This window comes from Cydia amplana, chromosome 12, assembly GCF_948474715.1.
Source record: "Cydia amplana chromosome 12, ilCydAmpl1.1, whole genome shotgun sequence".
In the NCBI taxonomy this organism is placed as follows: Eukaryota; Metazoa; Arthropoda; class Insecta; order Lepidoptera; family Tortricidae; genus Cydia; species Cydia amplana.
The window spans coordinates 5,538,452-6,689,155 of NC_086080.1; the positions used below are offsets into that span (position 1 = coordinate 5,538,452).

Here is a 1,150,704-nt window from a genome sequence, read left to right on the forward strand (position 1 = left end):
AAGTACTTATTGATTTTGATACAGGAAAATATCCGGAGTATCTAAAGGTACTATATTTTATTTGTTCATTATGTTTTAACCGTTTTTTAAGGCATTAGAACTATAATATTAGTCACTGTTAGAGCCTGGATTGTTTGTCACTTTTACATTACATCAAACAAAACAAAGTTTTAATACCAAACAATTTTAAAACATACCTGGAAGCCTGAAATTATAAAATGAAATAAAAATATAACAAAGTCCGTGTTACACGCACACAGGATGTGTAGGATGTGTAATAAATATATTAAATTGCAGAGATAACAGAAACCTACAGCATAGTAACTATGTGACAAATTATGACTTGTAATAACTGCGACAATTGTAATGCCGCTTGTATACCTATGTTAAAACAATGTTATAAAAGAAATTGTTGTATAAATCAATTTTAATTCGGAAAACAAAAGTAATTTTAGGATTATTAAGTACTACAACTTACGGCCATTGCTGCTTCTTCTCTTATACTTTCACTGTTTTAAATATAACGCGATTCATTATTTTTAATAATTTAATAGATAATGAGACATATTTTTGTATATTTCCATATTTAATAAAAATCGAAGATGATGATTAAGATAAAACAGTATGTCAGATGTCAGATGTCAGATGTCAGGTCAGGTCGGCTGTCAAGTTCAGTGTTGCCAGAGCGCTTCCAGCTTATGTACGGTCGTACGTCAAAAAAGGTACGATTTTGACAAAAAAAGTACGGTTTTTTTTATTAGTATAATTTTCTTACAGAAACAATATTTATATGTGGGTGTGTGGGTGGGGGGTATGGTGGGTGGATGAGACATGAGTATAATTTTCCTGATTGTTACTGACTGACAAATTGATTTGACCAACTATAAGTGTAGTGTACACGTCATATACTTGGTCAACCAGATCTTGTCAGTAGAAAAAGGCGGCAAATTTGAAAAATGTAGGCGCAAAGGGATATCGTCCCATAGAAAATTTGAATTTCGCGCCTTTTTTTAGTGACAAGATTTGGTTGACCAGCTATAGTTAACCAATTTTGTTTGCATTGATATAGATAGGTACATGAAAAATAAAATTTGTCAAGCCATTTCCGTCAGTTGAAAAAAGCGGCAAATTTAAAAAAAAATGGTGCGAAGGGTTATGGTCCAATAGAAAACTTAAATTTCGCGCCATTTTATACTGACTAAATTGTTTGACGGGCTATAAATGGCCGGCTGAATTTTGACTACCTGAGTTTTGTAATCTGGATAATAATGCCAAATAAAACGAAATACACTCAGATGACTAAGTAACTTTCTACTGGATATGCAAATGTACATATATAAATTAAAAAGAAATGCATGTGAATAAGATTGGTAAGATATAAATAAACAAGTAGGATTTATGGACATGACATGACTTAGGTACCTGACAGCCCGAGAACAAATTCTTTATAATTTTTTTAACTTCTTTTAGCGTTTTTATTATTCTTCGAGCAACTGCACTGCATTAGAAGCAATCACAAAGCAATATTAATAATATTACACATAAATTATTTAATGTAGTTTTATGGATAATTGCCAATACCCTACCAGGGTGCCATGTCATCTATTTCCAAAGTAACATCTATTCTATGGTACCATGGTTAACATGGTTTGCAATAAACGATATTACTATTACTATTAGCAAAGCACAGGTAAGAAAGACACAACTGCCGACTGCAACTAAAGAAACGTGTATTTTCTATAGTACATGGTACTTTTTTATGGTGGTTATTGTTGTCAGATTAGATATTTTGCCCTGAACAAACCATCCTGAACCAATACAACGAAAAAAAAAATTGATAAACAATCGTACATCAAAAGGTACGGTTTTAGTACGATGTACGCTGCTTACAAAAAAGGTACGCAAGGGTCCAAAATAGTACGGAAAACCGTACTAAAAGGTACGATCTGGCAACACTGGTCAAGTTTGTGAAACGTAGTGATTTAATACTCTTTGGTTTGTGAAACGTAACATGTCACCTGAAGGGTCTCTACAAACCTCACGATAATTGCATGCGATTTGCGTTACTTTGCGGTATTTAATTTCAGATTCCATTGATATTATAAATTCGTTTTGTTTTTGCCTTGCAATGTGGGTTTAACCAGGGCTGCCAGTACATATTTTTTTATTATACGATCCACTGCGTGCAATTATACGAAATTCGATTGCATAATACGAAAACACAATTTAAAAAAAATCGATTAATATTAAATCGATATTTTAAAAACTGGAGTCTTACCGCAAAGATCGAAATTCGAAAATTGCGGGGGTCTTTATCTTTTACTCCTATGAAGGCGTAATAAGAGTGACAGAGAGGGACGCCCGCAATTTGCGATCTTCGATTTTCATCCATTTCCATTCGATTTTCCATTAATTGTATAACAGTATCGACACACTGTTTTTTGAAGTAAGTAATGTCAGTAGTTTGACATCGGTGTTTTTTTTCGTATCCAATTATACCGATTGACCACCTATACGTAATAGATACGAAAAAAAATCTATTATACGAATTTAGTATCCAATTCTACGATCTGGCAGCTCTGGTGGGTTTATCCCTTTTCTCTAACACTCGGTTTATAGTCGATTTAGACTCTCGCGCGAGCCACGAGACGAGCCGCGAGCCGAGCCACGAGACGAGAGTGTAAGCGGTGGGCTCGCAAGCTCGTCGAGCTAATATAATTTTAACACTAACGGCACGGCATAAGGTAACCGAATGACAAGCCGAACGCGAGTGTAAACGGTGGACTCGCGTCTCGTGGCGCGGCTCGCGGCTCGTCTCGTGGCTCGCGCGAGAGTCTAACACTCACTAACACTCGGTTTATAGAGTTTCGCCTAATAGAGTGTTGCCGTACCAGAGTTACTTATGTATGCTACGTTTTTTAACCATAACCGGATTTTGTTGCAAGTTGCAAGGTATGTATAGGCCTTGAATCATGGCTGTATTCCACTATCGTATTCTATACAAACTGTTATGGCACAAAGTCTATCACAAAGAATACAATACTCAGTCTACCACTACGCGATGTGAGTTGAAGGATAGACATAGATTTAATCAGAAGCTTGATTGATTATTATAACAAATCCGTAGTAATTTAAAACAGTTATATGCAACTTAAAAACCAAACTCTTAGGTTAGTTCTAAACATTTTCTTTAAATATTTTTTTTTTAATATTGAGACGCACTTACATCGGTCGATAAAATTAAAAAAAAAAAACAGTGTCGCCATATTGTTTTTATAGCGATCGCGCTCCGTGCTGGGTGTAAACAAATTTACTAAGTTTTAGTTATTTTCAGTTCGTTCCAATGGATGTCATAAGTCCCGTATAATTCGTGGTCTCATAGACATGAAAAAACAGGAAGTGCCATAACTTACAACTTTATTATCCGGACATTAACATGCTAGAATCTCGATTTGTGTTTTTGTTTTTAGTTGTTTATTCATCTCAATATGTTTCTGCTTCGGGGCCGTTGTGTGTTAACCAGACACAGAAGTGTACAACTCAGGTATGTATTTAGTATGAATTTCAGATCTATTCATCAATGATGCGTTTATTGATTTTCGTACCATACCTACTCGGATAAATACTTTTGACGTTCGTCGTAATAATTTATCTAAACTTGCTTCATTTTCCTTGTTTGGTACTTATGATGAGATTATTTATTTAGTCTTCTTAGCACGATCAATGAATACCACAAGTGTAGGTCTAGTAAGTTAAAGCATATTACTTCAGTTTTATAATTGCTCTGTTACTGCAATTGCGTCATGGCTTTTCTGTTTTGGTTTTGGTTTAGCTGATGAGTCACACTTCGATAACCAGATTATATGAGAGAATACGTGAAAGTACGAATTTTGTTTGATATAGACAAAAACGAAAGAAATCTTACTATGTAAAATCAAACTTAATGAGTCCAAATGTCTTATATAATACCTCTAAAATGTATCTATTTTATTTAGGTTAAAAAGCTCATATTTAAAAATGTATACCTAGAATCTAGATAATGAACAAAGGAAATAACATTTACAATTATTAAAAAGATACTCAGAATTATATTACAAGTGCTACCAATTTTAAATTGATCAAATTTCAGTCCATGAATTAAATACTTGAACTCTTGAGCTGTTTCAGTGAATGTTCTCTTTGAATGTGTTATCTGATTGTCTGTGTGTAGTTTTGCCTTTAGGTTTCCCAAAGTTTAAAAAAATAAATACATTTTAAACCATCCTTGGATGGACATTGGAAGTACCTAAATACTTATAACAAATAAAGACTTGTCCTATTTATACATTTGAGAACCACTTCATGGTTCCAAGAATCACTAATGGTCCACAGACCACTGGTCATCTTCCTCGCATTGTCCCGGCATTTTGCCACGGCTCATGGGAGCCTGGGGTCTGCTTGGCAACTAATCCCAGGATGTGGCGTGGGTACTAGTTTTTACGAAAGCGACTGCCATCTGACCTTCCAACCCAGAGGGTAAACAAGGCCCTTATTGGGATTAGTCCGGTTTCCTCACGCTGTTTTCCTTCACCGAAAAGTGACAGGTAAATATCAAATTATATTTCGTACATAAGTTCCGAAAAACTCATTGGTACGGGCCGGGGTTTGAACCTGCGACCTCCGGATTGCAAGTCGCACGCTCTTACCGCTAGGCCACCAGGTCCACAGACCACTGGTAAAAAATAAAAATTACCACACTAAGCCAGTAAAGTAGCTCCATGTGTACTGTAAAAATTATGTATACATTAACAGCATTTCTTAATTCACCCAGAGTATGAAGCATCATACACTTCTTCCAGGTTCTTGGTCAAAGAAACAATGACTACGCCTCCTGCACCGTAGAGTACTTCAACCGAGAGGGCTGCAACAGCATGAGCTTTGGTCCGATCACATCCAACGCCCACATCGGTGGAGTGATGCTGAAGCCGCACATCTTGAGGAGGGAGATCAAGCAGGGCTTGCTGAACTACAACCAAAGCTACACTGTGCTCAATATTACGTTCAGCAATATTAAGTGGAAGAGTATGTTGTATGTTTTAATACTATTTCTTGTTATCTATGTACATTAAGTAAAAGTACAATAAAAATAAATGGCGATGAAGTACATCACTGGAAAGATTAACCTATAGGAAAAAAGTACTGAAGAATAGTAACCCCTCTTCTGCATAGGTACAGTATATATTATAAACTTTACAGAAAGGAGTACAACCTAGACAATTTTGCGAATTGTATATTGCTTCTAAGATTTGATGTATACACAGACAAGTAACTCATCTGTATAAGTTGTATAATAACATTAATAACCCCCTTCTCCCCCTTTTTAGGGTTCCGTAGCCAAATGGCAAAAAACGGAACCCTTATAGATTCGTCATGTCTGTCCGTCTGTCTGTCCGTCCGTATGTCACAGCCACTTTTCTCCGAAACTATAAGAACTATACTGTTGAAACTTGGTAAGTAGATGTATTCTGTGAACCGCATTAAGATTTTCACACAAAAATAGAAAAAAAAACAATAAATTTTTGGGGTTCCCCATACTTCGAACTGAAACTCAAAATTTTTTTTTTTCATCAAACCCATACGTGTGGGGTATCTATGGATAGGTCTTCAAAAATGATATTGAGGTTTCTAATATCATTTTTTTCTAAACTGAATAGTTTGCGCGAGAGACACTTCCAAAGTGGTAAAATGTGTGTCCCCCCCCTGTAACTTCTAAAATAAGAGAATGATAAAACTAAAAAAAATATATGATGTACATTACCATGTAAACTTCCACCGAAAATTGGTTTGAACGAGATCTAGTAAGTAGTTTTTTTTTATACGTCATAAATCGCCTAAATACGGAACCCTTCATGGGCGAGTCCGACTCGCACTTGGCCGCTTTTTTTTAACTGTCGACATTCTTTAGAAAAAATGTATTTTATTTTTACGCATATTTTTCCTTCAGCAATCAAATTCCGTTTTGAAGAGCAAAGCAAGAAACCATTTAAACAAACCCACTGCAGAAACATTGTACTGTCAAACGAAGCCCACATAGATGACCAGTCGGTGCTCTACTATGACTGCTACTGGCCTGACAGCATCGACAGTGTGGGGCGCTCACATATACTGGACTTTGAGGCTTCGGACGACAACGTGGTTAACCGGGGACAGTATTACTTCAATGTTCCGTCGGCGCAAATGCTGAGTAAGTACACCTTGGTTACCGTGTGACTGATAAATGATTATGTTGTAATGGATTGGCTCAAAACACAGACACGTCGCAAATAAAGCTGCGTCAAAATCACAAGAACGATTTACATTTACATACTTTTTGGACGCGACCAAACTGGTCGGCAGTTAAAAACATGACGATTGAGTCAGGTCATTATTGGTGTATTCCGATTTATCCCCGCCATAGGTGACCGCCGCCGTAAACGAGGCCATTCCCATCTGTGCCCGGGAACGATATAGTATGTCTCTTTTTTTTGCTAACGCTACAACCCTCTTGGGAACCACGCTACAAGTTGGGAACTCTTGGCTTAAATATACTCATAGACTAGGAATCCTCTAGACTGAGCATAGTAACGCTACCCCCTCTGCCACTTATACGGTAGTTTTACTCCATCTTCGAGTCAATCCCGTGCCGTGATTGGTCCGTGTCTTTGAACGGACCAATCACGGCACGGGATTCGCTCACCTCGTCCCCCCGCACCCCCGTATTTGTGGCAGCATCGGTTTCATGAAATAATTGCTCTAAACTCAGTCTAGAGGATTCCTAGTCTATGAATATACTTTAATTACAGGCAACACCGTCAATGCATCAAACTGGAAACCATTCGTCTACCTCGAGATACTCTCCGGCAAAATCCGCCTCCACATAATGGCTCCGCCTAACCAAGTGAAGATAACCTCCTACCGCATTCAAGTCCTCAATGAATGCAACGGAAAGGAGCATGACATAGTGAAAAGCCAAGTGTTACAGCTACAGAATTACACCGATGAAGTGACCTATGATTATAGTTTGTTGGGGACACCGGGGTCTTACTATTTCGTAGTGACCCCACAACATGATGGGTGTAAGGATGAAGTGAGGAAGTGCCAGGTTGTAGAGAGTCCCAGGTTCAAAATCAGTGAGTATCCGGTTTCACAATGTCAATTTTAGAAATTGAGATAAAGACAGCTTCTGCTGAGTTTGACTGAAAAGTGCAAAGTTTAGTTTTCATAAGTAATTTTTATTTATTTATAAAAATTTATGGCGTTATACGGCTGCTAACTTAATCAGTTGATGATCGTCGTTTGTTCCTATCTGTCGTTATGCCATAGAGAGGGACAAACCATGATCATCAGCTGATTAACAGACGTTTATAAGAATAACGCCGTTACAATTATTACAGTCCAACACAAAAGTGAATTGTTTTTATTTTCGATCGGAATTAGAAAGCTTTTATTCTTAATTCAACTTGAATTTAATTAGGTTGTATATTTTCAAAATAACTTAGTTTAGTACTAAATATCACGTACAATTGCAGGCAACAACGTGCAAAGCTTCAATATCTGCATAGCCAGCATCTCGGCCCTAATCGTGGCAACTCTGTTCGCCTACTACATAGTGCTGCGGGTGCTCCGGCGCTATTGGTGCCGAGACTACAGGCTTGCTATGGGTAAATGGCTTTATTCATTTCTTAGTATGTGGCCTTATTTGACATTATAGTTCGTTTTTTTAACATTAGAAAGAACTTAAAAGAAGGCAAGCGATTTTGACATGTCTAACCTAATTTATTAATATCAATTTAACTTTTTAGTACGAAAGAGACGTATATATTATGTAGTATCACATAACTATTATTTCCGTAAGACTAATATATTTGTCTTATTAATATCGGTATCTACGTATGAGATCAGCAGACAATTATACCTACATGTTTCCTGAATACGAGTTCCGTGCGTTCTTTTTGTATGGCAAAAATGCGGTAAATAATTAAAAGATACCTACTATAGTTCGTTTTTTTTTAGCATTAGAAAGAACTTGAAAGAAGGTAAGCGATTTTGACATGTCTTTTAATTGAAAAACACTTTAAAAAAATCAAAAACTATTACTTATGAAAGCAGAAGACTATAAAAGATCGTATTAGATTCATAATTGTTACATATTTACCGTAACTTATTTTTAAAATGTGTTTTTCAATTAAAAGACACATCAAGATTGTTTACCTTATTTCTAATGCTAAAAAAAAACGAACTATAGAGATGGGCCGAATATGGACTTTGCCGAATACGAATTCAGTTCAGATCATACCGAATACGAATTCGGCCGAATATTCGGTTGGGCTAATACTGCCTAAAACGTTCGAACCGAACTGTTCGGCCGAATACGAACATTGAAAAATATGCCGAATACCGAATAATTATCGAATATTCGGCCAATCTCTATTTGACAAACTTTGCATCCTCAAAAACTTCAGGAAGTTCTTTAGAAAAGTCGAAGCAATATTAGTACTGTTAGTACATCAGCTTTATTCATCAACAATACAAGATTGTGTTTGAAATGCACTTACAATAAAATACAGTAAAGGTTCCGTGACACAGGCGCGTTTTCAGGGCGGGACGTGAGCGGGGCGCGCCGCTTTTACATATAAAACGCTCACGCGACGCCCGGAAAACGCGCCTGTGTGACGGAACCTTAAAATTTTAAACAATATGTACAATACAATACTAGGTACTATCTTTCACTTCATTTACAGCTCAAGAGATACCAGCCCCAACGAAAGTTCTAGTCATCTACTCCCCGGCCAACCGTCTCCACGCCGAATGCGTGACCTCGTTCGTGACCTATCTCCGCGCAGAATTCGGCTTCGAGATCATGTACGACGGAGACATATCCTCCACCTCAGACCAGGATCCCTACATCTGGGCCGCTGAGGCCTTCAAGATAGCCACACATGTCATGTACATAGTCGGCCCCGCTGACTTAACCAACCAATACAACAACATCTACGAAAAACCAATCCTCAGCGCTCATAAAAACTTGGACAACCTCCAACTTTCACTGCTCAAAGCGAACCGAGGATCTAAAAACCAGAAAGCTGTTATCAATGTGATCTTCGAGTACTCTAACGGACCTATACCGATGGAAACTAAGCATGGGAAGACATTCTATCTACTAAAGGAATGGAACAAGCTGATTTCTTATTTGTCAAAGAATTTGCTGCCAAAGAAACAGCTGGTGCGGACGGAAAAAGGCCGGTGTTTGCTGGAGGATCTGACCAAGGCTAAGAAATTGCTGAATAGCAGTAATTTTAATGTGTAAATTGTTGGTTACGGGACGTATTTGGAAAGATATGGGATGTAAATCAGAAGATATAGATACAGGTATGTGCAATGAAGATTTAGGTTAACATTATCGCGTTATCTGTATAGTTATGGTTAAAACTAAGAACGATCTATCATGGGATACTAGTATTTAATTCGAGACAAAAAATTAAAGTAACACACAGATTATCTATTATGGCTATGGTTCTTGATTTTGACTAAACTGAATCGCGTTACGAAGGTGTTATATCGTTAGGGTCAGTGGTTTAGATGTGGAATTCTATTCTCAGGCAGGCCTGAAAAAAAAAGCATTGGTTTTTCAATATTATTCAGAAAACTTAGTTTTTCGTGCTGGCAATGTGATCAGTACATATTACAATTATGTTGTTCGTTGCCACAGTCTCTTGGGTCACGGAAATAATAGTTATATCGACACGAGTTGCGAATTACCTATTCGCACGTGTATTGAACAACGTTTTACAGTACATATGGCACTTTAAAGTTTCGACATACGCACGAAAAGTGCTATTTTACGCACTAGTGCGGAAAAGTAGCCCCATATGTACTGTAAAATATTTAAATAAATAAAGAATACTAATCTAGCACGAATAACTTTGTTTTCAGTATCTTGTTTCTACTAAGGTGGGATGCGAAGCTATCAAATGTTTCAAGGAAAAATTGATATTTATTGTGTTTTGTGTCTAATTGTATTGATGTTAAGAACATATTCTATTCGGTATTGGGGCACTAGTATTCGGCATACATATCACTAACACTACTAAGCACTCACTTTTCGTTAGTCAAATTTAAATATGGTAACTTCATATTGGTATGGTAAGCGGTGGTGGCCGAGTGGATATGACGCCCGACTTTCAATCCGGAGGTCGCGGGTTCAAATCCTGGCTCGTACCAATGAGTTTTTCGGAACTTATGTACGAAATATGTATTTGATATTTACCACTAGCTTTTCGGTGAAGGAAAACATCGTGAGGAAACCTGCATACATCTGCGAAGAAATTCAAAGGTGTATGTGAAGTCCCCAATCCGCATTGGGCTAGCGTGGGGACTATAGCCCGAGCCCTCTCGCGCGTGAGAGGAGGCCTGTGCCCAGCAGTGGGACGTATAAAGGCTGAATTATTATTATTAACTTCATATCATACTCATATTTAAATTTTACTGACAAAGAAACATATTTAATGGACGAAGTTAAAGTTACAATTGCAGTTGTTAATCTATCAACGCTTTTTGCATTTAGAAATAAAAATAATTGATATCACCTGCGCTCCAATACCCAAAAAAAGAGAGAAAAGAAAAATATGTGTTAAAAACAATATTATGTGATTGTTGTTTATAATTGTTGTAAATTCTTCAAATCCCAGTTTTCAAACATACCGCTTTTTTAAGTTACTTATTGATAGATATTTTTTACATGAATGAACAATTGGTACTACATAAATGATCAATATGCTACCTAACTTACGTATTTTTGTACCTAACATAAGAACAAAAAAAATGTTTTCTCCTAATATGATGAATGTGGGTATTTATGAGTTTATAAAAACATACTGCTAAGGTTCCTTATATCTTTATTTGATGTTGTTCCCACACTATATGAACCTATATGTGGATTTTAATATCAAAAGGATGTGAACTTATTATTTAAACCTATACTTATTAACGAGAATAGAATAGAAAGTTCTTTATTGTTTATCATTTTTGTTACATACAAATATGTCCGCCAAAAGTGTGCACTGAATGTGTTTATTAACCCTTTACCAGGCCAAGGGATATATATTTCCCACATACGGCACTTCAAACATGTGTTCTATTTTCGATCAGTAAGACTGACATTCGATTGTCATTTTTGAACTGTCAACCTGGTATAGTTTGTAGCTTCCTAATAGAGCCCGACGGCTAATCCTATTGTCTATTGTTAAGTAAAACCGCTCGTGCCACGTGCCACAACCACCTGCATAAAAAATCGTTCGTTCACTTTACCCAGGTAATGGAATTACAACTCCTATGGAAATTGCAATAAGATTCAAAATGAACTAATGGATAAACATTTTGTTAGGATGTGTGTGGTCCGTTCAACTCCGTAACCGAAGTACTGAGTGCCGGCGAGTCGAACGCTACAGACCCAGTCTAAAATGTGTCATCGAGATGCGTAACAAAGGCGCGTTATCGGAGAGCGCACTGGTATTTTGAGCGTTGGACTAGCCCGCGTTCAGGTGCCAAATAGAATAATGAAGACCCTTTTTTGCAGATAAGTAGCACGTGCGGTTTTACTGAACAATAGACAATAGGATTAGCCGTCGGGCTCTATTAAAAAGCTACAAACTATAAAGGGTTAATGCGTGACAAGCTAAAGGCCAGTGGCCATCACATATAATTACGTCGGAGGGGTGCTGACCTGCAGCGAGTGTGGCCGCACATTTGCTGCAAAGATTGGCTATGTCAGTCACCTGAGAGCGCACCAGCGACGCTCTCAGCAGTAGAAAGCAGTCACTGTGGCCGAAAACGGCTAGGAGATGATGAATTATATTGATAAAACTCAATTATACGAACTCTACTTTCTGAATAGTCCGCACTTAAATTTGCCAATAAATATTCTAGCTAATTTCATTCAAATAACTTATTTTCCCTTGTCAAACAAAGCGGTATGTGTCTCTTTCATTGTATCTTGACTTGTTGATCTCAATTCCAAAACTGTTGGAGTAACGTGTTCTATATCTTTATACAAGACTTTCAATTAAGCTCAATATATACCTTTGTGATGTATTTTTATAATATAGAATCGTATTATTATAATATCTGTGTTTCATTTCTCGTTCGGACGTTATCATAATCAGTGCCGGCCCGAGCCCTTGATCAGGGTAGAGCGAAATCGGGTTTTGGCGCCCTTCGTTGAAGTTTTCAAGCGTAGGTATTTTCCACCACCATTGTGGCCATTAAACCCTAACTCTGACTTGACCAGACTTGAAATTTTGGATTTTAAGTATGTGATTATAGCTTACTGGATGACGAAAATTTCTGCGTTCTGGTCTTATCCAGAGGTTCTCAAATAGGGGCCTGAAAATGCGGCAAAATGGTTCCAGTAAAGGATGGTACGGCAGTGTTTGCTTCGCGCTCGACTTGGCGGGGTCACTGCCGTGCCCCCAGATTAACCATTTAACCGCCAGACGGCGAAGGAATATGCCATGCTCCCGACGCCAGACGATCGCAATTATTTAAGCGAAATTGAACTTTACGGAGTCCCGCGTAAATCCCTATTACATTGGCGAAGTTGTCGGCTATAGCCGTCGTTGGCGTCCGTGGCAAGACTTTTCGATGACGGCCACAACCGACTGTGGCGGTCAATAGGTTAATCGGTCATAGACCACAGAGCAACATAGACCTAGGTGTATATGCATACAGTTCAATTTTAGTTTTGACACTTCGGTGACGTGGCGTTGGCGTCTGAGAGACAGCTTTTGTGTTTGACGCGGCGTCGAAAAGGTTAAGAATAAAGACGCGTCAAGATCATTTTGAACACCTCGCCCGCTTAGCAAGTATTGCTGCTGACTGCACTAGAGTGCAAAAGTAAATTAAAAGCACATATATTTATCATTGGTTTATTTATCACTAAAATATTAGACACCCTAATATTTGGAATGGGATATTATGTCAATTATTTTGTCGAATCAACTTTTTTCTATTATTAACACAGTCATGACTATTGGCTTACTAATATAGTCCTTGCTAATAAAAAGCATAAAGCAGAGTACCAGGCGTATTCGAATTTTACTTATTCGATCTGTTTCCGATATGATACTAATCTGACAGTTTTTGTTTGAAGAAATGGCAGATCGGTATCGGAAACATATCGAATAACTAAAATTGAAATACGCCTGTACGTATCGACCAGAAACCATCGATTTGACTATTTTGGAAGCATACCGTGTTATATAAAGTCAATTGTGGCCAGTGCGTCCATAGGGACAAAACAAAACAACAACAAAAAGTTGATTCACACATTTATCTAAAATTTCTAAGTCATGATTACAGTACACAGAATACTGAGCAACCCCGGAAGCATGTGTTAAAAGCATTAGTTTCTAGATAAAAAAAAAATGAATTTACTAACATTTTAATTTGGCTCCGCTATTTTAAACAGGTACTTTATAAATAATAAACAAGACAAGATAATACTAAGATGAAGAGTGCAGCAATACATTACATACCTAGGGAGGTGAATTCGTGAATGCTCCAGATCGCAGGTGTTTGTGGCCCGAACCGAAGGTGAGGTCCACAAATATGCGATCTGGGGCTTTACGAATTACCGCCCGTGGTTTGTCTAAAGTTTTACGTCTTACCTTGGCCAGGAAGTAAGATTTTCTCCTAGCATAGCGGGGAGAAAATCTCACTTACGGGCCAAGGGCTAGGGTGACGTAAAATATTGAAGCGCTATACGTTTGATAATCCAGTTACTACTTTTGTACATGTATTGGACGTCGATATTAAACTTTCGTGAGACATATTTTAAACAGTTTATACGACAACGGGTTTACTCACTTGAATTTTTAGTCGCTATTGGCGACATGTTCAGTGCACGAGTTGCAGTCGCCGCGAGCACTCGAGCCTGAGGATGGACCCCCGAAGGGCCCTAAACATGTCGCCAATAGCGACTAAAAATTCAAGTGAGTAAAACCGTTGTCGTATAAACTGTATTGGACGTATAACGCCATCTACCTCAGCTGTCAAAACTGTGGCTAAATTAATGTACATTATTTCTTTATCTACGTTGCTTTTGAATTGTAGGTAAGGTAGGTACAAAAAATATCATCGAGTTTCTAGTTACAGAAAAGACAAGTAAATATTTGACAGTGAACATTAATTTTAAATTTTAAATTACAACACTCATGGAATTTCCTTTTGTCGTTTCTATCGGGAATTTTCTAATTTAATTATTTACTTTAAATTTGTAATTTGAATTATTCAAAATATAAACTTTGAACAAATTAAATTATTTTCTGAAAATAATTTAATTTGTTCTAATATATTCAAAATATATTATAATAAGTAGCTATCTCCCGCTTCCAAGTAATAAAAAGTAGTAAACAAATAATAACAAGCATTAATCTAAATTCTACGTTAACCCTTTACCAAGGTATATAATAGTTTGTCAAAGAACTGTCTCATTTCAAACATAGACAGAGAGAATCATACTTCTTTGTCTTACTTACCAGCACCCAAAAGAAAAGGATGTGTATAGTTTTTTTTTGTTCTTATTTACTGACAAATTTGGTTTGACAAACTATATATTTCCCCCATACCATACGGCACTTCACACATGTGTTATATTTTCGATGAGTAAGACTGACATTCGATTGTCATTTTTGAACTGTCAGGTTAACCACTAACCTAAATAACTAGTACGAGTTATACAATAATTAATAGTTTCATGTTATCCATGATTGTTCAATTGACAATACATTAGAGATGCACCGGATATCCGGTTACTATCCGGTATCCGGCCGTTATTTTAGTATCCGGCCGGATACCGGATAGTAAAATTAACACATTTTGGGGTAAAAAATGGAATCTAAAAAACAGTCACGGTCATAATCGAATCAGTGTATTCTTTTAAAAGTGATAAATCTCGTTACGAATGTTACGATCCTAGAAATGTGTCCGCGCGAACGTTCACTACGAAACAGGTCGAAACCTGCACGACGCGCACCTGCAAAACTCAAAATATAGGTATAGTTCCGCCGGCCGAATATCCGGCGGCCGGATACCGGATATTCGGCCAGTGTCTTGGCCGGGTACCCGGCCAAACAACTATCCGTTGCATCTCTACTATTTACCGGCAAACATTGTATCAAATCGTACCAGTTATTAATTTTCACAACACCTCTTTACAATTAATACAAATTTTCATCTAATAAAACCATAATAGCCCAATCACAACACGAATAAAAATCCTATGAAATATATTAATTCGTAATACATTATTTATGTCAAATATGCTCAACAATAAAAAGGTTCCATCTTCTATTTTTTACAACAAGGGTTATTTTAACGGCCCAAATCCACCAGCCAGCATGGAAAAAAGTGGTAAAATACTTAACATATAGCTGGTCAACCAAATCTTGTCAGTAAAAAAAGGCGCGAAATTAAAATTTTCTATGGGACGATATCCTTTCGCGCCTACATTTTTCAAATTTGCCGCCTTTTTCTACTGTCAAGATCTGGTTGACCAAGTATAGGTAAAGGATTTTAATATATTTATAGTCTGTCAAGCCGGATATGTCAGTAGCAATGTACAGCAAACTAAAGTATGGTATCCCTAGGAAACGAACAAAAAGCAGCAATGTACATCGAACAACGATGAAATGTAAACAAAACAGTTCCACAGATAAGATATAAATGACACGCGATTTTCGAACAATTCAAACGTACATAGTGTTGCTATCCCGCGATTTTTCAAATTTGCCGCCTTTTTCTACTGACAAGATTTGCTTGACGAAGTTATAGCAATACATTTTAACCCTTCAGCTATATTTACTTGTTAAAAAACATTTTGTTTAATTTAAGTGGGTGTCAGTTAGTACAACTTGTCACACTGTCAATTTGCGAGCAAATTGCCTGTGTGACAGTAGAGCTCTAAAGATCGGTTTTCGTAGGATAGCGGTGCCGTCATCTAGCGGCCGCCTCCATACAAATACTACGACATCCATATTTAGCCGTATTATTTAGTATGGAGACGGCCGCTATATCCAATATATCCTAGGAAACCAGAGCATAACAGCATTTTGTGGCATTTTAAAATTAAGCTCTCCATGTTGTATCAGTCCTAAGGCCCAAGGTCCTACCTATAGTACCTATTCAGTTCGAGGTAATTTAAACCCTGTTCAATTGGAACAGAGTCGCTTTTGCTTTGTTTCGTTCAATTTTCAAACAACGCAAAATCAACTCTATTTCCTACAGTTTAAGTATAGTTGTATACTTAAAATTTCTAATTTCAGTGGCAAATTTTTTGGTTGTTTCCTTTGAATGGCTGGGCTGGGTTTATATGTAGCCTTCTCAGTTGATTCGGTAAGTTAAAATGATTCTACCATAATCTTAAACCTTACTGCAAAGAGATAAGGTTCATTTTTAAGGTTAGGTCTGATGTGATGATGTCATTGTGATGTTTAGAACCTATTTATCTTGAGAATGGTGCCCGTTATCATTCTGCAGGACCCAGTTGGACTAGATCGATATCTTGGTAGCACGGCGATGGGCTTCATGTGCTGAAATAAAGAAAATATGAATTATCATAAATATTTATTCAAGATACATAGTATACACTTACAATAATAGGGTATTTGAGAATTTTTTATCAATGGTATCAGTCGATCAGGTTTGTTTTGAGGATCAAATGTATGTATGGGACCCATTGTCGTAACGATTCGGATATCGAGAGAGCTCTGGCGATCAGAGCTAATATGATAGCTCGCAGGTTCAGTCGGTGTACAGCGCAAGTTAAAATTACACTATTCCGTGCGTACTGTACATCGCTGTATACCTGCAGCTCATGGTCTAGATATACGCAGGGTTGGATCAATAAATTGCGGGTGCAATATAATGACGCGTTCAGGATGCTGTTGCGGTTGCCGCGGCATTGCAGCGCGTCTGGCATGTTCGCGGACGCTCACGTTGACAGTAGACATGGGCTAAATGTGTCAGTAGAGGGAGAAGATTGATTTTTATCATTGGGATGTGTATCGCTCTTTTATATCTTTATATCCGTGTGTAACAGTCGTCCCGCTCGCAACATCGGCACTTGCTGACTTTGAGTCATGAGAGAGAGAGAGAGAGTAGTTATTATAACGTGGCGACATTGTTTCTTTCATTTTGTATCATGATATAATATTATTCTGCGGCAAAACGCAGCCAGTATAATAACAACGCTAATATAATCATGCTATGTCCAAACAACTTTAAGCTTTAAACCTTTATGCAATAGAACTCATTAACCGAATTAACTCATCTTTGCAATTTGCATTGCATCCATATATATCCATATCTACAGTAGGTATCTAGTACTCGTTCTCGCGGAATAGCGAATGACGCGTCCGAATCTGTCCGAACGACCGCTGTCGCTCGTTCGTGTTACTTCGGTCAAAGCGCGACCGAGACTTCGCTTATCGCTTTCATAAATCGTTGCCGAGGGAGTGAGAGGTACGGATATACTGATACTAGGGTTTGCTCCCGGTACTGAGTTTGTATGGCGAGAACCGGGAATTCCCGGGAATTCCCGGTTCTCGCCATACAAACTCAGTACCGGGAGCAAACCCTAACTGATACATTCGGATTCGTAGGGACAAGAAGAGTGATTCATGAAACGGGAAAGATATATATCTTTTTTATCTATCACTCCGGAGTTACCCATGTCTAGTTGACAGTTTTCATGCGACGCTGCGCAAGCGCTGCGCCGCGACGCTCCGCAGAGTCCGTGACAGCCGCCACAGCCTCCTGAGCGTAGTAGCGGGGAGGTGGGACAGTGGCCTAATCAGGGACTGCTCCTCGCTTCACTTAGGTTTAGGTACTAATATGTATAGTTGTTTAAGTATTTTCTAGTTACTAACAAACTATGGACACTTACGTCTGAAATAAATGCATTTTTTTTAATGTATGGAAAAAAGGAAATTGCGATTTTGTCGGTGAAATATTGCATTTATGATTGTTGCCATACAATCTTTTTTAAATAAAACGCAAGGAATCGAATGGTACCATGATTTTTTCCTATTTGGAAGTTTTTCTTTTAACTTTAAGGTCATTTATTTTTTTATTATTCCCATATATTTTTTTAGTTTCCAATGTATTGTGATAAATTGCTCATTTTCTATCTATTTAACTAGATTTAGTTATTAAATTCAACATGTGTCCACAACCCTACTGATAATCATTATCATTAAATTATGGAGAACTTCGATCTGCTGCTAACTGTATTTTACAGATATCGCTACATCTTATAAAACAAAATCCCTCGCCGCGTCTGTCTGTTTGTGTGTATGTTCGCGATAAACTCAAAAACTACTGAACGGATTTTCATTCGGTTTTCACCTATGAATAGCGTGATTCTTGAAGAAGGTTTAGGTGCATAATTTGTTAAGGTTTTCTGAAACCCGTGCGAAGCCGGGTTGGGTCACTAGTAAATTAGTAATCAATATTCATAGGCCAATCAATGTATATTTATTTTTCCTTTAATCATAATTTAACCAAGCTAAAAATAAATTACGCCAAATAAACCAATCGTGCCTTATTGATGTGACAAAAGGATAATGAAAAACAGCGAAATAAGCTATCACTTACCTCTAATAAATATCAATAACCAAAGAATTTATATAACCATTATATCTTTGTCTCAAACACGCAAACAATGTCAAACACGATAAAAATGTTATTTAACAAATGTATTTACGGTAGATGCAGCTAGGCGCTCTTCTAAGGCGCATGGTAACCTAGTTGACATAGCGGCGGGCTGGTATCCTGGAGTGGCGAGTTCAAGTCTCATCCGAGACGGTGAGTTTTTTCTTTTCTAAGCATTGTGGTAGGTATCTTTGCAGACGTTTCTGATTAATATAAATTAAAAACTGAAATATATGACCTATATTACAGAAAAAGCCCTCCAGTGGTGAAAGTAATTAACCAGATATATCAAAAAATAAGGAAAGTACCAAGTTGAAAAAAAAAAATTTTTCTAAGTACATAAAACTGCAACTACCGATAGGTTGTTGACACATGTTGAATTTTATAATGAGCAATTTATCACAATACATTGGAAACTTAAAAAGAATATGGGAATAATAAAAAAATACAAGACCCTAAAGTAAAAAAAAAAACAATTAAACTTCCAAATAGGAAAAAAATAATGGTACCATTCAATTCCGTACATTTTATTAAATAAAATATTGTATAGCAACAAATATACATAAACGCCATATTTCACCGACAAAATTGCAATTTCCTTGTTTTCCATACATCGAAACGGCTTCTAACGTTACATGGTGATGTCACGATGCATTGCCATTTTGTTAGAAGCGTTTCGTCAGTAACGTGCGGGTGCCAGACTTTGACTGTGACTTTTGTATTGCTTTAAGACAATGGGTCCCATACAGACATATCGACTACCGTAAAAACGGGACCCTATTACTAAGACTCCGCTGTCCGTCCGTCCGTCCGTCTGTCACCAGGCTGTATCTCACGAACCGTGATAGCTAGACAATTGAAATTTTCACAAATGATGTATTTCTGTTGCCGCTATAACAACAAATACTAAAAACAGAATAAAATAAAGATTTAAGTGGGGCTCCCATACAACAAACGTGATTTTTGACCGAAGTTAAGCAACGTCGGGCGGAGTCAGTACTTGGATGGGTGACTGTTTTTTTGCTTGTTTTTAGGGTTCCGTACCCAAAGGGTAAAAACGGGACCCTATTACTAAGACTCCGCTGTCCGTCCGTCCGTCCGTCCGTCCGTCCGTCTGTCACCAGGCTGTATCTCACGAACCGTGATAGCTAGACAGTTGAAATTTTCACAGATGATGTATTTCTGTTGCCGCTATAACAACAAATACTAAAAACAGAATAAAATAAAGATTTAAGTGGGGCTCCCATACAACAAACGTGTTTGACCGAAGTTAAGCAACGTCGGGCGGGGTCAGTACTTGGATGGGTGACCGTTTTTTGCTTGTTTTTTGTTGATGGTGCGGAACCCTCCGTGCGCGAGTCCGACTCGCACTTGGCCGGTTTTTTTTGCTTGTTTTGCTCTATTTTTTGTTGATGGTGCGGAACCCTCCGTGCGCGGGTCCGACTCGCACTTGGCCGGTTTTTTTCATTAGCGGGCGCCATTTTCAAAATTTATATAGGTAGCCTATGTCACTACTTCGGCGACGGCTTCTATGGGGTTTCTTGTCTTCCGCAACCGCCTCCGTGAGAGGGAGACAGCACGAGAGACACGAAAGAGTGAAAGGGAAGAAGATAGACTCACATGATCTCCAGACTGCTGTCGCTGTTCTTAGTTGCCTGCTCCCCTTCACTAGAGTTGGAACCGCCGGACTCGGGAGCGTTGGCTGCGGCTTCTATGAGGTTTCTTGTCTTCCGCAACCACCTCCGTGAGAGGGAGACAGCACGAGAGACACGAAAGAGTGAAAGGGAAGAAGATAGACTCACATGATCTCCAGACTGCTGTCGCTGTTCTTAGTTGCCTGCTCCCCTTCACTAGAGTTGGAACCGCCGGACTCGGGAGCGTTGGCTGCGGCTTCTATGAGGTTTCTTGTCTTCCGCAACCGCCTCCGTGAGAGGGAGACAGCACGAGAGACACGAAAGAGTGAAAGGGAAGAAGATAGACTCACATGATCTCCAGACTGCTGTCGCTGTTCTTAGTTGCCTGCTCCCCTTCACTAGAGTTGGAACCGCCGGACTCGGGAGCGTTGGCTGCGGCTTCTATGAGGTTTCTTGTCTTCCGCAACCACCTCCGTGAGAGGGAGACAGCACGAGAGACACGAAAGAGTGAAAGGGAAGAAGATAGACTCACATGATCTCCAGACTGCTGTCGCTGTTCTTAGTTGCCTGCTCCCCTTCACTAGAGTTGGAACCACCGGACTCGGGAGCGTTGGCTGCGGCTTCTATGAGGTTTCTTGTCTTCCGCAACCGCCTCCGTGAGAGGGAGACAGCACGAGAGACACGAAAGAGTGAAAGGGAAGAAGATAGACTCACATGATCTCCAGACTGCTGTCGCTGTTCTTAGTTGCCTGCTCCCCTTCACTAGAGTTGGAACCGCCGGACTCGGGAGCGTTGGCTGCGGCTTCTATGAGGTTTCTTGTCTTCCGCAACCGCCTCCGTGAGAGGGAGACAGCACGAGAGACACGAAAGAGTGAAAGGGAAGAAGATAGACTCACATGATCTCCAGACTGCTGTCGCTGTTCTTAGTCGCCTGCTCCCCTTCACTAGAGTTGGAACCGCCGGACTCGGTGCGTTGGCTGCGGCTCCTATGGGGCTACTGTCTTCCACAACCGCCTCCGTGAGAGAGAGACAGCACGCGAGAGACACTCAAAGAGTGAAAGGGAAGAAGATAGACTCACATGATCTCCAGACTGCTGTCGCTGTTCTTAGTCGCCTGCTCCCCTTCACTAGAGTTGGAACCGCCTGACTCGGAGCGTTGGCTGCGGCTTCTATGGGGCTTCTTGTCCTCAACGGCGGCTTCTGTGGAGGTTGCTTCTTCGGACTGGCGCTGCCAGGCCGGGATAGACGGAGGCTCGGACCGGGTCTTTATTGATGGGAATTGGTTCCTGAAATACGTTTGAGATAATTATTTGTGAATTATCGAGTGTAGGTTGCATTTTTGCCTGATTCCCGTTTCGTTAAACTAAACTACTTCGTTTAATAAATAAATAAATAGCAGGGGTCATAAATAAATAAGTAATAAGGGTAGTAATAGTAGTAGTAGGGGTCGCACTGCTATAGTTTGTCAAAGGACTGTTTCATTTCAAACATAGACAGAGAGAATCATACTATCGTTGTCTTACACTAGTACAGGGTTGGGCAAAATACTGGCTTCCACGTATTTGAAATACAAATTACAAAATACATTTTTAAAAGTATTTGAAATACAAAATACAAACTACTTTGGTGACGGGTATTTGAAATACAAAATACAAATTACAGTGTTTAAAATAATGTATTTCAATTACAAAATATACCTTTATTTATTTTTTTGTTTAGCATTTAGTTTAAACGTTAACGAATATCCTTTCATATAAACTTATAGGGTCATTGCGCTAGTTTTCGTCCAGCTCTAGTTTACGTCCACTTGACGAAATTTGAATATATACCTACATTCCTGCACAAATTTGGACTGATTTCAATCCTTATGTCTAAGGCGTCTAAGCAATATATCTGTCTACATATAACAATGATATTTCGCAAAAAGGAAGCGCTGGTGGCCTAGCGGTAAGAGCGTGCGACTTGCAATCCGGAGGTCGCGAGTTCGAACCCCGGCTCGAACCAATGAGTTTTTCGGAACTATGTACGAAATATCATTTGATATTTACCAGTCGCTTTTCGGTGAAGGAAAACATCGTGAGGAAACCGGACTAATTCCAATTACGGCCCTAGTTTACCCTCTGGGTTGGAAGGTCAGATGGCAGTCGCTATCGTAAAAACTAGTGCCAACGCCAATTACTGGGATTAGTTTCCAAGCGGACCCCAGGCTCCCATGAGCCGTGGCAAAATGCCGGGACAACGCGAGGAAGATGAAGATTTCGCAAAAAGTAGTAAATTAAAAATGAAATATATATTTGATAATCCGTCAAGTCGTCGAAAACTACTGCAATGACCCTATCCCCTAGATTTAAACGAAAAGTTCCACGCAGAAGTTGACCTAATATAGATCCAGTATCCAGCCAATGAAAATTGTATCTCGGCTGGATCGGAGGTTCGCGGTCGGCTCACAGCTTGTGCGAGACATTTTAGGATTATAGAATTTAATAAAATGTATTTATAGAAATGTATTTTGAAGCTTGAAGTATTTGAAATACAAAATACTAAATACATGTGAGTGCAGTAATTGAAATACCAAATACAAAATACTTTTGAGGTAGTATTTGAAATACAAATACAAAATACTAATTTGTATTTCAAATACGTATTTCAAATACATGTAATTGAAATACTGCCCAACCCTGCACTAGTACCAGCACCCAAAAGAAAAGGATGAGTATAGTTTTTTTGTTATTATTTACTGACAATTTGGTTTGACCAACTATATCTGCGTTGTGTGGTACTGTGGTAGTTCAGTTACGAATTAGGGAGCGTAAAACTACAGCATAAATTTCCATTTCATCTCCAATTTAAATCGACCCTTAGGAATAGCTGCTCGCACCGATAATTTACGCTCTCGTTGTACCATCACGCTCCAGGATTGTTACGCCATTTAGGGTCCTAGCTAAATTGGATTTTTCCATACTTATGCTATCGCATGTCCAATTTAGCTAGAACCCTAAATGGCGTAACAATCACGGAGCGTGACTGTACAGTAGAACTATTTACCCTACAGCAAGACGCAAATGAGGGTAATGTGTTTATTAGTTGTTTTTATTGCGTAGGTGTTATCTATTATGTTATCAGGGGATCTAGCCAAGACGCCAATCGTTTGCGATACGACAAGAAACGCTTTCTGTCACTCTATCACTGTTAAATATTAGTGCGATAAAGAGATAGCGATTAGTTGTCGTAGCGCGAACAATTAGCATCTTGGCTAGGCAGGCACCCGGTTCTATTACCGATTCGGTGCTAAAATCGACCGGATTCCCAATTTCTAAAGTAGGTTTAAAGTCAGCGACATCTTATCACACACACACTTATTGGTTGCTTGGTTACCTATTTCCTATACAAATTATACAACTTTATTATCACTGAATAGTTACTTTGCTGTTTTGAAACTTATGTATAATGCATAAGATTTATAATTGAATATTATGTTTTTAGATTTATACGCGTACTTAATTAGCGGTCTTATCTAAATTAAGCTATTGAAGCAAATCGTTTTGAGTACGATTGATTATTTCCATTGTTATGCAAATGTTGGCGCATGTGCAGTCAGCAGCAGAAGTTGCTAAGCGGGCGAGGTGTTCAATATTACCTTGATGCACTCTTATTCTCTTAACAATAAAGTCGCGTCAAGATAATTTTGAACACCTCGCCCGCTTATAAACTTCTGGGGCTGACTGCTGACTATCTAGTCCAGGGCTATCCAAAGCCCGGCCCGCGGGCCAAATCCGAACGAAGCGTTCCAATCAGGCCCGTCGACAGCGTTCCTATCCGGCAAGCGGGAGCCAGGCTCCAGATGTTCAGCCCTAACAGCAGCAACCAGACACATCCCTCCCCTCGGTCCCCCCCACCCCAGTCTAGTCCATAGATTGGCCCCAACCCAACCAAATTGTTCCAAGAAGATTATGAAGTTAACTGTGAAGTTGGTTAAAAAACTCACCTATTCAAGAGTATTCCTTTAACCGAAGCAATGTCAGCCTTCAGCCCATCCAATTGCGTCCGTAAAGAGCTCTGTGCCGAAGCCTGCATCTCACCTCGCAGTGACGTCATACTCGTGTTCAGTATGTCCAGGGATTTGCGGACTTCATCGAGACATTCGGCCGTCGTTTTGCGTTTCGGCTCCTCGACGAATAGGATGTGACGTATGCAATTCTGAAAGATTTTTGATAGTTGAAAATTATGAAATAATATCCCACCACACCGGAACTTTACACAGTGTATACGAAATGCCAATGACATGTCTTATGTTTACATTTTGCTGTGGTAAATCCTTATCCTTAAAACAAGATAGTCGAACGAGAGTAGAAACAAGTGAGGTGTCATTATAATCATCACAGTTTCATAGAAATTTGACATTAATGATGACATTGCCACACTTTGTCATTATTTAGCTAAGAGGATTGCTTTTACATCATTTATAAAGAATCGAAAATTCGGTTTTGCTCTAGTTACGGCGAAAACCGAAACCGAACCTTTAGCAGAAACACATGGTATAATAATCCACCTGGTACTCTCTTCCGACCACGTGACTAAGCCTACGTCATCATGCGACAGCGCTATATAATAATATGCGATAGCGTTATATAAAGTGGAAATGTTATTGTGACATAGGCTTGTGTCCTTGGAGGATACAACTAAACGGAGTAGCCATTAACAGGCTTTCCCCTCTGTCGAAAATAGGCGGCCAACGGTCATACACAATGTATGGACTGACGTTTATCTGACATGGCTATTTTTACGTTACGCATACATTTGACGTTCCCCTCCCCCGCAAAAATCGGCAGACTGTTTTGTACAGAAAATTACAGACATGGCGTCTCCGTTTGATTATATCCTCCAAGCTTGTGTCACTCTGGGAAGAGAAGACAATGTTTTATTAGACTATGGCAGAAACATGATTTTTATACTGAAACGTGCCAGAACCAAAACTTCGGTTGAACACTAATTAGAATCAAAACTTACCTTATACAGCCAGTAGCAACCATAAGCGAACCCCCCATACACAAGTAAAGGTAGAATATGTTCTCTAAACCATGACTGCCTCGAGTGCTGGAAAAACATCAACTCCGAGGTCATTGAAGGTCCGTCTAACATCTCGCCACATTTCTCAACTGCCTTGGCTATTTCCAAGTCTGTGAGGCCTTTGGCACGGAGAAACCGCTCCTTGCTTTCCATGGTGCATCGGTTCACATTTGGGTTTTTAAGGAAATTTACTGCAGTTGTTATCTAGAAGAAGGAAATAAGGTAACGCCTTAATTACATTGTTAAGGAAATATTTATGACAGTGTTGTATATATGTAGATATCCCATTAATTCAACAATATTCACAACTTCTTCTAAACACTACTCTCTCTCTCTCTCTCTCTTCCAAGCTATGTATCCCACATGGTGATGAGGTCAGCTTTCCGTGTCTTTCGCTTCCACTTCGCCCTATCCTCTACATCACTTTCAGATACTTTGCACTCAATCATATCTTTTAACACTACGTCTTTCCATCTTGTTTTCGGTTTACCTCTGCCTGTTTTACCGGGGATGGAAAAACGTAGTGCTAAATCTACTAGTGCTTCTAAATACTACTATAAATTGTATATATTGTCGTAATAATGTTATCTAGCTCTTTTCAGTAATAATACAATCAAACTACAAATAAAAGAACAGTAGGAAGTGATGCTTATTGTCAGTTTGCAAACTTCTGTATCACTGTGTTTCTAATCGCAATAACTAACACGTCCTCTGATATTCTAAATAGTTACAATTGAATTACTAATGGCTAATTTTAAGTATGCCTAAATGTTTCTTCTACAAATAACACATACAAATGGGGCTTTCACTATAATTTATACAGTATTTTATTCTAATTGAGTTCTCATAACAACTCAATCGCGGAAACGAAAGATAAAATTTTAAGCTAAAGAGCGAAGGTCGATGTAAATGATTTTACCAAGAAAGCAGCTGCTAATACATTTTAGTACATCTTTTCATTTTAAAAAGGTGCATCATATTATCAGAGTATAAATATATATCTTATTGATTGCTACAAAGAGAAAAAGGTCAAATAATTACCAAATTCTCCCGAACTTCTGACGCCGCATTTACTAAAGCATCTGCCGACATGTTTGTCTTAATTTAATTTGTCAAACTTTGCAGCAGGAACTTTAAACTCACAGAAATACTTGTTCTGCGATACTTGGTTATTTTAATGTAAAGTAAACATAATAATCACAATCGCAAAAATATTAAAATGCTAATGGTACAATATGACTTGACATGACACTCAATGCAATGACACTGACAGAGCATGAGAGCACAGAGTATACAAGCGAGCACCAAATAATGTACGGCCATAATAATGGCCGACTCTACAGCTTGGCAAAAAAAGAGTAGAAATTAAAAAGTGGCAACATTGTAGTGTCGTCCCTTTCAAACCAATCAATATAAGAAAACGGGACGACACTACAGTGTTGTCACTTTTTAATTTCTACTCTTTTTTGCCAAGCTGTAATCACTTCGACGAGACCTCGACGACCGGAACCAAAGAGTAGTATAATCTAGTGAGTATTATAGCTGGTCAAGCAAATCTTGTCAGTAGAAAAAGGCGCGAAATTCAAATTTTCTATGGCACGATATCCCTTCGCGCCTACATTTTTCAAATTTGCCGCCTTTTCTATTGACAAGATCTGCTTGACCAGCTTTATCTACTAACCGGCTACTAAAGCATGTATAGTTTGTCAAAGGACTGTCTCATTTTAAACATAGGGAGAATCATACTATCTTTGTCTTACACTAGTACTAGCACACAAAAGAAAAGGATGAGTATAGTACGTTTTCCTGGTTCTTACTGACTGACAAATTGGTTTGATCAACTATAAATTCAATTACTTAAAAAAAAGTCTCTTATCTTGAACCCTTCTTAATAAAATTGTAGTTTGTTTGAGACTAGTTTAAGTTTTACATTTCAATTTAAGTAGGATTTGCTCGTCGATTTAACCCAGGCGCTTTCGACATCTGCGAGTCTACTGAACTACCTGATAATACTTTATAATGTGACGCTCATTATGAAATCATAGAGTAAGAATTTAATCTGATAAATTAAACTCAATAGGAATAACATTTTTATCATTTCCAAGAAAATATCAATGTGTATTGAGAGCTATAGCTATTGAGAGCTTTGTAATTTCCCTGGATTCATTGTTATTGACAAACTACATATACATTGATGATATTGGACCGGAGAAGATACATAATATATGTACCTACGTATATTAATCTCAGAATTTTGCAAACGCTCAGACTCAGAAATCGTAATTTCGCTATCTGCCACTCTCCCTATTATCACACTTGCCTATTCGAGCGATATACCTGTATAAATTATTTTTGAGGTAGACCCTCAGGAGTCAGGCTCTCTGCTCAGATCCTCAGATGCAAGATGCAACATATACTTGGTCAACCAGATCTTGACAGTAGAAAAAGGCGGCAAATTTGAAAAATGTAGGCGCGAAGGGATATCATCCCATAGAAAATTTGAATTTCGCGCCTTTTTTTTCTGACAAGATTTGGTCGACCACCTATAAGACATTTTTTGTTTATTGGTACACGTAGTATCTTCTTAGTAGTTTGTGGTACAGTGCATGAATGATGGTGGCAGAGCCACCATAGTAGGTAATCTGTAGGTGTCGGATCTAATATTTGTACAGTTAATGTTATTTCATTTCATCTTCATCCCTAATCTCAAAGAGTATAATTTTTTACAAATTCCATTCCATTACAAATCCCTTTACACCCTTTGTCAACACAAAATTAGACTCTATACCACTGAGACAGAGCTCAATACGATTCGTTATCATTTTGATACTATAGCTGTTGCAATTGCAACGTTAAGTACAAAAAGATACCTACAATAAGTAGTTGAAGATAAGTAAACTCTATTCGCTATCTGATAACAACTCAGTCTGATACGTGCTCACGCGGTGGTAATGATATTTAAAAACAATAGGTTATGCAAAAATAGTTTAGTCATCTAGAATTGACCTAATATCAAAACAAACAAACTAAATCGCCAATTCTGAAGTGATAAAGTGAAAAGCGTACACATTTATGTAACCATTTTTTCAATTCTAGTTATGAACTGAAACTAAGTGTGAAAGTGAACATAAAATGTTTTCTATCGGTTCATTAACTGAGTGCTAGAGTTTATATTTGCGCTAATGGTTGTATAATAAGTGCGATTATCTCCGTGACTGCTGACATTGGGATTTCAGGAAAAAATTAAGGTACTTACCTATATTTAACAATTTTTAGGTGAATAAATGTCACTGTATTAATCGGGTTAGGAGATTGCTTGATTAGCTATTGAGCTTAGACCGGTTATCCAAATCCTTACAAAGACGTACAATATTAGGTTGGTTATCTTAGGTATTCTAGCTACGAGTATGTATTACACAATTAAGTACCTAAGTTCATAATAAGAATCATGCCGGATTTCCTCCTAGAGGATTCTACAGACCTTGCAACAAATGGCATGTGATTCTAGATAATTGCTGGCTAAATAGGAACAACGAATTCAATCGATCGGTCAAATGCCGCAATGTACCTATTGCAAATCGCATGCGATTATCGGTGACTTTTGGAGAGGCCATAAGAGAATTAACTACCTACCTACTTAAATACTAATAGCCTCCTAAGGCCCAGCCGTACAAATGAAACATCCAAAATTTACCACTGAAATTTGAGTCTATAGTGTAGGAAATAGAGTTGATTTTGCGTTGTTGGAAAATTGAACGAAACAAAGCAAAAGCGGCTCTATTCCAATTGAATAGGATTTCAATTTCATCGAACTGAGGACCTACTATAGTACCTACTATAGGTAGGACCTTGGGCCTTAGGAGGATAGGTAGAGTGAAGAACATACAATAAGGAGCGGACTTACACGTAGTACAGTCAGTTTCAGACAAATTAAATATGACGTTGTAGCACTGAGTTTCTAGAAAGCTTTGGACGGACTTTTATCTGGGCTGTAACCGCAAAAATCGAAATTCTCAAATTGCGGGCCTTTTTATCTCTTTCTCTTCAGTTGTTTAATCGTACCTATCGTTAATTCAGTTGTATTTAATTGCTTCTTAGTCTAAATAGTTTTTGTTCGTTATTTTTCTTCATGAAAAAGAATAGGTAGTTACTTATTTACGATACAAGTGCGGAAAAGAGGAAATTCGAAACGAGCGGCGATAAATTAAAACACGACCTAAGGGAGTGTTTTAAATCGACAAGAGTTGCTAATTACCTATTCGCACGTGTATCGTACAAAGTTTTACAGTACATATGGCACTTTAAACTTTCGACATACGCACGGAAAGTGCTATTTCCTGCACTAGTTCGGGATGTACTGTAAATGTAATTTAAAAGTGCTGAGTGAATAGTTGAACGCATGACACTAGATCAAAGTTACTTGAACCTTATGGCTTTTTTTTGAGCCTTATTAAATTGGAAAATCTCTGGATTTAAAATTAGAATTACTAGCTACGCTCCTTATTTTTTTAGTCATCAATATCATCCTTTGCAACTAAAACTGATCCCTCTTTTGTTCAGATAACTATAGTTGCACCTAACACCAAAGGTAATTAACTACCTACTACCCGCGGTCTTATCACCAAAGAGCGATCTCTTTTCAAAGGAGCATGGTTTTGCAATCACGAGTAGATTCAGGGTGTTAATATCTCCTGAAACATCTCTTATCAGCTGTTATCTGTAGTATCTCAGCGTGCGAGCCACTCGGCGTTCGTGAGATGTGGGTAATCGTGACAATTCCTGTAAGTTTTTCTTTTTTCAAACAAAGAAGATTTTAGGTTAGGGTACGTTGTGTAGTGTAGGTTAATGTAGAGGTCTATATAGGTATGTATATGTATAATTATTCTCCTGCGAACTCTATGGATATGATTTATTTTATTAAATCTAACTCAAAAGTATAAATATTTTTCACATCGCTTCGGTACGGTCATACGGTGACATCAAAATATAATCAAGTTAACTCCCTTCTGTCGTGTTTTAATTTATCGCCACTCGTTTCGAATTTCCTCTTTTCCGCACTTGTATCGGAAATAATATTCTTTCGTTTATTTTCTAACATACTTTTTTTAAAGCATTCTTATTCCTCTATGAAGTTTATGAATCTTCTGTCTGACGCTATGACACATAAATATGACGTTGACGCAATTGGACCACTACCTTATTCATAATCATAACATTCATAACCAGCTGAAACCGTGATTCAAGTTATCAGTATCTTTACGATCTATTCAAAGTTATATCTTACGCATTTATCAGAATTAAAATGATTTAGATTCCGATTTCATCATTATCGTGAATGAAAACACCGAGTTAGTAGTTAGTTGTAACTGTTTATAGGATGTGTGTGTTCTGTATTAAACAAATCTCTGAAGATGTAGGCAAAACACCACGAGTAGGGTTTGCACGACGGATCCGTAATGTATGGGAACTTGACTTGTTTCATGAAGTCTATGGCCTAGTTATTCGTTAATCCTTCAACCTTATCCCTTAAAGATATAATAAGTTGTTGTCGTGCCGGCAGAGCCAAAAATGGCTTGTGTAAAATCAAATTTTTGTATGCTTGCTTAGGTCAAATCTTGCATTTAAAATTGACTTTGGACCGACTTGAACAGAACAAAGTGAGGGAGGCATATTTTCATATAAATTTGACATTAACCGTTTCGGTGCGGATGGCACGACAGGCGTGTCATCAATGTTTTTAACGTGTAGCGTATGACACGATAGGCGTGCCATCATATTCTATGGCGTAAGGCGCGCCTGTCGAGTCATGAAATAATTGTTCGCCGCCACAGCCAAAACTTTTCGAAAATGGAACACGCAACGTAACGGTTAATAATGGCATTGCAGGTGTAGGTGGCATACTAGCCTTGACAAATGTGGCTGCAGCCCGGCTGACCAATGGCGGGCAAGGTGCTGCGAGCCATCACAAGGCGGAAGGTGTTCCAGCCAGAGCAACTCGAAGTTGGCAACTTGAGGAGGTAAACTATATATCTTTAGTTGGAGACACAGAGTTTTGGCGAAGAGTGATTGATCAATGGTGGGAGGCAAGTTGCTTCGGGTCATTTCAAGGCAACTTAAGGAGGAAGGAGTTTTGGTGAAGAGTGTTTGACCAATCGGCGACCGCTTAACTTGATTATAAACAATAGTCAATAGTACAATCTTCTGATATACTTACATAGTTCTGGCCTAACGATGGCTACGAATAGGAATCGATGAAGGCATGCAAAGCGATCTTGAATAAACGATTTTAGAGTATTTTGGTCTGTTTCAGATGCCTGAGTGTCTGGGACCTAACATCGCTGGGCATAAGCTCCACGTTAGGAGTGGGCATCTACTACCTGGTGGGCTCGGTGGCGCTGGACATTGCTGGACCATCGGTCGTGTTCTCGTTTTTCATCGCTGCCGTTGCGTCTCTGTTTGCAGGTGCGTTGGGTTCTCCTTTGACACTGTTAGATGATTGGGCCTCAGAGATCTGACAACCATGGGCCAAGGCAACATGCTGGACGTTGGACATAGATCTACAATAGGATTAGATATATGCTGCCTGTTGGGCGTCTGGCTACCTCGATCGCCCTGTTGCGGCTCTATGGATGTTGTAGACGGCAGAAAATACCTGTTTAACCTGAGAAACAAACCTATACCTAACTAATATTTACCTATAAGTAAGACACGTCTTTATTTTTAAAATTAAAAGAATAAGAGCTTGTCATGGTAATTTTGAACACCTCGCCCGCTTAGCAACTTCTGCTGCTGACTGTACCACGATCTCGACTATCGGGTTGTCCGGCCTGGAAACGAAATCATAAAATACTCGACGATAGTCGGGTTTTCGGCACTGAATGTGTTAAATATACCTACCTACTTACTTGTTTGCTCGTGTTACTCTCTTCTGCCTTGCATCCCTTTGATCCCTTCCACCGTCTACAATGTGGTCCTTCGAACCGGATCACTGTAGTTGATTTCTTACTTTGACCGGACGTAGATGTATCCTGGCATTCCTGGCATATCCTACGGTTACAAAGTTTGGTACTGTTATGCAACGGCTTTGCCATATACAGAAAACATGATTACTTACCTGAATAACTTTTCCAACAACAATACGTACATTGCTTGATTTGGGATTTCATACCATCACATTCATATCTCACTCCCGGTCAGTGGCCCGTTTCTCAAAAGCTTGTAACTTGTAATGCAAGTGGAAGTCCCTTTCTAACAAAAGCTGTCAAAAAGTGACATACCTAATGCGATTGTATTACAAGTTACAAGCTTTTGAGAAACGGCGGGCCCCAGGTCATGATCACGCGTGGGTCACGGGTTATAAATTCGGTTTCAGCCGGTGCCCAAAAATACAATGAAAAAGTTCTGGAAACACTCGTTATTAAAAAAAATATTTCTCGTTTTCAGGACTATGCTACTCGGAGTTCGGAGCGCGCGTCCCGCGCGCGGGCTCCGCCTACATCTACACGTACGTGACCGTAGGCGAACTGACCGCCTTCATCATTGGATGGAACATGATACTTGAAGCATTGTTCGGTGAGTACATTTTGTTTGACGTAGAATTTTGGTACTTGGGCTCTAAGGCATATTTTAATGGTCTTTATTTTTCCTTCAGTTTCCTAGCCCATTTTATTTAACACGTTCACTGTCCCGTGCCCCACATATGGGTCACGGCAAGCCTCTATTAAAAGAAGATTGAGAGTAAACAGTTGGGACAGTGAACGTGTTAACTATACGCAATGGCTTTAGAAAGAATCCATCCAAAGTTCCTTGTTGGATATAATTTCGGCTAACAGCAACGGATGCTGACTGTATTAAGTACTCGAAGTTGTAGTTAGTCCATTCATTATTTTTTTTTAAGTAGGTATGTCTGACGGCCCATCTTGGTGATGCAAAAATAATATTACGAGTAGGTAATAGGGTTGCCAACTATTTTTTGGTGGAATATAGTATTTTCTAGAATAAGGCATCAAAAATATAGTACATTTCAAAAAAATATAGTAATTTTAGATAAAATACTAAACATAAGTGTAATATACGTTTAATCGGAAATATAGTATTTTAGCGTACTATATATCTTTCCAAAAGTATATAGTACAGAGAGCCAAAATATAGTATTGTATTGTATTGTAGTTCGGGCGATTTTCCGCAACTCGACGTCTTGCGCCTATTTTGCGTGATGGGGATGTGGGCTAGTCCTGCCAGCCCAGCTCCTCGAGGAATCCTATCAAACCTTTGATGTTGAGTAGGACCTCGGGGAGGTCTCTCGGGGATCCGAGATGTTTTGCCCTGTATGGGGCCACTCCGCTGCATTCCAGCACCACGTGAGAGGCTGTTTCTTCTGTCTCCATGCATCCACGGCATAGGGGACTGTCTGTGACACCTGTTGTAAAAAGATGTTTGTTAAAGAGTCCATGACCTGTTATGACACTGGTTACCATACTCAGTCGAACCTTTCCTAGTTGAAGGAGCGCCCTTGTGAGCTTACCGTTGATGCCAGGCATGGCTTGTTTGGCCTGTCTGCATCCAGTCTGGTTTAGCCAGTGTTCTGTGTGTAGTTTCCCCGTACGTGCCAGCAGCATTGAGCGTACCTTACTGAACGGTATCGGGAGAATCGGTTCCGGGCCAATCGCCCCCGCACCCGATCCTAGTCTGGCGAGCTCGTCCGCAGCATCGTTACCTCGGGATCCGCTGTGTCCCTTGATCCATTGTAAGGTGATCTTATTGTTCTGACATACCTCCATTAGTCGTTCGTGGCATTCGTGTATAAGTTTGGATGTGATTATATGGCTTTTTAGGGCCATTAAGACTGCTCTACTGTCGGAGAGTATGCGGATGGAGGATCCTACTACCTTCCTTGCAGCGATGGCAGCCGCCGCGTTTATGATGCCCATGCACTCAGCTTGGAATACCGAGTTATGGGCTCCTAGCGGAGTGGTGATTGACATGTTCAGGTCTTCTGAAAAGGTTCCAGAGCCCGATCCGCTGTCTGTTTTGGACCCATCTGTGAAGATTCTCAGCTCCCGGGGATTGAGTCCTTCGTAGTTGTCGTCCTCATATAATTGTATTTTGTACCTTTTGTCAAAGATGGCTTGTTTGTGAATTCTATCCGTGCCCGCCCTGAGCACTGGAAATTCGTTGTATACCCTATCCAGGCATATTGTGTGAAGTGCTCCTGTGATGTTAGACCATATGTTGAGGGTTCGCAACCTTACCGCTGAGAGACTGGCCTCTTGCTGTATGTGTAGGTGCAGCGGTGGAAGGTTTAGCATGACCTCCATGGCTGCAGTCGGAGTAGACCTCGTGCAGCCAGTGGTGGCCGCACATGCGAGCCTCTGGAGTCTTTGTAGCTTGTCTCGTACGTTGCCTAGGTTTGTTCTTGGCCACCAAACCAGAGCACCGTAACAGAGTAGGGGGCGGATTATAGTCTTATAGAGCCAAAGGGTAATTATCGGGTTGAGTCCCCACCTCTTACCAATCATCCTTCTGCACTGCCAGAAGACTACTCCCGCCCTGTCTATGCGTTTGTTGATGTGATTGTTCCAGTTGAGTTTACTGTCGAGAGTTAGTCCTAAGTACTTAACTTCGTCGGTCAGCTGTAGCTCAGTCTGGAAGAGTGTTGGTCTGGTAAAGTTGCCAAGTGCCCTTTTATTGGTGAACATTACCATTTCTGTTTTGGTGGGGTTAACTGATAGGTCAAATTCTCTACACCAGCGTTCTACGATCCGAAGAGCTGCCTGGGTGAGGTCGCATACTGTACTGGCAAATTTACCCGATATTAATATTGCCAGATCATCAGCGTAGCCTATTGTGTAGAAGTGTTCCTCGTTCAGTTTGGTTATGAGGTTGTTGACTACTAGGTTCCATAACAGAGGTGACAGGACTCCCCCTTGAGGGCATCCTCGCACCGCCGCTACGGCCTGCGGTTCACCTACATACCTTATTGTCCTTTGGTTTAGCATGTTCGTGATCCACTTTATTAGTCCGGGTTCAGCGCCGTGGCTTTCCAAGGCATTCCCTATGCTGGTAAAGTGAGTCTTGTCAAAAGCGCCCTCTATGTCAATGAAAGTGCCAAGACACATTTCCTTGCCATGGATGGCTCTCTCAACACGGCTTACAACCATGTGTAGAGCCGATTCCGTAGATTTACCTGAGCTGTACGCGTGCTGGTTGTGGTGCATCGGTATGTTCTTTAGCGCTCGGTCCCTCAGGTCCCTGTCGCACAGTTTTTCCAAGGTTTTCAGCAGGAATGATGTGAGACTGATAGGCCTAAAGGATTTCGCAGCTGTGTAGTCATTCTTACCTGGTTTTGGTATGAATATCACATTCACATCTCTCCATCTCCTGGGCACGTACCCCCAGGCTAGGCAGGCTGCCATGATGTCGGTCAGGGTTTCCTGGATGAGTCCTAGACCCCACTGTAGGAGAGCGGGGAAGATCCCATCCGGACCAGCCGCCTTGAAGGGATGGAAGCTGTCTATGGCCCACCTGAGTTTCTCAGCGGTGACGACTCTGTGCGCCATTTGCCAATTGTTGTCCGTTATACTGTATTCCTCGTCCTGCTGATCTGCATCGGCGAGACTTACGCATCCTGGAAAGTGAGTTACCAGGAGAAGGCGTTGGGTCTCTGCAGGGGTAGATGTGTATGTGCCATCGGGTTTACGCAGTGAGCCCAGTTGTGATGTGGGCTTGTACGCTAAGGTTTTCCTTACCCGGTTGGCGTGGTCAAGTGTTTCGATGCTACTGCAGAAGTTCCTCCATGACAGGGATCTCCAATACCGCAGTCTCTTTTTGTACCTGGCTTTGGCTTCGTAGTAATTATCCCAGTCCACCTCGGCCGTTGTGTTCATGGCCCTGTTGAAGAGTTTCCTGGTTTTCCGCCGGAGTCTCTCCAGTTCTGGGCCCCACCACTGGTGCCCCTTTATGGCAGTTCTTGCCGGTGGTTTTAAGGGGCACGCTTTGTGGTAGCTGTCGACGAGGGTATCGGTTAAGATGTTTACCTGCTGTTCTATCTGTGCCGGTTCCCGAAGGTCATCCCTCGGTGGAAGCCGATCAAGGCTTTCCCCTAGGACCTTCCTAAAAGTGGTTCGGTCCGTTTTCCTGGGATTCCTCTGGGCGGTTGGTGTGTCTCCAGATGCTAGTAGATTGAAGCGAATCCATCTATGGTCTGAGCAGGAGGCCTCCTGGGAGACGTGCCATCCCATGATTAGTTCGCTGACCTCCTCCGACGCCAGAGTCAGGTCGATAATCGTCCTGCATCGTTTGTTTACAAATGTTGGCCAAAATATAGTACAATACTATATATATAATATAGTACGGTTGGCAACCCTAGTAGGTAAGTATAATATAAAGAATTACCTAACTAACCGATTTGGATTTGAAAGATATTTTTGTCTTATCCCAAGTATATCTCATCATCACAATTTTAAGAGCCTGGCTCTTGTCGGTGGAGTAATCGCCATTCCCTTTTTCTCTTTGCCACCGTTTTGAGCTCCTGATACGTCACTACACTGATTTTCTCTTTGGCCTGGTCCAAAAACGCACGTCTCGGTCTTCCTCTGCCTCTCTTTTTAACAAGCTTTTATTAGGTCGACCTGTATGTAACTAAGTATGTAATGGAATCTTGCAAGTTAAATTTGATCCACTTCCCGGTTTCCGATTAAGCTGAAACTTTGCATACACATGTAAGTCGGGTGACAATGCAATATTATGGTACCATCGAGCTGATCTGATGATGGAGACAGGAGGTGGCCTCAGGAACTCTGTGATGAAACAACGCAACCTAATTGTGTTAGGGGTTTTTAGAATTCTCTCGATGAGTATTAGTTGTTTGTCGTAAGAAAAGTACAGTCAGCGATAAAAGCTTGTACCAAAAACGAAATTTTTGCCAAAAACTTATTTTCTATTCTTCCTTCAATTATAGTCTTTATGTAAGTATCGTGCCGTATCAGGTGCCCCAACATGTTTCCCCTTCTGTTTTTAATCGTTTTCAGCAACCTTGCTAAAAGTATATCTAATACCTACACTTTACACTTACACTTTAGACTTTTTTAACTGTACACTAACACAACTTAAAGTCTATTTTTTTATTCGGTAGACTAAAATGACATTTCATAGTATGAAATGACATTTTATGCTCATACTATGAAATGTCATTTTAGTCTACCGAATAAAAAAATAGACTTTAAGGATGCATTTAAATATTGAATTTAACAATCATTTATAACTTCCTTAACGCACTTTCAATGTATTTCCGACAGAGGTATCAAATCATTGATTTACAAATTTTTATAGTAATTTGTGTTTCTCTTATGTGATTAAGTAATAGCCACGGACCTATTTATACGTTTTTTTGTTCTGTTATGAAACTATAGGCTATTCTTATTGTCTTTAAAATATGTACCTGGGTCGTTCTACCGTTTCGTGCCGATTTCGTGTCCGAGCCCACATGAAGCGTTAAAATTATATTTTTTGACTTGTGGTTATTTTTAAAAGGTATGTTTATGTGGTACGAAAAATGCGCCAGTTTTGGAATTTAGCTAAACCTAATGATCTATTAAATAAAAATTAAAAACATGCGAAAAGTTCATTTCCCTCGCACCTAAAATGGCGTACCATTGGGTTCGAAAATTAAAAAACACTATTATTTGCAGATAAACCCTACTTTCCGTTATTGTTTATAAATAAGCACATAATCAGTATTATAATGGTACATGGTTCGTATTTTTAAAGTTAAATTATCATAGAGAGAACGCACTTTTTAATTTTGTCACGCGAAAGACTTCATTTTCACTCTAAAAAATTGCCACTCATGCCAAATCTAAACGCGCCTTTATTCACGAATAACTGTGATTGCTACGTGTTTTTACTACCTTAGTCTACCGCAATACGTCAACGAAGGAGGTTTCGCGCTCTTGATTTACGAGTAATTTAGGTTCTCCTCACCGCAAAGGCACTTTGTCACGGTTACTACTCATTTTTATCCATTAAGTAATTTGGTGCTATATATATTGCAAAAAAATCACCTTGTTAATAATCTGTTAGCATTTTGGTATATCTTCATTACTTTTACTTGATGACATTCTAGCCTTAAAGACTATAAAGAAATTTAAAAAAACCGTCGAAAGTTCATTCCACTCCAATTCATCCTTCTCCATTTCTTCCAATATTGTCGGGTGAAGGAAATGAACCAGTTTGGAAGGAAATGAACAATAATTTTGTATGACAGATGTGATACCTTTTTATGTTTTTAGCCCACAGCCCAAGAGTTATATACACACATATGCTCTTAAATCATAACTCCCATGTTTTGAAACGTATATATGTCCAATTCTTTCGACTTCGTTAGACCGTTTGACAGAGTTTCAGGGTATAGGTTCTTATCTATACCCGACACTATGTCATGGGAATCCTGTTGGTTGTGGATATTGCATATAAATAAGCAGATAGGCGCGTAAGTAGGTTTTTTTTTGTCATGGCAAATATTGTAAATATATCGGATAGATACATCATATTTCCAACATTTTATAAATGCGGAACATTTTGGACAGATGACCCGATTGAAACTTATCTAACGCCTATTAATGAAAAAAATATGCTAATTAAAATACTGAAAACTTTTGATAGTTCTTGAATAAAGCTCAAGAGCGAGTCCTCCGACGCCAGATATTTATGAGGAGGGTCTCACAAAGATCTGCTCCCGGGAGCCTCTTTTTGTGCTAAGTTAAAAATACAGGTTGGCCGTATCAGGGAAATTTCTTGTAACTTTGTAACCGTCTAAAGGCCAAGCTTTAGAAAAATCTAGAAAGTTCATGAAACAATGGTCCAACACCATCTAGAACTGGAGAGAAGCGTCCCATTCCCACCCCTTTCTGCGAGTTCCGCAAAGAAAGAGCAAGCAGCTCGGAGCGTCCGATTGTGGCGCGCTTTCCTGCGAGGCTGAAAGCCGAGCTTTCGCAGGAGAGTAGACCTTAAATTGTTTCAATGCCCAAATGCAACCGATGCCGAAAGCCGGGCTCCGCAAAAGGTGTTAAAAATTTATTTTAACTCTTAGCAGCGGGTACAATCGTGCGAGGTCAAAGACTGAGCTTCAATGGAGCTGACCTCAAACAAGAACCAATAGCCGAATGTATTAAAAAGCAAGGCCGAAGGCCCGGGGGAGCTTCAGATAGGGGCACATTTCCGTGCAAGGCCAAATATCAATCTGCAAGAGAGCAGAACTTTGCTAAGTGAGGCCAAAGGCCGAGGTCCGCATAAACGCTGAAGGCCCAGTCCGTCTGATCACGTTGCGCTTCCATAGAAGACCTAAATTGAGAACTAAGAGAGCTTGAAATTTAACCAATGTGATCTCGGACCCTCCTGCGGCTTGACCTTTGCATTTTTCCTCGACTCCTCGACTTGTTGAGTCTACAACCCTATGGAGTTTGTTATTTATAATAAGTATTTTGATTATTGGGGCGTACTCGGCCTTTGGCCTCTATTTACACAGGGTTTTGTGTTTCGTAGAGTACGCTCTTCGACCTCCAATGGCTTTAGAGCTCAACATCGTGTTTGCGGTCCGCTAGTTTGCTTTTTAATACACAACTATTTGTTCGTCTCCAGCTCTGCTGTCCTGCAGCTTTACCTCGGCCCGCCGTTCCCTTTGAAACGGCTTATCATGGTCGTGTCCGAAATATAATATTCTGGCCCACTTCATTATTTAAAAAAAAACAGCATCTGCCCTTTACAAAGACGGCTAAGTCACATTACCTACATCGATACTGGATACTTTAAAATTATACCTCAGTTCTTTCCCGAATAATATATTTTATCATAAATAACGATTGTTTTTTATAAAAATTTGTAGATAATTTAAGCTTTTTGAATTTCATTTATGTAAGCAGTTTTTTACATTACAAATCTCATTATTATATATTTCTAGTTCTGACAAATAATGAGACCGAAAACGAATACTGAAACATCGTAAAAAGTATTGTTAAAAAGTAGGTTATTATATTAAACAGGTCAACAGGGTAGATATACTTTTATAAAGCCAAGATATTTATGGTTCCATCGTTTAAAATATTATCACTTTGATTTTGAGCAATAAAGTTAATTTATATTTAATCTAATTTCATTTCCTTCTATTCGTGTTTCATTACCTTCCCTTGCTTTTTCATTTCCATCTGTGCCTTCATTACATTCCTTATTTGTTTTCCAAAAGTATAACTAGTACATAGGTGCCTTTCTTAAAATAATATACACAATACGTATACACATTCACAATATCAAACTCTACACTGTAACTTCAAAATAAAAAAAATCTCCAAAAAAGTGCCAAATCGGCACGAAACGGTAGAACGACCCACCTACATAAACCGTGTGTCACTGTTTTTTTCTGAATAAATAAATAAAAAATAAAAATAACATTTTTCGTAGGTGCAGCGAGCGTGGCACGCGGCCTCAGCCTCTATGTAGACCTGATGGTCGGTAAAGCCATGTCGGAGTGGTTCACGGCCGTCGCGCCGTTACACTGGGATCTGGTGGCGACGTACTTTGACTTCTTTGCCTTTGGGATTGTCATCGCTTTTGGAGGTATCTACTCTTCACCTACTTTAGTAAAACATACATTAGCTCTAGCTTACTTAATACAAACTGATAATATCGTGTGTGTTTGTACTAAATAACGTGGCCTGAAAGACGCATTAAATTTCAAAGCAAAGCTGAGAATGGAAGTCAGATTATGACACGTATCATCTCATAACCTCATAAGGGACCGCTTTTGACAGGAGAATAGAAGTACATAGCTTGATTGGGTAGGGCAAATTATTGTTGCCAAAAATTAGACAACTAAATTAGGTGGGATCATGCTACACTGCGTCATACTTTATGCGGAAACTGGATTGTCAAACGCCACAATAACTTATAGACCGCGAGCCACGAACAGGTTTCCATGACCAATCGCCTCCCAGGCGATAACTCCTATAGTGGTTAACGGCTACGTATGATGAATCCTCGTGGACGTCAGCTGCCGCTCCGTTGGTGGGTTGAGGAATGGCAGCAACCGAAACACGTAAAAAAAAAAAAATTTTCAGTCATCGCCTCCCGTTTGATACTTTGCCAGATGATAGTTTAGGTGCTATTGTTAATAAAAAAAATCGTCAGCCGGTTGTATCGCGGTGGAAACACCGTCAGCTGGTCACATGAACATGTAAAAAAAAATTTTTTTTTCAGTCATCGCCTCCCGCTTGATACTCTGTCAGATGATAGTTTAGGTGCTATTGTTAATAAAAAACATCGTCAGCCGGTTGTATCGCGGTGGAATCACCGTCAGCTGGTCACATGAACATGTAAAAAAAAATTTTTTTTTCAGTCATCGCCTCCCGCTTGATACTTTTTCAGATGATAGTTTAGGTGCTATTGTTAATAAAAAACATCGTCAGCCGGTTGTATCGCGGTGGAATCACCGTCAGCTGGTCACATGAACATGTAAAAAAAAATTTTTTTTTCAGTCATCGCCTCCCGCTTGATACTTTTTCAGATGATAGTTTAGGTGCTATTGTTAATAAAAAAAATCGTCAGCCGGTTGTATCGCGGTGGAATCACCGTCAGCTGGTCACATGAACATGTAAAAAAAATTTTTTTTTTCAGTCATCGCCTCCCGCTTGATACTTTGTCAGATGATAGTTTAGGTGCTATTGTTAATAAAAATAATCGTCAGCCGGTTGTATCGCGGTGGAATCACCGTCAGCTGGTCACATGAACATGTAAAAAAAATTTTTTTTTTCAGTCATCGCCTCCCGCTTGATACTTTGTCAGATGATAGTTTAGGTGCTATTGTTAATAAAAAACATCGTCAGCCGGTTGTATCGCGGTGGAATCACCGTCAGCTGGTCATATGAACATATATTAGATTTTATTTATTTATTTGCTTGATATGTTCATGTGACCAGCTGACGGTGATTCCACCGCGATACAACCGGCTGACGATGTTTTTTATTAACAATAGCACCTAAACTATCATCTGACAAAGTATCAAGCGGGAGGCGATGACTGAAAAAATATTTTTTTTTTACATGTTCATGTGACCAGCTGACGGTGATTCCACCGCGATACAACCGGCTGACGATCTCTTTTATTAACAATAGCACCTAAACTATCATCCGACAAAGTATCAAGCGGGAGGCGATGACTGAAAAAATATATTTTTTTTACATGTTCATGTGACCAGCTGACGGTGATTCCACCGCGATACAACCGGCTGACGATTCTTTTTATTAATAATAGCACCTAAACTATCATCTGACAAAGTATCAAGCGGGAGGCGATGACTGAAAAAATATTTTTTTTTTACATGTTCATGTAACCAGCTGACGGTGATTCCACCGCGATACAACCGGCTGACGATTTGTTTTTATTAACAATAACACCTAAACTATCATCTGACAAAGTATCAAGCGGGAGGCGATGACTGAAAAAAAATGTTTTTTTACATGTTCATGTGACCAGCTGACGGTGATTCCACCGCGATACAACCGGCTGACGATTCTTTTTATTAACAATAGCACCTAAACTATCATCTGGCAAAGTATCAAACGGGAGGCGATGACTGAAACCAATTATTTTAAATTTTAGATTGTATTTATTTATTTGCTTTATAAATTCATGTGACCAGCTGACGGTGATTCCACCGCGATACAACCGGCTGACGATTTTTTTTATTAACAATATCACCTAAACTATCATCTGACAAAGTATCAAGCGGGAAGCGATGACTGAAAAAAAATTTTTTTTTTACATGTTCAAGTGACCAGCTGACGGTGATTCCACCGCGATACAACCGGCTGACGATTTGTTTTATTAACAATAGCACCTAAACTATCATCTGACAAAATATCAAGCGGGAGGCGATGACTGAAAAAAAAAATTTTTTTTTACATGTTCATGTGACCAGCTGACGGTGATTCCACCGCGATACAACCGGCTGACGAGTTTTTTTATTAACAATAGCACCTAAACTATCATCTGACAAAGTATCAAGCGGGAGGCGATGACTGAAAAAAAAAATTTTTTTTACATGTTCATGTGTACAGCTGACGGTGATTCCACCGCGATACAACCGGCTGACGATTGTTTTTATTAACAATAGCACCTAAACTTTCATCTGACTAAGTATCAAACGGGAGGCGATGACTGAAAAAAAATTTTTTTTTACGTGTTTCGGTGGCTGCCATTCCTCAACCCACCAACGTAGCGGCAGCTGACGTCCACGAGGGTTCATCATATATGGCCGTTAACCAGTATACGAGTTTTCACCCGGGAGGCGATGACTGACGAAATTTGCGCCTGGCTCGTGGACCATTACCCACGCAGGGCGCTGTAAAGCTATGCGCCATCTACTTCAGCTATCATATTTCCAGCTACAATTTGTTAGTATTCTATACAGTGAAAGGCACCTTTAACCTTTTCCACGCCGTGTCAAACACAAAAGCTGTCACTCAGACGCCACATCATTGAAGTGTCAAAACTGAAGTTGAACTTTATGTATATGCACGTAGGTCGATGTTGCTCTGTGGTCTGTGACCGATTAATCGGTCTTTGGCGTTGAACCTACGGTGCGGATATATCGGTCATTGGCGTCCAAAAGGTCAACTTACAATAATACTTAAAATCTGAATGACATTTGTTTCAGTGCTTCTGGCGTTCGGGGTCCGGGAATCGGCCACAGTAAACAACGTGTTTGCCGTACTTAACATGATCGTCATAGTTTTCATCGTTGTAGCCGGCTCTTTCACTGGTAAGTGTCTATCTAAAACAACTAGAACCTGACAGACTGACAGACTGAACAATATGACTTGGAACTCCGGTAGCCGTTTAAGAAGTGTAACACTCTTACGGTAGATGTCGCTACGGTCCCCTTGACCCATAATATGGTGGAAAGATTTGCTGACTATGGATGAGGTCTTGGTGGCTCAGATGGCAGAGCGCTGGAGTATCGATCCAGAGGCCGTGAGTTCAAGTCTCACCCAAGACAGTAATTTTTCCACTTTTAAATTTATTCTAAGCTTAATAGCATCGTTCGCAGACGTTTCTGCTTGTTAAAAATTAAAACTAGAACCTGTAAATATTTTTCGTAATCATCAACTATTTAGTTAGCAACTAGAGAAAGAGTTAATATTATGTCACGTCTAACAAGTGATAGCGATGGTATACGTTGTCAAGTTAAAGTAGGTAATCTTCAATCTTTCAAGTTAGGTGGCTAGCTTATAAAACCTATGTGGGCGTGTGCCTTTAGGAATTAGCTTTTAGGACCTAGCCTGAATTCAAATTATCTATCCAACTAACTTGAATATATAGAATATATAGAAATCACAGTTACGTCTCAGTGATTTTATCTGTGTCTACCTAACATCTACCCTAACTACAAAGTACATGCGGCCGACACCAATTTTGGTGTCTAGCCATAGTAGTAGCCGCGCATTGCTACGGAACGGACGCCTGCTCGCGCTTGCGCCACCTAGCGGTCATATCTGTCGTAATAGACGGTACGCGTTTTGTTAGGGAGCGAATCTTCTGTACCTAGTACTATTATTTATTCTCTGCCATTGACATAGATATCTATAGGGACTGGCTTTACGGGCAATAATAATGAGGCATAACAGGGGCCAGTACAGCGGTGTGAAACCGCTACAACGCGATTGGTTGATGAGTTCGCATCACGCGCGCGATTGGTTGATGAGTTCGCATTACGCGCGCTATTGGTCGCAACTAGTCGCGTTAGACTGCACGATTGGCTGGAATTTGTGAGTAACACCGCTGAACTAGTACCATTTTTAGTGCCTCATTAGCCCGTCCTTATATATTATACGTCATGTTTTCTGCCTATGCTATGTACAGTCGACGTCAAAGAGAAATTTACAGCCAAAGTAACAAAAAAATGTTTACACGACCTAAATGCTATGACAATAAAGTCGTGTAAATATTTTTTTGTAACGTTAGTCGTAAAGATCTCTTTGACGTCGACTGTACTTATTTCAGCTGATGCAAACAACTGGTTTATCCCCGAGTCGTCCGTCCCGCCGTCGTTCGGCGCGGGCGGTTTCTTCCCGTACGGCGTGTGGGGCACGCTGCGGGGCGCTGCCGTCTGCTTCTACGGCTTCGTGGGGTTTGACAGCATTAATGCTACCAGTGAAGAGGTTAGTCATTATCCTACATCTAAATCGTAAAAACTAGCGCCCACGCCAATTACTGGGATTAGTTGCCAAGCGGACCCCAGGCTCCCATGAGCCGTGGCAAAATGCCGGTACAACCCGAGGAAGATGATGAGATGGTATAGGATCCTAATAGACGTGCTATATGCGTGTGTATGTGAGGAACAAAACATACGCAATGCCACCATATTTACACCATAATCCATACTAAATTTATGGTGGAGAGTAAAAAAAATGTGAGACTGTGACAAGGACAAACAATAATAGCGCTTTCGCTGCTACTCCTATACGGCCTATACCGAAAGATACATAAGACTATCCCGCCGTTCGGTCATTTCCTCCACTCCTCATGCCTGATCCAGTTATACTAGATTTATGTTAGCCTAGAATGGTGGCAGACAAACGTACACACATGTAAAGTAAAAGTAACATAGCGAGATGAACCGCTATTATATGCCTAAACCATTTCACAATATAGGTACGCTCAACATGACACCTCCCCCTTCACCTTATCAACGAACTACTACATGTACGGTATCTACCTACATCATACTTTTTAATTTAAACGATATAAATCTTTAGGTAGAGACTCTGCGGAAAGAGAAGACAGCAGTGGAATGTATGGGGCCCAATACATTTGACGACTCTTCTCTTTCCGGACAGACTCTAGAGTCTAAGTACTAAATTCGTTAATTTGATATGGTACTTGAATTGTCTACCAAAGAGTTTCAGAATTACGAGTAATTAGTAGCGGGCAGGGGTCCTTCGGGCAGGAGGAGGGTTATCGACAGCGAGCCGTATTAGTAGAGATCCCGGGAAGGCCAATATCCAGCCGTGGACGAACATCGGCTTATTTGATGACACAGACAATCCAACCTCTAGACATAGCATAGTCGCGCTACCCCCTCTGCCACACATACGGTAGCGTTACTCCATCTTCGAGTCAATCCCGTGCTGTGATTGGTCGTGTCTTTGAACGGACCAATCACGGCACGGGATTCGCTCACCTCGTCCCCCCGCACCCCCGTATTTTTGGCAGCATCGGTTTCATGAAAGAATTGGCCTAAGCTCAGTCTAGAGGTTGGATTGTCAGTGTTTGATGATAATGAAACTTAACCATTTAATATATCCAGGTGGAGAATCCTCGTCGCTCGATCCCACGCGCCATTCTCCTCACGCTATTGGTGGTATTCCTTTGCTATGCCAGCGTAGCCATTGTGGTCACAATGATGGTGCCCTACTATTTACACGTGAGTCTTACATTTTAAACAAACGTTTATGTACTGGCATACACAATGTATTGCATGAAAGAGCGTCATATGTAGGGTTTGCACGACGGATCCGTAATGTATGGGAAGATCCGCGGATCCGGATCCAGATCCGGATAATTTCATACATTTTGGATCCGGATTGCAAACCCTAGTCATATGGCAAGAACTCTTGTATAATATATCGTGTCGTACGGCTGCGATCGTGACCCATAAATGGTCTCGCCGGAAGATCAGCGCTGACTTTCGGGTCAGTATTATGCTGAGGCGAGCCCATTTCGTGGTAAACTTTAACGCTTACCAAGTTTTTGAATATTTGTAGTTTTTAGTTATACTCTTGTATGTAATGTTAGTTTTAAGTTTATCACGAATAAAATACTTGATTCTGATTCTGATTCTAAATTTGTATACGTACGTCACTGATACAGAAAGGAAGAGCTTCACTCCTGTTCTACCGATATAAATGGAGTAGGTATTAGGTATGCGTGAAACGCAAGAGTTAAAAGCGATGAAAGAGCTTGTAGACGGTCGTCTCTTAGTCCGGTAGTCTTCATAACATTGACCTTAAATATCGAATCTGATTTTAAGCGCTGTAAATGTACCTAAACCTATAAGTAAAACACCTGATGATTGATTGAAAACCTGGGGTTGATTGAACCATAAGTTTTGTACGGAGCATTAACCCTTAAATGCATGATTTTTTCTTTTTGCCTGAAATTAATATATGTATCACATAATTGTTTGCCGTTTCTAGGAAAAACAGTAAAAAAAATTATATCATCGATTTTCACTGCGAAATCAGTGTAAAAAGTTGCATAGGCTAAATCATATTTTTGGAAATATATCTTAGCTATTAGTAAAGGGTATGGGAAAAATCTTAACTGCCATCAGAAAGGTACACTATTTATGATGTTCCTATGATAAAGTTTGTAAATATAAAATAATTACAAACCCCGAGAAATCTGCCCAAAATCACATACTAAAAATCATCAACTTCCAGATTTTTCCAAGTTTTCCGACATTTCGTCTATAAACAAATGTAATTTTTATAAATTAAAATGCTGCGTAAATTTATGTAATAATTCGGAAAATTTATTAGTTTTACTATTGAAATAATATACAGGAACAAAATAATAGAATTTGTTTAACCCTTAATCTGTGAGCTGTCTAATGCTTTGTAGACATTTGGCAACACTATGCATTTAACTTATTTAAGGGTTAAACATGTCTACCTGTTTTTGCCATTATCTTATAAAGAATTTGTTCAGGACTCATTGGCATCAGTGGCGACGGCGTTTACATACGTGGGCTGGGACTGGGGGCGGTGGGTGGTGCTGGTCGGCGCCATCTTTGGTATTTCGGCCAGGTAAGTCCCACGTGCATGGTCAAAATAACGGTATCATCATGGGTCGTCCCATTCGTTTTTCGTCAAGTTCTTAAATTAGTCCTATTCTGCTTTCGTCACTCATTCTACATTGAAAGCCACCGACGATTGTGACGAATGTAGAATGAGTGACGAAAGCAGAATAGGACTAATTTAAGAACTTGACGAAAAACGAATGGGACGACCCAAGATGATACCAAAATAACTTGGCGGGTTGAAAGCTTCCGTGTACCGTTGTGCCTACGGAAAGTTTCCAAATATATACATAGACTTTTCAAAAATCCAGATCCTAAAATGACGTAACATTTTCGAATCTGCTACCCAATGTAACCGTCATTATGGATCATTGATCTGCAATAAACGATTTTTATTTTTTATTTAAGTATTTAGTACAAAGGCCGGTAAATAAATGTGGCTACAAAACTGTCATTTTAGTATCTGAAATATAAAAATGTGACGTTATCCATGAAAAGGGACCTTATCGTCGATGGCGCTTACGGCATTATTAACGATGCTCCGATATAAATACAATGCCGCGCGACGCTGTGCGGCGTAAGCGCCATCGCTAATAAGGTCCCTCTTTTCATAGATAATGCCCCAAATAGACTTTGAATAAGACTTTGACTTCCCAGCTTGTACGGGTCGATATTCCCTCTGCCGCGACTGCTGTACGCAATGGCGTCTGACGGGTTGTTCTTCCACTGGTTTGCGAGGATCAGCAAGAACAAGAAATCACCGGTCATCGGAACACTCGTACCGTCTATTGTCATAGGTAATGATCAGGGATGTTGCGAACATCCGCATCCGCAACCGCGGAACTTCCGCATTATTTTCAACATCCGCATCTGCATCCGCATCCGCATAAAATCGATGCGGAGCTTATGCGGATGCGGATGTCGAACAAGTGGGTACAGGAACGTCTTAGCGGCGGCGTAAGTGCTAGGTGATTTCGTCATTACCTATAACGAAATCGTCTAGATCCAGAAAAGTCGGCCAAGTTACTGTTTATTAAATATAACGCATCTAAATTCTTGCTCAAATACTAAACGTTTCGTTTTTTTTTAAATAAATAAATACTAAAAAATATAATATTTGACGTTTTCTAAGTACCTAATCTTGACATCCGCATCCGCATCCGCGGATGTGAGTCTTTAAATATCCGCATCCGCATCCGCATCCGCGGATGTCAAAAAATCTGCATCCGCAACATCCCTGGTAATGATATAAGAATCATATGAACAGTTCCTCTGTTTTCGTATTTAATACCCAGGGATTGTGCCAAAATGAATTCAGCGCGGAGCAAGTACCAGGGCCTCATGAGTTACGAGGTGTCGTTGACCAACCGGCCGGGGAGCGGGGCGCGGGGGCCGGGTCGCGTACGAGTATGAAGCAGGGATGTTGCGAACATCCGCATCCGCATCCGCAACCGCGGAACTTCCGCATTATTTTCAACATCCGCATCTGCATCCGCATCCGCATAAAATCGATGCGGAGCTTATGCGGATGCGGATGTCGAACAAGTCGGTACAGGAACGTCTTAGCGGCGGCGTAAGTGCTAGGTAATTTCGTCATTACCTATAACGAAATCGTCTAGATCCAGATAAGTCGGCCAAGTTACTGTTTATTAAATATAACGCACCTATATTCTTTCTCAAATACATAACGTTTCGTTTTTTTTAAATAAAAAAATACTAAAAATGTAATATTTGACATTTTCTAAGTACCTAATCTTGACATCCGCATCCGCATCCGCATCCGCGGATGTGAGCCTTTAAGAGCCAACAGGAGCTAAGATTTAAATATTTTAGGTAAATATACCCGTCTCGCTAACGGAAGCGGCTCCTAAAACTAGTGCGATAAGGACAAGGCGAAAAATCCTGCGTAAAAATCTCAAAAATCGAGGTTTCGTACTCGACTGTTTCCTCCTCCAAAACTTAACCAATCGTAACCAAATTTGGAAATCTAAATGATTATGACATTATCTGTGTCGGACCGTTTTGCTTTTTTGACTAATTGATGTCAGTTTTGAATAGCACGCCTCTCATTGCGGCATAGTCAATTAGGCCATTTTGGCCATTTTTGAAGGGCTCTAGCGCCTTAAAAAACAAAAATATCAAAAAAAGCATAACGGTCCAACACAGATTCAGCTTCAAAACCCACGGAGGAAACAGTCGAGTACGTTTGTATGGAGAAATGACCACTCCTGTTGGCTCTTAAATATCCGCATCCGCATCCGCATCCGCGGATGTCAAAAAATCTGCATCCGCAACATCCCTGGTATGAAGGTATCGCGGCTGCTCGCGCATCTTAGCTGTATACTTTTGGTTTTTTAGGGTTCCGTACCCAAAGGGTAAAAACGGGACCCTATTACTAAGACTCCGCTGTCCGTCCGTCCGTCCGTCCGTCCGTCCGTCCGTCCGTCTGTCACCAGGCTGTATCTCACGAACCGTGATAGCTAGACAGTTGAAATTTTCACAGATGATGTATTTCTGTTGCCGCTATAACAACAAATACTAAAAACAGAATAAAATAAAGATTTAAGTGGGGCTCCCATACAACAAACGTGATTTTGACCGAAGTTAAGCAACGTCGGGCGGGGTCAGTACTTGGATGGGTGACCGCTTTTTTGCTTGTTTTGCTCAATTTTTTGTTGATGGTGCGGAACCCTCCGTGCGCGAGTCCGACTCGCACTTGGCCGGTTTTTTACCTACATGTATGATTCTTCTACTAGTTTTAAGTATTTTTTTTTGTTGACTCGTAGAAAAAGTATTGTATACAATAGTGATATAATCAAGCTTTTCAATCTCGTACCTTACTTAGGCAACTCAGCAAGCTTCGTTGCCTAAACACGGTACTCGACTGAAAAGCTCTCCATTATATCACGATTGTATAAAATACTAGTTAAGTTTCCGTAAGAGCCATAGGTTCAGTCCTACCCTCGTTTAACGAGAAAAAAAAGCTCTATAACCCCTGAACTCCCATCTAATTTGACTGTTATTTCTAGTGACGGAACTGACGGAGATTGTTGGTAAGACTTTTAGAGTTTGATCAAAACGGCCCAAACACTTATAGATGGTCAAGCAAATCTTGTCAGTAGAAAAAGGCGCGAAATAAAAATTTTCTATGGGACGATATCCCTTCACGCCTACATTTTTCAAATTTGCCGCCTTTTTCCACTGACAAGATCTGCTTGACCATCTATATATAATAGGCACAAAACGTAAAAGATCGTGAGTTCAAGCCTTCTCGAAGCTATATTGCTAATGACTTTGTTTTGGAAAAAATGCAAAATTAAAAACCGTCAGAGGTAGGTAATAATATAAAGTGTCTCCTGTGTTCCGTGCCCAATTTATGGGCTAAGTTGTATTATACCGTTATAGCCGTGGACTAATTTTGTTTGTTTGTATGCTTCCAGCTGTATTGGCCGGCCTGCTAGGATTGCACGCACTGGTCATGATGATGTGTGTGGGCACCCTGCTGTCTTATACCATTGTCGCTTCATGTATTGTAATACTCAGGTAAATACGGAATGTGTTTTCTTTAGTCTTAGAAGTTTAGTTTCTTTAGAAATAAGAAGAATATGTAAGCTATATACATCAACTTTTACTATTAGGCCAATCCCTAAATTAACCCTTCGTATGTATAAGCACTGTACGGATATGATGGTCGTTCTTGTCTACGTGACAGCGTGATAAAACGGTGTCCGTCACTTTCTTTCCCACGGTGTTAAACAGTGACAGTTATTTTATCACGTGGATAAAGATGGATAAAGCTATCCATAATAGGCTGGCTGATCAGTTTGAACGAATTTAAACCTATTGTATTAAACAATGGATTTAAATTCGTGCGCACTGATCAGTGCTTAGATGTCTTGTTTCTTAACGCTTCGTATGTACGAAGCGTTAAGAAACAAAATGGTGACCCGATAAGTATAAATTCTAAATGGCCAAAATGTACAAAGTCCAATCCCATTTTTTTAAAGCGTTTTCGGGGTTAGCCCCATAGTAAAATGATCTACAATTCTACATATTCACCTTAAACTTTACTAGGACTGAAGGTCGAAAAAGTCACGATGTAGTACATCATCATCATTTGCAAACTTATTAGTGCAGACGGACTCTAAACTGTAATCGACATGTTTCAATATTAAAAGGGCTCATTTAGACGGGGCGGAACTCGCATGCGAGTTTGATTACATTGCGTCGTTTGATCGGTCGACTGAATTAATGTAATCTCAATGGTCCGCAATGTAACTAAAATCATATACGAGTTCTCGCGCCGTCTAAATGGGCCCTTTGATTTATACCTATTCCAGATACCGTTCAGAAAAGATATCAACTGGATCTAAAAGCATTGTGAAGCAGATGTTCTACTGTGGAAGTCGAGAAGCCACGGAAAGCAGCTCGCGGCTGGTTAACATTGTGCTGAGTTTATACCGTAAGTTATAAATTATTTACATTCGATTTAGCTGCATTAAATGGGTCAATCAGATCGTAACTAGCTTATCTGTACCTAGTAGGTTTGTTTTCACTTTTCAAATTTTTGGTCGAGTCACTGTAGGATCGTTGTATTCGTGTAGGTACGGAAGTACGGAAAATATTTATAACATTTTCGACGCCGTGTCAAACACAAAAGCTGTCACTCGGACGCCACGTCACCGAAGTGTCAAAACTGAAATTGAACTTTATGCATATGCACCTAGGTCTATGTTGCTCTGTGGTCTATGACCGATTAATACATTTTGGCGTTGGACCTGCGGTGCGTATATATCGGTCATTGGCGTCCAAAAGGTTAACACCAAGTTAATGAATTATAATAGCACAATATGTAATTTTAGTAACAATTTATATGTACTTACTTACCTTCGGTTTTCATCTTCAAACCAGACAGGTTGTACCACAACATCACAATGTTACCGTGGTCCTTAAAACCTCTGCCTTGCAAAATTTTACCAAAACTCAATGATTTATAACTCAAGATAGGTTATATTGAAGCGCTTACCTTGTGACAAATTGGACAAGTTGCCTTTAGTCGCAGCTGGACAAGCGAGAAATGTGCACGTGCTAACGAGCTCCCGCACACCGAAAGAGAAAGAGACGACCTTATGTTTAACAACGAGTGTGACAAAGATGGATGGAATGAGAAAATTAATCAAAAATAACAGATTTCTTCGTAGGCACAGAAATAAATATGGAAGTATTTTTTGTGCTCCTCAATCTTCAAAGTATGAGTATAACCTATCTATGGTTATATAATATCATTGCCAAAACTATTAACATTATGTTTAATAAAATATTGTAAAACCATGTTTTCAGTATTGATGTGCGTGATCGCCGTGGTGGTAACAGTGCACATCGGGGCCAGTATAGTCTGGGGTATCCTGCTGCATGTGGTCGTCTTGATGCTACTGATTGTGATGATGATGCAGCCACAGGGCACGGAGAAAGTGTCGTTTATGGTGAGCTATTAAGCATGCTAAAGTACTACCCGCCATTTCTTATTTCTATGGAATTTTATAACCCGGATACCCTTTTTTCATATGACAAAAATTATAGGTAACCTCAACTATGCTAAGTGCAGAAAATATCGTTCTCAAAAATATACTTATCAAAGGATTCTTATCATACTGACAAGAAGCTAAATCCCATAGAACTAAACTAGAAACAGGAAATCTATGCTGGCACCATCCACAAAAATCTTTGACAGTTGCCAACCCCATTCAGAAAAAATGTGTACTTAGAACATAAAAGTGAGACGGTAGAAATGCCGGAAAATTCTCTTCTTTGTTTTATACTATGTAATGATGCAGGTAATTCATTGTTTTTTTTTCAGACCCCTCTAGTTCCAGTGATCCCGTGCTTAAGCATCTACATCAACATCTGCCTCATGGTATTGATCAACGTGAAAACCTGGATTCGCGTCGCAGTCTGGGTTGTTTTAGGTATCTAATTAATATTACTCTTATAGATTTGTTAGTAACATCAACAATACAAAATATCACTAAGTATATAGAATTTCAAATTCGGAAACAGAGCAGATTAAAGATAGCAAAGACTTCAAAACTATTGACAATCATATTTATTTTATTTACAGGTATAATAGTTTATTTAACTTGCATCTGTTGCTACAAGCGGCAAGAGTGCAACGACACGCACACACACAAGAACGGGAAACCTCCTGTTCAGATCATCATAGAGTCCCCAACCCCTCCTGATACTATCGCTGCAAGTAGTACCAAAAGAGGCGAGGGCAATCATAGTGAACAAGAAATGAGCGAAATAAGACCTGCTAGCCCTATTGAATTAAAAGAGAAAGTTGTAAGAAATGTCATTCAAGAGGAGGTGATAGTTCAACAAGCGGCTATTATAGAAAATAGCGATGAAAAAGAGGCTAAAATAATCGATTTACTAGATCAAGTATTACAAGCAGAAGAAGACACGTACAGTGTAAAGGGAATAGATAATTACGGAGAAATTACGGAAAATGCAGAGGATGTAATAATAGTTTCAACGTCACCCGAATGCATACCGCATAGGAAGAGTTTAAGTGAGTTGTCGGATGCCGGGTCAGACGCATCGTTGGGTAATCAAGTGTTATCTAAATATGATGTAATAGCGCAAGTCCACAGAGAGGACCTACCGAAGTTAAGTGAAGAAGATGATCACAACGTTCTAAACGAAGAAAATGAACACGAACAAGTTACCGCTTTCAATGACAGCGATACTAATTCTCAGACTGATGAGTCTGGATATTCAGACACTATTGATAGAACAGCTTTAACGGAGTCTGTCGAGGAAATCAAAGAAGATATTCCAAACATCCCGGAGCCACCACCTTTTGATGAAAATTTTTTCACAAGCCCTAATTTTAAGAAAGCTTATACTTTTTCATCTAGACCTAATAAACCAACACTTCAAGTATCAGGTCAAGATTATCAAGAAGAGGAGAAGCATAGAGAAAGCATTAAATCGAACAACTCCCAGGATGACATGACAATTACTTTCGGTAGTGACCGACAGGTAAACTTCATGTCTAAGCTGTCGCAAATATATCAAACTAAAATAGCAGACCATGAAGAAGAACAGACTATTAAGCCAGGCAGACGGTCACAGTCTACTGGCAATGTGATAGAGAATACTGAATACAATATGAACAGTCGTGAACGTCCGCAGATTTTCCTAGATATGAAAAAGGAATTACTGGCGAGAGACGCATCAAGTTTACGACCAGTAAATAAAGAAGATGAAGGGGCTGAAGAGCCTGAGAGTGAAGAAGAAACGAGCATGACTAGAGCAGATTTGAAGAGCAAATTGGAAAACATATTTGCCACTGGTGGTCCGATGCTTCTCAAGCCAAGGCTGATGAAGTCAAATCCACCCACTCCAGAAGAATCCTACCAAACAGATGTCTCAAGTACGGAGAGTATAGCCAAAACTCCCAAGATGGACAAAAATGATACCATAGGAAGGCAGAGGGCCAGGTTTGGTGAAGTGCTCAACTCTTTTCGGTTAAGTTTGAACAAAGATGATGAAGTGTGAGTGTTTAACTATTTTCTTATTGAAATTATCAGAATGACTCCGATAAATGTGCTTGCAAGTGGTTTATTACTGCATTTGGGTAATGTTTAAGTGCCTTATTTATGAATTTTCCAATAAGTATTCTATTAAAAAAATACGAATTTAGAATGTACATATTTTTCTTTTGAGTTCAGCCTGAAGTGCTAAAAACAGTACTCATTCTATTCGCCAATGATCCTTTTTAGTTTATGGTAGGTACCTACTTAAAATTGTAACGAAACAAATCGTTAGCCAAATATATTTATTTCAAACATCACAAAAAAAAATGTGCACAACAATCACTGTGTCTCACTTTTGTATAGTTCTTCAATGATATGCTCTAACTGCATCTCTTTCGCACAAGACATCAGGATCTCATCTATGATTTGTTCTGATATTCTGAAAACAATGAAATATTTTTTATCTGAATATGTATTTATTCTTCGACTCAGGAGATGTACAAAAAATCTCTTCCACCTAGTGAAATTGAATTTAAAAAATAAAAAGTAATACAATAATAATTATCGTAAATTTCACCTAAAAATATATTCCTAAGAGCTTTTGCAAATTTAGTTGCTAACAAAATCAACAATCAGAGTTGTTTTCTGCCGTCTTCTGTACCTAACCCTTAATAAGGCATAAGGATGACAGAAATTACCTACAAAAAAATGAACTCCACCACTTTTAAATAAAGTCTAAATCATGGTGGTAATTATATGCCAAAGGAGGCAGTTCTCTACTTTGCCTGCTTCGAATATGGGAGTAGTAGCGGCTAAGCAACAAGTTGTTTTAGACATGATGGTTCAAACAAGCAGTTGATGATAATGATGCGATTGTCAACATCCGGGTGTTCCCACACTTACTTGCCGATCATCTCCCAGGGCTTGCCAACCCTGCTGTTGGCGTACATGGGGCTGGACAGCATGTGCTGTACGAACTTGGTGCGGTACTGGAAGAGCGCGTCCGTGGCCGAGTTTCTCCGGCTGAAGCTGAGCCGGTAGCGGTCGAGGTCTTTAACTGGAGCTTTGGTGGGGAATTGTGGCTTTGGAGCTTGCTTTTGGATTGTTTCTTCTAGTATCTGATTGTAGGGAAATAATCAAATAATGGTTGGCTACAAAGCTACGGTAAACCGAGGCGAAACGGATTAAGATAAAAATCTGTTGGTATTTGAAATAAACGCCTCGGTCTACCTTATTCAGTACCGGAACTCCTAAGAGTTTTGATCCAATGCTTCCATTATTGAATAAATAAAAATGGCAATTAATTACCCCCGTAAGTAAGCACGTGTAAATTTAGTATCAGTAGTAGACGTAGTATTTAGTTGATATGAGAATAAGCCGCGCGACGTATTTGCATCACTTTTCATTGTCAATTTTTCCATATTGCTAGCCGTAGGTACCCATATATTCTTTTTGGTCACCTACATTATGGACTAGGTAGATGTAGTGTAGGGACGTCCGGCCGGAAGCAGGCGGGCTGTCGATCGCGTGTCGCGTTCATTCAGCCCTATGGACTAGGTACATTACCTCCACAGAACGGTTGCCCGTCAGTTCGAAACGCAAGAATTGGAGTTCATATATTGCTAATCTGCTGACGATCGAGGTTTAGTTGATAAAATAGGTTTTTTCATCATCTATACTCGGACATGTTTAGCAACACTCGGTACCCGCAACAGTTGAGGTGTGCCGAGCGAAGGTCGCCGTGGGCTGCCACCGTTGACACAAAGTAGCTGGGCGTTCTTGCATCCTGATATTCGCTCCCTCGGGCTTCTGGGGGAAGGAAAGGTAAATCTATACTTGAAAGTCCTTTTCCAAGTGTTGACGATTTCGAAACATTATTCGCAATTTTTTGTTTCGTCGTTTAGGACGCGGTCTTAGAGGGGCACACAACACGACAGTAGGTAAAACGCTAAAATCGCTTTTAAAACTACATAAATTACACTTGGTTGATTCAATTACCTACTTCAACCCTTGAGACATAATTATTTACCCAGTGAAGAAAATTTATATACATTCTATTACATTTGTAATTAATAAAGAAACACTTGGCGTATTAATGGGAACGTGCAACGAAAATTCTATCAAATTAGGTACTATGTTGTTGACAATTAATATAAAAAACTAATTTCAATTAACCACACCCTCCCTAGACTAATGTCTCTAATGAATTAATGTGTTTTGCACTATCCAATAAACTTAACTAACTACCTACTAACTAGATTATCACACTTATTTTGTCCAAACTTCAACTAATTAGTTAAGAAATTCAATAAAACCATTTAAATAGATTACTATGACGTGTATCGGAAGGATTAGATATCATAATATACTCGTATGCTTTCAGCAGATCCGCCTACTCACGAATTAATCAGTCTTTGAAATAAAATCAAAAGGAGACGAATTCTGCTGTTGATAAAAACACAACTGGGTTAAACGGCTGCGTTCTCATACAAAATTGAAAAGGCAAAAGGGGCATGAAACCAGTAGGTTTGTTTAGTTTTTTTCAATAACAGTTTTGAATGATTCACGGCGGTTAGTTTAACTCGACATATCGACCGGGATATGAACCGTGATTACCTTTTGTATTGTTTTCGAGCTTCCGATATTTAATCACGTAAAATCGCGGTTCATATCCCAGTCAATATAAGTCTAGTTTTTTTCAGTCACAGGACGACGAAAAACGCCTCATCTAATAAGTGACCTTTGGTGCGTACCTACGCAAGTTAACTCGGTAGGGTGCCATAGTAGAAGGCTAACTTGGTAATATAAGAAGGGTGCGGAGGGCGTCGCGCCACCCTCAATGTCACCAGTCTAGACGATCCCATAAAGAGCCATGTTTTGACATTGCTATTTTATACACTTACCTAAAGGCCCCAGTACACAGTGGTGAACGAATGTCCATGCCAAGCCGTGCTTTGCAATGCGCAATTGTAGGCTAACATCACGTAGGTGTTCACACAATGGTGCATATACATATACATACAATATACACAACAGCGGGTCTCTCCAGTCAGCTGTCAAACTGAGCGTATTTACGTCAAACTAAACAATGGCAACTGTGTGAACACCACAGGCCACGGTACGCCACGATTCCTTTGAAGTGTGGCAAAAAAACCGACAACTTCCCGATTGCCCACCACGGCTGACAACTGACGGCCAGTCGTCCGCCATTGTATACCATTGCCCCCTGTACACAATGGCGTCGACGTGGCATGGCCAATCCTTCACCACTGTGTACTGGGGCCTTAACAATGTCACATTCACTGTTCTCCGAGCCGAGGGTCTGTTTTTTGCCAACCTAGAATCAAATCTAGGCCGTATTGGGATTAGTTCGGTTTCCTCGCGATGTTTTGTTTCACCAAAGAACAACTGGTAAATATGAGTCAATTTCAACAAAAACTTATAAGTAACTATCTCTGCAGCTGAACATTAGTAGGTATAGTAGGTAGGTTAGGTAGGCTGAACTGAACATTAGTAGGTATGTTGATTTTATGGTACTATGTATGTGCATGGATTATTATATAAGTGCTGCTTCATATATTTGCAGGTGCTTATTAATAAGTAAAACACATCAAGATCATTCACGGCCACTCTTTAAGTGCTGCAATTTCAATCAAATGAGTCGTCTCAGCCGATTTGATTATTGCACACACGTCACGTAGTCGTTTCACAATTATTTTTTTCTACTCCAGCACTTAAATGTGTCAATTAAATGACTGACAGTGATATCTAAAGCAATGTCATTTGAATGCTTTGTCTATAGGCTCATAAGATGACTGCTAGCAGTCATCTTATGAGTATAATACAACTGCTTTATTTTTTTTAAAGATACAAGTTTCGATCATCTTGATTGAAAGAGGTATGTTTTCATTTACAATAATAACTCTTTTTTTTTTAAATAATAACTCAATTTTTTTTAAATAATAACTCTTTTTTTTTAAATAATAACTCTTTTTTTTTATAATAACTCTTTTTTTTTAATAACTCTTTTTTTTTAATAATAACTTTTTTTTTTAATAATAACTCTTTTTTTTTAATAATAACTCTATTTTTTTTTTTTTTTTTTGCAGCTGTCATAGAAAAAGTAATGTATGCAACAGCTCATAATTGGTTCTTAAAATTCTCGGGTCTTTTTTTACAAAACTCGACTACGTCTCGTTTTGTAACTTCGACCCTTGAATTTTAAGAACCCTTATTATATCACTGTTGAATAAACTACTATTATTTGCTCAGTTAATAGCCAACCAGATAATGATTATAGCAGGTGATGTCACCAAAACCTATCGTTGACGCACTGTCATTTAGACTTTAGTTAGAGGGGACTGTAGTTGCACCATTTACGATTAAAGTATCTCTGAAGTATCTATATCTGGGAGACCGAGCTTTGCTCGGAAGTCATAAAAATTCTAAAATGCGCGTTTTCCCAGAGATAAGTCGTAGCTAGATCGATTTTTCGCCCCCCAAAAACCCCATATAGCAATTTTCATCGAAATCGTAAGAGCAGTTTCTGAGATCCCCGAAATATATAAATATACAAGAGTTGCTCGTTTAATGGTATTAGATTAGATAAACGTAACTGATCCAATATGCCCCTAACCCTTTGGTACAATCGGCCCTAATTGTTTTTACCGCCTTTTCCCTAGTTCAGCAACGATTACGACAAATGTTCAAGTCTACAAATGTAGAATACTGAGTCATTAATTTGGATGAATAATAATTTCGAAAATGTGACGCAAATCGTATAAGAAACCCTATTTTTTCTTAAAAATGAGTAGTTCTGGCTATTTTTTTTCTGATTAGTAAACATTATAGAAAGAGGAGTGTACCTATTGCTGCTGTAGTTCCTAGTTAAAAGAATAGATTTTCGGAGCAGGGTGTCGCTATTGACACACTGACACACTTAGATAAGCATTTGAATCAATCTCCTGTTAGGTTATTGCTTCCAAGTAGGAAAGTGTCATAGATGCAGGTTTACTTTGTACCTAACTTGGGCTGACTATTCTTGCTGGAATACAATTAGTACGAGCAAAATTTGACAAGAAGCGGTCTCTACAATGGCTGAATAATTTTCCACGATATTGTAGCAGTTCTACTACCTTCAAAGTCTGATAATGCCACGACGTAAACACGTTTACCTACAAAACTACTTATCCAACCAAGTTAGGTTGGATAATCAAGTCCTGCACCAAAAATGATATTCTTTGAGGAAATAGGAAATAAATGAATTATCTATGTATCAAAACCAATAAGTACTTCTGTAGATAAACCAAACGTGTTTATATATAATCGTTATTCATAACAATCATAACATAACATAAATATAGGTACTTCGATGAGGCTGTAAATTTTCCGTATGTAATTTTACCAATTTACTGTTTCTATTACTACCTATACATACACTTTATTTACTACTTGGATTCCATATAACAATGTATACCATTTACCCATATTTGAAGAACAAGTTCATTTGAAGCAGGAGGTACTCATAATTTTATTATTTCTTTACTAATAAATTCATATTTTTAACTTTTACCGGAAGATATATAATTGTAGATTTGATAGCAGTAGGTACCTACCTAGTTTATTTTATACTTTTGGTACAAATCTGAAGTTGGTTCAGTTCAGTCTATTTCTATCGTACCAGACAGTACCACCCCTGCTTTATATCCGTATCCGGACACAGTTATAATAGTATGCGTAATTATTTTGTCTTTGGAACATTACATATGCCGAAATACATAAGTCGATCTAATCGGAAATATTTAGAAAAAGCGTTAGGTTCCATGAAAAAGAAAAATAGGTACAGTACAGCTGACCAATACTATACAATACAATAGTACATTTAATACAACAGACATAGGTATTGCATAAGGCACAAGACTAATAGTCAGCATAATTACGCGTGAGAAAAGTTAGGGGAAGTGTACAGTTCGAACACGAGCTCCGAGGAAATGCTTGCCCAGTTTGCATAGTCCTCGCCTCACGTCTACGGCTTTTTTTTATAATATAGGAGGCAAACGAGCAGACGGATCACCTGATGGTAAGCGATTACCGCCGCCCATGGACACCCGCAACACCAGAAGGGTTGCAAGCGCGTTGCCGGCCTTTAAGATGGGAGTACGCTCTTTTCTTGAAGGTTTGAAGGTCGTATCGGTCCGGCTAATATACTTTCACCCCCTTGTTGTAACTCTAGATCTTATCAGATTGGATAACTTTGAGATCTTATACTGGTTGTAATATATATTTGCACTGTGACATATGCTTGTCTAAAACAATAATCTCCCTTGTTTCGAAGGTCCCAGGCAGTCAAACTTTAAAAAGGTAACAACTGATTCACTCTTTCATAGTGATATACTACTTTTTTCCTAAAAAGGGTGAAACAGTCGATATTCTCGTGACTTACACCTGTTTGTCTTGCGTCCTTGATGTTCTACACGCTGTTCCTTTAATACATACAGGAAAGTATTTCCTATCAAAATTATTAACTGGCGACGCACATTTACGAATATTATTAAATACTATTATAATACACACACGTATAATTAAGTATGTATGACTATATTCATACATACTTAGTTAAGTGTGTTTCCTGGAAAGGTAGGCATTAGATAAGTGACCGCAGATGACCTGTTACTTTATTTTTGTTGTTGTCAATATTTCACTTATTTTCCTAATATTATTAATATACCTGAGACACGCAACCAGTAAACTGCCAATTAATAAATAACATGTAAGTAATAATTCATTTAAATTATACAACGAGGCCGATTCTGTTTTACCATTTACACATACACTTTTCAGCTTATTTTGATACGACCTTGACTCGTAACGAGCAAATTGTCAAAGCAAAATCAGTCTCAATATGTCTTGCCCATGTGTGCGGCACCCTCCGTAGATAGGAGGAAAAAGAAAAGTGAAAGAGCTGCATTTAGTAACAAAACTTCTTCCCCATGAAAATAAATAATTTGGGCTCCCAGTATATAAAAAATACCTCCTTATATAATTAAACAAATCTATATATTTAACGACAGCTGCGAGTCGTATCTAAATCACAAAACAAAGCTCATGTTCTGAAAGAATGACACGGCAAGGACGGGCAAGGCCGTCTCAATCTAAAATGCATTGTGACGAGATTATCTTATAACGCCACTTTCAGCGTTGCACGAATGTCGTCGCAATGTCAATGTTATTAATACTGCGTAATCAGTAAAAATAGACAGTTGGAATTACCTTTAATGTAACATTTATTGACAAAACCTATATACGGGTGAATCGACTTTTCTTGTCACACGTTGCCATGATTACTAGGCGGGGGAAGAAAAAATTTTGCTTGCATTAATTCGTACAGTTTCGAAAGCTTTTTCTAATCAATATTTAGGGTTTACAGATGCCCACGATACGATTATCTCCAGTACCGTAATTGAGCTCTTCATGAAATTAATGACCCTAGGGTCAATATCTAGAACACTATACAGACTAAGTCATACAGTCGTGATAATGTATCAATTATATGTCTTAACTTAGTTCATGATTAATAACAAAGAAATCCCGAGAGTTTCCTGTGAGCTGTGTACAGTAAGCTCAATCTATAGTTTTTTTTTAAATAATCGATATAAATGTAACTTAAAAATTCCTACACAATTCGAAAATTTGATGATTAGGTCATAATATTAATCTCAATTGATATGAAAATTTGCACCACTCGGATACCGTGAGATCTATTTATTATGATTTTTTATTTTTTATTTTATGCTTAAAAAATATGTTTATTCATCCTACACTCGAAAATTTTATATTTCTACAATTATCTGTTTATTTAACACGTGTTATCAAAAAAATATTGGAATAATAACAAGTGCTTTGCGAGAAATCAAAATAAATAACAAATAATTTGAGACCAATACTTTTAAAATTGCTACGCTCAAAATAGCTACGTTCAAAAAGCCTAATGACAATACTTTGAAAGTCAATATTAGTAAAAAAACGTCACCTTTCTCACTTGTTTGACCCTGACATATCCCATCCATACCTACAAGTGTCAAGAGTGACGTTCCTTCAAAAACGTCACTTTTGTCACTTGTTTGACACTGCCATAGCCCATCCATACATGTCAAAAGTGACGTTTCTTCAAAAACGTCACTTTTGTCACTTGTTTGACACTGACATAGCCCATCCATACAAGTGTCAAGAGTGACGTTTCTAAAAAAACGTCACTTTTGTCACTTGTTTGACACTGCCATAGCCCATCCATACATGTCAAAAGTGACGTTTATTCAAAAACGTCACTTTTGTCATTTGTTTGACACTGACATAGCCCATCCATACAAGTGTCAAGAGTGACGTTTCTTAAAAACACGTCAACTTTCTCACTTGTTTGACCCTGACATATCCCATCCATACAAGTGTCAAGTGACGTTTCTAAAAAAAACGTCACTTTTGTCACTTGTTTGACAACGACATATATCCCATCCATACAAGTGTCAAAAGTGACGTTTCTTAAAAAAAAGTCACATTTCTCACTTGTTTGACCCTGACATATCCCATCCATACTAGTGTCAAGAGTGACGTTTCTTCAAAAACGTCACTCTTGTCACTTGTTTGACACTGACATAGCCCATCCATATGTCAAAAGTGACGTTTCTTTAAAAAAAGTCACTTTTGTCACTGACATATCCCATCCATACAAGTGCCAAGAGTGACGTTCCTACAAAACCGTCACTTTTGTCACTTGTTTGACACTGACATAGCCCATCCATACAAGTGTCAAGAGTAACGTTTCTAAAAAAAAAACGTCACTTTAGTCACTTGTTTGACACTGACATATCCCATCCATACAAGTGTCAATAGTGACGTTTCATAAAAAACGTCACTTTTGTCACTTGTTTGACACCGACAATCCCATCCATACAAGTGTATTAGTGACGTTTCTTAAAAAAAATTCAGCTTTCTCACTTGTTTGACCCTGACATATCCCATCCATACAAGTGTCAAGAGTGACGTTTCTTAAAAAAACGTCACATATTCACTTGTTTGACCCTGACATATCCCATCCATACAAGTGTCAAGAGTGACGTTTCTTCAAAAACGTCACTTTTGTGACTTGTTTGACACTAACATAGCCCATCCATACATGTCAAAAGTGACGTTTCTTTTAAAAAAGTCACTTTTGTCACTTTTTTGACACTGACATATCCCATCCATACAAGTGTCAAGAGTGACGTTTCTTAAAAAAACGTCACATTTTCACTTGTTTGACACTGACATATCCCATCCATACAAGTGTCAAAAGTGACGTTTCTTAAAAACAAACGTCACTTTTCTCACTTGTTTGACCCTGACATAGCCCAATGGATATGTCAAAAGTGACGTTTCTTTAAAAAACTCACTTTTGTCACTGACATATCCCATCCATACAAGTGTCAAAAGTGACGTTTTTGTTTGAAGAAACGTCACTTTTGACAGCTCATGAACGACCAAAAATCGTGATATTAAATAAAATTATCAGTTTCGTACGGTAGTTCCCACGCTAGCCCAGTGCGGATTGGGGACTTCACATACACCTTTGAATGTCTTCGCCGTACAGTAGACTTTTTAAACTTAGGTCAGCTAAACGTGGGACACATGTCGTTAGAAATTTCGCAATTTATTCATTTTAAACTTAGGACAGTTGAGATACGTCAAATATTAGTTATAGAAACGATATGGATCGGATATATCAGTGTCAACAAGTGTCAAAAGTGACGATTCTTAAAAAAAAAACGTCACTTTTGCCACTTGTTTGACACTGACATAGCCCATCCATACATGTCAAAAGTGACGTTTCTTTAAATAAAAAAGTCACTTTTGTCACTTGTTTGACACTGACATATCCCATCCATACATGTCAAAAGTGACGTTTCTTTAAAAAAAGTCACTTTTGTCACTTGTTTGACACCGACATATCCCATCCATACAAGTGTCAAAAGTGACGTTTCTTAAAAACAAACGTCACTTTTCTCACTTGTTTGACCCTGACATATCCCATCCATACAAGTGTCAAGAGTGACGTTTCTTCAAAAACGTCACTTTTGTCACTTGTTTGACACTGACATAGCCCATCCATACATGTCAAAAGTGACGTTTCTTTAAAAAAAGTCACTTTTGTCACTTGCTTGACACCGACATATCCCATCCATACAAGTGTCAAAAGTGACGTTTCTTAAAAACAAACGTCACTTTTCTCACTTGTTTGACCCTGACATATCCCATCCATACAAGTGTCAAGAGTGACGTTTCTTCAAAAACGTCACTTTTGTCACTTGTTTGACACTGACATAGCCCATCCATACATGTCAAAAGTGACGTTTCTTTAAAAAAAGTCACTTTTGTCACTTGTTTGACACTGACATATCCCATCCATACATGTAAAAGTGACATTTAAAAAAAAAAGTCACTTTTGTCACTTGTTTGACACCGATATATCCCGTCTATACAAGTTTCAATAGTGGCGTTTCATAAAAAACGTCACTTTTGTCACTTGTTTGACACTGACATATCCCATCCATACAAGTGTCAAGAGTGACGTTTCTTCAAAAACGCCACTTTTGTCACTTGTTTGACACTGATATAGCCCATCCATACTTGTCAAAAGTGACGTTTATTTAAAAAAAAGTCACTTTTGTCACTTGTTTGACACTGACATATCCCATCCATACATGTAAAAGTGACGTTTCTTTAAAAAAAAAGTCACTTTTGTCACTTGTTTGACACCGATATATCCCGTCCATAAAAGTGTCAATAGTGGCGTTTCATAAAAAACGTCACTTTTGTCACTTGTTTGACACTGACATATCCCATCCATACAAGTGTCAAGAGTGACGTTTCTTCAAAAACGCCACTTTTGTCACTTGTTTGACACTGACATAGCCCATCCATACTTGTCAAAAGTGACGTTTCTTTAAAAAAAAAAAGTCACTTTTGTCACTTGTTTGACACTGACATATCCCATCCATACAAGTGTCAAGAGTGACGTTTCTTCAAAAACGTCACTTTTGTCACTTGTTTGACACTGACATAGCCCATCCATACATGTCAAAAGTGACGTTTCTTTAAAAAAAGTCACTTTTGTCACTTGTTTGACACCGACATATCCCATCCATACAAGTGTCAAAAGTGACGTTTCTTAAAAACAAACGTCACTTTTCTCACTTGTTTGACCCTGACATATCCCATCCATACAAGTGTCAAGAGTGACGTTTCTTCAAAAACGTCACTTTTGTCACTTGTTTGACACTGACATAGCCCATCCATACATGTCAAAAGTGACGTTTCTTTAAAAAAAGTCACTTTTGTCACTTGTTTGACACTGACATATCCCATCCATACATGTAAAAGTGACATTAAAAAAAAAAGTCACTTTTGTCACTTGTTTGACACCGATATATCCCGTCCATACAAGTTTCAATAGTGGCGTTTCATAAAAAACGTCACTTTTGTCACTTGTTTGACACTGACATATCCCATCCATACAAGTGTCAAGAGTGACGTTTCTTCAAAAACGCCACTTTTGTCACTTGTTTGACACTGATATAGCCCATCCATACTTGTCAAAAGTGACGTTTCTTTAAAAAAAAGTCACTTTTGTCACTTGTTTGACACTGACATATCCCATCCATACATGTAAATGTGACGTTTCTTTAAAAAAAAAGTCACTTTTGTCACTTGTTTGACACCGATATATCCCGTCCATAAAAGTGTCAATAGTGGCGTTTCATAAAAAACGTCACTTTTGTCACTTGTTTGACACTGACATATCCCATCCATACAAGTGTCAAGAGTGACGTTTCTTCAAAAACGCCACTTTTGTCACTTGTTTGACACTGACATAGCCCATCCATACTTGTCAAAAGTGACGTTTCTTTAAAAAAAAAAGTCACTTTTGTCACTTGTTTGACACTGACATATCCCATCCATACAAGTGTCAAGAGTGACGTTTCTTAAAAACACGTCACCTTTCTCACTTGTTTGACCCTGACATATCCCATCCATACAAGTGTCAAGTGACGTTTCTAAAAAAAAACGTCACTTTAGTCACTTGTTTGACACTGACATATCCCATCCATACAAGTGTCAAAAGTGACGTTTTTATTTGAAGAAACGTCACTTTTGACAGTTCATGAACGACCAAAAATCGTGATGTTAAATAAAATTATCAGTTTCGTACGGTAGTCCCCACGCTAGCCCAATGCGAATTGGGGACTTCACATACACCTTTGAATTTCTTCGCGGTACGGTAGACTTTTTAAACTTAGGTCAGCTAAACGTGGGACACATGTCGTTACAAGTTTCGCAATTTATACATTTTAAACTTAGGTCAACTGGACGTAGGAAAAAAGGTCGCTACTATTGTCACCTGGCTGACAAGACAGAATAACAAAAAATAAAATTGATTTACCCATATAAGGACATCCTGCCATCTGACCTTCCAACCCAGAGGGTAAACTAAGCCCTTATTGGGATTAGTCCGGTTTCCTCACGATGTTTTCCTTCACCGAAAAGCGACTGGTAAATATCAAATGATATTTCGTACATAAGTTCCGAAAAACTCATTGGTACGAGCCGGGATTTGAACCCGCGACCTCCGGATTGCAAGTCGCACGCTCTTACCGCTAGGCCACCAGCGCTTTTGACAACTTTTGAAACGCAACTGTCACTGTCAGACTAATATGGAAGAGTGATAGGGAGACAAAAAGCGGTTATATGGCGAAGCGCAAACGATTGCCACCTTGGCTAGGTCGCCAGTTTCGATCATTGCAGATCATAAGAGTGATAATGATAAGACATGAACATAAAGTATAAAACAATCATATTACAATGATTGTGTAGCTTTCAAATTGTATTATGCAAGGGGCTTTTTGGCAGCGAGTCCTTTTGACTCTTAAATGGAAGTGCGTTACGTCGTGCACCAAGTGTCCCAACGAGAACTACCCAGAACCGTTATTGTCAATATACTTATGTCAAAAACAGTATATGAAATGACAGTTAATTGTTAACCAGCTCAACACAGGCACGTCGTCAATTTGTATGCAAATGGCGTATTATGAAAGGAGCCGCTGAATCAATAAGTCTCCATGACCTAACAATACGCGTGACCTAGGTCTTTATGATGCCCTAATTTAGGTCCTCATAGGATGCACTCCCCATTGTTTTAGAGTAGCGAAATAAAAGTTCTATGGTCATACTTCTAGACAGCTCTTAAGTCTCCCGTAGGTACATATACCTAATTATATTATTGATACCCTATTGAACATAATATTATAGTTAAACCATAAATATGAACCTAGGTCTAGAGTAGGTACTTATTACCCATCTCTTAACATAGGTCTCAGAAAACAAGAGAATAAAAAATAGACATACCTATATAGGGGTTGCGAGCTATCGATGATGCGAGAACTCGCATGCGAGTTTCATCACATTGCGGGTTTTTTGATCGGTCGGTTGAATTAGACGTAACCAACAGTCCGCAATGTAACGAAAATCGCATGCGAGTTCGCGCGCCTTCTAAATCAGCTAACACGAATATATTTAGTAACTTTATTTTTTAATTTAATTGCAGTGAGACGCCTCATTCGGTTCTCGTATGTTTCTTTTCTCTTAATGAATGTGTTAATCATACAGGATTCTGACTCTTGGAGACCCTATACATCTCTAAGGATAATTTGATAAACTATGTTATCTTTTAGTTCTGAAATTTAGAGACATTTACACCTCTGAAATCTCTAAATAAGTTTAGATTTTTTTTCCATGTATCTGTTTTGTTTTTATTTTAATATTATTATTATAGTTTTTTTTATGTAATTCGACATTAAAAGACCTTATACATCTTTAAGTAATTGTATTACGTTAGTTTGTAGTTGCAGTTGTATTTTATAATTGTTGATGTATTTTTTTTTGCTTGTATGTAAATTCAATGTTGATGTGTAAAAGAGCCCTTGTGGCCTATTTGCTGAATAAATGTTGAAGTTGAAGCCCTTAAATGATGTACATTTCTGTACGTAAGGGGACTTATGGCGGTGAAAGAAGGTTTAATATAATTGAATGTACCTAGTCTATGTATTTTCTAGAAATTACCGGGTGTAACATGCATTTTTTTGTCGCAAATTTTATCATTAGTACCTACAGTTGAAATCATATCAGTAAAATGACGGAATTGTCGATATAAGGCAATGTTTCTGAGAAACAATGTCATCCATGACTTTGAAAATTGTCGATTAAGTATGTACCTACATGCAATGATAATAAATATCTGCTTATTATTTATTACGATTCATGATGATTCATGAAAATTCTACATGGAAAAATTTGTGAAACTTTTCATATTTTTGTATGGGGAACGAAACTTTCCATTTCCGGAATTAATATTTCCTTTATTTTAATAAAAAAACTTCAGTGAGACGCAGACATATCGCCGGCCGCAGTCTGCGTCGGTCCGCCAACGCGTGCTCGCGTTGAAGCTCCTCGTTATGGAGCGAAACATGTGGAGCAATGTTTGACTTAAAAATATGTGAGTGACCCGTTTTGATATATCAAATTTCCTTTTTAGGGTTCCGTAGCCAAATGGCAAAAAACGGAACCCTTATAGATTCGTCATGTCTGTCTGTCTGTCCGTCTGTCCGTCTGTCTGTCCGTCCGTATGTCACAGCCACTTTTCTCCGAAACTATAAGAACTATACTGTTGAAACTTGGTAAGTAGATGTATTCTGTGAACCGCATTAAGATTTTCACACAAAAATAGAAAAAAAACAATAAATTTTTGGGGTTCCCCATACTTCGAACTGAAACTCAAAAATTTTTTTTTCATTAAACCCATACGTGTGGGATATCTATGGATAGGTCTTCAAAAATGATATTGAGGTTTCTAATATCATTTTTTTCTAAACTGAATAGTTTGCGCGAGAGACACTTCCAAAGTGGTAAAAGAAAACACTTATCTATGACTCGGGAACAGTCATTTGTGCTCATTGAACCCAGGACCATCGGCTTTGTAGCCAGGGTCACTACCGACTAGGTCAAACAGATTGACAAGAACCTTTGATCTTGCCTAGTTAAACACTATTTAATAATAAAAGGACGTATCCGTAATGCCTAAAAACCGGTATCATCGGTAGGATTATCGAATGATACAATTGATAGCAGCAAGCCGGTTCGCTTAAATAATACGAATAAATTATATCACAAATAACAATACCAAGTATTTGTGTATAAATAATCCCATCAAAAATATACCTAAATCTGAAATGAGAGCCAAGTTCAACATTAAGAATATGCGTGAAAAAGTGTCATTACAGAATATGCGTCGTTGTTGACTTCGCCAGCATAAGAATTGATTTCTACTTGGCTAGTTTTTATGTACAGGTTATATTATATTTGTATTTTTGTATTAGTTTTCTAAAATTCAGTTTGTTTCACGTTTATGTTTTTGATGTTAGGTGAGTCAGTACGTCAGCCAGTCAATAAGTCAGTCAGTGAGAAAAAGATATAGATCAGATATTTACATGTTTGTATCTTAACAACCGGTTGAGCTATATTCATGAAATTTGGGGTTCTAGTTAACCTTAAGGGTATTAATAAATGAACCAAATTTCATATATTTATGTTAAATAGATTTTGAGTTACGTAGGGGTTAAAAGTGGGTCCAAATGGTTCATGTAATATAACATACGGCCGGGCCGCTGCGTCGCGTCGCCAGTTCTCTTCTGTTGAACTTGGCTTGACGCGCTGCCGCGTGTCTAGATAAAGTAATCGAGGAAACTGGCCATAAAATATGATATTCAAATTTTTATGTTATTGATAAGTGAGGAAATTAGTTTTTTTCATAGCAATGAAAAGAGATTGCTTAATCTATACGGAACCAAAAATGTGTAAACCTCATTCCAAATTGTCTGATTATATTGTTATTTTCCGTACTTACTGTCTCCATGACTAACACAGTCATAATCCTTTAACCAAATATAGCACCTGGCGACACTAATTATAATTACTCACCAAACTAATAAGGTGTAACGTGGGTGTGACTACATATGACGTCTCTGTTTTTTTGCTACTGTGTGAGAGAGAGGTCCGGTGATCGGTGTGAATGTCGAGGTCCTTATAAAGGCGAATGATTACGCTTGATGAGTTTTTAAGCGAATTAGCGGATCTTTAATGATATAGGAGTAAAAAATAACGTATGCAAATTTTGTACAGTCAGCAGCAGAAGTTGCTAAGCGGGCGAGGTGTTCAAAATTACCTTGACGCGCTCTTATTCTCTTAACAATAAAATTCACGTTATTTTTTACTAGGTACTAGACGCTAGATGTCGACTACGAAATAAATCGCGTTTTAGTAAGAAAACTAATGTATGGAGTAAGCAATCTTTAAGGAAAGACTCTTTACTTATATTTCTCTATGCTAAAGATAAAGTGTAAATACCTGTACTTGTTACTAGATTGCCCCGAGCAGAGCTGTCTCAGAAGCACAGACACGTCGCTCGTGGAGCTTACATCCTTCTCATCCTGAAACAAATTTGTTTCTATTAGACATATTACAATAAATAAATAAATAAATATTATAGGACATTCTTACACTGATTGACTAAGTCCCACAGTAAGCTCAAGAAGGCTTGTGTAGTGGGTACTCAGACAATGATATATCTATACATATAATAAAGCTGAAGAGGGTCGAAAGTCTGTACATGGAAGATATTCGAAAAAAAGTTGGTTGGGGATACTTAGAATCGATAACAGAACACGTTCCAACAGTTTTTAGAATTTTTGTCTGTTTGTCTGTTTATCTGTTTGTCTGTTTATCTGTTTATTTGACCGCGCATCACGTGAAAACGGCTGAACGGATTTTGATGAAAACTTTACTAATCTGTCAAGAAAATCCCTGGCCCTATTTTAGGCAAAAAAAAATCAACCCCTAAAAGGGGGGGTGGCCACTACACTCAATTAACTTATGTTTGCACCTGAATCTTATGGCGCTAACTTAAGAAAGTGGTGCAAACTTTTTTGTGTATGTACTTTGTAAAAAAAAAACAAAATTTTTCTTAGTCAATGTCAAACGTCTTTGCAAATACATATTAAATCACATTTATAGACGGGTCTATCGCGGGTCTATTGACAATAATTAACATTATGTGAAGTGGGTGGTTTGAAAATATGATGTCTACCCCAAACTTTTTCATACACTTTTCGTCGGGTAGTTGCACAAATCTCTGTTTTGACATTTTGTTGGGACATCAGTTAGCCGCGATCATGACCAGTGAAACCTGTGTCGAAACGTCGGTAAATAAAGGTAATAAAATAAATTTCGAGATAGGCCCGTCTATAAAATGTGAGTTAATATGTGTTCAAAACGCGAAAGTTTTTAAATTTTAAATAGGTATTATGTCTTTGTAAATGTCAAACAATTTTGGACTTGCATTTTAAACGCGTTACCATACCTTTCCGAAAAAAACTAATTTTTCGCGAAATTCTCGAAACGTATTGAGGTTACAAGGTAGCACGGTCTCAGGAATCTGAGGAAGAATCGGAGACGTTCACGCAGTGCGAAGAACGGTTGACCGTTCAGCGGATTCGCACGACAGACGCGCTCGACGGCAAGTACTGTGGTGCATCAGGGGGTACTGGAGAGAGTCGTACGTCTATACTTACCTAGGTACACATGCGCGAATATTGGCGGAAATCGAAAGTGAACAGGCAGTATATACCTAAATCCATTAACACTGTCTTGGATGAAGGCAACGTCACAACAGACCCTCCGGAGTTGCTGAACTCATTGAGTGCTTCAGGACTCCCAGCACACACATTAACCTACATTAATACTATTGTTCTGTGTTTAAGCACTGACGCCACTGACATCCAGGACGCTTCGGGCCTTCGGCCCTACGCGGAGCTCGGCCTTCGGCTTTCACATTAGATATCCACACCAAAATTCAACCATGGCGGCTGTGTGCCTGACATAGCCTCTCTCAATTTTTTCTATCAAAAAAATTCGCGCTCGCTACGCTCGCGTTTTTAACTTTTAAGGTTAAGCCTACTTTGATAAAGGTGGCATTCTGGGCACCCTACCGAGCGACTACTACTACGACTTAAGCATTGACATCCTGGACGCTTCGGGCCTTCGACCCTACATAAAGCTCGGCCTTCGGCCTTCGAATTTAGACATATACTATTGTTCTGTGTTTAAGCACTGACATCCTGGACGCTTCGGGCCTTCGGCCCTAAGCGGAGCTCGGCCTTCCGCTTTCGCATTTAGACACTGATACCATTGTTCTGTGATTAAGCACTGACATCCTGGACGCTTCGGGCCTTCGGCCCTACATGGAGCTCGGCCTTCGGCTTTCGCATTAGATATCCACACCAAAATTTCACGTAAACCACTACGGCTATGTCCCTGACATAGCCTCCCAAATTTTTTTTCTATCAAAAAAAATTCGCGCTCGCTACGCTCGCGTTTTTAATACGATTTTAAATGTTAAGCCTTATTTGATAAAGGTGGCATTCTGGGCACCCTACCGATCGACTACTACTACGACTTAAGCACTGACATCCTGGACGCTTCGGGCCTTTGGCCCTACGCGGAGCTCGGCCTTCGCATTTAGACACTGATACTATTGTTCTGTGATTAAGCACTGACATCCTGGACGCTTCGGGCCTTTGACCCTACACGAAGCTCGGCCTTCGGCCTTCGTATTTAGACACTTATACTATTGTTCTGTGCTTAAAGCACTTGACAGACTGGACGTTTCGGGCCTTCGGCCCTACATGGAGCTCGGCCTTCGGCTCTCGCATTAGATATCCACACCAACGTTTCACGTAAACCATTGCGGCTGTGTCCCTGACATAGCATCTCTCAATTTTTTTTTCTATCAAAAAAATTCGCGCTCGCTACGCTCGCGTTTTTAATACGATTGTATGGGTTAAGCCCTACTTTAATAAAGATGCCATTCTGGGCACCCTACCAAGCGACTACGACATAGGCCAATTTTTTTAAATTTAAGTGTTATTTAATAAATAACACTATCAGTCCGCTAATCGTATCCATCTGTCAACTTTACTTCAAGTTCCGCCTCCAGGGGAGAGAAAGAGAAATTAGGGATGAATTAGCTTACTGACACAGACCGAATTCCACGCGGGCGTAGCCGCGGGCACAGCTAGTATAATATACAAATACATAGAAAACACCCAAAACTCAGAAACAAATCACACAAATAAATGCCCTTACCAGGATTCGAACCCAGGACCGCGGCTTCGCAGGCAGGGTCACTACCCACTAGGCCAGACCAGTCGTCAATACCTATTGTAAGCTATACTTAGGTGGCCATCATCAATTCCAATATACGATGACGCGCCTACGTTGATATTATGGCTCCTCTACACCATTGGCCATGATGGGCAATTGCAGGTGATCCCGTTCCTGAGGAGGGCTTAATGGCCTACAGTGGCCCATGATCGGCGAAGATGGAGCGTAATCGCCATTCTGTCGGTTTTCGGACAAACATAATGGAAGTGGCGGTCATGCTTGTGCGCGTGCCCACACCATGGAATCGTCGCCCATTCTGTAATGGACTATCATAATCCATAAAGGGCCAGACATAGGTAAGTACAGTCAGCAGCAAATTGCTAATGACATCCGGTGACAAAATATGTATGTATGTGTGTTCATGATAATTATTGAGCAAGAAGCTCAAACTGATTAACAAGGAAAGTCCTATTTGCAAATGGGGCGATAGCACACAGATGCGGTGCCAGTGTGATGGATTAGCCATCATCAACACCTTATAAAACAAAGAACCTTGCCGCGTCTGTCTGTTTGTATGTTCGCGATAAACTCAAAAACTACTGAACGGATTTTCATGCGGTTTTCACCTATCGATAGAGTGATTCTTGAGGAAGGTTTGTGTATAATTTGTTAAGCCGTGCGAAGCCGGGGCGGGTCGCTAGTGGGATTTAAAGTCAAGTTAGTCTAATGCCGTTGAGGCCTTGTCCCGGTGATGTCACGCCGGGATCGAACCCCGTCCTCCTCACAGACGTAAACAGCTCCCGCGCCTCGTAAATGCACTATTACGTCATGTCGCGATAAAAATATATTCTACAGATTTAAAACAGTAACGCAACTCGCTAATTTTGTCTATGCCAACGTACTGCGATACCTACGAGTTATGTCACATTATTCAAGAAGCTTCTTGATATACGAGGGGCGTTCAAAATATTCTCGGTATTGATATCTTACAACCTCTTCTAAAATTTCTTTCGTTACTGGCCGCTAAGGTTTATTCATTGACATTAAAAAAAAGTATAATTCGAACAGAGATGTTCTTTTGTTTTTCCGCAATTGCTGAACAAACATGAACATCATGTGGGAATTGACAATGTTAACTAAATTAGAACATCGATGCGTGATAAAATTCTTGACAAAACAGGGTAAAAATCAAAAAACCATAAAAGAGGAAATGGATTGTGTTTACCGTGAGTCTGCTCCTTCTTTATCTACCATTCAAAAGTGGTCAAGCGAGTTTAAACGTGGAAGGGAGAGTGTTGAAGACGACCCTAGACCTGGCCGGCCTGTAGTAGCTACTTCACAAGAAAATATTGATAAAGTGGAAAAACTTATATTGGAAGATGGTCGAGTGAAGGTAAAATCTATAGCACAAGTAACCAATCTCTCTATTGGTACCGTACATGACATTATCCATGACCATCTTAATATGTCAAAAGTAAGTGCAAGATGGGTTCCGCGAATGCTGACTCGGCTTCAAAAAGACATGCGTGTAGCTTGTTGTTCCGATTTTATTGACCTGTGCGGTGAAAATCCTGATGAGGTGCTGCAAAGAATAGTTACTGGAGATGAAACCTGGGTTCATCATTATGACCCAGAGAGTAAACAAGAGTCCATGCAGTGGCACATTAAGGGTTCAGCTCATCCCAAGAAGTTCAAGGTCATCCCTTCAGCTGGCAAGGTCATGGCCACGATATTTTGGGATTGTGAAGGAGTATTACTGATCGATTATAAAGAAAAAGGTGTAAATATCACAGGACAGTACTACGCTAACATTCTACGTCAATTAAAGGATGCAATCAAGGAAAAGAGGCGAGGAAAGTTAACCAAAGGTGTTATGCTTCTGCATGACAACGCCCCCGTCCATACTGCTCATATTGCCAAGGCAGCTATTGTTGAATGTGGGTTTGAAACTGTTACTCACCCACCGTATAGTTTGGACTTAGCCCCCAGCGACTTCTTTTTGTTCCCCAATCTTAAAAAGGATCTGCGTGGAAATAAATTTTCCGATGATGAAGCATTGAAGGCGGCAGTGGAGGAGCATTTTTACACCAAAGATAAAAAATATTTTTATGCAGGATTAAAAAAAATAATTGATCGATCTTTTAAGTGTATGAACATAGGGGGGGAGTATATTGAAAAATAAAAATATCAAACTTTTCGTACTTGTTTGTTTTCATTCTCATACCGAGAATATTTTGAACACCCCTCGTATCTAAACGAAGTTAGCTCTAATCTGAAAGCAACTAGTACAATAATGACTCCATGCAAAGTGATTATAATTGATTTATAAAACACTGAGATACTGTAGACAATTTCAGTGACGCTTTTATTTATTGTGAAAGCGTCTAAAAGAAAAAGAAAAAGCATTTTAAGGACGCTCATAAACGTAAATACATTTTCATCTTCATTTATAATTATTGATCGACACTACAGGTTTTTTGGAACGCACCGATAATTAGCGGTCAGACTTCCAGAAAATACTATTTATAAGAAATTAACTTACAAACTCCAGGAGTCCGTCAGCTATTTCAGTTACTCATAAACCTTAATAGATGTAATATATGTATATGTAATATGTATAAGACAAGTACCAAAGAAAAAGTGACCAAGCTCGTATGCCAACAACACCATACACAAGTCAAAATATTAAATTAAATAAGAATATTTTTATTAAGTTACTGTGATATACCTACTGTGGTATATCCTGTACTTCCTAGAGTTATCTTACTGCGGTAAAGGCGATGACTGTACCTGCTCAGGCAAGCGATCGCGCGGCGCCGGCAGTCCACAACGCGACAGCACGCGAACCGCACGCGCATACTATACCGACACCTGCCAGTTTGACAGTTACATACCATGGTGAGTGTTTGTAAACTTTGGCGCGAGATATGGAAAGAATGGAAGTGAATTTTAAGAAGTTTTAGGAGATTTTTTACAGATGTTCCATGTTTCACGCGTTTGTATGATTTATGAAGTTAAAAACAAATGATGGTACCTCGGTTTGTGTTTAACCTAAAAGTTTAAATCTGAAATTGGTAGGACGTCTGTTATTTTTATTTACAAAATAAAAAAGCTCCTAAACTTAAGTATAAAACTTGTGTTAACATTTTGATTTGTAAGGTTGTGTGTGTTTTTTTTATCCGTTTTTACGTTTAAAAATATGTTAAGTACACAAAACTAAAGCGGACCATAGGGCCAATATATACAAACGTATAAAGGTCCTGTTAAATAATAATAATAAAAAAGTAATTGAATCACCATAACAGCAAATAGCTTCTCGTCACATTTCACACGTAGCGAAATCATGATAAAAAGATGACTGTCATACATTTTGGCTGATCAGGATGTCGATGTTTTCTATGGGAGATTCTAATTTTTTTTCTCACCTTTCAATCCACCCCCGTAGTATAATAACATTGATAACTATCTACCTATTATTGATATATAGGTATGTCGCAGTCAAAAGTGTGAACTGGTCAAAAGAACTTTTAACCGACAAAAACAGGCAAAACTGCTTGACTGAGCATGTTGGTCAAAAGTAGTTTTACCTGAAAATCATTGGTTAATCGTAATTGTGACTGTTACCATCAGTCAAAAATACTCGCACTTGACAATTTTTACATAGAAATTTGTTTTTATGTAATTTTGGGCTAGTTTTTAGGATTTGTATGGTAATATTTGGTACATTGGGGTAAAATTCTCTGCTCCCAGAAATAGGTAGGTTAGGGTTATTTTTTTTTGCTACGCCCTAAAAACGAAACTGTTCCCAGAGATAGGTAGGTTAGGGTTTTTTTTTTGCTACGCCCTAAAAACGAAACTGCTGCCAGAAATAGGTATGATTTTCAGGTAAAACTACTTTTGACCAACATGCTCAGTCAAAAGCAGTTTTGCCTGTTTTTGTCGGTTAAAAGTTCTTTTGACCAGTTCACATTTTTGACTGCAACAGGTATATTATATCGATTTAATAGTCGCTACCCGGATGGTAACACTATTAACAAAAATAAAATTCATAACTTAGGATTTGCATAGGTGCCTACTACCTACAGTCTAAAAACCGCTATAATAAATCATCACACATGCTCAGTTAATGATGCCCGTCAAGACAAATCTTGTTAATAAAAATACTAGCGACCCGCCCCGGCTTCGCACGGGTTAACAAATTATACATAAACCTTTCTCTTGAATCACTCTATCTATTAAAAAACACCGCATCAAAATCCGTTGCGTAATTTTAAAGATCTAAGCATACATAGGGACAGATAGACAGCGGGAAGCGACTTTGTTTTATACTATGTAGCGATTATAGATACCTATAAAAAGATCTATGACATATTAAATGAGATTTGCTAGGTGCAGGGGGCATCGACTCTTCGTGATGACACTTTGATGCGTGGGCACATTTTTTTTATAAGTTCCTAGAAAAAGTGGAGTGGATAATTTTATTTTGCCACTCTGAGTTGGACAGGCCATTTGATATCTCGTTCATACTTATGAATTTTCGGGATTCGTGCTTTTGCTATTCGTAATGGTTAGTTACTTTGCAAGGTTTCAAAATTGTTTTTGTAAGTAAGTCTTGAAATTACAAAACTACATATCCTTTCAAGTAGCATGCGTAATTTTTGAATAGTTGGAATTTCTATCTTTTAATTAATCATATTCTAAATTTTATTTTAATGAATCAAATCTAAATTTAAATGACGTAAATTGTACGAAAACAGCGCAATGTTATTGAAGAGGTGAACTCAAGAGTTAGCTATCGAACACTGATACACTGTTCCAGTGTTGCCAGGGCTCTGGAGTCATAAGTTACGTTTCGTTTCCCTAAAAGTCACGTTTTTGCTGCCTAAGTCACATTTTTAGGGTTCCGTAGCCAAATGGCAAAAAACGGAACCCTTATAGATTCGTCATGTCTGTCTGTCTGTCCGTCTGTCCGTCTGTCTGTCCGTCCGTATGTCACAGCCAATTTTCTCCGAAACTATAAGAACTATACTGTTGAAACTTGGTAAGTAGATGTATTCTGTGAACCGCATTAAGATTTTCACACAAAAATAGAAAAAAAACAATAAATTTTTGGGGTTCCCCATACTTCGAACTGAAACTCAAAAATTTTTTTTTCATCAAACCCATACGTGTGGGGTATCTATGGATAGGTCTTCAAAAATGATATTGAGGTTTCTAATATCATTTTTTTCTAAACTGAATAGTTTGCGCGAGAGACACTTCCAAAGTGGTAAAATGTGTGTCCCCCCCCCTGTAACTTCTAAAATAAGAGAATGATAAAACTAAAAAAAATATATGATTTACATTACCATGTAAACTTCCACCGAAAATTGGTTTGAACGAGATCTAGTAAGTAGCTTTTTTTATACGTCATAAATCGCCTAAATACGGAACCCTTTATGGGCGAGTCCGACTCGCACTTGGCCGCTTTTTATAGTATGGGTTGGTAAATCGATTTTGTTAGAAGAAATTCAGAAAATATAGCTGATCTTGACAGTAGAAAAAGGCGGCAAATATGAAAAATGTAGGCGCGAAGGGATAACGTCCCATAGAAAATTTGAATTTCGCGCCTTTTTTTACTGACAAGATTTGGTTGACCAGCTATATGATTTTTCTTTATACTTAATGCTATTTGTGATCGATTTCATGAATTGTAAGTTCCTTTTTTTATTTCTTGATTTTTTTCTTGTTGAAAACGAAAAAAAAATACGATAAGTAATAAGTTAAGTCAGTCAAATAACTTTGTCAGTAGAAAAACGCTCGAAATTAAATTTTTCTATGGGAAGATAGACCCTTCGCGCCTACTTTTTTTAAATTTGCCGCTTTTTTCTACTTACTGAAATGGCTTGACATACTATAGTATAGGCCTGTCCAGACGAGGACAATTTTTCGCCAAACTGATTAAATTGTCCGATCAAATCAGGACCTGCGGACACAGACGCCAATTTGGCTCGCCGATTATGATTTATGACCGATACTACGAATACAATGGGGTACAGACGCAAGAATACTAATTTGTGACGCTAGTTTTCGCAGTTAGGGGCATTTTTTTAATTTACAGCTGTCAAATATCACCATAAAATTAAAATTGATGAAACTGGTCAAATTGGTGTTTGCCTCCGCACGTCCTGATTTGATCAATTGTCTTCGTCTGGACACGCCTTAATCTAGCACATGAGTCCACAAACTATACCTGGTCAACCAAATCTTGTCAGTTAAACAAAGGCGCGAAATTCAAATTTTCTATGGGACGATATCCCTTCGCGCCTACATTTTTCAAATTTGCCGCCTTTTTCTACTGTCAAGATCCGGTTGACCAAGTATACTAAGAAGATACGAGTCACAGTCAGTCAGTGCGACAGAAAAGTTTAAAAAGTTTACTGTTTAAGCCCCCTCCAGACTATGTGCGTGAATTGCGGTGTGGAAGCGCGAACGCGAGTGTGGAGTCGATTTCCCGGTCTGCGAATCTTTAAGTAGAGCCCAGACGAGCTGGGCAAATCGGCCGATTTCATCAGGAAAATATTTGGTGCCAATCTCATCTAGCGTCCACACGTAAACAATTTAATCACCAATTTGCGTTCCATAGATACTAACTTAGAAAATTGCCATTATTGTGTCCGCACCTGCTGATTTGATCGGGGAATCAAATTGGCGCACGGCCTGATTCGATAGGAAAATTTCATCAGATTGACGAAAAATTGTCTCGTCTGGACTATACTTTAATCAAAAGAAAATAAAAAATTATATACGTAAGTAATTTACCCCCGGACAAAATTAATGGTTTTAGAGCGCTCAAAAATCTCAAAATAACTGATGCAGTACAATGAGTAGTATAGATACAAAAAAAAAGAAATAAATCATTACACTAAAAAAAAACTACTACTATCAAACTATATAACACCGTCACGTCAAGGTAACGAGTCTCATTTTGCCATGACTATGATAATAAACATGATTGTCGATGTAACGTGAAGGCAAGTGCAAGTGTCAAATAGTAAACTTGGGAGCATTGCTAAATAATTCGAATTGCAAAACTAAACTTGTCCAAAGATCGACTAGCTTAAAAAGTCACAAAAATTGCCTCAAAATCATAAGTCACGCACGTGTCACACGAGAAGGCGAAAAGTCACGAAAAATGTGACTTTTGTGACCATCTGGCAACGCTGCACTGTTCACAACTCTGGATTTCAGCATAGTGATAGTGAATAGTTTTTAACTAGGGTAAACCCTCCAGTGAATGAACACCCCCCAGTGAATGAACAAAATCACGTTTTTTGTCTAAAATAAGAAATATAGCAATTTCTACCACTTGTCTTATTTTTTTCTTATTAACAACTCTATTTACTTCATGTACCTAAGATGGACTAATTACCTACCTAACCCTTATATTATACCTAAGAACTGATGTAAAAAGTAATGAAATAAATGCATTTGTATTTGTATTTGTATTTCCTATGCAATGGCAACCCGTAATAAATTTATTATCGACCAGTTGGGATGTGACTGGTGTTTGAAGTTTGTGTGTTTCTGGATTTGAAGTTTTGTATGGAAACATTAGATCCCAGATAAGAACAGTGTACGTTTGGAGCAACATATGAAGTGCTTATATTTAATCTTTACCAGTAAAAAGTTTAGTTATTTGGATAGATTAAGAGTTAAACCTTCTATTTATGTACACTTTGTCGGCGTATTATGCGATTAGTGATGGGTAGGACATCAATCTAAAATGAGTTTGTATGAGTACCTCATTTACTAAAATGAGGTGTTACAATGTCTTACTTCAAATGAGGTGAGGTACTAGCATATTTTCAGCGTCGACTATTCCATTAATTCCAACGGCGACAAAAATATTTAATGTATATACATATTTATGTATTCATCACTTCCTTTATAAATAAATAAATAGTAACATTTAATTGGAGTGCAATTCTGGAGGTTAAGAATAGAACTTTTAGGAGAAAGATAATTTTAGAATCAAGTAAAATGAATAGAGGAGTGAAGTAAGACATTTTTGCGGTACGAAGTACTGCGACAAATTAACAAAATGAGTGGTACAAATGAGGTGCCTCACGAGTGAGAGACTCAACACTACGAGGGGCGTTCAATAAAAAGTGAGAATGAGTGTTATATACAACTTTTATTAAATATTATTTTATTTTTCGACATAGTCACCTTTTAGCATAATACACTTAGTATATCTTTTTTCTAAACTTAAAATTCCATTTCTAAAAAAGGTTTCATCTTGAGTACTTAAAAAATCCTGTACTGGAGCGACTACCGCGTCGTCGTCTTCAAATTTCTTGCCTCTCAGGTATTCCTTCAATCTCGGAAATAGGTAGAAATCACTAGGGGCGAGGTCTGATGAATACGGAGGATGCTTAAGGATATCGAACCGAGCATCACGTATTGCAGCCATTGCAACGGCGGACTTGTGTGCCGGTGCATTGCCCTGATGGAACAACACAATTTTCGAGAGTTTACCTCGCCGTTTTTCACGGATCTCATTGCGCAATGTTGCTATTTGTTTGGCATATAAAGTGCCCGTAATAGTGGCTCCATGCTCGAGATACTCAATCATTACGACCCCTTTACCATCCCAAAAAACAGAGCCCATGACCTTACCGGCAGATGGGCCCACCTTGAATTTCTTCGGAGTTGGAGATGATGGCCTTTTCCATGTCATAGACTGCGGTTTCGTTTCAGGGTCGTAATGATGGAGCAATGTTTCGTCCATTGTTATAAATCGCGCCAAAAAAAGTTCCCTGTCTTGCTGTATCAGGTCCAAACCTTCTTGACAAATCTCGACTCTAGTTTGTTTTTGCGTGTCAGTAAGCATTCTGGGTACCCAACGCGCTGATACCTTTTTCATACCCAAGCGTTCATGTAAAATATTATGCACGCTCCCCGTTGAAATCTTTACATTTTCAGCAATAAAACGAACCGTGACACGACGATCCGCCAAAACTAAGTTTTCGACTTTTTTCACAATTTCTTCAGTTACTGCTGTAGTAGGGCGTCCGGAGCGGGGGTCATCCATGGTCGATGTTCTTCCACGTCTAAATTCGGCGCACCAACGTGTGACTGTCGAATACGGAGGAGCATTAGACCTTAAAGTGTCCCGTAAATCTAAATCGACTTGGTCCGTAGAAAAATTTTTCAAACACAAGTATTTGATAACGGCGCGCAGTTCAATTTTCTCCATTTTCGCTAACGTACTCAATAGCATCGCAAAGAAATCGCCGTATTTTTTTTTAAACAAAAAACAGTTAGTTTTTTTTTTTCATGGCAATCAGCTAGGTAGATTAGCTTTACCGGCCAGTATTTACTTTCCTAATATTTAAAGAGTTTACATCTCATTCTCATTATATATTGAACGCCCCTCGTATATGCGATTAAGAGTCCTTAGTCCTACAAGCGAGCGTTTTTTGCAATCTGTTACCTTTTTCATTCAAGATTACGACGTAACTATTAGTATTCATTCAAAAACTGATAACGTACTTAAATAATCATTTCTTAAACTAGCAAGTAAGACCGTTCAAGTTGACATTTTCTCTTTTTAAACCTAAAATAAATGAGTTTTCTTGGGAGGCTTTTTCAAAATTTGCAGTGAGAACTGTCGTTTCGGTTCTCAATTTTGCAGTAAACAAGAATCATTTGATACAGAAATGATTACAATTCAATTCACCATATCTTTTACGAGCGGCTAAGACTATTGAAAATCAAAGATTCATTAAAAAAAATGGATATTTAACCTTCCGAACTTTCTTCATTTTTTGGGTGAAAACAGGGTTACATTATATTTTTTTATCGCAAATTGTACTATTATTTTGCCCTAAAAATAATATTATAGCAAACTATAACTATACGTTAACCCATAAAAAAATAATCATAACTATAGGACCTACCTTGCCGTAAATTTATATTATTTTAAAACACGTATAAATCACGCTGCACCGACGCCGCGCGCTCATTCTCCGCCGAGGCGGCTTAGGGGACGGACCTGTGCTCGATCGTCAGGCGTTCGGTGACTATGGTGCGTTCGTAAACAGCCAGAGAGTTCCGAGAAGTGCTGTATACAGCGACTAGAAAATCTTGATACAAATAAGTACATTTTTTACACCATATTTAATTTCAACAACAGACTCTCGCTAGGTGATAGGTTTTCAGTGTTACTTGAATACTGGTTAGGTTTTGCATTATTATTATACCCGGACGACCTGGATAATGTCCAGGTTCTCATGATGGAGTCAGGAGTTGGTCACCGAACTCCTAATCTACTCATCATAACTCCATCGTGTTTGGGCTCAATAGATTTGCCTCGACGAGCACCTTCGTTCTAGATGAGGTCCAGGTTCTCATGATGGAGTCAGGAGTTGGTCACCAGAACTCCTAATGTACATATTATAACTCCATCGTGTTTGGGCTCATTAGATTTGCCCTGACGAGCACTATATATCTTGAGGAGGTCCAGGGTCTCATGATGGAGTCAGGAGTCGGTCACCAGAACTCCTAATCTACTCATCATAACTCCATCGTATTTAGGATTATTAGATTTGTCCTGAGGAGCACCATCTATCTAGATGAGGTCCAGGGTCTCATGATGGAGTCAGGAGTTGGTCACCAGAACTCCTAATCTACTTATCATAACTCCATCGTGTTTGGGCGCATTCGATTTGCCTTGACGAGCACCATCTATCTAGATGAGGTCCAGGTTCTCATAATGGAGTCAGGAGTTGGTCACCAGAACTCCTTATCTACTCATCATAACTATATCGTGTTTGGGCTCAATAGCTTTGCCCTGACGAGTACCATCGATCTAGATGAGGTCCAGGGCACAGGGCTATATTATAGTTCTTACGAACAGATACTTATCTCTCAAAGAAAACTCAAATGCCTACCGTTTTAATACCTACACAAAAATACAATGGAATGACCTTCAACGCACCGCTCCCCGCACCGCGCGCACCGGCACAAAGCTAGGGTTGCCGACGCTTAGAAATTATTTTACAAATAAGTACCTACCTACTTACCTAAGGTACAAATATAAGTTTTATTAATTGTAAAATAACTATGAGCAAGATAAGTTGCAATAAGTAATTAATAATTATAATATTCCTTTTATCATTATTAATTACTTATAAATTTATTTTATTATTCTCTTTATTTATCTTTTGCCTTAAGTTAGGGTTTTTCCTTATTTTATTATTTATTATGATGAGTGACTGCGAAATATTTTAAAAGGTCATATCTCCCTACAGTAACCGTAGTGTTTACGCCGTTTTATAAACCGCGTAAACACTACGCGGTTTATAAAACGGCGTACTACGTAGCTTGCGACTATCGTAAAAAAAATTGGTATAAGTACTTATATTGAGAACGTCTAATAGTTACTTTTCCTATCAATCGGTAGAGCAAACACGGATTTTTTTATTAGTTTTTTTTTGTTTCTGCATCCATCCACAATTCCACACTACAACATGTGTTATTTGTTCGTGAAGAAGACATTTATTTCGCATACATTTTGGCATATTCGAGCGCCGGCGACCAACTAGCTTGATTTTCTACCGTGAACGGGAAGAGATTCGTAGGTATAAATCCGTGCTCGCGCGGAGAGTTCCATAGGCCTGGGCGCCTACCGCGAACCACGTTCGACGTGTTGCCTCTCTGTCGCACTTGTAAATTCGTACGTAAGTGTGACAGGGAGGTAACACGTCGAACGTGGTTCGCGGTAGGCCCTCTGTCCAGGGTATCTTAATGGAGTGGAGCGAAGATGGCATAATATAAATAATCGGATTTCGGTATTGACCCCGACGAGGCCATCAAACAAAAAAAAAATGTGGAATGTAGTCAACGGTATCATGGTTTTAAATAAAAACAATGACTGGTTTTAACAGATAGGGCCAGTTGCATATCACAAATAAAGAAACATGTTTATTTGCAGTATGGACGGGCCCCGACTTTCCCCTAAAAACAGAAATAGTACAAAAAGACGACAATTTGTGGGCAGCAAAAATGTAAACAAAACTCATGGTTTGTCATGGTTTGTAAAAAAAAACAACGGGTTGCACTCCGGGAGTGCCGGCAGAAGTGAAAACTCAATGACTTGTGCAAAATGTCTGCAGCACTATGTATAATTGATGTTAATGCCATCTAGCGTTATTTCGTCGCATTACTTGAAACCCCTAAGCACATCACTGTTGGTACTCGAGTTATATTAATACCGGTTAGAGGGAAACTCACTAGATGGCATTTAAATCAATAAAGAAAAACTCAATAACATTGTAACAGTTTTTTGATCAGGTCACGTGTCCGTCTTACGGTCACGTGATCTGTCGCGAGTTTAACATTTTTTCCCCACCTCAAAAAGTGCACAGCGCCGCTAAAGAAGTTTGAAAATACAACACTACTACAATGACGAATATTAGTAGTAAGGTTTATTCGGGTAATTCCGAAAATCATTGTAAAATCACTCATATTCCGTTGTAGTAAGAGTCAGCTTTCGGAATTATCCGCCACTATTCGTTCATTCGGAAATACCCGAATACACCTTATTCATAAGAAGAGTGATTGTCACAATAATTCCATGCCAGAGGTAAATATTGTTATTATTTACTCGCCTCTGGTTATATATTATCCCAACACATACACTCTATTGACTACTACCATGCTTATAAAATAAAATAAAGAGTGCCAATATAACGCTAAAAATAATGTTACTTTGCAATTAAATTGAAAAGTATCAATATTATTCTCGCCTGCGTTGAAACGCGCTTAACTTTGCCGGCGCTCGCGTACCGAGCGCCAACGCCATCTATCGAGTGTTATTTCGTGAAATCGGTGAACGCTCTAAGGAATAAGGCCTCTTAAGTCTTTATTTTTTATAGTTCTATTACTGGCTTATTAAATGTTCTGAAACCAGTAAATGAACAGTGTGTTCATTAACTGGTGTCGCGTATATTTCATTTTTTTCCAAATGTATATGTAAACGCAATCGTATTGAGCTTGTTTTTTGTGATTCTGCATAGAAAACGAATCTGATTCATTTAGCCAGTATTGGAACAAACCAAATGACTATAGTCCATTTACTAGATTTGTCATGCCTATGTATGAACAATACAAAATTTGGCTTGTTCATTTATTGGAATTCTACTAATTCTATGTATGAACAGTGTAACCACGAACAATGCAGTAACAAGTTTATTATTTTAAGCATTATTTTATGAGCATGACCTTTTTTCATCAAAATATGCACGTTGGTTCTTGTTTTAATGGTTGATTTTATTTTTTCCTTTTAATATGTAACGGGTTTCTGTGTTATTGGTGAATAACCATCATTTTATTACATTCTAATCGATTTGAAGTCAATATAGAGGGATAAAATAGTAGTTTATGCAACAGTGATATAATAAGGGTTCTTAAAATTCAAGGGTCGAAGTTACAAAACGAGACGTAGTCGAGTTTTGTAAAAAAAGACCCGAGAATTTTAAGAACCAATTATGAGCTGTTGCATACATTACTTTTTCTATGACAGCTGCAGCAAAAAAAAAAAAAAAAAGAGTTATTATTAAAAAAAAAGAGTTATTATTAAAAAAAAAGAGTTATTATTTAAAAAAAATTGAGTTATTATTTAAAAAAAAAGAGTTATTATTGTAAATGAAAACATACCTCTTTCAATCAAGATGATCGGAACTTGTATCTTTAAAAAAAATAAAGCAGTTGTATTATACTCATAATCTTATGAGCCTATGGACAAAGCATTCAAATGACATTGCTTTAGATATCACTGTCAGTCATTTAATTGACACATTTAAGTGCTGGAGTAGAAAAAGATATAAACGCTATCGCTATACCTACTAAAATAGAGCCGGAAACGGTGTTTGTGATGAAAATGCTTTTTTTATGCTAAATAAAAAGATTTAAATAATGTTCATTCACTGGGTTTATCGGTGTTCATTCATTAGTTTTTATGTTCATTCATTAGGTTTTTGGGTAGTTTTTAGTAAATTCTGGTATAACTCAAAAACTATGAAAGTAATTAAAAATCGCAGAAATTACTTTCTTATTTATTAAATGAGGATTAATTAAATTGCAGTTAATTATTCCAATTATTAATGAATGCTGAGCAATGATTTTTCAAACTTGGATAATTGCTTAAGTGTTCATTCACTGGTGGTCTTACCCTAGGTATGAATTTTTCATTACGTTACGATTTATTAACCGATATAAAAAAATATTTTTCTCCTAGGCAGCGACTGATGGATGTTTCAATATGCCACAGCTGACCCTTGATAATCCGTATATGTTATTAGCTAGGTTATTAGCGTACATACACGGACATAAACATAACATACAGTCAGCAAAAGAAGATATTTTGTACGCATATTTAGGTGTACAGACAGACCTACACCAATTCGTTTATTTCGAAAGACACTTTGTGAATGGTTTTAGAAACTATACTTATATGTTCCAATAGAATCTGATTTTTTTTAACAATTTATTGCACAAAACTACCTTTATTTTTGGACTAGAATATAAAGTGTTACACATAAGGCCATTTCACCTCGGCAACATTATAATAGTGATAAATATGTGTTGTCCTGAACGCCGTGTGCACGCCAGATACGAGAATAGGCGTTTTAGTGCGAAATAAAACATACCGGAATCTGGGTTGACGCGCACGCGGACCAATTAAAATAAAAGCTTAAAACATCATTTTATAATGTCGTTGAAACAGAGTTCTAAATACTTAGATTATTAGGATGGTCGGGAAATAGAGAATTGCGGACCAAATGCTATATAAATAGGCAGGTATACAGGCGTGCGAAGTGAGACCGTTTAGTAAATCGAGGCTGGTAATACCTAACCAGCTTAGTAAAGCGGTTTTCTATCTAAAGGTAATAGTGTATTATTTAACGAGGGGCTACCGCAAACATCAATAATTCAAATTTCGTTATCAGCTGCCACTCTACACGAATATGTAAGAGCGATAGACAGGTAACGAAATTTCGATTTTGTAGTAGTTGTAGTTTAGAGTTTATTTTGAGTAATATATTTATTTTAATTAATAATTTAAGTCGCACCTCCGGTCTCAATAACCAAATTACAGCTTGATGGTAGGTAGTGCAGGCACTATATTGCATTGTTACCAATAGGTTACACACTTACATATTGCCAAGTTTTCGTTATTCTGCGTCATTTTGCGAACCCATTTCTCTTCATCTATCATAAATACCCCATAAAGTTACTTCCGATTCCGACGGCATATTAATATTAGATTTAGGTCGTTTAACATTAGGCATGGCTTTGACATTGACTCGTAAACATTAGGATGATTAAGGTAGTACTTTCTTATGACCGCCACAAAGCCATAAAGATTTGTCATGCGAATGTCGACTTTTATGACGAGTTATGATTAATATTCCGGCTTCATATCTCGAGTATGAAAACAAACATGCAAACTCTAGTAACTACGACTGAAAAATTATACGGTGACAGGTAAAATAAAAAACAAATAGGGTGGATACCAACTACCTAACTGCATTTTTATGGAAGTTATTGTTACCTTAATGAGTGTAGGCATAGAAAAGAAAATGTGACTGACTATTAACCTAGATGTAGACAATTTTTTTGAATAGAAGTAAATAAATCGTAATCTATATGGCCCGATCTTCACTTGTACCATAGAGAAATATAGTAAGACAAGAGTGCTCACTCCATACATCAGTTCAGACTATTAATTTCAGTGTCTACATCTAGCATCGAGTAGCGGAACTATCAGTACTGCTACTTGACAATAGATGTAGCAGTACTGATAGTTCCGCTACTCGATGCTAGATGCTAATAGTCTTTTTGGTACTAAAACTGATGTATGGAGTGAGCACTCTATGTATTTTTTTCTCTATGCTTGTACACTCAAGCTTAGCTCTACCGGAGCCAATTCACTTAAAACATTGAGTTGACCATGGCAGGGCACCCGATAACTCAATTGGTTAGGAGCATTGGTTCCAGTGAATCCAAGGTTGTGGGTTCAATTCCCACTCATGGAGCGCCCTAGTACCTAGCCCACGTGTGATACTAACTCAATTTGGGACGTAGCGACCCAGGTCGTATCAGACGTGTGTTACTACAGATCAACATGGGCCAAATTGCTTTGCATCAATTTGTTGTACCTATGATGGTCGTCCGACGGCTTAAAATATGTAGTTTCGTATCAGACGTATTTATTTATACAATACATTTTAGTAACTTAGTAACTAATTTAGCTAAGTATAACCTAACAGACATAACAGACTGGCACTACTGGAATGACTACTTCTTAAGTTCAATGTCGTTACACTTTTTGTGATACCCAACATTTTGCATGTTCTTCTCTTCTCTTCATCGATTGAAATAATTAAATCAATAAGTTTTTGGTTTGCTTTAACAATTTACTGAACTAGTAAGTAAAATAAAATTTTACTAGTGATTTAAGGCTATCAGATTCGCGATCTTAACTTTTGACAGACAGACGACTACACAATAGGTAGTTTAACAACTACAAATGGGATGATTAACTAGCACAAAAACTTACATTTCATTTGTCTATAATGTTTCGTCTATATCTTTGTTTTTGTAGATGTATATATACAACACCAAATTCGTTTGTTTTTATTGGCGTTAAAAAGAAGGAAAATATGGGGTCACAAAGTTCGATACATCGAATTTTTTTCGTCGTTCAATAATTGCACTTTCATATAAAAAGAAAGATAGTGATGGAGTTAGCCGTAATCGTACAAATTCAGTGTTTCGAACACTGCACATGTGTGAAGTGTATGTGCGTAACGTACGCCACAGTGGCCTTCCAGACTGCCCAATGTCATGGAGTTTAAAACTTCGATTTTACCATTATCTTGTTATTTTTAGCACATAAACTACATATACATACAGTTCTAATCTAGAACGCCAATGTCAAGGCTAAACATTAGTAAGCTGAATCATCAGTCCATTTAGTTTGATAGGTTTTTAATGAATCTCGTCATGTATTTAGCAAATATGTATTAGATTGAGGGTACGACCCTAAAAACCAGTCCTAGTACATTTTATTAATTTATTTTTCTCGTAAACAAACAATGAGTTGTAATATAATTCTACGGTCGATAGTCAGTGTTCCGTAGAGTCCTGACAGCGTTGCGGTCGTAGACTTGTCTTATATATAAAAACATGTGGTGTAACATAATCGCTTGTAGGTATTGTCTGACCACGTTGCGTTGTTGTATTTGAGAATCCGTCTAATAGGTATAATTAATATAAACGTTTGTACGATTGGCTGAAATCTAGCACGCAGTTCATAAACCTAAGAGGGTGAGATGGGGTTAAGCGTTTGTATGGAAGTGCCATTACCAAGTTCCACGCTAATGATGTTGCGGACTTTTGCCAGTAGCGTAATAGTAGTTAGACTGGACGTCATTCTCCCATTATTTTACTGGCAATGTATTTATTTATCAAAAATTTATAATTATAAAAAAAAAAACAGAATGAGCAACAACAAAAACGGCGCTAGTGCAGGTTGCAGGGTTAGGTAGGGCTGCACCGTCATTGAGACCGAAGAAATGTTGGATGGGTTTGAATTTGTGCAGTGTCCCACGGATACACATATAATGCTGGTGGCTCGGATTGTCGAAATCATAATTTTGGATCTTAGCCAGCCCATTACTACACTAAGGGATCTGTCCCAACGGTCAGCGATGGCTTCACCGAGATGTTTAATGAAGGTGGACATTTGCGGAGCGAAGACTCCATCGACGGATGTGACGAGGGGAGTGAAAGTTGCGTGACGCTTTTCACTGCCGTTCGAGTATTTTCTTTTTTCCCATTATTTTTGTCAGGACAGCTTTTTGTTGTTCACGTTTATTTCAAAATAGGCAAAGTTTGGCATGGAATGCTGAGCAAGTTTACGATACATGCGAAAATCGTATATATGAGTTGTTTGACGCTTATATATCTGTAGGTGCCTACCCTTGAAAAGCACAGGTGTAAGACTTTTAGAAAATTATCAAAGTAATATAAAATATAATTAAGTAAAGGCACGTGCAAATACAATATGTTGCAAACATGCGGGTTTACTGATTCATTGACTTGTGCCAAAACGGCAGGTGTCGGATTCTTAGAAGCCTATCTTATTTATGATGAGTTGATGACTCATATTAAACAATAAACTTAGGTACATTTAAAAATACAGTAGAAGTCAATTTCAACAAAAAGCTCTACCAAAATATTTAACTCGAAGAAGTATATTAAGAAGGTATCTTAAGTATGATCGAAGGAACCTACTATTTTGTAACCACATAAATTCAGACAAGTTTTACTTATCATAGCTACATTTATTTTTATAGAATTTAGGCAAAGGTCATTCAAATACAGTATACAATCAAAATATACGTCTCCACTCTCACTCATCCGTCTCAACAACAACATACTCTATTAAATGTAAGAATAAACAGAAACCGTACTATTGTATAATCGCCTTAAGCACGCAGACAATAAGAACTACGATATTTACGGATACCTGTGTTTTTACGAGTTGTGCTAAAATAAACTCTGCTGCTTAGAAAATAACAGCATCTATACCAGTGTGTATTATGTAAGCTATTATTAAAGCATAATAAATCAGTGTATCCACAAGCACAGCGCGGCGCTACTGGTTGTTCAACTTGCTAAACGAGCGTACGACTGAAGCTATAAGACCAGCAACTATTAAGGGCCCCACTGATTAGCAGTCCGCCGGACGGTATCGGCCTGTCAGTTGTTCGGAACTGTCAAATTCTTGTTCTAACTGACAGGCCGATACCGTCCGGCGGACTGCTAATCAGTGGGCCCCTTAAGGCATCTGATCTGTCTGACGCCGACCGCTAATGATCAACTTTTTTTTGCGCCTTACGATCAACGAATTATTTATAAACCTCTGTTGTTTACGCGTGATCCATATTATCAATTTTTACTCTATTCAGCTACTACTGCATGCTCGCAGTCATAAACTGGTTTGCTTGAGGCAAACGCTCGCTTGAGTTCAGTACAGTGGGAATATTCGGAAAACAGCGCCTGGCCGAAACAATCCAGGTATAATAATATATACCTAATATCTTAAATAATAACGTCTTAAACTACATTGGGATAAAGTCACTTGAGGCCTTGTTCGTTGGAAGGTCTGTTTTATAAATACAATTTCGTGAATACCTCGAAGTACCTACGTTACGTGTCCCGCCCACACCTGGAGAAAATTCACGTTGGAATTTGAGTGTGTGTCACAGACATCTTTGTGATATCAGTAGGAAAATGATCATCACTAGTCATACAATATCGTGGGTATATTATCCTAACGGTTCCACGCGATTTTAACCAGAATTTTGGTTTAGCCAGGCAGGTTTCTGATGGACTTCCCACGAAGCTGCGTTTAAGAAATGTTCTGCCTAAGTGGCAGATTTTACGGCAATGTGCTCCGCCCACTGCCACTTAGATAACTCTGACAACTCTCTGAACTATGTCATCGACCTTGATTCCCATGAATCACATTTTTATTACGAATTAGGGTTATTCTTCCTTATGCCCTGCGCATGGTCAGCATTAAGCGTCCTCTTTCATGCCTAATGTGCTGTAATCATCCTTATTGTCAGCTTATTACAAGCACTAAATTCGAGATTATTCAGCTTCTTCAATGTGTAGATGAGATGATTACAAAAATACACTCTTTAGGTCAGGCCAGATGTCACTTACTTGGAAAATATAGGTATGTTTGAATTTTTTTCATCACATTACATCAGCGGATTTTAACCAGAGGCCCCGGCCAAACCTTTAGGACTCTCACTTCCTTTCCGTAGGCCAAAAAGTAAACTTTAACTTTTTGAAAGCCGCAGTCTATTTCATTCTTTTAACGGCTACTCTTTTTCATTATTGGCTACATCTTTTTGTTCAGTATTGAGTTGTAAAGCTATTTTCGCCACGGTTCGTGAGGAAACACTGGAATCCTAAACTAAACGGTTTCGCCGCTAATATCGTTGGCACTCGCGCCGGCCGATTTGTCACTGTAATAAATACATTCATTGTAACATTTTACTGGGGGCTGTCCGGAGAGCCGCAGCCATGTAGCCAATAGATATAAAGGTTAACATTCCGATAGAATCGTAATGTTGGATTTAGAAACCAAAGTTCTAAAAATTACCTATTAGATACCAGTAGAAAAAAAAAACAATCGCTCAAAACATTAACAATAAACTAAACAACTCAGTTATAGATACTTAAAAAGTACTTAATGTGTTGTGTAATTTTTTTAATGGCGTTGAAAGTGCCAACTATTGGTGGGGCGACTACCATAGAGTATTTCACGCTGTTAGTAAACAGCGTGGTGCAAAGTCATTGCGACCAAAAGAAAAGTGTCTAAGAATTATACGATATGTTAAGGGGCCCACTGATTACCAGTCCGCCGGAGGATATCGGCCTGTCAGTTCAACGCAAAAGGTGACAGTTTCGAACAACTGACAGGTCGATATCGTCCGGTAATCAGTGAGCCCCTTTAGACACCTATTCTTTTGCAACAAAACTTAAGTAATAGTCCAAAATTGCGTTACAATGTGTACAAGCTTATTCTCGTGGGTAATACAGTAAATTATTGAAACATAGTAAAATAACAAAGTTTGACAGTAAAGTACGTAATGTGCTGTCTGCCAAAAACTAGTAATTTAATTTAATTTCGTACAGACAAATGAATTACCCAGTGAGAGTGTCAAGGGCAATTTGGCCCTTAAGGTGACGGTAGAGGTGGGTAAATTTTCAGATTCTGTCAATTTACCCCATTTCACACACAAGCGCACTTCACGCACACTACCTCACTTTACTGGGACAGGTCATTGACCCATCAAGTTTTTTTAAGATAGCGTTTTGAGTTTAGTGTTAACCACTGACCTCTTTTGAGGAACAGAAACTGTAAAAACGTTCCATTGAAAGAAGAAAGAGAAACAATACATTAAATCTTGCTCTCCTTGTCTGTTCATGTCACACGTGACGTATTTAAATTCTAATTTAATTCATTTGATTGTTAACTATTTTCTGCATATTATGGCTTTGTCGAGATACGCGTTTTGTAAAGTTAAACCGAATAAACCCAGATGTCATTAAGTCAGATGTAAAATGTTATTTACTACTCTATACGGTTATTCATAAGGCGAAAAATCAATTCAATTAAAAATTTAAATAAATAAAGTTTCGGCAGGGTGGAAATTTAATTAAGGCCGACAAAATAAAATTTAATAATATATGTCGGCTGATGTACCCCTAAGATCTTTACAGATTTACTTGTACGAGTATCGTATATTCGCTATTTATTTTGCTATTAAATTTATAAAATTAAAATAAATAATTAAATATTATACTGGCATTCCACCGCTATTATTTCAGTGCTGAACTGATTATCTTCGATCGTAGCCTTGATGATGTAGTTGTACTTACACTTACGGCGGTAGGAGCGGCAATGAACCCCGCGCAGCGTAGAACGAGAGGTGCGTTGGGATAAGTGCATATACATATAATTCTTCGTGCGTCTGTCTGTCTGTCCGTCCGTCTGTCACAGTCTATTTTCTCCGAAACTACTGGACCAATTCAGTTGAAATTTGGCACACATATGTAAATTTGGCACACAAATGTAAATTTGTGACCCAAAGATGGACGTGTAACGTAAATAAAATGTATTTTAGAGAATTTGAAATACGGTAGCCATTTTTGGGGGGGGGGTAAATGAAAAAAATTAAAAAATATGTTTTTTAAACTATATAGTGTTACATATCAAATAAAAGAGCTCATTGTAAGAATCTCAAAGATATATTTTTTTTTATAATTTTAGGATTAATAGTTCAGCAGTTATTCATGAAAATAGGCCAAAAATGATCATTCTCCGCCCCCTTTCTCCGAAACAACTGGATCTAAAATTTTGAAAAAAATACACAAAGTAGTTTTTTACCTATATATGTCAGGAAAATCTATAAGAAATGTGCAGTCAAGCGTGAGACGGACTTAATATACGGAACCCTTAGAATGCGAGTCCGACTCGCACTTGTTTTTGTTTAGCTCTTATTAGGTTTAAGGAGTTTTATGAGTGAAAAAAGAAGTTTTTTGTTTTATGTGCCCGCGTTATTGCCGATCGATTGTGTTTTAAACGATAATTAGACAAAAAAACTTGTTTTTCACCCAACGAATATAGATCCCCATGACACATCTTCCAAGTCGCCTTTGGATAGGCTTAATTTTAAAAATAATTGAAATAATGTTCTATATCATTCATACTTGCAAAAAAAGACTAAAAATAATTTACGTGACCAATGCTTATTATTAGTAAATATCTTACAATTTAATATCTGATATATCACACGATACAAAAAAATGGCCGCAAAGTTAAAAGTTTATTTATTTACGTTACTAGTCCATCTTTGGTGATCCAAAGATGGACTAGTAACGTAAATGACAAAGAGTCGGTGATCCGACTCTTTGTCATATGTGAAAAATGTGTACCAAATTTCAATTGAATTAGTCTATTAGGGGCAGACACACGAGTGATCTTAAAAGGGATTTTTATCTTGAATGATTTGTATGTACTTACCCCAACGCACCTCACGTTCCACGCGGCGCAGCGTAATCAGTAAGTACCTAATAATTAGTGTCCGACCGAAACACAAATTTCTGTATATATAAATATTGTTGTCCTACTTGCTCCCCAACTTTTGGTCTTTGTCACATAGTTTAGTTTCATAATACGAAGTACTATTTCGTATGTTTCGGCCAGGCCGAAAGATTCGGCCGTTTTTTGGCCGAAACCGAAACTACGGCCGAAACATGATTTTATGGCCGAAACTGGCCGAAACCGAAACCGAAACCGAATCTTCGGTCGGACACTACGAATAATCACAATGGTCTTAAGTACCACAGACCCTACTGTCGCTTAAGTCCTTTATGACAATCTCTGCCTATTAGAACTTATAAAAAAAAAAGAAACCGAGTAATTATATCCAACTACCGAACCTGCTTACAAATTTTCTCGAGATATTTGAGAAATGTGATATGCAAAGGAGAACATTCGAACATACGAAAGTATTTTTGCCCAAGCTGAAACGGAGACCTTCGCCTACGCTCGGTCAGTGATGGTTTAGGTACAGTCAGCTGCAGGTCACCCCTGCATAGAAGATTGTATGCAGGGGTGGTACCTTTTCTCTGCAGCTGACTGTACACCTATAAAAAATTGTTGTACCTGCTGCAATTTTATACCGGTACCGTACCGCCTATAAATAATAATAATAATTCAGCCTATATACAGGGTGGTCCAAACCTTGACGTCCAAAAATTTTTTTTTAGATTCCTTACGTCGTGGGCTATCAGAATATACCCCATGTATGTTAGCCGATTTTTCATAGTTATCGAGTTATGATTTTTTTTTACTTTTAACTTTTCATATGAAATTCCGGGGTTCCCATACAAAGTGGCTAAAAAATAACTGCATTTCCGTTGCCAGGGAGGTTTTGGGATTATACTGAGCAACTTTTACAATGGGGCCAACCCCGAAACCGCGAAAAAAAATTACCCTTCCATAGAAAATGGACTAGCCAAAATGTATAAAAAGCCAATTTTTTTTCGCGATTTCGGGGTTGGTCCCATAATAAAAGTTGCTCAGTATAATCCCAACACCTCCCTGGCAACGGAATGCAGTTATTTTTCAGCCACTCTGTATGGGAACCCCGGAATTTCATAGGAATAAGAATAAGAATAGAATAAGAATAAGAATTGTTTATTGCCACATACATGAACATAAAATAGAGTTAGAATTACTTACATAATAAAATAAAACAGTTGTTATCATATACAAAACAAAAGTGAGAAGATCTTTGTATTAGGCAAAGGGTTCCAGCTCAGCGTGTGCCGGGCCTAGGTGCCCGGCGCTGGTTTTCAGACCGGTCCCAGACTAAGGACGGTCGGAGAATATTACCTACATAGGAAAAGTTAAAAGCTTAAAAAATCATAACTTGAAAACTACGAAAAATCGGCTAACATACATATGGGGTACATTATGATAGCCCACGATTTTTGGACGTCACGGTTTGGACCACCCTGTATAGACAATAATCTCAACGCTAGCCCAATGCGGATTGGGGACTTCACACACAGCTTTGAATTTCTTCGCAAATGTATGCACTACGAGTATGCAGGTTTCCTCACGATGTTTCCTTCTTCACCGAAAAGCTAGTGGTAAATATCAAATGATATTTCGTACATAAGTTCCGAAAAACTCATTGGTACGAGCCAGGATACCAATGAGTTTTTCCTTACCGCTTATACCGTAAAGAAATAATGCAGTCTCTGCTTTGCACGATTATTGTGTGGACATAATTCTTATAATCACCGAAACATACATACCTCTACGCACAGAATGTCATTGAAATAAAACATTGTTTTTTATAGTAAATTAATATAACATTCGATTTATACACATAACAATAAGCAGGCCAGGCCGCAGCGATATTGGCCTGTAAGCTTCATCTCGGTCTCCAAATCCGCAAAACTCGCTGGTACTAAATGCTGGTCTTGCCGTTATTAATTATCTTGATTCTTGAAGATTATCAGAACAGCACGTTACGTAATCGCATACATAGACGGAACGAACGTCAACAAAGTAGGTGTAGACACTGCAAGTCTTTAGGTATTAAACGAATTACGCTTCGTATTAATAGATGAGTAATATTTAAATGAACATATAATATTCTCTAACATAAATACAAGATTACAATTAATTGACATCAAAAGTCATTGACGTACAGAAGTCATATACATTTTTATAATGACGCAAAATTGATACCAGCATAATGAAAATCAATCCCAATCAGTAAAACGAGTCTTTAAACTTTTTTCATTTTAAGCGGGTTTTGAAGGAACAAGTTACTTAAATTCGATTGTAATCGTATTGTTTTAGGATAATTTACTGCTGTTTTCGACCGTTACGACCCGTAAATAACAACAACTCACATTTAAAATTTGACTGGAGCTCGACGTGATTATATTTATTTACCCTATTTTATGAAATACAATTTATCTACTGGTATACATTTTCGTATGCGTATATGATGAAATGTCTTTATTAATGTCAAAAACGAGCTATGACGACGTACACGTCTGCTTCGATGCAAGGCCAACGGCCATCTGACTCGAAGAAGAGTTTTGAGTGATGTCGTCAATGTATGGAAATTATACGAAAGTTTACATTTGGGATTGAATTTCTGTGTTGTATTTGTGAGTAAAAATATAAGTAGATAATAATCTGGTAGTTTAGTTATCTAGCCTTCAAAATCCCACAACAACTCAATTACTGTCAAAGACAAAACTGTAATGCGTCTTGCTCAAACGGAACTCCATATTTTGATTTTTGGACACTTTTAGTGTCGATTTGTAGAGAATTACACGAAATAAAAAAAAATATGGCGTGAAGAGCCGGTACACGGCTTCTTCGTGAACAGATTTACGTATAATTTAATGCAGTTATTAATCATTCATTGAACAAATTCATTGCACAAAGTGAGGTCTAAATCGAAAACGTCATATACCGTCCCCTTAAGTACATTACAACGATACTGGACCGCCACTGCACGCCGTGCACAAAACCAAACCAGCATTAATAAAACTCATGCCATATCAAATTAAAAAAATACGTCTCTAATAGGTAGGTTCATACCCCTCACACCTTGGAGGATATAACCAAACTGAGATGCCTTATCTGTAATTTTCTGTACACAGTCCGCCGATTTTTGCGGGGGAGGGGCACGTCAAATGTAGGCGTAACGTAAAAATAGCCATGTCAGATAAACGTCCATACATTGTGTATGACCATAGGCCGCCTATTTTCGACAGAGGGGAACGCGAATATGGCTACTCCGTTTGGTTATATATAAATTTGGTCTCAAAAATCGTTTTAATGTCGATGAAGATCGGCTGTCTTTTTTTGGGACCCAATCAGTTATTTTTATTATACGTACCTACCTATTATCCAACATAGTGTTAATGCAACAGACTGCCGACTTTGACCTAATCCCGTTGCGATCATTTACATCAATCCGCGCGAATTGGGCTGGAGTGAGGTCGACAATGACGCCCTCGTGCCTATTCTGGTTGCCGGCGCTGGCGCAGAGTTCACAGGCAACGGGATTATACTGATTATTATAAAGATCGTGATTCTAATAGCCGGTTTACATTGGTGTTAAGTATGGAATAGGGAATAAGATATCATTATACTAGTAATCACTGTACCGTAAAAACTGGGGATATTAGTGGTAGCCTGGTAGGTACAGCTTGGCAAAAAAGAGTAGAAATTAAAAAGTGGCAGTAGCCTTTCAAACCAATTTATATAAGAAACGGGACGACACTATAGTGTTGTCACTTTTTAATTTCTACTCGTTTTTGCCAATCTGTACTCTACAGATGTCTTCGTCAAATTTCTGTATGGCAGATGTGACTGCCAGATTTAGGTATAGGTAGGTACATACTAACTAAAGTTGATTGTGCTTTTGAAATTGCTTGCACTGACAGAATAGAACGCGATCCCCCCTGGATCGCCTAACCAAGATGGCATTTGTACATCGACAAACAAAAAGTAGACATGTATCGGGATGACAGATGCGATGAAAAGTCACGTGACTATTTCCATACAACTATTGTTATCTTGGCTAGGCCTCCATTTGTCACTAGCAGGGATGTTGCGAACATCCGCATCCGCATCCGCAGAACTTCCGCATTATTTTCAACATCCGCATCTGCATCCGCATCCGCATAAAAACGATGCGGAGCTTATGCGCATGCGGATGTCTAACAACTCAGTACAGGAACGCCTTAGCGGCGGCGCAAGTGCTAGGTAATTTCGTCATTACCTATAACGATCGTCTAATCGTCTAGATCCAGAAAAGTCGGCCAAGTTACTGTTTATTAAATATAACGCACCTATATTCTTGCTCAAATACTAAACGTTTCGTTTTTTTAAATAAAAAAATACTAAAAATGTAATATTTGACGTTTTCTAAGTACCTAATCTTGACATCCGCATCTGCATCCGCATGATGTAAGCCTTTAAATATCCGCATCCGCATCCGCTTTCGCGGATGTCAAAAAATCTGCATCCGCAACATCCCTGGTCACTAGTACCTCGTATTTTAATGTTGTTTTTTTTTCTATAACACTACATTGTTGTGACTCAGCTCTCATAGTTACAAAACGTTATTAAATTTTCCTGTTTTGGAAAAATATTGATAAATATAATCAATGAACATATAAGATACGCTTCACAAGTACTGATAATTATTAACGACAACCTATATTGTTTTTACTCAGTTATCGCGGATGTAGTAATTTTAATAAGTAAGTTTGTAAGTTTGTTTTGTAAGTTTTAAATATTTTAGAAATTAATCACATATGGAATATTTCTGGAATAAATTAATTTCATTAATTTCATTCATTCATTAATCAAAATTATAAAGGACAGTCACATTTATATGACTTTGAAGGCTAAATTTTCCCACATAGATTATGGTAGCGTAATAGTTTAGGCTAATATATCCTAAACTGTAAGTTTCTGTTTCGCCCAATGGTTGACTGGTAGAGAATAACTTAAGATTTAGACAAATCTTTGTAATGTCATGTTAAAACATGGGAAATTGTTGAAAAGCGCTGTCGTAAAATTTATTCATAAGATTTATTGTAACGATTTTGAGGCCGAATCGTGAAAATTATTTCGTAATCGATGCGATTATGGGTACAATCCATGTGTGTACGGCTTTATTCGTAAGGTTGATCTGATTATAGGATTCCAGTGAGAGTACAAAGCGCCGTTGTGTGTCGGGTGTTTTCATACAACCAATTAGCGGAGTTGCAAGGCCGTCTGGATATTTCGCATGAAACAGTGTTAAAAGTTTCATTATCCGAGAACGCACGTGGTGCTGAACGCCATGTGCATATACCTAAACATTACGGACATAAATCTATTTTATTCAGTCTAAGATAAGAGTGATCTATTTGGATATTTCGGATCACCTTTTTCATATTTAATTAAATGGTCGTTATATTTAGTTCAGAGCGATGCTAATGACTTGATGATATGATCTCTACTAGGGTATCTTACCCTATCTTGGTGTGCTTGAGAGAATAGGGGACTTTACTGACTTTACCAGTATCCAGTATACACAACAAAATTATGTCTATTCCCTTCGGATGATCTTTATTGGGCTGATCAAAAGTTGCAAAATGAAGATGACCAATTTAAATTAATTCTACAGCAAGAGTTAAGTGTTTTGTTTCAATGTTTCATAATGGATGATCCTTATTCTGTTGTCCTAGCGTATTATTCCATTGCATCGCCAATAGCCGTCAAGTGGACTGTAAACAACGGCAATTGACAAGCCACTTAAGGCTGATAGGTACGCCGCGAGATAGCTTCATTATCGTTACTGTACCTGTTTTACGTGACATACAATAGTCGGGTCTATAGGTGCGTCCAGGGGCCCGTTTCTCAAAAGCTTGTAACATGTAATACAAGTGGAAGTCCCTTTCTAACAAAAGCTGTCAAAAGTGACATCTGTTACAAGATTTTGAGAAACGGGCCCCTAATCTAGCGAAAGTTTACTGAAGATTGGGCGCCTCACAGACAATCCAACCTCTAGACATAGCATAGTCGCGCTACCCCCTCTGCCACACATACGGTAGCGGTACTCCATCTTCGAGTCAATCCCGTGCCGTGATTGGTCCGTGTCTTTGAACGGACCAATCACGACACGGGATTCGCTCACCTCGTCCCCCTGCACCCCCGTATTTTTGGCAGCATCGGTTTCATGAAAGAATTGGCCTAAGCTCAGTCTAGAGGTTGGATTGTCAGTGGGGCGCCTGTACAACTCATATAAGGCTCGCATAAAGCGCGAATATAACAGCAAAATGCTTGCGTTATTGCGGCACATTGGTTAGGTCTGGACGCACCTTATGACAGGTAGACCCACCATAAACGAGGTAGACCCACATCCATTGTTAAAGATATCAACCATGTTTCTTTGCTAAATACCTAATCTAAATACAAATACGACTATTGACTGGGACACTCCTGGGACAATTGCTTCATTTTGCCGCGAATCTTTATAGACTCTAACAAGAAATCATCTGAATCATTTTAAAAGTCATATTTTATACATTTTATGATATTTTAATTGATTGCGCACAGTAAACAGTACACATGTCCGCTGTCACGTCCCATTGTGAATACAAGTCAAGATATTATGCAAATGTTATGTTATCTGTTGGCACCAGCCAATTACTTATTGATTATAATGTCATGTATGATTATACGGCCGGCGTATGTTGTATGTTTTGGTATACATACGTTTTAGGTACTGGTTATGATTCATAATACCGATGACTTAGATAATAAGAAAGTTCTTTTACAAATAGATTTATCCGCTAATCTAATCATATCACATGAAAACACCTAAACTCAATATACATTTATAGACAACTTTATTTGCTTGATCTTTGCACAATAAGTATGTATTACTAATCACGAGAAACGATTCGAACCATCCTAACTCAATGAGGGAGATTGCTGTTTTTAGGGTTCCGTAGCCAAATGGCAAAAAACGGAACCCTTATAGATTCGTCATGTCTGTCTGTCTGTCTGTCTGTCCGTCTGTCTGTCCGTCCGTATGTCACAGCCACTTTTCTCCGAAACTATAAGAACTATACTGTTGAAACTTGGTAAGTAGATGTATTCTGTGAACCGCATTAAGATTTTTACACAAAAATAGAAAAAAAACAATAAATTTTTGGGGTTCCCCATACTTCGAATTGAAACTCAAAAATGTTTTTTTCATCAAACCTATACGTGTGGGGTATCTATGGATAGGTCTTCAAAAATGATATTGAGGTTTCTAATATCATTTTTTTCTAAACTGAATAGTTTACGCGAGAGACACTTCCAAAGTGGTAAAATGTGTGTGTCCCCCCCTGTAACCTTAAGAGAATGATAAAACTAAAAAAATATATGATGTACATTACCATGTAAACTTCCACCAAAAATTGGTTTGAACGAGATCTAGTAAGTAGTTTTTTTTTATACGTCATAAATCGCCTAAATACGGAACCCTTCATGGGCGAGTCCGACTCGCACTTGGCCGCTTTTTTTTAGTTGTTGTTGTAAGTTGGACTCTTACGAGGATGAGAGATAGATCTAAAGGTATTGTTCCGCTACGTTTCCTTTGTAGATGCATTAGTCTTGATGCAAATATGCGGCATCTTTAAGAGCCAACAGGAGCTGTGATTTAAATATTTTAGGTAAATATACCCGTCTCGCTAACGGAAGCGGCTCCTAAAACTAGTGCGATAAGGACAAGGCGAAAAATCCTGCGTAAAAATCTCAAAAATCGAGGTTTCGTACTCGACTGTTTCCTCCTCCAAAACTTAACCAATCGTAACCAAATTTGGAAATCTAAATGATTATGACATTATCTGTGTCGGACCGTTTTGCTTTTTTGGCTAATTTATATAAGTTTTGAATAGCGCGCCTCTCATTGCGGCATAGTCAATTAGGCCATTTTGGCGATTTTTGAAGGGCTCTAGCGCCTCAAAAAACAAAAATATCAAAAAAATCAAAACGGTCCGACACAGATATTGACAATTTTAATCTGTGTTGAAAAAATCATTGCTCTAGCTTCAAAACCCACGGAGGAAACAGTCGAGTACGTTTGTATGGAGAAATGACCACTCCTGTTGGCTCTTAATTACAAGAACAATGCATTATGAGTTATGAATGCATCGTTCTTGACCTAATGCTATTAGATGCAATGAGGAAGCGGAGCCGTGACCCATATGGAGAAAGTTGGACACGTAGTGTCTTTATATGGTACAATGGGTTCAGGACAACCTGTGCATGTTAAAATTCTTTGATATCTCTTAAAGAAAATTCTGATGAAGGAGACCTGGAGAAGAGATAACGAAGTGATAAAACAACGCAACCTGAATTAACTCGTCTCAATCATTAGTAGTTGAAATATATATAACTACAGCGAAAGTACAGCATAAAAATAAAAAATAAAACTTATTTCAAGATTAATTTATATAATACAGGTAATTCTTGATTTCTTGAGCATCGTTAAGGCAGAATAGTTTTTCTTTTACTTCTCTATAGAAATATTTCATAACCGTACCGTTTCTCGAGGTCCCAAAATCCAGTTTACAAATGATACAATAGGATAACAAACCGGCACCACGCTCACAAGCCCACATCTTCCTGTCTGACACGATGATGTCATGGGACCCACGAAAGCGATCCTTATCTGCCGTCATTCGTATGCGTGGTGCATCCCAAGGCCGAATTGATGGAATATGTTAGTGATTATTTTCGATGGCATTCTTTGGTAAGAATGTCATATTAATATTGTGAGGTCTTTATTTTATGAATTAGTAAATATTATGGGTCATTCTTACGCAAATAGAATAGAATAACTTTTATTCGTAAACATGTACACGTGACAAAAACATATAACAGAAACACAGAAAGAATAAGGTGCCACGAAATGGCCTCATCCCAGCATGTTGCTGGTAACTTCCAGCGCTGATCTTTCGATGAGACTATCAAGTGCGAAGAATCGCGGAAGAACGAAATCTAATCCCACAGGAAGCTAAAGAAGGCTTGTGTTGTGGGTAAATGACGATATAATATACTTAGATAAACATATAAATATGTACTGAACAAATATATGTGCCAAACACGTAAATAAGTGTATTTGCCAGCATTCGAATCCCGGGCCTCCTGTTTCGTAGGCCTCTGCCTACTACCGACTAACTAGGCTAGGAGACCGTCAAATTTAACAAAATTTATTGTAACCTATAATAAATACCAACATTATGTGATATCACTGATATGGTAGGAGATTCTTTGTAAGGTTTTTAGTTTTAGGGTACATAGGCGTTTTGTGTAACTACTTAATACCTAAAAGAGTAATATGTATGAGTATGATGAATGTTGTAAAGAGTCAAGAATGTGTTTTGTTATATTGTATTGGTATGGTTTGTTTATATTTATTTTTGTTTCAGTCCGACGGACCCGCGGTTTGCGCTAGTTGCAATGCTACCATCCATGGAAGGGTGAGCATATATTTACTAATTAAATAGAACTACCAGCAAATAAAGTTTCTTATTGTAATGGATCTTGAAGCTATATGGGTGAATCAACTATTTCTTGTTGTTGTATTCTGTCCCGTCACTCAAGCGACAACAGTAGTGCAGTTTGTTAGAATAACTCTTGTACCACGTTATATTATCGACCCTAGAACTGGCTCATTCCTAGGCCAAAGAATAGACATAGCCATCGATCTGGGTAAAGTAGCCAGCCTCATGGGCACCCTTCCACAGGGGACATACTTCATAGGTATTTTTCTATATTAGTTTAACTTTTAAGTAGTTTTATTCTAATGTTAGATAGTTTTAATGATTATTTGTATTAGTTGTTGTAAAAGAAATTTTAAATATTACATTTGCGCTTCATATGTAAGCACGTATTTTCCTGTAATAACTTCCTTGATTGACGCGGTCTAAATTTGGTAATTAGTGGGCGATACTGCAAAACAAAATTATCAAGTACAAACAAAACCGGGTCAATAAACTATGCAAGGCTTACGTGACAGTTAGGTGTCATATAAAAATACCAAGTACTAAAGATAGTCCTAATCTTAATACCGCCTATCTACCGATACATCTGTACAAGGGACCGACGATTCTAGTGTACGTTTTCATCAATGATGATTATAAAGAAAATGTCGCGTAAATGTACTTACTTGTTTAGTACAATGAGCAAAGCGGTTGACTGTACACAAAACAATAAATATTATATCGATAAGATTATATAGTTTAGGTAGGTGGCATTGAAACTGCTAGAATTTATTGGAAATATTACGCCGATAAACTTTATCAAATAATACCAACATTCATGAATAGGTACCTAATTTAAATACGGCTCAAGTAATAAAAGGAAAGCCGTAAACGGTGAGGAGTAGGGTAATTCGCCAGTAACTGGCCACCGGCTAATAACTGGCCACCCTAAACTAAAAATGAATTATATTGACCTATACTTACACAGAAATCATTTTAGTATAAGGTTTCAATAACAGGCCAGCCTTCAATAACTATCCACCTTATACTAAAACGAATTCTGTTTATAGGTAAATAGAATTCATTTTTACTTTAGGGTGGCCAGTTACTAACAGGTGGCCAGTTACTGGCGAATTACCATTAGCATTATAAGGAAAGCCGAGTTCGAGTATATTTTTGTCACTTTAAAATGTAAAATATATCATTGGATTTCAGGAAATAATAAACCAAATTTTATGTCACGTATACACTACAATATGATGCAATGTATTTAATACAAATAAGGATGTTCTAATGATGAATCAATCCGCGCAAATTCCATTTCGTAATATACCTACACCGCACGACCGCATAATCAAGCGAGTTTTCCTTCAAAATTCTTACTTTCAATTAAAACAATACAATCCGAAAATACTTGAAGAACAGAAGTGTTCACTAGTTTATTTTCAGCGATGTCCAAATAGTTGCAGAAACAAACTTACTTTTGCGGGCGGGCAAACCCCGAACTAACATCAACTCTTACAAATCCTTCTTTAGCTGCTCTAAAAGCGCTATTTATACCAGAAAAGATAAGTTTGCAGGAAAGACAACCGCTTTAAATTTGCGTCGCAATGAGGGCGCCACTTTCTCCAGAAACTCGCCAACATGTATACAGCAATTTTAGTTCCAATTTTCGCCGTGATTTTAAAATTGGTTCAAGAGTTTTTCCTTGACTTCCAAACTAATGAGTGTGAGTAAACGTTAAAATTAAAACACCTTGACCGCTATGAACTAAAGTTGGTAAAACACATGTATATTATATCCTCTATTGTTTGCGTTTGCGAGGCTAATTATTTGGACGTCTTATTAAAAATCTATAAAATTTGCATTGGTATGTAACATTGCGATAGGTCAGACTGGGCATAACTAGGTTACACTAGGTCATGTTAAATCGAAAATAATGTATAATAAACACGCATAGGTTTATTTTTTGCTTTAATAACAATACTTGACCTATTTTTTATGGGAGTACCTATACTTTTCAATACGTATTATTTTAGTCATTCGCTATAGCGTAAAATTAACACTAAATAGCCGCTGTATTCATTCCTAAATAACTGGAGCAATCGCTAGGCAGCAGGCAATTCAATCTTTAACAATCATTCAATCTTCAATAACCACTAATTAAAGGTTGTATTACACTACATTTAACGAGCCGGTTAACGTTTTAATACTGCGCCTATCGTTGTATCTACAGCTTATACCTACTTTTTAGATCAACCTAATATATTTGTCTCATGGCTCATTCTAATCACATTTGTCTCCACAGATTGTAACGGCGCTGAACAAGAAATGGCACCCCGAGCACTTCCAGTGCCACACGTGCCGCAAGCCGATCGACAGCGCCAAGTTCCACCAGCACGACGGCGCCGTGCACTGCGTGCCGTGCTTCTCGCAGCACCACAGCCCGCGCTGCCACGGCTGCGGGGACCCCATCACTGACGTATGTATCAAAACAGTTCAAGTTATAAATGGCACCCCGAGCACTTCCAGTGCCACACGTGCCGCAAGCCGATCGACAGCGCCAAGTTCCACCAGCACGACGGCGCCGTGCACTGCGTGCCGTGCTTCTCGCAGCACCACAGCCCGCGCTGCCACGGCTGCGGGGACCCCATCACTGACGTATGTATCAAAACAGTTCAAGTTATAAATGGCACCCCGAGCACTTCCAGTGCCAAACGTGCCGCAAGCCGATCGACGGCGCCAAGTTTCACCAGCACGACGGCGCCGTGCACTGCGTGCCGTGCTTCTCACAGCACCACAGCCCGCGCTGCCACGGCTGCGGGGACCCCATCACTGACGTATGTATCAAAACAGTTCAAGTTATAAATGCCAGTCTGTGCCTGCGAACGTACTGCGTCAACTTCTTATAGCAATATCGTACGTTCATATGCAAACCTCTCTTGCAAACCCCCAACTGACGTTACAATCCCAGCATCACCGCCATTTTTTTCATTCCGTACGAAAATTGAAATTCTTAGTGTAAGGCCTGAGTGGACGCTCGCAGCGGAGCGTTCAGCGGGGCGTGCAGCGTGGCGTCGGGCTCACAAGTAATTTGAGCAGCGTGCACTAAGGCCGCTCCTATACGCTTGCATTTGTTTAACATGCACGCCGCACGCCCCGCCCCGCTGCACGCCCAACTCGAGCGTCCACTCAGGCCTTACACTAAAGAGTATATTAGCTCACGACTGTGGCTGGCGGCAGCTTCCATTAGTGTAAGGCCTGAGTGGACGCTCATATTGGGCGTGCAGCGGGGCGGGGCGTGCGTCGTGCATGTTAAACAAATGCAAGCGTATATAGGAGCGGCCTTAGTGAACGCTGCTCAAATTACTTGTGAGCCCGACGCCACGCTGCACGCCCCGCTGAACGCTCCGCTTCGAGCGTCCACTCAGGCCTTACACTTACGCACTTTATGAACTATAATCTTTAATAGAAAAAAACCGACTTCTCTAACTACTAGCCTAACCCACTTAACAGTGCTTATACTTTATTTGGTAATATGTATACATTTTATGGTAATCATAGTGGTTGATTTAGTTTAGGTATCATAGTGGTTTTCCGGGTCAAGGTCCGGGTCTGGGTCCGAGTCCGAGTACGGGTCCGAGTCCGGAGTCCGGGGCCCAATCCAAGTCAAAATCGAAATTGAAAATCACAAAACGTGTACTATGCGTCGTTGAGGAGTTCTGTTCTGATCATCATCAGCAGTTCCACTTCATCAAATGCCACAGTTTTTAATGTAAATGCTTGATTTTCTGATGAAAATATATAAAATTCTATACGGATGCCTTTAAGATTTGAGAAGTTCCCTCGATTCCTCATGGATACCATGTTCAGGACTTGAGATTGACATAAATGTGCCTAAAAACCTAACTTGCTTAACAAACATAACGAAAAGGACAAATCGCCAAATGCGAGCTATGCGTCGTTGAAGAGTTCCGTTATGATCATCATCAGCAGTTCCACTTCATCAAATGCGACAGTTTTTAATGAAAATGCTCGATTTTCTGATGAAAATACAAAAATCTCTATACGCATGCCTTTAAGATTGGAGGAGTTCCCTCGATTCCTCGTGGATCCCATCATCAGAACTCGAGCTTGACAAAATTGTGGCTTAAAAACTTAACTTGCTTAACAAACATAACGAAGAGGACAAATCGCCAAACGTGAACTATGCGTCGTTGAAGAGTTCTGTTCTGATCATCATCAGCAGTTCCACTTCATCAAATGTCACTTTTTTTTATGTATATGCTTGATTTGTTGATGAAAATACAAAAATCTCTATACGCATGCCTTTAAGATTTGAGGAGTTCCCTCGATTCCTCATGGATCCCATCATCAGCACTCGAGCTTGACAAAAATGTAGCTTAAAAACTTAACTTGCTTAACAAACATAACGAAGAGGACAAATCGTCAGACGTGTGCTATGCATCGTTGAAGAGTTCCGTTCTGATCATCATCAGCAGTTCCACTTCATCAAGTGTCACTTTTTTGAATGTATATGCTTGATTTGTTGATAAAAATACAAAAATCACTATATGTGTGCCTTTAAGATTTGAGGAGTTCCCTCGATTCCTCATGGATCCTATCATCAGAACTGGGGTTTGACAAAAACGGGACCAATCTGTATGCATATACATACAATCAAAAAAATAATTTTCAAAATCGGTCCAGTAATGACGGAGATATGGAGTAACAAACATAAAAAAAAATAAAAAAAATAAAAAAAAAAATAAAAAAAACATACAACCGAATTGATAACCTCCTCCTTTTAGATTTGGAAGTCGGTTAAAAACAAGTTGTTGCGCCAGCTTTAGGAATCACCAGGCGATTGGGCGGCCTACTCCCTGGGGGACCTCATCCCCAGTACAAAAGATTGGAATTCACACCACCTAATATTTAAATATTAGTACCGCCACTGTTACAATCCTCACAAATTTTCTGTTACTCCATTTATTTATACGTTGAAGAATACCTATAGATGACGTGCACTTCTTCAGGCAGATGATTTTCTCACTCAGATAGGCTAGCTCATTTTAAACGCCCACTAGCGAGATTCACATTTCAGATTAGGTTAAACTGCTTAACTCATCTCAATAAGTGTCAATTTATCCAAGTATCTTCATTATTTCTTGTAATCCAACCAATGAAGAGGACAATAAGACGTTTGCGTGGTCGCAAGTATTCTCTTAAACCCCCTCCACATTCGTGCGCAAATCGCGGCGTGAAGCAGCCCCAAAGTTATTTCTTGTTACTTTTCAAAGCATTTCTTCTGCCCCGTTAAATTCCTGTAATTCACTGTCACGGACACTATAATTCAGCCACGCTGACTAAAGTCTTCGCCGAATGTGACGTCATACTCGCATGATTCAATGTCAACAGGGAGCTCGTAAACCTGAAGCTATTGTAAAAAAAGCTTTACTTAATAGAGATCTAGTGGTGCTTACGTCCTTTTATTATGCAGGGATTATACACCTTAACTACTAGCTGTAATGGGCTGGGATATTGCTTATACTTTGTATTAGGTGTGGGATTGCTCGATAATTGGTTTTCGAACATTCCCGTTTTTTATTGGTCATTGTTAATGCATGACATTGACAGCAATGGACATTAGGATATTGAAGATAGATAAATAGTAAGATTGGACGGCGCATATGGATAAGCAATAACAAATCTATAGTTTTACTATTAGCACAATTTAATTCCACACATACCAGGGGCCCATTTCTCGAACGGAATTAGACTAATATTATTAGTCCACGAACTGTCAAACGGTATGGGTTGTCATGGCAACACATGAATAATATTAGACTAATATCGTTCTAGAAATGGGCCCCAGGGGCCCAATTCTCGAACGGTATTAGACTAATATTATTAGTCCACGAACTGTCAAATCGTATGGGTTACCATGGCAACACACTAATAATATTAGACTAATATCGTTCGAGAAATGAGCCCCAGAGCTCCTAAAGACGGTCGGTGCGAGAACTTGCATGCGAGTTTCAATACATTGCGGTATTTGTTCGGTCTGCTGAATTGGATGTAACCTTAATAGTCCGCATGTAACTTAAACGCATGCGAGTTCGCGCGCCGTCTAAATGAGCCCTTATTAAATTTTGTTTGGTTTTAACCTAAAATAATACATCGGGTACCTACTTAGCACATCGAGTACCAGCTAGTACAGTCAGCAGCAGAAGTTGCTAAGCGGGCGAGGTGTTCAAAATTACCTTGACACGCTTTTACTCTCTTAACAATAAAGTCGCATTAAGATCATTTTGAACACCTCGTGCGCTTAGCAAGTTCTGCCGCTGACTGTACCTAACACGAATATGAATAACAACACAACTATAGATAAAATACTACGTACTTTGAAAAACTTTGACGCAGTTGAATTATTTATCTTAATCCTCTTAAAAAACAACTCTTAAGCCTAACGTAGATAAAGCATGGTAATCTTATAGAAATTGTCATTGATGAGTAACTGTAAGAATATGGCGCCAATAAAAAACAATAATAAATAGATAACAATCTAACCTACATACAATTTGTAATATTATCGGATTTTGATGAATAGATAATTACGTAAGTATGTATTGTAAAGCTATCAAAACGACATCTTTAAGTGCCAGTTGCACCATCCGCACTTGACAGACTGCTCAACGTCACCTGGCGCGCCGCGGCGGTTTACTATGAATCAGGGATGTTGCGGATGCCGATTTTTTGACATCCGCGGATGCGGATGCGGATTTTTAAAGGCTCACATCCGCGGATGCGGATGCGAATGTCAAAATAGTACCATAAAAAACGACAAATATTACATTTTAGTAATTTTTATTTCAAAAAACCGGCCAAGTGCAAGTCGGACTCGCGTTTTAAGGGTTCCGTACATTAAGTCCCACTCACGCTTGACTGCTCATTTCTAATAGGTTTTTTTGGTTAATAACTAAATTACCTAGCAGTCTAGCACTTATACGCCAATGCTAAGACGTTCCTGTACCTACCGACCTGTTCCACATCCGCATTCGCATTAAATCCGCATCGATTTTATGCGGATGCGGATGTTGAAAATAATGCGGAAGTTCCGCGGTTGCGGATGCGGATGCGGATATTCGCAACATCCCTGCTATGAATCTTTCCATACAATAAAATTTAGCGAACTCTTTAATGATGACAAGCAGTTTGGTGCAACTGACCCTAAGTGTGTTAAAAATTAAGGCAAAGTAAATATTGACATAAAGCCAATACGCACTGTCGTTAGTGGTGCGTGTGCCGCGGCCGCTGCTGGAAACTATCGCGAGCGCGGACTTCTGGCCGAAGGGTGTGGTGTTTCGGCGGTTCCGTGGGAATCTGCCAAATCCTACACCGGAACATGCGAGTCATGCGACACAACAGACCGTGTCGCCGAAATAATTTTTAGCCTGTAAGATTTTTATATATGTATGTTCGTTTGTAAGGTTTGTATCTTTGGGCCTTAGTTGCCTGATAATAAATGATATTTAATTTAATTTATACATGACATGCACATTATTGCCATATGTAAGCTGTTTGTATATAGCGACGCTATCCTAAGTTCGTACCGCAACATACCAGGCTATGTATGTACTTATGTAGTTTTATGGAGGAACTAAAAGCAACGACAACGCGCGGCGGGGGAAATTTGTGAGTTAACATTAGAAATTGTCAACTGCCAGATAACTAATGTATCCCTTAGTTAGCCGCCAGGTCAGCGCCACAGAAATGCGCATAGCCAAAAATAGCAAATAGACCAAGTATTTTTTCCAAAAAGGTTTCTCAATACATTTATAAACAACATCCAAGTAGGTAATTGGTTTTACAATACTTTTAAAAACAACGCAACGATCCGATAGATAAAACAAACAAATAATAGAACTTATTAATCTAATAGATAAAACCTATTAATCTATGATATACTTGTAATCTATGGCCTCGAATTCTATTAGCCAATACGCCTAACTAGCTGATACCTATGAAAAAAAAAAACAACAATTAATGAATCACGCGCGCGCCTTTGATCCACAAACGGTGGCCCTTTGCGGCTGACACATGTAAAATGTGACCTTGGCCTTTTTGATACAATGTGTGTGGCAAACAAGTACACGCCCGCCTGGTGGTAGGCGGTGGTAGCCTAGCGTTTGCTATACGCCCAAGAATGTCATATGAAATGTCGACACTCTAAAAACCTCATTCTATTGAGAAAACGCCGACATTCTACAGTTGGAGCGTTTACGGAAGGAAATTACGGAAGGAAGGATGAATTCTTCCCAAATAATCATAGAAAATAGTAATAGGGGCATTATCTATAAAATGGCGCTTACGCCGCTCAGCGTCGCGCAGCATTGCATTTATATCGGAGCAGCGTTAATAATGGCGTAAGCGCCATCGACAATAAGGTCCCTTTTCATAGATAACGTCACAATTTAGATCCATAAAATAGACCCAAAGTCCAAACCAGAGACCCATCAGTGCCCATCTAGATTCTAGACAGTATTGTAACGATAATATTAAACTAAAACTTAAATAAAAAACCAAAATAATTAACCTGAAAACCGGCATTAAAATTGCAAAGCATTTTGTATGATTCACGAATCATTCAATTCGGGCAGGTGTTTTTTTTGCCCCAGTAATTGCTACAAGACAACGAATCTGCCTATCATTCGAAACGATGACCTGACCGGCCTCGACCCTGATGGGTTCTATTCGAGACAGTTTAAGGACAGCTCACGATATCGCTTTGTTTTAACCACAGAACATATTAAAGAGGTTAGAACGGCTATCGCGCGCAGTTAGTATGGGAACCGGTGTCGCCGCTCGTTCATCTCCACATTTCCACATTTCTCGCGCAACGGTAGTAAAAACTTGTGTGCCTGGTGAATGGATACGACTCCTTTAGACAGATTTGATGTCTGGCTTCTTAATCTGAACGTTATTGTGGCGCAAAAGGCATGTTTACGTTTTTCGGTCAGCGCGGGCGAGTACTAGCATGCGAGCGTTTGCTCATAACCGGCGGCGACACGTACCCTGCTCGCATCGCCATTCTACTTGTTCTGTGGTTTTAACTTTTATGGCATCACAACATACGTCGTCTTGGTTCAAAACGAGTAGTTCAATGAATGTGTAGCAAGAGAATAACATCAAAATTTTAAGGACGTTGCCCCAATGTTACAAGATTTGCGATAGCAGCCACTTAATTAAGTATACTACTTCCGACTCAATCTGCGACAGTAAAAACGCGTTATATAACTAGAATAAGGCTTTAAAAAATGTATATAGACTTCGTTATACTAATTAAATGGACACACACAGAGTTGCGAAAAGTCTGGAAGTGTGAAGTGGAAAAGTTATCGGAAATATCAGGAAAATTTCACTCGAAACAAAGGAACTTTCATATTGGAAACGAAAAATTTTGAAACCTATAAGTACTTGAGAATTTTGCCAAAAATTTTCCTAGACAACATTTCGCAATTTTGGAAAATTATCGACGGCACATTCGTAATTTCAATTTAATTTTAAAGCATTTTCAGCAGTTTTCTTAAGATAGAGCAATCTGCGTAAGGGCCAAGGTTGAACCATCATATGACCCATAATTAGAAGCATGTGTCACCACGCTAAAGTAAACAAGTACTTGTTAAGTAAGGTCATTATGTAGATAGGTTACTAAGTTGACACTATGTCTATGTGTGGTGAACTAAGTGTTATTAATTACCCGTGGAGTACAAATAACCATAATAAAATGTTATTGCTATTATTAATAGCACGTAATTTATTGTAACCTATGCGATTACTTATTATAATGAGTACAAAAATAAATTGTAAGGTCGATCATTTTGAGATAAGCGAGAGAGCGGAACCTTCTATCATATTAAGCCCCATTTAGACGGATCAAGAACTTTATTGCGTTATTTGGTACAGTCGCGATCAGATATATCGGAGCGGCTAAGGTGTTCACAATATCTGAACACGTACTCTAACGCCCTGACAATAGAGGCGTGTTCAGATATTTATGAGCGCCTTAGCCGCTCCTATATATCTGATGGCGCTGTACATCGACTGAATTCATTGTACTCTGCAGTTAGCAGCAAATACGGGGCTTTAGCCCTTAAAAACTAATTGACAGATGCATGACTACTAGTTTATTTTATAGAAAGAAAAACAATCAAATAAAGGAGCAATAACGAAAACATTACTTGTCGATTTATTTCTCGTGTGCTATTTAAATTAAGTTTGTTAGCAGTCGACAGCTCATCATGTGACAATATATCGCTACAGATACACGTAACAGTTAATGTAATCGTGAACAATAGTACATTATGCAAAAATCAAATAGAAAATATGGTCAAAATTGTTAGAGGTAGACCAAGATAAAGTCTGCAACGAATTTGATAGCACACGCAGTGCAAGTATTATTTATACGTCATAATCTCATAGAAGTTTAACGTTAAAAATAATATTTGCACTGCGTGTGCTATCAAAATCGTTGCAGACTTATCTTGGTCTAACTCAAGTTATGGCAATTGAGCCGTGTCATATGGCAACAATTTTTTCCATCAAATAAGCGCGTAGTTTCGAGCTGTCATTTGATTTCATAGTAATTTTATTGCCAATTTTTTATTGTCTCATTTTTGTGCCACGAATCGCTAGTCAGCAAACCGGTAGGTACCTATCAAATAGAAACCCGATATATTTTCACGCCTGACTGTACATAGTGTACAGTCACCTTTAAATAGATAGTGACAGTTAAAGAGGCCAAATATATCGCAACACATCCTTATTCCTATGGTAAGAAAGGTGTGATGCGATATATTTAGCCACTTTAGCCAAATACCTCATTTGAGGCCGTATAAAGCGATATCTATTCGTCATCGATTACCACCCACAGACAGACCATTGACAAAACTATATCTAGCGCTCCATTGTATTCGGACCAGTGGAATTACGATATTACTTCTGATTACGTATAGGTATTTATTACAATTCTCGCCTGGCTTTGAGAATTTGAGAAACTGTTCAAGTGATCATGATAAGGCCATGGGGGATGAAAGGAAAAAACATCAAATGGAACTTAGAACATTAGCGAGTTTTACTAAGTGGTGCAAAATTAGACATACCAACACACTGTTAGCACAAGCTTTCTGGCCTCCCCTCTGGATATTTTCTAGTCACTTGCAGATAATTTTTATGCAAGTTAGTCATGATTAGACAAACTTGAAGTTTGTCTAATCATGACAGAGACAGGATTCCAAAGCCGAATTACAAAGATCTTTAAACAATACGACTACGACAGTGGCCATTTTGTCCTTAACCCTTTAACCGCCAGAGTCTGATATATAAGACATTACATATCCAGCTCATTTCGCCACAGTCTGATAAATAAGACAAAGATCTGATTTGGTTTTTACAGCACATTTATAACTCCCGTAACTATGCCAACCTGCGTGGTAAGTACAATTACTGTCGGTGGCGACACGAGCACGCTCGATCAAAAATTGCTGGCGGTTAAACGGTTAAATAAAATTCGGTCAAGACAAATGGAATTTTGACTTGTCAAAATAAAGATTTTAAATACAATGGAATACAGTGTGTAAATCCAATACGGGCGAATATTTAAACGGTGGTTAGCATAGGACCTAAAAAGTATATTAAGATAGATTTTACTTAGAAATGCATTGAAAATTTTAACCATACAAAATAATTCGGCCCGCAATGTAATACACCACACAAGTTACGGGATACGAGCTTTTTAAAGTAACTGTCAACGCTTGTTGGCAGTTACTATAAAAAGCTCGTATCTAGTAATGTCATGTCATCTTCTGTTTCTTAATGTTTGCAGTACATTGCTGCTCGGTACATGTGGAAAAAAATTAATCACGGGGTCATAATTAAGTGTACCTTAAAAAAGCATTTTAATTAATGATAAGACGGGTAAATTCTATATCTGGTTTAATTTATTGCCCGTATTAGACTTACAGACTGTATATTGAAGGTATTTTTATAGGCATATGGGCGGCTAGAAGATAATACTAGTAACGAGTTATTTAACAAATATAAATGTTTGTGAATAGCTAAGAGTGTGTGTGCGACATTATGACAAAACTTAGAAGTGTCCGTATAAAGTTGTTATTGTACTTTATTACTGTAGGTATATAGTTTAATGATGATGACTCATGGTGTGGCAAATTTATCGAAATGATCAACAGCCCTAGTAGCACGGTCGCATTTTTATCATTTATCACCATGCCTGTCACGTTCTTACAAGTACGTAAGTGCGAAAGTGACGGGCTTAGTGATAGTCGATAAAATGGAACCGTGCTGAGCCCGCTGGCTTACAGAGATGTGAAAAATACTTTATAAAAAGTATTTAAATACAAAATACAAATACTTCCTTGATATACTATTTCAAATGCAAAATACAAAATCGTTTTTGAATTTGTATTTAAAATACAAAATACAAAATAGGTATTTTCAAAATACTTTTTAAAAATACAAATACTTTGCGATAAAAGGTACTCTGCATAGTGAATACCTAGTCTGAATTAAAAAGTATTACTCAGAATATCCGAATTGAAAAGACTCTCTTCATTCTTTGAAAACAGTGTGTCAATCAGTCCTCTATCTAAAGTGCAAATTTCTAGTTGTTGCTCATATTAACCGGAGGGATGGATGGATGATGGTTTATAACGGACAATTTTTAAAAGCATTAATTTAGATTTGTAATGTTTTACAGCTAGTATAATGCCTCTCGTTAATGTGATGAAAACGTCTCGTTTGTGCAGAAAAGTTTCATCAGGGCAGTAAAGTTTGTTCTCCTCTCGTACCTTGAAACCCTCGCAACACTCAAGATTCCACTTTTTTAACCACTCGCTACGCTTGTGGTCATGTGCGACGTTACTAAACAGATTCAACAGTATGAGAGAGTTGCCAGGATTGTAACATCAGAAGAGATTGTAACTCCTACCTACATTACCTACTATAAAGTATTTTGTATTTTGAAAATAGAAAATAGGTCCCAAAAACTATTTCAAATAAAATACAAAATAGTTTTCTTCAAAAGGTATTTAAATACAAAATACAAAATAGGTATTTTGCATTTAGTATTTGCATTTTAAATACAAGTATTTCAAATAAGTCACATCTCTGCTGGCTTAGATATAGCATGGCCTTCAAATCGCCGATACTTTTAACTGGCCAATAATAGATATATGGTCAAAGATGCTAATCCTATCCTTTTTAGTCTATTGCATAGATAAAAAAAGTTAAAATCAAACATTAAAAACCAAAGTATGGATCTTTAACAACGAAAATGAAAATACTTAATATAAAAGTAATTTGTTCATGCCTTTTGCAAAACATTTAGTGAGCCAAAATGCTTTCTTTATGTCCAGGTCCGTACGGTGCACTGTTGAGTGCGTTGCATTGAATGTTTGTACGTATTTCTCAATATAATAAAAAAATGCATAAAATAATTTGTCCAATATCAATAATGAAATGTCAATGTTAATGGCAATTCTCAAAAGTTCGGCCCGTTTTTAATCGACGTGTCAAATAATGTGCGACGGGACCTTAAAAGCATAGTTTAAGGCCTTGTGACTCACACCGGGCCTTATAAGGGCAGAGAAATGTATTACTCATAAAGTGGCTTCCGTGGTCGAATATTCGTATATATTATTGTTAAAATGTACCTATCATAGATTCCGACCACGCTAAGTTTGCAATGAGTTGACGTAGCACTTGGCGGCAAAACATTGCGTGGTACTACTCTAGAGTTATGAATTTATGAATCCGTATGGACGAGAAACAGTTGTAACGTGCCAATTTTTATAGTCAGGAAAACAGTCTGCTCACAAAATTACAATCCTTTAAAACAATCATCTAGCCTAGCCCACCGCCTTTACAAAGTGCGCTATCATCTAGTCGACATGACACCTAATAGCATCGCTGTACATATACGTATCTATCTATATATATAAATGCAAGTGTCCTGACTGACTGACTGACTGATTCATCAACGCAGAGCCGAAACTACAAAAGATAGAAAGTTGAAATTTGCACACCAGGTTACATTTATAAAGTGTACAAGAGATAAGAAGCGATTTTGAAAAATTCAACCCCTAAGGGGGTTAAAAAGGGGATGGAAGGTTGTATGGGGTGCAAGTTTTATTTTAAGCTAGGAATTTGAAACTTTGTCAAAAGGTATAATAATTTAGTTCTGATGAAAAACATCAGACTTTAAAATGTATCTGGAAGATCTCGTACGGTAACATTTTAATTTCGTTTTAAATAATTTCAATAATCTTAAAACACGTTCAGGATGTAACGCAACTGATCGTTGGAAATTGTTTTTCTTATAAAGAGGACAAAAAACAAGAAAACTGATTTCAGCGTTTTCGAAAATTCATCCCCTAAGGTGGTGAAAAAGGGGTTGAAAGTTTGTATGGAGAACAAACATTTTTTTGAGTGCGAGACTTGAAACTTTGTGTATGGAAATATTATTAGAATACAGGAAAAGTAATTTCAGCGTTTTTCAATTTTCATCCCCTAACAGGGTTAAAAAGGGGTTGAAAGTTTGAATCCATTACAAATGCTTTGAAATTTCTAAGAAAGGCATAATAGCCGATTTAAAAAAAAACTTATTGCGACGTTTTTGGAAATTCAACCCCTAAGGTGGTGAAAAAGGGGTTGAAAGTTTGTATTAAGACCAAATATTTTTATGATTTAAATTCGGTCTTTTTAATGCAGGATCTTTATGTAACGTACGAAAACACAATGAGCTTATTACAGCTATGGAACGTCATCAACCTGATATTATTGCAATAAATGAGACTTGGCTGAGAGCGGGCGAGGCGGGGCGCGCGCCCACCGTGCGCGGCTACAAGCTGCGCCACGTCCCGCGCACGCTCGGTACACGTAAGGCTGGTGGTGGTGTGGGTTTCTACATTAAAAGTGGTTTGAGAGTGCAGATATGCGAACATGTGCGTTTTCCTGACGTGGAGCAAATGTGGATTAAGACAAAAATAAACTCAGTTTGTTTTCTCATTGGGACCGCTTACCGTCCGCCTTGGTTTGACATTAACTCTTTTCTTGAGGCTTTAAATGATACTATTGCCACGTTCACAAAATATGACCAAATAATTCTATTTGGAGATTTTAATATAGATTTATTAAATGAAAATAGCGCAAAGACTAAGTCTCTCTTACAGTTTATGTCCTTAAATAAATTACAAAACCATATAAAGGGAGCTACTCACTTTACAGAAAACAGTTCTACTCTTATTGATCTCATCTGTACAGATACCAGCGTACATAATACTGAGATCGACCATGTAGTGGAATTAGGGGGTCACGCTTTAGTATTTGTCGAACTATCCGTAAAATGTTTTAAACCTAAACCTAAAAATATTGTGAGTCGATCATTGAGAAATATTGATATTAATGAATTTAATAAAGATGTCGACCATATTGACTGGGGGCACATAAATACATTCCGTGACCTTGAGGCCAAAGTGTCTTTATTTAATGCAAATATACTACAATTGTTCGATACCTATGCTCCGATACGTAAGCTCGTCGTAAAAGAATCCTCGAAACCTTGGTTAACTCCGAACGTGCGGTACATGATGGTTCTCCGTAATAATGCCCAAAGAAAATATAGACGCACCAAATCTGATACGGACAAAATTAACTACAAAAACTTAAAACATCTAGTAAATACCAGCTTGCATTTCGAACAGAAGGCTTACTTTAATCAAAACATTAATCTTAATCTTAACCATCCTAAACTTCTTTGGAAAAACCTTAAGGAAAACATATTACCTAATTTCAAAAACGAAGCGGACATACCAAAACAGTTTGATGACCCTACAGCTATGAATATTACTTTTCTAGATGTTCCAGGTAATAATATACCAAACTGGGATAGCATAATGTATTTTAGGAATAGCTTATATGGTATTTCAACTTTCCAATTAACTACTGTAACTGAAAGCGTTGTCAGTAAACTATTACTTCACACTAAGTCTAACGCCATTGGTTTTGATGGTATTAACTTTGACATGATTTTGATGACGCTTCCACGCACCTTGGGTGTCATCACTGATTTAATCAATTGCTCTATTACTACATCCACTTTCCCATCGTTATGGAAAACAGCTGTTGTACGTCCTATTCCAAAAACAAATGATCCAAGTGACCTAAAAGATTTTCGACCTATAAGTATATTGCCTTACTTGTCAAAAATTTTAGAGAAAGTGGTATATGACCAAGTATCCAAGTACTTGGAAAATAATAACATTTTACCCGAAATGCAGTCGGGCTTTAGGCGAGGTCGAAGCACTAACACAGCGCTTCATGATGTAGTAGACGAAGTTCATGCTGGCCAAGACCTAGGCAAAGGAACTATTTTGGTGCTGCTCGACTTTTCGAGAGCTTTTGACTGCATTAATATTCCACTTCTTTTGGCAAAGCTACATTATTATGGTTTTGATTACCGCACTATCAGATGGTTCGAGAGCTACTTTAAGAACAGGAAACAGTTGGTCAAAATAACTCGTAGTGACGGGAGCTCTATATCATCTGAGCCAATACCTGTGACAAGAGGTGTCCCGCAGGGCTCTATTTTGGGTCCCTTGCTCTTCATTTTGTACAGTGCCGACATCATCCAATGTATTAATCATTGTAAATACCAGTTATATGCGGATGATCTCCAAATATATTTTTCTTTCTTTCCCAACGACACGGACTCTGCAGTCGCTAAAATAAACTCTGATCTTAAACGTATTTCAGAATGGGCCTCTGAAAACTGCCTGGTTCTAAACCCTATAAAGTCCAAATATATGATCCTGGGATCACCGCACCAGACAAACTCTATAACAGCCTGTAATCCTGTAATAGAAATGAATGGTATGAATGTGGCTCCAGTTACCGAAGCGAGAAATCTTGGTCTTTTGATGGATAGTAGCCTCCGTTTCGAAGGTCACATAGCTGAAATATTCCGGTACTGTATGTACCGTCTAAAAGTTTTATACAACGTTCGTGAATTTCTGAGTGTCGATCTGCGAGTGAGACTATGCGAAGCCCTTATTATATCGAAATTAAATTACTGTATTACTGTATATGGGCCTTGCCTCTTGGCACGCTCGCAGCGCTGCATTCAGAGGGTCCAAAACGCATGTGCCAGGTTTTGTTACAATATTCCCCCGCGGACTCATGTCACTCCATTTATAAATAACGGTAACTGTCTCAAAATGCTACCACGTCAGGAACTAATGTTGGCATGCTTACTGTTTGATGTAATAAACACTCAGACTCCAAGCTATCTATTCAAAAAACTGGTTTGGTCAACAAACAGAAGCTGTCACTCAGTTAGAGCCCCGCGTATTCTGATGCTGCAGCCTCAAAAATACCGCGCTGCTGCCTTTAGGGGAAGTTTTAGGTATAGTGCTACAAAGTGTTGGAATAACATACCTCCACCAATCCGAATATTAAAAAGTAAACCTCAATTTAAAAAAAAATTACGCGAATACTTACTAGAAACACAAAAACGAAGTGCTTAAACTAACCCCACCTCTCACACCATTACCTGCCGTTACCTGCCGTTACCTAATATCGCTGCCTGTCCACTTGCGTTCACATCATATAAATCTTATAATATTAAATTATTAACAAGTAAGTACTAACTTATGCGTCATACTTTGTTTGTACCCACACCGTTACGCGACACATATTATGTAAGTAAATTCTATTTTTTCAAATATTTATAGTATCTACAAATACAAATACATATAAATACATATATATAAATATATACGTATTTCATACATACATCGACTGGCGCTGCACTGGTCGTTCATTACTGTAGGTTTATTTAAGGTTCTGACGGAAGATCAGCGCTGCGGTCTCCGCAGTATCTATGCTGAGTCAGCGCCTATTCTTTACCACAACACATGACCCTCTACTTAGGTAAAATAAATATGTAAATTGCTATTACTGCTATTAGTGTCAAATTGTATGTTGCTTTCTTCTTTTTGTCTCTTGTCAACTTTCTTTTTGCCTCTTGTTATTTATTTATTGTGTCACAAAACATGTAAGTTGTGGTTGAATAAAGATTTTATCTATCTATCTATCTATCTATCTATGAGTGTGGGACTTGAATCTTTGTATAAGGGCATATTATTAGAATACAAGAAAAATAATTTCAGCGTTTTCAAAAATTCATCCCCTAACAGGGTTAAAAAGGGGTTGAAAGTTTGAATCCATTACAAGTGCTTTGAAACTTCTTAGAAAGGCATAATAACCGATTACAAAAAAAAAGTAATTGAGACGTTTTTGAAAATTCAACTACTAAGGGGGTTAAAAAGGGGATGAAAGTTTGTCTTGGCGTGCAAATTTTATTTTAAGCTAGGAACTTAAAACTTTGCAAAAAGGTATTAAATTAAAAGACCAGAAAACTGATTTCAGCGTTTTTAAAAATTCATCCCCCAAGATGGTGAAAAAGGGGTTGAAAGTTTGTATGGAGATAAAATATTTTTGCGAGTGCGGGATTTGAATCTTTGTATAAGGGCATATTATTAGAATACAAAAAAAGTAAATTTCAGCGTTTTAACAATTCATCCCTTTAAAGGGTTGAAAAGGGGTTGAAAGTTTGTATAGGGTTCAAATTGTCTTTTAAGTTAGGAATTTCTAACTTCGTAAAAAGTTATTTCATTAAAAGAGAAGAAAACTTATTTCTGCGTTTTTTAAAATCCATCCCCTAAGATGGTGAAAAAGTGGTTGAAATTGTTGTATTGAGATAAAATATATTTGTGAGTGCGGGACTTGAATCTTTGTATAAGGACATATTATTAGAATACAAGAAAAGTAATTTCAGCGTTTTAAAAAATTCATCCCTTTAAAGGGTTAAAAGGGGGTTAAAAGTTTGTATAGGGTTCAAATTGTCTTTTAAGTTAGGAATTTCTTACTTCGTAAAAAGTTATTTCATTAAAAGAAAAGAAAACTAATTTCAGCGTTTTTAAAAATTCATCCCCCAAGGTGGTGAAAAAAGGGTTGAAAGTTTGTATGGAGATTACATATTTTTATGAGTGCGGGACTTGAATCTTTGTATAAAGGCAAATTATTTGAAAACAAGAAAAGTGATTTCAGCGTTTTTAATAATTCATCCCCTGGGTTAAAAACGGGTTCAAATTTTATTTAATTCTAGGAACTTAAAACTTTGTTAAAAGGTATTATATTAAAAGAGAAGAAAACTAATTTCAGAGTTTTTGAGAATTCATCCCCCAAGGTGGTGAAAAAGGGGTTGAAAGTTTATGTGAAAGTCAAACATTTTTTTTGAGTACGGGACTTGAATCTTTGTATAAAGGCATATTATTAGAATACAAGAATGTTCTAAGCTAATGTAGAATATAATAACCACCAACATACAAATCCACGCGTACGAAGTCGCGGGCAACAGCTAGTATATATACAAACGTGCATCGCCGGGGACATATCGTGGTACCTACAAGATTTCAGTAAAAAAAACAAGCTACCTCCTTGTCAGTTACCTACTTGTAAAGTTTCATAGAAGCTTAAGGATCCCTAAAGTAGATAGGTGTTAACCTAGTGCAGTCCGCGACCGCGGTGCGGCCTTGCAATGCGGTCATCGCATCGTTGGGCTTGGGTCGCCGCCGGTCGCCGCGTGCGCGCCATTCATGTTTTTAGGCAATTTGCACACTAATATCGTGTTCTGCCGCGGTGAGCTAGACGTGACAACAAAAGTATCTTTTAGTCTTACAATTGTGTTCAAATCTAGTAGCTACAACGCGTCTGGTGTGAAATATTGGCCTTATTATTTTTAATCGACTTCTTTATTACCCAGAAGGAGGAGGTTCTGTATTCGGTTGTGGCTATGTTTGTTTAAAGTTATTATTTGTATACCTATTTAATATTTATTCTAGGCATATTGCATAATACCTACAAGAAAATTAAATGACAGATAGATAATTATCACAGTTACAACAAATTTAGATATTTTAAAAACATATTTACTAGTAATTAAAATATAGATTGTATAGTTAAAAGTGCAATTTGAATCGGTTTCTCGCTATTTTAATTCTGTTGTAAACTGTACTAGATAAAGTTGTGTAATTTTACGCTACAAATACCTACATCTAAAGATTCCCCAGCAACTAATCGGTGTCGACCATCTGTCAACTCCGTTTAACCGTGTTTTTATACAACGCCCTAACTACATTCGAACATCAATGGCGCTTACGTCGTTTTTCACATGTTATCACTATGTTAAACTCATTTGGCCACATACCGAAAACGCGCCTTAGCTGTAACGTAATTACCTCCCGTGTCCGATATGGTTCTGGGTATCGTAATAACACGATTATTGTATCAATAACATATAATCGTTAACCCTTTAGCGGATTGAAATTCCTAACAACTAGATATTTACACTAACGCTGTCTGACATAAATATCTGGGAGTTAATATTTAAGTAATCGGAAATGAAAATTCTTGGTCACGAGGTATTTTTATGATTTCTAGTTACCTACAAACATCAACACTCTTAACTGTTCATCGGTGGACCTTATGCCTTTTGTAATAAGGTTTCCGAACTGTCAGTTAACAGTGTGGGCGATGGTAGGCCACAAAGCAAGTATCGGCCAATAAAACGAATAAACCAATATAACTGTTTTATTAAAGTTGGAATGACCTTTATCTATTGTCACACCTGCTCTCCGAAAACAATTTGGCATTTGGCATTATAATAAATGAATATAAACTGACACTGTATCAAATTCTGAGAGACGGGTCAATTTGAGATTGAGTAGCTAGAAGAAACTAATAAAAATCTTTCTTTAAGGCTAGCTACAGACTTTTAATTTGTGCTTCCGTAAAAACAGCAATTTGTGACGATAACTTAGTTATAATCATCACTTTTTCCCGTCCCTAATTACACAAATTGACTAAGCCCCACAGTAAGCTCAAGAAGGCTTGTGCTGTGGGTACTCAGAAAACGATATATAACATATAAATACTTAGATAGGTACATAGAAAACACCCAAGAGTCGGCAACAAATATCCGTGCTCATTACAGAAATAAATGACCTTACTGGAATTGGAACCCAGGACCATCGGCTTCGTAAGGAATGCAAGTTATTAAACTGAAACATAAATAAGTATTGTACCAACGACCAGTTCAAAACCTGTCTTCATATTTCTATCATGCTGGTATTCCCTTTGACAAGACAGCACTGACAGTAACAAAAACAATGGGTCGTACTCGTAAACATTCTTAGTCACAACATTATGATTGCACAGCCTACAGACGAAACATTTGATGACATCATCTATTGAGGAAACAAAAGGCATCCCGTGTAGGGCATTCGATTCGGAGGATTTTCAATACTGGTACGTAGGTCAATACCGGAACTCCGGAATCAGGGGGCCTACCGCGAAAACCGAAATTCGCAAATTGCGGGGATCTTTCTCTTTTACTCTCATTAAGACGTAATTAAAGTGACAGAGAAAAATGCCCGCAATAGACGGACTTCGATTTTCGCGGTTATAACTCAGTACCGGTATTGAAAATAAACATTAAATGTTTTTTTTTAGGTAATATCAGTTCAATCAAGAAATAGAAATGAAGAGACAAAACTTATCATGTTTTACTTATTCATTAATATTGAAATTAAAATGAATATAGATTCGAAAATGTATATTTTTACTTTTCTCAAATTCCCCTTGAAATATCTTGTATGGAACTTCCGATATGCGAGCGCGATCCGTTTTTTGTTACGACAATGTGTGACTATGAATACTATGATTTATGTCGATCAATTGCAAAGCACCCTATATGAAAACTCTGTTAGGTATATAAATAAATAAATATTATAGGACATTAGCACAGTAAGCTCAAGAAGGCTTGTGTTGTCGGTACTCAGACAACGATATAGGTATATAATATACAAATACATAGAAAACGACCAAGACCCAACATCGACATAACTATTTAAACCAACTTCTACATATACTTAAACAGTGAGACCTAAACATCTTGATCTTGACAGTTTTTTGTAGGACACATAGTCCTAATGCAAATGATGCGTTAGAAAAAGGGCATAATATGCGAGGAAGACGAGAGGCTTGGTAAGGGCAAGCTGAGCCCTTGACTAAACCCGCTTACATTGCAGTCTTATACCTACTTAGTAGTATGAATGCAACTCATTTATGTTCTGAAATTATAAATAAGAATAAGTACTTGACATAAATTATAAAATGTCGCCAGTAATCTCTAGTCTTGTAGCTACGTATGGCTGAATGTTGCTTTTATCTCAAAATTGTATACTAAATGAAATTTATTTCAATATCTTGGATGTTGTCTCCTTTCGTATTCCATTCAAACTCTATTGTGATTTGCAAAGTGGTATCGGTACAGTATTTGTTCCTGGTTGGCGCATGTACACTCAGCATAAATAGTAGCGTATAAAACAACGCGCCAATAGTACAGGTATAGAAATTCCGCGCCCCAAAGCCTCTATTACAGTCTAATTGTTGTATACAGAAACATGTATTTATGTTAAGCTGTTAAAAAATGCTAGCTATTTTTCATGCTGACTTTACGTGAGAGAGGCACACCAGTGAATTCTCACCAATCGGTTAAAAACATCGCGCCGATTCCTTATTGTAAAGTCAAGAAAGGGAAAAGGGAATGAGCGACAATAAGTTATTAAAAGCTATTTTTTTTTCTATTTCAGCGTGTGATCCAAGCCCTGGGTGTGTCGTGGCACGCCAACCACTTCGTGTGCGGCGGGTGCAGGAAGGAGCTTGGAGGTGGCGGTTTCATGGAGCAGGTAATGTTATACGATTGAAAAAACTGGTACATAAATCGTCATTTTAACTGTCATTTTAGTGTCTGGAATATAATAATGATTAGCTAAAGTGGTAAAAATGGAGCCGTATATAATTTTTTTTCAATTTCAGTAGTACTAATTTATTTCACTGGCAAGGACACTTTTTGATAACAGATGTTGAAAGTCGTCGAATGCACGGATATAAAAAAAAGAAAAGATTTCGCAATAATAAACGATTTTACCACTAAAATGGCAAAAAAGGTTGTCAATGATACAATTTTTGTTTAATACAATAAAACATAGGTACAGTCGGCCAAAAATGTGGTCTACCACCCTACGGTTGAGGTTCGTTTGAACGTCATGAGACAACAAGGTCGATTTGACAGTGTGACAGTGACAATTGTCAACCTTAGCGATCGTTAGATCTCGCAGAAACTTTTGTCAAAACTGGTAGACCACTTTCTTGGCCCACTGTACATTCTTAGAGCTTAGCTTCCTTACTTTAGGTACCTAGTCTAATATCACTGGCCTTTTAAACAATAACTCTTCCTCAATTCCAGGGCGGTCGTCCCTACTGCTCTGAGTGCTACGCTAACAAGTTCGCGGCGCGTTGTGCAGGCTGCTCCAAGGCGATCACTGACAAGGCGATCATCGCTTTGGACGCCAAGTGGCACCGCGAGTGCTTCACTTGCAAAGTAAGTTACTCTTCCTACTCAGGTCATGTTGTCAAGTTCGCGGCGCGTTGTGCAGGCTGCTCCAATCCCATCACTGACAAGGCGATCATCGCTTTGGACGCCAAGTGGCACCAGTGAGAGCGTGCCGTAATACAATACCTGTCTTTATGTGCGCTTCATCGTACTCTCTCTCTGCTTTTTTTATATGCTCTGAATTCTTCGCGGCGCGTTGTGCAGGCTGTTTTTTTACTTTCTCTACTTTTTTTATATGCACTGAATTCTTCTTTTTCTATTTTCCAGAAATGCAGGAACCCCGTGACCGACTCCACGTTCTCCGTGATGGACAACAAGCCCCTCTGCGGCAAATGCGCCTAAGCGCCATCCCGAACACAAGCTAAAGTGCACTTAACTGTACTAATGTTAAGGTCTAATTTATACAGCCCACCAAATACATACAAAGTCAGAATGCTCTTTAGAAGCCATATTTTATCACAATTTCGCTGTATTTCAAGTAACCTACTTTAAGCCTTTGATAATAAAGTTGAAAATACAAAAAAACAGACATTTAAATTAGAAATAATGAAGCTTAAGCTTGTTTAAATGTAAATGTTAAGATATAGTGCCTATTCCATGACACGTGGCAATTCTATGTGACTAAAATATTTATGATACAAGTGTGGAAAGTAGGGGTTTCCAAGTGAGGGGCAATATTGTAAAATAAGAGCAAATGCGAGTGTTTTACAAAAACACACGTTGGGAATAAGATTATCACATTGCAAGGCACTTCTTAGATGTCATGGTGTTTCTTTCACACACAGTGAAATTATACCAATTAAATTCAATCAAGGCTTGAATTATCAAGTCTTATTTTGAAAAAATAAATTTCCAATGAGATTCGCTTAAAGCAAAGTTTACTTATTAATTATTTAACTATAAATTATTGTAATTTGATAAAGCATAAATAAAACTATTATTAAAATAAATAAAGACAATTCGTAGTAAGATATTGTAGTGTAATTTTGACAAGCTGGTATCTTTTTACATAATGAATATAGACCAAAGTATGCTAAACATAAAATTCAATTTTGCATAGCTTGTCAAAGTTATGCTCCTACATTGAACGTAAAAGTGATTTAATAATAGTCAACCTAAAAGGGCTACCTGTAAGGTATTTATTTATTTCGTATGTATTTTTATAACCAGCGAGAGCTATATTCAATAAGCTATTCTTCATTTTCAATAAACTATTTTTGTTTATTAATTTGTTTTACTAGTAAACAACACCAGTATCTAATAGATAGTAGAGCAGCATGGAATAAATATAAATTATCTCATCTCAAAGTCAAAACCCACCTGCAACACACTAAGGTGTAAATAAAATATCGCGCCATCGCTCGTAAATATTGCACCATACCTTTAGCCTAGTCTCGAGTAGATGGGCGTTTTCTAAAATAAATATCGAAAACCTGATTCTTTCAAATCTGAACATTCTTGGGCTCATTCTACTCAGAATCGACAGCATTCTCCACCTTTCCATTAAAAAAAGATGTCCCAAAATGTCCATTCCGTCACGTTTTATTATGAGAAAATTTTTCACTTGTATGGACGTGTACAATTTTCATACAAGTTTTTTTATCATCAGGATTGAATATGCTAGTGAGTCTTGAGGTGAAAGAACCCAAAAACACCAGGATCTGTGAGAATCGGGTTTTCAATATTTATTTTAGAAAACGCCCAGATGGCGTTACTTTTTGATATTTAAGAAATTTAACATATATCAGTGAAATCAGAAGGATCAAAGTCCAATGGCGTTCTAACAGTTGTAATCTTCTGTCGAAAGTTGGCAGTAAATTTACTGTGGCTACGTAATTTATTTGACAATCCGCCTCTATTTAAAATTCTCTTTGGTAATAGGTACTCGTATGTCGCAAATACGAGCCCTACGCCACATAATAAATAATAGTACTAGGTACAGAAGACTCACTCTCTAACAAAACGCATCTGTTACGATCAGCACAGATATGGCCGCTAGGTGGCGACAGCGCCACGCGCGGCTTATGGCTAGCCCAGTAGCCACCAAAATTGGTGTGGAACGGATGTACTTTTAGAGTGAGCCACGCCTGCCTACGCGTAGTTTACAGTAAGGTCAATCGAGAAATGCGTCACTTGAGGTAAATGCGTCATTTAAAGATTTCTTCTAAACGGAACATTTTAGAACTATTGCAACCCTCTCTGTTTGAAGTGTGGACACTGAACTTTTAATGCAGACGGCTATAATAGTTCTAAAATGTTCCGTTTAGAAGAAATCTTTAAAAGACGCATTTACCTCGGTTGACCTTAACCGTTTAAAATAGACTCACTTACCTTTTGTCTCTTTCCTTTCATCCGGTTTCCTGTCAGTCCTTGGAGTCGTTTCACTGGGTATCTTCACCGCGTCTTTCTTCGCACATTGCACCTTGATAACCGACGGTAGAGTGTCGTCTGACACGTGGATAGCGTCTAGAGCTAGCTTTAGATCTTACCTTTATGTCTTTCCTTTCGTCCGGTTTCTCGTCAGTCCTTGGAGTCGTTTTACTGGGTGTCTTCACCGCGTCTTTCTTCGCACATTGCACTTTGATAACCGACGGTAGAGTGTCGTCTGATACGTGGATATCTAGAGCTAGCTTTAGATCTTACCTTTATGTCTTTCCTTTCGTCCGGTTTCCTGTCAGTCCTTGGAGTCGTTTCAATAGGTGTCTTCACCGCGTCTTTCTTCGCATATTGCACTTTGATAACCGACGGTAGAGTGTCGTCTGACACGTGGATAGCGTCTAGAGCTAGCTTTAGATCTTACCTTTATGTCTTTCCTTTCGTCCGGTTTCCCGTCAGTCCTTGGAGTCGTTTCAATAGGTGTCTTCACCGCGTCTTTCTTCGCATATTGCACTTTGATAACCGACGGTAGAGTGTCGTCTGACACGTGGATATCAAGAGCTAGCTTTAGATCTTGCCTTTATCTCTTTCCTTTCGTCCGGTTTCCCGTCAGTCCTTCACCGCGTCTTTCTTCGCACATTGCACTTTGATAACCGACGACAGAGTGTCGTCTGACACGTGGATATCTAGAGCTAGCTTTAGATCTTACCTTTATGTCTTTCCTTTCGTCCGGTTTCCCGTCAGTCCTTGGAGTCGTTTCAATAGGTGTCTTCACCGCGTCTTTCTTCGCACATTGCACCTTGATAACCGACGGTAGAGTGTCGTCTGACACGTGGATAGCGTCTAGAGCTAGCTTTAGATCTTTCTCAATGTCCTGCTTTACTTTTAGGCTTAATATTGGCGACCTGGGTGAGGTTTCTTTGCTCTTGCGGATACCTGGGAATATAAATGTTTCTGTTGTTATTTGAAAATTAAATAAGTTTTTGGCAACAATTTCATTTTTGGTACAAGCTTTTATCGCTTTTTTTTTTCTTACGATAGACAACTAATACTCATCGAGACAATTCTAAAAACCCCTAACACAATTAGAGTTCCTATGGCCACCTCCTGTCTCCATCATCAGATCAGCTCGATGGTACCATAATATTGCATTGTCACCCGACTTACATGTGTATGCAAAATTTCAGCTCAATCGGAAACCGGGAAGTGGATCAAATTTAACTTGCAAGATTTGATTACAGACAACAGGACAGGTGAAACTAAATAAAAGCTTGTAAAAATGAAAATGTAAAATATTTCATTTTTGCACACATAAAAAAAGGTTTAATAACAGTGGGAACATACATTGAAGTAGAGGTTGCATGCATACAGAGATACTTTTATATAAAACAATATGAACAGGGTTCCCCAATCTAGGAATAGCTTGTATCTTCGGACTCCAGTTAATGAATTAAAACTAGAGAATTATGCCTAACCTCGTGCCGCCCAATGTACATTAGAAATTTTTTCGAACAAATGAAATTCTACCCAATTGAAAATGCAACAAGATTCAAACTTCCTTGGCTATAATTATGTATGGTGGGCGGCACGAGGCTAAACATAAGATACTAATATTTAACCTTAGCTATACATGTATGTTTATAAATGTATTCGACATATTGAAAGGACAATAACGTAACGGGGTTGGCCGGTCGAAGTATTTAGCAGATGGCGCCAGCATAGCTTACCCTGTCAATCCCTAGAATTGTGTGAAATTCTTGTTCTTTTTTATGGAATTTTATGCCCTGGATACCTGCCCTTTAAGCCAAATCTCATAGAAGTAAACTAGAGGAAGGGGCAAGCCATCATGGCGCTATAACTAAGCAAACCTTTAACAGTTGCCAACCCTATTACGCACTAATACTTTAGTAAACAAATCAGTGCCGAAGACCGTGGATTCGAACCCCCGGTTACAATATGAGTATCTTAGAACCTATGTGCGAAATATTATTTGATATTTATTATTTGCTTTTCAGCCCTTCTCCGGGCAGAAATGGGTGGAAAACTGACTCGACAAGTTGTTTCCAATAGGGATGATGACACATAACAAAATCTGGTAAAATAGATAGCATATAAGCAATTTATCACAATAATGTGGATATTAAAATAATATATGGAAATAATACAAAAATATTAAAATACAGGACCTGGGAATTTCCAAATTTAAGTTTATTTTTAAACCCCGTAGACAACATGCCAATCGTTAACGCTCTGTAGCGAACGAAACGCAACTGTCACTGTCATGACAGGGGCCAGTACAGCGGTGTGAAATCGCTACAACGCGATTGGTTGATGAGTTCGCATCACGCGCGCGATTGGTTGACGAGTTCGCATAACGCGCGCTATTGGTCGCAACTAGTCGCGTTAGACTGCACGATTGGCTGGAATTCGTGGGTAGCACCGCTGAATATACGTCAATGATAGAGTATAGAGTACCTCGTGGTGTTCTGGAGGCGCCCGATGACTTGGGCTGATGGCGCAGCGGGGAGTGCGGGGACCTGAAGGGGCGGGGCAGGGCGCTGCGGACCGAGTTCGTCGCCGACGCGTGGGGAGTAGTCATCTGTGAAAACATGCTACATTTAGGGTCGGTTGCACCAAACTGTCATCGTTAATGTTGCATGTTGTGTTGTTGCACCGTCAGCACTTGACAGACTGATCAACGTCACCGGCGCGCCGCGGCGGTTTACTACGAAACTTTCCAAACAGTAAAATTTAGCGAACTCTTTAACGACGACAAACACTTTGGTCATAGAGAAATAAATACATAGATTGCTCACTCCATACATCAGTTTTGGTACCAATAAGTTTTTGGCAAAAATTTTATTTTTGGTACAAGCTTTTATCGCTGACTGTACTTTTCTTACGACAGACAACTAATACGCATCGAGACAATTCTAAAAACCCCTAACACAATTAGGTTGCGTTGTTTCATCACAGAGTTCCTATGGCCACCTCCTGTCTCCATCATCAGATCAGCTCGATGGTACCATAATATTGCATTGTCACCCGACTTACATGTGTATGCAAAATTTCAGCTCCATCGGAAACCGGGAAGTGGATCAAATTTAACTTGCAAGATTCCCTTACATAGTTACATACAGGTCGATCTAATAAAAGTTTGTTAAAAAGACTATTATTTTCATAGTCTACATCTAGCATCGAGTAGCGGAACTATCAGTACTGCTACTTGACAATAGATGAAGCACCGACCGGAAAGTTTTACGTTGTTGAGAATTAGATTGTCTATGTTTTGGTGCAACCGACCCTAAGGGCGTATTTAGACGCTGCGAGAACTCGCATGCGAGTTTCTTTACATTGCGGTCATTACATTTGATCGGTCGACTGAATTATTGTAACCTCACTGATCCGCAATGTAACTAAAATCGCATGCGAGTTCGCGCGCCGTCTATATGAGCCGTAAGAGCGTGTCAAGGTAATTTTTCGCCCGCTTTGCAACTGCTGCTGACTGTACGTTGTTATTGGGCACAGACAAGACATCCTCTAGACTGAGCATAGTAACGCTACCCCCTCTGCCACTTATACGGTAGTTTTACCCCATCTTCGAGTCAATCCCATGCCGTGATTGGTCCGTGTCTTTGAACGGATCAATCACGGCACGGGATTCGCTCACCTCGTCCCCCCCGCACCCCCGTATTTTTGGCAGCATCGGTTTCATGAAATAATTGCTCTAGACTCCGTCTAGAGGATTCCTAGTCTATGTTATTGGGTAAGTAGGCTGGTGTCGGGTTACATACGACGTCGACGGTTTCGACGAGCGTGGTGATGTTGTCGTGCTCGTGCAACGCGCGCGCGTGGCGGCGCGGCCCCCCGCCCCCGCCCCCGCCGCCCGGCGCGCGCATCAGCGGCCGCCGCGACCTAGACACGTCCATGACAATGTGAGCCACATTCTTAACATCCACTGCTGTGCTCCTTAAGAGCCAACAGGAGCTAAGATTTAAATATTTTAGGTAAATATACCCGTCTCGCTAACGGAAGCGGCTCCTAAAACTAGTGCGATAAGGACAAGGCGAAAAATCCTGCGTAAAAATCTCAAAAATCGAGGTTTCGTACTCGACTGTTTCCTCCTCCAAAACTTAACCAATCGTAACCAAATTTAGAAATCTAAATGATAATGACATTATTTGTGTCGGACCGTTTTGCTTTTTTGACTAATTGATATCAGTTTTGAATAGCACGCCTCTCATTGCGGCATAGTCAATTAGGCCATTTTGGCCATTTTTGAAGGGCTCTTGCGCCTTAAAAAAACAAAAAAAGCAAAACGGTCCGACACAGATATTGACAATGCTAATCTGTGTTGAAAAAAATATTGCTCTAGCTTCAAAACCCACGAAGGAAACAGTCGAGTACGTTTGTATGGAGAAATGACCACTCCTGTTGGCTCTTAACCTTTTGACCAATTTATATTAGAGATGCTACGAATATTCGGCAACTATTCGGTATTCGGCCTATTCCGCCACTTTGCCGAATATTCGGTATTCGGCCGAGTATTGCCTACTATTCGACCGAATACCGAATATCTGTTGCCCCTACCTAAAAAGAAAAATTACACAAAAAAAAAATACCAAAAATTAGGTAAGTATATTTAATATTTAAAATGTATTATTGGAAAGTTGTTAAATAGGAAGACCCTTATTTAAGCATTTGTTGATTATGAAATATTTTATTTTTATCACGGGTCTGATTTGATTGACTCTAAAACTACAACAGCTACTCTATAACTACATTCATTAGTTCGGTTTTACAAAAAATATATCTTAGCAAACGTTGTGCTTTGTTGGCGAACAGTTTTCATAATAATTGTGACTCACAATGTTCGCATCTCATGCCGAATATTCGGTATTCGGCCATAACCACTATTCGGGGCATCTCTAATTTATATATCGTCAGCCGGGACAGCACATCAGGGATGTTACGGAGCTCCGTTTCCGTTTCCGTTAAGTCGGAACTTCCGTTTGGTATTACACATCCGTTTCTGTTCCGGTTCCGTTACTTTTGAAACGGAAGTTATATCGGATGTCAATGCTTAGCGCGGCAGCGGGACATGAGCGGTGTACATAAACAAAAAAACAGGTTTATACCAGTCATTCGCTCATAGCCCCGCTTGCCACGTGCTGCAGTAATTAGATGTTCTGGTTTATCCGTGTTTTTGAATTTAAAGTACGTATTCGTATGTGTTGTGTAATGTATACCTACTGATAGTACTGACTCAGGCTCCGGTTCTGGTTCCGGTTCCGTTTTCGGTTCCGATTCCGTTTCTGGTTCCGATAAACTAAATTTATAACATCTGGTTCCGCTTTCGGTTCCGATAAAACCACATCCATTACATCCCTGCAGCACATGATTGGCGCGACGGTATCTCGCGGCGAGATAGACTACCCGTAGTACCCGTACCTCTTTTATTAACATAGAAAAAGACGGGTGTCGGGTAGTCTAACTCGCCGCGAGATACTGTCGCGCCAATCATGTGCTAGGGCAGTTCAGAGGCATATTGAACTGTACTAGTACCAAATCAAGATCTTTTTTAGGGTTCCGTAGCCAAATGGCAAAAAACGGAACCCTTATAGATTCGTCATGTCTGTCTGTCTGTCTGTCTGTCCGTCTGTCCGTCTGTCTGTCCGTCCGTATGTCACAGCCACTTTTCTCCGAAACTATAAGAACTATACTGTTAAAACTTGGTAGGTAGATGTATTCTGTGAACCGCATTAAGATTTTCACACAAAAATAGAAAAAAAACAATAAATTTTTGGGGTTCCCCATACTTTGAACTGAAACTCAAAATTTTTTTTTTCATCAAACCCATACGTGTGCCATACGGGTATCTATGGATAGGTCTTCAAAAATGATATTGAGGTTTCTAATATAAGTTTTTTCTAAACTGAATAGTTTGCGCGAGAGAGACTTCCAAAGTAGTAAAATGTGCCCCCCCCCCCGTAACTTCTAAAATAACAGAATGATAAAACTAAAAAAAAGCGGCCAAGTGCGAGTCGGACTCGCCCATGAAGGGTTCCGTATTTAGGCGATTTATGACGTATAAAAAAAAACTACTTACTAGATCTCGTTCAAACCAATTTTCGGTGGAAGTTTGCATGGTAATGTACATCATATATTTTTTTTAGTTTTATCATTCTCTTATTTTAGAAGTTACAGGGGGGGGGGACACACATTTTACCACTTTGGAAGTGTCTCTCGCGCAAACTATTCAGTTTAGAAAAAAATGATATTAGAAACCTCAATATCATTTTTGAAGACCTATCCATAGATACCCCACACGTATGGGTTTGATGAAAAAAAAAATTTTGTGTTTCAGTTCGAAGTATGGGGAACCCCAAAAATTTATTGTTTTTTTTCTATTTTTGTGTGAAAATCTTAATGCGGTTCACAGAATACATCTACTTACCAAGTTTCAACAGTATAGTTCTTATAGTTTCGGAGAAAAGTGGCTGTGACATACGGACGGACAGACGGACAGACGGACAGACGGACAGACAGACAGACATGACGAATCTATAAGGGTTCCGTTTTTTGCCATTTGGCTACGGAACCCTAAAAATATATGATGTACATTACCATGTAAACTTCCACCGAAAATTGGTTTGAACGAGATCTAGTAAGTAGTTTTTTTTTAATACGTCATAAATCGCCTAAATACGGAACCCTTCATGGGCGAGTCCGACTCGCACTTGGCCGCTTTTTTTATTATTAATTGGTAGAACTATATCGTAGGCCCGAGGCTACAGTGCAAAACCATCTTTGCGACTATCATAAAAAAGAAGGTTGAGTATGGCTGTTCTATATCTATAGAAAAATATGTACCGTATTTTCTTATTGGCTGCTGCGTTTGGGCTTTCCAATGGACTAGGGGTCTTCGCGTTGGCAGTCGATGATACTCCCAGGCGAGCTTTAGACGTGCCGTCGCTATCGAACATAGTTCACTTAGGTCCACTTGCACCATCCCACTAACCCGGAGTTAAGCGGTTAAACCGTTAACCTAGTGTCAAATTGTACTGGTAACCATGGTAACTCCAGGTTTTACCGGTTAACCCCGGGTTAGTAAATGGTGCAAGTCGGCCGTATAGATTATATCATGTGAATAATAGGGATGATGACACATGTTGAATTTTATAACAAAATCTAGTAAAATAGATAGCAAACGAGCAATTTATCACAATAATGTGGATATTAAAATAAAATATTGAAAAATTACAAAATTACAGGACCTGAAATTTTTAAAATTTAAGTTTTTTTTAACTTCCAAAAACGATAAAAGTAAGGGTACCATTCGATTCCTTACATTTCATCCCAAAAAATATTGTATAGCAATTAGCAACTATATACATAAACGCAATATTTCACCGACAAAAACGCAATTTTCTTGTTTTGTCCATACTACAAGATGGGCGATGACGTCACGGCCTCTGGCCGTTTTGTATAGGGCGTTTCGCGAGTGAAGTGCGACTGTCGGACTTTGACTACAATTTCTGACTTTTGTGTTACTTTAATGCAATGGGTCCCATATAGACATTTGATCCTAAAAACAAACCCGATCGATTGATACCATAAAAAAAAATTAGTCATGTAGCCTATTGTTCGTCAAGAAAACTATTTAAATGCAAGCGTGGCTCACTCCGCGATTTAGTCGCGTCGCTACAAGTACATGCGGCCCACACCAATTTTGGTGTCTAGCCATAGTAGTTGCCGCGTACCGCTACGGAACGGACGCCTGCTCGCGCTTGCGCCACCTAGCGGTCATATCTGTAGTAATATACGCGTTTTGTTAGAAAGTGAACCTTCTGTACCTTGTACTATTATTTATTCTGTGCTACAAGATTTTATTTTTATAACACTACAATTATCTACTAATTTTTTATACCATGGACGAATAAAACAGACATAGTCCGTAGGTATGTCCGTCTTGTTTTATTCGACCACCATCATCATTGGCCTTTACATCCTTTCAAATGTTTATTACAGCTGCTGTGTATTCCGAGAGTCGCATCTAAAAAAAGACCGTACAAAAGACCAGTAATGGTGCAAGGCACTAATGCTTTTCCAGACATAAAACTCAAGGGCGCCACGCTGCAAGTAGTCGACAATTTTTGTTACCTCGGCTCAACAACTACGTCGAATCTAACAAACGACAAAGAGATCGACTTATTCGACCATGTTATATTTTATACTTCCATCTTAGCCTTAAGTGGCTTAAGCACTGACAATCCAACCTCTAGACTGAGCTTAGGCCAATTTTTTGATGAAACCGATGCTGCCAAAAATACGGGGGGACGAGGTGAGCGAATCCCGTACCGTGATTGGTCCGTTCAAAGACACGGACCAATCACGGCACGGGATTGACTCGAAGATGGAGTAACGCTACCGTATGTGTGGCAGAGGGGGTAGCGCGACTATGCTAAGTCTAGAGGTTGGATTGTCTGTGGGCTTAAGTCATCATTTAGATTTAGACAATCGTTTAATGAAGGAGATGCGGATAGACAATTCACACAGTATTTATAGGTAGCTATGTTACAAATACTTAAAAACTACCTTTAATTTCTTATAAAGGTACCACTTTGTCGCTTGCCATAACGACGTTTTGACAGGTTATTCGTTTAAATTCAATAAAATTTTGTCCTTATGTTAAAAACCGTCAATTAAAGTGGTGCCTTTTGTTTGAAAACGACACATTATGTTTATTGTGGGTTATTGAAGAGTTCAAATTTCACCTTGATCGGCCGAGGGAAGCCTTGGAGCAACGCGGGAACCTGTCCAGAGAGTACATCGAGAGCTTGGCGTCAGCACCAGTTTCTGTCAAATACACATATTGTTATTGGGAGAAATCATAGAGCAATATAGTAAGAATAGAGTGCTCACTCCATACATCAGTTTTGGTACCAAAAAGACCATTATTAATATTTTAATGCTTACTTGCTTTGACGTGTTTATTGAACTTCGAAGACTTATGAGACTTTCCTGAACGAGTCAACGACTGAAATCAATTAGAGATGGCGTTAATTTTTGACATTTAACAAATCGATACGGATCAAAGTCATATGGCGTTCTAACAGTTTTAATCTTCTGTTGAAAGATGGCAGTAAATTTACTATGGCTACATAATGTACCATGACAGTAAGTCTCTATACACTATATTCTCTTTGTACCTATTTACTCCCGCCAACCCTATTCACCCCGGTTGCTATTTTGCTTTGGTTTCCTCCGATAGCGGTGCCGTCATATAGCGGCCGTCTCCATACAAATACTACGACATCCATATTTAGCCGTATTATTTAGTATGGAGACGGCCGCTATATGACGGCACCGCTATCCTAGGAAAACCGATCTAAGTCTCTGTTTCATCCATCTTGTTTTAAGCTTAAGACCTCTTGTTAAAATAACTCAACTTTCATTCAACAGATGGCGCTGAATATTGGAGGAACGCGACTTTGTATAGTTCTCGGCGGCCGATCGTAAATACCGCCAGATCATGAAAGGTATATCGTGAAACGTAAAAATCATTGTCTCGTTCCCAGATAGCGGGGCTCCTATTTCTATACAGTTTGCCCTTCGCGCATCTGAAGCAACCTAAACAACCTATCCTACTTATCTATTGGTTTAATGCCGTCAAAACATAACGCAGGAACTTTACGTTCGGGCGGATAATACAATCGGCCGCCAACATAGACACTATTACTTAATCTTTTTTTTTATTCGTCCACTAGCGACCCGCCCCGGTTTCGCACGGGTTAACCAATTATACATAAACCTTTCTCGTGAATCACTAAAAAAACCGCATCAAAATCCGTTGCGTAGTTTTAAAGATCTAAGCATAGGTACATAGGGACAGACAGCGGGAAGCGACTTTGTTTTATACTATGTAGTGATCGATGCTTCTAAAGCTTTGGTTTCCTCCGGGTGCCGTCATATAGCGGCCGTCTCCATACAAATACTACGACATCCATATTTAGCCGTATTATTTAGTATTGAGACGGCCGCTATATGATGGCACCGCTATCCTAGGAAAACCGAGTTTAAGCGGTGGGGTTCTAATGGTAATTAGCAATACTCACGGCAGTGGTTTCGTTGTCATCCCCCACGAAATTGTTAAGTTTCACTAGGTATAGGCCCAGAGCTTTGTCCAAGCTCTCGCAAGTTTGCAGCAGCTCCTGGAATTCGTCATGTTTATTAGCTGTGTGCGCGATTAGAGTGCCCGTGTGGCGGCTTTGGGGATAGTTAACAGATGTTATTATATAAAAATAAGGTTAGGATCAATTGCTGCACAGAAGTGAAGGCATTCTCCCTTATTTCTAGATATTAAATTTTGCTTCCAAAACGACCTTAAAATTTTAAAATTTAGAATTGAATTTTAATTCTCTATGGCGAGCTGTTTTCGCGTCAGTGGTAAGTAAAGAAAGTGTTAAGAGTCCTTAGTCCTACAAGCGAGCGTTTTTTGCAATCTGTTACCTTTTTCATTCAAGATTACGACGTAACTATTAGTATTCATTCAAAAACTGATAACGTACTTAAATAATCATTTCTTAAACTAGCAAGTAAGACCGTTCAAGTTGACATTTTCTCTTTTTAAACCTAAAATAAATGAGTTTTCTTGGGAGGCTTTTTCAAAATTTGCAGTGAGAACTGTCGTTTCGGTTCTCAATTTTGCAGTAAACAAGAATCATTTGATACAGAAATGATTACAATTCAATTCACCATATCTTTTACGAGCGGCTAAGACTATTGAAAATCAAAGATTCATTAAAAAAATGGATATTTAACCTTCCGAACTTTCTTCATTTTTTGGGTGAAAACAGGGTTACATTATATTTTTTTATCGCAAATTGTACTATTATTTTGCCCTAAAAATAATATTATAGCAAACTATAACTATACGTTAACCCATAAAAAAATAATCATAACTATAGGACCTACCTTGCCGTAAATTTATATTATTTTAAAACACGTATAAATCACGCTGCACCGACGCCGCGCGCTCATTCTCCGCCGAGGCGGCTTAGGGGACGGACCTGTGCTCGATCGTCAGGCGTTCGGTGACTATGGTGCGTTCGTAAACAGCCAGAGAGTTCCGAGAAGTGCTGTATACAGCGACTAGAAAATCTTGATACAAATAAGTACATTTTTTACACCATATTTAATTTCAACAACAGACTCTCGCTAGGTGATAGGTTTTCAGTGTTACTTGAATACTGGTTAGGTTTTGCATTATTATTATACCCGGACGACCTGGATAATGTCCAGGTTCTCATGATGGAGTCAGGAGTTGGTCACCGAACTCCTAATCTACTCATCATAACTCCATCGTGTTTGGGCTCAATAGATTTGCCTCGACGAGCACCTTCGTTCTAGATGAGGTCCAGGTTCTCATGATGGAGTCAGGAGTTGGTCACCAGAACTCCTAATCTACATATTATCACTCCATCGTGTTTGGGCTCATTAGATTTGCCCTGACGAGCACTATATATCTTGAGGAGGTCCAGGGTCTCATGATGGAGTCAGGAGTCGGTCACCAGAACTCCTAATCTACTCATTATAACTCCATCGTATTTAGGATTATTAGATTTATCCTGACGAGCACCATCTATCTAGATGAGGTCCAGGGTCTCATGATGGAGTCAGGAGTTGGTCACCAGAACTCCTAATCTACTTATCATAACTCCATCGTGTTTGGGCGCATTCGATTTGCCTTGACGAGCACCATCTATCTAGATGAGGTCCAGGTTCTCATAATGGAGTCAGGAGTTGGTCACCAGAACTCCTTATCTACTCATCATAACTATATCGTGTTTGGGCTCAATAGCTTTGCCCTGACGAGTACCATCGATCTAGATGAGGTCCAGGGCACAGGGCTATATTATAGTTCTTACGAACAGATACTTATCTCTCAAAGAAAACTCAAATGCCTACCGTTTTAATACCTACACAAAAATACAATGGAATGACCTTCAACGCACCGCTCCCCGCACCGCGCGCACCGGCACAAAGCTAGGGTTACCGACGCTTAGAAATTATTTTACAAATAAGTACCTACCTACTTACCTAAACTATAGATTGTATGAAAGATACCTACCTACTTACCTAAGGTACAAATATAAGTTTTATTAATTGTAAAATAACTATGAGCAAGATAAGTTGCAATAAGTAATTAATAATTATAATATTCCTTTTATCATTATTAATTACTTATAAATTTATTTTATTATTCTCTTTATTTATCTTTTGTCTTAAGTTAGGGTTTTTCCTTATTTTATTATTTATTATGATGAGTGACTGCGAAATATTTTAAAAGGTCATATCTCCCTACAGTAACCGTAGTGTTTACGCCGTTTTATAAACCGCGTAAACACTACGCGGTTTATAAAACGGCGTACTACGTAGCTTGCGACTATCGTAAAAAAATTGGTATAAGTACTTATATTGAGAACGTCTAATAGTTACTTTTCCTATCAATCGGTAGAGCAAACACGGATTTTTTTATTAGTTTTTTTTGTTTCTGCATCCATCCACAATTCCACACTACAACATGTGTTATTTGTTCGTGAAGAAGACATTTATTTCGCATACATTTTGGCATATTCGAGCGCCGGCGACCAACTAGCTTGATTTTCTACCGTGAACGGGAAGAGATTCGTAGGTATAAATCCGTGCTCGCGCGGAGAGTTCCATAGGCCTGAGCGCCTACCGCGAACCACGTTCGACGTGTTGCCTCTCTGTCGCACTTGTAAATTCGTACGTAAGTGTGACAGGGAGGTAACACGTCGAACGTGGTTCGCGGTAGGCCCTCTGTCCAGGGTATCTTAATGGAGTGGAGCGAAGATGGCATAATATAAATAATCGGATTTCGGTATTGACCCCGACGAGGCCATCAAACAAAAAAAAATGTGGAATGTAGTCAACGGTATCATGGTTTTAAATAAAAACAATGACTGGTTTTAACAGATAGGGCCAGTTGCATATATATTTATTTGCAGTATGGACGGGCCCCGACTTTCCCCTAAAAACAGAAATAGTACAAAAAGACGACAATTTGTGGGCAGCAAAAATGTAAACAAAACTCATGGTTTGTCATGGTTTGTAAAAAAAAACAACGGGTTGCACTCCGGGAGTGCCGGCAGAAGTGAAAACTCAATGACTAGTGCAAAATGTCTGCAGCACTATGTATAATTGATGTCAATGCCATCTAGCGTTATTTCGTCGCATTACTTGAAACCCCTAAGCACATCACTGTTGGTACTCGAGTTATATTAATACCGGTTAGAGGGAAACTCACTAGATGGCATTTAAATCAATAAAGAAAAACTCAATAACATTGTAACAGTTTTTTGATCAGGTCACGTGTCCGTCTTACGGTCACGTGATCTGTCGCGAGTTTAACATTTTTTCCCCACCTCAAAAAGTGCACAGCGCCGCTAAAGAAGTTTGAAAATACAACACTACTACAATGACGAATATTAGTAGTAAGGTTTATTCGGGTAATTCCGAAAATCATTGTAAAATCACTCATATTCCGTTGTAGTAAGAGTCAGCTTTCGGAATTATCCGGCACTATTCGTTCATTCGGAAATACCCGAATACACCTTATTCATAAGAAGAGTGATTGTCACAATAATTCCATGCCAGAGGTAAATATTGTTATTATTTACTCGCCTCTGGTTATATATTATCCCAACACATACACTCTATTGACTACTTAATGCTCACAGATTGTCAAACTGACGTTTACGGAGGAAACATATTGTACTTCGATTCCTGATACCTAATTTAAAAATAATTGAAAAAACAACTAAGTGGCTAATAAAAGTAATATATTACCTTCAGTGAAACACCCGTGACCTGAAAGATGATCAAAAGGAGACGCCGGTGAGGCCTACAAACGCATTATTTGATGAAAAACAAACGATATCCAGGTCCGTTATTACAAATATCACGCACACATACACACATTTTGAAAATAACTAGTTAATTTACTAAAATAAAGCAATAAAATTAGCGGTATGCAGAACAGCTGATTTGACAATAAATGTCAAGTGACAAGTAGACTGTCACTCTAACGTCAGATATCGGATGCGTTCAGAAATATCTACAAAAGACACGTTCGAGGAGAACAACACCAAATACGACTATTTAAATTGAAAATTACTGTCACACGACACTAGCATCTGTTATAGTTCATAAATAATTGTTTTTTTTTCTATAAAAATAAAAGAGTACGGGCCATGGTGCAGAAAACTAACACAAAAGCCGCAAAGAGCAGCGGAAGGGCGCCTGCACAGGTTGTGTGTTATAAATGTAAAAAAGATGTCCAAGTTAAAGACACTGTATTATGCAACTCTTGCAACCAAAGATATGAATTTGATTGTGTAGGTTTGTCAGAGAAATTGTACAGATTAATGACTCCAGATAAACGAGGGAAATGGAAATGCAAGACTTGTATGGACTCAAGTAGTAGTAAATTGACAAAAAGACAAACACGCGCGAAAGTGACTAAACCCTTGAGAAAAAACATTGGTGCAAGTAGTACGCCATCTCCAGACAAGATAAAGGAGAAAAAAGGGTCTCAAAACAAACATCCTATAACACCACAAAAAATGTCAGACACCGAAGTTTCCACTGACATATCACTTGAGTCAACGAAATCTGAATTTGAGGAAGGAGATACTCTACAACATAGAAGCTGCCCTGATTTAGAGACAAAAATTGACGAAGAATTACAAGAATATAAAAAGAAAATATGTGACCTTGAACTACGTCTTCTATCAGCCGAAAATGAAATACAAAACTTAGTCCTAGAAAACGGCACTCTCAAAAAACAAATCCAAGAAAATGGTAATACCATAAAAAAACTCACTCTATTATGTTCCCCGACCCCGAAAATAGTCTCAAAAACCAAACGACGGCGAAGAAAATCAAATACGCTGAGCACAATTTCTAACAATCCACAAGAGGAAAAGAGATCACCTGATATGGGGAATAATGGACATCAGACGGACCAACAGGAAATGAATACCTCTGACACTACCACATCTGATCATCACAATGAATCACATGCCTCCGGAAATCTAGAAGATGATGACAAGCCAAACAACAAAAGTGTGGCTACTGGAAACATTGCCACCCACGCTACTACAAACTTGTGTGTACTAAGTAATCATAAAAACAAGAAAACGCTTCAATCCATCGAATATGCATTTGATCAAGAAGTAAAAAAATTCTGCCATTATGTAGTCCCAAATGGAAGCGTTAGAGATGTCATGACAAACATAGAGGAAAAATTGAAGGACTTTACGTTTAACGACTATTGTGTAATATTTATAGGAGAAAAAGACATTATATCTAATGAACATAGTATTCAGTTAGTAAATTATCTAAGAGAAACGCTTCAAGGGATAACGCACACAAATGTAATAATTAGCTTACCTACTTATGTTTGTGGAGCCCTCATATTTAATTACAAAGTTGAAATGTTCAACAACTTGCTGGCTATGGATTTGCAAAGCCATAATTATGCAATTATATTTGACACTAATTTGGACTTAACATTAGATATGTTTTCAAATTACTCTGGCAAAATTACTCAGTTTGGTATAAGGAGTGTATTTTTAAGCTTGAAGCAGTTCATATCCAATATTCAAGAAACAACGACTGGACATGAGGAAATTTTTTCTCCATCCCATGTTAATACCACCATAAACTCTGACCCTGAATGTTTATTGCCTAGTGATCTTTTTCGTGACTAAAGATTATACGTTCAATATTTTTCATCAAAATATACAGAGCCTAAGATCTAAAATAAGCCAGATTGAAATTCTCACAGATACAACTAATATAGACGTCCTTTGTTTTACGGAAACCTTTTTAAAAGGCATTGAAGTAGCTTCCATACAGATAGAGGGTTATAATTTGGGTTCATATTTTTGTAGATCTTGCAAGACAAGGGGTGGTGTCTGTATCTACCTGAAAAAAAGCCTGAATTTCACAAATCTGCAGTGGATAACAGACATGTCCATTGAAATGCATCTAGAACTGTGTGGGGTATTTATACCTGAACTAAATTTTGTTGTAATAGCCGTCTACAGAGTTCCTGGTAGCGATTTTAAACTATTTATTGAAAAATTTGAATACCTTTTAAGCAAGTTACTTCTGCGTATTCGAAAACTGAAGCAAAAAATTTTTATAACTGGAGACTTTAACATCAATATATTGAGTGATGATGGTCCATCAACTGAGTTCGTGTCGCTATTAGCAAAATTTAATGTTATCCCTACCATACATGAACCTACTAGAATTACTCATTTATCACAAACCTGTATCGATAATATTTTAACTAACCACCGTAAATGTGTTTCTAAAGTTATGAATATGGGACTATCAGACCATACAGGACAAATCATTGAGATACCAACAAGTATAGCCTTTCAGGAAAAGTACTGGTATACGAATATCAGAAAGATTGATGGCAATTTAGAGATCTTCATTAAGTATATATCACAATTAAACTTTTATGAAGTCTATGAAAAGAATGATGTGAATGATGCATATGATATATTTATGGACCTCTTTCAGTTAATCTATAACCTTTGTATACCTATTGAACAAGTTAGAAAAACATTTAAGAAGAGACCAAATTGGAAGACTCCCGGAATAATTAAATCTAGTAAAACGAAACGTAACATGTACCTATCTATTCAAAAATGTAGAAACACTTTAAATGTCTTAAGATATAAAAGATACTGTAGAGTTTTTAAAAGAACTATACGGAAGTCCAGAATATTATCAAACGATAAGTATATACAAAATAGTGTTAATAAAACCAAAGCCACATGGGAACTCATTAGGCAACATACATCACCTACGAACAGCATTCCCCAGACCGTAGAGAAACTAAATATAAACGGCAATATCAAAACTGATCCCTTACAAATAGCAGAAGCATTTAATACTTTTTTTACCAGCCATAATTTAGATAACTTACAGTGTCCCTCAGAATACAAATTAACATCAAATAAAGAATTAAGTAGTATGTTTATTATTCCGGTTGATGCTGATGAAATAAAGAAGATAGTCAATGCCATGAAAAACAAAAAAAGCTCCGGTTACGATGGAATATCAATGCAGTTAATCAAATCATGTATTGACTATATTATTAATCCTTTAGTTCATATAATAAATTTAATGTTAAGTACTAGTATATTTCCGAACGCTTTAAAGAAGGCACTTATTAAGCCACTTCATAAAAAGGGTGCCTTAGATGACACAAATAATTATAGGCCTATAGCGCTATTGCCATGTTTTTCAAAAATATTTGAGAAGGTAATTTTAAACCGGTTAAGTACGTATTTGAGTAGGAAAAACATACTGGACCCTAACCAATTTGGTTTTCAAAAGCAGAAATCAACATCCCTAGCGGTTTTCAAAATGTTCAATGACATATGGGATAAAGTAAATAGTAAAAAACCATGTGTATCATTGTTGCTAGATATGTCCAAGGCGTTTGACTGTGTAGTTTATGAAATTCTTTTGAAACAGTTGGATAATATCGGAATAAGAGGACATGCTCTACAGTTATTTGAAAGTTATCTGACGAATAGGCAGCAAGCAACAATGGTTGTTAGTTATAATAAGGAACAGAAAACTTTGGGAAGCATACAATCGGCCTTTGAAACTATTAAAGTCGGGGTTCCACAGGGTAGCGTCTTAGGACCTACACTGTTTCTGATATACATTAACGAGCTCCCAAAAGTCGTTAATGAATTATGTGTTTTGTTTGCAGACGACGCAACAATACTGTTTTCAGGTGATAAATCGAACACTGAGCAATTGGAACAAAATATTAATAACACCCTTCTCAAAGTTATCAAATGGCTTGAAACTCTAAATCTAAAAGTTAACCTAACCAAAACAAAACTTATTAGTTTCAGAAACTATAAAACACCTTCTCTATGTTTGAATGTTGCAGAAAGTGGGACTTTGATTGAAGAAGTAAATAGTATATCTTTTCTTGGCATTACTATAGACACTTTTTTGAATTGGAAGGCGCATATTACTAAAATAAATAAGTTGATTTCCAGCCAGTGTTATGCCCTGTCAGTACTCTCAGGAACTTGCTCTGAGGATGTTGCCAAAAAGTCTTATTATGGTAATGTGTTTTCGTTGCTAACATACGGTATCATTTTCTGGGGGAACTCGGTGGACATCCAAAGTACATTTATCCTACAAAAACGATGCTTACGTACAATATATCGCATGCATACTGAACAATCCTTACGCAATGTGTTTAGAGAAAAGCGGTTTCTTACTCTTACTGGAATATACATCCTAGAACTTTGCCTCTTTGTAAAAAATAATGACGGCTATTTTAGAAAAATGTCCTCGCAGAGAGATAATCTTAGAGAGCAGTACAGATTTAATCTTGTATGTCCAAAATCAAACAACTCAATGTTTTACAGAAGTACATTAAATACTGCAATACGAGTTTTTAACGCCCTGCCAGTTGAAATAAAAATGTTGGAGGGGAATCGCTTTAAATTAAAATTAAAAAATTGGTTAATTGAAAATGTATTTTACAACCTAAATGAGTTTTTTCTGGAATCACCAGTTTGTTAAGTATAAGTTAGTCAGTAAGCTAGTATAGTTAGTAGTTTTAAGATCATATTGTATGCTCGAAATGGGCAACTGTTGATTCGATATCTCATGTTTATGACATCTTATGTACACAGTTTACAATTAATAAATACTTTACTTACTTTACTTTACTACTTATAAAATAAAATAAAGAGTGCCAATATAACGCTAAAAATAATGTTACTTTGCAATTAAATTGAAAAGTATCAATATTATTCTCGCCTGCGTTGAAACGCGCTTAACTTTGCCGGCGCTCGCGTACCGAGCGCCAACGCCATCTATCGAGTGTTATTTCGTGAAATCGGTGAACGCTCTAAGGAATAAGGCCTCTTAAGCTGACTGGGCGTTAGCAAATCTAAAGCGTTCCAACGCGCTATCAAACAGCTAATATTATAACCGGAACTGTATTTCCAACTCCTCTTTTAATATTAGTTGTAAATGGTTGAGCAATACACTTTTCGTTTGTCGCGACACTCGTGACATCTAGTGTCAAGTAGGGGTACCGATAAATCCGCTATTCGACGCTAGATGTCGACTAAAAATAAGCAGCGTTTTGGTTACGCGCACGTCAAGGGTACTAGCAGTCTAGTATTCAGTCTATGGCATGGCACATTGTAATGGCGCGATAAAAGACGCTGCGAGCTTTAAAACCGACGCCGTGAACGATCGACGAAGCGTTATTCGGTGCCCTTTGACCTAAGAAACGAAATGTCTTACCTCATTATGTACCTCGGAGGGACAGACCGAGTCCGCTTCACGCACCAACTGCATGAAGTTCTTGAGTGCGTACACGCATTCCCGGAGCGGCGTCTTTTGGGTAAACCATTTGTGGAACAACTGGAAACAATTTAGACATGAAAAGTAAATGACTAAAATTGAAATGCCTTGACAAATATAAAATATCATTATCACCATCTGACGGTCTAGCATAAGTTGCGTTTTCGCGCGCGACTCCATACTTGAAGTCGCGCCAGATGGCCCAGATGTATGTAGTCGCGCGCGAGAACGCAACTCATGTTAGACCGCCTGGTGACCTATTACGGGTTAACAAATTGTACACCTAAACCCTCCTCAAGAATCATTCTATTGATAGGTGAAAGCCGCATGAAAATCCGTTCAGTAGTTTTTGAATCTATCGCGAACAAACAAACACACAAACAGACAGACGCGGCGGGGGACTTTGTTTGATATACATCTTCGTCTGAGTACCCACAACACAAGCCTTCATGAGCTTACCGTGGGGCTAAATCAATAGGGATGTTGACATGAATCGCGAATATATAATATGTTATGTTTTTACCATAGCAGGGAATATTAGAACGCGGAAAATCATATTTTGCAAGTGTAAATATGCGTAATAAATTAATTAAAAATAATCAAAAGTATTTAAAATAATGCCCAGTATCACGTGACTGCAAACGCCAATCGGAGCGCGTGACGTAATCACAGTGGAATCACCAAAGACAAGTTATAAAACCTGCCTAAGTGTCTACAGATTATCGTACCGAAACGCGATCTTGGTGCGGTGCGGCGCACGAATCGATAGTGTGTAAGGTGGTGCGTTAAGGACGCAGCTATAAGTTAGAGCGAGAAAGAAGGTCGCTGTCCGATGCGGTAGTGTGTTAAGGCTTTAAAAAAAATTGTCAGTTGCCATATAAAGAATTTAAAAAAATTACTGACAGCAGTTTGTTTAAAATGCCGTTACGTCATCAAGGTCACGTGACAGTTTGGAGCGTTTAGGCGCGAAATTTAAACACGAAACTTATTATACATGTTTTGTTATTCAAAATTAATGAATATATTTTTTTAATATTTTTTTCTGTAATTATTACGTGTCTATCTACAAAATAAAACCAGTTCCAAAAAATTGTCAACATCCCTATTCGTGTAAAAATGTCCTATAATATTTATTTTATTGCCCACGCAGTAGCTATATGCACCTGAAGGGACTGCAGCATGTTCTGCTGTAGCGAGATTGCTCGGATGAGTTGCGAACGCGTGTGCGTGTGTCGCGCGTACGGCGCTGCAGAGTTGTTGTGTCGCGTCACGTCGTGTATCTGAAAATTACATGTAACAGGCGTTTTAAGACTATTCTGTGTCTAACTTCACCTAGTAACTTTATTGACAAACTTTTTGTAATTTCTGTAATGGGGTTGGCAACTGTCAAAGGTTTGCATAAATGGCGCCATCATAGCTTGCTCCTTTCTCTAGTTGTATGAAATTTGGCTTAAAGGGCTGGCATCCAAGGAATAAAAATCCATTAAAAAAACAAGAATTTGACACAATTCTAGGGATTGACAGGACACGCTATGCTAGCGACATCTGCTAAATACTTCGACCGGCCAACCCCATTACTATAGCACATTTATTTTGGCGTTTAGTACTTATATTGATTACGGAATCCATAACATGCCCGTCATATTTTTTTACTAACAATATTATAAATCTATTCTTGTTGTACAATAAACATTTTAAAATCGCGGCAACAGCGAGCACAGAACTCGCTGCACTGTCTCTTTAGCTTCGGGAGTGTGTTCTTATCCAGTTGACGCAAATTATGAGTGTCCAGCGTCGTGCTGTAAGGCGTTAGAAAGAAATTAGGCAAACTCACTTGTCGCGTCATGAGATACAAGTATATGCGGCAGTAGCGAGCACAGAACTCGCTGCACTGTCTCTTCAGCTTCGGGAGTGTGTTCTTATCCAGTTGACGCAAATTATGAGCGTCCAGCGTCGTGCTGTAAGGCGTTAGAAAGAAATTAGGTAAACTCACCTGTCGCGTCATGGGATACAAGTATATGCGGCAGTAGCGAGCACAGAACTCGCTGCACTGTCTCTTCAGCTTCGGGAGTGTGTTCTTATCCAGTTGACGCAAATTATGAGCGTCCAGCGTCGTGCTGTAAGGCGTTAGAAAGAAATTAGGCAAACTCACCTGTCGCGTCATGGGATACAAGTATATGCGGCAGTAGCGAGCACAGAACTCGCTGCACTGTCTCTTTAGCTTCGGGAGTGTGTTCTTATCCAGTTGACGCAAATTATGAGCGTCCAGCGTAGTGCTGTAAGGCGTTAGAAAGAAATTAGGTTAAAAAATTAAGCTTACACACATACTTCAAACAAAATAAATATAGAACATTAGGTAATGTAAATGAATTTAACTTAAAAATATGGTGCAAGTAGCGCTCAGAAACTTACATAACAGACAACAGCTCCAGGTTCACCTTAGATTGTAGCTCCTTCACTTTAGCGCTATATATGCTGTTCTCGATCATGTTGGTGACATTTTCAGGGGACTTGTCACGTTCTGTCAAAACACAAAGCGAGTATAGCGCAGCCACTTTGTCAGTAGAAAATGGCGGCCAATTAAAAAAACCGGTCAAGTGCGAGTCAGACTCGCGCACGAAGCGTACGATTACCTACACAAATAAAGGCAAAAAAATCACGTTTGTTGTATAGGGGTCCGTACCATTACGCAAAAAACGGCAAAAAAAATCACGTTTGTTGTATGGCAGCCCCACTGAAATATTTATCTTATTTGTTTTTAGTATTTGTTGTTATAGCGGCAACAGAAATACATCATCTGTGAAATTTTCAACTGTCTAGCATATATCACATATATCACGGTCCATGAGTTACAGCCTGGTGACAGATAGACAGACGGACAGAGGACTTAGTAATAGGGTCCCGTTTTTACCGTCGCCGTTCGCGCTTTTTTATACTGACAAGTGGGGTGTGTTTGAGTATATTTATTGTTGCAAATTGAATATTAGACGTAACCATTTAGTATAAGGTACAAATTTAAGTGAATATATTAGTAAGACAGCGCTCAGATCCTGGCCGGTTGAATGAAAACAAAATTCGGGCCAATGAAAGAGCAAACGTGCTTAATGTCGAATGTTTACTAAGCGCCACTTGCACCAACCCACTAACCCGGAGTTAAGCGGTTAAACCGATAACTTAGTGTCAAATTGTACTAGTTACCATGGTAACTCCATGGTTTAACCGGTTAACCCCGGGTTAGTTAATGGTGCAAGTGGCCCTAAAGGTTCCGTCGCACAATCGCGTTTTCCGGGCGGGGCGTGAGCGGGGCGCGCCGCTTTTACATATAAAACGCTCACCCAGCTCACGCCCCGGAACCTTAAAAGGAGGAGCCATACCTGCCTACTTCTTATTGTGATTTAGAAATTGCTTCATATCGATATCGAAAACACTTGAGTCTTGAGAGCATTGGCGCATTTTTGCCCCCTTCAAAATGGGGTATGTAGGTAGGTACATAGGTATAAATTATTCGTGGCGTTCAAAAATCGTGTCTTACTATTTTTACGCGCACAGGTACAATTTAAAATGAGCTTTAATGTTTTCAAATAAGGTTCATTATGGCATGTTACATAAAGCAGTCGCTCACTCTTTTCAGTCTTCAGTGGCAGTTCAGGCTATGTATGTGTCACCACATACGCGGACAGGTACAATTTAAAATGAACCTTAAAGTTTTGAAATAAGTTTCATTATGGCATGTTACATAAACCAGTCACTCACTCTTTTCAGTCTTAAGTGGCAGTTCAGGGCTATGTATGTGTCACCACATACGCGGACAGGTACAATTTAAAATAAACCATGTTACATAAAGCAGTCACTCACTCTTTTCAGTCTTCAGTGGCAGTTCAGGGCTATGTATGTGTCACCACATACGCGGACAGATACAATTTAAAATAAGCCTTAAAGTTTTGAAATAAGGTTCATTATGGCATGTTACATAAGGCAGTCACTCACTCTTTTCAGTCTTCAGTGGCAGTTCAGGCTATGTATGTGTCACCACATACGCGGACAGGTACAATTTAAAATGAACCTTAAAGTTTTGAAATAGGGTTAATTATGACATGTTATATAAAGCAGTCACTCACTCTTTTCAGTTTTCAGTGGCAGTTCAGGGCTATGTATGTGTCACCACATACGCGGACAGGTACAATTTAAAATAAACCATGTTACATAAAGCAGTCACTCACTCTTTTCAGTCTTCAGTGGCAGTTCAGGGCTATGTATGTGTCACCACATACGCGGACAGATACAATTTAAAATAAGCCTTAAAGTTTTGAAATAAGGTTCATTATGGCATGTTATATAAAGCAGTAGCTCACTCTTTTCAGTCTTCAGTGGCAGTTCAGGGCTATGTATGTGTCACCACATACGCGGACAGATACAATTTAAAATAAGCCTTAAAGTTTTAAAATAAGGTTCATTATGGCATGTTATATAAAGCAGTAGCTCACTCTTTTCAGTCTTCAGTGGCAGTTCAGGGCTATGTATGTGTCACCACATACGCAGACAGGTACAATTTAAAATAAGCCTTAAAGTTTTGAAATAAGGTTCATTATGGCATGTTATATAAAGCAGTAGCTCACTCTTTTCAGTCTTCAGTGGCAGTTCAGGGCTATGTATGTGTCACCACATACGCAGACAGGTACAATTTAAAATGAGCCTTAATGTTTTGAAATAAGGTTCATTATGGCATGTTACATAAAGCAGTCACTCACTCTTTTCAGTCTTCAGTGGCAGTTCAGGGTTGGTCGGTTGCTCTCGCACGGTACACGGGCTGTCCAATGTCTCGTTGAGCTCTTCCCGCTCGCATACCTCTGGAACAAGCGTGGACACAGTTCAGGCTTCGTTACACAGGCGCGTTTTCCGGGCGCGGCGTGAGCGTTTTATATGTAAAAGCGGCGCGTCCCGCTGACACCCCGCCCGGAAAACGCGCCTGTGTGACGAAGAGCCTTTATACCTCTCACGTCGAACCTCCCCTCCATCCCTTCCCCGTCCATTAGGGGTCGGTCAAAAATTGGCCAAATATGATCACATGATTTCTGGACGACCCCTTAAGAGGCCCACAGATTACCAGTTCACCGGACGATATCAGCCAGTCAGTGAAACGTAAAAGGTGACAGCTGACACAGGCTGATATCGTCCAGCGGACTGGTAATCTGTGGGCCCCTTAAGACAGTTCATTTCTAACCGACTTCAAATTCGAGCGTATTTTGTTGGATGTAGGATGTATGTTATATGTTGTTACTTGGTTAGGTCACGTCATTTCTGTGCCGATTTGGAAAATTTTTTTTTGTTTGAATTTATGTACCTATTTTTGTCAAAACCCAGTTCTGATGATGGGATCCGTGAATCTAGGGAACTCCTCAAATCTTATAGGCAAATATAGGGTTTTTAGTACTGTCATCAACAAACCAAGCATTTTCATCAAAAACAGTGCCATTTGATGAAGTGGAACTGCTGATGATGACCAGAACGGGACTCTATAACAACGCATATATCTCTTTTGGGGAGATAATGAAGGTCAATGACCTACCTGAGCCATCATCCTCAACCTCGTCTAAAATGGTGATCATATCGCAATGATAGTCGTCCAACGCCTCGGCGATGGTCACCATGGTCTCCCGCGGGTCCTGGGGGTCCCCTTTATATTCCTGCTCCTTCTACTGCTCCTGGAAGGTCAATGACCTACCTGAGCCATCATCGTCAACCTCGTCCCAAATGATGATCATATCGCAATGCTCGTCGTCCAACGCCTCGGCGATGGTCACCATGGTCTCCCGCGAGTCCTGGGGGTCCCCTTTACATTCCTGCTCCTGGAAGGTCAATGACCTACCTGAGCCATCATCCTCAACCTCGTCCAAAATGGTGATCATATCGCAATGCTCGTCGTCCAACGCCTCGGCGATGGTCACCATGGTCTCCCGCGAGTCCTGGGGGTCCCCTTTACATTCCTGCTCCTGGAAGGTCAATGACCTACCTGAGCCATCATCCTCAACCTCGTCCAAAATGGTGATCATATCGCAATGATCGTCGTCCAACGCCTCGGCGATGGTCACCATGGTCTCCCGCGAGTCCTGGGGGTCCCCTTTACATTCCTGCTCCTGGAAGGTCAATGACCTACCTGAGCCATCATCCTCAACCTCGTCCAAAATGGTGATCATATCGCAATGCTCGTCGTCCAACGCCTCGGCGATGGTCACCATGGTCTCCCGCGAGTCCTGGGGGTCCCCTTTACATTCCTGCTCCTGGAAGGTCAATGACCTACCTGAGCCATCATCCTCAACCTCGTCCAAAATGGTGATCATATCGCACTGGTCGTCCTCCAACGCCTCGGCGATGGTCACCATGGTCTCCCGCGGGTCCTGGGGGTCCCCTTTACATTCCTGCTCCTGGAAGGTCAATGACCTACCTGAGCCATCATCGTCAACCTCGTCCAAAATGGTGATCATATCGCACTGGTCGTCCTCCAACGCCTCGGCGATGGTCACCATGGTCTCCCGCGGGTCCTGGGGGTCCCCTTTATATTCTTTATGTCCCTGTTCCTTTGGCTGCTCCTGAAAGGTCAAACAGTGAGCTATGAATTAAAAGAATTCTGAATGCAACAGCGTGGCGGTTGGCGCAGTGCAGTATGGATTCATACGTTTTGTGGTGTCTGTAGACCTAGCATACGAGCGGCGCTATAGTATCTTGCCCTCGAGATATATATACTACACATCTTTTTCTAATCTATCTAATACCTTTAAACGAGCAATTCTTGTTTATTTATTTATTTATATATTTATTTATTAATTTATATGTATATTTCGGGGATCTCGGGGGTTCTATGGGGATCTATGGGGGGTTTCGGGGGCGAAAAATCGATGTAGCTAGGTCTTATCTCTGGGAAACGCGCATTTTCGAGTTTTTATATGTTTTCCGAGCGAATCACCCAGATATTTGTATTAATAAGAGAGGGACGGACAGTATACCTCCTGGGCTAGCCCTACTGAACTGTTAAATGTCAGCCGTTAACTGGTTAACGCGTACCGTATACCTAATGTACAGAACCATATGTTTCAGCAGTTGATTTCGCAACCATAATCTTTTCGGACTTTTTTCTTTACTCCATGTAGGAAACTAAATAATGATAAATAAATAACATTATGAACTAATCTTACCAAAAAAACCATCATCATCATATCAGCCTTTTAACGCCCACTGCTGAGCATAGGCCTCTTTTCGAGTACGCCACCTATCCCGGTCCTGAGCCAATCTCATCCAGAAGTGACCCACAATCTTTCGAATATCGAAAAAAAACTATGCATGTAGCTAACTAGATTTACATCACATGTTTAAAGTAGGTATACAACTATACATACAACAGGCGCTTCCTCAGCCATTTCTTCCTTCATCTTCGTGAGCTCTATGTCCAGAACCTCCCTCACGCAGGCTTCAGGTAGCTCCTCCAAGAACTGGTATGGGTCTTCTGAAAATACAATGCAAAATAATTAACTGTAAAGGCCACCCCACACTAGCGTCTCCCAAGCGTCGGGGTTTTGTCAACTCTATGGCTGCTGCTCGACGCAGCGTTGGCGCAACTGCACAGCGACGCCAATTTCCATAGCGCTGACGCTAACGCTCAAAAGACGCTTAGTGTAAGGCCTGAGTGGACGCTCGAGGCGGAGGGTTGGGCGGGGCGTGCAGCGTAGCGTCGGGCTCACAAGTGATTTAAGCAGCGTGCACTAAGGCCGCTGCTATGCGTTTGCATTTGTTTAACATGCACGTGATGCACGCCGCACGCCCCGCCCAGCTGCACGCCCAACTCGAGCGTCCACTCAGGCCTTACACTTAGGGTAGGGTGGCTCTAAGGTGTATTTGGGTAATTCCGACTACTTCAAAATGTCGGCTACTTTCGGAAATCACCAATAATTCGTAGAAATATGTGTCAACAAATAAAACTAATAAATTAGATTTACCCGGCATTCTGAACTTTTCGGAATTACTAAAAACACCTTACAATATTATGTATAGTGTATATGTTGATGTCAAATATTTTCATTTTCCGCCTTTTTGATATTGACTAGTTACTATTGACTACTAGTGTAGGTAGTTACATATTCTAGGTTAAAAAAAGGTTATTGACAAATACTTATATATTTTTTTCAACTGTTACCTATACATTATTACACAATAAGGTTGTGTTCTTTTATTGTGTTTCCTATGGTCACCTTTGATCTCCATCAGTTGAGCTTGATGTTGTATATAAAAAATTAATTTTTAAATCTATTTATTTCTCTAAAAAATATTGTATAATATTCACCAGGAAAGACAGATGACTTTACAATATTTTCACTTATACCATGACCAAGATAGAGGCCCATCAACATTCAGCAAATTAATCTATTAGTTTGAAGATACAACACACAAATTGCGAAAGATTCTAAAATTGAACTGCAAGTGTAAGGCCTGAGTGGACGCTCGAAGCGGAGCATTCGGCGGGGCGTGCAACGTGGCGTCAGGCTCACAAGTGATTTGAGCAGCGTGCACTAAGGCCGCTACTATATGTTTGCATTTGTTTAACATGCACGCCGCACGCCCCGCCCCGCTGCACGCCCAACATGAGCGTCCACTCAGGCCTTACACCAAGTGTAGCGAGTATAGATCAGTACCTATTATAAATGTAAACTATGAATTCATACCACTCTTAACAGATTCAACCACATCCCGTTCATTAATGAATTCATCCCAAATCTTCGCTTCTATGTTTTTAAGCCGTTCCCTCCGGGATATTTTCCATGCTCTGGATAACTCACCACCCTCTATGAACTGCAATATAATGCAAATATTAGTTTAACCCTTTAACCGCTGTAGACTGATATATAAGACATACAAAATCGGGCTAATTTCGCCGCTGTCTGATAAATAAGACAAAACTTTGTGTAACTTCGTACCCCCGCAGTAACTTTAGCAGATGGCGTACTTCAGCTCCTGTAGGAATGCAAGCAAGACTAAGTTTGAAACTGGTACTGATGATTCAATAGAGCCAATAGTTAAATCTGAACTAGACCTAGGTAAACCAGTTTGATGCCCTGAGAGTTTCTAAATCATGGTGCCCTCTCTCCCGGATTATCCATCAGATTCAATTGACTCCATGACTACTTAAGGATAATTATACGTATAAAAGAATTATTGACTAGGTTCTACATTGAAAAAGTAATTATAGTTTGTCAAAGGACTCTCATTTCAAACATAGGCAGAGAGAATCATACTATCTTTGTCTTACACTAGTACTAGCACCCAAAGGAAAAGGATAAGTATCTCTCTCCGGCTCTTTATTGTTCTTATTAACTGACAATTTGGTTTGACCAACAATAACAACTGTAGTGTAAGGTTTGGCGGTTTAGGAACACATACAATATCGAGTGTTGCTCTGCCGGCATTCTTGTCCTCAATCCATAGCACGTCTGATCTCGCAGGTAAAATCCTTAAAACAACAAACTGCGAGATCGCGTGCTTGGATGAGGCCAAGAATGCCTGGCTAGCTAAACTGCCAGATGTTCCACCTAGACCCGAGATGCAAAGGGCCTGGGACAACTTAGCTTGCACCGCCGTTATGAAATCCCTAGTTGACACTTCGTCGGGAAGGGACCGCGCAAGGCTCTTAGCTGTGTCCAGACCAGAGTCTGGACAATGGCTACACGCCTACCCATCACCCAATACCGGCACTTTCATCGAGCCAAACACTTTAAGAATTGCTATTGGACTCCGGGTCGGAGCCGATGTATGTGTAGACTACAGCTGCGCCTCTTGTGGGGCCCCTGTTGATCGCCTTGGCCACCACGGACTCGCCTGCTCCTGGGGCGCCGGCCGCCTATCCCGTCATGCCGCCCTCAACGACATCCTGAGGAGAGCGCTCGTCAGCGCCGAAGTCCCTGCGGCTCTGGAGCCCCAGATCGCAAGGGATGACGGCAAGCGCCCCGACGGGATGTCGTTGATCCCCTGGCGGATGGGCCGCGCGCTGGTGTGGGACGCCACCTGCGCAGATACGCTGGCGGCGTCCTACATTTCAGCCACCAGCAAACAGGCCGGGGCGGCGGCTGACGCCCGAGAACGCTTCAAGGCGAATAAATATAGTTGTCTCGGCGCACACTACGAATTTGTAGCCTTTGGCGTCGAGACACTAGGTCCGTGGGGAAGGGGGGCTCGGGGGCTCCACAAGGCGCTCAGCAAACGCCTAAGGCAGGCCACAGGTGACCCTCGCGCAGGCAGCTTTCTCGCGCAAAGATTGGCCATAGCAATCCAGCGCGGGAACGCTGCCTGCGTGATGGGCACCTTACCAAAGGCGCAAAATTTTGATAGGTATTTTTAATTTTTTAGCTTTAGTATTAGTTGTACTTAATTCTAGTTTTATATTCATTTTATAACACTTATTGTGCAATAAATTAATATAACAACTGATAAGAAACGACAAACAAACCTGCAAATGAATGACATCGACTTTATTTTCGGGCATGAAGGAAAAACCCCTCACGTTCTCTGAGACCCCCTGAGCCATCTACGATTTTTTTACAGACTCAGTTTAGTATACTGTATACAAAGCACTTTTATAATGATATTTTCTTAAAACTTTTCACAAATTAGCAGTCGCCAAACAATAGTCTAAACAAAATTTGAAATCCTGTCATATCTGACGTTTCTGACGTTTGTGTGAATTGTGTGGTCTACCGGAAATTTATTATGGTATTCACTGAATACTAATACTATTCAGAGGTACTCATATTAGATAATTTTAGTACTAACAATGTTTAAATACCGCTAAAATGTTCGTAAAATTGATTTTAGCATAAAATATTATTACTTCATATTATTTATTTCGTGTTTTGTTCCTTTTTTTTAAAATACTTTTTAAAAGTTATTGTCTTGACTTTTTTGACAAGGCAATGAAGTTGATTGATGTTGCTAAGCAACGCATCTGTTTACTGTCAACAAATCGTATCAAATGCGCGACTTCAACTTCAAATCAAAGAAATTGATTTTTAGACCCATGCGTCTCGCTTTTAAAATATTTTCCTATACTTACTTAGAAAGTAAATGAGTCTTTAATACACACAAATTCATGGTAAATTACTTAAACATCCTAAACATTGGTTACCAAACGAATTGCTACAATACATTCACTTAACAAGAGTGCAAGTTTTAAATAATATGGATTTTGTTCTTGTGTAAATTAATTATCATTTGTATAGTCAATTCACCGCAGCGTCGGAACCATGTTATTCACCGCCCGGCCTTTAGACGGTATGGCGACATTGGCGACATCGTCTATGCCTATGCAGCCTATATCAAGGCTTTTCCCGCAGTGGAGCAGAACCGCTATTTTAACTTACGGAGGAGTAGAAGATGAAGTAATTCAGGTGAGTACCTACTTATTCCTTGATTCTAATCTGAGGTTACATTTTGGTATGCGGTATGCGGTTAGGTATTTTTTTTTTCATTTATTTACTAGCAATCAATGATTAGATTACAAAGTTAAATGCATCCATGTCACCGATGAGCTAAAATTTCAGAAACCTACGTATAAGTAATTCCATCCCAATCGAAAACAATATCTGTACTTATAGTGCTGAGGTACCACGTACTTACTTACAACAACAGATCCTACATAATGTTGCTCTATATCGCTAGAATAATATAACGTGCTTGTCAATCAGTGAAATTCATGTTCTATAGGTACCTACCATAAAAATAAATGCGCAATTAAATATAAAAGAAACCTACCACCAGTAATAATATAATTGATTCGTCTCTATATGGGACATCCTCAGGAGATGGTTTGATATTGATAGTCGGTGTCTCCCAATTTTGTAGGTTTCCTTACTACTTTAGGTATTAGAACGTTATTACTAATCTGGGGGCACGGTAGTGCCCCCGCCAAGACGAGCAAAGCGAAGCGCAAGGGCACTACCTACCTTTTCTCGAAGTGCTTCGTCGTTTTTTTTGAACCCTCTTAACTTGGGTTTGGATTATACCAGATAAACAAAACTCTCGGGATATGATGTCAATAGTGGACTTATTAAGCATAAAAAATTTCAATTGCATAGCTCTTATACTTTGGATTTTATTAATGTCTAAAAAACCCCGATTTCGTCACTGACTCATTCACTCACTGTTGATCATCAAAACCTCTAGGGTACTTCCTGAAGTCCTAGGAAGCTGAAATTTGGTATGTGAGATAGTATTAGTCCACAAACAACAAAACAATTCAAAAACTTGAAATTATTAGCCCCTAAGGGGGTGAAAAGGGGGGTGGAATTTTGTATGGGAAATCGATAACCGCGGAACCGATTTCGTTGAAATTTGGTATGTAGATAGTTATTGTTATGGGGAAGGATATAAAATAGTTTCAACCCCAAAATCACCCCGTAAAGGTGAAAAGGGGTGGAAAAAGGCGTTAGGGGAAAAAGGGGGTTGAAGTTTGTATGGGTAATCAGTAAAAAGCAGATTGTATATAAAACATGCCCCCCAAGTACGTATTTCAGGATTTTTAATAGTAAATCACCCGCAACCCTTTAAATCAGAAGATTGTCATAAGCAACTTACAAAAAGATGTGTAATCCCACCAAAAACATTTTCATGTAAAATGTCGCCAAGACGAAACCATAAGGCTCGCACTGACAAAAAGTTATCAGATATCTTGTAGAGCCAAGCTTCTAACTCTACAGGCCCTACCTTCACAGACTCTACACCTTAGTCAAAATATGTGGCTTGGCCGTTTCATTATTACAAGAACTATTTTATAATAAAAAATAATGAATAGTGAATACATATTTCACCTTACGCCCATGTGACGAAGCGGCCAAGCCACATATTTTGACTAAGGTGTAGAGTCTGTGAAGGTAGGGCCTGTAGAGTTAGAAGCTTGGCTCTACAAGATATCTGATAACTTTTTGTCAGTGCGAGCCTTATGGTTTCGTCTTGGCGACATTTTACATGAAAATATTTTTGGTGGGATTTAGTTTACAGAATAGCAAAGCTATATTATTTTAATAATTATTTAAAACTTCCGCAATGTAACGGCTGCTTCAAAATCAAATGTAGGTATGTAGGTATACTCATGATTCTCATGAAAATATAAGCCAATATAAAAGTGGTATTGCTTGTCCTAGTCACTGCGGTCAGGCGTGGCTCACTCCGCGATTTCATCGCTTTGCTACAAGTAACTAAAAGTACTTACATCCGTTCCACACCAATTTTGGTGGCTACTTGGCTAGCCATAAGCCGCGCGTGGCGCTGTCGCCACCTAGCGGCCATATCTGTGCTGATCGTAACAGACGTAATGAAACTTGGAGGATACAACTAAACGGAGTAGCCATTAACAGGCTTTCCCCTCTGTCGAAAATAGGCGGCCAACGGTCATACACAATGTATGGACTGACGTTTATCTGACATGGCTATTTTTACGTTACGCATACATTTGACGTTCCCCTCCCCCGCAAAAATCGGCAGACTGTTTTGTACAGAAAATTACAGACAAGGCGTCTCCGTTTGATTATATCCTCTAAGTAATGAAACAAGTTGCCACGTTGCTACGTCCTTTATTCACATATTTACAGTTTCTTATATAGGCTTTAAGTAATGCTACTGTTATCTAGTTTACGTCGGGAACTGTGACATCTTTGGGGTGATTTGGACATTAAACTAAACATAGTCCATATCCGGCTCGAAGGACCACTTTGTTGGTAACGTAGCAACTTGTTTCATCAAGACGCGTTTTGTTAGAGAGTGAGTCTTCTGTACCTAGTACTATTATTTATTCTGTGCTGAGGTCATAAATTTTACGTTTTAGTTGTCTCTGGGGTATTATTACGCTGCATATTTACTTCAGTAGGCAATGTAATCCATTAACTCCATTATTTCTATTTTATTCTCTTCTACATTCGATGTAAAATATTAAATTAAATTTCCTGTGGCAGGGTAAAGGTCAGAGGTGGTAAGTAGGAGTGGGTGTAATGTTTTATGTGGGCGATCAAAATAATTAGTCAACATTTTACCAATTTAATTATAGGCAGTTGAGTTAACACTAGGTGAAGTGAACTTTATTCACTCCAACACAGTCCAAGGCGAAAGTTCACCGTATACCTATTGTTAATTACTTTGTAGCGGCAGATTGATTGTTATGCAGTTTAAAGTACCTTACCTTAGTTTATTCGTTTGAATCTAAGTTCATATCCAGCCGTTAAGTATAATAGCGTAGGTAATTTTCATAATTATGGTAGGCATATGACAGAGTTAACAATGAAACAAACCTATTCTAATAATATTGCTCTCATACAGTTTTAAAAGGTACAGGTAGGTAAATATGGATTGGGTATAAGTAGTAAGCAGGTATACCTAATACTTTGTATCATTTCGAGCGTTCAGTAATCAGTATTACAGCTTGTTGTATGTTACATATTTAGTTAACAATATGTTTGGAGCAAACATTTTTACCTATGTTTGTTTTATGAAGTAAGAATTTCCAAAAGCTATTATCGTCGAAGATGACTCGCAGAGCCATCAGCACAGTTGGCAGCGCGCCACGGCAGTGACAGTGAGTCAGCGATAGTGCGACGGAACCACCCGGGCAAATCACCTGTGTCAAAGGATAATCGTCCTTTCCGCCACAGATATAGAAGCTCCGCTATCTCCCTTTTTGTCCTTGTTGTTGTGTACGCCGAGTGCGGCGGCGCGATCGATACAATTGCACCCCGCCCCTTGCAACCCGGGCATTGGAAACGAAAAACCCGGATAACAACTGAAAATAATCAGCCCAGTTCAAGGCCGGTCGGAATAGCTTATTGCGAATTAAAGTTTGCACGGCAGTCGCCAATGTCGGTTCAGTGCATACGCGTCCGTGCCCCGAGGTAGACAACAAAGGTACACCTCGATACCGCAGCGATGGCTTCCAAAGTGCTGGTGCCGACTGGGCCGTTCACTAAACTGCAAGTAAGTACCTACCTGGATTTTAGAAATATTAATCGGCACTGACTTACCTGTGAAAATGAGAAATAGCATTATTTTATATGTACATTTAGCGTTTAGATCGTTTTTGTTATAACGATACTTAAGCCGCAATGTTATAGTAGTGTTTTATGAATAGGTACGATTAAAAAATATGAGGCAAATTTTATATATACGAGTAGAAAAAGGTTCAAAACTTCCAAATCCAAATAATAAATATAACTAAATACGCATTATTTATCACGTTCGTAGTAATGTAGGAGGTACACCTACCTACACCTACATGTACCTCCTACCGCTCCTACGTTATTGTATTGTATACACACGAGTAAAAATACACTGATATTTATATGAAAGTGTAAAATTATAAAAGAAGTGATATAAGTGCAAAGGTAATAGCGTCTGTTAAATGGGTCGAGGTGCAACACAAAGGAACACCGGCCGATGACATTTGGTATCGGAAAAGCGATTATTATGTCTGAGTTTTCCTAAAGATGCGTTCTTTCAATTACATTGGAATAGCTCGATGTTGTCATCAAAAACATAAGCATAATATATGCAGAGAACATTGGATTAAAACTGGTCGGAATATCATTAATTCCATTGTCTTTAATCTTTTATCACGGCTCTTTGTGACGGTATTTATATAATTATGTACTTCGTAAACAGTTTATTTATTGGCAAGGACAAGGTCATTGTCAAGGGTTTGCAAGATTCACCAATTTATGTCAATTTTAATTATTAATCAGTAACGAGTTCATTATAAAATAGAACGTGTATACATTATGCTAGGTTTTTTTAATAAGGTAAATATATCCACTTCCTTATTACATTTTGGTTGTTTAATATCACAGTAAAAATCAGTGCTTTATTAATTTACTAAACATTTTTGCGGAATTGATTAAATCTAATGTTCCGCTTTACCCATTTCTACATTATGCAGTAAAAAGTCGGGTGCTCCTCTATTCATGTTAATAAGTAGACTTGAGAAATTCATGAGAATAATATTATTACAATATCGTATTAAACATAATTCAACATGCAAAGCAATTAACTCATGCTACTTCGCGTTTACGACCTCAATGTTTGAACCGCCTTTTAGCAAACATTTGCATAATAGAACTTTTAATACACGTACTTAATTACATATACCTAGCGGTTTGTTACTCAGGCATTAGGTCATAATTAAACCTAGTAGTAATTTGAATAGCAAGTTTTCTAGTGCTTGATGACATTTAAGGAGTTGTTACAATTTAGGAATGATGTTATTTATGTTGCATAAATTTGGATTAAGTTCCAACTTTTTGCATATTCGATACGAGCCACATATTTTGACTAAGGTGTAGAGTCTGTGAAGGTAGGGCCTGTAGAGTTAGGAGCTTGGCTCGACAAGAGATCTGATAACTTTTTGTCAGTGCGAGCCTTATGGTTTCGTCCTGGCAACATTTTACATGAAAATGTTTTTGGTGGGATTTCACATATTTTTGTAAGTTGCTTATGACAATCTTCTGATTTAAAGGGTTGCGGGTGATTTACTATTAAAAATCCTGAAGTACGTACCTGGGGGCATATTTTATATACAATCTGCTTTTTACTGATTCCCCATACAAACTTCAACCCCCTTTTTCCCCTAACGCCTTTTTCCACCCCTTTTCACCCTTACGGGGTGATTTTGGGGTTGAAACTATTTTATATCCTTCTCCATAACAATAACTATCTACATACCAAATTTCAACTAAATCGGTTCCGCGGTTACTGATTTCCCATACAAAATTCCACCCCCCTTTTCACCCCCATAAGGGCTAATAATTTAAAGTTTTTGAATTTTTTTGTTGTTTGTGGGCTAATACTATCTCACATACCAGATTTCAGCTTCCTAGGACTTCAGGAAGTACCCTAGAGGTTTTGATGATCAACAATTAGTGAGTGAGTGAGTCAGTGACGAAATCGGGGTTTTTTAGACATTAATAAAATCTTAAGTATAAGAGCTATGCAATTGAAAATGTTTATGCTTAATAAGTCCACTATTGACATCATATCCCGAGAGTTTTGTTTATCTGATATAATCCAAACCCAAGTTAAGAGGGTTCAAAAAAACGACGAAGCGCTTCGAGAAAAGGTAGGTAGTGCCCTTGCGCTTCGCTTTGCTCGTCTTGGCGGGGGCACTACCGTGCCCCCAGACTCGTAGTTCATCACGATGCACGCGTTGCATCCTCATTAGTTTCTTCCAACAGTTGCACAATAATTTTTTTAATGCATTGATGTTGTCTTCAGGTGAAGAAATCGCCAGCTGAGCCGAGCAGTAGTGGTTTCGTATTGGCCGGCGATGCTGCCGCCAGGGTCGCGCATTTGGAGCACAGCGTGCGTTTTCTTCAGGAACAGCATAGGCTAATGCTTAGTGGACTTCATACGGAGATTGAAGCACTCAGGGAGAGGAACAGGGGTGTGTACATGATTTTTGAATAAGTGTCTGATAGTATTATGGTGGGTAGCAGGCAGACTTCGATTGGAGCACAATTTTCCCTGTCCGAAAATCTAGGATGTTAGCTGTTCTAGTATAGTAGTTAGATCTCTCTTTAAGATTGCATTTCCTGCATACAGTAAGGTAAAATGAAATAAAAGAAGAATTATTAGACAGAGCCTACCTACTGTTGACAGAATAGTGTATTGTTATTATGATTACATAGAATCATAATACAGATGGATAATATCAAAATGCACTTCACAAATCAACTTATCATGCTAAGAAAGATTGCGATAGAGATAGTGATATCTATTACTAGTAATACATAAACATCATAATTGCTTTTTACGGGTTAGACACAATTGATACAATAGCCTTTGTTATTTATACAAACAAAGGAACATACGATTGAGTAGAAGAACTTATTGCAGCGAAATAAGGTCTACATATGTCCCGTCAACCATGTCTGAAGATTGCTCTGAATCATCAGTTCATCACTTAAGAGTTCACGACGTTCACATCATGATTATTGCTTCATGATTGGAATAACGTGTCAAAGTTGTAATGGATCACACAATGAAAATATAATAATATGCAGATGATTCTCAAGAAGTCAAGACGATGTAAAGTGTATTCAACCACTGTCATTTTGTCCTAACCTAGTCCTTTTCTAATCATTCTATAAAAAAAAACAGTGTATTATGTCAAGTAGGACCAACCTTTTACATAAGTAATTCTTAACAGCGTCTTTGTTAATTTAAAACAGTTAAGGATTATGTAAATATAAGATGATAAACAATTATAACGACATAGTTATACGGTGTAACAGGGCTCAAGGCTAGACAATTAGTTGGAATGAAACAAACTTGCTTTTTTTATGTGATCTATTGTTGTGATTACGTCAGTTCCATTGAAAAGTCAACGCTGGATATAAGTATCTAAGAAAAAAAACGACAGATACACCAGTGCATGATTCAACTGCCAAAAGGTAGATAAATTTAAATGTTTTCAAAGTGCCTTGCTCTGTCATCTTGAATCCATTTGATCTATGTCTATGAATGTTGTCACTTTTTATTTTTATTTTCTAGAAGGTAAGAAGGTAAGCAACTGCTACGAGCTATGTAGTGATTCATTTTACCATGTAGTCCTAAGCTTAATTACTTATCCTACAACTAAACACTATTTTAGTTTCACTTCACTTAGAATACTAGTGAGTCATTTTAATCTAATCGAGGAACAAACAAATGACCTCGTGTTGGTATATTATAGGATTACTTATAAGAACAGTGCAACATCGCATATAAACGCAATACAACAAGTATGTTGGAGAATGGTATGTTGTGTCGGTGCGGTGCATACCTTGTTATTCAGAAATTATAATACGGGAGTTTGGCCATTTGCACTATATAACCAAGGTATAACAACAGGTGCTGGTAGCTGTATTATTAGTAGAGCGGCTAGTACAAATCAAATATTGTCTACCTCTACCTACCTGTTCATAAAGATGAAAACGCTTTAGCTATATCACTATCCTGAAAAATCTAACCCAGTTCAGTATGGCGTGTGTCATGTCATGGCTGATTAGCCTCGTACATTCACATATTGAGTCGATATCGATCCGAGTCTTTGAACTTCTATCCTGCTTAAATAATTATCCTCGGTGGGTTTCGTTAACGATTTATATTTCCAGAGACGAAATGCGTTTGTAAGGAGGTATTTAAATTTAAGGAACGATTTTGGGATTAGCTATGTTTCGTGATTTCGAATATCAAGCGTGTCGGCGAGAATATCTAATCCAGGATCTCAGCAGACAATAATTAATTAGAGCCTCGGTAAAATCGTAGTAGGTAACCAAAATTCTCGAAACTCATTGAAAACGGACTGATTTCTAATTAAAATGTTATATTTATTTTTTTACGTACCTACTTATAAAATAAAATGTTTTGTTTAAATTAGTTACATTTTGTTTTGTTAACAGATCTCCAATTTCAATTGATCTTCAACAAGGAATCGTCTTTGAAGGCAACACCGCCCGCTGCGGCTGAAAATACCGAGAACGCTGAGGTAGGAAAAATCTTTAGCACTTGCACTGCATGTGCTATCAAAATCGTTGCAGACTTATCTTGGTTTGACTCTAGCTACTTAAGTAAATGTCAAAATGAATGAGTTTTTGGCATTAGGTACCTACATTATATAAATAAATAAAAAAATGACGTAAAAAAATACTGTTCTTAAATAAAGCGCACATCAATTACGTAGACGCACCATAATATGTATTACGTTTCTCGTTACGCACGTTTATAATTTTTAAATGGACTCCGAGATATTTTGTCTCATACCAGTAAATAATTTAATTTCAGTATAAATGTTTTATCCTTACTATAAAAGTAAAGTTTATTATACATATAATAGGTAACAAATTACAAAATAGAATGTACTCGTGAGCAAGTTATTACTTAAGTAGGTACCTACTTAGTAATAACTTGCTCACGAGGCAAATTTTAAACTCAAATTGAGTTGATATTTGGTAGGTTTGAAGGGCGCCTCGGCGGAATAAATACGAAATCCCAATTTGGGACCTAGACGTTTTTGTAACTCAGGTTGAAACTTTTCATACACGTTGGGCTTTTGCCTTTATTTTTTTATTCTACCAACACATATCATCATAATGAATAAATGGAGATTGTTGCTATACTTAACCTAATCTTTTAATCTGTCGCAGGAGGCAAAACTAAAGGCCGAGGTGTCCCGTCTCGAGCGCGAGGCGGCGGCAGCGCGGGGCGAGGCGCGAGCTGCCGAGGCGCGCGCATTGCAGTTGCAGAGGCTGGTTGATGCTCAGACTGAGTAAGTTTCCACTATTTTCTCAGACATGTGCGATAAATATTATCTTTTTAATTAAGGCTCATTTGGTGCCAGAACTCGCATGCGAGTTTCATTACATTGCGTTTCAGTTTTATTAAAGTCCGTAATGTAACTAAAATCGCATGCGAGTTCGCATGCCGTCTAAATCACCCCTTATTCATGATACTAGGCTGCGAAACATCACGTGTAGGTAGGGTTTGCAGTCCAGATCCGAAATGTATGAAATTATCCGGATCTGGATCCGGGGATCCGCGGATCCAGATCGCGGAGGAAGATTCCTATAGGTACATTTCCTACGTGTAGGCGATTTAATAAAACAAGCCGGCAACGGATTATCATGCAAAATTGGCGGCCTAAGCCGGCAAACTTGCCCATCGCCGCACGTCGCTTGCGCCTCTGCACGCCTCAAGGCAACGTTGACTTCGGAGACGTTAGTGTGGGTACTCTCTAGACGGACTTTATGTATATTTCAGGAAACTCAAGTCGCTCTCCATCGGGCCGTGCGCTTGCGAGGCGTCGGAATCGCGCGCGGAGCTGCGCGCGCGGCTCAGCGACGCCGAGCGGCTCGTGCGCCGGCTGCGCGGCGACGCCGAGCGCCAGCGGAGAGAGGTACACACGGGCGGCTCCGTCACTAACCTACTGTTCGACGGAGCGCAGCACGTACGTCACAACCATGCTGGGGCGTTATAAAATGACTTCTCGCAAAAAAGTGTCGATGAAGTCATACCTTGAGTACCTACCTAATCGCATGTACCTATTGTGGCTCAGTGATTCAAAGAGAACATTCGCTGGGTCTCTGAAAATACCTAAGTACGTCACTTTCTTTCTTTATAATTATGAACTTAAGGGCGAACTTGTCCGTAACCTCAGGCGTGGCTCACTCCGCGATTTCGTCGCGTCACAACAAGTACCTAGGTACTGGGACCGCGTCGAGCACCAGTACGTTTACCTTAATGCATGGAAACAGTCACGCAACATTTCGCAGCATATTACCGATAATACAGTTTTTTTTTCGTTTGTCGATGTTGGTCCCCTGGGCGACCAGTTGCCCCAAGTACACTCTCTTAACAGTCCACTTAACTCTTCCGAAATTTATACAGCTGCAATGCATGAAGAATTCACTGCACGCGTCTCTCCGAGCGTCGGGGCTTGACGGCACCTACGGTTTCCACAACAGCTACTTCCCGCCTGTCAACGCGCCGGATTTCTGGAGGGAACCCAGCAGAGAGTGAGTACCTATCGCGTTTTTGGGTGAATCAACTTTTACTTTTCACTCGTTGCCATGGGTACGTTCCCCTGGGTCACTCTTTAACCTTTTAGACGCCAATGACCGATATATCCGCACCGTAGGTTCAACGCCTAAGACCGATTAATCGGTCACAGACCACAGAGCAACATCGACCTACGTGCATATACATAAAGTTCAACTTCAGTTTTGACACTTCAATGATGTCGCGTGGCGTCTGATTGACAGCTTTTGTGTTTGACACAGCGTGGAAAGGTTAAAACCACATTTTTAGGCATTTAAATTCTGCAAACACGCTTTTTTGTGAAACTTATAAACCCTTTCCATAGAGGGTCGTCTACCAAGCGTGTCAGAAGAAGTGGTGGACAATGTCTTCTAACGAACTATGCTACTATTGTCTCTTGGCTGACCGGACAGAATAACAACAAGAAATAGTTGGTCCACCCCTCAAATTATTGGTAACTATTAACTTCCGCCTAGACTTCAGATAATTGATAAAAACTATTCTATGGCCTTCTCCGGGACACATGTCCCCAATATACCCGAGTCAAATTGTGCAAGTGTTAACAGAGATTTTACGTTTCAGAGAGTACGCCAACTCGATGTTAGCACGGCAGCAGCGCAACTCACGGCGCCCCCTGACTTTACCCGAGTTGTCCGGCCAGCAGATACATCGTTCAACTGTGTATGCTAATCGTAAGTATCATTTATCATCAATATTGTGTTAAACTGTCCATTCTTTGACTATTAGAGACCAATATTTGGAAGGATGACTACCAAGAAGAAATATTCCATTAGGGTCTATCGCGAAATTTCGTTAAGGTCAATATGGGGGAGTGGCCTATAAAATTTATTGAAGACCCTTAATAGGGCTAGAACTATCCTATTTGTATGCGTACGTCGCGCAGACATGGTCAGAAAGGAAGACCTTCACTCAGTCTACCGACATTCTGCTAGAGGGGTATGTGTACAAAGTCAAGAGATGCGACGTACGATCTTGTTGCCGGCCTTTCCCACATTGACCATATCTGCCTCTCTATCGCTCGAATGACGAATAAGCAAGAGTACTAGAGGTAGATAACGAAATTTCGATTTTCCCAGTAGACCCACAGGTGTCAGTTTTATTGATGTTTTGACAGCAACTGTTCTGTCTCGAGGTTCACGTTCAATTGTGCTGTCCACTCTACTGCTTAACTGTTATTTCGGTTCATTCTACTTCTCAAATCAGCAAGTTGCATTCTTGTATACCTGACTGACCGTATGTATACCTACAGGGTGTCTCATTTAAATCGGTCAGTATGGGAAAGTCTGAAACTATAAGGCATACGAAGATCTGTTCTTAGGAACCATGTCATCGATTTTAACAAGAAAAATTGCATTCATACATTTAATAAAAAGCGGCCAAGTGCGAGTCGGACTCGCCCATGAAGGGTTCCGTATTTAGGCGATTTATGACGTATAAAAAAAAACTACTTACTAGATCTCGTTCAAACCAATTTTCGGTGGAAGTTTGCATGGTAATGTACATCATATATTTTTTTTAGTTTTATCATTCTCTTATTTTAGAAGTTACAGGGGGGGGGGGGGACACATTTTACCACTTTGGAAGTGTCTCTCGCGCAAACTATTCAGTTTAGAAAAAAAAAATATTAGAAACCTCAATATCATTTTTGAAGACCTATCCATAGAATACCCCACACGTATGGGTTTGATGAAAAAAAAAATTTTGAGTTTCAGTTCGAAGTATGGGGAACCCCAAAAATTTATTGTTTTTTTTTTCTATTTTTGTGTGAAAATCTTAATGCGGTTCACAGAATACATCTACTTACCAAGTTTCAACAGTATAGTTCTTATAGTTTCGGAGAAAAGTGGCTGTGACATACGGACGGACAGACAGACGGACAGACAGACAGACATGACGAATCTATAAGGGTTCCGTTTTTTGCCATTTGGCTACGGAACCCTAAAAACCTGCGAAAATATATTGCTTTTCCAATATTACTCTCAATTCCACAAGAGTAGACAAATTAACCGCATAGAATAGCGATGGTTGCAGAACACACGCGGCCTCGGAATGGGTACGAGAAGAAGAAGCAGGTCAACGGAGAAGCCGCCTGCAACACATCGGACGAACCTCCAGGTAGCTACATATCAGGGATGTTGCGGATGCCGATTTTTTGACATCCGCGGATGCGGATTTTTAAAGGCTCACATCCGCGGATGCGGATGCGGATGTCAAGATAGGTACATAAAAAACGTCAAATATTACATTTTAGTCATTTTTATTTCAAAAAACCGGCCAAGTGCGAGTCGGACTCGCGTTCCAAGGGTTCCGTACATTAAGTCCGACTCACGCTTGACTGCTAATTTCTAATAGGTTTATTGGCTAATGACTAAATTACCTAGCAGTCTAGCACTTACGTCGATGCTAAGACGTTCCTGTACCAACCTGTTCCACATCCGCATCCGCATTAAATCCGCATCGATTTTATGCGGATGCGGATGCGGATGTTGAAAATAATGCGGAAGTTCCGCGGTTGCGGATGCGGATATTCGCAACATCCCTGCTACATATAATCAATGGGCCCGATTCGAATTTTGTAATAGACATCTATTAGATGTCTTTTAGACATCGCCAAGATACGATAACGATATGTTTAAGATCTAACCTGTTAAATTTGACATTTCCGCGATTCTGGAGATACTCTTGAACGATTTCCACAAGATATTACTTAGAGATCTAATTCACATCTAATAGATATCTAACACGATCTATCGTAAAAGTGACATTGGTTGCCCGAATTGCGCTGCAAAAGAGAACTAGTTGAAATCTAAACTATAACGTATCTAGAATGGATCTAGTACGTGTCGTCTCTTGTGAATATCTTGAAGTTCGAATACGGCAGAATGTCTTGGGTTTGGGATAGTCAAAATGGGCTTCCAGTGTGTTTTAGGTATCTGTATTGGCAAGGTGCGAAGTCCGTGGAGGGAGAAGTGACGCTGATCGTCACAAACACAAGTAATCTTATGGAATGTCCGACATTAGTACTAGCGGCAGCCGCTTGAACTAATTTTACTCCATAAGATTTAACGTAGAAAGTCTGACAAAATTAGGGCAGCACCAGTCGTGCACCTAGCGAATAGGTAAACGGTATTGGTCGATTCACAAGAGCTGGTACGGATGAGTGAATGAAAGTACTTTACCTATCTATTTGTACCTATCACATTAACCAATAGAAATGTATGCGTTAGAGGGAGCAAGTGCTATTGCTATCTCATTCTACCGCATGGCTGCGCCCCTTGGAGTGGCCTGCGCTGGCCCATCGTGTAGAGGAGCCATAACTGAATAGGTACCGATACAGGGCTAAGTATAACCGCGAAAATCGAAGTTCGCAAATTGCGGGCATTTTTCTATGTCACCCTTAAAAATACGCCTTCATTGGAGTAAAAGAGAAAGATCCCCGCAATTTGCGAATTTCGGTTTTCGCGGTAGCTCCTCAGGTGTCAGTCGTACAATAAAACTAATGAAAATGTCATTCATACCATTCGTTCCACGTGCCACACGTGCCAGCTTTCGTGAATCAACCTGTACACGTATGCCTACCCATAATAGATACATAAAAAAATATATAATATGCAGTATGTGTATATACTAGGTATTAATAGTGTACTAGGTTTTTTAACTAGGTACTTATAGCACAATAGCCACAACAGGCCAGGATTTTTATTTTATTTATTTGTTGGTTTTGTTTTGGTTATATTTCAGACAAGCACCGTTTAGTTCCAATACGCACGAACGATACGAAACCCTGTTTAACGAAATTGGACTCTAGCAATAGATATCCAGAGTTGAAAATCGTTGTTACAAAAATGATGCCACAAGTATTTGGTGAGGATTTTTAATTTGTTTTTTTTTTTCGGTTTACTAACAATATTTTTAATTTAACACCTTTTTTATAAGTTTTATTTATTTACTGCCTCGTTGTAGTCGTTGTGCATGTCAAACGTAAAGATTACTAAAAAACTGTTAACCGGGGTGACTTTGAAATGTTGGGGTGACATTCAGTAGCAGACTTTTGATCTGTAGGTATAACGTTTGTCGTACCCGACAAGTGAGCCATATAATTAAAGAATAAGGGCTCCTTCGTGACAAAATTTTCCTTATAAAGAAATGGAGAGGAATATAGGTAGCGCAAGGATGTCTAACCCTTTATTTACGGTTACGACCGACCTTACTGTTATTATGTACATTACATATTGTTTTCATTAATCCCAACTATTGGCTTTCCTAGCCAATATTTTCTTTTGCAATGTCTCCCTTAACCTCGTGAATTGTTCCAGCGGTCCCCGGCCCCGGCGCGCCGGCGGGCGCGCCCGCGCAGCGCCCGCGGCAGCGGCGCGCGCACCGCAAGCACGCACAAACAGACCACACGTAATGCGCACAAGCAAACACAAGGACACTATTATAGGATCCTTCGATGTTTTAAGTGAACGGCTCGCCGAGTGGATGGATAATGTGAAGTAGAGCCTAGCTAGCACCGGTTTCATAATTTCGAGAGCTGTGCGATCTCCTGCCGGTTTTGCTTTCGTACATTCGGAATAAAATCTAGGTAATTTTCTGTCAAACTTCGGCTATGTGAGGTAGTGAAACTTCTTTACATGATAGTGCGTTTTGTATTCTGTGCATTCACATTAAGGGATTAATTGTCTAGTGACATTATTTATCCACAAAGCTGCCCAAAGACTGTAAAATTATCAAAGGCGAACCTTTACCTGATGCGACTAAGGCCCCGACGAGAGATTAGTTTTTTTCCGCAATATAAAATACCCATTACATTCTATGTATTGGAATATGTAAGAGTGAAATGGGTAGGTATTGTGCGATAAACTTTGTTTGTCCACGGGCTTCATTAATACATACTCGTACGCATTATTGGCCGCGCACCGACGACTAGCCAGGAATGACGAACAATGGCATCTAGTAGGAGGCAAACTCCGAACTAGAAAGTTATTAATGGATATACCAGAGAACTATAGCGCGCTAAGCTAAAAAGCGTATTTGTAAGTTTAATAATAAAGTAATTTATTAAAAAAAAGATCTTTACGGGGTGAATGAGGCAGTAAATAGTGGCTAATTTAGGCTAAACAGGAGTCGACGCATATCGAAATTGCTGAAGTCCTCAGTCCTCATCATACATAGTGTTTTTTAAGTCTTGAAATAACTTAAGTTCCGTTACGATTTTACGAGGATTTAAATACGTTTTATATGCGTATATATAGAGTATCGTTTGTCACAAATATACGCTAGTTGCACTTAAAAGTAAATTATAGCTACCCTTTACCCCTCATCCGGTTTGCCCCGTCTGATCTTGTTTTTATTTTGAACCATAAAAGTAATTATAGGACTTACAGATTCAACAACATCTGAACGTCATACGTCAATTGCCTATGTTTATTTACTGAGGTGCCAAGATTTTAGACATAATTATAATGCAATAACAAATAGGGCTTACGGTTACCGTAAAAGCTTCAAATGGCCAGCGTAGCGTAATCTTGTAGGAATATTAAAATCTTAGCGTGTTTAGATCTCAAGGTTGCCATGACTAAATAGTTGAAGAGAATTCGTTTAGAATCTAGTCGTTGTTCAAACGGATTTTATGCGATTATTTGGTCGCATTCAGTGAGTCTCAGTCGTCCGTGTGCCATAGCCCTAGGTCGCAGCCCTCACAAGTGTGTCAATATATAGATAATGCAATAATTTCAATCAAGTTTAATTACTATTGTATATGTGTAGCGCTCATGTTAACTTTGTTATATGTAATCGGAGTGTTCATATCGCTGTTATATTTAATTATACTATGAACCTACTAAAACCATTCCTGATTGCATTTTGTTAACTTTTTAAGTCGAGACTTTTGGGCGTCGGTAAATCCCGCACTCTGAATTTTTTTTATATCGTAATTCCCGTGTTGTTGGTTGCTCGCTGATTTTCTACTGTTTAGTCTGTTTACCAGATTGTATCCCGCTCAAAACGCCAAATGACGCCTTTATACGAGTCGATCAAAGTAGCCCCCTCATTTTCCAAAGTCACCCCATTTTATTGAAAGTACTTTCTTCCGAAAGTTTTTTTTTAAATACCAACTCATTCTTTTTCCTATAAGATGTCTATACTTAAATAAAACCATTGAAATGCTTATTACAAATTGTTTCAATGGTTTTATTTATTAAGTCTTATAAGAGTGAATAATATACGGTCCACAAATATAATAATATAACTGCCAGTAATATTACCTAGAATTGTATAAGTTTATATTGTTTTGTGTAAATGTACCCTACCTACATACATAAAAATAATATTAGTACCTATAGCCGTGTTCGTTTAAATGTCTCAAGGGAGATCAATTGAAGGACTGGTAACGAATTGTTAAAGATGATCTATTGTATTTCAATTGGATCCAGTGTAATTAATTCCAGTGCTGGATTTAAAAACTGGTTCTACTTTTTGGCTGTCTGTGGCGTAGCCGTGGGCGAAAACCACATCTGCGAGGTTTTTCAATGTGGTTTTCCAAGGTAATAAAAAGATTGGCTTTGCGAGGCCGCAATAAGTGCGAGGCCGCAATAAGTGCGAGGCCGTAGGCGAAGGCCCCATTCGCCCACGCCTAGCTACGCCACTGTTGGCTGTGTGCGAATTGCGTAATACGCACCTAAAATCAACCGTAGTGGAGCATTAAGCAAATTAAGCCTTTTGTAGACATGGGCTTTTTGTATCTTATAGATTAAAAGAAAATTAAATATACCTGTCAGATGCAATAGTTTGAGACATGTCCCCGTAGGGCCTAGCACTGATGATGTCCACTACAAGACTAAGGATTCCGTTACTAAAATATTGTACATCACCCTTAACCATATAAACCAGTCCAAATAAAGGCTTTAGTGTAAACATTCCGGTACATTTGTGAGGACTGCAACTGTTTAAACAATATGAATTGTAGCCTTATCCATATTAACCTAAATACTATTATAATTATTGAAATATTATTAATAATTGATATGATATTATATTTATTGCGACTTATTGTTTGTGTTTTATTGAAATATCTGTTTGTAAGTTGATACAAACGTATCTGCCAATTGAATAACACAATTATAACTCGTTTATCTTTAGATTTAATTTAAATTAAATTTTCCAACTTTTAGCAATAACCATAAAGTCAATATTACTAACCAATCTATCGCCAGTCGAGCGGCTGGGTGGCGTATCTTTAACCTTTTGACCGCCAGACGGCAAAGGAATATGCCGTGCTCCCGACGCCAGGCGATCGCAATTATTTAAGCGAAATTGAACTTTACGGAGTCCCGCGTAAATCCCTATTCCTATTACATTGGCGAAGTTGTCGGCTGTAGACATCGTTGGCGTTCGTGGCAAGACTTTTCGATGACGGCCACAGCCGACTGTGGCGGTCAATGGGTTAAAAATATCAACTTTGTTTTCTAAGAGATAAGATAGAAAATCAAATTTAAGACTATGAGTTAATCTCAAAGCAGCTTTGAATTAAACAATCGGAAACATGCTTATTACAAGAAAAAAAAAGCGTTACCAAGTTTTAACAATATAGGTCTTATAGTTTCGGAAAAAAGTAGTTGGCTGTGACATACGGACGGACGGACAGACAGACAGACATTCAGACAGACATGACGAATCTATCGGGTTCCGTTTTTTGCCATTTGGCTACGGAACCCTAAAAACATACTTACTCGTATTTATTACATTTGAAATAAAACTATCAAAACGGATTATATCGCGTATAATGAATGTATAATATATCCCGAAGTTTCGAACCCTTTACAGCGTTTGTGGTCAACGGGTGAATGAGGAAAAAATTTCAACATAACGCGGTAAATAATTCATCATCACACTTAAAATTAAACAAATTACCCAACAACCAAAGCACAGACTTCACAACACCATCACTCATCGTCAACGCTTTCTTTAAAACATCTACTTTCATAGCAAAATGACTTGTAATTACACTATAAATATGATCATTAAGGGTTATATTAGCTAACGTCCGAAATGCGTATAGAAATGAATCTGTTTCCATCGAAGTAGTGTGTTCTAGAACGTTCAATAGTAATTGTTCGTTGATGATTTCGTTGAAATCGTCACGGCATGATAGTATGAAGAGTAGTTGAAGCGATGAATGTGTGAAGCGGGTGCGAGAGAGAGCCTGGACGATGAGTAGCGCGTGCTTTTTCCTAGAATAATAAAATTTTGGTTTTAATAAATAGTTTTTTAACTGCAGATTTGACTAGTGATGGGTAGGACATCAATTTAAAATGAGTTTATATGAGTACCTCATTTTCTAAAATGAGGTGTTACAATGTCTTACTTCAAATGAGGTGAGGTACTAGCATATTTTCAGCGTCGACTATTCCATTCATTCCAACAGCGAAATGTTTTTAAAAGTATATACATATTTATGTATTCATCACTTCCTTTATAAATAAATAAATAGTAATATTTAATTGGAGTGCAATTCTGGAGGTTAAGAATAGAACTTTTAGGAGAAAGATAATTTTAGAATCAAACTAAGAACAAAGTACCTACATACCACATAGCAACTTAATTTGCTGCTTTAATGAATAGAGGAGTGAAGTAAGACATTTTTGCGGTACAAAGTACTGCGACAAATTAACAAAATGAGTGGTACAAATGAGGTGCCTCACGAGTGAGCGACTCAACACTAGATTTGACTAAATTGATGTTACACCATCTAAAATGCTAAAGGGAGTACCTAATCTTAAACATTTAAGTATATGCAGAAACTGATTGTTAGATTCCTTACGTGCTAATAAGAAAGCAGAACAAGTTTTAACACCCTTAGCAGCACAAAAAAAATATGAATTCACGTATGATGTTTATCATAAGTATCATAACTATGAGGGTAAATCCGAAGTTATAATACATATAAGCCCATTTTGACCAGTCAATAAATAAACAGTGAAAATAATTCGATCATACACGAACATTATACACCGATAGCGATATGAGTCGTTTGTTTAAAAAACGCCAAATAAATCCCCATTTTGATATACTCAAAACTGGAGTTTTGTTTAAAGAAGGCTTAACTCTGATATAATACCTATCCCCAACTTTCGGAGACAGAAGCGTTTGTTTAAATGGGGAAGACCAAATTACCTGAAATTGTCGGCTGCCTGGTAAGCAAGATGCGCGAGAGCCGTGGCCGCGGCGTCGCTAACGTGGCTGTCGTGTGACGTCACCAGCGCCGGCAGCGCGGCCGCCGCCCCCTGCGACACGAGCACCGCCGCTGCGCCCGCGCACCCGCCAGCGCAGTTACCCAGTGCCCGGGCGCAGGTCGCCTGGTAACCAAATAACACCGTGGTGAAGACTTGTTTTTTACTTAATAATGTTTAATTTGAGTGGTTAAAACACTTCAAGTAATGAGGAAAAATGGAAATCTTCACCGCAGCTATGCGTCGATATGCGCCTCCCTAAGGCGTGTGAACAAAAAGGAAGGAATGGAATGATTCGCACGCTTCTGGTAATCTTCGGTAGCTCAGTTGCTTAAGAGCGATCGGACAGGTGTTCCAAAAGGTCGCATGTTCTAGTCTTGCCAGAAGCAGTGAACTTTTCAATTTTTAAATTAATATAAAAAATTGTAGCATCGCTTGCAGACATGTCTGCTTGTAATAATTTGCCTAAATTATTACCACCATCTCACTATGCAAGCTGGGAAGTGCAGCGATCAGGTAAGTTCCCGCTGCTCTTGCTAATGCAGTGCATGCGCGGGCATCTCCTAGCGATAAGTTACATATACAGCCTGCTGCATGCAGTGCGCGCTGAGCATCGTGACCTGGTAACAAAAGTTTATTAAATCACAAAAAATCTTAGTTCATATTCCAGCGTTGGTCAGTAAACCCAAAAATTAATATTGAAAGTTACCAGTCAGTTCTCTCACCAGGCCCCGTAGAGCCCCCTGTGTATTCAGGACCACCTCAACATGCTTGAGGTCATCCACAAGACTGTTCTTTAGTGTCCTGAGGTCTGATGCACTCATAGCAGTCTTGCTCTTTAACCTTGTTGCTATTTCAGCAACAACTGTTGGTGTTATGCTGAAATATTTTTTTTTGAATGAATGATTGCTTATTTGCATTAACAAGCGTATATGTAGATGATATGAAAATCTGCATCCCCAGTGTCGCCAACAAACGTATGTAATATTCTGGCAATGGGATTTCATTCAGGAATAAGCTAAAATTGCTTTACACATATGTTTACATAATGTTTAAAAGTGTTAGTTAGTATCAGGGATGTTGCGGATGCCGATTTTTTGACATCCGCGGATGCGGATGTCAAGATAGTACCATAAAAAACGTCAAATATTACATTTTAGTAATTTTTATTTCAAAAAAACGGCCAAGTGCGAGTCGGACTCGCGTTCCAAGGGTTCCGTACATTAAGTCCCACTCACGCTTGACTGCTCGTTTCTAATATGTTTTTTTGGTTAATGACTAAATTACCTAGCAGTCTAGCACTTACGCAAATGCTAAGACGTTCCTGTACCGACCTGCACCTCTAGCACAACTTGCCGCGACAGGGCGAGAAGAGACAGATGGGCGCGACTCGATGCCTTGTCGCGGGGTGGCAGCACAACTCACGCGCGGGAGAGGCGACAAACTCGCGATCAAATGTCAACAGACAAAATGACAACAGATCGCGACTTTGAACTAAAAACCGCAGCACAACTACCTTATTTGTAGACAAAATGTTCTCTCGTCTTTACGTCAAACCGCGAGTCAAAGTCTACGCGACTTGAGAGCGCGACTCTAGGGTGTTAGTGACATTTTGGGAAAAAATACTAAAAATCTCTTCGAAAAGTAAGTTAAAATTTGGTTCATTTATGTGAATGTTATTTAATTGCCTACTCCGTATCTTAGAAAGGAACAGGTACAATGTTACAAAGAACACATTTTTCAGAATGGCTTTGTTCTTCATATTAAATGAGGAAATACGTGCCCGAAAGATTCAGCGGGCTCGTCTCAGGGATTTAGCTAACCCCTTCGAGCTCCCGGAACAAGAGTTTTTCCACAACTACCGGATGAATAAGCCTATGGCTATGTACTTGTGCCGGGAGCTGGAAGATGCGTTGGCTCCCCGGCAACAACATGGCCTCCCTGTCCACATAAAGGTATATACTTAAGTAATCCAAAATAATTGCAATTCTATTTGAGCTATAAAACTGCACGGGAACATTATGAATGGGATTCTAAGTACATTTATACTCAGAATCTTTATCTTCATCGCGAATCATAACAATATCTACCATCGTAGGTGCTGGTTGCCATTAAGTTCATGGCAGGTGGCAGCTACCAGCGGGAGGTCGGACAGGACCACACTTTGTGCGTGGCACAAAGGACAGCCTCCAAATACCTAAGCCAGGTGGTCGCTGCTATTAACAGAAGGTATGATGTAACCCTTAAGCCGGTAATGGATAGTCCCCATTTTGTCTTTGATTATGATTAGGTAATATAAGAATTATGTAGGTAGGAGCGAAAAAGAAATTCTTTATAAATTATTAAATCTCCTATTATAATAAATATGGGAGACCGAGCCTTGCTCGGAAAACATATAAAAACTAAAAAATGCGCGTTTTCCCAGAGATAAGACCTAGCTAGAGCGATTTTTCGCCCCCGAAAACCCCCATATAGCAAATTTCATCGAAATCGTTAGAGCCGTTTCCGAGATAAATAAACAAGAATTGCTCGTTTAAAGGTATTAGATATATATATATAATATATATTAATTTAATATAATTATAATATATATATTATTATTATTAATATACAAGAATTGTTCGTTTAAAGGTATTAGATTATTATAATAATTAAACAATCGAAAATCAAACGAGGAGGCATAGCTATGGTTAAATAAGTATATAATGTAGGTATATACAATAGCGTTACTATTGTTAGAGAACAAAAGAGAAGACCTTTACCTACCTATAGTTCTGTTATTTTTTACGCTTGATTTCCACCAATTCATAGCAATGTTTTCAGCCTTAAACCTAAATGGATATGCTTCCCGGGTACCGAGGGGGAAAGACGAGACGTCGCGGCGGCTTTTGAACAAAAATATGGCTTGCCTGATTTGTTGGGAGCTGTCGACTGCACCCACGTCTCGATCTTTCCTCCTCCTCGACCGCACGGCCTGCAGTTCATCAACCGTAAGGGCAAGCATACCATCAACGTGCAATTGGTGAGTTTCAACAAGATAAAAATTGAGAGATGCTGTGTCAGGGACACAGCCGCAATGGTTTACGTGAGACGTTGGTGTGGATAGCTGATGCGAAAGTGAAGGCCGAGCTTCGCGTAGGGTCGAAGGCCCGAAGCGTCCAGGCTATCAATGCTTAAACACAGAACTATAAGTGTCTAAATGCGAAGGCCGGAGGCCGAGCTCCACGTAGGGCCGAAGGCCCGAAGTGTCCAAAATGTCAGTTATGTGTTTAAGCACTGACATCCTGGATGGTTCGGCCTTTGCATTTAGACACTTGTACTATTGATGTATGTTTGAGAACTGACCTCCTGGATCCTTCGGGCCTTCGACCCTACGCGACCTCAGCCTTTGGATCATGCGATTTAGACACTTGTACTTTAAAATAGGTACTTGGTAAAGTTACGGGAACGCTTCGGACCTTCGAATCGGTCCTACGCAGAGCTCAGCCTTCAGCCTTCGCATTTAGTTAAGGGGCCCACTGATTAACAGTCCACCGGACGATATTGGCCTGTCAGTTAGAACAAAAAGATGACAGTTCCGAACAACTGAGAGGCCAATATCGTCCGGCGGACTGGTAATCAGTGAGCCCCTTTAGACACTTGTACTATTGCTTTGTGTTTGTCGAAGTCGAGTCGGTCACCAATTACGTCAAACAGACACTTCGCGATTTCTGCAAACAACTTGTGCGCGCTGGGACCCCATGGACTTAGAGTTTCAGTTTTCAGACCTTCTTATGTTGACGTAGTAGGCAACTAGATTAAAATTTCATAATAATCATTATGAATCTATAGCTTAAATAATATTATGGTGCGGTAATCTTTACAAGGAGGATGTTCTAAAATCTAAAGGACAGCAAATATATATTTATGAATAGGCATATTACTTATATCAATTCCTGTAAACTAAATAAAATACTACGTTATTGAAACACGTTATCTTCACAAATTTTTAACTTTTAGATCGCTGATGTAAACTGCAGGTTGCTGCACGTAAATGCGCAGTACCCGGGGAGAGTCCATGACCAGTTCATTTTTAATCACTCCGTGATTAAAAATGAGATGCGCCGGCTGTACGACCACAGAATCGGGTCTTATTACCTGCTGGGTAAGTATAATATATAAATTATACAGAAATATATGTAAGTATGTACTTATTCACAAAAAAATCTTTAATTTGATTATATAATTTCAGGAGATTCAGGTTACGGACTGGAGCCATGGCTTATGACTCCAGTCCTTAACGCTGCCCCGGAGTCTGCGGAGGAGCGGTACACAGCGTGGCACTGCTTGTCCGCAACACGATCGAGCGGACCAACGGATACCTAAAAGGGTCACTGCGTTGCTTGGGCCTGGACCGCTCCCTGCACTACAGCCCAGAAAAATCGTGCCGCCTCATATACGCATGTTGTACGATATACAACATCATGAAGCATTTCAGGTAATATACATTACGTCTATCGTAGGCTACAATGATTCGATCTGAACAGGGTGCATGGGTATAGTACGGCTCTTCTCAGGTGAACTTTTCGCTTCGAGCCTTAATCTTTCAAACAAAGGCCATTGTCTCTATTATCGCAAAGCCGCTAGCTCGAGCGTTAGCACGTGCCAGTACAACATTCATATTGAAAAACAACCGTTATCGTCATAGTATTAAGGTTCAAATTTAATGTCACTGATATTCTAGATATTACGTTTTGGTAGTGTAGGACGATAGACCGCCCCGAAGCGATACGGCACTCATATTATTTTGATACTTAGTGTGGTGTTAAAAATGAAACACGGTTATTTATGATAAAGCGTTGTATATCTATATATATAAATGCAAGTGTCCTGACTGACTGACTGACTGACTGACTGACTGACTGATTCATCAACGCAGAGCCGAAACTACAAAAGCTAGAAAGTTGAAATTTGCACACTAGGTTGAATTTATAAAGTGTACAAGAGATAAGAAGCGATTTTGGAAAATTCAACCCCTAAGGGGGTTAAAAAGGGGATGAAAGGTTGTATGGGGTGCAAGTTTTATTTTAAGCTAGGAATTTGAAACTTTGTAAAAATGTACTATATTAAAAAACAAGAAAACTAATTTCTACGTTTTCGAAAATTCATCCCCCAAGGTGGTGAAAAAGGGGTTGAAAGTTTGTATGGATATCAAATATTTTTGGGAGTGTTGGACTTGAAACTTTGTATATGGAGATATTATTATAAGACGGGAAAAGTAATTTCAGCGTTTTTGAAAATTCATCCCCTAACAGGGTTAAAAAGGGGTTGAAAGTTTGAACCCATTACAAATGCTTTGAAACTTCTTAGAAAGACATAATAGCCGATGACAAAAAAAAGGAATTGCGACGTTTTAGGTAATTCAACCCCTAAGGTGGTAAAAAAGGGGATGAAACTTTGTCCTGGGGTGCAAATTTTATTTTAAGCTAGGACCTTGAAACTTCGTAAAAAGGTACTAAATTAAAAAACAAGAAAACTAATTTCTGCGTTTTCGAAAATTCATCCCCCAAGGTGGTGAAAAAGGGGTTGAAAGTTTGTATGGAGATCAAATATTTTTGAGAGTGTTGGACTTGAAACTTTGTATATGGGGATATTATTATAAGACGGGAAAAGTAATTTCAGCGTTTTTGAAAATTCATCCCCCAAGGTGGTGAAAAAGGGGTTGAAAGTTTGTATGGAGATCAAATATTTTTGTGAGTGTTGGACTTGAAACTTTGTATATGGGGATATTATTATAAGACGGGAAAAGTAAATTCAGCGTTTTTGAAAATTCATCCCCTAACAGGGTTAAAAAGGGGTTGATAGTTTGAATCCATTACAAATGCTTTGAAACTTCTTAGAAAGACATAATAGCCGATGACAAAAAACAGGACTTGCGACGTTTCAGGTAATTCAACCCCTAAGGGGGTAAAAAAGGGGATGAAACTTTGTCCTGGGGTGCAAATTTTATTTTAAGCTAGGACCTTGAAACTTCGTAAAAAGGTACTAAATTAAAAAACAAGAAAACTAATTTCTGCGTTTTCGAAAATTCATCCCCCAAGGTGGTGAAAAAGGGGTTGAAAGTTTGTATGGAGATCAAATATTTTTGAGAGTGTTGGACTTGAAACTTCGTATATGGGGATATTATTATAAGACGGGAAAAGTAATTTCAGCGTTTTTGAAAATTCATCCCCCAAGGTGGTGAAAAAGGGGTTGAAAGTTTGTATGGAGATCAAATATTTTTGTGAGTGTTGGACTTGAAACTTTGTATATGGGGATATTATTATAAGACGGGAAAATTAATTTCAGCGTTTTTGAAAATTCATTCCCTAACAGGGTTAAAAAGGGGTTGATAGTTTGAATCCATTACAAATGCTTTGAAACTTCTTAGAAAGACATAATAGCCGATGACAAAAAACAGGACTTGCGACGTTTCAGGTAATTCAACCCCTAAGGGGGTAAAAAAGGGGATGAAACTTTGTCCTGGGTGCAAATTTTATTTTAAGCTAGGACCTTAAAACTTCGTAAAACGGTAATTAATTAAAAAAACAAGAAAACTAATTTCAGCGTTTTTAAAACTTCATCCGCCGAGGTGGTAAAAACGGGGTTGAAAGTTTGTACGGAGATCAAATATTTTTGAGAGTGCGGGACTTGAATCTTTGTATTTTGGGATATTATTAGAAGACAGGAAAAGTTGTTTCAGCGTTTTGTAAAATTCATCCCCTAACAGGGTTAAAAGGGGGTTGAAAGTTTGTATGGAGTTCAAATTTTATTTTAAGTTAGGAACTTGAAACTTCGTAAAAATATATGTTATTAAAATACAAGAAAACTAATTTCAGCGTTTTTGAATTATCATCCCCTAAGGTGGTAAAAAGGGGGTTGAAAGTTTGTATGGATATCAAACATTTTTTCGAACGCGAAAATACAGGAAAAATAATTTCAGCGTTTTGTAAAGTTCATCCCCCAACAGGGTTAAAAAGGGGTTGAAAGTTTTAATCCATTACAAATGCTTTGAAACTTCTTAGAAAGGCATAATAGCCGATTACAAAAAAAAGTAATTGCTACGTTTTTGGAAATTCAACCCCTAAGGGGGATAAAAGAGGATGAAAGTTCGTCTTAGGGTGCAAATTTTATTTTAAGCTAGGAACTTGAAACTTTGCAAAAAGGTATTAAAGTAAGATACAAGAAAACCAATTTCAGCGTTTTTGAAAATTCATCCCCTAAGGTGGTGAAAAAGGGGTTGGAAGTTTGTATGGATATCAAACATTTTTTCGAACGCGTGACTTGAATCTTTCTATTTGAGGATATTATTAGAAGACAGGAAAAGTTATTTTAGCGTTTTGTAATTTCATCCTCTAACAGGGTTAAAACAGGGGGTTGAAAGTTTGTATAGGGTTCAAATTTTATTTAAAGCTACAAACTTGAAACTTCGTAAAAATGTATTTTATCAAAAGAGAAGAAAACTAATTTCAGAGATTTTGATAATTCATCCCCCGAGGTGGTGAAAAAGGGGTTGAAAATTTGTTTGGATGCCAAACATTTTTTTGAGTGCGGGACTTGAATCGTTGTATAAAGGCATATTATTAGAATACAAGAAAAATAATTTCAGCTTTTAAAAAATCATCCCCTAAAATGATTAAAAAGGGGTTGAAAGTTTGTATAGGGTTCAAATTTTATTTAAAGCTAGGAACTTCAAACTTCGTAAATAGGTAGTTAGGTAGTAGGTTTTATTAAATAGAGGACATGAAAATCTTCTAAGGGGGTTTAGAGGGATTATATCGAGGACAATTTTATTCAGTTAGGGGCTTGAAACTTCGTAGGTTGTGAAAGACAAAGTCTTATGCGTTGTATAATATTAATAATTAACAAATGATTAACCGTCCTACCGCAATCACTTGCTGCACAATGTTCTAAGCTAATGTAGAATATATAACCACCAATTCACAAATCCACGCGTACGAAGTCGCGGGCAACAGCTAGTTTGTTATATGTATAACAAAATCTAAGGTAACAATGTAAATTTAAGATTAATAAGTTTAACATAGGTATAATCAACATTTTTCCGTGTAGGTATATAAACAGTTATACGTACTACTAGATAAAATCGTATCATAAAAAATCAGATATAATCAATTTCTTTCTTATAACCGACCTTTCTTCTGACCGTTGACACGTGACGTTTTGTTAGAAAAGCTGTACGCTTCAAAGCTCCACGTTTGCCTTATCAGTGTTTTTATTGTCACTATGCGTCGGCATCACATCAGAGGTGCTAATTTAACAGTATCGTTATTTTAAAGATAAGAAAAAATAACAATGCTTGCAGCTGCACCTTTGTAAATTATTACATTTACCACCGCAAGCTAATAATTTAAATAAAACAATATAATAAATAACCACGTTTCATTTTTAACACCACACTAAGTATCAAAATAATATGAGCGCAGTATCGCTTCGGGGCGGTTTATCGTCCTACACTACCAAAACGTAATATCTAGAATATCAGTGACATTAAATTTGAACCTTAATACTATGACGATACCGGTTGTTTTTCAATATGAATGTTGTACTGGCACGTGCTAACTCAAGGAGCAAGCGGTTTTGCGATAATAGAGACAATGGCCTTTGTTTGAAAGATTAAGGCTCGAAGCGAAAAGTTCACCTCAGAAGAGCCGTACTATACATGCCTCACCGTCTTCTCGACTATGTGTTTGATTGCTCGATAATGATTGGGCCTATAAGTGGCCCTATAGTTAAGAAGAGTCCAAATCGCAGCGGCCTCTACAGGCCTCTATGGGCTTAATATATTTTATTTTTATTTATTTTGATACATTAGCAGCTCTTGGAGCTGATGCATGTAATATATTGAAGCACTTGTACTTTATTTTGAGCTTATTAAAGTTCTAAAATGTGTACCTATCCAGTCTATTTTTGAAAGCGTTAACCGAGGGTGCACTAACAACAGTTCCACACATTTACCACACGATGCCAAAGATGTGTAATTTTTTTAATTTCTTACTCACTATACACTATTTTAATGTAATTTTATTGTTACTAGGGTGGAAATGCGCGAGTTGGACGAAGTAGACCCTGACAATGACCACAGGCCGGAGCCTGTACCACAGGCGGCATTATATCAGGCGGCCTTGAGAAAAAGGCAGGATATCATTCAAACATATTTTAATTAGGGCTTGCATTCCGGATATCCGTCCTATTTACTATCCGGATTTAGTTTAAGTTGATATCCGGATAAAACGAATAATTCGAATATTGCAATTTTAAAGAAAACTATTTTAAAAACGTTTAAAGTTATAATGGTAATCACGTTGTCGGTTGATTTTAATTATTTTGATACATTTTTACGTTATAAAAACTGTTTATTTCAATATTATTATCGACTACTCCCTAATTTTTTTGATATTTGAGATATTCTTAATGCAGATCGACCTAGCTCCGTAAAAGTAACTTTGAGTGTACTTGTACCGTGTTCTTGTTAAACGTGATGCGCTGTCATTAGTGTTAGTGTCCGAATACATTATTAACAAAGTGTGAACAGAACCAAAATGAGTCCAACGGAGGACGATTTCGATTTATAGGTATTGAACTGCCGAACCTTTTTTTACCGAATTATATTTTTTACTTACCTATATGGTTTTTCATTTCATTATTTTCAACGATTGTAGGTACTAATTCTATTCATTGTCTTGTATCATTAACATTCTCACTCTAAAATATGCAAATAAATCACCTAATATATATACCTACAGGATGAATGGAAGTACATGAGTTAAAGCAGTGGTGCATGGGCAAACTTTCCTCGTGAGGGGCCAAAACTTGAAGGAATTTCAGAGGAGGGCCCATGTAACAACAAAATTACATTTTCATTACATGTATCGCTGGTCGTGTACACATTCATTCGAAGGACCGGCGCGGCGGCGGGCCGGATAGGATAATATCCTTTCGCGGGCCGAATCTGGCTCGCGGGCCTTACTTCCCACCACTGAGTTAAAGTATCGCATCATATAAAGCAGAGTCCAGGGTGCTTAGCCAAGATGCCAATCGCTTACGCTCCGTAGCGAACGAAACGCCAATGTCTCCGTCGCACTAATATGGAAGAGTTATAGAGAGAGACTACCGTATCGTTCACCACGGAGCGAACGATTAGCATCTTGGCTACGCAAGCAGTCCAGATATCGCGAATGTTCGACCACGACAAGTTTCTATTCGGTTTTGGACACAAGTCTGACACAGTGAGGCATCCGTACTCTGCACACTAATTCGGACGGTACGGACATGAATTTCATTTAAGTACAAATGTTTCGTCTTGTTGCTATATTTTGTTCATATCATTATTTATTTAATTTTAAACACCAATTTATCATATTAAACAAAACATTGTGGAAATGTATTGTAATAATTTTATTATAAGAGTAAATAAAAAAAATCAAAATTTAAGCTGGTGCAAGGGACCAATAATGCGACGTCTGTCTCGCCTCGCCGCGCCGCGGATCTCGTTTGCTACGAGGGGCGTTCAAAATATTCTGGGTATTGATATCTTACGACCTCTTCTAAAATTTCTTTCGTTACTGGCCGCTAAGGTTTATTCATTGACATTAAAAAAAAGTATAATTCGAACCGAGATGGTCTTTTGTTTTTCTGCAATTGCTGAACAAACATGAACATCATGTGCGAATTGACAATGTTAACTAAATTAGAACATCGATGCGTGATAAAATTCTTGACAAAACAGGGTAAAAATCAAAAAACCATAAAAGAGGAAATGGATTGTGTTTACCGTGAGTCTGCTCCTTCTTTATCTACCATTCAAAAGTGGTCAAGCGAGTTTAAACGCGGAAGGGAGAGTATTGAAGATGACCCTAGACCTGGCCGGCCTGTAGTAGCTACTTCACAAGAAAATATTGATAAAGTGGAAAAACTTATATTGGAAGATGGTCGAGTGAAGGTAAAATCTATAGCACAAGTAACCAATCTCTCTATTGGTACCGTACATGATATTATACATGACCATCTTAATATGTCAAAAGTAAGTGCAAGATGGGTTCCGCGAATGCTGACTCGGCTTCAAAAAGACATGCGTGTAGCTTGTTGTTCCGATTTTATTGACCTGTGCGGTGAAAATCCTGATGAGGTGCTGCAAAGAATAGTTACTGGAGATGAAACCTGGGTTCATCATTATGACCCAGAGGGTAAACAAGAGTCCATGCAGTGGCACATTAAGGGTTCAGCTCATCCCAAGAAGTTCAAGGTCATCCCTTCAGCTGGAAAGGTCATGGCCACGATATTTTGGGATTGTGAAGGAGTATTACTAATCGATTATAAAGAAAAAGGTGTAAATATCACAGGACAGTACTACGCTAATATTCTACGTCAATTAAAGGATGTAATTAAAGAAAAGAGGCGAGGAAAGTTAACCAAAGGTATTCTGCTTCTGCATGACAACGCCCCCGTCCATACTGCTCATATTGCCAAGGCAGCTATTGTTGAATGTGGGTTTAAAACTGTTACTCACCCACCGTATAGTCCGGACTTAGTCCTCAGCGACTTCTTTTTGCTCCCCAATCTTAAAAAGGATCTGCGTGGAAATAAATTTTCTGACGATGAAGCATTGAAGGCGGCAATGGAGGAGCATTTTTACACGAAAGATAAAAAATATTTTTACGAGGGATTAAAAAAAATAATTGATCGATCTTTTAAGTGTATGAACATAGGGGGGGAGTATATTGAAAAATAAAAATATCAAACTTTTCGTACTTGTTTGTTTTCATTCTCATACCGAGAATATTTTGAATACCCCTCGTATATCCTGGAAAAAGAAATATTATTCTGACTTGGTGACATATTTTCTTGTATAGAAATTAGAAAAGGCCGGGTTAAGTGAAAATTTAAATCTAAAATCGTGTAAGTTACCCATGAAAAGTATTATAAAAGTACATCATTACACTACCGAAGCCCTCTTACGCGTATACCTACAACGCGTCTGGCCAACTCTATTGTAACGCCTGCAAAAGAGTCTTTAAGACTTTCGGCCTGGCCAGCCACATCCGAGTCCATATAGGCGTAATCCATAACAGTGCGAAGCCGGGGCTGGTCGCTAGTATAGGTATTAAAAGCGAAAACGATTATCGCGGCTGTGGTCACAACTATGCATTAATTATGTTAAATTAAGAATTTCTTTTTTCCACTACCGAAAGATTGTCTTTAGCGATAAGGCCGCCTGTAGTTTACCTTTGTATTTTTCTTTATAAAATTATTTGGAGGCTATGCAATAAAAAGGACTTGTTGTGGTTGTAGTATCATACAAAGATAATTGTGCACAAACCCGCAATATTACATTCGTTTCTCTTTGGGCGGCTACAAAGGCGGCAGAATGTTGGTGCTGATGGTGCGGGTGCGGGCGCCGCCGGGCAGCCGCCGCGGGGTGCGGCCGTACTAATCGAGGCCTCGCCGGGAGCGAGGGAGTCGTCTCAACTATTTCGGTGTGATCAATATGATCCGCCTGTAGTTGCTGCGACCCTCCCGCCGACAACGAGAACTCCGACGCCCCAGAATCAACCTATTTAATATGGGAAAATGTATGTGTGAATTATTTATTTTGTCATTAAAGTGACTGTAGTAAATGTGAAAGTCAAAGACAAATTCGTGCTGAGGATTTGATAGCTAATGAAGGCAGTGTTAGTGTTGGGACTCGAGTCCTTTGGGTCATCTGCTTCAAGACTCGACTCAGTTTTACAGACTCATAATTTAAGCCTCAACACCCTCAACTCGAGTTCTTTTCAAAGGCACTTTGTTATCAAAAGTAGACGTTTCAAGATTAAGTGACTAGAAAACATATGGCGCCATACTGCGCCGGGCAAAATTGTAGGCACGCTTTTTTGTTAGGATATCACATCATTATACCGTCAATGAATATTAAATCCGATGTTAAGAAATCCTAATCATGTTTTGAATGATTCACGGTTAGGGCTCATTTAGACGGCGCGCGAACTCGTATACGAATTTAGTTACATTGCGAAGCATTGAGGTAACATCAATTCAGCCGACCGATAAAATGACGCAATGTAATGAAACCCGTATGCGAGTTCTCGCACCGTCTGCATGAACCCTTACTTTCACTAGACTTACCTAATATCGACCGGGATATGAACCGTGGTTACCTTTTGTATTGTTTTCAAGCTTCCGATAAAGGTAATCACGGTTATCCGAATCGATATCCTGGTATCCTGGTCGATATAAGTCTAGTCATAAGTACCTAGTTTCTTTTAAAACTTAATTTTAACTTTTGTTTCTGTATTTATGTACGGCATTTGATACTAACAACTCCCGAGCCAATCCCTGTCTCCTGCTCGACGCCGATGCCCGTGGCGCACTCCGTCCCAATTGTCCCAAGAATTTTGTGGGTAGTGGAACTCATTTCGGGGACGGCCTCCGCGTTCCCCGTTCTATTAAACAAGAAGCGCATCCGCCCCCCGTCCGCACGTGCTTTTTTCTTTAAATCACGCCATGTCTGAAAAATATTGTTATGAAAAATTACAGTTCGTGAACATAATTATTGTACTGAAGAAAATATTACTTGGTAAATCGCTGACTGAGCATGAGTGAGTGTGCATGAGGCTTTTTATATATTGATTGTGCGCGTTTTCTTATTGAAACAGGAAAAACCAACATGAATGTAGGTAGTCAGAGTCACTAGTTACCTTAAAACTAATAAGCACGCACACCACTACTACATTATATTAGTATAGCACAATCAAATAGGTAATAGGTATACTTACGTGCTTCCACTGCTCCACGGACTTGTCGGGGCCGTGGTTTGCCAACATGGCCTTGAGTTGCTCCCACTCTGCTGCCATCTTCTCGTACCCGAGTGGGCCGCGATACTCCCCGGCAGCAAATAGTTTGTTCGTGGACATGTAGTCCACGAGCTTATCTATTTGCGCCGAGGAACTTCGTAGTCTAGAAAGTGTAACAAAAATAATGATAGGTAGTAATTTTTCTTTGTCTTTGTCGTGTCTTTCATAAATTGCTTAAAAGTGCAAATATAAAGCATCAAACATCAACATTTATTCAGCAAATAGGCCACAAGGGCACTTTTACACGTCAACATGGAATTTACACACAGCAAAAAAAAAACCGGCCAAGTGCGAGTCGGACTCGCGCACGGAGGGTTCCGCACCATCAACAAAAAATAGAGCAAAACAAGCAAAAAAACGGTCACCCATCTAAGTACTGACCCCGCCCGACGTTGCTTAACTTCGGTCAAAAATCACGTTTGTTGTATGGGAGCCCCACTTAAATCTTTATTTTATTCTGTTTTTAGTATTTGTTGTTATAGCGGCAACAGAAATACATCATCTGTGAAAATTTCAACTGTCTAGCTATCACGGTTCGTGAGATACAGCCTGGTGACAGACGGACGGACGGACGGACAGCGGAGTCTTAGTAATAGGGTCCCGTTTTTACCCTTTGGGTACGGAACCCTAAAAACACATCAACAATTATAAAATACAACTAAGCCGCAAATATAAAATCAAACTAAAGTATTACATAGGTAGAGATGTATAAAGTCTCTAAATGTCGAATAAAAAAAATAAAGGATCTATATCTGTATCCCTAAAGTCTTTTCTCCTATCTTTGCATTCCCTAATATTGTTTGTCATAATGATCAGTTGTCCTAACACTAAAAACCCTAATTTTGGTTTCCCTAATTATTGATTACTTATGTTATTAAGCATATTTTCTTTTTTGCGAGGGTCGCAGTTCTAAACTTCTAACCCTAACCTAACCCACTTTTGTGGCAGCAAGTTCTAAAACCTAACCTTTTTTCAGAACCTTACATTATGGAAAATAATCGTTATGACAATTGATCGTTAGGGCATGTGCCCATTACTTGGAGGATATAATCAAACGGAGACGCCATGTCTGTAATTTTCTGTACAAAACAGTCTGCCGATTTTTGCGGGGGAGGGGAACGTCAAATGTATGCGTAACGTAAAAATAGCCATGTCAGATAAACGTCAGTCCATACATTGTGTATGACCGTTGGCCGCCTATTTTCGACAGAGGGGAAAGCCTGTTAATGGCTACTCCGTTTAGTTGTATCCTCCAAGGCCCATTAGGACAAACCAGTTAGGGCAAGTGACTTTAGGACAAACGTTGTTAGGGATTCAGAATGACACCCCAAAAAAAACGCTATAACAATAGTATTGAAAAAAAGAACACAAAGATACAAAAACTATAATCTAAAATTATTTAGAGATGTAGATGTCTCTAAGTGTCATAATAACTAAAAGATTACAATATATAGTAGTTAAACAAATTATCCTTAGAGATGTATAGGGTCTCCAAGAGTCAAAATCCTGTATACCTAATTAAAACACTCAATAATAAAGAAAATGACATGACATAAAAGCTCTCCAGGGGGCCTCTACGTGTTGGATCTATATCCCCACGCAAGCCTATCAAAAGACCGGGATTACAGGCCCGTGAAAGCCAAAAGGAGATACAAATAAGAAAATGATAATAAAAATAAAATAGCATACGAGAACCGAATGAGGTGTGTCTGTGTCCATGTAATTATCCTCAAAAATAAAGTTACTAAATATAATAGCTCGTGTTAGCTTAAATAGACCAGTCTCCACAAACAGCACCCGTTCATGAGTATGACGAGTATCTCAGCCATCGCCTCTCTCAACCTTCATTCGGGAAAGTGGCGACCCGATCAACAACGCCACCGTAAGCAAAGACTTTTAAGCGAGCATGACATATTCAAGCTGCCAGGCCATATTAATATTTAAATTGTAATAACGTATAACTGTGAGACACAACATTTTGTTCTTGTATGTTACATGAAAAACGGTATAATATAATTACCAAGCTAAATGCCCTATATATATTGACTTAAAGATGTAAGGTCTCTAAGTATCGGAATCATTAAAATTGAGTAAATTGAAGGACTTAAAAGTGTTTAGTAACCTTCCACATAATGGCGAGTTTTCTAGCAAATTAAGGTTAAAATCACCACATACAATTATAATTTTTTGACTTCTAAAAACAGCACTAAGCACTTCATCTATGACCGATTCGAACAAGTTATAGTCTGCCGATGGGGGTCTGTACACACATATAATTATAAATTGTTCCAACTCAACACAGGAAAGTTCTATATGGCGTTCCACAGACATGTCAACAATGTCTCTACACTCCTTACTTTTTAAATTATGTTTAACCATTATCAATGACCCGCCGCGGTTGCAGGATCTTCTAAAAAAAGAACTTACTATACTATGATTATTGAAGTTAAACATAAATTCATGACCTTTAAGCCAGTGCTCAGTTACACAGAGAATGTCAACATTCGTGGACTGTAAAAACAGATCAATTTCGAGTTCCTTACAGGTAAATCCTTGGATATTTTGGTTAACCAAGTTCAATAAATTGGTTTTACTAATCATACCAGCATCGCAGTGGTCAATAGGAGGAACGGAGCCGGCCGGTGCACACGTTGTCGGAGCGATTTTTCTTCTCTTTATGAATCTACAGTTTTAAATAATTTTTAATTTTCTTGGATCCGTTTAGTGTAATTTTATTATCATCACTCCTGCCCTCTATCGGCACAGAACTTGTCGAACCTACAGTTCCTAACATTGATGTGCTGTCATTAACTAAATCTACTTCAAAACTATTAAGTTCAGCAAAAATACTTAAATTGTTGTCGGGAGGTCCGGACTGGCCTGCGCAATACTTACATGTATTTTTTGCTTCCGACTCCTCCAGCTGCTGTTCCAGGTCCTGAATGCGTTGCAATGCCTGCTCGTGTATCTCCTGGCGTTGCTGGAATCTGTCAACGGCAACCTGAAGTTCATCCCGCTGCCCTTGCATGTCTTCAAATTCGACATCCTGATTTGCAAGCTGAGTTTTGAGAGTAGTATTTGTTCGAACAACACTCTCAAATTGCTGTTCACTCTCTTCCTGTTCTTGAAGGAGTTTTTTATTCAACTCATTGGCTTCTTTGAGGTCTTTCTGTAGTTGTTGCACTTTAGCCACCAGGACATCTCTGCGTGTAGTCATTTTAGTGGTTTTTGCTGTAAACATATTCATAATGTAAGATATCTGAGCCAGAGAAATGAATGAATTACAATGCTTTTATTTAACAGAATATAGTGACTAGAATAATGTAAACATGAATCCACTGACTTTATTTTCTATGTAAGATTTCATACAATAAACTTTATTATTCACTGTCGTACAAGTTAACAGATCACCACAGGGTAAGATTTAATTGTTTTTAAGGTGATTTAATAAGGAATTATTATATTTTGATATGTTAAAAACTTACAAACAAAGTGCTCAAAAACACAAAAGGAAGTATGGCAACTAGTAATTCTGGATAAATAAATTAAAACTAGGCTTATAAATTATGAAAACAATACTCATCTGTAAATATCCTCGTAGAAATACAAGCAAATGCGGTGCAAGTTTAAGTTTTAAACGTTACATTCGTTGACAGTTGCCTTGTTTTTTGTCGTCAATATTTTGCTTCTTGTTACATGAAAACTTATAATAACACTTGTCCACTTTAATTACATTATGATGCTTCCATTTATCACAATATTTTCTTATTTTCTACATTATACTAATTCATTTTCCATATTTAAATACGAAGAGCAAATTTGACGTTTTTGTTAGTTAAAGAATATTTGTTATTTATTTACAAATACAAACTAGTTATCAAAGTAAGCAAAGGCAAAATAATATAAATATCAAAGTAGTACCTTAAAGAAGATTATTGAAGCAATATACTTACATTTGTCGTTTCGGCGGCATCGTTTAAAATTTTCTTTTATTTTTGAAACGTCAACATCCATCAAACCTTGACGTGTATAAACTAGCACCATATAGAAAAATTGTTTGTTTTTTCTTTTGAAGAACGAATGATTTAGCGCATCCCTGTTTCCGATTCAGTGTTGCCACTTGCAAATATGTATTTGTTTAGACTTTGGTTTCAGCGGGGAACACTGACGAGTCGCGCCGAGACTGAGTTCTCTACGCGACTGTTGAGTCGCGGATGACAGTCATGCTACGAAAATCGACAGATTTGACAGCCGCGGGAATGTCGACTCGAGTCGCGGTCCTTCTCGCGGGTGCAAGTTGTGCTAGAAGTGCTGTTCCACATCCGCATCTGCATTAAATCCGCATCGATTTTATGCGGATGCGGATGTTGAAAATAATGCGGAAGTTCCGCGGTTGCGGATGCGGATGCGGATGCGGATATTCGCAACATCCCTGGTTAGTATGGTGAATTAAAATTTCGGGAAAATTTAGTGAATAGGGTGGGGAAATTTAGGGTGTACAAATATTGTTATTGCTAACTAGGTAAATTATGTAGGTATGTACAGGATATAAACCTAAACATGCAGACTGTGATTATTAATGCAATTATCTACATATGTACAATTATTTTTCAATTAAATTATAGATTAAATGAATTAATACTTAAAAATTTAATTAAAATTTACAATTGATTATATAGGTATTTGTGTATAGAGTAATAACAGTTTTCAATTAAATAATCTTTTTTCCAACATATGTAGGTGCAATTATTCTGTGTAATATATGTTATCAAGCTATAAAATTTATGGATAACATTATATGTATCTAAGTACCAGAGGTAATTTTTTTTCTGTTAATAAGTACATATTAACAATTCAACATTTTTCTAATTTGGAGATAATGTCCAATTGTGGTATAAAAAGCAACCCTAATATTAGTAATTTTTTCCATTGTTAGCCTATGAATAGGTCAATCTAGTTTTAAAATATAATAATGACTTTCAAATAGATTGATTGATTTAAATTATAGTAAGTACCTAAACATAAAAAAATTTAGTAGTATACCTATCTTACAAAAGAAAGCAATTAAAATTACAAATAATAAATTATATCTAGTACTAGAGAAAGTAATAAATAAAGTTTCAAATAAATTAACACTTGACTTTAACTTGGCCGTAGTCAACCTTTTGTTATGAGGGCCACAAAAACGGATTTGCCTTTTAGCTTCGGAGGCACGAAATTAATTAATTTGCTAACTTGATAATCGGATGGCACTTGGCGGGCTACCGGCGGTTTCCTAAATAAAAAAGCCCAGCAGGCCGCAGGTTGAGTATGGCTGCTGTAACTTGAGTAAAACTTTAACTTACTTCTCACTGACGATGTGCCGACGGCTATCGGTTTCATCGTCTCTTTGGGTTCTTCTGCTCACTGTTAACGCAGCACGTGAGCATTCTCGGATCACGTCCACCGGTTCCTCCATAATAATTAAAACAAATTCTTCCGTGTCGTCATACGAAATAATTCAACAGGTTTCTATTATGTTTAGTGTTTACTTTTATTGTTTAGTTTTTCTCAGGTACAATGAATTTACTTTCACTTCAACTTCAGTTTGACGTTGACAGTCAATACATAGCAGCCGTTCTGTAACCTGTGCTGTAACTTAAAAAGTTTAGTGTCTGATTTTAGTTTTACGTCGCATGATGCGATTTTATTCATTGGGTTGTTTCTATTATGGTCAACTAAGGTAAATAGTTTTCGTTAGCATTAGGTAATAGATTTCGTTGCATGAACATAAAAAAACACGCGATACGCGGCGTTTTTATGGTTAAATTTGATAGCTTCTGAGCGCACCTGTCTCATGCTCATATGTCATGTCATTCCAGATGATCTGACAGCCGTCGGTGTCACCACATGTGAAGTTTATTACGTCTTACGTTTTCGGCATTTTCGGATTATAATTAGATCTCAACGTGACAACAGTTTCATCAGTTCGTGCAAACTGATATTTACTAAAAGCGGGTAATCATGTCTGAATCTGACTGGGATACTGTTACTATTCTTCGCAAGAAGCCTCTGAAGGCATCTGCATTGAAAACCGAGCAGGCTGTGAATGCCGCACGCCGTCAAGGCCTACCCGTCGACACCCAACAAAAATACGGTGCAGGAACTAATAAGCAGCATGGCACCACGAAAAATACGGCGAAACTCGATAGAGAGACGGAAGAGTTGAAACACGAAAAGGTTACACTGGACCTTGGCAAGCTTATCATGCAGGGAAGACAGGCAAAGGGCATGAGCCAGAAAGACTTAGCCACGAAGATCTGCGAGAAGCCACAGATTGTAAACGACTACGAAGCCGGTCGCGGGATCCCGAACAACATGGTTATTGGGAAGATTGAAAGGGCAATTGGAATAAAACTTCGTGGAAAGGAACGCGGCCAACCGCTTCAGCCTCCTGGAAAGCAATAACTGGGAGGCGAAGACTGTACTCCTATTGTTGATTGCATAAATTATATTTCTAACTCATATTGCTGTTAGATGTGTTTCTATTTCTATCTTAAAAACATATAACTTTTATGGTAAGCATTTATTTTTCTTACGAAATAAAGATTATTCTGTGATGTATTGTCATCAGGCAAATCTCTTCAGCACCTCTTATAAAACCAATTGCGTAAGAAAGGTGTAATACTTTGAGAAGTATATGTAGCTTATACATCCTCATGAGTAGCAGGTGGCCGGGGCAAACAATTGTTAATGAAGTCAATTAAATATGGAATCAAAGTTACGAGTATCATTCCAATAAGTAGGTCCATACTGAATAAGCGGCCATGTGAGTGTTATGCAGCTCAGTCTCAGTCTGAAACTTCTATGTGGCAATAGAGCCAAAATAACAAATCCTTGATAAACGCCAGAAAATCATTAATGTTTAATGAAACTTTTCTATTATTGGTATTTAAAATACACTCCTAGAAACTTCTAGTAGTAGCCTGCCTATGATGGTCCTTGACATAGAGCTTGCTCACAGACAAACGGACAAATGGATAGAATATGCTTAGTTGCTTAGTAAATATATATTTACCATACTATAATAAATAAATTTTATAGGACATTTTTACAAAAATTTACTAAGCCCCATGGTAAGCTCAAGAAGGCTTGTGTTGTGGGTGCTCAGACAGTGATAATATATGTAATATATAAATACTTAAATACATAGAAATAAACAAGACTCTGGAACAAATATCTGTGCTCATCACACAATTAAATGCCCTTACCGGGATTCAAACCCGGGACCATCGGCTTCTTAGGCAACCGACTAGGCCAGACTGGTTGTCAATACTTCCATTCCATACCATATGGATATAATGATTGCCGTGTGATATGACATTTTAAGTAGGTACACAGTTAATCTTTGTTATGAACAACAGTCCGCATCAGTAGGTATTGAAAATTTAAATGAAGTAATTAAAATTCACTACCTACTCACCGCACGGATCGTAACGTTCCGATACGGCATCATTGTGTCATCGTTTAATTAAATTCGTCTACAATTTTATGTTATCTGGTAAACTGAAAATACCCCAACATTTATAAGAGAATTTTCGTTACACAATAGAAATATGTAAGAGAATCAATGAAATTGTACTTGAATTAAATACCTTAAATTACCTAATTTTTGTGTACCTTATGATACTTGGTTTAAATATTATAGGACATTCTTACACAGATTGACTAAGTCCCACAGTAAGCCCAAGAAGGCTAGTGTTGTGGGTACTCAGCTCAGACAAAGATATAATAATATACAAATACATAGAAAACGCCCAAGACTCAGGAACTAATATCTGTGCTCAATGCACAAATAAATGCCCTTACCGGGATTCGAACCCAGGACCGCGGCTTCACAGGCAGTGTCACTACCCACTAGGCCAGACCAGTCGTCAACGTCACATAGGTAACGTCTAGTGGCATAGCGTGAACTAATCTAGCCAAGGGCGAAGTCGCATCTGCGAGGCCCTTTTCTTGCAATATATATTCCCAAGGTAATAAAAAGGCTTGGTTTCCGCAAGGCCCTCTTAAAGTGCGAGGCCGAGGCCGAGGGCCCACTTCGCCCACACCCCCACACCTAGCTAAGCCACAGGTACCTAATGGCTCCTCTACACGATGGGCCAGCGCCGGCCACTCCAAGGGACGCATTTATGCGTTAGAGGGAGCAAGTGATATTGCTATCTCATTCTACCGCATGGCTGCGTCCCTTGGAGTGGCCGGCGCCGGCGCTGGCCCATCGTGTAGAGGAGCCATAAAAACAAAAAAGGAAGGTTTGTGTAATGGGCTTTACAAATCTCAACGAGATTGCATGCGATTTTTGATACATTACGGCAGGCGTGGCTCACTCCGCGATTTCGTCGCGTCGCTGCAAGCACATACGGCTCACACCAATACGGAACGGATGCCTGCTCGCGCTTGCGCCACCTAGCGGTCATATCTGTCGTAATAGACCATTTTGTTAGAGAGTGAATCTTCTGTACCTAGTACTATTATTTATTCTGTAATTACGGCATTAATCGCATGCAATTATCGGTGACGTCTGTAGAGCCCTAAGGGACAGTTCAGTAATGAAAACAAACACGAAAACATCAACGCCCTTTATTTTCTTAAATTATCGTATTCCATATCTTGCATATACAAGTTGAGCTAAAGACAGTAGTAACTAAGTTACATAACAAGTAACTAGGGAACATCTTATAATATATAGTGCTGTTTAATGTTTAAGGGATGTACCTAATACGGTCGGTGCCCCAACTTGTGACGTTGCCATACTAATTGTATAGAAAAGTGGGTTATTTATGTTACGGAACCGACTGTTACGCTCTAATTTTAAAACAACTTGCTGAAATGACATGAAACTTGGCATGGAAATTCAAGTAACATAATTATATCTGTATACAAGTAACATATGTATATATATGGCTGGTACAGTCGCCATCAGATATATCGGAGCGGCCAAGGCACTCACAAATATCTGAACACGTTTGTTAAGGTGTTAGAATATGGCGACTGTGCTGTAATATCTGAACTAGTTTTCGTTGCTTAGGAATTTTAATAGTACAAAAGAAATTGAGCGAGTAAAAGTCTGTAATTTCAATTTTTCATGGCTTTTATATATTTAAAGCGGTATTCATACTGTCGATAACTGCCTAAGTTTATTTTATTGTATGTATGTACTTTCAATTGCTTATAGTAAAAAATAAAATAAAATCGTACTTGGAACGTACAATGCTCTAGTGCAGAAACGTATCATTTTCTGCACACCTTTTAGATCAACAATGACCGTCTTTCAGAGCTTGAGATATGAAAAATACACTTAGTGCCTACTGTCCTGGCTCATAGCTCAACTCATATACACTATCGTTTAAATTTATGTATTTTTTATTTGTAATATATACCTACCTAACATAGGTTTTGAATACACTTAATTTTGGTAAACGGTAGCTTAGACAATTATATATAGGTACAATTATCACTATTTGTCTTTGAGATACAAAGTATATTTACAATTGGTTTATGTATTAAACATAGTATTTACAAGTTTTTTTTACACTTAATCTTAAATGTGATATGATATAAAAACTACATTTATAATAATATTCGTTAAATATTTGAATGATTTAAATATGGAAGCGTTTCTTTTATATATTATGTACACGATAAAAATTACAATAATATATTTCGTATAGGTATATACTTATTCTTATTATAAAGTGTAGGAAGATCCTTTAGGTATTTATTTAATAACTAGTTTCTGTCCGAGACTTCATCTGCGTGAAATTATCATGATCGATAAAACTATTCTGTTCTTCCCCGGGTTTAAAAATATCTCCATACCGAACTTCATCTAAATTGGTTCAGCGGTTTAAGCGTGAAGAGGTAACAGACGGACAGTTACTTTCGTATTTATAATCTTAATAGGGATAAGAAACGTACGAGAATTCGAAGGATTCGAAGGTTAAACTACGAAGGTAAAGATGGTAGGTATAGATTTATAGGTGGATCTATAGTTATAGTGCGTCAAGCAAATCTTGTCAGTAGCAATGTACTGCAAATTAAAGTAGGGTAACACTCAACGGGCAGAATTGCGCTAAGAAAAGCAGCAATGTACATCGAACCAAAACGTGTTTATTTTTCCGCCCTTCATACGTCAGTTCGAGTGAATATATATATATATATATAATAACCTCAAATTTTAGTAATGTTTACCGTCAACGAGCATGATTGTACATTGTAGGCACCTTAGCTTTGCTTGAGGTCATGCATAATCTTGGTATTTAATGGTGACAGCAGAAATTTCTCTTGAAATAGAAACGATTCAGAATGTAAACAATAAGATGATGGCTGTCATTCAGGATCCACATTCCACAGATAACACACATATGACACGATTTTGGAATTATTCGAACACAGTGTTGCTAACCCGCGATTTTTCAAATTTGCCGCCTTTTACTACTGACAAGATTTGGTTGATCCAGTATAGATGCCAAATTATAGGATTTTTCACGTAGCTTGGGTACGGTGACAGCTGTCATCTCCAAAAAATGCAAACTCAAAAATGTAGAGTTGACAGTTGTCACCGCACCCAAGCTATTTGAAATATACAGATAAAATAAATTGTAACAGTTAGGAGCGTAAGGTATTCAATTGAAATATTTATTATATTTGTGTTCGCAATTGTCACTCAGATAGGTACATTATTATAATGGCGCTATTCATAAACGGCTGCTAACTTAATCAGTTGATGATCGTCGTTTGTCCCTATCTGTCGTAAAGCCATAGAGAGGGACAAACGATTATCATCAGCTGATTAACTTAGCAGACGTTTATGATACAGTTTATGATTAGCGTTTGCAAAGCAAATTAGAGCAAAGTGGGCGTCTGGGCGACCGCTTCTTAATGCAAACGTAACTGTCCTAATTTTTACACAATTTGATGTAGATATCGTAGAATAATCACAGCTATTATGCCCTTTCGTTTTCTGACTTTGTCGATTTCTTAATTCTTACTTATAAGTATGTGGGTATACGTTCGACTTTTAATATCTAGATCGCATATCTCATCATTAAGTATATAATGTACCTAGGAAGATCACGTAACTTAAAAAGCTCTCAGGCGTAGAAACAAAAAAGCGTCAGTATGTAGTAAACTATCTTTAAGTGTATCTTAATATATGGTGTTACATATTTTTCTATGCCTGTTGACGTGATGAGGCAGGTGAATTAGTATGCAGATGAACAGTCTTCATTATTTAATTATCTCTGGTGAAAGTTAAAACAACTTTACAGAAGTTTCTCAAGGTTCCTACCGTTTAGAAATCGGTTCCAGCTCTCAACGAAAACTAGAGCTGTTTATTTAAAAATATTAATTGTGCAAAACTTGAATAGGAGCACTTTTTACAATGTTTTATTTACTTTCACCTGTCCCGTTGTCAGTCAGTCTGTAATCAAATCTTGTAAGTTAAATTTGATCCACTTCCGGTTCCCGATTGAGCTGAAATTTTGCATACACATGTAAGTCGGGTGACAATGCAATATTATGGTACCATCGAGCTGATCTGATGATGGAGACAGGAGGTGGCCATAGGAACTCTGTGATGAAACAACGCAACCTAATTGTGTTAGGGGTTTTTAGAATTGTCCCGATAAGTATTAGTTGTCTGTCGTAAAAAAAGTACAGTCAGCGCTAAAAGCTTGTACTAAAAATGAAATTTTTGCCAAAAACGTATTTCTTTACAACACACACACGCTTTAGATCTAGGCAAGATTTTGCTTTCGTTGAGTACCTACCTACTTAAGTGCCCGGTTTTTTTAAGGAATGAACACTGAATTTGATAATTTAAGTCAACACAACCTTGCTGATATGAATCTGTCGCAGCCAGCATAATTATATTTAACTAACAATTAAATAAATCTATGCCGCTGTTATTATAATAATCGAGCCTATAATATTAGGGGTTTTGACTAAAATGAAAGCTGCACACATCATTGTTTTTTTTAAAATATTTTTTGCAAAATATAATTAAACAATACAAATTGTTTTCTTCTAATTATTTGTTGCTGAAGCAAGCTTGCTTAAGCTGAAGAGTGTTCGGAACCGGCACCCGGCACTGGATGACTTTTGGACACTGTTTCTTTAATATATGACATATATTTCAGTTTATAATGTATATTTTAGCTGAAGCAGTTAGTAACGTGTAAATAATACAATAATTTATACAACAACCGGTTTCCGCGTCCTGCCCTTGCAAGAACACGATCTGCCCTTAAAAACATCGTTATTATTTACTCTAGGGTACTCGTTCAATGATTTCGTGGACTCTCGTTGCTATAACGCCTCTGGCTTATTATTGATTATCTTGACGTTGCTAATTTTATCTTCTTTCTCTTTCTGTTCTTTGTTGACTAGTTGGCACGTTTGACCGTTCGCGAGCTTGGTGAAGTCTGCTAGTTCCGTCTGGGTTTCTTTGTCGGCACATATTGCTCCTGCAATGTGAAAAATAAACACTTAACTTCTTTTACAGTTACGTACAGCACTAGTGCGTAAAATAGCACTTTTCGTGCGTATGTCGAAACTTTAAAGTGCCATATGTACTGTAAAACGTTGTTCGATACACGTGCGAATAGGTAATTCGCAACTCGTGTCGAATTTCCTCTTTTTCGCACTTGTATCGAAAATAACAATTTTAACTCACTGTTTTGAAATGTTTTTCTATTTTTTTTAATTAGTGCAATAAAAATCCTGGTGTCTTTAGAGAGTAAGTTGCCATCACTTCATTTGTTATTTTTCCTCATAGCTACAGAACGCTTCCGAACGTATCCACCTGTACTGACCAATATTATACCACGCCCGTTTCAAGCCAGCAACACAAAATGTACTCGCTGTAATCTTTTTATTATAATAATAATATTATATTGAAGTATTCCTCCAACTATCATTAAACACCTAAAACTACATGGCGCAGCCGGTAGGTTTTTGGCAACGGAAGGATCAAACGGTCATCGCTCAGTGGCTAAACGTTTAGTACCTATCATCGACCGTTCAGTGACAGTCTCGTGGTCCTTCAAACGTTCGACTTCGTTATTTCTTCAACAGAGATCACACTTACGCTTGCTCGCAGAGCGGGGCACGGTGTGCGCGGGCGCCGGTTTTCTGCTGTAGCGCACCGGCATGATGCTCTGGCGCACGTTGCGCTCGGGCCGGATCAGGATTATGTACAACTGGAACACACAATAGTAATTAAAACTTAGTAAGTGTTATGCGTTAGTTTGTTGGACAAGCCTATACTGTACAACGATAAAACGACGGAGAAGCTCGATAAAAAAGTTGAGAGCTGAAAAACTCCTCTCGTAAAGTTGTTGCGTCATACTGTCTTTGTTACTGGATCCGGTCCCTGCTTGCTGCTCATCAGCGAAGGTCAGAGTTGCAGGCTAGCAAAGGGGTTGTAAAATCAATCAAAGGTGGGCAATTTTATGGAGCTCTGGGTTTGGTATACCTAGTATTATGGCAAATTCTGTATTTAGTTCGAATGCAATATTGCTACTATAGGCTAATAATTCATTTCGTGCAAGAGTATTCAATCAATCAATCGCCTGGCTTTTATCTCTATTCGGGGTCAGCCCTCCTGATACTCTTCCGCAAATCTTGGCGGTTTTGCGTCATTTCTGGCGTGAAGCCTGCGCGTCGTCAGCAATTTTTTTTGGACTGTGCATCCAGGTGGTTGATGGGCGGCCTCTGCCTCTTGTGCTTTCTTCTATGGCCAGTACCTCTTGAGTCATGTGGTCTTCATTTCGGCCCATTATGTGGCCAAACCAGCGCAGGCATATTTTGCGGTATTTCGGTCACTTTGAAAGACCCCCGGATGCATCTGTTTTGTCGTGCAAGCTTTTATACTACTCTAGAGTAGTAGGTTGGATGTATAAAAGGGATGAGTTAATTATTATTGTGAATAATTTGTACCTAATAAGCAAATGAAGGTACCGTAAGGTGCAGTCTTAGTCGTACCTTAGGTGAAAACAGGCAGACGAGTGTGACGCTGGCACTAAGCGATATGGTGACAGCCATGCTGGTGACTCGCAGGGGCACGTGGCTCGCGGTGCCGAAGTAGAGGGGCACGAAGGCCAGCCATATCACGCATGTCGTGTACATGGTGAACCCTGGAATAAAATGGTTTTTGTTACATGACTGTAGTACAGTCACATGCAATAATATGTCACTCTTCGAAGGTAGTAAAAATATGTGACACGCTCTTATGGCGCTTAAGAAGATCGTGTCAGATATTTTTGCGGCTTTCGTTGTGTAACATATTATTGCAAGTGACTGTACGTACAGTACACACACGCGAAAAAAAAAATGGTTTTAGGCCGAATGAAAATTGGCGTAAAGTTTGTTAGATTACGAAATTATAAATTTCAGTCGCTCTAACCAGCTGAGCTTTCCCGACACAAATGAGAAGAATTTTTCCATAACTTTCTTCATTCCACATTCCTGATTTGGGACGTTGGTGCTGGTAGAATATGTAATTCTCCTACTGAAGTGTAGCTAACTGTACAAACTATATCATCCGTAGTAGACTCATTACAGACTCGGTTATTCCTTACCTACTCTACGTACGTGTCGTGTGGGTAAGAATGGAATATTACGAGTGTATGCTATGAATAAATAAATACCTAAGTATTTCGGGACTAAATAAGATTAATATAGACAGATATCAATGCTATCTACATTGTTCCAAAAATCGCAGTTTAAGGGTGTGAGAGTATAGAGTTCGAGAAGAGCCGATAGTAATTATGAACCTCCTACACATCGAATAGTCCTAGTAGGTATTAGTCTCGCCATTGCCTTATTCTCAAATGTGCATTTCATGAATTAAATTGATAACAAAATCGTTTTTAAAACGTGAGCGCTTCTCGCTCTATGAGAAAGCACAATTATATGTGTGCGAGTGAACCGCATAAATTTGATATTGAATTGATACTGTATTGATGTTAAATATTGATCGCAGAATGCGGGCCCAATTAGAACGGTCGCCCGGCAAGCTGAATAGCTTTGTTCTTCGTGGCTTTTGTTTCGGTAGGTATTTGAGATTGCCTATGTGCTCATTATCTAGTAATAAGTATAATTATGTTGTGCGTACAAGGTACTTTACAAACGGGTACCTTTTTAGGGTTCCGTACCCAAAGGGTAAAAACGGGACCCTATTACTAAGACTCCGCTGTCCGTCCGTCCGTCCGGCCGTCTGTCACCAGGCTGTATCTCTCGAACCGTGATAGCTAGACAGTTGAAATTTTCACAGATGATGTATTTCTGTTGCCGCTATAACAACAAATACTAATAACAGAATAAAATAAAGATTTAAGTGGGGCTCCCATACAACAAACGTGATTTTTGACCGAAGTTAAGCAACGTCGGGCGGGGTCAGTACTTGGATGGGTGACCGTTTTTTTGCTTGTTTTGCTCTATTTTTTGTTGATGGTGCGGAACCCTCCGTGCGCGAGTCCGACTCGCACTTGGCCGGTTTTTAATAGTTAAACGTCATATTATGGTTTACATTATGAGACTTTCCCTAACCTATTTACTTAAATAAGTTTGATAGGTAATACCGAAACCTAACGCTAATCAGGGGCTAGTCTCTAATCTATCTAATCTAATACCTTTAAACGAGCAATTCTTGTTTATTTATTTATTTATATATATATATATATATATATATATATATATATATATATATATATATATATATATATTTCGGGGATCTCGGAAACGGCTCTAACGATTTCGATGAATTTTGCTATACGGGGGTTTTCGGGGGCGAAAAATCTATCTAGCTAGGTCTTATCTCTGGGAAAACACGCATTTTCGAGTTTTTATATGTTTTCCGAGCGAAGCTCGGTCACCCAGATATTTTTACCTTTAAACGAGCAATTCTTGTATATTTATTTATATGTCGGGGCGTGACTCCAGAGGGACGTATTGCGGCGTTACAGTTCATAGTTTTAGACGCCTGTATACAATCGATTAGCAATGTTTGGCTACGTATCACTGAAGTTGTAACGAAATTCATAACGTAGATAGCAACGCCGTCTATTGGCATATTGTTGAACTATGATGACAGGTAGAAGGCTTTGGAATGTCAAGTTGTTTAACTTGGGTGAAGTTTGGTACAAGGTGGCAGTTTTGTCGTTATGTTGGTAGACCGGTCGAGCGGGTTTGCCAACTTGACTTCGAGGCGGGAGCGATGAGGCTCCGCCGGCAGACTTGATCGGACCGCGCTAGAGATCGGACGTTAGCCATACCTAGTGCCTAACTCGCCACGTTCCTGAAGGCTTATACCTGAAGGATTATTCTGAAAGCTTATAGAATCCAACGTTCTTTATCCATTTAGCTAAGTGTTTTATTCCAAGTGTTATTTTGATTTCTTATGTGTCATTAGAAGCTTAATTTTGTGAAATAAAGAAAGAATGTGTTGTTTTGAAAAGATGTGTCCCGCTGAGTTTGTTGCCGGTCCCATATTGGGCTAAATCTTCTCAGGTCAGAGGTGTAGGGTTGGAGCCGGCCTAGCTTGACTTAAATAAAGCTTTGAACGTTTCATGTGCTCTTTTATTTCACAACAAATCCGTTTGCATTCGAATAGCAATTAGTTCTTTTTATCATTTAGTACTGGAATATAGTAGGCGCTAGTATGGTTAACAAGTCCGAATGCTTATTTCATGCACTGGTAGCATACTAATTTAGCTGTGAAGTAATACATTGAGGTACTACGCCCACCGTCGTCGCCCGTGCCTCCGTCATCAGAAGTTGGGATACTCGTGTATTGCTTGCACAGCCACGTGGGAACATGGTGTATTTCTGTGTGCTGCAACCTGAGCAGAGACATCGCGAGACGCCATCAGGCCTGTAACACAGAGGCAGCTGTGCAGTATCTGCGGTGCTGGAGCATTGGAAATAAAACGACAGGTTTCGTTCCACTTATTTAGTGAATTTTTTTTTTCTAAACAACAGTCGAGCGTCATTAATTAACTGTCGCTTTTCGTATTAGTTTTTTTTTAAAGAGTTTTATTAATTCTTGGAACACGTCTTTGTTCATATAATATTCCGATCCTCATTTATTGCTTGGGAGCGCAGGTGTATTTCCGGTTTGTATTCGGTGACCCACATGCCTTAATCTGGACACGTGGTAATAAGCTCACGTGTCTAACCTTCATTTAGATGTGAGTGCAATTCATTATGTTATTTGGTGTGAATTATTGTGAATTATGATTGGGGCTGTCGAACAGAGTAGTCGTGACGTGACGTCATCTCTGGTATTCTTTATAATTAATTTTTGTAATCCATTTAAATCGAAGCGATCTTGAGTTATTTTGATTTGAAATCCATACTGTTAATTAAAACCAAGTATTAGCTATCACGACGTGATATTATTTCATCGCTCACTTGTGAATCTACCCTCAATAATAGATTTTTCATGAAAATACAATCAATTTTTTAAAATCCATTTAAATCTAAGTGATCTTAAGTTAGTTTGATGTGAAATCCATATTGTTAATTAAAATCAAATATTGGCTGTCACGACGTAATATTATTTCATCGCTTACTTGTGCATCTACCCTCAAAAAATATTTTTTTTTTCATGAAAATACAATTGCACCGATAAAAGATGTTCTTAAGATTATGACATCCTTTTTATCGTTTAGTAATCAATAAATTGCGACAAATTATTGCCCGTAATGCCGTGATAGATCACGAACCATGTATACTTTGAAAACATGAGCTACGCATATGAAAATTAATGTTACAGTGTGCTGCAGCCTGAGCCGAGACAATTTACAGACGCCATCGCGCCTGTAACACAGAAGCAGCTGTGTAGTATCTGCTGTGCTGGAGATTGGGAAATAAAAGGACAGGTTTCGTTCCAATTGTTTATTAGTGTTGTTATTTTTTTATTTTTTGAGTGTAATTGCTAAACATAACAGTCGAACGTAACGAATTAGCTTAGTCGCTTTTCATATTCGTTTTTTTTTAAAGCCGTTTTACAAGTTATTGGAGCACGTGTTTGTTCGTGGAATAAAATAAAACACACTCATTGAAGTTTAAATTTTAATCTGAGATAAAAGAATTGAAAGTCCTGTATCCATGTTTTAGTTTCCGCTTCTAGAGCACACTCGCAATCCTTGAAGTTTAACCTACTTAGGTACACAAGGGAACTGATACCGTGCAAATGATGATTTCAGTATCAGCCAGCTACGATAAACCACATCGTGCATCTCGCCATCTGCTGCAGCAACGAACGGCAACTGCAAGGCGGAAAGCATCAGCCGTCGTGCTTGGGTTGGACTTCCTTTGTCTTGGACGCGTGCATCATACTTTATTAATCTGGTGAGCAGTTCCCATTTCGTTGGGATTATTTTGAGATGTTTTACTTCTGTTTAAGAACTCTTGAGCGAGTTTCTGTAGTTGTTGTTGTCCTCAGGGGCTGACCAGGAGGTTCGGTCGTCCTTGAGGATTGTTCATGCGTGTTGGTCTTTCTTAGGGGCTGTCCATGGATTTCGGTCGCCCTTGAGAATTGACCAGGAATATCGGTCATCCTCAGGAACTGTCCATGGATTTCGGTCGTTCTTGAGGATTGTCCAGGAAAGTCGGTCGTCCTGGGGTTATCCTCGGAGTTACCTGGTTAAGACAAGGTGGCTGTCGGTTACCCCAGGATTGTCCAGTAATGTCGGTCGTCTTCCGGGGTTGTCCATGAGGTTCGGTCACCCTGGAGGATTGTCCAGGAATATCGGTCAGTTAAGCAAAGAGTTTGAGAGAAAATAGACTTGAAATTGTGTATCATGTGTAAGGTTAATGAACTATCTGTTGTCAGTTATCTTCATGCGAATACTTTTTGTACATTTCTGTCATAAAATAAAGACAATACCTTGTGACATGGTCAGCTCTTTATTATAATTCACATGGTCAGGTTGGCCGAGCTTTACAGCAATTACTGTTGCAAATTTATTTTCCTTTTCAGATACGGCTCGCTCACACGGGGACGTGTGAACCGCAGGATGGCCGTGTCGGGGCGTGACTCCAGAGGGACGTATTGCGGCGTTACAGTTCATAGTTTTAGACGCCTGTATACAATCGATTAGCAATGTTTGGCTACGTATCACTGAAGTTGTAACGAAATTCATAACGTAGATAGCAACGCCGTCTATTGGCATATTGTTGAACTATGATGACAGGTAGAAGGCTTTGGAATGTCAAGTTGTTTAACTTGGGTGAAGTTTGGTACAAGGTGGCAGTTTTGTCGTTATGTTGGTAGACCGGTCGAGCGGGTTTGCCAACTTGACTTCGAGGCGGGAGCGATGAGGCTCCGCCGGCAGACTTGATCGGACCGCGCTAGAGATCGGACGTTAGCCATACCTAGTGCCTAACTCGCCACGTTCCTGAAGGCTTATACCTGAAGGATTATTCTGAAAGCTTATAGAATCCAACGTTCTTTATCCATTTAGCTAAGTGTTTTATTCCAAGTGTTATTTTGATTTCTTATGTGTCATTAGAAGCTTAATTTTGTGAAATAAAGAAAGAATGTGTTGTTTTGAAAAGATGTGTCCCGCTGAGTTTGTTGCCGGTCCCATATTGGGCTAAATCTTCTCAGGTCAGAGGTGTAGGGTTGGAGCCGGCCTAGCTTGACTTAAATAAAGCTTTGAACGTTTCATGTGCTCTTTTATTTCACAACAAATCCGTTTGCATTCGAATAGCAATTAGTTCTTTTTATCATTTAGTACTGGAATATAGTAGGCGCTAGTATGGTTAACAAGTCCGAATGCTTATTTCATGCACTGGTAGCATACTAATTTAGCTGTGAAGTAATACATTGAGGTACTACGCCCACCGTCGTCGCCCGTGCCTCCGTCATATATATATATTTCGGGGATCTCGGAAACGGCTCTAACGATTTCGATGAAATTTGGTATATGGGGATTATTGGGGGCGAAAAATCGATCTAGCTAGGTCTTATCTCTGGGAAAACTAGCTATTTTTTGAGATTTTATATGTTTTCCGAGCAAAGCTCGGTCTCCCAGATATTATGTCTATATATTCTAAAGCATAATGAACTCGATAAGCGACGACCCAGTCGTGCTCATTGTTCGACAGCATTGTGTGGGACAATGCGATGTTGACACGGGGGTGGGTCGCGGCGCTGACGTGATTGAGACAATGCGAGGTGCTGACCTGTTGACATGCGGGGTCGAGTGACTGGTCTGATTGAGTTGGGAGTAATTAACGCTTGTGGGATGGGAATTCTGATTTTGAGACTTAGCTATAGAAGAGTCTTTATACTTATATGTCTGGGTGACCGAATGAATTTGGTGCGTACTGTAAGTAATAATAGGTAAGGACAGGCCGTCTAGTGGGGAAAGCTTTTTGCTTAATATGCATACAAATCGAATACAATTAATGAAAAAAATACTTTTCCTTTGATTGGGACAGGACGAGTTTTAAATAATGTGCCAGTCAAAGTAAAGAAGTGATCTAAGTATCTAAAGTCCATTTTTTTATTCGGTAGACTAAAATGACATTTCATATTATGAAATGCATTTCATATTATTTATGCCCATATTTTTCCTGAGCAACTCGTAATGGGAATTTAATGACACTATGTTAAAAGACGGGTAGATCAACACAAGTTACATTTTCTTTTTAAAATGCGCCTCAGCTACTTCACCTAAGTATGTCAATATTTCAGGCCAGGGTCAACATTTTTCCGAACGAAGATAAAGCTACGATTTACATACTTAAATGTTCAGGCCGCGTACGCGTAGCCCACGTGCCAATCGCTTACGCTCCGTACCGGTCGCAACTGTCGCACTAATATGGAGTAGCGATAGAGAGACACAAAGCGTTTCGTTGTCGAATCGATTTGACAAATCTATTTGTTAGAATGAGATAATGATATGCATCTCTCATTCTGTAGTATAGCTGTGTCCCTACTTACGTAAGTAAAACTTACAAGTACCTAAGCCTAAGGCCTAAGATAGACTTGTAAGGTTACTACAGGTAAACTAAATTACAACGTCACCTGTCAGACCGGTTAGTTTACCAAAGAGCGCTTAACAAACTAAAAATACGGAACACTAACAAGCTAACTCGATTAAACTGGAGTCGGTGGCAATAGATACTCGTAGCAAGCAATAAACAGTTTCAAGCTTAAGGCGTGTATAGGTTCAGATGAGGCCCAAGAGGAAACTATAATTTATTTCACGAAACTGCGATATACCCAATGTGATTGTTTAGTTTCGTGCACGATTACAATATTTTTCTTTAAATAAAAGAGAAAACAACACGAAGTTAACTCTGGTTTTGTGTTTTAGGTAAGTAGGCAGGCGGAAAAACCATTATTCTTAAGCCTATTACACTATATTTAGATTTGTCTTATTATTGTCTTATTATATAATTATACTATCTCAATAATTTGTGGAGGGGCCACTTTCTATGAAAAATAAACAGCAACATGGTTGGTTTGAGTGACCACAGACCACTCCATAGTATGCTCCAATTATTTCGCTTTAACTAAAAGTAAACAATAATTTTCGGTCGCGCCTTTGTTGTTCCAATAACCGCTGACTCAATCAATATTTCGCATCCCAATTTGTAAAATTGACACACAAAGTTATAGTTAGGTATAGTAACCACTTCGGTTTCGTTAAACCATAGACATAGGAATATAAAGACTTTCAAAGTGTAAGTAGTTATTTGCTACGAAAAACTGCACTGCTGCTGCACGACAACCTCTCCCATAGGAAATTTATCAAAGCGTTTGCCAATCCAGTTACTACGATAAGTTTTGCGCCGTACAGCGCTATATATTTTATAAATACATCTGACATAATATAAATATATTATTTTATCTCTTATAGGATTAGTTAGATATACGAACTTGCGTTTTTTGGAAGGGTTTCCACGGAAGACCAGCGTCAATTCATAAGATACCTTGACACCAAGCTGAGTGGAAACCTTTTCAGTGACGTTTAAAACCGTTTTTGTGACATGTTTTTGGTAAAATTTTGTTGCATAAGCGTCCTGAATAAATTTTATTCTATTCTATTCTATTCTAACTTCTACTGCTGTAAAAAACTGACCTAGAATAAATTTCATTTGGTTCGTCTTACTTTTCTTTTGTCTTTGTTGAAAGCAACAATCAATAGTCAGCTGAAATACGAGTAATTGGAGCATTCACAATTCTCGGGACAATTTGTTGTTTGTAGATGGTTTATTTGGACAATTATTGTGTCCATATAAGTATAGAGTGGGAAAATTATTTGAAAATTGATCGGACCACAGTAGACATGCAACGTGAGGCGTGCTTAGTTTACTAGCCATTATTTACCTACATTGAAATTGTAGGGTGTCGTGTACAGTATGCATCAAACGAAGACCAATGATAGAGGATTTTAAAAGCTACCGATTTTATCTATACATTGTATTTAACCATGGTTATCCATGGTTAAATACAATGTATAGATAAAATCGGAACAGTTTTCCGTCAAACCTGGCCAAAATGTAGGTAGTATTAGATTCTGGCCTCCTCGCCAATATTTTGTAAAACGGCAGACCTACAGTTAGTTTTGAGCCATGGTTAGGATAGTTTAGAGGTTTTAGGAGGTTTACGGCGTAAAATTATTCAATGTTAGTATGTCTCACAACAGTTTATATTCGATTAGTTTAGAGGTAGTTTTTCGGTATATTTGAAACGGCCTTCCATTCCAATGTCATAAAAAATTACACCAAGAAAAGAGCATGTTTGTGCGTAATATAGTATTTGTGACTGTGTAAATGTGTGCGAACGTATTTGCATGCAGGTTTGCTAAGCTAATGGTATTGCTGCCTGTACATTCGCTTTGCATAATAATAATTCTGATTCATTATTACGTGACGTTCTACATGACATTAAAGGGCATCTACGTGAGGGATCTATATCCCCACGCAAGCCTATGAAAAGACCGGGATTTATAGGTCAAAAATTCATTATTCATAAAATAACTTACCTATATGCTTGCTCTCATTAAAAGCCTCGGGAATCTTGCGCGTGAGCACAGCGTAGACCGTGCAGACGAGGATCAGCACGATGGGGTAGAAGAACGCGATCATGTACGACGCGTCCACGTACGAGTCGCACACCAGCATGTTGTCTTCGCGGGTCGGGTAGTGGAACATGGCCCGGGCCGGGGCCACTATCATCCATACCACTACTATTAGCACCTGGAAAACAGTATAACTTTATTAAATTGTACAACGGGACTTAATCGCGTATCTAAGTTTTTAAGATTTACCTCCGACGTTTCGAGGACGGCGTTGTCCCCGTGGTCTCGGAGAAGACTGGCTTAAGTTGACATCAGCATCTTCTAACCGCGCGAGTTTTTCGAACTACCCGCACTTGGTCTTGTTTATCCGCTTGAACGTTTTGCGCACTAGGGATGGTTTTGCGTCGGAGGTAAATCTTAAAAACTTAGATACGCGATTAAGTCCCGTTGTACAATTTAATAATGTAAAACTTTAGTTTTCGCTTTAATATCCTTTGTAGACGTTTCGGGTTAATAAAGCATCTTTAATCCATACCTAATGTGTAAACAACCTTGGGTGCGTAGACAAAATGCCAATCGTTCACGCTCCGTAGCGTAGTTATCTCTATCATTCTTTCTTATTAGTGCCACAGAGACAGTGACGTTTCGTTCGGAGCGTTACGATTGGCATCTTGTCTACGCACCCCGTAAACCCGAGCATCATACCTAGTGTTGTAAATAACGCTCCTTTCGAGGCTTAAAGACTCGAACCCTTAAGACTCTCGAGGCTTAACGCCTCAAAGGTGGCAAAGAAGATTTCTTACATCCATACGCGTAAAATATACTAGTAGTTCGCCCCGAACTGAGAACTCGCGGTTCGTCAAAAAGATCAATTGAAAGCAGTGCTACTTAGTCCAAGATGGGCATTTCGTAATTGAATCCTGATTCCACGATTACTTGAAATTACTTTTTAATCTGATTACCGATTCCCAGATTAGGTACTTTGTAATGTAACAATACCGAATCACTAAGTACAATTCCATTTGAGGAATCAGGAATCAATTTCTCGAATATTACAATTACTAGTAATTGGAATCAATGTCGATTCCTCATTACAGGAATGCATTACTTGATTCCTTTCAGATTACATTTCGTACTACTACTATCAAAAGTACATTTCGATAGTTGACTTACTAGGATGCATCTATATCTTATTTGAAACAGGTGCGCAGATTTCGAATATGATGACCATGACCTATAAAACGACATCCATGACGACTTTTATGACATAGTGCATGGCCGCCATCTTGGATTCCAAAATAGTCATCATTTTCGAAATTTGCGCCGGGCCTAAACCTATAAAACGACATCCATCACGACTTTTATGACATAGTGCATGGCCGCCATCTTGGATTCCAAAATAGTCATCATTTTCGAAAACTGCGCCCCCTAAAACCTATAAAACGACATCCATCACGACTTTTATGACATAGTGCATGGCCGCCATCTTGGATTCCAAAATAGTCATCATTTTCGAAATCTGAGCCCCCTATAACATATAAAACGACATCCATGACGACTGTTATGACATACTGCATGGCAGCCATCTTGGAATTCAAAATGGTCATCATTTTCGAAATCTGCGCCCCCTAAAACCGATAAAACGACATCTATGACGACTTTTATGACATAGTGCATGGCCGTCATTTTGGATTCCAAAATGGTCATCATTTTCGAAATCGGGGCCCCCTAAAACCTATAAAACGACATCCATGACGACTTTTATGTCATAGTGCAAGTCCGCCATTTTGGAATCCAAAATCGTCATCATTTTCGAAATCTGCGCCCCCTATAATCTATAAAACGACATCCATGACGACTTTTATGAAATACTGCATGGCCGCCATCTTGGAATCCAAAATGGTCATGATTTTCGAAATCTGCGCCCCCTAAAACCTATAAAACGACATCCATGACGACTTTTATGACATACTGCATGGCCGTCTTTTTGGATTTCAAAATGGTCATCATTTTCGAAATCGGGGCCTCCTAAAACCTATAAAACGACATCCATGACGACTTTTATGACATAGTGCATGGCCGCCATTTTGGATTCCAAAATGGTCATCATTTTCGAAACTTGCGCCCCCTATAACCTATAAAACGACATCCATGACTACTGTTATGACATACTGCATGGCAGCCATCTTGTAATTCAAAATGGTCATCATTTTCGAAATCTGCGCCCCCTAAAACCTATAAAACGCCATCCATGACGACTTTTATGACATAGTGCATGGCCAATATTTTGGAATCCAAAATGGTCATAATTTTCGAAATCTGCGCCCCCCAAAATCTATAAAACGACATCCATGACGACTTTTATGACACAGTGCATGGCCGCCATCTTGGATTCCAAAATAGTCATGATTTTCGAAATCTGTGCATCCTATAATCTATAAAACGACATCCATGACGACTTTTTAAATTACTGGATGGCCGCCATCTTGGAATCCAAATTGGTCATCATTTTCGAAATCTGCGCCCTCTAAAACCTATAAAACGACATCCATGACGACTTTTATGACGTACTGCATGGCCGTCATTTTGGATTCCAAAATGGTCATCATTTTCGAAATCGGGGCCCCCTAAAACTTATAAAACGACATCCATGACGACTTTTATGGCATACTGCATGGCCGCCATTTTGGATTCCAAAATGGTCATCATTTTCGAAACCTGCGCCCCCTAAAACCTATAAAACGACATCCATGACGACTTTTATGACATACTGCATGGCCGCCATTTTGGATTTCAAAATGGTCATCTTTTTCGAAATCTGCGCCCCCTAAAACCTATAAAACTAGTGATGGGCAGGACATCAATTTAAAATGAGTTTGTATGAGTACCTCTTTTTCAAAAATGAGGTGTTACAATGTCTTACTTCAAATGAGGTGAGGTACTGGCATATTTGCATATTTTCAGCATCTGCATCGGCTATTTTCTCCGATAAGTTCAGAGCTTATCGGAGTTATCGGCAACAAAAACTAGTTAAACCGAATTTTTAGTCAAACACAACTTGTCAGTCAGTAAGAACCAGGAAAGTTATACTCATCCCATTCTTTTGGGTGCTAGTACTAGAAAAGATAGAGTTATAGACAGTATGATATATATGATTCTCTCTATTTGGTATGAGACAGTCCTGGGCCAAACCATATAATATAATTATACTCCTATTATCCTTTACACATAAATATTTAATTTGAATGCAATTCTCGAGGTGAAGAAAAAGAAAGACAGATCAATTTAAGAACTAAGAATCAAACCAAGGACCTAGTGACCCACATCCTACATAGAAACTTTGATGTTTTTATGAAACTTGTTCTAATTTAGCTGTTTTATGGATTGTTCAATGCAATTTCAATCCTTGCTACTTGATATTATTTACAGTTTAATAATAATATATTTCAATAAGAATAATAGCCTTAAAACTGCACGACTGTTTTTTAGCAAAGTAAGGAGAACAAATTCCATATTTTCTTCTAATTAGATATCATTATAGATAAAAATAACTAACTTACCACTTCAGATCATTTAACAGTAATGTGATAGTAAATAAAAGCACATTAACATTCGCGCCGCCGGTAACGCAGGCGGCAATATTTTTCACTACATTTTCGCATGCAAAAGACACCAAGGTAAGGTAGAGCCACGAGCCACAGGTATATTTTAATCGTGTAAACAATGTCCCTGTTTAGATATTTCTGTATATATATTAGTATTATCACTATAAGACAAAACTAAACGAAGAACTTGTTGTTGTTGCAAACTTGTTCCGTCAATGTCACTACTGTCAGTGTCAGCTGCCTATGAATTGCGTTTCATTTCGCACTATTTCTTGCGAATTCAGTCTTACTTTTATCATGGTGATTGTTGAGATTGTCAAGTGAAGAAATAGAATATAGCTGGTCAACCAAATCTTGTCAGTAAAAAAAGGAGCGAAATTCAAATTTTCTATGGGACGATATCCCTTCGCGCATACATTTTTCAAATTTACCGCCTTTTTCTACTGTCAAGATCTGGTTGACCAAGTTATAACAGGAAATTTGCATTCCATAGATAATTACTAATGAAACAGTCTATGAAAATTGACATTTATGTGTCCGCACCTGCTGATTCGTTCGGAGAATTTCATCAGATTGGCGAAAAATTGTCTTGTCTGGATACCACTTATTTCAACGTTGTTTACGAAGAACGGTAACAAAAAGAAATACAAATTCAAATCATTACGTAAAGTACATGTTTATTACACTTAGTAAATTATACTTACTATTTAATTACTACACTAACGTAAATTGACACATTTTGTGTAAACCACCGACCGTATTCACCGTATTATATTGCAATAATTTAAATAATATTTTCTTCAGTAATCCTTTACTGTTTCTAAACATGCTTCGTAAATGCTCACGTCACATGCATGCTCAGTCAGAGGCGAACCACGTTCGACGTCTTGCCGCCCTGTCACACTTACGTACGAATTTACAAGTGCGACAGAGAAGCAACATGTCGAACTTCGTTCTGATGACTTAAGATTTCCCGCGCCATTCGGCCATTTTGACAAGTGAGTTAGGATCAAAAAGGCGTAAGATGTATGAAAGCGTGCAGCACTTATGAGCACTTACGCTTGTTGTCTTTCGTGTTTAATTTTTAACGTATTTTCGGTGGTGAAGCGGTGATATTGAAGTGTCTGTCTCACTCCCTCTTTTGGTATTTCTAATTCATTGTTTCATTTTGAAAGGATTTTTGAAGAATTTGAAGTGTTCATGTCAATGTCACAGTGACGCGGTGAATGGTACAAACTCAACGCATTTCTCGGTGGACCTTTTGCCATTGCAATAAGGTTTGTAGTTCGGCAGTTGACAGTGTGGACGGTTACTCGTTTCTTAATTTGAGTGTCAGTGAGCCGGCGAGCACCTAGCGGCTCGCGCCTCGCGCGAGAGGTGGTTGTGAGGGGCGTGTAAGCTATGAGGCCCGCGAGGCCCGCGAGACCGCGAGTGAATTTGAAAGGATGAGAGTTTTTTGAAATTTGAAGTGTGTGAATGATTTGTGTATGTGATGCGCGCGAGTAAATGAATAAAATGAATGGAGGAGTGAAGTAAGACATTTTTGCGGTGTGAAGTACTGCGACAATTTAACATAATGAGCGGTACAAAAGAGGTGCCTCGCGAGTGAGCGACTCAACACTATATAAAACACATCCATGACGACTTTTATGACATAGTGCATGGCCACCATCTTGGATTCCAAAATAGTCATCATTTTCGAAATCTGAGCCCCCTATAACCTATAAAACGACATCCATGACGACTTTTATGACATACTGCATGGCCGCCATCTTGGAATCTAAAATGGTCATCATTTTCAAAATCTGCGCTCCCTAAAACCTATAAAACGACATCCATGACGACTTTTATGACATAGTGCATGGCCGCCATCTTGGAATCTAAAATGGTCATGATTTTCGAAATCTGTGCCCCCTAAAACATATAAAACGACATCCATGACGACTTTTATGACATAGTGCATGGCCGCCATTTTGGAATCCAAAATGGTCATCATTTTCGAAATCTGCGCCCCTCAAAACCTATAAAACGACATCCATGACGACTTTAATGACATACTGCATGGCCGCCATCTTGGAATCTAAAATGGTCATCATTTTCGAAATCTGCGCCCCTTAAAACCTATAAAACGACATCCATGACGACTTTTATGACATACTGCATGGCCGCCATCTTGGAATCTAAAATGGTCATCATTTTCGAAATCTGCGCCCCCTAAAACCTATAAAACGACATCCATGACGACTTTTATGACATAGTGCATGGCCGCCATCTTGGAATCTAAAATGGTCATCATTTTCGAAATCTGTGCCCCCTAAAACATATAAAACGACATCCATGACGACTTTTATGACATGGTGCATGGCCGCCATTTTGGAATCCAAAATGGTCATCATTTTCGGAATCTGCGCCCCCTAATACCTATAAAACGACATCCTTGACGACTTTTATGACATACTGGATGACCGCCATCTTGGAATCCAAAATGGTCATCATTTTCGAAATCTGCGCCTCCTAAAACCTATAAAACGATATCCATGACGACTTTTATGACATACTGCATGGAGTGCATGGCCGCCATTTTGGAATCCAAAATAATCATCATTTTCGAAATCTGCGCCCCCTAAAACCTATAAAATGATATCCATTACGATTTAATGACAGTTTAATGACATGGCCGCCATCTTGGATTCCAAAATTGTCATAATTTAAAAAAAAAATCTTTAAAAAAACAATATTATAAATGTGTAAACCGAGCACTTTCATTTGATACCAAACTCGACCATACTTTCTTGCAATTAACATGACCAGAATAGCTCTAGCTCAATAACCTCTTGTTCAAGCCAGCTCAAAATTTAATTACTAAAATATAATGCCCTCGACTATACGTTCACCCAATTTCATTTAAATTAGAATAAATTTACTTAAGTTATTGAGTATCAAACTATCCTCTGAAAGTTCAGCTTAAAAACATTGAAATGCCGGGACGTGCCCCTAGCCAGCCGTGTGTTCAAAGTCGAATGTAAGAACTTCGCTTCGCTTCGCTCGCTCGTTTGATAAATACAATTCTCAAATATTATTATAGTCGAGTCTTCAAGACTTACGAGTCTTTAGGGCTCGAGTCTTGAAGCCTAAAAATGAGCGTTATTCACAACACTGTCATACCTGTATAGACACCAAGCCTGCACATATCGCGAGCTGCGAGCTGGGAGATATGAGGATAGGCCGCTTGGCCGAATGTTTGCTCGCGTTGAAGATGCGGGAGATGCGGTTCGTCTTCGTCAGCAGAGCAGCGTACACCACAGTGAAGCAGAAACCGGTGCCGAACCTGTGGGAACGAACTTACAAGTTTAACAAAAAAAAAACCGGCCAAGTCCGAGTCGGACTCGCGCACGGAGGGTTCCGCACCATCAACAAAAAATAGAGCAAAACAAGCAAAAAAACGGTCACCCATCCAAGTACTGACCCCGCCCGACGTTGCTTAACTTCGGTCAAAAATCACGTTTGTTGTATGGGAGCCCCACTTAAATCTTTATTTTATTCTCTTTTTAGTATTTGTTGCTATAGCAGCAACAGAAATACATCATCTGTGAAAATTTCAACTGTCTAGCTATCACGGTTAGTGAGATACAGCCTGGTGACAGACGGACGGACGGACGGACGGACGGACGGACAGCGGAGTCTTAGTAATAGGGCCCCGTTTTTACCCTTTGGGTACGGAACCCTAAAAAAACAACGGGTTGCACTCAGGGAGTGCCGGCAGAAGTGAAAACTCAATGACTATTGCAAAATGCACTATGTATAATTGAGGTTAACGCCATCTAGCGTTAGCGTTAATTAGTTGAAACCCCTAAGCACATCACTGTTAGAACTCTAGTTATATTAATACCAGTTAGAGCGAAACTCACTAGATGGCATTTAAATCAAGAAAGAAAAACTCAATGACATTACATGTAACAGTTTTTCGGTCACATATCCGTCTTACGCTGTCTCGAGTTTAACATTTTTTCCCCACCTTAAAAAGTGCACAGCGCCGCTAAAGTTTTCACTTCAAAAATACTATGGTGAATTTCGGTGTACCGCAGGGTAGTATTTTAGATTTCATTATTTTCCTTGTGCACAAAGATAGTAAGGCCTATGAACTAAAGATAGTCTATACTCTAATAGGAATATTAATATGATAATAATTATCACTCTTCATATTTATTTACTCTTCATAGTTATTTAAAAGTGGCTAGCATGCAAAGGCTAGTGGCTAAAGGGATCGATAATCGTGATGCTTATCTACTGTACAGTAAATATTGCCATTGCCAGGTATTTTTATTGCCGCCATTAATTCATAAAAATATAACCTATAGCCGGTCAAACAACTTTATCAGTAGAAAAGGTCCGTAATTCAAAATTTCTATGGGACAATAACCCATCGCATATTTTTTTTTTAAATTTGCCGTTTTTTTTCTACTGACGGAAATGACTTGACAGACTATACAATAAAAATCCAAGTTAACCGAAGTTAACTTTCCTTATTCCGTCACTTTGTTTAGCCGCATTTAAAAGGGTAGCTAGTTCATATATCATTATTTCTTTCATACAAAATATATTGCTTACTTGACAGCGGTGAATTTATAGCCGAAGGCCTAAAATATGTTATATTCGGTTGACAGGTATTATAACTTTTTTCTATTACGAAGATGTGTAGCCGACATTATGGGGAGATACAGGGCGTATTCATCAATATGCCAGTGACAGGAAACGTTTAATAAACTCGATCGTTTTGGCATCTGAATATGACAAAGCGGTACCGTAACCTCAGGTTACTTTTGTGCACATCATACCTAGGCTAGGTACAACTAGCTATTATTAGTCGTATTTACTGTCGTGAGTCATAAGTACTTGTACCTACTAACACTAAGTTAATGGAGACCTAGGCTCTCCGAACTCTCTTCTCCTGAGGCACACAACTTTATTGTCTTCTCTCTATTTTTCTATACGTAGTGTAAAACTTATTTATGAGGTAACCCTGTATATGGTAATCCCTGTTTTCCTTTTGTAATGTCACATTATTTACGTATTCAAGCACAGAGTCGGAGCATATTACCTATTCGCATTCTAAAGCATACCTACGTGCTAATGCCTTCATATGTATGTATTAGTAGCGGGAATTGCCTTTAGAACTAGTGAGTGGCTAATCTTGGTTATCAGCCTCAGAGTTTGGAAACTAAAAGATGACTCACGTTAGACCGGGCCGTGTCCGGGCCGGAGCTTCCGGAGCTTCGTTTTCCATGGAAATCATTACGTGATCACCGGTCATCTGTCATAGAAAAGTAAGCGCCGGAAGCTCCGGGGCCCGGTCACGGCCCGGTCTTACGTGATTCATCCTTAAAGCTAATAAAGTACTGGCATTAATCATAAAGCATTAAAGAGAAAATTTTATAAAAACACCTGTAAAATTTCTACCGCTTTGCGCGTTAAAACTTGAATGTTTTATTCGTCTTTTATGTTTTTGATGTTTAATGAAAGACATACATAATTATAATTCTCCAATCATGCACAGTATGGCACCATTTCTTTTGAAAATTTTAGGTTAAAAACCTGCCAAAAAAGGTTCACTATTTCACACTCAAACTGTCTTAGAGTTAGACCAAGATAAGTCTGCAATGATTTTGATAGCACACGCAGTGCAAGTGTTATTTTAAACGTCATAACTTCTATGCAATTATGACGTATAAATAACACTTTCACTGCGTGTGCTATCATTAATAAAAACCGTTGCAGACTTAACCTCGGTCTAACTTTATTCTTAGGGGAACATTTTATATTACGTCCCTTATTAGTAAAGCCCATGTTTATTCCAACTTTATTACACCAGAAATTAAGTAAATAACCAATTCATAATTCGATTTAAACTTGTAGATGGCGAGGGAAAGTTTAAAGTGGTTTCAGTCCCGTCCGGCGGACTTGTATCTTTACTGCGGCGTGTTGGTTTGGTTCAATGAGATTGGGGATGGCGGATTGGAGCCATAGAGTCAGACCACGCTAAGTTGGCAGCGATTTTGATAGCACAGACTGCAGTAGTGTTATTTTAAACGTCAAACTTGATGACGTTTACTTGACTTGACCCTGCACAGTCTGGCACAGTGTAAAGTGATTTTAGGCTGAGGGTGGCAGCATGGTTCCATTTTTATCGCTTGTCACTATGCCTGTAACTTTCGCACTTACATACTTATTAGAACGTGACAGGCATGGAGCACTGATAGTTAAACGAGACAATAGTTATTTGTACAACAAGAGATCAAAATTTGATATTTCTTCGAGTGCTTATTTTAAGTCCCGTGCAAGCGAAAGATTCTATACTAGATTCACGAGCGTAGCGGCTTAGCGAGTGAATCTAATTTAGAATCTTGAGCGTAGTAAGGGACTCAAAAGCGCACGAGATGTAAATAACTTTGATCTCGTGTAGTTCACAAAACTTTTCACCTCAGCAGTGAGAACATATTAGAGAACCCGAAAAATGTTCATCACTTACCTCTATTCACTCATGTTTTCTTAAGATATACCAACAATTACATTTTCACCTCAGCAGCTCGAACAAGGGTACTTTGCTACTTAAAAACAGTGAGCAAAATCGCATTTTGCTCATTTTGTCTCTTTCAGTGAGTAAAATGCGAGCAAAGTACCCTTGTTCGAGCTGCTGAGGTGAAAAATTTATAATATAATTATAGAATAGTTTACCTTTGAATGGAGCACATGATGTCCGTGGGACGGAAGACCAGCGCGAAGGTAACGAGGTAGCACATCAGTATGCCGGCGAGCAGGACGTACGATAGCTCCCTCCCGCTCGCACGCACGACAGGCGTCGAACTGTGCCGCACCCACACACCACACACGAAACTGAAAGTCAAGGTGTTATGATGGAATGCTGCAACTTTCTTTCTCCTGCAAGGTGCCTGCAAGTAATACGACCGCGATGCCGCAGGAGTTAAGATCATAACAAAATAAGATTCTTCTTCTTCCTCGCGTTAACCCGGCATTTTGCCACGGCTCATGGGAGCCTGGGGTCCGCTTGGCAACTAATCCCACTAATTGTCGTGGGCACTAGTTTTTACGACAGCGAATGCCATCTGACCTTCCAACCCAGAGGGTAAACTACAAACCCGTATTGGGATTAGTTCGGTTTCCTCACGATGTTTTCCTTCACCGAAAAGCGACTGGTAAATATCAAATGATATTTCGTACATAAGTTCCGAAAAACTCATTGGTACGAGCCGGGGTTCGAGCCGCGACCTCCAGATTGCAAGTCGCACGCTCTTACCGCTAGGCCGCCAGCGCTTCCGTAAAAATCGAATGCCGTTTCCTCAGGTGAATTGTTTAGTTATTTTAATCACCCACAGACTAACACTAAAATGCAGTCTGAATTTTGTAAGATATACGAATCAGCATAGCCTTGCCACAAACGTCTAAACTTACCCCGCTTAAGCTTAGACATTCGACGCGATTTCAAGTTCTAACTAGTTTCGGTGTTTGAACTAAATGTTGTATAGAGTTAGACCAAGATAAGTCTGCAACGATTTTGATAGTACACTCACTGCTAGTGTTATTTTAAACGTCAAACTTCTATGAAATTATGACGTGTAAATAACACTTGCACTGCGTATGCTATCAAAATCGTTGCAGTGTTTTCTTGGTCTAACTCTAACTCTACCAAGATGCCCACACAAGAAAATGTCTCGGGTATATTAGGTAGGCATGCAGGTGGATAATAGCGTGCGACTACATATTTAGCAGGTTAATGTGTTAAACGTACGCTGACTTAGTGCCAGTTGCAACATCCGCACTTGACAGACTGATCAACGTCACCCGGCGCGCCACGGCGGTTTACTATGAAACTTTCCATACAATAAAATTTAACTGGCGACCGAAGAGCTGGCGGCTACCTTGCACAACGTATCAGCATTGCGATACAGCGAGGAAATGTCGCCAGCATCCTTGGTAGGGTACACTGCCTCAAGGGCCTATTTTAGATTTAAGCTAGTTTTTAATTTCTTTTAGTAATACCACTGTATATATCTTGTTTGTAAATAAATGATTACAACATAAAATTTAGTCAACTCTTTGTCATCACAAACAGTTTGGTGCAACCGACCCTAAGATACTAACAAAAGAGCATATGTAGCTCCAATAGGCGGAATCGGGTCTAGTAGGGTCAGATAGGGCAACCCAACTATAGTATACGTACGCTGTGACCAAGATGCCAACAGAAGAGAACGATATAGCTCCAATAGCCCAGGCAGATTCGGGTCGCAGATATGCCTCGGGTATTGGCATGCAGTGAGTCCTAGGTAGCGAGACCCGATTACAGTTTATTATACGTACGCTGTAACCAAGATGCCAACAGAAGAAAACGACATAGCTCCAATAGCCCAGGCAGAATCGGGTCGCAGGTATGCCTCGGGTATTGGCATACAGTGAGTCCTAGTAGGGTCGGGTAGCGTGCCTCGACTGCACACGACGCACGCCGTCTCGACCTCTGGTGAACGTATCTGACGGAAAATTAGAATAGGTTAGGTGAATAACACATACTTAAACTTGTTACCGTCAACAATCCTCAGCCTTAGAAGTCGTAAGTTGTAAAGTACAAATTTAAATCGCTTATTAAGTGTTATGTTACGCTATTAAAATCAGCTTCATGCTTTGAAGTAGGGTTTATTATATACAAGCTTGTATTGTTGCAGTATATGTGTCGGCGGCCGATCGTAAGATCAGGCATATCGTGAAATTCCTAGGCATATCGTGAAACGTGAAAATGTTTGACCCGTTTCCTGAGTCGACGGAGCTCCGCTACGCGGGGCTCAAATTTCTGGGCAGTTTGCCCTTCGGGCATCTAAAGCAACCTAACGAACCTATCCTACCTATATATTGGTTTAATGTCACTATCGTCAATGCAAGTATGTATTACCTAACTAATATTATGTATGTAATATGTTTGCAATAAATTCTTTTGACTTTTGACTTTAATGTATCAATGAAAAATTTGTAACAGAAACATTGCATGCCGTAAAAAACATCTAAAACTATAGTGGGAGTGGAACGTTTTAAATTGTTATAAGGACTTGGGGACAACTTGTTAAAGAAAGTTGCCTCCACAGAGAGTGGTGGTGTGTTGGTCGTTAAGGTTTCATTCACCGTAAACTACGAGCAAGGCGGAAATATTCTATGTACGTTTAAAAAGTCGCTGGGGGACCATAGAATAACTTACTGTTAACTTAGACGAGCGGAAGTTTATAATGCAGTTAGAAAGGGGTTAAAAACGGGTGCTATAAAATGGAATATATTAAGGAAGTAAATTAAAGAGTGGTGCTATTTAAAATGTAGGTAATGTAAAATGCAATGTATATAGGATGTTCGCATCAGTCCTTGTCTTACCGAGCGGTTCAAGGCGTGACTATCCACCTCTTTCTATTTAGTCTGTGCAAAAAGACAGGTGCTACGTCGAATGACCTGTGACTTAACAACTAGCTAGCTAGGGCGATGACTGAGACCTTGGTACCCAATGAAAACTGTAGGCACCCTATGTACGCAGCGTAGGCTACGCTGCGTAAAGCGTGACATTCTATTTAATCTCCAATCTTCCCATCAAATGTGGCGCACACACCAACATCAAACAAGGTCTAAAGAACTCTGAGGTGTTATGGAATGTTTACCTCGTACTGCGTGCAGTTGAAGCAGTGCCAGCAGCAGCTCTCCCCCTCGACGTACTGCTTGGCCTGTCCCAGCTCGCACTCGGCGCTGCACACGGACTCCGGGGGCCGACGGGAGTCCAACTTGAATTGTATCTCTGTTGGAACGAAAAAAAAGTTTAAAGTAATTTATTTTATTAGGTGTTTTTGTAAATTTTTTGACCTCCCCTTCTCCTTTGGTGAAATATCGTGAGAGTAGCCTTGACTCGAAAATTTGTGTGTCGACTGTAGTACATGCGTTGGAAAAACACAATTCGCACGTAGTATTTGAAGAGTTGTATCAGATTTCGTCATATCTTAATCAGTTTACACTATTATTGCTAAAAATAAGTTTCGTGATGTTTGCCGAGCCCCCTTCTCACCCACGCGTTATTTGGTTATTTGGCGATATTCTGCTTGACGCCCTTCCATTCCAACTACACCTCACGTAATTAATGGACCCCCCTTACTATTATCTAATGAGTATTACCACAGAATAAATAATAGTACTAAGTACAGAAGACTCACTCTGTTACGATGTGGCCGCTAGGTGGCGACAGCGCCACGCGCGGCTTATGGCTTTCCCCAAAATTGGGGCCGAACGGATGTACTTTTAGCTACCTGTAGCAAAGCGACGAAATCGCGGAGTGAGACACGCCTGGTATTACTAATGAAAGAAAAGAGTTGAAAAGACACAGCAACGCTGAGCATTCACTGACAATAAAACTACAGTGACTAGAACTACCTATTATATCTAGTCACTATGCAGCTACTAAGCTGCAACCCTGTTACAATAGTAGGTACTTTATCTATCTTACTTCATGGAAGAAACCGTAAGAAACCTAGAACATACAGGAAACCATTCTAATAAAATAGAAAGTGTAAAAACACAGGGTATTGATGCGGCTAGCTACTCCGAAAGATTGTGCCTGAACCACTTCGATTCTATGAAATGAAACGTACTATCCATTTGCACCGCGCAAGTAATAGCAGAATAGAATTAAAAAGAGTAGTGTAACTTGGGACAAAATATAACCTGTCGAAAAAATTATAGGCAAGGTCAATGTGGCTAATTCCGTCATAGGAGCTATTCAGTCCACGAGCGTATTATTTCTTTGATTTTCAATCGTAGGAAAAAAAAACATCTGCTTTTGATTGCTGAAACTAAAACAAATCGCTGCTTTGTCGATGAAATTATCATTTTTTTCGTTGTTCGATAAAAACGCTAGTAGGGGCGACCCTATGAGCCTAGCCACATTGACCTTGCTTTTTCGCCACGACCAGCTCGTAAACACTCTTTTTTCTTCAAAAACGGATGAGCAAGTTGCATTTTTATCCACAAGAGTGGCAAAGTAATTTGTAGCATGATATGATTCCGAATGGTAAATGTTTAATAGCTTTCATTTGAATTTGACTTTATCATTTGGATAAATTAAGTATTTTCCTGGGGGGATGGGGATGGTGAAATTTTTTGTCGGTAGTACCTAAAGTTTGTTTAACCCTCATGGCTTAAAACCCTGCAACGCTCAAGATTTCACTTTTTGAACTATTTGTTACGCTCGTGGTTTTGTTTTAGAATATTTGGATTGCTCGTATCATATTAGCACAAGGGGTTAAACAGCAACTTAAGCCACCTGTAAAACAAATAACTATTAGGTATTGCTGGCTTTTTATGCACAGTAAAATTTCCAAAGAGCCCAAACTCGACGGCATAGTACTTATTTATAAACTTCCGTGTTAATCGCGCAATCTCAATAGCGCAGGAAGCAGCAATAAAATGTGACGATACTTTCTACAAAAACACAACTATATTGAATAAGCAAGGTCGCCTTTGCTAGCAGTCATTTACGTCCGAGATTTCTGGAACGGGCATTATGCCTGAGTATTAGGAGTTAGATTACTGTTTTCAGTCCTTATACTTTGGTAATTATGTACTATCTGGTTCCCCTTTATCGAATGGGACGTGTTCACATTTTTCTACAGATTCTGTTAACGTCAGTGCACCCGACCTACATTTTAGCAGAGCATGGATAAAATCTAGATTTCCTAGAGTGTGTGCAAACAGGGCAGGATGGCAATTTAATTTGTAGAACAAATATTAAGAGGATAGAAGTTAAGCTATTGAATTATCTGCAGTGACGTCGTATGTCCGCTATAATCGTGCGTCGTAAATGAGAATAGAACTGAATTAATTTATTTAATTTTTCGCTATAGTTATAAGTATGAACAATGTGTGTGGTACATAGGTCCTAGAATTTATAATCGTTTGCCAAATAATTTGAAGTCAGCAGAATTATCAGACAATATGTTTATTAGAAAGCTAAAGGAATATTTAATAGATAAGGCGTTCTACTCATTCGATGAATTTATGAATCCAAACAATGTTATATGTGATTATTGAAATGAGATACTTATTATTGTTAATATAAAATTAGGATGTAAATATGTATAATAAAATTGACATGTAACTTACGTTATGAATAAAGAAATTGAAATTGAAATTGAATTATATTGAATTTTTATAAATAGCCGTCTACCTACATAAATAAAATAGCATTTCCAGAAAGATATTTCTTATTCATGTAGATGTCCAAAGATACGTCATTTCTATAATTGAGACTCTTGAATAGGTAATTATGTAGGTACTATTAGCCTTATCAATGATTGAGACTAAAACCCCCTTACCCTAACTAACCTAACTTTATTAAATTGTACAACGGGACTTAATCGCGTACAATTTAATAATGTGTAAAAATCGTGAAAGTTTTAAATCAGTGTTAACCTAACTTACAGTGCCAAAAATAATGTCCGATCTGTTTTAACAGTCCAATTGGCTTCGTTAACATGCAAAAAATACTGCCGTATTCGAACTTCAAGATATTCACAAGAGACGACACGTACTATATCCATTCTAGATACGTTATAGTTTAGATTTCAACTAGTTCTCTTTTGCAGCTCAATTCGGGCAATCAATGTCACTTTTACGTTAGATAGAGTTAGATATCTATTAGATGTGAATTGGATCTCTAAGTCATATCTTGTGGAAATAGTTCAAGAGTATCTCCAGAATCGCGGAAATGTCAAATTTGACAGGTTAGATCCTAAAAATATCGTTATCGTATCTTGGTGATGTCTAAAAGATATCTTATAGATATCTATTTCAAAATCCGAATCGGGCCCATAAACGCGTATTTTACCATTCTCCCATTCCAAATAACAAAATGTGACTTTTTGTTTTAACGGCGTTCAAAAGCGATAGCAATTTTTCTCCTTAACGATGCAGCGTTGTTAATGAGAGAGGGTTCTTACTTTTAATTGTTTGCCATTCCTAAAAGCACATTTGATTTTGAACCGTAATACTTTCCGTATAGATGTGCTTTTTGCTTTAATATGTCACCGTTGTCCACGGGCTAATGTATGGGCAACCCAGTATGAGTACGTACGAGTTTTAACAAGCGCAGGTAATTATCGTAAAATAGCATTTTGTATGTAATTTAGAAAAGTGGATATTCTTAATTCGACTGCATGCATAATAAAAACTGCTAGCTAAAAACTACGTCATTAGTAACATTTGTAAAAATATATGTAATGTACAACTACAATACGGAATGGAAAGTAAAACTAATTAATAATTATGTCTGTGCGGAAAGAGAAGAGTCGTGAAATGTAGGAGAGCCCATACATTATACGACTCTTCTCCGCACAGGCCCTATCTATGGATTTAGAATATAAATTGTGCCTCTGGAGACCTGATTGAAGAGTATGTTGTAGCTCCAGCTCTTACCGTCCAGGTCCAACTGTAGCTCTCCGTCTAGGTACTCTCCGACCTTGAGCCAGCGATAGTTGCCTCTAAAGACCTGTTTGAAGAGTATGTTGTAGCTCCAGCTCTTACCGTCCAGGTCCAACTGTAGCTCTCCGTCCAGGTACTCTCCGACCTTGAGCCAGCGATAGTTGCCTCTAAAGACCTGTTTGAAGAGTATGTTGTAGCTCCAGCTCTTACCGTCCAGGTCTAACTGTAGCTCCCCGTCCAGGTATTCTCCGACCTTGAGCCAGCGGTAGTTGCCCCTGGAGACCTGCTTGAGGTGTAGTATGTTATAGCTCCAGCTCTTACCGTCCAGGTCCAACTGTAGCTCCCCGTCCAGGTATTCTCCGACCTTGAGCCAGCGGTAGTTGCCCCTGGAGACCTGCTTGAAGTGTAGAATGTTGTAGCTCCAGGTCTTACCGTCCAGGTCTAACTGTAGCTCCCCGTCCAGGTATTCTCCGACCTTGAGCCAGCGGTAGTTGCTTCTGGAGACCTGCTTGAAGTGTAGTATGTTGTAGCTCCAGCTCTTACCGTCCAGGTCCAACTGTAGCTCTCCGTCCAGGTACTCTCCGACCTTGAGCCAGCGATAGTTGCCTCTAAAGACCTGTTTGAAGAGTATGTTGTAGCTCCAGCTCTTACCGTCCAGGTCTAACTGTAGCTCCCCGTCCAGGTATTCTCCGACCTTGAGCCAGCGGTAGTTGCCCCTGGAGACCTGCTTGAGGTGTAGTATGTTATAGCTCCAGCTCTTACCGTCCAGGTCCAACTGTAGCTCCCCGTCCAGGTATTCTCCGACCTTGAGCCAGGGGTAGTTGCCCCTGGAGACCTGCTTGAAGTGTAGAATGTTGTAGCTCCAGCTCTTACCGTCCAGGTCCAACTGTAGCTCCCCGTCCAGGTACTCTCCGACCTTGAGCCAGCGATAGTTGCCCTTGGAGACCTGCTTGAAGTGTAGAATGTTGTAGCGCGCCGGGCCGTCCCCGTTGCCGTCGAAGCGGAACTCGTCGCCGCTTAGACCTGTACAGAAGTCTGGATTTAAGACATTTTTGAATAGCCCTTTTTTTGTTCTTAAAAGTAAACTTAGTAGCCAGACGGGCTTTCATCGACGGCACCAAAGACGAAAAAAATGTGTTTACACTGGTTAAATGAAAGTAATGACAAACATTGTCGCAAAAATCCTCAGAACAGTTCGTTATCACAATACGAGTATTTTAATAAATAAAACGTTCTTTACTAAAAACAAGCAGCAAACTTAGATTTCATGCTAATATGGTTGCCAAGGTAGCAACGAAGCCTTAAGAAAGATGAAATCAACTCCAATAAATTCTTCGCGCGAGTCATGCTCTTTGTAAAAGTGGGTATGCCTTTTTTTTTAAATTTGATTTAAAAGTGTTTCTTTTATTTTTTGGCATTTTTATATATTGTGACTTTTTTGGCACTTTTGTGTTATTTCTACTCAGAATCACGAGCTCTTTCGATCCTAATAGGATAAAAAAATGTCCCAGAGTTTTTTCCTATTGTGTTACCATTTCCCCATATACTTTGTGTGGCGGTAACAAAAAAGGAGAATTGGGAAATGTATGGAAATGACACTTTTATTCTCCTATAAGGATGAAAAGGGCTCGTGATCCTGACTAGAAATAACACAAAAGTGGCAAAAATGTCACAATATATAAAAATGGAAAAAATAAAAGAAACACTCTTAAAGTCAAGTATAATGGTTTTATCTATAGAGTGCCGCTCGAGGGGTTATTATTAGAGATGCCACGAATAGTGGTTTTAGCCGAATACCGAATACCAGGCCGCTCTCTCGGCCGAATACCGAATATTCGGCATGAGATGCGAACATTGTGAGTCACAATTGTTATGAAAACTGTTCCCCAACAAAGCACAACGTTTGCTAAGATATATTTTTTGTAAAACAGAACTAATGAATGTAGTCAATCAAATCAGACCCATGATAAAAATAAAATATTTCATAATTTACAAATGCTTAAAAAAGGGTCTTCCTATTTAACAACTTTCCAATAATACATTTTATATAAATATTAAATATACCTAATTTTTGGTATTTTTATTATGTAATTTTTCTTTTTAGGTAGTGGCAATAGATATTCGGTATTCGGCCGAATACCGAATTTCGGCCTATTCGGCCAGTTTGCCGAATATTCTGTATTCGGCCGAATGTTGCATACTATTCGGCCGAATACCGAATATTCGGCAAACTGGCTGAATAGGCCGAATACCGAATAGTTGCCGAATATTCGTGGCATCGCTAGTTATTATCCCTTATTATAATAACTCGTCGGGTGGCAAAGCAAATTTCCACACACACAATGTTGTAACGTGACAATCGTTGATTGGAAATGCTAGTCGAAACCTGACTAATGTAAATTAAATATTAAATAGTTATGTGACTTATTGTGGCATTTGTTAACCCCATAAGATCGATGTGCGATTGTCTCCTTTGCTAGGCCCCCAGATTTGGATACACATGTTTTTTTTTGTATTTTATCTTCTTATTAGGTAGGTACCTAGTTCATAAATCTCTAAACCAAGGCCTACTTAATCAATCAAAACAATAATAAAAATCAGTGCAAACTGAACTTTTAAATTGAGTCGGTTTTTCACAAACAGGTTTTATTTCCGAATTATTCACAACACAATGAATCAATCAATCTTCTAAGTGCCAAATAGACCAATGAAGAAATTATTAAGCCAACCCACATCATGTTCACGGTTCATTTCATATTACTTTGTAATTCCATTGGGTCAAATCAAATCTCAAACATTAATAGGAAGTTTATCCATCTTGTGGAAAGAAGTTTAATTAATTAAAAATTAAAAAACACGACTGCAGTTTAAAATCGAACTGAAAAGCTAAAAATAATTTTTAGTTATGTTAGGTATTCAACTTAATGAATGTAAAATAGAATATAAGTGTTCAGTCCGGATCATAAACAGCAAACGGAAAAGTTTAGGCTCATTTAGGATCGTGACTGTACCTGCATATTTTATTTCTATTGCAGTCGGGGACCTTGATATATTGAAATTTTCCCATTCACAGGTCCCCGACTGCAATCGAAATAAAATATACAGGTACAGTCACGATCCTAAATGAGCCTAAACTTTTCCGTTTGCTGTTTATGATCCGGACTGAACACTTATATTCTATTTTACATTCATTAAGTTGAATACCTAACATAACTAAAAATTATTTTTAGCTTTTCAGTTCGATTTTAAACTGCAGTCGTGTTTTTTAATTTTTAATTAATTAATTTTATTTTATACATTTTAGTGACCATACAAACCAACCACATTTTTTATGATTTAAGGAAATTGAGTTGCTTGAAGGAGCTTTCATCATGTTGATCTTTGATATGTTAGCATGAAACGTGCTTAAAAACCTAAATAGGTCGGACCCAAAAACCAGACGTATTTAAAAGTGCTATGGCTTAATATCTCTGTAACTACATAATTATTTCCTATTAGTTGGCTTTCGGCCTTCGCAATTAAGATACTTGGGGAAGCTGCAGAATGCGTGCACCTTTCTTACGCTCCGGGCCTTCGGCCCTACGCGAAGCTCGGCCTTCGGCCTTCGCAATTAAGATACTTGGGGAAGCTGCAGAAAGCATGCACCTTTCTTACGCTCCGGGTCTTCGGCCCTACGCGAAGCTCGGCCTTCGGCCTTCGCGATTGCGAAAATTGGGAAAGATACATAAAGGGTGCACCTTTCTTACGCTCCGGGTCTTCGGCCCTACACGAAGCTCGGCCTTCGGCCTTCGCAATTAACATACTTAGGGAAGCTGCAGAAAGCATGCACCTTTCTTACGCTCCGGGCCTTCGGCCCTACGCGAAGCTCGGCCTTCGGCCTTCGCGTTTGAGAAACTTGGGGAAGTTACATAAAGCGTGCACCTTTCTTACGCTCCGGGTCTTCGGCCCTACGCGAAGCTCGGCCTTCGGCCTTCGCAATTAAGATACTTGGGAAAGCTGCAAAAACCGTGCACCTTTCTTACTCTCCGGGCCTTTGACCCTACGCGAAGCTCGGCCTTCGGCCTTCGCAATTAAGAAACTTGGGGAAGCTGCAAAAGCCATGCACCTTTCTTACGCTCCGGGCCCTCGGCCCTACGCGAAGCTCGGCCTTCGGCCTTCGCGATTGGGACACTTGGGGAAGCTACAGAGAGCGTGCACCTTTCTTACGCTCCGGGCCTTCGGCCCTACGCGATGCTCGGCCTTCGGCCTTCGCAATTAAGATACTTGGGGAAGCTGCAGAAAGCATGCACCTTTCTTACGCTCCGGGCCTTCGGCCCTACGCGAAGCTCGGCCTTCGGCCTTCGCGATTGAGAAACTTGGGGAAGTTACATAAAGCATGTACCTTTCTTACGCTCCGGGTCTTCGGCCCTACGCGAAACTCGGCCTTCGGCCTTAGCAATTAAGATACTTGGGGAAGCTACAGAGAGCGTGCACCTTTCTTACGCTCCGGGCCTTTGACCCTACGCGAAGCTCGGCCTTCGGCCTTTCGCAATTGAGGAACTTGGGGAAGCTGCAAAAACCATGCACCTTTCTTACGCTCCGGGCCTTCGGCCCTACGCGAAGCTGGGCCTTCGGCCTTCGCGATTGGGAATCTTGGGGAAGCTACAGAGAGTGTGCACCTTGCTTACGCTCCGGGCCTTCGGCCCTACGCGAAACTCGGCCTTCGGCCTTCGCAATTGAGTTATTGGGGAAGCTGCAAAAACCGTGCACCTTTTTCTTACGCTCCGGGCCTTCGGCCCTACGCGAAGCTCGGCCTTCGGCCTTCGCAATTAAGATACTTGGGGAAGTTACAGGAAGCACGCACCTGCCTTACGCTTCGGACCGTCGGCCATATGCGGAGTTCGGCCTTCGGCCTTCGTAATTAAAATACTCGGGTAAGTTGCAGGAAGAGCCCATCTATCTCAAGCTCCCATTTTTTGCCCCCTACGCGGAGCTCGGCCTTCGTAATTAATATAATATTGGGAAATTTGGAAGCGCGCACCGAGCCTGTCTTATGCTCCGGGCCTTCAACCCTACGCGGAGCTCGGCTTTCGACCTTTGCAATTTGAATACTCGGGGAAGTTGCAGGAAGAGCCCATCTGCCGTACGCTCCGGGCCGTCATCCCTACGTAGAGCTCGGCCTTCGGTCTGACACTTTTACACCTTGTTCCGTCAAAGTGGGTGCAGAGTTATATCTGAAGACGGACTCTACAATCTCAGACTCTCTACAAAGAACTTTTACACTTTTCTATTCCTTTAGCGCAATTTAGAACATATTGGCTTGGTTTCAAAACAAGTAAAATATGATTAATATAATACCTACCTATGTATCATTTTTTTTATGATCAGTGGTCAAGCCACTTCCTTTGAATATCCCAACAATAGGATAATATTTGGTTTTATAAGATTAGCTTTTCTTAACATATTTTGTGAATTCTTACTTTCTCGAAATTAGACTTAAACCCTCATATTGTATATATATTATTGGTCGTCTTTCAAAGCGCTTCATTTTGATGCCCTACTCGATGGGTTTGCAAGATATTTTTTTCTAAATGTTGCGCAATATGGCGTATTTAGTCCGCCATATTGTTTTTATAATGACGTCATATAGCCTATGTCACTCGGGATGACGTAAGGATTCTAATGATACATCATACATCTAAATCGGTTCAGGCATTTAGCTGCTAGGGTGGAACAAAGAAACTTACATACCCACAAACATGAACGCTGAAAACAATACACTCCTTTTTTTGGGCAGTCGTGTAAAAACGCAGCCGTCAAGAGACCTGACGGCTGCACTCTTGTGCCCTGGAGCCTTGGCCGCCCTTTAGCGTGGGACGCTACCTGCGTCGATACGCTAGCACCGTCCCACGTTGAAGGATCGGCCCGGAAGCCCGGGACTGCCGCGGACCAGGCCCAGACACTAAAGCGCCGCAAATATGCGTTCCTAACGGACCGATACGATTTTGCGGCGCTCGCCATTGAAACACTGGGCCCATGGTCGACCGACACCATACAGTTAATAAAGGAAGTGTCGGTCAGACTAATAGGTGTCTCGGGCGACCACAGGGCGGGCTCCTTCTTGGCTCAAAGTTTAAGTCTGGCGGTTCAAAGGGGCAACGCCGCCAGCATTCTAGGTTCCATTCCAGAAGCGGGTAGCTTTGGAGAGATATTTTATATTTAGTTTTAGTTGTTATTTTTAGGTTTTATGTAAATATTGTTTCATTTGTACCTTCATGTATTATTTAATTAAATTTTCTAAAAACGCAGTTACAATATTATATAACTACTCAATATGTATACCAAAATGCCTTTAATACTTGCCAGTAAACTCCACTTTTCTCAAGAAGCGCAAGAGTTCCGAACCGCTGGCAGGCCTCATGGCCTCGCATAGGCCTGGTCTGCCGCAAACTTCGGCGTGCATATCTCTGGAACAAACAAAAAGGAACTTTAGTCAGTGTAATTGAATTGGTATGAACTAGTTAGGGCTAATATGTAGACAAAGAGGAAATAACATACCCTTATAGATTTTTATGTCTAGGGGAGGTAGGAGACCATTGGTCAGTCGGGAGTAGGTTTTGCAATCCGGATCCGAAATGAATGAAATTATCCGGATCTGGATCCGGATCCGCGGATCTTCGCATACATTTCAGATCCGTCGTTCGAACCTTAGTCGGGACGCTCGGGCACCTTGTAAATCAGGACCATTTACAAGGGGGTGCCCGAGTTTCCCGGCTGCCCAATGGTCACCTACCTCCCCTACACTTCAGCTCGTACTTGTCCCGCATGGACGAATGATAACAAAATGACATTAGATATCATTTTGAGGTAAAAATGTAAGCTCATAAATTTCAGCCTTATGAGAAATCCGGAAGTGGGTCACAAAGTTGCAAAATTTGATTACACACAAACAGGGACTAGACATCCAGGACAAGTTAAAGTAAATAAAAAATGTAATAGAGGTGATCCATTCACAAGGCCATATGAGTTTATATAAATAACTTTTCACAAGTTTTTCGCCCATGGACCCTACGGTAAATATCTATGTTTTTAATTATAAGTAGGTAAATTAAACAAATGTTACATTGATTGATATCCAAGAACCCATACACATAGAAATATCGTTTTACCCACGCATAATATATATATGGACATATAGTTTTATATAATTTTCCTGTGATTAACAAAAGGTGAGTTAAATCCATATAAACCCTCAACGGGCCCTAAAACATTCGAATTATCAATTCAGACAAATTGGACAGTCATACGATGAAATATCCGCGAAATTATAACCCGGAATGTTAACACATCCATAGCCAAGGGACAGAGCGACCATCCCACACAATTGTCTAAGCCGTTATAGAGTTTAACCATCTAGGAATTAACTGTAAAACCCCATGAACTATAAAACGGATTTGCGCCACTTCTCCCCCCAGGTCACAATAGTTTAAATTACGAAATGTAAATTCGAATCCCACTAACCCACAAGGATTACTACTCGCTAGGGACCGATCTACAATTCTACATCGCTATTAAAAAGGGCTCATGTTATTAGAAACTTCTTAAAACTTTTGCCCTTTCGTATTAAAAGGATGAAAGGGTTTATAGAAATTGAATTAGTAAACAAATTCATTTAAATGAGGGTATTTTAAAGCAATTAGATGTGTAAAAGGTTGTTGATTTTGTAATAAGTACTTGACCGTTTCTAGACCATTCGCCTCTTAGCTTAGCAAAATTGTACTTATTTTGGACGAAGGGATATGGTAGGGTTATGTTTCAGCCAGGTAGAGTGTGAAGGTTGTTTATAATGCAGTAAGATTTTATTATACAACATATTCTCTTTGTTTTTTTTTTCGGTGTTCAATTAAACATTTTTCAATATTTAATATGAAAGTAAAATATATTTTTTTAATCATTTATTACAAACAAGATAATTACAGTGTATTACTAAAAGAAATTAAAAACTAGCTTAAATCTAAAATAGGCCCTTGAGGCATTGTACCAAGGATGCTGGCGACATTTCCTCGCTGTATCGCAATGCTGATACGTTGTGCGAAATAAAAAATACATGTAAAAATAATTAAACAATAAAAATATTACAAAATTATGCGTTATGTCCTTCGCAAGTTTATTGGTTTATATTTGGTTCATAATGTAAATAATGTACAAATATGAGCCAAATAGCTTGAAATAAATTAAGTCATAATTTTAAATGGTCTTTACGGGGTTCCACTTCACCAAATACCAAATTGTATTTTCCGAGATCACTATTAGTGTGCCTATAATATTCAAAAGTCCCCTCAATCAACAGATAGCACGGCATTATGGGAGTGGGACCAACTGCCAATAACGTTGAAATAAATGAATTTTAATTTAATTTAATTTTAATTTAATTTCTGTAAGTTGGGCAGTTTTAATTTAATGAAGGTACTATAATTTTTTTTAATCTTCGCAGTTTCAATAACGAATGCGTCATTTCCGATATCTGCACTACGTAGACGATGTAGTGCATAATTATTTTCCATCGTATTTTCACGGAAACTTGCGAACGTGTCTTGCTATTTCAGTCACTCTCGCTACAAAAAGTACTGTCATTGACTAAACTAGCATGACAAATACGAACGTTTCCGAGAAAATACGATGGAAAACAATTATGTAGTTACATCGTAGTGTTAGTGTGATTAATTTGAATATTGTTGTCGTAGACTAACTGTGAGATTTTGATTGGTCAAGAAAGAGTGCAACAAGTGAAAGAGTTTGTGTATCTGGGAACCTTGTTCACTAGGGACGGTAAGCATGATAAGGACATTGAAAGGAGAGTGAATGCTGGAAATCGCGTGAATGGGGCACTTAACGCTTTTATGAGCAGCCAAAAGGTGTCGCAAAAAGCACGGTTGGCTGTGCATAGAGGGGTGTTGGTGCCTACACTCATGTATGGTAGCGAAAGTTGGGTATGGCAGAAGAGGCATCAGAGCCAAGTGAATGCAGTGGAAATGAGAGCGTTGAGAAGTGTGTGTGGTGTGAGATTACAAGATAGAATTAGGAACAGTGTGATAAGGGAAAAGTGTGGACTGAACGAAGATGTAGTGACAAAAATTGAGAAAGGTATGTTGAGATGGTTTGGACACATGGAAAGAATGAGTGAAAGAAGGCTGACAAAGAGAGTGTATAAGGGAGAAGTAGAAGAGGGAGTTGGAAGGGGCAGACCTCGGCGGACTTTCTTCGATCAGATCGGGGAAATCCTGAAGAAAGGCCAGGTCAAGAGCACCCTAAACCGGCGAGCGTGTATGAGGAATATTATGAAAGTAACGGAAGCGAAAGAGGTATGTCAGGATCGTAGCAAGTGGAAATCCGTGGTCTCTGCCTACCCCTCCGGGAAATAGGCGTGATTATATGTATGTATGTATGTATGTATGTTGTCGTAAACAAGTCGTGCTTACATGGAATCGTTATATTATCCTCCTAAGGCCCAACGAAAAATTGAGTATGTAGTCAGTACGGCCCGTAGTCCTACCAGTAGTACTATTGTTTTATACTCAATCAGACCCAAGTACTTAAAAGACTTTTTTTAATGTTATTGTACTTCTACAGCACCTTATACAGCACCTTGTACAGCACTTTGATTTTTTTTTACGAACTTGTTAAAGGTCTCACAGACAAAACAAAACAGTCCTTTAGAAGTTCGTACTTACACGCCAATTTCGATAAGGGCAACATTTGAAATGGGTTTTCTATTAAGTCCTACTGGTAGGACCGTGGTACGCTATGACTACACAACAGCTACACAATTGTTGTAGGAGCTGGGTCTGAATAAGAAAGTTAATAAGTACTATGGGTAGGACCTTGGGCCTTAGGAGGATATGCAATAAAAGCGCATGAGAGTAAATAATTGTTGTAAGTATAATAGAATGTTCTGCATAGTACAAGTTAGTTGGTAAGTAGTTGGAATTTAGTTGGAACTTGGCCAATTTGTGTCTTGGAATTATAGATTTTGGGTATAGTTTCAGAAGGTATTGCTGAACAGTTTAGTTGGTGTACTCGTCGTTCAATGTATATCTAAAGACCAAAAGACAATTAGGAATTTATACCTCTCTACACAGAGTCAAGACGTTCAGTCAGCAAAACTATTAGCGTATGCCAGATGCCAACGCAGGCTTCGTCCAAAGTGCCGTCCAAATTTCGTCCAACATTTCACAAAAGTAATAATAAACAGGCGTCGTTAATAACTTTAAGAGAAAACAATACTACGTAATTCATTTAGCACAGATTCATTCTTATGTCAGAGATAACAATGGCGAAGCTGTGTGGAGAAATAATATCAGTATTCTTACTGCACAAAGCACACATTAGCTGGCCAGCTTTCAAGTTCCTGACTGATATGAATTGTAGGTGCCGACGTTACATTTCACCGAGCTCTCTGCTCAGCCAGATGTATCAGCCTGATCAGTACAGTTGTAATATATTTAATCCATCCAGAGTGGCGCTTACTAAACGCTACTGTCTTAATAGATACAGTAAGCTGCATAGATAATTGACCCCCTCCTCTGCGTAAAAATTTGTTTGTTTGGGGTCACTTATTTCAACTTATTTCTGCAACTATGTACAGTAGTACATAGTACATACAATAACGCAGAACACAAAATTTTTGACACGGTTTTTCAATTATTACAATCAGCGATATACTTAATAGCGGAATGCTCCTAAACGCTTGTAGACCTACATAATTCCCAAATCTCAAACGCTACATCATTGGGTAAATTTTACAAGTCAGTTCAATAAAGTTAGTACACTGCTAGTCAGGAGTGCTAGGTGGGCATTTTCACTTAAAAGTGTACCATTTTTTTTCGAATATCCATGATTCTGAGTCTAAATACCAAAAAGTTATGGTTTTTTTGAAAAAAAAATGTAAATGGCACCATTTTTCCTGAAAACCCCCAGGTACCTATAATTAGGCATGTAAGGTACTTACCTATATTTTCGTAAGATATTAAAATCAAGTAGCCTTAAAAAGACTTAATCATTCCCATCTTTTGACCTTCTTTTGTCAAAATTACAACATTTATCTCAACTTGCGTAAAGCGGTCGTCTTTTAAGTTGAATGGAAAGACCGATCTCCCCGGCGTCACATTCAATTGAAAGGGAGCATTATACACGATCCCGCATTCACGACGCTCCAGTTTCTGAAAAAAGGGTTGCCTCAACCGCATAGGTGTATTTCTAAATTGCTTGCCGAGCGAGTCAAGTTTTCCGCACCGGTGTGACTTGAACCTGGGATCCGTTATTGGCAAATATTTGAGTCTATAGGAAGTGCTCAGTTTTTTAGACTCTAGTCAACATGTCAAACAGCCTGAGACCTGCAGCAACAGTTTAAGATCTTATAATTAGAGATCGGACAAATTTGCGACATTGCTCGCAATAATGTGGACATGACTCCAAAATTGATTAAATAATTAATCATTGAATTAATTTCTTACCTGAGGTTTAATTTTGATTCCTAATCAATAAATAACACAAAGAGTTCTTATAATTACCTATATGTTTTCAAGGCGCGTTGTAAGCAAGGGCTTTATTATTATTGCTATTATTTTACTAAGCTTTCACAAGCAGTCAACATTGAAAACAGAGTCTGTAAAACGTAGTGTCCTTCAACATACTCCGAAGACTAAAGTTATTACGGTATAATGGGGTGAGTAGGGGCAAAACTGACATTCAAACCTCGATATCATTTTATTTTTACATGTGCAAACTGAATGGTGTATATAACAAGTGTTCCGGACGTTCGTATTTTAGATTTTATTTTATTTTGGGCAATAGTTCCATTTCATAACTTTGACGATAACCAGGAAATCCCACCTCACCCCGTAGTCCCTAGTAATTGGGGTGAGATGGAATTTCATACAAAGGTGATTTTGGAAGATTGTTGGATCGTTTTTTATTATTATGAGTATTACTATAGCTCCATTTTAAATTGGAATACATTATTTTTGTAGCAGTGGCCTTAAAATTCCATCTCACCCGCCTTTCATCCCTTCTCTCCCCATTCATAACCCAACTCTCCCCGCGAACCCTACTCACCCCATTTTACGGTATATACCAACTCTAGTAATAAATTACTAGGCGTAGGTAATTATCGAGCATATTTGAACCGGTGCGACAAAACCATTGCTTCGCCCGGTCATGGGAATAGCACCAGGTATCTGAGGCATTTTTAAATGATGTGTATATTTCTGAGCGAATGTGTAACGAATGCCCTGAGGGCTTTTCGAAGCGGGTACCTTATGCATTAAGGGGCCCACAGATTACCTGTTTGCCGGACGATATCAGCCTGTCAGTCCATTAAGGTGACAGTATTGTTAAGGTGACAGTCCATTTCCAACGACAGCTGCACTACTGTTCATTTTACTATGGAAATTGACAGTAACAGCGACACGTTCAGTACCAGTAGTGCAGCTGCGGTCAGAAATGGAATGTTACCCTTAAAAGCAAAAGGTGACAGTTCCGAACAACTGGCAGGCGAACTGGTAATCTGTGGGCCCCATTATTAACGGCTTGATTCGAACTTTGAAGTACGTCAATAATATGTAAACGTAAAATAGTATTTTATGCAACCGTTGTTTAAGAGGGGTCAAAAAAGGCGAGTGGCGTGGGTAACAATTTGAGGCGAAGCCGAAAATTGTTAATAAAGACGCCACGAGTATTTTTTGACTCAGTTAAACAACGTTGCATACAATACTTTTTCTACGACCAAGCACTTACTTTGAAAAAAAATTGTAAATTTAACAAATATTTTTCATTAAACAAAAATAATACTTTAAACAAGTGGAATAGGACATATATGTAGGTAGGGTGCATTGGGGTAATTCCGAGGACGGGGTAATTTTGAAAATGGCAAATATCTACTAAACTAGAAACACTTCATACTTTAGCAACACTTATAACACTGGCACGCTTACATGGCATCTTGCGTACTGTTGCTACACAGTAGAAAACTTTTCTAATTTAGTAGATATTTGCCATTTTCAAAATTACCCCGTCTTCGGATTTACCCCAATGCACCCTAAACAAACCAAACCCGGCCACCGCGCCCCGCGCCCCACTGCCGGTTGGTCAGCGACACCTTCTTGTAACTCATGAGGCCCTGGTACTTGCTCTTAGTTTTTAAATTAAAATTTTGGATAGTTTTTTTTCTCGATTTTGGCCACAGTAGCCTATGGAGACTAACAAGCAACGCTAAGCGGTGTTCGTAGTCTATGGATCTTGCTATATTACGGGTGTCACATGCGCGTTTCTGACTTCTGAAGCAATTTTATTGTTTCTACTATAGAACCTAATGAATATTTTGTAAATTGGCAGCAATACACTTAGTACTCATCTGTCAGAGATGACAATTAAAATTAGGTTGGCAACAATGTATTTCATACAATATTTTTTAAGTGGTGATTACACGAAGTATCGTAAAAGTACCAAAAAGATACTGCGTGTATGCACAAATACTTTTTTGGGGAATAGACTAAAGACTTGTCTTGACAACTATAACGTAGGGGTTTAAAGGTGTGTGTACGTCCTTTTAAATGACAAATAAAGGTACGGGAGTAGAAAAACGTATTTTAAAGTTCGAATCAGGCCGTAACTCATTATATAAGTTCAGTGCAGATAGGTAGGTAGGTACTGTAAAACCAGATAAGATTCTATTTGGTCCAGAGATACTGTCGCTATGTCATGTATAGTCAAATAAAATGTCAGTACCGGCCAAGTCAAGGACTCATTTCAATACATTGATTATTCGAATGTTTTAAGCCCCATTTAGACGAACTTGCATGCAATACCTATTTGATACATTGCTAACTACAGAGTAGAGTACAATAAATTCAATCGATGGACCAATAATGGGGTAAATGGAGACATAATTCCTAATCAATATCTTAAAAATAAATATCCTTCTACTCGTAAATGTTAACTTCTAGCAGTTTGCAAGTTAAACGTAATCAACAACACGTGCTGAGTATTCACTAGGAATGTCGAATGAACTACAATCTAATGCAGAATTTACTTTACATAGTTGACAATAAATTTGCAGCAAAAAGGTCCGCGAAGTTAGGTTTTACTCGCTTAGCTTGCCACGAGCTGTACAAATATTAAATTAAACCTGCTATTTCGAGTCTAAAATCTGTAGGAGACCGTAGGGAGCTCTCGTGACACTTACTTAGCAGTTTTAGTCGAACATGCAACGGTTAAGAAGGTAGAAAAATATTCTTTATATCATTTCCTCTGTTTTACTTTGCTCAGTTTATTTATAAAATCTTTTCTAAGTGTTGACAATTCTAGCGTTGATTCGCCGGCGCGTGCGTGAATAAAGTTTGTGCGGGGGCGATTTTTAAATTTCAATCGCTCGGTTTCATCACTCGAAAATCGGTGGTAAACGGCGAAATGCTAGTTTTTGAAATACGAGCGATAGAAATTGGGAATCTAGTGGTATTGGCCAATCTTTTTAAATTCTATGAGTAGGATTTAAGTACCTAGTAGTGGAGATACTATTGAACGAAATACCCGAAATCGAGCCGAAATTCAAAAATCGGCCCCGGGTCGGTTCAATGCATTATTGTTTAGGTTTTCAAACGGTAGGTTTGCACTTTTTCAATGATATAATAATGAAAGATAAGAAATCTATTCTCAAAAACAACTAAGTACCTACATCACAACACAGTATAAAACAAAGTCGCTTCCCGTCTGTCTGTCCCTATGTATGCTTACGGATTTTGATGCGGTTTAATGGATAGAGTGATTCAAGAGGAAGGTTTATGTATAATTTGTTAACCCGTGCAAAGCCGGGGCGGGTCGCTAGTAATGTATATTTATACAAATGAACCATATACATCGTTTACTAACAGTGTGCATTAACTAAGATCCGTAAAGCGCGGCTGTAATGCTTAAATAGCTTGTTGTAAGCCCTCGAGACACTGCCTTAGTAGGTAATTAGTTAGAAGATCTAAGCGTCGTGTTTCTACATCAGTTACAGTTAGGATGGTACACGTCGTATGCAATTATTTAACAATAATAACCGAGATTAGGGGAACTAAAAGACTATGCTCAGTTTAAAATAAATTGTATAAAAATTCCTTGTCAAAACAACACAAGTATCTTGAAGTATTAAGTACCTACCATGAATGTACTAACATAAGAACATCTTGTAATACTTACCATGATTACCATGGTTGCAATCACAGGTTGCAATAAACAATTATGATTATGAATATTATGATTATTTAATTTCGGAATAGCGAGTGATAAATATACCCATCCGAGCAGCTCCACAAATAAAGGGCTTATTAAATCAATCCGGCCGCCGGATGGCTTTGGATCGGAAGCGACGTCGGGCCCGATGGCTCTTGCAAGGATCGTTTTCCGACGATTTAAATTCAATATTTATTTACCACCGAGGTAAGTGACAATTCTGCCTTTTTACAAGCGCATCCCCCTTTTTTTTCTTTGCCTATTTGTGTATCCCACTGCTGGGCAAAGGCCTCTCCCCTGGTTCTCCATGATTCAGCGCTTCTTCCGGCCATTTGTTAAGGAATGCGTCAAAGTCGTCCCGCCATCTCCGCCTTGGCCTGCCCCGCCCACGCTTCTTCGTCGGCATCCACTTGGTGGCTATGGCCGGCCCAGTCCCATTTGAGCCTGGCGTTTTTTTGCCAACGTCAGCAATGCGAGTTATAGAACGCAGCGTAGTGTTCCGGACGCGATCGATCGCGATCCCCTTACTATTTTAAAAATACCTATAAGACACTGGCTATTAAAGGACGGATAATTGGATTATAAATGTGATATCAGTCGGTGTGACGTCGCTCGCCGCTTTCATTTCCCGGTTCGGTGGCTACGTGAGGCCTTCCAATATTGAAAGTGTCGGGCTTGGCCAGCTTATAACAGCGAAAACATTTTGACGACTAGAAAATAAATTACGTAGGTACTCAACACAGTTGTAGTCCAGTGTTTTTTTTTTCTTAATTTTCCATAGGTATCTACTTCATGGCGGGCTGCAACTTGATCGTTAATATCGTGAACAAGTACAGGTGCGTATCGTGCGTAGAGTATACAACTGTCAGACTTTGATTGTAATTTTAGAATTTTTTATTGCTTTAATATTTAATTCAATGGGTCCCCAAATGTCTATACCTACATTTGATCTTCAAAACAAACCTAATCGACTGATACCATTAACAACAACCTATAATCTAGCCTATTGGGGTAATAGATCTATAGAACATCTGAAAACCACGAGAGAGAGTAGAGATTTAGAGTATCTGAAATGTAAAAACCAGTACCAAGAAAACCTTGAAAATACTAAAACTTCCTCTGTTTTTATCAGCTTCTAAAAAAAACGAGGCTGTAAATGAGGACCGGTAAATGACTGTCGAAAGTAGAATGACCCAGTTATCTATCAAAGGACTCTGCCGTGAAATGATTACGGGCTCAAAGATTCCGGAGATCAATTATGATTATGGGCCTTAACGAAGATTAACAGTGTTAAACGGGATTTGAATGGGCTTATCTTGACATTTCTTTACTATTTGTGTTGGGAACGGTAATTTAATCAACTCAAAGGTTAAACATAAGAAATAATTCTTTTATACAGCAAATCTTTGGCATTTATCTTCAAAAATGTGAATAATGAGTACTGCAGTCAGACATTACTGCCGACTGCATCACTGCCGCAAATGTCAAAATCGAATTTTGACATTTGCAGTGATGTCAATGACAATCGGCAGTAATGTCGCGCTGCAATACTGCTGCAGTAATGCTGGTGTACTTTGAATCCGAAGAGTTACCGTAAAGATTATTTAACTTTTCATCTAGGTTGTTCTGCTAGATTATTGTTAGAAGGTAGGAGTGAGTATAGTTTACGGCAAAAGTATGCAACTCTTAGATGTAGGTTGGTACAACATATTACTACTTTATTAGACTTTTTAAGGTCTCACACGGTGTATACATATATTATGTACCTATAGCAGCCATTATACCTACCTATATAATACAATATGGAAATTAGTTGCATGATACACAATGATATCAATGATTCAATACAAACAAAAGATATAAAAGAAATACCCATACTGCAACCGCTGTATACATATAAATGTGTTGTGCAGGGTAAGCTGGGTCCGGTTGTGCATGTCTTCACATTCACGAAACTATGTGGAATTTGTGGGCGATGCAGAGAGAAGGGAGCGGAGCGGAATGCGCATCGAAACCTGCAACCTAAACGCTAGGCTATTTTTATCTGGATAATATTTTGCTATAACTGTGTTTCGCAAATCATCCAACTGTGACAAACTGTCTGTTTACTTAGATACAAGATTCCGAAATTTTTACGCAGCCAAATGAAGCGTAGCAAAGCAAACTTCCAGCAACACACAAACTGGCCGTCGTACTCAGTTAGGTCCCTATATAATATGTGGTAGGTATTGCAACGCAATATCGAACTTTTCTAAGTTGGCACCTTTACAAGTTCCAACCAACTGTCGTTAAAAATAGTTCCCCGAGAAGAGGCACAAGTGGCACAACGACTTGCCTAAAGTGATATTACATACCGTAGAAAAAGAAACACAATGGTATGAAAAAAAACTTGTTTTACAAAGTGAAGCACTATTTACGTAAGAATGGAGCGTGTCTAATGCGTAAAATGGAGGGTAATGTGTAAAGTGGTGCGCAGGCGATCAAACATGCTTGACAAGGTAGGTGACTTAGGTGGTTTATGTGATTGATAAGCCTGCTTGAAGTACGTTTAATACAATTTCAATCAAAAAAATATTCTTAAGCACCTTTCACTCGATTGATTAGCGTATCACGCTTTCTTAGACTTAATTTATCCTCGTGCCGCCCAAGAAAAAAAAACGCAAGATCAGCTAAAGGCCCGTGTGCAATATATGAGACATAATATTTTGAAGTCGTAACTGCCCACGCACTTCAAACATTTTTTTTAAATAAAAAACTCAAGCAGGATTTTTTTCTTAAATTTTTCTGGGTATATGTGAATAAAAAATAATACATTAATCTGAATTCACCGTCGTATCTTTTGTTCATTTAAATGAACATTGGGTTTTTGATTGATGTTATTTTAAATAATATATATATATTTTTTAATCAACTTTTATTAAACTTTAAGGCACTTAATCAAACATTGCTATAACGCAGCCTCTGACTATTATAAGTAGTTACATAAAAAGCAAAGAAAGTAAAAAATAAGTACATATGTAAATTTTTTTTGTAAAGGACTACTTTTTTATGTATGTTAAACTTCATATCTGACACTAAAATGCTTTATAAAATGCTACGAAAAATAGTTAAACAGCTTGCTTAACATAAAACTTAATATCCTTTTTATTTATATAAGTTATTGTATGTTTGCTGTATTTCTGTATCACTTTCTTCGAAACATTATTTTTTCACTAAGACTAAATATTTGGTTCATCACCAGGAAGTTGGTATTCAGGATCGTAAATTTTATTATGTGATGGCAAAAACGCTTCCAGCTTGTATTCAACAAGTAAATCATCATGCAGACCTAACAATAAATTCTCAAAGAAGAACCTTGAGTTGTAGGTTATAATATGTATTTTTATAACAGTAACGCCCAGTGTGCAATATGATGTACATAATGTTACGATTAAGGAATAAAAATATGGATTAGTGCCTTTGTAAAAAAATAACAGTGTATTTCAATAAAACAAACATTAAGGATAATTTTTATGTCACTCTCAAGACCAAAAAGTAATGATTCATTTAATAATTCAAGATTATTTACCCATGTGTCGTGCGCGATGGCGGCATGTTTGAATAATTGCGGAAGTAGAATACTTGTCTATGAATATCTGTCAAACGTCAGCTGGCAAAATAGTCGCCAAAGAGCTGACCACTCACGACCTCTAGGTGAATTCCAATTTAACGCGAAAATTTAAAACTGACATCTGATTAACTTTTATGTACAACGTATTGTACACTGGGCGTTTAGCTCTGAATTTAATTTCTAAAGTCTGGGCAGTTATGCTGAGTGTCACTTTGTACAATGTATTGCACATTGGGCGGCACGAGGTTATACAAAAAATATTTTATCCAAAGTGTTTTTTGTTAAACGAATATTAAAAAGATTGAAAGGTTTTGTTTAAGTATTAATATTTAAGTAATTTAAAATTTTCATATAATTCAGTCAAGAAATACAAAGAACAATAAAAACAAGAAAACAATACAATTTTAACTTAAGACAAGCTTAAAGTACGATCGGCCACCTCCTGTCTCCATCATCAGGCGGTCTAGCATGAGTTGCGTTCTTGCGCGCAACTCCATACTTGAAGTCGCGCAAGATGACTGTATGGAGTCGAGCGCGAGACCGCAATTTATGCTAGACCGCCTGATTAGCTCGATGGTAGCATAATGCTGCATAGTCACCCAACTTACTCGTAAGTATGTATGAGAATTTTCAGCTTAATAGAATGAGAAGTGGGTCTAACTCAGGTTGAAAATTTGTTTATCTATAGACAGAATTACCTATGTACTAGAGATGCAACGGATAGTTGTTTGGCCGGATACCGGATATCCGGCCTGGACACTGGCCGAATATCCGGTATCCGGCCGCCCGATATTCGCCCGGCGGAACTATACCTATATTTTGAGTTTTGCAGGTGCGCGTCGTGCAGGTTTCGACCTGTTTCGTATTGAACGTTCGAGCGGACACATTTCTAGGATGGTAAAGAATTTTATCATGTCATTACGTAGTAAGTTCGTTTACAGTTACAAGTGCGCGCGTGTATTTTTGTGTAAACATATAAGTGTATTGTGTGACATTGGTTACGTATTCATTTCTATCTACTGTGTCGTTAGCATTATGACTGTGACTGTTTTTTAGATTCCATTTTTACCCCAAAATGTGTTAATTTTACTATCCGGTATCCGGCAGGATAGTAGGTCACTATCCGGTATTCGGCCGGATACTAAAATAACGGCCGGATAGTAACCGGATATCCGGTGCATCTCTACTATGTACTGACAACGGGACAGGGTGAAACTAAATAAAAGCTTGTAAAATCCCTACTTCCATTGCCATTAGGTTGTTACGGCGCAGGAGCGGTTGAGCACACTTATCATTATGCCCCGAGTAGGTTGCTTTGGTTCAGTCGGCTAAATGCACTTTTTAAAACGCGCTTTCAGCTCAAGCTAAGGCTTTTGAGATCCCTTCAGCTTTTGCTTTTGTAAAACACAAAGCTTTTACGTGCTTTTATTTGACGTAGAATGTTGTTGCTTGTTTGTTTAGATGAAATCTTATTAGTTTTACAAATATATTATATAGGTACCTAATATCTACATAATATCAATGTATCTCTATAATTCCCCTTACAAAAGTATGTACCTCACTCTTATTGTTAGATACGCGTTAGCACGTAGTCTCTTTGAGTACTAAAATAATGCTGACTGTTGTAAAAAAATATTAAGCTTGTTAATAATAGATAAATAATGTGGTCAAAGAAAATCTATAAAAACACAACGCAACCGGTAAAATAGCTTCAATTGAGATCATTAATTCCATTGAGATATTGGACCATTTGCAAGGCAAGCAACCTTGATTCAAACCAATTTACTAAATCAATTTATTTTACGTAATCAAAATTAGGTAAATTTTTAGAATGATCAAAATTTATACAAATTGTCCTCTTATTATCGTCTTCGAAGCTCGAGAGCTCTTCAAACTTAATAATCTTAGACAATAATTCACCTCTACTTCTCCTTTCGCTAATTTATGCGTAATGAAACTATTATATACTTTTTTCTTACCGAAGTGACTTGGAGCTGGAATAAATACTTTGGAACTTCTTTTTGGAGTAAACCAGCCATGTAATAGTATTTATTTGGGCATTATGATAAATACGATTAACTTTTCCAAACTTCGTTTGTAAATAAAGTGATTAATAAATAATAAATAAAATAAAATAAAAATAAAAAATATTTATTTTCAGATTCCGCAGATCCATAGATTGTTAGTTATAAGACACTTATAAGACTACATTAGTAAAACTACCTATTACATAAAAACATAAAAAAACTTATTTTCTAGGTCGCAGGACATGAAGGTCGGTATATCGGCGGAGGATATCCGAGTCCCACCTGTCTGCTATCATTCTCAGAATGCTATTTGAGCTCCCCCTCATCTGCATCACCACAGATGCCGTCTTCTTCCTTACTATGGCATAAAAGTCCTCTACGGCAAACATCCCAGAGGAATAATAATAGTTTTTTCTACTCCCATACTTTTATTTGTCATATAAAGGGTCGTGCACACACCTTTAAAACCCTACCCTATAGTTGTCAAGACAAGTCTTTAGTCTATTCCCCAGAAAAGAATTTGTGCATACACGCAGTATCTTTTTGGCGATTTTACGATACTTCGTGTAATGACCACTTAAAAAATATTGAATGAAATACAGTGTTGCCAACCTTATTTTAAATGTCATCTCTGACAAATAAGTGAACCATAGACTTGTTGTTTTTTTAATTTAATTCATTAAGTCATTCTTTTCCCGCCCGTACCCTCCATTTTTGCTACTTCTTGAATTAAAAATATTTGTTAAATTTACAATTTTATTTCAAAGTAAGTGCTTGGTCGTAGAAAAAGTATTGTATGCAACGTTGTTTAACTAAGTCAAAAAATACTCGTGGCGTCTTTATTAACAATTTTCGGGTTCGCCTCAAATTGTTACTCACGCCACTCGCCTTTTTTGACCTCTCTTAAACAACGGTTGCATAAAATACTATTAATGCTCATCCATAATAGTTTTTAATGCTTAACGTAAGTAGGCGCAACGTTTTATTTCCAATAAATCCATGTAACACAAAGTTTCTGGTTTCAGTCAAGGTAACAAGACTCAGTTAAGGTAATTGGCTGTTATCTGAACTGAAGACGTTAAGGGGCATGAAGAAGATGCCTCAATTCTAAAGATAGCTTATTAAATAGGTACTTTAAGGAGACTCCTTTGGTTTTCTCTGGTACTATAAATTTGGAGGGTCTGAAAAATACCACGAATCCTGGTGGTATTTTTTTAAAATCTTAGTTTATACCATACTAGCGACCCGCCCCGGCTTCGCATGGGTAGTTCAACTAATTTACACCAAACCTTTACAAATTATACACCTAAACCTTCCTTAAGAATCACTCTATTTATAGGTGAAAACCGCATGAAAATCCGTTCAGTAGTTTTTGAGTTTATCGCGAACATACAGACTGATAGACGCGGCAGGGGACTTTGTTGTATAATATGTATTGATTGAAGTACTATACCTACATTTTTAGGGTTCCGTAGCCAAATGGCAAAAAACGGAACCCTTATAGATTCGTCATGTCTGTCTGTCTGTCCGTCTGTCCGTCCGTATGTCACAGTCACTTTTCTCCGAAACTATAAGAACTATACTGTTGAAACTTGGTAAGTTGATGTATTCTGTGAACCGTATTAAGATTTTCACACAAAATAGAAAAAAAAACAATAAATTTTTGGGGGTCCCCATACTTAGAACTGAAACTCAAATTTTTTTTTTCATCAAACCCATACGTGTGGGGTATCTATGGATAGGTCTTCAAAAATGATATTGAGGTTTCTAATATCATTTTTCTCTAAACTGAATAGTTTGCGCGAGAGACACTTCCAAAGTGGTAAAATGTGTGTCTCCCCCCCTGTAACTTCTAAAATAACAGAATGATAAAACTAAAAAAAATATATGATGTACATTACCATGTAAACTTACACCGAAAATTGGTTTGAACGAGATCTAGTAAGTAGTTTTTTTTTAATACGTCATAAATCGCCTAAATACGGAACCCTTCATGGGCGAGTCCGACTCGCACTTGGCCGCTTTTTATCGTTAAGATACAAGATGCAGATGTCATGTACCATATTTGTATGGCACTGGCTCTGACCCATTTCAAGGTATATTTATCAGAATAAAGCAGAGTTGCAGATACCCTTTTCCGGAATGTATGCGGCGTGTAGGAATAAATAATGCATTACATCGCATGGTCGTTGGATGCGAGCATGCGAGTACTGAAATGTGACAGAGCAACGGTTTGTGGTAAATCTCACTATAAAAGTACCTACTCGTATATAAGTTTTTGGCAAAAATTTAATTTTTGGTACAAGCTTTTATCGCTGACCGTACTTTTCTTACGACAGACAACTAATACTCATCGAGACAATTATAAAAACCCCTAACACAATTAGGTTGTGTTGTTTCATCACAGAGTTCCTATGGCCACCTCCTGTCTCCATCATCAGATCAGTTCGACAGTACCATATTATTGTATTGTCATCAGAACTACATACAGCTGCCAATTTTTATGACGCTTCGATCCTTAGAAGATGGTTAAATTAGTTAAGTACCTTAGATTCCATTACATAGTTACATACAGATCGACCTAATAAAAGCTTGTTAATAAACAAAACTATACGTGTACGTCTGCAAGTGTTACTACTTAACACTGCATCTATGCCAATTCCGTTAGAAAACTAGACAACTTAAAAGTATAGCTTGCTGTGTTAGTAAATATTGTACCTACTATAGTTACGGCATCCTGGTTTGGTGTAAGGTTAGTTAATTTAAGATCTCGTGACTCGTGTCTGCCTTCACAGAGTTTCTACTGAAAATTGTGTAAGCGCGATTAATTAAAGGATGACTCACGTTCCGTGGATGGCCATGTCCGGGCCGGAGCTTCGTTTTCTATGGAAAGCATCACGTGATCACCAGTCATCTGTCATTTAAAAGTAAGCCCCGGACACGGCCCGGCCTAACGTGAGTCATCCTTTACTCTTGACGTACCCTTTACGTGACATATATTTACACATTTAGCAACGGTCGTCGCTCACAGTTGGAGGGTCAAACACGCTGCATTTTAACCCGAACGTACCGACAAAACGCTCCAAGTGACTTATTTTTGGTCGACGTGGCGCTATTTATATTCCACAATGTATGGCGGTCGACGGGTCCTGCAACTGCAGCCTCGGTGTCGAGTGAATTTTAGATTTTTTGTTCCATTTTCGTATTCATCTCGTATTTACACGATAGCGTTAGCGTTAGCGTTTCTCTAATTAGGAGTTGGTTATTTTTGAATAGGTCGTAATAAATGCTGTTATTCTGTTTATTTCTATAGTCTTGTTATGCGGGTTAGTGGGCAGTCCCGCGTGCCTAAATATTAATGCGGAGAATACGCGACGAAATTATACACGACACGATCAATGCGGACTTAAAACGTTTTGTGCTGAACGTTCCGCATTAGAAAATCGCTTGTTGCAAATCAAATAAAATATCTTTATTTAGCATAAAATATGGTACAAAAGATGGACTTAGCAACTAAGAAGCACACGCATACTTCACCAGCAACTGGCATGCAAAAACAGAATTGGCAAATTGAGAACAAAATTTCTTATAATGTAGGTAGGTTCCTATATAACTACTTACCTCTCTTGGTCTACTTTTCTTAATTCCTTTTTTTTTTCATCAAAACATTCTCAAAGAACGTTCACCTACATAGTACTTATAGTATTTCTAAGAAGTTTCACTTCAAAAACAAATTATTGTTTAATTGCTTTAACGGCCAGGGCGACCATGCCGAATCTACGAGGGGCGTTCAAAATATTCTCGGTATTGATATCTTACAACCTCTTCTAAAATTTCTTTCGTTACTGGCCGCTAAGGTTTATTCATTGACATTAAAAAAAAGTATAATTCGAAGCGAGATGTTCTTTTGTTTTTCTGCAATTGCTGAACAAACATGAACATCATGTGGGAATTGACAATGTTAACTAAATTACAACATCGATGCGTGATAAAATTCTTGACAAAACAGGGTAAAAATCAAAAAACCATAAAAGAGGAAATGGATTGTGTTTACCGTGAGTCTGCTCCTTCTTTATCTACCATTCAAAAGTGGTCAAGCGAGTTTAAACGTGGAAGGGAGAGTGTTGAAGACGACCCTAGACCTGGCCGGCCTGTAGTAGCTACTTCACAAGAAAATATTGATAAAGTGGAAAAACTTATATTGGAAGATGGTCGAGTGAAGGTAAAATCTATAGCACAAGTAACCAATCTCTCTATTGGTACCATACATGATATTATCCATGACCATCTTAATATGTCAAAAGTAAGTGCAAGATGGGTTCCGCGAATGCTGACTCGGCTTCAAAAAGGCATGCGTGTAGCTTGTTGTTCCGATTTTATTGACCTGTGCGGTGAAAATCCTGATGAGGTGCTGCAAAGAATAGTTACTGGAGATGAAACCTGGGTTCATCATTATGACCCAGAGAGTAAACAAGAGTCCATGCAGTGGCACATTAAGGGTTCAGCTCATCCCAAGAAGTTCAAGGTCATCCCTTCAGCTGGCAAGGTCATGGCCACGATATTTTGGGATTGTGAAGGAGTATTACAGATCGATTATAAAGAAAAAGGTGTAAATATCACAGGACAGTACTACGCTAACATTCTACGTCAATTAAAGGATGCAATCAAAGAAAAGAGGCGAGGAAAGTTAACCAAAGGTGTTATGCTTCTGCATGACAACGCCCCCGTCCATACTGCTCATATTGCCAAGGCAGCTATTGTTGAATGTGGGTTTGAAACTGTTACTCACCCACCGTATAGTCCGGACTTAGCCCCCAGCGACTTCTTTTTGTTCCCCAATCTTAAAAAGGATCTGCGTGGAAATAAATTTTCCGATGATGAAGCATTGAAGGCGGCAGTGGAGGAGCATTTTTACACCAAAGATAAAAAATATTTTTATGCAGGATTAATAAAAATAATTGATCGATCTTTTAAGTGTATGAACATAGGGGGGGAGTATATTGAAAAATAAAAATATCAAACTTTTCGTACTTGTTTGTTTTCATTCTCATACCGAGAATATTTTGAATACCCCTCGTAAGGAGCCCAAAACACTCACATTAAATGTCAGATACTTATCTAATAAGATTTATAATTCGCGGCATCGCTCAGCTTTATCGCGGTACCGTTAAATCATTTTTGTAAATAGGGCACGTTGTTTACAAAATATGTAACAGCCCAATTTACTCGTACTTATAAATTCTCTTCTTGGGCACTTCCCTACAAATCCATTATAAACTCAATCGAGAGGAGAATCGTTGATCCCCTTAAAATTAACTTGGATTAAGTTACTTTCGTGTTGTATGGGAGCGTTTTAAAGCTATTACGGATTACAGATGACAGTTTGAAAGACATGCTAAAGTATGCTGTATTTTATTGCGGCTGCCTTGCGTCGAATAATAAAAGTTATCCAAAAACCACGCGAACACACGTAATATATAATTATTATACGCTTAATATTAACATTCTTTATTAACTTCTAATCTGTTTGGATCCTGATCACATTTTTCATTCACCTTTTCGCATATTTTAAATTTTTTGCTCAATGGCTCGATCGAGGTTTGATCCCACGTTAATTAACACGCACAAAAGTTTAAGGTCCATTTCAACATTTTCAAACCTTTTAAAATTCACACGTGCCTTTATTCGATTAAAGAGTATTTGAACAACGCTGTCACTTACCTAATGAATGAATGTTTCTTTAGTTTAATGGCAGAAACCCAATTTCCCGTCTGAATTTTGATGATATTCCACGACTTGGCTGAAAAATTCAAGTGTCAAACCTCAAATGCAATTCTACGGTGTTTAGTTTAATTTGCCGGTTTGATAGGCGTTTTGATAATTTAGTATCCTCACCTGATAGCGTAAGCGAACGCCATGACAGCATCGGAGACGAACTGCAGCTGCCCCTCGAACTCGGTGTTGTTCTCGGTCAGCCGCTCCAGCCCGGAGCACGGCTTCGTATACTTCACGTTGTACGGCGTCCGCGGACTGCCCGGGTACCGACATTGGAAGTGGTCTTCCCAGAATTCTGGAACAATGCCAACAAGGTTCAGAGGATGACTGAACTATTTGTTTTTATAATGGCGCTGACAGTTTCATTTAGATACGTGCTTTTATGTGCTAAAATAGCCTCTCTTTACGGTGCCATCATCATGTATGATACCTTATCATACCCTGTCATGTATTATAAGTAGGTAACTATTGTAGCTCTAGTACTACTCGTATAGAAAATTTTATTTACAAACAAGATATATACAGTGGTATAACTAAAAGAAATTAAAAACTAGCTTAAATCTAAAATAGGCCCTTGAGGCATTGTATCAAGGATGCTGGCGACATTTCCTATTTTTCTCTAGTAATATTTAAAAGTTTTGGCTCCATACAGTTTTTACACTTATATTAGGTTCGCCAACTTACTGACTTTTGACCGATATGGACTAGTAAATAATCCCTTATAATTTCAGAACCATTTTATAAATGTTTCTGTTAAACTGTAAAATATTTTTATTTATTGGTGGGACGGACGCAAACATCTTGTGACCAGGAATAGGCAGATAGGATGACTGCTATTAGTAGTTACTAGCCCCTCCATAGTAATTGGCAACTCCATAGCAGAAAGAAACAAGGCAATAGAAGTCTCAATTGCTAAGAGTGTGGAGGGGCCAATGATCATATCAGTCACCCTAGGTAACCTTACACATATTGACATTATTAGAATTTCGCACTAGGTACCTAATAAATCTAATAACCTTGGGAAGCAAACTCACTTTTTGATTTTCTAAATATAGTAGGAAATATTCATAAATAAATATATATATTTTTTACAATAAAATTGTATGATTTCTGTCAGTGTATTTATGTATGCCTGCTAAATTTAGCATCTATTTGGATCCACAATATGATACGTAATTAGTTTACGAATATACCTTCATAATCATTAGGCACTAATGCCCCAAACTTTCGGAAATATTGTTAGTTTGTGTTTAACCTAGTATGAAACTTACTGAAAAACCACGCGCTCAACCCACAAAATAAACTGCTGATCTCATTTCAGACTAGAACCCAGTTTGTTGTTATTACGAGCCTAATATAAACTTAGGTACTATGTTTGTAAGTTATTTGTTTGAGAAATCGCAACCAGTTTACCACCTGTTACGCTTGTTATTGTTTTCACCAGAGTGTTCTTTCGGGAAAGTTGCTTTTTAATACTCTTCAATAGGTACAATTCTTGTAGAAATAATAAAGTAGCTTTTGTAAACAACGATTCGGTGGAGTTACTTTGATGTGTTTAACGGAGCGCATTACTTCGGTAGCTTTTTCGCCCGAGCTAAAGAGTAAAGATTATGGAACCATCAAGTTATAATTTAAACTGAAACGGGACTTTATCGCGTGCATTTACTTTGCTTGGCCACGAAAGTAATACCACATTCGAAACGTCAGGCCAAATAATAAATCACAAATCATACTCTTAAATCATTTATCGTTGCAACCGCAATATGTGTGAAAATCGTGTTACTTTAAATGTTCATATTTAATTACATAAATGGGTCTACCGTCATAAAGTTTAATTGTTTTTACCTTAAATTCCGACGTTTCAGCTGAGTTGCACTAGCTGTGGTCACGGAAAGACCACACTGCTGTGGAGAAGGAGGACGGTCTTTCCGTGACCACAGCGTGCAACTCTGCTAAAACGTCGGAATTTTGAAAACAGTTTATGTAATTAAATATGTGAACAAAACGCGAGAGTTTAAAGTATTAAATCAACATACCTTAAAAATTTGCCTTATCAGAATAGCTTGAAAGCTCACTTACCTACAACATCTTTTTAATTACACAGGCTGAAAGCTTGGCAAACCAACAACCGCATTAACTTTGGTCATATTTTAGTTTAAACTGGAGATTATGACACTATCTAGGTATAATAATATGGAGCCTTATGATATACGGATGCATTAGGATCGCTATGAGAAGTTACCTACCCAAAAACCACGGATTCCTCCTATTATCCCTCGCATTAAGACTCAGGAAGTACTCCTGGAAGCCGCTCACGTCATTGGCCTGCGGATGCACGCTGATGGTGCCTTCCACTGTATTTTAGTTTAAGCTGGAGATTAATATGACACTATCGAGCTATAATAATATGGAGCCTTATGATACACGGGCGCATAAGGATCGCTATGAGAAGTTACCTACCTACAAACCACGGATTCCTCCTATTATCCCTCGCATTAAGACTCAGGAAGTACTCCTTGAAGCCGCTCACGTCGTTTGCCTGCGGCTGCACGCTGATGGTGCCTTCCACCGTATTTTAGTTTAAGCTGGAGATTATGACACTATCTAGCTATAATAATATGGAGCCTTATGATACACGGGCGCATTAGGATCGCGATGAGAAGTTACGTACCTACAAACCACGGATTCCTCCTATTATCCCTCGCATTAAGACTCAGGAAGTATTCCTTGAAGCGGCTGACGTAGTTCACATGCGGCTGCATGCTGATGGTGCCTTCCACCGTATTTTAGTTTAAGTTTAAGCTGGAAATTATGACACTATCAAGCTATAATGATATATTAGGATGCCTATGAGAAGTTACCTACCTACAAACCACGGATTCCTCCTATTATCCCTCGCATTAAGACTCAGGAAGTACCCCTTGAAGCCGCTCACGTCGTTTGCCTGCGGCTGCACGCTGATGGTGCCTTCCACCGTATTTTAGTATAAGCTGGAGATTATCACACTATCGAGCTATAATAATATGGAGCCTTATGATACACGGGCGCATTAGGATCGCTATGAGAAGGTACCTACCTACAAACCACGGATTCCTCCTATTATCCCTCGCATTAAGACTCAGGAAGTAGTCCTTGAATCCACTCACGTCGTTTGCCTGCGGCTGCACGCTGATGGTGCCTTCCACCGTATTTTAATTTAATCTGGAGATTATGACAATATCTAGCTATAATGATATGGAGCCTTATGATACACGGGTGTATTAAAATCGCTATGAGAAGTTACCTACCTACAAACCACGGATTCCTCCTATTATCCCTCGCATTAAGACTCAGGAAGTACTCCTTGAAGCGGCTGACGTAGTTCACATGCGGCTGCATGCTGATGATGCCTTCCACCATATTTTAGTTTAAGTTTAAGCTGGAAATTATGACACTATCAAGCTATAATGATATATTAGGATCACTATGAGAAGTTACCTACCTACAAACCACGGATTCCTACTATTATCCCTCGCATTAAGACTCAGGAAGTACTCCTTGAAGCCGCTGACGTCATTGGCCTGCGGATGCATGCTGATGGTGCCTTCCACCGTATTTTAGTATAAGCTGGAGATTATGACACTATCAAGCTATAATGATATATTAGGATGCCTATGAGAAGTTACCTACCTACAAACCACGGATTCCTCCTATTATCCCTCGCATTAAGACTCAGGAAGTACTCCTTGAAGCCGCTGACGTCATTGGCCTGCGGTTGCACGCTGATAGTGCCTTCCACCGCGCGCTCGTTGCCATCGGAGACCAGCGAGCGCGCGCTCCACCCATCGGAGCCCACCCAGGAGAATGCGCCTGTGGCGTTGATGCGCTCCACGGCGCGCATCACGCCGGCGACTTCTTGGTCCGAGCCGAAGATTATGGCACCTGGGAAGATAATAAAAAAAAAGCATGAATAGGAGAACAAGGCCCAATAAGACTTAGTTTCCCTCTGGGTTGGAAGATGGCAGTCGCTTTCGTAAAAACTAGTGCCTACGTCAACTCTTGGGATTAGGTTAAGTGGACCCCAAGCTCCCATGAGCAGTGGCAAAATGCCGGGATGACACGAGGAAGAAGAAGAATAGGAGAACACGCCAAAAATGTGAATCCATCATTTGTAGACTTAATTTTATCGGGAGGAAACTTTTAAAAGTGTCTCGATAAACTGAAAAAGATAAGTGCTGAAGGTTTTATCCTTTTGAGGTAGAGAACCCTAAAAAATAATAGGTATATTTTCATGAATAACGCTCAAAATATTAAATATGTCAAGTGCCAATCAGACTTGGCAGGAAAATGAGGGTGGGGCAGGTAAATTGATACTGTGTAAGTTGGTTTTATGATTAAATTGGTGAAATGATGTTTTTTATACATAATAATATGTATGTAGGAAATATCGTTATGTTAGAATAAAATTGTTGTATTAATATTAATACCCACGGGTTATAAGCAGTCATAATGATAATCGATACCTATTGATAAAGGTGACGTTTGGATGGCAGCAGCTGCAGTTGCCACACGAAAGTCACCTTAATAAATATTTTTTCTTTAGAAAAGTAACTGGTCGCTCTACCAATGAGCTATATCGATATTATTGATATTTTACGTCTTCAAGAATAGGCACTTTTACATTTTTAGATACATATTACAGTTAGTGCTTAGTGAGTGGTCTATCAACAACTTTAAATAGTTCAGTAATGATTGTTTGATCCCCGATTGTAAAATATTTAATTGTGAAAATTGTGATCGAATGGGGAGTATACAGATGTTCAGGTATCATTGCTTTTAAGAGTTATTACACTTATTTACTTAATTCAAATAATTATAGTGAAGTTATTTCTATGCTGTTTACAGCGGATCGTCTTCATTTACGATCCTTGCAAACGGACTGCTCTGCAATTATATACACCGGCTGCTTTTCAAGCTAAGAGGGTTATCTGGCGTTCAAAATACGGGATTATTCACTACAAGGCAAACGTCCAAAGCTTACTTAGCTTCACAAAGGGTATATCACGTCAAGTGTATTAAGCCAAGCCCCTAGCTGCCTACTTACCTAGATAGTTACGTATCCTATCTGCCCAGTGAGTGGGTCTCTAGTTTAGAAATGATACGGAGTGAGCTCAGGAGCACCCTTTTATTAAAGTGCCTACAAGTTACTAGCAACATCGATGCGATTGACATTTGATTGGCCAATGATGAGCCGGCGTTTGATTGGTGTTGGTGTTGCTAGATTAGACTTGTAAAATTGTAACTCGTAACTTTATAAAATCGGGTCCAGAATAGAAATTGGAACAATTATATTATTCGAAATAATCTCTGTCTAATCTCGAAATCCTACTTTTTTGAAAATATAGATATGTATACTTATACCTAAAATTTTAAAATGCAAAAACCTTATAGTTACGTTAATTTATTTGTTATACTAACTAGGTGTTTATGATATCTGAGGTGCGCAATAATAGAAGGTCTTGAAAATACAGCATTTTCTGACGAGGTAAGTAGCTACTTAGTTGCCAGGGCGATGATTGGGACTTGAAAAGGAATAAAAATATTAGAGCCAGAAAATATCTGTTTCCGCTGAGGTTCGAGAGCTTTCCTCAGACAATGTCAGGAAATACAATAATTAAATAATACATTGCAAATGGACGTAGTTTAGGGTAAAAGATCCAATCCACAAAAATCTGTTAGTCAAATTTGAACTTTCTGTCAAACGGAAAAGTCGTTCATTTAAATGACAAATTTTAGAGGATGGATCTTTTACGCTAAACTACGTCCATTAATAATACATGAAACCACGTAGGTAGGCTTTTATTTAAAGATAAAGCCTTTAGTTTCACGCTACCCGCCAACTCCAGTGGAAATTAGTTTGCTACCATTTGATAGCTTTTGATTTTTTTCTAGTAATTATGGACAATTTCACAAAAAAATGTGGATAGGTTTTTATTAGCCGATTGCTTGGTTGACTTAGGTAATGTTTCCTTTGTTTCGCTAAATCCACTGTTTCAATCTTTTTTAAAGTGTTTTAATTTTTAAAATTATTTAAAATTAATTTATATATTATTTATTAACTGGCAAAATTGAAGATAGATAGAGCATACCTATGAGTTTATAATTTCTGAAGGTATTTGAGGCGTAGTTTATAAATCGTCCTTATTTTTTCTTTTTTGAACGAAACATTAAAATTACATTCGTGTATTACAGATCACAAACTGTTTTTAACAATACATTAAATACTGGAGACTTCTAGTATCTCCTTATATGCTATGGCATTCGAAAATAACGAGTAGCATGTGGTAGACAATAAATATCTAAGGATTAAATCAGTCAAGTAGGAAATTTCATATTGCTTACGACGGTAAAAGGGAGTGGCATATAAGGAAAATATTGGCTCTTCAGTAAAACGTAGCAGTATTAACGTGAACGTATTTATTGGTACAAGTATTTATTTGAAATGGATAATAAATTGACACGTGTCGAGACGAAAATTGATGAAAGCATTCATTCATTTTCCAGGAGCATTTAAATTTATATGGAATTAGTTTTTCGCTCCTAACTCTTTAAGACCTAAGAAATCTAAACAGAGGGGTATAGCGTTGGTAAATATACCCACATCAAATTGCATACAAAACATTATCTATAATGTTAATATCCGGAGAAAAATAAGGACTACGTTTGTATGGAGAAGTGGTCGTCTGCTTTCCTCTTAATGTGTTTCACGTGTCGTCTATTAATATTTTGAGAGAGAGAGAGAGAGATTTTTTTATTTAACACCATTTTATTTTGCCATCGCGCTGGATATTATTGCTAACTCCTATTGTAATTGTAATTCAGTCTAATTTGCCACGAAACTAGGCAAATGTACATAAGGCCTAGTTTTTTGGATTGGAAGATCATAAGGTAGCCATTTTCGGTAAAAACAACAACGGTTGCACTCCCCGGAGTGCAACTCCCGACACCCGTGTGTCGATAGAAGTGAAAACTCACCTCACTATGTTACCGACGCCCGGTAACACGATACATACGTTTAGCGGAGGTATTCTATTTATTTATTATATATTATTATCATTCTTAAATAAGATCAATCTTTTTCATTGACATGTTTATTTACATACTGTCATGACAACGTCAAATTATTTGAACATAGGTAAAGAGTCTTGAAAAGGAGTCCGCAACATAAATGTAAAATACGAGGGGCATTCAAAATATTCTCGGTATTGATATCTTACGACCTCTTCTAAAATTTCTTTCGTTACTGGCCGCTAAGGTTTATTCATTGACATTAAAAAAAAGTATAATTCGAACCGAGATAGTCTTTTGTTTTTCTGCAATTGCTGAACAAACATGAACATCATGTGCGAATTGACAATGTTAACTAAATTAGAACATCGATGCGTGATAAAATTCTTGACAAAACAGGGTAAAAATCAAAAAACCATAAAAGAGGAAATGGATTGTGTTTACCGTGAGTCTGCTCCTTCTTTATCTACCATTCAAAAGTGGTCAAGCGAGTTTAAACGCGGAAGGGAGAGTATTGAATATGACCCTAGACCTGGCCGGCCTGTAGTAGCTACTTCACAAGAAAATATTGATAAAGTGGAAAAACTTATATTGGAAGATGGTCGAGTGAAGGTAAAATCTATAGCACAAGCAACCAATCTCTCTATTGGTACCGTACATGATATTATACATGACCATCTTAATATGTCAGAAGTAAGTGCAAGATGGGTTCCGCGAATGCTGACTCGGCTTCAAAAAGACATGCGTGTAGCTTGTTGTTCCGATTTTATTGACCTGTGCGGTGAAAATCCTGATGAGGTGCTGCAAAGAATAGTTACTGGAGATGAAACCTGGGTTCATCATTATGACCCAGAGAGTAAACAAGAGTCCATGCAGTGGCACATTAAGGGTTCAGCTCATCCCAAGAAGTTCAAGGTCATCCCTTCAGCTGGCAAGGTCATGGCCACGATATTTTGGGATTGTGAAGGAGTATTACTAATCGATTATAAAGAAAAAGGTGTAAATATCACAGGACAGTACTACGCTAACATTCTACGTCATTTAAAGGATGTAATTAAAGAAAAGAGGTGAGGAAAGTTAACCAAAGGTATTCTGCTTCTGCATGACAACGCCCCCGTCCATACTGCTCATATTGCCAAGGCAGCTATTGTTGAATGTGGGTTTAAAACTGTTACTCACCCACCGTATAGTTCGGACTTAGCCCCCAGCGACTTCTTTTTGCTCCCCAATCTTAAAAAGGATCTGCGTGGAAATAAATTTTCTGACGATGAAGCATTGAAGGCGGCAGTGGAGGAGCATTTTTACACGAAAGATAAAAAATATTTTTACGAGGGATTAAAAAAAATAATTGATCGATCTTTTAAGTGTATGAACATAGGGGGGGAGTATATTGAAAAATAAAAATATCAAACTTTTCGTACTTGTTTGTTTTCATTCTCATACCGAGAATATTTTGAACACCCCTCGTAACATTGAGTTTTTCTTTATTGATTTAAATGCCATCTAAATTATGAGTGGCCATCTAAACCTTACGCCCCTTACGGTCACGTGATCGCCTTACGCTGTCTCGAGTTTATCATTTTTTCCCCAAAAAGTGCCCAGCGCCGCTAAAGAAGTTTAACACTTCAAAAAAATCCTGCGTCTGATCATGGGATGAGGTCGCTAAGGGTATAAAAAGTACCTATTAATTATTTTTAACATGTCAAAGTACTACCTACTTAGGTAATAGGAAGCTAAAAATAAACTTAGCCATCACAAACCTTTAGACGCATAAAACCACAAACGCGAAATACCAATCCCAGGTTTTTTGGTATTTTGCGGACTTCTAAAAAATATTACGCAAAACGCCAACTACGCATAATACCACAAACGCGAAATACCAACCTGACGTGTTGTGGTGTTTGGCGATTTTATTTATTACGCAATATACCAAACACAATACCACAAACGCGAAATACCAACTGGAACTTGTAAAATATAATATTTACAATCGAAGTTTAATACCTTTCATCAACAACAGCCATTCGTTATCTCAAGAGGTTTCATTTTATAAGGACCTACTTGTCTAGATAATTAAAACTAATGTCTATGATTTGATTGCAAGGAAGATATGTCAGTATATAAACAAACCTTTCAAAAAGATGTGTAAAATGACGGAAGCAGGAAAAGTTGTATTCACTGTGAATCAAAAGGGTTTTCCGGCATGACTTTGAATGTCAAAGCTATAACTATAAATAGTTTTAATACATAAGATTTCGAACCTATGGTTTCCAAAACGGCCGACTTATTTTGAAACTGTAGTCTACAGACGGCAAGGCGGACATGCATCTAGTTGGTATTTCGCGTATCGTGTTAGTTGGCATTTCGCGTACTGTGATAGGTGGTATTCCGCATACATGGTATTTAGCGTGATTTGTGTTTTGCGTAATTTCATGTTGGCGTTATGCGTAGTTGGTGTTTTGCGTAGTTGGTGTTTCGCTTAAGTGGTTTTTTGCGTAGAGTTGGTGATTCGCGTTTGTGGTTTTATGCGTCTAAAGGATCACAAATACGAAGCCACGGATGGTTTAAATTGGAAAATTCCTAACCGCTCCTGTACCGCTTTTAAGAATGCGTTTACATTTTTTAAACCTTTAACTTTATAGAGAATTTCATTAAGACGTCAATAGCGGCGAAGAGGCTTTATCTAGCGGCCGCCACGTCACGTTCCGAAACCAAACATCCGTTTAAGAAAATTGCCGAATAACGTTTATCTCTTGTATCACGAGGCGTCGGGTCACTGCATTTTAGATAAATTGCGGCTGACTTGCCTGTGGCGATACCAGCTGCGCGAACGGAGACAATTTTTCGCTGAAATGGTTACAGAAATTGAATCTATTGGAAGCCTGGTGATCACGAGTTGTGCATTTGGTTGGCTGGTTTTTATACATTTGGGCCTTGTTTCGGCGGAGATTGATCGATTGGGCTAATTTACGGTAATCGGTGGATTAGGTTGGTTTGTTGGCGGGTTGCGTCCAAATTACACGGCAAGTTTACAGGTTTACGTCATAGTCTCATAGATGTCGCTGTCCGCTGTCACGATGGTAACTTTTTCCAAAATGCGCTAAAGTGAAATAACTACTTACATCGTAAACTGCCTAAGATAACCGTTTTAAGTATTGAATTTTGTACTCTACTTATATGAGAATAACTATCTGCTGTATACAATATATCTGATCTATAGGTACTGAATAAAAAATCTTCATACCCCAGGATCTCAGCAAAGAAGTGGTGGACTATACTGTCGTACCTAAAGGCTTGGTGAACAGCGTCTATAGGTACCTATCAGTTGGAGCGCGTCCATAAAAGCCGATTCCCACCGGCTTGCCTGTTTTTGGACGTTTGAGCAGAGTTGTAAAAGAAAATTTGTAAGCCAAATTAGCCCCGGGTTGCCTATGGATATGTTTGATGCGCCGCCACTGGTACCTATACCTACCTACATCAACTGTGCAACCCAAGTGTTCCACCAGCCTCTATACCTCAGAAATCTCAATGTAGATACTGTGGAATATCTCACCTCTTGCCCTAGGCTTGGTAAGCAGCTTCTGAACGATGCCGTCGTACACCGTCTCTGCAGCCACACCGGAGTCTTTCACCAGCTTCTCTTTAACAGCGATGCAAATTCCACTTCTTCCGAGCAGTGCTTCTAGCTCTTCAAATGCCTGTAACAAAAATACAGTTTTATTATCGGACGCTGCATAAACCACACTGCTTACCCTTGGCAAAACTTACACATTTACACACTGAAAACTAGCTTAAATACTTGCTATTTGTTTATACTTAAATGCTTGCGCATTGTGCGGTTGCAGACGAATTTACTACCGCAGCGGTCAGACCGTACACATTTCTAAAGGTTCGGGAATGTGTGTAAATCCTGAAGTTACCAACATTTATTTATTTAATTCATTCAAAATGGTTTTTTAGAGTCCTAACCCCCTGGTCCGCAACATCCCTATGTTGCGGATGCAGATTTTTTGACATCCGCGGACGCGGATGCGGATGCGGATGTCAAGATTAGGTGCTTAAAAAACGTCAAATATTAAATTTTTTGTATTTTTTTAATTACATTAAAACGAAACGTTTAGTATTTGAGCAAGAATATAGGTGCGTTATAGTTAATAAACATTACTGACTTTTCTGGATCTAGACGATTTCGTTACAGGTAATGACGAAATTACCTAGCACTTACGCCGCCGCTAACCATAACGCTAACTATACCGACTTGTTCGACATCCGCATCCGCATAAGTTCCGCATCGATTTTATGCGGATGCGGATGCAGATGCGGATGTTGAAAATAATGCGGAAGTTCCGCGGTTGCGGATGCGAATGTTCGCAACATCCCTGGTCCTAACATAACCCAAGATACATTTAGAAGCGACATCATCAGCTTGAAGGTGACATTCGGAATTAAACTGCAGCTGCATTACTGTTGCGATATTACTGCTGCGGCGTTGATGCCGCCGCTGTATCTGTCAATTGGGTACTTTCCTCTACTTTAAATAAATTATTTCACACTGTGCCCGAAATAAAGCACCAGATATTTATTAGAAAAACATAGATAGCAGATATTTTTAAATACTATTTCCATTTAATAAATTGGATTGGAATATAAAACGTTTCCATATAAATTCCATATTAGAAAATAGTTTTGACAGTTCTAAAAAAGAAGCTGATTTGACTACTAGGAAAGTAGCCAATTCCGTTGATAAAATGAGTGATAGATTGAAAGTTCCAATCACGGTAGTAAAGAAGCAACATTTTTTAATGTCACTAATTTTAGTTGCCAATCGATTGTGACCTTTTCTGTTGCAATGTTCCAGCAGCGTCATTGACGCTGGCAATGTTACTGTCAATAATTGTGCAACTGTCGTTGCTGCATTGCTGCCGTGATTAGAATGTTCAATCCGACACTCGTTTTTATCGATGAGATTGACAAAATCATCGCACGCTTCATACTGTAGCACATTCGCTGCGTTACGGGAAGCATTTGGCCGTATCAGATTTTCCGCCGGTGCGGCAGTTATCTGCGCTTGTCTTACCCCCGGTGCGGCGGTGGTTAAAATTCCCTTAAAATTAAGGGTTTTGAAAAATGCCTATTTCTTTTGGTACTTTTATACAGATCCGCGGGCGACGGCAGCTGTACACAAGGATATAGTATACTGATCAAAATGACTTTTAGTTTAAATCGATAACATTCCAGGTCTGTAGGGACCTTTAAAGTCAGGACATGGTACGGGAAAATTAAGGTCGTGCCGCAAATTTGGCTTTCTCAATACGGGAAGTATATGACTCGTAACGCACTGGCAGTAAGTTTGGGTTTCGCGCTGCCGCACCAAGTGTGGTAACAGTAATGCTGTGACAATAATGCGTCGGCAGTCGCCATCCGAGTGTCACTTTTTCTCGATTAAAAAACACACGGAAAACTCTGCTAATCTCTTCTCTGTAAACATTTGTTTTTAATCTACCGCTAAAGCTTAAAGCTTTTAAACTTAAACCATCTACAAACCATTTTAATAGTTGAATGCTGGTCTCGCAGGTCGTTTAAAGTTTCTATGCTTTAGCTCCAGACTAATAGCTGTATATTAAACTTTTTCATGCTGAGGTAAACTACAAAGAAACTAGTGTAATTCACCTTGTTAGGTGTTCAATACGAAATAGCAATGTGCTGAGGTTGAATTGTGCTGGGCTTGTGCGATTCAAATGGTGTAAAGAGGTAACCTCGAATAATTTCCTGTATTATCGGTTGCCGTATAGGTAAATAAAATGTACAAGATTCGGCTCGTAAATTCGTCCACGTAGAAGTTGTGGACGACGCACCTTTTTATACGTTTACGACTGTCATCTGACCTTCCAATGTAAAGGGTAAACTAGGCCTTACTGGGATTAGTCCCGTTTCCTCACTATGTTTTTCCTTCACCGAAAAGCGACTGGTAAATATCAAATGATATTTCGTACATAAGTTCCGAAAAACTCATTGGTACGTGCTGGGGTTTTAACCCGCGACCTCCGAATTGTAAGTCGCACACTCTTACCGCTAGGCCACCAGCGCTTTAAAACCACATAGCGTACTAAATAAAAATTCGCAGCCTCCACGTGCCGAGTTTTCCTTTATTTTTAAGCCACCCGCGGTGTTTAGTTGTGTACACAAATTTTCATCCTCTCCTGGGCCGGAAGCCGCATTTTTCCGCCCGCTGGTGATAAACGCGACTTACGGCTGGCTCGGGGCGACGTTTACCACAGTATTTTACTCCTAAACATCGACCTTTATTCGACTTAGTTTCACTATAATGCTGTTATGTTAACATACATGTTTGTTTAAACAAACTGTTATTTACATGGTACAAGTTTCTCGTATTGAGACACTCTCTTCAGCGATAATCGCTAGGTATTAATAATACGTTAGTCTCATGCGCAGTCGAGGCAAAAATTCGTGCCGAGTAACTCTTTAAAATCATGCTAGAAACAAAACAAAGACGCTAACGTGGCGATTTTTATAGATGTGATATTCGCATATATGCAAATTTGTTTATGCAAAAGCAAGCAGCAGGTTTGGAAAAGCACATGTGAGTTCTTTTATGACTTGCTCTTTGCTGCTTTTTTGTTGAATTGTATGTTTCAGTTAGGGAAGAGGGAGCTGTATGAGCTGAAGGAAATTTCAATACAAATTTCCCAAATTTTCACAAATTCATTCATTCCACAAATATTTATTCCTGAGTTTATGGATGGTTCTTTGTATTTATTTAAGTATTTATCTGTATCTATCTATTATAAAATAGTGTCGTCAAACCCACAATATAACACAACACAACACAAAAGCTTATTGTGAGGCTAGGCCAATTTTTGTAAGGATGTCCTATTATTTATTATAAAGATAAAGAAGAAAGATAAAATGTATTTCATTGAAAATATTATAATTACTTTAGGTTTTTTATTGACCTCTGGAGTGCTGAATAATGAGCATAGAGCATGTCTTTAAGTCTGCCACTTAACCCGTTATACCTCCTATTATAAATAAGAATACATTTTGAAAAGTATTTGATCATTAGTTTTTTCAAGTGATTAAAGTAAACTAAAATCATTAGTGAAGGTTAGACCCACGTGTGGCATGTGAAACGATCATTAGGGATAGTAACAACATGGTTCCGCTTTTATTTGTTGAAACTACGCCTGTATTTAATGGTTTATTTGATTAATGATAAAATGCATACAATACTAATAATACTTTGATTAAGGCTTCAACAGTTAACCACAAAACCATATCGAGGACAAAGGATTTAAACAGTACCTAATTTTCACATCACCTATTCGGTAATAGGCTTTTTCTTTCCTGCTAGGGGGGTTCAAAGTGACACTTTTCTGTTCAAGCTTCGTTTCGTTCAGGATTCAATGTACGCCCACGTATCATTTTGCGCGTTTGTTACACAATCCATTATATTATATATTACACCGACCTACTGCAAATCATACCTGCTTTTAGCAAATTTTGATTGATTGATTAAATTTACATAATTTTGTACAGAGCAGAGACTTCTCCTGTGTTTATAGGTACGTATACATTACTGACATTTGCCGTTTGGTGGCCTGCTTTAGAATAGCGCCAACCCTCACATAGGAAAAGGGTGTCGTACGAGCCTACGAGGCAAATCCACAAACGAAGCAAGAAGCTATTTCGTCAGAGGGGAGATGGCCCTCTTAGCATTGGTTTGCAATCCATCTAGCAGAAGGATACTCCAAAATAAAGTCCGGAATGGAGTTTCCGTAAGGCATGAGTAGGGTCCAACCTGAAATAAACGGCAGATTCCTGCAGCCGACCTGTCTCCACACTTATTGGCTCGCCTTTCCTGTGGGATAACTTCAACTTCAACTTCAACATTTATTCAGCAAATAGGCCACAAGGGCACTTTTACACGTCAACATTGAATTTACATACAAGCAAAATAATAATAATAATACATCAACAATTATTAAATACAACTACAACTACCAAATCAAACTAACGTAATACAATTACTTAGAGATGTATAAGGCTTGGAGGATATAATCAAACGGAGACGCCATGTCTGTAATTTTCTGTACAAAACAGTCTGCCGATTTTTGCGGGGGAGGGGAACGTCAAATGTATGCGTAACGTAAAAATAGCCATGTCAGATAAACGTCAGTCCATACATTGTGTATGACCGTTGGCCGCCTATTTTCGACAGAGGGGAAAGCCTGTTAATGGCTACTCCGTTTAGTTGTATCCTCCAAGGTATAAGGTCTCTTAATGTCGAATTACATAAAAAAACTATAATAATAATATTAAAATAAAAACAAAACAGATACATGGAAAAAAAATTAAACTTATTTAGAGGTGTAAATGTCTCTAAGTGTCAGAACTAAAAAATAACATAGTTTATCAAATTATCCTTAGAGATGTATAGGGTCTCAAAGAGTCAGAATCCTGTATGATTACGAGAAAAAAAAACATACGAGACGAGATAAGACAGTGAAGCCGAGAGTGTAATGCAGGTGCTGGGCATCCCTGCGTTTCCTTAATTCCCTCCGAGGCGGTGTAATGTCTTACAACATAAATCGTCTGCAATCTGCAATACTTTGGCAATACGTAGACGCTAAGGCCAATGATGACATTAAACATTGTAGTATTTATCACGATTGTGGCAGTTTGCTGCTACTCCGACCTCGGCGGAGAATGGTAGTTAAATCGTATTATAAAGTTCAAACTTTTTATTTGCCAGAATAAAACTGTCTACATGTACCTAGCTTTATTTAGAAGCGACTGTGGCACGTGTATCTTTGTAAATAGGCCAATCAAATTAGATTTTTATGAAATATTTATTTCCAGCAAGCCGGAAATCGTTTTACAATATCTTCACTGTGCGTGTAATCCGAGTTTGCGCCAAGCCAGGAGGTGAGCATATTTTATTTTACTCTTATTCTGATTTTTGCTTGTAGATCGTAAACAGTAGAGTCTGACGGAACATTTATATTTTTCTTATCTACTTTGTAACATACTATAAAACTGGCTGTAGGTAATTAAAACTTTTCAAGGTATTTGTTGCATGTTGTATGTATGCCCCAAGGCAAAATAAGTTATTTTTAACTGTCATTTTCACACTTTCCGCAAATGGTCATAATTACATCCACTCACGCAAACAAGTTAGCCGTAACGAATAATTTAAAGATATCTCTATTGATTTCCAAAGTTCCAATAAGCATCATTGAATGTGACAAACTTTGATCCATGTCGGAAAATATTAAGCTCGATGTATTAGATTAATGGATAGGCGTAATCATAGAAGAATAGTTAAAATGGTGTTGATCAATGAGGGGTCCCTGTTACATGTATACACAGACACGTACGTAAACCAACGTACGTACGTTGGTTTTATTAAGATAATTTGCGCAACTGTCTACTGTCACAGACAGGTGTATGTTGCGTGAATTATTTAAATACTAAACCAACGTACGTACGTTGGTTTTATTAAGATAATTCGCGCAACTGTCTACTCTTAAGGACGATATTTTGGTTGAAAATCAGTTATTGTTATTGGCGTAATTAGGACGTAGGAATATCTCCAGCCACGTGTATCTATATTAAATACCCAAGTTTATTCGAAATATTCGCTCACGTACGAGTCGTACGACAAAATGAGAAAAGGCAACCTGATAATAAGATTAGAAATCAGCGAGGATAATTATTATATTTGCTTTAGTGGTTCCTCGGGACTGAGTAGGAATATGATGAGCATAATTAGAGTTGATAACAATATTTGCCACCCTCACAATTTGAATTTTCCAGCTCTCCGTACAAATGCGTCTGTGGGCGTGGAGCGTTTTAACACAATAATGTGTAAGGAAATATGTAAATTAAGTGTCAGCAGAGTAATGCAACTATAGTGTTATTGTCGTAGTTTCGGACAGTATTTTACAAGCTTTTATTTAGCTTGCAATGTTTGTATTAAGTATGTATGTTCGGATCAAATCTTGCAAGCTAGATTTGACCCACTTCTCATTATGCAGCAGTAATGTCGCAACAGTAATGCAGTTGCAGTCGCCATCCGAACGCCACCTCAAATTGTGGTAAGCCTGCTAAGAAAGTATATCTCTAGTAATTAAACGCTTAACTGTACTATTTTTACTTTTAGCTTGAGATGGTGCTATTTACGAAGTTTCCGTAGAATTAAAAAACTATGTAGTAGAAATTGCTGCTGTTAGGAGTTTGCCTGAGGCATATAAGGCTATGCAAAGTTCCTACAACAAATTCTTCTGGTACTTAATCTCAATTAGCATAGTTTAAAATACGAGTTAATTTCATTTGCGAGCATCTTAACAATTCGTAACACAAGAAAGTCTTGGAAGTGACGAAGCTGCCAGCTCTTCGGTCTCCTAAAACTCCTTAGTTTTCCACGGGTCTTTAAATTCAGCTAATTAGTCATTAAATAATGTGGGACTTTGAGGACAAATGAAGCCATTTAACTTCCCGTTTACTGTATAATTTATTTCAGGCATTAATTTTTGTTGTCAGATGCTCTTTTAAAGTTCGCTTACGAGTGTGTTGCCCGATTAAGGGCTAAAGTATATAAATTGGGGATTGTGTCGGCTGAGCCGGCTTTAGTAACCCTTTTCTGACTATGTATTCTCATTGCTTGAGTTGAATCGAGTTATGGTGAATAATAGAGCAAAACCCTCCACATTCGGTGCCGTGTTTTCATATGACTTTTAAATATTTTGATAAAACAAAAAATAACAAACAACAATTTAAATACAAAGCTATAAAAGGAACAAAGCTAAAAATTATACAAACAAACCGCTCCTTGCCGTTCTCGGTAGGTAGGTACGTAGGTGTGTGTCGATGTGTATATTATGCTAGCAGCATTTCCACACTGGATTACGATAGACAGCCTTTGCGCAGGATTGTATAGCCCAAACAAGTAGTAAAAACTTTAGAAAAATATCCTGATAAAGCAAAGAGTACACTTAAGAAAGCACTGATTAACGTGAATTAATGTAAGATATAACTAGTATTAACATGTAAGCACTAACTAACTGTAACAAAACAATACAAGTTTACATATAATTGCCTGGCTAAGCTTAGTTTAAATAATCTCCAAATATAGAGATTGTAACTGAGATTGATTGTACAACTATAACCTCTTGATTGAAAATAAACAGATTAAATTTTAATTTAAAAATTTTTTTTAGCTATGGCAGGGAGAAGCATATTTTTGCTGCTTGAAAGTCGCTTGTATTTCGGCTGATGATGGCACGCGCGAAGTGCGGCTGACGTGCATCGGAGGCGGTGATGGTGCTGACGCACGGCGTAGCGTCCACCCACACCGAACCGCCCTCATTTCCTATGGTACTTATGTCAATCAATCAGGCCGGCCGTTTACTATCTGTGCAACTAACACCTGGTTTTTCCTGTCTCAATGGGAGACCGGCCTATCTAAATATTTTCAAAACTGACTCTTGTCAAACCACAAATACTGGTTCGCAGGAGGTATTCATTCGCTGAACTCTTGGAATAAGACCATTACAGGATTACAGCGGAGCGGCCCGTCTCGTTCAGCACTGCTTAAATATAATGTTGGTTTTAAAACATGGGTGTTTTAAACTATATAAATAAGTATCTAACAGTTTTGAATGATTCACGGTTAGTTTCACTCGACTGATTTAAGAAGCATGATGCATGTAACTGTGTCGAAATATCGGGTGCTCGAAAACAATACAAAAGGCAATCACGGTTCATAGCCTGGTCGATATAAATCTAATGAGTAGGTATCTATTTTGTGAGTGACTATTATACGTGTTGATTCCTAAGTCGTGTTCAGAAATATGTTTTTTACTCTGTACGTTTAGTATAATCACATTGGCCATGATGGGCAATTGCAGATAATCCCGACCGTGTGGAGGGACGGCCATCAGTAGCCCATGATCGGCGATGATGAAGCGTAATCACCATTCTGTTGGTTTTCAGGCAAACATCAATGGAATTGGCGGCCATGATTGTGCGCGTCCCCACACGATGGAATCGTCGCCTCTGTATGGCTCCTCTACACGATGGCCCAGCGCTGGACCAGCGAGATGGCCATGCGATGGTTATGGCTCCTCTACACGATGGCCCAGCGTTGGACCAGCGCGATGGCCATTCAATGGTTTAGAGCACGCACTATGGAATGGGGCACGTGTAGATGAGTACGCGCCATCGCTGGCCCACTACCTGTGATATCCGAACGAAAAACCGACACCGCGGCCATCCCATCGCCATCCCGCCGGGCCATAAGTCATCCGACACCACTACCCTCTCTACACGCCGACCCATCTTAGTGGGCTAGTATAATGGCCCATTGTGTAGGCCATAATGGGCCATCATCGACGATGGTGTAGAGGAGCCACGTTGCCGCGGACGCATGACCATGACATTCACACAGTACAGTTCTGGAGCAAATTACGAGGGGCGTTCAAAATATTCTCGGTATTGATATCTTACAACCTCTTCTAAAATTTCTTTCGTTACTGGCCGCTAAGGTTTATTCATTGACATTAAAAAAAAGTATAATTCGAACCGAGATGTTCTTTTGTTTTTCTGCAATTGCTGAACAAACATGAACATCATGTGGGAATTGACAATGTTAACTAAATTAGAACATCGATGCGTGATAAAATTCTTGACAAAACATGGTAAAAATCAAAAAACCATAAAAGAGGAAATGGATTGTGTTTACCGTGAGTCTGCTCCTTCTTTATCTACCATTCAAAAGTGGTCAAGCGAGTTTAAACGTGGAAGGGAGAGTGTTGAAGACGACCCTAGACCTGGCCGGCCTGTAGTAGCTACTTCACAAGAAAATATTGATAAAGTGGAAAAACTTATATTGGAAGATGGTCGAGTGAAGGTAAAATCTATAGCACAAGTAACCAATCTCTCTATTGGTACCGTACATGATATTATCCATGACCATCTTAATATGTCAAAAGTAAGTGCAAGATGGGTTCCGCGAATGCTGACTCGGCTTCAAAAAGACATGCGTGTAGCTTGTTGTTCCGATTTTATTGACCTGTGCGGTGAAAATCCTGATGAGGTGCTGCAAAGAATAGTTACTGGAGATGAAACCTGGGTTCATCATTATGACCCAGAGAGTAAACAAGAGTCCATGCAGTGGCACATTAAGGGTTCAGCTCATCCCAAGAAGTTCAAGGTCATCCCTTCAGCTGGCAAGGTCATGGCCACGATATTTTGGGATTGTGAAGGAGTATTACTGATCGATTATAAAGAAAAAGGTGTAAATATCACAGGACAGTACTACGCTAACATTCTACGTCAATTAAAGGATGCAATCAAAGAAAAGAGGCGAGGAAAGTTAACCAAAGGTGTTATGCTTCTGCATGACAACGCCCCCGTCCATACTGCTCATATTGCCAAGGCAGCTATTGTTGAATGTGGGTTTGAAACTGTTACTCACCCACCGTATAGTCCGGACTTAGCCCCCAGCGACTTCTTTTTGTTCCCCAATCTTAAAAAGGATCTGCGTAGAAATAAATTTTCCGATGATGAAGCATTGAAGGCGGCAGTGGAGGAGCATTTTTACACCAAAGATAAAAAATATTTTTATGCAGGATTAAAAAAAATAATTGATCGATCTTTTAAGTGTATGAACATAGGGGGGGAGTACATTGAAAAATAAAAATATCAAACTTTTCGTACTTGTTTGTTTTCATTCTCATACCGAGAATATTTTGAATACCCCTCGTACATTTGTCTTCTCTCAACCTTCGTTATGTTACATGTAACTTCGTTAAGCACGGGAAGCAAGGAAATTGCCTTATATCTTATATTACACACGGAATAGAAAAATTACCCAGCATTTCAACGTGCGGATTATATTACGGAGCGTGTTAACGAGAATGTTATAGTCGTAAGCTAACTCGACAACTAGTTTATTTTCCTTTGAGAGCTTGAGTTTAATTTACAGATACGACATTAAACAAGCTTAACTTGCCAAAGCTCGGTGCATAGTTAAAGACACGTTACGTAGATACACAAGTTTAGCGTGAGTTAGTGTGGAAATTAGCGCTGGATTTAGGTCAAAAGAGCACAATTGCACTAAGCGCAGATGATAAATAACACAAGCTGCAGAAGTTTTACTGTGTACAGCGGCGGCTATAGATAGACTACAAGACTTATTTGGCGGTGAGTTGACAAATGTACTATCAGAATGTGAGTTCATTATAATTTATAATGCATATTTTCGTCAAACTGAGCGTGATCATAGTTAATGCTAATTTCTTATCGTCAACAATCAAAACTAAAATTGCTTGTTTGTTGTTTCTGTGGGTACCGTTTGCAAAAGATGTTTAAAAAAATTATGTTATGTTGGTTGCACCATTGTATTACACTTTTATCTCATTTATGTACCGACATTGAGTAATTCGTAAAAGGTTTAATTAGCCGCGTATATTTTCCTAAACAACAAACCGATTTTTTTTAAACTGGTTTTCGAGTTAAACGTGAGATAAGCTTCAAAAACTGTAAAATGTATTGACTTAGGTATATTACTTTGTAAAGACGGGCCTTACTGGCACTAAGAATGATGCCAGTTTACCGGTGTCATTGTCAGTCACGGATTCGAGCCAATCGTGCAGTCGAACGCAACTATTTGCGACCAATCGCGCGCGTGATGCGAACTCATCAGCCAATCGCGTGTGGCATTCCACCAAAACACACCAAACGAGAATGCTCGGTCGGAATTATAGGTATGAACAAAGCTTAGGCTTTGGCAAAATTATAATATTTGTTGTAGAAAAACTTCAATATAAATACAAGCTAAATATATAAAAAATAGCTAAGTACCTACTAAAACCCGTCCCGGGCTACCCCCGACGTAAAGGTGGCCATCAAGCTCGCTGCGTTGCCGCGTTGGATTGCGATGGACAGCCTTTGCATCAGGAGAAACCCGGAGCCCCCGCTCCTGACCCCCGTCAAGGCCCCTTTCAAACAGGCGACGACCCAGCTCACGGAGGAAGGTCTTACCCTCAGCGCACCAGCAAAACAAAATAAGTTTCGTTTAAGAATTTCACTTTGACCGATCTTTTAACTCCGTAGTAAAAAACCGGCCAAGTGCGAGTAGGACTCGCGCACGGAGGGTTCCGCACCATCAACAAAAAATAGAGCAAAACAAGCAAAAAAACGGTCACCCATCCAAGTACTGAGGTTCGTGAGATACAGCCTGGTGACAGACGGACGGACGGATGGACGGACAGCGGAGTCTTAGTAATAGGGTCCCGTTTTTACCCTTTGGGTACGGAACCCTAAAAATGATTAACATAATACCAACCTTGATGCCATAGCTGGACTCTTCATAGATGATGGACACGTAGCTCCAGTTCAGCTTCTTGACGATCTCCACCATGGCACGCACTTGGAACAGGTCCGAGGGTATGGTCCTCGTGAAGTACTCGAAGCGGGCCTTGTTTGACAGCTCGGGGGATGTTGAGAAGAACGACACCTGTCAAACAACAAATATAGTTGGTCAAACCAATTTGTCAGTCAGTAAGAACCAGGAAGTCCGCCGGTGGATGGGCAGCAGCATCCCTTAAGTACGGTAAGTTATACTGCGATCGCCAACCCGCCTGCCAAGCGTGGCGATTAGACTGGGGGGCCAGTATGATAAGCATAATGGCTCCTCTATACGATGGGCCAACGCCGGCCACTCCAAGGGACGCAGCCATGCGGTAGAATGAGATAGCAATATCACTTGCTCCCTCTAACGCATAAATGCGTCCCTTGGAGTGGCCGGCGTTGGCCCATCGTGTAGAGGAGCCATAACCAAACCGCGGCCTCGAGCTTCCGGCGACTCCCGGTGCTCTGGCTATGGTACCGGTCAGGGCACTGGCGGAGTCAGGGGTGCTAAGAATATCCGGCAAAGATCCGGCTTCAGGGGGAGGCCTATGTCCAGCAGTGGACGTCTTTCGGCTGATATGATGAAGGACCAGGAAAACTATACTCATCGTTTTCTTTTGAGTGCTATTACTAGTGTAAGACAAAAATAGTATGATTCTCTCTATGTTTGAAACGAGTCCTTTGACAAACTATACATAATATAATGATGGAACAATCTTACACAAATCGCCCTAGCTCCACAGAGTAGAGTCTGTGTGGAAAGAGATGAGTCGTGGAATGTATGAAGCCCAATACATTCCACAACTCTTCTCTTTCCGAACAGACTCTATTGTAAACTGAGGTGTGTAATACAGAGTCGTATTATTAGGTCGCGTGAGATGTCAATTATATTATATTAACTATAATTATATTAATATAGTGATAGGAGTCCCCGCACTAGACTGGTAATGTGATCTGATGCCTAATGTTAGCGTATATCTATTTGCTCATTAATTTCCATAAAATCGGCTAGTTAAGGACTAAAATGGTTTGGCAATATCAAACGTTTAAACCGTTTTAGAAATGAGTAGGCAGTAGTAACGTTGATCTAATAAATATCTATGTTAATTCATTCATTACATTGACAGCCAGTGTAATTAAATGCCACTAAAGTTTGGTTAGCAGCGTATAACATGAGACGAGTCATGAGTATTAAATCATATGATTCGGTTAAGTTGTGTTTAATGGGGAAGACAAACAAATTATAGCTAGCCATTTATGAATGTAATATGATACCTCTAGGTCTACGCACACGCACACTAGCGTCCCAAATAAAAATAAAACCGTCAACCGAGACATATTTCATACTAAAAGGGAAGGTTGCGGCAGGGGTAGGGGTTGGGACGCTAGTGTGCGTAAAGCACCATATTCAAAGGTATCATACTACATTCATAAAAGGCTGGCTATAATGTATTTTTCAAAAAACATAATTTAACCGAATCAATGAGTATTTAACATTCGATGTGTTTTAAATTAGGAATTCGTTGGCTTAAAATTCGACAAAACGTTTACAGGATAGATAAAAACCAGACAAGTGCGGGTCGGACTTGCCCACCGAGGGTTCCGTACTTTTTAGGGTTCCGTACCTCAAAAGGAAAAAAAACGGAACCCTAATAGGATCACTCGTGCGTCTGTCTGTCCGTCCGTCTGTCACAGCCTATTTTCTCCGAAACTACTGGACCAATTAAGTTGAAATTTGGCACACATATGTAAGATTGCGACCCAAAGATAGAAGTGTAACGTAAATAAATGAATTTTAAATATGGAGGCCATTTTTGGGGGGTAAATGAGAAAATTATAAAATAAAGTTTTTCAAACTATATCGTGTTGCATATCAAATGAAAGAAATCATTGTAAGGATCTTAAATATATATTTTTTATAACTTTAGGATTAATAGTTTAGCAGTTATTCAAGAAAATAGGCAAACAATTACCATTCCCCCCCTTATCTCCGAAACTACTGGGTCTACAATTTTGAAAATACACAAAATAGTTCTTTACCTATAGATGACAGAAAAACCTATTAGAAATGTGCAGTCAAGCGTGAGTCGGATTTAATGTACGGAACCCTTGGAACGCGAGTCCGACTCGCACTTGGCCTGTTTTTAGTATTTATTGTTATAGCGGCTACAGAAATATATGAGATACAGCCTGGTGACAGACGGACAGACAGACAGACGGACAGTAGTCTTAGTAACAGGGTCCCGTTTTAGTCCTTAGGGTACGGAACCCTAAAAAGTACCCTAAATACCTGAACATCTGAACTTATTGTATACAAACTTTAATATTTACAATAATCAGTCATCCTAAATTTCGGTGAAAGACTCGGGTCACCCAAAAATCATATATAATGTACTCGTACACATGTATGTGCAGGTGCATGTGATGGCTTACGTTGCTGAAACCTAGACTCTCACTTTATGGATCTATTTATGATTCTAGATTCTAAACAAAACTTAACTAAAGTTATTCTCCGCGGCAAAACAAAACAACTAGGTAGGTATATATAATTCGTAACCGAATATAATATTGTCTTTGACTTTGAGAGTCGCACCTGAACTAATTTTACTTTGTAAACGTGACTTAAACTTTGTCAAAACAGTGATTGATGAATACGTAATTTAACTTCAAAGGGTGCAAAATAAATACAAAGTAAGTACCTTTCTGTAATTTCAATCGCATTTCGATCGCAGTCAACTGTGGGACTGAGGGCAAACCATTATAATGAATGACTCACGATAGAACGGTTCGGGTCCGGGCCGAGACGTCCGACACATTTTTCTATAGTTTTAGCATTCGTCATCCTTAATAGTGCCCTTTTCGAAATGAAAGTCGGACGTCAGGGAAAGTAACAGTGTCATATAAACCCAGGGGCCGTAGCCAAGATGACAATAACTGCCAATCGAATAATAAAAATATATCATGGTCACAGATCTGACCAAAAATAATTTGATATGCGTTTTCTATAGCCATATGACAATCAAATTATCGGGGTCTGATTGTCGGGGTATAATGTAGGCGTAACCTACGTCAATCTTGAGTTTCCAGTTAAGAAATAACGATTTTCTGCCATCACACAGCCAAGAAATATTAATAATTTATTGCAATAGGATTGTATTTGCGGTAGCAGAATCAGAATTATTTTATTTGCCAGAATGCTTAAAACAACATGTACTTAGTACAGGATGTTAAGGTACAGTAGGTGATAAAGTATTCAGTCGGTGAACGACATGCAAAAATTATATAAACTAATAAGAAAACGTTATCAACAAGATAACATTTTCTTTGATACACATACTGAATTTAAAATAAATACAATAACCACGATAAAATTACGATGCAAATAAAATTAAATAAATATAGTCAATAATTATAAAAAAGTAGTAATGCCAGTTATAAGTTATACAATTTAAAGTCCATAAATTCCCAGATATTATAAGAGCACACAAAATAGGTTAAGTTAAAATTAATGAACAAGATACTTAGGATATTAACAACTGTAAGATAACTATTGTATAAACTTTTGACGCCCTGCGCTATATAAGCATTTGGAATTTAAGACGAGGGCACCATACATCACCTCACGCAGGTAATTACTTAGGGAAGAGTCGGCGCGATAGGGCGTGAATCGAAACTGACACTGCTAAAAGGGGGCATGGTTAAACAATACGGGAAGATAAGCGGAAAGATTTGTACCTGTCCATAAATCATGTAGAAAACCCTAACATTAGTATCTTAAACACTTTATTTCAGCGCGAAACATCTGAGAATATGGTCCGAATATTTACTATTTTAACAGTGACTGTATGAAGCTTCCCCGTGTGAATGGTGCCAATCTACCCCTAACTCATATGTGGTTAACGTATTTCCTTCCCACTCAACGATAGGGTGTTCTATTTTAGTACACCAATTAATGACCAATGAGAAAGCTGCGTGAAATAGGATGAATTTCACGCGGTTAGACCCACGGGCACAGCTGGTACCCGAATTAAATTTAACACGCATTAATACGTATTTTACACCCGCTAATAAATCAAAATATTATTTAATGTTTCAGGGGTTGTTAGTCAATCTATGTAAGAAGGGCAATAAAAATAACCACGAACAAAAACATACAAAGATAATCGAGACTATCGGCCTCATTCGATCTTTAAGATACGTCAAAAATATGTCTGTGTCAGTGTCAAAAGTGACGTTTCTTCCAACATAAACGTCACATTTGACACTGACATTTCCCACCCATATCGATATTTAGCAAATTTCTGACGTATCTTAAAGTTCGAATCTGGCCAAATGTTTTTAAAAGAAAAACACAAGTTTTTACAAGGTTACAAGGTTTTACAATCAAACTTATGTTTCAAATTACAATCAAACTAGGTGATCTAGTTTGTGCATTGTGTTTCGGTATTGCGATTTTATTGTTTACACTTGATTTGTTATTGACATAAAGCGATCGTTCGCGTTTATTGGCGCACGCGAGATGCAATGTGAGTCGTATTAAAGTCGTTAAATTTAAAATCTGATTTCCGTTTCAGATTTACACTTGTCGGATCTGGCATGTTTTTAGAGTTATCGTTACATTTCGATACCTATTATTTCAATTAAAATTAAAAGACTGGCACAAGAAAGAGATGATTGGCGATTACTTCACCGAAAAGAGCAAAGTTCTTAAGTTATGATGATGATGATTATTTCGATTACGTTGTCATATTTGTTGAGTTTTTGTTATATTTCGAGGGTGCGGAGTGTTAGGGTCGGCAACGCGCATTGTAACATCTCTGGAGTTAGAGGCGTTCATAGGTTACGGAGACTGCTTACCAGCAGCCGGGCCATATGCTTGTTTGCCACCGACGTAGTATAAAAAAACATTTGTTATTAAACAGAATTGTATGAGTTCGTGCAACCCTCGTGATGGATATCATACTTATGTTGCAAGATAAATAAAAGCTTAAATATTGATTCGCCATCTTGACCTTTGCTAACCAATTTGTCAGTCAGTGACAACCGGGAAAACTATTTTTTTTTCTTTTTTCTCTAGCCTATTTTGGTGTCCCACTGCTGGGCAAAGGCCTCCCCTCGTTTCCTCCACTCGACCCTGTCATCGGCATTTTCCCACCATTTGGGGTAGAATCCGTCCAAGTGGTCCCGCCATCTCCTTTTCGGTCTGCCTGAACTCCGGCCTGCATCGTCTACTCTGGAAAACTATACTAATCCTTTTCTTTTGGGTGCTAGTACTAGTGTAAGACAAATTTAGTATGATTCTCTCTGTCTATGTTTGAAATGAGACAGTCCTTTGACAAACTATATCGGTATACATTCTTATATCGTTCCCGGCCCCCCGTAATGCTGCCTTAAGAGAACTCCGAGTTTTCTCATAAGGCACGGCTATCCGTCACCGCGGCTCTAAGCCACATTTGTTCTAACAAAGTTCTAATGGCCAATATCAATAAAAATGCAGCCAACTTCCGCGTCGTGCGGCAATTTCTTCGTGCAAGTGATATATTGCACGGGCTCAAACGTAACAAGACGTGATGAAGAATAAAAGTTAAATGTAATAAAAAATAATTACCTCAGTAATGCCACAAAATACTTTATTTAACGACTAGGAAAATTTATAGGAATATGGGCTTCCGTAGTTGCTCCTCTGTCATCATAACCTCTAGCCGCCCATACGTCAAACCTTGCCAAGCAAAATGAAATTTTATTTTGTCAACACAAAGTTCTAATTAGAATGGAACAGGAGACCTTTTTATAGGTCTCAGGGCGGCTAGAGGATAATAGTCGCTTGATCCTTTTACTAAAGCAATTTTTGCAAAAACTGATTAACGACTCAACAGACGGACATTCAGTTGATTATGGAACCCACAATTGGGCATCTTTACCTGCCCGGATTTGAAGTTAAAAAAACAAAAAGTAAATTCTGAGATAAAAATTGTTCTGAGAAAGATTTGGAGACCGCTCGTTTCCATGGAACCCAAGTAGGATCCCATCCCGTTACCGATACACTTGAAAACATAAAGGAACTCAATTTATTCTCAAATACGATTGTCAACAGTCACGAGTCGTACACGATGCCAGACATTAATTCAATCCAATCGATAACCGCTGCGATATTTACTCACGTAATCCCAAGTCGAACATGGATTGTGACAGGCACCGGTCTACAACATTAAGATACCAGAGACAGGTCAGTAAAAATACTATTAATTTTCGAAGTTTATCAAAGAATCAGCAGGAAGTTTTAGTTTTCAAGTTTGGTTATATACCCAAACTACTAGGTATATCATCATTTTCGTCGCTTGGATTTTCCATATAGTGTTGTGTCTTATTTATTTTTCTTATTTCGTGAGTTTATTTGTATACATATAAGTCTGCTTTATACAGTTTCTACTTACCAATAAGTTTATCTCGTTATAGTCGTCGTTGTAGTCGTTATAGTTTATAGTCGTTATCTTATTGCATGCTTAAAAAAGGCTAAGATCTATGAATTCTCTAGGGAACACTTTTTTGGGACACTAGAATCTGAACTCGAATTGAATCTCAACAATGTAAATATTGTCCTCCCGAACAAACATTATTATGAAATACCTGAGCAATATGCGTGGTTTTAATTTAAGCTCCCGTGAGAATCGAACATGTGTATGTGTGTACATACATACATACATCAGTGGCTCAGTGACCGAAAAAGGATTTCGACCTCTGACACAAGAGAGCGCCACTCTGCCCTATCCTGCGCCACTTTACGCCAGTTGGGTATTCCGAGGGCGGACAGGCCTTTTTGGGCTTAGTCACTTGAGAATCGTACATATTGAAATTATTTTAAAACGGGTTTAACGGGGATTGTTAAGTCGAATAATTGCTCAGTATGTTTCGATCAACTACTGCACCATCTCTGTGATAAAGCGCGCTACGTGAGTAAACCGTTTTGAATAGACGCGGCAGATCCCAGCATAATTATACAAGATAACAACTATTTACTTGTTAATTATGAGTCCATATTATTAACTCGTCGCTGCATATTACGTTACTAATTACGTTATGGTTGAAATGGAAGTACGGTCGTTTGCGGTAACGTTTCACGGTCCGTATTTCTCTTCAGGATAATTCGTATTTTACTCCATGATTGTTCATTTTGTTAACATGGACTCATGGGACTACAACATTTATTTTGGCGAAAAAATATACCGTATTAATGTGAACAAATAGATATTACAAGCGGCGTCACGGCAGTTGATAACCTCTATAAACTTCGCTAGGTCTCGTACAGTCAGCATCAATATTAGTAACGGTTATACAATACCACAACGTGCCCGAAGTATCTACCCCATAAGCAGCCACCTCCTAATACTATCACAAATAGAGATACAATACAATACAAAAAATCAATACAATAGAGATATAGTTACATGATTCAACAATTTGTATTCCAAATTATCTTCGACACTGTAATTGTTTGACATATAAATACGTACGTAAGTGTCTCTTTATAATTATAAAGCTATGAAAGCTATTATATAGACGCGTATTTTCATCTTCTGCCGGCCCGTACCACGAGTGACTGTGTCAAAACTGACATATATAATTATACGCTATCGAGAACCTAAGTTACTTTCTATACATCTCGCTTGCACTAATATGCGAGTACGAGCGAGATGCATAGAAAGTAATTTACGTTTGATGGCGTTTATGTGTCAAGGTAGTCACATAGATGTTGACTGTGAAACCATTGTGGAAACAAGGCATGCATAAATACGTGTTTGCGTCGTCGCGATATTCCGCTTTCTGTCACCTGGGTGCAACGTTTTAGCTTTGTGAATAGTAATGTAATTTATGAATTTGTGAAACTCACGTGTAACGTCATGGCTTGTTTGTTTGAGGATTTTCACAGAATTGATAACAGTACTATTTTACATTGGAGACAGCACCGGATGCTTTTACATTAGAGGCTCTGTTTACCTGTCTTGATTTTGTTATAAAGGATTGTTTGATAAATTATATATATATTCTTATGGTTGACTATACAGTGTGTGGCCTACAACACGGGCGAATAATTAAAACGTAGATTCTACTCCTCAAACAATAAAACTTTTGTTCAACAACTTTTTGAAATGATGTAGTCTTAAAATTGTCCCTTTTTCAAACAAACTAAATAATATTTTCAATGTACTTTAAATTCCGTCTAATTGACATTGCCCGTCAGTCTTGTCACCGTACAGGCATAATCAATTTCGTAATACATTGCGTGTTCGAATAAATTTTAAAGTGTTTTAAAATACAAACCACGAGTTATTTTTAAAAGTCGCTGAACAAACATTGTCTAGTTTGAGGAGTAGAATCTACGTTTTAATTTTTCGCCCGTGTTGTATGTAGGCCACACACTGTTTTACAAAATATTTTTTTTAACATCAAATGTTGCGGGTATTAACTACTCTATATACAGAGTGTTTCCTGTAGCAGGATCAATAAATTAAACTGTAGGGCTGTACTCCTCAAACTGGCCAATATTTGTTCAGCAACTTTTGAAAATAACTCATGTTTTGATTTTGATTACACTTTTAAGTTTATTCTAAGACGCAATGTATTGCAAATTTGTTACCTATGTTTAAAGCGTGACAAGCAACGTCAAACACACTGATGTCAGCGTACATTGAAGGCAATATTTATTTTGTATGAATTTTTAAAAGTTGCTGAACAAATGTTGGTCAGTTTGAGGAGTACAGCCTTTAGTTTAATTTATTGCTCCTGTTACAGGAAGCACCCTGTATTTCAAGGCTAAAAAGATGACTGTTTTTTATGCGTGTTGAACTCCAACTATTAAACAAAAAGACATTGTCATTTTCTATTTACACGATTGTGTCAAATTTTACCCGAAAACCGAAGATCATTCAGATCTCATGGATTTTATGAATGGCATTTTTGGATAGGTTAGCGGTGAACGTTATGTTATGGCGCCATAGTCAAACATAGGACTATAGAGTCGCACCAAGCAAACTCTGCATAACATTTGCTAAGTGTGGGCAGTGTGGCAGTGTCGTCATTAATGTTAAATTTATATGAAAATATGACATAGTGCCAGTCCCTCACTTTGTTCTATTCAAGTTGGTGCAAAGTTATAGGCGGGCTCTATGTCCCAGATGTCTCCAGTAGTTTACCGTTTCATATGCAACAGACGGCTGTCGCTATAAAAACCCCGCTGTCTACAAATTGCACTATAACAGTACTAAATCACTCGGTCAGGACTAATCGTGAAATAAATATCGTAAAGTATAGAATTATATCGAACGAAGTCGCGAGGTACCTAAGTATTTTTTTAATGGAGTCCGCTTTTAAACAGTAGCACAGATTATATAATAGTTCTTAACAGTAGTGCTTGTTTAAGGTAATAAACCAATAAATCTAGGTAAGTCTAACTTAGTACCTATGATAGGTACCCGAAAAGTCTACGTACTCAAGCCAAAATTCTCAACTTCAAAAAATGATATCTTAGGCACATCTTTTGGCGGGATCTGGTTAAGTTAGATGTCGTTAGCGAGATAGAATTTGGCGCTCGGCCAAATCCGTTTTTGACATCGGTACGCGTTTGTAAAAACGTTGTGATAAATAAAGATTTATAGGCCTTAAGTTTTATAGCTAAAATCTAACGAGTTTTTAGATCTAACTCGTGTTGGCAGTGCTTTGTGTGAGACATGTAACTGACGAATTTTGTTGTGTTTTATGCTTAGTTTTAAAATTTGACTGAATGACCAATATGGCCCCCTTCCCTCATATTTTCTGACTGTATCTTCTAGAATATCTCTAACTATATAAGCGTGGATGTATGTGTATCTTAATACAACTAACTATTCATTTTAATACATTCCTTTCCTTTTGATACAGGAAATAGCTGAGAGACGAAAACGTCAGCTTAGTCATCAAAATAGCATATTAGTTTAACAAGTTTAAATGGACGTGGGCGGGTTAGGTTATGTCATAATGTGCCCCCAAAAACGAACTCCCGCGTGCCTTGAATAGAAATGAAGTTTATATAGAAATCATCTGATAAAGGAACAATTATGGAAACTTTGGAAAGAGCCGTACACGTACATGTCACGCAAGCGGTGTGCCGTCTCTCATAATGATCTGTATATTACCACGCGCACGTGCACGTCTACGCACACGCATCCGGCGTGCACTGGCCTTAACACATGCCAAACGATCATCAAGCGTCTGTTTGATAATGTCTTACCAGAGGGCCACGCAGCTCACGCTGAGCATTGGTTACTCGTAAAACAAATGTATGGCGATCAGCGTCAGCGTCGAGCGATGGTTTCGTGGCCGAGGTGTTAAGGTTAGAAATTGGAAATGAACTGACCTGTGGTATCTTGAACAGCCTAAGCAGGTTGGCGACTTGAACCGAAGTGACGCTGGATGCCGCTCCGACCACGCCGGATATCACCTTCCTCACCGCCGTGGCGTTGCAGGCGTATTCAGCGTCGTCGATGTTGCTTATAGACCCTGTTAAAAACAATATTTTTGTAACTAAATGATTTTTTCACACTTGCTCGTAAAGGGTGCAACGGCCAGTGGTAACTGCTATACCTCCCGAATTTTTAATTTATTTAATTGTCATGTGTCTTCGATTGATAATCGTGTGTCTCCACAAAATGGCGTCCAAAATTAATCCCTTTTATGTATATTAAACATATTTTGAATTAAATTGTATTTATTTTCTAGCATTGTGTGTAACATGGGGTTTATTTAAATTATAAACACAAATCACAAAATCCTTTTTTGACCTTACTAAACAACTTTGGCTGTATCTCGTTTTATGCACAATGTGTACTTCAAACAACACGAGATTAAAAATGTTCGCTGGCGTCCGGGTGGCACCCAGCGCATGTAGATTTACACAACATGACAGTGACGGGCAGCTGTGTTAAAATGGTTACTGTTACACATTCTGCCGCCGACGCGTTTGTTACTGAAGCGCATATTTTGCTAAGCGAGCAATTTGACTGACATATTTTGCTAAGCGAAATTTATCAGTCGATTGCATTGCATAAATTAGCTTTTGATTGGCCGCCTGTGTGATTCATTGTGGATGTTTTCACCGTCGTAATCAATTGGGATGTCTACTAAAATGGAAAAACGTTGGCTGTCGAGGCGCATGGTAGGTAAATTAAAATCTCCTGCACATTATTTCATACATTTCTGAGGCTGCCACTTGATCTCGATGGTAAAAATGTGTTAGCTATGCATGACGTGACGAGGAGTTTCTCAAAAACTTTTATTATAAACACTTTCGTTTTTGTCATAAATGTTTTCCATCGGTCTTTGGAAAGAGATTCGCCTAATTTAGTCTTCATAGAGTGTTGAGACACTACATTTGTGAAGTTTGTCATAAGATAATACTGATTTAAACTTTCACGATTTTTACACATTATTAAATTGTGCAACGGGACTTAATCGCGTATCCAAGTTTTAAGATTTACCTCCGACGCTTCGAGGACGGCGTTGTCCCCGTGGTCTCGGAGAAGACTCGTAAGATGTTTGTCATAAGATGTCATAGGTATTTAAGGTTTAGAATTACATGCCAATAATTTCACGTAAACTAATACGAGTAAAGCCAAAGTGTAGTACAACCAATTCTCTCTTTCCAAAGACCAATATGGAATAATAAATAATAGCCGGGTACTGTAAACCGCATACTGAAATATTTACGGTTTCAATATTGGTGGTTCACCAAATTATTAAATTTAAAGATTATTGCTGTTTACTAACAGTACTCGTTCATCCAAATTATAGGCTCAACGAGGTGTTAGTCTCATCTTTCGTTGGCCGGAGTCTAACAGGTCTATAAATTTCCAGACTTGAAAATAAAAGCCTCGATGCTAAGCGAAATCAGAGGTTGGAACATAGCCAGCATTGTATCTTTTATACATCGATCAAACGGTGAGCAAAGTTGAAAGAGTTTTATTGCGAACGGATGAAACTTTTTAGTTTCAGTCGTAGTCAGGAGTTTTAAAAAAGAATTTGACAGATGTCACGTTTGATATTTGTAGGTATCGATTTATATTATACGAACGGTTTGGGTTCAAAAGATCTTATGGCCTGTTTTTACATTGAGTAGTGTTAAGTGCGAATACATACATTTGCTACTAAAGGCTAAGCAAATGTATTAACTCGCATTTAACACTAATCAATGTCTAAACAAGCTCTTCAACTCGAATCGCCAAGTTGCAAATAGGCACGTAATACATACTGACAAGTAGGTAATAGTTACATTTGAATCGCTTAATTTCAAACTCGGGTAAATACATGTCAGGTTATGCGATTTTAGTATTAAGAAAAGGTAATAGGATAGATATTTGCTGAGAAGGTCGAATGGATTTACCCGAGTTTGAAGTTAAGCGACACATTTAGTAACTAACTTTTGAATATAAAAATGTTTTCTTTTACTTACAGCTAAAGAGTAACAAGAAGGTTTCATGTTCAAACATGAAACCTTCTTGTTACTCGTTGTGTCAACACTGGCTGCCTATAAATGCACTAATCAACTTTTTTCATTTCATATGAGTATAACAAGAAAAAAAGTATATACAGTAGAGTCCGATTAGTACGACTTCGCATATAACAACCAACCGCTTATAGCGACGTAAGTATAGGCACTTGTTTGGTTTTAGTACAAGCTACTATGAAAGTACAACCGTTTATTACGACTCCGCTTATAACGACCGATCGCTTTTAACGACGGAAATTGACTCAAAATCCGTCCGTCAAGTCCGGTTACAAGGACGAGCGACGTAGTTTTTACAAATAAATAGTTGGTAAGAAGCTTACTCCGTCCCGCGCACCTAACTCCCCTCCCCCTTTTGCCTATACGCAGCAAGATGAAATAGTCATGTGACTTTTCGTAATCTTGCAAACTAAATAAAACCCAATTCCCATTATTTAATTGAGCTTAAACTTCACATACATAATTATGTACATAAGTTAGGTACAATGCAATATTTTGGTAGGTACTTACCTTCGAGCTGATCTATGGACACAGGAGATGGCCATAGGAACTGTGTGATAAAACAACGTCAGCTGCGGGCTCAGCACGGTTCCATTTTTATCGACTATCACTATGCCCGTCACTTTCGCACTTAGATACTTGTTAGAACGTGACAGGCATGGGGATAAACGATAAAAATGCGACCGTGCTACTAGGGTTGGATTAGATCCCCAAGAATTACGACTTTTTATTTTACGGGATTCGAGTAATTTGCGGATGACGAGTGAGTTAACTACCTTGAAAAGTGGCTTCTTCTAAACACACAAGTCTCTCCATTTAAGACAAAGTGTTGTAATACTAACGTAAATAAATGTTTTAAAGGAAATGTTTTTTTTTCTTTCATTGTCGCATAAGTATTAATAAATACAAAATTACGTAATTATTTTGATTAAAAAAATATATTAAATTTGGCAGTTCGTTTTGTACGACGTCCGGTCAGTACGACGTAATATCAGCGGTCCCTTGGGCGTCGTTATAACCGGACTCTACTGTAATTAATTACCTTTGATAAAATCCACTGCCATCTCCAGCCCATAAGTATCTTTATCGCAATCATCCAAAATATGAGTGCCCAAGGTCACACCAGGGATCAACTTCAAGTCATTTATATAATCCAGGGTATACAGCATCGTCTCCAAAGCTTGGATACCTCCCTGCGGCATCACTGGCCCACATGTCATGTTATCAGATCTTTCATGAACCATCATCAGACCCCCTAGGACCAGATCGCCTTCGATGACAGCCTCTCTTTTTATTGGCCAATGGAGATGTTTCTTGTTCATTTCTCCAACTTGGTCATTGGACATATTCATCCAATCACGTTTTCTCTCCTCCAAAACTAAGCTCTGGTATGCCAGGTCATCGTTGAGGATGGGAAAAATGGCGAAATCCTGGGTTTGGTCGGATTTATGTCTGTGGCGATGATGGTGCTTTGAGCGGTGGTCATCCTCGGGTCTCATTTCGGTGTGGTGTAGGAGCAGGAGGAGCGGGAAGGCAGCCAGCCAGTGGCCCACCATGGTGCTTTTCTCATGCCACCGATATCAAATGCTTGGTCCATGATGTTTGGCAAAGCGTGTTCATTTTAATCTGGAACAAGGGAATGTTTGATTGGATAAATGCCGCTGTGCGAGTGGGGCAGCAATGTAATTATGCGCGTTATAGCGATAGGGATAATAGCGATAGGAATAATTTCCAATACGCGCGTGTCACTGTATGAAATTCTTCTTCTTTAGCGCCGATACTTTAGCTATCCTCGTTACCTGCATGAAGTTTTTGGGAAAATGACAATCTTATCTACTTCCCGTAAGATTCAAATGCTTGTAATAAATCTGCTATCTATTACACCGCAGATTCCTCTAAAATTAAAAAATAAGTGGCGCCAGTAAAAACGCCCCGTACAGAATGCGCAGCGCAAAAGTCAAGTCAACTTGAAGATCATTGGCTACTGACAGCGTCTTAAGAGGCAACAGGAGTGGTCATTTCTTCATACAAACGTACTCGACTGTTTCCTCCGTGGGTTTTGAAGCTAGAGCAATGATTTTTTTCAACACAGATTAATATCGTCAATATCTGTGTCGGACCGTTTTGCTTTTTTTGATATTTTTGTTTTTTAAGGCGCTAATAGAGCCCTTCAAAAATGGCCAAAATGGGCTAATTGTCTATGCCGCAATGAGAGGCGTGGTATTCAAAATTGATATCAATCAGCCAAAAAAGCAAACCGGTCCGACACAGATAATTTCATAAACATTTAGATTTCCAAATTTGGTTACGATTGGTTAAGAAACAGTCGAGTACGAAACCTCGATTTTTGAGATTTTTACGCAGAATTTTTCGCCTTGTCCTTATCACACTAGTTTTAAGAGACGCTTCCGTTAGCGAGACGGGTATATTTACCTAAAATATTTAAATCTCAGCTCCTGTTTCGTCTTAATAATAGAATTTAGTTCACATTTAACTCTCAAGCAAAGCTACGCAAAGGACTATTCCGATAAGGCAAAGTTAACAAGGAATCAAATATTGTAAGAAGGTTACCAGAATTGTACCGTAGATAGGCAAACATCATTAACCTTTATGTACGTAGGCCCAATTTTGATCAGATTGGATAGACTTAAGGCGAAATACACTGGGCTGATTAGTGATATTTATAAAATAAAGATTAGCTTAGTTTAGAAAAGTATTAGTTACACTGTTACTGTAGAATCTCGATTATTCAAACCTCGATTATTCGAACCCTCAATTATCCGAACGCTGACTTAGTTTATCCTAGCATTTTTCAGATGTTTTATATTTTAAAGGAAATATGAACGTAAAATTTGAATATATTTACTGTACTGAAAAGGTTTTGTTTTTGTTCAATTTCGTATCTGTTTGTTTATTCTGTATAATGTCGACTTAGCTCACGAATTTTCACGGGAATCATATAACATTTAAAAATTTCGCGTTTTGTACACATATTAAAATATAATTTTGTCGGGTCCATCGTGAATTTATTTTGTTAATACGTTTCTGAAACCACATTTTCTTTCAATATTCAATTACGTTTGAGAAGGCAATCTGGAAGAATATTAGGCACCTAATTCTATCAGAAACTAACATTGAGGTCCGAATAGCGTCCGTGAACTCAGACCTTGGCATAAAATTATCGGTCCAATTCAAACAAAGCGTATAAGAAGTCACAGAAGTACGATACCGATCTGCCAGTGTCAAAAGTGACAATCTTCAACCAAAAAATGACACTTTTGACACTAACTGAACGGTATCGTACCGCTGTGACTTCTTATAAGCATTGTTCGAATCGGGTCGTGGTATACATATTTAAAAGAGTTAAAAGTCATACGAACACGCCGCGCCACTAAAAAGCTGCTCTCATACCAATCGAAATTACGCCGATTACTTAATTAAGGAAAGATTACAATTACAGGACATAACACACACTAAACAAACACCTACATAATATGGGTAAAAACAGCCCCATATGCAGAGCGTGCATGGAAGAAGAGGAAACAGCAAAACATATCCTCCTACACTGTACATAAACAGGTAGACGTATACAGACACCAATACCTAGGGACTCCGTGCACACTGAATGAGGCAGTTAGCAACCTGAAGTCACTGCTAGGTTTCATGGAGGAGCTGGGGTGGCTAGAGTAGAGCTACCTCGTTTTTCACGCAAAATACAATGGTTGTCGACTTGCGGAAAATGCCAAGTAAAACTAACTACTTAAGGAAAACTTGCGGAAACTTAACGTTTGTCAGTAGTAACATATAATAAATCTATTACACTCATCTCTTTTTTGTTTTGTGCGAAACAGATGAAATCAATTTGAAATATTTGAGGCGCTCATTCCAATACGACGGCTTCAATTTATTTAAGATATACATTCGATTTCACTTTTTATCCCAATCCGTCAAGCATCACATTCCCTACAAAAAACCGGTCAAGTGCGAATCGGACTCGCGCACTAAGGGTTCCGTGCCATTACGCAAAAACGGCAAAAAACACTTGAATGGGAGTCCCACTTTATTTAGTTTTTAGTATTTGTTGTTATAGCGGCAACAGAGATCACGGTTCATGAGATACAGCCTGGTGACGGATAGATGGATAGAAAGACAGACAGACGGACAGCGAAGTCTTAGTAATAGGGTCCCGTTTTTACCCTTTAGGTAACGGGTTGCGTCGTTCAAGGAGACGTTAAAGAAGCTATGGTTATCTGATTTGGCTGTTTAATTTGTCAATATTTCTGTTGTACAGTTGCTTTATATTTTGCTAATTCTTTCCAATTTTTAGTGTATTTTCTCCATTCCTTTTTGTGTAATATATGTATGTTTTTCCTATAAATTTTGTATGTATTTATATCCTTTATCTTTTTGGTACCTTGTTGTAGGTACATTTTGCTGCATTCGTCACCCTCTTTTTACTTTCTCCTCTCATCTACTCAAAGGTTAACTGGAAGAGATCCCTCATATAGATAAGTTCGCCTTTGTACTTCTCACTACTTAATGTTATTTTTAATATGTCTTTTTGTACAATAACTACTACTATTGGAACCCTAAAAGCTAAAATCGAAATTTGTCACGGTTTCTTGCTAAAGATACTTCAATCGAGAAAAGGAGAAAGTCTCTCGAGGCGCTCACGTGTAAATCGTGAAATACGAATAAGGTAATTAAATAAACTTCCCGTACAGGAAAACGAAGGATTTGTCACACCTAACACGATACATGAGCGGGAAGATAATAAATCAAATGTAATTTTAAGTAGGACAACAACGGTCACGTACTTAGGTAAGTAGGTACAGTCGCTTGCATTATCTAATTAATTATTAATCTTATAAACCGCGGTTTATTGAGATTCAAAATATTTAATTAAAATGTTTATATTTGTTTTTAACGTGCTTAAAGTTTTCATTCGCGTATTGGGACTTTTCCGGGCAGTGGCTTAAAAACATGTTTTTACACGACATTTTTAAGTACAATGTACTTAAAATTGTCGTAAAAAAACAATCTTTTCAAGCCATGGCCATGGCAAAACCTAGAAAATTGTTACGGTCAAATAACAGGCTTGCAACTCTTGCAAGCCGACCAATATTATTTTTCACGCGCCGATTGGTTCACTGACTGGAAAAATGACTAGTCATCGCTATGGACAGTTCAGCAATCCTCGAGTAGAAAATGTTATGGTACCTACTCAATATTATTTTTAAAAACATAATATGACAATTGTCTACTATCAGAACAACTAGACTAACATGATAAACACATCTGAATGAGTTTAAGCGCTTTAAATCGTTTCGAAAATTCATTTGTTCAGCCCTTTCATAATTTTCATAAAGACTAGTGTTGCAATAGGGTTTTGAAACTATCAAAGGTTTCTATATAGATGGCGCCAGGTTAACCCTGTTTCTGCGAACACTCGTTTTCACTCAACTTCGAACCCTCACCTCGCACTATTCATGGGATTGACGTGTAGAATCTATGCTGGCGCCATCTGCACAATACTTCGACCGGCCAACTCCATAGACTATCCGATAAATAGGTATAATACATAGTATAGTTACTGCATAAGTATAACAATGAATTTCAACATGGCAAAACATTCGTACATTTTCAGTCCAATATTCATTTGATCAATCATTAATGTCGCTTGGCTGCAGTATATAATAACAAGATTAGGTCAAGTATCACTAAATGGTAATTCTGGCATGCACTAATGTAGCACTGAGATTAATTCTGTTGTAATCGTGTCACAGATAGAATGCGCTCGACCGCTCTAGTGCGTAGCGTGACGCATCAATAAATAGATTGAATTTGCATTACTGAACTGATTTGAATGGAATGAAATTTCAATTTAGTAGGTAGCACTGATCTTGCTGCTAACCCACAGCAAAATTCAAGCAAATATAGCAGCAAATATTAGTATATTTAGTAGCAAAATGCAGTACCTACCGCCTGAAAAAGGAAACGTAGGGGAAGTCGACTGCTCAATTGTCCCCTACTTACTTACCTACTTATTCGAGCCACACTTAAACCACAACTAGAGGTATTTGACACTTCGTTTTCTATGATGTGTGATTGGTGATGTTTTGTATAGAAAGCGAAAAGTCGGACGTCTTGGCCCGGACCCGGACCATTCTAGCCACCCTTATAAATAAGTTATAGGTTTCATTCTTAGTTTTTTTTAATACCACGTCAGTGGCAAACAAGCATACGGCCCGCCTGATGGTAATCAACTACCATACCCCATGGGCGCCTGCAACTACAGGCTATACAACAACTACAACTATAACTGCAGCTTATTACTATGATTTCACTCAGAAATCATAAACTTTCTAAAAATACATAGGGTTACTAGGTTTTCGCCAGGGGAAGACTGAACCAAGCTTGAAAATATAAATCATAGCTGCGCTTAGATATGTAATAGCTACAGATAAGGTTGCTTGTACCCTTATATAAATTATTGACGTCAGTACGGATATGATGGTCGTTCTTGTCTACGTGACAGCGTGATAAAACGGTGTCCGTCACTTTCTTTCCCACGGTGTTAAACAGTGACAGTTATTTTATCACGTGGATAAAGATGGATAAAGCTATCCATAATAGGCTGGCAGCAATATGTATTTAATTTCACAAACGGGTCTAACGCGATAAACTGGTGCAACTCAGCTCAGAAACGTCGGAATTTAAGATAAAAACAATGAATATTTATCGCGTTAGACCCGTTTGTGAAATTAAATATGTGTACAAAACGCGAGAGTTAAAAGTGTTATGTCAGCAATATGTATATTAATTTCTTAATCTAATACCTTTAAACGAGCAATTCTTGCATATTTATTTATTTATTTATATGTAGGTATATATATTTCGGGGATCTCGGGAACGGCTCTAACGATTTCGATGAAATTTGCTATATGGGGGTTTTTGGGGGTAAAAAATCGATCTAGCTAGGATTTATCTCTGGGAAAACGCGCATTTTCGAGTCTTTATATGTTTTCCGAGCGAAGTTCTGTCACCCAGATATTTATTACTAACAGATAACTACTAAGTAATTTTCATATCTAACCGTCACAAAGTCACTGATCAGTAAGTAATGTAATCTTTCGCTTCTCCTTTTGTTCCTACACCGTTTAACAATGTACTGGCCCAAATGCCCCGCTCCAACAATGCGGCGTCAACTGTACTCTGACAGGTCGGATTAATATTTTCGTAGTACCCCTTTCATACAAAATGGGTCTGAAGGCCGCCAGTCGTGCCGTGTTTTCGTTTTGGGACGATTTCGGTACGCTGTGAAAACGACACCTTGTTATGAAAAGGGTTTAACGCTAGTATTTTCTTTTGGGACAAAGGTAAAGGGTATGGTGTAGGTAGGTGCCTCGAGCACGCTGGCTGTAATAAGGGTAAATTCATGAAGAGTAAATATGTGCTTATACATAGTATCAACCAATTTGCGTCTGATTTAAATAAATAATAACTTGATTTTGTGGAGTAGGTACCTAGTTACATGTTAAGTATTAATGAGGTGTGTGTTTGTTAAGAGTGAAAGATATTTATTATTAATATGCAAAATTCATATTTACAAAAAACAAGAATGGTGTTGTGATTGAAGCCGCATACGTCATATATTTTATGTCACTCATGTGTGATGGATCTTGGTACGAACTCTTTTATTTTTTGCGGTATTGGGGTTACATACCTACTTCTACCTAATACGCAAACGTGTCTAGTTATTCAACATTCATTATAAAAGTAAACACTCTGGTAAAACCGTTAACACAGGGTTAAATTGTACTGTAATTGTACTCCGGGTTTAACTGGTTAACCCCGAGTTAGTTAACTCTGGATGGCGCGAGTGGTCCTTAACGTAACTGAATTGAATTATGTAGGTTACCTTATTTTTCTGATTCAATTGTTGTCACGAAACTGCTTTATCATTCATAACAACTATAACTAAACTAAAAGCCATTTCCTACCGTCGACAAGCTTATTAGGGCGTCTTTAAACAGCTATTTGCGCACGTTATACGGCTATTATAGCGCTAACCGGCAGCCGCGTGCGCTCAATGGTCGCTAATTGATACGCCGGCGGCCGGATACTATAGTACATTAGTGTCGACGACACATCACGACGCAGTACACAAAAATTCTACTAGGTCACAATAGGGTATTTATTATTAAATTGTACAACGGGATTTAATCGCGTATGTAAACCACTGGATTGAGCTGCATAACCCTAAAATCCTGTCCACGGATCGTCATTTCTACAGCAGGAAAGTACGGGAAGCCATTGAAATAAAAAAACATAGTAATTTCAATCGGGACGAGGGTTTCAAGATCTCATCCACATGGAATCCAGTCATTAGTAAATGTAAACGAATATCGACAGTCGATAAATTGAATATCGTTAGTGTTGTGTGTCGACAGAGTGACATCCCTAGTGCGCAAAACGTTCAAGTTGATAAACAAGACCAAGTGCGGGTAGTTCGAAAAACTCGCGCGGTTAGAAGATGCTGATGTCAACTTAAGCCAGTCTTCTCCAAGACCACGGGGACAACGCCGTCCTCGAAACGTCGGAGGTAAATCTTAAAACTTACATACGCGATTAAGTCCCGTTGTACAATTTAATAATGTGTAAAAATCGTGAAAGTTTAAATCAGTGTTAATAGGGTAAGTATTTGTCAATTTTTTATGAATGGTAATAGTCGATCAGGTTTGTTTTGAGGATCAAATGTCTGTATGGGACAAAGCAAAACAAAAGTCACAAATGATGGTCAAAGTCTGGCACCCGCACTTTACTGACGAAACGCTTCTAACAAAATGGTAATACGTCCTGACGTCACCGTGTACCTAACGTTAGAAGCCGATTCGATGTATGGAAAACAAGGAAGTTGCGATTTTGTCGGTAAAATATTCCGTTTATGTATATTGTTGCCACAGACAATCCAACCTCTAGACATAACATAGTCGCGCTACCCCCTCTGCCACACATACGGTAGCGTTACTCCATCTTCGAGTCAATCCCGTGCCGTGATTGGTCTGTATATTTGAACGGACCAATCACGGCACGGGACTCGCTCACCTCGTCCCCCCGCACCCCCGTATTTTTGGCAGCATCGGTTTCATGAAAGAATTTGGCCTAAGCTCAGTCTAGAGGTTGGATTGTCAGTGATTGTTGCTAAGTATACAATATATTTTTTTAATAAAATGTAAGGAATCGTAGGTACCATTATTTTCTTCCTATTTGGAAGTTAAAAAAAAAAAGATTTTTTTGAAACACCCTTAGTGTCTTGTATTTTTTTATAATTCCCATATATTTTTTTATATTTCCAATGTTTTGTATAGTTGTAAAATTCAGCAACCCTATTGAACGCGTGGTCAATATCACCGTATCAGCAGGTTTACTGCACTAGACATGAGTAACTCGAAAATCTTTATAATGACAGGTCGAGCACCCCTCGTTCGACAGTTGGCGGTTTTCCAATGCTGCATTTTATAAATCTCTGGATACTTGGTAGCTGTACAGTTGATCTTATATTATCCTATTACAAATATGATGCAGCTTTTGGTTCTATTTATTATTAACGTATTGGTTAATGACTTTACGTCTCCCCGCTACGCGAGGAGAAAATCTCACTTCCTGGCCAAGGCAAGACGTAAAACTTTAGACACAAACACATGCGATCTGGAGCATTCACGAATTCACCTCCCTAGGTATGTATGTAATGTACTATATTTTTTCTGCTTATAACTTACTTGATGTGAAAAAGTGCCATTGTGATCTATTTGCTAAATAAAATGTTTGAGCTCTTTTTGGGTTCAGAAACGAGAGCTCGCGGACACCGATTAAAACACTAAGCTTCCAGAAATTCAATGAACAGTGCATATTGACGCACCGTGCAGCGTGGTGCGAGCGACGCTGCGTAAAATACGGTCTAGCCGACCGTGCGCCGATATCAATTTATAAATTTATAGAGGCCTATTTGAACTTATATTTCGATATCAAAATGATGTCGTTTTGTTACTCGTGCGTATGTTTCGCTTGTGCCGGTTCGTACATGTATAATTATGAGCGACACGTACGGTCGAAAGATAACCAACTGACATAAAATTTGACATCATACAATTTCGAATTGGCCTCTCAATTCAGCTAACCATACGCCAATATCAATTTATGGGCCTGCCGATGACATTAATGCTTCGGCGGTAAAGTTGAAAGGCATTTTGGTAAATAGTTTTTGCCTTGGCGTTGATATGTCATAAAACATTGAAAAAAGTGTATCTGTACATAACATTTTTTTACGCTGGTATAGCGTACAAAAATACATGCAATGCATTTAAGCAAAATGACATTGTATAGTTTATAGAGTATAATACTAACGATATTTTATAAGGCATAGTCGTAAGTCGTAAGTACTAACAAAAATGATCCCTGATGGTCCTGAAATATATGAATTTAATTTAATTTAATTTAATGAGTAGCATTTTTTTACCCAGAATGCTGGGCCAAATTAGCCACGGCAGGGATCGGAACCGGTTTTTTGCAAAAACTTAGAAATAACCAAATGAAGTAATTAGCAAAGAACGAAATAATACCGTTTCCGTTCCCATACAAAAAATACCGGTATCCGATCCCTGAGCCACGGACTGGATCCCACAGGATGGATCTCGGGGCAAAGGAAGACCCACACGGAGATGGCGGAACAACCTTGTTACATTCTGTGCGGAGTGGCGGGAGTGTGCATTGGACAGAATCAAGTGGCGGGAAAGAGGGGAGGCCTTTGTCCAACAGTGGGACACACTAATAGGCTAATAAAAAAAAATAGCGTACACTTTTTTCAATGTTTAGGCTGATAATAATATTGTCTTCTATAAACAAATAAACTTAAGTACTACTATTTTAAGTACAATTATTTTAAAAGTTTGTGGAGCGAGAAATTTATACGTTCAAATTTAACATTCACCATAAATTTAAGTAAAAGCTTCGCTGCCAACGGTCTAACAGTAGCACTAAATAAGAATAGGACATGTTAATTCCTAGCATTTAGTTTTACACATTTAATTATATATTCTATTCATGTACGAGAATGTAAAAATGTATTAAGTGGAGAGAATAATGTACTTGTTATAGGACCTTCTGTGTTAGTGAGGCTTTCTGGCTGCATTCCAAGTTTTAGGTAGTGTGTATTTCCGAAAGGCCGTTAACGGTTTTCATTTTATATAAAATTGAAATTCTACCTCTACCGCTTAAGTTTTATTTTACAACGTCGACTCAAGAGGTAATATTGACTTGGAAACATTACTTTGCTTTCCATTATTTGGAAGATACTGTTTAAGGGTGGAAGATATTAATGAAATTTTAATTGTAAGAATGTCATTTTTTGCCGGGTTGGAAACGAGCGCAGATGGTGGTAGAATTTAGTAAAATTACGAGTTAAGTAGTAATAAAAAAAGTTTAAGCACAGTTTTAAAGTTGAAAAGGGAGATTAAAGCATGTTTTGTGGACATTACTGTAATAAAAAAGAAGCATAGCCTTTGAATGTACCTATCTGAAGTAAAGTTCTTACATAGGTATCAAAATAAATTAAAGTAAACTTAATTTTCAAAGAGTATTTAAGGCTATTTATTAACTTTCATTTTGATTGAGCGTAGTGAACCCCATTTGTATTTCGCAACTTTTTTCTTTTCACCAAAAATAATAATAAAATAAAATATGAAAAGAAACTCTGTGGTACGGTGCATTGTCAGAAAAAGAAGCAAACCGCTTATTTTCTACATTTCTGAATAAAGGAGATCGTCGATTTTCTTAGGAGTTTGGGCCCACTCGCAAATTGGACGTATACATGTAATATATATAGGAAATTAATCGTTATAATTGCTAGATTATGATGATAAAAACAGAATCACGAAATATAACGGGAATTTTGAGAAATACTGCAATAAAAACTTGAACATGACAAGTAAAACTTTTATATACAAAAGCGTATACTACTCACACTATTCTGTAAAAGTGTTATGGCTTTTTAAAAGAAAATAGACAAATTCTGACATGTTAATGAAACTGAAATCGTATCCTCATTCAATAAAAAAGTTATATTTTGATCTTGTTCGGAAGTTCATTGTTACTTCTACGAAGAGTGAACAGATTGACATCTGACCATTTTAAATATTCTTTCAATGAAGTAAGGTTTATTTAAGGTTGGCGTTACTTAAAAATATTTGACAGATTGAAAAAAATGGTTGCGTTTCGTTAAATAAAAGTAGCATGATATCGTCGTATTCTGCAGGCTCAGCACGGTTCCATTTTTATCGACTATCACTATGCCCGTCACTTTCGCACTTACATACTTGTTAGAACGTGACAGGCATGGTGACAAACGATAAAAATGCGACCGTGCTACTGGGGCTGAACTCGTTTAAATCTCCAAACGATGTAACTAAATATAAAGTCAAATGAGTATATTTCTTAACTACTTATTTTAGGCATTTTTATAGTCGATTTGGAATTTAAAAGTAGGTATATATTAAATAAATAATGAATGACACTATTGATATTTTGAATAGTATCGAAACGCACTTATGTCACCTATGACTTATGGCTACCCACCTTATAGTTTAATGCAATGAGAATATATAACTCCTTAATGAAAAAACCTCACGGTTTGTGGGAAGTTGAGCGTTATGTCAATGCTAATAAAGATGTTGACGACGGCAATGATTTTGGTAATATTATACATTGATTTACGGAAATGAATAATACAATGTCTTTTAATTATGTATTTCTAATTCCCGTTTAATTTTTACTCAATATTATATCGTTTTCAGTAATAAAATGCGTATATAATTACTGTAATAGTCTGTACCATATACGTGATGATTTTTCTCTGGGCCCAAAATCGACGATCTCCTTTAATACCTAAAGTCTATTTTTTTATTCGGTAGACTGAAATGACAGTTAATAGTATGAAATGACATTTCATGTTCATACTATTAACTGTCATTTCAGTCTACCGAATAAAAAAATATGAAATGACATTTCATGTTCATACTATTAACTGTCATTTCAGTCTACCGAATAAAAAAATAGACTTTATAAAAGCTCAGTCAAAAACCGATTGGCGATTATTTTGAAACGTATTCTAAAGTTTATTTATAATTATTTTTTAAGAATACCTAATAATATATTTTGTAGCTAATAAAGTGCATTCGTCTTCATATATATATCAGAACGGCCAAGGTGCTTATAAATACCTGGGTCAATTTTCAAATAGGCATTTTTTGCTGTCCCACGGCTAAAACTCGAAGTCCATAGGACTTAAACACTAGATATGTATATATTTTCATTCAGTGTATTATAAACTTTTAAAAAAATTAATTAAAAATTAAAAAACACGACTGCAGTTTAAAAGCGAACTGAAAAGCTAAAAATAATTTTTAGTTATGTTAGTTACTCAACTTAATGAATGTAAAATATAATATATAAGTGTTCTGTCAGGGTCGTAAACAGCAAACGGAAAAGCTTAGGCTCATTTAGGATCGTGACTGTACCTGTATATTTTATTTCGATGCAGTCGGGGACCTTGATATATTGAATTTTTCCCATTCACAGGTCCCCGACTGCATCGAAATAAAATATACAGGTACAGTCACGATCCTAAATGAGCCTCAGCTTTTTCGTTTGCTGTTTACGACCCTGACAGAACACTTATATATTATATTTTACATTCATTAAGTTGAGTAACTAACATAACTAAAAATTATTTTTAGCTTTTCAGTTCGCTTTTAAACTGCAGTCGTGTTTTTTAATTTTTAATTAATTTATTTTATTTTATACATTTTAGTGACCATACAAACCAATCACATTTTTTATATGATTTAAGGCACTTAAGTTGCTTCAAGGAGCTTTCATCATGTTGATATTTGATATGTTAGCATAAAACGTGCTTAAAAACCTAAATAGGCCGGACCCAAAAACCAGACGTATTGAAAAGTGCTATGGCTTAATATCTCTGCAACTACATAATTATTTCCCATTAGTTGGCTTTCGGCCTTCGCAATTAAGATACTTAGGGAAGCTGCAGAAAGCATGCACCTATCTTACGTTCCGGGCCTTCGGCCCTACGCGAAGCTCGGCCTTCGGCCTTTGCAATTAAGAATCTTGGGGAAGCTACAGAAAGCGCGCACCTTTCTTACGCTCTGGGCCTTCGGCCCTACGCGAAGGTCGGCCTTCGGCCTTCGCAATTAAGAAACTTGGAAAAGCTGCAGAAAGCGTGCACCTTCCTTACGCTCCGGGCCTTCGGCCCTGCGCGAAGCTCGGCCTTCGGCCTTCGCAATTAAGATACTTCGAGCTGCAGAAAGCGTGCACCTTTCTTAAGCTCCGGGCCTTCGGCCCTACGCGAAGCTCGGCCTTCGGCCTTCGCAATTGAGATTCTTGGGGAAGCTACAGAAAGCGTGCACCTTTCTTACGCTCTGGGCCTTCGGCCCTACGCGAAGGTCGGCCTTCGGCCTTCGCAATTAAGAAACTTGGAAAAGCTGCAGAAAGCGTGCACCTTTCTCAAATAATTTGTACATTTCGATCACATCTTAGATTAATTCTTCTAATTCTATAAAAATTGGTATGCTGGTAAAGTACATGAAGCTGAACAATTTCCACCATATTTCCCAAAATGTCCAAGAAAGTTTGTATGAAACATTCCTTTTTGTTACCAAATGTGTAAGGAAATCTGGTAACAAAAAAGGATGTTTCATACAAACTTTCTTGGACATTTTAGGAAATATGGTGGAAATTGTTCAGCTTCATGTACTTTACCAGCATACCAATTTTTATAGAAATCTAAGATGTGATCGAAATGTACAATTTGTTTGAGAAATGCTCACCTAGTCAATCGTTCAAACCGTTGCTTTCGTATTTGACACTTTCGCAATTGAAAATAACGTAAGCGCCACGTATGACGTTGTCGTATATAGCTGCAAAGGGAAATGTCATTAGCGCGATGTAGAACATTTCGTATTTTCTCTCCAACGATACAATTAAACATATAACTTATATATATTCGTATGATCGCCTTAAAAAATCCTTTCTTCTAATATCCCATTCAATAGATTTAGACAATTCATTTATCTTTGCGTTATACTTACATTTTGTAAAATCTTGTCCTACCAAATGAATAGTTTAAACCATATTTTGTGTACAGTTTTAGAATCGTCTTTCAAAATCCTTTATTTTAATACCCAACTCGATAGGTTTATAAGTTTTATTTTTGTTTCGGTTGCACAATTTGCAGTGCATAATCCGCCATATTGGTTTTGTGATGACGTCACATAGCCTATGTTACTCGGGATGACGTAAGGATTCCAATGACATCTCAAACACCTAAATCGGTTCAGGCACTTAGCTGTTACGGTGTAACAAAGAAACTTACATACCCACATACAAACATGAACCCTGAAAACAATACACTCTTTTTTTGGGGCAGTCGTGTAATAATGTACTACTGTACCTTAAATATTATTTTTTTCTGAGAAAATCGCATTCGAAGGTCCAAAAACGGCGAATTTTGCCGTTTTTCGCGTGTACCAGTGGCGGCATAGCCCTATAAAAAATCATAACTTTGGATATAGGCAACGTATTATTAGTAGCTTTATATTTTTATAAAGAGCATTTTCTAGAGAATTTATTTAATCTCTTCGATAATTTTATGCGTTATATAATAAAACAAGGGAAGCCTTTTTATCGTTGTTCCGCGCGGCACTTGTTTTGTTATGACCTAAAGATACCCCCCAAAATCTTCTTTGTCTATTGAATAACGATTAGATTAAATTTATGACGCAATAGTGCGGTTAATTGGGTGTCGATAACCATTAAGTATGCAAGCGGAAACAGTTTCATTTAACTATGTAAAAACAGGTAATAATCACTTTCGATATAATTTGGTACGACTACAATGACATTTGTATGGACGCTTCATATGTTGGTATACAGTCGAAATAAAAATGTGTATTTCGTAATAATAGTTGCAAATAATAGTGTTAAAATAAATAGTAAAATAAATAGGTGAATCGGTTATATTGTGTAAGAAATTTCGCCAAAAAATATTATTGGCGACATTTGTACGGCTATTTTGACCGTACAGATGTCGATTGTGGCATACAAATGTCGAAAAGGCGTCATACAAATATCATCAGGGTCTTAAAAATGCCACAAAATTGCTAAATAGTGCCAAACAAATGTCGATTTTCAAACGTCCATATCAAGCTAACTATAAAAAGTAGAGTGGTGCCTCGTACAGTATATTTTTTGTTCTTAAGAATCCTTCCTAAAACGATGATAATAAATTTAATTTTCCAAAAATAAAAAAATACCATACAAATGTCGAAAAAACACCCTATTCAAAAATTGACCCACCTATATGAAAACATTTCTAGGTATTATGTAGTTTTTTGTAACCAAATTCGGGCTCATTTTACTTATTGTTTCGGATTTCCTCTCTCTATCCTATTTGGTATCATTCGAAATAATACGTAATGCAAAATTTGTTCATGAACTGTAATCAAGAAGCACTTAAACCAAACGTTTATTGTACGAGTGAAACAGCGTTATTTCGCTTAATTAGTCTCACTCAATTAAGTAATATGAAATAGCGAGATAATTGAAACGCCAGGGACAAGTAAATAATAGCGACTAAAAATCTCCTTTCAAATCTTTGTTGTAGATAGCGCCACCGCGCGATTTATATCGATTTATTAAACTCGTTTATTTTATTTTATATACCTAACCTGAACTTGAATAACATAAAAAAAATTAAAGTCAATTCACTTCTACCTGCGACTTTGTTCACGTATATGTATTTAAACTGCGCCTCCCCCTGTTACATCTCCCCACTCCACCATAGTAGTAATCTTTTAACCTCATGATAAGGATAAAAACAGATCAAAACCGTTTTAGACATTTTATCGAAGTTGACTGGCTAAAATGGCTAATCATATTACTTTTTGGCAACCGGGTTTTTTAACCTAGCTAATTCCTGCTGAATCAGAATCTGAAATTTATATAGGTATATTAATATTATATGATTTGAAAATCGAATCAAGAAGGATAGCGATTATTTTTTACTAGACTATGGGGAGTGATCCTGAAATGGGCTTTTATTTGAAGTAGTAATTTATGTTTAAAATGTTAATAGTCTTTAGTATTTTCTTGTCTCTGACAACATTAAATAGCGATTTAATAGTACGAGTGAGTTATTGCAAAATTACCTGAAACCAAGCTTATTTAACTTGAATATTCGTATACCTGACTGAACACGAGAGCATAATTATGAAATTATGAATCGATTTTGTAATTATTTATTATTCCTTGAAAAGTAGTTCAATGTAAAGGGTGTTTTTTTAAAGGTGTACAAATCCAAAATTAAATAAAACACGTAAAAATTTATTTTATTATAATGGTATTGGTTTTATTTAAAAGATATTTTATGCCATTAGTTCTTAAAAATGATTTCGGGCATATGGGCGCCATGGCTGGCGCGAATGAAGCGTAATCGGGAAGTCCAATTTTCGACCACTTTTTCGAGCAACTGGGGCCGTATATTGGCAATAACGAGGCGAATGTTGGCTTCCAAGTGGTCCAACGTTATCTGCGTAGACCTGTGATTTCACATATCCCCAAAGAAAGTAATCCATAGGTGTGAGATCACACGATCGTGGAGGCCAGTTCACAGGTCCATTACGGGAAATTATGCGCTCATCGAATGTTTCCCGCAATAAATTGATGGTGATTTTGATTTTCAAAATAAATTTGCACAATTTGCAATCGTTGTTCTGAAGTAAGTCTATTCATTGTGAAAATGGCAAAACATACTGACCACAAATATCCCGCCAACTGTTAAATTGACAATCACTAGAAACAGTGTTGCCAATTTAAAAGCCAAACCTCTAAAAAAAACACCCGTTACAATAATTGGCCTGGTTAATGAAATATTTAAGCTTAAAGAGTGACTCACGCTAAAACGGTCCGGGTCTGAGCCGAGGCGTTTGACACATCAGTTTTCAATAGAAAGCATAAATATAGCAAAACCCCTCATCAAATGGATTTTGGGCCTTGTAGCTTCAACTGATCGATCCTACTCATATAAGCGTTTAAAAAAATATAACACCTTCAGCTATGTTTTTACCTCATTTTATTTCAATTAGAACAAATTTTAGTAAAGTTATCGCGGAACAAACTATCAAAAATAGAATAAAAAACTTTGAAATTCCCGGATGTGTCCCTAGCGAGCCATGTGTTCGGAACTTGTTCGGATTGATTATGAGAACTCGTTCAATAAGAACTTCGCTCGCTCGTTTGAAAATCTAAATGTATACTTACTTATACCTACTCATTTATTTTATTGGAATTACAATTACATAATACTGATAAAAATTAAAGTAGAGGCAAAATAGATTCAATAACTGCACTTAATGTTTATCGTTATGCATTTATTTATATACTTATATCACTAATTTTTTTTATATAGCATCGTAATCGGTCTTTGAATACAAGCTTCCTTTAATTTATTACATTTTCTACAAGAAATGCACGATTCCATAATTCGAGAAGATAGCTTTCGACAGGACCACCCCTGTTTTAATAATTTGATTAGTTCCGAAATGATTTCCTCTTTCAAATTAAAAACATTAGTCTTTTAATTGCCAGTTTCAGTTCTTAATCCTATAGACGCCCGTGTTTTGAAGAGCCTCTTCGGTATTTAATTTTAAAATTAGATATCAATATTAGCACATCGTGCTTGCTAATATTGATGTCATATTTAAAAAAAAAATCTGCAGATAGGTCATAACATAGACTAGGAATCCTCTAGACGGAGTTTAGAGCAATTATTTCATGAAACCATGCTGCTAAAAATACGGGGGTGCGGGGGGACGAGGTGAGCGAATCCCGTGCCGTTCAAGACAAGGACCAATCACGGCACGGGATTCTGACACTTTGACTCGAAGATGAGTAAAACTACCGTATATAGTGGCAGAGGGGGTAGCGTTACTATGCTCAGTCTAGAGAATGTCTTGTCTGTGGGTCATAATTATCACCATTATTATGTACCTATGCATGCGATTTTAGTTACATTGCGGCCTGTTGGTTACGTCCAACTAAACCGACCGATCAAAAACCGCAATGTAATGAAACTCGCATGCGAGTTCTCGCACCGTCTAAATGAGCCCTTGTAGAAAGGCTCTCCTACGGATCTCTACAATACAATGATTGGTCGTGTTGTGTGCTGCCCACATCAAACGGTTCTCAGACCATGATAAGATGGTTCTTGTTTATAGAAAGCACTGCTCAATTGAACATCCACTTAGTCTGGTCTTACAATTATTTTTTCAGTCTCTATACGCCTCGTACTTGCCGTGATGCATTGCTAGTATTATCATCCCAGAATAATGGACAGTTATAGTAGTGCAATAACCGTATATCGTAGGTATCCTATCGTTCTAATGATCTAATGTAAACTTCCTAGTACTGATATTATTAGTTTTAATAGGTACCTATGTATTCCGGGTGTAGCCTACATACAAACAAAAAATTAGACTGTAGGCTCTACTCCTCAGACTGGCCAACGTTTGTTCAGCGAATTTTCAAAGTAACTTGTGTTTTAATTTTTAATACTACCCCTCGTTTCCCAGGACCTCTCAAATCCATACAATTCCGACTCATATTGGAGCCACTGGGAACTGACAGGTTAAAGTTTATTATAAGACGTATATTGCGAATTTTGTTATGTTTAAGGCGTGACCAGCAACGTCAATCACAATGATGATAATGGCGTACTTACATTGATGCTAACATTTATTTTGTATGAAAAAATAAATTAATTAAAAATTAAAAAACACGACTGCAGTTTAAAAGCGAACTGAAAAGCTAAAAATAATTTTTAGTTATGTTAGTTACTCAACTTAATGAATGTAAAATATAATATATAAGTGTTCTGTCAGGGTCGTAAACAGCAAACGGAAAAGCTTAGGCTCATTTAGGATCGTGACTGTACCTGTATATTTTATTTCGATGCAGTCGGGGACCTTGATATATTGAATTTTTCCCATTCACAGGTCCCCGACTGCATCGAAATAAAATATACAGGTACAGTCACGATCCTAAATGAGCCTCAGCTTTTTCGTTTGCTGTTTACGACCCTGACAGAACACTTATATATTATATTTTACATTCATTAAGTTGAGTAACTAACATAACTAAAAATTATTTTTAGCTTTTCAGTTCGCTTTTAAACTGCAGTCGTGTTTTTTAATTTTTAATTAATTTATTTTATTTTATACATTTTAGTGACCATACAAACCAATCACATTTTTTATATGATTTAAGGCACTTAAGTTGCTTCAAGGAGCTTTCATCATGTTGATATTTGATATGTTAGCATAAAACGTGCTTAAAAACCTAAATAGGCCGGACCCAAAAACCAGACGTATTGAAAAGTGCTATGGCTTAATATCTCTGCAACTACATAATTATTTCCCATTAGTTGGCTTTCGGCCTTCGCAATTAAGATACTTAGGGAAGCTGCAGAAAGCATGCACCTATCTTACGTTCCGGGCCTTCGGCCCTACGCGAAGCTCGGCCTTCGGCCTTTGCAATTAAGAATCTTGGGGAAGCTACAGAAAGCGCGCACCTTTCTTACGCTCTGGGCCTTCGGCCCTACGCGAAGGTCGGCCTTCGGCCTTCGCAATTAAGAAACTTGGAAAAGCTGCAGAAAGCGTGCACCTTCCTTACGCTCCGGGCCTTCGGCCCTGCGCGAAGCTCGGCCTTCGGCCTTCGCAATTAAGATACTTCGAGCTGCAGAAAGCGTGCACCTTTCTTAAGCTCCGGGCCTTCGGCCCTACGCGAAGCTCGGCCTTCGGCCTTCGCAATTGAGATTCTTGGGGAAGCTACAGAAAGCGTGCACCTTTCTTACGCTCTGGGCCTTCGGCCCTACGCGAAGGTCGGCCTTCGGCCTTCGCAATTAAGAAACTTGGAAAAGCTGCAGAAAGCGTGCACCTTTCTCAAATAATTTGTACATTTCGATCACATCTTAGATTAATTCTTCTAATTCTATAAAAATTGGTATGCTGGTAAAGTACATGAAGCTGAACAATTTCCACCATATTTCCCAAAATGTCCAAGAAAGTTTGTATGAAACATTCCTTTTTGTTACCAAATGTGTAAGGAAATCTGGTAACAAAAAAGGATGTTTCATACAAACTTTCTTGGACATTTTAGGAAATATGGTGGAAATTGTTCAGCTTCATGTACTTCACCAGCATACCAATTTTTATAGAAATCTAAGATGTGATCGAAATGTACAATTTGTTTGAGAAATGCTCACCTATACGGATATGATGGTCGTTCTTGTCTACGTGACAGCGTGATAAAACGGTGTCCGTCACTTTCTTTCCCACGGTGTTAAACAGTGACAGTTATTTTATCACGTGGATAAAGATGGATAAAGCTATCCATAATAGGCTGGCTGGTCAATCGTTCAAACCGTTGCTTTCGTATTTGACACTTTCGCAATTGAAAATAACGTAAGCGCCACGTATGACGTTGTCGTATATAGCTGCAAAGGGAAATGTCATTAGCGCGATGTAGAACATTTCGTATTTTCTCTCCAACGATACAATTAAACATATAACTTATATATATTCGTATGATCGCCTTAAAAAATCCTTTCTTCTAATATCCCATTCAATAGATTTAGACAATTCATTTATCTTTGCGTTATACTTACATTTTGTAAAATCTTGTCCTACCAAATGAATAGTTTAAACCATATTTTGTGTACAGTTTTAGAATCGTCTTTCAAAATCCTTTATTTTAATACCCAACTCGATAGGTTTATAAGTTTTATTTTTGTTTCGGTTGCACAATTTGCAGTGCATAATCCGCCATATTGGTTTTGTGATGACGTCACATAGCCTATGTTACTCGGGATGACGTAAGGATTCCAATGACATCTCAAACACCTAAATCGGTTCAGGCACTTAGCTGTTACGGTGTAACAAAGAAACTTACATACCCACATACAAACATGAACCCTGAAAACAATACACTCTTTTTTTGGGGCAGTCGTGTAAAAATAGGAAGTCTATGGACTTCGTAATTTTTAAAAGTGATTGAACAAAAGTGTCACAAGTGAGTACAATCTATATTTTAATTATTTGCTCGTGTTACAGGCCACACCCAGTAGGTATATAATTTTTTATTTTAATCAGGAAGTAGTAAACCGTATTAAGTAGGCATTTAGTATGCTTTAATGTCAAATAACATATCACATCTTTTTTAGGGTTCCGTACCCAAAGGGTAAAAACGGGACCCTATTACTAAGACTCCGCTGTCCGTCCGTCCGTCCGTCCGTCCGTCTGTCACCAGGCTGTATCTCACGAACCGTGATAGCTAGACAGTTGAAGTTTTCACAGATGATGTATTTCTGTTGCCGCTATAACAACAAGTACTAAAAACAGAATAAAGTAAAGATTTAAGTGGGGCTCCTATACAACAAACGTGATTTTTGACCGAAGTTAAGCAACGTCGGGCGGGGTCAGTACTAGGATGGGTACCGTTTTTTTGCTTGTTTTGCTCTATTTTTTGTTGATGGTGCGGAAAACCCTCCGTGCGCAAGTCCGACTCGCACTTGGCCGGTTTTTTAGGGTTCTGTACCCAAAGGGTAAAAACGGGACCCTATTACTAAGACTCCGCTGTCCGTCCGTCCGTCCGTCCGTCTGTCACCAGGCTGTATCTCACGAACCGTGATAGCTAGACAGTTGAAGTTTTCACAGATGATGTATTTCTGTTGCCGCTATAACAACAAATACTAAAAACAGAATAAAGTAAAGATTTAAGTGGGGCTCCTATACAACAAACGTGATTTTTGACCGAAGTTAAGCAACGTCGGGCGGGGTCAGTACTTGGATGGGTGACCGTTTTTTTGCTTGTTTTGCTCTATTTTTTGTTGATGTTGTGGAACCCTCCGTGCACAAGTCCGACTCGCACTTGGCCGGTTTTTTATCATCAATTAAAAAGAATGGGCATAAAGGCAATATATATTTGGACTTTTTAAGGTGCCCGAATGTTACTGAGGTAGTCCTACAAGTCGCAAAACTTTTCTTGTAAAAAATGTATGTAGAATTTCTTCCAAATGTTTTTATGCCTTTATACTCGTACGTGACGAGCATTTTCGTACAGGTTCTAATGGAGGACGGCTTTTCAGGATATAACTTAATCGCCTTTCATCGTCGTCTGAAATTTTATGTAACATGGAGGCGTATTCTGAATGTTAAAACCGGTTATGAATTCGATCTGGATTTGTTATGGATATGAACTGTGTGCGAGACACAAATTTTCTCGTCCCGTCCAAGGAGACAGAAGGTAATTTTGAATCAGATTGTGACGGGCTTGTACGAAATCGTTTCAGTATTTTAATAATTTTAAGATTATAATTTAGCACACAGGCATTTAATATTACATTCGGTTTGGAATTCAACAGCGCTGTAAATGCTGCTGTAGGATTTCTGCAAAAAACATCAAAAAGGTCAATTTATCGAGAGGTTTATAGATACATGCAGCAATACAGTCTGTAGATATATGACAGTCTGTATTGCTGAATAACATTGCTGTCGACTGCAGCATTGCTAAATAAACGTCAAAAAAGCCAATATTGGTGGCGTCCTGAATCACTGACACACGTTCAATGTTCATTCTGAAGTGATATTTACCGATATAACAAATATATGTATAGACATTAGTCGAGGCTACACAGAAAATAAATAATGCTACTATTTCTTAATGTCTTCTATTTGTGGATACCTGTTTATTGGATTTAATTTATTTATATTATCAACTTGAATTTCTTAACAGTTTTGAATGATTCACGGTTAGTTTCACTAGACTTATATCGATCGGGATATGAATCGTGATTACCTTTTGTATTGTTTTCGAGCTCCCGATATTTCGACGCAGTTACATTCATCTTGTTCACGGGTAACTGAAGATAGCGGGATTTCTTAATACAGAAATTCCATATTTTCCCACCTAATGTTTATTAAGTCTCATTCCCAAAGACTTAAATGCGTTGAGTATTTTCCGCTCAATTAGTCCAATTAAAATGTCGTTAAAACAACTTCTCACTGCTATTAAGTTTCACTTTGAAAGACTATTTATAACCGAATTAAATTTCATTGCTAAAAACATCTACACAATTGCGCGAAGTTTTGCACAGTCGATTAGCAGCCCCGAGTCCTTTTCCATAAATTATTAACAATTTCTCAAAGAGATTATAATACCATTCAAACTTGTGAGATTACTTGAGAGTTGTTCAGTTTTTGTGTGCAGATGAATATGAAATTAACCTCCAGACGAAACCACGTTGTTTGAACCTAACCTAGTCTATTATGCATGAAATTTTAGATTCCTACAGCGGTGTTTGATTTTTATAATTACCTAATTTTATTTGATTGACTAAAGGCTAAAGGTCGGAGTCTGTTGTGGGATGATACATGTGTGAGCACCTTTGCCGCATCGCATCTTGCACAGACAATACGTGCGGCTGGGGGGCTGCGGAGAACGCCGCGAGACAGAAACATGCCAAGTACTCAAACTTGAAGCCGGTTTACGATTTTGTCCCTCTCGCTGTTGAGTCGGCTGGTCCTTGGTGTTCCGAGGCGAAGGTTTTTGTGAGGGACCTGGGAAAACGCTTGCGGGATAGGGGTTGCGATCCTAGGTCTGGTTCGTACCTGGTCCAGCGTATATCGTTGGATATTCAGCGCGGGAACGCCGCTGGTATTACCTGGATTAGGATATAGGTTTATGGCTTATTATGTATTTTGTAATGACCAATTTCCTTTACAATTTGACGATGCGTGTTGCGGATGACATATGTGAAAAAATGCATTTTATTTTGACGAAACTTGAGGTGGATGAGTGTTCTGTATGATGACGAAGCCTGCGCTGTGGATCTGAAGGTACCTATGCAGTTATTATTATGTTGGTTTAATAAATAATTAATTTATATTGACTATACATGAAGTACATAACATACACTATTGCCATAATATGTAGGCTGTTTCTAGCGGTACTAAAGGTCAGTTGCACTAAATCGTGTACCTTTGGGTCCTCAGTGACCTCCGTCTCAAACCAACCACTGTGTCAAGGCGTCCACTGTGTCAGAACGTCCACTGTATTAAAATGTCTCCAGTGTCAGAATTAATGTTCAGATACGAACGGCTTAAAGTAGCTATATTACCCACTTGGAATACATTCATACTAAATTGCTCAAAATATTTAATAGCTCCTTCGTTCTAAACAACTAAACTGCAATCAATCTGGATTACCATAAAGACAGCAAATAAATTCACCAGAATCCACTTCGTTATACGACATAAAGCATAAACAAATATTAACACCATTCCGAAACTTCTAAACTCAACTCTAATAAAAAGGATATAACTGTCAAATTCAAGTGTACCAGCTAATCTGCATTTGCAGACAATCTAAAAGCTATTTTACGTCTATATATATTAGGTACGAATTTGAGTGGTTTCCCGACTTGTGTCTCATGTCTTCATTTAAACCAAGCCGCTTCTTTCCCTCGTCACGCCTGTGGTTAAAAGTGCAGTAGCAAAAGGGCGTAGCTACACTAATTATGGTGGATAACATGAGTCATTTTTGTAAGCAGAGTGGTCTTATGGTACCGTAACAAACCCGAATAAATTTTCGTCAACGAAACCGTTTGACAGTGTGACTTGATAAGATTTAGAGACATAGAGACATATATAACGAATCTTGTTCAGAATAATTAGATAGTTGAAATGTTTGGGACTAGCTTTTACATAATTATTTGGCACAAATAAATCGAGAATATGTTTAAAATAGTCTACACATGCCTATAGCTGTCTATGTAGCGCAGTTTTATTTTATTGTTTACGTTTATAGAAGCAAAATACTACAAGCCGAAGTGAAACAATCACAAGTCGACATGACACAAGAGGATAGAGTGGCGATTACGCGGTTAAATGTTGACAGCGGTGACCGCTGAGCGGTATCGCGGTGCTTCATCTTAAGGCTTTAGTTATATGTCTGGGGTTATAGCTACTTCTTTAAAGTCTTGCCGTCATGTAGGTACATATTATTTTAGTTTGACTACCATTTCGTAATGTATCTCTCTCAGTCATTTAAAGGTTAGTTGGAAGAGATCTTAAGGGGATAAGTTTGCCTTTGTACACATTTACTGTATTCTCTCAGTGTTATGTACTTGTTTTGTGCAATAAAGTGCATGCTTACTACTAGTGTCCGATCAAAACATGTTTTTTTGCCGAAACCGAAACCGAAGGTTCGGCTTTGGCTCTAGTTTGGCCGAAACCAAAACCGAAAATTTATTAAAATAGTTGAAAAAACTTCATTAGACCGCTGATACACATATTAAGACTGCGTCGACCGTCCAGTGGCGCCATCATTAGGGGAATTGTGTTTTCTTAAAAACCAATAAATTTCTGTAAGTATACATATGTATTGTTGTCCTACTTGCTCCCCAACTTTTGGTCTTTGTCACATAATTTAGTTTCATAGTACGAAGTACTATTTTGTATGTTTCCGGCCCGGCCGAAAGGTTCGGCCGTTTTTTGGCCGAAACCGAAACCGAACCCGAAACCGAATCTTCGGTCGGACACTATTTACTATTATTACAACTAAGATGGAGCCGACATTGGTTGGTGGTGGGACAGTTGTCTTACACTCTTGTGAGTTCTTCAATACTCTTAGTTCACCCGGACCAAGCGTCATGCGAAAACGAATTTCCTTCGCGTTATCAATCAATCAATCAAATATGCTTTATTCATGTAGGCCTAACATAGACTAGGAATCCTCTAGACGGAGTTTAGAGCAATTGTTTCATGATACCGATGCTGCCAAAAATACGGGGGTGCGGGGGGATGAGGTGAGCGAATCCCGTGCCGTGATTGGTCCGTTCAAAGACACGGACCAATCACGGCACGGGATTCTGATACTTTGACTCAAAGATGGAGTAAAACTAGCGTATATACTATATAGTGGCAGAGGGGGTAGAGTTACTATGCTGTCTAGAGGATGTCTTGTCTGTGAGGCCTAGCAATAAGTACTTATGAATAGTAGCTACTTATTACATATAATTATATTATCTTAAGCGAATTTTCAGAGCAATTTATTGATGTAAATATAATTCAAATAATCGTCGCTCTATTTGAAATTACATATAAACTTTGTCGCGTCCATAATAACAATGACTGACAGCTGTACCTACGCCATCTGGTGAGCACAAAATGGGTAGCCCAATGACTAATGAGGACTAAAAAAGCTAAAAAAAACAACGGGTCGCACTCAGGGAGTGCCGGCAGAAGTGAAAACTCAATGGCTAGTGCATAATGCACTATGTATAATTGACGTTAACGCCATCTAGCGTTATTTCGTCGCATTACTTGAAACCCCTAAGCATATTACTGTTAGTACTAAAGTTATATTAATACCAGCTAGAGCGAAACTCACTAGATGGCATTTAAATCAATAAAGAAAAATTCGTTGATATTACATGTAACAGGTCCGTCTTACGGTCACGTGATCTCTCGCGAGTTTAACATTTTTTCCCCACCTCAAAAAGTGCAAAGCGCCGCTAAAGAAGTTTTCACTTCAAAAAACTTCCAGTTCTAATGAGAACTGACGATGACGGGTTTTTTTAATGAACAGGCGGCCTAGCCAAGGTGACAATCGCTATCGCTTCGCCATCGAATCGCTTTGTGTCTCTCTTTCACTCTTCCATATTAGTGCGACCGTGACAGTTGCGTTTCGATCGTTACGTAGCGTAAGCTATTTGCATGTTGGCTACGCGGCCAGGCCATTGTATTAGGTATGTAGGTAAAATAACTACGAACAATACATGTGGAAAGGTGCAAATAATACCTATCTAAACAAAGCCTTTTAAGTCGCAATTCACAAACTAAAAGTAACAAAGCTGTTTATTGGCTGTATAAAAGAAAAATGGCCCATTTGCGGACTTTTCCATGCGCTTGTAAAACTGCCAAAACCACCGAGTATAAACACTACCATTCACTCCGAAATCTGGGTATTTCTATTTAAAATTGTACCAAAAACTGTTGGGTTAGAATTGGGAAATATTAAGTATGTTATTTTTACTCAGAATCATCAGCTTCCATTTTACTTTTTACGTTTTCAATACCACCTTTTATGACCTTAACAAAACGGACGAAAAAATGTATGAAATCTTGGGGACACTTTTTTTCTCGTAGTAGGATCGAAAGAGCTCGTGATTCTGAGTGGAAATAATATAAAAAAATCCAAAATCTAAAATGCAAGTTTAAATAGAAGGGTACAACTTTATATAGAAATGCCCACCTGCAAAATGAACGAAACGCTTTGGCAAGCAGGTTTCATGTTTCACTGTGAGTATCCAATCGTTAAATCTTGATACAATATCGTAACTTGGGGCATTTCCAATAGAAAATGGGTAAAATCGTTGTACCTATATCCATTCAAGCAGTTAAGGGTTGTTTGGGTGTGTTTACTGTAACGACGGTAAAAAGTATTGACAAAGGTCATAGACTAGGAATCCTCTAGACGGAGTTTAGAGCAATTATTTAATGAAACCGATGCTGCCAAAAATACTGGGGTGCGGGGGACGAGGTGAGCGAGTCCCGTGCCGTGATTGGTCCGTTCAAAGACACGGACGTCACACAAAGACACTTTGACTCGTAAATGGAGTAAAACTACCGTATATTTGTGGCAGAGGGGGTAGCGCTACTATGCTCAGTCTGGAGGATGTCTTGTCGGTGACAAAGATAGACGGTTGCGTTTGCGAAAATCTAGATTTTTGTTTTATTTTGACACTAATGGGGAGGGCGCAAACATTAAAAAAAAACATGAATCGATTTCTCTTGTCACAGGTAGAGTAGATATATCGGATCATTTTTTTCATCACTCATTTCTGTGTATTGTGTTTTGTTAGAGGACAATTGTTTCGGGAAAGAAAAATAAGTTAAATATAATATCTGTCTGACAATGAGTAGGTAACATCCTGTTTGTATCTGATCAACCTTACTTATTAATATTTACTGAAACGAGACTTAATCGGAAAAAAAATGTGTTTAAATTTACCTCCGACGTTTTAAGGACAGCGTTGTCCCCGTGGTCTCGGAAAAAAATTGGCTATAGTTGACATCAACATCTTTTAGTTAGTGTTTTGCGAACTATCCGCTTAATAATTACTTATAACAATCTTGAACGTTTCGCACATAGGGATGTCACCCGGTCGACACACACTCGCGTTGTTTGGTTTTTCAACCGGCGATATTACACCTCCCAAATGTCCGGAACACCATTTTTCCGTAATGGGTAACATAGTCATACAAAATAAATAAAGCATTGAAACGATGTTTTCAAAATAATTTTACATTCCGAAGCGTTTACGAAATTTATGGTGAACGTCTTAACGGTAAAATAAATGAGCTGGGAAGCATCTGGGTACAAAGAAAATCCGTGAAAGCCTCAGTTCACCGAAAAGGAAAACATTTCCCAAACTAAATTGCACGAAAAACAGCCGCTGACAACCGGTAATCTAAGAATTACGAGGAAAGCCAGAATTAATTGGAATTACCCTTTTTTCAGACTTTGGAACACGCTTAAAATCAAATTAAAATTTGATGTCACGCCATCCTGATGCCAACCCTAATTTGTCAGGAAAAAAAGACTATAAAATAAGCGATTCTAACCTGTAAAACAATGGAACAATGTGCAAACAAGAAAATTGTTCAGGTTAAATTAGGGTTATAATAAAAAAGTTAATCCGTCCACACGCGTGCAATCAAAACTCGGTCGTCCGATTTATTAAGTGGTTTTACAGCCTTTGTATTCCATTATTTAGATGACCAGTAATTTAAATTTAAATTTACAAATTTATTTAGTTAATAAACCTTGTTGGGTGCCGACACGTCTCTTAGACTTTATTAATTTAACATTTTAATATTCATAATTCAAGTACGCATCTGGTCCGAGGGTTTTTCAAGCTTAACACTTAATAAGCTTAATGGCTCCTCTACACGATGGGCCAGCGCCGGCCACTCCAAGGGACGCATTTATGCGTTAGAGGGAGCAAGTGATATTGCTATCTCATTCTACTGCATGGCTGCGTCCCTTGGAGTGGCCGGCGCTGGCCCATCGTGTAGAGGAGCCATCACAGACTTAAGGAGCCATAATGAGAAGAGTACCTAGTGTGATGACACGGATGACTGACACCAACTAACACTTAGGACACATTTCATTATTTTTTATTACACACTTTTATTTAGCTTTGCTGCGTAGGTATTATACCTAACTATATTTGTATAATATAGTGTAATTTAAAATCGTGTAATTAAAATTTCAACCGCTTCCCGGTATCTGGGCGTTTTTTTTTGTTGTCCCCTACACTTTTTTTTCAAATTTGGGATTTCTTATGTTATTTCTACTCAGAATCACGAGCTCTGTCGTCGAAAAAAGTATACGGGACAACAAAAAAAAAACGCCCATCTGATTCAGCTGGAATTAAAGTATTTACTACCTTAATTCCGATGTCACTTAGGTAGTTTACTTAGTTGGTTCAGTTTACCTTTAGTTACTAACTACATACTAGTTACTTACTAGTTAGTACTTGTTACTAACTACTAGTCAGTACTAAGCGCGAGTTACCCGTGCCCAAAACACAACCAGCTATTAATTTTTAAGCCATTAATAAGAGAAATCGGAAAGCTGTCAAACTCTAAGCGCGAGTTTAGAAGACTCATTAATTATAATATATTTGGAATTTGCGCATCAGTGTCGCTATAGCGCTTTTGAGGAGTAAATTTTATTAACTTAAGTCTTTGTGTACCTACCCTTTAGATTAGGTTTAATGAAAGGCGGTTTGCGTTTTGAGCGCTTTGTTAGATTTATTAACCGATAAGAAATTGATTTAAAATTAAAATACTACATTTACTAATTATTTAATTCTAATTATTGGATCATATCAGTTAGCTGCGATCAGAGTGGGCGTCTCCCTAGGGGGACGCCCGCGCTATTACTGCCCTGTTATAGCCCTAACACACTACCGTACCGCACCCGCACAAGTGAAAGGGAGAAAGAGATATCTTATTAATGCTAGCTAATACTTGTGCGGACAAGTCTGAGCGAAATGAACGCGATGTCTACATCCAATGTGCAAATGTTTTTGTTATCATGATACACTTTAATTCTAGACATAAATTGAGGCATTTACGGTGTATTGAAAGCATTTCGTAATGACAGAGGCCGGGCGATCGGCACATCGACCCGCAAAGGGCCTAGGCCGGGAAAAACTCAATTACCCTGTAGAAGGCTCTTTAATCTGTTTTAAATGCAAATGGCGACCAGGGTTGTCCACGACAGAATGTCATTCGATTACGTTTTAGATTGGTTTCATCATGACGTAATGATGATGAGACTATAAATATGTATGATTCTCCCCATAGGGTAGTTTTCACTGAGCGTCTGGTGATGCTTCTTGATTCTGTCAGCCATTTTCTACAAGGAAATTGTCTGAAACATTCTTGACAGGCAACAGAAAGTGTTTTTATTACCTCTTACCTTACCTTACATCTCCGTTTTATCAATCGCCACTGGGATTGTTTTTGGGTTCCGTACCGTATCAAAAAGGTACAATAGGAACCCTTATGGTGCGACTCTGTCCGTCTGTCCGTCCTTCTATCACATTGCTAAATATTTTAGATCTTTTTATACCGATGGGTAACCGATTGGGGCTGTGAAAGATTTGGCCGTGTTTCAACTTCTATTATAAACGAGGCATACCTACTGTGAGAAAGTAATAGTTTGCTTCTATCTATAAACAGATGTTTTTGACAACCCTATCACCACAAAAACTGTCCTCTGACGAGCACTTTGCAGATTCAGGTCAGGTCCAATCTTAAGTGGATTTCAATATATGCACGGCTAGCGGCTATAAGAAGGGCGATTATCTAAGTAAAGACAAGGTGAACGAGTTTCCTAACTGGGACGTCACATGAATCGATTCGATTTAAGACGAAACAGGAGCTGAGATTTGAATATTTTAGGTAAATATACCCGTCTCGCTAGCGGAAGCGGCTCCTAAAACTAGTGCGATAAGGACAAGGCGAAAAATCCTGCGTAAAAATCTCAAAAATCGAGGTTTCGTACTCGACTGTTTCCTCCTCCAAAACTTAACCAATCGTAACAAAATTTGGAAATCTAAATGATTATGAAATTATCTGTGTCGGACCGTTTTGATTTTTTTGGCTAACTGATATCAGTTTTGAATACCACGCCTCTCATTGCGGCATAGTCAACTAGGCCATTTTGGCCATTTTTGAAGGGCTCTAGCGCCTTAAAAAACAAAAATATTAAAAAAAGCAAAACGGTCCGACACAGATATTGATAATATTAATCTGTGTTGAAAAAATCATTGCTCTAGCTTCAAAATCCACGGAGGAAACAGTCGAGTACGTTTGTATGGAGAAATGACCACTCCTGTTGGCTCTTAAGAAGGCTATTAAGTCATATCACTGTTCCGAAGTTACTTAGAAGGCTAAACGTACAATTAATACATACAGGATATCTTGTTTATGCCCGAGCCATATTTGGCACATCGCAAAAGTAGATAATAATGAACAACTTTGCTATAGAGATACTGCCGTATTCGAACTTCAAGATATTCACAAGAGACGACACGTACTAGATCCATTCTAGATACGTTATAGTTTAGATTTCAACTAGTTCTCTTTTGCAGCGCAATTACGGCAACCAATGTCACTTTTAAATAGATCGTGTTAGATCTATTAGATGTGAATTAGATCTCTAAGTAATATCTTGTAGAAATCGTTCAAAAGTATCTCCAGAATCGCGGAAATGTCAAATTTGACAGGTTAGATCTTAAACATATCGTATCTTGGCGATGTCTAATAGATATCTATTACAAAATCCGAATCCCTCAGTCCGAAATCACGAAGAGTAATTACTTAATTAGTTGTCCCATAATTCATCGACATCTCAACGTAAACGTCAATTTTTTCCCGATTTCGAAGTTCCCAAACAAAAGTTTTTCAGTATGATCTTTTTCACCTCATTTTTTATTTGTATTTGTATTTTTTTTGGTTCAGACTTATTGAAAGCTTGAAACTGTTATTTTCTTGACCCATAAAATAAGCACTATATAATGCCTGGGCCACACTGACGGGAAACGCCGTTGATTATATACCTAAACCCGGTGTGGCCGTATGAAGTGTCCATTATCGCGAAAAGGCGTTTCCCGTTAATGTGGCTCCGGCATAAAACAATCTCATCGATGAAGCCACGTAGCAGTACGGTAACCAATATAACCATGGATGGAATGACCGTTACGTAGCACACGATTATACTCGTAGTTAAGATGCGTAGCACGTAGCACGGCTACGACACTATTTGCACTGGATTTATTGCTGGAGCTGCATTCAGATTAAGAAAATAATAAACTGTTTAGGGGCGTTGTTTTTTTTGTTGTCCCTACACTTCTTTTTCAAATTTGGGATTTTTAATGTTATTTCTACTCAGAATCACGAGCTCTTTCTATCCTAATAGGAGCAAAAAAGTGTCCCAAAATTTCGATACATTTTTCGATCTTTCCATTTCGCGACCGCCATACAAAGTCTATGAAAAATGGTGACGTAATGGAAATAAAAACCTTAGGACAACAAAAAAAAAACGCCCTTAGACGACAACGGTTTCACTCACTTGAATTTTTAGTCGCTATTGGCGACAAATTTCGGGCCCTTCGGGGGTCCTTCCTCAGGCTCGAGTGCTCGCCGCGAGTGTCTCACGAAAGTTTAATATCAAGAAAATAATAATAAAAAGTGGGTATCGATAATTATGATTACTATTATAATTTAGTTAAGTTTTGTTTATACGTTTTGATACAACATTTCTGTTTATTTGTTATTTAATGTTTCAGTAAATGTTGAAGACATTTTAATGTCTATTCTCTATTCGTGACGCTTGCAGCAATGAAAATGAGAGAGTAAGATGCACTGAAATGTGATGCCATATCAATATGAAATCAATAACAGATTTTAAAAATCTAAGAAAACCTATTAATTAAAAAAACTGCAAATATAAACTTTAATGAGGGTAAACATGTTTCACATACAAAATTTAAAAACAAGAGCGCGTACCATGAGTCACTGACGTGCCAAAACTGACATATACGCTATCGAGAATGTAATTTACTTTCTATACATCTCGTTCGCACTAATATGCGAGTACGAGCGAGATGTATAGAAAGTAAATTACGTTCTCGATGGCGTTTATGTCAGTGCCAAACTGATGGTAGCCGTATAGGAACCTATTATTTTATAACTACTGTCCGGGACACCTACACGTACCTGCATTTGTTTTTCTAAACACAATATAATTTTGTAAGCTATCCTAAACGGCACCTCTTACCATCATAAATACTGAAGTAGATATTACCACTGCAAAAGTCGCTTTAAAAATGTAATAAATAATCAAAAAATCCCAAATAGATACGCTACGCTCAATAAAAAACCGGCCAAGTGCGAGTCGGACTCGCGCACGGAGGGTTCCGCACCATCAACAAAATAGAGCAAAACAAGCAAAAAAACGGTCACCCATCCAAGTACTGACCCCGCCCGACGTTGCTTAACTTCGGTCAAAAATTACGTTTGTTGTATGGGAGCCCCACTTAAATCTTTATTTTATTCTGTTTTTAGTATTTGTTGTTATAGCGGCAACAGAAATACATCATCTGTGAAAATTTCAACTGTCTAGCTATCACGGTTCGTGAGATACAGCCTGGTGACAGACGGACGGACGGACGGACGGACGGACGGACAGCAGAGTCTTAGTAATAGGGGTCCCGTTTTTACCCTTTGGGTACGGAACCCTAAAAAGGCACTATACAGAGCGGCTAATCCGAAAATAGCTTATCTGTGAGTAAAATACTAGCCATAAAAGAGCTATAATCTTTCAATAAAGCTAGACTGATAATCTTGGGTAAGGCCGTGCTCATTGTTAAGCGATAGCTATCTACGTAAACAATAGGGAGTATTACTGCAATGATTTGCCGCCAGAGTGCAGCACTAGTGACTTAAGTATACCATAGAGTAACTTATACATACTGTACCTTAAACTGTTTTTTGACAAGTCACAGACAATCAGATATGACATTGATACATCGAGGCGGTTGTTTTACAAAGGGCCTACCGGGAAACGCGAAATCGAAACTTTTAACTTGTCTATTTATCGCTCGAATACGCAAGAGTGATAGAGAGGTCAGATAACAAAATGTCGACTCTCTCGTTTGCGGTAGACCCTTAGATTGTGACTTGTTGTGGGAGTGACGCCCCCTACGCAGACTTTCGCGTAATGTTCCCTATTGAAATTGAGTTCTATTCAGGGCTCAGAACCGGTTTTTTTTTGTAAAACCCAAAATAGCCGAATATTTTTAATTATTTTATGCTCTTTACGTAGGACAGAATCATGTATTTAGGTAACAACTTCGTATTATTAGATTGTCCCATTAAAAATGAAATAATAAGCCAAAGAACGAAAAAGAACGTAATAATACCGGTATTTTTTGTATGAAGAAAAAACCGGTTCCGAGCCTTGGTTCTATTTATTATTCAATTGGAGTTGAACCCTTTCATGAGGACATACAACTAGATTGAAATTCTGTGTTTACGGCGTTTGAATTGCTAAAAGTTTTATACGGTTATTTAGTTGTTTTTAAACTTGCTATTTTACGGTCCGGAAAATGAAAAGACTAAATAATTATTATAATATGTATATTGAGATTTATGTATATGTAGGTTTTGGTATTTATTTATCACACTAATTTTCAAATGCAGCATGGTAATTTTTGTAGATGACTAAATGAATTTACTGTAAAATATGTTATACTAACCTAGGCGTTTTCACTTAGCGATTACTTTTTAGGGTTCCGTACCCAAAGGGTAAAAACGGTACTCTCTAGTACTAAGACTCCGCTGTCCGCCTGTCTGTCTATCACCAGGCTGTATCTCATGAACCGTGATAGATTGTTGCCGCTATAACAACAAATAATAAAAGGTACGGAAGCCTTGATGGGCGAATCCGACTCGCACTTGTCCGGTTTTATTATTAAAACACACAAAAAATTAAAATGCTATACCACGATATCCGCACGAGCACGCACATCCATCTCGCTCACGCTTAAGCTCAGTGAGAATGAGAGAATAAGGGCTGTAAGGCCCATTTACATGGTGCGAGTTTCTCGCCTTGACCGCACGATTATCGTAGCACGAGAAAAAATATACCATCATGTAAACTATACGTCCGATATCGTACTAGGAGGAGCGATAATAGCCTCGCCTTTGCTGATTTGAAGTGAATAAAATTTTTTTCTACTCCCGTACTTTTATTTGTCATTTAAAGGGTCGTGCATACACCTTTAAAACCCAAGTAGGGTATAGTTGTCAAGACAAGTCTTTAGTCTATTCCCCAAAAAAGAATTTGTGCATACACGCAGTATCTTTTTGGCGATTTTACAATACTTCGTGTAATGACCACTTAAAGAATATTGAATGAAATACAGTGTTGCCAACCTTATTTTAAATATCATCTCTGACAAATAAGTGAACCATAGACATGTTTTTTTTTTAATTTCATTCATTCCTTCTTTTCCCGTCCGTAGCCGTTTTTGCTACTTCTTGAATTAAAAATATTTGTTAATCTACAATTTTATTTCAAAGTAAGTGCTTGGTCGTAGAAAAAGTATTGTATGCAACGTTGTTTAACTAAGTCAAAAAATACTCGTGGCGTCTTTATTAACAATTTTTGGCTTCGCCTCAAATTGTTACTCACGCCACTCGCCTTTTTTGACCTCTCTTAAACAACGGTTGCATAAAATACTATAATGCGAGAATCGTATTTCTAGATTTTCGAGTTCATGTTTGTTGGAGTCCCAAATTTATGTGTTTTTTGGGACATGTTTAATGTTTTATCAATAGTCAAAACGCACAACAATGTTTTTCTTTTCATACAGTGTGTTTTGTTATGTTGGACCATAGGTACTCTGAATGTAGGTCATACTGAATGCCGTGAGGTGTTATGCCGTGTGGTGGCCGGCTTTAGAATAGCGCCAACCCTCACATGGGATAAGGGTGTCGTACGAGGCGACTAAGTCCACAAACGAAGCAAAAAGCTGTTTCGTCACAGGGGAGATGGACCTCTTAGCATTGGCTTGCAATCCATCTAGGAGAAGGCTTGGACACTCCAAAATTAAATCCCGGTATGGAGTTACCGTAAGGCGCGAGTAGGGTCCAACCTGAAATAAGCGGCAGATTCCTGCAGCCGACCTGCCTCCACACGTATTGGCTCGCCTTTCCTGTGGGTTAAGACAGTGAAGCCGAGAGGGTAATGCAGGTGCTGGGCATCCCTGCGTTTCCTTAATTCCGTCCCTGGCGGTGTTAAGTCTGGAGAGGTCATTGTCTCTCCGATTTGCACCATAAATCGTCTGCAATAGACGCAAAGGCCAATGGACATACTGAACAACTTTTACTATGGAGCCAACCCCGACATAGCGAAAAACAAATCTGTTGTTCCATAGAAATTATTGACGTATTGTGATTCTTCGAAATTTATGACACGGCAGATTTTTTTTGCGATTTCGGGGTTGGCCCCATAGTAAAAGTTCTTTATTACCCACATATTCACCCCTCAGACCCTCAATGTATGGTCAGATATAACAGGAACATCCTGTATACTTAAATATTGCCGTTTCCCGGTTAACTTATTTATGCTTCAAAGCAATGTCACGTCATTTCAGCCAATGATATTAAAATAAATGCAACTTGAATTATATTAAAATTAAAAATAATGTGAGAAACAAGAAATATTATTACAAATATTGACAGTATAGTGAAAATTGTTAGAAATCACGTAAGTTGATGGGTAAAACTCGTATGAAAATCGGTTCGCACCGATTCGTGCGATACTCGCACGTACGTGAAAAAATGTCATACGAGAACCAGTTTAGACGTGTCGAGAAATCGTAAGCAAATATCTCCCTAGAATGCAGCTCCCCGTGTAAACTATTTCGCCTGGCGATCTAATCTCCGTAGGAGTATCGAATGACATAATCGTAAAGTGACATTCAATAGAACTTGCTAACTATGTAAACAAACCGCCATACTAAAATTGACACTGAATGTCAATTTACTAGTAACTTTTGTTTACATAGTTAGCAACTAGAGTAGTTACTATTGAATGACACTTTAGGCGAGTTTTTATTTCTCGCGTGAATGTAAACATCTTTATTCGAGAATCGCCTGACGATTATTGCATACGATAATGTCATACGATTTCTCGCCCCGAAACGTGCGAGAATGTAATTGGGCCTTTAGACGGCGCGCGAACTCGCATGCGATTTTAAATAGTTATATTGCGGACTGTTGGTTACGTCCAATTCAACCGACCGATCATAACCCGCAATGTAATGAAACTCATATGCGAGTTCTCGCATCGTCTGGCCTGAACACCCAAATATGTTCAATGATGAAATCATTATAGGAGACGTCAAATAATTTATTCAAAAACCATTAATATTTAACAAAGAGATTTGTCTGAATTATGTAGACAGGGAAACATTGAAATATTAAGCAGCTTGCAAAATGGAAATGAAATTTAAATTGATTTGAGCTAATGTTTGTATTTCCTTTGTCAATCCTCCGATCCAATTTGAAATACCAATATTTCCTCAAGAATGTTCATTACGCAGAAAGTTAGATTGGACCTACGTTTTCTCTTTAATATAAATATTTTCTCTGTGTTCCTCCGAATTACAATAATGTTATTTACTTAATGGCATGGATACACTGACTTAATATAAAAGAAATAGACACACAAAGCAGAACAAAAACGTCAAGAAATGTGGATCCCAATGACGTTTCGCACCATTTGCATTGATGATAAAAACGCTTACGTAAATTTTGAGTCAAGATAAATGTTTCGTACAGAAAAGAGCTTAGTGTCGTAAGCATTAAGTGTCAAATTTGCAAACATAAGTACCAACACTGTTAAAAAATTTAGTCCGATGGCACTAAACGTAACGTATTTACGTCAAACAACGTCAAACGAGAATAATGAACGAATGGAGTCACTTTGGTACACTTTAATATGTATTACTGTACAGGAAAATATTAAAATTGAAGTAATAAATAAAACAAATTTAAATTAATCGGGAGCTCAAATAAAATTAATTCGTGGTTCAAATTCAAACAAATTAAATTTTTAATTCGTAAGTATACGTCTTTAAATACTAATTTCCTTGAAATAAATTCTACTTATTTAATAACTGTGTATTTAAGATCTACATTTACTCATAGCACGGGTGCACGGGGACATTTAGATACTGATTGGATTTTTTTTATAAAGTCTACCTATACTTTATAAAAAAAAAATCCTGTGGTTGTCACTGTGTTCCGACAGGTTTAGCATTTACAGTTAGTCGATATAAGCCCTTATTGGTGGTGTATATGTCGGAAACAGGGAAATGGGCCAAACACACAAGTGCCGTTTTGCCTTGTTTAAAACTGCATCACCCCTATCTCTTGCTATAATTAAATAGCAGTCCACTTTGCACGTCGCATAGGTTTTCTTGGAAATCTTCAATTTAAACATAATATTATTTCTTATGAATTCCATATAAAAATATAAAAAAATATTGACCTCACATCGACTCAATAGAATTTTGTTCCTTGACATCCCTTCTTTGGTACTAACAAATTAATTTATTCAAAACCATAAAATTACCACCAGATTACATAAATTATGTAATGCTATCCAAAGAACTAACCGAAAGAAATACATTCCATCCTTTTTCCTTGTTTTATCATTGTTATTTTTACATATTTTAACGGCACATTTCGTAATTGTTGACAACTTCACATTTGAGCGTTTCAAACAAGACTAAACGAAAAAGTAATGCATGATCTGTTTTGACATCACTTTTGTGGGGCCATTTTTGGCGGCTGATTGGGTATCCAGTTCTTTATACTATATCAATGCATGGATATCTAGTAAGGTGTAGTAGTGTTGTTGTGTCAAATGCGAATACGTCAATAGATGACGTAAGTCATGTTAGTTTTCTCGGCGTTGAAATAGATACGCATTTAAATTGGAAGGCACATATAAATGAGATAAATAAAAAGATTTCTAGTAGATGTTATGCTTTGTCGATATTGTCAGAAACTTGTTCCGAAAAAATTGTTATCAGTGCATATTATGGAACAGTCTACCCACTACTTACGTACGGAGTAGTTTTTTGGGGCAATTCTGTTGATGTTGATAGGACATTCATACTACAGAAAAGATGCTTAAAAACTGTTTTTAGAATGTACACAGATGAATCGCTACGTGACGTGTTTAGGGAAAAGCGCTTTTTGACACTTACCAGCATTTATATATTAGAACTAAGTCTATTTGTAAAAAATCACCCTGAATATTTCACAAAGCGTTCATGCAAAGATAATGTTAGATCGCAATATAAATATAATATGGTACTTCCGAGAGTTAGCACCTATATATATAAAAAAAGCACATTCATATCTGCTATTAATATCTTTAATCATCTGCCTAACGAGCTAAAAAGTCTAGAAGGAAATACTTTTAAAAGATGCTTAAAAAACTTTTTAATAGACAAAGTCTTTTATAACTTAAAAGAATTTTATAACTCCGTAAACCTAAATGTGTATTAAAATTTAGTTTAAGATAGGATAATTATTAAAACTTAGTTTAAGATAAAATAAATTGTACGCCCGAAAAGGGTAAAACTGTTGATACTCGCCAAAAAATGTACCTAGTTATACTCCCTGTACCTACACAGTTTATACAATAAATATTTCTGATTTCTGATTTCTGATTTCTGAAGGCCCCTATTCGGATTTTGTAATAGACATCTATTAGATATCTTTTAGACATCGCCAAGATACGATAACGATATGTTTAAGATCTAACCTGTCAAATTTGACATTACCGCGATTCGGGAGATACTCTTGAACGATTTCCACAAGATATTACTTAGAGATCTAATACACATATAATAGATATCTAACACGATCTATTGTAAAAGTGACATTGGTTGCCCGAATTGCGCTGCAAAAGAGAACTAGTTGAAATCTAAACTACTTATAACGTATCTAGAATGGATCTAGTACGTGTCGTCTCTTGTGAATATCTTGAAGTTCGAATACGGCAGTAAGTATTAAGAGGTATGATTGAATTGATTATCAAACAATCGTCCCTACTTTCTATGACCACATTAATATGATCATCAAAAACATTATCATCATCTTCCTCGCGCTATCCCGGCATTTTGTGTCGACAGCTCTGCTTAATACTTACTTCGCTTACGTTCCATGCCGTATTCGTAAAGATACCGTTCAGTAATGTTGTTATAAGTAGTCTGAGGGCCATCGCGAACCATGTTCGACGTGTTGCCTTTGTCGCACTTGTAAATTCGTACGTAAGTGTGACAGGAAGGCAACACGTCGAACGCGGTTCGCGGACTACCTACGAAACGCAAGCGATGTGCTGCAATGCGAACTGGTGCCTATCTGCACGCTGTATGCCGATACACAATAGGCCAATACTAGGGATGTAATACCGACTAGTCGGCCCATTTATTAATTACAGAAAGCCGGTATAAAATAAAAAGCCAATACCGTAAAATGGGGTGAGTAGGGGCAAAACTGACATTCAAACCTCGATAAAATTTTCTTTTTACATATGCAAACTGAATGGTGTATATAATAAGTGTTCCGGACGTTTGAATTTTAGTTTTTATTTTATTTTGGGTAGTTCCATTTCATAACTTTGACGATAAACAGGAAATCCCACCTCACTCCGTAGTCCCTCGTAATTGGGTTGAGATTCCCCATTCTACCATCGGACTTTTAGACGCACGGCCGGTTTCCATCCTTACCTGGTAGATATTCCACGAATCCGCACGAAGCGCTTTGCTTCCTCTTTCCTTATGCGCACTGCCAAGGAATGGAATTCCTTGCCGGCGTCTATATTTCCGAGCTCATATAACCCGGCAACCTTCAAATCAAGGGTGAACAGGCACCTTCTGGGCAGACTCGCTCCATCGTAGGCCACGTCTTCGCCTCGGCTAGTCTGTGGCCATGAGTAAGCCCATTTTTAATAAATAAATAAATAAATAAATAGATGGGATTTCATACAAAGGTGATTTTAGAAGATTGTTGGATCGTTTTTTTTATTATGAGTAATTACTATAGCTCCATTTTAAATTGGAATACTTTATTTTTGTAGCGGTAGCCTTAAAATTCCATCTCACCCCTCTTTCATCCCTTCTCTCCCCATTCATAACCCAACTCTCCCCGCGAACCCTACTCACCCCATTTTACGGTATTAATCAAATGTTACATGCCCTTTCTACTTAAATACGTATTTAGGATACAAAATGTGCTAGTGTTCATATTAAATTCATGTATCTATACATATAATAAAGCTGAAGAGGGTCGAAAGTCTGTACATGGAAGATATTCGAAAAAAAGTTGGTTGGGGATACTTAGAATCGATAACAGAACACGTTCCAACAGTTTTTAGAATTTTTGTCTGTTTGTCTGTTTATCTGTTTATCTGTTTGTCTGTTTATTTGACCGCGCATCACGTGAAAACGGCTGAACGGATTTTGATGCAAACTTTACTAAGCTGTCAAGAAACTCCCAGGCCCTATTTTAGGCTAGAAAAATTCAACCCCTAAAAGGGGGGGTGGCCACTACACTCAATTAAGTTATGTTTGCACCTGAATCTTATGGCGCTAACTTAAGAAAGTGGTGCACACTTTTTTTTTGTGAATGTACTTTGTAAAAAAAACAACATTTTTCTTAGTCAATGTCAAACGTCTTTGCAAATACATATTAAATCATCACATTTATAGACGGGTCTATCGCGGGTTTATTGACAATAATTAACATTATGTGAAGTGGGTGGTTTGAAAATATGATGTCTACCCCAAACTTTTTCATACACTTTTCGTCGGGTAGTTGCACAAATCTCTGTTTTGACATTTTGTTGGGACATCAGTTAGCCGCGACCATGACCAGTGAAACCTGTGTCGAAACGTCGGTAAATAAAGGTAATAAAATAAATTTCGAGATAGGTCTATAAATGTGAGTTAATATGTGTTCGAAACGCGAAAGTTTTTAAATAGGTATTAAGTAATTGTAAATGTCAAACAATTTGGGACTTGCATTTTAAACGCGTTACCATACCTATCCGAAAAAAACTAATTTTTCGCGAAATTCTCGCAACGTATTGAGGTTACAAGGTAGCACGGTCTCAGGAATCTGAGGAAGAATCGGAGACGTTCACGCAGTGCGAAGAACGGTTGACCGCTCAGCGGATTCGCACGACAGACGCGCTCGACGGTAAGTACTGCGGTGCATCAGCGGGTACTGGAGAGCCCAGCACACACATTAACCTACATTAATACTATTGTTCTGTGTTTAAGCACTGACAGCCTGGACGCTTCGGGCCTTCCTCCCTACGCGGAGCTCGGCCTTGGGCCTTCGCCCTTAGACAGTTATACTATTGTTCTGTGATTAAGCACTGACATCCAGGACGCTTCGGGCCTTCGGCCCTACGCGGAGCTCGGCCTTCGGCTTTCGCATTAGATATCCACACCAAAATTCAACCATTGCGGCGGTGTCCCTGACATAGCCTCTCTCAATTTTTTCTATCAAAAAAATTCGCGCTCGCTACGCTCGCGTTTTTAACTTTTAAGGTTAAGCCTACTTTGATAAAGGTGGCATTCTGGGCACCCTACCGAGCGACTACTACTACGACTGACACTTCGGGCCTTCGGCTCTAAGCGGAGCTCGGCCTTCGGCTTTCGCATTTAGACACTGATACCATTGTTCTGTGATTAAGCACTGGCATCCTGGACGCTTCGGGCCTTCGGCCCTACATGGCTCGGCCTTCGGCTTTCGCATTAGATATCCACACCAAAATTTCACGTAAACCACTGCGACTATGTCCCTGACATAGCCTCTCTAATTTTTTTTCTATCAAAAAAAATTCGCGCTCGCTACGCTCGCGTTTTTAATACAATTTTAAAGGTTAAGCCTAATCTGATAAAGATGGCATTCTGGGCACCCTACCGAGCGACTACTACTACGACTTAAGCACTGACATCCTGGACGCTTCGGGCCTTTGGCCCTACGCGGAGCTCGGCCTTCGGCTTTCGCATTAGATATCCACACCAAAATTTCACGTAAACCACTGCGGCTATGTCCCTGACATAGCCTCTCTAATTTTTTTTCTATCAAAAAAAATTCGCGCTCGCTACGCTCGCGTTTTTAATACGGTTTTAAAGGTTAAGCCTAATTTGATAAAGGTGGCATTCTGGGCACCCTATCGAGCGACTACTACTACGACTTAAACACTTACATCCTGGACGCTTCGGGCCTTTGGCCCTACGCGGAGCTCGGCCTTCGGCCTTCGCATTTAGACACTGATACTATTGTTCTGTGCTTAAGTACTGACAGCCTGGACGCTTCGGGCCTTCGGCCCTACATGGAGCTCGGCCTTCGGCTTTCGCATTAGATATCCACACCAACGTTTCACGTAAACCATTGCGGCTGTGTCCCTGACAACATTACTCCCATCTCTCAATTTTTTTTCTATCAAAAAAAATTCGCGCTCGCTGCGCTCGCGTTTTTAATACGATTTTAAGGGTTAAGCCCTACTTTAATAAAGATGGCATTCTGGGCACCCTACCAAGCGACTACGACTTAGGCCAATTTATAATTAAACATTTTTTTACACTGTTAAAAGTAATCCCCGGTACATACATATATGTAGATATTTAGTTGTGCATACATAAACATAACTGTAAATAAAGTGTAAATACTCGGCCTCAAGTTTTTGATATTTATAATATTCTCCTTTCCTGTAATCTTACTTCTAACTAATATAATATTAGACCTAAATTCGAAAGTTTGTTAGGAAGTATGGATTTCTATGTGTATAAATCTTAATTTTTCATGCTCAGAATGATTTGACTGGAGGACAGAATTGGATGATATTTGCTATGGACATGTTTTGGATAGGTACACTCAAGAACGTAAAAATACAAAAGTAGTACTGTATTGTCCGTTATACACCTTTTTTTTTTTTTAAGAGGGGAAATGCTTTAAGCATACCACCCGGCGCGGGGACGGGCCGGGATGGTTATGTGGGACTCCCTGTTGTGAGCTAATGAGACCCCAGGTTTACCCACTAAAACCCCTCTGTTGCCGCCTCGCTGCTATAAGGCGAGGTCCCAGGAACGCCGAAGTACTCTTCCGCAACCTCGCCAGCGGCCGTCCGGACTCGGACCCGACTCTTGGGGAAATCACCCCTTCACCTCATTGGGCGCGTTGGCTACACATCGCGCCTGCCCACGCAGGGGTCCGTTATACACCTACTATAACTCTGTGTCGTTTAAATCACGTCTAATATTGGAATAAGGGCGAAAAAAACTATTCGTTTTGGAGTGTAGTTTTGTTTAGTGGTAAGTACCTACCTAATTGTAAAATATTTTATCTGGACTTCAGTCCGCTAATCGTATCCATCTGTCAACTTTACTTCAAGTTCCGCCTCCAGGGGAGAGAAAGAGAAATTAGGGATGAATTAGCTTACTGACACAGACCGAATTCCACGCGGGCGGAGCCGCGGGCACAGCTAGTAGGTAACTATGTAGGTGTATCGTGGCAGTAGCACGGAACATCTTTCAGTTGATACTGAAAGCGCGACGACGCAAGGAGCAAAAAAATTGTTTTTCTAATTCATCCGAATTTGAATAAAGCTACTACAGGTGCCAGACTAATGTAATCTTTATCGGGAAGTAACGATTATGAACTTGGCCGACTAGCCGACTAGTCGGCCATCCGTGCGTCGATTAGTCAGCTAGTCGACTAGTCGGCCAAAACCATAGTCGGTACATCACTAACCAATATCTATTTTGTTTTTATTTGCGCTGCACGGTCGCTTCAGATCAAAGCCTTTAACTCTGTGTTGTACGCGATGCATCCAATATGCAGTGCTCGTTAGGGTCCCAGAGGAAAAGAGCAAATTGTGGCATTACGCAGTTGCGCCTAACAAGCGCAGAGAGAGGGTCTGAATGAAAATACTGTCGTTATTTGTTTTACATCAGGGCAAATTTGAACGAGTAAACTATGCAACAGCAAAACAATAACTACCGAGCGGTGCGCCGTCCGCCGGTGTGGCGGCACCGTGGCGTCGCACCGTGCCGCGGCACAACGTAGTGCCGTCGCACCGTGCACGGCACCGTGCACGGCACCGTACACGGCACCGTGCCACGGCCCGACGCCGTGCCGTCTCACGGTGGCGGCATCGCGCCGTTACACGGTGGCCGGCACCGTGGACATGGGGCCGGGCCCTTAGGGCTGTTGTAAACGTAAGGAAAATACGAACTGTTTACATTACAAATCAAATTCAAATGAGAGTTATTATTTATCATTCAAAATCATCACTGAAAATTCAATTCTACCAGCCAATATGAGGAAACTACTCTAAATTTGCATTAGGTTACTTTGCCACTCTAGTGGATAAAAATACAACTTAGTATATACAACTGCTTTTACGAGAGCTGGTGTGGTACCTTTTTAGGGGTCTGCAAGGAAGCGTTTTTACTAAGCCTATATGGAGAAAGTCGCGTGCAGAGGTTAGTTGTTATTTTTCTATATGTGCTGCATAATAGCAAGAAGAAAATAATGACATATTTTTACATATATGGGGCAGCCCCATATCCTCCTCAGGGGTGGTCATCAAGGTAGTTTTAATCTGGCTTTCACCTACTCAATAACTGCAGGAGGGGTAGTTTTCTGTGCCACTGCAAAAGTAACTGCTGCTCAGTATAAATACTGCGAGTGGACACTTAAACCTTTCAAGCCTTTTCCTTTCATAGCCTTTCTCAAATACTTCCGCGGTGCAATCGTGTTTAACTTTTCAAGTCTTTACTAGAAAATACTCATCCCTATGAGAATTGGAAGACCTGATTGCATTTTAAATGCGAAGTGGCGTGCAGGCAATCGGCGACGCCGCAATCACAGTTGCATCGCAGGTCACCACTGCCCACTAGATACAGTATAGAAGATAATAAATATAGTTTGTCAAAGGACTGTCATTTCAAACATAGACTGAGAGAATATACTATATTTGTCTTACAGTAGTACTAGCACCCAAAAGAAAAGGAGGAGTATAGTTTTTTTTGTTCTTATTTACTGACAAATTGGTTTGACCAACTATAATAATAAATATTATAGGAAAATCTTACACAAATCGATCTAGGCACATAATAATCTCAATAAAGCTTGTACTGTAAGTACTAGACGACGATATATATAACATATAGTTGTTACATATCAATATTTATACACATAGAAACAAACACACAAAAAAAATTCCCTTCTCGGGATTCGAACCTGGGAACTCCTGCTTCGTAGACAGGGACTAGAAACTAGGCTACAAGCTCTCAAATTTGAAAATCAACTTCACGTTTCTTTTCGACGACCGATAGACCATGACATATATAATTAACTAGCGACCTGCCCCGGCTTCGCACTTGTTAACAAATTATACATAAACCTTCAGTTTGAATCACTCTATCTATTAAAAAAACCGCGGTCAAAATCCGTTGCGTAGTTTTAAAGATGACAGACAGACAGACAGCGGGAAGCGACTTTGTTTTATACTATGTAGTGATAGTGATAGTGATAATGCTGGATCTAGTATGAGCTAGTCTGTTCTAAGCGCTTAGAATCGATTGGCAATATTGCCTCTTTTTGAGAAGCTGTAGCCTTTAGCCCCAATTGCCAGCAATCGTGTGTAGTGCAGGCTTAGTGCCAATAGCAGTTAGTAGGAACTGCTATCTGACAAGCGAAAAGATCAGACCCCTTTAACAATGTTGCAGTTCAATGAAAATAATCTCTTCTTCTTCCTCGCGTTGTCCCGGCATTTTGGCCACGGCACGGCATTTTGGGGTCCGCTTGGCAACTAATTCCAGGAATTGGCGTAGGCACTAGTTTTTATGAAAGCGACTGCCATCTGACCTTCCAAGTTCAATGAAAATAATGGTTGGCAAAAATAAATAACTAAGTTAGCCTTCAGTACCTAATAACTTCGCCATAACTGGCATATAATCATAATTCTGCTATAAATTGCATCATGACATTCATGATAATTTTCATAATAAAAAAATATAGGGCGAAGTTGGGGACGGGTGATGAAAACAAGTTATTTTAGGAAGGAACTTGCTGGGGCTCTTAATTTTGAATAATTAGTCAATTATACTAAAATAGTTATTTGCGAAAACTAGTTTTGACTAAAAAATCCCAGTCAAAACTACCTAGTTTTCACTGAGGCCTTACGAAAAACTTGTTTTATCTAGTGAAAACGCGTTTTCACTAATAATGGGTTTTTACGGTGATACATAAATATCACGTATGTTATGTTATAAAGAAACTAGATGTAGCAATATCAGAGGAATTTGCTAATTTAAGTTTTTATGACGTAAGTTTATAATAAGGCCAAACAAATGACGGGTTGGAACTTTATGTCCTGTAGACATTGTTGCGGTTTAGCACAGTTCAAGTTTTTACACGCTTTTTATGGTCGATTTGCTAGTTTATTAGACAAAGTCTAGCTTGCTTAGCTTATTAATAAAAAAGAACCAAGGAGATGGATGTAACAAGATTTATTCTATCCTAACATTGTCATTAAGAGGTTTTATGTTAGAAGTAATGGGCGCCGCAGGCGCTCTGTATGTAATCTTACAGTGTAAAAGGCGCCTGCGCCGCCCTTTATGTAAGGGGAATGTCGGGCTTCGCTCGGCCCTACAGTGTAAAGTCTGTAGGGAAAGACGCTTGAATGTCGGGCTTCGGGCGACGCTACAGTCACAGGGCGGACACGTCATACATCAAAAATCATTTGCGTTTATATGTGTGCACGGCACGTCTGTACACGCGTCATTGTGTATGTGTGGGTAAGTCGCTTTACTGAGAGTACCTACGCCAGAAGTCCGCCAGATTCATGTCGCGGGGCGAGGTAATGCGAGTCGGAGCGGGGCGGTGCGTGGCCGTTCTGTATGATAATACTATTACTTATTCTGTGCTACAGTGTAAAGCCTGTATAAAAGAGGTAAGGCGCGCGCTATGCGTTTAAATGTCGGGCTTTGCCCGACCCTACTTTATAAAGCTTGTATGTAAGACGCGCGTTTGTATGCCCGCCCCTACAGTGTAGACTGTATCAAAGAACTGATATCAAAACCATTCATATAGGTAAAGATGTCAACGTAATTTTGAGCCATCCTGTATTTATAATCTCTTTTGTCACACTATTAGTTATCAATTTTACAATATTGAATCCCATTTATGAAGTAACCGGACTCAAGTGACCTCATTAGACCCCGCCTCGCTCCGCGCCCTCCCATTAATACTAATGACAGTAAATGCGATTTATTGCTCCTTTATTTATCTAGTATGTATTTGCGGGGATTGAGGGAAAAGGTCAAGCGTCACCTTCGGGTATTCTTTTATCTATAACTATGTCCATGAAATAATAATAATGTAGTTATCATTCATCCTATACACGTCCCACAGCTTGACACAGGCTGAGAGGGCAAGCCCTAGCCCAAGGGCTATAGTCGCCATGAAATGTACTCGTCGTTAAGCGTAATAGGACGTTTAAATTCTTTACAAATTGACTAACTCCCACAGTAAGCTCAAAAAGGCTTGTGCTGTGGGTACTCAGACAACGATATATGTAATATACAAATATGAGTACTTAAATAAGCGTACATAGAAAACATTCATGACTCAGGAACAAATATTTGTGCTCATCACACCCGGGATTTGAACCCAGGACCATCAGCTTCACAGGCAGGGTTACTACCCACTAGGCCAGACCGGTCGTCGGATTTTCCAGAATACCGTAAAATGGGGTGAGTAGACGCAAAACTGACATTCAAACCTCGATAACATTTAAGTGTTCCTGACTTTTGTATTTTAGTTCCATTTCATAACTCTGACGACAAACAGGAAAACCCACCTGTGACCTCGTCCCTCGTATTTTTTATTTGGGGTGAGTTGGGTTTTCATACAAAGGTGATTTTGGAAGATTGTTGGATCGATTTTTTTTTATTATGAGTTTACTATAGCTCCATTTTAATTTGGAATACATTATTTTTGTAACAGTAGCCTTAAAAATCCATCTCACCCCCTTTCATCCCTTCTCTCCCCATTCATAACCCAACTGTCCCCGCGAACCCTACTCACCCCATTTTACGGTACTCATCCAAAAAATGTGTCATTAAACAAACTAAATGGTGTTTTTGTATTTGTAAATTGTAAGGCGCCTGCCTTTTGTTTGGACTTTTATTAAGTAGATAAATAGGTATTGTTTCGGACAACAATATGAAAACTTGAAAAGATATTTAAATAGATAGGTAAGTTTGTTTTGAAAGTTTCAACTGGATATTGTATTAAATTGAAAGTTTTATGTGAATATAAAGTCAATTGGTTTTTTATCGTCGACGATCGACCGCTTTCGCGAAGCGAAGGAATGCTTTCCTAATATATATTATGTGTAAAATTGTTCTCTAGATTTCTTTTATTCATTTATATTTATTAATTTTTATTCCTTAGGGCCCTGGTGGGTCGCTCACATTCAAGTATTTCAATATTTATCGTTGTCTCTGCTTTGGCAAAGGGTTCCATACATCGGTACGAAATTCAAATGACTATACGCGATTATAGTCCATTCAATTTGCGTTCATCCATAAAGGTATACCTACTAAATGTAAATTAACATATCTGCATAACTAATCGTTAATATTCAAAATTAAACTTAGCTATGCTCGACATGCTAGTGCCCAATAGATGACACCCTGCTGTCACCTCTATTGACAATGACTTAAGTTTCAAGATGACATGTACTGGGACCGCGTCGAGCACCGGTACGTTTACCTTATAGTTAAATAGTTATTTATTGTCCAAGTCTTTACATGAAACATATTTCAGGAACACAATGCCTGATTTTTTACTCTGAACACTATTGCCTGAATGATAAGGATAGTTGTTGGTTAAACCAAAAGCAAGTGGCTGCCCCGTATTAACACTTATGCACTAGATGGCACATATAAGACTAAAGGATGACTCACGTTAGACCGGACCGTGTCTGGGCCGGAGCTTCCGGAGCTTCGTTTTCTATGAAAAGTCTATCATCCGTCATAGAAAAGTAAGCGCCGGAGGCTCCGGCCCGGACACGGCCTGGTTGGCCCGGACACGGCCCGGTCGGCCCGGTCAAGCGCAGCCACTTTATTATGTAACGGGTATGGAGATTCCTAAAGGTCTCAAGTAAAACAAAAATAAAAAAATCTCATATAACCATTTATTAAATTCCGTTTTCTCAGGGACCCCGAGTAGATGAGAATTTGTGAAGAACTGTAGGCAAATATAGCATAGGAAAGTTTACGTTGGATTGCAACTAAATCAGTAAGACACTGTCATTTTCTATTACGCGATTACGTCAGATTTTACCCGAAAAATGAAGGTTATTTTGAGAGTTAACGGACTGTATGTACTTCAAAATGATTTATCTATTGGAGGCAGTCTGTGCGCTGCCGGGAACGTGGCCTACCAGGCGGTTAATAAAATTCGTCTTAGTATTGCATTGCTAACGCCGTTCTTCATTTCCATACTAGGCAATATTAAATATTTTATCCTCCACATTTTAGCTTTTTCTCTTTAAAATATGTAGTCTAGGGTAGACACTAATGTTTTAGTACGAGTTATCGAGGTTCCACTGTATTTGCATTTGTAAGGTCAACCGTGTGCCACTTCAGGAACTAAAAAAAAGTTTGTAGGCCAGGTTCATAGTTATGGATTACAACCAGTCGGAACGTATGCTAATATATTCTATCATGTTATGAAAAATAATACGCCATAGGTACTTATCGTTTGAGTAGCTATACAGCCACAAATTTAATGCTCTTTATTTACTTACCTACCTACTCGTACAATAATTTCTATTAAAATTTCTTTATTTTGTATAGGCAATACTTAAAAACTAGGGGGAGCCGGGGGCTTAATGTAACAGGGGTAAGTAGTAACGCTCAATTTTGACGGGGAATAAAAACATTTTAATTTTTTTTTTGCTGAATGACTTTCTTATAACTCGAGGAATAACGTAAACCCCGCCATTGCCCCCCAGACAGGCAGACATCGAAGCGAGTGGATGTGCCTCTGGTGTAAAAGATGCGTAAACATTTAAAATTATTTTGTAATCGGAATTGGTGCTTAGATTACAAACCCTCATACTCAGAATCATAAAATTATACATATTTTAGACAATACAGGTATTTTTCCTAAAACTGTTACAACAAGCCACAATTACGGGGTAAGTTGTAACAACTCCCAGTTTTTCAAAAAGTGTCTGGTGTAAAAGATGCGTATATATTTAAAATTATTTTGTAATCGGAATTAGTGCTTAGATAAATACTTTACAAACCCTCATACTCAGAATCATAAAATTATAACATATTTTAGACAATACAGGCCTTTTTCCTAAAACTGTTACAACAAGCCCCCCGCTCCCCTAATTGCTTACAATTGTGAAATTATGCAGAGAATTCAATTGAACTTCGATAAGTAAGCTAGCGCGTGCATAACCATAATTTTTGGTTCGATTCCAATAAGCAATCTGCTCAATAGACAATATAGTGCGCGGTAAACTAGTGGGAGCACAAAACGGCTTAATAAATTTAATCCTCTTATTGGATGAATTTCAAACGAAACGAGTTGGTTGAATTAAAATGAAATGTATGAACGCTGTTTTCATTTTGTTAGCATATTATTATTTGGAATAACATTGTTTTACGTGATCGAGGAGGCTTTGCCTTTTAGAATGTTCGGAGCTTTTCTGTGCCTAAGCTTAAGTACTGAGTATGCCGCGTACATTAAAGTACCTAAAGTTTAATAGAAATAGTAAAAAATTTAAAAATATTATGGCTTACTTGGCTAGCCAATGCTTGTGATTTGATATGAATTTAATATTAATAATAACTAGGTATATGTATAGATATGTAAATTTATTTCGCATGTTAGTATGTAAGGAAATAATTCAAGTTTTTGTATAGTATTTGGTATAGTGCTACAAATATTTATTTACCGCCACTGTAATCAGTTTGACATATACTCACAAATAAAAACACTTTGAACTTTGAACTTTGAGCCATAGTCAAGTTACACTTAATTTAATATTGTTTAACGAAGTTTATTTTATGAATATTTGAATTGCTTAAGTCATTATAACTAGAAACGAATGTTAATAATACAAGGTTATCGAACTACGGCCATGGTTCAAGCTAAACTTACAAGATTACATCATCATCATCATCATATCAGCCTTTTATCGCCCACTGCTGATAGGCCTCTCTTCGAGTATGCCACTTATCCCGGTCCTGAGCCAATCTCATCCAGAAGTGAACCGCAATCTTCCGAATATCGTCCATCCAACGAGCCAACGGACGCCAGGCACTCCTTTCGTCTGAAAGTGGCCACCACTCCGTTATGACAACATACGTTGGAACATTTTGGCCCACCTGCCATCACTCTGCCTGGCAACATGTCCCGCTCAGCTTCATTTAAGTTTGGTAATGACGTACAGATTACATACGGAGACAGTGAGAGCATCTTAGGCCGCTATACGTCCGGTGTTTTCGCCCGACAGTTGTCCGTGTTTTGGATGACTCACGCTAGAACGGCCCGAGTCCGAGGCGAGGCGTCCAACACTACGCTTTTTATAGAAAGCATCATCTCTTCTTCTGGATGAGACAAGAAGAGAGGCCTATGCTCAGCAGTGGGCGATAAAGAGCTGATATGATAATAATGATGATGAGAAAGCAATAAGTGATCACTGATCACCCGTCATAGGAAATGACGTGTCGAACGCCTCGGCCCGGGCCAGGACCGTACTAGCGTGAATCATCCTTTAGGCGACGATAATTATCTTTCCTTGGGTGTAGTTGTCGGTACACACATAAAAAAAGCGGTCAAGTGCGAGTCGGACTCGCGCACGGAGGGTTCCGTACCATCAACAAAAAAATAGAGCAAAACAAGCAAAAAAACGGTCACCCATCCAAGTACTGACCCCGCCCGACGTTGCTTAACTTCGGTCAAAAATCACGTTTGTTGTATGGGAGCCCCACTTAAATCTTTATTTTATTCTGTTTTTTTATAATCCATCATCTGTGAAAATTTCAACTGTCTAGCTATCACGGTTCGTGAGATACAGCCTGGTGACAGACGGGCGGACGGACGGACGGACGGACAGCGGAGTCTTAGTAATAGGGTCCCGTTTTTATCCTTTGGGTACGGAACCCTAAAAAAGAACGTAGTCGCTTAACACGATCCGTTGTCCGGCGAAGACGCCGGACGTCTACAAGTTACAATGGGCCCGATTCGGATTTTGTAATAGACATCTATTAGATATCTTTTAGACATCGCCAAGATACGATAACTATATGTTTAAGATCTAACCTGTCAAATTTGACATCTCCGCGATTCTGGAGATACTCTTGAACGAATATCTAACACGATCTATCGTAAAAGTGACATTGGTTGCCCGAATTGCACTGCAAAAGAGAACTAGTTGAAATCTAAACTATAACGTATCTATAATGGATCTAGTAAGTGTCGTCTCTTGTGAATATCTTGAAGTTCGAATACGGCAGAATGACTGCATTAATGAAAATAAAAACTTATATTAAGAGTCCGTGCACGAAAAAGGTTGAAAAATGCAGAAATTGGTAAACTTCATCGTTGAAATTTTACAGTTTTCGTTTACTAATAGAAATAAATAGTAAATATTTCAATTAGCGCGTTTTCTTATATTTCCTTTTAATAGATCACAATTTTGAAAAAGGAGACTGTGATTTAATAATGATTTTTTTCCTGATGATCGTTTATGAAAATCCGCGTAAAGCTCTGACTTCAGACCCCTTATTTATAAATTTTGAAAAGTTTAGACTGTTAAATTAAAATTAAAAATTAAAATTCATTTATTTCAAGCTATTTGGCTCATATTTTTCATTATTTACATTTTGATAATTAAAAATGACATTTAAAATATATTCTAATAAAATTAACATTACAATAAACATTACATTAAAAGTGGTGTTGTTGTATTATTTATATCCTGTCATTTATCTTTAATAGACTATATTTGTGATATATGATATTTAACAAGAGTAAATGAAAGTTAGACGAAGTAAATTTTCACCAGAAATTACTTCCAAACAAGTGGCAATTTCTCGTGAAAATTGACTTAATTTCAATGTAATTTTGATACTTAAACAATCTACAACATTTCAAGAAACTGTTCTTATACATGATTTTGTATAATTTACCACCATAATTTTTGGATGAATTTTTAAAAACTGCCCCTTCTCGTCATATATTACCGGTGACGCACGCTCGCGACCTCATTATTAAAAGGCAAGATGAGAAGACGTGCTTATAGAAACCGATACTTCTTATTTAGATATTACGTAACAAAATGTGTACAATTTCAACGGCTAAATCTATCAATTTTCGATTTTTGCTCTAAAATCGATAAAAAAAACAGACTATAGTCTAAACTTTAAGTGATCCCAGAAGTCTGTACTCATTAGCGAGTGGTCTTAAGTTACCCGTACGTTCATTATTTAACGACACTTAAGTCAGAAGTCTAGCTAAGGCTAGCTATTACCTCTCTAAAGTACGTGAGCGATTGACAACAACTATATTCAATTTTTTAGGTACAGTGCTTAATACTAAAAGTAATTACTACAGTTACAAGCTATAGGATACAAAGTCACTAAACTAAACCAAAAGGACTAATCATGCTATTCATATTCATGCTATTCAATGTTGAGTGTGGGCGTGAGTTTGTGTGGGAAGTGTGTATGTGTGTGTGCCAGAAGATGTGTTATGTGGTTAGGTTAAGCCTTCGTTGTCAGTTTTTCCGTCTCAGCATAAGATAAAGTGTTCAACCAATTTGTTACTTTAATTTTGACATTGTGAACTGACAATGATTTTATATCTAGAGCCCTGCAAATATTGTTGTAGGTGTATGGATGGGCGAAGTCTGGAGACTTCCTAGCCAACGCAGACCTAACTGGGGGTAGGCGGGCTTTGAAGGTTCTCTTTAGTAGCATCTGCTTATATGACAAAGAGTTAAGTAAGGAACGGTGGGTACGCGTGACTGCTTTTAGGATATAGAGCTGCCGTACTCTTAGTAACTTGGACTCAGAGTACAACCGATTCGTGGGGAAGCGATAGCGTTTTTGTACATTACTTTTATCACGGCTCTTTGTGCGCGTTCAATTGTTATCATGTGGCTTTTTCCTGACCCCAGACAGCCACACCATATTGTATAATAGACTGGCACAGTGCAAGATACACGATGCGTAGCACTTCGCGAGGAGCGCAATCCCGGAGTCTTTTTACGACGTAAATTAGTTTCCTCACTCTAGCGGCAAGGGTGGTAACGTGCTGCTTGAACGTGAGATGCTGATCAAATAGAAGCCCCAGATACTTGACATACACGCGCCTCGTAATTGTTTGACATGAGCAAGGTTGAGCTGGTGAAAAGGATGTGGCGACAGGGTTTGATACACACGTGTGGTATTTAATATCACGATCTGCCGAGGGAGTAGTAGTACGCGTTTTTGAAAATGTGACGTAGTTAGTTTTGTCTATATTCAGCGTGAGCAAGTTATTACTTAGCCAGGAGGCCACTGTAGCAAGAGCGTTTTCTGCTTGGCAAAAGGTTCTGTCCCATGTTTTGTCGTGTACCAGAATCACTGTGTCATCAGCGTAGCATAAGATTTCTGTGTTTTTAAGGCTGCTTACAGACGAGCGACAGTACGCGACACACTGTCGGCGACGGTCGCTGACGACCGCCTGCGACGGCTATCGGCGACGGTCGGTGATAGCTGTCGCGGCGTCGCTCTTGTGTCACAGCACGCAGTTGTCGATGTGTAGTTCAAGAGATAGCACGTATTTTCTTTAAACAATAATGCATCAGCATCAAAATCGTCATTACTCATTTTGAAAAAGAAAATACGTGCTCTTTCTTGAACTACACATCGAAGACTGCGTGCTGTGACACAAGAGCGACGCCGCGACAGCTATCACCGACCGTCGCCGACCGTCGCCGACAGTCGCCGACCGTCGCCGACAGTCACCGACCGTCGCCGATAGCCGTCGCAGGCGGTCGTCAGCGACCGTCGCCGACAGTGTGTCGCGTACTGTCGCTCGTCTGTAAGCAGCCTAAGTTTTAAGTCGAAAATGTCATTGATATATAAAATGAATAGAGTCGGACCCAGAATGCTCCCCTGTGGGACTCCAAAAAGAACTGGAAGTTCATCGCTACAGTGTTGGTCAATTTTTACCTTTTGATGGCGTCCGGTTAAGTAGCTAGCAAACCAGTCAAGACCATTTAAGATGGTAGAAAAGCAAATACCGAAATTCTCATTTTCGACGCTCGCGGTACACTCTTCACGCTGCGTCTTATGGCTCCTCTACACGATGGGCCAACGCCGGCCACTCCAAGGGACGCAGCCATGCGGTAGAATGAGATAGCAATATCACTTGCTCCCTCTAACGCATAAATGCGTCCCTTGGAGTGGCCGGTGTTGGCCCATCGTGTAGAGGAGCCATTACGTAAGCGAACAACTGGCGAACGCGAAGCGGCGCGACGCGGCGCGGCGGCGCTCATGGCGTTCGCGTTCGCAACGAGATCGCCCGCGTAGGACACTTCTATAGGTATCAAAGGATTGATTCACCCCGCGCCGCATCGCTTCGCTTCGCGTTCGCGTGTTGTTCGCCTACGTAGTACGCTGCGTCAGCAGTTCGTCACAATCAGATTTAATAATAAGTTGAAGCGCGGGACACCGACTCGGCGCCTTATTAAGAGCCCCTCAAATATTCTGGATTAAGCTCGACTTTATTAAATCCATACTCTCCGCTGCAAAACTTACTTAAAATGTAGATCAACCTTCGTTTTTGTCAGCTTCCTTTGGAGCTTGTACATGAAAATTGTATTTTTCTTTATCTGGGAGAAAAACTTTAATTTAGTGGTTGAATTTTTGCATGTGGAAACGGTTCCTCGTTCCGTTGGGAACTGTGTAGAAAAACAGGTCAATGTAGTTGCGGAACATGTAAGTTCAGTTATTTACTTCTAGCTGCGAAGTTCCAAACTGGAATTTATTTTTAGGGTTCTATACTTGGTGGGTTCCTTACGGTTTAGTACGTGGATACTATACTGTAACGTCAACCGCAGCCTTTGATAACCGCAAAATATAAAAGAGTTAAGCTGAGCGTGACGCATTATGACAGGCAAGGAGTTGCTATATCGATAAACTGAACTATCGATCCTCCGTTTTCCGGCTTGCGGTCGGCATGAACAGCCTTTCTATATACCACTACGATGACAAACAAGCTTACAAGGATTTCTCCTTGGGAAACCTTAATCGTCACGCAGAAACACAACACTACACCCTTCTCTCATTTTCATTCCCGCAACCACCGTAAAGATAATAAATCTCTAAAATTAACGAGCCTGTTTGTCTTGCGGATCTTTTCATTACGAATACCTTTATAAATTTTAAGTAAAATTCCGTATCGGGATTGCGGCTACAATCCCTTTCTTCCAGTACTGACAGATACATAAGCAAACTTTGTTCTAAAATTAGCCGTTACGCATGCCTGCCTTTGTTGTTTGATTAATCTCTGTTTAACTTTACTTGATAAATTACGTAACCATTACATTGGGTTTGTTATGAATGATTTTAGTCAAGAGTTTCTTTACATAGTCCAATATCCGTTCTAATCTATAAATGCTGGGTATACAAGTATTTTTTAACTACTGATATTTACATTACCTAAGTCATTCCTAGAAGAAATTGAAAAGTTCACCGTCTAGAGCGACATAAGAACACAGCCTTCTGAACGTCTTTAAAAAAAGCATATGAAAGAACGTTCTAGGTAAAAAAAACTTACACGAGTGTTAACATTTGTAACTACAAGAGCCTTTCAAAAGATTCAAACAGTTTTCCCAGCAAGCGTTACGTTACTTCCTCGCGTTATTTTCAATGTGAAACCAAGTGTTTCTATCGCCTTAAAAATGCGGAGCATAATTTACGATTGAAAACACCCGTATAGCTATCGTTAGGCCAAACAAGGAAGCCTTTGAACGCTCGATCGGTTTATCGACAAATGATACGAAAAAGGGACGAAGCAGGACTCCAAGTTTTGGGAAAGTTGGATTCTCAATAGCGTTAGAGCTCGGGCTGACAAGAAATTAAACGGTGCCCGGAGGGACAGATTTAAACGGACTTGATACCGGCGATATTTACTTATCTCAAATATGTGAGGCCGTCCTTTTTTTAAAAGTTACGTAAGAGGCAAAAACGCAATACTTGTAGTTTCGTCATGCCTGTAACTGTAACTATGTCTTAGAAGATATTACTGTAGCGTAATATGTGTAGCGTGATGTGAATTAGAGTGATCATTAGAAATTCAAACAAGTTATTACTATCAGAATACGCCTCATGGTCTCATCAAAATCACTTCTGCTTAATTGAGACGAAGCGCGAAGAGTCGATCCGCACCCAAACTGTACATTTCACATACTTGTGTGGTATGAAATCGAGGCTGATTCTATAATAATACATTAGAACTTTATCATGACCTCGAGGACTTACAAGGTCAAGCAATTAGGTCCAACATTTGCATTTAATCATATCAGCATATTAAAACAATTTTTTTATTTTGAAGCAATGCGATATTAGCAATATTAGCATTTAAATGGACTGTCACGGATAACTACGTAAACAAAATCCAGCCTTCAGATTATTAAAGTAAGTTTTCTTCCATTCTGTAACTTAACAATACTATCTATCACTTTCAGGTTTCCTTTTTATTTGGTAATATTCCAATATCGTTCGTATAATACACGGATTTGACCGGATCCGCCTGGCTTTGTGCGTGATCGTAGCATATTCTTACTGAAGCCTTACGTATAGAGGTACTAATATCCAATTTCATTGGTGATTAGAAAATATGTACCGAACTAGGTACAACAATGCTTCCATATCACCTGTCCTACCAATATTCACATGATACCTGTTCACTTAGAAAAAAATATTCAGAAATATACCGGAGGGTAATAGGTAGCTTAGGCCTCCCACGTTTATATATGTACCTACCTACACAGACGTGGGCCTCTGAGGCTGAAACATAAAATATATTGGGCATTATCTATGAAAAGGGACCATATTATCGATGGCGCTTACGCCGCACAACGTCGAGCGGCATTGTATTTATATCGGAGCATCGCTAATAATGGCGTAAGCGCCATCGACAATAAGGTCCCTTTTCATAGATAACGTCACATATTACAAGATCAATGTTGATATTTACTTTATTATTTAATAAGGAATTTCAATATAAAATAGGCACCTGTCCTATCAGTCTGGGACTTTTTTATTTATTTGGGTAAAATAAAAACATGTAATAAAACTTTAGGGCGCTTTTTTTGTTGTCCCCTACACTTTTTTTTCAAATTTGGGATTTTTTATGTTATTTCTACTCAGAATCACGAGCTCTTTCTATCCTAATAGGAGAAAAAAAGTGTCCCAAAATTTCCATACATTTTTCGATCTTTCCATTCCGCGACCGCCATACAAAGTCTATGAAAAATGGTGACGTAATGGAAATAAAAACCTTAGGACACTTTTTTTCTCCTATTAGGATAGCTCGTGATTCCGAGTAGAAATATCATAAAAAAATCCCAAATTTGAAAAAAAAGTTTAGGGGACAACAAAAAAAAACGCCCTTTAACAAGCTCCAATTTTAAGTCAGATTCAAATGTTAACAAGGTTACTATAAAAATAATGTAAATAAGGCTGAACATTCCCCATTTGCCTAAAAATCCCTCGCCTTGTTGTTGTGCCACTCCACACAGTATACCTAGTAATAATATCAGATCCCTTTGAAAAAAATATTACCGGAGAGTAATCGGTAGCTTAAGCCTCCCGTTTATATATTCAGACGTGGGCGTCTGAGGCTGAAACATGAAATATAAAGATTTCTGCCCACTACACCGTATCATACCATGACCGTAGTAGGAACGTATCAGGCACGTAACTGTGTCCACATCGTTTCATATCCGTGCATAACGGGTTTAGTGACCGTAGTAACTGCGTATCATCCCCATAGCATCCGCCTATAATCCCCGTAGCATCCGCGTTTCATCCCCTTAGTCCCCGCGTTTTATTCCCGAAAGCCAGACTCGTCAGAAAGAGCGAGCGAATAGTTATCATACTGGCAAGAGCGAGAAACAGATACGGCAACGCGTTTATAACGGGCATAAAACGGTCACCATACGCGGTCATAACCCGTATGCTCACCGTTTCGCCGCCTGCACGCAACGTTCTGGTAACGTTGCGTGCCGTGCACGTAGCGGTTCGGCACCGGCAAAATATCCTCGCCGACAATTTTTGACGGTCCGTGCATGGCACGCTACGGGTATGGTCGGTGACGGAACGGGCTAGTGGGCATAGTCTCATACTTTTTAATACAAAGAATATTTTTTTGTTGACACGTTCCTACTACGGTCATGGTATGATACGGTGTAGTGGGCAGAGACCTTTACTTTATTATTTAATACTGCTTTTTACTTTATTATTTAATAAAGAATTTCAATATAAAATAGGCACCAGTCTGGGACTTTTTTATTTATTTGGGTTAAAACATGTAATAAAACTTTAACAAGCTGCAATTTCACCGCAATTTGACAACCGGTCTGGCCTAGTGGGTAGTGACCCTGCCTGTGAAGCCGCGGTCCTGGGTTCGAATCCCAGTAAGGGCATTTATTTGTGTGATGAGCACAGATATTTGTTCCTGAGTCATGGTTGTTTTCTATGTATTTAAGTATTTGTATATTATATATATCGTTGTCTGAGTACCCACAACACAAGCTTTCTTGAGCTTACCGTGGGGCTTAGTCAATTTGTGTAATAATGTCCTATAATATTTATTTATTTAAAGTCAGATTCAAACGTTAACATAGATTTAAAAAATAATGTAAATAAGGCTGAACATTCCCTAATATTTGCCTAATATCTCGCCTTTTGTTGTTCCACTCCTCCCAGTATACCTAGTAATAAGAACAGAATAGTTATTTTCGATACAAGTGCGAAAAAGAGGAAATTCGGAACGAGTGGCGATAAATTAAAACACGACCGAAGGGAGTGTTTTAAATCGACACGAGTTGCGAATTACCTATTCGCACGTGTATCGAACAACGTTTTACACTACATATGGCGCTTTAAAGTTTCGACATAAGCACGAAAAGTGTCATTAATGATAAAAAATTGTACGCCTCACGGCACAACATAGTGATACAGTAATATTATAAGATCTGTACTTATGTACTATTCATACCTATGTTGGACAAATAAACGATATTGTATTGTATTGTATTGTATTATTTTACGCACTAGTGCGGAAAAGTAGCCCCATATGTACTGTAAAAAATATTTATCAGCCAAGTATCAGAACTGTTGATTGAACAAATCCGAATTTGCATGTAGATAGAAAGTTCGGACTAGTTCCCCGTAACTTATTGAGCTTTCGACTCAAGGTAACCAGTATAAGAAGCCCCTCGAAAACAGTAACAACTATGACTCATTGGAGACCAAAGGTATACTTGTTTGAAATAAGCGCTTCTTTGCGTTCCGATTGCAATAAAATTTCCATTCTTGGATATGCAGCCAAATTTTAGGTTGGAATAGAACCTGTAAGATATTGTTTTTCGTTATTTTCCATGAATAGGTACACAATCTATTTTGCACGTTGCTAGGGTGTGCCGGCAAATATTTGGAACCGCGAATTTCTGTCGGTTTACAAACAAATAGGAACTGGGATGAATTTTCCAAGATTACTCCCGTAGGAAATGTGAGGAACTGGCCGAAAGAAACCAATCAGAAACACAAGCAACCAGAAACAGGGATAGCCGGGGTTCTAAGGTGATTGAGTGAGAAGACAAAATAAATTAATCACAACAATTACTACCCTAATTTAATCATTTACTTAGTTTAATTTGATATACTACGTTGATCAAAGCGTTTTGGGTTAGCAATTATTAAACGTAATAATCTTATTAAGACAAAAGGAATACATTAGTAGATTAGGCAAAAATATACTTTTAATTTAAAGTACAGTTTTATTACAACAATGGCAATTTATAATTTAATTTAATCTTCTTTTAATAAAAGATATATTATAAAACAGCCGCACGAGTGATCCTATAAGGGTTCCGTTTTTTTCTTTTGAGGTACAGTCAAATTGATAACCTAGGTCCTCCTTTTTCTGAAGTCGGTTAAAAAGAACTATCGTCGAGAGCGCCATCTACAATGTACATATGTACCCTACATTCGAAATGCCTTAACTTTCTTTATAAGTGGCGCAAATAGGGCGGAATCATATCTATCAGGTAAATAATACTTCACAAGTCGAACAGTCGGAGACGTCATCTTTTGCGTATGTCCAGCGAGCTGTAAGGGTAACATTCCATTTCTGACCGCAGCTGCACTACTGGTACTGAACGCGACGCTGTTACTGTCAATTTCCATAGTAAAATGAACAGTAGTGCACCTGCGGTTAGAAATGGACTGTCACCTTAAAAGTGCATGGAAACATTATGATTATGAACGAATTTATCACTTAAGTGGTCATGTAATTTTTTTACCGAGGTTACGTGTGGGTGTAAAGATAAACGAAAGTGTGGGTGGTGAAATAAAGTGAAATTTTACCCAACATCAACCATAAACTAAATATTTTATGAAGCTTTTTTTCTCCGAAAAGCAAATGTGAGATATGAATTCATAAACGTTGCTACGAGCATTTTGCTATCAGTTATCAAATTAGGTATCCATAATTCTTGCAAGTCTTATACATATTCACAATCTGTTTTTTTAGTATCTATGCTCTAATGTCTAAACATAGATTAGTCCCCTCAGTTTCTGCATTATGAATCTCACCAAATACAGAGTGCTTCCTGTAACAGGAGCAATAAATTAAACTGTAGGCTGTACTCCTCAAACTGACCAACATTTCTTCAGCAACTTTTGAAAATAACTCAGGTTTTGATTTTAATTACACTTTAAAGTTTATTCTAAGACGCAATGTATTGCACATTTTGTTATGTTTAAAACGTGACAAGCAACGTCAAACACACTGATGTCAGCGTACATTGAAGGCAATATTTATTTTGTATGAAAAAGAGGAAGTCAAAGGATTCATAATTTTTAAAAGTTACTGAACAAATGTTGGTCAGTTTGAGGAGTACAGCCTACAGTTTAATTTATTGCACCTGTTACAGGAAGCACCCTGTATAAGCGTAGGAACTTATAAAGTGCTTACTTTGTATTATACCATTTTTATAAAACCATTTATTTATTTAACCATTTTATAAAACAAAAGCTCATGTTAATTTATTATCTAAATTCAATAATAATCAAAATTTAGTCGTCAAGGTATATTTACGGGTGTGCAGGCTGGAAACACAACAGGAAACGACCTAATATATACCTACGCCGATTCGAACGTACTCTGACAAAAATGATATTGAAATCATGTTATTTAGTTATCATGCGTGTCGCTCGCGCCAATACATGTACGGACAAGTACGAGAGAAATGCACGATAACCAAATGAAATCAGTTCAATGTAATTCTGATATCAGGGTATGTTTTAATTGGCCCATACCTCATTGTTCTTTTATTCTGTTTAAGATTCGTGGGAGCGCGAATTATATTTTATGCTACATCTAATGAGTAGGTAAAAGTAATCTGGGGCTCAGAAAAACCGCGTACGGTCGTAAATTCCTTTCTTTTATTACGAATTTGGCGTATACTTACTTATGTAGTACAAATGGGACCAGCACAATCCACCGTTAATCATAAAATGGTATTAAAACTTTTTTTGAAATAACATGCCGAAAATTGTAAAAAGGAGAGTTTTTGACCTTTAGAATTCATTGAGATTAAATTTAGAACTTAATAAAGCGAGACATCTACCTACATATGAATATGATAAATATGTAAAAGTGCGTTGTTCATTTCAGACAGTAATCTCTATTGGCTTTTGTTACAAAATGATCTAAATCTATTGTACATCGGAATATTTTTAAACGTCATTCACAAAAACGTCCATAATTTTTTTTGCTTTGAATAGCAGAATTCTGTTTTGCTGTGCAATTAGTTTTTCGCTTTGCAATTCGTTTTTAGGGTTCCGTACCCAAAGGGTAAAAACGGGACCCTATTACTAAGACTCCGCTGTCCGTCCGTCCGTCTGTCACCAGGCTGTATCTCACGAACCGTGATAGCTAGACAGTTGAAATTTTCACAGATGATGTATTTCTGTTGCCGCTATAACAACAAATACTAAAAACAGAATAAAATAATTATTTAAGTGGGGCTCCCATACAACAAACGCGATTTTTGACCGAAGTTAAGCAACGTCGGGCGGGGTCAGTACTTGGACGGGTGACCGTTTTTTTGCTTGTTTTGCTCTATTTTTTGTTGATGGTGCAGAACCCTCCGTGCGCGAGTCCGACTCGCACTTGGCCGGTTTTTTGATTAGGTTCGGTTAGTATTTTTTTGCTGATCATTTAAATAGTATTTTACATCACTGAGAACAAAGGATATATTTGCGTTCAAATTTGCAAATCTTAATCTAAACTAACAGCTAACAAGTAGTAAACCTATTCACAAAATTCGCCCCCATCATAAATTGTATATAACGCTTTATGCAGAAAAAGACGTTCATTTGTATATTTATGCCCACTTTGTCAGCCCAGACATTTCCAACCATAACTTTCCTCACCCAATCATCAATCATGAAAATACGTTCTGTCGGAGTTTTACGAGCTCCTTTGCATAAAAAAGTTCGCACTTGGCTGTGGTTCTGGGGCGTCATTCCTATCGCTGCCCGAGTGAGAGTAAATAAGTATAACTAATTCATGGTAACGCAAGGAAAATTTTTCAGATTAAGAATGAGTACCTATATAAGGGGAACATATTTAATTTCACAACCGGGTCTAACGCGATATAATTTCATTGTTTTTACCTTAAATTCCGACGTTTCAGCTGTGGTCACGGAAAGACTCAACTGAAACGTCGGAATTTAAGGTAAACACAATGAAATTATATCGCGTTAGACCCGGTTGTGAAATTAAATAAGTGTACAAAACGCGAGAGTTTAAAGTGTCATATATAAGGGGAAGTTTGAAAGTAGCACCGGTAACAGAGAAGATGAGGAGTAGTAGGTTGGCATGGCATGTAATGAGGAGGGATGAATGCCATAAAGTGATATAGGCAAAAGAATGTTAAGGATGAATGGTGATGGACAGAGAGCGGACGGAAGACCCAAAAAACGACGGACGGATTGTGTGAAAGAGGATATGAGAAAGAAAAGAGTGAGTGCTGAGGTGACGCAAGATAGAGGAGAATGGAAGACAAAAACGTGTTGTGCCGACCCCACATAACGTGGGATAAGGGCAGGAGGAAGAAGAAAGAAGCAAGGCAAAAATTTCAAGGGACTGCAAAAGTGAATAGCGACGTCTTAGGGTATATTATACTCGTGAAAGACTCACATGCTTGAGACTGCCATATTAATTTAGTACGATGAAGCAATACGCAAATATAATTTGCTGTCAACATTTAACAAGTTAAGGATGAGTCATCCTTTAGTATCTTGATGCTAAACAGAGGTAAAATAATTTTAAAGGTTTAGTAAGATACAACAGAGTATTTATTGACTCTCGCGGCATGTTATTTAAAAGTCCATGAGCAAAAGCGCATGTAAGACAATGAGCCTTCTTAAAGCTTTATAATCCTATGCGAGTGCAGTGATTTTTACTAAGTAGTCGCAAAAAACTGGTTCGTATAAACTAGAACAACCAATGGAATCACAAAATGCAGTTTATTGCTCGGACTAAATAACCCATAGCCCCGAGCCCACAATATGCATACATACATTGTATACTTGTTTTGTTATTTTTTATACCCTGTAAAAACGGGATTATTACATAAGTGCGACCCCAAGTGTGCGAAGCACGATTGTGCGACATCATTTTTTTAACGACACTGCAATTCTGCGAAGTGATATTGTGCGACATATCACTATTCGACCAAACTATAGTCCGGCAGTATTTTTGATCGAAGTTAAATTGTGCGACATATTACGGCTCGACAATACTTCTAGTGCACGACAGTATTTGTGGGTCTACGGGTAATTTATTTTTAACATGGTCTCAGTACTTACACTGTTTCTTCTTAAAAAACATTTCCTTTACAACTGAACTAGACGGCGGGGCTCCTATTTCTGCGCGCTTTGCCCTTCGGGCATCTGAAGCTACCTAACGAACCTAACCTACCTATTGATTTATATTTTGCACACACGATGATTCGCTCAAACGGCACATCGTATAGTCGTGCATCGCCTAATAATGTTTCGCACGAACAATAGTTCCCACAAACGACATGTCGTACAATCGTACATCGCCTAATCATACGTCGCACTAACAATACTTCGCACAAGCGTGTGTCGCACTCCCGTAGTAAAGCCGTAAAAACCGTGTAAACTTAGATACAGGCAAGATACGTGGCTGGACGTGATGGAGGATTCCTTGAGGAACATCCTAAACAGCGAATGCGGGAAAAAAACTTGCGTGCGTAAATTCATGTTCATTGTTCAAGACAGATTTAAGACCGTGACCATGATGGATTGATGATATAAAAACCGGCCAAGTGCGAGTCGGACTCGCGTTCCAAGGGTTCCGTACGTTAAGTCCGACTCACGCTTGACTGCACATTTCTAATAGGTTTTCCTATCATCCATAGGTAAAGAACTATTTTGTGTATTTTTTTCAAAATTTTAGTCCTGTGGTCATTTTTTGCCTATTTTCTTGAATAACTGCTAAACTATTTATTCTAAAATTATAAAAAAAAATTGAGTTTTTTACAATGAACTCTTTCATTTGTTAAAAAACTTTATTTTTTAATTTTCTCATTTACTTCCCAAAAATGGCCTCCATATTTAAAATTCATTTATTTACATTACACGTCCATCTTTGGGTCACAAACTTACATATGTGTGCCAAATTTCAACTTAATTGGTCCAGTAGTTTCGGAGAAAATAGGCGGTGACAGACGGACGGACAGACAGACGAGTGATCCTATTAGGGCTCCGTTTTTTCCTTTTGAGGTACGGAACCCTAAAAAGGCAATACCCACCGTTAACTTATATAAAGTGCCAAATAAAAAAAAACCGGCCAAGTGCGAGTCGGACTCACGCACGGAGGGTTCCGCACCATCAACAAAAAATAAACAAGCAAAAAAAAAAGCGGCCAAGTGCGAGTCGGACTCGCCCATGAAGGGTTCCGTATTTAGGCGATTTATGACGTATTAAAAAAAACTACTTACTAGATCTCGTTCAAACCAATTTTCGGTGGAAGTTTACACGGTAATGTACATCATATATTTTTTTTAGTTTTATCATTCTGTTATTTTAGAAGTTACAGGGGGGGGGGGGGACACACATTTTACCACTTTGGAAGTGTCTCTCGCGCAAACTATTCAGTTTAGAAAAAAATGATATTAGAAACCTCAATATCATTTTTGAAGACCTATCCATAGATACCCCACACGTATAGGTTTGATGAAAAAAAAAATTTTGAGTTTCAGTTCTAAGTATAGGGAACCCCAAAAATTTATTGTTTTTTTTCTATTTTTGTGTGAAAATCTTAATGCGGTTCACAGAATACATCTACTTACCAAGTACAGTATAGTTCTTATAGTTTCGGAGAAAAGTGACTGTGACATACACGGACAGACGGACAGACAGACAGACAGACATGACGAATCTATAAGGGTTCCGTTTTTTGCCATTTGGCTACGGAACACTAAAAAGCCAGGCACGTCTTTTTCTAAATATGTTAATTAAAGAGTGACGGGCCGTCTATCTCCCCACGAGATAAATACTGTCGCGCCAATTATGTGCTAGCTAGCCCGGCTGGTGAAATAACAATCTTCTCTTTAAGTTATATTTTTTAAATGTTATAAAAATTAAAAATATATAATAAACAACTTTTTAATTTACCTAATATTATATGCACATGCTTATTCTAGTAGCTCCCAACAGAATCATTCCGTCATCAGAATCAGTCAAATCATCCCGTTGCATTGAGTTATTATTACTAGTAATAATATTTTAATATTTTTAATATCCCGTTGAGTAGGTACGAGGGGTATTCAAAATATTCTCGGTATGAGAATGAAAACAAACAAGTACGAAAAGTTTGATATTTTTATTTTTCAATATACTCCCCCCCTATGTTCATACACTTAAAAGATCGATCAATTATTTTTTTTAATCCCTCGTAAAAATATTTTTTATCTTTCGTGTAAAAATGCTCCTCCACTGCCGCCTTCAATGCTTCATCGTCAGAAAATTTATTTCCACGCAGATCCTTTTTAAGATTGGGGAGCAAAAAGAAGTCGCTGAGGACTAAGTCCGGACTATACGGTGGGTGAGTAACAGTTTTAAACCCACATTCAACAATAGCTGCCTTGGCAATATGAGCAGTATGGACGGGGGCGTTGTCATGCAGAAGCAGAATACCTTTGGTTAACTTTCCTCGCCTCTTTTCTTTAATTACATCCTTTAATTGACGTAGAATGTTAGCGTAGTACTGTCCTGTGATATTTACACCTTTTTCTTTATAATCGATTAGTAATACTCCTTCACAATCCCAAAATATCGTGGCCATGACCTTGCCAGCTGAAGGGATGACCTTGAACTTCTTGGGATGAGCTGAACCCTTAATGTGCCACTGCATGGACTCTTGTTTACTCTCTGGGTCATAATGATGAACCCAGGTTTCATCTCCAGTAACTATTCTTTGCAGCACCTCATCAGGATTTTCACCGCACAGGTCAATAAAATCGGAACAACAAGCTACACGCATGTCTTTTTGAAGCCGAGTCAGCATTCGCGGAACCCATCTTGCACTTACTTTTGACATATTAAGATGGTCATGTATAATATCATGTACGGTACCAATAGAGAGATTGGTTACTTGTGCTATAGATTTTACCTTCACTCGACCATCTTCCAATATAAGTTTTTCCACTTTATCAATATTTTCTTGTGAAGTAGCTACTACAGGCCGGCCAGGTCTAGGGTCATCTTCAATACTCTCCCTTCCGCGTTTAAACTCGCTTGACCACTTTTGAATGGTAGATAAAGAAGGAGCAGACTCACGGTAAACACAATCCATTTCCTCTTTTATGGTTTTTTGATTTTTACCCTGTTTTGTCAAGAATTTTATCACGCATCGATGTTCTAATTTAGTTAACATTGTCAATTCGCACATGATGTTCATGTTTGTTCAGCAATTGCAGAAAAACAAAAGACCATCTCGGTTCGAATTATACTTTTTTTTAATGTCAATGAATAAACCTTAGCGGCCAGTAACGAAAGAAATTTTAGAAGAGGTCGTAAGATATCAATACCGAGAATATTTTGAACGCCCCTCGTATGTAGCTAGGTGAAGATTTTGCTAAACTGCAACACTCTTCAGTGCTGCCAATAATATATTAATAGCGGTAAAATCTCGTAGCTCTCCAGTTATACCATTCACTGTGATCCAGCCAACTATGCAGTTCTGTAAACAGCCAACTTCGACGCGGAACTCGGGCGGGCAGTTATAGTTTGACCTCCATTCGTAACAACCGTTTAGGATCTGTCGGAACACTGCGGATTTTCTAATGTAAGAGCTGGAGCTTGTATGTTTTGGTATTTTCGATTCAATTTACTGTCGAACTGTCAAACAAAATATTGCTAGTTTGAAACTTAGACTTGTGACATTGCGTTAAATGGTTGACGCAAAAAGTTAGTTTTTATATTGAATTGTTACACGACATTTTAATTAAGGGCAATTAGTGATAAAAACATGGAAATGAGACTTGCAAGGGCAAACTCTCCTTACTAGGTTAAAGTTGGTTTAAAAAAGAAACATGAAAACAAGTCTGATTTTCATTCAATTTAAATTGTATCTATATCATTACCCTGCATACCATAGCAGTATCAGTTTAGTACCTATTAAATAGCTAGAGATACAGCGGAATGATATTACGGGAAAAATTAGAAGTAGGTAATTTTGCAAAGTAATGGAGGTAAAACATTTAAATCCTTTTCATTTTGCGCGATATCCGTGTCGCAAGTTTCGCGCTGCGTGTATACTATCAAACCATGAATACCATAATTTGGCATGCGTACCTGCGTCTTGAATAACATCCAAGTTCATATCTACACTTGAGAACTAATTGTTGCAAAAAACCTTCATTTTACAGCAACACAGCGTCTTAAGTACCTAGGCTTACAACTCGCGAAAGCAAAGCCGTCGCGGTGGTAAAAACCGAGCTTAACTTAAGCGTAACGTTCATGGGAAAAACGGCACGCTGAGGCATCTCAAGTTTTATCTCGATCGTATTTTATCATAGCTATCTCTCTTAAACTTCACAAAAATTCCCATTAAGATATTAATTAAATGTCCAACCGGCACGTGCGGATTTTTGAGAGCTTTGGATTACTCCTTAATATTTTTAATTAATTTTTGAAGCATCGAAAGGTACTGTTCTATTTTTGATGGAACCAAATTTTAATCCGGTATAAGAGCTAAGAATCAGAGCCCAGAGTTTTAAATTAATTTAATTGAAGTTTTCGAAGTGAAAACTTCTTTAGCGGCGCTGGGCACTTTTTGAGGTGGGGAAAAAAATGATAAAATCGAGACAGCGCAAGGCGATCACGTGACCGTAAGGGGCGTAAGGCGACTCGTTTTCAAGACTCTTTACCTATGTTCAAATAATTTGACGTTGTCATGGCAGTATGTAAATGAAAAAGTGTGATCTTATTTGAGAATGATAATAATAATTATATAATATAGGGCAGGGCAGCTTGTGGCGAGCTGTTGGGGAGTAACGACCCCACGGACCCGAGTGCTCCAGAGAGTCGGTCAGGGTCTCCATCTCCGGCGTGTCTTCGTCGGTCGGAGTGGACCCCAAGGGGACCCGCAGGACTCTCGGCTCTGGCTTGCCTTCATTGGCCGTCCAGAGAGGAGTCGTTAGAGCTTTATGCTCCAGGGGTGGAAGTGAAATTTGCGTAAGCGCGAGTTGGCACAGTGGCTGTTTACAGCCACTGGGTAGAAAGCGGTGTACACCTCTCGACACCCCTGAGCCGCTCACACCGATGTTGCCCCTGGTCGTCTTTATGGCGACAGTTTCAGGGGCCCATCTAGTCAGCGGCGAGTCACCACCTGCCTCGATAACGTGTATTAAGCATTGTTATGGCAGGTGTCCGGACTTCTTTTACAATAGCCCAGTCTCATTGTCCACCCAAAGTTCAATCCATAGACCAATTTACTGTTCACTTTTTCTACAATAGTTCCAATGCCTGCTGAGACCGGTTCATGGGTGTCTATTGTTGCGCCTGTGAACGGGTTCCAGCAGGCGTTCTACATGACATAAAAGCTCTCCAAGGGGCCTCTACGTGTTGGATCTATATCCCCACGCAAGCCTATCAAAAGACCGGGATTATAGGCCCGTGAAAGCCAAAAGGAAATTATATAATAACAATATAAACCGCAGGGCAGCTTGTGGCGAGCTGTTGGGGAGTAACGACCCCACGGACCCGAGTGCTCCCGAGAGTCGGTCAGGGTCTCCGTTTCCGGCGTGTCTTCGTCGGTCGGAGTGGACCCCAAGGGGACCCGCAGGACTCTCAGCTCTGGCTTGCCTTAATTGGCCGTCCAGAGAGGAGTCGTTAGAGCTATATGCTCCAGGGGTGGAAGTGAAAGATGCATAAGACGCGAGTTGGCACAGTGGCTGTTAACAGCCACTGGGTAGAAAGCGGTGTACACCTCTCGACACCCCCGAGCCGCTCACACCGATGTTGCTCCTGTTCGTCTTCGCGACGGCAGTTTCAGGGGCCCATCTAGTGCGCGGCAAGTCACCACCTGCCTCGATAACTTGTGAACACATTGTTATGGCAGGTGTCCGTACGTCTTTGTAATAACCCAGTCTCATAGTCCACCCAAACTTCAATCCATAGACCTACTGGTACTGTTCTCTTTTTCTACAATAGTCCTAATGCCTGCTGAGACCGGTTCTTGGGTGTCTATTGTTGCACCTGGGAACGGGTTCCAGCAGGCGTTCTACATGACATTAAAGCTCTCCAAGGGGCCTCTACGTGTTGGATCTGTGTCCCCACGCAAGCCTATCAAAAAACCGGGATTATAGGCCCGTGATATCCAAGGAGATACAAATTATATAATAAATAAATAGAATACCTCCGCTAAACGTATTTATCGTGTAATCGTGTTACCGGGCGTCGGTAACATAGTGAGGTGAGTTTTCACTTCTATCGGCACTCCTGGAGTGCAACCGTTGTTGCTTGTTTACTTAAGAATTTGAGAATCGATTTATTTTTAACGATATCTGAGTAGAATGTCCGTAAACCTTTCGAAGTTGTATACAAAAAGAATGAAATTTAGTTAGTTGTATTTAACCATGGATGAAATAAATAAATAATGAATTATTAACAAGTTTATCTATTAAGAAAATAAACTTTAAATTATAAAAGTAGAACATATACACAAAATGAACTCTTTTCGAACGACGGAAAGTCTCACCACTCCATCGTTTTCATAAAAAATAGCCTGAGGGTGTTTCCCCTTAATACTACTCCATATTCAATCATGTTAATTGAATATCGAGTAGATTTTTGGTATAGGATGCTAAAAACCAATAAGCTCGATTATATTTACATCCCCTCCCATGATGCCCCAGGGACAGCTTTTCTAATATTGAGAACTAGCTTTTGCCCGCGACTTCGTCTGCGTGGAATAAGTAATTTGGGTACCTTACTTTTTAAACAAATCTGCTTTTCATTCATCGTTCTTTTCACCTTCAAATTGGTCCACTCTATAAATTTCCACCCCATTTTTAACACCCTTAAGGGATGATTTTGGGAATAAAAACTATTATATATCCCTTCTCAACAGCTCAAACTATCCGCATACAAAATTTCATCTAAATCGTTTCAGCGGTTATTGATTTCCCATACAAATTTCCACCCCCCTTTTCACTCCCTTTAGGGGTGAGTTCTGGGATAGAAAGTATCCTATGCCCTTTCCCGGAACTCAAAGTGTCTATACCTATACCAAATTTTAACTAAATCGGTTTAGCGGTTTAAGCGTGAAGAGGTAACAGACAGACAGACAGACATACAGACACACTTTCGCATTTATAATATTAGTATGGATTTGTTGTTAGGATTTCGTAGTCTACTTGGAAGTTTTATAATTTGACTGTTTTCGTCTGGCTTTCTTTCCGTCCGGATTAAGGTTATTTTGGGAGAGACATCCCAGTTTTTGACCGTGGGTCTAAAATATGAATGTAGGACTTAATAAAAATGAAAATTATTTGAAACATATCGGTTGAACCGTTTTGTAGTTTAAAAAATTGTAAATACTTAAATCGTCGCGTGACGTACAAATAGCCATGTCAGATAAACGTCAGTCCATACAATGGGTATGACCATTGGGCGAAATTTTCGACAGAGGCGTAAGTTCTTAAAGGTTAATCCGGTTATAGCTCTAAGTATAAATATGACAGCGAGAGTTTCCAACACAACACGTCAAACTGATTTTCATGTTAGACAAGAGCTGCATGTTATCGACACACCTTAATGGCATATCCACGAAAGTCGTACCGTTCCATCTTGAATTAGAGCCGTAACTCATCGTAATTAGGTCGATAAACAAAATAAACTTCTGATGCTGTGTTTACTCGAGCTAAGTAATGTTATTAAGTACTTATGCTGAGTCAATTGTTCACTTACGTAGTCTATAATATATATGTAATACCGTAAAAAGCCGTTTTTAGTGAAGACTAGATTTCCGATACGCTTTGGTGAATACGAATTTTCACTACCTAGTTAATATTAGTTTTCCGTAACGCCTCGGTGAAAACTAGCTTAAACTATAGGTACCTGTTTTTGCAGTTGTATTCATTAAAACTAATTTTAGTGAAAACTAGGCCGCGCTAGGCTTAGAGAGTCAAAATAACTTAAATGAAAGATTTACGCCAATATGAATAATATTTAAAATGTATCCACTAAGGGGGTGACAAGATGTTGAAAGTTTGATAAAGAACGAATATTTTTTTTAGGGAGGGAATTTAAATTTAGTAGAAATACATTGTGAGAGATACCTTTTACATCACATTTCAAATTATTACCCAAACTGCTATTGAAATATAAAATTACAGCATTTAACATAAAATTAACGCGAACGAAGTCACAAGCTAGTTCATACATAATGGATTAAAAATATTAAAATGGCGTAACAATGGCGTAGAAAAATTATATTAATACGATTTATGCATCATCAAGATTAGATTTTTGGTAATACCATCATGAATATTGTGCCCGGTATCGAGTTTAGACCTTGTCGACAGACGTCATCCGTCCTGCGGACCGGTGGTTTGCCGCAATCACTAGTGAGCGCCAGTTTGGTAACTGCGTGTATTGGTGTAAATAACTACTACTTCTCGATCTATTACGACAGGTTATAAACGTAACTTCGCCAGTCGACAACGGAGTGTTCTCGTACGCCTACGCTTACTAGAAAGCTCACAAACAATGCTTTCACTAACAAGGTATTTGTTCAGTCGCCATGACTGAAATTGACTTTGATACAATGATTTAGAGTCTGTGCGGAGAGAGTCGTGGAATGTATTGGGCCCCATACATTCCACGACTCTTCTCTTTCCGAACAGACTAAATACCTAGAGTTAAGGCCCATTCGCACCTTACACTAATCAATGTGTATAAATCGGGCCTAAGATAATTGTAGCTTTGTTGAAACGTTTTCTATTTACTTGAACTAGTATTTTCAAGTAACTAAACTCATGTAAACCCAGCATGAATCAAGTTCAATGTAACTTATTGTATTGTTTGGCGCGATAATAACTATAATAATGAATAGAATCTCCATAGCAACCAGTCCTTTGAGATCGTGTTTAGGAAGGGCCTTGTCAATATTATGGGGTGCTAAATGGAATAGCAGTGACATACGTTGCTTTGTAATATGTAGATAGGACTTCAAAGGCATTTTAATACAATTCAGATAATGATGAAGGCTAAATAACAGATGTAGGAGGATCTATTATTTAATACGTATCTATGCCTGTACCATCACGCTCCGCGATTGTTACGCCATTTAGGGTTCAAGCTAAATTGGACAAATCATAGCGTAAGTATGGACAACCAATTAAGCTAGGACCCTAAATGGCGTAACACCGTGTGGTGATTGTACATAGTAGTTGGAATAAGATATGCTCCTGTTATTAGTTTCTCACACTCAGTACTCGAATAAAGGATTTCCCAGTTCGGAATGCTTCTTCCCGTATCTGAAATTTCTCTGATACGATTAGTATTATATAATACTGCCAACAGCACCGACTTTATTTATATAATTTGCCTTAAGGTGAAGTAGGTTTACAGTAAGGTAAAATAGGCCTAAAGGCATTCTCTACCAGTAAACCATTGGGTCAAAAATAAACTGTTTCGAAAAGATTGGAAATTCGAAAAGGTTTCTGTCCGTGTACATATTGTTAATCAATTAAGACGACGGTCATACTAAGCCATCAAAATTAATATGGTTTTCCTTTTAATTATAAGTTAAGCAGCTACTGGTATGTAAAATAAATAAATATATTGTTAGGTAGGTATTAATTACTGATTGTGTATCTTGATCCAACTTACGTAATTCCTTTTAGTATTTAATACATAATGTTGCTAACATATTATTGCATGTGCCCATGTAAAATTGTGCGTGCTATTTAACTTAATCTTAAATATTACCATGTTGCCACTGCATGTTGCCATATGTGAGATCCTATAATTGGCTCTGTATCACTATTGATGTAGTTATTAGCATAGTTATAGCTGTTGGTTCGCCATGTGAAAAAAAAATCACGTCCCTATGCAATGTGTCAAGATAATTCAATACGATTAGAACCAAAAGCTTTTCCCAAAAAGTGCTTTTGACTTATTTCACCAAGCAGAGGCAGACATTTTTCTCAACTGACACCGTTCATTTGTCTCGGTAACAATAACTCCACAAATTGACTTCGATCTTGGTCTGAGAAATGATTGTGACAAGTGAATCAGTCAAAATAAAAGGAACTTTATTGGACGAAAAGCGACTTTTTCCGGGTAATTTTTGATTTATTCTTTTGCGGAATCCTTATAGTAATAATTGAATCGGTAGGCGATATAATTTATGGTTCGTAGTTCTTTCGTCTGTTTTTTTATTGTGTTAGCTAACTGAATGGGAACTGGTTAAACTAAAATTGTAGCTGAAAGCTGAACGTCTACAATTTCAATTACAGAAACTATTTGAGTTACATAGCGTGGTTCATGCACATATTGTATTACCTTACCAACAAACTTTTCTGGCTTTCATTAAAATTTATGACTACCTCAAACGTTTCCATTGTTTAAAAGTTAAATATCAGAGTCATCTTTTTGACAAGCTTTATTTTAATTGCATTTACCGACAAACGTATACTATTTTAATTTTTAACAAGCAGAAACGTCTGCGACCGATGCTATTAAAATTTAAACGTAAAATATGTTATAGTGAATAAGGCAAAAACTTTGGGGCTGAAAATACAATGAGGATAGGCCCCAATAAGTAGGACCGAGTGGTCAAGATTACGAGAAACTAGATGGATTAGGACTGTACACGACCGGTCTTTGGAGCCTTGTTCTACCAGAGGATGACACCGTTTTTCAGAATAAGAAAGAGTAACTTGCGTGTTAAATGAGATTACCGCGTTATGTTATAATACCTATATCTTATACTTTGTGCACTCGTATTTGCGTCATTTGACACATGACACTGACAACAGCAATAGAACGTAAAATATCTTGCACGTCGAAATTACAAAGGAAGACAATTGCACTGCGAACGTTTACGTTCTAAGTCTTATTTTTTTTTAATTTAGGGTTGGCCGGACACCACCGTTATGAATCGGTAGTCGTCTAAGTAAATCGATATAAATATTTCATTTTAGGTCGCAATAATTCAATTCAATTCAATGTTTTATTCATAAAATATACATTTTACACGTCAAATTTTTAAACATTATTACTTCTAGATAAATTTTGTTATAAATCATTCATATTACAATAGTTATTAGATATTTATAACAAAGCATTATTAAATGTATTATATCTTCTTATTATTATTTATTAACCATATAATTCTAGCTTTATTTAAATCTCAAATAAAAATGCATTAAACGTCACAATTCGATACCTCAGTCTAGGTGCCATCCAATCGTAATCGCTTGCTGTGACAATCGATTTGGGTTAGTTACATCCAGAGATGCGATTTATTTGAAATACTTCTATTTAAAATGCAAATACAAAATGCAAAATACCTATTTTGTATTTTGCATTTAAATGCATTTTAGTAAAAAACATTTTGTATTTTATTTGAAATACTTTTCGAGATGTATTTTGCATTTTTAATATTCATTTCAAAATGCAAAATACTTTGTGGTTAAGTTTAGTCAACATTACCAGTCAAACAAAATGAAATGAATGAATGACGCTTGTATTGCAGAATTTGACCGATAGAGGCGCCTGCTAGCCATGCGCGCCCTTTTTAGGGTTCCGTACCCAAAGGGTAAAAACGGGACCCTATTACTAAGACTCCGCTGTCCGTCCGTCCGTCCGTCCGTCCGTCTGTCACCAGGCTGTATCTCACGAACCGTGATAGCTAGACAGTTGAAATTTTCACAGATGGTGTATTTCTGTTGCCGCTATAACAACAAATACTAAAAACAGAATAAAATAAAGATTTAAGTGGGGCTCCCATACAACAAACGTGATTTTTGACCGAAGTTAAGCAACGTCGGGCGGGGTCAGTACTTGGATGGGTGACCATTTTTTAGGGTTCCGTACCCAAAGGGTAAAAACGGGACCCTATTACTAAGACTCCGCTGTCCGTCCGTCCGTCCGTCCGTCCGTCCGTCCGTCCGTCACCAGGCTGTATCTAACGAACCGTGATAGCTAGACAGTTGAAATTTTCACAGATGATGTATTTCTGTTGCCGCTATAACAACAAATACTAAAAACAGAATAAAATAAAGATTTAAGTGGGGCTCCCATACAACAAACGTGATTTTTGACCGAAGTTAAGCAACGTCGGGCGGGGTCAGTACTTGGATGGGTGACCGTTTTTTTGCTTGTTTTGCTCTATTTTTTGTTGATGGTGCGGAACCCTCCGTGCGCGAGTCCGACTCGCACTTGGCCGGTTTTTTTGCTTGTTTTGCTCTATTTTTTGTTGATGGTGCGGAACCCTCCGTGCGCGAGTCCGACTCGCACTTGGCCGGTTTTTTTTTCTTCTTTGGTCGGAGTGCGCGCCTTATAGCCGGTTTAGACTCGCGACTCGGCTCGCGGCGCGTCTCGTGGCTCGCCTCGACACACTCGCGTTCGGCTTGTCATTCGGTTATAAACCTTATGCCGTGCCGTTAGTGTTTAAATTATATTAGCTCGACGAGCTTGCGAGCTACGAGACGAGCCGCGAGCCCATTGATACGCGTATTGATAAATATGACCAAAATGTCATGCATAAGGTGCCATGTTATTAGACGTTTTTGTTCGGCTCGGCATTGTGTCACTATTTCTCATGATAAATACCTAAAATAAATAAAAATATCTGAGATTTTGTCAAAAGGTATTTTATTTTGAAAATACCTATTTTGCATTTAGCATTTGAAATACAAAACGCAAAACTATTTGGTATTTTGCATTTGAAATAGTAAATCTGAAAAGTATTTTGCATTTTGTATTTAAATGCTTTTTTAAAACCATTTTGTACATCTCTGGTTACATCTCTGTATACGTCAGTCATAATGTGTCAAATGACGCAAATATTAAGAATAATTCCAGTATAGGTATACTTGCTACGAGGTTACTTTTAAAAGGTTCTGCTCCTTACTTTCACGTAATACGTATACCTACACCGCAAAATATTTTATTAAACCGCTGCTATTAAATGTATCTATTTTTTTTATATACCACTATACTATATTTTAATCTGTCAGCTCCCACGGCTCATATATGAGCCAGAACGCTTATGGTGACGTCATATCGTGGGATTCGACAGGTTTGTACCAGACGCAGTAAAGTTTATTTACTTATATACTTTTTATCCCGTAATTTTGAAGTGAAAACTTCTTTAGCGGCGCTGTGCACTTTTTGTGATGTGGAAAAAATGTTAAACTCGCGACAGGTCACGTGACCGTAAGATTCATAAGACGTAAGACGGACACGTGACCTGATCGAAAAATTGTTACAATGTCATTGAGTTTTCACTTCTGCCGGCACTCCCGTAGTGCAACCCGTTGTTTTTTTTTTACGTAACCTTTAACGAGCTACACTTGGACGAATTTTCTGTCAATTGTTGTTATTTGTAGGTGATTTGTGTATATATGTTGGAACACTACGGTTGAACATTGGAATGCAATCACTCCGTCACCGAGTCACCCAAACGTCTGAATGCCCTCGGGTACAAATCCTATCCTTTGTACGGCGAATAGAACGCTAAATCAGTAGGTATATTGTACACTATTTCTAGCTAACACGGTTATTTTCATTAGAAGGGCCGATACAGACGGACTGCAATCCAACTACAATCTTGTTTTGATACGACCTCGGAAATCACTCACGCTGATTGGTGCATGCTAAATGCAATAAGAGCCCTGTCGCACCAATCACAAAGACGATCGTCAAGGCCGTATCATAATAAAACAAATAGTAAAATCTGAATCCGCGACTTCAAGACTTATAACCGTGAGTCATTCAAAACTGTTATAGTAGACCAAATTACAGGTCAACTTTTTGCACTCTACCCGCCCACTATACCCCTTAATAACAGCAGTATACTATGACCTTGAACCTCAATAACGGGTATTAGTAAGTTAGGGCTTGCATTGGCCGCATTTGGAAGCCTTGGAAATAGCTCGATGAAACTTGGCACGTTTATTATTTTAGTAACACTGAGCTGCCTGCTTATTATAGAAAAGGATTACTTTTTCTATTACTTCTATAGCACGCAAACGATTTTCGAGCTGATGCAATGGGATAATGTGCACTGCATCGTGTTTCATGTGTGAGAATGTAAATAATGTGTCCAGGTCTAGCGAATATGACGCTAATGTGCCGCTAGATTGCGCTCGTAAAGCGAACCTTCCACGAGTTATGCTAATTAGGTGCGCAGCGCAATCTCTAGGTACAGCCTAAGAACCGGGCGAGCACAATTGCGACATACTTGGAGGATATAACCAAATGGAGACGCCCTTGGGCCTTGTCTGTAATTTTCTGTACAAAACAGTCTGCCGATTTTGGCGGGGGAGGGGTACCTACGTCAAATGTATACGTAACGTAAAAATATATTATTACTTGATCTCAGTACAGGGGTGACATAGTCACTGTGTGACAAAACCCCTTTAAAATTAAGATTAAAAAAAAGAAACGTAAAAATAGCCATGTCAGATAAATGTCGTTCCATACATTGTTTATGACCATTGGTCATGGAACGTTTGTTAATGGCTACCACGTTTGGTTAATATATCCTCCAAAGCGATATACTGCTAGGTATGTTTACAACCTTGACGTTGGACAGTGACTGGCAGATTTATTTTTAATTTAGAAGGAAAGGGATGGGGTTCTGGTAACGACAGCTATCAGAATGAGTCGTGTTGTACGTAGCTAAAATATTGTGTATAAATATATTAATGTAATTATAACTTTGTGTTTAATTGTCGACGGCCGTCCCTCTTTTACAGTACGCACCTTAAGTGCCAGCAGAGCTCTCCTATAATTCGATGAAGCTCATGTTTAGATCAAAGACCTCATCAATGGTTATTGCGGCGTGTATGCTTCAGGTATTCCATTTCTGTTCATGTAATAGTATCCAGCCTTCGAATATCGTTTCAAGACTACAAGTTGAGCATCTAAAATCTATATATCTTGCATATATCTATTCGAGCGATAGAGAAACAAATACAACGAACGAATTATAGTCAGATTTTTGACAGTTTGACGTTTTAAGTGTTTTAACAAGCTTTTATTCAAGCCTGGTGAGCATTCTCTCGGTTTATTTGTATGTGGTTTAGCGTCAAACAAAAGTAGTGGAGGCGAATGTTGAAACAATGCACCGCTATATTGTACTAACTGAATTTAGTGTTCTTTGTTACTTTACACTATTAACTTACGAGCAAATTGCTTTGAGGAATTTACAACTGGCTTTTGCTAGTCGTCCGGATTTTAGTCTTATAAGCGAGTTATTTCTTTACACATGAATAGTCACAAACAAGCATACGGATGATAAGCATAACGCCTATTGGATACAATACAATACAAATACTCTTTATTGCACACCTCAATAAATGAAAACAATACAAAAATAAAACAGAAACAAGCAGAGATAAACAAGCGATAAGACCGCCAAAGAACGATCTCTTCCAGACAACCGATACCGGTTACCGTAACCTATGGAAGCTTGTAGTTTATTCATGTGTGGTTAGCGCCAAATAAACTAATGGGGCGTGTTTTTTTTGTTGTTCCCTACACTTTTTTTTTCAAATTTGAGATTTTTTATGTTATTTCTACTCAGAATCACGAGCTCTTTCTATCCTAATAGGAGAAAAAAAGTGTCCCAAAATTTCCATACATTTTTCGATCTTTCCATTTCGCGACCGCCATACAAAGTCTATGAAAAATGGTGACGGAATGGAAATAAAAACCTTAGGACACTTTTTTCTCCTATTAGGATAGAAAGATCTCGTGATTCTGAGTAGAAATTACATAAAAAATCCCAAATTTGAAAAAAAAGTGTAGGGGACAACAAAAAAAAACGCCCAGTGGCTAAATAGCTATTATAGATAATGAGTGATTAGCCCCAAATAGAGGATTTGATTATTAAAAATGATGACGATCTTAATAATTGGCTCCATCATAAACTTTTTACCTTCTATGAAATGTGACCGACTATAGGTATAACAGATGGAATGAAATGCAGTTTTAATTAAAAACTTCATTCGTATAGCTAATAGCACTTTTTCTGCCAACTGTGTTTTCTAACTACGAACTTTGTTATCAGATGCTCGCACGCAACTTAATATGAAACGCCTGCAAAGACATCTCGAAGTAGGTCATCATTTATTTTAAGTGAATGAGCTTAATAAAAAATAGTATGTTGCAAATGTTAAACATAGGTAGGTACAACAGTAAAAATAAAAAATTCTAATTTTCTACTCGTACATAACAATCACCATATAAGTACTTACTAAACTTGGTCAACCAGATCTTGACAGTAGAAAAAGGCGGCAAATTTGAAAAATGTAGGCGCTAAGGGATCTCGTCCCATAGAAAATTTGAATTTCGCGCCTTTTTTTTGATTGACAAGATTTGGTTGACCAGCTATATCTAAAAATAAAATCTAAAATTAAAACTAAAATTAAAAACTAAAATTAAAAACTAATCTAATTTAAAATAAATCTAAAAAAGGCCCCCGCGGCATTATGCCAAAGATGCTGGCAGCATTCCCTCGCTGAATGGCAATACTGATGCGCTGCGAGAGAAAGCTGCCAGATCTCTGGTCACCGGTGGTATCGACCAGCTTTTTGCACAATTCTTTGAAAAGAATATTAACTATTCTTTATGAACTACAAGCTAAAGTATCATGTATCCGTGAATTAATCTCCGTAAGTTTATTATTTAAGTTTCGATTAAAGGATGACTTACACTTAAATACGATCCGGGTTCCCGTGGCGTCAAACACTTATGTTTTCTATAGAAAGATGCACTCAAGTTACAACTTTGTTACTTAATGATAACTTTGTTTTCCGCTTACTGCTCCTACACTAGCTATTGACAGTATTGACGCTAGTTATTGATTGACTTATTAGGAATTAGTTTATTAAGGTAGGGCACTCAAGGTCTATTAACAGATTGCGTATTATTACATAATTTTTGTATATGACTGTTTGTTGCCTAAATTAAAAAAAAAAAAGTATCACGTGATCACCGATCATCTGTCATAGAAAATGAAGTGTCGGAAGCCTAGGACCCGGACCGTTCTAGAGTCCAAAAGCCGCACGAGTTACCGTTAAGTTATCAGTGCTTCATGATTAAATAATGTCCTGTTACATAAACCCGATTCGTCTTCTGCCTACTCCGAAAAATCTAGCACCTATAAAATCGCACTAAAAGCACAAATCACCAATTCCATTAGGCGTGCCTGATATCCCAATAAAGAAATCATCCTAGACAGTAAAGGACAGTTCGACAAAACACAGTTTTGGGGAAAAAAAACGAAGTAGGCGTTGTCGATTCCTCGATCCTTTCTCTCTATAATACGACACAAAAAAGGTTGGCTCCAACTTTTTCAGCCGGCTGTCTGACACTGAAACCTAGCAAAAGTCAGTAAACGTAGAAAGACTTTAAGACAAACGTGCATACGCGTACATACACACATAGACTGCTAAAATCATAAACCTCCCTGTAGTCGACTAACACATTGAGCAACAATTTTTTTAATAAGTCCCTAAGTGTCGTGTTTGCGCCACGTCAGCGAATGCAACGGATTTTCATGGACCATTGCCAACCTAGGCCACTATGTCAAATAACTAGAGACAAACCAAAGAAAGTCTGCAGCGCAATAATTTGACATCGAATTAAAAAACTACATATGGCAATGTTTTTTAAGCAGTCAGTAAACGTCATGCACTATGGTATGTGTTTGTCAAAATCGTTTAAATATTCATTGTGTTTTGTGATGAACGGAATAAACATGGTGAAACCTTACAAAACCGGCGTGCGGGAGTTACTTTTCCGCATGACGAATAATTTTACACTTGTAAAAAGTCAGCACGAGGCGATTCAAGCTGAAAAACGACAATGTTTACAAAATTTGGAGTTGATGACGGGTAAGTGGAATGAAACATCTTAATACTTCACCATATGTACCTACTTAGATAATATAATATTGGTTTAGACTAAGGTTTCACAGCAAATTAAACACACCTAATAGGTATAGGCATACTTATGAACTTCCTCTAACATTTCGAGAAACTCATTGGTACTAGCCGGGTTTTGAGCTCGAACCCACACTCCATGCTTATGCTCACGGCATGGGTACCTACTAGTTAAAGCTAAAATTAATTTTTAATATATGTTTATTGTTTTAATGGTTTATTTCGTTTTTCCGAAAACTTTAGTTCGCAAATTGCGGGCAATTTCTCTGTCAATCTAATTACGCCTTAATGGGAGTAAAAGAGAAAGATGCTCGCATATTGAGAACTTCGGTGTTCGCGGTAGACCCTCTGTACCTATTTCCCGCCGTCGCGGATATTACAAAAGCTTATTAATTTTGATGAAGCCAAATGTCACATCTCCCAATATTATTTATCAATATTAGTATATGTCTACATATTAATAGTGACATCTATTGTTGGAATGAAATTTATTTTACCATAAAAATTAAGCTGTGCATACAGCTTAATTTTTTCATAGACGGTAAATATGGTAGAAATTTCACAAGTATCAAGACTATTTAATCCATTTTCTGTGGTGTTGTCGCATACTGATTTTTAAAAACTACTTTTAATCTAGCGCTGCAGACTTTCTTTGGTTTGTCTTTACCTATTTATTTAGTTTTATAGATTCTCACAAAGGTGTTCGAAAGTAACTTCTAGCCAAGTCGACAACTTTTTAGTACTGTTTACCTACGTTTTACTCGTATATTTATAAAACGTAGTTCTAATATAGATTAGTTCTTTTAAGCGTCCTGAATACATTTTATTTTTATTTTTAAATTGTTGCTTCTATAAGGTAATGTAAGTACTAGCCGTTTAAACTCCACCCCCCCCCCCTTTTTTGGCATTACGATAGCACCACGCACAGCACTGTGTATTATAAGCACTATAATAGTTAGTACGGAACAAGAACGGAAGCTTGTCTAAGTTTACCAACCATTTTACTCACCCTGCCCCTAAAACCAGATTATAAAGTTCGAATCGCTCTCCTGTTCTTTTTTAGGGTTCCGTAGCCAAATGGCAAAAAACGGAACCCTTATAGATTCGTCATGTCTGTCTGTCTGTCTGTCCGTCTGTCCGTCCGTATGTCACAGTCACTTTTCTCCGAAACTATAAGAACTATACTGTTGAAACTTGGTAAGTAGATGTATTCTGTGAACCGCATTAAGATTTCCACACAAAAATAGAAAAAAAAAAAACAATAAATTTTTGGGGTTCCCCATACTTAGAACTGAAACTCAAAAATTTTTTTTTTCATCAAACCCATACGTATGGGGTATCTATGGATAGGTCTCCAAAAATGATATTGAGGTTTCTAATATCATTTTTTTCTAAACTGAATAGTTTGCGCGAGAGACACTTCCAAAGTGGAAAAATGTGTCCCCCCCCTGTAACTTCTAAAATAACAGAATGATAAAACTAGAAAAAATATATGATGTACATTACCATTTAAACTTCCACCGAAAATTGGTTTGAACGAGATCTAGTAAGTAGTTTTTTTTTAATACGTCATAAATCGCCTAAATACGGAACCCTTCATGGGCGAGTCCGACTCGCAATTGGCCGCTTTTTTTATTTCTCTTCACAGAAATACTCATTCGATTATACATTTCTACCTCTTTTTAAATTAGAAAAATGCCAGCATGTTGTATTTAATACTATGAACAATGTATTACTTACTGACTAATTTTTTATGAAGCTGAATGAAATAAAGGAGTAGACTCCGAAATGTGTATAAATATTAAATGGAATTTTGTATTAGCTTTTATCATAAAACTTAATAAATATGTTATTACACAAGCTGTGAAATATAAATGTAACTTTGAAGTATAAGACTAGAACTAAATAGAATTTTAGCATAGTATCTAACCTTTGTGGATTTGAATTTGAACCCCGGCATAGAATAAATAATAGTACTAGGTACAGTCGACTCACTCTCTAACAAAACGCGTCTGTTACAATCAGCACAGATATGGGCGCTAGGTGGCGACAGCGCCACGCGCGGCTTATGGCTAGCCACCAAAATTGTTGTGGAACGGATGTACTTTTAGCTACTTGTAGCAAAGCGACGAAATCGCGGAGTGAGCCACGCCTGACCCCGGCTAGTATATATTCAGTTAATATCTCAGAACTTATGTAAGGTGAATTTTAAAATGAGTTCAAGTTCAAGGTCCGCTCGGCTGTCGACACATGTGTTGTTGACAATGCATACATATTATATTTAATACCTACAATTAATGACACTTGTCTGAACTTTTTAATTATAACACGCAGGTCGAGAAAGTCAGGACGGGCCACGGGTAGGTAGTTAAAAATGACATGCGATAGTATGCGGCCATGAGAAATGACCCAATTATAGAAATTGAGGACACGCAATTTTGCAGGGAGCTTATCATTGACTGACCTTAAAAATAAATCTTACTTACTTTGTTAAATTGATGGCCACTATGTCCACAGGTTTGAATCTGGCTTAGAGAACATATTTACTTGTGTAGGGGAAAAGTGGTATAAAACATCTAACTGAAGACCTAACTTGGTAGTAAAAGATTTAACGAAAGCAATTTTTTGTGACAACATTTCGCCCTGTCAGCCAGCATCCGAGACTACCATGAGCAGCCACCGTGGCTATTCATGTATGCTGATGATATCGCGCTGACAGACTCTGATAAGGGCCGACTTGTCCAGCGGGTGAACAGATGGAGGGGGTCGCTAGAGAACGACGGTCTTAAACTAAATGTGGCGAAGACAGAGTACATGGCCTGCAATAGTACAGATCCTCTACCCGTCCGCATAGGCGGGGACATGGTCAAGCGCACGGATCAAGTTAAGTACCTAGGATCTGTACTTAGCACTACCGGGGACATCGACAGCGACGTCAAAGCCCGAATATCCGCTGCCTGGGTCAAATGGCGGGAGATGACTGGGGTTATTTGTGACCCCAAAATGCCGATTAAATTGAAGGGACAGGTCTATAAGACCATCATTAGACCTGCCCTTCAGTACGGCAGCGAGACTTGGCCTTTACTAGAGCGGCACAAGCAGGAACTGCGTGTCACGGAAATGAAGATGCTGCGGTGGATGTGCGGAGTTTCACGCAAGGATCGCGTCCGAAACGCCCACATCCGGGGTAGTATTGGCGTCCGTGACATCGCTGACAAACTGCAAGAGTGCCGCCTTCGTTGGTATGGCCACGTCTCACGCAGACCGGCAAGTTACGTGGGTAACAAATGCCTGACCATGCCGCCTCCTCCCGGTACGGGAAGAAAAGGCCGGCCCAGGAAGCGATGGTTTGATGTCGTTAAGGAGGACATGCGTGCCAACGGACTCACCACCAGGGACGCCGAAGATCGGGCAAAGTGGACACGAAGGAGTCGGAAGGCGGACCCCGGGTCCTCGCGCCCCGCGCGGGGGCACAGCTGGGATTGACGCCAGGATGATGATGATGAACATTTATTACTTATATCAGGTACCTAAACGTAACACCGCACCAGTATTTTGTTATTTATGCTGAATGTTACCTATTTTTTCCAGTGATGAACGATGTCGCTGACACTGTAAAATGTGATTAATTGAATTATTCCTGGGCGTTGCAAATGTCACAAAATATTTGCTGAAGCTTAAGGGTCGGCATCAATAACGGCGCGTATCGACAAAGTCGACATGGAAAATGAAAATCTTTCTTTCTTCTTCCTCGCATTGTCCGGGCATTTTGCCACGGCTCATGGGAGCCTGGGGTCCGCTTGACAACTAATCCCAAGAATTAGCGTACCTAACTCTAGTTTTTACGCTAAGTAGCTTTACCTTAAGTAGATCAAATATAAATAAATACAACACTTACAAAAACCTTACAAATCAAAAAAGAACGTGAAATTTAATTAAAAATTAGAAATTCTCACTAAGTATCTATCTAGTATACACAGCTACCGAAAAATGCACGACACCATATTATATGTATTTAAAATTGGATTTTAAGTAAGCGGTCAAAGTATTTTATCAGACCTTGTAGCGCCTAAAACCTAATCGACAAAAATAATCTCGCCCGTTTACATGAATACACCGCATCTAGAGCCCGTACCATAAGTCACTGACAGTGTCAAAACTGACATTTACGCTATCGAGAACGTAAATTAATTTCTATATATCTCGTTTGCACAAATATGCGAGTACGAGCGAGATTTATAGAAAGTAAATTACGTTCTCGACGGCGTTTATGTCAGTGCCAAACTGATGGTAGCCGTACAGGTAAATACCGTTTATTTTGCTGGCGAGATGCGAGAAAATCTGCCTAAAGCTGGTTTTGTTCATGGATGATTTCCATCGCCGTGTCTGCGCGCTTCGGTGATTTCGAAATAATTTTATAGACATCCTTGTTTTATAAAATGTTATGCCGTTATTTACGATTATTCGTTCCACGCAGCCGACGAATCATTCATGATGAAGGGTCATTCGTCTTCTTGTTTAAAAAGGATCATTTGCGGCGTTCTATGCCTTATGCTCCATGTGCTAATCCCTTTAGGCATGGAACGGCACATTTTTCACCTTGGATTTCAGTTGAAGATACAGTCCAACTTGAATGTTAAAAGAGTTGAAGCATGTGTACTTAGATGATATGAACACCTCACCCGCTAAACTATTTCTGCTGCCGACTCTATTCGACTATCTGAATTTACCTAGTTAATTTAATAATTTCCTTTTTCTTCTCTCGTAGACGCGTAAAAATTAGTCTCCCATATCCTGAACTGTCGGAAGCAAGAGAGACAACATAGTACCCATATACTTAATTTTATGACCCGTGAACGCTGTTCGCCCACTAGGCCATGCGCAAGCTTATGTTCGAAATACATGGATATTTTCTTTTTAATTAAGCAGTACAACATTTATTAAATGGATTATTTTATCCTGTTACTCTAATGGTAAAGGTTTTCGTAGAAATCTTTATTTTAAAATGTACAACCCTTTTTATTTTATGTTTCAATACTTATTTTTCTCAAACATGCTCGGAAATGGCAGCGTTATATTCTCAAATTTAAATAGTTAATTCACTTTATTTTACCTAACAAACCTTAAAGCCGCTTTATGTAGCGTAATAATGTGATTCTTTCGCTACTACAATAAGGCGATTATAATAATGCGAAGACTTAGACGACTTAAGTTCTTAGACGTGATTAAACCAAAAGTATTTGGTATGTTTTAATTACGACGTATATTTTGATATATAAATGGTTAATTATCTTTTATTTTCCTTCTCATTATTATTATTTATTTATTAAGTACATTATTACAAACTTATCATTAAAGGTGTATTTGGGTATTTCCGAATGAACGAATAGTGGCGGATAATTCCGAAAGCTGACTCTTACTACAACGGAATATGAGTGATATTACAATGATTTTCGGAATTACCCGATTTCCGGAATTACCCGAATAAACCTTATTATATTGCTTCACAAATTGTATATATAGGTACCTAGTTTCTATGTAGGGATCAAACGTTAAATTATTTAATCTTCAATAGGTACTAAATAGTCCCTACACTGTAGTATAACCTATATATCTAATTCAAGATAATATTTCTTTAATCGTCTCTTAAATATATATTTTATTTTTTAGCATGTAATGGTTTCTTAAAAACTAAATATTGGGCAAGTATGCGATTTATTTCTTGCGTGTTCGTGTTCTGTCCCCAGAAATCGCCATCTAGCTTTAATAATACACCTACTATAACTGGCAATTTTCAAGGTAGGCAATTTCGTATGGCGGTTAATTGAATCTGACACAAATAAGACTAATCCCAACTAAGCTATGTACTTTAGGTCGGCGGGGGCGGTGAATGCTGAAAGATATAGCGAGGCTTCCCGTTGTAAGGCCCAACCGGAATTCATTGGTGGTTTAAATAAGGTAATTACTTACTTATTCATGCTAGGCTTACTAAGGCTATTACTTACTTATTTATCATTCATATTTTTATCTTAGTCCTCATCATGGTATCTTAGTTACTTCCAAATTTAGTCACATTACTATCAGTCGCTATTATTTTTGCGTGATAAATATTTTTTATGAAATGCATTTTTGAGTTCGAATTATCCTTAGTATCATTTGTATTCGCGTTGTTCACATATGTGGTTGCGATGGTGTAACCTTTGCATCAGTAACTATTATTAGTTTAGTATTATATGTCACTCCTGTGATCCTATCAAGGCTCGGAATCGGTTTTTAGGGTTCCGTAGCCAAATGGCAAAAAACGGAACCCTTATAGATTCGTCATGTCTGTCTGTCTGTATGTCCGTCCGTATGTCACAGCCACTTTTCTCCGAAACTATGAGAACTATACTGTTGAAACTTGGTAAGTAGATGTATTCTGTGAGCCGCATTAAGATTTTTACACAAAAAAAACAATACATTTTGGGGGTTCCCCATACTTAGAACTGAAACTCAAAATTTTTTTTTTCATTAAACCCATACGTGTGGATAGGTCTTCAAAAATGATATTGAGGTTTCTAACATCATTTTTTTCTAAACTGAATAGTTTGCGCGAGAGACACTTCCAAAGTGGTAAAATGTGTCCCCCCCCCCTGTAACTTCTAAAATAAGAGAATGATAAAACTAAAAAAAATATATGATGTACATTACCATGCAAACTTCCACCGAAAATTGGTTTGAACGAGATCTAGATTTAAATATTGGGCTATTTTGAGTTTTAGAAACAAACCGGTTCCGAGCCCTGGATCCTATCCATATCCTGTGAGTTTCTATTATTGGCTTCCTCTATAAAAAACACTTCAAAGCCCTATTTTGAAAATTCAAAAATCTAGTAGTCCGGCAAAAGTTCCGGATCAATTCCATCCGACCAACCCCTTATCGTAAGTCCTCGATCTATTTCAAGTTTTCGCCTTTATCGAAGGCCCGTTTCCAGCCAGTGATCTTCGCCTTTGTAATTAGCTTATACCATAGACACAGTCTACGTAGACAAGCAAAGTGTAGAAATAGTAAACACAGTATCTAATAAGGTCAATTAAATAGCTATAAATCACTAAATGGTCCGTGAGTTTATGTCTTTCTCAGAACGCAGCTATCTAACAGAGCCGAAGGCCGTGCGTGCCCAAGATTGCGGATACCATTTGTAACTGAGTTGTTTATTTAACAAAAAAGTAAGTTTTTGAGCAAAAATTGTCACAAATTTTTAATGGTGCGTTTTAGACCTATGTTTATATTTTTTTTCTATCGAGGAAAAGTTGTTTAATCAGGTTTCGAATCGATGAAGTTACTAGAGAAAGGCCTCATGATTGCTAATAATATTTTTTTTTTAACTGTATTATCATCTAATCACGCGCTACGATTTTTCAAAAACTCGCTGGCTGAACCCATTGCACCTTAATTACTTATGCTCATACGGTTACAAACCACATTATTTAGCATATTATATTCATCAAATCAAATACTCTTTTGCTTAATTAAAGCTGAATGAAGAGTAACCCCCTTATTCACAAAAATTTACGGACCTGATTTAGTTAAATAATGTTTTATCCACTGTTAGTATGTGTGAAACGAAACGCTCGCTTCTGCAGTGTCGTACCTTGTGTGTGGTTAAGCTCTAATAAAATAAATCTACAAAATTAAGTAGTTTTAATCCAAGATATAATAGTGGCGACGAGGATGGGATCCGAACCCACGCGTGCAAAGCAGTCATAAGTCAAAATGACAGATAGACAAACGATTCATAGCTAATTCAGGCCAGTGACGCGTTTATATGAATAACGCCATTAGTCATTTTTAGGGTTCCGTACCCAAAGGGTAAAAACGGGACCCTATTACTAAGACTCCGCTGTTCGTCCGTCCGTCCGTCTGTCACCAGGCTGTATCTCACGAACCGTGATAGCTAGACAGTTGAAATTTTCACAGATGATGTATTTCTGTTGCCGCTATAACAACAAATACTAAAAATAGAATAAAATAAAGATTTAAGTGGGGCTCCCATACAACAAACGTGATTTTTGACCGAAGTTAAGCAACGTCGGTCGGGGTCAGTACTTGGATGGGTGACCGTTTTTTTGCTTGTTTTTTTTGCTTGTTTTGCTCTATTTTTTGTTGATGGTGCGGAACCCTCCGTGCGCGAGTCCGACTCGCACTTGTTTATGTCTGTATAGCTACTTATAACTTTATAAACAACTTAATTGATATGAAATTAAGAACCAAAACGATTTCTTTTTAAATAAGTCCATACAATTTTGTGTAACATTTTTATATATTTCGCTTTGACCTTGGAGAGCTAACATCCGGGTTTCAACAAATTTCCTGCGATATCCATTCAGGTAAATGTCTGTGGTTAATACTATTTACATTGGCTTTGAATTGAAACCAATGTTAACCTAAATCAGGACCAATATTACATAAACCTGACCATTTAAGGGTCTATGTATTCGCAGAACATTGATTAATACCCCAAGGGTCATTTATCGAATTTATTGACATTTGGGCCCCATTGTCTAAGACTTCAAATATCAAAGTCATGTAATTTAGTCCCAGGAATATTATTTGTTGCTAGGTTAATATGTCGTAAGATTTAATTATTAGAACTCATTTAGACGATGCGAGAACTCGCATACGAGTTTCATTACATTGCGGGTTTTGATCGGTCGGTGGAGTTGGGCGTAATGAAACAATGCAATGCAATGTAACTAAAATCGCATGCGAGTTCGCGCGCCGTCTAAATCCGCCCTAAATCGTTATCATATTTGCCGAAAGATACACCTACATTGTGGTTTCCCAAAGTTCCCAAACATTAATTTCCTGCAAGTCAAAATAAACAGTATAAATAATTGACAGGATGATAATCGAGCCATTTTTTTCATAATTCAATCAGTAATTCCGCCATTGATCGCTCATTACGGCCTTCTTTTCCCGACGAACATAATCCATATTGGCGTAATTTATGACGAATAAAAAAAAAATCAAATATCTCAACCGTTTAACGTAACTGGACTCGCCCAATGTTCCACGTGCAACGTGCTGAATGAACGAGTCAGAAAAATCTAATAACGATATATGTGTCACAATCACAATCTATCAATCTGGTTGAGCTGCAGAGCGATTAGATTTAAAAAAACTTTATCTATGCATAAAACCTACAATTCACCCGAATAACGTGAATTTCCTTTAAAACTGTGTCCGAAGAACGTGAATGGTTATTTTCTTTATATATTTTTTCATTTCGTTCTACTTAATTATTAAATAAGTTCGTAAAATTATTTAGTATTCTTGCAATGTGAGTGCTCTTTTTAACAAGCTTTTATTAGGTCCACCTGTATGTAACTATGTAATGGAATCTAAGGTAACTAATTTAACCATCTTCCAAGGATCGTAGCGTTATGAAAATTGGCAGCTGTATGTAGTTCTGATGACAATACAATAATATGGTACTGTCGAACTGATCTGATGATGGAGACAGGAGGTGGCCATAGGAACTCTGTGATGAAACAACGCAACCTAATTTTGTTAGGGGTTTTTAGAATTGTCTCGATGAGTATTAGTTGTCTCTCGTAAGAAAAGTACAGTCAGCGATAAAAGCTTGTACCAAAAATTAAATTTTTGCCAAAAACTTATTAATTAAGGACAACAGGCTTATGTAGGTACTTATTTAGTAACTAGGTACCTACAGTTCTTTTATAATTATTTTGTTGTTCTTTACGGTGCGAGTTTTGTTGGAAACTTTTTAAGTAATAATTGGGCTTTTATGTGCAAGCAAATATATTTTGGAAGTGTAAATGTTGAGCTGATGGGCTCCTTTTCATCTGGAAGGGCGCTTTCATCTTGTTAGTTGCACCACTTGCACCATTCCATAAACCCGGGGTTAACCGGTTAAGCCTGGAGTTGCCATGGTTAGTGGTTATATATACCAGTCCAATTTGACACTGGGTTAACGGTTTAACCGCTTAACCTCAGGTTAGTGGGATGGTGCAAGTGGCCCTTAGGATTTAGTTTAAGTTAGGTTAATGTTTTTGTAATAGTTAAGTAGATTTTAGATTATTATGTATCGCTGTAAGTGTAAAATAGATGTACATGCTTTAAAATATGTAAATGGGTCAAAATTAAAATGAGTTTGACATATTTCGATCAGTTTTGTGCCTGTCTTTAATGAAACACAACGGTTCACTGACGACGGGTACCGGCTACCATAGACTAGGAATCCTCTAGACTGAGCATAGTAACGCTACCCCCTCTGCCACTTACACGGTAGTTTTACTCCATCTTCAGGTCAATCCCGTGCCGTGATTGGTCTGTCTTTGAACGGACCAATCACGGCACGGGATTCGCTCACCTCGTCCCCCCGCACCCCCGTATTTATGGCAGCATCGGTTTCATGAAATAATTGCTCTAAACTCAGTCTAGAGGATTCCTAGTCTATGCCGGCTACTAGACGAGAACATCTTATAGCAATGTCCTTACTTGCTCGAGAGTTCGCTACTCAAAACATTTTACTTCTTTACTTGAGCGAAAAAAAGGTGAGTTTTACTTTAAATTTTACTACCAATTCGAATAAGAACAGAGGGAACAATAAGTTCACATTATAGCTCAGAGAGTTGGCAGACTTAAGTGGCAGTGGGCGGGGTACATTAATCGCAAAACGGATTGCCGCTTGTTCATTCTGATGTATTAGGTCTCAATGAAAAGCGAGGAGCATGTAACATTCATAAAAAGCTTTTGTTATGATTTATGTTACTACATTTTTGTTTTGTTTTTGGTGCAACGTTAAAAAGGCTCTCGAACATATTAAGATCTCAGAGCGATTATTTTCAGGAATATTTTTTACTAGCTGTGCCCGCGGCTCCGCCCGCGTGGAATTCGGTCTGTGTCAGTAAGCTAATTCATCCCTAATTTCTCTTTCTCTCCCCTGGAGGCGGAACTTGAAGTAAAGTTGACAGATGGATACGATTAGCGGACTGATAGTGTTATTAATTAAATAACACTTAAATTAAAAAAAAATTGGCCTATGTCGTAGTCGCTTGGTAGGGTGCCCAGAATGGCATCTTTATTAAAGTAGGGCTTAACCCATAAAATGGTATTAAAAACGCGAGCGTAGCGAGCGCGAATTTTTTTTGATAGAAAAAAAAATTGAGAGATGCTATGCACAGCATGCTAAACACAGCCGCAATGGTTTACGTGAAACGTTGGTGTGGATATCTAATGCGAGAGCCGAAGGCCGAGCTCCATGTACGGCCGAAGGCCCGAAACGTCCAGGCTGTCAAGTGCTTTAAGCACAGAACAATAGTATAAGTGTCTAAATACGAAGGCCGAAGGCCGAGCTTCGTGTAGGGTCAAAGGCCCGAAGCGTCCAGGATGTCAGTGCTTAATCACAGAACAATGGTATCAGTGTCTAAATGCGAAGGCCGAGCTCCGCATAGGGCCAAAGGCCCGAAGCGTCCAGGATGTCAGAGCTTAAACACAGAACAATAGTATGTGTCTAAATTCGAAGGCCGAAGGCCGAGCTTTATGTAGGGTCGAAGGCCCGAAGCCTCCAGGATGTCAATGCTTCAGTCGTAGTAGTAGTCGCTCGGTAGGGTGCCCAGAATGCCACCTTTATCAAAGTAGGCTTAACCTTAAAAGTTAAAAACGCGAGCGTAGTGAGCGCGAATTTTTTTGATAGAAAAAATTGAGAGAGGCTATGTTAGGCACACAGCCGCCATGGTTGAATTTTGGTGTGGATATCTAATGCGAAAGTCGAAGGCCGAGCTCCGCGTAGGGCCGAAGGCCCGAAGCGTCCTGGATGTCAGTGCTTAATCACAGAACAATAGTATATATAAGTGTCTAAGTGCGAAGGCCGAAGCCCCGAAGCGTCCAGGCTGTCAGTGGCGTCATTGCTTAAACACAGAACAATAGTATTAATGTAGGTTAATGTGTGTGCTGGGAGTCCTGAAGCACTCAATGAGTTTAGCAACTCCGGAGGGTCTGTTGTGACGTTGCCTTCATCCAAGACAGTGTTAATGGATTTAGGTATATACTGCCTGTTCACTTTCGATTTCCGCCAATATTCGCGCATGTGTACCTAGGTAAGTATAGACGTACGACTCTCTCCAGTACCCCCTGATGCACCACAGTACTTGCCGTCGAGCGCGTCTGTCGTGCGAATCCGCTGAACGGTCAACCGTTCTTCGCACTGCGTGAACGTCTCCGATTCTTCCTCAGATTCCTGAGACCGTGCTACCTTGTAACCTCAATACGTTTCGAGAATTTCGCGAAAAATTAGTTTTTTTCGGAAAGGTATGGTAACGCGTTTAAAATGCAAGTCCCAAATTGTTTGACATTTACAAAGACATAATACCTATTTAAAATTTAAAAACTTTCGCGTTTTGAACACATATTAACTCACATTTTATAGACGGGCCTATCTCGAAATTTATTTTATTACCTTTATTTACCGACGTTTCGACACAGGTTTCACTGGTCATGATCGCGGCTAACTGATGTCCCAACAAAATGTCAAAACAGAGATTTGTGCAACTACCCGACGAAAAGTGTATGAAAAAGTTTGGGGTAGACATCATATTTTCAAACCACCCACTTCACATAATGTTAATTATTGTCAATAGACCCGCGATAGACCCGTCTATAAATGTGATTTAATATGTATTTGCAAAGACGTTTGACATTGACTAAGAAAAATTTTGTTTTTTTTTTACAAAGTACATACACAAAAAAGTTTGCACCACTTTCTTAAGTTAGCGCCATAAGATTCAGGTGCAAACATAAGTTATAGCCTGACCAGTAATATATGATAATTGTCAAGAGGGCGCTGTTATTCTCATGTATAGGGTGACAATTCAGTGTAGTATGAAAAAATTAGTTCCAGTGAAATTCCGCAACATGGCGCACCCTCAATAGATCCTGGTTCACCTTTAATTGAGTGTAGTGGCCACCCCCCTTGTAGGGGTTGAATTTTTTTTGCCTAAAATAGGGTCAGGGATTTTCTTGACAGATTAGTAAAGTTTTCATCAAAATCCGTTCAGCCGTTTTCACGTGATGCGCGGTCAAATAAACAGATAAACAGACAAACAGATAAACAGTTAAACAGACAAACAGACAAAAATTCTAAAAACTGTTGGAACGTGTTCTGTTATCGATTCTAAGTATCCCCAACCAACTTTTTTTCGAATATCTTCCATGTACAAACTTTCGACCCTCTTCAGCTTTATTATATGTATAGATATTACGAGTAGGTATCAAAAGTATATCATTTGGAAACATTCATGTTATTTATAAAAATGTTTTGACAAATAAAAGATTCCAGTCATACAGTGTCATTTTTGAGACATTATTTATACGTACATACCTGTAAAAAATGCAGAAGGAGATTAGATAAACTCGGAAGCCTCCTTCCGATTAATCCTTAAGATCCTTATTTTTTATCATTATTGAACATAACTGTGGCGGACGTGGCTTGGAGGCTACTCTTTTTACATTTGTAATCTGAAATCCCACCAAAAACAAATTCATGTAAAATGTTGCCAAGACGAGACGACACTCACACTGTTGCATGTTGAAAAGTTGTCAGATCTCATGGGGAGTCATGCTTCTAAACCTACACACAGTCTACAAGCCCTAACTTCACATTCTTCACAAACTCTACACCTTAGTCAAAACCTTGGAGGATATAATCAAACGGAGACGCCATGTCTGTAATTTTCTGTACAAAACAGTCTGCCGATTTTTGCGGGGGAGGGGAACGTCAAATGTATGCGTAACGTAAAAATAGCCATGTCAGATAAACGTCAGTCCATACATTGTGTATGACCGTTGGCCGCCTATTTTCGACAGAGGGGAAAGCCTGTCAATGGCTACTCCGTTTAGTTGTATCCTCCAAGGTCAAAACATGTGACTTGGCCGATTCGCTACGAAATATGTGATAACTTTTTGACAAAAGATGAGGTAAGTACCTCTACCTGTCCTGTAATCCTCTTTCTACCGTTGTAGACAAATCGTTGCAAATCACTAAAATAACACAAAAATCATCGAATGAATGATTTTCAATCATTGAAACCCGGGATATTCTGGGAGATGTTGACATTGATGACAAATCGATGAATCAATCAACGTAGGGATAACGACATTGTATGATTGATTAGAGCCCGGGACTTACGCAACTTTTAAAGCTACATTGCAATTGCGGCAACACTGCCGCGCTGCATTGCGACGAGGATATCAATCTTAATATTCAAACCAAGCATTTTTTATTTATAATTTTACTTTACAGGGTTTTTAAAGAATGTAGCCACAGGTTGGTGGGATTGACGCGTGACCAGAGGGCTGGGTCATATCTAGCACAGGGGATCAGTATTGCCATACAACGTGGCAATGCTGCCAGCCTTCTGGGCACGCTGCCAATGGACGGCGATTTGGGCCAAATTTTTTATCTATAGTTTATTTTTATGCTTAGTTTTTAATTTTAGTTTGTAATTTTTAATTTAATGTTATTTATTATTTGTTTTATTACTTTAAAAAATTTAAACAATAAAATATATACATATTTTACTTTATGTTTTATTAAGGTTTAGTTTTAATTTTCATGTTTATTTATTCTGTTATTACGTACCCTATTATAGTAATAAATTAAACCTTTTATGTTATACTCGTAGATACTAACTTTGGATGTTGTAGATCATGCTGCCATGATTAAAATATAACCTGTAGGCGAATTCATTTGAAGTTGACATTGGTTGTTAATTGAAGCTTGTAATCTACCAAATTGATCAGAAAACTACACGCTAGCTCAATGCTGCTAATCAAAATGTTAGCTTTAATTAAGCGTATTTTACTGTAGATACAGCTACCTATATAAATCCTTACACTTACACTAATAATGAGAGCTAGTAGAATAATTTAATTAGAACTGCTTGTTTGTCTTGCAGGACGGATGCAGAAAGTAAGAAAAATACTCTAAGTAGGTATGCAAAGTATAATGTAATATAAATGTAGCGGGGTCCATGTATGTACTGCTTATAGCTAAATGAAGATCCTGTAAACACCATGGTTGCAAGAAAATATATGAAATGAAATGAAATGTATGGCTGTGAGTGTCACACTATTACAGGTAATTAATTATTCAAAGAATTTTGTACTCAATTCTCGAAACAATTTGGTACCAGGTGGGGATTTAGGTCTGAACCCACGATCTCTGGTTTGAAACTTGCACAACGTTATCGCTGGGATACTAAATTGTATTGAATGTAATACTGAGGGAATGTGGAAATTTGTCTAAGATTGTCTCTTAATATGTATTTATTTACTTTCTCCTTTAATGTTCGCAGGTTAAAGGTTAGGTGGTACAGAAATTGTTCTTTATCTTTGTAGTTGAGAACATTGTAAGCTATATTTTCAAAGGAAACCCCTCTTTTAAAAATAAATTGTGCAAGGAATTACTTTGCACCTTAGTTTGAAGTGCAATCAAGATTGGATATCTGGTTTTTTAAAGGATTTCCATTTCATAGGGTGTAAAATTTCAACTGAAATAGTTTTTAATTAAAATAATTACGTAATTCATTTCATTAAGTAATTCACACAACGTATCGATACCAATTCGGGGAATTTTTCCCCGGCGGTCTTCGTGGTAAATTGAATTGTTGCAAATACAATTAGTTATCCAAGATTATATTACTAATGTTAAATCTGCCAGGATATATTAAACGTATTTCCCAAATTCGGAAAATTCTAGCCAATTGAAAGTTTTATTTCGAAACTGTCCGTAGTAGTTTCTAGTAATATTACACATTATTTTCCTCTTTTAAAATATTATATGCAGACTTTGCAGACTGGTCTGGCCTAGTGGGTAGTGATCCTGCATGCCTGTGAAGCCGCGGTCCTGGGTTCGAATCCCGGTAAGGGCATTTATTTGTGTGATGACACAGGTATTTGTTTCTGAGTTACGGGTGTTTTCTATGTATTTGTATATTATATATGTCGTTGTCTGAGTACCCACAATACAAGCCTTTTTGAGCTTACTGTGGGACTTGAGTGGGAAATGTTCTATAATATTTATTTATTTATTGTTTAAAAAGAAAATCTTCCCGTTCATTATTCCTTCATTCAAAAGAAAAAGTTTGCTAACGGCCTGATTCGAACTTTAAGAAATGTCAAAAAATTTTGAAGTGAAATCTTCTTTAGCGGCGCTGGGCACTTTTTGACCGTAAGGGGCGTAAGGCGATCACGTGACCGCAAGCCCCGTAAGGTGGCCACTCATCATTTAAATGGCATTTAAATCAATAGAGAAAAACTCAATGGTATTTGACATTTATGTTGCGGACTCCTTTTCAAGACTCTTTACCTATGTTCAAATAATTTGACGTTGTCATGGCAGTATGTAAATAAACATGTCAATGAAAAAGAGTGATCTTATTTGAGAATGATAATAATATATAATAAATAAATAGAATACCTCCGCTAAACGTATGTATCGTGTTACGGGGCGTCGGTAACATAGTGAGGTGAGTTTTCACTTCTATCGGCATTCCCGGAGTGCAACCGTTGTTGCTTGTTTTAAATATACGACATGGATTTTCAAACAAAAACGTGACTTTTGACACTGACATAGCCGATCTATATCGTATCTTTAGCAAATTTATGAAGTATCTTAAAGTTCGAATCAGGCCGTAAGTCGTCAACACAGCTCTCGGAGTTGGCAGATATAAATGGCAGTAGTTGGACAATATTGCTCGTAAAACCGAATGGCCGTTGCGTTGTGCTGGGGCAGATAGGTGAACGGGGCAGGAGGAAAACTATGATCAATGCAGTTTCACCCTCAGCTCTTAACGTTAAACTGAATTAAGTATTAAAAGATGAATGAAAAAAGTTTAACATAAACTTTACAACTTACGTAACCTCTTGTTTATTTTGTGAAATTGCCCCTATTGTTTTAACGTTGCAACGCTATTCAAATAAAGAAAAAAAGACCACTTTAATTGCGCTCTCTGATAATAGAAAACTGTTACAGGTTTAGGTCACATATCACTGGATCTGTCAACACTCGGAAAGTCAGATTCACAAACAAAAGCTTTTGCTTATTCACATGACTCAAGTTTAAGCTTGAATTGTGGATTTAACTTGTTCTCTTTACCTAGTTTAATTTAAATTCTGTAACAACGTTTATCTTAAGTGGAATCGAGACCGGTTTTATTGTGGATTTTCTTTGTTATTCTTATTTTCTCTCGTTTTTTAAGTTTCACTTAATATTTCTATTAAAACATAAGTTGTGGTAAGTAATGGATGACATTAATATCTTTGTATTCTTTCTGTGCTTATTTGTAATCTGATACTTGAGATTTTATATTATTATTTAGAAAAATGCAATAACATATTTAGAAAGTAAGAATTAGTTACAAGTATCGTCTTATATTATAAGTAATAACCAGAGATGCGATTTATTTGAAATACTTCTATTTAAAATGCAAATACAAAATGCAAAATACCTATTTTGTATTTTGTATTTAAATGCCTTTTATTAAAAAACATTTTGTATTTTATTTGAAATACTTTTCGAGATGTATTTTGCATTTTTAATATTCATTTCAAAATGCAAAATACTTTGCGATTAAGTTTAGCCAACATTACCAGTCAAACGAAATGAAATGAACGAATGACGCTTGTATTGCCAAATTTGAGCGATAGAGGCGCCTGCTAGCCATGCGCGCCCTTTTTAGGGTTCCGTACCCAAAGGACCCTATTACTAAGACTCCGCTGTCCGTCCGTCCGTCCGTCCGTCTGTCACCAGGCTGTATCTCACGAACCGTGATAGCTAGACAGTTAAAATTTTCACAGATGATGTATTTCTGTTGCCGCTATAACAACAAATACTAAAAACAGAATAAAATAAAGATTTAAGTGGGGCTCCCATACAACAAACGTGATTTTTGACCGAAGTTAAGCAACGTCGGGCGGGGACAGTACTTGGATGGGTGACCGTTTTTTTTGCTTGTTTTGCTCTATTTTTTGTTGATGGTGCGGAACCCTCCGTGCGCGAGTTCGACTCGCACTTGGCCGGTTTTTTTTCTTCTTTGGTCAGAGTGCGCGCCTGCGCCTTATAGCCGTTTAGACTCGCGACTCGGCTCGCGGCGCGTCTCGTGGCTCGCCGCGACACACTCGGCTTCGGCTTGTCAATTGGTTATAAACCTTATGCCGTGCCGTTAGTGTTTAAATTATATTAGCTCGACGAGCTTGCGAGCCACGAGACGAGTCGCGAGCCCACCACTTACACTCGCGTCTCGTGGCGCGGCTCGCGGCTCGTCTCGTGGCTCGCGCGAGAGTCTAAACCGGTTATTATGACCAAAATGTCATGCATAAGGTGCCATGTTATTAGACGTTTTTGTTCGGCTCGGCATTGTGTCTCTATTTCTCATGATAAATACCTAAAATAAATAAAAATATCCGAGATTAGGTCAAAAGGTATTTTATTTAGAAAAAGTATTTTGAAAATACCTATTTTGCATTTAGCATTTGAAATACAAAACGCAAAACTATTTGGTATTTTGCATTTGAAATAGTAAATCTGAAAAGTATTTTGCATTTTGTATTTAAATGCTTTTTTAAAACCATTTTGTACATCTCTGGTAATAACTATAATAAATGTATAGGTAGTTAATTCAGAGAATTCTTTTTGTACTGAAGAAGCTTACAGTGAAACGTTAAAGCGAAACAAGTGAGAGGTTTCTCTCAAGTATCAAATAGGTATGTAATTTTAACCAAATTATAAATATATACATTTAAACTGTACCATTTATAAATATGTAATGAATAAATCACTTTGTTTTTACCAGATATTTAAAACTACCTTCCTTCACCATAATATGATGCTTAGCTTTTGAGTTTAGAGTACATAATATATGGCGCAAGCGGTCAAATGCTATAATAACTGATTTCAGAACTAACAATAAATAAGTTCCTGTCATCGAGTCATGCGGGTTATGACTAGTCATAAATATTGAAATTATTTCTCACTATAAACATATTAGAAACATAACATGAAATTGAACATTATTACATAGAATATAAAGTACACAATCGAATAAGGGTTCCAACGCACATACCATACATGCCAAGCCCCTTCCAAGTCCCTTCGAAGTTCGAAACTACAAATCGTTACTCGTTAGTCCCCCGAGAACTATTTATTGGTTTCAAACTCCCAGTACAGGTACATAAACTGACACATTGACTGCTTTGGGTCTCAGTGTAGTCATATAACTGTATAAAAAGTGGGTTATAGCATAGAGAAATATAGTAAAACAAGAGTGCTCACTCCATACATCAGTTAGACTATTAATTTCAGTGTCTACATCTAGCATCGAGTAGCGGAACTATCAGCACTGATACTTGACAATAGATGTAGCACTGACCGGAAAGTCTTATCTCAACAGCTTTCGCATTTATAATATTAGTATGGATTTAAAATTATTCCTTTGATAATGTGACACAAATAATCACTGTTTGCGTAGGTAATGAACTCATGATATTGATGTTAATAAGTTATTTAACAGTAAATAAAATACCTATTGACATTACTATCAAAGCTATTTATTTAAGCGCTACAATTTCAAAGCGAAAATTGTAAATTGAATATCAACGAGCATTATTTAGGGGATATTATTTCCCTAATATATGGTTATACCGAGTTCACATTTGCTTAATAGTTGCCTCTGATTTCCATGGAGTGGATGACGATTCTGTCATTTTGATATGACCATGAATTCTGATATCTAAATGACGTCATTTTAGTATCATTCGCGTTTTTCGCGCCAATACATGTACAGACCACCGAAATGCACGCACCTCGTGGTCGGGCAGCGTCGATGTGCCGTGCCCGATCCAATTTCAGTGAAACAAGCGGCATGTTCCATGATAGAAATAGAAAATATTTATGTAAAAAACATACTTTAGGTACAACAGAAAATTAAATAAAGAAAGGTACACCAAATACTTAGGATGCCGCTCAGCATAAGTCACTACTTATGCTGAGCGGCAGTCTTAAGTCTGTATGTCACTGCGCTGGTTTTCGGGACACCCAAAATTAAAAACTAAAACTTAAAACTAATAATTATAATAATGATCTTATGTAATAATTTAGGAGACACAATTTATTTGCTGTGGCACGTGTTTTTGTGTAGGACTCGGCAGATTCCGTTTCCAGCAGCGGCCGCGACACGCGCACTACGAACGAGCTGAAGTGTATGTATGACATCAGATATATCAGACCGGCAAGGTGTTCACAATATCTGAACACGCACTCTAACGCCCTGACAATAGAGGCGTGTTTAGATATTTGTGAGCGCCTTAGCCGCTCCGATATATCTGATGGTGACTGTACGATCGTAGTTGGAACACACAGGTCAATTCGAACGTAGGTACAGTCGCCATCAAATATGTCGGAGCGGCCAAGGAGTTCACAAATATCTCAACACGCACTCGAACGCCTTGACAATAAAGGCGTGATCAGATATTTGTGGGCACCTTGGCCGCTCCGATATATCTGATGGCGACTGTACATTGGCATCAGAATGATATTAGAATCATATTATTTTGTTATCGTGCGTCTCGCCCACGCCAATACATGTACGGCCAAGTTTGAGCATAATGCACGATATCTAAATAATATGATTCCAGTATCATTCTGAGTCAGTCTACATTCGAATTGGCCTGACACTCGGCTCGTAACGGGTCGGGATTTTAATGAAAATATACCTACCAACGCCCAGTCCTCCTGCTAACCCAGTTAAAACTTACCTAAGGATGATAAACTCACTTTTGTTATTTGAGTTTATGCTGTATATTTTATTGTTTGAAAGTATCTGGTTATTTACCTGAAACAAGAAGAGATTATTAATTAAAACTGATCAAAGATATTTTAAATAGGTAATCAATATAAAAATATAAATTTAAATGTCGTGAACCGGTTCTATTTCTTTAATTTAAATTGCTAAATGTAAATAAAAATACTAAATTAACTTAAAAATCTGTGTTATTTCTGTCAGCTACGTTTTTCACGGCTCTCCGTGCCCTATTTATTTAGCCTGCGCTGTTCATTTTTAGGGTTCCGTACCTCAAAAGGACATAACGGAACGCTTATAGGACCACTTTGTTGTCCGTCTGTCTGTCTATCTAGACCCTTTTTCTCGGGAACGAGTGGAGTATTAAAACCATATACTCAGGTCTACTTACAGTCATTTGAAGCTGTAAAAAATCAAACTTCTAAGTTAATGTAAGACATCGACACTCTCAAGAGAAACAAAATTTATAGGGTACTTTCTGTTGAGCTAAACTTGATGGACGGACGGACGTACGGACAGACAGAGACATTCGAATAGGTAAGTGTTCAGTTTTTGCCATTTTGGCTACAGAATCCTAAAAAAAGCTAATATGCAGCCACACTGAACGCGTTGCAAGTCAGCACCACTCCGACATAAGTGCAATTTATGAACACAGGTGGTCTGACCCTTTTGGCTCGTTGCGCTCAGCGAACACTTTTTTATTTTATTTTTGAAAGCGTAAAGGATGACTCACTCTAGACCGGCCCGGGCCCGGCCGAGGCGTCCGACACGTCATTTTCTATGACGGCTGATCAGATCACGTAGTGCTTTCCATAGACAACGAAGCGCCGGAAGCTCCGGTCCGGCCCCGGCCCGGTCATCCATAAAGTTCTGTATGCCAACTAGCTTCAAATCACGCACCTTTGTGGATATCGTTGACTATAAATGTACTGTTCAAGCCGATATGGACTGTCACTGTTCCCGACGTAAACTAGATAACACTAGTATTACTTAGAGCCTATATAAGAAACTGTAAATATGTAAATACATGTTTGGTAACGTACTAGCTTGTTTCAACATGTACGAGCTCTCTTCATACGAGGTACTTACGGTTAAAATTTTCATAAAATAAATTATTTCTGCCCTATCGTTTTTTTCGTGTTGTAAGCACGGGCGGAAGTACTGCCGTATTCGAACTTCAAGATATTCACAAGAGACGACACGTACTAGATCCATTCTAGATACGTTATAGTTTAGATTTTAACTAGTTCTCTTTAGCAGCTCAATTCGGGCAACCAATGTCACTTTTACGTTAGATAGAGTTAGATATCTATTAGATGTGAATTGGATCTCTAAGTCATATCTTGTGGAAATCGTTCAAGAGTATCTCCAGACTCGCGGAAATGTCAAATTTGACAGGTTAGATCCTAAAAATATCGTTATCATATCTTGGTGATGTCTAAAAGATATCTTATAGATATCTATTTCAAAATCCGAATCGGGCCCGTAATCCAACACACATTTCGCCAATTTTATATTGTTGTGCATTTTCGTTGTCCTGAACGTGGCTTCAGTCAGCACAATGCTCTATTGTGTGCACATCGCACCTCTTAATTAAGTGTTCAGAAAACCACGTCGACAGCCTTTCAAAAATACATACAGCAAAGTATAAAGCGACATAATCAAACATCTAAAGAGTTTTTAATAATACAGGAGGAAATTCGGAGGCCGAAGAATGGAAGCGAATTTGGGGGCGTTAGAAATTTCATTACAAACTTTGGTGATGAATTTGATGGACTTATTCAATTAATTGAGTTGATGTGTTTTTGTTTATACAGGGTGGGAAATATTGAGATTAAGAAAACTTTGATCACTATTAGCTGCCTGTTTGCGTTGATATGCCATTAAGTGATTATTAAATGAACAATGTTACATAATACATACTTAGGTACCTATTATTTATTTTATTTACACATAATTTATTTGTATAAACTGTTAAACAGTACTTTCTAAAACTATTAAAACGGATTATATCGCGTATATTAAATTTATTCTACATTCCGACGTTTCGAACCCTTATATAATCCGTTTTAATAGTTTTATTTCATGAGTAACAATATTATTTATTATTTATTTAATTAATTAATAAAGTACAGTGATATTCTTAACTATAATCATAGCCCCGCAAAACTCAACAATGAGTTTGACTGTGGGGTCATCAGTCTCTGGTTAATATGTAACTTAATATAACTTAAAGTAGGTAAATTAATTACTACAATATATCATGGTAATGTTTTTTTAACATAGATTTAAATTTGGACTTCTTGTTTTCGCGTCTTATAGCTTAAGTACGTTTATTTTTTATTTGTTGCTCACAGCTCATTGTCAAATCATTCTTAGTTCATAAAAAAATTTACTGCATTTCTTTAGTAAAAAGTTCTGAATAAAAATCGTACCAAGTTTCAAGTGTAAAAGGTCATTAATTGCGCAGTAAAACGGTATTATATTTCAATCACGATATAATTTCATCCCGTATTTATCGAAAGCGGCGAGCTTTGATACTTTACACACACAATACTTAATTAGAATTGACATTGGCTTCTTATGAACACAAATTTTGTAAGAATTTAATTATAAGTTATTAATTTGTTCAAAATTCAATATCGAAGATTAAAAGAAAAGTTATTTGATCTAATTAGAAAAATTTAATTTTCTTTATTTGTCCTGTTCTTCCATTAGTAGGTAATATCTGGCAGACCGAGCTTTACTCGGAAAACATATAAAAACGCGCGTTTTCCCAGAGATAAGACCTAGCTAGATCGATTTTTCGCCCCCAAAAACCGACATATAGCAAATTTCATCGTAATCGTTAGAGCAGTTTCCGAGATCCCCGAAATATATATATGTCGAAATCGTGGGCGTATCATACTATCAGGAGCACATCAGGACCTTCAATTATGGATGGCGAGCCCTCGTCAATGAAATACGTTATTCAACTCAGTCTTTACTGGATAAGACTGATTACAAATCATAATAGCACACGTTACACTTCTTATTCAAAGCAAACCAGTGGATTAGACCCAGGAACCGCCACAGACGTCATCTTCTCCCATTCATTCTCATCTCATCTGATCTGAAGATTGATTGACAGCATCACTTCAATTGTTCTGGCTTTCATTTGTTTTTGACAGCGCACTCTATGATGCCTTGGCGGAACTGCGCCGAACGCCACTCAGGTGTACACCCTAGTTTGCTCTATTTGTCAAATATTGCGTGATGAAACGCCTCTTGAAGGCAATAAATGGCACATTTCAGCCATTCTCAGAGATATATATATATATATAAATAAATATAGAAGAATTGCTCGTTTAAAGGTATAAGATAAGACGACTACTACTAATTCTAATACTTTGATACTTAGTAGACAACTCTAATAAATCTAATAATATACGATGTCACTCGAGAACATACGAGTCCAATCTCGTTACCTCAGATACTTTGCTGCATTCTCTGTACATGCAATAAATTCTTTTGAAAGGACTGCATCACTGAATATGTAAGGTATCGGTTCCAATACCTTTGATTATATTGCTTTTCGATTCGTTAAACATGAGCCGAGACCAGCGGTTGTAGCATGGTCGCAATTGTATTACTTGTCACCATGCCTGTCACGTTCTAACATGTATGTAGGTGCGAAAGTGACAGTCATAGTGACAGGCGATAAAAATCCTACCATGCTACCGCCTCAGATGTTTATTGTTCGACGTTCAGCACTTTTGCATCCACCGACCATTTGGAATAGATTTTCCAAAAGGATTTTTGAAGTGAAAACTTCTTTAGCGGCGCTGTGCACTTTTTGTGATGGGGAAAAAAATGTTAAACTCGTAACAGATGTCACGTGACCGTAAGACGTAAGACTAAGGTTGCCAAGTATTTTTTGGCGGAATATACTATTTTTCAGAATAAGGCATCAAAAATATAGTAATTTCAAAAAAACATAGTACTTTTAGATAAAATACTAAACATGAGTGTAAAATACGTTTAATCGGAAATATTGTATTTTGAGTTTTCACTTCTGCCGGCACTCCCTGAGTGCAACCCGTTGTTTTTTTTAGAGAGTGCCGTTCTTATGGTGGTGGTTTTCTATATTTATTTGCGTATTTATCTTTGCGGTGGAATAGTGGGAACATTAATTGCATATAAAAATACGCAAGTAAGTATAACGGGTTAGCACTGGTTGACTAGCACGTTATCTTTTCGTGGATTAGCAAAGTAATATTTTGGTATAAACAGATTTTTCAACACATCGTGCTTTACTATAATTATTAATACAATGTTGCGTTTGTTATAATTGGTAACAACAGTTATTAAGGAAAGTTTTTATCGCTCTTAGCAGTATTTCACACCCTTGCTCCCAAACTCGTCAACACCGCGTCCCAAGTTAATACAAATTAGTTGCAAAACAATTATATATCTAATAACGCTAACGAATTCGTAGTCATGATTAATCGTAGTGATAATCGGAGTACACGCCTATAATTTCAAGTTTTAATATACCAGTACAATTTTGAGCTCGGGAGTTGTAATAACTATTTGAAATCGGAGATCTTGCCAAAAAGGTTTGGAAACGTGTTTGTCTTATGTTACTGATGGAAATAGCGCTCAAGTTGGAAACTTGGCAATTGTAATCAATTAAGTAGTGTTGTCCTGAAGTTTGAAACATCTGAAGTGTCAAAGATTTATGTAATATACTTGTTTGCGGTGTCGTCATTTCTTGCGTACCGTAAAACCCCGTCTCTTCGCCTGGGATACCTATCATCGCCTATTTTTATAAAAATTGAAATTCCCGCCTAGTTTTTAAGGCAGGTTCTACAAAAACCTACTAAATAGAAAGTGTTTTTTATGCATGGAAATATTCTCGTATCAAATGTGGCTAACTTAACGCCGTTTACGATCAGTGCCGGTTTTTCGTCGGAGAGAGAGCACGTGTTTTGTTTTACCCTTGCGGAACTTCGATATAACTTGAGCAATTGACGAGATAAAGGTAAGCTTTTTCTTGTGTTCTAATCTACAACTAATGCTCTTTCTTATGGTATTATTATTTTGTACCTAAGTTATGTGTAGACGTAGTAATCGATTAAAATGTAATTGAAGTCATATTTCGGCCATCTTGTTCCTATACTTCGCCTGCCCCTAGGGTTGTCAATCCAAGTGTTTGTGTATATTTAAAATTTCTTATTAGTAGGTTGTCATTCAAACCTCGATGCAATAATTGGGATCTTACAAGCTTGACGTGGCGTGTATGTCTGTATGTTTGTCCGTGGCACCGTAGCTCTTAAACGGGTGAACTGGTTTGAGTCAGTGTCAGATTAGGTTGTTTATAATATGAATATGAAAATAAAATTAAAAAACAAGTATTTTTATTACTCCTAAACTATTTCCCTTTCTTTTTTTGCTGTTGAGTAAGTTAACATGATTTTTGACAACCCTATCGAAAAAACAGTAAATGTATGAAACTAGCTTCAGATCGTTACCTGACTTCGCCTACCACGGTTATTTTTTAAAATATGATCATTGTGGAATAATTAAGGTCCATAATCGAAAAACACGTTAAAATTAGTAAGATAGCTGTAGTTAACTATACATTATGTCTATATTTGACGGCCCGGGGGTAGATAGGCAAAGACAGGGCATTTTACCTATACTTCGCCTACTACCTTTGGAGTCCAATTGTAGCCATTCTACAGGGAAATTTAGGCCTTTAGTTAGCTTAAACTATTTAATTTATACTTTATCCGTGTACTTTCCCTGTTTTATTTGTTGTGTGTAGAATTAAATAAAGCTTTATTATTATTATTATATGTCTTTACCATATCTCGGGACCATGGGGTCCCGGACCTTTGGGAGGCGTACGTGGGGCCGAAGCCAACAGCGCAGAGGCCCTTTAAGACACTTTAATCTAAAAGCAAGGGATACACATGGCGGATACCATCCGCGAACGCACAATGTGATACATCCGGAGATGGTCCCCGCCAGGTGCAAAGACTATTGCAGTGCAGCACTTTTGTGCTGCGATGGGAATTAAGGTCATGGGCTATTGATATGCAAGTTGGATGGACTGGATAATGGGCTATGGGACGAGACTAGCGGACACCTGCCGTGACAATCAGTCTCAAAGTTGTGTAAGACAGGTGGTGACTCGCCAACTCATTTGGTGGGCCCCGCAATGGCCGCACGCACAGGGCAACACTTCGGAGCGGCTGTAAGGTTGTCGAGAGGTGAGTCTGCGGTAGCCAGTTCCCGGTAATCCGTTCAGCAGGCCGCCGGCGTTATGACATTTTACACTTCCAACCTGGAGCATAGGTCCCGCTCTTGCAACTCCACTATGGCCGGCCAAGGCAAGCACAGAGGCGAGGGCCAGATGACAGGGCCCTCTGGAATAGGGGTCCGCGGTGTCGCCACTCACCGTCAGCTCGCCACAAGCTGCCCCCGCGGGGTTATTATTATTCCTTTATTTATTTTTCTTCTCAGTTTAGGTTCTTTATAATATGTATATAAAAGTAAAATATAAAAACACTTACAAAACAATAAAAAGCGGCCAAGTGCGAGTCGGACTCGCCCATGAAGGGTTCCGTATTTAGGCGATTTAAGACGTATAAAAAAAACTACTTACTAGATCTCGTTCAAACCAATTTTCGGTGGAAGTTTACATGGTAATGTACATCATATATTTTTTTTAGTTTTATCATTCTCTTATTTTAGAAGTTACCTCCCTGTAACTTTACCCCAGTTACCCCCTAAAATTTTTTTGAGTTTCAGTTCGAAGTATGGGGAACCCCAAAAATTTATTGTTTTTTTTCTATTTTTGTGTGAAAATCTTAATGCGGTTCACAGAATACATCTACTTACCAAGTTTCAACAGTATAGTTCTTATAGTTTCGGAGAAAAGTGGCTGTGACATACGGACGGACAGACAGACGGACAGACGGACAGACGGACAGACAGACAGACAGACATGACGAATCTATAAGGGTTCCGTTTTTTGCCATTTGGCTACGGAACCCTAAAAATACATATAAACACATTATAAAAAACCTAACCTAGGATGCCGCCGGCAGCGGGGCAGGGCCCAAGCTACCGGTGGTCAGGGCCGCAGAGCGAGGAACCGGCGGACTATCCGCGCCGTGTCCAAGATCACCGCCTTCTGCATCTGGCCCTTGATCCAACCACCTAGCGAGAGTCTCTCAAGATGTTGGTCGAGACTCTTCGCTATTAGACCGTTCGCTGAAACAACTATCGGGACAATGATCGTCGAATCGACATCCCACATGGCGGTTATCTCGTGAGCCAAGTCTAGGTATAGTATGGCTCTTCTCAGGTGAACTTTTCGCTTCGAACCTTAATCTTTCAAACAATGGCCATTGTCTCTATTATCGCAAAGCCGCTGGCTCGAGCGTTAGCACGTGCCAGTACAACATTCATATTGAAAGACAACCGGTATCGTCATAGTATTAAGGTTCAAATTGAATGTCACTGATTTTCTAGATATTACTTTTTGGTAGTGTAGGACGATAGACCGTCCTGAAGCGGCACTCATATTATTTTGATACTTAGTGTGGTGTTAAAAATGAAACGTAAAAAAAATTAAAATTAACATTATTTATGTTGCATCGTCTTCGCTTTCAGTCGACTCATAATCTGAAGCCGAAAGACGAATAACCACTGGTGGCTATAGTTCCTGGCCATATTTTTTTCAATGCTGCGGACGTGGTTACAGCAATTGCCCCAGTGATTGCTTGTATTAGTTACCACGTCCCTTATGATGTTCAGTACTCCATCACAGAACTTAGGGTTCGTATTCAATTTCCTCACGTTTCTTTTCACGAGACTCCACATGAGTTCTATGGGGTTTAATATGCAATAGTATGGCGGCAGTCGTTATTCAACTCTCTCTGTCGCACAAAACTCCAAACAGTATGCAATCAAAATCCAGGGTCACGTAAGCAGGTCGTCAAGTTTTTAACAATATCGGGCAGAGTACTTATATAAATAACACGAAGCACACGGTTACGATATTAGAAACCGACTAAAGCCTGATTTAGGGTCGCTAAATGATAAAATAATGTGCCCCACTACTCATGCACACGAATCTTGCACACCGCTCTTCTCATAAACCTATTGTATTTACCTATGCAAAACAATAGTGGTCAAGTCGCAAATCCTTATCAGTGTTTTTATTGTCACTATGCGTCGGCATCACATCAGAGGTGCTAATTTCACAGTAGGTATCGTTATTTTAAAGATAAGAAAAAATAACAATGCTTGCAGCTGCACCTTTGTAAATTATTACATTTACCACCGCAAGCTAATAATTTAAATAAAACAATATAATAAATATGTAACCACGTTTCATTTTTAACACCACACTAAGTATCAAAATAATATGAGTGCCGTATCGCTTCAGGGCGGTCTATCGTCCTACACTACCAAAACGTAATATCTAGAATATCAGTGACATTAAATTTGAACCTTAATACTATGACGATACCGGTTGTCTTTCAATATGAATGTTGTACTGGCACGTGCTAACGCTCGAGCCAGTAGCTTTGCGATAATAGAGACAATGGCCTTTGTTTGAAAGATTAAGGTTCGAAGCGAAAAGTTCACCTGAGAAGAGCCATACTATACTTACTGGACTTGTCCTTCTCGGCTTTCACGAGATTCTCATCATGGGGGATGGTGATGTCAACGAGCACGGCCCGGCGTTGCGCTCGATCTATTATCACAATGTCAGGCTATTATTATTATCCCTTTATTTATTTTTCCTCTTACGTTAGGTTATTATTATTATTTGTTTCAATTTGTTTTTCTCTCCAGTCGGAGGTGATTTTACTTCCATATTCGCGGGCTTTTGGCCAAACGAATATAGAAGGATATGTAATACCCTAATTTTCTAAAGCTAAGAATTTGCGTACTATCCGACATGTATTGTCTTCAATATAACAGCTTTCTGAGCAAGAATGTAGGTGAGTGGGTGTATATCGAGGGTTTTTAGACTGGTATGCAGAGTGCGAGGGATAACACCGGTAGATGAAATTATTACTGGTATAGTCTTTACAGTATTCACCCGCCATTGGGTTTTTATCTCTATTGACAAGTCTGCGTATTTACTAATCTTTTCAGTGTGAGTTGGAGAGAGGTTATGCGTGTTGGGTATGGCTACGTCAATGAGATACACAGTTTTTGCACCTTTATCGTGGAGGGTCATGTCAGGTCTATTGTAATGTATTGTTTTGTCGGTGATGATAGTTCTGTCCCAGTAAAGTTTGTATTCGGTAGACTCTAAAATAATTTGTGGGGTATATTTATAGTAAGGGGACCTGTTATTAATGAGGTGGTATTTAACTGCAAGATATTGGTGAATGATAGCTGCAACTTGGTCATGGCGGTGTTTGTAGTCGGTCTGGGCGATGGATCGGCATGCTCCTGTAATGTGTTGTATTGTCTCGGACGCAGCATGGCAGCGTCGGCACAAGTTATTATTATAGTCCTACATAGATTAATTCGTTTTTTGATCTTAAAATGCCAAAATACCTGCACATCAGTGAGAAATTTTCAAAAAAATGCCAACACCCGGGTGAAGTCAGGGGGTTTTACGGTAATAGTTTGATAGTAGTTACAATTTGTGGTATTGGATATAGATCTTTGGTATTGCATTTTATTTAATGACATTATATAATACATTACAATATTACTAGATACCTACATAATAGAAAATACGGCAAATCGCGTTGAAAGAAAGAAGAAGAAAGAAAATACATTTATTTAACGCCACAACATATTACATAATTGAAATGAAAACATACAGGCATAAAAAAAAACATTGGACGCTAAAATAGGACCCCCACTCAGCATAATGCCGCGGCAATCCGTGGCGCTGGTTTTCAGTGGGGACCTGACTTAAAACTATGAGACGACACATACGCCAACGACACAAAAAATAGACATAAAAAGAGTAAGGTACACAGAAATTTATACATACTAAACAACAACCGAAGAAAACAAAAAGAACATACTAATAACAGAACTATAAAACACACACTGAATTATAAAAATAAAAAATAAAAAAAATAAAAATTCAAGGAATCACAAAGAAAGACTGTAACCTAAAAAACTACTCACAAAACAAATATTTATTATTTTAACAATTGACTATATAAATAAAATGTAAATGTACAGATACAGTGAACTTTGGATTTTACTATTTAGTAAATTAAATCCTAAATAGTCCGAAAAATGCCGTATGCCGCCTTCGGTCATATAAGGAAATAAGTATCCTGCCTGGCTGAATTCAAGCAGTTCTGAAGCTAGCTGTAAATTGGCTTTCCACTCCAATTGTCTGAACAGTATCGCCGAAATTGGCTTTAGGTGTACCTAGGTATAGGTGCCACGTCTAAGAGGGTGCACTGCACCAGCTTAAAGGTTAAAGCTTGCATGTTAACTTGGCGGCCGATAGCGCAAATAGTGCACAAGCTCCTAAAACGGTTGGAGAGAACAGTAAAAAAGCGACTTCGTTTTATGTTGGGTACTCCGAGAATCCGAAAGTAATACGCTTTGTTTCCACTTTTATTATACTGCACAAAAGCTAGCGCGGATTTTATATGACACTTTTGACAGTTTAGTCGGAATACAGCTCTGTACGCCAGCTCTTGTAAATCAACCAATATGCAAGTGAATGACTTTTTCCGTGTAGATAGGGTAGCATCTGATGCCTCAAGAGCTTCTCTCCATTGCTCTGTATTTAATTTTTGGTTGATTAATTCAAGGTCTAGCTTTGACAGGCAAGATAAGAGCTGAATCCATGGCTATTTTCTTCAGGTAACAGGGAGTTGTGATTTCAGTATTTTGTGCGTCCAAAATTGTTTCTATATTTTACTATTCTTCTTTATAATCCTTCTGTAAACGTTACTAGCTCGCGTTCGTTTAAAGCCTGATTGATGACGACTTATAAAGTAAGTAGTACTTTAATATAATATACATATTATGATGTATATGTATAGTAAGTATATTATAATATTCACCTCCCCAAATTTGGCTAAGCGTGAAACACACAGTTATGGAGGTATATGTGTACGTTAACCTTAATTGTGGTGCGGGTAAAGTGCATTGGGCTCGGCGTCGATGAAATTTATTGGTTAGACTTCACACTTGGTTGCAACGACAGACATAATAGAAGCAATCATATTTAACATACTACTATTCTTATAAAAAGTTTATTACTGAATATGACTGAAATATACATATAATATGTTACAGTATTATCTACATATAAATTAACTAATGTGTTGTGTCAGTCAACATCTGAAAACTTTCGGCTTAGGACTTTGGGCTTACGGTTAGCAAAACTTTGAGTGAGACATGGTTCCGCTAAATAACAAGCTATTAACTATGAACATTGCTCAATTTATCAAGTACTTTGAATTGACAATGATCTTAATATAGCGCGACAATGCAGCAATAGTTAAGTATTAATATCTCTGGACATATCTCACGACTCAAAGACAGAAGATGGACTATAGAAACCACACGTTGGAAAGGACCAATTGGAAAAAGGAATCCAGGTCGACCAATAACACGGTGGGCTGATGATATCACACAAGTCACAGGAGCCGACTGGATACAGTTAGGCAAGGACAGGGAGGCATGGAAGAGGACGGAGGAGGCCTTTACCCAGAAGGGGTCCATATTTTTTTTTAAACATTAAGAACTATAATATACCTACTAATTACCTATTTTCTATTCTTTTACTACAACTTACTAACAAAAACTGTAAAATGTATAACTTTATGAAAAATATGGAATAAATGGCTTTATTATTATTTATTATTAACTATGTTACAACTAGTTCCTACTATCAACCCAATCCGTGAGAACCGAATCATTTTTCAACAGTAGGTACTTAATTAACAACAGCAAAGGGTTCTTTACAGCATAAAATGTAGTAGTAATCAATTAGAGTTGCTACCGCAAAGACATTATGATCGCTAATGATCACACTGCCAGAGTAAACTTATATTAAGTAGTTCATCATCAAAGAAAGGACACAATAAGTGATTGAATTGTCTACATGACAGCGCAGCGTGATAATGACATTAACGTGCGCTTCTTCATACATACGTAGTACCCATCTACCTCCCTGGATATTGTCATTATGGAAAATATTTCCATGGAAAACTTAACACCTTTTCACTATATTCAAGCACAGCTAATTTCAAATACAAACTTGTTTTTCAATTGTTGTTGTGGCTATGCGTGGGTGGGACAGTATACACAACGCAGAACTTTGCCTGGAAAATAATTAAGCTTGAAACTAACATACTAACCCACAAGCGAATGTTTATCGACTATAGCCAGAAGGGTAATTACACAAATTTACGTAGACCCAGCAATATAAACCTATAGAACTTACCATTACGTCATAACAGTTAATTGCACTAATAATATTGCGTTAACGCGCGGCTGTCAGTCCAGCGCTTAAGATAGTGCCTATTAATTTTAATGCTCCTGAGTGTGTAGGTTATAATAATACTATAATGTATAACGTAAATAATCATGAGTATATAATAATTGAAATATGAGCACATTGTTATTTGAGAGCTCTATAATAAGCCGAACAAGGGCGAATAATTTAAAAGAGTGACTCACAAGAATATTACATGGTGATGGTGAATGATGGCGCTTACACAGTATATTATTAAGTAAGTTTATAAAATTGCAAATCTAGTCTAACTCTCGCTTTAAATATACCTAAATTCTATTACAAAAATTACTAACAACAAAGTAAATTCCATTCCTTAGAAGTCTGCATGTGGAATGACGAGGCAATCGATTCGTGCGAATAAATGGTATGTCGACAACGCAATAATGCATTCGCTCCTCTCGCCTGGACGTCGGGTGATGGAACGTACGAGGGGTGTTCAAAATATTCTCGGTATGAGAATGAAAACAAACAAGTACGAAAAGTTTGATATTTTTATTTTTCAATATACTCCCCCCCTATGTTCATACACTTAAAAGATCGATCAATTATTTTTTTTAATCCCTCGTAAAAATATTTTTTATCTTTCGTGTAAAAATGCTCCTCTACTGCCGCCTTCAATGCTTCATCGTCAGAAAATTTATTTCCACGCAGATCCTTTTTAAAATTGGGGAGCAAAAAGAAGTCGCTGGGGGCTAAGTCCGGACTATACGGTGGGTGAGTAACAGTTTTAAACCCACATTCAACAATAGCTGCCTTGGCAATATGAGCAGTATGGACGGGGGCGTTGTCATGCATCACCTTTGGTTAACTTTCCTCGCCTCTTTTCTTTAATTACATCCTTTAATTGACGTAGAATGTTAGCGTAGTACTGTCCTGTGATATTTACACCTTTTTCTATATAATCGATTAGTAATACTCCTTCACAATCCCAAAATATCGTGGCCATGACCTTGCCAGCTGAAGGGATGACCTTGAACTTCTTGGGATGAGCTGAACCCTTAATGTGCCACTGCATGGACTCTTGTTTACTCTCTGGGTCATAATGATGAACCCAGGTTTCATCTCCAGTAACTATTCTTTGCAGCACCTCATCAGGATTTTCACCGCACAGGTCAATAAAATCGGAACAACAAGCTACACGCATGTCTTTTTGAAGCCGAGTCAGCATTCGCGGAACCCATCTTGCACTTACTTTTGACATATTAAGATGGTCATGTATAATATCATGTACGGTACCAATAGAGAGATTGGTTACTTGTGCTATAGATTTTACCTTCACTCGACCATCTTCCAATATAAGTTTTTCCACTTTATCAATATTTTCTTGTGAAGTAGCTACTACAGGCCGGCCAGGTCTAGGGTCATCTTCAATACTCTCCCTTCCGCGTTTAAACTCGCTTGACCACTTTTGAATGGTAGATAAAGAAGGAGCAGACTCACGGTAAACACAATCCATTTCCTCTTTTATGGTTTTTTGATTTTTACCCTGTTTTGTCAAGAATTTTATCACGCATCGATGTTCTAATTTAGTTAACATTGTCAATTCGCACATGATGTTCATGTTTGTTCAGCAATTGCAGAAAAACAAAAGACTATCTCGGTTCGAATTATACTTTTTTTTAATGTCAATGAATAAACCTTAGCGGCCAGTAACGAAAGAAATTTTAGAAGAGGTCGTAAGATATCAATACCGAGAATATTTTGAACGCCCCTCGTACTATTTTATTGTGTTGTTGTACTATTTTGTTGTGCTATTTTATTCTTGTGCAAACTCTCCAAGATGTATGATCCGATAGAACGACAGGCAAGTGATTCGACTAGCTATATTATATAATATGGCTCGGCGACCCAAAGAGGATCTTGGCTTCCGAAACGAGAGCACTTTTCCCGATCCTGCGCCAGGCGCGGCTCGCCTTAAGGAGCGCTTGTGCGGTGCACTCCCATATATAATCAAAATGAAATTATGGTACCTATTTAATATATTACTATTTAAGATCGATCGTAAAAAACTCAATACCAATTAAATAATAACCTTTATTCATTATAAGTTTATAGACAGCTCACCACTACCTACACGGCGTACTCCTATAATTTCATAGAAATCAAAGGTAACGCGCGAAGCAGAGCGCTTTGGATTGCGCTCCTATGGAAAAAGATTTAGTACATTCGATCAATAGGAAATTCAATAAGAGCGAAAGAGAAGTTTCACCATAGCTCCGCACGTGAAACAAAATATTTTCTATGAGGGAAGAGGCAAAATCGGTGCGGCGCTCCGAGCCACGTTGATTTGCGCGCGCATGCCGCGCGCCATGTTGATATTGTTGTCACTTGTTTCTAAACAGACCTTAGTCAATTTTAAAGTATGTGCGGGAATGCAATTTTGGCGTTTTTTTCATTCTAAATAATGAAACAAGAGTTTAAACAGTTAAAGCACATAATTTGTTTGTTGTGAGGTGTTTAAAAATGAATTAATTTAACGTGAGAATGTGAAAAAGTTTACAAAATCGACTCGAGTTAAATTATGGACGACCTTGAACTTTCGTAGCAATGTTAGTCAAAACAAAAACCTATATATTTTTAAATCAGATCAATTAGCAAAAACACTGTGGTTGTGTTGTGTGAATGTGATAAAAGTAACTAGCTTATTTTGTTTGTCGTGTTACCTATATGTTTTGTATTTGGCGCGGGCGCGGGCGACGGCTATGCGGTGAGTTTGTTTGGACCGAAACAGGTGTGTTAACAATTTAGCACATCTCTCCATAAAATTTAAATAAAAACATATCCATTTGTAAAATGAACTGCAGTTGGCGTCTATCGGTCGTCAAGATATTCGTAATACCGAAAATCTATGAGAGAGTTCAATGACCGGGTGGACGGAAACCGACATCTAGGTACTTTGCGACGGTTAATTGAATGTGTAGGTTTAGTTTTTGTTTTTTATTGTGAGTGAACACCCATAATACATAGCTACCAGCCGCCTCTGTCCTGCGCCGTTTCCTGCCAATTATCGGCTTGAAGCTGACACAGATCCGCTTCCACACTGTCTCCCCAGCGGTATCTGGGCCGACCTACCGGGCGGCCACCAGTCGGTCTTCCCAGGTACGCCCTCTTGGCAGCACGATCCTCTCCCATTCTTATTATTTTTTGAGTGTGTAATTAAAATATTAATTTCCTATTTTTAATTTAAACCTTGTATCTATCTAATACCTTTAAACGAGCAATTCTTATTTATATATATTTCGGGGATCTCGGAAACGGCTCTAACGATTTCGATGAAATTTGCTATATGGGGGTTTTTGGGGACGAAAAATCGATCTAGCTAGGTCTTATCTCTGGGAAAACGCGCATTTTCGAGGTTTTTTTTATGTTTTCCGAGCGAAGCTCGGTCACCCAGACCAGCTATCATGGTCGCATTTTTATCACCTGTCATGCTATGCGTCACTTTCTCACTTACATATTAGTTAGAACGTGACAGCCATGGTGACAAATGATAAAGAGCCGGCCATCTTAGCCCTACAGATATTAGTATATTTAAATGAGTTTTGTTTGCTTGAGAAAGCTATAAAAACAAAAGAATTGCTACTTTATTTAATTTATGAAAGCGTATGAAAAGTTCTAATTAATTGCAATGGTGTATATTGTAATGCACATTGAGTCTTAATAAGAGGTTAAAACAATCAAATACATATAACTCAGGTAGGTATAATGAGCAGCTTTTATTCGCGACAATTTGTGTGAATGGGGTGTTATTTGTCACCGCACCACTCTAAGGCGCCTCATTTTCGCACGTGCCAAATTATCTTTGAAGGTAGGTAACGTGTAAAGCTTACATTTGGTATAGGAACGCTGCGGTCGTTAACCGAATGTAATCTCAAAGCGCAGCTATATTCATGTGTAGTGCAAAGTAGGAATGGTAATTATAAATACATTCGTAATATCTTAATAATTGGTAACAGCTTTTAATTGTACGAGTGTAAAATTCATGGTTTCAAAAAATACATGAAGTTTTTGACGTGGTGAAAAATATTAACTCAATATGAGCTCAAGTTATGTTTTAATGTTGAATTGAAATTATATTCGTTTTACGTTTTCCATTCTCAATAAAGCCCAAGGCAAGGTGGCCATATAGATTGAAATGGGCCAGATTGGCCGCATACATCACCGCACAGGGTGAAAGATTGAGCCGTTAGGCAAAATCCCACATTTGTCAACGTTACAATTTGACGGAGCGGTGCTTAACTTACGTAATACGGTATTTTACACAAATCTCGCTCAAGTAAAAACGATTTTCGGAATTCATTCGTTCGATTCACGGATTCAGAATAGTTTTTAAGGCTAAGTTTTTATTAATCTAGTATGATTATGAAGAAAACAGAATGTACTATGTTAATTAAAATACTCTTATGAGAAAAAAGCAAAAACTTATATACCTATGTATATTATGTATATTAGGATACAAGCCATATCATGCAACATTTCACTCAAATTTTTTATGTAAATTGCTATGACTACCTGCAAACATGTATTAAATACCTAAACTAAAACTGCGTTAAGCAATCCAACGTGCCAAAAACTGGTAAGTAAACAACGATCAACCTCGCCAACGCTTACGTAAATAATACTGGATTACGAAGGTTTTCGCCCGAAATTGCGTACGTTGCCTCGTTCCAGTAATCTGTACTAATAAATAAATCTAAGCGAATGCTTCAAGACTCGTTAGTGGCGAGTAGAAATGGGTTATTTAGTTTTCTTTATTCACGAAATAAGGTTTTTTGTGTTTTGAGAGGACTCGTTATGAGGGTTGGAAATAGGTTGGATATTTTGTTGCTCAATTTATAAAAGAATTCCGTTTTTAAAGGGGCCCACTGATTACCAGTCCGCCGGATGGTATCGGCCTATCAGTTTCGGAGCTGTCAACTTTTTGTTTTAACTGACAGGCCGATATCGTCCGGCGGACTGTTAATCAGTGGACCCCTTAAGGTTTTCGTGACCGGCATTATTATCGAGCCTCGAAAAGCAAGGTTTCTATCACAGTCTTTCAATTTGATGAATATTTGGCAGCAGGCAGGTATGGTTTGTCTGAATAGGATTTTGTGGAATTAATGGCTACCTTAACGACCCTAATATGCCTAATAGTATAAGGAATGCCTACGTACCGACTTTTCCTTTCTATTGTTTACAATTATATAGTGAACTAGCTGTGCCCGCGGCTCCGCCCGCGTGGAATTCGGTCTGTGTCAGTAAGCTAATTCATCCCTAATTTCTCTTTCTCTCCCCTGGAGGCGGAACTTGAAGTAAAGTTGACAGATGGATACGATTAGCGGACTGATAGTGTTATTTATTAAATAACACTTAAATTTAAAAAAATTGGCCTATGTAGTAGTCGCTTGGTAGGGTGCCCAGAATGGCATCTTTATTAAAGTAGGGCTTAACCCATAAAATGGTATTAAAAACGCGAGCGTAGCGAGCACGAATTTTTTTTGATAGAAGAAAAAATTGAGAGATGCTATGTCAGGGACACAGCCGCAATGGTTTACGTGAAACGTTGGTGTGGATATCTAATGCGAGAGCCGAAGGCCGAGCTCCATGTAGGGCCGAAGGCCCGAAGCGTCCAGGCTGTCAAGTGCTTTAAGCCCAGAACAATAGTATAAGTGTCTAAATACGAAGGCCGAAGCTGTAGGTTAATGTGTGTGCTGGGAGTCCTGAAGGTATATACTGCCTGTTCACTTTCGATTTCCGCCAATATTCACGTCATGCTCCGTGGCAACCCCACTGTCTGTTTTGTGATTTATTGAAACGTAATGCTGATGTACCCAATATGTACTGAATTAGTACATACTTAAAAAAAAATTGTACCTGAATAGATCGAGAGTACAATTAAGTCAATTCGGACTTGCTGTAGAGCATCTCCCCAGCAACCCCAAAATTTATTTAAAGAAAGTTCACGTAAATACTTACTTTTTAGCAAATAAGACGCTGAAAAAAAATTGTACTGTGGTTTTTAACGTTGAATCAGTTAGCCATGGCTAATTAAATTACCTAATTGACGCCAGGACGCAAGTGCATCCAGCCGACTTCTCAAACGTACGAAACTTTGTATTTTTATATACAATGGGATACACACATTTTATTTATGTTATGAACTTGGTTTCTGGTGAGAGGTCCAATGTTTTCTTGTCAACCAGCAATGTTACTGGGTACTATTATTAGGTCAAGTGTGGGGTAGCATTTATGAAAGGGCTTGAGTTCCACATTTTAAAATCTGTATGTATCTTAGTAAAGAACTCATTTGTTTCATAAGACCTCAGTATGGAACCCTGGAACAAAAAAAATATATTTGAGATTCTCACAATGAGCTCTTTAATATGATATATAACACGATATATTTTGCAAAACTTTGTTTTTTAACGGTCTCATTCACCCCCCAAAAGTGCCCCCTATGTTTAAAATTCATTTAATTACGTTACATATGTGTACCAATTTTCAACTTAATTGGTTCAGCAGTTTCCGTTCCGTTCCGTTTTTTCCTTTTGAGGTACGGAACCCTAAAAATAAATAGGTACGTTTATGATCAATGCACCATTGCTGGTTGACAAGAAAACATTGGAACTCTCACCAGAAACCAAGTTCATAACATAAATAAAATGTGTGTATCCCATTGTATATAAAAATACAAAGTTTCGTACGTTTGAGAAGTCGGCTGGATGCGCTTGCGTCCTGGCGACAATTAGGTAATTTAACTAGCCATGGCTAACTGATTCAACGTTAAAAACCACAGTACAATTTTTTTCAGTGTCTTATTTGCTAAAAAGTCGGTATTTACGTGAATTTTCTTTAAATAAATTTTGGGGTTGCTGGGGAGATGCTCTAGAGCAAGTCCGAATTGAGTTAATTGTACTCTCGATCTATTGAGGTACAATTTTTTTTAAGTATGTACTAATTCAGTACATATTGTGTACATCAGCATTACGTTTCAATAAATCACAAAACAGACAGTGGGGTTGCCACGGAGCATGACGTCAATATTCGCGCATGTGTACCTAGGTAAGTATAGACGTACGACTCTCTCCAGTACCCCCTGATGCACCACAGTACTTGCCGTCGAGCGCGTCTGTCGTGCGAATCCGCTGAGCGGTCAACCGTTCTTCGCACTGCGTGAACGTCTCCGATTCTTCCTCAGATTCCTGAGACCGTGCTACCTTGTAACCTCAATACGTTGCGAGAATTTCGCGAAAAATTCGTTTTTTTCGGATAGGTATGGTAACGCGTTTAAAATGCAAGTCCCAAATTGTTTGATATTTACAAAGACATAATACCTATTGAAAATTTAAAAACTTTCGCGTTTTGAACACATATTAACTCACATTTTATAGACGGGCCTATCTCGAAATTTATTTTATTACCTTTATTTACCGACGTTTCGACACAGGTTTCACTGGTCATGATCGCGGCTAACTGATGTCCCAACAAAATGTCAAAACAGAGATTTGTGCAACTACCCGACGAAAAGTGTATGAAAAAGTTTGGGGTAGACATCATATTTTCAAACCACCCACTTCACATAATTTTAATTATTGTCAATAGACCCGCGATAGACCCGTCTATAAATGTGATTTAATATGTACGAGTATTTGCAAAGACGTTTGACATTGACTAAGAAAAATGTTGTTTTTTTTTTACAAAGTACATACACAAAAAAGTTTGCACCACTTTCTTAAGTTAGCGCCATAAGATTCAGGTGCAAACATAAGTTAATTGAGTGTAGTGGCCACCCCCCCTTTTAGGGGTTGATTTTTTTTTGCCTAAAATAGGGCCAGGGATTTTCTTGACAGATTAGTAAAGTTTTCATCAAAATCCGTTCAGCCGTTTTCACGTGATGCGCGGTCAAATAAACAAATAAACAGATAAACAGACAAACAGATAAACAGATAAACAGACAAACAGACAAAAATTCTAAAAACTGTTGGAACGTGTTCTGTTATCGATTCTAAGTATCCCCAACCAACTTTTTTTCGAATATCTTCCATGTACAGACTTTCGACCCTCTTCAGCTTTATTATATGTATAGATAGGTATATTCTTCATGTTATTACACCGTATTTTTAACTTTCATTTCAGTTATTTGTCATTTCGTACCAACAAAAAAAAACGTAAATTCCAGGTATTTATTCGATTATTCAACCACTCGGCGCACTCCTGAATCTCTACGATAACTTGGCATTGACTAGGTATAGGCATAGATAAATATAGTAAGACAAGAGTGCTCACTCCATACATCAGTTCAGACTATTAATTTCAGTGTCTACATCTAGCATCGAGTAGCGGAACTATCAGTACTGCTATTTGACAATAGATGTAGCACCGACCGGAAAGTCTTATCTCAAAAGCATAAGACTTTCCGGTTGGTGCTACATCTATTGTCAAGTAGCAGTACTGATAGTTCCGCTACTCGATGCTGGATGCTAATAGTCTTTTTGGAACTAAAACTGATGTATGGAGTGAGCACTCTATGTATTTTTTTCTCTATGGTATAGGTAAACAAAGATTTTGCAGGCTTGCATATTAAATAAATCCCCATGTCAGCACAGGCTCTCAACTGCCCACAGCTCTAATAATTTGCCCACTCCGCGTCGCAAAAAGCTCAGTTTTATTGAAACCATTCCATTGAAATGCATCTCGAGCATCCTTAATATTGCTCGGCTGATTGGCATCCGCGGAGGATGAAAGCTGAGATCGCAATCGATAGCTCTTACACCACCGTTATATAGCTGTAATAGAGCCAGCCCATAGAATTCTAACAAGTTGATGTAGATTGAAGTTGAAGAGGTGTTGTCGTGACGTTAAGTACTCGCTTTAGATCTAAAACGTATTAAGTCTCGCCATTTTAACATAACTCCTAACTCGCTCTCCCCTGATATCACGGAATTAATTTAAATTTTGAGAGGAATTGAGAATTGATGGCGTGAGAAATATGTGGAAAGCGGATAAAATTTTACGCCGATAGGAAATGTGAACATTTTAGATCGTATTCAATTTTTTAAGTAAAATATTCAAGAATATCTTAAATATTTTTCACTCGATTCCCTTACGTACCTATTCTAAAATTTGTGACAAAATGCCACTTAATGTCACGGAAACTTGATTCGACAAGATAATTGAACTTCTTATGTTTTTTTACCTATATTGCAACATTTCTACAAAAGCCAGAGACTGTAAAAAAACCTGTAAAAAGTTACTTAGATTAACTTACAAAGTTCACAGCTAATCCCAATTTTACTCCGTCCCTGAACAAAGGGCACGTGACCAAAAATTATGGCATTTTCCGCAAAATCCTAAAACATCCATCATAATTAAACAATTTTAGAATCAATTAACAAACTTCTTAACTTCCTACATTCCCTTAAAAGAGGTTTAATCAAATTATCAACTAATTAAGGGTAGGTCAATTTTATTATTCATTAATATTAGGCAGATTTCGTATTTTCAATTCGTGTTTCTGATATTAAGTATATTTTTTTCTTGAATATTTAGTATATTTTTGCTTTTTTTTTTCGTCCGAGTCCGAGTTTCTTGGGGCTGCGGTGTACGGGAACCGGTGGTAGTTTTTGATTTTCACAAGTGCTTAGTAATATGCCTGAATTGAAGAATATAGTATATTTCACTTCCGTTATTGAGTGAACTTTAAGTAAGTATTTAATCATTACCTAATCGTTTCCCAAATTAATAAATGTAAAAATATCACTAGTGTCGGTACTGGGCTAAATAGTAACTTACCTCTACCTAATGAAATGGTTAGGTACACAATGTCGTACAAGTACAGAAATTGAATCAAAAATACCTGAAATGAGGCCTAAAATCTGCTTGAATATCAAAACAGCCTGTTGGACTAATTTTACAAGTTCAATTATGATTTTCTTTCGAGTTTTCTTGTATTATCGAGAAATTAGAGTTATAAGTCAATGAATGTTGCGAGGCTTTTGAAGCGAGTCTAAAACATAACCAAAGGGATGGAAAAAAGAAGATGACAGATTAACTGTTATGACGGCAAGTTCTTCAATCTCAAATATAATGCGCCGTAAAATCTGCGTATTTTTTAAAAGGCATTGCTAGTTAGCAAAACATAATTATTGACCGAACCTTAAGGCTTGGCCAGACACAGAGCGCGACGCAGCGCCGCGTCAGCGCCGCGTGATGCCGACGCGATGACTGTTCAAACAGGGCGCGCGCGGACCGCGCTCTCAACACGCCCTCATCGCGCGCGCGAACGCGGCGCGGCCGCGCGGGAACGCGGCGCGGCCGCGCGCCACCGCTCGCTGCCTAAGGCTGCGGTCGTACTGCAGACGCCGCACGCAGCCGACAACGTCACGTCGCACGCAGCGTCTGAATGGTGTGTTCGAGAATGCTCGGGAGTGGTCGTTTTCGCTCGCTGCGTGCGGCGTCCCCCCGCCAACACCATTCAGACGCTGCGTGCGACGTGACGTTGTCGGCTGCGTGCGGCGTCTGCAGTACGACCGCAGCCTAACGTCCGATCCGACTGATGTGACCCAGCGCGACGCGGCGGCCCGCCGCGTCCGCGCGGCGCAGCGCTGCGCGGACGCAAGGGGCCGCGCGGCGCGGGGCGCGACAGAAGCGGGGCGTGATACCGGCGGGACGCAGTCTGTTTGACGTCGGTAACCTGTTAGCATGTGCCGCGGTCGCGCGGCGCGGACGCGGCGCTGCGTCGCGCTCTGAGTCTGGCCAAGCCCAAGGTCCAAAGGTGCGAAGGTCCATGTTTTAGCTTGGGCAAAAATGCCTTTGTATTATGTTCTCCTTTACAGGTCGCAAATTCCAACCAATTTTAGTGAAATTTTGTGAGCAGATTTCGATGATTAATTATTATTATTTTGTAGATTCCGTTTTTGGATTTTTTTCACATTTACATCTAAATGTATGTAATGTAATGTATAACTAATTATACATTTCTTCAGTTTTAAGTTATGCTATCGAGGTCTACAGTCCACAGCTCGTATTGCCACTAGTATTAATTAATTTAATTTAATTTAATTAACTTAATTTCTCTAAGTATTACATTCATTACCTATTCTATTAAATTAGTCTTTAGTTCTTTACTTCACCTTCACTTTACGAATTACGATTCCGGCCACCACGTGACAGGCATAGCCTAAAGTCTATTTTTTTATTCAGTAGACTGAAATGACAGTTCATAGTATGAACATAAAACGTCATTTCATACTATGAAATGTCATTTTAGTCTACCGAATAAAAAAATAGACTTTAGTGTGGGGGCCACTGGACATTTATGTATTGTTAATAAGGTTTTTTCTTTTAACCCTTATCTTGGTAAGGCTCAAAATATCTTAAATATATTTTTTTTTAGATTTTGGTCACCTATTGAGCATACTAGACTGTAAAAAATTAGGAAAAAAAAAAAACAAATTTTCCCAGTTTTGGAAAATCATATGTATCATATTTGATACAATGCCAATCCCTCGACGAATCAGTTACCTACTTTTTAAAAGAAAACTGAGGATTTAAATAAAAATAGAATATGTAGTGCAACATAAATCATCAATTATTGCTTATTAACCTGTCGAATCCCACGATATGACGTCACCATAAGCGTTCTGGCTCATATATGAGCCGTGGGAGCTGACAGATTAAACGCAATCTAAACCATCAGATAACTATTACACCTGTAAATATAAATTATATCTACAAATACCTGATCACATGGGAGAAAAATTTGATCCCGTAAAGTTTCAAAAAAGTCGTCAACAAGAAGTTACGTCAAAAAGGAAAAGTAAACAAATATATAAAAGCAAAAAAAAAAAACTTTTGTTTTACTTAGGGGGAATTTTTGGGCATACACAAAATTTTCCGCGCCACGAGCTACGGCGTAGCAATAATGCTACAGCGTACGAATATACAGTTAAAAAACATCTATTACTTTAAAAAAATCAAAGTTCAGTAACTAAATAATACGACAACTAATATGACATGTTTGAAACATGTTTTGTAACCCCACAAATATAAAAAAATATATAAAAACAGGTAAACCTATTTTGATGACAACTTGGCAATGTATTCAATGTAATACAATCCTTTTGACATGTACATTTCTGAGTTCTTGGCAATGTATCAAATATAATACATAACAGTTTCATGTAAGATTCTGTGTATTAAATGTTTTTAAATTCGACCGCAATGGAAATATTTACGCACTAATAGATAGTTAATGCATCAAAATGTAGATTATGGGAAAATACATATTAATCTAAGAAATAAGTGCATAACTTTCAATACGAAACGAAATTTGTTGCTTCCGCGGTGCCATGTTGATTATTACTAATTAATTTAAAATGACACTAGTCTCCATTATTTTTTTCTATAATAAAGGAGGGTAGCTCGACATATTTATGGCAGAATTATTTTGTTAGGTAATAAAGTTAACCTGCTAGATTTTTTAAAGTTCCATGTATCACGGGTGTTACAATGCCAAGATAGGGGTTAAATAAATATTATTCTTGTTCTTATTAACACCCCAAGGATAAAAACAAAACTTTTAGTTTCACAATAAGGTTTCTAACTTAAAATACACATCTCATTTTAGAACCAAACTATAAATAACAAAGCATCTCCGCTATTTTCCCCGGTTAGTTGTGACCCAAACGAATTTAATCAAGCGAATGTATAGACGAGGCAATAAAGCTCCGACTTCTAGACAAAGTGGGGTTCCGTGGGTCAGGCGAGGTTGACGTGTCAGCGATAAACAGAACAAGATATTACTTATTAGGGCCACCTGTGTACAGAACTGTGTTGTTGCTATCGCCACAGAATAAATAATAGTACTAAGTACAGAAGACTCACTCTCTAACAAAACGCGTCTGTTACGATCAGCACAGATATGGCCGCTAGGTGGCGACAGCACCACGCGCGGCTTATGGCTTTCCCCAAAACTGGGGCCGAACGGATGTACTTTTAGCTAGGTACCTGTAGCAAAGCGACGAAATCACGGAGTGAGACACGCCTGCTATCGCTAAAATAATTAACGCAGCGTTTTGACTCGAGTTTTTTATGAATTAAAACAAAAAACTTTACCTACTTTGCTTTTTCACAAAAAAATAACGTCCTAGTCAATCATAGGCCAATTAAATTAGATGCATAACAAGCGTTTTGAGGAATTAATTACCAGCAAGCTGAAAATCGTTTTTCAATGCCTTCATTTGGTCCTAAATGCATGTAATCCGAGTTTGCGAAAGCCCAGAGCCCGTACCATGAGTCACTGACAGTGTCAAAACTGACATATATGCTATCGAGAACGTAATTTACTTTCTATACATATTGTTCGCACTAATATGCGAGTACGAGCGAGATGTATAGAAAGTAAATTACGTTCTCGATGGCGTTTATGTCAGTGCCAAACTGATGGTAGCCGTACAGGCGGTGTGCATAATATTTTGCTCTTCTAAAACGGTACGTCAGAAAACTTCATTTTCTATGACAGGTGACCGGTGGTCACGTGATGCTTTCTATAGAAAACGAAGCGTTGGGTACCTCAAGCGTGATTCATCTTTTGTACGTAATAGGGCGTTTTATTTGTTGTCCCCTACACTTTGTTTTCAAATTTGGAATTTTTTATGTTATTTCTACTCAGAATCACGAGCTCTTTCTATCCTAATAGGAGAAAAAAAGTGTCCTAAGGTTTTTATTTCCATTACGTCACCATTTTTCATAGACTTTGTATGGCGGTCGCGGAATGGAAAGATCGAAAAATGTATGGAAATTTTGGGACACTTTTTTTCTCCTATTAGGATAGAAAAAGCTCGTGATTCTGAGTAAAAATAACATAAAAAATCCCAAATTTGAAAAAAAAAGTGTAGGGGACAACAAAAAAAAAGCGGCCAAGTGCGAGTCGGACTCGCCCATGAAGGGTTCCGTATTTAGGCGATTTATGACGTATAAAAAAAAACTACTTACTAGATCTCGTTAAAACCAATTTTCGGTGGAAGTTTACATGGTAATGTACATCATATATTTTTTTTAGTTTTATCATTCTCTTATTTTAGAAGTTACAGGGGGGGGGACACACACATTTTACCACTTTGGAAGTGTCTCTCGCGCAAACTATTCAGTTTAGAAAAAAATGATATTAGAAACCTCAATATAATTTTTGAAGACCTATGACGTATGGGTTTGATGAAAAAAAAAAATTTTGAGTTTCAGTTCGAAGTATGGGGAACCCCAAAAATTTATTGTTTTTTTTCTATTTTTGTGTGAAAATCTTAATGCGGTTCACAGAATACATCTACTTACCAAGTTTCAACAGTATAGTTCTTATAGTTTCGGAGAAAAGTGGCTGTGACATACGGACGGACAGACAGACGGACAGACAGACAGACAGACATGACGAATCTATAAGGGTTCCGTTTTTTGCCATTTGGCTACGGAACCCTAAAAACGCCCAATATATTATCATTGCAGAAAGTACATTTCAATATTTGTATACATAACTGAGGCCTTATTTTATTTATGAGCCTTAAGAACTTAGCGAGAACCAGCTAAATGTTCAGCACTTAATCACCTAAAAGTTTGCACGATAGAGCTTGATTCCGATACCTAATACCATGAAATGACTTTATATATCTCGTCTCAGTTTAAGGTGGTTCCACACTTGGCTGTTCTGAAATGATGTTTTTATTGCATTGCGGAGTAAAAAACAATATAAATTCAATATAAGATTTTTAAAGTTGGAATGGTTTTCCTGGTTCGTCTGTGGCGCACCACAATACTGGCTGCCCACAAACCGTCTACGTCAACGAGACAACGAGTCAATGTCATTCACACTACAAAATTTTCCTTCTGCGATACGGAAGCTTCAATCTTATTTGCTAATCCTGTTGTAAATTATTAATCATTGTAAATATTCGAATTTAAACTGTTGTGAGACATACTAACATTGAATAATTTTACGGTTTAGACTCACTTGTTTTAAGTTTAAAACAAGTGAGTCTAAACCGTAAAATTATTCAATTGTAAATATTCTCTCATTATATGTAAATATTCATCATCTCTATCTCCGCGTATTATTTGACATAGAAATAGTGCTCTAGGCAAGGGCCCTAAACGTCTGACACGAAAATTCGCCTAAACTCAATAGGGTATGGGAATAACAGACATAACTTACGGGTCAATATTAAGTTATAGTTATTTTCGATACAAGTGCGAAAAAAGGGAAATTCGAAACGAGAGGCGATAAATTAAAACACGACCGAAGGGAGTGTTTTAAATCGACACGAGTTGCGAATTACCTATTCGCACGTGTATCGAACAACGTTTTACAGTACATATGGCACTTTAAAGTTTCAACATACGCACGATAAGTGCTATTTTACGCACTAGTGCGGAAAAGTAGCACCATATGTACTGTAAAATTATTTTCACTATTGAATATTGCGACGAATATCTCTTAACGGAACGTGATAGTGAGAAATTACAATGGTGGAGTACGTTGTGGTTCAACGTAAAAGTTCCTGCGAGGAATATTATTTATTATCTTAATTAGCTGAATGAAAATATAAATACCTACTTAATTTTCTAGTCCTAAATTCCAATCTGAGATTGTATACGAGTTTCAATTCAACAGTGGTTACTCTTAGGCTAATTAAGCTATCCTTCTACCACAAATCCACCGGATAACTACCTTACCAACTATTAAAGCATTAGTTGCAACAAACTCTCTCCATATATAATTTTAATTGAGTACGGTACGCTCACTAACTTTTCCTGCTGCGCTGCGTTATGTTAATTAACACTTGTCTGTCAATTACCTTTTCTCATAAGTTCACCACCACCACGCCACGCCACCCCTGCCGTGCGCCGCTAACGGCGCGGTGGTAGAAGTAAAACTAGAAACGGAAACAGGTGGTGGGAATTTGGCGGTAGGTGTCAGCTAATGGTAACGTAGCTATCCAATAGCTATCTGTCAAACAGGATTGCTCTCTCAAATATTAAGTAGGTAGGCAAATATTAAACTGGAGGACAATTGTATACAAGTACGACACAGATTTTCAGATTTGAGGAAGAGGAAGTTTTTTTAAGTTTTACAGTAATAGTTTTAAGTTCAAAATACCAGATTTCATCAATATGACTCCATTCATGCCCACTTTGCTAGCCTGTAGGGCAAAAATAATACTTTAGAAAAATAAAAATTTCAATGAATCATATATATTATTGTGACTGAGTGGCTGTCTTAAATTACAATTAAGTACTTACGTGAAAGAATTTGCGCTAAAAGCCAATTTGTGAAGATCTTCTAATTTTAAAAATAACAACAAATATTATTTATTTCAAAAGAAGGAGTTGTTTCTGAAAATAAGGGGCTTATTTTTAGGGGCATTTGCGTGAAATAGGAGTAAACTTTTAGGTACCTATATAAATACTTTTTTCTATAATATACTGAAGGTAAGTACTCGTAAAGTTACATGGCGAGCACAAGTAGGGTTTTACAACATATTTATTAATACGGCTTTATTTTTATTTATCATTTGATAGTTCAACTTAGAAATAAATTAAAAGTGGAAAAATTCACTGGATTGGGGTCCTGAACGCTATATGCAAGACGCGTAGTTAAAATAGAATAATTAAAGCGCAGTCGACGAAGATTGATGTTTTATTTAATATTTGTGTAAAGTAATGAATTAAAACTACTAGCAATAAATTATTTAATAATTAGCAAACTTTTATAAACTATTCAGCACAATTTCGGCCATCTGGGAGCAGTCATTTAAACAATTTGGCTATAGAGAGTGTACCGTTGCATATTGCAAAAACTAGCAAGCGCGGCAAGTACAAGTTCTTTAATTAATTCTTTGGAAAACTTGCCAGCTAAGCAAGTGTATATCAAGGGCTAACTTCGTTAGGGAAGTTTTGTCCCGAAGGTACGGGAAGTTCTAGCAAATTAGTTAGCAAAGGGCGCTCTCAAGGAGCCAAATAGGATTTTTTCCCTGGCTTGAGAGCAATGGAAGCGCTGTGCAAGGGGACATGCTAGCTATTACCAGTATTTGAAATCAATTCGAACGTCCACTGAAATCAAAATTTTAATATGATATCTGAATGATATTATCGCGAAACGCACGATGAATGACTTTATTTAGATATCATTCTGATATCAGATCAGTGTACGTTCGAATTGGCCTACTTGCTTGCGGAAATACATAATAACAATACATAATAATAAGAAAATACTCGATAGGTAGTCGGATCAAGGGTCAGATGCAGAAGGCGGTGATCTTGGACACGGCGCGGATAGTCCGCCGGTTCCTCTCTCTGCAGCCCTGACCACCGGTAGCTTGGGCCTTGCCCCGCTGCTGGCGGCACCCTTGGTTAGGTTTTTTATAATGTGTTTCTATGTATTTTTTATCGTTTTGTAAGCGTTTTTATATTTCACTTTTATATTCATATTATAAATAACCTAACTTAAGACGAAAAATAAATAAAGAAGTACAAAATAACATAATTTAGATAAGATAATCAAAATTTAAGTTCCAATTGGTCTCCTGAATCTTAATTGTTATTTTATAATAAAATAGGTACCTACAGTAATTACCAAAGCATACTTATACTTATATATTACATATGCCGCAAAATATCAGCATAATTTATTCCTGCCCTAAATATAAACCTAATATCATTTAAACATCAAAGTCGTTTGTAAATTTTAATCTTCGGCATTAATCTGTCAGCTCCCACGGCTCCTATATGAGCCAGAACGCTTATGGTGACGTCATATCGTGGGATTCGACAGGTTAATAAAATATCACTTTACAAAATATTTTATCTATTTAACGTCATTATGGGCTTTTATTTCAACCTTCTCCATTCATTTGCTTAATAGGGAACAAAATAACCGATTCCGAGACCAAAATGTTGCAAAATACATGCGTTTAGAGCTAAAACATGCTTTTTGTGTACTTAATAATCTAAATCGACTTATCGACGATGATGTTTGGAGATACGAATATCCTCTTATTTCGCCACATCCAGCGAAGTTCATCTTTAAATCTAAAAGCAAATTACACATGTTCCGTAAGTTTCAGATTTGAGGTTTTGAAACAATGGCGTGGTTATGTAAAGTCGTCGTACATTTTCGCTCGCTCAGATTTTCGGCCTAATTAGCCGCTAATGTTCGTTAAGATGCTTTCCATTGTTAGTAGTCTCGTAATGATACACCCTTTTGTCTCACGTAAAATGAAAAACCGAACGACAAAAGGAGGTAAGTGCGAAATACGGATTATGAGAGGCTATGAAAAGAGTCTTCATTTTTCAATGAAAGTACGTTTGGCGTCTCTTAATCAGGACATAATTTAACTTTTAGCTATTATCTAGTAGCTATCCTAATGGGGTAACAAGGGGCTACCCTTAAATATATAAAAATCTACTCTCGCTCAGAATATTATGTTTAAAGCACAGACTTTGCACAAGTAAATTAAGTGCTGGCTCTCAAGAAACGACATTTTTCTTTTCTCCGTGACTTTATCCAGTTCTTTTATTTTACCGACCTTTGAAAGAACTACACTTACTTAAACAGTCTTCAGTACGTTGTGAATAAAAATGCACTTGAACTTAATTAAGTTATTTTAAGCTACCTACCTGTTCAACGGTTCTTCGCTAAGTTTATTCTAGGTCTTAATTAAACTTTTGAATGTTGGGATGGTGACTTTAAGATGTATAGAAAGTAAATTACGTTCTCGATGGCGTTTATGTCAGTGCCAAACTGATGGTAGCCGTACAGGCGGTGTGCATAATATTTTGCTCTTCTAAAACGGTACGTCAGAAAACTTCATTTTCTATGACAGGTGACCGGTGGTCACGTGATGCTTTCTATAGAAAACGAAGCGTTGGGTACCTCAAGCGTGATTCATCTTTTGTACGTAATAGGGCGTTTTATTTGTTGTCCCCTACACTTTGTTTTCAAATTTGGAATTTTTTATGTTATTTCTACTCAGAATCACGAGCTCTTTCTATCCTAATAGGAGAAAAAAAGTGTCCTAAGGTTTTTATTTCCATTACGTCACCATTTTTCATAGACTTTGTATGGCGGTCGCGGAATGGAAAGATCGAAAAATGTATGGAAATTTTGGGACACTTTTTTTCTCCTATTAGGATAGAAAAAGCTCGTGATTCTGAGTAAAAATAACATAAAAAATCCCAAATTTGAAAAAAAAAGTGTAGGGGACAACAAAAAAAAGCGGCCAAGTGCGAGTCGGACTCGCCCATGAAGGGTTCCGTATTTAGGCGATTTATGACGTATAAAAAAAAACTACTTACTAGATCTCGTTCAAACCAATTTTCGGTGGAAGTTTACATGGTAATGTACATCATATATTTTTTTTAGTTTTATCATTCTCTTATTTTAGAAGTTACAGGGGGGGGGACACACACATTTTACCACTTTGGAAGTGTCTCTCGCGCAAACTATTCAGTTTAGAAAAAAATGATATTAGAAACCTCAATATCATTTTTGAAGACCTATGACGTATGGGTTTGATGAAAAAAAAAATTTTGAGTTTCAGTTCGAAGTATGGGGAACCCCAAAAATTTATTGTTTTTTTTCTATTTTTGTGTGAAAATCTTAATGCGGTTCACAGAATACATCTACTTACCAAGTTTCAACAGTATAGTTCTTATAGTTTCGGAGAAAAGTGGCTGTGACATACGGACGGACAGACAGACGGACAGACAGACAGACAGACATGACGAATCTATAAGGGTTCCGTTTTTTGCCATTTGGCTACGGAACCCTAAAAACGCCCAATATATTATCATTGCAGAAAGTACATTTCAATATTTGTATACATAACTGAGGCCTTATTTTATTTATGAGCCTTAAGAACTTAGCGAGAACCAGCTAAATGTTCAGCACTTAATCACCTAAAAGTTTGCACGATAGAGCTTGATTCCGATACCTAATACCATGAAATGACTTTATATATCTCGTCTCAGTTTAAGGTGGTTCCACACTTGGCTGTTCTGAAATGATGTTTTTATTGCATTGCGGAGTAAAAAACAATATAAATTCAATATAAGATTTTTAAAGTTGGAATGGTTTTCCTGGTTCGTCTGTGGCGCACCACAATACTGGCTGCCCACAAACCGTCTACGTCAACGAGACAACGAGTCAATGTCATTCACACTACAAAATTTTCCTTCTGCGATACGGAAGCTTCAATCTTATTTGCTAATCCTGTTGTAAATTATTAATCATTGTAAATATTCGAATTTAAACTGTTGTGAGACATACTAACATTGAATAATTTTACGGTTTAGACTCACTTGTTTTAAGTTTAAAACAAGTGAGTCTAAACCGTAAAATTATTCAATTGTAAATATTCTCTCATTATATGTAAATATTCATCATCTCTATCTCCGCGTATTATTTGACATAGAAATAGTGCTCTAGGCAAGGGCCCTAAACGTCTGACACGAAAATTCGCCTAAACTCAATAGGGTATGGGAATAACAGACATAACTTACGGGTCAATATTAAGTTATAGTTATTTTCGATACAAGTGCGAAAAAAGGGAAATTCGAAACGAGAGGCGATAAATTAAAACACGACCGAAGGGAGTGTTTTAAATCGACACGAGTTGCGAATTACCTATTCGCACGTGTATCGAACAACGTTTTACAGTACATATGGCACTTTAAAGTTTCAACATACGCACGATAAGTGCTATTTTACGCACTAGTGCGGAAAAGTAGCACCATATGTACTGTAAAATTATTTTCACTATTGAATATTGCGACGAATATCTCTTAACGGAACGTGATAGTGAGAAATTACAATGGTGGAGTACGTTGTGGTTCAACGTAAAAGTTCCTGCGAGGAATATTATTTATTATCTTAATTAGCTGAATGAAAATATAAATACCTACTTAATTTTCTAGTCCTAAATTCCAATCTGAGATTGTATACGAGTTTCAATTCAACAGTGGTTACTCTTAGGCTAATTAAGCTATCCTTCTACCACAAATCCACCGGATAACTACCTTACCAACTATTAAAGCATTAGTTGCAACAAACTCTCTCCATATATAATTTTAATTGAGTACGGTACGCTCACTAACTTTTCCTGCTGCGCTGCGTTATGTTAATTAACACTTGTCTGTCAATTACCTTTTCTCATAAGTTCACCACCACCACGCCACGCCACCCCTGCCGTGCGCCGCTAACGGCGCGGTGGTAGAAGTAAAACTAGAAACGGAAACAGGTGGTGGGAATTTGGCGGTAGGTGTCAGCTAATGGTAACGTAGCTATCCAATAGCTATCTGTCAAACAGGATTGCTCTCTCAAATATTAAGTAGGTAGGCAAATATTAAACTGGAGGACAATTGTATACAAGTACGACACAGATTTTCAGATTTGAGGAAGAGGAAGTTTTTTTAAGTTTTACAGTAATAGTTTTAAGTTCAAAATACCAGATTTCATCAATATGACTCCATTCATGCCCACTTTGCTAGCCTGTAGGGCAAAAATAATACTTTAGAAAAATAAAAATTTCAATGAATCATATATATTATTGTGACTGAGTGGCTGTCTTAAATTACAATTAAGTACCTACGTGAAAGAATTTGCGCTAAAAGCCAATTTGTGAAGATCTTCTAATTTTAAAAATAACAACAAATATTATTTATTTCAAAAGAAGGAGTTGTTTCTGAAAATAAGGGGCTTATTTTTAGGGGCATTTGCGTGAAATAGGAGTAAACTTTTAGGTACCTATATAAATACTTTTTTCTATAATATACTGAAGGTAAGTACTCGTAAAGTTACATGGCGAGCACAAGTAGGGTTTTACAACATATTTATTAATACGGCTTTATTTTTATTTATCATTTGATAGTTCAACTTAGAAATAAATTAAAAGTGGAAAAATTCACTGGATTGGGGTCCTGAACGCTATATGCAAGACGCGTAGTTAAAATAGAATAATTAAAGCGCAGTCGACGAAGATTGATGTTTTATTTAATATTTGTGTAAAGTAATGAATTAAAACTACTAGCAATAAATTATTTAATAATTAGCAAACTTTTATAAACTATTCAGCACAATTTCGGCCATCTGGGAGCAGTCATTTAAACAATTTGGCTATAGAGAGTGTACCGTTGCATATTGCAAAAACTAGCAAGCGCGGCAAGTACAAGTTCTTTAATTAATTCTTTGGAAAACTTGCCAGCTAAGCAAGTGTATATCAAGGGCTAACTTCGTTAGGGAAGTTTTGTCCCGAAGGTACGGGAAGTTCTAGCAAATTAGTTAGCAAAGGGCGCTCTCAAGGAGCCAAATAGGATTTTTTCCCTGGCTTGAGAGCAATGGAAGCGCTGTGCAAGGGGACATGCTAGCTATTACCAGTATTTGAAATCAATTCGAACGTCCACTGAAATCAAAATTTTAATATGATATCTGAATGATATTATCGCGAAACGCACGATGAATGACTTTATTTAGATATCATTCTGATATCAGATCAGTGTACGTTCGAATTGGCCTACTTGCTTGCGGAAATACATAATAACAATACATAATAATAAGAAAATACTCGATAGGTAGTCGGATCAAGGGTCAGATGCAGAAGGCGGTGATCTTGGACACGGCGCGGATAGTCCGCCGGTTCCTCTCTCTGCAGCCCTGACCACCGGTAGCTTGGGCCTTGCCCCGCTGCTGGCGGCACCCTTGGTTAGGTTTTTTATAATGTGTTTCTATGTATTTTTTATCGTTTTGTAAGCGTTTTTATATTTCACTTTTATATTCATATTATAAATAACCTAACTTAAGACGAAAAATAAATAAAGAAGTACAAAATAACATAATTTAGATAAGATAATCAAAATTTAAGTTCCAATTGGTCTCCTGAATCTTAATTGTTATTTTATAATAAAATAGGTACCTACAGTAATTACCAAAGCATACTTATACTTATATATTACATATGCCGCAAAATATCAGCATAATTTATTCCTGCCCTAAATATAAACCTAATATCATTTAAACATCAAAGTCGTTTGTAAATTTTAATCTTCGGCATTAATCTGTCAGCTCCCACGGCTCCTATATGAGCCAGAACGCTTATGGTGACGTCATATCGTGGGATTCGACAGGTTAATAAAATATCACTTTACAAAATATTTTATCTATTTAACGTCATTATGGGCTTTTATTTCAACCTTCTCCATTCATTTGCTTAATAGGGAACAAAATAACCGATTCCGAGACCAAAATGTTGCAAAATACATGCGTTTAGAGCTAAAACATGCTTTTTGTGTACTTAATAATCTAAATCGACTTATCGACGATGATGTTTGGAGATACGAATATCCTCTTATTTCGCCACATCCAGCGAAGTTCATCTTTAAATCTAAAAGCAAATTACACATGTTCCGTAAGTTTCAGATTTGAGGTTTTGAAACAATGGCGTGGTTATGTAAAGTCGTCGTACATTTTCATTCGCTCAGATTTTCGGCCTAATTAGCCGCTAATGTTCGTTAAGATGCTTTCCATTGTTAGTAGTCTCGTAATGATACACCCTTTTGTCTCACGTAAAATGAAAAACCGAACGACAAAAGGAGGTAAGTGCGAAATACGGATTATGAGAGGCTATGAAAAGAGTCTTCATTTTTCAATGAAAGTACGTTTGGCGTTTCTTAATCTATATATATAAATGCAAGTGTCCTGACTGACTGACTGACTGACTGACTGACTGATTCATCAACGCAGAGCCGAAACTACAAAAGCTAGAAAGTTGAAATTTGCACACTAGGTTGCATTTGTAAAGTGTACAAGAGATAAGAAGCGATTTTGAAAAATTCAACCCCTAAGGGGGTTAAAAAGGGGATGAAAGGTTGTATGGGGTTCAAGTTTTAGTTTAAGCTAGAAATTTGAAACTTTGTGAAAATGTATTATATTAAAAAACAAGAAAACTAATTTCAGCGTTTTCGAAAATTCATCCCCCAAGGTGGTGAAAAAGGGGTTGAAAGTTTGTATGGAGATCAAATATTTTTGTGAGTGTGTGACTTTAAACTTTGTATATGGGTATATTATTATAAGATAGGAAAAGTAATTTCAGCGTTTTTGAAAATTCATCCCCTAACAGGGTTAAAAAGGGGTTGAAAGTTTGAATCCATTACAAATGCTTTGAAACTTCTTAGAAAGGCATAATAGCCGATTACAAAAAAAAGTAATTGCGACGTTTTAGGAAATTCAACCCCTAAGGGGGTAAAAAAGGGGATGAAACTTTGTCTTGGGGTGCAAATTTTATTTTAAGCTAGGACCTTGAAACTTTGCAAAAAGGTATTAAATTAAAAAACAAGAAAACTAATTTCAGCGTTTTTAAAAATTCATCCCCCGAGGTGGTGAAAATGGGGTTGAAAGTTTGTACGGAGATCAAATATTATTGAGAGTGCGGGACTTGAGTCTTTGTATAAAGCCATATCATTAAAACTCAAGAAAAGTGATTTCAGCGTTTTTAAAAATTCATCCCTTAAAAGGGTTAAAAAGGGGATGAAAGGTTGTATGGGGTTCAAGATTTATTTTAAGCTAGGAATTTGAAACTCTGTAAAAATGTATTATATTAAAAAATAAGAAAACTAATTTCAGCGTTTTTGAAAATTCATCCCCCAAGGTGGTGAAAAAGGGGTTGAAAGTTTGTATGGAGATCAAATATTTTTGTGAGTGTGTGACTTTAAACTTTGTATATGGGTATATTATTATAAGATAGGAAAAGTAATTTCAGCGTTTTTGAAAATTCATCCCCTAACAGGGTTAAAAAGGGGTTGAAAGTTTGAATCCATTACAAATGCTTTGAAACTTCTTAGAAAGGCATAATAGCCGATTACAAAAAAAAGTAATTGCGACGTTTTAGGAAATTCAACCCCTAAGGGGGTAAAAAAGGGGATGAAACTTTGTCTTGGGGTGCAAATTTTATTTTAAGCTAGGACCTTGAAACTTTGCAAAAAGGTATTAAATTAAAAAACAAGAAAACTAATTTCAGCGTTTTTAAAAATTCATCCCCCGAGGTGGTGAAAATGGGGTTGAAAGTTTGTACGGAGATCAAATATTATTGAGAGTGCGGGACTTGAGTCTTTGTATAAAGCCATATCATTAAAACTCAAGAAAAGTAATTTCAGCGTTTTTAAAAATTCATCCCTTAAAAGGGTTAAAAAGGGGATGAAAGGTTGTATGGGGTTCAAGATTTATTTTAAGCTAGGAATTTGAAACTCTGTAAAACTGTATTATATTAAAAAATAAGAAAACTAATTTCAGCGTTTTCGAAAATTCATCCCCCAAGGTGGTGAAAAAGGGGTTGAAAGTTTGTATGGAGATCAAATATTTTTGTGAGTGTGTGACTTTAAACTTTGTATATGGGTATATTATTATAAGATAGGAAAAGAAATTTCAGCGTTTTTGAAAATTCATCCCCTAACAGGGTTAAAAAGGGGTTGAAAGTTTGAATCCATTACAAATGCTTTGAAACTTCTTAGAAAGGCATAATAGCCGATTACAAAAAAAAGTAATTGCGACGTTTTAGGAAATTCAACCCCTAAGGGGGTAAAAAAGGGGATGAAACTTTGTCTTGGGGTGCAAATTTTATTTTAAGCTAGGACCTCGAAACTTTGCAAAAAGGTATTAAATTAAAAAACAAGAAAACTAATTTCAGCGTTTTTAAAAATTCATCCCCCGAGGTGGTGAAAATGGGGTTGAAAGTTTGTACGGAGATCAAATATTATTGAGAGTGCGGGACTTGAGTCTTTGTATAAAGCCATATCATTAAAACTCAAGAAAAGTAATTTCAGCGTTTTTAAAAATTCATCCCTTAAAAGGGTTAAAAAGGGGATGAAAGGTTGTATGGGGTTCAAGATTTATTTTAAGCTAGGAATTTGAAACTCTGTAAAAATGTATTATATTAAAAAATAAGAAAACTAATTTCAGCGTTTTTGAAAATTCATCCCCCAAGGTGGTGAAAAAGGGGTTGAAAGTTTGTATGGAGATCAAATATTTTTGTGAGTGTGTGACTTTAAACTTTGTATATGGGTATATTATTATAGGACAGGTAAAGTAATTTCAGCGTTTTTGAAAATTCATCCCTTAACAGGGTTAAAAAGGGGTTGGAAGTTTGAATCCATTACAAATGCTTTGAAACTTCTTAGAAACGCATAATAGCCGATTACAAAAAAAAGTAATTGCGACGTTTTAGAAAATTCAACCCTTAGGGGTTAAAAAGGGTATGAAACTTTGTCTTGGGGTGCAAATTTTATTTTAAGCTAGGACCTTGAAACTTTTGCAAAAAGGTATTAAATTAAAAAAAAAAAGAAAACTAATTTCAGCGTTTTTAAAAATTCATCCCCCGAGGTGGTGAAAAAGGGGTTGAAAGTTTGTACGGAGATCAAATATTATTGAGAGTGCGGGACTTGAGTCTTTGTATAAAGCCATATTTATTAAAACTCAAGAAAAGTAATTTCAGCTTTTTTAAAAATTCATCCCTTAAAAGGGTTAAAAAGGGGATGAAAGGTTGTATGGGGTTCAAGATTTATTTTAAGCTAGGAATTTGAAACTCTTTAAAAATGTATTATATTAAAAAATAAGAAAACTAATTTCAGCGTTTTTGAAAATTCATCCCCCAAGGTGGTGAAAAAGGGGTTGAAAGTTTGTATGGAGATCAAATATTTTTGTGAGTGTGTGACTTTAAACTTTGTATATGGGTATATTATTATAGGACAGGAAAAGTAATTTCAGCGTTTTTGAAAATTCATCCCTTAACAGGGTTAAAAAGGGGTTGGAAGTTTGAATCCATTACAAATGCTTTGAAACTTCTTAGAAACGCATAATAGCCGATTACAAAAAAAAGTAATTGCGACGTTTTAGAAAATTCAACCCTTAGGGGTTAAAAAGGGTATGAAACTTTGTCTTGGGGTGCAAATTTTATTTTAAGCTAAGACCTTGAAACTTCGCAAAAAGGTATTAAATTAAAAAACAACAAAACAAACTTCAGTGTTTTTAAAAATTCATCCCCCGAGTTGGTGAAAAAGGGGTTGAAAGTTTGAACGGAGATCAAATATTTTTTGGATTGCGGGACTTGAATCTTTGTATAAAGCCATATTATTAATTCTCAAGAAAAGTCATTTCAGCGTTTTCAAAAATTCAGCCCTTAAAAGGGTTAAAAACGGGGTTGAAAGATTGTATAGGGTTTATATTTTATTTTAACCTACGAATTTGTAACTTCGTAAAAAGTTATTTCATTAAAAGAGAAGAAAACCATTGTTAGCGTTTTTCAAAATTCAACATTTAAGGTGGTGAAAAAAGGGTTGAAAATTTGTATGGAGGTCAATATTTTTTGTAAGTACGGGACTTGAATCTTTGTATACTGACATATTATTAGAATACGAGAAAAGTAATTTCAGCGTTTTTAAAAATTCATACCCTATAAGGGTCCAAAAGGGGTTGAAATTTTGTATAGGGTTCAAATTTTATTTAAAGCTAGGAACTTGAAACTTCGTAGAAAGGTATTCTATTAAAAAACAAAAAAACCTATTCAGCGTTTTTAAAAATTCATCCCCCGTGGAGGTGAAAAAGGGGTTGAAAGTTTGTATGGAGATCAAATATTTTTGAGAGTGCGAGACTTAAATCTTTGTATAAAGCCATAGTATTAGAACACAAGAAAACTTATTTCGGCGTTTTTAAAAATTCATCCCATAACAGGGTTAAAAAGGGGTTGAAAGATTGTATAGGTTATAATTTTATTTAAAGCTAGGAACTTGAAGCTTTGTAAAAAGGTATTTTATTAAGAGAAAAGAAAACTAATTTTAGTGTTTTTGATAATTCATCCCCCAAGGTGGTGAAGGGGGTCGAAAATTTGTATGGAACCCAAATATTTATCGGAGTGCGGGACTTTAATCGTTGTATAAAGGCATATTATTACAATACAAGAAAAGTAATTTCAGCGTTTTTAAAAATTCATCCCCTAAAAGTTTAAACAGGGGTTGAGAGTTGGTAGAGGGTTCAAATTTTATTTAAAGCTAGGAACTTCAAACTTCGTAAATAGGTAGTTAGGTAGTAGGTTTTATTACATAGTGGACTTGAAAATCTTCTGGCGGTTGAGAAAGATTATATCGAGATTATCGAGAACAATTTTATTCAGTTAGGGGCTTGAAACTTCGTAGCCAGGTTGTGAAAGACAAATCTCATGCGTTGTATACTTAATAATTAACAAATGAATAACCGTCCCTACTGCTATCTTTTGCTGCATAATGTTCTAAGCTAATGTAGAATTTATAACCACCAATATACAAATCCACGCGTACGAAGTCGCGGGCAACAGCTAGTCAGGACATAATTTAACTTTTAGCTATTATCTAGTAGCTATCCTAATGGGGTAATAAGGGGCTAGCCTTAAATACATAAAAATCTACTCTCGCTCAGAATATTATGTTTAAAGCACAGACTTTGCACAAGTAAATTAAGTGCTGGCTCTCAAGAAACGACATTTTTCTTTTCTCCGTGACTTTATCCAGTTCTTTTATTTTACCGACCTTTGAAAGAACTACACTTACTTAAACAGTCTTCAGTACGTTGTGAATAAAAATGCACTTGAACTTAATTAAGTTATTTTAAGCTACCTACCTGTTCAGCGGTTCTTCGCTAAGTTTATTCTAGATCTTAATTAAACTTTTGAATGTTGGGATGGTGACTTTAAGCCTTAAGGTAATATTCCATTTCTGACCGCAGCTGCACTACCTACTGGTACTGAACGCGTCGCTGTTACTGTCAATTTCCATAGTAAAATGAACAGTAGCGCAACTGCGGTTGGAAATGGACTGTCATCTTTAATCAATATATATATGTCGGAATCGTGGGCGTGTCATACTATTAGGAGCACATCAGGACCTTCAATCATGGATGGCGAGCCCTCGTCAATGAAATACGTTATCCAACTCACAGTCTTTACTGGATAAGATTGATTACAAATCATAGCACACGTTACACTTCTTATTCAAAGCAAACCAGTGGATTAGACCCAGGAACCGCCACAGACGTCATCTTCTCCCGTTGACTCTCATCATGTTCTCATCTGAAGATTGATTGACAGCATCACTTCAATTGTTCTGGCTTTCATTTTTTTTGACAGCGCACTCTATGATGCCTTGGCGGAACTGCGCCGAACACCACTCAGGTGTACTAGCTGTAACACCCTAGTTTGCTCTATTTGTCAAAGATTGCGTGATGAAATGCCTCTTCAAGGCGATAGATGGCACAATTCAGCCATTCTCCGACATATATATACGTATACATATTATAAAACAAAATCCCATACCGCGTCTGTCTGTCTGTATGTTCGCGATAATCTCAAAAACTACTGTACGGATTTTCATGCGGTTTTCACCTATCAATAGAGTAACTTGAGGAAGGTTTTGGTGTATTTGTAAAGGTTTTGTGTAAATTCGTTGAACTACCCGTGCGAAGCCGGGGCGGGTCGCTAGTACTTAATATAATAAGCAGATGTATGCATCCTAGATGTCGCTTTTTGTGGGGGCCCATCTTGTGGGGGCGAGTCACCGTCTACCGGAAATAAGATTGCATACCGTTTTATTTAGTCCGGTTTTAAATCCCAAAGGTTCGGAATTCGGAACATTATTGTTCCTTGATAAAAAGCCTTGCCTTAATAAAAAGTGTTCAATAAAATTTAGTTTCACCTTCGGTATAAAATAATTATCTATGTATGAAGTTTCATTTCCCTAGCTGCAATCATTTTAAAATGTAGCTTATTAAAATTGTGTCATCCCAGCGCCTCCCGCAAAAACGTAGCCCAATTAAGGCATTAGCACCGAAGAATACCAAGTATATAAAGATGTTAACCAATATATATATATATGTATAGAAAAATTAAAACTCTAACCCTAAACGTATCTATATACGCTCTCAGTTTCGTCATGCATGAAAGTTTACTAAAAACGATAAATCCATTGCAAAATTCGTATAAATAATATTATTTAATCATTATGTAAATTTACCTTTACTCGTTCCCAAGACACGCAACACTAACATTCAAATATAAGAAGGCGCAAATTCTCAATCATCCTTATCGTTAAAGGGCTTGATGCGAAAAACGTAAAAAATGGCTTACCACGTTTTTCTCGCCAGCAACTTACGCATATCAAGAGGAATGAGACACACTTGCGTAAAAACAGACATGACAATATTTAGTTTGTTAAGTGTAAGGGTTAGTGGGTGAATTAGCAATAAGAGAAAGTACTTAACTGTATTAATATATATTAAATATATTAAAAAACGGGTCACTCACGTACTTTAAGTCGAAAAATGCTCGACATGTTTCACTTCGTACCGAGAAATCTGATGACACTTCTCGGTACGAAGTGAAACATGTCGAGCGTTTTTCGACTTAAAATACGTGAGTGACCCGTTTTTTAATATATTTAATATGTCTTTGTCTCACGGAAGTTTTGTTATTAAAATTGTATTAATATATATAAAACTAGTGACCCGCCCGGCTTCGCACGGGTTAACAAACTATACATAAACCTTCCTCATGACTACCTATTAAAAAAAACCGCATCAAAATCCGTTACGTAGTTTTAGAGATCTAAGCATAGAATACAGACAGACAGACAGCGGGAAGCGACTTTGTTTTATACTATGTAGTTTATACGTGCTAATAAAAAGACTCTTTTCGATTTTATCTGATCCACCTTCGATGTATAAAATTAATATAAGTAAATGTAATTTTCGGTTATTTTACAGAAACCCGGGAATAGGGATGATGACACATGTTGAATTTTATAACAAAATCTAGTAAAATAGATAGCAAATAAGCAATTTATCACAATAATCTGGATATTAAAATAAAATATGGAAATGTTACAAAAATACAGGAAATTTACAAAATTTAAGTAAAATTTAATTTAAACTTCCAAAAACGATAAAAGTAAGGGTACCATTCGATTCCTTATTAAAAACAAACCCGATCGATTGATACCATAAATGAAAATTAGTCATGTAGCCTATTCTATGCTAATTCTATACTTACTAGTACAGTTTTCGTTCTACTTACTACTTAGTGCAAAAATGTCGCTCTAATAAAATGATTAAATCAGGAGTTTCAAATAAAACAGACAAAGACATAATAACAAAAAAAAAACATTTGCACTGAAGCCCATGTGCAAGTTATTTTTTTCTCCGGCCTTGAAAATTAAAAAGTTAAAGCCGTGAAAAATTAAAGCGATTTGGTTTATCTGTTTAACAAACTGTGGTGTGGCGATCGCATTTGTCAGGCTCTCGTTTATCTCGTTATCTAACGCATTATACAATGTGTAAATCCAATACGGGCGAATATTTAAACGGTGGTTAGCATAGGACCTAAAAAGTATATTGAGATAGATTTTACTTAGAAATGCATTGAAAATTTTAACCATACAAAATAATTCGGCCCGCAATGTAATACACCACACACGTTACGGGATACGAGCTTTTTAAAGTAACTGTCAACGCTTGTTGGCAGTTACTATGAAAAGCTCGTATCTCGTGATGTCATTATCATCTTCTGTTTCTTAATGTTTACAGTACATTTCTGCTCGGTACATGTGGAAAAAATTAATCACGGGGTAATAATTAAGTGTAACTTAAAAAAACATCTTAATTAATGATAAGACGGGTAAATTCTATATCTGGTTTAATTTATTGCCCGTATTTGACTTACACACTGTATATGAACGAGCTAAAGGCGAGTGCGGGCGGTGCGTGCCATACATAGAAGGTAGGATCCTTTAGAAGTGGTATACGCGTACCTCCGTGAGGGACAAAACATAGGCAATGCGACACTATGATTGGTCGAATTTATTTGTTGCCCACCATAATCCATACTAATTTATGGTGGGGAATAAAAAAAATGTGAGACTGTGACAAGGACAAACAATAATACCCCATACACGTACGGACAAGTACAAACGAAATGCACGATATTTGAATTACATCAGTTACTTATATGACATTCTGATAGAGTCTGTGCGAAAAGAGAAAAGTCGTGGGATGTATTGGGCTATTGGGCCCCATACATTTCACGACTCTTCTCTTTCCGCACAGACCCCAGTGTACGTTTTAATTAGCCTGTGTATTTCGACTGCAAAATAGACCACCAGGGGGGTTAGCCAAGATGATAGTCATTTACGCTACGACAACGAAACTCTGTTATGTGTCTTTATCACTCTTCCATGTTAGTGTAGGTAATAGAGAGACAGATGGCGTTTCAATGTCGTAGCTCAAACGATGGTCATCTTGGCTAGAGATTAGGGAATCTAGCGATTAGAGAGGGACAGGCATAGACTAGGAATCCTCTAGATGGAGTTTAGAGCAAGTGGGGACAGGGGTCCCTCTCTAATTAATGTAGTTTAAAAAACCGGTAATCTGTCTCGCGGGCCTACTAAGCTTTGCCTTTCATTTATAGTTTCTAGACAGCTATAATTAAAGCAAGACCACCACTGTACACTAAAGACGTAAGCAATTAAAAACACATCTGCAACTAAGTATTTAACTAATATTGCATGAACTTCATTAGGGCAACGGAATAAATTTTCTGTTACCGACTCATCGGACGTTCTTATTTAGTCTTCGTTAGTTAGTGAATTAAATTGAATTAAACTGCAAATAAAATAAAACAGTATATTAAAATGGTGTAAAACTTTTGTGCGGAGATTAGCCGGTTTGTAGTACCAATTTTAGACTTCAATATTATCAATTACTTATTACCGTAAAATGGGGTGAGTAGGGATTACAAGGGCAGTTGGGCTATGAATGGGGAGAGAAGAGATGACGGAGGGATGAGTTGGTTTTTACAGGCTACTGCTACGTGGGTGTCATTCTGAATCCCTAACAACGTTTGTCCTAAAGTCACTTGCCCTAACTGGTTTGTCCTAATGGGCACATGCCATAACGATCAATTGTCATAACGATTATTTTCCATAATGTAAGGTTCTGAAAAATGGTTAGGTTTTAGAACTTGCTGCCACAAAAGTGGGTTATGTTAGGGTTTAACTGCGACCCTCGCAAAAAAGAAAATATGCATAATAACATTAGCATAAGTAATCAATAATTAGGGAAACCAAATTTAGGGTTTTTAGTGTTAGGACAACTGATCATTATGACAAACAATATTAGGGAATGCATCGATAGGAGAAAATACTTTAAGGATTTAGATATAGATCCCTGCTACGTAAATTATATATTCTAATAAAAAATCAAGCTATTAATTATAATGTTCATAATCCCAAAGTGTTGATGCAACAATTTTCAAAACTCACCTTTGTAGGAAATCCCTCCTCACCCCAACTACGGGGTGAGCTGGGATTTCCTACTATTTCGTGTTTATCTTTAAAGTAATGAAATGGAACTACATAAAATCACAAAATAACAAAAATACAAACGACCGGAACATTTATTATGTATAAAAATCAGTTTGCCACATGTAAACATTAAGTTGTATCGAGGTTTGAATGTCAGTTTTGTCCCTACTCACCCCATTTTACGGTACCTAACATACCTACTGGTACATAACTAGGCTAGTAAAAATGTGCTTACATACGTATATATTTTTTATTTCTGAAATTGCAAAGAAAAATCCGCATTAATTTCTCATTTAAAAGATACTGAAAGACGGTAGGTAGGTTTGGAAAAAGTGAATGAAATCATAGAGAAATAAGTAAGACAAGAGTGCTCACTCCATACATCAGTTCAGACTATTAATTTCAGTATCTACATCTAGCATCGAGTAGCGGAACTATCAGTACTGCTACTTGATAATAGATGTAGCACCGACCGGAAAGTCTTATCTCAACAGCATAAGACTTTCCGGTCGGTGCTACATCTATTGTCAAGTAGCAGTACTGATAGTTCCGCTACTCGATGCTAGATGCTAATAGTCTTTTTGGTACTAAAACTGATGTATGGAGTGAGCACTCTATGTATTTTTTTCTCTATGATGAAATACACATTGCACTCTACTGGCCAAGAACCGGACGGCATGACAGAATCCAGATCGCACTCAGTAAAACTATTGTGGGAAAAATGTTCTTGAAAATCCGCATTTTCTTTTCATGCTTCTTTTTTGAAAATGCTTCATTTCAAGCTACGAGATACATATAAATAGGATATGTTATAAAGATGAAGGAATAGTAAGATTATTTAATTTGATAATTTTGAGTTTATTAATTTAATTATGTCATTTTTTAGGGTTCCGTACCCAAAGGGTAAAAACGGGACCCTATTACTAAGACTCCGCTGTCCGTCCGTCTGTCATCAGGCTGTATCTCACGAACCGTGATAGATAGACAGTTGAAATTTTCACAGGTGATGTATTTCTATTGCCGCTGTAACAACAAATACTAAAAACAGAATAAAATAAAGATTTAAGTGGGGCTCCCATACAACAAACGTGATTTTTGACCGAAGTTAAGCAACGTCGGGCGGGGTCAGTACTTGGATGGGTGACCGTTTTTTTTGCTTGTTTTTTTTTTCTTGTTTTGCTCTATTTTTTGTTGATGGTATGGAACCCTCCGTGCGCGAATCCGACTCGTACTTGGCCGGTTTTTTATAATGTTTGTAATCTCGAAATGTGTCAGTGAGCTCTTCCAGATGAAAAAAATCTTGCAATAGTTTCGTTTCCATTTCCGTCTTCACTGTCCATGACTCGCAGTGCAGTTTCATAGGCGCGATCAACAATATCAAATCACCAACAAATGTTGAAATGTTCCCAAGTAAAAAGTCATTTGCAGTACAAATAAAAATAAAAACTACGGGTTGCACTCCGGGAGTGCCGACAGAAGTGAAAACTCAATGACTAGTCCAAAATGTCTGCAGCACTATGTATAATTGATTCGACCCATCCTCCTTTCTATTGAAAAACTTTAGTTCCGAAATTGCTGGTCAGTGAGCTTGTTTAAAATTCGAAATTCAAATTAGTAGCGTTAATTGTTTAAAATTCGAATAGAAATTGTAAAGTTACCTTGCAGACGTCGCATCTAAATATATTTGGTCATATTTTGAGTTTTATTCACCAGTACTAGAGTTCACTTTTATTAGCGATTTCATCAAGATGTAGCTTTATTGAATTATGTCATTGAGTTTTACTTTATTGATTTAAATGCCATCTAAATGAGTGGCCATCTAAACCTTACAGTTACGTTATCGCCTTACGCTGTCTCGAGTTATCATTTTTTTCCCACCTCAAAAAGTGCCCAGCGCCGCTAAAGAAGTTTTCACTTCAAAAAAAAACCGTTACTGTTTTTGCTAGGTATGCATGTCTTCTCCGCTTTTCATTATTTACGCCGTGAAAAACCCAGATGCATTTCCGTCAGACAAATGAATACAGAGTTGAAGTTTGGATATTTTTCGGCATTGTGGCACAAAAGCGGGAGCATCAGAAAAGTGATGTGGCAACGGGAACTTTGGGTAGGTATTTTTTATTCTGGCCGAGCAGCCCTCGGTACTCTGTGAGCTACAATAATTATCCATTCAAGCTATCATGTTTCCATTGCAAGTCTGTCATTGACCAAAGTAAATAAGTACACAATCGATGACCAACATTAGTTTTTTTTTCTGGTACTCTCAAACTAAATCATTTAAATCTCTGATACCAATTGGATGAGTAATATTGTTTGAGGATAAAATACTTACATAATTATTAAATTAAACTGCAACGCCAGTTATAACTAAAGGGCATTTGAAATATTCAAATAAATAAAATACTTAAAATAATACTCAATAAACTGAGTAGGAACCTAAATGGTTCCATTTCCGTTAACACAACATATTTTCCGGGATTTTCCTTAAATATTTGCAACGTCACATCCCTAACCGTTTCCATTGTAAGCTTTCATTCAAACCCGTGCTGGTCGTTTGAATTTGGATCCACGCCAGTTGCAGAAGTGATGAGAGTGCCGACTGCCGACCGACCAGGTAATGAAAACCATGAAATCAATGAGAACTATACGATATTCGAATCACATTTTCTCGTAATGCATGTTAATTATAAGATGTAATTATTTTTGAAAAGATGTGTCCCGCCGAGTTTGTTGCCGGTCCCATAATGGGATACCCTCCTCCAATTGAGGGGGGATTTAAATCTTCTCGGGGCAGAGGTGTAGGGTTGGAGCCGGTCTACCTAGCTTTATTTGACGTTCATAAGCGCATTGTAATTATGCCTACTTGAATAAACTATCTTTTATCTTATCACATACACTGGTCGACTTGAGACGATTGTCTCAATAGAAAAGCAAGGGTTAAATGGACTAATGATAATCAATGGTTTTCATAAGAGCGTGTATTTAGTTGAAGTCGGTCCTCATGTTAATTTGAATGTTCTGTTTATGATCGTCGTTTACGATAACCGAGCCAAGGCATCCGACTGATGGATAAATACGAACGTGTGTTAGTTTAGATATTTGGGTAAATTTATTTCAAAACCTGCACTGCACAGTTTATAAATAGTCTAGAATAAGATATACCTTACTAATGTTTTCCAACCATATGTTACCCTCTATAAATGTGAAACAAGAACTTCAGGTGATATACCTATAGTCGATATTCATAGGACTAAGTATTAGCGAACAGCGAATTGCGCACGTCTGATATAATTAGCACACTTGAGCATTCAACACGCCTCAGTGCAGTGGGGCAAAAGTCAGAACCGACAACGAGAAATGTTTTTTTTGGACCTAACTCGGTCTTTATGACTGAAAAGAGTTTTAGAGAGATTGGACTTAGATTACAGATAAAATTACAATCTAAAATTAAAAACTAAATTTAAAAATAGGTAAACTAAGTACTTATAATAAAATTAAAAACTTAGATTATATGTCTATACTTCTTCTTCTTCTTCTTCGTCGTTCCCTCATGACTGAGGATCGTGACCAACAACTATGTCCCTCCATTTATCGCGAACAAGGGCTATGTGGGCTGCCCTCTGCATGGAACCACATGCTTGTTTTATGGAGTCCGACCATCTTGCAGGGGCTCTTCCTCTAGCGCGCTTGCCTTCAACTTGCCCCAGTATGATGTCACGTTCGAAGCTGTGGTGTGGCGACCGCATTATGTGCCCAAAGAATCTAAGAGCCATCTCCTGGCAGATTGTTAAGAGTCGTTTGGTGATTTTTAGTTCTCTCAGAATGGACTCATTTATTCTCATTGCGGTCCATGGTATTCTTAACATCTTTCTCCAAAACCACATCTCGAAAGCATCGATTTTGCTCTTGTCCAAGCTTTTGATGCACCAGGTTTCTGCACCGTACATAAAGATGGAGAATACCAGTGCCCGCACTAAACGCACCTTGGCACCAAGGCATATACCTCGATTCTTCCACAACTTTTTGAGGTTAGTCATGGCACTTTTAGCCATTCCAGCCCGTCGGCGAATCTCTTGCGTGCAGCCACCACCATTTGTTATTAAGGACCCTAGGTATACAAAGTGGTCCACTTTCTCATAGCCATCTAGAGCATTGCATTGAGGAAGGACTTGTGCTCTGTCCACAACCATTATCTTGGTTTTACTGTGGTTAATTTTCAATCCAAGTTTGAGGCCCTCTGTTTCCACTTTCTTCAACAGAAAAGCCATCTCTTCCTCGTTAGATGCTGCAATAGTGGTGTCATCTGCATATCTCAGGTTGGTGATCTTACGGCCGCTTATTGTGATGCCGACTTTTACGTCCTCCAGTGATTTCCTCATGATGTACTCGCCATATAAGTTAAATAGTTTTGGAGACAAAATGCACCCCTGACGAACCCCTCGTTCTGTATGAAACGGTTTCGACATCTTGTCATCTAACTTAACAAAGCTTGTACCATCTAGATAAAGATTTTGTATCAGAAATACAAGGTGTTCAGGCACTCCCATCTCTAAGAGCACATCCAGCATTGTACTCCACTGCACGCAATTAAATGCTTTAGCATAGTCTATGAAGCACAGGATCACAGGTTTACTGAATTCTCGGCATTTCTCAATGAGCACACGAACATTCATAACTTGATCTCTGGTCCCCTTACCAGCAACAAAACCAGCTTGTTCACAAGGGATCTGCTGATTTGTAAATGCGGATAGTCTAGCATTAATTATGTGCAAAAGGATTTTACTAGCGTGAGACATCAACGATAGTGTGCGGAGTTTTCACACTTTCTTGTAGGTAGACCCCTTCTTGTGAAGAGGGATGACGGCGGATTGCGTCCAGTCCTGTGGCCATTGACCAGTTTTCCAGACTTTGTTGCACAATCTGTGTATGATGTTGGATTTGTTGTTTTGTAGTTTTTATTTTATATTTGTCTTACAAAGTTCATCATGTAAAAGTCTTTGACCGACTTTAAATCCTACAGACACGTAGGTATTGAAGGTTTTTTTACCTGTAAAGATTAGCTTTGCGTTAATTTTTATCAAAGCAAACTCCTAATTATTTCTTCTGCTACCCTGCACCCTCGCGTGTTATTACATAAAAAACTTTTTAAACATCCCTTTTTACCGACAAAAGGGTACAAACTCATTTTTCTTTACTTAGCGTTAGCAATTTATTTTCCCATTTTTACATTGATATAGTATAAAGAACTGGATACCCAATCAGCCGCCAAAAATGGCCCCACAAAAGTGATGTCAAAACAGATCATGCATTACTTTTTCGTTTAGTCTTGTTTGAAACGCTCAAATGTGAAGTTGTCAACAATTACGAAATGTGCCGTTAAAATATGTAAAAATAACAATGATAAAACGAGGAAAAAGGATGGAATGTATTTCTTTCGGTTAGTTCTTTGGATAGCATTACATAATTTATGTAATCTGGTGGTAATTTTATGGATTTGAATAAATTAATTTGTTAGTACCAAAGAAGGGATGTTAAGGAACAAAAATCTAATGAGTCGATGTGAGGTCAATATTTTTTTATATTTTTATATGGAATTCATAAGAAATAATATTATGTTTAAATTCAAGATTTCCAAGAAAACCTATGCGACGTGCAAAGTGGACTGCTATTTAATTATAGCAAGAGATAGGGGTGATGCAGTTTTAAACAAGGCAAAACGGCACTTGTGTGTTCGGCCCATTTCCCTGTTTCCGACATATACACCACCAATAAGGGCTTATATCGACTAACTGTAAATGCTAAACCTGTCGGAACACAGTGACAACCACAGGATTTTTTTTATAAAGTATAGGTAGACTTTATAAAAAAAATCCAATCAGTATCTAAATGTCCCCGTGCACCCGCGCTATGAGTAAATGTAGATCTTAAATACACAGTTATTTAATAAGTAGAATTTATTTCAAGGAAATTAGTATTTAAAGACGTATACTTACGAATTAAAAATTTGATTTGTTTGAATTTGAACCACGAATTAATTTTATTTGAGCTCCCGATTAAATTAAATTTGTTTTATTTATTACTTCAATTGGTTTTCCTGTACAGTAATACATATTAAAGTGTACCAAAGTGACTCCATTCGTTCATTATTCTCGTTTGACGTTGTTTGACGTACATACGTTACGTAGTGCCATCGGACTAAATTTTTTAACAGTGTTGGTACTTATGTTTGCAAATTTGACACTTAATGCTTACGACATTAAGCTCTTTTCTGTACGAAACATTTATCTTGACTCAAATTTTACGTAAGCGTTTTTATCATCAATGCAAATGGTGCGAAACGTCATTGGGATCCACATTTCTTGACGTTTTTGTTCTGCTTTGTGTGTCTATTTCTTTTATATTAAGTCAGTGCATTTTTATAAGAAAGTTACTTTTTATTCAATATACTTATTTTTTTTTACTACTGCTGATGGATTTGTGAAAAAAGCTGCCAAGTACGAGTCAAGTCATATTATGAGGGTTTCACAATAATGACATAATTCATTCATTCGTTCATTCGTTCATTCATTCATTCATTCATTCGTTGATTCGTTGATTCGTTCATTCGTTCATTCGTTCATTCGTTCATTCGTTCATTCGTTCATTCATTCATTCATTTATTCATTCATTCAAAACCATCGTATTTTTGCGGTGGAGTCATATTTAGGCTTCACCGATTTTTACCATGTTTTGGTATGCAGCTTTTTATTACAGAACTGTACTAATGAAACAGCCAATGCATTACTGTTTCATTAGTACAGGTGCTAAACGGGTTTTATTTCAAACTGTCTATCTGTCAACGAACTTAAATACATACAGACACACCACGGTGGTTATAATAATAATATTAAGGGTTGCATGAATTGTAATCCCACGGGTATGAAATACTTTCTTTTATTTTCTTAAGACTCTGTGTTTACTTCATTTATGAATTGGAAACCTAAAACTTTTAGTTGCGTTGCGACAAGTTTTCATACCTATACATGGAAACCCTTTTGCTGAAAAAAATATTCACGCTAAAATTTCAAGAAACTAAAAAACCGGCCAAGTGCGAGTCGGACTCGCGCACGGAGGATTCCGCACCATCAACAAAAAAAAAATAGAGCGAAACGAGCAAAAAACAACAAGCAAAAACAGGGTCACCCATCCAAGTACTGACCCCGCCCGACGTTGCTTAACTTCGGTGAAAAATCACGTTTGTTGTATGGGAGCCCCACTTAAATCTTTATTTTGTTCTGTTTTTAGTATTTGTTGTTATAGCGGCAACAGAAATACATCATCTCTGAAAATTTCAACTGTCTAGCTATCACGGTTCGTGAGATACAGCCTGGTGACAGACGGACGGACGGACGGACGGACAGACAGCGGAGTCATTGTAATAGGGTCCCGTTTTTACCCTTTGGGTACGGAACCCTAAAAAGGAATACACGAGAGCTTTTTATTTATACACTCATTTGTTTTGCAAATTGTCGCGCGGCATGGTACGCTCCAATCGATGTGTGCGTGCGATTGATTTATTCGAGGCTGGATGGTAACGACAGTATTTTGTTCCCGTTCAACGTGCCTCATTCATTCCGCTAGCATTCGAGTGTTACTGAGATCTCCGGTTGTTCACTGACTACACTGCACTGCACTTCCTACCTTTTGTAATGAAACACTTGACACTTGACAACTTAATACTTGCTCAATATCACAGTAGATGTCGCTTTTCTGTCGGCTACTTCGCGCTGTTAAGATTTTCCCACAGCCCCTTATATAGTTTTGGTTTCGGACTAGGGTAATGAGTAATAGAGCTGGATTTGTCCGGCCGTCTTAACTTCAATTTGAAGAACTTGGCTCTGTTTGACGAGATTGCTTTAAAAGGCTTAAATCGCGCCGGCAGGGACTACTTTTTTCGTTTATGTTTGAAGCGTAATACAAGTGGACTAAATTGCTAACATAAAAACTCGGTAACAGTTCAGTATTGAAAGTATAAATTGTAAGCGAAGGCAATCGTTCTGAAGATCGTAGTAAATATTTTGAGTCTTCGCTAAAAAGGATTATTGTCAAAATTTCGAGTCGTTCTAGAAAGTACCTTGTAAGGGCGAAATCCGGATGACACAAATGACATGAACAGTGCACTGCAACCATCATATTAATTTACAGTAAGCCCCCAATATTTTAACGAGAACAGTTGCTTGGAAAGCAGTGTTAATATAAAGAGATATTTCACTGTCGAGCTCGATGGAAAGAATAGGTATTCGCGTTTTTTGTGCAAATAAAATCGAAGCTTCGGTAAGTCTGTAAGTTGAGTGTGTGTAAATGGGTTTTGTTTTCTATCGAATAGTAATAGTTCTGTGGCGTTTTTTTGGTAAGTGTTTTTAGGGGATCAAAATCTTTTGGGATATAAGTACAATCAGCTGCAGAGAATCAGGTGAAGAAGATGTGCAGAATAATATTGTATTTAATTTTAAAGGCTTTGCTGACTGTAAAATTGTGTTCATCGACGAATAAGCGGATGACATGTGTAGGTATGTAAAGTGCTAAAAGTAGCGTATCCACACATGTATGACAAAATTATAAATGCCTACGGAAAATGAGCAGTCGGAATACGCTTTTAGGGCATTTGACAAAATCTTGTTAACTAGTTTCCTTGCAATCCCTCAAATCAAAGAAACCATCAACCGCCGATATACGCACAACGTATTTTTCCGTAATAATTGTTAAAAAGGTTGATGTGGCATTGGTTCATAAGAATATACGTCGTTTCTGCATAAAGCTTTCCAAACGTAATTGTCGTTAGACGAAGAAATGTATTTGGGGCTGACGTTTGATGTATTATTCGTAGCACAGTCTGATGCTTATATAGTAATATTTATTTGTCAAGACCAATATTGGATTGGTAAAACGTAAAAGCTAAACCAGACCAACTAGGGCAGCGGTTCTCAATGTTTTTTTTTGACGGAACCCTTTTGGAAAGCGAAATACTTGATTGAACCCTACAATACGGTGGCGGCACAATAATATAAATAACAATAATTCGAGGCGAATAAAGCATAGTGTTCTAAATTCTTGCGGAACCCCTGCAGGGGTGTCGCGGAACCCTAGGGTTCCGCGGAACACACTTATAGTATGGCTGAACTAGGGAATAGTCATACTGTACTTTGCTATTTCTTGAAGTACAAAATATCCACTCATAAATCAAAGGCCCTATAATATAATGGTCATATATCTGCCACAGACTTGTCATTTTCGCGCTCGCGCTTGACAGACAGCTGAAGTGTGCGAAAGGGAAGCCATCACGTATATGAACATCGCATGAGTGCGAAAGAGTCAGACTACAAATGAGAAAACGTGACCATTTTTGAGTTTGACGACGGCCGCGGACGGCCAAGAGCGTATCACCGTAATTTTCAATTTGAAAAATATACACAAATTCGGAAGAAAACTATTTGATAAAGTAATACAATGAAGATAGTGTCTTGTAGTGTACCGGATTTCAGTGTCACGGGGCCAAATAAACCTAGCAAATACTTATTTCAGAGGAATAATGATATTCCGAGCGAAATTTTCTTAACGATATTTTGTCAAATTAACAGCATAAAAAGTGTACGAAGCCGGTTTATACAGTTGATTATAAGTTTTTCTTCCTTTGTGTGCTAATATTTTATCATATTACTCAATAATTTAAAATATTTTGTGTAAAAACATAAACTGTTACTTTACGCTAGGGCTTGACAAAATGTTCAGATGACAGTATCGATAACTTGTCGGTATATTAATAGCTATGTAATCATTTCTTCACAAGACATAATTAAGATATTAACCTTTATAACAGACTTCAAATAATAACGATTGTTATACCTTTTTGAAGGTGCAGATGTTTAGCAGTAAATTTAAACTTCACTTTCCAACACAGTAAGAGTTAGACCAGCCATTCTCAAAGTGTGTTCCGCGGAATACTAGGGTTCCGCGACACCCCTGCAGGGGTTCCGCAAGAATTTAGAATAATTTAGAATAATAAAATAAGCATAATTATTATGCTTATTTATAAAAAAATACACTTCTAAAAACTATTGTTTTATTGTAGGGTTCCATCAAGTTCCGCTTTCCAAAAGGGTTCCGTCAAAAAAAAAGATTGAGAACCGCTGAGTTAGACTAAGATAAGGCTGTAACGATTTTGATAGCACACGCAGTGCAGGTGTTATTTTATACATCATAATGTCGTAGAATTTTAACGTTTAAAATAACACATTTGAAAAAGTAGTCGATAAAGCAATCAAACACCGACAGATTATTAATATGTTGTAACATGACATCACTATTTTCGATCTCACATAGACAATTTACGCACACACTTGCATTTCATTTTTGGTCGCACTTTTGAAGATTGACAGTTGTTCTTGTCTATTCTAATTCTATGATATCTGCGAAGAACATATTGATCGCACTGCTACTATTACAAACGTAATGACAATAACTATTTCCAGGTTTAAAAAAAGAAAACTTCACTAAGTACTCTGAAAAAATTTCGTATCTCGCACTGCTACTCAAAGTTAAAACGCCGTAACTCTGTATGCATCCGATACATAAGTCGTAGTTAGGTACCACATACCACATTTTTCTTTTGATTGACAGAACAAGATACGAGTTTTATCAAAGTAGTCACGAAATAAAGTAACCCCTTGACTGTTTTTTTATTTATATCTTGTTTAGAATTTATTTATCTTACTCCAAAGGAAGTATAAACACGAGTAACGTAATTTCCTTGAAAATGTGACTATATCATGTTTTTCTCGAACACTGGATAACGGTAGGTAGGTACCTATTATTGTTAACCATGTAAACATATATTATACTTATATCCTTATTGTAAGAAATGTATCTAATATTATCCTTGTGTTCATTAGGTTCAGGTTTCATGTTTGTATTATTCGTTAGGGTAGGTATATATTTGCCGTAATAATCCAATAGCCATAGGGCCTCGAGGTATTAAAATGTGACGGCCGCTATCATTTCAAATACCTACAGTGTGGCAACATAATGGCCTTGGCCACTTGGTCAAGAGTGTAAAACGACTAGGATGCCGGAAACTGAAGAAATTGTAAGCAGGGCTCAGAACCGGTTTTTTTGAAAAACCCAAAATAGCCCGATATTTTTAATTATTTTATGCTCTTTACGTAGGACTGAATCATGTATTTAGGTAACAGCTTCGTATTATTAGATTGGCCCATTAAAAATGAAATAATAAGCCAAAGAACGATAAAGAACGTAAATAATACCGGTATTTTTTGTATGAAGAAAAAACCGGTTCCGAGCCTTGATTGTATGTTACTTTTATTGTGTGTTTTTGTACAATAAAGAGTTTACTACTATAAAAAAACCTAAGCGAGCCCTATACTATTTTTCCTCGCCGGCTTTTAGTGTATTATCGCACTCGCTTTTGTTCTGATTACTAAACGAAGCACGAAAACCGCAGGCAATACTATAACGTTGTACAAATACTACAGATGACTACCCAACCACATCATCATCTTTGAACTTTGCGTCTATTGCACACGATTTATGGTGTAACACTGGGGAGACACCGTTTTTGGTGTCTGAATAGACCGATGCGAGACAGACATTGTCTACCACTGGCCTGATAAGAGAGATAAAAGTTGCGGATAACGGTACTGAGACGCCTTGTCGTCGTTTTTTGCCTCTTGAGTGCGGCGAACCAGGTCTCATCACAAATCTTACGACCCTCCACACCAACCACAAGGACTACGGTAATTTAACATAAGAGCGTAACCGCTCAGTTCAGTTACATTCACAACTATCATTTGCTTGGTAATAATGTTATTTACAGAAATCAACATAATCAATCGTTTCTAGCACCCCTCTAGAAGTGTATTTTGTCTATATTTATGTATAGGGTCCGTTATAGGTAGTTGTTACAAAATAGTATACTTAAGATACAAGTGATATTTACCTGTATATGACGAGAAGGAATATTCGCTTATTAATGCGCAATCTGTGTGCAGATAGTCTGTGGCAAACAAACATGAAACAGAGTATCCGCTATGCCAATATTGACAATCGACAATATAGCCATTTTTTTCTCATTCTAGTTGCCATTTTGCTCCGTTGGTTTTATTATATTATATTAAGAAACCCGTTTTATTAAGGTTGTTGTGCAGGATTGGGGCTGATGGCAGCAAACAAAACAACCCTGTACACAGTAAATGAAGTATATTAATAAAAAATGTAAAAATAGAGGCGCTTGATGCGCGGACGCGACATAGTGCCATGCCGGTCGTTCGTGGAGTGTGAGTGGGGAGACAGCGGCCGCGCCGCTCCGGCGCCGGTGCCCGCCGCCCGCGCCCCGCAGCCCGGAATCGTCCTCCGGTCTTGTCGTCACGCAGTGGAGGCGTGAACAGGGTCCCCGCCTTGGAAGCCCTGGCTTGCAAGAGAATCATCCATTTCGCTATCTCGGACTGGCAGGAGGCAGACTCGGTTTACTGCCCTCTTCACCATGCCTCTGGCAGTTTTAAACTCCGCCACTCTGGTGATGCCGTCCTGGCCTTTATACAGTTGGTGCACTCGTCCCAAGCGCCACCGCATCGGTGGGACGTTGTCATCTTTAATTACGACGAGATCACCCTCCTTCAGCTCGTTCTGCTTCTCCCTCCATTTGGTCCGCAGCTGTAGCTCGCTCAGATACTCATCGTGGAAGCGGGTCCAAAAGTGTTGTCTCATCTGTTCTATTCTTTGATATCTGTTCGGACAATTGGTAGTAACAGGTGTCTCTGGTAAGGCGGTGAGTGGACGCCCTATCAGGAAGTGCCCTGGAGTCAGAGGAGACAGATCAGAGGGATCTGACGTCAGAGGGGTCAACGGCCGAGAATTTAGGATACTTTCAATTTGAGTGAATAGCGTCGTTAACCCTTCGAACGTCAGACTAGAATTACCAATTACACGTTTTAAAAGTGACTTTGCCGATTTTATCCCTGCTTCAAAGATTGAGGTGAATACCGGACTGAAGTGAAATTTGATGCCCTTATCATGGGCGGCCTCAGTCATGGCCTTTTGGCTTGCTCGCAACATTTTACCCAACTCGTTACAGGCTCCCACGAAGTTGGTGCCATTATCACAATAAAGGTCATGAGGCCTGCCGCGGCGTGATATAAATCGACGGAAAGTCATGAGAAAGGCTTCAGTACTCAGACTGCTCACTACTTCCAAGTGAACAGCCTTGGTGCTGAGACATACAAACAGACATAACCAACATTTGGATAACTTGCAGCCCCTGCCTTGACGATTTGCAATTAAAAAGGGACCTGCAAAATCCATACCCGTTACTGTAAACGCGTAAGTTAGTGTAACTCGAGGAGGAGGCAAGTTACCCATCATGGGCTGGATTGAGTTGCCTTGAATACGCACGCACACTATACATTTTCTAAAAGTGCTACGCGCAAGATTTCTTCCCCCTATAGGCCAATATTGGTCTCTGACAATATTTAATAACAATTGAGGACCACAGTGCATGTGGCTCTCATGCTCCTTTCTAAATAAAAGTTTAGTAAAAGGGTGTTTTGAACACAACAATATTGGGTGCTTTTTAGAATATTCACAAATCGATCCTTGTATACGTCCTCCAACTCTAATCAGGTCATGCTCATCCAAAAAGGGATTGAATGCTAACATTTTGGACTTACGATGTACAGGCCGACCTTGCTTGAGGCACTGGAGGTCGTCTGCGAATGAATCCCTTTGGCTGACCTTGGTGAGAGTTCGAGTAGACTTATTTAATTCGTCACTCGATAAAAAGCCGCTTTGACGTGCATTTATTGCTTGTCTACAGTTAAAAATAAACCTTAAAATGTATCCTACCACGCGAATCATTCGGTGGAACTTGGAAAACCGATCAAAGTCGAATGACGGCTGCTTTGAGACTAAGCAAGTATAAACCTTTAATTCTGGCAGCTCGACGCTGCTTATTTTAGTGCTAGGCCACTCATTCTCGGGTTTCATCAAGAATGAAGGACCTTCGAACCACATATTAGCATTTTGCAACTGGCTCGGGCTGATGCCTCGCGAGGCAATATCTGCCGGATTCATATCCGTAGGTACATGATTCCACGAAGATTTGTCAGTAAGCTCGTGTATTTCATTCACTCTATTGTAAACGAACTGTTTGAGATTGCTTGGATTCACATTCTTGACCCAACCTAATACAATAGTACTATCACTCCAAAAGTATTTTTTGTGAAAACTGCATGTGAGTGACTGACATACCTTCGCGCTCAATTGAGCTCCAAGCAAAGCAGCAGCCAATTCGAACCTCGGAATAGTCGATTTTTTTACAATCGGTGTGACCCGGGCTTTAGCACAGAGCAACTTTACTGAAACATTGCCCTTCGAGTCCACACAACGTATATAAATGCAAGTTGCGAATGCATTCTGGGATGCATCCGCAAAGCAATGAAGTTGTATCGATGCCGGTGAGTCTTGCATGATAAAGCGTGGAATCCTTATGTCTGCAATTTGATGTATATTGGATATGAAATTATTCCACTCTTTGTTCATATCGCAAGGCACCGGATCATCCCACCCGAGTCCAGAAAGCCAAAGTTTCTGCAGCAACATTTTAGGTACTATTGTGCAAGGGCTTAGCAAGCCAAGTGGATCAAATATCTTGCAAGTAGCTGACAGAATATTTCTCTTCGTGGACACGGGCTCATTATCGAAATCAACTAAAAAGTTGAAATTATCTTGTGAAGGACACCAATTCAACCCAAGCACTGATGATTGGTTTTGTAAATTTGAATATTGGTCGTTTGCTTGCGATAAATTCTTTTCATCACAAGTGGTTGAAGTGGGGTCGTTCGCAAATATACATGGTACATTTGTTCGAAATTTTCTTAGCGGGAGACAAGCTTCGGCTAACTTGTCAACCACTGAATCGCGTATGCGTTTTAATTCAGTCAAATCATCACTGCCAGTAATGAGGTCATCGCAATAAAAGTCATTTTTAATTACATCTGCAATTTTAGGATCTGTGCATTCCTTTGAAAGCTGAACTAAACATCTGAAGGCTAAAAAGGATGCTGATGCCGTGCCATACGTGACAGTGTTGAGTTGCAGTGTTCTCAATGGTTGAGATTCGTTATCTCTCCATAATATCAACTGTAAATGACGTTGAGATTCGTCCAATGAGATCTGACGATACATTTTGGCTATGTCGCCAGTAAGAGCAAACTTATGTTGACGAAATCTCAGCAAAATAGACAATAGGTCATTTTGCACCACTGGGCCCACGTACTGAATGTCATTCAATGATTTACCTGATGTGGTGCGAGCTGATCCATTGAAAACTGTACGTAATTTGGTAGTTTCGCTTTTTTCCCGTAACACAGGGTGGTGGGGGAGATAATTGCCATTTGGTGGCCTTTCTATTTCAGTCAAGTGGCCCAGTGTTGCATATTCTTGAATAAATTCACTATACATTTGTTTTACAGTAGGCTGCTTTCGAAAGCGCCGTTCTAAATTGAAAAAACATCTTTTAGCTAAAGCAAATGAGTCTCCCAGGACCTCTGGGGACTCTTTCAATGGCATTGAAACTTGAAATCGACCGGAGTCTAACCGGATTGTGTTTTTTACAAACAATTCTTCACATATTTGATCATCAGTGGAACATAACTTAGTGGGTGTGGTAAATGTTTCCAACTCCCAGAACTTGGAAAGTGAATCCTTGATCTCTTGGCTAAAATTACACAATACTTTACCTTGCGGCAAAATAGGTGTGGCAGGGCACATGGGTCCCGCTACCAACCAACCTAACTTTGAGTAAACTAGCGTAGGTCCGTTCTCGCCTAATGTCTTTTGATACCCAGCCTTAACAATATTCCACATTATGTCGGCCCCGATTAAAATATCAACTTTGTCACTTTTATAGAACAGAGGATCCGCCAAGCGAATATTGTTAGGTAAGTTCAATTCTTCTAGATTCAGATCCACATTGGGTACATTGTCAGAGACCGCTTGAGTAATTAGACAAGTTACGTTAACAGTATATGAATTAAATCTAGATTTAATTGTAATTGTGCAGCAATCAGAGGCACTTGATGTTATATTATTGAGCATGGTTACTTGTCTTTTTGAATTGTTGCTTTTAATATTTAGTTTCCTTTTCAGGTCTTCAGTTATGAAACCTCTTTGGCTACCACAATCAATCATAGCTCGTGCAAGGTGAGTATTACCATGATCATCAGTGACTTCAACGATCGCGGTGCCCAGAAGAACCTCGCTATCGTCAATGGATGTTGAAAGTGACGTTACCGAAGTGCCAGCAGTAGCTGAGTTATGATTATTTGGCCCTTCACTACTAGGACCAGGTTTGTCGCAGCTGATGTTCTTGTTTTCATGGTAAGACTCATTTTTATTGTTATTTTGATTATTATTTTTTCTACATAATAAACTATTATGCTTCTGATTACAGGCCCTGCAGGAGCTAAGACGACAGGCCTGTGTTAGATGGCCGGGGCGAAGGCAGTTGAGGCATAACTTTCGCTTGGTGATCTCAACTTCCCTCACCTCGGGTGACATATCTGCAAACATTTTACATTCAAACAATCTATGATTCTGATTACACATGACACATGATCTGTTGTTTGACGCTGATGAAAAGAAGGACTTAACCTGACTATGCTCTTTGTTGTAATTATTATACTTTCCATATCTTGTTTGATTAAATTTATCATTTTTATTTTGATTATTATTTGTCTGAGCGCTCTTGGCGCTGCCTCCTTGCACAGTCTCCAATACGTCGGCACGATTTCTTAGAAACTGATAAAAGTCTTCAAGACGTGGAGACTCCGCAAGGGTGGCTTTGTACTCTTCCCACTTAATGCTAGTCACGCTGTCTAATTTTTGAACAACTATGTATATTATAAGAGTATCCCACATCTCTGTGCGCTCCCCAAGCGTATTCAAGGCTCTCAAATTTTTTGAAACGTGGTCTACAATAAATCTTAGTGACTTATGAGATTCTTTGTTAAGAGAGTCAAGTGTGAAAAATGATTTGAGATGATTATTTATCAGCACATTCTTGTTATTGTATCTATTACAAAGTAGGTCCCACGCTACTTGATAATTATCGGCCGTAAACTCAATCGATTTTATTGTGACTGCAGCACCGCCCTCTAGGGAGGATCTGAGATAATGAAACTTGCTAATATTGGGAATAGTCTCGTTTCCATTGATCAGCGAGTCGAACGTATCCCGAAATTCGAGCCATTTTGTATAATTCCCATCAAAAGTGGGCAATTTTATCGTCGGGAGACGTAGCTGGCCAGAGTGACCAGCGCAATGATGATTAGAACTACTTCCAGTTGAAAGCCTCCTGCTGGGGCTTTCGACTCGCTTCTCATGGCTGGAGACCATTTCCTCAGCGCTGGAAATGACCGAGTAAAACTGATTTTCTATTTCAAATCTTTCTTGCAAACGTTTATCTAAATTAGCTTCACTGTCTTTAGATTCTATCCTCGTCTGAACAGATTCAAATTCTTGAAAGAGCTCGTTGACCTTTGTTAGTCTTAAATTAATATCGCTTATATTCTTAGTGGTCAACTCTTCCTTACTAATCTGTTCATACGGAGTAAGAAATTCCTTAAATTTAGTAATCCGCGATTTAATAGTACCGCGTTTTCGAACTAACATTTTCAGTTTCACTTCGTCCATTTCCCCGCTATCCTTGCTATCAGTGTCCGACATTTTATTTATATTCACTGAATCAATGCACACAAACAAATAAATGAAGAGAAGGGTTAGAATGTGCAAGCAAACCAAATTCCAGCGAGGCGAAGCAAGTAGATAAGCGAGTGCGCTGTTGCGCGGACACGTGGCGCTGTAGCCGGCGCGCTGACCGCCGAGCGCTTAGCAACAAGCCCGCGGCAACGGAGTAGCTGAGCGCCGCTCCACAACCACCTGGAATGTTCGGTGCGTGGGCTAAAGCGATGTGCTATGATTGTTGCGGATGCAATAACAGGGGAAAGCAAAATACGCAAATAAATTGTAAGTTTGGTGCAGAATGGGTTAATAAGAAAAAACAGAAATAGTTTATCTATGATGAGTATAAACGAATATTTAGCGATGAAATGCACCGTTGAAATAAACACAAAAATGCGTAAATGAAAACAATCGCTTAAGTAAAACTAAGTTTGGACCATCAAAGGGTTAAGTGGGACTATTTATTGTAATTTTAAGTATTTATCCTTAATCGTAACCTTTTTTATGCTCGGCGCACAAATGTAACACGAAATATATGTCGTAAACAAGTTACGAATACTGCACCCTTTGTTCGGGTTGATAATTGCCACGTTGCAATATTAATTACAACTGGCTAAATACCTAAACGAATCTATGCCTAAACTGCGCCCTAAATGTCTGACGGAGGCAATAAAGATTCAATACTTATTTCTACAACTGTACGTATTCACGTAGGTAGATACTTATGTATTGCTAATTACTTATTTTAGCGAATCTATGCTATATTTTATGTTTGCAATCCCGGTTAGGTAGATTTCTCTGTACCTACCGGCGACTGAACTAAATTCACTTGAACTGTAAGTTAACTATTTGTTTTACTTACGATTTGATAGTGCAAATTTGGATCACACTAACACTAATTATACCTATCCACAAACTCACGACACTATTCACAACAAATCGAAAAGGGGTGCAAGGGAATCAAAACGGAGGTTTATACGGAACGGGCTACTTCCTTTGCGAATGGTCTTCCAGAGCGATGGCTGTCCGAGAGACTTCGAGAAATATCCGCTGCGTGACCTTTGGACCCGTGATGTTGGCCTCGCCCGACGAGTGTGTGATAGTGCAGGCACTGGGATGGCTTCTTTATTCTTTCTTGTGGACTTCACTGGCCATTGCTTGCTGGCCGTGTCCTGTTGCTGGTCGCCAACTTGTGCAGGATTGGGGCTGATGGCAGCAAACAAAACAAAGCAAAGTATATTAATAAAAAATGTAAAAATAGAGGCGCTTGATGCGCGGACGCGACATAGTGCCATGCCGGTCGTTCGTGGAGTGTGAGTGGGGAGACAGCGGCCGCGCCGCTCCGGCGCCGGTGCCCGCCGCCCGCGCCCCGCAGCCCGGAATCGTCCTCCGGTCTTGTCGTCACGCAGTGGAGGCGTGAACAGTTGTGGTATTCAATTCGGTTTTTGAACCCGGTTTTTATTTTTGGCACAAAAGAAAGTCATGATGTAGGTACATAAGACGGATTTGATGGCTTATCCTCCGTTTTGATCTGAACCTCTATCAACATTAAGGCGAAAGAAAAAATAGGGAGGTACAGTCAGCAGCAGAAGTTGCTAAGCGGGCGAGGTGTTCATAATTACCTTGACACGCTCTTATTTTCATAAAAATAGAGTCGCGTTAAGATCATTTTGAACACCTGGCCCGCTTAGCAACTTCTGCTGCTGACTGTACCTACCTAAAGTAACTGGCTTTTATGTGTCTAAATAGTACATTCGTTTTGAGTTATAGGGAAAAATTGTTATTATGACTATTATGAGTAGTGCGACCGATAAAAAAGCTTCATTTGATTAAGTACAGTGCTAAAAAGGACGTACAAACAAAGCTAGATATCGCTTCGTGATCGGGTGATATCCGCTAGAGTACATATCATTAAAACGTGAAATAAATCATCTGTGTACAGCAAAAAAAATTAGTACGTGAGTTCGATTGCAATTTAAATGAATTAAGAGTTACTCGTAGTTTTATAAAGGTAATACTTACAGCGAACAAGAATAAAGAAATTAATTATTCCATAATTAATCCAATTGAATATTGAAATAGTTGGATGAGCAAGACCTACTTACGCATGAACGCTATCTTAATTTTGAGACGTCTCGAGTATTTTATTTATCGTTGAAACATTTCTCAATGGTTTACGATCTATGCAAACATAAACCACTTTGCTCAAAGTGCTTTAATAACTTTCACAAACAATAGGCGAAGACAGGTGTCGCCAACCTTTCGACCTAAACTTTAAAGAAAACTGTTTGACTTCGGAATTTTAGATTAGTTACGGTACATCAATTTTATTTAAGTAGTTATATGGTGTGAATAAAATGATAATAACCTGCAGCGCTTTAATTATGAAAGTAGTTAAGTTTAGTTTGTATAATTATGTGTAAGCTATAGTTATAAGAAAAATTGCTACACCCCACCGGGGTCCTTGTGCAACTTAACATAATTTGTAATATCTATGTACATACCATGGTTTGCAATAAAGTACTTACTAAAACAAAACGTTAACGTTAAAGATTTAATAAAGTGCATACAACCGAAATTTCTAAAACTCTAATATTTCATGATATTCGTAACATTCCCGAGGATAACCCACAATTTCTAGTTCCAAGCATTTTTATTCGCTACGGCTGGCTGGCGACTGCAAAATATGCAATAAAGTACATAACATGAAAGCTTCGATAGGTTTTCTGAGAACAACCACACGATCACCGCAAATTTACGGTACGTACCTCGTTTTACGGTAGTCCTTGTTAAATGTCAAGGTTTTAGGACCCTTTTATTGCAAAATCTAACAAAATATCGTTAACTTTAATGATTGACTTGTACAAAAAAGAAATTAAAATCATTGTCCTATTTGGACACCCCTGTCTAATGTTGAATATAATTATAATATTATAAAACCAGCCTAAATACACTTGATACCTATATGCCTTTGGATATAATAATGTTACATATTATGATATATTTTTTAATACCACAAATGTGGTATTAAAAACCACAATTATTTAAATTTATCTAGAAATTTAATTTTTTTGGCATGATTCAATAAACTCATTTTTTATGCAGACAAATCTTTGTTTCAAGGATTTTGCTTTATTAAAAAAAATGACTTTTACTGTAGGCAATACCTAATCGACGTTTTTAATAACAGCCTACAGCTTGGTAAGGAAGGAGTCTGGCGGCCTTCCCCGAAGCATGTAAAACAAGTTTAAACTTCCACAGCTTTATCCAACAATCCGTTTCCTTTCCTCGATTTTATTATCGTTGAAAATAACGTAGGCACAGACTATTTTTAAAATATCTTAATTTCATGAACCGCAGATGCGGGGCGCCTGGTTATCACAGATTAAGTTCGATCCATATTGGAAATTGGGAAACTTCGCAGACTATGCGCTACGGGAGGACATGTACCTACTGTAATGTGGTGAATGTCCAATTTTAGTGTTTAGCAGTAACGCTTTGGTTTACTGCGACATAAACGCATATTGCTTGTGTCAGCGCAACCTAACGTGTATAAAACAATAGGCATTTAGAGAATAAACGTTCAGAATGTTCTTATACTATCACACATAAGGTGTTTAACTTCTACTCCCATCACCCGCTCGAAACCATATATACAACAAGTACTATCTTGTTATCTGATGGCGACCCATACCAGAAGAGAACCAGGAGAGTGAAGAATACCACGGCGCACCGCATACGAGAATGAAGATAGAAGTCAAGGCAAGAAGATCACCCTAATGAAGATTCAAGTTCAAGAACCTATTTTTCAAGAAAGAAATTTCCTGCGCATTTTCAAGAAAGAACCTTCCTATTAGAACAGAACCCTCCCACACATTTGGAAACGAAAGAGAAGAAAGAAAAAGATGACCAAGAAACAAAACTCAAATTAAGAAGAGACGAAGAAGGAAGAAAGAAGAGCGTTGTCCAGGGTTATCCCGGCTCGCAATTCAAGAGGTGTCCAGGGTTATCCCGGCCCACATCAAGAGGTGTCCAGGGTTATCCCGGCCCATGCTCCAACAGCCAGCCAGCCAACAGCTGCCAAGAATGCCGGTCGCGAACTCGCACCGGACCGGACGAAGACGAAGCCGAGGACGGCCAGCCACGCAGCAATAGGATGTAAATCCTACATGTAATTTATTATTTTAATTATTTTTCTCTAAAAGCCAGCATTTTTTTTTCCAATTCAGTAGCAGTCATATTTAGATCATTCATAATTATTAAAGGTTGTCGCTAAACTCAATTTCGTTTCGAGTATAAATAATTTTCATAAGAAGTCATAATATAATATAAAAATTAAAAGTGTCGAATAGTGTCCTCAATCATGTATGTTGCAATTTGCAGCGCGTGCCACGCGTTGTGCGCACGTCGACAGAAAACTTAACTAGGCCGCGAGACTTTGCCGCGAGTTAGAATATTTTAATAAGCGATGAATGAAATTTGATACATCGCATAACGATTAAATAATTAACAACTCAATTCAATAAAATTATTTTATTGTTTCTTAGTAATGATTGATACTTTAGCTACGTGTCGGACTGATCACCTGATATACAGCGAAAGTTTGATTTATTACATCGTTTTTTTTTTAATTTTGGAAGTTAAATAATAATGTTTATTTTATAGAAAGCTTACAATACGGTACAATTTTGAGAAGTTTTAAGGAGTTTAGGCACATTTATTTATAAAATGTGACCTTATAGCTAGAGCACTAGTCCTTCGTACCTACTTGATCATAGTGTGATATACAGTATCCTCCGTGAAAGTTGTAGGAGACTTATTGTCTTAATGCATTTGTGTCTCTAGGTACAGGCAGAGCCGTACAGCCTGGCCTGATATGCCATTTTATAGAGTTGATAAAGGGTGACCATGCCCTAGGTGTTTATTGAAGAATTGCTATGGATAGTATTTATAGGTGAATGGTGCGCACAGAGGCGCAACCCAGTTATGTCCTTGATCATAGTCGACCTTATAGGTGTCCGTGAAAGGCTTAACATTTAATACGGCATTAGTTTATTTTATTATCAGAATTATGGGAGATACCGTAACTATAAACAGCGAGAGTGAATATTTTAAAGTTGAATACCAATTGTTTCTAAATGTTTTAAAGTTGAATAGTAAATGTTTTAAAGATGAAGAGTAGGTAAATGTTTTTAAAGAAGGAGATTTATATTTTATGAGAAAAGGAAGTAAATTAATATTTTAACGTTTGAGAGATGACAACATTTTAAGTGATGATATTTTCTTATTAGCACAACGATTTTTTTTCTTTTCCTTAATAGGACTACGACACTTACGACACATAAGAACCTAGCTAAATAAAGATTGCTTGCATTATACCTATATAATCTGTTAATATTTTTTTTTATTAATTTCAGAAAAAATTGTAAACAAGTAACATGCGTTTAAATTTTTTCTTCTGCCACCCCGGCGGTGAGAGGAACTTTCGGGGGAGGTGTAATGTGGTGAATGTCCAATTTTAGTGTTTAGCAGTAACGCTTTGGTTTACTGCGACATAAACGCATATTGCTTGTGTCAGCGCAACCTAACGTGTATAAAACAATAGGCATTTAGAGAATAAACGTTCAGAATGTTCTTATACTATCACACATAAGGTGTTTAACTTCTACTCCCATCACCCGCTCGAAACCATATATACAACAAGTACTATCTTGTTATTTGAATACAATGGCATTGTTGTCTTCGTCAATAGGATTGTAATTGAAATACTTGATTGGAGAAAGTGATTGGAATCAGGGATGTTGCGAACATTCGCATCCGCATACGCAACCGCGGAACTTCCGCATTATTTTCAACATCCGCATCTGCATCCGCATCCGCATAAAATCGATGCGGAGCTTATGCGGATGCGGATGTCAACAAGTCGGTACAGAAAGTATCGGCATCCGCATCCGCATCCGCGGATGCGAGCCTTTAAATATCCGCATCCGCATCCGCGGATATCAAAAAATCTGCATCCGCAACATCCCTGATTGGAATACTCGGGCTTTGTTTTAACTTGATAATGTCTAAAAAATAGATGTACCTATAGGCATGTAGTTACCTACACTAATAATCCTGAAAATTCAAGTAAATACGTGGTACATCCATCAAAAGCAAAGCAGTAGTAGTAGTAAGTGTAAAAAAAAACATGAAACAGATTGTTTACACGATTTTATGTTGTTTTGTGTTTGTTGTTGTTGAATGTGTGTTTTGGGTTGTTTTGTGATAGGACATGTGTGAGTGTGAGTCAATATTAGACTTTTGAGTCCAAACTATAGTTCTGAAGTTAAGTTTTAAGTCTTCTGATGTGAAATAAAAACCGAGTCGGACTCGCGCACGGAGGGTTCCGCACCATCAACAAAAAATAGAGCAAAAAAATCGTGTTTGTTGTATAGGAGCCCCCCCTTAAATATTTATTTTATTTTATTTTTAGTATTTATTGTTATAGCGGCAACAGAAATACATCATTTGTGAATATCAACTGTCTAGCTATCGCGGTTCATGAGATACAGCCTGGTGACAGACGGACGGACGGACGGACGGACTGGCAGCGAAGTCTTAGTAGGTCCAGTTTTTTACCCTTTGGGTACGGAACCCTAAAAACAGTGTTACAATAAATGTGTCTTAATCAATAATAATATGATTTAAATTTAGTTACACAATAAGAGTATATATTAATAACCATAGGTAACAATGTACTTATATTTTAAGTATTACAAAATCGATTCAATAAAGCTCAATTCTTAAGGCTTAAAACTCAGGGAGCTAAACGTTTAAGCGTGAATTAAAGCTCAATCCTTTTAAGCGCTAAAATCTTGAAAGCCTACCTTATGGTTCCTCTACACGTTGGCCCAATCTAGTGGTCCAATATGATGGGCTAACCTGTAGAGAGGGTAGTGGTGTCGGTTGGCTTATGGCGCGGCGAATGGCGATGGGATGGCCGCGGTGTCGGTTTTTCGGTACACATCAAAGGTAGTGGGCCAGCGATGGCGGTACGCATCTACACGTGGCCCAATCCACAGTGCGCGCTCGAAATCGGTCGAGAGTGGACGTTTGCGCTCAGTATCAATTAACGTTTTTTTTTATTAAAAATGACGAGTACGTGGCTTCATTATGGAAGTAATGAAGGAATTTATTTATTTAATCGTATGGCATGCATGATTAGGCAATCAGAGTACAGCTTTGAGGTTGCTAAGCCAGGCAACTACGTCGGGTGTCGGGTGTCAGGATGAAGGAATAGGAAATTTACGCAGACAGTACATTTACAATTTAAATAAATAAATATAACAATACATACTAATAGTTAAATAAATGAATATTAGATACATATCTAACTATACATAGTAAGTACCTACACTGCACAATTTGCACGGCTATGTTGGTAAGCTAATAACAAAATTATAATATGAACTAAAATAATTAAAGCAAATTGTATGGTAACATGAAATTAAAAAAGATATTTAATTAATTTAATTCTTTAAAAAATTCTAACATTATTTTTTTTTCGGGAAGTATGTATCATCCAAAAACTCCTGCAGCTTCTACGCCATTTTTTTAATTACCTACTTGAAGAAAATATTGGTACGTGGCGTATAGATAAGTTGCTGCAACGGCTAATGTTGCCACTCCATCTTGGAAACCGGATAGATCACAACTGAATGTCGCCAATGTCGCCATCGTGTAGTTGCGTTCCAACCATCGCAGGGCCAACTCATTGGCCCAGCGCTGGCCTATCGTGTAGAGGAGCCATTAGCCTTAATTCATGTATCGGGCAAGCTATAGAAGCTGGAAAACCTATTATACCTACTACCCTTTTTATACCCCTTTGCCTTTGTATCCATTGATTTCCAATACATAATTGCCATTCTCACACAATCAAATGTATCGTAAAGCCAATTATTTTCGCTGTAACCCGTCCTGAAAGAATCTAATCCGCAAGAAAAAGCCTATTCATTAATCTTAACTTTATTTATTTATATAATGCTACGTAATTCCGTGTAATTGCTTCAGAAAAGGTGCTGACACACAGTCGTATCGGCCCTTACCCATTGTGTTTGTCATCATTTTGTTTCGTGTAAGTATAAAGGGTTGAAAGGCGAACATGCCCTTGCGCTTTACGCCACAAAATGTTGGTATACCTATATTGGTATACCTACGTTTGCCAGAGTAGCATGTGAAGTTAATATTAACGACATGTTTCATAGTCAATTAGTATTTTTTATGAATGTTTTATTGATAGTTTTATATAAATAGAAGCGCTGGAGGCCTAGCGGTAAGAGCGTGCGACTCGCAATCCGGAGGTCGGAGGTACCAATGAGTTTTTCGTAACTTATGTACGAAATATCATTTGATATTTACCAGTCGCTTTTTGGTGAAGGAAAACATCGTGAGGAAACCGGACTAATCCTAATACGGGCCTAGTTTACCCTCTGGGTTGGAAGGTCAGATAGCAGTCGCTTTCGTAAAAACTAGTGCCCATGCCAATCACTGGGATTAGTTGCCAAGCGGCCCCAGGCTCCCATGAGTCGAGACAACGCGAGGAAGATGATGATGATGTTTTATTGATAGTTTTAATTACGAGTTTTACCTGAATGATTGGCCGCGTGAGCGCATAAATACTTTCGTTTATAATTAATGTTTCAGCTTGGGCATCAATGCACTCTTGTGACCAGCTGTTTTGTTCTTAAGGTGGTTCGATTTTCATACAAAATTCAATCGACTTTCATTAAGTAACTACACACTATTACTACATAAATATTTCCGCATTTATCTTCTTTCGAATATTCATTTTCGCTAAATGAATAGGAAAACAATGTTTCATACAGAAATCATGCAAAAATCATAGTTAACTTTTCATCAATTTTACGTATGTGTGCGTCACAAATGTCGTGTACGGATACATTTGCGACGTTGCCATACCATTTCCGACGTTGCCGGGCTGACCACGGCGCGAATTTGAAGTGCCGTCATGTTTAGCGCAATTTTGTTGCACTACCCGATTTTGTTGAATAAGTACCCGAAGTTCGTCAGCTTAGCTAAGAACTATCATGGCGCGTTTTGTAAACAGTCGCTTTTTTGCTTACAAACGGAAGGTTCCCGGTTCAAACCCCAGTCATTGTATGCTGGGACATAACTTTTTGTATTTTTTTTTTACACCTAAATTTCGTGTTGTTTTTTATTTTTATTTAATTTTTCTTATTTTCAAAAATCGATGGATTAAGTATGGGCTAAGCGTATTCGTTTAATTTTTACAAAGATAATTAGAAATTATACTCTACCTAATCTTTTTGATTTTTACAATCAGGACATCCTCACAGCAATAAAAAAGAAATGTATAAAATTTCCTGTGGTTGAAAATAATGGAATTTTGTCTATGAATGAAAAACACAATTATTACTAGTTACTACCAGGTATGTAAATTATAACTTGATTATAACTTTATTAGAATCCATATTGTTGCATCATCTTTCTTCCTAATATTTTTTTCTATCATGATTCATGATATTATATTTCTTTCAGGGACTACTACGGATAACAAATATAAAAAAATGTACTGTAGGTACTTGAATTAAAAAAAAATGATTTCCTTTTATTTTATTTTACAATTACCTACTACTTTATTAGAGGCTGGGCAGTAAGGGATTGCTTTACTTGTAGAACAAACTATTAGCGCTTTAAAAAAAACTGACACCTGACACTTACAAACTGGACTTCCTTGGGCTTTTCTACTAAGAATCGTCAGTAGGTATTCTCCATCCTAGCATAAAAAGATATCCTAAAATGTCGGTCATCACGTCAGGTTTTAGTATCAAAAATGTTTCCCAGCCTGCGTGACGTAGCGGAAACTAAAACTTCTATACAAATATTTGGGACATAGTTTTTATATTAGCTTCAGGATTCAACAAGAATATGCTAGTGATTCTGAGTTGGAAGAACCCAAAAAGATCATAATCTGTGAAAATCAGGTATTGATTTTTTTTTTGAAAACGTTGATAATGTAATTTATTGATAATAGCTACCCGCCCCGGCTTCGCACGGGTTAACCAATTATACATAAACCTTCCTCTTGAATCACTCTATCTACTAAAAAAAACCGCATCAAAATCCGTTGCGTACTTTTAAAGATCTAAGCATACAGACAGACAGACAGAAAAGCGACTTTCTTTTATACTATGTAGTGATAGTGATGATGATGATACTGAATATCTGGGGGAAGCGCTGGTGGCCTAGCGGAAAGAGCGTGCGACTTGCAATCCGGAGGTCGCGGGTTCTAACCCCGGCTCGTACCGTCGTACCAATGATTTTTCGGAACTTTTGTACGAAATATCATTTGATACCTATTTACCGGAACCTATTTATATACCGATACCTATTTTTCGGTGAAAGAAACCAATGTGAGGAAACCGGACTAATCCCAATAAGTTTACTCTCTGGGTTGGAAGGTCAGGGCAGTCGCTTTCGTAAAAACTAGTGCCCATGCCAATTCTGGGATTAGTTGCCAAGCGGACCCCATGCGAGGAAGAAGAGATTATATAAAAACCCAAAAATGCGCGTTTTTTCACAGATCAGACCTAGCTAAGAGATAAACCCCATAAAGCAAATTTCATCGAAATCGTTAGAGCCGTTTCTGATATCATCCAAATATATAAATAAATATATATATAATAATTGCTCGTTTAAAGGTAAGATAACACAAAAAGGACAAAAATAAACAAAAAGAAATTACCTACTCGCACCAGTCTTGAACCCCAATCCTCTTGCACGTATTTCCACGAACATACCGTAACGCTATTGCAGTATACTTACGTTGTGTGAAATTGTCTACTATAAGCATCACGGAAACACTGCTTGCATGTGTGAGTTATAGTAGGAAAAAGCATGACAGCAACACTCCGTCGACTTTAAAGGGTGGTTTTTGCATAATGAAGTATTCAATGTTTATATTAATTGTTCAATATTTACTTAAAGAGTTCGCTAAACATAGTTTTAAGTATACAAATACCAAGACCATTCCATAAAAAAATTAAACATGAAATTTTGCGAAAGTGGCACCATCTAGCGAGGGTTAAGCTTTGAGTAACCTAGTCGAACCACCTTAATACCAGTCGCATTCTCATGAAATTGTGAGCAGGTTTTTTATCGCTTTAGGTTTTGTAAACAAATTTTTCAATATAGCGGAGCCATATTGTGGTGTGGTACCTAGGTACATAGTTAACAGAGCCCCTAGTAGGTATTGATTTGAAATTTTGTTCACAAATGTAAATGCGACCCACAGTAGGCATTTATTTGTCGTTACATTATTTTTTTCTAACTGATTATTTGTAAATGTGCCATAAGTATTTTTAATGTGAGTTAATAAACGTATAGGTATATTTTTTCTAAAATGTATTCATCAAGATGTCCATACATTTGATTACCCAGTATAAATACTCTTATATCTAACGCTAAAACAGCCAATCTGATATCACCCTAACGACAGGAGCCATCAGAACTGTTTTAAATTCTTCCAGAGCTATCGCTTTAAGGTAACCAGTTTAATTGAGACCCTGAAAACAGTAATATATGCACGCTATCATAATAGCCCTTATACTGGTTCGTGTTTACGAGTTTGGGAAGCATTAAGAATAAAAACTAAGGGTGTGTAGCATCGAGTACAGAAGATTGTAAAAGCCAAGCGTGTGTAAGAAAATTCGTCTTTGTCGAATAGGTTGGTTGTAATGACTGTGCATGAACTGCAAACACACGGCCCACGTTACGGTATCATTGTAATCGCTGACTAAGCGTGGGCGAGTCGATTATTGGTGAGCAAAACGATTAGATCAGTCAAATCTTACAATAAAAAAACATTGCGTGATGTAGTTCTATATTTTTAACCGACTTCCAAATCTAAAAGGAGGAGGTTATCAATTCGGTTGTGTTTTTTTTTATTTTATTTTTTATTTTTTTTTATTTTTTTATGTTTGTTACTCCATATCTCCGTCATTACTGGACCGATTTTGAAAATTATTTTTTTGATTGTATGTATATGCATACAGATTGGTCCCGTTTTTGTCAAAACCCAGTTCTGATGATGGGATCCATGAGGAATCGAGGGAACTCCTCAAATCTTAAAGGCACACATATAGTGATTTTTGTATTTTTATCAACAAATCAAGCATATACATTCAAAAAAGTTACATTTGATGAAGTGGAACTGCTGATGATGATCAAAACGAAACTCTTCAACGATGCATAGCACACGTCTGACGATTTGTCCTCTTCGTTATGTTTGTTAAGCAAGTTAAGTTTTTAAGCTACATTTTTGTCAAGCTCGAGTGCTGATGATGGGATCCATGAGGAATCGAGGGAACTCCTCAAATCTTAAAGGCATGCGTATAGAGATTTTTGTATTTTTATCAACAAATCAAGCATATACATAAAAAAAAGTGACATTTGATGAAGTGGAACTGCTGATGATGATCAGAACAGAACTCTTCAACGACGCATAGTTCACGTTTGGCGATTTGTCCTCTTCGTTATGTTTGTTAAGCAAGTTAAGTTTTTAAGCCACAATTTTGTCAAGCTCGAGTTCTGATGATGGGATCCACGAGGAATCGAGGGAACTCCTCCAATCTTAAAGGCATGCGTAAAGAGATTTTTGTATTTTCATCAGAAAATCGAGCATTTTCATTAAAAACGGTCGCATTTGATGAAGTGGAACTGCTGATGATGATCATAACGGAACTCTTCAACGACGCATAGCTCGCATTTGGCGATTTGTCCTTTTCGTTATGTTTGTTAAGCAAGTTAGGTTTTTAGGCACATTTATGTCAATCTCAAGTCCTGAACATGGTATCCATGAGGAATCGAGGGAACTTCTCAAATCTTAAAGGCAACCGTATAGAATTTTATATATTTTCATCAGATTCTGTACTGCCTTTTGTAGGGATTTTGACAATGCCTTAAACAATACATTAGTTGCCTTCCTCATTATAGCAATTTCATTTTTTTACGATAACTAGAGAACTGTAGAACTTACTGACCCTTTCTTGCACTTAAATGAAAGGTAATTAAATTTTCTACAACTTTATCCACGCAATATATCTCATAGCATAAGCGGTTGTGCCGATATTTGTCCTGAAATATAGGAAAAACTAAAAATTTCATTCTAAGGAAAAAAATACCCTTTTTTTAAAGTTCCATATCTCATGAACTATTTGACATACGGCGCTGTAAATGGGCTTAAATTGTTCCAAATTTAATGTTCTTTCAACATTACATAGCAAGCTTTGACCAAAAACCCATAGTTCTATAATAAAAGTACAAAAACTGAAAAAAGGCCGAATTTTTTGCAGTTTTTTACAAATTACGAAGGGAGCACAACTTTTTTTTGCTTGCAAAACATAGTTTTACATTCCTACAAGGACTCCAAACAACATACACAAAAATATAGAACTACATCACGCAATGTTTTTTAGGAGATTCTTTTGTAAGGTTTGACTGATCTAGATGTAAATAAGAACATTAAAGATGTTCAGTGATATTAATGACTTTAATATTATTTAGGGACCTTATATCAAGTTACACTAGAATTTTTAAGAACTGGAGGCTACGGGTTATGAATTTTATCTGGATTAGATATTAGATATGGATCAGATCAATTTTATTTTACAGTGATACACATATCACTGGCACTCATTTAATAAAATAATCGCTCCAAATCATGTTTTTGCAACCATTTATGCCTGTGTGATTACAAAAAATTAATGCTTTACTACGGTTATAAAATACACACCAAACTACCTACCTACACCCCGCTGACTTACTGGTGCAAGGACGGAAAGCGAATGTTTAGTAACTAGTAACTGGTTTCCATCGGTAATTTCGTGTACGAAACCCTAAAAATAAAACGAAACTGTAACGTCTCATCTCATCTCAGATACGCTATCAGCAAAAAAGCGCGGAGCAAAGGAAACAACATAATAATGATCATCCAACTTTATCCGCGCGGGATCTTCGACTTTAATTCTGACTGTGCCCATGGAACGTTCAATTTTCGGAACAAATTTTATTCCATGCTCGCCATGGCATTATGTAAATCCATGCAGATTTCGGAGTTGGAAAAATTGGTCAAGAGCAGATGGAACAAACGAGACTAGGGTTATATATGTTTTAGAAGAAAATTGGCCAAGGCTTCGTTCCGGCAAGTTTCCGATAGAGTCTGTGCGGAAAGAGAAGAGTCGTGAAATGTATGGGATCCAATACATTCTACGACTCTTCTCTTTCCGCACAGACTCTAACACTCTTATCTACAGCTCCCATAACGACAAATCCAGTGCTGTCCTGATCTAATCTATCGGCCGTCTTCGAACAATGCTTTTGACATTGTCAGATACCGATCTGACAATGTCAAAAGTGACATTTTTTCAACCAAAAACGTCACTTGAGTCAGACAGATCGGGATCATATCCCTGTGACATCTATAAGCATTGTTCGAAATGTTAGAATACGGCCGTATATCTTCCATGCAAATTTGATGAGGTCGGTCAAATCTAACAAATAGCGGAAGAGAAAGAAATTGCCGTAGAACTCCGGTAGGTAATACAAAATTTATCAATAATTATTTAAAACTTCATTTATTTTGATCGTTTTCCGATTCCAAGGGAACGCTAAAAAATGATAGCATGCCTGCCGTGATCCGTGATCCGAAACAATACGCGCTGATTGCTAACAATTATTGTTCCATACTTTTCAACATTCCATTTTTAAATAAAGAAGTAATTAGAGATCCGTTATTTAATTACGTTCTTTAAAACAGAGATACGAATAGGCGGCGGCTTTTTGTTCGTTTTGTTTTGTAACATAAGCCCTTGAATTTTAAGAACCCTTATTATTTACCTGTTGCACAATAGTATTTTGTGCAACAGGTACTTAATAAGGGTTCTTAAAATTCAAGGGCCAAAGTTACAAAACGAAATAAAGTTGTAAAGACAGGCCCGAGAATTTCAAGACCTAATTATGTAGGTACCGTTGTTACTCACAATATTTTTTCTAAGACAGCGGCATACACCTAAAATTAGAAATAAAATCAAAGTAAACATTGGTTTGTAGATCTTTGCCTAGAAGTCAGAATAAAAAAAAAAACAACAGTTGCATAATATTGTATGATTATCCCTAATAACACTGCTGTAGGATCCTTACGCCGGGGCCCCGCGCGCCGTGCTTCTTATGAAGATGTTTTCGATCTAACTGGACGTCACTTAATCTACAAATAAGAGTGCTGGGGCCCGTTTCTCAAAGGCTTGTAACTTCTAATACAAGCGGATGTCACTTTTTGACAGCTTTTGTTAGAAAGGGACTTCTACTTGTATTACAAGCTTTTGAGAAACCCTGGAGTAGAAAAAAATACTATCATAAGCATGCAGTCTTCTTTTATTATTCCAGCGGGAGCCAAGCTTTAGTTGCTTTTGAATCTCGTTTCACACACGATTATCTCTAACACTAGCGGTGCAATTTCGTGGCTCGCTTGAGACTCATGAATCACTATAATATGGCCAATATCGCACTAATCTACATCGTTTGCGGGCTAGATGTGTTCACAGCGCCATAGAGGCTAATTGCGTGCTGTAAGTTGTAACTAAACGACGCGTATACAGCTTCCTTTGACTCTACGCCTTTGGTTGAACAGTAGTTAGAATAGAATAGAATAGAAATACTTTATTAGTTAAACTTTGAGTACCGTAAAACGGGGTGAGTAGGTTTCGCGGGGAGAGGTGGGTTATGAATGGGGAGAGGTTTGAGAGGGGGGTGAGAAGGGATTTTAAGGTTACTGCTACAAAAATAATGTATTCCAATTTAAAATGGAGCTATAGTAATACGCATAATAAAAAAAATCGATCCAACAATCTTCCAAAATCACATTTGTATGAAAACCCCTCTCACCCCAAATACGAGGCACTACGGGGTGAGGTGGGTTTTCCTCTTTATCGTCAAAGTTATGAAATGGAACTACCCAAAATAAAATAAAAACTAAAATACAAATGTCCGGAACACTTATTATACTTATACACCATTCAGTTTTCATATGTAAAAATAAAATGTTATCGAGGTTTGAATTTCAGTTTTGACCCTACTCACCCCATTTTACGGTACTTATACTTTCCTGCTTGCCTATATTATAGAGTCTTATCATACAAATAACGTGTAGAATCTACCCGAAAGATTCAATGGCAAATATTCGTGTCGTTTAAAATATTGCAAAAATCATTTATGTACAAACAAGATATACTAAAAGAAATTAAAAACTAGCTTAAATCTAAAATAGGCCCTTGAGGCATTGTACCAAGGATAAAATATTAGTATTAAAGAATTAAAAATAATATCCCATGTCCTGGCCCTTAGTTAGGTAATTACATAGTGGTTTCAAACACACTATACCTACGTATATAATATTACAAAGACAAGAACTTCTTACATTTTTGAACCCTCCGATCTAATATTTAGCCTACATTTGAATTATAACTGTATTTTCATGATCTTAGTTGTTCAGTTTATCGAGCAGTGAATTCGCATGACTGAGTTTTCAGAGAATTAAGTTGATAATTAATTAGTCTATCCCCAAGTGGCCCGTTTTGCAATCAACGACGACCTTTATCAGAAAGACCCAATTGTTCACTAAACTGACTGATTATACATTCAAATACACGCCCTCAACTGAGACCAACACAACAACATCTGAGGCTCAAATTCCTTTACACCCTTTGATCACAAATGTTCAAATAAACGGACGCAGGTGGGCGTTTATTTTTTGTTGTCCCCTATACTTTTTTTTTCAAATTTGGGATTTTTTATGTTATTTCTACTCAGAATCACGAGCTCTTTCTATCCTAATAGGAGAAAAAAAGTGTCCTAAGGTTTTTATTTCCATTACGTCACCATTTTTCATAGACTTTGTATGGCGGTCGCGGAATGGAAAGATCGAAAAATGTATGGAAATTTTGGGACACTTTTTTTCTCCTATTAGGATAGAAAGAGCTCGTGATTCTGAGTAGAAATAACATAAAAAAATCCCAAATTAGAAAAAAAAGTGTAGCTTGAAAAAAAAAACGTCCAGGTACGTCTATTTATTTGAACATTTGTGATGGGGTACTATGGGGTAGTATTATAGCGTCCAATGTTTTTATGTCTGTATGTCTTCTTTTCCTTAAGTAACTATGTTGAGGCGTTAAATAAATGTATTTCTTTCTTTCTTTTTTCTTTCAATTTGCTTTTGTATTCGTTTAATATAATCGAAGTTTTTTGATGTATGTAAGTACAACGTTGTATATAAAACGTTTAGAATCTCTGCTTATGTGTTTTTTGGCTTATGTTATCTGTAAGTAATTAAGTTTAATTTAAGATCAATGAACACCTTATCCTGGTGAGGTAGGTTAGTTGTTGACGACCCGCTACTGATACTGGTTGCACCGCGATGCTAAATATTGCAGTATGTACCTGTAAAAGACAAAATTGTTATTATTATTTTTTAAATACATTTATTTTATGATAAAAAATAACCTCATGGAAATAATTATGAATAGTTATAGGAAGTTATTATTGACTGAACGGACCAACATAGATGGCTATATGTGGTTAAAATAAACTCCACGGCTAGCAAGTTATATATAGTGTGTCAAAGGACTGTCCCATTTCAAACATAGACAGAGAGAATCATACCATCTTTGTCTTACACTAGAGTACTAGCACCCAAAAGAAAAAGATGAGTATAGTTTCTTTTGTTCCTATTTACTAACAAATTGGTTCGACCAACTATATCACTCATATCTAATCAAGTAACTACAAAAATCCCCCCTTGGGCTACCATATATAAATATTTAAAAAATTCTATCAAAAATTGAACTCCAGTATAACAAAATAAAAAAGCAGAGCAGAGGTTATGATGTAAAGCAACGAATATGGTTACGTAAATTATATTTCTATGGAACCCGTTAAGAATAAAACACGTTCTCGCTTTATAGCACCGTTTCACGGCCAAAACTTGGCGCTATACAAACGTTTTTCAACCCAATGCCCTAAGTCATTGGTCTGAATTTTCTTTGCGATCAGACTCGTAATGGTAAAACACAATCTGCCATTACACTTCATGATGTCGGTACCAAGTACGAAGGTAATTTCAATCCAGTATTCGTGGTTATGCGATCTAACCGTCTTAAACTACAAAGTTTTAAGGTAGAATATTCCTTCATTGGGCGGTAAAAAGCTGTCGAATGTGGCAGACGATAAAAAAGAATGATGGTCTTGCTTGAGATATGACTGCGGCGTCAAAGATTGATGACGTGAAGTCGAAACAGATTTCACACACTATCGATAGTAAATATTTAAATTATCATGCTCGTAAATTCTCTCTTAAGGCTGCGTATCCACCAGAGATAAGCGAGGATGCGTTGTGAGGGATATGTTTTAAGATTAGAGGGGTCCCTTTGTTTCCCATAAAGTTTTAAGTCATTAGGTATTTATGTATTGTTTGTCATATTATCATTCGTCATAAACCTGAAACCGACTTATCAGGATTTTCGTCGGGTTATCCTGTAGATGGGTTAGGCTAGGTTAGGGTTGTTTTATGGAAATCCTGAAAAGTGACGCGTTAATAAATAATGACCAGAGATCGGACAAATTTGCGACATTGCTCGCAATAATGTGGACATGACTCCAAAATTGATTAAATAATATAATTTAATTAATTTCTTACCTGAGGTTTAATTTTGATTCCTAATCAATAAAAAACACAAAGATTTCTTATAATGTAAATTTATTAAAAAAATTAATCAGTATGTTTTCCAAATTTTCTGTAGGTACTCATTTTTTATGTCAATAATATATTTAAGTGCTATTTATTGACGAGGGAACAAAATTAAATCTCAAGTAAAAAAATTAAGTAAAATAATTAAATGATTAATTATTTAATCAATTTCGGAGTCTTGTCCACATTATTGCAATATCGCAAATTTGTCCGATCTCTGATTATAAATAAAGGTCTCGTTACTCCCAATCAAATTTTCTTATATCCTATTCCGTATCCGTATTATTTGAATTTCCTTAATTATAAATTGGACTCAATTTAAGCTTTTAATTTAATTCAAATTGGCTGTCCAATAATATTTCTAATATAGACCTAGCGGATTCTGTATTAATTGGTATTTGAGATCAATTTCATCGAAAATCTAATCATGGAGTGTTTCACCACTTACTTGGGTGACCTACTTCTAAATAGTCTATGAATATTTTTACCGATGATATTTTATTGCTAGACTTTTGACAATTTAATGTAAGTAATACATATTAATCTTATACCTTTAAACGAGCAATTCTTGTATACAGTATATTTATTTATATATATAATTCAGGGATCTCGGAAACGGCTCTAACGATTTCGATGAAATTTGATACATGGGGGTTTTCCTACCTACCTGACCTTATGCTATGATATTTTTTAATTTAAGTAATTATCTAATACCTTTAAACGAGCAATTCTTGTTTATTTATATATTTATTTATACATATATGTATTTCGGGGATCTCGGAAACGGCTCTAACGATTTCGATGAAATTTACTATATGGGGGTTTTCGGGGGCGAAAGATCGATCTAGCTAGGTCTTATCTCTGGGAAAACGCGCATTTTCGAGTTTTCATATGTTTTCCGAGCGAAGCTTGGTCACCCAGATATTATTTTATTCTAGGGTAGGGAGGTAAGCAATTCGTTTTACACCTACATGGAAATGTTTTCTGGAACAAATTTATTTAATTCAAAGAGTCAAGGCCATAATTTTACGTTTTGTACAATAAAGAGTTTATAAATACATACAAAGTGTAAAATTTGCTAATTAACATAACCATGCACTTAACTGAAAAGTATAAAGTAGGGCAGGCCGCAGGCATGTGAAGAATGCTGGAAATGTGTTTATGTTAATGATATAATTAAAATTGTAGCCGAGGTGACGGTTTACCAGGCGGTAATTGTATGCTTTAAAACATGAAATAGCTTAGGTGACGTTTGAATAACTAAATTAATATGATTTAGTGTTCCGCATGTCTTAAGCAAAATGCGGTTTTTCGTCTTAAGAGCCCAGCAACGTGCACACTAGCGCCCACTGCTAAATAATCGTGATTACTTATTCCAATTTAACCAAAGATATTTAAAAAAAAGCGGCCAAGTGCGAGTCGGACTCGCCCATGAAGGGTTCCGTATTTAGGCGATTTATGACGTATAAAAAAAACTACTTACTAGATCTCGTTCAAACCAATTTTCGGTGGAAGTTTACATGGTAATGTACATCATATATTTTTTTTAGTTTTATCATTCTCTTATTTTAGAAGTTACGGGGGGGGGGGGGGACACATTTTACCACTTTGGAAGTGTCTCTCGCGCAAACTATTCAGTTTAGAAAAAAATGATATTAGAAACCTCAATATCATTTTTGAAGACCTATCCATATACCCCACACGTATGGGTTTGATGAAAAAAAAATTTTTGAGTTTCAGTTCGAAGTATGGGGAACCCCAAAAATTTATTGTTTTTTTTCTATTTTTGTGTGAAAATCTTAATGCGGTTCACAGAATACATCTACTTACCAAGTTTCAACAGTATAGTTCTTATAGTTTCGGAGAAAAGTGGCTGTGACATACGGACGGACAGACAGACGGACAGACAGACAGACAGACAGACAGACAGACAGACAGACAGACATGACGAATCTATAAGGGTTCCGTTTTTTGCCATTTGGCTATGGAACCCTAAAAAGGGGGCCGCCACGTACTGTATCTTGTAATAAAGTACCTTTTGAATACATCAAACTAGTTTCTATGTTGCTGGATTCGTCAATCTATGCGTCCAAAGTTAAAACGGCCGTTTTTGTTTTGAGTTTATAGATTGACGAATCCAGCAACATAGAAACTAGTTTGATGTAGGTATTCAAAAGGTACTTTAATACAAGCTACAGTACGTAGCGGCCCCCTTTTTTTAAATATCTTTCGTTAAATTGAAATAATAACGATTATTTAGCAGTAGCGCTAGAGTGCTGTGCACGTTGATGGGCTCTTAAAAAGAAATTAGTAAATGTGGATAACTTTCTTACTTGAATTATACGAGAATCCAATCCAGTCCAATTCTATTGGTTCTTAAAACGGGTCTGTATTGTTTCCCTTATAGTTTTAAGTCATAATGTAATGTTTGCCCGCATTTTCGTCAGTGTAAGGCCTGAGTGGACGCTCGAGTTGGGCGTGCAGCGGGGCGGGGCGTGCGGCGTGCATGTTAAACAAATGCAAGCGTATAGGAGCTGTCTTAAGTGCACGCTGCTCAAATCAATTGGGAGGTCGACGCCACGCTGCACGCCCCGCCGAAAGCTCCGCTTCGAGCGTCCACTCAGGCCTTACACTTAGTAATTATCAGAGATCGGACAAATTTGCGACATTGCTCGCAATAATGTGGACAAGACTCCGAAATTGATAAAATAATTAATCATTTCCGCACCGCATAACCGCACCGATTCCCAACATTTGAACTGTATAAAATTTCGAAAAAACTCACTGTAAGAAAACTATACATCCTAAATTCTACTTTAAAACTACATAAATCACTCACATACCAACCACAACTTTCATTCCGTCGCCGAAAGCATAATGCTGTCCCTGAACCATATGTAAGATCTCTGTTTGCCAAAAGACAAAATACGGCACAATCACCTCACTTGTATAATGCAATAAACAATAAATTATCAATTTATCACCTGCCGCTATTCAAATGCAAAATTACTTTAACAAGGTGGTTAGAGTCCCTTACACACACACACACACACACACACACACACACACACACACACACACACACACACACACACACACACACACACACACACACACACACACGCACACAACAATATATATATTTCGCCATTTAATAGTAATTAGCTTAAGTTAAATGAATATTATGTACCTACCTACTTTAAGAAAGAGCGAGTTCTCCTGATACAGGTAATATATACTTACAAAGAGGACTCAGATATAATTGTTTTCAAATTGTATTATGTTTAACCTAATAAACCTTTTTCATTTTCATTTTTTCAATGTCGCAAATTTGTCCGATCTCTGGTAATTATGCATAAATAAATACTCCCCCCTAAAAAAATTACAAAATCCAAAATCTGTTTTTTTTTTTCACTGTTTGACAATTATACATATAGCCCACATTAAATCTAGACCTTGATTTCAAGCGCCCATTGAAAAAGAACTGTCGAACGATATAAAAATTAATCCTCGCAATCTACGGAAATAAAGAAGATTTACAGAGGAATAAAACTGGCGATACAGCTGTCCTGATCAAGATGAATCGGAACATCGATCTCAGTTATCGGGACCCATGGGAGGGCCTGGCTACTTGGTTTCTGATGTGTATCAAGGTGAACCAATACAGAGTAAGCAGTTTAATAGGGGCGATGTAGTAAGTATGAATTTTATGAAATGATTTTTACGGATCGGACTTAACTGACTTCCCTAAATGTAAATTAATTTAACTTTTAGGTATCTCTACAATGTCGCAGCTCAAATGTTCTAATAACTTTTCCCATCTGCTATTGGCAAGGTGCGAAGTCGGTGGAGGGGGAAGTGGCGCTGATCGTCAGAAACACAGGTAATCTTATGGAATGGCCGCCATAAGTACTAGCGGCAGCCGCTTGAACTAATTTTACTCCATAAGATTTAACGTAGAAAGTCTGCCAAAATGAGGGCAGCACCAGTCGTGCACCTAGCGAATAGTTTCAATCTTTACTCACTGCCCCATTCGGATCGACCATCTTGTATAATATACTTACAGAAACTTGGAGACTAATAATGACCCTTGAATATAAATGCAAACCTACAGAATTCGAGCCTAATCGCCATTGACTCAATTTCAGTACTTATTCCTAAAGCCTGTGAAACATTTGACGCACGTGTACAGTCGCCATTAGATATATCAGAGCGGCCAAGGTATTCACAATATCTGAACAAGCACTCTAACGCCTTGACAATAGAGGCGTGCTCAGATTTTTGTGAGCACCTTGGCCGCTCCGATATACTGATGGCGACTGTACCTACAGCTCAACACAGGACCACGCAAATTGCTTGATGTACTGCCGCTCGAAATGTCTTTGATGTTTAATTTGCATTGTCGATACAATGCAATATATGTAGTAGTACCTACTGCGCATTTAGCATCGGTTTTCCCACGATACCTTAGTGTCAATCACTGTATCGATCAATGTACTTACAACGAACTTTCGAATAAAACTTTAAAGACTGCAAAAAGACAGGAATTAAAACAATAGTCACCGGCCTTAAACTGTATGTATATCAGAGATATACAGGGTGACATTTAAGTCGTGATCAGTAATATGTTTTTGTAACTCCATAAACAATGAGCAATTTAATGCCCCTTCTCTTGCTAAAATCAGACAAGATTTTTTATTTTTTTGTTTATTTTTTGTCATTTATTTTACTTTTACAAGTGGCAATGTGGCATTTAAACAGCTTTGTAAGATATTTCAAATGAAAAATTAAGTAAATTTTTATTCTAACTGGGCAAAATTGATGTCAATGATAGTTCCGATTCATAGAGGCGATTCAATTTACTAATTTAAATATCTTAATAAGCCGTTGTAATATCCTAAATCCACTTAAAAAAGTAAAATAAATGACAAAAAAATAAACAAAAAATTCAAAAAAATCTTGTCTGATTTTAGTAAGAGTAGGGGCATTAAATTGCTCGTTGTTTATGGATAGACCGCGGACTTTTGTCGCAATGACGTCATAATAGGGTAGTTTGGGGAGTAAATGGAACGGTGTTAATTAATACGGCTGTGTTCATTAAAATTTAATAATCAGGCATTCACGATATCAATTACATATAAGTCAATACAAATAAATCCAAGCAACCTTTATAAATCCTGCTTTGATAACATACTTTTCAAATATGCACCAATAACATCCCATCGAGGTGGATAGAAGCTTTCCTTTTTGAAGTGGATATGTTCTGATAGAAGACGTAGCCTAACCGCGAGTCATTTAAAAAAACTCTTGATCTGTTACGGAGAGTTAGTTAACGAAAGAACAACGTCGATATCGATGTATCAACAATCAATTGACAATTAACTTATAGGTAATTTATACCGTGGATGCCTGATTTTTTAATTTAACAAAGGCGTATTAATTAACACCGCTCCATTAACTCCCCAGACTACCCTATTGTGACGTCATTGCGACAAAAGTCCGGGGTCTGTTTATGGAGTTAGAAAAACATTACTAATCACGACTTCAATGTCACCCTGTATAGGTAGATCGGGATAACGCGAGTAACAAATAGTAAATCGAATCCGACCCTGATGCCTTCGTGTAACGATCTCGAACTGATAGCTGAAACTGAACCTGAAGCTTATCAGTTTCAGCTATCAGTTCGTGGAAACTTTCAATATCGATGAAAAGCAAATATGTACAGTCGCCATCAGATATATCGGAGCAGCCGAGGCGCTCACGAATATCTGAACACGGCTCTATTGTCAAGGCGTTAGAGTACGTGTTCAGATATTTTTCAGCACCTTGGCCGTTCCGATATATCTGATGATGGCGACTGTACTTACCGCTCGCCTAGTAACATATTTAAATGAAAATTTGACTGCAACAATAATCACGTGGCGGCAGCGAAATGGAAAAAAAAATGTTCACAAAAGAAAAGCCGAGGGCAAAAAGAAGTTTTTTCTTATCACCTGCCAGTGAGCGTGATGGCTGCATTTATGCATTATTATGCAAGTTTTCCATGTTAAGTACATTTTAACGGTGTCACTGTCACCGGCCCCGCATTTAACGAAGCTCAGGCATAAATATATGAGCAAGATGACTTTCATTCTGGTCTTGGTCGGTTCATGTAGGCCGGGCTACCAAAAAAAACCGGACGAAAGCGAGTCGGTCTCACCCACCGAGGATTCCTTACTTTTTAGTATTTGTTGTTATAGCGGGAACAGAAATACATCATCTGTGAAAATTTCAACACGGTTCATGAGATACAGCCTGGTGACAGACAGACGGACAGATAGACGGCAGACAGACGGACAGATAGACGGATAGACTCACAGATAGACACACGGACAGACATACGGGCAGATAGACGATCAGACAGACGGACAAACAGACGGAAAGACAGACGGACAGTGGAGTCTTAGTAATAGGCTCCCGTGTTTACCCTTTGGGTACGAAACCCTATAAACGACTAAAGTTTGTTTTTCACATAGCGATTTCACGCTAAAGGGTCATTCTATAGAACTTGCTAACTATGTAAACAAAAGTCACTAGTAAATGCATATTATTTGACAGTTTCAATATGGCGGTGTGCTTACATAGTTAGCAAGTTCCATACAATGACACTTTACACTGACATCAAAGTAAATGCGATGACATTATAGGCTCAAAAACTCCAATTTATTCCAAACGAAATTATACAATTGAGGACTTCCTCTTTTAAAAGTCGATTGAAGATCCAAAACTTTACGGAAACGGGAAATTGAGCCTTTTTAGATATTTCATCCCATTCTTCTCGGGTTCGGGCGGCAATTAAAGAACTTCTGTCTGTTTATTTCCGGTGGTTTCTCGAGTTTGTTGAACTCTTCTAACAAATGTTTGTATTAAAGTACAGTCAGCAGCAATGCTAAGCGGGCAAGGTGTTAAAACGATCTTGACGCGACTTTATTGTTAAGAGAATAAAAACGCGTCAAGGTAATTTTGAACACCTCGCCCGCTTAGCAACTTCTGCTGCTGACTGTACGTTACATGTGAAGCACGTATTTTAAGAAGAACTTCATAAAAGGGCTCGTTCACTAATTAGCGTTTAATTTTGTTGGTTCATTATACTTAATCAGGGTTTCTTAATTATGACTCGAAATTTATCTTTATTTTTAAAAGAAAACCTGTGTCTTGGAAGCAAATTATAATTGACGCACGTCGGTGGTAAAGTTTACACGCCCGCCTGATCACCGTAGCCTACGGACGCCTGCAACTCCAGTCCTACTCGTAAATAATCTATATAGGTATATAATTATAAACGTGAAAGACCTGACTGACTGACTTAAATCAACGCACAGCCCAAAGCGCTGGGACTAGAAAGTCCAGATTTGGCAAGAAGGTTCCTTATAAGGTCTAGGGTCCACTAATAAAGGATTTTTCAAAATTCATCCCCTAAAGGGGTGAAATGGGGGTCCAAAATTAAAAAAAAACTCTCCTGCGCGTGCGAAGCCGCGGGCAAAAGCTAGTTATTAATAATTGATGAAGCCCCTTGAACTTTCAATATATAATTATTATTTTTGAACACAGACAAGATCTCGCTCTCTATTAGTATGAGAGCGCCCGTCTACTCGTATGTGGTCAGCACGAGTCATCTTATATGCCGTATCTATTCATAAGTGATCTGTAGGTTCAGTCGAGAATGCTAAATTTCACGAAGCGGGTCTCACTGAAATATCGAGTGATAAATCGGTACACCTCGGTATTTAGGACTCAAATTTATGGCTGTTGGTGATCAATTTAGTTGTTTCCAGAGACAATTTACGACTTGGTGTTTTATGGTTTTAGTTCGTGTTTGTTCGACGTTTCGACAGTTGTTTAGCTTTGCCAAAAGCATTAGATATATGTATTTTTGTCCTTTTGGTTTGGGCTATAAAAATATGTATACAGGGTGTCCCAAGAAGTAGTGATATACTGAAGCTGGGAGGTAGAGGACCTAGAGGGCTATCTGAATCACCCCCATGTATGTTCCGCGATTTTTAGTATTTTCGGAGTTATGATTTTTTTAAGTTTTCACCTATCGCCGAGTACGATGAGATTTTTATTTATGGTGACGTGAATTATTGCGGTAGATGCTTGATTTTTTTTGTGTGCTAAGCTGATAGATAGGCCAATTCAGTATGGTAACATTTACTATCGTTAGATCTTTGAATGGAATTAAAAAAAAAATTAATGCCAAGAAAGATAAAATTACCCAGTATGTTCACAACTTCAAGGGCGCTTAAAAAAAATAAAACATACTGGGTAATTTTATCTTTCTTGGCATTAAGTTCTTTAAACCTAATTCCATTCAAAAATCTAACGATAGTAAATGTTTCCATACTGAATTGGCCTATCTATCAGCTTAGCACACAAAAAAAAATCAAGCATCTACCGCAATAATTCACGTCACCATAAATAAAAATCTCATCGTACTCGGCGATAGGTGAAAAATTAAAAAAAATCATAACTCCGAAAATACGAAAAATCACGGAACATACATGGGGGTGATTCAGATAGCCCTCTAGGTCCTCTACCTCCCAGCTTCAGTATATCACTACTTCTTGTATAAACAAGCATACATTTATGTTAGGTCATGACCTAAGAAATACAATGTTGAGTTTTTTTTTTCAAAGACAATGTTCAATGTTCAAGGGCGCTTAAAAAAAATAAAACATACTGGGTAATTTTATCTTTCTTGGCATTAAGTTCTTTAAACCTAATTCCATTCAAAAATCTAACGATAGTAAATGTTTCCATACTGAATTGGCCTATCTATCAGCTTAGCACACAAAAAAAATCAAGCATCTACCGCAATAATTCACGTCACCATAAATAAAAATCTCATCGTACTCGGCGATAGGTGAAAAATTAAAAAAAATCATAACTCCGAAAATACGAAAAATCACGGAACATACATGGGGGTGATTCAGATAGCCCTCTAGGTCCTCTACCTCCCAGCTTCAGTATATCACTACTTCTTGTATAAACAAGCATACATTTATGTTAGGTCATGACCTAAGAAATACAATGTTGAGTTTTTTTTTCAAAGACAATGTTCAGTTTTTTTTTCTTATAATTTAATTTGTTTTCAGGATATTTTATTTATACATATTAACTATAGGGTTTTGCCTGTGTTCATATATCGTAAAATATACAAGGTGGGGTCTAAAACAGACAGAGAGAAGAAAATGAGAGACTAAACAATAAGAAAAGTACGTTAATATATATATACTATATATATTATATGTTTATATAGTAATAAATGTAGTATATTTTTATATCTTATATTTGTAGTGTATGTATTTTATTTTATTTTTATTATTTGTTTTATTTTCGCGCCACCCGTTAACTTGAATCTGTTTCGCCGTCTCACTATCTGAAGGTTGTCTGGAAGAGATCGCTGTTTAGCGATAAGACCGCCTGTTGTTACCTACATTTTTGTACCTGTTCATACTTTTGTACTATTTCTTTTGTAGTGTGCAATAAAGCATTTTATTATTATTATTATTTGTATCTCCGTTATAAAACTCTCGGGTCTTTCGAGCCCGGTCATTTATAAGGCGTGCGTGGGGATATAGATCCAACACGTAGAGGCCATTTGGAGAGATTTGATGTCATGTAGAACGCCTGCTGGAACCCATTCACGGGTACATCAATAGATACCCATGAACCGGTTTCAGCAGGCATTGGAAGCTATTGTAGAGAATATGGACAGAGTACTGGTCTATGTTTTAAGTTTGGGTGGAAAAAAGACTGGGCTATTGCTAAGAGTTCCGGACACCTGCCATAACATTGTGTTATACAGTGTTATCGAGGCAGGCGGTGACTCGCCACTCGCTAGATGGGCACCTGATGCGCCATCGTACAGACGGCCAGGCGCAACACCGGCGTGAGCGGCTCAGGGGTGTCGAGAGGTGTGCTGCGCTTTCTCCGAAGTTACTCGCGGCGTTATGCCCTTTAACACTTCCACCCCTGGAGCATATAGCTCTAACGACTCCTCTCTGGACGGCCAATTAAGGCAAGCCAGAGCCGAGAGTCCTGCGGGTCCCCTTGGGGTCCACTCCGACCGACGAAGACACGCCGGAGACGGAGACCCTGTACGACTCTCTGGAGCACTCGGGTCCGTGGGGTCGTTACTCCCCAACAGCTCGCCACAAGCTGCCCTGCGGGCTTATTATTATTATTATTAATAATTTAATAAAATTCAAATCACTTAAATGATTTAATTGGCTTAGTAATTTAACGTTTGTGATTTTCGCATGTTACAGAAACGAGGCTGTATAATTTACTAGAGGTATTGTATAGGTACTTTTTTTTAAATCAAAAATAGACATTTTATATCAAAAATGAATTATTATAATATGTATAGTGAAAATTTTTAGGTATAATAAAATGTGTCCATATTTATCTGATACAATTTAAAGTTAATATATATACCGCTATGTTAAGCAAAAACCCCCCCTCTCCTAAGAGATGGCGTTCTTCAGACTTGGTTAAAATACATAAAATGTAAATCAAAAGACAAATTTTCAAAGGGATTTGTTACAGAGACCGCTTAACATCAGGAGGGAAGATTTATTTTCCTTTCTCATTCGTAATATTTGCCTACACAACGTACTTAACAGTATTATACAGGGTACCTACTTATTTCACATTTCATACAAGATGGCTTGTCAAACAACTGTCTTACAAAGGAAATACTGTTGCAAAAGTTTTTTCGTTCCGAAGTTTTCGGCAACAGACACGGCAAGGGCGGGCCCTGCAAACTTTTAGCAAGTGCCTGGGGAGTTGTCAGTCCATCTGTTTACAATACATTTTGTACTCGACTTTGATGTTACCACTTTAATTAGACCCGTGGAGGCCGTGGATTAATACCACGGTATTATAGTCCATTTGCTTCCAAGGATATCAGAAAATGCATTGGGTAACCTGGTCCGTCTACTGGTTACGAAGGATACTTACCGCTCTTTTTCTTTTAATTTATTTAATTATTTATTTTAACTTTACTGCACGAAAGAAAATATATCGTACAAAAGACAAGTTTAATGCCATACGGCATTATTTGCCTATAAAGTTTTCAGTTTATCATTCAAAATATTCCGTTTTCAACGCTTTTCATTGTATTATAAATCAAAAACACATAATGGTCGCCATTTACATTGAAACCTGTTTACAATTAAAACAAGTGCAATGAATATGTCGAAATTATGAATAAAATTTGTTTATGTTTCGTTAAATTATGTTTGCAGGACATACAATCATTAAACATTGTGCATTGTAAGTACATTGCGCGTAAACAATGAAAAATGTAAATTATTTAATTTATATAAATGCCATCGCACACTTATTCATTCGTGCGTTTGCATTGTCTACCGTAATAAACCTGTATAAAAAGTGACGGTGAAAATGAAAACATTCGAGTCTATTAAACTTCGAACTCCATTATGTATGTTGAAGCACGCTGTATAAAGTTCCATGAGTTACGTGACAAAGCAGTCCCTTGGGAGTCTATGGTGGAGCAACGAACTTGACCCCGGGTCGTGTTCGATTGGGGCGAATTCACTTTGGTTGTGTTCAGCGTGTCAAAACATAGACGTAGTACCTTCCGTGGTACCGTGGTACCGTGGTACCGTGGTACCGTGGTACCGCATACTCTAATTATGGGGCGGCGGCATACTCTGCCGAAGGCAATCGGTGCTATGAAAGAAGAAAGGTTAACAGGATGCCCTGTCATTAATTTTTTTTATTGGAAAAAATGTTTGTGTACCTATTAAAACATTCTGAAAGTAACGAAGATTATTATTACCCGTGAACAATATTCAAACTTTAAAATGTCAACTTGTTTGACGCGGGTCGTTATGCATTTCGCGCGTACCAGGTAGTTTCAATACCGCTCCGTGTCTGTCAAACTTCTACTGGGAGTATAAGTACTAAATAAATAAATAAATATTATATGACATTCTTACATAGATTGACTAGAAGTCCCACAGTAAGCTCAAGAAGGCTTTTGTTGTGGGTACTCAGATAACGATATATATAATATACAAATACATAGAAAACACCCAAGACTCAGGAACAAATATCTGTGTTAATCACACAAATAAATGCCCTTACCAGGATTCGAACCCAGGACCACGGCATAACAGGCAGGGTCACTACCCACTAGGCCAGACCAGTCGTCAAAAAGTACTAAAGGGTACGAATTAATGTTCACTGCAGTCTGATCTTTCAGAATACTGCATGTGGACGTTAACCTTTAAGTAATGAATGGTAGGTAGTTCGTATTTAATTACTTCGTGAATGAGTAATCGTTTATCGAGCAGCTATTGATATATGAATGACTTTTTAATACCTAATAAAGATTAAATTCAGTAAATATCTGTCCATATTATGAACTCGAATGTGCCACTATCAAAAACAAGATGGATTATTTTTTGTTGTCTACTAATAAAATATTAATAAAATCCAGACTATATATACGTGTTACTGCTGGGCACAGGCTTCCTTTACACGTGACAGGGCGTGATCGTGAGCTATACAGTGTGTGGCCTGTAACACGGGCGAATAATTAAAACGTAGATTCTACTCCTCAAACAATAAAACTTTTGTTCAACAACTTTTTGAAATTATGTAGTCTTAAGATTCCCTTCTTAAGAGTCCCTTTTTCAAACAAACTAAATAATATTTTCAATGTACTTTAAATTCCGTCTAATTGACATTGCCTGTCAGCCTTTTCATCGTACAGGCATAATCAATTTCGTGATACATTGCGTGTTCGAATAAATTTTAAAGTGTTTTAAAATCCAAACCACAAGTTATTTTTAAAAGTCGCTGAACAAACATTGTCTAGTTTGAGGAGTAGAATCTACGTTTTAATCATTCGCCCGTGTTACAGGCCACACACTGTAGATCCCAGTCCCCACGCTGGTCGATTGCGGGTTCGGGACCTCACAAACACCTTTGAATTTCTTCGCGGGTGCAAACAAAAACAAAACCTCCAATCCAAAACTTACATCGTGAGGGGATATATAGATATACATATGCCCTCACGATGTCTTCTTTCACTTAAAAGGAAAGTAGCTATATAGTAGTAATATCAAATGCAATTCCATATACAAAAGTTATGTAAAACTCATTGGTCAGGATTTTAGCCCGCGAACTCCGGAGACCTATTCTTTCTCGACCAGAAATGGCACTATTGACCGCTGACATATCAATAACAGTTTCAGAACAAGTTTAAATCAAAAATCGGGCTTCCACATTAAAAGTCGGAAACAAAAAGAATTAAAACTCCAAAGCATAATCTTTTTCTCTGACAACATCGTCAAAAAGCTTACAATTTAAGATGTTGTGTTCAAATTCAACCAAGTTGCAATAAGTCGTTACCGCGCTCGGTTTGCCGCCACCCCAACACAAAGTTCTGAACGGTTGTTGTTGCCTCAACCATAGAGAAATATAGTAAGACAAGAGTGCTCACTCCATACATCAGTTAAGTACTGTTACATCTATTGTCAAGTAGCAGTACTGATAGTTCCACTACTCGATGCTAGATGTAGACACTGAAATTAATAGTCTTTTTAGAATAGAATAGAATAGAATAGAAATAATTTTATTCGTGAGCACAAACACAAAATAGAAACAGATGTAACAGATATAAAAGAAATATAACAAGAGATATAACAGAGAATAAAAGGATAAAGTGCCGCGAAATGGTCTCATCTCAGCATGTTGCTGGCGACTTCCAGCGCTGATCTTCCGATGAGACCATCCGGTGAAACAATCACGACAGGTAACATGAAATGAATTTTTCGTACCTTAACTGATGTATGGAGTGAGCACTCTTGTCTTACTATATTTCTCTATGACTAAACCTAGCATCTTACGCTACAAGACTGCCCTGTGCTTGTAAGCCCAAGTTCAGAACAATCTACTTTGTGTTTAAGACTTCGACATCTAGTGATCTGCTATTAGTTTGGGGAGACACGTATTCCTACTTTGTAACTTACGTCGTGGTGGTATACTAAGTAAGTATGTAAATACATCATTTGTTACTTATTTCGACATGTTCGTGGAACGTTAAATCTACTTCCGACAGTCAATATGACGTCGGTCGTATACGTGCTTGCCTAAAAGTTTCAAACAATCATTTTAGAAAACTTTCGTTCTTAGGCCTTAGTTCGTATTGGTAATTAAATTGTACTATGATATTAATATCTTATGAATGCTATGGTAATTAATGTTATACATAAAGTAAAAAGCAACAAAGACGGGCTGATTATTAAAATATTTTTATAAAGTTTTCAACATATGTAGGTTGGCAGGCAGTTTTTCAACATTTTCTTTGTCAAGCGCTTGTCTGGTCAGTTTCCCAACGCGATATTTTATGATGTCAATAAATTATTATTATTGCGAGCCTATTGTGTCCCACTGCTGAGCAAAGGCCTCCCCCCTCTTCTTCCACTCCTCCCGATTTTGAGCTACATCTGGCCAGTCGCTCAAAAAGGAGTCTAAGTTATCCCGCCATCGCCTACGAGGTCTGCCGGATCTCCGGTTCGACTCACGGGGCACCCACTTTGTGGTTACCTTGGCCCATAAGTCATTCATGTTAATAAAGATGTAATAAATTTAAAAGACAAACTGATTTTAGACTTGTTTAAAACTTATCTTTATCCAAAAAAACTACTAGTGTCACATAAGTCCAGTGATTCGTTAATTTTCCAGCAATTTTGGTGCAGTAAAAATAAAGGATTTTCTTCAATTTTTTTCTATGGAGAGGATTAGTTAAGGTTAATATTACTGTTATTAACCCTAATTTTCTATTCCACCTAGATTAGGGCATTATTATATTATATAGCCCTTTATTCTGAACATATTTGTTGATTTTAGTAGTAATTTTAGTTTTGAATATTTATATGAAGTCTCTTAGTTCAGTGTGGCCTAAGAGACTTCATATAAATATTCAAAGGCCTCCTCCAAAGATTAGGGCATACAGATGCTTTTAACCAACAATGCTTCACTAAAATTGCTGGAAAATTAACGATCACTGCACATATATAACAAATCATATCTATTTGTAACTAATGTTTACCTATAATAACTTTTACACAAGTCTCACAACAAAAATAAAATCACTGTGTCCTACACAACTTCGTGAGATAAGAACTCTCAAAACGGAGAAGATAAAGAAACGGCGAAAAATGTTTTTGCGAAGACTGCGTACGTTTAGGGGTCCCACAGGGGCCTTGTACCAGACGGAAGCTTACACAGTTAGGTACTTCACTTTTGCAGATTACTTGCAATTCGGATAAAAGCGGGTGAAATATGCTGTTGTCTCACTGACGGACGTAATGGACGTAAAGTGTCATCCTATGGAACTTGCTAACTATGTAAACAAACTGCGATATTGAAACTGTCACAAAATATTAATTTACTAGTGACTTTTGTTTACATAGCAAGTTCCATACAATGACACTTTAGGTACGGAGACGTAGGTTTTTGGACCAGGCCAAAGAGAAAATCAACGTAGTGACTTAGTAGGAGCTCAAAACAGTGGCAGAGAGAATAACGGAATGGCGGTTACTCCACCGAGAAAAGCCAGGCTCTTAAGAATTATGATGTTGACTGACGGACATACAACAAATATATATAAAAGACAGCTAATGCGTTCCAACCGTTTCGAAAATACATGTAGGTATGTACCTAAATACATAATTACAGATAATTTCAGTTCATTGTGTTTTATAATGTAAGCAAATAGAAAAAAACATACTTTAGGCTCTTTTATAATATTATACGCATTTTGTATTGTTTTTGTGTCTTTTTTAATTCATATTGTGAAAAAAGGGTAGCAAAAAGACAATAAAACAAATAAAAAAGAAAATAACAATAACCATAAATCTGGGGGCACGGCAGTGCCCCCGCCAAGTCGACCAAAACAAAACAAAGAGGCACGTGTAATGCTCAAACTGCAATTAGCGCTAGCGTTATGTTCAATTAGAATTATTTTTAATAGCTGACGATGATTCTTATGTCATTATCAATATGCAGCCGTGCGATGGCCAAGTCATTATACGTATTACAAATTAAAGATATCTTATTGATACGGTTTTAACACCCCCTGGCACTGATTAAAATAATCGACTTGGTTTCACATTACATCTCAAAACTTTTTTGTAGTAGAAGCGTTGCGAGACTTGCACCTTTTTACATGTAATGTTTTGATGAGATATTTTTTTACAAGATGTGCATATGTGAATGGTGTCAATGTACCCAGAATATTAATTATTAGTTTTTAACTGACATTTATAATACTAAATTGTTAAACGTGTGTCAAAACCATTGATTCTTTACTTCAGCTTCGAAAAAGTCTAATAAGTTTTCGTTGAGAAATAATAACCTATAATGTAACTTCTAGAAAATGTAATGCCACTGACTGGTATTTTTTTTTTAGAAAATACTGTTCTATTAAGGAAAAGAACTGCCAATCAATTCAGTTCAATTTCAATTATGTATTTATTTGTTTCGAATCTGAGAGATCCATAATTATAGTGTTAATAGTACAACAAATCTTAAAAATACTTAATCAACCACATAACCTATTGTTAGAAACTACGAATCATTTTTTTTGTTACCTACGAGTAACAAAAAAAAATTAATATCAAAGCCCTAATAAAAGCGCTTATTTGTTTCCAATAAAATTACTTAACAAAGCTTTCGCTTATATTACAAGTTACAAGTTGTTATTTTATGGGTCCCACGTATTCGATTATTTGGGCAGCTTTGCCTTATATTGAACAAGAAATTTTCAAAGAAACTTCTGACGTGAAGTTTCTTACCGTCACGCACCCTGGCATAGTCGAGAGCCCGTACCATGAGTCACTGACAGTGTCAAAACTGACATTTACGCAATCGAGAACGTAATTTACTTTCTATACATCTCGTTTGCACTAATATGCGAGTACGAGCGAGATATACTTATATAGAAAGTAAATTACGTTCTCGACGGCATTTCGTCGGTGCGAATAAAAAAATCGCTATGTGTTTTTTACGATTTTTTGATTTTGGCATATTCTAATTCCTTTTTCATTTTCCCGTCGACCTATATCAATATTTTTTTTATATCTATATTAGTTTTGAAAATAACTAACAAAATTTGTACAAAAAAATAGCTATGTGTTGTTTTTTGCACATAACGAAATTAAATGCCTTGTTTTCCGTCGAGGGTGATGGCGATAATGTTGCACATGGCGATTTATTGACCCTAAAATCCGCTATGTATATGTATGTATCTCGTGCTTCGTTACTTTGGCAACAAATCGCTATGTGTAAACTTTACACATGACGATTTTAAGTGAACCAAATTTAAGTCGCTATGTAGCAAAATTCTGGTTAAAATAATTTATATTGTAAAAATTTACGAAAAAAACTGTTTATTTTTTGCATAAGTATCATCTAAAAACCATTGATCTACCAGAAAAAAAATACAGGTGTAACAAATATATTACAAACAGGAAAATAAACAGTTTTTTTTGTCTCCTGTAAAGTAGCTAAAAAATACATGGCGATTTTTTAATCGCACCGACGTTATGTCAGTGCCAAACTGATGGTAGCCGTAGACGTCTGGGAAGCAATTTAAACTTAGATTTTTCCAAAAGTATGACAATTTGTTGTCATTGAGCCGTGCGTCTAGTTCGCGCTAAACAATACATATCTTACGAGAACGCGCAAAATGTAAAATAAAAGTAAATAAGAGGGTTCTCCAGAAGGTTATAGTCGGTCTCAAAATTAATAATTTCAGCACCTGTTTTTCTACTGTTAAGAACGTGTTATTCCTTACATTACAATATGGTACTTACATAAAAAAAATATTTTATTTATGAAATTAGCTTTATGTTTAGTCTTATTATTACTTAATTTAGTTTTTAATATCTTTTAGTAGGTTCTTTGCGCTATAAATTCCTTAAAACACAGAACATGGTCGAATTCCGGTAACGGCGTCTATTTAAAATAAATAAATAAAATAAAAAATGTTTTATTGCCACAAGTACCACAAAAAAAAAATACACGAGAAAAACAATCTTTATTTCACAATTATACAAAAACATGCACAAAAATTTTATAACGGTATTAGGCAATGGGTACCAATCTCAGCTTTTGCCAGATATATGTCTAGATATATACCCAGCGCTGATATTCAGACAGGTCCCTTTATGACAGGTCGGTCTTTACATACAGGATGTACAACACCCAGTACCTACACTGGTCATTGTAATAATAATATATGCGAACGGCGCGGCTGTTGTGTGTGTGTGTGTGTGTGTGTGTGTGTGTGTGTGTGTGTGTGTGTGTGTGTGTGTGTGTGTGTGTGTGTGTGTGTGTGTGTGTGTGTGCGTGCGTGTGTGTATATGAGTGACTTAGACTGATTAATGAACCAAATATGTACTATGTATATATTATATATATATATGTTTTATTAGTTATATTTATATTAAGTAGTAAATAGTAAATGGCCTATGAGCACTAATAGTTCTCAAATTTAATTATGGACGCTTCTTACGTACATACCTATTGACAAGAGATTCAATTGTGTAGATATATCATCAAAACATAAGCCTTTTTGAGTTAATCGAATTTAAACTGTAACAGTTTAAATTTGATCACAACAGTTGTGAGACATACTAACATTGAATTTTTTTCCGTTTGCCTAGGTAGTTTTGTGAAAAGTTCTCATATGATATCAACTGGTAACTGGGGATCGCTCTGTTTCGTTACCTACAACAGAATTTTTAATAGGTATTCCAGATCAGCCATTTTATGAAACATTTTGGTCGTCCACCCCTAAAAAAATATTCGTTAGTAAAAACACGGTGCATATGCAAAATGAAAATGAATACTCAGAGGGTAACTAGAATTACGAACTTCTACCGGCGTTGCTGGAAAAGTTTCGGTTGGCATTTCTGAATATATTACGTTACTTTCATGAATATTTATGGTACAACATGCATTTCACAATCGGTGAAAATGCTGTTATCTATTTCCGGATTTTAACATATGACTTGTCCTACTAATTTTGTGGTGTTTGTTTCTGAAAATGTTCTTAGCTTTGTAATGTATTAACTTAAATCAAATTAATTTTAACGGCCATAATGTCAGAAGTTTTAAAAACAGGGCGAATTGTTATCTAAAAACTAATTGCTATAGCTAACAATCCCCATGGACATAATAACTCAAAGCAATAAAATATGTTTCACACTTAATTTTCACTAAGAATGTACGACTCGAAACATGTCTACTTACTTAGTGCCGGTCAAAAGGTTCCTTCCGATGGTACCTATTCACGAGCGGCAGCGGTAGTGTCCTCATAACTTACTGCGATCTTGACTAAATTGGTCCGCCTTGTAGTGGTTCTTTCCACGCTACGTTTTTCGCTGGGTATACCTAATTGCCTTAGAAAACCCTTTTGACCCAGCGTCTATCGGTTCTACAATTAATAATTGTTGTATTTCAATTTATGAAGTGAGCTAAAATAGTTCCTCATTTCGCTTCTCCAATGTTATGTGATTGAATCTTGTCAGTACTGTAATTACTATTATTATCATCAATGTACCAATATTAGTTTAGTATCTATTATACCACACAATTTATACCTCAATCCGATGACAATGCCGCTTAAATATTCTTAGTTTATAAATCTCAGTGGGAATTGTCCCAGGATGTAGGTTGCACTTATTAATGTATAAACCTATGTCCTATTTTTGTATTATCTGCCTATGTCTGTTTTTTTCCCCAATAAAGAAAATAAAATAAAATAAAATAGAGAGACTAACGAGAACAATAATTTTGAAGGCTGGCTTGCGTTTTGTTGATTACTAATCAGTCATCACTAATCTTTTAAGTGCTACCTAAATGCCACGAGTTACCGATGTGTATTGATTAGTATTTGCATGTATTAGAGTTTAAAACTATAAGTAGGTAAGTAACAAGTAACATTAATTATAAAGCCGCTGAGCGGTGTAGAGGTAAAGTATTTCAAAAAGACTCTTTTTTTCCATTCGCATGTAAAATTTCATTCCAATTCTTGTTTTTTTGCGAGCCTGATTAAGCAACAGAAATCCAAATAATATTTAATTATTTAAACGGCTTAGACCCACAAACCGGAAGTACGATTTATAAAACCTACAAGTATATTAGTAGGATTCATAAAATACATAATGTAAATTTACATTCAGCCTTACACTTTTTGACTAAGCTTTACAGTAAACTCAAGAAGGCTTGTGTTGTGGGGAGACAACAATTTATATAACACACAAATACTTAAATACATAGAAAAAACCCATGACTCAGGAACAAATGTCTGTGCTCATCACACAAATAAATAACTTTATCGGGATTCGATCATCAGCTTAATAGACAGGGTCATTACCGACAAGGCCAGACCGGTCATCAAATACTAGGTGTGGTAAACCTCGAAACTCCATTTTCATTGCGTCGTTTCTGGCGTTAGCGGCTCATTTAGTTTTCAGTCCTTGGTGCTTTAATAGTTAGGTTAGTAATTACGTCTAATTGGTCAACTGTGTAGGTACACACTCGTCGACATAGCACGTTTTCCCGGTAGCCCGCAGCAAACGGAATAATGCAAACGTTTTTAAGGTTCTGTAGGGTAAAAACGGGACCCTATTACTAAGACTCCGCTGTCCGTCCGTCCGTCCGTCTGTCACCAGGCTGTATCTCACGAACCGTGATAGCTAGACAGTTGAAATTTTCTCAGATGATGTATTTCTGTTGCCGCTATAACAACAAAAAATAGTAAAAAGAGAATAAAATAAAGCTTTAAGTGGGGCTCCCATACAACAAACGTGATTTTTGACCGAAGTTAAGCAACGTCGGGCGGGGTCAGTACTTGGATGGGTGACCGTTTTTTTTGCTTGTTTTGCTCTATTTTTTGTTGATGGTGCGGAACCCTCCGTGCGCGAGTCCGACTCGCACTTGGCCGGTTTTTTTTTTGTTGCCTGCTTGAAGTAATGGGTGCTAGGCGACGATATAGGTACATATACTACAGAATATATTTTTATTGGAGTACTACAATATAGGGCATAATTTTTTCCGTAAAAATGTAATAATTTGAATAATAAGGATACTTAATACAGAAATACATTTATAATATTCTTACCAGTAATTATAAATAATTTAAAATATTAATCCCTTGACTTGAAATTGGTCTATGGGAGTAGGATTATAGTTTAAATCAAATATATGATTTTAAAAAGGTTTACTGGTAGGTAAGTAAGGTAACAGGTAATTAGCAGAAAATATTATTTAAAATATAATAATATTCAACTTAGTTAAATCTTAACTTAGTTCCGCACTTCCAAATTTTAATAACACCAGAGGAGAGGAAATTAAGCGAAGATTCAATTAAATTATCCATTAAACGGTATACCTCAAACGTCGATTTTAATTAATAAACTGTTATAATTTAATAATAAATATTAAACTTTAATAATATAGGCACCTAATTAATAAACTTTGGAATTTTTCGTCATTTATATGGCAAATGACAACAATTTAGGTACTTGTTTGAACTCAGAGTTAGTTGGCTAACCCTAGAACACACAAGTGCCCTAAGGAGTGCTCTAAATTGCTTTCTTTTATTTATTGAAGGAAACTATATTTCCGAGCTCATGTAACCCGGCAACCTTCAAATCAAGGGTGAACAGGCACCTTCTGGGCAGGCTCGCTCCATCGTAGGCCACGTCTTCGCCTCGGCTAGTCTGTGGCCATGAGTAAGCCCATTTATAATATAAAAAAAAAACTCACTTTCACGTAAAATCCACATCGAAATCGGTCCATCTGTTGGAGATTTACGATGCCACAGACAGACAGACAGGCAGACATTGGCGTCAAATATAAAACACCCCTCTTTTTGCGTCGGGGGTTAAAAATGTATATATAAACGGGTTAGTTCCAATGTGTAATTTTTCAATCTATGTAGGTACCTATTTACTGTAATATTTGTGTTTCATCTACGACTTACTTACTCATCGCGGCAAAATTTCCGGTTCTCTTTCGATTTAGCTGTTTACTTTCCCCAATAGCAATCTCCGGATTTCCGCATTCGGGATTTAATCGCTTTACGTAAAGCGATGTGTAGAAATGATATTGCGGTATTCACAATATCTTATTTATTTACTATAGCTACAGTTAACTACTACCTATTCAGTATGTCCCTGAGCATTGGGGCTTTAAATTCAGGGCTCGATTCTACTGGCTAAACTGGCTATACTTTTATTACACGGGTAACCTATTATTTATTGGTGTAAGTAGAAAAGAAATCAGAATACTTGTGCTAATTATTAAATGACTGCTCTTTCACCAAAGTTAGTTATGTTAATATATTATTTAATATAATTTACATTGATTGAAATAAAAAATAATTATTACATTATCATGGTTAATGGATGCTTAACAAAAAATAATATATAATTGTACTAAAATTGCCTCTTAATTTTTTTTGGATTATACTTTACATACGATGCGTGCGACAGAGCAGGTTTTTAAGAAATAAAGGGATTTAATAAGGTGCAATATACGTACCTATATCATTTTTTTCATCTCTGATCTATAATTCAAAAGTTTCTGTTACCCGAAATAAATTATAAGTATATTAATATTTCTCTGTCTTTTTTATTTTTATTAGACAAGTAAAACTTTTGTATATGTTTTGTAATATATATTTTATTATATAAAAACAGTAGGTATCATCATTGGCCTTAGCGTCTAAATGCAGACGATTTATGGTGTAAAACAGGAGAAATATCCTATTACACCGCCTGGGATGAAATTAAGGAAACGCAGGGATGCCCAGCACCTGCATTACCCTCTCGGCTTCACTGTCTTATCCCACAGGAAAGGCGAGCCAATACGTGTGGAGACAGGTCAGCTGCAGGAATCTGCCGCTTATTTGAGGTTGGACCCTACTTGCACCTTAGAGAAACTCCATTCCGGGTTTTATTAGGGTTCCGTAGCCAAATGACAAAAAACGGAACCCTTATGGATTCGTCATGTCTGTCTGTCTGTCTGTCCGTCCGTATGTCACAGCCACTTTTTTCCGAAACTATTAAGAACTATACTGTTGAAACTTGGTAAGTAGATGTATTCTGTGAACCGCATTAAGATTTTCACACAAAAAATAGAAAAAAAAACAATAAATTTTGGGGGTTCCCCATACTTAGAACTGAAACTCAAAATTTTTTTTTTCATCAAAGCTATACGTGTGGAGTATCTATGGATAGGTCTTCAAAAATGATATTAAGGTTTCTAATATCATTTTTTTCTAAACTGAATAGTTTGCGCGAGAGACACTTCCAAAGTAGTAAAATGTGTATCCCCCCCCCCTGTAACTTCTAAAATAAGAATATGATAAAACTAAAAAATATATATGATGTACATTACTGCAAACTTCCACCGAAAATTGGTTTGAACGAGATCTAGTAAGTAGTGTTTTTTTTTGGGGTTCCCCATACTTAGAACTGAAACTCAAAATTTTTTTATTCATCAAACTCATACGTGTGGGGTATCTATGGATAGGTCGTCAAAACTGATATTGAGGTTTCTAATATCATTTTTTTCTAAACTGAATAGTTTGCGCGAGAGACACTTCCAAAGTGGTAAAATGTGTCCCCCCCCCCCCCTGTAACTTCTAAAATAAGAGAATGATAAAACTAAAAAAAATATATGATGTACATTACCATGCAAACTTCCACCGAAAATTGGTTTGAACGAGATCTAGTAAGTAGTTTTTTTTAATACGTCATAAATCCCCTAAATACGGAACCCTTCATGGGCGAGTCCGATTCGCACTTGGCCGCTTTTTTTTGGAGTATCCTTCTCCTAGATGGATTGCAAACCCATCAACAACACATCAAAAACAGTAGGTATATCTAATTATTAATTTGCAATCTATATAATATGTGTCTGAATGATCTATAATAAGTGTAGGAACGAAAATAAAAATTGGCTATATTAAATAATAATATGTTTGTCATTTAGACAATGAAAAAACTGTCAATAATAACCTAAGAACCAATTTACCAAACATCCAAAAAAGTACCAAAACCCACTTACCTTTTTTAATTGCCCCAAATAAACATGACTCCAAAACTAACCGTCAATTGAATCACAAAAAAACAAAACATATACGTAGGGAAACACAAAGAGCGAGAACTGGGTAAGTCGCGATGTTTCAGGGGGCGAGCGACGCGGCCTGTCTGCCTGAGGAACGCGGAGCAACTGAAGGGTAGCATGTAATAGGGCACCGTGCCCATGTAAAGCCTAGGGGCCCTATTCGGATTTTGAAATAGACATCTACTAGATATCTTTTAGACGTCACCAAAATACGATAACGATATGTTTAAGATCTAATCTGTCAAATTTGACATTTCTGCGATTCTGGAGATACTCTTGAACGATTTCCACACGATATGACTTAGAGATCCAATTCACATCTAATAGATATCTAACACTATCTAACGTAAAAGTGACATTGGTTGCCCGAATTGAGCTGCAAAAGAAAACTAGTTGAAATCTGAACTATAACGTATCTAGAATGGATCTAGTACGTGTCGTCTCTTGTGAATATCTTGAAGTTCGAATACGGCAGTAGCTTTACTGGCTTAAGGGTCCCTAGAGAGAAATTGACATTGTTAGAAACATTCCTAACTGCTGTTTTGTCATAAAAGCGTATGTTATACCACAGTTTATACGCTTAAAATATCAAGCAACGTGTTACGTGTGAGAAGACATGCGTTTGGCTTGTATAAGGCGCAATGGATGTGTAAAAGGTGCAAATTTCAATTTTATTATTTAACAAAACCTACAAGAACCGTATGTCTGATGTGGTCGAATTTGTATTCAATTATTGTTAAATGCGGTATGAAGTATAAAATGGTGTGAATTCTTATTTTTATTCTGTGAATTAAGTCCATTCCTATGGGTAGACAATTATATTATATTCGTTTGATCGAAAAACTAAAGAAAAATACCTTAGGGCTTCATGCACTATAATGTTACGACGCTACGGGCGTAGGCGTAGCGCTACGGCTGCCGTTACGGCAAAACAGCGTATCTTATTACATACGCCCTGTCTAGATACGCTCTGCCGTATTCGAACTTCAAGATATTCACAAGAGACGACACGTACTAGATCCATTCTAGATACGTTATAGTTTAGATTTCAACTAGTTCTCTTTTGCAGTGCAATTCGGGCAATCAATGTCACTTTTACGATAGATCGTGTTAGATATCTATTAGATGTGAATTAGATGAATTAGATCTGCTAGTAATATCTTGTGGAAATCGTTCAAGAGTATCTCCAGAATCGCGGAAATGTCAAATTTGACAGGTTATATCTTAAACATATCGTTATCGTATCTTGGCGATGTCTAAAAGATATCTAATAGATGTCTATTACAAAATCCAAATCGGGCCCGCTGTCTTGCCGTAAGAGCGTACGAGCGTAGTTTATTAGCGAGTAATAAATAAAGCACACAAACTTTGGACGGAAGTCGTTAACACTTAATAAAGTGAAGTCGAAAGAGCGAGAAACATCGTGCACAGTCCAAACTTACAAACTCCAGATATTTGCATGTATAGTTAACACTACAGGCAGGCAGGATTACGAGCGGTAATCGAATTCTAATGGCCCGTTTCGGATTTTGAAATACAGTGTGTGGCCTATAACGCGGGCGAAAAATTAAAACGTAGATTTTACTCCTCAAACAATAAAACTTTTGTTCTACAACTTTTTGAAATTATGTAGTCTTAAAATTGTCCCTTTTTCAAACAAACTAAATAATATTTTCAATGTACTTTAAATTCCGTCTAATTGGCATTGCCCGTCAGTCTTGTCACCGTACAGGCATAATCAATTTCGTAATACATTGCCTGTTCGATTAAATTTTAAAGTGCTTTAAAATACAAACCACAAGTTATTTTTAAAAGTCGCTGAATAAACATTGTCTACGAGTAGTTTGAGGAGTAGAATCTACGTTTTAATTTTTCGCCCGCGTTATAGGCCACACACTGTAGACATCTAGTAGATATCTTTTAGACATCACCAAGATACGATAACGATATGTTTAAGATCTAACCTGTCAAATTTGACATTTGCGTGATTCTGGAGATACTCTTGAACGATTTCCACAGGATATGACTTAGAGATCCAATTCAAATCTAATAGATATATAATTCTATCTAACGTAAAAGTGACATTTGTTGCCCGAATTGCGCTGCAAAAGAGAACTAGCTGATATCTAAACTATAACGTATCTAGAATGGATCTAGTACCTACGTGTCGTCTCTTGTGAATATCTTGAAGTTCGAATACGGCAGTATGATTTGTTATGGTTTCGATATTGCCATGATCATGATCGGCTGTGCTTGTTGGTGCTTATATATTCACTGTAAATAGTGTCAAGGTCAACATTTATTTACGCTTTATCTAATCTAATACCTTTAAACGAGCAATTCTTGTTTATTTATTTATTTATTTATATATATATATATATAAATATATTTCGGGGATCTCGGAAACGGTTCTAACGATTTCGATTAAATTTGCGGGGGTTTTCGGGGGCGAAAAATCGATCTAGCTAGGTCTTATCTCTGGGAAAATGCTCATTTTTGAGTTTCTCTATGTTTTCCAAGCAAAGCTCGGTCTCCCAGATATTGAATCCCGATACCTATGAGATGAGATGATGAGAGATCATAATGTCCCACAATTGACCACGACGAAGCCTATATTGAACCATTTACAACACCGCGTTCCACATATTACAAGCTAAAATTAAAATCGTCTGTCACCTAACGCGGCGTAACACGATAAAGAAAAAAAGTTCATTATCTGACACGTTAATTTCGGTCAAAAGAGGCCTTTGACGCAAGTTGTAAACTGGAACGAGGGTATTTGCATAATTTCAGCGGTTTTTTTGGCGGGAGAAAACCTGCCTTATCGGGGCTGACAAAATTGTTTGGTGGTCGGTAATACTTTTACGAGATACGGCCGCGGGGATGGGTAGGAATAGGAAAGTCCGGGTGAAGAATTTTTGCGACTCGTGAAAATAAGTTATGGGAAAAATTCTACGGTCCCTTTTTGTCAATTGGCTTAAACCTGTACAAACTAGAAATTAACACTTCCAAAAGTAAAATTATCTACTAATATTATAAATTAAATATGCAATGGTCAATACTTAAACATAGTGTTGAAAAGAACAGTAGTAAAGACTAGTAGTATTACATAAATAGGTACTTATATATTATTATAATTCTCCTTATAGGAAAGTAGGTATACGCCGCTTCTTATCTCATACTTAAACGCAGTATGTTGTGTAATCCAAGAAATATGTTAGTAATAAAAAGTTACGCAGCTCTCGCACAATTTATAAAAGCACAAAGTGTGCTTAATACTATGCAGGAAAAGTAGTTTCTATTTTTGAATTTTCGTACAATCGCCTTCAGATATATCAACAAAGTGTTCAGAAATATCTGACCAAAGCCTCTATGATCAAGATGTTAAAGTCCATGTTTACATATTTTTGAGCACCTTGGCCGCTCCGATACATCTGATGGCAGTACAAAACAGAAGCTGGGCAAGTAAACAACAAACACTACTTTGTATGTAACGAGCTCGGCTGCAGGATAAATAGGTACAATAATAGTAACAATTTTACTTTAACAGTAGGTACTTAAAGTTTATGGTTAAATAAAATGTTACCGAAGTTTAAAAATAGAACCAACAAAGTCAAGTGGTAAGTAAGGGGTACGGATTATAAACCGAAGGTATGGTTCGAACCCCGGCTTGTACCTATATACCTATTCGTAGTATATCAAACGACTCGCTGTTATTTCTCGAAACAAACGTAAGAAATATTATTTTATGTTTACCAGACCAGCTATCATGGTCGTCTTTTTATCACCTGTCATGCTATGCGTCACTTTCGCACTTACATATTTGTTAGAACGTGACAGCCATGGTGACAAATGATAAAGAGCCGGCCATCATAGCCCTACAGGTTCGAGCGCTTCTCACGAATGAGCAAGTTTCTGAAGCGATTCTCACCAAGCTCTTCGATGCGTTGTAGGTAACTCACGTCTTATCGCAACTCGATATCAAACCATGAATTGACGCCAGGCCAACGCTACTTTCGTGCACAGAGCCAATAGCCGGCCTTGTAATTTAATTAAATAGGTGAAATGAATCTTTCAAGAGGTATTTTCTTTCTTAGCCCATTCAGCGCTAATCACCACACGTTCTCGTCTTGTTTTTAGTTTGCTGTTTAAACACTGTTTTTTTTTTTAATTAGCTGCCATTTTTTAGTCTTTAATTACATAAGATCTAGTTCATCTTCTATCACTTTTTCGAGTCATATTGATGGTTATAAGTTTTTTCTTTGTTTTCTTACACATAAATAAATTATATCCCCCTACATTCCCTAACCATGTCATATACGTTAATTGGCATTCCAATGAGTGGGCGTCTCTCCGTAATATAGTGGGTCTGTTTGAGAGCCCTTTGGGTATTACAAATACTTGGAATACCACGAGCATCCTTTGAAATATATTAGCAATTACAGTTAAGATTTCATTATACTTATCAAAAAGTATAAAATACAGTAAAAACTAACACTTTTGACATTATTTTCCGGTATTTCGGCACTGATATGAGCACCGTCTTCACGGAGTAAATAACATCCAGCGGAATGTAATCCACTCAATTAATATTGTGCCATTAATTAATGTCTGCCACAACACATGTCACAACAAAAAATATGGCATCGCTTAACCGCCATGTGGTTATTAGGCTGCCACAAGCGGCTCTCCGAAACTAAATCTACGCAATGCCTAAAACTTCTATCCAATAACACGTACATAGCTCTGTTCACAGCTTCAAACAATTTCGTACTCAGCATTTGCCAGACGCGTATTCTAGCCCATTCTGGGCACGTGGCCACCCATATATTATAGTACGGGTATTATGGCCCTTGGTCCCTCATAGAATCGCGGCCACGGGCCTTCTTAACCGACATTTAAAAGGGAATTAATTCACAGATTTATGTGCGGGTTCTGTGCATTTTTTGTTTAACAGCCCGCTTTTGGGCGAAAGCTTCCGTTGCGCTGGTATGTAAGCGGTGTAAAAAGTTTTGTTGTGAAATATGTGATTTCCGAATACATTGTTAGAAGTTTTTCGGTTTGCATGTTATTAGATACGTTTTTGTTCGTGTTTTAGGCAGTACATGCACTTCAGTAGGTATTTATTTATTTTACGTCTAGATAAAAGGTAAACAAGTTGTAGTTGGTCTGGGCTAACGCGAAATTAAAGTGATTAGATAGATATTTAAAAGTTGATTAATTACATAAATAAATATGTCTCTCTGCCAACTACGCGATAGTCGCACGATTATAGGTATCTGGAAAATCGAAAATATAAAAATATGTTCTACTTCTACCTCTGTTATACGGTAAAAAAAATGGTGCTTAGTCTATTGTGCGCAACACGGTTGATGCGCGATAAGCTATGATAAAGGGCCTTAAATGAATATATTAGCATGACAGCGTCGAAGTCTGTCGCAGTCATTTAAGCTCCAGCTTGCAGCACAATAGGTACCTGCTTTAGTCCGGAAAAATATACTTAAAGAAAGAAAAATAAGGGTTTTATAGCCATGATTTAATAAAGTTTATGATTCTAGTTTTACCAAGGGCGATAAGAAATGATAATTGTGTATTTATTGAATAACAACATAACTATAAACTAACAATAAAAAGTAGCCTAAAATTAAAACTACCTACAAAACTAAAACTACTACTTAAGGTAGTTGAGGTAGACAAAAGAGCTGGCAGCTTCTTCGCTCAACGAATAAGCGTTGAAATTCAGCGAGGAAATGCTGCCAGTATCTTTGGCACTACGCCCCATTGCCCCATTAGATATAGATTTATAGTTTTATTAAAGAAATGATTAAATTGGTGGATTTTTGACAGTCGGCGTTAGATTTAATAATAATGAATCTCGAAAACATGCTTAGCTTTTAATCATTTCTTAAAACTTGTGATCTTTAAAGAATCTTTATATTCTTAATAAGGTCTAGTTGGATCACTAATTTAAATTAAATAAATTTGGTCTGAGGTGGCAGGCTGGCAGCGTTAAAATTGACTAAAATAAGATAAACAAATCTAAAAGATGAATATTAAAAAAGTTACATTTAAATAACCGTAAAGATATTATGAATTTCTTTTATACCGAAACCTAGGCTGTAAAAGAGGACATTTACCTATTAGCGATTTTTTAATTAATTATAAAATGAAATTCGACATTTAGAGATTTTATACATCTCTATGCAATACTTTGATTTGATATTTGCGGCTTAGTTGTATTATATAATTGATGATGTGTTTTTTTTTGCTGTATGTAAATTCCATGTTGACGTGTAAAAGTGCCCTTGTGGCCTATTTGCTGAATAAATGTTGATGTTGATGTTTATTTAATATATCCAATCAACGCGGAGTCTCCTGCCGTTGGCTGTTTTTAGATATTAATATAAAGCTTTTTTATACATACAAAAGGTCGCCTCCGTTTTTTTAGCAAATCAGGTGAAATAAAAACTTTGAAATTATTCTTAAATCCTTATTGTTTATATTCTTGCACTGGCTTACCGCCATATGCCCAGCCGCTGCTTTAGAAAATCGTGTTAGTACTTTGCTGCCAGGCTAACAAAACTGAACCCTAAAAGCGAATTTGCTTGCGCACATCATAAACGGATTCCGGTCGTTATTCAGGACCCCGACCACGAGTACTGATTTATTATTTTATTAATAGACCTCTGAACTCGTGACGACAAAAAATATGTCAGGCTGTCTTATGCAGGGTCGTCTATCATTTTCGCTGGTTTGCAAAAAGAGGAACGAAAATCACTTCGCACTATTGTTTTAGAGTTAAGTATGTTACTAGAATCATATTCTCATGCCAAATGCATTGAAAACTTTTTAACAGCGTGGCCAAAACATTATATTTTCTAAATTTATTAGAAAGAGATGGTATTCCCGTAATTTAATCGTTCAGGTTTTTTCAATTATACTTAAATTCGAAATTTTAATATTGTCTCTGAGTTTAAATTTTCTGACTGCTATGTTATATAATTTTATATAGACTTATCCACTTACCTAGGTACTAATAATTTGATAATTATAATATATAGTAAAATGTTGAAAAGTAATATTTTTTCCTTCATCACGTTTGGCTCTGAAAACATTTGTTTTGTATAATATTTACAAACCCAACCTAAACTAAAGACTTAGGTAATAAATATGTTTACACTTGTTGTGTAAGTTTTAATTTCACTTAATGAATTGCTTCGCAGAGTTTCCATTTCACTATTTAAAACAATTTTCATTTTCATGACTTGACATTTGTATAATTATAATCACAAGTGTTATTTTCCTATCTTAATACAAATTCGTACTTATAGATTAGTGTAATATAATTTATATTGTAGTTTCATATTATAAAATAAATAAATCTAAATCGAAATCATGACAGTCGCCATCACAAGGATCGCGCGACCGATTTTCATTTGGTGACGTACTAACAGGATGACGCGTGGAATTTCCTCAAACAAGGGAATCAGTATCACGCGCCGATCTATCCTCTAACGACTATCTTACAGTTGATATATTTTTACAATATTAAACCTGATTGATATATTTTATACGATACCTTAATCGTGTTTTAAAGTCACTAACAATTTATTTATGATTTCGACTCGAGTTCAGGAACTATATTTTCTATGTAACAAGGTGAAGCATAAATCTAAAAGGACTCTCTTAGATCACAGACCTCTAAAACTAGCACAAAACATCTTTGTTCAAGAAAACGAAATATTTTGTGTCCTTTGACAATGTCAAGTTTACAAAGGACCTCCGAAATACGTTTCATTTTTTCATCTTTCCCGAATGACTTTGATTTACACTATAGTTGATAAAACCATTTTTCCTCATTCGGCACACAATACCGAAAATCGACATTGTTGCCGCCGGACAAAACATGGTGTCACTTTGTATCAGAGGGCCTACCGCGAATCACGTTCGACGTGTTGCCTCCCCTGTCCACTTACGTACGAATTCACAAGTGCGACAGAGAGGCAACACGTCGAACATGGTGTCACTTTGTATCAGATTCAGCGAAATGTAATGTCCGGAGAAAATTTAATATACCTCGGCCTCTCACCTTATTTCGCGAAAATTACACAATGAAGATCACTGGTCATTTAATTTAACTTTTGACGCGTTTAAGGAAGTTTCGTGTGAATAAACCTCGTCATAAACTAGTTGTTACATTTGATGAAAGTAATATTATTATTATTTTTCATGTTATTTATTAAGATGCAATTTATTTATTTTATGTAGCGGTACGAGTATAATATTGTGTTCATTATTGTATTATATTATTTATGCCTGTCATGGGAAACGTATTTTCTTACAGTAATAAGAACGTATCCCAAGTAAGTAAAACCTTCTAAGGTGCCGACGTAAAATATCTGTAATTACTTACTACAAAAATCTACTCCTGCTTGGATTCGAGTTTGAGACCGAAAGTTTTCTAGGCAGTATTCACATATCATTTGTGACATTTTCAATTAAAAGCTACCACATTGTCGGTTGTTGATAAGGTCAATTTCAAATTGAAGCTTCATGGAAAAAGCATCTTATTGACAACCGACAAGTACCCTTTTGGTTGAAAACGGCACTTATTTTATCGACTAATCACTTCGCTTGTTTCAGTTGGAGTTATCCACGTTTAACTTTTACCATAACTATCCAAAACCTAGAGTCCGTGTAAGCTAACTTGCACCGACTTTAACTGAACAAAGTTCGGGAGTGACATTATAAACCTCATATTTTTATAGATATTTGATGTTTATTATGACAGTCCCACACTTTGTCCAAGTAATTAACTTGCACAGTTATTATTAGCTTAGTCTAACTCTAGAGACGGCGTCAAGTCGCTCGGAAGAAAATATCAGTAACTGAGAGATGCATTGCGAGCGAGTTTTCGCAGTAGCTAGCAACTAGGGTAAGCGAACTGGATGGCCCGAATTGGCATAAAAAACCGGATGGAAAGCGGCGTCGGCGGCATATCGGCAAAAGAAATACATCATATGTGAAAATTTCAACTGTCTAGCTATCACGGTTCATGAGATACAGCCTGGTGACACACAGACGGATTGTGGAGTCTTAGTACTTAATACGGTCCCGTTCTTATCCTTTGGATACGGAACCCAAAAAAAGGACTGTTCTTGATTGGATATTTTAACTTGACTTTTCCCTCAGTGCATATAAGCATTCCCCGGATAGTCTACAGATGCTTATGACGAGCCTCAATGAGTCCTGTCAGCGCTTCGGCCTTAAAATCAGTGTCAAAAAAACCGAAATCATGGGGTTGGAGACACTAGCGCCCGTTGACGTCAGGCTCGGCGACGACTCTCTTAAGCAAGTAGATAGATTCCGATATCTGGGGAGCACAATAACATCCAAGTGCCACCTTGACGACGAAATTAACAGTAGAATCGGACCGCTGCCGCTGCTTTCGGCAAACTGCGCGTCAAGGTGTTCCGTTTCACATGACATTAAGCTCCTGACAAAGGTCTCTGTGTATATGGCAATAGTTGTATGCCTCCGAAACGTGGTGTCTCTACCGAAAACACATTCGGACATTAGATAGGTTTCACCTTAAATGCCTGCGTGACATTATGAACATCTCTTGGTCAGATCGTGTCAGGAACACCGAAGTTCTACGCCGTGCTAATGTTAGCGGCATTGAAGCCTATCTAATGCGGCGACAGCTGCGATGGTGTGGTCACGTCTCCCGTATGTCTAGTGACAGAGTTGCTAAGCGCATCTTCTACTCAGAGTTGCAAAGTGACAAGCGGAAACAGGGCGGCCAACTTTTGCGCTACAAAGATGTGCTGAAGCGTCACATGCGGAGATGTGACATTGAACCATCGCACTGGGAGACTTCGGCACAAGATCGGCCGAAGTGGAGGCATATAGTGAGTACAAAAGTGCGAGCCTTTGAAGAACAGAGGCGAGTGGAACTCGACGCGAAGCGTGACGAGTTAAAGGCCCGACCACCTGCGGTCATAAACTACAATTTTGTCGGAGGGGTGCTGACCTGCGGTGAGTGTGGACGTACATTCGCCGCAAAAATAGGCTACGTCAGCCACCTGAGTACTCACGATCGTCGCTCTTAATAGCCAGTGAATATCCAGTCGCCGAGGCCGAAATCGGCTAGGACAGGATGATGATGATTATTTTTTGACGCTATAAGACGAACGCAAACTGCTCCGCTACCGTCCACAGTCCTGACATAGACAGAGGTGCCGTATGCACGCTCTGACGCATCTGTGAATACATGTACTTGAACTTCTATAGGTGAGTCACTGAATACCCAGCGATCAATTTTAAGTTTATTTAAATTTGTAAGTGACGATGCAAAAGACGGAAATTCATTTTTTATGTCTAATGGGAGCTCAGAGTCCCATTCGCACTTTAACAGCCAAAGACGCTGCAATATGATTTCCAAACTTCCATTTTTTTTCTTTGTTTTTTGTTGAGTCTCTCAACGCCCGGGAGTATGTTGCGAACGCAACCTTTATATTTGTATAAAATCTCAATACCTATATTCCTAATGCAGTAGCTAAACGCGGCCGTCGGGCTCGGCTAGTATTCGGCAGCTTTTTCTTAAGCACCAATAGGAGCGCTCCACATACTTTGTATCGCGGCCAATTAGAGGCACCTAAATTTAAACCACCTTTTGTACTATTGAAATTATGCAAATCACTCTCTCATCAGCCTTCATACAATAACCACCACTTCTACATTTAACCGTTTTGGCAAGAACCCTTGTAAACCAGTACTTGGAAAATTATATCAGTTCACTATAAGAATTGAAGCTTTTTATTTGAGTCGTCGAGCTCCTGACCTGCACGGCGGCTACAATGATGATAAGCACCAGCAATTATCGAGGACAGAATACATGTTAAATTCGATTGCCAATCCCGTCACAATGTAAATTACAAATAGCCTCGAAATATATTATGACTTCTAAGAGAAAAAGGGACAGTTGTAGTATTTCAAACTGTGAAGGATGAAATTATGTGGTATGGCCTCAATAGGCCTTTATAAAGGATGACTGGTGCTTCGTTTTCTATGGAAAGCACCAAGTGATCAGAGCTGTCATAGAAAATGACATGTCGGACACCTCGTTCCGGGCCCGGTTTAGCGTGTCATCCTTAAGCCATTTATAAAACCGAGTCTGTAGGTAAAAGTAAACGGCAGGATCACTGCAGACAAGTTTAAATCGGGACAACTGGGAAGGATGGGTAGTTTTGGCGCCCAGCCCACTGTTGTTTTACTCGCTTGTTCAAATGTTCATTGTTCAAACTGTTCATAGTTTGTTGTTTCAGGTGCCAATGCGCTTGCAGCTAGTGATGTGACTACTGATGTGCCTAAGGAAACTTTCCAAATTTGCGAAATGTTTCGGAAAGTTAACGTAGGAATAATGCGGAAAATTTCTTACATTTTTGTATGAGAATTGAAACTTTCAAATTTTAAATTTAAATTTCCCATATTTCCTACTGACTTTCCGCAACTTGCACGACGGATCCGAAATGTATGGGAATCCGGATAATTTCATACATTTCGGATCCGGATTGCAAACCCTAGACATACCTGAAAATTATCATGGCATATTACTTTGTTTTGAGGAATACGTAAAGTCAATTTTTTTATTCGGTAGACTAAAATGACATTTCATAGTATGGAATGACACATGATGTTCATACTATGAAATGACATTTTAGTCTACCGAATTAAAAAATTGACTTTAGTTGACGTATTTATTCGCAAGTGGTTCCTAATTACGCGAAAATATCATTTTGAAAATTTTAGTTAAGTTCGCCTGGTATAATTTTGAATCAAAACTATTCGCCACAAATTGTATTATTCGTGTCAAAACTAAATTAATTTAGACTATTATAAGTGTCTATAAAAAATTATACAACCTTCTTCGACGCTGCTTATGCTGTGCCAGTTAAAAAAAATATGAAGCTATTCGTGTGGAATTTGTCAGTTTTCTGTGCTTTTTAGCCTTTGTGAATTTAAGGAATAGTCCTTATTTTTTATAAGTCAGTTCTTAATAATAAGTACCTATACTTATTTGAGTAAAGTTCGAAAAGGAACGCCTTCTACATTTGTACACTGAAAAACTAAAACGTTAAATGTTTAAGTTTATCAAGTTTAAGTTAATCAGTAATTTGTCCCTGAAATTGCTTTTACTCGCAACTACTGGGTACTTTTATATCAAGTTAATATCTGAGAAGTTTTTTAATACCGGTAGAAATAAGATGAAAGATAACTTTGCGGAGAAGGCTGGAGGGTTTTACTTGATACTTGTTTATTTTTACCTCATAAAGATTTCAGGTAGAATTTTTCAAACTTTTTTTTTTTAATTAAAAATGGGCTTACTCATGGCCACAGACTAGCCGAGGCGAAGACGTGGCCTACGATGGAGCGAGTCTGCCCAGAAGGTGCCTGTTCACCCTTGATTTGAAGGTTGCCGGGTTATATGAGCTCGGAAATATAGACGCCGGCAAGGAATTCCATTCCTTGGCAGTACGCATAAGGAAAGAGGAAGCAAAGCGCTTCGTGCGGATTCGTGGAATATCTACCAAGTAAGGATGGAAACCGGCCGTGCGTCTAAAAGTCCGATGGTAGAATGGGGACGGTGGAATAAGCTCGTGTAGCTCTTGAGCACACTCCCCGAAGTGCAATCTGTAGAACACCGATAGACTGGCGACTTTCCGCCGATGGGCCAAAGACTGAAGCTTACCCGTTAGCTTCTTGTCACCAATCATCCTCCTGGCTCTGCGCTCCACTGAGTCTAAAGCGGCAAGTTGATATTTAGCTGAGCCGTCCCACAGGTGGCTGCAGTACTCCATACACGATCGGACTTGAGCTTTATAAAGTGTTAGAAGCTGTCCAGGTGTGAAGTATCGCTTCACCTTATTTAGGACGCCCAGCTTTCTGGCCGCAGTCTGTGCTTTAGATTCAATGAAGGTGCCGAATTTGAGGACTGAACTCAACTCCACGCCGAGGAGTTCCAAGCTGTCAGTAATAGGTACAGATGCACCTCGGAAAGAAGGAGTCAGTTCGAATGGACTCCGTTTTGCGGAAAACAGACACGCCTGCGTTTTGGAGGAATTGAACGCGACCAGTACGGATATGATGGTCGTTCTTGTCTACGTGACAGCGTGATAAAACGGTGTCCGTCACTTTCTTTCCCACGGTGTTAAACAGTGACAGTTATTTTATCACGTGGATAAAGATGGATAAAGCTATCCATAATAGGCTGGCTGATTGTCGTCCCCCCACTGGGAAACGAGACTAAGGGTCAGGTTCATTCGCTCAACCATGGCCTCTCTCTGTGACCGTATCTCGTCCCTGCTGTCCCCTGAACTTCGAAGTGAAGGCCTTTTGTATTATTATTATTAAACAGGTGAAATAAACACTTCTTAAAGTTCTTATAGGTAACAGGTAAGGTAAATTCTACTGACGTCGCGGTGTAAAATCATTATGAACTTAACATTTTTGAAATAGATCATATAGTTTGTCAAAGCACCGTCTCATTTCAAACACAGACAGAGATAATCATACTATCTTTGTCTTACACTATTACTAGCACCCAAAAGAAAAGGATGAGTACCGTTTTTTTGTTCTTATATACTGACAAATTGTTTGACCAACTATAGGATTATGTACTTGCTTAAACGCTATTAGAACAATTTTTTTACCCGGCAGGAAGTTATAAATGGTTGGAGGCCGTGCATCGAAAAATAACAGGATCTTAGAAAGGTGGCAGTGGCTAGCCCCGGAAACAAACAGTAGTGATTTTCGGATATATGTTTCTTGACTATATGATAAGAGATTTCGTAGTAGTCGAAACACGAATGCTTAAAATTTTCTCGATAGAAAATAAATCCAAACTTACGTGTTCATTTTTCGGTTTTAGCTTCGTGCAACTAGAAAACACATCCATATCCAGCACAACCCACCTTACAGCAAAGGTTTTCATCTCGTCTTAACTTTCAAAGAACTAAATATTAACTTATTATCCTTTACCGATGGATTTATTATCGATTTTTGATTTTATGAATGAATGAATGAACGTTTATTCACAAGAACATATGGTACAGTACAGTGGATGTTATAAATTTACAATGTTGGCCCTTAATATGTTCTGCCATAAGGCATGTGAAAATTGTTTTTCCATGACATGACAAAGCCATGTATGTGAACATTAATTGCGTGCATGCAATATCTTAAGTACTAAGCATATTATGCTAATGTAACCCTTAATATCTAATAGTATAATAGTATCTAATGTTGCAAGCCATGCATGTTATTATTACATTAAATTTCAAATTACAATTGTCGAATGTCAACGGTTCTATATAGGTATAAAATTATATGGGTAATTACTGAAACTTATAACTAAAATATTCGTCAAACGTGTAGAAGCATGCGTTACATAAAATGTTTTTGAATGTATTTTTAAACTCAACGTCTGGAAGTGTCTTAATAGATGCGGGAATATGATTGAAATTTTTTTTTTTTTTTTTTTTTTTTTTTTTTTTTTTTTTTTTTTTTGAAAAATTTTTTTGAATTTTTTTTTTTTTTTTTTTTTTTTTTTTTTTTTTTTTTTTTGAATTCATTCAACAGCAAACGCCCATTTTACGCAGTTCGGTTTCTCTTTCTGTCATGCGTCAAAGTCATAAATGCATCCTTTATGCCAGTAATGTTAGATGGCCGTCGTGCCTCAAAGAGCTAAGACCTATGTCACTTCGCGCAGCGCTCCGAATTACGTAAAATTTAAATATCCAATAAACGTTGAGTCGTAACTCCATTGAGTAGTAACGGAATCGGAGGTAAACCTATGATGGTGCCTTCTTACAGGCCTATACGTTACGCATGTGTGCGTGTTTGCTAGGCTACGTCATGCTACGTCGAAATCTATACCCTTTGTCATTTACAACGGGTTAGGAAATTTCGACAGATATTGAAATGTATCGGTAGCTGTTTGGTATTTAGCCATCAGAATCTAACCGTAACTTTTTGCTTTATTTTTGTTTGAAAATAAAATATCTATAAGAATATATTTTTTGCTTTTTTTCTATTGTAATGATAAAAATAAATCTAGTATGTTTCATGCTCAAATAATTTAAAATAATTGAATCAATATTAAAAACTAATTGATATTATTCGTTTTAATTATTATATTATTAAGTTTGTTTGAATAAAATATTTTATTTCAATAATACGAAAAGTTATTATATTTAAGTACCACTAAAAAAAGGTCCCTACTTACAAAAACTCACTTGCACGGGCCGGGGTTCGAACCCGTGACCTCCGGTTTGAAAGTCGCACGCCACTACAATTTCACATAAGTAATTTACAATGACATGATACCGTGGAAAAAGTGAATATTACAATGTACTGTGTTACTATCATTTTATAGTTTATTTTGGCTTGACAAGGAGGAATGAGAAAAACGTGCAGAGCGAGAGGATTAAATCTCTCTGTCCCTTTCTTAAAGTAGCCAATCCTAATTATGACATCTGTTTTGATATTAATTCTTTGAACATAATTTGTGGATGTTCTTTTTTATATCATCGAGAAAGATTTTTATTAAAAAAATGTGTTGAATTTATATGTTTTATTTATGTTTTTTTGGCATAAATTTCATTACAAACGATTTGATGTGATGTGTGAAACGAACCATGTGATCAACGATTTATCTAATAAAACTTCATTTAGTCAAAAATAATAGTTGTCTACTACCGGGTGGAAAAAAATTATGGGCCCTGGAGGGAAAGTGCCTTAAAACCTTAAGTTTGCTCATTTTACTTAAATGAAACATTATTGTTTTTTAAAGAAACAACTGCATTCAAAGATTTTTGAAGTGAAAACTTCTTTAGCGGCGCTAGGCACTTTTTGAGGTGGGGAAAAAAATGATGAACTCGAGACAGCTTAAGGCGACCAGGTTTAGATGGCATTTAAATCAATAAAGAAAAACTCAATGACATTACATGAAAAAGGTTATAATCTTGTACGGGCTGAAATACGAGGATCTCACAGTATTATAACTTTATATCACTCAAATATAATTCAATAAAGCTACATCTTGATGAAATCGCTAATAAAAGTGAACTCTAGTACTGGTGAATAAAACTCAAAATATCATGACCAAATATATTTAGATGCGAGGTCTGCAAGGTAACTTTACAATTTCTATTCGAATTTTAAACAATTAACGCTATAAATTTGAATTTCGAATTTTAAACAAGCTCACTGACCAGCAATTTCGGAACCAAAAGTTTTCAATAGAAAGGAGGATGGGTCAATTATACATAGTGCTGCAGACATTTTGGACTAGTCATTGAGTTTTCACTTCTGTCGGCACTCCCGGAATGCAAAACGTTGTTTTTTTTTAATTCGCTTAGTCGCGCCCGGGAATCGAACCTACTTTTTCCACACTGTATAAAAGAACACAAATGCTTTTCTTCTGGTAACTTAAATGTTCTATCGATCTTGGTGATATGTCAATGCAATCAAATAATCTGAAAACATAATAATAACCCAATTTATGAATTCCGTTCCTTCAGAAAAATGCGAAATGTACGTACAATTTTTAGGGATATCGTCCTTTTCCCAGGGACAAATTTAGTTGGCTAAGAGACATTTTCACTGATTTGGGGTCTGTACTAAAAATCTAACATAATATGATAAGGACTTAATCGTTTTAAGCTCAAGAGTGAGTTTTCCTAAAGCTTTTTCTAAAAATGATGTCTTTATTAACGTTAGGAGTGCACTGCAGTATGTCAAATGTATGCCAAAATGTCAAGGGAGAGAACAATAAATTAAGTTTTCAGCAAAGTGATATAAGTATATCAGCAGTTTAAAGTTATTTTAGATTACAAAATTAGCGCATCAAAAAAATCAAAGTGCATAGAAAAAAAGTCTCCTGCGTCATAATAAAATTGATGTCTCTTGGGTCACCAGAAAAGTCACCAGGGAGAACGATGACCCAAATCACATTTAAAAGAAAATGTAAATTTTGTGTACTACCTACGAACATTTTTCAAAAAACTATGTTTTTATAACATATTAGACCCAGGATAGATCTAATACCTCTTTTCGTACCCCGGATAAAATGGTCGGCGACTAAAAAAGTAACTGAAACCTTACGTTATTAGGTTCACGATGCCGCGTTGTACCCTTGCCTTCGTTGCGATATGTTTGGTAAGTCAGGAGACTTAAGAGCCAACAGGAGTGGTCATTTCTCCATACAAACGTACTCGACTGTTTCCTGGGTTTTGAAGCTAGAGCAATGATTTTTTCAACACAGATTAATATAGTCAATATCTGTGTCGGACCGTTTTGCTTTTTTTGACATTTTTGTTTTTTAAGGCGCTAGAGCCCTTCAAAAATGGCCAAAATGGCCTAATTGACTATGCCGCAATGAGAGGCGTGGTATTCAAAACTCATATCAATTAGCCAAAAAAGCAAAACGGTCCGACACAGATAATTTTATAATAATTTAGATTTCCAAATTTGGTTACGATTGGTTAAGTTTTGGAGGAGGAAACAGTCGAGTACGAAACCTCGATTTTTGAGATTTTTACGCAGGATTTTTCGCCTTGTCCTTATCGCACTAGTTTCAGGAGCCGCTTCCGTTAGCGAGATGGGTAATATTTACCTAAAATATTTAAATCTCAGCTCCTGTTGGCTCTTAAAAAATGAGCCATGATTTTGGGACATATTAACAAATATTTTGTTAAATAGGTATATATTAACTTTAGCGGACTTTAATAATTTACCAGTTAAATTAGATGTAAATACCTTTTTAGTTAATCGTTAATGATATATTAGTAGCAGTAAAACACTTTATTGTACAAAAAGACACATAAAACATGAAAAAACACACATCCTTCGCATATGGTAGAATATATTTTTCACACTTATAAGTAAAAACTAAAATCGATACGCGATTGGGATACGCTCTTTTTGTATGGGATACAAAAAAAAATTCTCCTAGGTCACCAAGAAAAATCGACATATTAAAATAATTCAGTTCGTTTTTAAGTTCTAGTCAGATTGACTTTTTGGTTATTTGAGATAAATTACAATAACGCTTAGATTTGAAAAACATAATTTTCTATTTTGTTGCGATCGACCCGGGTAATAAAAATACGGCGAATTTGAACTTTTGTTTGTTGTCGTTGTAAAATGTATTAAAAAATAATGTAGGCACCCCTGACAATTGAAATTCAAAATTATCCAGAAAAAGCGGCCAAGTGCGAGTCGGACTCGCCCATGAAGGGTTCCGTATTTAGGGGATTTATGACGTATTAAAAAAAAACTACTTACTAGATCTTGTTCAAACCAATTTTCGGTGGAAGTTTGCATGGTAATGTACATCATATATTTTTTTTAGTTTTATCATTCTCTTATTTTAGAAGTTACAGGGGGGGGGGGACACATTTTACCACTTTGGAAGTGTCTCTCGCGCAAACTATTCAGTTTAGAAAAAAATGATGTTAGAAACCTCAATATCATTTTTGAAGACCTATCCATAGATACCCCACACGTATGGGTTTGATGAAAAAAAAATTTTTGAGTTTCAGTTCGAAGTATGGGGAACCCCAAAAATTTATTGTTTTTTTTCTATTTTTGTGTGAAAATCTTAATGCGGTTCATAGAATACATCTACTTACCAAGTTTCAACAGTATAGTTCTTATAGTTTCGGAAAAAAGTAGCTGTGACATACGGACGGACAGACGGACAGACAGACAGACAGACATGACGAATCTATAAGGGTTCCGTTTTTTGCCATTTGGCTACGGAACCCTAAAAATGAGTGTTTCAAAAAGGCACCCTGTATTCATTACATACCTAAATAATCTCTTATTCAATAAAACATATAATTACTAAACACTGATTTATTTCAAATAAATGCAAATCAATCGGATAAAAGATATTAATACCTACCTATACAACAATGAATACGAGTACAGTCAGCTGCAATAATATGTTACACACCGAAGGCCGTTTTGCGGTAGATCATGTTAGATCTTATTTGTAGAGCCATAAGAGCGTGTCACATATTTTTGCGGCCGTCGAAGAGTAACATTTTATTGCAGGTGACTGTACCTATGAAAAATTCGAGGGTTAAAAAGCATTTCAACCAAAGCATTTATAATAATAACGACTATGGACGCCTGCAACCCCAGGGGTATTGTAACCCCATAACAATAAGGTTGAAATTTGCATTTAGTGACCGCAAAGTCAGGTGAGCGTAATCAAGTAAATCTGTTTTCATCATATTTTATCAAAAATAATCTCTTTTCTGTTCTTGTGCTATTTTCTTATTATCAATACTCTTAACTTATATGCTATATACGCTGCTGCTTCTATGCTGTTAACATCTTCCAAAACAACAATAAATATTCAGGTTTATTAATTAATTATTTTATTGTTTGCTATTATGAACAAGTAACAACGCCATCTGTTTCAATTTTTTCCGAATTTAAGTTTCTGGCCGACCGCAGCGACCGCGTATAATGGTAGTTAACTTCTGTAACGTTAGATGGTGCTAAAAGGTCACACAAACTTCACGTGCGGCGCGAAGCGTTTCCATGTGTGCGTGTTAGCGGGGAGGGAAGAACTAGCGGGCGTGGTTTACGAAGCGCCAGACGCGGCTGCAGTAGGCCCTTAAACGAAGCTTGGAACTTAAAAATTAGCATACATTATGTTGAAGTGAAAAGTATTGTCTTTTCGGGTCAATAGCTTCTGGCTTTATCCAATAATATCATTTTTTTTTTCATTAAAACATTTCATACATGCTTTATGTATGACATTTTATTGGCAAAGGTCGAGAATGAGCCCCTAGGCAATCTGTCACTGAGCACAATGTCCCATTCTTATTAACACTGAAAGAAAAAGGGACTATTTATTGTGACCTACTTTTAGAGCGCGCGATATGACGATGTATGGACACTTAGAAAACTATTGTCCCCACAAAATAGAGGGGACTTACTCGTATTTTTACGTGTGCCCGACATACTAAATTTAAAACGTATCGTTGATAATATAAGTCAGGTCATGACATGAACTAGTACAGTTCACTCTTATATTTTATCGTATCTATAGGTACCTATATAATATACATGTCTACCACTTATGCCAGTCGCTTCAGTAAAGTGATTTTCTTGCAGTACCTACCTAGCTGAATTACGGTATTAAAACTATTACATATATGTACATACATATATTATATTTTTATTCACTTAACACATTTGTGACAGCGCGAGCTACGCGCTATGAGCGTAACGGATAACATTTGAAAAACCGTGTGTAGCGAAAAGCGCCTATTAACAGAAAGAACCCGCTTATCGAGCGGGTCGGCAGTCGGCGTATAAATATCTTAATTTCTAGCTACCTACTACAGTATGAAAATGTAATATGAAGAAAAGCTAATAATTAATTAGGTATCCGCTTTAGTTTAACGGGTTACACAAAACCTTAACAAATTAGGTATACACCTTTCTAAACCTTCCTCAAGAATCACTCTTTTGATAGGTGAAAACCGCTTGAAAATCTGTTCTGTAGTTTTTGAGTTTATCGCGAACATACATATATACAGATTACAGACAGACATAATACGTTTTATAATATGTAGTGATGATGATAAGACGGCTAATACTTCAATAAAAATACACATACCTACACAACACTCAAAATAAAACTACAAATACTCGTATAAAACTTCAAAGCATCCTACATCTCCTAAAACAACAGCGAATTTGTATAAAATGCCAAAGTGAGGCAATAAAATAAATACCATCTACAAAGAAACGGCTGAGTTATTTTTCTAAATGCCTTGCCTACCCGGGAACATGGGAGAAAAATGTAGCAGGGAATTCCTTGGAGGGTAGGCACAGAAAAAATGTGGAGAATGATTCACATGACAACAAAATTCGGTCCTTTATTATATCTGTATACGTTTCTAAGCTCTGTTCTCAATGGTCCTATTAAGAAGATTAAGTTTTTCGTGCCTAGTTAGCGCTGTAGGAATTGTGTACGGTTTTTATACATACCTACATACACTCACGTGGTAAGCAGGCAGTCAGTGCACATGAGCTAAAAAATTCACAACCCTGTCCACTGATATGGTACCCAGAATATTGATTTAAACTAACACGATTTTCACTCATACTTTTATAATTAACACGGGACTTAATTGCCTAAAACTTACGTTTCTATATGGCCTGACATTTCGAACGTGACGTGGTTACAGGCAGACTGGCGAGGAATTGCATCAACATCTTCTTGCTACGCGGGTTTGGCGAACAACCCGCACTTGATCTTGATTATTCACTTGTACGCTAGGGTTGTCACTTTGTCTACACACAACACTCACTCACATCCGATGACAATGTGATGGGATGTTTTTTCACCCTTACATTTGCTAACCACTGGATTCCACGAAGACGAAATCCCCTGTCCCTCATTCTAAATATACTGGGTCAACCAAATCTTGTCAGTAAATAGGAACAAAAAAAACTATACTCATCCTTTTCTTTTGGGTGCTAGTACTAGTGTTAGACAAAGATAGTATGATTCTCTCTGTCTATGTTTGAAATCAAACAGACCTTTGACACACTATAAATAAACCTCCATAAATAAACGCATGGTCTAATAAAACATGGTCTTCTCTTCCCAGAGTGTCACTTGCCTACGTCACAATAACATTGCCACTTTATTTCAACATAACATGTTACATGGGTACATTATATCTATGGTTAATAAGTTAAAATATTTCTTTATAATTTTCATTTATTTGTATTTTATCTTAAATTTTACAATAACACGTCATTTTTAATTATTCGTTAGCAATATTTTCGATTCACGAAAGAAATTTCAGACGTTCGGGTAATTCTGTTTACACTACTGGCAACACAGGATAGCGCTGTCACATTTGACAATCCGCCATTTTGTCTCTGACCGTCATCCTTGTCGAACGCGTGTTAATTGTTATTTCCTTCTCGCTCAGTGTCAGCAGTCGCAGTGTTTTCCAAACTTTTCACGTCGTAAGCTTGGTAATTAATGTTTTGTTACGAAAATGGTTGGCTGTTCTATTCGGAACTGTAAGAGTAGGGGTGAAAAGGGCAGTATAGATTTGTTTTATTTTATGAATAACTTAGAATTAATGCCGTTAAAATAATTTTCACCGTTGGTTAAAATTCTCCCACATTTTAAAGTTTGAGAACCTGTAAACAGCATGATGACGTAGGCAAATGACAGTTAGGTCATTCGCGAATCTCGGAAGAGAGTACCAGGCGGAGTATATTATTATACCATGAATAAACGTAAGATTTACGTGAAGTCCCGTTTTAGTTATAAAATTATGGTACCTACCTAGTGCAAGTAGTTTTTATTGAATTTTTATAATTTAAGCGATACAACGTAGCAGATTTTTGGTAAGTACTAAAATAGTGAGTTTGAAACATGCCGATGAAACTATTATTAATTATGGATGTCATCCTACCAGAAAAAATGTATAATGTAACAGTATATCTGGCAGTTTTGATAAGTTAAATCCATTATCAGAATATATTTGTAACTGTATGAGTTCATCTACGTTACTTTTAGCCGCTGTAACAGTTTGTTTTAAATATTACATCCCCCTTCCGCCGATGGGAAATTAAGCACCTCTTGAGTAACCACACTTGTGTTACTGTGTGTATAATAATTTTCACATCTGTTCTATATATGTGTGCGTGATGTACGATAGTATTTGTAATACGCGAGGGTGTCGTATATTTCTAGCTCATGGAACAAGAAAGACATGAATGGAAAGAGCGTACTCCCATCTATATACTCAGACCGGCAATGCACTTGCAGCCCTTTTGGTGTTGCAGGTGTCCATGGGCAGAAATTACCATCAGGCGATTGTCTGTTCATTTGCCTCCTATTTAAAAAAAGAACGTACGTATTATGTACATCTCTAAATCTATGTTTTTTTTTATTGTATGTGGTCACACTGTTGACACTGTACCAACTGAAAAGTTTTGCATCACAAAAAAAAAAATCAAAACCATCAGATTCAATGCGAATCACCCCAGTTTTTATTAATAATTAAATTAGAATATTGTTAATCTTCCCTGTTCTGCTTTCAAATTTTCAGGCGTTCGTATAATATCGTCCGTATTTTAACTCTCGATCAGATCGAATGAGAGTCAATAAGCGGTTTATAAACTGATTTAACAATCGTCGGATATTCAAATGTTCCATTAAACGTTCTATTCTCACCAGCAATGCCGCAACGAAAGCAACACCATTTTATCAAGGAATTAACAATTACATCGCCCATTTCCCGCTGTTGCAATGCTGCATCTTGCATTCCTCTGACCGGTTACTTAATCACAGTCATTCACATAGGTATATGAGGCCCAAGTCAGGCTAAAATAAATATACTGAACATTAACGTGTCCAAAAGATAGTAAGCAATTCAGTTTAAAATCAAAATAAATATCACATTTTTCCCACAATCAAAGTATAACGGAATGTGTTTGATATATTTAGTAGCTATTACACCATGTTATACAAAATTCACTAAGAGGAAATGCGTGCAATGTTTACCAGAGCGCCAATTTCTTACTTATTTCCTTTAAGTTAGTTAAGGACCACCACAGTAACGAAAGAAGAGGAAATAAGGGTGGTTTTATAAAAGCTAACGGTAGCCCAGAAACTTCGAAAAGTTTTTAAGTGAGAATAATCTTCGGATATTGTATACATTACTGCTTTTAGTAAGTATGATACGGGCAGAGCAATGTTAACTTCGCAATGAATAGTGTTCTATTCGTTCCAGTACTGTCGTTGGCTTCAGTAGTGCGTGCGGTGACCTTTTTTGGTAAAATAATTTCTGTGACCGAATTTTAATGATTTAACCAAACAAAAGTACAAATCCTTTTGTTTTAATCTTAATGAAATAACGGCGACACCTGCCTCCCCGTTGTAAATTAATTGCTTGAATCTTTTTCAACGTTGGCAAAGAGACTTTATAATGAAAATGTTTGCGGTCGCCCATTCAATTACGTGTATTTTAAATTTCACACAGACGTTTGAAGATTTTTAATCTTAAGGCTAATTATGATTTCAAAGAAATTTAATGTACATTACAAACCAGTTAAATCTATCAAGCATAGGTATCGTGTAAATAGGTAAACGTTTGACAATGTAGGGTGACTGCTATAGTTATTGGCCACTACCAGTGTTGGCTGAAACTTTAATGCAATTAACTATTTTTGACCACTAACCATTACAAATTGAACCGTAAACTGTAATCATCTGTTACAGTGTACGGTTCAATTTGTAGTGGTTAAATGTCAATAGGCTACATGACTAATTTTCATTTATGGTATCAATCGATCGGGTTTGTTTTTAGGATCAAATATCTATGTGGGACCCATTGCATTAAAGTAACACAAAAGTCAGATATTGTAGTCGAAGGCCGACAGTCGCACTTCACTCGCGAAACGCCCTTAACAAAACGATAAATGAACGTGACATCAAGGTCTCTGAGAGCCCATCTTGTCGTATGAACAAAACAAGAAAATTGCGTTATTGTCGGTGAAATATTGCGTTTATGTATATAGTTGCTATACAATATTTTTTTGAATAAAATGTAAGGAATCGAATGGTACCCTTATTTTTATCGTTTTTGGAAGTTTAAAAAAAAAAATTGTAACTTACAGGTCCTGTATTTTTATAACATTTTGATCTTAATATATTTTTGATAGCTCGTGACATTTCTAAGGCATTTTACCTGTACGAAACGTATTTTTTGAAGTGAAAACTTCTTTAGCGGCGCTGTACACTTTTTGTGATGGGGAAAAAATGTTAAACTCGTAACAGGTGTCACGTGACCGTAAGACGGACACGTGACCTGATCGAAAAACTGTTACTTCAATGTCACTGAGTTTTTCTTTATTGATTTAAATGCCATCTAGTGAGTTTAGCTCTAACTGGTATTAATACAACTCGAGTACTAACAGTGATGTGCTTAGCGGTTTCAAGTAATGCGACGAAATAACGCTAGATGGCGTCAACCTCAATTATACATAGTGCTGCAGACATTTTGCAATAGTGATTGAGTTTTCACTTCTGCCGGCACTCCCTGAGTGCAACCCGTTGTTTTTAGGGTTCCGTACCCAAAGGGTAAAAACGGGACCCTATTACTAAGACTCCGCTGTCCGTCCGTCCGTCCGTCTGTCACCAGGCTGTATCTCACGAACCGTGATAGCTAGACAGTTGAAATTTTCACAGATGATGTATTTATGTTGCCGCTATAACAACAAATAACAAATACTAAAAACAGAATAAAATTAAGATTTAAGTGGGGCTCCCATACAACAAACGTGATTTTTGACCGAAGTTAAGCAACGTCGGGCGGGGTCAGTACTTGGATGGGTGACCGTTTTTTTGCTTGTTTTGCTCTATTTTTTGTTGATGGTGCGGAACCCTCCGACTGGCACTTTTCCGGTTTTTTTTATTCTATTAGACTTTGGTAAGTGAGTATTACTTAAATTTCGAGGAATTCTGAATTGAACTAATAAAATATCTCGACGAGGGGCAAGAAAAACTTCTTTTGTTTAATAATCTTGTGCTCAGGTGTGCCGATTTTCCTAAGAGATGAAAAATAAAATTACTATCGGTAATATCGGTAGACGTAGGGAAATGTATTTCCTATAAAATCGTAACCAGAGTAATCGTATGTATATCTCGTCTCATAATAGTCTGCTTGTTTAATTTGAAACTAACGGCAACATTACAGCAACCTTATTTTGTCGTGAAGTATATATCGCCTAAAAGCTGTTATTCCCTCAAAGAGTAATTTAAGATAGGTAATGAAACCATTTTTAGGGTTCCGTAGCCAAATGGCAAAAACGGAACCCTTATGTATTCGTCATGTCTGTCTGTCTGTCCGTCTGTCCGTCCGTATGTCACAGCCACTTTTTTCCGAAACTATATTCATATTCATATTCATATTCATATATTTTATTGCGATCATGTTCATTACAGAGGATGGTATACAAAATTATGTAGTAGGTACATGTACCCCGTTAGGGCATTGCAATAGTCTTAATACTACTTAATGTTAACTATTTACAAATTATACATTATTAGACTTAAGAATTACAAAACTAATTATAATTATAAGCAGAATTTTAATTAAATGTCATTCATATTGCATTATTACTTATTTGATACATATATTTAGTTCATCATAAAAGCCCAACAATAATAAATAATAAAATGAAATTAAAATAATCAACTAATATTTAGGTAACTAATATTTACTCTAATTCATTATCTGATAAAAATTCCTCGATTGTATAATATGCCTTTCGTATTAAAATTGACTTAAGTTTGTTAATAAATGATTGCGTTTTTTGCTCACTAGTTACGCTTTTTGGTAATTGGTTGTAAATTATCACAGATCTATAATGAGGGCTATTTCTGAACATTTGTAGATTTGGTTTTGCTGGCAACAATAGTTTATCCTGTCTTCGGGCACTTTTTACATGGTCGTACAAAGTAATATGTTTCCTAATAAAAGGCGGCATCGTAAAACAGCGGTCTTGACATCACTACGAGAGCCGGGAATGGAGCAGCATTATGACGTCTGTCATCTAGAGATCGGTTTTTGCGCGTGATCAGCGTCGCGTATTACCTAAGTCCCTAACTCTCATATATTGTGATTCTCTAATAAATATTGTTATAAATGGTGCTCTGGTGTTTTTACCCTTACAGCTTCAGAAGTGCGATAGTGGATTCCCGCCTACTACGATATAATTTGTCGAAATTGACATTACGAAATTTACCGCGCGTAGTCCTTCCTTGTTTCATTGTTCTGATCGTTAATCTGATTGTAATGAGTAAATGCACCAACACCACTCATCAGTTAGGGACTTAAATATACAAAGTCCAAGATTGGTGTCAAAATCATACCTACAAGAATAGCCTTCAAAACTAACCTGTGCCGGCTATTGGCTGGCGTATCGTACCTTTGCCGTGTGTTTTGTGTGTTTTGTGTTTGATTTCAGATACCTATTTCAGTTTATGTACACCAATGATCATGACTGTCAAAAATAAAACATATTGACAGTGCAATAAAGCTGCTGGCATGTATGTATTACAATATTCACAGCAGAAGATCACAAGACATAAGCTGACAGATACCATTAGGTACAATAGAATTTTGATATTGGTATGAATGAAATAAATCCTTGGGATTATAGAGTAACTCAGGTAAAAGTTAACTCAGGTAAGAAGTCTGTCGATCCAACACCTAACAGTGCTCCGGGCCATAGTGGTAAATGCTGCCTCACTTATATGTTGTGTTATTTTTGTAATCTATGTGCTTTCAGATACATAACATAATGTGATTAAGTATGTCTACATGACATATTAAAAAAAAAATGCTATGAACATTTTCTAAAGTTTGTGTCATGGTGAAATTTACATTCAAGTAAAAAGCATATTACAAAACAAGTTTGGTAATGTAAACTTAGCCTTGATTGATACTATATGTATGTTGGTATTATACTTTCATGATTAACAATGAGTGCTATTTAATACTTTATCCTTTCAGTCAAATTAAAATAGATTTCATGTTTTCAAAAACACTGGAACAACGACAATGAGGAGAAATTACTTGTTGTTTCATATGTGTGTGTGTGTGATATTACACATGCTTATTGCAACTGAAATAATGCTTTGTTGGTATGTTTTTGGTCTGTGTAATTTCCAGAAATTTGACAGCATTGATTCTTGAATTGAACGACCATACCGTTGTTGAACGCACTAGAGTGACTATCGGGTCAGGCCTCTATAATGAACCCGGATGGACATGGCTAATATTTCAAATTAGTTGGTTATGGATGCCAGGTATATTATGTCCTAGTGCTCATAATTCATTATATGGAGAAAATATGTTGATACCTAATCTCCGATGTCATGGAAAATGAGGTATTTATTTAGAAATAAAATGTTTGTTCATGTTGTACATGTATACTAACGGTCAGTATGTGTTACATTGACTGTGTGTGGTTAGTAAAATGCGCTTTGTGAATAAGCGAAAGGTGACATTCATTTCAAGCTGGTTAGTAGTATCTGTGACAAATGTAGTCACTCCATGTATCCGGAGCCTCCTCGGACTGAATATTTTAAAAGACAGTTCATTTCACATATAACCTCCTGCATCTTTGCAATTAACATTAAGCTGCAGACATACTGATAAACAAGGCAGTAAATCATTTGAGATGTTGAGAAAATTTCTGTCTGTACATATTATTGATTGGTTCTATGTATGAAAAATCTTATGAATGTTTATACAAATTAATTGCATACAGCTTATAGTATGTTGTGGTTGTTGTTTTGTTCATTGGGATGTTGGTTAAAGTTTGCATTGCAAATATTTTTCACAAAATGTCATGTTATAAAATGAACCAAAGACATATATTTAAACAGACTTACCAAACTAATGAAAGTTTTATTGGCATGACATTGTCAAGTGTTTGAGTTATTGACAATGATAATCATTTGTGTTCTAACAGTATGTTTCAGATGCATTTCATTATAACAAAACTTTATTACTGATGAAGTTTGATGAATTTCCAAGGTTAACATCTTGTCAAAGAGATGGACATATTGAACAAGATATTTACTGAGCTGAGTATGACACTGGTAAAGCAGGTTGTTGCTAATGGTAAGCGAGGTAAATACTTTCAGGAGTCAATATGGATATTGACGGTCTACATGATACATGTCTTTTACATACAAGTGCGACTGGACTCTAAACGTTCCAGTCCGATAAGTGTTTTATGGGTGAATATTAAACGAAGGTAAATAGCTTGGTTAAAGCTTTCCAAATAACTATTTTAACCCATTCACTGCTAATGAACATTGACCGAAGAATATCATGTCATGAGCTACTGTTTGAAGTTATTGACGGTTTTCGTCTGAACTTGTAGTGTGTTATGGTACCGTTTGCATTAATAAACAGTACACTTTTATTACTTCTGGGTTTCATAAATCAGAAGTTATAAATAATAATATGTTTCACAAATTTTGTGGGTTCACTAAGTATGTATTTCATTGTTTTGAAAAATGCATAAATTGTGGTTTATTATGTTATGAACTCATTTATCTTACAATGTGTGCTTGCATGGCATTTAACAAAATTATTTAGTTTTGTGCAGGTATAAGTTAACCTGGATGATGATGTGTTGAGTTATCTACACATAAAATGCACATGCACAGCTGGAGAAAATCAACCATGTGTGTCTTGGGATTGGAAGCTTTATGGTTTAAGCATATGTGCCATGATTTGACTGATTGGTCATTATCAATATACACTTCATGATGGTTGAAAAATACAATTTGTGAAACCTCGATAAGGCGAACCTGGGTAAGAGAGGAACCTCGATAACATGAACTTCTGTTCAGGCTCTACTGTAGTTCAATGTGGTATAGTAAGAGTGTTGCCTTTATTTAGGGGCACGGAAGAGGCAAGCCAAGTTGCACATGATCATTTACAATTGGTTGCATAGTAGCAACTGCTTATTATTTAATATTTCCCATGTTAAGGGCAAATGCTGTTATTTCAGGTACCGTTTTCAGATTAAGAACTGACTACGAGTATATTCTCAGATTAGGAACTGAGATATAATTTTATGAGACACTCGGATTGAGAACTGAGTGATTATTTTATTTATATTACTTACTCTCGAGTTCGGAATCGAGTTGTGATTTTGTTTTATCCCAGATTTAGAACTGGGTTACTGTTGTCATACTTATGTGTTTTGTTAACAGGTTTGCCGACTAAAATAAACACATTGTGCTTGATTAATTTTATTAGACACTCGGATTGAGAACTGAGTGATTATTTTATTTATATTACTTACTCTCGAGTTTGGAATCGAGTTGTGATTTTGTTTATCCCAGATTTAGAACTGGGTTACTGTTGTCATACTTATGTGTTTTGTTAACAGGTTTGCCGACTAAAATAAACACATTGTGCTTGATTAATTTTATTAGACACTCGGATTGAGAACTGAGTGATTATTTTATTTATATTACTTACTCTCGAGTTTGGAATCGAGTTGTGATTTTGTTTATCCCAGATTTAGAACTGGGTTACTGTTGTCATACTTATGTGTTTTGTTAACAGGTTTGGCGACTAAAATAAACACGTTGTGCTTGATTAATTTTATTAGACACTCGGATTGAGAACTGAGTGATTATTTTATTTATATTACTTACTCTCGAGTTTGGAATCGAGTTGTGATTTTGTTTTATCCCAGATTTAGAACTGGGGTACTGTTGTCATACTTATGTGTTTTGTTAACAGGTTTGGCGACTAAAATAAACACATTGTGCTTGATTAATTTTATTAGACACTCGGATTGAGAACTGAGTGATTATTTTATTTATATTACTTACTCTCGAGTTTGGAATCGAGTTGTGATTTTGTTTTATCCCAGATTTAGAACTGGGTTACTGTTGTCATACTTATGTGTTTTGTTAACGGGTTTGCCGACTAAAATAAACACATAGTGCTTGATTAATTTTATTAGACACTCGGATTGAGAACTGAGTGATTATTTTATTTATATTACTTACTCTCTTCAATGTCTGCTATAGAGCTTTAATTATTATGTGCTCTTTAAGAAGGGCTGTTACTTTAGTCTTGGCAAGGGATGCTATCCTTAATAGGCTACTTCCTGGCGCCGGTAATCGCAACAGAGGCTTTAAGGAGCGGCCTGTTGCTTGTCACTATCCTTGAGAGGGTGGTTGTTGCTGATATTTGCAGTGTAGGCTTTAAGAAGCGGACCATTGCATGTGATATAAGACTATCCTTCAGAGGATGGTTGTTACAGGTATTTGCAGTGTAGGCCTTAAGAGGCGGACCATTGCATGTCATATAAGACTATCTTTAAGAGGATGGTTGTTACTGGTATTTGCTGCAATGCAGGCCTTAAAAGGCGGACCGTTGCATGTGAGCTTAGATTATCCTTAATAGGCTAATTTTGTTACTGGTATATTTGCAGTGTAGGCCTTAAGAGGCGGACCATTGCATGTGATATAAGACTATCCTTCAGAGGATGGTTGTTACTGGTATTCGCAGTGTAGGCTTTAAGAAGCGGACCATTGCATGTGATATAAGACTATCCTTAAGAGGATGGTTGTTTACTGGTATTTGCAGTGTAGGCTTTAAGAGGCGGACCATTGCATTCCTTAAGAGGATGGTTGTTTACTGGTATTTGCAGTGTAGGCTTTAAGAGGCGGACCATTGCATGTCATATAAGACTATCTTTAAGAGGATGGTTGTTACTGGTATTTGCTGCAATGCAGGCCTTAAAAGGCGGACCGTTGCATGTGAGCTTAGATTATCCTTAATAGGCTAATTTTGTTACTGGTATATTTGCAGTGTAGGCCTTAAGAGGCGGACCATTGCATGTGATATAAGACTATCCTTCAGAGGATGGTTGTTACTGGTATTCGCAGTGTAGGCTTTAAGAAGCGGACCATTGCATGTGATATAAGACTATCCTTAAGAGGATGGTTGTTTACTGGTATTTGCAGTGTAGGCTTTAAGAGGCGGACCATTGCATTCCTTAAGAGGATGGTTGTTTACTGGTATTTGCAGTGTAGGCTTTAAGAGGCGGACCATTGCATGTCATATAAGACTATCTTTAAGAGGATGGTTGTTACTGGTAATTGCTGCAATGCAGGCCTTAAAAGGCGGACCGTTGCATGTGAGCTTAGATTATCCTTAATAGGCTAATTTTGTTACTGGTATATCTGCAGTGCAGGCCTTAAGCGGCGGACCATTGCATGTGATATAAGACTATCCTTAAGAGGATGGTTGTTTACTGGTATTTGCAGTGTAGGCTTTAAGAGGCGGACCATTGCATGTCATATAAGACTATCTTTAAGAGGATGGTTGTTACTGGTGTTTGCAGTGTAGGCCTTAAGAGGCGGACCATTGCATGTGATATAAGACTTTCCTTAAGAGGATGGTTGTTACTGGTATTTGCAGTGTAGGCCTTAAGAGGTGGACCATTGCATGTGATATAAGACTATCCTTAAGAGGATGGTTGTTACTGGTATTTGCTGCAATGCAGGCCTTAAAAGGCGGACCGTTGCATGTGAGCTTAGATTATCCTTAATAGGCTAATTTTGTTACTGGTATATCTGCAGTGCAGGCCTTAAGAGGCGGACCATTGCATGTGATACAAGACTATCTTTAACAGGCTAGTTTGTTCCTGGTATCTGCAGTGCAGGCTTTAAGAGGCGGACCATTGCATGCGATATGGTATTATCCTTAAGAGGACCATTATTTCTACTACCGATAAATGTTTTATCTATATCGTATCGTACTATTTGTTGTTGACCTTGAGAGGTTGGCTTGAGACCTTGTTTACAAAAGGATATTTTAATGACCTTAAGACTGATGATCTCAAGGTTACCTTGAAAGGGTTGCTCGCACTTATACCTTCTAGGGATCGCTGGCGAAGTACCGGATCCAGTAGAGTTGGAGGGAGTGCCTGTTCGAAATACCCAGTTGGAGCGAGTGCGTGCACCGGGCTCCGTGACAACCTTATCGTGAAGGGCTGACTTCTACGGTCGTTGCGCCTACAAGGGCAGTGGTGTCCTAGCCTAGGCAGCTCCGCACATGCATGAGACGTGTCCCATGTTAGCCTCTCACGAGTTGTACGCATTTGTGTGCGTGCATGCGAGGGAGTGCATCCTACAACGGAGAAGCCAATTAATAATGAACTGGTGGAGGCTACCTCCACCTGGTGAAGACCCAGCTTGCTGCGACTGCGTTGGCTGTGGCAGCCTTCAGTGGCTGCGCTGATGACAGTGACCTTCGGGGCGCCGGTCGGGTCAGGCGATGGCCGAGCTAAAAGGCGGCATCGTAAAACAGCGGTCTTGACATCACTACGAGAGCCGGGAATGGAGCAGCATTATGACGTCTGTCATCTAGAGATCGGTTTTTGCGCGTGATCAGCGTCGCGTATTACCTAAGTCCCTAACTCTCATATATTGTGATTCTCTAATAAATATTGTTATAAATGGTGCTCTGGTGTTTTTACCCTTACACTAACAAAAACAGCAGTTTCAAGAATGTAGAGACAGGGGAGGGTGAGCATATTTTCTTTAATAAATAATTCTTTACATTCAGCTCGTTTGCGAGCGTTTACAATTATTCGAAGGCACTTCTTTTGGCTTACGAAAAGGCTTTGCGCTTCTGAGCTGTGTCCCCATAGAATAATGCCATATTTCAGCCACGAGTAGGCATAAGCATAATATGCAGATTTAGCGCATTCAGAATGTGTATTCGATTTCAATAAATTCAAGGCAAAAATGAATTGGGATAATTTTGATTTTATCTTTGAAATATGTTCTTGCCAGTTAAACGAAGTATCGATAGTGATACCCAGAAGGTTGAAGTGCTTTACTTCCTCTATATTTAAAGTGTTAGTTACTGTAGACAGGTCTAGGGGTTCCTTTTGGTATGGATGAAATTGTATAATTTTTGTTTTGAGGTTGTTAATTTCCAAATTATGATTTGAGAGCCATGAAGTCGTGTTTTGATAAGATTCTATAATTTTGTTAGCGTCGCTTAAATGTTGGCAATCAAAAAGGAAGGACACATCGTCAGCATACAATATATTAAAATTATTAATCGATTTTGGCAGATTATTAATATAAATGATAAAAAGTAAACATCCGATCACGCTGCCCTGAGGGATAGAACAGTTCATTATTTTCGTGTTAGATTGCACTAAAGTTAGTTGGTTACTTTGTTCGTCAAAGTGCTGTATTTGTACGTATTGTTTTCTGTCGCTGAGGTACGATTTTAGCCAGCCGTAAGCGTTACCTCGTATGCCTATTTCCTCCAGTTTCTTTAGCAAAATGTTGTGAGAGACCCTATCGTATGCCTTCGTCATGTCGAGTAGGAGTCCTACCGCGTAATGTTTGTTTCTTATGAAATCTAGAGCACGTTGTACAAACTTAAATACTGCTAAGGTGGTTGAGCTGTTTTTACGAAAACCATGTTGATTTTCATCTAGAAGCTTGTACTTTTCCAGAAAATCATAAATACGGGTTGTCATTACCTTCTCGAACACCTTGGAAACGGCAGGTAGGAGCGCAATTGGGCGATATTTACTGGGGTCCTCAGAGTTTCCACCTTTTTTTAGAATTGGTATAACTTTTGCTATTTTAAGTTTATCCGGGAAGGTATTTTCCAGAAAAGATTGGTTTATAAGTTGGGTTATCGGTGATGTTAATTCAGTAGCACATTTTTTTACTAGAAAAGAGGGAAAGTCATCTATACCACAACTTAATTTATTTGGCATGTTTCGTATTGTGTTAAATATTTCTTCTTCTGAAACAGGGCTTAAAAACATTGAGTTTATTGACCGCACGACATCTGTGCAGGACTGATTATTAGTCCCTGGTAGTGGGGTGACAGTGGCGCTAGTGGGCGATATACCAACTGTTGAAAAGTGCTCATTGAAAGCCTCTGCGACTTTGGGTGCTAATGATATTGATTCATTATTAGTTTTAAGCGTTATGTTATTATTTTTTCTATTTAATGGCCGTTTTGTAAGTTGTTTAATGATGCCCCACATAGTTTTTGTTTTATTAGACAATTTTTTCATTTTGTACACATAGTTAAGTTTTTTTGATGTTTTTATGCTTTTTTTCAGACATTTAGAATATAGTTTATAATGCTTTCTAAGTACCGTACTATTTGAGCTATTGACTAGTATTTTTAGCAATCTCTTATGCCTACAGGATATCTTATATAAGAACTATACTGTTGAAACTTGGTAAGTAGATGTATTCTGTGAACCGCTTACTTTTTTAATACTTTTTTCATCAAATCCATACGTGTGGCCATCTATGGATAGGTCTTCAAAAATGATATTGAGGTTCCTAATATCATTTTTTTCTTAACTGAATAGTTTGCACGAGACACACTTCCAAAGTGGTAAAATGTGTCTCCCCCCCCCCCCCCCTGTAACATCTAAAATAAGAGAATGATAAAACTAAAAAAATATATCATGTACATAACCATGCAAACTTCCACCGAAAATTGCTTTAAACGAGATCTAGTAAGTAGTTTTTTTTAATACCTCATAAATCCCCTAAATACGGAACCCTTCATGGGAGAGTCCGACTCGCACTTGGCCGCTGTTTCTTTTTAGGGTTCCGTACCCAAAGGGTAAAAACGGGACCCTATTACTAAGACTTCGCTGTCCGTCCGTCCGTCCGTCCGTCCGTCTGTCACCGGGCTGTATCTCACGAACCGTGATAGCTAGACAGTTGAAATTTTCACAGATGATGTATTTCTGTTGCCGCTATAACAACAAATACTAAAAACAGAATAAAATAAAGATTTAAGTGGGGCTCCCATACAACAAACGTGATTTTTGACCGAAGTTAAGCAACGTCGGGCGGGGTCAGTACTTGGATGGGTGACCGTTTTTAGGGTTCCGTACCCAAAGGGTAAAAACGGGACCCTATTACTAAGACTTCGCTGTCCGTCCGTCCGTCTGTCACCGGGTTGTATCTCACGAACCGTGATATCTAGACAGTTGAAATTTTCACAGATGATGTATTTCTGTTGCCGCTATAACAACAAATACTAAAAACAGAATAAAATAAAGATTTAAGTGGGGCTCCCATACAACAAACGTGATTTTTGACCGAAGTTAAGCAACGTCGGGCGGGGTCAGTACTTGGATGGGTGACCGTTTTTTTGCTTGTTTTGCTCTATTTTTTGTCGATGGTGCGGAACCCTCCGTGCGCGAGTCCGACTAGCACTTGGCCGGTTTTTTTGCTTGTTTTGCTCTATTTTTTGTTGATGGTGCGGAACCCTCCGTGCGCGAGTCCGACTCGCACTTGGCCGGTTTTTTTGTTGCTTGCTGTTGGTTGCTTGGCTTGAAACAAAGCCACTCTAACCAGAGCGCAGTTAACAAGTTTCGCATAAATTATTAACACCAAAAAAAAAGGATCTAATTAAAACCCAGAGTTTGAAAATGGAACCCAACGTGATCTTTGTACGGTCACGTCTCTCTGTTCAAAATTCCCAATTTTGAAACTTATTACAAAGGAGTAAGAGTGAATATTGTGTTTAATTCTTGATGCGTTACTGTAAAAACTAAAAAGGGCATAAAAGCTCTTCAACTTTTTACGAACATGTGATATTTTTACAGTAAGTTGCCATAATGAGCGTACCAAGTTTATAATTTACAGTACATCTCAAAGTTCTCAAGGGAAATTAGGGTAAATACTCATGGTGAGAACAAGTCCCTTATTCGCGTCACTTAATGAGCTCGGGCAAATGCTTGCTACAGTCAAACCAGTGACCTCTGGCCTCGAGTTCTGTAATAAATATGCAAAAACAGAGATCGCTGCCTAGATCGTATGAGAAAATAAAATGTCATATCCCAGTCGTTGAAATAGTTAGAGCGCATTTTATTTTTTGATTAGAATTCAAACAAGTGAAGTATTTACAAATAAGCGATTACATACAAGCGCCGCGTATCTTTTTTCGGCAACCCGCAGCTAATTTTGCTTAAGTTTTTCATTCGGCCCACGGCGTTTGGTAGGTACAGTCAATATCAAAAGTAGTGGATCAGGCTGCGTTTCAAAAGTATCTCTAATAACTTTACACAAAGAGATAATTATGTCACTAAAAGCAGAACAACCAGACTATGACATACTTTGCATGTGACTATTTGGAAAAGTATTCTAGAGTAACACACACATTTTGTGCGTTGTTTTATCCGCTACTATTGATGCTAAAACTATACCCGGAGAGGCGCACACCATCCCCCATCTCGTTCCTATAAAAATGAGAACGTTTTGAAAAAACCGCTGAACTAAACATTTAATCGAAAATACCACAGCTCGCCACAGACGTACCTCGTCATTCGCTTTGTTTTTAATGCATTTCCAAGCAAATACAGTAATCAAATAACTTTAGTTTGCGTCAAATAGAGGTTGTACGGTACGAATGTTGACAGTCTGATTGGCTTGCACAGCCAATCTCAATTTCCATACTGGATGGAACTGGTTTTTAGTGATTTCTAGGCAAGAGCACGAGTCGGAGGGCCTACCGCGAACCACGTTCGACATGTTGCCTCTCCGTCGCACTTGTAAATTCGTACGTAAGTGTGACAGGGAGGCAACACGTCGAACGTGGTTCGCGGTAGGCCCTCAGATTTAAGTACGGCTACCACCAGTTTGCACTTACATATTCGCTAACATCGGCGTAACTTACTTTGTATGCATCTCACTCATACTCGCATGCGAAGTGCGAGCGAGATTTATAGAAAGTAAATTACGTAGAAATTAGCGTATTATGTCAGTTTTGACACAGTCAGTGACTTATGGTAAGGATAGGTAAAGTTGTAAACTGTAAAAAGAAAACAGTGCTATGCTAACATTTAGATTTATTTGTAATATTTGGTTAAAACATATTTTCCGAACTACGAGTATAAATGATGATTAAGTACATACATACATACATATAATCACGCCTATTTCCTGGAGGGGTAGGCAGAGACCACTGATTTCCACTTACTACGATCCTGACATACCTCTTCAGCTTCTGTTACTTTCATAACATTCCTCATAGGTACACACTCGCCGGTTTAGGGTGCTCTTGACCTGGCCTTTCTTCAGGATTATTTATTAATATCTGGGTGACCGAGCTTCGCTCGGAAAACATAAAAAAACTCGAAAATGCGCGTTTTCCCAGAGATAAGACTATATGGCTATATCGATTTTTCGCCCCCAAAAACCCCCATATAGCCGTTTCCGAGATCCCCGAAATATATATAAACAAGAATTGCTCGTTTAAAGGTATTAGATAGATTAAGTATAGTTCAAAAAATACGTTTTAAAATAAGTATTTAATTTTGTCCAATTTTAATATCCCAATTATTAAAGAAGACATATCCGAAAACTTTTGATATATAATACAGAAACTCAAGAACATCAGATTTCTTATTGTTTTAAGTTAGATGACGCATTAATATTAAAGTTATATTAACGAATGTAATTTGATACTTTTTAGTTGTTTGTAAGTTTTGTTGATTGAAGTAAAAACAACACGTTTAGGAACACTCCCAAAGAATGTTGTGAAGCAAATAAAGAAAGACATGAAAGCTTGTTTATTAGAAAGAAAACAAAAGCAACAGACGTGCTTCTAAAAATAGATCAAGGGCATTTACTGCAAAATAAACAAGGACATGACCTTACGACTTGCCGTGGAGAAGTTTTGAGTAGCATAGTAACTATATAATACAGATTTCTCACCAACAAGATAAAAAATAGAATAGAATAGAAATAATTTTGTTTATGAGCACAAACACAAAATAGAAAATCGATCGTCGATACTACTGGTGACCAGAGAGCTGGCAGTTTTCTCTCGCAGCGCAGAAGTATTGCCATTCAGCGATGGAATGCTGCCAGCATTTTAGGCACAATGCTGCGGGGACCTTTTTTAGATGTTTTTTATTTATTTATATTAGTTTAGTTTTTAATTTTATTATAAGTACTTAGTTTATTTTTAACTTTAGTTTTTAATTTTAGATTGTAATTTTATCTGTTGTTGCATGAATAAATTTAGAAAGTAAATAGAAAATTATACATAACAGAGAAACATAAAAGGATAAGGTGCCATGAAATGGTCTCCGGGTGTCACCCATCTGTGGTGGTGGTATGAATAAATAGGTGTGTGATTAGGTATAACACAATGGCGATGGTGTTCCTAAGTTAATTGTATGAGACCATGCAGCCTCCGCTCCGCGACTCCTCCCGCGTAGAAGTGTGGTTGACAACGTGACCAGAGATTTTGTTATCATCAAATTTGTCAAAAATTTCATTTATTATACAAGCTTTTATCGCTGACTTACTCATCGAGACAATTTTAACAAAACCAATCACAATGAGGTTGCGTCCCAAACACAAATACGCATTTTAAAATTATTTGTATACTATCAACATGACTCATAAAAAAATCAATGCTGGAATTTCACTTATTTCAATTTAGGCACAACTTCGTCACTGACTACGCAAGGGAATTAATCTATTTAACAACAACACCACTTGGGCACCAGGGAGCCTGTGAATGAAAATTGCCACATATAAAAGAGCATTTCATTCGCACAGAAAGCTTTACGAGTCCAAACCTAATTTATACGACAGTAAATTCAAAATTAATCGCACAAATAGGTTCCAATATAATTTATATCAGTGTTAGAGACGTAATTTGTTGTCGTTTTTGCGTTTGACCAACGGATTTGTTCCTCGATTTATGAGTTGTGATATGATGTCCGGAACTGATTTATCCATGTTTTTGGTCCGAGTTAAATCGCGATTGTGAGATTTAAATCAAAATTTTGAAATTAGTATTCTAGAATGGTTTGGGTATTTCGATGACTTATGGTGCTGAAACGTGTTCGTTTGTCATAGCCGTAAAGCAGGCCACTGACGAGCCTTCCAAATAGATGTCCGTTACAATGGATTCATCCAAATGGACGGCATCCTAATATTAAACATTGTACGTTTTTGACATTCACGGACCGATTTTGGATTGCAGCCACGCTATTTGGACTGTTGGAAGGCTCGTCAGTGGCCTGCTTTAGATTCATTCCGACAAAAAGTAGAAGAGGAGATTTCCAGTTTATGCCTCGTGAATAATTCCTTTGTAATCGATACCTTAAATGCATATGCAGTAAACTAATGTGGAAGAGTCCAGTTAAAAAAGAATTATTAATATTGAAACCACGCGTCAACGCGAAATGACCGCGCTGATGATAACGTATTGATTCCATTTTTTTTTTGTTTTTTTTTTTTTGTTCATTTGTTCATATTGTTCAAATATCGGTTTGATGTCAGGTCATAGGGCGGACACGCCATACATCAACAATGATTTGCGTTTATATGTGTGCGCGGCACGTCTGTACACGCGTCATTGAGTTTCTGACGGAATCCTGACATGCTCTCAGTAGAGCGACTTACGCACACATTCATGTCGCGGCCTGTCGCGGGCGAGGTAATCCGAATCGGGGCGGGGCGGTGCGTTCTGTATGATAATACTATTACTTATTCTGTGGTCAGGTGGAAGTTCTATAAAATTGGCCTGTTTAGTCCTTATAAACATTAATATACATAATATATACTTATTAACCAAGCATTGCCGACTTTTCGGCCGTCGCATGACTCATTTTACTAATTAGCTTGTGATTAATTTCTACTTCTGTATTCTGTGAGATAAAAGCAAGTTTCGTTACCTAAACACCGGGTGTCCTTCAAAGTTTTATCGCTGCCAGTTGAAGGTTACTTGGGGATCCAAAACTTCCTAAAGCTCTCGATTATCCAACTTTATTCGCCGCTCCCAAAAATCCGGATCATTCGTCTGATCTGGCTCTTGGATTTATGGATTTAAATCATTGCCGGCAAAAATCGCACTTAATCCGGGTAAAGTTTCCTAAAGTATTTGTCAGGGTCTAGACATTTGTCACTTGCGACGGTTCGGACTTAATCGGTAACCATCGTGGAAGTCCGCAGGGCTATTAGAAATTTGGGTCGCAGTAAATAAAATAAGTATTTTAACTAGTTGCATTCAATCAATTTAAAAAAAACCTACTTACATTAAAAGTCGCAAGTAAATACCAGCAGCGATCCCACCCATGTCAATATCAGTAGGACCTAGGACTAGATACGGACACAATAATTATTAATGAAACGGTAAGTTACGTTGAATATAAACGTTATGGTAAATTAATTATGAATGAAGCATTTCTGCTGCATCTGCGAATGATGCTAAGCTAAGAAACAAATAAAAAAAGCCAAAACTGACTATTATATCTTGGGTGGAACTTGAACCCATAACCACTAGATCGCTGGCCCACTGCTCTGCCATCTGAGCCTCCAAGACCCTCCACAATAAAGCGAATATTTCCACCATGTTATGAGCCTTAGGGAGACCATAGCGACACCTATCATTAAATTAATTTAGTATGGGATAGCGCATCGTTACGGTGAATTTCCAATATGACTTGGAAGCCCGAATAAGATACTGCCTAAATAGTTTGTCGTGTCACGGTCCAGTTGCGTAATTTGTTGGATCCTCGGATTGGGAGTAAGATCATAAGATATGATACCTTTCTGGATTAAGAAAATGACTAGTCTTTTAAATGGTACCTACTTAACTACTTTTATTTTGTAAAAATTGGTAAAAATATTTTTGAACATATTTTTTATAACAGTAAATTTAACCATTTTAATACATAGGTACATAGCTACATATGCAGGTACATACACAAAACCTCACTCACACGCAAATGCGTGCAAATTTAAACTTCACTTGAAAGCATACCATGACAGCGTTTTTAGCGCTATATCTCGACGACTTTAGGGTGTTATTGGCGTCCAAAAGATTAAGTGATCGGTCGATTGTAAAGTTAAATGTCGATGGCCTTTGTCAAGATATTTGTAGCGAGCAATTTTAGAATTCTTGACATAATAATTTAATTAATACAGAAGTTATATCTGGAACCCCTTTATCCTATTTCGCTTCATTCAAGTAGCACTTTACATTTAAACACACTTTACATACCATTACATACACCATACATACCACCACATACCATTACATACTTTACATTCCATTGAACAAGATGGCACTCTTCGTATTTGTCATCCAATAGTTACTGAGAAGTCATAGCTTTATCTATTACAACTTTCACAGTATCATATCTACACTCCAAATATTTGGCAAAAGCATCCTTAATCCAAACTCCTTGCGTTCATATTGCAACATTGAGTAACTGGGTGTATACTGAGATGTGTCTCTTGAGATATCAGTGAAGTGGTCTTAAGGCGTTCTTAGATAGATGAACGTATGAATATGAATGACATTCGCATTTGAGTGCTTTAATATATAGTGCCTCCTTAATACAATTATCGATTTAATCCATTCATGTGCACTCTATTTTATTAGACAACAGTTTTAACTACAATATTTATGTTCAAAATTTAATCATATCCATGTTAGATCTAACATCATTTATTTACAAACAAGATATATACAGTGGTATTACTAAAAAAAATTAAAAACTAGCTTAAATCTAAAATAGGCCCTTGAGGCATTGTACCAAGGATGCTGGCGACATTTTCTCGCTGTATCGCAATGCTGATACGTTGTGCGAGGTAGTCGCCAGCTCTTCGGTCACCAGTTACGTCAACTAGACGCTTCGCGATTTCTGCGAACAACTTATGTGCGCTGGGGCCCCATCCCAACCATGTTTAGATTTTGTTCAAGAGCTATTAGGTATCACCTTATATTACGAATGTCCTAAGACTGACCCACGATCGGTTGAGCTCAAAGGTTTAGTAGCAGCTCTTTTTTGCGATCATTCTTTTTCATATTTGCCAGTTCTTTCCCGGTTTGTCATGCATTTATTGTTTCAATGTACGTAGAAAAGGAAAATAAGCGAAGCGAGGCGATCGAATAGTAAGTAACAAAGTTTAAGGTAAATACTACCTCCATAACTACACTGAACTCATTACCATTACACTACCTACACTATGCTAACTAACAAGAATAGCGAAACCGTTTGTAGTAGAACTCGGTGATATAAATAAATCCCCGCTTAAATATGCAATCTCAAAGCGGGAAGGTGAATTAATTATAATATTAATTAATGAACAAATAGCGTACAGATTGCGTAAACTGAATACAGGTTTATCAAATAGCTTCAGCCTACCCGATTAACGTTAAAAGCCTTGTGGTCCAAGTATTAGAATAATAACTGATATTGAAATGAAAGTTATCAATGAAATTAAGCGAAAAATATCAATGATCTACTGGCATTTTAAGAAAACGGCAATGCAAGATTAGGACGGTTTTCAAAAACATTTTTTCTTATGTTTTTTAGATATCCAGGTTTGTAGGTAAAACTCAAAAATTACGAAAATTTAGATAAACTATCCAGTACCTAGGGTATCTGTTATAAAATAGGTAAGGCGCCTATAACCCTTTGGCGTGGCTTCCAACCTCCGTGGCGACCAACTGGCTGACTGACAGACATATTTGGAACTACGGACATTTTAATTCAAAATTAGACATGACAACGACACGACAAAATAAGATCATTTCACGCCGGACAGCCACCAAGACCAGACTGTTCACCCTTTATAGAAGATTTCAAATAAATACTCGAGAGATGGGTTTGGCAACTGTCAAAGGTTTGCATAGATGGCGCAAACATATATTTCCCCTATTTCTGGTTTTGTTTTTTGACATGTGGCTTTAAGGGAATTTGACGCAATTCTAGGGATTGACAGGTAAACCTTTATCTATAAAATACTTCGCCCGGCCAACCCCATTTCGACGGTTGTTGCCATGACTTAGGTGGTGTAGGTGTAAAATGGTATCAGCGGCGAAAGCTGAAGACGCTAGTTCGATTACAGCCCTGAGCAAGTGAGCACTGTAGGATTTGGTTACTATTCCAGTTCATGTGGTAGTAATAGATCAGATTTATTTTATTTATTCAAACAGAATGTATACAGTCTGACAGTATGAACCAAATCACTGTACAATTTAGAGTTACTTATACGCTTCGATACACTACACTTTACAAAAACAGTTTTATAAAATACCACTACCATCCATCGCCTCAATATTTCACACAGATACTACATACACTTGCCCATCGACTTGCAAACAAATCACTTTCAGGAGCCCATGACAGAAGCGCGTTCAGAAATTTTAGAGCGCGAATAAGAGGAGATTTTAGGTGTGCTGCAGTACGCGTTGCTGGAACTGCAAGAAGGTTATGGTGTCTAGGCCTAAGCTCCTGCTTGGATAGGAAAGGCACAGAGAGCCTCACTATCTGTGCCACTAGGTCAGGGCAGTCGGAATCTCCGCGCAATGTTCTACAAGCCACTACCAGAAGATTATGGTTACGCCTCACTTGCAGAGAGTTGAATCCCAGGGATCCTAACAAAAATTTTGTAGGGTATAAAAATGGATAGAACTTGTAAACATTTTTGTACAGGAATCTTAGGAATGCCTTATGTACCTTTTCTAGAAGCAAGGCATACGTACTTTCAGCGGGACTCCAAACAGCGGGACTTCATGAGCGCTGGAGGACCTGCAACTAACTTGTCATGGGGTCGGGGCGACACGCCCCTAAGTCTAGTTAATATTAAGTTTTAATTTGTATTTATCTGTAGACTTTAGTGAATAATTTAATTTTATTGTACAGTCTAATAGTTTAATTTTATTTTATTGTAATTTTATGCAAGCGATTTCCGGAATAAAACAATTTCATTTCATTTCATTTTTCATTTCAAACAATGCTAGCGGCTTCGAGTTTACTCCGAACAAGGCCTGTATAAAGCAATTTAATTGCCTTAGGGTTGTTAAAGTCGCGAGCATTCCTAATGATGAATCCCAGCCTTTTAAAACAGTCGGCAGCCAGACCCTCAATATGATCACGAAAAGTAAGTTTTGTGTCAAAGATAACACACAGGTCTTTTATTGTATTTACGCGAGTTATTATTTCGGATCCAAGCAAATATTGGGCGTGAAGTGGTTTCAATGAGCGAGTATAGGATAAAACACAGCATTTGGAAACATTAAAAAACAGTTTATTTACTGTGCTCCAATCGACTACAGCCTGTATGTCCGCCTGCATTGCCTCGCAATCTGCCACTCCTTCTATACCGCAAATAAGCTTTAAATCATCGGCATAAAGAAGACATCTTGCGTGACACGCTTCCGCCTATAACTTAATAGGAGTTGACGTTATTGTACTGTAGACTAAAGTAGTGAAACAGCGCAAGCAGGACTTAATGCCCTGGAAAATTTCCTATATCTGCCAAGGTGAAGGATTCGCCGGGATTTTTGCTGAGCCGGGGATGAAAGTGAAGATGGTTTTAATTAAATTGTGGAATTTTTGGTGAAGATGGTTTTAATTAAATTGTGGTTTTAAAGGATTGCGGGCTGTTAACCACGCACAAATAAAGCTTAATGATAATGTGGGAAATATAGCAGAGCGAACGAAAAGATACTTGTGCGTGATGTGGAGCTGAATTCGAACTCTAAAAATCTCGTCTTAGTTTGATATTGATTTGATGTTAACTATAAATGGTATTACGTACGTAAGTATTTATAATGTAGAATTGTAGATGACCGTATTAGCTTGAAATTGTTAGCGATGTTTAGTAGGTACGGTATACCGGGGTGATTTTCAAATGCAGGGGCGACTTCGATATTTCAGTTTTTCAGTCGTAACATATTTTTATTCGGATTTTTTAGTAGTAGGTAAACAAGTATGTATAATAATCTAACTTGTTACACGAACAGTTCGGGAAAATAATGGATAATGCTAATTTAGTGGCAGTTTTAAAACTATCAAAGTATCCCCAAGATTTCCTAAAGTCACCCCTGTTGTATCGCTAATTAACTTGGTGTAATTAATTAATACGACCAGATAATATTCGACATGCAACGCTTTATTTTAGAACCCCCGAACAGAACATGACATTGACAGATGCTGTCCATAATGGCGGGAGACTGCTGCTGAGTTGCCAGCTCTATATATACAACACTCTCCCTCCACTTACAAAAAAATAGTTGTAAACATGTTGTAAATCTCTTATACTTATCTATGTAACTACTCTATATTTTGAGAACATTCGACTAATTGATTCACGTGTCTTTTCCATATTAGACCATCTACTTCTACACTATAAGTTACCCCTGGAACTAAAACTTCAGTTATTTTACCTAGAGACCAATTTTTTTGGTTCTTTCTGTGGTCTCGTACCATCACCTTTTCACCAATTGAAAAATGTTTTATAACATCCTTACTGTTCATAGTTTGTTTTACTTGTTCTAAATCTATTTTATCACTAACAGGGTTAGGTCTAATCAAGGAAAAACGACTTCTCAATTCCCTTCCATACATTAATTTGGCTGGACTTTGACCTGTGCTCTTATGTACCGTGGACCTATAATCGAATAGGAACAGATTACATGCATACTCTACACTATGTCCACTTTCTACAATTTTTACAACATGAGATTTGAATGACTCTACAAAACGTTCTGCCAACCCATTCGTAGCCGGGTGATATGGCGGACTGAATACTTGTTTAACTCCTACTAAATTACAAAATTTTTTAAATTCCCCACTGGTCCATGTCGGGCCATTATCAGTCACAAGTGTCAAAGGATAGCCATAACGTACAAAAATATTTTTAAACACATCAATAGTCTTTTGCGCGGTTATCTTTGTCATTGCTACAGCCTCCGGCCATCTGGAATGTGCATCCATGACAACCAAAAACATTTTTGAAAACAACGGACCCAAAAAGTCAGCATGCAACCTATGCCAGACTGCCGGTGGCTGTGGCCATACTGATAACTTGGCTTTTTCTGGATTTTTATGGTTTTGTAAACATATCAAGCAACTTCTTGTTATATTTTCTACATCTATATCCATGTCCGGCCACCAAAAATAGGATCTAGATATTTCATCCTTGTTGTTCCTAAGTGACTTGCATGTAACTCCTGCAGTAAACAATTTCTAATGGTCTGTGGTATAATTACTCGGTAACCCCAAAGTAAACAGTCTTTTTCCATAGAAATCTCATCTTTCTTTTTAAAAAAAGGTTCATATTCTTCACCTAGATCATTTTTTTGTGGCCAGCCATCCCTACAAAATCTCAATACATCACACAACATTTTATCCTTTTTTGTTTCACTTTGAACATTTTTCCAATTTAGTGTGTTGATATTTGCATTATTTATGTAATTAATAGTGTTACACTGGTAATCTTTTTGAATTAAATCAAAATTTTTAAAACTTTCATCCTGACAATTTGTAACTCGGGATAAATAATCTGCAGGATTATTTTGTGACTTTACATGCTGAATTTCATAATCAAATGCACTCAAAAATATTGACCAGTATTGCAAACGCCATGCTGCCATTCTTGGTATGCCATACTTTGGACCCAGTATTTTTGTTAATGCCTCATTATCCGTTTGAAGTATAAATTTTTTCCCAAATAGGTAGTCATAGAATTTATTCACACCAAAAATCACAGCATAAGCTTCTTTTTCAAGAATGGGATATTTAATTTGGGTATCATTTAATTTTTTACTGGCAAATGCCACTGGTTTTATAACATTATTTTGGTCTTTTATAGATAATACGGCACCTACTCCACAATCTGATGAATCACATGTCAGTATTATTGTTGCATGTGGATCAAAATGTGAGAGTGAGGATGTGTTAGCAAGAGCTTTTTTTATATTTTGAAATGCACTGTCACATTCCTCAGTCCACACAAATTTATCCTTTCTTAGACAGTCATACAGTGGCTTCAGTACTATTGCCATGTTTTGCAAGAATCTGTTAAAGTAATTTACTTTTCCCAGAAAAGATTTTAACATTTTTACAGAGTCAGGGCGTGGTAATGATAACAAAGGTTCAATGTTGCTTTTAATAATTTTTACCCCACTTTTGTTTACTTCAAAACCAAAAATATTTAGAGATTCTTCAAAAAATTTGCATTTATTAAGTTTTAGTTTTAACCCTGAATCCAATAATCTTTTTAATACCTCCCTCAACTTCTGATTAGTTTCTGATAAGGTTTTTCCATATACATATATGTTATCAATATAGACTATTATGTCTAAGCCGTTTAATTTTTGTGTTATTAGCCTTTGGAATGACCCTGGGCCGGTACTGACCCCAAAAGGTAAGTATAAGTATTTGTATATGCCCTCCTCCGTGACAATGGTTGCTAATCTCTGGGATTCTTTATCTAATGGAGCCTGCAGATAGGCTTCCTGTAAATCAAGTTCACAAAAATAATTATTTCCCTGCATTTTCATTAAAATATGATCAATAGTTGGCAGTGGATAATGATCAATCTGCAAATATTTATTTATTGTTATCCGATAGTCCCCACATAATCGAACTGACCCATCTGGTTTCAAGACTGGGACCACCGGTGTACCCCACTCAGAGTATTCCACTGGCTCAATACGCTTTTGATCAACTAATCTTCTAATTTCGTCTCTAACTTTATCTTTTAAAGCATATGGGACAGATCTCACCATTGAATTGTTTGGAGGTTAAGCCGACACATGTATTATGGTAAAACGTAATACACTTTTTATTTACAACTTTCACACAGTTGCATTTCTCTAATGTGGATCGTTTCGCGCTCGTCGCCAATGTTGTATCGCTAATTAACTTGGTGTAATTAATTAATACGACCAGATAATATTCGACATGCAACGCTTTATTTTAGAACCCCCGAACAGAACATGACATTGACAGATGCTGTCCATAATGGCGGGAGACTGCTGCTGAGTTGCGAGCTCTATATATACAACATCTTTTATTGTATTTACGCGAGTTATTATTTCGGATCCAAGCAAATATTGGGCGTGAAGTGGTTTCAATGAGCGAGTATAGGATAAAACACAGCATTTGGAAATATTAAAAAACAGTTTATTTACTGTGCTCCAATCGACTACAGCCTGTATGTCCGCCTGCATTGCCTCGCAATCTGCCACTCCTTCTATACCGCAAATAAGCTTTAAATCATCGGCATAAAGAAGACATCTTGCGTGACACGCTTCCGCCTATAACTTAATAGGAGTTGACGTTATTGTACTGTAGACTAAAGTAGTGAAACAGCGCAAGCAGGACTTAATGCCCTGGAAAATTTCCTATATCTGCCAAGGTGAAGGATTCGCCGGGATTTTTGCTGAGCCGGGGATGAAAGTGAAGATGGTTTTAATTAAATTGTGGAATTTTTGGTGAAGATGGTTTTAATTAAATTGTGGTTTTAAAGGATTGCGGGCTGTTAACCACGCACAAATAAAGCTTAATGATAATGTGGGAAATATAGCAGAGCGAACGAAAAGATACTTGTGCGTGATGTGGAGCTGAATTCGAACTCTAAAAATCTCGTCTTAGTTTGATATTGATTTGATGTTAACTATAAATGGTATTACGTACGTAAGTATTTATAATGTAGAATTGTAGATGACCGTATTAGCTTGAAATTGTTAGCGATGTTTAGTAGGTACGGTATACCGGGGTGACTTTCAAATGCAGGGGCGACTTCGATATTTCAGTTTTTCAGTCGTAACATATTTTTATTCGGAATTTTTAGTAGTAGGTAAACAAGTATGTATAATAATATAACTTGTTACACGAACAGTTCGGGAAAATAATGGATAATGCTAATTTAGTGGCAGTTTTAAAACTATCAAAGTATCCCCAAGATTTCCTAAAGTCACCCCGTTTTACATTCATGTCACAAAAATCAAATAAAGTGCGGGCAAGAAGCACTGGGTATAATTATCATAATATCAAGATATTTTCTTATATATATCTCTATAACAATACTAATAAAATACCTATACCTATAATAAGATACCTACTTGATTCCTTGGAATCGCATTTTGAAATCAATGGCGTTGCACCTGGCTCAAACCAATTTACAAGAACGAGATCCACCGACATTTCGATGAATAGAGATCAGGGCGCATACTTAGTTCATATGCGGCATGAATAATACAGTCATGTGTTACATTCTAAGTCACATTCGAGGTGCATTCAAGACCAAACTCCATTATCAATGTTGCTATTTATTGAAAACATGGTTGGCAAAGGTATAGGGAACCCTAATTTCACAATTGGTGCCCAACTTCATGCAAGTAAAATATTAAAATAGTAATTTTACTAAGATATAGATATCCAATCCATTGAACTGACAGTAAAAAGAGCTGCGTAAAAATGGTTACAAATTTAAAAAAAAATCGAATATATCCTACCTTAAACACGCTTATGTACGAAGACGACAAAACAAATGCATTTGTATTTTTATTAATGAGTCAGTGCTTTTGTTGGGCTTACTAAACACGTAAAGTATTAGTATCATCATCTTCCTTGCGTTGTCCCGGCATTTTGCCACGGCTCATGGGAGCCTGGGATCCGCTTGACAACTAATCCCAGTAATTAGCGTGGGCACTAGTTTTTACGAAAGCGACTGCCATCTGACCTTCCAATCCAGAGGGTAAACTAGGCCCGTATGGGATTAGTCCGGTTTCCTCACGATGTTTTCCTTCACCGAAAAGCGACTGGTAAATATCAAATGATATTTCGTACATAAGTTCCGAAAAACTCATTGGTACGAGCCGGGGTTCGAACCCGCGACCTCCGGATTGCAAGTTGCACGTAAAGTATTAGCATATCATCTCTTAAATGATTCATCTATAACATGATATCATTTTAATGAATCATTTGTGTCTGAATATGCATTCAGTGGGCTTCGCATAAATATGATGCATTATTGTATGCCAAGATGCGGTTTGCATTTGCACTCCAAAGACCAAATTCTGGAATGAGCTTTTGACTTGTGAAGATGATATCAAAAATGTATTGTTTTCGAGCTGGGAATTAAAATAAAATTAAATTTTTATGGGCTTAATATAATCGAGATCGAATTCAGAGCGCTCGTTTTAGTTTGTATCACAGATTTATTTTATATTGGTATATTGAGTTGGTAAGTACAGTCGGTGCCCTAAATACGTATCCACTTTGCTTATGCTGCAAGCTGGTATTTGTGACCTTAATACTTAACTAGGGGCACATACTGTCATTGCACACACATTACATACCCATATATCATCAGTCATCGTCCTGTAACAGTAATCTCATTGCTTGGCACAAACCATTTATCTCGGTTATTGGGTTAATCATGTTTATACATATAATTTGGGTTAGTAAAAAACAACGTTTTTTTATAAGGCAATATCCAAGGTTTGCAATTACTATGTATGAGACAATTCTACTAAATCGTCTGAGTTTCTTCAGTATTCACAGACTATCGACAGTTATGATTTAGACATGGGTAGTTCGCAAATGAAAGATTCAATTGAAGTAATTCACTTGATGTCACTAGTTAATTCACTAGTTCAGTTCGGATTCATTTAGTTCTTTACTTCAGCAGTTCAGTTAAAAATCTTTTCATCATCAATCATTTGCTTAGAGAGTGACAAGGACGCCATGTTAAACCTACGATTCATAAATTAATTTGTTTGAGTAATTCATATTGAATGAAATTATCTATCAAATTCTTCACTCAACTCAATATATCCGCAAATGAGAGAAACGAAACCAGTACTGTTGATATAGATGGATCTGTTGAGCTACTGAACTAAACTGAACTAGTGAACTAAAGGAGTGAAGTGAAAACCCTAGTATGCCACTTTAAGGACGACTCACGCTAGACCGGGCCGTGCCCGGGCCGAGGTGTCCGACATGACATTTTTATAACTGATTGGTGATCACGTGGTGTTTTCCATAGAAAACGAAGCGCCGGAGACTCCGGTCCGGCCACGGCCCGGTTTAGCGTGAGTCTTCTTAAAGTCTGGCAGCTCTCTTAGTGATAACTCTGGCGTGAGATCGCCCTACTCCTTTAAATTACCTAAGGGGCTACCGCGAAAACTGAAATTCGCAAATTGCGGGGATCTTTCTCTTTTACTCCAATGAAGTCATAATTAGAGTGACAGAGAAAAATGCCCGCAATTTGCGAACTTCGATTTTCGCGGTTATAGACCTGTATTAGATTTTCGTTTCTGAATAAGACTCTAGAACAGATTTACCCTAGTGGTAGTTAGTTCTGCGACAGATGTGCTCACAACTAATATGCATCTTCGTAGTTACTGACTCGTAACTTAGTGAATATTATGTCAAATGCATGAACACATGAACCTCGACCTCAACGACGAACGAATTAAGTGTCTATTAAACACCAGTGAACTTAGTCACTTTTTCTTTCGTATATGACATCTATTTTAGTTTACCATTATAACAGATATAATTATATATGTTATAAGTAATAGCTTTCTACGAACTCGCTATCACTACATAGGTACATAGTATAAAACAAAGTCGCTTCCAGCTATCTGTCTGTCTGTCTGTATGTGTGCTTAGATCTTTAAAACTACGCAACGGATTTTGATGCATTTTTTTAATAGATAGAGTGATTCAAGAGGAAGGTTTATGTATAATTTGTTAACCCGTGCGAAGCCGGGGCGGGTCGCTAGTTTGAAATAAGCCAATAATCATATAGGTATAAACATATCGTAAAAAATTAAAATCGTATTTATGGTGATTGTAAATATCAAATATCCCCACTCGTATACTTCATTTGTCAACACTGCAGAGCCAAAATGTGTATTCTTATTGCATTGCTTTTGGCACTCTGTTACTGAGACACTGCACCAGTATGTGACTGTCACATATTGCAGCAGTTTATGCATCCTAAAAGAAATATCAAACAACAGAATTCTGAAACACAGCTGAGTTCCTTTTTACGATCTTTCTAAGAAAATTTAATTGGTTAGTAAGTATACGGAACTGTGGTTATTCTATCCTAACATTTTCACAAGCATCAATAAATTTTTCAACATGACGTTTATCTTCGCGCTTGCAGCTTTCATGTTTTTACTTGGCACACCCACAAAATTAATTTACACATAAGTATTAAGTAAAATGATCTTTCTACTTTGAGCTCGATCGAATATCAGGACCTGTTCACACTGCGTTCAAAGTATACAGGCTGGTCCAAACCTTGACATCCAAATTTTTTTTAGATTCCTCACCGATTCCGATTTTTAATAGTTTTCGAGTTATGATTTTTTAAACTTTTAACTTTTGTTAAAATTTACCTTTCCATAGAAAATGGACCAGCCAAAATGTATGAAACAGCCAAATTTTTTTTTCTCGATTTCGGGGTTGGCCCCATAGTAAAAGTTGCTCAGTATAATCCCAACACCTCCCTGGCAACGGGAATGCAGTTATTTTTTAGCCACTCTGTATGGGAACCCCGGAATTTCATAACAAAAGTTAAAAGTTTAAAAAATCATAACTCGAAAACTACGAAAAATCTGCTAACATACATTGGGTATCTGACTTTGGGTACGTGAAGTATATAAAAAATTTTTGGACGTCAAGGTTTGGACCTTCCTGTATAAAGATTTCTGAATGTGCCTCTAGAGATTGGGTCGTTTGAAATCCGCTCACGCACTGCGCATTGCAGTTCAGTGCTTTCAAACGAAACCATTACAAAATCGTAAGAGGGTGTTTTGACGCAGAAAATAGGATACGTTTCCCAAGTTCGTGTGCCAAAAACTTTAAGGGAAAGATGTTACACCAGAAGGAAAAATTGAGTGAAATAAAAATGTTTCCTGGCATAATTGGTAATGCGATCTAACATCAGAATTTAAATCAGTTAACAAAAGAATAATCAACAATCAGTGGCCAATTTTATTTTGAAAGCGATGTGAAAATATATTCACATCATTTTCTTCAAGGCCCTTAAAAAGGGCCATTTATTTAAAGGGCTATTTGATTATTCTTTTTCAACTGATACTGATACTGATACTGATACTAGGGGTAACTCCAGCCAGCAGATCCTGCAGCAAGGACTAGGAAGAGGAGACTACAGGGGGGAGGCGTAGTTGAGGCAAATAGTCCTGTAAGCTCGTATGACTCTGCTGATTCAACCTAAGCGGCATCGAGTCAGTGGAGGTGTCAGCGTCACCTCACACCGGCTAAGCCTCAAACGCGAAATCAAACAAAGTACGCGCGCAAACCAGCTTATTACGCAACAACCCCTGCCACCCCTCCGTAGGCGCCCGCAGCCTGCCCGAGACACCGGAGCACCCAGTAGATAGGACTGGAGTGTAGGGTTTGCAGTCAGGATAGTAGGAGAGACGGGAAATTTTGAGCCGACCCGAATACAGGCATCGTGAAGTCAGCATGGGGTAGATAGATACTATACTTGGTGTGTAATAAATACTTGGTTGTGAGGGAATATGACTGCTTTTTCTTCCTGTCTTCTTCATGTCTTCTTCTTCATCTTGTCTTTATTACGTAATCTCTGATCTAATCAAAGCGTGCTAGGTCACTTGGGGCTCCGTATTAGATATCCTACCGCTAGTGCCGCCACCGTTTTCCGTTTCCTCTGGCTCTGATTCCGTGTCCGTTTCCGGTTGTTTGTATATTTTTTTTCCGCTTGTTTTTTTTTAGGCTGCTTCTGTTTTCAGATATGTACTCCAAATAGGATCGGGGTCGGTTAGTAAGTATAGTGTCGAATGTCGTTAAGTGAGTCCTCCCACGTATATATCGGGCGTCCCTCCTTCCTCTCTTTCTCTTTATATTCCAGAGCTGCGTGGAGTGCTGCGTTTTCTTGCGATAATGAAGAAGGCAGGTAGTGGTCATTAAGTTTCTTGATCGACGACCAAGTATGTGCTTGCGTAGCGTACGGTGAGCTTCGGTAAGGTGGACGAAGGATTTTGTCCTGTTGTATAAGTGTAGTGTAGCACAGGTAGCGCAGCTTGTAGATATAGGAATTTCTAGGGGGACCTTTTTTTTCCCAGGAGGCACGAGTAAGTAATATCTACCGGTTGGTATAATGGTTGACGTTTGTTATATTATTACTCAGTAGGCACAAAAAGAAAATCACAACTTGCGAGGTCCTTTACTTTATATAAAATAATAATAAAGATAGATAGTAGTTTAATCACGCTAGGACATACAAAACTGGATTTTAGCACTGCACAACACAGACACTTCTAACACAATAAAACCGCAAAAACACAAAGTTTGCACATCAGCATATTACATATTTACTTCGGGCATGAGAAAATTGCACTATCACTTTGATTAAAAAAAAACACAAACGAAACAATTCAATAAAAATTACAGAAATATATATTAATAGAGTTTCACTTGAATTGATTGTTAAACCTGAATATTATTTGGTAGTTAGGGCTAAAGACCCATGACACCCTCTTCCCGTTCCGGTATCTTAACTTCATATTTCTCAATGCAAATATTCCATTTACGGTTATACTTGGTAGGTATCTCTTAGTTTGCAATTCATATATCGACGATATAAATATATAAAACAATTGTATGGTATTATTTTGAAGTCTCTACCAGCATACCTGTTACATTCCTTCAATTCCTCGCGCCCCGGCGTGGTCGTGGTGAAAGTAGCCGTGCCTCGTACCCTTTTTTTTTTGGCATTTATTGCAACTGCACATGTTGTGATGGGCTGTAAGACCCTTGAAGCCGGATAGTATAAAAAATAATTCTGAAGCGGTGTCCGCCATTACTTCTGCGGGCCTTTGTATTTTGATTCGTTTCTTTGAGCCGACTGTCTTGCGTATTTTGCTCGCCTTTTACAACCCTTTACAATCGCCCAGTATGTCTCGCTGTACATTGAAATCAGTGGGTTCCGTAAGAGGTCCCTTCTTTCCCTTTTTAAGCTACACCCTAGGCTAGGCTAAGCTACAGGCATAGGCATCTTTCTTACTCAATTACCTCTATCCTAACCCAGTCCAGTTGTTAGGAATAAAATAAAGTTGCCGCTATAGGTATACAGTAGGCACATGAGACCGCCACGACATTATCTGAAGTAACAACTTCCACCAACCAAACTCGTGCGAAGGAAAAAAAATTGTGTACAAGCAGCGTCCCTCGTGAGTCGTGACGCATGTTAATTTAGAACAAATTTGGAATGGTATTGTAACGACGAAATTAACATAGAGTTCGTTTTATCAACTTGCATCTTTCGGTACTTATACTAGTATGTAGTTGCCTGTTTTGGGGCAAGATTGAAGGTAATCGTCTACATTTGCTCGTAAAGAGACAGCAACATACAGGTACTCAACATAGTTCAAGTATTGCTTGTACTGCTACCCTGCTTAAAACAGACAATGCAATTATACAGAGATTCAATCCACATGAGCATGTTATTTGGAGGTAAAATGGAAATCTCTCACCAGGTAACTCGTACTCATGTCTCGACTTCGCTGAGGTTTACTTCGGCGTATGCGCAGTGATTTTACACATTTTAAAATAATAAAAAATACGTTAAACCGGCATTTCTCGGGATGAGATATTTTAATAGTAATGAATAGAATCATAGAATCGAAACCGAAACACACAAAACGCGCGCGGTCATTTATATACAAAAAAAAAGGCACAGTCCGGCCCGGCCCGCACATCTGGCGACAAAATGGTATAGCGTACACCCTTGTAAAACACCCCGGGACGCGTCCGACCTCGGTGACGGTCAAAACAAAACCTCCTATTTGATTATTCTTTTTCAACTGATTTAAATTCTGATGTTAGATCGCATTACCAACATGCTACAAAACATTTTCATTTCACTCTGTTTTTCCTTTTGGTGTAACATCTTTCCCTTAAATTTTTTAGCACACGGACTTGGGAAACGTACCCTATTTTCTGCGTCAAAACACATCTTACGATATTGTAAATAAATAGCCCTTTTTAAGGGCCTTGAAGAAAATAATGCTAAAAGCAGCCGCGTTAAGTAGCGCGGCACAAAAACGTTCATACCGTGTGAACCTTTTAATCTTAAAAATAACTATTCACAAGTTTATTACTGACATCTAATTTCATTATTAATATCTGTCAAAACTGATAAGATGTTTAGTATGCGTCTTTTCTAATTTTGTCTCAAAACTCTTGTTGCAAACTATCTTTCAACTTGGATTAATCTTTCATTTTTCTAATGCCTGTTTTATATAGCGCGACACGCCATTTAGTAAAAGAAAGCGTATAACCTAATTATTATTAAATAGTACATTACGTAGCTACTTGCAGGCTGAGGATTCGTTTTAAACGGACGACCTTGGGAGTCCGTTTAAATGAATCCGAAGCCAGCAAGTAGCCTTCCAGCCGAGTCATATATAGTGCTTTTCTCAAAAATGGTGCAAGAAATAGAAATATTTTACAGAAGCAACGTTCTAATTTTCACAGAAAAAAGTAAAGTAAGATTTGCTTGCCGCCTTTAAAAAAAAAGAAGTGTATTTTTCTGCTGAAAATACGCCAACGTATTTGAGACACCTAAATAGTCGCGGTTCCAACATTATAATAATAAGTGCTGATCATCTGTTTGACTGTTTAATGGACCTATGCCTTCATTTGATATGGCCATTTAAAGTTTTAAAAAGTTTGGAACTCGTTAAATAATGGAATTTGTATGCAACATTGCAGTCCCGAAATCGAGACTTTTTTTAATGACCATAAACTACGCACTTCGCGACCTATTTTTTAACCGGCAACGTCGACTTTGCCGTCCATTTTTGAGAAAAAGATTATTATATAACTTCTATATTGACAATACTATATACTTTAAACATATTTACATTTAAAAGTCGAAAATAGCGCCTGCATTTACCTACAAACAGATGTACTTAATAAATACTTGCACTAAAACTACAGAGCAACTTCTACAGTTAGCATTAAGTGGCTCAAAGATTTGTTTACGCTCTCTAACTGTGCAATTGAACCGGTTTAGTTAAATATTCCTTTATTCTGAGTTACAGAGCTTAATTTCAAACTACGTAGAGTGGCAAATTCAGTCCACTCATTTGTTATAATGCCATAATAGCGAGCCCTGGACGATAGCTTGTGGTACAAGCGAAATTAAAATAAATATACTAGTGACTGCGTGAGCTGTAGACCTCGCGAGCTGGCTTAAAACTGAATAATAAAAGTAAGACTCCGCCATTTTGAAAAAAAAAAAAAAAACAGCGGGTTGCATTCCGGGAGTGCCGACAGAAGTGAAAACTCAATGACATCTTACGTTTTACGTCTTACGTCTTACGTCTTCTTACGTCTTACGTCTTACGTCTTACGTCTTACGTCTTACGTCTTACGCTCTCGCGAGTTTAAGATTTTTTCCCCATCACAAAAAGTGAACAGCGCCGCTAAAGAAGTTTTCACTTCAAAAATTTAAAAACTGAATCGAAGAAAAAAAACATTGAACCTGTTCACTCACGAGAATCGGTTGAGAATGTTGAGATTGCGACCTGTTGAGGAGAACATCGGTATACACGAAAGCATTTTTTCCCAAGCTGAAACTGAGACCTTCTCTAACGCTCGGTCCATTATCCGTTTTAATAGAACCAACATTAAATGCTTGTTTTTGAAAAATATGTAAACAATTCAATTTACTTTATCAAATAATTATTAAAACGCGTTAGTACTGGACTGCCCGTGGGATGTTTCTAAACTGGGGTCCTTTGGTTTTCCATGAACTTTTAAGTCATAATGTATTATTTGCCATATTATCATTAGTCATAATGGTGAAGCTCTAAAGTACAATCCCTGCCCGAAATATCTGGGAGTCACTCTGGATAGATCGCTTACATATAAGACTCACCTATCAAAAGTCTCGCAGAAGATCGCGACGAGGAACAATCTTCTACACAAACATTGCGGGACTAGTTGGGGAGCTTCTGCTGATTGCTTACGCACCTCAGGCATTGCACTTGTCTACTCGGCGGCTGAATACTGCGCACCGGTGTGGCTTGAAAGCACACATGCCCACAAAGTAGACGTTAAGCTAAACGAGACTATGCGCTACATCTCTGGCACCATTCGATCAACACCCATCCACTGGTTACCGGCATTAAGCCATATTGCTCCGCCTCATCTCCGACGACTACAGGCTCTGAAGAGAGAATCCGAGAAGATCGTTAAAAATCCCACGCTGCCAGTCCATGACGATTTCTGCCATCCACCTCCCCAGCGACTAAAATCTCGAAATCCACCCTGTTCTGCAGCCCAGACTCTGAACACCTTCAATATCTCAGATCGGTGGAAAGCGGAGTGGTCTTCTGCTACAACAGGGCTGACCGCCCGGTTAACCGACCCGACAAAAAAACCAAAAGGTTTTAACCTCCCTCGCAAACTTTGGTGTCGCCTAAATAGGCTAAGAACCGGGCATGGCCGCTGTAATTCGCTAACATACAAATTGGGTTGGAAAGATTCTCCACTCTGCGAGTGCGGTCAGGAAGAGCAGACCACAGATCATATATTCCAACGCTGTCCCCTTCACTCGTATTCTGGACCAGCTGAAGATTTGGACTCAGTCCCGCCTGAGTTGGTTGCCTGGCTTAGCGACCTCAAAGCTATACTCTGATTGTCCTTCTTTATGCATGCCATACGATTAAATAAATAATTAGTCATAAAACTGAAATCGTTAACTTTTCAGGATTTTCGTAAGTAGATAGGTTAAGTTAGGTTAGGTTAGAAAATCAGAGCTTTATAGTCGCTATACGTTCTTAACTTGGGGTTAAACTGCAAACTTGCAAACGGCTTTTGTATTAACAACTGCAGACTCACTTACTAAACGTAATCACTCCGCGAAATGCTTACCGGAAATGATTTTCATTTATGTTAAGGAATTGTTCCACTACTTAACAAGTGGGTCTAGTAAGTTTTAAATTAAAACCTGCTATTAATATTAATATGTAGGTACGTTAGGAGATTGTAAAATCGATGTAGGTGGCTTATAACTTCGATTAATTAAGAAAAATGTCACTTTCTTTCCGGGAATCATTCCTTAAAGGAAAAAATTGGAAAGTTACGCTTCCAGCAGGACTTGAACCCGCATCCTCCACAATCCGTGCAACTTGAGACTCCAGTGCCGTTAAAAGATTTAATCATCTTTCGGTAGATGTCGCTATATGCCACCCCAAAGGTGTATACATATTTAAAGGAAGGAATGGAAAGATTTGCGATGTCCTGGTAGGCCGTAGCTCAATTGGTTAAGAGCAACACACGAATTGTGGAGGATGCGGGTTCAAGTCCTGCCGGAAGCGTAACTTTTTCCATTTTTTCCTTTAATATAAAATTTGGAATATCGCTCGCAAACGTATCTGCTTGTTAAAAAAATTGATTACTTAAAGGGTCTAAATTATGGTTAGTATCATGGTCTAATAAAACATGGTCTTCTCTTCCCAGAGTGTCACTTGCCTACGTCACAATAACATTGCCACTTTATTTCAACATAACATGTTACATGGGTACATTATATCTATGGTTAATAAGTTAAAATATTTCTTTATAATTTTATAATTTTCATTTATATGTATTTTATCTTAAATTTTACAATAACACGTCATTTTTAATTATTCGTTAGCAATATCTTCCGATTCACGAAAGAAGAAGAAGAAAGATTTCAGACGTTCGGGTAATTCTGTTTACACTACTGGCAACACAGGATAGCGCTGTCACATTTGACAATCCGCCATTTTGTCCCTGGCCGTCATCCTTGTCGAACGCGTGTTAATTGTTATTTCCTTCTCGCTCAGTGTCAGCAGTCGCAGTGTTTTCCAAACTTTTCACGTCGTAAGCTTGGTAATTAATATTTTGTTACGAAAATGGTTGGCTGCTCTATTCGGAACTGTAAGAGTAGGAGTGAAAAGTGCAGTATAGATTTGTTTTATTTTACTATGTTTCTACATGAATAACTTAAAATTAATGCCGTTAAAATAATTTTCACCGTTGGTTAAAATTCTCCCACATTTTAAAGTTTGAGAACCTGTAAACAGCATGATGACGTAGGCAAGTGACAGTTAGGTCATTCGCGAATCTCGGAAGAGAGTACCAGGCGGAGTATATTATTATACCATGGGTTAGTATGGAAAAACCTACTGTTCAATAATACAGACAGATTTTACAGGCGATTTTGCGGAGAGTTGCTAAGTTAGGTAAAAAAATGATATGTTAGGTGATCATTAAAGATCAGGTTATGCGTATATTATTTTATTATCTACAAGTGACTACCTATTAACGATAAAACTTTTCGCCCATTTTTTTACTTTTTTAATAAAAATAACTTTTCATCATCTTCCTCGCGTTGTCCCGGCATTTTTGCCACGGCTCATGAGAGCCTGGGGTCCGCTTGGCAACTAATCCCAGTAATTGGCGTGGGCACTAGTTTTAATAAAAATAACTTTTATAACAGAAAAATCATACCCAATTATAACCAGGGAAACATTTATTCTCAAGTTTTGATGAGTAAGATGGAGATACGGCACTGGCAGCAGCTTGGCGGACTTATGAATAATTTGTCTCATTTAGCTTTCACCCGAGAGCACCCGACACGTCAAAGTTTGAGAACCTCGAATTTCCTGTTAACAAAAATATTTTCGCATTGAATATATACAGGGTATAGGAATGACTCAACCTATCTTCCGTTTTAATTTGACAAACGATGTACCAAACACCCTTTACATGTCGCCATATACATTGATCAAAGTCATTTTCGCGTATTATTAGAGAAATATAAAAAATATTTTTCACACCTATTCAGAAAAGAGCTTTTTCTTCCCTGCTAGGAGGGATCAAAGTGGCGCTTTTCCTCCCTGCTAGGAGGGATCAAAGTAACACTTTTCTGTTCCAGCACACTATTTTTACATTTTTTTTGCACATTATTTTTTTAGCTTAGATAATCTGTTTAAGCATCAGATTGTGTCAACACTAAGATTTTTTATTTTATTCATAGTTGGTGTAAAAAGCAATATGTGTCACACGGTATCAAAATTATTTCGTCTTGGGCGTTAACACTTGAATCCCTCATTACGCTCAGGATTCAATGTACGCCCTTGACGGAAATATATCATTTTGATCCCTTGTAACACAAACTACTATTTCACATTCGATCACCTAGGTCACAGCGTAATTTTTGTTATTTCACAAAAAAACTCACCCATCTCAAAAATGTGCACTTTAAATGATTTCCATCTTCGATTTGCATAAAAAATAACTAAGTATAGTGCGTCAAGCAAATCTTGTCAGTAGCAATGTACTGCAAATTAAAGTAGGGTAACACCATGTAACACTCAAAGAGCAGAATTGCGCTAAGAAAAGCAGCAATGTACATCGAACCAAAACGTGTTTATTTTTCCGCCCTTCATACGTCAGTTCGAGTGAATTATCATAACCTCAAATTTTACTAATGTTTACCGTCAACGAGCATGATTGTACATTGTAGGCACCTTAGCTTTGCTTGAGGTCATGCATAATCTTGGTATTTAATGGTGACAGCAGAAATTTCTCTTGAAATAGAAACGATTCAGAATGTAAACAATAAGATGATGGCTGTCATTCACGATCCACATTCCACAGATAACACACAGATGACACGCGATTTTGGAATTTGCCGCCTTTTACTACTGACAAGATTTGGTTGATCCAGTATAATAGTATTATTAAAAAAAACCTGATTTTCACATATTAGTAGGTACCTAGCTACAATATTCGTCACAAATACTAAAATGAATAAATATATAGTTGTCATTATTAATTACAGAAATAACTCAAATATCTTTATTGACTTCAGCAACTGTAGCTGCATGTACAGTCAGCAGCAATAGTTGCTAAGCGGGCGAGGTGTTCAATATGATCTTGACAGGACATTATTGTTAAGAGAATAAGAGCGCGTCAAGCTAATTTTGAACACTGCGCTTAGCACTTCTGCTGCTGACTGTATACTTACTAAAAGAAACATACTTTTAAAAAACTTCCTTGCGCACGGATTTTTCTTTTACCAGTACAAAAATAAAAAGTAAGTAGATACCTCTCCAGAGAATAACTTTAAAATAGTGCCACTAGCATAACATGGCTAGGACCGTATTTGTGCTTTACAATTTGTATAAATTTTATTAAAACATTCTCGCTATTTCGTATCTTTGAAACGAAGAAAGTGGAATGCTTTGTAGCCCAAATTCTTTTGTCAACTGCTCTTTTGCTTTCAGAAAAGGCTGTTTGAGAGATAACAGATTACCTACCTACATACAAAGTGATTAAGTCTCAGGGGCCAACTATTATAATCACTACTTAGTATAAAACAAAGTCGCTTCCCGCCGTCTGTCTGTCCTGTCTGTATGCTTAGATCTTTAAAACTACGCAACGGATTTTGATGCGGTTTTTTAATAGATTGAGTGATTCAAGAGGGAGGTTTATGTATAATTGTTAACCCTTGCGAAGCCGGGGCGGGTCGCTGGTTAACAGAATAAGTGTCTTGGCATAGGTAGCTGTAACCTTATACTTGTGTTTGTTTTAATAAAAAGTATTTCTATTTAAAGTTACAGTATTTCGACCAGGAAGAACCTGCTAAAATATTACCAAAAGCCTACCTACACAAATTTCACGGTGTGCCTAGCATTTATGCACCATATTATTTAAACCTAATGTCGCATGAATCTAATTTAAATTGCATAAGAAATTCTACGGAGACATGCCAAGAGGCCATTAGTTAGGTAAAAGAATAAATTTTCGCAAAGTGTTGTGCATTTAAACTGTTTAAGTACTTTGGCAAATCGTTCCCCGCACATTGTTAATAATAACTAAGTGCATTAAACAGGACTTAAGTGTGTTCCATTCGTGTTCGGTAAGACTTTATAGTTTCATTAGCGGTAAATTTAATTTATGGTGCTCAGTTGCTGTTTATATGCAAAATCCGCAAGATCATAAAATTCCTAGGTAGCTAAGTATATCACAAAACACTGCCACTCGATTCAACTAATGAGAATATTTTTGTGTTATTTTAATTTAATTGGATAAGTTTGATTCTTATCAATTGTTTTAATTTTGTGAAGCTTTGGAGACCGTACGTCAAACGATGAGGTTGAACGATATGGCTGCACGAAATGGCGGCGTTTCGTGTTTAGGAATTTCATGATCTGGCTGGTTTTACGAACGACCAACGTCACATAATATACATAATTATGTTGCAGAGCGATATTTTGACTGGTACTTAAAAAAATGCTATTATCGAGAACAAACCGATTATGTTTTTAGGAAAATTGAGCGGGACTAAGAATTTTTTTGTAACATAATGATACTTTTTCTTACTCCTTCGCGTAAAAAATCAAGGTTTCCTTCTTACAAGCGGGAACAATTTAGATTTGTTAAAAATATCAGCAAAGGAGCAGTAGCGAGAAAAATACCGGGTAGATTAAGTTACATAACGAGTTTATGTGTCGACAGCTTGCAACGCTGGCTTTACCAACTTTTGTACAATCACGACCTGTTCAACACGCGGAAACAACTCGATTTATAACTGCAATTTAGCAGTTTATTGTTAAAGAATTGCGGAATAATTGCGAAACTTAAAGTGCGCTACTTATCTAAATAAAGATCATGGAGAATAGACTAAAATACATTCTTTTGTTTGAAATTTAAAACACCGTAAAAAAGAAGCAAATATAACTATATACAGTCTTAGACGAACCTTTTTAACTGGTAGTATGTATGATATTGAAAATTGGTACGGTTGTTAATGAGGTAAAAACCCACATATTAAAATGGTCATGTTTTTGTTTCGATTTGGCACAAGTACCTAATAAAAAAAATCAAGCATTGCATTTAGAAGCATTAAGAAGATAAAATATTACAAAATGTTTTTGGTAATAGGTAAGGGTAAAAAATGCCATCTTATTTTCTCTTCATGAGTTATGATGAGAAAATAAGATTGCATTTTTTGTTGATTAAGTTATGTTCCTAATTTATCTACAATTAATTTTTCATCATAGTATCTAAGTATGTAATTTTTAAAAGGAGGAAACTATGATGTCCTTACGCGTAAAAAATTAAAGAGTCATGATTAAAATTATTTATTATTTATTAAGCAGGCAGGCAGTTGAAATAACTGATAAATTCAGAGAGCGAAACTCTGGTGCTGGTGACGTCATTATGACGTTAAGTCGCATACAGGATGTTTTTTTAAAACAACATTGTAACACCTCAATAGTGGTTTTGGCCGAATACCGAATATTCGGCCCCTCTCTCGGCCGAATACCGAATATTCGGCATGATATGCGAACAAAGCTCAACGTTAGATGACGTTAGCTAAGATTATATTTTTGTTGAACAGCATTAATGAATAGAGTCAAACAAAAGAGACTCATGATAAAAATAAAATGTTTTTTAATCAACAATTGCTCAAAAAAAGGGTCTTCGTATTTAACAACTTTCCAAGAACACATTCTAAATATACCTACATAGTTTTTGGTTATTTTTATTGTGCAATTTTTCTTTTTAAGTAGGTGCAGTGCAACAGATATTCGGTATTCGGTAGAATAGTAGGCAACATTCGGCCGAATACCGAATATTCGGCAAAGTGTCCGAATAGGCCGAATACCGAAGAGTTGCCGAATATTCGTGGCATCTTTAATGACAACACTCTGTATTTAGCTTGACGTCATACGTCTGTCATTGGCACCAAAGTTTCGCTCTCTGCTGATAATGCCTGTATCCAGAGTCATCAACAGAGTTTTCCGTGTTCAGTAGAATTTGCATTGTGCTTATCTAATTTGTTCTTGAACTCATTGACACTTTGGGCCGATACTATGTCGTAAATATGACGGATATGTAATTTTTTTGGAATAACGTAATTACTTTTTATTAAATATCATCGAAAAATTATAAAAATACAGGCAGTCACATCTACCGTCGTCGTTGTTTAGTAGGATACATTATATTTAGAATGCCCGGACAAAATTCATCGCATTTTAATGATCATGTTTCTGTTGATAAGGCTGTTTGTGTTTATTTTTAGTCTAGACAGATATTTGTTTATTATACTGTCTGTCAATGACCTGTTCTTGCATTTATTGTCTCATTTTTTAAATTTAAAATATCTGTTGTCTGTTGTCAGTCAGTCAATGTCGATGTCAGGTTAACTTAACACGGGGTCCGAAGACTGGTTAGATCATTTTCCCAAAATCATAATTTACCTGTAGCATAATTTCTATTCGCATTTTTTCCTATTCTTAATTTACACCAGACGCATTAATTCCTAGATTAAATTTTTCTCATAATTAATACTTTCCAAGTCGTTTTATTCGCATTCTTTTTATTTCTTAGGCGATAATATTACCATGATCCCACCGCACTGTTTCTTTTCAAAAAAAAAATTAGTTTACAACTTAGCTAGACGGAGCCCCGCTTCGCGGGGCACCTATTTCTGGCCGGTTTGCCCTTCGGGCATCTGAAGCTACCTAACGAACCTAACCTACCTACACTTTTTTCTCCAAAGTGTAATGTTTTCCTGGACGTCACACTAAATTAACAGGTTAGGTAGGTTAGGTTCGTTAGGTAGCTTCAGATTCCCGAAGGGAAACCGGCCAGAAATAGGAGTCCCGCGAAGCGGGGCATCGTCTAGCTAAGTTGTGAACTAAATGTTTTTTGAAAAGAAAGGGGGGTGGGGTAATCGATTTTTTGATTATAGAATAAACGCCGTAAGAAATATTTGTGAGTGGCTAAATTGTCTAATGGGAAAATATGCGAATGGAAAAATCATGTTAGGAATTAATGCGTCTGGTGTAAATTAAGAATAGGAAAAATGCGAATAGAAATTATGCTACAGGTAAATTATGATTTTGGGAAAATGATCTAACCAGTCGAAGCCCCGACAATACATATAGGGTGTCAAAGGACTTTCTCATTTCAAACAGACAGAGAGAGTCATACTATTTTTATCTTACACCAATACTAGCACCCAAAAGAAAAGGGCGAGTATAGTTTTTTGTTCCTATTTACTGACAAATTGTTTTGACCAACTATAAAAGGTCTTTTGATTTGCAGTCACCATACGGGATTGTTATGCCTTGCCAGGGTTCTTGCTAAATTTGAAATTGTATAGCGTAAGTATTGAAAAACCGATTTAGCTAGGACCCTAAATGGCCTAACAATCGCGGAGCGTGATGCTACTTTTCCCACAGTGGTCGAATAAAAATAAACATTTTTCCATGGAGCTTGTTGCTATGCTGAAGAGATTAAAGTCAGAACGACTCAATATTTTTGAGAATAGAAAGTAAGGTAGACTCAGATAAGCGACGCAGAGCATGGCTGTATTAAAAAAAATGTTTCACTATTAGGGATCCAGTAATCACTGACCTCCAATTTCAAAAAGTTATAATGAAACCAGATATTCCGATTAAACTAAACGAGTATCTACCAAAATTGGTTTAGGAACTAGGTGAGGGCAGCATATACGACTACACCCACCGTCCATTAGTAGCGCAAATAATGAAGCCCTCAGTGAGGCAATGAAAGCATTCGCTGTTAATGGCATCGAACAATTTTGGTAGACGGTTCAAGACGTAAATGTCATATAAACCAGTGCTTTCAATGTCACTTACATCTACATGTAAATAAAGTGAATGCTTCGGGCAACCGTGTTGCTTCCTCTAAGAGGAAATGCGGGAAAAATGCCTTTTAGAATGCTTTAGCGAATGCGTAACTAGACAATTAAATGTATAGAGTGAGCAATTATGTTTTTGAATAGTACATATTCAAAATATTGATGACAGTTGGCTAGTGCTAGCATTTTTCAAATTTCCCAATACAATTTAGTTACCTACACGGCAGTAGATCAGTCAGATGAAATTTGGGTCGGGTAAAACAGTGCGCGCGTGATTTTTAATCTACTTATAGTTTAACTTTCAGCCTTAGTGTTTTTGAAATCAATCAAGAAAGAAAAGGTAATAATAGTTATTTACGATACAAGTGCAGAAAAGAGGAAATTCTAAACGAGTGGCGATAAATTAAAACACGACCGAAGGGATTGTTTTAAATCGACACGAGTTGCGAATTACCTATTCGCACGTGTATCGTATGGGCCCTTTAAACATTTGACATACACATGAAAAGCTATTTTAAGCACTATATAGTGCGGGAAAATAGGGCCATATGTACCTACTGTAAAGTATATTACGTTACGAGTGATTTATTTTAACCCCTGTTACGACCTCATAGACAGCGCTCCAAGAATAAACAAAGACTGTTATCCCATATGATTGCGCCTTTACACGCAAAATAATAAAAATAAATGATCCAAAATTACCCCTTACGTAGGTATTGATTCGCCATGTTTGTGTTTAACGTCTGCCCATCGTCTTAACAAAGAAAACAGCATCTGAGTGAGCGAGCGAGGGTACTTAGTCCTTTTCAATTCGAGTAGCTACATCGTTAGGTTTTATGTTTGCTATGCTCGTTTCCTTTGCGTGATAGAATAAGAAATAAGGTTCTCTGTAGGAACAGTAATCTTAAGAACATTAGAGACAAACCAAAGAAAGTCTGCAGCGCTAGATTAAAAGTAGTTTTTAAAAATCAGTATGCGACAACACCACAGAAAATGGATTAAATAGTCTTGATACTTGTGAAATTTCTACCATATTTACCGTCTATGAAAAAATTAAGCTGTATGCACAGCTTAATTTTTATGGTAAAATAAATTTCATTCCAACAATAGATGTCACTATTAATATGTAGACAATATACTAATATTGATAAATAATATTGGGAGAATGTGACATTTGGCTTCATCAAAATTAATAAGCTTTTGTAATATCCGCGACGGCGGTAAATAGGTACAGAGGGCCTACCGCGAACACCGAAGTTCTCAATATGCGAGCATCTTTCTCTTTTACTCCCATTAAGGCGTAATTAGATTGACAGAGAAATTGCCCGCAATTTGCGAACTAAAGTTTTCGGAAAAACGAAATAAACCATTAAAACAATAAACATATATTAAAAATTAATTTTAGCTTTAACTAGTAGGTACCCATGCCGTGAGCATAAGCATGGAGGTTGTGGGTTCGAGCTCAAAACCCGGCTAGTACCAATGAGTTTCTCGAAATGTTAGAGGAAGTTCATAAGTATGCCTATACCTATTAGGTGTGTTCAATTTGCTGTGAAACCTTAGTCTAAACCAATATTATATTATCTAAGTAGGTACATATGGTGAAGTATTAAGATGTTTCATTCCACTTACCCGTCATCAACTCCAAATTTTGTAAACATTGTCGTTTTTCAGCTTGAGTCGCCTCGTGCTGACTTTTTACAAGTGTAAAATTATTCGTCATGCGGAAAAGTAACTCCCGCACGCCGGTTTTGTAAGGTTTCACCATGTTTATTCCGTTCATCACAAAACACAATGAATATTTAAACGATTTTGACAAACACATACCATAGTGCATGACGTTTACTGACTGCTTAAAAAACATTGCCATATGTAGTTTTTTAATTCGATGTCAAATTATTGCGCTGCAGACTTTCTTTGGTTTGGTTGGACACTCATCTTACCAATTTCAGAAGTAAAGAATGAAGTGGCAACATAGTGACAATCAATGAATTAGGCTATTTGCTATAGTAATAATATAGTGCAGCGGTTCTCAATCTTTTTTTTTGACGGAACCCTTTTGGAAAGCGAAATACTTGATGGAACCCTACAATAAAACAATAGTTTTTAGAAGTGTATTTTTTTTAGTAATAAGCATAATTCTAAATTCTTGCGGAACCCCTGAAGGGGTGTCGCGGAACCCTAGGGTTCCGCGGAACACACTTTGAGAATGGCTGATATAGTGTAATATTTTTACTCAAGATACGTATTTTCCCGCTCTTTCAATGTTTTCAAATCAGCCAAAACTCGATCATTCATAATTACAGTTTTGATAAATATAATTTTCAGTTCTAAAAAATAATCAGGTTCAATCAGGAGGTTACATACTTAATTAGGATAGATAATATCTAGAATCCTGAGCAATTTCACTTAGGCCTCCTAATTAAGTATGTAACTTAATTAAGAGAAAATCACTTAGGCCTCCTAATTAAGTGTTAAGAAATGTCAATACTGGTCACCGTGTTTGTGAGAAAGCACGGGTGTTTTTGGTATAAAGCTAAAGCCGATTTAATAAATCAAATAGAATCTATTTATTATTTTACGAAATTGTATTTATTTTAACCTTAAACTGAAAATGCACTTACTCGTAATTCGTAAGAATAAGAATAAGAATTGTTTATTTAACGTAATTTTGATATAAACATTTTAAATTGTGTTCAGTTTTAAATGTCTAGTCAGGTAGCGCAAATCTGTTAGAAAAAGGTTTTATACCTCAAAAAATCTTTAAGGCCCAATTTATCGAGTAAATATTTAAGTAGCCGGTGTGACAGGCAATATGCTGATTTTTAAAACTAAGTAGGTACGCTATTTAATTCGGTTAGCGAAGAATTAACATTCTGAATGTGGTTTTTTATCATAAATAAATATATATTAATGGACATTTTTACACAAATTGACTAAGCCCCACGGTAAGCTCAAGAAGGCTTGTGTTGTGTGTGTATGATGATACCCAGACTACGTTTTCGATAATATTTTTTTGCATATATCGTGAGGTGATCGCTTGGGGCGAACTACTGTAGGTAGTTGAAATTCGTTTGATCTGTCGGAATATCCATAAAGCAAAGTCAATCAATTTCAGTTTCAGTTCTCAACTAAGTAATAATGCTAAATGGTTACTCGAAAACTTACCTACATAAAGATCTATAGATAATCGGGATACCATATATATATGTACATTTGCTTGGGCCTACCTTGCCTTCATTAAGATATAGTAATATATCTGAAAATACGAAAAAACCCGCCAAGTGCGAGTCGGACTCGCGCACGGAGGGTTCCGCACCATCAACAAAAATTAGAGCAAAACAAGCAAAAAAATGGGCACCCATCCAAGTACTGACCCCGCCCGACGTTGCTTAACTTCGGCCAAAAATCACGTTTGTTGTATGGGAGCCCCACTTAAATCTTTATTTTATTCTGTTTTTAGTATTTATTGTTATAGCGGCAACAGAAATACATCATCTGTGAAAATTTCAACTGTCTAGCTATCACGGTTCGTGAGATACAGCCTGGTGACAGACGGACGGACGGAAGGAGAGCGGAGTCTTAGTAATAGGGTCCCGTTTTTACCTTTTGGGTACGGAACCCTAAAAAGTAACACGACGAGACTTAATTTTATGTACCAGCTTATCATTAATTCAGAACATTCACAGTGGTACTCAAAATTACATAGAATAAACCAACGTTGCGGGCGTCTGCTTAATTAGCATATCACGCTGTATTTTCAAAGCATGACTAAACCAAATCATATGTTTATAATCATATTTTTGACGATCTTATTTTACTTACTAATAAAGACAGGTAGAGCCTGTTCGGAAAGAGAGAGTCCTGGAATGTATTGGGCCCCATACATTCCACGGCTCTTCTCTTTCCGCACAGACTCTATGCATATTATATCAACATAAAAATAAATGCATAAGAAGAACCCTATTATGAAATTTTGTGGTTTAAAAACCGAACACAGAGTTAGTGTAAGGCCTGAGGCCTGACGCTCGAGTTGGGCGTGCAGCGGGGCGGGGCGTGCGGCGTACATGTTAAGCAAATGCAAGCGTATAGGAGCGGCCTTAGTACACGCTGCTCAAATTACTTGTGAGCCCGACGCCACGCTGCACGCCCCGCCGAACGCTCCGCTTCGAGCGTCCACTCAGGCCTTACACTTAGGATAAAACAGTAGAAATTGGCACTTTGCGCTTATCATGCAAATGTTATGTGGGCTAAATAGGGGTGTAAAGATAGCACGAACCGTCCCAGCGAAAATAAGCACCATAATACTCGCTGATTATGTGACTCGAGTGTATACTTTTATATTTTATGTGAGTTTAGTGAGATTTTTTATATTATTAGCAACACAAAAAACTGATTATATTGTAAACGCGCGAATAATAAAATAAGATTTAATAAAGAAAATACTGAATAATATTAAATCAGTCGGTCTAGCATGAGTTGCGTTCTCGAGCGCGACTCCATACAATACATCTTGCGCGACTTCAAGTATGGAGTACATACGCCTATACATACTTGGGGCCATTAGCACTTCTGAGAAACTAAATTAAATTTTAATAATTAGGTACCAACTTGTCACGATAAGCGTGATAAGGACGTAATAACATATACTAATCTATGATAAGGACTGCTGCGTCAAGTGACACATCCTATTAAAAGTATGCGATGAAACGCAAAACTAACGTATTATTTACTTAATGAGAATATGTCTAATATCTAATCCCTATATACACAATAATGATAACTATATAAAACCAATGATATTATATAACCATAGAAAGGTTATACTCATACTTGAGGAGCACAAAAAATACCTCCATATTTATTTCTGTGCCTACGAAGAAATCTGTTGTTTTTGATTAATTTTCTCATTCCATCCATCTTTGTCACACTCGTTGTTAAACATAAGGTCGTCTCTTTCTCTTTCGGTGTGCAGGAGCTCGTTAGCACGTGCACATTTCTCGCTTGTCCAGCCGCGACTAAAGGCAACTTGTCCAATTTGTCACAAGGTAAGCGCTTCAATTTTGGAACGCCTATAACATATCTTGAGTTATAAATCATTGTATAAAACCACCTTCCTTCCTTCAACTTAGCGTTTCCCCGGCCTAGCGCCAGGGTCCGCTTTTCTGCTCAGTCTTCTTCACTTTGCCCGGTCTTCGGCATCCTCAGGTATGAGATTGTTCTCTTGCATGTCCGCTGTCACGACGTCCACCACCAATGGCCCTAAAATTACATTGTGAAGAAATCTTATTATTACTGCATCTTACGTACGTTTAGCGCATTACCATCAGTCTGAATTGGCACTTTACCTTTCGGAGTACAAAAGTAAAAAGCAATCGGTGACCATAATACATAAAATAGATACCACAGGACATGGTATTTTAATTAATTATTAAATCTAGTTCATTATCTTAAATAACTTTTCCGCTCTAGAGTAAATAATTTACCTAACGCTCAGCTAGTGACAGGACACCGCCATTCATTTATACTAAATATGATTTATGTTATGTTTGTTTAAACGATATCATCTTTAAATGTAACTACGATAAAAGGTACAAACATCTCTCTTGAATAAAACCAATAAAATTTCCCGCATTGCCGAATAAAATGTCCAACAGTAAGGGTGTATACAAAAATGTGCCAAAATTGGAAAAACATGACGGTATTAATTGTTTTATTTATTTTTCTCAAAAATGGACGACAAAGTCGACGTTGCCGGTTAAAAAATACGTCGCGAAGTGCGTGGGTTATCGTCAGTCAAAAAATTAATAATTAAAAACTGGAATGTTGCATACAAATTCCATAATTTGTCGAGTTCCAAACTTTTTAAAAGTTGAAATGGCCATATCAAATGAAGGCATAGGTCCGTTAAACAGCCAAACAGATGATCAGTACCATCAGTACTTATTATTATAATGTTGGTACCGCGACTATTTAGGTGTCTCAAATAGGTTGACATATTTTCAGCAGAAAAATACACTTCATTTTGTTTTAAAGGCGGCAAAGCAAATATTTTCAATGGTTTTACTTTTTTCTGTGATAATTAGACCGTTGCTTCTGTAAAATATTTCTATTTCTTGCACAATTTTTGAGGAAAGCACTATGTATGACTCGGCTGGAAGGCTACTTGCTGGCTTCGGATTCAGTTAAACGGACTCCCAAGGTCGTCCGTTTAAAACGAATCCTCAGCCAGCAAGTAGCTACTTACGAGGCTCGACAATAATGTACTATATCATTATTGTTCAGTGTATTACCGTCTTTATCCCTTGTCAATACGGATACGGCACCTATCAATATTTTCCCAGAACCACCGGAATATGAAGCGCCGAGAGGCTTCGGGGCACGTCACATGCAAGTACTCATCCTCTTCATCAGCCTGTCCGTCGGTTTTACTATCAAGTCGCATCTCAGTGTTGCGATGGTCGCTATGACTTCTCATGACCATACCTGTACAAAAAATATAAGCAGTGGGAATGAGACCAACGGATTGAATGCAACGAGTGTTGAATGTGACAGGGAGAAAATTTGGAGTGTTTTTCAGGTAAATCTGCTGGTAATTTTTTAAAAGTTATTAACCTTTTTTTGCTTTTACGACACTGGGATATCTACTCGTATTTCGAGTATTGGTTAAAGATAATAGCTAGCTTTATTGCACATCGCCCTTAATGTAACACATAACTGGATAATGTACCTACCTCTTTGTCTTAATCTTACGTTTCCGTTATTTTATTCCACAAAATCATGATAAAAGATAAAAACTTTAACGGGTAAAATTAAACATAAATAAAATAGGTTGTAAATTATTATATAGGCTGTTTGTTTGGTTTAGGCTGAAACACTTTTTTTTTCAGACTTACGATTGGAATAAAAAGCAACAGGAAATGACACTATTCGCGTTCTTTGTCGGTTATACAACAATGATGCTGCCAATGGGAATCTTGGCCCAGAAGTTCGGCGGCAAGATTCCTATCATGATCGGCCTGGCTGTGAATGGTGTCACCTCTATAATCACACCTTGGATTGCCTATTTTGTAAGTACAGTTCTTATTAATCAATTAAAAAAACAACTTTAAAACTTTAACACGACACATACGATTAAATAAACAGCAAAATAGTTGGTCAAACCAATTTGTAGAATAGAATAGAGAATAGAGTGTTTATTCGTGACAAAAAAATAAATAAAAGAAAACCACAGGTAACATAATAACATAAAAAGTAAATAAGAACAAAAAAACTATACTCATTATTTTCTTTTGGGTGCTAGTACTTCTTAGTGTAAGACAAAGATAGTACGATTCTCTCTGTCTATGTTTGAAGTGAGACAGTCCTTTGACAAATAATTGTGTAACTGGCTTCGACCGTTTTATTTTATTTTCATCTGTGCCTAGCTGTGTGGCAACACACGAGACAACTGACCCTTTATTGGGTGTCGGCAACATATTTGCCACCATAAGTGTTTCCCTGCACGAGGATTTTTTTTTAGATATTCTACTTTTTGTTTTGATGTGACAGGAAATAGTTATCGACTAACAACTCCATTCCAAAAATAAAAAAATATACTTACTTACAACTAAGTACCTAGTTGTTTTACCTTTTTTCAGACAGGATGGATAGGGGTGTGTATATGCCGCCTTTTACAAGGTGCAACGCAAGCAGCCTTCTATCCCAGCATGCACGCGATGTTAGGCAAATGGGCTCCGCTCAGTGAAAGAGGAAGGCTCAGCACTTACGTATACACAGGTAAAAGCATTGTTTACTTTTCATTTTATTAAAAGTATAAAATCACTAAGGGCGAAATGTTCTGCAAGCAGGTACGTTGTTTACTTTAAATTTTAATAAAACTGTAAAATCACTAAGGGCGAAAGGTTCTTCAAGAAGTACCGTGTTGACAGCAATTTTATGGCCTCTGTAAATGAAGCAACACACTAAGCTATAATGAGACTCACGCCCTGATTCGAGTTTTAATTTAAGATACTACGTTAACAATTTATTTCGAATCAGGCCGTGTGACTGTGATAGGGACAGCTAAAGAAAACGATTAATTGCGATTCGTATTTTTGATTCCTTTACAACGTTCGATGTTCAACACTTATTAATATTGTAGACCATAATGTCTGAAAAGTAGGGTTCATAATTTTTTTTTCGTAGAGGACTTGCAAACACTTGACGCTACCAAATTTGGGTAAAAAGGATTCACTCGAAACTGAAGAGCGTTCAACAACTCTCTGAATTAAAACATTACCTATCGCCGCTATACTTACTCAACCTCGTATCTGCAACACTCATTTGATGACAAAAACATCCGTATTGAGAATGAAAGAAAAGCGACATTTCCATCAAATGATTGTTGCAGATATGAGGTTGAGTAAGTATAATAGCGACGCTATGTAATGAGAGTACGGTCCGAACAGCAACTGCAATGACAAGGCAATTTTCACTCTACGCATAAGTATCGCAGGGGTCAAAATTACTTTAATTTGAAAATATACATGAAACAGATCGGAATTACCGGCACAATATTCGGGGTTCTCTTAATAATCACGTAACTGGCGATTTTGAAGCATACTTCAAGAGGGAAATTTCGTTAAGTATTCGATAAATTGTATTGTATACAATTTATTTAATGGTCATAATAAGTAAGGAATTTATATTGTTAAATACGCTAATGGACTGAGATTTATGTCATTAATACTGTTCCATTGAGTAAGCGACGAGTATTGTTTTACCGTACCGTATCCAGCACTTGTTAGGTGACTATTATAAATAGAACCTCAGTTTTTAAAATTTTGCTAAAACCTTAATGGGCGCTGCTTAGGCCTGACAAAGAGTTCATGAGCATCAAAATAGGTACTAAGTATGAAAGAATAATTAACGATCTTTAATCTTCAAGGCAGCCTGAATGGTAAAAAAAGCGGTCAAGTGCGAGTCGGACTCGCCCATGAAGGGTTCCGTATTTAGGCGATTTATGACGTATAAAAAAAAAACTACTTACTAGATCTCGTTCAAACCAATTTTCGGTGGAAGTTTACATGGTAATCTACATCATATATTTTTTTTAGTTTTATCATTCTCTTATTTTAGAAGTTACAGGGGGGGGGGGGACACACATTTTACCACTTTGGAAGTGTCTCTCGCGCAAACTATTCAGTTTAGAAAAAAATGATATCCTCAATATCATTTTTGAAGACCTATCCATAGATACCCCACACGTATTCGTATGGGTTTGATGAAAAAAAAAATTGAGTGTCAGTTCGAAGTATGGGGAACCCCAAAAATTTATTGTTTTTTTTTTCTATTTTTGTGTGAAAATCTTAATGCGGTTCACAGAATACATCTACTTACCAAGTTTCAACAGTATAGTTCTTATAGTTTCGGAGAAAAGTGGCTGTGACATACGGACGGACAGACAGACGGACAGACGGACAGACGGACAGACAGACAGACAGACAGACAGACAGACATGACGAATCTATAAGGGTTCCGTTTTTTGCCATTTGGCTACGGAACCCTAAAAAGACTGTTTCGTTCAACCAAAAAAAGGCATCTGTTTAATTACGCTTTAGGGGTCGTCCAGAAATCATGTGATCATATTTGGTCTATTTTTGACTCCCCCTCCTCTTTGGTGATATTTGGTGATTTTAACGCAACCCCCTCACCCCTCCCCTGCCACAAGACCACGTGATAATTAGGATGCGGGTACTCTTAGACGCTAAGCAAGTCTAATGTCGTTTTTTTTATGTATTGCGTATATGTTCAAGATTCTATCTCCCAAAAACAGGCATCATAAAACTCTGCTTATCACTTTTATATATCTATATATATAAATGCAAGTGTCCTGACTGACTGACTGACTGACTGACTGATTCATCAACGCAGAGCCGAAACTACAAAAGCTAGAACGTTGAAATTTGCACACTAGGTTGCATTTATAAAGTGTACAAGAGATAAGAAGCGATTTTGAAAAATTCAACCCCTAAGGGGGTTAAAAAGGGGATGAAAGGTTGTATGGGGTACAAGTTTTATTTTAAGCTAGAAATTTGAAACTTTGTAAAAATGTATTATATTAAAAAACAAGAAAACTGATTTCAGCGTTTTTGAAAATTCATCCCCCAAGGTGGTGGAAAAAGGGGTTGAAAGTTTGTATGGAGATCAAATATTTTTGTGAGTGTGGGACTTGAAACTTTGTATATGGGGATATTATTATAAGACAAGAAAAGTAATTTCAGCGTTTTGTAAAATTCATCCCCTAACAGGTTTAAAAAGGGGTTGAAAGTTTGTACAGGGTACAAATTTTATTTTAAGCTAGGAACTTGAAACTTCATAAAAAGGTATTATTTTAAAACGAAAAAAAAAATTTCAGCGTTTTTGAAAATTTATATCTCAAGGTGGTGAAAAATGGGTTGAAAGTTTGTATGGAGTTCAAACATTTTTGTGAGAACGGGCTTGAATCTTTGTACAGAGGCATATTATTAGAATACAAGAAAAGTAATTTCAGCGTTTTTTTAAAATTCATCCCCTAAAATGGTTTAAAAGGGGTTGAAAGTTTATATAGGGTTCAAATTTTATTTACTTCAAACTTCGTAAATAGGTAGTTAGGTAAATAGAGGACATGAAAATCTTCTAAGGAGTTTGAGAGGGATTATGTCGAGAACAATTTTATTTAGTTAGGGGCTAAAAACTTCGTAGGTTGTGAAAGACAAGTCTCATGCGTTGTATAATATTAATAATTAACAAATGATTAACCGTCCTACTGCAATATTTTGCTGCATAATGTTCTAAGCTAATGTAGAATATATAACCACCAATATACAAATCCACGCGTACGAAGTCGCGGGCAACAGCTAGTATTATATAAATAAAATAGAGCGGATTTATATTTGATCTGATTACATTTTTGAGTAATATTGTTTTTGGCTTTCCCGCTTTGAAAAAAAAAACACGTGATATCTTCCTTGACTCCCCTCACCCATCGTGATAATTCGTGATATTTTCCTGACAAGCCCCCCTTTAAACGATCACATGATTCCTGGACGACCGCTTACATACCTATGTTACATTTTTCCAGGATCACAATTCGGGACTATAATTTCCTTCCAAGTATCCGGTTTCTTCTGTGGGAGCCCCATCTTTGGCTGGCCATCTTCGTTCTGGCTATGGGGAGGTTTGGCCTTAGTTTGTTTCTGCATGCTGGCACAGTTTGGCTCCGCTAGCCCTCACCAGCACAAAACTATCAGTACTGAAGAACTGGTTTGTATAACGGGTGAAAGTGCTGCTGATGCAGTCCCAAAGGTAAAAATATAATTTCAAACATTAAATGGCTGCTTGTCAACAGCACTATGCAAAATATTGCTATTATATTATTTAATCTTTCCCGAATATTCTCTTGTTACTCCGTCGCCTCTACTACGAGTAGATCGTTAGTCCAATGCACATTTTGCTATGATCGCCTTGCGTAAATATGTTGGCTCTTTTAACGAGCCTGCCATTATTAAGCTACTAAGTTCCAATTATTGCTGAGATTATTTAGTGGGTCAGGCGATGCGAATACTAAGAAATAAGGTTTAAAATTAGTTATTTCATGACATAAAATATCTTTGCTTTAATTAAAATAATGTGAAAACTTTATTTTAGTAGTAGTAGTAGTTTTTTAATAGTAATTTGTCATTTAATATTCTGTGTCAGAATAATCAGGCTCGAGAAAATTAAAGCCGTTTTGCGATATTTACGTAACAGGTAATAAAAATACACGGATAAAAATTTTTTCATCAGAAGCGGCCAACTCCCTGGAAGCATATCCTCACAAGCCCTGCGGTATGGGCGCTCATAACAGCACACGCAGGTTCATCGGTTGGCTACCTGTTCATCCTCACCCAATTACCTCTCTATATGAACAAAGTTCTCGGCGTTGACATCAAGAACGTAAGTACATATATTCTATTATAGTATATCGACTACCGTAGGCTCAAAGGGCGTAAGGGACAAAATGACGAAAATGAGTTATAAATGCAGTTATACTCAGTATTTTTTTCTCTATCGATTGGTATATTTAACGTCTCCATAACTTGAAAAAAATGTCCGTTAAAATCAAATCGTGAACACAATTTTCCAACGCATTTTGCCGTATCTGCCAATTCAAATAAATGTTGTGAGACATTTTGGCGTAACTCCCAACTTTTTGTACGATACGCCCTTTTGCATCGGAAATTTTATTAAATTTGTGCTAATTTATTGACAGTTACGCCTATTTGCAGTAGATTTTTGAGTGCTAAATGTACGTTACGCCCACAACTATTGGATTTTTATACGAGTGTTAGAGAATTCAATGTAAGAGATACGCCAACATACTATGTACAATTTCGAGTTTATTAAGTGGGATGACCTAGTACTTTCCTTGTCATTTTTTATTCAGTAGGTACTTGCAGTACCTGCGCATGTGCTCATTAATGCTTTATTTATAGGGTTACTGAAATTTGACAATTTAAACTGAACTAGTGGATACTTTTTTCATCAGTTTTATGAAAATAATAAAACACGACTATATTCAAATGATAATTATGGCGATTGATTAAGATTAGACTGATAACTTTTAGTTTTGTATGTGACTGGGCCATTTTCAATTTTGATTAGACGTAATATTAATACTTTTTTGTTTAAACCCTAATTTATAGGATTAACCTTATGAAAGTTACTGTCTATAAACGTTTACATAGAAGTACGTAGGCCTGGCCATTTGTCTATATTGCTACCTACTCTGATGTTATATCATAAATAATCACATATTCATTAAGTTTTACTAAACAGACATACGAGATGTCATAACTACTATTGTACCTAAATAGTATTATGGTATGTAAAAGTAAAATTTATGATCAAATTAAGATTACAATCAGAAATAACGCATACATACTTTCTATAGTAAAAGTAATTGTTATAAATTGTTTTGATATTAGATACAGATGGTACGACAGAAGTGGTTCTGTTGAAGTAATATAAACAAATAAAAAAGAAAACATTGGATTTGTGGCTAAAAAAACTACCTTTTCCACGTTAAGTATCCAAAATAACAAAAATGGCGAAAAAACTTAACATCTCTATAAGATTTTGAAAAAAAAAAATGTAAATTATAGTACTTAGAAGTACCTATATTGTTCCTTAAATGCAAGTTGCCATATTGCAACGAAATTGTTGGATTTACGCCAAATGGTACTGAAATAGTATTTTTTTTGTATATTACGCCCTTTTTCGAATAAGATAATCCATAAAAATAGAGGCGTAAGAGACGCCCTTCTTAAAAACAGTCGTGTTTTTTGGCGTAACGGACATGCTATTTTCGTAACTAAGCATTGTATTATAAGTTCAAGCAATCAGTTTAAAAGAGCTCAAAAAGTTAAGAATAAGCCACATACAGGCATCAGTTTATAAACAAAAAAGTATTGTTAGTAAACAAAAAAGTTATGATTTTTTTTCTAAAAAAAAAACAGTTTTTTTTGCTCTCCTGATAAATCGCGTTTTGTCCGTTAAGCCCTTTGAGCCTACGGTAGTCGATATGTTAACTTTTTAATAGGTTCAAGTCATATTCACCGACGTCTGGGATATTTCACTTTTAGTTAGAATATTGTGGTTTCTTTCTAATAAAGAAGAATTTTATTGTATACTCTATTTATTAAGTGAACATATACTTTTAATATGAGCCCTGCAATTATCATTGGCTTTATGTATATTTTATGATATAAACCGTGTAAGCGCGCTTTGTGAAATTATATTAAATTCTGCTCTCATAAGCCAATTGAAGCGATCTCAAGCGATTTTAATAATTAAATTCATGTATCACTAATTGGCTTATGAACGTAATATTGTAACTGATAATTCAAAATGAACTCTACAAATTGTATTAATATGTTGTGTGAAAAAGCTGATGATTATTTATGACTATGTATTTATTTAATAAACGCACTTAAACTAAAACCTTATAAATAAAAAAATTGACCTAGGTCGTGGTCGCTCGGTAGGGTACCTACCTACCCAGAAGGCTGGCCGCATTGCCCCGCTGGATGGCAATGCTGATCCGCTGGGCAAAATATTGGCCAGCCCTCTGGTCACCAGAAGCCTCTATAAGGCGCTTTGAGAGCTTCTTATAGAGGCTACGTGCGGTAGGTCCCCATGGTCCCAGGGTTTCCACCCCAAACGCCGCAAATATGTAGCTACTACTTAGTGTCGCACTTGCTCATTAAGAAATAATTAGAAAAAAAATACAAAAATAGTTCTAACCAAAATACTACTACAAGAAGATGATTTTTTTTTATTCTTTTGGTCGTTTATAATTTGATAACTTAAATATGTTATTATAAACTCAATCCTTTAACTAAATATTTTTAATTGGTTTCAGAATGGGTTGCTGTCATCTTTACCATACATTTCTATGTATATTATGGCAATAGCCTTTGGAAACCTCACAGATTTCTTAAAGAATCAAAACTATATGAGCCTTATCAATATTAGAAGATTTTCGAATACAGTTGGTAAGTAAAAGTGTTTTAGCCTAACAGACAAAAACTACTGATCCTGGGTTCAAATTCCTGATTATAATAAAACATCTGACAGTCATGTCAAAATATTTATTTTTACGATCCGGTTTTTCCATCTTTTACGTAGTAGGTATACTTGGTCAACCAGATCTTGACAGTAGAAAAAGGCGGCAAATTTGAAAAATGTAGGCGCGAAGGGATATCGTCCCATAGAAAATGTGAATTTCGCGCCTTTTTTTACTGACAAGATTTGGTTGACTAGCTATAAGTACATTATCTTCAGGTTACCTGGTTGTTTTATTTCCAGGTATGGTCTTGTCTTCCATATTTTTATTATGGACGTGCTATGTAAATACGACTTGGATGGCCGTCACCTTATTGGTCTTCAGCCTGGGGCTGCATTCTGGAGTTCATACCGGGTTTCATGTAAGTACAGAAATATTTTGTCTAAGTATGTCTATGATTTTCTGTCAGGCGTTGTCCAGATATATATTTTACCACGGCACACAATTAGTCTGGAGTTAGTTAAATTAGTAGAATAATAATAATACGAAATGGATTTAAGAATTGGCGAATTAGGTAGATTTTTTTCTAGCAATGAATAACCTTGAATGCTTCCCCTATTATTATTATTTGTTATTGCTATAAGCTAAGTGAATCTTATGCCAAGTTTAATGCTTTTTTCCGGTTGGGACTGTATTTTGAGCTTACGAGTCGGACAAATTGAAAAATCACTTTTAAATAGGTAACGTACTACATGTAACTCTGTCAATAAACAAAATAGAATTGGCCATGCCATTCCTAGAATTTTTCAAATTCGTTATTTATTGCTTTCAGATTAACCAGATAGATTTAGCGCCCAACTTTGCAGGTCCCATGATGGGGCTGGGCAACATGATCGCCAATTTGTCATGCCTATCTATCCCATTCCTAGTCTCCAGCGTCGTGGGAGATGACGTGGTAAAACTTGTCTTACTCAAATCAATATAACTGTATCCTCCTAAGGCCCAGCCATACAAACAAAACATCCAAAATTTGCCACTGAAATTTAAACCTAAATTGTAGGAAATAGAGTTGATTTTGCGTTGATTGAAAATTGAACGAAACAAAGCAAAAGCGACTCTGTTCCAATTGAACATGGTGTAAATGACTACGAACTGAATAGGTACTATAGTTAGGACTTTGGGCCTTAGGAGGGTATAATTTTTTTTCTAAATGATATTCCACTAGAGAGAGTGGGAAGCTTCAAATATTTGGGTCATATTGTTGCGTCTGACTTAAAGGACAATCTGGATGTAGAACGAGAACGGAGGGCTCTGTCGGTTAGGGCAAATATGATTTCCCGTAGGTTTGCGCGATGTACGAGGGAGGTAAAACTTACCTTATTTAAAACGTATTGTACCTCCCTGTATACGTGCAGCCTATGGAGGTTCTATACGCAGCGGTCCTACGGGGCCCTCCGGATCCAATACAATAACGCGTTCCGGGTATTGATGGGGCTGCCTCGTTTCTGCAGCGCATCAGGGATGTTCGCAGAAGCGCGCGTGGACTGCTTTTATGCGACTATGCGCAAACGATGCACATCCCTGGTGCGCCGGGTGCGGGCCAGCCCCAACCCTATCCTGTGTGTGATAGCGGACAGACTTGACTGCCCGTATATGAGACACTGCTGCGAAATGCATGTTTCCAGCAGTGTATATATAATGTAAATATTTTAATAGTTAATTAGGTACTAACATTAGGAACGTAAGTCTACTAACAAATCTGTATGAGTCCATAGTTGCTCGAAATAAAAAAAAAAAAAATAAAAATATTTTTCATTTCATTTCATAATTTACTACTACTTGTTGCTACATCTTGATTAAATACCTCAAGTTTGATCTATTTGGTCTAGTTGGTGGTCTAGTTAGTTGGTGGTGGTGGTGGTAAATCAGCGTCACGGCATGCCGTGGCATTATGTTGAGTGGGGGTCCTGTTTAGCATCTAGATTCTGTTCTGTGTTATTTTAAAGTATTGTCCAATGTTTCTAGATGTTAAATAAATGCATTTTCTTTCTTTCTTTCTTCTTAGTTTACAGATGGTTTTGTGTGCAATTTATTTACATGTACATTTTTTTTATTTCAGACAAATCAACATAAGTGGCAGACCACATTCATCGTTATGGTGGTGCTGCAGATCGTAACAAATACGATCTTCGTCATCTTTGTGAAGGTCGATCTTCAGCGGTGGAATTTTTACGGCGACGATGATGATGGTATGAAAATAACACAATTCTACTTTACCTTCAGCGAGAACATATATTTTTTAAACAAAGTTAAGCGTGTTCTTGACAGGTGCACTCCGAAATGATTAAGGCAAATTAGAATTACATTCGAAAAATGTTGACATTTAAAAATAAAGCTGGCGAGACGGTAAAGAAAGGAATAACAAAAATAAATATGTCAATGCGATAAATATGTATTTATTACACCGACAAGTCACTGAGTGATCTCGAACACAGTCATATAAAATGAGATTTTTATTTAAAATGTACATGCAGTTTACACGATTTCGCTTCCACATTATACTTTATGTTTAATAATACCTATTATTATATTTTACTTACGAGAACATTCTTGTCTTTTTCAGAAAGCACCGATTCAAAAGAGACGTGAGCTTATTAAGGACGACACAGTCATCAATTAAGGCTTAGGGTAAGGCCTGAGTGGACGCTCGAAGCGGAGCGTTCGGCGGGGCGTGCAGCGTTGCGTCGAGCTCCCAAGTGATTTGAGCAGCGTGCACTAAGGCCGCTCCTATACGTTTGCATTTGTTTAACATGCACGCCGCACGCCCCGCGCCGCTGCATGCCCAACTAGAGCGGCCACTCAGGCCTTACATTTAGGGTAGGACGTAATTATTGAAGACAGAACTGAAGCTATTCTTCCGAAGTATTTCATTTCATACTTTAGTTATGGTAAAAATCCATCAATTTTACGTCACGTGAATACGTGGATGATGTCTTTTTCTTATTTTGTATTATAAAAATGTGCGTTTCGAAGACTTAGTATATAGATAAGACATCATAATTATTACTTACAATTCGAATTAAGTGGTTAATTTATGGTCGAAAATGCTTAATACTTTGTAGAAGCGGTACGACAAATACGAGTAGGTATAGCAGTACGATAAGCAAGAACTAGTTTAACTGAAAATGTTTCAAAAGCTGTAGTATGAAGTGTATTTTTTTAAGTACCTAAGTAAGCTAGCGAAACTCGACTTACATGGACAACTCGCCTCTGGAGTTTTTTTAGAGCTACTTTCAGACCTTTGGTAGTTTAGTAATATGAATATACCAACAACTTTTATCGGCATCTGGCTTTGCTAGTTTGTATTTAGTTAGCGCTACTTGCACCATTCTACTAACCCGGGGTTAACCGATTTAACCCTGAGTTGCCATGGTTACCAGTACAATTTGACAATGAGTTAATGTCTTAACCGCTTAACCTCGGGTTAGTGGGATGGTGCAAGTGGCCATTAATCTGACAGCTCCCACGGCTCATATATGAGCCAGAACGCTTATGGTGACGTCATATCGTGGGATTTGACAGGTTAATGTAGTAAATTATATTTGATTTCTAACCTAGTCTTTATTAATTAGTTAAGTGCTAAAACTCACGCATTTTTTTGATGATGACAATGATAAAATAAAACATTTATTTTATGGTAGGTACGAGGGGCGTTCAATATATAATGAGAATGAGATGTAAACTCTTTAAATATTAGGAAAGTAAATACTGGCCGGTAAAGCTAATCTACCTAGCTGATCGCCATGAAAAAAAAAACTAACTGTTTTTTGTTTAAAAAAAAATACGGCGATTTCTTTGCGATGCTATTGAGTACGTTAGCGAAAATGGAGAAAATTGAACTGCGCGCCGTTATCAAATACTTGTGTTTGAAAAATTTTTCTACGGACCAAGTCGATTTAGATTTACGGGACACTTTAAGGTCTAATGCTCCTCCGTATTCGACAGTCGCACGTTGGTGCGCCGAATTTAGACGTGCAAGAACATCGACCATGGATGACCCCCGCTCCGGACGCCCTACTACAGCAGTAACTGAAGAAATTGTGAAAAAAGTCGAAAACTTAGTTTTGGCGGATCGTTGTGTCACGGTTCGTTTTATTGCTGAAAATGTAAAGATTTCAACGGGGAGCGTGCATAATATTTTACATGAACGCTTGGGTATGAAAAAGGTATCAGCGCGTTGGGTACCCAGAATGCTTACTGACACGCAAAAACAAACTAGAGTCGAGATTTGTCAAGAAGGTTTGGACCTGATACAGCAAGACAGGGAACTTTTTTTGGCGCGATTTATAACAATGGACGAAACATGGCTCCATCATTACGACCCTGAAACGAAACCGCAGTCTATGACATGGAAAAGGCCATCATCTCCAACTCCGAAGAAATTCAAGGTGGGCCCATCTGCCGGTAAGGTCATGGGCTCTGTTTTTTGGGATGGTAAAGGGGTCGTAATGATTGAGTATCTCGAGCATGGAGCCACTATTACGGGCACTTTATATGCCAAACAAATAGCAACATTGCGCAATGAGATCCGTGAAAAACGGCGAGGTAAACTCTCTAAAATTGTGTTGTTCCATTAGGACAATGCACCGGCACACAAGTCCGCCGTTGCAATGGCTGCAATACGTGATGCTGGGTTCGATATCCTTAAGCATCCTCCGTATTCACCAGACCTCGCCCCTAGTGATTTCTACCTATTTCCGAGATTGAAGGAATACCTGAGAGGCAAGAAATTTGAAGACGACGACGCGGTAGTCGCTCCAGTACAGGATTTTTTAAGTACTCAAGATGAAACCTTTTTTAGAAATGGAATTTTAAGTTTAGAAAAAAGATATACTAAGTGTATTTTGCTAAAAGGTGACTATGTCGAAAAATAAAATAATATTTAATAAAAGTTGTATATAACATACTCATTCTCACTTTTTATTGAACGCCCCTCGTAACACATAGAGAAAAACATATTCTTAAGATTATAATACACATGGGGATGTTTTTCTGCTCTGTATGAGATATACGTAACCTAGTAACAGGTAGGTAGGTAGGTACCTGAGTTTTCTTTCGCTTATTTAGGCTTTTTGTCTTGTTATTATTTATGTCATTCTTGTTTTTATAAGTAGATAGTTTTGTCTAGGGACATTATTTGTAATAACTGTCACATGGTTTTGGCAAGACTGTTGTTGTTGTATACCTACATTAACTGTACCTAGATATAATTATATAAATACATGTTTTTTTTATAAGTATGGTAGTATATGAACTTTAAGCTTAGAATAAATTTAAAAGTGGAAAAAATACTGTCTTGGGTGAGACTTGAACTCACGGCCTCTGGATCTGGTTCAAGTCTCAACCAAGACAGTGATTTTTCCACTTTTAAATTTATTCTAAACTTAATAGCATCGATCGCAAAATTCGTAGACGTTTCTGCTTGTTAAAAATAAAAAAATATATGAACGTTGTTTATTAAAATTGATAAACTGCGTATAGTTCTTTTAATTAAAATATACATATAAGGAGAACCTTTAATTTTAATACCAGGTGATATTCCTCAGGCTGCTCACGCAAGGCTGTCGATCCACAATAATATAAGTCCATAATAATACCTAGGTTTCTAATAGTAGAACTAACACAAGTTACCTGCTTCCCTGCCATAAAATAGTTTAAATTGATTACATTTTGCTTACGATAAAAAAATATCACATATAATTTGCTGATTGGTCTGTAATTAGTAACTAATTGAGTATCACCACTCTTGTGAATCGGGGTTATTATAGCTGTAGCGGCGATATATATTGAGAGGTCAAACTTACATAAATCCAGAAGCGCCTTGGCGGACCGCGTGGTGGTCTATGTATGGTGATTTGGAAATCCTCTGCTTTTATCGACAGCTGCATATATCCATGAGGGGCACTGGGTCACTGAGTAGTTTCTGGTTGATTTTCACTTAAATTGCAGCGACAGAACTCGAGATATGAATTATTTTAACCGGAGCGCGGAGCGATCGCAGCCATTTCGATTCAACGGCAGGAGAAGTTTTTTTTATCTTCGCTAGGTGGCGCGGTCATAGGTCGCGCCGGAAGTAAGGGCTTTGAGATAAATGTAGTTGCCAACTCAAAAACATCTCGCTAACATACATGAAAATATATTCTATCCTAATTGTGTTGCTTTGTATGTAAGAAAAAATACCTATCTAAATATGCATAGAAATTAATTAATACTAATCTGTTCCTCGACGGAACATGCCGCTCACCTTAAAAGCACGTAGTGACTTTTAAAAGTAACGTTACGAAAGTTTAGAAAGATAAGAAACCTATACCTAACTTAAATGCTAACATTAAGAGTCGTAACGATAGTAGGAATTATTCTAAAGGTAAAGGACAGACCTTAACTACGGGTCGTTTGAACAACGTGTTCCCACTTTTTAAAGTTACGACGCGAATAACTTGATCAGTGCCCGGATGGACAGCATGAACGCGTGCGAGTTTCCACTGTAACGGCGGCAAGTGGTCATCGCAAACTACAACAACAGTGCCTTCACGGATGGCGGGACCGCGATCTTGAAGCCACTTTGTACTCTGTTGCAGTTGATGGAGATATTCGCGACTCCATCGACGCCAGAAATGCTGGACAGCTTGCTGTACCCAGCGCCAACGCGTAAGACGACTAGGGTTTTCGTCAATCAAGGAAACGTCCGGTAGGGCCGTTAAGGGCTCTCCGATTAAGAAATGAGCCGGCGTAAGGGGCAACAGATCAGAAGAGTCCGAACTTAGCACGCACAGCGGCCGACTGTTCAGTACCGCTTCAATTTGACAGGTCAGCGTGTGCATAGAATCATATGTTTGCGTTTGTGTACCAATTACGCGGTATAAATGGGTTTTGAAACTCTTAACAGCCGCTTCGAATAGTCCACCGAAATGGCTAGCATACGGTGGCTGAAAATGCCAAGTTAATCCTTGTTCTAAGGTTTGTTGGTTGAGAGCGCTCATGACCGAATCGTTACGTAAGAACGCGTATAATTCTTTAAGGTAATTATTACAACCAACAAAGTTACGTCCGCAATCGGTATATATGTCTGTACAATATCCTCGGCGGGACGTGAAACGACGCAACGCGGCTAAAAAACCTTCCGTAGAAAGTTCGGAAACTAACTCAAGATGTACAGCTTTAACACTCATACATACGAAAACCGCAACATAACATTTTATTATTTTTGCATTACGAACTTTATTAGCGCGAACGTAGAATGGCCCACAAAAATCGCACGAGGTTTTACTAAATACGCGCGCGGGGCGCAAGCGAACCGAGGGAAGCATGCCCATGCGAGGTTGCACGCGAGTAGGTCGTGCGCGGAAACATGGAATACACCGATGCACGCGCAGACGCACAATATCGCGACCCGAAATGATCCAATATCGCTGTAAGAGCGAGTTTTGCACGCACTGCGGACCGGCATGCAATTCGTGTATATGAACATCGTCAATGATAAGATTTGTAAGAGGATGTCGTTTAGGTAAAATTAATTGATGTTTTGACTCATAAGGTAAAAACGATTTATGAATGCGTCCGCCGACGCGTAATAATCCCTCACTATCTATAATAGGCGCGAGACGCCGCAAACGTAAGGAAGGGGATTTACTTGACGAAATATTTTTAAAGTCGTCGTCGAACACTTGTTGTTGCGTAATCAATATGAGTCGCTTTAATGCAAAGTGGTACTCTGGTACGGTGATGTACTCCGGGAGCGTTTGTTTATGTTTTCTACATTTATTATAGAAACGAAATATCAATGCCGTGACGCGAACTAATTTACCTAGCGACGAAAATCGCGTAATAAGAGTATCATCGTCCGGGGAAGTAGGTAGTGTGGACACACATGCACAATTAACATTTGTCGATTCATTTTTATTGCGTTTTTCCTCAGTTGTGTTTACTACCGGTTTTTGTATAGGCCAGGAGTCGTGACTTTGTTGGAGCCATGTAGGACCATGGAGCCACAAGTCATTTTGTACGAGCGCGGCGGGCAGCAGACCGCGCGACGCCGGGTCAGCGCTGTTGTCAGCTGACGGGACGTGACGCCAGCAGCTCGCCGGGACACGGGACAAAATCTCACTGGTGCGGTTAGAGACAAACGTTTTCCATTCGTGCGGGGGTGACTTAAGCCACGCGAGCGCGACGGAACTATCTGACCACGCGTACACTTGATCGGGGCGAATGCGATCACCGTAAATAGGCATTACTCGTTCTATCAATTTTGAGAGGATCACGCATCCCATTAATTCCATTTTCGGGATAGTAAGGCAAATCCGAAGAGGTGCTACGCGGGTTCGAGCTATGACTAAATAAGTTTGAACCTTACCGGTATTGTCCGTAAGACGTATATAAACACATGCGGCATATGCAATTTGGCTTGCGTCTGCAAATCCGTGAATTTCGATTGAATCGAAGTCGTCAATATTAAAAATATGACGAGGAAATGAAATTTGAGATAAGAGCGGGAGCTCGCCAACAAAACTCGTCCATGAGTTAACTATATCGATAGGGGCTTCGGCGTCCCAGGGAACCTTTGCTAACCATAGCAATTGAATTAGATGTTTGGCAAACAATGTTACCGGAGATAATAACCCGAGTGGGTCGTAAATTTTTGCAATTTCCGAGAGAATTGCCCGCTTCGTACAGGCCTTAGAAGTACTTTGTACTTTGAAACTAAATGAGTCTGATCCCGGATTCCATTGAAGTCCAAGGACTTTGACCCCTTTGTCATTTTCCATTTCGGCAAAATGAACATTATCGCGCCGCTCACCATGAGAATCTGGGGATCGCGTACCAGCGAGAATAGCGGGCGAGTTACTTTGCCATTTACGTAATTCGAACCCGGCCGTGGCACAAATACCTATCAGCTCCTGCTGCAGAGCGAGGGCCTCGGCTATGGTATCTGCACCGGTCACCACATCGTCGACAAAGACGTCATTTAGTAAGACTGGTGAGGCGAGTGGGAAACGCTCAGCTTCATCATGAGCTAGCTGTTTGATTGTGCGTAATGCGAGATAGGGGGAACTACTTACACCGAATGTAACGGTACGAAGCCTATAGTCGCGCAGAGGCTCCTCGGGCGATTGACGCCAAAGGATGCGCTGAAAGTCCCTATCACTTTCACGCACAAGAATATTGCGATACATCTGTTTGATGTCGGAACAAAATGCAATGTTATGCACTCTGAACTTTAGAAGAACGTCAACGATGTCTAAGTGTAACTTAGGACCCGTCAACAAGGTGTCGTTCAAGGAGTGTCCACTTGTCGTGCGACACCCAGCATCATATACTACGCGTGTGCGTGTAGTTTCGGAAATTTTTGACACAGAATGGTGGGGTAGGTAATAACTCGCGCCAGTGGGGGGGTTATCGTCCGCGAGCTCCATGTGGTTGAGATCCACGTACTCCTGGAGGCACGCGTGATAATCCGCCTTCAACTGGGGGTTACGTTCTAGACGGTATTCCAATTTATGGACTCGTGCTAGAGCAATTTGCCGAGACTCGCCGAGCGGCGGTGCGTCGGGCTTGAATGGCAGAGCGACTACGTATCGCCCTGTGTCGTCACGCTTATGCGTCTTTTGAAAAAAGGATTCGCATAGCTTTTCTTCGGGAGTGTAACTCCGCAACTCTGGTACTGACTCCAGCTCCCAAAACTTCTGAAGATTGTCGTTGTCGAACGACGTAAAACAAGTATGGCGTGGAGTCGAAACATTGGAAGTAAAGTTCACTTTACCTCCTAGCAAATAACCAAACACACTATTAATTGCGGTGGGCGTTCCAGGTTTACCCCTGACAATGCCATCGCGAACAATATCCATGAAGATATCCTCGCCTAGTATCATATCAACCGGCTGAGGTTTATGAAATTCAGGGTCGGCCAAAGCGAGGCCCTGCAAATGAGGCCAATCAGCGAGAGGTGCTAGTGGTACACTAGGCATTTGGCGGGTTAACTTCGCCAGAATAGAAGCCTCTAACGGAATAATCGGACTTTGTTTGCCCTTAGGCGAAATTGAGCACACGAAGGTACCCCTAGGTTCCAGCGGCAAGTCGCCGACACCGACCAAAGGCTCGCTATCGTGATGTCGCGGTAAATTAAGTCGTTGCATACACGATTCTGTAATTAGAGCTGCTTGTGAACCCCCATCTATCATACAGCGAATAGTAGCAATTTTATTGCCTTCGTAATAAAGGTCAACCAACGCTGTTGACAATAGAACCGTGCTAGGCCGTTTACCTACATTACCTAAACTCTGTTCGTTTACGCCGTGAACTGCAGACGGGCTGCTAGGGCCGGGCTGCTCCGTAAGAGCGAGCGAGACGGCAACTGATTCCGCAGCTTCATTGATAGCCGGTCGCGGAATGTTTGATTCTAAATGAATTAACGTATGGTGTCTTTTATTGCACTTACGACACTTAAAACTTGATTTACAATTCCTTAAGTCGTGCCCGGGGCATAAACAATTGTAACATACATTATTTGTTTGAACAAATGCAAATCTATCTTGGATTGATAAGTCTAGAAACTCCAAACATTTATTAAGTGAGTGCATTCCTTTACACTTCAAGCAAGATCGAACCTTATTTGTATCGTTGTAAGGTCGACTTTGGGCTGACGCCGTACTTGTTGCAAAAACACGCTTGGGTGTTATTTGATTTGAATTTAAATTTGGGTTATTTTTACTACTTAAGGAATTGTTTCGAGTGGACTGTGTATTGGAAACTGAAATCATCTGTTCCGCGGAAAGTTCGCGTTCGAGGAAAGCAATTAGGCCTTGAACTTTAGGTATTTCGCCCGGGTTGGTTAAGGAACGTTCATATTCTTTTCGGGTATTAACGGGAATCTTACGTAACAATAAATTTAACAGAACGAAGTCCCATTCCTTAACCGGAAAGTCCATTACTTCCAGAGCCTTTATGTTTTCATGATAAACATTTAGTAAATTTCTCATAGCAACAGCTGATCGCGCGGAACAAATATCTATATCGAACAACTTATCCAGATGTTGTGATGCGATAATGCGTTTATTGTCATAACGAGACTTTAGAATATCGAGCGCAATTGCATAATTACTTTCCGTTATGGGAATTGATTTAATTAAATTATGTGGCTCGTTTTTAACGGAAAGGAGCAAATACCTAAACTTCTCCGCATCCGTGTAGGCATTGTTATTGTGTACCAGCGATTGAAATAAATCGAAAAAGGCAGGCCAACCAGTCGGTTCACCGTGATATTCGGGAAGCGATAATTTGGGTAAATTTCGACGATCGTTGCTAAGCGTATCGTTGGGGGTAAGTACGCGGCTCGCGCGACGCCTTTCTACGTCTACCTCCTTTAGATTATTTAGATGTGTAACTATCGCGTAATACAAGTCGTTAAAATCGTTACGAATCTTAATATTGGCTTCTTTGTTGAAGCTTTGCAATTTAATTAACGCTTTTTCGATTTTAGTTTGAATCTTAGTAAACTTTCGCTGATGCACTGTTAAATCTGTTGTTCGTGAACGGAATTGATCTGTATTTGTCGCTGCGAACTGTAATGTTCTCTTTAATTCGTCGAGAATTAGATCTCGTTCGAATATGTCTTGTGTAATACACGATGTGTCGGCTTCAGCATTGCCGTCTGTAGGGTTTGGGACCATTTTGCGAGACAAAGATGGCGGAAATGACAATACTAAATTGAACTACAAACGTGTCTAAATGAAAAACTGGGTACGAAATACCGCAAATTACAAAAGCAACACAACCAGAGAAAGAAAGATCCGGATCGAACGGATCAAAAAACTATGTAGCGGCGATATATATTGAGAGGTCAAACTTACATAAATCCAGAAGCGCCTTGGCGGACCGCGTGGTGGTCTATGTATGGTGATTTGGAAATCCTCTGCTTTTATCGACAGCTGCATATATCCATGAGGGGCACTGGGTCACTGAGTAGTTTCTGGTTGATTTTCACTTAAATTGCAGCGACAGAACTCGAGATATGAATTATTTTAACCGGAGCGCGGAGCGATCGCAGCCATTTCGATTCAACGGCAGGAGAAGTTTTTTTTATCTTCGCTAGGTGGCGCGGTCATAGGTCGCGCCGGAAGTAAGGGCTTTGAGATAAATGTAGTTGCCAACTCAAAAACATCTCGCTAACATACATGAAAATATATTCTATCCTAATTGTGTTGCTTTGTATGTAAGAAAAAATACCTATCTAAATATGCATAGAAATTAATTAATACTAATCTGTTCCTCGACGGAACAATAGCTATAATTGTACTATTTTCTGTAATTATGGTGCATAAAAAAGAATATTTACTAACTTACAATGTTGGATTGTCGGCTTCGGTGTATGTACTACTAAGTGCTACTTTCTAGTTAAGATTTAGACCATCTATTGCCGCATTTCCTAACAGTGGCATGGATATAGTGATAATATTCCTACTGCTAGTATTTTACCTATTATCTAAATCCTCAGTAGTTTTAACTTGTTATGTTAGTAAATAAAATGATGATAGTAATATTTAAATTAGATAACAGAAACTAAAGAATATAAACTTCTGAAATAGACTGCATACAACTATAATATACGTTAGTTGTATGCAATATATTTAGTATTATACTAGTACCTCTTTTAGGCTGTAGCAGGTTATCGGACCATATTGTGCCTTAATTGCTTTTAGGTCTGACTTTTTTCCACTGATGTGCCCATAGCAAATATTTAAGCAGGTTAACACTCCATATAAATATTATTTTTGTTAAAAATAGAACTGATTTTTTATTGAAACACACTGATAACGCTTCAGTTTATAAAAATGTAAACTATAAAACATTGATTTTATTTATTTATTTATTTATGTTAAGGAGAACCAACAGCTACAAACTTTCAAAAGATAATAAGATTAAAAACAGGAAGCCAATTACAGGAACTCACAGGTAGTTACAAAGTATTAAATTTTAAACTAATGCTAGCACCTACGCACACACACATGCGTACAAAAGAGAGGGAAAAAAAGAGAGAAAAAAAACATAATTGAAAATGGCAGTAGAAGCCTTACAATAGATCCTAAGTTTAATAAGTTTAATACTTAGTACATTAGCGCCTGGAATGTCAGAGGTCTCAGAATTAAAGTAAAATTATCATAATGGTATACAGTTAAATAATACATAATTTTATTTAATATTTATAAGGTACAATCCTGTAAACTACCCGAATTCATTGCGTATTCCCGGCAATTGTAATATAATATACTTACCAAACTATCAATAACACTAAATTACATAATATTAAACGTACTTAAGTAACGACAAATGAATAATCCGTGCATTCATATTTAAACAGTATTATCACTTGATGCAAATGGTTAAACTATATCAAAAAGCTATTAACGCTAATGGCAAATGGATAACTGTAGATATTTAATACCTACGTACTTATTGTCGGCCATTCGTATAGAGCCCGGAAAAGTAATCACGACTGACAAAGCGTTACTACAATTAAGTGTAAGGCCTGAGTGGACGCTCATGTTGGGCGTGCAGCGGGGCGGGGCGTGCGGCGTGCATGTCAAACAAATGCAAACGTATAGGAGCGGCCTTAGTGCACGCTGCTCAAATCACTTGTGAGCCCGACACTACGCTGCACGCCCCGCCGAACGCTCCGCTCCGAGCGTCCACTCAGGCCTTTCACTTAGACGTGCAATATCGATCAAAACGTTTTCTTTTGATTACCACCCAATGGTTTTAATTATCAATGTCTAAAAATGATATTTAAAATCATAATTACATTTTAAGTACGTCTTGGGCAATAGGACGATTTACTGGCGCGGCATCGTGAGTACGCGTCCGAAATGACAAGATTGCTCGAACATTTAGCTTCGGGACAAATTACACTCGCTTGTGTCTGCATCTCTACCTATCGCTACCAGTTTTTCAGAACTCAGTACCTATATATATATATTGTTATTAATGTATCTACCAATTGTTTATTGTATTATCAACCTGTTAATCCAAAGTACCAGTACTTACTTACTTTGTATTTACAGTATTTATATTAAATTTATATTATTATTATTATTCAGAGCCCACTGTGTCCCAATGCTGGGCAAAGGACTCCCCCCTCTTCTTCCACTCGTCTCTATTTAGTGCAATATCTGGCCAGCCTCTCAAGAAGGAGTCTAAGTTATCCCACCATCGCCGACGAGACCTGCCGGCTCCCCGGTTAGACTCGTGGGGCTCCCACTCTGTGGTTAACTTGGCCCACAAGTCGTCCGGCATTCGGCAGACATGACCAGCCCAGTCCCATTTTAACTTAGCCGCTTTCCGAGCTACGTCCATTATTCGAGTCTTAGAGCGCAGCGTGGTGTTTCGGACTCGATCCCTTAATTTTACACCTAATATGCGCTCCATAGCTCTCTGGCAAACCCCGAGTTTGGACTTTTGGCTTCTTTATATCTTTGAATAAATTTCATATCATATTTTTCTTTTTAAGCAAACTTCCGCATCTGTTAAGCGCTATCTCGGCATTCTTTGCCTCAGATTAATTTCCTCGTGCATATATTATACCGTATGTGAACAAAGATCTATTGCGACACGATTTTTTGTTTCAAAATGTCGATCACGGAAAAGAACAAAGTTTACGAGAAAGTGCCAGTTAATGATGTGATAAGTGAAAGTGGTCAGTTTAATTAAATTCATCTGCAAAATAAGGATTTTTGGAAGTGTTGTATTTAAGTATATATGCCTTAATTTTTTTCAGAAGGAACCCATGTACCCTCTTACGGCTATGGAATCCGTCATGTCCAAGCCGTAATTCTCTTTTTCTGCATGTTGGTTGGTTATATGGCTAGAACCCACCTAGGAGTCACCATAGTAGCGATGACCAGTGCCATTGCTCATGAAAAATCTACATTAAATATGACAGTCATGGAAGCAAATGGAACAGGACTTAATATAACTGATGCTTTTGATTTTAATACCACTAACGGTGGTAATGAAATAAATGTTTTTAACAGTAGTAAAGAAGGCAGTATATGGGATGTTTATCGGGTAAGTAACTATTGTATTGTATTGTATATTTTATTTACTTTAAGATAACAGTGATCCCATTGTGTTAGTATTACATATTATAAGGCTTAAAAACTATATTATTACTTAAAAGTTATATTAGACTTAATTAATTTAATTAAACTAATCATTATGGGACAACAAACGTGATCAGCAATCATCCTTAGAATGCTGTTTGTGCTATCCCGGGTTCTACGCAGTAATGAGGCCGCTTTCTGCGTATGATTGCTGCAAAGGCATCAGTTCGAGCCTTCGCAAACATGGCTGAAGCGCTACAGAACCTAGGCAGCCCAACCAGCACTCTACAGGCGTTGTTGCACACCACTCGCAGAGCATTATACGATTTTTGGGTATAGCTGACCCAATGGCTACCTGTGTAAAAGGATGAACAAAATGCCTTAAACAGAGTTATTTTTACCGCTTTTGAACATCTAGCAAACCTTCGGGCCAGCATATTCGCCCTTACACATAACGCTCTCCGTTCTCTCTCAATATCCTCATCGTCCTTTAAGTCGTCGGTAACAATATGCCCTAAGTATTTAAACCTACTGACTCTCTCAAGAGCGATCCCATTGAGTCGAACTGGGGGCACATGTGAGGAGAACTATCATCACATCAGTATTCTACAATAATTGTAACATCTTGACAAACATTACCTTAGTTTTAAGACCGCTCAAGGAAAGTTTTATGTTTTAACATCACCTTTCAGACGTACGACTGGTCAAAACCTATACATGATTTGATCTTAGGTGCTTTCTTCGTTGGGTATTGCATCGCCATGTTTCCCACCGGCATGATCTGTCAACGTTTTGGCGGGAAGCTGCCACTTCAGATAAGTCTGCTGATAAACGGAATCGTAACTTTAGCGACTCCGTCCGTTGCTGTTTGGGTAAGATATTTTTATTATAAAATAATATAACCTACATTTGAAATACATATAATAATTATACAAACTTATACCAGATGATAATACGTCTGAATTAGCATTATTGATTTTTGAGGTTGGAATCGTGTGAATGATCAGAATGATGGAATTACGAGTGATAGAAATAATTACGGAAGATAATGAGGTTATTAAAATAGTTGTAATTTTTTGAAGTAATGACAGTATAATTGTATTATATGAAGGGTACACGCCGTACACGGAAAGAACATGTCTAGTATTTTTTTTCATAAATGAGATTTTAAGCTCAAAATGTAGAGCTCTCAATGTACTATTTATTACAGCTTCTGTTACCTCTGTAATTAAAACACCCACACACGAAAATTATATGGTTAATTATATAACATCGTTCCTTTCAAACCGCGATTACTCAAAATGTTGTCAGAGTGACTAGACATGTTCTTTCCGTGTACCTTCATATTGGCAGTGAGTAGAGCACATCATACAATTCCTCATTCTGTCATCATAATTATGATAATTATTTATACTTCAGGGTGGCTGGAAGGCCGTGTATTGTTGTCGAGTCCTCCAAGGGTTAAGCCAAGCTGGTCTATACCCAAGTGCTCACTGCCTTCTAGCCAAATGGGTCCCTGTCAGTGAAAAGGCCACTATTAGCAGTTTTGTATACACTGGTAAGATAAATTATAATTATTCATATTAGTTCTCTTAAAAAGATATACGATTTGAAAAAAAATTTCCTTCTCCTCTTTGCATTTCGTTAATAATTATTTTATAGAAGTAGGCTCTGTGTCTGGGCTACAATATCATAAGTATTTTAGAAGTTGCACTCCTGGAATGAATTCAACAAAAGTCACTTCTTCTTTTCAGGAACCCTAATAGGCACAGTGATTGCCTTTCAAATAGCAGGGTTACTGGCCAGTACTGCAGCCGGGTGGCCGAGTACCTTCTGGATCATAGGCGCCTTGTGTATAGCGACTTGTCTAATGTTAACCATCTTTGGAGCTGCCAGCCCTGATCTTCACAAGACCATCAGCGAGGATGAGAAAAACTACATTTTAGGCAAGATTGATGATGGCGTAAAGAAAAAGGTGATTAAGAACTACTTAAATCCAATCTTGCAGAGGATTATTATGCAACCTCTTCTGTAATGGATATCAGCTATGATCAAATTAGTAAACGCCCCGCAACTATTTCTTTACTCTCAAAATAGTTGATACGCTGCATTGGCAAACAAGCATAATATGCCTTCATCTTTAAGCTAATTTTACGGTTTCACTCATGTATTTTTAGTCACTCGCGCGACATGTTTCGGAGAGTCTTGGTCTCCATTTTCAAGCACTAACAGTGCATTGAGTAAGTGCCTTCGTCTTCTTATGTCCATGTTATTATATACTCTTCATTCACTCGCGACACCGATATTACCATGAGAAATTTATTGTTTTAGGCTGCCAAGGCACCCTGGAAACGTATCTTCACATCGATACCCGTCTGGTCTATATTCGTTACTCACACTTCGGCCGGGATTTGTTTCGTCTTTCTTTTTACTCAAATACCATCATACATGCATTACATACTCGGCTTTAACGTCAAGGATGTAAGTACTTATACACATTTTTATCACTTAGCATTCATAATTTGGAGTGAGAATCGTGAATATAATCTCCAAATCCCTGCCAGCTTTTTCTTATATGTTCATAGAATGTCATGTATTTTAATTTTTTGTATGAATATATCCTATAAGCAAGAGATAATTAGCTTTTCTTGGTAATGCTTATTATGGAGGTTGAAAGCCAGTAGGTCCTAGGTAATATCGGGGATATTGCCGGTGAACCACTTCAGTTTTTTTTACCTCGATCCTTACCTACGAGCGCGCTAAACTCCGCCGCCTTCCATACATATAACCAATTATGATGCATTTAGGATTGTTTATGTTAATACTGAAAAGGGTAAAAACAGGTAATGAGGAAAACTATAGGTAGTAAGGACATTTTGTTGTTGTTTAGACTAATCTTCGCCTCCCCCACAAAGATAACCAATTAGGAAGCATTTTTGATTCCTTATCTTAATTTGCAAATGTCGGCCGTCACATAACAATAGACGACAATGAACTTTACCTGAGCTAGCCTTTTTTTTTCAACACCCACATTTTTAAGTCGTCACTTTTCTGATATCACCTGACCGTCTGCAAAACGTTTAAACGATTTTTGCTTTTAAGGTGGTTCACCGGGAATGTCTCTGATTGTACTAGGTAAGTACTAAATATGAACGTAAAAAAAATATTTGAAAAATAATTCCGTTTGTTTAAGTAAGTATAGTGTTTAACGTTTATGTTTCTGAAACAGAGTGGACTTCTATCCTCACTGCCCTATATAGCGAGTTCTATCGCCAATATTGGCTTCGGAGTCTTCTCCGACGTCTGCATCAACAGGGGCTATCTCTCAACTAAAAATGCGCGTAAGGTGTGCAACAGTCTTGGTATGTCATGTTTTCTTCGACGTAAGATTATCTGGAATTGCCGAAAATTATGATTTTGACCTGTAGATTTTTTTTCTTATTCTTTGCAGCGCAATGGGGTCCAGCAGTGTGCCTGGTATCAGTTTCTTTCACACACAACAGTGGACTAGCGGTGATACTGTTAATTATGGCAGTAGGACTGTTTGCAGGCATTCACTCTGGATGGATGGTAAGATTTATCAAATGTTATTCCATTCTTCTCATTTTCTTTCTTTGCCATCTTCTTCTTCTTCTTCTTGTTAGGGGCTATATAAGGCTCCAAAGCCTATGTATCACTGCGACCATCGCTGATCTATTGTGATCGCCACCTACTACAACTCTCGATCCAAACATGCAACTTCAAATAGCTGCAGGATCTTTTTGAACTCGAGAGACTTTACCTCCTCCGGGCGCAATATGTGCCCGCCCAGGATTAAGTCACGAGTACGCATTAGGCAAGGGCACTCTGTGAGGATGTGCAAGGGCGTCTCCTCTGCCTCCATACAGAGTCTGCACCGCCCCATGTCACGTTTCCCCATGGTGTGCATGTGCTTATTTAGGCAACAGTGCCCAGTAAGCACCCTTACCAAGTTGCGCAGTTGGTTCCTAGACAGCGCTAAGGCGTTCGAGGACGCCTTTTTGCTGAAGGCCTTGATAAGCGCTTTGGAATGGTTCAAACCTGTTGTTTCCCTCCAGAGTTGAATTGTTGCGTATTGACAGTAGGTCTTTAGGGTGAGCCGCGTTAGGCTTTTGGGGATACCACAAAACGGCTCAGGACTGTAGTTTATCCCTTTAGCCCCTGCTCGCGCGAGCTCGTCGGCCTTTTCATTTCCTACGATACCCGCATGCCCTGGGACCCAACGTAGAACAACTTTGTTCCTGGCTCCAAGGTTGTTCAATAGTTGCCTGCAGTTCTCAACCAGCCTCGATGTGGTGACATCAGAGGTTAGGGCTAAGAGTGCCGCCTGGCTATCCGAATGGATATAGATTGTGTGATTACCGTAGTTGCTTTGCAGATTTATTGACGCACATTCTAGGATGGCGTATACCTCCGCCTGGAATATAGAGCAAAAACGTCCTAGGTTTAAGCTGATGCTTTTCCTAGGCGCTTCACCGTATACTCCGCAGCCTACTTCAGATCCGGATTTGGAGCCATCAGTGTACCACCTTAGGCTTCCTTCTTTCCACTTAATTTGACTGTTTGACCAGTCCTCCCTTTTGGGGAGTTCCACTGAGTAATGTTTGAGTGGACAAAATTTGGGTGCCATAGTGTCGGAAGGCATCCCAAGAACAGGGATATCATACACTGATTCCTTAAACAGTCTCAGAGTTTTCGATAACCAATTACCTCTCCTCGCGCCCGCTATTCTAAGCATACTAGATTTCGCCTCCAACTCCAGATGCAGGTGAAGGGGCGGTAGATTTAGTATGGCCTCTAGGGCTGCCGTCGGGGAGGATGACATGGCTCCAGTGACGATGACACAGGCAGTTCTTTGCAGGCTGCCAAGCTTCGTCACTGTTACCTTCTGCGTCGTTTTCCTGTACCATGCTACAGAGGCGTAAGACACTATCGGCCTCACTATAGATGTGTACAGCCATAAGGCAATTTTGGGTTTTAGACCCCATCGGTTGCCTGCTAAACGACAGCATATTGCCAAGGCTGATCTAGCCTTTTGTATAATTCCGTCCACATGCTTGTTCCAGGTCAGTTTCTGGTCCAGTGTTACCCCCAGATATTTGACCTCTGTTGAGAACGGAATACTTTTACCATTCATGACAAGCGGTTTGAGTTTGTCTATTTTCCGCTTGTTCGTGAATGGAACTATAATTGTCTTATCTGCGTTGATAGACAATTCATTCTCTCCACACCATGTATTTATGGTGTTGAGAGCCCTCTGCATAAGGTCTGATAAAGTACTTTGGCAGTTGCCCCTCACCGTCACAACAAGGTCGTCAGCGTACCCCTGTGTGTCGATTCGGAGCTCCGCCATCTTGTGCAGAAGTCCATCCACCGCAAGAGTCCAGAGCAGGGGAGATAAGACACCCCCCTGCGGGCAGCCTCTCACAGTGGCCACTTCGAGTGTGGTGTTAAGCAAGTCCAGCCTAACCATTCTGCTTGAGAGCATGCTTTGCACCCAGCGGATAGTGGTGGAGTCCACCTCTTTGGCCCTAAGCCCTTCCACCAGTGTCCGAATGGGTGTATTATCAAAAGCGCCCTCAATATCTAAGAAGGCCGATAGGGCTATTTCCTTGTCTTCCAAAGCCCTTTCCACTCTGTCAACCAGCTCCAGCAAGGCAGTCTCTGTAGATCTGCCCCTACGGTAAGCATGTTGGCTGTCGTGTATGGGTTTACTCAGAAGACAGCTCTCCCTGATGTACCTATCAATTACCTTTTCCAAGGTCTTAAGGAGGAACGAGGAGAGGCTGATGGGTCTGAAGGACTTGGCTAACGCGTAATCCTTCCTCCCAGCCTTCGGTATAAATAATACCTTGACCTTGTTCCACTGTTCTGGTAGATGTCCCCAGGCATAGCTAGCTCTGAAGATTCTAACCAAATGCGGGATTAGGACTTCAGCTCCTCGCTGCATTAGCACAGGGCTTACTCCGTCCAGGCCGCACGTCTTGTAGGGTTTAAACGAGCTTATGGCCCACCTCACTATCCCGGGTCTTATGACGAGGGCAGCCTGCCTCCAGTCCTCCGGGCAGGGCCTATGCAGGCCTCTGACCACCTGGGGCTCGTGTGACTGTCCTGCCCCTGGAAAGTGAGTTTCAGCTAAGAGCTCCAGAGTCTCCGTCTCACTAGCAGTGAAGGAGCCATCATGCCTCCTGAGAAGGCCCACTTGATTACTTCTAGCTTTGGAGAGTATCCTGTGAAGTCTCGCTCCTTGAGGCGTATTTTCAATGTCCTCGCAGAACCTCCTCCATGACGCTCTCTTAGCTTTCCTAATCTCTTTACTGTATTCATTTAGGGCTTTCCGATAGACCTCCCACTCATCTGTCCTCTTAGCCCTATTGAATAACTTGCGTGCTTTGGCCCTGAGCCTCCTGAGGTTGGAGTTCCACCATGGGACCACACGTTTAGTTGATTTGACCTTGGGAGCACAGTTTTCTTCAAAGGCATTTACAATGCCATTTGAGACCACCTCTACCGCAAGTTCTAAACTCTCCCTCGTTTTTATCACCTTCGCTGCGGATTCCAGATTACGTTCTAGGCTGCTCCTGTAGCCCTCCCAGTCCGTCCTCCGGGGATCCCTGAAGGTGACCGTTTGAACACTGAGAGAAAAACATATATTAAAACAGATGTGCTTATGATCTGACAGCGATTCCACATCACTTACCCTCCAGTTCTGTATATGCCTGGCTAGATTTGAGGATGCAAAAGTCAAGTCTAAAACCTCCTTCCTAACCCTAGTGACAAAGGTGGGTGTACATCCTATGTTTAGAATTTGGAAGTTATTGAATAGAAGAAAGTCATGTAGTAACTCACCCCTATCATTGATGTCAGTGCTTCCCCAGTTGGTGTGGTGGGCGTTAGCGTCGCATCCCACCAGAATTTCTGCGTTGTGTCTGCGGGCATAGTCGGCCACGGCTGTGAGTTCCGCAGAGGGGTCATTCCTGTCTCCAGGGAGGTATGCCGAGCAAAGTATAATCCTCTGCCCGCTCCATCCCTTGAGATTTACATACGCTGCTACCAGGTCGTCTGTGCATAACTCTGGAACAGGTAGAAAGTCAATGTTCTTGCCAAAAGCAATGCAAGCCCTAGGCTTAATTCCGTTAGTATTGTATAAAACTTTACCAACCGAGTTCAGTCCTAGTATGGTTGAGTTTCGCACCCAAGGTTCTTGAAGTAATGCGAGGTCGACGTGTCCTGCAAGCCGGCTTTCAACAATGGCCGTGGCAGCTGCCGCATGATGGATGTTCGCTTGCAGGACCCTCGCGGGTGCCATAGGGCCAACGCCTTTTATTTGGCCCTTTTGGTGACCCATTGTGGCCCTCCCCTGCCTCTCGCACTAGGAGTCCCTTGAGGTCCTCCTGTTGCTGAGGTTGTGGGTCTGGCCCGTCCGGGTACCATGCCCCTCATCGCGCCCCTTGTGCCTCTGGCTGCCGGTTGCCCGCCCCCACGGCCACGGGAGCCCTGGGGTATAGGGTTTCGGCTGTCAGGTACCATGGTACTTGGCCCAGGAGTAGGTTCAGCGAGGGGCTGAGGTTGCTGCTTCGTCTGCTGTGCTGGGGGAGCATTTGGCCCCCCTTTTAGTCGGAACAGCACCTTCTTAAAGCCAATGGCTACTTCTCCACCATTGGCCTTAAGGGTCTCGGCAGAAGGCTCATCCAGAGCGAAAGTGACCACCCTGCCACCCTGCTCAGCCTTCTCCCCGAGAACTTTCCAGAGTTCTGTGTTCAGGCCAAAGTTCTGGACCCTGAACAGCGCCAAGGCTTCCTCCACAGAGGCCGCCTCGGACTCCGGAATGAAGGTGATAGCCGTGGCTGGTTTGGGCAATTCACCCTCAGGGATGACCGAGAGTTTCGCCTCCGGCCACGGCTTAAGGTTCGGGACTTCCTTCACAAGCCAGTCCCTGCTAACCTGGTTGACACAGGTCACAAGTATCCAGCCTGTCTTGTGAATGAAGCCCAGAAACTGCGGTGCACCGCCCTTCGCATTCGCCCATTGCTTAACCATGGCGAGATTTAGGTGCCGGTGGACCGACTTCATTTGATCCTCACTCATAGGGTCCGAATTACGGATCCCTACTCGTGAGGACCCCGCTACCTCCCGGAAGCTAGGATGCCGAAGCTCCCCTGAGGTATCAGCGCGGATTTTCGGGGCCTTTTTCGCTGATCCCTGTGGAGAATCGTCCTCAGAGCGGACCCTCTTTACAGGGCCTTTCTCCGTGGCCGGCTTCTCCACAGGGATGTCCGCCCTAGGCTTACGGGCCATTGACAGGGCTTGCTCTTTGGCTACCCCGTCGCCCATAAGCCTGCGGAACCTCTTGCGAGCAGCACCCGACAAGCGTTTGTGTTTACGCGGCTCTTTGGCAGAGGAGCTGTCGCCGGGCGTGCCAGAGACGACGACGTCTCTATCGACCACAGCTTCACTCTCCCCTCCCTGGGAGCAAACCTCGGGCGTACTGGAGGCTTCTACAGCCTCCTTCGCTCCGACACGATCATCGGCCAGGATCGACTCCAGAGCCGAGGAAATGGCGTCTAAACTATCTTCTTCTTTTTCTTTTATATTATCCATAAACGTCCCACGAGTAGCTAGGGAAAAGAGGTCACAGAACGGCAGAGCCCCGCTTGCCGACTGAAGGACTAGAATACTTCTACGATTCGTCCCGGTTTCGTAGAGACGCCGTTAACGACTGGTCTCGCCACCAGCCACGCATCCATCGGCACGGTACGTATGACACCTTGGATTGGCGGAGAGGTAATAGGGTAGGGTAGTGGAACAAAGGATGGAAGATAGGGGAGGGGGGGGGATAAGAGAGAGAATGGATTAAGATAGGAGTAGAGACGGGAAATGACTATTTGGATCACGGGATGTTAGACAGGAACAAAGGTAGGGGAAAAGGATTACCCGGCGGTTGGGACTGACACACCAGGTATGGCCCTCATACTTGGCTGCTAGTGGTCCGGGGTTGTTGGTAAATAATGCGACGCCCGTCGCGACCACTAGCATTTCCGGGGTGTACGACCCACCCAGCAGTGAACCCCGGGTGGGTTCGACCCTGATCCGCGGCGGCAGATCCAGGGTCGACGGGGACGTGTATGAAGGACTTGAGTGAGTAGACCTGTAGCTCAGCGTCGCAAACCTGAGCGTGCCTACCCCCTCCTACACCCCTTCTTTGCCATACTTTATCATCTGTCACGTCCTTTTTCTCAACTGAAATAAAGAGTTTCTTTGGATTGTGGACAGACAAACATTATTCGCAATTAAAGAACAACTGCCTTTTTTCGATTGAGTAAAGAGCTAATATGATTGAGTACGGGTGCACTTTTCAGGTTCCATCTCATTAGATAATATATTAGGTATTCCTTGACCAATTTTCATGGAAATTTGGCAAAAAAATGTTCACCTAAATGATATTATTAAGTCTGAACCTGAGAATAATTAGCCAGATAGTTTAGGAATCAGCAAAATAAAATTTCTTATACATATTATACTTTCAGGTTAACTACATAGACCTGTCACCTAACTTCAGCGCTTCTTTGATAGCCACTGGCAATACCTTTTCAACAATAGGCATCACTTTTCTGCCCGTTCTTGTATCTAACGTGGTCATCGATGTGGTAAGTTTCTTTAGTCATGTTTCGTCATTGCACTGCCAATAAAACTGAGATTCTGTTAATTTGTTGTTAGTCTGCCGCCATCAATGGAGTAAGGTAATTTCAACATTTTCAACAGAGTGATCATTCTTTACGAAATATTTATTATGAGGCTTTGTCTAAAATCAAATGAATATCAAATTATTACAGTTTGTAGTCATATTTACAGCGGTACTATTCTTGTCTAATGTATTAGTCTTGATAATAATTAATGAATATTATTGTTTAAACATGCAGCTTGTAAGTCTTTTGGTATTAATACCGTTTCTTGCTGAAATGTCTACTTTGGCAGACGCAATCAGAATGTACCTAATCTTATCACTGTTTATCCAATAACTTTTTTGTCAAATCTTCTGTTCTAGTATGATCCGCATCAGTGGCGCATTGTCCTGTTCGTCATGGCTACTATTATATCCGTCTGCAATGCAGTTTTTGTCCTCTTCATGTCTGCAGATAAGCAACCTTGGGACCAGAGCAATGGTAGGTTCACCAACAAGTAATTATTGATTTTTAATGTTTTGTAAAACAAAACATAGCTCGAGTTGTAGCAACTTTAAAGATTACATTTTGAGTTTGTTGTGACTATAAAATTATGAAACTACCAATCATACACTAATGTTTAATTTATGCCGTTATATTAAGAGCAAATGTGATTAAGAATAATACAGTGAGAGTAAGAACATGTTTTTTTAAGTACTCACTACATTTCTGTTAAGTGGTTTGCCTAGTAAAATGTTTTTGTACAAATACTGAACCAGAGGCGGCTGGTAGCTATGTATTATGGGTGTTCACTCACAATAAAAAACAAAAACTAAACCTACACATTCAATTAACCGCCGCAAAGTACCTAGATGTCGGTTTCCGTCCACCCGGTCATTGAACTCTCTCATAGATTTTCGGTATTACGAATATCTTGACGACCGATAGACGCCAACTGCAGTTCATTTTACAAATGGATATAATGTTTTTATTTAAATTTTATGGAAAGATGTACTAAATTGTTAACACAACTGTTTCGGTCCAAACAAACTCACCGCACAGCCGTCACCCGCGCCCGCGCCAAACACAAAACGTATAGGTAACACGAAAAACAAAATAAGCTAGTTACTTTTATCACATTCACACAACACAACCACGGTGTTTTTACTTATTGATCTGATTTAAAAAATATATAAGTTTTTGCTTTTGACTAACATTGCTACGAAAGTTCAAGGTCGTCCATAATTTAACTCGAGTCTATTTTGTAAACTTTTTCACATTCTCACGTTAAATTCATTCATTTTTAAACACCTCACAACAAACAAATTATGTGCTTTAACCACTGACTTAATATAAAAGAAATAGACACACAAAGCAGAACAAAAACGTCAAGAAATGTGGATCCCAATGACGTTTCGCACCATTTGCATTGATGATAAAAACGCTTACGTAAATTTTGAGTCAAGATAAATGTTTCGTACAAAAAAGAGCTTAATGTCGTAAGCATTAAGTGTCAAATTTGCATACATAAGTACCAACACTGTTAAAAAATTTAGTCCGTTGGCACAAAACGTAACGTATTTACGTCAAGCAACGTCAAACGAGAATAATGAACGAATGGAGTCACTTTGGTACACTTGAATAGGTATTACTGTACAGAAAAACCAATTGAAGTTATAAATAAAACAAATTTAATTTAATGGGGAGTTTAAATAAAATTAATTCGTGGTTCAAATTCAAACAAATTAAATTTTTAATAAGTAAGTATACGTCTTTAAATACTAATTTCCTTGAAATAAATTCAACTTATTAAATAAAATAACTGTGTATTTTAGATCTACATTTACTCATCGCACGGGTGCACGGGGACATTTAGGTACTGATTGGATTTTTTTTTATAAAGTCCATACTTTATAAAAAAAATCGGGTTGTTCCCACTAGTTACCACCAAGTTGATATCAGTGGTAACTACTAGGATTTTTTTTCCCACCTTTTACCACTGGTAACTACTGGGAAAAATAATTCCCACTAGTTACCACCAAAGCGAGTTGGTGGAAATAACCCAAAAAAATCCTGTGGTTGTCGCTGTGTTCAGACAGGTTTAGCATTTACAGTTAGTCGATATAAGCCCTTATTGGTTGTCGGAAACAGGGAAATGGGCCGATTACACAAGTGCCGTTTTGCTTTGTTTAAAACTGCATCACCCCTATCTCTTGCTATAATTAAATAGCAGTCCACTTTGCACGTCGCATAGGTTTTCTTGGAAATCTTGAATTTAAACATAATATTATTCCTTACGAATTCCATATAAAAATAAAAATAAATGTTGACCTCACATCGACTCATTAGATTTTTGTTCCTTGACATCCCTTCTTTGGTACTAACAAATTAATTTATTCAAAACCATAAAATTACCACCAGATTACATAAATTATGTAATGCTATCCAAAGAACTAACCGAAAGAAATACATTCCATCCTTTTTCCTTGTTTTATCATTGTTATTTTTACATATTTTAACGGCACATTTCGTAATTGTTGACAACTTCACATTTGAGCGTTTCAAACAAGACTAAACGAAAAAGTAACGCGTGATCTGTTTCAACGTTACTTTTGTGGGGCCATTTTTTGCGGCTGATTGGGTATCCAGTTCTTTATTCTATATCAATGGCTTTAACTGTTTAAACTCTTGTTTCATTATTTAGAATGAAAAAAAGACAAAATTGCATTCCCGCACATACTTTAAAATTGACTAAGGTTTGTTTAGAAACAAGTGACAACAATATCAACATGGCGCGCGGGATGCGCGCGCAGATCAACCGGGCTCGGAGCGCCGCACCGATTTTGCCTCTTTCCTCATAGAAAATATTCTGTTTCACGCGCGGAGTTGTATCGAAGCTTCTCTTTCGCTCTTATTGAATTTCCTATTGATCGAATGTACTAAATCTTTTTCCATAGGAGCGCAATCCAAAGCGCTCCGCTTCGCGCGTTACCTTTGATTTCTATGAAATTATAGGAGTACGCCGTGTAGGTAGTGGTGAGCTGTCTATAAACTTAAGTATAATGAATAAAGGTTATTATTTAATTGGTATTGAGTTTTTTACGATCGATCTTAAATAGTAATATATTAAATAAGTACCATAATTTCATTTTGATTATTTATGGGAGTGCACCGCACAAGCGCTCCTTAAGGCGGGCCGCGCCTGTACTGAACTATATTTTATTGATGCATTTACTGTATTGTTTTGCACATTAGCGGTCATTTTAATAAAATAATTTGATGATCATTTCAGATGAAGAAAACGTTGAAGCCGAAAAATCTATCGAGATAACGTCAATGGAAGAAAAACTGAAACCAAATGGAATGTAATAAATGTGGATCTTTAATGTCTTAAAATACTGTAAATTGATTTTTTTTTACCCCATTGTTTTTCCATTCATCCCGAATTGTGCACAGTCTCTCAACCAGGAGTCCAAGCCAATCCCACCACCTCCATTTAGTCATCCCTTTTGGGGGTGAAAAGAAGGGTGGAATAAAATGCAGATTTGTTTAAAAATTAAGATGCCCAAAATTACTAATTCCATACCACCACCAATATAATCGGAATCTGGTTGTAACAAGTATAACTAAAAGTGCTATCTATAATCTGAAGCCAAAGCAAAATATATAGTTATTAACGTAGGTACCTACACTACAAACAAGTTAATTACAAGTTAAACAAGATAACTCTAAACACATTATACAAACGACACAGATATAATGTAAATAATATTTTTATCTTGGCACCTCATTATAGCTTGTTCCATAGAGGCCGGCTAGCAGGCAGGATTAACTGTCATACAATTAATTTTATTATTTGGATATTAGTATTAATTACTGACACAATGAAGGAAAGTGAACGGGAAAGTGAATATCAAAAAGTGCCGACCAGAGAACTTATTAAGGATAGTAAGTACATACGGAAACACAATCAGAAGACATTCACCCTTCCTATTGCTATAATCCACCACCTTTCTGGGTTTTAGGAAGGGGATACATCATATTAGACACTAGTTAAAAAATATATGTTTATTTTTTGCAGTTATTCCAGAGATACCTCTGTCTTATGGGTATGGAATTCGACATTTACAAGTTGCACTCTTACTGTTCAGTTTGACAGTAGCATATTCGGCACGCGCACATATAGGTCTAACTGTTGTTGCAATGTCTAAAACACCACGAAATGCCAATACCATTAGTAATTCTAGTGGTTTCATAAATGAAAGCATTTACAATAATACAGTTGATGTCAGTGACATGAAAGAAGAAAACAATAATGGAACAAACTCATTGAAATCTGAAATAAATGGAACTGTTTCAAAACCAAGCAAGGAGAATGAAACATCTGAAAGTATTTGGAATGTTTATATGGTACAATTATATTTTTTATCTTTTAAGTAGATATTTTGTTGTATTTTCTATTATTCACTGTGATATCTATTATTCATTCAAACTGGATTCAAAACTAAAGAACAAAAGCTAAGGTAAACGTACTAGTGCTTTACGTGCTAATGCCCAAAAGATGACACCCTGCTGTCACATCTATTGACAATGACTTAAGTTTTAAGATGACGTACTGGTACCGCGTCGAGCACCAGTACGTTTACTTTATCTGTTTTTATGCTTGGTATTACAATTCCTGTATTATTTACAGACTTATGAGTGGCCAAAATCAATCCAAGAGTTGATTTTAGACTCATTTTTCTTAGGTTACTTTCTGATGATGTTTCCTATGGGAATGGTTGCCCAACGTTTTGGAGGGAAGATACCTCTGCAAGTATGCATGCTAGTTAACGGAGTAGTTTCCCTTATCACTCCCTCAGTGGCTGCATGGGTAAGACTTTATTGTAACATTGCAAATATTGCAATAGGTTTGTTTGTTTAGTTTATTATAATAATCATATTTTTTTTTGTTAATTGTCAACGTTGTTACAGGCCTAAAACTTGCCATTCATATTTTTTTGAATACTTTCACTAAAAGAAAAAAAAACATAAAATAAGAAGTTTAACAGTATAATTCTATCCAGACACTACATAATACTGTTATATAATACTATTACTGAAGGTGAACTAATAGAATGAAATGATATAAAACTTGAAATAGAACAAAGGAAGGACAATATTATTCATGTAATACTTACTGATAGATCGTGTCTGAACCGTAACTATATTTATATTGAAGATCATGATTTTTGGACATCAATATTAAATTGCATGTAGGTAACATAAGTTTGGTTGCAATTATGCTAGGGAGGATGGAAAGCAGTATGCTGCTGCCGGGTGATACAAGGACTAAGTCAAGCAGGAGTGTACCCTAGCATCCAGACTGTACTGTCTAAATGGGCGCCAGCAACTGAACGAGGCAGATTTGCCAGCTATATATATTCAGGTGCAAAAAATATGACATGATTTAATAAGATGAACAGATGACCAGGAATTTCTCAATATTTTTTTTTTTGAGAAGGGCAATATATAGATGTTATGAAAATTGGACGAGGTCTTTAAACATAGTGAAAATTCTTCGGTTTTTAATAAACTCAGCTGCAGGAATACCCAGTACATGTCGTGCATGGTTTATAACTAAAATTATACTAACAGTGGTATCATTTATTGTCATTGCCTTCCAGGTTCGACAATAGGCACAGTTATAGCATTCCAATCAAGTGGAGCATTGTCATCTAGCAAGGCGGGATGGCCTGCTACATTTTGGTTGTTTGGATCCGTGTGTATTGCGGCCTTTATTCTCCTGACTATGTTTGCTGCTAGTTCCCCAACCGAACACAAAAAAATAAGTGATGAAGAGAAAACCTTCATTTTAGGAAGAATTGATGATGGTGTAAAAAAGGTATTTAGTTTTGGAAAATACATAATATTTTGTACGTATTATTTTCCATAGAAAATATCCGGCAATACTTTTTGATTTGCGCTTCATTCGTAATGATACTTGTTGTATTTCAGAGGATGAAAACTCCATGGAAACAAATTCTAACTTCAAAGCACGTATGGGGAGCATGTGCAGCACACGTAGCTTCTGGAGTTTGTTTCGTATTTTTCATCACTCAAACACCTACTTACATGTTCTACATACTCGGTTTTAACATTAAAAACGTATGTATAAGTTTAACATTAAAAACGTATTTAGTAGTATGTTGTTCCGAATTTCAAGTAGACACACTAATTATTTTTTTATAGTGAGTACCTACCTAAGTCACATTTACATACTTTTTACGATGACCAATATATTTTCTAAAATAACCATTTTAATTAAAACAAGCGACTGGCTTATGTAAGTGTAGAAGGGGGGGATAATCCCGTTTTGGAGTTTCTATATTTTTACACATAATTTTGCTCTTGTCATATTAAATTCCACATTTTCAATATTGATCGTTGTAACGTTAACCAACTCGTGACATTAATTTTTCAGAGCGGCATTTTGTCCTCCTTGCCCTATATCGCAAGTATTATGTTATCTGCAGTCTACGGGGTTGTGTCCGACTATTGTACCAACAGAGGCATCGTCACTTTAAAGACAGCAAGGATCACATCCAACAGTATTGGTATGTTGTTATATGATATACCCATATAAGGGCAGAAATATTTTTGGTTTAACTAAACTCGTTTTAATAAACAGGAGACCAACAGGAGAATTTAAGAATTCCTTGTGATAATTCTTCTTCGGGATTACAATTTTAAATACACAAAAATATTAATTATATCGCATTTCTTTTTTATACAGCACAAATTGTACCAGCGCTTTGCCTTGTGGCAGTGTCGTTCACTGAAAACAGTACATTCGCCGTTATTTTGCTGGTTCTTGGAGTTGGACTGCTTGCTGGCGTCCACGTCGGTTGGATGGTAGGCATCAATAATCTTTTAACTTTCGTACTTCGTTGCCATTTTACATGCTTACTCTTTTTCGCTTCCTTGACTTTACATGCGTTTATTAAAAGATTATTTACAAATACTTGAGACCTCGGTTGACCCTGGGCTGGCTCATTCCTAGGTCAACAAATAGGCATAGCTATCCAGCGGGGTAATATAGCCAGCCTCATGGGCACCCTTCCGCAGGGCACAAACTTGGGGGACCTTTCATAGGTGGTTTTTTTTTCTATTGTTGTTTAATTTTTAAGTAGCTTTATTTTAATGTTAGTTTATTTTTGTAGGTAGTTTTAATTTTAGGTTAATTACTTTACAAATAATATGATGTTTAACGTAATATGATTCTTTCGTATTTTTAATTTCATTTTAATCAATTGTAGTTAAACTACATAGACCTGTCTCCAAACTTCAGTGGGTCTCTAATGGCACTTGGAAACACACTGACAGCATTCACTTCTCTCTCGCAGCCAATATTAATCTCGAACATCGTTACTGACGTGGTAAGTGTGATATCTGATAAATGTTTCAATATAAAAAATTAAAAAAAAAATTTTTTCAACTAGGGAACAGGGTTTTTTAAGTAGTCACACTACTTTTACATTTATAAGTTCATATATTTTTTAAGTTTTATAGGTTAGTTATTTAATTATATTTTGTTAATGAAATAAAATTGTTGGTTTATTTTGCCTGTGAACTGATGAAGTTATAAACTGAAAAAGATATGATACACTACGGTGGCCGAGGCGGGAATCGAACCCGCGTCTTCAGCTTACGCGGCTGACATCCTGACCACTAGCTAAGACCACCCACCCAGCTATAAGGCAAGGCCGGTGGACTTGGTCACTTTTTAGTGTATGATAATGTATTTCAGTTTATAATAATTTATTTTATTCATTTATTTAAAAACAAATATCCTTAGGTAATATTTGGTATTACTGAGTTATAAATGTTTACATAAGTACTACTACTAGCGGATATAAGATAAAAGTATCAGTGATTGTGACAGTAAAACCTAAAATATTTTTACAGAGGAACCGCTTTCAGTGGCGTATCATGATGTGTCTTATGGCAACTATCATCTTCATTACTAATGGAGTATTTGATTGGTTTATATCAACGGAAATTCAGCCTTGGGACCAAATTGTTTCCAAAGGTAAGAAAGAACTATGTAGGTACCCTTATTTATATTCTTTTTCCTCGCCAAGGCTAGCAAATTTCGTTATTATTATGTACTCGTTATCAACTTTCTTTACTATACCTAACACACTTTTGGCTACCGATGCAGTATTTATTGACATTATGATCATCGTAGTGATAGTGATCGTACTCGGAAATAATACAACAGAAACTCATTGGGTTAGGGCATGTTACATTCGTCTTGATAATTAGATAGATAGATAGATAAACCATTTATTAGCTTGCCACAATACACACATATTGACAGGAAAAACAGAAACAAGAACAATATAAAACTAAAAATAAAATCAGGAACAGGAATCATCAATAAATTAGTTAGATGGCTGTCTTATTCTCAAGAAACGTTAACATCTATCTCGTGCTTGCCTCAACTTAATTTGAGTGATAGCATCGTATGTTTAGTTTAATAAAGACATCTAGATTACATTTTTGTGAACTAGTGATATTCAATGTGAACTAGTGATATCCACCTATATTACGATTTAGTCTAAAAAAATGATCTTGACCAAATGAGCTCAATTATTCTTATAGACTTATTTCTTGTGGTCAAAATAGGTACCTTCTTTGTGAACTTTTCTATTTCTATGAGTAATAATAATTTGTTTATTTTTCAGAAACCAGTGACACGGACAAAGATAATCAATAATAACTGATAAAAACAGTTTATAAGGGTCAATTTCTGAACACGATTTTTTTTCTGTCCGTGATGAAAATCGCGGGTTAGCATCAGACAATACTTACCAATTTTTTTTTACATAAAGAAGTCACACTTTCACACCGAGTTCCATATGAATTCACTGATTAGTTGGTTTTTAGAGTACACATAAAAACACCTAAAGGCTCAAATTACTACTCCCGTGCCCTGTCCGGAATCTACTTTTGAGCATAATGAAAAATCCTACGAAAAATTCTACATTAGTATCACTAATTTAGTGTCAAATACTTAAACTAGATGATATTTACTATCACTGAGCACATATACTATTAACTTCATTGTGGTAAATAACTCGTGATCGATGTTTAAATTTTGTCCGAGCGCGCGAGTAAAATTTCGTCGGCAAAACTCAAAGGGCTCTGACAGCCGACGTTTGTATTTGAACCGCCTCGTGTCCCGCCTCACCTGTACTGGCAGTATTCGGCTGTCTCTCAAAGCAAGCGGATGTAAGTCAAGCCGCGGCGTGTTCGAGCAAATTGCGTAAGTATTTCGGAATCCGGGTGGGCGACAATTTTTTTCTAATTTCGATGCCCCTTATAAATTTTATTTTCCACATAGCTTTTCAATAGCAATTGTCATATTTAGGAGCCCTTTATGTATCTTTATGTAAGCGATAACATAACAGTTTGGTCAAACACGATTTAAATTTTTGGCGAATTTTTTTATTACGAATTCTAATTTCCGTGCCCTAATTTCCATAACAAATTTACCTAAAACAGCTGATTAAGTGGCACGGGAATTAGAAAGTATTACATATATTGTCAACAAAACTTTTATTGGGGGCACTGTAAGTTAATTGGCAATGTTTACGTCATATTATTATTACTTATATATATTGGCATTGAATATATATTATATGTAATAATAATACGACGTATATCTTTCTATTTTACATTTAAGGAAATCTTAAAGAATGCACAAAAATCTGTGAATAGTTTTTTAGTATAAGTACTATTGTACTTACATACAGGATCGACCCGAATAACCCGGGCAATTTTAATACGTAAGGCAAGGTGGGGTAAGACGACACCGGGGTAAGACTATCACTTGTATGGAATCCTTGTACTGTTAGTCTTGCCCCACCTTACCTTATTCATTGATCATATTATAACATTAAAATATTATATAAACATAAAACTATTTCTGGAATTATTACATATTATAATACCTGTACCTAAGGTTACATGAAACAAAATGAATCACATTTGCAATGTTTTGTTTTTGTACATTTGACAGCTGACAGCGTATGCCGTATAAAGTTTAAATATCTGGGAGACCTAGCTTTGCTTGGAAAACATATAGGTACCTACCTACCTAAAAACTCAAAAATGCGCGTTTTTCCAGAGATAACACCTACCTAGATAGATTTTTCACCCCAGAAAACCCTCATATATGATAAAATTTCATCGAAATCGTTAGAGCCGTTTCCGAGATCCCCGAAATATATACAAGAATTGCTCGTTTAATAGATTAGTTGTTATAAATTAGCTTTTCTAATACAAGAAAAATTAAATATATCCTATTCTTACTATATTATAAATGCGAAAGTATCTCTGTCTGTCTGTCTGTTATCTCGTCACGCTTAAACCGCTGAACCAATATCATGTTGATGATATTTGACATGGAGATAGTTTGAGGCCCGGGGAAGGACAAAGGATCTGGGGACACGGCAGTGCCGCCCTAATAACATTTAATTTGAACATGTAATCTAAGAATTAATGCACTTTAAAATCCCTTAGTTTTGTCACTGACACAATCACTCACAATCATCATTATTCTAAGGTACTTCTAGCATACCCACAAGTTCCAAATTTGAAACGTAATTAGGTTTAAGCTTTTTAAGCCAATAAAAATCTAATAATACTGCAATATTAGTCACGTTCTAAAGATCTAATAACTGCATAAATAAGTTTGTAATCCTATAGAAATATATGCGATAACAAATTTACCTTTTAGTTCTTACAATTAGTAGGGAAAGTAAAGGTACACTACGATGTACGATGTGAGTATGAATAAAGATGTATATAGTTATGATATGTGTATACATAGTATCAGTATGGTATGGGTATGATTACCTGAAAAGAAGGACAGCCTACAAAAAGAGATGGGATCCTATCAAAAACATTACATGTAAAAAGATGCAAGTCTCGCAACACAGTTCTACTACTACAAAAAAAGTTTTGAGATGTAATGTGAAACCAAGTCGGTTATTTTAGACAATGCCAGGGGGGTATTAAAACCGTAATACTATTAGATACCTTATTAGGGTTCCGTAGCCAAATGGCAAAAAACGGAACCCTTATGGATTCGTCATGTCTGTCTGTCTGTGATAGTCTTACCCCGGTGATAGTCTTACCCCACCTTACCTCATATGTGGTTAAACAATTGTTTGTGTTATGAATTTATGAAGGCAGCATATTCGATTTCTTCAGATTAACTTACACAATAACTTCTTCTCTTTGTGCCCCTATTTATTTCTTAGTATCATTTCCTATACGGCCATAAAGCAGATCATACACCTTGTACCTATCTACATGCAGATACATAATGACACTTTTTAATGAATAGTTTTGTATGTAAGGCGGACATGTTTACGCAACTACTCAAAGTATTGTTTTGAAATATATATATTTTACTAAGAAAGAGAGATTAGTTGCCATTAAAATCAAGGAAACTATTAGTCAAATACGTAGTTTTTAGTGTATCATACTTTCGTAGATTTGTCGTCCGAAACTAAAATTAAAGTAGATAAATATGTTCGATGCCGCTTCAGTATGGTTGAAGTATATTATTGTAGATTAAAATATACATAAATAATAGTTTTAACTACCAAAATAAGCTAAGAAAACAATTCCTGTGCCATGTTCTAATTTCCGTGCTAGTAAAATCTAATTCCCATGGACACACTAATTCCCGTGCCCTGACCAAAATTTTAAATTGAAATAACTTTTATAGTTTTATGAATATTTTTACCCCATAAAAAAATTAATGTTTATTATATTTTTTATCAAATTATCAGCATATTTTTTTTTGTGTAATGTTGGTATTTCAAAATTCCATGGGAATTAGACAAAAATGCTCGTTTGGTGAAATTGACCCATAATGCCATATTTTACGGGTTTCATCAGTAATTCACCTTTATCGTTGTCGCTTTCTGTCGAGTTAATGCACAAGTTTCTATAAAAATCCCCAAATCAGTATATAATAAATCTAGATTTTCCGCAATTTTTCCAGGACTGTAATACGAGTATACTGACTTGATGACAATAGAACCAAATGTAAATGAAAATAAAATGAATGAATGAGAATGAAAGTAAACAAACAAGTTTACCATATCGGTCCAGCGATCACTGAATTGGAAGAATCGTTAAATTTTGAATTGTTAGAAGTTCAAAAAACAAAGATTTTGACGATTTTAAACCTCTCCCATTCTGAAATTGAAATATGTCCGACATATTTATGAATTTTAAATTACATTCTTGGTGCATTCCCGTTCCCGATTGCAAACTAGAATAAAATAATAGTTATTGCAGATTTCTTTCGGAATTTTTCCCACAATAGAACGACAAACAATGCACAAACTTTAAAGTGAAGCCTTAATATAGCTCCCAAGTCTTTGTAGGAGCCCGAAGGCAATCGAATTAATTTCCATTTTAAGTGCTAAGAGACTCTGCAAAATCGACAAAGAGTGGGGATTGGCGGAAAACAAAAGAATCGCTGAAAGCCGCACCGACCACAATGAAACCACAATACAAGGGAAGACATTTTGTTTTATTTTTACAAACTTTTATTGGAATCCTATTTGGTCATAAGTCACTGTTTATGCATATACATAATTACCTATAATATGAGTTTTGAAAATACATATAAGATGATTATGTTTGCCACAGATAATAAAATTTACATTGATATAATGAGTACTTATGCAGACCTATCTTGGAATAAAGGAATAATCTGCAGAAATAAAGGGTAAAAGGTTACCTTTGTGATAGGTAAAAGAAATCTAATTTGGATAAATTGGGCCCTTGCCCAAGTTACCTTACCAAGTTTTTTTACCCGCCACTGTCCGTTGCCACTTGCGAGAAACTATGTAAATATTCGAGTTTGCACGGAGATTGTCCTTAGCGTTTCGTGAGCTCGTGATCATCCGGTTTGGTTTCAGTCAGTAACATTTATCTCAGTGTGTTGATGCTTGTTCTTTAATATACTGGATATACGCCGTAATAGCGCGCTGTAAATGGCGAAATTACGAAATTTTAACTACCCACCCATATTTGCCATTTCAGGCGCGATCGTTGTGTTTAATTTCGCTTTCATGTATTATGGGTTGTTCCTAACGGACGACGTTCAGTGGCTCGCTTGTCCTGAAATAGTTGTCTCAAGGTTCTTTTCTTCAGATACCCGTGTCTTGCCGTTGTTATTTGACGTCTAGGGGTTGCTAAGATTTTGTGGAGTGGCGCAATGCCGATGTACCTATAGTGTGTGTGTATCAATACAACTACATACTACAACACTAAGAAATAATCACGCTTATCAATCAACACTGCAAGAAAGCGACAAAACAATAGGCAACACTCGAACACTTGACTCTAGGTTAAACACAAAATACAATCACACAAAATGGAATCACCACCAAATATTATTCATACTTATTATGCACTAAACACTGTCAATGGTAGGTATGTTCTCTTTTGTTCTATTCATGTTCATAAATATCCGTATTGTTCATAAATAACCGACTTATGGGTGCACCAAAACTTAGTACTTACTTAGACTACGACTGGGATTTGTAAGGTGTCATCAGGCTCAGGTCCCGCTTAGAAAAGTGATCATTTATTTCTGTTCTTGTGCTAATCCAGTTTTTCATGTAGCAGTAGAAATAATCGATGATTGTTTATGTTTGACCACACTAGGCACAGACACTTTTCGCACAAATAAAAACACAAAGACACTGGCACTTTAATAAACAAATCACTAATTTAAAAGTGTAAGAGATATTATGGGTTCAAAGATTGTACAATGTACAGATTTAAACAAACATTAGGCTTGGTTGCTTTTGTCCGGGAATGCTAACAAAAAATCTTTTAGCTCATCTCATCTGTGCAATTTAGCGGCCTGTACCTACTTTTTATGGTTATATGGTCAGCAGATGCGTTTAAGGGAAGCGTAGTTGTTTTTTTTATAAACTCTGCCTTTATTTTAAAACTGTGTACTATTGCACCATAGTTTTAAATTGTTTCCCGTAATTCAAAGCCCCCGAGCGATGTCTGAGCACCAGATGGCCAAAGCTATAGGCTGCTTTCTCCTGGTTTTATTGATTTGATATTCTCAGGATCGTAGATAAAAAGAAACTTACGAAAATAACACTCTGAACACTCATAATGTATAGTAAATTAACTATTAAGTACGTTTACCTTAGTACGGTGCGTACTGCATATAAGAGATGCCTATTTGATACATCGCTGGAGAAACTTGGGTTCACCCGTGACCACTTTTGGTGCTGCCCGGGTAATGCCGATACATATATTCACATTATTATGCCAGGTAAGGTTAAGGTGCCAGTAGTTTGAAACATTTGTCTAATCTAATGATTCCGTGTTATTTTCTGCCAGCATCGTCACAAATTCCAAGTTATTGGCCCTTAAATATGTACCTAGTATGTATGGTGTGACTAGGCGCAAATGACGCAATTAGGCAATCCTTACGGAACACGGTGCGTATGCGCAAATCATCTCGCATCAGACTCCAAGGGTGATTCGGTGGGGAAGTATGTAGAACGCGAGTGCGGCGATCTTTACTGTAAAACTCAAGTAAAGGGCACTGCTGCCTTAACCCTTACGCAATATTTATGCATGATTATAGTAGGTATATGCAAATTGGAACAATCTCACCGGGGCCACCCGCCAAGTGACGGCACATGTTGTTGCAAATGTCAGCCTGTGTCGCACGCACTGATGATAGATACACACTGCACACACACACACGTGGAAAAATACCTATATATATGTAAACACACTGCACAAGTACATACTCGTCAAGATTGATAAAAATCGCGAAAATGAGTAGTTATAAAGCGGCTAGGTCGCGTCAAGGAACATAGACCGTCGCGTCGGCGTGAGTCGGTCAACTCGGTCAGTTGCACATCTGCGCGATCAGGGGATCTATTGTTTCGTCCCGGGGTTTTACAATTTTAAGGAATAAATGGACCCGCACAGATGCGTCCGTCTTCCACGGCGTGTCAAACGAGACCGAGGCGACTAAGTCCACAAACGAAGCAAGAAAGTATTTCGTTACAGGGGAGATGGTCGTCCTCTTAGCATTGGTTTGCAATCCATCTAGGAGAAGGATACTCCAAAATAAAACCCGGGATGGAGTTTCCGTAAGGCGCGAGTAGGGTCCAACCTGAAATAAGCGGCAGATTCCTGCAGCTGACCTGTCTCCACACGTATTGGCTCGTCGCCTTTCCTGTGGGATAAGACAGTGAAGCCGAGAGGGTAATGCAGGTGCTGGGCATCCCTGCGTTTCCTTAATTTCGTCCCAGGCGGTGTATATTATTTCTCCGGTTTTACACCATAAATCCTCTGCAATAGACGCTAAGGCCAATGATGACGCAGTTATAATAACTGATTTTGCCTGTATCGACAGATCTTCAAGTAATAATTATTGTTTCACGAAATGTACAAAAACTTTTCGGATTCAGTCTACGCCAGCATTACATTAGCAGTGTTGCAGCGGAACATTATTTCCGACTGCGTTACTGCCGAAAATGTCAAAATCGATGTTCCTGTCTGGATTTTTGACATTTGCGGCCTTTTAGTTTAACCGCTGATGTTAAGCAAGAAGAATAATATCTATTGTAAGAGGTTCTAGCTGGGAATATAATTTTGATCTCATCTGGAAGAAAGCATCAAACTTTAGTACTCAATAAAGCTTATAGGTACGTAGTTACAGACTTTTGAGCTTCCTTAATTTTTTTGTACCCTAAAGTACGATTCCCACCGAACGGTCGGAGCCGTCGCGCATTTCATATTAGTACGGCCTCGAGCCGGTCGACTTCTCGCGGACGCGGACGGCTCCCGGTCGGACTCCATCGCTTCTGCCATAAGGCACATTGAAAATGCGCTTCGGCGCGGCCGGATTCCAGCCAGTCGGTGGGAATCGTACATATATGTATGTAGTTTTTCGTCTTTCTATAACCGATTCGGTTTAAGCTTTCACAAAGCTGTTTTATACTCTTTTTGAAATGTCATCTTTCAGTTACTAATTTTTTATTTTATTAGCACTTAAAAGCATATTTACAAATTATGCAAAGCACAAATTTCACTTATTATTACGAAGTCATTGACCAAATAAGAATGGTTTAATAATTATGTCAAGTGACAGACAATGGCCAGGCTCGATAATCATAATGAACACTTTTCCAAAATGTTATTGAAATATTATTTTATGCTGTTAAAATTAAATATACCTACATGTAACTTGTAATAAAATACGAATATTTAATTTAACGATTCTACGTATGTATTCGTAACTAGCTGGCAAAACCGAGTAAAGTAACAATCTTTAATAGGTACCTACCTAACCCAATTTCACACTAACTTACTGCTTACTAACGGCGCTATCTGAGAGGCTCTTGGGAAAAACTACAGCTGCGGACCTAATGCAACTCTTCACTCCGTTCATACATAGTTACCGATCGACTATTCTAATGCAAATAATAGTCATATACATATACGTAGCGTAGGAAAATAGGGACTACGTTTGTATGGAAAAGCAGTCGTTCACTATCCTCATAAGTTTACTAAATAACAAATTTTTAGCGTTGCAGACTAGTAATTTTAGGGATTAACCCCCATTCATAAAACTTTAAGAGCCTGATTTAGTTAAAATATGTTTTATCCCATTGTTTATCCCTTTCTTAAAAATACATAAGTCAAAATGATAGATAAAGACAAACGATTATTATCTTTGAGGTTTGTAGCGCGTTTATGAATAAGGGAGTAATTCTTTAAAGTATTAAGTTTTCATTTATTCGAGAGGATACTCACGCACAGATGTTGTGGCATCATTTGTACCAGTTTTTGTTATAATCAATATAAACGCGCGACATAATGATGGATGGCAGGTATCCGAAACGAAGCAGAAAGGCAAGCCTTTGTAATTATACATCAAATTAACATATTGAATGTGGGTACATGTAATGATATTCTAGCACACCCTTTGTCAAAAACAGCTAAAGATTTATACAAATTAGATAATTTAGGAATAGATTTGTAACAATGTGGGTGACATCATCAAATATGAGAAAACCCTTTTATTAAATAAAGATTTAAAAAAAACCGCGCAAAGTTTAATGCAGATGTCGCTGCAATCGTCTAAAAAATCATAAGTATCATTAAAGATACTTAGACCAAGTTTAATAAAATTCACAGAAACATCACTATACCTTATCTAGAGATCATTTTTTAGCGATAAGACGGCCTTTGTTTGTGATGCTGTTTTCTTTTGTATTGTCTTCTCTCCTTCTATTGAGGTATTCCAGCGGCGGTAGCACGGTCGCATTTTTATCGCGTGTCACCATGCCTGTCACATTCTAACAAGTCTGTTAGTGGGAAAGTGACGGGCATAGTGACAGGCGATAAAAATGGCACCATGCTGCGCCCGCAGAGGTATTTATATTGTAATGTATTCCTATTTTTATTATGGTTTTCGAACAGTTGGAACTATTTATATCATACGTGGGGTTTTAACCTTGTTTTGTTGCATTTAATGGTTATAGCAACGTATGAATTGACCATTATACGTATGAAGCTAAGGCCTACCGTTTAACCGATAGCCTTAGCTTCGTATATACATATATAAGAACATATATTACACTGGTAATCTTCTGAGCATTTGGCTCGCCTTCGTAGACAACCGGACATATACCTAGACAGATCGGTCACCTTTCAAACTAGTCTGGTCTAGGCTATCTACATACCTGTTAGGTCACAATAGCTTCATTAGATCGACGGCAGCAGGCCAAATGTATTTGTACCACGACACTTAACTATTCTAATGTGAACCTTATTGTAAAAAAATAAAGTGTAATCATGTTCAGTGTGCAGCGAAAGCTAATATGTAATTACGGTCAACGCCATTGAATTGGGAAACGTATTTGATCAGATGTAGCATTTGAAACGAGTTTAGTCGAAAATCCGAGTGATATTAGTAAGTACATAAAATTGTGGTGGATATTATTTTCATGTGATAGTTACTGTTACATATAAAAATGATTGTGAAATGAAATATTGCTGAACGTGTAAAAAAACTTTGCAAATAATAGTACATTTCGATGCTAGTGCGGAAGGTATGTCATTACTTCACGAGTACCGAGATATCTTGCCACGAGCCGCAGGCGAGTGGCAAGACTCGGGACGAGTGAAGAATGACATTTCCGCACGTGTATCGAACGACGTTTTTTAATACAGTTGCGAAAAAATAAGAAAAACATTGTTAATCGTACACTAAACAAAAGTGGTAACAGTGACAGCTCGGTTAGACGTCGTCTTTAAGTATATTATATCTATGGGCGTTTGGCAGCTATTCCGTTCCATTCAGTCAACTTATTAAGAACGGAATTTTCAATATTGAATATTAAAAAATAAACGTGTTATATTGATGAAGAGGTAAGTAATTAAATATGAAATATGTAATATTTTTCGTATTCTTACATTAACGGTAGGTTTTTATGCTGATTACGACGTTTAAAGGAAACTAATATTAACACTCATCAATAAGTAGTCGTGAATTGGAACAAGTATAAATTTAAAAAAATTGGAAAAGTAAAAAGCACTAGTTCGAGATAACCAACTTTCCGCACGCTAAACAGCTACGTAAAGTAGCACTTTTTGAGCAACTGTATTAAAAATTAAGTTATATTCGTTACAGCTTTGACTTCGCCTCGGTTAAAATACCTATAGTAGGCAAAATCTTGGAGAGTGTTTGAGATCCTACCGATTAGGAATTCTGAAGTTTATTTTAACTTTGGGTTACAACAAAAAATTTAAGCTATGTAAGTTGTAGTATGTACAAACATAACAAATACGTTATATAAATAGAGGCATTTCTTTGATTAATCATACTATAGATAACATTTCAAATTGCAGCACAAATAATACTGTTGTATAGTGCCCATAATAGATAATGATTAATTCAGATGAAAATAATTATGATGAAAAAACGTCGCGCAACAAGGAAAAATCACGCACTATCGCTAATTTTACTGTATACGAAAAACCTGTGAAAATGGGTAAGTTCATAATTATGGTTTATGAAAATTGTTATAAAGTTTGTACTAATAATAATTTCAAGTACCTAACTTTCAATTATTTTGGAAGTGGTGTCGATCTATGAAAATGTTAACTTAAGATAATCCACCAGAAAACTTTTATTACTATTTTCAAGAAATTAGAGCCATTAATTTTATTTAATATTATTGTTGAAATAATTTCAGGGACATGTCCCTTAATCCAGATGTTGTACGTTTTGTGTATTATTTTTAGGGTACGGGTACCGACATCAGCAGACCGTACTGTTGTTTTTTTGTTATATGGTAGCATTCAGCTTAAGGTCATTTATGGGTGTAGCTCTGGTGGCTATGATGCATGGTCATCGTGATGAAGTCACAGAAGCTGTAAATAAAACAGAAATAGGAAACGTCGGAGTTTTCAATGGATTTTTTTTTCATGAACCGGTAAGTGAACTTTTAAGTAAAAAATAAGTAATTTCTCATAAATAAATCATCTTTGTTACGAGATTTTATAGCTGATTGTACTTTTTTCATCTGGTAACTAATACTCATCGAGATAATTCTAACAAACCTAAACACAATTAGGTTGAGTTCCTCCGGCCACCTTTTGTGTGCATCGTCAGATCAGCTCGATGGTATATAAATGTTACGGGTAGGACTTAATACAAAATTCAGATGCATCTAATTTCAAACGAGCGATTCATTTTCAAATTGACGCCGAAACCATTTATCAAACTATTGACTTATCTTATTATGTTCGATATTTGTTACAGTTTCCAACACTTCAATGGGACAAAAAGGCTCAGGACTATATTTTGGCTTCATTTGGGTTAGGATACGTAATCCTTCAGATACCAGCAGGCCAAATCGTCCACCGGTTTGGTACGCGCTACCTTCTTACTGGCGCGTTGGTCATAAACGGATTAATTTCTTTTTTCACTCCATGGGCGGCTTTTTACGTAAGTTCTTGACGGTATAGTCCGTCGATTTAAAGCTAGCCCCGAACGGCTTATGCATAAAAAATGGTTCAATCACTTTAATTGGTTATTGAATTACAACTCCTATGGAAATTGCAATAAGAATCAAAATGAACAAATGAAAAAAAAATACATTTTTTTTCGCAGGTAGCGGCACGTGCGGTTTTACTTAACACAATAGACAAAGGATTAGCCGTTCGAGGCCAGCTTCCAATCTACGGACTATAATCGTTCTTCATTTAAACGTTAACCCAGGGGCATTGAAATCTTACAATATAGTTTTATATAAATCTTCAAAGGGCATAAAATTACCTTTTTCATTTTTTTAATAACTAGTATTGTATAGTTTCTTACCTATTTCTTTATTTGCTTTTACATAATTAACAGTTCATAATTGTTTTGTAATACGAAATTTTGTCGTGATTTTCAGGGTGGTTGGATATTTGTCATGATTCTTCGGATGATTCAAGGCTTAGGGCAGTCTTGTTTCTTAGCAGGCATGCACAGGGCATTTGGAAAATGGGCGCCATTGGAAGAACGAAGCCAATTGACGGCATTTGCATATGGAGGTAAACATTGTATTCAATTTAAAATACATTTTGGTTTTCTATACGCAAATCTTCTAGAAATTGTCGCATATGATAAAGTCATGTGATTTTGCCCCAAACCGTACGGAAAACTGGTAGACTGGTACCGTGTATTCGACCTTTACTTGGACATAAATAATCAAATATTAAAGTGGAGGCAATTATCGCTTATAAGTATCATGGTTTTTTTTCGCACTACGATAATGGAATATTTAAAGCGAGAAACTCCTTATTTACAGTCTACATACACTGTACAAATTTCGCTTTGTCAGTAATCGTAACTAATGTTAATATAATGCGAATATTCAGTTCTCAGATGAGTTACGTTTACAATTTCATCTACTGTAGTTGGTGAAACCGTCTCATAGTGTTATTGATTATTGAATACACTCCTTTTTCTATGACAGCTGCAGCAAAAAAAAAAAAAAAAAAAAATTTATAAGTTATTATTAAAAAAGAAGAGTTATTATTAAAAAAATTGAGTTATTATTTAAAAAAAAATTGAGTTATTATTTAAAAAAAAAAGAGTTATTATTGTAAATGAAAACATACCTCTTTCAATCAAGATGATCGGAACTTGTATCTTTAAAAAAAATAAAGCGTCTGGTTGACGTAACTGGTGACCGAAGAGCTGGCGGCTACCTCGCACAACGTATCAGCATTGCGATACAGCGAGGAAATGTCGCCAGCATCCTTGGTACAATGCCTCAAGGGCCTATTTTAGATTTAAGCTAGTTTTTAATTTCTTTTAGTAATACACTGTATATATCTTGTTTGTAAATAAATGATTTTTCAAGTAAAAAAAAAAAAAAAAAAAAAAAAAAAAATAAAGCAGTTGTATTATACTATTATAGACAAATCATTCAAATGACATTGCTTTAGATATCACTGTCAGTCATTTAACTGACACATTTAAGTGCTGGAGTAGAAAATAGTAGTTTATGCAACAGTGATATAATAAGGGTTCTTAAAATTCAAGGGTCGAAGTTACAAAACGAGACGTAGTCGAGTTTTGTAAAAACAGACCCGAGAATTTTAAGAACCAATTATGAGCTGTTGCATAAACTACTATTTTCTACTCCTAAATGTGTGAACTTTGGCATTGAGAATGACAGTGACATTGACAGCTTGATGTTCGGTCGTATTGAAGTCTGAACTCCTAGTACAGCGTTAATACAAACAGTCCAAAACTCCTAAGATTTTAAACTTCCCGCTATGTTTTGAGTATGTTTGCTACTAATAAACGTAAAATACTTCCACACAGGAGTGTTTTTCGGAAAGAAACTAAAAGTATCTCAAAGTAAAATAATACTTACAAATTCGTACGTGTAGAGGAGCCATAAAACGTTCCCTTTTATTGTAACTTAGTCTACTCAAACTGACTACCCGACTATTGTCTATGAATGTGTGCGTAGACGTCATTGAGAATATCTCCGTCTTTCTCTAAGACGCAAGCGTGAAAGGGATAGATCTTGGTAGCATCGAACTTTACGAATGTGAACCTTAATATTACGGTCGTATGGCTTAGTAAACAAAATAGGACTTAGGATCTTTCTTCTTGAATCGAGCATCGACACCCGCCACAAGGCAAATGACCTCTTCCTCGGTTATGGTAGCCTAGTACTTTTTGGTTAATGTTTATCCCATTCAGTCGCCGTTGTGTCGCCATTAAGACTAGCCTATTGTGTCGCCAATATGTCGCCGTTACGTCGCCTGTATGTCGCCAGTATGTCGCCATTCAGTCACCAGTATGTCGCCGTTATGTCGCCGTTCAGTCGCTGTTATGTCGCCATTCAGTCGCCATTCTATCGCAGTTCAGTTGCCACTCAGTCGCCACTTAGTCGCCACTCAGTCGCCACTCAGTCGCCGTTATGTCGCCAGTATGTCGCCATCCAGTCGCCGTTCAGTCGCCAGTCAGTCGCCGTTATGTCGCTAGTATGTCGCCGTTATGTCGCCGCTCAGTCGCCGTTCGGTCGCCATTCAGTCGCCATTCAGTCGCCATTCAGTCGCCGTTATGTCGCCAGTATGTCGCCAGTCTGTCGCCAGTCAGTCGCCGTTCAGTCGCCGTTATGTCGCCAGTCAGTCGCCGTTATGTCGCCAGTCAGTCGCCGTTCAGTCGCCGTTCAGTCGCCAGTCAGTCGCCATTCAGTCGCCAGTATGTCGCCGTTGTGTCGCCATTAAGACTAGCCTATTGTGTCGCCGTTCAGTCGCCAGTCATTCGCCATTCAGTTGCCGTTATGTCGCCAGTATGTCGCCAGTATGTCGCCATTCAGTCGCCGTTCAGTCGCCATTCAGTCGCCGTTCAGTCGCCATTCAGTCGCCAGTCAGTCGCCATTCAGTCGCCAGTCAGTCGCCATTCAGTCGCCATTCAGTCGCCGTTATGTCGCCAGTATGTCGCCAGTATGTCGCCATTCAGTCGCCATTCAGTCGCCATTCAGTCGCCATTCAGTCGCCACTCAGTCGCCGTTATGTCGCCGCTCAGTCGCCACTCAGTCGCCACTCAGTCGCCGTTATGTCGCCATTCAGTCGCCACTCAGTCGCCGTTATGTCCCCATTCAGTCGCCGTTCAGTCGCCGTTCAGTCGCCAATATGTCGCCGTTGTGTCGCCAATACGTCGCCAGTAAAAAGGTATAAAAGGCCGGTGCGCACCACCGGCGATGCGGCGATTCATTCATTCTTCAACCATCGGACTAGCAGTGACTCTGGTTTTCGGTCGTATAATTTTCGGTGAGCAAAAGTTTCTCTACTACTGTTTTTATGTTTGTTTTTGCTTGGAATTATCCTGATAAATTCAAAGCGTGGATGTGGTGTCTGAGTTCAGTTTTACGGGGACAATATCGTCGTAATGCTGAATTTAGACTACTGTGGAGTTTCTTTGCTGCCATGTGGGTGATTAATTTGTGTAGTTATAGTGAAGTTTTCTACACTGTGTTTTCTAAGTGCCGTCACGTTATGCAATGACCAAAATCGTTGCATAACTGGGACTTGGAGAATGTGTCTGTGTTTGGTTTTATGGGGATTATATCGTCGTAAAACTGAACTTAGATAATGGTGTCTAAGGGAATTTCACTTCCGTGTTTAGTTAATTTGGATTTGTGAGTGGTTCGATTCATAAAATTGAATCTAGTTATTCTAGTGTTTTACTATGGGGTCTTTTGCTATATTTTTAAAACCAGATAATTGTTTGGACTGACTAGCTGGACAGCTCACCCCTAGCGGTGTTAAATGTGAGCTGTTTAGGAGTCTTTTTGCACCAAGATGAGGATTATCTTGGCACTTTCTTTTTACCAACATAGAAAATGAAAAACGTCTCCCTCCTTAGTTCTCCAATGTCCAGCTGTTAGATGAATAGTGGGGATGTCACGTGCGCATTATCCGGAGTAATCTGGGCCCATTTGAAATCTACAGTATTTGGAGGCTTCGTATATTAAATATATTTATTTATACCACTTATATACATAATAGGGACCTGTCTTACCCATGTTGCCACCCTGCCTTTGTGCAACCCGCCATGGGGGGAGACAAGACCACGAGCTGTTAGGTTGCATTCTCGGAATCGCTCGCCGAACTCTTACAGCTTCTAGTAGGGATACACTTGCGTATATTCCAAAGTACTAGGTCGATGGTAAGTACGAACTGTGCTTTGGTTATACTAGAGTAGGGACAAGGGTAGGTTTAGGGTAAATTCACACACTGATTATTCGGAATTTAGGGTTCGTTTTAGTCTTGGTTTGTAAAACTGATATATTTCTTCTTTTAAGGGACTTCAACTACGGTCTCACTATACTAAAATTGTGCGTTAATAGGTAAAGGGTTTCAATTGCTTAAATCTTCCAATATTTTTATTTATTTGGGGAAAATAATTAATGTAGAATCTTATCTCTATTTTTATTTATGAAGTTCTGGTTTTCTGGTGTAGAGACGAGGTACTGAGTATTACAATCATGTTTCTGAGGTATTTACTAAAAAAAATCTTAAATATCAAGTTGGGATTAGGAACACAGTCTATTCGGAGATAGAAAATCGACGACTAGCTGTTTAGGGAACCTTTGGCAGGCAAGAGTAATCCAAAGGATATTTTGAGTGAAATAATGCTCATCTTGATATTTCAGTCTCATAAAACTTGGTATATAGTCAACAAATAAACTTAGTACTTCGTTCATACTCCTAAAAAACTAGAAATACAGTTTATATTTTAGTTCTGGGGAATGGAAATGGGATTCGCATCCCTAGCTTTTGAAATAAAAAAGATAAGTAATTTTGGTGACTGATGGATACTTTGACACTTCTCTTCATAGTCATCTAGGCACGCATAGGTTCCGAAGTGTTGGTCATAGCCCGTCTGGCTAAAGAGGTAGGGTAGGAGTTCCAATTGACCTTGCTGATTGGACTAGGAGCCCCCAAACCTGCATCGAGCGTATGGGTAGCATATTTCGTATAGAAGCAGGAAGTTAATAATATTAACTTGAAACGCTAGGTGTAATGGGCTTACCCCAGGAGTGCTACTCATATGTTATCCCGGAGGCTTAATAGATTGTAGCAGGCTTTTACCAACCCCATTTTTAAACTCATTTTACCAAAATATTTCTTTTATATTCATATTGTCATATATGCTGCATTTACTTAACAAAAAAATATTATTTGAAGTAAAATATAACGTCATTTACATTACACTAATAAATTCTATTGACTTTAGGTACTATTTCTGTAATTTAATAAATTTTTCTAGTAAGTCATTCATTAACATCTTAATAACCGTGTTTCCAATATCATAATATCCTAAAGTCCAGGTAATTGTAAATAAAATCAGAGTCCAAAATATAGCTAATATTCATTAAATAATTTGGGGTACCGCGGTTCACTTCGAGGGGGTCCTAATGCTAGACTAGACGATTACGACTAAATCACACCAAATGGTCAAATTTCAGGGGTAAATCTAAAGGGGGTGTTTATATTATGGTTAGTAAGTAAGTAGGTAGTGGGAGGTTATTATGTAACTTATTTAGCTCCGTCCTCTCCAATAAGGTCTGTCGCAATAAGGACATCATGGTAAGGGCCCAGTCCTAACCAGTTCCAATCAGCTGTTTGCGTATAAAACATTATGAAAGGTTTTTACTTTTAGGGCAACCTTTAGGAACTGTGGTGGGGCTACTATTGACAGGATACTTAGCAGCTTCGCCTGTTGGATGGCCAGGAGTTTTCCGCTTCTATGGGCTTTTATCACTGTCCGTCGCTATCATTTTCTGGCTCCTTGGAGCGGACTCACCGGGACAACATCCACGAATTTCTGTTGCTGAGAGACAGTACATCGAAGAGGCTCTGAAAAATAATGGGGCCAAGAGAAAGGTCAGGCGTTCCCTTTCTTTTTCTACTTATTGTAGATTAAGTGCCAGTTGCACCATCCGCACTTGACAGACTGATCAACGTCACCCAACGCACCACGGCGGACTAGGTATGAAACTTTCTCTTCTGTAATATTAGAGCAACTACGTCAACAAAATATTAATCAAAAAAATTTAGCGAACTCTTTAACGATGACAAACAGTTTGGTGATGACGATGAACGATGACAAACAAACCGACGTTTAGCCATTTAATAGCAACACATATTTAGAACCCTTTACCTATCACCTTAGCAAAAATACAACTCTTTTTTATAGTCCTACTGAAAATTTAAATACTGCTCTGCTTAATTTAAAAAAAAAGAACAATTTCACATTTCAGAAACATCTCAAAGTTCCTTGGAAACAGTTACTATGCTGTAGGGGGGTGATCGCTGTCGCAATAGCCCATATCGGTCAGGGGTGGTTTCAGGTGACAATGTACTCTGAGATTCCTTCCTTTATGGACAAAGTAATGAGGGTCGATATAAAAACTGTAAGTTGATAATGTATTTTATGCCAATATCCTCGTCGTCCTGTCTAATAATGATATTACGATTATTGTATTACTAGGCAGGAACCACATAAAAGATAGTGAGTCTTTATTGAGAACTTTAGGCAGAACAAGGATATACTTAGTTTATTAGCTGTCTTAGAAAAATAGTTAAGAAATTATAGTAAAAGTTTACTTTAAACTGTGGAAATTTTATATCCTTTATAAATGCAAAGTTTTTTTTGCAACCAATTAGCTATATGAAGTATCCTACAATCCATAGATAAAGCCCATTTGACTGGATATAATCCTTGTGTATGTGTACGAGTATGTTTTACTCTACGGAGGTATTCAAAATTAAATTTTGAAATTTTATTAAATGTAGAAGGATTTTTATTAAAAACAATATAATTGCCCCTGAAACTTAGGACCCTATGTAGCTAACACATTTTCATTACACTTGCTCGAAAACGATCTTATTTCTTGCATGTGTACTCAAGGACAAAGGCCTATGCGCGAGAGTTATAGATTGTAAAAAAAAACGTTATTTTTTTTTTTATTATGATACTAATACATATAAAATAATTTGTTTTCAGAACGGCTTTCTGACAGCATTACCTTTCTTTGTTATGTGGCTTACCAACTTTTACTTTAGTTGGTTCATCGATATGATTATTGTCAAGAAGTGGGTCTCCGTCATCAATGCTAGAAAATTAGCTCAAAGTATAGGTACATTTTTATTTTATTTTTCATATAGCTTATTATTTTGGTTTCCCACTGTTGGACAAAGACCTCTTCTATCTTCCACCAATCGCCAAACATTACTCGTTACATCATACGCATTTTTTATAGATTTCTATTAAGTTATTGAATTATTCGATCAAACTGGTAAAAATATAACAGAGCCATAAGCAGTAGACTCTATTAACATAAAGACATTTTGACAATTACAAAATATTTACAATTAATAATTGACGATTGACCACTTAGCTATTTATAAGACCGATATGTTTTTGCTTTCAGGTACTATACCGACGATATTAGGATTAGTCTCTCTCGTCTACGTGAAAAAGGACATTATTGTCGTAGAGACGATTCTAATCCTCACTTGTGCTTTTGAGACGGCAGTGTTTTCGGGATTTTTTGTAAGTAAATTCTAATTGCATTATCAAAATTTGATAACTAGATTGCGTAATTCGAAAGAATGATCAACGACACAGAAACGACTCCCAAGTAATGATAATTAGCTGTTGGAACTCCATGAATTCCAACCTAATCTTCACCGGCCAAACAATGCCGCTTGTAACCCAGTTTAAGTACTTAATAAAATATTTAAAATTGTCTATCCATATTCCATAGTTTATGTTTTTGGCTTGGAATCTTACCGATTTTTGTTGACAGGTAAACATCATCGATTTAGCTCCAAACTTTGCTGGCACTATCATAAGCATTAGCAACTTTATAACAAACGTGTTTGCTTCCATGGCTCCTGTAATCGCTGGACTCGTACTCAATGAGGATGTTGTAAGTACATATTTTTAATTAACTGTCAAATATGGCCAGATGAAAATGAGATGATGATGAAAATGTGATGAGATGGGTTTAGAGGTGGTTTAGAGTCAATCTCGTTAAACTGACAGACACTGGATGAAACAAATGAATATCGTACAAGCCAATGTAACTGACACATCATTTCCATTGCTCGCGCCTCATATAATGGAATGTTAAATACATTTTATTAATAATGCCAATCATGCCAATAATGGAACCATAAAATAACTTATAAGTCAGCGAGATATTATTTTTTATTACAGACAAGCCAGCATCTTTGGGGGAAGTTATTTTTCATAGTAGGTGGGGTTTATTTGGTAACTTATTTGGTATACCTCTCAATTGGCTCTGCTGAAGTTCAAAAATGGAATGACCCTGAAGAAGAAACGAGAAGAAACATAGAGACAGGAGAAGAAAATCCAATGCTTCATTCTACATAATTTAATGATTTCAAACGGTGTTCATTTAGTGTTAGGTATTAAAGAATAATGAGTGTTGATCCTCTTAACATGAATGTATACTCAAATTAAGATATCTTGGTGCTGTTTGTGTGTGATACTTGTGTGTAAAAATATTAATTAGGGTTCATTTTCAAATAAAGTGTTTTTCTGCCCGTTACATATTATTTTCCATTTTCAATTAAACTATTTTTCTGCGTTTTGTCCAAATATAATACTTACCTGCTTATGAAATGTTAAATGTCATTCTCATCAGCTACAGAGCCAGTGAGGTTATCAATGGTACGAAGTCAATGTTGGGAAGATCGTCTATCTGGCAAGTCCGTCTACTAGCTATAACTCGCATGTTTGTATAAGTATACTGCTTACAATACGGTAATACCCATGCTAGATCAGATATCTAGTATGTACTAACTATCACTGGGTAAAGCCGCCGATGGACAGAAGTACGGACGGAGACTATTAGGGTAACATTCCTTTTCTGACCGCAGCTGCACTATTAATACCTACTGAACGCGTCGCTGTTACTGTCAATTTCCATAGTAAAATAATTAACAGTAGTGCAGCTGCGGTTGGAAATGGACTGTCCCCTGTTACGGACTTAGGGTTACTTATTTTATAATTTGACATGTTTCAATTATTGTATACCTACGACTTAAAGATACCAAAATACTCAGTTCACAAAAAGTAGCCTTTATGCTTATGGCCTCAAAAACATTTCCATTTTATTTTAATGTGACCATAATTACACAACTTGTGCAATACTACGACTTAATAAATCTATGTTTAAACGTGGCGAATATGAATAACAACTATTTATGGTACACATCCTGGTGATTTATAATTTAAGTATAGTGGTATACGCTTTTGAGATAAGAGTGTAACAGAGTTAATGTTGACACTGAGAATAAAAAACCAACAGTGCTAAAATTAATCTTATTAAAAAACTGGTCAATAAATAGTTTTATTTCATTTTGGAGAAGTATTCATATGGAAAATAACATTTTCTGTAGCAGTTATTTTTACGAATGCCTTCTAATTTTCTTGAGACATTCATTTTTAATTCTTTATATTCCTTACCAATGCACTCAAGCAAAAGGTTAAAATAAATAAAACTATAACAAGATATTTATAAAGGGGCTTTATATTATTTGATATGATAAGAAAACGTGTAGGTACCTATATTATAAGCCTGACTAAGGAAATACTGACAGTTAAGTAAATGAGTAGGTACTAACTTGTACCTGCTTTAACCGTTAGAGAGTGTGTAATGTCTAATTTGGAAAATGGAAAAAAATACCAAAAAGACTTACTTCACAGTGAAACAGACGATGAAAGAATAAACCATGATGTTGTGGAGAAAAATGAAGCTCAAATAAATTTATGTGACAAACCGAAACAAATAGGTGGGTTTTATAAAACGAATATTGAAAGTTTTATGTAATTTAAAAGAGATCTGATGTAATTATTTAGAAAGTGTGATATAAAATTTAATGACGATTGTTTAGGGTACGGATGCCGACATCAGCAGGCTGCTCTTCTGTTCGTCTGTCTGACGGTAGCTTACAGCATGCGGACATGCATGGGAGTAGCTCTGGTGGCTATGGTGCATAATCGCCATGATACAAATTCAGATATACCTAATTCTACGAATATTCAAGAAAATAATCAAACGGAAATTGGAAGTGTTGGACTTCTTAATGGAATTTTGTTTAATGAACCAGTAAGTACCAAATTGTTTTTTTTTAATGGTTTATAAACATAAAAATTGTATTCTTTTATAATACAAAATTGTAATAATTAATCAAATTATATCGAGTTAAAGTACCCATGTAGTAAATCTAGTTACATAGGTACATTAATGCACACCTAATTTGCAAATATAAAGTTCTTTTAATAAAATAAATTTTCACCTGAATTTAAAAAAAACACACTACAATATTTTTATCGCTAAAGTTTATTTTTAATGAAGAGCTCAAATATTTATTTTTATTTATTTCACTGATTTGCATTAGTAATTTAATATTTTTTTATTAATACGATTTGTGTTCAGAAAGTAACTGATCAATGTTCAGTTAACTTCAGTGTTTCAGTCTATGTTTCATCAAGTAGGTTTTGAAGTCAATTAGTTTTATAAAGTATTATTGTAGGTACCTACTAAACGTTGCCAGGAGCTACATACAACGACAAGTTATTAGGTACTTAACATTTTTTTTAAGTGCCACGCGCTGTCGTTCCCAATTTCTGTAATTTCGTCTACTCAGTAACACGTGTGCAAACAAACCTTAAGGCTTCCAGTGTTTCAAGGTCAGCTTCAATGTATAAGATCTTCAATGTTTGCGCTATAGCGAATGAAACGGTAGTCTCTCTATCACTCTTCCATACAAGTGCGACAGAGAGACATTAGCTTTTTGTTCCCTTCGGTGCAAACGAATCATTTTGGCTAGGCCCTCAGATCTGTTAAGGAAACGGTGCTACAGCTCCAATCATTAAATACATTTATCGTGATTGTATTATATTTATCTTATTATTTACATACAACTAAACAAAGGATTTAAACTCCTTTATCAATGTAGTCTTGTTGTACTTTGTTTACTTCCGGAAAAATATTGTCGCATTAAGTTAAATTGAATTATTATAAACACGTAATAAGATGTCTCTAGAGTCTGTGCGGAAAGAGAAGAGTCGTGGAATGTATGGGGCCCAATACATTCCACGACTCTTCTCTTTCCAAACAGATTCTGAATACCTTTAATTGAATAAAATAGTATTTTTTTTTTCTTTTTAATTTCAATGTTTTGTTCATGAAATACACATTTTACACGTCAAGTTTATGTCAAATTGTACTGGTAACCATGGTAACTCCAGAACCGGTAAATCCCGGGTAAGTGGAATGGCGCAAGTGGCCCTTAGCTATTTTTGATTCCATTTCAGTACCCAACATTTCGATGGAACAAAACAACCCAGGACTACATGTTAGCTGCATTCTCGCTGGGATACATGATTTTACAGATACCAGCAGGTCAGATAGCTCACCGGTATGGTACCAGGTATCTTCTTACCGGCGCGCTGGTAATAAATGGGGTGGTATCATTTTGCACCCCGTGGGCGGCGTATTATGTGAGTGAAAAAATTTACTTATCTGAACATTTGTATCGGAACCCCTCGTGTAGCCAATACCGAACTTAAAAACTGTATAGCATTAATGTGTCAACAAGCATTCATTTTTCAATAAGATGCAATTTAATCGTCAAAATTTTGGGTTGATATCTTATTGCAACATGAATGTGGGTCGACACATTTTTGCTTAACTGCATCCTAATATGTATAATTAAAGTAATGTGTGCTACATTGTTTTGTCGTCCGCATTAGCCTAATACGTAAAATTTACATATTATCGTGGGATTCGACAGGTTAAACGGCAAATAATTTTTTTTAGGGAAGTTGGGTATTCGTCGTGATTTTACGAATGATTCAAGGCCTTAGTCAGTCTTGTTTCATACCAGGCATGCACACGGCATTTGGAAAATGGGCGCCTTTGGAGGAACGCGGCAGACTGTCGGCATTTGCATATGGAGGTAAATATTGGTTTACTTACTTTAAAAGCCCATCAAAAATTACAACTTCTTCCTATCGATTCATTTTATGGAAGGAAATTTTAATGTCGCACACAAATTAGGTTTAAAAATAATAACAATTTTTTTTAAGTAGGTAGTAAATGTTTTAGCCCAAGTAAAAGAAAAAAGTAACGCGATAGAGATTGAGTCCGTATTAGCTAGCTGTGCACCGACTATTACAGAACAAAGTGCGGAGATGTCATAGTAAACGACATATTTTTTTCATATAAATTTGACACCTATGATGACAATTTTACACCGTCCGGTTGCAAATTCATGCAGAGTTCACTTGGTTCAACTCAATGAAATTCGCTTTACTAACAAGAGCCTATAATCTTTAATAGATGTCAATGATTATTGATGAATGATTTATCCTTTAAAAAGAACAATACTCAATATTGTGTTGACAAAATAAAATAAAATTAAATTTTGCTTGGCAAAGGTTAGACGTATGGGCGGCTAAAGGATATACCGGATTTTTTAAAAGTAAAAGTGATTGTAATTTCAGGACAAGCACTAGGAACAGTCTTGGGGCTACCAATAACAGGCTTTATCGCAGCTTCGCCACTCGGCTGGCCCGGGATTTTCCGTTTCTACGGGTTTCTTTCACTGTTCGTCGGGGCTGTTCTGTGGTTCTTCGGAGCGGATTCACCAGCACAGCACCCACGAATATCTGTGGCTGAGAGGCGGTACATCGAAGAGGCTTTAGGACAGACTGGGAGCAAGGGAAAAGTAAAGTAAACTTACATTTTATGTTCACGTATCTAATGTATTTACAGTCAGCTGCAGAGAGAGGTGACCCCTCTGCATATAGACTGATTGTATGCAGGGGCACATCTCTCTGCAGCCGACTGTACATAGGGCAAAATAATTATCATCATTTTCGTTACTCTCTTGAATTTTCCTATCCTATAAAAGTTAGAAGATACATAATTGTGAAATTATTTACTTATTATAGATGGTCAAGCAGATCATGTCAGTAGAAAACACGGCAAATTTGAAAAATGTAAGCGCGAAGGGATATCGTGCCATAGAAAATTTTAATTTCGCGCCTTTTTTCACTGACAAGATTTGTTTGACCAGCTATAATATTTTTTTTTACTGTTTAGCAAAGCGTGGATGGTTCACTTACTATCAACGTGGTTAATAGAGTCGGACCGTGCTAACTTGGCAGAGATTTTAATAGCACAAACTGTGCAAGTTTTATTTCCAATATTATATATAAATACTTAGGTATAATTTAATAGCAATTTGACGTTTAAAATCTTGCACTGACCATTGGCACTGACTCTAAGGCTAAAAGGCTGTTAGTTTTCGATTTTTTCTGTTCTGTAGGGCTAAGATGGTCGGTTTTTTAATCATTTGTCATCATGCCTGTCACGTTCTAACAATTATGTAAGTGCGAAAGTGACGCATGACATGACAAGTTATAAAAATGCAACCACGATACCGCCGCTGATTACCTATTTATTACAAAATTAATATAATGATAAATATTACTTATGCTTCATATTGTATATATCCTACCTTAGGCTTATGTCAAAGTCAAAGTCAAAATATACTTTATTCACGTAGGCCTAGCAACAAGCACTTATTAATCGTAACATATATATTATCTTAAGCTAATTATCAGAGCAATTGATGATTCCATAATAATATTGGATTATTATACAAATCAAATTTACCACAAATTTAAGAATTTCACAAAAGGATATGCTTGTATCTATTGTATTCCAAGTTTCAGTTACATATATATTTTATGAACCTCCAGGTCTTTTTAGTAGATAAATTATGTGCGTATTATGCACTTCTACCTTGTGTCATGTATGACTGTATGTCATCATCATCATCATCATCATCCTGGCGTCAATCCCAGCTGGCGTCAATCCCCGCGCGGGGCGCGAGGACCCGGGGTCCGCCTTCAGACTCCTTCGTGTCCACTTTGCCCGATCTTCGGCGTCCCTGGTGGTGAGTCCGTTGGCACGCATGTCCTCCTTAACGACATCCAGCCATCGCTTCCTGGGCCGGCCTTTTCTTCCCGTACCGGGAGGAGGCGGCATGGCCAGGCATTTGTTCTGAATAAATAAAATAATAAAATATTTTTGTTTTTCCGAAGCACCTTAAAGTCCCATGGAAGAAGCTGCTTCGCTGCAAGGCGCTATACGCTATCGTGGTAGCCCATATAGGTCAAACCTGGGGTCAGTTGACGTTGTACACGGAGGTCCCCGCTTTTATGGACAAAGTAATGAGGGTCAATATAAAAGCTGTAAGTTAATTAGCCACATATACAAATACAAATACAATTGTCATGTCAAATTTCCCAAATTGACATGACATGAGACCTTAGTAAAAAATTTAAATTAACACATTACATCAGCTTCTTAGAATAAACAATAGCCCTCACACTAGGTCGAGTACATAATATTTATCATACAAACTAAGTACTAATGTAACGTTATGGTATAAGTAGATCATTTTAATGAACCTAGAATTCTGTTTGAGTTGTAATACCTACTTGTAATACATATCTACATAATAATAATTTATGCTCGCTGTGTTTGGTGAAATGCTATTCTTATTTGAGTATAGTAGTAAGCAGTACCTACATCGGAATTATTATTTTAACTAAGCAACGTTTTAAACCTGTTTTAATGACTTTAAGTATATTGCATTTATCTTGTAACGGACGTAAATTTGATTTTGAGCTATATATGTATCTACTTAATTTTAATTTCTCTCTAGTCTTTGAGAAAAAAAAAGTCGTTTTTGTAGCTCATTAATGGATAAAATGATCATTAATAGAATAGAATAATCACAATAAATTTATTGTTTTCAGAATGGCCTACTAACAGCATTACCTTTCTTGGTGATGTGGTTTACCAATTTCTTTTTCAGTTGGTTTACCGATATGCTTATTGTGAAAAAGTGGTTAAGTGTAACCAATACTAGAAAGTTAGCGCATTCGTTAGGTGAGTTTGATGTTTTTTTAACTATACCTACCTACTTCCATCTTGATTATCTTTCATAGTTATAAATCGTTTCGAAACCTAGACGCAGCTTTTTAGAGCAAGTGAAAGAAAAAGTATCGTATCGTGTCAAAGAGCTGGCGCAAGATAGGAAAAGCTAGAAGATACTCCACCGACATGAGAATAACTCTTAAGTTAATGATGATTAGTTTTTAGCGGTGTTACTCTAAATTTTGGATTTTCAGGTTGTATACCAGCGGCGGTCGGGCTTATCTCGTTGGCATACGTTAAGAAGGATATTTTTGTCGTAGAAACTATTCTAGTCCTGACGTGCGCTTTCAAGATTGCCGCTCATTTGGGATGGCATGTAAGTTCTTATTTTACATGTTATACTAACTTATTCTTAACCATTAAAAGTATTTATGACTTGTGTATCTCTTTCTAGTTCTTTAAACATACTTTTAGACTAAATAGCATTATATATTGTCGCCTAAATAGTGTTTAGTTTTTTTAAGTTTATATAAAATGCATATATATGTTAGTCTGTAAGGTATTTGTAATATGGGCCTTGTTGCCTGATTTAAATGTTAAATAAATAAAATATAGCTTTTTTTTATTAATTGCTCTACACGAAGGACACATTCGTTTTTCTGATTAGAATAAGTATCTGGAAAATATGCCTATTAAAATATGTGGTTACTTTCATACCTCTTGTCCACTCATATAAATAGCATTTTGATTTCTCCTGACAGGTAAACCACATTGACTTAGCTCCAAACTTTGCTGGCACAATGATGAGTATTAGCAACGCCGTATCAAACTTGTTCGGGTCCCTGGCTCCTGTAGTTGCTGGGTTCTTACTGGCCGAGGACGTTGTAAGTATTAAAAAAAACTTTAAACCTCTAGTCGCCCACGAACCAAAACATGCCAAGACAAATGAAATTTTGATTTGTAAAAATAAAGATTCAAAATACAATGGAACGGGCGGCCTTTTTATAGGTTCTTGGACGACTAGCAGAATTATCAGTGCTTCACCCGAAAGAGTGGAGCATATTACTGAGCCAGAAACCTTTTGTAATGCTGCAACGCACACAGCAAACCTACCTTTTATTGATGCTTCTTGTTCTTTCTTTTATGTTTAGTTTGATATTGTTATTGTTTCTATTTTTTTGTCAATACCTATGTGTGTATTGTGGCAAGCGAATAAATGGTTTATCTATCTTCATCTAGAGGTTAAGGAAACGGCCAAATTAAGAAGTCGTTTTAATTTTTGTCTGAGATGAAACCATACTAGTAATGTTCTATATCTAGTTCTTAATATCACAAGATTTCCTTTGAGCATTAACATAGGTACACTAGACTTATGTCGACCGGGATATAAACCGTGATTACCTTTTGTATTGTTTTCGAGCTCGAGCAGTTACATGCTGCATGCATCTTGTTCACGGGTAACTGACCGTGAATCATTCAAAACCATTAACATATGTTTTATGATTTTCAGACGAGTGAATATCTTTGGAGGAAAGTGTTTTTGGTGGCGGCAGGGTTTTATATTATTACTGATTTAGTATATATCGCTATTGGGTCAGCCGAACTACAGGAATGGAATACCCCCAAAGAAGATACGAAAGGAAATATTGCAAACGGCGAGAAAAAACCAATGTTATAGAAACCGAAGAGTAGATCTTCATTTAATAGGTTAAAATAATTCTAATTCAGTGTAGTTTTAAAGTTAAAGTAAATTAATAGAATTTAAGATTTTGTTGTATCATTTTAGGTTTTTTAATACAAGCATAGTTTGACTTTGATTTCACTGCGTACCTAAGTAGTCAATGTTAGGTGCTCTGTTACTGTTACCAATGTTATAGAAACCGAATCTTCATTTAATAGGTTAAAATAATTCTAATTCAGTGTAGTTTTAAAATTAAAGTAAATTAATAGAATTTAAGATTTTGTTGTATCATTTTAGGTTTTTTAATACAAGCATAGTTTGACTTTGATTTCACTGCGATATACCTAAGTAGTCAATGTTAGGTGCTCTGTTACTGACGTATATATCAGTATTTATTACCTTTCAAAATGTTTATGAGCCATACCTACTATTTGCTATAATATGAAAACGCGTATAATATTAAACGTCAGACTAAGGAAATACACACAGTAACTGAACTACTACGTCTGTCGTCATGTAGTCCTGACTCACTCACTCTCCTACACCTTTCACAGACACACACACACACACATACACATACACCCACGCACACATACCCTACAAGCATAACTCTAACACCTTGTCACCCACTCTCACACATAAATTTTAATTAGGTTTAGTTTATCCAATCTGTTACTTACTCTTTTTTGTAAGCCCCAAGATACAAGCTCAGCCTAGTTTGGGGCTTACCGGTCCACCTTTTGTGCATGCGTATTTCTTAGTTATTACACATACATTTTATTCTTATTCTTATTCTAAATAATAAGTTGTACATGAAATTGTCTACGATTACCGCGATAGTTATTCATGAAATAAAACTATTTAGATACATTATATAGCGTATAATAAATTTAATACATCGCGACGTTTCAAATCCTTTAGTGTTCATGGTCAATGGGTGACTGAGGATAAATTATATTCAGCTCTGTCATTAATTAAGATGTGCAAAACTACCCACATACAGAAATATTAAACCAAAACAAAAACTATACATTTTACGGCTACTTGTACATTACAACTATTTTCAGTTACATCACTATACTAAAAAGTCAACACCATTGAACACTATGGTCTCACAGTCCTATGTCTTGCTTGTTCCTTTATTAGATGGACTACTAGATCCCAAGCTGGTGGTAGAGAAAAGCCATTTTCCCTGTTAAAGTTTGGATATTTCTTAATCTGGCTCTCGCAACATTTTGGGAATATGAATATATATATCGTTTCTCCTTGGCTTTGTCCAAATATGATTTATCATGCCCAAAGCCAATCATTCAATAAAGTTTAAAAACCTCTGGTTATCAATGATGTTAATGGTATTATTATTTGTAGTGTATTTTTATAGGTTACGTAAATTTTACGTTCAGGTATATTGCACAAATAAAAAAGTTGCAAGCCGATCGAAAAAAAAGTTAGTTAACCTTTTTAACGCCAAGAGCCACTAAAGTGGTCGAGTGCTGTCGTGCCCATGACGCCAACAGCCACTAAAAAGGCTATGACGGACGCTGTCAAAGCAATTTTCCTGCTGACAGATAAGGTTTATTTCCGCTCTTCATATTGCAACCATTTGGCGTATAAGCCACATTTTAGCATGGGACGAAAAGCGTTGAAAAGGTTAAAATCAATAAAAAATGTGCTGTGGGCTAAGATGGCCGGCTCTTTATCATTTGTCACCATGACACGCCACCCACATGCACATGTAAGTGCGAAAGTGACGCATGGCATGACAGGTGATAAAAATGCGACCACGATAGCTGGTCTGAAGTAAGCGAATTAAGCGAATTATGACGACCTTGGGGGAATTTGTCACCCACAACCTTATTTGTACAGTTGTCAATATAATAATATAGTAATTATTAAGTCAATATTACTATGAATATTAAAACGTTATTATAATTTCGAAATCCAATAACATAAGGACGGCATCATTCAGAGCGATTGCAGTTGAGCGTCTGATCGATTTTTTTTTTGTAAATTAAATTCTCACATAAAGTGCTATGTGGAGGTAGTTTACTATGTTAATTGACTTTCTAAAACAGTTTTGTGCAATTTCACCATTATTTTATACTTTTTACTATTTTTATTATAATAAAAAAAGGAAACAAAACGTACCTCTTATGAAAAGTTTATAACATAACAATGGTTAGCTTAGAAAAGCACGAAAATGGCTTAGATGAATTGACTTACGGTAAAGTAACAATGGAAGAAAATAATAGTGATGTTGTAGAGAAAACTGTGTTTCAAATGAATTTATACGAAGAACCAAAATATACGGGTAAGTTGAAATACACCGCTTACCTACGATAAATAAGATTTTTATGAAAGCTTACAACTATAATGATCTGACGAGGCACGAAAGCTAATGAAAATGTCAGGTTTTATTAGGATATTTTACTTCTGGATATAAATGACTCAATTTTCAATAAAAAAAATCAAAAAGGATCACTGTATAATACGCAAATTAATATTGCATATATTTATCTAACGTAATATTTTTTGGAAATTATAGGATACGGCTATCGACATCAGCAGACATTCTTGTTGTTTATATGTTTGACGATAGCTTACAGCATGAGAACATGCATGGGAGTAGCTCTGGTGGCCATGGTGAACAGCCATCATGATAAACATAATGATACTATTAATGGTAACGGAACAACAAGCAATCTTGAAGCCAATAATCAGATGGAGATGGGAAATGTGGGAATTTTAAATGGAATTTTATATAACGAACCCGTAAGTACTAAATATTTTAGTTAACACAAAAACTTAATTCAGCTCCCCTGTTTATTCTTGTTACTGAATAAGTACATAAGTTAATTAATGCAGGCTCTTATTTATTTAACTACGTATATTGCAATACTTAATAAAAAATACACATCTAAACAAACTGTTATCTACCTCAACATTGTGTAAATTTTAGAATTCGTATTTATTATTCTTAAACGACATGTGTGTGTTATATTTTGTGTTCTTCCAATGCAATGTATCAATGTTTGTTTAATACGAGTATTGTTGTATAGCGAATTATTTTCTTTCTTTCACTCTCAGCGCGAGCTATACGATCTACAAACCTAGCCGAAAATACATATTTACCGAGCACAACAAGCGCATGCGTACGAACCCAGAACCCGCCTAACGGGTAACGGCAGTGTATGTGTAAAAATAATCTATATCGTAAATTTAATTTTCAAGTACCCGACATTTCAATGGGATAAAAAGACCCAGGACTACATGTTGGCTGCGTTTACGTGGGGCTACATGATTCTTCAGATACCAGCGGGCCAACTGGCTCATCGGTTTGGTACGAGGTATCTCCTCACCGGCGCGTTGGTTATAAATGGAGTGGTATCTTTTTGCACACCGTGGGTGGCTTACTATGTACGTAACCATTGTGCATTGGGTTTATTTTCAGTAGTATGTGATGTCCCAAAATAATATAGGCGCCTGATATAGAGGATGAACAGAATTATAATGTTTTGAAAGGGTATTAAACTAGTGGCTCTGTGAGCTGTAGACCTCGCGAGCAGAGCTTAAAACTAAATAAATGTTGTTGTTTAGAAGAATTTAGAGAATCTAATTTGACAATAAAAACTTAACTATCGAACCTGCTTACAAAATTCGGGAATTGGTTTGCGGGAGCTATCACGACTCCGCCATTTTGAAAAAAAAATCGATATTGATAAAAAAAAGTTTAGTCATAGAATTCGGTCACAAAATTTCACGAGAATCGGTTAAGAATTGCGACCTGTAGAGGAGAACATCCGAATATACAAAAGCAAAATGCTCTAGTCAAAACGTAGACCTTCGCTACGCTTCGGCCAAAAAGAATAATTCTGATGGAAAATCAATTTATGATGTGAAATGAAAATAAGCAAGCTTTGAAAGTTAATTAGTTGAGGTTCATTATTTTTTTCAACGTAATTAATTCATTATTGCAATATAATACTAATTTCTAACTTTTTCAGGGAAGTTGGATATTCGTTGTGGTTTTGAGGATGATTCAAGGCCTAAGTCAGTCTTGTTTCGTACCGAGTATCCACACGGCTTTCGGAAAATGGGCGCCTTTGGAAGAAAGAGGCAGATTGACCGCATTCGCGTTAGGGGGTAAATGGTTATTTTATTTTATGTAATCTATGTATTTTTTGTAGAATGTTATTAAACTAGTGTAATCATGGATGATACTCGTATAACTAACCTAGTTGAAGTCGTATAAGTTATCCTCATAACTACCCTCAACTTGGATATCAAGCACAAATCAGGCTTTAAAAATATGTACATTTTTAATGTAACAATTTCTAACAGTTTTATAGATTTCAATCTGAACTTGACCTATCCTAAACATATTATGAAATACTTTTAAAACTATTACCTTATAATTTTCAGGCCAACCATTAGGCATTGTCTTGGGACTCCCAATAACAGGCTACATAGCAGCTTCGTCCCTCGGTTGGCCGGGTATATTCCGGTTTTATGGGCTTCTATCGCTGTCTTTCGGCGCCATACTTTGGTTCCTTGGAGCAGATTCACCGGCCCAACACATTCGAATTTCTGTGTCTGAGAGACGGTATATAGAAGAGGCTTTAGGACAAACTGGGACCAAAGGAAAGGTAAAAAAAAAACAATGAAAAATCTTATTCAAAATTATGGTTTCTCCTTTCCTACACAAAACGTAATCAGTTGCATTATTGGGATTGTCAGTTCAAGCAATTGAATCAGAGGATCAAGTAGCAATTTCTGTAGGCCCCTAGAATACATAGATGGATGTTACGAACTGGCCAATACATTTCAAGATTTTAAATAGTGAAACTTATTGCGGGAGATCAACTTTAATAGCAAGGGAAATACAATAAAAAATGTTCTTTGTTTACTTTTAGGAGCACCTCAAAGTTCCCTGGAAGAATTTGCTTCAGTGCAAGGCACTGTATGCTATCGTGATTGCTCACATTGGCCAGTGCTGGGGTCAGCTGACGTTGTATACAGAGGTTCCAGCCTTTATGGACAAAGTAATGAAGGTTAATATAAAAGCTGTAAGTTGATTGGATCATGATGTAATGATTCCTTGATTTTAAGTTATGTTGTTTTTTTTTACAATATTTTACCTATTGGGACAGAATTCTTTGTAACGAAATAAGTAAATGATCCGCTTACTACCTAAATGACAACAGCAACAAGAAAAAAAAATGTCGCCATTTGAGCGCTCATCTCTTGTAGTAACAAAACATATTTTGTAATTCTCCTGTTATTATTTTTAATAATATAAGATGTCATTATTCTCCTCTAACCTAGGTAGGTACTCCATTTCTGTTCAAGTATGGGACCAAGCTTAATGATTTGGAAAACCTTTTTATATCATACACTTCGTGGTTTTCAGAATGGCCTCTTGACAGCGTTGCCTTTCTTCGTGATGTGGGTGACTAACTTCTTTTTTAGTTGGTTTTCAGACATGCTCATTTGTAAAAAGTGGTTGACCGTCACCAACACTAGAAAATTGGCTAATACGATAGGTATGTCCTTTTATAAATTACATGACACTTGTCTCAAAATTGATGAATAGGTAACAAGTATAGTTTCAGAACTAAAATCATTTGAAGTACTTACATAAATAATAATATTTTGTGCAAAGATATGAAATTACTTGAAAAATATTTCGTAAAACATAATTATATAAAAAATAGACGACAAAACAAAGGTTCCTTCAAATTGATTTTAAAATGTATTTTTTATTCAATTTTACAGGTACTGTCCTTCCCGCTTTTGGACTTATCGCGTTGGCATACGTTAAAAAAGAGATTGTAGTTGTGGAGACTATTCTAGTCCTCACATGCGCTTTGAAGATCGCTTCTCATGTAGGGTGTTATGTAAGTTTACAATGTAGAAATGAAAACATCAAACTTCACGGAAGTTTATGTTAGTTAGTACCGTTGCACTGCGGCAATCAGCTTTGCTCACAATAACCATTTTTATGCGGGATCTTATTGACTCTTAAACGTATGTAGTAAACGTGTTAAGTTGTAGATTTTTTCTAATAATCCTAAAAAGCGGAGCTCTTACTCTAAAGTTTAATGTGAAAAATAGTACGTACGTAATAGTACGTAGTAGTAAGTAGTAGTAGTAGTAGTCTAGTAGTAGTTTATCTACAAATTTTACAAGGTTTGGTTGTATGATGCTACTAAATTCGATATGTAATTTTTGCCAGGTAAACCACCTCGACTTAGCTCCAAACTTCGCTGGCACATTGATGAGTATTAGCAACTTTGTGGCTAACGCGTGTTCCTCGTTAGCGCCCGTGATAGCAGGGTGCATACTTGTAGAAGATGTGGTACGTATAATTATATTCTTCTAATGTTTTATTATCATTACCGTCCATTCTATAAGCTGTCCGTAGATAGACGTTCACTAGTGGATTTGCCCCTCTATAAATCTCAACTGCCACCTGTCTTACAGTGTTGTCATCTAACAGCCACTATGTTTAGACCTTCTTTTGCTGTGCCATCGGGTTTACTGTCGCTACTTAAGAACCTCTTCAACTGTCATATTAGTCTCTCTCGAAAAATTCTTGTGTGATGAGCATATCTATGAATATACATATCTGAGTTTATATTATTTATTTATAAGTATAAAAATTGTTACCTAGAAGTATATATTCCAATTCAAAATATATTGATTCAATAATCATTCTTCTATTTCAGACGAGTGAATTTCTCTGGAGAAAGGTGTTTTTCATAGCGGCTGGGTTTTATTTAGTATCAGATTTAGTTTACGTTATCATTGGCTCAGGCGAGCTACAGATGTGGAATAACCCTCAGGAAGCAACAAGGTACAGAGAAAAGTGTGAACAAAAGCCAATGCTACAAAATTAATGCAGACATAAAATATTCTATCAGTTTCTGTCAGCAAACCACTTCCGGTCCGGTCCAAAAACCTTTTTTTCTACTCCCGTACTTTTATTTGTCATTTAAAGGGTCGTGCACACACGTTTAAAACCCTACCTTATAGTTGTCAAGACAAGTCTTTAGTCTATTCCCCAAAATAGGGTTTGTGCTCACACGCAGTATCTTTTTGGCGATTTTACGATACTTCGTGTAATGACCACTTAAAAAATATTGAATGAAATACAGTGTTGCCAACCTTATTTTAAATGTCATCTCTGACAAATAAGTGAACCATAGACATGTTTTTTGTTTAATTTCATTCATTCATTCATTCTTTTCCCGCCCTTACCCTCCATTTTTGCTACTTCCTGAATTAAAAATATTTGTTAAATTTACAATTTTATTTCAAAGTAAGTGGCTTGGTCGTAGAAAAAGTATTGTATCCAACGTTGTTTAACCGAGTCAAAAAATACTCGTGGCGTCTTTATTAACAATTTGGGTCAATTTATTGAGGACTTTTATAAAAATATTTTTTGGATTTACCTGTTAAAAATTAAAAACCGGGTTTAAACAATTATCACATTGGAAGCCAGCTACTAGTCTCTCATTTATCCACCGTTCACTCCCCTGCTAGCCCTCCCTACCCTGAAGGCCGATTATAATTTAACAATTAATTATGATTTCTATCTTGTTTGAGACACGGCATGTTTGAGAGAGTGAACCGCCTCCGAATCAAAACAATTTGAAAACCTTAAAAAATCGTTAAATCAGAATCGGCCTCCTGATTATAAAATAAACTGGTATTTTTTTGAAATAATAAAGCATTTTTTCTTGATAAACTGTTATAAAGTTATGTAGCGGTTAAAACAAACATTAATAATAAATGAAGGCCATTTAAATAAGAATTGTTTGCGCAGATGTCGCATTAATTAAAATATAAGCATATTATAAGGCCAATCGTATAACAGGTACGCGTAGTTACGGTTCTTTTTTCTTATCAAACACTTAGACACTATGTATTTGTTATTAAGATTGCGAGCAATATTATTCAGCACGTTAAACTAGTACATTTCCGAATTTTTATAATAATAATATGGTGGTTCTGGTTTCAAATCCCGGTAATTTGCTTGTGTGTTGTTGACAATAATTGTTCCTGAGTTGTAAGTGTTTTATAAATATGTATTGGTATTTAAGTCTTTATGTAAGTGTTTATATGTAAGTATTTATATATTATTTATATCTCTGTGAGTACCTTTGCTTTGTATTATTACCTAAATCTGTATAATATTTTTGTAGCTGTTGGTACACCTTAAAAACAAAAAAAAAAAACAAATAAATAAAAAAATTATAAGTGTCTTATACCATTTGTGTAAGGTTGTGTCATAATAGGTACGTATTAACCCTTTAACCGCCAGAGTATATGACATTACATATCCAGCTTATTTCGCCACAGTCTGATAAATAAGACAAGATATGATTTAGTTTTTACAGCACATTTATAACTACCGTAACTATGCCAACCTTACTCTGCTTGGTACAATTACTGTCGGTGGCGACACGAGCACGCTCGATCAAAAATTGCTGGCGGTTAAAAGTTTAATAATTAATATAAAGTCGGTAAAATCATTTTTTATGGATTTTTTTTATTATCTTTTTTTCTTATATCTCAAAATTTTACTAACGAAAACATTAGAGTTTAGAATTTTGATTAACTTATATTATTGCTATAGAAATCAGACACTGCCTTGAAACTAAATGATAATAAAAGAATAGGTACTTTAATTTCAGTATTATAATTACATGACAAATAAAAACAATGGATTATTTAGAACAAAATAAAAACGAAACGAAAAATAATGACCCAACAACAGAAGGAAATACAAATAATGTTGTGAACAAACTTGTGGATCAGATGACTTTATACGAAGAACCCAAAAATGTAGGTAAGTTTGAAGAATCTCAAAACAAGAAGAATGAACTTTTAAACTTGAATAATGATATTTGTATATAAAAAGTCCCCCAAGATAATCTTGGGACATTTTTAGTTAAGTAAAGAGTCTATTAATTGTGAAAAATTGGAAAGCTTCTTAGATTTTAGTGATATTTTTCAGTTAACTCAAGTATTCGGCTACCGACATCAGCAGACATTCCTATTATTTGTCAGTTTGACAGTAGCTTACAGCATGAGAACTTGCATTGGGGTTGCAATGGTGGCAATGGTACAAGATAGCGACGGTACAAGTACTAACACGACTAAATTGACTAATTCATCAAATGCAATTGAAATTGATAATCAGACGGAGAGAGGAAACGTTGGAATACTAAATGGAATTATGTTTTCAGAACCAGTAAGTACTAAATGTATCTATTTAATATCCTAAGGTGTATATACGATCGGCTATTAGTTGTGTTCAAAGACAACCTATCGAATAATTAATAATTAGTTATAGATTAATTATAGTTTTTAAAATGTTGCCAAGCCCTAAGTAGGGTCCATGCATTTACTGGCTAAAATAAGAACATCTTGTAATACCATGGCTGCAATAAACGATTATGATTATGATTATGATTATGAATGATATGCCACAACATGAATGGAGTGAATATTTGTATATAATTTTAACTTCTATGCTAACTAGTAAATGGAGTCAACAAATAAATTTGGTGTTTTTTTAAGTACCCAAAACTCCAATGGGACAAGAAAACTCAAGACTACATGATAGCGGCATTCTCGTGGGGATACGTGATTCTGCAGATACCGGCGGGCCAACTTGCTCATCGGTATGGTACGAGGTACCTCCTACAGGAGCTTTGGTTATAAACGGAATAACCCAAGTAACACACAAGCAGGATAATAGAATAAAATTATCATCTTATTCAAATTAAGATTGCATACATTTTGTGTATAAGCGGTGGAAATTACTAAATTCGGAATAAAAAACAATATGATCTTATTTTTTTTGGTCGCGAAAAGAAAGAAATCTGCCGGGTTATGACAATACACTGTATCTAAAAAACACCAATTTTTCAGAAATTGCGAAAGACATTTTTGTGTATTGCCCATAAAACCTTAAATATTCATGCGATTGTTAAGAATGTTGGACAAACTTTAGATCATACAGTACAGAAAAGAGAAAAAAAAACGCTTTTTGATATATACAAGCAATATTGTTCTATTAGAAACATCTAAATGTCCCTTGGAAGGAGATGCTACGATGCAAGGCGTTGTACGCTATCGTGGTCGCTCACATCGGGCAGTCCACGGAGTCAACTGTTGCTGTACACGGAGGTTCCGGCGTTTATGGACAAAGTAATGAAAGTCAACATTAAAGCCGTAAGTCGATGATTTCACGATTTGCTAGTTATGTGGTTATGCCTTCGTTAACTATGACAATTATGAATATTGTGATGATCATATCACTGCAAGTTAAATAGTTCATAATATACTGAAGACTTCTGGTCAGGGATCGGATACCGGTATTTTTTGTATGGGAACGGAAACGGTATTTTTTCGTTCTTTGCTAATTACTTCATTTCTAATTGGGCAATCTAATAATACGAAGCCGTAACCTAAAAACACAACCGAGTCCTACATTTCGAGTATAAAATAATTCGAAAAATATGGTTATTTCTAAGTTTTTGCAAAAAACCGGTTCCGATCCCTGCTTCTGGTACTTAGAGCATAATCGGATTGATAATTTAATACTAATATGTATAGTTATAGTCAAGTTTAGTAATAAATAACATTCGTTGGACTGATCATTTTCAGAAAGGCCTACTGTCTGCATTGCCTTTCTTCGTGATGTGGCTCGCTAACTTTTTCTTCTGCTGGTTTGCTGATATGCTCATCGTCAAAAAGTGGCTATCCGTTACCAATACTAGAAAATTGGCTAATACCTACGCTAGGTAAGAATTTTAGCTAGAAAGGCCTATTTAATTTTTTGAATATTCATCAAATCTAGTAAAAATTGGAGAAAACGCAATGAACTTGTATTATATTTACAATTTAAAAAAAACCTTAAAAAATAGCCATAGCTCGATGTAATTAAGAAGATGAAATAAGTAACTGAAAATAATCGGATCATAATAAAATTACCGTGAGGAGAGCGCCTGTTGGTTATGATCGAGCTACTTATATTAAAACAAATGACTCCTTAAACTATGTTGGGGGGGAATCCAAACTAAAAAGGGGCAGATTGTCCATTTGCAAATTCAGTGACGTAAAACTAAACCAAACGTATGTATCCAGATAAAATCACCAATCGTCGACGATTATCCGATTGGTATAATGGTAATCTTACAAAATGTTTATTAGGTACCGTAAAACGGGGTGAGTAGGTTTCGCGGGGAGAGGTGGGTTATGAATGGGGAGAGAAGGTTTGAGAGGGGAGTGAGAAGGGATTTTAAGGCTACTGCTACAAAAATAATGTATTCGAATTTAAAATGGAGCTATAGTAATACGCATAATATAAAAAAAATCGATCCAACAATCTTCCAAAATCACCTTTGTATGAAACCTCCTCTCACCCCAAATACGAGGCACTACGGGGTGAGGTGGGTTTTCCTCTTTATTGTCAAAGTTATGAAAGGGAACTACCCAAACTAAAATAAAAACTAAAATACAAACGTCCGGAACACTTATTATATAATACACCATTCAGTTTTCATATGTAAAAATAAAATGTTATCGAGGTTTGAATTTCAGTTTTGACCCTACTCATCCCATTTTACGGTATACATAAATTCTTTGACACGCTATACAAGAACTCAGTCAATTTCAGAAATTGTTTAATTGTAAGGTTGTAATCAGAGTTACTTAAAAAGGTTTTACTTTGTTGTAGGTATAGATAATTAGTAAACATAATTGTTTAACTTTTCTTGCTTTTGTATTACAGGTCACAGGACACCTGCGGTTGCCTGCTGTCATACCTGCGGTTGGACTAATTTTGTTGGCTTGGTTGAGAAGGATATTATTATTGTAGAAACAATTCTAGTCATCACCTGTGTATTCAAGACCGCCTCTCATGTTGGCTGTTATGTGAGTTACCTACTTTTTATTCATTGTTTATTATTTCTATACCATACATATATTTAGTTCATCTTCATAATCCAAATTCATTATTTCTTTAATACTCGTAGTTTCACTCAGCAATTTGTGATGTAAATTATTTTTAAACTTAACGATATTGAAAAATTTCAGTTTAAGTAGGTTATTTTCTTAACGCGTGAATTAACTTTGAAACTCCTGCAGACCTTATTATTAACGGTTATGCAGTCGACCCCCAGAATGATACGATCTTTATTTGGAGGGTTTTTGTGCGGAACCCTAATTAACGCAGCCGAGTGTGAACAGATTGCGTTATCTCTAAATGTCAAGAACTTGTGATGAGGATGGTATTAGTTAAGGCTTATTAATGGAACATGAGAGAAAAAGTAACTTTAACTGTCACGTACTTTTTACGTGTCCACATTTGCTTCCAGCCAGACCATTTTCAAAGACATTTTATTCTAAGTAAGCACTAAGTGATTGTTAGAAAATATATTTGACGTGAACATCTCGGAAATTTACAAACCCAGAAATTTCGTAGAACTGCTGAGATTGCCGAGAAATTATCATAGGGTAAAACTCCGAACAGAGAAAAGGCAACAGAAGACTATATTAGTCCTAGATCCATTAACATACAGCTTGATTTGTTTTGGCAAGCATACACTCTTTAAAAATATAAGCGAGCAATTAGCAAAATTCAACCAATCATACCAATAATGAATAGTGATCTAAGGTATAGCTGGTCAAGCAAATCTTGTCAGTAAAAAAAGGCGCGAAATACCAATTTTCTATGGAACGATATCCCTTCGCGCCTACATTTTTCAATTTTTCCGCCTTTTTCTACTGACAAGATCTGCTTCACCAGCTATATATTGTATTGCTTTGTTTTTTCTATATAATTTAATTACCGCTCGACTCATTTTGGCAGGTATACCATCTCGATTTAGCTCCGAATTTCGCTGGTACGATGATGAGTATCAGCAACTTTGTAGCTAACATATGCAGCTCTCTGGCGCCTGTGGTCGCAGGATTTATACTTGTCGCGGATGTCGTATGTATAATTTTACAACATACTAAGGCTATCCGATATAGAATCGGACGCCTGCCTACTGAAATGGTACACAATTTTATTTCCGGCACTAAGATAGGCCCCCATAAAAAGCGACATCTAGGATGGCTCAAGGGAAACACCGGTGTGAGAGCTGAGGGTAGAGAGGCGAGGACTTTACACATATTACACATATTGCTAACTCTCCACTTATGTTTATCACACATCTTCCCTCGAGAACATAGGTCTCGCGGCTTCAGTCTGGGTCGCCTAAAATGTAAGCCAGGCAGAGGCAGGGGCCACTGCATCACCCTCCCCTGTCGGGTGACAGAATTCCCCAGGGGCACTAGGGTACGCGATATCGCTAACCAACAGCCGAGCCATAAGCCACATGCTGTCCTGGGTTGACTGGTTGAACTGGCAAAATCAGTAGGCGATGGGGCGTCATATTCCCACGCCAAATATGTAATACAATTATTAATATTACCCGCAAATAAACAATGATATCTAAAGTACAAACAAAAAGTACAAATTAGAAGCGCTGGTGGCCTAGCGGTAAGAGCGTGTGACTTGCAATCCGGAGGTCGCGGGTTCGAACCCCGGCTCGTACCAATGAGTTTTTCGGAACTTATGTACGAAATAACATTTTATATTTACCAGTCGCTTTTCGGTGAAGGAAAACATCGTGAGGAAACCGGACTAATCCCAATACGGGCCTAGTTTACCCTCTGGGTTGGAAGGTCAGATGGCAGTCGCTTTCGTAAAAACTAGTACCCACGCCAATTACTGGGATTAGTTGCCAAGCGGACCCCAGGCTCCCATGAGCCGTGGCAAAATGGGACAACGCGAGAAAGATGATGATGATCTAAAGTACAAACAGCGACATCATTTTATCTAAGAGGTACCTACATATTTATATAATTATTATTGCCTAAATCTATTTCAGACTAGTGAACTATTATGGCGGAAGGTGTTCTTGGTAGGTAGCCGCTGGACTGTACTTGGTAACAGATCTGGTTTATGTCGCCATTGGCTCGGCCGAGTTACAGAAGTGGAATAACCCCGAACAATATAGGAGAGAAAATACAGAGAACGGAGAGCAAACACCAGTGTTATAAAGATAATATAGCAAAATCATTAAAAGCTAAGCAGTTTTTATATTATTTAAGCTGTGGTCACGGAAAGACTGACAACCCAGCAAATGACCCGTTAGACCCGTTTGTGAAATTAAATATGTGTACAAAACGCGAGAGTTTAAAATGTTATTTGTTTTAGTTGCATTAAAGTATGATATTTAATAAATATGTTTAATTATGATTTTTTTATTTTTTATTTATTTATTTATTTATTTTTTATTCAGAACACATACAGTCATACATGACACATAAGGTAGAAGTACATAATACGCACATAATTTATCTACTAAAAAGACCTGGAGGTTCATAAAATATATATGTAACTGAAATTTGGAATAAGTACAATAGATATGACACCGTAAGATTGTATATAATAATATATAATATGTATTGGAAGTCGATATTGGCCATGACTATTTGAATATTCTCCCACGTTCCAAACAAGTAGGTAACGGAATGTTCGGTAGCCGGTAGTACGAAGTCATCGGGTAAAATCTCCATCGTGAAAAATCAACGTCAGATTATGCTCCGGGGTATTAAACGTCGACTATTCAGACGTCACTCGCTTAAAAATATTAACGCTGATTTTTCTCAACTTGTTAGTGTCAGAATTTTTTCTCGTGTTTTATTTTTATTTGCCTGGTTAGGATAGGCGTACAGTTTTATTTTAATATCTGGTTATTTTATTTATTAAATGAGTTACGTTTCCTGTTTGAGGGTCAAATGCGGTTAGGAATTCGGAATTTACCGAAGTTTACTCTGACTGTACGTAATATACATAAAGTATACGCAAATTTAATTTATTGAACATACTTTTACCATATTGACATAATATTCATACTTACATTCATATAAAATTTTAATATTTTGATAACTTGCCCTAGTCATATCCGACTCTACTTATTACTCAAGAACATCGTAAATACAAAAAAATGTTTGGAAAACTAAAGTAGCATTGCGGTTCTTTTAAGCTTAATTGAATCCCTCTTCATACTTACTCTTATCGGGATTTCCTGGTACAAAGACTAATGTGTACAGAATGTACCTTAATGTACGTCATTTTGACAACATTTGTCAGTCGTCTTTGGTTTTTAACATTCCGTAAAAAAGGTACCAGAAAACCGTGTTGTGTATGTAATACATATTTAATAAATAGAAGATAGAACCTCAATGGTTTAATATTATCCCCGACCAATTTTTTGCAGCATCTTTTCGCAAACCTGAGATTCTGAAATTCACTCGGAGAATCAATACCACCTTTTTATAATAATTACCTAAAAGCAAAAATGTACAGCAGGCCTAGCACATGATTGGCGCGACAGTATCTCGCCGCGAGATAGACTACCCGTCTTTTTCTAACTGTATTAATAAAAGAGGGACGGGTAGTCTATCTCGCGGCGAGATATTGTCGCGCCAATCATGTGCTAGCCCGGCAGAGGCAATGTCGCATCTTCAAGAGTGTGTTATCACATCGTTAGAAGAATGCCATTTTATGGACTGCGGACACTCTTCGCGTTCTCTTGGTTCTTTTTGTTAGTGTTCCTAATCGGATCAAATTCCGATCAATAATAGCATTAAGAAATAATGCTTCGGAAAGCTAATAGCTATGCATTTACTTATTATAAAAATTCACTGAAAAAGTATTATTTATCATAAATATCTGAACGGCGCGTGTGTTAAGTATAGAAAAAAACAACGGGTTGCAATCAGGGAGTGCCGGCAGAAGTGAAAACTCAATCACTATTGCAAAATGTCTGCAGCACTATGTATAATTGAGGTTAACGCCATCTAGCGTTATTTCGTCGCATTACTTGAAGCACATCACTAAGCACATCACTGTTAGTACTCGAGTTATATTATTAATACCAGTTAATATAGAACATAAAAACCGCTGTGTCCCGAGGTGGGCGTAAATAGCTGCGACACAGTTCACACTACTGCAGCTGTCTACGATCAAATAGTTATGTAAATTTATTTTCTTATGTTCAATAAAAATCTTTAAAATAGATCGAAACTCACTACATGGCATTTAATTCAATAAAGAAAAACTCAATGACATTGAAGTAACAGTTTTTCGATCAGGTCACGTGACCGTCTTACGTCTTACGGTCACGTGACACCTGTCACGAGTTTAACATTTTTCCCCATCACAAAAAGTGCACAGCGCCGCTAAAGAAGTTTTCACTTCAAAAATACTTATTAAGAGCAAGCTAAGTTTTTATTTGATACGAGTAAACAATAGCAGAAGAGGCCGCGGAAAAAGATAGTCACACACAGTTATATTGATAAGTAAAGGGATAATACATAATTAATCGTGAGTGTACCCCAGCGATCTATCATGATTGATCTAGCCGCGTTGTACAATCATCATTACTAAGCCATCAATCTGTTTAGCGATCAAGTGATCCATCATGATGGCTGCCGAAAAACAGGCCTAGTCTGTTGCAGAAATTTAGCCGTTAGCACAGAATAAATAATAGTACTAGGTACAGAAGATTCACTCTCTAACAAAACGTGTCTATTACGACAGGTATGACCGCTAGGTGGATCAAGCGCGAGCAGGCGTCCTTTCCGTAGCGGCGACAACTACGATGGCTAGACACCAAAATTGGACCTATGGGCCATATGTACTTGTAGCGTCGGCGTCGCGACGAAATCGCGGAGTGAGCCACGCAATCATAATTTACTAGCATTTTTATTTTTCACCCTACGGGTCTGACGTCTGGTATTATCAAGAAAACGTGACTACGCATCGTACGCAGGTACATTTGTTATGATCGTAAAATATTTTTTTTAAACGGACAAAAAAAAAAGTTTTCATCCCACATTGTGTTTTTTATACATCAAGCCATTATTAAAAAAAACCGTGACATACAGAGTTTTAATTTGGAAAATTTATATTCCATATAAAAACAACAGTGATTAAACACCGGAGCAACAGTGATTAAACACAAACGTGTGATTTATTAATATGTCAACTTTAACAATGGCGCTCGTTCTTGATTTTAAAGTGAAATCCTGTTGTTTCTCAGGTGATTAATAAGTTTTTCCAATTAAGTACATTAATTTATATGTATAATATACCCAGATACCGCTGGGGGGACAGTGTGGAAGCGGATCTGCGTCAGCTTCAAGCCGATAATTGGCAGGAAACGGGCAGTCGGGAAACGTGGTGTGCTCTCGTTTCGGAGGCCAAGATCCTCTTTGGGTCGCTGAGCCGTAATAGGTAGTTAGTTAGTTAGTCAATTTATAAAATATTAAGTAACATTAAAAATGCAGCCTTTAAGTTTTTTATTTCGTGTTTTCGGAGTGGACTGGATGGAATGGCCAAGCGCGATGGAAAAGGGCGTAGTTAGGTATTTATCATTGGCTAGTAACATCACCAGGCTTCTCTAGTTGCATCGGTTTTACACTCCACTGGGTCAAAAAGACACCTAAGGGCCTACCGCCAACCACATTCGACGTGTTACTTCTCAGTCGCGCTTGTAAATTCGTACGTAAGTGTGATAGGGAGGCAGCACATCGAACATGGTTCGCGGTAGGCCCTCTGAGCCTGTGCATCGGAATATCTTCTGTGCACCTGGCTGCTTCTTTATTGGGATTCCGATAAGTGCTAACATAATACTGAAGATAGAATGACCCGATTTAGGTTGGTATTAGTTTTATTTTACTTGTTTTTCAGTGGTAGTTATTTGCCTCTTAATTTGTTCACTGTATCACATTTAAAAACTGTTTTATTTGACCATTTTTCAATTTCCTTTAACAAAGATAAACGTACTTCAAAGATAAAGCTCCTAGGTACGGTAACAGTTAAAATTGAACTACGTAGTTTCCTGCTTAATAGATACTTAGAAGACCTACAACTGAATGCTCGCAAATCCTATAAAGGTTTTAGAAAGTTCCAACATAGCTCATAAGCTTTAACCGTACAAATCTGTAGGTACAATGCCTCGAAAATTATTTCAAAATCAAGGAATAGGTGAAACGTTTCCCGATATGTTCACCGAAACTGTGACATAAATGTGCAGTATTAATAACCTTCGCAATGAATAACCTAACTCGGGCAGGCGTGTCTCACTCCGCGATTTCGTCGCTTTGCTACAGGTAGCTAAAAGTACATCCGTTCCGGCCCCAATTTTGGGGAAAGCCATAAGCCGCGCGTGGCGCTTTCGCCACCTAGCGGCCATATCTGTGCTGATCGTAACCAGAGGCGTATTTACAAATTTGGCGCCCCGGGCCATTTTGATTTGCCGCCCCCCTTCATCAGTGACGATAAAGTATTTTATTTAGGATAAAACCTGCAACAAGTACCTTTGGGGTGTGAAATAAAAAAAACGAAACATTTACCATTTACTCACATAGGCATTTATATTGTTTCCTATGTACAAATTGGTTGACAAAATCATCAATGACGCTGTCGTAATTTAAAACGTTCGTCAGCTCAGCTTCTATATTAAGAAGAGCTAAGCTATTCAGGCGCTCTTGGCTGATGGGCCCGGCCACATATGTCAGCGGTGCGACGCCACCGCCGCCGCGCGGCGCCGCAAACCGCTCTGCGGCGTCGCCCGCCGCACCGCAAAATTTAGCGGTGCCGCCGAGCGGCGTGCGTCGCCGCGTGCGATGCCGCGCTGCATAGTAAAGAATAAAAATTCGACTACCAGTTGTATGATCAGACATGAATACCTTCATACGTGTTCTGCTCTTGCTGTTGTCGAGGTGATATTTTGCTTAAAAGTTCTTCAAAACACGGCACATACATTCGAAAATAGTTATAAAATTTATTTTCAGTCATCTTCAACGCCTCGTATTTTCTTTTGAAATGATTTCCATCTTCATTCATTATACGAAGATATGAGTTCACCCAATTTTTTCTTTTTAATTGTTTTTTATTTCTGCGCCTTCTTAACAACAGCAAGAGCAGAACACGTGTGATAGCGCTGGCGGTACACCGAGAAATTCAGTAAAGAGCGTACTCCCATCTTAAAGGCCGGCAACGCGCTTGCAACCCTTCTGGTGTTGCGAGTGTCCATGGGCGGCGGTAATCGCTTACCATCAGGTGATCCGTCTGCTCGTTTGCCTCCTATATCATAAAAAAAATGCTGCAAATGATGTTAAAGGTATGAAAATCGGTACGATTGATATTTAGGACATTTGAAACAATTTGACCCGAAGCACCAACAAATAAAAAAAAGAGATGAGGACTTCATCTTTTTTTGTATGGAATTTAAAAAAAAATTGTTTAGAAACATATCGTGTGTGCTATTAATCGAAAGGGCTTTCTGAGCCGATTCTAAAAATATATCATATCATTATATTTCAGTCATTTTTTTTAATTATAATAAAAATAGTTTTCAAAACATACCAATAAGTTTGGGCTTCTCCAGATACAATATCGTTCAATTTTTTTTGTAAAATATACCTCAAATTATACCTAATATGAGTATATAAAAAAAAAATACTAATTGTAAATATTTTCAAAATTGCTTTATTAGGATTAGATATGAGGATATTAGGTATAATTTGAGGTATATGTTACAAAAAAAAATAACGGTATTGCATCTGGAGAAGCTCAAACTTGGTATGTCTTGAAAATTAGTTTTATTATAATAAAAAAAAAATTACTCAAATGTAATGTGATATATTTTTGGAATCGGCTCAGAAATACCTTTCGTGTAATACCACACACGATAGGTTTCTAAACAATTTTTTTTATTCTATACAAAAAAATATGACGTCATAACTCCCCTCCTATTTTTTTTTATTTGTTGGTGCTTCGGGTCAAATTGTTTCAAATGTCCTAAAGATAAATCGTACCGATTTTCATACCTTTAACACTATTTGCAGCGTTTTTGGCGAACCGCTATCGCTATGAAGGGCTATGTCTGATCAAACAACTGGTAGTCGAATTTTATTTTTTATGTACTATGCAGCGCGGCATCGCACGTGTCGCCGCACGCCGCTCGGCGGCACCGCGTGCGGCGCCGCAGCGCGGCACCACTAAATTTTGCGGTGCGGCGGGCGACGCCTTAGAGCGTTTTGCGGCGCCGCAGATTTCTGCGGTGCCACCCGCGCGGCGGCGGCAGCATCGCACCGCTTACATGTGGCCGGGCCCTGGAACGTAGATAATTTTTTATTCTTTTGAGTGCAGAAAATGATCGTTCTGCACTGCAATTAGTCACTGCGGTGCAAAGAAAAATGCGTAATGATGATATTTCTACATACCTATGGGAATGCTTCTTTAAGGTCCTTATTTTTTATGAGTAAGCTTAGTTGCCTTATTAAGCTCATTTTATTTTCGTAGGCGGTCAGAAAATGTTTTAATAAAACACATTCGTCTTGTAGGTCTACCGCGAGATCTAACGGGTATACTGTTTGAAGGTTTACGGCACTCCTAACTTCTGCCTCAGACATTGTGTCTAATTTACCTAAGAAGACAAAATTGGCCGTCACTACGTCGTATTGACGTTTTGCGCTTCCTCAACTCGGCTAACAACTGATGAAACTGATCACGCCGTACTAATACTTCTTGAACGAAAATGTTGCTTAATTTAGGTACTTGTTGGTAGATATTTTAAGCAATTGGTGGGGTTTGAAGCGTTCGTTTGTTTATTAATTTAAATGTCAATTAAAATATAATAAAAAATATAGCTAAGTTTGATTATATAAGGCGCCCAGAAGGCTTCGCCGCCCCCCCGCGGCCTGCCGCCCCGGGCCATGGCCCCCTTGGCCCTAGGGTAAATACGCCCCTGATCGTAACAGACGCGTTTTGTTAGAGAGTGAGTCTTCTGTACTTAGTACTATTATTTATTTTATTCTGTGACTCGGGTGAAAGGCACGGTTTCAGTCTCGGACTATTGGCGCTCTCAATGCGTTCGAGCGACAAAGTAGCTCGACAGAAATGGGTGCCTTTCATCCGTTGGTTAACAATCTACTATAGTTCTACAGCAAAATGTTAATGTAAAGAAGTGAGCGTTTCTTTTATTTTTTGCCATTTTTATATATTGTGAATTTTTTTGCCACTTTTGTGTTATTTCCAGTCAGGATCGCGAGCCCTTTTAATCCTCATAAATATGAGAAAAAAAGTGTCCTAAAATTTCCATACATTTTTCAAATTTTCCTTTTTGTTACCACCATACAAAAAGTATATGGGGAAATGGTAAAAAACTCTGGGGCATTTTTTTACCCTATTAGGATCGAAAGAGCTCGTGATTCTGAGTAGAAATAACACAAAAGTGGCAAAAAGGGTCACAATAAATAAAAATGGCAAATAAAAGAAACGCTCAAGTAATAGTAGTCGGATAATCGTCGAGCGTGTCCCAGACGGGGATATATCGGCGGCCGGTCGTTGTATGCTCATTTCTTAGGGATTGTTCCAATTTACGATATTATAGCGACTTGAAAGGATTTATTTCACGAAATTGATACCTAACTAAGTAGTAGGCAAACTATCCAATAGGAACTTATATCGACCGGGTAACACCCGTGAACAAGATGCATGTAACTGCGTCGAAATATCGGGAGCTCGAAAACAACACAAAAGGTAATCACGGTTCATATCCCGGTCGATATAAGTCTAGTGAAACTAACCGTGAATCATTCAAAACTGTTATCCAATAGGAACATTGTTGTTCGGGAAGAACGCAACACAAATATATTTTTAAAGTCCCCAATACTTGCTGAATATAAACTTCCATTTAAGTATACACTATTTGTATCTTTCGAAATTTACTCCTTTCTCCGTAGTTATCCGAATGTTTTGATACCTTATTAATATGATGGAGTACTACCGTGTTTAGGAGCTCGTTTTCATTGAATAACACCGACGTACAAGCTCTAACAAAAAATAATAAGGATCGCCAGTCACTGACAGCGTTGAGCGATGGGCGGGACGAACGTGCCCAACACGCAATGTTTGAGCAAACGTTTGGCCAAATACTGATTGATTGTGGTTTGGAGCAGACACTTCAGTTTTGGGAACGGGAAATATTAGACTAATCCGAAAACGAATAGTTGCAACAGGGCGCTTATTAGGGTGAAATTGCTATAGGTAAGATAAAGTATTCAATTATGAAATTGATTAAATATTAACTATAAATATCTGGGAGACCTAGCTTTGCTCGGAAAACATATATAAACTCCAAAATACGCCTTTTTCAGAGATAAGACCTAGCTAGATCGATTTTTCGGCCCCGAAAACCCCCATATAGCAAATTTCATCGAAATCGTTAGAGCCGTTTCCGAGATCCCCAAAATATATGTATAAATAAGTAAATAAATAATAATTGCTCGTTTAAAGGTATTAGATAGATAGATAGATATTCTTTAATCAACAAATACCTACTTAAGTTCCAAAACAAAAAATTCACTTAAATACAAAAAATCCTGCCTTTCTTCAGGTCACAATCAAAACTCAGACTTCAGAATCATTCATTCAGAACCTTACTAGAGTAATAAAACGAAGTATTTTTTTTTGCAATAACTGCGTTTTGGTTGACACAGCTGGCGATTTGTTCTGCTTTTATTTTAGTATCTTGTAGCCGGCTAGCTCGTGGAAAAGTACTGGGTTCAGTGGACCCCTTAGCGACTAAAAGTGTTTAACACAGGACGTAACTACCCAAGTGCAAGGTACCAAGTGTACTACTATACACGTCTGTTATCTCTTATCCTTTACCTAGAAGTACATAGGTAGGTAACACCCGGTTTAAGTAGGTACAAAATTTAAAAAGCGCTGCTGTTCAACTACTTATGTAGGTAATTTGTGTAGGTACCTACGTGTTAGCTCACCCTGTGGGCCTCGCTCTGGGGATTCGTATACTGCTTAAAAATGTAAAGACGATGTTCTTCTCGACAGGTTTATAATTAATATTCGTTGTACAAAGCTGGTTCTCATATTCGTTCTCATCTTGCGGTAATTCTCTAAGGTGACAGGCAAAAGCTAAGAGTCACAGAATACATATATCGCTCAAAGTATAGTTTTGGCGGGCTTTCAATAACTGTCATTAGAACTAATCTTACAAGCACCTTATGTTGGTTCACTGTATGGCCATATTGTTTTATTAAACCGTTACGTTGATAAGCTTGGAATAATACTATATAATATATAATCTTTAATAGAAAAAAACCGACTTCTCTAACTACTAGCCTAACCCACTTAACGGTGCTTATACTTTATTTGGTAATATGTATACATTTTATGGTAATCATAGTGGTTGATTTAGTTTAGGTATCATAGTGGTTTTCCGGGTCAAGGTCCGGGTCTGGGTCCGAGTCCGAGTACGGGTCCGAGTCCGGAGTCCGGGGCCCAATCCAAGTCAAAATCGAAATTGAAAATCACAAAACGTGTACTATGCGTCGTTGAGGAGTTCTGTTCTGATCATCATCAGCAGTTCCACTTCATCAAATGCCACAGTTTTTAATGTAAATGCTTGATTTTCTGATGAAAATATATAAAATTCTATACGGATGCCTTTAAGATTTGAGAAGTTCCCTCGATTCCTCATGGATACCATGTTCAGGACTTGAGATTGACATAAATGTGCCTAAAAACCTAACATGCTTAACAAACATAACGAAAAGGACAAATCGCCAAATGCGAGCTATGCGTCGTTGAAGAGTTCCGTTATGATCATCATCAGCAGTTCCACTTCATCAAATGCGACAGTTTTTAATGAAAATGCTCGATTTTCTGATGAAAATACAAAAATCTCTATACGCATGCCTTTAAGATTGGAGGAGTTCCCTCGATTCCTCGTGGATCCCATCATCAGAACTCGAGCTTGACAAAATTGTGGCTTAAAAACTTAACTTGCTTAACAAACATAACGAAGAGGACAAATCGCCAAACGTGAACTATGCGTCGTTGAAGAGTTCTGTTCTGATCATCATCAGCAGTTCCACTTCATCAAATGTCACTTTTTTATGTATATGCTTGATTTGTTGATGAAAATACAAAAATCTCTATACGCATGCCTTTAAGATTTGAGGAGTTCCCTCGATTCCTCATGGATCCCATCATCAGCACTCGAGCTTGACAAAAATGTAGCTTAAAAACTTAACTTGCTTAACAAACATAACGAAGAGTGTAACGATGCACGTTACTATAGGCATCTAAATCAAAAGTATTATTTAAAATAATGTGAAATTAAGAAATTAACATAACATTTCTGTGCGCGACTGTACTTTCCGCCGAACGGCGATGTCAGCAGTTTTACCCTTCTTATACCACCGGCCATCACTCCGCGCCCCACTCTGCGCTCGATCGTCTTTAGGGATAGACGCTGCCGGTCGCGTTCACGGCCGTGTGCCGTGTCCTCTCACGCGCCGGCGCAAGTCTAAATAATATTTTTTAAATCTGCAATGCTAGCCAAGTGTAACTAAATCTTTAAAATTTGCTATAAGCAAATGATTTCAAGTACTAGTTAATTACTACCCGTCCTGCACCCCGTTTGGGGTGCAATTAGACGGCTTAAAACTACGGCGGCAGGGGGGACCTGCTGATCCGACCGCAGAGTAGGAGGCCCTCCAGAGGCTTCCCGGCTTCACGCACCAGCTGACCTCGGCGCTTCCCGAGACGTCCCGGCGTCCGAACACAGGGCTCGCACGACCACCTTGCCACGTCAGGGGAGTACCCACCTACGTCAGTGAAATCAGACAGGCTAATTTAAAATTTAACGGACCACTACCACGACCACCGCTCGGGTTATTTTTTAATAAATTTATTTGTTATAAAGCGTTTGGGACTTTGATTTAAACCTCCCAACCCTAACCGCTTCAAGAGGACAAATAGTCAGACGTGTTCTATGCATCGTTGAAGAGTTCCGTTCTGATCATCATCAGCAGTTCCACTTCATCAAATGTCACTTTTTTGAATGTATATGCTTGATTTGTTGATAAACATACAAAAATCACTATATGTGTGCCTTTAAGATTTGAGGAGTTCCCTCGATTCCTCATGGATTCCATCATCAGAACTGGGTTTTGACAAAAACGGGACCAATCTGTATGCATATACATACAATCAAAAAAATAATTTTCAAAATCGGTCCAGTAATGACGGAGATATGGAGTAACAAACATAAAAATAAAATAAAAAATAAAAAATAAAAAATAAACATACAACCGAATTGATAACCTCCTCCTTTTAGATTTGGAAGTCGGTTAAAAAGTATCACAGAATATAAAAATGCTAATATACGTAACTAATTTCAAAGACGCTGCACCTACATAATGTTTCTGGTTTGACTCAATTGGTTGACTGGTAGAGAATGCCTTAAGGCATTAAGTCCGCCATTTGTACCGTCACGTATTGTGCAATAAAGATTAAAATAAATAAATACTTATATAATTTGGAATTTACTTAAGAAGATCATTAATAATCGAACAGTAGCAAGAAAAAAATGTATTACAATTCTAAGTAAAATATAAATTCAGTCCGATATCTCTGGTTCAATACTCAATTCTTCTCAGCTCAAGCCACATGACTGACATGACTATTGACGCGTCTGACAGTCTAATATTTTCTTTTGAAATGAAATAAATGGAGCGGCCGAAAAAATAAACCAAGCGAACAAAAAAAGATTACATTCTATCGAATTTAGAGTTCCATTCGACAACGTAGATCTTGTCGCTAGTCAATCACTGTATATACAATAGCTATTGTTTTTATTAACTGCTGTCATTTGGGCCTTTAAAATTAGGTTAAATATCATAAAATGCGAGTTATTATCGTCAAAAAGTTAATTAAAATGGATTCGTTCACCATTATGAAAATGTATGGTACCTATAAGTTTATGGGACTGCACTCAGTTAGTCCCACAAACCAAACTCTTCTTTAAGATTTATTGACAGCACAGTAAAGAAAAATAAAAATAATAAAAATCGACACAGCTTCAAATGACTGTAGATCTTGTCACTAGATTCAAAAAGAGCTGAAATCTTGGAGACTACCGCTTTTATTCACTTATATCCTAGCTTGCTAACATACATAGCCGCGTCCATTATTTCACTTCACTTATACGATGTTCGAGACGAGTACGTATTTTCCTGTCTAAACTTAAACGCTACCGTAAAACGGGGTGAGTAGGTTTCGCGGGGAGAGGTGGGTTATGAATGGGGAGAGAAGGTTTGAGAGGGGGGTGAGAAGGGATTTTAAGGCTACTGCTACAAAAATAATGTATTCCAATTTAAAATGAAGCTATAGTAGGCATAATAAAAAAAAATCGATCCAACAATCTTCCAAAATCACCTTTGTATGAAAACCCCTCTCACCCCAAATACGAGGCACTACGGGGTGAGGTGGGTTTTCCTCTTTATCGTCAAAGTTATGAAATGGAACTACCCAAAATAAAATAAAAACTAAAATACAAACGTCCGGAACACTTATTATATACCATTCAGTTTTCATATGTAAAAATAAAATGTTATCGAGGTTTGAATTTCAGTTTTGACCCTACTCACCCCATTTTACGGTACACTTTTATTAAATTATGTTAGCCATATAGAAAACGTGCCAAAAAATGCGCTACTCTACTACTTATATCGCTTTAAAATTCGCTATGTGCGTTGGTTGCAATAACTCAAAAGGCAGCCTCTTGTGGGTTGAGTGTATAAAATTTCAAGTGGATTCGTTGTTCGCTATATTTCACTGAAAAGAGTTTTAGTTTTAGCCAGCACAAAATTACAAAAGGTTTAAAATGGCCTGAATGGCTTAAGGTGACAGTCCATTTCCAACGACAGCTGCACTACTGTTCATTTTACTATGGAAATAAACAGTAACAGCGACGCGTTCAGTACCAGTAGTGCAGCTGCGGTCTGAAATGGAATGTTACCCTTAGAGAAAGAGATGGTACGGCCGTGCCTCTTTGTTTTTCTCTACTTGGCGGGGGCATTGCCGTGCCCCCAAATACGTTGCTAATTTGCCACAGAGGCCAGGGTAGTTAGGGTCATCGTGTAATCAAGTCCCTGCTATTGTTGCCGCTGCTCATACTGCTGCCCGAACGTTTTTGGACGGTAGTCAAAGTACAGGCTGCATCACGAGCAGTGAACATTGTCAGTTATTTTTTGAGCCCCTGGCAGTGTGCCTGTGTAAACACATACAGGATGTTTCGTGTAACAGGTGCAATAAATTAAACTGTAGGCTGTACTCCTCAAGCTGACCAACATTTGTTCAGCAACTTTTGATATAACTCATGTTTTGAATTGTATTACACTTTAAAGTTTATTCTAAGACGCAATGTATTGCAAATTTTGTTATGTTGAAAGCGTGACAAGTAACGTCAAACACACTGATGTCAGCGTACATTGAAGGCAATATTTATTTTGTATGACAAAAAAGGAAGTCTAAAGGATTCATAATTTTTAAAAGTTGCTGAACAAATGTTGGTCAGTTTGAGGAGTACAGCCTTTAGTTTAATTTATTGCTCCTGTTACAGGAAGCACCCTGTATATGGCGAAACATGTCGGCGGCTGCACCAGTGCATTGCGTTTGCAACGTAGCCAATTTTGTCAACGCCTGGCGTAATAGGTATTTGGGAGACAATCATTACGTATTGAAAGTATTGAAACTTAAAATTAGTCTTCGACTATGTTCTTTATAGACCACTAAAAAATCCAATTCTTATTTAATCGATTTCTTAGCGTAGTCGACTTTATAGCAAATGGCCAGACAATAAAAAACATAGGTATTTTAAATTTGATATACCAATGACTTTAATTAACCTATTCCTGCTACCGTATTATGTGCTTAATCTGCGTCTATCAGTTTCAACCAATGCTAAGATTTCCAAAAGGTCATTTTCTTTAACTTTGAGCTCCAACTAAATTTAAATGTCCAATGCAAATCTTTCAAATGATTTAAATGGAAATTTGCCGTTTAGCATAAATTTACTCGTTCAACAAGACTCTGGAGTTTTAAACTTAGTGCTGCTTTCAGAGTTTATGGAGCGTCTTATAACATTGCTTTGATGTAATAAATTAAATAAGCCTTTAATCCATATCAGACAGCACTGGAAAGAGTTGGAAGAGGCCTATGCCGACAGGCACACCACACTAAGAGACATTCTATAATTTAATCAATGTATATCTCACAAACCAAATATCTATATCTCTATTTATACAAGTGTCTCTTGATGTAATAAGTTCGAGGTTCAAAAATCGAGGTTTCGTAAGTACTCTAGGTACTGTTTCCTCTTTCAAAACTAAACAATCGTAACGAAATTTTGAAATCTAAATGGTAATGAAATGGTCTGTGTCGGACTGTTTTGCTATTTGGTCTAATTAGTATCAGTTTTGTATACCATGCTTTTTTTTGCGGCTTGGCACTTAAAATAACAAATGTATAAAAAAAAGCAAAACAGTCGACACAAATATGTATGATATTTTAATGTGTTGAAGAAATCACGGAGGAAACAGTCGAGGTAACAAAACATTCATTCACTACCAAAATATTAGAAACAAGCTTTAAGGTAGACATTTTTGGTTGTAAATTTTGAGTTTAGCCATTTTTCATTTTTATTTCTAGTTGGTAGGTAAGTGCAATAACATTTTAATTTTCGTGCAATTCGCCGCGCTGGTTGTTCGTAAATTAAAACGGTTTTTTGCCTGGCATTCGGACACGAAGGCCTGCGAACAATAAATTTTAAACTTATGTAAAACATTAATTATACAACGTTTGTTCACAAACATGCGAAACAAAATAGACTCAGAAGTGGAGTCTGGTTTTCTCTTACAGGAGATATTTAATTACTGTCACGAACTTCACTCTTTAACAATCAAATCAGCTAAGTACCTAAGTACTCCATAATTGGAATTCCATTCATAAATCCGGACGATTAAGGTCGACCATCTCCTTGTGGTTTAAAGACGGTCTTTATTAAATTTCAACTATTACTTATATAAATTTCAAGTTCAAGGTAGGTTTTAGGAAGAGAGAATAAGGATTGGATGATGATCCAGTAAATGTGTTTTGAGTATTTCTCGATTTGTTACTAATATCTGGGAGACCGAGCTTTCCTCGGAAAATATATAAAAACTCGAAAATGCGCGTTTTCCCAGAGATAAAACCTAGCTAGATAAATTTTTCGCCCCCAAAAACCCCCATATAGCAAATTTCATCGAAATCGTTAGAGCCGTTCCCGAGATCCCCGAAATATATATATAAATAAATAAATATATAAATAAATAAATATGCAAGAATTGCTCGTTTAAAGGTATTAGATAGATAGATAGATTAGATAGATTACTCATATTTTTATAAGATATTTGTTATGAAAGTTGCATATTATGTCATAAGGGTCAGAATACGATTTATTTTAGTAATTTAAGTTGTCAATGTCATGTTTTCTATAATCATTTAGTTGAGTAGTTGTGATCGTATTCCAGGTGGCTTTGCATTTATCTAAGTCTCGAGTCTAAGATACGAAGAAAAATGAGACAGATAAATATATAAAAATAATGAAGGTAGCTTTGTGACGTCCTTCCTACTCGCCGAAAAATAGTCCGGCCTTACCCGGGTAAGTAAAATCTGATTTAATGCAATTATAGCCAACAACAAACCCTGATCTCCTCGAAATGTCGCTTCCTTATAAACTTTGATAGACCTCTTCCAATTCATCTCGGAAACGCTGGAAAAAACAACGAATCATTTGTATCTCAAAAAACATTTGTCAACTTTAATTGACACTTATTTCCATGACGTAAAAGTCTCATTTCAACTGTTTTTGTTGGATCCCAAATATTGCCGGCGGCAAAATTGTGTTGGTACATTTCTTTTGGAGGGGTTTCTTTTAACAAATTGCCGTCATTTGTTTTCGCCCGCAAGTTTAGTCAAGATGGATTCGGTGATTACTCCGTTATCCAATGTTTGTCTTGGATACGAGTAATTAATGAAACATTTAATTACTTTGAATGTTTTATTAATTACTAGCGACCCACCCCGGCTTCGCACGGGTTAACAAATTATACGTAAACCTTCCTCTTGAATCATTCTATCTATTAAAAAAAAACGCATCAAAATCCGTTGCGTAGTTTTAAAGATCTAAGGATCTAAGCATATATACAGACAGACAGACAGACAGCAGACAGCGGGAAGCGACTTTGTTTTATACTATGTAGGTAGTGATACTCATACTCATCATCATATATTTCCCACTGCTGGGCAAAGACCCACCATAACCCAATCTGCATTGTGGACTTTTGTACCTTTGAATTTCTTTGCAGTTTACAGGTTTTTTCGCATTTTTTTCTTCCATCAAAGCAACTACTTTACCTAGTAGATAAATATCAAATGAAAAAAAAAACGGCCAAGTGCGAGTCGGACTCGCGCACGGAGGGTTCCGCACCATCAACAAAAAATAGAGCAAAAACATCGTATTTGTTGTATGGGGGCCCACCTTAAATATTTATTTTATTTTTAGTATTTGTTGTTATAGCGGCAACAGAAATAAATCATTTGTGAAATTTTCAACTGTCTATCGCGGTTCATGAGATACAGCCTGGTGACAGACGGACGGACGGACGGACAGCGAAGTCTTACTAATAGGGTCCCGTTTTTTACCCTTCGGGTACGGAACCGTAAAAAAATATCAACTAATTGTAAAAATGAATTAACCCATAACGGGCGGTTTGTAAAACGCTTAGCTAACAGCCATATATGTTTTATATTAGTGATAGTTTTGTAATAGTTCCCATAAAATTGATTATACATCCAAAATATAAACAAATATCTAAGTTGATTTAGAAACTTTGCGATCTACTTAGTAAGTGTAGCGTCAATATTTTAGAAATATTATTTGACCATTTTCCACTTAGTTATAATAGTCGCCTTATTTTCTAACTATTATTACGTTTAACTACTTTAAAAAAAAAGGACTATCATCACTACATACATATAAAACAAACCCGCTTCCCGCTGTCTGTCTGTCTGTCTGTCTGTATGTATGCTTAGATCTTTAAAACTACGCAACGGATTTTGATGCGTTTTTTTTTAATACATAGAGTGATTCAAGAGGAAGGTTTATTTATGTATAATTTGTTAACCCGTGCGAAGCCGGGGCGGGTCGCTCATCAGTCATCATATAAAAGGACCGCTTTGAAGGTGAAGGACAGGCTCTGATAATATAGGCAAGGTGCGAAGGCGGTGGAGGGGGAAGTGGTGCTGATCGTCACAAACACAGGTAATCTTATGGAATGTCCGCCATTAGTACTAGCGGCAGCCGCTTGTACTAATTTTACTCCATAAGATTTAACGTAGAAAGTCTGCCAAAATGAGGGCAGCACCAGTCGTGTACTTAGCGAATAACTCACGGATTCTTGTTTATTACCAGGCTTATAATGATGAGCCCAGGTTTCATTTGCAGTAACCATATTTTTGATTACCTACCTCATCACGGATTTACCTACAAAGGTTTTTTTCCATCAAAACTTGCTCTTGTTTTATTATAATCGTAAACTCTTTGCTTTGCACGGCTTGTTTTTGTATGAATAAAGCTAATTCGATGGCTTCACTTAATTTTATATAATAAGTAATTCAATTAACTATGGATTTAAGAATTCGATTAGTTGGAAAGATAAACGAAAACTCTAATTAATTAGTTTCTTTTTTAAATGAGATCGGCCTTTAAACTGGAGAGAGTGCAAAACCAAGGAAGACCTCGGAATATTTGGAAGAAAAATCATGCCGTACTTATTTGCTATTCGATTAGACAAATACGCCTTCTTCTAAATGTACATGTGTGAACAAATTAAAACTTGTGTGTGTACCTTTCAAATACTCAGTGAAGGTTATAACCTAATTTCTCTTTTAAGTACCGGTTGTACCTCTGAGGCTCTTTTGTACCTTATCTGAGAGCTGTTTACAAACGTGATAATAAAATAACACTCGTGTGTTACTCGTATACACGCCACTTTTCAGCAGATTTCTTCGGATAAAAATCATGATCCAATACAACATATCATATGATAGGATAAGAACGTAATAATCAAAGATAACTCCGAGAAAATAAAATCAAACGGAATCCGATCGCAAGATGTTGTAAAAATAATACATATAACACATAAGCCGGATGACAGAATATGGGTCGAAAAGTACACAGATTAACGTGCAGTTCATATTTTAAACGTTATATATTTTATAACCGTACGTAATTGATTATTAAAAAAAAGTGTTGCCAGACTTCTCAATATGTGTTAAGGTGATAAAAAATATGTGATAGGTAAGTACGTCTGCAACACTACTTGTAAAATTTACAAGTTGTAAAATGAAGAATGAATGAATATACCTAAGAACCTATATGTCCTATACTTAGTTTCAAAAATTCAAGAAATTACTACTTCTTATAAATTGTCTTACTTTTACTTATCTTTCTACTGCGCACTTGTAATATCCGGGAGATATTATATGATATAATACCTACGTATAATTCCGGATCACAGATTACTTGTTAACTTTACAAAATGGAGCAAATAAGACGACTTGCTGACACAATTCACTATTATCATTATTATGTTATTCACTTTACAATATATGCAAATTAAATTTGACAAGTAAGTAATATGGTACCAGGGCCATTTCATTTAAAGTTGTCCCCTACACTTATTTTTTAAATTTGGGATTTTTTATGTTATTTCTACTCAGAATCACGAGCTCTTTTGATCCTAATAGGAGAAAAAGAGTGTCCCAAAATTTCCATACATTTTTCGATCTTTCCATTCCGAAACCGCCATATGAAAAATGGTAGGTAACGGAATGGAAATAAAAACCTTGGGACACTTTTTTTCTCCTATTAGGTTAGAAAGAGCTCGTGCTTCTGAGTAAAAATAACATAGAAATTCACAAATTTAAAACAAAGGTGTAGGGGACAACTTTAAATAAAATGGCCCACCATCAAAACTTGATTTTAAACCCAAAATGGGAGCATATAGTATAAGATAAGAAACCTATGCAAATGAGCAAACCGTGCCGTGGACAAGAGGCCTAAAGAAGTCGACTTGACTTTTTAGCCAGATTTCCAAATAAATACCATTTTCCTGTATAAGATCTCTAAAAAATCTCATTTAGTTTTGATTTAATTTGCAAACCCTAGTTTTAAAAATAAGACAAGCATAATGCGAAGTCTGAGGAGGTAGTCTGTTGTATTAAGTATTAAGCTCATCCCGTACTTATCGGGACATCAATCTGCCCAGTTAATGGATCAACCAATGGTAAGTTCCTATATGGTATCAGTAATTGAATATCTTTGACTGACGCTTAATCTACGCCATGTATGATTTATCAAAGATAAATGTAGTATCTTTTCACAATCTTATCCAATAGGATATACTCCCAAAAGGGACTGTGGAACTTGGAGTTGATTATCTTTATTTTGATGGTAACAGAGAAAATGGGAAATATTTACAGAAATTTATATAAATCAGCAGACAAAACGGAAAACCCAACCATAATGTAACCTACCCGAATAACCCGGCCACGATTCCGGTGCCTAATTGGAGTTACAACATGTTATTAATGTTATTATACTTAATGTAGGCGTAAGGGAGATTCTTTTGTTTTCATTCTAAAGGTGACAGTCCATTTCCAACCGCAGCTGCACTACTGTTCATTTTACTATGGAAATTGACAGTAACAGCGACGCGTTCAGTACCAGTAGTGCAGCTGCGGTCAGAAATGGAATGTTACCCTAATCAATCGAGCGTCATACGTCTCTCTACTGTAAATACCGTGTGTGCGTAACATAAGACACTATTTGCAAAAGAGATCATTAACGAAATTCAATTGTTTTAATTAAATTAATCACCAAATAGGATCTCCGTTGGTAATAAACACAAAGATATTTTATAGTCGAAACCACAACTTTATTGTAAATCGGGCGATAGAAAAAAATCAACACTCCCAAAGTGGCACTCCATTTACCCTTTCGACGGCCCGAGTATTATTTTCAACTTACGTGCAAAAAATATACCACAAGATTTCGTATCTACGGTCTGGCTCCTACTCACATACTTCGAGATGCCGTAGAGCTACGCAAGGCAATAATTTCTTGAATCTCAATCAATAGCTCTTCTAACAGGCTGGTGTAAAATATCCTCTATACATTACCCGGGATTGACCTGCCAGTCAGCGGTGAGGGCTGGAGTGACAGCGCGACTTATATATGCCGATCACGTCGGTGAAAACGTAAGAGAGATTAGGTAGCGATTTAGTGATAGACGGGAAACACTGGAGTCGGAAACCACTTGGGTTAAACTGGCAAAAAGGGTTTCTATGTTTCTATGACGGGTGATCAGGAATCACGTGATTTTTGGTCATAAATAGTCATAATGCGATACATTGTTAGCCTAATAAAAGAGGATCGGACCAGACACCATAACAAATTATATTTCAAGGGTAGATGAATACGTTTATTTAATGTTTACTTTTATGATGAAAAATACAAGGGTCTAAAAGGGTGTTACCTACCTTGATTTCTTTGCACCCTGATTTACATTGTTATCCTTTAGGTTGGAGAAGGGTTGAGTTAATGTAGGTTGTTTATATTAAGCACTGGAATAAATGAGGTACTAAATTAATACGAGAGTAGCTTCTTATATGAGGATTATTGTGTTCAGTCTTGAAATATATTTTGGGAGGGATATATGCCGGGTCACCTTTAAAATGGAACAATTACAAAACTTAGTGCATTTTCGAAACCATATGTCGCATTTCAAAATCACTTATTAATTGGCTCTGCTATTTATTGTGGTGCCGACCGGGGTTTCTCAAAAGCTTGTAACTTGTAATACAAGCGGATGTCACTAAGAAAGAAAAGAAAAAAAAAAGAAAAGAAAGAAAAAAAAGGAAAGAAAGGGACTTCCCCTTGTATTACAAGTTACAAGTTTTTTAGAAACGGGCCCCTGGCGGGTATGGGACAACCTCGCACTTCCAGTGATGATCCCTATGCGAGCAGCTATCACGTAAATGTCGACATTTTGTGGAAGTACCTTAGTATCATTTATTTAGAAATGTACCATTTAGGTAATAAAAATACGGTCAAAACAAATCACTCCAATACATATAATATAAGTATAAAAGTGAATTGGAGTACCTACCCCCGTTCTTGTCGTCGAAATGAGTCGGTTAACTTCAAACTCGGGTAAATCCATCTGTCAGATTATGCGATTTTGGTATTAAGAAAAGGTAACAGAGTAGATATTTGCTAAGAGGGTCGAATGGATTTACCCGAGCTTGAAGTTAAGCGACAGAAATGTGAATCCACGTGCGACCAAGATATGTTTATTCTTGTCACAACATTTCCGTGGAATATAATCCTACTTTCCGCAGATTGCAAAACCATGTCATGAAATCACGCCTCAAACAATCTTAATAAGAAAACACATCAAAACCATATCACATAAGTAGCAAACATGTTCCCGGGCGGTTCGTAACTGCAGTATAATATCTTTAAAAACTAGTTATTTTGGTGCCAGGAGTTTGGATGAGGGTATTAAATCTAAGTTGCAAATGGGGAAATATGAAAATTAAGTCATATTAATTTAGCAGAATTTTCAGTGCGCTGCTGTGTTGTATAAAGGAACACCATCATAATTAAGTACCTAGTTTGTTATTTTAGTATGCATCAAAATGATATTGATTATGTCATTTATTTAATAACAGTTATTATTGTATTTAATAATGTACCTACTAACTACTAAAGTATGGACACGAAAAAAATCTGGTCATGCATGAAATGGTAAATCTTTTAAGTGAATAAGGATTTTCAAGCAGTACTTTTTTTTAATTATTTGTGAATATCAAACTACATAATATATTATAACGTTTAGTTGTTTGTCAGTTGCAGCATTATATATTCCTCCGACAAAGCTTAGATAGGAAAAATTGGTAACTGTGAAGAACTTTTTAATAACTTTAATGCATGCATGATAATACTTGCATCTTTTCCAATTCAGATTACTACTCCATTAGGGATATTGCTTGCTTGAAGCGCTGGTGGCCTAGCGGTAAGAGCGTGCGACTTGCAATCCGGAGGTCGCGGGTTCAAACCCCGGCTCGTACCAATGGGTTTTTCGGAACTTATGTACGAAATATCATTTGATATTTACCAGTCGCTTTTCGGTAAAGGAAAACATCGTGAGGAAACCGGACTAATCCCAATAAGGCCTAGTTTACCGTCTGGGTTGGAAGGTCAGATGGCAGACTTTCGTAAAAACTTGTGCCTACGCCAATTCCTGGGATTAGTTGCCAAGCGGACCCCAGGCCACGGCTCATGGGAATGAGCCGTGGCCAAAATGCCGGGACAACGCGAGGAAGAAGAAGAGGGATATTGCTTGCAGACCTTTATAGTGAGAATTCGTTTTAAATCTCGCTATTCTAGGTAGTACCTACAGTACCTACAGATTAAATCCAGTATAACTAGTGTCGCCTTTTGTAACGGGGTTCATTGGAGTTTACTTGTTTATGATGTTGGCTTAATGAATAATCCAAGTTTGTGACTAACATAACCTATCATATAGTTAATAAAAATACGGTGAAGAAATATGTTTTTTTTTTTTTAATTAAACCCAGTCAAAACAGACTTCAACAAACTGTGATAGGGAACATTATTCGATGCAAAAGGCCTTAGTAATCCACCCCATGTAATTGAGTGGGTTTAGTTTAGGCTTCTAGGAGAGATCAGGGCCTGCGTAGGACCATAAGTAGGCGTGGCTCAATCAAGTAAATGCGGCTCACACCAATCACGCGCTTGTCATATCTGTTGTAATAGATGCGTTTTGTTAGTCAAACATGTCCATAGGCCAGCCGGGGCTAATTTAACTTACATATTTCCTTTACAACTCTGCTCAAACGTTCAAAAACAGGCAAGCCGGTGGGAATCGGCTTTTATGGACGCGCCGCCACTGGTACCTAGTACTATTATTTATTCTGTGCCATGAGTTTGAATTTGGTGATGGGGTATGGGTCCGTACAGTGTAGAAAGTGGCTGGTTTCAGGATTATTATTGTATAGTTTGTAAGTTAAGTTTTACTTAAATTTAATATATTTAACACAGAATCTTTATTTGTTTCCGAAATGGAAGATGTATGTAGACACAATTATCCGTTCATGTCACCTTACTTAGTTCATGTCATTTTGAAGAACGCGCGAAATGTCAAAAGGCGGGTGATATCTAAATCCCTGTGGCCCTTGAGACAATTTTAACTCCGCGCAAGGGATTATTTTGGTGTAGGTACACGTGCGATGACAGGAAATAAATAATAGTAGGTAAGCTTAGTTTTATAATCGTTATAAAAATAATCGATAATGTCTGTTATGAAAGCGAAGTATCGTACAAAAAACTATATGAAGGCCATTGTCATTAAACTGAGTACATACAATTAGTAGTGAGCAGGAAAAAAACATCGTTATGAAGAATAAATGTGCATTTTAGTCATAATCTGTTCAATTCTTCTTCAACCTAGCGTTTTCCCGGCCTAGCGCCAGGGTCCGCTTTCCTGCTGTCTTCTCCACTTCGCCCGGTCTTCGGCATCCTCAGGTGTGAGATTGTTCTCTTCCATATCCGTTATCACCAGCGCTTCTTAGGCCTACCGCGGCCGCGTGATCTATGGCCTTGGACATAATCTGTTCAATTCTACACAATAAAAATAAGTTAAAAATTTTCTTTTATATGAAAACACGTACAGCATTTTTGTAAAATGCGCAATCTGGAGTAGTTAATTGTATATTAGTGTTTACTTACTTTATCTGCATCACTTCGAACGTGCTGTTACTTTTTTACTGTGCCAAACGTCACAGACTCCTAGAAGACAGCGGTAATTTACATTACTTTGGAGAGACACGACACACATTTTGCAATATTAAGAAGGTGTTTTTAACAAGATTTTTAAGGGTCCTTGGTGATCTTTTTCGAGGATAATATAGAAATTAACTACCACTTGTTAACTAAATATACCTAGTACCTACGTAGGTAGCAAACAAATACAAGTTTAGGACCATAAATACATTTAAAGTCAATTTATCAAAAAAGAAATACTAATAGTTCCAGTACGTATTGTAGTGATAAAATCAAATTTAAATTTTAAACCCTAAAAACAGCTAAATTTACCGCTGTCTCGCGTGTCTTTGCGGTTTGGCTCAGCAAAAAATCATAATTTTGGACGCAGGCAACATATAATATTATCAAATGCTTTAAGTGCCTTCAGGTTTAGAATTCGGGACACATCATAATCATGTACTTATTCGATTGAAATCAACTTACGTTATTTTAAAGTAACTTATATACTTTTAATTAATTTCTTTTGTTTTTCACAGCAAACATTAAAAACATTTTCCAAATCTAGATAAACTTGTTTTTTTTATATTTCGATGGACATGTATGCCCGTTGTTGATGGCAAAAATTAAAAGAAAAATATACATAAAAAAGCATTTATTAAATCGAAAAATATTCAAAACAAACACCAAGGAAGGGTTAAATTTACGTATAGTAAGTTTGGATACGGCAATTTTCATACATATTTTCCATCCAGCTTCTCGCCGGGCCACTTGTACCGCAGTCAGCTGCAGAGAGAGGTGACCCGCTCTGCATAAAAAATTGTTTGCAGGGGGGTCACCTTTCTCTGAAGCTGACTGTACATAAGATATAGGGGTACTTTTGTTTGGCATTTGGATAAGAAGGCCTGCAAATGATAACTTTTTAAATTACTTATACAGAAATTAATTATACAAAGTTTCTCCGCAAACAGTTGAAACAAAATAAACTCAAAATTTGGAGTCTGTTAATTTTCTCAAACAGCAGATATTTCCTTCACAAACTTAACTCGTTAACTGTCAAATTAGCTGCTGAAATCCTTTTCATAAATCCGGGTGATTATGGTCGACCATCCCCTGTGGTTTGAATGCCAAGTGGTCTTTAAATGACTTTATAACAAAAGGTGATTACTAGATGTTGACAACTTCAAAGCCCCAAAGTTTAACTATTTATGTTATTGCCATCACTCGACTGTTTTGACTCGGCGGATATTTGAGGACCCAAAACTCAATGTCAGTACATTGAACTTCCACTTCCACGAATAAACTCTGGCTCCATACCCGTGTACTTACGCTTCTTAACTGTATTATACGTTGTACAGTCGCCATCAGATATATCAGAACAGCCAAGGTGTTTACAATATCTGAACATTGTTAAGGCGTTAGATGTTAAGATATTTTTGAACACCTCTGCCCTCTGTACACACACACACACACACACACACAGACACAATTGAGTGTCTACACAGAGGAACAATTTCATACTATGCCAACGGCTGCTTCGTGGATTCTCACTGCTTCAGATGACAGAGTATTCATCTTCACATCGTTGCAAACTGTATTGCAAACTGTGTAATATGACAGCATTATTATAATGCATAAAAGTAATAAAACAGCCTTTACTGGTGGACTGGGTTTTTTTCTGATAAAATCTGAAGCAAGTCGCTTGCGTACATCCAAGCAATATATTTAAACAGTAACTATGAAAAGTTCATACTTAACTGACAAATATTTACAATCAGAATGGCTGACGTAGCACAATTTAATTATTAACCCTTCGTATTAAACAATGGATTTAAATCCAGACGCACTGATCAGTGCTTAATAGACATACGAAGGGTTAAAAAATGATTTAATCGGTCGATCTGTTTAGGAGTTGGGTTTTGAACACTCAAGGTGATGATGCGCTAAGTGTAACACGAAATAAATTACAACCAGCGAGAAAAAAGACGTCTGTTTTAAATCTATTTATTCTATGTTCAATTTACAAATAAATAGTACATTCGTTACCTAACTATTTACATTAAAAATCATAAGCTAAATATTAGCATCCTTTTTGACAGAAGCAAAATGCTTAAACGCTCAAAAATATGTACGGGCCATAATGGAATTCAGACAAAGGGGGTCTTTGGTGTGGAGTGACCACGGTTTTATTAGGAGTTCTGAGGTTAGTCCTCAAATAGCTTAGGATGACCATTTTAAATAGTTTGTAGCTTAATTTTAAAACTATGCCAAATATGTCGCAGAGAGGCATGTCATGGATGGGCGTACTGATATTGTATAGGTATTTCCTGGGATTGAGGAATGAAAACGTTTAGTTAGTTACATTAAACAACTCTTATTAACTGCTATTGTATAGGTATTTCCCGGGATTGAAGAATGAAAACGTTTAGTTAGTTACATTAAACAACTCTTTTGTCGGCACCCTACCAATGGTTGATGTATTAACATAATGTAAACGCACTCACTCCAATTTTTCTTCAACAATAGGTCGTTTTAGTTTTCAGTGTCAATCGTTATGCATTGTTATAATTGGATACACAATTTGTGGTAACTGAGATCGCTATAGCCGTCTAGTACGCCTGTTAAAACTTTGAAAATCTCAACATCATCTTTTATTGATGTGTGTACAAGTGTAAAAATATGGGTGTACTTAGACAATTTACTCAAAAATATGTCCCATAGTTCTTAATTCGCAGACATAACATATTTGTAAGATTTGTGTACCCATATTTTTACACTTGACTGTACATCTCGTTCGCACCAACTGATATCTATCAATCAAATTAAAAAAAAATTAAGATACAACTTTAATTCTAGCCTTTGTCATTTGATGACTTCGTTAAATGTGACTAGCAGGAATAGGAATATACCTATATATTCAGTGATTAGTGGTTACTGTTTTATTATGAGACACTTGGTTGCGTTACTATAAAAATTTGTTTATAATAATTATTATTATTTGAACGTCTTTGTAAAAAAAGGTGTATCTACGTCAACATTACATTTGGTTCACATCTCACGGTCTGAATTTATTGTCCATTCATTTTCTAGAAATGGATAATACCTAATTGGAGAGCAAAACATAATTAGTGTTGTGCATTGTTTAGCAGAAACATAACAATGTGTGACATACCAGTTCTGGGCGCCTGAAGCCACTAAATAGCAATTTCGATTATTGTCCAGATATCCCATTGTCCCATCCACGAAGGCGCGCCAAAAACGTGCCGTTCAATTCTATGGATGGTTGGTAATCATATCTTGTAACGTAGCCAAATGACAAACTTTGCTGTAGGTATGTACCTTATATTGTGACTTCAATATTTTTTTTGAGTTATTGGTTCTCACATTCAATCAAATGACATGACTAGCCAGCAGAGCTAACAAATAAGTTAACACTCACACAACTCTACATTTCTAAAACTTCTCTTCTCCGTAGTTTACACTGCTATTCTTTTTTCCTGCTTTTTCTTCTTTACTTTTCACTCCCTCTTCTGTGGAAAAAAAAACGAGTTTAATAAAATGTTATTTTTCTTTGTGTTAATTCCTCTACTGGTTTTTTGCTCATTTATTAATATCTTATAACAAGTACACAGCCTTTATAACTTTTTAAGTTTTAAATTTAAAACTATTATGTATAGAAATACGATTTAAACCGAATCAATTGGACCAGATTCAGTAAACATTATCAAACACAAAAGTCTATAAGTTATCAAAACATGTCAAAACGAAAAATGTCGACCAATAAATAAAAACCTGTTATCTGGAAGTCTGTCATAAGAACTGTATTATTAACTTATTTAACTTTGAACTTGTGAACTTACCCAAACTCTTATTTTCAGTAATAGGTTCATTCCATGGTTGAACGTTGCCAGACATGAAGAGGACATAAAACACATTACTGAGGAAGTAGAAGCCGATGGATATGAAGAATACCTTCCGCCATTCAAAAGCGCTTGTCTAAAAATATAATAAAATGTTATAAAATTTATTTTTCCGAATCGCACATCCTAAAAAAATAAACAGATTTCATTAAACACACACGCACTAAATTCAAACGAAAATGTCGAAAAAGTTACTCTATATCTATGAAAATATAACGTAACTATAACACTTGCACTGCGTGTGCTATAAAAAATCGTTGCAGACTTTTCTTGGTCTAACTCTACTACTCTGTAATTTTTCTTAGCTTTTGGCTTGTTAAAAAAGGAGTTATTATATATATATTGTATCGAACCTTGGGCAGGATCAAACACATCATAAGTAAAATTATGCATTTACCTCATCTTTGACGACAGCTGAGACACTAAGAGGCGCTAGAATGGAGAAAATGTTTCCAACTCCATTTGTTATACCCATCAAGGTACTGGCAAAGTTCGGTGATATATCAATATGTGTGATCTGAAAATTTATAAAAATACAACGTTAAATGTACTTATCTGCATCAACGATGAAAATAATGGAACTGAAAAGGTTACACATTTCTTTGAAAGTTAACCAGATGCAATAATTACAATAGATCCTTACTAAGAAACCGACGTAGTGAGCGCCGTTCAATCCAACAGTAAAAGTCAGAATAACAACCGCCAGTGTCAAGTGGCCAGCCGGAAGATAGGAGAGGATAAGCAATGCGGCTGCGGGTCCCCAGAATGCTGAAAAAAAAAACACATTTATCCAAACATTTCTTTAAAAGAAATTGGTTGTGAATTTTTGCTTTCAATGTTACAAAAATTTACGAAAAAATTTCGAGATTCGTCACTTTGCGTGAAAGTACATAATCAAAATGCAGTAATATTGACTGTAAATTGTATTGATCATACCAATAGTATTGAAGATTTTTCGTGTAGTGGAAACTGAACAAATGTTTCTGTTGATAAGGAAGTCCGCCGACCAGCTGAAGATGAAACTGAGGATGTACATCGCAACATAGGGAAGTGCAGACAAGAGGCCATTCTGGAAAGCAAATATTATAAAGATTAAATGAGGAACTTATAATGTTTTCTTTACAAGAAAATAATTTGGCATTTGTACTAAATAACCATCATGAATTATTAACCAATAACCAAAAACTTAATTATTATTTTTTTGAATTGGTATATACAAACTCACACTTTTAATGTCGACCCCAAGAACCTTAGCCATGTAGGAAGGCATTTCAGTAAGGAGCGTCCAGAAACCAAGACTCTGTCCGCTGTGTGCGAGCAGGATAGCCCAGAAGGGAAGTGAACTCCAAATGCTCTTCCACGGTGTCACCATTTTCTAAAAATAAAAACTTGCCATGCTAAATAATTATTGTTTATAGGTACAATTGTACATAAAACACATCCTCCTAATCCTGTTACATCTGTATCTTTAATTTTTAGGTTTAAGTTACAGCAGAAAACTTTAACCTAAATGCCTGCACATAATAATGATTATTTATTCGTACCGTAAAACGGGGTCACTACAAGTCGCGAGGCGAATAGATAAATTATGAACTTTTTTTTAAGTTGTTACCTACATTTAAAAACCTACATCTCTAAAATTAGAGTTTTTGGGATACGTATATAGAAGACTATTTATACTCTACATTGATACCAAAATAAGTTAATAAAACTGCCTAATAGACTTTTTTCATTTTTATTACTTTTATAATTTGGATTCCAGGTGAAAATCGTCTTTGAATTTGAAAACCGTGTCTTTTGACCCCGGTTTACGGTACCAATAATATTTTTAATAAGTTCAAAAATTAACACCAACAATCGCATGATGTCAGAAAAATTGAGTATTTTTAGAAATCTTAAAAATCTAATGAACGTAATTTTACCTTGGCTTCACTAATGTCGGCCGAAGCAGTATTTGTCTCGATATACTTTCTCTCCTCCTTCGAAATCCATCGGCTCATACCGGGTGTAGAGGCTCCGAAGATTATCCACAAAAGAGACCAGCCCAGGCAGGTGATGCCCGTGACGTAATACACAGAGGGCCAACCCCACTTGCTTGCTGAGAGCGCCCCGGCTGACATCATCTCGACTATAGTGCCTAGTTGAGCTCCTGAAAAAAAATGGTCGGTTACAACCTAAGTATTGGCCACTCTTTTGTGAATAAAAAATAAATAACAAAGAGGAAACGCCAGCAGCGTGCTAGGTACATTTAGCCGGGTACCTATGGCCTAATAGCATTCAATACACTTAATTTTTATATTTACCTAGTTATAAGTTTGTAAATTTCTGTACTTTAAATCAGTAATATATATTTTTTCTTTTATTGAAAAGCTTACAAAAATATGGATAGGTGGTTTATTTTTATAATTCGAGCCTTTTATAAAGTAGAAGAGTTACTTAATTGTATGGATTTGGATAATTATTTAATTATTGCATGTTTTCGCGTAATCATTACCAAGCTAAATTCAATTAAAATAAAGTAGTTGAACAGTGGTATGTGCATGGTGCTTTTTTCTGGTTAAATTTTGTAATTTTATTCATTTTGTGTCTATGAAGGATTTGTGTTTTTATTATTAATCTTTATTTATTTCTCTTCTTAGGTTAGGGTTTTTTACAATATGGATATAAAATCAAAATATAAAAACACTTACAAAACAATATAAAAACACCTAACCTAGGGTGCCGCCAGCAGCGGGGCAAGGCCCAAACTGCCGGTGGTCAGGGCTGCAGAGAGAGGAACCGGCGGACTTGTTTTACTCTGCGATTTATTATGCTACATTCCTAAATCTTAATTAACAAGTTACCTGCATATACTATGGTACCCATACGACTTCTTTCAGAAACTGGTGACCATTGACCAAGCAAACCGTGAAGACTTGGATACAGCAGACCCTGAGTAAGACCCATGAAAATACGGCAAACGCAGACCGCTACCCATCCACCCTGAAAATATATATATCTTAAGTTGAAGTGTTCGTTTCCCTGAAATATTTCCTTAGGGAAATATCGGAATGATAACTATTTTACCAGTAACTTTTCCCTCAGCATTCAAATCATTTAATTTATATTCAACATGCACCTGTAAATTATGGAGGTCCTGAATCTATTTACCAACCAAACAGAAACATTGTAAATAGGTTTTTACTAATCGTTTCTGTGAACAGGAATGTTACAACAAGAGGTACCAATTAATTTTTCAAAATTTTTCGGAGCTCCGCATTGTATACATAAATCCGCCAATGTTCAAGATACTATTAAATAAATATTAAAATAAACTTAACTTCTACTATGGGTGCTAGGCGACGATATACCTACATAGGTACTTATTATATAGATAAATACATACTTATATTTAAGAAAACACCCATGACTCAAGAACAAATATTTGCGTTCAACACACAAATAAATGCCCATACCGGGATTCGAACCCAGAACCATCGGCATCGCAGGCAGGGTCGCTACATTAGGAAGACCAGACCGGTCGTTAGAAATTTCGGTAGCAATTTTACTTCTGAAAGATAGAACTAATTTATATATATTTAATAGGTAATAGCACATCACTAGTTGGGCACTACTAAAAGCGTTTTTTTTTTTGCTAAATAAAACAACAACTTTAGTTGCCAATGATTTTTTATAGGTCTGCGGTCTTATAAAATGTATAGAATTTACATACTCATCGCTTTTCGAACTAAATACTAACCTATAGAAAGGGTCATAAAAATCCTTGGTTAGTTTTGATCTGATTTAATCTGATTATATACAATTATACGCAATAACAAGCACTGATTTCCTAGAAATGTCGCCGCCTTATAAACCGTGATAGGCCGGATCTCTTACTTCCAATTCATCTCAGAAATGTTGGAAAAAGCAAAGAATAATTTGCATCTCAGAAAATATTTGTCGACTTCAATTGAAACTTATTTCCGTGACGTAAGAGTCAAATTTCAAATGTTTTCATTGATTTTCAAATACTGCCGGCGGCAAGATTATTTTGGTACATTTCTTTTCGAGGGGTTTCTTTTAACAAATTGCTGTCATTTGTTTTCGCCCGCAAGTTTAGTCAAGGCTGATTCGGTGATTACTCCTTTATTCAATGTTCTCTTGGATACAAGTCATTAATGAACAATGAATTACTTAGGATAGGTACATTTTTAGATTTAACACGTTCACTGTCCCGTGCCCCACATGTGGGTCACGGCATGCCTCTATTAAAAGCCCGTAAGGTTGACAGTTAACAGTTGAGACAGTGAACGTGTTAAACATAGACTAAGGGCCCGATTCGGATTTTGTAATAGATATCTATTAGACATCGCCAAAATACGATAACGATATGTTTAAGATCTAACCTGTCAAATTTGACATTTCCGCGATTCTGGAGATACTTTTGAACGATTTCCACAAGATATTACTTAGAGATCTAATTCACATCTAATAGATATCTAACACGATCTATCGTAAAAGTGACATTGGTTGCCCGAATTGCGCTGCAAAAGAGAACTAGTTGAAATCTAAACTATAACGTATCTAGAATGGATCTAGTACGTGTCGTCTCTTGTGAATATCTTGAAGTTCGAATACGGCAGTATATTCATCATCACCAGCCTCTACTTGGATATTGGAATTCAAAAACTGCTAGGATTTAAGTTGTACCTACCATGTCTACACTGCAAACTGACTATTAAACCTTTGCAAAGGTTACATAAGGCGCACCAATGGTTAAATGATGACTCACGCTAGACCGACCGACCGGCGTCGGACATGTAATTTTCTATGACGGCTGATCGATGATTACGTGGTGCTTTCCATAGAAAACGAAGCGCCGGAAGCTCCGGCCCGGCCCCGGCCTGGTCAGCGTGAGTCATCCTTAACTCAAAAATGTTGCTGTGAGCATGAGTTTAGTTTGATTCAATACCTTTTGAGCGGCATACGGCACGAACATATTGACGATACCGTTGGACAGCATCGCAATCAGAATAAGGTTCTTGCCCCCGAACCTTCCGGCTATCATGCCCGCTGGGATCTGCAGCACTATGTAGCCCCAGAAGAAGGATGACAGGATCAGGTCTTGGATGCTGCGCTCCCATTCGAAAACCTAGGAAAAGTCAAGAAATAATACTACCATTTTTTTAAAGTTAAGTGTTATAATCATAGTTCATATTAATTACTAGCGACCCGCCCCGGCTTCGCATAAATTAACAAATTATACATAAACCTTCCTCTTGAATCACTCTATCTATTAACAAACCGGTCAAGTGCGAGTCGGGCTCGCGCACGGAGGGTTCCGCACCATCAACAAAAAATAGAGCAAAATAAGCAAAAACAAACAAGCAAAAAACACGGTCACCCAAACAAGTGCTGACCCCGCCCGACGTTGCTTAACTTCGGTCAAAAATCACGTTTGTTGTACGGGAACCCCACTTAAATCTTTATTTTATTCTGTTTTAGTATTTGTTGTTATAGCGGCAACAGAAATACATCATCTGTGAAAATTTCAACTGTCTAGCTATCACGGTTCGTGAGATACAGCCTGGTGACAGACGGACGGACGGACAGCGGAGTCTTAGTAATAGGGTCCCGTTTTTACCCTTTGGGTACGGAACCCTAAAAAACCGCATCAAAATCCGTTGCGTAGTTTTAAAGATCAAAGCATACATAGGTACAGACAGACAGCGGGACTGACTTTGTTTTATACTATGTAGTAATAAGACTAATAAGACACTCAAAGAAACCCTGTTTTCACTCGCTGTTTGAGGAAATATTGTTCTCTTTATCTATATATATAAATGCAAGTGTCCTGACTGACTGACTGACTGACTGATTCATCAACGCAGAGCCGAAACTACAAAAGATAGAAAGTTGAAATTTGCACCCTAGGTTGCATTTATAAAGTGTACAAGAGATAAGAAGCGATTTTGAAAAAGTCAACCCCTAAGGGGGTTAAAAAGGGGATGAAAGGTTGTATGGGGTACAAGTTTTATTTTAAGCTAGGAATTTGAGACTTTGTAAAAATGTATTATATTAAAAAACAAGAAAACTAATTTCAGCGTTTTCAAAAATTCATCCCCCAAGGTGGTTAAAAAGGGGTTGAAAGTTTGTATGGAGATCAAATATTTTTGTGAGCGTGGGACTTGAAACTTTGTATATGGGGATATTATTATAAGACAGGAAAAGTAATTTCAGCGTTTTTGAAAATTCATCCTCTAACAGGGTTAAAAAGGGGTTGAAAATTTGAATCCATTACAAATGCTTTGAAACTTCTTAGAAAGGCATAATAGCCGATTACAAAATAAAGTAATTACGACGTTTTTGAAAATTCAACCCCTAAGGGGGTTAAAAAGGGGATGAAAGTTCGTCTTGGGGTGCAAATTTCATTTTAAGCTAGGAACTTAAAACTTTTCAAAAAGATATTAAATTTAAATACAAGAAAACTAATTTCAGCGGTTTTGAAAATTCATCCCCCAAGGTGGTGAAAAAAGGGTTTAAAGTTTGTATGGATATCAAACATATTTTCGAGCGCGGGACTTGAATCTTTGTGTTTGGGGATATTATTAGAAGACAATACAAGTAATTTCAGCGTTTTGTAACATTCATCCCCTAACAGGGTTAAAAAGGGGTTGAAAGTTTGTATGGGGTTCAAATTTTATTTGAAGCTAGGTACTTAAAACTTCGTAAAAAGATATATTATTAAAATACAAGAAAACTCATTTCAGCGTTTTTGAAAATTCATCCCGTAAGATGGTGAAAAAGGGGTTGAAAGTTTGTATGGATATCAAACATTTTTTCGAACGCGGGACTTGAATCTTTGTATTTGGGGATATTATTAAAAGACAGGAAAAGTAATTTCAGCGTTTTGTAAAATTCATCCCCTAACAGGGTTAAAAAGGGGTTGAAAGTTTGAATCCATTACAAATGCTTTGAAACTTCTTAGAAAGGCTGAGCCGATTACAAAATAAAGTAATTACGACGTTTTTGAAAATTCAACCCCTAAGGGGGTTAAAAAGGGGATGAAAGTTCGTCTTGGGGTGCAAATTTCATTTTAAGCTAGGAACTTGAAACTTTGCAAAAAGATATTAAATTTAAATACAAGAAAACTAATTTCAACGTTTTTAAAAATTCATCCCCCGAGGTGGTGAAAAAGGGGTGGAAGGTTTGTATGGAGATCAAATATTTATGAGAGTGCGGGACTTGAATCGTTGTATAAAGGCATATTATTAGAAAACCAGAAAAGTAATTTCAGAATTTTTAAAAATTCATCCCCTAAAAGGTTTAAAAAGGGGTTGAAAGTTGGTAGAGGGTTCAAATTTTATTTAAAGCTAGGAACTTCAAACTTCGTAAATAGGTAGTAGGTTTTATTAAATAGTGGACTTGTAAATCTTCTGGGGGTTGAGAGGGATTATATCGAGAACAATTTTATTCAGTTGGGGCTTGAAACTTCGTAGCCAGGTTGTGAAAGACAAATCTCATGCGTTGTATAATAATTAACAAATTATTAATTTACTGCTATCTTTTGCTGCATAATGATCTAAGCTAATGTAGAATATATAACCACCAATACACAAATCCACGCGTACGAAGTCGCGGACAACAGCTAGTTTAAATATATTTTAGAACCGTCTCATACCGTTCTTCATTTGAGTGACCTTTTTTTATTCATTTTCGTCGAAATTTAAATCTCGCATTTTCGTTAAATAGGTATTTCACTTTTTAAACTCGATGCCATAATACATTTTATTTCGCGGAAAGATATTTACTAGCAAACACATCAAGTATTTTTTTATGAAAATGTTTTACTCTAAGTATGTATCTGTTTCAGTTTATGTTTATTTTATGAAGGAAAATACAAGGTTCAAAAAGGTTCATTGATTTCTTTGCACCCTGATTCGAATTAGTGTAAGGCCTGAGTGGACGCTCGAAGCGGAGCGTTCGGCGGGGCGTGCAGCGTGGCGTCGGGCTCACAAGTAATTTGAGCAGCGTGCACTAAAGCCGCTCCTATACGCTTGCATTTGTTTAACATGCACGCCGCACGCCCCGCCCCGCTGCACGCCCAACTCGAGCGTCCACTCAGGCCTTACACTTAAGTTTATGGTAAAACATCGGGCAGGGTTGAATTCAAATATAGTATGTTTATGTGAACCTCTGGAATTAATGGGGTAGGTACTTAATTAATACAAAAGGAGCTTCTAATATGAGGATTATTTTGTTAAGTTTTGTACCATACCTAAGATGTTGAGAGGGACAAAGAGGTTACCCATTTAAACATGTATTACCTCCTTAATAAATAATAGTACATTATAAGAACTAAATACCTATTACATAAGTAATACGGCTACGACTGGAGCCGGCTACCGTGGACAAAGTTGATGTTTCATCATTTTCATCATCCATGTGGGGTTTTTCAAAAGCACCTTATGTGTGTGCACAACTGTGGCTCCAGCCCGCACAGTATGAAAAGATCGTCCCGTGAAAATTTTCCCTACACCGTACATTGATTGCTACATCGTTTTGTTTTTCCCGCTTAAATACGCACTTTGGAGGGCGTCCGCTAGCTGACGCGGTTGCACGGAGCGCGTGAGCGGGTTAAAAAAATAGTACATATACTTAAGCAACGCTAACTGGCGCGGCCGCGTGTAATGGATTTTATCTACAATGGCACCCGCGTGTGTCCGTCCGCTTCTTGCACCCGCGTGCGTCTGTCCGCTTCTTGCACCAGCGCCAGCTAGCGGACGCCCGAACATATCCAATACTTTGACTCACTGGGTACCCATAGTCGTTGGAACTGGTCATGGCAACGATAGCCATGCTCATGCTAACTCGTGTGGCGTAGGCGACAGTTGTGGACAGGAACAGTAGAAGAATCATGACGTGACGCATTCCGAACATCGCATCTGGAAAATAAATGTGATTTAATCGATCAATTCTCAAATGTAATTAATAAAAACTAATTTCCAAAAACTTCAAAACATTATTGGGCACTTGAAGGGCTGTGCTGTATTGCGTAAGCTTACATTTGCAAATGGAGAAATATAAAGGCTTAGTAATATAATTTATATAATTTATCTGAATTTTCACTCCGCTGAGTTGTAAAAAGAAACAGCCAGAATCACAAATAAGCAGCTGGTTATTAAATGTTAATAGTTTCAAAGTGCTCCTACTTTTGAATTAACAGTGAGCCTTAGTGATTTTAATATTCGATATTATAATTTGCAATATTTACCCAAATATTAATAGTAGCGATAATAAATTCCGCTAGAACGCACACATTCGCGTTATTCCGAATAAGGAGCTTTTACTTGACAGCTCGATAAGTTCCTCATGTCTATTATCTACTCGTTTCTACAACAAATCTCAGCACCCCTAGCACATGATTGGCGCGACAGTATCTCCCTGCGAGATAGACTACCCGTCTTTTTCTAACTATGTTAATAAATGAGGGACACCTAGTCTATCCCGCCACGAGATACTGTCGCGCCAATCATGTGCTAGCCCGTCAGGTAGAAAAAATAACTAGGAAGAGTTTTTTAATAACTTTAATGTATACGTGGATTAAATGTAACACTAATCCAAATGGTACATACTCGCGTCTATTCCAATTCAGCTTACTGCTCCATTAGAGATATTGCTTGCAGGTCTTTATCATGAGAATGCATCTACCTAAACTATTTAAACAGAATGTTACAATGAGGAAATAAAAACTGTTGTAAATTTGATAGCGACGGATGAGATTTTTTGTGCCTTTAATATTGTAGAAGTTGTTTATGTGATTAGTTTGTTTTAGATTTATTAATTTGTAATGTACCTAAATATGTTATACATTGTATTTTTTCACTGATTTAAAGCAAGATTTCAACGAGCTTTCAGACACACTACTGTAGGTGAAGTGAGTTCAGAAAACGGAGTTTTAAAATATTCGTAGCGCTTTTTTGGATCACCGTACAGCTGCCATGAGTTGTATAAGCAATCTTGAGGCCTTTTTCTAGGGAACTCAACGATTCGAACCCTAAGTTTTTGACTTTCGCTCGATAGAAAACAATCACGAACATAGGTCTAAAACGGACTTGAAATATTCGTAACAATTTTGGCACAAAAGATAAAGATATGACATTTGCTTCTAATAACGCGCAATCTTATTCTTGATGGAACTCAGTGATTCCTTTTTTTTTTAAATGAACATTAAATAAATATATTCAAAGACATGATATCAGCGGTCCCGTGCACGCAACTTCTTTGATTCAGATGGCCGCTGGCCTCGAACGAAGGCGGACGCATCGCGCTTTGGAGCTCCATGACAGCTTACTCTTGACAAATAAATCATGTACGTATACGAAAAAGTATACCAGTAGACAGTTTGTATTAAAAGAAATAGGGTAAATAGCTAGAAATAGGGTGGAGCTCGAGTCTCATTTTAAATTTGATTTGCTGTTATTTACGGGGCATAATGGTTGAAAAACGCAGTAAACTATCTTAAAACAATACGATTACAATATCATTTAAGTAATTTGCTCCTTGAAATCCCGCTTAAAATGAAAAAAGTTTGAAGACACATTTTTACTGATTGGAATTAATTTTCATTATGCTGGTATTAATATAGCGTCATTTTAAAAACGTTCCTACGTGACTTCTGTACGTCAATGAACTGTGATGACAGATGACAATTTTGTGATTTTGTATTTATGTTAGAGAACTTTTGTTCTTCAAATATTACCTATTAACATTCAGTGCCGATAACCCGACTATCGGGTATTTTATGATTTCGTTCCCAGGCCGGACGACCCGATAGTCGGGAACGTGGTACTACAGCTTTATATGACGACATTTTTACGGCCTATTTTGTTGCGGTTACATGCTGTTCTGCAAACCTTCATGAAATCAAGAAAAAATAAGCGGCTATGGTCTAGCCTCAGTCCTAGCGACTTTTTGCGGCTTTTGAGACCGAGATATACTTACCTACGAGGCTTACAAGCCAAACCAGACCGCAGTGGTTTGTGTTTGTGGTTGTTTGGATACATATAAACAGTATTATACAAATTTACTAGGTACCAAATAAATGCATATACAATGTTTGCGTAATTTTAAGATTTTTTTTCAGTTTAGTTTACTTTTTACTTTAGTAATAAATACATACAAACATGAACGCTGAAAACAATACACTCTTTTTGTTTGGGCAGTCGTGTAAAAAGCGGTACCGTACTGCTTACACCGTAGCTAAATCAGTCCCCGCATAGTGCAACATTCTATGTATATCAAATTTATGTGCAATCCTAATATATACAGTAAGTAAGGTTACATTTCTACATGTATAAAATACAATTTACCTACATTAAAATTTTGATAATAGTACCTATTTTCCACCCACCAATTTCCACCCTGCCAGGACTTTATTTATTAATAAAGATAAAGAAATGTTTATTTGCAAAAATGTAGTGATGGATAGGTGGACAGTAATTCTGGATGCGTACAGTTCACTTGTAGAAGCATGCAATTTTTTCTTATTAGCTAGGTACAGTCACCTGGAATAGTATCGATACCTTTGGATTCAGTTGGCGTAAAGGACAAAATTTTAGTTTTCATAAGACGCGAAAAACAGCGATTTTTTTTAAATGTTGATATTTATACAGGGCGTCCCACGGCGATGCCACATGGAGGGAAAGTACCTTAAATATCATAGATAGCATATTTTGCTGAAAGAAGACTTCATTTTATTTTTAAAACTTAGTTAAATTGCATTCATACTTTTTTTTATAAATTTTATGGAAAAAAAATATCGCGTCATTGCAGGAAAAGTACCATAATTGTTGTAAATGAACATCTTACTGAAAGAAGACATTATTTCAATTTAAAAAAATAAGTTGAATTGCATTTTAAATAATTTCATGTTTAAACCGGGAATCGAACCCGCTACACGAGAAAAAAAAATACCCTGTAGCTTTGTCATATCGATCGAAAGGCTTCAATGTGAGAATTACTTTTTTGCTAAATAACGAAATAAAAATAAAGGCCATGCATTTTAATATTTTTAATACAAAATTAAATCAATTTATCAAATGCTCAAAATGTTTTCCATCCTGTTCAATACAAAGTCTCACTCTTTTCATTATTTCACTCCCTGTCGATTTTTACGTTCCTACTTATTACTTATCTCTTTATCATTTTATCATGCACTACAATTATAATAAGGAAATGATGCGTACTTCTCAAGTGGGTACTGATTCATTAGTAATAGGTACTTTAAAATGAAAGATTAGTTGCATGCCCATACGGGAATGTCATTATTCTAATCAAAATTGCACATCAAATGAAAAAAATAATGGTCTTCCTTTTGTTTCCAACACTATGTTATTTGGCAAAAAAATAATTCTCACATTGAAGCCTTTCGATCGGTATGACAAAGCTACAAGGTATTTTTTTTTCTCGTGTAGCGGGTTCGATTCCCGGTTTAACCATGAAATTATTTAAAATGCAATTCAACTTGTTTTTTTAAATCGAAATAATGTCTTCTTTCAGTAAGATGTTCATTTACAATAATTAAGGTACTTTTCCTCCAATGACGCGATAAAAATTTTTCCATACATTTGTTTTTTCAAAAAAAATAAAAAAATTATGAATGCAACTTTACTAAGTTTTAAAAATAAAATGAAGTCTTCTTTCAGCAAAATATGCTATCTATGATATTTAAGGTACTTTCCCTCCATGTGGCATCGCCGTGGGACGCCCTGTATAATATTTTTGTTGTTTATGAAGCTACATTTTTGATGTGTATTAGAAAAGTACTCAAAATTTTAGTAACTTTACCCTGAATTAGCGGTCATTGTATGAATTAAATACGAAAGAAGTTACTCAATGTCCTTTACAATTGGTCAAAAACACTATGAATGTCTTTTACACCCATACATTTTTTGGTAATTTAGTGTATCTTGTTTAGTAGGGGGTCGTAAGTGACATTCTCAGACTATTTTAATGATGTGTAAATGTGTTAATGAAGACGGTAAACTAAATATCCCAGTGCTTAATGCTAGCCGCCTTATACAGGGTGGATTTTCTTTTTAGGTCAGTGAGGGCAGCTACCAGATCCCGTGCTGCTACGAGGAAACGGTCTTAGAAGACCTTTCTTCGATTTCAAATTAATGAAGATTGGCTTTTACAGATTTTGGAAAAAACATACAGGGTGCGAGAAAAAGGAAATTTTTGACAAACCTTTTTTTGATGACAATCGATCCCATTCCTATTGAGAATCAAAAGCTTGTATGCAATCAGAGAAAAAATCCGGCTAGAAAAATTCCAAAAAGCGAGGAAAACTTTTCCCAGACAATTTGTATGACAATAAGATAAGATAAGATAAGATAATGTTTATTCAATAAAACTTATGCTAGTTTGATTTTTACAATGGTAATTTTGCAATATATACTTAAGTAATAGGACATTCATACGTATTATTTTCTAATACACTTTAATAAAGTTAGAACTAAAATACCAACTATAATTTTATTTTCAATTGCTAAATATAATTTAATAAACATACCTAAACTAAGTAAACATTTACTTGTATCTTAGGTATGCAAATTTTGTAGGTCAATGAGTAAGTGGGGAAATGCTTAAGTTAACAAAAATATTATTTATAATAACAATAAACTAAGTGACTATGTTCTACTATTAAAAATGTTAAGTCGTGACATAACTATACAATTTGTACAAATAAGTCTATCCTAATTTTAAATTCAATGTAGCTCCTCAAGTAAGACGTTGTTTGCGTTATCTACCTTTGTTGATATGTGCAGCAAATGGCGTTTAATCGCGGCGCTCTAGTCGCCTTCATAGTCTATGGAATTTAAATATCTAATTTGCGCAAATTTCATCGCTGGACACTGCTCGTCTCCGGTTTTATGATTGCACGGCTTCTTAAAGCGTTGACATGTAGCGCATTTGGGTGGGTCGCCTTGTTTTGTGCACTCTTTTATACTGTGTCCTGATGACCCACAATGTCCACACGTAGGTGCTGTATCTCTGCAATATTTAGCCGAATGGCCGTATAAATGGCAAAAATAACACCTGGTCAAGAGAGTAAAGTCTCGTACTGGGCAAGATGTCCAATTAATAAAAACGCGTTGTTGTTGTATAAGCATTCGTCGTATTTCGGCTGTGCATTCTAGAATGTAGTTGCAGGTGGATAAGTCCTTTTTTCCTGATTTATGACTAAGTTTCACTGAGCTCATAAATATGTCCCTGGAGATACTCGGTTGAAGGTCCACAACGTTTTGTTCGAAAATACAATCGAATACCTCTTTTTCGGTCATATTTGTCGGGACTCCTAGTATGATTATCTTCGGTCTCCTTTTGGTCGTGTCTTCCACTTTAAGTCCCGATTGCTGAAGCTGCTGAGATGCTTTAAGCTTTTCGAGGTCATCCTTTCTATCAGTGCTGATTATGATACCACCGTTCTTTGTCTTCCTCATACCGCGAACGTGAAGTTTTAGGGCCTCTGGCTTGATTAAGTTTTGGATCAGGTGTTTGGTATCCTCACTAGATTTTTCTTTATCTGCAGGGTAAATTGCGATGCTGTTAGTATTGGTGGGCACCACAGCTGAACTTTTCCCGGTTCTGACCATGTCGGCGAAGGATTGTTTTGCTTCGGTTGTTGTTTTAGCTTCCAGGCGCTGCTTGATTTCATGAAGTTGGGTGCTAATGTTTTTTTGCTGGGACAGGTTATTCACTTGAGCTTGGCAAAGTAAGAAATTCTGTTTGACCGCTTGATACTGAATAGCCATTTGAGAGATTCCGCCCAAAACGCTTTTACTAAGCGTGTTTATTCTAATTTTTTGGTCTGAATTTAACTTGCCCTCATTTGAAATGGTGCAAATTTCATTAAGGCGCCTTTCAATTTCGGATATCCAATTCTGGATTTCGGTAGTTGATACAATTTCGGGTCCTTCGGCTGGTGCTACGGCTACCGGGGTTCCTTGGGCAGTTTCCATAGCCGGTCTTCTTTCTGGAGGAGGACTTCGCAAAGTTCGTGAACTTCTATTAAATGCGTCTCTACCAGTCATCGCAACGTTGTGAAATTGTATCCATTACACAGTTTGTATAACTCCGCGTATATTCACAGTTTATAAGAAAAGTGCTGACGCTGATTTGACACCGTTACAATTTTATTGTTATGAATAAATAAATAAGCGCGCAGTGGACACGACCACCAACGACGGCAGTCGGACAGTAATCAAACAATGAAAACTTTTATTTTTCACGTGCTATTTTTGGATGCCAATCGATTCCATTCCTATCCAGTATCAATAGTTTCCTAGGGGGTCAAGTTACGGTAATGTACTAAAAACTACTAAGCCACAAATTAACTGCAGCCTATGGATCAACTACACTAAACGGGCTCTCAGCGCCCTACGCATCCAATATATTAATAGCTTTAGGATGCTGTTGGGGCTGCCGCGCCATTGCAGTGCATCGGAGATGTTTTGCGAGAGACGTACGGATGGCTTCCATGCCATAATGCGCAAGCGCGTTGCGTCCTTGGTGAGGCGCCTGCGCGGCAGCCCGAATAGCCTCCTTCAGACGGTGGCAGAGCGCCTAGACGGCCCTTTCCAGCTACACTGGGATGAGCTGCACAGGGTGTCTAACTGACTGTTTTTATGTATTATTAGTTTTAATTTTTAATATTATATTTTTTACTTATTGTTATTGATTTTAATTTTAATATACGTACTTATATTGTTTTTATTATAATTTTGTTAATTAATTTGATTATTGTGTAATTAATAACCTTTACGATACTATCTTTGAACTTATAATTTATAACTAACTGGTCATTTACGCCCCTTGAGCTAAGCTGTTTTTGCAAGCTCATAGTGTAAAAATTGGGTCGTAAAAGCAACTTTTCTCGAGGTATCGAAATTTTAACTATGCAGAACGCTTAGAATTCTGAAAAAAACTGTATAACTCATTTTCGTCAAACTGTCCTTTACGCCAATTGAACCCAAAGGTGTAGATATCTATCTCTTTGAAGGCCGCAAGAATATGTGACACGCTCTTATGGCTCTACAAATAAGGTCGTGTCAGATATTATTGAGGTCTTTCGTGGTGTAACATATTATTGCAGGTGACTGTATTAATAACTAAATAATAGTGTATACAATTTGAAGCTAAGGTAAGTTATATACTAATAACATCATCGGAATACACATAATTATGAGTTCATTGAAATTGTCATTGAATTGATTTTGCGCCTTATCGAAAGCCGGACAGAATACAGTTGGTACCTAAATAACGTATTACCTACATCTGAAGACTTCCGTATTTATTCGGTTTATTTAGTATGCGCAATGCGCATCTCAACAACAATCAAATGAATTAGATTATTTACATTTAAGTACGTCACGTTTGACATTAACAGACAAGGAAAGCAAGATAAAATGTATTGTTTCTCTTTCTTCTTTCAATGGAACGCTTTTACAGTTCATGTTCCTCTAAAAAGGCCAAACTAAACTCAAAATGCTCTCATCTGCATCTTAAAAAAAAACAGCTTGGGTCACTGACCTGTCCCAGTAAAGTGAGGTAGTGTGCGTGAAGTGTGCTTGTGTGTGAAATGGGGTAATTTGACAGAATCTGAAAATTTTCCCCGGGCATACCTCGCCTTAATGATTATTCCCCAATTTGGGAACGTTTATTGTTATCCTACTCAGAACAGGGCTCTTTCGATACTAAGCGCCACTTGCACCATTTTACTAACCTGGGGTTAAACCGTTAACCCAGTGTCAAATTGTACTGGTAACCATAGTAACTCCAGGTGTCACCGATTAACCCCGGCCCGGGTTAGTGGGATGGTGCAAGTGGTGCTAATAGGCACACGTGTGCTAACTCACGACACGAACACTAAAGTGATGTTTGTTTGTTTTAGAAATAAACCGGGCCGGGGCCGGGCTGGAGTTTCCGTGGCTTCGATTTCTATGAAAAGCACTACCTACGTGATCACCGATCAGCCGTCATAGAAAATGACATCTCGGACGCCTCAGCCCGGGCACGGGCCGGTCTAGCGTGAGTCATCCTTTATCCGTTCAAAATGTCACCCTGACTTCGCACGCGCGCAAATGTCATAAGATGTAGGATAACTAAATCACGTTCATGTAGCCTATGGGATAATTCTAACTCTGCACGAGGGATGTATAACCATATGGCAATAGTAAATAAATAACAGCAGGTATCTTTTTCATTATAAGCTTGTATTTATAAAAATATGGTATCAATAACTCTTGAATTTGCATTTTTATTAGGTAAAGTCGTACAATTCTGTTGAAGTAATTGGCATCAAACTCATTACCTGCCTTTGTATACTAGCGTGCTGTTAAAACGTTGGCCGTCGCCATGAAGAATAAAGGCTATTTTGTGCTCAAAAACTGTTATTATAACAGTTCTCCAGAATTATAATAATTTGAAATTTTGATTGTGGGAACTTTTTAAATAAGCGTTTTAAAGCCGTACATATATAAATTTGACTAATACGTCTTACTAGTAAAAGGGGGAAGAAAGTTATTTTTTTCCTACATACTTAGTCCAATAAGAACTATGATTTTTCAATCTATTCGATCAGCGAGTAAAAACGGGTACTTATAAATTCTGTTGAATTACCATAACTATATTATATATTGTTATTGGTATTTTTACGAGATGCTACAGTGTAGTCCCAACGTGCCTGGCCCTGACATTAATATACTGATTTTTGGGTTTAACAACCCTACTAAGGAACAAAAAAACCGGCCAAGTGCGAGTCGGACTCGCGCACGGAGGGTTCCGCACCATCAACAAAAAATAGAGCAAAACAAGCAAAAAAACGGTCACCCATCCAAGTAGTCCCGTTTTTACCCTTTGGGTACGGAACCCTAAAAAGTATTACTATGCGTGAGAAACGGTGTTATAAATAAGTTATAATAATTATTTACCTAGGTACTATCAGAGACAAGGGAAAAGCATCTATCTACTACTCTATCTATCTACTTAATTCTCTTTGGTACTATTTAACTTTAGCTGAATAATATAAAATATCTGTATTATTGAGTGGTGTAGGTACTATTTCCATAATCAGTACAGATATCATGGTCGTTCTTGTCTACGTGACAGCGTAATAAAACGGTGTCCGTCACTTTCTATCCGGCGGTGTTAAAGAGTGTCAGTTATTTTATCACGTGGATAAAATCATCCATAATTAAATACGCCTGCAGATAGTGCAGATATAATTACTGTTTTGTCACTTGTAAATACGCACTTGCTGTTATTTTCTTACTGTGCCAGACGTCGCAAACTGGAAGAAGAGTGCGGCAATTTACTTTACCTAGGCTACGAGAGATACGAGTACGAATAAATACATTTTACAATTCTATAGTTTTTTTTTTGCATTAGAAAGAAAATAAGCGACCTTGACATGTTTTTATTGAAAATCACCATTGAAAAATAAGTCACAGCAAATATGTTAGAATTATAAATCACGATCATCATAATCATTGCTTTTATAAGTAATATAATCATTTTTTAAAGCGTATATCAATATTAAAAAGACACGTCAAGATTCCCAAGATTTTTCGTCAAGAAGACCTTCTTTATAATGCTAAAAACCGGCCAAGTGCGAGTCGGACTCGGGCACGGAGGGTTCCGCACCATCAACAAAAAATAGAGCAAAACAAGCAAAAAAAAAACGAACAAAAAAACGGTCACCCATCCAAGTACTGACCCCGCCCGACGTTGCTTAACTTCGGTCAAAAATCACGTTTGTTGTATGGGAGCCCCACTTAAATCTTTATTTTATTCTGTTTTTAGTATTTGTTGTTATAGCGGCAGCAGAAATACATCATCTGAGAAAATTTCAACTGTCTAGCTATCACGGTTCGTGAGATACAGCCTGGTGACAGACGGACCGACGGACAGCGGAGTCTTAGTAATTGGGTCCCGTTTTTACCCTTTGGGTACTTACGGAACCCTAAAAAAACGAACTACTTATAAGAAGGGGTTTTTGACAATTTCAGTTTTTAAGGCTGCTTGATTTAACTTCCCGGTTTCCGATGAAGCTGAACATTTTCATACATTTGTAAGTCATCCAGACAATGCAATATTATGGTACCATCGAGCTGATCTGATGATGGAGACAGGAGGTGGCCATAGGAACTTTGTGATGAAACAACGCAACCTAATTGTGTTTGGGTTGTTAGAATTGTCTCGATGAGTGTTAGTCTGTAAAAATGTGAAATTATTGCCAAAAAGTTATCACTTTTTTTTACTTTTCCCTTTTATAAAGAAACATTTCGAGTATAGTTCGTTTTTTAGCATTAGAAAATAAGGTGCTGTTTATTGAAAAGCACGTTTTAAAAATAAATAATGGCAAATATGTAACAATTATGAATCTATAATACCTACGATCATTTATATTCTTCTGCTTTCATAGGTGATAGTTACTGATTTTTAAAAAGCGTTTTTCAATTATAAGACATATCAAGATCGCTTACCTTCTTTCTAATGCTAAAAAAACGAACTATAGCTACCCACCGCCTGCGAAGTACTTATATTGCCAACACATTAACTTATAAGGCAACACTTTACACATTCAAGTTGTGTTTAACGATCGTGATAGATAGCCTTGTCACGTACTCAATGAGCCATTACTTGTACTCGTAGGTACCATCAAAATTGGTTAAATGTGCCCATTCTTATGAAGAATGGATAGAATCTGTGTAAGTGTGTATTGTTTTTTAAGTGTGTTAGGCACCTGCGTCACGCTAACTTAAATATTTTTGCAATATTTTCTCAAAAAATATTCAATAGGTAAGAATTTAGGGATGTAACGATATCGATACCGATACGATATATCGGCCGATATAATCGGCAGGCCGATACTCCCGATATCATAACAAAATGTAAACAACCCACAGTAAGGTATTTTATTGGGCAAGAATATTCTTCACCTCAATTTTAACTTGATGTGTCAAAACTTACGTAAGTTTTACAACGATATATTACCTACTCAACGTAACAATGAAGCTGCTATAATCGTGCTATTTTGCTAATACGAATATATTTTTCTTTATTTTTATTTTCAGTTTTTCACACTTCTTAAAATCGAGTGTCTATTAAACAGAAGTATGTTTTATGCGTATAAAGGATATAATTCTTTATTTATTTGATTGATTAACTAACTACCAGGCTATCGATATCGGTATCGGTATCGGTATCGCCGATTATTTACTTTAAATATCGGTATCGTATCGGCAAAATCATGTATCGTTACATCCCTAGGTAAGATTAAAGGATGACTCACGTTAGACCGGGCCGACCGGGCCGTGTCCGGGCCGGAGCTTCAGACGCTTATTTTTCTATGACAGATGACCGGTAATCGCCTGATGCTTTCCATAGAAAACGAAGCGCTGGAAGCTCCGGTATGACGTGAGTGACCCTTAATCCAAATTCAAGTGCCCTCTAAAGTGATTATAAAATAAGGTTTTGATTAGGAGTAAACAATGTAATATTGTGTAAATTATTACTCGTATATCAGAATGTTTTATTGTTTCTGAAAGTAAGAAACACAAAGTAGTCGAAGTCTACTTCTTTAGACTTAACAAAACAAAACCTAAACCTAGAGTGGATGAACTTTATGTAACGAAACAAAAAAAAGCAATACATTAATAACAATACTGATGGGAACTCATCATAGGAAAAACCATGATTAAACTTGTTTGTATGTAACTAAGTGGTCACTCTAAGTAAGTAGTGTCAAATAATAATAAAACTACGGAACTCTAAAAAGTAAAAGAGTTGATAAATACTATATAATAATTTGTATACCTATATTATATTTCACTAATACGTTTATCGATAATATTAGAAGTGTATCTGGCAAAAGTATCCTTCACATCACCTACTCGGAAAAGGGCTTTTCCTTTCCTGCTACGAGAGATCAAAGTGGCACTTTTCTATTCTAGGGCATCTTATTTGTCTATTTAAAATATAAACAATGAAATCTGAAAATATAATAATTCCTCCTTGGGCGTTAACACTTGAATCCCTCGGTTAGCTCTGGATTCTATTGTAGAATACTTCGCTTCGTTCAGGAGTCAATGTATGCCATAATTTGTGACACAATCTATTATAATTAAATTAACCTTTGAACACAGTTGACGTTTTGGGACGTTTTGTATTCTATGCAGCTTTTAAGACTCTTTGGAGTATTATGAAATGTATTCACCTTATTAATTACAGATACATAATATGTTTGCACAGGAGCTTATGCCTAGTCGTAAATGTAAGGAATAATATATTATGTGTAGTCGTTTGTTAACACACGAGGAGTGTCTTTGCAATATCATACCTGTTTGCTAGGTGTTAGTGCCTATATAATGCAAGTAGTTATTTTTACTTGACATAAATATGACAGGTAAGAAAACTAATAACAGCACATGTTCTGACGCATATTTTATATTACGTAGGTATCAAAGGTGCTAGTTATAACACTTATAAAGTCTACGAGTAAAGTATTTTTTATGAACAACTCATAACCTTATGAGTGAGACTAGATTCTGTTCGGAAAGAGAAGAGTCGTGGAATTGATCCCCATACATTTACGACTCTACTCTTTCCGCACAGAATCTAACTCATACTTTTTTAACTACCACTACCACTACTTTTAGAATCTGTTTTTTTTTTCGGCATTTTAAGTTTTTTCCTGAGTAGGATGCTTGAGCCTTTTCTTGATTAACCTTTATTACGGCTACGGTTAAGAATTATGTTACATTCAAGCCAAACGTACATATGTACTATATGATTTAAATTACCCGTGGCTCCAGTCACGAATTAACTTGGAAAGGGGGATTCATATTTTTTCTACTCCAGCTGGCAATGGACAAGCATCATTTTATTTTAATTTTTAATTTTTCGAAAAGTTCACAGACCCACTATCGTCTTTAGCTAATATCCATATCGTAATCCCTCAAGTCCTCGTATCCCTACCACTAATCCCTATAAATATAAGGCCCGCAAAACACAAATTGTATTCTACCTTCATATTATTTTTGTGTTGCCTCTTTCGATATTCGCTTTGCCAGGTGGGCGTTTTTCTGTTTTTTTGTTGTCCCCTACACTTTTTTTAAATTTGGGATTTTTTATATTATTTCTACTCAGAGTCACGAGCTCTTTCTATCCTAATAGGAGAAAAAAAGTGTCCTAAGGTTTTTATTTCCATTACGTCACCATTTTTCATAGACTTTGTATGGCGGTCGCGGAATGGAACAATCGAAAAATGTATGGATATTTTGGGACACCTTTTTTCTCCTATTAGGATAGAAAGAGCTCGTGATTCTGAGTAGAAATAACATAAAAAATCCCATATTTGAAAAAAAGTGTAGGGGACAACAAAAAAAAACCGGCCAAGTGCGAGTCGGACTCGCGCACGGAGGGTTCCGCACCATCAACAAAAAATAGAGCAAAACAAGCAAAAAACGGTCACCCATCCAAGTACTGACCCCGCCCGACGTTGCTTAACTTCGGTCAAAAATCAGGTTTGTTGTATGGGAGCCCCACTTAAATCTTTATTTTATTCTGTTTTTAATATTTGTTGTTATAGCGGCAACAGAAATACATCATCTGTGAAAATTTCAACTGTCTAGCTATCACGGTTCGTGAGATACAGCCTGGTGACAGACGGACGGACGGACGGACGGACGGACAGCGGAGTCTTAGTAATAGGGTCCCGTTTTTACCCTTTGGGTACGGAACCCTAAAAAGCGCCCAGCTGTACAAAATACATTAAAATATCTCGAAATACTTACGACTTACACTTATTACGAGCTGCAATAAAAATACCACAAATACGGCCCCTGACCTTGAATAAAGTAAATACTTGAACAGATATGATTTATCAAATGCACAAAGTATTGATTGTCGATAAAAGGCACTTGTCAGGATAATACCCACGGAAAGTGCTCATTTCCTCACTATACTTCGTTTTTTTAGCATTAGAAATAAGGTAAACAATCTTGATGTGTCTTTTAATTGAAAAACACATTTTAAAAATAAGTTACTGTAAATATGTAACAATTATGAATCTAATACGATCTTTTATAGTCTTCTGCTTTCATAAGATAAGTTATTGATTTTTAAAAAGTGTTTTTCAATTAAAAGACATGTCAAAATCGCTTACCTTCTTTCAAGTTCTTTCTAATGCTAAAAAAACGAACTATAGTTCGGGAAAGTGGCATCATATGTACTGTAAATAATATTCTTTTTACGTTCCTTTATAATTATAAATATAGCAAAGAACGTTTACATTTATGTTTCTTGTATGGGAACCCCCCTTGATTTTAAAATTATTAGGCACTTTATTATTATTTGTTGTTATGAAAGCAATATAAATGATCACTTTATGTACTTATCTCGTTTGTTTTTGCTTACGAATAAATTATATTCTATTCTATTCTATATATAAATATATTATATAAGTTATAGTTGTTCATATATTACAGTTCTGGAGATACAGTCCTGTGACTGACAGACAAAAGGGCAGGTTAGTAATTTTGTGTACGAAACCCTAAAAATGAAACAAATACCTTCTTCAAACCACTCTTAACTCATTGACAAGGCAACGTAACAAATTGATATTAACATCAATACTGGAATCCCAGCACTTAAGATAACACCCACTGTCCTATTTTATCTCAAGGATTATAATTATTTACTTCTGTAGCACTTGAAAACATTTCGCTATAAAGTGTCATTCTGTAGAACTTGCTATGTAAACAAACCGCCATATTGGAACTGTCAAAAACTATGAATTTACTAGTGACTTTTGTTTACATAGTTAGCAAGTTCCATAGAATGACACTTTAGGCACAAATGAATTACAAACTGACATATTGTTCCTTATTCCGCTGATGAAACGCTGCCTTTCATGATCGTGACTTAAATCCCAAACATTCTTAGTGTAAGGCCTGAGTGGACGCTCGAAGCGGAGCGTTCGGCGGGGCGTGCAGCGTGGCATCGAGCTCCCAAGGGATTTGAGCAGCGTGTACTAAGGCCGCTCCTATACGTTTGCATTTGTTTACGTTTGCACGCCGCACGCCCCGCCCCGCTGCACGCCCAACTCGAGCGTCCACTCAGGCCTTACACTTAGGATAACCACCACTAAGCTCTTTGAAGTTTTTTACCGATACAAAAAAACCCTCCCGCTTCGTAGGCAGGGTCACTACCTATTATACTAGGCTCGGAGGGCGTTAAATTTACAATAATCTGAGGCGCCGACTGGCGATGGAGAAACACCTACTTTGATGGCAAACAGCACCGTCCGTCACGTCACAGATAATATGTGAACTAACAGAGTAGTAAATTTAGAAAAAAAAAGTTATTTGAAAAAGTGGTGAACTCAGGATTATTTAGTTGGAGACTATTATTTATAAATTTAAAGTAACTTTCATTAATATTTTGAGCTTTTCCAACCACTTACTAGGGAATGTTATTAAAAATACACTCTCGCAAACGTCTCAAATTCATTCTATTTCGTCTCGCAAATTTATCAGTCACTTTCCAAATTATCACCGTAGCTTGCTTTCAGCAGGTAGTTAGTGTAGCCAGTGTATCACAACTTGGGATTTGTTACTCTGCCCGTTCAGCCTCTGTGGCATCATAATATAATATTATTATATTGCAGCTGGAATGCCTCTCCAGCTGCATCCAGATATTCCAGATATTGGAATGCCACAGGGCGCGCTCTTTGGATCTCTCTTATAAGTTCCGTATGGATTTCAACTTGCGACCTTGCCGAAACGAAATGCGGACCTCTATTCCTTATTTTCGAATTAATAAGCAATCAATGTCACTGACCTTCTCTAGTACAGTCGGTTAAACTATTTGTTTAATTTAATGCAAACTTTTTGGTGTACAACAATCATAATAATAAAACCGGCCAAGTGCAAGTCGGACTTGCGCACGGAGGGTTCCTCACCATCAACAAAAAATAGAGCAAAACAAGCAAAAAACGGTCACCCATCCAAGTACTGAGTGTACTGACCCCGCCCGACGTTGCTTAACTTCGGTCAAAAATCACGTTTGCTGTATGGGAGCCCCACTTAAATCTTTATTTTATTCTGTTTTTAGTATTTGTTGTTATAGCGGCAACAGAAATACATCATCTGTGAAAATTTCAACTGTCTAGCTATCACGGTTCGTGAGATACAGCCTGGTGACAGACGGACGGACGGAGGGACGGACGGACGGACAGCGGAGTCTTAGTAATAGGGTCCTGTTTTTACCCTTTGGGTACGGAACCCTAAAAATTAATGAGCTTATGTGCTTTTTGCAAGCACGAGCTCATTAGTTTTTACACGACAACCTCTTTGTTAACAAACTCAAAGTAATGGGTTTTAACGTGTGTCATGTCATGGTATTCATAAAGGTTTTTAGGCGACAAAAATGTTACAATAGACATTGTTGTTGTTGTTGTTATCTACTTAGAGTTGACATTATAAAAAGCTAATAAAAAGATAACCTTTTGAATGTCCATGTGATTGTTTTGTATGTATTGCTACTATTACAAATTAATCGTTAATACTCATTAACGCTATCCTATTTATTGTTAAATATAAGGGATAGTACGAAATATACTAAATTTGAAAGCTAGTTTTAGTGTTTTAGTGTTAACATATCACAAGTTTAGGATTAGGCACGCTAATTTTGGTTGGAAGTGCGTCGCTGACCTTTGAGATGGGAGTAGGTTCGATCTTTTCTTAAAAATTTGAACCATTAAGGTATAAGGCAGAAAAATGGAAGTGGAAATTAATGAGACGAGATTTGCGCGGACCAAGTTGCTGAAGAAAGTAAATGTCGTATTGTAAATATGTATATTAAACCCTGATGATGATGATGATCCTTCCGGCCGATTTCAGCCTTGGCGACCACTTTGCTTCTAGTTTGCTCGGCGCTCGTGCCCCCGAAGATGGCTGACGTAGCCGATCTTCGAGGTGAACCCTCGCGCACATTGCGGGGACGTGATGGGCTGATGGCTCCTCTACACGATGGGCCAGCGCCGGCCACTCCAAGGGACGCATTTATGCCTTAGAGAGAGCAAGTGATATTGCTGTCTCATTCTACCGCATGGCTGCGTCCCTTGGAGTGGCCGGCGCTGGCCCATCGTGTAGAGGAGCCATGAGGACACAAGCCACGTAGTGGTAGTGAATGGGAGCAGGCTGGCGTGTTGCTCGTCTCGTTTAGCGTCAAGGTCAACTTCACGTTGCTCTTAATCCTCCTATATTTTAAACCCTACATGAAGTGCTAAGCGTGTGCATTTCAATCCCATGCGAGTGTACTCTGCCAAGCTCGAAAGCAACTAGTTTAGTGCAAGGTCAAGTGCTCGACCAAATTCGCAATCCAATTTAAATTAATTACGGAGCGCGCGGAGTGACGATGTTGTGGCATTATAATGAGATGGAATAAAAATAAATTTAGTTTGATACGTGTACCTAATTGTATTGTCATGTTTAGGACAATTGAATACATTTTAAAATGAATAACAGATTTGTATAATTTGTTTCTTTAAATTAGTTTAAACGATGTGGAATTAAAATGCTCTATTTATATTTATTTGACTTACGTTGGTCATCAGTAAAATTGCTGATATATGTATTACATTTAGGCATTGTTAGCGAGTGCGTGAATACTCGAAAGAACTTTTTTTTCTACAAATGACACCTCGATTATTTTGTTTAGGGTTTCTATATTATTTTAAGGTTTAAATTTAAGGTTTATCTGTAAAAATGTGTTACATTATGTGTTAACTCTGCAATTTCATGTGATGTTAAATAAAAAAATTCTATGTCTATGTCTATGTCTGTGTTTTAATATACGAGTAAGTATTCAGAACAGTTTTCAGGAACTTGTTCGTTTGTTTAAAATAAATACAATACAATATTTCATACATGGCAAGTTAGGAATCTAAATAAAAATAAACGGAAACTGAGGTTATGTCGTTCATTCAAAACATTTAAACTTGTCAAATTGTTACTGTTATGCGTTGTGTCCCTGCCTTATACTATTAAATAAAATAAATATTATAGAACATTCTTACACAGATTGACTAAGTCCCACAGTGAGCTCAAGAAGGCTTGTGTTGTGGGTACTCAGACAACGATATATACAGGGTGATTCAGGAGACGTGAGCAGGATCAAGCCTACGCATACAGTAAGTTATAAACAACTGTTTCCTACCAGTATTTGTGAGCGAACTTTAATTAATTTTATACTGTTTAAAAAAAAAGTTTTAATTTATTTTACGACATTTGTGGTCACCCTCTTTGTTTTATCCATAACAAGTGCCAAATTGAATGTCATCGGAGTCTGGTTACTTTTGAAAAATCGTATCTCACTAAAGTGTGACATTTTATTTTCTTCATCTCAAAGTGCTGTCATAACGGTTAAAAAGGTTTTATCTTTGTTAGTTAAATGTTGTAGGGTATCCATGATTGTAGATAATTAAATTTGTCCTTACCAAAAAGTATAACAACAGAAAAAAGCGTGTTTGTTTTACTATTGCGGTGAACGATTCTTTTACATTTACTGATTGTGTAGGCTTAGTCCTGCTCACGTCTCATGAATCACCCTGTATATGTAATATACAAATATATAAATACATAGAAAACACCCAAGACTCAGAATCAAGATTAATAGAAGAATACCTAAATATAAACAGTCAGAAGCAATAGACTATAAACTGCATTGATCCGAGATAAAACAGTAAATACTCGTATAAAGTACAAGTTCAAGGCTCGCGTCCGGTTGAGTGTCATCTCGATCGGTCACGCCACGATGTCCATTTCCCAGCCGGAAATGTTTTTATACGTTTGAAAACATTGTTAGAACGCCTATTAGTTACGCTATATTTATAAGTTATTTATAAAAACGTGGTTCGGAATCGTGAGAGTTTGGATTCACGTGTTTTTTTTTTCGGATGTGACTCGTTCTTAATTATGCCATCAAAACCGATATTTATTAGGATCGGGTTTTCAGAAGTCAGCCGTTCGAGCCTTGTGAGATTTAGGTCCCTATTCGTCAAACATAAAGCTCGTCAAAAATATTTGAGTTTAAATATTCAATTAGTTTAGCTGTATCCTAGTTCAGATATTTTTTCCGCCACTCGTTACTTGTACACTATTTACTACCTATTTAAGCCTTACTACGCTCGGCTTTACGCTGCCGCGCCGGGCACATAATTATGACCGATTTTAGTAGGTACCTAATCAAATTAAGAGCGCGGCGTTCAATACTCAATACAAACCTATACATAGGTACCTACATAATTTTGTCTTACATTAGATTCGTCTTTCCCGGACCTTGTATGTTTTAAAAGCATTATTTTGTAAGATAAAATGTTTTGTGCAAATCCTATGTCATGTCAACTGAAGTGTGACACATCATTACTTTTATTCAACACAATGCTATATGTATAGAAAAACACAGTAATGTAGTAGATACACACAGAGTACTGTATTCTCCAGTGGGCCGTATATACCACCATGCTTTCAGTAAAAATTAAAAGGTACCGTCATTCGCAGTATTAAGTCCTAATAGGCTCACAAAATTTCATGAGAATCGGTTGAAAATTGCGACCTAGTAATTTTATTACATTAGATCACATTGGTCACAGTAATCCTACATAATAAAATAAATTGTAGTATTCCAATAGGAAAAAAAACAATAAGAATTCTTTAAGTTACTCCCTGTATACCGTAAAATCCGTTATTGTGTAATCCTCACAGCCTAGTCTGAAAATGGCATTGCGTTGTGCTTTCATTTGTTTCCTTCGTTTTATGATTGACTGACTTAGGATAATGGAAGCGGGGAAAATATGTGTGCTAAAAATGCGAGAGGCGATCCTACGTTTTATTTAGCCTCACTGCTTTTTGAACAAAAGACTGATGGGATAGACAAAACATTGCCCTCGCATTGTTAATATAGATTCACACTATGTATGTGATTGTACTACGAGTAATATAGGTACAGAAAATTCAGGTAGAGTCTGTGCGGAAAGAGAAGAGTCGTGGAATATATGGGGCCCAATACATTCCACGACTCTTCTCTTTCTGAACAGACTCTATCAGAAAATCTGACGAAAACAATTACATAGGTTGCCTACGTCATTATCATTTAATCATTTAGAATAAGTAGGTATATAAATAAAAAACTACATTCTAGAATCTATAGCTACTTTCTTATATTTTAATTTTTTTTTCTTGTTTTCATGCATTATTTATGTTGTATTTTTATCATAGACAAGGCGCTCTGTTGAAGTTTCCAGTCCAAAGTTTTGAATAAAATAAAAGTCTGGCGTATTTCGTCTTAACAGAAAGTGGAATTACATTCTCTGATTGATCGTTTTATATCTAATTTGCTGACGTCACACTTAAAGTGGTACGGATTTGCTGAGTCAAGCCTGAGCCAGATTGATGAGGCTCTAAATAAAGTGGTCGTTCTCGGTAGTACTACTTCGACCAGATTACGAAGACCCACATTTCTTTGAGCAACCTTTAAGGTAATGACTTGCTTTAGACTGAACCATTAATTATTTTAAATGTTGATGAATATTAATAATCAGCATAGAGATGGGCGCCGACCCCTAAAATCGCGGCGGCGGCGCGCCGGCAAATAGGGGCCGGCGGCGGCGTGACGCCGGCGGCGTGACGCCGGCGGCGTGTTTGATTACCTTGGATACCTATGGCCCCTTAAAATCATTTTTTTTTTTATGATATACGAGGCAAATGAGCAGACGTAACACCTAACGGTAAGCAATTACCGTCGCGCGTAAGTGCGTTGCCGGCCCTTAATATGGGAATACGCTCTTTTCTTAAAGGTTTGAAGGTCGTATCAGTCCGGAAATACAGCAGGCTTACTTCACAATCCACATTTCATAGTTTAGCTGTGCGAGGCAGGAAGTTTCTGGAGAAACGCACAAGAACTACCAACTATCTAAGTGGTGAAGATAGAAATCTTGTCGGGAAGGGCGATTGGGGAAAGAAGCGGCAGGGAAACAAATTCCTCGGAGCACTCCCCGTTGTACAAGTAGGTACATGCCATGGAAAATGCAAAGCGAGTCTACATCTGTACGCAGCGCCAAGGAGTCAAGCCATCTGAATTATTACGATGGCAACTGCCAATTGGTCACTCTTCGTTGGATGCAGTACAGAGGGACTGGGGTACCCCTGCCCACAGATGAGGACAGTATTCCATGTGTGGGCAATCCCGTGCCTTATAAAGCTGTAGGAGGTGGGCCAGTGTGAAATACTATCTCGATCTGTTGAGTACACCGATGCATTTTTGAGACTAATCTGGCCTGACCCTCTTACTCTAAAAGGCCGCGGAAATGAACTTCACTTGAGATGTCGTCGAAGTAAAGAAGTGCTTTACGCACTGAGCTTTAATTGGTTGAACCGGACATCCGCTATACAGCTCTCCCACTGCGAAATATTAGCGGCGCGGCTCTCCCGTCATCCAGCGTCGAGTTGGACGCAAAAAGCTTACCCAGAATATCGGCTTGTCCGACCGATGAATCATTTCCCATGTGCAATTGTGCAGAGACGGAAAAGATGGCGTGCAGTAATTCCCTTGGATAGGTTTGACAAGAGACCCGAACGCACGAGTTCCCGAAAGAAGGTACTCTAACTTCTCGCAAATCCTACCAATGTGCAGCGACTATGCTTTGGCAACTACCTACTCTTTTGAAGGACCGGGAGGCAAGAATTGAAATATTAATAATGCGCTATTTGTCGAATTGTGTTCACATATCTATCGTAACTAGATATTATATTGAAGTCTGATGCGCTGCGATAGCGACCCGTAACTCCCGCTAGTTGGCGCTGGAGTGCACGGCGTCACGCCGGTCTTTGGTCAGGCGGCGGCGACGGCGCGCCGCGTTCTGACGGCGCGGCGCCCATAGCTCAGCATTACACTTTGACCCACTTTATGTGTGTGGTTTAGTCAATGAAAATTAAAGGAGAACCAAGGTAAGATTTTGAGAGTCACTAAAAATAACCTCATTAATCTGGTACTCCACCTCAGAGATTTAATCACGTGACTGCTAATTATTATATTTGTATGTTGTGCCGTGGCCTTCGACAAATCTCTACCCGCGACGTCCTCTCAGTCACCACACGGGATTGTTACGCCATTAAGGGTCCTAGCTAAATTGGTCGTTCCATACTTACGCTATGGATTGTCCAATTTAACTAGAACCTTAAATGGCGTAACAATCACAGAACGTGTACAGTACTTAGATGGGCCATTTTATTTAAAGTTGTCCCCTACACTTTTTTTTAAATTTGTGAATTTTATATGTTATTTCTACTCAGAATCACGAGCTCTTTCTATCCTAATTGGAGAAAAAAAGTGTCCCAAGGTTTTTGTCCATTACCATTTTTTCATAGACTTTGTATGGCGGTTTTGGAATGGAAAGATCTAAAAATTTATGGAAATCTTGGGACACTTTTCTTCTCCTATTATAGGGTCAAAACAGCTCATGATTCTGAGTAGAAATAACATAAACAATCCCAATTAAAAAAAAAAGGGTAGGGGACAACTTTGAATAAAATGGCCCAGATATCATTTAATCGACCGTTCTACCTCTACGCCGCCACACCTTTTAGTACTTTTTGTCAATTTCAACTTACTAGGAAATTTAACGGCTGGGATTAATGCCAAATTATACCCAAACCTTGTACAGTCAGCATCAGAAGTTGCTAAGCGGGCCAGGTGTTCAAAATGATCTTGACGCGACTTTATTGTTAAGAGAATAAGAGCGTGTCAAGGTAATTTTGAACACTTCGCCCGCTTAGCAACTTCTGCTGCTGACTATAACACACAAACTTATAATTTTTTTGTAACCTCCACCAATTACATGTAAATCCCAGCGGATAGGCAATGCAATTGACGTCCTTTGTTAACTAAACTGTCAGTTTGATGGCCCTTAGGATTCAATATTGAGGATCGACTTGACCCTTTTGATAGTCTTTAGGGCTTAACACCAAAATCCATCGACCGAAACTTGATTGTACCACCGAGAGTGCTCGAGATACCAATTACTTACTCCAAAATCGATTTGAGAAACGAACATTTAAACACGTTCGGGGAATGAGCGGTTTTATTAAAACATGTTAAACGTGTGTTTTAGTATTCGAATTTAAGAGTTAAATAGGGAACAAATTATTAAATAGTGACTAGGGAACAAATTAAATTATTTTTATTTGTTTTTTTAAGTACATATATCACTAATATATTAATTATTATTATTTTAAATTCTTAACTGAAATAGATACCAAACACTAAACAAAATGTGACCAAATCTACCGGTGGCTGAGGATTTAACACATTTTCTTTGGTGTATGGTATCTATTTCAGTTTATAAATGAATCTCCTTTCGGAATACTAGATATTATTACAAGTGCCTATGAGTATATTTTGAGAACTAAATGGATCTATTTTACTTAGCCTACAAACCCTTATTTTACTAGCCGTGTCACGAAGTTTATGTTGATCCTTTGTCGGTATTCAAGATTCATTTCTTTCTTAAGATTTACTTATGTATAAATTTCCAGATAGGTAGTGTTTCATTTATTATATAGTTATAGTATTTTCTCTCACTATTGATGATTATGACAACTGATACTCCATCAGAAAACGCACTCATTTCTACACCTTGTAAAGGTACCTTTCTATACAATTACATACAGGGTGACATTTAAGTCGGTAATATGTTTTTCTAACTTCGTAAACAACGAGCAATTTAATGCCCCTACTTAGGGTTTGCACGACGGATCCGAAATGTATGGGAAGATCCGCGGATCCGGATCCAGATCCGGATAATTTCATACATTTCGGATCCGGATTGCAAACCCTACCCCTACTCTTACTAAAATCAGACAAGATTTTTTTTATTTTTTTGTTTATTTTTTGTCATTTATTTTACTTTTATAAGTGTCAATGTGGTATTTAAACAGCTTTGTAAGATATTTCAAATGAAAAATTAAGTAAATTTTATTTCTAACTGGGACAAATGACAAAATTGATGTCAATGACAGTTCCGATTCAAAGAGGCGATTCAATTTACTAATTTAAATATCTTAATAAGCCGTTGTAATATCCTAAATCCACTTATAAAAGTAAAATAAATAACAAAAAATAAACAAAAAAATAAAAAAAATCTTGTCTGATTTTAGTAAGAGTAGGGGCATTAAATTGCCCGTTGTTTATGGAGTTAGAAAAACATATTACTGATTACGACTTAAATGCCACCCTGTATAGATCGCTATCGCTGCTTGTCTGATAGGAAAAACGTTAAAAATGCACGCAATTGTCGTTGCACAGAAAAAAAACCGGCCAAGTGCGAGTCGGACTCGTGCACGGAGGGTTCCGCACCATCAACAAAAAATAGAGCAAAACAAGCAAAAAAACGGTCACCCATCCAAGTACTGACCCCGCCCGACGTTGCTTAACATCGGTCAAAAATCACGTTTGTTGTATGGGAGCCCCACTTATTTTATTCTGTTTTTAGTACCTATTTGTTGTTATAGCGGCAACAGAAATACATCATCTGTGAAAATTTCAACTGTCTAGCTATCACGGTTCGTGAGATACAGCCTGGTGACAGACGGACGGACGGACGGACGGACGGACAGCGGAGTCTTAGTAATAGGGTCCCGTTTTTACCCTTTGGGTACGGAACCCTAAAAAGAACGAGTCGTGATTAATCAACACGTAACCTTGATGTCGGACAATGCGATGGGACGCACCTGTGAAAAAGTGAAGAATGCCTTTGTACGGCTTTGTATTATGGCCTTTGATGGATAAAAAGGACAAACCTAATAGAGATAATCAGGCTGTAATCGTTAAGTATAGTGTACTTACATACATTCAAGATCATAAAACCTTAAACAGGCACCGAAAAACATAACCCAATAATAAAAGAAATTTTCAAAATCGTATACCTTTAAACGAGCAATGCTTGCCTATTTATTTATATATATATCTCGGAAATCTCGGAAACGGCTCTAACGATTTCGATGAAATTTGCCATATGGGGGTTTTCAGAGGCGAAAAATCGATCTAGCTATAGTTCGTTTTTTTTAGCATTAGAAAGAAGGTAAGCGATTTTGACATGTCTTTTAATTGAAAAACGCTTTTTAAAAATCAGCAACTATTACTTATGAAAGCAGAAGAATATAAATGATCGTATTAGATTCATAATTGTTACATATTTGCCATTATTTATTTTTAAAACGTGTTTTCCAATAAAAAGACGCGTCAAGATTGTTTACCTAATTTCTAATGCTAAAAAAACGAACTATAGGTCTTATCTTTGGGAAAACGCTCATTTTTAGGGTTCCGTAGCCAAATGGCAAAAAACGGAACCCTTATAGATTCGTCATGTCTGTCTGTCCGTCCGTATGTCACAGCCACTTTTTTCCGAAACTATAAGACCTATACTATATTGAAACTTGGTAAGTAGATGTATTCTGTGAACCGCATTAAGATTTTCACACAAAAATAGAAAAAAAAATGTTTTTTGGGGTTCCCCATACTTAACTGAAACTCAAAAATTTTTTTTCATCAAACCCATACGTGTGAGTTATCTAGGGATAGGTCTTCAAAAATTATATCGAGGTTTCTAATATCATTTTTTTCTAAACTAAATAGTTTGCGCGAGAGACACTTCCAAAGTGGTAAAATGTGTGCCCCCCCCCCCCCCTGTAACTTCTAAAATAAGAGAATGATATAACTGAAAAAAAATATATGATGTACATTACCATGCATACTTCCACCGAAAATTGGTTTGAACGAGATCTAGTGAGTAGTTTTTTTTTTTAATACGTCATAAATCCCCTAAATACGGAACCCTTCATGTGCGAGTCCGACTCGCACTTGGCCGCTTTTGAGTTTTTATATGTTTTCCGAGCAAAGCTCGGTCTCTCAGATATTATTAAGTATATACGCCCTCAAATATTTAGTAACATTTAGTAAAGACTAAAATATATTTTTCACCTCAGCAGCTCGAACAAGGGTACTTTGCTACTTAAAAACAGTGAGCAAAATCGCATTTTGCTCACTGAGTGAGACAAAATGAGCAAAATCGCATTTTGCTCACTGAGTGAGCAAAATGCGATTTTGCTCACTGTTTTTAAGTAGCAAAGTACCCTTGTTCGAGCTGCTGAGGTGAAAATTTAATTGTTGGTATATCTTAAGAAAACATGAGTGAATAGAGGTAAGTGATGAAGAAAGAATAAATTTTTCGGGTTCTCTAATATGTTCTCACTGCTGAGGTGAAAAATGTTGTGTACTACACGAGATCAAAGTTATTTACATCTCGTGCGCTTTTGAGTCCCTTACTACGCTCAAGATTCTAAATTAGATTCACTCGCTACGCTCGTGAATCTATTATAGAATCTTTCGCTTGCACGGGACTCAAAATAAGCACTCGAAGAAATATCAAACTTTGATCTCTTGTTGTACAAATAACTATTTAAATAACACTAGCCCCAAACTAAGCAAAGCTTGTACTATGGGTACTAGGCGACGATATACATACATATATAGATAAATACTTATGTTTAAAACACACTCAGAAACAAATAATATTGTATGGTCTGTGCTTACGAATAAATTCTATTCTATTCTCTTCTATTCTATTCTATTCTAAATAAAGGCCCTTACCGGGATTCGAACCCGGGACCATCGGCTTCATATTAGGCAGGATTACTACCCACTAGGCCAGACCGGTCGTCAAACGCATACAAGCGCCCATTGTATATGTACATAATTATATAGGTAGAGCTTAAATGTCGACCTATTTACCTATAGATCCCCATAGCTCACTACAGCAATTCAATACGTTTTATCTACCGTATCGCGTACTCTTGTCATCGGATGGATCAACCTTGGTATGAGTACAGATCAAGTATGAACGTAATGTTTACGTACTCGATTGTAGAGGCACTTGTGTCTCTATTGAATATGGGGTATCAGTATCACGTGTATTTACAAGTGAAATGTTAAATATATTGACGCAATGTTGTGGTTTTTATTGTAATTTTGATACACACTGGTTTAGCTGAAAATAATTGGAGATCATATTGTATTTAGCAGTCAATGAGTACGTGTAGGCAACAAACATTATTATGATAATTCGAATTTATGGGAATTGAAAAAATATACCTTCAGGTTGTTTTTTTAATAACCTTCAATAATTTAGGGTGTGAATATACATGGTAGTTTCATACATTTTGCCTGGTTTGATGTTGATATTTTGTAGGAAAGAGTTAATTTATTTTTCGCGATTGCGGGGTTAGTCACATAGTAAAAGCCATAGTAGTCCCGTAGTAATAGTATACTGTATATTGTCTGAATAAAGAAATTATTTATTATTATTTATTAATAGTAAAAACTGTCACAAACAATGACAGCGAGTGACGTCGGCTCAGTAAATCAGCCACCGATTTGGATATCGTATCTAATCGGGCGACATAATCTCGGCCTTACCAGTTTTATTACCCTGTGGCCGGCCGATTGTTTGGTCAGCTGTTTCAAAAGGTATACCAATACTAAGGTTTGCAATCCCGATCCGGAATGTATGAAATTATCCGGATCTGGATCCAGATCCGCGGATCTTCCCATACATTTCGGACCCGTCGTGCAAATCCTAACCAATACCACAGAATAAATAATAGTACTAAGTACAGAAGACTCACTCTCTAACAAAACGCGTCTGTTACGATCAGCACAGATATGGCCGCTAGGTGGCGACAGCGCCACCCGCGGCTTATGGCTTTCCCCAAAATTGGGGCCGAACGGATGTACCTGTAGCAAAGCGACGAAATCACGGAGTGAGACACGCCTGCCAATACGGAACGGCTGATTATTTAATTACAACCATTTGGTTGTTATGAAATGTCGCCTTCGTAAAGGAAACTGACAGACGATCTAATGCGGGGCTTATTATTTGTAATTATTAGTTAAGTAGGTACCGTCAGCAGCAGAAGTTGCTAAGCGGGCGAGGCATTCATAATTACCTTAACGCGCTCTTATTCTCTTAACAATAAAGTCGCGTCAAGATTATTTTGAGCACCTCTCCCGCTTAGCAACTATTGCTGCTGACTGTACAGCAATAATACCAGCCAGCCTATTATGGATAGCTTTATCCATCTTTATCCACGTGATAAAATAACTGTCACTGTTTAACACCGTGGGAAAGAAAGTGACGGACACCGTTTTATCACGCTGTCACGTAGACAAGAACGACCATCATATCCGTACAGCGCACTTTTATTGTTTATCACCTGTCACTGTTCTATCAAGGACTGCGAGAGCATGACATAAACATAAAAGAAAAACCAACACAAATATACACAAAACCGAACGTAATGAGATTAGACATTAGTACGGTTACCATCAGTTTGGCACTGACATAAACGCCGTCGAGAACGTAATTTACTTTCTATACATCTCGCTCGTACTCGCATATTTGTGCAAACGAGATGAATAGAAAGTAAATTACGTTCTCGATAGCGTAAATGTCAGTTTTGACACTGTCAGTGACTCATGGTACGGGCTTAGGTATCACATTACGCAGTGGTACAAGGTATTTCTTACACAATTAAGTTTAGGCTAAAGCAAAATTGTAGTTTTTTATATTGATTTTTTTTCATCATGTGTTTATCCCGAAAAAAAAAATAACTAGGTTATATTTGCAAGGACAAAACCCAACCAAAACCTTACCTGTTTAAAATGAAAAATTCGCTCGACAGATAAAAATCACGAAATGTTTCATTTTCATTATTTGTCCCAGAATATGGGACCAAATGGACTACATGTATACACATCACAAGGCCTCGGAGCTTTCATAAAATGGTAAGACGAAAGTGAACTGTGGACTATTTCACTATGCACAACAACTATGCACTCTAGAGGTCAGAGTTAAACTAGTCCGCCTACAGTGCAATGATATTGTGAATTTGCCCTGAGGTGTTGACAAAGTGTCCACAATATCCGGTCAGTAGAATCTACATACACAAAACGAATGTATTCAGAGAGAGTTAATCTACGCAAATTTGCACCGACTACCCCGTAACAATGTATGGGAGTGCCATATATACATGAGGTAGTACTTGGCGTGAAAAGTTAGGTTGGTCTGACTTCTTGATTGCTTAGTTTATATTAGTGATAGCCAGGGGTCGGACAAAAAGTGCGGATGACGTAAAAATGACGTAATCTTGCACACAGGATGATGTTTGAGTTTGTATTTAAACTTCCGTGTGACATGTAGTAACAAAGTAGTATTAATGAAGTAACAAAATAATCGTAAATAAATCCATGGAATTAATAATACAGGTGGTAGGGTGATGTAGTGAATAAAATAAATTTCACGAAACTTAATGTTACCATAAGGTATAATTATTTGAAATTAGTTAGAACACTTAGAACAAGTCTGTGGGATCCTCAGATAAATAGGTTTAATAGTCAAAAGTGGGAACAGTAGGTAAGATTAGTAAAAAAAAAAGATAATTTGATGTTATTATACTTTTATAGCCAAATTTTAGCTAAATATAATCGTGAAGATACAATAGCTAAACAATAACGAAGTCAATTTATTGTTCATCTGATTGACAATGTGTCAGTCAAAAACGTACTTACTCATTTCAAGTGGCGATATCGTTTAATAAAGAGGTTGATAAATGATAAGTGATAATTGTTTATGAAAATCAAAAATACTATTTGAAATCATCCTATAAGTGGTTTGACGTCATCCGCACTTTTTGTCCGACCCCTGGTGATAGCCTAAGAAAATATTGGCAGATTATTTTTATTAAATTCAGGATACGAAGGTTGTTAAATATCTAAGTTTTACATGTAGGGGAAACTGGGGAGGGTTGATCACCCCTTTTGTTTTTAGCATACATTTTCTTAACTATTTGTAGTATTTAAAACCTCTATAGACCATACGACTCAGAATTTATCTCTTCATTAATAGTTTGAATTAGAACAGATTTGTGCAATAAATTAGATCATTATTTAATGAAAACCCATACTGTTGACTTTTACCATGTGTCCCCTATGTAAGGGAGACTTGTTTACCCCTGGTCGGGAGCCTTGATCCTAGGGGGATCAAGTGACCCTGGTTCTTGGGACACATGGTAAACATATTTTTACCATGTCTCCCCATACCAGATTCTCATTGATTATATAACTCGGATCGCTATTAGCAATGCATCTATAATTTGCAAAATACACAGCAAACATATATATATTGCATCTTCCATGCTTTGAAGTTGTATTTCCGGTAATCAGATGTCTAAGCCGAAGGGATCAAGTCTTCCACATTTGGGGACACTTGGTAAAAAGATTTTAAGTGGCAATGTCATATTTCGAGGGTAGTATGTACATTAATTTATTCACTTTATCTACAGAAAATTAATATATATACTATATATATATATATATACTCTCCCGGCCGATTTCGACCACGGCGACTGTTTCACCTCCGCTGCTGAAGACGTTCGTGTGCCCGCGTGTGGCTTGCGTAGCCGATCTTATTAACAAAGACCCGTGCACACAACGGGCAGGTAAGGACACCATTGTTGTAATTATACCTAATAGCCGCTGGCGGTCGGGCTTTCAGCTCGTCCCGTCTGATATCTAGTTCCATAAGTCGACGGGATTCAAAGTCATCAGTTTGTTTAATGACAAAAGATCTCCATACAGGGCGGTCGGCCGCCTGCTTCTCCCACAGAAGCGGGTCAATGTTGCAGTTCTTCATGTGGCGCTTAAGCACATCTTTATATCTGAGAAGTTGCCCGCCATGCTTTCGCTTGCCCTCCTCCAGCTCCGAGTAAAAGATGCGCTTAGCCACCCGACCCTCTGCCATCCTTGAAACGTGGCCACCCCAGCGAAGATGTCGTCGCATAATATAAACTTCGATCCCACCCACTTTGGCTCTTCGCAAAACTTCGGTGTTCCGCACGCGATCGCGCTCTATGCCAGGCGAATTGCTGAAGTACGGAGGTGAGGAGTTGCACTCGTCAGTTTGGGCACTTTTTGTTCGTATGTGGGATGAAGAACATGTTCCCTCTACTTTTAAACTGTCACGCATTAGGGCCCTCTACAAGAACAAAGGTGACCGTGCGGATTGCAACTCATACCGCGGCATATCCCTTCTCACAGTTCCTGGTAAAGTTTTTGCCAGAGTTCTCTTGAACCGCCTCATTAAACTCTCTGAAGAGATCCTGCCGGAAACACAGTTCGGCTTCCGACCTAATCGGGGCACCTGTGAGGCTATTTTCTCATTGCGTCAACAGAAAATTAATATATGAAGATATCAAACACATATTAATCCATAATCTTATACTTTTAAAAAACAATGTAATCGTATTATCCATAAAACAACATAGAATAGGGAATCAATTTTTGTACCAAAAAAAAAGAAAACAAAAATCTAAGTTATTAACATAAAATTTCTTGTAACAAGCTATTTTTTTTAAAGTTCTTATGAAGGTATTTTTAGCGTCAGATACCTACAGCAATTTAACATTTTTTACCCATCACTGGTCGTTATTGTTTACTATAATAAATAAGTTTAGAAATTTACTGCTCACGTTTCGAGGACGGTGTTTGAGCTGCATAATCCTAAAATCCTTTCTATGGACCGTCGGTTCTATAGTACATAAGGTCGGAAATCCATTGAAATAGCATTTCATCCATAAAAACAAATATCGCCGGTTGAAAACCAAATATCGTTATAAGTGTTTTTTGTCGACCGAGTAACATCCCCTGTGTGTAAAACGTTTAACTTGATAAAAAAGACCAAGTACGGGTAGTTCTTAAAATGTTGATGTCAACTTTAGTCAATCTTTTCAAAGGCCACGGGGATAATTCCGTTTTCGGAGTCGGTTGTATAATTAAAAACTGAATTATACGCCATTAAATTCCGTTTTAATAAACAATAATGAGTCAAAAACCTTGAAAGTTTAAATCAGTGTTTCTCTGGTCGTACTTTCGCGGCATGATTTACTAAAGAAAAGAAAATATTTATGATAGCTCTCTGAATCATTTTGTAAGTAAATTTATTACAATGTATACTTGATCGCTTTGGGGGTGACATGATCCCGGAATCATATCTCCCCTGAAGAAAAAGACAAAGTCTCCCCATACATAGTAAGATTATAATACGTGCCGTACTCGAAACCTGTGTTCGCGTATATCAATGTAATCCAAGTTAATCATCACTTCAATAAACAACAAATAAAATAACCACACTCACTAACATCATTTCCATCTCATATTATAAAATAAATCCAGTTAAAGCTTACCGAAAATTGAATATAGTACGCAGAAAATCTTTCACCGTCCGCCATTTTTGAACCACTGACTTTTCCGATACAGTGCCATGACAGAACGTGAAGTTAGGAACGAATGAATGAGTGTTACCAGCGCAAAAAATTGTATCTCGTTTGGTTTGATTAAAAATGAAGTTTACCAAGTGTCCCCTAGGGATCGACCCTCCCCACCCTCACCTATAGGTATCTTAGGATTTCTTTTATTTCTGTTTAAATATCAATTGTAATTTAAATTGTTTTTGTTTTAAAGTTGTTTGAAGCCTGTTTGTTTATCCTTGTATTTAAGGTTGCAAATCGATAACATACTGGCATAGGTATAATAGTTCGTATACCTAATTACTAATTATTGCTTAATGTTTCACCCTTACCTGGTTTTGGCGCCCGATCCTGTTCCGATACGGCCACCATTTTGAAAAATCAAAAACACACAAACACTCAACAAATATTTCAAATTCTTACAATTTGAAAATTCAAATTGGAATTTTGAATCACTATTTTTTTCCTATTTCGGTTTAATTTTTCGTTTAGAACAATATTCATCGATTTAAATTGATTAACTGCACTGCATCGCGGTCGGTTCGGTTTTGCATTCGCTCAAGGCATTGCCGGGTGAGCAGGAAGCTTGCGTTTGCGCTGGTTACTATTGAAACTGTTTTTATATAGTGAACGAGTTGTCAGCGCCGACTGATAGGCGCGGGCCAAGCGAATCTGCACGGTTTTACCGGATACGCAGAGTGTTTTGACAGACACCGCATCAGCGTTTAAATAAAGTCTACAAATAAATAATAAATATAGCAATATCAGGAATTGTATATTAATATTATCCATTTTTTAAGTTGTTTTTATTTATTTATTTTTATGTCATGTCATGTTTTTGTTCAATAAATATCCAAGACACTAAAGTTTTGTTTGATTTGTTATTTTAGTATTCACAAAATTGTAAAGGTAGGTACGCAGCAGCCTTCATTAGACCATCATTATGACGAAAACGCATTTTTGACGTGATAACGTTTTATAAATCGATAAACACTGTGTCATGCATGAAAAAGTGTCACGTTGTGGACAGATCTCCATGGTAACGTATAAAAGTATGCAATTTTTCATCAATGTTTTCTTATGACGTTATCACGCAAAATTATTGTCCGTAAACCGACTTTACAGACAACCATATTTTTGCGTTTTCTTATTAATTACCATGAAGCGCCGCCGCCGCGCCGAGCGCCAAACGCATGATATGCGCGAGTTGTAGGTATTAAATGTGTTTCATCTAGGAGGTAAACAATCTGTGGCCGGGCATGATCGAAGCTGAGGCTTATGTGTTGATCCATTTTTTATTGTTATTCTGTCCCATCAATCAGATGATAATAGTAGAGCAGTTTGATAGAAGAAATGTTATACTAGGTACGTTCTACTAATATGCTAAGTAGGATGTCCTGTTATAGAAAAGGAATAAAGCTGCCACAGAAAAGTGTGTTTGATTATTTTAAATACAGGTAATATTGTTTCATTTGTACCTTCATGTGATTGCCTACCTATTTTATTATAAATAAATTATTCTTATTCTTATTCTTATTCTTATTCTTATCTATTATTTAAATCTATTGCACAATAAATTATTTTCCTAATACAGGTTAAATACCTACAATAATTAGGATCGTAAGAGTGACCCAGGCGACCATAAAAATAGTGCAACGAGTGACAAGAAAAATCGATTCACCATTGATTTTAAAATTATTTATTTTCACGAACTTAATATTTTATAAAAATCGGTTAATTTGTAACGTAGTATCAAGTTACTTGAATTTTAGATAGACACTAAAATCATTGGCCAGTATACGTCTTAATGCTACTAGATATAGTAGCATACATAATTTTAATGATAATTAAGAAGCAAAACTTCGCTAACTAAATGCTAAGAAGGCTATTAAATTTTCTCACTTATCCAAATCTCTAGACTTCATAAAAGTTTTCAGTCAAGTGTTCAAGAGCTGTCACAAGCTTCGACTCCTTATACAATCGTATGAAATTTAGTATTGTTATAATATATAATAAACGGTAGGTACTTAACTTAGTTAAAACATTTTTTGAAGTGAAAACTTCTTTAGCGGCGCTGTGCACTTTTTGTGATGGGGAAAAAATGTTAAACTCGTAACAGGTGTCACCGTAACCGTGTGACCGTAAGACGTAAGACGGTCACGTGACCTGATCGAAAAACTGTTACTTCAATGTCATTGAGTGTTTCTTTGTTGATTTAAATGCCATCTAGTGAGTTTCTATCTAACTGGTATTAATATAACTCGAGTACTAACAGTGATGTGCTTAGGGGTTTCAAGTAATGCGACGAAATAACGTTAGATGCCGTTAACCTCAATTATACATAGTGCTGCAGACATTTTGCAATAGTGATTGAGTTTTCACTTCTGCCGGCACTCCCTGAGTGCAACCTGTTTTTTTAATTATTTCTCTCATAAATGTCCGGCAAGGGCGAAATGTATCAATATAAATTAAGAGGCGAAGAGTAAGTAGATTTGATCAATTTCCCGCTTCAATACTAATGTAAATATTCACAATTTTTTATTAGGTAGGTACATATAGGTACCGCTACAAAAAAATAATAAAAAAAAACTTATTAGATGGGCTAAGAGTCAAAAGAGTAAGAATCCGAGAATAAATGGAATTTACTGGATAAAATGGTTCTAATTAATAGTACTTTCATTATCTTAGTCATTAGTAGGCAAAGAAGACACCACGGAAGTAAAACAATGTCAATCCTAATATTTTCCTGACTGTTATCCTGTGACCTACTAATGGCTATGTATGCCGTTGAAGGATAGCAGGAGGAAACTGTCAATACCTGCCACGATTATTAATTAGGCGGTAAAATATAGAATAGATTTTACCTTAAAGCGTTATTTGATAGATCGAAGCGCTGGGTGATAAGGTAGGTAAGTATGAACCTAAGGTACCTATGAATTTTTCATTGAACCAATATTTTCCTGTTGACTACAAAATATCACATGACATTTTCTTGTTGTTTTTATGTAAAAGAACAAAAACCGGCTACACCGGTTATAATTTAAGATATTTTTTAAAACTTTTTTTTATATTATTAAACTTTCGTGAGACATATTTTAAACAATTTAGACGACAACGGTTTCACTCACTTGAATTTTTAATCACTATTAATCGTCGTTTTTAGGGTTCCGTAGCCAAATGGCAAAAAACGGAACCCTTATAGATTCGTCATGTCTGTCTGTCTGTCTGTCTGTCTGTCTATCTGTCCGTCTGTCTGTCCGTCCGTATGTCACAGCCACTTTTCTCCGAAACTATAAGAACTATACTGTTGAAACTTGGTAAGTAGATGTATTCTGTGAACCGCATTAAGATTTTCACACAAAAATATAAAAAAAAAACAATAAATTTTTGGGGTTCCCCATACTTCGAACTGAAACTCAAAAATTTTTTTTTTTCATCAAACCCATACGTGTGGGGTATCTATGGATAGGTCTTCAAAAATGATATTGAGGTTTCTAATATCATTTTTTTCTAAACTGAATAGTTTGCGCGAGAGACACTTCCAAAGTGGTAAAATGTGTCCCCCCCCCCTGTAACTTCTAAAATAAGAGAATGATAAAACTAAAAAAAATATATGATGTACATTACCATGTAAACTTCCACCGAAAATTGGTTTGAACGAGATCTAGTAAGTAGTTTTTTTTTTATACGTCTTAAATCGCCTAAATACGGAACCCTTCATGGGCGAGTCCGACTCGCACTTGGCCGCTTTATTTTTTTTTTGTTTGACCATGTCGATGTCGTTGTATTAAGAGCCAACAGGAGCTAAGATTTAAATATTTTAGGTAAATATACCCGTCTCGCTAACGGAAGCGGCTCCTAAAACTAGTGCGATAAGAACAAGGCGAAAAATCATGCGTAAAAATATCAAAAATCGAGGTTTCGTACTCGACTGTTTCCTCCTCAAAAACTTAACCAATCGTAACCAAATTTGGAAATCTAAATGATTATGACATTATCTGTGTCGGACCGTTTTTATTTTTTGACTAATTGATGTCAGTTTTGAATAGCACGCCTCTCATTGCGGCATAGTCAATTAGGCCATTTTGGCCATTTTTGAAGGGCTCTAGCGATTTAAAAAACAAAAATATCAAAAAAAGCAAAACGGTCCGACACAGATATTGACAATATTAATCTGTGTTGAAAAAATCATTGCTCTAGCTTCAAAACCCATGGAGGAAACAGTCGAGTACGTTTGTATGGAGAAATGACCACTCCTGTTGGCTCTTAAGTATTAAGACATTATTACAGGTAGAGAATACGCAATTTTATTCTCCTTCTGATTTAAACCGTTTTTTGTATTAATGGGCATTTAATTTAATTATACAAAGTATTTAATGTATAAAAATAAATAAAAATTCTAAGTATAAACTTCAAAAACTACGTAGATTTTGTTAGAACAGGAGCCGACCACACCAAAACTTGACGCAGCGTATTTTATGCTCTGTAAGCGTCAACGTCTTTAGAGTAGCGGGTTTTCTACTCTAACATCATAAGTCATTATTATTACATAGTGTAGCGTATTTAACATACATGACGTCACAAAGTAATGGAATTAAATAAATAATAACATTTCATACTTTAGTCATAATACTCATAATCATAAGTGTGGAAAACCCGTATAGTCTGACAATAAGGATAAGTGAATAAAAACCGGCCAAGTGCGAGTCGGACTCGCGCACGGAGGGTTCCGCACCATCAACAAAAAATAGAGCAAAACAAGCAAAAAAACGGTCACCCATCCAAGTACTGACCCCGCCCGACGTCAAAAATCACGTTTGTTGTATGGGAGCCCCGCTTAAATCTTTATTTTATTCTGTTTTTAGTATTTGTTGTTATAGCGGCAACAGAAATACATCATATGTGAAAATTTCAACTGTCTAGCTATGACAGTTCGTGAGATACAGCCTGGTGACAGACGGACGGACGGACGGACGGACGGACGGACGGACGGACGGATGGACAGCGGAGTCTTAGTAATAGGGTCCCGTTTTTACCCTTTGGGTACGGAACCCTAAAAACGATCTGAAAACTAACGAGCGTGGTACCTACTGCAGCTGCTATCGCTGACTCTGTTTTGGCCCATGGCATAATCATTGTTGTTTTATACTTTTTTTTAGATGTACCTTTTTTATATTTATTAGGGATACAAGGTACACACGTCCAATTGCTCTGCACTGTCCCAGTGCATAAATACATATATCATCTTTAAACTTGGCGTGAAAAATAGTGATGCTCTACCAAGCTCTACAATATATATTTATAATTCCTAATAATGGGAAAAGTGTGACCGGATAACCCTTTTCCGGCCTGGAAACAGGCCGCACCGGTCTGTTTTGTCAAAAAATCCAAATATTTTCCAATTAATCCAGCTTTGATGATTCATTCGAAACACGTTTCCCGAGTCACATTTCCTGACAGTGCAATCTAATTTGAACCTTAAATCGGAAGGCTACAGTTGGAATTCTATTGGCGCGTATGTGGTCGATAAATCTTACTATGCATGGAAGAAAATATGACATACACAGCTATTTGACGGGGAATCACTGTTTTTTCAAGCCAGGCAATGTTTGTCTTGGTGCGCATTGTTTAAAATCTTTTCGGTATAAGGTAAAAACGTGGTGCTCGACGCGGTCCCAGTACTCATCTTGAAACTTAAGTTATTGTCAATAGAGGTGACAGCAGGGTGTCATCTTTTTACTTATACTTATATCGTTTATTGCAAACCATGGTACAATATAATAGATGTTACAATAGAAACAGATCAGAGGGTAAGGCAATTATCCTTAAAACTATATTAACTAAATATAATATTTAGTACACTTAAATATACTTTGCTTGCTCCTTGTTACATATTTATTATTTTCTAAGTTTAGGAACTTTGTTTACAAAATAGTATCATAATAGATCATCCTGCATAAATTCTTCGATGGTATATTATGATTTTTTCAATAGAACGGACTTGAGTTTTTGTGTAAATAAATGATTTATTTGATTTTTTTTTCAGTAGGTAGTTTATTATATATATTTATTGCTCGTTAGTGTTCAGCGGTGCGGTGGTTGTAGCTGGTTCGTAGAGGTAGAAGAACAGAAACTCCGTCTTGTAGCCACAAATATATTTTATATAAAAGTAGAAAATTAACACGTACTATTCTTATAGGTGTAAAAATGTGAAGGACAAGTTACTACGGTTTCTATAGTAACGAAAGTAAGAAGTTTTGTTGGACTTGCCAACATGTAGTACGGTCCTTTTTATAAATATCTAAGATTGGTTCTGGGAGAATGAGATTATCTTTGCGACGCGCACTCTTATTAAATTCAAATAGGTGTAAAATGTTTTTGATTTATCTATTGGGCATTAGCATCTCGAGCACTAGTACGTTTACCTTATTGGGCCTTAGCATGTCCAGTAGGTACTTAGACGTTTACCTTATCATCTACACTACACCATAATATTTACGAAAAAAAAAAACGATTCTTAGCATGAAGCAATTTAACTTACGGAAAATAATGAAATAGATAAAACACTAGAGTTACCTTTTTGATAAGCGTCTTTTTAAAGTCATTGTACCATTTTATATCTAGTTTAGGTACTTACTTGGTGCGTTTTTATGGAGTACCTGTTTTGTAGACGTTGTTCGGATTGTTTTCATCAAATATTTAAGATTAAATCTTTGCCGCGTCATGTTAAGGTCACTTTAGTATAACCTAAACGACCCATTGACAAATTACTTGAACAATTTAATTTTAAAACTGCTACGCATGCTGCTGCTGCTGTATATGTATAATATATTTATAAGGAAAATAGGTATCTTATGGTAGAGTAGTGAAGGAAAACATCGTGAAGACTAATCCCAATAAGACCTACTTTCCCCTCAGAGTCGGAAGGTCAGATGGCAGGCTCTTTCGTAAAATCCAATTATTGGGATTAAGTAGCTAAGCAGGTTCTAAGCTCCTTAGAGCGGCCCTTAGATAATCAGATAGCAAAAATATACAAGTGCTTGATCAGAAACGATACAATCTTCAAATTGTCTCGTATTCAATTTAATATATGGGAGACCGAACTTTGTTCGGAAAACATATAAAAACTCGAAAATCCGCGTTTTCTCAGAGATAAGACCTAGCTAGATCGATTTCTCGCCCCCGAAAACCCCCATATATCAAATTTCATCGAAATCGTTAGAGCTGAGCCGTTTCCATGATCCCCGAAATATTCCTTCCATAGCCAATTGTGTACTTGTCGTCCAGAATTTGACTTGGCAGGCATCCATCGGATACGAAGACTTAAGTCTCCAGGGGAGAAGGATCAGACAGGTGAAATGGTTGTTGTCCGTCCTAATTATGATATCACGTTTATATATCTGATGGACGTCCATAGGGCTCGACACCTTCCGATTTATTATTTATGTTCCAATCCTGGAATCATTTAAAGTCAGCTGCCGCCCGCGTTAGAATACTTAGAATAAATGATTTGCGATGCGATGTCGTTATTGGCTCCTCGACCCGTAGTATTTTTAGTTGTTATGTTATAGGTAAGAGTATAAACTCTTAACCTAAAAACTAAATTCATAATTAGGGTTATCCTCTATCTAACGGTGGATTTTTTACAAATTATATTATAATTATATAGTTTTTCAAAATTCAAAACTACAAAGTTGAAAATATATACCCTTACGTGACGTAGGTATGTATGTTGAAAAATTGCTCGTTGTTTTACGAGTAATTTCAATTCATGAAATTAATTCACAACCTTCAAATTTACAAATAAGAGGCACCCTGGTGTTCCGGGTAATAAAATGTGGTTCTTCATAGAGCTTATATACGAGTAATTAAAAAAGTAATCCACTATATAACTCTGCTGGAGTTGCATAAGCTGCGTATTTATCAGATTTAGCACATATTTTCTTCACTAGAGCACTGATTTATAGCTTTCTACCTCCACCCATATGCACCATTGGACCCGATTTATAGAGGACTTAAACCTGCTGGCGTATTTTTAGTGGTTTTATTAATTTGCCAACCTCTCGCACATACACTCGTCAGAAGGTGACAAAAATATGATCAACGTTACAAACGGTAACAATAACAACCTCACTATAACTACACCTTATAAAACAAAGTCACCCGCCGCGTCTGTCTGTTTGTATGTAGGTATGTATATTCACGATAAACTCGAAAACGACTGAACGAATTTTAATGCGGTTTTCACTTATCAATGGAATGATTCTTGAGGAAGGTTTAGGTGTTGAGGTTTTGTGTAACACGTGCGACTCCGGGGCGGGCCGCTAGACTCGCTAGTCATATACAAAATACAAAAAATCAATAGAAATGCCTACAACCTACCTAAGGCTAAAAAGCAATAAAAGTTATAAAGCAAACAAGCATTAATAAAATTCTGACCATTGGAAACCCTTTTAGGGAGTTCATAAAAAGAAGAAATAACAATAAAACGCGCCACAGCTCGCATTGAAAGCAGAAATGAAAATATTTTTTATCGTCACTTTTGATCTTTTCGCCAAACGGACTTTATGAATCAGAGTAGGTTTAGTACTGGTAATAGATTCCTAAGGGTACCACAATAGCTTTGTGGCGACAACGGAAAGGGTCTTAGAAGCAAATGGTTCGCGATATAGGTAGAACGGGTGACCTTCGCAGCGGGAGGGTACAGATGAATCAGTTAGCGAGTAGTAGTAGTATCTAGTGCCTAGTAAATCACCATTAATTTTACAAGAAATTAAAACACAACGCGTCCAATATTATTTACCTAACATTTACTCAGCCGAAGTTAATGGAAAACCCTTAACTAGCTTTTGACAGCGACTTAATTGTTCACAGAATTTAACACTTTCTGTTCTAGACTCTCAGAGTGATTTGGTAGCTAGACTCGTATAGCAAGCAACATTGGAGTCTATTTCATGATGTACTCCATCTCCTATTCATGTCTTAATATGAACTTAAAATATCCGAATTAATTACCTAAAATATAACCAACATACGTATAGGTATTGTTAAAATGGAAAACTTGTCAATTTTTAGAAGAAATATGGTTTAGCCGTTTAATGCAAACTGTGCTTGCCCCTTCTGGGACAAGTGGGTTATCCTTTTCATATATAATATGATAATGTCCATGAAATAAGGGAGGACGCGGGTTTTAAAGTATTTTAACACAAGGGACGAAGAAACTTTATCGTCTGTGCCTCCATTAACAGATAGCTAAGCTATAAGTGATAAAATCGGAAGAATCACGAAAAAAAAATCGAATGTTTATTCGACTTATTAATACGTGAGTTTAAAATCATTTTTATATTTGAGTCTCACGGGAGTTTGATGATTCAAATGCTCAAAAAGACAGGGGTAGATTTTGTTAGGATCTCCGTCACAGCCTTAGTAAATTACTCGTACCGTTGAGCAACAAAATTTAATTCTCGGTTCGGCGGCTCCGAGTCTGAGCTTTGGAAAGGTATCCTCGGATGTCACGATGTCGGAAAGTGTAATGCCAACGGCATGGACACAAGGAGGCTTGTGGTTTCACAGTACATAAATTAATCCGTAGTGGGAGTCGCCAGGCTACATCCAACGGGAATATATAGCAAGGACACCAGATTGCACTTTGCCATTGCTTTATGCGTACGACGCAGCACGAAATGTCTTATAATAATACGGATATCAAGGCGCTTACAACGTTTTCTGTAAAAGTAACTGCACTTTGTAAAGCGCTATATTTTTGCATTACATTTAAGCCCTGGTTGAAATATAGTCAGACTGTTGAGATACGAAGAACATAAACTTTGTAAAGGCTGCATTTATCTTCATATTACACCCGGCTAGTTTAGTACGCCAAAGAGGCAATAAAACACCCAACAAAAAAAAAGTATTATCATGTTTCGAATATAATATTATCATGGGAATTTACTAGAGCAGAGGACATGTAAGACGTGGTACTATGTAATTGTGTCACACGTCCCCATCGTGTCCTGAGTTATAATATTCGCCAGTGTTTCTATTATCTCCGAACCGGTGCAGACTTCAGTGGAGGGACCCTAATACATCTCGTGACTTGAATACTAAAAGGTGTCATAGAGTAGAACAGTTACAACGCTTAAGTACGATTCCCCCGAACAGACGAACAACCGAATTGATAACCTCCTCCTTTTGAGGTCGGTAAAAATGGAACGCAAGATTTTGGACGCCGGTCTGTGTGCGTTAGAAAAATCCTTTCCTAAATCAAGCGGTCAGCGGCGGTCAGCAGAACGCTAAACTACAGACCGCGGAGTGCGCGAGCTCTATAGCTTTGACAAATCAATAGACAAATATATTAATAGGCAAACAGAGGAAAATATTATCTTTTATTCACACGCAGTGCTACGCTGTTGCCGTCTTTTCTACGTACATGTCAAAAGTGACTTAAGGTCAATGTGAAAACCGACCTTACGTGAAAACAATGCATCACCACCCATAAATGAAACTTAAGAACAATAAAAATAATCCTAAGGACTGTCTTGAAAAAGTATTGCTGTTTTTAAACTTTGCTCGAAAAAATTAAACTATAAATAATTCGTGATTAATAAACTCGCATTTGTTATTGTAAGTTATAATGACAATTATATTGTTAGCAATTTTTCACAAAGGATATTACCAGTATTTGCGCTCAAACGTTGTCTAACGGTTTTGTCTCATAGGTAACTAAAAAACCAGCCAAGTGCGAGTCGGACTCGCGCACGGAGGGTTCCGCACCATCATCAAAAAATAGAGCAAAACAAGCAAAAAATACAAGCAAAAAAACGGTCACCCATCCAAGTACTGACCCCGCCCGACGTTGCTTAACTTCGGTCAAAAATCACGTTTGTTGTATGGGAGCCCCACTTAAATCTTTATTTTATTCTGTTTTTAGTATTTGTTGTTATAGCGGCAACAGAAAGACATCATCTGTGAAAATTTCAACTGTCTAGCTATCACGGTTCGTGAGATACAGCCTGGTGACAGACGGACGGACGGACGGACGGACAGCGAAGTCTTAGTAATAGGGTCCCGTTTTTTACCCTTTGGGTACGGAACCCTAAAAATGGCCATAAACACAACAACCAAAGAGTAAAAAGCCGGTCAAGTTTATAAGTTTGTTTATAACATTATTTTAAGTTGTATAATATATGTAGTTTAGTTTTATTGTTTAGTTTATTTAATTTTAATGTATTTAATTGTCATTTTATGTCCCAATAAAGTACTTAAATTCTACCTCCAATTTAGGCCCCTGTTGGTACGCCGATCCTGAATGAATATCCGTTGCCAACGCCTGAAGCGCTCAAAGCTTTATTGAAAGGCGCTTGTTGTTACGAATGAATCGAGTTAGGTACGAGTATGTACGAGTATGTATGATTAACACACTCAGCGTTGAAATTTAACTTTTCACTTCGTGTTCCCATTGATTTAGCTTAAAGCCGGACCTTTAATACTAATGTCAATAAGCCTATCTATTCTTCTGTCATGATCATACGTTTTGTTTCACACATCGTATTACCCGAATAACTTATTTGAGCAGTTTTTCTATACAATTAGGTTACATTTCAAATATTTAAACAGGGTGTCGTACATTTTGTCGCCTCTGTGTCCGCTAACTTAATGCATTTTAAATTTTGATGAGCACACGTGGCTCGAGCCTTATATAGTGTTTGTCCAGGGGTCCATTTTTAAAGTAAAGGTGACAGTCTTTTTGTTATTCTGTTTCAGAGTTACATTTAAATACTTTTGAAACACTTGGCCGTGACTTGACTTTTGTTTACAGATTTAGCAACACTGGCCAGAGAGATTGATGATGAGACGGTAGCTTGGTGTATATTTTATACTTAGAGAGGTTGCTATCTAATCTAAATGCTACACTTTAGATACAAAGGGTTACGGTGTAAAGGCTTTTCAAGTATCAAAGAAATAAATAAATAAAAAACTCGTCTATAAATATCAAAATCAATTAAAGATTTTAGAAATTTACCTATTTCTTAAATCAAGGGATTTCTGGAGATTTATCCGTATTGAAAAAGGAAACCGCGTAGAAAGGTGACGCTTTGTTTAGTAAGCAAAAGGGAAAGAAGCTAAATTTTCAATTAAGTATTTAATTATAAACAAGAATTGACTTTTAATTGAATTGGAACTTCGCCTTACTTTGTGAAGGCAGAACTTAAGACACAGCGGAACCACCACGTCTTTGTCGCCAGATTGTAATAACTTCTCATGGCGTTATTGAAACCGCGCTACAAGAATAAATTAGCTAATAGGTCATTATTAGTATCATTATGCCTTACTTACTTATGTATTTGTAAGAAAGGGCTAAAACATTAAATAATTCTACTAATTGAGGCTTATAAAGTTTTATGAGTAAGGGAGTAACTCATTCTAAAATTCTATTATCTGTCTGCCTATTAATTCACTGATTATCAAATGAATTCCTTCTACTATAACTTTTATGTCTGTTTATACTTCATTCCAAATATTTTCTTCTTCGATATTTTATTTAGAGAGGAGAAAATTTTACTTATTGAACAATATTCTAAACTTAGCACTAAAATGAACAACTTTTAATTCTGTCTAATCCTATCTGGAATGGAGTAACTATATTCATCTATACGTATGTAGGTAGAATGTTACGTTGGTTACATAATATCAAATTAAGTCTCGGAATTAAGTCATCCTTTTTATCTTTTTTTATCAGACTGGCAATACTGGAACCATTTAAAAATTCAACTAGTGAGCTTCGCATCACTACGTGTTAATATTTAAAACGACACCTTACCCTAGCACATAAATAAGGGACGCCATTATTATTTCACGGGCGGGTTTGTTTGGAAACGAAAATCGTGTCGAATGTCAGAGGCGCTAACACTGGATTATTTTGATATCGAATTGCTTTGGTTGTTTGAATAAGGGGCCATGTATATTGACGCTGTCATACACGTGTCTACATTGATAAACACTTGAACGAAATTTTTAGTAGAAAACTGTCAGTACGGGATTACTTACCTGTCCAAAGTGCCATATCAACTATTTCAGCTCCAAAGGACTAATGAACGTCTCAACTTTATTTTTTATTGTGATTCCTGTTTGGCTTTATGACGATATTGACATCAAGTGTTGCAGTTTCGAGCTCATTAATGTTTGATATTTTACAGTTAGGAAATTGAAAAGTAATGTAAGAAATATGGGTAATTGGAAGTACCTACTTAATAAAATGTATACCATTTTATTAGGCGGGCGTTCTGTTTTTTATTTCACTGTCCATCGCTTTCACCAAATAGCCTAGTTCATTTTAGATTCAAACAACATAGACCTTACGTGTTATGTCTTTATCAACACAGGTTTCACTTTTTACGCTACAGGCAAGTTTCCAAACTGGTCCAGATATTATCCTCTACAATCACAACCGATTCTCTTAAGGTGGTGAGCAGGTTGGACAATATATAGATTTATTTGTAGATTCAGTTTTTAGAAGAAAAAAATAATAAAATTGCGGAGCCCAGGGGCCCGTTTCTCAAAAGCTTGTAACTTGAATACAAGCGGATGTCAGTTTTTGACAGCTTTTGTTAGAAAGGGACTTCCATTTGTATTAAAAGTTACAAGCTTTTGAGAAACGGGCCCCAGGTCAGGGGTTCGCGAAGTCTAGAGCTCACAAAGCCACTAGTGGTAATAATTTCAATCGAATGACGTCAACTCTTGGACGTAGGTGACGGCGCCAGAAGTGCGCTACTCAAAAGGGTACCTATCTGATTTGTTAAAAAAAAATACAATAATATATAATTTTAAAATTAACACTTATAATTTGTAAATGTATTAATATTAATTTGTTCAGGTACAACGATTGAAAATTCTGCTCTTTCTTCAAAATTTGTTCGTTACATTGTTTGTTTTTTCTGTTATCCTCATTTCTGTGAACAAAAAAGAAAATATATTTAAATATTTTTAATAAATGAATTAATGAACATTATTATTAAAAAATAAAACTCAATATTAGGTAAGATCTGTTTAAACATGCCAATACCAGTGCTTTATAAACCAAAATCATAACGCAACTAGCTTCTATACACTATGAGCACATTTAATGTAAGTACCTATTTGAGTTATTTTCAAATAAGTATGTTTGTTTCAACCTAACCAGACCAGGTTAGTGGTTAGGTTTTATGTATAAACTGAACTGAATGTTATTTTTACTGATGAATAGTGTTATTACTAAGTTATTACTCTTGCCACCATATTTGGTTTTATATTCATCAACGATATTATTTTTGTTTGGCATTGTCCCACCTGACTAGAATCTGTCAATAGCACCGTAGCTCTTGTAAATAGGTCGTGAAGTAGTGTTTGGCAAAGTGAACCATGGAATGAAATCAGCAGGCAGACCTGCAGGAAATGGCGGTAAGCAGCTAGGTTATACGATATAATTACTTCAGCATCGTCATTTACGTATAGTCTATAAAGTGACCGATTGTAGTAGAGCAAATTGGAGAGAAAAAGTTATATATATATTATCGACACAATTTGTAGAACATAGTGGAGAGATTATACTCGCCAGTGCATTATTTATTATTTAGGCGTGTCGCTCGCATTTGGTATGCGCGAGATCCACTTCGAGACCTGGCGGTCTAGCATGAGTTGCGTTCTCGCGTGCGAGTCCATACTTGAAGTCGCGCCAGATGTATGGAGTCGCGCGCGAGAACGCAACTCATGCTAGAGCCGCCTAGCCAAAGTGACGATCGCTTGCGCTTCGCCATCGAATCGCTTTCTGTCTCTCTATCACTCTTCCATATTAGTGCGACAGTGACAGTTGCGTTTCGTTCGCTACGTACCGTTAGCAATTGGCATGTTGTCTACGGGGCCTGTCCAGACAGTATCATATTAACAATATCAAAACTAACAAGTTGTAAAATAAAATATCGCGTGTTGTTAGAAATAATTCAAAAGCAAATGCAAAACTTTAAAAGAGTTAGTAAGAATTTACCGATATCTTTGTCTTCGGGTTCGTTCCACGGCTGCCTCTCAGAAGTACTGAAGAGTATGAAGAACAGATTTGTAGCAAAATAAACCGCTGATGCCACGAAGAAAACTTTGCGCCATTCTGCCGGATCCGACTGTATTCAAACATTGATATAAAATTAAAGAATACACTTTTATGGTAAAATGTTTAAAGAAATAAGTAAAAAGATAAAAAAATATAAAATAATAATTATTATAAATAAATTATTGTGATGGTTATTAGACGCTCATCGGATGTCTTATTAAAAACTGCTAGTCCGTCTAGCTAATTTTGTACCGAAATTGGAGCAACAAAGTGTGAAAATGTCGCTATATGTCACGTTGTTTCATAGGAATTTGACGTTTATGGCACTGCCATACTTCGTCACTGCAAAGTCTGTGCAGATTTAGCTTGCTCTGACTGTAAGTTGCTTGGGTTTGCGTTACTTAAATATATAAATTAATAAATATGTTTTAATGTAATGTACAAACAAAGATTCGTAGCAATAAAACCCTTCTTCCGACTAGCCGACTTCTGGCCGAAGGGTGTCGTGTTTCGGAGGTTCCGGGGCAAACTGCCGAATCCGACACAAGAGCAGCCGATTCAACGGACCCACGCCGTTCCGTCGCCGCACTAGTGTTTATATAGTTGTTCAGTTTATAAAATTATATGTATGTTAGTCTATAAGGTATATGTAATGTGGGCCTTGTCGCCTGAAATAAATTTTAAAATAAATAAATAAAAACTACGGTTAATACATATACAAAAAAATTACCTCGTCATTAACAATAACTCCGCAAACGAGAGGTGCAATGATGGAGATAATATTGGCGGCACAATTAGTGATGCCCATCAGATTGGCGCTGAAGTTGGGCGCCAAGTCGATATGGACTAACTGAAATAAAATAGCACTAAATGTAATACTAAGACCTAATTGACCGAAGCGTAGCGAAGGTCTACGTTTTGACTCGGGCATTTTGCTTTTGTATGTCCGGATGTTCTCCTCTACAGATCACAATTCTCAACCGATTCTTGTGAAATTTTGTGACCAGATTCTATGAGTAAATATTTTTTTTGTCGATCCCGGTTTGGAAATTTTCAAAAATGGAGGAGTTGTGATAACTCGCGCATTAAACAAATAGTCGTATCGATATCTTATGTAAAAATACTCTTATGAGTATTTTCTTTTTGAGACATTTACTTACATAGTAAATGGCAAAAAATGCAGAAAAATTGTATTGCTGGTTTAGGCGGTATTTAGATATTTAGTTTGTACTCGAGAATGAGTAGCCGAATTTCGTCAGCTTACCTAAGAACTATCATGGCGCATTTTGTAAACAATCGCTTTTTTTGTTTGCACACAGAAAGTCTAGGTTCGATCCCCAGTAAGATATAACTTTTTGTATTTTTTTTTTTCACTTAAACTTCGTATTTTTTTTAATATTTTTTTTTTGTATTGTTAGTTGATCAAACCGCTGTGTGGCGCTGACATCGTGCACGGTCCCAATAAGCTATGCTTGCGAGGTCTACAGCTCACAGAGCCACTAGTATTAGTTTATGTGCCTGCTGCATAATACCTAATTATGCACAGTTACCTACACTGCTTTTTCTACACTACCTATCTCTCTGTGATGTGTTCAGGAACGGTATATATGTTAACCTACGACCGCCATTGCGGTGTTGATCACAATGTTTCAGATTCACATCGCCAAATCAAATTCCTTCGATATTCCATATATCCAAAGATATTCGAAATTTGGTAACAATAAATTATTGCGTAAACAGTAATAAAACGTAAACATAAACCCCGTAAAATAAGCAGGCATTTAACATTATTTTTTAAACGTTTACATCATTTTACCGTAAACAAGAGTCATAGAGCTGCTTGAGTTTGACGTTTCATTAATGTAATTGCAATTTGTATTAAAATAAATTAAGCCATACTTTCCATGATCAGAGAAAATAATTAAGTTTGAATTTGTTAATTATATTTAAACCAATTACAGTATATTTCATTAAGCACGTCAAAGACGAATAGGAAATTTAACTTTTAATGCGCAACACATTTTACAGGTTTTAATGAAAATTAAAAATACTCCTTTCCTCTTAAATATTTGATAATTGTTGCCGTTACTATACGTATATGTTGACCGTAATTAACGATTTTTGAACGCATTATAGAGGGTTAATAAAATATGTGTAGATAACAATGTAAGCCACCTTATCTATAAATTAATAAGAATAATATAGAATTGAAAGACGGCCAGATGTAGGGTTACTAGACAAAACTGTGATTTCATAACACTCCGATCTTTGTGTTTAGGGGCAATTTCATTTTAACTTGTACTTTAAAGCGCGACTTAAGTCTTGTTTCAGTAACTTCTAACCGTCACATTCCTGACAAAATGTATAGGATTTGACATTGCGTCAGTTTTGTGACGATTGCTAACTGGCCGTTAATGGTACACAGTTAAGTGAAAATGCCCTTACGCGCGATATTTACATTCATAACTCGAGACGGAGTAAATGACTATGAAAACGGCTTGTCATGAGGTTACAGTTTTGTTTTTAGATGTACTATATGTGCATTATGTGAGTACTAACCATATACCCAGTGTACTGGCCAGCATTGATGCCAACAGCGACTGTAAGCATGGTTACAGCCATGACCATATTGCCGGCTGGCGAATACGACAACCCGATTAGAGCTATAGCGGGGCCCCATAAACCTGAAATAAATGTAATATATATAAGTAAACTCCGATTAATTACGAGAAGTTAATCAGTGACGTTTTATGAATTTTCTCCACTGAATGCCCGTAACAGTATGTGTAAGTGTTGTATGTGTAATGTAATACAAAGGAATAGGTAAGATTTATTTAAATTAATAGTTTAGGTGCGTCACAGATATATTTACACTTCATATAGTTACCATTTAATAATTTTATAAGAGAACAACCAAGTATTATGTTTCATCTTGGAATAGAAAACGCTGGCTTATTTACGGTCAGATCACCGATTTTCGAGATAGACCAGGCTACAGTTCGAACTGGAATACAAATTGAAAACAGTGCGCTTAAAGCTGTGTCCAGGTGGACTGGGCAAATCGACCGATTTGATCAGGAAAATAATTGGCGCCAATCTCATCTAGCGTCCACACGTACACAATTTAATCACCAATTTGCATTCCATAGATACTAACTTCGAAAATTGGTATTTTTGTGTCCGCACCTGCTGATTTGATCGGGGAATCAAATTGGCGTTTGCGTCCGCACGGCCTGATTCGATCGGACAATTTCATCAGATTGGCGAAAAATTGTCTCGTCTGTACTCCACTTAAAACAGCGTTTGTCCACTCTCAAACCTTTTCAAAGCCAACAATTTTTCAGGAAAAAGATTTCATTCAAAGAACCACCACACCAAATAGGAAATAAGTAACACTCAATTTGCGTCGCTTTTAGTGCAAGCGGTGCATACCCGTTAAATGTTTGTGTAAGCGATTTCTAACCATCGAATTTTGATGCTAAGCACGTTTTCTGAGTTTTCTTGTGGCTTTATGAAAAACGTAAATAGAATTTGATACTTTACGTGAAACTCTCGTTAGCGGAAGAAACTTGAAACAAAGCTAAATGCATCAAAGTGCTGCAATTTTGCGCCGAAACTAGGAAAATGTGTTGGAATTGACAAAATATGGTCATACCTATGGAATTGGAAAGTTTTCTGGTATTGGAAACACTCAGCCAATTACGCCTGATGATGATATCTGTCATGGCCCCCATTGGGAAGCTTAGCAAATACATAGCCAGGTATGGAAGAGCAGATAATATGCCGTTCTGTAAAAAAAAAAACAATTGATTTTATATTTGAGTTTATCAAATAAAACCGGACAAGTGCGAGTCGGACTCGCCCACCGAGGGTTCCGTACTTTTTAGTATTTGTTGTTAGCGGCAACAGAAATACATTATCTGTTGCCGCTACGTCTATTACGGTTCATGAGACAGCCTGGTGACAGACAGATAGACAGACAGACGGACAGTGGAGTCTTATTACTAGGGTCCCATTTTTACCCTTTGGGTACGGAACCCTCAAAAGAACATTGTTTGGCATTAGGTAATACCGATTTAAAATATTTTATTCTTATTCACATCGAGCGCACTTTAGATATGTTATCCTGAAATTGCACCGTCCACCAACCTCCTTAAAGTCAAGTCAATATAGTTAATATGCTGATTTAGTTGCCAATCGGCCATCTCAGTCAAACGTCCTCAAGGGCGCATAAGAAGATAAACTTCATATCAATGAGGATAAGGAAAGATCTGAAAGAAAGAATATATTTAGAAAAGGTTCTTTGAGATAGGTAGGTTCATTTCAGCCAAGGATAGGGAAACTAAAGTTCACGTAGCAATTAAATAGTACTTTACTGTTTAAAAAAACATACCTACCTAGAATAATTACAATTCATAGATTGAATAGACTGAATAAGTTAACTGCTTACAAACAATACCTACATTCAGACCACATTAAAGTATTAGCTATACGATATCCGTTCTTCATCAGTTCTCATCTACTCAAAGCTTGACTGGAAGAAATGCCTTAAAGGGATAAGCTCGCCTTTGTACTGCCTATCCTGTGCCATACATTTGTGTTCTGTGCTTTGTACAATAAAGAGTTTATACATACATACATATTACATATTTTACTGTTTCCGTAAAGCTTACGATTAAACCGAACAGGCCCACCAATTCTCATTTACGTTCAACAAAGCTGGCCAGCCAATCTCTTATTGGGCACCATTCAATTTGTCCATTGGTCTCCGAAAACAGTCATGAATGGCCGTCTGAGTACGGTTTTGTTAGAAGTCGCCATAGCCCCGTTGCATGGGCTTCATTGTGTGTTTTTGGAAATACAGGTACAAAATAACGTGTTATGAGATTAGGACTAATGATTAAAAAGAAAATAAATAGATGATGTAGATGATGATGGTGAGATGATGTAAATATAAAATGTGACCTGTAAAATTTGTTTTTACCAATAAAGATCTGTATTCTGTAGAAGGAAAAATGTCCAAAATTTTTGTCAGTTTTGTGACGCATTTTACATAGGTATAGGTAGGTACACTTTGTAGATTTTTTTGGAAATAGAGGTACAAAATAACGTGTTATGAAATTAGGACTAATGATTAAAAAGAAAATAAATAGATGATGATGATGAGATGATGTAAATATAAAATGTGATCTGTAAAATTTGTTTTTACCAATAAAGATCTGTATTCTGTAAAAGGAAAAATATCCGAATTTTTTGTCAGGTTTGTGACGCATTTTACATAGGTAGGTACATTTTGATGGACCGTCAGCGTCACGAAACTGACTCTTGAATTTTGTATGGAAAACTAGGGAAACTTTTTTCTTATTTTTATCAATAGTCCTCGTAATTTTGATCTGAAAAATAGTTATAGATATTTTCTCATCTGGGTCACCGTAGCGCCGAAAGTAAAACTTTATTAATCTTTTTATAATCCGAGTGACAAATGTTACATTTTTAACTGTCTAGGTATATAAATAGATTTTCATATATATTTTTTAAAGTTAAAAAATAAAAGTACTCACACTTTTCAAGTCAACTCCAAGTACTTTGGCCATGTACGTGGGCATTTCTGTCATCAGTGTGAAGAACCCCCAGTTTTGCCCGCAGTGAGCCACTATCACCGCCCAGAAGGGAAGCGATGTCATTATTTTCAACCACGGGGTAGGGTGTTTCTGAAATGGAACACAAATAAGTACCTACTTACTTAGTTTTATTTAATAGGTCCTATCCAAAACCAATCATGAAATCATGTTTGTAGAATGCATTTACGCTTATAACTATTAAAGGTTCAAACTAGACATAGTAACAAACGGTTAAGCGATTTCTCGCTTTTCTTTGTTTCCAATTTGTACCTAAATAAATATTTGAAAGAACAAGAAGACTCTCAAAACCTGTTCTTGTCGCAAAATCTCTCCTGGCAATTAAATAAATATTACATAAATACAATAGATAACACCCAAGACTCAGGAACAAATATATGTGCTCTTCACACAAATAAATGCCCTCACCGGGATTCGAACCCAGGACCGCGGCTTCACAGGCGGGGTCACTACCCACTAGGCCAGACCAGTCGTAAAGTACATAATTGAAAAATGTAAATTGCCTTACCTCATGAGCTCCAACTCTTCCCAGCGACCTTTGGATATATTTGAGCTCCTTTTTCGATATAATCTTTGACTGTTCCGGAGAATTAGAACCGAAAAACAGATACAACGCTGTCCATAGTGCCCCTAGGGTCCCGTTCACGTAGAAAATGGAGGCCCATCCAAGGTACGTCGCCAAGAAACCGGCTGCTATTAACTGAAGAGCAATGCCCAATTGAGCGCCTGAAAGAAAATTATATTGATGTTATCGACAATGATGAATTGAGTGTTTCTTTTATTTTTTGTCATTTTTATATATTGTGACCTTTATTGCCACTTTTGTGTTATTTCGTAATGCGATAAAAAATGTCCCCGAGTTTTTTTCCCATTGTGTTCCCATTTCCCCATATATATATTGTATTGTATGGCAGTAACAAAAAGGAAAGTTTGAAAAATGTATGGATATTTTAATTTTATTTCTCCTATAAGGATGAAAAGGGCTCGCGATCCTGACTAAAAATAACACAAAAGTCAGCCAATATATAAAAATATCAAAAAATAAAAGAAACGCTCAATTGCGTTCTTGCAAGCGCGGCTAATTCCGTATCATTTACTTTGTTGGACCGCTACTACACATCTTGTGCTTGAATTGGTAACCATTTACCAACTTTTTTGAATGTTTCAAATGGCAGGCATGGCGTTGAAACCCCAAAAACTGCCGTGAGACAGTAGCGCGTCCGCGCGCCCGTGGCGGAGACCTCCCACGTACCTAATTAAATTCGTCGAATGCTAGTAAAAGAGTTCGACTGACATAATTGAATCCTTTTTTTCGCCCAGTTCCCTTTTGTTGAAAATTGTTTTAAAAGTGTGGAAAAAACATATCCCTCAGACCTGGGTTATACGTAAACTTACCGGCGTATATAATAGTGGTCAGTAATCCTTTCTCCTCAAGCGGGATCCACTGCGCCACCAGATGGTGCATGGATGGGAATACGAAGGCCTGCGTCAGACCTTGGAGAACACGGAACCCGCAAACCATTTGCCAGCCGCCCTAGAAGAATACTAAAGGTTATAGGTTTACAAGTTGGACGCCATTAGGATGCAATAAAAATATAATTAATAGCAAATCACGGATTGACTAAGGGCCCATAGACGGTGCGAGACTCGCATGCGAGTTTCATTACATTGCGTCATTTGATCGGTCGACTGAATTTATGTAACCTCAATGGTCCGAAATGTAACTAAAATCGCATGCGAGTTCGCGCGCCGTCTAAATGAGCCCTATTGTTAAGGTTCCGTACCCAAAGGGTAAAAACGGGACCCTATTACTAAGACTCCGCTGTCCGTCCGTCTATCACCAGGCTGTATCTCACGAACCGTGATAGCTAGAAAGTTGAAATTTTCACAGATGATGTATTTCTGTTGCCGCTATAACAACAAATACTAAAAACAGAATAAAATAAAGATTTAAGTGGGGCTCCCATACAACAAACGTGATTTTTGACCGAAGTTAAGCAACGTCGGGCGGGGTCAGTACTTGGATGGGTGACCGTTTTTTTGCTTGTTTTGCTCTATTTTTTGTTGATGGTACGGAACCCTTCGTGCGCGAGTCCGACTCGCACTTGGCCGGTTTTTTTTAATTCTGAGCCCCTCCGCGTGCAGTACCTATTGGAGAGATAGAGACGCAGATAAAGAAATTCCGTTTTTCTTTTTCCGCGAAAGCGCTTTGTTGTATTTAGGTATATTGAAAAGTAAAACGAATTTTTACATGTAAGACAAGATAGCAAGATACCCTTGTAAGTGAAAATGAACATTTTTTAGAAGTTACCTAATCATTCAAAATGAAACATATTAATAATTTTCTGTTTAATTACCTACACAGTAAAAATTACATATTCCAGATAAAGTACCTAAATTTAATCATAACAATATTCAGAGCAATAAACATTTTTTTCCGTTTTCTAGTTAAAAGTTTAAATTACACTTTCACCAAGTTGAGGTTCTTATTATGTGGATTTAAACTTTGTTTTGTTTTGGATTAAATGTTAATTATGTTATTCACAAAAAATGTCATAAAACGCGCTATAATTGCTACTTACTAACGGATAACAGTAGTATAATAATAACAAACTAACTGTAATAAAGATAGTAGTAATGCTATTTTAGCAAATCTTATCTGTTTCATGAGAACTCTTTGACTTACAGTCCATAAGGTTACACTTGACTTTTAATTACTTTGTACCTACTACTCCCATATCGTTCACTTTTTTGGAGTTTGGGTTTTTTCCACAAGAATGAAAACTTAATTTTTTCTACTCGTCGACTGCAATGCTTTAATTAAGACTTCGTATACCAAAAGGAAATCGCATACTTTTTTCACTATGGGACCCCAACTCAACTATAATATTCATTTAGATACAGTTTAGTCAACTATAATATTAATTTCGATACAGTTTAGTCAACTATAATGAAATTGACCAATCGAAAGCGCGGAGCAAGTACCAGGGCCTCATGAGTTACGAGAAGGTGTCGTTGACCAACCGGCCGGGGGGCGCGGGGCGCGGGGGCCGGGTCGCGTACGAGTATGAAGGTATCGCGGCTGCTCGCGCATCTTAGCTGTATACTTTTGGTTTTTTTACCTACATATATGATTCTTCTACTAGTTTTAAGTATTTTTTTTGTTGACTCGTAGAGAAAGTATTGTATACAATAGTGATATAATCAAGCTTTTCAATCTCGTACCTTACTTAGGCAACTCAGCAAGCTTCGTTGCCTAAACACGGTACTCGACTGAAAAGCTCTCCATTATATCACGATTGTATAAAATACTATTATGCAAATTTGAAGTTGATTTGACACGATTTAATTTGAGTTGATGTGAAAGGATAAATCTCTGCAATCATACCAATAAATATTAATTTAAGCACAAGAGATAAAAAACTGATTTTGTTACTTGTATGCAACAAATAAATAACTGTTGTAGAATTTTGTACCTTGTCACAGTTTCAATCAATATGAAAGTCGCTAGAGATTATCTCAATACTATTGTCACCTAGCACAAGATAGATACGAAATGGTACTGAAAATAATATTCTCGACCGTATACAGGGTGTAGTCGTTAAGTGTTTACAGGCGATTATCTCGTAAAAATAAAATATATAAAAAAACGTTTAATTATATATAATATCGAATAACTTTTTTTAATAAAATCAGAAATATCCAAAATATTAAGTTGGCATAATAATATGGTGCATGGCGAATTACGTGTTCAAATTTAATTGTCTCATAAAAAAATAAAAAAATACAGTCTGTTGGTTGCTTTATAAAAATATTGGAATGAAAACTTTAAATAGTTATGTATCCATTTAAAGCTGACAGATGTCGATAAACTCGTGTATCTACTTGAAAACGGTAAAGTATTGATATGGATAAGTAAGCCTACCTACATTATAATCGCGGTAAGTGGTTAAAGAAAAACAACTTCTGAATCATTATTCATTGATAACGGCAAAACTAATGGAGCTTCAACGCATGTCGTACTAAATGGTTGGATGTTCATTTTATCTAAAAACCGGCCAAGTGCGAGTCGGACTCGCGCACAGAGGGTTCCGCACCATCAACAAAAATAGAGCAAAACAAGCAAAAAAACAAGCAAGAAAACGGTCACCCATCCAAGTACCTACTGACCCCGCCCGACGTTGCTCAACTTCGGTCAAAAATCACGTTTGTTGTATGGGAGCCCCACTTAAATCTTTATTTTATTCTGTTTTTAGTATTTGTTGTTATAGCGGCAACAGAAATACATCATCTGTAAAAATTTCACGGACGGACGGACAGCGGAGTCTTAGTAATAGGGTCCCGTTTTTACCCTTTGGGTACGGAACCCTAAAAAAAGGTGTAATTTTACTCATTGGATAATACTTTCTATATCGGTTTTTTTTTCATAGGTATCTGTTATATTTACGGAATAATCGTATGATAACGTTTCACAATTACACCCTGTATGGATAGCTAGTGATCCAACGAAAATCGTGATTCAAAAAACTTACGTAAGTGGCTCCAATGGGTAACAGTAATGACAGCGCCGAATTGACACTTATTGCTATGGCCATAAGCATCTTCCCTCCGAACCGACTGGCCAGTTCCCCAGCTGGGATCTGCAGCACTACATATCCCCAGAAGAAAGATGACAGGATCACAGACTGCTGCATATGGTTCCAATCGAAATACTGCAAATAAACTTTATTAAACTACAAGAATGTGGAAACATTTTAAATGACAATGACAAGGGTTCAGGTCTCAATCTATACTAGGATTATCGCAAACGAAACAAATGGTTGTTAGGTTTTCTAGTCCAAAATAATAAAATCAGATAATATATTATTTGTTTACCCGTCCAACTGTTACAATTTTATTAAAACTTAAGAACCGAACACACTAAAGCATGACACAGCGTATACACATCAATGTGTATATGTATATCTGCGTATCATTTTGGTGGGTGAAGAGAGCTTCTCAACGACTTTAACCTTTTTGACGCCGTGTCAAAGCTGTCAGTCGGACGCCACCGAAGTGTCAAAACTGAAATTGAACTTTATGCATATGCACGTAGGTCTATGTTAATCTGTGGTCAATGACGGATTAATCCTTGAATCAGCGGTTCAGATATATCAGTCGTTGGCGTTGAAAAAATTAAAGCAGCGCCAGCGGTGTGTCATCATTCAGTTCTGATTCGTTTCATTTATATGAACCAAAGCATTTTCTTTTACAATCAAAGTATTTCAATGAATAATTTAGCGTTATCGAACTCTACTTCAAGTTACAAGCGGAAAGTGATCAATCACAAAGTTTTAAACGAATCTTAACTAATAGTGTCCAGGGAGCCTTTAAATTGATGCCATGTATTTGCTCAGAATGATTTTCAAAGTTCGAGTCCGTCTTAAATAACTTTGCACCAACTTGAAGCGAACAAAGTGAGGGAGTGTTATTATAAACGTAAAATTTTAACATAATTTGGCATTGACAAAGTGTGGACTTTGTCATTACAAGTACCATGGAGAGTTACGTACACCGTAGCTTGGTCCGAATCGAGTAATAAACTTGTTTAATTAAACCTCTCTCGAATAATTTTGCTAGTAAGTTGAGCAGGTGCTTCAAGTACCGAGTCTTAGCTATGTAATTTGTTCGTTGATCCCACTATACTCTGTCTCAACGTGTTATTTAAGGTACAACTGCTAACACTGAATTCTGAACTGCTCAGAATCACATTCTCAAGGGACAATGTTAGTGCAGCAATCTTCTAAGTATAGTGCAAAATAGGTAACATGATCAAAGGCACACGAGGCTGAAGAAGGACAGAAGGAGGAAAATATGTCTCACGAAAGTTTAATTTCGATTAATTTCAATGATCAAAGGTACTTAAAACTTAACTTAAACTTGTATCACAGTAAATAAGGAAACGTATCAACTGTTGCTCAGCGGTGAATGTGTTAAAATATTCGAATCGACATGAAACAAGTCCTTAAAACTTTAGGTACCATGGATATCCATAATCCTCTTTGTACCTCGAGTGCTACATAAGTTTTTGACTTAATTAATAATATGATAACTTAACTCCCATCCGGTTTGATAGTAACCAAAGCAACAAAGTTAAACTTGCAGTAGTAGTTCAACTTCGTTAGTTACCAGAGTAACAATTTTGTTTTATTTTGTGTTAATGCACAGGATATATGAAGAGATATGTAGATAGATACTGTTCTCCTCCTCACAGTACCAATAGGCAGTCACTAACTAGTCCCTGGTGCAGACTTAATTATACGGCAAATTATTATGATGGAATTTCCTTTTGCAGAGTTGCTCCTTTTGACTCACAGATTGATTTATGAAGGGGAGCCAACCGAATTTTTGATGCAAAATTTTGACTTCAGGGGGGGGGGTGCAACTCTGCAAAAGGAAATTCCATCATCATCATTTGCCGTAAATCACACTTTTTTGTCGTGTGCGCCAGGGACTATATCTTGTGCATTAACACAAAATAAGGCAAACCAATCTTATAGGTACGTCCGATAAGAGCACACAGCAGGTACAGTCAAAAGTTTTACGACCCATTATGTACCTTGTCACAGTGACAATTAAATAGTATGAGGTCTCTACCAACTTTCATATTGATTGTCTCTGTGACAAAGTACGAAATGAGTTATCGGTCAAACAGAAAACTATGTTCACGTATTTCTTGTAGACATGCACAAGAGTTAAGGGCTATAAAGGTTAATTTTCTTATTTAACCCTTATCCACGTGAAAAGGTCCTCCTTTTATTTAGAGAACTATGATAAAATCTTTACTTACATGCCCATGAGAGAAAAATGTACAGTTAGCGCGAACACACTAGTTTTCTCTCCTGTGGGCAATAGTTAACAGCTTGTGGGCATGTAAGTAATGATTTCATCATAGTTCTCTAAATAAAAGGAGAACCTTTTCACGTGGTTAAGGGTTAAATAAGAAAATTAACCTTTATAGCCCTTAACTCTTGTGCATGTCTACAGGAAAGACGTGAACACAGTTTTCTGTTTGACCCTTATAAATTAATACTTTCGACCGTAGGTACACGGAGTCGCTACTCTTCAATGGTTCGCGATAAATTGAATTTGACCGGAATACGTGCCACTACGTCACAAAATTATTAATTATTGTGTACCTACTTACTATTTGTGAGGAATACCACTGTTTGGGCCATGAGAAAATTGTGCCGACTTTTGATAGTTGTCGATTTTATACAAGTTTAATACATACTATACTTTCTACGAATAATAATATTCATAAATATCTGCAAAGTATTTAAACTTTATTATTAGGTATATAAAAAATTTCTTCGTCGAATTTTGTAACAGATCATTCTGAGTTTTCATTAAAAGTTAGACAATTTGTCAAAATGATAGGTAGATTCTTATTTCATTTATTCAATGTCAATCTTTCGTGAAAACAATTAAAGTTATCCGTCTAATTTTGCAATACAGCGATATAATTTTAATTTTGAAATTGTGTTTTTGTAGATTAGTGTCATATGTGCATATGCATACTCATAGTCATAGACATTTATTCAAAGAACAATATACATTACGTTTGAATCTTACATTATTTCTGTTTTTTTTAAATATTTTTTTGTTTATCAATAAATCACTATTCTGATACTATGTTGTAAGGACGCCCATCTTAAATTATATCACAATTAAAATTTTATAAATAACAATTAAAAATTAAAGTATTACAATTATTTAACATAATAACAATTTTAACACCATAAACATAATTAATAAACTAAACTTACAATAAAAAGTAACCTAAAATTAAAACTACCTACAAAACTAAAACTAATACCTAAAAAATAAATAAAAATAACGTGCATGGGTGACCTAGCCCAATATGTATATATTAGGCTAGATCACCCAGGCCCCAATTTCACCACGGCTACAATTGTCAGTGACATATGTCGAGCTACAATTGTCAAGCGACAGGTGACATATTACAATTTTATGAAATATTTTCTATACAAATGCTTACAAACATGACAGGCATTTTGCTACAATTGTATGTATTACAATTATATTTTGAAACAAGAATTATTATTTTTAGTCGACATAATTGTAGAATTGTCGGTGAATCTTGACATGAGATTGAAGCTGTGTCGGATTTGCGTGACAATTGTAGTATTTCGTGGTTGCTACACGCGTAAAGTGTCATTCAATAGAACTTGCTAACTATGTAAACGAAAGTAAATTGACATTCAGTGTCAATTTTAGTATGGCGGTTTGTTTACATAGTTAGCAAGTTCTATTGAATGACACTTTAGTTCAAAATGGCTCTCCATGCGAGTAGTAGTGACGCTAGTGATAGTAACAGTGATCTTGATGAATTCGCACATATAAGAAGATATAAAGACAGAATTAATTTTTCCTTTGATATTACGGATTTTTCATTTAAGGAAAAATTCCGTCTTAGTAAAGTAAGTGTAGAGTATTTAATAAATAAAATTGGTGCACGTATTGAACATCCAACGCCAAAAAACAAAGCTTTGACGCCTTGCCAACAAATTCTTTGTACACTGCATTGGATGGGATCGGGATCTCAATATCACGTTAGCGGAGATAATCATGGAGTATCAAAGGCTACCATTCATCGGTGTATCAAACGAGTTACGATTGCAATCGTCAACGAAATGTTTGGGATTGAAGTACGCTGGCCGGAGAATACCGACGCTATCCCGCATTTATTTAGGGAAGTTGCAAATATTCCTAGAATTGGAGGAGTCATTGATGGATCATTAATACCCATTGATTCACCTGAGCAACATGAGTACATGTACGTTGACCGCAAAGGTGGGCATTAATTAACATAGAACCCTGTAATATTGGGGCAGCGATATACCATTCCAAGCTCTCGCTAATTTATCTATAATATTTGATACATTTTTCCCTATGTTTAGTCGTGACAATTGTTTTCTACAATTGTCGCACCTGTCATCGTGGTGAAACCGATAATTCCACATATGTCATATTTTGATACAATTGTCGCACCTGTCACGGTGGTGAAATTGGGGCCAGGTCCGATCCCTGTGGGAGGGTTCCCATAAGGCTGGCTGCGTTCCCCCTTTGGATGGCTATGCCGATCCGTTGGGCGAGGAACGAGCCAGCCCTACGGTCCCCGGTGACCTCAAAGATTTTTTTTGACAGCTGCCGAACTATAGTTGGCTTATAATAAAATATATTGTAGTGAGGTAAATTTTAGAGGGCTACGAAATAATCAATTTAATAAACTATTAACATAATAACTAAAAATAAAAAACCTTTTATTTCGTTGCAGATTACAAAAAAAAAGAAAAAAAAGAAACAAGATTAAATTAAATGCTAATATGTTAGTAGTATTCATTTTTGTTAGTAATAGAGTATTTTTTACATTTAGTATAATTGGTATTTATTTTAATCTGCAAGAACCCCTCTGCAGGTGAAGGCCTCCTCCAAAGATAGCCAGTCCTCTCTAGAGATTGGGCTACTTGAAACCAGTTGGGGCCGGCTGTTTTTTTCAGCTCGTCTTCCCATCTATCTACCGGTCTTCCTTCCCTGGTCTAACTAAACTAAACTATTAACAGTCATACCCTAAAAAAGGTCTTTAAAAAAAGTAAATTGTAAAAGAAAATGTTAAATATTGTTATTGTTAAATAGTGTTGTTATTGTTGTTGACAGTCGACGTAAAAATATGTTTACACTTTTGCACCTTACTCATTTGTAATAAGGCGAAAAATGTAAATATATATTTGACGTCGACAGTACGGAACCCTCGGTGGGCAAGTCCGACTCGCACCTGGTCGGTTTTATTATTAGGCGGAACGTGTTAACAGCAGGACAACGGCTTCAGTGGCTAAACAAAGGCTTTAGGATCTAGAAAACTGATTATCCCCCCTCCTCTTACATCCGTAGATTACAGAAAAATCTACGGATGTAAGATAATACGTGGTTACGGAACCCTCGGTGCGTGAGTCCGACTCGCATTTCGCCAGTTTTAATTCAATTCGATTTTAATTATTATAATCGACTTTTGTTTTAAGCCCTCGATGCCTATAATAAGTGTATTTTTTTTTTACGGAATTCTGTTACCTAATTAGCACCGTTTAATTAATTAATTAATCAACCGCAGCTGCTGTTCCTATAATAAACACCGGCCACGCATTTATTGATCCTAACGGAATGTTCCATTTGACATCAGAATATTACTATCTATCCTACTAATTAACCTATGAATGCTACAATCGACATTAAACTTTCGTGAGACATATTTTAAACTGTTTAGACGACAACCACTGTGCAGTCGCCGTGAGCACTTGAGCCTGAGGAAGGACCCCCGAAGGGCCCGAAACATGTCGCCAATAGCGACTAAAAATTCAAGTGAGTGAAACCGTTGTCGTCTAAACAGTTATGAATGCTACGTCAGATCTTTGACTTTGGATTTTTACTGCAAACGCGTAAAAATCCAAAAATCCACCCAGTCAAATATTGTCTTACTTATCCGTGCGACCGTAATATATAAATAGTGACACGGAAGATTTACATGTAATTAAATAAATAGGTACACACATTTAAAAGTGGAATAAATACTGCCTTGGGTGAGACTTGAACTCACGGCCTCTGGATCGATATTCCAGCGCTCTGCCAACTGAGCCACCTCATCCATAGCCGCCAGCGAATCTTTCCACCATATGGGTCTAGGGGCCCTAGCGACATCTATCGTAAGATCGTTACACTTCTTAAACGGCTACTGGGGTTCAAAGTCATATTGGAAATTCACCAGTTACGATGTGCTACCCTTGCTAAATTAATTTTTTCAACAAGCAGAAACGTCTCGAAATGATGCTATTAACCTTAGAATAAATTTAAAATTTAAATAACTAAATTCTGTTCAATTCGAATTGACACCCTGTTACCCCTCGGGTACATTTCATTCGATAGCGTGACATGACGTACTTACACGTTTGCGTTAAGTGTCATTTTGTATGGGATTTTGAGTTTCCAAAACGTTCCGCTTGGCGCGCTGTTCAAAAATCCCATAAAAAATTAGACATAACGCAAACGCTATCGAATGAAACTTACACTAGGGACTAGGGGTTCTGATTTATAAATGCATGACCCTTACATCATGCTAAACTTTCCTCTCAATATACCATCGCCCACACTGTTAACTGTACATCGGTGAACCTTATGCCTTTTGTAATAAGGTCCACTGATGTACAGTTAGGAGTGTTACGTACTTGGTACTATAAATATATTTAAGTACATTTGACCCGAAGCAGACGAGCCCCTCAGATAACTAACCGATAACTTCTAGTGTAATTATCTATAACTCATTGTTTACAAATGAATGAGTGATTTCAAAAATGTCTTAAGTACCTAAGCATCAATGTAATACATTATGTACGACGCAATATAATATAATTATGGTGTTGTTGGAGGATATATTTGTATTTATTATCCGATTGTATATTGATTTTCTTTTTGATAAGTATTATTATGACTTTTGTAACTGATTTTTAGGGTTCCGTAGCCAAATGGCAAAAAACGGAGCCCTTATGGATTCGTCATGTCTGTCTGTCTGTCCGTCTGTCCGTCCGTATGTCACTGCCACTTTTTTCCGAAACTATAAGAACTATACTGTTGAAACTTGGTAAGTAGATGTATTCTGTGAACCGCATTAAGATTTTCACACAAAAATAGAAAAAAAGACAATACATTTTGGGGGTTCCCCATACTTAGAACTGAAACTCAAAAATGTTTTTTTCATCAAACCTATACGTGTGGGGTATCTATGGATAGGTTTTCAAAAATGATATTGAGGTTTCTAATATCATTTTTTTCTAAACTGAATAGTTTGCGCGAGAGACACTTCCAAAGTGGTAAAATGTGTCCCCTCCCCTGTAACTTCTAAAATAAGAGAATGATAAAACTAAAAAAAATATATGATGTACTTTACCATGCAAACTTCCACCGAAAATTGTTTTTCTTTAATACGTCATAAATCCCCTAAATACGGAACCCTTCATGGGCGAGTCCAACTCGCACTTGCCCGCTTTTTTTCCTTTGTACCTCGAATTTCGAACTCGAATTTCTCATAAAAATTATATCCCACCATATGACTTTGTTTTGCTCAGCACGTCCATCCATAGTGATCAAACGCGTCAGTTTCATTGAAGAAAAAATTTTTAAATCGTGTTTTTACCCACTTTTTGGCGTTTTAGAGGGCTGGCAAAGATATCCGGGGTTTGGGACAACATTGCCCACGTCAATTTGGTGTTCAAATGCTCGTATGATGCTCGTATGATGATGATGTCTAAGGATCACTTAAAGGTTTTGGGCAATCCTACTATTCCCTGTTAAGAACTTAGCGATAAGTGTAAGAACTTTTAAATAAATTGGGTGGGCAATGTTGCCTACCCGTTTTTGGCCATTTCCATACAAGACTCACCTAAGCATTTTACAAAGGCTAGGGTTAGCACTTTAGAGAAAATCTGACACAATAGTTTAATGGCCAAAAACATGAGTTTTGCTGTAGGTATATTTCACGCGTTAAAGAGATAAAACATCTAAATAAGGGATAATAAGACGAATTAAATACAGTATATATTTATAAGCTTACTTTAGTGTACAAACATAACCTTCTTTTACTTGCGAAGTTGGGTAAATTTGTCAAAAGTGACAACCCTAAGCCGTTTTTGGTGGTGGGCAATGTTGGCATCCATAGGTCTGTAAATTATCGGATTACATTGCCCACCGCCATAACTTTAGTGTCTTTAGGCCTTTTTAGATTAAACCTCAATAGACATAATCTATGCTTGCTTTATAAAACCCGGAAATACTTGTCTAAGGGTTCTCAATTTTTTATACTTGCATTCATTTTTCAACAATTTTTGGCCCGCCGAAATATACCCTATACCTATTTGACAACTCGCTAAAAATTCCCAAGTCAAGTATAATCTATTTTCTACTAAAAACAGAGTGGCCATAAGTATTTTAAATATTTCTACATTAACGAATTTGTTTAAAATTGTCATTTTGGGCAAAGTTTCCCCTGGTGGCAAAGTTGGCTATAATGACGTTATTGAAATAATTACGAAGTGTCCTACAAAACATGATCGATTAAATATTGATGGAAATGATGGACCATTATATAAAATAAATATAAACGGCGTACTGCGATGCCTAGAATATCTTATCATTATTTCTTATCCAGTGATTTGCATGATGATTTCAACTTTTGACTTTAATGCCTATGTAATAAGGGCGACAGGTTGTAACCACAGGTTATGACATCAAACATTGTTGTGCAGTAAATAAATATAAGAACCTATAATTATCTTAGTACATATATAACCATATAATTTTATTCTTTCATAAAAATATTATGATCATGCGTAACGTAACATGAACTCAAGTCATTTAACAAACCAAATGAAGAAATGGAAATAAATTATTATACTTAGCTGAAAAGTGGTTAGTAAAATGGGAAATTAAAATGTAACACTAACTCTTCATTTTGTACCAATAGAAATTATCAACAATGACAATATTATGTCCTTACCTACATAAACGTACGAGTACGTTCCTCTATAACAAAGATTAATTAGGCTTACTAAACGCTTCTTCTTATCTGATTCTAATGTTAAGCTAATAATATGGTAAGTATTTTAGTCCCTTGTGCGACATAGATGAAATTTTAATTACTTCTTGGTTGTCTGTTTGAATTCTTGACTTTGATATGCAAAAAACAGACGTTTTCTTAATATGTAATTTATGTTATTTTGTTAGTGTACTTAAAAAATATTTTAGAATCGATTTAGTTAAATAAAGTAATACTATGGACGTTTTGCCGAGGTTTGACTGTGTAACAAGTTAACCACAGCGTGTATAAGGGCCCTGGCCGCACCCGATCGAAAGTAGTTATTTTACATAAATATTTAACATTTACTTTAGTCTGACAGGCCAATTCGAAAGTACACTGACATTCGAATGATATTTGAAGCCTGTTATTTAGCTATCGTGCGCCTCATTCGCGCCATAAATGTACGGACAAGTATGAGCGAAATGCACGATACCTAACTAACATGATTCAAATATCATTTTGATATCAGTATACGTCCGAATTGACCTGTGAGTATATGGAAATGATTCAGCATGCACTATCGATGGAACTGTGAACGTACGTAAATGTGAATGTTTTATGTAAGTAGGTACTTACCTAATATCTATCAAGCATTGTATATCTACATATATAAGTACCGTAAAATGGGGGTGAGTAGGGTCAAAACTGAAATTCAAACCTCGATAACATTTTATTTTTACGTATGTAAACTGAATGGTGTATATAATAAGTGTTCCAGACGTTTGTATTTTAGTTTTTATTTTATTTTGGGTAGTTCCATTTCATAACTTTGACGATAAAGAGGAAAACCCACCTCATCCCGTAGTGCCTCGTTTTTGAGGTGAGAGGGGTTTTCATACAAAGGTGATTTTGGAAGATTGTTGGATCGATTTTTTTTTATTATGCGTATTACTTAGAGCTCCATTTTAAATTGGAATACATTATTTTTGTAGCAGTAGCCTTAAAATCCCTTCTCACCCCCCTCTCAAACCTTTTCTCCCCATCATTCATAACCCACCTCTCCCGCGAAACCTACTCATCCCGTTTTACGGTACATACTTATATATATGTGTATACATATGTACCTGTATAATATGGTCGCCTAAATTACCCATACTATTTAGTACAAGCCGTGCTTGTTTAAGTACCCATACTAGTTATACAAGCCGTGCTTGTTTAAGTACCCATACTAGTTAGTACACGCCGTGCTTGTTTAAATACCCATACTAGTTAGTACACGCCGTGGTTGTTTAAATACCCATACTAGTTAGTACAAGCCGTGCTTGTTTAAGTACCCATATACTATCCAGTACAAGCCGTGTATGTTTAAGTTGAAATTGTTTCCATGCAGCTTACTTCTTTGCTGGTCTTGTCAGTCATGCCGACAATTGCAATACTGATATTGACGCGCATAGTGAAAGCCAGTAGCATAGCCAGGAACAGAAGCGCAGTTTGCGCGTGTCGAACGCCCAGGCCAACTGAAAATGTAACATTACATATTGTACGTGGTGTAGCTTACGTTCTCATTATTTTCGTCTGTCATGCTGACGATGGCTATGCTCATGTTGACACGCATGGTGTAAGCCAGCAGCATCGCCAGGAACAACAAAGCCGTTTGTCCATGCCGGACGCCAAGCCCCTCTGAAAATTATGATTGTATTGAACAATATGCCATAAACAAAATGTTCTATCGCTTGAAATTCAAGGACTAGTTAAAAAGCTGATTGGTACTACGGGTGACCAGTGAGCTGGCAGCTTTCTCTCGCAGCGCATAAATATTGTCATTCAGCGAGGGAATGCTGCCAGCATCTTTGGCAAAATGCCGCGTGGGCCGTATTTAGATGTATTTTAATTCAGATTAGTTTAGTTTTCAATTTTATTATAAGTATTCTATATTTTTTTATAATGAATAAACAAGAAAAAAAGCCAAAAATAGGTTTCTTAAATTGGCCATACTTGACTTCATATTTCATTATTTTTAGATTTATGTATGTACGTTTTTTACCGAAATAATATTTGTAAATAAATCGTGGTTTATTATTACAAACAATTAACCACTCAAGATCGATTCAGTGCGCTAAAATGTTTACTTAAACTTAAATAACTCGTTCTTATTTAAACACGAGTTAAAAAACATCAATATTAATTAAACAAACAAATTCGTGTAGGTCATGTTTGCAGTTTGCTGAACAAACTGTTATTTTACGTGCACGTGAATGTTTGCAGTTTGCTGAACAAACTGTTATGTTACGTGCACGTGAGTATGTTATGTTATTAATAACTATTTAATAACACATGACAGAGAATAAGAAGAGAATAAGTCCTACATTAGAATCTTATCAACCGATAGAACAAGCTGGATTTCGCAAAGGTTACTCTACAGCTGACCACATTCATTCCGTAGAGCTACTTATAGAGAAGTACCAAGAGTTCCGAAGACCGCTCTATATAGCCTTTATAGATTACCAAAAAGCCTTTGACACCATACTTCATGCATCAATATGGGAAGCCCTAACGGTTCAAAATGTAGAGAACAAATACATCAAGATTTTGAAATACCTCTATGACAATAATACTAGCAAAGTGAAACTGGAGTCTACGGGCCCACCTATACCAATTAAAAGAGGAGTGAGACAAGGGGACCCTATATCTCCCAAAATATTCATAGCCGTGCTGGAAATGGTTATAAGCAAATTAAACTGGAAAAGAGCTGGCTTGAATATCAACGGACAACGTATCAGCCACCTGAGGTTTGCTGACGACCTAATCTTGCTGTCAGAAAACAGTGTAAATCTGGAGTATATGATAGACACTCTACAAAAATCAAGCAGGCAAGTAGGCCTAGAAATGAATTTCAGTAAAACAAAAATTATGACAAATTCATCAAAGCAGCCAATGATCATCGAAGACGTACCACTTGAATATGTCGATTCATATATATACTTAGGCAAGCTAATCTCTTTCGAAAAAGAAAGCAACGAGATGGAAATTGACAGAAGAGTAAAAGGAACATGGAAAAAGTATTGGAGCCTAAAGGAAATTTTCAAAAGCCAGATACCTATAAAGATTAAGAGAAAAGTCATGGATACCTGCCTATTGCCATCGCTCACTTATGCTTGCCAGACGTGGAAATTCACGAATCAAATAAAAAATAAAATAACCTCCTGCCAACGAGGTATGGAGAGAAGCATGTTAAAAATCAGAAAGATTCAAAAAATACGGCACTCTAACATAAGACAAGTATCTGGAGTAATAGACGCCCTAAGCTACTCAAAAAAAATGAAATGGCGGTGGGCAGGCCACTTAGCCCGTATGAGCGACGGTCGCTGGACAACAGTGCTAACTAAATGGCCAGGACCGCTCGGCAAAAGAAAGCGAGGAAAACCAAGAGCCAGATGGGAAGACGACATCACACACGCGGCTGGCAAACAATGGATGACACAAGCCAACGATAGAGACCATTGGTCATCTCTAGAGGAGGCCTTTACCCTCAGCTAAGAGGGGTTCTCGCCTGACATTGCTTCACTTTATTATTATATTATATTACCATTGACTATTGACATTTAAATTACTATCTGCATTTTGATGACTGTATTATCTTATTTTTTATATTTTTTATTATTCTAGTATGAAATGACGTGAAAATATTCAATTTAATTAAATGTATTAAACTTAATGAGTAATTATCAAAAAAAAAATGCATGATAGAATAGGGACCTATAGAAATGTACTGTGACTTTCTACGAAGCATGTCTTTATGTGATAATTAATACTATGTTATGTGACTGTATATTTTATATTCGCGAGAAATAAAAGGCTTTTTTTTATATAATAACACATGAAAGCAATTGTACATTAAAAAAAAACTAACTTATCTATAAAATAAAACTAAATTAAAACTTAAAACTACATTACATTAAAGAAAAAAATGAGTACCTACCTATAAATACTGTATAAAAAAAAACCTATAAAGGACCCAATCATAAAAGAAATGCCCCGTCCAACAGTTCGGCCTGCGGCATGGACCGCATTACACTGGCGGCGTTACCTCTCTGTACCGCTAGCACGATACGCTTATGTTATTTATGTTATTGATATTAAAAGATTGGCTTTCGACCCGGTGGTGTGTTATCTGAGCACGAGTTTAATCGTCATTTTGTAGCCACTTTGAATCGAACCACTGAGTTTTCTTGCAACTTTTTGATGAATAAATTAAATAGTGCAGGAAATCGACCAATTATTATTTAGCAATCATCGTCACTAAAACCTATTGGTACTTATAATATTTTGCTTACAGACCATTTTCCGTAAAATTAAATACTATAGATCTATTTTACCTACCTATGTACCTATGTGCACAATCTATGCATTTTTATCTGTATAAGGTATCTTTTGACGCCAATGTTATTACAGATGTCATAGAGACTTATAGGTTTAACAATTCAACAGATAAATAAAAGATAAGTCGGAATATAAACCATGATAAGTTATCCAAAATGAGAAAGTAAATCTCTTTGTGGTTTATTTATTTGTGTTATAAAATTTATACAATTATGTAACATAAATTTATTGCATTGTATTCGGAACTAGTTTTTTCAATACGCACTATCAAATACAATTCCTTAACTATTTGCAGCACTATTTATTATTGTTTTTTCCACGTTTGGACTTCACGGGCCTATAAATCCCGGTCTTTTGATAGGCTTGCGTGGGGATATAGATCCAACATGTAGAGGCCCCTTGGAGAGCTTTAATGTCATGTAGAACGCCTGCTGGAACCCGTTCACAGGTGCAACAATAGACACTCATGAACCGGTCGCAGCAGGCATTGGGACTATTGTAGAAAAAGTTAACAGTATATCGGTCTATGGATTGAAGTTTGGGTGGACAATGATACTGGGCTATTGTAAAGAAGTCCGGACACCTGCCATAACAAGCAGCACTATTTTATTATTATTTTATGCAATTAATTTTTTTTACATACATTGTAAACTAACCATCTACACCACTTACGCAAGCTTCGGACCGTTTACAAAAACTGTTGAAATTGTTTTTGTTATATTCATTGATATTTGTTTTTATTCGCGACGCTCCAATTAGCTGACAAGGTCATATTAACAGATTCATTGGTTATTTTAAGAATAAGAACCGCAAACAACTCCTTTATAATAATGCAAAATAAATAAATTAAAGATCCCAAGATGTAATAAAAAATGGTAGGGGGTTTTCCCGTTAATATAACTTGAGGAAAAATTATTTGGTTCATCACAAACATTATTATAAAAAGTAATTATACGAGTATTAAATTCTTTATGGTACAATAACATGCAATGAAAGTAATAAGGAAAAGTTAAGAACAAAGGCGGACTTATCCCTTTGAGGAGATTGCCTTTCTTCTGCGTAGATGAGAGGAGAAAGTAAAAGTAACAAAAATTAGGAAATTGGAGCTCGGAATATATCGGAAACTCAAATGATAAGAATTTTTGTAATGAAATATTAACTAAATCTCTCCCGGAAAAAAAAGGCCAAACGAACACCAAATAACAATATTTTTCCCGCAATTAATTAATTAACAAAAATCAAACTTCAGCACTAAAATGTAACACAATAAGATTAAACAGTGTACTCTAAAAACATTATACTTATCTTGTTTATAAATACCACTTTAAAAATCTAAGTATATATTATGAATATAATTATTTTATCCCAGCTATTCATAATGCTCACCATGTTGCATAAAAATAAAAGTATGAAATAACTTACTCGGTCTCACATTTTCTTCATACACACCCATGTTTAATAACTTTAAGTGTAAATGAGATGTATCATATACACGTGCGTCACTTACTGATGCGATACCGCATCTGCCAGATGCGATACGAACCGTCAATCCTGTCTATCTGTATCTTCTTCTCATTCTTACTCAGTCACAGTCACAGATATACGGCCTTACGGCCAGGGGTCTACCGCGAAAACCGAAATTCGCAAATTGCGGGGATCTTTCTCTATTACTCTCATGAAGACGTAATTAGTGACAGAGAAAAATGCCCGCAATCTAGCCCGCAATTGACGAACTTCGATTTTCGCGGTTATAGATTGATTCGAACTTTAAGATAGGCACGTCAAAAGTTTGCTAAATATACGACAGGGATCGGATATGTCAGTGTCAATAGTGACGTTTCTACAAACATAAACGTCACTTTTGACACTGACATATATGATCCATATCGTATTTTTAACGTTTTATAATGTTCGAAGTGTTCGAACCATAGTACTATGCCTTATGGGAAACGGTCGAAGAGATAGTTCAGATCCGGAAACCACTACCAACTTTTAGTATGTTGTTGGGCATGGTATTTAGTCTCCAAAACTGCCGGGAGACCGCGGCGCCGGCCATCTACTTCAGCGGAATGACGTCATCAAAATGACTCTCGCCTTGTTGCGATTGCATATTGCACCCAAAATATGCACTGCACATACACGTGTGGGGTATTAAATGAAAGCCAATTAAATATGCTATATTTAATTTACACACTGTGTACCAAAACATATGTATAAGGCGGGAGTCATTTTGATGACGTCATTTCGCTGAAGTAGATGGCCGGCGCCGCTGTCTCCCGGCAGTTTTGGAGACTAAATAACATGCCGAACAACATACTAAAAGTTGGTAGCGGTTTCCGGATCTGAACTATATTCCCATAAGGCAGTGCACTACCAGGCCATTTGGCAATAATATTGAGTCAATCACTCAATTTCAGTCAGTTGAAGTGAAAGTACACATTCGTCTTAATTACAAATTAACTAAGAAAAAATAAATCGATTTCAATACATTGATGAAGCCAACAAAGAAACATGAGTGTGTAAATGCAATTAGTATCAGATAAGTAGTATCATTATTTAACAAATATAATTTGTAACGTGACCTTTGCGACTAAATATGCCCATTTAAAATGTTATCTTGTATGTTTTTGTACAATGCGTTTGGATTTGGATAGAGACGTTTCATTTAAAAAAATTTAATGCATCATTTTTAGGTTTAGCTAAAAAAATAAGTAGGTAAACCTTTCCATTTATAATTTGATTTTTATTACATTTTTTTCTTCAATATTTGCATGCAACCATGTAATTTAATTGGTATGAATGGTATCTGTAGGTACCTGATACCTAATTCCAAATTTGTATGTGTATGGCTGTCAGCGAAACGTAGCGCTCTCACATACATTGTATTAGCTTTCAAACTGTTTTCACCGTCACTTGTTGAGGCAATTTCCTCCCATTTTATGTTGTAGTAATTCTCTAGAATGCAGTAACTAGTTGAATATCAGTGATCACACGGTTGTCCTAGTGCACCACGCTAACAACTGGTTGTATAAAAATTCTTAATTAAATAAACCATTGTTATATTTGTAATTGCTCTTGAGTACCTATAATCATATTTATATTTTAAAAACACCTTTCTGTATACAAGAAATGAAGTAACATGAATATGATTTCAAGTGACGTTAATATTATACTCAGAAGTTACATTTATTAAATCGCGTCATAAGTGCGTTTCCAAGTAAATTCCATTCGCGAAAATGGTTATTCTTGTAACCTATCCCTTATATTTACAGCGACAAAGAGGTGAATAGTACTACTAGGCGAACTTCCATGTAATATACACATATTTGAATTTTTAACGATAATGGACGATATCTATTATAATACCAATACAATATGCTTTATTTTTCACCAAATAATAAAATCACACAAAAAGGAGCTTAAAATAAACAAAAAATTGGTAGACAAAAGGCGGTCTTATCGCTAAAAATAGATCTCTTCGAGACAACCTTTGGGTGCTGGTGATGATAAATTACATAGAATTTCGATTAGGGCTTCTTAATAAAAAGACATATAGGTAACCCATAAATCGTATGGATGTAGTCGGAACTTGGAGGATACAACTAAACGGAGTAGCCATTAACAGGCTTTCCCCTCTGTCGAAAATAGGCGGCCAACGGTCATACACAATGTATGGACTGACGTTTATCTGACATGGCTATTTTTACGTTACGCATACATTTGACGTTCCCCTCCCCCGCAAAAATCGGCAGACTGTTTAGTACAGAAAATTACAGACATGGCGTCTCCGTTTGATTATATCCTCCAAGAGTCGGAAGGCGAGGTGAGTTTTATTTTAAGCTAACCAGAGCCCGTACCATGAGTCATTGACAGTGTCAAAACTGACAAACGCTTTCGAGGACGTTTATGTCAGTGTCAAACTGGTGGTAATGGTAAAGGCGATACAGAGTTACATGAAGTGAAGTCTTAAAATTTATAAACATGGGCAGTTACTATACTAATATTAGAGAAAGATAGATTTAGTATGTTTATTTTGTTGTGTGTTTGAACACTTTACTATTATGACATTACAAAATCTATAAATCAGCTCTTGTGTAGTACCTACTGTTTTATCTATCAAGAAAAAAGGATGGCTCACACCTAGACCGGGCCGGGGCCGGGCCGGAGCTTTCGGAGCTAAGTTTTCTATGAAAATCACCACTTGATCACCGATCAGCCGCCATAGAAAATGACATATCGGACGCTTCGGCCCGGGCACGGCCCGGTCTAGCGTAAGTCATCCTTAATCCAATGCAGTGTCGATCTTTGCCGTATCCTTGTTCAGCGGTTAGTAACCCGATAGCCGCGTTTGTTTTACTTTTTTCCAGTCATTTAATTTTTTATAACACGAATTAAATTGCTTGAAGTTGCACCATACACCAGACTACACGCGAACAGTTAGCACTAACTCAAGACCATAATCAGCCGTAGCATTCACAACGCCTATCCTTTCATCACAATTACTAGTACTTATAGTTTGTCTCATTCCAAACAGACAGAGAGAATCATACTACCTTTGTCTTACAAACACTAGTACAGTACTATCAGATGAACCCAAAAGAAAAGGATGAGTATAGTTTTTTAAGTTCTTATTTACTGTCAATTTGGTTTGACCAACTATACTTACCTATACTTACTGCTGTGACGCAGTGACCCGAAGTGGATCTTGGCCTCCGACGCCAAAGACCGCCATGCTTCTCTGTCCAAAGCCGTTTCTGTCCTGTCCAGTCTTCGGCGTCGAGTTCGCTAGTACTTAACAACAACTGGCCGATGACCTCCGCTGGCCCACACGGCTGTTTAAACCAGAGGTCATTTTACACTAGGTATTAAGTAATGGTCAATATGGTCATAGACTACCTCGCCCCGAACATAATATAGTCGGATCCCTTTGTTTGACATAATTATTGAAAGTCATAATGTAATGATTGTCAGATTATCATTAGTCATAATTCTGAAACCGTTAACTTTTCAGGAAAAACCAAATTATGACTAACGAAAATGCGGACAACCAGTAGGTATATTATTATGACTTAAAACTGTATGGGAAACAATAGAGACCCTCATATAGTACACGATTTTTTTTTCAATAAACCTAGTTTTCGCAGAGCGTCTTGGTTAAAACTAGTTTTAACTGCATTTTCCAATGTGTCTTGATGAACAGATTTGACTAATTATTCAAAAATGAATTTCAGTTAATTCTAGTTTTGACAAGGCAAGGTTATAACATAAATACTCAACGTTATATTACTAACCCTCAAAGGAATGTGCCATGCTATTCCAATACAATTTCATGCATAGCAATGTCGCTCTGCGTTGCATTGCTATCGAGTTTTCCAATAATGCTCGGACGAATATTGAATATTTGGTAGTACTATATTGAAATAATGAATATTTGTTTTTCCGTTCTTTGGCGGACTTCGGCGTATCGAAAATATTAAAATATAACACGTAGTAGTTTTCCAATTAGTTTCCTTCCTCGACGGAGAAAAATAAAGGAGACTGCGTCCATACCTAAAGTGTCATTCTATGAAACTTGCTAACTATGTACCGCGTCATTCTATGGAACTTGCTATAACTATGTATGTAAGTAAACAAACCGCCATATTAAAATTGACTCTAAATGTCAATTTACTAGTGACTTTTGTTTACATAGTTAGCAAGTTCCATAGAATGACACATTAAACAAACCGCCATATTAAAATTGTCTCTGAATGTCAATTTACTAGTGACTTTTGTTTACATAGTCAGCAAGTTCCATAATTGAAAGACACTTTATTACCTATTATATAACTAGAGTAAGTACCTATAGACCTGATTAATTACCCAATTTTCGGAAAGGCTAGGCATGTATGATCTTAGCAGACTATTGATTCGGTTAAGTTGTGTTCTAATATAAGGGGAAGACACACAAATTAATAGCCAGCCTTTTATGAATGTAGTATGATACCTTTGGGTATGGTGCTTTACGCACACTAGCGTCCCTACCCCTCCCCCTGCCGGTATGAAATATGTCCTTAACCCTAATTAAAGGTGACAACAGGCAAAAAAACTTCAAAGACTAGTAACTTGTTATATTTTTATTGGATACTTCACAAACAATTGACAATTATAATAAGACTATTAATTAGTTAAGAAATAAATTATATCATGTTTATCTATTTTATTAAGTCTTTTAGTGGATTTTATATTACTTTTTCAGTTTTTTCAGCATCTGTAAAAAAAATAAGTTTAACTTGGAACACATGACTATTCATAACAATTAATTGGTAAAATATTGTATTAAAACGGGACAGTCACTTTTCTTTTAAATCGAAAATCGCTCAGCATGTTTTGCTACGGACGCAGACAATTCAATTGCAATTGCTGGGCGGAGCAATATATGTAATTAGACTTGAAAAAGATAAACGAGCCATTTTATTAGGTATATCTAATGTATCTCATTCTCACGAGAGTTCTGTTATTAAAATTTTTTAATTTATTTTAACTGCTTTGGATTTGACATAATCTTTACAGTGGTTGTTGATTTTTTTGTTACAACAGGAAAGCTCAAATCTTTACATGGATTAATTATTTAGATTCGTCTGTTTGTTGTGTCGTTAGCGACACATAGTAGACTCTGTGCGGAAAGAGAAGAGTCGTGGTCGTGGAATGTATAGGGCCCAATACATTTTACAACTCTTCTCTTTCCGAACTCCCGACTCTATATATTAAAATATCCTAAATAAAATGTCATTATTATTGCCTGTGTTTTAACAGTTTGAAATGCAGAATTCGATTCCCATTCTGTCCCCTATTTTACTTCAGTAAAGTAAAATTAAATATCCTTACCAGTGACACTTTCAATGTTTTTCTCTGTCTTCGGTTCGTTCCACGACTGCCGAACACTGCTTCCGAAAATGAGGTAGATGGTGTTTCCGAAGATGTATATAAATGAGGAAAGGTAGAACACCTTCCGCCATTCTGCCGCGTCAGTCTGAAATAAAACATTGGTCAATGTTTGAATTCGACAATAGTGGAAAAGAAACGTAAACTTGTTTGCCTCTTGCACAAGAGATGGCCAGTTTGCAGACTGCACCGCCTATCTTTCCCTTTTCAGGCCCCAAACCCACGGTTTATGTGTTAGAACCTACCTTGTGGCGTTCCGTCCGTTAAGAGACGAATTTAACATCAAATAATATTTATATTTCTTTTTCTATAAACCATCATTATCATCATCATTCGCTTTCCCTTTTCCCGTTCACTTGGAGTCGGCACCGCATGTCTTTTTCTTCGATAGTAAGTACGTCGTTCATCAGCTCATTATTCACCTGATTTCTTTTTATATCATCTCTAACACAGTTCATCCACCTTTTCCTTGGTTTTTATTTCCTCTTACATCCCTCCGATATCGACAGCAGAAAAGAACATTTGCTTAATTTCAATTATTATTTTTGTCAAGACTGAGAATGACATGTCAAATTATTATTTATTTATTTTAATTTTACTGATAAATTTTAAGAGTTACCTCGTCTTTTATAATAGCTCCAGCGGCTAATGGTGCAATAATGGAGATAATGTTCGCAAGGGCATTCGTGATACCAAGCATAGTTCCCGCAAAATTGGGCGCCATGTCCAGATGAACTAGCTGAAATAAAAAAGACAAGTAAATATTATATATTTCAAAACTGTAAAATTGTTTTTATTACCTAAGTAGTACTTGGGGATCTCGCTCTGGCAGCCACTGGGTGCATGATATGATGCATTCATTTATTTTGTTCAAATGAGACAGTATGTAAACTGTTTTTATGTTGTCTAAAAAACGGTTTCACTCACTTGAATTTTTAGTCGCTATTGGCGACAAGTCGGCACACTGCACTCACTATGTCCGGTGGTGGGAAGTGCGTTGTGAGGATCGAGGAAAGACCCCCGACAGGCCCGAAACATGTCGCCAATAGCGACTCAAAATTCAAGTGAGTGAAACCGTTGTTGTCGTCTAAACAGTTTAAAATATGTCTCACGAAAGTTTAATCTCGAGACAGTATGTTCCAAAATTAATCACATTTCTGCAACTACGTTTTTACATAAGTTGATTTGGCAAGAAGAAGAGTCTTACCATGAAGCCAGTGAAGTGTCCCGCGTTGAGTCCCACCACGGCGGACAGTATACCGACTGCTAGGGTTATGTTACCAGCTGGCACATATGCTAATCCAATCAAGGCCAACGCTGGGCCTATGAAACCTGTCGACAAAAACATAGATAATATTAAACTAGTTTGTCCTTAAAACTCCTCAGATTACCAGTTCGCCGTGACGATATCAGCCTGTCAGATAAACGCAAAAGGTGACAGTTTCGAACAACTGACCGACTGATATCGTCCGGCGAACTGGTAATCTGTGGGCCCGTTTAGAATACTTTCTGATGATCTGGAATGTCGTATTCAACTAGTTATTTTCAAGTATGGTTTAGATTTGATATGTTTATACTTTAAGTAAGTGTTTGCCTATAGATATTAAATCTACACACACAGTTCATGTAGTTTCATTTCCGCATATTGGCATAATGAATAATTACATGCGATATTATTGATATTTAATATTTACTTATTACAAAAAAAATATTACCGATGCTATTGCTAATCTTTCTGGCAGCAGTAGTACTGACCCAGCCCTTAGCGAGGGCATAATCGGATACGAAGCCAGCGGGAAAGCTGAGGATGTACATCACGATGTAAGGGGTCGCGGACAATACGCCATTCTGAAAACAGAAATGTAATTTTAAAATTTCTTAATCATCTATACCACGGTATCGACGGAAAAAAAAGCTAAGGATTAATCTGTCAGCTCCCAGGGCTCATATATGAGCCAGAACGCTTATGGTGACGTCATATCGTGGGATTCGACAGGTTAATTGAATAAAATTAAACCATTACAAACATAATCAAGTAAATTTTTTGGTACCTACAAATTAGAATTACGTTCCTAACACAAATGTCAAACCGCCTCAGCAATTCCAAAACTATGTGTGTGTCATGTACTGCAACAGTGGAATCTCGATAGCACGAAATTTAAGGGAAATACCAAAATGAAATAAATACAAAAATTCTCATAATATCGGACTTAAAAGAGATTTAGTTATCCCCCAAAAGGGCGTGTTAAAAAGTTTGTAAGTATTTAAAAATCCAAAAACATTTTAAAGTGATATAGGTAATTTACATACCGCTTTGATATTGACTCCCAGAACTTGGCTCATGTAAGACGGTATCTCAGTCATTAGGGTCCAAAATCCCCAGTTTTGACAACAGTGCACGATGATCAGACTGATGAAGGGCATGGACGTCAGCAGTGACATCCATGGCGTTGGAAGTGACTGGAATTCATAAGTAAATAAATAAATTATAATTGATGTCAATAAACTAATAAATCTCTCTATTTACATATTAGATACCAACATATCACATACAGAGGTAAACTAAACTAAATTTAATAACTAGCTTAAATCTGAAATAGGCCCTTGAGGCATGTACCAAGGATGCTGGCAGCATTTCCTCATTGTATCGCAATTAGGGTTGCCAGATGGTCGGGATTTGGCGGGATTCTCCCGATTTTTAGCATATGTTCCCGATTCCCGACAATGTGGAGATTGTCCCGAAAAACAGCTGCACGTTATAAAACAATAATTTCAAGTTCCGAACTGTCGTGTCGAGCGCATCAGCGTTATAAAAACGTCTATGGGCAGAGCAGCTGACGTAGTGCCAATAATGTAAAATATCGTTGTTTTTAGTACCATTACTTTAATTTGAATGTTTTTTTTTCCGACTTAAGTCTCAAAATCGCGAAAAATTGATATTTTTTCCCGATAATAGCGCCTTTCGATCTGGCAACCCTAATCGCAATGCTGATTTGTTGTGCGAGGAAGCCGCTAGCTCTTTGGTCACCAGTTACGTCAACCAGACGCTTCGCGAATTTTGCAAAAAAGCTTATGCGCGCTGAGGTCCCATCATGAATTTAGAGTTTCAACTAAAAATATATTTTCGTGAAAGATTCAATTTAAAACTTACCTTCTTGCCTCCAACTTGACCAAGAGAAGTCTGGATATACAACATCTCTTCTTCACTTATCAATTTCGAGTTCTGAGGTTCTCCTGCTCCAATAAACATATATATGAGGGTCCAGATGACTCCACATGTACCAACAAAGTAAAATATAGCGGGCCAGCCCCAATAGTCTGCCAAGAAGCCTGCTGACATCAGCATAACTGCTGTACCCAATTGAGCTCCTGGGAAAAGTTTGAAATGAGGCACAATTTAGGTGTAGGTACTTAAGCAAAATGTAACGTAGAAATACTCTGACTTTACATCATGACATAACATAATTACATGTCCACAAACCAGTGAACAGAAATTAAGCAGTAATAAAACCTAAGAACATAATAAAAATATTACATCAGTTATTTTTCATCTTGTCATTACGCTTTGTAATTTGACGTTACGAGTTTGCTTTTACCGTGAACCATAAATATTTTATGAGCTACAAGTGCTACAACGCTACCTAATCACTTATCTTTGTTTACGTACGTTAATTATGCGAGTTACACAATTACATATTGTTAACTGTATTGTTACATCTTTATCTAATAATGTAATGTACATTTTTAAATACATTAACTTCAAAGTCATCACAAGGAATATTTTGCTTAATTTCATATCCATACAGTTTCACATTTCACTAAAAACTGGTTAAATTGATTTACCTGCGTAAATGAACGTCCCTAGACGACTTTTTTCTTCTAACGGCACCCATTTTCCGATAAGGTTGTGCATGCTTGGATAAATGAATCCTTGCGCTAAACCTTGCAGCACCCGACAGGCGCATACTGCGTACCAACCACCCTGAAATTAAGAGATTTTTTTTCTTTTTATTCTGCATTCAATTCCTCTACATTTACACATATTACCAAAGTTTCAGCCAGAAATTTGTTTACCTTATTAACATCCCGGTGTATTCTATCAACCATAAATAAATAGATCGATAGGTACCTACTTACTACAAAGGTTCTCAATATTCATGATATTGTATTAGAACAAATTAAATTATTTTCAGAAAATATTTTAATTTTTTTTTATTTCAAGTAGACACACTACTATATAAATCTCTCGCTAACTCTGTATCACCTGAGACGATCCAGTTAGAAAGGTCGAACCATACTGTTCTACCTTAGAGGTGGCCAGGGGGCGCCATAAGCCTTCAGTAAGAAGTGCATATACTTGGAAAAATTCGACCTATGCCGCTGTGGCCCAGTGGCCGAATGGCACAGGCACCTGCCGCGATAGCAGAGGACGCTAGTTCGATTCCAGCCTGGGGCACTGAAGGCCTTGGTCACTTTTTCTTAGTGTATGACATTTATTTAAAGTTTATTCATTATATTGTGTTTTTGCTGAAACGTCCTTCAAAACTTACTTTAGTTAATTGATTATTTCAATAATTTAAGTTGAATATACTCGTACAAAATAATGGTAAAGATACCAAAATTCTACTACGTACAAGTTAATCAGAATTGTTCGAAAGCTGTTATGATGTACACTGAACATACTCGTCAGTTGGGGGTCAAATCGGTAGCTCTATCATTGACCTTCGTTTCACCCCTACTGTACTGTGCTTGACACCCTGTATAATAAACATTACCAAATGATAACAATATCTCATGCTAGGTAAAAAAACAACCAAATCTTGAAAGCCACTGACGTATTGATTGATGATGATTAGGAGATAACAGACGACCTTTAAAGAGCATTGGCGTAAGAGCACTTAAGCAAGATCATGTAAGTTATCTAAAATATGACACGTCGTGTACAATTACACGTGAGTTGTAAAGTCAAGCGCGGATCAATCAATAAAATTATTATATAGGAATTAAAATCTTCAAATAATCTATTATAATTAGAAATCGGAATTTAGAAGATCTACAATATCGAGAAATGATGAGAGCATTCACCAAAATTAAATAGAATTCGGTATACATAACGCTAAATGTGATGAGGCCTGCTGCAAATCAGGAGACTCGAGACATTGACTCGAGACAGTTCCTAAATTAAGTGTATCCCATCAAAAACATTACATGTAAAAAGGTTCCAGTCTCGCACCGCTTTTACTACAAAAAAGTTTTGAGATATAATGTGAAACCAAGTCGGTTATTTTAATCAGTGCCAGGGGGTGTTAAAACAGTATCAATAAGTTTATCTTTAATTTGTAATACGTATAATGACTAGGCCATCACACGGCTGCATAATGACATAAGGATCATCGACACCTATTAAAAATAAATCTAATTGAACATAACTCTAGCGCTAATTGCAGTTTGAGCATTACACATATTTACGAGTACGGTACGAATAAAGCATTATGTGCGATTGCCAAGTCATTATATGTATTACAAATTAAAGATATCTTATTGATTTTTATTGGTTTTAACACCCCCTGGCACTGATTAAAATAACCGACTTGGTTTCACATTATATCTCAAAACTTTTTTGTAGTAAAAGCGGTGCGAGACTGGCACATTTTTACATGTAATGTTTTTGATGGTATCTCATCTCTTTTTGTAGACAGTCCTTCTTTTCGGGTACTCATACCCATACTATGTATAGGTACACATATCATATTTAAACACATCTTCATTCATACTCACATCGTACATCGTTGTGTACCTTTACTTTACCTACTATTTGTAGGAACTGCAACAGTAACTTTGTAATATCATATATTTATATAGGATTACAAACTTACTTATGCAGTTCTTAGATCTTTAAAACGTGACTGATATTGCAATATTTTTAGGTTTTCTATGGCTTGATAAGCTAAAAACTACTTATGTTTAAAATTTGAAACTTGTGGGTATGCTAGAAGATGATCGGTGAGTGTATAAATGTGTCAGTGTCGAAACTAAGGAAATTTGACGTACAATAATTCTTAAACTACAAGTTCAGATGTAATGTTTTTGAGAATGTATCTTAAGCATGTTAAGCCCTATATGTCACTGAAAATTCAGGGTTCTAGCTTCAGCCAGCACAAAATTACAGGACGTCGAAAATGGCCTGAATCGCTTCCAGAAAAGGATGGTACGGCCGTGCCTCTTTGTTTTGCTCGACTTGGCGGGGGCACTCCCGTGCCCCCAGATTTTGAAGTAAATACAAAACTTACGTAAACTGCAGCAGTTGGCAGAATGAGAGAGATGATGGAGTTGGCTCCAATACTAATGCCGATAAGGAGACTGCCGCCGACCTTTTCAGCAAGGAGGCCGCCAGGCACCTGAAGAATCACATAGCCCCAGAAGAAAGAAGACAAAATCACGCTCTGGATCTGTATATTCCAGTCGAATGCCTGAAAATTAAACAGATTTGTTAAGCAGTAACTATTTTGTTAGGACCATTGAACAGTCGCATTTCCCAAACGTAAAAAAAAGAAGGACCATTTGACAGTTATAGGTACGTGATTATGGCTGCATTTTCCTTCTCTATTTTTAAGGAAAACGTGTGCATTCGATAATAATTAATAAACATGAGCTATCGAACGTACGCACATAATTTACGAAATGCAGTACCCACTGATATGGTAGGTACAAAGTAATATTTATTTGCTCTCGTCGACTTTAATGCTTGAATGAAAATTTTGTAAACCACTTAGGGCCACTTGCACCATTCACTAACCCGGGGTTAGCCGGGTAAACCTGGAGTTACCATAGTTACCAGTACAATTAACACTGGGTTAACGGTTTAACAGGTTAACCCAGGGTTAGTGGGTTGGTCCAAGTGGCGCTTATACAACCTCTACTTTGTTACATTTCTAATCGTAATCAAGAAGTTATTTGAAATGCTACGCGATTCTAAACACTATTTCAATTGAATCGAAAGCATATTATCATATATCATAGGCATAAACAATTGGAAAGTTTGGCCAAGGTTATTAAGCCTTCCTCACTTCCTCTTCCTGATAGCATAATCTAATCATATTTCGAATCTCAGGTCTTTGCTTAATAATAACACCTTGTACTAACCTAACCTAACCTGTAAAGAAAACTTCGACAATCTCTATTCAGAAAGAAACATGTAGTTCCATTTATAAGTTCAGTCTGTTTGTTCATCTAGAATCATAATTATTATATTCTTACTCACTTATGTATATATAAAAAAATCTTATTCTAAATAAGAAAGGAAGTAGGTATCATTTGATCGGCAATATCAGCATCAGCATGCAATAGAAAAACCTTAAATGTGGTGAAAAATAAAGAATAATAATAAAAAAACAAGGTAATTAAAATATAAGCATTTGGCCACTTCTATCCATTTTAACTATAGTTCGGTTTTTTAGCATTAAAAAAGACTACGTGACCTTGTCTTTTAATTTAAAAACGCTTTTAAAATTCAATAGTTATTAAATACTTATGAAAGCAAAAGAATGTAAATAATCGTATATGATTCATAATTTTTACATATTTGCCGCGACTTATTTTTGAAAAGTGTTTTGCAATAAAAAGGCACGTCAAAATTGTGTACCTTTTTACTAATGCTAATAAACCGAACTAAAAACACGTAAAATAATGAAATTTAAATAAACTGTAATTGTTTTTAGTTAAGAAATTCGTTTATGGGTTGCCGAGTCTCGTCTTTAAACGTCACGGTATTTTCTTGGATGAGTGCGCGCTCACCTAGTTTTTTAAGTTAGTATAAAATGTCATTTGAGGTCATGTTGTTAAATTTAAAGAAATAGTGCTCAAGTATTTGTGATTAAATCCTCAATAACTCAGTAATAAATCAAACACTAATAAATTGCCGTTGTTTCAATGCCAATGTAAAATGAGTAATTGAATTGCCTCGTAGGTTAACCCAAAGTATTTTACGTATCTCTTAGTTTCACCTGCATGTAATACCTTTATTTTGACCACATTATTCTCCCAATAGCAGTCATATTTTTGACGTTTTTTCATTACATTTTATTTATCACCTACGATCTTAGGTACCTACGTTAATTATGGCATATAAGTAGGTACATAATATACATATAACAAGAGCCATAGCGAGTTTAGGTTACCTACCTGGAAATTTTAACTGATGAATATATCATAGGATACAGTAAGAATACTTATGATTCTTACTCACGTTTTCCACTGAAGAGTCTGTCATGGCGACAATAGCCATGCTCATATTCACCCTCATGCCGAAGGCCAACAACATTGCGAAGAACAGCATCACACATTGTACGTGCCGGATACCTAACGCTGCTTCTGAAATTAAGTAATTACCTAAATGAAGATGGTTAGAAATTAGAAAACAAACTTTCTCGAATTGTTGACAGCGTGATGTCTTTATTATATAATAAATAAATACTTTAATATTTGAATACCTTGCATACTATTCGTTTATTAAAATTTAAAGAACGCCTAAGTTAGAGTCGGCTAATATATAACGTGTAAAAAATTATGCAGAAAAAAAAGTAAAAATCACAACATTTCTCTGGTTGTATTATGTATGGACAAATAGTTTTGTCAACATTAAGTAATTGTATTAGGTACATACAAAATGGACACGCTCCACCCCGCACCGAATTATATTATATTACCTATATTTTCTATAGATTGACATATTTTTTCAATTCATTAATTTTGTATTAAGCACAAACGTCTGCGAACGATGCATCATCATCATGCATGCATATTGCATAGCATCATCGTTCGCAGACGTTTCTGCTTAATACAAAATTAATTTAGTATGGGAAAGCGCATCTAGCAGCAATTTGGAACTCTGGTAGCCGTTTAAGAAGTGTAGGACTCTTACGGTAGATGTCGCTAAGAGCCTCCCTAGGGCTCATATATATGGTGGAAATATTCGCTGAATTGGGTACGGTCTTGGTAGCTCAGATGGGAGAGCACTGTACTAGTGATCCAGTGGTCGTGGGTTCAAGTCCCACCCAAGACAGTGATTTTTTCAATTTTTTATTTTTTTTCAATTCGATTGACAAAATACTTAATAGTGAAAAAAGTGCCCGAATAAGCCGAATATCCAATATCCTATAATTCCCTCCCAACCCTGCGGCATGGTATTCATGGCATCTCATATTTTTTGTTTTACCTTGTGGAAGTGGATTGTATTTCCCAAACGCAAAAAACACTTTTGTGAATTTTTTTAAACATCTCACTATTTTCAATTGAAATCTAGGTAATTGAACAATCATTACATTTAAAAGAACAAGTAACAAAAACGAGTATAGATTTTGTACTTATAATTTAAACAATGTTATTGAACTAATTAGTTAACTTATTATAAATTCAAAGCAGTCAACTACAACAGTTAAAAGCAAAAATTAAACTAAATCATAATTTATCCTCGTAGTACGGACAACCGAACGGTACGTTAACGTTTCAAGGTTTATCAGTCGATATCGCGCCAGTCAGTCAATAAGCAATTAAGTTCGCCGTAAATTACTTAGTTTCGCAAATAAAAGTAATTTACAACTTTTTGTAACAAACACTGCTTTAGCAATTATAATAAATTAGGTATTAATATGAATTGTGTTTTTGAAGGGAAAACTTCTTTAGCGGCGCTGTGCACTTTTTGAGGTGGGGAAAAAATGTTAAACTCGCGACAGGTCACGTGACTGTAAGACGGACACGACCTGATCGAAAAACTGTTGTCCCAGAAATGTCATTGTGTTTTTCTTTATTGATTTAAATGCCATCTAGTGAGTTTCCGTCTAACTGGTAGTAATATAACTCGAGTACTAACACTGATGTGCTTAGGGGTTTCAAGTAATGCGACGAAATAACGCTAGATGGCGTTAACCTCAATTATACATAGAGCTGCAGACATTTTGCACTATTCACTTCTGCAGTTTTCACTTCTGCCGGCACTCCCTGAGTGCAACCCGTAGTTTTTTTTTTCATTGGAGCAAAATATTCACAAAAATCAGCATATTGTTTTAAAATTAGAGCGTAAACTCGATTTACGGCAGCGACTTCTTGGCGGCGGCGGGTTCTTGTGGCTCCTAAAAGTTGGTACTTACAGTAATAAGATTATGTATAGGGTTTTCACAAAAATAATCATGGAAAGGTTTATTTACCTATCAATCAAAACACTCACCCCTTCCGTGATTTTTTTCGGCTTACTTAGGTTAATTATGATACGGTCTGGCGACCGGTATGTTCGGTAATTGGCGGTATCCTACACGTAATAATATAGGTATTTGTAATATGGGCCTTGTTGCCTGATTTAAAATGTTAAATAAATAAAATAGGCTTCAATGAAGTTTATACTTTTTAGGGTTCCGTACCCAAAGGGTAAAAACGGGACCCTATTACTAAGACTCCGCTGTCCGTCCGTCCGTCCGTCCGTCTGTCACCAGGCTGTATCTCACAAACCGTGATAGCTAGACAGTTGAAATTTTCACAGATGATGTATTTCTGTTGCCGCTATAACAACAAATACTAAAAACAGAATAAAATAAAGATTTAAATGGGGCTCCCATACAACAAACGTGATTTTTGACCGAAGTTAAGCAACGTCGGGCGGGGTCAGTACTTGGATGGGTGACCGTTTTTTTTGCTTGTTTTGCTCTTTTTTTTGTTGATGGTGCGGAACCCTCCGTGCGCGAGTCCGACTCGTACTTGGCCGGTTTTTTATTACTAACCCTTAGCCTTAGCTTCAATTTGTATATATTTAGTTTTAGTAGGTACCTAGGTAGTAAGAAAAATTTGCATGCTTCTTCAAGTGAAATATACGCCTCCAAAATTATTGTCCACCCATGTTTATCACTATATTTTTACAAATAAATATATCTTTATCTTTTGTCAGAGTTAAATTTAAACTAGCAAATTTTGACTCCCAGTCGTCAGGAGGCTATAACTTGTAAATATAATATTTATGACCAAAACTGTTAGTAGTACCTACTATCCTACCTAGGTAACCATCTGTCGGGTGAGAAATCTCCCTAAGTCCCTTAAAAGCACTAGGGTACCTGGGGTCGCTTCGCTACTACACAATATTTGCCACAAGCAGCCCTGCGTTCACTTATATAAATACTAAGATTTTTATTTTTCTTTGCTATTATGTTTGCATGTCTTATGTTTACAGTATTAGTCATGGCAATTATAGCTTGAAAGGCTATAAAATCTGCAGGTACCTACATAATTACTGATTCGAAATTAAAATCATTTGATATTCTAGGTACCTGATTGTTATTAAGTATCTTAAACTCTTTATCACAGGACTAACTGCTACTACTGCTTTTATTGCCGATTTTATTATTTTAATAGGTAAAAATACAACGATTTAATTTGAAATTATTTGCCTACCCTGTTTAGGAGGCCATCCCCTTTACTGATGTGAGGTACCTATCGGATTTTTACAAAATACCTACTCTGAACTACAAAAACTATATACGAGTAAAAATGACCTAAGAGATGAATTAAGAGATTAGCGAATGCATTGTTCTTTCAAGTGAAACAAATCATTGATGAAACCCAGTTTATAAAAGAATACAATCAGAAAATCAGAACTTACTTGGTTTCTTTACTTCTGGCATTGTATCACTTTAATAAAATACGCTTATAACTAGAATTATATATCCAGTAGGAATGTTTATTTTTGTTCGAGTTTCAAATTATAGTCGTTAGTTTTTTTCGAATTATCTGCGCGCGATACTGCGCATAGCGTTGCGCATAGACTGAGTATTGTTTTCCTTAACTACGATATATCACAAGGTAGCCAATATAAATCTGTAAACTGATAACTTTAGAAATTTTGTCTCTATGTTATGTATCAAAATCTAATAGTTGACAGTTTGTCATATGTATTGATTGCTTATCTACATAAGGCGAAGGCGTTTAGATACTTTTAAACTTATGTAACTTGCTAGATTTCTTCAAAGTAGGAGTTTTGGTGAAGATCATCAGAATTATCAGAAATCGCGGTTTGCATTGTAGGTACCTATCGAATAAGTAGGTACTTAATACCACATTGACGTTTGGTGTTGACAAATTTAATATAACGGATATTTTCATCTAACATCAAAACTTGGTGCTAGTTCAGTGGTGTCACTCACGAATTCGAGCCAATCGTGCAGTCTAACGCAACTAGTTGCGACCAATCGCGCGCGTGATGCGAACTCATCAACCAATCACGTTGGGGCGTTAGACTACACGATTGGCTCGAATTTGTGTGCGGGACACCGTTGTACTGGCCCCATTTTTATGGCTCGTAAGACCCGTCCTTAGATATATATTTATGTCAATGTTAACAATAGATAAATTAGACCAAAATACTACATACATATTGAGGTGTGCATACTATACGTGTGCATAGATATAAGTATCCTTTATATATACTTAGGGTTATACTTAAGGTCTAAACCGTAAAATGGGGCATTATCGATGAAAAGGGACCTTATTGTCGATGGCGCTTACGTCGCACAGCGTCGCACGGCATTGTATTTATATCGGAGCATCGTTAATAATGGCCATCGACAATAAGGTCCCTTTTCATAGATAACGTCACAAATTATTCAATATCATGTATATATCATACATGCTATGCATGTTTTGGAAGTCGATAGGTTATATAGGGATGATGTAGGGATGATGTCATAATAGGGATGATGACACATGTTGAATTTTGTAACAAAATCTAGTAAAATAGATAGCAAACGGGCGATTTTTAAAAAATCCCAAATTTGTTATTATAACATAAATATGTTATTTCTACTCAGAATCACGAGCTCTTTCTATCCTAATAGGAGAAAAAAGTGTCCGACGGTTTTTATTTCCATTCCGTCACCATTTTTCATAGACTTTGTATGGCGGTCGCGAAATGGAAAGATCGAAAAATTTATGGAAATTTTGGGACACTTTTTTTCTCCTATTAGGATAGAAAGTGCTCGTGATTCTGAGCAGAAATAACATAAAAAATCCCAAATTTGAAAAAAAGTGTAGGGGACAACAAAAAAAAACGCCCAAACGAGCAATTTATCACAATAATGTGGATATTAAAATAAAATATTGAAAAATTACAAAAATACCGGACCTGAAAGTTTCAAAATTTAAGTTTTTTTTTAACTTCCAAAAACGATAAAAGTAAGGGTAGATACCATTCGATTCCTTACATTTCATCCAAAAAAATATTGTATAGCAACTATATTATATACATAAACGCAATATTTCACAGACAAAAACGCAATTTTCTTGTTTTGTCCATACTACAAGATGGGCTCCCAGAGTCTAATTTCCAGTCTACAAAGACCCGAAGACTCTTGCTCCGCTATGGCTACGAGTACAGATGCTGACAACCGCCACGACCACGACTTAAGTAACTATGAAAACGCCACCTTAAATATTCAGAACGATTACAATGGCGTTTTTTTTCGCACAGATACATCTACGTGCTACATCAAAACATAACAGGGTTAAAGAACAAAGCCGATGCCTTAGCCGTCTACCTGGAAGACCTAGCAACGAATGGGAAGTCCATCGATGCATCACTGAGCATTTCATGTTGGATGGCCTTGAAGATTCGCTAACTATGTATTCCCAATTTCAAACTCGCTGCCTGTTTTTCAAGGGAAAGTCGAAGAGGAGGAGCGTGTATATTGGTTAAATCGAATTTAGAGTACATAGAACTAAGTAATGTAAAAAGTTTTTTGTGAAATGTGCTATTGAACGCTGCGCCGTTGAATATTTAAATATAACAAAAAATGTATTACCAATGCTATTGCTAATCTTCCTGGCAACAGTAGTACTGACACAGCCCTTACCGAGGGCATAATCGGATATGAAGCCAGCGGGAAAGCTGAGGATGCCTTTCACGATGTAAGGGGTGGCCGATAATACGCCATTCTGAAAACAGAAATGTATTATTTTTAAAATTTCTCATCCGTCTATACCATGGCATCGACAGAAAAAAAGCTAAGCTTTATAATTGAAAAATCCAAAACATTTTAAGGTAATATAATTTACATACCGCTTCCATGTTGAATCGAAGAAAATGGCTCATATAAGACGGTATCTGAGTCATTAGGGTATAGTATCCCCAGTTTTGACAACAGTGCACGATGATCAGACTGAGAAAATTAAGAAAAGATGAGATTAAATTTTCTTAATTTTCTCAGTTTCGTTACGAATGTTAGCTATACAAATTTGCATTTTTGTATGGTTAATGTTCGTTACGAAACTGAGAATGTTAAGAAAAAATTAGACGAAGGTACAAAAAATTGCAAATGACCCATGTATGATCTTAGCAGACTATTGAGACTAGGTATGTATTGATTCGGTTCAATTGTGTTCTAATGTATAGGGAAGACAAACAAATGATAGCCAACCTTTTATGAATGTAGTATGATACCTTTGGGTATGGTGCTTTACGCACACTAGCGTCCCTACCCCTCCCCCTGCCGCAACCCCGAGGCTTTTAGTATGAAATATCGCCGCTATACTTAACCTCGTATCTGCAACACTCATTTGATGACAAAAACACCCGTATTTCGAATGAAAGAAAAGCGACATTTCCATCAAATTATTCATATTCATATTCATTTAATCCATTGTTCTCATGCTCATCAGTACAATAGGTCTTACATTTAAATAGTCTTCGTAGGTGCATGACACCCTGCTAGGGCGTACAATATAGGATATATATAACTAAACTTAATAACTAAATACAATTCACAATTACACTACTTAATTATAATATGTAGTATAATAAATTATTTAAAGTAATTATCATGCAATTGTACTAGGTTTAACTAAAATTAAACACTAGAGAATTACCTACTTGATGTCAATTAATTTTATACAAGAAAAAAAATAATATATATATATATATTAATAAATTGATTTATTGAAAATAATAATAATGTTTTATGTCATGTCATCTTCTAAAAATTCGTCTATGGTATAATAACATTTCTCGATAAGTATCTTCCTTAATTTATTTTTAAATAACTTAATGTCGCTTAATTGTTTAACAGTATTATTGTTGCAGATATGAGGTTGTATAAGTATAGCGACGATATGTCCTAACCCTAATTACAGGTGACGATAGGCAAAAAAACTTCAAAGACACTAACTTGTTACATTTTTATTGGATACTTCACAAACAATTGACAATTATAATAAGACTAGTAATTATTTAATAAATAAATTATATCATGTTTATTTATTTTATTAAGTCTTTTAGTGGATTTTATATCACACAGTCCACCAGTCCAGTATTTTATATTACTTTTTCAGTTTTTTCAGCATCTGTAAAAAAAATAAGTTTAACTTGGAACACATGGCTATTGATAACAATTAATTGGTAAAATATTGTATTAAAACGGGTCAGTCACTTTTTTTTAAATCGAAAATCGCTTGACATGTTTTGCTCCGGACGCAGACAATTCAATAGCAATTGCTAGGCGAAGCAATATAATTAGACTTGAAAAAGATAAGCGAGCCGTTTTATTAGGTATATCTAATGTATCTCATTCTCACGAGAGTTCTGTTATTAGAAATTTTGTTGAAAATCTTTTAACTGATTTGGATTTGAAATAATCTGTACAAAGTTTGTGACTGTTGGACAACCCGAGAACAATATAAAAAAAAATACATTTATTTCAAGCTACAAGGCTCATAATCAGTTTAAAAACAGTTGTCTTATTGCTACATCACAAGATACATATATGTCATTCCAAAAATAAAATAAATTAAACATTAAAATTGGTATAAATAAAACAACAAATAATACAATAATACAATGAATAACAATTATTTATTTCTACAAATTTTCCTACCCTATCCTATCCCCGTCTTAATTACATGCCTGTCACAGCAGTGCTTGTGTAATGTAAGGACAGTCCAGTCTGTCCGCGATCATCGCTAGGACTGTGTGATTAAAACATATAAAAGCTCATATTTTTTTCTTCAGCGATGAATTTAGATTCGTCTGACGTGTCGTGGGCAAAGCATAGTACTTATATTTGAATAAAATTTGAGCCAGTATTAAGTATAACCATTATGAAAGAAACGCAGAATTCGAATGGGAATCCCCTATTTTACTACAGTAAAGTAATTAAATTAAACGTCCTTACCAGTGGCATTTTCGATGTTTTTCTCTGTCTTCGGTTCGTTCCACGACTGCCGAACACTGCTTCCGAAAATGAGGTAGATGGTGTTTCCGAAGATGTATATAAATGAGGACAGGTAGAACACCTTCCGCCATTCTCCCGCGTCAGTCTGAAATAAAACATTGGTCAATGTTTGAATACTTACGACAACCGTGGAAGCGAAACATAGATAATCTGGTTTGCATCTTTCCGCTCCACAAGAGATGCCCAGTTTGCAATGCACAGCCTTTTTTTCCCTTTTCAGACCCCAAACCCATGGTTTATGTGTTGGAACTTTCTGTACTTGTAGCGTGCCGTGCGTTATGAATCGAAATTATCATCAAATAATCATTTATATTTCTTTTTCTATAAACCGTCATCATGATCCTGCACCGCATGTATTTTTCTTCCGTACCTTAGTAAGTACGTCGTTCATTGTCAGCTCATCGTTCAACTGATTTATTTTTATATCATCTCTAACACAGTTAATCCACCTTTTCCTTGGTTTTCCTTTCCTCTTACATCCCTCCGAAGCCTTCCCTTTTCTCGTTTACTTGGAGTCGGTACCGCATGTCTTTTTCTTCCGTACATAGTAAGTACGTCGTTCATCAGCTCATAATTCACCAGATTTCTTTTTATATCATCTATACCACATTTTCCTTTCTTCTTATATCCCTCCGATACCGACACCAGAAATGTCAAGACTGAGAATGACATGTATTTTTTTTTAATTTACTGATAAATTGTAAGAGTTACCTCGTCTTTTATAATAGCTCCAGCGGCTAGTGGTGCAATAATGGAGACAATGTTCGCAATGCCGTTCGTGATGCCAAGCATAGTCCCCGCAAAATTGGGCGCCATGTCCAGATGAACTAGCTAAAATAATAAAGATAAGTACATATTATTATTCAAAACTGTTAAATTGTTTTTAGTAAGTACCTATATTTGGCCATATGATGCATTCATTTATATGGTTCAAATGAGACAGTATATTCCAAAATTTATCACATTTCTGCAACTAAGTTTTTATATTATGACCAAATAGTAGGCCATGTAATATTTACACACAGAGTTGGCAAGAAAACGTAAGAAAAATCTTACCATGAAGCCAGTGTAGTGTCCCGCGTTGAGTCCCACCACGGCAGACAGTATACCGACTGCTAGGGTTATGTTACCAGCTGGCACATATGCTAATCCAATCAAGGCCAACGCTGGGCCTATGAAACCTGTCGACAAAAACATAGATCATATTAAACGATTAGTGTGTCCTTAAAACTTTAAGGGGCCCACAGATTACTAGTTCACCGGACGATAGGTATCAGCCTGTCAGTTAAACGCAAAAGGTGACAGTTCCGAACAACTGACAGGCTGATATCGTCCGGCGAACTGGTAATCTGTGGGCCCCTTTCGAATACTTGCTGATGATCTGGAATGTCGTTTTCAACTAGTTATTTTCAAGTAAGGTTTAGTTTTGATCTGTTTATACTTTAATTGGGTAAGTGTTTGGCCATAGACTGAATACACACAGTTCATGTAATTCCATTTCCGCATATTGACATATGAATAATTACATGCGATATTATTTGTAATGAATATTTAATTATTGCATAAAAAATATTACCGATGCTATTGCTAATCTTCCTGGCAGCATTAGTACTGACCCAGCCCTTAGCGAGGGCATGATCAGATATGAAGCCAGCGGGAAAGCTGAGGATGAACATCACGATGTAAGGGGTGGCCGACAATACGCCATTCTGAAAACAGAAATGTTTAAAATTTCTCGTTCGTCTATATTCGGCTATATACCACGGCATCGACGGAAAAAAGGTTTAATTGAATAAAATTGTAACCATCACATACATAATCAAGTTGATATTTATGAATTATAAATTAATTACGTACCTAACACAAATGTCAAACAAACTACCACAACAATTTCATAACTATGTGTGTGTCATGTCATAAATACCATGTAGGTACTACAACAGTGGAAATCGATAGCACGAAATTCAAGGGAAATACCTAAGTAAAATAAATATAAAAATTCTCTATCGGACTTATTAAGAAGAGATTTATTTATCCCCCAAAAGTCCGTATTAATTATTTTTCTCAAACATACCCCAAAATGTATACATATGTAGACATGAAGTTGCTCATTTATGTCTCCTTACATTATTTCTTGACCTAGGCCAAGAAGTAATGTAGGGAGTTAGCATGAAACGAACATTATTGTCCGCTGCTCTAACTTTTTAAATTTGCTCACTAATATTAGACTGAAATATTACATACAGCCAACGACCACTCTCTCTGCGATACTTGCAACAATTTTTTTTTATTATGTTGTATTATTTGTTGAGTCAATCGGTCCTCGCTAGAAATACGGGCGGCCGGTTGCTCTTTGTCGAATAGAAGCTATATGTGACGTGTCAAAAAAAAAGCTCTGCAGTAATGTACATACCGCTTTGATATTGACTCCGAGAACTTGGCTCATGTAAGACGGTATCTCAGTCATTAGAGTCCAGAATCCCCAGTGTTGACAACAGTGGACGATGATCAGACTAATGAAGGGCATGGATGTCAACAGTGACATCCATGGCGTTGGAAGTGACTGGAAATAAGTAAATAAATAAATTATAATTGTTGTCAATAAACTAATAAATCTCTCTATTTACACTAAATTTAATAACTAACTTAAATCTAAAATAGGCCCTTGAGACATGTACCAAGGATGCTGGCGTACCAAATATATTTGCTTGAAAGATTCAATCTAAAACAAACCTTCTTGCCTCCAACTTGACCAAGAGAAGTCTGAATATACAACTTCTCTTCTTCACTTATCAACTTCGAGTTCTGAGGTTCTCCTGCTCCAATAAACATATAGATGAGGGTCCAGATGACTCCACATGTACCAACAAAGTAAAATATGGCGGCCCAGCCCCTATAGTCTGCCAAGAAGCCTGCTGACATCAGCATAACTGCTGTACCCAATTGAGCTCCTGGGAAAGATGTGTTTTTTTTTAATGAGGCACAATTAAGGTGTTTTAAGCGTAGATTTAAGCAAAATGTAACGTAGAAATTGTAAAAATAACAACACCTTGAAGATATTTATCCATTTATTTTCTTGTCTTCTTCCAATTCACAATAATCTCTTCTCTTGACAACCGCCTGCTAGCACGACTCAACAACCAAAGAGAGCTGTCCGCCAAGTGTCTTTCTTTTTATACCCAACCAATAACAGTCTTCAATTTCAAACTAACCTTAACTTTAAAAACGTATTAAGTAGGTATGCTAGGTCTTATTTCAAACTACCCGTAACTTTAAAAACGAATTAAATAGGTATTGTTAATACCAAAAACCCTAAAAAATATCATAATCAATGTTAAATACCATATGCCCTAAACTCTCTTTTGCTCCATTCTTTTTAAACTAGGTTTACATTGCCAACCGCACTATACGGGTAATACTACCCGTAATATACCAAATAGTTAATACTATAACGTTACCTACCAAATGTCCAAAAAATACACACACACACTTACATACACTCACTCAATAAGGCACACGTCACACACTAATTGCACAGTAGTTTTTCTTACATTTCTTGCACCAACTGTTGAAAATAAGCGTTGCATATTTTTATATAAGGTACTGGCAGAATACCAGCAATGTGGCTTGCTAAGCCAGCGCCTTTTCTGTGCCACGACACATGGCTTCATAAAGTAATAGTTAATAGCTGTTAGTAATTAAGTTGTTTTTTCATGTTTTAATCTTGTACTTTTAATGTCATATATGTTGTCTTTGCCATGTATATGTTGTGGGTATGAATATTGAAATTATCTGTCTAAATACTCTAACTTTATATAATGACATAACACCATTACATGTCCACAAACAAGTGAACATAAATTAAGCAGTAATAAAAGCTGAGAACATAATAAAAATATTACCTATATGTATCAGGTATTTTTCATCTTGTCACCACGCTTTGTAATTTGACATTACGAGTTTGCTTTTACCGTAAACCATAAAAAATTTATGAGCTACAACGCTTTCTAATCACTTACCTTTGTTTACGTACGTTCTGCGAGTTACACAATTACGTATTGTTAAGTGTATTGTTACATCTTTATCTAATAATGTAATGTATATTTTTAAATACCTACATTAACTTCAAAGTCATCATAAGGCAGAAATACTTTTTTGCTTTTATTCTATTTACTACATTTTGCTTCATTCACTATCTTCATTTCATATCCATACAATTTCAAACTTCACTAAAAACTGATTAAATTAATTTACCTGCGTAAATGAATGTCGCTAGACGACTTTTTTCTTCTAGCGGCACCCATTTTCCGATAAGGTTGTGCATGCTTGGAAAAATGAATCCTTGCGTTAAACCTTGCAGCACCCGACAGGCGCATACTGCGTACCAACCACCCTGAAATAAAGAGATTATTCTTTTAATTCTGCGTTTAATTCCTCCACATTAAACATACATGTATTACCAAAGTTTAAGCCAGAAATTCGTTTGCCTTATGTAGTTTAATTACATTCCGGTGTATTCTATCAACCATAAATAAATAGATCGATAGTTACCTATTTACTAAAAAGGTTCTCAATATTCATGATATTGTGTTTTTGCTGAAACGTCCTTCAAAACTTACTTTAGTTAATTGATTATTTCAATAATTGAAGTTGAATATACTCGTACAAAATAATGGTCAAGATACCAGATTCTACTACGTACAAGTTAATCAGAATTTATCGAAAGCTGTTATGATGTACGCTGAACATACTCGTCAGTTGGGGTCAAATAGGTAGCTCTATCTTTGACCTTCGTTTCATCCCTACTGTACTGTAATTGACACCGTGTATAATAAACATTACCAAATGATTACTATATTTCATGCTAGGTAGGTATACAAAAAAAATCAACCAAATCTTGAAATGTAACTACACACAGGAGCTACTGACGTAATATCGATGATGATTAGGAGATAACAGATGACATTTAAAGAGCATTGGCGTAAAATCACTTAATCAAGATCATGTAGTTTATCTAAAATATGACATGTTGTGCACATTTACACGTGAGTTGTTAAGTCAAGTGCGGATCAATCTTGATAAGAGCATTCACCAAAATTAAATAGAATTTGGTGAATTGGTACACATAACGCTAATTGTGATGAGGCCTGCTGCAAATCAGGAAACTCGAGACAGCTCCTTAATTAAGTCTTTAATTTTGAAGTAAATACAAAACTTACGTAAACTGCAGCAGTTGGCAGAATGAGAGAGATGATGGAGTTGGCTCCAATGCTAATGCCGATAAGGAGACTGCCGCCGACCTTTTCAGCAAGGAGGCCGCCAGGCACCTGAAGAATCACATAGCCCCAGAAGAAAGAAGACAAAATCACGCTCTGAATCTGTATATCCCAGTCGAATGTCTGAAAATAAAACAGATTGGTTAAGCAGTACCTATTTTGTTAGGACCATTGGGCAGTTGGTGACGCCCGACGGGGCGCACGCGGTCGAATGCTAGCTGCAGCTCCGTCCTCATCTAAGGCGTCCGTCTACGGAGTCCTAGCATTGTTTCTAGGGCCGCAGTCGGAGTAGTTCGCATACAGCCCGTCGCAGCTACACATGCTAGTCTTTGTGTTTTGTGCAGTTTATCTATTGCCGTGGTTAGCTGGGTGCGGGGCCATCATACAACCGCGCCGTAGCTGATCATTGGCATTATTACCATTTTGTACAGCCACAGTATAATGTGAGGGGCAAGTTCCCATCTTTTGCCCACCATCCTCTGGCATTGCCATAAGGCTACTGTTTCTTTGTTCAGTTTATTTTCTAGGTGTTTGTTCCAGTTCAGTTTATCGTCCAGTATTATGCCTAGGTATTTTACGTCCTTTGAAAGTGTCAGTCTTGTGCCAAAAAGGGTTGGCATTTGGTATGTGCCCAACTTTTATGTAAAGTGCAAATTAGTAAAATAATGCAATATAAAAATAATAAACGTTTTACTTTTTTTACATTCATTCCGAAATTCGTTTCTGGGTTTCAGAGTCTTGTCTAATTAAACGTCACGGTATTTTCTTGGATGAGTGAGCGCTCGCGGAGTTTTTTAAGTTAATATAAAAATGCCGTTTGAGGTCATATTGTTAAATTTAGAGAAATATTATAGTGCTCAAATATTTGTGATTAAATTCTTAATAACTCATTAATAAATCAAACACTAATGAATAACTGCCGTTGTTTCAATGACTATGTCACTCATTGTTTCATAGTATCTTACCCTATTATTAGGTTTTAAAATGAGTAGGTAATTGAATAGCCTCGTAGCTAGCGCTAAATTAACTTAACTTTTTAAATTCACTTTTTATGGCCCACAGGCCTTAAAGGAATATTTCATATAATTTAATTTTAATAAGCCGTGCATGAAATACCTTCATTGCGACCATATCAATCTAATTTCCCAATAGAGGTCATATTTTTGACGTCTTTTCATTACATTTTATTTATCCTACCTACGATCTTCTTACGTTCAATTATGGCCTATAAGTACATATAACAATAGCCATAGCGAGCTTAGGTTATCTGAAAAAATTAACTGATAAATAGGATACAGTAAGAATTCTTATGATTCTTATAGTTGCACCAAGAAAAGTCTGCAGCGGATTTGATAGCGCACGCAGTGTAAGTGTTATTTATACGTCATAATTTCATAGAAGTTTGACGTTTAAAATGACACTTGCACTGCGTGCACTATCTAAATCGCTGCAGACTTTTCACGGTCTGACTTTACTCACGTTTTCCACTGAAGAGTCTGTCATGGCGACAATAGCCATGCTCATATTCACTCTCATGCCGTAGGCCAACAGCATCGCGAAGAACAGCATCACACATTGTACGTGCCGGATACCTAACGCCGCTTCTGAAATTAAGTAATTAAATGTTAAGAGTACATTAGAAATTATAAAAGATACTTTCTTGAATAGTTGGCAGCGTGATGTCTCTATCTATAGGAAAGATAAACATTGTACAAATAACATTTAAATACCTTGCAAAATATTCGTTTATTAAAATTTAAAAACACCTTAGTTTGAATCGGCTAATATAACGTGTAAAGGTAAAAAATGATCATTAACTATGCAGAAAAAAATGTATAAATCACAACATTTCTCTATACTTACCTAGGTAGTAAGAAAACATTGCATGCTTCTTCAAGTGAAATGTACGTCGCCAAAATTATTGTCCACCTATGTTTATCACTAGAGGGCGGATTTGAAGTAGCGATCTCAATATTAATATGGATGTGACTGGTATAATTTATTATTTATTCTACACACATTTATTTATTATCATCATAAAAGCTTCCAAAAAGGTTTTATGTTTTTTGGTCCGATATGTTACATAATTTTGGTGTGTAGAACAAATAATAAATTATACCAGTCATATCCATATTAATATTGAGATCGCTACTTCAAATCCGCTCTCTGTTTATCACTACATTTTTGCAAATAAATATATCTTTATCTTTATCTTTTTTCAGACTTAAATTTAAACTAGCAAATTTTGACACCCAGTCGTCAGGAGGCTATAAATTGTAAATATAATATTTATGACCAAAACTGTTAGTAGTACTATCCTACCTAGGTAACCATATGTCGGGTGAGAAATCTCCCTAAGTCCCCTAAAAGCACTAGGGTACGTGGGGTCGCTTCGCTACTACACAATATTTGCCACAAGCAGCCCTGCGTTGACTTATATAAATACTAAGATTTTTATTTTTCTTTGCTATTATGTTTGCATGTCTTATGTTTACAGTATTAGTCTTGGCAATTATAGCTCGAAAGGCTATAAAATCTGCAGGTATCTACATAATTACTGATTCGAAATTAAAATCATTTGATATTCTAGGTACCTGATTGTTATTATCTTAAAGTCTTTATCAGAGGGCTAACTACTACTACTGCTTTTATTGTCGATTTTATTATTTTAATAGGTAAAAATACAACGATTTAATTTAAAATTATTTGCCTACCCCCTGTTTAGGAGGCCATCCCCTGTACTGATTTGAGGTACCTATCGGATTTTTACAAAATACCTACTCTGAACTACAAACACTATATACGAGTAAATGACCTCTAGTTAAGAGATTAGCGAATGCATTGTTCTTTCAAGTGAAACAAATCATTGATGAAACCTAGTTTATAAAAGAATACAATCAGAAAATCAGAACTTACTTGGTTTCTTTACTTCTGGCATTGTATCACTTTAATAAAATACGCTTATAACTAGAATTTGTATATCCAGTAGGTATGTTTATTTTTGTTCGAGTTTCAAATTATACTCGTTAGTATTTTTCGAATTATCTGCGCGCGAGTCTGCGCATAGCGTTGCGCATAGACTGAGTATTGTTTTCCTTAACTACGATATATCACAAGGTAGTCAATATAAATCTGTAAACTGATAACTTTGGAAATTTTGTCTCCATGTTATGTATCAAAATCTAACAGTTGACAGTTTGTCGTATGTATTGATTGCTTATCTACATAAGGCGAAGGCGTCTAGATACTTTTAATTTTATGTATGTAACTTGCTAGTTTTCTTCAAAGTAGGAGTTTTGGTGAAGATCATCAGAATTACCAGAAATCGCGGTTTGCATTGTAGGTACCTATCGAATAAGTAGGTAATAGGTACCACATTGACGTTTGGTGTTGACAAATTTAATATAACGTATATTTTCATCTATCATCAAAACTTGGTGCTAGTTCAGTGGTGTCACTCACGAATTCGAGCCAATCGTGCAGTCTAACGCAACTAGTTGCGACCAATCGCGCGCGTGACGCGAACTCATCAACCAATCACGTTGTGGCGTTAGTTTGCACGATTGGCTCGAATTTGTGTGCGTGACACCGTTGTACTGGCTCCATTTTTATGGCCCGTAAGACCGGTCCTTAGATATATATGTCAATGTTAACAATAGATAAATTTGACCTAAATACTACATACATATTTCATCAATAATTTTACATCGATGCCTTGAGTTGTTTTGTCAAGAGAAAGTTATGTATTGAGAGATAGGTAGGTACCACTTGACTACCAACCTAAGTGCCGAACATGTCATTAAGTAGATAAAACATGAACATGTGATTAGGTATTCGTTTTGGATGACACAGTAACTATCCTTTTTCTTTATTAAAAATAGTAATTTCTAAAAAAAAGATAATTTGTTCTCATACTTCTAATAGTAAAAATATAGTCTCTCCTCTCCACTAAGAACGCCAAAATCTGGAACATTGTATCTCTGTCTGCAATTTCGTCTGTGTACGGTATCCTTAAAAAACGTGCTCCTCCCTTCCATTGTTAGTATTCCCGTAGTAACTTTTGACCCCCTTTTACTCCATCGGGCGGCGGGCCGGGGACACCACATATCTTGTCTTATTACACAATGCTAGGAACATATATACGAACTTACACAAAAGAATCCTCATTTCCATTTTTTTTTTATAAATGTAAAAAAAAATATTAAAATTGTAATTCACAAGTTACAGACTAATTGAATTTTTACCTCCAATGGGGCTCCAAACCGCGATATCAATACCTAATATCCTAGGTATTGAGATAGGACCCAAAACTTTACCCTGTCTTGACTGGAAATAGTGTAATTGTAATTAACAATAACAATAACATTATTTTTATTCATAATAAATGTTTAGCAGGCAAGTTACAGTGAACCCCGCACTAGGCATGGCCTGTATCGCGGGAGTCATGATCATCACGATCATGATCATCACCAGAAATAAAATTTATAATTATACTAAACATAAGAATAGGAATTATTTAGGAAAGATAGAGGAGTGTCTACTTGTCTATGTGTCTAAGCTTGTTGTGAGGAGGGAGTGAAAAGTGTGTGAATGAAATCTAAGAATGTGATGAGTGTAAAAGTTTGTTAGAATTAAGTGTGTTCTATCGTTATGAAAAAGTAAAACTGACCTCGAAGAGGAATGAAGAAGTAATCCTAATTAACTCCGGGGTTTTAGATGCGGGAATGAATTCGTGTATTTGTAATTATGCTTATTGTAAAATAGTTACCAAACCATACATTCGACATACGCAGTAAGTTCCAAACATGCTTAGAATTATTAAAATACTTTTGGTTTTTACAGTTTATATTTTTGTAACTAGGTATGTTTTGGCTAGTGTAAAACATTCCCACATCCAAACCCCCGGGGTATGATAAACTAAACTATAATTGGTCAAACCAATTTGTCAGTAGGTAAATAAGAACAAAAAAAAACTATTCTCATCCTTTTCTTTTGGGTGCTAGTACTAGTGTAAGACAAAGATATTCTGATTCTCTCTGTCTATGTTTGAAATGAGACAGTCCTTTGACAAAGTATATGCATGTTTTGGAAGTTGAATATACTACGCATACAATTTTACGAATTATCTATTGAACAATTGCTGGTGTAGATATCACGATACACTTAGAAATAACTTTTTCCCCGACCTAAAAAAAGGTGACAACAGGAAAAAAAACTTTAAATCCACTTTATTTGTTACATTTTTATTAGATACATCACAAAAAATTTACAATTATAATAATACTAGTAATTAGTTAAGAAATAAATTATATATCATACATATTTATCTATTTTATTAGGTTTCTTTGTGGATTTTTTAAAACTTTTTCAGTTTTTTCCGCACCTGTAAAAAAAAGTTTAACTTGGAACACATGACTATTCATATTCATAACTATTAATTGGTAAAAATTAAAACGGGTCACTCACATTTTTTAAATCGATAATTGCTCGGCATGATACGTTCCATAACGAACTACAACAGGGTGCTTATAGCCAAAGTGCCAATCGTTAACGATCTGTAACGTATACTAGTCATCTCTCTCTCTATCATTCCCCTGTATTAATGCGACAGTGACAGTTGCGTTTCGTTCGCTACGGAGCGTAAACGATTGGCATGTTGGCTACGCATCAAGGAGCCACACGCGTTAGCGGACCGACACAGACAATTCAATTGCAATTGCTATTCGGAGCAATATAACGACTATTGACGACTGGTCTGGCCTAGTGGGTAGTGACCCTGCCTGTGAAGCCGCGGTCCTGGGTTCGAATCCCGGTAAGGGCATTTATTTGTGTGATGAGCACAGATATTTGTTTCCGAGTCTTGGGTGTTTTCTATGTATTTATGTATTTGTTTATTATATATATCGTTGTCTGAGTACCCACAACACAAGCCTTCTTGAGCTTACTGTGGGACTTAGTCAATCTGATGTAAGAATGTCCTATAATATTTATTTATTTATAATTAGACTTGAAAAAGGTAAGCGAGCCGTTTTATTAGGTATAGATCTAATTAATGTATCTAATTCTCACAAAAGTTCTGTTATTAAAAATTTTAATTGAAAAACTTTTAACAGCTTTGGATTTGACATAGTTTTTACAAAGTTTTTGGTTTTTGATTTTATTGTATATCGCAAAAACAATTATTAAAACATATAAAAGCTCATTTTTAGGGTTCCGTACCCGTCTGTCTGTCCGTCTGTTTGTCTGTCCGTCTGTCTGTCTGTCTGTCTGTCTGTCACCAGGCTGTATCTCATGAACCTTGATAGCTAGACAGTTGAAATTTTCACACATGATGTAGGTATTTCTGTGCTACTATAACAACAAATACTAAAAAAAAGTACGGAACCCTCGGTGGGCGAGTCCGATTCGATTCCCATTCTGTCCCCTGTTTTACTTTAGTAAAGTAAAAATTAAATGTCCTTACCAGTGACCTTTTCAACGTTTTTCTCTGTCTTCGGTTCGTTCCACGACTGCCGAATACTGCTTCCAAAAACGAGGAAGATGGTGTTTCCGAAAATATATATAAATGAGGACAGGTAGAACACCTTCCGCCATTCTGCCGAGTCAGTCTGAAATAAAACATTGGTCAATACCTATTCGAATATTACGTCCTTGGAAGCGAAATATAATCTTGTTTGATGTTTGCCCCTTGCGACAGATTTGTGAGAATTGCAGCGCACAGCCTTTCTTTAGGTGTTACCACACCAATCGATCGACTGTTCCATTCTACCATCGACCGATCTCTTCGATCGATTGGTGTGGTAACACCGTTTCCATTCTCAGGCCCCAAACCAGCGGTTTTCGTGTAGTAAATATCTGTACTTGTATAGCGTGCCGTATGTGATTAATAGGACTTAACATCACATGATAGTTGGTAATGGTTTTCTTTAAATCGTACCTTTAGTTTTATAATAACATCATAATCATAATCATCATCATTCGCTTGCCTTTTCCCTATTTCAGTCCACACCTCTGTCGTTCGTTATTTCATCATTCACCTGCTTTCAATTTATATCATCTCTAACGCAGTTAATCCACCTTTTCCTCGGTTTTCCTTTCGTTCATGCATCACTCCGACATATCAGAAAAGAACAGTTGCTTTATTTCAATTATTATTTTTGTAACGTAGAAGTCGAAAGAAGAAAGACTGCAAGAAACTCGCCTCCGATGGTATGGACTACTTCGGAAATAGATGCCTCAACTTCACTGTTCAAGGCCCTAGATCACGCGGCCGCGCCTAAGAAGCGCTAGCTGGACGTCGTGCTAACGAACATGAAAGATAACAATATGCCGAGGGTGCCGAAGACCGGGAAAAGTGGAGAAGACTGAGCAGGAAAGCGGACCCTGGCGCTAGGTCGGGAAAACGCTAGGTTGAAGAAGAATACATTGTAAGAGTTACCTCGTCTTTAATCATAGCTCCAGCAGCTAATGGCGCAATAATGGAGACAATGTTCGCAAGGGCATTCGTGATCCCAAGCATAGTTCCCGCAAAATTGGGCGCCATGTCCAGATGAACTAGCTGAAATAATAAAGACAAGTAAGTAAATTTTATTTTTCAAAACTGTACAATTGTATTTAGTAACTAAATATTACTTGAGCATCTCGGTCTGGCCGCCACTGGGTGTATTATATGATGCATTCATTTTAAATGAACATACTGTCTCATTTGAACCATATACATAAATTAATCATTTATATGGTTCAAATGAGACAGTATGTTTCAAAATGTATCACATTTCCGCAACTACGTTTTTATATTACGACAAAATAGTACCTAGTAGTAGGCCATGTAAACATTTACACTGAGTTGGAAAGCAAAAGTTATTGTTTTTACATATAAGTTGATTTGGCAAAAAGAAGGGCCTTACCATGAAGCCAGTGAAGTGTCCCGCGTTGAGTCCCACCACGGCAGACAGTATACCGACTGCTAGGGCTATGTTACCAGCTGGCACATATGCTAATCCAATCAAGGCCAACGCTGGGCCTATGAAACCTGTCGACAAAAAACATAGATCATATTAATCTAGTTTGTCTTTAAAACTTTAGAAGGATTGCTGATGAGCTGGAATGTCGAGTTTTCAAGTAAGGTATCGTTTTGATCATTCATGTAGTTCCATCTACGCATATTGGCATATGAATAATTACATGCGATATTATTTATATTGAATATTTAATTATTACCGATTATTATTAAGAAATTGATTACCGATGCTATTGCTAATCTTCCTGGCAGCAGTAGTACTGACCCAGCCCTTACCGAGGGCATAATCGGATATGAAGCCAGCGGGAAAGCTGAGGATGCCTTTTACGATGTAAGGGGTGGCGGACAATACGCCATTCTGAAAACAGAAATGTATTATTAAAATTTCTCATTCGTCTATACCACGGCATCGACGGAAAAAAATCTAAAGATTATAATTGAATACAATTGTAACACACAAAATTGTAAATTTTGTATTGAAAAATCCAAAACATTTTAAGGTAATATAATTTACATACCGCTTTCATGTTGACTCCAAGAAAGTGGCTCATATAAGACGGTATCTGAGTCATCAGGGTATAGTATCCCCAGTTTTGACAACAATGCACGATGATCAGACTAATGAAGGGCATGGACGTCAACAGTGACATCCATGGCATTGGAAGTGGCTGAAATTCATAAGTAAATAAATAAAAATATGTTGTCAATAAACGAATAAATCTCTCTATTTACATATTAGTTAGATACATTATATCTGGGAGACAGAGCTTTGCTCGGAAAACATAAAGTAAAAACTCAAAATGCGCATTACCCCGTTCGGCGGGGCATGCAGCGTGGCGTCGAGCTCCCAAGGGATTTGAGTAGCGTGCACTAAGCCTATACGTTTGCATTTGTTTAACATGCACGCCGCACGCCCCGCCCCGCTGCACGCCCAACTCGAGCGTCCACTCAGGCCTTACACAAAGACCTATTAGCTAGATCGATTTTTCGCCCCCGAAAACCCCCATATAGCAAATTTCATCGCAATAGTTAGAGCAAGATCCCCGAAATACATAAATTTACAAGAATTGCTCGTTTAAAGGTATAAGATTATACAGAGGTAAACTACTTAAACCAAATACTAAACTAAATTTAATAACTAGCCTAAATCTAAAATAGGCCTATTTTAGATTGAACTTGAGGCATTGTACCAAGGATGCTGGCGGCATTTCCTTTTTGTATCACAATGATGATTTGTTGTGCGAGGAAGCTGCCAGCTCTTGGGTCACCAGTTTACGTCAAGCAGACGCTTCGCGATTTTTGCAAAAAAACTTGTGCGTGCTGGGAGGGTCATAATAGATTTAGAGTTTCAACTAAAAAAATAAGTATATTTGCTTGAAAGATTCAATTTAAAACTAACCTTCTTGCCTCCAACTTGACCAAGAGAAGTCTGAATATACAACTTCTCTTCTTCACTTATCAATTTCGACGTTTGAGGTTCTCCTGCTCCGATATACATATACACGAGGGTCCAGATGACTCCACATGTACCAACAATGTAGAATATAGAGGCCCAGCCCCAATAGTCTGCCAAGAAGCCTGCTGACATCAGCATACCTGCTGTACCCAATTGAGCTCCTGGGAATGATTTGGAAAATTCTAAATGAGGCACAATTTAGGTGTATTTGAGCAAAATGTAACGTAGAAATACTCTAAATTTACATCTTGACACAATTACATGCCCACAAACCAGTGGCTAGAAATTAAGCAGTAATAAAAGCTGAGAACATGATAAAAATATTACAAGACTTACTTTTCATTTCAAATTTAACATTACGAGTTTGCTTTATTACCGTAAACCATTTAAAATAATTTTATGAGTTACAACGCTTTCTAGTCACTTATCTTTGTTTACGTACGTTGTACGACTTACACAATTATTGTTAAGTGTATTGTTACATCTTCATCTAATAATGTAATGTACATTTTTAAATACATTGATTTCAAAGTCATGTCAAGGCAGAATATAAACTTTTTTGCTTATATTGTAGTTCGTATATTTTGCTTTATTCACTTTCTTTATATCCATAAAATTTTAAATTTCACTAGAAACTGATTAAATTAATTTACCAGCATAAATGAATGTCATTAGCCGACTTTTTTCTTCTAGCGGCACCCATTTTCCGATAAGGTTGTGCATGCTTGGATAAATGAATCCTTGCGCTAAACCTTGCAGCACCCGACAGGCGCATACTGCGTACCAACCACCCTGAAATTAAGAGATCTTTTTATTTTTTCTGCCTTAATTCCTCCACATATGTAATACACGTTATTCAAAAAATGTCAGCATAAAATTCGTTCGCCTCATGTCGTTTCATTAAATTCCGGTGTATTCTATCAACCATAAAGTCCATAAATAAATAGATAGGTGCTAATAACAGAGGAATTGTATGCTCAACGAAAATATTCTCAATATTCGTATTGTGTATTTGCTATGACGTCCTTTTAAACTTAATTTAGTTAATAAATTATTTCAACAAATTATCTTTAGGTTGAAGTCGAATACTCATACAGAATAATGGTCAAGATGCCAGATTCTACTAGAGTCTGTGCGGAAAGAGAAGAGTCGTGGAATGTATTGGGCCCCATACATTTTACGATTCTTCTCTTTCCGCACAGACTCTACCTACAACTAAATCAGAATTGATCGATAGCTATGACATACGCTGAACATACTATGACACCTGCTGCTAATCAGGAGACTCGAAACAGTTCTTAAATTAAGTCTATTTTGAAGTAAATACAAAACTTACGTAAACAGCAGCAGTTGGCAGAATGAGAGAGATGATGGAGTTGGCTCCAATGCTAATGCCGACTAGGAGACTGCCGCCGCCCTTGTCAGCAAGAAGGCCGCCAGGCACCTGAAGAATCACATAGCCCCACAAGAAAGAAGACAATATCACGCTCCGAATCTGTATATTCCAGTCGAATGTCTGAAAATAAAACAGATTTGTTAAATATGTGCCTATTTTGTTAGAACCATTTGAGCGTAACGTGATTGTGACACACTTTTTCTGACTTTCCTTCTCTGTTTTTGATGAAAACGTGTGCATTCGATACAATATTTTACTAAACATAATCTATCGAAGGAACCTACCTCCGGAACCTACGCACGTTATTACGAAATGCACCTAGTACCTACCTCTTTACTGATGCTACAAATTTGTAATACAGTTTGCCCTCATCGACTTTAGCGCTTTAACTTTTTTCTTATCGGAATCAAGAAGTTATTTGAAATGCTACGTGAATCTAAACACTATAATATTTCAATCGAATCGGAAGTATCATAATTAGGTAGGTATATACCTAAACAATGTGAAAGTTTGGCCAAGGTATCTAAGCCTTCCTGACAAGTCTGATAACATACCTAATCTAATCATATTTCGAAACTCAGGTTTTTGCGTAATAATCCCAGTCTCAACGTGTACTAAGCTATAACCTAACCTGTAAAGATAAGTTCGACAATCTCTGTTTAGAAATAAACTAAATATGTAGTTCAGTTAAAGGATGACTTACGCTAGACCGGGCTGGGGCCGGGACGGAGCTTCCGGCGCTTCGTTTTCTATGGAAAGCACCACGTTATCACCGATCAGCCTTCATAGAAAATGACATGTCGGAGGCTTCGCCCCGGGCCCGGCCCGGTCTAGCGTGAGTCGTCCTTTATTAATTCGGCCCGGTTGTTCATCTAGAATCATATATTATTAATCTTACTAAAAACAACCTTATTCTAAAATATACGTAGGTATCTAATAGAATAGAAAAACTGTAAATATATACGGTGAAAAAAAAAATATCATGACGATCCTCTTACGAGTATACGTTAATGATGGCCTAAGACAAACAAAACATCCATAGCAGGCTTAGGTGAAAGAAATTAAATATTTTAACTGAAAAATAGGAGCAATAAGATGTTGATACAAATCCTCACCAGTATGCCTGTCCACGAACGTAACGTCACGTTCGAAACGTCAGGCCATAAATAAACGTAAGTTTTACGCGATTAAGTCCCGTGTTAGTTATAAAAGTATGAAAAATAGGATACAGTTATAGTTCTTATGATGCAGTAGGTACTCACATTTTCTAGAGAAGAGTCTGTCATTGCGACGATAGCCATGCTCATGTTTACCCTCATGGCGAAGGCCAACAGCAACGCGAAGAATAGCATCACACATTGTAGGTGCCGGATACCTAACGCCGCTTCTGGAAATATGTAAAAAAAATTGAGGTGCCACCAATATGATTCGGTCAAGGTATGTTCTAATGCATGGGAAAAGAGAAACCCCATCAACAGGGACATAATTCATGCTAAACGGAAGTTTAGATCTTTTCAAATTACTGTAAACTACCAAAAGTATATAATTATGTATACGAGTTAAAGACTTCTAGTTAAGAGGTTAGCGTTTAAATAATACAATCAAAAAATCTGAACTTACTCGTACTTTGTTTCTTTACTTCTGGCATTGTATCGCTTTAATTAAACTACTCTTATGACTAAAATCGTATATCAAATAGGTTTATTTTTGTTCGAGTCGAATTATAGTCGTTAGTTTCCTCGAATTATCTTCGCGCGAGTCTACGCATAGCGTTGCGCATAGACTGAGTATTGTTTTTCTTAACTACGATATATCATAAGATAGTCAATAGTAGATAACTTTGGTAATTTTGTCTCGATATTATGCATCAAAATGTAATACCTAGTTGACACTTTGTCGTATGTATTGATTGCTTATCTATTATACAAAAGGCGTTTAGATAATTTTTAACTTATGTAACTTGCTAGTTTTTTTCAAAGTACACCTTCAATCTCCTTGATAATATAAATTACGGATTGAACATACGTTCTATCGTTCCAGTAATGTCGCTACATCAACGCAAAATTTGTACTTACACACTAACTCGGTACATGATCGGTAAATAGCTTATATTGTATAAAGGTTAATCATAAAAAATTACAAACCTCCATTAATCAATCAATATTTTATTCGTTAATTTATGTTTTATCCCTTTATTACAAATACGTTAATTCAAAATGGCATGCAGACAAACGTTTAATCGGTAATTGAGGCCTGTAGCGTATTTTATGAAAACACCAAAAGTGGATAATATTATGCACTTTGACTTTACACATACCTACACCACATTTTACGGAGATTAGAAATAGCAGTGTCATAGAAATAGCAGTAATGTTGCAACAGTAATGCTGCTGCAGTCGTCATCGGAATGTCGCTTTTGTTTAGTACATGCGCAGCCTCACCGTCGGTGCAACAAATAGCAGGCGGCCGTGGAGCCTCGTTAATGAGCATTTTCCAAAAAAAAATTACATTTCATTCATGTCTTCAAAATATTGACTTCTTAGGCTCATTTTACTAAGAATCATTTCGTCGGCCTAAATCGCATACCTCGTAACTCCATTTTTTTTTAATCATGTTTTGACACTTTTAGATAGTACTATTCTGAACGCATCTAACGGCAAAACTCTTAAATAGGTACCAAAAAGAAACCGTTTACGTTTAATAAGTAAAATAGAAAACCTCGCAACTCCCGACCGCCATTTTGTAAAAGGAATAACTCGTATCTCCCCCCCGCCACTCCCTTCAGTACAGTTTGCGATGGCGTTTTTTTTTTAAATCATGTTTTGACACTTTTTGATAGTACTATTCTGAACGCATCTAACGGCAAAACTCTTAAATAGGTACCAAAAAGAAACCGTTTACGTTTAATGGTTCCTCTACACGATGGGCCAGCGCCGGCCACTCCAAGGGACGCAGCCATGCGGTAGAATGAGATAGCAATATCACTTGCTCCCTCTAACGCATAAATGCGTCCCTTGGAGTGGCCGGCGCTGGCCCATCGTGTAGAGGAGCCATAATAAGTAAAATAGAAAACCTCGCAACTCCCGACCGCCATTTTGTAAAAGGAATAACTCGTAACTCCCCCCCGCCACTCTCTTCAGTACAGTCTGCGATGGCGTTGTGACTGCACGTCAGTTTTGCGTAAAGAGGCTTTTCTGTTTAAAGTTTAATAAAATAATATGTATATTAATTGATCCACAATGACCTTGTTCAGATCAAAATATTATCCTTTATTTTCAAGGATTTTTATAGCAAAACTCTTAACTCCCGATTAACTTTCTAAAATTTTCAAGCAAAACTCGTAACTCCAAATTTTCCAGGTTCAGGTGATTTAAACAAAAATTGGTTTCAACAATCTGACGGCTAAATTTAACTTGACATTATGTAAAAAAACCTAAGCTAGTCTTCATGCAAAATTTTTGGTAAGTAATTAAGTTTTTTGTGCCTCTTGTAAAATTTGGTCAGATTGAGTTACGAGGTTTGCGATTTAGGCCGACGATTTGTACATTCACGCCTCATACATGAAAAAATATGTCCCAAAATTTCCTTTCCAGATCGTCACATTTTTGTATGAATAATTTTTTTATTTGTAGGAACGTGACGCACTGGAAAAATATTTTTTCATACAAAACTTTGCTGGACACATTTTTTCATGTATGAGGCGTGAATGTACAAATGATTCTGAGTAACATGAGCCCAAGAAGTCAATATTTTGAAGACATGAATGAAATATATTTTTTTTTGGAAAACGCTCTAATGCGAGTATAGTTCAGCAGTTGGGGCGAGTAAATGGTTAACATCCAACACCATCAGACTGACCGATCAGTGGTCCGTGCATCTTTCACGTACCTTCTATATCGATGCGAGCGAGTAATATACCAATAATAACAATTTGTTTAAACAGTTATCGTTGTCGATTTATCCATTTGTCTGCGTGAACTGCGAGATGCTAGATATAAGATACTTAAAAGTGACATAATAAGATTAAAGATATGATACTTACTGAATATTTATAGTTACTTTTAACGAAAAATCTGAAAATTAGTCTGTGCGGAAAGAGAAGAGTCCTTGAATGTTTGGGGCCCAATATATTCCATGACTCTTCTCTTTCCGAACAGACTATAACTCATACAGTTTTTGATATTTTATCAATAATATTTCAGGTATTGAGATAGGACCTAAAACTTTGTCCTGTCTAGACTGGAAATAGTGTAATTAACATACACTGGGGTTTGGGTGCGGGGATGATTTCGCGTATTTATAATAATTATGCTTATTTTAAACTAAGTAGTTACTTAATTACCAAACCATAAATTCAAAATACGCAAGCGAAACAAAATACCTGCCGGCCTAGCCAAGGCGACAATCGCTATCGCTAAGACAGTGAAACGCTTTGTGTCTCTCTATCACTCTTCTATATTAGTGCGACAGTGACAGTTGCGTTTTGATCACTACGGAGCGTTAGCGATTGGCATGTTGTCTACGGGGCCTATCCAGACAGAATCATAACAATATGAAAACTAACAAGTTGTAAAAACAAAATATCGCTTCTTGTTAGAAATAATTCAAAAGCAAAATGCAAAACTTTAAAAGCGTTAGCAACAATTCCGGAGTCGGACTTAATTACTCACTTAGTTTTTGATCCGACCCCTACGGGTTTTTTACAGACATTTCACTCACGTTCTACAGAAAAAAATACATATTAAAAATTTGGTAATGTACGGAATCCTTGGAACGCGAGTCCGTCTCGCACTTGACTGGTCTTTTTAGTTACCCTTTTGTGAGTGACATATTATGGCACTCCCTAAGAAAATAATATAACGCTTAAAATGAGTGCTATAAGTCATACTTTAATGTTTGATGATTACCTCTATAATGACAAAACAATATATAACACAACTCAAATAATCCTAAAAATCACCGCAATTCAACTTTACGTTTACGAGAAACTTTTCGAACCCTGCGTCTAGTTTTACTGGCTACGTGCCTTACAACCGAATGCTTACAGCTTACTGTCAGGTGCTATACCAACCGCTAACCGAGTCCAAACCTAAGGTTCAATCAGCAGCTGAAGTGTCTAGCGAGAATTCACAACGGAACATACAAATACAAATAATTTATTGAGAAAAGTATAGTACAGTGGTTGCTCTTAAAGACTAAGAATTTATAAAAAAAGTAATTTACAAATGCCTGAACTAGGATTCCCTGTGTTTCAGGCAGCGAAGGACAATCTGGACAATATTAATTATTTATTTTATTTATTAATTTAAACGTGCAATTCTTGTTTATTTATATATTTATTTATTTATTTATATATATATTTCGGGGATCTCGGAAACGGCTCTAACGATTTCGATGAAATTTGCTATATGGGTTTTTTATATGTTTTCCGAGCGAAGCTCGGTCACCCAGATATTTATTTATTAATTATTCACTTAATAACACACATATTACATATAACTTTATTGTTGAGATATAGAGCGAGGATGAATTTGAATGAACACTTCGTCCGTTAAGCTTTTTCTGCCTGTACGTTATTCAGTATCACAATCATTTATTTGTAGTGCCACAGTCACCTACCCTATTTCTGACATTTAATACACCGAGGTCTTCTTACACTGGTCTTAAAATGACATACCTAGGAGTTGCCTGCGCTCAATCCAATAGGAACAAGCGATCTGGGTCGTAAGTCCGGGCGTAAGTACTATCCCAATTAGGCCATAACCTCAGAATGCTTGACACCTAGTCGTCGTAAAGCGTTCGGCGTAAAACCTCAGTGTCGGTGCTCAAACATTCAATATTATAGGTGTATTATATTCTAGAAAATAAAATTGGCTCTGTGTATCGAACCTGCTCGCAAAATTAGTTACTTACTTGGTCAATTATCTTTTAGTAAATTCTCGCAAGTACCTATAAAGGGTTCTCACTGCAACGTATTCTGTTAATTAATAAGGATTTCCGCAAACTTACGCCTGCTTATATGAATTATCTTTATAATGGCTCATTATTTTTAACAATAATACTCGTAATATTTTGCAACAAGAAATTGCTTTGGTAATTAGATTAAGATGATGATTGTAACTAACGCTTGGAAAGTGCGTGTTGCTAAGGCTAAATTGAATGAAGAATGTTTTGAATTTAAATTTCAAATACATTATTGACGCCCTTTTGTCATGGTAAAATTAAGTATGTATATATTTCACAGGCTGACGATTAATTATTTACTTTTAATTTAATTGGAAATATATACCAACATGATGTAAGTCTTAATATTTTTTTCCTGTAACCGTGGACTTGACATTATTCAACAATGCATCGAAATATATTGTATTGTCATATGTCCAAAATTAAAAACAAAGAACTTTGACTAGGACGAACTAAAAATCGTGTTGTCTTCTCACATGAATGAAAAAAGCAAAGTTAAAACAAAAGTTTGAAAAACACTGGCGCGATCCAAATCAACCTGTCCGTTTACGATTGCAACATTGATCGTTTTATTTGGAGCGAGCTTTTGACTCGGGTACCCATTTGATTCCACCGAACAATACCCGTGTCACTCGTATAAAGGCAGTCATACGGTAACGTGTATAATAGGAACGGACGTATTCTTTGATGCTGATGGCTCTTGGTGCCCCAAGCCTAATGGTGCACAAAGCTTAGCCCGCGGGAGCGTTTTACAAATGGAATGCTTTTCCCTCTCAATATAACGGTATCTTGTGAACAAAGCACAAAAAACCGGACGGAGTAGCTATTCTCCACCTGTATTAGTTTAGTCCACAGTAATTGTGACACTTACGCATATATGAACACGTACGCACTACCTACTAATTCAAAATTGAGTACCTTTTAAATTATAAGAATTTTATTCAGTAAAATTTTGAAAATAAGTCCAAAAATAAATTAGATTTGATAAAAACTAATTTAATATTTTAGTTGCCCGGTTAATAATAAGCCAAAACTAATTACAAACTGAATAAACCCAAAGTGAATACAAACTACCAAGTAATTAGATAATAATTTCATATTCAGTGCAACTACTTCTTGGGAGTCACAAAAATTAAAGATGTTAAATGCCGTGTCAGTCTTGTCACTTCGAAAATAGAGGAGTATTACTCTAGACGCGTTCATTTGTATGTTAATTCCTTGGCCCGGATAAGACTAGGCTTAGGTGACAGTGATAGAAAAGCCCGTAAATTTAACCCTTAAACAGGCCTGACATTTTTTTTAATTTTGATTACTGATTCGGGTAGATAATAGCGTTAAAAAAGAAAAGTAATTTCTTGTTTTTTTTTATTATCATTAATTCAATAAAAAAACCGGTAGTTTTTATATGCCCTCTGTCCGTTAAAAATGGTGCTACGTGGCACATATATGGCCACTGCCTTGTTAGCCATACAGAGTAGTTTTAAGGGTAAGTCACGTCTTCACATGTAATCGATAAAATAATCAAACCACAATTTAATTAAGAAAATATAGTTCGCGCGGATATCGTGGCTCGTAAGATTAATCGTTGAATAAATATTTAATTTAAAAACCAAAGGAAAATATAATATTATTGCGATATATTTTTCTTAGTTTGAATGACTTTTGCACTATGAGGGTTCATTCATAGTAATGAATCTTACCCTTAAATGTCATGTAAACTCCCTGCAGGGCAGAGGCCACTTATAAACCACTCGAACGTGCCCCAGACGGCAGAGGGTTCATACGAACCACAAACTTTTAGATCGAATATTTTATCAGAAAACAATAACTAAGGTAAGTTATGACTTACTACACATATACATTATCTAATAATCTACCATAAAAATACAAAACAAAATACTTCCAGTACTTTTTTTCGGCGTAGCGAACTTATACAGCGGGAGAAACGTACAAAATCTACCATTTGTTGTCGATTTGAACTTGACAACTAAATTGTCAAAGAAATTTGTTTTGACACCTGTCATTTTTTTACGTTCCGATATTACCCACTTAATAGACTTTACGGCAATGACATTTTGCGGTCGTTGTATTTACTCAGCTCGTCAAAAAAAAATCATTTGCTATGTGGTACTTATAGATACACTACCTGTTTAAGGGTTAAAGCAAACATTATTCAACTACCTACGCGTAAATGAGGTAAAACAGAAAACAACCGATTTCAAAAAACCAATTTCTACTGCCAACGTTTTGCTGTTTTATTTCACCAAATTCAAATTTCCAAATTTTCAGAGAATGTTACATCAAGATATCGGTAAAATATATTTAAAAAAATCCAACGCATTGAGAATATAATTTATTCCTTTGACATTTGAAGGAGGTTGAATAAATTTTTTTTTACGATAACCGCCGTAAGCGGTGGTAGTTTATTTTGAGTTATGAAGGTGTTAAAAGTAGTCCCAAATGGTTCGTGTAACAAACACACGGCTTCTGCGTTACAAGCTGCTTTTTAGGGTTCTGTAGCCGTACCTACCTCTGTGGCAAAATTTTGATCGCCGCAAATATAATTATAGCTGACATTAGCAAGCATTAGTAACGTTTAATTAGTGTCATCAACCCAGCTAAGAGCAGCGTAAAAGTAACACGCGTACAATTCCTTGAGACCCATTCGTTGCTTAATGTACATTTTCTAGATAAGATGCTTAATGACTGGCAGTAAACATGGCCTTTATTCTCAAGTCGCTGTCACGCACACGGCTCAGAAAAACCAACAACGAAACAGTGCTTACAGCCCTAGCTTTCACAAACTAATCTCAGAAAATTTTCCTAGACAATTTTCACAACAGCTTAGCCACTGATATTCTACCTTTCAACTCAGATATAAATAGGCATTATTGGTATCAGTCCGTACTACGGACTACGGTAAGTTTCAATAAACTTATTAGTACTTAACCGGGTTTTACTAGTAACTCTACGATCACCCGGTTTGGGCGTCGCCGTCGCACGCCTACGACCATTAAGCTGGCCACACACACTAGGTTTTGCGTGTCGGTTTTGCTTGTGCAAGCAAAACCAACAGGCACGACCGAGTTCCATAGGGCACACACACGTAACGACAAACCTGCAAAAACTCTCAGTTTAAACCATCATGGCACCGGTAGCGGTGGTTGACGTAGACGCAATAGCGCTATTAGGTTTATATTTCGTCAGCCATACACGCATACAAACCATGAATCCACTCCACACTTAAAAATAATAAAACTGGCCAAGTGCGAGTGGGACTCGCGCACGAAGGGTACCGTACCATTATCTATAAAAACGGAAAAAAAATCATGTGTTGTATGGGAGCCCCACTCCGACTCGCACTTGACCGGTTTTTTAGTATTTGTTGTACTAGAGGCAACAGAAATAGATCATCTGTGAATATTTCAACAGTCTAACTAGCATAGTTCATGAGATACAGCCTAGTGACAGACGAACGGACGGACAGTGGAGTCTTAGTAAAGGGTCCCGTTTTACCCTTTGGTTACGGAACCCTAAATATCTACTAAAAATCCTCTACAATTGCATTTCGTTTGCGAGACGACATTGTTGCACAGAAGTTGCACAGTGACGTGCGACCTATCCCCTCGGCAATCACTGGATAATTGAAGCCTATCAAGAGTATCAAGCCTGCCAGCCACACACGTTCAGTTATGCCTGCGCAAGCGAAGTGCGCAAGCACAACCGACAGGCAAAAAATATAAATTTTGATATTTTCAATTTTGCTTGCGCAGGCAAGGAGTTTGCTTGCGCAGGCAAGGAGTCATGTCATACACACGTTCAGTTATGCCTGCACAAGCGAACTGTGCAGGCATAACCATCGGTTATAACCTAGTGTGTGTGGCCGGCTTTACTTTACTACGGCAAATCGCATAATTTTTGAAGTCATGACAGTTGTTGACCTTTATAGGAAGATGTTTCAACATTAACATAAATATTTCCGCTGCTGTGAAACAGGAACTTAAAAGTCAAATACATATACACAAATTATACAGAAACGTATACCTATGGAAAGGATGACTCACGCTAGACCGGGCTGAGCCCAGGCCGATGCGTCCGACACGTCATTTCCTATGACAGCTGACCTGTGATCACGTGGTGCATTCCATAGAAAACGAAGCGCTGGAAGGTCCGGCCCGGCCCCGGCTTGGTCTAGCGTAAGTCATCCTTAATATCACAGTGTGAGCTATAGGATACCCAAAATACTGTGCTTGGATGCAAATAGTGCTTAATGCTTATCGCATCGCTACGGTAGCCATTTTTTGTGGCCTTTGAGTAAGGTTTTTTTAACTATTTATGGAGTGCATATTTAATATTAAACATCAGAGCTTTTACCGTAATTTTTACACAATGGAATATTTGTTTTCTAGGTACCTAATTTACCGATATTTGTATGTAATACCTACGCATACGTTATCGGAGACACTAAATATTTTACTGGTTAACTTTTTACTTTAAACTCACACTTTCCAGCGGTCGCTAATAGCAACAGCAAGTATCCGAGGCTTTCTTTATTACCGCACGTCGAGGGTATATTCACGTAATTTTCCGCTTTCCCTAGGGCAGGAAGTGGGATATCTTTCCCGTATGCGGTAAATGCTTTTGCCGGTGGCATAAATAATATTATTCAATAGCATCAAAAATATGTGGGGTGGCGATAAAAAAGAAATATAAAACGAGACGATTCATTGTGTCACCCATTATTTTTTATACGTGTATTTTTAATGTCTTTGAAACCATTTGTTAACACAAATAAATATGGTCTGACTTGTGTTTTGTTACATTTTAAGCAACCATCGTTCACTCGTGAGATTTGAAATTTTTGAAATAAACTAAGTCGTGGGACGTGTATACCTTTAAGTGATAATATTTTAAAAGCAGGAGTGAAGTAATGACCTGAATAATTGCCATTAATTAAAAAGTTGCGGAAAGTTTGCTAAGAATTTTGGGTTGGGATCTATTTTGGTAGCTGCCTCCATCTACCCATAAAAAATCCACCGCTTCAGGACATGAATAACTCCATATACATAAATCAACGCCTTTAATTTCTACACAAGCAATTTTATTAGACAATAAGTATTCATTTTAAATCGCCAGTTATTTTAAAGTAGTTTGAAGTGTTGATATTGCAGCTTTATTTTTTCATCTGTTCATCTGCTATGCCATGTTAAATTAGCTTTTTTTATTCAGTGCTCTACTCACAGTCAAAGTATACAAATGAAAGTCTTAGTCAACGTAACTCATTACCGAAGTCAAGAACGTAAATAATGACTTGTTCCGCCATGGATACAGACTTTTGTGTTGGGATCTATTTTGGTAGCTGCCTCCACCTACCCATAAAAAATCCACCGCTTCAAAACATGAAGAACTCCATATAAGTGAACTCCTTTAATTTCTACACAACCAATTTTATTAGACAATAAGTATCATTTTAAATCACCAGTTTTTAAAAAGTAGTTTGAAGTGTTGATATTGCAACTTTGTTTTTTCATCTATTCATCTGCTATGCCATGTTAAATTAGCTTTTTGTATTCAGTGCTCTACTCACAGTCAAAGTATACAAAGCAACACAAATGAAAGTCTTAGTCAACATAACTCATTACCGAAGTCAAGAACGTAAATAATGACTTGTTCCGCCATGGATACAGACTTTTATGTTGGGATCTATTTTGGTAGCTGCCTCCACCTACCCATAAAAGCCAGTTTTTTTAAGTAGTTTGAATTTTGATATTGCAACTTTGTTTTTTCATCTGTTCATCTGCTATGCCATGTTAAATTAGCTTTTTGTATTCAGTGCTCTACTCAGTCAAAGTATACAAAGCAACACAAATGAAAGTCTTAGTACTCTTAGTCAACATAACTCATTACCGAAGTCAAGAACGTAAATAATGACTTGTTCCGCCATGGATACAGGATGTGAAACGTAAAAAATAAAATGTGAAATGTAACAGTGACAGTGATTTCATAAAATGCAGCTGCCTACGGCTACCTAGTTCCGTTCTGTTGTTGTAAAAATCAAACTAAAAACATCAGAAAAAGCAAGCACACAGGAGAGTTCATCCTTCCTTCCTTCCTTAGAAGTAAATCTTAGAGACATTAATATTTATTTTAATTATTATTTAAGTAAATAAACTAGTGAACCGAATCAAATAACATGACCCATCACATCGTCGCATGATCGCGCGATTAAATAAATAAATAAATAAATATTATAGGACATTACACAAATTGACTAAGTCCCACGGTAAGCTCAAGAAAGAAGGCTTGTGTTGTGGGTACTCAGACAGCGATATAAATAATATACAAATACTTAAATACATAGAAAACAACCATGACTCAGGAACAAATATCTGTGCTCATCACACACATAAATGCCCTTACCGGGATTCGAACCCGGGACCATCGGCTTCACAGGCAGGGTCACTAGGTCACTACCCACTAGGCCAGACCGGTCGTCATAACATTAAAGAAAACGTTGAGTTTAAAGAATGTCAATAACATCAACGTTCAATTTGACTGCTTTGATCTACTCTGCAATATCTGTATACAAATTGAAAACGCCATTCTCCCCACGTATTCGTGTAAAACAATTCGAAATTTCTTAATTAGAGTATACGGTTTCCGGGTATGTAAAGCAACAAGGAGTTTCATTAACTGGCGTTTCCATGGCAAAGAACTGTAAGGTATTTAATTATCGAACTTTGAAAGAGTACCTGAGCCGGCATAGATATATTGTGAGAAGTGGTACCTGGTACTCAAACTGTCATATCTAAAGTCCATCTTACTCAGCTACGATAAAAGGTTGAAATGATTTGATGATGATACTCGAAAACATGCCCAACAAGCACAGGATCATGCATCTGTTAATCGTAAGAAAACCATCTTGATCAAACTTTCTAAGATGTAAACACACTAAATGAATTCGGGGTGGAAAATAGATGTCATAAACAGAAAAAAATTAAAAAGACTTCCGGTTGCCGAGGTTGGATTTGAAGCAGCGTCTTCAGCTTTCACGGCTGACACTACCCGGCCCTAGAAACCTTCATCCGAATTTCTGTATATGCAATCTTAAGAAGGCCCACTTGATTGTGTCTCTAAAGGATTTTTGGTAGTATTTTTTTCCTAAAGCCCAATAACTTCGTGTTCTTTCATATTTTTAGTTTATGTGCAAAATTTATTATATTTTTTAAAGTGCATTTTAGACCTATGTTCGAGATTTTGTACATCGAGCGAAAGTCAAAAACTTGGGATTCGAATCGCTGAAGTCCCTACCTCAAGATTGCTAATCAAATTTTTGGCAACTGTATTGTTATCTAAAAAAAGCCCTACGACTTTTCAAAAACTTCGTTCTCTAAGCCTAGTGTACCTTAAATACTAGATAGACACGTCATATGTAGGTATTTTCAATTTAATATTGAACGTGGTCTAAAAATAATTTTAATTACCTACCTACCGTGACGGCATTCGCGGCGTCCTTATGAAGTTTAATATTAAACATGAATTCTGTAGAAAATCCTTCGCGTCGGAAGTAATGACTATATTCTCCTATTATTCGTTATTAAAGTTGCATCTTTTGCAGCAGAGCGGAAATTAGTATTTAAATGAGACTGCTTTACACGATGCTATAGTAATGATGTTCTAGCGGATGTCGTGAAACTTTTTGTTGTGCTGTAATATAATAAATGAAACTACTTATGGAAATGCGGTTGGAGAGAATCAGATTAAAGTAAATACAGATTTAAATAAAATTTGTGGAGACATCTAGAACGTCTTTCACTAAAAATATTTATTACTTAAATAAAAGATCGCATTTTCTAAAACTTTCTTAGCTACGTATTTTACTGGTACACAGATAGTGCAGGGATTTGAAATATACGTAGCAACAAAAGACCTGTTTGAAACCATTGTTGTGTTTATCACAGATTGGTTAATAATAAACTACCGACGTCCATGACAAGCCAGCACGATAAATCATACATGAACCGGCGGTTTAGATGATCACAATGGCAGGCAAAATCGGAAAATCGATAATGGTTGATTTATTTATATGTATTGTTTCCGCGGTGCATTGTTAGCAGAGTTAGGGTAACATTCCATTTCTGACCGCAGCTGCACTACTGGTACTGAACGCGTCGCTGTTACTGTCAATTTCCATAGTAAAATAAACAGTACTGCAGCTGCGGTTGGAAATGGACTGTCACCTTTAGCCACCAGAGACAATCTAAAACTGTCCGAGCGGTTTACAACAAATAAACTAGGATGGTTCAACCTATATGTTTTTTTTTTGGTCAATCAAATTGCAAGTGGCCATCGCCTGTTCCAATAATAAAGGAATGCAGTTTCAGCGGTGGGTTAAATTAATAACCCATAGCGTAGAGGTACGAATAGTTGACGACCGAGCATTAACCACAATCGATGGATTAATTAACGTAACTCAGATAACTCGATCGAGGGATTAAAATTTACGCAAGCATGATTATGTTTTGAACAACCATTCGTTATTGAACGCGTCCAGTCAAAGAACATCGACCAGCATTTTATAATTAAAGGATTAAACTTGCTCATCTCTTGCCATGGAGTAGAGATTTTCTAATTGCTAATTGAAAAATCTAGGTTTTTGCTCTGGAGCGGTCCCTGAGTTATTCCGCTCAGGCTCTGGAATCGCAAAAGGTAAAAGTAAAAATGTATGTTTCACATAAGTCATAAAGGCACACGATATTGTGGAAGTAACAGCTTACGCAGTATGAAAATATTAGCAGTAGTTATACATATATTTTCAGAGTGGACAAACTCTCACCTGGAAACCCGCGAATACCCACAGTCGTGACAAAACCTATAATGAATGAATGAATAACATTTATTTCAGGACAAGTCCCATATTATGTTAGTAACAAGATAAATACTTAAAATAAGTGTTAGACGTTAGTGCACAACATAAATAAAATTAAACACAAATAAAAACTTAAAAACCTATAACCTAAAGTCTATTTTTTAATTCGGTAGACTGAAATGACAGTTCTTAGTATGAACATAAAATGTCATTTCATACTATGAAATGTCAATTTAGTCTACCGAATTAAAAAATAGACATTACCTACGTGGAGCGCGAGACATGGAGCTGCGTCCATCGACGCATCAGCGCGGAGTCCCAGCGGTCCGCGAACGCGCTCAGGATCCCGTTGGTGCTGCAGCGAACTCGGGCTAAAGCTTTGGATTCCTCCGAAAACGGTGCCGTCATATTACGGCCGCTATATAGCGTTGACTGACGTCACTAGAACGTTGTCTATGTAAACAAGATGGCGCGGTTTCCTAGACGGCGTTACGTTACGTTGATTGTCAACGTAACGTAAGATGACGGCCGTCATGACCTTGTCGATAGTTTCGTGAACGTTTTATTAGATAGCGGTGACGCCATTTTGAATAAATGACACGAGATTTGAATAAATGATTCCGTACTACGATTATTTTCCTCTTCTGATGATATTTCATCCTCCAAGTAAATTATAGATGATCAAGCAAATCTTGTCAGTAGGAAAAGGCGCGAAATTCAAATTTTCTATGGGACGTTATCCCATCGCGCCTACATTTTTCAAATTTGCCGCTTTGACCTTGGTGGATGACGGTGTGTTATGACGCCGTGGTACTTTCCACATGTCGCCACCATAAAGACGGCCGTCTTTTGCTGCCGCTATATGACGGCCGTCATATGACGGCACCGTTTTCGGAGGAATCCAAAGCTTAACAGGGAGGCGCACCGCTTTCGCATTATGGCAGCAAAATCGTCGGTCCGCGCCTCCGCAAACATGCCCGACGAACTACAGTGCCGCGGCAACCCCAACAGAGGGCCTACCGCGAACCACGTTCGACGTGTTGCCTCCCTGTCACACTTACGTACGAATTTACAAGTGCGACAGAGAGCCAACACGTCGAACGTGGTTCGCGGTAGGCCCTCAGAACCCTAAACGCGTTGTTATATTGTACTCGCAAGTCGCTATAATATGGGAAGATTTATGAACAAGCTGGCGAAAGCATGCAGCGGACGCAGCATGGTTCCATTTTTATCACCTGTCACTATGCCCGTCACTTTCGCACTTAGAATGTGACAGACATGGTGATAAGCGATAAAAATGCGACCGTGCTACCGCCGCTGGATGCATTTGACAATCGATAGGCGGAACGGAGAAGGCTGTGTCTAAAGACGGGCGCTACTTATCCTTATCTTAGGTCCTTACCTAACTTTATATATCTATCCAATCATCCCAAGGTCATCGGGTATATTTAGTGAGGCCTCAACAAACTTGTTTTTGTATGCGTATCAAAGTCTGTGTAAAGTCTACCCCTCCACCTAGTTCGATGTGCTAATTCTTACGTCGCTAAAATCGAATATTAATTGGATTAGTGTAGGGTTGCCAGATCGAAAGGCGCTATTATCGGGAAAAAATATCAATTTTTCGGGATTTTGAGACTTAAGTCGGGAAAAAAAAAACATTCAAATTAAAGTAATGGTACTAAAAACAACGATATTTTACATTATTGGCACTACGTCAGCTGCTCTGCCCATAGACGTTTTTATAACGCTGATGCGCTCGACACGACAGTTCGGAACATGAAATTATTGTTTTATAACGTGCAGCTGTTTTTCGGGACAATCTCCACATTGTCGGGAATCGGGAACATATGCTAAAAATCGGGAGAATCCCGCCAAATCCCGACCATCTGGCAAACCTAGATTGGTGAGTGCCAAGGGTTAACGAAAATTATTAACAAATTAGTGTTAAGTTATCACAGCTTTTGTTAAGGTCAGATAAATATGCGAAGTGATAGGTAGGTCCTACATTATATATGTCATAATTCTATCGATTATCTATCTAGAAATCTTTGGGTCCCTCATCTTGTAGGTACCTACATGTGTTTTAATTAATAAAAGGTTATTTCGTAAAGATTGATAATTGTGAAAATTTGGCTTCGGCCTCAACCTTAACGATCCCACACTTAGCGAGAGTTGTAGAGAAAGTCAAAGCGTTCATCCATCCATTAAACAGTAGGTACTTATGACCAAACTTACCTAACGTTCGGTACAAATGATACAATCTCGTCTTTAGTTCGGTATATCAAGCACTTCACTTGGCAGCCAGTGTAAGGGCTCATTTATACGGCACGTGAACCGATATACGATTTTAGTTCTTACATTGCGGACAATTGAGGTTACATCAATTCAGCCGACAGATCAAATAATGCAATGTAATGAAACTCGCTGGCGAGTTCTCGCACTGTCTAAATGGGCCCTAAATCTTGTTTGATTTAAACGTTATCAGAATAGAGGCCCAACTTGGGTATATGTTTTGATAAATTAGGGGCTCCAAAGAGAAGTTAAATCAACTTAAGCTTTTGTATTAATTACACAGAGCCCTCTTAAATCGTATTTTAGCCAATCAAGTAAGGGTATATAATTAAGTTATCGAATGCTACATTGAGCAAGATTGATCGGATTAGGGACCAAATGGAGCTTTAAAGTCTTTAAATAACACTTGCCTGTTTTGAAATTAGAATTGGCATTTGGGTTTAATGTCGTTGGATCATGCAGTCAAATAAAAAAAAATCGTTACAAAAACTAAGTTCCGTACCTAACCTATAGTGATAAACTAAACATAACTTAAAATTAATATTTGTTGATCACTATATTTTATCCAAACTTTAACTCATTCAATAACGACTGAAAACAATATCGACTGACGGATTTAGTTAACATGTGGATACTGTACTGCAAATTATTCAAATACTTTGCAGATAAAAATAAAAAAAAAACTTATCTGCAACTACTGTGCCACACAGACTGCTAAAATATTCAGCTGTAATACAGCCGCTGTAATAAAAATAATTATTTTAACTTTCTCAAAAGCCAAGTCATATTGTTCGAAGAGGGTATTGCATTTATTAGTGTACATATAAGCAAATACGTGATTTGCCTAGTTTATTCCAAGAACTTTATTAACAAACATGACTGAACTTTGATGAGAGAAACTTTTATTAAAATTAAGTTTATAAGTTATTAAATCTTGTTTGCATATTTATTAATTTTAAGAAGTTTTCGACCCATTTTTAAAACAGCTTAGTAAGTTTACTAAAGTTAGGTAGTTTAGGAAATATGAACGTAAAAATATATTAATTTTAAGTACTAAATTTATTTTTTTAAGTTGGTTCTAAATTTAATTTAATCCCTGTCCTATCAGCGACTAATAAATAAGTACTTACATAGTTCAATAATTCATTAATTCGAAATTGCTACCAATATTCTGGTCATTGGTAATTACAGTCTACATAATTCAGGTTTGCAAAATAAGTTAATAAAGGATACTTTCAGAATATATATTTCCATCCACGTACCACGGTATCTATTATGTACAAAAGTTCTGCCCAATTCAATGCCAAGGGTTGCTTACCAAAGGAAAAGCGCTTACAACTCAATTACTATTGTATAAAAGAATATATGTGTGGGTTCCTTCTGGGAGCATAAATTTGTGATTTAAATCGCATGAGTATGCTAATTTGCTATACTATATCGTGTGTATACATAAACTGACTTAATTAGGTACCTGTTCTGTTCAGTGTTAGTCATAACTTAGTAAAGGATAACTCATGTTAGAACGGCCCGGGTCCGCGCCGAGGCGTTCGACACTTCGTTTTCTGTAATATGTAGAAAACGAAGTGTGGGTAGTCTCGGCCCGATTTCAATCTGATTTTTAATAATATGCCGCCGTGAATATATTACATGGGGAATTGGGGCGTTGTAAGTTTAAAGTAGCTTCAATAACAGACATTAGGCAACTGCCTAAGGTAACCACCTTTCACCTCCATTTTTCATATACAATTTTTTTTTTGCCATATGCAGGACACGCAGGTGCAGTCGGTTCCCTAACATAAGTATCCACTTTTCTATACAATTAGATAGCGAAGCGTCTCACTGATGCTACGGGTGACCAGAGGGCTGATGGTTACTTCCTTGTCCAACGAATCGGCATCGCCATTCAGCGCGGCAACGCCACCAACCTTTTGGGCACCCTACCTTCCGGCAAATACAACGACCGCAAAATGTCATTGCCGTAAAGTCTATTAAGTGGGTGATATCGGAACGTAAAAAAATTACAGGTGTCAAAACAAATTTCTTTGACAATTTAGTTGTCAAGTTCAAATCGACAACAAATGGCAGTTTTTGTACGTTTCTCCCGCTGTATAAGTTCGCTACGCCGAAAAAAGTACTGTATTTTGTTTTGTATTTTTATGGTAGATTATTAGATAATGTATATGTAGTAAGTCATAACTTACCTTAGTTATTGTTTTCTGATAAAATATTCGATTTAAAAGTTTGTGGTTCGTATGAACCCTCTGCCCGTCTGGGGCACGTTCGAGGGTTTATAAGTGGCCTCTGCCCTGCAAGGAGTTTACATGACATTTAAGGGTAAGATAATGTGTAAATAACATACACCCTTTGATTTCTATATAAATAAATAACAACGTACTATGTGAACTTCAATGCCCGTTACATAAATTTTAATGTGTAACATTCAATTACTTTCTACGAAACAAACAACTGGACAAGTGCGAGTTGGACTGGCCCTCGGAGGGTTTCGTACAAATTTAATTTTATCTTATTTCTTCTACAATTATAATTATATTTATTAGATTTTTCCCTGTACTTGTATTGTAAGACGATATAACATGCCAAATTTCATAGTTCTACGGGACGTACCTACCCTAATACCCGGGTACCCGGGAAATATACGTTATTGTGGTATAAACGGCCGCATCTTTTGATTTTTGAACTTAGAAGTTTTATTTTTTCGCAGTTTCAAGGGACTGTAAACCCGAGTATATGTTTTTATTTAAACTTGATACCTCCACGCGTTCCTGACATAAAAGGTCATGACGACAGACAGACAGATAACAAAGTGATCGTAAAAAAAATAGAAAATAGATAAAAATTATGGTAAGCCTATTGTATGTACGGTATTTATGTATCTCTCATGGATGTTAGAATATTGCATGTTAGAGAGACGGTAACGTCGGTTCAGTTTTCATAAGATCAAAGAAATAGGCAAAGCTGATGTGAATCTGCACAAATCGCAATATAATATGGGCTTCTATAATATGTCATTATAGAAGCCCTTTTCTTACAAAAGGTATGTTTTGTAAAAAGAGTTAGGTAAAGGTCGTAACACGAATCCTAGCTTAGTTCCGTGACTTGTACAATTTCACAAAAGCTGGCGCTGAACTGTCTGTACAATATTTAATGATTTATGTAACGGAAAGACTTTTATTAATAGATCAAGTTTATTTTAGATTGTTAAGTACTACTTAACATGATTTATTGAAAATTATAATATTAAACTAAAGTTAAGCCTAGAAATAAAATAAAAACACAAACTATAAAATATACTTAGGTACCTACAAAAAACCTAACCAATAAAGAGAATACTCCTTCTAACAAGTCGGACTGGGGCATGAACCCCATGACACTGGCAGCGTTAATAGATAGATATCATCCCGAAAAATAAGTTTAACCTTTTCGACGCCGTGTCAAACACAAAAGCTGTCACGCTGACGCCACGTCACCGAAGTGTCAAAACTGAAATTGAACTATATGCACGTAGGCCTATGTTGCTCTGTGGTATGTGACCGATTAATCGGTCTTTGGCGTTGAACCTACGGTGCGGATATATCGGCCATTGGCGTCCAAAAGGTTAACACCTGCTAAAAATCATCCTGTAAATGTTTTTTTTTGTTGTCCCCTACACTTTTTTTTCAAATTTGGGATTTTTTATGTTATTTCTACTCAGAATCACGAGCTCTTTCTATCCTAATAGCAGAAAAAAAATGTCTCAAAATTTCCATACATTTTTCGATCTTTCCATTCCGCGACCGCCATACAAAGTCTATGAAAAATGGTGACGTAATGGAAATAAAAACCTTAGGACACTTTTTTTCTCCTATTAGAATAGAAAGAGCTGGTGATTCTGAGTAGAAATAACATAAAAAATCCCAAATTTGAAAAACAAAAGTGTAGGGGACAACAACAAAAAAGCGGCCAAGTGCGAGTCGGAGTCGCCCATGAAGGGTTCCGTATTTAGGCGATTTATGACGTATTAAAAAAAAACTACTTACTAGATCTCGTTCAAACCAATTTTCGGTGGAAGTTTACATGGTAATGTACATCATATATTTTTTTTAGTTTTATCATTCTGTTATTTTAGAAGTTACAGGGGGGGGGACACACATTTTACCACTTTGGAAGTGTCTCTCGCGCAAACTATTCAGTTTAGAAAAAAATTATATTAGAAACCTCAATATCATTTTTAAAGACCTATCCATAGATACCCCACGCGTATGGGTCTGATGAAAAAAAAATTTTTGAGTTTCAGTTCCAAGTATGGGGAACCCCAAAAATTTATTGTTTTTTTTCTATTTTTGTGTGAAAACCTTAATGCGGTTCACAGAATACATCTACTTACCAAGTTTCAACAGTATAGTTCTTATAGTTTCGGAGAAAAGTGGCTGTGACATACGGACGGACAGACAGACGGACAGACGGACAGACAGACAGACATGACGAATCTATAAGGGTTCCGTTTTTTGCCATTTGGCTACGGAACCCTAAAAACGCCCTTAAACGACACGAGAGTTTAAAGTTGAAAAATAGGTAGGTATAGTAGGGTCGACAACTTTTATTTACCTATGTATGACAGCCATATTCGAACTTTAAGATACGTCAAATACTAGAGATTGAAACGATATGGATAGGATATGTCAGTGTCAAACAAGTGTCAAAAGTGACGCGTTTGTTTGAAGAAACGTCACTTTTGACACTGACATATCCATTCCATATACAAATACAAAATTTTTACAAAATTTTTATTTCGTTACCAGGCATATGAAACATATAGGATAATACAAATCAGATTCACTTAAAAATATTACAATTTGCTTAGCAGTAGCCCTCACACTAGGTCAAGCCTGTGTCGTGAGGACTCTAGGAAATTCCAGTAGATTTATCAATAAGATGATGCGACAAAAAAATACAGATAAAAAAACGAGTTTTCAAATATAAATGAGCTAATATAAATTAAACTATTTTTAAAAACTAACAAACAATCTATATTTTTATTATTATTATAAACTTATGGTATAAGCTGTGCGAGCGTGGGAGTGTGTGTGAGTGTGTGTGTGTGTGTGTGTGTGTGTGTGTGTGTGTGTGTGTGTGTGTGTGTGTGTGTGTGTGTGTGCGTGAAAGAGAGATGTTGTGTTTACTGCAAAGGCTTTAATGTATCTTCTGTTGCCTGGTACGAGAGAGAGATTAACCACATACGAACAATGGTCTGAAATTCTTTAACTGTCATATCTTGTACATTGAAGAGTTTTGATATATGGTTATAAATAAACGGATGGAGGAATTGTGGGAAGCGTCTTGCATAAGGCGTTCTCGTCTTATTTTGAGGGACGCGGAAGATCCTTTTACTGCGGAACGATGCGAAACCGGGAGAATTTAATGTGTTTCGATGCATTATCGTGGCTACCTTAAGAATAAACAACTGGCGGACTGAGAGAGTGTTAGTTTCGGACAGCAGTTGGTTTGTTGGGAATTGGAAGGGCTTCTTGTGCATTACTTTTAATACTGACCTTTGTACCCTTTCTATGCTAAGCATCGCTGTAATACCTGCCCCACCCCAGACCGATATACAGTATCCCAGGATAGACTGACATAAAGTCACATACACTAGTGTTAGGACCCGCTGATCAGCAGAGTTGCGGAGCAGGCGCATTACATACGTGAGCTTCCTTACACGATTAGAGAGAGTTGCTATATGGTGTTTAAAGGAGAAATGCTGATCGATATCCACGCCTAAGTAACGCACGCACTCCACGCGGCCAATCGAGTTCACTGATGGGTCCGTCGACAGCGAGTTAGATGAACCGTTAATATATAGTGACGTTAGATGATTTGGTTCAGAGGCCTTGGTTTTATGGAAGCAGATGTATTTTGTTTTATTGATGTTCAGGGAGAGTAGATTGTTGTCTAGCCAGTCTTTCAGGGTATTCATTCCTGCTTCTGCTTTTTGTAGGGCGTCTTGCCATGTAGAGCCATAGTATAATGCCGCTGTATCGTCAGCGTAACATATGAGATCACCTGTAGAAGCACTGACTGAGAAAATGTCGTTCATGTAGATGATGAATAACGTAGGGCCTAGTACGCTGCCCTGGGGAACCCCGAAAAGAGTTGGCAAGTCGTCACTCAGATCGTTTCCGATCTTAACACTTTGATACCTGCCCGTGAGATAGCTCCGGATCCATTGGAGTGGACGTCCCCGGATACCGTAGTGCTCCAACTTCCTAAGAAGTATCGTCACGGACACAGTGTCGAACGCTTTGGCGAGGTCGAGGAATACTCCTACACACTTTAAGCCATTATCTAAAGCAGTGGTCACTTTCCTGGTTAGGTGATCAACTGCATTTTCAGTTGATTTGCGGCATCTGAAGCCATATTGAGAGTCCGAGAGCAAGGAGTATCGCTCCAGGAAATTGACCAGGCGACGATTAACAATTTTTTCCAGTATTTTAGAAAATATTGGCAGAAGCGAGATAGGCCTATAGTTCTCGGGGACGTTTTTTGGTCCATTTTTATAAATGGGAATGACTGTCGCCCTCTTCCAAACGGCTGGAAATATCCCGGTCTTAAGGCTTAAGTTATAAATAAAAGTAAGCGGGCTAATTACATTGGATTTGATTGCTTTAAGTAGCGCGGGTCTCACGTTATCAATTCCAGGGGCGCTATCATTCTTCAATAGACCTATGAGCCTAGACACTTCGTTCTCGTCAGTAGGATGCAGAAAGAATGAGCGAGTTGAAGCGGCAGTCTGATTCAATCTATATGAGAGTGAGACTTCTGTTTTATTTAATCTTGAGAGTATATTGTTGGCTAAAGTTTTACCTACATTTGCAAAGTAGTCGTTGCTGTGGTTTAATGCTTCTTTAGTAGTAGGTTTAATTTTGGTTAATTCCACGGACTTTGACGTGCTTTTTGGGTATTCCGCGATGTTTTTAATAGTTTTCCAGAGACCTTTTGGGTTGTGTTTATTTTGTTCAAGCTGTGATCGGTCATGAGCATTTTTCAAACGGTGTAGTAAGTTTGTGAGAAAGTTCCTATACCTTTTATATACTAGTAGCCGCATGGGGTCTTCAGGATGCTTTCTCGACTCCAGATGCAAGCGATCGCGATGTTTTTGACATCTAATGAGGCCTGGCGTAATCCATGGCTTAAGATTGTATCTGCTTCTACTAATCCGCACTTTTGATGTGTGTTTCTTTATAGCAGTATTCAGTATCTTTTGGAACTCCTCAGCGGCCAAATCAGGGCTATTTTGTTTGGTTACGGGAGACCAGTCCACCTCTTGGAGTTCTGAATTAACGGCATGGTAATCAGTTTTTAACATGTATCGATTTCGGTCATTAGGATTTTTCGTACCAGTTGCCATAGCAACTATTACAATATAATGATCTGTGATATCCGTCTTACAGACTAAACCAATTGAATTAAACGATTTCGATTTAACGAATATGTGGTCAAGACAAGATTCGCGCCGGGTGGGCTCTGAAATTGCTGGCCGAAGTCCCGATTCAGCCATGAAACAAAGGTAGTCGTTAGTTTGGTGGTCGGATGTGTTCAGGATATTAATGTTAATATCACCGGCGACTATAATAACAGAGTTACGTTCGATTGTATTAAGTGCATTATCTAGATGATAGATGAATTTTGAGGTTTGAGTGAAAGATGGAGACCGGTATATACCGAGGACCGTGATGGAATTGGACAACTTAATGATGAGGCATTCCCCTTCTTCGAAAAACGGCTCAATAACAGTAGCGTTCCAGTTTTCCCTGACATAGGCTACAACGCCGCCAGCACGGTTAAGATTGTTTTTTGTCGAGTACATTGAGTAGCCTGGAATCTGTGCTGGTTGCACTTCCGCTCCTAGCCAGCACTCTGTTAATACAATTACATCTATATTTATATCGAGTCGCTGTAGTCCTACTAAGAAGGAGTTAAAGTTATGGTGGATACTTCGTATGTTAAAGGCAAGCACCTTAAGATTGTGAGCGGTTTGTATTGAGTCTTTGCAGGTCTCCAAGCAGCTGTGAACCTGACATTCTATTGATAGAGTTTGATCTACATCATTTGCAACATTTTCGTTACCTGTTATAACGTTTCACAATCATATATAAGTCTAAATTAACGCTAGAGTTTAAGAATGACAGGTTCCAATTGGTAGTTAGAGATGTGTGTATCATTTTACGTAAGTATGGGTTGAGTGTGATGATCGAGTGGAGTGTATAGAGTGAATGATTGTGCGCACAGGTTATGATAGATGAACATAGTAAAAAGTAAGGGCTGTATACAGTTTTATCTACATAATTTAAGCCTGTCTGGCTACAGAGTACATTTGAAAATATCGTTGTTTTTAGTACATACAAAAGTGATAACAGATTAGTTAGTATTAGCGGCAGCAGTATATTCCTGGGCATCCGATGTGACGGCCGATTGCGCTGAGTCAGTATCGAGTTGTTGCTCCATAGAAAGGTCCGAGTTGGCTGGTCCCACCCGCAAGTCGAGTTCAGGCAGCGATCGTATTTGCAGTGCCGGTTTTCCCTCCGCTTTACGAACGTAGATGAGTCCGTTGCGGGTCCAGCAGTATCGAAAGTGATACTGGGAGGACCGTTGTCTGGCGGCATGAAAAAGAGCCCGGTTGTGTTTCGTAAGCCTTTCGTTTAGATACACTTTAGTGACCATGCCCGCCACAATGTCCTCAGATGTAAAATGTCGTCGATTTCTAGCGGCTTTCACTAACTCATCACGTTTGGACCGCCTCGTAAGTTTGACGACTATGGGACGCGGCTGCTGCCTTTTGCCAGTCACCGTTACACTGCTCAGCCGACGTCTAGCCTCCGCTCTGAAGACTTGGCTCACCTCTATATCGTTTCAATCTCTAGTATTTGACGTATCTTAAAGTTCGAATATGGCCGTGAGTCAAGGTTAGTTATACTTCTGTAGAGCTCATAAAATAAATAGACTTTAATAGTATTTTATACAATCGTGATATAATGGAAAGCTTTTCAGTCGAGTACCGTGTTTAGGCAACGAAGCTTGCTGAGTTGCCTAAGTAAAGGTACGAGATTGAAAAGCTTGATTATATCACTTTGGTATACGAAGTCTTAATTCAAGCATTGCAGTCGACGAGTAGAAAATTTTTTTTTTTCTTTCTGGACCCTTGTACATCATATACGGTAAAATTGTTAGTAAAATGACCCCATATCAACTTTCATACTTAATGTCTAGATTAAAGACGCACGCTTTCCAGTAGGTTTTTGACCTAATACCGACGCTACCGCTCCGTGTAGGTATCTTTCTTCTTCTTACACGCGCAAAACAATAAATCTGTGTGTTGGTTTCAGCTTACCCCCCATTCATTTCCTGGTCATCATTGTCCTATGCAAAGGAAATACATACAATAAAATACTTTATCCTAAAATATTCCATGTCAGTTTCATTCGCAAATATCACAAGCAATACCAACAACATTCAGGAAAATCTTCCTCCCATTTTATTATACTGTTGGTATACACAGCAAACGCCATTCTTGGAAAGTAAATACTAATAGTAAAAGTTTGCACAACTGTATTAGAGGAAAAATCTGGTTAGTTTCTTTCAACAACAACAAAGCCATTATTACTTATTTTAGTAACTACGCGCAGAGACAAGGACTTAATTCTATTTGCTACGAGTAACCATGAACAACCGACCAATTTTATTTCAACATGTAAACTTGGCTTAATTGGAACCGCAGGTACAAACAGCAATTCTCCTAACTGTAAACAGGTGGATCTTATTACAAAAGGCATAACCGATGTACAGTTAACAGTGTGGGCGATTGTACTACATACCATTTATAGGTAAAGTTTCAATTTTAATTAGATCGTTTATTTGATACAGACTACACTGTTGTAAGAAATGTTAATTAACTGGATTTGCTTCAAGTTGAGATTTCATGCAGTAATAAATAAAATAATGGCCACCCCCACTATGTACACTGGCAGATTAACATACCCTAGTCATCAGAGACATGTTGCGCGACTGAAACTACCAATATCTACGCGCTCGTGTATTTCCATGTAATAATTTATTTTACATTTTCAAACATCTGTAGGTAGACACTTCCGTTAACTAGAAAAGAAAATATTATATAACCTTTTATTCTTCCTAACATCGAATCTTACGAATCGAATATTCTACGAGGCTCGAGTAACTCCAAATTTAGCATTTCCGGCTCCCTGCTTATAAAAGACGTAGATAAGAAGTGTGAATACGTAGCAATATTTTGTTGTTGTTGTGGTCTTCTTTATGTTACGGCTACTTCCCCAGAGCTAAAAAATGAGTTTTTGCGTAAACCGAACACATTATACACCTATCAAATCCATTAGAGTATTAATTAATAATTTAAGCGTAAAATGCTCGCTCCAAACATGGCTACTCTTATTATTTATTTATTACTCTTTAGTTTGTCCATGTCGGCAATCAGACTTGATAGGTCTGAAGATCTCGTCGTAATTTTTGTTTGTCTTATTTACTTTCACTGAAACAAGCTATACTAACCTACACGGTGCTTTTTCGATGTTATTTCCTGCAAGCTAATTCCCCAGTTGGGTTGCTTCAGATTTCAGCGAAACAAATCCCAGCTGAGCCTTACATCGCTTCTCTTCTAGTAAAACAGGTTGTTTCGCCCGTGTCAGCTATCCTTTAGGTCCGTAGCCTAGTCGGTAGTGACCCTGTCTACGAAGCTGGAGGTCCCGGGTTCGAATCCCGGTAAGGGCATTTATTTGTGTGTTCATCACAAATATTTGGAACTTGGATTGGATGGATTGGCAAAGCAAACAAGATTGACTGAATTGCTGTTGAAAATGTCAAGGATCCAGAACATTGAAAATGATTTCGGATCTCTTTAATATTAATGGCATGATGAAATTACCATTTTGACGACTGTAATAAATACAAAATAAAGATCTAACCGGGATTCGACTTCTTGCTCCAGGGATTTGAATCAAGCTTTATAAATAAACAACCTACTGACCTATAAATGGGTCACAAAATAATATATATAGGTACAACCAAATTTTATATATTTAATAAAGTTTGTTTAAAAGATATTATGTCTACTACTTTTTAAACGTTATTAACGATTCGTAGAAAAAATGCAAGTAAAAGATTTTATGTTCAGAAGCCTAGTTTAAGCAAGAGTTTAAGCAGTAATAAAATTATAATTGAATAAGTAAAAGGAGCCCTTAATTTAAGGGCCCATCAGACGGTTTTATCTTAAATATTTCCTCTTCACATTATACCGTACTTAAGGCTGTTAAAGACTGCAGTGCCTAATACCGCTACAACACACAAATACAAAAGTACATATTATTTCTTTCAAAAACATACTTCCTGCTAACGGGAGTACCTACTATATGGGTGCCATTAAAGTTCGAGATTTGACTTGGTTAGTTTTTACGTACAGGCTATATTACTCGTATGTTAAATACTTTTCTAAAATTTAGTTTGTTAGGTACTATAAAAACTGGTCAAGACAATTCCTGAACTTTAATTAAATCCTAAGTGAACTACTGAACTAGAACTTGGCACCCATTATAGATATTCCTTCGACCTTCTTCGACCACGCAAGCGTGAATACGAAGTTTTACGACTCCGGTCGTCAGTTTGGTTTGCGTCTAGCCTAGTTGGTGGTACATACACACGAGAAAAAAGAACAAGGCTAAAAGCCCTCTGTTGCATATAAATCCATACTTTTTCGTGCACACGTTACATTTGGATTAAAACTTAGAGCCACAGTCCAGAGGCATTATTGCATAACAGTCATTGAAAAGTCAAACTTAGCGCACGTGGGTATGGTAAAAAATTGAATGCGGTTACTGGCAGTTATGGCTCTAACGCGTATTGGGACAGACCTGTTAGCCAAACGTGCGAAGCGAAGTGCAAAGACAAATTAATTTAGGGCTTTTCCTTGCTTTTGCATAGATGAACGAGAGCGTCTGTCACAAATCCTAATTTGTTTCTAAGAGTCCACCGATGCATGAGCTGTCATACCTTAAAGGATTTGTTGCCATCAGTTCTTCTTCTTTTCGAAAATGTATAACTGCCCAGCTATATTTGTGTTCGAACGGTATGTGTCAGGTAGCAGTACCCACAACTTGATATTTTCTTGATATTGGGGTAATTTGGTATGAATAATGCAATGAATTCTGTTGGTGGCGGTGCTCTATGTTTAATAGAAAGTGAGTTCCCTGTGATAGATCCATGGGTACCTATAGTAAAGTAGCACCCACCAAACTTATGTACCGTGGCAACAAAATTTTATCTTGTCATCATCAGGCATTACGCAACTCACATCATAATATTTCAATTGTTTTGTCTTGACGACGGCGGTACCGATGTAAAACCGTTACTTACGCAATAAAAACTTCCATTAGTATATTTTGCTTGTAACTGATTTGTATGGAAGCCTATTCTGGCTTCATAACTATAAACGTCGAGTTTAAGAGATCGCCGTTAAATCTCCTTTGGCGACGTAAATCTTTGTAAGTATTGTTTGGATTTTTACTGTATTTTGTTCATCTCTAAACTCTTACTCTTTCATCTAAAATTATTATATAAGTTGAATAACTTATTGAAAGGAAGTATACCTACCTACATGAATAATTTATGGTGCTTAATGCCGGCTAAAGTTTGTATAACTCCAAAGTGATCCGTCACTTCTTAACTAGGTAGGTAAGTGCTTATTAACTGCTTACATGATTTTTTCTGGCTAGAAACATAACATGTTTATATGCAAAACCTTCAAGAAGAAGAAAAACAAGTCGTATGACAGCAAATATTGTTGTATTCAAATGATGAATATGAAAGACGTTTATTCAATAAAACATCCAAAGCAAAGAGTCACATTATGCACGTAGGTAGATAAATGATGCATTAATTGTTTTAATATTTGATTTTATTTTTGTTTACCAAGTACTAAGGAAACATAAATAACGATAACAAGTTAAAATAAGCATCAAGCAGCTGCTCAGAAATCTAATCATAATGGACTCCAATCTCCAGCGGACTAATACCTATTATTTATAATGATATGGATAAAAGAAGTAAAGTTTAGCAAATGATATTATCAGCCTAGTTCTAACACAATTTACGGCTCACGAACTGTCAAAAAAGTCCAATTCCACTCTACCATAACAGATTACGTAACGCAGTTAAAATGTTAACAAAATCTGAATATGTCGAGCAGTAGGTACAACCTTGTCGTCCTCTATAAAGAATTTTCTGGAATATTCTCGGTATCACGGCCCAAAATCCGAGGTTAGACTGATTTTTAGAGTTCCGTACCCAAAGGGTAAAAACGGGACCCTATTACTAAGACTCCGCTGTCCGTCCGTCCGTCCGTCTGTCACCAGGCTGTATCTTACGAACCGTGATAGCTAGACAGTTGAAATTTTCACAGAAGATGTATTTCTGTTGCCGCTATAACAACAAATACTAAAAACAGAATAAAATAAAGATTTAAGTGGGGCTCCCATACAACAAACGTGATTTTTGACCGAAGTCATAGAGAAATATAGTAAGACAAGAGTGCTCACTCCATACATCAGTTAGACTATTAATTTCAGTGTCTACATCTAGCATCGAGTAGCGGAACTATCAGTACTGCTACTTGACAATAGATGTAGCACCGACCGGAAATTCTTATCTCAACAGCATAAGACTTTCCGGTCGGTGCTACATCTATTGTCAAGTAGCAGTACTGATAGTTCTGCTACTCGATGCTAGATGCTAATAGTCTTTTTGGTACTAAAACTGATGTATGGAGTGAGCAATCTATGTATGTTTTTCTCTATGCCGAAGTTAAGCAACGTCGGGCGGGGTCAGTACTTGGATGGGTGACCGTTTTTTTGCTTGTTTTGCTCTATTTTTTGTTGATGGGGCGGAACCCTCCGTGCGCGAGTCCGACTCGCACTTGGCCGGTTTTTTACCCACTTAGTACCCCGCGAGTGTCCGGGCTACGTGCCTTATGCGTTAACACGATCCCAAGTAATCCTGTTGTGCCTAGATAAGACAGAAAACAAGACGCGATAGAAGTCAGCAACATCACATCAGCTGGTATGTATGAAACAGCAAAAAAAAATTACGCGATTTCGGCTTTGGTCCCATAATAAAAGTTGTTCAGTATGGCCTATAAAGGCACTTCGTAGAGTATGGACGGTGGTTAAAATTTCACCTTTTATATTGTGCAATGAAGATTAAATAAATAAATGAATAGCTACCGTTCACAAGCGTTTGTGGCCGAGCAGCGCGGCGGTTTAAAATATATATGTATATATATATTAAATTATGCCTCTTCAAAGTTCGACTGTAACATCGCATAAGTTGCTATAATATGTGACGTCCCGCGGGTAACGGTACCTTATGGCCGTTGGCGCCTACGCTATTATTAACGCCGCTCCAATACAATTGCGGTGCTATGCGACGTAAGCGCCAAGTGCCATAAGGTACCTTTTCTCGTGGAACGTCACATATGATAGCTGTACCAAGATCCACGTGTCACCTTTTGTTATTTTCTCGAGTCAAATTGTTGCCCTAAAGGCGACACAATCTTAGAATGTTTCATGACAAATATACAGAAGTTTTATCCTACCCAAATCTAATGACGCCAAGTTACTTACTAAACTTCTGCTCTTTCAACCAAATTTTCAGAAACATGTCTTTGCTTTATTTCATCTAAACGGTTATGCTTTGTTTTGATATAAACAGGCAGAACGTGGTAAGCTATAGGCTGGCTTTGCGTAGATGAGTTGATAATATATGTTACACCTCGCATGTTCATACACACGGAAGCTCCACTGTTCAGCATTAAACAGAAGTATCAGTCGTGGCAATCTGACGTGGGTCCGTCATTTTTTTACTGAGTGGGTTGTTTGGTGAAGTGATAAACATGTGCTAGTTTGTTATTAATAGGAAATACGTGGGAAGGGGTTGTATGGCTACTAAAGCTGTAAGGCTATCGGAAACTAACCAATATTGTTGATAGTACTTACACACACCACCGATTTTTAGGGTTCCGTAGCCAAATGGCAAAAAACGGAACCCTTATAGATTCGTCATGTCTGTCTGTCTGTCCGTCTGTCCGTCTGTCCGTCCGTATGTCACAGCCACTTTTCTCCGAAACTATAAGAACTATACTGTTGAAACTTGGTAAGTAGATGTATTCTGTGAACCGCATTAAGATTTTCACACAAAAATAGAAAAAAAAAAATACATTTTTGGGGTTCCCCATACTTCGAACTGAAACACAAAAATTTTTTTTTCATCAAACCCATACGTGTGGGGTATCTATGGATAGGTCTTCAAAAATGATATTGAGGTTTCTAATATCATTTTTTTCTAAACTGAATAGTTTGCGCGAGAGACACTTCCAAAGTGGTAAAATGTGTGTCCCCCCCCCTGTAACTTCTAAAATAAGAGAATGATAAAACTAAAAAAAATATATGATGTACATTACCATGCAAACTTCCACCGAAAATTGGTTTGAACGAGATCTAGTAAGTAGTTTTTTTTTTATACGTCATAAATCGCCTAAATACGGAACCCTTCATGGGCGAGTCCGACTCGCACTTGGCCGCTTTTTAACGGTATATCTTGCAAAACACAATTGATTTGATCAGTTGCATTTAAAGTACCTACGCTACACCTAAAATTTACTTGACACAAAACGTCAAATAAATAGAAAAATTACGTAGTTACTTTTCATTTCAGTGAAAGATTCAAACACCAAACAAATTTTTAAAGAGCATAAAATTTTAAGAGCGTTGATTTCATAGGAAAGTATTTAGGTCATAATTTTATAACCTATTAAGCTGGGGTTTCAGTGTAGTTTTTATGACATTTCCTGTATAAAACGTTTTTCTTGATAGGCTATTACTTAATGGCTTGAGTTGAAGTCGTTCAGAAATGGAGTTTTATGTCCAGTTCAGAAATTGTGTTAGAATTTAATGCGGAGGCTGCATAAATTTCCTTTCCAAATGAATTTAACGTAGGTAATAAATTTCTAATTTTAAAAATCTCATCGTTATTGAAGCAGTGCGTCTCTCTCATTCTTAAATATTTTTGCGAGCTAAAGGCACTGCGAGGTAGGTATGTTACCTAAATACTTACTATCAGTCAGTAAGTAAGTTCTGGATCATCAAATATGGATGTACTCGTATTTAAAGCATTGTTCTAATCAGTTGATGTTAATAGAAGAAACCACACCACCAAGCTACTGTATATTATGACAACTGGCTTTTATACAGAGTGTTATTCCTTTTTACGCAGGAAAGGAAAATCAGAAACTGAAAATAATGAACCGAATTATCCATAAGACTAAGTAATTGAAAAGAAAAAATAAAACGAAATACGTAGGTGGATAACAAATGAGATTCCAAAGTGAACTCTGCAAATTACTTAACGTAGCAATCGATAGAAATTTTAATTGGCTCCACTTTCCACAATTCCAATTCAATGACAATTAAGTATTTCAGAAATTTCTGTTTAGGTAGCCAGAGAGAATCAAACTTAGCTATTTGTGTAAATGTTAAACATGATATCTATCTTTGTATTTTTGTTGTTAAAGGCCTGTGCATACCGGCTGCGTGTGCGTGACGTGCGTGTAGCGTTGTAGTATACAGATCCTTATGAGAGACGGCACACCGCTTGCGTGACGTGTGCGGCTCCAACATTTAAACGCACGCGCACGTGCACGTCGCGCACCCCCAAGCCGGTGTGCACAGGCCTTAAATCCTAATGTAACTCCAGCAATTAATTCATCAAGACATTGCCAGAGCTCATTTGAAACGCAGTAATTATGCCTACCTCCATGTTACTCGATTTGGATCTTAACTAGTTCTTTCACAGGCCTATTTCACACGTCACAAGGCCTCGATTTGAATAGCTTTTCCATGCGCGCTGAATTATATTACGAGGCAGTCTCCAATTAGACTTTCATTCATGATACATCGAATTTCAGTTGCATTTGGTAAAAAGACATGTGGAAACGCAGCTATGGCTTCATGAAAGCTACTATACGTTAACGAAATTATGTACTATCAACTAGGTTTTTAATGATTGCTGCAAACTTTGGACGTTAAAGAATTTATTAAGATTTACGTCTTATTGGACATTGAACAGCAAATGTTGACAACTCGTCTCAGTGAAATGCCCAGTATTCATAAAAACTATCGCTATGCAGTAGTTTGCCGATGTTACATGTAAATATACGGGTAACACACCACGTACCTAACAAAACGTCTCGGAGGTATTAAAATAATTACTTAGTCTGCAACTCTCAGCACGTACCTATCTAGTGACATTGAGATAAAATATAACGTAGCTTTTAACACCAGCAATTAAGGTTCAAAATAGTAACTATGGACTTTTATCTCATTTGAAGTTCATCAGATGCTCAGCAAATATACATACAGATAATGTCCGTGTAGTCTATGAAAATACAGTTGAATTGTGTTTGAATAAGATACGTTTGTAATGAGAATAGGAGAAAATACTATTTCAAATATCAGAAATAATTAGATATAAAATAAAATTACATGAAAATGAAAAGGTGGTTTTCATCATGGATGTGGAGTTTGTGAGATATAAATATGAAGATGGAGCGGAGGGATTTATTATGAAGAAAAGTAAGTAGTTATAGTGAATTTACGTGTATATGATGTATATCTAATTCATAAGTTAATTCAATTCCGTCGTTAACAATGAGTGTTGAAAACGGGAAAATATTTACAAAAGTATGCGTGCGCTCGTTGCTCGAGTTCCGTATCTAATTTAAAAAACCAGCCGGAGGGTTTCGCACCATGAACAAAAAATAGAGCAAAAAAATCGTATTTGTTGTATGGGAGCCCCCCTTAAATATTTATTTTATTTTGATTTAGTATTTGTTGTTATAGCGGCAACAGAGATACATTATTTGTGAAAATTTTAACTGTCTAGCTATCGCGGTTCATGAGATACAGCCTGGTGACAGACGGACGGATGGACGGACAGACGGACTGACAGCGAAGTCTTAGTAATAGGGTCCCGTTTTTTATTCTTTGGGTACGGAACCCTAAAAAAGCGAAAGGCATACTTATAGCTATGCCGTTTTCAAGAACGGCACAACTTAGGTACCTATATTATTTTGGCCGCATAAATATATTTTTATGGCAAATAATCTCAATTTGCAATATGATCACGTAGGTAGATCGTTATGAGTCTCTGCGCGATTTTTAAACAAATTAACTACTCTTATTTATTATACTTAATCTAATCTAAAGTAATAAAATTGTATATTTTAATTACTTACTAAAAAACTTGGAATCTAAAAATTATTTCGAATTTGAACTGGAAAAAAATGCCTCGTATGTACATACATACCTTATTTAAAAAAAATGAAATTTGACAAAAAATCGTTAATTTAAGAGTCGGTCGGTTGTTAGCATGTTGTTAGTATGCACTATCGACAAACATCAATCTTTTTAACAATTCTCTCTCAACTATATACATATATAATAACGTTGATCAGTTCGTTGATTGTGCAATCTTGCAATTTACGTAGTACAGATCGCTTTTTATGCAAATATAATCGGTCTGTAGGGAACAAGTGTTAGTTAGTCAGCGCTTCTTATTCTAAGGATTAAAATGGCTGTAAGGTTATGTTGTCAAACAAAGATAAAAGATTTTAGCATAAAAGTTTTTAAAAATCAACTTAGAAAATCACTTCTTTTTTCTATCTTTTTTTTAATCATTAACATTATTTACAGAGTTCAAGATAGGCGTGCGTCACCTTCAAGCCATCTACATGTTCGCGGTCTCCGTCGTGCTGGGTCTACTGCGAGGCAGTAGCGGTGTAGCCATGCTAGCTATCAACGACCCGGCGCGGCTCAACGATACATATATAGAAGTAAGTTATTGAAGTCGAAAAACTTAGTGGAAACTCGAGCGGGGCGTGCCGTGGGATGCTCTGCGCCGCCCATGTTAAACGAATGTAAGCAATTTCATCGCACCTTGTATGCCTTGGAAGCTTGACGCTATACATAATAATGTATTTATACGTCCCGCCAAACGCTTCACTACTTAGTGACTAGACGCTCACCACTGAATATATTGAATATATTTTAAAATATTGAACCTAGCGAAAAAGTTTACTGAATGTTTTTTGTAGAAAATTTTATGTAGATTACTTATGTAATAGAACACTTTTTTGCTACGGGCCACCGTTAAAGAGTTATTTACGAAAAAAAAAAACTATAAAAAGGGACCTTAAACCCCCCCCCCCCTACCCGTTAGCTTCACCCCCACCCCCCGGTACTTTTAGTATCTTGTTTAATACACCATTACCTACACCCATGCTAAAATTGGCTTACACATGTATTATTTCCGCTGTAATTCCTTCGTTTGGTGGCCTATGAAGCCGTTCCTGCTTCTAGGCTAACACCCCTACGATCTTTGGAACGAGCGGCCGTGAGCTGCCTTAATCCAAAGGCAACGTGTGACTTAAGGTGACAGTCCATTTCCAACCGCAGCTGCACTACTGTTCTTTTTACTATGGAAATTGACAGTAACAGCGACGCGTTCAGTACCAGTAGTGCAGCTGCGGTCAGAAATGGAATGTTACCCTTAGACGAAATCATTGATTGAGATAGTCTGTTCACCTTCTAGGAGAAAAAGTGTTATATTTCTCCTTTACTGTGAAGTTATCGGCCAACTCTTTTTTTTCAGATCCATGATTGGGACAGAAGAACACAATCCACCACATTTTCGTCTTTTCTGTTCGGCTACGCTCTTATGCTGCTACCGGCAGAACTTTGCGTCAGCCAGTTTGGAAGCAAAATGTTGGTCACCGCCGTTCTTGCCATGAATGGCGGATTTAATGCGGCTATGCCTAATATTGTAAACAAGGTATGTTGCTATATTAAATGTTTTTATGGAATTATCTGCCTAACTGTTGGTCCAGAAAAAACTAGACGGTACAAGACAACGATGAAGCTAAATATCGGCATATTTATTTAAGCCCACTAGCCCTTTCTCAAGATAACTTCAGATCATAAGATCATGACCTTGCTACGGCGAAAAAGACGACCGCGTGCCGCCGCCATGTGTTCTTCGCCTAAGAGTGAAAGTAAAAAAAATACATACAATAATAAGATAATTATTATGCCCTCAACGACATCCTGAGGAGAGCGCTCATCAGCGCCGACGTCCCTGCGGCTCTGGAGCCCCAGATCGCAAGGGATGACGGCAAGCGCCCCGACGGGATGTCGTTGATCCCCTGGCGGATGGGCCGCGCGCTGGTGTGGGACGCCACCTGCGCAGATACGCTGGCGGCGTCCTACATTTCAGCCACCAGCAAACAGGCCGGGGCGGCGGCTGACGCCCGAGAACGCTTCAAGGCGAATAAATATAGTTGTCTCGGCGCACACTACGAATTTGTAGCCTTTGGCGTCGAGACACTAGGTCCGTGGGGTAGGGGGGCTCGGGGGCTCCACAAGGCGCTCAGCAAACGCCTAAGGCAGGCCACAGGTGACCCTCGCGCAGGCAGCTTTCTCGCGCAAAGATTGGCCATAGCAATCCAGCGCGGGAACGCTGCCTGCGTGATGGGCACCTTACCAAAGGCGCAAAATTTTGATAGGTATTTTTAATTTTTTAGCTTTAGTATTAGTTGTACTTAATTTTAATTTTATATTCATTTTATAACACTTATTATGCAATAAATGAGTTATTTTCTTCATTATTATGCAATATTATTTTTTCAGGGAGGCTGGATAGCAGTGTCCAACACCCAGTTTCTACTAGGAATGTCTCAAGCGTGTTTAGCTCCCGCGAATAGAATTATGCTCGAGAACTGGATGCCTCCCAATGAAAAAACTTTCTTTGGCAGTATAGTTTATGGAGGTAAGGTGGTAAATAATAAACATAATAATCTCATAAGTTCAACAGTCACTTACCATGCAAGATTGCAACGTTAAGAAATTTCCTGCATAAGTTTATTTATAGTTTCAATAATAAAATACTTATAAGTAAATTTTCTTTCCTCATCGGATATTTCTAAATAGAAACTGGCTGCCATCTCTGGTGAATAATGCCAATGTACCTACCCGAACCCTCGCGGCCTCCTCAGCTGGTGCATATCATAATATACCTACCCGAATAAAACTTGGGCCATATTGCTCACTTTTGATACTGAATTTTGATACTTTATCTCACAAGTTACTCTGGTCATATTTTTCAGGTACGTATATAGGCATGATTCTGTCATTACCGTGCGCGGGTGCGCTCTCATCACACCGACTTGGCTGGGAACTGATCTTTTACGCGCAGGCCATGGCTGCCCTGTCGTCATGTGCTGTATGGGGCATCCTCACGGCAGCTGCTCCACAGCGGCATCAAGCCATCGGGGATAAAGAGAAGGAATATATTGAAGAAGCTAAAGGATTTTATAAAAAGGTGCGTGTTCGATTTGAATTTTTAGATTTCTCGACACCCATAATAGGTATTAGGAGAAGATCTTAGGTTCCAGGATTATAGGTAGGTAAGGTAAGTCGAAAAAGTAGGGCATTTAAAGGCTTCCTATTATTAGCAGTACAAGATACCTAATCAATATAATCATACTATTACCTACTTATAGTACAGCTCAGCCTATAAATCTCCCACTGCTGGGTACATGCCTTCTCGCATGCGCAAGAGAACTTTGGCTATAGTCCCCACGACTTCACCATACACCTTCGAATTCCTTCGCGGATGTACGCAGTTTTCCTCGCGATGTTTTCCTTCACCGAAACCACAGAATAAATAATAGTACTAGGTACAGAAGACTCACTCTCTAACAAAACGCGTCTGTTACGATCAGCACAGATATGGCCGCTAGGTGGCGACAGCACCACGCGCGGCTGATGGCTAGCCACCAAAATTGGTGTGGACCGGATGTACTTTTAGCTACCTGTAGCAAAGCGACGAAATCGGCGAGTGAGCCACGCCTGCCGAAACGCTAGTGGTAAATGCATTTGTACGAGTCAGAATTTTAACCCGCGACCACCGGATTAAAAGTCGGACGTCAGATCCACTTGACCACCGCCATTTCCATACTACTAATACTTACTTATTATTTTCCTTTTTATAATTTCAGAAACAACAGCAAGTCCCGTGGCGCGACATTCTTCGCTCGCCCCCATTCTGGGCTTTAGCTGCCGCCCACGCAGCTTTCAATGCCCTGTTTGTTTTCTTCCTTTTCGACGTGCCTTACTTCTTTACCATATTTGGAAGGACATTAAAAGATGTAAGTAGGTACACTCTATGTGCACGCCACGCAACTTATATAATATTCTTAGCGAAGATATTGCACTATTAAAACATTAGATTAACTTACCGATGGACAGTTACTAGAAAATAAAGAGACAGTATGATTTTCTTTGTCTGTAGTTGAAATGAGTAACTTCTTTGCTAAACTTTGGTTGGTTTAACCTTCTTGTTTATTATTTGTGATCGGCAATCTACACCTGTCAATTCCTACATTTATTTAGCAGTGACATGTAATTGTCATTTTTTTTTTTCATTTTTGCTACAAAAGGTCATTAAACTTATTTTCATGACGTCATCGCCCGATCAACTTGCTAGGGTTGAAACAAGTGGATTTTTGCACTAAAGTTTAACCAGCTTTATCTCGTAAATAGTAAAGAATATGAACATAGTTCATTGGGAAAATATAAAGCTATTAGGTCGAACAATTCCCCGTTTTTGTAAAAGTTCTTCGTTCTGTTCCACGCTGTATAATGATGAATTAATATTCCTGAGAATAGATTGGTACTTAATTAGCATGTCCAAGCTAAGTTGTGTAAAAAATAATCTCATAAATATTAGGCGAGTGTAATGAATAAAGTTGCTACTTAATACAATAGGCATACATTATATAGGTATTTTAGGTATCCCCCATCCTTACTCTCATGATAAGATGTTTCTTATTATTAGTATATTTATTTAATTAATTTCAGGCATCAGTATTGGCAATGTTGCCTTTTGTGGTGATGTGGTTGGTCTATCTCACCACATCTCCAACCATCGAGTGGGTATACAACTCTGGGTTCATGAGTTATGTACTCAGTACTACATACTACAGAAAATTGATTAACGCCATAGGTGAGTTCCTAACCGAAAAATACTATTTAGATCCGACTGGTTTGGTGGCTCGACATACCTACCCACTTGTTTTCTTTGCTACACGTATTGTAATAGCGTAACGTTTGAACTATTTTTTTCTGAAGGCAGCTAAATCTACTCAATACGTATATGTTTTCAAGTACATAGCTATAGGTGAACCAGGATCTATTGAGGGTGCGCCATGTTACGGAAATTTGTTGGTACTAATTTCTAGCAATGGCAACAATTTTCTCTATGATAGTTGTCAATATTGACAATGTAAACATTGCTTTGTCTAGTTTCGTGTGAATTATTATTAGACTGCAATAATCATGGCGAAAGTTTTAGATTTTACAGAGAAAAAAGTTGTAAATAGTGTATATAGTTATTTATTGGAAAAAAAACGTGCGGGAGAGAAATTTCTTCCATTAGAAAACATAACGAAATTAGCATCTGCACGGCTAGCACATGATGGGCGCGACAGTCGACAGGCGAGAAAATGCCGCGACATAGAGCTCTCTCGCGAATCGGTAGCATAAGAACCGCGCGACAACCCGCTGTCTCGCGGACAAATGTCAAAGCGACATAATTTTGTCGTTTGACAGTTCCACGCGGGATACTCTCGAAAATCGTAGCACGAGTGTACTATGGGAGACAAAATGTCCCGCGTTTGAACGTCAAAATGAGAGAAATTGTCTTCGAGGCTAGAGGGTCGCGACAAGCGCATTTGGTCGAAGTTTTGTTGACTTTTGTTCTAAAAGAAAGATAATTTTCCATATTTTATATTTATTTCATACTACAACACTTTTTTGTTTAAGTATAATTTGAATCTTGAGTTTCATGATCATGCCATTAATATCAAAATGATTATATTTTTTCACAATTACTTGTTTGTTCTCTTAAGTTAAACGAAAATCCGACAGAAAAAAATCTAAGCCTAAGATTGTACGACCACGACCTCATCAACAAAGCAAACCTTTGGTGGCGAATTGACTGGGGGATAATTAATAGAAACATAAATAATTGATACAAAAATAGTACATTGCTAATCCGCGAAACAATTACGTGCTATCAATCAGTGCTAACCCGTTATATTTACTTACACGCGTATTTTTACATGCAATTATTGTTGACAACCTATATTATGTCGCTCCTTAGGTGTTTCCATTCATTGCGGGATATAAACAACACAATCCCGACCTGAATATTGCGATCAACCTTACTTATAATAAGTAAATGCAAAAGTAAATATGTACCTATGTACAGTCAGCAGCAATAGTTGCTAAGCGGGCGAGGTGTTCAAAATGATCTTGACGCGACTTTATTGTTAAGAGACTAAGAGCGCGTCAAGGTAATTTTGAACACCTCGCCCGCTTAGCAACTATTGCTGCTGACTATATGCTACCTCTTGACGCTTAATCCGCCGAACCGATTTAGACGAAATTTTGTGAAACATCATTCCACAAAGAATGCAAATAATGAATCTGGCAGCTCAACTCAACCTCCACCTCACAGAAGACCACAGCCGTAATACTTACTTTGTAGTGTACGAGTTGGTACTAGCCTAATCCTTAAGTTACGATTCCCACCGACCGGCTAGAGTTGGGCCGCGCCGGAGTGCTTTTTCAGTGTACCTATTACATAATGTGTGGCAGAAGCGATAGAATCCGTCCGGAGCCATCCGATCCGCAAGCAGCCGACCGGCTTTGGGCATACAAATGTGAAATGCGCTCCGACTCCGACGAATCGTACTTAAATCTGAGTACCTATCTCAAAAAGGTCAAAGTAAATAAAATCATTTAAAGTTTTTGGTAGTATTTATTTAAAAGTCACATTATTTGAGAAGTGTTATCAACACTCGACTGTCCTTGCACGGAGTAGGTTCCCAACTTGAGCCCTTCTATGTCCTCCGTGATGGCAGGAGGGCTGCGGTTAGCAGCAGCATGCTTAGGTGTAGAGAATACCTCCGTGTTTGATGACAGGCTTGTGCATGATTATCATTCAATCTATCTTCGAAGCCATAAGGGAGATATGTCGGGGATTAGCATAAGATATTTAGTCTGTAAATAAGATTTAAAAGGAATGTAATTTTTTTGCAAAAGACAACGGAAAAGAGCTTTATGAAGATTGAATTGTGTACGTACTTACAACTTGACTTCTTCTTAAAGATGGTATTTTGTTAGCCAAAACTTTTAACAAAACGCCAATTATTCGTAAGGAGTTGTATTTTAATGATTAGGTAGGTAATCTTTAGATAATTATAATAATATATCCCAACTTGTAACGACAAAGCGAATCAAATTTTGATTGACAGTATTGACACTGACATTTTCGACTTAAAAATAATATTTGCTATTTCTTATTCTTCATACTGCGAGAAAGAGACAAAGTTATCGTGACTAGGGACGCTCCGTTTCTAAGGCTGACTATTCATTACTTATCCGATTATTATTTTACCGATTCAGTGTTGCCACGAATGAAAAGTTTGTTCCTTGTATAAATGGCCACATTGGCTAAGTCGCGCGCGGGATGGCTCTCTCTCGTGGAACTCTTTTCTCGATGTGCGAACTCATGCTGCCAAAATCGAGGAATTGACAGATAGAGATAGAAATTTGTGACGGGCGACTGCCGTCTCTCGCGGCGCGAGCTATCCCGCGGGTAATCATGTGCTAGCCGTGCTGAATTGACGGGTAAGTTTCAAACTTATGGACAAATGTCACTATAGTCAGGTCGTCACGATTTGGTTGATGTCTTGTAATCATTTGATTTGTGTATTAGGTGTATCGCATGCATCGGTATCACGGATTGCTAGCGAAGGGCGTTAGGGCGGAATTAAACGACCAAACCTAAAAAAAAGAAAACAAAAAAAAGAAAATTGACTTTACGCTATTCATTTTATCTAAATCGAGTCAGCCATTTAAGCGTAAAAACCGAAGAAATATCCAGACATCAAACTTCGCACTTATTAAAGTTGTCGGAATAAAACAAAAATCATCTGCCAATTTCCATTGTCCCCACTATACAAATTGTTGCTATATAAAATTCAAAACGAGCGCCCTCTTGACAATACTCCCAAAGTTCTGGTTTACCTATAACTAACTAATTTGGCTCAGTGATCCAAAGTGAAACTTGTCCTCCGAAACGAGAGCGTGCCACCTGTCCCGTCCCGATCCTGCGTAACTTCCTGCCAGTTACCGACGCGAAGCTAAAGCAGATTCGCCGCCACACTGTCTTCCCAGCGATTCCTGGGCCGACCCACACACAGCTACAGGGTCTAATAATATATGAACTTTTATAATAGAGAAGCATTTACATATTTCTAAATACTTTGGCCGCTCCGATATATGATGCTCATCTTATTTGATTACAGGAGCTTTTGGCGCAATAATTGGACTGACTGTTCTTTCGAACGTAAACCCGGATTCTGGTTTATCTCTTGTCATATTAACTATAACACTGGGTGTAACTGGATTCCAATATTCTGGATTCCTGGTATGTCTATAAAAGTCACTTTAAAATCAATTTATTATTGTGTGTCCCGCTCAGGATGCCGGGACGGGTCATACGTGAATGAGTGACTGTCATTTAATACATCTACAACCTACAAATACATAATGCTAGATATCGTCCGAAGATAAACATATAAAGTTTACTGTAGCAATTGCCATCCAGGAGGGCTAAAATGGCCGGCTCTTTATCATTTGTCACCATGTCTGTCACGTTCTAACAAGTTTGTAAGTGCGGAAGTGACGCATGACATGACAGGTGATAAAACGCTGATACCCCTGCTGGTTCTCTAGATCTCTCTTCTCTGATCTTTGATGTTGTTTTGCGTGACTTTGTATTCCCAAATATACATAACTGAACCATGGTATTTTATTAGGACAACTATCGCAACCTGTCTCAGAACTTCAACGGTACTTTGGTTATCCTGACCAGCGCAGGCGCTAGCATCGTTGGTGCGGGAGTTCCTCTCTTCACGGGCTCTATCCTCAGTCCTGACCCTGTAAGTATCAAGATTGTTAATAAAAATATGCCGCATTATGTTATACTATGACCATGTTGCTGGACACTGTTAGCTTTGAGAAATAGGAATGGTATTAATAAACTTGCAAAAAATCAGACACTGATTAGGTCAAAGAAAAAGACACTAGAAAGTTTTATCACGTGGTACCACTAATAGCAGTCGAGGAAGCAACTTACACTAAGTAAATAAAAATCAAATGAAGTAGTTAGTACTTATATTATACATAATAAGACATTTATTTCAGTAATATAAATACGTACAAAACTTAAGAACTAAAACCCGTTCCGAGACATGCCGGGTCCAATGGTCCACATCACACTAGCAGCGTTACCCCGCTGTATGGCGATGGAGACCTGTTGGACAAGCCATGACTCAGAACGGGGGTCATTCCCCTTTTCCTTTATTATAAAGTAAAATAAAATGCACTAGGAAAACCTTATTTCAGACGGACTTCCGTCGCTGGCGCGCTGTGTTTCTGTCGCTCGCCAGTTTCTCAGTATTGGGAAACGTGCTGTACACAGTGCTAGGTCGAGGGGACCGCGCCGAGTGGGATCGAGAGCGGATCAAGTTCGGGTACCATAATGGTAAGAATAACATTGTAATTCAATCCAAATTGGTCGTTAATATTGTTTGTTTGATTTCTATTGAACTCTTATCCTAATATTGTAAGTATGAGTATGAGAAAGAGAACGGTTTCTAGAAGGATTGACTTAACAGGCGTTCTGGTTTCCGCCTCGCATAGTTGCTCGGTGCAAGGAAACATATTGCACACGATGTTAAGTTACAAAGAGCGTGACGAGAAAGACAAAAACAGTGTCGATTACGACCAAGTTTGGATACCATAATGGCACAGATTATATAATAGTTCTTACGAACAGATACTTATCTCTCAAAGAAAACACAAATACCTACCGTTTTGATACCTACACAAAAATACAATGGAGTGACCTTCAACGCGCCGCTTCCCGCACCGCGCGCGCCGGCACAACGCTAGGGTTGCCAACGCTTAGAAATGATTTTACAAATAAGTAGGTACCTACTTAAACTATATATTCTATAGAAGATACGTACCTAAAATATAAGTTTTAATTTTTTTTTTACTTATTAAAGGGTATTTATTCGTATTCCTAAATCAATTACAAATTTAAGACATAAAAATACAAAGTTCAAAATTATACAACAAATTATTATTAGTTTTAATTGTCTAACTTGCATTAGAACTTGCCATATAAAATCATAGCGTACAATAACTATACATGAGTAAGATAAGTTGCAATTAGTTATTATAGTAGGTACATACTCCGTTTATGCGTTTTATTCCGACAAGTGACTGCGAAACATTTTAAAAGGTCATATCTCCCTGCAGTAACCGCAGTGTTTACGCCGTTTTATAAGCTACTTATATTGAGAATGTCTATCTATAGGTACTATACTTTTCCTATCTATAGGAAGAGCAAAAACGTTTTTTTTTATTAATTTTGTTGTTTCTGTATCCATCGACACTACAAATTGTGTTATTTGTTCGTGAAGAAGACATTTCTTTCGCATACAATTTGGCATATTCGAGCGCGCGGCGACGCGACGTGCGTGCGTGAGCGCGTGTGGCAACCAAGTCAACCAACTGGCTTGCTTTTCTACCGTGAACGGGAACAGATTCGTAGGTATAAAACCGAGCTCGCGCGGAGAGTTCCATAGGCCTGATAATGGGACCAAAATAAAGTCCCATTAAAATCGATATTATGTTGGTCTTTTTAACCAGATAGTAACTGTAAAACGAGGCCACGCTGGCATTCATACTTACAACAAAATTATGTACAACTCCGGTGCATGAGCGGATATTGCTATACAAATGCACCTCTTAGCCCTGTCGTGCTCACACACAGGAGCGGCATCCACATTTGTGTGATCCACGTTTAACCTGTAAACACCAATTTAAATTTAGGATTCCATTTTTTCACTCTTGTGTGTGTAATTCATTTATACATTACGTTACGTTCCATTCACTTCCAAAAATGCGAGCCTTATCTTTCAACGTAAAGCGCTGGGTCACAGCGAGCTTGGCAAGCAAAACCGAGAGCGGTCAAAGTTCGAATGGCATAATCTTAAAAAGTTTCAGACGGCATCGCTGGCGCGCCGTCTTTCTCTTGCCAGTTTTTCGATGCAAAAACGTAACAATAGCGTTTTTTGGACAGCAAATTCTAAACATATGGTGTTAAATTGATAATTTTTAGTTTTCCGAAGTAGAACCGCAGTGCACGGATTTTTGAAGCGCTTCGATGTTGTAAATAAATGACTGCTGCTTCGAATAAAACTTCTAACTACATTTTATTGCACCAAGAATTCGATAGTTATAACCTCTTTTTAAGCAGCAAAATATACTTAATACTTTTAAATCTTAATACCTCTCAATTTCTTATTCCACCTGGATTTTAAGCAATATACATCGAACTTATTTAACATACAATGAATGCCAAGATTTATTCGCAACCATCTAAGGGGCCTTCACGGGTGTTTATTCCTTTTCAGATGCAAATCAACTAGAGTTGGAGGAGCTCAGCCTACCGAAGACCTCGCCAAAGGACGACCGACCCTTACAACAATAAACGAATTTCAATTGCAGAGCTGTTATTTGTTTCAATGTTTTTTTTTCCTTTAACTTAAATCATGGGTAACTTTTTAATACACGGAACTCATGTACGAAATATCATTTGATATTTATCATTCGATTTTCGGTGAAGGAAAACATCGTGTGGAAACCAGACTAATCCCGATAAGGCCTAGGTTGAAGTTAACTGCATCTTGATGCATTAGAGCGGACATTATTTAAATCACTAATTTGTTCTAATCCGCTTTCGTAAATAAGAAACGCTAATGTCACTCTATCGCACTAATATGGAAGAATGATAGAGAGAGATAACCTGTTCGTTCGCTACGGCGCAACTATTGGCATCTTGGCCAGGCCCTCTGCTAGCAAACTCGGAAGCTCACTTTTTTTGACTGCACTTTTTATGCAATAATTGAGTCTTTAGTTGATTATATATTATTATATTATAAATCCCATCAAAAGCATTAATGTAAAAAGGCGCAAGTCTCGCAACGCAACGCTTTTACTACAAAAAAGTTTTGAGATGTAATGTGAAACCAAGTCGGTTCTTTTAATCAGTGCCAGAGGGTGTTAAAACCGTATCAATAAGATATCTTTAATTTGTAATACGTATAATGACTTGGCCAAATATTTCGAGCTTGAGAATCAATGTAAACACAGTGTACTTACTTGGACCCTTAGAAAATTTTGGACATTTAAAAGTACAAAGTAAGTACCTTTCAAATCCTTCGTGAAGTGTTTGATAGGTATTAAGATTTGTCAGAGTTATACAGCGTGTAAATCTAATACGGGCAATGAATTAAACCAGATACCTTTACAATTTATCCGTGTAATCATTAATTGAGAAGTTTATTTAAGTTACTTACACTAAATTATGACCCCGTAATATTTTTTGGAAAATTTACCGAGCAACAATGTACTGCAGACATTGCGAGACATAAACAGTCATGACATGACATTACGAGATACGAGCTTTTTATATTAACTGCCAACGAGCGTTGACAGTTACTTTAAAAAGCTTATATCTCGTAACATGAGTGTTGCTTTACATTGCGGGCCGAATTATTTTGTATGGTTAATATTTTAATTGTATTTCTAAGAAACATTTATCTCAATATACTTCTTAGGCCCTACTTATACGGTTTAAATATTCGCCCGTATTGGATATGTACACACTGTATTTTCGTTCGGTTTAACAGTGGTTAAAATATAAATGTGTTTGAGTAAGACCTAAAATACAGGTTTAGGGTCCTTAGAGATGTGATTAAAAAAAAATGTAACAAACTAAATAATATCTTTCAGAAACTGGAACGCGCTGGCGATGTGGTAGGTAATTCTTGATATCTACGTTAGAGAGGTAATTAACTTTCAACCCTATTGTCACCACATTAGGAATAGAATTTTAAAAAAAGATAGAAACACTTATTTAGAGCAAATTATGTCTGTTCATCTCAGCAGCTCGGACAAGGGTGCTTTGATGCTAAAACATTGAGCAAAAATGTATTTTACTGCAAGCGTGAGACAAAGCATCTTGAAATGTGGAGTGTATGAGTGGGTGCTTGTGTAAATAATTGAACGGGTGTCTGGGTGAATGGATGCTTGCGTGTTGGTGTATCTTTTACCTTCTTATCTATATGTTTCATACTGCTGAGGTAAAAAGCTATTTGTGCCACCCGAGACCAAAGTTCTTTGCGCTTTCGCTTACTCAAACTGCCGTATTCGAACTTCGAGATATTCACAAGAGACGACACGTACTAGATCCATTCCAGATACGTTATAGTTTAGATATCAACTGGTTCTCTTTTGCAGCGCAATTCGTGTAACCAATGTCACTTTTACGTTAGATAGACTTAGATATCTATTAGATGTGAATTGGATCTCTAAGTCATGTCTTGTGGAAATCGTTCAAGAGTATCTCCAGAATCGCGGAAATGTCAAATTTGATAGGTTAGATCTTAAACATATCGTTATCGTATCTTGGTGATGTCTAAAAGATATCTAATAGATGTCTATTTCAAAATCCGAATCGGGCCCAAAGTTGTCACTCGCAGTAAAAACGAACTTTTCCCTCTTGTTGCATAAATTATAGCTGTCATGTTGTTTTACAAATTGTCACACCTAAAGAAGAAACGATGATGTTGTTGATGTAGTAAGATACGATGTTATAAAAGCAAACAGACCCAGATGACATTCAATAAGATAAAGCGAGTAGAATACTACCTACTCGCTTACTAAAATATTAGTGCAAGTATTTTATTTGACCTTGAATGTCGTAAATTATTCAAAACGTTTTGTTTCCTACACTAAAGAAATTGAATGTTAATCTCACTAAATAGGTACCGACTGGTAGCATATTAATAGAGAAGAGAAGGCGAAGAAGGAATGTATACCTATATTTGCGGCCAGCTAATTATTTATTACCTACATAAATACCTTTCTAAGCAGGAGTGAACAATGGGACAGGTATACAAATGAATGTAGTACACGCTTTTACTCTCTAATCGTAAAGTTGAGTTCAGATCGTTTTGAACACCTCGCCCGCTTTGATACATTTACTCCTGACTGTAGGTATTTACCTACACCAGCACATTTACGAGATAAGAATAATTTATGGAATGTTGAGTTATTATTAGGTCCATATTTTAGTGCAAAAGATAACACAATATAAGCTAACTATTTGAAATCTTTTATACAACATAATAAGTAGATATCACATTCCATGTTTGTGTATGTAACTACTGCTATATATACCTACTCGTATGCTACTGTGAATTATAAGAATAAAAACTGTTTATTAAGGGTGGTCGGAAAAAATATTTTAATCGTAATTCAAGAAGAGATAAATTAAAGAATCGAATGATATAAGTACCTAAAAGAGACTGTTTGGAATAAACAATGCAAACGCAAGAATAAATACCGTAAAACCTCCCCGCTACCTATAGTCCAATACTGCAACTAGGGTCCACAAGTTCAAAAGGAAATTAAGTATCAATACCAATGTTCCTTTTGGTTGTTATTCTTCCATTTATAAACATACCTTGCCTTAGAACCTCAAAAATACAGTAAAAGACACACCTGAACGAAAAAAATACATTTAATTTTGGACCAAAGTTGGGAGCTTTGGACTGGTTTTACGGTAGGCCATTTCTAATTTTCTTAAACAATAAAGTTCATATTTGTCCATGACACTTTTTACTCTTGGTTTAGGCACAAGGCGGACACGCCATACATCAAATATGACTTGCGTTTATGTGTGCGCCGCACGTCTGTACACGCGTCATTGTGTATGTGTGCGTAAGTCGCTCTACTGAGAGCATGCCAGAAGTCCGTCAGATTCATGTCGCGGCCAGTCGCGGGGCGAGGTAATCCGAGGCGGGGCGGGGTGGTACGTGGCCGTTCTGTATGATAATACTATTAAGTACTTATTCTGTGGTTTAGGTTAGGCATTTCTAATTATAATTTATTATCAACACACTAACCTGGGTATCAACGCGATTACTTTGTCCAGCTACTCTCTTCATTACTGACCATAAAATCAGGATATAGGCATTGATAAAAAGCCTTCCTATGATACCTTATCTGATATCTAGCATCAATACAACCTATCTCTCCCAGCGATTAACAATAATTACTTATTTAAGTAGGATACGTACATTGTTAGATATTAGCCACTCAGTTGCTTCTGGTAACTAGAGCTACCAACTTTGAACGCCTACAAATTGCTTCTGGTAGCCAGAGCTACCAGACGACCATTGTACGATTTTTGATTTTTTATCTGTGAGTGGCGGCTTGGAAGCGGTTTAAACTATGTTCCGAGCATAGACAAATAACATGGCAATACAGAAAAAAAAAATTAGCCAACATGATAAAATAAAAATATTTTAAACAGCTGTCGGTTTCAAAGTTGTGCGAAAGTGAAGTTGCGGAAAAGTGGTCGGTGTTTTAAAAAAGCCGTAAGTATTTTTAATTACTCTTTTACTATCTAAATTTTATACCAAACGATTATGTATTTATCTAACTAACAGATAGAATGTATATTTCAGTTCTAATGTAGAATTATGAATTACTATCTCACTTCAAAGTAGTTAAACGGTGATTTTTTTCGGTTACTTGCGATTGAAATAAGATAAGACTTTGAAGAATAAGTCATATTTTTCAAATAAAATATTGTTATTTAAATAGTCTAAATATAAAGTTTCATTTATAATCATAAAATCATTTAAACCTGTGATATGTTATACAGGATTAGCGAAAGAAACAATTGTAAGTATGTGCCGGGCGGCTGGTAACTCTAGCTACCAAAAGCAATTTAGCGAACGTCTCGCTCGGACGTCGTAAGGCATGAGGCACACTAGACGCTTTGCGTGCCCGTGTGGTACATTCTTGTTATGTGTTCCTACTAATGTTTCAACTACTAAGATTGTGTTTTGGGGAAACCTGACATTATTTGCACATGGTTATTGGTATATCTTTTATTAGTGCATGGTCATATACAGGGTGTCCCCAGACTATGTCACATGAAGGAAAAGTACCTTAAATAACGTAGATAAGAATATGACGGTGACTGAAAATAATGTCTGCATACTTTTTCGAATGCTGGACCTACCTGTGCCTAACGCACTCTGTGTGCCCCGACCCTAATCACCAGCGGCGGCCATTTTTTCAACATGGCGGCCAGTCCTACCGGCGTCGGATCAGGTGTTGCGGGTGTTTTTATATCGGCTTTGTTTATTTACGTTTAAATTAGTGTAATTCCGTATTTAGCAGTTTTCTTTTGTGTAATATGGTTTTGTTCTAACATTCTGTGATTAATGATGTGAAAAATTTATAGTGAAAATGTGATATTGTGTTGTTTTTGATCGGCAAAAGAACCCGAAACTGCGGTGGTACGTAATACTTTCTTGTTATTTACTTGTAAAATCGTAATGAAAGCGATAATTGCAAACTGTGACTATTCTAATTAAAGATTATTAGTTACTTGTTCTTATTAGAACTATATTTCCGTACTTGAGTCTCTTTAACCATTCAAAAATACATCATGAATCAACGAAACATTTCGATCCGTCCTGCGTATTTCTTGCGTGACGTGTCATAAAATGAAATGATGTTTATTTAAGGATTTTTAATATACACTTATATGGTATTTGGTACTAAATAAAAGAAGAACTAATCTACTTTTTTTTACGATACTAAAAAATAGGTGTTATCGCTTTAGTTTTTTTTTTAAATACATCTCTGCTTGAAGGTTTCGACTTTTTTAGTGTGTCAAGTTTACGCATTTTTTATAATTATTTTTATTTTAATTACCCATACATTAAGCAACGGAATCAGATTCCTTGTTTTATTAACTATTCTGTGTAAAAAAATCATAGCAAATGGTTCATTAGACGCCAATTAATTAATTTTTCAATAAAACACTGCATCGCGCGGACATTGGCTTAAAAACGCGAAGCAATTTACGCTACAATTTTTGAAATCCAAAAGCAACTGAGTGGTTAGTAAAGCATGTGCCAGATGGCAGACAAGCACAGTTGCAAGTGTGAGATACGTAGTATAAAAACAATGATCACACTTACATTTTCACGAAATGGTTCACTTTTGCTAAGGTAATACGTATATCGAAATAATAAGTTAGAACAGCAAATAAAAATAACGCAACTACCCTTCATTTATATTTCTTGACCATAACTGTCAGAACGTAAGTAATGTCATAGAGAAAAAAATAGATAGAGTGGTTATTCCCACCAAGAAGTGGTGGAAGGGGTGAAGTCGAATCAAATATAAGCGGGTGTCTGACAGTTGTGGGCCACTTCTCAGTTGGAGAGCTAACGACGAAAAACGAAGCTAAGTATCCATTTTATTTTATTGTGTTTTTATGACTTGTATGTTTTCTTTGTGTTATAGTCTGATGGTATGTACGTTACAACCTTTAATGTGAATATAACCCTTTGATCACCTTTTAACAATTGCTATGTAACGTATATTCCAACTGATTACGGTGTAATACATCATGTAGCTTATTGCTAGATTTTTTATTACTGTTTTAAATGATGTCGTTAAAGTGTGTACGTTAAGGTAGCCAGTACTAACTATAAGCCACCAATATCTATTACGCAGTGTACCTACTTGACTAATTTAGCAATACAATATTAAGATTTTTGTGAATTATGTGGTTATTAAAGCCGATTAATTGTTCAGTAAATCTACAATATACTTTTACTTACAATCTGCTTATATAAATATATTACTTAAATAATGTTTACCATTTTTATATTCTAAACCTTGTAGAATTAGATACTGAATTACATCTTTATTTAAACGCCCTTGGTAGACAGGCGTGCTCTGCCAACCATTGGCAGAAGCAGTGGTTTTAACCCTACAATGCATACAGTTCCACATATGGCACAACCGATATATGTGCGGGCTGTGTCAAAAATCAGGTAGGCAGCGACATCTATCATACTTCTATTCTAAGGTTACTTGACATACAAGGCAACTAATACAATAGTTCGGCGTGTTGCCGCTAGGCAGCAGTATATGTCCAAGGTATCGACCGTTCGATAAAATTTCGGTAGTCGGTGGTGAAATCTATTTTGACAACTTTCAAAGTGTGATAAAATAATCATTTTAAAGTTAAATAGCAAGAAGAAAATATATGTGGTAACTGTTAAACTGTGCATTATTGACAGGTAAGTTTAATTTTGCGGTATTGAGATGTTTAGATAGCGTCGAGCAATATTTTTCAAGCGTTCCCGATATGGCACACCATGCATCGAGGTTCATGTTGCTTATACAAAACAAGTGAAGAACGCTTGCACTTGCCAGAGTCTGTATGACGTTGGCATAAAGTTTATTTTGGCGTAATCTGTAGGAACGATTATTTATGGTTTTATTGCACACTTACTCAAGGTTGTCTGGAAGAGATCGCTTACAGCGATAAGACCTCCTGTTGCTACCTTTATTTACACTGTAAATCTGTTATTGTATTTTTCTTTGTGGTGCAATAAAGTGTATTTACTTACTTACTTACTTACTCACGTCAAAATATGTATACATTTGAGAACTTCTGTCCAAGGCATAGGCTCAAAATCGATAAATTTTTTTTAGAGCTGACAACAGCTGATTATATTAATAATTATGTATAAGTAGTTTTTAGATGATACCTAAGTAATCTCTACGAGATGAGGATAATGAGTAAAGATGATCAGGAACTGGATGATGGGATCTTCGAGTGCCGATAGTGAATTCGACTTTAAAATATTGTGGGCAACAATAAATCGGGCCTGTGAAGAATTTAGCGATTCAGAAAATATAAGTCGATCGTGAAGTCCTGAGTTAATTGAGCTGACGCCAGTTACATTTGACTTATTTTTAACTAATTTATGACTCCATACATCGAGATCACCAGTCAGAATTTCGGAGTTGGCATCAAGTTAAATAATAGGTCACCAATGTGTTCAATGATCACCTGCACGTCCTACACTCTAATTCTGCAAAATCCACCTACAACACCTGAAGTTTTGGTAATTTCTAGTGATGCTGATGCTGGTGACACATCACCACAAGAGCCTCAAGCTGTCCTCAAGAGGACTAAGTAAACATACAGAATTCTCGTCAAAAACATAAGTCCACACATTAGCATTTAAGTTCTAGAAAATCTGCTATGCCCCATCCGGATTTCATAATATGACGTGTTAAGTACACGTTTTTTAAGTACAAGTATTTGTGTATATTTGTGTATATTTGTGTATGTTGTTTAGCATGAATAAATGAAATGAAATGAAACATCATACAAGGTCGCTAAATCCATAAAAGTCACTACATAGCAATGCACAACCACCAAAACTGTTGATAGCATTATAAAAAGAAACGTAACATGTAAAAACTGATATTTGCCATACATTTCTGTATGTATATACTTACTCTGAACCTTAATGCATGGAGTTCCACATAATTTGTGCCATATTATGGCACACAGATAAAAATCTTCTATTTTCAAAAATATGCGTTGTATATATTTTTTTTTCCCGAAAAATAAACACGTGTACTTATCACATATAATTTTATTTCTCAAAACAAAAAAGTCATGCATCGTAGGGTTAAACCATGTAGACAGCCGCGCTTCTACCTCGCTTCTACCAAGGTCATCTTGCACTGCAAACTGTGGTTGTCTGCCGTCTGGCACATGCTTAAGTAGTTAGTAGAAAATAAATTCACATGACATTATTATCTTTGTTCGTCGATTAGTACAAACCAAAGTAAATAAATTTTACACATCCTGTAGATACTGTTTGTTATATTAATTAAGTAAGTGATAGCTGTACATTGTTTCTGCGTAGATACACATAAATAGATTTTTAATTGTAGGTTTATTAGTTGACAGTGGAAGTGAAGTTGTGTTGTGCGGAGGAAGGGATCGAGATTATGGAGAAACTACAAATGGAGATGGATTTGAAGAAGCGAGGCAAGTATGGTGAACTAATATGTGTAAGGTTTAGAATAAAAGTGGAAAAATTACTGTCTTGGGTGAGACTTGAACTCATGGCCTCTGGATCGGTACTCCAGTGTTCTGCCATCTGAGCTACCAAGACCTCATCCATAGCCAGAAAATCTTTCCACCATGTTATGGGTCGTATTATTATTATGGGTTATTACCCAGGACAGTAATTTTTCCACTTTTAAATTTTTCCTAAGCTTAATAGCATCGGTATGATAATACTATTACTTGTTCTGTGGCATCGGTCTATATCGGTTTTACAGCCTAATTCTAAATAGCCATTTGATAGCCAGTTCACTACCTTTATTGATGTCAAATGGATTAAGTAAATAAATAAATATTGGACATTCTTCCACAAATTGAATAAGGCCCAACAAGCTCAAGAAAGCTTGGAAAGGGGACTCTGACAACGATATCTACCACGGAAATTATTTTGAACATGATCGGTTGATCTATTAATGAGTTTCTTCAAAAAACGTGTATCCTTAATTACGGACATAAATGCCGGGGAGCCCTTTTGCTCTATTATATCGTATTCTCTGTATACGTATATACCTAAGGTACGGCACCCTCCATAATCTATACGAGCGCTTGGAATGTTTTTTCCTATAATGTATCTTCCTTTGTTAAATACGTTATTTATACATAATATTAAAAACGTCTTAGTATTTAGTTTGACTGCCAAAACCTTGAAAGGTTTGTCAGTTAGTTACTTTTAACAGTTAAATCCCCGCATCGCATTCACCGTAAACCATCAACAAACTTTGCTTCAAAGTTTTTAACTGATTCGTTTCTAAAGAACGACTTCAAGTTTTCAATTGCTAAGTTCTACAGCTTCCAAATAGGTTCTTTAATTGCTTTTAACGAAACGGGACTTAATTGCGAAGCTGTATTTGGCTCACTTTTGATTCCTCCTCACGAATTACACGTAACGTTATCTTATTCGTAAAGGGAAGACTGGCAATGCTGGGTAAGGACGCTTACATTTGTTCAAAGGAAATAAACTGATAAAAAATAATCAAAATTATAGAATTCTGCTGAATAAAAACAAAGCTCGATCATTATTTGTCCTTGGAGAGACTTATTTTCGTATAATAATTCAGTTGTTTTTGTATCCAGTAAGCATTGCGAGGTCCTGGAGGACAGAGCAGTTGCCAAGTTTGTTGCTCTGTTAGCACCACCCAGGGATCACGTGTAGGGTTATCTAAGGTAATTCCTACGGACGTAGGAAACTGTGCCTACCATTCGTATAAATGGGGTTGGTGTGACTCCCAGTGCGTGTGTGGTGACCCTGAGCAGATGGTCGAACACATTGTTCTAGAATGCCCTGTCACCAAATTCAACGGACGGATTGAAGACCTCGCGAACCTCAGTGAACTGTGAAAGGGCTATCGAGTATCTGAAGAGTGCAAACATCAATCTCTAGAATAATATTTAAATTAAATCCAGCGCTGGTGGCCTAGCGGTAAGAGCGTGCGACTTGCAATCTGGAGGTCGCGGGTTCAAACCCCGGCTCGTACCAATGAATTTTTCGGAACTTATGTACGAAATATCATTTGATATTTACCAGTCGCTTTTCGGTGAAGGAAAACATCGTGAGGAAACCGGACTAATCCCAATACGGGCCTAGTTTACCCTCTGGGTTGGAAGGTCAGATAGCAGTCGCTTTTGTAAAAACTAGTGCCCACGCCAATTACTGAAATTAGTTGCCAAGCGGACCCCAGGCTCCCATGAGCCGTGGCAAAATGCCGGGAAAACGCGAGGAAGATGATTATCCCAGTAACTTTAATGCCATTATGATAAATAAATAATTCAGTTGTTTTTTTATTTATTTCAGGCAGTGGTCTTGGCATCCGCCACTTGCAGATGGTTTTAACTGCAGTTTGTGCCATGGTAATCTACGTGATGAGAAGCAGCATGGGTGTCGCGGTGCTAGCCATGACTGACACCACCAAAAACAGTACTACGGTTGAGGTGAGATCATTTCAAAACTCGGCAAGATTTTTTACAACACATTAGGCCCTGAAGGTTTGCAATACTGTTTCAATCGGTTTCGGTTTAGAAATAAAAATCTGAATACATTGACAAATTGGCAACAACGTGTGCAATTTGCAAATGGATAATTAAGTAAAAATAGGTATTTTATATTCAAGCCTAGTGGATACTTAAAAACAGATAGGTAGGTTCTATTTAAGCTTCGAATTTACATAAAGCTTGAAAAAATAAGTAAGGACCGGCGGACAACGCTAAGGGAAAGAAAAATAAACGTACTCAAGTTAATAAAAAGCTTATACAAACCAAACCCTTTAAAGATCACTCTCATCCACTCTGCTACAAAGTGAATCAGATTTTTAACCATCCTATTCAAATGAATAGGATTTTTGAGTGGTTTCTAGAAATCTAGAGCAAAAGATTTTAGCGACACTAAACTAATTGTTTCTTTAATAAATAAGAAAAAAATATGAAACATGGTATTAATTTTTGCTTGATATCGTATGATATTTTATGGTTAAGATTTATTTCATTAACCCTCTATCCTAGATTTCCAACTTCAGTTTAGGAGATACATTTTGATGTAGAAAGTTTTAAATGCTCATTATATTTATTTTTATGATAACTATTTTTGTGCCATGTTTCATCCAAATTCGTTAAGTTTTAAAAGCTTACGAAATTTAAAAAAATGATTAATAACTATAATATGTTGTCCCTAGATATACGAATGGAACGAGGAGATCCAAGGAGTGGTATTGTCTTCCTTTTTCTGGGGGTACACCATCATGCAGATCCCGGCAGGTATCCTGGCGAAGAAGTTTGGTGGCAAACCGATGCTCTTGTCTGCTCTAATCATCAATGGAATACTGTGCTTAGCTACACCTACTTTAGCTAAATTTGTAAGTATTATTACTGGCACTGAGGCGCAATGTCACCGAAAGGGTAATGGAGAGAGCTAGATCGTGGTTTTTCTTCCTAATGAAATTATACAATAACTAACTAATAAGGCTCAGCGACCCAAAGAGGATCATGACCTGCGAAACGAGGGCACACAACTTTTCCTGATATACCTATATAATATATAATATACGATAATACTATACATCACACACTAAAACACCCATGACTAAGGAACAAAATATCTACCACGGAAATTATTTTTAACATGATCGGTTGATCTATTTAATGATAAATAAGGCTCAGCGACCCAAAGAGGATCATGGCCTCCAAAACGAGAGCACACCACTTTTCCCGATCCTTCTTTCTTTTCTTTTTCCGGAATTATACGATAGGATCAAATTAATGACACCGACATAGTTCAAAGTGTTGCCAAACACCCGTAGGCGCATTCGTAGTGGCCATTAGGTCAGAAATACCCCCAAAGTGAGAAACCCCAAAAAGAGGCTAACAATCTGGTCAAGATTGCAGGAAAACTTTTAACGTGAGCAACGCACTTTGGTGCTCCTTGGGTTATCCAGCAGGAAACGTAATTATGTGATGGACGTCATAAAAGCAACAACTATTTCACATACTTAATTATAAAAAAAGTTGAGTAGGTATTATACACAGTCATTTAGCATTTTTAATCAAACATTATATTTGCGTATTTCATAAAAAAACAAGGAAAGGCGATGTCAAACTGAACAGTAAATTTTTATCATGGAGGTGTTGGCTAATGTTTACTTTGGTACTAGTTACGTATGCAAATATTGAAAAAGGCTGGGAACAATCACGTAATGTTTAATTGTTTTATCAAACATTGGCTCCACCGGTTTTTATCTAATTTAGACCGGTTTTACTACTTAATTGAGAATTCTTTCAAGAAAAATAATATAGATTTGACTTTAGATGGTGTTTTTATTCTTACTTTCATATTCAACAAATAAAGTTAATTATACAGTTCTGTTTATTTTAAGAACTCTATTCAGCGGGCGCAGCATGGTTCCATTTTTTTCACCTGTCACTATGCCCATCACTTTCGCACTAACATATTTGTTGGAACGGTCACGTTCCACGTACCATGCCTTTTTGTATTGTGTAAAGAAACCATTTTGGGAACTAAATATTGCATTTTTTTAGAATGATAGTAAAAAACAAACCAAAATAATAATATCAATGTAGGTAATTAAAGAGTGACTTAATTTCTTTCATTCTCTGCTGAAATTGCTAATGGTTCAGTACAACAGGGCAGGTCCCTGGAGCTAGCTGTTGCACTTGTTGGTTTTTGCATTTCTTCTACAGGACTTTCTTTTTGATATTTGAATTCGCTCACCTCAATAAACAACAACTTTTCCTCTTTTTCGTTTACCTTTCTCGCAGTACTTTATTTCACATTGACCAATTAAAAAATTTAATATAGAAAGGAATCTAAGTGAACATTAACCATAATCATTAACTCAATTTAGCGAAACTAGATGGTGAAAAACGGTAAAAGTAAATTATTTATACCCCTTTACACATCATGACATCGTTTAAATTGTTTGTCAATAATAATAAAACTTAAGTTTTACCGTTATTTACGAACTAAACCCGGTAGTTGAAATAGATCTAAGTGAATTTTGATTTATTTACACCAAATGTTTCTTGAAATGTAATTTATTCACTAAGATTAAACTTTACTTTAACCATCGTTCGTAACACGATTCTTAAAAACCAATTTTTTAAACGAGATAATATAAAAATAAATCGTTTTGAACATAATGGTTCAGATTTTTGACAAACTTTAACCCTTTTGCACAATCGATATCTCAGAAACTAGAAGTCGTAGGGCAGTGGGTGTCAGCACAAAAGATGTAGTTTCGTGAAATAAACCTTTTAGTGGCAAAATTTGTAATTTGGACAAACTCGAGTTAAACCCTTTTACACTGGAGGCACAGATATTATTTTTAATTATTACTTTAAAACTGTTATTTACTATTTGTAATCTACCCTCAAAGCCCTTTCATTTGATGCCCCATAATTATGGTATCTTCAAAAGAAAAAAAAATTACCGCCGACTTTATGACGTCACAATTACTATTACCATCACCATTTTCGCGCTTATCATCTCATATATTTGAATTCAAGACATTACTGAATGCATTAATACCATGTATATAATACCCATATGACCCATATCCGAGATGACTTGAACGAAAAGTAAACTAAAACCTGATTTGCCACCCTACTATTAGCCCCCTCTTGGCGTATAAAATAACAATAATCGTGTCTTTGAACTTTCCAGGGATCTTGGATAGCGGTGTGCCTAGTCCGCATGGCTATGGGCCTGACGCAGGCTTGCTTCATGCCTAGCACACACACGCTAATAGGCCAGTGGGCCCCTCCGCAGGAAAGGACAAGACTTAGCATGATCGCTTATGCAGGTAAAATAAGGCTTTCTTAAACCTTATAAAAACATTAAAAAGCCGCGTACTTAAGGTGATATTCTGATGGCTATACGCGATATAATCCGTTCCCATAGTTTTATTTCATATGTGGGCTTAATTACCTACTGGTTTTTATTAACGTTCTAGTACCTTTTTAGGGTTCCGTAGCCAAATGGCAAAAAACGGAACCCTTATAGATTCGTCATGTCTGTCTGTCTGTCCGTCTGTCTGTCCGTCTGTCTGTCCGTCCGTATGTCACAGCCACTTTTCTCCGAAACTATAAGAACTATACTGTTGAAACTTGGTAAGTAGATGTATTCTGTGAACCGCATTAAGATTTTCACACAAAAATAGAAAAAAACAATAAATTTTTGGGGTTCCCCATACTTCGAACTGAAACTCAAAAATTTTTTTTTCATCAAACCCATACGTGTGGGGTATCTATGGATAGGTCTTCAAAAATGATATTGAGGTTTCTAATATCATTTTTTTCTAAACTGAATAGTTTGCGCGAGAGACACTTCCAAAGTGGTAAAATGTGTGTCCCCCCCCTGTAACTTCTAAAATAAGAGAATGATAAAACTAAAAAAAATATATGATGTACATTACCATGTAAACTTCCACCGAAAATTGGTTTGAACGAGATCTAGTAAGTAGTTTTTTTTTTATACGTCATAAATCGCCTAAATACGGAACCCTTCATGGGCGAGTCCGACTCGCACTTGGCCGCTTTTTTTGTTTCAGGCATTCAAATAGGGACGATTTTGACGATGCCTGTTTGTGGCGTGCTGTCTTCAACGTCGCTTGGCTGGACGCTCATTTTCTATACAATGGGTGTGCTCGCTTGTGGGACTGCTATCTTATGGTGGGGATTTGCGGGAAGTAGTCCCAGAGAGCACCGCTGGGTAAAAGAGGAAGAGCGAGAGTATATTGAGATCTCGCTTAATTCCAGTGGGAAGGTAATTTTCCGTGATTTGTTATGTACAGTGGGTTGGTATTCCGGCACCCGATTTTCCCCCTTTTCCGGATTGTTGGAGCTGCTGGATTATTGGATTTGTATGGGAAATAAAAGCATGAAAACAAACACGTGGCACTAACGAGACTATGTACTAAAGTAGACCAGCGTAGCAAAGGCAGTCTACAGTGATGAGACAGGTGAGATGAATATGGAGCATTAGGAAATGTAACTTTTTAATCATATTTTTCAGGCCTGCCCGCCCATTCCTTGGCGGAGTATCCTCACATCACGGCCTCTCTACGCCACGGCGATCATCCATATCGGTTTCAACTGGAGCTTCGTTATGTTTCTGGTCCAAATGCCTACTTATTTGAAACAGGCACTGGGAATTAACTTGAAAAATGTAAGCATATAAATCCCTACTGCTCTCTTATTATAAATGAGAAAGTAACTGCCTGTCTGTCTGTTACCTATTCACGCTAAAACCGCTGAACTGATTTAGATGAAATTTGCTATGGAGATAGTTTTAAGCCTGAAGAAGGTCATAGGATAGTTTTTCCATGCAGACAAAGTCGCAGGGAAAAGTTAGTACCTAATAGAATAAAACTAGCAACAAAAAATACGAACCATAAAGTACAGTCAAGGTAACTTAAGAATAAAGAATAAAGCTCGCGTTCACATATTTATGTCACTTTTTCCAAATCGATATGTTGACTTAGGCTCCTGCGTGTACAGTACTGCGGCCGCGAGTGTGGTGGCTTTAGGAAAAAAAAAGTGTTTTACTTTGTTTTATATTCCTTTCCAAAACTTTATTTTCAGAGTTCCTCACTTTCGGCCCTCCCGTTCATCGGACAATGGATTGTCTTGGTGATTACTGGCGTGCTAAGCGATTACCTTATAAATAACAATATACTCAGTCTGGACGCTACTCGGAAACTTTTCAACTCAATAGGTATGCATAGAATATAGGTACTTACATGATGCAATGGTGATTGATATCCACAGAACAAGTTAGAATGGCGATGCGAGCAGGGTACGTGTCGCCGCCGGTTTTGAACAAACGCTCGCATGCTACTCGCCCGCGCTGACCGAAAACGAAGTAAACATGTCTTTTTGCGCCAGAATAACCTTCAGATTAAGAAGCCAGACATCAAATCTGTCCAAAGGAGGCATATCCATTCACCATGCACACAAGTTTTTACTACCGTTGCGCGAGTGTTAGTAAATGTGGAGAGGAACGAGCGGCGACACCGGTTCCGATACTAACTGCGCGCGATAGCCATTCTAACCTCTTTAATATGTTCTGTGTTGATATCAATAATATTATAAATACTAAAGTAACTGTGTTAGTTTTTGCCCTTTACGCTTAAACCGCTGAAGCGGTTTAGAAGAAATCTGGTATGGAGATAGTTTGAGGTCCGGGAAAGGAACTAAGATAGTAAAGATATTATCACGACGAAGTCGCGGACAGAAGCTAGTGCCAAATATTAAAGTTTTTTTTTTTTAATATATGCAATCCGTTCTTTACAGGCTGCGTAGGCGGCGGTATAGGTCTCATAGTGATGTCATACCTCACAAGTGAGCACCAGAATATCGCCATAGCAGTGATGACACTCACTGGTGGGATTTTGAGCAGCAGCGGGTGCGGCTATGTGGTAAGTTTTCTCATATTCTCCATAGGTATGTACGTTTTACAATGTAATATGCGTTTGCAAGTTTTTTTGAAATCGGCATATATAATCATGTATTGATTATATATGCCATATTATAAAACAAAGTCCCCTGCCACGTCTGTCTGTATGTTCCCGATAAACTCAAAAACGACTTTACGGATTTTCATGCGGTTTTCACCTATTAATAGAGTGATTCTTGTGGAAGGTTTTGGTGTATAATTTGTAAAGGTTTTGTGTAAATTCGTTGAACTATGCGTGCAAAGCCGGGGCGGGTCGCTAGTATATTATATATTATGCGAGAATATAATATGTGTTACATCAAATAAATATATAGGTATGTATTAACTTCTCTTCAGTGGAAATATCTATTGCTAATCTATTGTTTTCAGTTAAACCACATCGACCTGTCACCTAATTTCGGTGGCATTATGTTCGGCATGACCAACTGCGTTGCCAATCTCGTTGCCATCTTGGCACCTCTTAGCACTGGCTTCATCCTTGGTGACCATCCTGTAAGTATCACCAGTTACGCCCTCTATTTTCATCTGTAACGCAACCAATAGAAACAAAAATACATTACTAAAAATATGTACCTACATAGTCGTCGTACCTTCGGCGTGCAGCTCTGTTTTTTTTTGTCATAATATATTATCCTCTCCCTTGCCACGGCAGGAAATCCGTGTGTAGGTGCTAAATTTTGAATTTTATCATTCCAGACTGACCCCGCTAGATGGCGCATCGTGTTTTTCTTGGCAGCTGGCCTAATAATCACCGGGGACCTGGTATTTCGATTCTTGGGCACCACTAAGCTCCAAGCGTGGAACGATGCGCCAGACGATTATGAACCAGGTAGGAACTATGTTATTCCATAAAGCAGGCAGGATTTAAATAGTTTAGGTGGAGATAATGATTCAGTGAGTTTACAAGATAGGTACTTGTAATGTGTTCAAACGAGATCTCATCCTTTTCTTCTTGGCTGGCTTGCTTTTTTGTTATTATTATTTTTTTCATGTCTACTTGTTTTAATTGAAACCAATTTTTTTGTTGCAGGCAAAGAAAAACAGTTGAAAAATAATACGGACTCAGAAAGAGCGAGTCAAGAAATTGTGTATAGTTTTCAGAACCAGCTCAAAGACGATTCATTGTGATAATGTTGTATATATGTAAAATAAATAACTTATTTATTTCTTCTTATGGATAGGTTATGTAATTAAAGCCACTGCGATAACCTCTAACTAATAAAAAAAAAATATAAAAAGAACCAGTCAAGTGCGAGGCAGCGTAAAGAGATAGATATTTTTCTCATAAGGGTTTTATTCTAAAAATAATAAGGGCTGAGTATGAAATTCCTTTCTTTTTCTAACTTATAGGCTTTTTAGCCGTTTCCACCGTAACACTTCTTTATTATAAAAAACTGTGGGCATCTCGTCTTACTTTACAAACAACTTTACATTTTAGAATTCATATTTATCGATGCGTAAATAAATAATCGGTACACGTGAATGAATAAACTACAAAATCTGCCTCTGTTATGTTTTCTGGTCACTAAACAGTATTCGTAAATGTTTCCATTTCAATGATTTCATTCATTCACTCAAGTGAATTTGCTTTTATTCAAAGAGCTGCTCAACCCATTATAGGGCACAATAATATATTTTTAGGAAAAAAATGAAACCTCACGACGTTATCTTTTTGGATTTTTTGGATTTGTAGGCTTCCAGTTTGGGCTTCTTAATTCAGTTAAGGTTACTTAATTCAGCTTAACACCATAGCTTTAGCACCGTAGCTTTATTTTACTAATTTAATATGAGCCATTAATTTATTTATTCTTCCTTTACAACATAAACCGACAATTTCCCTATAATATAAGTTAAAACGTAGAATTGAGTGTTCTTTTAAACACGGTCGAACTAGTTAGAAGTTAACTGGATCAACGCGTTAGCAACTCTAACTAACTTTCGTACACAGTAAAAGACAGAAAATGAAAGCGTAACCGAGTTTTACAACTGACTTATAATGTTCATCCTGTATGCACTGTTTGTGTGAATTATACAAACGCAACAGGGCAGTAAATTCACGATTACAAGCAAACTTTACAATTAATTACGAAACTACTGCTTTACGTATGAAGAACATACACCACTCTGCTTACCTGTTAACTTAAGACCTTTGGTAAAAAACGAGACCATAAAGATTACATATCTGGTTGTGTACTCCCATTAGTTGTTATTCCCATTTGGCACAAAGTCGTGGTTATGACAAATACACAATATTTGTAAAGAGCTAAATTAACAAATCATGTTCGAGATTTCTCTTGTGAGTTGGAATTGGGATTGAGAAGATTCGCAAAAAAAAAACAAGTTACATGCCAGCTTTAAGTCAATTTAAAACAAAATTTTTCATGTAACCTTATAAAGGTTGACTCATGCTAGACCGGGTCGTGCCCGACCCGAGGCGTCCAACATGTCATTGTGGCATCACGACATGATTTCCATTTCCATAGAAAAGGAAGCTCCCGAAAGCTCCGGCCGTCTAACGTGAGTAATCCTTAAGTAGTCTTTTATACTGGTGCTGGTTGCACTCACGTTTTTTAAGCGATTGTAATAGTCCTCATTGCACCCGAGGGTTTATCTCAAACAACCGAAGCGTATGGCGTGCGGCACGCAACAGGACTTGGGAGATTAGGCTTTCTCGTCCATAATCTTTATAGGTATGAACTGCAAATCATCCACTGCTGGACTGATCTTCTGCAAAAAAATTCACAACAACCGATATGTGATAATTCCATCAAAATAAGATTAGATTTCCAATACGTTTTCCTTTCTAAACCCGATCGACCACGATCCACATATCGATTCTACGAGCAACAATGTGACTTTATAGAATAGAATAGAAAAACGTTTATTGCAAAAACCATCTACATACAGCACCATACATATAAATTTAAAAAATAAATTAATTAAAAATTAAAAAACACGACTGCAGTTTAAAATCGAACTGAAAGGCTAAAAATAATTTTTAGTTATGTTAGGTACTCAACTTAATGAATGTAAAATAGAATATAAGTGTTCAGTCCGGGTCATAAACAGCAAACGGAAAAGTTTAGGCTCATTTAGGATCGTGACTGTACCTGCATATTTTATTTCTATTGCAGTCGGGGACCTTGATATATTGAAATTTTCCCATTCACAGGTCCCCGACTGCAATCGAAATAAAATATACAGGTACAGTCACGATCCTAAATGAGCCTAAACTTTTCCGTTTGCTGTTTATGACCCGGACTGAACACTTATATTCTATTTTACATTCATTAAGTTGAGTACCTAACATAACTAAAAATTATTTTTAGCCTTTCAGTTCGATTTTAAACTGCAGTCGTGTTTTTTAATTTTTAATTAATTTATTTTATTTTATACATTTTAGTGACCATACAAACCAACCACATTTTTTATGATTTAAGGAAATTTAGTTGCTTGAAGGAGCTTCCATCATGTTGATCTTTGATATGTTAGCATAAAACGTGCTTAAAAACCTAAATAGGTCGGACCCAAAAACCAGACTTATTTAAAAGTGCTATGGCTTAATATCTCTGTAACTACATAATTATTTCCTATTAGTTGGCTTTCGGCCTTCGCAATTAAGATACTTGGGGAAGCTGCAGAATGCGTGCACCTTTCTTACGCTCCGGGCCTTCGGCCCTACGCGAAGCTCGGCCTTCGGCCTTCGCAATTAAGATACTTGGGGAAGCTGCAGAAAGCATGCACCTTTCTTATGCTCCGGGCCTTCGGCCCTACGCGAAGCTCGGCCTTCGGCCTTCGCGATTGAGAAACTTGGGGAAGTTACATAAAGGGTGCACCTTTCTTACGCTCCGGGTCTTCGGCCCTACGCGAAGCTCGGCCTTCGGCCTTCGCAATTAAGATACTTGGGGAAGATGCAGAAAGCATGCACCTTTCTTACGGTCCGGGCCTTCGGCCCTACGCGAAGCTCGGCCTACGGCCTTCGCGATTGAGAAACTTGGGGAAGTTACATAAAGCGTGCACCTTTCTTACTCTCCGGGCCTTTGACCCTACGCGAAGCTCGGCCTTCGGCCTTCGCAATTAAGGAACTTGGGGAAGCTGCAAAAACCATGCACCTTTCTTACGCTCCGGGCCCTCGGCCCTACGCGAAGCTCGGCCTTCGGCCTTCGCGATTGGGACACTTGGGGGAGCTACAGAGAGTGTGCAACTTTCTTACGCTCCGGGCCTTCGGTCCTACGCGAAGCTCGGCCTTCGGTATTCGCAATTAAGATACTTGGGGAAGCTGCAGAAAGCATGCACCTTTCTTACGCTCCGGGCCTTCGGCCCTACGCGAAGCTCGGCCTTCGGCCTTCGCGATTGAGAAACTTGGGGAAGTTACATAAAGCATGTACCTTTCTTACGCTCCGGGTCTTCGGCCCTACGCGAAACTCGGCCTTGGGCCTTCGCAATTAAGATACTTGGGGAAGCTACAGAGAGCGTGCACCTTTCTTACGCTCCGGGCCTTTGACCCTACGCGAAGCTCGGCCTTCGGCCTTCGCAATTGAGGAACTTGGGGAAGCTGCAAAAACCATGCACCTTTCTTACGCTCCGGGCCTTCGGCCCTACGCGAAGCTGGGCCTTCGGCCTTCGCGATTGGGAATCTTGGGGAAGCTACAGAGAGTGTGCACCTTGCTTAAGCTCTGGGCCTTCGGCCTTCGCAATTGAGTTATTGGGGAAGCTGCAAAAACCGTGCACCTTTCTTACGCTCCGGGCCTTCGGCCCTACGCGAAGCTCGGCCTTCGGCCTTCGCAATTAAGATACTTGGGGAAGTTACCGGAATCACGCTCCTGCCTTACGCTTCGGACCGTCGGCCATATGCGGAGTTCGGCCTTCGGCCTTCGTAATTAAAATACTCGGGTAAGTTGTAGGAAGAGCCCATCTATCTCAAGCTCCCAGTTTTTGCCCCCTACGCGGAGCTCGGCCTTCGTAATTAATATTCTTGGGAAATTTGGAAGCGCGCACCGAGCCTGTCTTATGCTCCCGGAGCCTTTCTTACGCTCCGGGCCTTCGGTCCTACGCGAAGCTCGGCCTTCGGCCTTCGCGATTGAGAAACTTGGGGAAGTTACATAAAGGGTGCACCTTTCTTACGCTCCGGGTCTTCGGCCCTACGCGGAGCTCGGCTTTCGACCTTTGCAATTTGAATACTCGGGGAAGTTGCAGGAAGAGCCCATCTGCCGTAAGCTCCGGGCCGTCATCCCTACGTAGAGCTCGGCCTTCGGTCTGACACTTTTACACCTTGTTCCGTCAAAGTGGGTGCAGAGTTATATCTGAAGACGGACTCTACAATCTCACTCTCTACAAAGAACTTTTACACTTTTCTATTCCTTTAGCGCAATTTAGAACATATTGGCTTGGTTTCAAAACAAGTAAAATATGATTAATATAATACCTACCTATGTATATTTTTTTTAATGATCAGCGGTCAAGCCACTTCCTTTGAATATCCCAACAATAGGATAATATTATTAGGGATAATATTTGGTTTTTTAAGATTAGCTTTTCTTAACATATTTTGTGAATTCTTATTTTCTCGAAATTAGACTTAAACCCTCATATTGTATATATATTGTTGATCGTCTTTCAAAGCGCTTCATTTTGATGCCCTACTCGATGGGTTTGCAAGATATTTTTTTCTAAATGTTGCGCAATATGGCGTATTTAGTCCGCCATATTGTTTTTATAATGACGTCATATAGCCTATGTCACTCGGGATGACGTAAGGATTCTAATGATACATCATACATCTAAATCGGTTCAGGCATTTAGCTGCTAGAGTGGAACAAAGAAACTTACATACCCACAAACATGAACGCTGAAAACAATACACTCCTTTTTTTGGGCAGTCGTGTAAAAAAGAAGATTTTATACACTAAACTACTAAACAGTTAAAACTATAGTAGCTTAAACTAACATGCAATAATCGCAGTATTGATGCCGCTATAGAGGCTACAAATGGACACCACTCAGCATATGCTCTAACATAATTTATATGCTATAGCGCTGGTCTTCCGTGGAGCCCAGGGCAAGAAGATAACTCAGAGAAGTAAAGACAGTGTCAAAATGTGATTTAGTATTAATTAACATTGAACACAAATTAGAAACTTAGGTATACATGAAGAAAAAAAAATTGAAATTTGATATGGAAATGAATGGGTTGGGAATATGTAAATAATATAGCATGTATTAAATATAGTGGAGCATACATAACAAAAGGGAACTCGAATAAATAAAGAATTAAATTTATAATATAAAATTTGTGTGTTGGTAGTTGTAAATAGGTTTAGAAAAGGCTTTACATACTGTCATGCTCTTAGTGCTCACAAATAAATATTATATTCCAGTAGGTGCCAAACTATGCATCTAGCACGATCTGTAAATGAGACTGGAATGAGAGATGAGATTGGTTATACGTATAAAATTCTTTATAGGTCGATTCGAAAATTCGATCTTATCAGCCTTGGTTCTTTACCAGTCATAACTTTATATTCTAGGAGTCGTACTGAAATTTGATACAGATAACACAGAATTTATAATAGGTATTGTACTGCCCGATGAAATGAACTACGAAAATATTTATGTTTTATCATTTGAAGGTCCGAAAAAGGTTGATGTGGCCCTCGGGTGAGGGAAAGGTCTTATTTACAGAATATTATCGTGTTTTCTTAACGTTTTCAGGGTTGGGAATTCTAAAGGGTTGTCAGGTCGTCTTTTTGCGAAAGGTTTATTGAAATTCGGTACATAAAGCATTGCATTATTCTATTTCATTATTGGTAGTTGGAGAGGCAACTGAAGAAGAAGAAGAAGAACATTTCATTGTTAATAACTCAGCAGTAGTATCGCCATCGTCTATAAGTAGGTATAAAATAAAAACCGACCAAGAGCAGTTGGGTTATCCTTTATATCATACTACTCTTTGAGTTGGGTCATGCTAATTGTAGAGTTTCGTTGTTACTAGGGTTTGCAATCCGGATCCGAAATGCATGGAATTATCCGGATCTGGATCAGGATCTGCGGATATTCCCATACATTTCGGATCCGTCGTGCAAACCCTAGTTGTTACCCATTTGTGACAATAGGCGGACATCAACGAGTTAGGGTAGACCGAGGCGAATCGGATCATAGTGAAAAATCCGCTGATATTTGAAATATTGCTTTGATATGAGTGCACTAAAGCACAGTCTACATGACTATCTTCTGCGATGCCAGTCATAAGCAATATTTTCAATATCATCATTTTTTTTGTCTGACCCGATTCCCCCTATTATCTAATTCGCCGCGTTCAACTATATGCTGAGTGTATTAGATATGTAATATATCTAATTTTAAAACGTGGCATCGAGTTTGACAGTCGAAACAAATGGTTCGATCATCTCTACGGCGTCTTGTGTTTTGTGGTAGGTAACTGAATTGTCAAAAGTTACTTTTGACAATCAGCGATATCACATAAAGTAATGAGCCATACATACAGCACCAGCCGATCTATAAGAAACCTAAAGTAGTAAACCCTCAAAAGGTAGACCCGGCTCACGCTTGACCATTTCGTTTTTAATATATCGCCGGATATTGGGACCTGTCAGTTCACGCACGAAATGCGCGAGTAATTTTAATAATCTGGGAGACTCGTAGGACATATTATATTAAAAGACGCATGGGGCTTACTTTGTCCATTGTAGAAAGTTTGACCTTTAGGTCAGGTTGAGAGCCATGGTACACATTTATGGCCATGTAATTTTTTTGAATAGCCATACACAAATCATTCAAAAAATCTGAATCAAAAATATCCTAACTAAAAAAACAGTATTAATGTAGGTAGTATAATGGGTAGTATGACGTACCTATACCTTTTCTTACGAGTAATTAGTAGTTCCCAACGGTATTACTTTGAGCTTCTTTTAGCGGTTAGTGTAAGGTAAACGTACTGGTGCTCGACGCGGTCCCAGTATATGTCATCTTGAAACTTAAGTAATTGTCAATAGAGGTGACAGCAGGGTGTCATCTATTGGGCATTAGCATGTCGAGCACTGGTACGTTTACCTTAGTAGCTTTTAGCGTTACAAGACTGGTTCGAAAATTTGTCCTAACGCCTGCTCGATGTCATCGGGACCAAAGGAGCTGGCACTGGAAGCTTCCTCCCTAAATATCTATTGCGATTCCTCTAGTAGGTATGGAGTAGGGCAAAACACAATCCTTTGTTATGTAAATGTAGTTCCGTATTTGCTTGTAGACGAAGTTGTATTAGAAAACTTACATTACCTATAAAAAAATGAGCTTAGTCAAAACATGTTAACAGAAGTTCCAACAAAGGGAAAAGTACTGGAACGCTGTTGGGCCCTTTTGCTGGGCGGGTTGGTACAGTATATCAGTAAGAAACAGTGGTTCAAATAAAAAGTATCGAATTAAGGTTAACAATATCAACTCCTTTTTGTACACCTATTTGGTGGTAGTATGATATTGAAACTCAATTACGTAATTTTGGACCATATTTGTAGTATTAAGAATGACTCACGCTAGGTGGCCGGGCCCGAGCCTAGGCGTCCGACATGTCATTTTCTATGACAGCTGATCGGTGATAACTTGGTGCTTTCCATAGAAAACGAAGCCCCGGAAGCTCCGACCCGGCCCCGGCCCGGTCTAGCGTGAATCATTCTCTAGACTATAGTGGTTTTATACGTGGTATATAATATTATGTCGATAATGTAAAAATGCATCGCTTCCCGTGCATGAACACCTAGTGATGTAACTCAGAAGTCATACATGCAAACGTATTTACAATTTATGTGCCTTTCTCTGGTATTTTCAACACTTTTTAAACAATTAACATAATTATAATGTTTTTTTAAATGCTATACTTCCATAAATTATTACTTATTTCAAAAAAAGATTTGCCTGATTTAAATCTGGCAACTATTGAGTTAGTTAACGAAGTTGCAGAAACGTCGAAACGAAGTTGTCCACATACGTGATTGTAATAATTATGTTACTACCTATTGCTAAACATGTACAAGAATATTATTTACTGTGCTTATATTCATATGATTGTGAATATAAATGTCTTTAATAAGATAAACAATATACCTAATAAATGTTGTTTATTTATTAAAAGAGAATAACAAAAAAGTCTCAAAGCAACATTTTCGTAACGCTTAATTTAACTCTAAATTAAATCGTTGCACTACAAACTTCCTAAGTAAATTACCCGTTTTATTGCCAAGGCGAATAGTTGTTAAACTTTGGGCGGTGCAATTAATAGAACACTTAACTACGATTAAGGTATGTTTCAGAACCAAAAGCGAACATTGTGGCCAATAAAGACATAGGTATACACTCGCACAACCTAGACAATAGGTTTCTAAGTGGAGATAAATAATAGTTTGGCAACCTTAGCGTTTTTCCCACGCTGCGTCATGGACTAAAGCGACTAAAGCTGATGGTAGTCAAAAGTTTAGTGCATGGGTAAGTAACAAAGGACAGTGTCTGAAATCGTAAAATGGAAGATTTTTGTGGAAAAATATCTCCAATTTGTGTCTTACGTAGGTATAAACAAAATGAAAGCTAACCTTAGTAAATCTCTTCGATCCTTTCATTTTCTAAGTAGGTAACTAAACAAATTCACTATGCACGATAACTCGGGACGCGTTCTTTATATTCAAAAAAAAAAGCGGCCAAGTGCGAGTCGGACTCGCCCATGAAGGGTTCCGTATTTAGGGGATTTATGACGTATTAAAAAAAACTCCTAACTAGATCTCGTTCAAACCAATTTTCGGTGGAAGTTTGCAAGGTAATGTACATCATATATTTTTTTAGTTTTATCATTCTCTTATTTTAGAAGTTACAGGGGGGGGGGACACATTTTACCACTTTGGAAGTGTCTCTCGCGCAAACTATTCAGTTTAGAAAAAAATGATAGTACAAACCTCAATATCATTTTTGAAGACCTATCCATAGATACCCCACACGTATGGGTTTGATGAAAAAAAAAATTGAGTTTCAGTTCTAAGTATGGGGAACCCCCAAAATTTATTGTTTTTTTTTTCTATTTTTGTGTGAAAATCTTAATGCGGTTCGCAGAATACATCTACTTACCAAGTTTGAACAGTATAGTTCTTATAGTTTCTGAAAAAAGTGGCTGTGACATGCGGACGGACAGACAGACATACAGACATGACGAATCCATAAGGGTTCCGTTTTTTGCCATTTGGCTATGGAACCCTAAAAAGATTAGGCGCGTAAACGGCTCCTTAAAATTGGAACTAAACAGTACCTAAAACATTTTGGATGATGACCCATTTGTAACGTGATAGCTTAAATTAGAAAGGTTACTTGTAAGCGGTAACAGCTCGTAAAAGTGAAATTGGCGTTAATTTCGGTGAAATTATACTCGTTTTATGCCCAAAATAAAATGTCGGCAGGTACAAATTAGTCCTGTTTATGACCTTACCTGTCACAGAAAAGTGCGCCTAAGAATGTTTCATTTACAGTACAACTAATAACTAAACAAGAACCTGTTTAGACGACCTAGAAGAACCTAGTAGCTTTATAAAAGCCTTCCGCAGCTACTCTCGTGCTTGTTCTTATGTTGTAAAACAGGATAAATATCGTTAAGCAGATGGTATTTTTTTAAATAAAATTTTAATATTTCATTTAACTTCATGCTTGCCATCGCGGCCATAATTATCAAATATTATAATAATATTCCATATCAATCACAGTATAAACTTTATACTATAAAGTGAACTAGCTATATATGAATAATCTTGGAAGAAAAGGTTGATGGCGGACTTTGTAGGCTCATTTTTTAGACTATCCATGTCTTTTTTGCTGCTGATTACTTTAATTTTGCTATCAAGGTATTAATATCATAAGGAACAAAAATGAATTAATATAACGACTATAACGACTTCAATGATATTATCTAAGTCCTTATTTATAATAATGGAACCTAAATTATATGATATTAGTACAAATGTGTACATTTGCAGGAAAAACCGTGGTCCCATGTTGGGCGCCACTATAAGTAATTTAAGGTTACTATCGTCAGACTAAACGACTCATTTAAATCACCTGTCAACAGAGTTGCTTCGGAGTTTTCATAGCACGGTAACACTGCAATGGAACCTAAATTATATTATATTGGTAATAATGTGCACATTTGCAGTATTTGTGTGGTCCCATGCTGGGCCCCACTATAAGTAATTAAGGTTACTCTCGTCAGACGAAACGACTTATCTGTCAACGGAGTTGCTTCGGAGTTTTCATAGCACGGTAACACTGTAATGGAACGTAAATCATATTATATTGGTAAGAATTACAGTAAAATCCGTGGTCCCATGTTGGGCGCCACTATAAGTAGGTAATGAAGGTTACACTCATTGGATGAAACGACTCGCTTAAATCAACTGTCAACAGAGTTGCTTCGGAGTGTTCATAGCACGGTAACACTGTAATGGAACCTAAATTATATTATATTGGTAATGAAAGTGTACATTTGCAGTAAAATCCGTGGTCCCATGTTGGGCGCCACTATAAGTAGGTAATAAAGGTTACTCTAGTTGGATGAAACGACTCACTTAAATCAACTGTCAACAGAGTTGTTTCGGAGTTTTCATAGCACGGTAACACTGTTATGGAACCTAAATTATATTATATTGGTAAAGAAAGTGTACATTTGCAGTAAAATCCGTGGTCCCATGTTGGGCGCCACTATAAGTAAGCAATGAAGGTTACTCTCGTTGGATGAAACGACTCACTTAAATCAACTGTCAACAGAGTTGCTTCGGAGTTTTCATAGCACGGTAACACTGTAATGGAACCTAAATTATACTATATTGATACGAATACATTTGCAGCAAAACAAGTGGTCCCATGTTGGGCGCCACTACGGGGTTCAAAAATTCCCCAAAAACAAAGTGAAAAATTTTTTTTTCCACAGTCCACTAATTATGTGAATATAATAACCAATAAACGGGATAAAATAAGTTTGTCTATCTGTTTGGACTCCCTACAGGGCCTAATATGTTTCCTAATACACCTCCCAATCAGGTTCGTGTGGTACGATGGGCGAAATAGGTTGCGTATACTCGTATACAAAATGTATCTGTCATAGATAAATACCAGAAAAACAAAAATCAATCGGCAGAGAATTAGTGCACGTCTAACGTCGTTGTTCAAATTTAATTTACAATTAATATAATATTGGATTTTGTTATTAGGTCGGTATCTAAAATAAACAGCCAAATTCGAGTTGAACTTTGTTACCACTTATTACATTGTTAATTATTACTGCCAAAAATCATATCCTTTTATCCCAGAAGCTTTTGTTTTTGAATTTGCTAACTTGTCTTATTTTATTTTGTCTCTGGGACTCGGAAGGTAAAGGTATTTTTGTCTGTATGAAAGCTGCGTGGCGTACCGTACGTAACCCCCGGTAACGCGTTAAAGTGGGGCTTTTTCTTCGATACGCTTTTCCTTGTTTGCGAGTAACACCGATCACAATCGCAGCGGCAAGTCGTCCTAGTGATTAATTCACGTAATTGTGTGATTATTCGTCAAGGAAAACGTGATTGATAAAAAGATTAGGTTACTTGAAGGAAAAAATAGGGCGAAAACGCAGTCTTATATTACTTACACGTGGAGGCGCCGTCCTATTATTTACCTACTACTTGCTTGCTTCGCCAAGAGTTTCCTTTATGGATGAATTACCGTTGGACGAAATGCATACTTATTTGACCAAGTACTTACTTCTTGGCCGAAATGCGAATTGAAATATAATTTGGACGATATTTTGTATGGATTTATACGTAGGTACAGCTAACAAATCATAATTATTATATTATAAAGTACTGAGTACTCTATTGAGATATAATATTGTTGTGTAAGATTATTAAGGGAATTCAGATATTTTCGGCCTGTTGTTTTATTAGCTAAAGAAAGACACTTAGCGCAAGGAATTTCGAACATCGACAGGCGTGTACAATGTACAAAATTCCTCGTACCAAGCGTCTCTTCAATTAATTATTTAATAATTTGACAGTCGCGTTTGTTACATGTAAGTACTCGTAGTACATGGATGCCTGGTTTAAAATCTAGGTACCTACAGTAATTTTATAACCTTGTACCTACTTTGACTTTGTTAACAATGAGTGAAAATCGTATCAGGTTCAATATTTTTTTTTTTTTTACAATTAACCAAACGGCAAAACAAATTAGGGTCTTACCTAAAATTTGGAAGCTTCGATGAAAGTCTACCAATCAAGTTTTGGCAATCAATGGAACAATTAAATTTAACGATGTCTGTTGTCCGCCACTTTTAAGCCCTACCCAATAAATGAGAAGTAAATATAAACAAGTTATTATTACAATACACCAACTTTCAATTATTAAACGTTATTCTTTTGAAGAATTAGTACGTATCTTAAGATCAGTCGGTTGGCACCTCATTGATCAAAATCTGTTTAGTAGTTTCAACACTACAGCCAGAACACACGACAAAAACTCACAAACGTACGTACATGACTGCTGACTCACCCTCGCTCTTAGCGTTGCAGTAGTTGGGTAAGTGGCTTCAAAGCCCAGAGTTCAATTCAATTGATTTTATAACCCCTTTGCTGGCGTGCTACTCTGATCTCTACCGACCAGCAGCTGTGAGGGACCCGATTTAAGAATTCCGAGCGTACGATTTCGTCACTTGAAAATTTCTGGAAAACGGCGAATTGATATTTTGAAAAACGATCAATAGAAATTGGGAATCTAGTGGTATTGACCACTCGTTTTCAATTCTATCAGTAGAAATTAAACGCCTACTAGTGGAGATATATTGAAGGGAGTCACACAAAATCGAGCGCTCGAATTCGGCCCCTGGTGTCCGGATCTAGTAATAATGATAGTGTATCGTATACTAAGTAGAAAAGTTTCGTTGCTTCATAAAATACCTTTGTAAATGTATACCTTTCTCCCATCTTTTTCCAAACTTATCTAGTAGAAAATAAGTATTTGCGTAAGTCCCATGTTAAGGCTGCACCTGTGTCGTTTGTATGCAATGTTCAACTTTTTAGTAGTTACGCTTTTAGTAGTTGCTTTCATTTAGACCAGTTTAGACCCATATTATTTTATATTTGCCTATGTATAGACCAAATGGATTTTTTTAAAGTACCTACATACCGACTCTAATTATATTATTCTGTACCCGTATCGTGAAAATAATATACAAGTATATTTTAAATGTTTCATTTGAGCAGTCATGCTACAGGATACTTCGATAAACGAAAATACTTTAAAAGCGATTCCTCGTATTTCCCCAGCACCCATATCCATCAAATTTTGATACCTACTCACTTCACTTTATTAAATATGTACAAATTGTTACATGATAATGTATCGATACGCCTTAGGCGCAGGATATTGAGTTTCACAATGTTTCCATTCAGGAATATGTCGTATCGATGGTTGTACAGGGCCTAATTATTAACAGCAAAATGTGTCCCTACAACATTTTTTTCGTAATTTTTGTTGCCGCTGATATTCAATACGTATTGTTAGCACGATATACGATATGTATCAGGGGATGTTTTTGTAATATAGAATGATTGTACCTACTCGAACTCTTACAAGTATTATAATATTGTTAAAATTGATAAATATTTTTCTGACGTTTTAGGATAGCGACTGCTATAGTTATTTATTGGCCACTACATAGTAGACTTCAATTGGCTTGTTTCATTCTGGAGTGGCTAATTACTATGTAGTGGCCTATAACTATGTCATAAAATTCATAAACTGGGATCCCATTGATAGAGGCTAGAGCCATAAAAATAATAAAATACTTAACGTTTATTTCTTCCACATTTCGTTTGCCATATTGCACGAAATACAAAGACTGGATCCAAAAATCTGTTACAGGTACCAATAAAAAATATTTACATTAAACTGTTTGTATTTGTTTCTAAATTAGGTCGATAAATATGAATTAAAATACAACAAAACATAAACAAATTAATTCATAAGCGATTTAACCAGCAGAACTGCTTATTCGACATACAATGTACACTGTACAATAAATACTCATACATTTAACTTAGTTTTAGAGCATTTTTACGAGTAGACTTAAAATAACCTAAGAGTAGAGCTTATTGCAAGCATTTTGGCCATAACCTTGAAAATTTACGAGTATTTGCGAAGTATGCCTCTTCACATTGTCAAACCATTATCATTTCTTTTCATCCGTGTCAATTTTCGCCAATGCTGGTGTCATTTCTTCTGCAAAAACAATATGAATTGAGTCATTATCATTATGAATGGCTATAACGTAATTTGTCTGTCGCTCAGTAATTAACCATGATTGATTTAACAAAGTACTTACATAGAATAAATTTTAAAATAACACCAACTGTAGCAACTTGTATAATAAATATTATAATAAATCCAACATGTTGATCGATCGATGGTCGATTTGTGTACAAGTGTTTGTACACTATCTTTGGAATTTGACAGAAGGGACAAAACAAACAATGCGTGGGTAACATAAAGGTTGAAAATTGATTCGCTTACCAGGATCTGCAGTTTTATTGAAGTCAGGACTATCCCAAGGTTGCCGTTTACTGCTTCCGAATAGAACGTACACAGTGTTGGTGATGGCACTCAGAGCAGCAGTCGACAGGAACACTATACGCCATCGACTCACGTCAGTCTGTTGAGAAAAGTTTTATATTTATGATAACAACAGCATCTATTCACTCACAGTAGTCACAATTTGCTGTTAAGGTCTGGTTTTCACTGAAAAAACTAATTCGTACCAGTTTTAACACGTCAAATTCACCCGTAACAATTTCCTGCCTTTGGTATGTGTAGTGCTTTAACGACAGGGGCTGGGGATTAAGTAAACACATCTACATAAGGGTCGTTGGTCAATCAAAGTGTTATTGATGTTGGCTTAGTTACATGTTAGTGAGTGATGTGGGTGCCAAGTGCTCAAGCTAAGACCCTAAACTCTTCCGCACGTTGCATGTATAATAATAACGTTCATAACATTGCGTGGTACAAGTATTTTTCAAAATTATTGAGGAGTACAAACCGGATCATTGTTTAGTATGAGAGCAGTAATAATGGGTGTTAGAATGCTGCCAGTGTTTGCTGAGAAGTTGGTCAGAGACAACAACACGCCGGCGAAGTTTGGGGATATGTCCAGATGACTCATCTGAAAAACAAAACACTTCTTTAATAGCTCCTGTTTAATCTTTTAGATCTCAATAGTTTTTTTTTGTTTTCGCCATAATTCCATGTAAGTACATAGGTATAAGAAAAGTGTACTTTTTTAAATAAATGCTCAAAAGGTAGGTACTATCGTACTGCAGAAAAAAAACACACACAATATATTGTATAGGTAAACATGAAAATAATTATGAGAGCCATTTTATTAAATTTAGATTGGAATCTTCACTTGTGAATTGATTCCATTTATCACTCGTTCCATTTGACTCTTTCTTTTCACTTATTCGATCAAAGTGTGTATAATGGACATTCTTTTGTTTCTCGGAAGCTCGTCTATCTTGTTACGTCACTTTGATGGAGTGTCGGATGGTGTATGAATGTATGAAACTACCCTCTATGTCATTTAGTACGCGATCAATCAAAATACTGCTAAAACCTCACCCTTGTACTATTCCGCCCTATTTTAGTAACTGTTATGTAATTAAACCGTAATAGAAAAATTGTTTAGGTACGTATTCTTGCCAAATACTCTGCGACTATGAATGTTAATAATAATAATCATATACTTTTTTATACCACGTCAGTGGCAAACAAGCATACTAGCACAATCGAATTAGGAATAACCTCGAAATCTCTAGAACAGTCCTGAAATTTGGTATGCACGTTAATTAAAGATCTATTTTTAATGGCCACACTATGTATTTGACATAAATAATGTATCCTTCGAATTTGGCAAAAAATAATAAAATTTTCCGCTTACCATAAACCCAGCAGCATTGAAGCCAGATAAAGTTAAAGCGATGACGAGGACAACAACGGCCGTGATCTTATTCTCTGGACCCAGAAATGATAGCACGATAAGTGATGCTGACATACCGAAAAACGCTAAAACGAAGAGAAAAAAACATCATTATCATCATAAAATCTTAGGCTAAAAAAGAGATGCTTAACATTTAACCGGTAGCAGGCTGCTTTCATACAAAAGTTCCCTGCAATCTTGACCAAATTCTCGATCTATTTAGTAATGTCTCCAGTTCGGGTGTCCTTCGACATCCCTAACAACTTTTGCCCTAAAATCACATACCCTAACCGTTTTGTCCTAATGGGCATTTAAGATAACGATTAATTTAATTTATCAAAACAGTTACTAAACTTGCCATAGTGTAATTTTACTCGTAGCCCTAATATTCATTTATCCCAGGCATTATTACTATAGCCGGAGAGGTAGCCACGTAAATAGGTATGCAATTTATAGAGCAACGAAATCCCTCTAGTTAGTGTGCCATACTATCATTATTAATTAATCCGGGCGCCTGGCAGCTGTTCAGCGGTGGGTGCGGGAGTGGATGGGCAACAAAGGGGTTGTAAAATCAATTGAAGGTGTGCAATTTATAGAGCTCTGAGTTTGATGTGGTATGATAGCTAATTATGTATTTAATTCGAATATAACACTGCCAGGCGTTTTAATTGGGGGGAAAGTAGTGCCAGGTGACGTACAAGGTGCGGTATAAAGTGCCGAAGTTGTCTCATTTGTCTGGGCCTTTACTTTTTCATTAGAGTGGACCTTCAAAATCGTGTGTGCAAAAATACAGGCGCAAATATTCAGTCGATCACCCCGCCAGGCGACGACAAAGAGCAACTGGCTCTAACTAAGTTGAGCATTACACATATTTACGAGTAAGGTACAAGTAAAGCATTATGTGTGATTGCCAATTCATATGTATTACAAATTAAAGATATCTTATTGATACGGTTTTAACACCCCCTGGCACTGATTAAAATAACCGACTTAATTTCACATTTAATCTCAAAACATTTTTGTAGTAGAAGCGCTGCGAGACTTGCCCCTTTTTACATGTAATGTTTTTGATGGGATCTCATCTCTTTTTGTAGGCAGTCCTACCCATACTATGTATACACATATCATAACTAAACACATCTTCATTCATACTCACATCGTACATTACCTACTTTACCTACTACAGTGAAACCTGGTTAAGTGGGACCTGGATAAGTGAGAAACCTCTATAGCTGGGACTCATGGTGCGGTCCCGACACTTTAGCAATAAATTACCTCTGTTAGTGAGAAAAAACGAACCTCTATAATTGGGATTAGCTGTTGTGATTTTATAGTCACATTTACCTCTATAAGTGAGACAAAGAGTGTATTTTACCTCTTTTACTGAGACAATATTTATAAGATTACATTTTCCTAATTGTTTTTTTAGAATTGTATAGGAATTGACCTCTGTATTTGAGATAACGTCAATCTATGACCTCTCTAACTTGGACTTTATTGATCAATTTCCGTATTCTTACTAACTCTTAGTCTATGCACAAATTCCGCATTTGCTTAATTGTGTCTAAACGACTTCAAGTTTCATTTTTCATTTAGTTACTTTATGTAGTTAAAACTATCGAAACGAAAGCTGAAATTTTGATAAGTAACACAAATAAACAGATTTTCATTTAATACATTTCTAAGACGCAATGAAGTCCGTATCGAATTTAATTGAAAAAATCTATCCTTTGGAGAATCATTCAAAATAAATTCAAAGAAATATTTAAACAGACTTAAAAAATATTTAGGGACAAGGATTATTTTACCTTATTTATTTTTAAAGATAATTACAAAATACCTTATTAACCACCTCTATAACTGAAATATATCCTCTATTCTCACCTCTATTAATGGGACCCTCTGTAAATGAGACAGACATTTATTTGTACCTGGCTAACTGAGAGCCTGGGTAAGTGAAATACCTCTTTAAGTGAGACAAATCTGCTCGTCCCTTGAAGTCTCACTTATCCAGGTTTCACTGTATTTGTAGGAACTGCAACAGTAACTTTGTAATAGCATATATTTATATGGGATTACAAACTTACTTATGTAGTTCTTAGATCTTTGAAACGTGACAGATAAGTATTGCAATATTTTTAGGTTTCCTATGGCTTGTTAAGCTGAAAACTACTTATGTTTCAAATTAAGCTTGTGGGTATGCTAGAAGTACCTTAGAATTATGATGATCGTAGGTGAGTGAGTGAGTTTGTCAGTGTCGAAACTAAGGAACTTTGACGTACAATAATTCTTAAACTATAAGTTCAGATTTAATGTTTAAAGAATATATCTAAAGCATGTTAAGCCCAATATTTCACTGAAAATTCAGGGTTCTAGCTTCAGCCAGCACAAAATTACAGGACGTCGAAAATGGCCTGATCGCTTCAAGAAAAGGATGGTACGGCCGGCCGTGCCTCTTTGTTTTGCTCTAACTTTCGTTGCTCTATAAATTGCAAACCTATTTTGGTACTTTTTCGCGAATCTTGTACATCACCTGGCACTACTTTTCCCCCAATTAAAACGCCTGGCATTTTTATATTTGAATTAAATATATAATTAGCTATTATACCACACCAAAATCAGAGCTCTATAAATTGCACACCTTCAATTGATTTTACAACCCCTTTGTTGCCCATCCACTCCCTCACCCACCGCTAAACAGCTGCCAGGCGCCCGGATTAATTAATAATGATAGTATGGCATAATAACTAGAATGATTTAGTTGCTCTATAAATTGCATACATATTTACGTGACTAGCTCTTAGACCACTAATTTTCTTTACCATAACATTGGTTTCCATAAAAACTTTTGTCCTACACTATTATACCATAAACTAGAGTCAGACCAAGAAAAGTCTGCAGCGGATTTGATAGCCCACGCAGTGCAAGTGTTATTTACACGTCATAATTTCATAGAAGTTTGACGTTTATAATAACACTGGCACTGCGAGGGCTGTCAAATCCGCTGCAGACTTTTCTTGGTCTGACTCTAGTATTGTTCTAATTGATGGTATAGCCATAATGTTCAATAGATATAATGATTATTTGCCGTATAATAGATTAGTCTTTTCTTCCCGTGCACGTTTCATAATTTTCATAAAACATGTTTTAAATTTGAACCATATTCAAAATTCGTATTTGATTCTTCCTTGTGCTATAATTCGTGTCTATTGTTCCTTATTTCACACCAATCTTTAAAAAAATGCGTGTGTTCTCAGATTCTAAGATTGATGATAAGATTTGGTAAGTTTAAACGCTCGAGGCGGAAGGGGCGGGCGCTTTTGTAAAATGATAATGTTCATGATTTGTGGGCACCTGGGGAGCGGACGAGCCTGAGGAGCTACCGCGAAAACCGAAATTCGCAAATTACGGGGATCTTTCTCTTTTACTCCAATGAAGGCGTAATTAGAGTGACAGAGAAAGATCCCCGCAATTTGAGAATTTCGGTTTTCGCTGTAGCCCCTCTGATAGCCACAAAGAGCGGATAAGGCTAAGGATTTCTAATTAATTTAATGACAATCATTTTTAAATTAGTATAATTTTCATTGGTAGGAATAAAATATTGGGGTTTGGATGAAATAAAGAGAAAAAAATTATATAAATGAGACGAAGACACGAGGCTGGATATGGTGGGTCCAAATTTTAGGGAGGGTACATATAACTTCGAGGAAATAATAAGGACCACCCTACTTTATATATCTTCTTTTTATTTATAATCTTATAAACCTATTACTTTTTATCTACCATTGGAGCGGTTAAAGGTTGAGTCAGTATAGGTCATATCAACGACCAATTTGAAATCATTTTTTGTTGGAATATCCTTCGTCCTTTTTTTTAATTAAATATTTTATTATATTGTATTCAACATGACGAAGGTCAAATAGCATCTGGTCAGGCTATAGATTTGTTAAAGTTGTTTTTGTTAAAGTTTTGTGTTAAAAGCCTTTAAAGTTTAAATCAAGAAATGATGCTTGTTAGGGCTACAATGTAAGAAATTAAATGAAGTTCTATAGTGCGCTATCAAAGTTTCTAATGTCAGTTGCAATAAACTTCGACACAACTCCCATAAGGCCTTTATAGGGAAAAAACTTGTCTTTTATCTAATCTAAGCGTCAAATGGCATTAGAAACTTAAACTTTACTTTGCCATAAATGCGATTCTCACTCCCAGTGTTGTGATTATAACGGCTTTTATTTATTAGGATACTTACATATAGAATTGAATATCTTCCTGCAAACTCCGACAGAGAGAATTTTTCTGTTGTATATTTCTTCACAAACTGCAGATGATGCTACTGAGCCGATCCACATTCCAATGTATGGAAGAGCAGACAGAGATGCACTCTGAAAATATAATAAGTACATAATTAATACTTATAGTTTAATTCTCTCTCGTCTCGTCTCAGTTTATTACTATTGTTGGCGACTGGCTGGCGCGCGACCTCCTTCGAACATATATTATTTGTAAAACCTTTTGATTTATAATTGTCAGGTCAGTCTGCCTGTCACCGTGATAATATCAACATCTTTGTGCTTTGTTTATTAATTAAAATAATTTATTATATAACGTGTTTCCATCATCTCATCATCCCACAATACAGTCCACTCCATTAGCTATCATTTTGGTCCATTCTCGCCGTAGTTTTACCATTTCCATCGTAATTCAGCTGTCAAATTTTTTCACGTAAGTCATTGTAAATTTTCATTTCATTGTAAAACATTGTTTACATTATTTACGTACATTTTTCACCATGGTGGAAACACGTAGTAAGACAAAGGCAGACCCGACGGCTACGGAATCCGACCGGATGCAGCGCGAACGTCGTGATCGTTCACCGCGCGGCGCCCGGCCGGATTTAGCCACGAATAACGAATGTGCTTCGGCATTGCCTGGTAGTTCGAACATACAAACAACAGGCGACATTGCAACCAGCGTGGCACAACCTAAGCCCGCTGCCGAACGCCCAAATGCTCGAACTAGCTCACTTACGCTCGCACAAGGCGATGTCAAGGCACCAACTGAAAGCGCTTCTAGTGTTCACAGTAAGCAATCACATACCGTGCGCACACAGTCAACGCGCTCTTCAGCGACCGTCCGCGCGCAGAAGCTAGCTTTTGAAGCGGACCTCATGCACCGTCAAGTGGAGCGCGAGCGCGAACTTGCTCGTCAACAAGAAGATCGCGAGCGCAAGCTCGCAAATCTCGAGTTCGAGGCGGAACAGATAGAGCTGCAAGCAAGAATCGCCGCTCTGGAAGCTTCAGATAAGTCAGCCAAATCTCGTAGTTCGTATTTTTCTGATCGAGATGCCGAAAGGCGCACTACAACTTGGGTATCTGAACAGAATGCTAACATGACTACAGCAACACATGGAAATATGCCTGGTGAGGCACCGGTTGTCACCTCGAGCGACGCTCCAGGACTTCATTTTCAGCCGGCCGCCACCGCCAACTCGGTATACTTCAACGTGCCAAATGTCAAACAAGCAACTCTTTTGAAACCTACCCAAGCCGCCTTAACTTATAACTACGACACAGTGGCACCACGACTACCAGTTTCATCTGAACATTCCTCCTCGGACCCCATTACAAAACTTTCCCAAGCGATAAACGCACTTTCACACAGGCCAAAGAAGCCCGAGCTAGTTACGTTCTCGGGCGAGATTTCACAATGGATGGCTTTTAAAAGTAGTTATGAAAGAACAAAATCCAATTTTTCAGCTGCAGAGAACTTAGACCGTTTGAACCACGCAGTCCGCGGTCAAGCGTACCAGTCCGTCGCGTCGCTCATGTGGACCTGCGGTTCGCCCGACGATATCGTGAAGGCCCTGGAGCAGACGTACGCCCGTCCGGAGCTTCTGGTCGCCCGCGAGATCGCCGACCTCCGCAACACTCCAAAGCTAAGTTCTCCTCAAGACTTAAATGGTCTAGCAAATAAATTGCGAAATTTTATTACAACGCTCACATTACTCAAACAAAATGAGTACTTGTCGTCTCCAGAGCTCCTTCGGTGCATTTTGGTAAAAATGAGTGAGCACACTAGATCTCGCTTTACAGACTACGCATCGGCTCACGCGCCAGAGCAACAAAGTCTAACAAAACTTGAATTGTTGTCACAATTTCTCTTAGCCGAGGCTGACAAACAATTAAAATATAATTTTGTTGCTGACAGTACAATTAAGGCGCCGACGCCACCAATGCATTCTAATGTACCGCGCACTAATGTTCCGAAATTCCCGTTAAAAAAGGAAACAATACATGCTACGGTATCTAGCGGGAATACATCTGAGCATTGCGCATATTGTAAACAAGGATCTCACAAGATAAAAACATGTAAGAGTTTTTTAAAGCTCACATTTGACGACAGATGGCGCTGGGTCCGAGAAACTAAAGTGTGTTACCGTTGTCTCAAGTCGAACCCACACACGTGGAACAATTGCCGCGCGAAACGTTGCGGTGTCGACGGATGCCCTAGACGTCATAACGCGCTCCTCCACGGCACAGGGACACCCGACGCCAATCTCGGCGCAGCTCCAAGCGGTCAGAGCATCTGTCTTCAAACTTCCTCTGTCAACCCTAAATGTCCTGTCAACATAAATACTGAAATCGAACCTTCCGACAAAATTGCGAATACTACTGATTGTTCAATTAATGCAACAGGATCCTCCCCATCGACTTCACGCCCACGTCCCCGCGGCTTGCTGAAAGTGGTTCCGGTCATAGTCGAGGGTCCTGACGGCGCGTTCGAGACAACAGCGATGCTAGATGACGGCAGCGTGTCATCTCTCATTGACGCCGAAGTGGCAAAACGCATCGGCGCGAAGCCAACCTGCTCGGAGCGTCTTCACATTGAAGGTGTTTGTAATATGAAAGCGGAACTTGACGTAAGTTATGTTGACTTTTATATACGCGGTCGCAACCGACCCGATCGCTACCTAATCGAACACGCGCGAGCCGTGGAACCCCTAGGGCTTCGCGCACGATATCCAGACACGATTAATATCACGGATTACGATCATCTGTCAGGTGTAGCAAACGAACTTGCACATGACGGTACTTATCCCACCGTCCTAATCGGCGCGCCTGATTGGTATATATCCATAAGTCGCGAAGTGCGGTGCGGAAAAAAGAACGACCCTGTTGCCTCCAAAACCTTATTAGGCTGGGTACTCCATGGCGCACACTCTTTGTCGTCGAAGCCTTTTGAATTTATCCATCACGTCACGGAAGATTTGGATACACTTATAAAATGCCAATACGACATCGACGCCTTGGGCATCACAAAAAAGGCCCCACGTCAGAACAGCGAGGATCAACGGGCCGTAGACATCATGGAATCATCCGCTCATCAACTTGACGATGGCCATTTTGAAGTTGGCCTGCCTTGGAAGGAGGGGCTACCGAAAATCATACCAGATAGCTACCCACAGGCACTCTCACGCTTCAAGGCCCTCGAACGACAGATGTCAAAGGACCCAGCGTTTGCAGCAGCTTTTCAACAATTTATAAACGACATAATCAGCAAGGGCTATGCCGAAGAGTGTGATTCGAAGACTTACCACCATCGACCCGCACCAAATGCCTCTTGCGTCAACCCAGATGGCTCCATTCGCTGGTACCTGCCTATCTTTGGCGTCTATCATCCTCAGAAGAAGAAGCTCAGAGCAGTCCATGACGCGGCTGCCACAACAAAAGGCGTAAGCCTCAATAGTCTGCTTCTGCAAGGTCCTGACCTATTGTCTCCCCTACTCGACATCCTGTTCCGTTTTAGAGAAGGTGCGGTAGCCTTGAATGGCGATATCAGGGAGATGTTCCCCCAGATTAAGATTACCGCAAGGGATAGGGATGCTCAACGTTTTCTCTGGCGTGACAAGAACGGCGACCTCAAGGAATACCGCATGTCTTCAATGATTTTTGGCGCAGTTTCGAGTCCTTTCATCGCCCTCTATATCAAAAACAAAAACGCGAAGAGGCACGAAGTCGACTATGCCGCCGCCTGCAAAGCAATTATTGACGACCACTATATGGACGACTACCTTGGGAGCCACACAAACGTTGCTGACGCAGCTCAACTAGCCGTCGACGTTGTCACTGTGCACAAGAATTGTGGTTTCGAGATGCGAGCGTGGACGTCTAATCATCCAGAGGCACTCTCTCTTGTCCCGAAGGAACTTCGTAGCGACGCAACTTCTGATGTTTACCTGCCTCCTAGTAGTGACGTCGGCGTCTTGGGTGTTAAATGGAACCCACGCCAAGATTTCCTAGGGTTTCGCGCCGTACCCCAGATACCAACCAGCACTTTGACAAAACGCATTCTTTTATCGAACGTCATGAAAGTTTATGACCCTCTTGGGTTATTAATGCCGGTCGTCATCTGGGGTCGCATTTTGATCCAAAGATTATGGCGCGCAGGCGTTGGCTGGGACACGGACTTACCTGAAATGTACGTAAGCGAATCTAAAGACTGGTTCGCACAGTTGCAGGTTGCGGCCAATATAAAAATCCCTCGCTGGTACATGGTCAGGTCAGACGTGTCGGACGTCCAGCTGCACGTAATCGCCGACGGTGGCGAACAAGCCTACGCCTGCGTCGCCTATTGGCGTTTCACTTACAGCGATGACTCTGTATCGGCAGCCCTCATCGGTAGTAAGGCCCGAGTCTGTCCTTTGAAACCGGTTTCCATCCCAAGATTAGAACTACAAGCCGCACTCATCGCGTCGCGTTTTGCGCAAACAATTTTGCAAGCTCACCGTTTTGAGCCCTCCGCAACCATTTTCTGGACGGACTCAACTACTGTTCTAAAGTGGATCCGGAGTGACGCTCGCGCGTTTAAACCTTTCGTGGCACACAGGTTGGGAGAGATATTGGAAACCACCAATCCATCCGATTGGAGGTGGATCCCTACCTCTCTCAACGTCGCTGACGATGCGACAAAACCAAAAAGAATTGACTTTTCCGCAACTCATCGGTGGTTCACCGGCCCACAGTTCCTTGTTGAACAGTCTTGCACTTGGCCGACCGAGCGCGTCACTGACGAGGGAGAGATCTCATCAGACCCTGAGTTAAAATCTAATCTGATGGTTCTGCTCCTCGACACCCCACTCTCGAATTCGTTACCTGACCCAACGCGTTTTAGTTCCTGGCTACGTTTACTACGTGCCACAGCCCGTCTTCTCCAGGGCGCACGCCTTTTCCGGCTTAAACTGTCTCGACCAATAGATCAAAATTCCAAACTCTACATTGACAACACCACGTCTCCCCACCAGCTTCACGCGTCAGACATGATAGAAGCGGAGAAGATGTTGGTCCGTCAAGCTCAAGCAGAGAGTTTCCCTGAAGAATTAACGAATTTACGATCTTCGAAGCCAGTGCCCAAGAATAGTCGAATTAATAAATTGGCGCCTACACTTGATGGAGAAGGCCTAATGCGACAAAACACGCGCATAAGTTCCGCACCGGGAGTGAACGACGAGATGAAATCACCCATGATTCTCGACGGCCGCCACTACATTTCACGACTCTTGATCCTCCACGAACATATCAAAGCCGCACATCAGTTTAATGAGCTCGTCCTAAATGAACTTCGGCAAAGATATTCGATCTTAAGAGCCAGAGGAACCATCCGTAGCGTAGCAAGCGCTTGCTTGAAGTGCAAGAGATGGAACACGAAACCTATCCAACCTCAAATCGGCAACTTACCACCAGAACGTCTTGATCACCACAAAAGACCTTTCACTCACGTAGGCCTTGATTATTTCGGCCCGATCCTGGTGACGTTATATCGACGGAGCGAGAAACAATATATCGCCTTATATACGTGCCTCACAACCAGAGCGCTTCACCTCGAAGTCGTGAATTCACTCACTGCAGACAGCGCTATAATGAGCCTCAGACGTTTCATTGCTCGCCGAGGATCGCCCACCACCATATTTTCCGACAACGGGACTAACTTCGTTGGCTCTTCTCGCGAACTGCGCTCCCTACATGACAACTCGGTCGTAGAGTACGCCACCAATCACAAAATCGACTGGCGCTTCATTCCACCGGCATCCCCGTTCATGGGCGGCGCATGGGAGCGACTTGTGCGGACAGTGAAAGCAGCCCTCAGATCTTGCCTAACAAATCAACCACTGAAGGAAGAGGTCTTGACAACACTCCTACTCGAGGCTGAATCGATAGTGAATTCCAGGCCACTTACATACGTCCCGTCTTCCCCAGATGCACCAGAGGCGCTAACGCCATTCCATTTTATCCTCGGCTCCTCATCAGTCGTTCCATGGACCACGTCGCTGACAGACGCAGACCTATCCCGACGATGTGACTGGCGGAGAACCCTGCGCTTAGCAGATCAGTTTTGGGCACGATGGCTACGGGAGTACCTACCGATGCTACGTACAAGGGGACCCAACAACAACTCGCTGAACCTTAGTGAGGGTGACGTGGTGCTAATCGCCGATCCTGCCCTTCCTCGTGGTTTGTGGCCACTAGGAAGGGTAGCAAAGGTCTACCTAGGACCCGACGGAGCGGTCCGCGTGGCAGACGTCCACACCAGAGGCGGCATGCTGCGCAGACCGGCCCGGAAACTTAACCTGATGGAGGCCGCGCCTCAGCCAGTAGCCACCAGTGGTTAGTGTTCCACTGGGGGTCCGGTATGTTGGCGACTGGCTGGCGCGCGACCTCCTTCGAACATATATTATTTGTAAAACCTTTTGATTTATAATTGTCAGGTCAGTCTGCCTGTCACCGTGATAATATCAACATCTTTGTGCTTTGTTTATTAATTAAAATAATTTATTATATAACGTGTTTCCATCATCTCATCATCCCACAATACAGTCCACTCCATTAGCTATCAACTATGTTGAAGGTGGTCCCTTACACGTATTGATTTTATGATAAAAAAAAGTTATATCTATGTTGTCTATCCTACTTACAGTTTTCAAAGATATTTGCAGTCCCCGCTCCAGGTACGTGGGTAAGTCCACGAAGAACAGTACAAAGTTGACGGCACTACCTATATGTGTGACGACTAGGACCCAGAATACCTTGGTTCGGAATATGTCACTCCATGGGGTACGCATTTCCTGTGGATGAAACAGAATTATTAGAATCAGATACCTACAAACAATATAGAAGAAAATACACAAGGCCAAAAAAACAACATGATGTTGAGTTTTAGAGCCACCCCACACTAGCGTCTCCCGAGCGTCGGAGTCTACTCAACTCTATGGCTGCTGCTCGACGCAATGCTGGCGCAACTGCGCAGCGACGCCATTTCCCATAGCGCTGACTAGACGCCGACGCTCAAAAGACGCTAGTGTGGGGTAAAGAAAATACTCTTTAAAACCATCGTTCTCAGGTTTCCTCCAAACGTTGCAACCCTTCAAGCTTTCTCACCTTAGATCCTCCCGCATTCAATCCTTTCTCTATGTATTTTCTTTCTTCATCTCTCATCAGTTTGTGCTCGCCTGGAGAGCTTGCCGCTGCGAGATAAAATATGGCGGCAGAAACAAAAACAAGCCCCGATATAGAATAGAATATGAGCTTCCAACCGATAGCAGTCTCTGCTAGAATACCAGACACAGGCATGGCCACTATCGTGCCAATCATTGATCCTGAAATGGAAAATAAATTAAGGATTACTTGCGCTAATTCAAATCAAGCCACAAGTATTTACATTTTTGTAAGGATCACTTGCACCATTCACTAACTGGTTAACCGGTGAAACCTAGAGTTACCACGGTTTCCAGTAAAATTTGACACTGGGTTAACGGTTTAACCGGTTAACCCCGGGTTAGTGGGATTGTGTAAGCGACGCTAAATCTTCTTTGGAAAATACTTTAAGTAGAACGTTAATCCAAGTGACGGTTTACCAGCTACCACCTACTTGTCAAATAAGTCAATCCAATTTAAAAATAAATAGTTATGCGGATATATCTCAAAAACAACGTAGCTGTATACTTGTATAACTCAAATGATTAATGTTTAAAAGCATTAAAAAACGAAAACATGTAGGTACTTGTTTTCTTTTAGTTTAAAACAAAATAGTTACCTCCATAAACCATTGCAGTATACGAAGTTCGTTCGTGAGCTGGAAGCCATCGTCCTATAAGTGTATGCGATGCGGGGAACAAGCAGGCCTGAGACAGACCCATAAGGACCCTTGATGCACACATTAGACGCCAGCCGCCCTAAAAAGTACACATGCCTTGAAAACACCGTATTTTCGTGGACAGATTTCTGATAGATTTTTATGACAGGTTACTGAGGTTTACTTTCAGTACACAGGACTTTACTTCTTGAAGCCAACATTTGATTGGCACCAGAATGCACTGCCTCATCTAAGAAAATCCTTACTCTAATCCAACTCTCGTAAAGGATTTCTAACTACACCGTCTAAAGTGTCATTCAATAGAACTTGCTAACTATGTAAACAAAAGTTACTAGTAAATTGACATTCAGTGTCAATTTTAGTATGGCGGTTTGTTTACATAGTTAGCAAGTTCTATTGAATGACACTTTAGTTGCCAAAAAAATTGTCAAAAGTACTAAATACTAGCTCACCAGCTCCGCCAGTGTTGGTATCATCAAATTTATGGCAGCGTTGGCAACCATAGCTGATAGTAGTATAGGCTTTCCTCCGAAACGTTTGGAAAGCAGCCCACCTGGGATTTGCATTATGATGTATCCCCAGAAGAAAGAAGACAGGATAAGACCCTGGGTCTCCTTGTTCCAGTCGTATATCTGTAAATATTATGAACGTTAATATTATGAGCGCTGGTGGCCAAGTCCAAAAAATGAAAATAGTAGGAAATTAATCATCATCTCCCTCGCGTTGTCTCGGCATTTTGCCACGGCTCATGGAAGCCTGGGGTCCGCTTGGCAACTAATCCCAGTAATTGGTGCGGCGTTTTTACGAAAGCGACTGCCATCTGACCTTCCAACCCAGAGGTTAAACTAGGCCCGAATTGGGATTAGTCCGGTTTCCTCACGATGTTTTCCTTCACCGAAAAGCGACTGGTAAATATCAAATGATATTTCGTACATAAGTTCCGAAAAACTCATTGGTACGAGCCGGGTTCCGAACCCGCGACCTCCGCATTGCAAGTAGCACGCTCTTACCGCTAGGCCACCAGCGCTCCAGCGCAGTATGAAATTAATAGTTTTGTTTATTTAATCTTCTCTAGTAAGTTTGTTTGCTCTATATCTACAAAATATTTGTTCTACTAGAGATAAAAATGTAATTTTACATACTGTGTTTGCGTTTTCAGCCATGTCAATCATTAAATATTGCAGTCAGACTTGGAATTTCCATAAATGTTACAAGTAAATAATTGAAATGTTCGTAGTGACAGTTTTAATCAACGGCGAGTAAATTCCAAATGAAGCCAGTGCCGTTTACATTGGGAATGCTGTTGTGTACCTACATATATGATACCGTATGAAGGAGAACGAATAATGTTATAAATCGTCAGGTGACAAAGCAAAAAGTCACTAATTACTACAAAATATTTTTAAACAAAAATCAACCTTCTTTTCGTACTAATATGGTAAATTGAATTTCCTGCCAGTATATGGAATCGCCTTGCGTTGCGATACCGCAGATTGCTAGACATTTTCATTACGAAAATACTCAGCGACGATCCCACGCCGCCGGGCAATTGCGGAACTGACAGCGTCGTCGATTGGTTTCATTTATTGTGACACGGACATCCCTACTATATCCCTAATATTATTAATGCGAAATTAATTAACAAGGCATTCATAACGACTGTCGATTCCGTTGATAAAATTATGGTGGTTTCAATCAGTATTATGGGGAAATTAATGTATCTTCTTAAGTGAATTATTTTTCTGGAAACTAGGTTTTACCTTAACGTTAGAGTCGTTTCTACGACTTTTGTCAGTCATGGCTAGAATCGCCACTCCCATACTGCTCCGCGCGATAAAGAGAGCCGTCATGCAAACACACATTACGCTCATCTGGATGTGGCGAACGCCGAAGCCATGGCCTGTAGGATGTAATGGCGTTATTCATAAACGGCTGCTAACTTAATCAGTTGATGATCGTCGTTTGTCCCTATCTGTCGTTATGCCATAGAGAGGGGCAAACGATGATCATCAGCTGATCAACTCAGCAGACGTTTATGAATAACGCCGTAAGTCTTTATGTAGTTTAATTAAGTATATCAAAGAAAACCTAGGAAAAGAGAATATAAGAAAGAAGAAGAAAGAAAAAAAGTCGTGCCAGCTGCATTGCTGAGTGGAGACCATTTCGGCTTCACATCTCTAATTCCACTGCTTTGTTTACCTTAGCCTTGTATTTGCTATACCTCTATGTGTTATTTGTATTGATGTGTTGTCTGAATAAATTATTTCTATTCTAGAACAGTATGCTCAGAAACATCCAAGAAGGAAGAGTATAAAGGACTGTTTTAATCGTAACCCTTTCCATCTACGTCGGGTAATTATTATTATCTGATTTCCAGGAGGTTTGGCATGCATTACTCCAATACGCTAAAAAAACAAGTAATAATATAACTTGTCAAATTGTATTTAATATTCAAGCTTAATACGAAATTTACTTATGTTATAAATAGAAGCTTCGATATTGAAGTAGGAAACCGTAAAATATTATACCTCGAAATTAAAATGTAGTATCACAATATCAAGTGATACTCGTACAAAAATTTTAGGTGTTTAATAATATGTATATTAAAGCTACTAATTGTTTTTTTTTTACACTGTATATATCTTGTTTGTAAATAAATGATTTTATTCCTAATTGTTTTAGTCTTTTTTAGGACAAAATTGCTACGTTTATGTAATAAAACTGCTATACCAATATTGCATTGCAGAGCATCTATCAGAAGATTATTTACAAGACGGAAACGCTCTGAAATTAAACAAACAGTAAAATTCTATATTGCGTACTATTTAATTGAAAACAATAAATACTTTACGTTCTATAGCCGCAGCCATTGAGTTCTTCCTAGCTCCTTTCTTGTCCACCATTGTCCCTCCACAGCATACACCAAAATGACACCAACAACACTTCAACCCATTGTAATACCTGATTCATATACTCATTTCACTAATACTCAAAAATAGACCTTACGTAGTGAGCCTCTGAGTTTAGAATCCTTCATACACCTATGTGATGTGGAAAGTATGATTGACATTAGTAAATAAACATAATTCCTATTTGTCTTTTTCTGAGCTACTATATTTAAATTGTTTGACTAGAATTTATCATATGATGCCCTGTTTGACACTGCCGACGCTGATGAAAGTAGACATATTTTACAATAGTTTCTTATATAATGTACGTATTGCAATGCAGTGATAATTTATGATAGGCATAATTCTCATCCTGTGTTATCATTTGAGATAAATATTGACAGTACCTTTGGTTATAAAATAAAACTGTGACCTACATAACTTGTCTAATTGAAAAGTGCGAACGAGAATCAATAAATTTTAGGTCCTCAAAGCTCGGTCCCGCTGCGTATCTCATCTCGCTTTCTCATATAAAAAACCCTCCGACCTTATTTAAAGTAGACATCAATGTACAATACGTACAAATAAAACACATTTCAGTGACAACAATCGAGGACAACAATGACAAATATTGAATTCGCTGTCTTGCTCCAATGTTTGCGTGCTATGTAGGCCAAATCTAGAGCAGAAGGGCCTATCGTGAACCTCGGTTGACGTTTGGCCTCTTTGTCGCACTTGTAAATTCGTACGTAAGTGTGACACGGAGGCAACACGTTGAATGTGGTTCGCGGTAGGCCCTCAGATCATTGGGGACTTTCCTATACTGCGCGTTTCAGTTCGTTTTAAGTAATTTAGATTTTTAATTAAAATAATTATATATTTCTTTAACATTGACAATAGAATCCTATGAATGTTGTTTTCAATTGACCTGATGACAGTAACAAAGAATCATGAAAATAATTATTTCAAAGAAACATATACATATATTAATATGGTTCTAAAAAATGGACCAATCTCAGTATAAATGTCGGAGGCAGATCGTAAAATCGGCCATATCGAGATATTCCTAGGCATACCATGAAACGCCGCCATTTCATGATCTGACCAGCGACTACTAGCCATATCGTTCAAACATCAACGTTTGACGATTTGCCTAGCGACGTTTAGGCATATCAAATAAGTAGGGTGTGATATTCCTAGGCATATCATGAAACGCCGGCATTTCATGATCTGCCTAGCGCGACCATCAGCCATATCGTGCAAACTCAAGGGGTGATATTCCTAGGCAGATCATGAAACGCCGGCATTTCATGATCTGCCTAGCGACGACCAGCCATATCGTGCAAACCTCAAGGGGTGATATTCCTAGGCAGATCATGAAACGCCGGCATTTCATGATCTGCCTAGCGACGACCAGCCATATCGTGCAAACCTCAAGGGGTGATATTCCTAGGCAGATCATGAAACGCCGGCATTTCATGATCTGCTTAGCGCGACCACCAGCCATATCGTGCAGACTTCAATGGGTGATATTCCTAGGCAGATCATGAAACGCCGGCATTTCATGATCTGCCTTGCGACGACCAGCCATATCGTGCAAACCTCAAGGGGTGATATTCCTAGGCAGATCATGAAACGCCGGCATTTCATGATCTGCCTAGCGCGACCATCAGCCATATCGTACAAACCTTAATGGGTGATATTCCTAGGCAGATCATGAAACGCCGGCATTTCATGATCTGCCTGGCGACCACCAGCCATATCGTGCAAACCTCAAGGGGTGATATTCCTAGGCAGATCATGAAACGCCGGCATTTCATGATCTGCCTAGCGCGACCACCAGCTATATCGTGCAAACCTATATGGGTGATATTCCTAGGCAGATCATGAAACGCCGGCATTTCATGATCTGCCTAGCGACCACCAGCCATATCGTGCAAACCTCAAGGGGTGATATTCCTAGGCAGATCATGAAACGCCGGCATTTCATGATCTGCCTAGCGCGACCGTCAGCCATATCGTGCAAACCTCAATGGGTGATATTCCTAGGCAGATCATGAAACGCCGGCATTTCATGATCTGCCTAGCGACCACCAGCCCTATCGAGCAAACCTCAAGGCTCAAAAGGAACGTAAACTTGTATTAAAAGGTACGATCTGGCAACACTGGACTCGGACGCAGCGCCATATAGAATGCAGCGCCACCAGTGGCAAAAAATGCAATTATTTTACAATGCGATAGGTATGAATGAAGCTAGGAATTCGACGAATACATTGCTCCCATCGATCTGCCGAATCTTTTATAAGACAGATCGTGATATGCCTGAGTTAATTTTAGTCAGATCATGGAATGGCGGCGTTTCATGATATGCCTAGGATTATCTCATCAATTACTTTACGATGCGCCTGGTATGAAGCTAGGAATATCAACGAATACATTGGTCTGACCGATCTGCCGCCTCTTTTATAAGGCAGATCGTGATACGCCTGGGTTAATCTTAGTCAGATCATGAAATGGCGGCGTTTCATGATATGCCTAGGAATATCTCGATATGCCCGATTTTACGATCTGCCGCCGACATAAACATTAGGATGATTAATATATTCAATAAAATAAAAGTGCAAAATTCTCCAATCAGCCATTTTGACTGAAACGCCAATCAGAAGCGAGCTAAGAAGTGACGTCATCAATCCTCATTGACCGTAATCCATACATCCTCACCAAAGAGTTTGGAGGTTCAAAAAAATATTATTTCGCCACTAAACATTTATTACGTCCAAAAAATATTATTACACGATGTAAAGTAAATCCCATCAAAAACATTACATGTAAAAAGGTGCAAGTCTCGCAACGCTTTTACTACAAAAAAGTTTTGAGATGTAATGTGAAACCAAGTCGGTTATTTTAATCAGTGCCAGGGGGTGTTAAAACCGTATCAATAAGATATCTTTAATTTGTAATACGTATAATGACTTGGCCATCGCACGGCTGCATAATGACAAAAGGATCATCGTCACCTATTAAAAATAATTCTAAATGAACATAACGCTAGCGCTAATTGCAGTTTGAGCATTACACATATTTACGAGTACGGTACGAGTAAAGCATTATGTGCGATTGCCAAGTCATTATATGTATTACAAATTAAAGATATCTTATTGATACGGTTTTAACACCCCCTGGCACTGATTAAAATAACCGACTTGGTTTCACATTACATCTCAAAACTTTTTTGTAGTAAAAGCGTTGCGAGACTTGCACCTTTTTACATGTAATGTTTTTGATGGGATCTCATCTCTTTTTGTAGACAGTCCTTCTTTTCGGGTACTCATACCCATACTATGTATACACATATCATAACTAAACATATCTTCATTCATACTCACATCGTACATTGTAGTGTACCTTTACTTTACCTACTATTTGTAGGAACTGCAACAGTAACTTTGTAATATCATATATTTATATGGGATTACAAACTTACTTATGCAGTTCTTAGATCTTTAAAACGTGACTGATATTGCAATATTTTTAGGTTTACCCTTTATGTGGCCATTAAACCCTAACTCTGTACCAAATTTCAGCTCTCTGAGTTTATGGGAAGTACTAATTCTATTCTGATGATCATGAGTGAATGAATGAGTGTCATAAATGCGAAACTTTGCTTTCGCTTAACTTCGGAACTAAATGACCTACAGACTTGAAATTTTGGATTTTAAGTATGTGATTATAGCTTACTGGATGACGAAAATTTCTGCGTTCTGGTCTTATCCAGAGGTTCTCAAATAGGGGCCTGAAAATGCGGCGAAATGGGTCCAGTAAAGGATAGTACGGCAGTGTTTGCTTCGCGCTCGACTTGGCGGGGGCACTGCCGTGCCCCCAGATATTTATTTGTAATTAAATAAATCAAATGCTAAATAATACGATATTTCACCAAAAAAGTTTTTTAATTATTTGGCTGAATGGAACTATCATTGCCATGTTGGCTGTCGGAACCAGAAAAAATGAAAAATTAAAAAGTAAAACCGGCGCTCGGTGATTTCACTCAGAATTTGCATGTATCTAAATAATTTATCTTAGTTATTGTGATTAATGTTTGTAATGTATTTATCATCCCTAATTATAATATATGGTGCTGAATTAACAATATCATTCGGATTCAAGGGAAAATTCGTAACTGTAAGTATGTAAACAATGTCTATCACCAACTAATTTATGACGTCACAAAAGGCGTGCGAGGCGTTTTCGCGCGAGTTTTAAACTAGCTATAAAAAATGCAATTATTTATGTTAAATCTTATGAGTATAGCTGAAATATTGTGTTTTTCGGAACCAGTACAAGTGTCCCTTCAATAATAAAAGGCATTTCAAAATTTGTCATCAGGCCAATTCCTTTACTTAACTTTTATTTTCTACTTTTTACTAGTTAAGTGTAATAGCTTAGGTTAATAGAGTGTGTAGGTACGAGTAGAGTCCTTTGCATTATCACACCTTTTCGCAGAAATATATTTACAAAGTTTGTTGAAATAAATTTAGTGCGAGTAATTTTGTGGACAGCACCCAGTTTTAAACTACTTACTAAGTACGTTAAACAATAAAATAGAGCCCGTGGAGTCAACTGTGATTAATAACCGTGTAGTGAACGGTTTTCAATTACCTTGTGTTTAGGAGATAATCATTTTTATCGGTTTTAGGTATACGGTGTTTGAGCCAGAAACAATAGAAAAATATTTATTTTTAAATATATAGATACCTACTAAATTATCTGAAATTATCTAATTGTCGCAATTTCTACAAGTATACTGATAGTATTATAAATAGCAAACTGATAGGAGTCTAAAAAATAGTTTTTATTTATGTGTAGGTACGAGTAAATATTATTATGGTGAATTTGTGATTGATAATGATAAGGTGCTGGTGCTACGGAGCTCCGTAAACAAAGCTAACTTTATGTCATAAAAATTAGGTATAATTAAGATTGATACCAACTAGCTCTGCTTAGAATTGTTTTTTGTTTTTTTGTTTTTGTAGCTTAAGGCAGTCAAATCGGTAGCTAGTCAAACAGGCACCTACAATATAAAAAAAAGCCATTATTTTTAACACAAAGAGGCTGACCAAATTCTTGTTAATTAATTATGTTTAACCTCGAACGCCCTTGTCAAAAATTTGCTACTGAATTAATAACCTTTCAACTGTTCATTACAATCCAAATTGACTGGGACGTATACGGGATACGGGACAAGGCAGTTGAGGGGTTAATCCATAAAACCTGTTGGCTGAACTGTTTAGTTTAATAAGTGCGTATTTTTTTATTTATAGACCGATATTTGTATAATTATAGACCACAATTACGTTGGGAAAATACCCAAGTGTACAAGTCACAAGATATCGTAATACTTAATGCACACAAAACGTAACGGCATTGCAATGTCATATTATTTGCACTAGTTCATAATTATATCGCGTCATCGTTTATCTTTTTAATTTGTTTTGTTTTTTATCATACGATGAAGCATGTTGGCAAGTGCCATATTTTGAAGGGAATCTAAGTACTGATAATATTGTTATATCAGCTAAGTCTTCTTTTAAAATAATAGCACAGTATTAAAATTAATATAATATTTTTTGCAGATATAACTATTTAAATCATGTAATTAACCTATCCTTACCTAACCTAAATTTACACTCAAACGGCGGAAGTATCACTATTCCTTTTCTTAAATCATATTTAACTAAATACATTTACGAGAATATATTATCCATAATACTTTCTATCTAATATTAAACATAATGTAATAATCTTCGATCAACACGGGCTTCCGACAGGTCGGAAGGGATAGGCCCAAGCGATATCTTGACATTCAAATCATTCTGCCATTTTTCGCGGGGGGGGGAACGTGCACACAGTCGCACTTCTCACACACTTGCATACAAAATCCAATCTGTAATGACGACACAAATACATAGAAAATGACACCCTACACAGACAAATCTTGCACACCTCGAACTGTTTTTGTGTACGGACGAGTCACAAGTGTCACAACACGCACACTAACACATTTTCGTCAAGAGATGAGAAGTCGGATTTGTTGCTCGACCGATCCGCAATTTGTACTGGGCGAGAAAAATCGATAAATCCAGCAATTACATGGGACTAAAATATAATAATTGTGTTTAAATATAATTAAACGTATGACATGTAAAAAAAATATTACGTGTGAAATGTAACACCTTCTTTTTGTGAATTTGATGTCCCCGACCTCTTTTTACAACAAAAAACCGAGCAATTAGGCATTTTTTCTGCTGCCGTGTTCACTCGCGAGTCTGGACTCAGTCTAATTAAAAATTCGAGCGCAACTAGTTTTATTACCCGCGCTAGATCAGTTGATCTTGTACCTAGGCAGAGGGGAAATAGTGCGAATGCCGCATCCCTTCCGTGTTGATCGAAGGTAATAATCGCTTTAGAATAAATCTCCATAAATCCTCCCAGCCTAAAAAACTAGTCTCCGACCGAAGATTCGGTTTCGGTTTCGGCTAGTTGCGGCCATAAAATCATGTTTCGGCCGTAGTTTTGGTTCCGGCCAAAAAACGGCCGAACCTTTCGGCCTGACCGAAACATACGAAGTAGTATTTTGTATTATGAAACTAAACTATGTGACAAAGACCAAAAGTTGGGGAGCAAGTAGGACAACAATATTTATGTATAGGTACAGAAATTAATTGGTTTATTAGAAAACACAATTCCCCTAATGAGGGCGCCACTGGACGGTCGACGCAGTCTTAATATACACTAGCTAGAGCTAGATTTTGGTGTCCCGCAAGGCAGTATCTTGGGCCCCACACTCTTCATTTTATACGTGAATGACATAGCTAATGCAAACATTGATCGTGCAGACGTCATATGTTACGCGGATGACACTGCCATTATATTTCATGAAGACACGTGGAGTAAAGTTGTCAATTCCGCCGAGAAGGGAATGGCAGTGGTGGCCAAAGGTACATTAAATGTTGACAAGTCTAAGTTTGTATGCTTTCATAAATCTAAAGCTTCCGCGCCTACTAGCTTGCCAAATATCGTGATACATAGATGCAACCCCTTCGGGTCGCAAATTCCAAACTGCACTTGTGAACATATCAGTCGGACTAAAACGGTAAAATATCTTGGCGTTACATTTGACGAAAAGCTTGACTTTCAACAACACATACAACTCACTGCCAATCGTATACGTAAATTAATATATATATTTAAGAACCTGCGCAATTCCGCTGATAAAAAGCTTCTTAGCACTGTTTATGTTAGTATCTGCCAACCGATTTTGTCTTATTGCATAACTGCTTGGGGTGGGGCGGCTAAAACAGCTATGATTATGTTAGAAAGAGCTCAACGTGCTGTACTAAAAGTTATTCTTAAGAAGCCAGTCTTGTACCCAACGAAGCAAGTGTATGGGGATTTGGAGGTACTGAACATTCGTAGTTTGTTTATTATGCGGGTAGTGATGAACGAACACGCTAGAGTTCTTGAATCGCCAGATCTCTCGGCTATGATGCAAAAACGAAAGTATAAAATTCCCATTCCAACAGTTAAAACAGCATTCGCTAAAAGATTTATAGTATATCTCCAACCGTACATCTACAACAAAGTTAGTGCAACCGTTAGTTTTAAAGATTGTTCAATCGCAGAACTAAAACGCAAACTCAAAACATGGCTAAATACGCTATCTTACGAGGAGATAGAAGAAATACCTAGCATAAACACATGGACTAGTTTATTCACCTATACACAAACATAACATACATACAAACAAACTCGCCCCCTTCACTTGCACACACACGCACTTACACACCTGCATTTCGCTACACCTTAGTAAGCTCAAAATGTAAATAAATATTTAACTTCATTTTTTTTTTTTTTTTGTTAGCCTGGTTTAGTGTCCCACTGCTGGGCAAAGGCCTCCCCTCCCTTCCTCCACTCAACCCTGTCGTTTGAATTTTCCCGCCAATCCGGATAAAATGCGTCCAAGTCGTCCCGCCATCTCCTCTTTGGTCTGCCTGAACCCCGGCCTACACCATCGATGGTGTTCCGTGGGTCCCACTCGGTAACCATTTTGGCCCACCTTTCAGGGTGCATGCGGCAGACATGTCCCGCCCAGTCCCACTTAAGCTTAGCGGTCTTGGCACCTACATCTACAACTCGAGTTCTGGAGCGCAGTTCCGTGTTTCTGATTCGATCAGTTCTGCGAACACCTAGTATACTGCGCTCCATCGCTCGTTGGCATACCTTGAGTTTGGACTTTGGATTTAACTTCATAGATTATATTAATATTATTTGTAATTTTTTAAATAAGTTTCGTTTTAATAAGTATGACCTGCAATAATCTAAGCCTGATTGTGTTAACTACGCGCTACATGTCATGGCTACCTACGGGACAGGCACTGCCTAGTGTAGGAACCATGTATAATTTGTTCTTGGTTTATGTTATTCGAGTACTTGCTTAACCTCTTTGTTTAATACTTATGCTCAATATCAAATATGTACTGAAATAAAGATTTACTTTACTTTACTTTACTTTACTTTACACATAAAAGCGGTTTAATAACATTTTTTCAACTATTCTAATAAATCTGCAAAAGTTTCGGTTTCGGTTTCGGCAAAAAAACATGTTTCGGTCGGACACTATAAAAAACATATCGATTTTCACGGAAAGCATGTTTCAAACGAATTTAAACCATGTCAATCCTAAATTAGAAAAGACGTGAGCTTTAAGACTAAAGCCATAACGGATAACATGAAAAGCTGTCGAAGTCTTTATTTAAGTGTAGGTACTTTACCTAATTTCTATGAATACCTAGTAAAATTAAAGGCGCTAAGGCGAAGACACTGAATAGTTTCTCTGATCTAATTAATGTATTTCACAGTTAATTCAAGTTAATTAATTTGTACGGCGCTGCTTAAAATAGAAGTCCCATTGTTAGAAAATTCGAGATTTTCTTCTTGAATTTTACAAAGTACGCGAACAATGTACCTAATTAACATGCTCGAATCGTAACATTTAATTATTTCAACGACGTATTTCTTTTACACAGGCTAATTCGAACGTACACTGACATCAAAATGATATCTAAATGATGTCATTTAGTTATCGCGCGTCTCGCTCGCGCCAATACATGTACGGATGATTACGAGCGAAATGAACGAAGACTGAATGATATCATTTAGAATTTAGATGTAATTCTGGCCTGACAGTCAATTTTAGCTTTATACGCCAAGACCAAGTATTTGTATTGTATTTTGCATGCATTTTGTATCAGGTATTAAATACTAACTTGGTACACGAATTCAGATAGTTCTTGCCGCTCCAGCATTTCTCGTGGGTGTCTTGAAAAGGGACAAAACACTTGTGTTTCGAGTTCTGTACTCTATGGTAATAATAAGTAAATAATAAATAAATAAATATTATAGGACTTACTTACACAGATTAACTAAGTCCCACAGTAAGCTCATGAAGGCTTGTGTTGTGGGTACTCAGACAACGATATATATAATATACAAATACATAAATACATAGAAAACACCCATGACTCAAGAACAAATATCTGTGTTAATCACACAAATAAATGCCCTTACCAGGATTCGAACCCAGGACCGCGGCTTAACAGGCAGGGTCACTACCCACTAAGCCAGACCAGTCGTCGTATGGTAGTTTGTTACATTTACCTATTAACGTATTTCTTCTTGAGAGGGAAAATTAACTGTACGAATAAATACACGAGTAAGTATGTAGTAATCACTTTGTTGTACACAACCAACACAGGCTTACATAAAATTTACAGCTATAGTACCTACAATGCCGAACTTATCACTACTAATAATACTACTACTTGAATCAAATGCTACTACTTGAATTAGATACATTTATCTGAAGACGGAATTAATATTATTTTCAGTATTTGCCATGGATAAATGCCTTATTCTGTTAATTAACATCCTTATTTGTCGAAAGATGGAGATTTGTACCTATGCTTGCGTCGTCGCCGTTCGAATGTTTCATAGAGTAACTGCCGGCCTAGCCATGGTGACAATCGATATCGCCACGATATAGAAACGCTTTGTGTCTCTCTATCGAGTGATAGACTAGACGCAGCGGTCGGCAACAGGCGGCCATGCGGCCCGCGAACCTCTCGCTTGCGGCCCGCCAGCCTCCCTGGCTATTTTGTATGTAATATTGACAAACGACAATGTCTGCTAAAGTCACAAATATTACCGAAGTGCGGCTCGCATCAAATTCGTTAACTACTATGTGGCCCTTGGCTGCTAAAAGGTTGCCGACCGCTGGACTAGAGAGACACACAGCCATATTCGAACTTTAAGATACGTCAAATAATAGATATGGAAACGATAGATCGGATATGTCAGTGTCAAACAAGTGTCAAAAGTGACGTTTATGTTTAAAGAAACACTCACTATCTGGATTGTACTCGTAAGTAGGTAAGGGCTGCTTTGGCGTAATTATTTCTTAATATTTCATCGCTTGTCAGGCGTCATTTGTGACTGGCATCCATTTAATAAACACTCCTAACGGCTTTGCACCATGGCCATAGAAAATAAGTAGAATACCTAAGTACAAAGTATTATGCCATTAGTATTTGTGGCTACCGCCTTCACATATTTTGTCACGACATATAGGTACGTAGGTATATCTTTAGAAATAATAAACACATTTTAGGATAGTACCCAGATAAATCGGATAAACCAGGTGACAATTTTACTTATTAAACTTGGGGCATATTAGGCGCAACGTTAATAACTAATAGACTGTTAAAATCTGTGAAAAAATAACATCGATGTCGATACAAAACAGGGAAGTGAGTTCAAAATGTTCAAATCTCCTTGGCGCTCAATAGTTGTAATGATATATGTATAGCAAAAAAAATGCTCAAGAGGCTCAAAGGTTATCCAATATTTTGGACGTTATCGGACCGAAGGTTAAACTGCCTAACATTGGGTTATTTTACCTTACAAAATAATAAAGGTGAAACGTAAATAAGAACGGAATTTAATACAGATACAGAACAACAGTCGTTTTATTTCGTTTTAATTTTAACATTGTTTATTTGACTTCACAAATTGAGCCGTATCGGAAACGCGTTCATGACGGTATAGGGTTGTTCTATATACTTAGCTAAATTAAATTGAGTGGTCATAAACTCTGATATCCGGAAATAAAAAAACGTACATATTAATGTGCTTATTTTTTTAGTACTAACTGATAATATTTAAAATTACATGAATATAATTATCATTTTTCATTTTCTTATTCGCATTAACAAATCGTTTTGATTCTTTAATACTTCCTAGCTGACTTGACTGATTAATTATGACTACAATGAGGCAAGACCGTCTACATGCTCTTTCGTCGCTTCTAACTCTGGCGTAAATGTAGTATATTTACGAAATTCGGTAGAGCAGAAGGAGCGAAACTCGTCCTTTCTGACTGTATTTGAGCGACATAAGTATTTAAATACGAGAGTTTTTGCCTTATGACGGTCTTCCCAACGAAACATTTTATATGCCGGTCTTACTCACACTGACCTTAAGGTAGGAAATAACAAAAACAAGACAGAAAGGTACACTCGAACAAACTTGCCTAAATCATCAAAACACCAACGCAATATTAGTAAAGCTTTCCTTTTAGTAGTAAAGTTTGCTATTATCATGATGTCATTAAAACTTTACGCGTGCGGAATTGTTTGTCAATTCAGTAACGACCGAATGATAAAGGTCTTAACTCCCATTCCGGTTTACTTACTGATATAGGATAGATATGAGTTAGGGTTGTGCCGTTCTCGAGAACGTTCTCCGTTTAATATGCGAAATATTCTCGAGCGAGAATATTCCCCATATAAAACAAAAACGTTCTCGAGAACGGAAATACTCTATTAGATGTGAGATTAAAAACCAGCGCATTTTAGACATCGGCATATGCTAAATGGCATCAATTTCGGTGTTATAGATGGTCAAACCAATTTGTCAGTAAATAGGAACAAAGAAATCTGTACTCATCCTTTTCTTTTGGGTACTAGTACTAGTGTAAGCGCAGTGAGATTAGATAGAACGGGAACAAAATTCAACATAAAAAGAGGTGTGAGACAGGGCGACCCGCTCTCACCAAAATTATTTATATCCGTCTTACAGCACATTATGGAAAACTTACCCTGGGAGAAGCAAGGCATAGATATCAACGGCAAATTCCTAAGTCATCTAAGGTTTGCCGACGACATTATACTTTTCGCTGAAAACGCGCAACAAATAAATAAAATGATCAACGAGTTGCATTTAGCCAGTACTAAAGTCGGCCTGGAAATAAATTTAGACAAAACGAAACTAATGACGAACCACCACATTACATCAATTTTAATAAATAATGTCCCGCTCGAGTTCGTCGAGAAATACATTTACCTGGGTAAAACTATATCATTCAACAAGGATAGAAATGCTGAAGAAGTAGAGCGGCGGATAGCAATCAGCTGGAGAAAATACTGGGGCCTTATTCGACATGCCACTTTTGACGTCGCATGTTGAAGTTCATTTGAATCTGAACAATCATGGGTTGTCGAATAGGTAAAGTGTGTCACCTGTCAGTGAATCTCATGTAAACAAATCATTTCATCGCTAGACTTGGTTGTCTATTGGTATGGCCGCCATGTTTGGATTTATGACATTTAAAAGGGGATTCTATGGCATAGAGTAAACTGCATTTCTATTTTCTATAGTTTTTTGATTCCCCTACTCGACGCAAGATGGAGTTAACAGTCAAATTTCGATCTTGGCGTTATAAAAATAAACCGCAAGAACATGACATGCAGTTGCGTTGGTGTAGATCTATCATGAAAACGAATATATGACAATTGTCCAGAATTAAAAAAAACTTGACAATAAACATACAGCAATACATATACCACTAAATGTCAAAAAGAAAACAGATTTAGTATAATTACTAGGTAACAAATTATATATAAAGTTTAAATTTTAAACCAATCGTCGTGGGTCCTAACCCCGGCTCTTAGCAATGAACTCTTGTAACTTGTGTGAAAAATATCATTTGATATTACACCAATTACTTTATGGTGAAGTAAAATATCATGAGTCATGAGGTAGACGGAGTAGCCAGTAGCCACAATAAGCTATATTTTTGTCCTCTGGGTTAGATGGCAGTGAAATAGGGAGAGATAGTGAAGAATGCGGCAAAATAAGCATTTATTGTGTTGTTAGTAGTTAGTAGACTAGTTTTTTTTTCTAAAAATGAAAATTGACGCAACAGCAAGCTCATAGCCCCCTATGAGCCAGTCTGTTAGGTGCAGGCTTAAGGGCTAATCCCGGGGGAAGCGGAGCGTCGGCGACTAGCTGGTGCATCTGCTTATTAACCTCTTCTCACTTTTACCTCAGGTCCTTTGATTAATAAATTAAGGTAAAATTCGTAAGAACTAGTGCCTGTGTCATATTCTAAATTGGACGCTATGCCTAATTAGTTGTTATAAATTAAATACAATAATTATTTATTTAATTAAATTTATAACAACGCAACGTAGGGTTATTCATGATGAATTTTAATGGCTTATATAAGACAGCGGTCGTATATTGCCTCAGAAATTTGGATTTTGTCAGTTTGAATGAACAGCAAACTGGAGACATTGAGATTAATTTTAAACTTATTATTTTAGGTGTTCGTAACAAATATGGTATTGACAGACATTGACGGAAAATCGCGAAAACCCGGCCAGGTGCGTCGGACCACGCAAAACGGAGGAGGATTCCATACTTACTTCTTCTACTATGTATCCATATGCCAAAATAGCAACAAAAAAGCCGAACAAAAATACCGTTTCTTCGCAGCACTAGATTTCAGTCCTTTTTTTAGAAAAGTAATATGTTTAGGTACATAATATATATATATATATGTGAGTAATTTTGTTATGTGAAACTTATATGTTGTGTTACGAGACTTACGAGTAGGTAACTTTAAACTTTAACAGCCTAACAGATCCCAATAAGGCCTAGTTTACCCTCTGGGTTGGAAGGTCAGATGGCAGTTGCTTTCGGAAAAACTAGTGCCTACGCCAATCCTTGGGATTAATTGTCAAGCGAACAATAGGTTCTCATGATCCGTGGCAAAATCGAGATAACGCGAGGAAGAATAACTTTGTCACAAGAATATTTGGCCAAATATAAATCCTTACTCTCGTGTATTTGACCTACCTACTCGTATTGAGTCGTATTTTGCCACCTAGTAGCCTCGAATTGGTTGTTATATGTGGCTTTCCATAAATTAAGGGTCCTTATGCTTCAATAAGGACGTTTTCATGGGGTCCCGTTGTTTCCCATAAAGTTTTAAGTCATAATAGATTTGTTTTATGGCAATCCTGAAAAGTGACGCGTTTCTGAACCAAATGAATTATGACTAACGAAAATTCGAGCAAACAATACATTATGGCTTAAAACTATTTGGGAAACAATAGAGACCCCGTTTTCATCTGAAGTTGCAATAGAAATTGAAAAAGCCACATTTTTCAAGCTTTTACTTAGTTTCATCTGTCCCGTTGGTTGTCTGTCTGTTCCAATGTGGTTCCAATCAAATCATGCAAATTAAATCCCAACAAAAACATAAATGTGAAATGAGAGCCAAGTTCAATATTCAGAATACGTGTCGTTGTTGACTCGCCGACAAAAGAATTGAGATCTATATGGGTGCCAAGTTCTGTGCTGTGTAGAAAATCCTGAAATTATAAAGGATTTGTCTTGGCAGCAGCAGTTTGCCTAAGCTGAAAAGGAGACCCTCGCTAACGCGCGGTTAATTGTCAAAAAGTTTCAGTTTCACATTTTTTCTTTTGTATACGCCTTATAGTCTACTTTCATTCCAAATATCAAGTTTCTAAGTAATCTAGAAGTGGGTTAGGTTTTTGGTCTATAAGTATTTTTTTTTTCCATCGATATATCAATAATTTCCAGTTTTCAGATTTTTCCCTCTATATGCACCTAATAGTCTACCTTGATGCCAAATATCAAGTTTCTAAGTCATCTAGAAGTGGGTTAGGTTTTTGGTCTATAAGTATTAATTATTTTTTTCCATCGAAATATCAATAATTTCCAGTTTTCACATTTTTCCTTCTATATGCACCTAATAGTCTACTTTGATGCCAAATATCAAGTTTCTAAGTGATCTAGAAGTGGGTTAGGTTTTTGGTCTATAAGTATTAATTATTTTTTTTCCATCAAAATATCAATCATTTCCAATTTTCACATTTTTCCTTCTATATACACCTAATAGTCTACCTTGATGCCAAATTTCAAGTTTCTAGGTCACCTGGAAGTGGGTTAGGTTTTTGATCTATATGTCAGTCAGTCACAAAAATGCCGGTTTTTAAACGTTAATTTATCAATAACTGTTTGAGCTATGTTTATGAAATAGTGTATTTTGAACAAGCTAAGGGACTTGAATACATGTGCCAAATTTCATGTGTGTAGGTTAAGTAGGTTTCAAGTTGTGAAGGGGTCAAAAGTAGCTCGAAATGGTTCGTGTAATATTACACACGGTTGCTGCGTCGCCAGTTCCTTTTTCTTTGAACTTGGCTGGACACGCTACCGCGTGTCTAGTTTGACCCACTTCTCGGGTGTTCAATGAAGCTGAAAATTTACATAAGTACATAATATGTAATATGGGTGACAATACAATATTTTTATGGTTACCATCGAGCTGATCTGATGGTGATGATACAGACAGTGGTCTTTTAAGTCTTTTTAACTTTGTGATAAAACAACGCAACTTAATTATATTTGAAAATATTTAAAGAAAAATACAGTCAGAAATTAGAAATTTTGTTATCTAACCTCTCTATCACTCTTGCATATTCGAGCGATAAAGCAGGCAAATAGCTGAGTTTCGATTTTCGCACTTCCCGATAGGCCCCTTTGTAAACAAACCGCCTTGATGTGTCTATGTCAAATTATTAATTGTCTGTGAAAACTTGTTAAAAAAAAGTTTAAAACAAAGGCGTACGCAAAGAGTAGTATAATATGTATATAGCTGGTCAACCAAATCTTGTCAGTAAAAAAAGGCACGAAATTCAAATCTTCCATGGGACGATTTCACTGGGGACGATATCCCTTCGCGCCTACATTTTTCAAAATTGCCGCCTTTTTCTACTGTCAAGATCTGGTTGACCAAGTATACCTATATAGCGCTGGCGGTACACCGAGAAATTCAGTAAAATGCTGCAAATGATGTTAAAGGTATGAAAATCGGTACGATTGATCTGTAGAACATTTGAAACAATTTGACCCGAAGCACCAACAAATAAAAAAAAACGAGAGGAGTTATGACGTCATCTTTTTTTGTAAGGAATAAAAAAATATTGTTTAAAAACCTATCATGTTTGGTATTAAACGAAAGGGCTTTCTGAGCCGATTCCAAACATATATCACATCATTACATTTCAGTATTTTTTTTTTTAATTATAATATAAATAATTTTCAAAACATACCAATTAAGTTTGGGTTTCTCCAGATACAATACGGTAAGTTTTTTTTGTAAAATATACCTCTAATCTTATACCTAATATCCTCATATCTAACCCTAATAAAGCAATTTTGAAATTATATACATTTAGGTTTTTTTTATTTTTCAATTTTACATAGTGTGATCTATGAATCTCTCAATTAAATATTTAAAAAGAAAGCATAAAATTAATATATAACGGTTTTTTTCAGAAAGTCGCTTATATCTCGGAATCTATAAGTCGTAGTGAAAATTGTCTATGTAATAATTAAGAAAGAATTAACCGAAAAAACTCACCTTTAACGTCCCCCCTTTCCCGAGTTCTCCACCCCCCACTCATCAGAACTTTTTCTTACTTAAAGCTTAGATATTACCAAAGGAACATGTAATAGTATTTTATGCAACTGTTGTTTAAGAGAGGTCAAAAAAGGCGAGTGGCGTGAGTAACAATAACAACAAACAACAACCGAAAATTGTTAATAAAGACGCCACTAGTATTTTTTGACTCAGTTAAACAACGTTGCATACAATACTTTTTCTACGACCAAGCACTTACTTTGAAATGCAATGAAATAATAATAAAAATGGATGATGATGATTGTTTCATGTCCTAATGTGATAGGTTGTTCAGTGCGTGGGATTCTTAAGGGGAACGAAAATTTTATTATTTTTGCGCTACGACGCACGGTTTAGGAGATACAGCCCTATAAATATTTTTCTTCCTCTTTTTCTTTGTTTTTCTTTTTTTTTTCTTTTTTTGTGTTTTTTAAATCTTACTTAGGGGTTTCTTAAAGGGGAACGAAAATTTGATTATTTTTGCGCTACGACGCACGGTTTAGGAGATACAGCATTATAAAGTTTTTTTTTGTGTTTTTTAATCTCTTTTTTGTGTTTTTTTTTTAATATGAATTAGGGTTTCTTACAGAGGAATGAACATTTTAATATTTTTGCGCTACGACGCACGGTTTAGAAGATACAAAAAAAATTATGGTATTGTATCTGGAGAAGCCCAAACTTGGTATGTTTTGAAAACTATTTTTATTATAAATTATAATTTAAACAAAATGACTGAAATGTAACTATGTGATATATTTTTAGCATTGGCTCAGAAAGCCCTTTCGTTTAATACCATACACGATAGGTTTCTAAACATTTTTTTTTATTTCATACAAAAAAACATGACGTCATAACTCCTCTCGTTTTTTTTATTTGTTGGCGCTTCGGGTCAAATTGTTTCAAATGTCCTAAAGATCAATCGTACCGATTTTCAGACCTTTAACACCATTTGCAGCATTTTACTGATTTTCGCGGTGTACCGCCAGCGCTAGAAGTGGGCAGCAAAGAGTAGTATAATATATAGAACAGTCGGCAGTCAACGTTTGTTCCTAATAAATATAACATTGATGAATCAAGGCGGTTTGTTTAAAGAGGGCCTGCCGCGATACCAATTTCGTTATCTGCCACCATTAAATTTCGCTCGTATATGCAAGAGTGATAGAGAGGCAGATAACGAAATTTCCCCCCACCCCCCTTTGGATGGTTCTTGTTTGAGTTATAATGTCACTGTATTGAGGACTCAACCTTTCCATTTTTAAAGTGTTTTTATATCGACATGACACTGGCTACTGTAGTAAATGCCAAAAAAGAAAAAAAAACGCTGTCATAGTAATCGTCAATCGAAATAAACAACGTAATATCCAAGAAAAATTTGCAAAATAGTATATGATAAATATGTAAAACATCATTAATTATCGAATTAAGATTACATACAACTTTGTGTAAAAAAAATTGAGGCAATTATACAGCCCGATTATACGGGTTACATTTTGAAAAAGATGATTATCTTGGAAAGAAGAGCAAATATACATAGGTGAACATAATGGTGAACAAAGGTATAGTAAAATAGGTAGGGACATAATTCAGGGTTTGCTTGTCTGGTCCACGCATGCTGTACCTATCACGACCACGGCACGGCCGTCTCCTGCTAACTTTTCGCTATAATAGTAAAATCATAGGTCTAATACCTATGATTTTAATATTATAGCGAACAATATTTCATGTTCATGATCTCGAATTTAAGACTTTAGCTTAGATTTATGGCGTGCGGCCTAACGCGCGTTGCCTCTATGAGGAGCTGTCAAAGCGCTTTATATCTGTATGCTTTTGATGATGCGGATCAGCATTCTTATCCAGCGGGGCAAGCGGCCAGCCTGCAGAAGGGCACCCTACCGCACTTGGTAGGTCACTACACTCACTACCAGGATTTAGGGCTAATAATTTATTTATAAGTTTTAATACCTTTAAACGAGCAATTCTTGTATATTTATTTATTTATTTATATGTATATATATTTCGGGGATCTCGGGAACGGCTCTAAACGGATTTAGATGAAATTTGCTATATGGAGGTTTACGGGGGCGCAAAATCGATCTAGCTAGGTTTTATCTCTGGGAAAACGCGCATTTTTGGGTTATTATATGTTTCCAGAGCAAAACTCGGTCTCCCAGACATTAAGTTTTTAATTTAAGTGTTTTTATCATGTTTCATATTTAAACTTACAGATGTGAATCACCAGCAGAGTTTTTGGAGAGGTGTGGTTTTCTTATTTCCTGTTACCAACCTGAAACACCATACCTACCTAAATATCAGAAAATAATAAAGTGAAGAAAATTAAATAAAGTTGAATGCTTAAAAACTTTAATGTTTTATTAAAATTAAACGAAAAAAAATGTGTAAACTGAAATAGATCTAATTTTTTTATTTGTAGTTGAATAACATATATGTATTTAATCTCCTTTAATTAAAAATCATCTCTGAGTAGATACATATTAAACAATAGGTACTTTTAGGTCTTGGTAGTAATGTTAGGTCTTATGACCTGTATTTGACTATATTACTTACCAAGACCGGAGCCTAACCTGTCAGTCACCAACTATTTTGATGCTCTTTGTAGGTAGCATCAAAATAGTTGGTGACTGACAAAGTTACCAAGTTACTAAGGTAGTAGGTACCTATATAGTAGGTAGCAGTAGCGCAATATTTAGTCAAAATATTTTGACTAATTTAGATTATTTTTATGCCAAAAAAGTAATACAAGCTATTCATGTTCCACTTAGTAATAAAATACGGACTTTTCTGAATATGTGGTTTACGAAATGTGTTAAGGTACAACTTGTGGTTTATTAACGTGGTTTAGAAATAGGCAGCTTGAGTTGAGAGAGGTGATGAGTAAATTGTTTCATTTTTTTACGATTTTGAGCGTTTATAGGAGAATGTGTGGAGCAAGCATTATTTGACGTGTAGGTGTGGGTTCAACAAAAAGATCGCTTGTCAATAAGGCATTCTTGCTGTTAAAATTCAATTATTAATAGCCTTTATCGACCATCAGCAATGTAGTCCCTTTTTGATTGATGGAAATTGTCACGTAAGTTCCACTACTCGCCGCCGCATCGCCTACAGCGCATTCGTTAGTCTATCGCTCACAAGATGTCATTAATTCATGTAAACTTACGTACTGAAAAAAAAAAGTTTTACTCTTTGCTATAAATTACCCTTTCGCACGTCAAAAACTCCAAGATGGAGCCGAAGGTCATAGAGAAAAAAGTCTACATTTGGAATCATTACTTGTCAAAATTTGACATTAGCAATCCACAGTTAGGTGACAACCAAACCAAACCATTATAAACTTTAAAGTAATAATAAAACAAAGTTGTTTTTTGTTAAATTATTGTTTGTACCAAATGAACTTCAGCACTTGATGAACTTCAAATGAACTTCAACAGTTGAATTTCAAATGACGCGAAATTTGACAGTTGCACATGTCGAATAGGGGCCCTGGGCTCATAAAGAAATATTTAAATCACAACTCCCGATGACATCTAAGAAAATTATTATGGACTCAGACATACTATCGTGCCTCACATACGGATGCCAAACATGGACGTTTGACCTCAAGACAAGAAATAAAATTCAAATTACTCAAAGAAAGATGGAGAGAAGCTGCCTAGGAATAAAATTAAAGGATAGAGTAAAAAATACGCTTATACGCAAGAAAACAAACTTTATGGACGCCCTAACGTTCGCACTAAAACGAAAGTGGACGTGGGCAGGTCACGTGGCCAGGTACAACGACGACAGATGGACCATCAGAGCAATCAAATGGCTGGGACCACGGGGTACGCGTGCCAGAGCCCGTCCGCGCGCCAGGTGGGCGGACGAGATAGTAGCCATAGCTGGACAAGGGTGGCTCCATAAAGCCACTGATAGAGACACATGGAACACTTTGGGGGAGGCTTTTACCCAGAAGGGGTCTGCACACACTTGATCATTACTTTATATTTTTTTTTTTTTAGTTTTTATTTTTAATTTATACTTTATCTTTGTACTTTCCCTGTTTTATTTGTTGTGTGTAGAATTAAATAAAGCTTTATTATTATTATTATTATTTGTATGTCTCACCATATCTCGGGACCATGGGGTCCCGGACCTTTGGGAGGCGTGCGTGGGGCCGAAGCCAACAGCGCAGAGGCCCTTTCAGACAAGTTTGATGTCATGTAGAACGCCTGCTGGAACCTTATTATTATTATTATTATTACTAGTGTAAGAACAAGATAGTATGATTCTCCCTGTCTATGTTTGAAGTGAGACAGTCTTTGACACACTACATATATGTCCTTTATTGGAATAAGATGTATTATAGGTGAAGTCTTCGTCACGGTCACGACGTTCTCCTGCCAGTTATACTTACTAGTTATTTGCGTAAGTAATCTTATGGACGTTGCTTAATCCATCATATTGTTCAGAACGCATCCTATGTGACGTCACACCTCGGACACTGGCGATCAAATGTATGAAACAAACGCGTTCCTACGCACACAGCCTAAGCTCGTGTAGGTGAACACGTACCATGCTTGTGTGAGTGAGATAAGACATTGTAGGGTAACTGTGAGGTAACCGAGAGCGGGTCTCAGCGGGTGGGCGGCACTTTCAACGGGAGGCGGGGAGCGTCCATACTGTATGCTAGTACTCTTTATTATACTGTGGTGACGTCCTGGACGGCCGATCGCGTCCGAAATTCGAAGATCGGCAACGATCGGAAGCGTATAATATAACGTCCGCCGACACCAGCCAAAGGCAATCTTCCAAAAAACATTGAACGACAAACTCTAGTTGTACTGTATTAATTTAATTTACAAATAAATCTTAGTACACAAGTTTTAAATAACAATAAGTCTTCATTGAAGATTAGGCATCCCTGAACTACCTATCTAGAAAGGAGCCTAGGCCATCAGAATATTATTTATGTTAAAGGCCAATGATTATTATTATACAAGAAATATCGTTTTTTGTGCAATATGTACATAATAAGGATTTTTAAAATTCAAGGGCCAAAGTTACACAACGATGAAGTTGAGTTTTGTAAAGACAAGCCCGAGAATTTTAAGGCCCAATTACGTACCGTTACACCCAATACTTTTTCTAAGACAGCAGTAAATACCTAAAATTAGAAATAAAGTCAAAGTAAATATTGGTTTGTAGATCTTTGCCAAGAATGTATATTTTCTATATGTGATTTGTTCTGACGACATTACTATCTTACTTGTTTACTTTTAGAATATCTTGCCTATATCTTCTATTTTCTATTTGTTCATTGGTCAAACTTTTCCACACACCTACAAGGTGTTTTTATTGAATTCCGCACGTGTAATATTTAATGAAACTAAATAGTAAGTATGTAGTTAATTTTCGTAAATTTATATTTTTGTTACACAAGTACGTTCATTAAATGCCTTATTGTATAGCGTTATTCTAAAACAGGCACAATTGAAAACTATGACGTCTATGACATATCACTGTAATTTCGAATATCGATAGTCCGATCGATAGTCGATTTGCGTTTAATATCAAATCTATGAACTCGTACTCGCTAATCAATATGTAATCAGGCCCTAAGGCCTTATCACACAAAAATAAATTAATGATTATCTTCAAAATGGGGCTAATTAAAACTGGCGTCTGAGAAATTAATTTAATTTAAGCTTAGGAATGCATCCTTTAAATTAACGGAGGCTTTAAAAAATCGTGATGTAATACACGTGTATAGTACTTTAATAATAGGTACCTATTAGTCGGTTCCCTAACATAAGTAGGTATCCACTTTTCTATACAATTAATGTTACGACGTGGGTATACTTAAGTTGGGGAACCGACTGTATTAAGTATATTATACCGTAGCTATGAAAATTGTACCCTTGAAATTGCAATAAAAATAATAAACAATTAAATGAGACGCTCGGTGGATGCACAACATAAAATGTACGCAAACCACAGAATAGAACAGCGTGACTTTTGTAATAATTAAAAAAAAATACTACTTATAACTAAATTTGACAGAGCGGCAGCAAAAAAATGCAATGCTAATCATAAATTCTACGTAACGTCTTATGATAAACTAAAGGTAAGTTAAGAAACTAGCTGTTAGTAGGAACGGGATACAAATAGAAATAGAAAGATTTATTCATGTCAATCGCAAACATGCACAAATAACAAGAGGCAGATAAAACAAAATATAAGTGTGCAACACGAAGTGGACCCAACTCAGTATTAATACATAAATTGCTGCTTAGCACATGATTCCTGACAAGTCAATCTAAAGAGATATCTGTGATTTTAATGTATTGAAGCTTGTATGAATTCTATAGTAATTTAAATTGTATTTTTGTTATTTACTCGTAATGCATGTTAATTATAAGATGTAATAATGTTTTGAAAAGTGTGTCCCGCCGAGTTTGTTGCCAGTCCCGTATTGGTATACCCTCCTCCAGTTGCTAAAGTAAATAACTTCGTTTCCTTATAAGTTTAAATTTCTAGTAACGGTAACAATGATCACTGCTACACTGCGATAGGGTACCTGCTATTTTGAAGTAAGTCTTCTTCCTCGCGTTATCCCGGCATTTTGCCACGGCTCATGGGAGCCTGGGGTCCGCTTGGCAACGAATCCCAAGAATTGACGTAGGCTCTAGTTTTTACGAAAGCGACTGCTATCTGACCTTCCAACCCAGAGGGGGTACGAGCTGGGGTTTGAACCCGCGACCTCCGGATTGCAAGTCGCATGCTCTTACCGCTAGGCCACCAGCGCTTCCAGCTATTTTGAAGTAAGTACTTAATAAAAAAGCTTGTTTAAATGAATATTTTAAAATTTTGTATGTGAAGTGGCTGCTTTGCTATAAGCTACAATATTCACGTGTCATATACTCCATGTCACTATTAAGTTAATCTTGTGTGATAGTTAATGGGCCGAGTGGACTTAATTGAAACGGAAATTACTGCAATGGCTTGAAAAATTGTATTACATGCAAACACAGACAGGTAAATAATAAAGACTGTTAGTCTCCAACTCTCGACACAGAATCGCGTAATCCATATTTGTTATAGAAAATGACATTACTGTATGCCTCGAAATAACAATGATCGTGACATAATAGAAAGCGATGCTCTATTATTTTTACGTCACCCTATGCCCGTAAGTGGGTTTTCTTACTTCCTGGCCAAGGCAAGATGTAAAACTTTAGACAAACCACGAGCGGTAATTCGTAAAGCCCCAGATCGCATATTTATCATAGATACACAAACACCTGCGATCTGGAGCATTAACGAATTCTCCTCCCTAGGTATGTATTCGCTAGGTGCACGACTGGTGCTGCCCTCATTTTGGCGGACTTTCTACGTTAAATCTTATGGAGTAAAATTAGTTCAAGCGGCTGCCGCTAGTACTAATGGCGGACATTCCATAAGATTACCTGTGTTTGTGACGATCAGCGCCACTTCCCCCTCCACCGACTTCGCACCTTGCCAATACATAATAATGTACTATTATATCTGAAACTTCAGTGTGTGTCATTCTATATATAGTTAACAATAATGAGCAAGAAATCTACACTATCACAGAAAATAATAGAATTAAGTTTACTTAGGTATGCTAATGTACACAACAACGTCCGCTGTTTAATCAATTTGATAATGAATAGAAGAAAAACACGAATCATGCTTTCGCTCTCATATTGTTACTGTATTGTTAAGTTTGGTTATACGTAACAGACGGCCAAGAGCATAATATTATGTATATGTCGGCGGCCGATCGTAAGATCAGGCAGATCGTAATGTTCCTGTGTAAAGTTTTGACGATAGTGACATTAAACCAATATATAGGTAGGATAGATTCGTTAGGTTGCTTTAGATGCCCGAAGCTATATATACTACACGCAGGGCGTCTTGGTTGCACCAATATTATTTTATGCGAGTGTGAGTGATGTCAAAATAATAATATATTTGATACTAATGCATTAATCTAAGTTCAAAATCGGCCAGTATTTCAACCAAAGCACCTTGAGTGAGTGTGCTCGAAAAGTAATAGCATACGCATACTCAACTCAACTAAATTTAGCACTTGGATACATACCTTATATTATTATTTTGTATTTTAAAATTATACTCTTAAATGATTTCCACACTTCCCACAGACTAACATACGTGAATAAGTTCGCGATTCACCATTGACATAATTTCATATTTGATATTATCAGTCATTATTATTTTCTTGTCTGTGTTGCAAAATGAAAACGTTGTACGAGAGCTTTTAATTAAACAATGTAGGAGACTCCAGTTCAAAAGAAATAAGAATGGTTGTTTAGTTTCGCCGCATTAGGTTGATAATATAAGTAATGTGCAAGTGTAACTTTTTAACCCATTTAGCGCTTGTCGTTTTGCTTCTAAGAAGCATTTTCGCTACATACCGGGAAATCCATTTTATCGGCTATGACGTAGTACTACGAACGTAACTCAGCGTGCAGCGGTAAACAACGCTGTCTGCGGTAAGTACAGTCAGCAGCCGAAGTTGTTAAGCAGGCGAGGTGTTCAAAATTACCTTGACGCGCTCTTAGTCTCTTAACAATAAAGTCGCGTCAAGATCATTTTGAGCACCTCGCCCGCTTAGCATCTTCGGCTGCTGACTGTACTTTTTATTAAATCATTTTTCTTTCAAATTGGTCATGCTCCATCGGTTCTATTAATATTGAAGATGGAAAACAATCCTTAATTTTATCGCGGACAGTTCCTTGAGTAAATTGGAAAGTCAACATCACAATTAAAAGTTTTCAAGCAGGACGCTTTGAGCGCTTTATTTGTGAACGAGTGTACCTGAAATATCGTGATAATTACTTTCTCGCTTCTGTGTCCGAAGGTTGGCAAACTGAATCCTATTACCTACCAACCCTCTTATTCATAAAATTGTGAAAACCGCTGGTGATTTAATTAATATCCTCTTAATACATGTAAACGTAAGTGTCAATAACGAATTTCAACGACTTGTTTGATTTCACAGCAGCCAAGAGCATATAAATAGCATATAAGGACTCCCAGCTGTCTGTCAGTCTGTCTGTCTGTGATAATCATTGTTAAACGTAACACAAATCCTTGCATAACTTATATTGTTTTGCGACTAGTGCCTGGCTAAGTTTTATAAGCATAAATCGGCGTTTTCGGTACACTAACCAAATAACAGGTAAAAACTGTAAAAAACGATAGAGTCTGTGCGGAATGAGAAGAGTCGTGGAATGTATGAGGCCCAATATATTCCATCCAATATATTCTTCTTTTTCTGAACAGACACTACTAATTTAACATTTCTAAGCACATTTGGACCTTGCTCCTACGTTTAATTCATAGTTTGGTAATTATTTTACAATAAACAAAGTTATAAATACACGAAATCATTCCCGCACCGAAAACCCCGATGTATGTTTATAATATGTAACTTTGAATGTTTTCAGCGACATCTATCTCGGCTTAGAAACATCGTGAATATAGGCCGCTGACTATTCACGGCACTTACATTTCAGGACGTCGTATTTCATACAATCGAGAGAATTCAGACAACTGCGCCACCTGTAGGAGTTATACCGCAACGTTTTAAGGGCATACTTGAGAGAATAAAAAACTAGATGGCGCCACCGGACATAGTTATTTAACAAAATCTTATGTGTACATGGGTACTATCGTTTAACATGAAGTTTTTATATATATAGTGCAAATGGGAAACACCTACTACCTATTAGAATCTTGGAGGATACAACTAAACGGAGTAGCCATTAACAGGCTTTCCCCTCTGTCGAAAATAGGCGGCCAACGGTCATACACAATGTATGGACTGACGTTTATCTGACATGGCTATTTTTACGTTACGCATACATTTGACGTTCCCCTCCCCCGCAAAAATCGGCAGACTGTTTTGTACAGAAAATTACAGACATGGCGTCTCCGTTTGATTATATCCTCCAAGATTAGAATACGTCATGTTACAAAAATATACCTAGTATTCTTTTTGAACTCAATGAATCTTTGGTATGTTTATAATCGAACTTTATGATGTAAAAGTTAAACCTTAGCCTACATTTACCCGATATTTGATGTCAATTTTGATAGGTTTGTCCATGTCAATAAGTTGGATTTTATGACAAAACGGTCAAAACTTACAAAACATAATCATTTCTAATATATATTATTCGTTGTTAAATAATGCTTAGCGTTTTCTAATATAAGTTTAGTGTCTGTGTTTTGATAGATCATGGCTGATAATTTACCGTTGATACCCGGAAAAGAGTAAGTATTTTCACTCTATAATCACAAAGTATTGTTTGATTCTTGTCATAGTATATTTTTTAGTACTTACTAGTTTCTTTGTGAATCAAAATATTGTGAGTTTATTTACACAATAATGATAAAATATAGTAGTATATAATAATAAATGATATAACACCCAGGCAATAAATTTAACAGCAGCAGCTGTAGGGAAAGCTGTCAGAAGTTCGTGACACTCCTTAGTATTTTCAGTTACACTATATTGTATTTTGGTTCCGCACCAGCTCAGTCTAACAATATTAAAATTAACTTAAATATTCGACTTAATAATATGCGAGTTTAAAAATAAAACCCGACCCATTTAAAAATATTTTCATATTTGAGTCTCATGGGAGTTTTATAATCAGTCCAACTACTACACATTTCGACGGCCCCCTGCCATGTCGTCTGACGATTTCCATGCCAAGCAATATTTGCCTAAATGTAATATTGTTTTTAGAACAGTATGCTCGGACGTGAAACCAGTTTTACGGGAAGTGTTTCGGGAAAAGGATCAGCTTCCCCCGATCCCGGACAAGAGCAGTGCTACCGATGATGAGAAACAATGGGTAACGTTATGGCTCCTGTACACGATGGGCCAGCACCGGCCACTCCAAGAGATGCAGCCATGCGGTAGAATGAGATAGCAATATCACTTGCTCCCTCTAGCGCATAAATGCGTCCCTTGGAGTGGCCGGCGCTGGCCCATCGTGTAGAGGCGCCATTAGGTGTTTATTGATATTGAACCAGGCGTGGCTCAGTCCGCGATTTCATCCCGTCGCAACAAGTACATACAAGTACATCCGTCCCGCACCAATTTCGGTGGCTAGCCATAGGCCGCGCGTCATCATAATATGACCGCAAGGTGGCGCAAGCAGCGCAGATATTTGTCGTAATAGTAACAGACGCGTTTTGTTAGGGAGTGAATCTTCTGTACCTAGTACTATTATTTATTCTGTAACTGAACTGAACTTTAGACAAGGGGAAAGGGACGTTATTTCAAAACATTGACTGCCAGCTTAGTATCCCGTTAGGCGTTTTTATGCTACTAAGTGAAAACAACGTGTTATCGTGTCAATTTTACCTGATGCATATATTATCATATCGAGATATAATTTTTTACGTTTATTAAAATAAGATTAAGTCGTGTTTTAACCATAAATAATAAGTAAATGGGGAAAACAAAGATATGGCAATATGTACTTAATATATTTATTGATAATAACATTCTTTCTTAATACCTATAAACAATAAAAAAACATGTCATTAGAGTTAGGTATTAGGTATACCAAGATAAGTCTTCTTAGTTTGACATTTAAAATAACACTTGTATACTGCGTGTGCTATCAAAATCGTTGCAGACTTGTCTTGGTCTCTCTATAATAATAAATATGGTGCGATAGCTACACTCGACCCGTTTCCGATATTTGATAATACTTGTACAAAAACAATACCTACTTATAAACAGTCAGTATAATTATAATGAAACATACCGATTAATACTTCTTTATTCGATCTAATTTATATTGAGTCCGATAAAGTTAGATAATGATAAGCGAATCCTAAGGTCCGACATTAAAAGGTTTATATTATTTAATTTACACATGTAAAACTTAGGTTTAACAATATTATAGATTTTAGATTTAGATTTAGATCTTATCAATAAATTTTAATTGTTCTGCCTTAGCGTACCTATACCTCTACTCGTATATATAGCACTGCCATCAATTTGATTACGTAATAATTACAAGTAATATAATATATGTCACTCATTTACCTTCCTATGGTGAAAAGTTAGTTTCCTTCCTCTTTTTATTGAGTATATTTTTGGAATACCTAGCCCGACATTCTGAATTTTTCGGAAGTAACCGAAGACACCTTAGTTATTATTTACTACAATATTTTATACTGGATAGTATATGATTATAACCACACGCTTAATACGTCTACAGAGGTAATTTTAATACAAACATAAATCCTAAAATTATTTGACCATTCTTGTTTCCAGTAACCTTACCACGAGTTACTTATCAGTAACTGGCATATACGAGGGTTGTTTGAGAAGTAACTTGGTTTCATATCAAAAAATAATAATATTGCAAATGTATTTATTTTATTTCTCTACGTAATCCCTCCGAAGTTCTACGCACTTGTCCCAACGAGTCTGCAACTTCTCTATGCCTTCACGGAAGTGCGTTTCTTCAAGGGCCTCGAAATACGCATTGACCTCCCATATAACCTCCTCATCGGACTTGAAATTTCGCCCTAAGAGAAATGTTTTCAGTTTCGGGAAGAGGTGATAGTCCGACGAAGCCAAATCTGGTGAATAAGTAGGGTGTGGAAGAAGTTCCAATCGTAACTCCGACAATTTTTGTGCAGCGACACGACTTGAATGCACCGGAGCGTAGTCATGGTGAAAAATCACATTATTTTTTGCCAAACCTGGACGTTTTTCAGCTATTGCCACCTGTAACTGATCCAAAAGTGATGCGTAGTATGCTCCAGTTATAGTTTTTCCCTTGGCCAGGTAGGCAATTAAAAGTATCCCTTTGCGTCCCAAAACACAGACGCCGGCCTTCACCTTTCCAGCAGACGGAATGCATATGGCTTTCTTTGGAGTTGGCTCACCATGACCAGCCCATTGTTTCGACTGATGTTTCGTCTCCGGGATGTAGTGATGGATCCAGGTTCCATCCATAGTAACAAAACGGCGAATAAAATCTGTTGGATTTTTTTTAAACACTTGCAAATCTTCATCAGATGTTCACATGCGAATACGCATTTGTTCTGGAGTCAGTAATCGCGGCACTTACCTTACACAAAGCTTTTTCTTGTACAAATCGTCGTGTAAAATAAAATGCACCCGCTCAGAAGAGATTTTTGTGGCTTCAGCTAATTCGCGTATTTTCAATCTTCGGTCGGCTAAAACTAAATCATGGATTTTATCGATGATTTCGGGTAAAAGTGCTGTTTTCGGGACTCCAGGGCGAGGTGCATCTTTAATGCATGTCCTGCCTCGCTTAAACTCATTTACGCAAAGTAAAATCGTTCCCTAGGAAGGACACGAACTACCCAACGTAGGTAAAATCCTTTTATGGATTTGTTTCACAGTTTTGCCTTCCAAAAAAAGAACTGAAAAACTCCACGAATTCCAATTTTCTCCATTTTCCCGCGTAACTCAGACCAGTTTTGTTTGAACTACTGTCAAATGTCAAATTCCTGCCAAAAATGACATGACGCCACATATTAAATATGTTTAATTACTAAACTAAATCAATACATACAGAGTTGACGCCAACGCCATCTATACGTAGGCGAAACAAGTTACTTCTCAAATTACCCTCGTAATAAACGCTAACGTCTTCGTAACTTACTTTCTATGCATCTAGCTTGTACTAACATATTAGTGCAAACGAGACGTATAGAAAATAAATTACGTAGACGTTACCGTGTATGTCAGTGTTGACACTGTCAGTGACTCGTGGTACGACTACTGATTAGAATCTGGACACGAATTTATATCAGCTAACTTGTCGACAAAAGTTTTTTTAATTCAAATAATATTACTATGAGTAAAGAATCCGTTTTTAGTTTCTTTCCAGCTAAAATGATAAATATGATGGTTATAGCAAATGTTTGAAACGAATTTACAACACAAAATGTAAAAATGATATCCTCGTGGCCAACTATGAAATAATACGAAAGTAGATCCGTTATTAAAACTTGTGCACTAGTAATGCACACTAATATAAAAGCGATCACGGAAGTCTTTACTAAATGCTTAACATTTTTCGTCCTATCAACACCTATTTTACACGCAACGTGAAATATCTCTATAAAAATCAATGCGTTCAAAAGCAACATAAAAAATTTAACCTGAGAATAAGATTTGTAGAAAATATTCCAGTATTGTTTGTAATATGTTAACAAGACTGGACATAAAACTCCAACCGGCAACGTCAGGAACCAAACTAAACATGAAACAATACGTAATCTTATTTTCTCGTAAACAAACACCAAAACCACTTTGTCATATAAATTCTTCGTGAAAATAAACATCCAGGAGACTAAAGCGAAGTCCGACTGAAAATATAATCCGTACACCACATCGTTTAATAATCCTGGTTCCAAATTCTCGTATGAGATCTGAAATTCGCACGCCGTATTCACAATCCTCGCAATGGTTAGTTGAACCAACACTTTTTCGTCATATTTTCTCGCATTTGGAATCAGAATCAACACGAGCAACTGCAATATCAAACAAGCCGTAGACACTGCAATCCCCAACAGCCAAGGCGTCTTGAAAACTTGCAAAACTTCAACTGCTCCCAATTGGGTCAAATTTATATTTTCCGCACTCTGATTGGCCATTTTAACTGACGGCACTGTTTGTGTATAACTCTAGAGAGTGACTGCCAGTAACGAGTGTAAAAATAACTCTGTAATATTTAAACACCCATCGTTGAAATGGCTTAACTGAATTTAATTTTTAACACGAACTGTTCTTTATGACTTGCAGTTTCGTTGAGATATTATTGTTAACCACTTATCGTAAATTTGTTTATAGAAAATGTTATTTACTGTTGTTATTTGAACTCGACACGCGTTAGTCGTCGAATCTACTGAAGTGCCGCCGATAAACGTTGTTGTAAAAAAACTGGGATGAATCATTGATAGTCGTATGAACTAACGCTAGGTATTTTAAATTAACAAAGCATGTTGTCGCTTCGGATAATAAAAGTACGGTTGGAGTTAATTATCAAGTGGCCATCTGGTTTTAGAGTCGTAAAACGCTTTGTTTTTTAAAAGACTGAATTAAATAGATACCGCAGCTTGTTGCTACGTTATTAGCTTTAAGTTTAAGATCATCATCATTTCTATAGACTTGGCCATTTAAAAATGATCGGCTAACTAAATATAAGTAGAATTATAGGCGAAAGCTCAATATTTTGTTAAAGCGTCTACCATCTGAACTTTAAATTCATACTGACACACAATATACTACTACTAGTTATATTTCATTAACGGTTTTCGTTGTCTATTCTCATAAATCTGTGTCTGGTTATTGATACTCGAAGTCTGCTAACGGCAAAACTACACCAGAGCCATGTGTGCACAATAAATTAAAATAATAACAAAAAATATCTATTGAAATAGATTTCAAGTATATGTATACCAACATAAAACATAATTATGTAGGTACATACTCAAGTATTTTTTTTTAACTTTATTTTACTAAATAAATTTAAAATTAAATGTTATTATTAGCCGATACAGATTAATATTTGACCTCTTAATGTCCCTAATTACAAGTTATTGCCAGTTCCATCATTTAGTACTCAGATGACATATTATCTGGATATAGATACCACTATCACTAGTAGAGAAATAAACCGGTTTTTATTTGAATGAAATTTCGGTTAATAACCGCCTTTTCCATAAAATTCAAAACCGGTTTACATTCCCTAATCACTACACGCTGGACTGATCTAGCCGTTACATAATGGCTCCTCTACACGATGGGCCAGCGCGGCTCGAAGGGACGCATTTATGCGTTAGAGGGAGGAAATGATATTGCTATCTCATTCTACCGCATGGCCGCGTCCCTTGGAGTGGCCGGCGCTGGCCCATCGTGTAGAGGGGCCATAACAGTTTTATACCGTTTTAGCTGGAAAACTACAATTCGGAATGCGAAAAGATCTGGCACCACGAAGGCGATTTGAGACTAAAATTTACGAAGAGGATATCTAAGAAACCGGCCACAAATTTGTACAAACTTTATGCCCCTGAGGGCAAGCAAGATGAAGAACGGGATGGCTTGATTGTAAGGAAAGATCTTATGCCAAGTATTCTGCAGGGTGCAACAGGTAACAAATAAAACTTTATAACACCTAATGTTTCATCAAGCAGAAAAGTCAGCGAGCGATACTACAAATGTTTAAATAAAAAAATAAAAAATTTACACTTCCGGCAGTATGCGCAGCATGGTTTCATTTTTTATCGCCTGTCACTATGCCCGTCACTTTCGCACTTACATACTTGTTAGAACGTGACAGGCATGGTGACAAGCGATAAAAATGCGATCGTGCTACCAAGGAGGCCTACCAGATGTGTGCGAATATTTCCATTCTTTCCATACTGCTTCAACGCCTTTGGGTGGCGTATAGCATTAGCAACCTCTCCCTGTAAGAAATAAACCTATAAAACCTAACCAGACTATTGATTTTAAAAACATATAATAACATAACTTCTTCTTTTTTGGAAGTCCGGTGAGTTACGAGGTACCTATATGAAATGAAACATTTTTACCATCAGACAAAAATTAAATGTAATGGTCCAAAGATACATAACAGACCTTAAAACTTGCATAGGTGCATAATATTGAATGTAACTAAAAATACACACTGTTTGCGTAACTCCGCGGTGACTTGCGTAACCCGCCACGAAACCGCCTGAACTTAATAAATACTCTTCGGCCAAAACTCCTCCTTGGTGAAAGTCGTTACAAGTTCAGTCGGAACGCTCACCACAAAATAATTAAAACTCACACAGTGAAATGCAACTACACGCCCCTCAAAACAAATCCGGGTTTAACTTGTATAATGTACGTACTTTTCCGTCTCCTCAAGCCAATATGTAGCGTATGTCACTCAGGTCATGAAGCGCAATAGATGCACATCTAAAGAATTAGGTAAATTGTAACTACTGATATGAAACCTGTCAGCGTACCCATCGAGTTTGAAAAATAGTATCGGATGGATAACAAGGCCCAATTCATCAAAAATCTTGCCCAAGCACGTTTTTGATATTTATAAAGAGTAATTTATTTGATATCGAATTCCCCATAATGTTAGTCCGAGATCCGGCTTGCTTGTATATCACTGGGTGAGAATACGTTTGTGCCATATAGACCGCGAGCCACGAACAGGTTTCCATGACCAATCGCCTCCCAGGCGATAACTCCTATAATGGTTAACGGCTACGTATGATGAATCCTCGTGGACGTCAGCTGCCGCTCCGTTGGTGGGTTGAGGAATGGCAGCAACCGAAACACGTAAAAAAAAAAAATATTTTCAGTCATCGCCTCCCGTTTGATACTTTGCCAGATGATAGTTTAGGTGCTATTGTTAATAAAAAAAATCGTCAGCCGGTTGTATCGCGGTGGAAACACCGTCAGCTGGTCACATGAACATGTAAAAAAAAAATTTTTTTTTCAGTCATCGCCTCCCGCTTGATACTTTGTCAGATGATAGTTTAGGTGCTATTGTTAATAAAAAACATCGTCAGCCGGTTGTATCGCGGTGGAATCACCGTCAGCTGGTCACATGAACATGTAAAAAAATTTTTTTTTTTCAGTCATCGCCTCCCGCTTGATACTTTGTCAGATGATAGTTTAGGTGCTATTGTTAATAAAAAAAATCGTCAGCCGGTTGTATCGCGGTGGAATCACCGTCAGCTGGTCACATGAACATGTAAAAAATTTTTTTTTTTTTCAGTCATCGCCTCCCGCTTGATACTTTGTCAGATGATAGTTTAGGTGCTATTGTTAATAAAAATAATCGTCAGCCGGTTGTATCGCGGTGGAATCACCGTCAGCTGGTCACATGAACATGTAAAAAAAATGTTCATGTGACCAGCTGACGGTGATTCCACCGCGATACAACCGGCTGACGATCTCTTTTATTAACAATAGCACCTAAACTATCATCCGACAAAGTATCAAGCGGGAGGCGATGACTGAAAAAATATATTTTTTTTACATGTTCATGTGACCAGCTGACGGTGATTCCACCGCGATACAACCGGCTGACGATTCTTTTTATTAATAATAGCACCTAAACTATCATCTGACAAAGTATCAAGCGGGAGGCGATGACTGAAAAAATATTTTTTTTTTACATGTTCATGTGACCAGCTGACGGTGATTCCACCGCGATACAACCGGCTGACGATTTGTTTTATTAACAATAGCACCTAAACTATCATCTGACAAAGTATCAAGCAGGAGGCGATGACTGAAAAAAAAATTTTTTTTTACATGTTCATGTGACCAGCTGACGGTGATTCCACCGCGATACAACCGGCTGACGATTCTTTTTATTAATAATAGCACCTAAACTATCATCTGACAAAGTATCAAGCGGGAGGCGATGACTGAAAAAATATTTTTTTTTTACATGTTCATGTGACCAGCTGACGGTGATTCCACCGCGATACAACCGGCTGACGATTTGTTTTATTAACAATAGCACCTAAACTATCATCTGACAAAGTATCAAGCAGGAGGCGATGACTGAAAAAAAAATTTTTTTTTACATGTTCATGTGACCAGCTGACGGTGATTCCACCGCGATACAACCGGCTGACGATTCTTTTTATTAATAATAGCACCTAAACTATCATCTGGCAAAGTATCAAACGGGAGGCAATGACTGAAACCAATTATTTTAAATTTTAGATTGTATTTATTTATTTGTTTTATAAATTCATGTGACCAGGTGACGGTGATTCCACCGCGATACAACCGGCTGACGATTTTTTTTATTAACAATATCACCTAAACTATCATCTGACAAAGTATCAAGCGGGAGGCGATGACTGAAAAAATATTTTTTTTTTACATGTTCATGTGACCAGCTGACGGTGATTCCACCGCGATACAACCGGCTGACGATTTGTTTTATTAACAATAGCACCTAAACTATCATCTGACAAAATATCAAGCGGGAGGCGATGACTGAAAAAAAAATTTTTTTTTACATGTTCATGTGACCAGCTGACGGTGATTCCACCGCGATACAACCGGCTGACGATTTGTTTTATTAACAATAGCACCTAAACTATCATCTGACAAAGTATCAAGCGGGAGGCGATGACTGAAAAAAAATTTTTTTTTTACATGTTCATGTGTACAGCTGACGGTGATTCCACCGCGATACAACCGGCTGACGATTGTTTTTATTAACAATAGCACCTAAACTTTCATCTGACTAAGTATCAAACGGGAGGCGATGACTGAAAAAAAATTTTTTTTTTACGTGTTTCGGTGGCTGCCATTCCTCAACCCACCAACGTAGCGGCAGCTGACGTCCACGAGGGTTCATCATATATGGCCGTTAACCAGTATACGAGTTTTCACCCGGGAGGCGATGACTGACGAAATTTGCGCCTGGCTCGTGGACCAATACGCCACTTACAGGAGAGCGAAAAGAAGCAAAAAAAAATATTTTTCGAAATTTTTTACATTTATTGAATTTATTTATATATTGAACTTATTTATTATTTAGGCACATATGTTTACTATTTATAGTACTATACAAATATTGTGAATGTAGTAGTAATCATGAAATAAAAGCACTTTTATTATTGCCATATCCGTTTTTGATGAGTAAATGTTAAACGTACAATGTATGATATGACACAAAAGTTTTGGATATGTCACATTTTTGTGATAATATTCTGTTAAGAGAGTGTAATTATCCTATAGTAAAATGCGGATATGGCACATTTTTGAAAAATATGTTTTTCTAAAAACCGATTAGTATCAATTATACCATATTTTTTCTTATTTTAGAAATCATTAAAACCCGATTTTGCTCAAAAATGGATATGGTTGTCTGTTTTGATAGGAAATATTTTTGCAAACGTAGGCTAGTGGTAGGTACCCAAACGGAGTACTTAGTAGCCGATTGGTAAAGTATGCGCACCCTTTGAGTGGGTTTAAATTCGGTTGCACCACAATGAGTTAATGAGATCGATAATGAAATCCTTGGTTGGATCGGTACCTTTGTCTGTAGGGTAGACTGGGGGCAATTGAAACACATCATGATTGAAACAAGTCAAATTTCTCGAAAACTATAATACCTACGCGTCTGACGCAACACTCAGTACACGCGGTCGGCCATGTTTGAATCCTTGACCAGTAGCGCTCGAGCGACGGTGCGCGACGGAAGTGTCCACGCGCCAAACCAGTTTTTCGCGGTAAAAAGTAAGTATTTGTCCTCTCGTATTTTTTCTTATAACTTCGTTTACTCTTGTATTTTGACTAATCAAATTATGTTGGTGTTCGAGTTAGGAATAAACGAATGTTTTAATGGCCGTTGATCAGCGTTCGAGTCTTTTTTATATATTATATTTGACTTTTAAGTGAAAAACGAGGTGTGGGGACGATAGAAACAACTTGCTTGTGGACGATTGAAACGTTTTAATCGTCCCCAAAAGTAGCCAACTTCAAAATATAAGGAGGTTCTGTATTAGATGCACATTATGTTTGTTCTATTAATGTTCACTATTATTTATGTAGTTTTTGACCTACCTAGGTTTATTAGTTTCATATTAAAAATATAATACTACACTACTACCTACATCCTATTTCTGTAAAATACATTTATTGAACCGTTTTTTTTTAGATGCCCCGAAAACGTCCAGCAGGCGAGGAATTTAAGTGATCTCTGGAAAGACCTTCGGAAAAGCGGCCCAAATGTTTGATTTTTAATGTTTTAATTTGTAATGTTTTGTTTAATAAAACAATTTGAACTGATTATTTTATTGCGTCTAAGTATTATTTCATTTTACATCCCGGCGTTTGCAACCACATGCAACACTCGTCACAGGGTAGGTACACGGAATGGTTGTGATTGAAACATTGTTATAGTTGAAACAAGCACTTTTGTATGAAACATGATTATGCTTATTTTTAGCGATTTTATATCGTTATATATTATAAGTGCATTAAAACTAATTTGGTTAAGATAAATGTATAAGGTAGCAGCAACGTCGTCTCGTAAAAGTCGTTCACTCTTTTTTTTTCCCGCGTGTTTTGATCGAGATGTTCAGATGCTCATAAATTGAGAAATATTTATTTTATGCTTGCGAACTTTTGATGAGCTCATTGTATGCAGATGTAGTGATGGAAAAGATTAAAAAAGATATAAGTACTTTCATTGTGCCGAAGATATTTGAGTGTTTCAATTGACCTCACATAGTGTTTCAATTGACACACATGTGGGGTCAATTGAACCATACTGCCCCATTCTCTTTATTAAATTATTGTAAAAAAACTATGGATTATAGACCATCCAAATACACTTCATTTAGGAACCAGATAACTAACCTTGAAATATTTTGGGCGTACATCTTTCTACTCATAAAAATATGACGGTTACAGGCGGTTAAAGGCAAATTGTTTCAATTGCCCCCAGTCTACCCTACCTACTGTAACCGACACCGAGCGATGATACACAGTTACCTACACCTGTGTAAATATGAATAACACGAGAATTGCTGACATCTTTTAAGATACAATATGAAAGTGCTAAGATTGTAAGGAGATGCTATTGAAAATGGTTGCGTAATAAAAGTATACATATCTCATAATATTAATTACCTGACGAGCTCATAAATTATGCAGCGGTCTCCTCAAATCTGTTTCGAAATGAGATGATTTAGTACCCGGAAACTTATCAGACTTTCATAACTTTTAAAGCTTCGGGCAAAATTGAGGCAAACATTTTCAATAGTGATTACTTACTTACCCAAGTTAAAGTGGGCCCCTTAAGGCCAATTCGAACATTTTGAAAATGATATCTAAATGATGTCATTGTACTTGTTCGTCCATGTAATGGCACAAACGAGATAATAAATTTACTTACATCAAAATGTAAGTTTGAATTGGCCTCCCTGCGTGCAAAGCTGGAGGTTCCGGGTTCGATCCCGGTAGGAAAATTTATTTGTTTTTTGACAAAAACGCTCCTGTACGGATTAGTCCCTATGACGGCATTGGCCGCATTTACATGTACATATAGGCTGACTGCTAGAGTTATTGGCCAGAATATAGTGATTGGCCACTCTAATAAAGTTTAAATTGGCCTGTTCCTTTCAGATTTGTAAAGTACCTATAATTATTTTAACAGGTAACAAGAGCCTTTGGATCCAAAATGTTCTGAACAAGAGTTCTTGCGATGTCATCCACGAGGATAAACCGGTAGACACAAGAATGCATCAGCCACTTAATACTATTGGTCTTGACGAGTATTCCAGGCAGACTTACAGGTTCGAAATGAACATAATATTCAGATTTTAAACTGTTGTGAGACATACTGACATTGAATAATTTTACGGTTGAAACACGGTTTGGAAACATGTCGCGAGGGAGTAAAAACAAGGGAGTTGGAGAAAATTATTCAATAATAGTCAGATATAATTTCATCAGGTAACAACCAAATCTCACTGCAAAAATAATAAAACAAAGTTTAACTCGTTCACTATCACCCGTATTTTGCAGTAGGTATCCCGTTGTTTAACGTTTTTCCTCCTTTGTCTAAAGGTCCCTTTTGCAAATAACTCCCAATTACTCATGTTTCTATGTTTTTATTGTACCAACTATGTACCATGGTTCGCAAATAAACGATTTCTGATTTCTGATTTCTTTTGATATCTAATCCGAAAGATAATGATCCGCCTTTTGTCACTGTATATTTTTTACTCTGCAATAAAGTAAAAGGATGAGAGTGATGTCGTAATCACTTATTGATAAATGAATTTGATATTTTGTTACATTCGATCTACCGTTACACATACAAAATAAAGTAAAAATATAGATTAGCACCGCATCGTCGATATTGTTAAGTGACATTTCGTGAACCTGATAACTGATAATGATTTTGTTACTTTTTTAAACATGGTAAATTAAAGTTTACATAATCTGTATAAGCATGCAGTATCACATGTTTAGCCAATCCAATGTCGGCTTGACAATAATAGGTATTGATCCTAAAATTAAGAAAAAAGCGTTGGTGGCCTAGCGGTAAGAGCGAAGAGCGTGCGACTTTCAATACGGAGGTCGCGGGTTCTAACCCCGGCTCGTACCAATGAGTTTTTCGGAACTTATGTACGAAATATCATTTGATATTTACCCGTTGCTTTTCGGTGAAGGAAAACACCGTGAGGAAACCGAACTAATCTCAATAAGGCCTAGTTTCCCCTCTGGGTTGGAAGTTCAGATGGCAGTCGCTTTCATAAAAACTAGTGCCTACGTCAATTCATGGGATTCGTTGTCAAGCGGACCCCAGGCTCCCATGAGCCGTAGTAAAATGCCGGGATAACGCGAGGAAAAAGTATTAAGATCCTACAATGAAGCTATTTAAAATTTACGTTAACAAAAAACGATTTACATTAAAAGCCGCTCCCATATCTAGCCATTACAAGTTCGTGTGACTCTTAAGTGTGTTGATAATTATTATCACTTACTTAAATTATATCCCTTAGGTCGCATGGTCCGATTGACTAGTCCGATCAATCGGAATACGAATATTTTTTTTCCTGTTGGCTCGATTGATCGGACTATAAGAACTTCACAAATCCTGTCAGTCCTACTATCGGAGTAATGGGATTTTAAAAGTTCGTCTAGTTCGATCGATCGAACCACGAGGTTGTTTTCTCTTCCTGTTGGATCGATTGATCGGACATAACCGTAGACTTGATATTTTGCTAAGTCCGGATGACACATAAAGGTTATCTAATCTTAACTCATTACTAGATACTGGCATTTGATAAACTTTTCTATATTTTATTTGATGCGATGTCAGTTCATAATGTCAACATCTGATCAATGTCAATTTATTGAACCGGACGGACGGAAGATGGAGGAAATAATAGATCACAACAAAATTGTATTCTTACGCCGTACCTATAGGTGGTTGCGTACTACTGAATAAAGGGCATCAATACCATAAAAATAAAATGTATAAAAAAGGGCCGTCAGTATGGACATGCTGTAATAAAAAAACACAAAAACCATAACCTACCGGTCGGACAAACAGGAAAAATAAAAATTGTGTGATCGGATTAAGAGGATTTTTCAAGCTCTCGTGGCTCGATCGATCGAACTAGACGAACTATTAAAATCCCATTACTCCGATAGTAGGACTGACAGTATTTGAGAAGTTCTTACAGTCCGATCAATCGAGCCAACAGGAAAAAAAAATATTCGTATTCCGATTGATCGGACTAGTCAATCGGACCATGCGACCTAAGGGAATTATATTTCCTCAGCACACTTAACAGTCACACGAGACTCTTAAGCGTGTTGATAATTATTTTCACTTACTTAAAATTCTATTTCCTCAGCGTTGGCGAGCTGGCAGTTAGGAAAACGCCCGCACCACCCGTCGAGATAATAAAACCAGTGCCTGAATACATATACTGCTTGCCAGAACAAATTAACTTCGTTAACTTCACTCTGGGAGATACTCATACTGTGAGTACATTGGCGGCAACCCAAAAAACAAAAGACGCATTCGAATTTTGAAAAGATCTCAAATCGATTTGATTTTGCACTGGCCGCCGCATATGACTTCCTGAGTTTCCAACGACAACCAACCAAAACCACAGATTATATAATAGTTCTTACGAACAGATACTTATCTCTCAAAGAAAACGCAAATACCTACCGTTTTGATACCTACACAAAAATACAATGGAGTGACCTTCAACGCGCCGCTGCCCGCACCGCGCGCGCCGGCACAACGCTAGGGTTGCCGACGCTTAGAAATGATTTTACAAATAAGTAGGTACCTACCTACTTAAACTATAATTATATTCTATAGAAGATACTTACTTAAAATATAAGTTTTAATTGTCCAACTTGCATTACAACTTGCCATATAAAATCATAGCGTACAATAACTATACATGAGTAAGATGAGTTGCAATTAGTTATTATAATATTCCGTTTATGCGTTTTATTCCGACAAGTGACTGCGAAACATTTTAAAAGGTCATAATATCTCCCTGCAGTAACCGCAGTGTTTACGCCGTTTTATAATCTACTTATATTGAGAAAGTCTATCTATCTATACTATACTTTTCCTATCTATCGGAAGAACAAAAACGGTTTTTTTTATTAATTTTGTTGTTTCTGCATCCACACTACAAGCTGTGTTATTTGTTCGTGAAGAAGACATTTCTTTCGCATACAATTTGGCATATTCGAGCGCGCGGCGACGCGACGTGCGCGCGTGAGCGCGTGTGGCAACCAACTGGCTCGCTTTTCTATTCTACCGTGAACGGGAACAGAGCGCCTACCGCGAACCACGTTCGACGTGTTGCCTCTCTGTCGCACTTGTAAATTCGTACGTAAGTGTGACAGGGAGGTAACACTTCGAACGTGGTTCGCGGTAGGCCCTCTGATTCCTAGGTATAAAACCGAGCTCGCGCGGAGAGTTCCATAGGCCTGCCAAAACTTTCAACCCCAGTTTCACTGATTAAATCATCGCTCTTAGTGGAATTCTAAAGTATTTGAATGATAATATGAAATAAGATTAAGCGTTCAACTATGTACAGGAATATAAATTTCGTACATATTTGTATTATTATGTTAGGTATTTATGTTGAAAGTTTGAAGATCCTAAACGGTTTAATCTGTGCGCTGTCTGTCAATATCTAAGTAAGTAAGTATAAGTATTAAGATAAGTATTAAAACGGTACGGTACGTACCTACCTAACGGTTTTAATACTTATAAGTATTTAGATTACAGGCGAAGTGGCGACTGATGCAGCTCGCACAAATTTATTGTACGTAAGAGCAAGATACATCAAATAAATATCATATCAAGTAAAGATTTTAAAATTCGAATGCGCCTAGTCTCACTCGTACTTATAAAGTGACAAGAAAATACCATTTCCTTCTATTGTGAGCTTTGCGCCAGTTACTTGCTCCAATACCTCACTTTTCATTAAGTGCGTGAAAGGGACTGACTAGGTCTGAGTACATTAGAGTCAAAACGAGTTCGGATGTCCATCACAAAATAGTTTAAGCATAATGTATTATATGTTATTAAGCAAATGATCTCAAGTAAGAGATGTTTCAAAATTAAATTGTGTTTTAAAAAGTCTCCTGACCGTTATCGGACCATCTTCACAAAGAGTTATGTTATGATCAGAGATCGGACAGATTGGCGTCATTGCTCGCAATAATGTGGACATGACTCCAAATTTGATTAAATAATTAATCAATTAATTAATTTTTTACCTGAGATTTAATTTTGTTCCCTAGTCAATAAATAGCACTTAAATATATTTTTGATATAAAAAAATAAGTACCTACAGAAAATTTGGAGAACATACTGATTATTTTTTTAAATAAATTTACATTATAAGAACTCTTTGTGTTATTTATTGATTAGGAATCAAAATTAAACCTCAGGTAAGAAATTAATTAAATGATTAATTATTTAATCAATTTTGGAGTCATGTCCACATTATTGCGAGCAATGTCGCAAATTTGTCCGATCTCTGGTTATGATTACTACGTATTTTTTCTAGCTCGGTTTCTCAGTTTTTATAACGTTTAAAATTTATGTACTTTTTTTGTATATTTGAGGTGTACTTTATATGACAAACCAAAATATTCAAGATTTCGTTGATTTAAATAAAATTAAGTAAATCACTGGCCTGGAGGCGGGATAAGATTCATATAATATGAACCAAGTCACCTAACTTACCACTTATTATACATAAAGCCTTAAAAAAATAATTATTACTTATTTTAACTGTTAACCACCAATTATTCTTAAAAAAATTTTTTCTCGAATATTTATCGCTATATCCATGACAATATTCATTTTATCAAAACAGTTTCTTCACAGAACTCTTATTTAATTCTGATGTTGATGGTTGCTTCGAAATTCGAACTTATTTCAACCAGCTTAAGTATACTAAAGCTGCAAACTCTTCCGATAACACTTTAGATATTGTATTTCATCGCCGGTTTTTCGTTACAAGTGCTCATTATGGAACTCTTGCAAAAGGACAAAGGAGCATTTAATTTCAAAACCTTAAATTGATCCAAAATACACGTGTTTTTTTACTTTAGGTATTTTTATATCGATTAGGTACTTCAAATAACCTACCGCAATTTCAAGACGTAAGTACACGTACACTACGTAGGTACAGTAAAGGGATAATATTTTAAATTAAAATAACTTACATTTTTTTACTTCGCCCTCAAAATAAACAAAAGTGTTGTCAGAACTAAAAATCACTAGTTTTGGACATTGATATAATAAATTTAATCTCACCAGCTCAGAAATATTATTTTTATTCGATTTGCTTCAGCAGTATATTAGCTCACTATAGGTATATAATATATACCTATAGTGAGCTAATATACTGCTGAAGATATTATCTCAATTTCAATTGCATTAAATGCAAAGCACCCGCCTTTTTTTCCTAGGCACGTCTTGAGCAAAACATATCGTGTGAGCCGGGAGTTGGGCATTTCTGTTTCAAGTTGTACCTCCAACTTGCTATTTAGATTTTGGAATGTTTATATTAATTCCACTCAGAATCACGAGCTCTTTCGATCCCAATAGGAGAAAAAAAGCGGCCAAGTGCGAGTCGGACTCGCCCATGAAGGGTTCCGTATTTAGGCGATTTATGGCGTATAAAAAAAAACTACTTACTACAACGTAAACTCGTTCAAACCAATTTTCGGTGGAAGTTTACATGGTAATGTACATCATATATTTTTTTTAGTTTTATCATTCTCTTATTTTAGAAGTTACAGGGGGGGGGGACACACATTTTACCACTTTGGAAGTGTCTCTCGCGCAAACTATTCAGTTTAGAAAAAAATGATATTAGAAACCTCAACATCATTTATGAAGACCTATCCATAGATACCCCACACGTATGGGTTTGATGAAAAAAAAATTTTTGAGTTTCAGTTCGAAGTATGGGGAACCCCAAAAAAATATTGTTTTTTTTTCTATTTTTGTATGAAAATCTTAATGCGGTTCACAGAATACATCTACTTACCAAGTTTCAACAGTATAGTTCTTATAGTTTCGGCTGAAAAGTGGCTGTGACATACGGACGGACAGACAGACGGACAGACAGACAGACAGACAGACAGACATGACGAATCTATAAGGGTTCCGTTTTTTGCCATTTGGCTACGGAACCCTAAAAAGTGTCTCCAAAATTTCATATCAATTAGTTTTTGGCCGTTTTGTTATGGTCATAGAAATAGATCGTAATTCTGAGTAGAAATAATATTTAAAAAATCCAATTCTAACACAAACATTTTTGTTGCAACCTGTGCGGAAAGAGAAGTCGTGAAATGTATAGGATTTAATACATTCTACGACCCTTCTCTTTCCGCACAGATTCTACAACTTTAAATAGAAATGCCCAGTTGCTCAAGTGTATTGGAGTTCTGCCAGAATTTGCCCTTTTTGCACAACTTTCCAACTGAAGAGTTTATAACGCTCTCGGCTTTGAATTCAATTGGTTACCTATAGACTTTTACTCTACAATCTAACCCCCTTATTCATGAAACTTAGTAATCTCTTAAAAACCACTGCATTGTAACTGCCGTAGACTGATATATTATAAGACGTACAAAATCCAGCTCATTTCGCCGTAGTCTTATAAATTGCCAAGCGCAACAAAATAAAAGCCAGACCACCTGCGGCAATACATTGTAATTACACAAATGATGTGCTCACATCACATGCCTGTAATGTTCGCGAACTTTTTGTAACAAGATCGGCTATGTCAGCCACTTGCGAGCACACCAGAGACAGCAACGGAGTTGAAGCAGTCGCCGTGGCCGAATCGGCCGTGGAGTCATTATTATAAATAATAAAAAACTTCGTGTAACTTTGTACCGGCGGCGCCACGAGCACGCTCGATGAAAAATTCTAAGCGGGTAAAAGGTTAAATTTTGTCTCATTCTAACAATACAGAATTTTAATGTTAAAATGAAGCATAGGGCGAAACGATTATCAACAGTTTGTAAAATTTGACAAACGTTTGTAAATAATGTTAATAACGCCATTATTTGTTTCCTTAGCAAAATCTCCGATTGATCAACCTATCGAAGTTTGAAATTCGTCTATCTCTGTCACTGCCGAAGCGTAACGAGCTTAAAGTAGAGCTTTCCGGTTCTCGTGGTCTACGGGTCACTGCCGGCTCAGCTAATGATATAAAGGTAACTGTAACTACAAATTCACTTTATAACCAACATCCCATAGAAAATTTACTTAAACCATGGACTTCTTTCAATAATTAACCCTAGAGTAGAGGCGCCTCTCCGTGTAACGTGAGTGCTCGCGTAGGGAGCATTTTGCCCCCCATAATTAGCATATTTTTGAAGTGAAAACTTCTTTAGCGGCGCTGTGTAATTTTTGTGATGGGGAAAAAATGTTAAACTCGTAACAGGTGTCACGTGACCGTAAGACGTACGACGGTCACGTGACCTGATCAAAAAACTGTTACTTCATTCCATTCAATGTCATTGAGTTTTAATACAAATACAAATACAAAATAGTTTATTTGGTTTAACTTATGATACACTTTACATATAAGGCTGGAGTCTCCCATTAAGTAAAACAATACTTGTGTCGGGATACAATTTACAATTTATGATCAGTTTCAAATTTATATATATAGTTTCACTTGAAATATAATTATGTACAATACAGGTACATAATTATATTTCAAGTGAAAGTGTGTGTGTGTGTGTGTGTGCATGTGTGTAGGAGTGTGAGTGTGTGTATATGTGTGTGTGTGTGTGTGTGTGTGTGTGTGTGTGTGTGTGTGTGTGTGTATGTGTGAGTGTGTGTGAATGTGTATGTGAGTGGGATTCAGACTTCCAGTGTGCTCAGCCATGATCTAACACTCTCTCTACACTTTAGATATGTCATTGGGTAAATGTTAAGTATTTTATTGACAGAATTATATAACTTGGCCGATTGAGTCGGAAATTGGCGTTGGGCAAATTTTGATTTAGTAGACGGAATATTAATAACATTGGGTATTCTTCTACGTCGAGTCATGTTGTCATTAACAAATTGTATAGCCTTGTGTTGTTTGAGAAGCAGAGCTTCTATATAGAGTTTTCTTACGGAGTGTAGGTCGCTAATCCGATATAATTCTATAGTTTTTCTTTATTGATTTAAATGCCATCTAGTGAGTTTCGATCTAACTGGTATTACAATAACTCGAGTACTAACAGTGATGTGCTTAGGGGTTTCAAGTAATGCGACGAAATAACGCTAGATGGCGTTAACCTCAATTATACATAGTGCTGCAGACATTTTGCAATAGTGATTGAGTTTTCACTTCTGCCGGCACTCCCTGAGTGCAACCCGTTGTTTTTTGTGTAATATAATTGCTGTGATTGCTGTGGCAGAAGATGCCGCTGTGGTATTGGGCTCTTCATCGCAGACGTTGCAATCAACCTCCCCACAACACCTGATTTTACCCGACGCTGTAACAATCATCTCCTATAGATATCGTGGCCAATGATGATGATGAATAACTATATACTATCACGCTTCGAAATAAATTAAAAGTGGAAAAATTCACTGTCTTGGGTGGGACTTGAACCCACGACCACTGGATCACTAGTACAGTGCTCTTCCATCTGAGCTACCAAGACCATACCTACCCAATTCAGCGAATACTTCCACCATATGAGCCCTAGGGAGGCTCATAGCGATGTCGCTAGATGATGTCGGTAGATGTCTACCGCAAGAGTACTACACTTCTTAACGGCTACCAGAGTTCCAAATCATATTGGAAATTCACCAGTAATGATGCGCTATAGCCTCCCTAGGGCTCATATATGGTGGAAATATTCGCTGAATTGGGTACGGTCTTGGTAGCTTAGATGGAAGAGCACTGTACTAGTGATCCAGTGGTCGTGGGTTCAAGTCCCATCCAAGACAGTGAATTTTTGCACTTTTAATTTATTTCGAAGCTTAATAGCATCGTTCGCAGACGTTTCTGCTTAATACAAAATTAATTTATATAATATCACGTTGTAATTATTGTAACAGTATTTTCATTTGGGATAAAATAAATCAAATACTGTTAGAATAAGTAACTCTTGATATAGTAAGTCCCTAACCCGTATTGGGCCAGCGTGGGGACTGTAGCCCAAGTCCTCTGGCGTCAAGGCCTAAGTATTCAGAGGGGCTACCGCGGAAAACTGAATTTCGCAAATTGCGGGGATCTTTCTCTTTTACTCCAATGAAGGCGTAATTAGAGTGACAGAGAAAAATCCCCGCAATTTGCGAACTTCGATTTTCGCGGTTATAGCTAGCCCAGCAGTAGCAGCAAGACGAATGTTGGCTGAATTATTATTTTATTTCATTTTATATTATTAACACTATGAATACTAAAATGTTTGCATCCCATGTCCAGATACATTTCCAACCGAACGACGTGCGCGCTTTTCATGACGAGCTGCGTATACGCACCTCTTTGGGCAAAGGCTTGCTAGTGCCAATCACCTGTTACATGGAGCCGCCCGAGTTGCACAGTGAGTCAATACAATCATCATCATCATAATTTCGGGCAAAATGCCTACTTCCTTGGCAAGACAAAGACTTCTCCTAAACACATCTAGAATGTCCAGTAATGCGGTCTTACAACCTCATTTTTACCCTTTAGGGGTTGAATTTCAAATAAATATTTTCATAGTGAAGCCCTTAACGGCTGCTACTGACAGCCAAATCTAAATAACGCGTCTGTTTTTATAAATATTAGATGATAATCATCTCTTCTTCCTCGCGTTCTCCCGATTTTGCCACGGCTCATGGGAGCCTGGGGTCCGCTTGAGAACTAATCCCAGGAATTGGCGTGGTTACTAATTTTTACGCAAGCGACTGCCATCTGACCTTCCAAGCCAGAGGGTAAACTAGGCCCTTGTTGATTAGTCGGTCTTATTTGGAGTCCAGTAGATGATAATCAAATACTTACTAATAAATATGTAGGTAACTACTTAAAATTCTTGTAAAGAGTTACGGTTTTTTTTTATAAAAGTATTTTTTCCTTATAGTTTTCGTGCAAAAAATGGCAATCCCAGTTTTCACCAGCACTGATCCCATGGCCTTAAAAATGACAGAACATCAGGGGAATATTGTAGATTTGGGTGCCAAGCTATTGGGAGACCAGCATTATGCTTCATTGGTACTGCAATGCAACGAAGCCCATGCATCGTTTTTCCTCGTTACTGAAGACGCTTGGCTTGAATGCAATATTCAGGTAAGTTTTATTTTATTTATTTTATCTACATTCATATCATAAACTCTCTTTGTTGCGGTCAAAAATCGGAAATTACGGAATGATGATAAACTGTTTTGTTTACTACATTTTTTTTATCTGTGAAAAAGTTATTATTGCGTAATGATGACTCGAACAACACTGCAAAACAAAGGTAGGTATTTGATTTGACCTCATTTCTAGCATCAGTCGAGATCTGATGACGTTTTATTGAGTGTGTAATCAAATGCCGCAATAGCGGTCCTTACATGTGGTTCCTGATCAAGTGATCACATCATTCATAGAGAGCTTATAATAAACATGTAGATAAAGTAATGTATATATAGTAGGTACATAATTAGACATTTTCATATAAGACAGGTATAGAATAGGTATCATCGGAATTGTACGTTAGTTGTGTTCTCTATTAGAACTATATTTAATCTGAATGGTTTAATTAGGAATAAACAGTGTGTAATCCGGAAAAATAACTATTACTAAATTACCTTATTTTATAACAATACTGTTTTCGTTTAGCTATGATTAGGTATGCTATAAAAATGTGAACCTATATCTCTCATTTCATATTTTTGCTTATTTTTCGATTTAAATACACTGTTTTTTTTTCACAGGAGCTTACTGCCAAAGGGACCTTGAAAACCGGCCCATTTACCATCCATCCGGCCTGGTGGTCCGGCGGTGGTATCGTTCGCGGGATCGTCCGTTGTCGTGCCTCGGATCCGGGGCTGCACAGTGCCGAAATAAGAGTCCTGTCGTCTACGGCTGTGACTAGATTGTTCCATGTTGTTGCTGACTCGGTGTATTATGATCCGGCGCATATTATGATTCAGGTAATTTTCATTAGCAACTCAAACAAAATGTTAAACATGTTACCTACTAACGTTAAAAATTGTTTAACGATACCTTTGACTTAACGTTAGCTAAAATTCACAGCTGGTAACGTTACCATTTCTTTACCGGTAAAGAGTAGTATAAGTAACGGTACATGGTTTAACGTTAATTACAACTTAACGTTACATCTGTCACCCTGCGGTAATGATACCAACTTTTTAACGGTATTTAAAGCCCAGAGGGCCTACCGCGAACCACGTTCGACGTGTTGCCTCTCTATCGCACGTGTAAATTCGTACGTAAGTGTGACAGGGAGGCAACACGTCGAACGTGGTTCGCGGTAGGCCCTCTGCATGTGCCTTCCGCTGTTGCGCCACAGCTCCAAGATTTCACCAAATCATTGATTTTATGCTCGGTAAATTTATTAATAGAAAAAAATAATCTTATAGCCACTAATGCAGTATTTCCACATTTTTTTAAAAACATTTCTAAAGGAAATTAAAGGGAAAACCTGACCTCTTTTCTCTTATTTTCTTCTGTGAAATGCATGTAACAATCACTAATGTCACGATCTTGACGATAAATTCTGCTCTCTTCGCCGTTTTATCGCAAGTACCTAATTCAAGAGTTACCACTTTATCTAGCAGAACGAATTGTACTTGTAATAAAAAGTTTAATTGTAGAATTGTATGTACGTAACACTGAATTTTCAAAAAAAAAAACAAGATTAAGCGGTTATATTTGAGATCACAGATTAGAGATAAGAAAACAGTAGGTTCAACCGAAAAGTGTACCTATAAAATTTGTTACACAATAAACAAAGATATGTTAGTTTTTTAAGGACATATTTCTGTGACAGAATAAGTATTTCTGTGTTAAAAGAAAACACAGAAAAAATCACCAAAAAGAATGATTACCGACACGCATACAAAAATGCAAGTATGTAATTACAAGTATTACAATGTAATTACAAGTAATAGTATGTATGTAATTACAAGTAATACTTATAATTTACCGGCATAATCATTATTTGAAGTAATATTTAGAAACAAAATTCTTGTTCCTCAGGCCCACGAGAAGGATTACGATATAAATAGCGAAGATGATCCTGATTGCGACTATTACGTAAACTTGGGCACCGCTTTCCCGAATCGTCCTTTATCCGCTACAATACAAATCGTTAACCATAGGTAAAAAAAAAACATTCAATATCGTCACATCACTCTATTTAGATTGCTCAAACTTTCTTGTTATATTTTTTTGTTACCAAGAAAGACTTCTTGGTAACAAAAAAAAATATTTTTGGGCATTTGTTGGCTTTTGGGCGTTTTTATTTGTTGTCCCCTAACACTTTTTTTCAATTTTTTTTTTTTATGTTATTTCTACTCAGAATCACGAGCTCTTTCTATCCTAATAGGAGAAAAAAAGTGTCCTAAGGTTTTTATTTCCATTACGTCACCATTTTTCATAGACTTTGTATGGCGGTCGCGGAATGGAAAGATCAAAAAATGTATGGAAATTTTGGGACACTTTTTTTCTCCTATTAGGATAGAAAGACCTCGTGATTCTGAGTAGAAATAACATAAAAAAATCCCAAATTTGAAAAAAAAGTGTAGGGGACAAAAAAAACGCCCTTTTATGATTTAACAGAGTTCAGTCCAAAAGTTTTCTCTTATTATATCCCCTAATTGGCTTAAAGTCATTTATAATGCCTGCCTAATCTACATATATATACCTGATGATGTTTTCAGTCCACTTTTATACCAATTTTCCTGGAAATCAAGGCCTTGGGGTATATGCTCGTGCTGGCAGGAGAACTTGGCTTCAGGGTATGTTCTGGAGGAGCGAGAGGAAACAAGCGGCCAGTTGTGTCCTGGAGCACTAGCTGCTAAGGAGGCTGGAGAGATGGTGAGTTACAGTCGCCATCAGATATATCGGAGCGGCCAAGGCGTTCACAATATCTAAACACGCACTCTAACGCCCTGACAATAGAGGCGTGTTCAGATATTTGTGAGCGCCTTAGCCGCTCCGATATATCTGATAGTGACTGTACACATCAAAGCAAAGAAAAATAAAAAACCGGCCAAGTGCGAGTCGGACTCGCGCACGGAGGGTTCCGCACCATGAACAAAAAATCTAGCAAAACAAGCAAAAAAACGGTCACCCATCCAAGTACTGACCCCGCCCGACGTTGCTTAACTTCGGTCAAAAATCACGTTTGTCCCCACTTAAATCTTTATTAGCTATCACGGTTCGTGAGATACAGCCTGGTGACAGACGGACGGACAGACGGACGGACGGACGGACAGCGGAGTCTTAGTAATAGGGTCCCGTTTTTACCCTTTGGGTACGGAACCCTAAAAAGCCAGTGTGAGAGAAATTAAAGGGAAGACATTTAAAATGAGCACGTTGACCCAAGATACGAGTAGGTATAAATCTGTGCCTACATACTGCAACAACTGGCTGCATCGTATGCACATAGAATAGAATAGAATAGAATAGAAATAATTTTATTCGTGAGCACAAACACAAAATAGAAACAGATATAACAGATATAACAGAGAATAAAAGGATAAAGTGCCACGAAATGACATCCACCTGGTTTCATTGAACTTGGAGCGAGGCCAGAAACTACTGTACCTACAGAAACATTATTTAGATTTTTTTTAAAGGACAAGTGTCAGTTGCAGGCAAAAAGGCCGTCTAACATAGCGTGATTTTCGAATTTAAGTGTTTGTTAGAAAAATGTGCGTACACCGCTCTTTAACCTCGTTTGTTTCTGTTGGATTCTGAATCCATGGACACCGTTTGACCTTTACTTTACATGGGAATACAAGCAACGTTTCTACAATTTACTTAACGCTTACATCACCTGGTGGCCTAGCCAAGGTGACGATCGCTTGCAAGTTCGCTATCGAATCGCTTTGTGTTTCTCTATCACTCTTCCATATTAGTGTGACAGTGACAGTTGCGTTTCGTTAGCGATTGCCATGTTGTCTACGGGATCTGGAGACAAAGGTCTTATATGAGTCTAAAAGTTATTCTTTACGCACGTAAACACGCTGCACAGCTAGCAGACCCTAGCTCGGAGGAAGACACTCGCCGGGTACGACTGGAGCCGGACAAGGCCAGCGTGCGCGAGCGCAGCGCATGCGCAGTGCGAGTTCACGTGCCCGACACCGGCGCGCAGCTAGGGACACACCGCACTGTGCTGCAGTTAGTACATACTATCGGCCCAATTCGAACATTGTTTATAAGATGTCACAGCGATAGGATTCTGATCTGTCAGTGTCAAAAGTGACATTTAATCAATCAAAAACGTCGTTATTAATACTGACAGGTCGGTCCCTGGTAAGCATTGTTCGAATTGTGCTGTATGGCCCATGATAGCAAATTATAGGTTGCAGTTAATGTAATTAACTCAGTCTATTTCTATAGTTATTGCAGTAACAAATGCAGTAGTTGGTAGGCGGTTATTTCACCGTCGCTGTATCCTAAAGTAAACATGATACAGTGCATGACATACTGATGTCAGTGTGGTAACCGCCGCACAGTTATTTCTCGATCATTCAAATGACTTTATTGCAGAAAAAAGTAGTTTAAATAAATATCAATGAGAAATCGTACCTACACAATTTCCCACCCCCTGACACGGAAACAAAATGTTCAAGCTCACTGGTACGTAAAAAAGCTTAAAGGTTTAAAATTTAATAAATTGCAAATGAATCCCGGTAACAGAAATTCAAATTGACAATTTTGTTCGTTTGCGTTTAAATTTGCATAGAAATGTTTGGGGAAAATACCAAACATTATTTTTAAAAGATTTTTGCTGCAACCGGTTGACTGAGTGTATAATTATTTAGGTACAACAATTAGTTTGTGGTTGCCAAGTTTCTTGTTTTATTGGTATGTTGTATTTAAGTATTTTGGTATGTTGCATTACAGAAAGTAGAAGCTGGTGTAGTCAACGTACCGAATAAAGCATGTGTTATAACTATAAATAGCAGTACCTACCTAGCTATTTATTGTAATTATTAGATTATTACTATCAACTCGTTTTGAACATTTAATCGACTTCTTTATTGAGAATCATTTACTAACATTTAATCATTTACTTCTTAATTTCACAAAAATGTTATATTTTACAGATTAATTTTGGAGAACATACCAATAGAAAGCTTCAAGGTCAAATGGCAACCGAATATCGTATGCACAAGAATAGTGGATGAAGTTGGCCCTGATGGAAAAGTAAGTTTTTAATTTAATATAGGTAATAACATTTATTGTAGATACTTAAATATAAATACAAGCTAAAAATATAAAAAAATAACTACCTACTAAAACCTGTCCCGAGCTGCCCCCGACGCAAAGGTGCCCATCACGCTCGCTGCGTTGCCGCTTTGGATTACGATGGACAGCCTTGGACAGTTTTTAATTCAAGTACCTTCGATGTTTTTAGAATTAACAGTAAACAATTCCTACAAATATTTTCATTGACTGTATTAGTTTAATGTATAAAGAAAGAAAGAAAAATGGCAAATACTTAGTTACTGGTTACAGCTTAATATAATTAATATACATTAACTGTCTAATTCGAAGCACGAATTTCGCCCCGATTCGAACAATGCTTATAAGATGTCACAGCGATACGGTACTGATCTGCCAGTGTCAAAATTTACGTGACACAAAAGATGACACTTTTGTCACTGACAGATCAGTATCGGATCGCTGTGACATATTTTAAGCATTGGTCGAATCGGGCCGTTTATTTTAGACTTATTACATCTTACACATCAATGAATAGCGTAAAGGTAGCGGAAAAATTAAAAAAAGTCAGAGATAACGAGTTTTTGATTTCTTGTCCTAAACCATTTGCATTTCTAATCTCACTTGGACCAAAAAATTATTAGGAGTAAAGGAGGGTGGGCAAATTGGCCTAATTTGACCAATAAGGACAAGCAATATGTCACTGGATAGCTTATTCTAAGTTCTAATACTTTTAATATGGCAGATAGTCCCAAATCTTTGTGTAAAAAGGGAAAACCGCAAAAAGTACAGTTTTTTTCGATACTAAGTTCCTGTGTCGCAGATCATTAAGGTTTTGTTATTGTGGATGATTTGGTGTAACGATATTTTAGTTTTTTATTCGTTTTCTTATGTTTATTGTGTCATTTTTTTTTTAAACAGAGATTTGACAAGTCTCGTCATACAAAAAATGGAGTATATAAAAAACCTTTCCAATATATTATTCTTATTGGTTCATAGGCCAGTGTCCATACAAATCTGCCCATCCTCCTTTTTGTCAACTTTAAGTAAAAATTTCAGCGAATGTTTTTGGAAACACTAGCGTTGTTTTCAAATACGTAACGAGTGTTTAAACCAGGGATGTTGCGAACATCCGCATCCGCATCCGCAACCGCGGAACTTCCGCATTATTTTCAACATCCGCATCCGCATCCGCATCCGCATAAAATCGATGCGGAGCTTATGCGGATGCGGATGTCGAACAAGTCGGTACAGGAACGTCTTAGCGGCGGCGTAAGTGTTAGGTAATTTCGTAATTACCTATAACGAAATCGTCTAGATCAAGAAAAGTCGGCCAAGTTACTGTTTATTAAATATAACGCACCTTATTCTTGTTCAAATACTAAACGTTTCGTTTTTTTTAAATAAAAAAATACTAAAAATGTAATATTTGACGTTTTCTAAGTACCTAATCTTGACATCCGCATCCGCATCCGCATCCGCGGATGTGAGCCTTTAAAAATCCGCATCCGCATCCGCATCCGCGGATGTCAAAAAATCGGCATCCGCAACATCCCTGGTTTAAACACTCTCGGCCGTATTCAAACAATGCTTATTGCGGTGTTAAAGGTGTAACTGCGATACGATACCGATCTGTCAGTGTCAAAAGTTTTCTTCAACCAAAAAACCGTCACTTTTGACACTGACAGATCGATATCGTATCGCTGTGACTTCTTAGAAGAATTGTTCGAATCGGGCCGACTATGTGTGGTAATTTCAGGTCTGGACCCGCACAGTTTGCGATATCGTGCAAGCTCAAGTAGAGGTCTGGTGGAACATCGTACCTGTTCGTTTCGCGTTAGACCCGCTCGTGCTGCCTCTCATTCATTCAAGAAGGTATAGTTAACTAGATAGTACATAGACATTCTATACCGTCATCTTAAATCAAAGTTTTGAACAGGAGACTTATACCGCGAAAACCGAAATTCGCAAATGGCGAGTATCTTTCTCTTTTACTTCAATGAAGGCGTAATTATAGTACCTAACAGAGTAAGATGCCCGCAATTTGCGAACTTCATTTTCGCGGTTATAGCCCAGACGCTGCTAAAAAAAAGTAACAAAATTATAAAAAAGTAACAAAATGTAAAAAAAAATAATTATATTGATATGATTCAGGGGTAGTTTTACAGCATTCCGCTAGGGGCGCCAATGTGCTGTAAAATTAAATATGTTATAAGTAGTTAAGCTAAAGTAATAAAATTATATGATGAATATAACTAGCCAGTTCGCCAAAAAATACACATGCAGGATTCAGGTTTTGTGATGAAACTGATGAAATAATAATGACCTATTCAACTTCTTGCTTTTTTAAATGTTATCGCTATACGAGTACAAGCCAATCATGAAACGGAACTACGACTTTGTACATTCGCATGTTTTTTTGTTTGTTTTACACTTATACATTACTCATAGGTACATTATTCATACTGACAGAACCCTTTGTATACTTATGCCTCAATATCGTAACGTAAGTAAAAGGGGACGGTATATGACGTTTTCGATTTAGACCTCACTTTGTGCAATCAATTTGTTCAATGAATGATTAATACCTGCATTAAATTATACGTAAATCTGTTCACGAAGAAGCCGTGTACCGGATCTTCACGCCATAATATTTTTTATTTGCTGTAATTCTCTACAAATCAACACTAAAACTGTCCAAAAATCAAAATATGGAGTTCCGTTTGAGCAAGACGCATTACAGTTTTGTCTTTGACAGTAATTGAGTTGTTGTGGGATTTTGAAGGCTAGATAACTAAACTACCAAATTATTATCTACTTATATTTTTACTCACAAATACAACACAGAAATTCAATCCCAAATGTAAACTTTCGTATAATTTCCATACATTGACGACATCACTCAAAACTCTTCTTCGAGTCAGATGGCCGTTGGCCTTGCATCGAAGCAGACGTGTACGTCGTTGTAGCTCGTTTTTGACATTTTTATAGACATTTCATCATATACGCATACGAAAATGTATACCAGTAGATAAATTGTATTTCATACAATAGGGTAAATAAATATAATCACGTCGAGCTCGAGTCAAATTTTAAATGTGAGTTGTTGTTATTCACGGGTCGTAACGGTCGAAAACAGCAGTAAATTATCCTAAAACAATACGATTACAATCGAATTTAAGTAACTTGTTCCTTCAAAACCCGCTTAAAATGAAAAAAAGTTTAAAGACTCGTTTTACTGATTGGGATTGATTTTCATTATGCTGGTATCAATTTTGCGTCATTATAAAAATGTATATGACTTCTGTACGTCAATGACTTTTGATGTCAATTAATTGTAATCTTGTATTTATGTTAGAGAATATTATATGTTCATTTAAATCGAAGTATCGAAGTATCTATTAATACGAAGCGTAATTCGTTTAATACCTAAAGACTTGCAGTGTCTACACCTACTTTGTTGACGTTCGTTCCGTCTATGTATGCGATTACGTAACGTGCTGTTCTGATAATCTTCAAGAATCAAGATAATTAATAACGGCAAGATCAGCATTTAGTACCAGCGAGTTTTGCGGATTTGGAGACCGAGATAAAGCTTACAGGCCAATATCGCTGCGGCCCGGCCTGCTTATTGTTATGTGTATAAATCGAATGTTATATAAATTTACTATAAAAAACAATGTTTTATTTCAATGACATTCTGTGCGTAGAGGTATGTATGTTTCGGTGATTATAAGAATTATCTCCACACAATAATCGTGCAAAGCAGAGACTGCATTATTTCTTTACGGTATAAGCGGTAAGGAAAAACTCATTGGTATCCTGGCTCGTACCAATGAGTTTTTCGGAACTTATGTACGAAATATCATTTGATATTTACCACTAGCTTTTCGGTGAAGGAGGAAACATCGTGAGGAAACCTGCATACTCGTAGTGGATACATTTGCGAAGAAATTCAAAGCTGTGTGTGAAGTCCCCAATCCGCATTGGGCTAGCGTTGAGATTATTGTCTATACAGGGTGGTCCAAACCTTGACGTCCAAAAATCGTGGGCTATCAGAATGTACCCCATATGTATGTTTTTTCGTAGTTTTCATGTTATGATTTTTTAAGCTTTTAACTTTTCCTATGAAATTCCGGGGTTCCCATACAGAGTGGCTGAAAAATAACTGCATTCCGTTGCCAGGGAGGTGTTGGGATTATACTGAGCAACTTTTATTATTGGACCAACCCCGAAATCGCGAAAAAAAAATTGGTTTTTTATGCATTTTGGCTAGTCCATTTTCTATGGAAGGGTAATTTTTTTTCGCGGTTTCGAGGTTGGCCCCATTGTAAAAGTTGCTCAGTATAATCCCAAAACCTCCCTGGCAACGGAAATGCAGTTATTTTTTAGCCACTCTGTATGGGAACCCCGGAATTTCATAAGAAAAGTTAAAAGTAAAAAAAAATCATAACTCGATAACTACGAAAAATCGACTAACATACATGGGGTATATTCTGATAGCCCACGACGTGAGGAATCTAAAAAAAAATTTTTGGACGTCAAGGTTTGGACCACCCTGTATATAGGCTGAATTATTATTATTATTTATAGGCTGTACGGTACCGTTATTATTTATCAATACCGCTTCGTTTTGAAGGTACTATGTGCCTGTACCTGTACCTGTTGAAATATAAAGTACGGTACCGGTATAAAATTGCAGCAGGTACAACTATTTTTTATAGGTGTACAGTCAGCTGCAGAGAAAAGGTACCACTCCTGCATACAATCTTCTATGCAGGGGTGACCTGCAGCTGACTGTACCTAAACCATCACTGACCGAGCGTAGGCGAAGGTCTCCGTTTCAGCTTGGGCAAAAATACTTTCGTTTGTTCGAATGTTCTCCTTTGCATATCACATTTCTCAAATATCTCGAGAAAATTTGTAAGCAGGTTCGGTAGTTGGATATAATTACTCGGTTTCTTTTTTTTTATAAGTTCTAATAGGCAGAGATTGTCATAAAGGACTTAAGCGACAGTAGGGTCTGTGGTACTTAAGACCATTGTGATTATTAGTAGTGTCCGATCGAAGATTCGGTTTCGGTTTCGGCCAGTTTCGGCCATAAAATCATGTTTCGGCCGTAATTTCGGTTTCGGCCAAAAAACGGCCGAATCTTTCGGCCTGGCCGAAACATACGAAATAGTACTTCGTATTATGAAACTAAACTATGTGACAAAGACCAAAAGTTGGGGAGCAAGTAGGACAACAATATTTATATATACAGAAATTTGTGTTTCGGTCGGACATTAATTATTAGGTACTTACTGATTATGCTGCGCCGCGTGGAACGTGAGGTGCGTTGGGGTAAGTGCATACAAATCATTCAAGAAAAAAATCCCTTTTAAGATCACTCGTGTGTCTGCCCCTAATAGACTAATTCAATTGAAATTTGGTACACATTTGTCACATATGACAAAGAGTCGGTGATCCAAAGATGGACTATAGTCCGTCAACCAAATCTTGTCAGTAGCAATGTAAAGCAAACTAAAGTAGGGCAACACTCAAAGAGCAGTATTGCGCTAAGAAAAGCAGCAATGTACATCGAACCAAAAGATTTTTTTTTCCGCTGAGCGCGCCCTGCGTACCTACGTCAATTCAAATTGTCACTAGCGGTTTATTGAAAAAATTTGAAACATGGACGGACAATTTAAAAGCGATGTTAAAACAATGTTAATAAAAATGATGAACAAATTTTAAGATATCAAAAACAACTATATCGTAGTGCTTATATTCTCTTTGTTCCCTATCTATGTCTTCTAAGTTTACTAAAATAAAATCATATCAAAATGCAGATAATTAGATAGTGCATATATTTGTTATTTACAATATAATATGCCACTTGTTAATGTAAATTAGTGTACTCTTCTGGATGAATATGACATACCTGTGTAATTTTTTTGATTGGTATATATTGTACAATAGGATTACATATTAAAAATAAAACAACTGATATTTGGGTGTTTATTTAATTTAAAGGTAAATAAGATAAGGGTCACTTTAGCTTACACTATAATTCAGGTCATTAATTGAAAAAATATAATGAAGTTACCAATGTTACCGGGTCACTTCAACCAAGCATAATACTCTGTAGTATTTTATTGCATCTTTGTAAATAGTCACAACTGATTGCTGAAAATATTAGACATGTGGGCCTATGGACGGTTTACAGGACACAATTTATGGTCTTGTTGGATAGATTTAGGCATACGTTTTAATTTTATTTATGCCTTTTAACCCTAAAACAAAAAAACTGAACATAATCTTAAAAGTTCGAAAGAGTTCTTCCAGTATGTACTTGTCATAACCTCAATTTTTAGTAATGTTTACCATCAACGAGCATGATTGTACATTGTAGGCCCCTTAGCTTTCTTATTCTTATTTAATGTATTGGTATTTAATGGTGACAGCAGAAATATCTCTTGAAACAGAAACGATTCAGAATGAAAACCAAATGAAAACAAATAAGGTGACGGCTGTCATTCACGATCCCATCACGATCCACATTCCACAGATAAAACACAGATGACACGCATTTTGGAATTATTCGAACACAGTGTTGCTAACCCGCGATTTTTCAAATTTGCCGCCTTTTACTACTGACAAGATTTGGTTGACGGACTTTAGTAACGTAAATAAATGAACTTTTAACTTTGCGGCCATTTTTTGTATCGTGTGATATATCAGATATTAAATTATAAGATATTTACTAATAATAAGCATTGGTCACGTAAATTATTTTTAGATTTTTTTTGCAAGTATGATATAGAACATTATTTCAATTATTTTTAAAATTAAGCCTATCCAAAGGCGACTTGGAAGAAGTGTCATGGGGATCTACATTCGTTGGGTGAAAAACAAGTTTTTTTGTCTAATTATCGTTTAAAACTCAATCGATCGGCAATAACGCGGGCACATAAAACAAAAAACTTCTTTTTTCACTCATAAAACTCCTTAAACCTAATAAGAGCTAAACAAAAACAAGTGCGAGTCGGACTCGCATTCCAAGGGTTCCGTATATTAAGTCCGTCTCACGCTTGACTGCACATTTCTTATAGATTTTCCTGACATATATAGGTAAAGAACTACTTTGTGTATTTTTTTCAAAATTTTAGATCCAGTAGTTTCGGAGAAGGTGGGCGGAGAATGATCATTTTTTGCCTATTTTCATGAATAACTGCTGAACTATTAATCCTAAAATTATAAAAAAAAAAATTATTTGAGATTCTTACAATGAGCTCTTTTATTTGATATGTAACACTATATAGTTTAAAAAACATTATTTTTTAATTTTTTCATTTACCCCCCCCCCCCCCCCCCCAAAAATGGCTACCGTATTTCAAATTCTCTAAAATAAATTTTATTTACGTTACACGTCCATCTTTGGGTCACAAATTTACATTAGTGTGCCAAATTTACATATGTGTGCCAAATTTCAACTGAATTGGTCCAGTAGTTTCGGAGAAAATAGACTGTGACAGACGGACGGACAGACAGACAGACGCACGAAGAATTATATGTATATGCACTTACCCCAACGCACCTCTCGTTCTACGCTGCGCGGGGTTCATTGCCGCTCCTACCGCCGTAAGTGTAAGTACAACTACATCATCAAGGCTACGATCGAAGATAATCAGTTCAGCACTGAAATAATAGCGGTGGAATGCCAGTATAATATTTAATTATTTATTTTAATTTTATAAATTTAATAGCAAAATAAATAGCGAATATACGATACTCGTACAAGTAAATCTGTAAAGATCTTAGGGGTACATCAGCCGACATATATTTTTAAATTTTATTTTGTCCGCCTTAAATAAATTTCCACCCTGCCGAAACTTTATTTATTTAAAATTCTAATTGAATTGATTTTTCGCCTTATGAATAACCGTATAGAGTAGTAAATAAAATTTTACATCTGACTTAATGACATCTGGGTTTATTCGGTTTAACTTAACTTTACAAAGATGGAGACATGAGGCGCAAGATAGAGACAAATGGAGACAACTGGAGGAGGCCTTCACCCTAAGAGGGGTCCTTACATAATTTAGATTAATAGATAATAGTAAATAATTTTTTAATTTAATTTTCATTATATTAACAAATGATATACCTAAGTGATAATTTAACTGTTGATAAAATAACTAATAATGAATGCATGCTAAATTATGTACTTCAAATAAGGAATTAAAAGGCTTTTTATTTTTATTTTATTTATTTATTTATAACTTTACAAAACGCGTATCTCGACAAAGCCGTAATATGCAGAAAATAGTTAACAATCAAATGAATTAAATTAGAATTTAAATACGTCACGTGTGACATGAACAGACAAGGAGAGCAAGATTTAATGTATTGTTTCTCTTTCTTCTTTCAATGGAACGTTTTTACAGTTTCTGTTCCTCAAAAGAGGTCAGTGGTTATCACTAAACTCAAAACGCTATCTTAAAAAAACTTGATGGGTCAATGACCTGTCCCAGTAAAGTGAGGTAGTGTGCGTGAAGTGCGCTTGTGTGTGAAATGGGGTAAATTGACAGAATCTGAAAATTTACCCACCTCTACTGTCGCCTTATAGACGGGTCTATCGCGAAATTTATTTTATTACCTTTATTTTTCTACGTTTCCACACAGGTTTCACTGGTCGTGGTTGCGGCTAACTGATACGACCAGTGAAGCCTGTGTCAAAACGTCGGTAAATAAAGGTAATAAAATACATTTCGCGATAGACCCGTCTATAAATGTGAGTTAATATGTGTTCAAAACGCGAAAGTTTTAAATATTAGATTAATACTTACGTGTTTTATTTCGTAAAGGGTGAAAGCTGTTCCAGTCTCGTTTTGCGCAACGCAACTGTACGGAGTGGATGACATCTCCACACTTTGGCACTCTTCAGCTCCCATGGTGCTGCCACCTGGCATGGAACTCTCTCCTGTTAATAGCGTTGGAGCTAAATTGGTAGTGCCACTGCCGTTGCTGCCCAACGAGTATCCTGAAGATGATATGATAACGTGAGTCATCATTTATTTTGTCTTAAATAATAATTACTTTATAGGTTCTTCATAGGTGGAGAACCTATGTTCTCGCAAGCTTGGTTTCTGCAACTCGACGTCTTATTATTGCGCCTATTTTGCGTGATGGGTTGGCGGCACTATTCTTGCCAACCCAACTCAACCAGGAAGCCTAGCAGACCCTTGACGTTGCCGACGACTTCTGGGAGAGACCCCGGCGAGCCGAGGTGTTGTGCCCGGCACTCTGCCACCCCTGGGCATTCAAGAATGACGTGGGCGACTGTCTCATCTGCCTCCATTTATGCTCTGCAGAGAGGGCTATCTGTAACACGTAGGGTTAGGGCGTGCATGAACTGTGGGGGCCGGCACAGGAGCCCCCGTTTATGAATTGACGTGAAGTGTAAATATCAAGTTTATGCTTCTAATATATAGCCCACAAGATGGCAGAACCTACAATGTACTAAAAACGTACGTGTACTGTAGAGGGCACTTGCTTTAGCGTGTAGTGTCAATGTTAACAGTTTATGTTTCCGATTCAGGCCACAAGATGGCCGACCCTCCAACGCGCACGGCCATTGCAACTGTAAAATTGAGTTGGTCCCAGATAAACTGACATATTAAAATAGCTGATGGAAACAGATGGAATGGGTAAACGTTTATTGCAACATTTGCAACCCGCAAATGGCTCGTGTTGATTGATGTTACGAGTAAAAGCCATGGGCTTGCGTTGCCAGAGATTATAAATAACATCAATGGAATTAAATTAAATTTGTATTAAGCAGAAACGTCTGCGAACAATGCTATTAAGCTTCAAAATAAATTAAAAGTGGAAAAATTCACTGTGTTGGTATCTCAGATGGAAGAGCACTGTACTAGTGATCCAGTGGTCGTGGGTTCAAGTCCCACCCAAGACAGTGAATTTTTTCAGTTTTAATTTATTTCGAAGCTTAATAGCATCGTTCGCAGACGTTTCTGCTTAATATAAAATTAATCTAGTGTGGGATAGCGCATCATTACTGGTGAATTTCCAATATGATTTGGAACTCCGGTAGCCGTTTAAGACGTGTAGTACTCTTGCGGTAGATGTCGCTATGAGCCTCCCTAGGGCTCACATATGGTGGAAATATTCGCTGAATCGGGTACGGTCTTGGCAGCTCAGATGGAAGAGCACTGTACTAGTGATCTAGTGGTCGTGGGTTCAAGTCCCACCCAAGACAGTGAATTTTTCCACTTTTAATTTATTTCGAAGATCAATGGAATTGCTTACTTCCAGCTAAGCTAATGTGGTATATTCCATTCGTTTCACGCAGAGTAATAAAATGTGAGAACAAGGCGCCGTCTCTTGCGATCTTTTGTCTGTATAATGGCATATAGGTGCCACGGAAAGCGCAAAATGAGCAAAAAACGGCGCATTGTTCCCAGTATTTATGATTCCGCGTGCAGCGAGTAATAATACCACTAAGTATAATAGCTGGGTCGCGTGTTTGGTAGGTGGATCTTTTTCAACATAATGGATAAAGTATGTTACTGGACTACGACCACGCTAAGTTTGCACTGGCTTTAACAATCATAATGCATACCATATCTCTTAGGAGCCCATAGGAGCGCCATCACTACGTCCTTTTAAAACAAAGTCCCCCGCCGCGTCTATCTGTTTGTATATAAATCTCAAAAACTACTAAGCGGATTTTCATGCGGTTCACCCATCAATAGAGTGATTCTTGAGGAAGGTTTAAGCGTGTAATTTGTTAAGGTTTTGTGTAACCCGTGCGAAGCCGGGATGGGTCGCTAGTACTTGATATTAGTAAAGTCGGATTTTATTTACCATTAGTCCGTTATCTTATGGATCCGAACAGTCGTATTTTTAGGGTTCCGTACCCAAAGGGTAAAAACGGGACCCTATTACTAAGACTCCGCTGTCCGTCCGTCCGTCCGTCCGTCTGTCACCAGGCTGTATCTCACGAACCGTGATAGCTAGACAGTTGAAATTTTCACAGATGATGTATTTCTGTTGCCGCTATAACAACAAATACTAAAAACAGAATAAAATAAAGATTTAATTGGGGCTCCCATACAACAAACGTGATTTTTGACCGAAGTTAAGCAACGTCGGGCGGGGTCAGTACTTGGATGGGTGACCGTTTTTTTGCTTGTTTGTTGATGGTGCGGAACCCTCCGTGCGCGAGTCCGACTCGCACTTGGCCGGTTTTTTTTTCAACCTATTCTTTTTTTATCAAAACTATTTAAATCCAAGTGACAATAATATTTGTTTTATTCCCGCTGCCAATTTTTCATGAATGGTGGGTTATGACTGAAATATTTCTTCAGATTGAAAACAGGAACGGACGAGTGGTCTGTGAGCTGCAAGGTGACCCGCGCATGCGCAACAAGACACCCAGGTTTAGCTCCAGCGCGCCATTGGCTGGGCGTTGTCGTGCCTGGAGCCAAGATTTGTGCCAAAATGGAGATCTTCAACGATACCCACCAGGATGTAAGTTAAATGTTGCTCCAAGTACCTATTCCTTCTATAACTTCTACCTACATGGAGACTGAAAAGTGCGTTTCTTTTATTTTTTGTCGTTTTTATATAGGTATTGTGACCTTTTTTGCCACTTTTGTGTTATTTGGGCGTTTTTTTTTTGTTGTCCCCAGCACTTTTTTTTAAATTTGGGATTTTTTATGTTATTTCTACTCAGAATCACGAGCTCTTTCTATCCTAATAGGAGAAAAAAAGTGTCCTAAGGTTTTTATTTCCATTCCGTCACCATTTTTCATAGATTTTGTATGGCGGTCGCGCAATGGAAAGATCTAAAAATGTATGGAAATTTTGGGACACTTTTTTTCTCCTATTAGGATAGAAACAGCTCGTGATTCTGAGTAGAAATAACATAAAAAATCCCAAATTTGAAAAAAAAGTGTTGGGGACAACAAAAAAAAACGCCCATTTCTAGTCAGGATCGCGAGCCTTTTTCATCCTTATAGGAGAAAAAAAGTGTCTTAAAATTTCCATACATTTTTCAAACATTCTTTTTGTTACCGCCATACAAATTATATTGGGAAATGGTAACATAATAGGAAAAAACTGTGGGACATTTTTTTATCCTTTTAAAGAGCTCGTGATTCTGAGTAGAAATAACACAAAACTGGCAAAAAAGGTCACAATATAAATTAAAATGGCAAAAAAAAGATACGCTCAAAAACGGTGAACGCGCTGTTACCCGCTCAATGTTGACGTGACTAGAATTCCCGCCACCGGTAGCCCAGCAGCTTGGTTTGATCATGCCTTGAACCATCATTAGATCTTCACAAATGACTACGAAAATGCAAGTGTAGTTTCAATCTACTATACCTACTCCACCGACATGAGCAAACCTATTATGTTATGATGATGATGATGACTATACTGTACCTCTCGCGTCAAATGATGGTCCCTAAGCTATGACAGTTCATTTTTAGGGTTCCGTACCCAAAGGGTAAAAAACGGGACCCAATTAGTAAGACTACGCTGTCCGTCCGTCCGTCCGTACGTTCGTCTGTCACCAGGCTGTATCTCATGAACCGCGATAGCTAGACAGTTGAAATTTTCACAAATGATGTATCTCTGTTCCGCTATAACAATATTATAACAATATTTTGCTCTATTTTTTGTTGATGGTGCGGAACCCTCCATGCGCGAGTCCGACTCTTTTTTATAAGAAATAGCTGTCTCGGCGATGTTTGTAAATTTAACATTTAATAAAAATAGGATTTAACTTAGGTTAAGTTAAGTTAGTTAACTTAACCAAAAGAGACTAAAAGGAACTTTTATAGGGACCATCCTTCGACGCGAGAGGTATAAGTAAGTAGGTACCTTTATTTAAGGCACCAAAGAACGAAATGTAGGTATGATGCCCTAGCACTGAAGCTCATTTTTTGTCAAGCTTGCAATGTTTAGTCACACATACGAGCCTTTTTGTACTTTTTATTCAAATGGGAGATTTTTGACAATAATTAAATATTATTATTTATGTAATTTAACTACTCTGACTCCATTGGGTCACTTTCTTATTTAGTACGTAGTATAAACCTATAAATATATAATCATTTATTTACAAACAAGATATATACAGTGGTATTATTAAAAGAAATTTAAAAACTAGCTTAAATCTAAAATAGGCCCTTGAGGCATTGTACCAAGGATGCTGGCGAAATTTCCTCGCTGTATCGCAATGCTGATACGTTGTGCGAGGTAGCCGCCAGCTCTTCGGTCACCAGTTACGTCAACCAGACGCTATAAATTATAATAAGATAAGTAAATCCTTTATGTAAAGAAGGCAACGATTGTACGCAAACGAGAAGAAAACAGTCCTAAACAAATAGCGCAAACAAGACGCTCCGAAAAGACTTAGGAAGATTACTGAGGTACGCGTGTACCGTTTTATAGCCGAAGAGATTTTTGTTTACATTACATGTTACATTTTCTAGCATTTATTGTAGTTTCTGTAGCTTTTCATTTGCATTTTGCAATTTGTTAATGTGATATAAGATATCAGCACCACCTATTAAATTAGAGATAACTATGTTTACGTAAAAAAATTCGTTGGTAAAGTTATAACAGAAAATACTGAAATTTAATCCTTTAAGGGGAAAGGCCTGAGCGTAATTGAAATCTAGCCAGCAATACAGCTTACGCTTTACAGAGTAATCATAATTTACCAATTTGCCAACAATAAACTTTTCCCTCCACCTACTTATTTTGAAATCAAAATTTAAATGTAAACCCTTTAGTTAAATACGCGTGCAAGTGGCGAGACAAAATTAAGACGCAAATAGCGAGAGATACACTTTTATCCGTAAATATGACCCTTATAGACCCCAAAGATAAAGATACAACAACAGATTAAACTCCATTAATGGACATCAGAGAAGAAAACTTAATAAAGTAGCAGACCTAAGATAAGATGCTCAGTCTACCCTTCTGACTTAATCATGAGCTCGCCAAGAATCATTAACCCCTGAACTGCCTTGTCCTGTATCCGTCCCAGACAATTTGGACTATAATTAAAAGTTGGAAGGTTATTAATTTAGTAGCAAATTTTTGACAAGGGCGTTCGAGGTGCGAGGTAAAAGGCGTTGTGAGTGTACCTACATAATATTTTCCATTCTGCCTAGAACCATTGATCAAAAGCCACGAAGGAAACGGTTTGAGAATGTTTATATAGAAAACTGGCCGCTTCTGTTCCCTCTTAGTACTTATTGAAGAAGGTTACTTCGACACGCTTTCAGTAACTTGATATTTTATTTGAAGTTGATGACAAAGGGAGGTCAGAAGGTTAAACAACGGTCAGATTGAAGGGCAGTTAATTCTTCAAACAACTTCGTTTAGCTGGCCGATCCCAATTAAAACAGGCACTCTAGGGAAATAATGAGTTGATGAGCTTACAACATGGCAAGTGGTTCTTAAAAATTTATAGGTACGTTACGTACGGCGCGTAAATGCAGAAATGAAATCCATATTTTATAAGGCATTTCCCCAAGATATTATAAATACCTCTTATTACATTGTCATTTTGTGTCCAACCTATTTTATTTCATATTAATAAGAGCAGAGGGGGAAAACATCTTGTATATTTCCCTAGACGATTAATTTCAGTTTCTCCGATACAAGGAATTGGGCCACAACAAAATGTTACCGTATCTACTAGTAGTATATTTCAACTACTACTAGTAGTTGAAATATAATATTGTGGGTTTGAAAGATTCCCAGATACCAACATAAAATAATAAAACTTTAGTAATCATGGCAGATAATAGGAACCTCATTTAACAACAATGCTTTTCCAATATTTGAGCGCTGATGATTAGTGATGATGTGTATGTAGGTATATACTTAATTATTACAAACAAAATGTTTTAAATATTTTTCGCGTAAAAACACCCTCTAATATGAATATGGTTAAAATGTAGCCATTATAATCCTTGTCATAAAAACAAATTGATAGAAACAGTCATCAGTTAGGTAGGGCAAACCTTGGCTTATCGGTGATACTTGGTAATTCGGTGATACTGCGTTATAATCTTACACAGTTCTCACCATGAGGAAATGCGAGCTATAAAATTGTTGGCAGCTGTTAGTTTTGATGCTTGCAATTGGGTTGGCAGCGATTTAATTGCTTACATTTCAGCATTGTAAGCTCAGCGTAAGATAACAACGCATCATCACCGAATTACCAAGTATCACCGATAAGCCAAGGTTTGCCCTACCTATACTAAAATCTACTCAGTAAATAGTTTTGTTATGTTATGATGCTACGGACGGAACGCACGACAAAATCATATTACCTACATAATGCATGTGCTTTGCTACATAGTTTTCTGAAATCATAACACTTCCCATAGAAAGGGGAAAAATAATTATTTGCAATAGTAAGGTAAACGTACTGGTGCTCGACGCGGTCCCAGTACATGTTATCTTGAAACATAAGTAATTGTCAATAGAGGTGACAGCAGGGTGTCATCTATTGGGCATTAGCATATCGAGCACTAGTACGGTTACCTTATTTGAATTCAGCATGTTATATCACTTAAATGATACTCATATTTATGATTAGGTTAAGATTTCGTTGTAAATGTAATGTAAAAATGTAAATGTTAGAATTGGAAAAAATATCAGTAGGTATTTTAATCTCGCTATGTAAATATGTAATGTAAGCTTTAGGTACCTGTAAAACAATGATTTTACCAATCAATCAATCGATCGATCAACCAATCAATAAATCAATCAATCAATCAATCAATTTCCTTAGATCTGCTGGTGGGCGACTCCGTACCGCTGGACGGGCGAGAACCCGCCGAGCAAAGCATGCGCGCGCGCCGATCGTACAAGCACATGCGATGTGTGTCTCGAACGCGCTTGCACTTGCTCTCTGCTCAGACCTAGCAGAGGAAGCTTGGCTCACAACAAGCGCTCCAGGATCGAATACCACGTCCATGCGCCTATGGTTAGTCTTTTTTTAGGGTTCCGTATCCAAAGGGTAAAAACGGAACCCTAGCTATTACGGCTATTATGTACTAAGATTCCAATGTCCGTCTGTCTGTCCGTCCGTCTGTCCGTCTGTCCGTCTTTCTGTCCGTCTGTCTGTCCGTCTGTCTGTCCGTCTATCTGTCCGTGTGTCCGTCTGTCCGTCTGTCCGTCTGTCTGTCCGTCTGTCTGTCCGTCAGTCTGTCCGTCTGTCTGTCTGTCTGTCACCAGGCTGTATCTCATAAACCGTGATAGCTTGACAATTTCACAGATGATGTATTCCTCTTGCCGCTATAACAGCAAATACTACTAAAAAGTAGGTGCGGAAAACTCGGTAGGCGAGTCCGACTCGCACTTATCCGGTTTTTTACAAGTTTTTATTTGACTTGCAATGTTTGTCTGTATGTATGTTCGGGAAAAATCTTGCAAGCTAAATTAGACCAACTGTCTATTATTTGATTGAGCTGAAACTTCACAGTCATATCGTCAGGTGTCAAGCAAAACTCACTAATTACCACCACAAAGTTCATAGCCATAGTGAACCATATTAGTACTAAAAGAAGGTTGATCTTTGTTTAAATAATATATGTTTTAGTAATTAGTGAGTTTTTTGCTTGTGACCTGACGATATTTACAATCGAGCTGATGTTATGGTGGACACAGAAGGTGACCATAGGAACTCTTTGATTAAACCAATGCAACATAATTGTGTTTGGGTTTGTTAGAATTGTCTCGATGAGTATAATATTAGTTAGTTGCCTGTTGAAAAAAAAAAGCACAGGGATAATAACCTTTTTTTTTCAAAAGACTTATTATTTCTAGGTTATTATATGTTGTCATTGACTGCTATCATTACAGAACTCGTATCTCCATAGACTTTTTGTGATTATTAATTTGTGATTAATAATTATGATGACACATAAAATTGTGATTGTAAATTTTATATTTGCGTGAAGCCTTTTTTATTTTTTATTTTGTGTTTACTTTAGACGGACCGCATCGTAGCCACACTGGTGAAAGTGACCCGCACAGCTCCTGACACGGCAAGAATACCGGGCGCCCCGGGCTGCAATTCAAGGGCCACCTTGCTGGCTTACCGGGTCGTGGCGCCCCGTCTGGTGTTAGAAGTATTTCCTTGCGGTGGCGACAAGAAGGGCGATTGTAAGAAATAAAATTTTATTAACATCAGAGCGCCTACCGCGAACCACGTTCGACGTGTTGCCTCTCTGTCGCACTTGTAAATTCGTACGTAAGTGTGACAGGGAGGTAACACTTCGAACGTGGTTCGCGGTAGGCCCTCTGACGGTCTAGCATAAGTTGCGTTCTCGCGCGCGAGTCCATAATTGAAGTCGCGCTTGATGTATGGAGTCGCGCGCGAGAACGCAACTCATGCTAGACCGTCTGATATTTTTTCTGAAGGAACTGCGTATTTGTATGATTTGATGTATATATACTTTTAATTATTTTTTTATAAAGTAAAGTACCTACTGTATGTAATTGCATGAATTCTATAGTAATTTATTTAAATGGTATTTTTTCTTATTTACTCGTAATGTATGTTAGATGTAATATTTGGAAAGGACGTGTCCCGCCGTGTTTGTTACCAGTCCCATATTGGGATACCCTCCTCCAATTGAGGGGGGATTTAAATCTCGAGGCAGAGCAAAGGAGTAGGGTTGGAGCCGGTGTAGCTTTATTTGACGTTCATAACCGCATTGTACCTAAGGTGCCTACTTGAATAATAAAATATCTTTATCTTAAATGGTCCCCTATTTCCTTGCGAAGATCTTAAAGTGTCACGTCGCAAAATCCTGTTCATCTGGCTATCGTCACAGCGAAGCTTTGGAGATGATATTTTTGTGTTTGAGAGGACTATAGCCCCTATCCCTCTTATACAATCAAACAGACTGATTAGGATTACGGTTCAGCTAATCCAAGAATTCTTTAATAGGCGAAGCGTGCGACCTGGACCCTGGCGTGAATATCCAAGGATGTGCCTTGTTGCGACCCAGCCGTGTATTGACTCCTTGCTGCTGCTCATGCTACAAGCTGCGGATAACTAATACTACACCCATAGCAACCACTGTACGTTGGGAGACACCCCTTGGTAAGCAGTTACAGATTAGTCTTGGCAGGCGTGGCTCACTCCGCGATTTCGTCGCGTCGCTAGAAGTACATGCGGCCCATACCAATTTTGGTGTCTAGCCATAGTAGTTGCCGCGCACCGCTACGGGTCAGATGCCTGCTCGCGCTTGCGCCACCTAGCGGTCACGTCTGTCGTAATAGACGCGTTTTGTTAGAGAGTATTAACTTCTCTAAGTACCTAGTACTATTACCTATTTATTCTGTGGTCTTGGTTCTTCAGGTGTAGACAGCAAACCTTGTAAGCCGTTTTATGCTGTCTCAAACCAATTTTAAGTCTTATTTTGGGTCCTGGTCGTTCAAAACTTAAACCCCTTCCGCGTCAGCTAAGAAAGTCTTAGAATTAGGCCCCTACTTTAAAATCAGTCCTAATACACCGTTTGCATGCTAAAGGCAGATAGCGCAGTGGAAAGTGGCATACCATGGTATGCCAAAAATCAAAGAAACTTCCCACCGTGCTTAGCTATTTGTTCATTGCTACCTGTCTGTCGTAAAAACAATTTTCCGTCTCACAAACTCAACACTTTACCCGGTTGTAGCAGTTTTTGCTACCTAAAGTAACACATTGAAATCTTTGTGACATCGCCATTTTGTCTTTTCTACACTTAGATAATTTAGTATGGAGCTTAGATCCAAAATGACTTAGCTCTACTAGAAAATGTACACTATTTTAGGATGTATGCTTTTCAAAATAGAATGTATAATTATGTGTACAAAATAGGAACTTTGTGGGAGAGTGGGTCTGAGGTATATAGAATCGAGTCGGGTCTTAATGAGCACCGAAACCGGAGGTTAGTTAGAGTTCTTAAGATGACAAAGAATCTTTGCTCGTTACTAAGAACGGATGTATCAAATCAATGGCGTACAGTCAACCGACTTAATTTCTACGTCTACTGAGAAACTGTTTTGCTCTTGTATTCGTTTTGTTAACATAATCATTTTCTATTTTAGTCGCCATTTTTATAAAACAAGATAGATAGGTGACTTATATCTGAATCTCATCACTACATAGTATAGAAAACAAAGTCGCTTCCCGCTGTCTGTCTGTCTGTATGTATGCTTAGATCTTTAAAACTACACAACGGATTTTGATGCGGTTTTTTTAATAGATAGAATGATTCAAGAGGAAGGTTTATGTATAATGACTGTGTTACCCCGTGCGAAGCCGGGGCGGGTCGCTAGTAAAAATATAAATGTAAAAGATTGCCAAGTTCCTAAAAGGTTTCGCTAATAAACTAAGTAAGAACTAATTGGAAACCGAGCCCTTAAAAGCCCCTTAAACTACAGCTCACGTCATGTATAACATTCTTCAATTGCTTAATGATTTGTTATATTATTTCGATCTATAATTCAAAGATTACCTACCAATAATATTTAACTGATTTAATATTAATGTATACCTACATATCTAATTTTGTTTTCAGAAGGCGAAGAATTTCTCAAAGTGAAGTTTATACCAAACGATTTCGAAATCGGAAGTTACAATGATAAACTAATATCGGTATGTCTGTCTAAAATATTTCATATGTACTGTATTCCTCTCTCATATATGCATTGAGCAGTCGCGGACATGCACATCTATATATTGCACAGTCGCCATCAGATATATCGGAGCGGCCAAGGTGCTCACGAATATCTAAACCCGCCTCTATTGTCAGGCATAAGAGTACGTGTTCAGTTATTTTTGAGCACCTCGACAGCTCTCATATCATCATCATCATCATCATCATCCTGGCGTCAATCCCAGCTGTGCCCCGCGCGGGGCGCGAGGACCCGGGGTCCGCCTTCCGACTCCTTCGTGTCCACTTTACCCGATCTTCGGCGTCCCTGGTGGTGAGTCCGTTGGCACGCATGTCCTCCTTAACGACATCAAGCCATCGCTTCCTGGGCCGGCCTTTTCTTCCCGTACCGGGAGGAGGCGGCATGGCCAGGCATTTGTTACCCACGTAACTTGCCGGTCTGCGCGAAACGTGGCCATACCAACGAAGGCGGCACTCTTGCAGTTTATCAGCGATGTCACGGACGCCAAGACTACCCCGGATGTGGGCGTTTCGGACGCGATCCTTGCGTGAAACTCCGCACATCCACCGCAGCATCTTCATTTCCGTGACACGCAGTTCCTGCTTGTGCCGCTCTAGTAAAGGCCAAGTCTCGCTGCCGTACAGAAGGGCAGGTCTAATGATGGTCTTATAGACCTGTCCCTTCAATTTAATCGGCATTTTGGGGTCACAAATAACCCCAGTCATCTCCCGCCATTTGACCCAGGCAGTATATCTAATGGTATATAGATACATAGTAAATAAAGGCGAGTAAATAGGTATAGGCTTTTATCACTTCTGTCAAAATATATTTTTGACCTTGGACAGGTATCAAGAGGGTATCAAAGAAAGTAAAAATCCCGGCTTATAATAGGCTTTGCAAGCAATTTTAATGAATTATAAACTACGAGTATAATAATGAATTAATTTTGAGAAAAATCTAATAATACCTCATATATTTTAATCTGTTGTAACTGTTGTAAGATAGGTAGAAGGGACGCTCCAAAGAATTAGGCATACGCACACAGATACAATACGCTTAAAAAACATAAGTCGGGTAAAAACTGAATAGAATTTAATTTTATCCTGCTCGGGTAAAAACTGAATTAAAGTTAACGGCGCTTGGCGATTACTAAAAGGCCATTCGTTAGGCACCGTGCCAGACAACTTGTTCAGTATACTTCGTCTCAGTTGAACTAAAATGAATAGCCCGGATCCCTTTGTTTGACATAATGGTTGAAAGTCATAATGTAATGATTGTCAGATTATCATTAGTCATAATTCTGTAACCGTTAACTTTTCAAGAATTTCCTAAGGTTATCCTGTAGATAGATTAGGTTAGGTTAGGTTTGTGTTATGGCAATCCTGAAAAGTTACGCGTTTCTGAGAAAAACCAAATTATGACTAACGAAAATGCGGACAAACAATTATTTATTTATTTATTACTCAAATAAGTGTCACAGCATTACAATAAAACCAATGCACTGTGAAACTAAAAAACAAGAAAACAAGAAAAATAAATTAAATGCTAGATTTGGGCGACAACATAACAGCGTGGCTCCGTTGCGTCGTCTGACTTGGTGTAGGGTTCGGCCCTTCGGCCAGAAGTCCGCGCTTGCGATGGTGTCCTGCAGCGGCCGCGGCACGCGCACCACAAATGAACTGAAGTGCACATAGTGTCGCGACTGTAGCTGGTGCACCCTCAGCGTGTAGCCAGTCTTCCGACGGACGTACTCCACCATCTCGTCGGCCACGGCAGCGTAAAGCAGGCGAGACACGTAGAGCGCCTTACTCGATGTCGCAATCCGTAGACCAGAATTCACCGGCTCCGCAATGCCACAACTTTTAGGGAAACAATAGAAACCCTGAGGAGTCACACTGATAAACACAAGCATCTTTTATCTCTCTCTAAAATAAGAGAGAGATAAAAGATGCTTGCTAGCTAGAAGTTGGCTAAATGAAACTAATGGCACGTTTGTTATCCTTGGCGACTTAGATTTAGGTAGACATAGGCAGCCTTAACAGCATTTTTGAACTCCTTTCTCTTGGCTGACTTCGCACAAACTGACAACGAATTTGTTTCTTGACGAATTAAAACGATAGTATGCTACCGATGACGATTAAATAATTATATTCTCGATAATTCCCAGACGCCTCCAATATTGTGCGTTCTTATATCACCATTCGCTACTGAATTTTTTGCCAATAGCGTAATAAAACCAATGGTCCATATTTATTTTCAATCAGAAAAATATTCTGTTTGTTCAAGAAAAACGTTCAACAATACAAAATTAATACAAACATTTTGAAGCCGCAATTTTTGTAAAAATGTTCAAGTTTAGAAACGTAAAATTTATAGAAGCCGGGAAATGGCAATATGTGGATGAGATTCGATTTTGTCGGACGTCGCAAGCTGAGTCCGATAAAGAAGAAGAATCCACGCATCGCTATTCCTGCTGATGCATAGTTATATAGTGCAATTAGTAGGGTTTTCGGGAAAAATAGATTTATTATTAAAGGTTTATTAGAAACATTTGAATCTCACGGAAAGTAAAATTGATTTATATCTTCCAAAACATTCATGCATGTAGGTAATTGCGCGTCGATATAATTTTGAAGTGATTTGGTTACTATCATAATTATGAAACTATCACGTGATAATGAATCATCATTCATCATATTCCTATTTACTGCTGTCCTGACGTTTTAATAAGGCTCACGTAGCGAGCCTGGTGTCTACTGGGGACTACAATAATATCATATTATTATTATATTGAATGCTACTAAAATGTAATAAAAACTAATTTAATTTTGTTATTTCCCATATTACGTATATTTATAACTTACAATAGGTATATATATTATTTATTCCGCACATATCTTAATAACTAAATATGTTATATATGTCGGAGCGAGACACCAGAAAGACGTATTGCAGCATTACAGTTCATAGTTAGACGCCTGTATAAAATCGATTAGCAATGTTTGGCGTATTGTTGAACTAAAATGACAGGTAGAAGGCTTTGGAACGTCAAGATGTGTACCTATCTTGAGTGAACGTAGGCACGGGCAGGCATTTTTGTCGTTATGTTGGTAGACTGGTCAGGCAGGTTTACCAACTTGAATTGGAGGCGGGAGCGGTTGGCTCCGCCGCTGGAACTGGCTTCCTTCTTCTTGATCGGACCGCGCTAGAGATCGGACGTTAGCCAAGCTCGTGCCTAATTCGCTACGTTCCTGAAGGCTTACACCTGAAGGATTATTCTGAAAGCTTATAGATTCTCACGTTGTTTAACCGTTTAGCTAAGTGTTTTATTCCAAGTGTTATTTTGATTTCTTATGTGCCATTAGAAGCTTACTTTTGTAAAATAAAGATTTGAACGGTTTCACGTGATCTTTTATTTTGATTCAAATAATTTTGGAATAGTGATTAGTTATTTTTATTATTTAGTACTCAAATAATAGTAGGCACTAGTATGGTTAATGAGTCCGAATGTTTATTTCATGCGTAGGTAGCATACCTACTATTTTGGCTGTGAAGTAATACATCTAGGTACTACCCCCACGCGCCCACCGCCATCGGGACCATCCGTCGCCGACATCAGCAAGTGGGATAGATGCGGAGTTTCATGTATTGCTTACACAGCCACCTGGGAGCGTGGTGTATTTCTGGTGACCTACATTCCATAATCTCGGACACTTTGTAATGGTAAGCTCACGTGTCTAACCTTGATTGAATGGTGAGTGTAATTCATTGTTATTTGGTGAGAATTATTGTGAAACTGTGAATTATGATTGAGGCTGTCGAGCATAGCGGTCTTTACGTGACGTCATCTCTGGGATCGCCACGTTTCTTTATAATTAATTTTTGTAATCCATTTAAATCGAAGCGATCTTGAGTTATTTTGATTTGAAATCCATACGGTTAATTAAAACCAAGTATTAGCTATCACGACGTGATATTATTTCATCGCTCACTTGTGAATCTACCCTCAATAATAGATTTTTCATGAAAATACAATTAATTTTTAAAATCCATTTAAATCTAAGTGATCTTAATTTATTTTGATATGAAATCCATATTGTTAATTAAAATCAAATATTGGCTGTCGCGACCAGATATTATTTCATCGCTCACTTGTGAATCTACCCTCAATAATTGATTTGAACATACAATTAATTTTTAAAATCCATTTAAATCTAAGTGATCTTAAGTTATTTTGATGTGAAATCCATATTGTTAATTAAAATCAAATATTGGCTGTCGCGACGTGATATTATTTCATCGCTCACTTGTGCATCTACCCTCAAAAAATATTTTTTTTCATAAAAATACAATGCACCGTTAGAAATTGATCCTGCTGATTTGCCAATGCAAGCATTATGTAATCTTTACCCTGTAATGTTTAGTAATTAATAAAATTGCGACAAATTATTGCTCGTAATGCCGTGATAGATCACAAATCGTGTATACTATGGAAACATGAGCTACGCATATGAAAATTAATGTTACAGTGTCCTGCAGCCGGAGCCGAGCGAGCTTGCGGACGCCATTGCGCCCGTGATACAGAGGCGGCTGTGCAGTATCTTCTGTGCTGGAGATTTGGAAATAAAAGGACAGGTTTCGTTCTAATTGTTTATTAGTGAATTTTATTTTGAGTGTAATGGCGAAGCATAACAGTCGAACGTAACTAATAAGCTGTCACTTTTCGTATTGGCCCATTTACCGTGTTACTTATTTTTGGAACACGTGTTTGTTTGTTCAGGGAATTAAATAAAACGCACTCATTGAAGTTTAAATTTTATTCTGAGATTTTTGAAGTCCCGTATACATTGGAAACATGTTTTTTTGTGTCTGCTACTTTGCATTTCATAAACCTTTTGAGTTTAGCCTGCATTCATGATAAACCTGATACCGTGCAAATGATGATTTCAGTAACAGCCAGCTATGTTGAACCACATCGTGTCTCTCGCAATCTGCCCCAGCAACGGCAACGGCAAGCGGAAAGGATCAGCCTCCGTGCTTGGGTTGGACCTCACCACCACCACCTTTGACTTGGTCGCGTGCATCATACTTTATTAAGCTGGTGAGCAGTTCCCATTGCGTTGGGATTATTTTGAGATGTTTTACTTCTGCATAGAAGTCTTGAGCGAGTTTCTGTTGTTAAAGCTAAAGAAGAAAGCTATCTTTAGTGATTTTGATCAGTAATGTTCAGTTTCAGTTGATTAGTTGACGCTGATAGTACCAATGGTTCTGAGTAACATGATTTAAAGACCTGTTTTTATTTTCTTTTTTTTCGAATTCACTGTTAACATTGTTTTGCTTTCGATGGACTGAAGGCACGCCCGATGGACTGGGCAATACTGTTTTGCTTTCGATGGACTGAAAGTATGCCCGATGGACTGGGTATTGTTTAGTGACCGCATCAGAAGTACCGGAGCATGTAAGAGGTGCACGTGGTCTGCTTTTTATGTGCAGAATGCTCTTTGCGAGGAGTAGCACTTACGCGGCTGAGATGGTTACTTCTGACGAGGGTCTGGTATCTGCCGAAGGACTGGCAATGCCCCGAAGGACTGGTGTTGTTTTGTTAAAAATGAATTCCCGTCTATGAACTGTTCATACGAGTAAAATTGGAACTATCAATTCAGAATGTTATTTATTTTAAGATGTCTTACAAAAATTTAGATCACATATGACCAATTTTTTTTTAATGCCAGATAATTTCCCCGTAAATTGATATTGACGACAATAGTAGTGATACTGTCGAGCAATGAATTAGAGCTGTTGTAATTTGTGTTTTGATGTTTGGGATTGATCTGTTTTCACATAAATTTGAGAATATCCGCCAGATGGAGGCGATGATTATTGGAGTGTATCCGTTAGATAGCGGCGATGATTACTGATGATTATTTTTATTTAGTCGTTGCTCGATGGACTATTTTTGACTAGAGAATTGTTAAAGTAATTTTGAACAATTATTTTTTCTGGTTTGATTGATAACAAAGTTTGATTTTAATAGTAATTTGAGTGTGACCCAAATTGTTGGTCAGGAATGACCGAGCGATGAGATACTGTGCTGTATATTTTGTTACAGAATCAAATGCATACACCCACACACGAGGACGTGTGTAACGCAGGATGGCCGTGTCGGAGCGAGACACCAGAAAGACGTATTGCAGCATTACAGTTCATAGTTAGACGCCTGTATAAAATCGATTAGCAATGTTTGGCGTATTGTTGAACTAAAATGACAGGTAGAAGGCTTTGGAACGTCAAGATGTGTACCTATCTTGAGTGAACGTAGGCACGGGCAGGCATTTTTGTCGTTATGTTGGTAGACTGGTCAGGCAGGTTTACCAACTTGAATTGGAGGCGGGAGCGGTTGGCTCCGCCGCTGGAACTGGCTTCCTTCTTCTTGATCGGACCGCGCTAGAGATCGGACGTTAGCCAAGCTCGTGCCTAATTCGCTACGTTCCTGAAGGCTTACACCTGAAGGATTATTCTGAAAGCTTATAGATTCTCACGTTGTTTAACCGTTTAGCTAAGTGTTTTATTCCAAGTGTTATTTTGATTTCTTATGTGCCATTAGAAGCTTACTTTTGTAAAATAAAGATTTGAACGGTTTCACGTGATCTTTTATTTTGATTCAAATAATTTTGGAATAGTGATTAGTTATTTTTATTATTTAGTACTCAAATAATAGTAGGCACTAGTATGGTTAATGAGTCCGAATGTTTATTTCATGCGTAGGTAGCATACCTACTATTTTGGCTGTGAAGTAATACATCTAGGTACTACCCCCACGCGCCCACCGCCATCGGGACCATCCGTCCCCGACATATATAATAATCATACATGGTGATCTATTTAAACCATAGTGATCATAGTTCCAGGAAAAGAGATTCAAACTGTCCCGTAATAAAAATTAAAGTCACTAATTTAATTTCTGTTCATTCCCCATTCTTTTTATTGTACAATAGCCACTAAAATGAAATAAAAAATGGTATCAAAAAACGTTAACCTAATTATTTCAAAAGTTCATTGGGAGGGAATCTAAAATAAAACCCTCATTGAAATGAACCATTAGGAAACTTCAACGTTGATTTTTAGGGTTCCGTAGCCAAATGGCAAAAAACGGAACCCTTATAGATTCGTCATGTCTGTCTGTCTGTCTGTTTGTCCGTCTGTCCGTCTGTCTGTCCGTCCGTATGTCACAGCCACTTTTCTCCGAAACTATAAGAACTATACTGTTGAAACTTGGTAAGTATATGTATTCTGTGAACCGCATTAAGATTTTCACACAAAAATAGAAAAAAAAAACAATATTTTTTTGGGGTTCCCCATACTTCGAACTGAAACTCAAAATTTTTTTTTTTCATCAAACCCATACGTGTGGGGTATCTATGGATAGGTCTTCAAAAATGATATTGAGGTTTCTAATATAATTTTTTTCTAAACTGAATAGTTTGCGCGAGAGACACTTCCAAAGTGGTAAAATGTGTGTGTCCCCCCCCCCTGTAACTTCTAAAATAAGAGAATGATAAAACTAAAAAAAATATACGATGTACATTACCATGTAAACTTCCACCGAAAATTGGTTTGAACGAGATGTAGTAAGTAGTTTTTTTTTAATACGTCATAAATCGCCTAAATACGGAGCCCTTCATGGCCGAGTCCGACTCGCACTTGGCCGCTTTTTTATCTTGTTAAACGACGTGTTCTTTTTGCCTAACGAATGCATAATGAGTTATTGTTAAGCTTCTATTATGTCGTATTTACATTTAGGATTGCTTCGAACCCTTTAGTCTCTTTAAGAAATAATTGAAATGATTTATCCATTGTTGGAATGAAAGCTTCTAACGAGTATTTTTTACTGATTCTGTTACTGTTTTACTCATTGTGCTGTCAACAGTATTGAAGACAAGAGCTTGTTTAAAATGTATGAGCTTGTAGCTCGTAACGATCTGCAGTATTGTAAAAAGGGAGAAAGCATTATATATTCCTTTTAATCCAGAGATCCAGTAGCGTATTTTCAGCAACCCACAGCAAACAGAAGTTGTGTAATTATTAAGTAAAACACGTAATATGTATCTGCGGCAGTATAATATAAATGTATAATTTAGGGAAGGATATTAAAGTAGGTACAGCGCCATCTTATTATGTCTTCAAGAGGATAAAGCGAATGGCGTTACTGTCATGCACTAAACTACATTTTTGTATGATATAGGAGGCACACGAGCAGACGAATCGCCTGATGGTAAGCGGTTACCGACGCCCATGGACACTTGCAACTCGAGAGGGGTATATTTAAGCGAAGTACGAGTACCTACGCTCTTTTCTTGAAGGTTTGAAAGTCGTGTCGGTCCGGAAATACCGCAGGCGACAGTTCATACCACAGCTTACACACATACATACTACTTACGAATGTGTATTGTCTCAGGTAATTTTGGAGCCTCGACGAGTGTGCAGGCGCAGATTATTCGTGTTAAGAGCGAAAGTCGCGTATGCGTACAAGCCGCTTTATCTTCTCATCGACACTGCTATAGATGTGAGTATAGAATTGATAAAGGTATCTTATTTTATGAACCCTTCGGTGCACAGACAAGACATCCTCTAGACAGCATAGTAGCGCTACCCCCTCTGGCACAAATATACGGTACTTTTACTCCATTTTCGAGTCAAAGTATCTTTGTGTGACGTCCGTGTCTTTGAACGGACCAATCACGGCACGGGACTCGCTCACCTCGTCCCCCGCCCCCTAGTATTTTTGGCAGCATCGGTTTCATGAGATAATTGCTCTAAACTCCGTCTACAGGATTCCTAGTCTATGCTTCGATGTTTAGTGAAGTCATACGATGTCAGCGTAAAGTCCTATATTGGCCGTAAAAGATACATTTGTAAATGCCTGATTTCCGAAGTGTATAACTAGAAACTCACATAAGTAACTTATAACGCGTCTACCGGTAACTGAATAATTAATTAACAACAACACTAAGCATACTGTAAATGTAAAACAATACAAGATAACAAAACATTTTTATATTTTATTCCTTCGCAGATGAAACAGATATTTTATGTTGCTTTCTATTGTGTGGAAGTTAATTACGCTAATTAAGGAAACCGATTCTATTTACAAACAAGGGTAGAAAGTCGCTGATTATGTTATATTATATGGTCGTTGTTTACTGGTCGGCGAAATGTTTTAACAAAATGATAATGTAGATACGATTGCGCCAAAAATATGTTTATATACGTGCTTACTACAGCGTAAGTAAATATAGGTATAATTATATATTAGCCAAAAAATCGGTTACGCGAGTGACTAAAATTACATGAGTTAAACCATATTTTTAGAGTTATACCTACTAACTTTATGACTCACGATAGTTTAAATTAGATTAGGTATAACATGTTTTTTTTACCCTTTGAAACGAGGACGGGATAAATAGTATAAAAACGGCGGGCGCGAACATATTAAACTTCTAAATAAATAAATAAATATTATACATTAATCTAAACAATTTGAAATAACTATAAAAGAAACTTAAATGTCACACAGATGTTGTACTAATCTAACGAGAGACTTTTTTACCATCCGTCCCAAAGATATTCACACACTGAGAGAAAAATCATCACCAGGAATTAAAAAACAGTTCTGTACTGGCGGAAAAAATGAAGTTTTAGTTATAATTATGGAAGTTTCACTGTTTCTGTAAAATTTATTTATTTCTACAAACACCTCAGTAATCCTAAATCTAATTTCAACAAACAGACTTTAGTAAATGGAGCATTAAATAAAGTTCAGTATTTGTTACAATCCATTTTCATTACTATTAAAGTTCTCCGAATTTTACAAATTAAGTTTTCGATTTTTGGAAAAAGCATCTGTGATTTCAAGTTATGATTTTAGTAAATGTCTCAATTACATAGTTTTGTAATATTTAAAAAACTAGTTCGCGGGAATAACATTACCACATTTAAAATAACAATTTAGTTGTTACTATAGCGACATTACAAAGTTTACTGGTATTTAGTAGATAGACTTGTTGGGTTTATGTTCATTGTTGTACCAATCACCAAACGAGTTTTGTAATACCAACACAACGAACGTTTTGATACGTACAAAAAATATTTGTTGTGTTTACATTTATTTTGACTGCAATTGCTAAATGAGGTTAGTAAATTTTACTAAAATCAGTAACATTCGTTGTGTAGGCATTACAAAACTAGTTTAGTGATTGATACAACAAAGAATATAAACACAACAAGTATATCTACTAAATACCAGTAAACTTTGTAATGTCGCAATTTAAACAACTGAATTGTTATTTCAAGTGATATAATGTTATTCCAGAGAACTTGTTTTATAAATATTGCAAACCTAAATAAATATTACCCTATCTTTTCTAACACAGCTTTTGCTGTGATTACAAAATAGAGTTGACTCAAGGATGAATTTAATATTTTTAACAAAACGCCATTGATTCCTACGTTTATAATGTTGGCAGCACTGCACACAACGCGGCGCCATCTTAGTATTCGTTCGTTCATTTGGTTAGAGTTAGTGCTGTGTCGGGCGTGTCTCGTGTCTTCTTTGTTTAAAATATACTGAAGTTAAATAATAAATTTAGGATATATTGTGCGCCATGAACATATTAACCCGCGACCTACTGTGTGTGTTTAAGAAGAGCGGCAAGACTGGGCAGCTGTGCTTGCGGTGTCTGGGGCATGTGCACCGGATGGGAACCCTCTAGACCTCGACGTGTCTTGCTTGGTGCAGTTGCGTATGCTAAAAGGAACGTTGGAAGACCGATGCAGCGCTTTAAATACTGTGTTAAGCGAGACATGACATGTCAGCATTTGTAATCGACCACCATGCCTGGGAAGCCTTAGCTGAAGACCGTGATGGATGGCGCAAGCGTGTTGTGGAGGGGAGAAGGATATGCGACCAAGCCTGATTTAATGCTTTAGATAGCAGAAGGTGTCGCAGAAAGCAAACCGGGACTGAAACCTCAGGTGGCATGAGCTTTCTCTGCCAAAAATTTGGGGGGGGGGGGGGGCCGCCCACGCATCGGCCTCCACAGTCACCAAACCCGTTGTCTTAACAGCAATGCATTAATCGTCTGCAATAGACGGAAAGGCCCGTGATGATGACTGTGTGTGTGTAACAGCGACAACGAAATTTCATTAGATGTATTAGTTAGTGTAATCTATAATCATTAATGTTTATAATAACTATGTCTGTATTCCTACGTGTGTATGACTGTATGTTTACATAATAAATAATGACATTTATCTCTTCTTTAAGTAGAATTCACCCTACCACTAAAACTACGGGTTTTATAAAGACCTATAAGATTAAATATCAGATCGGTGATTCCAAAATTATCACTGTTTATAATTACCTTTTTTTTAATATTTAAAAATCTTATTAAATCATTATAAAACCCTTGATTATTGTGGAGGTGATAGCATCACAGGTCTCGAGTATATTTTTTTAAGATACATACAATATTGTTCTGCTATTTCGAGCTAGCTGTTGTTATTCTAGTGATAATGACATCATAGGTAAATCTAAACTGTTTGCAATTCCTATCTCCCTAGCACAGGTGCGCCGCGAGAGCATGTTGCGCGCGTAATAACTACTAGTCTCTTTCTGACTGTATGATTAAGAAAGGAATGGGTACAATATCTCGACAAACTTTTATAGTGTCTCTATTAGCACAGAGATATACTACCAATTGCATTTTTATTCATACAGACAGAAATAGAGACGGGTAGTTACCACGCGCCCGACATGCCCTCGCGGCGCACCTGTGCTTGGGGCGGTGGAATTGCAAACAGTTTAGTTTTTGCCTGTGACGTCATTATCTCTAGAATAACAACAGCTAGCTTGGAATCGCAATACAGTTAGTAAAACCTGTGACGTCATCGCCTCCGATATTGCTAAAGCACTCTCAGAATTACAAAACGGTTAGTTTTCACCCATGACGTCATCACTTCCGATATTGCTAAAGCACTCTCAGAATTACAAAACGATTAGTTTTCACACATGACGTCATCGCTTCCGATATTGCTAAAGCGCTCTCAGAATTACAAAATGGTTAGTTTTCACCCATGACGTCATCACCTCCGATATTGCTAAAGCACCTCTCGGAATAACAAAACCAGCAGTTGCGGGTATCACAAATGCATACTTGTGATTACAATTTCATAGTTTCTGATATTACTCTTGCATACTTCAAATTACAAATATAGAAGTTGTATATCCAACTAATAGAAATTGCAAAAGTCAATTTGTTCCTATTAGTTGACTCTCCTTGTCCCCGGATTAAGTTTTATTTTTGTAATTATAAGTGTATTTTTGTTAGTTTTTCTCTCAGTGCAGTATGCAAATATATCTAAATCCTCACGAAAACGTGGCTTTTTCTTGTTAGGCAAAAAACAAGGAAAAGGTGTCAACTAATGATTCTGTTAAACCACGCCATTTTCTCCAGGGATCACTCCGTTATTGATTAGCGGCCATCTCATCCATCCTGGCGACGTGTGAGCGATGGTTTTGAGACCAAACCCGTGAGAGACAATTCCGTTTGGTCATAGATGAAACAATTTTATAAATAAATAGTTTTACTCGTGTTGTCCTTTACGAAGTCCGGCGAATTTTACCACGGCCTACCTTGGGGAAGCCAACTGTCGAGGGTTAAGCTTAGAATAAATTTAAAATTGGAAAAATTACTGTCTTGGATGAGACTTGAACTCACGGCACTTGTTTCCACAGTCAACTGAACTATAAAAGACATGACAAAACTCAAATATCTATGGCAAGGAATGATGATAATGTATTTAAAACCCGGGTTTTTCACGGTGGAAAATAACGCCAAAACAGAATTAAACGGACAAACGGATTTTCATACGGGAATTAAGACCTCACTGCCATTGGTCTAGTTGCCACATGGTTGGATATGACAAATGGATGTGTGCTCTCCGTGCACAATGCAATGACGCTTAAATTTAGCGATCAAATTTAAAGTAACTGTTTCATACATGCATTTTATGATAACACTTTTTTACGAAGGGTAGACTGAATCCTCTATGAATTGCTTAAAGCCGCAATCTTGGAATAGAAGTTCACCTATGTAATATATGTAATTGATACAGAAAATATAAGCAGCCGAACAGATGAAGCTAGATCTAGTTTTTTTAGATTTATTCGTTCACGCGTGTGACGAATCGAACAGCTTTTAGTCTTATTAGCATTTTACTGTGATTTCCATTGCAAATGAGTCTTCATTGTTAAGGATATAAATCAACAGCTTCTTCTTAGCGGATTTAGCACAAAGGAATTTGTATTCCGTTATTCAAGAACCGTAGGTAACTTGAACGTTTAGACGAGTGAAAATACAAATAGGGTGCTCTTTGCAGGATAATTTTGCACATACTACATACCTAGGTATTTTAGCAGCTTCATGCTCAATCTTGCAGAAATTTAAATAATCGGTAAACAAAAATGCAGGTGTGCGCGTACGCTAAGATGGTCAATTTAATTAATTATAAAAGTAACCACATGACAAACACGTTTACGCAAATAATTTGTGCATGCAAGTCGCTATAGTGTCTCTGACGCACCGAGTATGTTAGGTATTGATATAAAACTTTGCACATTTTTTTGAGCATACAATACCATGAATGTCAATACGAGTATATACTTGAATTATTTGACTCCTGTGCACAACCTGACTAAAACCTAATGGCGCGTTTCGAAGTGTCGCTAATAGGGTTTTGACTGTATTTAAAACTAGTGGCTCTGTGAGCTGTAGACCACGCGAGCAGTTTATTGGGACCGTGCACGATGACAGCGCCACACAGCGGTTTGATCAATCACCAATACAAAGATTTTAATTTATTAAAAAAAAATACGAAGTTTAAGTGAAAAAAAAAATACAAAAAGTTATGTCTTACTGGGGATCGAACCCAGACTTTCTGTATGCAAACAAAAAAAGCGATTGTTTACAAAATGCGCCATGATAGTTCTTAGCTAAGCTGATGAAATTCGGCTACTCATTCTCGAGTACAAACTAAATATCTAAATACCGCCTAAACCAGCAATACAATTTTTCTGCATTTTTTGCCATTTACTATGTAAATATGTCTCAAAAAGAAAATACTCTTATGATATCGATACGATTATTTGTTTAAGCGCGAGGTATCACAACTCCTCCATTTTTGAAAATTTCCAAAAACGGGATCGACAAAATTTTTTTATTTACTCATAGAATCTGGTCACAAAATTTCACAAGAATCGGTTGAGAATTGTGACCTGTAGAGGAGAACATCCGGACATACAAAAGCAAAATGCCCGAGTCAAAACGTAGACCTTCGCTACGCTTCGGTCAATAAGTTATCTTACACCATGCATGAAATAAAGCACCAGAAGATTAATAGAGAAACGTAGACTGCAGTTATTTTAAGACTCAACTTCTATTTTAAAACCCGTATAAAACTATAAATTAAGAGTAGGTCATTTGATGGTCCGGTTAATGTGCGAGGTGGCAAGTCCTGAACACCTGGCGTCCGAAATAGACACTTACCCTTTTCCCAAGGCATAAATGTCAGCCTGTCAGGCCTCTTACCATCAAAGCGGCTTAGATCTGGAAGTTTCAGCGTACTCAGCACATTCGCAGATACAAGCCCTTACCATAGAGAAATATAAGTAAAGAAAGAGTGGTAACTTCAAACATCAGTTTTCTTACCAAAACGCGAGTTATTTCGTAGTCGACATCTAACGTCAAGTAGCGGACATTATCAGTTCTGCTAGTTGACAATAAAATAGATGTAGCGACAAACAAAAACTCTTTAGCTCGACAATTTTTAGCTAATGTTATAACCGGATTAACCGGAACTATATTTTAAACTCCTTCTGCTTATTATATTAGTTGTAAATTGTTTTAGTAGTACATTTTTGTCAGTAGCGAAACTTATGCCATCTAGTGTCAAGTAGCGGTACTAATATTTCTCGCGTTTTGGTAAGAAAACTGATGTATGGAGTTACCACTCTTTCTTTACTTATATTTCTCTATGCCCATACCTACCTTATAAAAAATGTATTTTTCCTCCCTTCTTTTTTCTTAAAAACTTCCACATGCATTAGTTAATTTAATTTTAATAATATAAATTGTTAACAGGGTGTTCGAATAATCTGCGAAGTGCCTCTGGGTGGAGGTGAGAGGAACGATTCCGTCATTGCTCTTCGCGGAATACAGGTAAATCACATAATCGAATTTATTAACATTTCCACTTTACCATATAAATTGTCAGCCTTAACCTTCAAACATCAAACATCAAACATCAACATTTATTCAGCAAATAGGCCACAAGGGCACTTTTCCACGTCATCATGGAATTTACATACAAGCAAAAAAAAACACATCAGCAATTATAAAATACATCTAAGCCGCAAATATCAAATCAAACTAAAGTATTACATAGAGATGTATAAAGTCTCTAAATGTCGAATTACAAAAAAAAAACTATAATAACTATAATTTTTTTAATAGTATTTAAAAAACACAAAGATACAAAAACTATAATCTAAATTGTTGTTATATACTTACATGAGATATAAGTACTTAATAAAAATAAGACCTTTATTTTTCAATACCTGACTTTTTTCACTTTTACTCGTATTCTTTGAATAACAAAATTGTTTGTGCACAACTTTGGGAACAAATCAAACTATTTTATTAAATATTTTCAGTGCGTTAGCCCGGATTGCTAAAGACGCCGGTTCGAAACCGGCCTTCACCACTGAAGGACTTCGTCACTTTTTCTTTAATATATGACAATTTCAGTTTAAAATTGTTTGTGCCTTCAGTGTCTCAAAGATTGATGAGCCGCATAATTACTCAATGTATACTCAAGAGCAATTAAAAGGATATGAGATATGCCATACTATGTGTCCCGTTTTCATTGTTATCTCGTGAAATATCCATAGTGATTTGGGTCACTGGCATAATTAATTGTCTGTCAGTAACAGTCATTCTATTAACTCTATAAAATGAAATTTGTACTTTTAATTAAGCATCTTTCCAAACGAATGAAGTGTGGATGTCATTAAAATTAACAATAATGAAACGAGGTACGGGATAAATTTACATAAGCTTACAAAGTACCTATAACCTGTAATGTATTTGCTGGAATGTATTGAAAAGGTAAATGAATTGTAGGTACAGTCAGCAGCAATTAAATAGTTGCTAAACGGGCGAGGTGTTCAAAATGATCTTGACACGACTTTATTGTTAAGAGAATAAGAGTGCGTCAAGGTAATTTTGAACACCTCGCCCGCTTAGCAACTTCTGCTGCTGACTGTACAATGTTTTAACCTCAGTCTGCATTTTTTATATACAAAATGTCCTACTTTAATCTATTTATATTTTTAAAATAATGTACATTAGGTATTTCTTAAAATAAAGGCTACGCCTTTTAACAAAAGCAAATGATATCATTTCTAAAATGACATAAAGTTTTGGTTGATGGTCCATCGACGTACAAACATATGCGGTAGTGTTTTCGTATCAATCAATCAATAATAGTTTATTGATAGTAAAATTGATAGATTTAGTCGATGAAATTGTACACCTTTTGTTACGTAATAGAAATAACAAGTACTGGTATCTATTAGCACGTCTTCTTATCTTGCATTTGTACAGATCATTTTTTTGAAAACTGACTCACTAAATTAGTAATGATTTTTTTTCTGATGGACGTTTAGGTAAACGCGCGTAAAGTACTGATTTAGTCGATCTTATTTGTAAATTTCGTAAAGTTTGGACTGCTAAAAATGATAATTTTTTATTACACATATCCTATACTCCAACTTGCATAGACTACATTTTTGTTATTTGATACTGAACGAGAGTAAATGAAAGTTATACGAAATCAATTTTCACCAGAAATTACTTCAAAACAAGTGAATATTTTTCGTGAAAATCGACTTAATTTCAACGTAATATTGATACTTAAACAATCTACAACATTTCCTGAAACTGTTCTTATACATCATTTTTTATAATTTATAACTATAATTTTATGATGAATTTTTAAAAACTGCCCCTTCTCGTCATATATTGCCGGTAACGCACGCTCGGGACCTTATTATTAAAAGGCAAGATGAGAAGACGTGTTAATAGAAACCAATACTTGTTATTTAGATATTACGTAACAAAAGGAGTACAATTTAAACGACTTAATCTATCAATTTTACATTTTGGCTCTAAAATCGTTAACGGAGCCTTAAGGTGGTTCGATTTTCATACAAAATTCAATCGACTTTCATTAAGTAACTACACACTATTACTACATAAATATTTCCGCATTTATCTTCTTTCGAATATTCATTTTCGCTAAATGAATAGGAAAACAATGTTTCATACAGAAATCATGCAAAAATCATAGTTAACTTTTCATCAATTTTACGTATGTGTGCGTCACAAATGTCGTGTACGGATACATTTGCGACGTTGCCATACCATTTCCGACGTTGCCGGGCTGACCACGGCGTGAATTTGAAGTGCCGTCATGTTTAGTGCAATTTTGTTGACCTACCCGATTTTGTTGAATAAGTACCCGAAGTTCGTCAGCTTAGCTAAGAACTATCATGGCGCGTTTTGTAAACAGTCGCTTTTTTGCTTACAAACGGAAGGTTCCCGGTTCAATCCCCAGTCATTGTATGCTGGGACATAACTTTTTGTATTTTTTTTTACACCTAAATTTCGTGTTGTGTTTTTTATTTTTATTTAATTTTTCTTATTTTCTAAAATTGATGGATTAAGTGTGGGCTAAGCGTATTCGTTTAATTTTTACAAAGATAATTAGAAATTATACTCTACCTAATCTCTTTGATTTTTACAATCAGGACATCTTCACAGCAATAAAAAAGAAATGTATAAAATTTCCTGTGGTTGAAAATAATGGAATTTTGTCTATGAATGAAAAACACAATTATTACTAGTTACTACCAGGTATGTAAATTATAACTTGATTATAACTTTATTAGAATCCATATTGTTGCATCATCTTTCTTCCATTACATTTGATATTTTTTTCTATAATGATACATGATATTATATTTCTTTCAGGTACAGGGACTACTACGGATAACAAATATGAAAAAATGTACTGTAGGTACTTGAATTTAAAAAAAAATGTTTTCCTTTTATTTTATTTTACAATTACCTACTACTTTATTAGAAGCTGGGCAGTAAGGGATTGCTTTACTTGTAGAACAAACTATTAGCGCTTTAAAAAAAACTGATACCTGACACTTACAAACTGGACTTCCTTGGGCTTATTCTACTAAGAATCGTCAGTAGGTATTCTCCATCCTAGCATAAAAAGATATCCTAAAATGTCGGTCATCACGTCAGGTTTTAGTATCAAAAATGTTTCCCAGCTTGCGTGACGTAGCGGAAACTAAAATTTCTATACAAATATTTGGGACATAGTTTTTATATTAGCTTCAGGATTCAACAAGAATATGCTAGTGATTCTGAGTTGGAAGAACCCAAAAAGATCATAATCTGTGAAAATCAGGTATTGTTTTTTTTTTGAAAACGTTGATAATGTAATTTATTGATAATAGCTACCCGCCCCGGCTTCGCACGGGTTAACAAATTATACATAAACCTTCCTCTTGAATCACTCTATCTAATAAAAAAAAACCGCATCAAAATCCGTTGCGTAGTTTTAAAGATCTAAGCATACAGACAGACAGACAGAAAAGCGACTTTGTTTTATACTATGTAGTGATAGTGATGATGATGATACTGAATATCTGGGGAAGCGCTGGTGGTGGTGGCCTAGCGGAAAGAGCGTGCGACTTGCAATCCGGAGGTCGCGGGTTCTAACCCCGGCTCGTACCGTCGTACCAATGATTTTTCGGAACTTTTGTACGAAATATCATTTGATACCTATTTACCGGAACCTATTTATATACCGATACCTATTTTTCGGTGAAAGAAATCAATGTGAGGAAACCGGACTAATCCCAATAAGTTTACTCTCTGGGTTGGAAGGTCAGGGCAGTCGCTTTCGTAAAAACTAGTGCCCATGCGAATTCTGGGATTAATTGCCAAGCGGACCCCACGCGAGGAAGAAGAGATTGAATATCTGGGAGACCGACCAAAGCTCAGAAAACATATAAAAACCCAAAAATGCGCGTTTTCTCACAGATCAGACCTAGCTAAGAGATCAAACCCCTTATAGCAAATTTCATCGAAATCGTTAGAGCCGTTTCTGATATCATCCAAATATATAAATAAATATATATATAATAATTGCTCATTTAAAGGTAAGATAACACAAAAAGGACAAAAATAAACAAAAAGAAATTACCTACTCGCACCAGTCTTGAACCCCAATCATCTTGCACGTATTTCCACGAACATACCGTAACTCTATTGTAGTATACTTACGTTGTGTGAAATTGTCTACTATAAGCATCACGGAAACACTGTTTGCATGTGTGAGTTATAGTAGGAAAAAGCATGACAACAACACTCCGTCGACTTTAAAGGGTGGTTTTTGCACAATGAAGTATTCAATGTTTATTTTAATAGTTCAATATTTACTTAAAGAGTTCGTTAAACATACTTTTAAGTATACAAATACCAAGACCATTCCATAAAAAAATAAAACATGAAATTTTGCGAAAGTGGCACCATCTAGCGAGGGTTAAGCTTTGAGTAACCTAGTCGAACCACCTCGATTGAAAAATGTCTGTTCCTTTGATGAATAGAATACGTCACATTCTAAATTCAAATTCGTAAAGACTGCGTTCACAATATACTTCATTCGTTTATGACTACTTAGCTTTGCTTGTATGAAGAGAGAGTATTATGGGATGTTACAAATTCGAGTTTTTCACACTGTTAATCCCGATTTTAATTTTTGAAAAAAATATATGTTAAACATTATTAAATTCTACATAAAATATGTAAATTTGATAACTGTCGCTATCTCGCACGTATTTTTTTTATTTTTCTGAAAATTTTCATCTCAATTTTCTACTATTATTTTAAGAGATAATTCAATATTTTTTTTTTCAGAAAGCGACCTTAATTATATATACAATATACACAAATTACAAAGAAATCGGATTACTACTTTGGCTGTAATAAAATAAAAATGATTTTTCTTTTTTTGCATTTTTTTTTAAATCTGAAGCATTTGAGGCTTAATATTTGGTGAAAGCACTACTTATATATAGGTTAATAATCCAGTAAAACGAAATTGTGTTTTTCGCTAAGGGCAGTTTGGCCATGCTTACCCGGCTATACCCTTTAAAAGTGGAAAAATTACCGTCTTAGTCTTGATGAGGTCTTGGTGGGTACCATGAGTCACTGACAGTGTCAAAACTGACATATATGCTATCGAGAACGTAATTTACTTTCAATACATTTCGTTCGCACTAATATACGTGTACGAGCGAGTTTATATCGGAGCATCGTTAATTAATGGCGTAACCGCCACCGACAATAAGGTCCCTTTTCATAGATAGCGTCACATATGTCTAAGCTCTTACCACAAAACCCGTGTTCACGTGTTGTCGTCAACGCACAATTCATCCCAAAGACAAAAACCTGTCCTTCAAAGGACGTAGGTTCTATTCAAGACGTTTATAATACAAGCTGGTACAGTTAGCAGCAGAAGCTAAGCAGGCCAGGTGTTCAAAATGATCTTGACGTGACTTTATTGTTAAGAGAATAAGAGCGTGTCAAGATAATTTTGGACACCTCGCCCGCTTAGCAAATTCTGCTGCTGAATGTATTACTGCGAGGGTTATGTAATTCTGTTAACGTAATAAGCAACTCAAATTATCAGAAATTATAGAGTACACGTTACCTTTACAACCTCCTTTGTTTGAATAAATACATACTACATCAATATGTATGTATAAAGTTATAGAGCTTTTATTAAGACTTCTCGAATAGAAACCCCAATTCAATGTGTTAGTCGTATTGTTTACGTTCTAATTTGAATATAAATGTATTCTTAATAGGTAAAATAGCTGCTTCTAGGTTTAACCATGAGCAAAGTTCCTTAGGAAAACTTTTAATTAAAACTGGTCCGAAAGTTACTTCAAGTTAATCCATTTAGGCATATACATGCATCTACCCGTAAACCACTTAAAGTTTGGAATTGCACTCAAGAGAAAAATACACTGGTTACATTGCATTGCACTTGAAATTATGAACTTTTTAATTAATTTGAAAAACAATTTTAATTGCTTTCCGGACCCCGAGAAGACAAAGTGACCTCTCGACTCAAATTTAATGATTCCTGATATTTCTATTTGTTCGCAGACATCACAAACATTTTAAATTTGATTAAATTGTTATTACCGAATTTCTTCCCTTTAATAATAAAAACAAGTATTTCTCCAAATTATTATAAGGAAAATTACCTTTTTTTCTTTTCTTACCGTATGACCTCGTGGAAAGAGGAAATCCTTCTTCAGAACCTAGTCGTTGTACAGCACGTAGAACGACTTGTACAATACAATACAACTACTCTTTATTGCGTAACTCGAAAATAAAACAATACAAAAACAAGCAACAACGGTTGCACTCCGGGAGTGCCGATAGAAGTGAAAACTCACCTCACTATGTTACCGACGCCCGGTAACACGATACATACGTTTAGCGGAGGTATTCTATTTATTTATTATATATTATTATCATTCTCAAATAAGATCACACTTTTTTATTTACATGTTTATTTACACATACTGCAATGAAAACGTCAAATTATTTGAACATAGGTAAAGAGTCTTGAAAAGGAGTCCGCAACATAAATGTCAAATAACATTGAGTTTTTCTTTATTGATTTAAATGCCATTTAAATTATGAGTGGCCACCTTACGGGGCTTACGGTCACGTGATCGCCTTACGCTGTCTCGAGTTTATCATTTTTTCCCCACCTCAAAAAGTGCCCAGCGCCGCTAAAGAAGTTTTCACTTCAAAAAACGAAACACAAGCAGAGGTAAACAGCAGGTTATCTTACTTGTAGGTAAGGTTAGCTTGGTCTCATAGGTGATCTCCTTCAATTTCTATTATTAACCACGTAATTGCAATTCTCAATGGTTGTTGGTAACAGGAACTTCTTCTTCCTTCTGCCTTTATCCCACGTTATGTGGGGTCGGCACAACATGTTTTTCTCTTCCATTCTCCTCTATCTCGCGTCACCTCAGCACTCCTTTCTTTCTCATATCCTCTTTCACACATCCATCCATCGTTAGGTCTTCCGTCCGCTCGCTGTCCATCAACATTCATCCCTAACATTCTTTTGCCTATATGGCATTCATCCCTCCTCATTACATGCCCATACCATGCTAACCTACTCCTCATTTTCTCCGTAACAGGAACATAGACACTCAAGTGAATTTACAACTTGAGTTATAATGGATGTTCTATTTTGCGTGCTGCACGCCAGAGTTTGCGGTGCGAACTTCACTCCGCCTGAATATTGCATAATTGAATGCAAATGTGAAGAAAATCTTAATTAATGCTTTGTGTTCCTGATTAGGTTTTCGCACAGTTTCGTCGCCCATCCTTCGTTATCCCATGATCTTTAGAACTAGATATTAATGACATGCTCTGAGTTAATTACGCAAACAAGGTATTTAACCAGCCAAGTGCGGGTCGGACTCGCGCACGATGTGTTCCGTACCATTACGCAAAAAACGGCAAAAAAATGCCGTTTGTTGTATGGGAGCCCCATTTACATATTTATTTAATTCCGTTTTTAGTGTGTAGTGTGTAGCTATCACGGTTCATGAGATACAGCCTGGTGACAGACGGACGGACAGACGGACAGTGGAGTCTTAGTAATAGGGTCCCGTTTTTACCCTTACGGTACGGAACGACTTTATCACGACTTTAGTTACATCTTTAAAAACTCTCAAAAGTAGTTTTCTCGTTACCCGCTCAAAAATTTTGAGTCTTTAAATGCATATTTTTGTTAACTTTAAATGTAGACATGTAAAACTCAAACTCTATTTTCACCCCCTTACCCCCTTCAAAAAAGCAGCTTAGTAAAAAAATACTGCAAAATACACAGGAAAACCTTTACGGCGCTCAACACTAAGCTCATTTACGACACGCAGACTACCCTCAAATAATAAAACGATCTAAATACCAAGCGAAAATTTATGATCGGCTTACACAGATATAAACCTTGACATCATTCTTAAATGTGTATTCCACGTCAAATAATAATACTGAAAATATATTGACTAAGCGCGCTTGCTCGTTCTACAATGCAAACAGAGCGTGGAAGCACGACACACAGATGTCAAAAATAAGTTGATTGTGGTAGTGTTTTCATTTCAATTTTCAATTCTAAATGAGCCCCGTTAATTTTTTGTGCGAGCAATCTGGAAATCTGAAATTAGGGCGAGCATTGTCTTATTGCCTTTTTTTTCTTTTTCGTCACCGATTTTAATTTCAAAAGACGAATAATAAATGCAAGGAGAGTAATGTTCAAAGGGTTTTTTTGATTAGATTTATAATAAAAATAAACCATCTAGCCTAGGAGACTGTCAATAGGTATATGTATAAAACTAAGTATAAAGAAATATTAGGTAGGTACTACTTTCACTTGTCACATCTTCTTTACCGACCAAATGTGGCATGTTTCAAATTTTTTTATTTACAAATCCTTGGGTAACAATTTTACATTATTGCTTCAGTTGTTTCAGAGCAAATTGACTACGATAGACAGACGAACAGATATATAACCATACAAGAGATCCTATCAATAAGATTTCCATTTTCTATTTGATGTACGGAACTCAAACTAAAAAGTAGATAAGTAATTAACAACTTGTTTACTTAAACTTTAACTAGCTAAAGTCCATTAGCTTTCTAATTAGTTAAGTAAACAGCTCCCATCGGTTTTCTTGGTTTTCTGAGAGTGAAATGAGGTGACCACGTGGTTCCGTGATTGAATGATAATACTCAGTCATTCATTACCTTTGCTAAAGCTGGGGAAAACGGAACGCTTAAACCCCTTTTAGGTTAATGTTAGTCACAGAACACTTTAGACCAGTGTTTTAACTTTAATGCGTATAAAAAACTTATACTAAAATGAATTTTGTTTTAGGCGAATAATAATTCATTTTTAGGATTCCGTACCCAAAGGGTAAAAACGGGACCCTATTACTAAGACTCCGCTGTCCGTCCGTCCGTCCGTCCGTCCGTCTGTCACCAGGCTGTATCTCACGAACCGTGATAGCTAGACAGTTGAAATTTTCACAGATGATGTATTTCTGTTGCCGCTATAACAACAAATACTAAAAACAGAATAAAATAAATATTTAAGTGGGGCTCCCATACAACAAACGTGATTTTTGACCGAAGTTAAGCAACGTCGGGCGGGGTCAGTACTTGGATGGGTGACCGTTTTTTTGCTTGTTTTTTGCTTGTTTTGCTCTATTTTTTGTTGATGGTGTGGAACCCTCCGTGCGTTAGTCCGACTCGCACTTGGCCGGTTTTTATTAGTTTAGGGTAGCCAGTTACTAAACAGTGGCCAGTAATTGACGAATTACCCTAACACTATTGAAAAAAAAACAATAGTAGTAGTACGATATAATATTTTTCACTTTGTTACATACCTAAAGTCTATTTTTTTATTCGGTAGACTAAAATGACATTTCATAGTATGAACATCATGTGCCATTTCATACTATGAAATGTCATTTTAGTCTACCGAATAAAAAAATTGACTTTACCTACATATCATTTTATCACACATCCTACATTTTATTTTACATACATATTATCAGTATCTAAGTAACATAGCAAGTGTAAGATATACGTAGTCAGTAAACATTCAACAACTGCAGCACAAACTTATATTTATTATTAATCACAATAATAAACATTTAAATCAAACAACTGTATGTTCGCTCTCAACAATCTCCCGCTGATCATCCTTTGTTTTTGTATTCCTCATCTTTTTTTTCACTTGATTTTTTATTAATTTTGAAGTGGGCAACGACAATGACCCCCCAATTTTTGAACCTATACAGCCAACGCTGATATTAAATGTGTTCTCAATTGTCAAGTCGTTTAGTCATTATTAATAAATGAGTGTTTTATATTTTAAATAAATTGCATGCAAACGCGAATACAATTTTGGAACCCTACCCAAGCTGCTGCTTTAACATTGATATCCTTCACATGCTCATGGAAACCTAATACAGCCGTCATCAATAAGTCGCGATCAAACAAACAAACAAAATAAATACCTAACAGAAAACATATCTCATGTAAACATCTCATTTTCTTTCATTCCCCTTCCTGTGGCAGACTCTCCCCCAAATGAATTATTTACTTACGCAAGACATAAAATATGTATGCGGCGCTCACACATTCAAATTTTTCTTGACCAACTATGTGTTCTCATTGTTTAAGAGGACAGGGGACGATCGATTCTCCATACAAACGTAGTCCTCATTTCCCTCCCTGTATATTGACATTATGGAAAATATTTATACACAATTTGCATATAGCTATGGTCCTAAAATACGTCGTTGCGTGAACAAAAGATTTCCTTTGGAAGGATTGATTCTTAGGACCCAAGTATGGATTTAAAAAGCGGCCAAGTGCGAGTCGGACTCGCCCATGAAGGATTCCGTATTTAGGGGATTTTGACGTATAAAAAAAACTACTTACTAGATTTCATTCAAACCAATTTTCGGTGGAAGTTTGCATAATATACATGATACCTATAATTTTTTTAGTTTTATCATTCTCTTATTTTAGAAGTTACAGGGGGGACGACACACATTTTACCACTTTGGAAGTGTCTCTCGCGCAAACTATTCAGTTTAGATAAAAATGATATTAGAAACCTCAATATCACTTTTGAAGACCTATCCATAGATACCTACCCCATACGTATGGGTATGATGAAAAAAAATTTTTTGAGTTTCAGTTCTAAGTATCCCCAAAATTTATTGATTTTTTTTTTCTATTTTTGTATGAGAATCTTAATGCGGTTCACAGAATACATCTACTTACCAAGTTTCAACAGTATAGTTCTTATAGTTTCGGAAAAAAGTGGCTGTGACATACGGACGGACATCAGACAGACGGACAGACGGACAGACAGACAGACAGACATGACGAATCCATAAGGGTTCCGTTTTTTGCCATTTGGCTACGGAACCCTAAAAAGTGGAGCCAGCAAGATTTGTTATGTAATTTTTAGAGGGGGTCTAAACTTTATCTGCGTCTAAACTTTATGATATCATGTTACCACTATGTGCATAAACTTAAATAAATGTCATATATTATACCAAGAAAAAGTGACCAAGGCCTCCAGTGCCCCAGGCTGGAATCGAACCAGCGTCCTCTGCTACTGGAGTCCTTGGTCACTTTTTCTTAGTATATGACATTTTGTTGCGGCAAGCGAGAAAGTTTACCCAATATCATGGTAGATGGCGCTGCGCTGCACACATCGCGCGTTTTGAGTTTCCTGCGACCTATATAAGCAGCGGCCATTGTCAAGCTTTTCATTTTTGCAATATTCTTTACCGAATTAACACGTGTTCGCGTTTATTATAATAATATAATTAATTGTGTTGCATATCGGGGTTTCAGTTCTTATTTTACATAATATGAGTTACTAGAGCATACACATTTATTTAAGTTTATAATTTATATAGTAGTGTGTCTACTTGAAATAACAAAAACAAATTAAAATATTTTCTGAAAATAATTTAATTTGTTCTAATACTCGTACTTCTAACACTATGTACATTTAGATATATCGAATAAAAACTGCAAAAACCAGAAGGCGACTGCATATCCACTCACATGATTCCGATTTTAACAAAAGGTGCCCTGAACTGCTCTGCCATTTCGCAGATACGACGGCACAGTGTCATGATATTTTCAAAAATCGATAACTTTACTTCTGCTAAAGCATTTGCAACGATTATTTTGGTTTTTTAATGATAAAGAAACAAAGAATTTATTTTACTACTATAGCATTGTGCTGTTATAATAAAAATAATTATTAAAAATTCACAAAGTTGACCCAATCAAATAATGTCCGCGTTATAGTAGAAAACTATTTTTAATTAAAAATCTAAATCGATAACGTATCTTTTTTTTGTATTCAATTTAAAGAAGACTTAATAAGCTTTTAATTGGTACTAAACATCTTGATAGCTCACCTATGAAATTGCCGAGTAAAACTAATTCAAATTCCGATAAGAAACTTTCGAATTGCTCAATCTGCTGTGAAACTATATATTATGTTCATGATTTTTTTGTGGCTAATTTAGACACTGAAGTACTAAAATATAGTAAAAAACAGTTTAAGACACTAATAATCTTGAAATAAAATGCATAACTTATGCAATTATAACGATGATAGTAGCTATATAACTTAAAATAACAAAAGAGTATCTACGTACCTACTAAATTTTGGTGTTTTTATAATTGCCGATCACCAACAACCGAACTAACTTATAACTACACTAACACGTTTATTACATCCACCATAACACACACTTCACAACATATTAAGCACAATAAACCAATAATAACTATTAACACATAAAATTATACTGATTACAAACGTAAATAAGCCGGTAAACTGACTTCTTCCATCTCAAAAATAAAGATGGCTACCCATTTAGGGTGGAGACACAACAGCGCGCGGTGCAGATGTTCAACAGAAATAGGAACTTTAAAATTGTAATACCTAATTAATTATTTATTTAATCGTATAATTATTTAGTTTATTCAATGTAAATAGCAAAGAAATATTAGTAAATACAAATTATAAGTAAGTAGTAAAAAAAAACCCAAAACGCGTATGCAACGCGTCTAGTACACCACATGCCTTACGATATGCAGAAATGCTTTAAGCAACCACAGTTGCCGGGTTTGTACTTACAATTTACCGTCACATGTTTTGATCGCTAATCCTGTGTAATACACAGTGATTTAATACATTCTATGGTTTATTAATGTAACTTAATAATCGAACTATTTAATGTCTATTGGTTGCTCAAGATATATTTAGTAATCTTAGAAATGTAGGGCATTCAAATAAGAAACACGTCAAGAATCTACAGAACTATTGTTTTGAAGTGATATTATTTGGTCATCAATATTAAGTAGGTCTAAAATATAGTTTTAAACTAATAGACCAATAAACGCGGAGTAGTTTAATATACATTACTAATAGAAATATCTAAATTTGAATACTTGAGGCATTTTAAAACACGCAGCAACTTTTTACACATCGCACTTCCTGAACAACTTGCAAAGTAAAATAGATAAGAAATACTGTGGTTGTGTCTATATGGTTGAAACATTTTTTAAATATTGTCACGTTGGTAGTCTGTGTTTTAAAAATTGTTTATACCGTATCTGTGCAGCCCTTCACAGATAATAAATAAAAAACCGCATACACTCCTTTTGCAACTCGAGTTGCGACGATCATTTTAGAGGTGCGCAATCTAGAAACTCTAGTTGCTGGAATCATGTGAGTGGATATTGTTCCTAGTTTATTCAGAAGTTTGACTAAAAAAATACCCAGTGACACAAAGTTTCTCCAGTGACAACATAGCCACTAAAAACTTTTTCTACAAAACGTGGACATGTAGGTACTACCATGGACCTTAGGTCCATGGGTACTACAAAACCAAAGCAATGCCAATAAAGTTAGAGGTCAAATCGAACGTGCATATCTAAATTCTAAATGACATCTCATTTTGTTATCATTTGCGTTTCGCTTGTTCTTGTCCGAATTTATATGGCGCGAGCGAGACGGCCGGGAATGATGATATGACGAAGTAATAAAAATGTAAGTTTGAATTGGCACCCAAGTAATAAAATAGAACTTTGTGTTATTGCATTGGAAAATTTGCTACTGAAACTAGCCGTGTGGTTTGGCCTCCAGCCAGCGGGCTCAGCACGGTTCCATTTTTATCGACTATTACTATGCCCGTCACTTTCGCACTTACATACTTGTTAGAACGTGACAGGCATGGTGACAAACGATAAAAATGCGACCGTGCTACTAGGGCAGGACGATTCTTACCAACCTCACACCACACCCGTTTTCAAGATTGGTTTTATTTAACAACAAATGAATTTGCTTTCAAAGGATTATGATGGAATGTGAAAATGAGGGTAATGCATTTTGTTTTTAACCCGCGACGCGACGCTATAAGCGTTTGTCCATCATATCGACAATGCTGATGTCAAAAACGTCTTTAGTTAAATGATTAAATGTACCTATTGATATAAAAGTTCATATAATTAATTTCAAGTAGAAGGGGAAGCAAACCTTTTCGAACTCAGCTTATATTATTTAGGTATACAATAAATTAATAGGTAATAGTTCATAAATATGTTGTATATAATTATTTTTTAACCTTAATTCATTGCAATAAGATGAAAAAATGTATACATACTTATGAACTCGACTGTACTTCATGAATTATATTGTTAAATCAATTAATATTTACGCGCAATCTATACCAATGTGAGCTTTTTTAATTTAAATATAGGTAAGTACCTAGTAGTCATAGGTATTTCACTAAGGGCTCTGATGGGTGTAGCATGAGCTAGCCTTAACAAGCACCTTGTATGCAGGGCTCGTAAAATAACAAAGGTGCTATAAGTATTTATGATCGTAAAAAACAAAGAGCTTTCTCGCGTTGAATACTCTATCTATGTCAACAGACTACCAAAAATAGACACGATAAGTATTCACATTCTGTTGTTTTAGAAACAATTTGGACGTTTGATATTATTTTACCAGTACTCTGAAATTACCAATACATTACAACATTATTTCAGATTATAATTATAACATATGTTTGTGTACATTTTTTTTGATATCTAGTTGTCTAGTAACACTTATTGAAACTCTGTAATATAGCGGCCCAACGGAGCCGACATGTCTCTTTGATAAAGGCTTCTTTTAGTTCTTTTAAATATGTAGGTTTAAAAAAATAAAAACATAAGTTAATTAGGACATTAGATTGCTCGTAGACTGACGACCGAATTGTAAACACAATATGCCTTCATGGCATATCTCGGTGGATAAGTTCTCGCATTCTGTTAAAGTTTCATCACAAGTTTTTTAGCCCAAAGTTTGTAACTATCTGGCATCTCTTTAGTTAGTATGAAATGCTACTATCGATTAATTGCGCTACTATTTTTCTATTTTTAAACCCTTAAATCGATAACGTCCACTATACTGGACATCACAAGAAAAATATTAACTTGCAGTTTTGTCTATGGTACTCGTGAACATGGACGCAAAATTTGAACCCATTCACACTTATTAATGTATGAAATTTTAAAAGTATGCAAGCTTAAAGGGGCCCACTGATTAACAGTCCGCCGGACGCTATCGGCCTGTCAGTTAGAACAAAAAGTTGACAGTTCTGAACAACGTAACTGACAGGCCGATATCCTCCGGCGGACTGGTAATCAGTGGGCCCCTTAAGACCCGAGCCATCTTAGGCGCAAGTACCTTATTTGTATCCAACTGTACCAAGCCATAAAACGTGAAGCTGTTGTTCTGTATAAGCTGATTAAGTAGTCTAAATCGTTAGAGATTCGCAAAATCCACAGCTAACAGTATTAAAATTAATTAAATCTTAGACTACGAGTATATTGTCGAAGTGCACTCAAGTTCCAAGCAGCTCTCAAGGCAGGTTTCTAAGTATTATTCAATATCTTCTCAAAAGTGATTTGGGTTTGAGCGCTGAGCGCTGACTGTGTATTATAAGCTCTCGATAAGCAAGATTATAAACGGTTATTAATGGTATTAAGATTCCCTGTTCTGCATTAAAGTAGACTTGATGAGTTATTCAAATACAAGTCTATAGTCTAGTTAAAATTTGATAAGAAAAGGTACAGGATCGTAAAATTATAATTTAAAAATAGTATCATTTATATTTCTGTAAAAACAAACTTTTCTTCTTCTTACTTAGAACTCAGATACTGGAATTCGCGGTCTTATTTAAGAAATCTTTTTCAATACAATTTCTTTCATGTTTATATTACATGTTGTAGTGTATTAAATATTCTTATCATGACCAAAAGAAAATAAAACCAATAAAATAATTATTTAACGATATTTAATTTCATACATTAGCTTTGAATTCCATTTGCGTATTTTTTCTTTCTTCCTCGTGGAATCGATATCAAAAATAAAGAATAGCCTACGAAATGGATTTTCAAGACAAATGGGGACGACGGGGTGTACAAATAATGTCTATTATGTCATTAGTCATTACTCTTCTTCTTCAACCTAGCGTTTTCCCGGCCTAGCGCCAGGGTCCGCTTTCCTGCTCAGTCTTCTCCACTTTGCCCGGTCTTTGGCATCCTCAGGTGTGAGATTGTTCTCTTGCATGTCCGCTGTCACGACACTCACGACGTCCAGCCAGCGCTTCATAAGCCCTTGCTACACGGTCGCCGACAAGCCCCTCAGACCGCGTGGCCTTGGTCTGGACGGACCGTGTAGACAGTTGTTTCCAACAAAATTTGACCAAAACTGACCAAGGACAGACCAAGGTCAGACGGTTAGAAGACTTGTCGGCGACCGTGTAGCAAGGGCTTTAGGCCTACCGCGGCCGCGTGATCTAGGACCTTGGACAGTGAGATTGAGGCATCTATTTCCGACGTATACCGGTCTGCGGCGTATATGGCCATACCATCGGAGGCGACTTTCCTGCAGCTTATCCGCTACGTCACGGATTCCGAGGCTGCCACGGATGTGTTCGTTACGAATGCGATCTAGTCGCGTCAGGGAAAAAAATTGGGACTACGTGTTTATAGAGAAGCGGTCGTTCACTATCGTCTTAAAGCGATTTTACAGTGGAAAGACAACTGTTAAACACAGACATAGTTACTTTACTCTCGCATACTGAGGGGCTACCGCGAAAACCGAATTTCGCAAATTGCGGGGATCTTTCTCTTTTACTCCAATGAAGGCGTAATTAGAGTGACAGAGAAAAATGCCCGCAATTTGCGAAATTCGGTTTTCGCGGCTCAGCGGCTGATGTGTCGCTGGAAAGTTTCTAAAGTTGCGAAATGTATTCAAAGAAAAATTGCATAAACTTCCCATATTTATGTATGCAGATAGAAACTTTCCTTTCCCGTATTTTCCATAAATTCCTAAGAACACTTTCAGCATTTGGAGAATTTTCCGCAACATGCATATCCTGTAGGTATAGTCAGAAGCAGAAGTTGCTAAGCGGGGCAGGTGTTCAAAATGATCTTGACGCGACTCTATTATTAACAGAATAAGAGCGTGTCAAGGTAATTTTGAATACCTCGCCCGTTTAGCAACTGACTGTACTACCGCGTCATAATAACTAGCATGGATATAGTAGATATTTGTTGTCCACAGAAGGAGACATATCCATGGGACAACACCAACAAACCCACTACACCGGACGAGTGTTTTGAGGCCGAAGACCACAAGAGAGCCATAGTGCAAGGTAATCTTCCTCGTACCGTAAAATGGGGTGAGTAGGGTTCGCGGGGAGAGTTGGGTTCTGAATGGGGAGAGAAGGGATGAAAGGGGGGTGAGATGGGATTTTAAGGCTACTGCTACAAAAATAATGTATTCCAATTTAAAATGGAGCTATAGTACCTAATACTCATAATAAAAAAAATCGATCCAACAATCTTCCAAAGTCACCTTTGTATGAAATCCCATCTCACCCCAATTACGAGGGACTACGGGGTGAGGTGGGATTTCCTGTTTATCGTCAAAGTTACATATGAAATGGAACTACCCAAAATAAAATAAAAACTAAAATACGAACGTCCGGAACACTTATTATATACACCATTCAGTTTGCAATAGTTTGCATATGTAAAAATAATATGTTACCGAGGTTTGAATGTCAGTTTTGACCCTACTCACCCCATTTTACGGTACTCATTTTTCCTCATTCTTTGCCCAGGAAGGAAGTACAAAGAATGCCGGAGACAAGTTAGTTTGAGAACATTATAATATATCGAGTATTAAATTGGAGCAAACTGTACATACCGTACTTCACTTGACGTAACTTATTGTGAGCGCCACGACTACCTTCGACCAAATTTTAAGAGAGCACTTTTCGGGGTCAATCATTCAAACTTTGAAGTTTTAGAAAGGATTAGTCCATAGGTAAATATGCAGATTGCAGAAAAATGTTCCAGTTTTTACAAAAACTACTTAATACTTAATTGCTTGCCGGCAAAACTTATTCAATATACTAGAGTTAAAAAAATATACATATAATTTACTTGAGCACAATGATCATTATGTAGGTATATGGACCGGCAGGCTGACGTAAAGTGACATAGGACACTTTATTTTTTGGTGTAACTTACCACCCTAAAGGGGTCCACTGATTACCAGTCCGCCGGACGATATCGACCTGTCAGTTAGAACAAAAAGTTGACAGCTCCGAACAACTGACAGACCGATATCTTCCGGCGGACTGTTAATCACCCTAAAAGAAACAACACCGTGTTTAAATTAAAAAAAAAATCGGTATTAGTATTTTTTCCGAAACAAAGGTCATAAAAAGCGGCCAAGTGCGAGTCGGACTCGCCCATGAAGGGTTCCGTATATAGGCGATTTATGACGTATTAAAAAAAAAACTACTTACTAGATCTCGTTCAAACCAATTTTCGGTGGAAGTTTACATGGTAATGTACATCATATATTTTTTTTAGTTTTATCATTCTGTTATTTTAGAAGTTACAGGGGGGGGGGGGACACATTTTACCACTTTGGAAGTGTCTCTCGCGCAAACTATTCAGTTTAGAAAAAAATGATATTAGAAACCTCAATATCATTATTAAAGACCTATCCATACATACCCCACACGTATGGGTCTGATGAAAAAAAAATTTTTGAGTTTCAGTTCTAAGTATGGGGAACCCCAAAAATTTATTGTTTTTTTTCTATTTTTGTGTGAAAATCTTAATGCGGTTCACAGAATACATCTACTTACCAAGTTTCAACAGTATAGTTCTTATAGTTTCGGAGAAAAGTGGCTGTGACATACGGACGGACAGACAGACGGACAGACAGACAGACAGACATGACGAATCTATAAGGGTTCCGTTTTTTGCCATTTGGCTACGGAACCCTAAAAAAGCAATAGGGAAACTATTTGACCTAGTGAATTTTATGTCAAATGAAAATTGATTTAATACGTTGGTTGACTTGGTTGGTTAACCATGTACAGATGATCACGAGATGGCGCTGGTCTGATCGATACAGACCAGCGCCATCTCGTGATTTAATTTATTACAGGCTTGCCAGCTCCCTCGCTTGTGATCGCTCACCCATGGCCTATACTTACTAATGTAGGAGCTTTTCGAAAAATTGAATTACTTCTAAGTTAATGAGGTGTTGTGCTTACGCTTTGTTTTTTGGGGGCGAGAATGTTTCAGAAACTGTATTTCATCATAATTTGCCTAGCTATAAATAGCCGTTTTAGACGTTATTACCTCTTAGTAACTTTACTGTATCTAAATTATAGCACTTAGGGTGATGAAACTTGTGTCTGTTTCGGAAGTTCTATTCTTAGTGTAAGGCCTGAGTAAGGGCGGAGCGTTCGGCGGGGCGTGCAGCGTGGCGTCGGGCTCTCAAGTAATTTGAGCAGTGTGCACTAAGGCCGCTCCTATACGTTGGCATTTGTTTAACATGTACGCCGCACGCCCCACTCAGGCCTTAGTGTAAGGCCTGAGTGGACGCTCGAAGCGGAGCGTTCGGCGGGGCGTGCAGCGTGGCGTCGGGCTCTCAAGTAATTTGAGCAGCGTGCACTAAGGCCGCTCCTATACGTTGGCATTTGTTTAACATGTAGGCCGCACGCCCCACTCAGGCCTTAGTGTAAGGCCTGAGTGGACGCTCGAAGCGGAGCGTTCGGCGGGGCATGCAGCGTGGCGTCGGGGTCAGGAGTAATTTGAGCAGCGTGCACTAAGGCCGCTCCTATACGTTTTCATTTGTTTAACATGCACGCCGCACGCCTCGCCCCGCTGCACGCCCAACTCGAGCGTCCACTCAGGCCTCACACTTACGCTTAGAACTCAATTGAGTTTTTTAATTTTTAACAAGCAATAACGTTTGCTAACGATGCTATTATGTAGCCAGGAGCTATTATATATATTATTATTAGTATATTAGGAGGCCGTGAGTTCAAGTCTCACCAAGACAGTAATTTTTCCACTTTTATTCTTAGTCCAATAGAGTCCTTGACGTTCTTCGTAGAGATCTAAATCTATTGTATGTATTGTAGTAAAAACGCAAGAACCAATGAATTGTAAAAACTTACGGTACTCCGTTAATATACATTTTAATGTAATGAGATTCCGGGATGTAGGTACTTAAAGAAATAAATATAAAAATAAATAAAACCAAGATATAGTTATATTTGTGGCATTATTTGCTACGTAAGACAATTCTAGGAACTGTTCAGGCAGTTCTAATAATTGGCAGAAGTTCGCTTGCTGCATTTGCTCATTACACAATTCTAGTTTCCAGCTAAAGTCAGCTTGCTAGTTTCATTGCTTCTCTGAACCTCGCTTGATAGTTCCGACATTCAAGTCTAGCTGAGCGCGGTGTCGGATTAAGACGAAACAGGAGCTGACATTTAAATATTTTAGGTAAATATACCCGTATCGCTAACGGAAGCGGCTCCTAAAACTAGTGCGATAAGGACAAGGCGAAAAATCCTGCGTAAAAATCTCAAAAATCGAGGTTTCGTACTCGACTATTTCCTCCTCCAAAACTTAACCAATCGTAACCAAATTTGGAAATCTAAATGATTATGAAATTATCTGTGTCGGACCGTTTTGATTTTTTGGCTAATTGATATCAGTTTTGAATACCACGCCCCTCATTGCGGCATAGTCAATTAGGCCATTTTGGCCATTTTTGAAGGGCTCTAGCGCATTAGAAAACAAAAATATCAAAAAAAGCAAAACGGTCCGACACAGATATTGACAATATTAATCTGTGTTGAAAAAATCATTGCTCTAGCTTCAAAACCCACGGAGGAAACAGTCGAGTACGTTTGTATGGAGAAATGGCCACTCCTGTTGGCTCTTAAGTACTTGACGATAGTATTTGCTAAGTGAACTTACTTAATGTGTTGTTATTTGTGTTAAATGAACGTTAGTATTTTGTAATAGGTACTACTCTAGAAATAAACAAAATTAGTTTATGGATGGATCAACTATTTCTTGTTGTTATTCTGTCCGGTCAGCAGACCTTCTTCTGACACGCTTGGTAGACGACCCTCAATGGAAAGGGTTTATAAGTATCACAAAAAGCGTGCTTGGTGAATTTCAATGCTTAAAGATCAGGTTTTAAAAAGTGACCCAGGAGAACGTAACCATGGCAACGAGTGACAAGAAAAAGTTGATTCACCCTTATCGACGTTTTGAATTAATTGAAGCAAATTAATTCACTTTTCTGTACACTTAAAACGCTATGTCGTATAACCATATTTATTTACCTCATTATACATAGGTAGTTATTTTTGTTGAATGTGGAAGGGGGATTCTCTGAATTATCCGACAGATAGTCAAGGCTTCGTTGTGTAAGATACTATTGCAGGTACCTAATACATAATACATAATATATATGTGACGTTATCTATGAAAAGGAACTTTATTGTCGATGGCGCTTACGCCATTATGAACGATGCTCCGATATAAATACAATGCCGCGCGACGCTGTGCGGCGTAAGCGCCATCGACATTTTCATAATGCCCCATATGAACTTTTTAATTTTATCGACACTACTTTTAGAAGCTTCTATCGTTACGTTGTTAGTCATAAAAACACTTCTCATTTTCCCGTGAACCCGTATACAATAGACCTTATTCTCAAAACAATTGACATGCAATATGATATTGAAAAACTTATTGACTGCGTGCGCTCTCTCACTCTAAAGCGTGGGCGTGGGCCACAGAACATATTAAAGAGGTTAGAATGGCTATCGCGCACAGTTAGTATCAGAACCGGTGTCGCCGCTCGTTCCTCTCCACATTTACTAACACTCGCGCAACGGTAGTAAAAACTAGCTAGCGCCTTGTGTGCATGGTGAATGGATACGCCTCCTTTAAACAGATTTGACGTCTGGCTTCTTAATCTGAACGTTATTGTGGCGCAAAAAGGCATGTTTACTTCATTTTCGGTCAGCGCGGGCGAGTAGCATGCGAGCGTTTGCTCAAAACCCCGCGGCGACACGTACCCTGTTCGCATCGCCATTCTACTTGTTCTGTGGCGTGGGCTCATTTATTCGAGTGTGACCCATCGATATCCACAATGAATTGGCATGACACTGTTGTTGAATTTTAGCTCCTGAATATGGGCTTTGTATGGAGTTGAATAATACACTTGTGCTCAAGGCGCCTCTAAGGCCATAAAACTGGCGAATTGGAATTGCTCTAACGTTATAAACGAGAGAGGCACATCATACATTTTACTTTACAGAAGGTTAAGAGTTACCTCGTACAAAAAGCTAATTGAAGTTATTCATAAACGCGCTACAAGCCTTAATTAGCTATGAATCGTTTGTCTTAATCCGTCAATTTGAACTTATGTGCTTGTAAGAAGGATAAAACATACATTAAATAAGTGAGGATTGTAATATTGTACGTAAGTACACAAAATTGCAATAAGTAGGTAACCCCCTGGTATATCATTACTTAAATGTCCAACTTATATTTGAAAATTTTGTAATTTATAACATTATTAAATGTGTTGTGTTCAAAATGCCTGAAAGTGAGAAATTAATAAAAGTAAACCATCTATATCACAGTACGGTTTCTTAGCTTCATATAAAAATAAAAGCATTAAAATTAGAATGTATCTAACGTTTAAAGTTACAAACATAGAAGTAAATATTACTGTCATAATATTCTGATTAATTACGTATGCCATCTGACGTGGCAGTTGAAATAAATCGTAAAAGGCTAAAATGGCAAAGTTATTTTAGTGGATATCACGGGTAAATACGAGTATAATCTGCGTGTTACAACTATTATCAATTCCGTGTAGGTATACCTTCTGATGTGGCACATTACTGCGGTCTGGTGACTTAATGTTTACTTTGTAGGTACTGCGCAGCGTCAGATTGCACTCCCGCAAATGACATCTGCAGCTGTATTTGTACAGGCGGATTATAAAATATGAGCTCTAGAGATTTGATGCCACATACATATACTCACAAAATGTTTGCTTTTAGGTTTTAAATTTAAATTGGCAACTTGTTTTGTTATTGTTATGGTATGTGGGTGAATTTTTCTCGTTGTCATGGTTACGTTCTCCTGGGTCACTCTTTAAAACATGATTTTTAGGCATTTAAATTCACCAAACACGTTTTTTTGTGATACTTATAAACCCATTCCATTGAGAGTCGTCTACCAAGCGTGTCAGAAGAAGGTGGTGTAGGTACAAAATCTTCTAAAAAACTACAGGTACTACTATTATCTCCTGGCTGATCGGACAGAATAACAAAAAGAAATAGTTGATCCACCCATGTGCGGCGACCTTGACAGAACACGTAGTTAGTGCATTTTGAGCAGAACGATAAACACACGCGATCGTAATATCAATAAATAGGTTTTAAAGTATGAATACTTAGCCTGTTTCTAGTGAAGCATAACAAACAAAAAAGTTTTATTCTGGTGTCTTTTTTAATTTTGTATAAAAAAAATGTATTAAGTAAGATACTTAAACCACATTTGAAGCTAGCCAGCCGTACTCTTAACTCAAACGAGCGTTATAAACGAGCTTATTTTACAATGAACCCTTGAGTTACGGCTTTTATAGAAGGTCAAATAGTTCTTGTTCTCTGTTAAAATTTCAATAATGCTTTAAGACGAATAGCTCAAAGTTTATAATTTATTGGCTACCAAAGCCGCAGCTCTGAGGCTGGGTTATGTCTAATAAATAATTAGTTGGCATGTTTTATGATCTGGGGCCTGTTTCTCAAACGCTTGTAACTCGTAATACAAGCAGATATCAATTTTTGACAGCTTTTGTTACAAAGGGACTTCCACTTGTATTACAAGTTACAAGCTTTTGAGAAACGTGCCCCAGTCGTCAGTTTGTTTACAAATGTAAACATGTTATGCACTGAAATATACGGAAATATAAATATCAAGTGATTGATGAAATACGACGTCCTTTTTGGAAAAGCGATCAATCAAATTAAGGTTGTTTATTGAAAAGCAGATTTTACGAATCTGTGAGCGTATATTAATTGAGATTAATTGCCTTCATAAGAAATAAGTAAATTATAACTTATGAGTTCTTCACGATCCTTTAATTTACTTGGGATCAAACGAATCAAATCAGAATTAGACGTAATTTTAAATGTACTGATATTCTCTAATTAGAATCAATTTTCAGATATACTCGTTTTGTTCAGTCTTTCTTTTCGAGGAATACAAATAATAACTGTAAAATGTTTTTAATTAGGTATGTATTGTGTTTATTATAGGTACTGCTGTCAAGATTAATAAATAGCTACGTAACTAAATATTTAAGACCTGGTTATTTGCTAAAACAGAAGTACTTATTCCACTGGTAATGATTTCTATACTTAAGTGCTGTTCTTTTATACGACTTCTTATTTATTACTCTTACTCGTAACATGTTGTGCAATATAAATAAGCTTTGTGTAGGTAAAATTTATGATTCGCACACTGACATTGAAATCTTTACGGTTTACCGGAGCAACAAATTTAAGTAATGTTCAAGTGCTTATGTACTTACTAGTATATAATTTACCTAAGTAAAACATGTACCTACGATACAACACACTCAGGATCCATTTGCTCACTGACTGCTTCCTTATCTTAGTGTTTTCCCAAATTTCAAAACGAGTCGTCCACGTTTGTAGTATTGTTCAAATTTTAATTTAAGAGCTTACATATTTGGCCGTGGCGCCACTTTTTAATTACTAATCCGGTTGATATTAAACATAGCCTAGCCTAGCTTTATTTGACGTTCATAAGCGCATTGTAATTAGTATGTAATAGGCATAAGCCTACTTGAATAAACTATCTTTTATCTTTTATCTTTATCTTTATCATAACTCTTGTTACAGAAAACATATGCCACTGTAAATTTGAGTTGAAGTATATTCCACCGGTAAAATCTCTTCAACCGCCGTCGTTCGAACCCTCTTCTACAGAAATACCCATAGGTAAGAAAAGTTACTGTATTTATAATGAGTAGGAAGGAACTTGGTTAATAATTGTCTTCTAATTTCACTTAATTAGTTAATTACTTTATTACACGTTCTTTCATAGGTATATATTCATATTTATATATCACATTGTAGATATATTAGAACGTACTTACTATTGGATGAAAGAGGAAAATAAATAATTGTTATGTAGGTACACATGACCTACAAATATTGTCACAGGGCGTAAAAGTGTACTAAGGCAATATTTTAGCCCTTTTGTCAATATTTTGCTGATATTTCCCAGAAAGACTACAGTACGAGGTTCTTCATAAAAATAACTTCTTCCAATCCGTGGTACCTGTGTTGCGTACACAACACAACTTAATTCGCCGTGTTATGAAAGAAAATAACGAGGCAACATTCACTTAGTATGTGTTCTAGCTAATCTGTTTGAATATTAAATGAAAGAAAAATGATACATTCACTTGAACGAAAATCCATTCGAGTGAACCGTCTGATATCACCTTCATTCCTGAGCTAATCAATTTAGAACTTGTTACCCGTGATTACATTGTGAAAGTAATCTTAGTTCATAACACGTACGTGTTTAGTTAAACACTGACAAGATTTATATGTGACGTTATCTATGAAAAGGGACCTTATTGTCGATGGCGCTTACGCCATTATTAACGATGCTCCGATATAAATACAATGCCGCGCAATGCTGTGCCGCGTAAGCGCCATCGACAATAAGGTCCCTTTTCATAGGTAATGCCCCATATGTGCGTGCTAATTATTAGTTCCTTAGTGTAGATTTTCGACGATGAGATAGATTGTACAAATTTATTAAACATCTACCAAATGTATCTTAAATAATAACAACAACAGAAAAAATAATTAGGAAAGGGGACCCGGGCAAAGGCCGGGACTCGCTTAAAATCATGACTGAACGTGTGTTTTAAAATACGACAGTATTAATATGTAATATTTTCGATTTCAAATATATGTTGCTTTCCATAAAATAAATCCTTATGCTTCAAGTGCAATAAGGACGTTTTCATCTGTTTTCATCAAATCACAATAGAAATTCAGATAAAAAGGTCTTTATCGCAGATGAAGCATAAGGCCTCTCTGATGGGAAGCCACATATACTCCTTGATAACTTTGTATAGTAATCGTAACAATTACACAGTGACTTCACCTCCATCGTTGAAGAGAATTTGCGAGTGCTTCGGCAAGATAAAACCAATAGTCCCGGCTCATGAAGAACCCTGCTGCTTACAGTTCAAAAGCATTCCTATAAAAACAGGTAATAATTGTACCATACTGAAAGTTTCTGGATTCTGATATATGAGACGACTTATTTTTTCTAAGTGGCCAGTCCAGGAATTTTCAGTATGCTCTAAGTATAAGCCAATTCACGGTTTAGTTATTCAATCTGTTTCCGATATGATGCTGATTTATCAGTCTTTTGACAATGACAGATCTGTATCCGTTTTGGTAGCTTTCGCTTACTCGGCAGTCAATATTAGCACGAGGGGTTAAACAACAACTTTGCCCGCTTATAAAAGAAATAACTAGTCGGCCTAGCCAAGCTGACAATCGCTATCGATTCGATAACGAAACGCTTTGTCTCTATCGCTCTTTCATATTAGTGGGGCAGTGACAGTTGCGTTTTGATCGCTACGGAGCGTAAGCGATTGGCTACCTCCACTTTGTCCATGTGACATGACATGTTCTGCGCTCTTGGAATTAAATTGCAAGACGTTAAACGCTTTCCGAGGAACATAAGCCAATGTACGAACCTGATTCAATAGAAGGACGATGTCTGATCCAACATTGACGGAACGATTAAAGAAGAACATCATATTATCGCTTAATCACTTAAGGCCGATACAGACCGACTGCAACCCGACTTACCCGACTCACCCGACTGCAATGTGTATGGGAACTGCATTTCAACTGCACGCCAACTACAAGTTGCAGTCGGGTTGCAGTCCGTCTGTATCGGCCCTTAGGAATATTATGAATAGCCAATCTTACAAAGCCATGTGCATTTATCAGCCTTCTTGTGTTTTGTAATTTAGTGAGATCTCGCAGGCTGATTCTTCGCAATGATGGCAAGGTGACGGCACGATGGCGGATGGTGGTCAGACGCTGGCCACGCCAGAAAAATCGAGTGGCCACTATAGATGCATTAACTATTGGTAAGTACATCTGACATTTTACCACTTAAGCCCACTTGCACCATCCCACTAACCCAGGGTTAAGCGGTTAAATCGTTAACCTAATGTCAAATTGTACTGGTAACCATGGTAACTCTTGATTTAACCGGTTAACACCGGGTTAGTGAAATGGTGCAAGTGGCACTTAGGGAACAAATCAAATTATTGTTGTAAATATTTTCATTCTATACTATCTACGAGTAAATATATCTGTCCTTTGCGTTCTTTTGGCCCAGACAATAAAAAGTTAGTATTCAAAAATAAGAACTGTTAGTCAGTTGTTCAAAAAAGTTAGTTTTTATTGGGTTTTGCAGTTTAATAAATCTCTGCTAGAAAGTTAAATAAGCCAGATTTATCAGTGTAACTTTCAGTACTTTGCGTAGCCGTATATGTAATCATTCACCTCAACTCTACTGGTGATACCTATATATCTAGATGAGGCTGCTGTGTTTAAAATTTAGTTTGTGTCAACCACAGACAAGACATCCTCTAGACTGAGCATAGTAGCGCTACTCCCTCTGCCACAAATATACGGTAGTTTTACTCCATTCTCGAGTCAAAGTGTCTTTGTGTGACGTCCGTGTCTTTGAACGGACCAATCACGGCACGGGACTCGCTCACCTCGTCCCCCGCACATCAGTATTTTTGGCAGCATCGGTTTCATGAAATAATTGCTCTACATCAAACATCAAACATCAAACATCAACATTTATTCAGCAAATAGGCCACAAGGGCACTTTTACACGTCAACACGGAATTTACATACAGCAAAAAAAAAACAATCCTACAATTATAAAATACAACTTTCTAAGCCACAAATATAAAATCAAACTAAAGTATTACATAGAGATGTATAAAGTCTCTAAATGTCGAATTACAAAAAAAAACGCTATAACAATAGTATTGAAAAAAAAAAGAACACAAAGATACAAAACTATAATCTAAAATTATTTAGAGATGTAAATGTCTCTAAGTGTCATCATAACTAAAAGATTACAATATATAGTAGTTAATCAAATTATCCTTAGAGATGTATAGGGTCTCCAAGAGTCAAAATCCTGTATACCTAATTAAAACATTCATTAAGTAAGAAAATGACAATAAAAATAAATAAAATAGCATACGAGAACCGAATGATGTGTGTCTGTGTCCATGTAATTATCCTCAAAAATAGAGTAACTAAATATAATAGCTCGTGTTAGCTTAAATAGACCAGTCTCCACAAACAGCACCCGTTCACGAGTATGACGCGTATCTCAGCCATCGCCTCTCTCAACCTTCATTCGGGAAAGTGGCGACCCGATCAACAACGCCACCGTAAGCAAAGACTTTTAAGCGAGCATGACATATTCAAGCTGCCGGGCTCTAAACTCCGTCTAGAGGATTCCTAGTCTAATGGTGTCAACACACTTCTGTCTACTTGACAATAAATTTTATTTCATCCTATTTGAATATCCTAAAGGTATGCTAAATGTTTCCAAATTACTTAGAAATCTATAAAATAATTAAGTTTTTAAATTTTACGGAAATACCCAGTTCCACGAATCAAATGCCAACACAGTTGAATGATCATTTGGATGCAAACCACGTATTGCAATTTTGGACTAATGACACAGATACGTTAGCCTTTGATCATTTCATTTGCGTGATGCGTTTGCGGTGTAACGTTTGGGAAAAGCTTTTAATTAACATCGTTAATCATCATAGTGTCGAATCCAATTCAAATTTGTAATGTGGTTCTGATTGTTGATAGCCGTTAATAACTAAATATCTATCGTGCGCGTTGGATGGTCTGCCATCTTGTGGCCTGAATCGGAAACATAAACATGTACCTTGCCATGCAATTGCTGCCATCTACCGTTCCCGCATGTTTTTTTTTTGTAGGTTTTGCTATATTGTGGACTACATATTGGAAGCATGAACTTCACATTTACGCCTCGCGCTAAAATCTGACGGCTACTGGAGCCCCCTTCTATAGTTCATGCACACTCTTTCTACATAAAAAATAGGTACCTAACTAACTGCAATTATGTAGGTACATAAATGTAAACGTTCTTCGGTCTTGTTAACTATTGATATTTTATTGAATTATACAACGGGACTTAATCGCGTATCTAAGTTTTAAGATTTACCTCCGACGTTTCGAGGACGGCGTTGTCCCCGTGGTCTCGGAGAAGACTGGCTTAAGTTGACATCAGCATCGTCTAACCGCGCGAGTTTTTCGAACTACCCGCACTTGGTCTTGTTTATCCGCTTGAACGTTTTGCGCACTAGGGATGTCACTCTGTCGACACACAACACTAACGATATTCGATTTATCGACTGTCGATATTCGTTTACGCTTACATTTACTAATGACTGGATTCCATGTGGATGAGATCTTGAAACCCTCGTCCCGATTGAAATTACTATGTTTTTTGATTTCAATGGCTTCCCGTACTTTTCTACAGCAGGAACGTTCAAGCGGATAAACAAGACCAAGTGCGGGTAGTTCGAAAAACTCGCGCGGTTAGACGATGCTGATGTCAACTTAAGCCAGTCTTCTCCGAGACCACGGGGACAACGCCGTCCTCGAAACGTCGGAGGTAAATCTTAAAACTTAGATACGCGATTAAGTCCCGTTGTATAATTCAATAATGTGTAAAAATCGTGAAAGTTTAAATCAGTGTTATTGATATTTTGTTAAAGAAAACCATTTATTTATTATTATATGTCAATATGTGAGATTTACACATCAAAGTAACTTAAAAAAAAAATGATCTAAACTAATGATACAAGAAAAGTTAGAAAATAAAACACAAATTACACTAAGACTAAACTAGCCGATAAAATTGCTCCGCGACCCCCCGATGCAAAAGTGCCCATCACGCTCGCTGCGTTGCCACGTTGAACTGCGATGGATAACCTTTGCATCAGGAAGAACCCAGAGCGAGGATCCAAACCCCTCTCCCGCATGCGTCTCCCCACTTCCCCCAAAAAGGCCATGGCCTCAACACACCAGCATCAGCACCCTGTCGTTTCTACTGCAAGCGGGACAAATAAATAGTTCGCCAGGATCTCATATTTCTCCCGCTTTCGCTTGTTTTGTTAAAGTAGGTATCTATATTATTGACCGAAGCGTAGAGAAGATCTACGTTTTGACTCGGGAATTTTGCTTTTGTATGTCCGGATGTTCTCCTCTACAGGTCACAATTCTCAACCGATTCTTGTGAAATTTTGTGACCAGATTCTATGAGTAAATAAATTATTTTTTGTCGATACCGTTTTTGGAAATTTTCAAAAATGGAGGAGTTGTGATACCTCGCGCTTAAACAAATAGTCGTATCGATATCATAAGAGTATTTTCTTTTTGAAACATATTTACATAGTAAATGGCAAAAAATGCAGGAAAATTGTATTGCTGGTTTAGGCGGTATTTAGATATTTAGTTTGTACTCGAGAATGAGTAGCCGGATTTCGTCAGCTTAGCTAAGAACTATCATGGCGTGTTTTGTAAACAATCGCTTTTTTTGTTTGCACACAGAAAGTCTGGGTTCGATCCCCAGTAAGACATAACCTTTTGTATTTTTTTTTTCACTTAAACTTAATATTTTATTTTAATAAATTAAATTCTTTGTATTGTTGATTGATCAACCCGCTGTGTGGCGCTCTCATAGTGCACGGCCCCAATAAGCTATGCTCGCGAGGTCTACAGCTCACAGAGCCACTAGTTTCTATTGCGTAATCAATCATACTAATATAAAAACATCGTCACGTGAACAAATTGAGAGTCAAATTTATATAGGTACACCGGTATATCAAAATAATCAGTCAAATTCGAACTCATACTAATATCGGACTGACATCTAAGTGAAGTCATTCAAATAACGTGCATTTTATTCCTACTTGTCTTTATATGTATTAGAGCGGTACTTTCGAATTTGCCTGTAAATCATTTTATTATATTTTCCCCGTGCCTCTCGCTTGCGCCAATACATGTACGGACAGTTACGAACGAAATGCTTGCACAAAAGAGGACAAAAATGTCATAATTTACATATCAAAATATACGTTCGAATTGGCCTCATGGTTATTACCATCTGTTATAGGAGAGCTCATTTACGCTGGTTTACCTCAAAGTTTCGGTTTACCTAATAATTTATTTTAATTAATCCTGGCCATTTTCACGAGATTCAACAAAAACCTTTTTCATTTTCATAATGCAGAACGTTACCGAACTGATTAATTTGCGGGTAACAACTGAACTGAATTTACTTAAAGCCCTTTGGCGCTTCACCGATATTTGCTTTTTGAAATTGAACCTTATTTTGTTTGTTTTTAGGACAACGTCGCAGAGTTGGATATTAAATTGCTGTGTATGTCCTTTTTAGATAGAAAAAAAAATATTTTTCTAATTTATATCAATTCTCATTTAAGACAGGAAGACATTATGAAATCTCTATTGGATCTCCAAATAAATAAATTACGTGTGTAATAACGGGCCATAACGGCGATTATCTTTAATTTTATTGTGATTTCGTGATTCTTACAACTGGCCTATTATTCCCTTAGCATAGGTACCAGCCATACCAAACTCCTAAAGTCTATTTTTTTATTCGGTAGACTGAAATGACAGTTAATAGTATGAACATGAAATGTCATTTCATACTATTAACTGTCATTTCAGTCTACCGAATAAAAAAATAGACTTTAAGGAAACCATACAACTGTGACCTAGAGACCTATCAAAATTGTACAGAATTGGAGATCACTCGTAATAATGGCTTGCTTAGGCTTATAAAGTACTGAGCGATGTTATCACAGTTTTGAAAGCTCGTTAAAGCTGCGAATTCTGTTGAACGGGATTACGTGACCAACATAAGATAACGGATCGCAGACATACAAGCTGTGTATCCGTCTCGGAATTACGATTTCTCAAATAGCCTAGAGCAGGCAGATACGGCCCATTTCGAACTTTAAGATACGTCTAATATTAAGTCTAGATACGATATGGATTAGATATGTCAGTGTTAAAACTTAAAGTTCGAATAATCAGCGAAATGTGTGCAACTACAAGTCTACCGGTTAACTGAGATGGTTAGTAAGAAGTTATTAAGCTAGCTATGGATTCGTTAAAAACTTGGCTGTATGTTAAATGAGCGAACTTATGTTTATAAACTAGGTAATTTTAGTCCCATAACTTAGTTACCTTCTACTAGACAAATATCATGGCGCAACTTATTTACCAACCATCTGAGATTAAGCGGTGAACTTATATTTTTATGGCTAACCTAAAATTTATACGAGGTAAAATTAACTGTTGAAATTCTTCTTGGAAAAAAACTCTCAGGGAAAAATCTACTTAAAAAACTTAGATTTGCCACCAACTAATTAATATACCTAAACAAATACGAGTACAATACAGCAAAAACAAACCCAGGGCCATAATATTGTTTGTGTAAAAAAATTCTCATAAATTTTGTCCATAAAGTTGAGAATTTTTGTTGCCATTTGAAACCGAAAGCAGACTCTAATGAGGGTTTGGCAGACAACTCCCTACTCTCTAGTGATATTAGGAGCCCCAAACTGTTATTGAATAAAAACTCCCTGCAGTAAAATAAAAGGGTGTTTTCTGTTTATTTCATTTACTAAGGCTCTATGATAATGCTCGAACCGTTGAGAACATATTGAATTTATCGTTCTTTTTCTTTTACTCTATTCCCAGTTTATCCCGGTCTATCTTTGAACCACCATGTAGAAGGTGATCTAGGATTTCCTGAAAGGTTAGGGAACCCGCTTAGTGTGAAAGATATCCTCACTTACGAGTGAAACAAATTAGAATACCTAACGTACGTAATGTGCGGAACCCTTGGAACGCGAGTCCGACTCCCACTTGGCCGGTTTTTTTATTAGTTCAAATCCTTTGAAGTGCTAGCGGAATTCAAACACTAAATAAAGGAATAGGAAGGAATTAAATCCCAAAATGTATCAATGTGTAACTATTGAGCCAATTCATGCCTATTGCTACCAGGGTAATATAGTGGCAATATTGCGGAGTTTAGTAACAGGTCACGCACTGATATTACCTAGTTACTCCCGTTTGATGCACGAGTGCGAGTAACTAGAGTTCTGGGAAGAACTAGTGTAATTTGACCTTGATATTTGTACCAACTTTGAGTTATTAGAGAGCGCATTTCTTCGGTTCCGGTTGATGTATCGGCACTCCCGGCTTTGCGAAGTGATTTGAATAGCAGATTTAGATGGCTCTGGCTGTAGGTATTGAAGCGATTATTCAACACCTCCCTCCTCCCGAAATCACGACGTAATAATTTACGATCGACGGTGCGCAGCCCGCGAGCTCATTAGCGCATTCATCGTTACTGAACATGATTGATTCCTTAATATATTTAAAGTGTGCTATGATTATACGCCACCTTATATCGTTATAGCATAATTATGTCCTTGACACGATGAGATCCTCTGAAACAACGGGAATTAAACTTGGAACTTCTCTTGACTAATTGCTGGTTGCATCCTAAAGTAGACCCGTAAAGCGAGCTAGGCCTAAAGTGGGCGTTTTTTTTTTTTTTCAAGTTGGCCCCTACACTTTTTTTCAAATTTGGGATTTTTTATGTTATTTCTACTCAGAATCACTAGCTCTTTCTATCATAATAGGAGAAAAAGTGTCCTAAGGTTTTTATTTCCATTCCGTCACCATTTTTCATAGACTTTGTATGGCGGTCGCGGAATGGATAGATCGAAAAATGGAAATTTTGGGACACTTTTTTTCTCCTATTAGGATAGAAAGAGCTCGTGATTCTGAGTAGAAATAACATAAAAGATACTAAATTTGAAAAAAAAGTGTATGGGACAACTTTAAAAAAAAAACGCCCAAGTAGACTTGGCAACATTATCCCAAGAAATGGCACAGTTAAGGAGTGGCGTGCAAAACCTCATCCAATGTGAACCTTATTACGAAAGGCATAAGGTTCTCCGATGAACAGTTAAAAGGGTTGCTGTTTGTAGGTACATAAACATTTCTCTTTTCGCACTGCCTATCCGAGTCTTCATTAAGATTTTATGCAAATAAATTGTCAATTATGACTTCACTAACTGGACATATTAAGACCATTAAAGTTATTACCAAGAGCCGACTCGATTTCGGGTTACTTATTGCTCGGGAAGTGTTTTAATTTAAGAAAACTTTAAACGGGCATAGATTAAAAGTTTTTGCGGCGTTTTATTGTCGTTTTAATTTATATTTATGAATTATTCATTATGATAATGAAGTAGGTAATGGTTTACAAATTGAGAGATAATGTTAACTTTGACGCATTTATTATATCATCTTCATCGTATCGCAGTAAGACTAGTTCATCGTAATAAGGGTAGGTGGCAATCTTTTCCGCAAATGAGAGAGCCAGTGCCTATCCCATGTATCAGACCCTAGAGTCTCTAAGTGAGTCGTGGCAGACAATGCCGGAATAATGCTAGGAAGATAATGATAATTATCAAATCGGATTTCAATATGTGTACAGAATGTTTTTTTTGATATAATCTTTTTTTTTAACTTCAGTATATTCTGATCTCTCTCGTTTCATTAAATCCCAACAATAGGCAATAGGGAAATATTACGCGAAAGTCTGCATAGGGGGCTCCCACTGTGATTCGTCTAGAACAAGCTAGCTGGACAAAATTATTTTATTGTTTATATTGGTTGTTTTACCGATCGTATGTATGATTATTAAGTTTTTTATTATAAAAATTGTTTTTTGTTTTAAAAAAAGGGTAAAAATAAAAAATAAATATAAAATGAAAAAAATATATTACAAAAACATACAGAAAAATCTGATTAAATATACATAAGCTATTTATTTTACTTAAACACACAAAATACATGGTTACAGTCATCGTCATGATATAAAAAATCTAATAAAATATACTGTAATATGTAATTCTAATGCTAAATCTATTCAATACATAAGGAAATATAAACTGAATTAATCTACTGATTTTACTTACATAAAAAAATATTGTTAGTCATCAATCATCATCACTATCATCTGAAGAGTCGTTTGTTGAATAATCATGGGACCTATTCATACTTTGGTTAGTGTCTATACTAATATTCGTTATCTTAACACTAGGGGCAATTAATAAATCTAAAACTTCAGAAGGCATCTTTCCAATTTTTTTTTGCGGGACATCTCGTAAACTGTTAATAACGGGGTCAGACGTTATCAATAACATGTTTAGTAGATCTCTATTAGTAGCATTACGTGACATTTTCCGTGTGTTATGCTCACGAAATCTCCTACAATCCTTATTACGAGCTTCTTGAGCTTCCTCAGATAATTGCCCGATCGGTAGAAGTGCGCAATTTATTATTTCTGAGCTATGCACAAGCAATTTATGAACAGTAACAGGCATGTAATACCACTCATAGAGTTCTAAATAGTTCTTCTTAACAATTTTTGTAAAATTTCAAATTTTCCTAAACCTATTTCGTGTCCCGAAGATAACACGTCACGAAGCAATATATTAAATTGTTGTATAATTGAAACGTCTAACCCTGTTATCTGTGCACTCAATTCATAATTTTCAAAAAACCTTCGAGCGGTATTTCCATCATTTGTGTTGCCGCATCCTTTCCAGCTTGAACTTTGATTTCAGCTCTAGTTTCATTTACAACAATCTGTTCCTCGGGAGGAAAACAAGCAATGTTAGACTTACGAAGGCTATACAAAGATGGAAATACCTTGTGTCTGGCTTTAATGCTCCACTTCCGAGTCTATTTATATGTCTGCGATGTAGATTTGCTGTCGACGTAGTACGCCAGGGCTTCATCACTTGACAAGCACCGGTTTACACTTTGCTCACTTGTTTTTTTTTTCTTCAAAGGGGTCATTAATATGCTTAATAACATTTGCTGCGTTTCTTTGACCAGATAGACGCACTGATACTTCTGCAGCATAAACTAACTCTTCTGGTTTTCGGGACTGGATCAAGTCATCGACTCGCCGACGCTTTGTCTTAAGACTCGAGTCAAAAAAGTCAATTGTAGGTCGACCTGGTTTTGTATTGCTATCTGACGACGCAGATGGGGAGCATTGTACTTTCGTTACTTCAAAGGAAATATCAGGACCCTGTAACCACTCTAAATGCTTACTTTTAAATCTCTCTAGATTACATACTACACTTTTCCATTTTTCACCAATTTTTGATGAAAACCGCGAAATATTCTTTTTTATATCCCTGATAGATTCTTCTATAACCCCACTGCAGTCATGTCTTGACAATACAAAGCGAAATAAATCTTCATTTCTTGATAATTTTGGTTGTTTTTGCCATTCTTCGAAAAAATCCATTCTTGACACTTTAAATACGGCATCTAGAAAAAAAAAAAAAATATTGTAAACTCGTGTGGAACTTCAAATGACATTTATGGAAAAGTAGATAAAATTACCTACAATATATAAAAAAATTAGACCGGGGACAAGCGGGGTACTTTAGTAGATAATCCAATAAAGTTGAAAAAGAGGCAAAAAATGACCACTTTTTTCAAATATGACCAATTTTAATAATAAAAGGATGCATTATTTGCTAAAAAGATAATCATTTTAGATATCTCTTACCTTCATTTTCCATTTCCGACACAAAAATTATACACAAGTTTTCTAATGCACACATAGTAAATCGACAATCAAAACGCAATTTTGCAACTGATTACTGCATAAATATCACAACTCATTATATACTTACCGTAATTACTCCCACTTTACCAACTTTACTTTACTCATTAACTTTACTCATTAACGCCAGGGTGTTGTTTATCAGTATAGATAAGAATTAACAAGGAATGTGAAAGTGACTTTTGTCCAGCTAGCTTGTTCTAGACGAATCACAGACGTTGCTTAACTTCGGTCAAAAATCACGTTTGTTGTATGGGAGCCCCACTTAAATCTTTATTTTATTCTGTTTTTAGTATTTGTTGTTATAGCGGCAACAGATATACATCATCTGTGAAAATTACAACTGTCTAGCTATCACGGTTCGTGAGATACAGCCTGGTGACAGACGGACGGACGGACGGACGGATGGACGGACGGACAGCGGAGTCTTAGTAATAGGGTCCCGTTTTTACCCTTTGGGTACGGAACCCTAAAAACAGTTTAAGCTACAGTCTGTATAAGATACTCTGTGGTATACTTAAGTCGCTAGTGCTGCACACTGACGGCAAAACATTGCAGTAATACTCCCTATTGAACTGTTAAATGTCAAACGACATATATATGACACCGTAAGATTGTGAACCCGTTAGTTTATAATCTAACGTAGGTTAGGTGAGGTTAGATTATAATCTCCCTACCGTCAGTGTATAATGTAACTAGCGAGATTATAATATGACGAGTGTTTACAATTTTACGGTGACATATATAAATATTGGTCGTAAAAAAACCTCAAATGAACGAACTATCGAATGATCTGAAAGAAATCCATTCAATCGTTCCGCATAATTAAACTGGATGGGTCGTGTGAGCACTAGGGTTGCCAAAATCATTAATTTCACCTTTTAATTACTAAGTTGTAACTATTAACTTTTATAACAAGTGTTGCGGTATAGTACTTAGATCAAACGGTGGCAATTACAAAGGTTTAGACAACTGGCTAAGTGTCATTAGTATTAGCTAAGTTTTGTTTCGATAAGCTTGGGGCTTACGAAACCTCCATACGAAAAAATCATTCAGCTTTTCTAAATGTTTTTGCACAACAAATAAGCCTTAAGTTAAACTGCAAGTAACTTGTGTAGCATTTCAGAAATATATTCGATCTCTGTTTATTTATATATTTCGAGTTATCCAATTCTGGCAAATTAAGTACATAACATGTTTAATTCGTGGTATGTTTTATTAGTAACATACTTGCTCTAATGAAGTCTAATGAAAGGTAAATAATTAACTCGAGACTATTTACATGTACAGCGAGCTGCGAAATTGCATAGGCACAATATTATTAATGAATTAATTTACTAAGTGATTATGCAATTTGGCGACAGGGTGTAAATTCGAGTTTTATTTATTAGATCTGTTTCCAAAAATGAATGATGATGAATGATGAATGAATGATGATGAATGATGAATGAATGATGATGAGTGATCTGTCAGTATCAAAAATGACATTCCTTCAACCAAAAACCTTCAACCATCATTTTAGATATTGACAGACCAGTATCGTATTGGAAACAGATCTAATCCCTAACTAAAACTTAAATTTTGGCCTGACAGACAATATTCTGTCGCAAAATGTTAAGTGCCAACCCTGAGCTGTTAACGACACGGGCAGTCGTAACAGGCAATATCGTGAAGGATTTATAGACGCCACATCCCAAATCCAATTATTTGTGTCGATATTTGAACGGTCCGATATAAAACTCTAAAGGCCCCTCCACACTCGTGGAGTTCGCAGATCTGCAAAATCGACGCCACACTCGCGTTCGCGGCTTCGCGCCGCGATTCGCGCACGAGTGTTGAGGGGGCATTTTAGAAAAAAACATGTGAAATAGGTCTGAGTCAGCAGCAATACTTGCTAAGCGGGCGAGGTGTTCAAAATTATCTTGATGCGACTTTATTGTTAAGAGTTAAAATACAATGAAAAAATGTATGTTTCACTATGTTTTGATGACTACTTTGTGCACTCGTATTTGCATTAATTTGACACATGATACTGACAACAGCAATAGAACGTAAAATATCTTACACATCGAAATTACAAAGGAAGACAATTGCACTAACGTTTACGTTCTACGTCTTTTTTTTTTAATTTAGGGTTGGCCGGACACCACCGTTATAAATCGGTAGTCGTCTAAGTAAATCGATATATTTTTTTTTATTTTAGGTCGGATCAATTCAATTCAATTCAATGTTTTATTCATAAAATATACATTTTATACGTCAAATTTTTAAATATTGTTAAATCTAGGTATTTTTTTTTATAAATCTTTCATATTACAATCGTTATTAGATATTTATAACAAAGCATTATTCAATTTATTATATCTTCTTATTACTATTTATTAACAATATAATTCTAGCTTTATTTAACTCTCAAATAAAAATTCATTAAACGTCACAATTCGATACCTCAGTCTAGTTGCCATCCAATCGTAACGTAATCGCTTGCTGTGACAATCGATTTGGGTTAGTTACATCTCTATATACGTCAGTCATAATGTGTCAAATAATGCAAATAAGAATAATTCCACTATAGTGATCCTCTGCCTGGGGATACGTACGATGCTTGCAATTATAAAAACTTTGACCTTTTTCACAGGTTTTAATGAACACATTTTATGTTAAAAATTTATGTTCTCCGGCTTAATAGGCACAATGTCTGTTGTGACACTTGTGACAGACGACAGATAACCCTACGTGCCAAAAATGTGCTTTTGACGGGCTTTCAATAACTAATATTACAATCACTTAATGTTGGTACACTGTATTATACATTATAGCCACACTATTTTATTAACATACAAGAAAAACTGTGCTGTTGACATAGACTACATAAAATGTTTAGCCATTACGTTGTTAAGCCTGGAATAGTACTATATGATATAAAAGTCTAATATTTAGCTCGGCGTTAAAAATATATAAAATTTACTATTTATTAGTGTTTCGTCCAGTATTATTGCAGTTTACCACACAATAGCTATCGTGACCCATTTTTATGGGAAGAATGGGAATTGAGAAAACACATTGACATATATATATCTTAGGACTGGCCTTAGGTGCACTTAAAATGGTAGTAGTTCAGCGGTGTCACTCACGAATTCGAGCCAATCGTGTAGACTAACGCAACTAGTTGCGACCAATCGTGCGGCCGCGCGCGCGTGATGCGAACTCATCGACCAATCGCGTTGCAGCATTTTCACACCGCTGTACTGGCCCCATTCATGCTCTATTCTTATTGCCCGTAAGGCTAGTCCTATATATTTATATGTCAATGGAGAAACACTGTTACCAAGCTTGTCATTATTGGCCACATCAAGCGCTGCGATCGTTTCGGGGTCCCCTACGGACGGGTCCCCTATTGCACGGAGCAAATAACAGACAGGACCTTTATGTACCCTAATAACTTTGCTGAATAGAAGCGTAGTTTATTTACCTATTGTCACTTTTGTTATGAAATATTGCCCGAGTATAATAGGAAAAGTTTGAGTGATGCCGCTACAGACTATCATTACAGTAAGAAACTGCACGATTTATCCTTTTATTATTTTATCTAGACCTAATAGCAGTTAGTTTATTGAATACAAAAAAATTGGGTTGTATTTTGAAAATAACAAAAAAGATATTTTACTGTCAACCAGCCTCTGCCTGCAACTTCGCCTGCGTACATCGTCAAGTCTTTAAACAGCCCCATCTTCCTTAGTACTGTCGCACTTTGAATTCCGGATAAAAGTAACCTATGTAATTTTCTAATTTATAAACTATCTTTGTGGCATATTTCACCCAAATCAAAATATTTAAACATTTAGAGAATGAGTAGAAAAACCGTTTGTGTTTGTTCATTTTAATCGCTTCTCGCGATGTCTTTAACGCACGTGATAAATATCAACTGCCGTATTCGAACTTCAAGATATTCACAAGAGACGACACGTAGGTACTAGATCCATTCTAGATATGTTATAGTTTAGATTTCAACTAGTTCTCTTTTGCAGCTCAATTCGGGCAACCAATGTCACTTTTACGTTAAAATATGGTATGAAGGAACGATTTCCATTAGATGTCTATTAGATGTGATTTGGATGAGTATCTCCAGAATCGCGTAAATGTCAAATTTGACAGGCTAGATCTTAACCCTTAATAGGGCACCGGTCACATACTTACCACTTCGTTCTGTCAGGCACAGATTAAATACAATTTGACTTATCTGATAGTTTGATAGGTTTTTGAACGCATACATAACCTGTCATTCATAAAAAAAATATGTTGGCAACACTGTGAAGTGTCAAATGTAGGTTCTGCATCTGCTGAGCAGAAAATTTGAAATTCGAACGATTTTTATAGTGTTTAGCGAATATTTGTTATCAAAGTGTTCTAACAAGATTCCGGTAAGTGGTTTTTGTTGTTTTTATGTAGTAATTTGTTATTTTATCTACCCAATTACGTGTTATGCACCCTAAAATACCCATTCTCACAGTTTCGGAAAGTAGCTCTAAGTTGGTGGTAAATATTTTACCAGAGCCCGTTACGGTCATAAAAGTACGGATCAGTTTTAAAATTTATTTTTTTATTTTCTTCTTTTCAGTTAATATGTCTAGAAAAAAGAAGTTAACCGATAAAGACATTCAAGAAATACTTGAAAATGATCTTTCCGGCCTTGAAAGTGACTCAGATGATGACATGGGATACATTTCTAATTTCGTTACTGAGTATAATTACGACAACCAAGTTTTGCGAGGGTTATCAAAAATTTTGAGTTCAGAGGTTGATGAAGAGCATTGTGTTGATACTAGAGATGATTATCTAGAGGTAGAAGATATGCCAAAGACCCAAACTGCCCCACAAAATGCTTCAAATACTGGTGAACATGTGAAGAAAACATGTGGGGCCCTTGATCGGTCTTCCGAAGATATTTTGGAATTAGTTGACTACGTAACCATGGAAATTGAAGAAATCACAAGACCTGATACTCCTATGAATAATGTGCTGACCCCTATTGCAGCATCTAGCCCTACTGAGACAACTGCTGATCCTCAGCCCAGCAAAGAAATACCACGTGTCATTGTTGTACAAAATGAAATTACAAATGTTGGGCCTAGTTCCCTTCCACGTTCAACTCAGATACAGTCTCCGATCATCAATCAAAACATACCTCAAGATATGGATCTAACTAGGTTTTGTCGTATAGAACCAGCTCAAGAATGGTCCTCAGATTTACCAGCACGTCGCATACCCAAGTTTGATAGACCAATGGCATTTAAAAATCTTATGGCATTTACTCATAAAACACAACCTGTCAGTTTCTTTAACCATTTTTTTCCTGACGCGGCCTGCGAACTTATTGTAGAACAAACAAACATTTACGCCATACAAAAGAAAACTTTGAATTGGGTCCCTACAAACAAAACCGAAATACGCGCTTTCCTTGGTGTACTAATATTAATGGGACTCAATCCACTGCCTGACTGCAACTTGTATTGGTCTACAGATCCATTTTACAGAAACCCAGACATATCCGAAGCATTTACATGTAAAAGATTTAAGAAACTGGTAGAAAACGTTCATTTAAATGGCAACAGTCAAGAACCTGGCCGAGAGTCGCAAGATCACGATAAATTGTATAAAATTCGCCCAATGATAAATGTTCTTAATACCGTGTTTCAAAATAATAGCACACAATCAAGTAATCAATCTGTGGATGAATGTATGGTTAAGTTTAAAGGGAAAAGCACTTTAAAGCAGTACATGCCTCAAAAGCCAATCAAAAGAGGATATAAAGTGTGGGCCCGTTGCGATGCTACAACAGGATATATATATCAATTCGACATTTATATTGGTAAAGAAGATACCGCTGCATCTACTGAAGATGGCCTAGGCTATAATGTAGTAATGAAATTGTGCGAAGGTGTTCCACCAAACACGCTAGTGGCTTTTGACAATTTTTTTACTGGCGTTCCTCTAATGCTGGATTTGCTGATTAAAAGAGGAATATATGCTGTAGGAACAGTAAGACTAAATCGCAAAGGTCTTCCAAACAGTATCATGCCTAAAAATAAGACCAAAAAGGAAAAACTTGCACGTCATGAATTCACATATCAGAGCAAGCCTCCTGTATCGATCGTACAATGGATGGATACGCAGTTGGTGAATGTTCTTACCACAGCACATAATCCCAAATCCTTGTCTACGGTCAAGAGAACCCAAAAAGATGGGACCAAGAAAGATATTCCAATACCAACAGCGATTGCTGAATATACTATTAACATGGGTGGAGTGGATCATTTTGATCATTTTAGATCCTCATACGCCATTGGCCGCAAATCACGTCGTACTTGGATGAGGTTATTTTATTTTATGTTTGACGCCGCGGTCATAAACTCTTACCTAACGTACTTACAAATTCACAAGCAAGATATACATTCACATCGAGAATTCAGACTTCGATTGGGACGTGGTCTAATTGACGGATTTACAACAAAAAAGAAAATGTCTGCGATTGTTTTCAAAAACAAAAAGGGGGGAATATTTGGGGTGCCGGAAGAAATTCGCTTAAATGCATCGCCGCACTTTCCTGAAGACCAAAAAAAATTTACAAGATGTCGTTTCTGCAGCACAAAAAAACAACAAAAACGATCACGAGTACGATGTGATGTGTGCAAAGTGGCTTTATGCGCCACGCCCTGCTTTAAAAGTTTTCATTGTGCACCCACAGACGGCATGTCCACGCTTCACCAGTCTGAGGACAGTATTGCCTCATGCAGCACGAACGGGCAACGGTAAAATACTTACCACTTCCTAAAAACCGTTAAAAGGTAACGGTCATATAGTTACCACCATGTTTTTCATGAAAACCGATTTCCTGAAAAAATTTTTTTTACTATAATGTTGATTGTGGCTACAATAAATATCTAAATCACTCACTCAAGTTGTTTTATTTCGAAATTCATATCTCTGCCCTATTAAGGGTTAAAAATATCGTTGTCGTATCTTGGTGATGTCTAATAGATATCTAATAGATGTCTACTTCAAAATCCAAATCGGGCCCCAACACGACCGATGTGACGGCGGTTCGTAGAGCAGATTGTTAATGCTACACTCGTAGCAGACAGCCGTAGCCCATGCGTAAAAATGTCGTAGCAGTTTCGAAATTTCGTAGGCGCCCGATTTAGATTAGCGTTAGCGATCTTCAAGGTTGGATAAGATCAATACCGTAACAAGTTGTTAAATCTGAATCTATACTAAAATTAATTCTGCTTATAGGTGAATAGAATTCATTTTTTTCATAGAAGGTAGCATCCTATAGAAGTGGTCTACGCGTGCCTCCGTGAGGGACAAAACATACGCAATGCGACGCTATGATTGGTCGAATTTATTTGATGGTGGGCAACAAATCAATTCGACCAATCATCTAATTTACGGTGGGGAATAAAAAAAAACGTGAGACTGTGACAAGGACAAACAATAATAGCGCTTTCGCTGCTACTCCTACTGAAAAAGACTATTCCGTTATCCCCACCACTCATGCCCAATCCAGTTTAATACTAGATTCATGATTTTTTTGTACCTATAAGGTAAGTTATTAAACATTGGCTAGTAATTGACGAATTACCCTATAAGTAAATATAACGTAAAAGGAATAAAAATGCGACAGCGTAGGAACAGCAGCGATGCCAGCGTATATTTTTATGACATTTTATTACCAATAAAATTAGTTCAGTTGTGTTTCAGCGTTTTCTTGGATCGAAATACTATTACTCGAATTATGAGCACTAAACATTGGTTCCAATTCCAACATAAATCTGTCTTGTAATTCGAAAGATTTTATGCTGCTGACTTTCCGTTGCATTAAATATTATGATCAGGATATCGATTCTAATTTTACTTGGTTTAAACTGGTTTCGACACGACCTTGACGATCGCCTTGGTGATTGGCGCGCATCTCACGCGCAATTTTTACTTCATTCCGCACGCACCAATCAGCGTGAGCGATCTTAAAGGTTGTATCAAAATAAGATCAAAACCTTAACAAATTGTTAAATCTGAATCGGTTTCTAAGTTTACATAGTCGTATTATTTATAACAATTTTATAAAGAAATTACTTTCCTTAACTTCGGCAACCACGTCACACACAACAAACATTGGACGTTATGTAATTTTACGTCACCCTATCCCGTAAGTGGGATTTTCTCCCCGCTAAGTACGCGAGGATAAAATTTCACTTCCTGGCCAAGTCAAGACGTAATACTTTAGACAAACCACAGGCGGTAATTCGTAAAGCCTCAGATCGCATATTTATACACAAACACCTGCGATCTAGAGCATTCACGAATTCACCTCCGGGTTAGAGAACATACACTCAAGAGATTGGGTTCATTAAATAAACACAAATGTTTACAATACAACCCTGACAGGCGAGGTGGAACCCGGATCATCCCGGATCGGAAGGCATTCCTGTATTTCGACGGCCAGGTTGCTAAAACGTTTGAGACTTTTCTTGGTCTAACTGTACAATCTGGGGTCAGTTTCTTAAAAGCTTGTAACTTGTTATGCAAGCGGATGTCACTTTTTGACAGCTTTTGTTAGAAACGGACTTCCACTTGTATTACAAGTTACAAGCTTTTGAGAAACGGGCCCCTGCTTGTACAAGACTTCTCAAAGACTTGTGAGAACTACTTACATATTATTACCCCACTCACCTACATATTTATAAATTAAAGTGTGTAAACAAAGTGTATAATCAACTGCCTAGTAATTTACGTAACTTGCACTTGAATAAATTCAAATATCACCTCCACCAATGGCTTACCCAAAGAGTATTTTACTCAGTAAACGAGTTCTTTGCTTACAGAGAAGACTCTGTAATATATTAGTTAAGTTAGTTGCATGGTAGATTTAGTCCTTTAATTTTAAGTTTTTCATTTGTTATTCGCACGCCAGGTAAGGCGTAATTTGTAGAACTATTTTGTACCTAAGACCACTATGTAACCATATTACTGCGAATAAACCATTTGTATTTGTATTTAAGCTATCCTAGCGGTTTTCACCAAAGCGAGATAATTACGTCTCATTAATGTATATAATAAGAGAACCTCCTTAGAAACATAATAAATATAATAATGAGCAGGCCATAACAATGACCATTACAGCTCATAAAACTTTCACGTCGCCACTACATATTAAATCTTATTCCAAAGACATTAAGACCATATTTTATTATATCCTTACCATGTTATGTAATTCTTACGTCCATTGTCCATTGTGTAACTACTATGTTTCATGTAGCGAAGTATCCTTAACGACTTTAGACCATAAAGTGCCAGTAGTTAAAACAGACTTGATTGTCTGTGTCTGAATGAGAAGTTTTGTACAGCGTATTCGCAATTATTAACAACTATTATCAAGTGCATTATTAATGGAAAACAGTAAAAGTTTTGGCCTTGAGGCTTTACTGCTATGAGTAATCGAAAGTTAAGCCTAAACCAGCGATAAAGCCTTAAGGACTTTTCGCTTGGTGGCTATATCATGAGTAACTGCAAACCTAAATTAAATTTTTCGGATATTAGACAGGGTTTAAAAAAGGTGCGTAGGAAGACTAGGAAGTACGTTTGTGTGTATGGTTGAGACTTAATGTGTGTATTAATTTAAGTAATGGTGTTAAATAGTAGTCTAGGAGGTGTTGAAAATTATCAATGTCTTTTCCCGCCTAGTATTCAAATTACATATTTTCCTTCGGGAATCTAGGCTCATCATGGTTAGGTGAAACACATCGAAGATATCTCAACAAATATTTCAACTTTTCATATTTCTCTCGAAGCAGATTGTAAATGAGACAATTAATACTTTACTAATTAACTAAGAAAATTACCAAAATTTTTACAGTTACATTTAAGTACCTCTTATTATAATCTTTTTTCCACTTTCATAAAAGACCTTCTTAGTAACACTTATGTCGACGTACAACGCCTTCTTCTTTTGCTATCAAACTCAGGGACACATGTTTTTCTTAGACTTTAATCAATTAAATTAATAGGGCTTTACGTAAATTTTTGGTTCTGACACCTTGGTTCTAGTGAAATATTAAATTACCTTCAAACTGGCATAGGCGACGGGAAATAGAAATATTATTAAAAAAAACTTAAAAACCTCATCTAGTTCAGGAGTTAAAATCGTTTGCATCAAGACAAGTAAAATAAATTGGGCACAAAAAATACAGTCAACCAATATTAACGTATATCATTAACCCTATGGTAAAATTCGTTTTATTTTGACTCAGGAGGCGACCTATGGGCGGGAGACGTGCGTGAGCCGGGCGTTGCGATTCAGTGTACCCCGGCCAAAGGAATCTGCATGGTCGGTCAGAGCGTGGACATACTTGTGCAAGTGTACGCGGACTGTTGGGGGTTATACTATAACCAGATCATGCTGATGGTAAGGTATAATTAACTGTAGCCTGTGGTATTTTCAGATGGTTACGACCTTCAAGGAAAGAGGGTAGGTACCTACTTCTATCTTAAAGGCCGGCAGTTACAACCCCTCAGGTGTTGCGGTTGTCCATGGCATTGACACTGATAGATCCATATCGTATCGTAGAGAGAATCAGGCTGATACACATTCAGGTACGAGTATATGTGGACTGCTGTAATGCACACATTTAATTATTGAATGATACAGATAAAAGTCCTATAAACGGTGTGTGGAATAACGTTCTCCAGCTAAATGCATTTGCACGATGGCCAAAGCGTATACTTATTCGAGTAATTTTAGGCTTAGTCTTTTACCTTTATTTCAATTTAACCAGTTAGAGCCTGAATTATGATTGTTATTAAATGACTCTAGAACACTTTTCCCAGATAGTGATTCACCACGTTAAGATGCAAACAACCTCAACGTTGATACCCACTTTAGGAAAAAACAATATCGATATCCTTAATTACTGATGCTTTTCCCAGATAGTGATTCACCACTTTAAGATGCAAACAACCTCAACGTTGATACCCAGTTTCTAAGTGTTCACAGGTAACTTTGAACCATAACCACAACACACAAACAAGACATCCTCCAGACTGAGCATAGTAGCGCTACCCCGTCTGCCACAAATATACGGTAGTTTTACTCCATTTTCGAGTCAGTGTCTTTGTGTGACGTCCGTGTCTTTGAACGGACCAATCACGGCACGGGACTCGCTCACCTCGTCCCCCGCACCCCAGTATTTTTGGCAGCATCGGTTTCATGAAATAATTGCTCTAAACTCCCAGCCATATTCGAACTTTAAGATACGTCAAATACTAGAGATTGAAACGATATGGAATGGATATGTCAGTGTCAAACAAGTGTCAAAAGTGACGTTTCTTCAAACAAACGCGTCACTTTTGACACTTGTTTGACACTGACATATCCAATCCATATCGTTTCAATCTCTAGTATTTGACGTATCTTAAAGTTCGAATATGGCCGTCCGTCTAGAGGATTCCTAGTCTATGCCACAACATTACACGTTGTATAAGTAACCTTGTTCACAGGTGGACCACGTAGAACCCATCGTTGTGGACGTGTGGATTGAGGTAGTTGGGCCGGTACTGCAGTTTGCGGCTCACTGTACGGTGCAGGAATTTGAATCTACTATGTGGTAAATATACCTACCAAAATGAAAATTAATTAGGTGTCTTCGGGTATTCCGCATAACTTCCGAATGTCGGATTATTTCGAAAACTATCCATGATTCCGTCATATCAAAATGCATTCCAAATCACCCAAATATTTACACCTACATAATTATTGTTCCAAGAAAACACCACATAAAGTCAATATCGTACAAAACCTACTAACTTTATGTCTTTTAAGACAGTTTTTATTTTAAAATAACTTTTTTTATAATTCTTATTGAGAGTTTGTAACTAAACCAAACTTTTATGAAAGATTTCAAACGAAAATGAAAGTAAGTAAAACGCGGCTACATTAATACGTGAAAAAGTTTCTACAGACTCCAAAATCGTTGAGATTGCTTTGGCAATTGAAATTTATACGCTGTTAGTTCTTCAACGTCTGTCAGCTCCTTTGTAGTATTTGATGAAGGTTAGAGGTTTTTAGACTTGCTAATCAGTCATTGAAGGTCTGTTGAAATAACGTTGAGTGTTTTTCGTTATCAAAGGAACATAAGAAACGTTTAATCTACAGTAGAGCACCATCCTCTACGTTCAAGTATAAAATGAACATGAATTTTATTTTATAATCTACGTTGAAAGGAATCTTTCATCCTTTGACATAATATGCTCCTTTTCAACCGCTTTCCTGATTGCTTTTTTAAAATAATGAAAAATGGAAAACTAAATCTACCATTCTCGACACTCGCTTTACTTCAGTAATTTTCCACACTCTAAAGAAGCATTTACCGATCTTATTCACAAAACATTGTGCTAACCTCAATTCTAAGTCCATCCTTAGTATAAGAACTCGATTTCATCTGACGTGACTGGATGGGTCCAGCTGGGCTAGCACATGATTGGCGCGACAGTATCTCGCGGCGAGATAGACTATCCGTCCCTCTTTTATTAACATAGTTAGAAAAAGACGGGTAGTCTATCTCGCCGCGAGATACTGTCGCGCCAATCGTGTGCTAGGGGTGCTGGGTCGTTTTTAGGGTTCCGTAGCCAAATGGCAAAAAACGTAACTCTTATAGATTCGTCATGTCTGTCTGTCTGTCTGTCTGTCTGTCTGTCCGTCCGTATGTCACAGCCACTATTCTCCGAAACTATAAGAACTATACTGTTGAAACTTGGTAAGTAGATGTATTCTGTAAACCGCATTAAGATTTTCACACAAAAATAGAAAAAAAACAATAAATTTTTGGGGTTCCCCATACTTAGAACTGAAACTCAAAAATTTTTTTTTTCATCAAACCCATACGTGTGGGGTATCTATAGATAGATCTTCAAAAATGATATTGAGGTTTTTAATCATATTTCATCTAATTTCATATCATATAATCTTAAATCATATTTAATTGGACGCAAACAATGTACCCAAATCGATCGGATATGTATGAAGAACAAAATGGAAGTTACTTATTCATCTGGCTATAGAGAAATAAGCTACGGCGTACCACAGGGTAGTGTTTTAGGCCCGCTTCTCTTCCTGACGTATATTAACGATTTGCCTAGAGCTACAAATCACCCAATGGTATTGTTTGCCGATGACAGCACAGTTATATTTACAGAAACTGACATAAATTTACTCCAGACCAATATAAATCAGACATTGCATATTATAATTGAATGGCTTCACAAAAACAATCTTCATGTTAATCTTGAGAAAACGAATATTATGAACTTTAAATTACGGACCAATACACCTGATTTAATTATCACTTATCAAAACCAAAGAATTAATGAAACTGACTCTACAAAATTTTTAGGATTAAGCTTAGACAATAGTTTGACATGGAAAAATCAGATTGACAATATATGTAAGAAACTGAATCAATTTAGCTATGCGTTGTATAATTTAAGGAAGGTTGTAGATCAAACAGCAGTGCTGACTGCTTACCATGCACATGTAACGGCTACTTTAAGATATGGTGTAATGTTTTGGGGAAATGCCACTGATCGTGAAATGGTGTTTTTGAGTCAAAAGAAATGTTTAAGATCAGTATGCGGTATTCGAACCTTGGAATCATGCAAAGAATTATTTATAAAACTCAAAATTTTGACTCTACCATGTTTGTATGTGTATGAAATTTCAATGTATGTCAAATGTAATATGAACCAGTTTACGACATTCAATAGTTTGCGGCAACATGGGAAAATTAATTATAAATTTTCTAGAACCGCTTTTGTATCAAAAAGTATATTTGGTATGGCACCACGAATATTTAATAAATTGCCAATTAATATTTTAAGACTAGAAAATATTAATGAATTTAAAATTGCATTATATAATTTTTTGACATCCAAAGCCTACTACACCATTCAGGAATATCTTAATGACATATATTCATAGTTATAAGAACTAGTTAGTAAGTACTTAGATATTAATTTCATTTAAATATGATGCATGCGACACACATGACATCACACAATATTTGCATGTCTCTATGACCAAACATGTAGCTCTATTGTATTAGTATTTAAGACCTGTATATACCATGTTTAAGCAAATAAAAATCTGAATCTGAATCTGAATCTGAATCTGAATCTAATATCATTTTTTTCTAAACTGAATAGTTTGCGCGAGAGACACTTCCAAAGTGGTAAAATGTGTGTCCCCCCCCCCCTGTAACTTCTAAAATAAGATAATGATAAAACTAAAAAAAATATATGATGTACATTACCATGCTTTCACCGAAAATTGGTTTGAACGAGATCTAGTAAGTAGTTTTTTTTTAATACGTCATAAATCGCCTAAATATAAATGAAGGGTTCCGCTTCATGGGCGAGTCCGACTCGCACTTGGCCGCTTTTTGTAACATTAAGTATGCTTAAGTGATGCGCTGCTTAAGGCCGTGCATCGAAAAATAACAGGATCTTAGAAACGTGGCAGTGGCTAGCCCCGGAAACAAACAGTAGTGATTTTCGGATATATGTTTCTTGACTATATGATAAGTGATTTCGTAGTAGTCGAAACACGAATGCTTAAAATTTTCTCGATAGAAAATAAATCCAAACTTACGTGTTCATTTTTCGGTTTTAGCTTCGTGCAACTAGAAAACACATCCATATCCAGCACAATCCACCTTACAGCAAAGGTTTTCATCTCGTCTTAACTTTCAAAGAACTAAATATTAACTTATTATCCTTTACCGATGGATTTATTATCGATTTTTGATTTTATGAATTCAACAGCAAACGCCCATTTTACGCAGTTCGGTTTCTCTTTCTGTCATGCGTCAAAGTCATAAATGCATCCTTTATGCCAGTAATGTTAGATGGCCGTCGTGCCTCAAAGAGGTAAGACCTATGTCACTTCGCGCAGCGCTCCGAATTACGTAAAATTTTAATATCCAATAAACGTTGAGTCGTAACTCCATTGAGTAGTAACGGAATCGGAGGTAAACCTATGATGGTGCCTTCTTACAGGCCTATACGTTACGCATGTGTGCGTGTTTGCTTAGCTACGTCATGCTACGTCGAAATCTATACTCTTTGTCAGTTACAACGGGTTAGGAAATTTCGACAGATATGGAAATGTATCGGTAGCTGTTTGGTATTTAGCCATCAGAATCTAACCGTAACTTTTTGCTTTATTTTTGTTTGAAAATAAAATATCTATAAGAATATATTTTTTGCTTTTTTCTATTGTAATGATAAAAATAAATCTAGTATTTTTCATGCTCAAATAATTTAAAATAGTTGAATAAATATTAAAAACTAATAGATATTATTCGTTTTAATTATTATATTATTAAGTTTGAATAAAATATTTTATTTCAATAATACGAAAAGTTATTATATTTAAGTACCACTAAAAAAGGTCCCTACTTACAAAAACTCACTTGCACGGGCCGGGGTTCGAACCCGTGACCTCCGGTTTGAAAGTCGCACGCCACTACAATTTCACATAAGTAATTTACAATGACATGATACCGTGGAAAAAGTGAATATTACAATGTACTGTGTTACTATCATTTTATAGTTTATTTTGGCTTGGCAAGGAGGAATGAGAAAAACGTGCAGAGCGAGAGGATTAAATCTCTCTGTCCCTTTCTTAAAATAGCCAATCCTAATTATGACATCTGTTTTGATATTAATTCTTTGAACATAATTTGTCGATGTTCTTTTTTATATCATCGAGAAAGATTTTTATTAAAAAAAATTGTTGAATTTATATGTTTTATTTATGTTTTTTTGGCATACATTTCATTACTTTTGACAAATTTTGATTGTGATGACAAACGATTTGATGTGATGTGTGAAACGAACCATGTGATCAACGATTTATCTAATAAAACTTCATTTAGTCGAAAAAAATAGTTGTCTACTACCGGGTGGAAAAAAATTATGGGCCCTGGAGGGAAAGTGCCTTAAACCTTAAGTTTGCTCATTTTACTTAAATGAAACATTATTGTTTTTTAAAGAAACAACTGCATTCAGAAAAGATTTTTGAAGTGAAAACTTCTTTAGCGGCGCTAGGCACTTTTTGAGGTGGGGAAAAAATGATAAACTCGAGACAGCGTAAGGCGATCATGTGACCGTAAGGTTTAGATGGCATTTAAATCAATAAAAACTCAATGACATTACATGAAAAAGGTTATAATCTTGTACGGGCTGAAATACGAGGATCTCACAGTATTATAACTTTATATCACTCAAATATAATTCAATAAAGCTACATCTTGATGAAATCGCTAATAAAAGTGAACTCTAGTACTGGTGAATAAAACTCAAAATATCATGACCAAATATATTTAGATGCGAGGTCTGCAAGGTAACTTTACAATTTCTATTCGAATTTTAAACAATTAACGCTATAAATTTGAATTTCGAATTTTAAACAAGCTCACTGACCAGCAATTTCGGAACCAAAAGTTTTCAATAGAAAGGAGGATGGGTCAATTATACATAGTACTGCAGACATTTTGGACTAGTCATTGAGTTTTCACTTCTGTCGGCACTCCCGGAATGCAACACGTTGTTTTTTTTTAAATTCGCTTAGTCGCGCCCGGGAATCGAACCTACTTTTTCCACACTGTATAAAAGAACACAAATGCTTTTCTTCTGGTAACTTAAATGTTCTATGTATCTTGGTGATATGTCAATGCAATCAAATAATCTGAAAAAATAATAATAACCCAATTTATGAATTCCGTTCCTTCAGAAAAATGCGAAATGTACGTACAATTTTTAGGGATATCGTACTTTTCCCACAGACAAATTTAGTTGGCTAAGACACATTTTCACTGATTTGGGGTCTGTACTTAAAATCTAACATAATATGATAAGGACTTAATCGTTTTAAGCTCAAGAGTGAGTTTTCCTAAAGCTTTTTCTAAAAATTATGTCTTTATTAACGTTAGGAGTGCACTGCAGCATGTCAAATGTATGCCAAAATGTCAAGGGAGAGAACAATAAATTACGTTTAAATTCCACTTCCACTCATCAGCAAAGTGATATAAGTATATCAGCAGTTTAAAGTTATTTTATATTACAAAATTAGCGCATCAAAAAAATCAAAGTGCATAGAAAAAAAGTCTCCTGAGTCATAATAAAATTGATGTCTCTTGGGTCACCAGAAAAGTCACCAGGGAGAACGATGACCCAAATCAGATTTAAAAGAAAATGTAAATTTTGTGTACTACCTACGAACATTTTTCAAAAAACTATGTTTTTATAACATATTAGACCCAGGATAGATCTAATACCTCTTTTTTAGGTTCACGATGCTGCGTTGTACCCTTGCCTTCGTTGCGATATGTTTGGTAAGTCAGGAGACTTAAAAAATGAGCCATGATTTTGGGACATATTAACAAATATTTTTTGAATATATATTAATTTTAGCGGACTTTAATAATTTACCAGTTAAATTAGATGTAAATGCCTTTTTAGTTAATCGTTAATATGATATATTAGTAGCAGTAAAACACTTTATTGTACAAAAAGACACATAAAACATGAAAAAACACACATCCTTCGTATGTGGTAGAATATATTTTTCACACTTATAAGTAAAAACCAAAACCGATACGCGATTGGGAGACGCTCTTTTTGTATGGGATAAAAAAAAATTCTCCTGGATCACCAAGAAAAATCGACATATTAAAATAATTCAGTTCGTTTTTAAGTTCTAGTCACATTGACTTTTTGGTTATTTGAGATAAACATGATTTGAAAAACATGATTTTCTATTTTGTTGCGATCGACCCGGGTAATAAAAATACGGCGAATTTGAACTTTTGTTTGTTGTCGTTGTAAAATGTATTAAAAAATAATGTAGGCACCCCTGACAATTGAAATTCAAAATTATCCAGAAAAAGCGGCCAAGTGCGAGTCGGACTCGCCCATGAAGGGTTCCGTATTTAGGGGATTTATGACGTATTAAAAAAAACTACTTACTAGATCTTGTTCAAACCAATTTTCGGTGGAAGTTTGCATGGTAATGTACATCATATATTTTTTTTAGTTTTATCATTCTCTTATTTTAGAAGTTACAGGGGGGGGGGGGGGGACACACACATTTTACCAATTTAGAAGTGTCTCTCGCGCAAACTATTCAGTTTAGAATAAAATGATGTTAGAAATCTCAATATCATTTTTGAAGACCTATCCATAGATACCCCACACGTATGGGTTTGATGAAAAAAAATTTTTTGAGTTTCAGTTGTTCTAAGTATGGGGAACCCCCAAAAAAAATTTTTTTTTTCTATTTTTGTGTGAAAATATAATGCGGTTCACAGAATACATCTACTTACCAAGTTTCAACAGTATAGTTCTTATAGTTTCGGAAAAAAGTGGCTGTGACATACGGACGGACAGACGGACAGACAGACAGACAGACATGACGAATCTATAAGGGTTCCGTTTTTTGCCGTTTGGCTACGGAACCCTAAAAATGAGTGTTTCAAAAAGGCACCCTGTATTCCTTACATACCTAAATAATCTCTTATTCAATAAAACATATAATTACTAAACACTGTGATTTATTTCAAATAAATTCAAATCGATCGGATAAAAGATATTAATACCTACCTATACAATGAATACGAGTACAGTCAGCTGCAATAATGTGTTACACACCGAAGGCCGTTTTGCGGTAGATCGTGTTAGATCTTATTTGTAGAGCCATAAGAGCGTGTCACATATTTTTGCGGCCGTCGAAGAGTAACATATTATTGCAGGTGACTGTACCTATGAAAAATTCGAGGGTTCAAAAGCATTTCAACCAAATCATTTATAATAATAACGACTATGGACGCCTGCAACCCCAGGGGTATTGTAACCCCATAACAATAAGGTTGAAATTTGCATTTAGTGACCGAAAAGTCAGGTGAGCGTAATCAAGTAAGTAAATCTGTTTTCATCATATTTTATGAAAAATAATCTCTTTTCTGTTCTTGTGCTATTTTCTTATTATCAATAGGTACTCTTAACTTATATGCTATCTACGCTGCTGCTTCTATGCTGTTAACATCTTCCAAAACAACAATAAATATGCAGGTTTATGAATTAATTATTTTATTGTTTGCTATTATGAACAAGTAACAACGCCATCTGTTTCAATTTTTTCCGAATTTAAGTTTCTGGCCGACCACAGCGACCGCGTATAATGGTAGTTAACTTCTGTAACGTTAGATGGTGCTAAAAGGTAACACAAACTTCACGTGCGGCGCGAAGCGTTTCCATGTGTGCGTGTTAGCGGGGAGGGAAGAACTAGCGGGCGTGGTTTACGAAGCGCCAGACGCGGCTGCAGTAGGCCCTTAAGGGAACCCCTTTGTTTATAACAGCCCTGACCATGCACTACACTAATATTCGCTACAAAAGGTGAAAGCCATTTTTCTCCCAAAAGGCCGGGTTAGGAACACCTTCTGATTATCAACGGACCCCGGCTAATACCCTTCACAAATCGTTCCAGACCCATATCTTAAATACACAGTCGCTAAAAAAGTCAATATTTCACCTCTGAACTAAGGTTTAAATTTACGAGACCTATACCCGTACCCTAACTCCTCTGACAGTGTCAAAACTGATATACGATACGCTAACTTCTACGTAGTTTACTTTCTATACATCCCGCTCACACTAATATGCGAGTACGAGCGAGATGCTTGGAAAGTAAGTTACGTTCTCGATAGCGTTTATGTCAGTGCCAAACTGGTAGTAGCCACACTAAGGCTAAAATATGATCTTTGTGGTATTTTCTCTCTCGACTAACGAAAACTTTGTGCATGCGTCATGTTACCGTCCTTTTCTTGTCACATACAAGGGATAACTCACTAGCCCCGTAATAATAGACGATAGATCTAGTAGATAATAAGTTTTTGGCAAAAATTTCATTTTTGGTACAAGCTTTTATCGCTAACTGTACTTTTCTTACTACAGACAACTAATACTCATCAAGACAATTCTAAAAACCCCTAACACAATTAGGTTGCGTTGTTTCATCACAGAGTTCCTATGGTCACCTCCTGTCTCCATCATCAGATCAGTTCGACAGTACCATATTATTGTATTGTCATCAGAACTACATACAGCTGCCAATTTTCATGACGCTACGATCCTTGGACGATGGTTAAATTAATTACCTTAGATTCCATTACATAATTAGTTACATACAGGCCGACCTAATAAAAGCTTGTTAATAATAAGTTTTTGGCAAAAAAATAATTTTTGGTACAAGCTTTTATCGCTGACTGTACTTTTCTTACAACAGACAACTAATACTCATCGAGACAATTCTAAAAACCCCTAACACAATTAGGTTGCGTTGTTTCATCACAGAGTTCCTATGGCCACCTCCTGTCTCCATCATCAGATCAGTTCGACAGTACCATATTATTGTATTGTCATCAGAACTACATACAGCTGCCAATTTTCATGACGCTACGATCCTTGGACGATGGTTAAATTAGTTACCTTAGATTCTATTACATATTAGTTAGTTACATACTACAGGTCGACCTAATAAAAGCTTTTTAATAAAAAGTTCCTGGACGTAATTGAAAGCTAATGGAACAATTGAAACGCCCGGCCTGTAATTACTGGAGACCGTAGTATTATACAATTAAGCGAAATTAAAAATAAACTGCGGTAACCCTAAAAACAAACATAGAGAAATATATATCATAAATAAATGTATCTATTATATGAAATACATTAAGTAAAATATCTGGGTGACCGAGCTTCGCTCGGAAAACATATAAAAACTCGAAAATGCGCGTTTTCCCAGAGATAAGACCTAGCTAGATCGATTTTTCGCCCCCGAAAACCCCCATATAGCAAATTTCATCGAAATCGTTAGAGCTGTTTCCGAGATCCCCGAAATATATATATATATATATAAATAAACAAGAATTGCTCGTTTAAAGGTATTTAAGTAAATAGGTACACTATTTACTTCGCCTGGTGAAAAGCCTCGTGTGAAAAACTTCACTACTATCTAAGTACTTTAAAGTTTGAATCGTCATATCGTTTCGTCTATTAAATTCACCCGCATGTGTGAGCCCCAAAGAAACTAAAGGCTTCGTCTCACAGGCGCGTTTTCCAGGCGGGGCGTGAGCGGGGCGCGCCGCTTTTACATATAAAACGCTCACGCCCCGCCCTGAAAACTCGCCTGTGTGACGAAGCCTTTAAAGCTGTGGGCGCTAGAGACTTGTTAAAGTTTGCAGTTGGCGAAGAAATTACCGGTAGTAATAGGGAAGTTTAGGGAAATCATGTTACAAGTGAATTTTGCTCTGTATTTCAATTTATGTAGGAGCTTTCAGCTTGTGCCTATTCTACTTTTTGCAAGTTGGTGGCTTCGTGCGCGGAATATTTTATTTTAGGAAAAGTTAAGTCGTATTTTTGGGGAGAGGGCGCGTTCGGTGCTAAATTATATTTTTGCAAATAAAAAAGAGTAGAATTTGTAGTATTACGTAGTCCATACTCCGCATAAATTTGCATTACATCTATCCATCTATCTGTATATTTATTTATTTAATAAATCTTACAGCTATCTTAACAGTTTCTCAATGCGATAGTGTAGGCAGGCTATTAACATTAAGAGCTAATTACTTATAAACTAGGTATATACTATAAGTACTATAACTAAGAATAACACAACACAAACAATGTAACCTTTACAAATTCACTTTCATATATGTCGGGGACGGATGGTCCCGATGGCGGTGGGCGCGTGGGGGTAGTACCTAGATGTATTACTTCACAGCCAAAATAGTAGGTATGCTACCAACGCATGAAATAAACATTCGGACTCATTAACCATACTAGTGCCTACTATTATTTCAGTACTAAATAAACAATCTTACGATGGAATCGTATTCAATAAAAATAAAAAGATCACATGAAATCGTTCAAATCTTTATTTAAGTCAAACTACACCGGCTCCAACCCTACACCTCTGACCCGAGAAGATTTAACCCGGCAACAAACTCGGCGGGACACATCTTTTCAAAACAACACATAGTTTCTTTATTTTACAAAAGTAAGCTTCTAATGGCACATAAGAAATCAAAATAACACTTGGAATAAAACACTTAGCTAAACGGTTAAACAACGTGAGAATCTATAAGCTTTCAGAATAATCCTTCAGGTGTAAGCCTTCAGGAACGTAGCGAATTAGGCACGAGCTTGGCTAACGTCCGATCTCTAGCGCGGTCCGATCAAGAAGACTGAAGCCAGTTCCAGCGGCGGAGCCAACGGCTCCCGCCTCCAATTCAAGTTGGTAAACCTGCCTGACCAGTCTACCAACATAACGACAAAAATGCCTGCTCGTGCCTACCTTCACTCAAGATACACATCTTGACGTTCCAAAGCCTTCTACCTGTCATTTTAGTTCAATAATACGCCAATAGATGGTGGCGTTACTCACTACGCAGCTTCATTATTTCGTTACAAGCAAATAATACATAGTCAAACATTGCTAATCGACTTTTACAGGCGTCTAACTATGAACTGTAATGCTGCAATACGTCTTTCTGGTGTCTCGCTCCGACACGGCCGTCCTGCGCTACACACGTCCTCGTGTGTGGGTGTATGCATTTGATTCTGTAACAAAATACTCAGCACAGTATCTCATCGCTCGGTCATTCCTGACCAACAATTTGGGTCTCACTCAAATTACTATTAAAATCAAACTTTGTTATCAATCAAACCAGAAAAAATAATTGTTCAAAATTACTTTAACAATCCTCAATTCTCTAGTCAAAAAGAGTCCATCGAGCAACGACTAAATAAAAATAATCATCAGTAATCATCGCCGCTATCTAACGGATACACTCCAATAATCATCGCCTCCATCTGGCGGATACTCTCAAATTTATGTGAAAACAGAACAATCCCAAACATCAAAAACACAAATCACAACAGCTCTAATTCATTGCTCGACAGTATCACTAGTATCACTACTATTGTCGTCAAACTCGTCAATATCAATTTACGGGGAAATTATCTGGCATTAAAAAAAAAATTAGTCATATGTGATCTAAATTTTTGTAAGACATCTTAAAATAAATAACATTCTGAATTGATAGTTCCAATTTTACTCGTATGAACACAGTACATAAACGGGAATTCATTTTTAACAAAACAACACCAGTCCTTCGGTGCATTGCCAGTCTTTCGGCAGATACCAGACCCTCGTCAGAAGTAACCATCTCAGCCGCGTAAGTGCTACTCCTCGCAAAGAGCATTCTGCACATAAAAAGCAGACCACGTGCACCTCTTACATGCTCCGGCACTTCTGATGCGGTCACTAAACAATACCCAGTCCATCGGGCATACTTTCAGTCCATCGAAAGCAAAACAGTATTGCCCAGTCCATCGGGCGTGCCTTCAGTCCATCGAAAGCAAAGCAGTATTGCCCAGTCCATCGGGCGTGCCTTCAGTATATCGAAAGCAAAACAGTAGTGCCCAGTCCATCGGGCGTAATTTCAGTCCTACAAAAGTACAAGCTTTCAGTCCGTCGAAAGCAAAACAATGTTAACAGTGAATTCCAAAAAAGAAAATAAAAACAGGTCTTTAAATCATGTTACTCAGAACCATTGGTACTATCAGCGTCAACTGATCAACTGAAACTGAACATTACTGATCAAAATCACTAAAGATAGCTTTCTTCTTTAGCTTTAAAAACAAACTCGCTCAAGACTTCTATGCAGAAGTAAAACATCTCAAAATAATCCCAACGAAATGGGAACTGCTCACCAGCTTAATAAAGTATGATGCACGCGACCAAGTCAAAGGTGGTGGTGGTGAGGTCCAACCCAAGCACGGAGGCTGATCCTTTCCGCTTGCCGTTGCCGTTGCTGCGGCAGATTGCGAGAGACACGATGTGGTTCAACATAGCTGGCTGTTACTGAAATCATCATTTGCACGGTATCAGGTTTATCATGAATGCAGGCTAAACTCAAAAGGTTTATAAAATGCAAGGTAGCAGACACAAAAAAACATGTTTCCAATGTATACGGGACTTCAAAAATCTCAGAATAAAATTTAAACTTCAATGAGTGCGTTTTATTTAATTCCCTGAACAAACAAACACGTGTTCCAAAAATAAGTAACACGGTAAATGGGCCAATACGAAAAGTGACAGCTTATTAGTTACGTTCGACTGTTATGCTTCGCCATTACACTCAAAAATAAAATTCACTAATAAACAATTAGAACGAAACCTGTCCTTTTATTTCCAAATCTCCAGCACAGAAGATACTGCACAGCCGCCTCTGTATCACGGGCGCAATGGCGTCCGCAAGCTCGCTCGGCTCCGGCTGCAGGACACTGTAACATTAATTTTCATATGCGTAGCTCATGTTTCCATAGTATACACGATTTGTGATCTATCACGGCATTACGAGCAATAATTTGTCGCAATTTTATTAATTACTAAACATTACAGGGTAAAGATTACATAATGCTTGCATTGGCAAATCAGCAGGATCAATTTCTAACGGTGCATTGTATTTTTATGAAAAAAAATATTTTTTGAGGGTAGATGCACAAGTGAGCGATGAAATAATATCACGTCGCGACAGCCAATATTTGATTTTAATTAACAATATGGATTTCACATCAAAATAACTTAAGATCACTTAGATTTCAACGGATTTTAAAAATTAATTGTATTTTCAAATCAATTATTGAGGGTAGATTCACAAGTGAGCGATGAAATAATATCACGTCGCGATAGCTAATACTTGGTTTTAATTAACAGTATGGATTTCAAATCAAAATAACTCGAGATCGCCTCGATCTAAATGGATTACAAAAATTAATTGTAAAGAAACGCGGCGATACCAGAGATGACGTCACGTAACGACCGCTATGCTCGACTGCTTCAATCATAATTCACAATTTCACAATAATTCTCACCAAATAACAATGAATTACACTCACCATTCAATCAAGGTTAGACACGTGAGCTTACCATTACAAAGTGTCCAGATTATGGAATGTAGGTCACCAGAAATACACCACGCTCCCAGGTGGCTGTGTAAGCAATACATGAAACTCCGCATCTATCCCACTTGCTGATGTCGGGGACGGATGGTCCCGATGGCGGTGGGCGCGTGGGGGTAGTACCTAGATGTATTACTTCACAGCCAAAATAGTAGGTATGCTACCAACGCATGAAATAAACATTCGGACTCATTAACCATACTAGTGCCTACTATTATTTCAGTACTAAATAAACAATCTTACGATGGAATCGTATTCAATAAAAATAAAAAGATCACATGAAATCGTTCAAATCTTTATTTAAGTCAAACTACACCGGCTCCAACCCTACACCTCTGACCCGAGAAGATTTAACCCGGCAACAAACTCGGCGGGACACATCTTTTCAAAACAACACATAGTTTCTTTATTTTACAAAAGTAAGCTTCTAATGGCACATAAGAAATCAAAATAACACTTGGAATAAAACACTTAGCTAAACGGTTAAACAACGTGAGAATCTATAAGCTTTCAGAATAATCCTTCAGGTGTAAGCCTTCAGGAACGTAGCGAATTAGGCACGAGCTTGGCTAACGTCCGATCTCTAGCGCGGTCCGATCAAGAAGACTGAAGCCAGTTCCAGCGGCGGAGCCAACGGCTCCCGCCTCCAATTCAAGTTGGTAAACCTGCCTGACCAGTCTACCAACATAACGACAAAAATGCCTGCTCGTGCCTACCTTCACTCAAGATACACATCTTGACGTTCCAAAGCCTTCTACCTGTCATTTTAGTTCAATAATACGCCAATAGATGGTGGCGTTACTCACTACGCAGCTTCATTATTTCGTTACAAGCAAATAATACATAGTCAAACATTGCTAATCGACTTTTACAGGCGTCTAACTATGAACTGTAATGCTGCAATACGTCTTTCTGGTGTCTCGCTCCGACATATATATATTCGTGGCTCCAAGACTTTTATCACAAGAAGTTACAATTTGTACAACTAGACGAATATTCTAAAAAAGTGGTAAAATTAATCATAAAGCATTTACTTATCGAACGTAAACAGTCTTGTAAATCATATTAACACTGTACAAATTTTACTTTTTTGTACAGGTACTTTAGCGTAGAGACTAAAAATAAATAAGTAAAATTATTATACCTAGTTTTCAAAATACATATATTATCCCCTACAAAAAAAAAACAGATCCGTTTGTAAATTGAATTGATGGTGATTTGTCGCTTTGTAAAGAGTTTCCTTAAAAACATAAAGTCCACCTTCAAAATTCGGTGGACATAATCAGTAGGTACGTTTTCTCCAACTAAAGGGTAGGTATACAAGTTATGCTTCCGGACAGGTATCCTTTTTAAGCCTGTATCAAAGAAAGTTTAAATTGCTACTTCCAATAGGTAAAGGAACAGAAAGCGTCCTACGCAAACATACCTCTTCTAACTCAATAGTTATTTGTACAACAAGAGATCAAAGTTTGATATTTCTTCGAGTGCTTATTTTGAGTCCCGTGCAAGCGAAAGATTCTATAGTAGATTCACGAGCGTAGCGAGTGAATCTAATTTAGAATCTTGAGCGTAGTAAGGGACTCAAAAGCGCACGAGATGTAAATAACTTTGATCTCGTGTAGTTCATAAAACTTTTCACCTCAGCAGTAAGAACATTTAGACAACCCGAAAAATGTAATCCTTCTTCATCACTTACCTATTTAGTCATGTTTCTTAAGATATACTAACAATTAAGTATAATTACCGCAATCAAACACAAAAACAAACAAACAAACGTAGTAAATTTCAGTAAAATAGGTAATATATGAAAACAACGACCATCAATTGATTGACATTTGAATCGGCAACTTTTTTTTTGTAAAAAAAAAACATTGTAAGATACGGTCCGAATTACGGATACTTACTATTTGTAAACTATTGTAGAGATTCTTAAAAGTATAATTATTTATTTTACGTGATATACTGTGTATTTTTTGAGTTCATTATTTTAATCGTACAATAAATTACGTAAAATATAGTGTTTTTATCAGTTTTTATCAAATCTGAAACTTTATTTTCATTAATTACATATTAAGAATTCATACTTGTATGTGTTTTGGAACGATGCGTTCTGACGGTTTTCGGGGGTCTATTATAAACCGTCAATATACCGTTGAATGTCGTTTGAAAATTTTTTTGTCTCTTTCTTTTTGCTAACGACGTGAAAGGGACAGTGATAATAAAATCCAAGTATTTCGAACTTGTATTAGACCCCGCATGTTGAAATGACATTTGAATATTAAGGTCACTTGAATGTCATTTTGTCTCACTCAGTGAGCAAAATGCGATTTTGCTCACTGTTTTTAAGTAGCAAAGTAGCCTTGTTCGAGCTGCTGAGGTGAAAAGATAACTAACGAAGTCAGAGGTCCTTTCCAAGGCTGCCAGATCGTAGAATTGGATACGAAATTCGTATCATGGATTTTTTTTTCGTATATATCACGTATAGGTGGTCAATCGGTATAATTGTATACGAAAAAAAAAACACCGCTGTCAAACTACTGACAATATTTCAAAAAACAGTGAGTCGATACTGTTATACAATTTAATGGAACCGTACCTCAACGTCAGGGCTATAATTGCGAAAATCGAAGATGACAAGACGCCTTTATTGGAGTAAAAGAGAAAGACCCCCACAATTTGCAAATTTCGGTCTTCGGGGTAAGACCCCAATTTTTAAAATATCGATTTAATATTAATCTTTTTTTTTATTGTGTTCTCGTATAATGCAATCGAATTTCGTATAATTGCAGGCAATGGACCGTATAATCAAAAAGTATGTACTGGCAGCCCTCCTTTCAAGCCTCCACAACCTTACAAAACTTCATTAAAAATTTAAGTGCTTGACGATGTAACTGTTTACTCCATTTATGTAACACTTTCCCTCCAAATTTGAGTTCAATTTGAGGCCCGTCATTTTAAAAGATTGAGTTTTTATGGTTCTCCGAATTTAAACCTTGTTATAATTATATTATAAGGTTCATTTTGAAAGCGCCGATGTAGTGGAGATAGGATGTTTTTAATAATTATTCATCGGAAATAGGGTTGATTTTGCTCGTGTTCTACGAGCGGTCAGGGAAGAAGTAAGAACAATAGTGGTTGAAGTAGTCTCGAGTACACTGTTATTTGTAGAGGGCAAATACGCCAAATAAATAGTAAAATCAAACTACGAAGTTACACGTTTAGTATTCAGGGAAAAGGGTCCTTATTTAAGAAGCAAATTGGATAACGCCTATACTCGTTAGATCAAATAGTTAAATGAATTATATTTGAGTGTTTTATTTTTCACTTTACATTTTATTTTACCATTTCTATGGCGGTGGGCGTGAGCGACAAACGAATTTTCTTCGGAGCAGGTATCTACAGCCATATTCGAACTATAAGATACGTCAAATATCCATATCGTTTCAATATCTAGTATTTGACGTATCTTAATGTTCGAATATGGCTGTTAGCCGATGAAATACATTGATTGATCAATCAACAATGCAGCAGCGCGTCCTAAAACGCACACACTAACCAGTAGATACTCCACTGACCAACAGGCACAGACAAGACATCCTCTAGACTGAGCATAGTAACGCTACCTCCTCTGCCACTATATACGGTAGTTTTACTCCATCTTCGAGTCAAAGTGTCAGAATCCCGTGCCGTGATTGGTCCGTGTCTTTGAACGGACCAATCACGGCACGGAATTCGCTCACCTCGTCCCCCCGCACCCCCGTATTTTTGGCAGCATCGGTTTCATGAAACAATTGTTCTAAACTCCGTCTAGAGGATTCCTAGTCTATGCCAGCAAGTCACCGAGTACGATACGATAACTCTTCTCTCTTCAAAATAATTGGAATTTCGGTAGGCATGCCGACAATGAAATACGATTGAAACTTCAGCGTTAGCATCCGTGTGGAAAAACGAATAATCAATAGCAATATTCTCTCAATCCAATATGATTCTCCATCTCGTTTTAATTTATATGGAAAGACGCGCTCTAGAGAGAGCGCAAGCATTCATTTTATACGTTTTCGATCTTATAATTCAAACATCATAGCCGGGAATAGCGCCCCGAGGAGCAATTCAGTTTATAGCTTATTGCTCGAAACTTTTGCCAGAGTTTATTATAATGAATAGCTCTTTTGCTTTCCTGTTCAGAGTTTAAACTACTATTTAGTATGATTATTCCTAGATCTTGTTCCAGAAAGACTTTAGTTATTAAGTACATTTTGTAACTATTTAATCTACATTCATTTTGTTCTTAGGGCCAACACACATACTCACGATACGACGTCGTAACGTTACACGATGTCGCAACGTGAGACAACGCCGCGTCGTCTCACGATACGACGTCGTATCGTGAGTATGTGTGTTGGCCCTATTGTGCAGCGTAAAGTTCATATCACACATACACGATGTCGCATTCAGTACTGATCAAAGGAAAGCAATATAGAACCATAATAGCTACAGGTTTGAGTACAATGTATGTTCAGCAAAAATTAATAGTTTCCGAGAAATTATGGATTTCGTTTTCTTTATGATCCGCTAAATATGAATGTCACTTCGAATCATTTAATTAAATCCATACAAAATATCGGTCAGGATAATAATAGTTATTTTCGATACAAGTGCGAAAAAGAGGAAATTCGAAACGAGTGGCGATAAATTAAAACACGACCGAAGGGAGTGTTTTAAATCGACACGAGTTGCGAATTACCTATTCGCACGTGTATCGAACAACGTTTTACAGTACATATGGCACTTTAAAGTTTCGACATACGCACGAAAAGTGCTATTTTACGCACTAGTGCGGAAAAGTAGCCCCATATGTACTGTAAAAATCTTTACATTTATATTAATCAATTTAGACTCAAAACAGTTTAGAAGCTTATCAATGTATGGAACCAATTTTTTCCCTCAATATACATGGACATCAAATCAATAGCTAAAGTTCCTCTATAATTGGCCTCAATTTAAGCTCTACTAAACGCGAATTGAATAGTTGGGTATCGATAATATGAAACAGCTTCAGGCTGCATGTTAGCCATCATCTGGCCCCTATTTCACCACGGTGACAGGTGCGACAATTGTCGACATCACTGTTACTGACGTCACAGGCCTCCATAGACTATGGTAACCGCTTACCATCGGACGGGCGGTGTGCTTGTTTGCCACCAACATATTAATTAAAAAAAAACTCCATTATATCGCCAATAAATAAGTACTTATTTTGCTAAGCTAATGACAATTGTCACAAGAAACACGACAATTGTCACGAAATTCCGGCACAGAACTCATTTTCTGTCAAGAATTACCGAAAGTTCTATTATATCGTGTGACAAATTGTCATCACCATCATCATAAACTTCGAAAGAGAAATACCTGTTTTTTGCCGATATAATAGTTTTTTTAAATAATACAATGATGGTGGCAAACAGGAATACGGCCCGCCTGATGGTAAGCGGTAACCGTAGCCCATGGATGCCTGTGAGCTGTGACGTCAGCAACAGTGACATTTGTCGAATTGTTGCACCTGTAGCCGTGGTGAAATAGGGGCCTGGTCTAATAATGGTAATAATGGTGGTGGTAACTTTAGCTTGTACTAACGACCCGCCCCAGCTTCACACTGGTTACACAAAACCATAACAAAATTTACACCTAAACCTTTCTCAAGAACCATTATATTGATCGGTGAAAACCGCATGAAAATCCGTTCAGAAGTTTTTGAGTTTATCGCGAACACAAAGCAGACTTTGTTTTATAAGGTGTAGTGATATATTATTGTAAAGCTTTAGTAAATAATGTTCGGTTTATACACACATTCACTTTGTTCTCTAGGTTGTCAACATCGGATCCACAGCGCACGCTACGAGTGAAAAACACATCGCGTTCTCAGCTTACCATACATACTTACACACTTTTAGAACATGGTAAGAAGTAGCCCTTATTTTGAAAATCACAATTAGGTACAAGCCTTTACCTACTGATAGACTTAAGCTTTCTCTCGCTCTACGAAATATTTTGAGTTATACCTAAGTTTCTTCTTACAAACAATAAGTAATTTAGTGTCATACATTTATACAAGTGACTTCAAGTTGAAGATGATGAATAAAGAGGTGAATAATAAGTACTGGGTTTTCCACATCAAATTTCCAGTGCTGCTTCATATTTCACTTTTATAACAACTTGAATACGGAAATGTAGCTATTATTTACAGAGTTAGTACCATAGAGAATTGATTGTATTAGAGTGGTAAAGTTTTAGAAAAAAACTTGCCCCTTGGTTTGACATCCATAACAGATGGCGCTGTACCTACTACTTTTGACAGAGTTACCGCAAAATGTATGGAGCTGTAAAGCGCCATCTCGTTTACCTAATTTCAAGTACGAAATTTTCTTAGATTTTACGCATCTTACTCAATCAAAGTCTCTTTGGTTAGGACAATGTAACGATATATCAATGTCAGATTCAGAGCGCACGACGCGAGGTATGAATATACCGCGTACCTACTCGTCTTTCATTGCACACTATTATGTTCACAACGTCAGATTTCTAGCATTACTTTGTAACTAGAGTATATATGACAAAGAACTCTGCATGGAATTTGCAAAGACACAGTGTGGAAACAAATAAATATTATAGGACATTCTTACACAGATTCACTAAGTTCCACAGTAAGCTCAAGAAGGCTTGTGTTGTGGGTACTCAGACAACGATATATATAATATACAAATACTTAAATACATAAATTGGTAGAGAATGCCTTTAGGCATTAAGTCCGCCATTTGTACATTTTTCCTGTGTTTGTGCAATAAAGTTTAAATAAATAAATAAAATAAATAAATAAATACATAGATAACACCCAAGACTCGGGAACAAATATCTATGCATTGAAAATATGACGTTTATAATGAATGAGACGTACTCTACAATACATGTACCTACGGACAAGTACCTACGAGTGAAATGCACGATACTTAACTGAATGACATAATTAAGACGTCATCGTCATTATTCTGATATCACTTTATTTAACTTTGGGTATATATGTAGGCATATGAGAGCAAATAGTAGCGTCCACGTAGTTTTAGTGTACAATTTTCCAAACTAGAACTGCTAAAGTACATTTTCTGACATGAAACCGGGTATTACAAAAGGTAGCGTTGTCCCTGGAGTGTTTCAACTTTAGACAACATAGTTGAAACTTGTTTATTAATGAAATGGCGCATGAGGGACTTACCTCGAAACGAAATACGAAGCAGCTACAAGCAGGTTCAATTTGTTTGAAAAACTAAGATATATTTTGAAAACTTGCCAACACATTTATAAATAGTGTTTTTTTTGCAAGATAAAAGTTATCTTAACTTATCGTCAGATGATTTTGGCCACTGTTGCTAGCTGTTACCCTTATTTTATTATAATAATGGAGGTCACTAAAAAATATCAATCATGTGACTAGTTATGGTAGTATGTTGTTAATGTCTCACTTAGTTAGTCACTTAGTCAAATTGGCTTTTAGTGTCTACCTTTAGGTTTATTTAATGCTACGCTTATATTTGTTATTATTTTATACTCGCTTACCTACTGAACATTTTATCATATTCAATTAATCCCAAGGGCATCAAAACAAAAGGGTGTATCCAATATTTCATGCGAGGAGCTATTAAAATTAACAAGACTTACATTTTCATTATCTTTACTGCATAAATTAAGGCGTCTCATTCCATACATTTTATAATAACTTTTAAATTTATGGTATTTTTTGACGTGGTACCCAAGTTAAATTGTGAATAACGTTACTGAGAATTGAAATCAAAAAGCTTAATGGCTCAAAAAGATCTCAACATGTTACACGGCTGGTTCCAACGTAATTTACTCACGATTAATGTCACTAAAACGAGCTACATAATACTCAAGGCAAGAAATAAAAAAATAAACAATGATATTTCTCTCAGTATTAATGACATACAGATAAAACACTCAACTGAAGAAAAATATCTCGGCCTAATTTTGGACAACGAACTTACATGGAAGCCGCATATAGAGAAAATTAAATCTAAATTGTCATCTTTACGTGGTATCTTAACTAATACAGCCCAATGTTCGTTATACCATTTATAATTCCCTTGCGAAATCCCACTTGAACTATCTCATAGAGATATGGGGTAGTGCTACTAAAACTGCGCTAAAACAATTGCAAACTACTCAAAATAAATTAATAAAAACCCTATTTCGATATAAATATTTAACAGCCAGTTGAATAATCTACTCTGAAACTAAAATTATGAATCTAAATCAACTATACTTTCTATCTAAATCTATCTATATATATAAATGCAAGTGTCCTGACTGACTGACTGATTCATCAACGCAGAGACGAAACTACAAAAGATACAAGAAGAGAAAAGTTGAAATTTGCACACCAGGTTACATTTATAAAGTGTACACGAGATAAGAAGCGATTTTGAGAAAATCAACCCCTAAAGGGGTTAAAAGGGGGATGAAAGTTTGTATGGGGTTCAAGTTTTATTTTATGCTAGCAATTTGAAACTTCGTAAAAGGATATATTATTAAAATACAAGAAACTTAACTTCAGCGTTTTTGAAAATTCATCCCCTAAGATGGTGAAAAAGGGGTTGAAATGTTGTATGGAAATAAAAAAAATTTAGAGCGCGGGACTTGAAACTTTGTATATGGGTATATTATTAGAAGACAAGAAAAGTAATTTCAGCGCTTTTAAAAATTCATCCCCTAACAGGGTTAAAAAGGGGTTGAAAGTTTGAATCCATCACAAAAGCTTTGAAACTTCTTACAAAGGCATAATAGCCGATTACAAATAAACCTAATGCGACGTTTTAGGAAATTCAACCCCTAAGGGGGTTAAAAAGGGGATGAAAGTTTGTCTTGGAGTGCAAATTTTATTTTAAGCTAGGACCTTGAAATTTCGTAAAAAGGTATTTTCTGAGTTTTTGATAACTCATCCCCCAGCGTTTTTAAAAATTCATCCCTTAAAAGGGTTAAAAGAAGTTGAAAGATTGTATAGGGTTTAAAATTTATTTTAAGCTACGAATTTGTAACTTCGTAAAAAGTTATTTCAATAAAAGAGAAGAAAACTGATTTCAGCTTTTTTCAAAATTCATCCTTTGAGGTAGTGAAAAAGGGGTTAAAAATTTGCATGGAGGTCAAACATTTATTTGAGTGCGGGACTTGAATCATTGTATAAAGGCATATTATTAGAATACAAGAAAAATAATTTCAGCGTTTTTAAAAATTCATCCCTTCAAAGGTTTAAAAAGGGGTTGAAAGTTGGTAGAGGGTTCAAATTTTATTTAAAGCTAGGAACTTCAAACTTAGTAAATAGGTACTAAGGTAGTAGGTTGTAAATGTTGTAATCAATAGTGGACTTGAATATCTTCTTGGGGTTGAAAGAGATTATATCGAGAACAATTTTATTCAGTTTGGAGCTTGAAACTTCGTAGCAGAAAGGCAAATCTCATGCGTTGTATAATAATTAACAAATGATTACCGTCCTTACTGCTATCTTTTGCTGCATAATGTTCTAAGCTAATGTAGAATACATAACCACCAATATACAAATCCACCCTTACGAAGTCGCGGGCAACAGCTAGTTTAAATAAAAAAATCCACTCTCAATTAAACTTTAAAACTAAATCCGAGCAGGGAGTGCGTGCGTTACGTAACGCCAACGATCTTTGTATAAGGTCAACGCGGACCAAAAGTGGCAAAAAAATATCTGCTTTGAAGGGGCACAATTTTACAATAAATTACCGAAATCCATAAAAGACTGCAAAAATTTTCACAAATTTAAAAATCAATTACGCGAGTATGTTATTAATAATGTCCCTGGGAGTTGCAGTTTGAAATCAAAGAATTGTTATCGATAAACGGGTTACCATTGTATTGCAACATGTTTACCATTTTGAACTTAAATTAGATGATAGTTCTGTTTTTAATATGTAGGTATTGAATTAATTATTCTTTAAAATGAACTTGTTCTGCATTTTACGTGTAAGTTTCTGGTCTTGTCTAATGCTACCTGCAACTTGTTATTGTGACAAAATTTAATTGGTTATTGTTTTCGTTTGTTTTGTATAACTTGCGATGCTCACTGATTTACTTTTATTTTAGTATGTATTCTCACAAAGTGAAATGTATAACTTCTTTTGAGAAATAAAGTTCTTTAAACACAATTGACACAAAAAGTTTTAACGATTTCAGATTAATTAAAACTATCTAGACCTAGCAATACTTTTATAAATCTTTTGAAAACTTAGCGATATTTAAAATAAATAAATAAAACAAACAATTAAGTCGCCAATGTGAATTAGCTGGAATTATTTAATTACGAGTTACAAATTTTATTTATAGCACCCCAAGTTAAAATCTTTGTGCTTTATACTATTACCCTTTTATATAATTTTATTGAAACATGATTGAAAATGTTAATTAAAGTAGACTTAAATTTACTCTATAACAATATTTTGTCGTGTATTTTTTTCCAGAACACGTTCAATACACTTTGCCCTTCCGACTGTACATGCGGTTCACGGATAATTTGAAGCCCATCTGTCCTTGTTCCAAAAATCCTTCTAGTAAGTATTACAGGAAAAATATATTTCAGAAGAAAGTATTTTCACGCATATTAAAAAAAATATATTCACCTACTCAATTTGTTTTTAAAATTAGAATACTTTGTCCACCAGGCGATTCTTTGGCCACTAATGAGGAATCTTCCACGTTTTCGGACAAAATGTATACTGGTATTGAGTTGTACCTAGGAGAAGATCACGGCCTACAGGACGAGGAATATTATAAGGTATGATCAGATATTCCTTTGAATACATTGGTTACAGTTGAAAATGGAATCAAATTTTAAAACAATTAGAAAGCTAAAAAAACTCGGAATATCATATTGACAATTTTCCAAAATGATTTCTTGTTTCCCATCTATCTGTAACTTGTGGTTCAAATAACAGCTCCACAGTTGGAATTCATTTTATTTCCTTGACGAGTAGCAAAAGTGGGCCAAATAGAACTTTAGTGAAATATAAAAAGGTATTCCATGGGTAAGTTCGAAAACTTTTTCACATGGGGAGACTCAGGATATGGACTGACAACGTTTCGTTTATACGTAAGTAGGTAATATAATATATGTACCTAGTGCTTGCTTACCTAACCCTATTTTTCTTTATAATGCTACGAAGCCGGTTTGTGTTCTGATCAGAGATCGGCGGGGGTGACCTATTTTCCTTATAATATGACGTAAAACATGACAAATTATAAGGTCACCCCCGCCGACCTCTGGTTATGATGCAATTTTTACGATGACACATGACATGAGTTCCATAAATCGGCTCTTATTGCGATGTGGCAAGTTCCATAATTTTGGAATTTTGTGTTAGTAGTTTTGTCTGTTTAATGCAGGTTGGACCACAGGTTTGTTCAGTAGCGCCAGGTGAATGGAAGGAGTGGCGCGTGAGTTTGAATCCTTTGATAGGGGGCGAGACTGCGTCGCCTGGATTGGTGCTGATGAGAACTATTCCAGTTGACGACCGAGGGTAAGGTTCCACTTTGCATATTTGCTTAAAAATATCATCCTACTCATCATTAACACATATGAGCCGAAAGAGGCACAGGACAGGTAGGGATACAAAACTAAATAACCAAATAATGGGAATATCTTTATGATTTTTTCTAATTGCCGGTTTCGTGTGGTTAATTCTTGCGCCTTACTTGTATTATCTTCGAAGACTATGCATTCGTGGTTAGAATAATGATATCCAATATTTGAAATGGATACCTATACGGACTTTTTTATTTTATCGTAAAAGAGCGGGAAGAGTTGAGGTAAATAAGTTGGCAAATAACTTTGTGATTTTTTTCTAAATGTTACTTTCCTTGTATTTCATTCTTTCGCTGCATTATCTTCGATGGGTATACAATCTAGTTAGAACTTTTATGAATGTGCGATTTAAGTGAAAGAAGGCAGAGACTAAAAGGATTTACGATAAGATAAATATTCTATAACGTTTCTCTCTGCGGTACACGAAACTTCAAATCTAATATCTTCAAATCTAATCACACACACGCACGCATACACACACACACACACACACACATGCATACACACACACACACACACACACACACACACACACACACACACACACACACACACACACACACACAGTCGACGCACACACAATTGTGTAATACCTACTATAACCTAGTACCTAAGCAAATCCGTAATATTTTCAATTGTATCTGTTAGGGAGACCTGTTATTGGCTTCATGATTGTATCCTAGTTATAAGTCTATATAGTTTGTTAAAGCTGTTGGTCTTCTAATAAAATAAAATAAAATAAAATATGACAAAGCACACCGGATTTCTCGTTTCATTTCGCTTCTACATTCCACTTTGCCTTAGCTTCAAGCGATTCAAATATTTTAAAATCTTCCGACATTTCCTTGTCTTTGATTTTCAATTTTCGGCTCTTGCCTCCAACTATTTGAAAGAGAACTATTTTGTCGGAGTCCCAATTTTGCGACAAGCAGTTTGATTCTGTTGGCGATTGGCTGAATTTTATGATATTAGACCTCCCTAGATCCATTGGAAAATGGGAAAAGTAGTAAACCATTTTAATAACATATAATAAACTACAACACGATGAATACCTACATAGGTTTGCATAATTATAAATATTAAGTAAGTTATAAAAGCATAAATATACACTTAAATTGATACCATACACTATAGAAAATTCACCTGTTGATTTGGTAACATTTTCATTTCAAAAAATAATTTTATTTTTTCCCTAGTTACAGTAATTACATAGATTTTTTTTCAGTTTACAAAAAAGAAATTATTTATTATAATTGTGGTCCTTTGTATTGTGACAGGAACCATTGGTTCCGCTGGGAGCCAGCACCAGCGCTGGTGGGCGTCCGACAAGCGCCGCGCGCGGCTGTCCTGCGTCTGTCGTGCAGGGAGGTGCGCGCGCATATGTGCGCACTGGAACTACATTACAACGAAATTGCTAGGCAAGTATTTAGTATTAGATAACTGTTGGTTTCTGCAGGAACTAGCAGATTAATAGTGCGACATGCGCTGCGTGTGTCGATTCCTATCGTTTGTAGTGCATAGAGGTGCAATATTATATTACTTTTTAAACAGAAACTACTGGATTCGATGAAGAACTATGTTACAGTGTGCTGCTTATTACTGAACGACTAGTTATTTTATGAACGTAGCTTATTTTAGCACAAGCATAGTCAGATGTTTCAATAGTGATCCGAGCAAATCCCGGAAATCTATTTAAATGTTACCAATGGACTTATAATCTGATATGTACGGGAAAGATATTGAGATTGAATCTTGAATGGGGTGAATAGAGCACTCCACTTTTATTAACGGCTAGGCAATGTCATAAAAGCTACGTCACCACGTCTTACTTTGAGTCGCGGCACGTACAGTTAGCAGCAAAAGTTGCTAAGCGGGCGAGGTATTCAAAATTACCTTGACGCGCTCTTATTCTCTTAACTATAAAGTCGAGTCAAGATCATTTTGAACACCTCGCCCGCTTAGCAACTTTTGCTGCTAACTGTACGTGCCGCGACTCAAAGTAAGACGTGGTGACGTAGCTTTTATGACATTGCCTAGCCGTTAATAAAAGTGGAGTGCTCTATCGTCGAGTGGAGTCGGCCAACGCTCTTAACAGCAGAGTAAGAGGCGTCCTTAAGTGCATCTGTAAAGGCTGATAAAAGTGATAAATATTGAGATGCCGATATTAAAAGTACATAGCTTCATTTTATAATAATATTTTTTTTTAATAAAAGATTCATATTAACAATAATCATAGTTTATATTAGAATGAAGTTTTTTAGGGTTCGCAAGCGGTTCCGAATGCGGAACATCGGCACTGCTCCACTACTGGTGCATTGTGTAACAGAGGCCCCGTGGCAGATCGTCGTAAATAAACAGCGCAACGATTGTGAATGTGGCTGCGAACATGAGCTGGGTGAACGGCACGACGATATCGAGCTGATGGTGGAACCCTGGAGCTCGACTTCGGTAAGACTGATGTTTGAGATATATTTTACGTTTTAGTCTGGTAAACCAATTTTGTCAGTAGAACCCTGGAACTCGACTTCGGTAAGACTGATGTTTGAGATATGTTTTACGTTTTAGTCTGGTAAACCAATTTTGTCAGTAGAAAAAGGCGCCAATTCATATTTTGTATGGAAGGTCAAAGCTGTCGCCTATCATCATCATCATCATCATCATCATCATAGGCATTTGAGTCTATTTCAGACTGGATTAACAGTGTCAGGTATGGTGACAATGTTTTTATGGCTGTATAAGGCAATACGGGAGCGGCCAACACGCCCTCAAGCCAGGCGTAGTGTGCCCGTGGTGAACAGATGTCGCGTTGATGACGCGAGACTTGACAGAATATAATGATACAAAGTTAATACAATGCTTTTGACATAGACTAGGAATCCTCTAGACGGAGTTTAGAGCAATTATTTCATGAAAGCGATGCTGCCAAAAATACGGGGGTGCGGGGGGACGAGGTGAGCGAATCCCGTGCCGTTATTGGTCCGTTCAAAGACACGGACCAATCACGGCACGGGATTCTGACACTTTGACTCGAAGATGGAGTAAAACTACCGTATATAGTGGCAGAGGGGGTAGCGTTACTATGCTCAGTCTATGTCTTGTCTGTGGCTTTTGATGACAATGTTTGCGTCCTGTAGATGTGCGTAGAGGTCGCGGTGGATACCGCAGAAATGTGGCCGATTGTGGAAGAGGCACATGGCGTCGATAAGAAGTGCATACTCTCGAGCTACCCTCCGAAACGTGAGGTCACCGGTCAGGTGGTGTTCTCCGGCGAGGAAGGGGTTTTGGAGGTCAGTGAATAAGAACACCAGCCGGTAAAAATTACTACCAGGGGCCCGTTTCTCAAAAGCTTGTAATTTGTAATACAAGTGGAAGTCCCTTTCTAATAAAAGCTGTCAAAAAGTGACTATGACTTGTATTACAAGTTACAAGCTTTTGAGAAACGGGCCCCAGGCCTTATACAACAACTGTATAAACATATAAAAACTTGATGCATGCGACAGACGAAAGCGAGATTATGTCGGCGTCTTTGCGCCTTCTAAGTAGGAAGATGCGGCAAAGCGGACAAGAGGCGAAAAAGATGACGTCCTGTTTCCAATTTTCTGGATTCTTTTTTGACAGTACAGAGTAACAAAGCAGTTAAACATGAATCATCATCATCATCATCATTAAAATGATGATGATGATGATGATTCATGTTTGGCTAAAGCCTTCGGTCGCCCACTGCTGAGCATAGGCCTCTCTTCTTGTTCGCCACTTGTCCCGGTCCTGTGCTAGTCTCATCCAAAAGTGCCCCGCGATACTTCGAGCGTCATCCACCCAACGAGCCAACGGACGCCAGGCGCTTCTGTCATCCTTTAGCGGCCACCAATCCGTCAACATTTTGGTCCACTTACCATCACTCTGATGCCTAGCAACATGTCCCGCCCAACTCCACTTAAGCTTGGCAATGACGTCACCCACGTCCCGCACATGAATAGTACTTAATTTTATTTTTTGTCTTCAGACGTTGCCACTGATACTAGATGTGGACTTTCCCTGCCTGTCTCTCGAACCAGAAGCGATTGATTTTGGATTCGTCACTCACGGAGACACACGGAAGACATACTTTTCAGTTTGGCATTCAAGCCGTAAGTTACCGTATTACACCTACAGTCAGCAGCAATAGTTGCTAAGCGGGCGAGGTGTTCATAATAATCTTGACGTGACTTTATTGTTAAGAGAATAAGAGCGCGTCAAGGTAATTATGAACGCCTCGCCCGCTTAGCAACTTCTGCTGCTGAATGTACATAATGATATTAATGATTGTATGTCATTATTGTCTATTCGACAATTATATTTCTTTATTTAGTTAAAAACTTGGCTGATCCAGAGGCAATATTTTTTAACCGCCACCATTTACTATCTAAAAACGACGCCTGTGTCTGCCAACGATAACTTAAATCACATAAATGAAGATAAATATTTGACAATATGAATGCATATTGCATGTGCGTGTACAAAATAAATTTCCACGATAAATTGCTTGGATCCGATTTAGTGTAAGTGTAATCCTCAATAACTGTACGATTAACTATAACGGCCTCGCTTCACTCTATCTCATACCAAAAGTTCCGATTGAAAAATTCGCTGAATATTTTGTTTTGTGAATTGGCAGTTTAAACTATTCTGATTGAAATTTATATTTGAACTATCGTATTGACGCACACGCCGAATTCTCGCCAAAATTGCCAAGCGGTATGATTCGGTTAAATTGTGTTTTTTGAAAAACAAATTATAGCCAGTGATACCTTTGAGTATGGTGCTTTACGCACACTATCGTCCCAACCCCTACCCCTGCCGCAACACCCCCTTTTGGTATGAAATATGTCCCGGTTGACAGTTTACCTTAATTTCTGGGGAAAGTATATACCATACTCGTAACCATGGCATTACGTCGCGCTTGAGTCACACTAAAATATAATTATAGAAATAGAGCTAATAGGTTATCTGCTAACGATTCAAGAAATACGTGTTACAGCATTTGTTCTAACAGGCGTATTCGAATTTTAGTTGTTAGATCTGTTTCCGAAATTGACGTTTTTGGTTGAATAAATGTCGGCTAGCCGGCATTTTGAACTTTCCGTCATTGCGTTACTAACCGAACTGAGATTATCAAATAGATATTGTCAGAATAGTGCCGTAGCGTAAGGTAATTCGAGGAGAGATCTCGAAAACTATGAAACTTTTACTAGACCTAATATAAGTGCATTTTCTGGAATAGCCTTAGGTACCCTGTTGGTGGTTAGCAGGTTATCAATTAATTAATTGCTGGGCACCCACCCTGTGTATAAAGCCAAGTTCACTTAAAGTGTACCTATTTGTTAATTTCATAGACATAGTTAATGACATTCCATACATCTGGGGATACAACATAGAAACACGGGTTATGAGTTTTAGAAACTAACTCACCACAGTCACAAAGTCAAAGTCACAACACAATTACTTATTTCTCCATAAACATTAAATGAAGTTTCTAATTTTAGTTGAACAACGTGAAAATTCAGTGAATCTTAATATCCTCGAGGAATATTCAGTGAACCACATTCAGAATTAAAGTTCGTTGATGTTTTTAAGACAACAGAGGTGACTAGGGTTCATTGCTTTTGTGAAATATACTGTATTAAAGGTTGCAGGGATGTTACAGAGCTCCGTTTCCGTTTCCGTTAAGTCGGAACTTCCGTTTGGTATTACACATCCGTTTCTGTTTCGGTTCCGTTACTTTTGAAACGGAAGTTATATCGGATGTCAATGCTTAGCGCTGCAGCGGGACATGAGCGGTGTACATCAAAAACAAACAGGTTTATACCAGTCATTCGCTCATAGCCCCGCTTGCCACGTGCTGCAGTAATTAGATGTTGTGGTTTATCCGTGTTTTTGAATTTAAAGTACCTATTCGTATGTGTTGTGTTGTGTAATGTATACCTACTGATAGTACTGACTCAGGCTCCGGTTCTGGTTCCGGTTCCGTTTTCGGTTCCGATTCCGTTTCTGGTTCCGATAAACTAAATTTAAAACATCTGGTTCCGCTTTCGGTTCCGATAAAACCACATCCGTTACATCCCTGAAAGGTTGGTAAGTTAACACATAAGGTTATTCACGGCTACCACGAGTTGGCATTTCATACCACGTACCCTCTCTATCGCACCAATATGCGAGATGGACTGCGATCGAGTTGCCGCAGTCGCTAACGTAATTAAACGTCAAGTGTCAACTCGTCGTACGGCTTGTTTACGATTGTTTTTCTAATTATTTAATCTTAAACATTATCATCATCTTTAATTAGTTTTAAATAAGTTTTTCAAAATTGTTTACGACACAGTGATTAAACAAAAGATGCTACATACGATATCATAATTATATATATACATATACATATACTTTAGTACATATTAAAGATACAAATAAATATATAAAAATCTGGTGCATCCTAATATATATTAATATTTGTTTAAAAACATACTTTTTCATACATCGCTAATTTATAAATTTTGTGTTCTAAATTAGCCGTATATTACCCATATCCTTTTACATCGTAAATTCCCTTTGTCCCACGTCACCTTTACGATTATTTCGGGACCAGGGTGGTTATTTACGGGTGCCTTAAATATTTAAATCCCTACTGTGGCACCTTTTTCTCGACAAACGGCCTGAATTCTCATCGGTTGGTAAGGAATTATTCTTGGGTTAACCAGTGTAAATTGACATACAAATCCGTAAGCGTAAGAGCGTAACCTCTTGGGCGGCATTAAAATAGGTATTTATTTGGCGTTGTCAAACGGTGTCCTGGAGTTATTTTTGAGCTCTTATCAGGCTTCTATTGTTATTCTAGTTCCTTGGATTCATCCGAGCGATTGACTCGGCAAGCATTTGGAATGACAGCTCCGAATGAAATGGTGGTGGTTGTATAATATACGATGCAATGGTTTAAGGGATGAATGAATGCTGAGAGGTGTAATAAAGTCGTTTACTTTTACTCGTACTGAGGTTGTAAATTGCTTAAGCATGGCAAACATACAGCTGGCCTGATGGTAAGCGGTTACCGTAAATAGACGCTTCTAACCGCAGAAATGATACATATTGTGTTTTTAAACCTTAAAACATGTACAAGCCTTTATTTGAGAATTCCACATACAATGTTTTGAGAAATCTAAGCCAGCCATACAACATCCGAAGTATTCGCGGAATACAATTCCCCACAGATAACGCATTGTGCACGACAATTTACTTTCCGTGGTGTGAAGATGAACAACGTGGAACAGCGTAGTTCAATGGTAGAATGCAGCCATAAGAAAGCCCAGTTTTACTTGTTATTTCACCGAGTCTATAACTAATGTTGTTACAGTAAGCGCGACCATTACACTAGGTGTGACGTGGCACGGAAGTGCGAGGCTGAGGCTCTATCCTCGCCACTTGCGCGTCGCCCCGGGGAAGCGCGAGCGTGTCTACCTCCAGTACACTGCTGCGTGAGTATCGAGATCATGACAAATACGGTCATTACCTTCACCATGAACAAAAGCCTGCCTTCACTACATAACATACGTAGTATAAAACAAAGTCGCTTCCCGCTGACCGTCCCTATGTATGCTTAGATCTTTAAAACTAAGGTCAACCGAGGTAAATGCGTCACTTGAGGTAAATGCGTCTTTTAAATATTTCTTCTATACGGAACATTTTAGAACTATTGCAACCCTCTCTCTTTGAAGTGTGGTCACTGAACTTTTAATGCAGACGGCTATAATGTTCCGTTTAGAAGAAATCTTTAAAAGACGCATTTATCCCGGTTGACCTTACGCAACGGTTTTTAATAAATAGAGTGATGAAGAGGAAGGTTTATGTATAATTTGTTAACCCGTGCGAAGCCGGGGCGGGTCGCTAGTTGATTATAGATTATATACAAACAGATAGCAGTCACTTCTGTCTTACGCTACTACAACTTGTCCTTCGGACGAGAAGGGAGGGAGAATAGTGCGTTCAACCTAAATTCAATGTATTCGTTCCTTGTCAGATGGACAGGTGCCCCAGTACCAATAGAAGGCTGCGTCCGTATAGCGGCAGCTGCCGGCGCCGGCGCGTGGTGCCGCGGCGCGCTGTACGTGCGCGCTCAGCCCGCTCGCGACGCCAAGTTTAGCCAAGAGGTGCACGACCACACGGATCAGTGGACCCTGTGGCCCCCGTCACTGCCTCGGCTGTGAGGTAAGTTTTTCTCCTGTTTCTAGGGTGCAAGTGAAAGCGCGGCACGTGCGGGATCTAAGCTTAGCCAGGAGATCCACCGGTGTCCCTGTCTTGATTGTGAGGTAAGTCCTTATCTTGCTAAGGCGTGTTGTTCGTGGCGTGCGGGATCTACTTAACTTTAGCACTCCGATTTAGTGACTACAGATAAATTCGAAAAAAGTTATTTCATAAAGTGATGTTTTGGACACATCGTCGTGTTCATCAACTGAGGTTTGTTGCTTAACTTTTACCAGCGACCAGCTGGATGCAGCTCTCATACAACAGTGAGTGAGATTTATGACCAGACCATTGGACTGCCATCATGCCATGTTAAGGAACTTCCTACGTTGCGTCAGTGCACATATTATCAAAATTGAAAATTGAAAAAGCTGTTACATTTTAATTAAAACATGCTTTAAACAACACAAACCAATACGTTGTGAAAAATAATAGATGCTTTACTTTAAAATTGCGTTTTAAATGTTTTGGCAAGAGCTTAATTAAAATTTAGATAGAATATCTGGCAAAAAGAGCCCTAATTCTCAAATGAACACTTAACTTATCTAAATGATATCAAAAATTGATTCCGTGAATTCGATGGGTTTAGTCCACAGGAGATTTAAGTCCGGGTTTCTGTATTTATTTATAGGTAGATGGTAACTTGCTACGGTGTAAACGGGGATTTTCCTTGACAAATTTTAATTAGGGCAAAATAATCAATTATCTTTCTTCTTTATCTTCTTATGTAATTTTAGCGCCGTCTTATCCTGTTTACATTTCACTGCTAATTTATACTTTTCATAAATATTACAAGAAAATTTTATCCTTTAAAAGTTATAATTGAAAAACAGAAAATTCTCTTGTACGACTAATGTGACGTTGACAACGATGCACTGATGTTGCAATCCAATTTAGAATAGAATAGAATAGAATATAATTTATTCGTAAGCACAGACAATACATAATATGAAAGAAAACACAAAATAAGATTAAAGTGCCACGAAATGGCTTAATCTCACAATCTCAATTTGTATTACATTAGTACTGAATATTCGTTTTTTGTATACAGCCACTGCTCCAAAAACAATAAAAGAAAGCATTCATGAAAGAGCAACCAATCTGTCTTGCCGTGCTGAATATTACGATAGTAAAAAAGCTGAAAGTGGAACAATTCGAGTTCGTTTGCAGTTTCCTTTACATCACAGTTTCGTTGGAACTGGATATTTTTTCAATTTAAAATTGTAGGTACAGTTCAGTTGATGTAGAACACTTTGTCAGTGATTTGAATAACGTCATTATTGTCATCAATATTTAACAACTTATATAAACTTGTTTCTAGATCGTGGTTTTTGCGAAGATCTTGAACGAACACAGTGGAAAATTAAAAATAAAGCTTCGTTGAAATCAGATTTCAATTTTTTTAACTTTATTGTCCTATATTTTATAAAATGTTTCAATAAACATTGCCATAATGTTTTTCGTTTTACTAATTGTAAATATTTGTCTCGTCTACGAAGATGATGGCATTTTTCCCGTTGACGCTGTACGCTGTGTAGGGCGTCAATTTGTATGAGAAGACAGCAACCATTTCTTTGAAAAGGTAACCAGTAGACGAATTGCCAATTATAGTGTTTCATTTTTGTCTGTGCTTGACGGGGACTCATATTACTCGTATCTCAATCCAGAATTTCATCAAAATCAGTAAGCGGCTTAGGAGTCAAGAGCTAACAGACAGAGTTACTTTCACATTTAAAATATTAGGAGGGAGTTGACGACGATGAAACATCAATAGTTTATATAATCATCGAAAAAAACATACCAATTTAAAATCCGTTAGCCCGGTACATAGACTAGGAATCCTCTAGACTGAGTTTAGAGCAATTATTTCATGAAACCGATGCTGCCAAAAATACGGGGGTGCGGAGGGACGAGGTGAGCGAATCCCGTGCCGTGATTGGTCCGTTCAAAGACACGGACCAATCACGGCACGGGATTGACTCGAAGATGGAGTAAAACTACCGTATAAGTGGCAGAGGGGGTAGCGTTACTATGCTCAGTCTAGAGGATTCCTAGTCTATGGCCCGGTAACATCTATAGTTTCATGGTTTTAAGGGGCTCACTGATTATCAGTCCGCCGGACGACATCAGCCTGTCAGTTAGAACAAAAAGTTGACAGTTCCGAACAACTGACTGCCTAAAATCGTCCGGCGGACATATAATCAGTGGGCCCCTTTAAATAAAATTTGAATCTATTCTTACTTCGTTACAGGCATAAAAGTAATCCCGGGACAACCGGTATTCTCGTACAATAGTTCCGTGCACTATTCTACAATAGATGCGCTAAGCGAGTACCCTGTTTAATTAAACCCCTTTGCGGGCGTTAATAGCGCTTCATTGCGACCGGAAAATCCGTTTCAAATAATAGCGGAAACATTACAAAATCTAGCTTGAAGTGCACAGTTAGATCTGACTCATTTTGGGGTTCATATACTGATAACCTGTCGTATAAATAATCAGATTTGGAAATTGAAACATATATTTAGTATGTAACACGGATTGGTATTGTTTGGTTTTTTTAACACGCTTTTATTAGGTCGACCTGTAGGTAACTATGTAATGGAATCTTGCAAGTTAAATTTGATCCACTTCCCGGTTTCCGATTGAGCTGAAATTTTGCATACACATGTAAGTCGGGTGACAATGCAATATTATGGTACCATATTATCGAGCTGATCTGATGATGGAGACAGGAGGTGGCCATAGGAACTCTGTGATGAAACAATGCAACCTAATTGTGTTAGCGGTTTTTAGAATTGTCTCGATGAGTATTAGTTGTCTGTCCTAAGAAAAGTACAGTTAGCGTTAAAAGCGTGTACCAAAAATGATTTTTTTGCCAAAAACTTATTTGGGTATTTAGGTTTTTGACGTGATAACGTCTTATAAATCGATGAACACCGGTAGCATGCACGAAAAAGTGTCACGTTGTGGACATATCTCCATGGTAACGTTGCGGCCACGATGTGTGAATGACGATAATAATTCAATTCAATTCATAAATAATAGTATGCAATTTTTCATCAATGTTTTCTTATGACGTTATCACGCAAAATTATCGTCCGTAAACCGACTTTACAGACAACCATATTTTATATATGTTATTTATCGATTGAATGATGATAGTTAGATTGAATATTAGGTTATAATTGACTTTTTATTTAATAATTATCATGCGCATTAAATATAAACATACTTAACTTCAGATCAAAACTCCCTTTTAAGACCCTTATAACCTTAGGAATCCTATCAGCAATCTATCCGTGAATCGCGAGCTTCAGGAAAAGATTGGTTATTCTGGAGGGTTCCAATCACCGGTTTTATTCATAGGGTTAGCCCACAGATCACGTAGCATTAGACGGAGCATTAAACCCTTAACCACTAACATGTTTTTAGGTAAACGATTATGAGCGTTAACGAAACATGATAACGACTGTATATTAGACAGCGTACCACATTCTTACTGACTCAACCTCAACCACTGATGGTTGAGCGTTAAAACTACTCGCGTTTGTCATTCATACTTAGTATGAAAGCACGGTGCCTGATTGGAGTTTCGTCAAAAATATAAACCAAAAATATTTACTTCTTCTTCTTTTTAGTAATAAATTTACCTAGCAGCAACTATCAAGTACTTTAGTTAGTTAGTTAGTGTTTCTGGGCATTTTCCGCAAATCGACAACCATTGTGCCTATTTTGCGTGAAACGAGGTAGCGCTACTCTAACCACCCCAGCTCCTCCATGAAACCTAGCAGTGTTTTCAGGTTGCTGACTGCCTCTTTTAGTGTGCTCGGAGTTCCTAGGTATTTGTTCCTGTATGTTTCTACCTGTTTGCAGTCTAGGAGTAATGTGTTTTGTTGTTTCCTCTTCTTCCATGCATGCTCTGCACAAGGGGCTGTCCGTTTTACCCATATTGTGTAGGTGTTTGTTTTATCAAGTACTTTACTGTAAGTGTTAAGTACTTTACTAGTGTAAAAGTGTCTGCATTTTGACTGCTTTTTTTCGTATTATTATATTTCAAAACGTGGGGTCTTAGGGAGGTAATACATGCCCGGGGCGCAGGCTGTACTCTAGCTGATACATTATGCATGTGCTCATTGGAACCTGCCACAAAATTAAGGTTAACCCCACACATGTGACTTAAAATTAAGCGGAAAAAACCGGCCAAGTGAGAGTCGGACGCGTTCTAAGGGTTCCGTACATTAAGTCCGACTCACGCTTGACCGCACATTTCTAATAGGTTTTCCTGTCATCTATTGCAAAGAGAATAGAGTGTATAGAGTAGAGATGGGTAGGGGTGAGTAAATACTCAGTATTTACTCGGTATTTACTCAAAGCACCTGATAAATACTCGTATTTACTCATTTAGGTGAGTAAAAACGATTGCTTATAAAATATTCAAAAAGTGAGATTTAAGAACAAAATTGTCTTTTATTGTAGAGTGCTAACGTGTATTAACAATATCTATAAAATAAAAAGCATATAGGACGCTTAATTTAGGAAAAAAATTATTAGTGAGAGGCAAATTGTGATAATGCATAGTTAACAAATTTGTTTTAAATAAGAAGGTATTTACTTTAGAAATATTGAAAAATATGGTACTTAAATTCTATCGATGTTCTAGATAACTGCATGACGCGCAAAAGTGCGTGTTTACGCGGCACTTACGACCTTTTATTAAGGGTTTTTTAAAGAAAACTCAAAAATGGCTCAACCGATGATGTTCAAAATATTGTTTTTTGTACTCTATTATACGGCTAATCTCCCGATATATTTTCATATTTTTTCTGAACTTTGTTTCTAAAGTTATAGAGAGATAAACATTATTTTGGCCTTTCGAAACGGTTTTTTTCCAAAAAATATTCAATTTATCCAAAAATGTTCTTAGAAACATTCCAGTTATTTTTAAAAACCCATTTAATGATGTGCAACACGTTGGTGGTTTCTGAAAAAAAAATATTGTGATAATTAGTTACATGTATGGAGTATGGAGTGCCCCTCTTAAAAATACATTTCTTACAATTTTGAGTTATCCAGTAGCGGCTTACAAAATACACCTATATTTCAAATTTATATGCCCCTTTCAGCACTCTAAACAGTTTATACCCACCAATTTGGGTATTAACGAGTATATTGAGTAAATACTGAGTATTTACTCGGTATTTACCCGTGAGTATTTACTCACTACCCATCTCTAGTATAGAGAGTTACTGTTATGGTAAATTATGTAGCCCCAGTACATTTACTGCCATCTTTTGACAAAAGATTACAACTGTTAGAACGCCATTTGATTTTGACCATTATTCTCTTACTGATATGTGTTAATTTGTTAAATATTGAAACTAACGCCATCTACCCGACTGTAGGCCAAAGGTTATGGCGCCATCGCTCGAAAATATTGCACCATACCTTTGGCCTAATACTAATAAGATTTAATAATATTTTTTTCCAATAAGGCAATAAAAAAATTGCAATCAATAGTTATTTGTACAACAAGAGATCAAAGTTTGATATTTCTTCGAGTGCTTATTTTGAGTCCCGTGCAAGCGAAAGATTCTATAATAGATTCACGAGCGTAGCGAGTGAATCTAATTTAGAATCTTGAGCGTAGTAAGGGACTCAAAAGCGCACGAGATGTAAATAACTTTGATCTCGTGTAGTACACAACATTTTTCACCTCAGCAGTGAGAACATATTAGAGAACCCGAAAAATGTATTCCTTCTTCATCACTTACCTCTATTCACTCATGTTTTCTTAAGATATACCAGCAATTAAATTTTCACCTCAGCAGCTCGAACAAGGGTACTTTGCTACTCAAAAACAGTGAGCAAAATCGCATTTTGCTCACTGAGTGAGCAAAATCGCATTTTGTTCATTTTGTCTCACTCAGTGAGCAAAATGCGATTTTGCTCACTGTTTTTAAGTAGCAAAGTACCCTTGTTCGAGCTGCTGAGGTGAAAAGTAAATTAGTTTATTTTACAACTAGATACGAATATAAAAACTCAAGTCCATATCTGCCAGGAGCAAAGCGACAAAAAGAACTTTTATGGACCATAACCAAACCACGTGAGAACAGGCTTTATTTCAAAAAGCTTGCTTTACATTGCAGCCAAACAACTGAATCCTATTGGAGATACGGTAGACAACACGCAATGTAGACACGACGATGTGTTACAATCGTTATGTAAATACAAGATAAATGTTTGCTGGTGATGTTTCAGCATACTATTAGCACTTTATGGTACCGCGAATCGTAAAAAGAAAGTAAAATTATGATGAATGTAGGCTGTTACTTCTCATGAATTATTCTAAAAAATTGTTCGAAAAAGTATTAGTCACCTGGATATCACGCCTAAATAGGTCGTCAATTTGTCAGATATTTTGACTCGAGAAACGTAAAATAACTACGCTGGTTTAAAAATACATTTTTAAAGATTGGTATACAAATATATATTTTACTCTTTTATGCAAAAAGTGTTCCGTACAGCAGGTAACTATAGATACCGTACGGAATGCAATTATTGACAAGATTGTTCGGAGTTGAAAGGGCTCTGAGTTCTGCCTGGAGCTCATTGGAATTCCGGAAATACTACAAAAGGTCCCAAATCTGTTTTATTATCCGCAAATCGCAATAATGTAATAACGTTGTTCAACTAAATTCCGTAAAGGATAAAGGAGCAAATTCGTAACTTGCCTGCATTCAATTTATTACTGTGTGCACAACTGCACATAAAACACGTAATATGTTATGCGATCTACCCGCCATTCTTGGCATGATTTTCATTTCTGTTGTAAATGGAAACGATTTGTATTGTACCTGAAAATTCGCAAGATATAATTTATGTACGTAACTTACATATGTAATGTATTGTTATTTATAATGTTTAGGTACTTATACAAATTGAAATCTAGTTTTATAGTCAATAGTCAATAGTCAAAATATACTTTATTCATGTAGGCCTAGCAACAAGTACTTATGAATCGTAACAAAGTTTAGATAAAGATAAACAAATATCAAGTTACCTACGGTAGGTTACTTAGGTTATGTTAGCTATTTATATGATTTATTACTACTTACATGTTAAATGATACCCCCCTTAGGTACATGAATTATTCATAGAAAGAGAAGAATAAATTATTCCGGAATAATACGAATAGGTACACACTTCATATTGCACGACACCAAACACATCAACAAACGAAGTGAAAAATGTTGCGAAAACTTACACAACATTGATGTGAAGTTGAAAATACCGCGATCAGAACTTTGCGGGGACCCAGTTGGCGATAACATATCGCGTAAAAGACATTATGTGGTATAAGGACAGACAATCGTGTGTGGCAAGACGTCGCTAAATATTCCGTACCTCAAAAGGAAAAAAACGGAACCCTTATAGGATGAATCGTGCGTGTCTCATCTGTCTGTCCGATCACCCCCCTCCCCCCCTCTTTATCTCCAAAACTACTGGGTCTAAAATTTTGAAAAAAAAATACACAAAACAGTTCTTTACCTATAGATGACAGGAAAACCGATTATAAATGTGCAGTCAAGCGTGAGTCGAACGTAATGTACGGAACCCTTGAAACGCGAGTCCGACTCGCACTTGGCCGGTTTTTTCTACCGTGCGCACAAAGTTACATTGTTATTGCTCATTTCCAAATTCAAAAAGAATTGATTGAAAAGTGTCCTGACCGTGAAGATCCGTGTGAACATAGGAATGCCCGAGGCCCATTCACTAAGACCTCGACGTGCTTTAAGGCCCTCAGACTGAAGTCTCGAGAAAACCTTAGTATTAAAATATCACGAGTTAAAACCAAATTTGAACTAATTACATTCATAGATAGCGGAATGGGAACTTGGGAAGCCAGGTCACACCCATCGAAGAATGCCGCCTACGTACCTACCTAAAGTTAACAAATTTTAAACACTAAATTTATTTATGAAGTATCATTTTATATTATACCTGCCGTAGCAAATTATAAATACTATCAAAATAAATTCAGTTTCGTTCCTCTCGGCGATTCAGTGCATAATTTTAGGGACGCGGTGTATAAGGAGGTTTGATTAATCTACTTATATATTTGTCTGCGGGTGTAAGACATATATTAGAAACGTGAAAACGACAGTAACCATTACGATAGGAGCCTCAGCCGCAGGGGCTTACCATTATGATATATGAAATGAGGGTTAAAGTAAACCAAGTAGGTAGGTAACTAAGTATACAAACGCTTAAAGCCACTTAAATAAATATGAACTTAGAAATAGCTACTCATAATATGTCAAGAGAATCTCAAACGATCGTTCAGGTTTGAATGCTATAGAAATTGATTTATGAAACTTGGCGGGATTTCTTCAGATGTTTAGTTTAGTTAATTAAGAAAATCTCAGCTGCCACTTTCAGAGAATAGTTATGGTCGTTGTTTTGTCTACTAGTAATTAAAATCGGTGAGTTAGATTAGAACCTGATTTCGTTGAATTATGTTGTTTATATTGAACTTAGGTATTTGTGTCTTTTGATATTATTTATACCTACTGATTTTTACTTAAACACACTGCCACTAAATCGCTATCTACGAGATTACAGTTCTGTAATAATATAACTGTTATAAGGATAACGACATCATCAGCGGTATTTAACGTTTTGGACGCCAATTACAGATATATACGCACCGCAGGTCCAACGCCAAAGACGTATTAATCGGTCATAGACCACAGAGCAACATAGACCTAGGTGCATATGCATAAAGTTCCATTTCAGTTTTGACACTTCGATGACGTGGCGTCTGAGAGACAGCTTTTGTGTTTGACACGGCGTCGAAAAGGTTAATTTAAACAACAGCGGTAGGTATCTGTTTTAACATTTGAACTTTAACGATTATTAAATTTATTTTGTGTTCGTTAGTAAGCATTTCCGCAACAGAATGGCAAAGTAAACCAAGTTTCCTAGAGGGGAAATAAAATATTCACCAGTTTAGTTGGTCTTGTACGAAAGTATACCAAGTTAAACTGTACCTAATCTAGTCGTGTTAGCATACTCGTAGCTAAGAGAATAAATTAGCAGTGTTGTTGCAAAATAGAAAAGTTGAAGCTACGTCATAAATAATTTTGCAAGCTTTATATTAATAAATATGCATTCAGTCTAACAACGACCTTAGCGAGCGACGGAGGCTTATGAATGAATTTCTTTAATAAATTGGTATGCAATTTTGCAGCTCTGTATACGTACCTATTTTACCTGTGACCAGTCTGCGTTAAACTTAAACGGAGTATAAAAGCTAAACTCATAAAGCGAAGAGCTTATTTCGCGGGCGATTACACTTTATTTCTGTTTATTTTTACAACGTTTGCGTTTAACATCACGAGCCCTCGACACCGATTGGAGAGTCCACTTTATATTTAAACGAAGAATGTCTGGAGTGCTAGCCTTTTGCAGTGACTGGTCAAAAAGATGTATACGAATTTAGACTTTATTTCAATGGCAAAAGTGTTAATGTTTTAGTCGTGGTGGGCCATTAATGGCGCTGGGCTTTAAGGTCGGTAAGGGATTAACTACTCTTAGTTTCTTTAATGTACTCGGTCGAGGTTTTATACCGGCCTTGAGTTTTGTGGTATTTTTAAATGTCTTGTGGGAAGCGTACATTTTAAAGAACGAGCAGTGTAAGGCTTTTTCACGATGGTTGCAATACGGCGCATGAATGGTAATGCAACACCCTAAATGGTACCACATGGGTACCTTGGTTAGATACAGACTAACATTAACCGAATGGCTAATGAGCATAATTAAGCAAATTGCCAACCTTTCATGTTATGAACTTGCAAGATAGCCTAAGGGCTGAATTAGACGGCGCGCGAACTCGCATGCGATTTTAGTTACATTGCGGACTGTTGGTTACGTCCAATTCAAAGGACCGATCAAAACCCGCAATGTAATGAAACTCGCATGCGAGTTCTCGCATCGTCTAAATGAGCCCAGTCTAAGGGACAATCTATGCTGTGATTTTCAAGGCGTACGTTTGATTGCTTAATCTCAGTTTATTGTCAGTTTTTGTTTTCTTGCATTTTGTCTCCTATTCTCCATAATGTTAATTTCAGCTTTAAAAAATGTAAATAGTAATTAGAATTCCCACCCATGATGTAAATTCTCTGAATTGTATTCTACAAACTGGGGAAATAAAATAAAGGCAATAACAATGAAAACTTACCAAGAAACCGAGCAGCCACTTGCACTCCATTTGAATGTTGCTTCTCTTGGATTCCCTTTAAACAAATACGTGGAATACTAAACGTTTACGTGGGCTAAGTTTAAACTACGTCTTTGCAAGGATTAAAGCGGATATTTCTATCTAAGAGTGAAACGACGACTCTGGTATTTAGAGTCCGTTATTTTGAGAATCAGTCACGCTGTAGAACTGTTATTTTGCGGCGGTATCGTGCTTATGAAGGCCGTATTTGACTCGAGAAAAATCACAGCTGGTGACTTAAACTGAGATTAATCATTCGGTGGACGAGATTGACAGGTCAAATTGCACAAATGTTGCCACAGTTTGGCCAATTTTTCATATCGATATTATTAAAAAAGTTTGCAAGTGTTAGAACTCCGCTACGGCTGCTAATGTCGCGCGGTTAGTTCAAATATCAGTTTCAGTAGAGTTATCTTCTCATGGGATTTTATAAATGTTGGTGATTATTCTGAAAATCGTGCATTCTGTAGATACGGATATGTTATGTGCCCGCACCTGCAGTAGTCCCCAAACGAGTCGCCTCTGATAAACGGATGTGAACTCGTGACAAATTTAATTTAAACGACCATTTATTTTACAGATCACAGGATAGGTCTATTACCTTTAGACTTTTGACAATTATATATTATCAATGGTCCTAGAGAGACAGTCAACTTTACACGCCATTAGACAAAGTAATTTCGACCGTAGACATATTATTATGACCGTCGTTCATAACTTAGTCAAAAGTTATTCACTGAAGAGGCTCGCTCAAAGAGAAAGTTGTGTGACAGTCTGTCTCCCAGTTGTTTGTCGTAATGTGTCGCATTAACGCAAATGTGTATGGTTACAGTTCAACGAGTGAACGTAGCTAATGGGAGGGAAACGACGGCAGAGTGATTCCACGAAATTCGAAATTATTAAATTGAATCTCGGTAAATGGGATCGTAAAACAGTTCATTTTCCCTTGAGAAATTTCAAAATGAGTAAGTATGCATTAAGTAATTGCGGAGAAAATATACATTTTGGATAATAAATACAGTTTTCGATGCTAAATCGTACTTCAACTCTTATTTTAACTATTGTTACACATACCATCAACCCACCTGTGCTGTGTGGTACCACAACCACACAGTCCCATTTTGATATTGATAGATATTTATAGAATATAGAATAGAAAAACATTTATTGCAAAAACATTTATGGCAATTTTATGACTGGAGACAATTACCTACCTCCTAGTCTAGCGTAACGTTGGACGTTCTCGCCTGACATTTGAATTACAACGTATACTTACGAGTAACTATATAGATTTGTAAGTCGCGGAATGTTCTCGGAAAGTTTTGAAATTATGTCAATGTTTCGGAAACTTTCCGTTAGCACATCGGTGAATACAAATAAAAATAAAAATAAATTAAAATTTAAACTGTTTATTTCAGTAAAAAGACATTGTATTACATACTAAACTTAACTACTAATCTTAACTTAAAAAGATTTTTGAGTTAAGGAGTCTTAAATTATTTACAAATTCATTTTTAATGGTTAGGTACATAATAGACAAGACCGTAATTAAGTGATTTCGGTGCACTGCCCTCTCATTTTAACTAGGTATTTTTTAATAATATTTCTAGCTTGTTTACTCGTCCGTCCTTCTATAAGTTTTAATAGTTCCAATGAAAATCTATTCAAGGTGCTCGGTAAGACGCATTTCCACACTCTCTGTCCGTATACATTGTTTGTTTTTGCAACTTCGAATGTCGGAAGGTTGTTCAAATGTTAACTCGCTTTTTTATTTTATATATGTCGGAGCGAGACACCAGAAGGACGTGCAGTGTTAAAGTTCATAGCTTTAAACGCCTGTATAAAGTCGATTAGCAATGTTTGGCTACGTATTATTTGCTTGTAACGAAATAATAAAGTTGCGTAGTGAATAACGCCACCATCTATTGGCGTATTGTTGAACTAAGATGACAGGTAGAAGGCTTTGGAACGTCAAGAGGTGTATCTTGAGTGAACGTAGGCACGAGTGGGCATTTTTGTCGTTATGTTGGTAGACTGGTTAGGCAGGTTTACCAACTTGAATTGGAGGCGGGAGCGGTTGGCTCCGCCGCTGGAACTGGCTTCCTTCTTCTTGATCGGACCGCGTTAGAGATCGGACGTTAGCCAAGCTCGTGCCTAATTCGCTACGTTCCTGAAGGCTTATACCTGAAGGATTATTCTGAAAGCTTATAGATTCTCACGTTCTTTAACCGTTTAGCTAAGTGTTTTATTCCAAGTGTTATTTTGATTTCTTATGTGCCATTAGAAGCTTACTTTTGTAAAATAAAGAAACTATGTGTTGTTTTGAAAAGATGTGTCCCGCCGAGTTTGTTGCCGGGTTAAATTTTCTGGGGTCAGAGGTGTAGGGTTGGAGCCGGTGTAGTTTGACTTAAATAAAGATTTGAACGATTTCATTTGATCTTTTTATTTTAATTGAATCCGATTCCATCGTAAGATCGTTTAGTTATTTTGATTATTTAGTACTGAAATATAGTAGGCACTAGTATGGTTAACGAGTCCGAATGTTTATTTCATGCGTTGGTAGCATACCTACTATTTTGGCTGTGAAGTAATACATCGAGGTACCATGCCCACCATCCGCTATCAATAGCCCCACACAAATTAGCTCTCTCCCTCTTCGACATATATATATAAGTACCCAACTCGCAGTGAATCTCGGACTTTTTAAACCTGAAAATATTTTTAAATATTTTATTTTATTTAAGATTCTTCTCGTCCCGAGAATTCATAGAGGTCACAACCTCCAGAACTCCCTCCCTCCCTCTCTCCAGAACTCTCCAGAACTCACTCCCTCTGACTAACGCGAAATAAGGAACACAATACAAGAGACGCACGACTGCCTAAAGTCCGTAGAAATACCTCGCAAAGGCTTGACTATAGCCTTGACGTCATAAATAATGATAATTCCTCCCTTTGATGAAAACGGAGACCCTTTTGTGACCGATCGTTGGCGTATATTAATTTTAGTGACGGTAATATATATCCCGTTTATATATTATGTTGAGTTACGGAATGCGAGACCAAAGGGCGACACGACTCTGTTTCAAGTTTGAATTTCATATAACGTAATAATTTAGCGGAGCATACTGTTGGGCATATGTCACGGTCTAGATAATATAACAATACGTAAGGACTATTTAGTATTTACAGGAGCGCGTTACTTGCACGTTGTAGCGTGAGAGATAATAATTATAACCATAGATATAATATTTTATAAGATGAAGTCTAAGCCTTCTGTCAACGTAGCCTCACACACACAGCCAAATTTTATGTACGATTAAAAATGAGGAACCAGAAGCATGTGGCCAGTTTGGCCACGTCGATAAAGTCATATCGATTAACTATACGGCCTCTTTACAATTTAAATTTTACTTGAAAGGATTTTAACTACGTAAAATGAACAGATAACCGTTATAACACAACTTTATATACAGTGTGTAAATCCAATACGGGCGATAAATTAAACCAGATATAGAATTTATCCTTGTAATAGTTGTAATCATTCATTCAGAAGTTTTTTTAAGTTATTCTTAATGATACCCCGTTATGATTATTTGAATTGTTGTCTAAATAAAGGAGGCATGGAACGCCACATATATAAAAGTTACATTAAAATCAAATAAAATATGTTATATTTGGTTTTAATGTAATGCAATAATTGAGTTTATTATTATATAATAAAGCTTTCATTATCCATTAGTATTTCTAGGGTGTTTATTTTTAGTGAAGATATCGAAGCTTCAATAAAATTAATCGCTATTCCGTTCCGCTGTGTAGAGAGTATCTATATAAAATATATTATAACATGATTAAAATCGGCAAGTCCACATCCCTAAAAACGTGCAATAAACCCACACATACACAGCTTGCCCACCACCAAAATGGCTACGGTTTGAGTATTACATTTTGTACTGAGAACCAACAACGTTGGGGCCTTGATTATATTATAACAATAGATAACATATTAATCATCAGTCTGTTTGTTTTGTAAAGATAATCAAATATTTGGTCATAAATATGAACGTATGTGCCATTTGTAAAAAGTTTGGAGGGTTTGGAATAAGTGATTTATAAACCATCTTATTCTGCTCCTATTATAATATATATAATATATGCTGCAACAACATGAGCTACTGACTCCGCTCCTAGGCATATTTAGAATCTCTAAATTTTTCAGAAAATAAGTTCTAGAGTAGTAACTGATAAAGAACTCTGTGAGGCAGCACTTACAACTCATTGCCCGGAATAATTTTGCGTTAGTGGTGAACCTAATTTGTATAAACAAAACACAGAGAAATACATATTACTTAAGAAGTTCACAGCAATATTTTACAGTCCAACTTCAGTCAGTGCTCTGAATAAGAACAACTCTGAATAAGATCTTAATAAGACAAGAGCGAGTAAAGAAATAAAAAGTTTGAAAGTAGGGTAGTCTTAAGAGTAGGGTAGTGTTAAGCATCCTTAAGGATGCTTAACAAAGTAGCCCGATTAGCTGACAATGCAGAAACGGGCGATTCTCAGAAAAATATCCTTAACAGCGTCTCAACCACTGCGGTCCACTTGTCTCCAAAACTATCCCAATAATCACGACCTTGTACATTGTACAAAGTGATTTTACAACTTGTGCGCAGCTGGTATTTTTTTCATTTTCTTGTCTCGGGGTTGGGTTTCGGAGTTTTGACTAAAGACTAGAATATTAGAGAATATTTACGTTCGTCAGTAGTCTACTACTGTAACAAAAGACATTGACATCTACGTTTAAAAGTATGAAATACTTGTATTCCGAATTTGATCCGTTTAGTAAATGTCGTTTAGTAATTTTATAATGACTAATAAATTCACCTCACGGTCCATGTTTATAAAACGCGAATCACGTGACGATAAAACGTGAACTTATATTAAAGCGAGCAAGATGCTGCCAAAAACGTGAGCAAAACGCTATTGAGAGCGCGCTATTATAGCGCTATATTTAGCACTTGTACGAGTAATTGTGTTAATTTATTTTACATCAACATTTAGAGCCCAGATACTTCTTTTTGATATCATATGATTGTCACTGGTCTTTATTACAATTTGACCTATAAAATGACCCGTAGACGATTCTACAGGAAATATCTAAATTCACCTAACAATTGATTTAGTAATATCTTACCCTTAGTCACTTACCTACCCATGTAAGAACGGGACGCAAGTTACTTATCATCACTATCAGACTAATAAAAAGGTGCAAATGACGCGTTTGCAATTCATGCCCAGTATTAACTTGAGAGAGTGCTTACGCTTACAAAGTGGATTTATTTAGGTAAACAGTAGTGAGCAATTTTTACATAGAAAGGAATTAAATCTTGTAGCTATGTGTTTTGTAAGCTGTTAGGTTAGGTTAGTTATATATACATTTCCATCATAAGAAAATTATAGCGTTTTATGAGACTATATTTTAAAATGCTGTGTCATAAAAGTATAGTAAATTGAATATAAGTTTCTCAAATTTATTAAATACTTTCTCGTTAAAGTTATCCAGGCTGGTATTGTAGCTAAGTTTAAAACAGTGTATTGTTGGTAAGCGCTGGTGGCCTAAGTTAGTTAATGAGTTTCTTGGTGCATATTTGCATAAGTACAAAATATCATCTGATAGTAGAGCTGTTCTTAGGAATTAATGAAAACACTACGAGGAAATCGGAGTTATCTATAGGTATAAGGTGTAGTTTTCCTCTCCAGATTTTAAAGCGTGATGGAAGTTGGTACTCATTTCAACCAATTTTTTTACTTGTTAGTAGGTAATAAATAATTTTCTCGAAAAAAAACTTGTCGTTCCTAAGGCTCTGATTTACAGTTTTATATTCAGGTACCGTAAAAGTATAAAACTTTCTGAAGAAAGTGAAGAAAGTGGATCTGTAACTACTTTTAAGTTATTTCGCTTTTACTGAAATCTGTCGCGGTGGGCAAAGTTATGTTACAGGGCAAAGTTTTATACTTTTACGGTATTCACTGGCCCAGCTTGTGAAAAATACTCTCTTATATTTGAGACGGATAATGTCCTACATTTTGAGACTTATATATCCTGTTTATTATAATACATCTTTTAGATAGTCTCATAACATATTCAAGGAAATGTGACGAAAATAAACCATTCCTACCCTCCATACCCTAAAATGATCGTTTTGTTTTTATGTAAGAAGAGACAAAACGTCGTCATTTGTCTCCAGTAGCGGTAGCTATTTATTTGGTTGCAAAAAAAGAGCGTCGGTTTACATACATACTTGTTCTTTACAATATTAAACAAAGATTTTGTAAATTTGTTTTTTGGGCGCCATTTGTGTAAGAATAGGTAGGTAATAAAAAAAATATTCGTTTCGTGCATAAAGGAGAAAAATATACATATATAAAACATAAAAAGCGAAAAATGCTTTCAAATATCCTCATCTCAGCTTACAGTGTGCTGATATTCCGATGAGACCATCAGGTAATAAATGATTATGCTTTTTGAACTATTCTGTAACATTATAAACTGAAAAATATCATATAGGTATTTAAAAAAGTGGCGAAGGCCTTCCCCACTAGAGGGCTTCGTCACTTTTTCTTTAATATATGACATCTATTTCACATAGTAGTGTGACTACTTAAAAAACACAAATCAAAATATTTAATTAATAAAAAAAATGATTTGTTCCCAAAGTTGTGTATTCTGTAACATATTTGTACTTACTCATTTTTGACTTGGCATTGAAATCAGCGTGACTTTTTATAAATTATATTTGCGAAAAGCAAATGCAGGCGGTTAAAATGGGGTACGATCATTAATACTCTTAATTGGGGACCTCAATGGAAGGAAACGATATAGAGCAAAGCGACAGTAAATAGCGATCTGTTGGCATGACAGCCATCAAAGTAGTGTTGAGTCGCTCACTCGTGAGGCACCTCATTTGTACCTCTCATTTTGTTAATTTGTCGCAGTACTTCGTACCGCAAAAATGTCTTACTTCACTCCTTTATTCATTTTACTCATTTACTCGCGCGCATCACAAACACCTCTTGCCACACAAATAATTCACACACTTCAAATTTCAAAAAACTCTTATCCGTTCAAATTCACTCGCGAGTCTCGCGACCCTCAAAACTCATACACTCCTCACAACTCGCAAGAAAGTCACTGGATCGCGCGAGGCGCTAGGTGCTCGCCTGCTCGCCGACACTCAAAACTCAAATGTCTCAAATGAAGAAACGAGTAATGGTTCACACTGTCAACTGCCGAACTACAAACCTTATTGCAACGACAAAAGGTCCACCAAGAAATGCGTTGAGTTTGTACCACTCACCGCCTCTCTGTGACATGAACCCCTCAAAAATCCTTTCAAAATGAAACAATGAATTAGAAATACCCAAAGAGGGAGTGAGACAGACACGCGACGTACTTCAATATCGCTTCGCGTCACCACCGAAAATACGTTAACAATTAAACACGAAAAACAACAAGCGTAAGCGTAATTGATGATCAAAGGATGGGTAACGAACGACATTCCTAAAGTACAGTGTAGCATACAGCGATCCCCTGCCTGTCAAGCGTGGCCATTATGGCATCGTAAAGTGGGTTAGGGAAAGCTTTTGTTCATCAGGTTGTACTTTGATTGTGGCACGTACCCTATCATATATGCAATTAGAGCCTGCTCTAATTTATATTACATGTGTAACTTACCCTAATATAATTTTCGATTGAACATATAAAGCTCAAAATTTCCACATGCCTTTAAAATGTTTTAGTTTAGTTTATTTATACCTGAGTTCAATGGAAAAGCACGCATATTTAGATTTCTTAGGAGATACATAATATATTAAGGACTGTAGGATTCCTCAGAGTGATTGTCTTTTACCAAATAGTAAACAAGATCCGAAAAACTCATTAAACAAATCGGTGATCGGTACAAGGCCGTTGATTGGCAACCGATCACCTTTTCTCGCTGCCACGATTACAGCGTATTTACTTATTTAGTTTAATAGTTATTTGTACAACAAGAGATCAAAGTTTGATATTTCTTCGAGTGCTTATTTTGAGTCCCGTGTAAGCGAAAGATTCTATAGTAGATTCACGAGCGTAGCGAGTGAATCTAATTTAGAATCTTGAGCGTAGTAAGGGACTCAAAAGCGCACGAGATGTAAATAACTTTGATCTCATGTAGTACACAACATTTTTCACCTGAGCAGTGAGAACATACCTATTAGACAACTTGGAAAATTTTGAATAAATGTCATATACTAAGAAAAAGTGACCAAGGCCTCCAGTGCCCCAGGCTGGAATCGAACCAGCGTCCTCTGCTATCGCGGCAGGTGCCTGAGCCATTCGGCCACCGGGCCACAGCGGCATAGGTCGAATTTTTCCAAGTATATGCACTTCTTACTGAAGGCTTATGGCTTACTTGGAAAATGTAATCCTTCTTCATCACTTAATACCTGCCCTCATGTTTTCTTCAGATAAACAATCTAATACCTTTAAACGAGTAATTATTGTTTATTTATATATATATATATATATATATATATATATATATATATATATATATCGGGGATCTCGGAAACGGCTCTAACGATTTCGATGAAATTTGCTATATGGGGGTTTTTGGGGGCGAAAAATCGATCTAGCTAGGTCTTATCTCTGGGAAAACGCGCATTTTCGAGTTTTTTTTATATTTTCCGAGCGAAGCTCGGTCACCCAGATATTTAAGTTTAATTACCGCAATGGATCACAAAAACAAAACGTAATAATAAATTTCAGTAAAATAATATAAAAATAACAAACATCAACTGTCACTTCAATCGACAACTTTTTTTTTGTAAAAAAAAATCTTTGTAAGATACGGTCCGAATTGCGGATACGTACTATTTGTCAACTGTGGTAGAAATTCTTAAAAGTAAAATAATTAATTTTGCGTGATGATCTGTGTATTTTTTGAGTTCATTATTTTAATTGTACAATAAGATACCTAAAATATAGTATTTTATCAGTTTTTATCAAATCTTAAACTTTACTTTTATTAATTAATTATTAAGAATTCATACTCGTACGTGGTTTGGAACGATGCGGTCTGAAGTTTTTAGGGGGTCTATTATAAACCGTGAATATATCGTTGAATGTCATTTTGTAACAGGTTTTGTCACTTTTGTTGAGCTGCAGACTATCGGTGGTGTTTCTCAGGGATCGTAGGTTCGACGCTATGCTGTCACACAACCCGTCTGTGAAATTCCTTAAGAAATATACTTACTAAACGTATTTATAACTAGGTATGGGCGCCAGCACGCTGTACAGCGTACAAAAAAAAAGGTTAAGCTAGAATGAGATAAAGTAAACTATTTCTTTGAGCTTGAGACAGTTATGTATTCTAAAAAAACTATCAGTTAGTATAAGAAGGTAGTACAAAGGATAACCTTACGCTATTATTATGTATCTAAGCTTAATGCTATTACAGTAGACTGGTTACGCAGTCTACATTAAAGTTTATCAATTTCTAATCACTGAAGTGTGCACCGAGCATTCAAAGTCTATAGAGAGGCCACTGTCGTGTTTGCTAAAGTTTTAAAATTAACTGAGAGATTAGATTGGACCACACCTGAGTCACGTGTCTGTAGCAGAAGGCAGTGGAGCCGTGGCCACGCTGTTCCAGTGGCGTGCCGAGGATGCAGCCAAAAGTCGCGGTGACACGCGTCGAAACCGTCGGCGCGCGTCCAGTTGGCTGACTCCCCAGTCACGCCAACGTCGCGGTGAGCAGCATGGACCACGAGCCCAAGGCTACAGCGGCATCCAGCATTGACACGTGCCCGGAGAAAGAGTAAGCGTGCCCAAGTAACGGAGTGGACCGATGGGTGGATGGGTAGATAGGTAGAGGGACCGGCATCAAAGCTAAAGAAAAGAATTATCATAAGAAACATGTCACACCTTGACTATGCATGTGCATTTCCTGCCATATCCTACAGAAATAAACCCAGGAATAATTAAAACTACCATCTTACTCCATGAATTTAGAGGAAAACTTACAATCTGCCACGTGGTCATTTGCCACATATGAACAAAGACGGAAAAAAGGAAAACTACACTCCCTACAATAAATATGTGAATTCTTTCTTACCCGGATTTTTATTGAAGCTGTCGATACTAAAATCCCGACATATGTAAGAAAATAAGTTTTAACTTGGCCCTTCAAGGAACCACGGTACACGACGCCATGCTTGTGTCTGCTGTAACAAAGGAATGGAAAATCAGTAACGTTGCAGAGACCGAATTATATTATTGTAACACTAAACTTTCGAGTTGCTACTTACCTTGCTACAAGAAGTGTGGGTGCATGTTTTAAGGGATGCCTCCCAGGACGAATTGACTCCAGACCACGACGCTGTTCGCTCACATGCCGCCGGATCTCAAGTGATGAGAGGATCGCGTTCGACAATCGATTTCCTTTCATTCTTTTTTAAAGCTTGCGTCTATGACGCGGAGTCGAGAAATTTTGCCATGTAGCAATCGATGTCCCAAAAATATTACAAAACAACAAATTAAAAGACTAATTATATTGCGTGTCAATATTTTCGAACTATTAAACCTAAATATTTAAACTATTAAAGAAGATATCTAAAGTTAAAATAATAACCATAAACAATATAGAATTATAGTTGACTTTCACCTGATCGAGTATCTCTGGATGCCAACAGATGGCGTTAAAATTAATCCGTGACGTCAGCTATTCCGCCACTAGATGTCGACAGGAGTATCATAACGGGGTCAATATTACCACAGTATTTTGAACCGTTACATTACCACCTAACTTAGATAAAAAAAATGTTTAACTTACATTTTTTTTTTAATAGCCTACTAACTATATTCACCATGCCATGAGGCATATGCAACGCTAACTATCAAGTTAAAAATATATTTATACCTAACATGCAAGAAACTATTGACTAACGAGAAGATTGGGAGAGTAAATTTCGGCGGTGCAGCGAGCGAAGAAAATTCTAAGCGGGGTGCACGTCCGAGCTTTGCCTACACCACAACCACTAAAAGCTAAGAGTTGACTGCAGGAACACCACAGTGGGGCGTACAGACAGGAAGAAAACAAAATTTCGACCCTTGTCGACTTCATGGAGATGTGCATCAGAATAACACGAACTCCCCATGCACGGACCGCAAGCGAGAATCCAATGCATGAAATAAAGTAGACCGCGACTTAGCAGTCAAACCCGTTCCTAATTAAAATAAACTACAAAATTATTCTAAGTGTCGAAACCGGTGATACATTTTTCCCCTATCTCCCCTTTTGCATCAAATGTGTAGAAACACACCGAAGACTTCCGTCCCCTATCAGAGATACAAAGAGAAGTATTCAGAGTCAAGTATTTTATCAAGAAATAAAGTTACGTAAGTATTTGTCCCTCAGAATTTGTCCCAGAAGTGGAAACAATATCCCCGTACACTGTTCATAGAGAGAGAAAACAGTGCACAACAAGCAGAACGTACCTACTCAGAAATCTTCAATTTCTAATTAAAGTTTAAAGTCATCACAAAAAAATTAGAGTTTTAAAAGAGCTGAGCACCAAATTGCCTCAGTCTCCCCTTTTCTAGTGTCAAAATGTGTAAGAACACACCATGAAATTATTTTCACAATATAAGACACAAAATTAACCCTTGATCACAGATGCAATTAGGTTTTTACGTGAAACGGAACGCATATAGCTTGACGTATAGGCTTCCCATTCCAAAAGGTCATAAGCGCCAAAAGAAACGGAAATGGAGGCTATATACAAGTGCTTAATGAAAAATTTCGCTCCAGATGGGACCGAAATTTCCTCCAATGTTCAGGGGAACATGGATAAACACATCACTGCACTCATAACCACCATTTTCACTTCACAAAGCACTTTATCACATCACTTTATTAAATGAACAACTGACCTTCAATTCAAGACAAGAATCCAGGAAATCAGCTGACGCCTTAAGCATCAAAAGACGAAGTCATATCCGAATCTCTTCAACAACGAAACATCGATGTCAAAAAGCAATAGTTACTAGCCAGGAGTATTCTCCCTATAGAAGAATTCAAAGTGAAATCCAACATAACAAAACACTTTATTGAGTTATGGGGAATAAAAAAAGTCAAGTCCTAGATATGTTTTGTAAACAGTGGGCTCCATGCCAAACTATTCAAACATGTAGTGAACTAGATAACCTGCATTGTTGTTTTGTTTACAACCATGTTCATGGAACATTTAGATAGCAAAGTTATAAAGTTTAGTGAGACCTAACCTAACAGTATTCTAAGTAAACAGTATTTACAAGAGTAAGTAGGTATTTGTACTTTGCAGAGAGGCAATAGTACAGCGTTCATTTTAGAACAGAGAGAAATACCTATGCAATATTCCTTTGTTGAATATCGCTTAAAATAAAAGAGATAAGTTTCTTAAGAGAATAACTACACCTATAATTAATATTTAAGTTGTCTTGTTTACAGTATACCAACGGCTTAGAAAAATATGGTAAAATTATAACATACCTATTAAAGTAAGATAAAAATAATATCTAAAGCTAAGAGTAGGTATCGAGTACGGTTATGTTCATGTTAGAACACAATAGAGATGAGTAACATTTTCTTTATAAATATTACTTCTAGTAGGAAAAAAAAAATAGGTTTCATTAACCTAACTATTAGTAAGTAAGTTAAGAGTATCAAGAAAAAGTAAGGCGGTAATGGAAATTACTTTAAGAACTAAGTTTCCTAACAAAAAAATATAATTAAGTAGGTATTTGCATAAATGACTACAGTAGGTACTAGCAAATGGCTTGGTACAGAGTTCTTATGTTAGAACATAGAAAGTAGCTTCACTTTCAGTAAGTATTGGTAATAAAAATAGAACGCTTTAGCCCTAAATTGCAAGGCCTATAAAGCAATAAATAAATAAATATAAGAATAGTTAAAGTGAGACAGAGCGAACTAACTTTGACCTTCGAGTGGAGATGACCTGTGCAGAGAAGACCAGAGACGGCTGCGAGACAACGATGAGAGGTAACGACTTCTGCAGACCTGAAATTTACCAGCGACCAACAAATTTGAGGGAAAAGGAGGCAGATTAATTTTAGTGTTGTCGCTTGGTGCATTTTGAAAAAATAATGTTTTTAAGTTTTACTTAACAGTGGTCTCTTTTTACATGAAAAAATTAGTGCATCTTTGAGCAATAAGTCTGTCTTACATACAGAGTTATTATTAAATCATTGAGATAAAATTTAGGTACAGATTGGTACAGAGTAGTCAATGTTTAGAGAGTTTCATAATCAAAATTTAAAGAAAAAATACAGTTTCTTGTTTTTAGCAAAAAGTATCACAATTTATAAAGTTGTAGTATTAGAAAATAGCTTTATCAGCTTTCAATATATTATGTTGACATACATAGTCAAAGGTCAAAGTATTAAATAAGTTGTAGGCAAGCAAGCAGAACAAACCATGGCGTCTTAAGCTAAAATTGAAGGTGTGCACAGTGCATTAGTGAGCTCAAAAAAATAGCAAAAAAAAAGGATTTCTTTCAGAATCCACAGACTGCGACAGCAATATAAAAGCGAAAGCGTAGCCCCACGAATTGGGATGCCAAAATTGTAACAGGTTTTGTCACTTTTGTTGAGCTGCAGACTATCGGTGGTGTTTCTCAGGGATCGTAGGTTCGACGCTATGCTGTCACACAACCCGTCTGTGAAATTCCTTAAGAAATATACTTACTAAACGTATTTATAACTAGGTATGGGCGCCAGCACGCTGTACAGCGTACAAAAAAAAGGTTAAGCTAGAATGAGATAAAGTAAACTATTTCTTTGAGCTTGAGACAGTTATGTATTCTAAAAAAACTATCAGTTAGTATAAGAAGGTAGTACAAAGGATAACCTTACGCTATTATTATGTATCTAAGCTTAATGCTATTACAGTAGACTGGTTACGCAGTCTACATTAAAGTTTATCAATTTCTAATCACTGAAGTGTGCACCGAGCATTCAAAGTCTATAGAGAGGCCACTGTCGTGTTTGCTAAAGTTTTAAAATTAACTGAGAGATTAGATTGGACCACACCTGAGTCACGTGTCTGTAGCAGAAGGCAGTGGAGCCGTGGCCACGCTGTTCCAGTGGCGTGCCGAGGATGCAGCCAAAAGTCGCGGTGACACGCGTCGAAACCGTCGGCGCGCGTCCAGTTGGCTGACTCCCCAGTCACGCCAACGTCGCGGTGAGCAGCATGGACCACGAGCCCAAGGCTACAGCGGCATCCAGCATTGACACGTGCCCGGAGAAAGAGTAAGCGTGCCCAAGTAACGGAGTGGACCGATGGGTGGATGGGTAGATAGGTAGAGGGACCGGCATCAAAGCTAAAGAAAAGAATTATCATAAGAAACATGTCACACCTTGACTATGCATGTGCATTTCCTGCCATATCCTACAGAAATAAACCCAGGAATAATTAAAACTACCATCTTACTCCATGAATTTAGAGGAAAACTTACAATCTGCCACGTGGTCATTTGCCACATATGAACAAAGACGGAAAAAAGGAAAACTACACTCCCTACAATAAATATGTGAATTCTTTCTTACCCGGATTTTTATTGAAGCTGTCGATACTAAAATCCCGACATATGTAAGAAAATAAGTTTTAACTTGGCCCTTCAAGGAACCACGGTACACGACGCCATGCTTGTGTCTGCTGTAACAAAGGAATGGAAAATCAGTAACGTTGCAGAGACCGAATTATATTATTGTAACACTAAACTTTCGAGTTGCTACTTACCTTGCTACAAGAAGTGTGGGTGCATGTTTTAAGGGATGCCTCCCCCCAGGACGAATTGACTCCAGACCACGACGCTGTTCGCTCACATGCCGCCGGATCTCAAGTGATGAGAGGATCGCGTTCGACAATCGATTTCCTTTCATTCTTTTTTAAAGCTTGCGTCTATGACGCGGAGTCGAGAAATTTTGCCATGTAGCAATCGATGTCCCAAAAATATTACAAAACAACAAATTAAAAGACTAATTATATTGCGTGTCAATATTTTCGAACTATTAAACCTAAATATTTAAACTATTAAAGAAGATATCTAAAGTTAAAATAATAACCATAAACAATATAGAATTATAGTTGACTTTCACCTGATCGAGTATCTCTGGATGCCAACAGATGGCGTTAAAATTAATCCGTGACGTCAGCTATTCCGCCACTAGATGTCGACAGGAGTATCATAACGGGGTCAATATTACCACAGTATTTTGAACCGTTACAATTTTAACTTTTTTTTTACTGTTTCTTTTTGCTAACAGTGTGAAAGAGACAGAGATAATAGAACCCAAGTATTTCGAACTTTTATTAGACCCCGCATGTTGAAATGACATTTGACTATAAAGGTCACTTGAATGTGATTATGTCTCACTCAGTGAGCAAAATCGCATTTTGCTCACTGTTTTTAAGAATCAAAGCACCCTTGTTCGAGCTGCTGAGGTGAAAAATATGTTTTCCGTTGAATTCACTATCTTTTATATACCTACTCGTATATTCATTTCACACATGCTTTTCCTCAAAAGATCCCAACCTCATAATGCTAAAGTACTTACGTACTCATCATAATATTTTGTAAAATAAAAACTTTGTGTGGTTTGTTATCGCACAAGAAAATTGCAACTTAAAGCCCTTTAGTTCTTATCTGAAGTGTCCCCAGACGAGGATTCCGTTCGAGCCGGCGCTTAGGTACTGATAAAACTTAACTTTTGACGCTTAAAAGACCATAGCGAGAATATGTAGAACTATTTTGCATTAAAAATTCGTAAGTTAGATAGTTTGTATTCTTGTTCTCATTTGAGAGGATCCCATGTGTATAAATAAAATAAATGAACTAGTAGGTAACTATCGCACTAAAGCAAGACAAAAGTAAAAATGTTTTGTTGAACTCGGCGGGTTTTAAAAAACCCTGAAAACAGATGATGATCATAAAAAAAATATGTCTTCACTTCATATTACAATCTAAATAAATAAGACAGAGATTTATAATTAATTATATTTAGGTACCTACTTAATTATGGGTTTATATCACAGGCCTCTTATAGTTTTCCATGTATCTATGGCACTCATTACGAGTTTTTTCTCAAACATGGCAAAGGTATGTAAGGGCATTTTCACTTAAAAGTGTAGGTAGGTCGATTTAATCCACAAAAAAACTTGTCCCAAAAAAAATTACAGTTGTGTAACGCATTTTCACATACATTTTGTATGGACCGTTACAAAACTGACACCCAAAAATTTTATGAAAAACTGGGAACACTTTTTCTTTGTCTCATTCATAGTACGTGATTAACGTGATTAGTCGTTTAAATAACTCAAAAGTTGATGGTTTTTCGAAAAAATGTAAATGGTACAATTTTTTCTGAAACGCCCCGTAAACACGATAATTAAATACATCACGTTATAATTTTGTTTGGATGGTAAATACGAATACATCCGATTTTTCTTCATATGTTGGCAAAGATAGTGCTGAAAATGGTTCGTGTCTTATTACGATACTGGAGAAAGGTCAAACGATAACCTGTACACGACATTTCTACAAGATCTTATCATCCGTTTGATAACATTTTATCGCAAATTTGAAGACTTTCAAATATTATTTTGCGCAGAGACATTCAAAAGGAAGGAAATGAAGGCGAATTTTTGACAAAAACTGTCTGTTTTTAGCCTAAAGGCTGTAAGTATTTACGTGCCAAAAATTTGAATAGTCAATTTGCCAATTCCTTATTTTGTCAGCGAAATATTTCACCATCAATAGACGATATCTTTACATGCTAATGGATGTTTTGACTTATGTTCAAGATTTGTGTTTATGTATGCGATGTTGAAATAAGTTTTTAAAATAGGGCCGACAGGAAAAAGATCGAGAGGCCACCCGCACGCTAGATGGGTAGACGAAATAACGGCAATAGCAGGCCGAGGTTGGCTTCACAAAGCCAAAGACAAAAGCAAGTGGCATACCTTGGAGGAGGCTTTTACCCAAAGGGGGTCCATTCAAAAATGAATATAGATTAAATTTTTAATCAATTATAATTATTTTGTTAAATTAATTAATCTAATTATGTTAAATTAACCACTTATTGGATGTTACGTAATTATTTATCTATATCATATTGTAATGTATTTATTTTTCGCATGGACAAATAAAAAGCTTTATTATTATGATTCGAGAAATTTATGATAAACGGAGACTTATAATATGGCTTAAATATCTATACTTTTGTCAAATTTTTACGTCGTCTTAGGTCACGTTCTCGAGTCAATTTGGCCATAGATGCAAGTTTCATAAACTACACAATGAAATATAGTGAATCACCTTCACTAAAGGTTAAAGACAGCTAAAAATAAGGGATCCACATAAATTAATATAATTTGTCATCTTTCCGAAGTAAACTTAATTATAATTTGCATACCGGATGTAAAATGGTCCAAAATTAAAAATGATGTCTCTCCGCATATTAAATAGAAGCCCAGAATTCATATAACTGGTAAATGTAGTAACATACAGAGTGTTCTTTACTTTATAAAAAAATCGAAGACACTGTATTGTCTCGCACTTATTATGAAAATTTAACGAAATCTTATACCTTTAAACGAGCAATTCTTGTATATTTATTTATTTATATATATATATTTCGGGGATCTCGGAAACGGCTCTAACGATTTCGATGAAATTTGCTATATGGGGGTTTTGGGGGGTGAAAAAACCATCTAGATAGGTCTTATCTCTGTGAGAACGCGCATTTTTGAGTTTTTATATGTTTTCCGAGCAAAGCTCGGTCTCCCAGATATTAATATATTATATAAGTTATGGATATGAACAAGAAAAGAGCGTGCTCCCATCCTTCTAAAAGGCTGGCAACGCACGCGCAACCCTTCTGGTGTTTCAGGTGTCCATGGGCGAGGGTAATTTCTTACCATCAGGCGATACATCTGCTCGTTTGTTTCTTATACCGAAGTCGTAACATTTAGTTATTTCTTGAGACGTTACAAAATTTTCTTATTCTTAAAACACTAAATTATGCTTTTCGTTTTTAACCCCCGACGCAAAAAGAGGAGTGTTATATGTTGACGCCAATGTCTCTCTATCTGTGTGTGGCACCGTAACTCTCAAACGGATGGACTGATTTCGATGCAGTTTTTTACGTGACAGCGAGTTTCCTTGCCTCTTAGCTATGTTTGATAAAAATCGATCCAGCAGTTTGAAGTGTATCAGCTCTTATCCAAAATGATGTCAGGCATTTTTGTACATAAAATGGATTTTATTAGCATAATGCGTAGGGGGTTTTAAAAAATAATAATTTAATAGTTATTGTAAAAGTAGACTGCATTAGTTCAATAAAGGGCGCCGTAAAAAAACATCCTGTATATTATCTATTTTTACGTGTCGTAAGTCGACAGTCGCCCCGGGCTTTGCGGAAATGAAGACGTGTAGGCAAACCATTTGTAATGATTTACGGGTTGGGAGCCTCCCCTAAATCATTACTTACTAAGTGTGACAGTCCTAAGCAGAGTTGACAATAATACTCGGTAGTCGATTTCTTTCTTGTTATTAAATTATATCAAAGACAAGTAAATATTTCAGACTGGAAATGGAACTACATTAAATAGCGTTTAACGTTATTGAGGTGATACCCGAAAGATATATCGAAGACGCAAAGTATATGATATGATCCTTTTTTAGGGTTCCGTACCCAAAGGGTAAAAACGGGACCCTATTACTAAGACTCCGCTGTCCGTCCGTCCGTCCGTCCCTCCGTCCGTCCGTCTGTCACCAGGCTGTATCTCACGAACCGTGATAGCTAGACAGTTGAAATTTTCACAGATGATGTATTTCTGTTGCCACTATAACAACAAATACTAAAAACAGAATAAAATAAAGATTTAAGTGGGGCTCCCATACAACAAACGTGATTTTTGACCGAAGTTAAGCAACGTCGGGCGAGGTCAGTACTTGGATGGGTGACCGTTTTTTTGCTTGTTTTGCTCTATTTTTTGTTGATGGTGCGGAACCTTCCGTGCGCGAGTCCGACTCGCACTTGGCCGGTTTTTTTCATAGGTAGCGCATGGTAGCGCTTAGATTTCCATGTATCACCATAACGCCATCTTTGTGCGATCAGATGGACGATACCCCAAGGTAAACCCAGTACCCATATAGTCTCCGTCTAGTCTAGTCCATCTAATGTCCTCGTTTACTAGTAAATATTGTATCGTAGAGAGGACAGCTCACAACCTAAACAAACTACTTGTACCACTGGAGGGGAGCAAACAACGGAAAACCGTAATGGCTGCTTCCTGAGAATTTCCGTCAGCGATCTGCACTTCACAAACGTTTCATCTCAATCATAGCCGTACTGCAAGCTGCAAACAAATCGAACTTGACCCTTAAATCAATAGTAATTGTAAGTAATCAAAGGTCAAGCGTACACTGGTGGTGAAATGAATAAGGACCAGTCGCTCTCAGTAGATCCGCTATTCTAGGAGACTCATAGAGCATCTATTCTTCCAAGCTCTGAAGTACGATTCAAGTCGCAACGTCATTCACTTAATCCTTTTTCTCTTTCAGTCAAACATTAGTTTCTACATCAGTTTTTAGGGTTCCGTACCCAAAGGGTAAAAGCGGGACCCTATAACCCTATCCGTCCGTCCGTCCGTCCGTCCGTCCGTCCGTCCGTCCGTCCGTCCGTCCGTCCGTCCGTCCGTCCGTCCGTCTGTCACCAGGCTGTATCTCACGAACCGTGATAGCTAGACAGTTGAAATTTTCACAGATGATGTATTTCTGTTACCGCTATAACAACAAATACTAAAAATAGAATAAAATAAAGATTTAAGTGGGGCTCCCATACAACAAACGTGATTTTTGACTGAAGTTAAGCAACGTCGGGCGGGGTCAGTACTTGGATGGGTGACCGTGTTTTTGCTTGTTTTGCTCTATTTTTTGTTAATGGTGCAGAACCCTCCGTGCGCGAGTCCGACTCGCACTTGGCCGGTTTTTTTATTGTAACAATAAATGAACGTAACGAAGTTATGAAATATGACCAAAAATTAATTTTGAACATTTCAAGTTCTGCAGAATGTACCCGATACACCAAAAAAAAACTAGATACCTAGAGAATGTTTTTAGGGTTCCGTACCCAAAGGGTAAAAACGGGACCCTATTACTAAGACTCCGCTGTCCGTCCGTCCGTCCGTCCGTCTGTCACCAGGCTGTATCTCACGAACCGTGATAGCTAGGCAGTTGAAATTTTCACAGATGATGTATTTCTGTTGTCGCTATAACAACAAGTACTAAAAACAGAATAAAATAAAGATTTAAGTGGGGCTCCCATACAACAAACGTGATTTTTGACCGAAGTTAAGCAACGTCGGGCGGGGTCAGTACTTGGATGGGTGACCGATTTTTTGCTTGTTTTGCTCTATTTTTTGTTGATGGTGCGGAACCCTCCGTGCGCGAGTCCGACTCGCACTTGGCCGGTTTTTTAAGTAATCGGTTCAAAATTCAAACATTAATTTAAGCACTTTAAAGCAGACTTATAAACAATGAAGGTCTAATTTAGGCTCGACCTTCCAAAAAGCTACATCTTAATAAATGCGCTAAGGCGAGAAGAAAGTTTTCTTCTAAATCAGGCGCCAGTTGATAATTAATTACGGGATACAGATTGCTGCGCGCTAAGTTGATTAAAAAAATAGGAAAATCGTGCCCGGTAGCTAAGGGGGCGGGTGGCGCACTGAGTTCTTTGAGGCTTGTTTTCTGCATGAAGGATTTTCGTTACCTACTTTTAACCACGACGGAATGGAAACGGTTTGTGCCAGAATTTACCTATTTAATAGCGCCTTTCTGGGCGCGTGTACACGGTGTCGCGTCTCCGCGCCGCCGCCGCACTTTCGCGCTACGTACACGAGACGCGTAAAGCCCGCCGCCGCGCCGCCGCCGCACCTTCGCGCTATTTACACGAGACACGTATAGCCCGCCGCTGCGCTGTATTACAAGTTACAAGCTTTTTAGAAACGGGCCTCAGGATTGCGATTAGATTAGATGAGATTAAAATTGTTATGAAAAACATTTCAGGCTGGAGGAATGTCACTGTTAACAGCTGGCAGATCTATCTATAACCGTTTCGCAACAAGTACTGTCTGAATAGGCCTCCTGTATTACTCACTCACTGCTACCTACTGAGCTACCAGAAGCTTCTTCGAGTTGCGAGTTCAAGCTCACCCGAGGCAGTGGAATTGATATTTTTTTTATTTTAAAACCTAAATATCATGAATTTCTAAAAGCCTTAGTGTATTCAAACCTATTACAGTGAATGGGCTAAGTGCTTCTAGAAGCTCGCAAAGTTTGAAATTCGCTTGGGAAAAGAAAATTCGTAAAGAAACGAGATCTTTTAAAGCAATTTCTCATTTCAGTCACGTATTTCAAAACTCACATTGAAAACAAACCTTAGAACGGATTTCAGTTATATCATATGAAACGCTCACTTAAGATCAACAGTGACTGGTCTCACGATGGTATCGCGGTTATCTAGACTATTCTAGACTAAATTGTGGTCTCTTGTGAATTGTGATCAGGATTTATACTTGAGGTTTTCCATTCGTGCTGGTCGCACTCAAAATCAATTCTGCTCCGACTGCCTACTTCAGGCCCTTTATTCAAAATGTCTTCTACTTTCTTTTTTTTTTTCTTCTTTGTATTAAATTTTTTAGCAACAACAACAGTAATAATATGTCACTGTAAACTGTAAGTACAGCCACCTGCAATAATATGTTACACAACGAAGGCCGTAAAAATACGTGACAAGATCTTATTTGTAGAGACTGTACCCGACATGGATATTATGTTACTTGATGAATGTTTATTCCAAATGTCATGTTATTTTAGAATGTCGTAGCGTACTTTCAATTGCAGGTTCGTGTGACTCTTAAAATTTTATTCTTCGTATAACCTTATTCGTCTTCTCATAATAAAGTTATCTGGTGAACAGACGATAAGGTTCCATTAAAATATAGAAGAATTTTGAATTTGAGCCTTACTAAAGAGACGGAGAGTTCGAATTCTTTTGAATTTTTATTGCTGTAGCTACCTTTTTATAGCAAGTGGGCTTAAACTAAGCGTTAGCTGATTCATCGAGGATACAGATTACATAATGTTTTAGCAGATACTACATAATATATTACATAATTATAATAATGCCTACCCTGCCTAGTACCTATACTCGTATGACTTTTTAGAGATTTTGTTATACTTAATAAGGCAAAAAGAGTAATACTTTAATTAATTAATTCAATTTTATTTTTGAGACTGATATATACTATGTTAAATCACTGTGCAGCTTATGACCTGTAGATAAATCACCTTTCCTTTTTTTAATGGTCTTGTAATATATATTCTATATTGTAATGGGGACCCAGAATCCCCCTTTTAGAATAATTAAATACTTATTTAAATTAATGTTATGATGCGTCTGTCCGGTGACCAGAGGGGCTTAGCCCTGGCCGTACAAACAGGAAACACTGCTAGCCTGTTGGGCACCATCGCTTACGGCTCGGCCACGACATTACGAGACTGGCGACGGCGGCATGAGAATGGGAACGAAAGGTCCGATCGCTATGTCTCGCTTCAACCTACGGTTATCGCTGCCGCCGTCGCAAGTCGCTCAATATCGTGGCCGAGCCGTTACGTTATGGCTCCTCTACACGATAGCCCAGCACTGGACCAGCGGGTTGACCATGCGATGGTTATGGCTCCTCTACTCGATGGACCAGCGCTGGACCAGTGAGATGGCCATGCGATGGTTGAGAGCACGCACTATGGAATGGGCCGCGTGTAGATGCGTACGCACCATCGCTGGCCCACTACTGCGGACGAAAAACCGACACCGCGGCCATCCCATCGACATCCCGCCGCGCCATAAGCCATCCGACACCACTACCCTCTCTACACGCTGGCCCATCTTAGTGGACTAGTAAGATGGCCCATCGTAGACGAGCCATTACAATCAAGCCGGTCGCAAGGCTGCTACAAAAATCAAAACGTGATCACTTTTTTAATTTGTTGACTGTCTCCTTCGCACTCATGAAATGTTCATGTATATATTTAATGGTTTTCTTTTAGCACACTTAAAAATTTACTTTTACTTTACGTGTAAATTCATCATTTTAGAATGTATATCTGTATGTATGTAGTATTATCTCTTGTACACTTTATAAATTCAACCTAGTGTGCAAATTTCAACTTTCTAGCTTTTGTAGTTTCGGCTCTGTGTTGATGAATCAGTCAGTCAGTCAGTCAGTCAGGACACTTGCATTTATATATATATAGATTATGTACCTAGTAGTAATAGTAGTAAAACACTTTATTGTACAGAAAGAAACGTAAAACATGAAAAAACACACATCATTATTATGTAATCTGTAACCAGGGTATTTCATGGTCATTAATCATACATTTCGCTCGGTCAGCCGTCAGTACCTTTTTCGTAAACTTCGCATTACTGCGTACGTTAAATAAGCTATTTAACCCCTCAACTGCCTTGTCCCGTATCCGTACCAGACAATAGGGATGATGACATTGATGACACATGTTGAATTTCATAACAAAAAAAAATATATATATAAAATAAAAAATCTAGTAAAATGGATAGCAAATGAGCAATTTATCACAATAATAATAATAATAATTGCCTTGATTGGCTGGCCAGAGTGGAGTCGCAAGAGCGGGACCTATGCTCCAGGTTGGAAGTGTAAAATGTCATAACGCCGGCGGCCTGCTGTACGGATCACCGGGATCTGGCTACCGCAGACTCACCTCTCGACAACCTTACAGCCGCTCCGTAGTGTTGCCCTATTGTCGCACTGTGCGTGCGGCCGTTGTAGGGCCCACTAAATGAGTAGGCGAGTCACCACCTGTCTTACACAATTTTGAGACTGATTGTCACGGCAGGTGTCCGCTAGTCTCCTCCCATAGCCCATTATCCAGTCCATCCAACTTGCATATCAATAGCCCATGACCTTAGTTCCCATCGCAGCACAAAAGTGCTGCACTGCAATAGTCTTTGCACCTGGCGGAGACCATCTCCGGATGTATCATATTGTGCGCTCGGGGATGGTATCCGCCACGTGTATCCCTTGCTTTTAGAGTAAACTGTCTTAAAGGGCCTCTGCGCTGTTGGCTTCGGCCCCACGCACGCCTCCCAAAGGTCCGGGACCCCATGGTCCCGAGATATGGAAAGGACAAACAAATAATAATAATAAGCTCCAGAGAGTCGGTCAGGGTCTCCGTCTCCGGCGTGTCTTCGTCGGTCGGAGTGGAACCCCAAGGGGACCCGCAGGACTCTCGGCTCTGGCTTGCCTTCATTGGCCGTCCAGAGAGGAGTCGTTAGAGCTATATGCTCCAGGGGTGGAAGTGAAATTTGCGTAAGCGCGAGTTGGCACAGTGGCTGTTTAAGTCACTGGGTAGAAAGCGGTGTACACCTCTCGACACCCCTGAGCCGCTCACACCGATGTTGCCCCTGGTCGTCTTCGCGACGGCAGTTTCAGGGGCCCATCTAGTGCGCGGCAAGTCACCACCTACCTCGATAACTTGTGTAAACCTTGTTATGGCAGGTGTCCGTAAGTCTTTGCAATAGCCCAGTCTCATAGTCCAACCAAACTTCAATCCATAGACCGGTATTCTGTTCACTTTTTTTCTACAATAGTCCCAATGCCTGCTGAGACCGGTTCATGGGTGTCTATTGTTGCACCTGTAAACGGGTCCCAGCAGGCGTTCTACATGACATTAAAACTCTCCAAAGGGCCTCTACGTGTTGGATCTATATCCCCACGCAAGCCAAAGACCAGGATTTATAGGCCCGTGATCCCAAAAAAGGAGATACAAATAATAAGAATAATAAATATTCTTTATTGTTCACCATACAATTAAAAATACACAGAAATTAAATTCAGATTAAAAGCTAGGTAACAACAGGCGGTCTTATCGCTAAGAAGCGATCTCTTCCAGACAACCTTTCAGTAGCAGGAAACTAAGGACTTACAACATTGAACGGGTAGTGCCGATATACATTTAATAAAAAATAGAATTAAAATAAAACAAGACGAAAACCATTACATACTTTAATATAATACATAAATACAAGTATAATGAATATATATATATACATACATACATAAAATATTATACAGGCATAAATAAAGGCAGCGAAAGGTAATGTGCTTTTAAAAGAAATTTGAAAATGGGAAGGGATTTAGCACGTCTAATGTCTACCCAAGTAACACAAGGCAGCTGAATATTGTTTGAATAATAGAGCATGCCGTACTGTAAGCTGAATAAGGTAGCTGCATAATGTCTGCAACAGCGCTGTTACAGACGTTATACAGAAGATTTGGGCACAAATTAAACCGCTTACAACTGAATAACAGCAATGTAATAGCTGTATAATGTGTGCATAGTGGTGAATCAGCTGAATAACACTTGTATAGAGGCTGTAGAAAGCTTCTATTCCGCTTTTAAACCAAAGTTATCCAGCTTTGTACACAATGAATCAGTTATTCACACGTTATTCAACTTTTGGTTCAAAAGTGCATTTTTACAGAAAATATATTCAGATATAAGCACTAAAATACAGAAAATGTGTGTTTAATCAATGATTTGTCTTCCATTTTAATTTGTGAACTCGTGTCAAAGTGTAGTTTCTGAAGTGAATACAAAATAAAGAGGACATATTGATATTGATTTGATGTTTACATAACTTCAATTTCATTGCGCATGCGACTTTACTGTAAATATATATATATACATTTTATTTAAAAATTTAAAGCGCCGCGTAAATGATGCACTGTTTAAAAAGTAAATATAGAAATTTTACTAGTCCACTTTTAAATTTGTAATTTTTTTGCGGTGTGTAGATGTTTTAGTGATAGAAAATGTACTTTAACAAGTTATGCTACGATAAAACTGGTTTTATAAATGAATATAAATGGGTTTTTCAGTTCATTTTGAATTCCTATTTAATTGTAGAGGTTAGAATATGAGCAACCGTAATTGCGTCCGACTATGCTGAATATAAGCTGCTGCCACAGCTATTATTGTACTAAATTTCTGAATAAGCATTCACATTAGTCGCGTTACTAAGCTACATTTTAGATAATAATGGTTTTAAAACAACAAGTTTTGAATAACATCAGTATAATAGTAATTGTTTTCTCAATCTTAAAGCCTATTAGGGTTCTATACACAAATAGTAAAAACCACATCGATCCTCACTAGTTTGATGAGAAACATTGGTCAGTTAACAGTTTTTACTATGGTAGCTAGCAATTATTCTACGTCACTAAAACGACAAAGTATCTTGTGTAAAATTACTAATCGAAGAGAACTGTTAAGAAAATTAAACATCGATTTTTTTTAATAATTATCGGATTTAAGAATAAATACGCAAGATGCGTTCAAAATTAAAAAAAAAACAAGCTCAAGCTCAAGGCAATCTGGCTCAAGTAGCACCGTGTATAAAGCTACGGAACCCTCTCCACCGCGCACTTGTTGATACTAAGCAGTAGTTTGAATAGCGCTTCTCATTGCATTCATTTTGCAGCTTTTAGCGAGAAAAGATAGTACATGTGTACTAAAATCGCTATAACTTAAGTATAAGTGTTGTTCTAGTATTTATTATTCAGACGTTATGTCTATAAGTGCCACATTTAAACCATATATGCAGCTACTGAATAACAAATAAGAAGTGGATTTCATTACAGCTTCCAGTAATAGCGTCAACCTTTATTCAAAAACTAGCTTTAAAACAGAAACTACAACCGCTTTTGTACAGTTAAAAGTCTCCACCGACGCTTCTTTTCAGCATTTAGTAGCCACTATCACATTTTTCTTAATATTGTCTGCTTAATATATCACAACACAGAATATACACAGCTTATTGCTGCTAATGCTGCTATTATGCAGCTATTAGTAACCACAAATGCTTTAAGCTGAATAATGTCTGACTAACCGTGTAAGAAATAAGTATTATTCAGCTTTAATACGCAAAACCGATACTATACAAAATGTATTCAGCATAAATTGGTATATAGGCCCACATATTTATTTATTCCGAATTTAGTCATTTCCACCGCTTATACACAAAATGTATGCAATCTTAATTTGAATAAGATGATAATTTTACTCTATTATCCTGCTTGTGTGTTACTTGGGTAATGGCAAAGCATTCCACAACCGAACAGCACGAAAAGTAAAAGAGTTTATATAAAATTTCGATGAAGAAGATGGTGGAGCAAGGAGAAGTTTCTCCGCACACCGGACAGAAGAAAGATAGCTGAAACGCTGTTTAAGATATAGAGGGGTAGTGGGGTTGAAGAGAATATTATAAAGAAGAACAAGAATATGAGAGTTGCGGCGATGGCGAATAGGGAGCCACTTGAGCTGGGTGCGAAATTCAGAGACGTGGTCATATTTGCGTAAGCCAAATATGAACCTTATACATGCGTTTTGAAGGCGCTCAAGTTTATTTAGCTGGTCCTCTGTAAGATCAAGATAGCAAATATCGGCACAATCCAGTATAGGGAGAAGAGACTGAGCAAACGCAATTCTGGTAACGAGCGGCAAGAAGTTACGAAGCCTGCGAAGTGACCCCAGAGACGCAAACATCTTCCTACCGATCTCACTTATTTGTGGTACCCAAGACAGTGTGCGATCTAAGATTACTCCAAGGTTTTTTACCTGGCTCGAGAATGGTACCGGGACAGCATCAAAGACTATGAAAGGTAAGTTAGGAAAGTCAATCCGAGAAATAAGTTGAGAGCTGCCTAAAATTATAGCTTGCGATTTAGACGGATTAACCTTCAGCCCATAGCGTTTGCTCCAACTGGAAATGTGATCCAAGTCCCGGTTTATGGAGCTGATACCCTGTGGCAGATCGTTCATAACGCATTGAGAGTAGATTTGGAGGTCGTCGGCATAGAGGTGGTAAGAAGAAGAAATATTAGTAGTGATGGAGTTAATAAAGATGGAAAATAGTAAAGGAGACAGCACACCGCCCTGCGGAACGCCGGCCAGGGTGCTGCCCCAAGAAGAAATGGAAGAGTCTACCTTTACTCGCTGCCGACAACATTCCAAATAACTGCGGAACCAGCCAATTGTCACGCGAGATATGTTAACAGCACGCATTGGTTGCACGCAATGTGTTTAAAACATCGAAATCGACAGTGTTAAATGCATTGCTGAAGTCTAACAGCGTCAGTACGGTGAGCTTACGGTTATCCATGCCGGCACGAACATCATCTGTAATTTTTACTAGAGCTGTTACCGTACTGTGACCGGAGCGGAAGCCAGACTGTAAAGGGTTCATGAGCTCATGCCTGTTTAAAAAGGATGTAAGCTGGTGATGTACAAGGCGCTCAAGAACCTTTGAAAGGAATGGGAGGATAGAAATAGGACGATAGTCGGAATAAGAGATAGGATTAGACTTTTTGGGTAAGGGAACAACGTCTGCATCTTTCCAGAGGGAAGGGAAAACACCAGAAGAGATAGAATAGTTAAGAATGTGAGTGATGACAGGAACAAGTAAATCGAGTAGAGGGAGAATCATTTTACGACTGACACTATCAACTCCAACAGCACTGGATGAGATGGCAAGAACATTCTTCTTCACATCACTGTCAGTAAACTGAGCAAGAAAGAAGGGAGGAAAGTCAGGAGTTGGACACCTAGAAAGAGAACTTAGTGTGTCAGTTTTAATTGGATCAGTAAAAGTAGTAGAAGTTGAGAAGTGCTGGTTAAGTAGGTTTAGTTCAACATTTTTGTTAATTGGGTTTTGCGTAGACTTCCCTATTCCTAATGTCTTCAAGAACTTCCAGACCTTAGCTGGCTCACCATTTACAACCGCACTGTGAATGTGACGCCTTTGAGCATCGCGGCAAATTGTACTGCAACGGTTGCGGAGAGCATGGTACCTAGCTTTATTTTTCTCCGACGAGTTGCACTTATACTTAGACTTTGCTAAGTTTTTCTTTGCGATAAGAGATCTAATGTCATCAGTAAGCCACGGAGCAGGGACATGCTTAATCTTTACCGGTCGTATAGGAGCATGAATGTCATAAAGTTCAATAAGCGTGGAGTTAAAAAGTGACACTTTATCGTCTACCCCAGTGGCTTGCAAGATGGGACTCCAATCTATCAGCATGGCGTCTTTGCGGAGCTTCTCGACACTCATTCTGCCAAAATTACGTTGCAGAAGAACTTTCGGCTTAAGTTTAGGAGGACGAATTTTATAAGATAGAAATAGCAAACTATGATATAAAAAGGCATCCGCAGAGAATTGAGAAAAATCTGCAACATGATTAGAGGAAGAAACAAGTGCAAGATCCAGAAGTGAAGGAGAAGAATTTGGAAAATGGTGCGTTGGTCCTGAAGGTAGAATAACCATATTACAGGCCTCAACAAGTGCTTTCAGAGAGTTAGAGCGAAAATCATTTTTAAGTAAGCACGTGTTGAAGTCGCCCATAATAATATGGTGATTGTAAGATGGCATAAGGTCTTCTAAAAGCTTTTCAAAAGAAGCAAAGTAGTTTACATTAAGAGAGGGAGAGTAAAAAACACCGAGAAGAATTTTAGAATGAGATAGGATCAACTCAAGAAATAGATATTCAGCGGTATCAGAAGAGGACGATTGAGGTGAGATGTTTAGAATAGAATACGGGATATTAGAACGTAAATAAATAGCAACCCCACCACCGCCTCTGTATTGTACATATTAAAATAATATATGGAAATAATAAAAAAATACAGCACCTGAAAGTTTCAAAATTTAGGTTTTTTTTACATTCTAAAACGAAATCAGTAAGGATACCATTCGATTCCTCACATTTTATTCAAAAAAAGATTGTATGGCAACTATATACATAAACGCAATATTTCACCGACAAAAATGCAATTTTCTTGTTTTGTTCATACTACAAGATGCGCTCTCAGTGACCTTGACGTCACGTTCACATAGCGATTTGTTAGGGGCGTTTCGCGAGTGAAGTACGACTGTCGGACTTTGACTATCATTTCTGACTTTTGTATTGCTTTAATGCAATGGGTCCCATATAGAGATTTGGTCCTAAAAACAAACCTGATTGATTGAAAACCATAAATGAAAATTTGTCATCTAGCCTATAGGACTGTAATTAACAGTTAAAAGGTTTTTAATTCAGTAGCAAATTTTTGACAACGGCGTTCGAGGGGTTAAAAAGTAAATATGCGTAACAAGCAACAACGGTTGTACTCCGGGAGTGCCGATAGAAGTGAAAACTCACCTCACTATGTTACCGACGCCCGGTAATACGATACATACGTTTAGCGGAGGTATTCTATTTATTATCATGCTCAAATAAGATCACACTTTTTCATTGACATGTTTATTTACATACTGCCATGACAACGTCAAATTATTTGAAAGAGTCTTGAAAAGGAGTCGGCAACTTAATGTCAAATAACCATCAAATAACATTGAGTTTTTCTTTATTGATTTAAATGCCATCTAAATTATGAGTGGCCACCTTACGGGGCTTACGGTCATGTGATCGCCTTACGCCCCTTACGGTCAAGTGATCGTCTTACGCTGTCTCGAGTTTATCATTTTTTCCCCACCTCAAAAAGTGCCCAGCGCCGCTAAAGAAGTTTTCACTTCAAAAAGTTCACCTGTTATTAATATACCATCAGACGTTCGACGCGGTTCGTGCGGGTTGCGGGTCGGGAGAAAATGAGAGTCAAAGACGTCAGGTACAGTCGCCATCAGATATATGATGGCGACTGCACCTACTGCTCATTTTAAGGGGCGATATCGTTTCATTAAAGAGGTTGATAACTGGTAATTGTATACGAAACGACTAATTGAAATCATCGTACTCAATCAATCGCACATATTTCCGACGTTATCTATATTTCCATTACCTTAGGCTTAGGCAATTAATTGGAATATTCCAATAACATTTTCGTCTCCGTCTGTTGTTCGAAGAGCGCCTCCATAACCGATAACTTAATACTCGATACCAAAGGCTAGTAAAAAGAGAAGACTGACAAGGCAGATAGTAGAATTATCATTGGTTGTGTAGCGCTAAATATTAAAGTTTCCATTTTAGTTTTTTCTTCTGAAAACTTACATACCTTACAGCTCTTATGATTTTGAAGCATAAAACTGTACGGCCTGACCGCTATAATAGTCGTAACGTAAACGTGATACAAAATCATGTTAGCCTGTATCTAAAATGATTTTATTGTGCTTTATTTGTACTTTTATGACTATGTCAGCGACGAGGCAAATTCAATTTTGCGTTTCAAACCTATTAATAGCAGTAAGATGTCAGTTTTTCATACGAAGAAAGCTAAAATGCAAAAATAGTAAATAGCGTCGCCTTCAAGAATTATGATATGACGCGGTGTTGTATGGCGGTTGTCAGTCTTCGCTATTACAAACCTCCGCCGATACCTTGGAGGATATAATCAAACGGAGACGCCATGTCTGTAATTTTCTGTACAAAACAGTCTGCCGATTTTTGCGGGGGAGGGGAACGTCAAATGTATGCGTAACGTAAAAATAGCCATGTCAGATAAACGTCAGTCCATACATTGTGTATGACCGTTGGCCGCCTATTTTCGACAGAGGGGAAAGCCTGTTAATGGCTACTCCGTTTAGTTGTATACTCCAAGGCCGATACCAATGGAAATGGAAATTATTGGTATATCTGTGGACAACATTATTAAGTTCAATAATAGCGTTTAGCTACGAAAATTCAATTCGAATCAAATAAATTTGATCATCCAACCGAATATTTACGAAAATTGCTCGTTTAGTAATTAATCGCGTTTTATCTTTCCTGGTGAAGAGGGAAATTATTTTTTCCAAGAATTAAAACCAGTTTGACTTTCAACGAGCGTTTATTTCAAGAACCTGTTTATAAATAAACATATAAATGATTTCGAAATATAATTAAGTAAGAGTAGAAATTTATTTATTTCACAATAATGTCAGATTTACAGAATTACACATCAAAGTAACTTAAAAAAAAACATATGATCTAAACTAACTAAAGAAACAAGAAAACAAGCAACAAGAAGAAGTAAGTGATTTTTAATGTGGCACGTCTGGGGCATCATTTTTTCTGAGGCTTTACACACATTACTAGATTACTACGATCAATCATTGCATCTTTGCCAGCAGTTAATCAAAACAAATATAATTATTAAAGCTTATTGCCGAAATAGAACACGATTATCAAGCAATTCCAAAAATTATACGTTATTGCTCACAATATATACGACGCGTGGCGATGCCGGGGGTTAGTGAGCATCAGATCGTGTAATAGGCCGTGATTCGACTAAAGCAGAACAGGCCGTGTATTCTTATGGCTATACAAGCAATACAAGCACACACACGTAAAGGGATCATAACCAGTAGCAGTGTAATGTGGCAGTGTAATCGAGAATCTCGATATGCCATAACAATAACCTAGCACTTCTGTACATAATACAGAAAATACTCTTTGACAAATGTTACTAATATTCAGAGATCGGACAGATTGGCGTCATTGCTCGCAATAATGTGGACATGACTCCAAATTTGATTAAATAATTAATCATTTAATTAATTTCTTACCTGAGGTTTAATTTTGATTCCTAATCAATGAATAACACAAAGATTTCTTATAATGTAAATTTAAAATAAAATAAAAATATTAAAAAAAAACCAGGTACTCATTTTTATATATCAAAAATAAGTGCTATTTATTGACTAGGGAACTAAATTAAATCTCAGGTAAAAACTTAATTAAAATAATTAAATGATTAATTATTTAGTCAAATTTTGAGTCATGTCCACATTATTGCGAGCAATGACGCCAATCTGTCCGATCTCTGCTAATATTAGACATTTAGCTACAGACAGTTGTTCAACAATAAAAAATATCCTGCAATTTACTGATCATGACAAAATCTTCCAAACGTTGGCCTGTTGTTTGCCACGGTTTGGTTCATGGGAGCCTGAAGTCAGCTAAACAACTGATCCTAAGAATTGGCGAAGGCACTAGTTTTGACGATAACGACTGTCATCTGACTTTCACCCTGTGGGGAAACTAGACCTTATTGAGATTAATTTTTCTGATATTTTTAATCTCTCTGAAATCTGTTTCTAAAAAGTAACTAGTACTGGAGTAAGATAGTATACGGCTATGCCAGAGTAAACTCCGCTTGCGATAGCTAAAATATCAACTCTTCTGCGACCGACGAGCGATTGAAATAACATCCCAGATTACAGTGGCCGAGTTTGCCTCGTACAAAAATGTATAGAGGTAATACAGCACACGCTACGCTACACTACTCTTGAATTGAACAATGGACCGACGACGCTCGTGTATGCACGTAGCGTACACCACAGCAGGCTATTCAGGCTTCAGGCTTTAGAATAGCAGAAGGCGCATTCAAATTTTAAAAATGTTGCTGATTTCAAATTAATTTGATACTTTCAGAGTATCTTACTTGGACCAAAAAAGTGCAATCGGGATACACAGACTAGCGTCGAATTAAGTTCATATTTTATAACATTGGAATGCGCCTGAGTTACTAGGCCACACGTAACGCAGTTTTTAGAATAGTTTATTCTTACTTATACTTTACCGCTGCAGAGTTATTTAGTGAGTTAACTGTTCCATTAATCTAAATACTAATTTGTGTTAGCCCAATCGGCCGAGCAATGATCGCTTCATTTGTTCTGATAAATTATTGCCCAGTTTATTACATAGGTTCTGGGGTCGAGCCTTTTAATTGCCCTTTGCGTGACCTCCAGTTTCGTATTATACCCATTGTGAGTGCCCTTGTCTCAGTGCCGTAAAACATAGCTGGCCAGACATTCTGATCTTTGATTTTTAATTTGAGATTCTCGGGTGCGAAGACGTCATATTTTGCCAAAGATTTTTCAGGCAAAAGTATAAAAAAACCGGCCAAGTGCGAGTCGGACTCGCGCATGGAGGGTTCCGCACCATCAACAAAAAATAAAGCAAAACAAGCAAAAAAACGGTCATCCATCCAAGTACTGACCCCGCCCGACGTTGCTTAACTTCGGTCAAAAATCACGTTTGTTGTATGGGAGCCCCACTTAAATCTTTATTTTATTCTGTTTTTAGTATTTGTTGTTATAGCGGCAACAGAAATACATCATCTGTGAAAATTTCAACTGTCTAGCTATCACGGTTCGTGAGATACAGTCTGGTGACAGACGGACGGACGGACGGACGGACGGACGGACGGACGGACGGACAGCGGAGTCTTAGTAATAGGGTCCCGTTTTTACCCTTTGGGTACGGAACCCTAAAAAACAAGTAAAAGTGTCGTTTCCATATAGAGGACATTTCTCTGACCATTATGGAGAGTAAAATGGCCCATCTTCATCAGCAAGAGTCTATTGTACATTAGATGTAAAGAACATGAAATAAATCACAATATTTAATAATTTTATGGTTTACGTATCTTGTGACGAGAGTACAATTTGCGTAAATATTGGACTCTGTTTTGTCCGATTCATTGTTTGTTTCAATTCAATTTGTCTTTATTTAATGATTCGAGATATCTGTCCAATACAGTTTTGTTGTTTTCTTGAGGCCTTAACCGAAGCAGAAAGCCCATTGATTGATGCTCTGCGTCTAATCATATCGAAATCATTCATCTTTCGTTTCCATTGCGAAAACAATATTATATTTCCATCATTGTTTACTTATTTGTTTTTACCTAAATAAAATATTGCTCCATTGTAATTATTTTCCTGTTTAGAGAGTGACAAAGGCTGTAGTAATTAATTTTGTAGGTATTTTCTTCGTTAAATCAACTCCCAATAATATTATAACTTAAAATTAAAGGGAAACATAATTAAAGCATATTGATTGGAGTGACAGTAAATTTTACGTTAAGACAATATATTATAATGTTAACACGCAGATAATGGTGCAAGGTTTTCTAGCCACGGTTTTGACGGCTGAGGGCTGCTTGTAACTTTCACGCCCACAAAAACCCATACAACCAACTTTTCTACGGAGACTGTTCTGAACACGACAAAATAAAATAAAAATCCGGTCAAGTGCGAGTTCGTTAAAATCGTGCACCGAGGATTCCGTACAAAATAACTATCTCGTGTAACTATAAATACAAAAACTTTTGACCAGAAGTATACCAAGCATAATTATGTATAACGCCATCTATCGGCAAATCGGCTAACTAAGTTGTATGAAGTGTGGAATATAGTATGCATTTTAATAACCATTTTTTTTCCTGTCTAGTGCTAAAATGAACTCAAAACGCTTTCAATTTTTAGTTTAAAGTTTTGAAATATCTAAGTTTATTCGACACTATACTTAATTTATCCACTCTTTACTTAAATATTTGTGGAGCGTGCAATACGTGCGTAATTTACCTACTTGAACACACGAGCTGCTGACTTTTGTACTATGGTCTAGATACTCTAGATAAACCCTAGTTGATATTCAAGAAACATGGCAACGGAACATGTTGGTTAGAAGACTAGGCAACATCGACTAGAATACAGATCCAACGACTCAACTTTAGGCTTAGACCAAACACGCTACCAATTTTAGGATTTTTTTTTGAAAGTATGTTTGTGTTTCTTGTGGCAAAGTAATTGCAAACGTTGGGGATTACACTTTTTTTCGTAAGCAACCTCTCTAAGGCGTGATTTTAAAGCATTTGGTAAAAAAGGCCATTTTCAAAGCATGTTAGAATGTCTTCAGTGAAATATATTTGGCAAAAGCCACCATGTACTTCAAGTTAGCGTGGAAATGTGAGATAATTAGTGTTGTTGTTAACTTTATTTATTGCAGTTTTAACTTCAGACTACGAGTATATTTAATACCAGAGTTTGTCCACTGCCAAGTTTGAAGTATGGCGTGGCCATATATTGTCACTGCCAAAAGTACTCAGAGCAAACTTACCTCGGAGTCAGAGTCTCTATAAAACGTAAAATATTTAAGCGCATAAATAAATAACAAGTAGTTTAATGCCATTGAAATTAAAACTTGAATAAAAATTACTCAAAATTTTATACTCGCTGGCTTATGAAAAGCTTTAATAAAACAGAAAATGCTTGTTAATTTGTAGCGCAGAAACAAACCCACTACCTTTTAAAAGCTTTTTTCAAGAGAAAAACTAACGGAAATATGTCATTGGCATGGCATACGGTAAAATAGTTAAATCAAAATAGTGCGCGATTAATCTAAAAATGTTTTCATAAGTTCATCAAAAAGTGATAATAAAATGTACTTTGTCTAAGGCCATAACATTACACATTGTTAAAGATAATGCCTATATCTATAGTTAAAAGTTTAATTGTGAACTCCATTTTTGCCGTATCCGAAAATAGGTACGTCTTTCAAGACTTTTAGACTTTTTTAAGTGTTAAACTTTAAGAAGATTAACTGCTGCCAGTTTAAAAGTCCTCACGATCCATCGGGCCCTAATTTTCATAAAGCTCTCATTACGGCCCCGATGATTGATGGGTTGTCTTTAGCCCAACTTTAGATATTCCCATTGGTAACGCGAAGAGGCGATCGCGGCTGAGAAGTGTCCAGTGTGACACGTGAACTCAACTTGGTTAGACAAATTATCTCCTGTGTAGTATCACGTTTGTGCACATTGATTGGTTTGTTTGAAATGTAGGTACTGAGCTATGCACACTTAATATTATGATTCAAATTAACCGGACCAAGGCGAATTGGATACCGGCACATCCCGATGGGCGCGTAATTATCGAGCACTCTTCAGCAAGTCATGGCAGCCGACCGATTGCTGTTTCTCTTACTGCTATTATAGCCATGGCAGGCATACAATACCTACGAACAATGCAATACAATAAAATACTATACGTAATTAGTTAAACGTAAATAAGTGACTAGATTTTTTGCAGAGCAACCTCAACAACACGTATCAAGACGTACGTTTATTTTTTCATGGTGAAGAGGATAAATTTAAAACATTTAAACATTTATTGCTTAAACCTAATGCTTAATCAAATAAATAATATTTCGAGACAGATAAGTCTTTCTTTGGATAAGGTTAATCCCAGTCCAGACGGGGCAAATATTACATTAAATTTTAATTTTGTAATTTCACCTAGCGGCAGTGGTGACAGTATTGACAGTCGATCGTTCGAAATTAAAAAAAATCGCCCAAACGCGCATACTATCGTTGAAATCGGCATTTTTGCGTCCGCACCTTCTGTTCTTCTTTTTTCGATCAACATTTAACAATCCAATGTCCTTCAACTAAATTTTTGCGTTCGCACGACACAAATCACACAATTTAATTGACAATTTAATTAGATGGTGCGATAAATTGTCCCGTCTTAAGTTTTAGGTAATGACTGTCATCATCAGGCCTTTAACATCTTGACAGGATGATTTATGCAGCGTCTGTAAGCGAGAAACAACTGCCAAAACAATTTACAACGTCTCCTAAACAATTTACCCCAAAAATGTGTAATTTGCTAAAACAATCCATTATAAAGGTACATCGAGATAATTGGGATAAATCTAATCTCGGCTAAATTGATAAATGACCTCTTAAGATTTTGTTGTTTACGTTTTTGGTCGAATTGAGACAAGAGAGATATTTTTAAACCATTATATATTATATAAATAGCCTTAATAAAACCATAATGCAATGTTTATTTGCTTATTTATCTACCTAGCCAAAGATAAAGATAAAGATAAAAGATAGTTTATTCAAGTAGGCATAATTACAATGCGCTTATGAACGTCAAATAAAGCTAGGTAGACCGGCTCCAACCCTACACCTCTGCCCCGAGAAGATTTAAGTCCCCCCTCAATTGGAGGAGGGTATCCCAATATGGGACCGGCAACAAACTCGGCGGGATGCATCTTTTAAAAAAAAATACATCTTATAATTAACATGCAAAGTTAAATATATTAAAAACGGGTCACTCACGTATTTTAAGTCGAAAACGCTCGACATGTTTCATTCCGTACACGTTAGCCAAAGTTGTTTGATCCCTGTCCCTGATGGACCACGTAGTTATAAAATAAATATTAATAGGGCATCCGTACAGTCCATTTATTTTTGTTCCCACGCGTTAGTAAGTTTACCAGTCGGGAAAACTAAGAAGGTTGCCTATTCGAACTATATAAATCTCAAGGAGTGATATACTACGAGAAAAGTCATATCAATATCAATCCCAGTGTAACGATACCATTTATCTACCTGCACGGTCCTTTTCAAAGCCTTAATTAAAAAATATACCTATACCCTCTAGCCCATACGTCAAACCTTGCCAAGCAAAATGAAATTTTATTTTGTCAACACAAAGTTCAAATTAGAATGGAACAGGAGACCTTTTTATAGGTCTCTGAACGGCTAGAGGATATATTATTGAATTGGTGTCTGGGGACCCGTTTTAACTTCGCTCTTTAAATTAGCTCCTAAGTTGTTAATGAAGCTAACCTAAACACAGTCTTTAAAACCATTCCTGTTAGTAAATTTAAAATCTAATAACATCTGCATATTGTGTCTGCGCGTTAGAAATTCGAAACACTCTAATATGATAATTATACTCGTACTTATAATAGCCTACATTAATGTACGATAACGGTAAAGGTATTTGATGTTACCAGTCGCTTTAAACAGTCTCAGGAGCTACGTTGCTCGAACGCACCTAGAACTCGAGTAATTAATTGATAAGAGAACTTTGGCAGAGAAAACATGAATGTTTCCAAAACCAAAATGCCTGAACTCCATACAAGCTTAATATTGATATAATGCACTACTGTCTAAAAAAACCGGCCAAGTGCGAGTCGGACTCGCGCACGGAGGGTTCCGCACCATCAACAAAAAATAGAGCAAAACAAGCAAAAAAAAAAACAAGCAAAATAACGGTCACCCATCCAAGTACTGACCCCTCCCGACGTTGCTTAACTTCGGTCAAAAATCACGTTTGTTGTATGGGAGCCCCACTTAAATCTTTATTTTATTCTGTTTTTAGTATTTGTTATTATAGCGGCAACAGAAATACATCATCTGTGAAAATTTCAACTGTCTAGCTATCACGGTTCGTGAGATACAGCCTGGTGACAGACGGACGGACGGACAGCGGAGTCTTAGTAATAGGGTCCCGTTTTTACCCTTTGGGTACGGAACCCTAAATAAAACATTTTATAGCCGGTTTAAACTCTCGCGCGAGCCACGAGACGAGCCGCGAGCCGCGCCACGAGACGCGAGTGTAAGCGGTGGGCTCGCGGCTCGTCTCGTGGCTCGTAAGCTCGTCGAGCTAATATAATTTAAACACTAACGGCACGGCATAAGGTTTATAACCGAATGACAAGCCGAACGCGAGTGTAAGCGGTGGACTCGCGTCTCGTGGCGTGGCTCGCTGTTCGTCTCGTGGCTCGCGCGAGAGTTTAAACCGGCTATTACCGCAAACTAGCTGTTAAGAAAACTATATATGTACATTTTTCACTTCTCGTGCACATAAAAGATCCTGTTACAGCATGGGGGAGGATTAAAGTGATATTCTTGTCTCTAGTGCAATAATATTTTATGCCAACAAATAAATTGAATGCCAAAACCGCAAGAGAGAATAACTTTATTCAAAATAGAACAGACTTTACAAAACAGTTTAAAATGCCATTATATTCAATAACAGTTAAAATTTACAAAATGTAGCAAATCAACGACAAAAATATTAGACTTATATCGACCAGGATATGAACCGTGATTACCTTTTGTATTGGTTCATATCCCGGTCGATATAAGTCTAGTGAAACTAACCGTGAATCATTCAAAACTAGGGATGTACCGACTAGTCGCCGACTAGTCGGGAAAGCCGACTATCCGGCCACATTTGTAGTCGGCGAAAAAGGCCGATTAGTCGGCCTGTTATTAATTACAGAAAGCAGGACATAAAACAAATAAAAAGCCAATATTAATCAAATGTTACATGCCCATTTTACTCAAATACGTATTTAGGGTACAAAATGAGCTTGAGTTCATATTAAATTAATGTGTAGGTAATTGTAATGTGGGTGTATCGTCGCAGTAGCACAGAACATCTTTCAGTTGATATTGAAAGTGCGACGATGCAAGGAGCAAAAAAATGTTTTTCTAATGCAACCGAATCCGAACTTGAATAAAGCTACTACAGTTGCCATACGAAGGTAATCTTTATCGGGAAGTAACGATTATGAACTTGGCCGACTAGCCGACTAGTCGGCCGACTAATCGGCCATCCGGGTGCCGATTAGTCTGTAAGGTGTGGCGTCAATGATACAACTGTTGGTGTCTAAATACGAATATATTCTGTTAAACTAACGCGTACATGCTATTATATACTACCACTACGTACGTGTGTGGGTGAGGCATAGTACACATACTACACCTCCCCCCTTGAAGAAAAAAAAAATAATTAAAATATAAAACTTAATCTATTTTTTTTTTTTACGTAAGCATTGAATACATTGTAGTAAAACAATGATTACAAAAAAAAGGATTGTACATGAAAACAATCAAAGCAGTAAGTAGATAAATTCAAATTTAAAAGAAAATTAGACACAGATGAAATTAATGTGCTTATTAAATCAAAACAATTTAACTTACAATCAAAACATACAATTGATAGCAAAATTATGGCATAAAAAATTATAATATAAGCAAATATTTATGAATGCCTTGATGACGAATCGAACCACTTTATTTTAATTACCGTTATATAACTTACTCTATGAAATATACCTACTTAAATACTACTATGTACTTATGGATCATAGTTATCTGAAATAAATGTATTTTGATTTTGATTTGATTTTGATTTTGAAATACACAAAAATAACTTCATTTACTTATTTATAAAATATATATTAATTTTGTTAATGATAAACAAAATTTATTAATAAAAAAACTACTAATATATATGTTAACTCTAATAAAAATGAAAACACAAAAAAAAGATAAACACTTAAAAACTATAGACATATTTATTGAACTAAATTCAAAAAATTACAAGAACTATTTCCAAATTTGGTAGTGTATTCGTCAATACAATTCGTTTCTTCGTCCTTTTATGTCTTACTTAGTTACAAACATAGGTTTGTTACTCGTCATTGGTACCTTATAATATCATTTCAATTTTTTTTATTGTACATTATCAGTTCCTTGCAAGTTATTTTATTATGACGTCATTCATTTAAATATATTTTCTGTGTTTTATTTTATTTAATTTATTCATTTATAGTGGCATCTTTTATGCTTCACTGAAATCAAAGATCAAGGGTACGCAACGCTTTTACATACGTGGTCGGCCGACCTTACTATAATTATTTATTTGTTTGCTCAGGATACAAGGATATTTATTTTTAAGCGCGCACACATACTATTTATTTATTCATACAGGCAGTTCTTTTAACACATCCATACATAATATCATTCCGTGTGTCCAAGGAGTCTCCACGATTGATACTCGACCGAATCATGGTCAGACCTCCAAGGATTCCGTGCCTGCCTTGTATCCTGGCGTACCCTTGCTAACCTAATCGCTCAAGGCCGCCTCTCGGGCCACCGAAGATGCGATAGTTACATAATTATTTATTTTTCAATGACTTTCTTTCATTTCCCACTCAAAATAAACCATCACTCAAAATGCAACCACATAATAACTCAAACACCATGAAAACTTTAACATATAAGAATTTCAGCAACTCTTAGTTGATCAGGCTAATCGTCATTTGAAAAACTTACGTGTTTAAGTTTTCCCATACATCAATATTTTATCATTTTTCCAATAACATACAAATTCCATTTTACTAATAATACAATCGACAACCATGCTATCCATTATTTCAAATTCCTTACCTTTCTTAAACTTACCACAAACATTCATTTACTAACATTTATACGAAACTTGCGCTCTTTAAAAACCAACGTTAAATCTTTTCTTAAACAAGCCCATACCTACAATACCACAGATCTTCTTTGCAATACCACTATTTACTTTAAAAGTCATAATATCCATAATTATAATACTTCGTCATTATTTTCTTTGTTAAATATGTCAGATCCGTGAATAAAAAAAAAAAGTCTTGTCCGATACAATTGTAACTCGCTATCATAAAAAAAACATAATTCGAATTCTAATTAAAAATAAAGTACTTATGGTTAAAAGTCGGTACTGACATACTTTTATATTTTAAGATCTGAGATTTGAAATATTTTAATTATTACTTACTACTTATTCTTTCAATTTAATATCATTACAATAATGTTTAAGTAATCTAAATCAGTGTACGAACTATGAAATTAGAGATGAAATAACAGACGCCGCATACCGATCCCTTTAAGGAGTGCACGCGCCGCCGTTATGTTATGTGCCATATTTGTAAGTTATAAGGAATAAAAGCATGTCATTTTACTAAGTATAGGATATATGAAATTTAATAAAACGAAACTATCACATGTATGTATTTTAGACCACCCATATATTATGGTTTTGTCATCAAGCGGCATAGTTATACTTACTGAAATAGGATTTTATTCAATAGTCACATTAAAAAACTAACATAAGGACCTTTAATATAAAGTCCAACAAAAACGTTAAAATGTAGGTATCTATTATTTAAAAAAAATGTAACTATGGAGCTAACATAAAAAATAAACAATTAAAATAATTAAATGTCCCTTTTTGCACGGCACAGCACTAAACTACACTTATCACTTTATCGTTTTTCCACACACCAACCTACTCTTTCCTTGTAGTCCCTGGACCTCCAGACGCCACACTCGACCAAGGACACCAACAACTCCCTGCTGCAAACCATCATTACTAGCTTTGCCCCCGTCAGCATTTTACTTTTTATTGGAGTCTTTCTGTTGAAGTCCGTCATCATTGGATCAAAACTGTCCACTTTTACCGTTTTTATGATACTAATCCGCAATAAAGTCATCCACCAATGTTTTACAACAACCTTCCGCGTGTAGAGTTCGTTTTAAATAATATGTATCTAGTCCTGGCAATTACTGTCCAATTATGCACGATTTTAATATATTCACTTATCCCATTTTTACTTTGCTCTGATTTAATCACAAATGTCCGACACAATTTTGTTTAACATAGTCCTTCAGCTTAAAATTTTTGATTTTTGTCCACGTCCTTGACTAGCAAGCGCAGCGCGCTGCCAGTGCAGCGCGAGGCCGCACTGGCAGGATCGCCATGTAAGGTGTGGCGTCAATGATACAACTGTTGGTGTCTAAATACGAATATATTCTGTTAAACTAACGCGTACATGCTATTATATACTACCACTACGTACGTGTGTGGGTGAGGCATAGTACACATACTACAAGTCGGCTAGTCGGCCAAAACCATAGTCGGTACATCACTATTCAAAACTGACAAAAATATTGCTAAGCCATTTATGGCTAATCAGTCTTTTCACACACACGACTTCGACTGGTTTTTTAAGATAAAGATAATGATGATGGTTTAGAGTCAGGTATTAAAACGATTTACAGCTTGCTGGGAATTAATTCCTCAAAACGCTTTTGCTGGATGTAATTTTATTGCCCTATAAGTAGCGGTGAAAGAGTTAATCCGTTATTAAACTTTTTAATATTTTCGAACGCTGTTTGAGCATCATTTACACAAGCAGTTTCTCGTATAAACCGAGAGCTAGCGGAAAAAGGACTGCAATTTATAGAGCAATGAAACATAACCGGTAGCAAGCCATATTACAGTTATTGCAGCAGCGCCTGGCAGCTGTTTCGTGTAGGTCAAACGAGCAAGTCAGCAAAGAAGTAGCAGTTTTGTAGGTAGGTAATAGCTTTTATGCAATGATTCAGTCAACGTCAAAAATATGTTTACACTTCTGCACCTTACTCCTTTGTAATAAGTCAAAACACGTAAACATATATTTGACGTCGACTATTCAATCTAATAGAGCTCGGGTGTTTTTTTTTTTTCAATCTAAATATTCTTTAACTTTTCTATTTATCCCTATTTTATATTTATTTGAGCCTATGAATGACATAAAGTCCATTCTGCATTAACTCCACCAGTACAAAAAATACAAAATACAACAATGTACCAATGGTGACATTGTTGTATTTTATGCAGTAATATTTAAATAGTGTTCCGAAACGCAAATTATTTTCATGCGACACTTTAGCGGAAGTGAGCTGCGTTGCATAAGCGTTCAATCTAGATTTCCGGATGGCTGCGTAAATAGGCACCAAATTCCACTGAATTGTCCTATTCATCTAACCGCATGAGTTGTGGGGCATGGAAATGTTGACTATTTTCACTAGTTACCAGAGGTCATAATTGCAGGACGTCCCAATTTTCAGCTACTGAATTGAATGTCACGAAATTTCAGAAATCCAGGGACAAAGCTGCTTACGTGCACTATTGCGACGCCGTATCAGGTCAGAGCATTAATAGGTACGAGAAAATAGCTGCTATTAAATGTATAAAAATGTTAGTTTATTCTTAACATATAGCCTCGACTTACTTAGGTAGGTATATCAGGCTTAAATTGCCTCGATGGAAGCTGATTATTTTATGCTTTCTTTTTTCTTCTATAATTTACTAAATCGTGATTCAAATTTATCATTTATTTTAATTTGTAATCCTGTAAGCGGGCAACACCATTATTGACGCGCTTACATAAAGGCTTCAGCTGAATTACAATCGATTTTGCAATATATTGGAGAAGAAGATAAAACCATATTCGTCTAGACGGCAAAACGATGCATTGGATGATATTGGATAGTAAAGCTGTTTCGGATGTTTTGTGTATATTTATGGATATAATACAAGTAGTAAATTGTCCGTCGGACGAACCGTTTTCGAGCTACAAGCAAATAACTGAAGAAGAGCAAACATTTTTGCACACCTCCTGGGATTGCGCAAACTCTGATTACACGCATTTAGGACCAAATGATGGTATTAAAACGATTTCCAAGAAAATGCTGGAAAATTATTCATCGAATAAATCTAATTTGATTGCCTTAATGATATTTTTTATTCCATACTTCATACGATACAAGGAGATTAGATATATCATAAAAACCGCTGATCAACTTTTGTTTTTGTACCTGTAAAACATAGCATGTAGATCTCAGTATATATTAATTCATTTGTGTAAATATCTAACCGCAGACAGATCATTATTAATTAAAAACTATAAATTACTATATGAACCTCCATGATATTAGTTTTCTTCCAAATAAATTGTTGAAGCTACGAATGCTTTAGAAACTATTAATGCTTTTTTCTTTTAAAAGATAATTACATAAATTGTGAAGCTGTGTTCTTTAAACAATATTTAAGCTATAGTTCTTTAATTGAAAACCTCCCGCTCTTAAATAGAGGCGGCGGGCTCTTCTAGTCATAGTAGAGTTGTAAATTAATAAAGTTATGACAAAGCAGATTTCCTTCAGACTTTCACCGCAGAGTACAAAAGATCACTTGCTAACTAATGGGCCATTAAAAATCAATCACGTTTCACTTTACCGTTTGATTAAAAAGTATGGATTTAAGTTTAGAATAGATTTAAAAGTGGAAAAATTACTGTCTTGGGTGAGACTTGAACTCACGGCCTCTAGATCGATACTCCAGCGCACTGCCATCTGAGCCACCAAGACCTCATCCATAGCTAGCAAATCTTTCCACCACATGGGTCAAGGAGACCCGAGCGACTTTTACCGTAAGAGCGTTACACTTTTTAAACACTATCGCATCGGTCGCAGACGTTTCTGCTTGTTAAAAATTAAAATAAGTATGGATTTGTTTATATTACCTCATTCAGCACTAATCATGACACGTTGTCGTTTTGCCTCTACGAAGCATTTTCGCAACATACCGGGTAATCCATCTTATCGGTTACGACGTAGCGATACGTAGCGATATATTGTGTCCCACTGCTGAGCAAAGGCCTCCTCTGTCTTTCGCCACTCGTCACGGCTTTGTGCATGCTCCCGCCAGTCGCCACAGAATGAGGCCAGGTCGTTTCGCCATCTCATTTTTGGTCTGCCTCTGCCTCGGGTAATCTGCGGTATCAAAATTATTATGTTGTTATTTTAAGTATCAATGTTATTTTGTTAAAATTTAATGGCCTCTTGGTATGCGAATGCCACAGTTCTCTAATAAATCCCCACGATCCACAGTCAAATGACGGCTTAACTTCGGCACCTGCAGTAGTTCGCAGCATTTCAGTGCTAGCTCGACAACCTAGTTAGCCTCTAGTTATCTAGTTGAAACCAATCGAGTTAGATTCACACTCTACTCACATCGCATGCTAGACTGAGAGCCAATTAGTAAAGAAGCCCACTTTATTGAATAAAAATAAGAAAAACATTTTCTTAAATAGAGCAATACCAAAAGCTATCGCAACTTAATTGAAACGTGTAAGTATTTCAGAAGAAATTATACTCTTAATGTTTTCGAAATCCAATGAACTTTTTGAAGGTTATCGAAAAAAATAATTTGGTATAATTAGTTTAGTAAACCCCCGTCGTTGAAAATAAACTGTATTAATGTAGGACATTTTGAAAATCAAAACCGGTCAAAACCGTAGCTATAATTTGGCTGCTATAGCACTGTACCGATCGTTATCGAAACCCTTTCCCTCAACATGATTTATCCTTGCCCAGCAATATACAGTCAGCAGCAAGCAGAAGTGCTAAGCTAGCAAGGTGTTCAGAATGATCTTGACGCGAATTTATTGTTAAGAGAATGTCATGTCGAGGTAATTTTGAACACCTCACCCGCTTAGCGAATTCTGCTGCTGACTGTACTCGATAGTAGGTGCTTCATACTCGATCACTTTAGGTAATAGACATTGTATCTCAGCCTACAGCAGATGTAGAAATACGTAGAGTAATTACGTTTCCGCCGATCGACGCCTCTTCGCTAATCCGTATATTTGTTGACGCAACTATACTTGAGTAGGAAATCTCAATCGATATTACGTCAGGCGCGGAGTTAGGAGAACATATTTCATATTCAATTAAGTAAGTAGATCTGGGTAGTGTTGAGTCGCTCACTCGTGAGGCACCTCATTTGTACCACTCATTATGTTAATTTGTCGCAGTACTTCGTACCGCAAAAATGCCTTACTTCACTCCTCTATTAATTTTACTCCTTTACTCGCGCGCATCACAAACACCTCTTGCCACCATCAGACAAATCATTCACACACTTCAAATTTCAAATAACTCTTATCCGTTCAAATTCACTCGCGAGTCTCGCGATCCTCAAAACTCGTACAACTCGCAAGAGAGTCACTGGATCGCGCGAGGCGCTAGGTGCTCGCCTGCTCGCCGACACTCAAAACTCAAATGTCTCAAATGAAGAAACGAGTAATGGTTCACACTGTCAACTGCCGAACTACAAACCTTATTGCAATGACAAAAGGTCCACCGAGAAATGCGTTGAGTTTGTACCACTCACCGCCTCTCTGTGACATGAACCCCTCAAAAATCCTTTCCAAATGAAACAATGAATTAGAAATACCCAAAGAGGGAGTGAGACAGACACGCGACGTACTTGAATATCGCTGAAAAATTGTCGCTGTTGGAATTAATGGAATAGTCGATGCTGAAAATATGCTAGTACCTCACCTCATTTGAAGTAAGACATTGTAACACCTCATTTTAGAAAATGAGGTACTCATACAAACTCATTTTAAATGGATGTCCTACCCATCACTAGATCTGGGTGCGTATTATGCCAATCGTTTACAACTGTCACTGTCGCACTAATTAGAAGAGTGATAGAGAGACACAAAGCGTGCCGTTGTCGTTGCACAGGCGATTGTTTCCTTGGATAGACACCCTGCATTATGGAAAGTGGAGAATTCCAAGAGTCTTGTATCTATCACTACTGTTTAAGAAAATCTAAGAATACAAAATAATCGATACTTCATAGCATTTTGGAAAATAGAATGGAAAAAAAGAAGTAGTATTAGGGCTCATTTAGACGATGCGAGAACTCGCATGCGAGTTTCATTAGTACATTGCGGGTTTTGATTGGTCGGTTGAATTTGACGTAACCAACAGTCCTCAATGTAACTAAAATCGCATGCGAGTGTGCGCGCCGTCTAAAGCAGCCCTTATTAGGCTAGCGATTTTCTGGTGTAATGCAAAAAGTCAACCATTTTACCACGGAAAATCTATCGAGAATGTATTAGGTGTCTAAATGCTTCAGCTGCGGAATAAGCTCCCTACAGGTTTTCTCGAGGTACAGAAAAATACCTAGTTATTAAAGTATAGGAGTTCAATACCGAAGAATCTTTGCGTAGTTCATATATACAGTGTGTGGCCTGTAACACGGGTGAATAATTAAAACGTAGATTCTACTCCTCAAACAATAAAACTTTTGTTCAACAACTTTTTGAAATTATGTAGTCTTAAGATTGTCCCTTTTTCAAACAAACTAAATAATATTTTCAATGTACTTTAAATTCCGTCTAATTGACATTGTCTGTCAGCCTTGTCACCGTACAGGCATAATCAATTTCGTAATACATTGCGTGTTCGAATAAATTTTAAAGTGTTTTAAAATCCAAACCACAAGTTATTTTTAAAAGTCGCTGAACAAACATTGTCTAGTTTGAGGAGTAGAATCTACGTTTTAATTATTCACCCGTGTTACAGGCCACACACTGTATATATACGGCCATGTTAGCAAAAATTCTACAATTTTAGATTCATCCTAGCATATATTGGACAGTATGTATTTCGATTTGATCGGGCGTCATTCAGAAACTAAAATAAAACGTAAATTAAAAATGAAAATAGTGTATCGCGTAGCTACCATTTAAAGCAATCAGCGCGAGACACAAATTCATTTTTAGTGTAATTATATACCTCAGTTTTATATTTAAGAATTAAGAATAAAGGCCACGCTTTCACCAGGAATTTTCCCAACGTCACGATATTTTCCAACTGAAATACGTATCATATTTTAAAAATTCAAGTCTGCTGTATACTTGAAAATGGTATCGTATTCTACCTACTTATTTATGTTTGCAGGGTTGGGCAGTATTTCAATTACATGTATTTGAAATACGTATTTGAAATACAAATTAGTATTTTGTATTTGTATTTCAAATACTACCTCAAAAGTATTTTGTATTTGGTATTTCAAATACTGCACTCACATGTATTTAGTATTTTGTATTTCAAATACTTCAAGCTTCAAAATACATTTCTATAAATACATTTTATTAAATTCTATAATCCTAAAATGTCTAATCTCTCGCACAAGCTGTGAGCCGACCGCGAACCTCCGATCCAGCCGAGATACAATTTTCATTGGCTGAATACTGGATCTATATTAGGTCAACTTCTGCGTGGAACTTTTCGTTTAAATCTAGGGGATAGGGTCATTGCAGTAGTTTCCGTCCATGCACAAGTTTTCGACGACTTGACGGATTATCAAATATATATTTCATTTTTAATTTACTACTTTTTGCGAAATCTTCATCTTCCTCGCGTTGTCCCGGCATTTTGCCACGGCTCATGGGAGCCTGGGGTCCGCTTGGAAACTAATCCCAGTAATTGGCGTCGGCACTAGTTTTTACGATAGCGACTGCCATCTGACCTTCCAACCCAGAGGGTAAACTAGGGCCGTAATTGGAATTAGTCCGGTTTCCTCACGATGTTTTCCTTCACCGAAAAGCGACTGGTAAATATCAAATGATATTTCGTACATAGTTCCGAAAAACTCATTGGTTCGAGCCGGGGTTCGAACTCGCGACCTCCGGATTGCAAGTCGCACGCTCTTACCGCTAGGCCACCAGCGCTTCCTTTTTGCGAAATATCATTGTTATATGTAGACAGATATATTGCTTAGACGCCTTAGACATAAGGATTGAAATCAGTCCAAATTTGTGCAGGAATGTAGGTATATATTCAAATTTCGTCAAGTGGACGTAAACTAGAGCTGGACGAAAACTAGCGCAATGACCCTATAAGTTTATATGAAAGGATATTCGTTAACGTTAAAACTAAATGCTAAACAAAAAAATAAATAAAGCTATATTTTGTAATTGAAATACATTATTTTAAACACTGTAATTTGTATTTTGTATTTCAAATACCCGTCACCAAAGTAGTTTGTATTTTGTATTTCAAATACTTTTAAAAATGTATTTTGTAATTTGTATTTCAAATACGTGGAAGCCAGTATTTTGCCCAACCCTGTATGTTTGTATTTATATCAGTTTGCATGAAATGTTACATATTTTCTGTTTATTATCGTCACTATAGAGATGCATTTTTTTCTTCAACCCTATGGTTTACTTACTTTAGATAGCTCTTTCAAAACGAATACGGGTCTACGCCACCCATTTTTGATTAAGTTAATTTTCGAAAAAATCGCTCCGAAAGAATAAAAATGTGTGGGAGAGTTACCCATTTTTATTCTCTAACTTTTGAACCACGGGTCCATAAAAAATTCCAGAAAAAACCGGCCAAGTGGACTCGCGTACGGAGGCTATCAACGACGGCGCCATTAACAAAAAACAAGCAAAAAAACGGTCACCCATCCAAGTACTGACCCCGCCCGACGTTGCTTAACTTCGGTCAAAAATCACGTTTGTTGTATGGGAGCCCCACTTAAATCTTTATTTTATTCTGTTTTTAGTATTTGTTGTTATAGCGGCAACAGAAATACATCATCTGTGAAAATTTCAACTGTCTAGCTATCACGGTTCGTGAGATACAGCCTGGTGACAGACGGACGGACGGACAGCGGAGTCTTAGTAATAGGGTCCCGTTTTTACCCTTTGGGTACGGAACCCTAAAAATTAGAAAAAACGTGACAATAAATCTTAATAAAGTCAATTAATATTATAGCGAACAAAATCAGTTAAGTCAGCTGTTTTGAGAACGAATCGCAAAAAGTCTTTTGAGTACCTAGGTAAGAAGACGTACAGAGCAGGGATGTTGCGAATATCCGCATCCGCTTCCGCAACCGTGGAACTTCCGCATTGTTTTCAACATCCGCATCTGCATCCGCATCCGCATAAAATCGATGCGGATTTAATGCGGATGCGGATGTGGAACAGGTCGGTACAGGAACGTCTTAGCATCGGCGTAAGTGCTAGACTGCTAGGTAATTTAGTCATTAGCCAAAAAACCTATTAAAAATCAGCAGTCAAGCGTGAGTGGGACTTAATGTGGGAACCCTTGGAACGCGAGTCCGACTCGCACTGGCCGGTTTTGTTAAATAAAAATTACTAAAATGTAATATTTGACGTTTTTTATTTACCTATCTTGATATCCGCATCCGCGGTTGTGAGCCTTTAAAAATCCGCATCCGCGGATGTCAAAAAATCGGCATCCGCAACATCCCTGGTACAGATCGTTGCGAGGGTATTTAATTATGTACTTACTAATAGCCGCCGTTCAAGGCAGGCTATTGCGACGAAGGGATAACTACGGAATCCTACACTTATTTACACAGTCATGACATGCTCTTGGCCGGTTTTTTACATATAAGTTTATGCGACGATACACTTTGAAATGAAAAATTTTCCCACCATTTTCTGATAGCTATACAATATGCATGTTGCACATGCTGTACGCCAGACACTCGCTATCGGTATGCAGTTGGTATCAAACTTGGTTCAAGTTTTTTGAATAACAAACATGTTTTTATTTGAAATGGTTACTATTACCACTGCTACTGGCTTTGTTACAATGTTTTGTGGAACGGCGGTACTAAGAGTTATTGTTACAAGCTTTTATTTAACTTGCCCTATTACTTAGTTAGTTTGTATGTTAGTTTTGGCCGAGTATTAAGAATAAGACTTATAAACTCGTTTTTTTTCCGGCAGATCACGGGTTGTTGGCAGTCGCCCCACGTAGACCGCATGTGGTCAAGTAGAGTGTAGCCTTACTTCCAAAGTTGTTTTTATCTCGAAATAGGAACATTTACAAAATTAACACTGATTTAAACTTTCACGATTTTTACACATTATTAAATTGTACAACGGGACTTAATCGCGTATCGCGCGTTAGAAGATGCTGATGTCAACTTAAACCAGTCTTCTCCGAGACCACGGGGACAACGCCCTTCTTCGAAACGTCGGAGGTAAATCTTAAAACTTAGATACGCGATTAAGTCCCGTTGTACAATTAATAATTTACAAAATTCTAGGGCAGTCTTATTGACATTATTATTTTCCTTCGAACCCTATTCACTTTTCTCTCTGTTATTTTAGTTTCAAAATTATATTTCTGTTTAACCGTAACGGTTCTCGTTTTAGTGAATCGATGACAACGAAATGTAACTTAATAATGATAATTTATTCAATACTAGTTAATGCTGGTAATACCGGTAATATTTAGAAACATAAGTTCAGAGCCAATATAATATAAATTCAGTGTGAAGATTTCGTCATTCTCTGGCATACTTGTAGCTCGCTTTAGAGAGACAGAGATCACAAGTAACTGATACGTTTTCTATATAATTTTGATACTGTACCGAATAAGAGTTACCTTCAGGAGGTATTAAGTAGTATTGAATAAATTACCATTAATTTTGTTTACATTACGCAAAAGCTTATTGTTACTTACAATACCTCCTGAATCCCCCTTGTCATTATTGCAGTTTTGAATTTGGAACCTTCTTGTATTCCATTTTAATTCAAAATTCGATTTGAATTAATTCCTTTAGGGATTCAGGAGGTTAACACTTAAATAAGAGAATTGTTTTGATTTTTAATTAATTTTTTTTTCTATGATTGATACCATCAAGATAGTTCAAAGTTCAAAATTCATAACTGGATTCTGCAAGTAGGCGTCAAACAAGGGCTTTTTCACAAGTTAGTAACGATACAAGTGCGAAAAGTAGGAAATTCACAATGAGTAGCGATAGACTGAAACACGACTGAAGGGAGAGTATTCAATCGACACGAGAATACGCACGTAGTGCTAGTTACCGCATTAGGGCGATAAATTAGCGCCATATGTACTGTAAAACTAGTTTTATAGGATATATATAACTAGTATGCATCCAGTACGTAACATGGGTTTGCGGTATGTAGCGAAAATTTCATGTTTATCGGCAATGGGTTGATGGATTATTACATTCAGGGGTTTAAAGCTATGCTAACAATCATTTATGACATTCAGGGATCGGAGATATTTGCATTATGAATTCCGAGTGCATACCGATTGCAATAAAATTTTATTGACGTTTGCCATAGGGCAATTTTCCCATATTTTGGTTGATTTTAGATATGGTTGGAGGATAATGCAGGCAACTTGAAGGATGCAAGTTCAAGAGTTATGAACTGTATATTCATAAACGTATGCTAACGTATGTAACTTATGCCATATAGTGAGGGACAAATGACGATCATCAGCTGATTAACTTAGCAGACGTTTATGAATAGCGCTGTGTGTCTAATAGTTCCGTTACACACAGACACACATGTACACACACACACACACACACACACACACACACACACACGCGCGCGCACACACACACACACACACACACACACACACACACACACACACAGGAGCAGCCGATGCAACGGAGCCACGCCGTTTTATCGACTAAATAACTAGTGTTTAGTTTTAAGTTTATAAAATACATATGTATGTTAGTCTGTAAGGTATTTGTAATATGGGCCTTGTTGCCTGAATTAAATTTCTAAATAAATAAATAGTTCCGTTACTCTCGAAATCAGAAACCAATTTCCGGGGCTAGCTCTCCGTCTATCCCTAACAAATACTTTACGAGTAAGTAGGTATTATCACGCTCCACGATTGTTACGCCATTTAGGGTCCTAGTATAATCGCTCCTTGTGCTATTTCAACGCTTTGATTCGAGTTTAACACGTTTTTTATCCCACGAGATCGTTAAGGTTCAGCATTATTTTTGAAATCAGAAGGTACATTTTGCTATTCTACGCAAAAATGGCTAGCTTTAGCATCCTATTTTCCACTTTTTTGCTATAAAATGTAACCTACATAATGGCTATTAAATTGGAACCTTTGCTGGCAGCTTTATCGCGTTCCTGTACACATACATGTATGTTTACCGGTCAATTGGAAGCAATATGGCCGGTGTAAATCCCCAACGCTAGGATAGCGGGATTTATTCCCTTCCGCTACCCTTTACTACAACTTGGCAGCTTCAATACAACAGCCGTTTTTACCCTCTAATTCACTATTCACTGCTTGCTGGGACAATATGGAACGATCGGGAGCCCTAAAGTAAACGCAATGGATGAGACGTCGGGGTTGCCGTTGCTACGTATGGTCGTCGTTAAGCTACAGGCAATATAGGTAGGTAGCTAAAATAAACAATAATGAAATTACGAAGTTAAAAATTACCATATATTATTAAATAATAATAAACATAACACTAAACTACACTGTTTTAAATACTAGTCAAATTGTCTGCTCCATCGATTATTATTACTAAATAAATTAAATTGAAAGGAAAACGACGATGGCGGATGGATGGAATAATACAATATAATGACAGCGAGCGATAATGCCAAGTAAAATAAATCCAATGCCAAATTTTTAAAAATCGCGTGGGTGATAGATAGGTAAGCTACGTAAATAAATATGCCATACCTTTAAGTAGGCAAAACATACTTGACAAAGCGTTGTAACAATCAAAGATGCAGTAGCCATTGATGATGATGATGATGAAGTAATACAATAAATTATTAAATCATCTTTAAGCTTTTATTTTTGACCTTATATTAATCATACAGATACTTCAAATTAGCATAATTATATAGATATAACAACGCTTAGTGCCTACTTAGCGCCACTTGCACCATCCCACTAACCCGGGGTTAAGCGATTAAACTAACACCCAGTCTCAAATTGTACTGGTAACCATGGTAACTCCAGGTTCAACCGGTTAGCTACGGGTTAGTGGGATAGTGCAAGTGGTGCTTAGTCTGTTAATCTAAACTTTCCACTGGGTCCCCTTTTTGTAAAGTCAGCATTTAACTTGCCCATTTCTCCTCTATAAACACCACACTCAAAAGATTTGTTGCTAATCTCATAATGGAAAAGTCGGGAAGCCGTGCGAAGTAAAAGGAAAAAGAATCTGAGAAATCACATACAGTGAGCAGCAATAGTCGCAAACCGGGCGAGGTGTTCAAAATGATCTTGACGCGACTTTATTGTTAAGAGAATAAGAACGCGTCAAGGTAATTTTGAACATTTCGCCCGCTTAGCAACTTCTGCTGCTGACTGTACAATTGGAAGCGAAAGATAAAGTAAATCAACAGTAAGCGAGGATTCTTCATAGATGGGTTAAACCTAATATTTGACCTTAGTAAAGCTAGGTTACAATCGGTTCTACTGAATGTAAGGATTTCATTCTTTCAGTCAGTACCCCTAGTGTAAATTTCATTCGATAGCGTGACGTGACGTACGCGTTTGTGTTAAGTCTAATTGTGTATGAGTTTTTGAGTTTCCAAAACGTCCCACTTGGCGCGCTGTTTAAAATCCCATACAAAATGAGACTTAACGCAAACACGTACGTCACGTCCTCACGTCACGGAATCGAATGTTTACATTAGAGGTTCTGATGTAACTTTTGTTTTAGTAAAAATAAGTAAAATTAAATAAATTAGTATACGTAATACTATTTAAATGGAGAAAAGAGGATTATGGTCAACTATGGACTGGTTGGAGGCTTGTGACGGATTTGTTATGTAAAGTGTCATTCAATAGAACTTGCTAACTATGTAAACAAACCGCCATACAAAAATTGACACTGAATGTCAATTTATTAGTAACTTTTGTTTACATAGCAAGTTCTATTGAATGACACTTTAAGAAAAATGTTAAACATAAACTAGTTTTAGTGCCAAAAGACAACCGTGACTGCTCCACTTCTTAACGTTCCGGCTGAGGTAAGTGACCTAAGTTAAGGGCATCTACGGGGACAAACCTAATTTTATTGAAAGTAAAAAAGAAAACAAGAAAGCATCAAAGAAAGATCTGTGTGTCGATTAAATATTATGTTGTAGGTCATAAAGTCCGCAGCGTTTTTTTAGCTGCGACTGTCACAGAAGCTTATTGATCAATGTAAATATAGGCCTCGCTTTTGTCATGATTTATGTAGGATACAATTTCGAGGTTTTTTAGTATGCAAGCGAGGTAAACCTTTGGCCTTATTCATAAACTTGTTACAAGAAACAATTAGCTGTTTTAGTCTGCCATTTTGATTTATATATTTGTAAGATAAAACAAATAAACTAATTAAGGTTTGTACAGTTTTATAGATGTAGTGTAGAATAAGATGG

At 37.5% G+C, this 1,150,704-nt stretch overlaps 24 protein-coding genes, 2 long non-coding RNA genes, 2 other non-coding genes and 1 pseudogene across 38 annotated transcripts; 18 read left to right on the forward strand and 11 right to left on the reverse strand.

Moving 5' to 3' along the window:
• Positions 1–3,243: 3,243 nt before the first annotated feature.
• LOC134652818 (uncharacterized) lies at positions 3,244–329,961 on the forward strand. Of its 2 annotated transcripts, XM_063507997.1 has the most exons (7): positions 3,244–3,544; positions 4,839–5,061; positions 5,984–6,223; positions 6,822–7,148; positions 7,548–7,679; positions 8,760–9,328; positions 329,950–329,961. In XM_063507997.1, exons 1-6 carry the CDS (start codon positions 3,437–3,439, stop codon positions 9,323–9,325), a joined length of 1,596 nt encoding a protein of 531 aa, XP_063364067.1. In that variant the 5' UTR covers positions 3,244–3,436; the 3' UTR covers positions 9,326–9,328; positions 329,950–329,961. The 2 variants fall into 2 exon arrangements, with proteins under 2 accessions (XP_063364067.1, XP_063364066.1); XM_063507996.1 differs by lacking the exon at positions 329,950–329,961 and having other exon boundaries at positions 3,245–3,544; positions 8,760–9,748.
• Positions 16,406–26,674, reverse strand: LOC134652848 (peroxisomal membrane protein PEX14). 2 transcript variants are annotated; one of them, XM_063508041.1, is made up of 5 exons: positions 26,469–26,674; positions 25,368–25,631; positions 24,346–24,557; positions 21,440–21,646; positions 16,406–16,604 (listed from the first exon to the last, which is right to left on the reverse strand). In XM_063508041.1, the coding sequence occupies exons 1-5, from the start codon at positions 26,517–26,519 to the stop codon at positions 16,598–16,600; spliced, it is 741 nt and encodes a 246-aa protein (XP_063364111.1). In that variant the 5' UTR covers positions 26,520–26,674; the 3' UTR covers positions 16,406–16,597. The 2 variants fall into 2 exon arrangements, with proteins under 2 accessions (XP_063364111.1, XP_063364112.1); XM_063508042.1 differs by lacking the exon at positions 16,406–16,604 and having other exon boundaries at positions 21,436–21,646.
• LOC134652798 (cationic amino acid transporter 2-like) lies at positions 31,321–55,918 on the forward strand. Its single transcript, XM_063507965.1, has 14 exons — positions 31,321–31,444; positions 31,738–31,889; positions 32,871–32,999; positions 40,881–41,036; positions 44,134–44,238; positions 45,480–45,637; positions 46,786–46,902; positions 48,189–48,286; positions 48,937–49,076; positions 51,720–51,822; positions 52,620–52,741; positions 53,620–53,762; positions 54,137–54,245; positions 54,398–55,918. The coding sequence occupies exons 1-14, from the start codon at positions 31,365–31,367 to the stop codon at positions 55,840–55,842; spliced, it is 3,057 nt and encodes a 1,018-aa protein (XP_063364035.1). The 5' UTR covers positions 31,321–31,364; the 3' UTR covers positions 55,843–55,918.
• On the forward strand, positions 101,307–131,626 carry LOC134652701 (paxillin-B-like). The gene is made up of 6 exons (XM_063507864.1): positions 101,307–101,357; positions 109,645–109,784; positions 109,835–109,997; positions 130,130–130,225; positions 130,786–130,920; positions 131,200–131,626. Exons 1-6 carry the CDS (start codon positions 101,307–101,309, stop codon positions 131,272–131,274), a joined length of 660 nt encoding a protein of 219 aa, XP_063363934.1. The 3' UTR covers positions 131,275–131,626.
• LOC134652832 (coiled-coil domain-containing protein 74A-like) lies at positions 164,005–179,015 on the forward strand. Of its 7 annotated transcripts, none has more exons than XM_063508016.1 (10): positions 164,006–164,195; positions 170,056–170,224; positions 172,224–172,309; positions 172,968–173,089; positions 173,581–173,767; positions 174,208–174,335; positions 174,940–175,049; positions 176,410–176,493; positions 178,120–178,242; positions 178,695–179,014. In XM_063508016.1, exons 1-10 carry the CDS (start codon positions 164,052–164,054, stop codon positions 178,787–178,789), a joined length of 1,248 nt encoding a protein of 415 aa, XP_063364086.1. In that variant the 5' UTR covers positions 164,006–164,051; the 3' UTR covers positions 178,790–179,014. The 7 variants fall into 7 exon arrangements, with proteins under 7 accessions (XP_063364090.1, XP_063364086.1, XP_063364085.1 ...); XM_063508015.1 differs by having other exon boundaries at positions 164,007–164,195; positions 176,398–176,493; positions 178,695–179,012; XM_063508017.1 differs by having other exon boundaries at positions 164,009–164,195; positions 173,581–173,716; positions 176,398–176,493; positions 178,695–179,010.
• Positions 185,354–187,973, forward strand: LOC134652702 (putative nuclease HARBI1). The gene is made up of 5 exons (XM_063507865.1): positions 185,354–185,563; positions 185,707–185,837; positions 186,432–186,630; positions 187,608–187,752; positions 187,840–187,973. Exons 1-5 carry the CDS (start codon positions 185,354–185,356, stop codon positions 187,971–187,973), a joined length of 819 nt encoding a protein of 272 aa, XP_063363935.1.
• Positions 203,364–204,103, forward strand: LOC134652799 (endothelial differentiation-related factor 1-like). The gene has a single exon (XM_063507966.1). It carries the CDS (start codon positions 203,498–203,500, stop codon positions 203,939–203,941), a length of 444 nt encoding a protein of 147 aa, XP_063364036.1. The 5' UTR covers positions 203,364–203,497; the 3' UTR covers positions 203,942–204,103.
• Positions 209,652–512,451, reverse strand: LOC134652857 (metabotropic glutamate receptor 2-like). The gene is made up of 17 exons (XM_063508055.1): positions 512,333–512,451; positions 300,410–300,993; positions 297,223–297,365; positions 286,768–286,938; positions 274,951–275,095; positions 268,020–268,271; positions 264,471–264,645; positions 244,032–244,135; positions 238,563–238,712; positions 233,885–234,018; positions 232,557–232,723; positions 230,916–231,074; positions 227,349–227,511; positions 220,543–220,756; positions 211,520–211,671; positions 210,624–210,735; positions 209,652–210,000 (listed from the first exon to the last, which is right to left on the reverse strand). The coding sequence occupies exons 2-17, from the start codon at positions 300,921–300,923 to the stop codon at positions 209,843–209,845; spliced, it is 2,913 nt and encodes a 970-aa protein (XP_063364125.1). The 5' UTR covers positions 300,924–300,993; positions 512,333–512,451; the 3' UTR covers positions 209,652–209,842.
• On the forward strand, positions 383,627–383,822 carry LOC134652646 (uncharacterized). Its single transcript, XR_010097207.1, has 2 exons — positions 383,627–383,683; positions 383,723–383,822. It is a non-coding gene; the product is annotated as an uncharacterized LOC134652646 (long non-coding RNA).
• A 72,749-nt stretch (positions 512,452–585,200) lies between the features above and the next one.
• LOC134652704 (putative inorganic phosphate cotransporter) lies at positions 585,201–596,778 on the forward strand. The gene is made up of 11 exons (XM_063507868.1): positions 585,201–585,261; positions 585,905–586,140; positions 586,451–586,630; positions 587,201–587,339; positions 590,665–590,888; positions 591,369–591,518; positions 593,986–594,118; positions 594,432–594,550; positions 594,962–595,084; positions 596,249–596,378; positions 596,753–596,778. The coding sequence occupies exons 1-11, from the start codon at positions 585,207–585,209 to the stop codon at positions 596,776–596,778; spliced, it is 1,515 nt and encodes a 504-aa protein (XP_063363938.1). The 5' UTR covers positions 585,201–585,206.
• An 11,984-nt stretch (positions 596,779–608,762) lies between these two features.
• On the forward strand, positions 608,763–627,742 carry LOC134652705 (uncharacterized). The gene is made up of 22 exons (XM_063507869.1): positions 608,763–608,872; positions 608,954–609,243; positions 609,971–610,150; positions 610,698–610,836; positions 611,033–611,253; positions 611,610–611,759; positions 612,508–612,640; positions 612,730–612,848; positions 618,824–618,943; positions 619,342–619,459; positions 622,251–622,323; positions 622,767–622,906; positions 623,040–623,368; positions 623,652–623,831; positions 624,248–624,386; positions 624,625–624,842; positions 624,956–625,105; positions 625,422–625,554; positions 625,734–625,852; positions 626,257–626,376; positions 626,906–627,029; positions 627,688–627,742. The coding sequence occupies exons 1-22, from the start codon at positions 608,806–608,808 to the stop codon at positions 627,717–627,719; spliced, it is 3,294 nt and encodes a 1,097-aa protein (XP_063363939.1). The 5' UTR covers positions 608,763–608,805; the 3' UTR covers positions 627,720–627,742.
• Positions 627,743–638,462: 10,720 nt separating this feature from the next.
• Positions 638,463–647,517, forward strand: LOC134652800 (putative inorganic phosphate cotransporter). The gene is made up of 9 exons (XM_063507967.1): positions 638,463–638,523; positions 638,853–639,038; positions 639,487–639,625; positions 644,766–644,989; positions 645,367–645,519; positions 646,113–646,245; positions 646,540–646,661; positions 646,918–647,040; positions 647,331–647,517. The coding sequence occupies exons 3-9, from the start codon at positions 639,505–639,507 to the stop codon at positions 647,505–647,507; spliced, it is 1,053 nt and encodes a 350-aa protein (XP_063364037.1). The 5' UTR covers positions 638,463–638,523; positions 638,853–639,038; positions 639,487–639,504; the 3' UTR covers positions 647,508–647,517.
• Positions 647,518–648,778: 1,261 nt separating this feature from the next.
• LOC134652575 (putative inorganic phosphate cotransporter) lies at positions 648,779–655,781 on the forward strand. Its single transcript, XM_063507742.1, has 10 exons — positions 648,779–648,931; positions 649,034–649,248; positions 650,460–650,645; positions 650,965–651,103; positions 651,651–651,874; positions 653,259–653,408; positions 653,979–654,111; positions 654,354–654,475; positions 654,861–654,983; positions 655,610–655,781. Exons 1-10 carry the CDS (start codon positions 648,796–648,798, stop codon positions 655,775–655,777), a joined length of 1,596 nt encoding a protein of 531 aa, XP_063363812.1. The 5' UTR covers positions 648,779–648,795; the 3' UTR covers positions 655,778–655,781.
• A 2,174-nt stretch (positions 655,782–657,955) lies between these two features.
• On the forward strand, positions 657,956–662,679 carry LOC134652706 (putative inorganic phosphate cotransporter). Its single transcript, XM_063507870.1, has 10 exons — positions 657,956–658,091; positions 658,326–658,552; positions 659,012–659,197; positions 659,785–659,923; positions 660,203–660,426; positions 660,694–660,846; positions 661,191–661,323; positions 661,556–661,677; positions 662,016–662,138; positions 662,509–662,679. The coding sequence occupies exons 1-10, from the start codon at positions 657,956–657,958 to the stop codon at positions 662,677–662,679; spliced, it is 1,614 nt and encodes a 537-aa protein (XP_063363940.1).
• A 1,884-nt stretch (positions 662,680–664,563) lies between these two features.
• Positions 664,564–669,904, forward strand: LOC134652707 (putative inorganic phosphate cotransporter; annotated as a pseudogene).
• A 27,143-nt stretch (positions 669,905–697,047) lies between these two features.
• Positions 697,048–739,779, reverse strand: LOC134652825 (putative inorganic phosphate cotransporter). Its single transcript, XM_063508005.1, has 11 exons — positions 739,399–739,779; positions 706,395–706,525; positions 702,553–702,732; positions 700,445–700,583; positions 699,524–699,750; positions 698,827–698,976; positions 698,538–698,670; positions 698,245–698,369; positions 697,999–698,118; positions 697,542–697,677; positions 697,048–697,211 (listed from the first exon to the last, which is right to left on the reverse strand). The coding sequence occupies exons 1-11, from the start codon at positions 739,436–739,438 to the stop codon at positions 697,135–697,137; spliced, it is 1,458 nt and encodes a 485-aa protein (XP_063364075.1). The 5' UTR covers positions 739,439–739,779; the 3' UTR covers positions 697,048–697,134.
• Positions 739,780–752,887: 13,108 nt separating this feature from the next.
• On the reverse strand, positions 752,888–779,352 carry LOC134652828 (putative inorganic phosphate cotransporter). Of its 2 annotated transcripts, none has more exons than XM_063508009.1 (11): positions 779,211–779,352; positions 774,967–775,088; positions 764,317–764,496; positions 761,180–761,318; positions 760,293–760,510; positions 759,707–759,856; positions 757,801–757,933; positions 756,705–756,829; positions 754,876–754,995; positions 754,086–754,215; positions 752,888–753,015 (listed from the first exon to the last, which is right to left on the reverse strand). In XM_063508009.1, the coding sequence occupies exons 1-11, from the start codon at positions 779,239–779,241 to the stop codon at positions 752,969–752,971; spliced, it is 1,395 nt and encodes a 464-aa protein (XP_063364079.1). In that variant the 5' UTR covers positions 779,242–779,352; the 3' UTR covers positions 752,888–752,968. The 2 variants fall into 2 exon arrangements, with proteins under 2 accessions (XP_063364079.1, XP_063364080.1); XM_063508010.1 differs by lacking the exon at positions 774,967–775,088 and adding an exon at positions 774,804–774,925 and having other exon boundaries at positions 779,211–779,343.
• A 4,607-nt stretch (positions 779,353–783,959) lies between these two features.
• On the reverse strand, positions 783,960–796,394 carry LOC134652823 (putative inorganic phosphate cotransporter). Of its 2 annotated transcripts, none has more exons than XM_063508004.1 (11): positions 796,354–796,394; positions 792,958–793,082; positions 791,003–791,182; positions 788,556–788,694; positions 787,864–788,081; positions 787,023–787,172; positions 786,428–786,560; positions 785,920–786,044; positions 785,332–785,451; positions 784,656–784,800; positions 783,960–784,038 (listed from the first exon to the last, which is right to left on the reverse strand). In XM_063508004.1, the coding sequence occupies exons 1-11, from the start codon at positions 796,373–796,375 to the stop codon at positions 784,010–784,012; spliced, it is 1,386 nt and encodes a 461-aa protein (XP_063364074.1). In that variant the 5' UTR covers positions 796,376–796,394; the 3' UTR covers positions 783,960–784,009. The 2 variants fall into 2 exon arrangements, with proteins under 2 accessions (XP_063364074.1, XP_063364073.1); XM_063508003.1 differs by lacking the exon at positions 796,354–796,394 and adding an exon at positions 793,927–794,056.
• Positions 796,395–800,055: 3,661 nt separating this feature from the next.
• LOC134652843 (putative inorganic phosphate cotransporter) lies at positions 800,056–803,924 on the reverse strand. The gene is made up of 7 exons (XM_063508035.1): positions 803,705–803,924; positions 803,385–803,534; positions 802,548–802,680; positions 802,028–802,152; positions 801,683–801,802; positions 800,912–801,056; positions 800,056–800,084 (listed from the first exon to the last, which is right to left on the reverse strand). The coding sequence occupies exons 1-7, from the start codon at positions 803,897–803,899 to the stop codon at positions 800,056–800,058; spliced, it is 897 nt and encodes a 298-aa protein (XP_063364105.1). The 5' UTR covers positions 803,900–803,924.
• Positions 803,925–804,601: 677 nt separating this feature from the next.
• Positions 804,602–807,869, reverse strand: LOC134652708 (putative inorganic phosphate cotransporter). The gene is made up of 4 exons (XM_063507871.1): positions 807,727–807,869; positions 806,191–806,370; positions 805,226–805,364; positions 804,602–804,618 (listed from the first exon to the last, which is right to left on the reverse strand). Exons 1-4 carry the CDS (start codon positions 807,814–807,816, stop codon positions 804,602–804,604), a joined length of 426 nt encoding a protein of 141 aa, XP_063363941.1. The 5' UTR covers positions 807,817–807,869.
• A 43,864-nt stretch (positions 807,870–851,733) lies between these two features.
• LOC134652801 (putative inorganic phosphate cotransporter) lies at positions 851,734–864,084 on the forward strand. Its single transcript, XM_063507968.1, has 11 exons — positions 851,734–851,946; positions 853,066–853,205; positions 854,024–854,203; positions 855,058–855,196; positions 855,534–855,748; positions 856,428–856,577; positions 857,290–857,434; positions 860,805–860,926; positions 861,318–861,440; positions 861,907–862,045; positions 863,988–864,084. Exons 1-11 carry the CDS (start codon positions 851,883–851,885, stop codon positions 864,062–864,064), a joined length of 1,494 nt encoding a protein of 497 aa, XP_063364038.1. The 5' UTR covers positions 851,734–851,882; the 3' UTR covers positions 864,065–864,084.
• Positions 864,085–872,584: 8,500 nt separating this feature from the next.
• On the reverse strand, positions 872,585–872,657 carry Trnag-acc (transfer RNA glycine (anticodon ACC)). The gene has a single exon. It is a non-coding gene; the product is annotated as a tRNA-Gly (tRNA).
• A 1,733-nt stretch (positions 872,658–874,390) lies between these two features.
• Positions 874,391–881,737, forward strand: LOC134652576 (putative inorganic phosphate cotransporter). Its single transcript, XM_063507743.1, has 10 exons — positions 874,391–874,537; positions 875,275–875,454; positions 877,779–877,917; positions 878,665–878,879; positions 879,129–879,281; positions 879,698–879,830; positions 880,409–880,533; positions 880,941–881,063; positions 881,268–881,400; positions 881,602–881,737. Exons 1-10 carry the CDS (start codon positions 874,430–874,432, stop codon positions 881,697–881,699), a joined length of 1,407 nt encoding a protein of 468 aa, XP_063363813.1. The 5' UTR covers positions 874,391–874,429; the 3' UTR covers positions 881,700–881,737.
• Positions 881,738–895,764: 14,027 nt separating this feature from the next.
• LOC134652826 (putative inorganic phosphate cotransporter) lies at positions 895,765–912,716 on the reverse strand. Its single transcript, XM_063508006.1, has 11 exons — positions 912,608–912,716; positions 911,517–911,656; positions 910,209–910,388; positions 909,697–909,835; positions 909,042–909,259; positions 908,579–908,728; positions 901,859–901,991; positions 897,571–897,695; positions 896,674–896,796; positions 896,151–896,289; positions 895,765–895,859 (listed from the first exon to the last, which is right to left on the reverse strand). The coding sequence occupies exons 1-11, from the start codon at positions 912,657–912,659 to the stop codon at positions 895,810–895,812; spliced, it is 1,449 nt and encodes a 482-aa protein (XP_063364076.1). The 5' UTR covers positions 912,660–912,716; the 3' UTR covers positions 895,765–895,809.
• Positions 912,717–943,331: 30,615 nt separating this feature from the next.
• Positions 943,332–944,420, reverse strand: LOC134652844 (uncharacterized). Its single transcript, XM_063508036.1, has one exon. It carries the CDS (start codon positions 944,236–944,238, stop codon positions 943,393–943,395), a length of 846 nt encoding a protein of 281 aa, XP_063364106.1. The 5' UTR covers positions 944,239–944,420; the 3' UTR covers positions 943,332–943,392.
• A 1,110-nt stretch (positions 944,421–945,530) lies between these two features.
• On the forward strand, positions 945,531–963,966 carry LOC134652709 (uncharacterized). Its single transcript, XM_063507872.1, has 8 exons — positions 945,531–945,734; positions 951,780–951,918; positions 953,995–954,124; positions 958,724–958,861; positions 961,081–961,198; positions 961,718–961,923; positions 962,553–962,771; positions 963,841–963,966. Exons 1-8 carry the CDS (start codon positions 945,707–945,709, stop codon positions 963,964–963,966), a joined length of 1,104 nt encoding a protein of 367 aa, XP_063363942.1. The 5' UTR covers positions 945,531–945,706.
• On the reverse strand, positions 960,241–960,313 carry Trnat-agu (transfer RNA threonine (anticodon AGU)). Its single transcript has one exon. It is a non-coding gene; the product is annotated as a tRNA-Thr (tRNA).
• Positions 963,967–964,522: 556 nt separating the features above from the next.
• LOC134652710 (uncharacterized) lies at positions 964,523–1,085,433 on the forward strand. Its single transcript, XM_063507873.1, has 29 exons — positions 964,523–964,680; positions 965,843–965,988; positions 966,921–967,020; positions 968,798–968,913; positions 975,888–976,082; positions 978,411–978,573; positions 982,868–983,062; positions 984,072–984,243; positions 985,034–985,189; positions 986,649–986,725; positions 995,201–995,308; positions 1,001,943–1,002,020; positions 1,019,212–1,019,302; positions 1,026,932–1,027,030; positions 1,028,208–1,028,324; positions 1,029,103–1,029,222; positions 1,049,219–1,049,373; positions 1,050,465–1,050,571; positions 1,069,908–1,069,999; positions 1,074,593–1,074,682; positions 1,074,794–1,074,906; positions 1,075,515–1,075,648; positions 1,076,991–1,077,131; positions 1,077,975–1,078,161; positions 1,078,848–1,079,000; positions 1,079,717–1,079,840; positions 1,083,095–1,083,215; positions 1,083,758–1,083,945; positions 1,085,303–1,085,433. The coding sequence occupies exons 1-28, from the start codon at positions 964,678–964,680 to the stop codon at positions 1,083,942–1,083,944; spliced, it is 3,540 nt and encodes a 1,179-aa protein (XP_063363943.1). The 5' UTR covers positions 964,523–964,677; the 3' UTR covers position 1,083,945; positions 1,085,303–1,085,433.
• A 34,108-nt stretch (positions 1,085,434–1,119,541) lies between these two features.
• On the forward strand, positions 1,119,542–1,121,846 carry LOC134652578 (uncharacterized). The gene is made up of 2 exons (XR_010097194.1): positions 1,119,542–1,119,613; positions 1,121,569–1,121,846. It is a non-coding gene; the product is annotated as an uncharacterized LOC134652578 (long non-coding RNA).
• Positions 1,121,847–1,150,704: the final 28,858 nt, after the last annotated feature.

Coding starts and splice junctions, on each gene's coding strand:
- LOC134652832 (XM_063508015.1), top strand. CDS start 164,052: ATGTTATTCACCGCCCGGCCTTTAGACGGTATGGCGACATTGGCGACA. Junction 172,310..172,967: donor AAAATACCGAGAACGCTGAG/GTAGGAAAAATC, acceptor AATCTGTCGCAG/GAGGCAAAACTAAAGGCCGA. Junction 173,090..173,580: donor CTGGTTGATGCTCAGACTGA/GTAAGTTTCCAC, acceptor TGTATATTTCAG/GAAACTCAAGTCGCTCTCCA.
- LOC134652818 (XM_063507997.1), top strand. CDS start 3,437: ATGCTAGAATCTCGATTTGTGTTTTTGTTTTTAGTTGTTTATTCATCT. Junction 5,062..5,983: donor CAGCAATATTAAGTGGAAGA/GTATGTTGTATG, acceptor TTTTTCCTTCAG/CAATCAAATTCCGTTTTGAA. Junction 7,149..7,547: donor GAGTCCCAGGTTCAAAATCA/GTGAGTATCCGG, acceptor GTACAATTGCAG/GCAACAACGTGCAAAGCTTC.
- LOC134652706 (XM_063507870.1), top strand. CDS start 657,956: ATGGTTAGCTTAGAAAAGCACGAAAATGGCTTAGATGAATTGACTTAC. Junction 659,198..659,784: donor CACCGTGGGTGGCTTACTAT/GTACGTAACCAT, acceptor TAACTTTTTCAG/GGAAGTTGGATATTCGTTGT. Junction 661,678..662,015: donor CTTCTCATGTAGGGTGTTAT/GTAAGTTTACAA, acceptor AATTTTTGCCAG/GTAAACCACCTCGACTTAGC.
- LOC134652708 (XM_063507871.1), bottom strand. CDS start 807,816: ATGCTGTTCTTCGCGATGCTGTTGGCCTACGGCATGAGAGTGAATATG. Junction 806,371..807,726: donor CAGACTCTTCAGTGGAAAAC/GTGAGTAAAGTC, acceptor TTTTATTTTCAG/ACATTCGACTGGGATATACA. Junction 805,365..806,190: donor TGCCAACTGCTGCAGTTTAC/GTAAGTTTTGTA, acceptor TCTTTATTTCAG/GGTGGTTGGTACGCAGTATG.
- LOC134652576 (XM_063507743.1), top strand. CDS start 874,430: ATGGTTTTAACTGCAGTTTGTGCCATGGTAATCTACGTGATGAGAAGC. Junction 880,534..880,940: donor GCAGCGGGTGCGGCTATGTG/GTAAGTTTTCTC, acceptor TATTGTTTTCAG/TTAAACCACATCGACCTGTC. Junction 881,064..881,267: donor TCATCCTTGGTGACCATCCT/GTAAGTATCACC, acceptor TTATCATTCCAG/ACTGACCCCGCTAGATGGCG.
- LOC134652844 (XM_063508036.1), bottom strand. CDS start 944,238: ATGGCCAATCAGAGTGCGGAAAATATAAATTTGACCCAATTGGGAGCA.
- LOC134652800 (XM_063507967.1), top strand. CDS start 639,505: ATGATTCTTCGGATGATTCAAGGCTTAGGGCAGTCTTGTTTCTTAGCA. Junction 639,626..644,765: donor GACGGCATTTGCATATGGAG/GTAAACATTGTA, acceptor TTTTACTTTTAG/GGCAACCTTTAGGAACTGTG. Junction 645,520..646,112: donor TGAGGGTCGATATAAAAACT/GTAAGTTGATAA, acceptor ATTTGTTTTCAG/AACGGCTTTCTGACAGCATT.
- LOC134652828 (XM_063508009.1), bottom strand. CDS start 779,241: ATGGGTGTGTATGAAGAAAATGTGAGACCGA. Junction 761,319..764,316: donor TACCCATTGGAGCCACTTAC/GTAAGTTTTTTG, acceptor GTATTCTTCTAG/GGCGGCTGGCAAATGGTTTG. Junction 756,830..757,800: donor AAAACTTTCCAATTCCATAG/GTATGACCATAT, acceptor CATTTATTTCAG/GTTTATGGGGCCCCGCTATA.
- LOC134652709 (XM_063507872.1), top strand. CDS start 945,707: ATGCCAAGTATTCTGCAGGGTGCAACAG. Junction 951,919..953,994: donor TATTCCAGGCAGACTTACAG/GTTCGAAATGAA, acceptor CTATTTCCTCAG/CGTTGGCGAGCTGGCAGTTA. Junction 958,862..961,080: donor GCTCAGCTAATGATATAAAG/GTAACTGTAACT, acceptor TCCCATGTCCAG/ATACATTTCCAACCGAACGA.
- LOC134652823 (XM_063508003.1), bottom strand. CDS start 794,029: ATGATTGTTCAATTACCTAGATTTCAATTGAAAATAGTGAGATGTTTA. Junction 793,083..793,926: donor ATACAATCCACTTCCACAAG/GTAAAACAAAAA, acceptor ACTTAATTTCAG/AAGCAGCGTTAGGTATCCGG. Junction 788,695..791,002: donor TGCCAACTGCTGCAGTTTAC/GTAAGTTTTGTA, acceptor TCTTAATTTCAG/GGTGGTTGGTACGCAGTATG.
- LOC134652710 (XM_063507873.1), top strand. Junction 1,050,572..1,069,907: donor GAATTTGAATCTACTATGTG/GTAAATATACCT, acceptor TTTGTTCTCTAG/GTTGTCAACATCGGATCCAC. Junction 1,083,216..1,083,757: donor TACCTCCAGTACACTGCTGC/GTGAGTATCGAG, acceptor GTTCCTTGTCAG/ATGGACAGGTGCCCCAGTAC.
- LOC134652843 (XM_063508035.1), bottom strand. CDS start 803,899: ATGCTGATGTCAGCAGGCTTCTTGGCAGACTATAGGGGCTGGGCCGCC. Junction 803,535..803,704: donor GTCAAGTTGGAGGCAAGAAG/GTTTGTTTTAGA, acceptor ACTTATTTCCAG/TCACTTCCAACGCCATGGAT. Junction 802,681..803,384: donor TCGGAGTCAATATCAAAGCG/GTATGTACATTA, acceptor TTCTGTTTTCAG/AATGGCGTATTGTCGGCCAC.
- LOC134652825 (XM_063508005.1), bottom strand. CDS start 739,438: ATGGTGGCCGTATCGGAACAGGATCGGGCGCCAAAACCAG. Junction 702,733..706,394: donor CCAACGACTATGGGTACCCA/GTGAGTCAAAGT, acceptor GACTTTTCCTAG/GTTTTCGAATGGGAGCGCAG. Junction 697,678..697,998: donor CAGCTGTCGTCAAAGATGAG/GTAAATGCATAA, acceptor TTATATTTTTAG/ACAAGCGCTTTTGAATGGCG.
- LOC134652826 (XM_063508006.1), bottom strand. CDS start 912,659: ATGGTGGACAAGAAAGGAGCTAGGAAGAACTCAATGGCTGCGGCTATA. Junction 909,260..909,696: donor TACTGCAATGGTTTATGGAG/GTAACTATTTTG, acceptor TTTCCATTTCAG/GATCAATGATTGGCACGATA. Junction 901,992..908,578: donor TGCAAATATCTTTGAAAACT/GTAAGTAGGATA, acceptor TTATATTTTCAG/AGTGCATCTCTGTCTGCTCT.
- LOC134652702 (XM_063507865.1), top strand. CDS start 185,354: ATGGCTTTGTTCTTCATATTAAATGAGGAAATACGTGCCCGAAAGATT. Junction 185,564..185,706: donor GCCTCCCTGTCCACATAAAG/GTATATACTTAA, acceptor CTACCATCGTAG/GTGCTGGTTGCCATTAAGTT. Junction 185,838..186,431: donor GTCGCTGCTATTAACAGAAG/GTATGATGTAAC, acceptor CAATGTTTTCAG/CCTTAAACCTAAATGGATAT.
- LOC134652798 (XM_063507965.1), top strand. CDS start 31,365: ATGGCGGGCAAGGTGCTGCGAGCCATCACAAGGCGGAAGGTGTTCCAG. Junction 45,638..46,785: donor TTAATGCTACCAGTGAAGAG/GTTAGTCATTAT, acceptor TAATATATCCAG/GTGGAGAATCCTCGTCGCTC. Junction 46,903..48,188: donor TGGTGCCCTACTATTTACAC/GTGAGTCTTACA, acceptor GAATTTGTTCAG/GACTCATTGGCATCAGTGGC.
- LOC134652848 (XM_063508041.1), bottom strand. CDS start 26,519: ATGTCGGCAGATGCTTTAGTAAATGCGGCGTCAGAAGTTCGGGAGAAT. Junction 25,632..26,468: donor CAGAAGTTCGGGAGAATTTG/GTAATTATTTGA, acceptor TCCTTCTTCTAG/ATAACAACTGCAGTAAATTT. Junction 24,558..25,367: donor GTTGCTACTGGCTGTATAAG/GTAAGTTTTGAT, acceptor AAAATCTTTCAG/AATTGCATACGTCACATCCT.
- LOC134652705 (XM_063507869.1), top strand. CDS start 608,806: ATGTCGATCACGGAAAAGAACAAAGTTTACGAGAAAGTGCCAGTTAAT. Junction 625,106..625,421: donor TCGGTTTTAACATTAAAAAC/GTATGTATAAGT, acceptor TTAATTTTTCAG/AGCGGCATTTTGTCCTCCTT. Junction 625,555..625,733: donor GATCACATCCAACAGTATTG/GTATGTTGTTAT, acceptor TTTTTTATACAG/CACAAATTGTACCAGCGCTT.
- LOC134652701 (XM_063507864.1), top strand. CDS start 101,307: ATGACGCCCTCGTGCCTATTCTGGTTGCCGGCGCTGGCGCAGAGTTCA. Junction 109,785..109,834: donor TTCTCGCAGCACCACAGCCC/GCGCTGCCACGG, acceptor GTATCAAAACAG/TTCAAGTTATAAATGGCACC. Junction 109,998..130,129: donor GCGGGGACCCCATCACTGAC/GTATGTATCAAA, acceptor TTTCTATTTCAG/CGTGTGATCCAAGCCCTGGG.
- LOC134652704 (XM_063507868.1), top strand. CDS start 585,207: ATGTCCAACAGTAAGGGTGTATACAAAAATGTGCCAAAATTGGAAAAA. Junction 591,519..593,985: donor TCGGCGTTGACATCAAGAAC/GTAAGTACATAT, acceptor AATTGGTTTCAG/AATGGGTTGCTGTCATCTTT. Junction 594,551..594,961: donor GAGTTCATACCGGGTTTCAT/GTAAGTACAGAA, acceptor TATTGCTTTCAG/ATTAACCAGATAGATTTAGC.
- LOC134652575 (XM_063507742.1), top strand. CDS start 648,796: ATGTCTAATTTGGAAAATGGAAAAAAATACCAAAAAGACTTACTTCAC. Junction 648,932..649,033: donor TGACAAACCGAAACAAATAG/GTGGGTTTTATA, acceptor ACGATTGTTTAG/GGTACGGATGCCGACATCAG. Junction 651,875..653,258: donor AGACTGGGAGCAAGGGAAAA/GTAAAGTAAACT, acceptor GTTTTTCCGAAG/CACCTTAAAGTCCCATGGAA.
- LOC134652799 (XM_063507966.1), top strand. CDS start 203,498: ATGTCTGAATCTGACTGGGATACTGTTACTATTCTTCGCAAGAAGCCT.
- LOC134652801 (XM_063507968.1), top strand. CDS start 851,883: ATGGATGTGGAGTTTGTGAGATATAAATATGAAGATGGAGCGGAGGGA. Junction 856,578..857,289: donor TTGGAAGGACATTAAAAGAT/GTAAGTAGGTAC, acceptor AATTAATTTCAG/GCATCAGTATTGGCAATGTT. Junction 857,435..860,804: donor AAAATTGATTAACGCCATAG/GTGAGTTCCTAA, acceptor ATTTGATTACAG/GAGCTTTTGGCGCAATAATT.
- LOC134652857 (XM_063508055.1), bottom strand. CDS start 300,923: ATGGTGGGCCACTGGCTGGCTGCCTTCCCGCTCCTCCTGCTCCTACAC. Junction 286,939..297,222: donor GGCTGTTCAAGATACCACAG/GTCAGTTCATTT, acceptor GTTGTTTGACAG/GTGTCGTTCTTCTCAACATC. Junction 234,019..238,562: donor GCTACAGTTGGACCTGGACG/GTAAGAGCTGGA, acceptor TCGTTCCAACAG/AGATACAATTCAAGTTGGAC.